General features: G+C 41.2%; 7 protein-coding genes and 1 long non-coding RNA gene across 26 annotated transcripts; 4 read left to right on the top strand and 4 right to left on the bottom strand.

Moving 5' to 3' along the window:
- Positions 1-44,932: 44,932 nt before the first annotated feature.
- alg2 (ALG2 alpha-1,3/1,6-mannosyltransferase) lies at positions 44,933-53,530 on the bottom strand. The gene has a single exon (XM_072575562.1). It carries the CDS (start codon positions 53,383-53,385, stop codon positions 52,141-52,143), a length of 1,245 nt encoding a protein of 414 aa, XP_072431663.1. The 5' UTR covers positions 53,386-53,530; the 3' UTR covers positions 44,933-52,140.
- sec61b (SEC61 translocon subunit beta) lies at positions 53,341-84,553 on the top strand. The gene is made up of 5 exons (XM_072575563.1): positions 53,341-53,355; positions 53,702-53,831; positions 60,032-60,135; positions 73,699-73,800; positions 84,180-84,553. The coding sequence occupies exons 2-5, from the start codon at positions 53,829-53,831 to the stop codon at positions 84,265-84,267; spliced, it is 297 nt and encodes a 98-aa protein (XP_072431664.1). The 5' UTR covers positions 53,341-53,355; positions 53,702-53,828; the 3' UTR covers positions 84,268-84,553.
- A 388,673-nt stretch (positions 84,554-473,226) lies between these two features.
- Positions 473,227-475,088, bottom strand: LOC140480561 (uncharacterized). The gene is made up of 2 exons (XR_011961346.1): positions 473,446-475,088; positions 473,227-473,339 (listed from the first exon to the last, which is right to left on the bottom strand). It is a non-coding gene; the product is annotated as an uncharacterized lncRNA (long non-coding RNA).
- nr4a3 (nuclear receptor subfamily 4, group A, member 3) lies at positions 474,805-503,816 on the top strand. 4 transcript variants are annotated; one of them, XR_011961345.1, is made up of 9 exons: positions 477,302-477,424; positions 478,558-478,728; positions 480,644-481,491; positions 483,563-483,692; positions 484,370-484,530; positions 486,389-486,588; positions 487,360-487,538; positions 502,258-502,853; positions 503,284-503,816. XR_011961345.1 is itself a non-coding variant. In XM_072575560.1 (8 exons), exons 3-8 carry the CDS (start codon positions 480,646-480,648, stop codon positions 502,512-502,514), a joined length of 1,773 nt encoding a protein of 590 aa, XP_072431661.1. In that variant the 5' UTR covers positions 474,805-475,510; positions 478,558-478,728; positions 480,644-480,645; the 3' UTR covers positions 502,515-503,816. The 4 variants fall into 4 exon arrangements, 3 of the variants coding, with proteins under 3 accessions (XP_072431661.1, XP_072431660.1, XP_072431662.1); XM_072575560.1 differs by lacking the exon at positions 477,302-477,424 and adding an exon at positions 474,805-475,510 and having other exon boundaries at positions 502,258-503,816; XM_072575559.1 differs by having other exon boundaries at positions 502,258-503,816.
- A 29,002-nt stretch (positions 503,817-532,818) lies between these two features.
- Positions 532,819-642,863, top strand: stx17 (syntaxin 17). Of its 2 annotated transcripts, none has more exons than XM_072575557.1 (8): positions 532,819-532,928; positions 563,497-563,668; positions 577,005-577,070; positions 633,691-633,919; positions 635,814-635,938; positions 636,273-636,323; positions 640,395-640,481; positions 640,836-642,863. In XM_072575557.1, exons 2-8 carry the CDS (start codon positions 563,546-563,548, stop codon positions 641,079-641,081), a joined length of 927 nt encoding a protein of 308 aa, XP_072431658.1. In that variant the 5' UTR covers positions 532,819-532,928; positions 563,497-563,545; the 3' UTR covers positions 641,082-642,863. The 2 variants fall into 2 exon arrangements, with proteins under 2 accessions (XP_072431658.1, XP_072431657.1); XM_072575556.1 differs by lacking the exon at positions 532,819-532,928 and adding an exon at positions 533,028-533,155.
- Positions 641,362-742,123, bottom strand: erp44 (endoplasmic reticulum protein 44). 2 transcript variants are annotated; one of them, XM_072575554.1, is made up of 12 exons: positions 741,952-742,123; positions 712,742-712,814; positions 708,948-708,987; positions 688,613-688,728; positions 675,578-675,762; positions 670,248-670,363; positions 653,918-653,975; positions 653,600-653,716; positions 651,819-651,930; positions 645,830-645,971; positions 644,067-644,169; positions 641,362-641,989 (listed from the first exon to the last, which is right to left on the bottom strand). In XM_072575554.1, exons 1-12 carry the CDS (start codon positions 742,012-742,014, stop codon positions 641,888-641,890), a joined length of 1,227 nt encoding a protein of 408 aa, XP_072431655.1. In that variant the 5' UTR covers positions 742,015-742,123; the 3' UTR covers positions 641,362-641,887. The 2 variants fall into 2 exon arrangements, with proteins under 2 accessions (XP_072431655.1, XP_072431656.1); XM_072575555.1 differs by lacking the exons at positions 708,948-708,987; positions 712,742-712,814 and having other exon boundaries at positions 741,952-742,095.
- Positions 742,100-1,024,325, top strand: invs (inversin). 12 transcript variants are annotated; one of them, XM_072575541.1, is made up of 20 exons: positions 742,100-742,479; positions 748,487-748,557; positions 754,264-754,368; positions 810,569-810,704; positions 845,585-845,751; positions 861,194-861,367; positions 865,116-865,283; positions 867,140-867,320; positions 870,649-870,758; positions 883,929-884,100; positions 897,251-897,406; positions 905,126-905,355; positions 907,509-907,615; positions 921,870-922,079; positions 942,499-942,839; positions 957,276-957,993; positions 977,777-978,012; positions 978,313-978,393; positions 1,000,018-1,000,137; positions 1,021,177-1,024,325. In XM_072575541.1, the coding sequence occupies exons 3-20, from the start codon at positions 754,366-754,368 to the stop codon at positions 1,021,290-1,021,292; spliced, it is 3,426 nt and encodes a 1,141-aa protein (XP_072431642.1). In that variant the 5' UTR covers positions 742,100-742,479; positions 748,487-748,557; positions 754,264-754,365; the 3' UTR covers positions 1,021,293-1,024,325. The 12 variants fall into 12 exon arrangements, with proteins under 12 accessions (XP_072431642.1, XP_072431640.1, XP_072431645.1 ...); XM_072575539.1 differs by having other exon boundaries at positions 754,261-754,368; XM_072575544.1 differs by lacking the exon at positions 748,487-748,557 and having other exon boundaries at positions 742,100-742,292; positions 754,261-754,368.
- On the bottom strand, positions 1,024,297-1,126,860 carry tex10 (testis expressed 10). 3 transcript variants are annotated; one of them, XM_072575553.1, is made up of 15 exons: positions 1,126,645-1,126,860; positions 1,114,299-1,114,489; positions 1,111,224-1,111,939; positions 1,097,467-1,097,695; positions 1,092,721-1,092,833; positions 1,085,933-1,086,174; positions 1,085,132-1,085,270; positions 1,080,475-1,080,641; positions 1,072,315-1,072,492; positions 1,053,413-1,053,501; positions 1,051,923-1,052,056; positions 1,050,553-1,050,633; positions 1,035,048-1,035,229; positions 1,031,563-1,031,773; positions 1,024,297-1,025,147 (listed from the first exon to the last, which is right to left on the bottom strand). In XM_072575553.1, exons 2-15 carry the CDS (start codon positions 1,114,476-1,114,478, stop codon positions 1,025,034-1,025,036), a joined length of 2,775 nt encoding a protein of 924 aa, XP_072431654.1. In that variant the 5' UTR covers positions 1,114,479-1,114,489; positions 1,126,645-1,126,860; the 3' UTR covers positions 1,024,297-1,025,033. The 3 variants fall into 3 exon arrangements, with proteins under 3 accessions (XP_072431654.1, XP_072431652.1, XP_072431653.1); XM_072575551.1 differs by having other exon boundaries at positions 1,080,475-1,080,644; positions 1,126,645-1,126,859; XM_072575552.1 differs by lacking the exon at positions 1,126,645-1,126,860 and adding an exon at positions 1,126,339-1,126,360 and having other exon boundaries at positions 1,080,475-1,080,644.
- Positions 1,126,861-1,153,433: the final 26,573 nt, after the last annotated feature.

Here is a 1,153,433-nt window from a genome sequence, read left to right as displayed (position 1 = left end):
GACCTGGAGGTATTGGCGATGATCTTTCATAAATCACTGGAGTCAGATAGGGTCCCAGAGGACAGAAAAATGGCTGATGTAATATCCTGTTTAAAAAAGGGAAGGAGTCAGAAAATGGGAATTTATGGGCCAGTTAGCCTGACCTTGGTCATTGGTAAGATTTTAGAGTCCATTATTAAGGATGAAATTGCAGAGTACTTGGAAGTGCATGGTAAAATAGGGCTGAGTCAGCAAAGCTTTGTCAAGGGGAGGTCATGCCTGACAAATCTATTAGAATTCTTTGAGGAGGTAACAAGCAAGTTAGGCAAAGGAGAGCCAGTTGACATGATCTATTTGGATTTCCAGAAGGCTTTGGTAAGGTGCCAACAGGAGGCTGCTAAATAAGATAAGAGCCCATAGTGTTAGGAGCAGGTTTAGAGCATTGGCTGACTGGCAGAAGGCAGAGTATAGATATAAAGGCATCTTTTTCAGGATGGGCAATCAATGACTAATGGTGTTCCGCAGGGGTCAGTATTGGGACCACAACTATGCACATTATACATTAAAGATCTGGATGAAGGAACTGAGGGCACCATTGCTAAGTTTGTAGATGACACAAAGATAGGTGGAGGAACAGATAGTGTTGGAGAAATGGGGAGGCTGTAGGCTAGGAGAGTGGGGAAAAAATGGCAGATGGAATACAATGTGGAAAATGTGAGGTTATGCACTTTGGTAGGAAGAATAGAGGCAAAGACTATTTTCTAAATGGGGAAAGGATTTGGAAATCTGAAGCACAAAGGAACATAGGAGTCCTAGCTCAGGATTTTCTTAAGGTTAACAAGAAAGCTTGCTTGGCAGTTGGGAAGGCAAATGTCAAGAGGGCGACAATACAAGATCAGGGATGTACTGCTGAGGCTGTGTAAGGCTCTGGCCAGACTGTGTTTGGAATATTGTGAGCATTTTTAGGCCCTATCTAAGGAAGATGTGATGGTGTTGGAGGAGATCCAGAGAAGGTTTACAAGAATAATCCTGGGAATGAAGGGCTTGTAATATGAGGAGCGGTTGAAGGATGCAGGGTGGATCAGATTGAAAGTTACAGGATACTGAGAGGCCTTGATAGAGTGGACATGGAGAAGATATTTCCACTAGTAGGAGAGACTAGTGCACTTGGACACAGCCTCACAGTGAATGAAGCATTGCTTAGAATAGCAATGAGGATTAATTTCTTCAGCCTGGGGGTGGTGAATCTGTAATTTATTGGCACAGAAGTTTGTGGAGGCCACGTCATTAAGTGTCATTAAGACGGAAATAGATAGGTTCTTGATCAGTAAGGGGATCAAGGGTTATGGGGAGAAAGTAGGGGGAAGAGGATTGAGAAACATATCAGCCATGATTGAATGGCAGTGCTGACTCAATGAGCTGAATGGCCTAATTCTGCTCCTATATCTTTGAGTCTTGTAAACTTCCCTCCACTTTAAGTAGGAATTTGTGCAACCATCATTGAATGGTACAGCAGTATTTGCAACTCCCCAGTTAGTGAAGCAGTCTTTGTCAAAATGCAGCAACAGCTGGACAGCATTCAGTCTTGCTTTGATAAATGGAAAGTTATACTTGTGCCACCCACACAATAGGTATCTCCTATTGACAATGATATTATGGTCGCTGAATCCCCCATTATCAATTTATTGGGTGGGGGAGTGCAGAAGCTGAACTTGGTTAACCATATAAATACAATGGCCATAAGGGTAAGCCAGAAGCCAAGAATTCTACAGTGAGTAATTCACCTCCTGGCTCTCTAAAGTCTGTCCAGCCTCTATAAGGTATATGCCCTGCGTGTAATGGAATAATCTCTCTTTGACTGGATGAGTGCAGCTCCAACAACACTCATGAAGCTTGACACAATCAATACTAAAGCCATCCAAATGTCCATCTCATTAAACCTCCTTTACTCCCTCCATCACTGGCAGTGATAGCAGTGTTTTACATCAAAAGGATGCCTTGCAACAACACACCAACAGTCATTGGACAGCACCTTCAAAATGTATCATTCCTACCACCTAGAAGGACATGGGCAGCAGTTGCATGAGAGTACCACCCCCACCAGCAAGCTCCTCTTGTAGTCATACAGTGTCCTGACTTGGAACTATAACATTATTCCTTTACTGTCACTGGGTAAAGTTCCTGGTCCTTCCTTCCTAGCTGCACTGTGGGGACACCAGCAATGGATGGACTGCAGTGTTCAGGAAGGTGACATGTCACCCTCTCCTGAAGGATAATTAGGGATGGACAACAAAAGCTACCTTGCTATTTGTGCTCACAACCCAGAGACCTTGTATACATGACAGCAAGGAATCAAATCAATGATTCAAAAACCACGTCCGTCCCCTACAAGAAGTGGATGTCATGAAATGCACCATCGCAGCCTGGTTCCCACTGGTCAACCAGTGAGCGCTGCCGATAAACACAAAATAGCACTGTCATCTCGCCAATCAAAATCTTAAAAGGCATCAGTATCAGTTTGTCTCACATCTCTTGCCAATGTCAATGGTCACTTGTAACAGCTGCCACACCCACATTCAGTGTATGTTGGCACACATCTTCCATATCATATCAAGAATATTACCAATCGGAGTTAAGCACAATTTATTCATATAACCTGGGTGACACTCCAATGCAGCAATTTATACATAGTTCAAAGTCTCGCCCTTCAATTAAAGTTTAGTCAGTACTTTTGTCTATGTTTATTGAGGTGAATTATTATGGATCTCATGTGATACCTTCAATGGAAAGGAGTTTTCCTAGTGTCTATGCCAAGATTATTTTCTCAATTAAAACCACAACAAAAATAGTTAAGTGGACATTTGATTTAACTTTACTTGTAGAATCTCACTGAGTAAATAATGGAATCTACATTAACAACAGGCAATGCACTCCAACTTAATTCCTAATATTTGAGGCTTATTGAGATATACAGCACTAAATGCAAGTCCTTCTTACTTTCAAACCTAGAGTTGACTGGTAAGCTTCAGATCACGTAATTTAACATTACAAATGGCTGCTAGTCTACTCACCCACATATAATCAAATATTGCTATCAGTATAAATCATTTAAATCAAGATAAAGCTATTATGTATCAGAAGTTAAGGACTTAGAATATATCCCAGAGATGGAATGTTCCAATATTCAACTGCTTATTATTTCTCATTAAGCATGCAGTACCTTCATTACAGTCATTCTGTCTCCTTGTGCAGACGTCATCATGATTACAGAGTGCTGACAGTTGGCATTGGTACTGACAGTTGCTGCAGGCATAAGATGTGAGCCAGACTGAATATCCCTCTGCCTTCACACAGATTATAAACAAAGGATAAGAAGAGACATCAAGGCTGTAATCTGGCTTCAATGCTTAAGACAAAATGCTCTAACCTGCTCCTGATACACTTCTGCAGTTTATGACATCATCTTAAACTCTTGATTCAATTACTGCCTTGGAATAATTCCAGGCATTATCTTGTACATGAAATGCTTATAGTGGGTGACAACAGCAGGACAGAATGGATGAAACTGAATTCAAAACTTGAATGCAAAGGGGGAAAATGCCTTCCTGTTTATAGGTTTTTATAAACATTGGTGAACAATCTCCAGCAATGATCATAGTACATCATTGTTCTTCTCCTGCCACGATGTCTTGTTTGTACAGCAGGTTGGTCAGGTTTGAACAACTGGCTGTGTTCCTGAATTGTGGATGCTATTAAAGGATGGCCCAGCAGAGATTTTTCATGTCATACTGACAGGTATTGCACAAAATAAACAGGTGAACAAACCCTTATTCTGTACTGCCAGAGCCAGTGTCTTTAAGATCTGATCAGCAAGTATATTTAAATAGCTGCTTTTGCAGAAACCTAGGAGGTGTTTGATCTCAGTAAGTGTGGGCCCAAAGCATGAGCTCCTGGAATTTGCTGTACGAAGAATGATAGACAGAATGAATTCTCACTTGAGAGTAACCAGCTGCGAAAATGTTCTTTCTGAGGAATGAACTATGACCATGGAATTGGAGGTAACGTATTGATCTGCTTCAGAAGTTGATAGAATGAGAGGAAACATAGATCAGAGAGGACAGGTAGGAGGAAACATATGTTGCCCTGTAACGTGGCCTCAACTATTCACTATATATAGAGTCATAGAGATATACTGTACAGAAACAGACCCTTCGGCCCAACCTGTCCATGCCGACCAAATATCCCAACCCGATCTAGCTCCACTTGCCAGCACCCAGCCCATATCCCTCCAAACCCTTCCTGTTCATATACCCATCCAAATGCCTCTTAAATGTTGCAATTGTACCAGCCTCCACCACTTCCTCTGCCAGCTCATTCCATACATGGACCACCCTCTGTGTGAAAACGTTGACCCTTAGGTCTCTTTTATATCTTTCCCGTCTCACCCTAAACCTATGCCCTCTAGTTCTGGACTCCCCAACCCCAGGGAAAAGACTTTGCCTATTTACCCCATCCATGTCCCTCATAATTTTATAAACCTCTACAAGGTCACCCCTCAGCCTCCAACGCTCCAGGGAAAACAGCCCCAGCCTGTTCAGCCTCTCCCTGTAGCTCAAATCCTCCAACCCTGGCAACATCCTTGTAAATCTTTTCTGAACCCTTTCAAGTTTCACAACATCTTTCTGATAGGAAGGAGACCAGAATTGCACGCAATATTCGAACAGTGGCCTAACCAATGTCATGTATAGCTGCAACATGACCTCCCAACTCCTGTACTCAATACTCTGACCAATAAAGGAAAGCATACCAAAGCCTTCTTCACTATCCAATCCACATGTGACTCCACTTTCAAGGAGTTATGAACCTGCAGTCCGAGGTCTCTTTGTTTAGCAACACTCCCTAGGACCTTACCATTAAGTGTATAAGTCCTGCTAAGATTTGCTTTACCAAAATGCAGCACCTCGCATTTACCTGAATTAATCTCCATCTGCCACTTCTCAGCCCATTGGCCCATCTGGTCAAGATCCTGTTGTAATCTGAGGTAATCCTCTTTGCTGACCACTACATCTCCAATTTTGGTGTCATATGCAAACTTACTAACTGTACCTCTTATGCTTGCATCCAAATCATTTGTGTAAATGACAAAAAGTAGAGGACCCAGCACCAATCCTTGTGGCTGGTCACAGGCCTCCAGTCTGAAAAACAACCCTCCACCACCACTTTCTGTCTTCTACCTTTGAGCCAGTTCTGTATCTAAATGGCTAGTTCTCCCTGTATTCCATGAGATCTAACCTTGCTAATCAGTCTCCCATGGGGAGCCTTGACAAACGTCTTACTGAAGTCCATACAGGTTACATCTACTGCTCTGCCCTCATCAATCCTCTTTGTTACTTTTTTGTGAGACATGATTTCCCATGCAGAAAGCCATGTTGACTATCCCTAATCAGTCCTTGCCTTTCCAAATACCTGTACATCCTGTCCCTCAGGATTCCCTCCAACAACTTGCCCACCACCGACGTCAGGCTCACCGGTCTATAGTTCCCTGTCTTATCCTTACCATCCTTCTTAAACAGTGGCACCACGTTTGCCAACCTCCAGTCTTCCGGCACCTCACCTGTGACTGTCAATGATACAAATATCTCAGCAAGAGGCCCAGCAATCACTTCTCTACCTTCCCACAGAGTCCTAGGGTACACATGATCAGGTCCTGAGGGTTTATTCACCTTTACCCATTTCAAGACACTTGGTTCTCTGTAATTTTGCAAGATGTCACCATCTATTTCCCTACAGTCTATATCTTCCATATCCTTTTCCACAGTAAATACTGATGCAAAATACTCATTTAGTATCTCCCCCATTTTCTGCGGCTCCACACAAAGGCCACCTTACTGATCTTTGAGGGGCCCTATTCTCTCCCTAGTTACCCTTTTGTCTTTAATGTATTTGTAAAAACCCTTCGGATTCTCCTTAATTCTATTTGCCAAAGTTATCTCATGTCCCCCTTTTGCCCTCCTGGTTTCCCTCTTAAGTATACTCCTACTGCCTCTATACTTTTCTAAGGATTCACTCTATCGATCCTGTCTATACCTTACATATGCTTCCTTCTTTTTCTTAACCAAACCCTCAATTTCTTTAATCATCCAGCATTCCCTATACCTACAGGCCTTTCCTTTCACCCTGACAGGAATATACTTTTTTCTGGATTCTCGTTATCTAATTTCTGAAGGCATGCCATTTTCCAGCCGTCCCTCTACCTGCAAATATCTGCCTCCAATCAGCATTTGAAACTTCTTGCCTGACACTGTCAAAATTGGCCTTTCTCCAATTTAGAACTTCAACTTTTAGATCTGGTCTATCCTTTTCCATCACTATTTTAAATCTAATAGAATTATGGTCGCTGGCCCCAAAGTGCTCCCCCACTGACACCTCAGTCACCTGCCCTGCCTTATTTCCCAAGAGTGGGTGAAGTTTTGCATCTTGTCTAGTAGGTGCATCCACATACTGAATCAGAAAATTGTCTTGTACGCACTTAACAAATTCCTCTCCATCTAAACCTTTAACACTATGGCAATCCCAGGCAATGTTTGGAAAGTTTAAATCCCCAACCATAACTACCCTATTATTCTTACACATCATGGAGATCACCTTACAAGTTTGTTTCTCAATTTCCCTCTGACTATTGGGGGGTCTATAATACAATCCCAATAAGGTGATCATCCCTTTCCTATTTCTCAGTTCCACCCAAATAACTTCCCTGGATGTATTTCCGGGAATATCCTCCCTCAGTACAGCTGTAATGCTATCCCTTATCAAAAATGCCACTCCCTTTTCTCTCTTGCATCCCTTTCTATCCATCCTGTAGCATTTGTATCCTGGAACATTAGGCTCCCAGTCCTGCCCATCCCTGAGCCATGTTTCTATAAGTGCTATGATATCACAGTCCCATGTTCCTAACCATGCCCTGAGTTCATCTGCCTTCCCTGTTAGGCCCCTTGCATTGCAATAAATGCAGTTTAATTTATTAGTCCTACCTTGTCCCTGTCTGCCCTGACTGTTTGACTCGCTTCTGCTCTCAACTGTACCAGTCTCAGATTAACCTCTTTCCTCACTATCTCCCTGGGTCCCACTGCCACCTCCCCACCTTACTAGTTTAAATCCTCCTGAGCAGTTCTAGCAAATTTCCCTGCCAGTATGTTAGTCCCCTTCCAGTTTAGGTGCAAACCATCCTTCTTGTACAGGTCACGTCTATCTCAAAAGAGATTCCAATGATCCAAAAATGTGAATCCTTCTCCCATACACCAGCTCCTCAGCCATGCATTCATCTTCTCTATCTTCCTATTCCTGCCCTCACTAGCTCGTAGCACTGTGAGTAATCCAGATATTACTTTCCTTGAGGACCTCCTTTTAAAATTCCTGCCTAACTTTCTGTAATCTCCCTTCAGAGTCTCAATCTTTTCCCTTCCTATATCGCTGGTTCCAATGTGGACAACGACCTCTTGCTGGCCCCTCTCCCCCATGAGAACATTCTGCACCTCTCTGAGATATCCTTGATCCTGGCACCAGGGAAGCAACATACCATTCTGCTTTTCCGCTGCTGGCCACAGAAATGTCTGTCTGTACCTCGGACTACAGAATCCCCTAACACAATTGATCTCTTGGAAGCTGACGTACCCCTCGTTGCATTAGAACCAGTCTCAATACCAGAAACTTGGCTGTTCGTGCTACATTCCCCTGAGAATCCATCACTCCCTACATTTTCCAAAACAGCATACCTGTTTGAAATGGGTATATCCACAAAAGACTCCTGCCCGAGGTGCCTACCTCTCTTACCTTTCCTGGAGTTAACCCATCTATGTGACTGTATCTGAGACTTTCTCCCCTTCCTATAACTGCCATCCATCACATATTGTTGCTGTTTCAAATTCCTCATTGCTTCTAACTATCTCTCCAACCAATCCATTCGATCTGATAAGATTTGCATCCAACAGCCTTTATGGCAGATATAATCTGCAGTAACCCTTAAACTCTCTTTCAACTCCCACGCCTGACAAGAAGTACATATCACTGCAAAGGCTATTTTTGCTCCTTCACAATCTACAGATCCAGAAAATAACACCATCTTATTCCTCTACAAAACACTGCCCCAGGTTAAATTAATAGTTATGGCTTATATTTTAAGTTTAATCAAGAGACATATCTCCAAAAACATATAATCAAGAAAGAACCCACTCTACTCACTACTGCAGCCTTTCTATTGGACACACTTAGAACAACAATTAACTTATCTGATTCTGTGCTGTGAACTTTGCCCAACCAGGTTCCTCCAAGATTAGTTGTGAAATTCACTGTTTGTGGGTTTGGAAGGTGCTGTCTGAGGACCTTTGGTGAATTTCTGTGTGCATCTTGTAAATAGCATACACTGCTGCTACTGAATATCAGTGATACAGGGGCTGGGTGCTTGTGAATGTAGTGTCAAACAGGCTGCTTTGTTTGGATAGTGTCAAGCTTCTTGAGTGTTATTGGAACTGCACCCAACCAGGCAAGTGGGAAATATTCCATCCCATTCCTGACTTGTGCCTTGTGCAGGCTTTGGCGGATCATGAGGTGAGTTACTCATGTACTATTTGTAGAATTTGACCTGGTTTTGTAGTCATTGTGTTTATGTAGGGAATCCAGTTGAGTTTCTGGCCATGTAACCCTGAGAAAGATTATAGTGGGGGATTCAGTGATGGTAACACCATTGAATGTCAAGGGGCAGTAGTTAGATAGTCTCTTATTGGAGATTGTCATTGCCTGGCATGAATGTTACTTGTTACTTGTCAGCCCAAGCCTGAATATTGTCCAGAGCTTGAGCATGGATTGCTTCAGTATTTGAGGAGCTGCAAATGATGCTGAACATTGCAATCATTGGTGAACATCCCCACTTCTAACCTGATGATGGAGGGAAGGTCATTGATGAAACAGCTGAAGATGGTTGGGCTAGGACAGTCAGGGCATGATCCGTGGCATCCAGCATTTGCAAACCCTCAAGACTAGCATGGTACCTCTCTGATCCACTTGCAGTCCATTTCGGAAGCACAGACCGGCTTTGCAGGGCCCTGAAAGGCTGACATGTTGCGCACAGATTGAACTGTCAAGTTTACCTTGTTGGTCAGCAGTCCTCTTGCTTCATGAGAGTGTGCTAAATTAATCGCACAATTTCACCATGCAGCTTTCACAGTGAACAGGCAGGGAGCAGGGAGCCAGACTGAAGGGAGTAGAGTCCATCATTCAGGGGCTTCAGGCACAGTCAGTTAAGGACAGCCTCAGATATGAGTCCAGGGGACTGGCCATGGTCAGGCATCTGGACAAAGTGTGCCCATGCCTTTGCAGTTCAAGGAGCAGGTCACAGCCAGTCCTATTACTTGGTCATAGTTTAACAGGTTTGTTTGGAAGCACTAGCTTTCAGAAAGCTGCTCCTTCATCAGCTAGCCAGTGTGACTGGCTCGTGTGACAGATGACTAGCTACCTGACAAAAGAACAGCACTCCAAAAACTAGTGCTTCCAAATAAACCTGTTGGACTACAACCTGGTGCTGTGTGATTTTTAACTTTGTCCACCCAAGTCCAACATCGACACCTCCATATTATGAGATTTAGAGAAAGGGTTACCAAGATCAGGCTTTAACTAAATAGTGGAAGGAGGCGTTCAGCTGCATGGAAAATTATGGAAAATGTTAAAGGTTGGTGGGGTGGGCGGGGAAGGCTCAGTAGCGGTTATTACAGTTTACAGAACTAATAATAGAGTGTATGGAAAAGATCAGGAATCTAACTTCAGTCACAGCAGATGTGGGGACACCTATGAGAAGGGTGTTGTACTTAAATGTGCGCTGTTTGCAAAACAAAGTTAATGAGTTTGTCATGCAGATTGAAATTAATGGGTACAATGTTGATAGTATCACAGAGATGTGGCTACAAGGGGATCAGAGCTGGGAACTGAATATCCAAGAATACACATTCTGTCAAAAGGACAGGCATGTGGGCAGAGGGTAGAGTTACCTTGTTAGTAGGAAATGAAATTAACTTACTTGCAGAAGGCATACAATCTGTGTTGATAGAGATGATGATCCACAAAGGAAAATTGACCCTGATTCACGTTATGAACGGGCCTCCTAGCAGTGATCTGGATGTGGGCAGAACATAAATCAGGAGATAAAAAAGGCATGTAAGAAAGGCACTATTATAATAACCATGGAGGACTTCAATCAGGTTTGGTAGTAGATCTCAAGAAAAGGAGTTTGTAGAAGATCATAGGGCCATAAGATGTACGAGCAGAATGAGACCATACAGACAGTTGAGTTGGTTCTGCCATTCAATCCTGGCTATATGTTTCTCAACCCAAATCTCCTGTCTTCTCCCCGTAACCCTTCATCCTTTTACCAATCTAGAACCTCTCTATCTCTGTCTTAAATACACTCAATGACTTGGCCCCCTCAGCCTTCTGTGGCAATGAGTTCCACAGATTCATCACCTTTTGGCTGAAGAAATTCCTCATCTCAATTCTAAAGGGTCATCCGTTTATGCCCATGAATCTTAGACTGTCCTCCTAATAGAAACATCTTCTCCATGTCCACTCTATCCAGGCCTCTCAATATTCTGTTACAGTCAGATCCCCCTTGTTCTTCTAAACCTAATCAAGTACAGACCCAGAGACCTCAACCGTTCCTTGTATGACAAGCCCTTCCTCTCCAGGATCATTTTGTGGTCTCACGTTCTTTGCCTAGCACTTTCACCAAGGTGTTAGTATCTGAGCTGGAGGGAGGGGATGCAAGAGACAGCGTTGCAGTTATGAGGATATAATTTTGGAGATGATGCAGTTATAGGATGATGTAATTATGGAAATGATGCAGTTATGGGGATGATGTAGCTACAGGGATGATGCAGTTATAGGGATGATGTAATTATGGATATGATGCAGTTACGGGGATGATGTAATTATGGAGATGATGTAGTTATGGAGCTGATGCAGTTATGGGGATGATGTATTTATGGGGATGATGCAGTTATAGGGATGATGTAGTTATGGAGATGATGTAGTTATGGAGCTGATGCAGTTATGGAGATGATGTAGTTATGGAGATGATGTAGTTATGGGGATGATGCAGTTATAGGGATGATGTAGTTATGGAGATGATATAGTTATGGAGATGATGCAGTTATGGGGATGATGTAGTTATGGGGATGATGCAGTTATGGGGATGATGTAGTTATGGAGATGATGTAGTTATGGGGATGATGCAGTTATAGGGATGATGTATTTATGGGGATGATGTAGTTACAAGGATGATGTAGTTATAGGGATGGAATGAGCATGAAACAATAAAAAGAAGAATGTAGCATTTACTGTGGTGCAGTGGAGATAATCATTGACCTTCCCATGGCACTGTGGGTGGGAACACTGGAGACAGCATTCACCCATGTGGAGACCTCAGACTGGGTTGCCAGGATCTGGTAACATGGCCTCCTTTGAAATCCTCCAGGAATTGGACTACTCTGCTTTGCACAACCCCCCTCGACTGGGTGCTCCAGGTCCCTGTTGGGGAATTATGATGCTATAGCCCCTTCTCTGATAACTGCAGAAAACATCCTAGACTAGACGGAGAGTTACAGAAGCAAGACAGCTATGAATGCCAGGTCTCACTGAGGTGAAACTTTTATGGTGGCACAGGTGCCAGGGTTGCCAGTTTTGTGGCAGATCTCCACTGAGTGATGAGTTGTTCTGGGGATGGCTGTGGTGAGATGGGGCATGAGGAACGCCTTAGGAGCAGAGTAGGTAGCTACTGAGAATATTTTGGAAAGATAGGGTGAGAGATTTTACAAGGTTTGATGTGAGAAACTATCCAAAACTTGACCCAACTCACACATAGCCAAAAAAAGCACAAGTTTTAGCCCGATAAGATTACATTCTCTGGAATTTAGAAACTTAGAGGTGCTTTCATTGAAAGCATTATGGGACACACACAGGGTAGACAAAGAGGAATTATTTCCAGTAATTGTGGAGTCTAGAGCTCTGCAACATAGTCTAAAAATTAGAGCTGAGCCTTTTGGGACTCGTGTAGGAAACACTTCAACATACAAAGGCTGGTGCTAGATTGAAATTCTCTTCTGTACATGGCAATTAATTGTAGTTAGATCAACAGTCAATTTAAAACTAAAACTGATAGATTTTTAATTTGCCAAACTAATAAAGGATATGAGCAAAGTTGAGCACATGTAATTAGGATGCAGATTGCGTTATGGGTAAGTAACACAAATTGACTAGCATGGATTCCGTTTACTTGAAAAGCTCAAAGATTTATTAACAGTTTAGTCTAAACCAGCAGTCATATGTAACTCTATGCAACCTCTGCAGCAAGCCTTTTGCCCGACTGCACATGATAATTGGTCTTGTGGTCACTATCCCAGTCCTTAGCTCATTAGCATCTTAAAATCTTGAAGCAACACACCTCTTAAAGCACTAATATGTCACAGGGCTACCTTAATCCCATTGAAAATGGCAGAACAAATTTAAGCTATTTAATGGCTTACTCCTGGTCCTATGTTACCAGTTTTGCTACCAGAAATATTTACTTATGACACTCTTGCTGGATTGCAATTGACCATATTTAGCTCAACGGAGAAACTGGGGTCATTTTGTTTGATTGTGTTTCCTATCATCACAACTTCACATATTCTTGTCTTCGCTCGTTATTACTCCATTAAAATTATCATAATATAATCTTCATAAACATCTGTTATTGTGATAATCTCCCCTCTTGGAAAATAATGGGAAGATCTAGAAAGTGAATTCTAAGCAATTAACTGTTTAGTATTTAATTTCTGTCTAAACCTGTTGTGAACCTTGCACAGTTATGTTTCTCAGACAACTTAGATAATCAATCTGTCACCTCCCCAGCCTTTCATGCCACGTCACCCTCTCATTTTGGGTAGCAATTATACTGTATATTGATAAGACCTATTAGCATATTTATGATAGTTACTTCATATTTATTGTCTGCACTGCTCATTAATCTTCGTCTACTTTGTGGAGCTGACAGCTCAATCTATTTGAAATCTCCATGTAGTATTCATACCGAGGGAAGCCATTGTTTCCTGTAAATAAACTATGTTGGGGAACCAGGGAATAATGGAAGAACGCCCAGTGATTGGCACAAAGCAATACTGCTAATCAAAAGTGGATTTCATTACCAGTAGTGTCAAGTGTATTACAGCCCCATTGTTCTAGTGCTACCAGGGCACTGCTGCTGTTTGTCCCTCACCTCCCTAGATATGAGCTGATTGTTCTCCCTGATTGGGCTCAGTTACATTATTATCCATCACAGCCAACAATACAACTCACCCAAAGAGACGTCTTTGCAGAGGCAGCCATGCATTTTGAACAGATTTGACTTGCTAATGTGTAATCTGGTCTGCACAGATGTGTGATGAATATTCTGAGGGGTTTTGTGCATGTCAGTTAAGGGCTAAATGAAGATGTGGTGATTATTAAGTGATGGCAATTGGACAATGGCCAGCGGTGGACTGAGCTGTTTATTGGACTGAAATCAGATGCTCATCCCAGGTGCCAGTGACAGCTCCTATCAGGAATCAATATAGGCTTCCTTTCAATTACAGAGACTGGCACTTAAAGGAAAGATGCTGTGAATCTCAAAGTAGAAATACATTTTCACTTTTCATGTGCGGCTGAGATGAAGGGAACTGGAGTTTATATTTCAAGTGGGATTATTGTAACATCTGAAGAAGGTGATCAATCATCTGTTTAGTCTGCTATACTACCAAATCATAGTTTGAAGAGACTTTGTAATTGATGGGTTTGGCAAGTTTTCTCTTCCAATTTTGGGACATTTGCCACTTTATACCTTCTGCTGTATGGAGGTTAAATGGCCTTTTAAGGTTGTTTGATGTTTGCATTTCATATAAGCTAAGACTAGGATAATGAAAATCAGCAGCAGTGCAGCAAATCTAGATCCTTCTGAGTAAGCATCATCATTCCTAGGGTAGAATGCTGACACCAATTGGTCCTTGCAATGCTAGGGACTTTCTTGTAGTTAATGATGAAGGATGAACCATAAGTAGATCTCAGCAGAAGAGACACATCTTTGTAAGATCAGTTTTATTACATAATACTAACCATGGGTGGAATCTCATGGGGCCTGAATGGCATGGGCTATGGCAGAAAAAATGACAGACTGGTAAAAGTAGTCCAGTGAGGCCTATCTCTACATCTCTACAACTCTTAGTTGGAGAGTTTGAGATGACATTTTCACTAGGCAGCAGTGAAATGTTGCTTGGGGGTGGGGGGGGGGGGGGGGGGGGGAGGTGCGGGTGGGATGAGATGGAGGCGATTGTTGCTTGTTATTGACCTTATTAACTGCATATTTCACCTCATTAGATGCAGCTTTCCATTATACCATCCGCCGTAAACAAATTGATGTCGAGAATTCTCCACATGGACATCACAGCCAGTTCCTAGTGACTTTAGCGCTCTGCTCACTGCACCACATGTCAGGGCACGCACAATGGAGCCCACACACAGCCCACATCCACAGGTATTGATTCCTGACATGTGCCAACTTTTAAGAATCCTCTTGGCACATATCTGATCCAGTTGCACTTCAACGTTGCACACCTGAACACAATAACGACCAGTATTGTAATGCTGCAGCAAGGAAACTGTGCACTCAAGAACCTGCAGCCAGCTCATGGACTGGGCTAGGCTGTACCTCTAGTCTGTTTTTGCTTCCTCTCTTAGCACTTACTCTGTCTGAGCCGGCCTTGTTGCCCAGCTTTCCCTCACTGTGCCTCAGCCCTCAGCCAGGTATCCCAGGCTATCAGCATTGCTGGATTGTCATATCAGTTAGAGCAGACAGAGCCAGAAAACTTCTCAGGGTTGTCAGTAAGAATCATCAGACCAAGGTGGGGTAGCCTTCGGTCAGGGGTCATGGCACTGTCAGTCAAAGGCAGCCTCTGATACCAGGCCACGGGCTTGGACACAGTCACTCAGCCACTTGGGGCAGTCACAAACAGCACCCTCTCCAAAGGAGGGGGTCAAATGCCAGGCAGCCAATCACCCATCATGCCATTTTCTGCCTTATTGTGCGTTGCTCTCCTGCTGGAATGAGAGACAGACACATGTTAATGGTGAAGACAATGGGTGGCACAGCTATTACTGTTGGCATGGCAAGGGAAATGTCAGATGTGAATGAGTAGGCAGTACAGAGGGCAAACAGCGTGAATGGTGTTAGGGGAATTGGAATGGGGGACAATGAGTGGGGAAGATGTTGTTGGCAATAGTGAAAGCAAGAGAGAGCATTAGTCTGGGTGGGAAGTTGATACAGTAGCAGAGATAGAGAGAGTGTAAGTAGCAGAGACAAGGTGGTAACAGTTATAGAGGCAGAGCAGAGAAGGTAATCAACCTCCAATTGCCATTGTCGCATGTTCCTCCAGACAGCTGAGACTCCACTGACCAGTGGCAACCTCAGGTTTTGTCGCTTCCACTGCCAGTCCCAAGGCAGGACAGCCTGCCTCCATCCCAGTATGTCCATCAGGAATTCCAGGTCTCAGCCTACAAGACTGGGCACAAATTCTCCCTTGTCTAGCACACCCAGGAAAAATGTCAGGACTATGCAAGAGTGGCTCTTGACAGACAGTATCTGTTCAGGTGCACAATGGCCTTTTAAAGATGGCACCAGTCCATTCCAGGATAACCCTGCAGTGGGGCATTATTCCAAGTACAGCAACTGGTAGAATAGGGTTAGAGTTAGGCAAGAGGGGTACCATGAGGCGGAGTTGGTATTTAATGAAGCGAGTTTGGTAAGATGTGGTGAGAAAGCTCACAAGGCTATTTGATGAGAAATCATTTGTGAAACTCAACAAAGCTGACAGCTGAACAAAAGTAACTGATATTTGCCTAATTTGTGTCTTGTCTGCATAGACCTTTTGAACTTTGTGAAGGCTCACTGTTGCATGCTCCATCTTGACTCAATCTCACCCTTGCCCCACCCCCAACACCCAACATCCCATGTACTAACCTTGCATACTCTCTGTGCTGTGTACTCACTCTTTCTGGACCCCTCGCCACCTTTCTATCACTCACACCAGTACTAACACTTCCAATTCATTCACTCAGTGGGACCCCTCTGACTAAGGAGCATCTCCATTGACGTGACTGAACACAATCCCCTCCAACATGGAAACATGGTCATTTGATTAAAGCACATGCAGTATGATAGCCATATCAGCTGCGGGCACAAGGGGCAGGTGGAACACTGACACAGAATGGTGTCACACCATGGACTGCTGACAGCTAAAAACCATGCCAAGTTGCCTGGCTTTGTGCCTGCTCTAAATGTTCTAAATGCTCTAAGACTGGTATCTCTCAGGCTGAGGGGAAATGTGCAAATAGGCAAGACAAAGCAGTGATGCTGTGAGCATCCAGGCAGATTCTGAGGGAGTGAGCATTAAGAGGGAAAGTGAACAGGCCAGAGATACTGCTTGCTCCAGGCTCTGAGCTGGGTGTATGTTCTTGCTGCAACATTACAATGACTCCGTTGTGACCAGACATGTAAAATGGAAGTGCAGAAAAACCAGTAAGTGGACCAGAGATGAGGTCTTTTAGAAACTGACGCTTTGGATGGCCATTGTGCATAGATGTGAGGTAAATGTGAGCAGTGCCCTGAGGTGTTGGTGCCTAGTGTTTAACACAGACATTCTTTGGAGCATGCAGTGAGATTTAGTCACCAGGTCCTTGTCTGTGTTCCATTTTGAGAATTCTCATATACGGTTTACTTAGATCCTGAGCCCAACATTGTCTGCTTTTGTGTTGGATTGAAACTCGAACCAAATCCTTCATTGTTCACGTGACTCTCTGTAGCTGACACTGGTTTTTCCTCTGGGTTTTCACCCAAGGCCGGGCTGACTTTTCACCTCAGAGAGAAGCTGTGAGGTGATTCAGCTCCCCTAGGGCCTGTGCTGATTGATTTCTGTTTAAACACTTTTCAGCTGCTGACTGTCTAGCTCAGCTTTTCTTCAAAATATTTTTTTTGCTGTATTTTCTCTGTTCCTTTCCCTTCAAATTCTTCTCACTGTTGGTCTCTTTACTATGGGGGTGTCAGAATTGCACCGCTACTACAATGTGTTGTAATCAGGACGGTCAGGCCTGGGCACCTTGAGTGCTGTCACAAATCCTTCTTCCTGTCTTAATGTAGGAGCTCCATTTAAAAAAGAAGTGTCATCACTTAGAATAAAATCACTTATTCTGAGTGAAAAAATAAACTTGATTACATAGTAGTAACTTTAAAGAGGTTGCATTAATTTTTTTTGACCCTGTCAAATGCCTTCTCCTGATTCTTTTTAAAACCCCACACTACCGCCAAACAGCGATAGTGCTAGAGGTTGCATTAAAATTGAACCCTATTATCTGTTACTAATAAGAGGTACTTAAGGTACTGATGCTCCACGCAGTGGCCAGGTTATATATCAGAGTGGGCAGAGCTTACCGAAGCTTAAATTAACCCTTTCATATCCATTACTTTATACAACACCTACAGGGACAACTGGTTCCCACATCCATCAAAAAGTGTTCTTGGACTAGGCTGTTTCTGGCTATCAATACTAAATCTGCTTTTCTGATAGCCCTTTAGTGAATTTGAAAACTGTTCATATCATTAACATGGTCTTCCAAGCTGTTGACAGAATTATTGTTAATTCACTGCTCACTAGAGTTCAGTGCCAGCCATTGAATAATACTTCTTTAAAGTCTCGATTTTTTTTTCATTGTCATAGTATTTTTCTTGTAACCTTTTAGAAAGCTTTTCTATTATTTTGTCCCATGCTCCATTTTATTTCTATTATCTGTTTTGTGATAGACAAGGTGAATAAGGTGAATTGTTTTGACTACAGTTCTTCTCCAGCGTCACTGTGTATTCAACACTTAACTAATGGATACAGGGTTTAGTCACCTTCTTGACAACCTCCCTCCTCTCGAGGTAAAGTTGCCTGCCATCCTGATGGTGCAAAGGTGAACAGTGTGTGTAACTCTGGATAGCAGTCAATATCTGAACTCCATGGTGCAACACTTTTCATATCCAGAAACTGGGCAACATTTTTTTCCCAAATTATATATAAAAATAAATGACCTGATGGTTAAACAGAATGTTATATTAAATAAAGGTTGTCAGTTGACTTTCTGCTTTGGGTGTGATCAGCAATCGTGCCAAAATTATGCTATCTTTGAGTTGTGGATTTTTCTCCTCAAGCTTTTGCATATTTGCACACTGTTGAATGCAAAATTTGCTCTGAACAAATGCAATTTAGAAAGTCATATTTCAATAAAATTCTTCAATGAAAATAAAATAACTGAGCTAATACTGGTAACTCAATAAAGATTAATTGCCTGGCTTTGCCATTCCTCTGCCTTGTAAACTTGCTGTTTCTCTGTATACAGCTGTTAATGTTAGTTGTTTTGTAAACTGTGTATTGTTTAATAATATATATTTTAAAAAGTTTAATTAGTGTGGGTGACAATGGGTTTAATCACAAAGATGAGAGTGATTGGTCAGGCTAATATTTATCTCTTAATCAATATCCCCAAAAATAAGTGATCTGGTCATTAGGTGGAATTTGCTGTTCACCTCCTGCTTTTCATGTTTCTTACATAATGATGGTGCCTACGCTTCCAAAACTACTTCACTGGGACATCCTGAGATTCTAAAAGGCATTATGTAAATGCAATGCTTTCCTTATAGTATAGTAGTTGGTTTATTTGTAAACTTGTTTAAAAAAACATAGGCTTCACAATCTTTTAAAAGATGCCTAACAGTGTTCTCATTCAGTGGTGAAGCAAAAGGAAACAGCGAAAGCAGTAGTGAGGAGAAAAGAGATGCAGAGGTGGCAAGGACATACTGAGGGAGCAGCAGGCACTGTCGCCCTGTCACTCCTTTCAAACTCAAGGCAATAAGTGATTGACTGAGTTCAAAACACTGAGGACAGAGGTGGCCCTGTTCTCAGCTGGGAAAGAGAGAGCCCACAGCCTGGATTGTGATGCTGGGAGGTAGGAGTACACAGAGGATGCAAGTGCAGTCAGCACACGGGCCATTTGTGAAGCCTGCAGTCCGTTGTTGCTGGGGCAGTAACCAGTCTTAGCTGATCTTCCAGGGACTGAGTGATATAGAGTCCTCTCTCTGTTCTAATATCAACCACAAGCAAGCAAGACTGACAGTGTGCTCTGTGGATGTGTGGGGGTGGAACTGTGATAAGTTGGGAACAACAGTATGTGTGTGTGTGGTTTTGTCCCTGTCCCTGTAGCAGGAGGTTGCTCCCCAACCATCACAATCACAAGGACAAAGACCTTGCCCTGCTAGCACACCATGTTGGAATTCGCTGTGCAGCTCTTCCTGCAATGAGACAAAGGGAGAGATTAAATATGATGGCAGGCAGTGGAAAAGCAGATAGCAGGAGATCTTGTGAGGTGTTTTGGTGAGTGAGAACAGAAAGGATTAGCAGTTTGGGAGGATGAGGTGGATGTTACCCATTGAGTGGACATGACATATGCAATAGTGAGAGTTATCATCCATGAGCCTTGGGGAGAGCCATGTACAGTGGACATTGTTAGAGTGTGTGCTGGCACTATCAGGGTGAGGCAGCAGGAAGAAGATGCAGACAACATAAGATCATTAACTTGTACTGTTCCTGCACTACTGATCATAACATTTCACCTAGCACACTGCCCTTGAACCCAGGATGTGGCCTGGGTCCAGGATGGCACAGGCTGCTAGCATGTTCAGCAAGAAACAACACTGCATCCCTTTCCACCACCTTGTGCATCAGCACCTCCCAGTCCCTGTAAGTGAACTGAGGATCTAACTGGCCTTTCTGGACCATTTCTTTCAGGATAACAGTACAAGGTCACAGTATGAGGACCAGTTCCTGGCACACAGTGTCTGAAATGGTGAACAGCTCGGGTTTAAATATGGCACCAATGGTGTGAAATGACACATGTGAGTCTCTGTTCCTCTCCAGCCACTCTTCCATGAAAATGGCACTGAAGAGACTAGGGGCATAATTAATGGGAAGGAGAGCAGAGGAGTGGATTCGGAAAGTCACTGTGGGCAATGGCACAGCAGGTACTAAGGATCTCTCCCGAGAAAGTACTTTGTCAAAAAATGGGAAATTTAATTCTGATAACCTCTCTGTAGATACTGTCTGACTTGCTGAGCATTTCCAACTTGTTTATATGTTTTAGGCTCTGGCTGACATTTATTTACTTGCTCCTTAACAGAAGAGGCTGTCCATCCAAGTTGGTCGGAGCAGTGGGCCACGGTCAGTGGGATCCACTCAACGTAAGTCAAGTGGAGTTATCAGACTCCACCACTGTGGTAGGGGAGCTAAAGAAGTCAGTTCTGAGGATTGGAGGCAACATGCTGGGAAGCAGAAAGAGCAACAATTGTAAAGGGGAAAACTCAGCATTTAAGGGGAGAGAGGCAGACAGTAGAGCAATGGAGGACATGCGGTATTGCATGACTAGGGGTCAATGACCCTGGCCTTGATGGGGGCAATGCAGCAGGATGACTGAAATGACTAAGCTGTCAGGTCAGGGGTCCTGAGGTAAGGTTGAGAGCTGAAGTCATAATTGTAAGAGGTTTGTGTGGATATATGGAAGTTCAGCACTGATAGGATTGATAGAGAGAGTCCCAAAAAATAAACAGAATGGAGGTTTTGTGAGGTGGGGGGAAGGAGCACTCCTGGACTACCAGGCTGAGCCTGCTACTCACTTTGCCAAGCATGGCCACTGATGCCTTCCATCCTCAGCCTAATGATAGATGTACACTGGAAATGGTAGGTGGCTGCGACCACACCCAGACTGGGCAGAGGAAATGTTTTTGCTGATTTAGGGCATAGGTTCTCATTATGAAGCAATGTGTGGCCTTTCAAGAGGCAATTGCATTAACCCGGCACTTCCACAGTCCAGATTAAAGTCATCTGTAGTCATAGGATTCTGCATGTGAAATTTATTCTATGACAAACTATATGGAATACAAATCTTGGTACTTAAGGAAATGGTCCTGGAAACCACAGAAGCATTGATGATCATCTTCCAAGATTCTGTAGGCTCTATAACAATTCCTACAGATTGGAAGGTAGCTAATGTAACCCTATTATTTAAAAGGAAAGGTAAAGAGAAAACTGGGAATTACAGACCAGTTAGCCTGACCCTAGTACCTAGTGGGAACAATGTTAGAGTCCATTGTAAAAGATTTAATAGCATAGCAATTGGAAAACAATGGCAGGATTGGATAGAGTCAACATGGATTTCCAAAAGGGAAATTATGTTTAACAAATCTACTGGAATATTTTAAGGATGTAACTCATAGATTTGATAAGGGGGAGCTAGTTGACATGATTTATTTGGATTTTCAGAAGGCTTTTGACAAAAGTCCCAATAAGGGATTAGCATTTAAAATTAAAGTACATGGGATTCGGGCAGTGTATTGAGTTGGATAGGAAACTGGTTGGCAGAAAAAAAAGTAGGAAAAAAAGCACCTTTTTCTGAATGGCAGGCTGTGACCAATAGGGTACCAAAAAGATCAATGCTATGATCCCAGCTATTCACAATATATATTAATGATCTAGATGAAGGAACAGCAGGTGGTGAAGAAGACAAATTGGCCTTCGCAGTGAGAGGATGTGACTACATGAACAGGGTATATTGCAATTATACAGGGCCTCGGCTAGACCACACCTGGAATATTGGGTGTAGTTTTGGTCAACTTATTTGAGGAAGCATGTCCTTGCTATAGAGGGAGTACGGCACAGGTCGACCAAACAGATTCTTGGGATAGCGGGATTGATGTCTGAGGAGACAGTGAATCAGTTAGGATCGTATTTGCTGGAGTTCAGAAGGATGAAAGGGTATCCCACAGAGACCTGTAAACTTCTAACAGGACTAGACTGGGGTAGATGCAGGAAGGATGTTCCTGATGGCAAGGGAGTCCAGAATTATTTTGGATAATTGGAGCTCATTCTGGGGAAGGTGGGATCTTTACAAACAGGATGGTCTTCACCTGAAAAAGAGGGGTACGAATATCCTGGGGGGGGGGGGGGATATTTGCTAATGCTCTTCGGTGGGGGGGGGGTTTAAACTAATGCAGCAGGGGGATTGGAACCTGAATTGTAGTTCCAGTGTACAGGAGGTTCAGGGTAGTGAGGTCAGAGATAGGTCTACAAGGTCACGAGAGGGCAGTGGCAATCAGGATGCTAGTTTGAAATGTGTGTACTTCAATGCCAGGAGCATCTGGAATAAGGTAGGTGAACTTGCAGCATGGGTTGGTACCTGGGATTTCGATATTGTGGTCATTTCAGAGACATGCCTAGAGGAGGGACGGGAATGGTTGTTGCAGATGCCGGGATTTAGCTGTTTCAGTAAGAACAGAGGTAAAAGGTTGGTGGGGTGTGGCATTGTTAAACAAGGGTAATAACACAGCAGCTGAGATAATGTTTAAGGACCCATTTTCTGAGGCAGTTTGGGCTGAGGTTAGAAACATGAAAGGAGAGGTCACCCTGTTGGGAGTTTTCTATAGGCCACTGAATTGTTCCAGGATGTAGAGGATAGGATAGCAAAGATTATTCTTGACAGGAGCGAAAGTAACAGGGTAGCTGTTGTGGGCGACTTTAACTTCCCCAACATTGACTGGGAATACTATAGTTCAAGTAGTTTAGATGGGTCAGTTTTTGTTCAATGTGTGCAGGAGGGTTTTCTGACACAGTATGTGGACGGGCCAACAAGGAGCAATGCCCCAATATTGGATTTGGTACTGGGGAATGAACTTAGCCAGGTGTTAGATTGGAGGTAGGTGAGCACTTTGGCGATAGTGACCATAATTCGGTTATGTTTACAACAGCAATGGGCAGGGAAAGGTATATACTGCAGGGAAAGGCAATTATGATGCGATTAGGCAAGATGACGATGCATAGGATGGGGAAGGAAACTGCAGGGGATGGACATGCTTGAAATGTGGAGCTTATTCAAGAAACAGCTACTGAGGGTCCTTTTTAAGTATGTACCTATCAGGTAGTTGTTGAGAGAGTGAGCCATGGTTTACTAAAGAAGTTGAAGCTCTTGTCAAGTGAAAGAAGAAGGCTTATGTAAGGATATGGCGTGAAGGCTCAGTTAGGGGCTTGAGAGTTATAAATTAGCCAGAAGAAATCTAAAGAGAGGGCTAAGAAGAGCCAGGAGGGGACATGAGAAGTTGCTGGTGGATAGGATAAAGGAAAACCCTAATGCCTTCTATAGGTATAACAGGAATAAAAGAATGACTAGAATCAAATTGGGACCAATCAAAGATAGTAGTGGAAAGTTGTGTGTGGAATATGAGGACATAGGAGAAACACGTAATGAATACTTTTCATCAGTATTCACACTGGAAAGGGACAATGTTAGTGAGAATATAGAGATACAGGCTACAAGATTAGATGATTTTGAGGTTGACAAAGAGGAGGTTTCGCAATTTTGGAAGATCTGCAAATAAATAAGACCCTTGGGCCAGATGGGATTTATCCTTGGATTCTCTGGGAAGCCAGGGAGGGGATAGTTCAGCCTTTGGCTTCGATCTTTATGTCATCATTGTCGACAGGAGTAGTGCCAGAAGACTGGGGGATAACAAATGTTGTTCCCTTGTTTAAGAAGGGGAGTCAGGATAACCCTGGTAACTATAGGCCAGTGAGCCTTTCTTCAGTTATGGGTAAGTGTTGGAAAAGGTTATCTGGAAAGGAATAATTTGATTAAGGATAGTCAACACGGTTTTGTGATGAGTGGGTTGTGCTTAATTAACCTTACTGATTCTTCGAGAAGGTGACAAAAAGGTGGAAGAAGATAAAATGGTTGATGTGGTGTATATGGACTTCAGTAAGGCATTTGATAAGGTTCCACACGGTAGGCTATTGCACAAAATACGGAGTTTCGGGATTGAAAGTGATTTAGCAGTTTGGATCAGAAATTGGCTAGCTAAAAGAAGACAGAGGGTGGTGATTGATGGGAAAATGTTCATCCTGGAGATCAGTTACCAGTGTTGTGTCAGAAGGATCTGTTTTGGGGTCACTATTGTTTGTCATTTTTATAAATGATCTGGATGTGGGCGTAGAAGGATGGGTTAGTAAATTTGTGGATGACACTGAGATAAGGAGGAATTACTTCACCCAGAGAATGATGAGCCTGTAGAGTTCATGACCTCAGAAAGTAGTTGCTGCTAAAACATTGTATGATTTCAATAAAGGGTTAGACATAGCACTTGGGGCTAAAGGGATCAAAAGAAATGGGGGAAAACGAGAACAGGCTATTTAATTGGATGATCAACCATGATCATAATAAATGACAGAGTCGGCTCAAAGGGCCAAATGATCTACTCCTGCTCTTATTTTCTATGTCTCTTTGTTTGACCATGTCACTGGTCATTGCAGATTTAAGACAGTTGTCTTTGAAAGTAAAAATGATCAAAGGTGACCTTCCCAAGTGGCACCTGTCGGCGACTATTCAAAAGGACTTTCCAAGACCTCACAGACTACTCAAGGCACAGAACTAACTCGCCCTCATCTAGAACTGAAAGTATTCATCAACACACAAGGCTGCCTTTCTTGACTGATACAAGGTTGGGTGGCAGGGCAAGGTATCATACAGCACTTACAATCTCCTCTTGTATTTGTGTGACTTGGTTGGTGCTGCTTTCATCAGCATGTGGTCCTTATGTCAAAGATTCATGTAAAGGCATTTCATATCCCTCCTTTTTGGAGACCTCCAGGTCTGTACAGCAGCAACAAGGGGGATATGGAACATTGGTTTGGAGCATGACAGTGAGGAGGTAAAAGATAGTAGGGCAGGTATTTCAAGGGAAGGTACCAAGAGCAAGGGAGCAAGGTATTGGGGCTGATTCAGGAATATGTTAGGTCTGTGGTGTCACGCTGGAGGTAGCACTAATGATGAAGGCTGAGCCTTTGAATGTGGAGGCTGGTAGGGTGGAAAGTCAGGACAAGAGGAACCTCATCATGGTTCTGGGAAGTAGGAGATGGAGTTGAGAGAAAAAACATAAGAAGTTGGTTAAATACAGATTTATACAGAGTGAGACAATACTTTAGATTTATGAGATGTATTCTGTCTTTTTATTTTGGAAAGAGAGGTTTTAAGAGCAAAAGCTGTCTTTTGAATCTAAAAAAGTAAACAGCTTGTGAGGCCTTGGGTTTTTTTTTTACAGATGCAACAATAGAACAGCCTGAAAAGGTGGGGTCAAGCTCCCACAGAACCAAGGTTTTCAGTAGCAGTTGCTGGGGTCTTGAAGCTGAGTTTAGAAGCTGCAGTACATCTCTCCCTGCGACTCTCTCTCTCAAAGTTTTCCCTTGATATTTTTACTCCCAGACTGGAGAATTTCATGTGAGACAATCTATTTTACTGAATTTGCCTTTGCCAATGGTGTGTTTATAGGATGTTTGTATAGTAGAACAGTTACTGTTTAGAAGTTAAATAATCTATTATTCTATTAAGTTGTCTCATAGGGTAAAGTTAGTCCAATTTCTTCTTTCTTTTGTTGTCTTTAAACTATAGTGTATGAATAAAGTATATTTTGCTTCAAGGCTGGTAGTTTGACACATCAGTTCCATCCTGAACACAACGCCCGGCACTTGCCTTTAAAATAAGAAAAAGTTAGGGCCCAGGCTCTCTTCTTATTATATTTGAGGGGTTTGATCTAACAAGAGAGATTCACAAAGTATTGTTAATGACTTCCAGATCCTTTTGCACACTTGTAAAAGCCCACATTGATCCTGTAACCAGTGAGTTTTTAAAAACAAAAATATCTCCACTCCTTTCTTGAAATATCAGCTGTCTAGTGCTAGGTGTTCAGGGTGGACAAACATTGCAGTCCGATAGCCAGGCCTGTAGAGAGACATGAGTGCTCTTAAAGTAAGAACAATCTTTATGGAAATAAAGGTTTTAAATTTACTCACAGCATCAATCATTTGTGATAAGCAAGCTGTATGCACTGATAAGTCTGATTCATTGTCAAAGCTGATATTTGATCAAACCATTGTGTGCAAGTGTTCTGAACTTTCTATTATTTTTTTTGACCCAGTATATTTATAATGACCTCCTCCTCAGCTCCTTCATTTAAAAGTTTGATACTGCCGCTGTCACATCTGTCAACATCTGATGGACTGAAGACCTGGTTACTTTGCATTTTGTAATATTATGCTCCAACCTGTCTGGGCATTTTGGATTCCTCAAAGGACTTGTTCTTCACAACCACAGATATTGACAACATGAAGTCCAAAGTGAAGTTATTGGATTCTTAGTGGGCATTGGATGAGGCTGGGATTGATGGGTGGTTGGCAAGGTGTAGAGTGCAGTGAAGGGGTCACACTGTCTTTCAAGCAACTACTTAGCCACCTAAATCTCCTACCTTCTCTGTACCCAATCTTATGTAGTTGTCAGATTTTGGTTGAGTTGGTGCATTGAGGTGTTCCAATCCTCAAAATGTGGCCAGAACAAGTTATAGGAAGGACAAAGCTACAATTTAGAAATAAAGTCTGCTGCCTACTAATCATGCAGGAGTACAGATGCATAAATGAAGGTTACTCTTGAGTCTGTAACTTGTCTGATCACATTCACCCTCCAACTGGTGGGATCAGATCCTGCCTTAAGCACCACCCACTATGACAATGGCATATGGACTTATTGAGTAAACAGCTCAGGATCCCAAAGGAGCAACTTCTATTATCTGGTCTTCCTCAGTCTAATGTCTATCAGGCTAATCTAACTTGTACCTACCTGCTATCATGCAATAAACTAACTCTATACGTAAGACAAGAGGCTCGTCTTGTTAGATACCAAGTTGACTTCCTCCACTACACCTAAACACTTCCTCGAACCTTAAACACCAGGGACACATCATGTAAGCTTCTCTTTTTTACATTCTGATAAGGGGACTAGCAAGGATGGCAGTGCAGAGTGAGGAATGCCCCTCCTGCATGATATTGAGGTGAGGTATGTCATTAGTGTCCCATCCAAGTACATCTGCAGGAAGTACACCTAATTCTCACTCCTTCAAGACTGCGTTAGGGAACTGGAGCAGGAGTGGATGAACTTTGGATCATTCAGGAGGCAGAGGCTGTGATAGATAGGAGTTACAGGGAAGTAGTTACTTGTAGGCATGAAGAAAGCTGGGTGACTGTTCAAAGGGGGAAAAAACAGTCAGTGCAGGGATCCGCTATGGTCGTTCCCCTGAAAAACATGTATACCATTTTGGATACTGTTGAGGAGATGACTTATCAGGGGCATGCAGTGGGGTGCAGGTCTTTAGTGCCGAGTCTGTCCCTGTTGCACAGAAGGGAAAGGGGGAAAGGAGGAGAGTGTTAGTCATTGGGGACTCAATAGTTAGAGAGTCAGATAGAAGGTGTGTTGGGAACGAAAGAGACTCACGCTTGGTGCGTTGCCTTCCAGGTGCCAGAGTCTGTGATGTTTCGGATCGTGTCTTTGGGGTCCTGAAGGGAGAGGGTGACCAGCCCCAAGTCGTGGTCCACGTAGGTACCAACGACATAGGTAGAAAGAGGGATAGGGATGTAAGGCAGGATTTCAGTGAGTTAGGGTGGAAGCTGAGAGCTAGAACAAACAGAGTTGTTATCTCTGGTTTGTTACCCGTGCCACGTGATAGCGAGGTGAAGAACAGGGAGAGATATCAGCTGAACACATGGCTGCAAGGATGATGCAGGTGGGAGGGTTTCAGGTATATGGATAATTGAGGCTCATTCTGGGGAAGGTGGGGCATCTACAAACAGGATGATCTTCACTTGAACCAGAAGGTTACTAATATCCTAGGTAGGAAATTTGCTGGTTCTATCCGGATAGGTTTCAACTAACACAGCAGGGGAATGGGAACCTGTGGTGAAGTTCCAGTGCACAAGAGGATGAGAGTAGGGAGGGCATGGACAGGATTTCACAGTCACAGGAATGTGCTGGCAGTCAGCAAGCTGGTTTGAAGTGTGTTTACTCCAATGCCAGAAGTATCTGAAATAAGGAAGATGAGCTTGCAGCATGGATAGGTACCCGGTACATCAATGTTGTGGCCATTTCAGAGACATGGATAGACCAGGGTCAGGAATTAATATTGCAGGTTCCAGGGTTTAGATCTTTCATTAAGAACAGGGAAGGTAGCAAAAGAGAAGGAGGTGTGGCTTTGTTGGTCAAGGATAGTATAACGGTGGCTGAAAGAACTTTTGACGAGGACTCGTCTACTGTGGTAGTATGGGCTGAGGTTAGAAACAGGAGGAGAGGTACACTGCTGGGAATTTTTTTTAGGCCTCCGCACAGTTCCAGGGATGTGAAGGAGAGGATTGGCAAAACAATTCTGGGTAGGAGTGAAAGGAACAGGGTGGTCATTATGGGGGACTTTAACTTCTCCAATAATGACTGAAAATGCTATAACTCTAGTATGTTGGATAGATCAGTTTTTGTCCAATGCGTGCAGGAGGGTTTTCTGACAGAGTAGGTCGAAGGGCCAACAAGAGGGGAGGCCACACTGGATCTGGTGCTTGGTAATGAACTAGGCCAGGTGTTTGATTTAGTGGTAGGTGAGCACTTTGGAGAAAGTGACTATAATTGGATTACATTTAATTTAGTGATGGAAAGGGATAGGTACATGCCACAGAACAAGAGTTATTGATGAGGGAAAGGCAACTATAATGCGATTAGGTAAGACTTAGGATACATAGAATGGGGTTACAAAATGCAGGGGATGGGGACAATTGAAATGTGGAGCTGGTTTAAGGAACAGATATTGTATGTCCTTGATAGATATGTCCCTTTCTGGCAGGGAGGAAGTGATAAGGTAAGGAATCGTGGTTTACTATCAAAATCGCATCTCTTGTTAAGTGGAAGAAGGAGGCTTATTTGATGATGAGACAAGATAGCTCAGATGAGGCAACAGGAAAGTTACAGATCAGCTAGGAAGGATTTAAAGAGAGAGTTGAGAAGAGCGAAGAGGACATGAGCAGTCTTTACCAGGTTGAATAAAGGAGAACCATAAAGCTTTCTATAGGTATGTGAGGAATAAAAGGATGACGAGGGTAGGAATAGGGCCAATCAAAGACAAAAATGGGAAGTTGTGTGTGGACCCTGTGGAGATCGGAGATGTGCTAAATAAATATTTCTCATTGGTTTTCACTTAGGAAAAGGTGAATATTGTAGAGGAGAAGAATGAGATATGAGATATTAAACTAGAAAGGATCAAGATCAGTAAGGAAGAGGTATTATCAATTCTAGAAGGAGTGAAAGTAGGCAAGATCCCTGTGCTGGATGGGATTTATCCGAGGATTCTCTGGGAAGCTAGGGAGAAGGTCAAGCAGCATCCAAGGAGCAGGAAAATCAACATTTCAACAAAATCCCTTCATCACGAAGCCCGTCGTCAAGAGCAAGTCATATCTCACAAACCTCATTGAGTTTTTTGAGAAGGTGACCAAACATGTAGATGAGGACAGGGCAGTTGACGTGGTATGCATGGACTTCAGTAAGGCCTTTGATAAGGTTCTACATGGTAACCTGAGAAAATGGAGAGGCATGAGATTGAGGGTGATTTAGCAGTTTGGATTAGAAACTGCCTCTCTGTAAGAAGGCAGTGAGTAGTGGTTGGTGGAAAATATTCAGCCTGGAGTCTGGTTACTAGTGGTGTGCCATAAGGATCTGTTTTGGGACCACTGCTGTTTGTCATTTTTATAAAGGACTTAGACGCAGGCACAAGTAGATGGGTTAGTAAGTTTGCAGATAACACTAAAGTTGGTGGAGTAGTGGACAGCGTGGAAGAATGTTACAGGTTGCAGGGGGACTTGGATAAACTGCAGAATTGGGCTGAGAGTTGGAAAATGGAGTTTATAGATTAGATTAGATCCCCTACAGTATGGTAACAGGCCCTTTGGCCCAACAAGCCCACACTGACTCTCCGAAGAGTTAATCACCCATACCCTATGTTATCACTGACTAATACACCTAACACTTTGGGCTATTTAACATGGCCAATTCACCAAACCTGCACATCTTTGGATTGTGGGAGGAAACCAGAGCACCAGGAGGAAACCCATGCAGACACAGGGAGAACATGCAAACTCCACACAGACAGTCACCCTAGGCTGGAATCAAACCCGGATCCCTGGCGCTGTGAGGCAGCAGTGCTAACCACTGAGCCACTGTGCTGCCAATGCAGAGAAATGTGAAGTGATTCACTTTGGGAAGAATAATAGGAAGGCAGAATACTGGGTCAATGGAAAGATTCTTGGTAGTGTGGACGTGCAGAGGGATCTTCGAGTCCATGTACATAGATCCCTGAAAGTTGCCACCCAGGTTGATAGTGCTGTTAAGAAGGCATACAGTGCGTTAGGTTTTATTGGTAGAAGAATTGAGTTCCGGAGCCGTAATGTCATGCTGCAACTATACGAAATGTTAGTGCAGCCGCACTTGGAATATTGTGTACAGTTCTGGTCGCCCCAATACAGGAAGGATGTGGAAGCATTGGAAAAGATGCAGAGGAGCTTTACCAGGATGTTGCCTGGTCTGGAGGGAAGGTCTTATGAGGAAAGGTTGAGAGACTTGCATCTGTTCTCATTGGAAAGAAACAGGCTAAGAGGGGATTTGATAGAGACATACAAGATGATCAGAATATTAGATAGGGTAGACAGTAAAAGTCTTTTTCTTAGGCTGTTGACATCAGCTTGTACAAGGGGGCATAGCTACAAATTGAGGGGTGATAGATTCAAGATAGATGTCAGAGGCAGGTTCTTCACTCAGCAACTTCAGTGAAATTTAAACAATACTTGGATAAGCACATGGACGATGAACGGATAGTGTAGGGGTGTGCTCAGATTAGTTCACAGGTCGGCGCAACACTGAGGGCCGAAGGGCTTGATCTGCCTTCTACTGTTCTACGTTCAATGTTCTATGATATATGTTCTACTCTAGTCCTCATAAGCCCTATTGATCTCTACCAGGAAAGAAGATGGTAGCAACAAATTTGCCAGATAGCTCATACAATATGTTAGTAATCAGTAAGACACGTCTTACAACTGTATCTGATCATTATATGACAATTATACTCGACAAAAGGATTGAGTGGAATTCAATCCAAAGAACAAATTATTCCTCGCTATAACAAATCTACACAAAACACATATCATTGGAGTAGGATCTCCAGCAGTGGGTGGTGATACTGAGAGAGGGATCTGAGCAAGGGAGTTCAGGCTGTTGTGTAAGGACCTCCACTAGCAAGCGGTAACTATGAGGGAAGGCAGATAGAGGAGTTAAATGGACACTCGCTGTGAAAACAAGATGCCTTTGGTGGAAGGAGAGCTCCTGGGAAAAGGGAGCATTCAGACAAGGGATTCTCCAACCTAATGTAATTCACAGGCTTCATTACATGGCCATATTTTAAATAATTCCTTGCTTAAACTTAATTTCCCTTCATGGTTCAAATAATCCAATGCCAATGGAAAGAAGTCTCTGATCTTAGGGACATCCAGATGTTCAAATCCCATGTTACATTATGATGAGCTATCGATGTTGAATATGTGAGGCATGTAGATCTTTGATCAGACTCCAGTGGAATGACAATGTGCTGCTTCGAATTACAACTTGGTCTGCTGAGTGTGTCCATTTGCACCATTGATGCAGGCATGGATACCTCTTCTAACATTTAAATGGTCTGAACCCATGACTCTTTTTATTCATGCAAGAGGTATGGGTATCGTTGGCTGGTAAGCAGTTATTCCCCATCTCTAGTTGCCCTTGATAAACTGGTGGTGAGCTGTCTTCTTGAAGTGATGCAGCCATGTGCTGTGGGTAAATCCACAATGCCATGAGGGAGGGAATACCAGGATTTTGACTCAGCAACATTGAAGGAAGGTGATATATTTCCAAGTATATGACCAGCTTAAAAGAGAATTTGCAGGTGGTAGTATTCCTATGTAACTGCTGTCTTTGTCCTTCAAGATGGAAGTGGTCATGAGCTTTAAAGGTGCTGTCCAAAGAGCATTGATGAATTTCTCCAGCACATCTTATGCTGTTACTGGACAATGGTGGTGGGGGAATGGATATTAATTGATATGGTATCAATCAAATGGACTGCTTCATCCTGGATGGTGTAAAGTTTCTTAAGTGTTGTTGGACCTGCACCCATCTAGGCACGTGGGAAGTATTCCATCACACTTTTGCTTTGTGCCCTGTAGATGGTGGGAAGGCTTTGGGACAGCAGGAATTGAGTTACTTCTTGCAGTATTCCTAGAGTCTGACCTGCTCTTGTGGCCATTGTGTTTAGATGGTGAATCCAGTTTCAATGAAATCCCCTCTCATTGTTCTAAATTTCAACAGCACAGTCCCAACCTGTTTAACCTTTGCTCATAAGACAATCCCTCCATTTCAGAGATCATCCTTATGAACCTTCTCCAAACTGCATCCAACGAAATAATATCTTTCTTAAATAAGGAGACCAAAACCTCTACAGTAATCTAGATGTGGTCTCACCGGCACCTTGTACAATTGCAGTGAGAATTCCCTACTCTTATACTTCAGTGCCCTTGAATAAGGACCAGCATTCCTTTAGCCTTCCTGATTACCTGCTGCACCTGTCTGTTAGCTTATTGTGTTTTTTGCACATGTACACAAAAATCCTGTGTTGCTGCTTTTCTCCATTTAAATAATACTGTTATAGAGTCAAAAGCAAAGAAACGGACCCTTCAGTCGAACCCATCCACGCTGACCAAATGTCCCAAACTAAACTAGTCCCATTCGCCTGTATTTGGCCAAAAACCTTCTAAAGCTTTCCTATTTGTGTACCTGTCTGAATAACCTTTAAATGTTGTAACTGTGCCTGCATCTACCATTTCCTCTGGCAGTTGATTGCATATATGAACCACTCTCTGTCTGAAAAAGTTGTCTGTCAGTTCTTTTTTAAATCTTTCTACTCCAACCTTAAAATTGTGCCCTCTAGTTTTGAACTTCCCAACCCTAGGGAAACGTCCTTTGTTATTCACCTTATCTATGATACTCATGTTCTACCTCCTAAAATGGTCAACTTTACACTTCCCCACATTATACTCCAACAACCATAACCATCTTCCAGTGTGTCAGGTATGACTCCAACAAGCAATGCATTTTCCCTGTTTCCCATTGACTCATGTCTCACTCATATAGCCTTGATGTCAAAGGCCATGAGTGGGAAGCTTATGATGACATCAGATTGGTGTGCAGAAGTCCTGGTGTGCCATATTTTCAATGGTGCTACTGAATTATAAAATCATGAGGGGCATGGATAGGATAAAAAGACAAAGTCTCTTCCCTGGGATGGGGAAGTCCAGAACTAGAGGGCATAGGTTTAGGGTGAGAGGGGAAAGATATAAAAGAGACCTAAGGAGCAACATTTTCATGCAGAGGGCGGTATGTGTATGGCATACAGATGAGCTGGTGGAGGCTGGTACAATTGCAACATTTAAGAGGCATTTGGATGGGTATATGAATAGGAGGGGTTTGGAGGGATATGGGCCAGGTGCTGGCAGGTGGAACTAGATTGGGTTGGGATATCTGGTCGGCATGGGCGAGTTGGACTGGAAGGGTCTGTTTCCCTGCTGTACATCTCTATGACTCTATGATAATTGACAGAATTTAAGTACTCCTGCTTTGCTCTCTCCTTTTATACTCTTCATGATATTTAGAGATCATCAAACTGGTACACTTTGTTTACTTTTCTCTCTCCATTTCAATAATCAAAGACATTCCATTTAGAAAACCTTTGTATTGAAAAATTTACCTGAATAAAGTTTTTGAAATTTGGCCCAAGATTATTTGATGAACAACTGAGTTGAAATTGTTGGAAAATAAAAAAAACAAATTCTGGCATTTTATTGATGATACATACTGGAAAATTTGATACACTACAAGCATTCCTGACAGAGAAATTACTTCATTCACAAGGAATAGGAACTGATCTGCCTCCAGGCAGAATGAGTTGAACAGAAATCTAACCAAAGTCCTTTACAACTCTGAGGACTGAATATGACATGCCCCTGCTGGATATGTTATTTATGGGGATGAAATGTAAAATAGTAAACCCATATAGGCAGGACCACCATCTGGATATTAAAGTAGATTCACCATCACCAATCTTTCTTATTGGTAATTAGTCTAAGCTTCTGCTACGTTGTGGAGAGGGATAACCACACAATGCCTTAGGCAGAAGATAGGATCAATTTTGATGAATGGTAAATAGGTTATTATGTATTATGTAATAGCTAGATGCATGACATCTGAGAAATGATGATGTTCTTTGGTGAGGTCCTTAATGACTACTTCATATCGGTATTCGACAAGGAAATGCACATGGGTAATGGCAAGATCAGGGAGGGGTATGTTTATATCCTAGGGAATGTCAATATTAAGAAAGAGGTGATGTTTGATGTCCTTGAAAAGCATTAAGGTAAATAAATCCCCAACACCTGAATTAATCTGATGGATGCTGAAGGAGACAAAGGAAGAGACTGTTGCAGCTTTGACAGAGATTTTTGTATCCTTTTTAACCACAAGTGAGGATCCAGAAGACTGGAGAATAGCTAATGTCATTCCTTTGTTTAAGAAAAGCAACAGGAATAATCAGGAAATTATAGGTTGGTGAGCCTTACATCAGAGATAGGGAAATTATTGACAGACAGGATTTACTTGCATTTGGAAAAAAATTGACTTATTAGGATAGTCAGTTTGGCTTTGTGGGAGGAGGTTTTGTCTCACAAATTTGATTGTGAGACAAAACTACTACAAATACTACAAGGCATAAATTTAAGGAGAGGGGAAAAGTTTAAAGGAGATGTGCAAGGCAAGTTTTTTTATGCAGAGGGTTATAGGTACCTGGAACTTACTGCCAGGGGAGGTGGTCGAAGCAGGTACAATAACAAAACTTAAGAGGCATTTCATCTGACATGTGAATGGGCAAGGAATAGAGGCATGCAGATAGGATTAGGCTGGATTGGCATTGTGGTCAGTGCAGATGTAGTGGGCCAAAAGGTCTGTTCTTATGCTGCAGTTATATGCTTAATTAATTTCATTCTGATGTTTGAGCCAATCCCTCAAGTAATTGAGCTAACACTTACCCCTCAGTCAACATCACAAAAGCTGGAATGCGGGTCATGATCACATCACTGTTTGGGAGGTTACTGTGCACAAACTGGCTGCCGCAGGATCTCATTAAACAAACATATACACTTCAAGACTACTTTGGTGGCTGTAAAGCATTTTTGGACATGGAAGGCACTACTTCAATGTAATAGTTTTCTTTTTTTACTCAAAGATAACAATTTGAGATATCACAATTAAAGCAAGGGCTCTGTCTGAAACTGAAGTGGAAATGAAAACTCTGCGGATCATTGATGAGACATTCATGTTATTCCTTTGAAAAGTTTGCCACATTAATGGTGTCTGGGTGTCCTGTCAACACCTTTCAAGTAACCCTAGGAACTAGGGATTAAAGTTTACCTGATGACTCAATTTTTCATTTTCTTCCACACAACCAAGCATCAACTAAGCACTTGACTGACAGCCTAATGCACAGCACAATGTGAACATAAATTACCTGTCACCATATCTAACAAGGAACTCACGTCATTATATTAGTGTAATGATCCTGGAGAAAGAAAGATACAAACATTTGACTTCAATCTGAAAAGCAAAACAATGCACGATACAAGGTTGTAGAAATATATAAAGGCTTTGTGACATGCAATGACTAAAACTACAGACATACTAAGGACAAAAATATTCTGTTAATGTCAGATCACAAAACAGACAAATATCCTTCCATTTTCCTTCACAGAATTATTATAATGAAGAAGCCATTTGGCCTGTATTGGCTGTCTGAATGAGCATCACAACTCAGTGCCATTCTTCCGCCTTTTCTCTATAATCCTGGATAATGCATTTATTTAAGTAATCTCTAATGCCCACATGAATGCCTGAATTAAACCTGCCTCCACTACGCTTCCAGGCAGAACATTCTGGACCCTAACTACTTGATTATCACATCACGTGAGCTTCTTTTGCAAATTATCTTATATCTGTGTCCTTGCATTCTTAATCCTTTAATAAAAAAACATTTTTGTCCCTATCTTCCATTTGTCATTGATCAATCGATGAATGAATTCATTCTGTTCTCCCTTATTTGTTTAACATTATTGAAAGGGGACAAACTAACAAAAGTTCAGGCGTTGGTTTTAAGCAATTTTTTCCCCTGATGTATCCATGAAGCTTTCATGGCAGTAGATCATACAGTCACCAAAATATTTATTAATTAAGAAATAAATCTTTCCGACATTCGTGCATCTGCCAGACACTGGATTTATAGAGTATCTATGATCTCTGATTGGGGATTCGGGAGAATGGACTGCTGCACACGAGAGACTGAGCTCTGATTTCCATAGAATGGAAATTGGTCTTTCATAATTCTGCACAATATACAATTGCAGCCTCACCAAGCACTGCAATATTATATTAGCATGCGATTTAGTCCCAGTAATGAATTTCATAGGGCTGCAGTCCATTCATTGGAGAACTCTACCAGTTCAGATAAGCTATGCTTTTACTGACACTTGTGTATTTTGTACCGGTTTGGACTTAAAGCTCTGACCAGCAGAAAAATTACATTTTTTCACCTCATTATTTTTGCTTGTGCTCGTCTCACTTTTGATGCTTACCAGTTAACCCAGGAGTGTGTTCTTTCCATTGATCCTAAAAACAACAATTTGGATTTGGAGGAGGAAGTAGTGATTTACAAGCTGGAAGAGGAGTCAAGTATGGAAAAACGCTCTTAATTGATAGCCACCCAGATGTTAAATTACATGACCCAGATACAAATTGTTGAGCATGTTGAAATAGATCCATCTTCACTGTCCTTAGCAGAAAAACTAATACTGAGTTGTATGGTACATTGAAACACAGATATTGGAGCAGGCCATTCAGAGTCCCAAGCCTCTTATACCTTTTAATTTGATCCTGGTTGATCTGTACCTTAATTCCATCTATCTGCTTTTATTCCTTACCCCTTCCTCCTCTTATAACAAAAATCAATTTTGAAATTTTCAAGTGACCTAGTCTCAACAATGTTTTGGAAGAAGAGAGCCTCCATTTCTTGAAGAATGTCATGCTGACGACATCAGCTCAGGGACAGCCCTGGCTGCTGTGGTTAAATCCACACAGCACTTTATAATAGCATCTCCGGGGAGCGAAACAGAGTTAAGATTTGAAGGCTAATACTCAAACTGAAGTGGAATTGCATCAGTCTTGAAACATTAATTCTGTTTCTCTCTCCATAGATGCTGACAAACATGCTGAGTTTCTCCAACACTTTGTTTTTATTTCAGATTTCCAGCGTCCACAGTATCTTCCTTTTATTTAAGCACTTTGTATCAGTAATGCCAATGGTTCATTTCAAGTCTCTGGGCAATGCAAAATTAAATCAGTTATTCACGTTCAGCAGGTATGTTGGGTTAACAACTTTCCCAATGTTGCTCATTAGAAAGGTTGAGAAATAAGTCAAAATGACAAAAAAAAAGTCTCTATTTACCAACTGAGATGAAATGTGAATGTTTCCGAATTAAAATTGCTTACTGAAGTGTTTCCAATCTGTGCTAATGAACTAAAGAACTAAGTCCTATTTTTCTTATATCTTCTTAATACTCAGCCCTGGGATTATGCATTAGTAGGAATTTCATAAAATCATAAAGATACCACAGCTTTCTTTTGACTCGAAATTTAAGCATCAATAAAGCCTAGTCATATAACACCATTTGTTTGTGTACATAAATCTCAAAGAATGAAGTTTCAAATGAATCCCGGAGAAGTGTCATAATGATCTCAAAACACAATCTCTGTTTTTCAGTCCACAAATGCTGCCAGGCCTGCTAGGTTTCTTCAGTACTTTCTGTTTTTATTTCAGAGTTGCAGCATTTACAATATCTTGCTTTTATCAAAGCATCATGAATATCACTTAGAAGGAACTGAATTTGGCAATTATACAGATTGGTGTGATTGGAGTAAAAGAAGATTGGTTTTATGAATGGATTTTTAAATTTTATCTTTGTCTTTATAATATATTTGAGTCATTTTGAGAGTTTAATGATGATAAGTGAAAACACCCTTTGTAAACCAACAGTACTCATGGAATGCTGGCCCGTACAAAAGGTCCAGAATACAGCAGAGTAAAAACCCATGTGTTACAGCTTATGAAGACCTGATTAATCTGAACCTGGAGCACTGTAAGCTGTTCTGGGCATGACAGGTTAGAAAGAAAGTGGAGTACTAGATTCTGTACCTCAAGGTTTAAATTACAAGGGGGGGGGGGGAGAGGGGAATGAAACAAACAAAGATTGTATTCCCTGGAATTTATAAAATTAAAGAGTAATTTGATGTAAGTTTGAGGTATTAAGGGGAACAGAGAATAAATTAAGAGCATTAATTTCTGTTGGGGGATTTAGAATTAAGGGCAGAGCCTGAAGATTAGAGACAGCCGTTCCAGGAGTGAAGTCAGGAAAGACTCCTATACCTAATTGGTGGCAAAAGTTTGGAACTCTCTTCTATAGATGGCATATGATGCCAGGTCCATTACTATTTTTAAGTTTGTGATTGATATACTTGTATTATCTGAAGGTATTAAGGAATATGGTGGAGCAAAACTCAAGCCAAATGGGAATCGAAGAATAATTCTCCACTGGTTGGAGTCATGCCTAGTACATAGGAAGATGGTTGTTATTGTTGGCGGTCAGTCATCTCAGTGAGAGTTCATTTTTGCAGAACTTCCTCAGGTCAGTGTCCTCGACCCAACCATCATCTTGCTGCTTGAATTGAACTGAACTGAATTTATTGTCATGTGTACCAAGGCACAGTGAAAAACTTTGTCTGGCGAGCAATAAGGCAGATCAGAGTTAAGTAGCATAGATAAGTAAATAATAAATAGATAAACAGCAGCAAAAACAAAAACACGGGCTCAGGCGAAGGTTAAGAGTTTGCGAATCCATTCAGTATTCCAACAACAGTAGGGTAAAAACTGTTTTGAAGCCAGCTGGTGCATGTTTTCAGGCTTCTGTACCTTCTCCCCAATGGTGGAGGGTGTAGAAAAATATTGCCAAAGTCTTTGAGAATGCTGGTGGCCTTTTCTTGTCAGTGGGCCTGGTAGATGGATTCTATAGATGGGAGGTTGGCCTTTGTGATTGTCTGGGCCAAGTTCACCACTCTCTGTAACTGTCTCTGATCTTGAATGGTACAGTTGCCATACCAGGTAGTGATACATCCAGACAGAATGCTTTCGATGGCACACCTATAAACATTGGCAAGGGTATTCACCATCATGCCAAATTTTCTCAGCTGCCTGAGGAAGAGGAGACATTGTTGGGCCTTTGTAACCAATGTGTCCACATGAAGAGTCCAAGAAAGCTTGGTATGGATGACCATTCCCAGGAGCTTTACACTCTCCACTTGTTCCACTCTGTGCTGTTAGTGTGTGTGTGTGTGTGTGTGTGTGTGTGTGTGTGTGTGTGGGGAGGGGGCATGAGTAATATCCCGCCAAAAGTCAATAATGTGTTCCTTGGTTTTGCCGGCATTGTGAGCTAGGTTGTTCTCAGTGCACCATTTTTCCAGGTTTTCCACCTCCCGTCTGTAGTCTGTTTTGTCACCATCTGAGATTCGATCGACTATGCTTCATTAACGACCTTCCCTCCATAAGAAGGTCAGAAGTGGGAATGATGTCTGATGACAACATACTGTTCAGAACTATTCATGAATCTTCAGACACTGAAGCAGTCTCCATGTCCATGTGCAGCAAGGTCTCTACAACATTCACACTTGATCTGATAAGTAGGAAGTAAGATTCACGCCACATTATTACAACAGAAAATCTAACTATCGCCCTTGACATTTAATGGCATTTCCATTGCTAAATCTCCACTTTCAACATTCTAGTAATTACAGTTGACTATAACCTGAATTGGACTAGCTATATAAATACTATGTGGCTACAAGAGCAGGTCAGAGGCTAGGAGTTTATGCAGTGAATAATTCGCTCTTGACTTCCCAAAGCCTATCCACCACAAACTAGGTGCATGGAAAATTCTCTACTGTCTGGGTGAGTATAGCCTCAACAAATCACAAGAAGCTCATCACCATCCAGGAAAAGCAGTGACATTAAATCACATTAAATAGGCAGTGGTAACAGAGTAACTCACCAAGACCAGTTGAAGAAGGGCTTATGCCTGAAACATCGATTCTCCTGCTCCTGGGATGCTGCCTGACCTGCTGCGCTTTTCCAGCAACACATTTTTCAGCTCTGATCTCCAGCATCTGCAGTCCTCACTTTCTCCTCCAAGACTACTATTATAATTCCTTTTAAATGTGCAACCTCTACCACCTAGGACGCCAAGACCAGCCTGGGAATAGCACCGCCTACAAGTTCTGCTTCAAGCCACACATGATCCTGACTTGGAACTTCATCAGCACCCCTTCACGGTCACTGCATCCAAAACCCGAAACTCTCTTCCAAACAGTGTTATAGTTGTTCCAGCACCACATGACTGCAATGATTGCAGATTGCAAATAAACACCACTTTCTCAAAGACAATTAGGAGTGACATTAAATGTCAGCGAAGCCAACAGCCTCTATGAAAAAGCAAAACAAAAGATAGATAGATGGAGTCAGATTGTAGACCAGCCATGATCTTACATGTTTTTATGCTACTCAGTTCATGTGGTACACTTTAAAATCACACTGCTACTGAGACAACGTCCTCTCAGATGATAATTTCACATCTTTCCCATTGTAAATGGAAGAACATTAATACATACAAATTCATTCAAAATCAACATCACAAAATGGTAATAAATACTCTTAAAAAATGCAATGTCATTGTCTATCATTAATTGATTCATTTAAGAAAAATTGAATCTTATGGCAGAGGAATTAAATGGGTACTTCAGATCTGTGTTCACTGGGGAAGACACAAGCAATCTCCCTGAGGTAACAGTGGCTGAAGGACCTGAACTTAAGGGAATTTCTATTTGCCAGGATTTAGTGTTGGAGAGACTGTTAGGTCTGAAGGTTGATAAGTCTCCAGGACCTGATGGCCTGCATCCCAGGGTACTGAAGGAGGTGGCTCGGGAAATCGTGGATGCGCTGGTGATTATTTTCCAGAGTTCAATAGAATCGGGGTCGGTTCCTGAGGATTGGAGGGCGGCTAATGTTGTGCCACTTTTTAAGAAGGGTGGGCGGGAGAAAGCAGGAAATTATAGACCAGTTAGTCTGACCTCAGTGGTGGGAAAGATGCTGGAGTCTATTATAAAGGATGAAATTACGGCACATCTGGATAATAGTAACAGGATAGGACAGAGTCAGCATGGATTTATGAAGGGGAAATCATGCTTGACTAATCTTCTTGAATTTTTTGAGGATGTAACTCGGAAGATGGACGAGGGAGATCCAGTGGATGTAGTGTACCTGGACTTTCAGAAAGCTTTTGATAAAGTCCCACACAAGAGGTTAGTGAGTAAAATTAGGGCGCACAGGATTGGGGGCAAAGTACTAGATTGGATAGAGAATTGGTTGGCTAATAGGAAACAAAGGGTAGTGATTAACGGCTCCATTTTGAAATGGCAGGCAGTGACCAGTGGGGTACCGCAGGGATCCGTGCTGGGACCGCAGCTTTTTACAATATATGTAAATGATATAGAAGGTGGTATCAGCAATAACATTAGCAAATTTGCTGATGACACAAAGCTAGGTGGTAGGGTGAAATGCGATGAGGATGTTAGGGGATTACAGGGTGACCTGGACAAGTTAGGTGAGTGGGCAGATGCATGGCAGATGCAGTTTAATGTGGATAAATGTCTGGTTATCCACTTTGGTGGCAAGAACAGGAAGGCAGATTACTACCTCAATGGTATCAAATTAGGTAAAGGAGCTGTTCAGAGAGATCTGGGTGTTCTTGTCCACCAGTCAATGAAGGCAAGCATGCAGGTACAGCAGGTCGTGAAGAAGGTTAATAGCATGCTGGCCTTCATAACAAGAGGGATTGAGTATAGAAGCAAAGAGGTGCTTCTGCAGCTGTACAGGGCCCTGGTGAGACCACACCTGGAGTACTGTGTACAGTTCTGGTCTCCAAATTTGAGGAAAGACATTCTGGCTATTGAGGGAGTGCAGCGTAGGTTCACGAGGTCAATTCCTGGAATGGCAGGATTGCCTTACACGGAAAGACTGAAGCGACTGAGCTTAGAAGACTGAGAGGGGATCTGATTGAAACGTATAGGATTATGAAAGGACTGGACACTCTGGCAGGAGGGAACATATTTCCGTTGATGGGGGAGTGCCGAACCAGAGGACACAACTTAAAAATACGGGGTAGACCATTTAGGACAGAGATGAGGAGAAACTACTTCACCCAGAGAGTGGTGGCTGTGTGGAATGCTCTGGGCAGTGGAGGCCCAGTCTCTGGATTCATTTAAGAAAGAATTGGATAGAGCTCTTAAAGATAGTGGAGTCAAGGGGTATGGAGATAAGGCTGGAACAGGATACTGATTAAGAATGATCAGCCATGATCATATTGAATGGCGGTGCAGGCTCGAAGGGCAGAATGGCCTACTCCTGCATCTATTGTCTATTGTCTATTATCTCTGCGGCATTGAAATAATTCATTTGATTTTACTTTAATTATAATCAGCTTATTAGTGACTAGTTTCCTCTATTTGTGGGAATATTAAAGTTTAACAACACACTAAAGAATTAAAATACTTTATAGCTGCTATAAAAGTTTACATTCATTCACTATAGGATGTTTGGGTAGTAATGATCTACAGCAGTACAGATATAACAGCAGTAAAATGGAGACACCAGCAACTGAATAATTTTCTTTTATTTCCCAGCAAGTTTTCAGTAATGAATAATGTAATAAATATTCCTCTAAAAGGTTTATATTTATTCCTTCTTTAAGACTTCCCAGTGGCATCATTTGTCCCATTCCTATTTTTCTCAGCTTTGATGTATTTTGTATACCATCTGTGTACCGTGTTCTGCTTTCATAACACATTTGTGTCTTTAAGAAGTTTTTCTGAGCTTCACCTCTCTACGTAGCTGCTGGATTAAACAACTACCCTTTCTGTTAGCCATTTTGATGCTAGGGCAATGCAATCCTGAACATGTTAGCCAATGAGGATATCGGCTGTGAGGATTACAATTGAATACAGTTCTGCTGCTGATGTCCTGCAGTATTTCATTAATGCCCAGTTTTAAGCTACTATAATCTCTTTGTAATTGATTCAACTTAATATGGTGGTTGTGCCACACAGTGTGGTGGAAACTATTTTCAATGTGAAGACATGGTTTTGTCTCCAATAAGAACTGTGTAATGGCCATTCCTCCCAAAACTGCCAATGTATCTGCAGATCTGGTGAGCACGAGATCAAGCATATTTTTTCCTCTAGAGTTTCCTGCAGATTCATTCTAGCAGCTAGGTCCTTTGGGATCCATGATATGCAGGTGGACAGTCAGGAGTCACACTATACCAGGTTATTATCCAACAGGTTTATTTGAAATCACAAGCTTTTGAAGCACTGCCCCTTCATCAGATGAAGTGAAGAAAAGCATACAAGCACAGACTTTAGAGGCAGAGGGATCAATGGGCATAGAAATCGAAAGGTCATACAAATGGTGAGAGAGAAGTGTCCATAGGCTGAATAATGAAGTCTCTGCAGGTGACCAAAAGTGCCAGACAGTGCGAGCAAACTGTCAACAGCTGAATAGCAAATAAAGGGGAAGATCTGCAATTCAATTTGAGAGATCTTTTGTTCTCTCAGCCTATAAATTCTGTGCCGGTATGCTTTTCTTTACTTCACCTAACAAAGGGGCAGCGCTTCGAAAGCTTGTGATTTCAAATAATGCTGTTGGACTATAACCTGATGTCATGTGACTTTGTCCTTTGGGAATCAGTAGTGGTGCTATTGAGCCACTCTTGGTGATGGATCACTCGGTGTATCCTCCAATTGGTATTCAACATGGAGTACTGATTCTTCAGTTGAGGTAATACATGTATGTGGAGTGGGAATGAGATTGATGTAATGAGTTAATCAGTAGGAAATTTTCTTGCCCATGGTTGATCTCATGTCATGGATCTCCAGAATTCATGGGATCTGGAGTCAACATTAAGGACTCTAAGGACAACTCTATCTCAACTATATACCAACATTGTGCCTCGTCTTTGGAGTCTGTCCTACAGGCGGGACAGGACACACCCAGGATGATGGTTGCACTGTCTGGGACATTGTGTATGGTATGATCGCATGGGCACCTCAGGTTTTTGCTCTACTAATCTGTATATAATGGCTTTCCTAACGTTGGCATTAGCCCCAGAATTTAATGAGGTGGATTTCAGGACGAGGTTTGCCATGGTTTATTAATTGAATTATTTGGATGTCCACATAGCAGCAGCCTAGACCTCTGAACTACTGGTCCAGTGAGATTCTCATCATAATACCACCTGCCCCTCCTGACTGACAATCCTGTCAAGTGAAACTAACCCAACAAAAAAATCTTAAAAATGGATTCGAATGTCTGAAAAACATGCTGTGTGACATGCTCATACATGCATTTAGCTACATTCAGGAACATCTCTGGTGAAAATTTTAACCAGATTAAGACCTTCCTTCAAAAAACAGACAAATGGAAATTGGTACGAATGTGGCAGTTATTTGTCTAGTATTCATACATCCTGGCAGCCAATACATTTAATAAAAGTGTATATATGCCAAGAATTACCTTATTTGCATGTTGCAACAGTTCCTGTTATATAGTACACAACAAAAAAATCCTAAAACTCTCAAATCTACTTTTTCTATTAATATTTTTAATAGAACATTAAATGAAAGTCATCTCCAGAGGCTGTGAAACACAACTTTTCCAGTCAACAGACAAGCTGTGAACGAATGAAGAATCTCATCTCATATTTCATTTGCCAAGAAAAAAAAAACACACTGCCTGCTGAATACATTCTGACTTATCTACATGAATTAAAAACAAAGGCACCTGGTTGTATTCAGAAAGCATGTCACCCATGGAATAAGACAGGGTTCATTTACATAAATTAAACAAAGCAAAATAATTCTTGCCCTGGTCCCTGTCATACAATCCTAATGTAATTCACGAGATGAAATGCACCATGTATACTGATTTAAAGGAGATAGTCCCTGTATGTTTGCATCATGATAAATTTAACATTTCAGTTTAAACTCAAGTTATTTTAAAATCAATCCCACAGACCTGTATTTTTACAGCAAATATAACATAATAAACTGACCTAAGGTTCTTCTCAGAGGCATTATAAAACAAAATGATACTAAGTAACAAAAAATGATAGCAAGACAGATAACCAAAAGCTTAGGTGTTTTGGAATATATTAAAGAAAGAAAGCGAGGTTCAGGGGTTTAGGAAGTGAATTCCAGAGTTTGGGTCTCAGGCAGCTGAAAGCACAACTATCAATAATGTTAAAATCAGTGATATTCAAGATGCCAGTCTTATACAAATGAAGGAATGGAAGGGACGTGGGATCGGAGATTACAGAGGGAGAGATCATAGCCTGGGAAATTAGAAGAAAATAGAAAGGAATACAAAGACCAGTGCACCGCTCAAGTGGGAGCTAACATAGGTCAGTGAGTGGCAATGGGTAAATAGGATCTAGTGCAAGTTAGGACATGGACAAGGTTTGGAAATTTAAAGAAGAAAGAATGAGGGATGTCAAGTCTGGAGGTAACAAAAGCATGAGTGAGGATTTCAGCAGCAGACAAAATGAGGCAGAGGCTGACATGGGGATATTGTTACATTGATGGAATTGAGGTCTTAGTGATTACATGGATATCTGTTTGGAAGCTTATATTGGGGTCAAACATTCTGGCCACCCTTAGATAAATGCAAGAGAGAAGGATGGAAATGGTAGGTGGGTCTGTACTGTGTTTGTATTGTGAACCAAAGACATGACTCCAATCTTCCCAATACAAATTTGGGGAAATGTTTGCTCACCCAGAACTAGATGTCAAATGAACAGTCTGTTCTTGCCTCCAATTTTACCTATAGAAGCACATCTAATTCTGAATATGTTCAATTGTACAAATTAAATAACTTTGGTGACAGTAGTTGACATACTCCTCCTTTCACTTGAAAGACATCTGGTTATCCCTTTTCTAGACTAATATTTGCCAGTTGGTATAGGCTATGATGATAGAGATAGCCAGAGAAATTTTGCAAAGATGCAGGATATGTTAACAGCAAGCAATTTATACAATGCTACATTCTATCAATCTCCCTGATGACTCAAAAACCTGGACAAATAGTTTAAAAAAAACTTTGGAAGTACAGAAAAATGAGAAGTTACTTCTAAGTTGATCATCAGAGCTGAAAAACTACAGAGATCTATTCTAGAGATCAAACTGGAGGGCAGTGAAAAGAGAAGTTGACGCTGACATAGCTGGACGACAATATCAGAGAATGGTTTCAGAGGCGTATGTGGATGTGTAAGGGAGGGGCAAGACAGATAAACATTGCATACTACGTAGCCACAGAAAGCACTAATGGGCCAAATCAAGAGGTGATTGCGAGACAAAACTGAGTGCTGTCAATATACTTTGAAACATAATGTGTTTTCAAATGATGTTACAGAGGGCAGCAAAAGTTGAGAAATAGATGGGAACCAACAATGGATCCTTGGAGGACACCACAAGTAGTGCTGCAACAGAAGCCATTGATTAAGAATGTCCAGTGAGAATTAAATAAGACAGGAACTAGTCCCACTCAGCAGAATTACAGTGAATTTGTATTGGAGAAGGATGGCCATAGATATTCAGTCATAGTCAGAGACAGTGATCAACTGTGTCAAAGGTCACACAGGTTGAGAAGTATAAAGACGAGTAATTCACCATTGTCACAGTGATACAGGATCCCATTGTGACCTCTTTTTTAAAAAATTGTTTTAGGATGAGTCAAGAACTGGGAACCTGATTGCAACATGGAGGAAGATGAGCATCGATGTAAAGGTCAACAACATGCTCAAGGTCCTTTGATAGGAAAGGGAAATTGGAGATGGAGGTCAGTTTACAAGGATGGAGGGGTCAAGGGTTGACTCTCCAAGGAGGGGATCAGAGCAGGAGTAGAAAGCCCTATCCACTCACAGAGCCAGGAAAGGAAGTTGGATTGTTAATAGGGTCAAGAGAGACAAAGAGATACATTTCATGGGCAAGATAAGCTTAAAGAGGGCATGAATGGAGATGGGAGTAAAAGAATATAAAAGGAAGGGCATCTGGCTCTAATTGTATAGGACATTGTTGAGACTGCACCTAGAGTACAGTGTAGAGTTTTGGTCTCCTTAGAGACTAGATTGGCTCAAATTGTACTCCAGCGCTCAGAGGGCCAGTTGGAGGCTACTCAATCTGTTGAAAATGCATTGGAGGTAATTTGACTCATTGAATTCCCATCAATATCAGTTCATTTTTCCAATGACTTTAAATGCTTGCATTTGTTTTGGTGACTACTGTTATGAAGCTATACTTTCGAAGAATGATTCTGTATACTTACTAGGCAGAAAAAAATTCAAAGGAAGACAACTCTAAAGAGTCATACCAGACTCTCTTTATTCATTTTATCTCTCCACAGATGCTACCTCATCTGCTGAGTTTCCCCAGCATTTCTGTTTTTACTTTAACACAGCAACTGCATTGCCCAGAAGAACAGACACCTCTACACTGCCTCAAAAGGCAAAAGTTGAAGATCCACCACTCCCAGCTTGGATTCGCCCCAAAACATCAAAGTCAAAGAACTCATATCACTTTAATCTTCACTGGACTTTTAAAATTATTAATATTTTATCCCACTTTGTAACCTAATTTTGTATATGAACCAGAGTGCGTATGCTCATGCAAGTTGGAGTACTTTTTTAAAGTGAAGTATAAATACATATAATTCTCCATTTTAAAATGGAATGAAACTGGTCTGTTTCTTTTCCAGTTACAGCACATACAATTAAACACTCATTAAACTGGCAAATGATTGCAAGATTGTGATATTCACTTTAAGTCAGAATGGAATCTGTCTGTTCACAACATACTAGTTCAACTAGACAAGTTTCCTAAACCTTCAAGGCACTCTGATATGTGACCAGATAGTACACTTCAATCCACTGCTGCTGCACATTGCACTAAGTATTAGGTAGTTATTGTCTAGGGCCTGTTGCCTAGTCACTGATATAATCACTCCCCCGTTTGTTGACTGAACTTCACAGATTGAGAGGAAAACAGAATTAACATTTTGTTGCATGACGTGCTGAGTATTTCCAGCACTACCGTTTTATTTTCAGATTTCTCGCAGAATTTTTATTTCTCTTAGATCATCCCCACCCTTGATTCTTATAATTGGCTCAGGGAGGAACTCCAAACTTTCAGCAATCTTATCACCATGTTGGTCTATCTCCACCTCCATAACATTGTCTATCTTTGGCCCAGCTTATCTGCTGCTGAAGCTCTCATTTATACCTTTTTTAACCTATAGACCCAATTATTCCAATACTACCCATACTGGCTTCTCACCTTCAATCCTCCATAAAAGGGAGCTCATTTTAAAAACTCTGATGCTTGTACTGAAATCACAACAAGTCCAATTCGCTCATCAGCACTATGCTTGCTGACCTACATAACCTCCAGTATAGCAATATCTAAAATTTAATATTTATCTTTAAATCTCTGCACTGCCTTGCCCCCTGACTTCCACCATTCCGACAACTCTGCTCCAACTCAAAACTCAAGCATCTCAATTTTATGCTGACACGATGGGCCAATTGATGACCGTCTCCACTGTCACAATTCTGTCATCACTTTTAATCGTATAGTCAGTTTTGCCTTCAGGTGTCTTGAACTTTTGCATCTTTAGAATGCCCTAAATTATTTTGCATCTGTGTCTCTTTGAGACAGTCCTTAAAACCAGCCAGTGACTAAAGCTTTTGGTCATTTCATGCCACTGTGTGGTTTAATATCAAATTTCACAAATTACACCTATAGAGCACCTTGGGTCATATTGCTGTTTATTGCATTTATTAGTGTAAATTGCAACTGAATTTGTTTATAAATCCCAACAGATCCCAAGTTTGCTCAGTTTCCTGACTTCCTCTCTCCTACTGAAATTTACACGAAATTACATAATGTGTACTGAATTGTGAAAAGAGAAGTTAATTCTAATTTGAAAATATTTAGCTGACATTTCCATTCACCTTCAGTAAAGGATTCCCTGAAGCAATACCTCAATGCTCTATACTTCAGGAATTTTCTGTTCTCTTTCTTCTGCCTCCACTGTTTGACAGTTATTTGGCAATAGGCTAATTGTGCAACAACGTTTAGAGTCAGATGTATAGCATGGAAACAGACCCTTCAGTCTCTATTAATTCAAAGTGGCTTTAGCTCGGATGACTGCAAAACAAAATGATACTTGAGGGAAGGAGGATCATGCCAAATCAGCATTTCACCAGCTGTAGTATAATTGCAACAAGTACCGAGCTTTCTTGATGTATCAGCTGGTACTCAGTTAGTAGTTCACTGCCTCAGAAGCAGAAGGGTTCAGGTTCAAGTCCCATTCCCATTTCAGTTCTTGAACACAAAAACCTTAGTGTCAAGTATACCAAAGAAGCACTGCCCCAGAAATACTGTCATTTTCAAATGAGATATTAAACCTAAAGCCCCATCTGCCGACAAGTGTTGATGCCAAAGATCTCATGGTTTGATTTCAGTGATGATCTAGGGAGTTAATCCCAGTATTCTGACCAATATCTATTCCACAACGAATATCAGAACAAACAGATTATCTAGTCATTATCACATTACCGTTTGAGTTTCCTGAGCTCAAATTAGCTGCTGTAATTTCTACATTACAATAGTGACTATACTTCACAAAATACTCCATTGTCTGCTCTTTACCCATATAATACTGCAGAATCTGAGCAGGCAGATTTGGTTTGATGTCTCATCTGAAAGACAGGACCTCAGGGTACAGAACTCGCTCAGTACTACTGGATTGTCAACTTAGACTTTTCTGCTCAAGCCCCAATGAGTGACTTAGACCCAGAACCTTGTGATTCAGATTACTTTGTAAGGACTAAATTGATACAAACAGAAAATGAAAATGGAAGTTAAATAAAAGTTGATTTGTTCTATAACATTGCCTTTTTATTTGTACAAATTTCCCAACACTCCAAGATTGACTTATTCTCTATAAAATATCAATAGAAAAATATTCAGTAGTATTTCTTGCACTGATGTATTTTTGTAGACCCATTTAACATCATTTTAGATATTGGTATGTTTAGAACAAAATAGATGGACAGTTACATTTTCAGTAGCACATTCCTCTTTTGTCCTGGGAAAGTGTGTTCAATTTAACTGTTCTAGTAAAACTTATCTTTTGACCCTGCTTACATGAAATGAATTCAAAATGTTTTAAAAACTGCTACCTTGGACCTTGTGAAATTCTACTTTACAGCAGTGGCAATTGCATTGTGGCCATATTACAACTAAAGTAATGAGATTATCTAAAGCAGAAAGACTCATTTCTTGCCTAATTGCTTTAGATAATTTCTCATCCAAAACGCAAAGTTGAAATGGCTCTACACATACAAAAAACATGACTTGTTAACATTATCATAGAATCCCTACAGTGCAGAAAGAGGGCATTTGGCCCATCAGGTCTGTACCAACCCACTGAAGAGCATCACACCTCAACCTAGCCTCTACCCTACCCCCAAAACTCTGCATTTATCATGGCTAATCCACCTAGCCTGCACATCCACGGATGCTAAGGGCAACGTAGCATAGTCAGTCCACATCTTTGGAATGTAGGAGGAAACCAGACCACCTGGCAGAAACCCACAGATATGGGGAGAATCTTCAAACTCCACACAGATAGACACTCAAGGTTGAAATCAAACCTGGGTCACTGGTGCTGTGAAGGAGCAGTTTAACCACTGAGCCACCTTGCTGTTTAATGCATGTGATCACAATCTATATGTTTGTAGTGTTCTGACATTAGTCACAGATCAAACATAAGTAGATCACACATTTGAAGCCTATCGTACCAGAGAAAGTGTAGCACTATGTATTAAGCAGTGATACCCAAACTTTTGGTTGAAGGATCTGTTTCCAAATGGATTATAAACCAAGAAACCTCACATGAATATTATATGATATTCAAAGCTGGTCAACTTCCTATGTTGCACAACATATGAACAACCTATCTGGAAACCTCTGGAAAAGGTGGAGTGTGTCATTACCTCTCCAGAAATCAGGTTTTAACTTAGTTTTGATATATGTTTCCAAAAACTGTTTGACTTGTTTTTGGTTCAGCACTCCACCAGGGAATTTCCTGGTCAATGGTTAAAACAATAGAAACAGGCTATGTAGTTGACTGACCAAACTCACTGTTAGCATACCAACTGATTCTCCTTCCACCTCATGACATCTAACTGTTGTAGTTCCAGTTTACTTAGCCCTCACTCTTGCAAATCTCAGTTTCCTCAAAATTATTTCTAAAAGTCATTGGAGTTTCTATTTAAAGCCAATCCGGCATCTCGCTGGAACCATTAGATTCTCAAACTGGAATTTTCAGGACAAAATTTTTTGTTTGCAATTTGCATTGAAATAATAATAATTTTTAATTAAGAATTTTTAAGAATTGCTGTTGGATAATTTTTCATGTGTATCACTATTACACAATCTAACCAACAGACGACTGTGTGTGACAGCCCGATTCATTTTTCCCAGCTCGAGGTGGAGCTGTCCTTTTTCTCACGTCTTCCTCAACAACTGATTAATACACTTCAATGCTCAACGTTATTCTGGGTCCCAAACTTCTCTCCACACAGTGCGTATACCCTAAGAGACATATACCTCAATCCATATTCGCAAAACAAAATAGCTATGCATTCCCTTAAGTAGGGAGCGTCAAATTTCATCTTGTGCAATGCAAAATTAATCTTCATTTTTAACATCGCAGCTGTTATTCTACATTCATTGTGTGAGCTTGCAGATATACTGATACAATTGCTCTGTAAAGGCATCCACAGAAAATGTTTGAAGGACTCGACTTCTTCCAGCCTCTCCCATATTTGTTCCCAAATCGGGACTCCTGACGAGCTTTTCCATGGCTTCAGCGAAGGAGCTGGGCGACGGCTGCCGTAGAAAGCCGGTGACTTGGTCGACCACCGACTCCAGGGGTCCGCCCGAGTTCACGGCGATGACCGGCCGCCGACTGTACATGGCCTCCAGGGGCACGATGCCGAAATGTTCGTTGCTGGGAGTGTACAAGACACAGCGACAGCGGCGGAGGAGAGAGACCTTCTGCTGGTCGGAGAACGAGCGGAGGAAAGTCACCTTATCGGCCAGCTGCAGCTGGTTCGCCATCTCCTGCAACTCCCGGTAATGCTCGACGTTCTCCAGCACCCTCGGGTCGTAACCCCCGGCCAGCACCAGGTGAACCCGCTGCCAGTCCTCCTGGCCTAACAGGTCCCGGAGGCAGTGCAGGGCCCGCAGGGCCAGGCCCAGGTTCTTCTTCCTCTCGAAGCGGTTGATGGAAAGGAAGACGAAATCCCGGCCGGGCCCGATCGGCGGCGGGGACAGCGCCAGCACCTCCTGGTCCTCGTCCTGGTCCTGGCCCTGGCCGCCCGCCGGCTCGGCGAAGCTGAGCGACGGGTAGAGGACATCGGGCTCCAGGTGGGACAGGGAGCGGAAGGTGCGCCTGAAGACTCCGGCTGTGAACTTGCTGTTGACTAGCACCAGGTCGGCCAGGCCGGTCGTGTACTCCTCCAGCCAGTCAATGGGGAGGCGGTAGAGCCGCTGCAGGGGGCCAGGCTTACCGCTCTGCAGCAGCCGGTCCGGGAAGTGGCAGTAGAAGAGGACCCGCTTGGCTCGCCGGCACAACCTGAGCACGGGGATACAGGCCGACACCTGGTCGCAGAAAACCACGTCGAACTCAACGCCGCTGAGGAAGACCAAGTACCAGGCCACGTACAGCATCCGCAGGTAGGCGCACAGGGCCGAGCAGCGGCCTAGCAGTGTCCGGGGCAACCAGTCCCCAACACAGTGAACAGGTAGCGCCGGCCGCCGGCACTCCGAGAAGCAGTGCGCATGATCAAAGTGAGCCGTCCAGATTTGTACACCGCAACCGCGCCTGCGCAGGGCCAGCGCCGCGTCTACCACCAGCCGCTCGGCGCCGCCGATCCCCAGGTCCGGGTGGAGGAATACCACCTCCACCATCGTCTCTCTCTCTCTCGCAGTCACAAACACACACACGCGTTTAGGCCTTCACCGCTCTCCGGGTTAACTGTGTCCACAGTGTCAGTGAGCAGACACTCCTCTCCTCCTCCCCGGAACAGGCAGGCTGTCCTCACTCAAGCCTGAATGTCTAAAAGGTCCCCCACCCCCTCACCTCGCTATCCACCCAATCGTGTCAGTTATTGATATCATACAGCGAGTTAATGTTGTAATCGCTGCGGGGTTTTCGTTTATTTTTTTCTTCTTTAGAATTTCGAAAGGTGTTTTAACCTTCGTTGCGCCGTGTTTCTTTTGTCAGGCGGTGTAAGGACACCAAAACAGCAGTTGGGGGCGGGGTCCTGAGTTGAGTGTCGTGGCCACATTAGGAGAGCGCGACGGCTCGAGCGGAGTGAAGTCTAACAGAGGGGTCGGTGTCACAGAACAATATGGTAATAACCCATTGTCCACAGCGCGAGTGTCTCCCGCCAGGTGTTATGCCGCCGGGCTAGAGTTCCAGAGCAGGGCAGTGCTAGGGGCGCGTGCGGCAACGGGCAGCTTCGAGAAGGTTACAAAGCAACGGAGAGTTGGTAGGGCCCACCAAGGCCTTCAACTTCTCTGACTGCCGCACGTTCAACATTTCACCAACAATGTCCCAGAGCAGGAGAAAATACATCCATCCTGTCCCTGATCTCTTTTCTCGTGGATGACACAGGTCCGTGTTCCGGCGTTTGAGTTTGTTTGTTTGTTTGTTGGAACTCCTCGCAAGGTTTCTGACTGACAACAACGCCACGTCAGCAGTGTTCAAAACCCGGATGCCTCGAACTAAGCTAAATGCGTTTGCAGTAATGAAATTACACACCAGTGAATCAAACATGGTCGGGAAAGTACTGGAACAAATGTTCTTTGGGGCGGATTTAATCTCCACTTGGGCTAATCAACGCTGGAGAAACTCAGCTTCGAGTCTGCTCAGCTCTGAAGTCGTACTGACTTGCAACGTCAGTTCTGTTTCTCCACAGATGCTGCCAGACCTGCTGAGTTTTTCTGTCACCTTATGTATTTGTTTCAGATTTCTAGCATCCACAAGGATGAATCAAAGCTAGACAGCATGGCTTTGTTTGGGAGGGATCAAATCTTCATTTCCTGAAGATGGGCTCATGCCCGAAACGTCGATTCTCCTGCTCCTTGGATGCTGCCTGAACTGCTGCGCTTTTCCAGCAACACGTTTTCAGCAGGGATCAAATCTAACAAATTTCTATTTTTCGAGGCGGTGACTGGCTGTGTGAGTGAGGGTAGTGCAGTTGACGTAGTCTGGATGCCCCAAGGTCTTCCATGATAGGTTCGTTAAGAAATTAAGAACCCATGGAATCCAGGGCAATTTGGCAAATTGGATCCAAAAGTGGATTAGTGGCAGAAAGCAGAGTGTGGTTGAAGAGTGTTTTTATGACTGGAACCGTGTCCAATGTTATACCAGACGGTTTGTGGTGTACATTAATGATATAGACATGACTGTAGGACAAATAATCAGTAAGTTCACATGCCATGAAGAATAGTGGTATGTTAAAGGCCTTAGACTGCAATATCGATGGACTGAAGAGTGAAAAACGAAATGTAATCCTGAAATGTGTGGAGTGATGTATTTTGGGAGGACTAACAAAGCAAGGGAGTACATGTTGAATGGTAGGAAGCTCAAAGTACAGGGAATTAAAGGGGCCTTAATGTGTGTATCTGTAGATCCTAGAAGACAGCACATTATATAGATGGATAAAAGGGCATTTCGGATACTTGAGTTTATTTTTCAAGAGGTTGAACACAAATGTAAGGAGGTATATGTAATTTTAGTTGGGCCACATAGAGTGATGTACAGCATGGAAACAGACCCTTTGGTCCAACAAAATATCCCAACCCAATCTAGTTCCACCTGGCCCATATCCCTCCAAAGCCTTTCTTTTTTTATTGTTTTTTCCAAAATCTCCTGTGTATTTTTTTCTTTTTTTCCCCCTCTTTTTTACTGCTAACCCCCACACTACCGCCGAACTGCAGTAGTGCTTATTTTTTCCCCAGCACCCATGTTGAGAGTCTGCAGGTGTGAGACACGAGGTGTATGAATCCAAAGCCTTTCTATTCATATACCCATCCAGATGCCTTTTTAAATGTTGCAATTGTACTTGTCTCCACCACTTCCTCTGCAGCTCATTCCATACATATACCACCCTCTGCGTGAAAAAGTTGTCCCTTAGGTCTCTTTTAGATCTTTCTCCTCTCACCCTAAACCTATACCCTCTAGTTCTGGACTCCCCCACCCCAGGCAAAAGACCTTGTCTATTTACCCTATCTGTGCCCCTCATGAATTTATAAACCTCTATAAGGTCACCCCTCAGCCTGCAATACTCTTGGGAAAAAAAGCCCCAGCCTATTCAGCCTCTCCCTATAGCTCAAATCCTCCAACCCTGCAGCATGCTTGTAAATTTTTTCTGAACCCTTTCATGTTTCACAACATCTTTCCAATAGGAAGGAGACCGAATTGCATGCAATATTCCAAAAGTGGCCTAACCAATGTCTGGTACAGCTGCAACATGACTTCCAGCTCCTGTACTCAATACTCCTGATCAATAAAGGAAAGCATACCAAAAGCCTTCTCCACTAACCTACCTAACTGCGACTTTACTTTCAAAAAACTGTAAACCTGCACTCCAACGTCTCTCTGTTCAGCACACTCCCTAAGCCTTTACCATTAAGTGTATAAGTCCTGCTAAGATTTGCTTTCCCAAAATACAGCACCTCGCATTTATCTAAATTAAACTCCATCCGCCACTCCTCAGCCCATTGGCCCATCTGATCAGGATCCCATTGTAATCCGAGGTAGCTTTCACTGTCCACTACATTTTCAATTTTGGTGTCATCTGCAAACTTAGGCTCACATCCAAATGATGAAAAGTAGTGGACCAGCAAGTGATCCTTGTGGCACTCCACTGGTCACCGGTCTCCAGTCTCCAGTCTGAAAAACAACCCTGCACTACCACCCTGTGTCTTCCACCTTTGAGCTGGTCCTGTATCCAAATGGCTAGTTCTCCCTGTATTTCATGAGATCTAACCTTACTAACCAGTCTCCCAAGGGGAACCTTGTCGAATACCTTACTGAACCCCATAGAGGTCACATCTACTGCTCTGCCCTCATCAATCCTCTTTGTTACTTCAGAAAACACAATCATATTTGTGAGACATGATTTCCCATGCACAAAGCCATGTCGACTATCCCTAATCAATCCTTGCCTTTCCAAATACATGTACATCCTGTCCCTCAGGATTCCCTCCAACAACTTGTCCCCCACTGACATCAGGCTCACTGGTCTATAGTTCCCTTGCTTGTCTTTACCACCCTTCTTAAACAGTGGCACCACGTTCGCCAACTTCCAGTCTTCCAGCACCTCACCTGTGACTATCGATGATATAACTATCTCAGCAAGCGGCCCAGCAATCACTTCCCTCGCTTCCCACAGAGTTCTAGGGTACACTTGATCAGATCCTGGGAGTTTATCTACTTTTATGCGTCTCAAGACATCGAGCACTTCCTCCTCTGTAATATGGACATTTTTCAAGATGTCACCACCTATTTCCCTATATTTTCTATTTTCTATTGTGTGCAGTTATTGTCACATGATAGGAAGGATGTGATGAGAGAGAGTATTGAGAAGATTCACCAGAATATTGCCTGGGCTGTAGCAATCCTGGTACAAAAAGAGACTAGATATGCTGAAGTTTCTTTCCTTGGAACAGGGAAGGCTGGACAGGGGACCTGATTGAGGTAAACAAAGCTGTGAGGGAAAAGATTTTGGGCTGAAGTTCCCTTTTCTGTGCTATAAAATCTTTGACTGTCTGAAATGTTTTTTAATTGAATAAAATGGAACAGGTTTACAACATAATTGTCATAACTTAGTGGATTGGTGTAAATATGAACTGGTTTAGGTAGTTTTCATTCTCCGAATTTTGATTTCACCCAATGCAATTTTTTTTTGTGCTAACTTGTTTATTGCAATGGCTTTTATTATCTTAACATTAGAACTATGGAAATAAAATAACTCATTGCAAAAAGATTGGTGAGAGGTAGGAAAGTTTGAATCCTGTTCTGTACTTCATAACTTATGTAAGGTTAGCTACCCTGGAAAAGCCTTGGAAGGACTCAGAAAAGATTGAAATATCATAATCCTACCGGCAGACAAAGGGCACATGGCCGTCATTCTGAATAGGACACAATATAGAGGAATCTCAGTTATCTGGCATTTGATTATCTGAACATTGGATTATCCAGCAAGATCGCAAGGTGCCAGTGTTTGGCTCAACAATGTTGTCTGGCATCTGATTGTCCGGAATTCAATTAACCAAATGAAATACTCTCCACCTGTGTCCTTTGGATAATCAAGTTTCCTCGGTACATTGAAAAAGCAAACACAATACTCGCAGATACTAATACTGACCACCAGGTGACGATGGACCTGACTCCACAGCTAGAAAACTGTATTACAGCATCCTTGAGGAAATTTCACAAGACAAGTTAAATTAACAAGACAGACCTCCAAACAATGAAACCTGAAGGATCCAACACACCCCGTTTTGATGGATTACCAAAGGTACGTAAACAAGGTACCCTTCTCAGACCCATAGTCTCACTTCCTGGTACACCAACATACAGACTAGCAAAGGAACTAGTAGAAGACTCAAGCCACTCCACCCAGGAATTCCTTAGAATCATCAAAGAACCAAGGTAAAGGATGATGAGGTCATGGTTTCCTTCCATGTGACAGCCCACAACCCACTTCACCTTCAGCGCCAAGGCCTACACACCAATCAATGCGATGCCTATAGGATCACCAATACCAGGACTCTTAGCAGAGGTTAGAACGGACAGACCTTCCCACGATCCAGCTTTGGGTCCACTATATGGATGGCACTTTGTCATCATGAAATGCAACAAATTAGAAGAAACTCACAAACACATGAACAACATCCTTACCAGTATAAAGTTCACCAAAGAGGAAGAGAACAACAACAGACTCCCTTTCTAGACATCATGATAGAACGCAAAGCCAATGGAGAGCTACATAGCATCTACAGGAAAGTCAAACACGCTGACTAGATACTCAACTACAAGAGCAATCATCCCAACACCCACAAATGGAGCTGCATCAGGACATTATTTAAATGAGCCCCAACACACTGCAGCACCCAGGAACTAAGAGAAGCCGAAGAAAAATACCTGTACAATGTATTCAGGAGCAACGGCTACCCGAGAAGCACAGTCCACCAATTCCTACAAAACAAACCTAAACAAGAAGACAGATCATGCCCAGAAATTGTAGCCACTCAGCCATACATAAAGATATCTCTGAGATGACGACCAGACTACTCTGGTCCCGAGGCATCATGGTAGCCCACAAACCTACCACCACGTTGAAACAGCTCCTGATGAAATTCAAGGACCCCATACCAACAATCAGCAGAACGAATGTCATATACAAAATACCCTGCAAGGACTGCAACAAACATTGCATTGGAAAAAACGGGCATGAAACTAGCTACCAGAATACATGCCACCCAAAGACATGATCAACTATCACTAGTGTCCATACACACAGACGAAGAGGGAAATCAGTTCAACTGGGACAATACATCCATCCTGCGACAGGCTAAACAAAGCCATGCATGGGAATTCCTAGAGGCCTGGCATTTCAACTAGAACTTCATTAATAAACATATTGATTTGGACCCCATTTACCAATCTCTCAGAAAAAGAACCAGAAGTGATATCACCCACCATAACAGACTAAGACACACACATAGCAAGTGGGACAAAACACCAGTGCTTCATCGGAGGCTCACGCATGAAGTTACCTAGCATAGTGACAAAATGTCTGAGAACAAATATACCAGCACAGTGAGCAAACGTACAATCTGAGCTAAACATTATCTCCAAAATCGCAAATAGCTACCCCAGTTTCTTAATGCTATTGAAAATTTCATGAGAGCATGTAAAGGAGAGATATGTAAGTCCATTGTCATATTGACTTTTATTTTTTTCCCTAACAGTGAGGATTCCAAAAGCACTTTGTCACTAAATTTAGGTTAAATACTTCAATGCAGTATGTTATATATTGGGCATGCTCTCTGATGTCTAATGTTAAATTGACACATAGTGTGCTTTTCATTTAAGTTTCTGGAAGTGAAACCTGTATATTCATTTGTCTGTGAAAATGAATAATGGTGGTTCTGATAATAGGTCATCAATCTCAAACATTAATCCTTTTTCTGTCCTTGGAAATATTTCCAGCTATTTCTGTTATTAGGGTCTATTTCTATGCATTTATCTTGACACCAACTAAGATTACATTGCAGATATGGCACAAACTCCACATTAATCCCTTAAAACAAATTCAGTGTGTTGAGAAACTTGACCGTTGAAACTATTTAGGTTCAGGGTGACATTAAAGTATAAATCAATATACTGTGTGGTGCTACTATATTTTACTTCACTGTTTTTAAGCCTTAAAACATAAGATCAAAAAACTGTTTGAGTCAAAATGATCAGTGCCAATTGTTTGGTAGGTTGAGAGTATTTTATTCTCTCGATGCTAACATTTTGTTTTGTATCGTTTAGCCTGGACCTGCTGCAAGTGCAACAAATGTCGGTGCCTCTAGCCGATCACCTAGCAAAGCAGTCACACCTCGGAATGCTGGTGGTGGTTCCACAGTGAGGCAGAGGTAAGTAACATAAAAATGATGTACTACATGTGAGCTAGCATTTGTTTTCAGTAATATTACGGAGACATGGCTAGATCAGGGACAGGATTGGCTGTTGCAGGTTCCAGGGTTTAAATGTTTTAGTAGGGTCAGAGGTGGGGGTAAAAGAGGGGGGGGTGTGGCTTTGCTTGTCAAAGATAGTATTACAGCGGTGGAAAGGAAGATGGATGAAGATTTGCCATCTGAGGTAGTTTGGGTTGAGGTTAGGAATAGGAGAGGTGAGGTCACCCTGTTAGGAGTCTTTTACAGGCCTCCTAATAGTCCTAGAATCGTTGAAGAAAGGATTGCGAAGATGATTCAGGAGAAGAGTGACAGTAATAGGGTGATTGTTATGGGAGACTTTAACTTTCCTGATATTGATTGGGAAAGCTATAGCTCAAGTTCGTTAGATGGGTCAGTGTTTGTGCAATGTGTGCAGGAGAGTTTCCTGACACAATATGTAGATAAGCCAACAAGAGGTGAGGCCATACTGGATTTGGTTCTGGGTAACGAACCAGGCCAGGTATTAGAACTAGAGGTAGGTGAGCACTTTGGGGACAGTGACCACAATTCGGTGATTTTTAGTCTCGTGATGGGGAGGGATAAGTGTGTACTACAGGGCAAGAGTTATAGCTGGGGGCAGGGAAATTATGATGCGTTGAGGCATGACTTAGGATGTGTGGATTGGAAAAGTAGATTCCAAGGCAAGAGCGTAATTGATATGTGGAACTTGTTCAAGGAGCAACTATTGAGTGTCCTTGATAAGTACGTACCTATCAGGCAGGGAGGAAAGGGTCGTGTGAAGGAGCCGTGGTTTAATAAGGAGTTGGAATCCCTAGTTAAATGGAAGAGGGCGGCCTTTGTAAAGATGAGGCGTGAAGGTTCAATAGGGGCGATTGAGAGTTATAAGGTAGCCCGGAAGGACCTGAAGAGAGAGCTAAGAGCAGCAAGGAGGGGACATGAAAGGTCCTTAGTTGGTAGGATTAGGGAAAACCCTAAGGCTTTCTATAGGTATGTTAGGAATAAAAGAATGACTAGGGAAGGAATAGGTCCAATCAAGGATAGTAATGGGAAGTTGCGTGTGGAGGCTGAAGAGATTGGGGAGGCGCTGAATGAATACTTTTCGTCAGTATTCACTCAGGAACAGGACATTGTTGTCGATACGAATACTGGGGCACGAATAAGTAGAATGGATGGCTTTGAGATATGTAGAGAAGAGGTGTTGGAAATTCTGGCAAGGGTGAAAATAGATAAGTCCCCTGGGCCTGATGGCATTTATCCTAGGATTCTCTGGGAAGCAAGGGAGGAGATTGCAGAGCCATTGGCCTTGATTTTTGTGTCCTCTTTGTCTACAGGAGTAGTGCCAGAGGACTGGAGGCTAGCAAACGTGGTTCCCTTGTTCAAGAAGGGGAGTAGGGATAATCCTAGTAACTATAGGCCAGTGAGTCTCACTTCTGTTGTGGGCAAAGTCTTAGAGAGAATTATAAGGGATAGGATTTATGCACATCTGGATAAGAATGATGTGATCAAGGATAGTCAGCATGGTTTTGTGAAGGGCAGGTCGTGCCTCACAAACCTTATTGAATTCTTTGAGAAGGTGACGAAGGAGGTAGATGAGGGGAAAGCGGTAGATGTAGTATATATGGATTTTAGTAAGGCGTTTGATAAGGTCCCCCATGGTAGGCTACTGCAGAAAATACAGAGATATGGCATTGAGGGTGAGTTGGAGGTTTGGATTAGGAATTGGCTCTCTGGAAGAAGACAGAGGGTAGTAGTTGATGGCAAAGATTCATCTTGGAGTGCCGTCACTAGTGGTGTTCCGCAAGGATCTGTTTTGGGACCATTGCTGTTTGTCATTTTTATAAATGACCTGGAGGAAGGGTTAGAAGGTTGGGTGAGCAAGTTTGCGGATGATACGAAAGTCGGAGGAGTTGTAGACAGTGAGGAAGGATATGGCAGGTTACAGCGGGATATAGAGAAGCTGCAGAGCTGGGCAGAAAGGTGGCAAATGGAGTTCAATGTAGCTAAGTGTGAAGTGATTCACTTTGGTAAGAGTAATAAAAAGATGGATTACTGGGCTAATAGTAGACTACTTGGTAGTGTGGAAGAGCAGAGGGATCTTGGTGTCCATGTACACAGATCTCTGAAAGTTGCCACCCAGGTAAATAGTGCAGTGAAGAAGGCATATGGCGTACTGGCTTTTATTGGTAGAGGAATTGAGTTCCGGAGTCCTGAGGTCATGCTGCAGTTGTATAAGACTCTGGTGCGGCCGCTTCTGGAATATTGTGTGCAGTTTTGGTCGCCATACTATAGGAAGGATGTGGAGGCACTGGAACGGGTGCAGAGGAAGTTTACCAGGATGTTGCCTGGTATGGTAGGAAGATCCTATGAGGAAAGGCTGAGGCACTTGGGGTTGTTTTCTTTGGAGAAAAGAAGGTTTAGGGGTGATTTGATAGAGGTGTACAAGATGATTAGGGGGTTAGATAGGGTTGACAGTGAGAACCTTTTTCCGCGTATGGAGTCAGCTATTACAAGGGGGCATAGCTTTAAATTAAGGGGGGGTAGATATAGGACTGATGTTAGGGGTAGGTTCTTCACTCAGCGAGTCGTAAGATCATGGAATGCCCTGCCAGTAGCAGTAGTGGACTCTCCCTCTTTATGGGTATTTAAGCGGGCATTGGATAGGTATATGGAGGATAGTGGGTTAGTGTAGGTTAGGTGGGCTTTGATCGGCGCAACATCGAGGGCCGAAGGGCCTGTACTGCGCTGTATTGTTCTATGTTCTATGTTCTAATATGCAAAATGACAATGGATTGGAAATTGGCTGTGCTTAATCTTTTTATCTTGATTTGATTGTTGGTAATGTTATTTAAAATGTTCTTGGAAAAGTCAGCAGTTTTTAGGTACTAAGGCTACCAATGTCTATTAAAAGATCTCCTTAAAAACACTTTGAACTTTTAAGATTTATACTTGAGATACATATACATAAATAATCCCAAACGTTTGCACTTGAGGTGAATTGAACTTATTTTGCTGATTAATTTTAAGGCGTGTGTGAACATTAAGGAATTTGTAAGGTGAGTATTATAAAGGGATTTAATTTCAGTCATCTATACTATAACTGTTTCCAATTTAGAAATAAAATTAAAAATCAAATTGAGCTTTTGCAAGACACAATTAATGACAAAATATTAAGTTGAATATAACTGCATCGGTTTATGTTTATTTTAAATAAATGAAGTTATTCTAATGAGCATTTGTCATTTCCTGTTATGGCAGTGAAATGTATATGATACTAATATTAAAAATATATTTAATGGCAGTGAGCAATATGTTGTATATTATGAGGCAACTGTTCAGGCCAAATGCTTTTATATGTAATAGCATTGAGTTCTTTGATTGCGTAAGGAATAAACACACTGCTTGACACAGAAACAAGCCATTCCAAACAGAAAGTCATTAATTGAGTCTTGGTCTGTACTGTTCCAACTACAGAACCATTACTTAAACCAATGTCCTTTGACTCTGTATGGCTTGTTACATTGTTGAAATAGGGGTTTGTTTACAATTGTAAATGAGACCATAGTGGGATCAAGTTAAAAATCACACAACACCAGATTATAGCCCACAGGTTTCTTAGGAAGCATTAGCTTTCGGGACGCTACTCCTTCAACCACCTGATGAAGCAGCAGCACTCCGAAAGCTAGTGTTTCCAAATAAACCTGTTAGATTATAAACTGGTATTGAGGTAAACAGCAGCACCTCCAAATCATAATGAGGAAAAGATTTCTAATGGTTTTGATACTTCCATAATCTAACACATAATTATCTTGTCATTCATGAGTGATGTATATTTGTGGTAAGCAATTAAGGTTTCTGGGTACATAGGAACAATACCACATAGAGAATCATTACCTTTAGGAGAAACAAAAAAAAGTTAGATTTTCGCATTCTTAGAAAATGATAGAGATAGTTAATTTGCATAATGTTTAACATCTTTGGGGAGACCTATTGGATGCAGCAATATGTACTGATCATATTACAATTATGTAAGGTGGATTGTTCAGAAGACTAGTTTCCATATTATACAAGAGATGGGAAATTGTGAAAAATATGTAGAGCTTTATTGACTGAAGTTGCAATTCAGTTGCTTTATTTTTTATCCTTTTGAGTGTGGGTATCACTAGCAAGGCTAATATTTGTAACCCTAACCTAACTGAACTTGAACTGATTTACTTTTGGGTCCTTTCAGAGGACTCTTTAAAACAACCACATTACTTTGATTCTGTCAGATGTAGACCAGACCAGTTACAATGGCAGATTCACTTCCCTAAAGGACAATCATTTTTTATAAAAGTCAATGATAATTTCATAAACACCATTACTAAGACAAACTTTATATTCCCAGATTTAATTAATCAAATTCAAACTCCAGTTGCTGTGATGGTAGGATTTGAATCCATGTCCCCAGTGCGTTCGTCTGAGCCTGCGGATTACCAGTCTAGTAACATTGCCACTATGGAACCCCTCCACTATTTGATAATTAGTGTTCTAAAGTGCTAACTCAGTTCTTTAGTAGATGAGTGAGAACGTTTCATACGTTATGTTAAAGTATTTGGCTTTGAGGAAAATCAGCCTCAATAAGCTATTGACTTGTAGAGGATGGCATTGTGAAATGGCGAAATGTTGGCATATCAACAAATACTGCTTGTTTTAATGAAGAAGAGTGCAGTTTATTTGAACAGTTATGTCTGAAATTGTCTAAGTTGTAATGTTTAGTAATTAGTTGTATGAAATACAAATTTGAAAATCACATTTTAGAACTATTAAGTATTCATAAAAATCTGTTGTGTTTCCTATTCCATGTAAAAATAAGAGAAAATCAATTACTTTCCTTTCCTTCCTCTGTTCATTTTGCTGAAACTGTTCTGTGAAAAGTCATGTAGTGTGTGGGAAGTGAAAAATGCTAATGTAGTGATTCATGTCTCTCAGTACTGGTAGGAGCTAAAGAGAATAGTGAGAAAAGATCACATCTTTTCTGATTAGAACAATTATTATTGAATTTATATAGCATTCTGATCTGCTGTACTTAACTGTGCTTTCTTGCTCAATGTTCCTTGTGCCCTATTGAACATGTTAATTCTCAAAAGTTTTCATCAATATTTTCAGTTCTCTTTTGACATTGTTTCAGCTCGCATCTAATTTTCAGCCTATACCCCTACTCGAATCCTATTGTTTCTGCCCTTGGTGTCTTCACCCGTCATAACCATACAATTCAGAATTCTCTCCCGAAAGCTCTTGAATTTGCTCAATCATTTCCCACCCCACTGATGCACTTCCACCACCTCCATTAGTTCTGCATTCCCTCAGTTCTCCACATACCAAATGTCTCGAACATAACCTTCCCCAACAAATCCCATGATGACTTTCTCATGGAATGAGTTGAGTTAAGGTCATTGGGTCCACCAGTGGCATTTGATCAGTAGGCGAAAGTGAGGACTGCAGATGCTGGAGATTAGATTCGAGAGTGTGGTGCTGGAAAAGCACAGCAGGTCAGGCAGCATGAGGAGCAGGAGAGTCGGCGTTTCGGGCAAAAGCCCATCATCAGGAATGAGGCTGTGAGCCGAGGGGTTGGTGAGATAAATGGGAGGGGGGTGGAGCTGGGGGGCAGGTAGCTGAGAGTGCGATAGGTAGGTGGAGATGGGGGTAATGGTGATAGGTCAGAGAGGAAGGTGGAGCGGATAGGTGAGAAGGAAGAGGTGCAGGTGGGACAGGTCATGAGGTCAGTCCCAAGTTGGAAGGTTGGATCTGGGATAAAGTGGGGGGAAGGAAATGAGGAAACTGGTGAAATCCACATTGATGCCATGGGGTTGGATGGTCCCTGGCAGGAAGATGAGGCGTTCTTCCTACACCGTTGGGTGGTTAGGGAGTGGCGATGGAGGAGGCCCAGGACCTGCATGCCCTTGGCCAAGTTGGGGGAGTTGAAATGTTCGACCACAGGGTGATGGGGTTAGTTGCTGTGGATATCCCGGAGATATTCTCTGAAGCACTCTGCAAGGAGGTGTCTTGTGTCCTCAACGTAGAGTAGGCATCCGATACACTGGGGAAACAGGACGCCTATTCGCAGAGAGCTTCAGAGAACATCTCCGGTACACCCGCACCAACCAACCCCACTGTCCCGAGGCTGAACACTTCATCTCCTCCCTCGCCCACTCTGCAATGGGCATGCAGGTCCTGGGCCTCCTCCATCGCCAAGCCCTTACCACCGACTCCTGGAGGAAAAACGCTTCACCTTCTGCCTCAGGACCCTCAAACCCCATGTCTTTAATGTGGATTTCACCAGTTTCCTCATTTCCCCTCCTCCCACCTTATCCCAGATTAGATTAGATTCCTTATAGTATGGAAACAGGCTATTTTGGCCCAACGAGTCCACACCGACCCTTCGAAGAGTAACCCACCCAGACCCATTCCCCTACCCTATATTTACCCCTGAGTAATGCACCTAACACTGGGCAATTTAACATGATCAGTTCACCTGACCTGCACATCTTTGGACAGTGGGAGGAAACCGGAACATCCGGAGGAAACCCACGCACACATGGAGAATGTGCAAACTCCACACAGACAGTCGCTCGAGGCTGGAATTGAACTTGAGTACCTGGTGCTGTCTGGCAGCAGTACTAACCACTGAGCCATCGTGCTGCCTCCAACCTTCCAACTTGGCACCGCCCTCATGACCTGTCCTACCTGTCCATCTTTCTTCCCACCTATCTGCTCCACCCTCCCCTCCGACCTATCACTTTGCCCCCACCTCCATCCGCCCATTGCACGCTCAGCTACCTTCTCCCCCAGCCCCAACTCCCTCCCATTTATCTCACCACCCCCTTGGCGCACAGCCTCATTGCTGATGAAGGGCTTTTGCCTGAAACATCAACTCTCCTGCCCCTCGGATACTGCCTGACCTGCTGTGCTTTTCCAGTACCACACATTTGATCAGTAGGACTGAGAGAGGGCAACAGTGATTTTCCCAGACACTTTCCTTCCTGCATTATATTTTTTCTATCCTATCGCTAATAGAACATGCATTGCTTTTGTAGTTTTTAATTTAAAATATTTCATGGTATAACTTTGTCAGTATTTCCTGACACATAGATGTTTCACAGCTGATTTCCCATTCCTTTAAGTGAAATAAATTTTTACAGCATTTATATCTTTCTTTTTGTATTGCCATACTTTGGAGTTGTCTTTACATTTTTAAAGGCTGTCCATGACTAAAGAGAATGTTATTAGTTAAGTGTATGAGAGTTTCCATTGATCACAGACTCTTATTGAGTCATGCTTTGCTGTGTTGACATTTAGCCATTTTAGCTATGACTGGATTAACAAGTTTCAACATTTGACATTGGTTAATTGACTCGTTAGCTGCTTGTAAAGTGTTAAAGGATAATTAATACTGCACCATGTGATTAGCTGTTACTTTTTTCATTGCTGTTAACATTGCATTGTCAGAAGTTGTGCATTTCAAGGCAGCTGCTATTAACCTTAGAAGCAAAACAGACTTTTCTGTAAAGAATGTTGATCATGGCTTGTAGATGCTTCAATGTCCAAATAAGATAATTAGAATTTTAAAAAAAATATCTGGCCAGTCCACATTTCACTCATTTCAACAAAATAGTTGTTCAAAGATTGAATGAAACAAATACTGATTTTCAGTAAACTTTGACTTGCATAAATGCCCAATGGTATGTAATAAAAGGCCATTTCTGGCACAGTTCATTTTTGTGTGATTGTATAGAACTATCAGTGTAAATTCAATTAGCATGTCTGGTAATGGGGGAAAAAAAAATCCCAGTTTCAATTTGTGTATGGAGAGAATTTCTACACCTGTTTGAGGTTTCCTGACCAGATGTCCTAGATATCTAAAAACAATGGCTGCAAAGATAGTGAATACACTTGTTGTAACCTTTCAAAATTCCCTAGATTTTAGTAAGTTCCCAGCAGATTGGGATAATACCAATTTAGCATCATTAGTCAAGAATTGACAAGACAGTAAATGAGAAAGTAAAAGTCGGTTTTTCTGACATCTACCATAGGAAAATGTCTCAGTCCATGGCTAACATGGTCGTAATAAGGTTTTGTATTAAGATTTTATAAATTAGGCAAATTCAAAATGGTTTTCTGAAAAAGGTATTGGGCATGTCAAATCTATTGGAGTTCTTTTGAGATTGCAATAAGAGAAGTGAGTAAAGCGAGATCTGTAAATATGTTCTGGATTTCCAAAAGTTATTCAATAAGGTGCCACATAAAAAGTTATTACACACAATAAGAGCTCATGTTGGTGATGATATATTAGCATAGATTGACTAATTAGCAGGAAACAGGCAGTTGGGATAAATGGGTCAAATTCAGGTTTGAAAACTACCTAGTGGAATGTTACAGGGGATTAGTGCTGGGGTTTCAAATACTAACCATTTATATTAACGTAGATGAAGAGACAGACTGCTGCCAAATTTTGCTGACAATGCAAAGATAGGTAGGAAAGCTAGTCATTACAGGGGTACAAAGAGTCTTAGGTTGAGTTGGCATATGTACAGGACTCAAGACACTAATTCCACTACCTTTTTACAGATGCTGCCAGACCTGCTGAGTTTCACCAGTTTTAGTTATTGTTTCAAGGCAAATAGAATGAAAGTCATTATTGCAAGGGGGCTGGAAGTAGAAAAGTCTTGTTGCAACTATATTGGGCATTGATGATACAACACCAAAAGTACTTTAGGAGAAAGTGAGGATTGCAGATGCTGGAGACTACAGTCAAGAGGGTGGTGCTGCAAAAGGTCAGGCAGCATCCGAGGAGCAGGAGAATCGACATTTTGGGCGAAAGCCCTTCATCAGGAATGAGGCTGTGAGCCAAGGGGGTGGTGTGATAAATGGGAGGCGGGTGGGGCTGGGGGAAAGTAGCTGAGAATGAGATAGGTAGATGGAGATAGGGGTAATGGTGATAGGTCGGAGAGGAGGGTGGAGTGGAGTGGATAGGTAGGAAGGAAGAGGTACAGGTGGAACAGGTCATGAGGGTGGTGCTGAGTTGGAAGGTTTAATCTGGGATAAGGTGGGGGGAGGGGTGAAATCCACATTGATGCCATGGGGTTGGAGGGTCATGAGGCAGAAGATGAGGCATTCTTCCTCCAGACATCGGGTGGTGAGGGAGTGGCGATAGAAGAGACCCAGGACCTGCAAATCCTTGGCGGAGGGGGAGTTGAAGTGTTCGGCCACGTGGCGGTGGGGTTGTTGGTGCAGGTGTCCTGGAGATGTTCTCTAAAGCGCTCTGAGTAGGCGTCCAGTCTCCCCAATGTAGAGGTGACCACATTGGGAGCCATGGATACAGTAAATGATGTGTGGAAGTGCAGGTAAAACTCCAATGGATGTGGAAAGCTCCTTTGGGGCCTTGGATGGAGGTGAAGGGGGAATTTGGGAACAGGTTTTGCACTTCCTGCGGTAGCATGGCAAGGTGCTGGGCGGGGAGGGGAGGGTTGGTTGGTTGGGGTGGGGGGCGCGTAGACCTGAGAAGGGAGTCGCAAAGGGAATGGTCTTTACAGATCGGAGTGGGGAAGGAAATATATCTCTGGTGGTGAGGTCCATTTGTAGGTGGCAGAAATGACGGAGGATGATGTAAATACTGGAGTACTCTATAAACTTTTTGTCATATTGTTAAGGAGGTACATAATTTTATAAAAGCTGTCTAGAAAAGCTTCACCAGACTGATTCCTGGGAAGTAGGAGTTTAGAAAAGTGAGAGGTGATTTTATTGGAAGATAAGATTTTGAGAGGCTTGACAAAGTGGATGATGGGATGCTATTTCATCTTGGGTGGTGGGGAGTGGAACCTAGTACTAGGGGGCACAGTTTAAAATAAGGCTTCTACCATTTGGTATGAAGGTAAAGAGGAATTTCTTCTCATGGTAGGTTGTGCACATACGAAATGAAAATAGGATTCGTCCATTTAGCCCTTGAGTCTACTCCGCCATTCAGTAAGATCATGGCTGATCTGCTTGTTAGTGTTTCTGAGCAAATCTTCTCCACTGAGAGCAGTGGAGATTTGGTTATTGAATTTATTGAAAACTGAGTTTGATTTGATCAACAAGGGAGTTGAGGATTATGGGGAATAGGAAGGAAAGTGGTATAGAGGCTACAGTCAGATCACCTGATATTTTGAATGGCAATGCAGGCTTGAGGAGTGGAGTAATTTTCTCATGTATTTGTTATAATCTTATGGAAAGAGCTATTGAAATCCTTAATTTCAGTGTATCTATTCTGAATTTTGGTGAATGTGATATTTGGGCTGCAATTTATGCTAAACCTGGGCAGTATAGTGCTCGCTCCTTTTTCTTTGCTTGCTCTCTCTCTCTCTCTCTCTCCCCAAGTGAATAAGTCCCTCTTGGAACTTAGTCTGAAACCTTATTTTGTCTTACCCTCTCCTCCACAGTCTGCTTTAACACAGTTGGCTTTGACTGCTGAGTGAGATTCTAAGTGATTTGCCCTTGGCATTGCAGTACAGCCATCATCGATGCCAATCCTAACCACTAGGAGGTGTTTGAGTAGCTTGACAATGACCTGGTTTCCTTTTTTGATTATTTTTCTCTTTCTGCCCAATACCACCCCAAATTGAGCTACTGTCACTGTTTTCAGTATAATTATTGTTCATGATAAAATTGTACCTTTTACCTACATAGAGTATTGTTGAAAATTGGTCATAGTTTGTGCTTCATCTTTTATTACTTGTAGATCTAAACCTTTTATGATGGAGATTTAAACAAGTGCAATTTCTAGATAACAATAATGCAGTCCAGCTGAGAGCATGAATTCTGTAATGTCAGTAAATCTTGATCAAGAATTATATCGTGCAACCCCATAGGATAACGTGAAGTAAATTGCTATCAGAATAGTTTAAATACACAGGGCTCTTGTAATGTCTGTCATGTTACAGGGAATGTTGCATTGGATCTGTTGAGTTCTTTGTTGCACTGTTTCCTCCATTATTGGCGAAAACACAAGCAGCCACAACAACTGATGCAGGACTACTTTGGCGTGCTATTTATATAAATTTGATATGCTGGACAAATGCATGGTGCATTAGACAGAGTTCAAGTATGTTGTATTCTATTTATTTTTAAGTCAGTGCACTTCCAGTTGTTTCTGGTGTAAATTACTGAACAGGAACAAATCCTGATTGAAGTGACTGTTAGGAGAATGGACGATGTGTCCCAGGAGGATGACTGTTAGAAAAAAGAATTAGAGTTCAAGAGATGCCACTTTATTTGTCATTGTTATATTGTCCATACAGGGAAAGCTGGTCTTGGTCATCTGGATAGTAGAAAGAAAAGTATAGCTCTCCCTAGAAAACTTGCATAATCTGGTGATCCATTTTATTTTGGTTTAACATGAGTGGTATGCTGTCTAATGTAGTTTATAGGGATCACTTTCCCAACCCTATGCTTTACTTGATGGCTAGGGCCAAAGCCACAGTTACTTAGATTTGAGCTTTCCCCATATCAAGGTAATAATTCCAGCCAGAATGACTACCAAATTTAGGTGGGACGGTGAGGGTGGCAAAAAGAGTCTACAGAGGAGTAACGCTAGGATAGGTGAGTGAGCAAAAACTTGACAGAATGGAATGTAATGTGGGGAAATTCAGGCTTTTCACTTTGACAGGAAGAAAATAGGAACTGAATTGTTTAAATAGAGAAGGATCTAGTATGGGGCTTTGAAGGTCCTCTTGCATGAATCACAAAAAGCTTGCATGCAAGTTCAGGTAATCGGGAAGGCAAACGGGATACTGGCTGTTATTTAAAAGAAAAGAAAATATAAAAATAGGGAAGTCTTCCTAAAACTATATAAAGCACCAGTCAAACCATACTTAGAATACTGTGAACATTTTTGGTCCCTTTATCCAAGGAAAATATACTGACAGTGAAGACAGTCCAGAGAAAATTCAGCAGATTGATTCCGACCATGGTAGAATTTCTTTATGATGAGAAATCGAGAAGGTTCGGCTTGTACTCATTAAGAGTTTAGAAGAATGAGCAGTGACCTTATTGAAATGTGTAAGATTCTTTGGGGGCATGACAGGGTCAATGGAGGAGCTTGTTTCCTCTTCTGGAGAGTCTTGGATCAGAGGGCATAACTTCAGAATACGGCATTTTTTCATTTTAAGACTGAGCTAAGAAGAAATTTATTCTCCACAAAGGCTGAATTGTTCAGAACTTTCAAGACCAACATACAGATTTTGAGAAAGATACAGTAAAGTAATGGTGGGCTAAGGGGAGAAAGGCAGGAAAGTAGAGTTGAGGTTTATCAGATCAGCCTGATCTCCTCGAATAATAGAACAGACTCCATTAGCTGAATGACCGTTTCTTCTTTCCTACCCTTATGATCCATCCACACCTTGAATTAACATGTGGAAGCTGGCCAAAACTGGCTGCCTGTGATTTACATTACTTCTACAATAGTCAGTTCCAGAAACCAAATCTATAAATGTGATCTTTCTGCAAGCTTCATACAATCAAAATGTATAAAAATTTGTGTATCCATCTGTTGGACAATTCAAATTTAAAACAAAATTCAAATTTAAATCAAAAAGGAAATCAAAGTGTGGATTCTCTTACATATAAAAATTAATTTTAAAAAATAAAGACAACTTGGAAATGTTTTTAACACTAATCTGCATTAAAATTAATGTTACTAACCACTGTAATAGCAGTAGTTAATATATTGTACTTGCATTCAGTATTCAATAATCTCTTTCCTAGGTCTTAAACTAATTAATATTTTGATATAATACCTCATATTATCTAAAGATTTCAAGAAATGTCTGTAACATTTTCATGTTGTTTAAATAGGTAAAATGGCGAACTTAAATATAGTCAGGCATTTGATATCTTTCAACATCAATTATTCTCATTAAAACAGAATTTGATAACATTGCACACAGTCCTCTGCTATAATTTAATTCCCGATTTTGACTAACGTCACCAAATAGCCAGTTAAGTGGTGATCTGATAGAGCTACACTTCTCCTCTTGTCCCCTATATGACAGAAGGGGGTGAAAGCTACCCCGATCTGTTACTTCTTTCCTTCCCACACACTGAATGTGAGAATACTGCTGCCATCTGTTTTTCTCCTTACACAGTCTTAACTTTCAATTAAGCGGTTTGAACTTTGCTACCAAATCACTTGGTTAAAATATTATTTCTCATGCAGCTTTTTAAAAATTTAGAATGAAGAGATATGTTTTAGTGAAGTGCTGTTCACAATATCTAATATTTTCTTCTACACCTTGTCAGTTAGGGAGAAAAGCAAACAAAAAAGAATTGTGAGGATGAGAATTCTGAATTCTGAAAACCCAGTCAAGAAATCCATTGTTTTGTGTTTGACATGGTTTTAATTGAACCAAGATTAATCTTGGGTTAAGTAGATTCCTGCTAACAGCATGCTGTTCCAAGTTGCAGTCCTTTAATATTAATATTTATTCATCTTTTACTCTTCTATTTCAGAAAAGCTACCAGTAGTGCAGTGAGCCGTGCTGGTCGAACCACCTCAACAGGCACTGGGGGTATGTGGCGGTTCTACACAGAGGATTCTCCTGGGCTTAAAGTGTAAGTATTTTCTGTGGAAACAGAGTTGCAGTCTTTTAGCTGCAATTGAGTAGCTGTACAATCAGCTTGTGTGTTATTCGTGTCTCAATGTTTGTAACATCCTCTTTATGTTTTAGTATTCATTTAGTTTTTATTTATTAAATGGTGATTTGCTGATGACATTATTGTGCAAAGTACCTAGGAATAGTTTTGAACCTGTATGATGGAGTTGTACTGATGCATTTTGATACTAAAGGTATCCAGGATAATGAGTGAATCTCTTCACATCCATCACATTGTCGTTTTATGTTAATAATGCAGTTTACATAATGTTTCAATTTTGTCTTCTGTTGCACTGAGGGTGACAAGGGCACAGAAAATTCTCTGGATGGGCTCTTCAGTGACCATCACCAGTAGTGATTCAGTGGAACCACTACAGACTGAGCTGATTGAGACCTAAAGGTACTAGAATAGATCTGTGGTAGGTGAAGGAGCTAGCAAGAGGGCAAAACTTCTTTGATCTTGTCCTCCCTAATCCTATCTCTCATAATTGCATCTGTCTATAACCGTATTGGCTAAAGTGGCTACAGCACAGCTTTTGTGGAGACAAAGTTCTGTCTTTGTATTGAGGATATCCTCCATCTTGTTGTGTGGTGCTACCATCATGCTAAATGGGATAGACTTCGAATCAGTCTGGCAGTTCACAAGTGGGTATACCATGAGGACCTTTAGACTTTCAGAAGAGTAGAATTATATTTAGTCGCAATCTGTAAGCTTGTAGCCCCACTCTACCATTGCTATCAATCCTGGTTCCTTGAAGTGAACAAGTCAAGGCATATCTAAAAAAGAGGCATCAGCGTGATTACTTGCATGTCAGACAGCATAGGTAGCATGTGATAGACAGAGCTAAGCAATATCATGACCAACAAATCAGATGTAATCTCTACAATCCTGCCAATTCCAGGTGTGATGTAGTTGCCAGTTAAGCTACTAACCCAGTGAGGTGGCTGTACAAATATTTCCTATGTCAATTTGCAGCAAAACCTAGGCAACTTCAGGTTTGAACTGGTAAGTAGCAAGTTACACTGTCATTTGTGTGGCCTTGGTGACCATTTCTAACGAGGGAGATTTGCCCCTTTTTTTTTCATCATGGTATGTGGGTGTCATTGGCCAAGCCAGCATTTGTTGCCAGCTGTCATAGCCGTTGAGAAGGTGATGAGCCACCTTCTTGAACCACTGCACCTTTGGGCTGACAGGAAGGAATTAATTTTTTTTGTGTCCTCTTGGATGTGTTGATTAGACAACAATGTAAAATGGTCTTTATGGTTATGAAAGGATTGACAATAAACAGCTCCAAGGCCCAAAAGGACTCTGCAAAGCAAAAATGACAATTAAAATGCAGAAAAGGTCACATCCAAGCAAGATCTATATTTGTGTTAAATGTTGGCAGATTTTGGGAAAATGCAGATGTAGCAGGGTTGTTGTTATGGTTGACTTCAACTTTCCCAATATTGACTGGAACCTCTTTAGTGCAGGTGGTTTGGATAGAGCCATTTTTCTCAAGTGTTTAGGAGGGTTTCCTTACTCAGTAACAATGGCCATTAGATTAGATTTTATTGAATTCAAATTTCATCAGCTGCTGTGTTGGAGTTTGAACCTGTACGCCTAGAATATTAGCCTAGGACTCTAGATTACGGATCTGATGGTATTGCCACAACGTCATCCCTTCACACTAAAACCCAAAAAACCTAACAATGCTAGGAGTTTGTCGTTGGAGGAACTAATAAGTATTGTAAAATCAGAAAAGTAACTCTAAATATTTATTTTTTGAGGTTCTGAGGAAGAGTCACTCGACCTGAAACATTAATTCTGATTTGTCTCCACAGGGAGGCATGGTTGCTCAGTGGTTAGCACTGCTGCCTCACAGCACCAGGGACCCGGGTTTGATTCCAGCCTCTGGTGACTGTCTGTATAAAGTTTGCATACTCTCCCATGTCTGCGTGGGTTTCCTTTGGGTACTCCAGTTTCCTCCCACAATCCAAAGATGTGCAGTTTAGGTGAATTGGTCATGCTAAATTCCCCATAGTGTTCAGGGATGTGTAAGATTGGTGCATTCGTCTGGGTGGGTTACTCTTCAGAGGGTCAGTGTGGACTTGTTGGGCCAAACTGCCTATATCCACACTGTAGGGATTCTATAAGATTCTGAGATGCTACCAGACCTGTTGAGCTTTTCCAGCAATTTCTATTTTTATATTTGTTATTTTGGTATGCCAGCTTTGTGGTCCAGAATACATTGTCCCTGTACACGTTATTGCATAAGCTGATGTGCAAGAAACCTTGCAAAGGTTGCATCAGGAGCTATAAAGTCTGCTCCCTCTGACTACAAAGACTAGTTATCACAAGATAGTTATAGATAAGGAGAGCAGTCAGTTTTCCTAGCTTAGTCATATCTGACAATCTTCTGTCATCCTTGTTTAATCACAAAACTCACTTGTTTCTACCTCCAGTATCCAACCTGGAAGTCCATTATTTGCGTTTGATCACTTTTTCAAAACAAAATGAAATGATGTTATCTGGCATTGGTTTGCATGTGTAAATCCCTGTCCTTCTGTTGAGTTACATTGAAGTGCTCAATTTACTTCTTCCATCACTTCACTATATTCTGTGCTTAGAGATTCTGTCTCAGTTTTTTAATTTGAGTTGAAAAGCCAAAGTCATACCAGACTTGCTTTGGAACATACTCCTGGATTTATATCTGCAGCACCTCCAGCAATTGAAATGTTTTAATGTTGCACTGATAAATGGCAAGTTGCTTTCCTGCTGCAGTAGTGCCAGCCAATGACCATTGAAGTTAGCAAATGTAACACAACCGTTTAAGAAAGGAGGGAGCATGAACGCAGGGGACAAAAGATTAGTCAAACTTATTACAGAAGTCTTGCTACAATTAAATAGGACTTTGCAATCGCACCTGGAGTACACCACGCAACGTTTAGTCTCTTGTTTAAGGAAGAATATTTGTATCAGAGGCAGTACCTTGAGGTTCACTAGATTGGTTCCTGAGGTGAGAGGCCTTTCCTCTGATGAGAGGCTGCGTACATTGCACTTATGCATTCTGGACTAAAGAAGAATGGGAATGTTCTCATTTAAAATATATGAAGTTTGAAGGAACTTGACAAGATACAGACTGAAAGGTTCCTTCACCTGGCTGGGGAATCTCGAAAAGAAAACGAAAGAACTGCAGAAGCTGTAAATCAAACAAAATTAGAAGTTACTGGAGAAACTATGAAGAGAAATCAGACTTAACGTTTCGAGTCTGGTGACCCTTCCTGAGAACTGATGGTAGTTAGAAAAATGTTTTATTTTATGCAGAAGATAGAATGGGGAGGGTTAAGAGGGTAAGGAGTAAATGATAGGTGGGGATAGAGCCCAAAGAGACAGAAGACAGTTGGACTGGCAAAGGAGTGGACAACGATCTGGCTAGGAGAGTGAATAGCTGTTAATGGAGACTGTTAGTAGCTAACAATAGATAGTGTATATTGTGATAACAAGACTTGGTGTGGGATAGGGGAATAGACATGGGAGAGTACAGGCCCTAAAATTATTGAACTCAATATTGAATCTGGAGGGCTGCAGGGACCCCAAGCTGCAAATGAGGTGTTATTCTTCCAGCATGCTGATCTTTGCTCGAACACTGCACAAACCTGAAACAGAGATGTTGGCCAGGGAACATAGTAATGTGTTAAAGTGGCAGGCAACCCGGAAGGTCAGGGTCTTTTTTGCAGGCAGGACATTCATGTCCTACGAAGTGTTCACCCAGCCTGTGCTTCGTTTCCCCAATTTTTAGGAGACTACATGGTAAGCAGCGATTGCAGTAGACTGGATTGTGAGAAGGTAAAGTGCTGCTTCACATGCAAGGTATGTTTTGGCCCTTGGATACTGAGGAAGGAAGAGGTAAATGGACAGATGTTACAACTTTGGTTGCAGGGGAAGGTGCTGTGGTGGGGTGTTAGGAGTGAAGGAAGAATGAACCAGGGTGTCCCGGAGAGAACGGTCCCTGCAGAAGGTGGACAAAGGAGGGGAAGGATATATATGTCTGCTGGTGACATCTTGCTGGAAGTAATGGAAATGGTGGATGATGATCTTTTGGATGTGGATACTGGTAAAATGCTAGATAAGGACAAGGGGAGCCCTATAGCTGTTGTGGGAGGGAGGAGAGGGGGTGAGGGTGGAAGTGCAGGCGATGGGCCAAACCCGGTTGAGGGCCCTTTTGATATTGGTGTTGGGGAATCGTCAGTTGTGGAAGAAAGTGGACATTTCGGAGGCTCCCTTGTCGAAGTTAGCCTCGTTGGAACATATGCGACGGAAATGGAGAAACTGGGAGAATGGAATAAAGTCTTTACAAGAAGCAGGGTGTGAGGATGTATAGTCCAGGTGGGAGTCTATAGATTTATAGTGGACATTACAGGCCAAATTCTTCCCAAAAATGGAAACCGAGATGTCAACGACAGGAAGGGAGGTGTCAGACCAGGCGAAAGTGAGGGCAGGGTGGAACTTCGAATCGAATTCGATGAACTTTGCAATTCCAAATTAAGAGAGAGAAGCAGCACCGGTGATATTATCAATATATTGGAGACAGAGTTTTGGGTGGGGGCTGGAATAGACAAGTCCTTTGGTCTCCCTGAGAATCAAAGGATATGGAAAAAGGAAGGAAAGTGGAGTTGAAGCCTGAATCAGTCCAATGGCAGAGTAGGCTCGAGGGGCCATGTGGTCTAATCCTGTTCCTATTTCTTTTATTATGTGAGAAGAACAAAGCTTCACAGGAACCCTGTTCCATTTACACGCTGCGTTCCTGCTACACACGCCAGGCAATGACCAGTGAAGTTAGTGAATGTAATGCTACCATTCAAGGAAGTAGGGAGGGTGAACACGGAACAGGCTAGTTAAAACTAATATTAAGTAAGTCTTGCTACAATTATATGGGACCTTGATGGAACTACGCTTCTAATATTTAAAATTAGCCCTTAATCCATTGTATAGTTTTGCTTGTGATTTAATTTGCAATGAAGTGGTTTAGCATTATTTCCCTGGTGGAATTCGGGGCCTGTTTTAATAAGTGGCTTCAGTTCCTTATAAAAGTACACATTCAAGCTCTGTCTTGATGTCCTCAGGATTGACTGTTTAAGCAACAAAGGGAGGGGAAAACGTGTCTGTAATTGATTGTTGCTTTTTGCTTTGTAAAGGAAGCTATCCTAGAGTACGACTGTTTTAAACATTTTATCTTTCAAGACACAGGCTTTGCTGAAAAGAAAATATTAAATTATTCTTATCCTACCTTTTGACCTTTAACTGCTCTTAGCTTAATGGTTGCCAGCATAAATAAAAACAGGAAATGCTGCAAGTACACAGCAGGTCACCTTTTGTAAAGTGCAAAGGCCAGTTAGCATTTCTTTTCTTTTTATAGATGTTGACAAAGCTTTCACTTCACTAAAACTTCTAGCCTTGTTTTCCCTTTCCTCTCATTTTCTTTTGATACTTGCACTCCAAGTAGCTTGTGATTTAAGTTTTTCTGATTACACTGCTGTTATGAAGTAGTTTAAGTATTTCTATACAATGTTCTTCATGACTTTCAAATAACATAACTAAATGAAAGAACAAATGTATAGTTTCAAGCCTTTGCTACTTTAGCATGAGACATTACTGTGGGCAGCCCACTTTAGATTAGATTAGATTACATTACAGTGTGGAAACAGGCCCTTCGGCCCAACAAGTCCACACCGACCCACCGAAGCGCAACCCACCCATACCCATACATTTACCCCTTACCTAACACTACGGGCAATTTAGCATGGCCAATTTACCTGACCTGCACATCTTTGGACTGTGGGAGGAAACCGGAGCACCCAGAGGAAACCCACGCAGACATGGGGAGAATGTGCAAACTCCACAGACAGTCGCCTGAGGCGGGAATTGAACCCGGGTCTCAGGCGCTGTGAGGCAGCAGTGCTAACTGCTGTGCCACCGTGCCGCCTACACGGTTACTGCCTTGAGTGCTTTGTGCAGAGACAATTTCAAATTAGGTGACAAATGCCTCCCTTACTTTGTGTAAGGTAGTGCCCATCAACTAATTTACAATTAATATCCTGTTGATTTTTGTTGACTGTCTAATTCTGTTGGATGGTTTGACATGCTGGCATATTTAACAGTCAGCTGGATAAAAGTCCAATCAGTCACGTTCCTACTTTTAACAGCCTCTTGGCCCATTGATTAACCTAGTACATTGTTGCAAGTTTACCATACTGGATACTAAATGGATATATTATACAGGTTGAATTAATTTATAATTAAATGATCAGCATTGCAGTATTAAATGTATGCAAAGTAGAATTGCATAAGCATCCTACCTTTTAACTTGACAACTAAATTGCAGCATAATTACAATAAATTGAGTTATTATTTTGCATTTTGAACTTTGTAACTATGCAGCAGGTTATGATTGGGGCAGTAACCTGCTAAATGCAGGCTCTTGTGTTTCAGTCGATGAAAAGTAGGATGCTTTGCAAGCTGAAATTTAGAATGCAGTCTTTTTGATGATCAGGGAAAAAAAAATGACAACTGTCTCTTAACTCCCACATTTAGTGACCTTTTAAATTTGGTCTTTTTTATCTTTGCTTTAAAGCAAATTATCTCCTACGTGATGCCTGCCTCAGGTTCTGTGAGATAAGATGCACTGTGATAATCTGATTAAATCACATCCCACGCCATTTCTTTAGGGAGTTGGGCTACAGAGGTGAGAATTCAAAACAATAAAGAAAACTAAATGCATGTGACCCATCAATTCTTTTAACTGGACGAAAATCACCTTTGCGTCTACATAATCAAACTTAGGCCACCACTACTGCTTTGTATCATAAGACATGACTGTACTTAATAATAAATTTCTTTGACAGTAATGACTGGTGGGAATATTGTTTATTGGGCTTCCATTTAACTCTTGACTCAGTTTCATTTATTGGTACGAAGGAGTTAAGTTGCCAAAAAGAAATACTTCGGTAAATGTGACTTTTCCATTTTTGTAGTTTAGCAAGAAAAAAATAGTTTAATTCAAGTAAAACTTGACATTTTACTGACCTTTAACCATGTCATGCTGTCTTGACTGGGGGAGAAGGAAAGGGGTTTCTTGTAACTAAAGTTTAGATATTAACTTGTCCAAATTCTAAATTTCTAACTGCGGTTTATGTTGTAACCTGAGAGTGAATGGCTTTTTTTTTTGTGATTGGAATTTATTTACTATATCTGAATCCATAGGTGACAAGAGAGCGGAAGAAGGCATACAGATTTGACTAAATTTCTTAATTCATTAAATTTCCATAAAAAGATTGTGTATAGTTTCTTTTACATGACACAATTTCCCAAGGTGCTTCGCAGGAACAGTATCAAAAAATACCATTATCTAACCACATAAGGCAATACTGGAGTGTTCTGCCAAAGACTTGGTCAAAGCAGTGTTTTCAGGAGCATCTTAAATGAGAAAAGTGAGGTATAGAGAGAGAGCAAGGTTAAAGTAGGGAGGTCCAGGGCTTTGGTCTCAGGTAACTGAAGTATTGGGAACCTAGTGTAGATCAGATAAAATCAGGGATGCTGAATGGTGAGAATTGGATGAATGCAAGTATCTGCAAGGTTTGTGAGGCTTGATGTAATCAAGCAACGTCTTTATGTGAGCAGCAACGTCTTTGTGGGATTCGAAAACAAGCACGAGAAGTTTAAAACCAACATGCTTAACCAAGTGCCAGTGTAACTCGGAAAGTGAGGACAGGGACTGCAGAGTTGTAGATGACCACACATTTATGAAGGTTGAAATGTGGAAGGCCAGCTAGCAGTGCATTGATTTTAGTGAAGTGTAAAGATAACAAAAGCACGTTTGACTTCGGTAGCAAGTGAACTGAGGCAGGTGCAGAGACAGGCAATATTATGCAGGTGGAATCAGGTTAATTAGAAATATTTTAGGAGTATGTTACTCAAATCTGCTAAACCCAGTTTTCATTGTGCGTCATTGAGAAATGTGTTTGTATTCTTTATCGAAGGGCTAATATAAATATTAAAGAGTTGTACCCTGCAATTGTGTACATCTGTCAGAATTATCAGGCTGCATCAGGATGTGGGAAAGTGCCTTTCTTGAGAGTGTAGGAAAATTGAAGACCTTCTCCAAACCTTTGCTTAAATACAAGATCTTCAACAGCAAATCTTTGTACATGACGAAAGGGACAAACACGTTCGGGGAAAAATAGATGTAGCGTTCTGTCATGTTTTTTATTTGTTCATTCTAGCCAAAATGATTAAAAATGTGAATTTTATCCTCAGTGTGTCTGGTTTTAAAGATGTACTGTAATTATCTGCTTTATTAATATTGTCTGTTTGAGAGAGTAACATTCATTGTGTTAATCCTCAAGAGTTGTTTCTTTCCATGCTTTGTCTTTTAAATAATTTGCTTAGATGGCATGAGTTGGCAATTGGAGTAAAAAATTATGTTTCTCAGGTATTTCAACCCATGTTTCTTTTGAAGGTCAAAAAGTACTTTGGATATGTATGTCAGTGGTAGATGCGTTTATCAGCTTTGACTGTGTTTCAACGTATATGCACACATTGATCTGAGGCTTTCAATACTTTGTGTTCATTTTACACATGGGAAATGAAACTGGAGCTTTATGTCACAGTCCATTCTTCATCCAATAACTACAGTGAAATAGATGAGTTTAGGATTTGAAGGATTATTCAGTAATCAAAACAATGTGACTGCTTTTGTTTTAAGATCCAGAATATTTTTAGGCTCCTAATTCAACCAAAAAATTCCACTTTTGAAAAGAAAACAAAAACCAATCAATTACTTTTTAATCTATCCTTCTTTGGTTAATTGAACAGAGAATAGAATCCCTACAGTGTGGAAACAACCTGGACATTAAGTGCACAGTCTATTTGGCCTCATATTGCTGAGTTGTTTAAATGTAGATTTACTAATTTCTTTAATATCTTCGTAATTCTGAGTTAATAGTCACAGACTAGGACTTGCAAATGTCTGTTGCAAATTATTCTTGCCTAGATCAATGCAAGTAATATTGTTGTGATGATAGTGTGATCTCTTTAGATGTTCTCTATGTCCAATTTATACCGTCTGACATTAATAGCCATCTAACTGGGAATTGAATAAATTACCAGGAAAGAAGAAAATGACAAAGCTATGGGGAAGAGCAGAGGAGTGGGAATAATTCAATAGCTCTTTCACAGATAAAATGAGCTGAATGGTCTCTTCCTGTGCTGTAAGATTCTGAATTCAAGTATTTAACGTTTTGGGACAGGAAATGGATTTTCTGAAGTTTGACTGAGTTGGGGTAAAGGCTTCTGTCTGATTTTAGCCCCTCACTTTGAGGTAAGGTTAATGTGAGTGCATTATAATAAAAGGAAAAGTGGTTATGCAGTGCACAATAATGCATTTTAGTTTTACTAAGTTCTAAAACCAAAGCTAATGTTACTTAAATATTACTCTTAGGCACCCTTATGTTTATTGCTGTTTGGGTTAAGTTTTCTAAAAGACAAATTAGTTATGCTACAGGAATAACTTGATGTTTTTCAAAAAATGTTCTGGTTCTGAGCTACTGGCTATTAGTAGCCAGTGAGAGAATGGTTCCAAATTTTCACAATTAGCTTAATTTGTGTAAATGCAAATTCTCCATAAACTGAGAATCAGCTGTGAACAGTTCTGCTTATGGCAGGAATGTGAACAAGCCTTCTCGTTTTGTCTAAAGTGTAGAATGTATGATGTTATGGTAACTGTCTTGTGTTATTAAGTTGTAATCTAAGCTACTGTTTTGTGTGGATAGCTTAAAGCAGCGTTGGAGTTTCACAATTAAGATGAAGAACTGTATAGGTCCTGATGTCTGAGGCTTGTGTGCAATTCAGATTGGTACATTGTTTTTTTTTTCTTCACCGGTGAAGGGAGAAGTGAAAATAACATGAGGAAATTTAGTTTCTAAGGTTGTAATTGTTGAAAGCCTGATTTATTTTCTGATATTTTTCACTTGGATTTAAAATCTTTTCAAATATAGTTGTATTATGTAGCTTTTCTGAATCTATACTGAGTGAATAGAATGATATATGCTGTACAACTCTGACAACAAAATCCTTCCTAAAACAAGGAAATAGCAATAACTCTGCTTGATATTTATTATGCTTTTTCTCCAACAGTGCTAGCAAAATTGGTATTGTGCAGGTGCTCTTGCTGTACCACTAGGTGTCCCTTTTGTCCCTTGTATTGCTGCCTTCGCATTGACATTGAAACTATAAAAGCAAGCAGTGGTGAACGTACTGCTAAATGTGCTTCTATTGATTTTCTTTTCCTCTCTCCTCAGTGGGCCTGTACCAGTGCTTGTTATGAGCCTACTGTTCATCGCTTCAGTATTTATGCTGCACATCTGGGGCAAGTACACCCGATCATAGACAAGACTTCAGCTTCAATTTAACGCACTCGTTTGTTCTGGACCAAATGCCTGTTTTTATGGGAACTGAATTTTGACACATTAAATCTCGCCTTTCGTTGATGAAAATTGATGTGAAGATTCTCTCAATAGCAGGATGTAACAGCTTGATCCTTTTTCCCAGTTTTCACGAAGAGTCCATGTGTTAGATTTCTGAAATCTTTGAAAGTTCTTTCTTATCTTTGTTTTACCATTTTTTTGTAAAACAACACACTAATGTTCAGCAATAAAAATAATTGTTACTTGTTTTCATGTTGTGTTTTATCAGTATAAACATATTTCCGACACAATGTGCTCTCTAACTTGTGGCATGTGAAGCACTTTTGAATGTTCAGCTGGACATTATAGTGTATGAAAATGCAAATTTTTTACTCTCTATCAATCTGAAATAATTATTGGAAAGAGCCTGTTCTTGGTAAGGTTCCTTTTGAAAATTATCTTGAAGTAGTTAACAGTGTGATCTAGTGACCGACCGATATTTCATCCTTGAAATGTGGGTTTAAATCCAGTTGAGGCTACTGGAGTGAAAATGACCTTTATCTATTGCCTGTTTCGTTTCCTATAAAGAGTGAAAGGAGTAAAAATGACCTTTATCTATTGCCTGTTTAGTTTCCTATACAGATGAAGTTGCCATAGGCCTAACCAAACCTTAAGCTGTGTCTCTGGTGTACGTCAGTAAGAAATGCCCTTCTCAGTTTCAGGAATATTATTGGAGAATGTGGACTGACTTCATTCGTTCTCACTTAATCTGGCAGAAATGGTAAGGTCTCCAATCAATAAAAGTAACAGTCCTGGAATTTCTAAACAGAGAAGAAGGGGCATCATTTGGCCTATCAAGCTTGACCAAGAGCTGCCTAATTATGTCCCAGATCTAGTTTGCTATAGTAACTACACACTAGTCCTCTTGAAGAAAATCCTCAGTCGCCTTTTTTTTTATTGTTGTGCCTTCTATTGTTTTGAGTATTCAAGATCTTTTAAGTTTTGAAATAGTAATTATTCGAATTCCTTTCAAATTTCTTGCCAGCCCAACCCATTCTTCAAACAAATTAATTACTCCGTACTTGCTCTGTCAAAACTTATTATAATGTTGAATGCATTTATTAGATCTCCTCTGCTTTAAGGAGAGCAATATTATTTTCTGTGATTTCTGCACATAACAAGCCCTTCGTCTTTGGTGTCACCCTGGTATATTGCCCTTTGTAATCTTTTGCCAGGCCTTGGCATTCAGACTTGTATGCAAGGCCATGGCTGACACCTAACCAGTGATTTGTTAAAGTTTATGTAAATCTTTGTAAATATTGTCATTGTGTAAAATAAACAAATCCAGGAATCCAATTTGTTTCCTTAACTGATGCCCCATCCAACATCTTCTGCCTTTAAATTTGCTCTGACCTGTGCTCACAGACTTTCAAGATAGCACTATTTAAATTCTAGCAATGGAAGTATACTGTAAATGTAGAAAACCTGAAATGAAAACAGAAAATACTGGAAATACTCAGCATGTCTGGCAGCATCTGTGGACACAAATACTTGAAGAAAAATCTGTTAATCTTTGTGTTCAATATATGCTTTGACACTGCATTTAGGAGGAAAGATATTCCATTACCCTCTTGGGTGTAAAAGTTCTTCCTAATTTGACTTCTAAATGGCCTAATTTTAAATTTTAAAATTATGAACCTCCCATTATGGATACCCTCACCTAAGACCTTGATTAGTTATCGTCTATCTTCTAAACTCAAGGGAGTACAAAATACATTTATGCACACTGTTCTCATTTTAACCTTTTAAGGGAATAGGCACAGAAATATATTTAGGTTAAAAAATAAAGATGGCTCCAGATGTACAAGCAAATATTGATTATTTGCTTTTGCATGTCAATCACATTTGAGATGAAAGGCTGACATTAGACTAAGCTTTTTTTTAAACCAATGCTCCTAGCTTTGTGATATTGTGTATGTGCGTAGCAAAGTCTCAATTCACACTGCAAACAAACATATGTCTATAGGAATACTTGGGTTGATGGTTTTTTTAGTGGCACTGTTAGGACTCATGAATCTCCTGGCAAGCTCAAATAGTTTAACCAATAGTCATTGATTAGTTTGTCAAGATTAGAATGGTGCTGGAGAAGCACAGCAGGTCAGGCAGCATCTGAGGAACAGGAACATCAACATTTTGGGCAAAAGCCCTTCATTAGGGCACTGATTAGTTTGTATCTTTCTATATAGCAATTAAAAATGTCCCTTAGAAATGTTTCTGTAATTTATCCATCCTAACCCTAATTTAATTGGTCTATTGTTATTTGGTCTATCCATTTTTTTTTAAACAATGGTACCATGTTAACAGTCAAGTTCTCTGGTCATTATTTTCCAGTCCTCCATGTCTATTGGCATAGTGCCAGAATCTCTCATTTCTTCACTTTGTTGGAACATTACTGAAAAAATGTACTTTCTGAAAACTCCACTTTCATATTACAGTGTACAAAATAGGTTGGAGACCAGCAATTTTTATTAACATTTTTAAAAAGTCTAAAATTAATCACTTTAGGTAAAAGTGATTAACTACAAATATGGTTGCACCGATTTACCTTTTCCTGTAGCTGTTTCAGTTGGAAGTAATCTGTAGGTTCCTTTGACTTTCAGTAATACAGTTTTGCTAAGTTGGATCACAAGATTTTTACTTCACTGACCTCAGTCATTGTTCGTCAAGTGGCTTCAGATAAGACAAAGCTCGTGCTATAATTTTAGAATTGGGTTTTCAGCTATATCATTTGGATTTCAGTCTTATCATAGTGTATTCTTTGTCATTGTACATTTGGGCTTTATAACTATGTTTTCAGCCACAACAATGAGTTCTCAACTACTGGATTTCTGGAAAGGAAATATTTTCTTTCAGTTTTAAAGAAAATCATGTGCCGAAAATGGAACTGCCTCAAAGGGTTCACAACAGGTAGGTAGGTGAACTCACCAACTTATAAGGTATTAATAACCACAGTCTTTAATGATGCCTGTGGGAACTGTTGGCCCATGGAGAAATGATATATCATTATCATTATTGAATAATTGTTATCTTTGGGGGTTCCCTTAAAGTCATCAAACTATTCTAAATGATGTTTTAATTTGCACTTGGTTCTGAACCCCCCTGAAGGTTAGAATGAAAAACTGAATGTTGGTTTTGTATTTGTTCTTTTAAGGTGTAGAATATAAATATTAAACCAGTAGTTAATGGCATTCAAAGGTGGTGATAGATTATCAGATTAGTTAATTCAAGGGAAGTTCCCTATTCCACTCAAAAAAATTGTGAATGCTGGGATTCAACTTCAATACACAATATACTGGAAGTACATAGCATCTGACAGGGAGCAGTTGACATTTCAGGTGGATCTCTTCCATAAAGCTGTGGGGTTTTTTCTCATTTCATGGGTGTAGGCTTTATGACTGTGCCCTGCTAGTCTTCAAATAGGATCTGATATATGCTTACAAATGCACCACCATATCTTGTTTCCTCCATCCCTTTTTCCAGATAGCAGATGTGATGGAATAAAGATATGCCAATACATTATACATATGCAAATTGGATTATATTTATTTCCTATTGTCCATTCAGCCTCTATCCAAGATTGCTTGTATTGCTCTGAAATCCAAGTTCTGGTGCCTCTGGAGAAGGCCTTATGTTTTTTAAGAGTTTGGTTACACTGAATGCTGCACTAAGTTTCTAAAAACTGCATGTAAATTCTCCCAGTGTCAGCATGCATCTCAGTGGTTGAGAGAAGCCTTGCCCTGATGTAGATCTATTCAGAAAGTTTAAGCTGTAATCTTTCGGTAATTAAGGATAAACATAAACTCTTCTAGGAGAAAGTGAGCACTGCAGATGCTGGAGATCAGAGCTGAAAATGTGTTGCTGGAAAAGCGCAGTAGGTCAGGCAGCATCCAAGGAGTAGGAGAATCGACGTTTCGGGATTCTTGAAGAAGGGCGCATGCCCGAAACGTCGATTCTCCTCCTCCTTGGATGCTGCCTGACCTGCTGGGCTTTTCCAGCAACACATTTTCAGCGATTATACATAAACTCCCTATTTTCAGATTAAAGAATTATGTACTAGATTGGTTCTATTTAGCTGATGGGTTTGACACCTTTAAGAAGATCGGGGCTCTGACTGACGTCACATCTTAGATCCCGGCCATAAACTTTAGCTTATTCAAACTCTGCTGTCTATAGATATTCACCTATCAGCCTGCTCTCACTGATCACCATTGATTCCAATTTTAACAACACTTTGATTTTAAATCTTCTTATCCTTATTTATTTAGTCCATCCATGACCTGGCCTCACTGTGTCATCTAACTTTCTCCAGTTCTACTACGCTCTGAGATCACTGCACTTGTCCAGTTTTGATCTCTTGAGGTGTCTCCAGTTTTAATTGACTCAAGCTTGGTGGCTGTGCCTTCGGCTGTCTTGTGTTCTCAAGTTCCCTCCCTACTGTGTGTCTGTCATGTCTTCAAGATATTCCTTAAAATATTTTGTTACGTTCTAATATTATCTTGTGCAACTTTGTGTTAAAAGTTGTTTGTTTAATCCTATAAAGCATCTTGGGATATTTTAACTGCTAAAAGCACTATATAAATGCCACATATTACTGTTGATCGATAACTCAATAAAACATAGATTATGTTAAGTCACACCTATTATTCAACAATACATTTTTTGTCTTCCAGTCAAAAATGGAAGAGATGTAAAGTTTTGTGCGAGCATAGCATGGGATCTAAACAAAATTCAGGCTACACAACGTCTGTTGAAAGCCTATATTTAGAAAGTAATATCCTTACTAGTCAATACTTTTTGAAAGTGTAGTGATGTATTTTTCATGGTCTTATAGTTACTGTTCAATCAAGTATTTTAAATAAATAAAACCACTTATTGCTCTGTTGCCTGAATAACAAAAGCCCTCAGTTATGTTGAGTTTGTCTTATCATTATGCTTTCAGAGTTTCACTATAATTTACCCAGATATTGGTCAGTAAGGTGCCCCCAATAAGTATCCAGTAGTAATCATCCCTGAATAGGCCAATTAGTGGTGGTCAGCTGATGTCCTTGCCATTAGTTATGGATGGCAGGGAGACTGTCGAGACTGCAGCACCAATAGGAGGCTGTTTAGCCTGCCAGTGGCGATAAGGGAGAATGAAGGAGCCTCTAACCTGAGACACTGTCTGAGAAAATAACTAAAATTGACTGGACTGTGGTTGCTGGGTCACCAATGTAGAGTGAGAGGGCCTGAATTGGAGTACTGCTCCCATCATCCCTGCTGCCTCCTGGCCTGTTCCTGACACCATGAGGCCCTGGTCAAAAGAGAGTGAGTTTCAACCAGATTTGGGGTCCAGAAGATATTTTTAACTTTATATCTCTATGCTTGCTTTCTTTATGGTACTCATCAGGAATTATACACTCGCCGCCTTGTTTCTGATGCCCATGTGCACTTACTTGAGGGCTTTGGTTGCCAGCATTAAGTTGGTTGGCAACCTTCATCCTTGAAACTAGAACCTGTACTTTTATTGGAGTTTAACCTTCAATCCTAAATAAACCATTGCGTCAAAATTTTAATCAACCAAAAGTGAAATATTACTATATTGTCATATTAAATTACACTGTCCACTGTTCTTCGCACTACTTATTTTGTTTAACTAGTTAGGTTATGGACAACTGACGCTGATTCAATAATTCCTAAGTTTTGATTTCAGTGAACTGTGTCAACTTGCATTGTTTATGAATGTGAGTTGTGAATATAAGATAGAAACTTTTGAATGCCCAATACCAATCCTGTGAAGAGTTTGTCTCAATTTCCAAATAAACCCACTGCATTTCTGGCATTAAGACCTTTTATGTAGCTGGGGTTTTTTCCAAGCAAGTTCAATGTTTTTAGAGCTGAATTCAGGTTTTTGTATCACAACATCGTTAGTAAGTTTGCAGTCGACACCAAAATTGATGGCATTGTAGACCGTGAAGAAGGTTTTCTAAGATTACAAAGGGATCTTGATCAAATGGGTCAATGGGCTGAAAAAAGGCAGATGGTTTTGCTTTTTGATACAACAAACAAGGGTAGGGCTTATAAAATTAATGGTAGGGCCTTGGATAGTGTTATAGAACAGAGGGACCTAAGGATGCAGATACATAATTCTTTGAAGTTTACATCACATATAGACCGGATGGTTTGGCATGCTTGCCTTCCTTGCTCAGCTGTTTTGAGTATAGGAGTTGGGAAATCATTTTGAGGTTGTCCAGGGCATTGGTGAGGCCTATTCTGGAGTACTGTGTCCAGTTCTGGTTGCCCAGTTATAGGAAGGATATTATGAAGTTGGAGAGGGTTCAGAAGAGATTTACCAGGATGTTGCCAAGTCTAAAAGGTTTGGGTTATAAAGAAAGACTGGATAGGCTGGGACTTTTTTCACTGGGGCATAGGTGGTTGAGAGGCGACCTGATAGAAGTTTATAAAATTTGAGAGATATAGATAGAGTAAATGGTAGTTGTCTTTTCTCTAAGATGGGGGATATCAAGACTCGGGGGCACATTTTTAAGGTGAGAGGAGACAGATTTAAATAAGACATGAGGGATGAATTATTTACAGTGTAGTTCATGTGTGGAATGAACTTCTTGAGAAAATGGTGGACGCATGTACAATTATGACATTTAAAAGACATTTGGATAGATGCATGAATAGGAGAGGTTAGGAGAGATATGGGCCAAGAGAAGGCAGTTTAGTTTGGGATTTTGTTCGGCATGGACTGAAGGGTCTGTTTCTGTGCTGTATGACTCTAAGTGCTTCCATTCTGATTGATTGGAAATGTGTAACCCTGATATAATGCCAGCACTGTTGTTGTGAAACTACCTGGTTTTCATTGTATGCACACACTTTTTGCAGAGCAGCTAATCAGCAATGTGCAGATGTCACTGCTGCCAGGTTGCTCAGCATTAATGACATGATATTGGCACTGTCACACAACTGAATCATAGAATCCCAACAGGGTGGAAACAGGCCATTTGGCCCATTTAAGTAACATTGACCCTTCGAAGAGCATCCCACCCAGATCCACACCCCTACCCTATCCCTATAACCCTGCATTACTCGTGGCAAATTTACCTACATATCTCTGAACACTATGGATAATTTACCGTGGCTAATCTACCTAATCTGCACATCCATCGACCAGATGGAAACCCACACAGATACAGGGTTCCTGGCATTTTGAGGCAGCACTGCTAACCACTGAACCACAATGCTGCCCTACACTGAACTGGAACCCTTTGTGGTTCCTGAACCTCGCCTTTGGGGGAAAGGGGAGTGGGTTGGGGGCTTGCACACCCACCAGCAAAGAACCAATGGCCCCCTGCTGTACTAGGAATCCAATTGTCCTACTGAGGTCACATGCCCTTTAATCTTGCTTCTCTTCCCTGAGTGAGAAGATGACAGATGTATGGATTAAATGGCTTCCACGATTTCCCAGTTTGAAGGAAATGGTTTAGTTCAGTAACCTCTTTGTTGAACCTGAGCTGCCTTAATGACTGTGGAGGTAGGAGAACAACTTCAAATAAGGTCTTTGGGAGTATTTCCCCTCCCTGCAGCCTTTACTCCATTTCATGGCCACATTTCTAACCAAGAAACATTATAAGGACAGACCCACATATGCTGGTCAGTTTTCTTTTTCATTTGCAGGATGTTGATGTCACTCGGTAGGCCAGCGTTTGCTTCTCATCCCTAGTTGAGCACAAGAAGATGGTTGTAAACCACTCTCTTGAATGACTGCATTTCAGGGTGGGGATGGAATTGGGTTCCAGGATTTGGATCCAATGACAGTGAAGGATGATATAAAACTTGGAGGGGACCTGTCAGGTTGTGGTGCTTTCGTATATCTGTTCTCCTATTCTTAGTTTGTAGAGCACACATGTTTACAAGGTGCTACGGAAGGTAACTCCAGTGCATGTTATAGATGGTACACCCGGTGCTGCTGTGCATAAGTGATGGAGGGACCCTGTTGAAGTTTGTGGGTGAGACGCTGATCCAATGATTACAGCATCCTCCATGATTTTAGACTCTAGCCTACAAAAAGGAATCTCCAGAAACACTGCAGACTATTTTCATAAATTCACATAGAGCAGAAAAACGTCAAAAGCATCTCACTGCAAGTTGTTATCTAACCCTTTAAATACAAGAGTGCTGGGTCCTTACAATGCATAGATGTTCTTCACAGAGTGTCAAGTGAAAACATCGATTAGATCTAAATGATCTAAGTTTGCAAATGCAGCATCAGATTAACTGATGGGGCTCAGTGATGACATGATTGCACCAGTTCCCCTTGCTCACACCCGTCAGGCTGACTTCAGTTACTTTTCTCCAGGTCTCCAGCTATGGTTCTGCTACTAGGTCCGTTTGAATAATGTCTTGTGATTCCCACAAGTTCACACTATTTTACAAGATTTAGGAGCTGACATTGAATGTAGTTTTCAGATCTCGTTATGTGCTGCAGAAAGATACGCATTGTTGCTTTGGTACACAGACTGTCTTACACTAGTAAGTGCAGTGGTATTCTGGATATATGTGCACACATCTGTTTAACAGCATCATCCTATGAACAGAACAGCAGGCAGTAGCTACCACAGTGGGTGGCACTGCCAGTACAGGCAGCTCTTGAAGTCAAAGAGAATAACGAACAGTACAGAACAGGAACAGGCCCTTTGGCCTCCCAAGCCAGCACCAACACATTATACCTTTCTAAACTAAAAACCTTTTGTCTCTATGGTATCCCTATCCCTCAATTCCCTACCTATTCATCTGTCTGTCAAGATGCATCTTAAACATTGCTATTGTATCTGCCTCCAGCACCTCTGGGTGCACATTTCAGGCACTTACCACCCTCTGTGTAAAAAAACAATCTGCCTCTCACATCTCCTTTAAACTTACCTGTTATATCCCCTGGTAATTGGCATTTCTACCCAGGGTCCAGATTCTGAGTATCCATTCTATCCACAGCTCTCATAATTTTGTAAACCTCTAGCAGGTCACACCTCAGCTTCATACTTTCAAGTGAAAGCAAACAGAGTTTGTCCAATTTCTCATATCATTAATCCTCTAAACCAGGCAACATCCTGGTAAACCTTTTCCGTACCCTCTCCAAATACCTCCACATTCTTCTGATATTGTGGTGATGAGAAATTCATATTTCACCATCTGCTGTGGTGGAATTTGAGCCCATATCCTCACAGCATTAAGCGACAGGTCTGATTACTGGCCTAGTGACATTACTCGTGACCTGCCCTGAAGTCTCCAACAATCCTTGCAACAAACAGACAATTGGCTGATTGGTGCTATATCAAGTCCAGGACTGGGGGTTAGAATGGCCTTGACTGGGTTGCTTTTGGATCTTCAACTGGTGAACTCGCCCTGCATCACACAAAATCAAACACCACCCAGAGTGATACTGTGCGTATTAATCCTTTTTGCATTTATCCAGGGAATGTGGGTATCACTGGGTAGGTCAGCACTTAGAGAAGATGATAGTGAGCTGCCTTCTTCAACCATTGCAGTCAAGGCATATCAGTCCACAATACTGAAAAGGAGGGAGAATCTGCTGCTTTAAGCAACATACTTTGAAAGTTCACATACATTGCCCCTCATAACTACATCTTTCTACATCAAAGTTATACAGAATTTTCAAAAGGAATGTCCTCTATATTACTCCTGCAGTGGATGAAAAGTTAAAGATCAGCAACAACTAAAAACAATGAAATATTATTGGTAAGGGAGAAGAAAAACTAACAATGGTTCGGCACGTAATTAATTATCTTCAATCTGGAAAGAGGAAATGCAAGTGTTGATGTTTGACGAATGAAGAATTAGACACAGTAAAATTGAGGCCCCCTGACCTCTGTCTATGGGGCCATGTGTCACTTGTACAACCATTCTCCAAACATCCCCCACCTCAAACCAAGGGCAGGAAATGCTGGATATAGATGAGATGTTGAAAGTCTTGGGACGTCTTAAGGATGTTTTTAGGTTGTTTAGAATTTAGCTCAAGGCTTTGAAAACATATTAGTAACTTTTAAATATCATCGTGGACTCGTAAGCAAGTTGGAAACTTACCTTCCTGGGCAATGAAATACTGGGGAAGTATTGGATAAAGATTAGATTAGATTAGATTAGATTACTTACAGTGTGGAAACAGGCCCTTCGGCCCAACAAGTCCACACCGCCCCGCCGAAGCGTAACCCACCCATACCCCTACATCTACATCTACCCCTTACCTACGGGCAATTTAGCATGGCCAATTCACCTGACCTGCACATCTTTGGAGTGTGGGAGGAAACCGGAGCACCCGGAGGAAACCCACGCAGACACGGGGAGAACGTGCAAACTCCACACAGTCAGTCGCCTGAGGCGGGAATTGAACCTGGGTCTCTGGCGCTGTGAGGCAGCAGTGCTAACCACTGTGCCACCGTGCCGCCCTAAAGGCCCCCTAAGGCACTGATGAAGTTCTAATGAAGCGTAACCAGATCTGAAACGTTAACTCTGCCTTCTCCCCACAGATGCTGCCAGACCTGTTGAGTTTTACTCGCAATTTCTATTTTTCTTTCAAATCTCCAGCACCAGCAGTTCTTTTTTTTATATCACTAAGGCATGATGATTGCTATGATATGTTTATCTCTTGGAACTAAAGTGAGGTTATCACTTAAGCACAAATTATTTGATTTCATGAGCAAAACCTGCAATTTTCTGTTGTCTGCGATATCTACAATCAGCCCTTGTTTGAGAATTACTCACTGAAAGCAAAATGAAAGTATCCTAAATGCTGCTGTATAATTAGCAAAGAATGATGTTGCTTGGTTAGTTTAAATGATGATGCATTGGATTCAAAGCCAGTTTGTGAACGACACTTAGTTTTAATGGGGCAAAACCATGAAAACTGTTTTCTCCTGTATCAGATTTCAATCTGTGTGAAATCTTCTTCTACGTTGTGTACAGTTTTTGTAAATACCAATCCAATAGCAGCCTGATAAACAACTTGAGCCTCTGATAGAAAACAGATCTGCACAGATTGCATTTCATTCTCATTGAAATACTTGATCATTAAACTGATGAATTTTGTCTCATCCTTGAAGAGAGACTGATACCGGATATCCTCAAGGGACTGATAATGAGATGGCTTCCCTTGTCATTTTAATGCGCATATTAATTCAACTGAGGTCTAATTTTCTCATTTAAGTAATGATTTTGTCCCAATCTTTTAAGAAACCGGTTTCAATCATCTCAGAGCTGACGTTTAAATTATTTGGAATATAGCAAGTGTGAAAGATGAATAGGAGAAAGCAAAAATTGTTGGAAATACCCAGTAGTCTAGGCAGCATCTGTGAAGTAAAACAATAAATAGGAGGAATTTTGTCGACTGTGTTATTGCTGAAATTGTAACAGATCTGTGCTCTAATTCTGCTTTTTTTTTGTCAGTTCCCATATGATTTATAATTAAAATTTGAAGTGTCAGGGGTGTGCAAAACATATTCAATTTAGTGCCAGAGGAAGCTTTTCATTGGTGAAACCTGACATAAGCAGATAATGCTACATCCCTGGACAGCCTATTGAAAAGCCTCCTGGTCAAACTGGGAGGCTCTACATCACAGACACAACTTTCCTGTCTGACTATATAACCATAACATCAAACCTGAAAAAAATATTGTAGGTTTTTCAAAATTAAATTTCACTATTGCATTATTTATTGAGACTAGCTAAATCAGATAACTAAACATATCAGAATGTTTCATGCGTTGATCGTGACAGGGAGTTAGGGGCATTTATTCCACTGTGGAAGGAGCAATATCCTTATTTTCTTCACATTTTATTGAATTATCAAATTAACATCTAGTGTTCAATTCACAATTCTGTGGAACTTGTAGCCTCAGCGGAGTTCCCTATGCAATGTTTTGGACGTTATCCGAGAGTAATCGCGCTGGGAATAATTGAGCTGTGTTAGGTAAACTCAAAGCCAGTGAATTTTCTACCAGCCAACACTTAGAGATGATTAGACTGATGCCGTCTTGAGGGCCTCTTCCCTTCCCCCTGCTATTTCTTCATCTTGACTAACTGTTCTGAACCTCTCTTCCACCACATTCAGGATTCAAGCCCGTCCCATTTCCTTTGCCGATTATTCCAAGACAAATATGGGCAAAACAGCTGAACTTGAGAGAGGTGAAAGTGACTGCCCTTAAACGTCAAGCTAACATTTGACTAAGTTTTGGATCAGGGAGCCCTAGCAAATTTAGAATCAGTGGAATATGGGGCAAGGCTTCCCCATTATTTTGAGTCATACTTAAAATAAATTTGTTGGAGGTCAATCCTCTGAACTCCAGGACATCTCTGCAGGAGTTCCTCAGAGGAATGTCCTCGGCCCAACCATCTGCAGCTGCTTCATCAATGACCTTCCTTACATTATAAGATCAGAAGTGAGAATGTTTACTCATGAGCAATGTCCAGTACCATTGACAAACTTCATACTGAAGCATTCCGTGTCTGTGAGCATGATAAATAACGTGACATCAAAAGCAAATCCGCTCCTAGGCGTTCTCTGGCAAGTAACACATCTCCTGAATCCCTAAAACCTGTCCACTATTCACAAGACGCAAGTCAGGATTGTGAGGGACTACTCACATAAAAGCACAATCTTGCAGATGTTTGAGATCTGAAACAGCACTGGAGAAACTCAGCAAGTCTAGCAGGATCTGTGGAGGGAGAAAGAGAGTTAATATTTTAAATATGGTGTGAAATTTTCAGAGCTTTTGAAAAAATTCATATTGGACTCGAAACATTAATTTTGTTTCTCTTTGTACAGATGCTGTTCAGGCCTGCTGAATTTCTTCAGCATTTTCTGCATTTGTATGTGATGGGACACGCTGCACTTGCCTGTGTGATTGAGACTCCAACAACACTCAAGAAGTTTGACACCATCTTAGGACAAATCTGTCCCCTTAATCGACACGCATCCAACACTTGACATAATCACTCCCTCAACCCTCTCCTCTATTGATGTACCATAGCAGTAGTGTGTGCAATGTTTTTTAAAAAATATTTTATTGAAAAGAAGATTTCTTTTTCATAAAATTACAAAATTATAACAACAATAAATCAACAAACACACTATATATTAAAAAAAACACAAACAGAATGAAACTACGCATATACCAGATCAATAAATCAGTCAAAGTAATAAATAAATAATACCGCTCAGCACCACGAAACAATAGCTCCTGACCTTCAAGAGCATTAAATATTACACCCACATTTATTTGAAATTCTTCTTCGGGAGACCAAGTTTGCCAAACCAAACCATCATGGCTATACAAAGGCCCTAATTAAAATGGCAGACAAATCTGCTTCCAGGTAACCCAAAAAGGGCTGCTGTGTCTTATAAAAGTTTTCAGGTTTTTGGTGCACCATATTTGTGAGAAAGTCCAGGGGAATATGTTCCATGGTTAGCTTGCGCCAACCTTGTTAGACTTGGGGGTTTTTCAAACACCAAGCACATCAAAATGTTCTTCCTCACTCAAAAAGTAAGAATATTAAAAAGTTTTCTCCCTTGTGTATCTTAAGAAGATAAATTGGGCAAGCCCAGGAAAAGAGAAACTGGGTCCACCTTAGGTTCGGCCACCAAGACCCTGTGTATTATTCTTGCTATAACACTCCAGTATGTACGAAGCTTGTGACAAGACCACAGACAATTAGTGAGAATACCAGTACTTACATTACACTAGGGACACATTGAAGATACTCCCACCTTAAATTTCAAGAGACGATCTGGGGCCAGATGTACCCTATGAAAAATCTGCAATTGCATGGCTTGGTTCCTATTACAAATCAAAATCTTTTTCACATTCTCGCAAATATCCTCCCATGCCTCAGAGAAGATCTCAACTCCTAACCCGCTCTCCCAAACCTCATGTAGTCACTCAATATCATCTAAGGGGCCAGCCCTCAACAGAGAAAGTGCTCTTGGCATGAAGCACCAAATCAGTTGGGTGTATGAATAGGAAGGGTTTGGAGGAAGTTGGGCCGGGTGTTGGCAGGTGGGATTAGATTAGGTTGGGGTATCTGGTCAGCATGGATGAGTTGAACCGAAGGGTCTGTTTCCATGCTGTACATCTCTATGATTCTACGTCAGTCAAAAGCATAGTTTCTTTTTGGATAAAATCTGGAAGAAACAAGAAAGGTCTCTGCTAGATAGTCCATACTAATGGATTATTTGGTCAAAAGGCATCATTATTTCCCACTCAAATAACCCAAACAGGAAACTCCCCTAGCTGCCCAGAGTTTAAACCCAGGATCCATTGTCCCTGGTTGGAAACCTGACATACCAACTATAGGCGTAAGAAAAGATGTTTTAGGCATATTACCCTCGCTCTGTCGCATTGCCTTCCACACTTTGACAGTATTAATAATTATTGGATTACAGCAATATTCTTAAGGATAAGAGAGATATTAGCCTCTCTCAAGGATGGCAGGAGGCAATCATAACTGTACTAGTAGTTGTACATGCCCAACATTGGCCCTGACAATATATTTATAAATTCTTTGTAAAATTCGCTAGAAAGACCATCAGGGCCAGGTGCCTTTCCACTTTGAAGTTGCTTCACCGCCTCCTGTATCACTTGCACTGTTAATGGGGAATTAGGAGAGGTGCCTGTTTGGAGGTTGGGCCTGGAAGATTTAGGTTCTTAAAAAAGGTGAGAAAGCTTGTAGCCTTAGATGTTACACACCTGCTCAGTAAATGCGGAAAAGCGCCTGACTACGGAGGGGCCCATTTGTTCAGAAGAATTGGGGGCATCTGTTCTTAGTGTCAATAAATCGATGTAAATAAGGTGATAACATTTGTTCACTTGTGGAACGTGTAGCAGTACTTCCTTCTCATGCTGGGAGCTGGAGGCAGACATATTTCACAGTGGGATGTCAGCTAACTGGTTATATTGAGGACTCTTAACAAAACTCATACTCAATAGGAAAAGAACATGTAATTTAATAAACTGAGTGGAATATGCACATACTAGAACAACCCTGAATAATTTTGAATTTAGGAAGCTCAGTTTCCTAATCTTGACTGTTCTGGAATGTGAATGTCTCATTATCTTATCTTACAAGCTAGGAAAATATGAAGGCTGAAACTGACATAGTAAGAAAGTTGGAAGATGTTCATGTGTGAGTGAGAGAGAGAAAACATTCTTCTGTAAGTTACATTCACTGACCAAAGGGTTCAAGGGACACAGGGAGAGGGAGAGAGAGGATGGAAGATGGTGGAAAGGTTAACTCTTTGTAGTTTGATTTGAGTGAACGCTGGCTTGTCATGGATTGAAGGTTTGTGTGTTGTTCTCTGGAGCTCAAGATCCGGGAATGTTATGAATATAATTTGCGTTCTGAGAATCTAAGATGATTTTAAAAGAAAGAACCATTTTGTAGGATAGTGATACTGGGCATGTTAGCTGAGTGAGGTGACCCCATGACCTTTTCCACATAGTTTAGACGAGTCCCTCATTATGATGTACTAGCCAAAGCACTTGCCCATTGGCCTGGCTTGAGCAAGTTTTCCCACTTTGATGTGCATGTAGTTAATTAGTCAAGCGTACTCCGACCTGGCAATTAGTTTCTCTTCCTCTACACACTTTTGCCATTTTATTGCTGCTTATCTGATTAAGGACATGCGGCTTTTTGTAATCGTAATAGCAATTTCTGTATAAAGACAGCTTGTTTGCAGCAATAAGGGGTGGAGCCTGAGAGAGCTCTTAGAGCTGGCGTCGCTACTTTGCTAATGGTTTTAGAACCTTAGCTCAAGCCTGGTTTGTAGGTATCTATGCTTAAAAATGTGTTGCTTATGCCCGAAACGTCGATTCTCCTTCTCCTTGGATGCTGCCTGACCTGCTGCGCTTTTCCAGCAACACATTTTTAAGCTCTGATCTCCAGCATCTGCAGTCCTCACTTTCTCCTTGTCAAAGTCTATGTCAAAGTGTACCATTGATGCCATTGGTAAATAAGGGTAATAATTTAAACTAAACTGCCTGTAAGAGTTTTATACTCCAGACTACCAAAGAGTACAATCTCTGGGATTAACCAAGAGAGGCTGACAGGTCAAGTCCATCAGGAATTCCCTGGGCCATCTCGAATAGATTCTTTAACAATTTGGAGCTGTGAGCAGAGTTCCAACAAAGGATACATGCGAGTGAAACTAGAAAAGAGGAGCTTCATTTGAAGGTTGGACTCAAGACCAACGAGCCCACAAGGTAAGGTTATACCTTGGTTGCTCTCTGTCTGCATTTTTGTGTGCCGCTTCCCCCATTTCACACATACCCTGATGGAACCCTGAATGAGACCGTTTAAATAGGCACTAAAAATAGAGACCTTGCAAAGGTAAGAGACAATGGTAAGAATATTGTGAAGGTATATAATAAATAGGATAAATATGGGTGCGACCCTCAATAAGACAGAGGGCAAACGTCCCTTAACAGAGATAATGAGAAACAATTAAGGGGAATATTGGGCGCAGCTGCCAAACAGAATAAGGACTGGCCTCTGGGAGGCACACGTGATCTAAATCTACTGATGGAAGTTGAACAAGAGATACGGAAAAAAGGTTGTGGGAGTAAAAAGAAAGAAGCCATATCAGTGTGAAAAAATGTAGCTAAAGAAAAATGGGAAAAATCCATGCAGTCATCATGGAGACTAAACTGTGTTAAAAAGTCCATTAACTGAGACCGGATTTGAATTAGATTGGACAGAACTAAAATGCAAATGTAAAACACATAATTTAAAAAAAACAGAATTAGAATTAGCTAGAGAAAAGAAATAGCAAAAAATAAAGAAGGCAGAGAACCCCAACCCAACCTGAAATTTCAGAGGCCCTATAGAAAAGAGAAACCAGGAAATAAAAATCAGACTGCAGCTGCAGCCTCACAAGACCAGACAGGCAACAAGGACAACTCCTTATACCCCACCTATCCCAAAGACCCATTATTAGAGGACATTGATTCTCCTGAAAGTGAGGAATTTATATCAGTTCGGAGGAGGAGATCTTTTATTATGCACACCCCCCTCCTGTTAACCGACCTCTTCCGGTTCCCCAACAGAGACTTCCTTGAAACCCACCCATAGTAGGACCAAAGCAAAGACGTGCTATGAAACAAAAGTGCCTGAACCCCTATTCTGAGGACGAACGTGCCAAGGCACATACCCTTTTCTCCTCATTGGCCTCTCCTGTCCAGCATAATGAGAATTCGGATGATTGAGGTTACCATAATCCCATTACCACCCGCACTAGGAATCAACAAAGATTAAGTCATGAAGGGAATCCTAAGAAGGCATCTTTGAGTGCCACTGCCCCACCAGAAATGAGTCCTGAAGACATTGATGAATGACAGTCAAAGTTTAGGGACCTTAATGTTAGTCCTCGCAGACACCCTGATATGAAATGGCCAAGGGGAAAATTACAGACTAGAAGAGTCCCCGATCCACTTGCCCAGAATCTGGGACAAAATCCACTTGTTAATCTTTATCAACATTGGAAGCCTCATCAACTCTCTAGCATCATCAATAAGGTTCCAGACTATGGAAAGAATCGTGAAGGATTTATTAATTATATTAATAGGACTAGGACCATTTACAATGCAGTCTCCCAAGACTTACTTAACCTCATAGAATGTACTCTTTCCCCTGAAAAACGGACGAAGTTCTTAGAAATTTTACAAAGTAATAATCATACCCAACTCATGATTATGCATCCAGGTGAACCTAATAGGTCAGACTGGATTATTACCTGCGTCCGTCAAGCAGTGCGCCTTGCAATCCACATGAGTAAGGTCCTCCCCTGTAAACCTCGCTAAAGCGAAGGAGCTGAGGATTTCCTTGTCCGTTTTAAGGGCTGTTATGGTGCCTACTCTGGTGACACTCAGTACCCATAAGGACAATCACCCCAATTTAATACCTAATGATTGACTGTCCTTCCTGACCAGGTATAGAAAGCTATTAAAATCCATAATCTGCACTGGCAGGATGCCAATGTTGACCAATTCAGCTGAGAAGTATGTTACTTCTGGGAACAAAAGGACCCCAACAGTAAGGCCTCAACAGTTAAGGTCAAGATCAAATTTGCCCGAACTGCAGGGGCGAGACCTAAAACCAGAACTCCAAATAGATCTTCCCGTCCACAAGGCCAGCCAGACTATTGAATGGAACCCTCATTCTGGCTTACTGTCTGGCAAGACAATAGGACTGGCACCATATGTCAACACCATCCCAATGGACCTTGGGGTTCTCCTGTGTACCCTTCCCAACAGTCCATGATATCCCTTACCCCCCATACATCCTTTTACTATTCCTCTCCGTCTCTCCCACCTTCTAGTGCCCCCAAATGACCAGACATTTGCTTCAACTGTAATCAACCAGGACATTGGTCCAAGAACTGCTCTTTCCCGAGATAGCCCCCTGTTGATCATCAGAATGGAAGGAGCCAGCAACCTTCTGATCCCCCTCCCCAGGGACTCCAGAAGATTGCCCCTTTTACTGCCCCTTTCCGAACCTGACTCCTGATGTAAATCATCATTTTCCCTTGAATCTTCCCATGGTTACTGCTAGCCCTGAGGATGAACCTATGCTAGCTTTTAACGTTAATGGTCATGATATTGAATTCATGGTCGACACTGGAGCCACTGTTTCATCGCTTCCTGCAAATCTTGTAAATGTCTTTGACATTCAAATCTCAAATGATGTTGAAGCCCTACAAGGTTTTGATGGTTCCTCTAATTGTTATGCAAACGCATATCAGGATATGCAATTGTCAAACAATAGAATCTTATTCCATCGATCCACCCAGTTCTGCCCAACAAGCCAACTTGTTGCTCTCACCCGTGCCCGCATACTTGCTGAAGGGAAGTCAGCTAATATCTACACTGACCCCCACTATGCCTTTGGATGTACCCATGATTTTGGTCAACTCTAGCAACAGCTTGGCTTTCTTACCTCATCAAGAACCCATATCCTCAATGCTGTCGACATTGCTAACCTCCTCTGCACTATTCGACTTGCCTCTCAATTGGCAATCATCAAATGTTCCACTCATTCCTCCGTTGCTTCTGATGTCACTAAAGGTAACCATGCCACTGACACAGCTGCTAAGAAGGCAGCTTTTGAACAGAGATATGTTCACTCAAATGATGAACAGGAAACGAAAGGAAGATCCTCCTTTTTCCTCTTCTGATACCCCGACCATGCCTGACCTAGCGCAAATACAGACCCATCGGGGGACGCCTCTGATGAGGAAAAACAAAGATGGATGAATCATAGTTGTTATGTAAGTAGTTATACTGAATGTTGGGCTATGCTGGTAGGACAGACATGTCTGCCCAATTTGCTTTTGCCTATTCTAATTGATTATGTTCATACGCATACACATGTATGTAAGGAGAGAATGGTGGACAGAATTCTCTAGACTTGATGGAATCCCCACCTGCAAGAAAAAGCAAAACAAGCAGCTGCAAATTGCCTAATTTGTCAAAAGTATAATCCTGGAAAAGGAGTAAAGTGTCCCCCAGGTGAAACTCCCTGCTAAATGCACTTTTTGATACTAACTAGTTAGATTTTATAGAATTACCTCGATGCCATTGTTATAAATATTGCTTCGTGATAATTGATGTATTTAGTAGATGGATTGAAGTTCATCCCTGCACTGACTGCACAGCAAAAACTACCTGTAAAATTCGACTAAGGGAAATCATACCCAGGTTTGGAATACCAGGAATGCTCTTTTCCGATAATGGCCCCTACTTCTGTAAGAGTTTGAATATGAATCAAAAATTCCATTGTTCCAACCATCCCCAAGCAGCGGGGATAGTAGAAAGAGCCAATGGTACTTTAAAAGGCCAGCTAAGCAAGTTGGTAGAGAAAACAGGTTCTTAATTGGCTGCAAGTACTCTCAATTGGTCCTTTTAATATGAGAACCATGGAATAGAAAAAAGACTGGATTCTCGGCAGCTATACGAGTATATGGAAAGCCTGTGAGGACTCCCTGGTCTGCACCATGGATGGCCCAACGTCCTGTTGATGTGCGTGTCATGGCAGAAGAGATGCACAGGTACCTGATTAAGCTAACCAAAGCATTGTAGTCTTATCATCAACAGGTCAAAGAAGCCTATTGGGTACCAGGGAAGGAAGAAGAAAAAGCTCTAATGTTTAAAGATATCAACATACTATTGAAAGATTTTAATCAGGAAAAATTGGGCCCTTGCTGGAAAGGTCCTTATCAAGTTCTTCTGACAACTGTAACTGCAGTAAAAGTAAAAGGATGTTCAACATGAGTCTACAAAGGACATTGCCCTCACAATCCTAGTATTAGTACAAGTGCAATCATCCAAAGAAAACCCAACCCAAGTACATGTACCCAGATGTAATCTGTTCATCTGTAATATCTCCGACAGGCTAAACCTCCAATGTGACTGTATGAACAGAATTTGTGTCAATGCTAATGAATCAAATGGAGAAATGACTAAGGTAGTATGTAGATTTGTTGAAATGAACAATGTCACAGGGACTAATTTTATCAGTCGAAACAATACTTCAGAGGATGCCACATGCTGAAACAATGAGACCGTTAGATACCCATCAATGACTCTTCCCCTACACTGACAACCATGTCATCATTTACCACCATCAGTATCATTGACGTTGTTACTACCACTCATGACAAGGCAATCCCGATGACCACGAAACAGCAGAAATTAACAACACTCTCTTTGCTAACCATACTCATTTTGCTACCCCTATTGCAATTCTGAACACTACCCTTGATACTGTGAGAACACTAATGGGTCTCACTTGTCACCCTGATACCACTTGCAGAAATGAAACCAGCAGTTTAGGTGTAGAATGCCAATGTAATCACAGTTACACTGGCAATGGCATTGGTGCTTCGGGATGCTCCAATGACGATGAATGTATTACCTTCCCCACTGCTCCTTCTGAAGATAGAATTTGTCAGCTCCATGAAACTTGGACCAATACTGTTGGAAGCTATGAATGCAGCTGCCCAGCTGAAACTCATTTAAGCTATTCACATTACACATCCAAACATCACTCTCGACATTATTGTCACCCTCAGAACACATCTATGCCAGTTGTCATGAGATGGCATGATTCCATAACTTCATCCACTCCATCAGCCGAAAACTGTTACTTTGAAATGTTTGTCTGTTCCCTCCCAAAAGGAACCATACCAATTGCAGCATTGAACACATAGTACCAAAATCTCAGAACCCCAAGGCATCTACTGCTCTGAGACTGTTAACTTATACCTTCTCGATGGAACCTTCTCCTATTCAACCTACTGCTACTGGCAGAAATACCTTTATACAGCCTCTGCAATCAGTAGCTACTGTAGTTAACAAGACAAGCTGGAAAGGTGAAGAAAGGCCAAAAATACTATGCACCCCTCATCCCCTTTCTGTTGCCAATGTTTTCCTTATTCAAGCTAAAGACCCCGATCCAAGTGTTGTCTGCTCACTCGTCCATCATCCTGATGTACAATGTATGAACAAGACTCACCCATTAATGCAACCCCCTTATGTTTGTGTGTTTTTCCCTGGAGCTCGAGATCCAGGAATGTTATGAATTCAATTTGCATTCTGGGAATCTAAGATGATTTTGAAAGAAAAAGCCATTTTGTAGGATAGTGATACGGGTATGTTAGCTGAGGGAAGTGACCCCATGACCTTTTCCACATAGTTTAGACTAGTCCCTCGTTATGATGTACTAGCCAAAGCACTTGCCCATAGGCCTGGCTTGAGCAAGGTTCCCACTTTGATGTGCATGTAGTTAATTAGTCAAGTGTACTCAGACCTGGCAATTAGTTTCTCTTCCTTTACAAACTTGCCATTTTATTGCTGTTTATCTGATTAAGGACATGTGGCTTTTTGTAATTGTAATAGCAATTTCTGTATAAAGACAGCTTGTTTGCAGCAATAAAAAGAGTAGCCTGAGGGAGCTCTTAGGGCTAAGAGCTGGTGTTGCTACTCTGCTCATGGTTTTAGAACCTTAGCTCAAGCCTGGCTTGTAGGTATCTATGTTATAGTGTAACATTAATGCCATTGGTAAATAAGGGTAATAATTTAAACTAAACTGTCTGTAAGAGTGTTAAATTCCAGACTACCACTGAGTATGATCTCTAGGATGAACCAAGAGAGGCTGACAGGTCAAGTCCGTCGGGAATTCCCTGAGCCGTCTCGAATAGGTTCTTTAATAAAGGACTCCACCTTATCTCATCTAGTCTCACAGCAGTCTGACTGGTATAGTTCAGAGTAAAACCTCTGAAATGCAGCATTAATCTGTTTAGAATCACAAGTGAGAAATCCAGTCCCTTCCCTGATTGAGGCAATAGATTGGGGGCATTCTTTTTCCTCGCCAGATATGCCAAATATTTGCCCGACCTGTCACCATGTTCAAACAGCCTATGCTTTGCAAAGGAAAGTTCCTTCCATGCTGTCTGTGTGAGCGTGGAATTTAAGGCAGACCAAAGAGCTATGACCCACTGCAACGTAACCACCGGTGCCCTGTCACAATATGCCAACTTGGCTGTCTTCAATCGAGCCTTGAGCAGCCGCTGCTGCTCTCCCTTCTGTCATTTCTGACTGGCAGAGTAAGAAATAATTATCACTCTGGCATAAGCCTTAGCAGTTTCCCAAAGAATAGACAGCCATATCCGAATTGATGGCCAAGAATGCTTTAAATTCATTAGAGACGTACTCAATTAATTTACTGTCCTTGAAAATAAAGGAATCCATTTGCCAGTATTGTGAACATGTTACATTGCCCTTAATCTCAACCACTAAATATACTGCTGCGTGATCGGAGATGCAATACTCCCAATTGCGCTGGATATTACCAAATCCAAAAAAAATCACGGGGTTTAGGAAAAGATCAATCCTCATATGGCACTTACACAATAGAAAAAAACATAAAGTCCCTACCTTTAGGGTGGAGAAGTCTCCAAACATCCACCAGCCCCAGTTCCACCAGCTGCTTAGATTCTGAAGACAGTTTTTGGGCATTCTATCCACTGTAGGGTCCATAAGGCAGTTAAAATCCCCCCTATGATATGATGCAACTCAAGAGCCATCAATTTTGAAAATGCATTAATCAAAAATGTAAGGGGGTGTGCCAGGGGACAACAAACATTCAAAATATCATACACTTCACCATATATTGAGGCTTAAAGAATTACAAACCGCCCACACTCATCTTTAATATAATCTATTAACTTAAATGGGAGATCCTTCTGGACAAATATGGCCACTCCCCTGCCCTTAGTATTGAAGGACGAGAAAAACACCCCATCAAACCCGCACTGCTGTATCATCAACGTGAGTCTCCTGCAAAGGGGTAATATCTACCCTCTCCTTTTTAAGATTCGACAGCACCTTTTTTCTCTTGATCGGCAAGTGGCTCCCTTAATGTTCCAGGTGCACCATTTAAGAACACAGTTAGCCATGACCCTCTACAACAACCTTTGAACTCCCAAGAGGAAGAATTTGACTTACAAAATGCTCAGCATAAATAGAAACAGACTCATAGAGTCTAAAAGCTATAGGCACTATAACCACTATACTTAACAGATTAACAGAACTTCCAAAATCTTCACCTACAAAAAAAACACTAAACCTAGTACAAAATACAAAAGCCACTTACTGGAGGACTCTCCCCCTGCCCACAGGGGGCACTTACACCTCCACATACACCACCATTCCTCCTTCCTGTTTCAGCCACACCCCAAACCCAAGCAAAAGAAAGAGAGGAAATAAAAGGGTAATAAAAACAAATAAAAAAAAGGTGAGCTCTCTGCCCATCCCCAACTATACATTAACACCAATTAACATCCGAAAAAAAACACAAAAACATTTTCTTTAAGAAAATAATAGGAGTACAGAAAGCAAAGGAAAAACATTATTGCCAATATCCTTTAGTCCATTCCGTCTATTTTAAAGTGTCCAGGAAGTATTTTGTTTTTTCCAAGGAATCAAATGATTATACAGACCCCTCATGAGTAAAAAGAGGCACCACCAGGTACCTTACAGAATATTGAATACCATGGTCCCTCAGTTTTCTCTTAACCTCATCAAATTACTCCTTTTTACAGATCACAGCCACAGAAAACTCCTGGAAAACATTATCCCGGATGCCTTATAAATTGAGGCCTGTGGATCCTTCCCCAGCACTTTGGAAGCTTCCATAGTTCTCTGCTTGCCCTGTCGAACTGGAATCGCACCAAAACCAGGTGGGGGCGCTGGTCCGGGACAGACCATCGCACCATAACCCAGTGAACTTTGTCGACCTTCATCCAGCCCGCCCCGGCATCGCAGCAGCCAGTCTTCAAAAACACTTGCTAGCTGCTTGCCTCCACTCCCTCCAGCAGGCCCATGACATGGATATTCTTTCTCCTACCACTATTTTTGAGGTCGTTGAACTGTGTGGTTAAGGCCTGGACCTGTTGCTCGAGGGCCTGGATCCACTCTGTCGAGGACTTGATCACAGTCTTCAATGTTGCAGTCCGCTGCTTGACCTCTTCCATCTGCTTTCCAAGTCCTTCATGCTCCTTCTCATGCTTGTACAGCATAGCCAAAATCGGCCCCAGCCGAGTACGACTCTCCTCAGCCGACACCTCGATCATCTCCCGAAGCTGCACAAATTCTACAGCCATGGTCTACTGTGTAGGTGATTCCACTGCAGCTGCGGTCACAGTCGCGGGTGTGCCCGATGCTGTCAGTGAATGCCCAGTGTGTTGGGACTTAGTCGAACCTTTCCCTTTAGTCATCCTTGCTTATCAAAACAGGATTTAAACAGTTCCACAATGGTTTAACAACGATTTATTCTGAAAAAAACCTAAGTGGCCGGGGAGTGCAACAACACCACTACGCCTGGGCTGGGTGCAGAGCTCAGCAAGGCAGACCTTTCAGTTCGCCGCCATCTTGGATCACCCCAGTGTGTGCAATGTTAAAGGTGTCCCACAGCAAATCATTAAGTTTCTTTCAACAGCACTGTCCTGATCCACTGCCTCTACTGTCTAGGAGCACAAGGGCATTGAATGCATGAGAACATGCCCACTAGCTAGTTGACCTCCAAGTCATACTTGGTACAATATTGCCATTCCTTCGGTATTGCTGGGTCAAAATCTTACAACACTTTAACTGTCACTGTTGGTGTCCCTCCTTTATATGGCCTGTAGCTCACTACCAAATTCTTTAGGTCAGTTTGGGGTGAACAATGCTGCTTTCCTCAATTAGGCATTGAGTATGTGACAATAAGGGACTGGATTTTACCAATGCACACCCACCACCCTTGGCCCCAAACCCTCTTGACCAGTTACATGCAACTAAACTCAACAGGGTTTGCTTTTCAAACTTCCTGCGTGGCATCTGCCCCATCTCCCAGTGTTCAGATCCCAGTGCAATGGGAGAAGCCCATAGTAGGCTGTAGTTGCCTACATAATGGCCTCAATAATGAAGGCCATCCACAAAATTAATTGGGCCTTGCCTGAAGCCTTGTGGGATCCCTCATAGCGCCCAGCCACCTGATTAAATGCTCCTTCTTCAAACCTGGAAGAGGCCAATAAATATCACCCATGACCCCTTCTCTTGACTGATTAAGATTTTGACAATTATTTTCTTTCATCTCCAGCCAATCTTGTTTTTCAGATACCTCAAAAATACAAATCAAACCATTGTACAGAAGTCACACAATGTACTGGGTGAGCAATATGGCCTTTCATCTTTGTGACCTCGACTTGATTCTTACCCACACTGATGTGATGGTATCTGTTTATAAAGTATAAGAGTCTTAAAATAAATTGAGTGAATAAATTGAGCTTTGATACTCTCAAAAGCATTCTTGATTAGTAAAGGGATGAGAGGTTATGAGGAGAAGGCAGAAGAACGAGGATGAGAAACTCATCAGCCAAAATCGAAGGCAGAACAAGCATGATGGGCCAGATGGTCTAATTCTGCTCCTGTATTGTAGTAGATGTGTTGAGCATTCTGTTCTAAACCCCAAGTCTCAGGCAGTGATGAGATCACACGTAGAGTATCGCATGCAGCTTTAGTCTCCTTACCAAAGAAATGATATATTGGCCATAGAGTGAGCACATTGGAGGTTCACCAGTCTGATTCCTGGATGGTAGGTTTGTTGTGTGAGGAGGGGGTTGAGTCACTTGGGTCTGTATCCACTGGAGTTTGGAAGAAGGTGAGGGGCTCTCTTTAAATGATGTGAAGCCTTGCTGGGGCTGGACAGACTGGTTGCAGAGGTGGTACATCCCTTATTTTGGGGGTCTAGAACAAGGTGCCGTGGTCTCAGGATAAGTGATATCCATTTCAGATTGAGATGAGGATAAATTTCTTCATTCAGATGGTGGTGAAACTGTGGAATTCTCTATCATAGAAGGCTAAATGGGGGCCAAATCACTGAATATATTTAAGAAAAAAAAGGATAGATTTCTAGAGGTTAAAAGCATCAAGGGTTATGAGTAGAGAGTGTAATTATGGCATTAAGATAAAGGATCAGGCATGATCAAGTTGATTGGAGAAGTGGGCTTAATGGGCTGAATGGCCTACTCCTATTATCTATGTTACTGTATTAAGTATTTCATCTGTATGTATTTTCTCAATCTGGGAGATTTTTCAGACTGATATTGTTCAGAAAATTGGGAAATGTGTTTCATCCTGCAACCGTCACATTACTGAGCATGAATAAGGGCATCAGAGGTGATTTTTTTTATACCTGTAGCAATAAGTGGCCATTCTCCTCTGCTTGCGTTTTAGTGAAAAGTAGATGCAGGTCTAAAGCAGTGAACCCACTTGACTAATCTTCAATACAGTTAGCAATCAAGAAAAAGATAATCTGAGAAAGGAACTATTATAACTGCCACTAAAATGTTTGAGAATCTGGAAGTGTTTAACATCCAATGTCTAAATGTAGTCTTTCATTCCCCATTGTAGCCACAGTGGTATGTTCCATTGTGGAAAATCAAATTAACCACAAACAGTCTGTCCTTTATGCAATAGGATTTAACATGGAGTTTACCATTTGTTTTTTAAAAAAAATTGATAAGTAGAAGTAGGCAAACCCTCGATGGGTTTCATTGTATGACACTGTGGTTTGTTTTTGGCAAGAAAATCCAAACTTATGGGAACTTCATTGTGGTGAAACAGTAAATCTCATGTTTTCCTTTGTTAAATATTTAAAACTTTGCAACTTTACAACCGTATGTAATTTTTTTGTGTGTGAACTCCTTTCTTTCTGCACTTCCTTTAACTAACAAAGGGAAGGAGGAGTGAAGTCTTAGAGTCATAGAGATGTACAGCATGGAAACAGACCCTTTGGTCCAACCCGTCCATGCTGACCAGATATCCCAACCCAATCTAGTCCCACCTGCCAGCATCCAGCCCATATCCCTCCAAACCCCTCCTATTCATATACCCATCCAAATGCCTCTTAAATGTTGCAATTGTACCAGCCTCCACCACTTCCTCTGGCAGCTCATTCCATATACATACCACCCTCTGTGTGAAAAAGTTGCCCCATAGGTCTCTTTTTATATCTTTCCCCTCTCACCCTAAACCTATGCCCTCTAGCTCTGGACTCCCCGACCCCAGGGAAAAGACTTTGCCTACTTACCCTATCCATGCCCCTCATAATTTTGTAAACCTCTGTAAAGTCACCCCTCAGCTTTCGCATAGAGTCATACAGCACAGAAACAGACCCTTTGGTCCAATCAGTCCATGCTGACAATAATTTGCCAGACTATTACTAATAGTATTGTTCACTGACTGCTGGTAGAGCAGCCTGAGGTAATTTGGCCAGCCTTTGACATAGCTCATAATGGAAGGCTTACAGCCATCCTGAAAATAAATAACCTTCGCACCATGGTCATTCCTTCTGCAGGCGAGGTGCGTTAGACACACAGTTAATTACAAGAACCTTAGCTATGGCTGAGACATTGAGATTTGGCATTTCCTGCATATGCACATCCAGGTTTCTGAACTCATCTGAATATTTATATAACTCAAAAGATTCACCCTGATTGACAAATTAATAATTACCTTTCAGGTTTCTACATGGCACAGGAGCTACTCAGTTCATGACTTGGACCATCAAACCTCTCGCAATGCTAAGGGCTGTATCTTCAATGTTATAGTCGTGGATAGACGACATTCACTCACAAAGTTGATGATGAAAAGCAAACTTATGTTTACAAATGTGAGAAGTTATTTTCAATGAAAGTTCAGCCACATGTCCTCAGAGGATCTGTTTCCTTCCCTTGCCACCATGTCCCAGTGCAGTCCCAGGGCTGGGATGGAGGAAGTCTGCTCTATGCTGGAGCCCACTGGCCTTCGATGACCCCAGGATCATTTGTGGCTCGGCCTAAACAATGCTGAGTGTGTCCTGCCCAGAGACAGGTACACCATCCTCAGTTTGACCTCCCACACCCTGAGCGTGGCAGGCAGGGAGAGGAGGTGGAAGTTCAGGTCATCTTTTGACTGTATGTGGTTTCTCCTCTGACTGTGCATGCACTGGCACTGTCCTGTCTCCTTGTGAGGGAGGGGCACTGGAGAGAGGTTACGCTCCTGCATCCCCTGTCACCTTATTTAGTGCTGAGCACCAATGGCTACTGTAGGTCAGTGCATTATCCAGCAGACTCTGAGAGTACTGGACCTGACTCTCCACGGTAACCATTCGACCTGCCCATGGAGGTAGTCAGATGTTTGCGTAACAGAGACAGCATGGTACAAGCAGTGTTGTCTTTGACTCTGTTTGCCCAGTGCCTCTGTCAAGCCAGCCTGCTGCTCCTGTGTCTGCTTGGGCTTGTGAACAAAGTTCTTTCTTATGACAGCATGGCTCCTCCTGCCTGGGCCAGAGCAGATCACTGGTCTCTGGAAGTCCTCTGAGTACCAGTGACCTGGGCCAATAGTCCCTTAAACAGACCCAAGTGCCAGTATTAGGGGCCAGGAGACAGTCCTGGCAGGGTATCCTCAGAGGGATCTGTACTCTCGACCTCGGAGGTAGTGGAGGGAATGTCTTGTGGGGCTGGCCGCTTTGCCAAAGTGTCACTCTCATTCTTGCAGATAATAAGAATGAATGGATCACAGAGTAGGGGTAGACATTTGGGCATGTTTGAGAGAGATGGTAATGGGGAGAGCAGTTCAGAAAGAGATGTTGATTCTCACTTGGGAGTTTGAGCAGCAATGTAAGAGCACTGGCCAGAGCCAGGATTCTCTCTTTGTAAAAGGATAAGCAGCCAAATGTTGGGCACCCCAACTTTTGTTCTGGCTCTCTGCCCCCTATTGTGGGCTGTTTGCCCCCAGAATGACTCAAAGGAAGGGATTGAGTGAGATGGAAGTGGCTAGCATGGCTGCTAATGCTGGTGCAAATGGGGGAAAGATGTCCTGAGCGAGTGAATAGACAGCACAGAAGGTAGGAAGGGTTAGTGGAGTGGGTTAGAATGAGTGAGGAGAGATGTTTCATGGAATAATGAGAGGGGTGGAATATGAGTAGATAATAATGGCACTTACCCTTGCACTGACATTCTTCCTGCACTGCTGGATATTCCTTTCCACTGGGTATTGCACTGATAGGGATGGCAACCTCAGAACACACTGGCAGTGTGTAGTATCATGTCTCCTTGCCAGTTCTGGAGGAAGAGGACTGCTTTCCTCCGTACCAACTTATCCACCAGGATCTCCAGGATCCCTGTCTGTGAGTGAGCTGCTGATTTCCCCCTTTGCAGGGTATGAAATGTAACAGAGACCAGCAGAGCAACCCCAGGACTGACCCAGGACTGACAGCACAACTGCAGCTTAAAGATGGCACCAGTGCCAGGCTCCTGAGTAGGAGGATACAGCACCATAAGGGACATGGTGCATAGGTTTTGAGGTAAATTTGGGAAGATGGCATTAGAAACCCTCCTTGGAATTTGCCAAAATTGACATTTAGTAGGTTTCTGGTAAACTTCAACCCATTTACTCAGTGTTTGCATCTCTATTGACGTTGCCCAACCTGCTGAATATTCCCCACATTTTCTCTTCCTATTTCAGACTTCCCAGCATGTGCAGTATTTTGCTTTAGTATTAATATTTAATTCATTGCCACTTCTAGGAATGCCCATGTTGAAGATGTTCTGTTCTCTCTGATAGAATTGTTGATTTCTCTTATCTTCATTACTTTCAGTTTCCCTTGTCATGCTTGATCTAATCCTCCCACCCTTCCCACCACCTACATACACACTTTTGTCTCTGAATTTGTTTAGAATCTGTTACATCTTTAATATTTTCCAGTTCCGATGGAAGGCGATTCACCTAAAATGTTAATTGTTTCTTGCTCCACAGTTACTACCAGACCGGCAGAGTATTTTCAGTGGTTTCTGTTGTTATTTCATATATTGAACATCTGCAGTATTTGGCTTCAGCAGAATTATTTTTATGTGTTGACTCCATGGTTGAATAGCCTACCATGATTCAGATTGATGCATGAAAACTCCATTTAGATACCAAAGTAACTGTGGAACCAGTAATAAAAACAGAAAGTGCTGGAGAAATTCTACAGGTTCTTTCTTCTCTGAAGAAAAGTCATTCTGGACTCAAAAAGTTAACTTTGTTTTGGACTCCGAGTTAACTCTGTTTCTCTCAATGCTGCATTTTCTGCTGGATTTCTCTAGCACTTTCTGCCTTAATTTCAAATTTTCATTGTCTACAGAGTTTTTTTTATTTAACCAACACAGCATTTGTGCATCTGCTCCATCAGGAGAAGGATGAAGAAATTAAATATGCATCAAGTTCAAAAGTAACACAAAACTTCTCTTCCCAAGGATGTAAAACGGAAAGTAAAATGTCTCTTGAATGGAAATCAAAAAAAATTCTTAATGCTAAGTATTATAATAGAATCAGACAAAACTATGGAGTCTTGCTGATTTTTTTTAAAGATCCATCTTATCATTTAAACGAAACACCAGACTAAGGAAAGCAGAACTTTTTCAGGTATGCAGTGATAGTGCTAGGAGGATTAAATGTAGCTGCAGAAGTGCCTAAGTTTTGGGGAAGCCCCTTAATTAAAAGCCAACATTGCAAATGTGCCTGAGATATGGAGATATTGAAATAATACCTTACAATTCAACCTAGACATCTGTGTGTGTGTCTGGGATTTTCATCTGTTCTAACACATCTAGATTCTGCTGAATAGGTTAAAGGTGAGTCACAGTGGAACATATTGGATGGGCCCTTATAGTGGTAGACAGTGAGTAGGCAGTATGGTGAATTTTGAAGAGGAGAAATAGATAACAGCAAGTTCCTGTTTTCTGCCCAGTGCTAGACTTGTTCAGAGCAAAAAAAGCCTTGTGGCACTTACAGGATGTGGCCACAGCGGTGGCGACATGACATGGAACATGCTCTAGGCTGTTACTTCCACTAGATTTTATTACCGTTATCACATATCAAAACTTCAACTCCCTGTTGAAAGAAAAAAGCCCCATTCAATCACATTTTCCACTGGAAACACTTCAGTGCAATGAATGTACTGAACATGTTGAAATGGTGATTTGCATAGTATAGTCCCCAGCAATGTGGCAGGGTTGCTGCAAATCAGGCTTCAAGAGAAAGAATAACAAACACACAGGCTCATGGAATGTTTTGCATGTCACAAGGTGTCTTTTTACCAGTATGGAAATTAGATTGATGCACTGTATCACTTCCAGCTTTAAACAATACTCATGGAATGTAATACATATTGCCATCCTTGCCAATTTCCAATGTCATTCATGTGAGCTCAGATTGAACAGAGATTAAGGTGAAAATGTGTTTTTTGAAATATCAGCATCATCTACTGCAAACCTGGATATCAGGGAGAGCTGCTTCTTCCAGCCTTCCATTTTTATTATTTCTGAATCACTGACACCAAAGCACACGACAACTTGCTTTCAAATACAATCGCTTTTCTTTCTTACTTTGGTGTAAAACAATGCATCAGTAGCATAAATTCCAGCTCTTGTTAATCCTCCCAAAATGCAGCAATACAGAGAGGAAGGCATTTTGAGCCTGTTTTTGCAAGATGCAGTTAATTTCAGAATCACCGAATTGTTATAACTCATCATACCTCTGTACTAGTTGTATTACTTTGTGCCCATCTCCTGCCTTTTCCCTATGTCTTTGAATTTCTATCTAAATAAACATACAATGCCCTCAACTGAAGCTGTCTCCACCATGATTGCAGGCAGTGTATTTTATGCCTTTTAACAATTCACTGTATGAAAAGATTTTGCCTCACATCACCCTTGCACTTCTCTTTAAATCTATTCTTTTTTCTTTTTTTCTTTTACAAGCAGAAACTACCCCATCTACCCTGTCCAGCTCGCTCAAGATTTGGAAATCAGATCTCTGCTTACCCTTCTTGTCTTCAAGGTGAACAGTCCCAACTTCTTCAATCTATCCACGTAGCTGAGTTTCTCATTTCTGGACCCATTCCAGTAAATTGCTTTTGCATTTCTCCAATGTATTTTACTTTCTTATAATGTGGCACTCACATACATACACAAAACTCTAGTTGAGGTCTAACAAGTCTGGATGAGTGTGAATAGAAAGGGTTTAGAGTGATATGGACCAAATGCTAGCAAATAGAACCAGGTCAGATTGGAATGTCTGGTTGTAGTGGACAAGTTGGACCGAAGGGTCTGCTTCATTGCTGTATGACTGTATGACTCTGGGTATCTTGTAGAAGGTAAACATATTTTCCTTCCTTGTACTCTATGCCCTTGTTAATAAAGCCAAGGACACTGTTTACTTTATTTACTGCTCTCTCCAACCGTCCTACCACCTTCAATAAGCTGTGCACATATACACCCAGGGTCCTCTGCTCCTACACAGTCTTTAGAATTGTGCCCTCTAATTTTTATTGTTCATTTTCAATGTTCTTCCAACCAAATTGCATCACCTCATACTTCATCAACCATCTATCTGTCCACACCACCAACGTTTCAATGTCCTTTCAATTTATAAATTCCAGTTGACAAATGAATATGGATTAAAGCATGTAAATACTTAAGTATTCAAATTGTGAGGTAGTAATAATGAATATAAACACTTCCAACATAAATTCCGAAACTCATGTTACTAAACATGCTTCTTCAATATCTTTCCTTCCACTGTAATACAAAGTGTAAGAACTTTAAATACTTTCCCACTTTAGCTCTGTGGTTTGCCACAGTAGTACTGAATAACAATGTCATGTGTCAAACTTCAGGACTGTCTTGCAAAATTTATGGCTTGATATGAAACTTGCAAGATGGCTTTACAAAACTTCCTGCGGTAGGGCAATGGACAGTACCTGCTGTTGCCTTTGTCCATTTAATATCGATGATGCTCAGTGCCCGAAGTTGCTGGATGTAGGGGGTGGAAACAAGATGGCACCTTCTGCAGTGGACCCAAGGCCTGAATGAACAGGGCAAGGCCTGTGCTGAATGGTACTGCCGGGGTGGGAGATTGGGGCGGCGGAATGCAGTCTCACAGATGGCAGCACTAAAGGGAATGTGAAGGATTGGGTGCATCACAGACAGAACCTATGAATTACCCACACTGAAACGAGATTGGAACCTTTATATGTTAGATCAAAGGTCAACCGCGCAAGAACTTCACAAAATGGCTGAACACGTGCAGTGTAGGCGGAATAAGTGACTAAGATTTTCTTCAGGAAAGTAGTGAAACGCCTGGAATTGAAAGTCCCGCTGAGGGTGAGTGAAGTAATCAGCCTCCAACGATACAGTAGTGCCACCCATCTGGCTTCAATTTGCAGATCATCTGCAGCTTATTCGTTGTCCAAGAATGCATGTTAAAGGTAATCGGGTGTTTGAGAATAACGCACTTCAATGTGGGACTGAAGTTCCATTTTGCAAGCACATTCCATCGCAAGCAAATGGAAGACAACATTTCACAGCTGCTGGATTTGAAAACCGGAGCAGTAAGTAAGCAACAGCATGATTTGTGATGCGGAAGGGAACCTTCTGTTTGAAGAGGGTGCTTCTGTGGAGACATACCGGCAGAATTCTTCTCCCCAGTGCAGGGACACCACCAGTCTACCACAAGAACCCCATCAGCCCTGTTTCTGCAGGCATCACTTCCATTTTCTGACAGATGAATCATGCCCTTCCCCATGATCAGCAAACTGTTTCATCTGCTGGAGCAGGAATTGTACTCTGAAGGACAAGGTAACAATCCCATTAAGGTTATCGCAGCCCTGAAACTTTATGCTAGCAGCTCTTTTCAGGGAAAAACGGAGGTCCTGTGCAATGTAATACTCGACCCATACATACATCCGGGATGTGAATGTTGGTATTATCTCCCGAACACAGCTGTCCGTATCCTTGCCCCATGCTAAAGAGAGTTGAACAGCCCAGGCACTGGATTCCCAACCATTCTGCTCCCACATTGCTGTGATCATCACTTTCAACAATCTGTGGAGTTTATCAACAGAAAAGGCTTCTATGCCATCAATGTTCAAGTTATAAGTGACTGTCAACAGTAAATCATGGAGTTACGCTTCGGCACGGTGGCACAGTGGTTAGCACTGCTGCCTCACAGCGCCTGAGACCCGGGTTCAATTCCTGCCTCAGGCGACTGACTGTGTGGAGTTTGCACGTTCTCCCCGTGTCTGCGTGGGTTTCCTCCGGGTGCTCCGGTTTCCTCCCACAGTCCAAAGATGTGCAGGCCAGGTGAATTGGCCATGCTAAATTGCCCATAGTGTTAGGTAAGGGGTAAAATGTAAATGTAGGGGTATGGGTGGGTTACGCTTCGGCGGGGCGGTGTGGACTTGTTGGGCCGAAGGGCCTGTTTCCACACTGTAAGTAATCTAATCTAATCTAATAAAAGTTCTGCACCAGCTATCCTGAGAGCTGCTACATTGCTTCTGCAAATTACACTTTCCTGTCTCATTCCAACATCCTTGGCTCATACAGGGATGGCTGCTGGGAGTCATGGAGTCATAGATTCATAGAGATGTACAGCATGGAAACAGACCCTTCGGTCCAACCCGTCCACGCCGACCAGATATCCCAAACCAATCTAGTCCCACCTGCCAGCACCCAGCCCATAACTCTCCAAACCCTTCCTATTCATATACCCATCCAAATGCCTCTTAAATGTTGCAATTGTACAAGCCTCCATCACTTCCTCTAGTAGCTCATTCCATACATGTACCACCCTCTGCGTGAAAAAGTTGCCCCTTAGGTCCCTTTTATATCTTTCCCCTCTCACCCTAAACCTATGCCCTCTAGTTCTGGACTCCCCCATCCCAGGGAAAAGTCTTTGTCTATTTACCTTATCCATGCGCCTCATAATTTTGTAAATCTCTATAGGGTCACCCCTCAGTCTCTGACGCTCCAGGGAAAACAGCCCCAGCCTGTTTAGGCTCTCCCTATAGCTCAAATCCTCCAACCCTGGCAACATCCTTGTAAATCTTTTCTGAACCCTTTCAAGTTTCACAACATCTTTCCGATAGGAAGGAGACCAGAATTGCACGCAATATTCCAAAAATGGCCTAACCAATGTCCTGTACAGCTGCAACATGTCTTCCCAACTCTTGGTACTCAATACTCTGACCAATAGAGGAAAGCATACCAAACGCCTTCTTCACTATCCTGTCTACAGGCGACTCCACTTTCAAGGGGCTATGAACCTGCACTCCAAGGTCTCTTTGTTCAGCAACACTCCCTCGGACCTTACCATTAAGTGTATAAGTCCTGCTAAGATTTGATTTCAAGGGATGCCCCGCCAAACCTGGCTCATCACAACTTTACAAAACCTTCAGGCTGACACAGAATGAAAATGTAGCATCCATACTTCAACCTCGTCAAGATGAGATTTTGATGTCTTCTACTCTGACAGAATCTTGTAGTATAGTCCAGAAAGGGTGTGCTGATTATTGTGGAATGCTGTTCCCTTCACAACTGGAGCTGGCAAAAGGAGGGATGTACGGTATACAGAAGACACAGGGATTGATAGCAATCACCTGAGGATGAGGACTCTGACCAGGCCAAATGCCCCGTACTCCTTCATAGAACAATACTTCATCAGTTCTTGGAGGCCAGGTTAAACTCATTCTAAACCACTCCTGGCAAGAATGAGCTGGGTTTGTACTTGTTTAACTGCTAAGATTCTGTTGTTAATCTGATAAACAACCCATACTTAGTGCAAAGAATATGTGGACATTATTATTTTTTTCAATCTTGACATTTTGTGTTGCTGAATTAATGTCTCATTATCCATATGATCATATGGCTGATATCATTGAATGGCCCAGTTTCTAGGGTCTACTGGCATGACCATGAATTATAATCTCAGATCACAGCTTTGGAACATCTGTGAATATACTCAACTTCCTTTTATATTTAGAAAAGAGGCAATATAACCTAAAGATGATTGCGGCTCTAAATCAGTGGCTATTTGGAGAGGAACCCCGGCTTGTTATCTCTGATGGTGGTAAGGAAGTTTCAGAATGAGAAATGTACTGTTACTGAACTGTAATCTCCTGTACATATCTCAGACTGTGATAGGAGGAGAGACAGGAGTCAGGGTGAGAGACATGTTGGCATCTTCCCCCTTTCCAGAATCCACAAAGACATGAGATAAAAGCCAGTCTTCAATCCTGGTCTTTGCACTCCTGGCCTGAAGTTCCCATGTGCAGTAGATTGGGCTTGAGTGCCATGAAATTCACAGTCAAAGGCCTATCTACTTCTATCTCTTCAAGTGTTGGGAGGCATTCAAAAGGAAACTTCACATAGTTTGGGATTTCCTGAGACATCTGACAGGATATCATAGCCAAATATTGTGTAGTGAAGTCCCTTATTGAGTTGAGGGGGAGTCTTGAGGGATTTCCTTTTGACCTTTCTACCATTGGAACCCTTCAATGTTTCAGAGTGTACATAGACCTGGGAGTTGTCCAAAAATGCTCAAGCATCCTGTGAAACAGGCTTGAACCTGTGAGAGGCAGCCTGTTGTTCTGCTGAGAAACTCTTCACGTTGTGCTATGAGGGCAGAGTTGACATGTGAATGGCCCATTGTACATCTCACAGCCTTGAATCCCACAGGTTTTCTAACAAGGCCAAGGAATGTCGGTGAGGGATTATACCACTGTCGAGAAATGGGTACCAGCCATCATTGTAGCACAGACTGGACTGGTCTCTAACATTGTACAAACAAGAGACATCTAGAATGAAAAAGAAATGCAGATCAGCTCTTGGTAACCAGAACAAAAATGTCAGAGACAACATTACTTGAAGATCCACAAATAACTGGCAAATAGAGACCTGGATATACCTGAGGACAAAGTAGTTACTGGACCATCTGAGGGACATGGTCTCTTAGTACAGGGTACCACAATATTGTGTAAACTTACAAGCAATCAGTCATTTCAGAAAAAAAAGTGATGTACCTAGTGCATTCAAAACATCAGAGGTTAAAGGCAACAAGAAAAGGAAACAGACACTTGAATGTGCCAACATTCATATAACAAGGTCAGCCAACTGGACCTCCTAGAATATGGGTTCCCTGATTAGGGCTGCTAATCTGGTCCAATCAGGGAGTCCTGGCTGACAGATAAAAGCAGGAGTGTCACAGTTTCTGACACTCTGGAAGCCAACTCTGACAAGACTGTGCCAGAGTCAAGGACTTACAACGTGTAAATAAAGAGTGACTTGGCCTCTGTGGATTTATTTAAATTCACACAGGAATCACTGTCCTCAGGAATGTCTTATCTACTGACTGTTGTATATGTGATGGTAACTATTGTAAATGTCTTAATTGCAGGAGCCTCTGATGTAAAGGGGAGGTATGCTGGCCATTTATGTATGTTGAACTGTCACTTTAAGAGTCTGATCACATGACATCCCAATGACTTTGTTGATCATTATGGAGGGAAACAGCCCAGTCTAGCTCCTGCCTTTTAGAGTGAACAACTCCTTCAATAAAAGCTTCTCTGTTATTCAACAGGCCTCCAATCCTTCTTTGAAACATAACACCCATCTCGTACTTCACAGCAAGGCTAGAACTCTTGCCCAGGTCCTTCTATTACCAAATATATCAGGAGATTCAGGGTTGAACCTATGTTATTTCTTGTGGCTATTGGAATTTGGACATTTTTTTTCTGGAATTTGCTCTTAAAGTCATAAATCATGGTGGGTGTCAGTGCTTCTGTGAGGTCTCAGTGACAGACATAGATTGACACATTGACAGCTGGCCAGTCCAGTAAGGAAATCCTTCCCGCCTCACTGACACGTTTCACACAGAAATACAATTGAAAGCCCAAGGGTGGCCAAGCCAACACACCAGCCATCAACATTGCTCAAATCCGTTCAAACAGAAGTATAAACTGAGCAGTTTAATCACAACATAATTAAGTTACTCTCTGAAAAGTAACTATTGTTTCATGGTGTGGAACCAATGAAGTACCTACAAACTGGCACCAAAAATAATATTAAGTCAGTTAAAACCAGAACCTTTAAAATTGAAGCTATTGTTTGAAAGCCTGCAGCAAGAAAACAGGTCTCTACAGTTACCCAGTCATGTGTTTGATAAACCATATAATCATGAGGAAAGCTTCCATTGATTCTGCAGTCAGTTCCACTCAACGCAATGAAAAGATGAATGAAGAAAAGCTGTAAAGAGTTCCTCAGGCATCGAGTGCTTGATGGCATCTGAAATATTTATTAGTTTTAAACTCTGTAACATAATAAGAGGTTATCTAATGGAACGGATCTGTTAGACATTTATCGGTTTGTGTTCTCAGTAGCCTGCAGGCAAATTCTAGTTAAATGAATTGTTAAATTTTAATTTTTTAATCAATTTTTTGGAGGTACCAATGGGAAGTCTACTGTAAATAAAAGAAATAATTTAGATCATCTGTATTCCTTTAGGTAACATATTTGTCACATATAAATCTATGGTATTGATGGTTCTTAATAGTGCAGCATTATAATTAATCAAGCAATTCTTGTTTCAAAACTCCTAATCCAAGGATGGCTTTCATGAATGGAACTGTCACACTGATACAGCTGTAAATACATTTAATCACAATGGATATCAGAAGATGAAAAGGCATGCACAATCTGATATGAGGAATAAATTGGACTAAAAAGTAAAGACCCAATTCAGGAAAGGAAGATTTTGAGAAGAACTTGTGTGTGGTTGATTTTACCATGTCTGAAAGAATGGGGCAGGAGGTGGAGGAAACATTTTTGTCAGTTCTGAATTTCATGATGGACTGAAAAGATTGGTGGCATACTTGTTCAACAATGCACCAAGACATCAGTATGGCTCGTCTACAAGGTCATTAATCTAAATCTAAACGTCAACTGAATGTAATCTTATAGTTTGTTTATACTCCACACACAGGGCATGGAAAACGCAGGTTTTAGATCCCAGGCTTGTTCAAGGCAGCAACAAGGCAAGGTGCATCACAAATAATATCAGAGTCCAGATTGGGCCAAATCCAAGTCAAATTTTAATAAAAGCACATGAAGGATGCAAAACCAAAGTGCAGGTTTTATTTTTAACCAAGGACATAGAAAAGCCATATAGAGCCGTATATAAAATAAAAGAAAGTGAATCAATCATAAAAAAAGAAAGTCTAATTCGCAAAAGAGTTGAGACTCAAGCTGAACATTAAATCTTAATTGTCATACATTATGGGCCAAGCCTGATAACATTTTCAAGATGGAATCCTTCACAGTGAAATGTAATAGAAGGGGAAAGAATGTCACCTTTCCATGTGTAATTAAATAGGTGTTAAAAATCTTACAATTTTGTAACTTGAAGTTTGATAATATTATGGAAATAGTCATTACTATGCTTATGGCTTTTTCACTTTTAGACAGAAGTGTTACAAATCCTAGACTTTACATGGCCCCAACAGTTTCAAATCTCTTCTTTAACTTAAAGTGAAGCAAAATGTTCTGGATAATAGGAGGGGGAATGGTGGTCCTAATAAACTTTTACATTGTATGGTCATCCTCCTGAACTATCTGGGTGTCTTGGCTAGATTCTCTGACATTAATTCTTCTTTTTGGAATTGGGCTAAGTTACTGATCCCATGTGGGGAAGCATAGCCAAACAAAGTCTTTATCTGAAGTTAGGTTTAATCTTGATCAGCATTAAGTAGAATTATTACATGCTACTTAATACCTTAGTTGCATTACATTTGAGATACATCATGGCCTCCTGTGAGACATCAAGTTCAACTGAAAAGCTTTTTGTTTTCTTACATGGAATGCTGAAGAAAACAACATTTGTTCCCCATTCACAATTGCCTTTCAAATAGCTGTCTCTGCAGGCCCTTTCAGTGGGCAGTTAAAAGTAAACTTCATTTCTATAGGCCTGGAGTTACAAATTGGTGTTCATGCAGTTCTCTGTCAGTTTCATTCGCTTTAACCAAGGTTTCATTTTCAGAAATTGAAGTAACTTTGACCCCAATGTCAAATTGAAAATTAGCTATTTGACCGTTAACCTGTTGGATCACTGTTACACCAGACCAGTTACCTGTTACATGAAGAAAGATTGATTCGTATCTCCAATAAGCCAGACCTGGAAAAGAGGGCAGATTTCCTTACCCATAAACTAAATGAGCTTTTATAACAATTAACAATGATTAATACATTAATTAGATGATCTATTTTAAATTCAAAATTTTATTGAATTCAAAGTTCTGCAAGGTGGAATTCAAATCGATATCTCTTCAGTTCTAGGGCTCTGGATTACAAGTCTGGTGATATTACCATAATACTACCCAAGTAAGCTTTCACTGTTACAACTGAAATATTCTCACACAGCATCAGTAACAAACACAGAATCAGTGGTTAGCTGCTGCTAAGAGCAGGTCAACTCTGATGTCATTTAACCCTTTCATAAACTAAATGCCTTTGACAATCTGCTGGCCCCTTCCCGCCCCTACCCCAAGCTTTTCCCAGTTGTTAAATTCTTATTTGCAATTATTTCAAAAAGTAAAATTAGTTTTTCATCACCCCACCTCCACCAAATCTCTGATGTTATGGAGTGATTGACAACTTGGTTGGATTGGGTTGGGTTGAAAGACTCCTACTTGAGGTCAAAATGTTTCGGTACAATTCATTGCCACACTGCAGCCCTGGTGGATCTTTGATTTCCCAGAGGCTGCTTGCTGATGACACCTTTTGGCATTGATCCACTGTTGGAGATTTGTTTCCGTTGGATGGTCTTTAGTTTGTGGAAATCATGTCAGAGATAGTTGTGTTTCAGAAAAATATGTAATCTGCTTTTGGTTCAGTAATGATGTAAACTTGTACGTGATCCTTCCATTCTATGTCATATTCTTTTGGAACACATCATCATTTTATCAGGTTTAATCATAGACAGATAGTAAAGCTGACCATGCTGTTTTGATGCAGTTCTTCCAATGAATTGGATGCATCAAGAGTCTCCTAGTAACTACCACTGGTTTTGGTGTCAAATGACCAGATTTTGAAGATTTGTCTGTTGCTGAAAGAAAATTAAATAATTCCTTCAATCTTGTGAGATCAGCAGTACCTTCTGCTGACTCAGTTGGCATGACTAACTTGTCAGACACTGATATATAGTTAATTTGGAGTGGTGTATCTTTCCTTGTACATTTAGCAATGCTGCCTGACCTGCTGCGCTTTTCCAGCAACACATTTTCAGCATTTAGCAATCAATCCAAGGGTGTCTTAGGACTTAGGGCCTTCTATGAGTTTGCTCAATATACAAGGAAAGATCTGATCAGGGTGGCCATTATCCTGCAGGATGACTTTGATGTGCCTTCTTTCAAGTAAGTTTGCACAGAGAATGTTTCAGGCTCTATCCAGGAGGTTTCTGCTAAGGCTAATCATTTACTGCATGGAACTGTAGGAATTTCAAACTGCAGAGTGATCAGTGATAGTAGGTTTGCATTAGAAAGTAGTAGAAAACACCCTGGCTGAATTCTCAACTAAGACAAGAATTAATTATGTTTTTTTAATTTCCTGAACAAGGTATGTCTGCAAAATTTCAAAAACGACTTTGAGTAATTAGTAAGTTCACTGCATTAGCCAGAATGTCAGAGTATGAGGCTCCAGAATGCTCCACACTTTATCCTGTTACCTTCAAAAATGTGCTTTTTTAAATTTCAGGACACCCAAACCCTGCAGGGAAATATGTTGAATGTGTTTTGAGAATATTTAGAGGGATCAACATTTATATGACTGACTGTGTATGATAACCAAATGTTGCATTTTTATTGAATAAGTTTTGTTTTGATAATAAACCAATAATTGCATTTATTAAGAAACCTAGTTGATAGACTTTGCAGCATAGGAAATGATGTGGATACGATGTTTAATTGGTCAACTTGTATTGTATGTTGTGACTTGCAGAGTAGTAAGACAAGAGCAGTTTAGTACTCCTTCAGCCTCAGAGGTAGGGATATTCACCAATGATCACACAATGTTCAGAACCACTCGTCATTCTTATAAAATGATGCAGTTTATGCTCATGTGCAGAAAGACCTGGATAATATCCAGTTTTGGTCTGGTAGGTGGCAAGTAACATACGTACCACACAAATGCAAGACAATAACTATCTTAAACGAGAGAGAATCTAACCATTTTTTCTTGACATCCAATGGTATTCCCATTGCTGAAATTTCAACTATCAACATCCTGGGGATTACCATTGACTAGAAACTGAAGTGCATCAGGCAGGGAATCTATTACAACCACATTCCACATGCACTCCCTTCACCATTGACATGTAGTAACACCACTTTGCACTATCCCCAAGATGCACAACAGTCACTCACATAAATCCACAAACTCCATAACCCAAAAGGACAAGGGCAGCAGATACGTGAACACCACCTCTTTGAAGTTCCCTTCCAAGCCACACAGCATCCTGACTTGGAAATATATTACCATTTCCTCACTGCTGCTATGTAAAGATCCTGAGAACCCCTTCCAAACAGTACTGTGGGATGGCTCTACATTACAAGGATTACAGGAATTCAAGAAGTTTCCTCAGGGCAATTATAGATGAGCAATAAATACTGGTTTAACCATTAAAGCCCACATCCCATTATTGAATTTTAAAAAGCCCATTTGGATATTATCCAGGTCTCCCTGTATTTGAACATGGACTGCTTCATTATCTGAGGAATCGCGAATGGTGCTGAATATTGTCGGCGAACATCCCAACTGCAGACCTTAAGATGGAGGAAAGGTCATTGACGAAGCAGCTGAAGACGGTTGGGTCTACCCTGAGTAACTCCTGCAGAGCTGTCCTGGAGCTGTGATGACTGACCTCCAACAGCCACGGCCATCTTCCTGTGTGCCAAGTATGACTTCGATATGTGGAATGTTTACTCCTGATTCCCGTTAACTCCAGTTATCTTAGGGCTCCTAGATACAGAATCTCCATCAAAAATATTCGCTGTTAATTAACATCATTCCAGCACCCATGGAAAAGACCAGAGGAAGTGAGATTCCTGCATTCTCCATATATATTAATACGCCATACATATCTGGCATTTTAAAGCACTGTCTGAGGTATTTCATCATGATTTGGAAGTTGCCTTTGTTAATTTTGCTCCACTGCATTGGATTTCCAGTTCTTTTCAATGCATTTTATACATCAAATATTGAAAATCTTCCTCAAATACATTCTTTAAAGTATTGTTCTAATGTGAATGTGAGATGATTTGATAGCTTCAAACATTAATTTTCAGCTATAAAGGGAGATAAAAGAAGGAATACGACAAAGTTCCAAATCTTTTGACCGTCACTGTTTACATTGCGGTACAGACTCATGAGATTCTTGGGAAAAGTTACTGTAGGATGATGACAGTAAGATTGCTGTAAATTATACCGATAAATAATACATAACTTCAGAAAATTCTTCAAATATATTTCAGTAGGAAGTTTAAAGGTGATGTATCTCGGAGTCCTGCAGTGTAATCATTAATGCATAATGCCTCTGTATTTCTGACAATGCTACACATTCCCGCGTTCTCATTTGTTGAAGGGAATTTGGATTGTGTTTGTTTTAGGCTTCCACTGCGATTAAATTCTAATCCAAATACGTCTTCTAGATGTGATCGAGTAAAGCCTGATACTGTTTACAATATACAATGACTTTAGTTAATTGTATGTATTCCACCTCCACACCCAGATGTTAGCAGTCATAATGCTCTTTGTCAATTGCTATAATTTGTTGCTACATGTTAACATAAAAATTTGCAAACACATTAATTCTGGCCAAAGTAACCTAATGCATTTTACATTTGATACTGTTGCATTGTAGACAGCATTAAAAAATCAAGAAGCAATGAAACAAATTACTGAATGCCACTGTTATCACAATAAGGAGGAATTGTGATGTAATAGATAGTGTTCCTGTCTCTGAATCAAAAGCTTTAAGTCCAGATCCTACACCAGAACTTGATGACTACAGAAAGCACATTCATAGTTTGGCCAAACAGTTTGATTTTTCCTTTAAACTTTTCCTTTAAATTTTTCCAATATGTCTATTGCTGGAGACTCTCTGCTTGTTGTACAGTAATGCTCCTCAAGCTATAGTATCTGATGACAAACTTGCGACGATGTATAAGCCGGCCATCACAAGACAACTGTTTGGATAATGATATCCTGAGTAGGCCAGGAAGGGACAGAATGTACAAGCATTGAAGACTGCAGTGAATAGAATCAAAAGGGGAAAAATAATTTTAAAAAGGCAAAGTTATTTGCTCTAGTATTTAGAACAAAATAGATGAACTAATGGCATAAATATAGATGAATAGGCATGATCTTATAGCCACTATGGAGACATGGTTACAAGGAGATCAAAGCTGGAAACTAAATATTTAAGGGTATGTGACTTTTCGAATAGACAAGTTGGAAGGAAAGAGTAGTGGGGTGGCTTTGTTAGTACAAGATGGAATAAGTATAATAGCAAGAAATGATTTTGACTGGAAGACATTGAATCCATATGTGTGGAGGTAAGAAATAAAAAGAGACAAAGGAAAGAAAGGAATAATTTATACCCCCCTGAACAGAGCCATGTGGTGGGACAGAGAATAAATCAGGAGAAAATGAGAGTTTATAACAATGACAATACATTAATTATGGGTGAGTTTAATCTTCATGTAGATTTGGATGTTCAGATTGCCAGAGGAAACCATGAGGAAGAATTCATACACTGTTTTTCAGGACAGTTTCCCAGAACAACACAGATAGTGGATCAAACTAGGGAGCAGTCTATTTTAGATCTGGTGATGTATAAGGTGAAGCAAGTTTAATAAATGATCTCAGAGTAACAAATCCCTTCTGAAACAACGATCAGAACATGGTAGAATTTAGCATTCACTTTGAGAAGGAGAAATGTGGGTCAGAACCACCAGTGCTAAGCTTAAATAAGTGTAACTACATAGGAATGAGGGCAAAGCTGGCTGGAGTGAACTAGAAAAGGAGTTGGCAGCAAAGTCAGTTGAGGAACATTGACAGCCTTTTAAGAAAATCGATCATAGCAATTTTATATCTCAGTGAGGAAAAGGATTCTAAAAAGGGGATAAGTCAACCATGGTTAACCAGGGAAGTTAAGCATAGTAGCGGATTGAAAGAACAATGTGGCAAAGATTAGTGGTAAGCCAGAGGATTGAGAAAATTTTAAAACCAACAAAAGACATCTTAAAAACAAAGGAGAAAATAAACTTGAGCATAAACTTGCAAGTGAGATCAAGACAGACAGCAAACATTTCTTTATGTATATTAAACAGAGAAGCCAAAGTGAACATAGACTCTTAGAGTCCATAGGCTGGAGAAATTACAATGGGAATGCAAAGAGTTGAATGAAGTACAGTACTTTCTGTCAACTTTCACAATAGAAGATAATTATGGCATTCCAAAAATACTAACTAGTCAAGAGCCAAAAAGAAGAGAGGAAAGAAAATACAATGACTGTCACTGGAGGAAAAGTGCTAACTAATGGGGCTAAAGACTGATAGGTCCCCTGCACCTGATGGGGTCTGATGATATTAAAAGAAGTAACTACAGAGAGAGTGGATACACTGGTATTAATCTTCCAGGAATCCTGAGAGTCTAGTAAAGTCCCAGAGGACTGGAAAACTGCCAATGTGACACTTTGTTTGAAAAGGGAAAGAGACAAAAACAAGTAACTATAGGCCAATTATGTTAATGCCTGTTATTGGGAAAATGGTAGAGTCTATTATAAAAGGTGTAATAGCAGAGCTTTTAGTAACTCAAAATATGATCAAGCAGAGTCAGCATGGTTTTGAGAAGGGGAAATCATGCTGGAGAAGTTTAGAGAATTCTTTAAGAAGATCACAAGATAGATAAAGGAGAACTGAGGGTTCCGAGGAAGGGTCACCAGACCCGAACCATTGACTAATTTCTCTTCACAGATGCTGCCAGACCTACTGAGCTTTTCCAGCAATTTTTGCTTTTACCATAGATAAAGGGGAAGCTGTGTATGCAATGTAATTGGATATTTAGAAGTCGTTTGATAAGATACTACATGTTAGATTACTTAATAAATAGGAACCCATGGTGTTGGAGGTTATATAGAACATAGAACATAGAACAATACAGCACAGAACAGGGCCTTTGGCCCTCGATGTTGCGTCGACCTGTGAACTAATCTAAGCTCATCCCCCTAAACCATCCCATCATCATCCATGTGCTTATCCAAGGATTGTTTAAATCTCCCTCATGTGGCTGTGTTAACTATATTGGCAGGCAGGGTATTCCACGCCTTTACCACTCTTTAAGTAAAGAACCTGCCTCTGACATCTGTCTTAAATCTATCATGTTGCAATTTGTAGTTATGCCCCCTTGTATAAGCTGACGTCATCATCCTAGGAAAAAGACATTCATTGTCTACCCTATCTAATCCTCTGATCATCTTGTATGTCTCTATCAAATCCTCTCTTAGCCTTCTTCTCTCCAATGAGAACAGACCCAAGTCTCTCAACCTTTCCTCATAAGACCTTCCCTCCAGACCAGGCAACATCCTTGTAAATCTCCTCTGCACCTTTGCCAATGCTTCCACATCCTTCCTGTAATGGGGCGACCAGAACTGTACACAATATTCCAAGTGCAGCCGCACTAGTGTTTTCTATAGTTGCAGCATGACATTATGGCTCTGGAATTCAATCCCTCTACCAATAAAACCTAACACACCTAATATATTAGCATTGATTAAGATTTGGCATTTTCAGGATGACAGTCTGTAACTAGTGGAGTGCCACAGAGATCAGTGCTGGGGCCACAATCATTTACAATATAAGTTTAATAACTTAGATGAGGAAATGGATGTCTTATGGCCAAATTTGTGGAAGACACAAAAATAAGTATGGTGGCAAATGGTGAGGATAACACAAAAGTCTGCATTGGAATATAGTCAGGTTAATTGAGTGACAAATGGAATATAATGTGGAAAACATAGAGTCATGCACACTTATAGGAAGAGTAAAGGAGATGAATAGGATTTCAATAGGAAAAAAACTGCAGAAAGCATGAAGCACAAGCAGCTGGAAGCCAATTTCAGTGGGTTAAAGGGAAGGGAAATGGAATATTGGCTTTTATTTTAATGGGAATGGAGTATAAATGTAGGAAGGTTTTGCTAAAACTATACAACATACTAGTCAGATCACAGTGAACAGTTTTGGGGCCCTTGAGGCGAGTATTCTTTTTCATCTGGCTTTGAATCAATATCCAGTCACCACTTCCCAACAGTGCTGAGTTACAGAAAAGTAAGAACAGGGTTGGCCTTGGCTCCGATGCCCCCACATATACAAATAGTCTGTTCACTAGCTGTTTATGCCCACCCGTGGAAATTGCCAACATCACAAGTTCCAGAAGATATCCAAATATGGATCCCTACCCACAGGAAACAAGGAGTGAAAATCAAGTGAATATAGTAGCAGAAATTAGATAGCTGATTTCATGGATATTTGCTCTTAAACTCAGGAGAGTAGCAAGTGATGGTCTTGTGTTGCAACATAAGAACCTCAGATATGCCCCCGACTTCTAGAAGCAGTGCCTGGCATATTTCACACCTTTGCTTAAACTCCATGCCAAAGATTGCTCGAGCTATATTTTGCTACAGGCAACTTGTGATAAAGGCAGCTGGTGGAGGAATAAAATATCACCACCTTTTTCTAATAATATGTCACCTCAGACAGTCACAAAGATGAGCGATCACAGTCACAACCTGATCACAAGGCAAATGGCTCAAGGGCCATGACCCAGCAGATGTCCCTGGTGCAGCCCTCTCCGTATTTAGAGTACAAAGACAAAGCCAGCACTCGTGTAGCCACGCTTGTGTTGAAAAGGGTCCAAGGTTTGCTGCTGTCCCAGTGAGAAAAGGGACACTGTGAACCTAATCGCTGTGAGCTTTGAGGTTATACTTAGGAGGAATACCGACAGGAGCTCGTCTGTCAGGGAGCATGGCTTGCCCCAGCTAAACTTACAAGTGGAAACTTCTGTGCTTCAAGCTAATAATTAAACTAATATCAATGGTGATGACTGAGCAAGTGCATGGATATTTTAAGAAAATCAGTCTGGCGTGGAGTAAAGTTCGATAAAGTTTCATTAGCAAAATCTCAGAATCACAGAATTGTTAAGCACAGAAAGCAGTTACTTGGTAAATCATGTTTGTACAAGAGTAATGCACCAATTGTATTACATTCGGCTACCTTTTCCTCATGGACCTACATATTCTCCCTTCACAGATAATCATCCCATTCCTTTCTGAGAGACGTGGTTGAGCCGGCTGCCACCACTCTCTCAGGCAATGTATTCCAGATCTCCAGATCTTCACGACTCGACATGAAAAAGTTTCTCCTCATGTTTCCAATGTTTGTTTTAACAGTTATAGAGTCATAGAATCATCAGCACAGAAACAGACCCTTCAGTCTCACTCATCCACGCCCACCAGACATCCCAATCTGACCTAGTCCAATTGGCCAGCATTTGGCCCATATCCCTCTAAACCCTTCTTATTCATACACACATCCAGATGCCTATTAAATGTTGTAATTGTACCAACTTCCACCACTTCTGGCAGCTCATTCCATGCACACACCATCCTCTGCATGGAAATGTTACCCTGAGATCCTTTTTAAATCTTTGCCTTCTCACCTTAAACCTAGTTTTGTATTCCCCCTTACTAAGAAAAAAAGCCTTGGCTATCTTTGCCTTTCATGATTTTATAAAGGTCACCCCTCAGCCTCCTGCACTCCAGGGATAAAAGCCCCAGCTTAGTTAGCCTCTCCCTATAGCTTAAACCCTATAGTCTCAACAACATGCTTGTAAATGTTTGCTGAACCTCTCAAGTTTAGCAACATCCTTCCTAAAGAAGGGCGACCAAAATCTAATGCAGTAGTCTATAAGTTGTCAAGTCAATGTCTGTACAACTGCACCATGACATTTCAGTTCCTATACTGAGCAATGAAGGCAAGCATGCCTACTATCTTCTTAATCACCCTGTCTATCTGTGACTCAATTTTCAAGGAACTATGTACCTGCACCAAGGTCTCTTGTTTAGCAACACTCCCCAAGGCCCTGCCATTAAGTGTATAAGTCCTACCCTGGTTTGCCTTACAAAATTATAACACCTCATATTTATCTCCTCAGCCCATCTGATCAAGGTTCTTTTGTACTCTGAAGTAACCTTCTTCACTCTCCACTACACCACCTATTTTAGTGTTATCTGCAAAGTTACTAACCATGATTTCTATATTCACACCCAGATCATTTACATAAATGATGAAAAGTGTTGGACCCAGCACCGATCCCTGTCACTAGCATCAGTATCTGAAAATCAACCCTCTATAGCCACCCTCTGTCTCCTACCTTCAAGCCAATTTTGTATCAAATTGGCTAGCTCTGCCTGGATCCCATGTGATCTAACTAGATTCCTTTTAAATGTTGTAATTGTACCAGCCTTCATCACTTCCTCTGGCAGCTCATTCTATACACCAGTCTACCATGCAGAACTTGTCAATCGCTTTACTGAAGTCCATTAAGACAGCAACTACCATTCTTCCTTCATCAATCTTCTGTGTCACCTCTTCAAAAGCTCAATCAAATCAGTGAGATAGGATTTTCCACACACAAAGCCATGTTGACTATCCCTAATCAGTCCTTGCCTTTTAAAATGCATGTAAATCATGTCCCTTAGAATCCCCTCTAACAACATCCCTACTTCTGACATCAGGCTCACACGCCTATAGTTCCCTGGCTTTTCCTTGCAGCCTTTCTTAAATAATGGCACCATATTAGCCACCCACCAGTCTTCCAGCGCCTCACCCATGGCTGTTGATGATACAAATATCTCAGCGAGGAGGCATAGCAATCACTTCCCAAGCTTCCTTAAATCCCTTTTAGACCCTTTCATTCTCAATCTTCCACAACTGCGGAACGTTTCCTATTGACTTTGTCCAGACCTTTCATGATTTTGAGTACTTCCATCAAGTATCCTTTAAGCTTATTGAGTCTAGTTTATTGAGTCTAGTTACGGGCGCCATATTTTAGAAAGGATTTGAGGACGTTGGAGAGAGTTCAGAAATGATGCATTAAAAGTGAGTCCACAGATGAAGAATTTTAGCTATGAAGATAGACTGGAGAAGTTTGGACTTGCTTCCTCAGAAAAACAGAAGGCTGAGAGGAGATTTGTTTTCATATGTTTTCAATATCATGAGCGCTCTGGACAATGTAGGCAGGGAGAATTTCTTCCCATTCATCAAGATTTAAAGTATTTTGGTAAAACAAGAAAAAAATGATGAGAAAAATCTTTCCATTTAGCAAGTAGCTAAGGTCTGAAATACTCTACCAGGCAGGGTGGTAGAGGTAGGTTGAATTGAAACATAGAACATAGAACATAGAAAAGTACAGCACAGAACAGGCCCTTTGGCCCACGATGTTGTGCCGATGTTTAATCCTAATGTCAAATATAGTAACTTAAACCACGCACCCCTCAACTCACTGCTATCCATGTGCATGTCCAGCTGTCGCTTAAATGTCCCCAATGATTTTGCTTCCACCACCACAGCTGGCAACACATTCCATGCATTCACAACTCTCTGCGTAAAGAACCTACCTCTGACATCTCCTTTATATCTTCCTCCTAATATCTTCAAACTCTGACTCCTCGTACCAGTCAATCCTGCCCTGGGGAAAAGTCTCTGGCTATTGATTCTATCTATTCCTCTCATTGTCTTGTACACCTCGATCAGGTTTCATCTCTTCCTCCTCCTCTCCAGAGAGAAAAGACTGAGCTTATTCAACCTTTCTTCATAAGGCAAGCCCTCCAGTCCAGGCAGCATCCTGGTAAACCTTCTTTTCACCCTCTCCAAAGCCTCCGTATCATTCCCATAGTAGGGCGACCAGAACTGGACACAATATTCTAAGTGTGATCTCACTTGGGTCTTGTAGAGCTGCAGCAAAACCTCGCGGCTCTTAAACTCGATTCCCCATTAATGAAAGTCAAAATACCATATGCTTTCTTAACAACCCTATCCACTTGGGTGACAACTTTGAGGGATCTATGTACTTGCACACCCAGATCCCTCTGTTCCACCATACTGCCAAGAATCCTGTCTTTAATCCTATATTCAGCATTCGAGTTAGATCTTCCAAAATGCATCACTTTGCATTTATCCAGGTTGAACTCCATCTGCCATTTCTCAGCCCAGCTCTGTATCCTATCTATGTCGCACTGCAGCCTGCAGTAGCCTCTATACTATCGATGACACCTCCAACCTTTGTGTCATCTGCAAATTTACTAACCCACCCGTCAACCTCCTCATCCAAGTCATTTATAAAAATTACAAAGAGCAGAGACCCAAGAACAGAGCCCTGCGGGACCCCACTCAACACTGACCTCCAGGCAGAATACTCCCTGCCTTCTGTCAGCCAGCTAATTCTGAATCCATACTTCCTGACTTTATGAATGAGCCTACCATGGGGAACCCTATCAAATGCCTTGCTGAAGTCCATATACACCACATCCACTGCTCAACCTTCATCGACCTGTTTTGACCCCTCCTCAAAGAACTCAATAAGATTTGTGAGGCATGACCTACCCCCCACAAAGCCATGCTGACTGCCTTTAATCACACTATGCTTTGCCAAATAGTCATAAATCCTACCCCTCAGAATTCTTTCCAAAACTTTGCCGACCACAGACGTAAGACTGACTGGTTTGTGATTGCCAGGGATTTCCCTATTACCCTCTTGAAAAGAGGAACAACATTTGCCTCCTTCCAATCTTCCGGTATGACTCCCATGGAGAGAGAGGAGGCAAATATCCTCGCCAGTGGCTTAGCAACCTCCTTTCTCACTTCCCAGAGCAGCCTCGGATAAATCTGGTCTGGCCCTAGGGACCTATCAATCTTAATGTTTTCCAAACTTTCCAGCACATCAACTTCATCAATCTTGATCTGGTCAAGACTGTATCCCAGCTCCTCTATGTTTTCATTTACAACAAGTTCCCTTTCCTTTGTGAAAACTGAAGCAAAAAATTCATTTAGGGCTTCCCCTATCTGCTCAGACTCCACACACAAGTTCCCTCCGCTATCCCTGATTGGCCCTACCTTCTCCCTGATCAATCTCTTATTCCTCACATATGAGTAAAATGCCTTTGGGTTCTCCCTAATCCTTCTTGCCAAGCCTTTTTCATGCCCCCTCCTGGCTCTCCTCAGTCCAATTCTGAGCTCCTTTCTAGCAAGCCTGTAATCCTCTTAAGCTGTGCTAGATCCTTGCTTCCTCCACCTTATGTAAGCTGCCTTCTACCTTTTGAAACATTTAAAAGGATTCTTATCTGAAAAGGAAGACTGTGCAGGGTGATGGAGGTAAGGTGATAGAATGGCACTAAATGAATTGCTAATCCAGAGAGCAGGGCCAGGCACAACAGGCCAAATGGCCTCCTTCCACACTAACTATTCTGAGATGTAAACTAACTAGGAAGTTGGCATCCTTGCTCATGTGTCAACTATCCTCTGGCACCTTGACATTCTTCTCCTTTGAAGGAAGTGATGCGTAGCAATCTGCTACCATAAAGATATTACCTTTGAGGCCAAGTTGCCCCATTTGACAAAAACACACATCTTGCTTTCTACCTCACTCTAACTCTCACTCCAATCCTTCTCATTTCACACTTTATTTAAATGTAGTAACAACCAAATTTAAGAAGCCAATTACAAGGAATGAAAGGAAAATGAATTTTATTACTCATTAACATCAAGAAAAGTAATAAATGTATCAGCAAACATGTGCAAACATAGGTATGAAGTTTTAAAAAGGGGGTGGGTCTAACTCAGTAGGAAAATAAAAATTAAGCAATATTTTAAAAAAGCTCTGACAGTCTTTGAATTATTAATGTTGAACTGAGACCACAGCTGTGTAGTTAATTTCTAGTTAATTTCAAAAGTATTAAAATTCCTAGAATCCTTGAGATCTCAGTAAATGGATATTTATCCAATTTGTTTTATCCCCAAGTTGTGAAGGATATAGGGAGAGAGTCTTCCAGCCTTTGTTGTTACCAATCTGTTTTTTTTCCTCTCTCTCTGCTACTGTGCCAGGGAGCTACTTAAACATATTCATTTCTGCTTCCCTGAGTATGACCCCATTGTCTTTCCAATCTGGATATTTGGATGCAACCTTTCATGTCCTATGAGGTACAACTTATCATACAATTGTAAACTAAAACAGGAAATGTGGTTTTCTTGACACCTGCCTCATTTGGTTGATTGCGATGTCTTTAGAGAAACTGAAATATCACAGAGTCAGAGAGTCATAGAGTCCTACAGCATGGAGACAGGCCCTTCAGCCCAAACTGGTCCATGCGACCAAAATGTCCATCCACAGTAACCCCATTTCTCTGCAATTGGCCCATATCCTTCTAAACCTTTTCTATCCATGTATTTGTCCAAATGCCTTTTAAATGTTGTTAACGTACCCGCTTCAACCATTTCTGCTCGCAGCTTATTCCATATGCGTACCACCCTCTGTGTAAAAACGTTGCCCCTCAGGTTCCCTTTTATTCTTTCCCCTCTGACCTTAAACTGATAACCTCCAGTCCTCGACTCCCCAACGCTGGGAAAAAGACTGAGTGCACTCACCCTATCCATGTTTCTCATGATGTTATACACTTCTACAAGATCCCCCCTCTCAGTCTCCTACACTCTAAAGAAAAAAAGTGCTTGTTTGTGCAACTTCTCCCAATAACTCAGGTCCTTGAGCCCTGGCAATATTCTTGAAAATTTCTTCTGCACTCTTTCCAGTTTAATAACATCCTTCCTATAACAAGGTGACCAAACCTGAACGCAATACTCCAAATGCAGCAGAATCAGTTCTGATGATTTTGCTCACTCTCAGCTGGTTTCCTAAAGTTGCCTGAATCCGTGGTCAAGTCATCACTGTCGCCATTTTAAGACTCTGCTTCTTTTTTTTAAAAACCCTTTTTTAAGTTGATAAAGGCCCCAGGTATTATAATCAGATGATGGAAGTTGAAAATTGGTAGGCTATATTTTACCGTTATTGTGCTAACCTTGATGGGGTGGCTTATAGATAAACCCAGGTGAATTTGCCCTCTGATATGTTTAGTGCATTGGCAGACCAACTGCAGAATTTATTTTCATTGTTCCAAAGCATGGAGGAGTCTGACTCCAACTTGAGTGAAGCGTGGAGCCTATACTCTTCAGCATGGAAGTGATGTCCAACCTGACTGAGGTACTGTGCTCATATACTGAGCTATGACCAGTTCTGTTGATATGTGCAGATTGACAGATAGTTGATGGTTTTGTAACTACTCTGGATTGCTGACCATCTTACCATTTTTTAATCTAAAATGGTCCTATTGGATTGAATTGGATCTTCAGATGGTGGCTGGACATGAATGTGAAACTATCCAGAGAACCGGTCACTCACTGTGTCATCTCACACCATGTTTCTGCTGTTGGTTCCCAAATTTCTGCCTCTGAACCTTGATTCTGTCTGACGTGTGAAGGTGGGGTGTTGTTTAACTCCTGCATCTGGAAACTAGTCAAGAGAACATGTTCAATAATGGAGCCCAAGGCCTGTGTCAGTGGGGTAGGGAGAAGGGGGTGTCCAATCCTGATAACCTAAAATGATGGAATTCAATCTACTGAACTTTCACTCCTGTACAGGTTTCACTGTAAAATCCTCCACATGGCCTTCAGTTAATCCAATTTCATGGAAACACAGAAAGCAGCCATCTTTCAAAATCGAGCTACATTAATCTTCACCTGTTCGCTTCTCAATTGAAGGAACAGACAAGGTAGTCCTTCAGACATTGGGGAAAGATTTTCTGAGTGATCACACCAGTGAAAAGCTTAACCATCTGTACTGTATAGCAGAAAGACATAGTTCAATAATATTCCACTCTATTTCAATGAAAGGAGGGGATATTGCAGTGATGACGCCTATTATTTTTTGACATGCAGCCTGTGAGTAAAGTTGAGCCCAGAAGTCTACATTCAGAAAATCTGCCTTCTCATTCCTGCTTTACATTGTCTCCAGCATCATCTACTCCATCCCATTGTGACCGACAAGTTATCCCATATACATTCCTTATGGTACTGAAGAAATCTCATGAAATTTAAAGTGACTCTTGGAAGGACATTGGCCACTGTGAGGATCTCCAGCAATGATGTTGGGTGGCACAGTGGCTCACAGTGCCATGGACCTGGTTCAATTAGATGACTGTCTGTGTGGAACTTGCATGCTCTCCCCATGTCTGCGCAATGTTCAGGTTCCCCCCACAGTCCAAAGATGTGCAGGTTCGGTAGATTGGCCATTGGGGAAAGAAATTCCAGGAGATCTGGTGGCGAGCACTTAGGAGGGTTGGTACAGATTTGATGGCAAACGACCTCTTCCTACACTCTGGGGATTCTATGAATCTGGCGGAATTGTACCTGTCCTATTCTCATCCCCAAGTGAGCTCCACAGAGCAGTGCCAAACTGTTCTTGATCTTCTTTATTCATCACTTGGACCTACAGGTGCATGAGGTCGACAAAAAAATATGCTAATGTCTGCTTTCAGTTACTTTTTCTTAATAAGACCATAAGATGTAGGAATAGACCAGAGTGAGCACAGACCGAGTCCTGGAGCAGGGAGCAGAGTGAGCACAGACTGAGTCCTGGAGCAGGGAGCAGCGTGAGCACAGGCAGGGTCCTGGAGCAGGGAGCAGAGTGAGCACAGGCCGAGTTCTGGAGCAGGGAGCAGAGTGAGCACAGGCTGAGTCCTGGAGAGGGGGGCAGAGTGAGCATGTGTGCCGGGTCCTGGAGAGGGGAGCAGAGTGAGTGTGTGGGCCGGGTCCTGGAGAGGGGTGCAGAGTGAGCGTTTGGGCTGAGTCCTGGAGTGGGGAGCATAGTGAGCATGTGGGCCAAGACCCGGAGTGAGGAGCAGAGTGAGAGTGTGGGCCGAGACCTGGAGTGGGGAGCAGAGAGAGCGTGCAGGCTGATTCCCAGAGCGTGGGGCTGAGTAAGTATGTGGGCCGAGTCCTGGAGTGGGGTCCAGAGTGAGTGTGTGGGCCGGGTCCTGGAGTGGGGAACAGAGTGAGTGTGTGGGCCGGGTCCTGGAGTGGGGACCAGAGTGAGCATGTGGGCCGAGTCCTGGAGCGGGGAGCAGAGTGAACGTGTGGACCGAGTCCTGGAGCGGAGAGCAGAGTGAGCATGTGGACCGAGTCCTGGAGTGGGGAGCAGATTGAGTATGTTTGCCAAGTCCTGGAGTGGGGAGCAGAGTGGGTGTGTGGGCCGAGTCCTGGAGTGGGGAGCAGAGTGAGCATGTGGGCCGAGTCCTGGAGCGGCAAGCAGTGTGAGCATGTGGTCCGAGTCCTGGAGCAGGGAGCAGAGTGAGAATGTGGGCCGAGTCCTGGAGTGGGGAGCAGAGTGAGAATGTGGACCGAGTCCTGGAGTGGGGAGCAGAGTGAGTGTGTAGGCCGAGTCCTGAAGTGGGGAGCAGAGTGAGCATGTGGGCTGAATCCTGGAGCGGGGAGCAGAGTGAGCGTCCGGGCCAAGTCCCGGAGTGGGGAGCAGAGTGAGCTTGTGGGCCGAGTCCTGGAGTGGGGAGCAGAGTGAGTGTGTGGGCCAAGTCCTGGATTGGGGAGCAGAGTGAGCATGTGGGCCAAGTCCTGGAGCGGCAAGCAGTGTGAGCATGTGGTCCAAGTCCTGGAGCAGGCAGCAAAGAGTGCGGGTGGACCAAATCCTTGAGCTGGGTGCAGAGTGAGCATGTGGGCCGAGTCCTGGAGTGGGGGGCAGACTGAGCATTTGGGCCGAATCCCAGATTAGGGAGCAGTGTGAGCATGTGGGCCGAGTTGTGGAGTGGGGAGAAGAGTGAGCGTGTGGGCCGAGTCCTGGAGGGGGGAGCAGAGTGAACATGTGGGCCGAGTCCTGGAGAAGGGAGCAGAGTGAGCATAGGCCGAGTCCTGGAGAAGGGAGCAGAGTGAGCACAGACTGAGTACTGTAGCAGGGAGCAGAGTGAGCACAGGCCGGGTCCTGGAGCAGGGAGCAGAGTGAGCACAGACTGAGTCCTGGAGCAGGGAGCAGAGTGAGCACAGGCCGAGTTCTGGTGTGGGGAGCAGAGTGAGCACAGGCCGAGTCCTGGAGAGGGGAGCAGAGTGAGCATGTGGGCCAAGTCCTGGAGTGGGAACCAGAGTGAGCGTGTGGGCTGAGTCCTGGAGCAGGGAGCAGAGTGAGCACAGGCCGAGTTCTGGAGCAGGGAGCAGAGTGAGCACAGGCCGGGTCCTGGAGAGGGGTGCAGAGTGAGCGTTTGGGCTGAGTCCTGGAGTTGGGAGCATAGTGAGCATGTGGGCCGAGACCCGGAGTGAGGAGCAGAGTGAGCATGTGGGCTGAGACCTGGAGTGGGGAGCAGAGTGAGCGTGCAGGCTGATTCCCAGAGCGTGGGGCTGAGCAAGTATGTGGGCCGAGTCCTGGAGTGGGGTGCAGAGTGAGCTTGTGGGTCGAGTCCTGGAGCGGAGAGCAGAGTGAGCATGTGGGCCAAGTCCTGGAGTGGGGAGCAGAGTGGGTGTGTGGGCCGAGTCCTGGAGCAGGGAGCAGAGTGAGCATCCGGGTCGAGTCGTGGGGTGGGGAGCAGAGTGAGCTTGTGGGCCGAGTCCTGGAGTGGGGAGCAGAGTTAGCATGTGGAGCGAGTCGTGGAGTGGGGAGCAGAGTGAGCACAGGCTGAGTCCTGGAGCAGGGAGCAGAGTGAGCACAGGGCGAGTCCTGGAGCAGGGAACGGAGTGAGCACAGGCTGAGTCCTGGAGCAGGGAGCAGAGTGAGCACAGGGCGAGTCCTGGAGCAGGGAGCAGAGTGAGCACAGACTGAGTCCTGGAGCAGGGAGCAGAGTGAGCATAGGCCGAGTCCTGGAGCAGGGAGTAGAGAGAGCACAGGGCGAGTCCTGGAGTGGTGAGCAGAGTGAGTGTGTGGGCCGACTCCTGGAGTGGGGAGCAGTGTGAGCATGTGGGCCGAGTCCTGGAGCAGGGAGCAGAGTGAGTGTGTAGGCCGAGTCCTGGAGTGGGGAGCAGAGTGAGCGTGTGGGCTGACTGCTGTAGCGGGGAGCAGAGTGAGCATGTGGGCCGAGTCCCAGAGTGGGGAGCAGAGTGAGCTTGTGGGCTGGGTCCAGGAGCGGGGAGCTGAGTGAGCATGTGGGCCGATTCCTGGAGTAGGGAGCACAGTGAGCCTATGGGCCGTATCCTGGAGTGGGGAGCAGAGTGAGCATGTGTGCCGTGTCCCGGAGTCGGGAGCAGAGTTAGCATGTGGGCCGAATCCTGGAGTGGGGAGGAGAGTAAGTGTGTGGGCCGAGTCCTGGTGTTGGGAGCAGAGTGAGCGTGTGGGCCGAGTCCTGGTGTTGGGAGCAGAGTGAGCATGTGGGCCGAGTCCTGGTGTGGGGAGGAGAGTGAGCATGTGTGCTGAGTGCTGGAGTGGGGAGCAGACTAAGTGTGTGGGCCAAGTCCCGGAGTGGGGAGCAGAGTGAGCATGTGGGCTGAGTCCTGATGTGGGGAGTAGAGAGAGCGTGTGGACCGAGTCCTGGTGTGGGGAGCAGAGTGAGTGTGTGGGCCGAGTCCTGGAGTGGGGAGCAGAGTGAGCAGGTGGGCCGAGTCCTGATGTGGGGAGTAGAGAGAGCGTGTGGGCCGAGTCCTGGTGTGGGGAGCAGAGTGAGTGTGTGGGCCGAGTCCTGGTGTGGGGAGCAGAGTGAGTGTGTGGGCCGAGTCCCGGAGTGGGGAGCAGAGTGAGCGTGTGGATCGAGTTCTGGAGTGGGTGCAGAGTGAGCATGTGGGCTGAGTCCTGGAGTGGGGAGCAGAGTGGGCATGTGGGCCGAGTCCTAGAGTGGGGTGCAGAGTGTGTGTGCAGGCCCAGTCCCAGAGCAGGGAGCAGAGTGAGCGTTTGGGCCAAGTCCTGGAGTGGGGAGCAGAGTGAGCGTGTGGGCTGAGTCCTGGTGCAGGGAGCAGAGTGAGCATGTGTGCTGGGTCCTGGAGTGGGGAGCAGAGTTAGCATGTGGGCCGAATCCTGGAGTGGAGAGCAGAGTGAGCTTGTGGGCCGAGTCCTGGTGCAGGGAGCAGAGTGAGCATGTGTGGTGGATCCTGGAGTGGGGAGCAGAGTGAGCACAGGCCGAGTCCTGGAGTGGGGAGCAGAGTGAGCACAGGCCGAGTCCTGATGTGGGGAGCAGAGGGAGCGTGTGGACTGAGTCCTGGTGTGGGGAGCAGAGTGAGTGTGTGGGCCGAGTCCTGGTGTGGGGAGCAGAGTGAGCGTGCAGGCTGAGTGCCAGAGCAGGGATCAGAGCGAGTCCTTGAGCACGAAGCTGACCGAGTGAAGGCTGAGTTCTGGAGCGGGAAACAGAGTGAGTCCCTGAGCCAGGAGCAGACCGAGTCCTGGAGCAGGGAGCACAGTGAGTCCTGGATGGAGGCCAGCACGTGGAGGCAGCCCCATGTTGGGAAAGATCTAGAACTTGAGTTCTTTATAAACACGTTTTATTCCCATTTTGTATTCTTAAACTCTGTATTCCCACCCTAATCTTTTTTTTTACTATTTCAATTCCGTCACATTCAAAGTATGTGTACCCAGGTACCCTGTACCTAAGATAGTGCTAAGGGGCATCATTACAAACCTTTCACTGCGCTCATTCACGTGCACATGACAATAAAGGCAATTCTATTCTAAGAAGTAGGCCATTCAGTCCATTGAGGCTCCTCTGCCATTCAGTGAGGTGATTGCTGATATAATAATCCTCAGCTGCACTTTCTTGCCTTTTCCCTGTAGCCCATGATTCCCTTGATGATTACTCACCTTTCAATCTCAGCCTTGAATATGTTTAACAGCCCTCTGTGGTAAGGAATTCCATAGATGCACTACCCTCAAGGAAACAATTCATCCTCATCTCTGTCTTATTTACAAATTCTTCTTCTGATAATATACGTTCCAGTCCTAGACTCTCTGCTCGGTGAAAATACCCACTCCACATCTACCCTCTCAACTCCCCTTATTTTAATCAGGTCACCTCTAATTCTTCTACTTTCAAACAAGCACAGGCTCAACTTACTCAACTCTCCTTATAAGACAGTCCCTCAATACCTGGTACCAGGCGAGTGAACCTTCTATGGACTGCCTCCATTGCCAATATATCTTTCCTTGTAGAAAGGGCCCAAACTGTTCCCAGTATTCCAGCTGCTGTCTGAATAGTACCTTGTACAATTTATTAAAAACTCTATTTTTATACTCCACTCCTCTTGAAATATAAGCCAGCATTCCTTTTGCCTTCTTTTATACCCAGTGAACTTGGCTACCAACTTTTTGTGATTCATTAACAAGGATTCCCAAATCCCTCTGTTGTGTAGCTTTTTGCAGTCTTCATCCAGTTAAATAATATTCAGCTCCTCTATTCCTCCTGCCTAAAGGCAGACTTCATACTTCCCCACATTACAGTCCACCTGACAGGTTTACCCCCACTAACTTATCAATGTCTGTTAACAAACGCTTTGTGTCATTCTCACCACTTGTCTTCCCAACTATTTATTCGCATAAACCAAATCATCCGCCGACATTTCCGCCACCTCCAAACAGCCCCCACCACCAGGGATATATTTCCCTCCCCACCCTCATTTAAGCGGGCATTGGACAAGCATATGGAGGTTATTGGGCTAGTATAGGTTAGGTAGGCTTTGGTCGGCGCAACATCGAGGGCTGAAGGGCCTGTACTGCGCTGTATTTTTCTATGTTCTATGTTCTATGTACCCCTTTCTGCCTTCCGCAAAGACCGTTCCCTCCGTGACTACCTGGTCAGGTCCACGCCCCCCCACAACCCACCCTCCAATCCTGGCACTTTCCCCTGCCACCGCAGGAGCTGTAAAACCTGTGCCCACACCTCCTCCCTCACCTCTATCCAAGGCCCTAAAGGAGCCTTCCACATCCATCAAAGTTTTACTTGCACATCCATTAATATCATTTATTTTATCCGTTGCTCCCGATGCGGTCTCCTCTACATTGGGGAGACTGGGCGCCTCCTAGCAGAGCGCTTTAGGGAACATCTCCGGGACACCCGCACCAATCAACCACACCACCCCGTGGTCCAACATTTCAACTCCCCCTCCCACTCTGCCGAGGACATGGAGGTCCTGGGCCTCCTTCACCGCCGCTCCCTCACCACCAGATGCCTGGAGGAAGAACGCCTCATCTTCCGCCTCGGAACACTTCAACCCCAGGGCATCAATGTGGACTTCAACAGTTTCCTCATTTCCCCTTCCCCCACCTCACCCTAGTTCTAAACTTCCAGCTCAGTAACTGTCCCCATGACTTGTCCGGACTTGTCCGACCTGCCTATCTCCTTTTCCACCTATCCACTCCACCCTCTCCTCCCTGACCTATCACCTTCATCTCCTCCCCCACTCACCCATTGTACTCTATGCTACTCTCTCCCCACCCCCACCCTCCTCTAGCTTATCTCTCCACGCTTCAGGCTCACTGCCTTTATTCCTGATGAAGGACCTTTGTCCGAACGTCGATTTCGAAGCTACTTGGATGCTGCCTGAACTGCTGTGCTCTTCTAGCACCACTAATCCAGAACCAACTATTTATGTACCTACCTACCAGCTATTTACCAACAAGCTACCTGATGAAGGAATAGCACCCGAAAGCTAGTGCTTCCAAATAAGCCTGTCGGACTATAGCCTGGTGTTGTGTGATTTTTAACTTGTCTACCCCACTCCAACACTGGCATCTCCTTATCACAACTATTTTTTGTGCTCTCTGTAAATTTTGCTATAGGTCATTCATTTCCCTCATCCAAATCATTAATATATTGTAAATAGTTGTGGTCCCAGCACTGGTCCCTGTGGCGCTCCACTAGGTACAGGTTACCATCCTGACACTGCCCCCCCCCCCCCCAGCACCCTGCCTCCTATCAGTGAGCCAATCCTCTGTCCATGCTGGTATATCAATGGAGGAATGGTAGGCCTGCATTTGGCTCGGCCACGCCCATCTGCTTTCCTTTATTTTGTATTCTTTTTACTTTTGCTTTTTACTATTTTTCTTGGTTTCTTCAAAGACTTTTGTGATTGGGTCATGGGCATTAGCATGGCAGTGAGACCGGGCCGCTCATGGAATGGGAACAGTCTCCCAGCGATCAGAGGTGACAGCAGCAAGTTTGTGACTTCTCTTGGTAATCAAAGGCAGCATCGGCAAACCAGCTCCCGGTGATCACAGGCAGCATCGGCAAACCAGCTCCCGGTGATCACGGACAGCATCGGCAAACCAGCTCCCGGCGATCAGAGGTAGCATCAGCAAACCAGCTCCCAGTAATCAGAGGCAGCATCGGTAAACCAGCTCCCGGTAATCAGAGGCAGCATCGGTAAACCAGCTCCCGGCGATCAGAGGCACCATTGGCAAACCAGCTCCCGGTAATCAGAGGCAGCATCGGTAAACCAGCTCCCGGCGATCAGAGGTAGCATCAGCAAACCAGCTCCCGGTGATCACAGGCAGCATCGGCAAACCAGCTCCCGGCGATCAGAGGTAGCATCAGCAAACCAGCTCCCAGTAATCAGAGGTAGCATCAGCAAACCAGCTCCCGGTAATCAGAGGCAGCATCGGTAAACCAGCTCCCGGTGATTAGAGGCAGCATCGGCAAACCAGCTCCCGGTGATCACGGGCAGCATCGGCAAACCAGCTCCAGGTGATCAGAGGCAGCATCGGCAAACCAGTTGGGATGTCATGTTGCCTGGGCTGGAGAGTTTTAGTTATAAAGAGAGATTGGACAGACTGGCATTGTTTTCCTTAAAGCAGAGGAGACTGAGGGAGGACATGATTTAGGCGTTTTAAGTCATGAAGGGAATATATAAGGTAGACAGGAAGAACCTTTCCCCTTGGTGGAGAGATCAACGGCCAGGAGACATAGATTTAAAGTGAGGGGCAGGAGGTTTAAAGGAATGTGAAGAAACATTTTTTCATCCGTATGATAGTGGGAATCTAGAACTCACTGCCTGTAATGGTGGTATAGGTACTAACCCTCATAGTATTTAAGATGCAATGCCAAGGCATAAAAGGCTATGAGCCAAGTGCCAGAAAATGCAATTAGACTAGTTAGGTGGGTGTTTTTGTCCAGCTCAGTCTCAATGAGTTAAATGCCCTTTTTCTGAGTGATAGACAGTGATAACTCAAGCCTCCAATTCAATATATTTGAGTATACTAACTGACCATAGTGTAACAGAACTTCCAGCAGCAGGTGGCGATGGTGAAGGAGGGTCATTGGAGCAGGTGAATGGGCCCTCTCTGGGAAAAAAAGATGTCTTTTGGGGGAAGGAACTCAGATGAGATGAAGCAAACAGACAAACGAGTCCTCAACAAAACATAAACTGTGGTGATTGTAACGAGGTCAGCCAGCTAGACCTCATAGAATAAGAGTTCCCTGATTGGGGCCGATAACCTGATCCAAATACGAAGCGCTGGCTGACAGATATAAACAGATTCTGACACTCTGGTTGCTGACTCTGACGAGATTCATGGAATTTCCATGTGTAATAAACAGTGAATTGGTGATGGGATACCAACCTCAATGAGTTACTTCATAAACCACAGGCTTCCTCCATATAAATACTTCATTTATCCTTAATTTCAATTCATGTTTTAATGACACAGTGCCAATGGAATAAAGTACCTCTGTTGTATGATCTTTCGAACTTCTGAATCTCATGTTAATGTAGCCATATTCTTTCGGAAATGCACTACCAAGTGCAGGGAACACATTATTCAAGCAATAAGGGCATTTTGCACAATCACTCGCACGTACTATATGTTTATCAGGGCCCTTCATTTATGGGGAATGGTTTTTATTGAACAATGTTTTCAATTTTGCATTGCATAGTGCGTCAATATAATAGCAATAATTATCCTGCGCATGGGTAAAATGAGGAAAGAATGAATCAGTTAATCTCATTGTGAGGCTGTTTTGTTTCCTAGGAGGTACCTGCCTGGATGTGGGAGGAAGAAAGAGCAATCCCAGGTTTTGTGTGATTTTTCATGTTCAATACAGGATACAAGGTGACAGCACATTCACACGTCTCAAATGCATGAGCTGCCTCTGAAGAGAGATTGTTCAGGTATGTATTCACAGGGCAACAAGCGTTTTGTCCTTTTTGGCAGAAACTCAGTCCAGCTGCACCTCCAAACAACATGGACTCTCTGCTCGGAGATGACAGAGAGTACAGGGTGTAAAGAGAACCCCACCGGAGGCAGCTAAGCAGAAGGCCCTTTTAACTCCTGGCTTTGATTTAACTTATCCAGTATGGTTTCTTCCTTGTGCTGAAACTAAAGTGAGTTTAAATGGCAGTGACTGTTACCATAGAAATCAAATGAATATCACCAAAGACACACATCAATTTTCATTAATTATATAAAATGTACAATGGCTGCCAATCACCCAAAGCCATTCATTTCCAAGGCAAGTAATTTGAGATATTTCTGAGAACTATGATGCAGCATTATATAACTGCAGCCTCTTATTTCTTTCAACCTCAGAAGTGAAAAACATCTCTTTTTTTTCACTCTAAGTAAAAACCAGAGAATTTTTCAGTTCAAATCTCATTGGAGGAATCCTTCATTTTACATGGGACACAATATGGTCTGAAAAGACTTTGATTATAATTGCCTTTGGCTACTTGACCGCTTCCTGTCTCTGATTGACCAGCTAGCACTGCAAACAATTTCTATCAAAATGACAGCAGCTCCAAGCAATGCTATTTTCCTCTCAGTTCCTTTCACCAAATGTATACATAGATGTGCTGACAAGCATAATATCATTCTATTTTCACTGGAAACACGCTTTGTCGGAGAAACCAAAGGGATTTGATAATGATTAGGACTAATTCAGCAATCTGGTTTTCAGACAATGTGTGAAGATGCAGAAACCATAATTATCCAGTCGAGTGCTCATCTCTGGATGTTGCAGATTGAGGTGTGATATAGTGATGGTGAGAATAAGGGAAGATCAAACAAGATTTAAACCATTCCCAGAAGCTCTTTTGGAGTAATTAATATTATCGGATGAAAAAATAAGACTCCTTTCCCTTTAAAATACTTTATCCTCCCAACTCTTTCCTGAGGTGGGCAGTGAGGCAGATAAATCTTCTAATCCTCTGAACACGGGTGCACGGACAAATAACTCAGATACAGGAACATCTCAGCCTGAACCAGTGACTTCCCTTCTGAGATGGCTGTCTGTAGATAAGGTCAGTGAATCTCTTCTTTTATGTACTCACAAGAGTTAAAACTAATATTGCAAAGTAACAGAGGTGATTTTCTACATTTGTACATGCTCTATCAATTCTCTTGACCACGACATTGTTTCTAGGTTGCCTGAATGCTTGTCTTATACACTGTACTGAATGAGCAGGAATTTCGTCCACATAAATACTGGAAAGTTCAAAGCCATTGTCTTTAGTCTTCGTGACAAATTCATCCACAGTCAACAATCCCAGCTGTCTCCCAGGTAACTGTCCTACACCCAGCCAAATTGCTTTAAGCCTTGGTCCTTACGTGACCCCAAGATCTTCCAATCACGTCACTGCACCATCTCAAAACCTGCCTATACCCTCCTCCATCATGATGCCTGACTTTATCCCTGTCCATCAGCTACTGAAACCCTCATCCATGTCTTTGTTACCTACAGATTTAACTATTCCCATACACTGCTGGCCAGTCTTTCATTTATCACCCTCTGTAGACATAAGGTCTTCCAAATCTCTGCTGCTTATTTCCCAAAGGTCTCCAAATACCATTCACACACAGCTAACCTACTCTGGCTCTAACTAAAACCATAGCCTTTCTTTCAAATACCCTTGTTTTCAAATCAATCCATAGCCACACACCTCCTTCCCTCCACTGTCGCACTGTATCTGTGTTTTTCTAATTCCAGCTTCCCCAGTTTTGATTGCTGCAGCTTGGGTGGTCATGCTTTCAGATGTTGTGAGTTCTAAGTTCTGTCATTCCCTCTTTAAATCTCTCCACGTGACAATCACACTTTCCTCCTTTAAGATTCCTTGCAAATTCTACACCTTTGACCAAATTTCTGATCCTCTGGCCTAATATATCCTTACCTGGGTTAAAAACAAAGCTTGCTAATACTCGTGTAAAGTACTTTGGCATGGTTTACTACAGGCACTATGTCAATGCAAGTTGTTGTTGTGGCTATGACGTGCGCTATGTCTCTAAACATAACACAATTCCCTGGTACTTCCAGTGATGTCACAAACATAACTGAGCTCATTTTAAAAGACTTAGCCTCAAGATTGACTTACAGTTTTGTGTCAGACGAAACTACCTGCAAAACATGGAATCGAAACCATCTGGCAATACAAGCTGTTTCTTTTCTCACTGCAGTGCTCACATTTGCTATTCAGGTCATATTCTTCACATGTGGGGTCTTCACTGTATCATGCCCTGGCAGGAGTCACAAAATGCAAATACAGATTACTCTATTAACTGTACAGCTAATAGATATTTTTAAGGCATTTTCTAATCAACCTATTCAATTTTCTATTCAGAGGTGTTTTTAAACTTAAATTTATTCCAGGATATTAAAAAGAGGAGTCATGACACAATACCTCTTTAGACCTATCTCAGCTGTCTCTAAACTTTAATGCCAAGGGAAGAACTCCAAACAATAATATTCTGAAAGAAAACTAACCCGAGATTTATGATGAAAATATCTGATTGTGTGTTATCGTTTCTCTATGTATTACAAGATCTTGTCACAAAAGCTGATCTGAATTGGTTCTTGTAATGGTTTACAATGTTATTTTTAAAAGCAACCTATTCTTGTTCCTCCTCCTTTCTCTTCTCTTGTATATTCTCCCCACGCAAATGGAAAACATATGATTGCAAACTACGAAGAAATATGATTTGGAGATGGCGGTGTTAGACTGGGGTGTACAAAGTTAAAAATCACACAACACCAGGTTATAGTCCAACAGGTTTAATTGGAAGCTTCCAATTAAACCTGTTGGACTATCACCTGGTGTTGTGTGATTTTTAACTTTGTACAAATAAATAGGTCATTTTAATGACACTGCAGTCCATATATTGGTTCTTTGGCCTATAAGACCACATTTTCATTTATTAATGAATGATTAAAAACTCTAACCTATTGTAGTGTAAATGCAGTAATAAGGGCAAATACAGAAAGAGATATGAACACAGGAAACTTGGCAAGTGCAAGAAAAGGGTTGATCAGAACAAGAAAGGAGATTGTTGCAAGCTGTATGAATGCAGGAGAAAGGGTGGATACTACAACTGCCCAGTTTGATCAACCAAGCAGCCATCAGAAATGAAAAGGAAAGCTGCAGATTATGACACCATATTTTTATCTATTATTTTCTAGCACACTCAAAATGAATATCAACACGTTTTGCCCTTAGATGTATTTTTAATTATACAACAAAATGGTGAACTGGATTGTTTGAGGAGGGACAATCTCACACAGGCTGCCTCATTGCCCCTTCTGTTTCACTAAAAAGAGAGAGCTCCACATTTCCGAGAGGAAATTCCACGCTGTACTTCCATTCTGACAGTTCCCTCCCAACACACAACGGTAAGGGGGAGGGCAGACCATGACTCTGTCTCTAAGGTGTCAGCTGCCGTATTCTGAATCACGAATCACTTTGAGAGTCACTGACAAATGGTTAGTGTGCTTTAGGGTGTTGGGACGATAGGGAATAAGACTTTGGGTAAGCAGCTGCATAGAGTACCAGGATACCAGGCAGGTAGGGTGCCAGCTGGCAAGGGTGACCAGTGGATAGGATGCCACAATGTGGCAAAAGGGCCAGATAGGAGATGCCATGTTTAGGGTAGGCTAGGGTGAGTGGGAGAAATTGGATCAAATAAGGATGGTTGGGTTTGATTTGGTGGAGGGGACGGGCCTGCCCCAATGATTGTTAGTGTTTGTTGGTGGAAGCAGGTTGGGTCCTGAGATGGGAAGGAGGGAGTGCACCCTGAGCAGTGAAAGGGGGTATAGGGTAAGATGCCAAGAGGCTCAGTGCGTGAAGGGGGCAGGTTCAGAGTGGGAAAGGGAAGGTCAGCTCAGAGGGATGAAAGTATTGGGTGTGATGAGGCTCCGGGGTGTTAGTGCCGAGGGGGTGGGGTGAGTAATGTGGTGCTCAAGTTTGGAATAGCCAAAGTGAGGCTGGCTGCTGGGGTGTGAACAGCATGGGGTCCAGTGCAGGTGATGGGGGATCAGGTCCCAGGGCAAAGGGGCAGGTGTTGGGTACCAGAGTAAAAGGGGGTGTGGTCGGGTCTAGTGTTGAGGAAAAGGAGTTGGGTCTGGTGTGAGTCAAGAGCTGTCGGGTGTAGAGCTGTGAGGTCAGTGAAAGGTGAAGAGGGAGTGAACCCAGAACACAGTAGGGCTGTCAGGCTCTGGGGCTGGGGTGGGATGGTGGGTGTTGTTAGGGATGGGGGGAGGGCTGTAATTGTGTGGTGTTGAAGGCCTGGGAGGTAAGTGTGAGGTCTGTTAGAACACAGAATATAGAAACGTACAGCACAGAACAGGTCCTTCAGCCCATGATGTTGTGTTGAGGATTATTCCTAACCTAAAATAAAATAACCTCATCTACGCACCCCTCAACTCACTGCTGTCCATGTGCATGTCCAGCAGTTGCTTAAATGCCCCTACATCAAAGACATCTTGGACTACTCAGACTACTCAGACCCCTTGGCATCATGGTAGCCCACGAACCAACCAACACACTAAAACAGCAGCTAATGAACTTGAAAGACCCTATACAGACAACAAGCAAAACTAATGTCATTTACAAGATACAGTGCAAGAACTATAACAAACACTTCATTGGACAAACAGGCAGAAAACTAGCCACCAGGATACATGAACATCAATTAGCCACAAAACAACATGATCCTCACTGGCTAGTATCCTTACATACAAATAAGGAAGGACACTACTTCGACTGGGACAACGCATCCATCTTAGGACAAGCCAAACAGAGATATGCACAAGAATTCCTAGAAGCATGACATTCCAACAGGAACTCTATCAACAAATACATTGAGTTAGACCCCATCTTCCACCCTGAGAAAAAAACAGGAAATGATGTCACCACAGGAAATGACATCACCACAGGAAATAGCATCACCAACCAAAAGAAACCCAAAAATATAAATAGAAAGCAGGGATCATGTATAGTGCTTCGCCTGAGGCCCGCTGAAGATGTTATCTAGTAGGGTGATGAAACATCTGGAAATGAACCTTCCAGCTCAGTAAGCAAACCTACATCCAGGACCTCAACCTGAGCTACAAATCTTCTCAAAACTCGCTGTCCCTACTGACTCTGCTTCCACCACCACTGCTGGCAACACATTTCATGTATTCACAACTCTCTGCAGAAAGAACCTACCTCTGACATCTTCTCTATACTTTCCTCCCAATATTTTAAAGCTATCACCCCTTGTGTTGAATAGTTACTGAAGAGTTAAGCAATGGCTTTAATGCTCTCACTTTTCCTGAGTAACTACTTAATTTTGTTGCAACCCTCTGAATTCTCCAATTTCTGAGGGTTCCAGGTACAAATAAATTGCCAAGTGGAAAATTCAGTTTCCCCGGCAATTCCTTTGGATGCTATGATGAGGATTCCGCAGAGTCCCCATGTGCAAGTCCCATCTATGTTGGGATAACAACTGCCTGGCCACCAGAAATTCCATGCCAATATTTGAAGACCTGCGATTGTCATGAAACTCAGAAGCATTGACAACTCTGAGGAAGATAGTGTAGAATTTCCAAAGGGCAAAGACAAATTGGTGTAAAAGGGGAACAATTGGCAGTTGAAATTTAATACAGAGAAGTGTGGTATGATTCATTTTGATGGGATGAACATGGGGGAAACAATACAAATGATACAGTGACAAAAGCAGTGAGGGACAGAGAGATCTGGGTTTAACTGTGCAAAGGTAATTGATAGTGCTCGGTTTTGGGTAAGTTTCTAATAAAGCTTACAGGATCCTGGAATTTATTAAAAGGGCAAAGGGTAGCTAACTTATGAGTAAACTAGTGTAAAAATATCTTTAGCTTCAATTGAAGGATAGAGTGCAATCTGGATGCAACACTTCAGGAAATATTTGAAGATATAAAGAATGCATAATATTTCAGAAGAATGGTTCCATAGCTGAGGAAAATTGGGACTGTTCTCCTTGGAGCGGATATGGTTGAGAGAGGATTTACTGTAAAAATCCAAGATGGTGAGGAACCTGAGCAGGTCAGAGAGGGAGAAATTGTTCCCATGGATGGAGGTATCAGAAACCAGAGGACACTGATTTAAGCTGATTGCAAAAAGTAGCAATGAAAACACCAGGAAACACCTCCTTCATGCAGTTAGTGATTAGGATCGAAAATGCATTACCTGAGAGTGTCATGGATGCACGTTTGTTTCAAAATGAGATTGGATCATTGTCTGAAAAGGAAAATATTGTAGCACCATAGGAAGAAGAACAATATTGAGACAATGGGCTGAATGGACTCTTTCTGTCCTCTCACCATTTTATGATTCTATATATGGTTTGGAAAAAGGCATCTCTTTGATGATCAGTGTCTGTGAGAATGCAGAACCTGTTTGTGGCATATGGGAGATTCTTAGCCAGGTCACATTCATTTCCCATCCTTAAGAAGCTGAGAATGGGATTTTTCCTTGTGCTGTCACACTCTTGGTGATGATGATATGCTCATGATGTCAGTTCAGAAATCCTGTCATTTGTGATCCATCTGAATTTCTTAAAGTTGCCAATTCTGAGAAAAATCCTCTGTTAAGTTTCTTTCTTTTTGAAAATGTCTTAGAATTCATTATAGTGGATCAGATAATAACTTCCCAACATGTGTTAAAATAGAAATAGCAGCAGCCAACGTGTAAATAGTAATAATGTGGTTTTATATTCATTCAGCTACCTGACTTATGATTAATGCTTCAATGAATGGTATTTCAGATATGCTTACCATGTTAATAAATTATACCTTTAAAAGCCAAAAAAAAGATACATTTTGCGGCAATGTCACTTTTCATTTCCAATCTTCCTCTCAATTTTCCCTGTAACCAATTTCCACTGAAGAAGGCAACTCATTTGAGAAGCAATTTATGAATGTTCCTTATTGGACTTTGCAGTCACTATTTATTTAATTTTTATGATACAGTACAAAGAGACTCAGAAGATACATTACGGAACAATAAAACAGGATACTGTATGGCTACTGATGCTGAGTTATGCATTTGCAAATATTTATCTGAATTCCAATGACATTATTAGCTTCTGCTATTGCTGAACTCCAGAGAGTAGCCTCAGGTGCCACTAATCCAAAGCAACATACAGACAACACTTCACACCAAATTAAAACCGTTGTGAAGAAGCATAGTAACTGAACCATTGCTTGTTCAAAGAATAAAATTAATGATCCATTTACAATCTCCGATGGGATGCATGCTATTTCCTAATATATATGGATATATTCGCTCCTGCACTGCTGCATATGAATAGAGCTACGAAAGAGTAACTTCCAATTTTGATGTGAGGGTAAAACAGCCTATGTCGGTTTGGCCACAATTATCCAGCTTATATAATTTTTCTTTGAGCAATGTGTTTATCATAGACAGGGTGAATAATGCACCAGATGTATAACTTACAGAAAGGGTGAATAATAGACAGGTGTATAATGGGCAATAACAGACAAGGTGTTTAAAAGAAAGGGTATTTAATGTGTTGTATGTGCAACCACATCTTCTAAGTATGTGGGTTTTTAAGATGCTTCCTTGGGCTAATGTATGCGATAGTGACCAGCTTCTGTTTAAATTAGAAGAATCTGGTAAGTCAAACAGGATATTGTTAATTGTTTCTCTGTAGTTACTTACAAGGAATAAGAATAAGCTACACATTGCTACAAGACTGCGGGGAGGACCTAGCCTTGGGTCTGTTCTTCAGTATCCCACCAATTCCTCGTGACATCAGCACAGTGGTCGGTACTTGTTTCACTCAATTAAGCATTAATCCTTTCAGATCTTTATACACCATTACCTTCCAAGTTGTTTTCTGGTAACTATCATTCTTATACCTTTGTTTATATAATTACATTTACCATTCCTTTTCCAAATTCATATGAGCTAAAGGTTTCATTATTCTTCAAATTTGGAAGAATGGTAGTATGTTGCTATTATGACAAGACGTCAGAATCCCAAAGTATTTATGGACATTTTTTACTTGTAATTGTAAAATGTCTGTTTTTCTAAAAAAGAAGACTGCTACAAAGAGAAAAAAAGGACTGCCAATGTAATTCAGTGACTGTCTGGTAAAGTCTGGTGAAACCCATGAGTATCACACGTGTAAAGTGTCTACCCTATCGACATCCTTTGTAATTTTACACATCTTTTTCAATGTCCCGCTTCAGTCTCCTCTGTTCCAAAGAAATCTAAAACTAAAACTGTCCAGCCCAGGCAACATCCTCGTAAATCTCCTCTGAATCCTCTCCAATGCAATCACGTCCTTCCTATAATATGGATTCTAGGACTACACACAATACTCTAGCTGTAGTCTAACCAGTGTTTTAAACAGCACTAGCATCACCTCACTTCTTTCAAGCTGTGTGCCATGGTTAATAAAGGCAAATATCCAAAAGGAAGGGTCACTTAATGTGAAATGTTAACTCTGATTTCTCTCCACAGATGCTGCCAGACCTGCTGAGCTTTTCCAATGATTTCATTTTTTTGTTTCAAACATCCCATCGGCCTTCTTAACAATTTATCTACCATCACATTACCTTAAGGGAGCAATGGACATGCACACCAAGGTCCTTCTGATCCTCAGTGCCTCCAAGCATCCTTTTGTTCATCATATATTTCCTTACCTTGTTTGTTGTGCTCAAGTGCATCACCTCACCCTTATCCAGACTGAATTCAATTTGCTACTGATCAGTCCACCTGACCAGCCCATCTACACCCTCCTGTGGTCTAGGCTATCCTACTCACTATTTACCACTTCACCAATTTTTATATCACTTTCCTCCACTAGCATATACAGATGAGGTTGCAGTCAGTTTTTAATGTTTTTGTTTATATTCCTAGAATTAAAAAAAGTATGAAAAGGTGCATTCTGCTGAGAGGAGGAAGGTAGTCAGCTCCTTCAATATCTCTTCCTGTTACATCTCTCTCTTTGTCTGACTTCTCCCTGACACTCTATGAAGTGAGATTTCCTGGATCCCACTCAGGACTTTACTAAGTAACAGTGAGTTTACAATTGCATTGTTTTTATTTCTGACTGTAACAGTTCGCTTCTAGAAAACACAATTTAAAATCGAAGTTTTAAAAGCATCCATCGTACTTTGAGGTTCTCATCCATCACCATGAACTAGACTCTGTGGTTTTGCTAACAGTAGAGAGAATTTCTGCCATACTGGTAGAGTCACAGCTTTCCATCTCATTGATAGTCTGAAGCAAATTTCTCATTTCAATGCAATTAACTTTAGGGTATTCAGCTTTTTGTATCGGTTCCAAACTAAGGGCCCTGTAAAATCTTTTACCAGCTGTTCCTTGATCCCCTGTGGCTTGATCCTTTGATGTCTAACCCCTTCCAGCTTTAGAATGAACCTGAAGTCATTGAATTCCTTCTACTCAGATGTGGCAGTTTCTGATGAAAATTTCCACATTTGCTTCATAGTATTTGGTGTCTCTATGTCTTTTATACCATACCTCCTTTAGCATTAAGTGAGGTGCCCCTGAACCATGGATGCACATTTATTCCTGCTCTGCTTTCTGTCTACTAATCAATTCTCAACCCCTTCCAATGTCTTCCTCCCATTACCATGTGCTGTAATTTTATTTACTAACCTCCTGTGTGACACCTCATCAAAAACCTTCGAAAAATCGAAAGACACCACATCCATTGGAACCCCTTCATCTGTGGTGCAAAGTACTGATTCGGAAGTGCCAGTGTTGGACTGGGGTGTACAAAAAATAAACCTATTGGACTATAACCTGGTGTTGTGTGATTTTTAACTTGCTACAAAGTACCATCTTAAAACTCTCCAAGTTTGTCAAACACCTTTTCCGTTTCATAAATCCATGTAGACTCTGTCTAATTTTGCCATTCTTTTTGAAATGTTCAGTAATTGTATCTTTTAGAACAAATTGTAATATTTCCTCTTGTAAAGCTGACAGGTCCATAGTTCTCCATTGTGCCTCACCATCTTTCTGAAATAATGGAGTTATATTTGCTACTTTCCAGTCAGCAGGAATGTTTCCAGAATTTATGGAATTAAGAAAGATACCCACTGCTGCATCCATTATCTGTAATGCTATTTTCTTCAATATTCTGAGATGAAGCTCACCTGGTCCAGGAGACTGATCAACTCCCAATCCAGGGGATTTTTCAAGTATTACCTTTCTTTAACAATACCACATTTCTCAGCTCTTCAATGACACAAGTCCCCTGATCCTCTCATACCTCTGGGGAATTTTCTGTCTCTTCTTCCATGAAGGCAGCTGCAAAGTAATCATTTAGTTTCTCTCCCCTGTTTTCCACTGTAAATCCACTTGTTCCCACCTGGAACGGCCCGACTCTTACCCTTGCTAACATTTCTCCTTTCACAGTCTGCATTTATGATTTTGCTAACTTGCATTCATATTCACTTTTCCATTTCCTCATCAGATTCTTGATGCTCCTTCATATAATGGCAGGTTGTATCTGGACAGGGTATTTAATGGACAGGGTGTATATTGACAGGAGTTCCATTAGACAAGGTACACAATGTACAGGGTGCAAAGTGAACAGAGTGTGTAATAGACATTGTGTGTTGTGGACACAGTATGTAACCAGTGAGATGGGTAACAGACTGGATGTTTAAAGGGTACACCAGGGTGTATAATGAACAAAGTATGTAAATGAAATTGTGTACAACACACAGGGTATCTCATTAACAGAGTGCACAATGGTCAACACTTATAACAGTCAGGGTCTATTAGGGACAGTTGCATAATAGTGTGGCTGAAGGTGAAGGTGTAGCATGAACAGGGTGCATAAAGCAGAGGGTGTAAAAACAAAGGGTGTTTGATGGATAGGATATATAATGACAGTGTATAATAGAAATTGTGAATAATGGACATGGCATAAAACAGACAGGGAATATAATGGACAGGGACGAGGACAGATAAAGTGGATAATAGATAAGTAATAAAGAATATAAAAGACAGAGTGCATAAAGGACAGCCTGTACAATGCACAAGGTGTTCCATGGACAAAGGGCATTACAGGTAGGGGCGTAAAATGAACAGGATGTATAATGGACAGACTGTATAGTGAACATTGTGTACAATGGACAGAGGGTGTAATGGCCAAGTGTTTCATGGATAGCATGTGTAATGGACAGTGTATATAATGAACAGAGTGAATAATAGACAGAGCATAGAATGGACATGGTGAATAATGGACATGGTGAATAATGGCTAGGGTGTTTATGAACAGGATGGACAGTTAATTAGGGTGTATAGTGGATGGGTTTTATAAAGAGTGGCAGAGTGGTTAGTACTGCTGCCTCAAAGCGCCAGGGACCCAGGTTTGAATCCAGCCTTAAATGAATGGCAGTATGGAGTTTGCACATTCTTGCCGTCTCTGCATGGGTATTCTCTGAATGCCGCAGTTTACACTCACAGTCACAAAGATGTGCAGGTTTGGTGGAATAGCCATGCTCAATTACTGCGTAATGTCCAGGGGTATGCAGGCGAGGTGGGTTAGCAGGGTTATGGGCATAGGGTGAGGGTCTAGATCTGGGTAGAATGGTCTCTTTCTGCACTGTATGGATTCTCTAATGGGCAGCGGGGTATAGTGAGCAGAGTGTGTATAATGAGCGGGGTGTTTAATGGACTGGGTGTATAATGGACAGGGTGTATAATGGACAGGGTGTATAACGGGCAGGGTGTATAATGGACAGGGTGTATGACGGACAGGGTGTATAATGGGCAGGGTGTATAATGGACAGGGTGTATAACGGACAGGGTGTATAATAAACAGGGTGTATAACGGACAGGGTGTATAATGTGCAGGGTGTATAATGGACAGGGTGTATAACGGACAGGGTGTATAATGGACAGGGTGTATGACGGACAGGGTGTATAATGGACAGGGTGTATAATAAACAGGGTGTATAATGGGCAGGGTGTATAATGGACAGGGTGTATGACGGACAGGGTGTATAATGGGCAGGGTGTATAATGGACAGGGTGTATAACGGACAGGGTGTATAATAAACAGGGTGTATAACGGACAGGGTGTATAATGTGCAGGGTGTATAATGGACAGGGTGTATAACGGACAGGGTGTATAATGGACAGGGTGTATGACGGACAGGGTGTATAATGGACAGGGTGTATAATGGACAGGGTGTATAACAGACAGGGTGTATAATGGACAGGGTGTATAATGGACAGGGTGTATAACGGACAGGGTGTATAACGGGCAGGGTGTATAATGGACAGGGTGTATAACGGGCAGGGTGTATAATGGACAGGGTGTATGACGGACAGGGTGTATAATGGACAGGGTGTATAACGGACAGGGTGTATAATGGGCAGGGTGTATAATGGACACGGTGTATAACGGGCAGGGTGTATAATGGACAGGGTGTATAATGGACAGGGTGTATAAAAGACAGGGTGTATAATGGACAGGGTGTATGACGGACTGGGTGTATAATGGGCAGGGTGTATAATGGACAGGGTGTATAATGGACAGGGTGTATGACGGACTGGGTGTATGACGGACAGGGTGTATAATGGACAGGGTGTATGACGGACTGGGTGTATAACGGACAGGGTGTATAATGGACAGGGTGTATAATGGACAGGGTGTATGACGGACTGGGTGTATAACGGACTGGGTGTATAATGGACAGGGTGTTTAATGGACAGGGTGTATAATGGGCAGGGTGTATAATGGACAGGGTGTATGACGGACAGGGTGTATAAAGGACAGGGTGTATAACGGACAGGGTGTATAATGTGCAGGGTGTATAATGGACAGGGTGTATAATGGACAGGGTGTATAATGGGCAGGGTGTATAATGGACAGGGTGTATGACGGACAGGGTGTATAAAGGACAGGGTGTATAATAAACAGGGTGTATAACGGACAGGGTGTATAATGGGCAGGGTGTATAATGGACAGGGTGTATGACAGACAGGGTGTATGACGGACTGGGTGTATGACGGACTGGGTGTATAACGGACTGGGTGTATAATGGACAGGGTGTATAATGGACAGGGTGTATAATGGGCAGGGTGTATAATGGACAGGGTGTATAACGGACAGGGTGTATAATGGGCAGGGTGTATAATGGACAGGGTGTATGACAGACAGGGTGTATGACGGACAGGGTGTATAAAGGACAGGGTGTATAATGGACAGGGTGTATGACGGACAGGGTGTATAATGGACAGGGTGTATAACGGACAGGGTGTATAATGCGCAGGTTGTATAATGGACAGGGTGTATAACGGGCCGGGTGTATAATGGACAGGGTGTATAATGGACAGGGTGTATAACGGACAGGGTGTATAATGGACAGGGTGTATAAAAGACAGGGTGTATAATGGACAGGGTGTATGACGGACTGGGTGTATAATGGACAGGGTGTATGACGGACTGGGTGTATAATGGGCAGGGTGTATAATGGACAGGGTGTATAATGGACAGGGTGTATGACGGACTGGGTGTATGACGGACAGGGTGTATAATGGACAGGGTGTATGACGGACTGGGTGTATAACGGACAGGGTGTATAATGGACAGGGTGTATAATGGACAGGGTGTATGACGGACTGGGTGTATAACGGACTGGGTGTATAATGGACAGGGTGTTTAATGGACAGGGTGTATAATGGGCAGGGTGTATAATGGACAGGGTGTATGACGGACAGGGTGTATAAAGGACAGGGTGTATAACGGACAGGGTGTATAATGGACAGGGTGTATAATGGGCAGGGTGTATAATGGACAGGGTGTATAATGGACAGGGTGTATAATGGGCAGGGTGTATAATAAACAGGGTGTATAATGGACAGGGTGTATAATGGGCAGGGTGTATAATGGGCAGGGTGTATAATGGACAGGGTGTATGACAGACAGGGTGTATGACGGACTGGGTGTATGACGGACTGGGTGTATAACGGACTGGGTGTATAATAAACAGGGTGTATAATGGGCAGGGTGTATAATGGACAGGGTGTATGACGGACAGGGTGTATAATGGGCAGGGTGTATAATGGACAGGGTGTATAACGGACAGGGTGTATAATAAACAGGGTGTATAACGGACAGGGTGTATAATGTGCAGGGTGTATAATGGACAGGGTGTATAACGGACAGGGTGTGTAAAGGACAGGGTGTATGACGGACAGGGTGTATAATGGACAGGGTGTATAATGGACAGGGTGTATGACAGACAGGGTGTATGACGGACAGGGTGTATAATGGACAGGGTGTATAACAGACAGGGTGTATAATGGACAGGGTGTATAATGGACAGGGTGTATAACGGACAGGGTGTATAACGGGCAGGGTGTATAATGGACAGGGTGTATAACGGGCAGGGTGTATAATGGACAGGGTGTATGACGGACAGGGTGTATAATGGACAGGGTGTATAACGGACAGGGTGTATAATGGACAGGGTGTATAATGGACAGGGTGTATAATGGACAGGGTGTATAATGGACAGGGTGTATAAAAGACAGGGTGTATAATGGACAGGGTGTATGACGGACTGGGTGTATGACGGACAGGGTGTATAATGGACAGGGTGTATGACGGACTGGGTGTATAACGGACAGGGTGTATAATGGACAGGGTGTATAATGGACAGGGTGTATGACGGACTGGGTGTATAACGGACTGGGTGTATAACGGACAGGGTGTATAATGGGCAGGGTGTATAATGGACAGGGTGTATGACAGACAGGGTGTATAATGGGCAGGGTGTATAATGGACAGGGTGTATAAAGGACAGGGTGTATAATGGACAGGGTGTATAACGGACAGGGTGTATAACGGACAGGGTGTATAATGGACAGGGTGTATAACAGGCAGGGTGTATAACAGACAGGGTGTATAACGGACTGGGTGTATAACGGAGAGTGTGTTTAATGGACAGGGTGTATAATGGACAGGGTTTATAACGGACAGTGTGTATGACGGACAGGGTGTATAATAGGCAGGGTTTATAATGGACAGGGTGTATAACGGACAGGGTGTATAACGGACAGGGTGTATAACGGACAGGGTGTATAACAGACAGGGTGTATAATGGACAGGGTGTATAATGGACAGGGTGTATAATGGACACAGTGTATAACAGACAGTGTGTATAACGGACTGGGTGTATAACGGACAGGGTGTATAATGGACAGGGTGTATAATGGACAGGGTTTTTAATGGACAGGGTGTTTAATGGACAGGGTGTATAATGGGCAGGGTTTATAACGGACAGGGTGTATAACGGACAGGGTGTATAATGGACAGGGTTTATAACGGACTGGGTGTATAACGGACAGGGTGTATAATGGACAGGGTTTATAACGGACAGGGTGTATAATGAGTTGAAAAGTGCGACGCTGGAAAAGCAAGCAGGTCAGGCAGCATCCAAAGAGCAGAAGAGTCGAGTTTCAGGCATAAGCCCTTTGCCAGGAATGTGGAGAGGTAAATAGTGAGGTGGGGGTGGGGTGAAGGTAGCTGGGAAGGTGCTGGGTAGATGCAGGTGAGGGTAAGAGCTTGGTGGGGAGGGTCGAGCAGATGGGTGGGAAGGAAGATGGACAGGTAGGACAGGTCACGAGGGCGGTGCCGAGTTGGAGGGTTGGATCTGGGATAAGGTAAGGGAAGGGAGATTTGGAAACTGGTGAAGTCAATATTAATGCCGTGTGGTTGTAGGGTCTCAATGTGGAAGATGAAGTGTTCTTCCTCCAGATGTCAGGTTTGGATTTGACAGTAGAGGAGGCACAGGACTTGCATGTTCTTGGTGGAGTGGAGGGGGAATTGTAGTGTTCAGCAACAGGGCGGTGGAGTTGTTTAGTGCGCGTGTCCCAGAGATGTTCCCTGAAACGCTCCATGAGTTGGCATCCTGTCTCCCCATTGTAGAAGAGACCACATTGAGGGCAACAGATGCAATAGATCAGGTGGGTGAATGTGTCGGAAAATTTCTGCCAGATGTGAAAAGATCCTCTGGGGCTTTGGATGGAGGTGAGGGGGGTAGGTGTAGGTGCACATTTTACACCTGTTGTGGTGACAAGGGAAGGTGCTGGATGTGGAGAGTGAATTGGTGGGGTGGGGGGTGGTGTGGACCTAACGAGGGAGTTACGGAGGGAATGGTCTCTGCAGAATGCAGATTGGGTTGGGGAGGAAATAAATATCTTTGGTGGTGGGGTCTGTTTGTAGGTGACGGAAATGGCAGAGGATAATGCACTGTATCTGGAGATTAGTGGAGTGAAAGATGAGAAGTGGGGTGGGGGACGGTTCTATCCTTGTTGCTGTTGGAGAGGTGGTGTTCAGGGGCAGAGGTGCGGGAAGTGGAAGAAGTGCACTGGAGGGCATTGTCGATCATGTGGGAGGGGAAATTGCAGTCCTTGAAATAGGAGTCCATCTGGGATGTCCTGCAGTGGAATTGCTCCTCCTGGGAGCAGGTACGGCGGAGGCAGAGGAATTGGGAGTAAGGGATTGCATTTTCTCAGGGTGAGGAGTTGGGAGGAAGTGTCGTCAAGGTAGCTGTGGGAGTTGGTGGGTTTGAAATAGATGTCTATGTTGAGCCGGTGAGCAGAAATGGAGACAGACAGGTCTAGGAAGAGAGGGGAGGTGACAAAGATGATCCGTGTGAACTTAAGTTGAAAGTGGAAGGTGTTAGTAAAGTTGACGAACTGATCAACCGCCTCATGGGAGCACAAGGTGGCACTGATACAGTTAGCAATGTAGTGAGGAAAAGGTGGGGGATGGTGCTGGTGTATGCTATGAAGAGGCAGTATGGACAGGGTGTAAAATGGGCAGGGTGTTTATTGGGAAAGTGGATATGGCATATAGTGAACCGAGTTTATAATGGAGAGGACAAAATGACGAGAGTCTGTTGCTAGAAAAGCACAGCAGGTCAGGCAGCATCTGAGGAGCAAGAGAATCGGTGTTTCAGGCAAAAGCCCTCCATCAGGAGAGGCATTTAATAGATAGAGTGTATAAGTCTGAACAATATATAGTGAATAGCAGATTTAATGTGTATAATGTGCAGGATTTGGAACGAACAAGTGTAAATGAAGAAGGTTAGAGTAGGCTTGGAATGTACAGAGTTAAAATGGATACCCTTTATGTACAAGATGTAAAAAGGGACAACGTTTAAAATGCACAGGTTGTATAGGGGACATGGTGTGCAGTGGGTATAAAGTAAAATGTATATATTGTGCAAGTTATATAATGAAGACTGTGTATAATTAACAAAGTGAATAAATGATAGGATGTATTATAGAAGGAGATTACAATAAAGAGGGTGTTTACCAGATAGTGATATAACTCACAGTCTATTTAATAGACAGGTCTGGTATAGGGGACAAGGGTTCATATTGCACAGAGTACAAAGGACATGGTGTATGATGGGTATGGTCTTTAATAAACAGAGTGTATTGGGGCAGGGTATATAACGGACTCTGTGTGCAATTCACAGATTATATAACAGACAGTGTGAAATGGACAGGGTATATTAAGAGTGAATTGAGACAAGGAATATAAAGGATTGGATCTACAATGTGATGTGACATTATCATAGTCTCAGAGGACTATAGGGCTGCTATCTCATTAGAGAGAGAGGGCCTGGTGGTGCATTAAACCTGAGGGTCACCATGCCTCAGATGTGGGGTGAGGTTGAGAAGGCAGGGCTTTCATAGAAACCTCAGTCGATGCAGGATTGACCTTACACTGTTAGTGTCATACAAAACAGAATGTATAATGGATAGAGTGTATAATGAGCAAGGTGTAGGAAGGCAAGTATGTGCCATGGATCGTGTAGAAAATAGTGAGTGTACAATGAATGGGGTATCTAACAGACAGGATATATGTTAGACAAAATGATAATGAGCAATGTTTCTCACAGAGAGGGTCTGTAATACGCAGAGTGTACAATGGCAGTGGAGGAGAGATATTAGTTTGACCATTGATTTCATTGAAGGACCCACGTAGCCTGTACAAATAGAGACTGTCAGCATTGTCTAACTCTGGAGATTAAATCTAATTTGCACAGGGCAGCTTGAAGGAAATGAAATTTTTCTCCAAGGAACATGTTGAGTAGCTGATCTGATGTATGGTTGACACCCTGCCTAAGATAGAAGTTACTCTCATAAATATTACATGTGATGCATACAATTACATCTTGGAGCTCTCCCTGATGTCTCCCTGGATAGAGTTCATACATTGTGTAGAATGTTGTTCTGAATTTTCAGACAGCACAGGTGTGTGCTGTTCGATACCAGAAGCACAAAGTTAGAAACTGACCCCATTACATCCCGATGAATAACACATGGAGGTATGTTTGTCTTTCCATGGCACAGTTTTCTAAGCATGTTGTACCAGTGCCAGGTGCACAGTTAAATCAGGTTTCATTTTGATATAAATTTATGATGAGAGTTCAATCCAGGTGGAGAATCTGAGAATTCTATGAATTGCCAAGATTACCCTACCAGCCACTTCCCAAATAAATGCAAAGTGAAACTTTATAAATTGATAATTATATCTGAAATCAACAGTGACAATCAGTTGACGTAGAGTTACTCCATAGTGGAGAATGCAACAGCGAGATTCATTTAGGTCATACCAAGTTGTTTTCATTCCAACAATTGTTAAAAGATTTGTCTTTGGAGAGCAAGGTCCTGAAATGGGGAAGAGGCACACACACTAAATATGTCACCAGGCCTGAGAGTGGGTAGAATTTTATCACAGGGTAGAATTTTATCACAGGGAGACTGGCAGTGAGTTAGGAACCTGGTTATTATATTAGTGCCCTACTTCCAGATTTCTCACACTCCGATCAGAGTGTGACTGTGATGATGTCCTGATTTTGTGAGTAGAATGGGCTTTCTTCAAAGTCAGTCTAGGGTTCAGAATGGGTTCAATGAAGATTGATTCTTGAGATTTGAGTAACTACAAGAATGAAGTGCAATATGGCCCAGGCTGTCTGAATCTTCACTGGATGTCTTTTGAGCTGGATAACATTTGGTGCAGCTTTCCAACTGTGTGAAGCATCATGTGGATGAAGAGAAGGCACACGTGGCTGCTGATATAGATCCTGCCGCACATGGTGCTTTTGGTGGTGCTACTCCACTTACTTCTCAACAGAGGCCCCAGTACATGCTCCCATGCTGCAGTGAAGGCTGACAGCAGGAAGGAGAATGTGATTGCTGAACCTTTGGCTTTGATCTTAATGTTGCCATTGTCCACAGGAATAGTACTAGAAGACTGGAGGATAGCAAATGTTGGTCCCTTGTTCAAGAAGGGGAGTAGAGGCAACCCTGGTAATTATAGACATGTGAGCCTTACTTCAGTTGTGGGTAAAGTGTTGGAAAAGTTTATAAGAGATAGGATTTATAATCATCTGGATAAGAGTAAATTGATTAGAGATAGTCAACACAGTTTTGTGAAGGGTTGGTCATGCCTCACAAACCTTATTGAGTTGTTTGAGAAGGTAGATGAGGATAAAGCTGTTGATATAGCGTATGTGGATTTCAATAAGGTGTTTGATGAGATTCTCCATGGTAGGTCACTGCACAAAATACAGAGGCATGGGTTTGAGGGCGACTTAGCACTTTGGATCATAAATTGGCTAGCTGAAAGAAGATAGAGGGTGGTGGTTGATGGAAAATATTCATCCTGGAGTTTAGTTACTAGTGGGTTACCACAAAGATCTGTTTTGGGCCACTGCTGTTTGTTATTTTTATAAATGACCTGAATGAAGGCATCAAAGGTTGGGTTAATAAATTTACAGATGACACTAAAGTCGATACACTTGTAGTTAGTGCCAAAGGATGTTGTAGGTTACAGAGGGACATAGATAAACTACAGAGCTGGGCTGAGAGGTAGCAAATGGAGTTTAATGCAGAAAAGTGTGAAGTGATTCACTTTGGAAGAAATAACAGGATGCAGAGTACTGGATGAATGGTAAGATTCTTGTCAGTGTCGATGAGCAGAAAGATCTCGGTGTCCATGTACATACATCCCTCAAAGTTGCCACCCAGGTTGATAGGACTGTTAAGAAGGCATATGGTGTGTTAGCTTTTATTAATAGAGGGATCAAGTTTCAGAACATGAGGTCATGTTGCAGCTGCACAAAACTCTGGTGTGACTGCAGTTGGAGTATTGCGTGCAGTTCTGGTCACCGCATTATAGGAAGGATGTGGAAGCTTTGGAAAGGGTTCAGAGGAGATTTACTAGGATGCTGCCTGGTATGGAGAGAAGGTCTTATGAGGAAACGTTGAGAGACTTGAGGCTGTTTTCGTTAGAGATAAGAAGGTTGAGAGATGACTTAATTGAGATAATCAGAGGGTTAGATCAGATGGACAATGAGATGGTGATGGCTAGCACGAGGGGACATAGCTTTAAATTGAGGGGTGATAGATATAGGACAGATGTCAGAGGTAGTTTCTTTACTCGGAGAGTAGTAGGGGCCTACAACAGTTGCAGACTCGCCAACTTTACAGACATTTAAATGGTCATTGGATAGGCGTATGGACGAGAATGGAATAGTGTAGGTTCGATGGGCTTCAGATTGGCTACACATGGCAGTGCAACATTGAGGGCCGAAGGGCCTGTACTACACTGTTATGTTCTATGTTCTGTGTGTCTAAATTCCAAGATAACAGAAACAGCATCCAAAATGTTGGTAATCACCTGTAAAGCAGAGAAAGCATGCTCTCAGGACAAGTGCTCTGAGCAAAGGCCTTTTACCTTGGCAAGGAAGTGTATGTGCAGTTTCAGTCTTTTAACACTTCTCAGCTTGTCAATCTCACAGAGCCACCAGTCTCCACCGGTTGACCCTGGTGACTTTCACCAAGTTGGGGAAAGCTATGCCCTGGTTGGTAAAGACAGAATGTTGGGTTAAATTCAGAGCTCGTGGCACTTTTTATATTCTTAACTGACCAACCCTGTGGCTGAATCTGGAGATATTTTGGCTAACTGTCATTTTTGTCAAATTTCGTGGTGTGTTTTTCTCTGTGTGGATTTATGAGTTTTCTCATACAATCATCCCGAGCTCTTCCCATGAATGACCCACCATGCTCTAATTACACCCGTCTTATTTAATACTATTAAATAAGAGTCACCAATTCTTGGAATTTCCTGGATTAGATTGATATCATTGCTGTGACACCATCTCGGAACTAGGCACCATGTCAGGTGGGAGATGGGAGTCCGAAGATACCCTGCACAGTCAACACAGTTGTGCAGCAGTCATTAACCAGTATCTCCTGTGGCATAGAGCTGGTTGGGCTGGCATTTTGTTACACATCAACAGAATATTCCAACCCTAGTCACTGTTTAAGTGACAGGTCACACACCTCACTGGTCTAGTTTCATACAAGCCGATACTTCAGCTCCTCGGATGCTGCCTGATCTGCTGTGCTTTTCCAGCATCACACTCTTGACTCTGATCTCCAGCATCTGCAGTCCTCAGTTTGTCCTAGCATACAACCCTCTGTAAGTCAGTGTACACTATCCACACTGTACACTGTAGTCCAGCATCTCATCAATGTCCACTGTGGGCCTATCACATACAGGCATGGTACATGCTAATATTTATAAGGCACTGTGCCATCCAACAACACATTCACTCTTTTGACTGATGGCTGCCTGACTTTGTCTGTGGATGTGGAGTGCGAACAGTTTCTGTCCATGGGGTGTGCTCTGCAATATTGAGCGCCATGATTGAGGTCTAGAGGAGCAAGTGGCAAACTGCAGTCACCAGGTACTTGCTCTGACATTCATGTTGGAAATTCTTAATGTCTAGTTTCTATATGGTACATGAGAAAATAGCATCATCATAGAATCATATAGCAAGGAAACAGATCCTTCAGTTTCTGCACCAATCAGACATTCCAATCTAATCTAGTTCCAGTTGCCAGCATTTGGCTCATATCCCTCGAAACCCCTCTTATTCATATACCCATCCATTTGCCTTTTAAATGCTGTAATTGTACCAGCCTCCATCACTTCCTCCAGCAGCTCATTCCATACACACAACACCCCCAGCGTGAAAAATTACCCCCAAGTCCTTTTTAAATCTTTCCCCTCTCACCTTACACCTATGCACTCTTGTTTGGGACTCCCCCACCCAGGGAAAAATACCTTGGCTATTCACCCTGTCCATGGTCCTCATGATTTTTTAAACTACTATAAGGTCGCCCCTCATCTCCAGCGCTCCAGGGAAAACAGCCCCAGACTATTCAGCCTTTCCCAATAGCTAAAACCCTCTGGTCCAAGCGGCATCCTTGTACATCTTTCCTCAACCATCTCAAGTTTAACAACATCCTTCCTATAGAAGAGTGACCAGAATTGCACACAATATTCTAAAAGTGGCCTCACCAATGTCCTGTACAGCCGCAACATGACATCCCAACTCCTATACACAATGTTAAGACCAATGAAGGCAAGCGTGTCAAACGCCTTCTTCACCACCCTGTCTACCTGCAACTCCACTTTCAAAGAATAATGTGCCTGTATCCCAAGGTCTGTTTGTTTTGCAACACTCCCCAGGGTACTATATAAGTCCTGCCCTGGTTTGCCTTTTCAAAATGCTACTGCATATCACTGAGATGAAATTCAGTGGTAATCTTCGTTCATAATCCATTTGCCACTCTCTTGCAAGATCTTTGCCTTGATGTCTAGAACTCTGTTGGAAAATGTGACATGGTCGCTCCTGATTTTGAGAAAGGCCTTGCTGGACCTCTACTTGATTATCCCAGATTTTTTGCCATTACCCATATTTGTTTATGTACTTATAAGATTCCAGCACACGTCTCCATAGGGATTGCCGACATACTGCTGTATGCACACATATTAGAAATGGATGTGAACAAGACCGTGGCAAGTTTCCTGTGTATGGCATATGAAAATAATTCCTTCCACTGAAAGCACTGTTGGATGCAGGCTTGTAAACCAAGCTGGGATATAACGAACATTCCTTCACTGGAGGTTCGGGAAGCCTGATATGGAAGACCAGGCTTCACTTTCTTGACCGTGTAACATGGAACTATAGAAAATGTACATCACCGAGGGAGGCCATTCAAATGGCTTTTGTTCAATGTATACAAAAAAAAGTATGATTTTTGTTACAGGCTTTTAAAAAATTCATTCAGTGGGTGTGGGGGTCACTGGCTGAATCAATGTTTATTGCCCGAGCTTAGTTGCGGTGGAGAAGATGGTGATGAGCTGCCTTTTTGAACTGCTACCCCCCATATCGGGGTTTAGACTACCCCCATGATGCTGTTCGCAATTGTAGATAGTATAGGTTGCTGCCTCTATATGTTCGTGGTGGAGGGAGTGAATGTTGAAGGTAGTGGATGTGGTGCCAATCAAGCGGGCTGCTTTGTCCTGGAAGGTGTTGAGCTGCTTGAGTTGTTGGAGCTGCATTCATCCAAGCAAATGGAGAGTATTTCATCACACTCCTGGCTTGTGCTATATAGATGGTGGACAGGCTTTAGGCAGTCAGGAGGTGAGTTACGCGCTGCAGAATTCCCAGCTTCTGACTTGCTCTTAGAATCATAGTCATAGAGATGTACAGAACAGAAACAGACCCTTCAGTCCAACTTGTGCATGCCGACCAGGTATCCTAACCTATTCTAGTCCCATTTGCCAGCACTTGGCCCATATCCCTCTAAACCCTCCCTATTCATATACCCATCAAGATGCCTTTTAAATGCTATAATTGTACCAGCCTCTACCACTTCCACAGGCAGCTCATTCCACACATGTACCACCCTCTGTGTGAAAAAATTGCCCCTTGGGTACCTTTTATATTTTTCCCCTCTCACCCAAAACCTAGCCCTCTAGTCCTGGACTCCCCCACCCCAGGGAAACGACCTTGTCTATTTATCCTAACCATGCCCCTCATGATTTTATAAACCTCTATAAGGTCACCCCTCAGCCTCCAATGTTCCAGGGAAAACAGTCACAGCTTATTCAGCCTCTCCAGCACCTCCCTAAGGTTCAAATCCTCCAATGCTGTAAATCTTTTCTGAACCCTTTCAAGTTTCACAACATTCTTCTGCCAGACTTGCTGAGTTTTCCGGCAATTTCTGTTTCTGGTTTCCAGCATCCAAAGTGTTTTGGATTTTTTTTTTTGTTTAGTGGTCTCTTGTCACCACGCTTGTATAGCTGACCCAGTTCAGTTTCTGTTCAGTGGTGATCCTTGATGATGTTAGTGATGTAGGGAATTCAGTGATAATAATACTGTTGAACATCAAAGGGGTGATGGTTAGATTCTGTCTTGTGGGAGATGACCATTGCCTGGCACTTGTGTGGCATAAATGTTATAGATCTATAATAGCCCAAGCTTAAATGCTGTACAGGTCGAATTGCATGTGGCCAGAAACTGCTTCCATCAAGATATGTGAAAGATGTCAGACCCAATTCGGAGCTGAAAATGTCTAAAACCATCTGAAAGAGTCTTTTAAAAAATAACGTTATATAACTTCCCGAGAGTGTGAACATGCAGTAGAGGAGACCCTGAAGACTGCAGTATGTGAGATAACAAAATATCTTTACAACGTGACTGCACGCTACTTTGTGTGTACCAATGAATTATCAATTCCGACATGATCCCCACCTTTTTCAGCCTCACTGTATCATCATGAATAAACACTGAATTCTGTAGCCTGCCTACTCAACAAAAGCTCAAAATACACACTGCGCACTTAATGGGTACCAATCAGAAATCTGCTCCAGTTAATTTGTGTATGTTAATGAAGGGGCATAACAATGCTCTCAGGACACCTCTGGGAAATGAGGGTATCGTGAGTGGAACAAAGCCAGACCTGTCCTTCTCATGCTTCTCTGGTGTGGACATTTCCTTCGCCAGGGCCCAATGCTGAAAAAGTGAGCTCCAAAATTCTTTTGTATCAGAAGTGGTGTCAGACTAATGAAGCACATTAAATGGGCATTAGTGGTCATGACCACTGCCATCCTCCAATCCCCTCTATTTTCCTCCTTTCCCTTTCCAATGCATAATTGAGGTCACTTGAAACACATGGCTCAGTGGTTAGCACTACTGCCTCGCAGCACCAAGGAACCAGGTTTGATTCCACTCTCAGGTGACTGTCTATGTGGAGTTTGCACATTTGCCCTGTGTCTGTGTGAATTTCCTCTGAGTACTCCGCTTTCCTCCCAATGTCGAAAGTTATGCAGATTTGGTGGATTTGGCCATCGGAAATGCAGGGTTACAGGAATAGGGTGGGTAGGAGGGGCTAGGTGGATATAGGTGGGATGGTCTTCAGACAATCATGTGGACTTGAAGAGCTGAAAGGCCTGCTTCCACATTGTAGGGATTCTATAATTCTACAAAACAAGATAGGAGCCTGAAATTCACTTCTGTGAAAAGATAAGGTCTCGCTGGGCGAGTGATAGGCACCAGCAGCTTGTTCAGATCAAATAAAAGCAAAACACTGTGGATGATGAAAATATGAGATCAAATTAGAATATGCTGAAGAAACTCAGCAGGTCTGGCAGTATCTGTGGAGAGAAAAAATACAGTTAACCTTTTAAATCTAGCATAACTCTTCTTCAAAATATTTGTCAGCTTGTGAACATCATTTAAGTGTGGGCTGAGGCCCAGTTTTGGAGCAGCCTCAGGCTTCCTAATGCGGGGCCCAGTGTGGGTGTTGGGTACTTCAGAACTTGCAGTTTATTGCATCAAAAACGACAGAGGCTTTAACAACTTTACATTTTAAAGCTACTTTCTCCCAGTAGCAGAGGAGAATCTATTGCAAAGTGAGAAAATCAGTTTCTTCTGAATCAGCCTTGCCTGTCAACAAGCCTGTCAGTCAATGTTTAGTTTTGTGGGGCCAGTGAAGGGGCCTTCAAAAGAACTGGACAGACCTGGAGGACAGCTTGCTGAATGGGATGCTGCTTCCTTTTTTGGTTTTATCAGTACATCAGAGATTACACTTAACAAATTGGCCCACGACCACTCTACCATTACTGTTTTATTTCTCTTTTTTTACTACTTTCACTTTATTATTTTTCTGCCTTGATTCCTAAAGTCCAATACGATTTTTGTACATGGATAATGTATATGGATAATGTATATGGATAGCTCTTATATTTGCAGTTCAATCATCTAACTCATTTGCAAATTACATTTTTATATGAATTGGCCATATTCAGACTGTTACAAAGCAAAGTAAACTACAGTGCATTACCTCTCAAAGGTGTCTGGCCCTGGGACAGCTCTCCTCTTGATGGCGTGGTGTGGTCTGAGTGTAAGTGTCTTGACTGAATCTTACATTATTTTGGTGAAATTTCAGGTTTGTTGAGTTTCACGAGGGGTTTCTTTCCATCCGGCCCAGTGAGATGTTTTGCCATATTGCATCAAAATTCCCTCATTTGTTCCCTCCCCTCCCCCTGCAGTAACCCTCTCTCCTGGTTCAAGTCACATGTTACCACCTGCTGCTCCTGGAACAACTCGCCACTCACTGGATATTACCGAAAGTCTGGCATCGCTGGCATCCATGCCATCTGTCAAAGGTGGCTGAACACCTGGACAAATCATGCTATTATGAAGCTGCCCAATTCAGCTCAGGACAGTTTTTTTAAACAAATCAGAAAAGGGGAAAATGGTGCTTTGATTCTCCAACAGGGGCCTGGTGGACGGGATGGTGCAAAGGAGGGGTGTCCTCTTCCTGGAGGACTGGCAGAGGAGGCCACTCCACAGACCCTGGCAGCCTGGTTCGAGCTCACTATCTGGGTCAGTGTGATATCTATGGAATGGACTGGAGGAATGGCCAGCAGTGCTGCAAGAAGGTCTGTGACCTTCTTTTCTCTGGTAAGTACTGCACTCTTCTCTCTGGTACCTCACACCCTCTCTATCTCAGCTATTGTACCCACCTCCCACTGTACCTCATGCTCTGCCACTCTCACTATGACTTCACCCACTTGCTCTCAATCCCCCCGCCATTCCCTGCCTCCCACGTCACTCACTCTGCACTGCCTACCCACTCAGAATACGTCACCAACTTTCGAACACCTGCACCAGCACTAACAGCTGCGCCACCCACTTTCCATCTCTTTCCCTCATTCCAGGGGTAGGCAGCTCATAACAGGACAAAGCGAGAACATGTTAGTGGAGGTAAGCCCACTCCTCACTCACTTCCTACAGGAGAAGCCTGAGCCCACCACTGTGGGGATGCTGAAACATTCATGTCCCACCAACTGAGTTAGTAGCACTCTACATTCCACTGCACCTCTCACAGGGATCCTGCTGTCAGTGTGCACCCCCAGCAGTCCTTTCCAGCTTCTCCCTGTCCGTGAGGTCGTGAAAATCCAGATCTCCTTCCTGACTGCCCTTCCCATCAACCTCAGATACCTACCCAACCTGTCTATCTGAGCCCAAGGTGCCTAGCTCTCCTTGCCAGCTGCTGACATTTGAGGTGACAATGCCAGGCGTCATCATACAACTCCCACCTTGATGCCAGGGAACTCCTGATCGTGAACCACCCCACCTACACGGATCAAACTAGCCAGCCCTGGATGAGAGCTGCCAGGGTCCCTGACTGATACCTACATATCTCCCTAATCCCATTCTGGCCAGTATGGAGTCATAGTACTTAACGTGACCCCCGCTCTATGAAGTGTACAGGATGGACCCCTGACTGAGATCACCCCGATCAGACATCTTACCCCTGCTAAAGGCCTGGTCTGGTATGGGAGTCTGCCCTGCATTTACTGTCCCCAACCCCCTGACTGACAGGAGCCTCCATGGATTTCAATGAAGTCTACTCCCCGAAGACTTTGAGGTATAGCTGCCTGCTTGCTGTATGTGTAGTGTGTTTGCCAGATAAGCTACTGTCACATAGTACAGGTGTGAGATTGATGTAGCATATTGTGGTTCAGCAAGATATACTGCCCCCTTCAAGGTGCACACTAAGTGGGCCAAATGGCCTCTTTCTGCACTGTAGGGATTCTATACTGAATCCATGGAACTTATTGCTGCAGAAGGCTGTAGAGGCCAAGCCACTGAATATATGTAAGACAGAGATACATCAGTTCTTGATTGGCAAGGGGATCAAGACAGGAGAATGGAGTTGAGAAACATATTCACCATGATCAAATGGGGGAATTGACTTGATGGACAAAATGGCCTAATTTTGCTCCTTATGGTCTTCAGAGTTATGAATAGAATACAAAACTCAAAAAATCTCAGTACAAAACAGTTTGATTCAACAGTGATCATGATGTCCAATTCTGGATCCCTGAAGAATGGGATGGTTGGTGTGGGGTGATGTGGAGGTATAAGTGACTCAGGAAAAGAACTAGCACCAGGCCCCATCAGTCTTCTCTCTGGTCATGCCCACCTGACATTTCACCCCCTTACCAACCCAGCATCCGACAATCTCACCAACTGGCACCCTACCCCTTCAATTATCTCACATCCTACACCCACTTGGTATCTTATCACCCCACCATTGGTTGAGTTAATGATGCTATTCTCTCTCCATCACAAAGATCTTCTGCCTCAGCTTCAGTTCAGCATATCGCGCAGCTGAAACTCTCTGTTCTATCCATGTCACCTCCAGATTTGACTATTTGCAAGATGCTGTACTTGGCCTCCTATTCTTTGTCAGTTATAGACCTCTGCTCATTCAAAACTCCGCTGCCTAGATTCCCTCCTATACACTTATATTCTGCACTCTCCAATAATCTTATTTCTTCATTGTACCTGACCTCATTGACCTACAATCGGCTCCAGTTCCTCCAATGCACAATCCATTTGCTTGCACTTAACTCCTTCCATTAACTGCTCCTTATCCCTGTTGTATAATGAAGCATAGCCACACAAAGGCCCAAGTCGCTCACTAACAGGGTCTGTCACAATTCAATCAGCGTCAGCAGCCCCTGGCTGAGGAGAGAAAAGTCCAACCAACATTCCTGTCCCTATTTGCCAACCAAAAGACCCCAAGAACACCCTTGAGAATGGCCTCACTGTTAGGCAAGAGGAGGATCAGGCTCAGTCTTAAATTAATAGCTCAAGATGTTTCAGATAAACTAGAGTTTGGCAACCCCATAACAGAATTACTTTGGTTCTTCAGAAAGCTTCTGTCACGTTCCCCCAGTTACTGATGGAGTAAAGCTACTCGATTGCCATGATATTGATCGCATATGTGACTGTTGCAGAATTCCTGGGCTCAGATTATTTAAATAAAGGATTCCACTCAGCAAGTTCTATACCTGCGGCATCAGAGCAGCTGAAGGTACCAAATACTGCAGCAGTGATCAGTTTCTGATCCACGCAATTGTGACACAGTGGCTCAGGGTTAGCACTGCTGCCTCACAGCACCAGGAACCTGGGTTCGATTCCAGCCTCAGGTGACTGTGTGAAGCTTGCACATTCTCCACATGTCTGCGTGGGTTTCCTCCAGGTGCTCTGGTTTCCTCCCATAATCCAAAGATGTGCAGGTCAGGTGAATTGGCCATGATAAATTGCCCATTGTGTTAAGTGCATTAGTCAGAGGGAAATGGGTCTGGGTGGGTTACTCTTCCGAGGGTTGGTGTGGACTTGTTGGGCCGAATGGCCTGTTCCCACACTGTAGGGAATCTAATCTAATAAGTAAAGATTGGCATTTATGGAAGATGTTGCCATTGGTTTGACCCACCGGAAATGGAATGTGTCGAAAAGATAAAAGGAGGAAAGCAAAAACCCACTTACTTGTCTATGCAGGACAGTGTCTGGGCCAAGCATTAAATATGTACATGATATAAAGTACATTTGGAACCAATTAAGTTGCGTATATCAATGTGGTACTCTTTCTGACAGACACATTATGATAAAAGATACTGCAAATTTGCATTATACAAATCCACGAAATTAGTTTGAAATTGCATGATTAAAGTTAACTTAATATACTCTCTAATAAGTGACTGAAATAATATTTATGTCTGATGTTATAACTAGCTTATTACTCTGTTAGACTGTGGTAAAATGCACCTTAATATTGGGTGGTCATTATTTACTGGGATGAAGTTGGTATTGAAACAACTGCTCACCTAGAAGCCATCACATAAATGATGGCAGTATCAACGATTGTCGGTTTTTAACAGAAAATGATGTGCAAAAAGAAAAGAACCTCAGCAATGACAGGTTTTTAAACTGTCTCTGAATAAAAACACTTATTTATATTTGCAATGGTTTTCTATATTCTCTTCACTGCATAACCAGCTTACACATTTGTGGCATGTTGCAATCACCATGACAACATGGTCAGTAGCTGGCTAACATCAGAGAAGAACCAGTGAACATTAGTGAGGTGTCTACAGCCCAGAAGCAGGACACAGCAACTTCGATTCTAGAAGGATAGCAAAACCAACACAAACCAAATGGCCAATAAGCTTAACACCAATGATAACATCCCATATCTGTGCATAGAATAACTTAATAAAAGCAGCTATCGAGGGTCTGCAAGATGAAACTGTTTTGCTTAATATCTCAGCCTGCTTCAGATAAACTAGATATTGGCAATCCCAGAGTAGAAGTTGCTTTGATTTTCAAAAAGCTTATGAAAACATCCGCCGGGAAATAATTCTATTGAGACTGAACATGAAAATGATGTTAAAAAGAACAAGACAAAAAATTTGTGTAATTCACTGTCAGATTGTGGAAAGGCACTTTTGCTGGGTTAATCATGATAAGTGTGGGAATATGAGGAGAGGCTGGAAGGCTGAGTCTGGGTGAGATGCTCTTTGAAGGGTCAGTGCAGACTCGATGGGCCGAACCTGCACTGTTAGAATTCTATGATTCGATGCTTCTAAATGTCAGCGGTTGGAATTCAACTGGCTTCTCTTCTACGTATAAATCACCTGGATATCAAAACAGACCATCAATATGAACTATTTATGCAAGATTTAATATTTGTACAAGAGTAGGTAGAGTAGCTGGACAGAGAATTTTTGAAAGAATGTAACCTATGAGTGTCCAATTGGTCGGGCACCACGAGGAAACTGCCCAGAAGAAGAAATCAACCCAACTTGGTAACTGTTTCAAAAGCTTGAGCTCTTTCCTCACCAAACTGTCAGAGAGTTGCTCAAAGGGGTTTAACACAGTCAGCGTTTGGAACTGATGGCCTGCATTTTCGATGCTTTGAGTCCAGGCTTATCAGCTTTTCTCTCTTTCTATCTTTAACCTAATATCTAACCTCCACTAATAACCTTTTGTCTTGTCTATCAGGTTTAAGTGTCAGCTTGGGGGGTTGGTGGAGAATAGGGGGAGTTTGAGGTAATACGCTAGGTAGTTTTAAGAGTTGGTATCATTGCCATTCCTAGAATTCTGTAAAGTACTTTACATCAGTAGTAAATGACTATTCCTGTTTTACATAAAACAGATGATGTCAGAAGCCCTTCGAGATAAATATAGCTCAGGTAGAATAAATTGAGGGACAGGTCAGTTGGGAAGAGATATTGTGATAATTTCACAAAAGTTTCATTATGTTCTCCACTTTGTATTTGTCCATGTGGTTAATTCAGTTTCCTTGACAATTGGTCACAGGTTAGTTAAAAGGATCCTTGTCCTAGTGATTACCTTTCTCCCAGACAAAATGACTTTTTTTTTAAAGATACCAATTACCTACACTTTCTTGAGTTAAAGAAAGAGTAAATTTATTTGTTACTACATTTAAAAAGAAACAAATATGTAAGACACATACACACAGATAAGACATGAGAAGTGAATCTAAACAGTAATTAAAGGTTAAAAGATATTTGGTTCAGTCTACAGGTTTTTCATGAACAGTAAATAGTGGAACAGTATGTTGGCTATTACCGAATATTGATGTTGAAAGTTGAGTAGAACATTTCAGGATTCTTGGCTTTGTGGGTAAGCTGGAATTCTTTTGCCCTAATTGCTTCCCTTGTTCACTGGCTTCCAGCATTGAGACGGGCAGAGTGTCTTTTATTTTTACCTGCAGCGCAGGGATCTGTACTGTTTGACAACAAGCTGTAACCTTCCCAGCACACTAGTCCACACCAGCCCATTAACACACACACAGCAAGCATTGCTGCTAATTTCATGTATATTTATGGAAAAGTAGAACATAAACACAAGTTCAGCTCATGTCCCCAGTCTGGAAGATAAACCATGGGAGATGTTTTCCTGCTGAGGAGGTATTTAGATTGCCTTGCACCTCCGCTCTTTGAAGTCTTTCCCTTTGAAGTTTCAGTGACACTCTATAAGATGTAATGTTCCAGGAGGTCACACAGGGAGTCTTTCAATAGGCACTGAATTCCATTCTTAGGATTTACAATATCAGCTTGCAGCACTTCTTTTAAACAAGTACACGTCTTGTCCAAAAGTTCAATACGTCTGGAAGTAATATGGGATCCTGATCTGTTACTCTGAAAAATGGTAATTGGACAGTGAATCTGTCTTAATGCTAATTTGGGGAACGTTCTGGTAAATAAAATCTAGAAAAAAAACTGTTTTCTCTCAGGGATTGTTCAGAATCCAAAAATAATCTCTGTTCATGTTTCTTGCCCATGAGTAAAGATCCAGCTCAATGGGATGGTGATAAATCAGCCCCTGAATTGAACTTCTTTGTCCCTATTTTTTTTTGGGTGGGAAATAGCTTCACAAAACCACTAGTCTTTGTAACACTGGAAGCAGCAACAGCAAACTCAACCCTGCAAAGTCCTCCTTACTAATACCAGGGCCTTGTGTGGAAATATCTCACAGACTAGTCAAGCAATGTCTGTCATACAGTATAGATCATCATCTTCAATCCTACATATGCCTGTCCCATTGGCATGACAGACTTGTTCAGAGAAGGGCAACACTGTGGAATACAGTTGGAAGGAGTCATCCTGGGAGCCTTCAACATTGACCCCATACACCACTGCATTTTATCAGTCATCAGTCAAACATGGCCAAGGAAAACCTCTACTGATTGTCACCTTGCACAACCTGAACCCCAGTCCCTCAGCTAATCAATCAATCTAACTACTCCATGTTGAACACTACTTGGACTACAGATTGATGGTGGCAATGGCACACAATGTACTCAGAGTGGGCGACTTCAATGTCTACTACCAAGAGTGATTTAGCAGCACAATAGTTGAATAAACTGACTGAGTCCTAAAGGACATAACTGCGAGACTCGATATGCAGCAACTGATGAGGACAAATTACCAACATGGCTGCAAAATTAGTTAGGTGGCAGGTGACAGAAAGTAGGGATAATGGGGAAGTGCTCAAATTGGCAGGATGTGACATGGCAGATTCATAGCTCCTTGAAAGTAGAGTCGCAGGTAGATAGAATAGTGAAGAAGGCGTTTGGTATGCTTTCCTTTATTGGTCAGAGTATTGAATGTAGAAGTTGGGAAGCTCGTTGGATGCTGCCTGAACTGCTGTGCTCTTCCAGCACCACTAATCCAGTATTTGATTTTCAGCATCTGCAGTCATTGTTTTTACCCAGGACATTTGTTAGGCCACTGTTGGAATATTGCATGCAAGTCTGGTCTCCTTCCTATCAGAAGGATGTTGTGAAACTTGAAAGGACTCAGAAAAGACTTACAAGGATGTTGCCAGGGTTGGTGGATTTGATTTATGGGGAGAGGCTGAATAGGCTGGGGCTGTTTTCCCTGTAGCGTTGGAGGCTGAGGAGTGACTTTATAGAGGTTTATAAAATCATGAGGGGCATGGATAGGATAAATAGACAAAGTCTTTTTCCCTGAGGCGGGGGAAGACAGAACTAGAAAGCATAGGTGTAGGGTGAGAGGAGAACGATATAAACGGGAGCTAAGGGGTAACTTTTTCACATAGAGGGTGGCGCATGTATGGAATGTGCTGCCAGAGGAAATAGTGGAGGCTGGTACAATTGCAACACTTAAAGGGTATCTGAATGGATATATGAATAGGGAAGGTTTGGAGGGATATGGGCCAAGTGCTGGCAAGTGGGTCTAGGTTAGATTGGGATATCTGGTCGGCATGGACAGGTTGGACCGAAGGGTCTATTTCCATGCTTTTCATCTCTATGACTCTATGACTAGTGGTGCCCCACAAGGATCTATGTTAGGGCCCCAATTATTTACATTATTTATTATTGACCCAGAAAAGTGGCACAGAAAAGTGTACATCCAAATTTGTTGATGACTCACAGTTAGTTGGCATTACAGACAGTGTAGATGATAACACAAAATTACAAAGGGATGTCATTCTTGTATCGCCACAGTCTTACCAGGCCATAGGGGCTGCTCTCTTATCAGAGAGAAGCAACTGGTGGTGATTTAACCTGAGGGCCACCAGACCTCAGGCAAGGGAAGAGATTGAGAAGGAGAGTCCTTCATAATAACCTCATATCGGTGATGAGAATTAAACCCACGCTGTTGGCATCATACTGTTCGGTAAACCAATGATCCAGCCAACTGAGTTAAACCGATTCCCCCAAGACGATATCAATAGCCTGTGAATGGGCAAACCTGTGGTAGATTGAGTTCAATGTAAATGTGAACTTATTCAATTTGGAGTGAAAAAGGATAGAAGATGAGTACTTTCTAGATGGTATGAAGTTAAATACAGGGGAAGGCCAAAGAGACTTAGAGGCTTTAAATTGTAAAAAACAGAAGCCGAAAATAATCAGACAGGTTAATGGAATGCTAGTTTCTACATATAGAGAAATAGAGTACAAGGATACAGAAGCTATGCTTCAGTTATACAACAGCCTGGTGAGATCCCACATGGATTACTGTGGGCAAACCTGGGCACCACATCTCAGGAAGGACAGATCGGCCTTGCGGGGAGTATAATGTAGGTTTACAAGAATAATACCTGGACTTCAGGGGTTAAGTTATGAGGATTGATTATACAAATTGGGCCTGTTTTTTCTAGAATTTAGAACTTTGAGATGTGATCTGTGATTTGAGATGTGTCTTTAAGATAATAACAGAAAAAGACAGGGTAGCTGAAATAAACTATTTCAACTGGTTGGAGATTGTAGAATTAGGGGCATAGTCTAAAAATTAGGGCCAGACATTCAGGAGAGATGTTAGGAAGCACTTGATGGTAGATTTTGAAAGTCTTTTTCACAAAAGGCAGTTGATGCTAGATCAGTTTTTAATTTTAAATCTGAGATAGATAAGGATTTTTATTAACCAGTTGTATTAAGTGATGTGGCCAGAGGCAGGTATTTGGAGTTAGGACACAGACCAATGATGATCTCAGTGAATAGTAGAACAGGCTTGAAGGGCCAAATGACTTGCTGATGTTCCTAAGTTCTTATGAGGGAAACATGAAGAGAAAAGGTTTTACTTGACCCTAACTCTTAACCAACCCCCTGTTGCAAGTGTGTCTGTCTGTGACAGTATCAGTAAGAAGGATCACCTCACAGTCCTTGTGTGAAGATAAAGTTATGTCTTCACACTGAGGACACTCTCCATTGTGTTGTGCTGCATTACCGTTATGTTAAATGGGACAGATTTCGAAAAGATCTAGCAACTCGAAACTGCGCATCAATGGGGTGATGTGGGCTTCCACAATAGGAGTTAGCCATAATCTGTAACCCTAAGGCCTGGTGTAACCACTACTCCAACATTACCATCAAGCCAAGGGATTAACACTGAATGTAGGAGGGCAATGCCACAGCAGCACTGTTGTTATGACATGGCCCCAGGCAAAGTCTCCCAATTTGTTATGGGGTTTCAGATGGATTTCCAAACAGTTAAGCTCCTGGGTGAGGAATAATGAACAGGTTCCTCTTCTTTATTCATACGCCAACTCAGTTGGTCACAACAAGATTAATTTAAAAAGCATCCCCTCCCATGTACATCCTTCCAAGAGAACAAATGAATTCATGTTATAAAAGGGGCTAATATAACCCATGCTTTCTTGAGTTAACAAAAATATGAGATTAAACAAAGAAAAAACCATAATGTAGCACACATTCACACAGATTAGGAATAGGCAGTGAGTCCAAAATAGGTGCAAATTTTTAAAAAGTACATCATAAAGATGAGATAATAGAACATTGCAGTCATTGTATTAGATGGAACAAGTAGTGTTGATATTGGAGGCTGAATACAGAGGAACCTTGATTAGCCGGCATTCAATTATCCAAATTTTGGATTATCCGAACAAGATCCTGATGCTTGGCTAAACTATGTTATCTGGCTTTCGATTAACCAAACAAAACATTCCCCACCCGTGTCCTTTGGATAATCGAGGTTTTTTTGTAGTTGGTTTTGAGAATCTTGACTTTGCAAGTTCATTGAATTATTTTGCCCTGATTAATTTCACTGGCTGGCTCAGGATGAGAGAGGTTCTTTTACCTGCAGTGCAGAAGGCTGTTTAATAGTTGGTTCAAAACTGTGGCCCTCACACTCACAGACAAAGGGTTGCACTTGGTTTTTAACTCCTTTTTCAGACTATGTCTGGAAGGAAACATGCCTGTAAGAGATTGCTTCCTACAAAGAGGGTTGGATGAATAATCAGCCTCTCATTATCTCTTTGTTTCTAGTCTTTTTTGTTTAACCATTTCTTGGCTTTGTACAGGGTGTGATATTTGTCATAACCTTCAGCTTGAAGTGTCAAACAGATGATCCTACTCAGCTTGGTCCTGACATCCCCACTTCCCAGACAAAAATTTTCAACCAATTCAATTCATTCCATCTAACATAAAAAATTAGCTGATGGCAATGCATGCTGCAAAGACTATGAGCCCTGGAAACATTCCCATAATTCGGCTGGAGCCAAGTTGTTCCAGAACTTGCTGTGCCCTTAGCCAGATTGTTTCAGTACAGCTACCCAACAATGTCCCATCCACAAAAAAAACCCAGGACAAATCCAACTTGGCTAATTCCCACCCTCTCAGTCCCATCTCGATCATCAGCAGAGTTGTTTTCAAGTTCACACATAGGACCGGGACATCACTGCCTGGGACAGCATTTATGGCCCATCCCTAATTGCTCTTGAGGAACTGGTAATGAGCTGCCTTCTTGAACTACTGAAGCCCATGTGCTATACGTATGCCCTGTAGGGAGGGAATTTCAGGATTTTGACCCAGCGATAGTGGAGGAACGACCATATATTTCTAAATCAGGATGGTGAGTGACTTGGAGGGGAACTTGCAGGTGGTGCTGTTCCCATTTTCTGCTGACCTATACCTTCTAGATGGAAGAGGTAGGGAGCTTGGAAGGTGCTGTCTGAGGCTATTTAGTGACAGTCTTTTAAACAGCACCTACTCAGGAATAACAGGCTCACTGACACTCAGTTCAGGAAGATGATCACCTGCAAGGTCCTCTTCACATCACACACACACCATCCTGAGGTGGAACTGTATGGCAGTCCCTTCACTGTCACTGGGTCAAACTTGGAACTCCCTGTCTTGCAGCCCTTACAGTACAACCCAAAGATTTTAGTGATTCAAGAAGGCAACCTACCACCTGGTTTCTACAGGGCAATTAAGGATGGGCAATAAATGCTGGACCAGCCATCCACAGCCTGCGAACAAATAAAACAATACAAAACATGGGGATTTTAAGGGAAGTCCTTAAGGAATGATGCAAAATATTAAATAACATAACTAAGACCAATGAAGCACATTATTTCAGAACTCCAAGAAATCAGGGTGATAGTTCACAAATAAACAAAAGAAATGACTTCACCCAAACAAAATAATGCAAGTCAAAGCATTAGGCTGTTCTCAATACACTTAGCTGCAATGATAGAGAAGTGAATCTATTAGGGGTTAGAATTTGATGAGTCAATTAGTGTTTCATCATCCACAAATTTTCTTGTGTTCTCATCATACTTACATTGCACATACCTCAGAAGTAGTTAATCATTGCTCTGTTTCCTATTCCGCTGTGGAACTTGCAAGAATTTCTGAGAAATTCGATCTTATTTTAATTAAGGAAACCATGACAAACCTTAGCCAACTCTTTGAAGATGGCTAATGATATGCGGATGGGAATGGTTCCATTTCCTGCTCTGAGCTGATGATTAAAGCTGCTCAAACAGTGGGTGGCGCAGTGGCATAGGGCATTGTTGTACCAGGCTCTGGACCAGGAAGAACTATAGGGTCCAGGTACTGTCTGTGCCTTGAGCCTCTAATCTGGAACAACGAGAGGGAAGGATCCTGGCAGAGAGCAGGTCATTCCCAGCAGGGATTGGAGGAGGGAGAAGTCAGGAAACCACCACCCGGCCATTCTATCAGCAGCCTGCCAAATGGACTTGGCAGCAAATGACCTACACTTTCTCCTGACTGTTGTGCTACAGTGAAACTGGTCCTAAAAATTTTTTAAATGCAAAGAATAAACTTCAAGCAGAAATAGGAAAGAAAGACCAACCTGAACTGGAAAGAGTTACAGCATTAAGACGGAAATGGACAATCAGATAAGTGCCACTGGAAGGAGTGATGAAAGAGGAACTGGCTCATTAACAGTGATTGGATTGTGAGTGATGTTTGATGAGATGAGGTTGATTTTTCTGGGCTTGCAGTCATGGTGCTGGTGAGATGGCAATGTTTCAGCTCATCGTGCAGAGGCTAAAGAATTTATTCAGATTGCACAGACTCAGCCTTTTCAGGAAACAACTTCCAACCATGGAAAATGGAATCAGTGTTGATCAGTACTCCGGAGCTACAGCATACACTTTCAGCCAAGGCAAGAAACCTGCTCACTCTGGGCAGTTTACAATAAAACTGAAAAGCATTGCTTGCTGGTGGCTGTGGGCTGCTGAGTTTTCAAAGCTCAGTGTTTCTGCCGTTCATGCACACTAAAGCAGGTCCTCCTCTTGGCTGATGAGCATAGTAAATCAAAAATAGCCTGTCTATAAAGTATGAAATGCACATGGACTCTGAGTGACGTAGACAGCTCCTGCAAATAGAAACCAATTAAAAATAGCCTTTGTCTAAACGTGGAAAGGATGTAAATATAGTCGTAGTATCACTTTACCATGAGAGCACTTACACGAGACAAACAGGAGCTTTTTATAGAACACTGGAAAAGAAACCAGTGCTTAAATTAGAATTACCATCTACAGGGAAAGTAAATGAAATTGGACTCTGTTTTCCAGAAGATGGTGGCCTGATTTTGAATTGCTTGTGATTATGTAAGGACACTTGAGAAGTGTAACCTGCTTTTTGTAGGAGACTGCTGAAGCTGGACAGCACCTGACATGTGACATGTGTCACTGAGGAGCCAGCTGGGAAGGGAACAACTGGAGTGAATGACAGGGTCAAGGAGGTCAAATGACTGCACACGCCTGGCCAGTTATTCTCTGATGCTGCCACACATGACTCTTCTGTGTGAAGTGCTGTTTTCAAATGTTGCAAAGTGCCTAAGCTGAACTATGTGGGGCTTGTGTTCAGGCCAATTTTGCTTTAGTGTTTTGTGATCAAAAAGATTTAAAACCTGGAAGTGGATTTGTGTTGGAAAATCAACCATGATCTGTCTGAATGGCAAAATAAGTTTGAGAGGGCACATGAACTAATCCTGTTCCTCCTGCTTATTTTCTTACTTAGTCTGATAAACATGAAATAGCCACTTTGTTTGTAGATTAGGTTGCTTTCCAAACTCCATTTAAATTCATTAAGCTTGCTGATGGGTTGGTGTGGTTTTGATTGCAGAATATTTACTGCAAATTGTCACCAGCCTCCTTGGCAATGAATTACAGAATGGCTGAATTGATTTGGGACATCAATGCACATCTTTCAGTAAGCAAGATGACGGAATTGAAAATGCTAATTGGGAGGCCAGGAATAGCTGCCACAGGCTGGCTGATTTTCTTGCAGTTTTATACCATTCACTCTGAGTGCTCAGAATTATCCCTGTTTTGTTCCTGTATCTTTGAGCTTTGGTTAAGAACAGCCAGGCCTAACTGAATGTAGTGCCATGAAACAACCTGATATATGGCCAGGCACTGATCCCCCTCAGCATGGCAGCATAATGTGAGATTTCTTCCTTTCTATTTGCCATCAGAGATTTTTGAAAACTAGGAATACTAAAGAGACAGAATCAATCCAAGTATGAATCTGTAATATTGGAAGCACAAATATTTTCTACCAGATGCTAATTAAATGTCTATAAATTGAAGACTTTGTGCTCCTTTTTAGTATGACCAGTTTGTCACAATCTGCAATAATGGAATAATGGTACAGAAGTCACTGACTTCATGAAAACTCGAGAGAGTGTTTTGTGTCCTTTAAGTATTCAAGCTCTTCGTTTGGTAACCAATCCTGTGAAGTCTCTTGGGTGGGGCATAATTAATTAATGTTAGCCATCTCAGAGCTTCAGGTTTCAATTCTGTCAATTGAATTACTTTCCGTTCTGTCACATTACTAACTGAAAAAAGTTTTGCTAATTTAGAGAGGAGAGTGTGGTGATGATATGCGTTGACTTCACTTTGGCCACCCCTGTATTTCAGTACCACTGCTACTTCAGTTCTTTAAAGGTGTTATCTAAACTGAAGTTGTTGTTGCTGATTGGTGATGTCAAATCCACTTGTAGTATGTGAGGTGTGCCAGTTTGTTAGATTTCCATTCAAAGGGAAATGAGTGATAATGAAGTGAACGTCGTTTCTTGCTAACTATAGAATGCTTTTGATTATAAGCAGGTTTACTGTAGTTAGGAAACCCCCCTACAGAACGACTCCCCTCCCCCACTTTCCCTTCAGTCTGTTGCCAACATTCTTTCTGTTACTCTCGAACTGAGCACAGTCAGCCTCTTTACAAACAGCTCCAAAGCAGGTAAGAAATATAAAACCGTTAAGACCTATTTATGAAAAGGAACTGCGTGGGTTAGACAGAAAGCAGTGCATTCAAAGCATTGATCCATATATAGAATATAATGTACATAATGTGATCTACTTTAGAATTATAAGTCCTTTCAGGAGATCATATCTCTTTTGTAGTCCTGCACTGACATTTTTATAAAACAGCATTCACAATCAAAAGTAATCATTTCCACTAAACGTGTTTTTGATTGGCGTTAGCACCTTTCCAAAAGTCCCCAGCAAATTCTAGCAGAGTGTATCAAGAAGAGATTTACAGTACAGTTCAATCGCTCCATTTTGAACTGCCCACATGGTACAACGAGTAAACGGAGCATCCAGAATTGAAACTGAACTGTACAGATCAGATTTCAGGCTAAGTCTGCACTAATTTTAGTTGGACACATTAAACTTGCATAAATGCCTCCTCCTAGCTAGTGAAGTGGAAAGAGCAGTAAAACTCCCATCCTGCTCAGTATCCCCTGATTTAATCTGGAAAGTGTGTGTGCACATTGGATAAAGTTCAACTGTGAAGTCGATGTGGTTGAATAGCCTCCCTAAACTTAGCCTTGGCCAGTTGGTCAATGTTCCAGATGATTATTCATGCCCATTGAACCAAAATCCCCTCATGGGTGCAAACTAGAGAAAAAAAGCCAACCATGGGCAAAAATATGCAGTCAAAATGGAATTTATGGAGAGAGAATCTTCTGTCTAAATTTCCATTGTTACATTCTTCCTGTGGAAACAAAGGAAGGTTTAAAATGGATCTTTTAAAAAGTCTTTATAAAGAGATACAATTAGCTACAAAAGGATGCAAGGCTATTAGAAAAACAGGACATTGTAGAAAATTGTCATCTCATTGACATTGGCTGTTACCCAGAAAAAAGTATCAAGTGAGTTTGATAAAGAACTGAGGAAGGGGGTTACATAACTGCTTCTGAAGATGGTCCAGGAGACAGAGCAGGCTTCTCAGGGCTATGTCACTCACACCACTCTGAGGTATTAATTAAAGAAGCCAACAACTTTAAATCCTTTATGCAGGATCCCAGCCAGTCGAACCCATCGCTTCAAATAAACACCGATCTTATATCTCACAAAGTATATTATGTAGCTGTTACTAGAAATTACTTCAGCACTCTGTAAAATCTGCAGTTGCAAAGCTTGTTCATTGTTGAAGGAATTAATAAGATCTGTCATTATAATTAGAAGCTTCGAACAACATCATAAACCGTATGGTCTAATTACTAAAATTGAAAAGTATCTGAACGTCAAGATCAAACCTTTTACCCGTGACCTCACACCTATTATACAAGAAAGTACTTGACTGTGTCAATCAAATGAAAACAATGCAGTTAAAAGTGGAGCTGAAGTAGCATTGATTGATAACTGGGAGCTATTGTGAATTTATCACTTTGAGAATTTATCACTTTGTTGCCACATGGTTCACAGCAGGTTACAATACAGAGAATAACAAATACAGAGAGTGCTAGAAGCCAGAGGGGTTCAGATGACATCACAAAAGATGACAGCAAAGCTCAGGCAACTTTTGAGTTTTATCTGAACCCCAATCTGTTACCCACCCTTCAATCACTGCAAACCATTTTTAGTGAGTATTTTTTGCCCTATTTCATATGAGCTGACTTGTATTGGGTTCAGTTTTGCTGCAATTTGCAGAACACCCTGTGTACATTATACAGGGAATAACAGATGGCTGTGTGCTGTTCCAAGAGTAAAATAGTCTTCATGGATTTGCATAACATCACAGACCATAGTCAAGGGAGTTGTGAAAGTCTTCCACACCCAAAGAATGATTTTAGACTCTCAAATGTCTTTCCAATTCTTTATTATATCGACAGTTCTTCCTTTTCCTTTCCAATACGGAGTTTCACCATTTAGGATGTCATTTCCATCATTGCTGCTAAATTTTCCCTTCCTGTCACAGTTGCCACCATTATACAGTAACAGCAGTCGTGCTGTGCTGCTTCAGTTAGGACCCATTTATAAGGTTCTGATGCAAGTCAATATTTATAATATCAGGAAATGACAGGAAAGATAAAGAGAGATTTTAGACTGACTTATAATAATTGATTATATAATAGAGGTTATCTTTTAATTTATGAAATTGATAATGAATTTTAACATTGAAATTACAAAAAATCAAATGTATCACAGTGACCCAAGATCTCTATTTTGAGTTAGATTGACTGTCTTATGATCTATAATGTCTGCTAAAATTACTTTTCTTCTAGTTTCTTTACAGAAAATGAAATGATACCTTATACTTTGCCAGTCACTGACATCTAATAAAGGACTGGGTTTTATCAGGGATAGTCTTCAATGTCTGTTTTTTTTCCTGTTCTTGTTTCCATGTGTTTGGCATAGCTTCTTCTGGACTGGTCTGCACTCATGGGTAGTGTGCTGCAATGATTAGCCTTTATCTTCTGCAAGATGGCGGATCAGGAGGCCATCCCATTCTTACCGCTGGCCATCAGGTCTTTTGGAAAGATTTACAGGCTGACATGACTTGTTTAGCCATGATACAGAGCATGCTCAACAAATCCTGTGTCTTGATTACAGAGCTCCTGCCACCACTGAGCCTCCAATCTTGAAAGTAGAAAGATATTAACAGGTCTGGAGAATCTATGATCGGACAGATTGCATATGGCTCACAGAAGACCCTTTCTTTAAATCAAGCATTCATCTGTTTTTCTGTGTCCAACAATATAGTTGAACTTCTCCACAAGTTGGCTGAGGCTAGATTTTTAAATGTATGTTAAAGAATATCTGCCAATTGTAAAGCCAAGATAGTACGAAGAGAGGGATCATAAATTGTACTATTTATATATTAAAAAAAGGCTGTATCTTACCTTTTTTTTGGCTAAGTGGAAGTTGGGTTGGAGGGAGTCTTGCCCTGAGGCCCATCAGATTTTCCACTGTACCTTACCAAATTTGAATCAAGTGAGAGAACGGGTGTTGTACATGTGAGGGAGTGTCAGCCATGCCAGCTAGATGCTGAGGGCAGCATGGCTTTGTGGCATCTGAGCCATTTGACAACTGGTGAGTGGAAACTGTAAATTGCTAATACCTGTTTGGGTCTGTGAGTATGAATACATCGAGTCAGTCTCCCTGAGATGCAGCCTACTCCATGCCATGAGCTGGCTGTCTATTCCTGTGCCTTTCAATGCTATTTGTTGCTGTGCTCTGCAATGCACCTCTGCCTTTCTTGAGTGGACTACATGGAATCTGAGATGTGCCATGATAGCCAGGAGGGGTTTGCACATGCCAAATGCCAAGGGGTGAATGCTTCTCAGGAAGTGTGCCCTGAGATGCTGATTGGTCCTGAGAAACGTGGAGGCTGATTGCAACCAATGGTGAGCTGAAATCACCAGGTATGTGTCCTGAGCTCCATGTCAAAAATTCCTGATGTCCAGATTGTCAGCATATTTGGTAATATAGAAACATAGAAACATGGAATATCGGAGCAGGAGAAGGCCTTTGGCCCTTAAAGCCTGCTTCACCATTCATGATGATCATGGCTGATTGTTCAACTCAATAGCCTAATCCTGCTTTTTCCTCATAACCTTTGATCCCATTCACCTCAAGTGCTGTATCGAGCCACCTCCTGAATGCATTCAATGTTTTGGCATCGACCATTTCCTGTGGTAAAGAGTTCCACAGGCTCACCATTCTTTGGGTGAAGAAATGTCTCCTCATCTTTATCCTAAATGGTCCACCCTGAATCCTCAGACTGTGACCCCCAGTTCTGGACACAACCACTATCGGGAACATCCTCCCTGCATTTACCCTATCTAGTCCTGTTAGAATTTTATAAGTCTCTCTGAGATCCTCCCTCATTTGTCTGATCTCCAGTGAAAACAATCCTAACCTGGTCAATCTCTCCTCATACATCTGTCCTGCCATTCCCGGAACCAGCCTGGTAAACCTGCATGGCATTCTCTCGAGAATAAGATCATCCTTCCTCAGAAAAGGAGACTAACACTGCACACAGTAAGATAGGAAGCTGAATATTAATGAGACAAGTTATAACATCATAAGGCAGTTAATGAGCTATAATTCCCCTGTTAATTGGTATCTTCTCTGTCTCGTGAGCAACTCACCTCGCAGCTCAGCAATGGCACAGAAGATGAGATGCTCCCTAACTCAAGATAGACTTCATTGGGCTTTTTGTCTGCATCAGCCATAAATCTCTCCATAGCCAAGTCAATCAGACCCTTAGCAGATTTTAGCCCATATTATTTTATTTGCATTCTTTTTTTAATGGACTCTTGTCGAATTTTATTTTGACTGCTATCAAATGTAAAATTTGAAAGTTAATTGCTTCCAGATTTGCCAGGACAAAAGTGAACTAATCATCTCCTGGAAGATGACATTCCTTGCATTGCATGAGCATCCAACACAAAGTACTTGGAGATAAGGTATCTTTCTCAGCCAGTTCTGAATAAAGGAGACCACTGATATCAAGTCTTGCTCAGCTTAGTGCAAGTAGCTCCACAGTTATCTACAGCAAAACAGGATAGTTTCTGACAATGTGTACATCAAATCTACCTCATTGGTTGAATATCTCCACTCAAAGCCCCCTGTCAAATATCTGAAACCACTGTTTTGTCTGAATCCCATTTAATTACACATCTTTGACTTCTCTTTGTCAATCTGCTCCGAACACCAGAAGAGCAGGCAGCTCCAAATTTAGCTAAACACCTGTGTCTGATCTTAATATCCCTCAGAAGTATTACTTCTGGAAAGAGATCTCTTTGTTTTGCTTGTAAAGAGAACTAATTCAGAGTTTACATAAGCTTCTCTTAACCTGGCATTAGAAGTGTTACATGCTGATAAACAGATGTTCCTAGAACAGGATAGTTTAGCCATTGCAATGTTCTACCCCCTCAGTACATTCCAATTAATGGCTGGGGAATTCCAAGTGAAACTGCCACTCCTTAGCCAGGGGTACAATTGAGGGTGTGCAAAGTCAACCTTAAGTCTGATAGGACAAAGCCCAGAGACTGGGGTGTTTATAATACAATCAAATAGACCCCTCCGGCCTTGAATGTCGGGAAGTCAGGAGGAGGTGCATGTCCATTGAGTCAGTCCTAAGTGAGATACTGTGCCAGTGATGATCAGAGCTCTCAAGGAGCCTGGCTGCAGAATCGAACCAATTGGGAGGGTTTGGCGTCAGTGTGCCCACCGAGAGGAACTCCCTGAAAGCTGCTAGAGGTTTGCCCTTGGGCACAGTGTTCCTATACCCATCCTTGAAAGTGTGTACATCTATCACTTCATTAGAGATGGGACAACCTTTAATGTCAAGGAGAGTTTTAAACTTTCCTCCCAATTCTATTCCAGGGCTCCCAGTAGCAGGGACAGTATTCCTATTTGTGAATAACGTGGTTGGAAATCCAAGTCCTGGTCACCCCAAAAGGCCCAGGCCAGTATGATACTGCACAGGAGACAAGCAGGCAGAGAAATGAAAGCAGACCAGCTGGAGCTTGCCAAAATAAACAGGATCAAGAGAACCCTGAGGAAACAAAGAGGACAAAAAGGGACCTATCGTGCAAAAGGCTTTGGTCCTGGCTGCTAGTGAAATGTAGAGACAGCTCAGAATGAAGCAGTTCAGTAAGTTCTGCAAAGGTTCAGTGGCCCTGCAGGGGACCGTAGGATCCAAAAAAGTGGAGATAACCTTTGTAAAAATCCTCAGAAGGTCAGAATGCTGAATCAGGCTGAGAAAGTAACGGAGTCAAAAAGCAGCCAGTGTTCTGGGGCGGAAGTAGCAGAGATTGAAGGAAAGGCAGCTGAAAGATAGAGCCCTTCTTTCTGCAATGGTTAGATAAAGCACATTTTCTCAGTGGTGGAATGAAAAGTCGGGTTAATTAAAACCTTCTCCCACATAGACAAGTCAACAGTGAGGGAGATGCTACACTTGGTTGAAAAGACTTAGTGTAGTACCACCACCTGAGGGCAGCAATGTTCCAAACGGGTATGGGGACAGGTTTGGACCACTCCGTCCCCAAGACCAAGCGACAAAGAAAGTTAACTGTCCTGAGCACTAGTAACTGCCATTGGTGTAGTTAAAGTATAAGTATGTCTCAGTTAAAACCCCCAAGACTCAGTTTTTCAGGAAACAGAATGGATCTCCAGATCTCCATAAAGTCCTGAAAGACCCTCAAACCCTACCATCCACCTTATTCGGAAACCTGACCATAGATTGCCTCAGATAACCATATATGTGTGTAACCCCTGAATACAAATGGAAGGGTGAACTATTACCTTTTTACCTCTTTACTTCTTTTTATTGGAATGCGTGATTAACAAAATAAAATAGGACTATTTTTCTTTCTGATGGTTAAAGAAATGTCACGCCAGAGGACAAGAAGCGAGAGACCCTATTTTTTAAAATAAGAACCTACATTATCTTAACTTATTTAATAATTTATTAAAATGATAAGTTATTATTTTAACTTATTAAAAATGCACTCTTGCTAGTTTTCAAAATGGCTGCTATCAAGCACTGAAAGAGCAAATTCGCTGCTTCCAGAAATGTCCAGAAGAGGAGAACAGTCAGAATAATTCAATTCACTTGTCTGTCGTACAAAACTGCCATTCCTTGGACAATATTTTGAGATTCTCGACAATGAAACAGGATCTCTTTGCCACAGGGCCCAACAATATCACTTTAATTGCAAAATCATGACATAGCCACGATCACTGAGAAGAATGCCTCAGATTCACATTCCTGGACGTCACAGTCGAAAGAAAGGACAAGGGAGAACTACAAACCTGCGTATACAGAAACCTGATAAACACTGACCAAATACTGAACTACACCAACAATCATCCCAACACACACAAATGAAGCTGTATCAGAACACTATTCCAACGAGCCACCTCACACTGCAGCACAGACAAACTTCGGAAAACAGAGGAGAACCACCTATACAATGTATTCAAGAAGAACGGATACTCAAAAAATACAGTGCGCAGATTCCTCAAGAACAAACCACAACAAGTAGACCAAACACAGCCAGAAACCCAAATCATCTTACCATGCATCAAAGTAGTTTCAGAAATGACAGCCAGACTACTAAGACCCCTCGGAATCCTAGTAGCACACAAACCCACCAACACTCTCAGACAAAAACTAACAAACTTAAAAGACCCAGTACAACCCATGGACAAAACCAACATCATCTACAAAATTCCATGCAAGGACTGCCACAAACACTACGTAGGACAAACAGGAAGAAAGTTAGCCACCAGGATACACGAACACCAGCTAGCCACAAAAAGACACGACCCTCTCTCCCTCGTAGCCCTACACACGGATGAAAAAACCCACCATTTCGACTGTGGACAACACATCTATCCTGGGACAGGCTAAGCAAAGACATGCCAGAGAATTCCTAGAGGCCTGACTCTCCAACCACAACGCCATAAACAAACATATAGATCTAGATGCCATCTATCAACCCCTCAGAAAATGAACAGGAAATTACATCACCACAAACCCCAGGAACCCCATCCAGGACAAACATATAAATAGAAAGCAGGAGACAACAGCTTCGCTTCATTTGGAGGTCACCACTGATGATGTTACCTGGCCAGGTAATGAAACGTCTGGATATCAAACCTACAGCTCAGCGAGCAAACCTACACCCTAAACCTCAACCTGAACTACAAACCTTCACAAACCTTGCAGAATGCCTCAATTTGTCAAAATCAGACCATGGACTGGTTTTTGAGAAAGTCATGCTCTTATGCTGTTTTTCCTTTCATTACACCTGGGAGTAATGGTGAGCATAGAATTGCACAAGAGAAATAAAAATGTGGGGTTTGGGTGTAAGAGTTGGCTACACATTGTCCTTTCAGCTCTGGAGTTGAGTCTTACACCCAGCACAGGGGATTGATGCTGCCAGACCTGCTGAGTTTTTCCACCAGTTTCTGTTTTTTTTAAACAATTGTATAATTCAGTTCATTTAATTCAAGAGATCTCTATATCCTGAATTGAATTATTCTTACTATTCCACTCTTCTGGACATTTCTGGAAGCAGCGAATTTGCTCAGCCAGTGCTTGAGAGCAGCCATTTTGAAAACCAGCAAGAGTTCACTTTTAATATGTTAAATACGATAATGTAGATTTGTATTTTTTAAAAAAAGGCTCTCTCTTTCTGTCCTCTGGGCATTACATTTCTCTATCAGAGAGGAAAATAATTCTATTTTAGTTTTTAATCACGCATTCTAATAAAAAGTAAAGAGGTAAAACGGTATTAGTTCATCCTCCCATTTGTATTCAGGGGTTTTCATTTCTGATTTCCAGCGTCTGCAGTTCTTTTAATTTTTCGTACAATCTCTTTGATCATTTCTGTTTTTTATATTTTATTCTTCCATGGAATGTGGCCATTGCTGGTAAGGCAGTGCTCGTTACTCAGCTCCAACTTGAATTGACTTGGCCATTCCAGAGGCAGGTAAGGTTCAACCACATTGCTGTGGAGCTGAAATCTCAGCTAGACCAGAAGAGGGAAAGAGGGTTGATTTCCTTCTTAATGGACATGAGTCTTTTTACAATAATCAACAATATTGTCATGGTCAATTTACTGACTAGCTTTCTATTCCAGATTTATTAACTGAATTTAAATTCAATAGGATTTGAATCCAAATGCCTAAATATTAGTATAGTCCCCAGGTAGCTAATGCAGTAACAGTACTGGTTTGAGTCTCTTTCCAACACAGTGTGATGTAGCAATGCTTACTTCTAACATGTGAAACTGGGTATAGACCTTGTGGTTTGGAAGAACCCAGAAGCCATTATTACAACTAACTAGCTACAAAAATGACATCCTGTAAGCATGTATATCTCTGGGATCATATTAAAATATTAGGTTACGACAGTGAAGCATGCTTGCAGTCAAGATGATTCAAGGCAAAATGGAGTATTAGATCTTTATATCCTCAGGTCTCATTCTATAATACAGTGATGATATCAAGAGAAAGGCTGTTAATAGGCTGTTAATAGGCCATGAAATATAGCATAACGTCCTTTTTTATGCTAAGATAACAGGTTTTGTTAATTTACTACATTTTGCTGATTGAAATGACAGTGTTGGCTGCAATTGAAGTGTGTAATTATTGTTGGCCAGCTCCTATGGATTCATAATTATTCCCATCCTCAAGAAACACATCAATGGTTTGGCCTTGTTTCTTGCCCGAAAGATCCCTCCTAAAGGCTTTGAAGACTTTATCTCTGTATGACATGAGTTGAAGTCTGTTAATCCTCATGTTAATTCTTATCTCAGGCTGGTCTTCAAAAACATTTCCACAGTTTTCTGGATTCTTCTGGAGAGACCGGATGTGTTAATTCAGTGAAGCCCCTTGCTGCCATTAGCAAGCAAGTTGTTAAAATCTCTTCATTCATGATTATTTATCACTTCATCTGGAATATAGAATTACATGTGTTATTTGAACTGTGGTAATTCAGTAAGAGTGTTACTGAGTACATAATCCATAATGTGATTTCTGCCATCCATGATTTCATCCTCAAAACATTGCACTGTGCCATCTCAAGCCATGCATCCCTGACATGTTGTTAGCATGAGTTAATACTGGTCTTTCCTCAAGAACAAATACTTTGCAGCTGACGTTAGTGAAATTTTTACTTATGTATCAACTATCAGGGACAGAACATTCTAGACTTTCACTTCTCTGCTTTCTCATGCACCAGCCTTAGATTCCAGCTCAAAAGTGCACTTCAGTCTTTTTTTATATAATTAAGGCAATCTTTGAAATTTCTTCTATTTAAAATAACAGAAATTGTAATCATAACAAAATTAGCCCCTGTTTTCTTCAGACTAATATCCAATCTCTAGCTGTGTCCAGCTGACTGTAACCATATCAACTGAACTGCTAAACAAGAACTTATCCATTTTATTTGAATTCCGTAATGTCCAAGGCTGTTTTCCAGTTGGTCTTCAATTAGTTTTCCAAATAGCTGCCACCAAGAGAGTAGAATCTCTCGTGGACAACACCACAGTGTGTCATTGCAGACAACAGGATGTTCTAGCCAATGAGCCAATGCTTATGTTATCACCCATAACGTAAGAAACAGTGCACGGATATCTTGCGATTGAAGAATCCAATTATGTACAAATATTAGATTCCTTGGGCAAAAAGAGACAGTGATGATATTATGAGTATATCTCTTAACATATGCTAACCATGAGAACAACAATTATCACAGTGCCACCATCTCTTCCAGTGTAGACCACTCAGAAGTTCAACTAGCTAACCAGTGATTAGAAAATAACTCTCACTGTGTTAAAAAAAATGACATGTTGATCAGCACTGGCATAAAAGCATGACATAAAACTGTCATCCTCACTCACAGATGACAAACCAATGTCCGGAGGAGGAGACAAAAATTTCAGAGATTGAAGCAGAGTGGAGGGAACTCTGCTCAGCTTAACACGCTGTACACAACCCTGTGGAATGTATATTTGAATGAGTTGAATACATTCCCAAAAATGATTGCAATTATTACTTGTTCAGTTATAATGCAGCTGTAAACACTTATCTAATTTGTTCATTCCCTCTCTGTAGTTTTATGCCTCCCCTTCCTTATCTTTTATTCTGTCCCGTATAAGACAGCAGCAGACAACTTGTTGTCCAGACAGGTCCCAGGTCTTTTGGCAATTTGCTTTCAACCAAACACTTAGCTTGTGTCTTTGGGCCATTTAGTAATCTCTGGTACATAAATACAACATTCAGTGTCACTGTGTAATCCATGCTGCAATAAAGTGACTCATTAAATGACCATAACATAATCCACAAACACATTAGAGTAACTCAACGACTACAATAAAAGCCTTATCATTTCACTGTAATTGATCCAGTCATTTCCAACAATAATTCACTGCACCTATTAACTTACTGCACCGATTAACCATTAGACTTCAATAATAAACTAATAATCATCAGCATGGGAACAGTCACCACCAGTCACCTCCGGTTTAGTTTGTCATAACAGGGCAAAGTGTGAGCGGAGGAGGGGAAAGAAGAGGCCTCAGCAAAAATATTTGATATATCTTTGTTAATGACTAAATAATCAAATGGTAGCGATTTTCAAATATTAATTTCAGGATTTATATTCCATCTGCAGAATGAATGTGTTCGGGGTGATAGATGAATTCAATCACTACATCATCTTGCATTTGCTGATTTGAAATCAGACATTTCACTTCTGCCCATTTGATTATTTCAAAGCAAGAGATGCAGGACCCTGAGACTCAGTGGAAGTCAAAAACACCAAAGTGCTCAATGTCAGCCCAAAATAATACTGAATCTCATCAGATGTGATGAAATTGGTTTTTTTTGTGTGGCTTGACGCAAGGATCAGAGGGGATCTTTTCCTTGGCACTTTTGCAATAAAAAGGCCACATTCCAAAGTCAGCCAAGAACAAAGCTTCATCCACCAGGAAGCATTCAGCAGTGGGATCCTTCTCCTCAGAATAGGATTGCATGACATCTGGTCTGAAATTATAAATGGCTGTGTAACTAACATCATCGAGTCAGTATTGACCCAAGAATGAAACATGTTTATCATCAGTTGGCTCAAAAACTCTGTTATTCCCCCACAGGTTAAAAACAAAACTTTTAAACTTACATAGAACGTATTTGTCAACATTCTCACACTACTCAAAAGGACAGAAGGCAGTGTCAAATGTCAGTTCTCTTTGCAGCAAAGAGGAAAATGAATAAATTGATGAGAAATATAAATAGTTAGATTTTTCCTTCACAAGGTTCAAATACTTATAGGAATTTCTTTTTTTAAAAAATATTTTATTGAAAAATTTTTGTTGACAAAATCAGAAAGTTACAAAAACATGAAAATATAGCAACATAACATCGAAAACAAAAAAAAGACAACTACTATACAACTCTACAAAACAAATTAAAACTACACTTATTACAAATAAGTAAATAAATAAATAATGCTGCTCAGTACAATAAGACTACAACTCTCAACGTTCAAGAGCACCAATTATTAAACCCACATTTGTTCGAAGTTCTTCCTCTTGTGGCATTAGGTTTATAAGACCAAGGCATCATGGCTAGACAAAAGCCTTAATCAAAATAGCGGACAGCTCTGCTTCCAAATAATTCAAAAAAGGGCTGCCATGTCTTGTAAAAGTTGTCCATTTTCTGGAACACCATGTTTGTCAGAAAGTCTCAAGGAATGTGTTCCATAATTAACTTATGTCACCCCGACAAACCTGGATGGTTCTCAGACACCCAGCGCGTCAGAACGTTCTTCCTCACACAAAAAGTGAGAATATTAAAAAGCTTTTCCCACATTTATCTAAGGGAGGTAAATTCGGCAATCCCTGGCCAGAAACCAAGCATGCCAACTGTGGGAGTAAGAAAAGATGTTTTAGATATATTAGCCTCCATTTGCCCTCCATGCTTTGACCATGTTAGTAACTACTGGATTACGGCAATGTTCCGCAACTGTCCTCATTTTGTTTAAAAATAACAGGTTGAAAAGAGGACATTTCATCTGGGACACCTCAATGACCAATCATGTCGATGCCAAGTCTCCACAGGCCCAGCACTTACAAAAGATAGGAGAGGGCTCAGTATCTTCTAATGTCCGGGAGGTCCACTCCCCCCAGTCCCTGGGGCAATTGCAGTTTCGCAAGCTTAATAAGGGGCCACTTACAACACCAAATAAAAGAACTAAACCGGCCATTCAATTTCTGAAATGTTTGCCCAGGAAAGAGCAAAGGGAGCATCTACAAAGGGTACAATAGCAAGGAAGAACATTCATTTTGATAAGAGCGACTCGACCAACCAAGATATTGGAAGGGCCTGCCATCTTTGAAAGTCTTGTTTAATCTTGTCAAACAAATGAACAAAATTAGCCTTGAATAACTGATCAAGGCTCGAGGTAACAGAGAGGCTCAAGTAAAGAAAACCTCCCTGTGCCTACTTAAAGGGGAACCCACCTTCCACATCAGGTATTCCCCTAAGATCCCCCGATTAGCATAGCCTCTGGCTTCGAAAGATTCATCTTGTAACTTGAGAAATAACCAAATGAATGAATATACCATATCAAACAGGGCACCGAGACCGCTGGGTTCGAGAGAAAAATAAGAACATCATTCGCATATAGTGTAATCTTATGCATCTTCGGCCCCACCTTTGGGGTAGTTAAAATAGGGTCCACTATTAACGGCTCAATCACCAATGTGACTCAAAGCAAAGGTAAAAGGGGACAGCTTTACCTACTGCCTCTACTAATGTTAAAACTGTCAGACCTTATACTATTGGTGAGAACCACTGCTAGAGGATCACTGTAAAGGATCCTTACCCATCTAGTAAACATTTCACCCAGGCCCAACCGCTCCAGAGTATAAAAGAGATACAGCCATTCCACCTGATTAAATGCCTTTTCTGTGTCCAAAGAGACCACCAACCTTTGAACTGATCACTGCTGACATACTTGGATCATGTGAAGCAGTCTCCTAACATTATTAATGGATTTGTGACCCTTTACAAAACCCGTCTGATCTTCTTTAACAATAGAGGGCAAAACTCCTTCCAACCTGAATGCCAAAATATTAGACAAAATTTTATAATCAGAATTTAAGAGTGAGATATGTGTATAAGAAGCACAGTCCTCCGGGGCCTTCCCTTTCTTGAAGATATAGACATTAACCTTTCTCAAGGATGGCAGGAGGCGGTCCTGACAGTATGTTTACAAGTTCTTTATAAAACCCACTGGGAAGACCATCAGGGCTGGGTACCTTTCCACATTGAAGTTGCCTCACCACCTCCCGTGTCTCTTGTGCTGTTATTGGAGCACTAAGGAGGGACGCCTGCTCAGTAGACATCCCCAGAAGGTCAAGTACCTAAAAAAAGACTCCATTTTATCCCGTCTATCCTCACAACATTCAGACTGATACAGTGCAGAATAGAACCTCTGAAATGCTGAATTGATCTTTTTAGCATTACAAGTAAGCATTCCCTTCCCTAATAGAAGCAATAGATCAGGAGGCATTCTTCTTCATAGCCAGATATGTCAAATATTTACCCGGCCTATCGCCATGCTCAAACAACCTTTGTTTTGCAAAGGAAAGTTCCTTTCTGTTTGAATGTTTCAGCATGGAGTTTAAGGTGGATCGAAGGGCTGTGACCCACTGCAGCTTGATCACTGATGGTCGACTGTAATATGTCATCTCAGCTGCCTTCAATCGTGCCCTGAGAAGATGCTGCTGCTCTCCCCTCCGTTGCTTCTGATTGGCTGAGTATGAGATAATTATCCCTCTATCATAGGCCTTAGCAGTCTCCAGAAGAATGGACGGATCACTAGCTGTACCGGAGTTGGTGGCCAAAAATAAAAGAAGAAGAACAAAGAAAATTTACAGAGCAGTATCAGGCCCTTCAGCCCTCCAAGACTGAGCCAATCCAAATCCGTTGTCCATATCTATCGCCCAATTCCTGAGCATCTGTATCCCTCTGCTTTCCACCTACTCATGCATCTGTCCGGGCACACCTTAAATGAATCTACCGTGCCTGCCTCTACTACCTCTGTTGGCAATGCATTTCAGGCAACTACCACCCTCTGTGTAAAGTACTTGCCGTGTAGATACCCCTTAAATGTTTCACCTCTCACTTTGAACGCGTGACCTCTCGTTATTGAATCCCTCACCCTGGGAAAAAGCTTATCTCTTATCTACCCTGTCTATACCCTTCAAGATTTTATAGAACTCAATCAGGTCCCCCGTCAATCTCCTTTCTTCTAATGAAAACAATCCTAACCTACTCAACCTCTCTTCAGAGCTAGCACCTTCTAGACTAGGCAACATCCTTGTAAAACTTCTCTCCAAAGAGTCCACATCCTTTTGGTAATGTGGCGACCAGAACTGTACACAGTATTCTAAATGTGGCCAAACCAATGTTTTGTACAATTTCAACATGACCTGCCAGCTCTTAAACTCAATACCCCGTCCAATGAAGGCAAGCATACCATATGCATTCTTGGCCATTCTAGCCACCTGTGCAGCCACCTTCAGGGTAAAATGGACCTGAACTCCCAGAAATCTCTGCTCATCAACTTTTCCCAAGGTTCTTCCGCTTACAATATAGTTCGCTACAGAATTAGACTTCCCAAAATGCATCACTTCACATTTGCCTGGATTGAACTCCACCTGCCACCTCTCCACCCAACTCTCCAGTCTATCTGTATTTTCCTGTATTCTTTGACAGTCCCCTCTGCTTTCTGCTACTCCACCAATCTTTGTGTTGGCTGCAAACTTACTGATCGGACCAACAATGCCTTCTTCCAGATCATTTATGTATATCAAAACCAACAGTGGCTCCAGCACTGACCCTTGTGGAACATCGCTGGTCACCTTTCTCCATTTCGAGAAACTCCCTTCAACTACTACTCTCTGTCTCCTGTTGCTCAACCAGTTCTTTATCCACCTAGCTAGAAAACCCTGCACACCATGTGACTTCACTTTCTCCATTAGTTTACCATGGGGAACCTTATCAAACACCTTACTAAAGTCCATGTGTGTGACATCTAGAGCCCTTCCTTCATCTATCAACTTGGTCACTTCCTCAAAGAACTCTATTATGTTGGTAAGGCACAATCCACTCCACACAAAACCATGTTGCCTCTCACTGATAAGCCCATTCTTTTCCAAATAAAAATAGATTTTATCCCTCAGTAACTTCTCCAGCAACTTTCCCACCACTGATGTCAGGCTCACTGGTCTGTCGTTACTGGAATATCCCTACTACCCTTCTTATAAAGGGGGAAAATATGAGCAACCCTCCAGTCCTCTGGCACCTCACCTGTGTTTAAGGATGCGACAAAGATATCTGTCAGGGTCCCAGCTATTTCCTTTCTCACCTCCCTCAGCAACCTGGGATAGATCCCATCTGATCCTGGGGGTTTGTCCACCTTAATATCCTTTAGCTAACCAACACACCTTCCCTCCTTAAGTCAACGTGATCCAGAGTAAACAAACTTCTGTCTCGAATCTCAGCATTCATCATTTCCCTTCCTCAGTGAACACTGATGCAAAGTAATCATTGAGAATCTCACCCATTTTCTCAGATTTGACACACAACCTTCCTTCCTTTTCCTTTGGTGGACCAATTCTTTCTCTAGTTACCCCCTTGCTTCTTATACAAGAAGAAAAGGCCTTGGAATTCTCCTTAATTCTGCTCGCTAAAGATATATCATGACCCCTTTTAGGCTGCTTGATTCCTTGCTTATGACTGGTCCTACTCTTCTGATATTCCACCAAGGCTCGTTCTGTTCTAAGTTGCCTGGACCTTATGTACGCTTCTCTTTTCCTCTTGGCTAGTTGCATGATTTTTCCTGTCATCCACAGTTCACGAATCTTGCCTTTCCTATCCCTTGTTTTCAAAGGGACACGACTATCCTGCACTATCTTCAACCTATCTTTGAAAGCCTGCTACTCCTCCCTTAGGACCACTCTCATCTGTGTCTATGAGTATTCTAAAACTTACAGAATTGTGGTCACTATTCCCAAAGAAATTCCCCACTGCAACTTCTACCACCTGGCCTGGCTCATTGCCCAACACCAAGTCCAATATGGCCCCTTCCCTTGATGGACTATTGACATACTGCTCTAGAAAACTTTCCTGGATGCTCCTTACAAATTCTGCCCCATCCGGACCTCTGACACTGAGTGTATCCTAGTCAATGCTGGGAAAATTAAAATCTCCCATCACCACCACCCTGTTGCCTCTACATCTTTCCATAATCTGTTCACCTATTTGTTCTTCTACCTCAGACTCACTGTTGGGAGGCCTGTAATACAGCCTCACCAATGTAACTGCACCCTTCTTATTTCTCAGCTCCACCCATAATGCTTCACTGCTCAAGCCCTCCATAGTGTCCTCCTATAGCACAGTTGTGATATCATCCGTGACTAGCAATGAAACCTCTCCCCCCCCTTTTACTTCTCTCCTTGTCCTGTCTGAAGCATCTATATCCTGGAACATTTAGTTGTCAATCATCATGCCCTTCCTTCAAGCAAGTCTCTGTGATCGCACTAATGTCATACGTCAAGGCACCAATCCAAGCCCTAAGTTCATCTGCCTTACCCATTATACTCCTGGCATTAAAGTATATGCACTTCAGGTCGCCAGTTCTTTTGCATTCATCTGCTCCCTGCCTATTCTTCCCCTTGGTAATGCTAACTTCATGATCCTTACAGTCTCCAGTTTCCACCTCACTGTCTTGTAGCTTTCTCTCCTGGTTCCCAGTTCCCTGCCAGATTAGTTTAAAACCTATCCAAAAGCAGTAGCAAAAACTCCCGCAAGGACATTAGGTCCAGTCTGGTTCAGGTGTAGTTCCGTCATTAGTTCCGTCAAATTTGTAATAGTCCCACCTTCCCCAGAACCGGTCCCAATGTCCAACAAATCTGAACCCCTCCCTCCTACACCATCCCTCAAGCCATGTGTTCATCCTGCTTATTCTTTCATTTCTGCCCTGGCTAGCAAGTGGCACTAGTAGCAATCCCGAGATCACTACCTTTCAGGTCCTCCTCTTTAACTTCTCTCCTAGCTCCCTGAATTCTGCTTTCAGGACCTCATCTCATTTTTTACTTATATCATTGGTGCTAATGTGCACCACGACAACTGGCTGTTCACCCTCCCCTTTTAGAATATTCTGCAGTCGATTGGTGATATCCCTGACCCAAGCGCCTGGGAGGCAACATGCCATCCGGGAGTCTCGTTTTCAGCCACAGAACTACCTATCTACTCCCCTTACAATCGAATCCCCTATGACTATGGCCCTACAAGTCTTTTTCCCGCCCTTCTGAACAGCAGACCCCACCATGGTGCCATGATCCTGGCAACTGCTGCCCTCCCCTGGTGCTTCACATTCTCTAGAAAAATACTCAATGAACTTGCTATCCTTAAGGATGAAGGGATCCATTTGCCAGTACCAAGACCCCATTACATTACCCTTAATCTCAAACACTAAATATACTGCTGGATGATCAGAGATGGCAATATTCACAACTCAACCGAACCTAGAAGAGCCGTGGGAGTTAGGAAAAAATCAATCTTTCTATAGCACTGATGAGGATTGAAAAGAACATAAAGTCCCTGCCCGTAGGATGGAGATCTCTCCAAATGTCTACCAACACCAGTTCCACACATAGATCACCCAACTGTTTAGATTGTGGAGAAAGCTTTGGGGGGCCTGTGGGCATTCTATCCAGCACAGGATCCATAAGGCTATTAAAGTCCCTCCCATAATAATATGCCGCGATGCCAAAGCCATCAGCTTAGATAGTGCATCAGTCAAAAATTTAAGGGGTTGGACCAGAGGACAATAGACATTCAAAATACCATATTCCTTGCCATGTATTAGGGCTTTAAGGATAACAAACTGACCATATTCATCTGTAACACAATCTGTTATAGTAAATGGAAGATTCTTCTGGACGAGTATGGTTTATCCCCTACCCTGAGTGTTAAAGGACGAGAAAAACACCCAATTATACCCAGCCTGCTGTAACTTCAAGTGTTCCTTGTCATTAAGGTGAGTCTCCTGCAGCAGGGCCATATCCACCCCCTCCTTTTTAAGGTTCACCAACACCTTTTTCCTTTTAACTGGCCAATGGATTCCTCTAATATTCCAGGTGCACCATTTAAGAACACTGCTAGCCATGACCCTTTACAACTATCTTTGACCTGCCGAGAAGAAGAATTCGACTTACAGTACACTGGGCATGTTCAAAAGAAGACTCATGGAGTCTACTTGTGAAAAACCACTGAATTAACGACAAAACAAAAAAGGCACTTAATGGGGGACTCTACCCCCTGCCCATAGAGGGCACTTACACCTCCCACACACATCTCCATTCCCCCATCCAGCTCGAGCCGCACCCCAGACCCAAGCAACAGAAGGAACCAGACAAAATAATGAGCAATGTGCCCACCCCCAACCATATCCCAACACCAATCCTAATTGGAGAAAAATAAACATACCAACAGCAGCTTTTTTAAGAAAAGGGTAACATTACAAGAAATGTAGCAAGAGAAAAAAAACCCAAATGTTATTGTCCAGGATATAAATCCATCTGAATTATTTTAAAGTGTCCAAGAAATTTTTCCCTTGTTCTGAGGAGTTAAATGACCGAACTGACTCTTTATGAGTAATAGGAAGCACCACTGGATATCTCATCAAGCATTGAATACCAAGGTCCCTTAATTTTCTCTTGACCTCATCAAACAATTTCCTTTTACAGATCAGCGCCACAGAAAAGTTCTGGAAAAATATTATTTCAGTTCCCTGATAAGTCAGGGCCTGTGGATCTTTCCCCATCTTTCTAGAAGATTCCATGACTCTCTGTTTGTCCCTGGAGCTTTGAAATCATATCAGGACCGGGCAGGCACACTGACCCTGACCAGATGTATGCACCGCAACCCAGTGAGCTCTGTCAGCCTTCCCAGCCAAGAAACTGCTTGCTAGCTGCTCACTTTCCATTCCCTCTGGTAGCCTAATGACCTGGATACTTTTCCTCCTACCTCACCTTTCTAGATCATTGACCTGTTCAGTCAAGGCCTGGACCTGTTTTCCCAGGGCCTGGATCCAGCTGAGGACTTGACCTTGGTCTCCGATGCTGCGGACTGCCACTCGACCTTTTCAACTCACTTCCCGAACCCTTCCAACTTTTGGAGCATGACCGAAATCGACCCCAGCCAAGTACAATTGTCTTCCATCAACTCCTTGATCATCCCTCGGATCACCACAGGTTCTTCAGCGACATTCTGTTGGGCAGGTCGCTCTTTCTCAGCTGCTGAGGGAGCTGCAGCTGCATCCGCAGTCACAGTCACGGGGCATGCCTGATGCCTTCGATGAATGCCTTGGGGCTTGGCTGTATGCTTTCCTTTCGTCATCCTCACTCGCTCAAAAAGGATTTACAGTAGAACCTCGACTATCCAAACATCAACCATCTGAATCCCGGACCATCCGAACAAGATCTCAAGGCCCTGCAAAAATAGCACCAGGCAAGCCACCACTCAATTATCATTTAAACAACATTATGACGTGAATTGCTGGATAATCAAGAGGTGGATTGCTGGATAATTGAGAGGCGAGTTGCCAGATTATCGAGAGACACTCGGACAACCGGCACTCATGGACTATCTACCGATTGTTTCCGGCACCCGACTTTCCCGCCTGTCTCGCTCAGACAATCAAGGCTCCACTGCAAATGTATTTAAATGGTTTCACAGCTGTTTAACATCAATTTTCTCTGAAAAAAAAGATAAGATTGGGGTGGGGTGGGGTGGGTAAAAATATCACCATTTGCTGCAGAGGTCAGCAAAGCAGATCTACTCAGATCGCCGCCATCTTGGATCTCCCACTTCCAGGAATTTCTACTTGGAATATAAACAGGACCTCAAAAAAGCATAGAGAAAAAAAGGACACTTTGCTTGGGATCACTTCCCTGCTCTTTTCCCATGACTCTGCACATTTCTGCTTTTCAGCTACATATCTAACTCCCTTTGCAAAATTCTAGCTGCCCCCCTGCCGTTCTACTTCTGTATTTAAATCAGAAAGGTACGCATTCTGGCTTTACATTCTTCAAATGATCTCAGGTAACATTTTGGGATGTTTTACTTCTTCTAACAGCGTTTGTGAGAAAAAGAAATCAGTAATAGCTGCTAACATGATTATGCAATAAAGATGTCAAGTGTGAACAGGAACGGGATCCACTTCACAATGGGATTATTTCTGACACACGCGCAGTTTCAGGAAGTGTTGCTCAGTTCTGACAGTGTTCTGCCTGACCACATTTGCTGACACTTTGTGCAGTAAATCTCTTCTAAATGTTGTTAATCAACTTGTTCAGACATTCTGCCTCGGAACACTTCAACCCCAGGGCATCAATGTGGACTTCACCAGTTTCCTCGTTTCCCCTTCCCCCACCTCACCCCAGTTCCAACCTTCCAGCTCAGCACCGTCCCCATGACCTGTCCCACCTGCCGATCTCCATTCCTACCCATCCGCTCCACCCGCCCCTCTGACCTATCACCTCCATCCCCACCCCCATTCACCTATTGTACTCTTTGCTACCTTCTCCCCAGCCTCCATTTATCTCTCCACCCTGGAGGCTCCCTGCCTTCATTCCTGATGAAGGGCTTTTGCCCGAAACGTCGATTTTCCTGCTCCTCGGATGCTGCCTGACCTGCTGTGCTTTTCCAGCACCACTCTAATCTAGATTCTGGTTTCCAGCATCTGCAGTCCTCACTTTTGCCAAATTATGAAATATTTCTAGGGCAGGCGAGATTTGAAACTAGACCTATCAACCTAGAGATAAGGTCATTACCACTGCACAATAAGACCCTTAGAGTGTTTCTTAACAACCTGCTCAGACAATTACCACGTAGCTCCAAGATTGGGTGAGATTTAAACCTACCATTATGTTAACCTGCACCACAAGACTCATGTGGATTTTTTACATTGTCATTCACTAAACAATAAAGAATAACACCTGCAAAATGGCTATTATAGAGTTGTTTCCCAAGTAGTTATGCACAAACATTTCACAAAGAATGTCTGTATTGGGAATTACTGGGTAATAACTCAAAGGCACATGCATTGAGGGATATTTAGGAAGCAATCACAACTTTGCAGAAAACTAAGAAGGATTGTTCCTGTCTGTAGGAGAATGATTTTGCTCATGTGAAAATAAGTAACTCCAAGAATTAGAAATAATTATTTAAAAATAAACTAACCTCTTTCACAAGTGAAAATATCAATTGGTAATATAGTAGTCCACACACAGATTTGAGATGTGGCTGGAAAGATCTGATGTAATCAGTAAGTTGTGAATAATACAGAGCATTTATCAATGTGTTTATTCAATTTAGATACACCAGGATAGTAGCCATGATCAAAGTCAGAACAAAATTGTGTGATAAAGCTCCATCTATTTTGTATGTTCATGCTCGTGGCTCAATATAATGGAAGCCCTGTCAGAGATGCTCATCTGAGGGTCATATGGAAATTTATGTGGAGGTAAATCATACATACTTGCTTCCAGGTGACGTATAGGAGAGGATATTGAGAAAAAAAATCATTGTGCTCTTTGCCCTATATTGAATGGGGATGACAGCTTGCTCCATGGATGAGCTGAAATGGGTGTAAATTGGTTCCATTTAATGAACGGTTTTGTGAAGAATAAGCATCAATGTTGGGGTTCCAGTCAAGTTCAGCTTTGGAAGAGGCTGGAAGGAAGGTGGCTAACAGGACAAGCTAGGGGTCATTTTCTGAGTTAGGGTTAGGGAAGGGATGGGGGCAAGGATATTAGGATTTCAGATGTACACTGTACATTTCCCAACAATGGACTCAAGGTCATTGTCTACTATGTGCCGTCTTCTCAAGCGAGATTCCTTTCCAGGACCACAGAGTCAGCAAGTAACCTTTTACTGTCCATGTGTCCTGAAACTGTGAACAGATGAAGAAGGTATTTGTTGATTCCAGAAAGTGCTCAAAATAAGTAACGTCCATATTCAGAGGAATTATAATGGTACATTTGTGATACTTCAGTTTAAAGTGCGGGGCAGCATCATATTGGAGGGCCATACAGCACACTGCAACCACTTTCATGTTTTCCAAATTGCATGTATTTTCCTAATGTATTGACACAATTGGAATATTTTTCCCTATCAGTTACATGCAGCAATAAACAAACACTATATAAAACTGCACAGTCCTGTACAAAACAAGGTTCTATCTTCGCATTGAGGATATCCTCCAATGACTGTACGGCAGAACCCCCATGCAGATTGGAATAGATTTCAAACAGCATACATGATGCGATTTGGGCCATCAGCCATCATGGAATTGTCTTCAGCCACAACCTGTAAACCTCATGGCCATCAAAGCAGGGGACCAATGCTGGTTTCACAAAGAGTGAAAGACGGCACGCCTGGACCACACCAGGTAAAATGAAAAGTGATGAAGCTACAACAGAAGGCTAGATTCAAGTCATTCACTGGAAGCACCATGTGATAGGCAAGGCCAAGTGATCCCACAGCCAATGGATCAGATATTAGCTCTGCAGTCGTATATACCCCAGTGAATGTGGTGGGAGACAGTTGAACAACTAACAGGAGGAGGAGAAGGAGGTTCCACAAATAACCCCCTCCTAAATGATGGGAGATCCCACCAGTACAAACAACAATGCTGGAGCATTTGCTACCAGCTTCACTCATTAATGTTGAGTAGGCGATCCACCTTGGCAACATCCTCAGGGCCCTGCATCACAGCTATCAGTCTACAGCCGAAATACAACTTATTCCATGTAATATGAAGAAACTGCTGAATGCATTGGAAACTGCAAAGTTTATGTGTCCTGGTAACTTTCCAACAAAAATCCTGAAGATATTTGCTCTAGACCTAGCCATCCCACAACTACCACATGGGCATCTACCTGGCAAAATAGAAAATTGCCCAGTAAGCCCTGTCACAAAAAGCAGGATCAACCAATCTGGCCAATTATAGCCCAACTACCTACTCGCAATCATCAACAAAGTAATGGAATGGGTGGCAACAGTGATTTCAAGTATCACTTACTCAGCAATAGCCTGCTCCCTGACACTCAGTTTGGGCTCTACCAGGGCCACTCTGCTCCTGACAGCATTAGTCCTTTGGTTCAATCAAAGTTAAAAGAGCTGAATTCTAGAGGGGAGATGAGAGGAATAGTCCTCGACATCAAGGCTGTATTTGACCCAGTGTGGCACCCAGGAGCCTCAGCAAAACCAGAATCAATGCAAAACAGGGGTAAAGTCCTCTTCTGGTTAGAATTATACTGATCATAAAGGATGGTGGTTGTAGTTATTAGAGGCTAATCATCTTAGACCCAACATAGTGCTGCTGCTGGGCTGTCACTGGGGATATCCTAGGTTCTGCAGCTTCAGTTTCTTCAACAAGAACTTTGTCATCTTCGTATGATTTGAAGTGGGGCCATAAACTGATGATTGCATAATATTCAGCATGACCATGTCCAAATACGACAAGACTTAGAAAATGTCCAGGCTTAGGCTAAGAAATAACAAGTGCCAGGTGATGACCATTTACAACAATACAGAATCCCAGCATCATCCTTTGACATTCAAGCTATTACCATGTCTGAATCCTGTGCTCTCAACATCCTGGGGCTACCATTGATCAGAATCTAAACTGGACCAGTCATATGGACCAGTGATGTGGATATAATAGCAGATTAGAAACTAAGAATTCTGCGCTACATTACTCATGTCCTGTGAAATGCAGCTCACTGTCAACAAGGCACACATCAGGAACATGATGGAGTACTTTTCACTTGCTGGAATCAATTGGTTTGAACAGTTGGTTGGATTGACTGCCAGCCACCACCTTAAATGTTCAGTTCTTCTATCACCAATGCACAGTGGCAGCAAATTGTCCCATCTGCAAGGTGCACTGCCCCAACGTGACAAACCTGCCTTCAGAAGGAAAACCATGGAACTTTCTTCCTAACTGTGCTGTCAGTGCACCCACACCACATGGATTACAGTGGTTCAAAAAGATGCTTCACCTTGATCTTCTTAAGGACAGTTAGGAATGATCAACAAATTATGGTTTTATCAAATCCCAAGGTGTTAATAAATGCTTAGAAAATAACATATATATTGAGTCTTTGACATACCTGAACTCAAGCAAATTGTCCCCGATTATATCCAACTCCTTTCTTTTGCTGTGTGCTCTGTTTATTTTGCAGACATAAATTCAGTCCCATGGCTCAATTGCTTTCTGCTGTCTGTATTCTCTGACTTGCTCCATGGCAGATCAGGGTTGTGTACAAGACCTAGTGGGCATCATTAAATTTGCACATAATGGTTGGGCTATATAGATTACATCCACTGCTCCTTTGGTCATAGTGTACCAGCGCAGTTCAGTTTTTAAGCTGGGGGAGCATGCAGCTAAGATGATCAATTTAAAATCATTGTTCTTTAACTCTGCATGTGAGGTCTTAAGCATTCCTCGTTTTGACATGAGGAGGAGGGTGTCAGAGGCCATTTCTATTGGAATGTCCGGTTGTTCCCTCAAAGCCCTTGCCTCCATTGGTGACTGGATTCCGTACGTGGTCATGAATGTTTCTTTAAACACAGTGAGAGTTCTCTCTCCACTTCCCTCCACCTCTGGTATTGCCATGGCTTGTGTGACCATACAAATAGGTTTTGCTGTACAAGACAGGTTAGGCAGGAGAATATTTTCAATATGGGCTGCAGTGGTTCAATAAGGCAGCTCACCACCAAATTCTCAAGAACAACCTGGGATGGGCAACAAATGATGGCTCAGCCAGCAACTCTTGAATGAACAAAAAAAATGATATTATGTCAGTAAAGCCTGAAATCATCAGGATATGTTTGTCCCAACACATATCAAGATGAACTTTCTCACTAGGAGAGACTGCAGATCTCATTGCTCATTGTTGGCTAATTTGCATCTGGAATTATCTAATTTTGGTTTGAAAAGGGGCATGGTCTGCTTCAGGACAGGGAACACGTTGTCAATTCTCTCTGAGCAGCCCCTGCATTCTCCAGTACTCCCATCAACCAGACATTCTCAGCTTGTAACCCAGGTTTTCACCCAGTATTTGCTATGCTGCATTTTTATAACGTGCTTCGTCACATGCTCCTAGAACTCTGTAAGCTGTTATTTCTCTTTGTAAGTTTATTACTTATTCCCCTGATTCCCTGCATTTTTAATTCAGCTTGTAAGGCACAGATGTGGATGGCATAAAGCCAGCTTACTGCAAACTGTTTTTAACTTAATCTTAACCTCTGCACCTCCTTACAGAGTGTTTCAAAGCTAAACTTATGAGGTGCATCACTAGTTCCAATTTGTTGTTCCTCTTTTCTCAATATTGCCCAGGTTTCTCCACTCTGTAACAATGACAGTCTAACAACTGCCTTGCAGATTCTTCTCTCAATTTCAGCAATGCTTTTCTATCACAACATTACACTGCACTGCTTCCAATTTCTCTAATCAGAGTTGAAATGCTGCTGACAATTCCATTTCCATACTTCCAGCTTCTGCTACACTGATCCTTGTAACGTCCCTCTTTCTCCACACTGTCACCCAGACTCTTTATACTTTTATTCTGATCCTCATCCCGAGGCTCAAGCTGACAGTCCATACCTTTGGTCTCCGGTCTACAGATCTTCATGACACTATCTTCCAGTGCTCCGATCCAGTTCTCCAGACACTCGGTCAGGTCCTCTTCATTCCCTCAACAGAGCTCAATGTCATTTGTAAACATGATTGACAATGTCTCAGTGATGATGGTATCAGTTTGAAATCCAGGACAATCAGGCAGAGGAAAGGGGCTTGGTGCTGGTCCTGACTGCAATCTGACTTTGGCTTTGACACACTCAGTCTCCCTCACATTGCTTCCTCCTCTTGTCTGACACTCTTTCTTCACGCCCTGGAATAGTTACACACACTTCTCTGGGATTCCACAAATTTGAGCGCATCTCCAGACTTCCTCCCTCGGCACCAGGACATTAAGCTACATTTGACCAAAATATACTGATTTATTGCCAGATGCTCAAATAGATCTATTAGCTACTTTCATCACAATCAATTACTCAAACATCAAAGGAAGAATTAAGTCATATTTCACATTACCTGGACTGGCCCTGGTAAGTTTCATTCATCTGCAATGAGACCCATTAAACTGACTGAGCTTACTCGATGTCACTGTGAAAAATGAATCCAGCCCCATATGTTTAAATGGTTTCTCCAATCTATTTTGTGCTTTCCAATAAATTTCCCTTCTAACTGTTTCCTGATGATCATAAGTCTGCATATCTTATTTTCCTCTCTGCTCCTGACTGTGTGTTACACAATTTGTGCTGGTTCAGTGGTAACAGCGTTACAATCAATTGCCAGGAGAGAAATTCCAAATCCGTTATAACCCAGATGGGTTATCCCCAAGTGGCTATACCACCAAGTGGGTGAGGAGGGATGAACAGGTTCCCTTCCTTAGAAACATAGAAAATAGGAGCTGGAGTAGGCCATTTAGCCCTTAGAGCCTGCCCCACCATCCGATATAATCGTGGCTGATCATCAACTCAGTATCCTGTTCCTGCTTTCTCCCCATACTCTATGATGCCATTAGCCCAAACACTATAACTAACCCCTCTTGAAAACATTCTCATCTCAAGCTCTCTCTCAACTGGTTACAAAATAGTTAGTTTAAAATGGATCCCTTCCCTGGTGGATTCCTTTCCTCAATCTAAATGTATTTCTGTTTTAGAAAGGAACCACATTGACCCAGCTTTCTTCAGTTCAAGAAAAGGTGAATGTATTAGTTACTAAATGCAAGAAAGGATAAAAAAAAGTGACACACACACACACTCTCTCTCTCTCAGATTAGATGTATGATTTGAGTAAAAAGATAACTATTAAAACGATATACAAACAGCCTCTGAAGTATTCTGTGAAGAGTGGATGATGGAACATGATGGCTAATTGTTGAATGATATCAGTAACACTGATGTTCATCTTGAAGCAGGTGATTTTAAGATTCTTGGCTCTGCAGTTATCTGGCAGGCTTTTGCCCTGTTTTCCTCATGACAGTGTTTTCACTGGATTGCCTGCCCTCGGCACTCAGAGTGAGAGAGAGAGTCTTTCTTTATCTACAGTGCAAGGGTGTCTAATATGTGTCCTTAAACTAAGATCTTCACAGCACATTAGACCAGATTGGTGCATTAGACCACTAACTCACACAGATTAGAGGTTGCAATTGCTTTTTAACACCTCTTTTCATACATGCCAGGAAGGGTAAAGCACAATCATGTCTCCAGTTTGGGACATAATCCACAGACAATGACTTTCAGCTGAGAGAAGTAGCCAACTTCTCAATATCTCCTCCCTCTAAATCTTTCTCTTTAAAGTTTCCCTGACATTCCTTACAGGTTGGCATTCCATAAGTTCACACAGGACTTTTCCAGACAATCACTGAATTTACATAACATAAGAAACAGAAGTAAGCCGTTTACCTATCGAGCCTGCTTCACCACTACCATAGATGATGCTCTTGTCTCAAACAGCATACTTCCTTGCTTTCCCCATGCTTCTCGACATCTTTAACTTTGAGAAATCTATCTATTTTGCTTGTGGGACATTATCTCCACAAGGATTGTACAGTTTCATATTCATGTTATTATGTTGTGGCTTCACTTCCTTAGCCTTCTGTGCTACAGAATTCCAAAGGTTCACCACCTTTTGAGTGAAGATATTTTCCCTCAACTCAATGTGAAATGGCACACCATTAGATTGCGATCTCTCATTCTGGAACGCCCAATCCCTGTACCACTCACTCTCCCCACATCCCCAGTCAAGGGAAACATTCCCCCTGAATCCAGTCTGTCCAACCCTGTAAAAATTCAATCTGTTCCAATGAGATCCCCTCTGATTCTTCTAAACCCCAGTGAAGATAGGCCAATAGACATCATCTCTCCGCATATGACAAAGTTCAGGAACCAGTCCGGTGAACCTCCTCTGTATTCCCTCTGCAGCAAGATCGTCGTTTCTTAGATAAGGAGACCAAAACTGCACACAATGCTCCCGGTATTGTCTCACAAAGGCCCTCCACAGCTACAGTAAAGATTCTTTGTTTCTGTACTCAAACCCTCTTGCAGAGAAGGCAAAATACCATTTACCTACCTGACTGTTTGCTTCACAGTCCTCAGTACCATCATGACCCCTCAGACAATGAAGCATTCCATACCTGTATGCAGTAAGACCTGGATAATATTGAGACTTGTGTTAATAAGTGGCCAATAACATTCACAGTACACAAGAGTCAGACAATGACCATCTTCAACGAAACAAATTGCAAGCATCTCCTCTTGATGCTCTCCATCACTGAAACCAACACTGACATTTCCCACTTATTAGAAACTGACTGGATCAGCTGTTATGTACAACAGATAGAGGAACAGATCAGAGACTAGGGATTCCTCAAAGCATGTTTGCAACTTTAAGACACATGTTAAGTACATGATGGTCCATACATTCAGACAGCATTCAAGAAGCTCAAATATATCATCTTTGTCATTTACAAGATCCACAGCAGTACTTCACCCAGGCTCCTTCTAATTTATAGTTCTATGATGACCACAAAACAATTGTTGATTAAACCCATCAGGTTCACAAATGCCCCTTAGGGAAGGAAATTTACCATTCTCAACTAGTCTGGCTTCTTATGAACCTGCAGTCACAACCAGCTTGAAGGATAATAGCAGCCCATGCATGGGAACCCCACCAGCTACATGTTTCCCTTCAATCTCCATACCATCATGACTGTGAATTATATCACTGTTCCTAAGGACTAGTCATAATTGTGGAAATTTCCTTCAAGCAGCAAATTAAATGGGCTGTAGAAGTTAAGAAGGTAAACTACCTCCACTTTCGAGGCACTGGGGGATGAACAGCAAGCATTAGCAAGCTTTGGGAAGATTTGTAACTCAGGTTGAGGTTCTCATTGGCTTGCTCGTTGAGCTGCAAGGTTCATTTTCAGATGTTTCATCACCATACTAGGTAACATCTTCAATGGGCCTCTGGATGAAGCACTGCTGGTGTTTCTGCTTTCTATTTTATATGTTTGAGTTTCCTTGGGTTGGTGATGTCATTTCCTGTTCTTTTTCTTATGAAGTGGTAAATGGGGTCCAGGTTAATGGGTTTGTTGACAGAGTTCTGGTTGGAATGCCATGCTTCTAGAAATTCTCATGCGTGTTTCTGTTTAGCTTGCCCTAGGATAAATGCGTTGTCCCAGGCAAAGTGGTGTCCTTCCTTATCTGTGTCAGTGTGGGTTTCCTCTGTGTGCTCTGGTTTTCTCCCACAGTTGTGAAGTTCAGGTGAATTGGCTGTGCTAAATTGCCCATAGAGTTCAGGGATGTATGGGTGAGTTGCATTAGTCAGGGGTAAATGTAGAGTGATGGGATGGGGGAATGGGTCTGGGTGGTTTACTCTTTGGAAGGTCAGTATGGTCTTGTTGGGCCGAAGGAACTGTTTCCACACTTGGGATTCTGTGATTCTATGAACTGGCAATCTCACACATATTGGCAATCTGGTCCTTCTGTTTTCTCTGCACTAATGGGAAGAGATTCCACTCAGGGCTCTATCAGAAATGCAGAGTCATGTTTCCATCCTGACAGTTCCCTTGAATGGCTGAACTATCAGAGAGAAGCCAAACCATACTCCCTTTTCCAGCAGGTAGCTGCCATACTCTCAGATGTAAAGGTGCTGACAGCCACTTTGACAACTACTGTGTTTATGTACGTGTATATGTTTAGGGTCTTGTGCAATGGTTGTGACCTTACCTCTGAGGAAGGACACCTGGGTAAAAGTCCCACCTGCTCCAGTGGGGTGTAATAACATCTCTGGACAGGTTAATTAGAAAACATCTAGAAGGATGATGTTAGGCAGCTGGGAGGGTAAACTGCCTGGCTTCAGCTGCCAGATGAATGGGGGAGTAACGTGCCAGGTGATTAAGATGCAGTTGGAAGAAGTAGGATGCCAGGGTGCAAGGTGGCAAGGGGGTGAGGGTTAATGTTTAGGGTAGGTCAGCATGTGCTGTCATGTCAGGTCCAGTAGTGGGTGAGCTCCATATGGCAGAAGAAAGGAAGTGAATGGTCAGGTCCAGCAGTAGGAAGGTCATGTCCAGCAGGAAAATGGTTAGCTCCAACAGGGGAAGGTCAGGTCCAGCAGGGACTGATGAACAAAGTGGGAATTGTCATGGAGAGTTGTTGTCAGGTCTGGGACTTTACATTGTCTGTAAGGTCTGATTCCATGAGGGTGACTATGTTGGGCTCCTGTTGGAGTAGTCTGTGAAACAGCTCTCCCAATTTTGGCATTAGCCCAGAGGTGTTGGTAAGGACGACTTTGTAGGGTCAACAAGCTGCGTTTGTTGACATTTCTGATGCCAAGGTCAATATCAGGTTTAATACCAATGCCAGGTTTAATTTCTGTGAGACATTTTAGGGGGTTGATAGAATCAAGTGGCTTGCGAAGACAATGACCAAAGGTAATTATGGGTCAGCCATATGACTGGAGATTTGGGGTCAGATGGAAGCCAGACCAGTTGAGAATGGCAAATTTTCTTCACTTAAGGACATGTGAACCTGATAGGTTTAATCAACAATTGTTATGTGGTCATTGTAGAACTTTAAATTCAGGTTTCACCATCTGCCGAGATGGGATCTGAAGGTATAGGGAGCATTATCTGGCTCTCTTGATTACTGGTACAACATAATACCAACATCATCCTGTTTGAAAGGGCTATTGAAAGAACTCCATTGTATTCATTGGGCCAGGTTTGAGGAGCTGAATAACCTGGAGAGAGTTCAGAAGATGTTTACAAGAATGGTTTCATGGATAAGGAACTTCTGTTAGAAAGTAATATTGGAGAAGTTGGCACAGGTTTCCCTGGAGGGGAGAAAGCTGAGAACAGATTTAATTGAAGTTTTCAAAATCACAACTGTCTGGACAGAGTGGATAGAGAGAAACCGTTCACTGTCTTAAAAGGATTGAGTACAAGAGGACGCAATTAGATGGTAATCGGCAAAAGAAGCAAATGTGGTATTAGAAATTCCACACAGTAAATGACTAGGATGTGAAACACCCCAACTGGAAATATGGTGGCGGCAGGTTCAATTGAGGTATTCAAGAGAGCACTGGATGGTTATTTAAATAGAAAAACATTTCACGGCTGTACGGAAAGGGCAGGAGAGTGACACTGAATCATGATGGTCATTCAGAGAGCTGGCATAGACACAACGGCCCAAATGGTCTCCTTCTGTGCTGTAACAACTTGATTATTTTGTGAACCTAGTCTTAATTTTCTGAGTATCATAAGCATAATTATAGCATAGTTACATGGAATAACAGAGCCAGTGACTGGAATCACTGACTTCAATTTACTTACTTCTACTTAGAAGCTTGCTAAATACTATTGACTCCCTGCCAGAACCTCCTACGTTATTTTATAACTGCAGTAAATAATGAAAGTAATTTCATCAAAACAGCTATTCGTGTTTTCCACAGTGCACAAAACAGATAATCTAGTCAAATAAAAAAAAAACGATGCACTGAATGGGTTGTAAATCCAAAACAAAAATGCAAGGGAGCTGTAATCGCTCAGCAGGTCAGCCAGCATCTGTGGAGAGATCAGACACACCACTTCAGTTCCTGGGCTTTCAACAAAATTGAAGAATTGTTGTTAAGGTTAAATTCAATACCCTCACTGGCAGGACACTGAATAAACTGAAAGCAGCACGCATCGTCTCAAAGGTGATCGTGCTCACTGTGTTGCTAAGTTGTCAAACAATTGGAAATTTTGAAAAGTAAACTATCACAGAATGGAGCAAGCCACATCTCAGCTCACTCACTCTCATAACTTTTCTTCACTCACTTAGTGCCAACCTGCATGGCCCCAGAACCATGTATTACTGCGACTTCTTTTGCTGTGTAATTTCAGTTAGTTGGTGGTGCAGTGCCATTTTGAGGTGTTCTTTAATGCAGACACACAGACAGACTACTTGTCATTTGGGTGAGGTGGATAGGGGTCGTGCAGGGGTAACAAGGTAACAGTTGACTGGCGTAACAAGACATCAATCTAACACCTACAGCATGGGCCAGCTGCCAGTACAGCAAGCACACTGCACAATCCTTCAACCAAATGGCAATGTTGGGAAGTGATGGGGGCTAATCATCAGCATGGACAGGGAGGAGGTGGGGAGGCTGGAGGCAGTGCCATATAGCCTTAAGATATAGGAGCAGAATTAAGCCATTCAGCACAGCAGCTCCGTCATTTGATCATAGCAGATATTTTTATAAACCCCATTCTCCTTCTTTCTCCTCATAACCCTTGATCACTTTACTAATTAAGAACCTTACTATCGCTACCTTATATACACTCAATGACTTGGCCTCCATAGCCTCAGCAGCAATGAGTTTAATAGATTCACCAGCCTCAGGTTGAAGAAATCATAATCATAAATGATTATGATGTGGTAGGCATCACAGAGTCATGGTGGCAGGGGGTTCCGGACTGGCAGTTAAACATCCAAAGATTTAAAACTTATCGAAAAGACAGGGAGGTGGGCAGACGGGGTGGGGTTGCCCTGTTAGTAAAGAATGAAATTAAAACTATGGCATTAAATGGTATAGGGTCAGATGATGTGGAGTCTGTGTGGGTGGAGTTGAGGAACCACAAAGGCACAAAAACCACAATGGGAGTTATGTACAGACCTTCCAACAGTGGTCAGGACCAGGGGAGTAAGATATATCAGGAAATGGATAAGGCATGTCAGAAAGGCAAGGTTACGGTGATCATGGGGGACTTCAATATGCAGGTGGACTGGGTGAATTATATTGCCGGTAGATCCAAAGAAAGTGAATTGATGGAATGCTTACAGGATGACATTTTGGAGCAGCTTGTGACGGAGCCCAGTAGGGAGCAAGCTATTCTGGACTTAGTGCTCTGTAACGAGCCAAACTTTATAAAAGCCCTTAAAGTCAGGGAACACTTAGGAGGCAGCATTCATAATATGGCAGAGTTCAGACTACAGTTCAAAGAGAGAAGGCAAAATTGGATGTAATGGTGTTACTGTTAAATAAAGGTAATTACAGGGGCATGACAGAGGAACTGATGAAAATTGGAAGCAGAATCTAGTGGGAAAGACAGTAGAGCAACAATGACAGGAGTTTCTGGGTGTAATTGAGGACACAGTACAGAGGTACATCCCAATGGAAAGAAAGATTATCCAGGGTGGGGGGGTTGGTGGTATTGGACAACCGTGGCTGACGAAGGAACTCAGGAAATGTATTACAGAAAAAGAGAGAGCCTATGAAGTGGCCAAGAAGACTACAAAACCAAACAGAAGGTAATAAAGAGAGAAAAAAGGAAGGAGAGGATCAAATATGAAGGTAAGCTAGCCAGTAATATTAGAAATGATAGTAAAAGTTTCTTTCAATACATAAGAAACAAACAAGAGGCCAAAGTAGAGATTCGGCTGCTCCAAATTGATGCAGGAAGGCTAGTGCTGGGAGATAAGGAAATAGCTGAAGAACTTAATAAATACTTTGTGTCTGTCTTCACAGTGGAAGACATGAGTAATATCCCAACAATTAAGGAGAGTCAAGGGGCAGAGTTGAGTATTGTAGCCATTACAAAGGAGAAAGCTTGATAAGCTGAAAGGTCTAAAAACTGATAAATCTCCTGGCCTGGATGGGCGACATCCGAGAGTTCTGAGGGAGGTGGCTGAGGAAATAGCGGAGGCATTGGTTGTGATCTTTCAAAAATCACTGGAGTCAGGGAAAGTTCCAGATGATTGGAAAATTGCTGTTGTAACACCCTTGTTCAAGAAAGGATCAAGACAAAAGATTGAAAATTATAGGCCGATTAGCCTAACCTCGGTTGTTGGTAAAATTCTAGAATTCATTGTTAAGGATGATATTTCTAAGTTCTTGCAAGTGCAGGGTCAAATTAGAACAAGTCAACATGGATTTAATAAGGGGAAGTCATGTCTGATAAACCTGTTAGAATTCTTTGAAGAGGTAACAAGTAGATTAGACCAGGGAAACCCAGTGGATGTTATCTACCTAGACTTCCAAAAGGTCTTTGATAAGGTGCCTCACAGGACGCTGCTGAATAAGGTGAGGGCCCATAGTGTTCGAGGTGAGCTACTGGCATGGATTGAGGATCGACTGTCTGACAGAAGGCAGAAATTTGGGATAAAAGATTCCTTTTCAGAATGGCAGATGGTAACAAGTGGTGTCCCGCAGGGTTCAGTATTGGGGCCCCAGCTGTTCACTTTATACATAAATGATCTGGATGAAGGGACTGGGGGAATTCTGGCAAAGTTTGCCAATGATACAAAGTTAGGCAGAGAGGCAGGTAGTTCTGAGGAGGTGGGGAGGCTGCAGAAAGATTTAGACAGTTTAGGAGAATGGTCCAAGAAGTGGCAGATGAAATTCAGTGTGAGTAAATGCAAGGTCTTGCACTTTGGAAAAATGAACACAGGCAAGGACTATTTTCTAAATGGTGAGAAAATTCATAAAGCCAAAGTACAAAGGGATCTAGGAGTGCTAGTCCAAGATTCTCTAAAGGTTGACTTGCCAGTTGAGTCCGTGGTTAAGAAAGCAAATGTAATGTTATAATTTAGTTCAAGAGGGTTGGAATGTAAAAGCAGTGAGGTGCTACTAAGACTTTATAAAGCTCTGGTTAGGCCCTATTTAGAATACTGTGTCCAGTTATGGGCCCCACACCTCAGGAAGGACATACTGGCCTTGGATCATGTCCAATCGAGATTCACACGGATGATCCCTGGAATGGTAGGCCTAACATACGATGAATGGCTGAGGATCCTGGGATTGTATTCATTAGAGTTCAGAAGGTTAAGGCGGGATCTAATAGAAACTTACAAGATAATGCATGGCTTAGAAAGGGTGGACACTGGGAATTTGTTTCCATCAGGCAGGGATACTAAGATTCATGGGCACAACCTTAGAATTAGAGGGGGTCAATTTAAAACAGAAATGAGGAGACATTTCTTCAGCCAGAGAGTGGTGGGCCTGTGCAATTCACTGCCATGGCGTGCAGTGGAGGCCGGGACGCTGAAGATCTTTAAGGCAGAGGTTGATAAATTCTTAATCTCGCAAGGAATTAAGGGCTATGGGCAGAGTGCGGGTAAGTGGTGTTGAAATGCCCATCAGCCATGATTGAATGGTGGAGTGGACTCGAGTCGACTGGCCTTACTTCTGCTCCTATTTCTTATAGTCTTATGGTCTTAAGTCCCTCCTGATCTCAGGGAGAGGTCATGGCACAGGGCCCCTCAAGAGGTGACCGAGCTAGGCTGTGATGGACACTACAAGCCAGACAGAATCTCATTGAGATTCCTGGATCCAACAGAAGAAAACTGAGTGGAGCAGGCAGTAGACGACATGAGGAATAATTGGTCACGAATTCGAAATCTGATTGGCATTGTGGAGGTGACGTTCAGCTTTCATTTCTTCATTTGTGTTCTCTTCTGATTTCTGTTAGCAAAAGCTTATGTTTTCCATTGTATTTGTCCAATTGTTTACCAGTATGGTACTGTTTCCCTATTGCACAGTATCAAGATATGGGTCTATAGTTGGCATTGGGGATAGGACAGTACTGACTTGGAGAGGGTGTTCAAACAGGATGTAGCTGTGGACAGGTAAGGTGTGTGGCCTGGTAGTTAAACATCGATCAATGGGGGTTGTATGTAAGAGAGAGTGTCAGTCATGCCGGTTAGGTATGGTGGGAAATTTGTGCCATTTTGCACCTTTATACTGCACTGGCAAGAGATTCCAGACTTTCAGGAGAGATCCACTGAGTAGTAAGTTGTTATGGGAAAGGTACATGGTAAAATGAGGGATAAATTGGACGTGAGAAACACAATAGGAGCATGGTAGATAATTAATTAGGTGAGTTTTATTCGATATTGCAAGAAACTTTGCTAGGCCTCACAGAGAATAACCCTTCAAAAAATGTCAACACAAACTTAGACACAAGTGGACCCAGTAAATGTGGCAGCGCACTCATTAGTGGTTCACAGCAGATCATATCTAATGACCTACAGTCTGTATCACCAATACATTTGTTGCTAACTGATGCCAGATACCAGAGCTAACCTAACATGTTCTATATTGTCAGAAGTCACATGACACCAGGTTATAGTCCACTAGGTTTATTTGAAATCACAAGCTATCGGAGTGCTGCTCCTTCATTTGTCACTTCACCTGTCAAAGGGGCTGCACTCTGAAAGCTTGCGATTTCAAATAAACCTGTTGGACTCTAACCTGGTGCCATGTGACTTCTGACTTTGCCCACCCTCATTATACTCTATGTTGGTATTGTTGGCTTACATAAAGGTCAGAGTTTTCAAACCAAAGACAATAGGTTTCTTGTCTTGCAGAACACATACTTTAGGCCTATTTGTGATGTGTTCATTTGAAGAATTATGACTTTCCTTAGAGTCAAAGTATTGTAGTAGGAACAATTTTGCTGATAGAACCAGTGTGAGAGAGTCAAAGATGTACTGGTGGTCATCTTGCCATATATAGGGGATGTTCTTCTTGAGCAAATTCTTCAGCTGTGCCAACTTGTCCATATACTTCAGAATATATGGCAGAGGACATATAAATATCTGCAGCAATGTCACAGCTCATTTTTATCCTGTGGGTTCAGCATTTATTTAATATCCTTGACCTTACCTGGATCAGATAGACTCTGTGGGTGGAATAAATGGGTTCGACAAAGTTTATCTTGCTGACTTTAGCCTGGTACTTCATGTTGTTAAATGCCAATCCTTGTTATGGCACTGATATCCTTAAGTTGTACAAATATAACTGGGTACATTCTCAATAACACCATCCATGTGCTGTAGAAATAGGTCTTGGCAAAGTGATAGTTCAAAGAAACAGTTGGAAATAGTATTGTTGTGAGCTCTTGGCTTTCAAACAGATCTCGCACCAGCACGGTGGCTCAGTGGTTAGCACTGCTGCCTTACAGCACCATGATCCCAGGTTCGATTCCAGCCTCAGGCAACTGTCTGTGTGGAGTTTGCATGTTCTCCCCGTGTCTGCGTGGGCTTCCTTCGGGTGCTCCGGTTTCCTCCCACAGTCCAAAAAAAAAGGGTGCAGGTCAGGTAAATTGGCCATGCTAAATTACCCATAGGGATAGATGCATTAGTCAGAGGGAAGTAGGTCTGGGTGGGTTACTCTTCGGAGGGTAGGTGTGAACTGATTGGGCCAAAGGGCCTGTTTCCACACTGTAAGGAATCTAATCTAAATCCACCATCCACAAGGTGCTTTGGGCCATCAGCCACAATCTGTAAACCTCATGGCCCCATTATACCATCGTTATCAAAGCAGGCGACCAATGCATGAAAAGTGCAGGATGGCACACCTGAACCACACCAGGTAAAATGAAAAGTGATGCATTACCCTGATGAAGCTACAACATGAAGCAGGATTCAAACCGTTCACTGGAAACAGCATGTGATAGACAAGGCTAAGTGATCAAGCAGCCAATGGATCAGATATCAACTCTATAGTCCTCCTATATACACCTGAGATTGTGGTGCTGGACAATTAAGCAACCAACAGGAGGAGAAGAAGATGGTTCCACAAACAACTGGGAAATCCATGCACATCAATGCAAAGAATAAGGCTGAAGTATTTGCAAAATTCTTCAGCCAGATATGCTGAATGGACAATGCATCTTAGCCCCCACCTCAGGTCCCCAGCATCACAGATGCCAGTCATCTGCCAGTACAATTTACTCTGCATTATATTACTGCTGACAACATGAGATACTGAGCTCTGGTAATATTCCAGTAATAGCACTGAAGGCTTTTGGTCCTGAACTAGCTGCGACACTGGCATCTACCTGGCAAGATATAATTGTGCAGGTACATCCTTCTCACAAAAACAGGATACATTCAGTCTGGCCAATTATCACCCCATCAGTCCATTCTCAACCATCAATAAAGTGATGGAAGGTGTCATCAACGCTGCTATCGAGCAGCACCTGCTCAGCAATAACCTATTCAGTGATGCCCAGTTTGGGTTCCACCAGGGCCACTCAGCTTCTGACCTCATTACAGTCTTGATTCAAACATGGACAAAAGAGCAGAATTCCAGAGGAGAGGTGAGAGAGTGACAGCCCTTGTCATCAAGACTGCATTCGACCAAATGTGACATCAAGGATCCTAAACAAAATTGGAACCAGTGGGTATCAGGGGGCAAACTCTCTATTGGTTGGAGTCAAACCTGACACATAGGAGGATGGTTGTGGTTGTTTGCGGTCAATCATTTCAGCTACAGAACATTTCTGCAGGAATTCCTTGGAGTAGTGTCCCAGGCCCAACCATTTTCAGTTCATCAATGACTTTCTTTCCATCATAAGGTCAGACGTGGAGATATTTGCTGATGATTGCGAAATATTCAGAACCTGTTCATGGCTGAAGCAGTCCTTGTCCAGATTCTACAAGACCCGGACAACATTCTGGTTTGATCTCATTTGAAGCAAGTAAGTATTCACACATATGCCAGGCAGTAATCATTTTCAAGAAAAGGGAATCTAACCATCTCTATTTGGCATTGGGTGGCATTAGCATCATTCAGACATCTCCAATCAACATCTTGAGTGCTACAACTGACCAGAATTTGAACTGGACAAGCCAAATAAATGCAATGATTATGAGAATTTAGGATTCCGTGGCAAATAACTCATGTCCTGATGTCTGAGGCATACACCAGGAGTGTGATGGAATATGCTCCGCTTACCTGGATCAGTTGACTCTAATAGTTGGATTGCTTGCGTTGTGGGGAATAATCACCAGTCTCAGAGTCAGAATCGGGATTCAACAACAGAGCTTGTTGTACAAAGAAAACAGAGCTCTGGAGAGAGAGACAGAGAGAGACAGACAGTCAGAGAGGGAGAGACGTCCTGCAGCACAGCTGTGAGCTGCGAGCCTTCTCGCCCCCTCGGAGTACACGTCACGATATTTTATACATTTCATGATATAATGTTTCAGATAACACGTCTTTGTACAGCATGGTTTGTTTACAGAAAACATTACAGAGTCATTGTCAGTTTCAGAGGAATGTTACAGAGTCATTGTCAGTTTCAGCAGCTACGCAGAAATCCATTGCTGCAGGAATTGGTTGTGATCGCTCTTCCTAAGAAGGAAGATTGTTTTCCATTATTGCAAATTTATGGTATTAACACCTGTATACAAGCAATCTCAGGTAGTTAACATTTCTATTGAAGGTGGTGGCTGGACTCAGACTCTTCAGCAGGCAGTAGACATTACTGATGTGTATTCTCTCCCCAACCTGCCTTAAAATAATTATCTATGTTCTGTGTCTATTGTGCTAGTATCCTGTTGGCCTCAGGTAGTATCTGTGTATGCTCGGTGTACTTTTCCAGGTAATGGCTCAGTGGCCATCTTGAGTGCTATGTGACCAACTTATGGCTCAGTAGCCATCTTGTGTCTGTATGCCCCATGTCAACATCCCTGTGCAACTCATTTCAATTGACTCATATCACTACCTTAAACGTTCAGTCCCTCTATCACCAATGCTCAATGGCAACAGTGTGTACCATCTATAAGGTGCGCTGCAGCAACTTGACAAATCTGCCTTGAAAAGTTACCATTCAGAAATACAAGGACAAAAAATACAGGACACCATCCTCTGTAGTGCTCCCTCCAAGCCCTTCATTGTCCTGACTTGGGAAGTGCATCACTGTTCCTTCAGTGGTACTGGAATAAAACCATGGAACGCTTTTTCTAACTGTGGGTGTGCCCACTCCATATAGACTGCAATGGTTCAAGAGGTGGTTCAACATAACCTTCTTAAGAGCAACTCTGGATAATCAAAAACATTGGCTTTATCAAATCCCATGAAGTAATAAACATTTTGTCTTGCAAATTTATGAAAGTCAAGCAAATTGTCTCTTGTCAAAGGTGAATATTTATTTACTTGTGGGACTTGGGTAATGCTAACTGGGCCAGTTTTATTGCTAATTCCTAATTGCCCTTGAGAACACAGTGGTGAGCTGCCTTCTTGAACGACTGCAGTCCATATGCTATAGAATTCCAGCTTTTTGACCCAACGGCAGTGAAGGAACAGTGAGACATTTCCAAGTCAGGATGGTGAGTTGCTTGAAGAGGAACTTGCCAGTGATGGTTCCTATGTACCTGCTGCCTTTGCCATTCTAGATGGAAATATTTGAGTTTGGAAGGTGCTGTCGAAATGGCCTTGATGAATTTCTGTTTTGCATTTTATAGATAGTAAACACTGCCGCTACTGACCCTTGGTGGTGAAGGGAGTAGATGTTTGTGGATGTGGTGCCAATCAAGTGGGTTGCTTTATCCTGGATGGTGTTAAGCTTGTTGAGTGTTGTTGGAGCTGCATGCACCCAGTTAAGAGAGGAGTATTCCATCACACTCCCTGATTTGTGTCTTGTGGATGGTGGACAGGGTTTAGGGAGTGAGAAGATGAATTGCTCACTGCAATATTCCTAGCCTCTGACCTGCCTTTGCAGAAACAGTGCGTCTATGGTAAGTCCAGTCCTTCTCTCACTGTTGTGTTTAGGATTTATTTCTATTTCACTCTTGGGCTGTAGACATGCTGGAGCAATTGTTGTTTATTACTTCTTCTGGGTGAGAGCTGCACATTTGCCTTCTTAGTGGATGGTAGAGAAATTTTACAATAAACCTACAGCATCCTATAGGTCACCTTTTCTGAGACCACCTTTTTACTTCCAGAATTTTAAAACTGAATTCCCATTCTCAAACTGCTAAAGTAGGAGTCACTCCCACCTTTACTGGATCGCTGGTGTAACACAGTGGATTAATAATCCAGTAACATCACCACTGCACAACCATAGATGAGAGTCAAGATGAGAGTGGTGCTGGAAAAGCACAGCAGGTCAGGCAGCATCCAAGGAGCAAGAAAATCAATGTTTCGGGCAAAAGCCCTTCATCGGGGCATTCCTGAAGAAGGACTTTTGCCCGAAACGTTGTTTCTCCTGCTCCTCGGTTGCTGCCTGACCTGCTGTGCTTTTCCAGCACCACTCTCATCTTGACTCTAAACTCCAACATCTGCAGTACTCACTTCTGCCTATTCAAAAAAACAATGTTTACACAGGATAAGGTGGGAGTCTCATATTCTTTGAGGAGGTAGAGACAATAAATTCTTTTAAAAAGAAATGAAGCTGTTACTTAAAAATGGAAACAGTAAAGGGTAGGAGGATTGTGCAAGACTAGGATTGGATTGGGTGGATCTGGTAACACGAAGCTAATGTGCCAAATGACCTATTGTATTCATTCCCTGCAGGGTTTTGCTTTTGGTTCTTCTTCGTTCCTTCTTCGTCTCCTTTTAATTCTCCTTTTTGTTTCTCATATTTTACTTAAGCTAACCACAAAGCTGATTGTTCCCGTTCTCCACCACCTCCTGTCAGTCCCATATTCATCCAGAAATTCATAGCATTTAGGTCTCTCACTGCCACATCTTTCCATCGTGTGTTACACCTCCCTGTTCTCCTTCTTGGCACTCACTCCCACCTCTATCACTCGTTTCACCGCAGTCCCATCTCTCTCTTCAATGGATTTTGATTTCTTCCCAGTTCCTTTTTTGATGCTTCACAATCCTTGCCCAAATCCCATTTGTTGTGCTGGTTATTGATTTGTCATTTCCTTACTCATCACTCCACATATCATCTCCACCTCCGCATCTCACCAGTATCCATTTGTCCATTTGTAGTTCCTCTTTTCTTGCTATTGTCCAGGTTTCAGCACTCAGTAACAGCGACAGTCTGACAACTGCTTTTCTCAGTTGAGTTAAACCTGAAATGTTGACTTCTCCACCTCCTGATGCTGCCTGGCTTGCTGTGTTCTTCCAGCCTCCTGCTTTTCTATCTTTCTCAATTTCAGCAATGGGTTTCTATCACAACATTACACTGCACTGCTTCTAATTTCTCTAATCAGAGTTAAAATGCTGCTAGGAGAAAGTGAGGACTACAGATGCTGGAGATCAAAGTCAAAACGTGTGGTGCTGGATTAACACAGCTGGTCAGGCAGCATCCGAGGAGCAGAAGAAGCGACATTTCAAACATAAGCTCTTCATCAGGAATATGCTGCTGACAATTCCATTTCCACACTTCCAGCTTCTGCTACACTGATCCTTGTAACGTCCCTCTTTCTCCACACTGTCACCCAGACTCTTTATACTTTTATTCTGATCCTCATCCCGAGGCTCAAGCTGACAGTCCATACATTTGGTCTCCGGTCTACAGATCTTCATGACACTATCTTCCAGTGCTCCGATCCAGTTCTCCAGACACTCGGTCAGGTCCTCATCATTCCCTCAACAGAGCTCAATGTCATTTGTAAACATGATTGACAATGTCTCAGTGATGATGGTATCAGTTTGAAATCCAGGACAATCAGGCAGAGGAAAGGGGCTTGGTGCTGGTCCTGACTGCAATCTGACTTTGGCTTTGACACACTCAGTCTCCCTCACATTGCTTCCTCCTCTTGTCTGACACTCTTTCTTCACGTCCTGGAATAGTTACACACACTTCTCTGGGATTCCACAAATTTGAGCGCATCTCCAGACTTCCTCCCTCGGCACCAGGACATTAAGCTACATTTGACCAAAATATACTGATTTATTGCCAGATGCTCAAATAGATCTATTAGCTACTTTCATCACAATCAATTACTCAAACATCAAAGGAAGAATTAAGTCATATTTCACATTACCTGGACTGGCCCTGGTAAGTTTCATTCATCTGCAATGAGACCCATTAAACTGACTGAGCTTACTCGATGTCACTGTGAAAAATGAATCCAGCCCCATATGTTTAAATGGTTTCTCCAATCTATTTTGTGTTTTCCAATAAATTTCCCTTCTAACTGTTTCCTGATGATCATAAGTCTGCATATCTTATTTTCCTCTCTGCTCCTGACTGTGTGTTACACAATTTGTGCTGGTCCAGTGGTAACAGCGTTACAATCAATTGCCAGGAGAGAAATTCCAAATCCATTACAATCTGATGGGTTATCCCCAAGTGGCTATACCACCAAGTGGGTGAGGAGGGATGAACAGGTTCCCTTCCTTAGAAACATAGAAAATAGGAGCTGGAGTAGGCCATTTAGCCCTTTGAGTCTGCCCCACCATCCGATATAATCGTGGCTGATCATCAACTCAGTATCCTGTTCCTGCTTTCTCCCCATACTCTATGATGCCATTAGCCCAAACACTATAACTAACCCCTCTTGAAAACATTCTCATCTCAAGCTCTCTCTCAACTGGTTACAAAGCAGTTAGTTTAAAATGGATCCCTTCCCTGGTGGATTCCTTTCCTCAATCTAAATGTATTTCTGTTTTAGAAAGGAACCAAATTAACCCAGTTCTCTTTAGTTAAGAAAGCGGTGAATGTATTAGTTATGAAACATGAGGAAAGATAATAAAAGGATCTCAGAGGTATAATGTTCCTGTTAGATTGAAGAGTAAGGCTAGTAAAAGTAGGGATCAATGGTTGAATAATGATATCAAGGCTCTCATCAAGAATAAGGATTGTCATTAGGTATTGTCAATTAGGATCAAATAAATCTCTTGAAGAGTATAGGGGTTTAGGGGTATTCTTAAGAGGGAAATCTGGAATGCAAGAAGGGGAAATGTGATAGCCATGGCAGGCAAGGTTAAGGATAATAGAAACAAATTTTACAAGTGCATTAACAGCAACAGAGCAACTAATGAGAGGATGGAGCTTTTGCAGATCAACAAAGGTCTATGTGTGGGACCACGGGACTCACCTGAGATACTAAATGAATGCTTCTATCATAGAGTCATAGAGATGTACAGCATGGAAACAGACCCTTCAGTCCAACCCGTCCATGCCAACCAGATACCCCAACCCAACCTAGTCCCACCTGCCAGCACCCGGCCCATATCCCTCTAAACCCTTCCTATTCAAATACTGATCCAGATGACTTTTAAATGTTGCAATTGTACTAGCTTCTACCACTTCCTCTGGCAGCTCATTCCATACATGTACCGCCCTCTGCGTGAAAAGTTGTCCCTTCAGTCTCTTTTATATCTTTCCCCTCTCACCCTAAACCTATGCCCTCTAGTTCTGGACAACCCCACCCAGGGAAAAGACTTTGTCTATTTATCCTATCCAAGCCCCTCATAGAACATAGAACATAGAACATAGAATATTACAGTGCAGTACTGGCCCTTCGGCCCTCAACGTTGCGCCTGACCTGTCATACCAATCTGAAGCCCATCTAACCTACACTATTCGATGTACGTCCATATGCTCATGATCTTATAAACCTCAATAAGGTCACCCCTCAGCCTATGACACTCCAGGAAAAATAGCCCCAGCCTATTCAGCCTCTCCCTATAGCTCAAATCCTCCAACCCTGGCAATATCCTTGTAAATCTTTTCTGAACCCTCTCAAGTTTCACAACATCTTTCTGATAGGAAGGAAAACACAATTACACGCTATATTCCAACAGTGGCCTAACCAATGTCCTGTACAGCCGCAACATGACCTCCCAAACCCTGTACTCAATACTCTGACCAATAAAGGAAAGCATACCAAACACCTTCTTCACTATCCTATTTACCTGTGGCTCCACTTTCGAGGAGCTATGAACCTGCACTCCAAGGTCTCTTTGTTCAGCAACACTCCCTAGGACCTTACCATTAAGTCCTGCTAAGATTTGCTTTCCCAAAATGCAGCACCTCACATTTATCTAAATTGAAGTGCCACTTCTCAGCCCATTGGCCCATCTGATCAAAATCCCATTGTAATCTGAGACAACCTTCTTTGCTGTCCACCACACCTCCAATTTTGGTGTCATCTGCAAACCTACTAACTATACCTCTTATGTCACATCCAAATCATTTATATAAATGATTAAAAGTAGTGGACCCAGCACCGATCCTTGTGGCACTCCATTGGTCACAGGGATCCAGTCTGAAAAACAACCCTCCACTACCACCCTCTTATCATGGACGCTAGGGAACGCAAGGAAATAAATATTGCTGTCTTGTAAAGAGTTCTCATCAGAGAAGAGGAGGTGCTGCTGGTCTTACAAAATATAAAGGTGGATAGATCTCTGGGATCTGATCAAGTGTATCACAGGACATTGTGGGAAGTTAGGAGAAGAAATTGCAGGGCCCCTAGCAGAGGTATTTGTAATAGATACAGCCATGAGTGAGGTGCCATATAACTGGAGGGTGGCTAATGTTGTGCCTTTATTTGAGAAAAGCTTTAAGGAGGAGCCTGGGTACAATAGACCAGTGAGTCTGACATCATTGGTGGATAAGCTGTTGGTGGGCATTCTGAGACATAGGATTTACATGCATTTGGAGAGGTAAGGGCTGGTTAGGGATATGCAGCATGGCTTTGTATTAGGGAAGTCATGTCTCACAAACTTGATTGAGTTTTTTGAGGCTATAACCAAAAGATTGATGAGAGCAGAGCAGTAGATATTGTCTACATGGACTTTAGTAAAACCTTTGACAAGGTACCACTTAGTCGAATAATCAGTAAAGTTGGATCACATGGGATTTAGGGAGAGCTTGCCAATGGGATACAAAACTGGATTGTCGCAAGGAGACAGATGGTGGTGGTGGGGGTGGATTTTCAGACTGGAGGCCTGTGATCAGCAGTGTTTCACAAGGATCGGTGCTGGGTCCACTTTTGTTTATTATTTATACAAACAACTTGGATGAGAATTTAGGAGGCATGGTTAGTAAGTTTGTGGACAACACCAAAATTGGTAGTGTGGTCTTCAGTAAAGAAGGTTATCTATGATTACAAAGGGATCTTGTTCAATTGGGCAGATGGAGCTTAATTTGGATAAATGTGTGGTATTGCATTTTGGTAAGGGGAACAAGGGTAGGAGTTATATAATTAATGGTAGGACCCTGGGAAGTGTTATCAAGTAGAGAGACCCTGGAGTTTTAGTATGTAGCTCTTTGAAAGTTGTGCCACGTACAGACAGAGTGGTAAAGAAGATATTTACCATGTTTGCCTTACTTGCTCAGACCATTGAGTATAGGATTTGGGATGTCACATTGAGGTTGTGCAGGATGTCGGTGAGGCCACTTTTGGAGCATTGTGTACTGTTCTGGTCGCCTTGCTGTAGGAAGGATATTATTAAATTGGAGAGGGCTCAGAAAAGATCAGCCTAGGTGTTGCTAGATCTGGAGGGTTTGAATTGTAAGGACAGGTTGGATAGGCTAGGACTATTTTCACTGGAGGTTAAGAGGTTGAGGGGTGACCTTGTTGAGGTTTGTAAAATCATGAGGAGCATTGATAAGGTCTTTTCCCCAGGGTGGGGGAGTTCAAAACAAGGGATATATTGAGAGGAGAAAGATTTAAAAGGGACCTGAGGGGCAACTTTGCCACAGAGAGGGTGGTTTGTGTGTGGAATTTGGAACGAACTGCCAGAGGAAGTGGTGGACGCAGGTACATAGAACATAGAACATAGGACAATACAGCGCAGAACAGGCCCTTCAGCCCTCAATGTTGCACTGACCTGTGAACTAATCTAAGTCCATCCCCCTACACAATCCCATCATCATCCATGTGCTTATCCAAGGATTGTTTAAATCTCCCTCATGTGGTTGAGTTAACTACATTGGCAGGCAGGGCATTCCACTCCCTTACCACTCTTGGAGTAAAGAACCTGCCTCTGGCTTCTGTCTTAAATCTATCACCCCTCAATTTGTAGCTATGCCTCCTTGTACAGGTTGACATCATCATCCTAGGAAAAAGACATTCATTGTCTACCCTATCTAATCCTCTGATCATCTTGTATGTCTCTATCAAATCTCCTCAGTCTTCTTCTCTCATATGAGAACAGACCCAAGTCTCACAGCCTTTCCTCATGAGACCTTCCCTCCAGACCAGGCAACATCCTGATAAATCTCCTCTGCACCTTCTCCAATGCTTCCACATCCTTCCTGTATTGGAGCGACCAGAACTGTACACAATATTCCAAGTGCGGCCGCACTAGAATTTTGTATAGTTGCAGCATGGCATTACAGCTCTGGAACTCAAACCCTCTCCTAATAAAACCTAACACACCGTATGCCTTCTTAACAGCACTATCCACCTGGGTTGCAACTTTTAGGATCTATGTACATGGACTCCAAGATCACTCTGCACATCCACACTACCAAGAACCTTTCCATTGACCCAGTACTATGCCTTCCTGTTATTCTACCCAAAGTGCGTCACCTCACATTTAGCTGCATTGAACTCCATCTTCCACCTCTCAGCTCAATTCTGCAGTTTATCCAAGTCCCCCTGCAACCGGCAACATTCTTCCACACTGTCCCCTACTCCACCGACTTTAGTGTTATCTGCAAACTTACTAACCCATCCACCTATGCTTACATCTAAGTCATTTATAAAAATGACAAACAGCAGTGATCCCAAACAGATCCTTGTGGCACACCACTAGTAACCAGACTCCAGGCTGAATATTTCCATGAACCACCACTCACTGCCTTCTTTCAAAAAGCCAGTTTCTAATCCAAACTGCTAAATCACCCTCAATCCCATGTCCCTGCATTTTCTCCAACAGCCTACCATGTGGATCCTTATCAAAGACTTTACTGAAGTCCATGTGTGCCACGTCAACTGCCCTACCCTCATCCACATACTTGGTCACCTTTTCAAAAAACTCATTGATATTTGTGAGACATGACCTGCTCTTGATGAAACCATGCTGTCTTTCTGCAATCAAATTGCTGCTTGCTAGATGATTATAAATCCTATGTCTTATAATCCTTTCCAAAACCTTTCCTACAACAGACATAAGGTTCACTGGTCTATAATTGCCTGGGTCATCTCTACTGCCCTTCTTGATCAAGGCCACAACAAGGGTACAGTTACACCATTTAAGATATATTTGGATAGGTACATGAATAGGAAAGGTTTAGAGGGACGTGAGGCAAATGGGACTAGTTTAGTTTGGAAAACTTGTTTGGCATGGACTGGTTGGTCTGAAGGGTCTGTTTCCATGCTGTATAATTCTATGTCTCTGTAAAATGTGACACACATACACAGAGATTGGATACATAATTTGAATAAAAAGATAACTGCTAAAACGATATACAAACCGTTTCTGAATTCTGTGAAAAGTGGTTGGTAGAATGTTGCAGCCATTCAATGGGATGATACCAGTAACACTGATATTGGGCATGAAGCAGGTGATTTTTAGATTCATGGCCCTGCAAGTAGCTGATGGGCTTTGGTCATGTTTCAGTCTTGATGCTGACTTCACTAGACGTTTTGATTCCCCTACTGGCTTTGCTGCTTGCACTCAGAGTGAGAGAGTTTCTTTACCTACAGCACAGGTGTGTCTAGTGACTATCTTCAAGCTGTCACCTTTACAGCCCATTGGCATCTCAGCCACTAACTCACACAGACCAGAGTTTGCAATTGCTTTTTAACTCATTTTTTTCATATATACCTAGAACATTAAAATACAAACATGCTACAGTTTGGATACAATCTGCAGAAGAGAGCTTTCTGCTCAAAGGGGTAGTTGGCTCTTCGTTATCTCCTCCTTTCGTATCTCTGTTCAAAGGTTATTTGATACTTTACAGGAACAACATCCTATGGGTTCACACAGAGCTTTGTTAGAAAGGCACTGGATTTACTCCACAGTCACGTTCTGGCAGTATGACCACCTTATAAAAAAAAAGTTGTCATTAAAATCTCATTGGAACCAAAAATAATCTGGAGTTATATCAGTAGTTATAGAGATTTTTGACTATCTTGGTTGTACAGTACATTGACCTATAAGCATTAAAATAAGCAATTTTGAACAGAAATAAATCCAGGGGAATATAACACTTTAACCATTCTATTTGAAATTTTCCAACTTCCTACACCAGCGATAGCCTGTGGAGTAAAACTCTGTGTTGTATTTAATAGGCCAATGAACTTTGAAGCTTGGAATTACGGCACCTATTTCTCAAACTACTCTATGCTGCTGGAGGTTTGATGGCACTGGCTGTTGAGTCACCATTATGGCCTGGAGCTATCCCCCATGACAAAATGGGATTTGGGGATCACTGGCTAACCATATTTACTGCTCATCCTTAATTTCCCTTGAAAAGGTGGCAGTGAATCCTTTCCCTAGACGTTTTGATTCCCCTACTGGAAAATATTGTCTAAGAAGCCTTGGTGAATTTCTACAGATGTGGATCTTATAGATGGTACATACTGCTGCTTCTGAACATTGTTTTTGGAGGGACTGGAAGCTTGTGGATGTGGTGTTAATGAAGCAGGTCGCTCTGTCATGGTGGTGTTAACACTCTTGCGTGATGTTGGATCTGCACTCATCTAGGCAAGTGGGAAGTATTCAATCACCAGATACATGTAGGCTCTGGGGAGTCAGAAAGTCAGTTACTCATTACAGGATTCCTAGTCTCAGAGCTGTTCTTGTAGCTGTTGTATTTATATAGTTCATCAGTTCAGTTTCTGGTCAATGATAAATCCCAGGTTATTGATAGTAGGGTTTTCAGTGATGGTAATTCCATTGAATGTCAAGGGGCAATTGTTTTTTTTGTTACTGATGGTCATTGCCTGGCATTGTATCTGAGAAGGTTCAAATGATGCTGAGCATCGTGCAGACATCAGTAAACACCACCCCCCCCACCTTCCCCTAACCCTGCACCACCACCACCCCCCTCACCACCACCCCCCCCAACACTCCTGACCTCATTGATGAAGCAGCTGAAGACAGTTGGGCCTAGGACTCTACACTGAGGAACTACTGCCAATATGTCCTGGAGCTGAGATGACGGATCTCCAACAACCACAGCCATCTTTCTATGTGCCAGGTATGACTCCAACCAGCAGAGAGTTTGCCTCCTGAAATACAATTGATTCCAGATTTGCTTAGGATCCTTGAAGTCACATTAACTTAAATGGTGCCTTGATGCAATGGGCAGTCACTGTCACGTCATCACTGGAATTTTCAGCTCTTTTGTCCATATTTGAACGAAGGCTATAATGAGGTCAGAAGCTAAGTGGCCCTGGTGGAACCCAAGCTGGGCATCACTGAGTAGATGCTGCTTGATAGCACTGCTAATGAAATCTTCCATCACTTTACGATAATCATCAGTTGGGGTGGTAATTGGCCAGGTTAGAATTGTCCTGCATTTTGTATACAAGACATGGGCAATTTTCTATACTTTAAGTTGATGCCAGTGTTGTAGATATACTGGAAATACTTTGTTATGCGTGTGACAAATTCTGAACCACACACCTTCAATACTGAATGTAGATTTGCTCAATGAGCTGGAAGGTTTGTTTTCAGATGTTTCGTCACCATACCATGTAACATCACCAGTGAGCCTTCAGATGAAGCACTGGTGGCATGACCCACTTTCTATTTATGTGTTTAGGTTTTCTTGGGTTGGTGATTTCATTTCTTGTGGTGACATCATTTCATGTGGTGATGTCATTTCCTGGTTTTTTTCAGGGGTGTTAAATGGGATCAGACCTGAGTTTGAGTCAGACTTCTTGGCATCATGGTAGCCCACAAACCCACCAGCACACTAAAACAGCAGCTAATGAACTTGAAAGACCCTATACAGACAACAAGTAAAATTAATGTCATTTACAAAATACCTTGCAAGAACTGTAACAAACACTATATTGGATAAGAAAACTAGTCACCAGGATACATGAACATCAACCAGCCACAACAAGACATGACCCACTCTCACTAGTGTCCTTACATACAGATGAGGAAGGACACGACTTTGATTGGGGCAACACAGTATCTTAGGATCAGCCAAACAGACTCACACACGAGAATTCCTAAAAGCATGGCATTCCAACCGGAACTCTATCAACAAACACATTGACTTGATTCCCATTTACCACCCCGAGAAAAAGAACAGGAAGTGACATCACCACAGGAACTGATGTCACCACAGGAAATTGCATCACCAACCCAAGGAAACCTAAACACATAAATAGAAAGCAGGTCATGCCATCAGTTCTTCATTCGCAGGCCCACTGAAGATATTACTTAGTATGGTGATGAAACATCTGAAAACTAACCTTCTAGCTCAGCAAGCAAACTTACATCCAGAACCTCAAAATGAGCTACAAATCTTCTCAAAACTCGCTGACCTTCAATACTATCACCGGAACGTTGTCAGGGCTGTTAGCCTTTGTATTATCCAGTGACTCCAACAATTAGTTGACACCATATGGAGTGAATTGAATTGGTTGAAGACTGGCATCTATGATACCGGAAATCTCTGGAGGAAACCGAGATAGATCACAAACTGGCACTTCTGGCTGAAGATTATTGCGATTGGAACAGCTTGCTGAGTGACTCAGTAAAGTAACTTCACTCCTATACGATAGCTTTAATGTCTTTCAAACTCACTACTCTTTTGGCTGGGAGAATCTTCATTGCAATCAGCAGCCTGTAGCTCTAACTTTCAATGTAGAATATGAAGCTACGCTGAAGTCATTCAATAGATGTACATTGAGGCATAACGTTTCAGTGGCCAATCTGCTAGTGTGGTGTTTGAGCTTCGACACTGCCTGATCGGCAGACTACTTGTCATATGGACTATTATCACGGTATTCCAAAAACTGTCTCCTTGACTTACAAAGACAAACTTAGATGTTAAAGAAATGCATAAAGCTGAGTGGTTTGGTTATAATTATTACAGGAGTGAATTCAGAAATTCTTTATTTGGCTACACATCTCAGAGAAAATTTGAGTTAAAGTGCTACCATGAATCTTATCTGTCCACTATAATTTGTAGTTTTTAAAATATAACAAGTTTTGGAATCTATTTCTTTATTTTCTGCTCATGTCCTGACTCTCGCTGTCTTATATTGGCTCCAGGGTCGAACATCTCCACAAATGCTGGTCAAACTGCTGTCAACACAAAGAGACAGGGTTGTCCATGTTGCTTTCCTCTTGTCCCAGACAATCCAGTGGAGATTAATCAAACTCTACCTCAAAGGGAAGCCAGAGCAGTGAAGCCATGGGAATTCTGTGATGCTGAATGAGCAAACAGCACTTAACATTTTCCACACCAAACAATGAGGGGGCTGTCATGTCACAGGATATTCTTGAAAATATGTTTCAGTTAAGTATCTGTCATTAGCTTTTTTTTCATCTCAACATAGCTTTTCAGATAAACAACTCTCTTTAATGTTCCTTTCTTTTTCCTTAACACTGGTGCGATAATTTTTATCGCTTGCTTGATTTAAAAATAAACAGTACAAGCTTTGATCTCTGCAGCATCACTAAAACCCTCGTGCTTTCCTGATGGTGTGTCAGCTGCTTCCAGCAGAATGCACCATCTTGAGAAGGGAACTACCTGAGTATCCACAGAATGTTCTGGAAATCTTGAAAGGAGCACTATCTTCATGTCACACAGCTCCACTGGCTGAGGTGACATAAGTCCTATAGCCCTTTTTGCCTGCATGTGCCTTTCCTATCCCCGTAACTGTCCAAATATCTTTTAAACGTTATAATTGTCCTCACCTCCACTACTTCTTCTGTCAGTTCATTCCATATATGCACCATCTTCTGTGTGAAAATATTGCCTCTCAGTCCCTTTTAAATATTTCCCCTTACACCTTAAACCTGAGCCCTCTAGTTTTGGACTCCCCTCGGGGAAAATACCTAGGTCATTCATGTTGTTCATGCCCCTCATGATTTTATAAATCTCTACAAGATCATCTCTTAGTCCAGACAAACAAGCCTATCCAGCCTCTCCTTATAATTCAAACCCTCCAGTCTCGATAACATGCTTGTAAATCTTTTTTGCACCCTTTCCAGTTTAATAACAAGCTTCCTATAGTAGGGCAACCAGAATTGTACACAGCATTCCAAATGTGGCTTTATCAATGTCTTCTACTGTCAGACTATAACGTCCTAACTCCTGTACTCAATGCTCTGACCAATGAAAGCAAGTGTACTAAACACCTTCTTCATCGCCCTGTGTACCTGTGTGTCATTTTCAAGGACCTACACACCTGCACCCCTTGTCTCTGTTTGACAACACTTCCAAGGGCCCTACCATTAATTGGTTCTACCCCAGTTTGCCTTACCAAAATGCAGCATCTTACATTAATCTAAATTAAAGCCCATCTGCCATTCCTCAGCCGGTTGGCCCAGTTGATCAAGATCCTATTGTAATCTTAGGTAACCTTCTTCATTGTCCACTATACCACCAATTTTGGTATCATTCACAAACTTGTCATCATGTCTCCTAAGTTCTCATTCAAATTGTTCATACAAATGACAAACAGCAGTGGACCCAGCACCGATCCCTGCATCACATTGCCAGTCCAAATAACAACCATCTCCCACCACCCTCTGTCTCCTACCACCAAGTCAATTTTGTAACCAACTGATAAACTCTCCCTGGATCCCCGGTGATCTAATCTTAATAACTAGTCTACCATGTGAGACCTTGTCGAATACCTTGCTACAGTCCATGTAGACCATGTCTGTCACTCTGCCTTCATCTATCTTCTTGGTCACCTCTTCAAAAAAAATCAATCACGTTTGTGAAACACAATTTCCCAAGCACAAAGCCATGTTGACTATCCCCAGTTAATCCTTACCTTTCCAAACACATGTAGATCCCATCTCTCAGAATCCCTCCAATAACTTATTCACCACTGACATCAGACTCAGTTCTCTGGGTTTTTCTTGCAGCTTTTCTTAAATAATGCCACAAAATTAGCCATCTCCTAATCTTCCAGCACCTCACCCACAGCTATCCATGATATAAATATTTCTGCTAAGAGCCCCCTAGCTTCTCACAATGTCTTGGGATACACCTGATCAGATCATTTTAATTCCTCCAGCACCTCCTTTTCTGTAATGTGGACCCTTTTCAAAGCGTCACTTTTTATTTCTCCACATTCCCTAGCTTCTATGTCTTTCTCCACAGTAAATACTGATGTAAAATATTCATTTAGGATGTCACCCATCTCCTGTGATTCCACAAATAGATGGCCTCATTGATCTTTATGGGGCCCTATTCTCTCCATAGTTACTGGTTTCCCCTTACTATACTTGTAGAAACCCTTTGGATTCTCCATAACATTATCTGCTCAAGTTATCTCATGTCCCTTTTTATCCTCCTGATTTCTCTCTTAAGTGTACTCCCACTCCCCCTAGGTTCCTCAAGGGATCCAATTGATACCAGCTTTCTATACCTGACATATGTCTCCTTCTATTTCTTGACTGAAGCCTCAATATTACGAGGGGATAGTGAGGATTGCAGATGCTGGAGAACCAGAGTCAAAAAGTATGATGCTAGAAAAGCCCAGCAGGTCAGGCAGCATCTGAGGAGCAGGAGAGTTGACGTTTCGGGCATAAGCCCTTCATCAGGAATATTACTTGTCATTCAATGTTCCTTACTCTTGCTAGCCTTGCCCTTCACACTAACAGAAACATGCTGTCCCTGAACACTTGCTTTTGAAAGCCTTCCATTTGCCAGATGTTCTATTACCTACGAACAGCCTCCCCCAGTCAACTTTTGGAAGTTACTGTCTAACACCTCAGAATTGGCCTTGCCCCAATTTAGAACTTCAACTTGTAGACCAGGCCACTCCTTTTCCATATCTGTTTTAAATCTAATAAAATTATGGACATTGTTCCCATGTGCTCCCCCATTAACACCTCAGTTACTTGCTCTGCCTTATTTCCCAAGAGGAATTTGTGTTTTTCCCCCTCCTTGAGTTGAGCTATCTTCATACTGATTGTGGAGGTTTTCTTGAACACATTTAACAAATTCTTCCTCATCCAAGCCCTTAACACAATGACAGTCTCAGACAATGTTTGGAAAGTTAAAAATCCCATACTAATACAATTCTAGTTTTCTTACAGCTAAGTAGGATCTCCCTACATAGTTGTTCCTCCATTTTCCGTTGACGACTGGAGGGACCTACAGGACAATCCCATCAAAGTGATCACCCCCTTCTTATGGGATGTCTAATTTGGACCAAACAGGTGAAGGAAATGAATTTGTGTGTAGCTCTGCAAAGAACAAGTGCTGTGCCACAAGTTAGATTATGTATTCATGACACTTGAAGAGCCACTTACAGTTAAAATCACTCTGAAGAATATCTGCTAACGCTGTCAAGATGTTAAGGGGAAACAATAAATTAGAAAGTGAAAAATTATTTCACTTGATTGTGGCATTGGCACACAAAGGTTGGTAGAAGGGGATAACACGGTGACTCAGTGGTTAGCGCTGCCGCCTCACAGCACCAGGGACCTGGGCTTGATTCCATCCTCAGGTGAATGTCTGTATGGAATTTGCACATTCTCCCCATGTCTGAATGGGTTTACTCCAGGTGCTCTGGTTTTCCCCCCACAGTCAAAACCTATGCAAGTTAGGTGGATTAGTCATGCTAATTTACCCCATTGCATATAGACTAGGTGGATTAATCATGGGAAAGAAAGGGTACAGGGATTGGTTGGTCTGGGTAGGATGCTTTTTGGAAGGTCAGTGTGGAGTCAATGGGCCAGATGGACTGCTTCCACATTAGAGCGATTCTATGAAGCTTGGAACATGCTTATGCAAATAGCAATTGATGTTTGATTAACATTAATTTGAGAACTGAGATTGATAGCTTTGTCAATCATAGGAAAAAAATCTAACTGGATTATAAAGGGTAGAGACGGGAAGGATGTTATCACAGTCCAAACCCTGGGGTCACAGGCCTATGTGGTAGGCCTTTCAGGGCAGAGATGAGGAGAGGTTTCATCCTCCAGAAAGTGGTGGGCCTGTGGAGTTCTCTGCCACCAGGAAGTGGTGAGGCTGAGTGAGGACTTTCAAGAAGAAGTTAGATCTAGTTCTTAAGACTAAAGGAATCAAAACGATGCAGAGAAAGCAGGGACAAGATACTGAGTTGGGTGATCAGCCATGAATGACAGAGCAGGCCTGAACAGCTGAATGGCCTACTCCTGGTCCTATTTTCTGTGCTTCTATCAGCACTTGGGACATAGGCAGGATGCTGCAGTTAAGATTTGCATTATCTCCACTGGATAAAGGAACATGCCTGAGGCGTGTAAAGGTCCCTGCTGTTCCCTTACTCCCTGTTGCTCTGGTGAGCTGAGACACAAACCAATCTTTTTCCCTGTCCTGGCTGCAGCCCATTTGGGCTCAGTGTAGATCCCAGCTCCATACCTGCCTCCCCGCTACATGCAATACCAGTGTCTGCCCTGGTGCTGAGAATTCTAGATCAAGCAACAATATGTCTTCTATAGGGCTGTGTTCTCCCTTGCACTTTCTCCTCAGGCTATTGTGAGTGAGCAGGCTGCTTCTGGTAACAGCACCTCTGAAGGGAAAGGCTGAGGGAGGAGAGATTGGGGCGGGAAGCACGAGGACCACAGGGTGACACTATCAATTTACTGCTCACCAGGCCAGATGTAACGGATAATGGTGAGCTAGGAGTTTGAGAAAGAGGCACAGGCAGGAACACACTAAAATCCTCAATGCCCTCAATCAGCAGGGATGCTGGAAGTTTCAGACAGGCTGAACAACATGATCTCTGTCTAATGCTGATTTACTCCTTCAGGGAAGGGGAAACTGACAGTGCCAATCCTGCTCAATTCCCTGTTACTATCATGTTAATTAGGTCCCCAAGTTATATGTTGTCCATCTCCAGTTAAACTGGCAGAGACAAGTGATGACTCAAACCCCCACTCCCAGAAACCATGGGAAACATTGAACATGAGCACTTGTCACTTTTGTATTTCTAGGTGTATGGATTTTAGTGCATATTCCACTCTGGAATTGAGAATGTGTGTTTCTTGCCCATGAAGAAAACGAATTCTACTGTCCTAAGATTCAGCAATTGTTACATAATATTTGCCCTTCTTATGGTAGTAGATTTTGATTTGAAGTTTCCACTGGTGTGCAATTCGAAAAGTGCCCTGGACACTGGTTTCACTGATCTGAAGTCCCATCCAAGCTTCAAGACATGAGCCTAATCCTGATTGGAAACCCTGCCATGTTTCAGTGCAATGAAGCAACATAATGAAGCATCATTGATTCATGACTGGACCTGGGCCAACAGAGCCCTCCAGCAGTTAGCACAAGATGGGGCTCCATAGAACAGCATTTCCTAAAATAATTCTTATTTGCTGAAAATCAAATCTCTCTTCCTGCCATCTTTTTATAGCCGTGTGTCATGCCCTTTCCTGCATTTAAGAGCAACAACGTGAGCAGTCTGCAAACTAAACTGATTTAATGCAATCATAATACATCTAATCATAAATGTGCATGTTCTGTTTGTGAGTAAGTAAATAAAACACTGTGGAAATTCAGTCATTGAAATTCATGATTATTAATGTGCAACATTGCATATTCATATTACTTTGAGGATCAGTCTAGGTGCCACTAGAACAATCCTTTGGAAAGTCCTTCTAAACATTCAAGACTTTATCTCCAAAGAATTTAATTACAATTTAAAAACCAGAAGTTCATCTCTCATTTCATCAGGAAAAGGGCACAGTTAATGGACTGTCAACAAGTTGCCAAGGCCAGTGAATGTATCTTCAACCTTAACAGCCCCTCTGCTCAGCGCACCACATCCCGCTTGCTTATCTATCAGTGTCAGGTCTGATCAGAGAGATCTGGGTGTTCTTGTCCACCAGTCAATGAAGGCAAGCATGCAGGTACAGCAGGTCGTGAAGAAGGCTAATAGCATGCTGGCCTTCATAACAAGAGGGATTGAGTATAGAAGCAAAGAGGTGCTTCTGCAGCTGTACAGGGCCCTGGTGAGACCACACCTGGAGTACTGTGTACAGTTCTGGTCTCCAAATTTGAGGAAAGACATTCTGGCTATTGAGGGAGTGCAGCGTAGGTTCACGAGGTCAATTCCTGGAATGGCAGGATTGCCTTACACGGAAAGACTGAAGCGACTGGGCTTGTATACCCTTGAGTTTAGAAGACTGAGAGGGGATCTGATTGAAACGTATAGGCTTATGAAAGGATTGGACACTCTGGCAGGAGGGAACATATTTCCGTTGATGGGGGAGTGCCGAACCAGAGGACACAACTTAAAAATACGGGGTAGACCATTTAGGACAGAGATGAGGAGAAACTACTTCACACAGAGAGTGGTGGCTGTGTGGAATGCTCTGCCCCAGAGGGCAGTGGAGGCCCAGTCTCTGGATTCTTTTAAGAAAGAATTGGATAGAGCTCTTAAAGATAGTGGAGTCAAGGGGTATGGAGATAAGGCTGGAACAGGATACTAATTAGGAATGATCAGCCATGATCATATTGAATGGCGGTGCAGGCTCGAAGGGCAGAATGGCCTACTCCTGCATCTATTGTCTATTGTCTATTGTCTATTGTCTCTTCCCTACCATACAGATACTCCACCTCACCCTCACCCTCTTATTAATGATGGATGTGCCTCACCCACCTTTCCCAAATACTTCCACCTACTCACCTAATCCAGCTCAGCCCTTCACCCAAACATATTACACAGGCCCTGCCATTCTTCCTGTCATTTGCAGAACGTGGTCATACATAACAGAAGGTAGCAGTAGAGAGCTAGTGATTAGATTCTCTACAGTATGGAAACAGGCCCTTCGGCCCAACAAGTCCACACTGCCCCTTCAAACAGTAACCCACCCAGACCCATTCCCCTATCCTCTGTTTACCCCTGACTAACGCACCTAACATTGTGGGCAATTTAGCATGGCCAATTCTCCTGACCTGCACATCTTTGGGCTGTGGGAGAAAACCAGAGCACCCAGAGGAAACCAAAGCAGACACAGGAAGAACGTACAAACTCCACACAGACAGTTGCCCAAGGTGGGAATCAAACCCGGTTTGTGGTGCTGTGAGGCAGCTGTGCTAAGCACTGAGCCACTGTGCCGCCCCAGGTGAGGGATAGACACATCTACATTTATGATGCTGTATGGTTATCTTATTATCTCCATGATAGAATGCACAGATGTGTCACACACTCTGCTTGACCAAGGTCACGAGGAGAAATGCTGCCTTCTTCAGTGTGTAAAGGTTTTATTTTATTTCGAGTCCTTTGCCTCTTCCCTCTGCACACAGTCTCCCTTCTCTGATGCTTGTGATTCATTTCCAAATGATGCAGCAGTGGATGAGGAGGTACAACAAATTCCCATCAGTGAAAGCTCACTGTCTCCTGATGGGACAGTTCTCTCTGCCTGTTATTTTAGGTTCTATCAATTACTCTGTCTAACTTCTATTTCCTCCTTTGCACCAGTTACCAGTCCCTTCACTTCATACATCATTGACGACTGCTATGTATGCTGGCACTTTGGGAACATTGTAGGATAGAGCACTGTCAGCTATTTGCAACTTTCTCATTGCTCCCTGATTGTGAGATTGCCTTGTGAATTGAAAAGTTTCTATCAACTCCTCAAATAAAAATGTGACCCAGCGTTTTCATTCATTTTGCAGTACCAACAAAAATCCAACCCCTTCAACTGAAAGTTGAATATTGATCCCTTTGACAAGCTCTGGGTTGGCAGTTCCCTCAGGAATGGACTCTAGTTGAGCTGGGAGCAATGAAGAGCAAGTGTTAAAGGGTCATGTGAGATCCAAAATGGCAGACCTGGTGATAATGGAGCAAGAGCTGCTATTTGTCATGGTGGTGTTATAGCCACTCTGCATGTTTTAGCACACATGTGGCATACCCATGCTGGCAATCTCACAGTCAGGGAGCAGTGAGAAAGTTGCAAATATCTGACAGTGCTCCATCCTACAATGTTGCCAAAGTGCCAGCACACACAGCAGTTGTCAATGAAATGGAGTAGATCAAGATGTATCAAGTGAAGGGACTGGCAACTGGTGCAAAGGAGGAAATAGAAGGTAGACAGAGTCATTTATAGAGGGAATGCCGGGGGCTTAATTCTCAGCTCATGACTACATTACCAAAGACATCCAGTTATTTCAACAGACATGTTAAAATAAGAATACTATCGTCTTCCTTCCTGCTCACAGCACCTCCAGCCTCACTTCTCACAGTAGCAATAGCTTAATGATATAGCTAATAGTCTATTCTTACTGGACGATTTTTTCAGAGATCCAGAGTTCTGGTGTCGAGGGTTCAAATCTCACCATGGCAGATGGCGAAATTTGAATAAGAGTCTAATGGTGACTATGAATCCTTTGTTGATTGTTGGAAAAGCCCATCTGGTTCATTATTGTCCTTTAGGGAAGGAAATTGCCATCCTTACGTGGTCAGGCCTACATGTGACTCCAGACCCACAGAAATATGGTTGACTTCTTAACTGCCCTCAGCCAGTGATGCACTCGACCAGTGAATGAAAACAAAAATGAGTTCCTTTCCCACTTTGCTTCACTCTCTCTCACAGCCTTAACCATTGTCCCACCCCACATAGTGTCTGCAGCAGGCAATGGTGCTAGGTGACAGACTCCTTATCAAGTGAAGGAACCTGAGACTTTGCTCTTCAATGAAGCTTATTTCTGAAGTTCCACTGTGGGTCTCCTGCACTGTTTCTTCTTCCTCACTTTTCTCAGAGCTATTCTTCCTGTCTCCTAATGGCTGCTCCCTCTCATCCTCCAACCCCAAAAGTAGGCCAAAAAACAACCCATGACTGCAGTGAAATTGTTTGGACGCAGCTAAAAATAGTGCAAGATCAAAGGAATCTTCTCCAAAATCTGTTATAGAAGGCAGAAAAAAGTTTCAAAGATTTGTTTATTAGGCCAGAGGGAGTCAGAATGTATAAACCACACTAAAACAGGAATTGTGTAAATAATTCTTAGCATGAAAGGAAACTACAGGATGCCGGCATGAAAATAGTGAACTTGACAACAGGGTGTCAGATGTGATTACATATCAATAAGTGTAGAGTGGTACACCTTAATATCAATATGTCATCATTACATTTTGGGAAAAACCAGAAGATAAGGAAGAGGAGAGAGATTTGGAGTTTCGATTCACCACATTTAAAACAGTTACTCAAGTGAATAAGGCTGTAAAAAGCAAGCGAGCATTCCTGAATGCTCACAGAATTCCTGTCTTGCATTCCCTTGTCTTTTTGCACTTTGCCCCTCAGCCAGAGATACCAGACTGAGAATCCTGCTGTGCCTTGCCTCACAGAGCAGAGACAAAGCCAGGGAGCTGGTCATAATTGTCATCAATCCTCAGTCAAATGGATGGAGAGAGCCTTCGCTCAGAATGGGCGGCACGGTGGCACAGTGGTTAGCACTGCTACCTCACAGCGCCAGAGACCTGGGTTCAATTCCCGCCTCAGGCAACTGACTGTGTGGAGTTTGCACATTCTCCCCGTGTCTGCGTGGGTTTCCTCCGGGTGCTCCGGTTTCCTCCCACAGTCCAAAGATGTGCAGGTCAGGTGAATTGACCATGCTAAATTGCCCGTAGTGTTAGGTAAGGGATAGACGTAGGGGTATGGGTGGGTTGCGCTTCGGCGGGGCGGTGTGGACTTGTTGGGCCGAAGGGCCTGTTTCCACACTGTAAGTAATCTAATGTAATCTAATCTAATTAATGTCCAGTATCAGTAAATCAAGGGCAGCCTGTGATCTCGTTCCAGGGACTCGGACACAGTCAGTAAGCTGTTCGAGGTAGTCAGAGTTAGAATGCTGTCCAGATGAGAAGCTAAATGTCAAAGACACCTACCATCCATTGAGTCTTCCTGCCCTTTTAGGCGCTTTTTTCCTTTGGAATGAGGGAGAGGCAGCTATTACAGAGATGGGTGGTACAGCTGTGAGGTGACAGTCGGGAGATGTCCTCAATAGGCCATACAGAGGGCATACGGGATGAGTGGTGTTGGTTCAGCCGGAGGAGAGTGAGTGGAGGAATATTGTCCAGGTAATAGTCATAATGGCAGAGCATGAGCCTTGGTGGGAGTTGAGTGGAAAATCAGTGGGCACAAGGTTTCAGGGAGAAGATGGTAGGCATGTACATTGGCAGACTGCAGATAGTCATTGACCTTCTTCCTATCCTGCAGGGCATTTCTCCTAATGCTTGAGGCTACACTGCCTGTGGTGTGATCCACAGACTAGGCTGACGTGGTTTGATGCTGTGGTCTCCTCTGCTGCTCCTGGGTCTACACCAGCAGGATCTGCAGACGTCTGTCATCAAAGCAGAGCTCCAAATTCCTCTAGCCTTCCATATCCAGGGCAAAACTCAGGAACTGTGCAGGCAGCTCTGAACTGATAGTGTTTGACCAGGTACACAGCAGCCAAGGGCTGCAGGTCTTTCAGCAGATATCTGCTGGGTGGTGATACTTAGTCTGGGAAATGGACCCTTTGTTGCAACCAGTCCTCACCGACCACAATCCAACCTAAATTCATCCCCCCACCAGCGTTTCACCCATATTCCTCCAAACATTTCTTATTCATGTACTTATGTAAATGTATTTTAAACATTGTAACTGCATCTGCATCAACCACTATCAGCATTAACTTTCATCTCAGGCACACTCCTAATTAATACAGTCCCTCTTTCACACAATTTAATCACCATCATTCCGCAAGATTTATTTTTTACATTTGAAGTAACGTATCACAGATTTCATTGCAAATTATATGTTCTTAAGTCAGCTCTTTTGTTATTGTTTAGTCTATTCCAATGACCAGACAAACTCCATGTATAATCTAATTTTCTTACTCTCCTGAAATAGTTCACATTTACCAAATTACAGTCCTGCTCCATTGTAGACTGGGGTTATATTTCCTTTAAGCTAAGTCAAACAAGATTATCTTCACACATTTGAGAATGCAACGTTCCATTCTCACACTACCCTCATTGAGATAATTCACATGTTTCTTCATAATACGGAGAAAGAGGCTAAGGTCTGATTTTGTGGGATAACTACTCTGAAGCAAAGGGTTGAAAAATGAGTTGATAATGGGGACGCCTGCAGAATTCCCAACACAGCAGACTCTGAAATAATTACTTAGCAAATTGGGCAATTCCCCTCAGCAGGAATCCTCTGAACATCTCCATTTAAATCAGGGAATACACTGCAGTTAAGTAAATAGTTACTCAGGAATTGTTCTCCTCTTAAAACCCAGTCTAACTCCTAAGGACTGAATCTTACATTTTTCTTTAGTTAAGTTGGAGTTGTGTTGAGCTTTTTTGGAAGGTTTTACACCATGACAAACCCATATCAAATATTAACCTGCACATTGCATTCAGCACCATGGACCGATATTACACTGAAAAGACAGGTGAGGATTGAGGTTGTGTTGCTCAGACAGGACTTTTCGAAGTTGGATGTGTTGTGGTTTCTGTTCAGCCAGATTTAGCCTTTTGTACTGTCATTGCCATCCACTTGCATATCATTGAGATTTTTAAATTCAATTTGTAAGCAATGCCAACTTGTAGCAAATCAACTGTATTCAGAGTCTGCTTCCTAAGCATTCTCACTCTACAGGAAGAGCAATTGAGAGAGGAAATTATTCCAAATTAAGTTGAGATGGGCTTTGCAAATGGTTGCTTTGTGTATTTTTTGTGACAATGTCATAGTGTCTGGCAAACATGGATCCCATATGTTGACCCAGCAAACGCCCAGTTCAAGTTCCACGAGGGCCACTCAGCTCCTGATCTCATTACAGCCTTTGTTCAACCATGACCGAAGAGCTGAATTCCAGAGTTGTGGTGAGAGTGACTGCCCTTGACATGAAGACCACAATCAACCGAGTGCAGCATCAAGGAACCCTAGCAAAACTGGAATCAATGGGAATCATTGCTTGTTGGAGTCAGACCTGGCAAATAGGAAGATGATTGTGGTTGTTGGAGGTCAGTCATCTCAGCTCCAGGATATCTCTGCAGGAGATCCTCTGTGTTGTCCTAAGCCCAACCATCTTCAGCAGCTTCATCAATAGTCTTCCCTCATTCATAAGGTCAGAAGTGAGGTGTCAACCAATGATTACGCAATGTTCAGCAGCATTCACAGCTCCTCAGCTACTGAAGCAGTTCATGTTTGAATACAAGACCTGGACAATATCTAGGCTTGGACTGACAAGTGCAAGTAACATTCGCACCACACAAATGTCAGGCAAGGACCATCTCCAATAAGATTTTGGATTAATGGTGCTGGAAGAGCACAGCAGTTCAGGCAGCATCCAAGTAGCTTCGAAATTTGCGTTTCGGGCAAAAGCCCTTCATCAGGAATAAAGGCAGTGAGCCTGAAGCGTGGAGAGATAAGCTAGAGGAGGGTGGGGGTGGGGAGAAGGTAGCATAGAGTACAATGGGTGAGTGAGGGAGGGGATGAAGGTGATAGGTCAAGGAGGAGAGGGTGGAGTGGATAGGTGGAAAAGAAGATAGGCAGATAGGACAAGACCGGACAAGTCATGGAGACAGTTACTGAGCTGGAAGTTTAGAACTAGGGTGAGGTGGGGGAAGGGGAAATGAGGAAACTGTGGAAGTCCACATTTGATGCCTTGGGGTTGAAGTGTTCCGAGGCGGAAGATGAGGCATTCTTCCTCCAGGCGTCTGGTGGTGAGGGAGTGGCGGTGAAGGAGGGCCAGGACCTCCATGTCCTCGGCAGAGTGGGAGGGGGAGTTGAAATGTTGGGCCACGGGGCAATGTGGTTGATTGGTGCGGGTGTCCCGGAGATGTTCCCTAAAGCGCTCTGCTCGGAGGCACCCAGTCTCCCCAATGTAGAGGAGACCGCATCGGGAGCAACGGATACAATAAATGATATTAGTGGATGTGCAAGTAAAACTTTGATGGATGTGGAAGGCTCCTTTAGGGCCTTGGATAGAGGTGAGGGAGGAGGTGTGGGCACAGGTTTTACAGTTCCTGCGGTGGGAGGGGCAAGTGCCAGGATTGGAGGGTGGGTTGTTTGGGGGCGTGGACCTGACCAGGTAGTCCCAGAGGGAATGGTCTTTGCGGAAGGCGGAAAGGGGTGGGGAGGGAAATATATCCCTGGTAGTGGGGTCTGTTTGGAGGTGGCGGAAATGTCGGCGGATGATTTGGTTTATGCGAAGGTTGGTAGGGTGGAAGGTGAGCACCAGGGGCGTTCTGTCCTTGTTACGGTTGGAGGGGTGGGGTCTGAGGGCGGAGGTGCAGGATTTTACCAATCTCCAATAAGAGTCAAGCTTACCATTGCTCCCCCTTGACATTCAATGTCATTATCATCACTGAATCCCCACTATCAATATCCTAGGTTTACCACTGCATAGAAGCTCAGCTGGACTATCCATATAAACACAGTGGCTACAAGATCAGTTCAGAGACTAGGAATATTGTGGCAAGTAACTCATCTTCTGACTTCACAAACTCTATCCATTATCTACAACGTACAAGTCAGGCGTGAAATGGGATGTTTCCCACTTGCCTGGATGAGTGCAGCTTTAACAACTCAAGAAACTTGACACCATACCGAATTGGCACCACTTCCACAAGCATCCACTCCCCCTGACACGCAGTAGCAGCAGTGTGTACCTATCTACAAGACACACTGTAGAAATTCATCAAAGAATCTGAGACGGCATCTTCCAAATCTATGAGTACTTCCATCTAGAAGGACAAGGACATTATGTACATGGAAACACCACCATTTGCAAGTTCTATTCCAAGCTATTCTCCAGCCTGATTTGGAAATATACCACTGTTCCTTTACTGCCACTGAGTCAAAATCCTGGAATTCCCTCCCTATTGGCATTGTAGGACAACCCACAACAGGACTCGGAAGTAATTCAAGAAGGCAGCTCACCACCACCTTCTCACGGGTAACTAGGATGGGCAGTAAATGTTGGTCAGCCAGTGACACCCACATTCCACAAGTGAATTTAAAAATCTGACTGTAAAAGCTTCTACAGGCACATTAAAATGAAGGACTAAAATAAACGTGAGCACAGGCAGACTCAGGAGAATTCATAATGGGGAATAGAGAAACAGCAGAGAAGCTAAAGGATTACTTTGAGTCTGTTTTCACTGAGGCAGTTACTGGAAATCTCCCAGAAGCCAAGATCCAATTGGCAAGGCAGAATGAGGAGTTGAAGGAAATTAATGCTAGTAAGAAGATTGTACTGGAGAAATGAATGGGGCTGAATCCCCAGGACCTGATGGTCTATATCCCAGAATGATGGAGGAGGTGGCTATGGAAATAGCCCATGTACTGGTGATTATCTTCCAAAATATTATAGATTCAGGAATGATTCCTGTGGATTGGTGGGTAGCAAATGTCACCCCAGTATTTAATAAAGGAGTGAGAGAGAAACCAAGGAATTACACAACTATTAGCCTTGCATCAGTTGTAGAAATGTGCTAGAATCTATTATAACTGATGAGATAAATAGTCACGTGGTTGATTGTGATCAGTTTGGACATAGTTAGCATGGAATTGTGAACGGGAATTCATGTATGACAAACATTTTTTGAAGATGCTACCAACGTAATGGATAAAGGAGACTGATGGATGTGTGTACTTAGATTTGCAGAAGGCTTTTGCTGAGATCTCCCACAGGCTGCTAGTTAAAAAAAAATCAGTATATGAGATAGGAGGTAATGTACTGGCAAGGATTATGATTGGTTAACAGACAGAAAACAGAGTCGGTATAATTGATTCATTCTCATGTTGGAAAGCTGTGACTAGCAAGTACCACAAAGATCAGTATAAGGGTCCCATCTGTTCAAAATATATGTCAATAATTTGAAGGTGAGGACCAAATGTAATACTTCCTGGTTTGTGAATGATACAAAGCTAAGTGGGAATGCATGCTGTGAGGAAGATGTAAAGTGGCTTTAGTAAGATTTGGACAGGCTTAGTACATTGGCAATAACATAGCTGATGGAATATAGAGTTGATAAATGTGAGGCTCATCCACTTTGGCAGGAGGAACACGTGCGGAGTATTTCTTAAATGGTGAAAGGTTGGAAGGAGAAGGGACTTAGGTGTCCTTGTTGATCATTCACTGAAGTCGAACATGAAGGTGTAACAAGCTATTTAGAAGGCTAAGCGAATGTTAGCTTTTATTGCAAGAGGACAGGAGTACAGGAGTAGTAAAGTCCTACTTCAATTTTATAGGTTAGACCACACCTAGTTTTGGTCTTATCTCAAGAAAGATAATATTTCTGTTGAGGGAGTGCCTTGAACATTCACCAGCCTGTTCTTGGGATGGCAGGACTCTCTTATGAAGAGGCATTGGATAAATGGGGCCAGTATTCTCTCAAGTTTCGAAGAATGAGTGTTGATCTCATTGAACTTTACAAAATACTTAAAGGATGAATAAGGCTGATGCAAGTAAGATGGTTAGGATATTTAGAACCAGGGGCACAATTTAATAATAAGGGGGATGTAATTTAGATCTGAGATTGGGAGGATTCTTTTTTTCTTCAGAGGGTGGAGAACCTTTGGCACTTTCTGCAAAGAGGGCTGTGGAAGGTCAGTTTTTGAGAATGTTTAAGATAGAGATTGATAGGTTTCTGATTGCCAGTGACATACAGGGTTATGGGGATGGGGTGAGTAAAAGGCTTTGTGGCCTACTCCTGTTCCTATGTTATCTTCATCTGTCAACTCAGTTGATTGTCCAAAAAAGGAATTGAATCTTGTTGTTAAGTCACAAGCTGCTTTTCCAGAATCTATGCTTGGTGACTCATTTTCTTCAAATCCAATGATTCCTTCAAGCATTTACTTTAACAAGTCAACGGGCCTACGTACCCAAATCAGTTCCATCACTTTCTGTTATGGAAACATTTCTCAGTGCAGCAAATACACACAAAATAAAGCATGAATTGTCTAAAAACTGTTTTAAAATGTAAGATCCCCCTCAAGCTGAAGAATCATCATCACCTGAAAATTAATCAAGAATAATCAATCAACAATCTGTATTCATTAATAGCCAAAAATCCATAGACAAGTAAATCCACGGGTAAGAAGGAAGAGGGCTGGATAGTCCTTTGCACTTTAATTGATTTTACTGAAATTTGCAGAATGACAAGCACTAATTTTAATCACAGCCCAATAACAGCAATCCTTTGACATGGGTTTTGTCTTTGGAATGAAACTCTAAGCCAAGGAACTGTGTTTTGTTCTGGCGGGGCATGGCATTAATCAAGAAAAGAATTCTCCCAAATTCCTGGAAAATGCCTGTCCCTGAAACAATGCCAGTAAAACTGATTGTGATGCATCATCCTATTTGCTGTTGATCATTCTTCATTTGTGAGCCTAAATATAGTGTCGCCAGACTCACCGACTTCGAAAAGGATCATAGCTGTGTTTGATCCTGACCTCTCCTGACATGCAGGAGACCGCAGGCAGAGATCAGGACAGAGAATCCTCGCTGAAGTTTCGCTCGCCCAGTCACTGAGATGAAATGCAGCATTTCCAGAGGTCAGGTGACTCAGCAATGACTGGAAATCAAACCTGGGATCCTTCTGATCAGTCTAACTAAGCAATACGCTAACATTACTTGTGCATGTCAGGTGGTCAGAGCAGTTCTGAGCCTTACTCTTTCAAAACTCCACCAACCAGAAGGCTATTTAATATTTAAATCTAGGCTGGATTTTATATTCAGCAGTTTCAGTTTAACATTGTATTTTCTCTGTTAAAAACAGAGCAAGTTATACCTATACTGAGGCAAGCAATCAGTCCATTTACAGTGACATTTTGCACTTCAGAATGTGTTGTGGAACGAGATAGAGGAAGGAGAAAGTGGCTGTCAGGTTTACTGAAGGGGACAAATGTACTGGGATGGAGGGACAGGGAAATTGTGTATATGAATTGCTCTTTACAAGTTGAACGGTCTTCTTCTGTGCTGTAATGATTCTATGAACCAATGGCCTGTTCCTTGTGCTGAATATTGTTACTGAACTTCCTCCCTAAAGTAGCTTTCTTTTCAGGTGTGGAAGGTGAGCTGGCAGTTTCAGATGAGGCATCCATGGTGCAGGCCTCACTGGTGCAGCTTTGTCAAGAGGCTAATTGAGAGAGAGCTTGGGCAGGCTGTGTAACAGGAGGCAGATTCACTCCCCCTCCCTTGTTTACCCAGTGGCACTAAGTGCTGGTTATCACTGAGGAGGCTATTCAGGTAGCCCTTTAGAAATGATCATGAGAAAGATCCGCCAACACCAATGACAAGTTGATTAACAAAGGAACACAACAATCTGCAATAATATATATCTTTAATATATGAAGATGCTCAGTTTGGGTTCTGCCATGGCCACTCAGCTCCTGACCTCATTATACCCTTGGTCTTAACATGGACAACACTGCTGAACTCCTGAGGTGAGATGACAGTGACTATCCCTGCCCCTCAAGATCATATTTGACTTTCCCTGCATCGTAAAGTTAGAAGTGGGGCTGTTCGCCAATAATTTCACAATGCTCAGCATCATTAACAACTCCTTATACTATGAAGCAGTCCATATCCAAAGGTAGAAAGACCTGAAAAATATCCCTTTAGGTTGACAAGTGGCAAATAACATTCGTGCCACACAAATGTCAAGTAATGACCATCTTCTACAGAACAAAATCTCACCATCACTGCTTGACATGCAGTGGCATTACCATTGTTGAATTCCCCACTATCCCGGAGGCCACTATTGACCAGGAGCTCAGTTGGCTCCAAGAGCAGGACAGCGACTAGGAATGCTACAGAAAGTATATCACGTCCTGAGTCCCAAAGCCTGTCCTCCATTTGCAAGGCACTATTCAGGAGTGTGATGGAATCGTCCCAAATTGCCTGGATGGGTTCAGCGTCAAAAAGTGTGGTGCAATAAAGCACAGCAGATAAGGCTGCATTCGAGGAACAGGAGAGTCCATGTTTCAGGCATAAGCCCTTCGTCAGGAATGGGTGGATGCAGCTTCAGGAACATTCGAGAAAGTTGACATCATCCAGAACAAAGCATCACACTTGATTAACATGACATCCATTGAGGTGCATGCCCTCCACCGTGAACGACTCAGTGTGTACCATCTACAAGATGCACTGCAGAAATTCACCAAGAGTCCTCAGACAGTGCATTCCATAACAATGACCATTCCATCTGGAAGGACAAGAGCAGCAGATACATGGGAACAACACCACCTGCATGTTGCCATCCAAACCACTCACCGTCCTGACTTGAAAATATATCGCTGTTCCTTCACTGTCGCTGGGTCAAAATCCTGGAATTCCCTCCCTAACAGAATTGTGAGTGTACTTACATCAAATGGGCGGAAGTGGTTCAAGAAGGCAGCTCACCATCAGCTTCTGAAGGGCATCTAGGGATGGGCAATAAATGCTGGTCCAGGCAGTAAATCCATAAGTGAATAAAAAAGAATGTCGCAGGTTTTCACAGAGGAGTGTGGAAACTGTTCAATTTCTTCTTAATGCTTGAGAAGTGCCACTAGTTTTAGATGTTGTTGATTTTTAGAGGGTGAGAGGTATCAGTTCTGGGAAATGAAGCAATCTGCGTCAGCACTAAATGTTCACAAGTCAGATAAAGCAGTTTAAAGAACAGGGTATGGCTGTGCCTATTTTGTCTGACAAAACATGTCAGTATCAACTTCATCCCAACAGCCTGGTAGCTCAAGACGTTTATCCAGTTAATAGTTGAGGTACACAGTACATTAGGAGGCTCAATCTGCAATTTGTGCTCAATGAGCTGATCCCAGCTAGGAACAGAGTATAGCATCTTCACTACCACAAGCAGCTAGGGCTGTGGAGAAGAAAATCATCACGTGTTAGAGTCATAGAGTCATGGAATCATACAGCACGGAAACAGACCCTTCAGTTCAACCAGACCATGACAAACATAATTCCCAAACTAAACCAGTCACAACTGCCCGCTCCTGACCCATATCCCTCCAAACATTTCCCATTGATATATCCATCTAAATGTCTTCTAAATGTTGCAATTGTACTAGCCTCCATCACTTCATCTGGCAGCTCATTCCATACACATACCACCCTCTTAGTGAAAAAGTTGGCCCTTAGTTCTCTTTTGATCAGGATCCTTTTGTATCTTAGAAAACCTTCATCCAGCATCTCCAGCTCAATATGTCCTTGTGTGGACATTGGCTGAGACCTGCCTAAGATGCTCCTCAGTACTCACTGTCAAAACTGCTATATGAATAGCGATGTAGCATAGGAGATCTGGTGCCAGTGATTGGAGTTAGAAGGAAAGAGTGATAGAAAGATCTAGAAAAGGATTTCAAGAACTTGGCACATCAAGACACAGCCACCAATTACGGAGAATCTGGGGATACTCAAGAAGCCATAAATAGGGCAGAGGGAATTTGTAGGGAGGGTTGTGGTTTGGGAGAGATTATAAGAGATAGTGAGTTGTGTATACATGAAGGCAGCAAAGATGAGAATTTTAAAATTGAGGTGTTGCAATGTAATCAAATTTGGGTGCAATTCTTACATTTTGACATTGAAAGATAGTTAATTGGGTTTTTATCTGTGGAGACCTTGTCTCATCAGCAGAGTGTTTAAATCATCATATACATATTTCCTCTATTCTTTGTTTTAAAATGATTCTGTGAAACTCCTTGGAACAAGTTATTACATTAAAGCTGTCGAATAGAAATGCTGTTGTAATGATGGGGGTATTAAAGTGCTTATATTAACATAAAGTCAGTACAATATCCTCAGTCTTATGGACACCTAAACCAACACAGATAATATGTGTATTTCCTGTTAATTCTCTTTTGGTAATGCAGTGATGTAAAAGCTCCTAAAAATCAAACTAAAGCCCACATAAATTCAAGAGCTAGCTCATTGAGAAATGCTTTGGCAACTGCACTGTTGCAAGGAAATATCACCACCTTAAAATGCTCCATTTTGCAAATATATTATTTAACCTCCTCCGTGCCCATTATGTCACAAGTAACATTTGTCGTTTTGCTCGTCCAACCACACGCTTGTTTGAGGGGAGGGCTGAGGGGAGTGGGGCGTGGGGGTGGGGATGGGGGAGTGGTGGGAGAAAGGAAGATGGAAACAGAGGAGCTATACCAGCATCTCATGTAAATGGAAAGAACTAGCACCTTTTTTTTAATGACGATCGAACTGCTGTTATCAGAATCACTGTTGAATTTAATCAGATAGAAGATTTACCTGTGGTACTTGTACATGATCAACTCAATTGCTTTGGGTCAGTGAATACTCAACCTCTCCTGGTCACATGAGTCCTGAACCCAGTGTTTTAGGCATTTTTATGCACCAAGGCCCTTAGAGGGAATGTGCCATCGCAATTTATGAATTGCCATTTCCTGCTTTGCCCAAGTTCTTGTCATGTGTGTGCCTGTCAGGATTCATCTCCGTCTTCATTGCCCCTGTGGCAAACAGTCAAATTTGGTTGTTTGCTCACTTGTCTGATTCTCAGCATCTCACTTCCCATGAATCATTGCTAGCATGTATCTTGAGATGCTGTAAGCATTGAAGGGGAAGGTGTTTTCTCTTTGCTTGACTTAAAGTCACAAGATCTGTTATTTCCTTCTTTGCCTTCAGACACCAATCACGGAGCATCTGGGGATACTCAAGAGGCCATAAATAGGGCAGAGGGAATTTGTAGGGAGGGTTGTGGTTTGGGAGAGATTATAAGAGATAGTGAGTTGTGAATACATGAAGGCAGCAAAGATGAGAATTTTAAAATTGAGGTGTTGCAACGTAATCAAATTTGGGTGCAATTCTTACATTTTGACATTGAAAGATAGCTAATTGGGTTTTTATCTGTGGAGACCTTGTCTCATCAGCAGAGTGTTTAAATCATCATACACATATTTCCTCTATTCTTTGTTTTAAAATGATCCTGTGAAACTCCTTGGAACAAGTTATTACATTAAAGCTGTAATTTAATTTCATTTTTATGAAAATAGCTTCAATAAAACAGGTTGGGTACACATAAACATATGCCCACATTTAAATTAAGTGAGAAATTCATAACTATCATACATTTTTGACGTTTATGTTTTCTTCAATATTTTTCAGAGAGGATTGATAGATCCTATTCTCTCCAGTTATTAAGGAAGTTGATCTCATAACGATAGCTAAAGCTACTTTGCAAATGAATGTGTGAACAGGTGACTGTGGAGTGTGAGAAATGGATGACTAACTGTAACGTTCAATTTGTGTGAATTGGCAAACATTTTAGAGGCCTGTCAGGTCTATTTGTAGGGCAATATTCAGAAATATTTTACGTACCATTAAAGATTTGTTGACCAGAATTTGCTGCAGCAGGGCAAATCGCAGTATAATGCTGTGAGTTGGATTTTTTTCCCCTCATTCCTCAGTTCAGAACTAATTGGTACTGCAAGTTATTTTAAGTACAGGTTCATTTGGTACTTCAACAATGATAGGACCAATAGGCCTACATTTGGTTATCAAGGCCTAAAACAATGGGAGGTTATGTGGGATTATGTCTCCTTCAACCCTGAAAGGGAAACATTCACCTCTTTTAAACTTTCACACAGATTCCTGAGCAGTTGGTTTCAAGCACATGGTTTTAAATTATCATGAGTTGTCATATTGAATAGGTTTCACAAAACTTATTCCTCACTTCCCCGTTCATAAATGCCACATAAGTCTTTTGAATCTTTTGATTTAGACTTTATTTCACGTGCCCTCAAGTACAGGACTATAGGAGTACAGCGAAAAGTTTACAAGGTTGCCAACCATGGCACCATTTTAGGTACAAGTACTGATGTACAAAAACTTAAGATCAAGGTTGAAAGAAATAAGGAACAAAGTTAGAAGTTGAACAATACAGCCTTTGTTAGTATTAAGTCTTTCTTAAGTGCTGGGGCTGCAATTCCTTCAAGGGCTTGGATCTCCTCCACTTTGGCCTGCTTTTCCCACCTGGCTTGATTTCCCCTGCTCTTGTCGAGCTGCAGATGTTAAGCTCACTCCTGGGACACCACCAAAGACCATCAAAGCCCCAGTCCAGGCCTTCAGCTGCTGCCGCACACTGGATCACCAAAGCCTTGCCTTCAGTCTTTAAGGTTAAACATCAGATAAACAATAAAATACTGCTATATGAACATACTAAGATCCTTTGAGATCCTAAGCACCATTTTTCAATTAATTTTCTTAGTTCAGTTTTAAAAAGACATCAACAGAAATTTTAGAAAGTCATTTGTGTATAAAGGAAATTTAGAAAGTATCTTAAAAACCTGAAAGAGTTTTCATTCAGAACATTAAACTCTACCTTGCATTGGGATGCTGTCTAGTTTGGGAAACATATTATAGTTTGCCACAGAGGGGTTTTGGAGTGGCATTTCAGAAGAAAGAAAACACAAAAAACAGAAGGAAATGACTCAGAGGGGAAAGAGCATTCAGGCCTTCAAGTTGGTTAGACCCTCGGCATGTGACTCTTAAACCTATCATGTTATTCCAATCATTTAGTTTGTCTCCAGAACCATTTTAGGTTTTTTTTGTAATTATCTCTTTGCCTCAATTAATTGCAGATTATTGGTCATCCCTTCACTTGTTGTTCAGTTGTTGACACTTTACTCACATTGTTTGGCATTCTTGATCACCTACAGAGACTTATTATTGGCCTGTCAACACTCCACTTACACAATTTGTATGATCTTTTGATCTCTCTGATTATAAATTCTATGCCAGCAAAAACAGCTTCCACAATCCCTCCTTATTGATCATAAGATCAAAGCAACAGGTCAGGGTCTCCTGCCAAAGGGGGGATGTAGCCAGACCCTGGGGGATTGTTTGGCAGTGGTGCCTCAAAATCAGAAGGGTAGTCCTCAGGGTCCAAAGTACCAGAACCAGCAGGTTCCAGCTTCTGAGATTCTGTGTCAGGTTAAGAGCTTTCAGTGATAGAAACCTTGACCAACTGGAAAGTTAATGAGATTGAGGATAATAACAATGAGGCAAAGCAAGCACAGCACTGCTTAAGGCAGATGACAAGAACTGAAATGATAACACAAAAGACAACAATTACCATAAGGGCCCGTAGGAGGGCCTGTCCCCAGGGACTGAACCATCCACCCGTTCAACTCCACAGATCCCAAGGGGAGCTGGTGTCATGGAGCTTGGAGGCAGCCTTTCGAATGTGATCGCTGAGATTGGTAATGTTCTTACTGGAGTCGGGAATATGGGTACAACATTTGGAGCCAATGAGAACACAGGTGCCCCCTTTCTTAGCCAGTGTATAATCTAAAGCCAATCTGTTTTGGGCGACTGTGCAAGTGGCAACTACCTCCGAAGTAAGTTGGTCCAGGGCTGCTACTGTGTCATTCACTACTTCTTCAAGGACTGAGGCCAATTTTCTGACCCCCTTTGCCAGTTGAACGATCCCATCAGAGGGGAAGAGAATGGCAAAGAACCACTCAGTTTCAGCTATAGCTCTCTTGCTGCAAGGCCAAGGCCGTTTGAATGGGGAGGAGTGTGAATGGCAAATAAAGGGGACCACACATCCTAGATAGCAGCTACCAGCCCAGGAGAGCAGCAGCCAGAGGTAGACCTTGTGGCCGCAAATGAAATAGGTGCCACCATAAGTCCTCAAGTAATTGGTCTGAGTTCAAGTCCAAAGAGCGGAGAAAGTGGTATTCTTGGTAGCTTTGTTATAAACTTCAAGGTAAAGGATACTCCCAGCTAAAGTGGATGGATGCGCGGACAGGGTAAGAAGCAGGGAAAGGGAACATTTACTAATTCCAGCATTCCACCCTGACGTGTGGCTGCTGTTCAAGCAGATGATTCCCTGTGGTATTAGTGAGGAACAGAGCCAGGGGTGTATGTGACAGGTTGTAGTGAGGCTGGAACCAACCCTTATACTGTTCCATATTATAACCTGCGGCTGCCCAAGTGAACTTATCATTAGTAGAATAAATGGTCCCATCAGGGCCTCACATCAAAGAGTCGTGAGACTCCCAGTCAAACCTACACCCCCCCAAGTACACCTATTCGAGCACCTGTTTTGTTCCAACCACCATTCAGCTGTCTTGGATTCATTAAATGGAATGGGTGTCAGAGGGATTCCTCCCTTAGAGTGTATGGGGATATGGGCGCATACCCAGCAGCTGGAGCGGTTAACCTTCTGTGCGTAAATGTAAGTCATGTGAAGAAAAATGTTGACATGCAATTCCCTATTGACAGAGTTCATTATCCCATCTTCCCTGTTCCCCTCATGCCCAGTCAGTAAGAACAAGGCAATGAGGATCACAGAGGTAGAAATGGTGATCAGTCTCCACATCAGATCCCGCCAGCTGGCGGGCGAGCTCTGGTATTTTCTCCTCATGTCTCTCCAGAGAAGGTGCTCCCTTGCAGTGGTTTCTGTGCATCCAATCAGGTCTTCCCTCGACCTTGACAGCTGCCTGGATTACCAGGAGGACGAGGTACAGGCCCTTCCAACCAGGAGGGAGAGAATTCTTTTCCAATGATTTTATCATGACATAGTCCCCAGGTTGGAAGGGATGCATTGTGTCATCATTAGGTGCGGGAATGGCCTCTTTTACCCGATTATGGTTAGAATAGAATAGAAAAATACAGCGCAGTACAGGCCCTTCGGCCCTCGATGTTGCGCCGACCGAAGCCGACCTAACCTACACTAGCCCAATAACCTCCATAATAGAATAGATAGGTTATGGGTAATCATCCTGCAGAGGTGCTTTGATATAATCCAGAAGAGTTTCCTGTGTCAAGAGTAATGCCTTATTTAAGAGGTCTTGTCCCCATGGGCATTGGTCTCCCCATCAAGACCTCGAATGGGGTAAGTCCTGTGGTTCCGTTGGCCTGGTTTCTTATGGTATACAGGGCTAAGGGTAGGGCTTCTGACCAAGGCAGGCCTGTGTCCTGTGTGATCTTTGTCAGAGTGGTTTTAAGGATACTATTCATCTGTTCTACCACACCTGAGGACAGGGGCTGATAGGGATTATGATATTTCCATGCGATGTCGAGTGCTTTACTAACAGTGTCTGTGGCTGCTGCAGTAAAGTGAGTGCCTCTGTCACTGTTAATGCTCCCTGCAATTCCAAACCTAGGGATCACATCCTTCATGAGGCATTTGACCACTGTTTGAGCATCGTCTTTCCTTGTGGGGACTGCTTCTACCCATTGAGAAAGCATGTCGACAATTACCAACATGTACTTAAAACCCTGTTTAGCTGGAAAGTGAACGAAATCGATCTGTAAATGATTAAAGGGTCCGTCTGGAACTGGCAGATGATCATACTTGGCTAAAGTTGAGCATTATTATTTTGTAGACATATTAGACATTTTGATACGAGCACTTGTGCTATTGCTCCAAATGCCAGTGCGTTCCAAGTTTGTCATACTGCATGTATCATTACTCCTTCTCCTGTATGGCTGACCCCATGGGCAGCCAGTGCAAGAATATGCAAATAGGCTTTAGGGCAAATGAACCTTCCGTCAAGGTGCACCGTTAGCCCCAAAGGGGATTCTTTAGCTCCTATGCGTGTCCAGTTGTCTTTCTCAGCTTGTGGAGCATGTTGCTGTGTGGCCCACATTCTCTCTACTCAATCTAAAACCTTTGTTACTTCTCCTGCCTTTGGAGCTTGTCGTACCCACACAGTGGGAGCTAATGCTGCTTGTCTCACAGCTTGGTCAGCACAAACATTTCCTCGGGCGATTGGGCCATCAGCGGTGGAATAGGCAGCACACTTTATCCTTGCCATGGTGGAGGGGAGCATAATGGCCTGTAGAAGACTATTGATGAGCAGGACACAATGCAAGGGCCTTCCAGAAGAGGTAAAAATCCTCTATGTTTCCACAGGGTTCCAAAATCATGTACCACTCCAAAGGCATGTCTGGAGTCGGTGTAAGTGTTAACAGACCTTTTGTCAGCAAGGATACAGACTCTGGTAATGGCAAACAGTTTGGCTGCTTGTGCAGAAGTCCCTTCTGGCAGTGAAGTGGATCGAGGGTTTCAAAAGGTGTGCATATCGCTGGGCCAGCAAGCATTTGGTGATCTGAGGGTCGAAATGAGGAGCTATCTGTGAAAAGGATCATGTCTGGGTTGTCTAACGGAGTTTCAGAGAGGTCGGGATAGTGGGGTGATAACCTCTTGGACTACATGCGGCCAATCATGGTTCTCTGCCAGGGAGTACTGTATAACTGGGAGAAGGGTGGCTGAGTTTAAAGCAGGGGCGCACTAAAGTGTAAGATTACTGCGAGGAAATAGGATGACCTCATAGGCAGTTCTCCTCGACGTTGTAAAATATTGAGTTGTTGCTGAATTAAGCAGCAGGGAGACCAAATGAGGAATGAAAACTGTACAATGGTAATCGAGAAAAATACTGGTGGACTTTTCCACCATTACAGCAAGTCAGCATTTCCCTTACAGTGGGTGGTAACCAGACAGCATAAAAAGCTACAGAGGGTTAAAGATTCTCATGCATCTGCGTTAGACCACTAGACACACATCCCTCCTTTTCGTTAACATAAAGCTGAAACCGTTGTGTATAATCAGGGATGCCCAGATGCTGAGGTGAAGCACCGTTAAAGTTCCTGAAAGGCTTGTGCCATTTCAGGTGTCCAGTTCACTTGGGTTGGCTGGTTTGGCGAGGATGTCTGGCAGAGAGGTGCCTGCAGTAATTCACCATGCCCAAAAAGGACAAAAGCTTTTGGGAGGACAGAAGTTAATGATGGCTGCAATGTGATCTTGAGACAGTGCTCTTAGACCGTACAAAAGTCCGTAGTCCAAATATTGTACTGTCTTTTGGCAGAGCTGCATCTTTTCAACAGAGACCTTATGTCCATCGAGCCAGACAGCGGAGAATTGCAACAGTATCATACAGGCAGGCATCAGGCGAATCGGACGCCAATAATAAATCAACAACATACTGACCCAAGATGCTTTTACATGGCAGGTGGAAGGCTTTCAGGGTCCGGTGCACCACAGACCCTGTGCACATACAGTGGGGCTCTCCGTGTACACTTGGGGAAGCCATGTCCCTGTACATTTGCAGTAAAAGTGACCAATGACAATTTAATGAAGAGAAAGGTTGAGCAGAGGTCAATGTCAGAAAAGCAAGTGACAGCAGCAAGGAGGCTAGTAAAGATGGCATTGGTGTTGGGCACCACTGGGGAGCAGGAGACAACAATGGCATTGACTGCCCACAAGTCCTGTACAAATCCCCACTGTCCTGGTTTTCCTGGCTTAAGAATAGGGAGGATAGGAGTGTTGCAGGGGCTGGTGGTAGGCACCAGGATACTTTGCTGTAGGAGGGAATCAATGACTGGTTTTATACCTTCTTTGGCAGCTGGTCACAACTTGTACTGTCTAATAGAGGGTAGGACAGCCCTATGTTTTGCAGTGACCATAAAAGGTGGAGCCGATATGACTAGGTCTGCGTCATTGGAGAGGTGTGCCCATAATGGTGGTGGCACATTATTGAGTAATAAGGGGCTGTCATAGGAGGGGGAGGGCGGCAGGGTCTGTACGGTAAAGATCATAAGACCATAAGACATATGAGTGGAAGTATGGCCATTCCCCATCGAGTCCACTCCGCCATTCAATCATGGCTGATGGGCATTTCAACTCCACTTAACCGCACTCTCCCCATATTCCTTAATTCCTTGCGAGATCAAGAATTTATCAATCTTTGCCTTGAAGACATTCAGCGTCCTGGCCTCCACTGTGCTCCATGGCAATGAATTCCACGGGCTCACCACTCTCTGTCTGAAGAAATGTCTCTCATTTCTGTTCAAAATTGACCCTCTCTAATTCTAAGGCTGTGCCCACAAGTCATATTATCCCCAACTGACGTAAACAATTTCCCAGCGTCCAACCTTTCTAAGCCATGCATTATCTTGTAAGTTTCTATTAGATCTCCCCGTAACCTTCTAAACTCTAATGAATACAATCCCAGGATCCTCAGTCGTTCATTGTATGTTAGGCCTATCATTCCAAGGATCATCTTGGTAAATCTTCGCTGGACACGCTCCAGTGCCAGTATATCCTTTCTGAGGTGTGAGGCCCAAAATTGGACACAGTATTCTAAAAGGGGCCTAACTAGAGCTTTATAAATGTCTCAAAAGCAAATCGCTGCTTTTATATTCCAACCCTCTTGAGATAAATGACAACTAAATCACATTCACTTTCTTAATCACGGACTCATCCTGTACTAGCACTCCCAGATCCCTTTGTACTTCAGCTTTATGAATTTTCTCACCATTTAGAAAATAGTCCTTGCCTGTATTCTTTTTCTCCAAAGTGCAAGACCTCGCATTTGCTCACGTTGAATTTCATCAGCCATTTCCTGGACCACTCTCCTAAACTGTCTAAATCTTTCTGGAGCTTCACCACCTCTTCACAACTTCATATCATCGGCAAACTTCGCCAGAATAACCCCTGTCCCTTCATCCAGATCATTAATATATAAAGTGAACAGCTGCAGCTCCAACACTAAACCCTGCGGGACACCATTTGTCACTGGCTGCCATTCCAAAGAAGAAACTTTTGTTCCAACTTTCTGCCTTCTGTCAGACAACCAATCCTCAATTCATGCCAGTACTCACCTCGAACACCATGGGCCCTTACCTTACTCAGCAGCTTCCCGTGAGGCACCTTATCAAAGGCCTTTTGGAAGTCTAGATAGATGACATCCACTGGGTTTCCCTGGTCTAAACTACTTGTTATCTCTCGAAAGAATTCTAACAGATTTGTCAGGCACGACCTCCCCTTACTGAATCTGTGCTGACTTGTTCTAATCTGACCCAAGAATTTAGAAATCTTATCCTTAATGAAGATTCTAGAGTTTTACCTATAATCGAGGTTAGGTTAATTGGCTTATAATTTTCCATCTTTTGTCTTGATCCCTTTTTGAACAAGGGGGTTACAACAGGGATTTTCTAATCATCAGGGACTTTCCCTGACTCCAGTGATTTTTGAAAGATCACAACCAACGCCTCCACTATTTCCTCAGCCACCTCCCTCAGAACTCTCAGATGTAGCCCATCCAGGCCAGGAGATTTATCAGTTTTTAGCCCTTTTAGCTTTTCTAGCACTTTTTCTTTTGTAATGGCTACCATACTCAACTCTGCCCCCTGACTTTCCTTAATTGTTGGGATGTTACTCATGTCTTCGACTGTGAAGACTGACACAAAGTACTTGTTAAGTTCTTCAGCCATTTCCTCATCTCCCAGCACTAGCCTTCCTGCATCAATTTGGAATGGCCCAATTTCTACTTTTGCCTCTTGTTTGTTTCTTATGTATTGAAAGAAATTTTTACTATCATTTCTAATATTACTGGTAAGCTTACCTTCATATTTGATCCTCTCCTTCTTTATTTCTCTCTTTGTTATCCTCTGTTTGTTTTTGTAGCCTTCCCAAGCTTCAGATTTCCCAGTGCTCTTGACCACTTTATAGACTCTCTCTTTCTTTTTGATACATTTCCTGAGTTTCTTTGTCAGCCATGACAGTTTAAAGACCACCCAGATAATCTTTCTTTTCTTTGGGATGATGTGTCCTCAATCTCCTGCCGTTGTTGCTCTACTGTCTTCCCCATTAGGCTCTGCTTCCAGTCAATTTTCATCAGTTCCTCTCTCACATTCCTGTAATTACCTTTATTTAACTGTAACACCATCATATCCGATTTTGCCTTCTTTCTTTCAAACTCCAGACTGAACTCGACTATATTATGATCGCTGCCTCCTAAGTGTTTCCTTAAAGGTCATTTCTTCGGATGAGGGAGAACAATGCAAGCAAACCTCCTCTAAGCGGGCAATCTGCATGGAGTCAGGATTCACAAGGTCCAGGGCTTTAAATTCTTTCGGCCAACTGCAGAGTCTGTGTAACATGGGCCCTAAATCTTTCAGGTGCCTCGGGGCTTTAACAATGATTGAAACATGAGGAAATGAGACGGGGTAATTTCAGAAAAGCGGTCGTTCGGCATTGAGCCAAACTTCAGCGGCTAATCCTTCATTCCCAATGTAATAAAATCCAAGCAATGTCAGTGTGGAAGGCAGATTGAGGTAGGAGTCTGCGTGGTAGGTGTCGGTGGCACGGTGGCACAGTGGTTAGCACTGCTGCCTCACAGCGCCAGAGACCCAGATTCAATTCCCGCCTCAGGCGACTGACTGTGTGGAGTTTGCACATTCTCCCCATGTCTGCATGGGTTTCCTCCGGGTGCTCCGGTTTCCTCCCACAGTCCAAAAATGTGCAGGTTAGGTGAATTGGCCATGCTAAATTGCTCGTAGTGTTAGGTGAAAGGGTAAATGTAGGGGAATGGGTCTGGGTGGGTTGCAGGTCGGTGTGGACTTGTTGGGCCGAAGGGCCTGTTTCCACACTGTAAGTAATCTAATCTAATCTAATAGCGGAATAAGGTGGATTAGGGCCAGTAATGTAAGTGGCAGTGCACTGAAGCTTGGACTGAAAGCGGACTGTCTGAATGATCCAGCGAAGGAAGGCGGTGGTGGGGCGCAGAGGGGCATGCAGCAAATGTGGGAGGAAAGAGGTAAGACAAGCGCACACAGGGTTGCCTGGGAATGTCCATGCGTAAAGGGAAGGAGTAGAAGAGCACGGAGGTAGAAGAGTGGCCATGGCAGTTTGTAAAAAGGGGTAATTGGAATCAGGGAGCTACAAGTTGAGGCCCTGTGCAGAACAGTGAACAGAGGCGTTCAGCTTGCAGAGAGATTGGAGGCTGAGAAGGGCAACAGGACAGGAAGGGGAGATTATAACAGTGTCAGGGACCACCGACGGACTGAGACAATAGGAACAGGGGTGGGGAGGGGTTCAACCATGGGCACTCCAGACACACCCGCAGTGGAAACTGTGTCAGAGCTGAGAGGAAGGGCTGCTGAGGGAGGTGCAGATGATTGATTGGCTCCGGAGTCCACCAAACCTGAGACAAAATCACCCCCCCCATTTCAGCATCCATCATGGGGTTTTCTGACAGGGAGTGGCAAAACCTTCCTCATGGTGCACCCCTAGGCATTAGGGGTGTGGGAAAAGGCTGGTGAAGAGTGAACGCGGCCTGTTGAGGATGTTGCTGTGACAAATGTTGAGGGGAATGGACCAGCATTCTCGCGGCCAGTGGTCTAATTTTGCGCATGTTCTGCATCTGTCTCTACTTTTAGCCCTTCGTTGCTGCCCCAGTCCCCCTTCGTCCCTGATTCCATGCTTGTGTTAATCGGGTGTATGCCTCCTTTTCCTTCTTATAAGTGAAGAGACCCTGCCGATCCAGATTGATAAGGGCAGTGAGGAGGGGATCCCAGTCCATGGTCTACCAGTTGAGGTTATGAGATTTGAAGTTGTGGGCGTGGTAGGGCTACATGCAATTGACAAGAGTCTGAACCATAAATGATCATTGTCTGAGAGAGGGATGCCCGCAGATGATTCCCAAACTTGCTGACAGCAAACAAGGAGAACAAGCATAGGCTCACTAGCTTTTTGCAAACAGCGCATAACTTTGCCTGTTGCCGTGCCTCTGTCATAATTGCAGGCCTAATAGTAGCCTCAAACCACCCTGCCCAGGCGTCTGCAGAAGCCCACAGGGATCACAGGGGAGGCTTTAATGGCTGCCCAGTGGGTTCCATAAACCAGATGCATCAAAGTGTGGACATCCTGGGGCAAACAATTGTAAGTACTGCAGATTTGTACTAGCTAATTATAAAATGGTTTTGGGCATTGGAGCGGATCAGGGGCATCTTGGAGCATGCCCTCAGCATGGGTCCAGGGCTTCTCGAGAAGCATGTTCCCAACCACTAACCAGGGAAGCTGAGCAGCAGGAGGCTTCAGCTTCTTTTGTAATCAGATCTCAGACCCTGTGGTGGACATGGAGGAGACAGTGGGGTCAGATTTCTCCTGGTCCTGATTCACCAGTGTCACCCTCCCCACCGTCCCCCACCCCCCGAGGCCTCTGGTTGCTTGTTGGGGGGGGGGGGGGGTTCCCAGGAGGCTGATGGCAATCTATTTTTAGGGGACTGATGGCCTTTTGCAACTTCTTTAAATGTGTCTAAACACCAGAGCATGTAATCAGTATTCCAAGAGGAGTCACCATACCCACCCTCAATGTTTGTCCTCCAGGAGCGTCCATAAGGTCAGTTGGTCAGTTGCCATGGGACCACCCGTGTAGGTTGGAATTAAAAGGAATAACATATCTACTGTCTCTTGTCTCCATTCAAACAATATCGGCCAATATCGGCACCAAGCCTCCTACCTTACTGTTGCATCGAATGTATCTACCATGGCGCTTCTGCATTTTTTTCAGGGGACAAATGGCTATTGGCTGTCCTTCTCAACAGGACATGGTTTACTCGTCCCCAGGCCCAGCCTGTCTTTCTTACATTTAGAAGTCATCAACCCCGTTGTCACTTTCTCAGTTCTGCAGTGCGGATCTACGATCTGTGGAGAAATGAACAACACACACAAAGACAGGCAAACCAACACTGGTGTCATTGTCAATCCTTCAAGGTCACCTTAAAATAATTTCTCATGGTAATGGGCTTTCCAGTCACACCTTGTCATCGCGTCTTTCCCTAACTTGGGATCAGCCTGTCGACTCAGGTTAGGATCATGCATGCAGCTGCTTTACACTTTAGATTCGCTCAGGATCTCGTAAATAAGGAATCCTGCCGACTAACGCCAGATTGTCAAAGAAATTTTCTGGACTCAGACCTTGAGTATTGACAAATTTTATTGCATGATATCATGGGGAGCACACCTTTCCTAATCATGGCCCAGTGCTACATCAAAGTGGTCCTGGCCACTGCGGACTTATATAGTGCAACAGATGCCAAGTTGACAGTTTCTCAGGATTGTACATAATAAACTATTGTTTTCGGACATATTCCAGATACTACATTCACCTGTTGATTATGTCTGGCTGGGTTGCAGTTTTGCTTAACAGTTGTCTGAAGGTAAACAATTCAGGAGTTATGTGCGAAAAGCAGAAGTTATGCGGTTGCTACAGAATGTTATAGCAGGCTAGGGGCTACTCAGGGCAAGGGGCCAAGCCAGGGAGAGCAATATCATGACTGACTAAAATGGCTGTAAACAAGCAGTCCAGCAAAAACAGCTTCCACAGTTATTAACATTTCCACCACAGAGCGGGAAACAGAGAGGGCCACATAACAAAATGGTCAGATTTTGCAATATACTACACTCTCTCCATTTAATAGAAAAAGCATGCGCATTAAAACATCAAATGTGCAGGGTGTATTTTCTGAGAATACAATAACCAAACCAGTATCAACAATATCTGAAATTTAATGGTTGCATTGCAAATATGTTTTTAAGTAATCACAACCAAAATATACATGAATTACACTTCTAGAGTATGCAACTATATTCTGCTTTGTCAAAATCTTTGACTGCACCAACTTTGAATTTTGGCTGTAAATACAAACTCCATCCAATCGTAAGAATTATGACACTCATTGATTCATTTAATTGCAAAGATCTTGCACTAAATTTTCAGTTCTGGGTCAGAGTTGGGAAATCCAGACTCCACAACCTCTCCTTTAAAAATGGCCACTTGAAGGTCGGTGAAGGTTTGTAGCTCAGGTTGAGGTTTAGGGTGTAGGTTTGCTCGCTGAGCTGTAGGTTTGATATCCAGACGTTTCATTACCTGGCTAGGTAACATCATCAGTGGCGACCTCCAAGTGAAGCGAAGCTGTTGTCACCTGCTTTCTAGTTGTATGTTTGTCCTGGATGGGGTTCCTGGGGTTTGTGGTAATGTCATTTCCTGTTCGTTTTCTGAGGGGTTGATAGATGGTATCTAGATCTATGTACAACCCATGGACAAAACCAACATCATCTACGAAATTCCATGCAAGGACTGCCACAAACATTGCGTAGGACAAACAGGAAGAAAGTTAGCCACCAGGATACATGAACACCAGCTAGCCACAAAAAGACACGACCCTCTCTCCCTCGTAGCCCTACACACGGATGAAAATAAAACACCATTTCGACTGGGACAACACATCTATCCTGGGACAGGCTAAGCAAAGGCATGCCAGAGAATTCCCAGAGGCCTGGCACTCCAACCACAACGCCATAAACAAACACATAGATCTAGATACTATCTATCAACCCCTCAGAAAATGAACAGGAAATGACTTCACCACAAACCCCAGGAACCCCATCCAGGACAAACATATAAATAGAAAGCAGGAGACAACAGCTTCGCTTCACTTGGAGGTCGCCACTGATGATGTTACCCAGCCAGGTAATGAAACGTCTGGATACCAAACCTACAGCTCAGCGAGCAAACCTACACCCTATGGCCACTTGAATTTGGATTTCCAGGGCTGCAGGTTGGATTGGAGGGAGTCAAACAGCCGTGGAAGGCCCTAGGAGGCAGCACAGTTCCCGAGGTGAGCTGGGCAGAAAGCTTGCCTAGGTACTTTAATCTTGGATGTAAAGTTTAAAAATAAAAGTTAAAACAGAAACCATACCCTCTGCTCTCAACCTCTCACTACCTATGACCTGCCCATGACAAACTATGGCCCTCCTGCTACCTCATTACCCCTCAGTATCCCTTCAGTCACCATTCACTCAAATACCCATCTCCCTGCCATCCCCTCAATACCTGTGTAAACATATGCCCACCTATCGTAGCCTCCCATTGCCACATCATCCATTTTATTGCTCCATCTAGCTCATCTTCCCCCAGTCATCCCCATGGCCCCTTATAGCTCCCTATGAACGCAGCTCCCACCAGCCACACTTTGCCCTTTCCTCTCCAAGACACATCCTAATATCCAGCTGGGGCATTGATTCAAAGGCATCAAGATAGAAACTAACGTTACCAGTAAAGTTACTGCCCTATTGGTTATATCACCTTTGAAAAAAGTACACTCCTATTGATGCAAAATGAACATCCAATGCAGTGGAATTGCTAGAACAAACCCCTTATGAAAACAAAGATTTAACTTCAGTGTTCAATAACTTAAATAAATTTGTCATATCTGGTTAATACTTTATGTCAATAAACAATCTCACTCAAGTACTTAAAATTCCCCACAGTGCAGAAACAGGCCCTTTGGCCTAACAAGTCCACACCGACCCTCTGAAGAGTAACCCACCGAGACTCATTCCCCTTACCCTATACTTAGCCCTGACTAATGCACCTAACCTACACATCCCTAAACACTATAGGCAATTTAGCATGGCCAATTCACCTAACCTGCATATCTTTGGACTGTGAGAACCCACATAGACGTGGGGAGAATGTGCAAACTCCACACAGACAGTTGCCTGAGGCTGGAATCGAAATTGGGTCCCTGGTGCTGTGAAGCAGCAGTGCTAACCACTGAGTCACCATTTCCGTTCAATAATAGAGCTACCTATTAATAAGTATCTCATATTGGAAATGATAGTCTGGAAAATCACTCATGTAGCACAATCCAATAATTATTTTATATAGCTAGACACTACAAAATACCAAAGCAGTATTTTTTTTAAACTGCAATTTGTTTGAAATATTTCTCTCAACTCTTTAAGTCCCAAAACATAGATACCCTTCTTACAGACAAGGTGTTTTTTTATAATTCTGAAGTGCACTTTACCTCCACCAAAGGTGACCCACAAACAGATCAAAAAATAATACCTTATCTCTCCAAAAGCTGTACATATAAAGCATTCCACCAGCATTCACCTCTCACACCCTGTCAGCTGACACATTCTCAATGCCTCACCCATACAAGGCAATGCCCGCTTGACCAGCCCCTGGTTCCTTAGAGCCCTGTGCCAACTTAGTGCCTATTTACACTCACCACACTGACCATCATGTTTGCCAACTCATTGAGTCTCCTGAATGAATGCAGCTGCAACTATATTCAAGAAGTTCAATGTCATCCTGGGCAATGTAGCTTGCTTGATGGTCACCCCATTCACATTCCCTTTCACTTTCACTCTTTCTAACATCAACACACAGTAGCAACACTGTGCACCATGTTCAAGGTGCCCTGCAACTATTCACCAAGTTTCCATAAGCGGCACCTTCCAAACCCATAACCACTATCATCTAGAAAGTCAAGGGGAGCAAATGCAAATGAACACGGCCATCTCCAAGGACCTCGCCAAAGCCACTTGACACCTTGACTTAAGGAAATATATCACTGTTTCTTCATCATCACGGGGCCAATATACAGAAATTTTCTTCCTAACAGCACTATGAGTGTCCCTACAGCCAAGGACTGAACTGACTCAAGAAGGCAGCTCCCCACCACCTTCTGCAAGGCAGGTAGTGCTGCTCAGTCAGCGGTGCTCATATCCCAACAACAAATTTAAAATCCGCAAGTTTGCATATCGGTGAAAAAATATACATCTATTACTTACATTTCTATTTTGCAGACTACATTCAAAAAAAATAATATTGTAGATAATATTTTCTATTTATGTATTGGAAACGAAAGAGACTGGATTTTGGGGTGAAATTTGAAATTTGTGGGAAATTCCTCCACATTCATTCTGAGAGGGATGTTATCTGTCCTGGTGAAAAGCAGAGTCCCTGAATCACTTTACTCTCCTGGTGAGTTCTGTAATACAGGTAAATTTTGTTTCATTCTGATTCTCTCTTTCATGGGTTGAACTTTAGACTGTTGGAGGCATTTGAATGAAAGAAGGTTTATCGGCTCACCTTTTGTCACATTTCCTTTTTCATGCATATGATCAATATGATACAGACAGAGGGCTTCTCTTCAATCTCCCTTAGCTACAAGAATGCACTCAGCCTCTTTACAACTCCGGTGACGCACTTCTCCTTATAACCTCCGTGAAAATTCACCATTTCTGACTAGTACCGAGCTCTTTAAGCTTCATTCTTGGTGCATTATGACTCATTTCTTTATCTTGCTTTTCTCATACTTTGGTATTGACAGCAGGCTTAAACAAACTGAACTTAGACCTAGTAATGTGTTTAACATGCAATTATGACATTAGCAATTTGTTATAAAGTGTGGGATGAATTTTTAAAAGAAAAGAGAAACACGGGACTGAATTTTGCATGTTTTTGGTTAAGTCGAAGTTGTGATCATTTTTTTGGAGAGATTTCTGTCATAAGGTGTCATGAGTTTTTCCACCATATCTTACCAAACACACCACAGTAACTACCCACCTTGCTCCATGGTGTCTCTCACATCTGATTCCCGTCTCATTTTACCACATAACATCTCCAGAACAACTCAACTACCGAGCTAACATCCGCAAAAAGTCCAACATCTCTGGCAAGTGTACCTGGACAAGCATTGGAAATCCAGCAATGCCCCTCACAGGCACTTTCATGGCACAGAAGACACACAGAACTAGACAGCATGGGTGACACTCCCTCGCACATACGACCCCATTTTCTAACCAGAGTCATTGTTTCGCCTCCAAGTCACACACTTTATCTATCCCTAGCTACATTCCCTCTGAACACCAGTAAGTCGGAGCTACTCTGTTCCCAATGCTCACTGAATACCCACAGCTTATCATTGTCCCCTAGGGGAATGTCACACACAGGCAAGAAATTGGACAATTCCAAACATGAGCTTTATTTACAGAGAGCAAAAATGAACAGAAACAAAACCACTATAGGTGGAAGTCCATCCCACAAAACAAACCAGACTTTGATCAACAAACATTTTACAGTCCACAGTTGTCTGTTGCACCCAAATTTCGTCTATTGAAAGTGAGTGTCAGTGAGGTTCTCTCTGGTTTACAGAGCCTGACACAGCTGGGTTCTCTCATGGACAAGGATAGCTTCCTCCTCCACAATGTCGTCCTCCTCAGGAGACTGGTCTTGTTATCCCAGTGCCTCAGCATCCACCACATCTCCTTGTTGTCTGCTCCGATTGTATGGAGCACAGCCCGGCAGGTTGATGCTGCCCACTCTGCCTGGGCTATACTGCTCAGTCAGTCCAGGCCTCAGTACCACATCTTCAACAGCCCTCTTTTCTGCTCCCCCACAGCCCTGGTCAAAGCACAGGCAGCATTACAACAGTGCTTTGTATCAGTCAGGGGATTACACAATGATGCTATCAGCCAAGATTGTACAAGATGGCCCTTGTCCCCAGAATGCAGCCTTGTAAGGCCCTGGACCTTCAAACACAGCAGGTACAGGAGAGTGCTCTAGGATGTGGTGCACCAGGATGCTCCAGCAACGTGGCTGATTCTTAACTGTCCTCTCGGCAATTAAGGATGAGTAATAAATGCTGCCTAATCAGGGATGTCCTCATCTGATTAATGAATAAAAAAAAGTAGGATAGTGAGGGACATGTCTCCATCAGGCAGCCATTCTTCAGGCTCACTCTAAGCAACAACATGGTCGAAGTGACTACAATGGTCTGACATCCTTCCTGCCCTCGGCCCACATCAAATGCTTAACATCTCACTGCACTCAGTACAGACATCATTACACTGACAGGACAGTTGAGGAAAAATTGGCATGTGACTCACACAGGATTCTTGGAGGTTGCACAAATAATGGCTCCTCTTCAGCCAGAATTAGTCTTTTCTAAAGTCAGTGCTGCTAATTTCAACATTTTTAAAGGGCTCAAGTTCAATTTGCGAGCACCAATACTATGGTACAGATTGCCTTTGACAAGGGTCTGCCCCCTAATCACCTTCACTGTACAGATAGGGCAAGTGGGATATGAAATAGCTGCAAATTGAATGCAGCTGGGCTTTACAAATGGATACTTCATGTATTTATTGCTAAAATATCATAGCATCAAACAACCATGGATCCTGCACTTTCATCCATCACTTACTCTGCCTACTCTGGGAGTTGACTCAGTCAATGTCCAGTAGAAGTTCTCACCAAGAGAATGCCAAGTGTTGGCAGGGCCTGCAGCTTATGGTTGACACCGTCAGCACTGGGCAAGACCTGGGCACCAGGTTCCCTACCCATTGCCTCCATATCCTCTATTACCTCGCACAAACCAAACCATTTCCACCCATCACCCATGTGGAAATTCACAATATTCAACTTCAGCTACAACTGCCCTTCCTGCTGTCTGAAGTCAGGAATTACACTTTAGTGATGCTCCTCTACTGTCCCCCCTGTGGAGGCCGCAGCAGTGGTCACTGCCAATAAACCCCCCTCCTGTACACTGCCAAGCCCTCCAATGCTGTTTCACATACCCAACCCCATACAGCCTGCATTTTGCCAGTCACTGTTCTGTTCCTGTTTGTAAAAATGCCCTTAAGTTTCACCTCCCACCCTACCCCCACCACCCACCATTCCCCATTCCACCATCCTTGCCTTGCCCACCACTTTGTGGCAAAAGTTCTTCTGCTGCTCCTATAGGCCCCTCCCTAAATCCCTGAATGCTCCTGAAAGGTTCACAGATGAGACCCCAGGACTGTCATCCCCAACTTGGCCCAATTTCAATGCTCAGCCCCTAGACATGATGGACCAGGCGCTGACCGCTGTGTGTGCAGCTCCCCTTCTGATAATACCCAACTGTGCTGAATGCTGCTGCTACTGCTGCTGCTGGGCCTCTAGGGCTGACCACTGCACACTCCCCTGCACTGGAATAGGACAGATCCTCTGATGCTGGGTGTTCCAAGTGGGCAGCTAACTGCAGTCAAGCATCTGAAATTTGTGTAAACTGTGCCCATGACTAATGCAACTGGGGCCCCCTGATTGGCATCGGCCACCTGTAGACTAGACTGAGGACATTACCACCCCAGGTTCCAACATGACCATTTGGTTACATGAACATGTAGCGTGTTTGGCTGGCAGGCAGACAGCTGACACATGCTGTAGGAGTTACTTTGATGTCTATGTGTGCCATCCAGCCAAATGTACACTGCCCAAGCAGATGCCTGCGAACAAGCATTGCAAGTATACTGGCCAAGTGTCTGTGCAAAACAGCATCTCAATGCCACAGGAAGGAGAGCCTTTGTCCCTGGCAGAAAAGTCAACATGGTAACAGGAAAGGAAAGGCCAGGCGTGGGTGCTGCAAGATTGCAGGTAGTTGCTAAATGATGAGCACTAAGAGAACAAGCAGGCAGCCCAGGAATACAGCCTGCTCCCTGAACACAGACTGTCCCTCCTGCATCTTTCAATGTGAGTTGCTTGGATCAAGCAGTGAGCTGACTCTTCCAGGTACCTGTTCTGGTTTCCAAGCACCTCCCAAGCCCACGACCATTCACATCTAGAAGGACATGGACAGCAGGTACATGGGAACACCATCACCTGCAAGTTCCCCTCCAAGTCACTCACCACCCTGACTTGGAAATATATCACTATTCCTCACTGTTGTTGGATCAAAATCCTTGAATTCTCTCCTTAAGGACACTGTGGTCAACCTACAGCAGGTGGACTGCATCGGTTCAAGAAAGCAGCTCACCACCGCTTTCTCAAGGGTAACTAGGGACGGGCAATAAACAGGTGGCCCAGCCAGTGATGCTCATGTTCCACAAGTGAAATTAAAAATAACTGGCTTAGTGATTGGAAATGGAGAGTAATGCTCCATGGATATTTTTCAGTCTGGAGCAAAGTTTGTAACGGAATTTCCCAGGTATTAGTATTGGAACCCCTGCTTTTCCTGATCTATATTAATGACATACATCTTGATGTGCAGTGTGCAATTTTAAAGTTTGAAGATGGCACAAATATTGAAAGAATTATAAACTATGAGCAGGACAGTGCAGAATTCCAGAAGGACAGTGGTAGGTCGGTGGAGAGTGTGGGTGGGTGGCAAATGGGTTTCTATGCAGAGAAGTCCGAGGTAATGCATTTTGGTAGGAAGAACATTGAAAGACAAAATAAAATCAGGGGTATAATTCTAAGGGGAGGTGCATGAACAAAGGGTCCTGAATCCATATGTGTACAGATCACTGAAAGTGCCAGGACAGGTAGAGAGCAGCAGTATCCTTGTCTTTACTAGTAGCGACATAGGAGTGCAAAAGTAAAAAGGTGATGTTGACTCTGTATAAGACACTTATTAGATGTCAGCTGGAGAACAGTGTCCAGTTCTGAGTGCCACTTTATAGGAAGAATGTGAAGGCATTGGAGACAGCGCAGAAGTGGTTTACAAGAATAGTTTCAGGGATAAGAAACTTCAGTTATGAGGAGAGATTAAAGAAGTGGGACTGGTCTCCATGCAGTTCTCAGGTAAGCATGAGTAAAACAAGGAGCACAAATGTCTTGATGCCTCACTGATTTTCAGAGCCTCTTGATTAAAATAGCAATGATGAGTTTCACCTCAGCCAGTCAGGTGATTGCAGCAGCCATTTTAGACCATTTTAGACTTAAAACCACTTTAAGTCCATGAAACTCTCATGTATTAAGCCAAATGATGAAAGCTGAATATTAATCAGTCACTTCACTCTCATCATAACTCATCAGAACTCCTGCCTCAGAGACTGTGAACCTGATTACTATGGCCTGCATCTAGCTGGGATCCAGCGAACTCCTTCAGCCTACTCAGGGTAAGAATTTTTTTGCATTTGCAAATGTCTCTTTCTGCCATTTCCATGACTTCTTGCACCTTCCATCTGTGTTCAGTTTATTGCCTTTGTTCAAAAGCTGGGCCTGAAGTTCATTACTCTTTGGGCAACTGACATTAGTTCCTTTAAGGTCAAGTTCCAAGTTCCTGCAACACCTCATATTGACAGGACAGGCCCTTTAATTTGAGAATGTAATCTGCAACACTCTCACTTGACAATTGCTTCTTTTCACAGAAGTTAGCTCTCAGTGCAATCTCATTTGTCATGCTGTTAAGCTCAAAACTTTAATTTGTGCCCTATCAGACCATATTGGTTACACACATCATGGTGATGCAAGCTTTTACATTATCCTCATTTATTTATTCCTAATTTATTTATTTGCAGCTAAATGTGAAACCATTGTAATTACACCAGTTAGTGTTCAATTTCCCCATTATCATCCAAGTATGCCTTCAGTGCCATTTTTTCAAATTACATATTATGCTAACTCTCTGAGCTACATCAGAGCATGATGTTTCACTCAAAGCGACCTTACAAATAACCCAAAATTCTCAAAATTAATTTTAGAAGTTCAAAAGTGTATCACAATGTTCTTCAGTCCTTAATTACTCAAATAAGATGGGAAAGAAAATTCTATCCCACTCTCGTCAACATCTTCCTGTGGTGCATTATACTGACATGCTTAACCGTAGGCAGCCACTAATGCTCAAACTATATTTACACCTCCCTAATAAAGAGGGCAGGAGATAATGCAATAAAACAAGATGGTCAGATCTTGTAAATATACATTACAATATTCTGTTCCACACTTATAGAATTCCTGTTCTTTCTAAGCTAAAAGGCTATATCTGTTTTGTGGACTTTTACTTTATCCCTTCAATGCCTAAAGATAATGGGGTAGAAATTCATCTGGGCGTGTTTTAGATCCCAGACTAACTGCTGTGTAGGCAATCAGTATCACATCCCAAGGGGGGAGCCTAGGACCCATTTAATAGTGTGTCTTAAACCTCATCAAAATAATGTGATTGAGCTGTTGACAGCTGTCAAACCTCTACAATGAAACTATCCCATCTCAGAAAATGAATTTCAAGCTGCATCTATTGTCTGTACCTCTGTACCTCCTGGTTCCACATGATTCCAAAAGAATGTATTATTTGCCTGTTCATAGGTGATGACTTAGTTGAACAGGAAAAGCTGGAAAAGCTGAAAGGAGAAGGTCCAAAGTTCAGGAAAAGATTCTAAAATAAGTGCTAAATCACATACATACAAGGCACCTAATACCTGCTTTAGGTGAAAAATAAATATCTAAAAGCATTGAAAATAATCCAAAGCCAAGTTAGATGTTTATCGGAGATCAATGGGGCACAGAATAATTGTTATTTTTCCACCTACATTCTTTTCTCTCTTGCAGATCAGTGCAATCATGCACATTTATAACCATTGGTAAGGGCAGTGTTCCTAAAATAAGTGGCATTCCCATATCATTATACTCAATGTAGCAACATTGACAGAGATCCAAGTACGTCTTACACACACACCCTGGATCATAAATGATATCTCCCTTGCTACTTCAGAGAATGTTGCAGAGACAGATGGAAACATTTCATCAGATGCTGCAGCTAAGATCAGCTAATTTACTTAGACTTGGTCTTCCTACTTGCATTTTTAAAACTTATATTGATCTTTTCTCATCCTCTGAAGCAAGAGTTAATATTCCTTAGATAATGTGGCTGACTAAAGCACAGGAGTCCAAACTGGAAATGCTGAACGGATGAGTGAATTGTAGTCACAAGTGAAAGAATACCCGTAACCATATCAACACTGATGCGCTGGTCCGTATATTCCAAGGGGCATTGCTAGAGCCAGACTTAAAGATGTTCTGCAATGTGTTGCATGGTGCGGACCAGTAAATGATAACTCCCTCAAGTGTCTCATCTTTTTTTTTTACTTTGCTCTCCAGAGAATTATCACTTGTCTGGGCTGTCAGATTTATTCATTGACACAGAATAAATAGATTAATTACTTCATATAGTACAACAATCACATATTATTTTTGATGCAGAGAGGGGGCATCATGGTTATAACCAATCCTAAATTGTTCATTAGTAGCCCAAGCAATTTGAAGAACATGATCAAGGTCCACAGGGTAATAATAACCATTAGGCCCTGATGAAGTGATCACTAACATTAACAATTTCAGTTCTGTATTGTGAATATCTAAAATGTGAATACACCCGTAGAATGACTATGAACTAAAAAAAAGTAGCTGTACTGAACTATTTTCATTATAATTGAAATATGCTACTGATTGTACTATCGATACTTTTGTTCCATTTTATAAATTTTTCCTAACAGAATATACTTTGCAATGAAAAGTCATTTAACAGAAATTGACTACTTTAAATTGTATGTTATGTAGTAGTGTTGTCCTACCCCTCTACTCTTTTAAACTGAAAGTAAAACTCCCTCAATACCATACTCATCAAACACTCCCAGGACAGGGTCAGCATAGACCTAGGTGCAGAGTAAATCTGCTTCTACGCTGTCCCCATCAAAACCTCCCAAGACGTTCTTACCCCTCTATACAATGGGAAAGCACAAATTCTGTTTGTAACATCTGATTGTTCAGATATCAGAAGTCATATCTTATGTGATAGCGTACATGAATAATTTGATGATCCTCAGACCTGAGAACAGTGTGAGCTGATCTTTAAGTGATACATCATGGATGTACTGACAATTCAGGGTTGGTAAAAAATATTTGAACCCAAAAGGAGCAATGAACTTGCACAGGAGGACTGGTGCTGGGTCTAAAAATACAGCAAGACTACAAATTTTTCCAATACCTGCTAAACGTTCCACACAATCTGCACTTATATAGTGTCCCTTATGTAGTAAACCATCCAAGGTGCTTCTCAACTGCAAACGATTTGGTTCAAACTTATACAGTAGTTCGGGAGGGGCTTGAATCACCAGCAAAGATGCAGAGTTTGTGGTAGGGGCTGAAGAGAATAACATCAATCTGCCCAAAGTTTAAGTGGAGAAAATTCTGGTGCATCCAAACTGCACGTTGGACAAACACTCTGACAGCACAGAGGTGAGGTGAAGGGAAGTGCTGCAAAGGTAGATGTAGGGGTCATACACAGGAAATTAATAATGTGCAGAATTTCACTATCATTATGCTGTTGGCCTGAAGCTGCATTACTTGGTCGTTAACTTTGGTGATTGATTGAATTGTCTGCGTGGCGATAAATTACCTATGCTACCAAGATACTCAGGTGGAGAATTGGTTTAAATGAATGATCAGCCCTGGGACATTTCATTAGTGTCTGAGGGGGGAGAGCAGGGGTCTGGTGGGGGACATTGAATCACCATTAAACAATAGATTGATAACGAGATAACAATGAACTCAAAGGTGTGTTTATTATAGTTGTTAGTGGGCAAGGGAATGTTTTTGATTCTCACAAGGAGAGACTGAACAAGCATCTGGATGCTGGTGTGCCGAAACCAAGGTAAACAAATATATTAGATTGTATTCTGCTGCCAGTTGACTATTGATACAGCACACACATTTCCATTTATTTTTAATGACATTTTTGAGTTTAGTTTCTGCGGCTCCCTGGGATTCTCTTGAATTAACAATCGCAGCAGCTTTGAAGCAGGAACAATGGGAGGTCCTGGGGGAGAAACAAGGCCGGAGTTCATTGAGGGTTTGAACAACAGTTTTTAGCTAATCAGAGCTTTTCTTTATCCTCACCAATAATTGAATTAACAATCCATGCTAAAGGCACATTGCACAAATTGTATTAAAAGGGCATTAATTTTCCAGAAAAGAGTGCTAGTGATAGACTAGCTTCTGCTTCTCTGCAAGATATATGGATTATGACAGGTGATTCCTTTAATGACATTTGTGTTTCTATCGCATTAAAATATTGTCTTTAGTAAAACTGTAGAAGTAAAATAGATTAAAAAACAAAGGAAATCTGGGATAAATTAAAAGACATATGTTAGTAATAGTAGAATTCAACGTAGGGAATAATATTTTTAAGCATTTTAAAATTAATCATTTTAAGCATTAATCAAATTATTTTACATAACACTTTTTTAATCACTGTTTCTTCCATTGATGGTGAAACAGTTCTGTTTCTTTTTGAATGTCTGCACTTTCCTTGCACAGCCAATTCAGATCACATTTAGAACAGAAGGTTGGATATTATATTCCCCACCCACCCTCACTAAGATGCTCGAGAATCCACCTACAAAAACCTAGCTTGCCTGCAGCAATTAAACTCCCATTGGCCATTAGCTGTCTCAGCATAAGACTTCCACCCCCTTCCATCCATGAAAGAATCCCGCCTTGGATTGGCCAACTGTACAGTATGTTTGCATAGTACTTGATGGTTGTGGAGGTTAGAGTGAAGGGACCAGGGTTTTGCCAGTGAGGTGGGAGGGATACTAGTTTTGAGGGATAAAATAGGAGCTGGAATGTTGGGCCTTAGTGCTTTCGGACACCTCCTTTGCCTGACACTAGCCCATCAGATAAAAGCTGCTGAGCTAACCTCTTGGCATTGGCCTCCTGCTGACCAGAATAAATACTGGGCACTCTCATTTGGCCACTTAAGGACCTGAAGAGTAAGTGAGCCATTTGATGCCTCCACTGATGCCCCCACACCCCCATCACTGCCAGGTCAGGGCAGGTGGGAAAGCAACAGGCAATCTAAATGCTGCATTTTGAGACCCAACACCAGCTTTCACTCTAGGGTTCCCTCTCAGCAAGTCAAGAGCAGCTTCCAATACAGCGCTGGGTTTGCTCAGGGCGGTCAGAGCTAAAACCTTCTCCTTATGGGGAGTGAGGAGCCTAATGATGTGCACTACCCCATCTGTCCTGACTCTTCCTGTCCTATTGTGGACTGTTTTCCCCTTGGGATGAGAGGTATTACGGAAGATGAAAGTGGGAGACACAGTTTTTACTGATTGTGGAGACAAGTATTCCTCTCATTTCTTTTTGACTGCACAGAGCTCTGAGGTCTGTGCTCAGTGGTCTTCCCATGTCCTGTGCATGGCTCTCACTACATTTGTTGCTGAACTTTCCACTACACAGTCCACTTACTGAGCGTTTTATCCATGTTACCTATATGACATAATCGACGCTCATGATTTATCGCTGTCTGGTGATGTTGATAGTTCATAAGCAATCAACATCAAACATTTCTGTTCTTTAAAGCAGCTACACCAACCAGCTGCTGCTCTGAAATCCTTGCTAGACTCAGGGTTCAGTTTGGTTTGCTTAAGTTGGGATATGCATATTGCATTCTGGTAATGAAGTAACTATTCTGACAGCTTTTGGAGATGGATTCTGATTTATACTTGTCAGGATCAGGCCAGTGGCTGGTCCCTATTCCCACAGCACATTTCATCTTGCTCATTTCTGATGGCAGATTCCTTACTCTTCCATTCTCACACCAGTTTCCCATTAACACCAAATATTGTCACAGCAGCATAATTTATTTTTGGCAGTTTAGCACGTGTTATGACTTTAACTAAAAACCAGCTTCATCATTGTTCTGTTTTGTAGGAGACCACTTCTCAGCTCTATCTGCCTTAAATTCCTGAGCAGCTTCTTGGCAACATGGCCCGTATCACTTGTTTCTTGCTGTGTATTTATTTATAAAGCGAGCCGAACCCTACATGCACATATGTCCAAGCTGAAATATTAAGGCCAACTTTTCATGCCAGTATGATCCTAAACATGCATTTATTAGCTGAAAAATTGGGATCATTTTCTAAGCTGGAAATTTATAGGCTACAATCTAAGTTACATTTGAACTAAATTGCTGTTCTGTATCACTTCTTTTGATGACAAATCACTCTAAATTGTTGCTGTCATCAATAGCTCCAGAGAAAGCTACTTTATAAATTGAGAATTTCATTCCGAACAAACAGAAGAAAAGTTACCAGTCAAATTATTGCGATGTTAACTCCCACCATCTCTGTTATTGCAATTGGTTTAAAATGAAAAGGAATGACAGTCAGGGAGTAGTTCATTGAAGCTGGTAATGTCAGTATCAAAAATCCTTGAACATCTTTAACAACAGAAAGAGAAAATGCATGTTTCTTCTTAAAAAGTATGCTTTTAAAATTGGAAAAGTGCCTAGTCATAGTGATTCCATCTCTGTCTAGCTTCACATGTGAAAAATAGGTAATCTGCATGGGAACTATGGCATAGTAAGGATCCACATAGAGAGAGACAAAAAGGAGAAAAACAATCTCTTCTTGCATACCAACTTTGCAAATTTTAGAGCTACATGGAGTGGTAGTGGTTATTACCAATCCAATGATCTCTTTAACTAAACCATCATACCATTTGCCATTCTCTCAAGCGTAGCCAGGTGGTTCATAAGATACTGTAACAGAAAACAAAAACGTTTAATTAAAATCAGAAGATCGTTTCCCCTAATTCCATTAGTAAATTCTGTGCGTGTAATTCTAAATTCATGCAATATTGTAAATAAAACAAGGGATGAAAACTAAAGAGCCAGATATTGGCTTCTGAGGCCAGTATTCCTGACTTATTGTTTCTACCAAGGTAGGAGGAACCAGGAACATTTGAGATTCAATCCCAGGGAACAAGTGTCGGAATGGGTTTGCTTCCCCAATCCTGAAGCTGACGTAGGCACCCATGAGGCAGCTGAGTGCCCCAAGGTGGGCTACTTATAACCTAGGACGTGTTTTAGAAATTGTTAGACCTTTTATTCCTCACACCCACTCAATGCCGTGAATCATCACTCCCACCATGCACACCATGGTCTTTCAAACCTCTATTCCTATCTCAATGCCAACACTATCAACCGTAATTAAAAACAGAAATTGCTGGAGAATCTCAGTAAGCCTGGCAGCATCTGGGGAGAGAGAAACAGAGTTAACAGTTTGCATCCAGCATATCTCTTCTTTAGAGTAGACTCCATCAATGTTGCCTTCTTTCTTTTATCATTTCAGATGTCCAGCATCTGCTGTATTTTGTTTTCATTTCACTGTCAGCCAACCCGATAAAATAAATGGAGCAGGACAGAACAACTGTGGTCAACCAAGGCATCAGTGATAACAACAACATACGCAGCCCTGGTGACCCTCCAAAGTTCTTCATACCAACATCTGCAGCTGATGTCAAAATTGGGCGACCCCAGTCAAGCCGGATGTAATTATAATCATTGAATCATACCTTACAGACCATGTCCCAGACATGACTATCCCAATTCCTAGGTGTGTCCTACTCCACCAATAGGACATGCTTAGCAGAGGTGGTGGCATAGTGGTATGCAGTTGGAAGGGAACTGTCCTGGGATCTTCCACATGGACTCTGGACGCCATTAGGTTCATTAGCTCTTTATATTGTTTTAGATATTTTCAAAACTGTCAGGACATCTACTGTGTCTTAATTTAACTTAGGAAATGTTGTGGGCATTCTGACAGTATGTTTTTGACCGTCACTCACTCGCTCACCAATGGACACACACTTTGATCATTTATCTTTCTCATGTGAATTAAACTGGCCACTTCTTTGGGAGTTCAGCAAGCTGTGTTTTTCACATTTTCTGATGTTGTAATGAGCAAAGACATCAGGGGTAGTTCATGCACTTTAACACAATTTAAAGACTGCTGCCCACGTGTTCTATTTGTTGATTGGTTTGCTTGCTGACTGATCAAACAGGATATGCCTCATCAGCGTCATGCTTTACCATGCCAAGTTAATAATGGTCCAAAAGTCATTCACTTACTAGGGATTGATCAACTCCCTGTGTTAGTTTATTTAAAACAGTTAGAAGATATTAGAAGTTATGTTACAGACATTGCAGCAACCAACTGCTCTCTACGTGCATCTTGTGAACCCACAGAAGAGTAACTGGCAGACAGAGCTGCAATGTTGTATACACACAACACATGGATTTCTCAAAAGGAAATTCTCTTAAAAGCAAGATGCACATAAAACAAAAGTGACTCGCCTAGACATCAAGGCAGCATTTGGCCAAGTGTGGCACCAAGGACCCCTGACAAAACTGGAGTCAATGGAATGATTGGAATTCTGCCTAACCCAAAGAAAGATGCTGTGTTTGTTGGAGGTTAGTCATCTCAGACACTGGACATCGCTGCAACAGTTCCTTAGGGTAGTGTCCTAAGCTTTACCTCAGCTTCACCAGTGACCTTCCTTGCAGAAAGACCCAGGCAACATTCAGGCTTGGACTGAGAAGCAGCAAGTAGCATTCACACCATACAACAAGACAGAATCCAGACATCGCACCCAAACATTCAAAGGCAGTATCATTACTGAAACTAGAATTACCAACATCTTGGGGGTTACCATTGCTGAGAAACTGAACTGAACCAGCCATATAAATTCTGTGACTACAAGAACAGGACAAAGTTTGGGAATTTTGCAGTACATAACTCACCTTCTGATTGCACAAATCCTGTCCATCATCTACGAGCACAAGTCAGCAGCATGATAGAATACTCTCAGTTTGCCTGGAAAATGACAAGAACATTCAAGAAACTCAAGATTATCCGGGACACAGCAGCCTGATTAACTGAAACACCAACTATCACCTTCAACATTCACTCCCTTCACCAGTGATGCAGAGAAGCTGTGGTGTGTACCATCTACAAGGTGCACTGCAAGAACTTACCAAGGCTCCTTAGATAGCAAACACATACACACACACTGTCTGAAGGGCAACTGGGGGTGATCAATAAATGTTGGCTTAAAGGCCATGCCCACATAATATGAGTGAATAGATTTTTAAAAACTCACCTTCACAGTCTCTCTACCCTCCACAATAACTCAATGCCAACTCCAGCCTCCCCTGAATTCCCTGCCAAGACCCTTTATATGTTTCATGTCACCCATATCAAATGGGAGAAAACCTTCTACAATATAGGTTTGTAACTCTCTTCTACAATTGGCAGTGGATGCAGTTGTTCATTTTCAATATGAGTTTAGATACATATTTCTTAAGCAAAAGCATTAAGGAATGTGAGCCAAAGGCAAGTATATGGAGTTGGACTGCAGATCAGCCATAATCCTATTAATTGGTCAAACAGGCACAAGGGACAGAATGTCCTACTCTTGTTCCTATGTAAGATCTTCTCATCCCATCACACTTGATAATGAAAACATTCCAATTGATAAAACCCAATCAAAGCTTTCACATTTCTTCAAATGGTTAATCTCTTGCAAAAACAATCTTCTGTTCACACGCACATAGGAGACTGCTAAGTATGATAAGAGCCCATTGTGTTAGAGGCAAGGTATTGGCATGGATAGAGGATTGGCTGACTGGTAGAAGGCAGTGAGTAGAGATAACGAGATCATCTTCAGGATGGCAGCTGATGACTGTAACAGTTCCGCAGGGGTCAGTGTTGGGACCACAACTATTATACATTAACAATCAGGATAAAAGAACTGCCAAATTTACAGATGACACAAAGACAGGTGGAGAGGGAGGTAGTGTTGAGGAAGTGCAGAGGCTGCTTTACAGAGTGTAAAGCTATGGGAGTAGGCAAAGAATTGGCAGATAGAATACAATGTGGGCAAGAGTGAGGTTAGGCTCTTTGGTAGGAAGAATAAAGGCATACACTATTTTCTAAATGGGGCAAGGCTTTGGAAATCCAGAACACAAAGGGACTTGGCAGTCCTATTTACAGACTCACTTAAGATTAACACATAGGTTCAGCTGGCAGTTAGGAAGGCATAAGCAATGCTAGCATTCATTTCAAGGGGGGTAGAGTACAAACACAGAGATGCACTGCTGAGGCTGTATAAGGTTCTGGTCAGACCACATTTGGAATATTGTGAGCAGTTTTGGCACCCTATCTAAGGAAGAATATGCTGGCGTTGGAGGGAGATCCAGAGGAGCTTTATAAGAATGGTCCCTAGAATGAAAGGCTTGTCATGTGAGAAGTAGTTGTGGACTCTGGGTCCGTACTCAATGAAGTTTAGAAGGATAGTGGAGGGGGATATCAGACTGTAATATTCAGAATACTGAGAGGCCTGGATAGAGTGGATGTGGAAAGATGTTTCCATTCGTAGGAGAGACTGTGACCCAAGGACACAAACACAGATTGAAGGGATGACCCTTTAGAACTAAGGGTTTTTGCCAGAGGAGCTGTGGAGCTCATTGCCACAGGGGGCTGTGCAGGCCAAGCCATTGAGCATTTTTAAGATAGAGGTAGTTAAGGTTCTTTAATGGTAAGGGGGTCAAGGGTTACAGGGAGAAAACAGGAGATTGGGGTTGAGAAACATATTAGCCATGCTCAATTGAATTGAATGTGGAGAAGACTCGAATAGGCCAAATGGCCTAATTCTGCTTTTATATCTTGTTGTCTTATGGCTTTATAAACCCTAAATCAAAGACAGTTAATCCTTCAATAGCCTCTTTAAGTTGACAATTAAACTGTGAACTCAGAAATCTGAGCTGAGAAATTTCTGTTCACGCAACGCGGTCAAAATTACCTAATGATAGTTGATGGGGAAATGTCAACAAAGAGCTGTAATGAAACTGCATGGCTGAATGCTACTATTTTGGTTCTAACCTATGCTTGTTAGTTAGATCAGTCCAGCAGATCTTTTCCTCAGTCTGACTGACAAATGCAGCCTGTCTTTTAAGGTTCAGATTGTTTGAGAAAAACTTCACATCATGCAGACATACAGAACTATCCACTCTTCAAGAGAGTTTATGACTTCTCCATAAATGTGCGATTCGCTGAGCAAGTTAAGGCCCTTACAGCAGCCAAATAGGGTCCATTTGAACTTCATATCGAGGTCAAATGGCCATTGCTGAGCTTCGGTTTCCCTCCTCTGTGCAAGGCATACTCTCCTTCCCCACTGGCACCTATTGGATCTGGGTCCCAATCACCATATTTAAATATCTGTAGAGATCTCCCAACGTTATGAAAATCCATTCCGTAGGATTACATAGGATCTGTTGTGTTAGAACGGGCCGTTTGCCAGAGTTTCTGCTTCACGCAAGCCTCCTCATCTATTTCCTCATTTAAATCTACCATTGTAAACCTTCATTTCATTCTCCCTCATGTTCTTGTCTAGTTTCCTCTTAAATGCATCCATATTATTGCATATTTCAACACTCCCTGTCTTTCACGGTGGCTTGCACATACTTTGGGTCGTTTCTTCTCAATGTCTTACTGGATTTCTTGGCTTCTGTTTGGCTGGCCATTTTACATTTCCCCTGAATTTAATTTCCATTGACCTCCCAGAGAGATCTAAGGCTTGACTACATACAGAAGAGTAGAGGCAGAGCAAGCCAAACCGGTAAAATAATTACAACAGAAAGAACCAGAGTGGGAAAACAAAGTGGTGTAGTACTTTATAGATTGTGAAATGTGTTTTTGCTCTTACAAAGCACACAATATAATATATCATATTCAATCAGTGTCAGTGCTTTTACATTAACAGGAGGGAAAGCATTCAGATTTTCTGAGTTACAATCTTCAGACTGTTCTGGCCTACTGACAGCCATTGATTTAAAAGACAATTTACTTCAGTAAAACTTCTAAAAAGGAATTTTTTTTCATTAAGCATAGATCTCTTGCTCGCAATACTGCTACCAAGCAGGAGATGCTGTATAATATTGAACATATGCTTTTCTCTTTGTATCTGAGAGCACAGAGTCACTAGTGTTAGATGACTCAATTAACGCAATATTAGGTATCATTTCTGTTACAATAATTATGATTAGCATTCCAATGATTGTGCATAAATTGCTCAGGTATTTTGTAAGTATTCTTTGCTCCTCAATGGCAGATTATTACAATTAAGCTAAAATTATAGATGGAGAATTGTTTTCTGAAACTGCTTCAAAATTATGCTTACCTCATTAGCAGCAGCACACATCTGGAAAACACAGCCTCTGGAGTCCTCTTTCATTCCTGAGGAATTTCAGGGGAAAACTGTATTTTTGGCATTCACCATTTATTTTTCATGAATGCCTGTAGCCCTTGATGTTTCTCCTTAACAAGGTACAAATTGACTGTAGCCATTAAAAATGGATAAGAAAAGACTGATCATTTTCTTGATTACTTACTAATTGAAGACAATACCTTGGACAGTGTTTTTTTTAGTCTGTGCTATGTAATGAGCAAATGTACATTAAAAAAACATTACATGATACCTTTCATTTCTCTCATTTCTATCCTAACTCCTTTAGTTTTCAGTACTTTTTTTTTTCTCCCAGGCCCTCTGTTCTACCTCTCCTTAGCCTCTGTCCATTCTGATTGTGGATTCACATGAAACCATTTTGCCCGACTAAACTGCTGGCCATCCGAAACAGCTTTTAAGCCTGGTAGTTCTAATGAAAGGCCAAAAACTCTCTCAAACGTTGCAGCCAGCATTTTCTGTTTTGACTTTGTATTTCCAGTATTGGCAATATTTAATTTTTGTCTTTCTAGGCCCCCTTGTTATTTAACATGGTAAATGAGCACCACCCATCAGGAACTACCCTCCTTTTAAAAATTACCTTCATTGTTTTGTTCCTCCAGCCAATGCTGCACTTAACCCTCTGACCTAAAAAAACTACTGCTCTATGGTGCGTCTCCCTCTTCTCTCCAACGATCTTAAACATGTCGGTATCTCCCAGATCCATACTCCTCTGTCCAATTACCCTTTCAGCCTGCCATCAGTATGAAACAACCCAAACTACATTCTCTGTGACTGTGACCATGTTGCAATGTCCTTCATTCCTCTTCAACCCGTTGATGCAGTTGGCCACCCCATCCTCTTCCACTACGTCTGTTCTGCTGTGGAAGTCAGTAGGGCTGTTCTTGCTTGGTTCCACACTTGTCCATTCAGTCAAAGCCAAACCGTCTCCAGTGAAGCTTTCCTTTCCTATCATTGCATTGTCATTTCAGGAGCAACTCAAGGAGGCACCGTTGGCTCACTTCGCCCTTTCATGAAGCATTTTGGTGTCATTAGCAGTTCTCATATGTATACAAATGACACTGAGCACTACCTTCCTAGACCTATCCACTGTCTCTTGGCTATAAGACTCTTGTCTGATTTCCAGTCATGACTTGACAACAATTTAGTTAGAGGAGGGGCTAGAGGTTGTAGCAGAAGGAAAATATGAAAATACTGCATTGTCCTGCCTCCAGACTTATCTATGATTATTGACATGTAACTTGCTTTGTCCCAGAGAGGAATTCCCTTGGATCATCTGAACATAAAGTCAAAGATTCATACAGTATGGAAATAGATCCTTCGACCCAACCAAACATAATCCCAAAATAAACTAGTCTGACCTGCCTGCTCCTGGCCCTTATCCCTCCAAACCTTTCCTATTCATCTAAGGGTCTTTTACATGTTGTAAGGTACCTGCATCTGCCACGTCCTCAGGAAGTTCATTCCACAAGTGAGCCACCCTCTGTGTAAAAAATTTGCCCCTCATGTCTTTTTTTTCAAATCTCTCTCCTCTCATCTTAAAAAAAAGCCCCCTAGTCTTGAAATCACCCCCATCCTAGAGAAAAGACACCTGCCATTAATCCTTTCTATACCCCACATGATTTTATAAACCTCTATAAGGTCACCTCTCAACCGTCTAAGTTCCAGTGAAAAAAGTCCCAGCTTAGCCAACTTTTCTTTATAACTCAAACATTACATAACTGGCAACATCCTGGTAAATCTCTTCTGAACCCTCCAGGAACGTGATTCTTTTTTGTTCATTCATGGGATGTAGGCACTGCCAGCTAAACCAGCAGTTATTGTCCAGAAGGCAATTAAGAGTGAATGACATTGCTATGTGTCTGGTATCACCTTTAGACGAGTAAGGTAAGATTGGCAGACTTACATCCTTAAAGAGCATTAGTGAACCAGTTATTTCTTTTTTACAACAATCCACAATGGTTGCCATTAGATCCTTTCACCATTTGCCCCCCATGGTAAGATTTGAACCCACTAGAATGATAACCTGGGGTACCTGTTCTGAATTACTAGTCCAGTGAAATTACTTCCCTGAAATTAATATTGAGTTCAGGTCTCAAGTAGTCTCCACAGTTACATGTCTGGATCACTGTATCATGTGAGAAGTATAGAACATTGAAAATCAACTGCCACAGAAGGAGGACTTTCAGTAGCTGTTTGGAGTTTCTCAAAAGTATCTCTCAATGTCACTGATCCCAAGAAAGTGTCCAGGTGGCCTGACTTAATAACTAATGCATAATTTACATAAGTAGTCATGAATATGAAGAACGCTGTTACACAGCAGGGAGGTCTGATCTGATGATGCTGTCCCCATCTCACACTAATATGTGTTCATCAAGGTAATAATATTAACAGAACTCTCGATTAATTGTCATCTCCCAACCCAAGGACAGTGAGACTAATTATATTCCTGTTCCCCCACTCCACTCCCTTAGGCTCAAATAAGAACAGATGCCGCAGAGAGTTTCTGATCTGTATGGCTCAGCTATTTGTTGGGTAAACTCACTGAGCTATTGGAAAACATCCCCATTACCTTCGAAATGCATCAACAGTGATCTTCATAATTTCTTGGTCATGTTAACACGTGATCAAAAATAACCTCTTGCACACAAGTAAAATAATTCCCCCCTATGATTTATTTTTGCTAAAATACATCATAGCCCAAACCTTGGAATTTCCAGAGGGACAAAACAGTTTTAAAAACAAAGAAATAAATATAATAGTAAGATTGGAGCTCCATTCTGTAGTTTTCAAGCCAAGTTGGTTCAGTCTGTATGTTTTGCAAGTACCTTAGCTGTGAAGAGGAAGTTCTGTAAATTGCATGATGTCAGTAAAAAAATCACTTCAAGTTCAGGGCAGTAGCTGGCTCAGCATGTTAAGGCACTAATCTGTGATCCCCAGTTCAGTTTGATAATACAACACATCAACTTATGAGTTTTCTGCTTTGTGGTCTTGCAGTGATCACGTGGTGCAATTAATTAAGCAATAATTCAGCAGTGCTCTATATTGTGGGCCAGGTAACCAAAGTACAAACCGCGCCCTCTCCTGACTTTCACATCCTGGTTTCCCTCATTTGCTGGGATTGACCTGAATTCTCTTTGCCAATTCACACTTTCTGTTTAATTAGTTATTGGAAAAGTAGGAAATGTGATAACCAGGTGAAAGTGCTGCACTTCTGCCTTTGGACGGATGGAGCATTCAGCAGTGCTAGGGAGGCCAGGCTAGAGATTAGTTTCTAAAGAAACTCCTGAAGTGGCACAGACTGTTCTAGTTTCATACTATCAGCCTTTAACCAAGATTTCATTCTATTCTGAAAATCAATAGTGCTAAAGTTCCCTCCAGCACACAAGCAAAGAGCACCACATTGAAGACAGAGAGACAAACACAAAAACACAGGCTCAGAGACGGTCAACCCCGACTTCCTTACATACCTCAGCTTCAGATTAAGGATCCTAACCCTTCTCTAAGATTTTCGTTCTGCAAATTGATCTTTCTGTACATGGTAAATGTTCATGTGCACTACAATTCAGTTTCAAATACATATTTAGAGCAGCATTTCACTCTTTATTAAATTATATCAAATTTACTGCCACCTGCTCTTCCATGACAAAGCTGGGACCCTAGAGCTTTGACAAATCTTAATGATAACACAATATCTCAGTTCAAATGAGCCCATTAACTTCTGGGGGTATTCGCTTCCTGCTTTCTGTTGACATCCCATTAACTGGATCCTACAGCAGGTTGGAAGCACCTGCTGGTGTTTAAATTGCAGCCTCTTCAATGGAAAAAAGTACAACTTCCCTGTATTATGGGGCATGAAGCAGTACAAGGATCAGAGATGGTAGCTTTGCCTCTTAGGGCCATGTGTCCAGGATTATAAGCAAGCAAACCTCAAAGATGGTGCCACAGATCCCAATGCCAGTTTACCAAAGCTGGGACTGTGTGAGGGGGCAGGGCTATAGAACAGCATTCCAGAAGATAACCAATTCAAGGCCTTAACAGCCACTAAAAGCCAATTAAAGGGTTAAAAATCACAACACCAGGCTATAGTCCAACAGGTTTAATTGGAAGCACTAGCTTTCAGAGCACCACTCCTTCATCAGGTGGTTAGACACTCCCTGCTGAAGGCTCAGTGCTCTGAAAGCTAGTGCTTCCAATTAAACCTGTTGGACTATAACATGGTGTTGTGATTTTTAAATTTTGTACACCCCATTCCAACACCAGCATCTCCAAATAAAGGGGGCTGACTGGGAGTTTTCTTCCCAGTAGCCTTTAAGTTTCTGTAGATAATTGGAGTCAGTTTAGCTACCTGTACTCTTGAGAAGCAAACAAGACTGCAAACCTTCCAGGCACATCAGCCCGCACAATCAGATTTTATTTCAAATATGAACTAACCATGCAGAGGCCAGTAACCCCTCAACAAGTCACCCTTTAAGTGTGCATAGTACATTTACTCTGACCAGCCAGCTCAGAATCAGGCCCTAGAATGAGGAGACTCTGAATCTTCTGTTTACTTTTTTAAAAATAATCTCTTTCATTTTTTTCTTTTTTCTGTTGTGCGTGCAGGTGCGAGACACAAGGTGTACAAATCTTTCTTTGATTTCCACCACCAGGAAGAAAGGATAACACCCGAGTGGCCAGTGACAAGCACTGCCCTTCACATCAAAGGGCAATGCTGTGTGATCAAAGAGGAGGGCAGGGATTAAATCAAAACAGTGTTAGAGGGGGAAAATAATGCACTCCACTCCCTGAACAACTCCAGGGTGATGGTGGACACCGCGTGCTCCTTCTCCAAGGACACCCGGGCTCTAACGTAACCCCGGAACAGGGGCAGGCAGTCGGCCTAACGACCCCCTCCACGGCCCGCTGCCTGGACCTGTTGATGGCCAGTTTGGCCAGGCCCAGGAGCAGACCCACGAGGAGGTCTTCAGACCCGCCCTCCCTCCTCCGTACCGGGTGCCCGAAGATCAGGAGCGTGGGACTGAAGTGCAACCAAAAGCAGAGGAAGAGGTTTTTTGAGAAAATCAAAAAGGGAGTGCAAACGCCCACACCCAATATACACATGGTCCACGGACTCCACAGCGCCACAGAACAAGCAGTTGGGCTGGGAGTCCGTGAACCACCGCAACCTGCGGTTGCAGGGGACTGCTGCGTGCAGCACCCTCCACCCCAGATCCCTGAGAGAAAGGGGGAGGACTCCCACGTAGAGAGCCCTCCACTGGGGATCCCCACCACCTGGTGGCAAATGGGCACGCCAAGGCGTGTCCGGGTGGTGGATGAGGGAGAAGAGGTGGACGGTGTGCAGCAGCAGTCTATATAGGGCCCGCCTTTTTACATCCTGAAAGGGACAAAATTAAAATTCCAGAGGCGGCTCAGGTTGTGGGGCACAGGCTCCCGCGGGAAGTACGGGACCTTGGGGCCAACGTGAAATTCCGTCCGGGCTGGGGTGGGCGCGGAAGGGATCCCACCACACACCTGAGCGTCCTCCAACTGGTGCACTACGTCGGGTCCGAGCACCGCCGTTTTAAGGCGTAGGATGGCGGTGGCCACTTACCGGACGTCTACCGCTGCCCTGCTAGCTATGTCCTGCGGCAGCATCCAGCCCAGGCCCCCGGCACCCAGCACGTCCCCGACCCTGGTCGCCCTCGCCGCCACGGCCCTCCCCTCCGACAGCCACTCGAACCCGCGAGTACGGAGGTGCGGATTCCTCAGCAACGGCTTCCTGACGACAGCCGCTACTCCAGCCGGAGGGTAGGCGCGACGCGATTCGACCATGTTCCAAACAGTGATCAGGTCCTGGTAAAAGACAGGCAGCGTCTTGAGGGTGACCTCCAAACCGTCACTGTTGACGAACAAGAGCTGCGTGTCGTAGTTGAGGTTACGCACCAGGCGGAAAAAATACGTCGCCAGGGCGCACCACCTAGGAGGAGGCTCGACATAAAGGTATCGCCGCAAGGTCTGAAGGTGGAACGTCGCGACCTGGGTGCGGACGCACACCAGCGACTGACCGCCCTCCTCAATAGGGAGACTCAGAACCTGCGCGGTGACCCAGTGCATCTTTTTGTCCCAGAAGAAGTCGACCAACGTTCTCTGGATGTCAGCGACAAAGCCAGGAGGAGGGACCAAAGTGACCAGCCGGTACCACAGCATGGCGGCCACCAGTTGGTTTATGACCAGCACTCGACTCCTGTAAGACAGCACTCGGAGCAGTCCTGTCCTGCGGCCTAGGCGAGCCGATACTTTGGCCTCCAGCTCCTGCCAGTTGGTCGGCCAGGATTCCTCAACTGGACTGGGGTAGGCCCCCAGGTAGAGGAGATGGGTGGTACTCCAGCTGAACCCCCGTAACTCCTCCATCAGAGAGTCCACCCGCCACGGACCGACCAGTAGTCCGGAACATTTGGCCCAGTTGATCCTGGCCGAAGACGCCGCCGAGTACACGGCCTGGCACTCGCGCATCCTCCCTAGGTCAGCCGGGTCGGTGAAAGTGAGGAGCACGTCGTCGGCGTAGACCGAGAGGACCACCCCCGTGCCCGCGCCGCGCAGAACCAGCCCCGACAACCTCCTCCGCAAGAGGCGCAGGAAAGGCTCCACGCACAGGGAATACAGCTGGCCGGACAGGGGGCAGCCTTGACGCACTCCTCTCCCAAAGCGAAGGGGCGCCGTCAGGGACCCGTTAACTTTAACCAGACACTCTGCGGCGGTGTACAAAAGTCGGATCCGGGCGACGAACTGCGTCCCGAACCCAAATGCCCGCAGTGTCCCGAGCAGGTACTCGTGATCGACCCTGTCGAACGCCTTCTCCTGGTCGAGAGACAGGAAGGCGCTCGGCAGACAAGCCCGTCGACAGAAATGGATCAGGTCCCGGACCAGGTGGACGTTGTCGTGTATCCTCCGGCCCAGGACCGTGTAGGACTGGTCCGGGTGAATCATGTGGGCCAGCACTGAGGCCAGGCAAGAAGACAACACCCTGGCGAAGATTTTGTACTCCGTGCTGAGGAGGGAGACCGGACGCCAGTTCTTCAAAGAACGAAGGTCCCCCTTCTTTGGCAGCAGGACGATGACCGCCCTGCGCCAAGAAAGGGGCAGCTGTCCGGCATTTACACACTCCCCAGGACCTGTGCGTAGTCGCTCCCCAGGACGCCCCAGAACGCCCAGAAGAACTCCACAGTCAGCCCGTCCAGCCCCAGGGTTTTACCTCTCAAGAGCCGGTCGAGGGCGCCGGTCAGCTCCTCTAAAGTGACGGAAGCGTCAAGCCTTCCGGCGTCCTCCGGGCTGAGCTGCGGCAGGTCCTCCCACAGAACTCTGCGAGCATCCTCGCTGGACGGATCCAGAGAGAACAGAGCCATGTAATAGTTCCGGACGTGGGCCCTGATGCCCTCCGGATCCGAGACGAGGGACCCGTTGTCGGCCAGCAGCACAAGGAGCTGCTGACGGGTGCCACGCCTTTTTTCCAGCGAGTAGAAGAAGGGGGAGCCGCGGTCCAGGTTCTGGAGGAGCTGGATCCACGACCTCACGTACGCGCCCCGAGCCCCGACGAGCTGCAGGTCCCGGAGCGCGGCCTTCTCTTCGTACGCACCGCGCAGGGCCGGGTCCGCGTCGGGCTGACCGAGGCGTGACTCCAGGTCGAGCATCTCCCTCTCCAACTCCCGGATCCTGGATTTCAGCCTCTTGGTCGACCCCCTCGCGTACTCCTGACAGAGGACGCGGACGTGAGCCTTGCCCACGTCCCACCATAGCCTCAGGGAGGGGAAGCTTACCCCCTTCCTTCTCCAGCCGGCCCAGAAATGACAAAACGAGTCCCGGAACCGCTCGTCCTCCAGCAGCAGGTTGTTAAAGTGCCAGTACGCGGAGCCGAGCCTGGCGCCGAACGGAAGGAGTTCCGCCCACACCAGGTGATGGTCCGTGCACGACACCTGCCGCGTGGAGGCCTTCGGAAAACAGGAGGCGTACGCCCGCGAAACGTACAGGCGGTCGATTCTGGACGCTCCGACCCCAGGCCTCACGAAGGTGAAGGCGATGAAGTCGGGATGGAGATTCCGCCAGACGTCCACCAGGTCAAAGGATTTGACCAAGTCCCCCAACCTCTTCCCCGACGCCCAGCCAGTGCGGGCACCGCTGTGGTCCCTGCCCTCGAGGATGCAATTAAAATCTCCCCCGAGGACGACGCACTGGTTCTCGTCGATGGAAGCGAGATGAGCGGACACTTCTTCGAAGAAGCTCGCTTGCCTCGGCATGGCCAGGGGAGCGTAGACGTTCACCAAGTGAAGCACCGCGCCCCCCAGCCGAACCGTCAGGTGAAGCAAACGGCCTGGCACATGCTCCCTGACCCTCAAGATCTCTGGCTGAAAATGCGGGGCCAACAGGATAGCCACCCCGCCAGATCTGCGGGTGAAGTGACTCATGTAGACCCCCCCCACCCCTCGCCACTCCAGGAGCCAGGTGGCTTCGTCTCCCAGGGTAGTGTGGGTTTCTTGCAGGAAGCACACCACATACCTCCCGTCCCGAAGGACCGAGGGGGTCTGGAATCTGCGCTGTGACTCCCTGCTGCCGTTGATGTTGAGGCTGGCTATAGTTATCTCCATGTCGGAAGCATTGTGCAACCACCACCAGTACAGTTAAAAACCAATATGTACATTTACTGGGAGGACGAGGGAGGGGCACAGGAGTCCCTCGCCCTCACCAGGAGTGCCCCCAGGAAGTTCCTGACTCGCTTTCGCTCGTTGACGTCGAGCCCAGGCGCCTGGCGAGCAGCGTGGGCCGACCAGTAAACTTTTTCGAAAGAGCTCCAGCGGTCGAGCGCCAGTTGGGCTCTGTCCCGGCGACCTCGAGTTTCCTCGACAAACTCCCGGAGTTCCTCGAGTGGGATGAGGGGGAGATTGGCGGGGGGCACCTTGGACTCAAAAACATCACTGCAGACGGAGTCCGCGTCGTCCCCGGTGTCCGCCACCGATCCCAAACCCTCCTCCGGGAGGTCGCCCTCAGTCGCCGACCCCTCCGCCACCGAGAGGATGGGGGCTGGTCCGGCGCTGCCAATCGGCCTCGAACCCCTGGCGACCCCACCCCCGGCGTCACCAGCGGTACCTTCCTCGGCACACCCCGTCCCGGAACGCCCCGAGTTTGGGTCGTCGGGCGGCGGAGGCTCGGGGCCCCGCTCCTCTCCCGACACCAGGATGCCTGGCTCCTCAGGGGGGAAAGGTCATCCCCCAGGGCCAAGGCCCCCCGGAAAAACAGTCTGGGAGGGAGGAGCGAGGATAACACCTTCCTTCCCTCCGAAGCTCGGCGACCCAGTAAAGGGTCCTCTGTCGTCACCCGCACCGCGGCCCTCGTGGTTGTTGAAGTCCCCCCCAGGGGCCAGAGGGGTCGAGGCAGCAGGAAGCCCTGCTGTAGCCCCTGGGGGTTTTGGCAGGTCGGGCCGCGGTCCGGGATCATTGGTTGGTACCGTGGGCTCGTCCCCTGGAGAGGGGCAGTGCCACCGGCGTGCTGCTGGTGTATCTCTCCCCTCCAAGTGCCGGCCCCTCTTCCCCAGAGAGACGGGGGGAATTTATGTGCTGTTCCCTCCCCGCCCGCCTTGGTGGAAAGCATACCAAACGCCTTCTTCACTTTCCTATCTACCTGCGACTCCACTTTCAAGGAGCTATGAACCTTCACTCCAAGGTTTCTTTGTTCAGCAACACTCCCTAGGACCTTACCATTCAGTGTATAAGTCCTGCTAAGATTTGCTTTCCCAAAATGCAGCACCTCGCATTTATCTGAATTAAACTCCATCTGCCACTTCTCAGCCTATTGGCCCATCTGGTCCAGATCCTGTTGTAATCTGAGGTAACCCTCTTTGCTGTCCACTATACCTCCAATTTTGGTGTCATCTGCAAACTTACTAACTGTATCTCTTATGCTCGCATCCAAATTATTTATGTAAATGACAACAAGTAGAGGTCCCAGCACCGATCCTTGTGGCACTCCACTAGTCACAGGACTCCAGTCTGAAAAACAACCCTCAACCACCACCTCTGTCTTCTACCTTTGAGCCAGTTCTGTCTTCAAATGGCTAGTTCTCCCTGTATTCCATGAGATCTAACCTTGCTAATCAGTCTCCCATAGGGAACCTTGTTGAATGCCTTACTGAAGTTCATAATGATCACATCTACTGCTCTGCCCTCATCAATCTTCTTTGTTACTTCTTCAAAAAACTCAATCAAGTTTGTGAGACATGATTTCCCACGCACAAAGCCGTGTTGACTATCCCAAATCAGTCCTTGCCTTTCCAAATACATGTACATCCTGTCCCTCAGGATTCCCTCCAACAACTTGCCCACCACCGAGGTCAGGCTCACTGGTCTATAGTTCCCTGGCTTGTCTTTACTGCCCTTAAACAGTGGCACCACGTTTGCCAACCTCCAATCTTCCGGCACCTCACCTGTGACTATCGATGATATAAATATCTCAGCAAGAGGCCCAGCAATCACTTCTCTAGCTTCCCACAGAGTTCTCGGGTACACCTGATCAGGTCCTGGGGATTTATCTACCTTTAACAGTTTCAAGACATCCAGCACTTCCGCCTCTGTAATCTGGACATTTTGCAAGATGTCACCATCTATTTCCCAACAGTCTATATCTTCCATATCCTTTTCCGCAGTAAATACTGATGCAAAATATTCATTTAGTATCTCCCCCATTTTCTGTGGCTCCACCCAAAGGCCGCATTGCTGATCTTTGAGGGGCTCTATACTCTCCCAAGTTACCCTTTTGTCCTTAATACATTTGTAAAACCCCTTTGGATTCTCCTTAATTCTATTTGCCAAAGCTACCTCATGTCCCCTTTTGCCCTCCTGATTCCCCTTTTAAGTATACTCCTACTTTCTTTATACTCTTCTAAGGATTCACTCGATCTATCCTGTCTATACCTGACATATGCGTCCTTCTTTTTCTTAACCAAACCCTCAATTTCTTTAGTCATCCAGCATTCCCTATACCTACCAGCCTTCCCTTTCACCCTGACAGGAATATACTTTCTCTGGATTCTTGTTATCTCATTTCTGAAGGCTTCCCATTTTCCAACATATTACTTGAAACGGTACTCTCCAGAGCTGGATTAATTTAGCTGGCTGTTATTTCAGCAGTTAAGTAGCTGACAAACTCCTAAAGAAGCATAGAGTGGACGTTATTGCAGGTGAGATCTGATCAGGCAGGTTTTTAACCAGCAAGTCAAAGCACAGTCATAGAATGTGACATCCAGGAACAGGAGTTTGGCACATCACGTATGCAACAACATATTTCCTGGAGGGTGAGGTTTTAAGGAGCATTTTGCAGGAGGAAAGGGAGTTGGAGATGTTCAAGGAGAGAATTGCCGAACCTGGGACCTCAGTGAATGAAAGCACAGCAATTAATGGAGGAATGATTTAAAATCTAGAGAATTAGAGGAGCAAACAGGTCCTAGCTTTGGTGCTGAAGTGGATTGCAAAGATAGGGCGGGGAAAGGTCATGGAAGAAATTTAATAGAAAGACAAGCATTTTAAATTGGGGCCTTGCTTAACCTGGTGCTGATACAGATTAGTCAACACAGGGATGATTAATGAACAGGGATGATTATGCAAATTAGGACATGAACAGCAGGGTTTTGGATGAAAGCAGTTTACATTATGGTATGTAAAGTGAGTGGGAGGCCAGTACATTGGAATAGTCAAGTCTAGAGGAAATGAAAAGATGAATGAGGCTGCCCACAGTAAATGAGCCCTGTGGGAATTCCCTGGCAATTTGGAATTTGGAAAATTCTATGAAATTAGGACACTGTACTGTAATAGTTCTTATTTGTGGATACTTGATGACCATGTAAAGAATTTATCAAATATCAATAAATGGAGAAATATTGCTTAAGATCCAGCACATGTCAAAAATAATGTCCCTTGTGTCCCAGCTTTACCTTCCACCTCTGAGCTTTTTCTTTTCTCCCTTGCTTTTAGTTTTGCAGGCTTTCCTGAGGCATTGCTTCATTGTTAACAGCAGCTCCAGTAGTTTGTCCAGGTGACCCACATTCTAACTGGGTGAGCTGTAATAGTGAAGCCCTGATCTTTCACTGGCTTCAGGTCAGATTTACAGCAGGCAAGTAAATCAGCTCAGGATCCACACTGGCCAGTGCCTGCAAATCGCTTCCACTCCAGGGAGTTCACTCAAAATGGCAGCAAGCATTATCAAAACAGGGGTGCATTATTCAAATCATGGATTTCAAGTCCTAAACTTAATGATTTTTATTTTCCATCTTGCCATCATTGCAGAGTTGAATCCAAGGAATGCTACGGAATATTCCCTGGATACAGTATTGCTGCAGAGTATGCAAAGGGATTTCATTTTAAGTGACTCCATTGAGGAATGCAGTTGGTGGAGGGTAGTGTTACTCAATTTAATAAAATAATCAACTTGCTCCAATCTGCCTGAATGCAATGAGTTCTAGTGCTGCAGACTCAAAATGTTCATAATCAATTTCATTCCCAATCCCTGGTGTTAAGTAGGAGTCCCACTTGCAATGGCCAAATATATCCAACTAAAAAGGTCTCCAAAAATTCCGCATAGTCAGTGAGGGCTAAATCAGACAACTACAACTGGTCACTCACTCACTGACTACTCCAAGTTTCTGCTCAATATCCCATTGTATTATCAGTCAGTATCATCCAATCCTATCCTTGATGACACCTGTTCCACACACATAGAGATCAGGGGCTGTCTTTAATCAAAGTGTCAGGAATTCATCCTCCTACCCAGAGAGCTAGCAGCAACTCTGCATTACTTCCTTTGTGGAAGTGCCACCAAATTAATGGCTGAACAGCCATCTAAATGAACACTGGAATCCTTCACCAGGACAGCAACCTAGGGGCATACATCTTACCTCCTTGCCAAGGGCTGCCAGTCAATCAGAGTCCACTCTCTTACAGACAGTGCTGGGGTTAGCAGTGGCAGCTATGGGAAGTGTTCGCATAGAGATGAGTAAGGTCACCAAGAGATCCATGCCACAAGTGAGACAGGGTGGCATAGGGTTTCTTAGACAGGGGAGAAAGGGGTCAGGAGCTAGGCCAGAGGGTGGGCTCTATGGGTTTCTCATTTTCCAGCTGAAATTAGGCTCTGGTCTTCCCACCCTGCTACCAACTGAGACTGTTAAGTGGTCAGTTACTAAGGGCCTGTTCATGCCACTGCCAAGTCCACCCCAATCTGAGTAGATGATGGCTTTGGCTCGACAAGTTAATGCCAGCAAAAGCCACACCTCCATTGCTATTTCCACAGACTCCCTGATGCCCCAGTTACCAGCCCAACCTCGCCCCATGACCCCCTGAGCCACTTACCCTGCATCCACAAACCCCCCCTAATCCCCTACCTTTAAACTTTGCCAACGCTTGAGGCACAGCTCCGGAGACCCCTCTCATAGAGTCATAGAGATGTACAGTATGGAAACACACCCTTCGGTCCAACCCGTCCATGCAGACCAGATATTCTAACCTAATCTAGTCCCACTTGCCAGCACTTGGCCCATATTCCTCTAAACCCTTCCTATTCACATACCCACACAGTTGCATGTTAAATGTTGTAATTGTATCAGCCTCCACCACTTCCTCTAGCAGCTCCTTCCATTCACGTGCTACCTTTTGCATGAAAAAAAATTACCCCTGAGGTACCTTTTAAATTTTTTCCACTCTCAGCTTAAACCAATTTCCTCTAGTTCTGGACTCCCTGACCTCAGGGAAAATACCTTCTCTATTTATCCTTTCCATGCCCCTCATGATTTTATAAACCTCTATAAGGTCACCCCTCAACCTCCGATGATCCAGGGAAAACAGCCCCGGCCTATTTGTCGTCTCCCTATAGCTGAAACCCCCAACCCTGGCAGCATCCTTGTAAATCTTTTCTGAACCCATTCAAGTTTCACAATATCCTTCCTATAACAGGGAGACCAGAATTGCACGCAATATTCCAAAAGTGGTCTAACCAATGTCCTGTACAGCTGCAACATAACCTTCCAATTCCTGTACTCAATGCTCTGACCAATAAAGGCAAGCATACCAAACGCCATCTTCATTATCCTATCGACCTGTGACTCCACTTTCAAGGAGCTATGAACCTGCACTCCGTGGTCTCTTTGTTCAGCAACACGCCCCAGGACCTTACCATTGAGTGTATAAGTCCTGCCCTGATTTGTCTTTCCAAAATGCAGCACCTCACATTTATCTAAATTAAACTCCATCTGCCACTCCTCCACCTTTGTGTTCTAAGATGCTGAGCACCTGTAATATGGACATTTTTCAAGATACCGTTATTTATTTCGCTATGTCCTGTATCTTCCATATCCTTCTCCACAGGAAACACTGATACAAAATAATCATTTAGTATCTCCCCAGCTCCTGCAGTTCCATGTATCACGTCACACATTTTGCGTTTAAACTCTATCTGCTACTGTTCTGCCATTCTGGTCAGCTCAACCTGGAGTCGAAGGCTTTCCTCCACACTATTTACCACAGCTTTCAGCCCATCAACTCCATACCAGCTCTCCAAAGAGCACATCAGTTTAACCCTGTAATGCTGTATTTCTCATGGCTAACCCACCTAGTCCACACATGCCTGGAAAGTATGGGACAATTTAACATGATCAATCCACCTAACCTGCAGATCTTTGAACTGTGGGAGGAGACCAGAGCACCCAAAGGAAACCCACGCAGACACAGGGAGAATGTGCAAACTCCACACAGACAGTCGCCTGAGGCAGAATCGAACTGGAGACACTATCGTTGTGAGGCAGTAGTGGGAACCATGTGCTGCCCAATAGGATTTGGGTGCCTTTGGCATGAATCACAGAAAGCTACCACTTGTCAGAAAATAGGAATAACAAATGGAATGTTGACTTTTATTTCAATGGGAATGCAATATAAAAATAGGATAGTTTTGGGGAAACAATACAAAGCAATAGACAGACCACACCTGGAAGACTGTGCATAACTTTGGACCCTTTATCTAAGGAAAGATACACTGGAATTTCAGGCAGTTTTTAGAAAGTTGACTCAGCTGATACCAGGTATGAAGGGATTCTCCTATAGAGAGAGGTTGAGCCTGTACTCATTGGAGTTTAAAAGAATGTGAGGAAGCCTTAGAGAAACATATAAGATTCTGAAGTGATTTGACAGGGTAGATGTGTAGAGGTTGTTTCCCCTTGTGGGAGTCTTGGACCAGAGGGCAAAATCTCAGAGTAAGGGGTTGCCCATTTATAACAGAGATGAGGAGGAGTTTTATCTCTGAGGGTAGTGAGTCTATGGAATTCTTCACTATAGAAGGCCAGTGAGCCTGGCCATTAAGTACATTCAAGGCTGAGATAGACAATTTTTAATTAGTAAGGGAAGCAAGACTTATGGGGAAAAGGCAGGAAAGTGGAGTTGAGGATTATCAGAACAACCGAGATCTCATTGAATGGTGGAGCAAACATTATGGGCTGATTGGCCTGCATCTTTAGAACCATCAATTTATACAACAAACTGGACCTTGACTGCACTGTGAGGCTTACAGTGTGGTTATTGGCAGGCACTGTTTCTCACCATTGACCACAACATTGAATGCCTTATTGGAGAGTTTCAAACAGCCTTTCAGGAACATTGAGCCAGAATTTAGGAGTCATACAGCTGCACAGAACAGAAGAGGACATTCAGCCCATCTAGTCACCACCAACATCTCTACACTAATCCCATTTTCCAGTACATGGTCTATAGCCTTGAGTGTTACGACATTCCAGTCATTTGATATAATGATGCAAATTGCTCAATGATTACTTCAATGCATCTAGTTCATTTTGGCTGTTCTTGCTGCTAACAGAGAATGAAGAGAATCCAAATTGTTGATCTGTATTCTACTTCTACAGGTTTATACCTCAAATTCCAAATGCTCCTTTATTACAGTCTGAGAATGAAGGTACAGCTTTTATGAAAGCAATAAACAAATAGGGTTAGTAACCATGCAGATGGATTAGTAATCATTTCTGCATTTCCAGAATCCTGCAGTATTACAAAGTGTCTATTTGGCAAAAAGAAAACTGCAAGGAGCTGAATTATGTTTAATGGTTTGACAGTAGAAAATAAAAAGGATGCATCAAACTACTAAAATATATTTTGAGATTCCATTCCCAGACTATCAAATAAAGTTCTTTTTCTGACATAAACCACTTATCTTTGTGGTCAAACAAAAGCTAACAAAGCTAAACTAATATCACCAAAAGTGAAATTCTTAACATTAAAAGCCTGGGCACCTCTATTCTCTGCTTTCTGGAGTAGATAATGTGCACAACTTTGCCAGACATTGTAAGCTCAGTACTTTTTATAAATCAACAAGGAGTCTAAAGCAAATATGTTACAATCATACGCAGGTATTTAATTTGGTTGATCATTTTAATTTCTTTTGGAAAAGACTACATCCTAATTTTACATTTGGGAGACATAGTTTGAGATATTATCATTTCTGTTTCAAGCAAGAGTATGTATTTTAACATCAGAGGTTTATTAAGGCCTTTACTGTCCCTATGGCAACATGATAGAAAAGGTGTTGCCGTGGGGACATGAAAAGCCCACATAAACCTTCAGGCTTTATTAAGGTACATTTGAGAAAGACGATTTAGCAGTTATAATCTTGTTAAACTTGTCACTGCCCATTCATTGGTTTTTCTGAAGCAACAGGTTCAGTGTTAATTCAGCAGAAACATTTGCAGGATCAACAGCAGGCTTCCAGATGGCTTGTTTAGAGGATGTATTAGGTTGCTGTGTGCAGGCTTCATCAAACGAGCAGTGTACCTTGACAATCACACAGCCCATGTGCTGCCTATAGGTAGCCACCAGAGGAAAACAAAATGCCTTTCTCATTGTGTTGGATTGTGTTGGTTGGAGAAGCATGTCCAAAAGGATTGCTGATTTGTGATGTTAGAGCTATTCCTGAATTGGCTGAACCAATCTCAGCAAAAGCAGCATCATGAAAGGGGCGAAGAGTGTGCAAACGTAACACAGCTGCACTTGTTTAAAGATGCTGTTAACATCAGACCAGATATTATAATAAACCTGTTTTTCATCATTTTCTGGATTCCTCCTTTTACCCTTATCCCTGGGTATTGCACTCCAGAGGCTTGGATGAAATCTCACTAAAGGCTATTTTGTATTTTGTCGAATGTGAATTAACTACAACCAAAATAAATAAAACCATTGGTCTTTACAAACTCTGATGGCCGTCACAAAGAGCTAAGAACTGGTGAGGGTAGATTTTAGTATCTGCAACCAGTCAGACTTGGAAAGTTCAGGGTAGGGAGTTATGGAACTCAGGGTGTGAAAAGAGAGTGTTCAAGGTGTGGAGTGAGAGTGTTAGGGGTGAGGAGCGAGAGAGTGTTGGAGGCACAGTACGGGATACTCTAGATTTCCCTCCTGTATGTTTTGGATAAGACTAAAACTGCACCTTGATGTTAATTAATTGCATTGGTTTGTGTTTGTACTTTTGCAATTAATGTGTTGAGCAATAAAAAAGCAATAACATTTCAATTTTTGATGACTGGCAAATAAAACAATAAAGCAGGTGAAAATGAACCATGAGGGCAAATTAGCAAGTAACATAAAACCAGACACTAGGAGCTTCTTTACAGGAAGAGAAAGGTACAGGTTGTTCTGGTATAACGCATGTTTTTTCAACACGAATTGGCTATAACACAGTTGACGAATTGTGGATGCAAACTTTCTACTGAAATGCAAACTTTCTACTGAACAGGCATAGCGATTTTCTATAATTATCTTCTTCAGCACGATTTTCTATGACGGTTTTCTATAGTGCAAGGTCACACAGGAACATAACTTTTGCATTATAGCAGAACAACCTGTAATAATGAATTTAGGCTCTAGGGATAGTGGAGCTGAGGAAATCACAATGGAATTGGCAAATCAGTTGAACAAATACATTACATCAGTCTTCACAATAGAGGGTACTAATAGCTTTCCACAACTATGAAATAGTTACAGACTAAAGGGAGGGAAGACAACATAAGCATAATAGCTCTCATTAGTGAAACCCATGAAGCTAAAGGCCAATAAGTCCCTTAATCTTCCAAGAATCCTTAAATTCTGGAAAAGTCTTAGAAGATTGTCACACTGTCAATGTAACAACGCCCTTATGCAAATAAGCAGGTAGCTATAGGCCAGTTGGTTTAACATCTGTCATTGGGAAAACATTAGAGTCAATTATAAAGGATGTAATAAAAGAACATTTAGAACACATAATTTAAACAAGCAGAGTCAGTATGGCTTCAGTATTAGGTTGTTGTGGGACAGGGGCAGAGTTGGGTGAAATGAAGGTAGAAGTTGGTGGACACTCATCTTGGGGGCAAATTTGATTCCACAGTTTTGAATGATCTGGTTCACCCTGAGATATTTGCCAGGGTGAGGTAGGGAGGCGGTGGCTAAGGATCAGATATTATGGTTGGGACTGGGGACGATAGTTTCAATCTTCCCAATGTTTATTTATACTCCTCATCCAGTACAAGCAATTTAATAATTTAGAAACCAGGGAAGGAATCCTGAGACTGATCTGGGGGCCACCAGTGTGTACGCAGTAACTGTTGCAGATGGGACGGGAATACGTCAATAAGAAGTGATGGGGGTCTGGAGCAATCCTTTACGGACCACCAGAATTAACTTCACCAAAGGAATGAATAGAATAGAATCCCTACAGTGTGTAAGCAGACCCTTCAGCTTAACAAGTCCACACAGACCCTCCAAAGAGTAACCCACACAGACCCATTCCCCTACCCTATTATTCTACATTTACCCTGAACTAATACACCCAATCTCACAGGGAAAGAGTGATGTCTTCTGATGCTGGGGATCAGAGTTGAGAGTGTGTTGCTGGGATAGCACAGCAGGTCAGGCAGCATCCGAATCAACATTTCGGGCATAAGCCCTTCATCAGGAATGGGCCTGACTTGCTGTGCTTTCCCAGCAACACACTCTCGAACCTAACCTACCCATCCCTGAAGACTTTGGGTAATTTAGCATGGCCAATTCACCTGGCCTGCACATAATTGGATTGTGGGAGGAAACCGGAACACTCGGAAGAAACCCACACAGACACGGGGAGAATGTGCAAATTCCACACAGACAGTTGCCCGAGGCTGGAATTGAACCTGGGTTCCTGGCACTGCGAGGCAGCAGTGCTAACCATTGAGCCATCCTGCTGTCCCCTATAAGGAATTCATACAATCCCTACCACATGGAAACAAGCCATTTGGCCCAACCCTCCGAAGAGTAACCCACCCAGACTCATTCCCCAACATTACTTCCAAAGACATCATCATGATGAATCAAATGTAGCTTTGAAATATTCTTTCTCACAGGGAGAATTTTTACCAAGTTCTACCCTTTTTTTGGCTTACCTTCAAAAGTGAGAAAATAAAATGAAGTAGGGAGAGAAAATGCTGTAGAAACTCAATGGGTTAGCAGCATATGTGAAGAGAAAAAAAGATAATTCTTTGGGTCCAAAGGCTCTTTTTCTTCATCTATTTTGAGCCTGCACATCTTTGTTCTGTGGGAGGAAGCCCATACAGACACAGGGAGAACGTGCAAACTCCACACAGTCACCCAAGGCTGGGACTACACCCAGGTCCCCGGGGGGTACTGTAAGGTAACAGTGTTAACCATTTTGCCACCATGCCACTCCTCAGTATTAAACTTTTCAGCTGCTTGTCAGACATAACATTGTCAAACAACAGCAGTGAAAATAGATTATTTAGTTATTACCTTTCCTACATTACAAGTGACAACACTTCAAAAGCATTTAATTTATTGTATAGCTTTGCAGAACATTTTGAGATTGTGAACCACACCATTTATATGTGGATCAATAGGGGGAATGACACTGACTGCAGGGAAATCAACTCAGGTAATTCAAAATAACATTTTGTATTCACTTACTAAAGATTTTGGAAAATGCAATCTACTGTTTGTGTGATTGAGAGAAGGATATATCATGTATTTGAATGATCACATCAGGGTCTGAAGACAGACCAAGGAATCACACCTCAGCAAGCTACTGGACGCGATGCTTTAAATTGTGGTTTGGAAGCCAAAGTTCATCACCTGAAATGACACTGATTTCATCAAAATCTACAAAGGGAAACATTGAGTTACCTTTGGCCTGACAAGCTGCTGCCATGAAGTGCTGAATTCCTGGTGCATCATGGGAGAATGGGAGATGGATGGATGCTACAAATTGAAATATAAACTGGTGTGACATTGCCTCAACAATTCACTGGAGATAGTAAACAAAACATACACCATCGCCCTAAATGTTACTCATTTTTAAACATCCAACATATCAGATTACATGATGACATTCTTTGCCATACAACCACATATTGTTTTTTGTACACATTTTGAACTCAAGCTGTGACAGTTCCTTGAGCAATATATGTTCACTGGATGTTTTCACATTATTGAAGAATATGTGTTAAGCCTGATAGATAGGTCCTTAATTCTGAAGTTGGAAATATTCGTTGAATCAACAATAGCAAACCTTACCTTAACTCTAAGTTCAAAATGTACTAATGTGCATTTTAGAAAAGAAGGGAATCATCAGACTTGTCAAGGTGTGGATCATAAAACAACACCAAATGTATTTACTTGCAAATGTATGTGGCCTATCATCTTTCCTGGAGTGAAAATACTATAATTTTGTATAAAAAATAATTCTGATTGAAGCCTTTTCGTCCCTTGGTTTTTGTTGGGTGTTGATGAAACTATTAACAGGTACTTTAAACTCTATCTATGATTCTGTTCGAACTCTGAGTTCCTGTGCTTTTCCACTTGTGGTTACTGTTTGATGGATTAGAAAGGGAGCTGTCAAATATTTACACACCAGTGGCGCAGGAAGGAGCAAGACTGAGGCAATGAAATGATTACTTCAGACAGATACCATATGAAATATGTCATAGTAAATGGCTCACAAATCTGAAGTCAGTGCTAGACAAAGCTGACGAGCTTGATAGCTACTGATAGATACCCAGAGAAGGAAACCTCCTCACTTCAAATCCGAGGCTGTGTAACAGATGCTGACTTAATTGTAGCGTTTTCCAAAGGCACTGTGTGATCTATTTTCTTGCTTGTAAGCACAAAGAGAAAGTAATCAGTGTGATGTGATGATGACATCCACGAGACAAATGTTTGAAAGATCTGAACATATGAAGATTTGCAGAGGTTTTAACAGTTGTGCAAGTTTTATTAGAGGCTTCTGTCAGAATATAACAAGAGCTGATTGTGGAAGAGTTCCACTGAAAGGTACTGGCTCATGCATTGGATTCCAAGTACCTGTCATGTTTGAGTGTCTAAAGTGGTTCAGAGCGGCTGCTGAATGCTCTCATTCCCATTGCTGCTAGGCGATGCCATTGAAGCATGTTGCTTTCGAGAAGCTTGAACTGCTCCTGGTAGAGACAGCACTCTCCTTTTAAGTATTCAGGCTTCTTCTCAAAACCTGAAAATGTTGCTGTTTGCACAGTCTTAGCCGTTAAGGTGTATTCATTGCTATACCAGTAGTGTTTGAAATATACCACCCCACCATCACGCAAACACCCCTCCCCCCATTTCCAAGTCCACCAATAAGGCATACCCAGCCACATTAATATAGTGCGAAGGAAAATTTATCAACTATTGCTGCAATAGGGACTAAAGCTGTTCCCTCCCACCAATCAGAAGGTATTATATGGATTCTTGTGAAATGCTATCTTCTGTCTCAGTTGATACACAAATTCATCAGGGGGAAAGGCATTCCCCTTTGGGGTCTTGTTCCAAAAGGAGTGTGGGTCATTCTCAAACCTCATACCTTTAGCCTCCAAAGGATGATTATTAACATTTGCTGTTGGCTCCTGTACATTTGCCTTTGCCAAAGAATGGCAGGTTTAAAGGGAAATTTTGCCAGCTGTTGCCCAGAATTCCAGCTCCCAGTTCCTGCAGTAATCCCAGCATACAATGCACTAAGCACTGGAAAAAGTAATTAAATTAAATGAACTCATGTTATGGAGCAATGGCGGCCCAGTGAGGGATATGCTAAGCTGTAACCGAAACACAGTATTGAATTAGGATACTGTGATCTGCTACATCTGCGTATTTATAGCAATAGCTCAAATCTTAAAAGAAGAAAAAAGGAACACACACATTAATACAACACTCTTCATTGGTATATCCAAAACCAATGAAGCACATTTGAACTATAGTCATTGTTGTAATAAAGGAATGGGGTCTAGTTATACATCCAGTGCTTTTATGAAGGGCGTTTGACCCAGCAGCAGTGAAGGAATGACAATATAGTTCCAAGATAAGATAGTATAAGAGTTTGGAGAGAAACTTGCAGGTGATGGTGGCTGTTCCTTGTACATATTGCCCTTGTCTTTCTAGATTGTAGAGGTCACAAATTTGAAAGATTCTGTCAAAGGACCCTTGGTGCATTGCTGCAAGGCATCTTGGAGATGGTGTACTGTGCATTGGTGGTATAAGAAATTAATGTTCAATATGTCGGACGTGGTTCCAATCAAACAAAATGGTTTGTCTTGGATGGTGTTGAGGTTCCTGAGTGTTGCTGGACCTGCAATTATTCAGGCGAGTGAATAGAATTCCATCATACTCCTGACTTGTGCCTAGTAAATAGGCACTGGGGATCAAGAGATGAGTTAATCCTCTCAAAATTTTAGTATCTTACCTATTAGTGCAGCCACGGTGATTATATGGTTGGTCCAGATCAGTATCTAGTCACTGGTTACTGCATAGGGATTCTGCAATGTTATTGTCATCAAATGTCAAAGGGAGATGGTTAGATTCTCTTTTGTTGGTGATAGTCATTGCCTGGTACTTGTGTGGTGCAGCAGACTCAGGGGGCCTGTACCTGGTCCTATCTTCCTATTTCAGATGTCCACCATCCAAAGTATTATTCCAGATGTCCAGCATCCGCAGTATTATTCCAAAGGATTGGTGCTGGGTCCACTACTTTTCATCATTTATATAAATGATTTGGATGTGAGCTCAAGAGGTACAGTTAGTAAGTTTGCAGATTACACCAAAATTGGAGGTGTAGTGGACAGCGTGGAAGATTACCTCACATTACAACAGGATCTTGATCAGATGGGCCAATGGACTGAGAAGTGGCAGATGGAGCTTAATTTAGATAAATGTGAGGTGCTGCATTTTGGGAAAGCAAATCTTAGCAGGACTTGTACACTTAATGCTGAAAATGTGTTGCTGGAAAAGCGCAGCAGGTCAGGCAGCATCCAAGGAACAGGAGAATCAACATTTTGGGCTGAAGAAGGGCTTATGCCCGAAACGTCGATTCTCCTGTTCCTTGTATGCTGCCTGACCTGCTGCGCTTTTCCAGCAACACATTTTCAGCTCTGATCTCCAGCATCTGCAGTCCTCACTTTCTCCTTGTACACTTAATGGTAAGGTCCTAGGGAGTGTTGCTGAACAAAGAGACCTTGGAGAGCAGGTTCATAGCTCCTTGAAAGTGAAGTCGAAGTTAGATAGGATAGTGAAGAAGGCATTTGGTATGCTTTCCTTTATTGGTCAGAGTATTGAGTGTAGGTGTTGGGAGGTCATGTTGCAGCTGTACAGGACATTGGTTAGGCCACTGTTGGAAGATTGCATGCAGTTCTGGTCTCCTTCCTATCAGAAAGATGTTGTGAAACTTGAAATGGTTCAGAAAAGATTTACAAGGATGTTGCCAGGGTTGGAGGATTTGAGCTATAGGGAGAGGTTGAATAGGCTAGGGCTGTTTTCCCTAGAGCACTGGAGGCTGACGGGTGACCTAATCGAGGTTTATAAAATCATGAGGGGCATGGATAGGATAATTAGACAAAGTCTTTTGCCTGGGGTGGTGGAATCTAGAACTAGAGGGCATAGATTTAGGGTGAGAGGGGATAGATATAAAAGAGACCTAAGGGGCAACTTTTTCACTCAGAGGGTGGTACATGCATGGAACAAGCTGCCAGACGAAGTGGTGGAGGCTGGTACAATTGCAACATTTAAAAGGCATCTGGATGGATATATGAATAGGAAGGGTTTGGAGGGATATGGGCCAGGTGCTGGCAGGTGGGACTAGATTGGGTTGGGGTGTCTGGTCGGCATGAACAAGTTGGACTGAAGGGTCTGTTTCCATGCTGTACATCTCTATGATTCTATGTCCACGATCTGCAGTATTATTCCTGATGTCTAGTATTCACAGTATTACTCCAGATGTCCACCATCTGTAGGCTTACTTCAAATGTTCATCATCTGCAGTACTATTCCAGATGTCCAGCATTTGCAGTATTACTTCAGATGTTTACCATCTGCAGTATTATTTTAGATGTCCACCATCCACAGTATTATTCCAGATGTCCGGCATATGCAGTATTATTCCAGATGTCTACTATCCACAGTATTACTGCAGATGTCCAGTATCCACAGTATTATTTCAGATATCTGGTATCTGCAGTATTATTCCAGATGTTCACCATCTGCAGTATTACTTCAGATGGCCAGCACCCGCAGTATTATTTCAGATGTCTGGCATCTGCAGCATTATTCCAGATGTTCACCATCCACAGTATTATTCCAGATGTCCAGCATCAGCAGTATTATTCCAGATGTCCACCATCCTCAGTATTACTCCAGATGTCCACCATCTTCAGTATTACTCCAGATGTCCAGTATCCACAGTATTATTCCAGATGTTCGGTATCCACAGTATTACCTCAGATGTCCAGCATCCGCAATATTATTTCAGACATCCACCATCTGCAGGATCACACCAGATGTCCAGCATCCACGGTATTATTCCAGATGTCCAGTATCCATGGTATTACTTAAGATGTCCAGCATCCACAGTGTTACTTCAGATGTCCAGCATCCACAGAATCATTCCAGATATCCAGCATCTGCAGTATTACTCCAGATGTCCAGCATCCACAGTATTATTTCAGATGTCCAGCATGTGCAGTATTATTTCAAATGTCCAGCCATCCGCAGTATTATTCCAGATGTCCATCATCTGCAGCATTACTCCAGATTTCTAGTATCCACAGTATTACTCCAGATGTCCAGCATCAGCAGTATTATTTCAAATGTGCAATATCCGCAGTACTATTCCAGGTGTCCTACATCTGCACTCTTACTCCAGATGTCCAGCATCCACAGTATTATTCCAGATGTCCAGCATCCACAGTATTATTCCAGATGTCCAGCATCTGCAGTATTATGCCTTTATGTTAGAAAAATCACAAATGCACATCTGGAGCAGAGGATTAAACTTTCGAGCAGAAGTACTGGAGATGCCACAGGAATATTATGCTTAGAGCTGCTGAGATTTTATTTTTCGCCCATAATCTCCACGAGTTTGTTCTGAATATTTAGTTGAAAACTAAGAACAAAAGGCTATTGTTTTCATGAGCATTGAGACTGTTTGTCATCACTGTACAACATTTATAGCTCCACTTCTTGTGGTAGATAGCTGGGGGCATTGGGTAAACTTAAAACAGTATCAGTGCCACTTCAAACTGTTCCATAACCTTATGAGCCTCACCCAAAATCAGAGCACAACAGGCATTTTCCACATCAGTGACAAGTGGCCCCAAGACATGAAAATTGTTCAGTGCAGATAACTTCAGCTCTAGTGAGCAGGCTGGAGAATAGGATTGAAATAATTTAAAAGAGGGTGGGTGTAGAAGAGGTCGAGAAAGCAGGGCCAGGACAGGGCCACATGAACCATCAAAGGAGGAGGTCAAGGGTGAAAATGAGGCATTACAAAGTGCAGGAGTTTGCTTCACACTGCACTTGGCCAGCAAGGTCCAAAGGAAAAGTCAACAAATCACAACACATGATAAGTAAGGAAGCAGGGTCTGAGGATTCCTATTGACCAAAGAATGTGTTTGTTCAGAAGTACAGAAATCAATGACCAATTAGCCTAGCAATTGGATTGCTCTCTACCACAGGTTAACGCTTTGGACATTGACCAACCCAACTGATAGGCTCCTCTGCCAAAGAGCCCTGGACTCCTGTAGCCACAGGTGCCAGGAATTAGAACTATCAGCCAGGCACTCTCCTCGGCCTCGGGCCTGCTCAAGAAAATTTAACTAAATTTCTGTTTGTCTGCCCTGATAGTTCCCTATATACATCATTGTCATATTTATTTTAAAATACCTCTGGTAAGCACTTCGGTGTTTTATGACTTTAAAGGCACCAGTTGTTTTTTTCTGTTGTTGGTTGTGTTGTGTGGTTGAATGTACTGTATGGCATTCTGACACAGGCCAGATTACACTTACCACTTGGTGGTTTGTTTTCCTCCATCTATAAAAATATGAAGAAAGATAGAAACAAGAGCAGGCCATTCAGCTCATCAGCCTGTCCTAAATTCTCTTAGATATCATGACTAATCTGTAACTCAACTGCATTAGCTGCCAAGGTTCTCTATCCCTTAATAATCCTGTCCAACAAAAACTATCAATCGCATTTCTGAAATTTGCAATTGCTGCCTGGCCTCAGCAACTCTTTAGATGAGACAATTGGATTCTGGGTAATCAAGTTGGAGGACAGGAAAAATTTCTGGCTGTAACAGCTGCTCCTTTTTTGAGGTATTTTAGGTCCTGGAGGTGATTTCCTCAAATTGCAGGAGCAGCAAATACTGTTTCATATGTTGTTGCATTGTTTTGGAACTTTGGGGAAAAAAAAGTCAAAACAACAGCAGTTTTAAAAGGGAGAAGAACAGGCAAAGGAAGCACATAGTGAGGTCAGTGCAGGAGAGAGAGAGAGAGAGAACCTGCACAGTCACTGCCTTTGATGTTTGAATTCATGTATCCCTGGTCCTATGGGGCAACTTTTTCACACAGAGGGTGGTACGTGTATGGAATGAGCTGCCAGAGGAAGTGGTGGAGGTTGGTACAATTGCAACATTTAAGAGGCATTTGGATGGGTATATGAATAGGAAGGGTTTGGAGGAATATGGGACTGGTGCTGGCAGGTGGGACTAGATTGGGTTGGGATGTCTGGTCGGCATGAACGGGTTGGACGGAAGGGTTTGTTTCCGTGCTGTACATCTCTATGACTCTATCCATGACTCTAATTCCTAATTGTTGTGTGAAAATGTACTTTCTGACATCACTCCTGAACACTTTCCCAATTAGAGCAATTAGGAATGGAGAACAATTCTGACCTTGCCAGAAATACACATATTCCATAAAAGAATAAACAACAAAAAGCCTAACTCTAACTTTGATATTGTTCCCTTTGCTTTGAAGTCTCCTACCAGGGGCAATAGTTTTGCTCTTGACCTTATCAAATACCTTGATCATTTAAACACTTCCATTGGGTCGTATCTTAGTCTTTTATAATCAATAGAAGGCTTGCCTATACAACATATCTTCAATCTCCGTGGGCTTGGTATTTAATTTGTTATGTTTTTCTTATATGACTGCACTGGGGTTATGTGTTTAGAGAGAAATTGGAGCATGTGGTGAATCCAGTGAACATAGGTTCATATGTGTGATAACTACTTACCATTACTAGCTTACTAGTCCTCAAAACTTGACTCATTCCACTAAGGACGTGGAGATGTTGAGGCAAAGTCAGTCATTTCCCCAAAAGGAAAAAAAACAAAACCAAAAGACAGGTCATTTCACCCAAAGGTTTTCTTATGAATCTCACAACCCAGCAAATGCAAACAGGTTACCTAGCAACCTGAGAGGCAGAAATAAGTGGCTGGAAATAAAGGAGGAAAATGTTTCTAAAATAATAAATGAAAGGAAACATATTTATTTCTGGTTTTTAATGTATGCAAGAGATTGTTAGCACTGGAGAATCAAACCATTCTCCTCACTCAAGCGATGCAGACCTTTGTGTTTTCATGAATGTTGTTGTTCATCTAAAGCCTATTAGTACCAGATTATGAGCTGCTTTCTGCTATGATTGAAGCTTTCAAACACATTTCATTTATGACCTTTTACATACAGAAGAGTGGGTATTCATAAGCAGTGCAGTACAGGTAAAGGCACTACAGTCCTCACACACCATAGGGCTTCTCTCTCATGGCGGTGGTACCTGGTGCATGATGGTTGCAAGACTGGTTCTTAATTTAGTGATGAAAATGTGTTGCTGGAAAAGCGCAGCAGGTCAGGCAGCATCCAAGGAACAGGAGAATCGATGTTTCGGGCATTAGCCCTTCTTCAGGAATTCCTGAAGAAGGGCTGATGCCTGAAACGTCGATTCTCCTGTTCCTTGGATGCTGCCTGACCTGCTGCACTTTTCCAGCAACACATTTTCAGCTCTGATCTCCAGCATCTGCAGTCCTCACTTTCTCCTCTTAATTTAGTGATCATTGGCTTCACTTCACAGGGCCATCACCCCACCCAGCTGGAAACGTTGTAGGCTAAAGCCCCAACATGAACTTGAGCAGACAATCTAGTTGAACATAGTTCTTTGCATGAGTTGCATTGTTACAAAAAGTGCCAGACAGAGTCATACTGCATGTTAATGTGGATATAAAAAACTCCATTTCAGAGTCTGGAATACGATCATATCCAACCAGTTTGATATCCAACATAACAAACACTACTCCCTAAATCTTGTCATTGTATACCACTCTACTTCATACAGAGATATCCTCCAATAAATATCATGCTTATTTCTTGAAACAGGAAATAGCAAATGACACACCATATAATTAAAAACATTCCCCACTTGGCTGTGAAACAGTTTGGGGTGTGCTACGAGGAGGAGAGCTGCTGTAAATATTCCATCTGTATGTGTCATTGTGAAGATGGGGCAAGTATTATTTTTAATATCTAGAGGCAGTGACAAATTCCATAGTGCAGAACACCAGCAAAACGGAAAAGAAATGAGGGAAATGATGCAGGCTTGAGCTTCAAAAATCTGAAACTTATAGGAAAACATGATGTCTCATGAAAATAGAGCAATTGTAGTTTGGGGATAGGAGCTTCTCACTATCGATGTGATTTATTTTAAGGAGTTTAAGAGCTCATGCAACAGACAGTTGAAGTATTATTGATGCCACCTACCATTCTACAGGCTCTAGGTGAGTTTCCTTCCTGAGCCCACATAGTTTGTGTAGGGGTTCCCAGTGCAATGGTTGTCCCATGGCAACAGCACTGCCATCTCTCAGAAGCCCACCCCACCCCTGCCAGTCAGGTCCTTGTGCCCCACACTTTACTTGCTGGAGCTGGAGGTTGCATGTGTCCTCATTCAGTAGGTGCAGCCCCTCAGATTGGGCCCAATAGCTCTCAAGTGCAGGCCTAGATTAGAGTGGTGCTGGAAAAGCACAGCAGTTCAGGCAGCATCCGAGGACTGCTCCTCGGATGCTGCCTGAACTGCTGTGCTTTTCCAGCACCGGTCTAATCTAGACCCTGGTTTCCAGCATCTGCAGTCATTGTTTTTACCTCAAGCGCAGGCCATCATCTTTAACAATGAACTGGCTGACACCAGCAACAATGTGGCCTGCAGTGCTGCTGCTCACTCAAACTGGGGCACCCTTTGCTTTTAGCGTCAGCAATGGGCCCTGACTGACTCCATCATTTCAATCTGTTCCACTCACAAAGCGTGGGTGCAGGCCCAGACTGTATTGTATCAAAATCAATTTTTAAGTTAAACTTTACAATGTTCTGACATCTTGTTGTTGAATAATTTCAGGCTGTAGTTACCTACCTTGTAGCAAAGGAGGCAAGAAGAAATAGCATCAAGAAATCCATCCTGAATCCCATCAATAGTATCTTGTGATGGGAAATTATTTGTTTCTGGGGATAAGAAGTTCGGTTTTAACAGACCCAGACCAATCAACAACAGCATCCCCACTAACTCCTCCATTTAAAGGATTGAAACAAAGCGCCTTCTTTGTCTTGAACTATATGCCAGTGGATATTTGATGTAAAAACATGTCCAGTATCAATCATCAGTGATATTTTCCATTGCATTTATGTCATTGCTGAATCCACGTGACCTGCTTAGAAAAACACTCTATGGGGAAGAACAGTGCTCTCTGTTAAGTCAGGGCTGCTTTTTCATTAAGACATGGGCTCTTTGCCCATTCATTATTTTAAAATAAACAGCAAAGCCAAGCATGTGACAGATTATGTCAGCACTTATACATAACTGCGAAGTTAGAACAACACAGTCAAGATCTCTAGCCTTCTTTCCAATCAGTACATTGATAACGTCACATTGGTTTGCCGTCATCATTTTTGTTTTGTATTTTCATAAAGGGCATCAGAGAATTCTAAAAATAGAGGTAGGGCTAATGAACATTAACAGCAGTCAACTCACTCTGTTCTTTCATAAAGTCATCCCGGATTCTGTTCTGTGACCCTTCGAAAAATCATTTAACCCCCTTTTAGTAAAGGAGCAGAATAAGTTTTACCCATCCATGTGTTGTGGTTGTCACAGACATTTCTGATTCTAGCGCCTGTTTTTACTGTTACAAGATAACTACTGTATAATACCGTTTGTCATTCACTAGACTATAAAGCCATATTCTGAGTCTAGGACTGTTGGAAATATTTATTTCTGAAAACCTATAGATATTTTGAGATGATACAAACAAATAATAAGACCATTTAGGATGTTCTGTATGCTCATTTCCGGAAAACTTCACACTGTATTTACTTTAAGAAATCCCTGTTGAATTATTAAATACAGTGGAGAATCAATAAAATTCTTAATGAAAGGCTCAAACCTGAAACGCCAATTCTTCTGCTCCTTGGATGCTGCTCGACTGGCTGTGCTTTTCCAGCATCACACTCTTCGACAGTTTAACATCATCCAATCTTATACTAAATGTTGCCTTCACTTTCACTGTGAGGTCAAGGTCATGTTGTTCCTGTACATTGCAGGAACCAGTGGCTGCACTGGGTACAGTGCAGATTGTAACAAGTTTCCACCAGTGTCTGGAAACGTCTTATAATTGAAACATATTGTCTTTAGGCATACTGTTGTACTGACCATGAGATATAACACAACATCCCCCTTTTTCCAAAAATGAAGACATCTCTAAAGATCTACGTGTTATTCATAGGAACGTATTGTTGTTTCAATAGTTATACAAATAGAGTTTGCAAGTCTAATGCTTCAAACTTCAATGTGATGTTTTACACAACTCCAGCTGACCTGATGATTGTATACTCATCTGGAGAAATACACATTGTTCTCGGTGGTACTTGTTTGACAACCTGGTTGAGTTGCTACTAGTCACTGTCACTCCAGCAACGCCACACCATTATCTTGTCAGAGTGGTCTTCCTCACTGTCTTTCTGCATGATTGGTGATCCATACATTGGTCTGAACCGTCTTCTGTTATTTTACAGTCTGGCACTATGATCAGTAATGTCTTTATATGGCTGAGTTGATTGCAGGTTTTGGAAGGCTTTTCTGGTATCGAAGTATTTGTATGTGTATTTCTAATTTGCACTCTCTCCCCTGTGTGCAATTTTAATCGGTATCTACCTATTTGTCCATTGTGTTTCTCCTCTGTCCTCTGACTTTTAAAAAACGCCTATGTCTCAGAGTGGGAAGACAATTAGTTGGTGGGCAAAGATGATTGTACTTGTCTTCTGAGACCAAGCTGTGTTGAGGAGAATAATTCTTTCTCCATTGGTGCTACAATGTTGTTGATGCAGTAATGCAATGTATCAATCTTATAAAGTTGCTTAACACTTATTGATCATTGATTTGATAGTACATGCAATATGTTCTGCTAGACACAATGACTGTGAATAGAGGAGTGACAAGGTCACTCCCTATTAGTACACCTGCATTGAAATGGCTAAGCAATTTATTGCGATCCATTGTCTGACACTGTCTGATGCTGGACACCAAATAAACTAAAATGAACACTCACTGTGAGCAGCTGTGTTGGTTTCGTCTAAAGCATGCATTTGCTGTTTTTCTGCCACAATGCTTTCCTCAAGTAATGCATCAATGATAAGGCCCTTTATCTTCCTTCCTAAAAGTTTTTAATTAACTGGCTTCTTCTGACAAAATAGTCAGTAGAATCTTGGAGTTGCTGTCAGTGTGAGATGATTTGGAATCCTTTAATCCTGAAGTTAATTCTTAATTTCAGCTGGTCTTCTGATCCTTCCTATACTTTACTGGCTTTCCTTTTTATCTTCCATAAAAAGACCAGATGTGAAACTCCTCCCAGCCAATGGCAAGCAAGATTTTTAGAGCTCTTTTCTTGAGATCATCTATTACTTGACCTATAAAACAGAACTGCAGATATTATTTGAACAGCTATAATTTAGTAAGGGTGACACTGGATGTCCAGTCCTAATGAGGTTTCTGCTATCTGTGATTACAGTTTCAATGATTGGATAGTACTGCTTTAGATTAGATTACATTACAGTGTGGAAACAGGCCCTTCGGCCCAACAAATCCACACCGACCCGCCAAAGCGCAACCCACCCATATACCACTACATTTACCCCTTACCTAACACTACGGGCAATTTAGCATGGCCAATTCACCTGAGCTGCACAATTTTGGACTGTGGGAGGAAACCGGAGCACCCGGAGGAAACCCACACAGACACTGGGAGAACGTGCAAACTCCACACAGTCAGTCGCCTGAGGCAGGAATTGAATCTGTGTCTCTGGCGCTGTGAGGCAGCAGTGCTAACCACTGTGCCACCATGCCGCCCACCAGGTGTATGTCCCTGACTTTGTAACAGTGTGAGTTATTACTGCTCCCTCCTTAAGAACATAGACTCTGCAGCCATTGTTTAAGAGACTGTTTCGTATGTATCAATTGTTAGGCACAGAGCATTCTAGTCTTCCAGCTCTGTAATGCACTGTATTCACATTAAGAAAAAAATAACATCAGAAATTTTGGTCCAGATGGTCAGATACTCATTGGGGGAGCACAGACTAGAGATATCTATCAGGATGATTCAATCCTGCTCACCTCACAACCCAAAACCCCTTCGGATCTAACACTCCCTCTACAGCCAAACTCAACACTGCACCTCACAACCCAAAACCCCTTCCCCTTCAGATCCAACACTCCCTCCACTGCCAAACTCAACACTGCACCTCACAACCCAAAACCCCTTCGGATCCAACACTCCCTCTACTGCCAAACTCAACACTGCACCTCACAACCCAAAACCCCTTCGGATCCAACACTCCCTCTACTGCCAAACTCAACACTGCACCTCACAACCCAAAACCCCTTCCCCTTCAGATCCAACACTCCCTCCACTGCCAAACTCAACACTGCACCACCAAGCTGGGGCTGATAGCCTCACCTTGTCAGACCAGACAATGCCCTCTCCATACCACCAGACTCAAGACTCCCCTGTAACCTGGAGCTAGTTGCTAATATGCAATAGCCTATATGTTTATAACTATTCGAGATTCTTCTAGTTAGGCCAGGAAGTGGCTTTCCTCTGCCACACTAAACCAAGCAGCTCCTGTCGGGTCCTGCACTTCAAGAGGATGCTGGCAGCTACCTTCATGATGAGCAAAAGCTATACAGCATTATTGCAAGGTCAGAAAAAGGGGAAGATATAATGGGGAACAAAGAGATGGCAGATAAATTAAATAAACACTTTGGTTCTGTGTTCACAAAGAAGGACACAAATAACACCTCAAAAATGTTCAGGAACACAATACTTAGACAGAGAGAGAAATGGAATGAAATCGGTATTAGTAGGGAAATAGTGTTGGGGAAATTGAGTAGATTAAAGGCAGATAAATCCCTAAAATAATCTACATCCCAGACTGCTTAAGGAAGTGGCCGTGTAAATAATTTCAAGATTCAATAGACTCCGAGCAGTTCCTATGGATTGCAGGAGAGATAGTATAAACCTAATATTTAAAAAGGAAGGAGAGAGAAAACAGAGAATTGAAATCCAATTAGCCTGAAATCAGCCATGATCGAATTGTGGTGTACACTTGATGGGCCAAATGGCCTAATTCTGCTACTCTCAAATAGTCTTACCAGTAGTGGGGAAAATGGCAGAGTTCATAATTTCACATGTATCTACATTATATCTCATTTCCCATGCAATTGCCCACTCATTTAACTTGTCTAAGTTACACTGAAGCATCTCTGCAGCTTCCTCATAGCTCATCTTTTCACCCACCTTTGTATCATTTCCAAATTTGGAGATATTGTATTTCATTCCCTCATCTAAATCATGCATGTATATTGTGAATAGCTGAGGTATAAGTATTGATACCTATGGTACTCCTCTAGCCACTGCCTACCACTTGGAAAATGATCTGTTTATTTCTACTCTGTTTCCTGTCTGCCAACCAGTTCTCTATCTATGTCAGTACTTTGCTCCCAGTCTTATGTGCCTCAATTTTACATGATAATCTCCTTTGTGGGATCTTGTCAAAAGCTTCTGAAAGTCCAAGTAAACCACACCCACCAACTCCCTTTCTCAGCTTTACTGGTCACATCCTCAAACCATTCCAGTGTATTTCTCTGGTATGAGTTCCCTTTTGTAAATTCACACTGACTCTGTCTGACTGATACTGTCACTCTTTTCTAAATGCTCTGCTACTAAAACTTTTATAATGGACTCTAGCATTTTCTCCACTACCAATGCCAGGCTGAGTTGTCTGTAGTTATTAGTTTGCTCCGTGCCCCCCTTTTTAAATAGAGGGGTTACATTAGATTGGCTGAAGAAAGGAAGTTTGGAGTTACATTAGATACTCTGCAATCTGTAGGAACTGTTCCAGAGTCTATAGAATATTGGAAGATGATCACCAATGCATGCAGTATTTCTAGGGCCAGTCGTTAAGCACTCTGGGATTTAGATTGTCAGGTCTTGTCTGAACTTAATCCCATCAAATTCCCTAGCATGATTTCCTTCAGTTCCTCCCTCCCTCTAAACTCTGCATTCCTCAACCACTCTGGAGTGTTGTTTGTGTCCTCCTTTGTGAACACAAACCAAAGTATGTTTTTAGTTAGTTTAGTTAGTTAGTTTGTGGGCGGCACGGTGACACAGTAGTTAGCACTGTTGCCTCACAGCGCCAGAGACCCGGGTTCAATTCCCGCCTCAGCCGACTCTCTGTGTGGAGTTTGCACATTCTCCCCGTGTCTGCGTGGGTTTCCTCCGGGTGCTCCAGTTTCCTCCCACAGTCCAAAGATGTGCAGGTCAGGTGAATTGGCCATGCTAAATTGCCCGTAGTGTTAGGTAAGGGGTAGATGTAGATGTAGGGGTATGGGTGGGTTGCGCTTCGGCGGGGCGGTGTGGACTTGTTGGGCCGAAGGGCCTGTTTCCACACTGTAAGTAATCTAATCTAGTTGGCCATTTCTTTGTTCTCCCTTGTAAATTCCCCTGTTTTTGACTATACAGGACTTACATTTGTCTTCAATAATCTTTTTCTCTTCATATACGTATAGAAAATTTTACAGTCAGTTTTTATATTTCCCACTATCTGACACATATACTCTAGCTTGCCTTTCTTAAACAATCTCATTGTTCTCTTTTGTTGAATTATAAACTGCTCCCATTCCTTAGGTCTGGTGGGTTTTCTTTTGTACAATTTGTAACCTCTTCCTTGGATCTAACACTATCTGTGATTTCCCTTGTCAGCCATAGTTTGGTCACCTTTCCCATTCTACTTTTGTATTAAACAACAACAAACAACTTTGAATGTTTGCCATTGCCTTTCCACCACCATCCCTTAATCTAGTTTAGCCTACTCACACCTCACACTATTGTAATTTCCTCTATCTAGAACCTTAATCTCAGAATCAACTACATCATTCTCCATCTTGATGAGGAATTCTATGGTCACTCTTCCCTAAAGGGGGGCGGGCGTCACACAACCACATTGTCAATTATTCCTTTTGGATCACACAAAACCTAGTTTCGATGGCCTGTACTCTAGTTGGTTCCTCAACAAACCATCCTGTATACACTTCAGGAATTCCTCCTCTATGGTATTGTTACTAAACAATTGTTTCTATTATTGCTAGCTTTGCTCAGTCCATACGCAGATTAAAATTGCCTACAATTACAGCTGTACCTTTATTGCTTGCAGCTCTAATTTCCTGTTTAATACCACTCCCAATACCACTCTTATAGTTTACGTATTTATATACAACCCCCACTAATATTTTTTTCCCTCTTGGTGTTTCACACTCTACCAGACAGATTCAACATCTTTGGAGCTAATATCCTTCCTCTCTATTGCACTAATGTCCACTTTAATCAGGAATGCAACTCCACTGCCTTTTCCTTTTCATCTGTCCTTCCTAAGTACTGAATATCCTGGGATTTCCAGTTCCCACCTCTCATCACCTTGAAGCCATGTCTCCATCACCCTGACTGTATCAAACCTTTACTGCAATAAAGAGTTCTAGCACTATCCCTGGGGACTCCCCCTCCACCAACCATCCCAGGTACTCGAGTCAAACCTGACATATAGAAAGGAAATGGTCCTGATTGTAAGATTCAGTCAGTCCAGACCTCAATACTGACATGTGGCAATGTTGTAGCCCAATGCCTCCACCCTTAACTAACTATATTTTGGTTAAAAATCACACAACACCAGGTTATAGTCCAACAGGTTTAATTGGGATCACAACCACCTGATGAAGGAGCAGTGCTCCGAAAGCTAGTGCTTCCAGTTAAACCTGTTGGACTATAACCTGGTGTTGTGTGATTTTTAACTTTGTCCACCAGCATCTCCAAAACATGACTATATTTGGGTTCACATCTATCAGTTGAACTTCTGCTTGAAGCCAGAAAAACCCAACATGAGCAATTTCCCAATGCACAAACTGTAAAGCTGACCAATGTGTGACTTCACACACTATTTTTGCGTTTCATGTAGAAGTCTAGTTCATTTATGAACGCATAGATTAGGAGTTGAGGAGGCCTCTCAACCTCATGACCCTGCTCCACCATGCATTAGGATCATGGCTAATCTGATTACATCACATACCCGCCTACTTCAGTAACTTTATTTAAAAGGAAGCTTTCCACCTCTGCCTTAAATATGTTTGAACACTCTGTCTCCACTGTGTTTTGAGGAAGAGTGTTCCAAAGACTTTCAATCCTCTATGAGAAAAAAAATTCTTAAAAAATACTTCTAGTTTCTGTTTTCATTGAGTGAACCCTTATTTCAAACAGTGCCAACTAATTTTAGATTCTCCTCTAAGAGGAAACGTCCTTTCCACATTAACCCATCAAGACCCCTCAGAATCAAATATGTTTTTTTTACTCTTCTAACTTCCAACTGGTAACCTGTCCAACCTTTCCTCATAAGAGTAAAGTCATCACAGTCCTACTCTCTCATTAGCCAAGTTTAATCTAAGGGTGAATATACCTCAGCCAAGGGGAGAGGCTGAGAAAGAGAGTCCTGCACAGTAACCTCAGCTAGTGTTGAACTTGCACTGCCCTGAAAACCAACCATCCAGGCAACTGCCTCCAATGCCAATATGTTTTTCCCTTAGATAATGGGCCCAGGACAGTTCACAATATTCCAGTTAGTATGAAAAGTACCTCGTACAGTTTTAGAAAAACCTCCTTACTTTTACAGTCTATTCCCTTTGAAAAAAGACCAACATTCCACTTACCTTCCCTGTTATCCGATGAACATGTATGCTAGCTTTTTGTGATTCATGGACAAGGAGTCCCAAATCCCTCTGTCCATAATTTTCTGCAGTCTTTCTCTATTTAAATTATATGCAACGTCTCCGATCTTCCAACCACAATGCATAACCCCACATTTCCTGATATCGTATTTCATTTGCCAAGTTTTTGTCTATTCTATATCTCTCTGTAGACTCTTTGTGTCATCCTTATCACTTGCTTTCATATCTATTTTTGTCATCTGCAAAGTTGACTTTGAGACATTTATCTTCCTCATCCAAGTTATTAGTAAATATTGTAAATAATCATGGCTCCACCACTGATCCCTGTGGCACTCCACTGGTTATGGGTTGTCATGCTGAAAATGCCTCCCTTATTACAATTCTCTGTCTTGTATTAGTTAACCAAACCTCGATCAATGCTCATATCCTACTTCTAATATCACAGGCTCTAGCCAACCTGTTCAAGTACAGCTTCAACACTGGTAACCATCCACCAATGTGAAAAGTTCACCAGACACTTCCTGTACAGAAAAAGGACAAATTCACTCTGGCTAATTACATCCCCTAGTATCAATGGGTATCAGGGGCCAAACTCTCTGCTGGCTGGAGTCACACCTGACATATATGAAGGTGGCTGTGGTTGTTGGAGGTCTGTCATCTCAGCACTGGGACATCACTGCAGGAACTCCTCAGGTCCTTGGGCCCAACCATTTTCAGCTGCTTCATCAATTACTTTTCCTCCTCCACAAGGTCAGAAGTGGGAATGTTCATTGATAATTGTACCATTTACAAGTCTTCAGATATTAACACGGCGCATGTCCAAATGCAGCAAGACCTGGACAATATCTAGGTTTGGGCTGACAAATGGCAAGTAACATTTGTGCCACATAAGAACCGAGCAATATCATCTCCAACAAGAGAGATTCGAACTGTCATTCCTTGATATCAGGGGTGATGTTCCCAAAGTATGGCACCCTGCTCCTTTTTTTTGTGACACATGCCTTTCTGCCTTGAAATTCCAGTCAGGGCTCAATCAAATATGTGGAGCTGTATCTCCATTGTGACAGATGCCTCAGAGGCAGAACTGTCAGGGGAAGGCAAACTAAAAACTCTTTTTCACAAAGGTCAGCTGCCCTATTCTGACACACATTTCTGAGGAAAGGTCACTCGACCCAAAACGTTAACTCTGGTTTCTCTCCACCGATGCTGCCAGACCTGCTCAGATTTTCCAGCAATTTCTGCTTTGGTTCTATTCTGACATTGAAAGGTCCAGAATCACAGGGAACATCTGCTATCAAATGGTAAGTATGATAATGTAAGGGGAAATACCATGGGGAGTAGGTTCCAGATTAAAAGGTACCAGCTGGTAGGTGGCAGTGGGCAAGGGGTTAGTGCCAAAGGTAGGTAGGATACTCTGCCAGATAAGTGGAAATCTAGGTAAGTAATGTGCCAATTGATAAGTAATTGGGGGGCCAGGGTAGGGTGCCAGGTGGATAGGTGGTAAGTGGTATTTGTTAGTTGGTCATGGGCAAGTTGCTGGTGAGTAGGGTGGCAGATAAGTAGGACACCATGGTATTAGGTAGCCGGCAATGTGGTGAAGTGTTTTGGGTGGTTAAGGCTGGGATGTTGGGCCCAGAGCAGGGTCAGCAGGAGTTGGATCCTGTGAAAGGGGTCAGTAGAGGTCCAGAGCATGTAAAAGGGGATGGTTAGGTCTGGACTGGGTGGGAGAGGTGGTGTTGGGTTTGGAGCTGGGGGGGGTAAATCTGTCACTGACTCTGAGAATTTCAAATTGCTTACTACATTTATAACAGTGATTACACATAGAAAATACTTTCTGAAAAAATACTTTCATGAGACATGGGCATCATTGACTAAGCCAGTATTAATTGACCATCCCTAATAGACCTTGAGAATTTGGTGTTTTTTATACAGTCAGTTCTGCTATCGCGCGATAGTTCTGTTCTCGTGCAATCCCGCGTTATAAGAAAACCGTCTAATAGCAGCACCATTTAAACCATGTTATAACCAATACACGCTTTGAGATTATGTTAATAAACATACAGATTTGGACCCCATTTACCAACTTCTCAGAAACAGAACTCGAAATGATATCACTGACCACAACAGACCAAGAAAGATAAATAGCAAACGAGGCAGAACATCAATGCTTCACTAGAGGCTCACTGATGATGTTACCTAGGATGGTGGCTAAATGTCTACCAGCTCAGCCAGCAAACTTACAACCTAATCATGCTTTAAAAGCAAATGCTATAGAAACAGTGCCCACAATTTGTCAATCGTGTTATAACGAATTTGCATTGACAAAATGTTCATTATAGCAAAATGACCTGTATAAAGAAATGGTCCTGAATGGATTAATGTTCATGTTACACTGACTTTGTCCATTCTACTGAGGTGACAATCTGTGCCTCGAGACAAAGAATCCTACTGTAGCTTTCAGAGGGAGCAGAGGTCTCAGTACCAGCTCCTGATGGCCCTAGTTAATATGCCCAAATAGAAGGTGGTTGCAATCATGCAATCAACCATCTTCTCTCAGAACAGTACTTCTCCTACAGATATTCTCTAATGGTGTATATTCTACCACTAATCACAAGATAGACCCAAGACAAAGCAAAGACAAATGAGGATTGGTGGCAGCAAAATACCTCAAACAAACCTCACCCATGATCACATACTGGGAGAGGTGGCAAATCCCATAAGGTACCAGCATTGGCCATCCATAAAAATGTCACTAGGCCTCCTTAAACCTGAGTCCATGGAGCACTGTAAATTGGTTTTAGGGAACTGCTGCCGGTCAGGCAGTATCCATCAGGAATGAAGAGCTTATGCTCGAAACATCAACTGTCCTACTCCTTGGATGCTACCTGACTGGCTGTGCTTTTCCAGCAACACACATTTTGACTCTGATTTCCAGCATCTGCAGTCCTCACTTTCTCTGATATAAATATAAGCCTTTCTTTTTGATATGCCTTTCCTGTGCTCCAATGGGAGGTGTGGATCTCCTGGCAGCATACTGTGAGATGGCTAACACACCTCCACATTCCTCAGAGACCCTTTATCATCTCCACAGCTCCAGTGCCCAGTTGTCAATAATGAGGCGGTCAATGCCAGCTTATGGAGAACTTGAGCCAACAAACCACTCCCTTTCATCACCAGTACACTTTAGCTGGAGTATGCACTATCTACTGAATGCACTGTAACAAATCACCAAGCTTCCTCTACAGTCCCTCTGCCTTTAATGATCTCTACTACCAAGAACATCAGACAGAGCAGCAACATCCCATGCAAGCTCCTATGCAGGTTATACACCATCCTGACTTAGATACATAAAGCTTTTCCTTCATCATCACTGAGATTGCCTACCTGATGTGACTGTGGGAACACTATCACGTCCAGACCTGCAACAGTTCAAGAAGGTGCAGAATTCCCACCTCAGGGCAGTTAGAGATGGGTAATTGTAAACTCCACAGTGCTGTGATCTCACTTCAAACCTGGTACTAGTTTAAAGCTGAGACCTATGGACTCCTGCTCCATATCACTGGGCAGTTCACGAGTGGAGCAGCTGTCCATTTCAGCAGACTGTGACCCACAGATAGGTCCTGAAGGAGACAGGAGGTAGCTGGCTATGATTAATAATCCCACATTCAGGCAAGCTCCTGACTCATCTATCCACCCACCAGCCTGCCCATCTATTATATGCCACCCTATTCACATTTCCATGCTGCCCATCTGCCACCCTGCCCATCTGTTTACCCAACCTATCCCCTAATTCACTTACCTTACACATCTTCCTTCTCTCTGTAGCCTTTCAAAGCAGCTCTAGGGCAGTTAAACTCTTAGCCTCCTGGAAAACAGCAGCTGATGCTGCAAAAAGGCAGTGGCCTGGCTGCTATACAAGATTTCTGCACTGCTCTTGAGGGTTCCTGTGCTTAGATGATTCTTAAGGATCCTTCACTAAATGATCACTCAGAACACCAAAGGCTCGTTAATGTGTACGTTTATTGTCTGATGAGGGCCAGAAATAGAGTTTCTGATCCTGACCAGGAGATCTAGACTCAAGTTTGAAACAGTGAAGCAGATCAGCCACAACTCTCCTGGTTACTATCCTGTAATTTGCTCTAAGTGGCTGTGTGTATATGTACAGGAGGCGACTGGGGATACAGTTATGGGAGGTCTTCTTTGGTTAAATGGTTTATTTATTGATGCTTGTGGCCTAAGTTTAATCTGAACATAATTGAGCAGGAAACAAGAAGGTGCTGGGATCAGGTGGAATTGTACCTCAGTGGATATCAGTGATTGGAAAAAAAGCAGAAGGTTTGTAAAGCAAATGAAGATTTATCAATCAGCAGTCAACGAAATTTACAATCTGACTGTGAGTAAGATCCACTTGTTTTCAAATAGGTTAAATCTTGCTGCTTTTCAGGAAGGTTTGACACCATTTGACTTAGATGATGATTATAAATATTACCTGCTCTTTAAATGAAAATAGTGAGTATTTACAGTAATATTCAGTCACAATATTATATCCTTTGGAAGCTAAAGCATTCTTACAGCATTTGTGCATTCTCTATCGCATAATGATCTGTCTCTCTTTCAACATGTGGACATGTTCTGAAGAGTTAATTTTTAAAACAACCATCTGCTATATTTTGTAACACCTCTTATTTATCTCTAACCTCAAAGTAAGTCAGTTTCGTAACTGCTTTTACCAGCCTTTCTAATACTCTGAGCCCGAAACTACTTGTCACATTTCTTTTCTTACACAATGGAACAGTGGCTTGTTCAGTGAAAATGAATTCTTTCAGTTGCTGAAGTGTCTTCATTCAGTAAATGCACCAAGAGTCGAGAGCTCTGGTATGCTCTCTGACCTCATCACAATGGTTATTGGACAGCTTTTGCTTGTCATCCGACCCACAGCCTACATGAGGAGGAAGTGGTTTACAGAGCGGCAGATTAAAGCATGACATCAACTTCTAGTCGTCACTGCTGGTTCCAATTCCTTGGTTTTAGACGAACTCGGAAAATACCATTAGTATGTCACATTGTTCGGGCATCACTTTCCGATCATCAAAGAAAATAATAATGTCTTCTGTCTATTCACTCATATGTAATCACAAACCGAGCTGCCCACTGGCAGCACAGAAAGTTATTAATCACTGGTTCCATGCATAGTGAGGTTTTACACAGATAGTTATCACTTTTCATTATTCCATTCTAAACCGTCTTTTATCAAAAATAACCTATAGCCATTTCAGAACCAATGTACTTTTTCTTTCCCTGCTTCTGAGAAACAGTTTCTCGTCACTCACTTGTTCAAAATTCTACCTAGTTGAACTACCTAAAAGATATTGCTGAACAATGGTCACACACATACACTGCTTGAGCACATTCATTGTGTTGACTGACATTCCATCTTCCTCAGCACTCCTGGGTAGGATTCATCAAATTGCAGATACACTGAGATTCAAAGGACCCTGGGGCAGTGCATAATTCCAACCTGAGCAAATGAGGGGATTGAGAGGACATCACTTTCCCCTGGTCCACATTAAAGTGATTTCCTATCAGGCTATTGGGAGATGACCTGGACACTGGCTTTGGAAAGAACCCAGTCTTACCAAGTAAATCAGTTTTTTTATGGCATTAGGGAGTAGTGAAAATGCTACTTTCCATCTATGTTGAAGACTGCAATATAATGAGAAGTAGTGAACACGAATAGAGGGAATAGGAACAGGAGAAGACCATATGGCCTGTTGAACCTGCTCCACTATTCAATATGATCCTTTAATTCCACTTTCTGCCCACTCTTCGTATTATTTAATTTTCTGAGAAACCAAAAATCTGTCTATTTCAGCTTTCCCTACAGGTAATGATGGAACATCTACAGCCCTCTGTGATAGAGAATTTATCACCTTTTTGAGTGAAGACGTTTCTCTCATCTCAGTGCTAAATGAATGACTTGTCCTCTTGAATCTAAGCCTCTTGTTCAAGATTCCCCAGTCAGGTAAAGCAAGTGGAGTGGTGGGTGGGGAGGTATGGAAGGCTTTTATGGGACCTGGAAAAGCAGGAAATGTAACAAGGTAATTTACATAAGTAAGAAATAAGCATTTGTAGTTCCAATGGCAATTTTAGACAAGGAGATTAAGTCAATGGTGTGGTAGTAGCAAGTCAGAGTGCCCTGGCAGGATCTCACTTATTATACACTTGCATGTCATGACACTCATGGTATCACAGAATCACAACATTTATTACTGCACAGAATGAGGCCATTCATAGAATCCCTACACTGTCTGGAATGACCCTTCAAAGGGCATCCCATAAACCCAACTTCCTACCCTATAAGTGTATATTTCCCATGGCTAATCCACCCAGCCTGCACAACCCTGGACACTATAGGCCAAGCCACCTAACATGCACATCTTTGGACTGTGGGAGGAAACCAGAGCATGCGGAGGAAACCCACGCAGGCACGGGGAGAACGTGCAAACTCCACACAGACAGTTGCCAGAGGCTGGAATTGAACTCAGGTCCCTGGCACTGTGAGGCTAACCACTGACTTACCATGCCATCCATTCAGCCCATCATGCTCTTCAAATTAATAATATCTGCGTTAAAACATTTAGAAAGTAAGCCCAAGTGTCAAGATGCAGTGAGCAGAGATCATGAAACTGATGACACTGGGTTCATGGTCATTTAAAGACAGCATGGAACAGCCAGTTTTGCGCAGTCATATCTGAGGACAGCAGGACTCTCCGTTGATCTCCGAAGTACAGGCAAGGGGAGTAGGAGATTGACAGCTCGCATAGGGTCTCAGTCACATTGAACATAGGCCAGATTGGGGAATACGGGGAAGAAAGATAAGGGGAAGAAGTCAGAGGGTGGAGTTCAGTGTATGGAAGAGTGAAATGAGGAGTGGCCTGAGTGTGGCTGGGCAGAGGGCATTTGTGGAGACAGTCAATTGAGGTAAGAAAATGAGAGGCCTAAAAGAGGGGCTGTCAGTAACTGTCCACATTGAGGTCTATCTCAAGTGTTGTTTGGCAGAGCGAAGTTACACAGTCATTGGGGTTGGGGGTTGATTTGGAAGGGAGGCAGGTTTAGTCTAAACTCCAAGGATGATACTGGAAAGATCTGGGATCAGAGCTGAAAATTGATCGGATCGGTATAGATCAGCAGGGAGAGATGGCCTTTCCAATTGGAGGATGACTGTCTGGGGAATTGGGGAGGTTGAAGACTGGACACTGGCTTAGGTTAGGAGAGTGACAGGGATAAGTCTGACAGTGACAGGAAGGTGTAAGCCAACAGGTCCTAACATAAAACTGACATATACCACCTTGTCAGATTGTCTCCAAACTCACTGTTGCTGCCAGGAATTGAGATCGAAGTGAGAGGAGCCTAATGTGAGGTGGTAAAGCTTTGGCTGTAGACAATGGAAGAAGTTGAAAAACTTACTGCATGTAATTCTATGCACTAAACCCATAGACGCATGTGTTCTGATTTCATGATCTATCTTAATGCTCATAGTTCAATTACTGAAATATCTATGGGACCCATGCACCAAAATATTCCACACATTCTGAACAAGAATCATATCGGATTCAAAATGTTAATTAGCTTTTCTCTCTGCAGATCCTGCCAGACCTGTTAAGTTTTTCCAGCATTTTCTGTTTTTATTTCAGATTTCCAGTATCTATGATATTTTGCTTTTAATTACAGGAGAACCAGGCAATGACTAGCTCCAACAAAAGAGGATCTCCCTGTCTCCCCTTTCCATTCAATGGCATTTCCACCACTGAATCCCCAACCAACGACATCGTAGGATTTACCAGAGGCCAGAAACCAAACTACCCTCGCCATTAAAATACTGTGGTCAAACAAGCAGGTCAGAGCCTCAGAAACCTGCAGTAAGTTACTCACCTCTTGTCTTCCCAATGGCTATCAACCATCTACAAGTCAGGATTATGAAAGAATACTCCCCACTTTCTTGGATGGGTGCAGTGCCAACAACACTCAAGAAGCCTATGTCACTCAGACAAGTCAGTTCACCTGATTGGTTGCACCACCACCTTCAATACTTCCCTGTCTCCTTCCACCACCAACACATGGTGCCAGCCCTACAGTTACTGCGCAAGCCCCTTTGTGTGCACCTTCCAAACCCAAGTCCCCTACCACCTAAAAGAAAAATAGCATCTGATCTATGGGAAAACCATAGAAAGTAAATAGGAGCAAAAGTTGACCACTCAGCCCTTCAAGTCTGTTCCACCATGGCTGATCATCCAACTCAATATCTTTTCCTGCTTTCACAACACTTTGATCCCATTAACCCTAAGGATTATATCCGATTTTTTTCTTGAATGAATTCAATGTTTGGCTTCAACCACATTCCATGGCAGAGAATTCTGCAGACTCTACAGGTGAAGAAAGGTCTTCCCCATCTCAGACTGAAATGGCCTACCCCCAAACTTAGGCTGTGAGTCCAGTTCTGGACTCCCAGAGCATCAGGAACATGCTTCCTGCCTTTACCCTTGCTACTCCTGTTAGAATTGTGTGGGTTTCTATGAGATCCCCAATAAATATTTGGTCACCCTGTTACAGGAAGGATGTTATTAAGCTGGAAAGAGTGCAAAAAATATGTACATGGATGTAACCAAAACCAAAGAGTTTGAGTTATTAGGAGAGGCTGGATAGGCTCCGACCTTTTTTTTCTCTGGAATGTATGAAGCTGAGGGGTGACCTTATAGAAGTTTATAAAATCATGAAGGGCATAGACAGGGTGAATAGCCAAGGTCTTGACCCCCAGGATCAGGGAGTCCAGAACTAGAGGGCATTGGTTTAAGGTGAAAGGGACAAGATTTAAAAGGGACCCAAGGAGCGTTTTCTTTTACACAGAGTGGTGCATATATGGAACAAACTGCCAGAGGAAGTGGTAGAAGCAGGTACATTGACAATATTTGAAAGGCAGTTGGGTAGGTACATGGGTAGGAAGGATTTAGAGTGAAATGGACTAAATGCAGGTAAATGGGACTAGTTCAGTTTAGGAAACGTGGTCAGATGGACGAGTTGGGCTGAAGGACCTGTTTCCATGCTGTATTCCTCTGTGACTCTGTATTCCTAGCCAATCCAATCGCTCTTCATACTTCTGTCTTGCCATTCCAAGAATCTGTCTGGTAAACCTTCACTGCACTTCCTCTATAGCCAGAATATCTTTTCTCAAGTAAGGAGATCAAAACTGCACAAAATACTCCAAGTGTGGTTTCACCATGGTCTTTGCAATAGGATATCCCTGCTGTATGCTCAAATCCTCTCGTCATAAAGGTCAGATTACCATTTACCTTCATCACTGCCTGCTGCACCATGACCTGCAAGCACCATTCTAACCCACACTCCATCCCAACATGGAACAACTTTCTAACAACACTGCAGTCACTCAAGAAACTGCCTCACCATCACCCAATCAGGCAATGAGAATAAACAATAAATGCTGGCCAAGCCCACTTCCTGCAAACAATTATTTAAAACATTGAGAGTAACTTCCTGGATCAAACCCTGAACAACTGAAGAGCCTTCTTTCTTTGTTTGTAGTTTTGGTGGTGTTAATGAAAATTGTCTTATCGCATCTTTACATCGAAAATGTATTTAAAGGCCACTCACCACAACCTTCTCAAGGGCAATTAGGGATGGGTAACAAGTACTGGCTGAGATGTCGAGGGAACGAGAAGGTAAGGCTTTTGGTGGTCAATAGCTGACTGTTGGTGCAACACCAGCAGCAGATAAGCCTCATTCATCCAGAGAAGGTATCACACATAATGGCACTTATATGGATATGCGTTCCCAGGTCTCATAGCAGATGTTAAAGAGGCAGTTCTTGAGAAGACTGAGACTTTCTTTACTGGAATATAGGGGATTGTACAAGCAAGACCAACCAAGATCATTTAAGAACTCCAGATGTGAGGACTTGACAGGTTTCCCATGTTAGTGACTCTCAAGGTGATTCCAGCACTCCTTTTTTTGGATTCAGGACTGGTGTTTCCTGTGGCTCCATTCTTTATAAATTACAGGTGGTCACACACAGTAATGCACAGGAGTTTGCCAATGCCCACATCGATTGTGCAAACAAATTCATCAATTACTCGACAGATAAGGCCAAATGGGCTTTGGGCCACCATACATTTCCCAATAATGCCAAGGGTCATCAACTGCTCTATGTGGACCAGCCAGCGGCATAAGTGATTCAGAAAGGCATTCACTCTCTCAATGTGCAATTGGTCAGCGACCACAGGCACTGAGTCACGCACATCTGTTTACTTCCCATGGGGCTCTCATGATGCTTTCACTTTATGCAACTTATTGCACTAACCAGAATCTGAACTGGGCCATCCACGTAAAATGCTGTGGCTATAAGAACACGTCAGATGCTAAGTAGACTGTTGTGAGTAATTCACTTCCTGACTCCCCAAGTCCACCATCCACAAGGCATAAGAAAGGAGTATGATGGAATACTGCTCACTTGTCTGGATGGGTGCAACTCCAATAACACTGAAGAAGCTTGACACCAACCAAGACAAAGCAGCCTGCTTGATTGGCACCACATCCACAAGCACCCACTCCCTCACCAATGACACTCAGTAGCAGCAGAGTGTACTATCTCGAAGATACACTGCAGAAATTCACCAAAAGATCAGTAGACAGCACCTTCTGAACTGATGACCATTTCCATCTAGAAGGACAAGGGCAGCAAAACAATACAAACACCAGAATCTGCAAGTTCTCCTTCAAACCACTCATCATCCTGACTCAGTTAAATATTGCTGTTCCTTTAGTCACTGTGTCAAAACCCTGGAATTTTCTCCCTGACAATATTATGGTTGTACTACACCACATGGATTACAGCACTTCAAGATGTGATTCATGACCATCTTCTCAAGGGTATTCAAGGGATGGGTAATAAATGCTGGATCAGCCACCCATGCCCACATGCAATGAATGAATGAAACATTTCAGAGGTCCCATAGCATTTAAAGGCCCCAGCTCAGGTTGATAGCTGAATCCTGGTTGACATCTGAGGTACACCCAGTGCTTCTGAGCACAACAGAAGAGATACACAATGTACTTCACTCCTCCACCAAATCCATACTTAAAAGAATGATTCATTTGTTGAAAATGAATTTCTGTTGCCTTGATGGATCTGAAGGAGCTGTACATCACAGAGGATATTAGAAACTGTCTTGGTCCACTATATGATACACAATTTGCCGGTGTTTCAATAGGAAGAGGAGCAGCACTCCTCCTTAAATAAAGATCGGCGATTGCCCTGGGGAGAAGCATTGACATGTGTACACTAATTCAGCCAGGTCATTAACTGAGATTAGGGCTTATATCCAGAAGTACTCTTACATACGGCAGGACAGTTTTTTTCCTGCCTCTACAACCAAATAACCAGGAAACTTCTCAGGCAGTCTCCCATTTCAAGTACGAAGCAGGCCCTGTATCTGCTTAGTTTCTGAGATCAGCTGACAGCAAATGTTTTTCAGACTACTACGGCCGTAGGCCTGAGACTCGGGCTAAGCTTCAATGTTGGCGATAAGCACAACGAGCTTGAATATGAATCTAAGCCATATTGTATATCAGGAGTTTAAAAGCTCAGTCCATGGAATGAAGTTGCCTGCTTGTTGATTTGATATGACCTGCTGAGCAATTCCCCACTAAGCAAACATTGCTTCAAAAGACTCCTTCTCAGAAATAGCTTATGTGCCAGCAGGAAGTGAAAGCATCATAGAGCTTGCATTCCCGGGTCTCACAGCAGGAGCGCAGTGAGCTGACACCTGCTTCCAGCTCCCAACATCACTGCTGTCCCTCTGCAATCAGGATCTGCAGTTAATGGCTTCCGGGGGCAGATGATGACTGCAGGAGACAGCAACATTGCTGGGAGAGAGAGAGAGAGAGAGAGAGGTGCATGGCAAGCCACTGAAAACAGGGCACAGCTAGTCATCTGCACTCAAGTCAATTTTAGTATCTTTTTTATGGGATCATTATCAAGGCCAACACTTCCTGGACTTGTTTCCCAATTTTATTTTCCATAAGTGAGTTGCTAATTGATGTGTTGAAAGTTATATTTTCTCTTAAATTTGCTCAATAACAATTTGCATTGATACGAATAAATCGTCCTAAAGGTTCTACACAGGCAAAATGATCAAACAAGCATCAACATTGAGACACAGAGGAGGGACTAGTAGAACAACTGGGGAAGTGAAGGTTTAGTGGTATTGTCACTGGGCTAGTTATACAGAGATCCAGAACACATTCAGCAGACCTGTGTTCAAGTCACACTAAGTGGTAGAATTTAAATCTTAAAAAGTCTGATAATAACCTAGAAACATTATTGATTACAGTTAAAAACTGAACTAGTTCACTAGTGTCCTTTTAGGAAGAAAAATTGATGTCCTACTAGAAAGTTCTTCCAACCCTGAACATTAGTGATGCTGCAGACACTCACTGTACAGCATTCTGGTCTCACAGGCTAGAAGGATGACATTGCAACATGACCTATGCACTGCTCTGTCAGATGATCATAGCTTTTTCCATATTCACTCATGGGGCGAGAGCAGTACTGGCTAGGTCTGCATTTATTACCCAGAGGGTAGTTAAGAGTCACCACATTGCTGTGGATGTGGAGGCACATGTAGGCCAGACCAGGAAAAGATGGCAGTTTCCTTCCCTGAAGGACATTAGTGAACCTGATGGGTTTTCCCAACAATGGATTCAGTGTTAACATTAGACTCTTAATCCCATTTTTAAAAAAAAAATTATTGAATGCAACTTCCACCATCTGAAATAGTGGGATTTGAACCCAGATCGCCAGAAGATTCACCAGTGTACTTTAAGGATGGAAAATGCTGACCTACATGTGACTCCTGACCTAGATCATGCAGTTGACTCCTAACTGCCCTCTAGGCAATTAGGGATAAGTGATAAATGTTGAACTTGCCAGTGATGCCAACATCCTGTGAGGAGTTAAAAAAAATTGGAGGAGGCAGGTTCATTCGAGGCTTTCAGCAGGGTGTTAGATGGTGGTTTTTATTTAAATAACGGGCAGGGTACAGGGCAAAAGCAGGACATTGGCATGTAATTAAAGACAGCCAATGCACAGAAACAATGGGCCAAACGGCCTCTTTCCGAACCACAACAATTCTCTGATTCTGGGAAGTGCATTGATAGATCTTAATGATGAGAGAGATAAATGCAAGATTTTTTATTCTTTGTAAGGTATGAACTTTTGAACTTTTTAAATTGTTGAAGGGCTTTATGACTCAGGAGTAACCTCACATTGCTGTCATGTAGCTACTTCGCACAACGTATAAATTGCCACAGTGTGGCCAGAAGTAGAGGATTTTTCAATTGATAGATTTCTGGGAATATGTAACCGTAACATTAGAACCTAGTACATCTCTGTTTACCATATACCATTGTATTTGGTGTTGATGCCACAAACTTTGTTCGGCAGAAGCCAAAGCCAAAAGACATTTGTTGATTTTACTTTCTCTTCAACCAGTCTATCTTGAACCCTAACTTAGATTTGGGTTTAAATGCAAATCACAGCTGATGATAGCAGTGACGGGATCAATTGCCTAGAAAATTGTGGCCTTAGTGAAGGTCAAAAAACAGAGCTGAAATCATTTGAATAAAAAGAACTCAAACAAAATCACTTTTCCATAAAAATCATCAACAATGGACTCAGGGTTAACATTGGACTTTAAAATCGGGGGTGACCAGAAGAGAGACAGAGTTGAACAGCTGCTGTGAAGGAAAAAATTCTAAACAGAAAATTCCTGCAGAGAAACCACCAAAAAAGCTTTTTACAGTCAGTAATAGGAGAAACAAACTTTTGAGGGAAACAGTAAAAGTGGTAACGGCCTATTAGCAACGAAAGAGTTTAGACTGGTTCAGCGCCTCTGAAAAGAGGCTGAATTACTAGATTCCCAAGCAGATTCTATCCCTTGGAGGCAAAACCAACAACTGAGACATGGATAGAGCAGGGACAGGAATGGTTGTTGCAGGTTCCAGGATTTAGACATTTCAGTAAGAACAGAGAAGGTGGTAAAAGAGGAGGAGGTGTGGCATTGTTGGTCAAGGACAGTATTACAATTGCAGAAAGGACATTTGGGGACTCGTCAACTGAGGTAGTATGGGCTGAGGTTAGAAACAGGAAAGGAGAGGTCACCCTGTTGGGAGTTTTCTATAGGCCTCCCTTTAGTTCCATAGATATATAGGAAAGGATAGCAAAGATGATTCTCGATAGGAGTGAGAGAGACAGGGTAGTTGTCATGGGGGACTTCAACTTTCCAAATATTGACTGGGAACACTATAGTACGAGTACCATAGATGGGTCAGTTTTTGTTCAGTGTGTGCAGGAGGACTTCCTGACACAGTATGTAGACAGGCCTACAAGGGGCGAAGCCACATTAGATTTGGTACTAGGTAATGAGCCCAGCCAGGTGTTAGACTTGGAAGTAGGTGAGCACTTTGGTGATAGCGATCACAATTCTGTTATTGTTACTTTAGTGATAGAAAGGGATAGGTGTATACCACTGGGCAAGAGTTACAGCTGGGAGAAAGGCCATTACGATGCGATTAGGGAAGATTTAGGAAGCATAGAATGGGGAAGGAAACTGCAGGGGATGGGCACATTAGAAATGTGGAGCTTATTCAAGAAAAAGCTCCTGTGTGTCCTAGGTAAGTATGTACCTGTCAGGTAGGGAGGAAGCTGTAGAGCGTGGGAGCCGTGGTTGACGAAGGAAGTGGAATCTCTGGTCAAGAGGAAGAAGAAGGCTTATGTTAGTATGAGATATGAAGGCTCAGTTAGGGCGCTTAAGGGTTAAAGGTAGCCAGGAAAGACCTAAAGAGAGAGCTCAGAAGAGCCAAGAGGAGACATGAGAAGTTATTTGCGGATAGGATCAGGGTAAACCCTAAGGCTTTCTATTGGTATTTAAGGAACAAAAGAATGACAAGAGTAAGATTAGGGCCAATCAAGGATAGTAGTGGGAAGTTGTGTGTGGAGTCAGAGGAGATAGAGGAAGCACTAAATGAATATTTTTCGACAGTATTCACTCTAGAAAATGACGATGTTGTCGAGGAGAATACTGAGATACAGGCTACTAGACTAGGTGGGATTGAGGTTCACATAGAAGAGGTATTAGAAATCGTGCAGAGTGTGAAAATAGGTAAGTCCCCTGGGCCGGATGGGATTTATCCTATGATGCTCTGGGAAGCCAAGAAGAAGATTGCCGAACCTCTGGCATTGATCTTTAAATTGTCATTGTCTACAGGAATAGTGTCAGAAGACTGGAGGATAGCAAATGTGGTTCCCCTGTTCAAGAAGGGGAGGAGAGACAACCCAGGTAATTATAGACCAGTGAGCCTTACTTCAGTTGTTGGTAAAGTGTTGGAAAAGGTTATAAGAGAGAGGATTTATAATCATCGAGAAAAGAATAATTTGATTAGGGATAGTCAGCATGGTTTTGTGAAGGGTCGGTCGTGCCTCACAAACCTTATTGAGTTCTTTGAGAAGGTGACCAAACAGGTAGATGAGAGTAAACCGGTTGATGTGGTGTATATGGATTTCAGCAAGGCGTTCAATAAGGTTCCCCACAGTAGGCTATTGTACAAAATGCGGAGGAATGGGATTGTGGGAGATATAGCAGTTTGGATCAGTAATTGGCTTGCTGAAAGAAGACAGAGGGTAGTGGTTGATGGGAAATGTTCATCCTGGAGTCCAGTTACTAGTGGTGTACCGCAAGGGTCGGTGTTGGGTCCACTGCTGTTCGTCATTATTATAAACGACCTGGATGAGGGCGTAGAAGGGTGGGTTAGTAAATTTGCAGACGACACTAAGGTTGGTGGAGTTGTGAATAGTGACGAAGGATGTTGTAGGTTACAGAGAGACATAGATAGGCTGCAGAGCTGGGCTGAGAGGTGGCAAATGGAGTTTATTGCGGACAAATGTGAGGTGGTTCACTTTGGTCGGAGTAACCGGAATGCAAAGTACTGGGCTAATGGTAAGATTCTTGGTAGTGTAGATGAGCAGAGAGATTTCTGTGTCCATGTACACAGATCTTTGAAAGTTGCCACCCGGGTTGACAGGGCTGTTAAGAAGGCATACAGTGTTTTAGCTTTTATTAATAGAGGGATTGAGTTCCAGAACCATGAGGTTATGCTGCAGCTGTATAAAACTCTGGGGCAGCCGCACTTGGAATATTGTGTACAGTTCTTTTCACCACATTATAAGAAGGATGTGGAAGCTTTGGAAAGGGTGCAGAGGAGACTTACTAGGATGTTGCCTGGAATGGAGGGAAGGTCTTACAAGGAAAGGCTGAGGGCCTTGAGATTGAGAAGAAGGTTGAGAGGTGACTTAATAGAGACATATAAGATAATCAGAGGGTTAGATGGGGTGAACAGGAAGAGCCTTTTTCCAAGTATGGTGACGCCGAGCACGAGGGGACATAGCTTTAAATTGAGGGGTGATAGAAATAGGTCAGAGGTAGTTTCTTTACTCAGAGAGTAGTAAGAGTATGGAATACTTTGCCTGCAACTGTAGTAGATTCGCCAACTTTAAGTACATTTAAGTCATCATTGGGCAAGCATATGGATGTACATGGGATAGTATAGATTAGATGGGCTTCAGATTAGTATGACAGGTCGGTGCAACATCGAAGGCTGAAGGGCCTGTACTGCACTGTAATGTTCTATGTTCTATAAATACACCAGGAAGCAGAGTTAAAATTTTGGCAGTCATTTAGCAGCTTTCGACTACTTACTCGCTGCCAAAATTGTCACCAGCAAGTTAAGAAATTCTTCAGAAACATTGATTGATTGAAAAAAATCAGGAGGATGAATTGTTTCTTGGAATTCAGAATTTCACAGCCCTAACAGTGACTTTAGTTAAATATTTACCAATTCAACCGTTTGGGAGATAAACACAAGTTTTCTTCAGTAATTAAGAAGGTTTATTGCATGTAGTTGTTAAAAGACAGCATCAGAGACTGGGGAAAAGAGGATGAATTTGATCAGATTATGTCAAATTTGTTGCAAAAATACCTCAGAAGAAGAGAAATCTATTGAAGCATTTATTTTATTAATTCAGGTAGTGTGAATATTGTTGGTTGAGCCAGCATTTATTGTCCTTGAGAAAGTGGTGGTGAGCTGCTTTCTTGAACCATTGCAGTCCATGAGGTGTAGGTACTGTTATGTAGGGAATTCCATGCTTTTAGCCTCACCATGGACATTTTAAATACTGTCAAAAAAACAATGAATCTTATTGTTTGAAGCCATGTTGAGAAACTACTACCCAGAGATCTTTGGTCATCTTTCAGCCATCTTAGAAAAGGAATAGCTTTGTTCATCTCTAGGAAAACATCATATTGGTAAAGGAAAACAAAAGTTTAAATTTTACACAGCATTTAGAACAGGAGAAACATCAACAGCTTTCAGTTTTCGTAGTAGAACAGTAATAGTTATAACAACAAATGTCTGATAATATGAGTGATCAATGAAAGAATACAATAAGTCAACTGAATGAGTGTAGGAGAAAGTGAGGACTGCAGATGCTGGAGATCAGAGCTGAAAATGTGTTGCTGGAAAAGCGCAGCAGGTCAGGCAGCATCCAAGGAGTAGGAGAATCAATGTTTTGGGCATGAGCCCTTCTTCAGGAATGAGGAAAGTGTGTCCAGCAGGCTAAGATAAAAGGTAGGGAGGAGGGACTTGGAGGAGGGGTGTTGGAAATGCGATAGGTGGAAGGAGGTCAAGGTGAGGGTGATAGGCCGGAGTGGGGTGAGGGGCGGAGAGGTCAGGAAGAAGATTGCAGGTTAGGAAGGCGGTGATGAATTTGAGGGTTGGGACTGAGACAAGGTGGGGGAGGGGAAATGAGGAAACTGGTGAAATCCGAGTTCATCCCTTGTGGTTTGAGGGTTCCATGGCAGAAGATGAGGCGCTCTTCCTCCAGTCATCGTGTTGCTATGGTCTGGCGATGGAGGAGTCCAAGGACTTGGTGGAGCGGGAGGGGGAGTTGAAGTGTTGAGCCACGGGGTGGTTGGGTTGGTTGGTCAGGGTGTCCCAGAGGTGTTCTCTGAAACGTTCCGCAAGTAGGCGACCTGTCTCCCCAATATAGAGGAGGCCACATCGGGTGCAGCGGATGCAGGGGCGGGGCTCAAGGGCGGAGGAGCTGAAAATGTATTGCTGGAAAAACGCAGCAGGTCAGGCAGCATCCAAGGAGCAGGAGGCTGAAAATGTGTTGCTGATTTTAACCTACTGTGTGAATCCTCTTGCAAGGATGCCTTCCTTGAAGAAGCTCTCTTTCTCCCTCGACAAGCCTCCTTCTTCAAAGACCACAATTTACCCCAGACGTGATCGATGATGCCCTCCACTGCATCTCCTCCACTTCCCGCTCCTCCGCTCTTGAGCCCCGCCCCTCCAATCACCACCAGGACAGAACCCCACTGGTCCTCACCTACCACCCCACCAACCTCCATATACATTGTATCATCTGTCGTCATTTCTGCCACCTCCAAACGGACCCCACCACCAGGGATATAGTTCCCTCCCCTCCCCTATCAGCGTTCTGTAAAGATCACTCCCTCCGTGACTCCCTCATCAGGTCCACACCCCCCCACCAACCCAACCTCCACTCCCGGCACCTTCCCCTGCAACCGCAAGAAATGCAAAACTTGCCCCCTTACTTCCCTCCAAGGCCCCAAGGGATCCTTCCATATCTGCCACAAATTCACCTTCACCTCCACACACATCATTTACTGCATCCGCTGCACCTGATGTGGCCTCCTCTATATTGGGGAGTCAGGCCACCTACTTGCGGAACGTTTCAGAGAACACCTCTGGGACATCCAGACCAACCAACCCAACCACCCCGTGGTTCAACACTTCAACTCCCCCTCCCACTCCACCAAGGACATGCAGGTCCTTGGACTCCTCCATCACCAGACCATAGCCACATGACAGCTGGAGGAAGAGCGCCTCATCTTCCGCCTAGGAACCCTCCAACCACAAGGGATGAACTCGGATTTCACCAGTTTTCTCATTTCCCCTCCCCCCACCTTGTCTCAGTCAAATCCCTCCAACTCAGCACCGCCTTCCTAACCTGCAATCTTCTTCCTGACCTCTCCGCCCCCACCTCCACTCCGGCCTATCACCCTCACCTTGACCTCCTTCCACCTATCGCATTTCTAACGCCCCTCCCCCAAGTCCCTCCTCCCTACCTTTTACCTTAGCCTGCTGGACACACTTTCCTCATTCCTGAAGAAGGGCTCATGCCTGAAACGTTGATTCTCCTGCTCCTTGGATGCTGCCTGACCTGCTGCGCTTTTCCAGCAACACTTTTTCAGCTCTGAATGAGTGTAGGACAAGGAGATCAAATTTTTAACATTCACTACCTCAATCAAGAAAATAATCAACAACTTCAAATACCTATTGAACATTATGCAATGCAACAAACTGAATCAGTACCAACCTTTCCATCAGAGAAATTCAAGCTCTCAGCTCTATTAGGTAGATCAGCAATTTATCAAACGTGGAAAGCATCATTTGTAAGATGTCAAACAGTTTCAGATTGGAGACCAAATCAAATGCCAAACACATTAGTACACTTTGGTACTACACAGGAACCATATCAGATGATGTCACGTAGACAAGAGATCAATCAGAAACAAATTATTTTTGACAATCTCATAAACGCTTTTCATCAATGGTTCACTTCAAGAACAAATAAGGCACTGGAAAAATTATAAATGCAATTGCAGAATACTTCCATGAGTTCTACAGATAGCTTCATTAACATCCTGTGTATGTTATCTGAAGTATGCAACAAGAGAAACTTACAACAAGTGCTCATTTATAACAGAACTATCATCAAAGTCTTTGATAAATCAGCCACTGAACTTTTTCAATGGATGATCTAGCTCTAGGGTGAGCAGCCCAAATAGCAGTGGATACAGTGTCGAGGAATTTGTTCAAGAAGTATTATTCAGCAAAGTTAATGCAGAATACTCCACAGAGAATGTTGACTATTTAAAGTACAATAGAGCATTCAACCCAGATGAGAACAGCCTGAAAAGTATACTGTTGATGACAACTTCAACATGAAATCCTAAACAATCTAATGCTACAGCATCTTGGCAGAGATTTGATTCCAAAACCTCACATCAGTGGAGCCAAAAGTGTTCTGATGAAGGGCTTTTGCCCGAAACATCGATTTCGAAGCTCCTTGGATGCTGCCTGAACTGCTGTGCTCTTCCAGCACCACTAATCCAGAATCTGGTTTCGAGCATCTGCAGTCATTTTTACCTCCAAAACTGTTCAGCCTACATCAACAATATATTCATGGCAGGAAAGAAGTCACGGTTTGAAGATGTGCTACAGTCTAAGTAACTCACAAAGAATAAAGCTAAATTGTTTCGAAGCCAACACGTTCACGCCTTGGAACAGAATCTTGAAGAACAGGACAATGAACAAGTTTCTGTACATAATGAACAATTAATATCAGCAAACATCATCAGTCTTTTCACAGAGAAGTAACAAGTAACCATTACTTGATCAGGTGCTAACGATTCTTAGAATTTCATCAATACAAGATCCTACAGCAAGTATCAGCTCTTCTGTCTATATGGTCAGGCTGCCAAATCAATTAAATCTCTGATCTTACAGAGGCCAGCAGAGGAAAAGAAATAAAAAAAAGTTCAACAACTTTACCTCAAGAGCTTCCTTACCTTGTAATAGACTTTCCTTATGCACCTATCAATGCTGATAAATCAATTAGGGAAGGATGGCAAGATAAAGAAAAGATATACAGTAAAGTTGTAAAAAGAAGCAATCTAAGTCATTAATTTAAAGGTATTTATAAATGTTAATCAATATTTATGATGGGGAGGTGTGACAAAAGCTTTGGAGGGGGTATAGTAGAAGGGCTTAGGACTCAGAAGCAATATTATGGTTATGTAAAGGACCTTTCCAGAAGGCATAAATACCACAGTGTGGGTGGAGTTAGACAGATCAATAGATTGATAGAGTTCATGGAATAGAGTCTTAACAATGAAATGATAAGAGTTTGGTATTTCTAAGAACACCACATATAGTTGTATTTAGTATTAATATGCAAAACAGAATACTTCAGAAGGCTAAGCTTGAAGACAATTCTTGACCTTGCTTGCTCTTAACCAGTTTGTCTTGAACACAAACTCTTAGATGTGGGAATAAAATTAAATTACAAAAGCCTTTTTTCTGACACAAGTTTGACAGGAAAAGCAAAGTAATTTATAAAGTAAGATTCTATTAATGTGGGTTTATGAAAATATGGCTTAATTAAGCAGCTACCTGGCTACTTACTGCTTCAAAGACAGATCCACTCCCCTAGTCATCTTTAACAAGAACAGAAGAAATGTCTTAAAAACTGAGCTGATTGTGTAGTATCTATGGGGAGAAACCTATGGAAGGTGTATCAGGTCTGGTGAGGAGAGGGGACTGTTGGGTCTGATGGGTCATGGGAATTGTAGGATCCAATGGAGAGGGAGTTTGCAGGTTTGGTGTTGGAATGGGCGTGGTCCAGGGGTGGGGATGGGGTGGAATGGTCATCCGGATGGTTGTCAGGGGTTTAAACATCTAAGAGGTCAGCAGGAAGTATAGTTGGGAAATTAGTGGTAATTTGGTGCATAATGTTTCCCCCTGAGTTAGACTAGACTTATAATTTTCCAGTGTTTCCTTGGAATCTAACTTTCCCGGGTTGTCTCACACATTAAGTTCACTTCCTCTGTCAGTTGTTGTGTCAATGATTAATTTGAAATAATTTCCAAATGGTTGCGATTTAGCAATTAGTCTGCAACTTTCTTTTTTGTTAAATTCATTGTACAAGTTTGTAGGTAATCACCTCTCCAGTTCCCTGTTATTGTACTGTTCATGAACCATATTTTCATTCACCTCTGTCAGGATGTTAAACAGAAAGAAGTAGCAGCTAGCTCTCATGCCCCTTTTCTAATTAGTGAATGATTCAAACATCACCTGATGTGTCTTCACTGCAAGCAAAACAATGCCTAATAAATTGATTCGCACAATGAATATTCATAAGTTATTGTAAGCGAAAGAAAGGTTGGAATTCTGCTGCTCACTTTGTAATGCATTAGTTTTTGTGTGTGGGCAATATTCCTTTATGAAATATCATCAAAATCACTTGGGAATTTCCTTGATGCTGTTCTATTCTGTCACTGCACCATTATCAGAGGTGCACTAAAACATCAGAATCAATAATTGGTTTTGTTGAGTTCATAAGTTCATAAGAGGATTTGACCTCACAATTCATTGTGTCCATGTATATACAGGCTGTCCAGTACATATAAAGTGATGTCCCTTTTCTCTCTATCTTATCAACTACTGGTGCTGCACAACAGGAATAAACAGCTGGACATATTGGTTCAAATGGTTTTGAGTTATTTTCCATGCACATGATGAAGAGTTCTTATGAGGACCACCTTCCATATCAATAGCAATGCCACATCCATATGTTCAATTGGCATTCACCACTCTATTCACCAATGTGCCACATTTGCACTACAGCACTATATCATAGTGATTTACAACAGTCACAGTCATGTGAATCATTATTTGTTGAACGTACAAACTCAGAAATTCATATCGCTAAATTTGGTTTAAAGCTCTGTCAAAATTGCCCTGGGAACCTCTTCAGGCTCAGTCCTGACCAAATTCTCCATGGCTTTCCACAAGAAGCTTATATTTTATGGAATGATGCCATCATACCCCTTCCATATTTCCAATGTGGAGATGATACATTTGCTGCATTGGACTCCACAGCTGCAGATACAAATTCCTTCCATGTTTTAATGAGCTTCATTCTGCTCTCAAAGTCACCTTTGAAATGGAGCAGTCAAATGAGTTCCCTTGCTTCAACATCCTAGATGAGAAACATGCCAAGGGAGTTCTATACTACTGTCTACTATATGCCAACCCTCACTGGTCAATATACCTGTTGGATTCCTACAGTTCCACACACTATAAGACTGGTCTTATTGGCTAATCACTAAATAGGGCCCAAGACATTTGCACAATAGGTAAAATAAGCTGTTTCACCCTGTTACTATACAACAGCAACACAGGTCATGCAATACACCCTGTAGCTTATTTTTTGATATGCAGAGCTCTGAAGTGCATGCACAGCAGTGACTTCCAAGACCAGGAATAAATGTATTGGCACGCAGATCAAAATGTGCAGAACCTTGGAGGAGCCTCATAAAATGACCATTCAACTTAAAGGAAACACTAGATTTGGGTTCAAATCACTAAAGTAGTAGACAGAACTTTAATGTCATCATCATAAGAATGAAAGTTCGAATTGTTTTAATGTGAAGGGCTTCTAGGAGATGGAATGGTCCATCTGAGATGACACCACCAAGTCAAAAAGACATTTTTGACAATGTGAGAAATGAGTTTCAGTTCCTGTGTGGTGCTCAGTTTATAGGTCAGACATCCCAAAGATTGACAAATCATATGAAATAGCATATCCCTTTAGCAGTTCACAATGAGCAAGGTCTCCCATAAGCAAGCACCAACACTTATAAAGCGCAAAACACTGTTAAACATTAGGTGTGATTCTGCTACTGGATAATATTTGCTAAATAATTCAAAGCATGTTAAGCATGATGTTGACATCCAAATTAAGACTGACAGCTCAAAGTGTGGTGTGTGTACATACTGGTAGCTAAATGTCTAATACACAGGGTACTGTTTGCAGACAGAAAGGAGAGATGCACACATTATACCTGTTCCAACTGAACAAAATTGGTGACATTTTATAGCATATTCCTTGACCAATCAGAGACACCCCACTGGGTTGAAATTTAAATAGAGCTTCATTAACTGTCAGATATTGTTTAACTGATGCATTCTCCAGGTCAGATTCCACTTGTCAATCAATGAGTACTCTTTTCCCCCACAAGATAAAGTGGATTACCCTTTACATTGATATTCTTACAAATGTCCTAATGAGTGCAAGATGAAAAGTTTCAACAAAATGTAATTTTGTTTTCATTAATACTCAGTTTCTGTATGATTAAATGTTGTTTAATACTTGGTTTGTTGTCTCCTTTCAGTCTATCAGTATCATCTACTTTAAAGAAAAGGGCACAATAAGGATGATCTCACTCTGATGACTCTCTGGCAGATGACAGTCATTTATTCAATGGAAAATAAATTCTGTCGGTGTTTAAAACGGCTGCTGAAACATAATCAACCCATTTTCTACGAGCAATCAAGACAAATGTCATGCCCGGTAAGGTATTCTCTTTGCTGAGAGCACACCTTTAGAATTACATATCCAGTTTGTTGACAGGTAAGTCTATTCATTGACTTTGGATAACTTTCCCAATTCCAGAGAATACAGGTAAAAAGGATAAAGAGGCATAAATAAAGCTTGGGAAGGAAGCTAAGCCGAGCAGGTGAGAAATATCATTTATCTTAATCTCTGAGAAAGATAGAAGGACAAAGGTGATCAGGAAAAGGTTAATTAGGTCACTGACTTTTATGAAAAATAAATTGGGCACGGCATAAAAAATACCTCTTGATTTGTAAGAAGCCCATAATACATGAGAGAAGACTAAATTCGCTTCTGAAGTATCAAGGTCAGATGAGCAGAGGGTGCCTTTATTATAGCCTGGTTAAAGTTGTTATTCAACTAAGTACAGGACAAACTGATGCACTACTGAATGTAGGATGTGTGAATAACTTATACATTTCAATACCACAGTGAGCCTACGAAAATATTGAAGGGAAGCTAATATTGTGTAATCCTTGGAGGAATGTCAAGTCCAGGGGACAGTATGGAGAAGAAACTCAGGAGATATCAGTCTTTAGATACAATGAGAAGCTAAACAAACTGAGTATCTTATTATTATAACAGACAGAATTAAAATAAGTTTTGATAAAGGTGATCAAAATGATAGGGCTTTGGCTGAGGTAAATTGGAAAAAAAACTATTTCCACTGCTTGGTGAGTCACAAAGTAGAGGACAGAAATGTATGATCATCACCATAAGAATGAGGGGAGGGGTTAAAATTATGTTTATGTGGAGGGCTCCGTGGAAATAGAATGGCCCATCAGAAAGATTGATAGAAACGGAATGCTTTCAAGAGTAAAGTCGATACATTTTTTAAAAAGAAATTATTTTAGTAGTTAATGTGTAAAGTGTGAGAGAAGCAACAAAATGGATACCTCTTTCAGAGATCTAGCCCAAAAATATGCTACAAAACATTCTTTATCAATCATTCCAAAATTCAAGGACTATTTTTAAAATTCAATGGGGACATTTTCAACTTCACTGCCTGAATGTTAACCTGGTGGAGCAGATTACTGACCCTTTTTTGAACCAATACATCCACAAAATCTCCTCAAAAATGTCATAAATGTTCCAAACGTATGTCCTTGCACTCTTAAACAACTCATGTTTTAAGTAAGTTGTAAGTCTGACCAGCCTCGAGGTGCCATGACAAATAAAGCTTAAAATAACACCATTTATTTAAACACAATTATTGGTCCAATGTTGTTGAACCCACCATTTTGTGACAGGCAGCCTGATTGACCTGAAAAGCTGAATTTCCTAATCTAATAGCATTGTACTTGAGAACTTGAAACTCTTGGCTCTCGTCAGCAGAATGGCTGCCAAGAGATCCATGCAGATCCCAGAACAGATATGAAACTAGTCAAAGCTGCTATTTATTATGCTTTAATTGTATACATCATGTCCTCATCATTTTCTGTGCTGAAAAGGACTGTTTATCATTTCCATTCTTACCGACACTTGCATTTGTATAACATTATTCACAGTCTCATGACATCCTGAAGTGCTATATATTCTATAAAGTACTTTTATAAAGTTTAGTCACTGCTGTCATGTGGTAAATTTAGCAACTAATTTGAACAGTACAAGCTCCCATGGATGGCAAACAGATAATAACCAGAACAGCTGTCTTCTTTTTAACTTGGTAGAGGGTTAAATATTGGCCAGGTGACTGGGAAGAATCCCTCACCTCCACCACTTTTCATTTAAATAGAACCAGGGGATCCTCTACATCCAGCTAACAAGGAACATGGGACAGTTGTTTAAATCTCCATCCCTCTGACAATGCAACAGTCCTTCAGTACTGTTCACTCAGGTGCCAGCAGAGGTTTTAGTTCTCAAGCCTTTACAGTAGATCTTGAGCCCAAAACATTTTGACTCAGGGGAAAAAGTGCTAGCTCAATGCACCTTATGCAGCTTTGGCAAAAGCAGCCTTGCATGCTGTGTCTGATAATTCTTCATAGTAGTTTTTGGCCTGATCAACTTGAGAAAAGCCATGATTCAGTTTGGGTATACGGACCATAATTTCAAGGTTGTGGGAGACAGAAAGTTTGGAAAAGTAGGAAAGAGCAATTGAACAGCATAGGACCAAACTTTGGTAAGACATAGTTAGGGTGATGAAATGGGTTGACACATAGCAGAAGAAATGTAATGCTGAAAAGCCTGAATTGTGATAGTTTGAAACGAAAAATGAGGAGAGACAATATAAATGGTAGAGTACAATCTTTAAGGGTGCATAAACAGTTGACCTGATGGCTAAAAACAAGGTTAGAAGAGTTCTGTAGCAGTATGGTAGTATGAACCTCTATGCTTCAAGTCACATTTGCTCTCGAGCTCTATCGTAATGTTTCTGAACAGGTTGATTAAAAAATTCATAAAGAAAACTGGGAACAAGGAGAGAGCAATAAGAAAGAAATCGAGTGGAGAAAGATTTTATAGAAATGGATGCCACTCCAGTAAGAAATAGTAAGGTAACAAAATAAGTGGTGGTGCGACAAAGGTGTAAAAGATTATCAGAAGAAGGTGTAAGTGTGGAGCTGAGATTTGACATTAGCTGTGACCTTAATAAACAGAAGCAACCTCAAGCAGCTGAATAACCTATTCTCTAGATTTGGATTTACAGTATGTAAACTTCCAAAGCTTGGTAAATAAGGCTACCTTGCTGGAGTGACAGAATTCCTCGAACAGTCAAGGACAGAATTGATTTGGTTTGAATTAAGAAATAATAGAGGTGGCATTACACACACTCTGGTTGAATCCCATAAGCTAACAATTATTCAGAAAGGTACAGAGGGCAAATTTATAGAGAGAGGAAAAATCATACTGTAGTGACAATGGGAACTTCTGGTATCCACATATTAACTGGACAGGAGTAGTACGTATGGCAGAGAGGAGGGAATTGCTCTGAAGTGTGTTCCCAGCCAACTGAGGAAAGAGGCATTCCTAGATTTAGTTCTGGAGAACGACATGTATCACACAAATCACAAGTCATTTGTATAATTTTAATGGAATAATGATCATACTATCACAATGTTGAGGTTAGCAGTAAAAGGATGTCTTATTTTTGGATAACATCTCTTCCAGCATGGAACATTATGGTTTGGGTAGTTCATTGCAAGTTTTCTAAACAAAATATTTGCCTTAAGCGCAAGGTAGTTTATCGCAATAGATATCGTTTCTGTTTAGACTCGCCAATGGTTTATCTCTACCACTGGTAATTAGATGGTCCCAAGACACAGCATAGAGAGAAAAGATTAGTGCCAACAAACCTCCCAAACCAAAATACCACACGTTGATGGTATCTGATAAATATGACAAGGTAATCAGTGGTGGGCAAACAGAATCCTTTTGACCTTGGAGAAAAAAGAAAATGCCTTTAAAAGAAAATTAATTTCCCACTTTAAGAGCATTAACACTTTAAGAAGGCACAGTCAGTCAGTCACCAGCTGAAATATGAAAATGAACAAACAGTCAGGAACAGCCATGAGAGTATCAGCAAGGTGAGTCAGCATTCCATTGCCCTGGATAAGGTGGTGATTAGCTGCCTTGTTGCAATCCATGGAGGATAGGTATATCCATAGTGCCATTAGGGAAAGAATCCAGGATTTTGATCCCCTGACATTGAAGAAAAGGCAACATGGTTTCATGTCAGGGTGTCAAGTGGCTTGAAAAGGAACTTGCAGTTGGTAGTGTTGCTATGTATTTGTTGCCCTTGTCCTTCTGTGTAGTAAGGGGTTTGGAAGGTGCTGCCAGAGGAAAGTGGATGAATTTATGCAGTGCATCTTGTAGATGATACAATCCAGCTGCCACTGGAGGGTGGAGTGTGGCGGGTGGAAAATGGAGCATTGAATGTTGAAGATTGTGGATGAGATGCCAAACAAAGGGCTCCTGAATGGTGTCAAGCTTCTTGAGTGTTATTGGAGCTGTACTCATCCAGGTAAATGTAGAGTATTCCATCATAGTCCTGACTTGTGCCTTGTAGATAATGGACAGGTTTTGGTTAGTCAGGAGGTGAGTCATTTACCACAGAATTTTTAGATAGCTGATCTGCTTTTGCAGTCACAAGTTAATATATTTACATAAGTAAACCTTTGGTACATTCAAACTGAAGATACTGCATGTGGAAATAATCCATTGCCAGGGTAACAGGGCAACTCAGTTACTAAAACTTTTAGATTGCTTAAGGAGTAATTGTGCAACTGTTTTTGAAGAGATGACACATCATGGGCCTTAAATGGGACATTACAATGGTTAAAATTAACAATGATGTTATATGTGATCTTAAATAAATGGCTTTAACTTCTCAATCAGATAAGAAGGGTGCAGTTGCAAAAATAGGCAGAATAACACCACTACTTCAAGTCATAAAGAAAAATAGGAGATATTCATTATTCTTTCAAACTAAATATTGGACAATCAGAAACTGGTTGTCCAATTTTGACACATGGAACCAGGTATATAAGTGTGATTCACCTGTCAAAAAGGCCACCATCACTGCAGAACAGAACCATCAGAGGACTAGGTCTTATTGCAGCATTAGAACAGTGAATTATTTGGAAAAGTTGTAAGTTAGGGAAGTGGACTTTGAGACGCAAATGTGTCAAAATGTTGCATGCATTCATGCCCAGTGCGGAATTGAAAACAGAAAATGAAATGAATGTGTTAAACAATTAAATCATGTTCTAAAGTGCCATATCATGAATTAGGATACTTCTTCTCAGTCTCGAAGGTGGGAGGAGGTGCCCAGCAAAAGACACAGATATGGGAGAATGTCCAGAGGGAGTGGCAGAGGGAGTTGGACACCTGCCAAGCAGTGACAAAACATCAATAACAATTTAAGACAGCTTCAGGACATTTCCTCCCTCTTTCAACAAAATCCATAGATGTGGACAGAGTGAAGCTATATAAAATAGTAACAAAGTATTATTTTTAATTATCTGATTAGAAGTTTTTATTTTAATTGGCATTCCGAAATCTGAATATCAGCTGCAGACAGGGACCTGAGGTCTGTGATTCTGCGCAGTATTTTACTTAAAATTGTCCAGCCTTTAAATTCCACCTTTTACATAAGCAGGATAAGTCGGAATTGTTCCATTTAAAATTTAAAATTGCCAACTAATGTTGACTGATTAGCAGACATTAGAAACAATTTTAATTTCTTTTCTTTAAAGCTTTAAATTGTAAACCTTCATTGTGTCAGAAATGGCCACATTCCACTCATCTTGCACAGGCATAACAAGTAAAACGTTGCATTTTGAACAAACTCAGTTTATATCCTTGCAATTTCTAAGATGAGATAGTGGTCGTAATTATCTATCAAATGACAATTAATGTCACAGTTTTGATGTGTCCAGACATTCTTGTTTCTGTTGTCAAGGGCAACACAGTGAAATGGTAACAAAGTGGGGTTTCAATGCAATCATATCAAAAAGTATAAAATATTCCATGTGGGATGTCTTAATGATCTGTTTTGTAAAACCGAGCAGTTTTGTCCTAACAAAACCTTGTGTTGTGCTAAATGCAAATGCATGGGCTCATAGTCTCACAGTACATGAAATTTCAGAAAGTGTTATGTGTTCTATTGGAGAACTGCATAGCATTCATCTTACAAACAGCACAAATAGTCGTTCGACATTTACTTGTAAGTATTACAACAGGAACAAAACTGCTCTGTGTGTTTCACAGTCACCATAGTAATTCCATTGTTTGAAAATCAACATACTGCAAACATCTAGTAATGACTTTATTAGACTTCAGGTGGAGAGCTCTGCAGGGCAAGATCAGCGTAACAGAGTCTGAAATTACAGCGGAACTACATGCTGATGTCATGAGGGGTAAGTGTGACATCTGAACTCCGAGGGCTGTATTGTGTGTTACTCGCTGACTCATTGTTTCACAGCCGTTTGCAGATCTGTGATGCTGTGAAGAATTCAGCTCATGTCACTGTTGTACAAAAGCCTTCTTCCCACATATGCTGTTAATCTGCTCATGCTCTTCTTTTAGAAGCTCCATGCTGTCTCATTAAAACTGAATGAGCCGCTCGACATGCGGTGACTTCACTGAGTCTCATTTTGTTCAGTTTGCTCAGGGTGCACCTTCCTCCTAGGAACCTTTGCCCTGTTACAGTCAATAGGTCCAATACCTTGTACTTGCAAATATGAGTCAGGGCAAAAGAAGGATGTTGACAATCTTTTCTGTTCAAGCTGTATGGTTAGGTGAGGGCCAGCAGTGGATATCAGAGACAGAATCCAGTTGATTGAGGAATAGTAGCGTTCCTAATTTACCTCCTGTTATGATTAGAGTATTAGCCTTGGAGCAGGTCATCAACCAAAAGGTAAAGATATAAAGACCCCTCAGGGAGGAAGTGACACAGGGAGACATCAAAGTGGGGAAAATTGAAAATACTAAAGAGTAAGCACCTAGGATTGGTGCTGACCTTGCAGCAACGAGTTGGCATTTAGCATTGATCAACTCACAAATCGATTGCTCGGAGTTGTTTTGCTTTCCAAAGATTAAAACTGAACAACTATCTTCAAACAATATAGGGCAGATGTCAAAGGTACCATTTCAGAAAAAGCCGACTTCCGCATTCCATTCCATCTTGTGTGGATTCAGCATTTTCTGATTTTATTACAACTGTTCAAATGTTTTTCTCTTTAAACCATCACTGGCATCGTCGCCAAGGAAACATTAAACAGAATTCAGGTATTGTCATTTGTGGGAATAACGTTTGTTTGGCAAAAAAAGTATATGAAAAAAAGGAAATCTAGACTATCCAATGAAAGATTATGTGGGATTACGATGATCTTTTTGGGAACACTTAGCCAAGGGGGTCTGACAACAAGGCTCAGTGAGTAATTGGAACACAAATCAAGGAAGTCACAAAGAGGTTAGAATTGGAGTGGAGGCTTTTCAAAATACTTAAGAAAATGATGCATTTTTCTGTACTGTCTAGACACAAATGATATCCTGCAACATTTAACAAAGTGCATACATTCAATAGATTACAGTTAGAGGTACTGTGCAGTTTGAGTTAGATATTGGAATAGGATAGGTGTTCCATAACATGGAACTTTGCACATGGAACATTATTAACTAACACTCGATTCTGGTGTAAAATGGGTAGAACACAAGGGTAAAGTACCCAGAGACATCAGGCTGAGTCTTGTCCCACATTGAGCCTCAGGACTCAGTTCCATTGAGCTGACAAGATGCCAAAGAGTTGTTTTACTAGTCAGGACCTTTACTGTACTCGGTCCATCAGCTCACTTGCCAAGCCAAATGACAGGTGCAGCTTTCTCAGGAGACTAGAGGTCATTTTTTTACCCAAAATATACTTTATTGAGAAAATTGTTAAGGGTACATTACATAACAGTTCCAAGATGACATTATGTAAAACGTAAAGCAGTTTCATTCAATACAGGAAGTAGGTGCCTCTCTACAATTATAATTGCAGGTTATACTTACAATCTACATTTTTAGTCAATCATACAGTCCAAGGGGTTTTACATACTTTTCTAGGCTGACAATTTCTTTCCCATTGTCTGCATTGAGGTTTGAGGAATACTCAACATTGTCTTAGAGTTAATATGGTCGCATCAATATTGGCTTCACCAGAAGGAGCCTGCTTGTGCTCATTCTACTTAATATAATCAAAGAGTGGCATGGTATCTCTAAATACTGACTGCTACAGAAAATACTGGAAAACAATAGCTCATTCTGCAAGTTCACTGAGAAATGAAAATACAAATGAATTCAAATTTTAAAGGAACATGCACAATTCATTTTAAGGTAGACACGTGTCTCTTGTTCTCTACCCCCACCTCCTCCTAAACCGAATTCTCATTACATGAGACATATGGAGTTTCACGATCTGAGCATGTTTATTCAACTCCACAGCAGGAAGCTGCGAGTGTTTTTAATACAGAAAACACAAAACCATAACTTTTTGACAGCACTGCTTCATACTTGTTGTAATTCTTGTAATTTCTGCAGATCATAGCATTCCTGCACACACTTTTTTATACGTTATTTCATCATTTTGTTCTTTGAAATTTCAATGGATGGCACAGTAACTCAGTAGTTAGAACTGCTGCCTCAGAGCTCCAGGGACCCAGATTCGATCGCAGCCCCAGGTGACAATCTGTGTGAATGGGTTTCCTCCCACAGTCCAAAGATGTACAGGTTAGGTGGACTGGTCATGTTAAATTGCCCTTCGTGTCCAGGGATGCACAAGTTAGATGGATTAGCCATGGGAAATGCAGGGTCAAGTACAGGGTGGGTTTGGGTAGGATGTCCTTTGGAGGATCAGTGCAAATTTGATGGGCTGAATGGTCTGAACTGTAGGGGTATCACAAAATGCTATTTCCTTTGTCAATTTTTTTTAAAATGGATTTAAAGTTTTAGCTGTGTTAGCTGAAATATCACAAACATTTGGAAATGAATGGCGCATTCTATGGATATAATTCCCCTGTATATGGAGAAAGAATAACAATGAGGTAAAGTACTAGTTGTAGCAAGTAATGGAAGTCATTTGAGGTGTTGAAGGTAAAGTATCAACACAAAGTACATTGAAGTGTTGAATATTATATCATGTGGAGAGCAACACTCAAAAGCTGCTGTTGTTATCTTTCTGTCAGTATGAGATGAATCTGATGACACATTTTACCAAAAATGACAGCACAGCTGAAAGGACTCAGGAATGCCCTAAACATACCAACCCAGAAGAACCACACACCACTCAGATAGGACACTCTCTGCAGTATGTCTCCAGCAGAGTTTAAAAAGTGTTCAGTCTAAAGGACCCAAATTGTACACATGTTAAAAGTCTTTCAGAAGAAAGCTGACACTTCTGCCTGCATTCTCCTAACATTAAACTGTAGCCGTCAAGGAAACGGAGCTGTGTTTCTGTAAGCACGCATGTGTCAAGCTCTCTCATGGTGGGCTATGTGATTTATAGCCTACAATCTAGCTTTGGTATTGCCAGCTACACTTCACATTCAACAGCTCCCATTCTGGGCCAGACACTGCAGAAAAGACAGCTTAGATTCCAGCATCTGCAGTAATTTGTTCCTGCAGCTTAAATTAGCCCAGTGACAGCACACAGCAGAACTGCTCCAGCAATGTCCTTCTACTTAGTCGTATTACACACCTTCCTTAATGCCTTAGCAGAAAGCATTAAATAGAATTTCCACAACTGCATCTGGCCTGTTGGAAGGGACAACTCTTATTAGTGTGCATTTACAAAAGACATCAGGAGATATAACAGGGTATTCAAATATACAGCAATAAACTCAAGAAGCACAGGTCACGTAATAATTATTATTGCATGTTAATGAGAATGTTTTAGAGCAGCTGTTGTTTGCATTACCTTCAGATATACACACCCTATCTATAACATTACAGCAACACACATGCAGAGAGCAATGCTGAGATACGTCATGAGTTATTTACACTGTCTTCCTTCAGCGTTCCGGTTCCTAAACAATAACATTATCATCATCGAGGAATAGAAGTAAGGCTGGGATTTAGACGAGTGTGAGTAGTATCAAGAAACAGCTGGCAAGGAATATCAAGCAGCCCTGGCACACAATGCTGGCTTGGAGCATTCTGCTGACACGCTCACTTTAATCTGCTTCACCCCACGCACATTTGCAAAGCAGCAGCTGTGATGCTGTGTGTTTTGTTCATCAGAGGCCATTAGCAGGAGCAATATGAGTCACCACCAATCCTTCATGTTGTTTGTTTGGCTCTTGCAATCAGTGAGGCCTCTCCAAGACAGGATCAGATGATTTCAAACTAATGGCTGTGCAGTGAGACTCCCTTCCCCACCTCCACCACATACACAGGAACTCCAGTACTGCACTTTGACTTCTAACCCAACTTTGCTCATTTGCATATGAATCCCCCAGCTCCAGGAGACCCATGGGAAATATCCTTTTACCGAACGAGATGAACAAATTCCCTCCCATTTAATTCAGGGCAAATCCAGATCAAGTTGCAAGTTGGCAAGGAAGGTTACAGTTCAGAGGTAAACTGTACAACTGGTTGAATTCCATATTTCTGACTTCATCACTGGTATATAAAATGAAAGTTCAGCTGAATCTTAGCCCAACAAAGCTTTGCTTCCATTGTGTTATGGCATAGATTTGAGACCAGGCAGGTTTGTACCTTTAAGACAGTTACATGACATTAGGATGTGATGTTTTAGTATAAAGCCTTGCCTTTAGTTTTACTTTCTGTGCCATGCACTCAGTGAAGTGAGTAGTCAGTCAACTGTGTGTATGTAATCTACAATTATATCAGTAAACACAATACACAGACTATGTCTGTAAGTCTGTGATATTGTAGCTGTGTAAATAGTGTTATTCATAAGTTTCAAGACATCTGCCTCAACAAGAACCTACTCGTGGTATCTATCATGTAAACTAACTCCCACTGATTCCTCTGCAATCAGAGTTCACAGTGAAGGGCAGATGTTTTATGAGGTAGTGGAAGTTAATCTACCACATATGATCTGTACTAATTGGTTTAGCTCAGTTGGCTGGATTATTGGTTTATAGAGCAGTGTGATGCTGACAGTATGGGTTCAATTCCCATCACTGGTTTGAGGTTACCATGAAGGACTCTCCTTTCCAACCTCTTCCTTCACCTGAGGTCTGGGGGCCCTCAGGTTAAGTCACCATCAGTTGCTTCTCTCTAATGAGAGAAGCCCCTATGGTCTGGTAAAAGTATGGCAACACAACAAATGCCCTGCACTGGCAATCACAAACTGTGCAGTAAAGGTCTCAAAAGAGAAGCGGTATTGAAGAAAATAGCCTTTAGAGCAGTAGACCTTAACCACAGATTGGAGAGATGTAACTTCTTTCTGGAATTCCCACCACAGCAACATTGTGGGTTTGCCTTTAGCACATGGACTGCAGCAGTTCAAGAAGGTAGTCCATCAGCACCTTCTGAAGGGCAACGAGAGACTTGTAATAAGTGCGGGCCCAACCAGCAATGCCCCACACCCCACAAGTGAATAAACCATTGGACTTAATATAGTGAGGTTCTGATCGTTCTTTATTCATTCTCAAGATGCGTGAGTGACAAACAGCAGAACATGTGTTACCCATCTCCAGCTACCCTGAGAATGTGATCATGGGCTGAATTACCTGAATGGCTGGAAGCAGTTTGATACAAGTGAATGGCTTACTGAGCCACTGCAGTAGGCAGCAAAAAGTCAGCTATGTTGGTACGGGAATGGTCTCCATGTAGGCAAAAATGAATAAGTATGGCAGGTTTCCTTCCATAAAAAACATTAATAAAACATTTGGGTTTATCCAACAATCTCGTGCTCACTTTTACTGATTCCAGGCTTTTATTTACAGATTTTGTTTTACTAAATTCAAATTCTCAAACTGCCATTTTGGAATTTAAAATAACTTGGTCTGGCAATGATGAGCCAACTGGCCTCCTTCTGCACAATAGCAATTCTGTGATTCCGTGATTGTAGTCTGGAAGTATATATTACCATATAGGCGAAACATCACTAACAGATAAGCAAAGACCAAATACTCCACCATAGCAACATCGTCATTACACAGGAATCCTCATAGTTAGCACATACTATGTCAGAAGTCAAGGTAGAAAGCAGAACAACAAGCCATTATTCAAAGGGGTTTAATTTGAAAATTCTCTCCAGTGAAGCTAAAATGGGTGAGATGCTGTATCCTGAGCTAATGCTGAAATCTTTTTATTGAACCATTCCATTTAGTGAGATGATCAGACAAAGAATAAGACTGTGGGGGGGAAAAAGGAACAGTTAAAACACAGCAGCAAAAGAACCACAAATGCAACACAGCAAAGGAAGCACTGAAGGAATTGCATTCTAGCACCCAGTAAGCACAGCCTGAATACTTGCCAAGATATTCCGATTTGATTTTCCTGCTTGCACGCACTTTACAGAACGATATGCCGGTACTTTTCATGGTCTTTTCAAATATTCTGACTCAACTATATACAATCAAACATACGAATATACAAGAGAGAAAATCAGCAGGAAAAACAATAGCCCACATGAACATTCCAAGCATAGTTCCAAGGCACTACAGAAAGAGTTAGAGAGAAAGTCGGTGGATAGGTCAACCTAAGTCACTCATCTACAGAGGTCCAAGAAACAGGCAGTCTATGGACAGGCACCTATAACACGCCTTTTCAACATAGAATTGTGGAGAAAATAATTTCAAATTCATCAAAATGTTTTTAAAAATCACCAAATGAAAGATGGATTTTATATTCTTTGAAATTTACAATTTAAAACACCAAAATAGATCATAAAATGTTTGATAGCTTCTATCGCAACCTTCCAAATCTATAATATCTGTATCATGAATCTACAAATGCAACGCAGTATATTTCTTTTGTTCCTCTGCTTATAATGTTTATAAAACAGCAATTATTCCAGTGTTATTTAAAAATCTAATGTTGCAATACTTAAGCAGGCAAAGTGACTAATAATAATTCATGTTAACTAGGCTTTTTAAGAATGAATACAGGCAGATTTTATACTTATGTCAAACTTCTTGGTACCACAAATCTTGGGCAGGTTTTCCTGTACCAATGTTCTTTTGAAAGAAATGCCTCAATAGTACAGGAAATTGGTTTTGGCTGACAAAGTTTTAACAAAATAGGAAAGTAATTCTTAATAATACCAAGTTACGTAAAACAGTGAAATAACCACAACATCCAGAGTTCAGCAAGAATCTTGAAAGATGCAGCATAACCACATTTCTCCAAAGCAAGGGTTAATATACTGTTTCTGTTAACCAAACATGACTGCATAACAAACACATTGGAAAGAAATTTCAAGAAGTAAATTCTGGAAATGATCAACAGGTCAGTCATATTTGGATCATAACTGTTTATAATTAGGTTTCCACAAATCAAACTGATATCAGGAAAATACCTTTATTTCAGATATAAGTCCATGGTTATTTCTTTCTTCAGGTCTCGTGAATCATTGAGATTTTTAAAGCTCTCATTTTGCACCCACTTTAGAAATGAATAAATCTTAAGTTCATAAGGCAGTTCTTGCATTATAAAGTGTCAGTCCATGCTTGCAGTTTACTAGAAATCAAACGTCCATCTGCCAACACTGACTGATGCAATGTCCCAGTCACAGAAATAGCTGATAAAGCAAAGGATGTAGAAGATTCAAGCCATGAGGTCCTTTTGAGAGTGACCCATTCTATTCAGAATTACAGTATCAGACCACCAATATAGGGCCATGTGGAGGAGTGGAATGCATGTTTACTCCCTCCATTATTTTGAGTTTAATGCATTATTCACAGCATTCCAGAAAGATACTTAGCAGTGGCAAGAGAGAGCTGCAACTCAATGTGCAAGCCAATAAACCCTTCTGAATGGAAGAACAATGAAAGAGACTAGTGCAATGTTAGGAACAGGTTTCTTTCGTGCCCAGGAATGAATGCTGAAGGGGCTTCCAAAGCAAAGAAAGGAGGGCTGCTTTACCCTCATGAAGTAATGCCATGGGTTTTTCCACATCTATGATAAGGGCAAATAGGTATTTTGGCTTTAAAATCTCAACAGAAAAATAAGAAGTCTAAACCATGCAGTATTCCTTCAGTACTGCATTACAGTGTCAAATTAAATGCTCAAAAATTGAAAGTGGGTCTACAACCAACAACTTTCTCTCTCTGAAGTGAGAGTGCTATTGTTATACTGGGACTGACACAAAGCAGTAAGAATTGCCAAACTTTATTTGTTAAACCACTGAATGGTGAATTTAAACTTGGGCTTATGCACATTTGGAGCTGTTGGAGATGAAATCCTGTTTAGTTTTTCAGATGAAGGATTTCTAATGAATAGTGGTTACACAGTCTCTTGCCAGTTCCAGTTTCTTGGCCATTAAAATTGGTCATTTTATTCAGAGAGGTGCTAAAATGACTGAATAGCAAGAAAATGGAAAAACAACTCAACTCAAATCTCAGATATGAAAGGATATTGTGCAAAATCTCTGAAACTAGTCACTTTTTATTCTTTTATTTTTATTTAATGATTGGGACTGGCTACCTGTCAATCAAAATGACAATGACTTGTACATCAAGCTTTGAGTTCAATCACCTTAGCGATGAGGCAGAGCAGTCACACAGATGGGAGAAAAGGAAGCAAATCCTGTGCCCTGGATCCAAAGACCATGCAGGATGTCCTGTCCCATACTTGAAAAGATCTGTGGGTCAACAGTCTGGTCAGTCACAATGAAGATCCACAGCAGAAACTCACGACTCCCAGTTGTATTATCCTCAATTCAAGGGACAGCTAAAACAATAGACAAAATTTAGTACTGTTCATTGGGACAGGCAATAACTGCTGGCCAGCTAATGATGCCCACACCCATGAGTGAATAAAACAATCCCATCAGGCTACTCTTCCTTCAGGAGGAAAACCGACATTTTGGGCAGGAGCCCTTCATCAGGAATGAGGCTGGGAGCCTCCAGGGTGGAGAGATAACTGGGAAGTAGATGGGTCTGGGGAGAAGGTAGCTAAGAGTGCAATAGGTGAATGGAGGTGGGGATAAAAGTGATAGGTTGGAGAGGAAAGTGGAGCGGATAGGTGGGAAGGGAGATTGGCAAGTAGGACAGGTCATGAAGATCATGCTGAGCTGGAAGGTGGGGGAAGGGGAAATGAGGAAACTGTTGAAGTCCACATTGATGCCATGGGGTTGAAGTGTTCCGAGGCGGAAGATGAGGCGTTCTTCCTCCAGGCGTTGAGTGGTGAGGCAGTGGCAATGGAGGAGGCCCAGGACCTGCATGCTCTCAGCAGAGTGGGAGGGGAAGTTGAAATGTTAGGCCACGGGGCGGTGGGGTTGATTGATGCGGGTGTCCCGGAGATGTTCCCTAAAGCACCTGATGGCCTCCTTCTTTCAAGACTGTAAATACCCCTCCAATGTAGTTGAAGATGCCCTCCAACGCATCTCATCCACGTCCTGCCCCACCGCCCTCAAACCCCATCCCTCCAACTGCAACAAGGACAGAACCCACCTGGTACCCACCTTCCATCCCACCAACCTCCACACAAACTGCATCATCCATCAACATTTCTGCCAGCTACAAATGGACCCCATCACCAGAAATATATTTCCCTCTCCGCCCCATCCACTTTCTGCAAAGACCGTTGCCTCCGTGAGTACCTGGTCAGGTCCACGCCCCCAACAACCAACCCTCCCCCTCCTGGCACCTTCCCCTGCCAGCGCAGGAATTGCAAAACCTGTGCCCAAACCTCCTCCCTTGCCTCCATCCAAGGCCACCAAAGGAGCCTTCCACATCCATCAAAGTTTCACCTGCACTTCCACATGTCATTTATTGTATCCGTTGCTCCCGATGCGCTCTTCTTTACACTAGGGAGTCTGGATGCCTTCTCGCAGAGCGCATTAAAGCACATTCACTCGCCTAGTTATCCAGATCTGGTGATGCTCAGTGATAGGGAATGCTCAATGCCTGCACACCACAGCCAGTGGCACATTTGGTGGGTTTCTAAGTGATTTTTGAGTGGAGTTGGCTTCTGCGTAGGGCAAAAGTCCAGAAGGAAAGGTCGATCCTGGTATTAGTGCTAAACTACAGATTTACAATAAGCCCCTGGAAATTTTTGAAAGTCTTTTGCTCCCTAATTCAACAAACACCGGTAGATTTCTGTCTGTGAAACATCTTGGTGTCCTAGATGGTAGAGGCGATGGGTTTGGGAAGTTCTGCTAAAGGAGACTTAGTGGTCATAACTCTTATAATTAGACTGAAGTGCAGAAATAAATAAGTCTGGTAAAATTGTACAGGGTTTTGATGAGACCACAGCTGCAGTACTGCAAGTAGTTTTAATTTTCACATTAAATGTGTACAGAAAAGGCTCTCTGAGTTGGTTCCTGGAATGAGGAGGTTGCCCTATGATGACAAGCTGATTAAACTGGGGTTATATTCTTGGGAGTTGAGATGAAAGAGAGGTAATTTCATTGAGACCTACAAGATTCTGAAGGGGTTTCATGGAGTAGATGCTGAGAAATCGTTCCTGCTGGTTGGGGAAATGTGAAGCACAGGGGCATAGCCTCAGGATAAGGAGCTGATCATTTAAGACTGAGATGAGGAGAAATTTCTCCGCACAAATGATTGCATAACTATGGAATTCTCCAACCTAAGGACTTTGGATGATTCATTTTTGAATTTATTTAAGACTGGGACAGACAGATTACTCAGGGAATCCAGGGATAAGGGGAGTAGGCAGGAGTCGGAGTTGAAGCCCAAGATCAGCCATTATAGTAGTGAGAGGTGGAGAAGACTCAATGGGCCACACCATCGACCCAATCCTATTTCTTGTATTCTTATATGACATGATTGACCAACATGGCATTGCAGCTGATTAGAAAGTCTGGACCATGATTGTAAAATACTATCCAGTCAATTCTCATTACAGCCTTGCTCTGCTCATATCGTCATATTTGCATTTATGCATTCTGATTTTTGATATAGGATTGGCTGAAATCTGGTGATTATCTTGCACTGTTTAGTGTGAAAATTATTTGGTTCCTTGACTGTGTTGACGCTGCTCCTTGAGCTCTACCGGATTGGAAGAGGAAAGACTCAAACTGAAACATTGAATACTAGAATCGTGTCATTGAGAAGTCTATTGAATATGATGTTATTACAAAACTCATTCATTCTTTCTAACATTTCCTTCTATAATTAACTTCTAATGTTAATTTTTAAAATTTATCAGAAAAGCCTGGGATTCTGTGTAAGGTTCATGTTTCAGTCCAGTCCTAAAGTGAATGAACAATGTTGCCAGAAACATAAACATTTTCACCTTTGACAATTTGTATGTCTTTTTTTATTATTGTGATATACAATACTGACCAATTTTAAAAGTGAACTTTACCATTTTTTGTGAATGGAAGATGTGAGAATTCTATTTCAAATTATATAGCTGTCTCGTAATTTTTCTTTAATAACAGCAAAATGGATTGAAGCTGTTAAAGAAAAGGCAATAATCCATTTAAAATTAATAAATGCAATCCTTTGGATACAAGGTTCATACTTGAAATGTTAACCTGTTTATTTTCACTAAAGATGTTCCCAGACCTGCTGAGTGCTTCCAGTTTTGTGGGTTTTTGAAACAGGTCTTAGCATCTGGGATTAAATAGAAACAAAGGACTTTCATGCTGCTATGTTCATTACTAATGCAGCACACTGCAATTTCAACTCCAAAGAATCTGCCTTTCAGAAATTTGTGTCCACCAGGCACCATGATTTGTAGTTCAATTTGTGGATGTGCATTCCTATCAATCCTGAAACACCCAGGATACAAGGAACAAAGAATGAAGATTGGAGAAACTGCAAAACAATTCAGACAGCTGGATCTTGTTCAAAAACCGAAAGCCTCATTACTAAATATAACATCTCTGATTACTGACAGGAGAACTCATTGCTGATATTTCCAGCATTCAAATTGCTGTCCATATAACAGCACCTACATCACCTTACCAGCCCACAAAGGTTCACATAAAATAGATCTATTCAGCTAAGTACAGCCATCTGTGACTTCAGTGAGAAAGTAAACATTAATTTGAAACAGGAAATCCTGTTCTCTAGTCATGCCGCCACTTCCAGTAAAATGACTAAATGGAAGGATTTCACATCCATCGTTTTATTACCTGTAAAGATCGTATTTGGATCACAACAATAAAACTATTATTTTACAAATAAAGAATTAGGAAAATAAACATTTTTGTTCCCTCCATTCTTTTCCAATTTCTGTTTAGCCACTTTCTGCCTTTTCTATTTCCATCCTTCCTGCCTTTCTGATAGTTCAGGATACAAGGAAATACTTTTTTAATTTAATCTTGTTGTGACAAAAAGATTGAAATAGGATATGGAAATAAATCCAAGCTGTGTCAAAATGTTGTAACTCATTTGACAAGTTAAAATAGAACATAGAACACAGTACAGCACAGCACAGGAACAGGCCCTTTGGTCCACAATATCCGTGCTGACCATGTCTGCAACTGTTTGTACATGGTCCACATTTCTCTACTCCCTGCCTGTTTGTGTGTCTGTCGAAATGCCTCATAAAAATGCAATACCTATGGTGTTGAATTTTTTAAATTAATCCAAAAGAATATGAACAAACAAAAGGGACCCTGTAACTAAAGAAGCATCACTGAACTCAAAACATCTGCTTTCTCTCCACTGTTGAGTTTCTCCAGAACTTTTTGGCACTGAAACTAACTACTCAGGGTGTGCTACAGGTGATCACAATCCAGGCTATGTCCAAGAGGAAAGGAGTTGCCTTCACTGAACAGCCACCTTCCATTGTTAAAACTCATCAGATTAAAGTTCTCCACATACTATTGCCTTACTCAGCATGGAGGAGTTCCTCTCTAAAAGACATTCAGGTGATTATGGGACCTCAAGATAAGGTAATGAAATAAACACCTGGATTGTCAGGAATGATTACTCCAAACAGGACATCTAAGAGATTGAAGGTTGTCAAGCAGAGGGAGAGTAAACAGACCATGCAAGGCCCAGACCAGAATCATGGTCAAGCTCACAACTAAGGTCAATAGTGCCTAGGCTTAAAACCTATCATATCTCCAAGTCCAAACGTTAAAAAGAAGACATGTGAGAAGATTTGTGAAACCTCCAGAATGCCTGACTTTGTGATGTCAGAGACTTGAGGGTTAATGGATAGTGGCGAATGTAATAACCATATACATGGATTTATAAATGTTAACTGTGAGATGAAATGTAGGAGGAGGCATGCTTTAAGGTAATGGTTCTGAAAATGTTAATTTTGAAAATTGCATTAAGGCCCATCTAATCTGATGATGTCCTTAAGTCTTGGATGGGAATGTTGGGCAAATTCCTCTGGAATTTGAACGGGATAGATATATCATCTAGGTCTTAGTAGCAATATCTCACCAGCTTCGGTAATGTGAACTGTGTGTCTTCATGCGATAAACCTTTTTACTTGTCTTTATTTTTGATTGTGGACAAAAATGGAACATGATTCTTATTGCAGACTCAAAAATATTTGTTTTTTTCTGTTAATTTCTCTTTGCTTCAGGATTTAAATTGCCCCATTTCATTGCTTTAATTCTGTTTTATGATGTTCTTAGCACTGTGCCCTCGGTATATCCTGGCGGTGATTCGGATTTCCCGACTGTAGCCGTGTCTCATGGTATGTATTCACTGTGGTGGTGCTTCTTTTTTACACCCTGTAGCGTTATCAACCCTTTTGTTTTGTATGATACATTTTCCCTCATACCAACTGCTTAAAGATGTAAACTCACTTCGTGTTTTGGAAATTTCTACACATTGGTCCAATAGATTTTTTCACCATTGTACCTTGTGATATCAGTTGTCTGGATGGGGTCGGTTTGTGATGCAGAGAGATGCAACCAGCATGAATTCAATTCTTGAAGGATTTTCCTTCTCACCCTGTCTCCTTGCTTGAGGCATGGTATCCCTTAAGTTAAATCACCCCAGTTGAATCTCCCTGTTAAATGGGGAAGCAGCCCTGCAGTCCTCTTGGATTGTGGTGACTTTAACTGTACCTGCTAAAGATATAAAACTGTTTTAAAGAATAAGAATAAATGAACACATTAAGAGATGGAAGGAAAAATAATACTTCCAAAAAGATTAAATATCAGAGATGATCCAAATAGGACACAGCATTGGATATCTTGGAGAAAACAATTCTTGAGATATGAAATTACTTTTAAAATTAAACATTAAATCTAAAGCTTAAAAAGTTAATATATTATTATATTCAATGAGTCCCCCAGTGAGTGATATTATAAATCACAAATATTAAAGGAGACACATATACATTTAAAAAAGTGTTAGCAGCTTTTGATAATTACCTCAATTTGAGAATAACTGCTGGGTTTAGTAGGAACAATATCTTCCATCCAAGAAATAACAGATCCTCCAGTGGAAAAAATGATTTACAAAGCAATCAAGGTCAGGATTATAAACAAGGTTAATAGTCCTCAAGCCAAAGACATATTAACGTTCCAGGTGAGAAAGGTATGCATTCTGGAGGAATTGTGCAGCCTCCATACTGCCTGCAGTTATGACATCAGGGACTTAGGGGAGCAATGGGGCAATAGAAAGTATAGAAGTAGTTATGTACATGAATGTAAGAATTTGGGGTATATAAGGTAATGGCTCTGAAAGAGTTCATGTTGAATTGCATTAAACTCAACCCAATTTTATAGAGTCACACAGTCTTCGGGTGGAAAATCAGGCCATCTTATGTGAGATCCTGATGATGATAAATGTTTTATCTTTGGCTCCTCATAGATTTACGTAATTATGCTTAACCAGTCAATGTAACTTGTATCTGTTGCTGTCATGCAATGAACTATCTCATGTAAATCAAGTTCCACTTTTTGTTAAGACTCACCAGAGGCTTGTCCTCTACCACTGATAATTAAACAGGCCCTTAGACTCAGCAGAAAAAGGAGAATTGATGATAGCCTTATACCTCAGCCATTCAGAGCCCAAGATTAAAGAATCCTATTTAAATATCAAGGGCAATAAATCTCTCCTCACCTCTGGAATGCAGCTCTTTTCATAATACTTGAATGTAGTGAGACTTGGAGCTCTGTGGCCCTGCCAAAAGTGAGCACCAGTGAATCAATTTTGGCAAATAAGTGCCATATGCACTGTTAAACAAAGAAATAAAGACAATCTGGACAATAAATCTTTAGAAAATAAGCTATCTCTCAGTCCCTCCATTCTCACTTTCATTAGCAAACCAAATATTAATGAAATTGGGCATTCAAAACTGTAGCCTCTGAAGAACAATTCCAATTGGATGATTAGAACAATTGGGACACTCAACCAGATATTGCTTCTATTAGTGTAGCCAATAAACTTTCATTCAGATTTCAACTGCTGTCAGTATTTCATATATTTAACATTTACAATCCCAAGCATGGGCTAGTTAGTTGTATAATTTTGAGAAGACTGACACAGGGCAGAGAGAAGCAAATTTAAACTTGGTCGAACCTGAACTTTTGGGCCTTGTGTAACCATGGTGACTCTTGAGCTATTTCAGCTACACAGAGCCAGAAGTGTGAGCCTGTCATAATTTTATTGGCTCCTAACTCTGCAGTTACATATCGTATGATATAGTGTACGATGCCTACAGCCTATATTGTCACATTGCAAGTTTATTTAGCTATTCATCAAAAACACAAGCACACATACCCCCAAGCATTCAGCAATGAATGGGATACTGTCTATTGGGATCTAACAAGAACTGACCAATCCTGAACCAATTAAAAATACAGAAATGTCAATGGACCTTGTTGATTTTAGCTTTATCCTTATCTGCTCAATAATAAGTATTTTGTTCAAAGATGATCATATTGTATCAAGTGGAATATAAGCTGATGTGTCTAGCCCCATTTCAGAATATGTGCATGCATTTTCAGATTGATGAAGAAGGCAAGGGCTGCATTGTTGAAGGTGTCATCCTGCAGAAGAGGTGTAACTGAGTTCTGATTTGTTCAGGTAAGTGTTGATGATCCCAAGACACTATGCAGGGAGTTTGATTAGATTGGATTCCCTACAGCGTGGAAACAGGCCCTTCGGCCCAACAACTCCACACCGACCCTCCGAAGAGCAACCTACCCAGGCCCATCTCCCTCTGACTAATGCACCTAACACTATGGGCAATTTAGCATCACTAATTCACCTAACCTGCACGTCTTTGGACTTGGGAGGAAACTGGAGCACCGGGAGGAAACCCACACAGACACGGGGAGAAAATGCATACTCCAGACAGACAGTTGCCCGAGGCTGGAATTGAACCCGGGTCCCTTGTGCTGTGAGGCTGCAGTGCTAACCACTGAGCCACCGTGAGTTCTCCCAATGTCCTATCCAATTCTCAGTTCAACTCTGAGTTCAAAACTTTAAATAACAGATCAATTGTTTGTACAACTCCTTGTTATTTCTTGGATATTGTTGTTGTATTTGTATATGACTGTTGGACTGTGCTCGACAAAGTTAAAAATCACACAACACTGGGTTACACTCCAACAGATTTATTTGGAAGCACTAGCTTTCAGAGTGCCACTCCTTCATCAGGTGGTTGTGGAGATTAAGATCATGCTCACAGAATTTATAGCCAAAGGAGTCCAGTGTCATGGAGATGTGATACAGTAAACAATCTCAGATTAAAACTTTTATATTTTATAATGGGATATGCTGGTTTCTGTTCTTTGATATGTAAATCCCAGAACTTCTTTTAAATTACATTCTCAAGATAAAAATCACACAACATCAAGTTATAGTCCAATAGGTTTAATTGGAAGCACACTAGTTTTGGGTTTATGTCACTAGCTTTGGACCTTGGGTTTATGTCACACTACAGATGACCACCATTGCACTATACACAGACAGACATTCCTACACACACACACACACAGACACGCATACAGACACTCACACACACCCTTACAGACGCATACACTCCCACACTCACACATGCATCCTCTCAGAGACTTAGACCACTCTACACTCATGCACACACAAATATACTCTCTCACAGACACTCACAACCCCGCACCCCAGACATACACACACACACATGCACCCCCTTCACAGACTTAAGACACTCTACACTCACTACACACACATATACACTCTCTCTCACACTCACAACCCCCAAACCAGAGAGAGAGAGAGACACACACACACACACACAAAGACCCACTTGCACACATATATGTTTGTGGGCTGAATTTGTACTTGCAGAATTACATTGTACTTTGCTCAAAAACTGCATGAATTCATGTAAAACTCTGTTATCTCACTTTTTAGATTAGAATCAATCTAAACATCATGGCATAGACAGAGAACATTGGGGGCTAACACCTTCAACATATTGTCTAGCTATCACCATTGTTACAGTTAATCTGAGAATGCAACTTTTAAAAAAAGGTTTTGTGATTTACACATGAAAGAAGTGAAACTATCAAGATATTCAAACAGATGAAAGACTCAACAGACAATCAAGGTCTTTTTCAATGTATAATTTCAGTTACAATTGTGTCCTCCACAACCACCTGATGAAGGAGCGGCTCTCCCAAAGCTAGTGCTTCCGATTAAACCTGTTGGATTATAACCTGGTGTTGTATGATTTTTAACTTTGTACACCTCAGTCCAACACTGACACCTCCAAATTATTCTCAAGGTAGCTCAGTTTTTTAAACAATAGGTGTGAAGTCTGTCTGTGTCCCAATGCTGTGTCAGACTGACAAACCCTCTGTATAGTTTTACAAGCTTTTACATGGATTCATGCAAAATAAAATGTAATTCTGCAAAAATAAATCCTCCCTATAAATTTATATGTGTGCACATGCAGGAACGACAGATTGAGTGTCCATGTGAGTATGCGTGTGTGGGTGTGAGTGCACGTGATAGAATGTGTATGTATATATGTGTATGTAAGCTTGGTTAAGTATATGTGTGAGTGTGATGAGGTATGTAGGAGAGGGTGCATGTGTTGGAGTGAGTGCAGGGGTGTATATGTGTGCATATGAGACATCTTGTGTGTGAGGGATGGTTTGTGTGGGTGTGAATGTAGGTGTGTGTGTATTATATGTATTATACATATCGTGCAGTGGGGTCACCTGTAGTGTGATATGAACCCAAGGTCCCGGTTGAGGCCATTCCTGTGGGTACCAAACTTTGCAAAGTTTATTATAAAGAGAATTTCTTTGATACGTTTCAATGACTCAGTAGAGTGCAGTACAAATAAAATTGCTTCTTTCTTGGATCTCTCCCCAGTCTAGTTTTGCCTTTAGGCTTTTGGTCATTTTTCTTTATATAATTCCATATGGCTCAGTGTCAAGTTTTGTTTGATAATTATTCAATGAAGTGTTTTAAGAATTTCTATAATGTTAATGGGGATATATTAATACAAATTGTTGTTGCCATTAAGATATTATGAAGATGTATTATCTAAGATATTAACTTATAATTGACTGAACATGTTTATATCTTAAATATTTTGGAAATAACATGTTGCAAAGAAAAAGGCATCAGCTATGGTAGCAGCAATGTGTTATTTGTAAAGACCAAACTGATTGTTGGAGACATTGAGTTTATAACATTTTCAGACAAAGGTCACACGATATATTTAGTGGGGAAAAAAACTGGTTTGGTGACAGACAGACAAAGTGAACTTGCTACAGGGGAAATTACCTTTGCCCTCTCTCCCTCTCTTTGAAACCTCTTCTATCAAAATTTGTAAGTTGAAAAGTCATTAAAGATTTCAACATCTCAAGTGGAGAGCTCTGAGAGTTATAGAGTCATACAGCACAGAAACAGACCCTTTGGTCCAACCAGTCCATGCTGAACATAATCCCAAACTAAACTAGTCCCACCTGCCTGTTCCTGGTCCATATCTGCCCAAACCTTTCCTATTTGTGCATCCATCCAAATGTCTTTTAAATGTTGCAATTGTACCCACATCCACCACTTCCTCAGGAAGTTCATTCCACATGTGAACCAACCTCTGTGTAAAAAAATTTGCCCCTCATGTCTTTTTTAAATCTCTCTTCTCTCACCTTAAAAATGTGCCCCCAGTCTTAAATTTCCCCACATTAGGGGAAAAAAAGCAACTACCATCGCATTATTTTATAAACTTCTATCAGGTCACCTCTCAACCACCTCCACTCAAGTGAAAAATGTTCCAGCCTATCCAGTCTTTCTTTATAACGCAAACCTTTCATACCCAGCAACGTCCTGGTAAATCTCTACTACACTCTCTCCAGCTTGATAATGTTCTTCCTATAACTGGGTGACCAGAACTGCACACAGTACTCCAGAAGAGGCCTCACCAATGTCCTGTATAACCTCAACATAATGTCCCAACTCCTATACTCAAAGGACTGAGCAATGAATTCCAAACGTGCCAAATGCCTTTTTCACATGCTGTCTATATGTGATGCAAACTTTAAAGAATTATGTACCAGCCCCCCTAGGTCCCTCTGTTCTACACCTCTACCTAAGGCCTTACCATTAATTGTATAAGCCCTACCCTTGTTTGTTGTACCAAAATGCAATATCTCTCATTTATCCAGAATGAACTCCATCTGTCATTTCTTAGCCCATTGACCCATTTGATCAAGATCCTTTTGTAATCTTAAAAAACCTTCGTCACTGTCCACTATGCCACCAATTTTGGTGTCATCCGCAAACTTACTAACCATTCTCATCCAAATCATTTATATAAATGACAAACAAAAGAGGACCTTAAAGAAGAAGTCTGATTCTACATGACTGTCTCCAGAAAAAAAAAGTATTCAATTCGCTGTAACTGAGTCAGGAAGGGGTTCCATGGTTGTGTGCAAAGTGATTTCAGCTGCAGACCAGCATTTGGACAATCTGTGAATAAGCCTGATTATATATATTTGGAAAACATTTTAAATCTCTTGTTCATAATTATCACACTTTGCTTCGTTAGAACCAAGGCTAGGGAAGTACATTCTAATGCCACTATTATATTAGTCACAAGAGAAAATAAAAATACTTTATCCAGTTACCAAAATGACCAACCTTTTCTAGATCCAGGGATTTTGAATTAAATGATCAATCTCCAGGATTTTTTAAATAAACATGATTATTGATTTATTATCAAAACAAAACTTATTCAATAAAGATGAAATAATTGGTTAATATTACATGGTCAGTAATATTGGAGTACAAATGTTTATTCCTCTGAACATCCCCAAACATATGTGGATGCATATCAGGAAAAAAAAGGGAAAAAAAGAAAATATTTTCTGCAAAAATTGACTTTTTTAAACATAAACGCATTTTTTAAAAATAAAAATGAGTTATTGTTGAAGGCAAAATGATAAATGAATGTTCTACATCTGTCACTCTGTTGCTCTGGCATGGTATGGTAAAGTCACTAATTATGCACAGTTATCTTCACATTCTTGTAGATAGAGCTTGCTCAAGAAATACCATATTGTGATTCTTTTTCACTCCCTCTTTCAAAAGAACAAATAGGTTTCACCTGAATTCAACAAGAGTTTTTTTTTCGGAGTAGTCAGCTTGTTCTTAACAAGCTTTCCTCCAGGTGAATTAAACAAAAGCAGTACCAACCCCATCAGGGTCCTACAGCAAACCAAGCATTTAGAACAAATCATGTGATTTCCAGGAAAATTAGTTTAAAAATTATCTTCAATACCCACCGTGAACTATCAATAACTAACAATAAAACTGACATCTCAAAAATTTTTTTTACTTAATCCATTTCTGGTGTTTCCAGAAAACCTGAAATAAATCTATTCTCCACAATCTTTCAAAATGCAAATCCTCCAAGTAATTTAAATACAAAGTATCTCTGTAATAGCTCAAGTGAGTTTTTTTTTGTGATTAACTAGTTCTAACGTATGGAACCTGGCTAATTGGTTTCTGGTACTGAGCTACATATGGGCTAACATATGATTATATAATAGAAAATATCACCTCACCTTTTAAGTTCAAACTTTATTGTAGCCAGGGGGTGGAGTGATATGAAACATCCACCCCTCCTAACTTGGTTACAAAAATATCACATGAAACAACCAAAAGGTTTAATGAGAGGCTTTGGCTTCTATGATCACCAAGAGTGAACCTTAGGAAAATATTAGATAAAAGATGACTATTCTGCAACCTGTTGAGATTCAAAACTACAAAAATCCAAAGGCTTTGTGTTTTTAACTGTATAAAAGACAAGACAGCATTTAACAAATAGATATTTTCACCATCTATGGTGTGAAATCGAACTCTGTGTGTCCAATATATAGAAGGCCTAAATTCCAAAATTGGCAGCTGGAATGTTTTTAGCCATTTCAGGTGTGACATATATATCACATCCTGCCCGGTAAGCTATGAGCACAGGGTGTGGTGTGTGTGTACTGGCAGTATACAGACTGAACAGATCACGATGTCAAGCAGACAGTAACACTAATGTAACACCTCACTGGCCTTCTCAGAATGGGCAGGGTTTGTTTTTCTCACAAATCACCAATTCATCACGCCTCTTACTCAACAATTAACGGGCACTGCCCACTAGAACCAGTGCAACAGTAACAAACATAGGGCTGGGTAGGAAGCAAGGAAGGGGGTTAAACTAAAATGGAGCTGGAAGGGCAAATAATGCTCTCCACCCTCCGTGGTGCCCACCTCTCTCTGAAGGCTGTGGGAATCCTATCAGAGCAGTTCCTCTGAGACTGTAGCATGACTTGGAGATGAAGCAAAGGCTGCAGAGAGAAAGTAGGACATAGGCAGGAGGTGAAGAGGAAAAGGGCTCTCAACAGAAGGTGATAATGTCCGCAGGTCATCTGAATGCCCTTCTATGGAGAAAGTATGGACTGCAGATGCTGGAGATGAGAGTCAAGAGTGTGGTGCTGGAAATGTACAGCAGGTCAGGCAGCATCCAAGAAGCAGGAGAGTCGACGTTTCGGGCATAAGCCCTTCATCAGGAATGAGGCTTGTGGGCCAGGGGACTTAGAGATAAATAGGATGGGGGGTGGGGCTGGGGGGAAGGTAGCTGGGAATGTGACGGGTAGCATGCCTTTCTATGTCTAGTTCAGCCTGCAGCAGGATGTGAGGCATCTGAATTTCACTGTTGGATATGATCATAGAACGATGCAATTTCCCTTAAGCTAACCTGCTGCTTCACAGCATAATGAGGTCAGCACTGCCAGTCACTGTCAAATCACTGTGCCCAGCATGTCTACGCTAGTGGATCCTTCCAGGCAGGACTAGGCAATTCATCAACATCTTTACCCATCAGGGAGGTGACAAAGATCTGGCATAAAAAGGGAGGCAGGCTGTGTTATTTTCTCATTGACCACAGAGAAACAGGAGGCAGCACCTGGTCTTGCAAGAGCAGAGAATTCCCAAAGGTGCACACACACGCCACAGGCTGTATGTGGTAATAGGGAGCTTTTCTATAACAGTCGTTGTTCTTCTTGTTCAGCTCATAGATGATCAGAAGACTTTCTTTTTGAACGCTATGATCACTATCTTTGGCCCACCATTAAGAACCAGAATTTGACATCAGTTATCTAGGGATATAGCTAATGAGTTCCTTCAGCAATCCTACAATGAGAGCTGTGCAGCAAGCAGGAACACCATGACAAATACTCTCAGTGCATTGAAATGACTGAAACAGTGCCTGGACTGTTCTGGTGATCTGTCTCTGAGGTTTGTCTCTAAATGTTTGGTGATCTGCTATATCCTCAATAACTTCACAGTTCTTAACACAGAACCTTTACTATCAGGTGAATAGAGACCCCTTTAGAGGGAGGATGGTGAGGTGGTAAGGAGGATCTCTTTGCTCCAAATGAGCTTTCATGCATTCATAGAGACAAAAAAAATCTTCAGATACTGGAATCCAAAGTAAACAGACAGGAGGCTGGAAGAACACAGCAAGCCAGGCAGCATCAGGAGGTGCAGAAGTCGACATTTCAGGTATAATCCTTCTTCAGGTTACACCTGATTTATCGACCTCACCACCTCCTGATGCTGCCTGCTTTGCTGTATTCTTCCAGCCTCCTGGCTACGTACTTCAGTGTATTCATATCTGTCCCCATTAGTTTTCTGCCACTTGCTGTGGTTATGTGTAACCCTGTCCTGGAATACAGAGGACTGAATGATAAAGATGGCTTTGCATTGGTTTTGGATTCACGAGCCTGTCATAGCTCAACACTTATATGTCCATGGAAGCAGCAATGAGGTGGAAAAAGGCTGGCAGCATTAATCACTGTGTAAGACTGAGGTAGTGTGTCAGAAGATTGGGCATGAGTCCAGAGTGTCAGGAAGTGTTGCTAGGTGAGTGAGAGGGTGTTGTGTTTTAGTAGAATGAGAGATTGGTGGTGTGGTGGGTAGTGGATTTCATGTGAATATGCAATCATTCATCTTGATTATTTGTTTCAGATTATAGAACATTTTCTGGAAATGAAGCCAAACCCTCTGAGTTTGATACCTGGAATTGCCTCTGTAGTTATCTGCAATCCACAATTGGATCCTCCACCCTCTGACTGTGATTACGTTATCTATAGTTTCCAAGCAAACAAAGACCAATAATCATCAGTTTCCAAAGCAGTAGCAGTCCAGTTGGGTGTCAATTGCAGTTTTACAACCTTAAAGATAATGTCCTTCCACTGGTATGACAAGAGTCCAAAGTGAAGGTTCGCGATCAGCATAGAAGCTGCAAAGAAGTGATTGGAAATCAAACTACCAAAAGATAGAAGTTAGTTTTATTTTAGGAGATTGAGCAGCTAAATTGCCCCAAACCCTGCCAGAATGCCCTGTCTTCCAATTTGTTTTCATTCTTAGATTAGAATACAGTCCCTACAGTGTGGAATCAGGCCATTGGCCCAACAAGTCCACACCAACCCTCCAAAGAGTATCCCACCCAGACCCATTCCCCTATATTTCTCAAGGCTAATGCACTTAAGCTACGCACTATGGGAAATTTAGCATGACCAGAGCACCTGGTGGAAACCCACACAGATGCAGGGAGAATGTGCAAACTCCACACAACCAGTCGCCTGAGGCTGGACACAAACCCAGGCCCCTAGTGCTGTGAGGCAGCAGTGCTAACCACTGAGCCACCGTGCCACTCTATCTTCTAATCCATTTTCAATTTTTCCCTAATTCCATACCACTTAATCGCTTTTTGCTTATGGTAAATTGAGAAATGTTTTCCTCAAATTCATGAACATGATACTGGTCACGTCACCTCCATTCATTATATTCATCACTTCCTCAAATAATTATGTCAGGATTGGCCCTTTTGAAAATCATGCTAGCTGCTTCAATTTTTTTTAATTAGATTGTTCCCTAGAGAAGGGAAAACACAAAGTTTATACTTCTCTCATTTTCATAATAAGTGGGCAATTATCTTATAGAATTATAGGATCCCCACAGTGTGGAAGCACACCATTTGGCTTATTGGGTCCACACCAATCCTTTGAAAAGCATCCCACCCAGACCTACCCCTATTATCCTATCCCTGCAACCCTACATTTCCCATGGCTAATCCACCTAGCCTGCATATTCCCAGAAGCTATGGGCAATTTAGCATGGCCAATCCACCTAACCTGCCCATCTTTGGACTGTAGGAGGAAACCAGAGCACCCAGAGAAAACCCACGCAGACAGGGGGAGAATGTACAGACTCCACACACACTGCCACCTAAGGCTAGAATTGAACCCAGGTCCCTGACGTTGTGAGGTAGCAGTGCTAACCTGGACAGATGCACTTGGCTTAGAATTTCAACCACCTCCCTGGAATTCTTGGGCTGAAATTTATCTGTGCCAGCAGCAAAACTTGGCAGATGATTTTTTTTTCATTATTCCTGATCCTCTTTCAACTAAAGTTTTCAGAAAAATATTCAAACTCTTTTTGGAGACTCCTAGCTACACCCCGTGCCCCCACCCCTTTTTTTTCACTTGGTTATTAACTTCCAGATCAATGAAAAGTTGACTGCCAATTCACTGAGAGCTCATTTCATGCATCCCCAAACTTATAATTTGTATACCCTGAAAACATTCACAAAATTAATTGCAAAAATTAATTGATCACCTAAAATATCAGAATAAAATAAACATTTAAAATATGTTGCTTATTTTCAATGATCTGCAGTTTCTATTTGCAGTGGGGGAGGAAAACCGTTAAGCAAAGTGCTTCTGCTTCCTTCCCTTGGCTGCAATTCAAAGTAAAAAACCAAACCACAAAAGCCTCCACCTCACTAATGCTCCTCGATATTTATGAATGTCAGAACCTAATTTTCAGCACCTCAAAACAACCAAATCAAATAAGGATTTTAACTAATTTTAAACAAAGTCAAACATATTTTCTTTATAAAAATATTAATTCCCTCTCCCAACTGGCAACTGTTCTTTCAAGCTGAATTACTGTCTTCATAAATGTGACTTTATCCTTTTACTTTTCAACATTTATTCTTTGACAACATTGTCAGCTCTAATGTTAGCCACTTCCTCTATTCGTTGTGAAAATTCCCACCAAACCCTGAATAGTTCAATCACATATTGCATTGGTTTCTGAGTCACAACATTTCACTATAAAGTCTGAATCGACACTCAAGAGTCACAGACCCCAGTTTGAGATTCATTGATGTTGAGAAGGAAACTTTTCATTCCTATCTCCTCTGTTGAATATCTGACTCCTATCCCATGCCAAGTTAGCTGACTGTCTGAAGTAGTCTAGCAAACTGGTCATTTGTGTCCAAAAGCTTTTAAGCTTAGCAAAACATTCACCTTACAGATTGCAATAATTCAGAAAGAAGGCACACTGTCACTCTCTCAGAGATAGACAGTAAAACTCACCAAGGCAATGCTACCCACATCCCAAAACTGAATTATCTGCACAGAAAGAAATGAACTCCCACATCCTGTACTGGTGGACACTGCAGTATTTTGACGAACTATTGTTGTTACTGTGCAACTAGTTCCATCATAACAATTATTTAATAAAATCATCACTTAAGGAGATGCAGCATAGCAACTCCTCCAACAGCAAAATTTCTCTGCATTCTCACATCCCATCATAACTGACATGAAATCCTCTTTGTACACGATGGAGTCACCTTGATTAGATACTGAAGGAAACCTTGGCATGTGGACCTATGAATTCATTTTGTACAAAAAAGTTACTCAAGGTCAATAAAAGACAGTGATCTTATCACAGGGTTTAATTAAACAGAAAAACTAAAGACAAGCTCTTACTCAAATTTGCAGGCTGTGATCATGGAATGACTAAACATTATACATTCTGCGACATTCATTGAAAGAAGTTCCCCTCAGTTGGGGTCATCATTTTAACAACTGTAGTTGCAATGGTAAACTGGGACAGATACCTGTCTTGGATAGATGGTGATGGATTTGTTGGTAGATCATTGTGAAATAATCACTGTACATTTAACAAGTGACAATCACAGCTTGCAAAAAAAACTGCAGTCAGTGTGCATTGTAATCCAATAATCTACCATCATACACAGTCAGCTGGTCTGCTCAGGCCACTAAGTGGTGTTATCTAAATGTTCTTGTAGGCTGTTACTTAATGGATTGATAAAAAGCTTTTTCATCTTCTTTATTACACAAGCACATTTACATCACTGCTTCGTATCTCAGACGTTGATTATTTATTCTTTTGTGTCATTGGAAATACAGCGTAGAAAGAGCATGACAAAACACAGGCTAGACTTTGTCTGAAATCAATTCTGATGAAAGTGAACTACAATGGTTTCAGACCAGTCTTTAATAATTCAAACATATGAGAAAAAAATCTCTACTATAAAGAACTTCCTGTCTGCTTCATATTTGGACGGCACATCTTTTGGTTGCCAGCTATTAGGTATTATATGTGAACAAGCCAGTTTCTATTTATAGCTCACTTTAGTCCATTGTAAGTTCTGCAAAATAACAAAAGTTCTTTCAAACAAAAAAATGTAATTACAGCATTTCATTATAAGAATATTCTTAGACTCTTTGATGGCGCAGTAAATTAGAAACAAAATAATCATTATTGTGGTAAAATGGAATTAAATATAATTCAATAGGGAGGCAAGTTTTGAAGAAATTAAAATGACAGTGTTGGTGTTCCATGGCATAGTTCATGGGATGTCTCTGGGTTTCTTTTGGCTTCTACCACTGGTAATTGGCTTCAGTGAGAAATTGCTCCATAGCCGGTAGTATTAGACCAGAACATGCCAGGTATAAAATATTGCTTACGCTATTTCATGTATGATGGTAACATTGTATGTACCCAACAAATGCTTGGCACATGTTGTAATACCTATTACGATTTGAAATGTCTTTCATATCATATGAATACTTGAAAAATCCAGTAATAACTCATGAACTTTTAATGCATCTAGTTATATCACATGGATAACATTGGAAAATCCAGTTATATTGTCAATATTTTAGAAGTCCAGATATATTCTGGGATGAAAAGGATACCTTAGGAAGGATACCTTATTTCCAGCTTATACTTTAAATGGCAGTGTAACTATACTGAGCTGCTTGGAAACATTGTTCACAAGCTACAATGTGCATCAATTCAATTCTGGTGTTGAAGAGAAAGAAATCTTCCTCCAAATGGTAATTGTTCATCTCCTGCAGCTTCCAATTCAATTATTTGAGAAAAGCTGCACATAAACTGCAAATCCTTCTGTCTAGAGAAGTTATTGGGCCAACCTCAGTTCTCAGAATTAGCCTTCAGCTCTGGCAGCAATATATTTTATATTCATTTGGCCACCAAAGTCAATCATGATTCTCACACTTTTAAAATGTTACATTTTCCTTTTCTTTGAATTTTTTACACCCAGAAAAACGCAATTGAAGCCTTTGTTCTTGTAAAGCACATGTAAACAATCCGAGTATATATCAGGTAGTTGCAACAAACTAAGCAAATTTCCTAGGGCAGAAAGACATGGACATGCAATTTTCTGAACCCAAGCAATATTAACCACTTAGCAGAAAACATTAGAGCTGCTGTCCCACGTTAGGAAAAAAGTCACTTGCTATAAGTCACAGCTCATTTTAAAAAAAGGTTACCTGACCCAAAACTATATAACTAAAATGAATTTCAGAACAGTACAGAGAAATGCAGCAAATATCTGATATGTCAGGATGACCAATCAATTGTTCTTTTCGGGCACATGAGAGGCTTTCAAATTAAATTGAATTGTCTTTAAAGCCCGTAGACATACATCTACTAGTCAGGAGGTGTAACTATTCCACAGGGGAGAGGTGGAAACTGAAAAACAAACTAAGTCGGTTTCCCAGTATTTGATGGAAATTCCTTGCGGTCTATCATATATGGAATCTCAAGAAAAACATCTTGGGTAAATCTTCCAGAAGTTACAATATGTTCTACATCATGCCTACATCTGCAATGTTACATACAACAGACAGAATCTTTCCAGTCCCATGAGACAGATTTGAAGTAGAGCTGTGGACAGATAAACATATACAGTAGAGGCATGACTAAGCCGTTCTGTCCCTCAAACATGTTTTGCAGTGATAGGAGGTAAGGGAGCAAGCTCAGAGGACACGGCAACAATTCACACCCTCCGCCTTCAGAAATCTTGCCACAGGCGAGAGAAAACCACCAGCCAAAGATGGCCAATTATAATTAATTAAAAGTAGATTTAGACCACACCATCAGAAATCAGATCTTTTCAATGTCACGTGAGCTGTTAGCTGTGTCAGTATCTTGTCATGTCAGGTGATATAGCTATACAGTGAGAATCGACTGCACAATGACAGGCTAATGCAGTCATTAATATGAAATAGATAGGCATACAGGGATGTAACTGTGTACTATCAGACACTTCCATGGAGTAGTCAACCTTCTGATGTTAAATTGGTAAAATGGGACAGTGAATAAAAGTTGGTTTGGCTTGGGCAGTCAGAGTCAGTGAGGACACATGGACAGAGCACAAGCATAGTAGTGTTGTGGGCATCCAGTCATGGGGTCCAGTTATTCAAGGGATGGATGGACTGTGGAGAAATAGCAGAATGGAAAGCAAAACAGGCAAATAGAGGCAGCAACATGTCACAGGCTGGTTGGAGGTGGGTAAAGTGTTATAAAACAGTATTTCCTTCAAAGGCGAGCATTGTAGGCCTTTAGGAGAAGCAGTAGCATGGAAGGCTGCATCTCTTGTGGCAACTGGTCACAGACAACTGCATATTTCTGGATGAGGACCTCAGGTCTCACTGGGTAGGTACTCAGCCACTGGTCACAGCAGAGAAAGTCCCAGTCACCTTTAATTTCTATAACATTACTGGGCTAGTGACATTTATGGTGATAGCTTAAAATACAAAAGACAGATGCCCTGAATATGAGAGGTGTGGACATCACTGGCTAGGCCAACGTTTAGCATCCATCCCTAAGTGCCCTTCAGAGGGTGTTGGTGAGCTGCCTTCTTGAATCTATGTGATGTTGTTAGAGAGGGAGTTCCAGGATTTTGTCCCAGTTAGACCGAAGGATTAGAGATATAAGTTCCAGTTGAGGATAGTGTGTGTTTTGAATGGGAGCTGAACCTACAAGTAATGTTGCCATGCCCTTTTTAATGCTTGAGATCACAGATTTGGAAAATACCGATGAAAGAGCCTTCAGTGAAGCAAGTGAAAAGTATTTCAGGACCTTTTTTGAAGGGAGACAGACTTTGGGTAGTCACTAGGGCTACCTGTTGCAGGATTACCAGCCTCTGATTTGCTCCTATAGGCACAGTATTTACATGGTTGTTCAATTTCTAGCCAATAACAACCTCATGTTGTAAAGGGTTGATAGTTTAGAGTTGGCCATGCCATTGACCATCGAGGACAGATGGTTAAATTCTCTTTTGTTAGAGATGGTCTTTACCTAACACTTGTGTAGTGTGAGTGTTACTTGCCACTTGTCAGCCCAGTCCTTGATATTAGGTAAAAACAATGACTGCAGATGCTGGAAACCAGATTCTGGATTAGTGGTGCTGGAAGAGCACAGCAGTTCAGGCAGCATCCAAGGAGCAGCGAAATCGACGTTTCGGGCAAAAGCCCTTCATCAGGAATAAAGGCAGAGAGCCTGAAGAGTGGAGAGATAAGCTAGAGGAGGGTGGGGGTGGGGAGGAAGTAGCATAGAGTACAATGGGTGAGTGGGGAGGGGATGAAGGTGATAGGTCAGGGAGGAGAGGGTGGAGTGGATAGGTGCAAAAGGAGATAGGCAGGTAGGACAAGTCCGGACAAGTCATGGGAACAGTGCTGAGCTGGAAGTTTGGAACTAGGGTGAGGTGGAGGAAGGGGAAATGAGGAAACTGTTGAAGTCCACATTGATGCCCTGGGGTTGAAGTGTTCCGAGGCGGGAGATGAGGCATTCTTCCTCCAGACATCTGGTGGTGAGGGAGCGGTGGTGAAGGAGGCCCAGGACCTCCATGTCCTCGGCAGAGTGGGAGGGGGAGTTGAAATGTTGGGCCACGGGGCGGTGTGGTTGATTGGTGCAGGTATCCTGGAGATGTTCCCTAAAGCGCTCTGCTAGGAGGTGCCCAGTCTCTCCAATGTAGAGGCGACCGCATCGGGAGCAACGGATACAATAAATGACATTGATGGATGTGCAGGTAAAACTTTGATGGATGCAGAAGGCTCCTTTAGGGCCTTGGATAGAGGTGAGGGAGGAGGTGTGGGCGCAGGGTTTACAGTTCCTGCGGTGGCAGGGGAAGGTGCCAGGATGGGAGGGTGGGTTATAGGGGGCGCGTGGACCTGACCAGGTAGTCACGGAGGGAACGGTCTTTGCGGAAGGCAGAAAGGGGTGGGGAGGGAAATATATCCCAGGTGGTGCGGTCGTTTTGGACGTGGCGGAATTGTTGGTGGATGATTTGGTGTATGCGAAGGTTGGTAGGGTGGAAGGTGAGCACCAGGGCGTTCTGTCCTTAATACGGTTGGAGGGCTTGACTCCAGAGTAACGGCTAAAGAGTTGAGGTGGAATTCTTTTTCACAGAGGGCTGTTGACAATAAGACATTAAGTATATGCATGGTAGAGCTAGACAGGTTTTTAATCAGTAAAGGAATCAAAACTATGGGTGAATAAAGCAGAAAAGTAGCGTTGAGGACTATTAGAACAGACATGATCTCTTTGAATGGTAGAGTAGACTCAAAGGGCCAAATGGCCTACTTCTGCTCCTACATCTTTTGAGTAATATATTTCTGAGTGGTCCACATTTTTTGGTGCATTGGTAATGGTTGGCACTATGCTGCACCCTCCAATAGAGGGACTACCATCGGACACCTCTGCCCTGTCTCCTAGTTTCATGATGTGGCCTTCACCCCATGGCAAACATTCCCTTCACAGCACAGGTTCCACCCATTGGTTGGTGTGCTTGTGTCATGTGATGTTGTCTTCTCAAAGTTTCATTCATCCTCTGCAGTATTCACTGGATCATGACACCTCAACATTGGAATTGTCATGTAAATAAAACATTAATGAATCTGTGTTTGGCTACTTCACAATGCTCATAGTCTTCCTGCAAGATCAAAAATTGGCATCTGTTCCAAAAGTGTGCCAATTTTCATGCATTTAGTGTTTCCTCTCTCAGGCACACCCCCTCTCACTCCCCACGACCCCAACCCCTTCTACTCCAAGCCAAGATGAGGATCTTGCTTTTCTCCAAGTGAGAGCATCCTCCAAGTTGAGGGCTGCCTCCTTAGTTGGTATTAGGATGGCATTTTTGGCCACACCACATCCCACCCACCCCTCACTTCATACCTCTTTCCCCCAGCACTGTGAGCTCCTTTTATCCTGCAGGGTAAATCAGTGGAGTTTCATGAACGATAGGTTTCCCATCATCCCCTGAAATGGCAGCAGACTTAAATTGCACATTATCAACATTTTCTCGTTGTCCACTGCTTCCCTGGATGACCATGCTGCTATTGCATCCTTCACTCATGGAGTGACCTGGGAGAACAAGCTTCAGTATTGCTTGGACATGTATTAGCTGCATATTAACAGTGTGTGAACCTCCAGATTTAAGCAGATCTGATGTCTGCTATCTAGCCACACCACAGAAGATCATTGAACCACTTACAGCACTAGATCCAAGTCTTTCTGACAATTCTGCAGGTGGAGACCTGCTATTCCATCTCTAGCCAGACCTGAGTCATTATAACGGTTGGCTGCCTCCTCCCACTCTCAGGATAAAAATAACTTTCTGTGGGCCCTCACCACCTCCACATTATCTCACTGAATCATGGCATCGTTCTTCTCTTCTGCAATCCATTCTGCACTTCTTGAATGCTACATTCAGCCATGAATTTAGACTGTCTCCAATACTGAACAGGTCCACATTAAAAAGGCCACCAGACATCCACATTGCTCTTGAATCTGCCCACTGCCCTTCTTTAGACAACAAATGCAGACATGGTATCCTAATTTTGTCAGCTCCCAAAAGATTGACAATTTTGCCATGCCTCTGACACTACAGGCTCAAGACCCAAGAAAGGATACCAAGGTCAAAATATTCAATTAGTAGATGGCTTGTCTATCAGGTCAGATTGTTTAATAAAGGAGAGAAGGAAATATTATAAAATTGATTTAAATTTACTGAGGCAGAGTTCTGAGCCAGATCTAATTTTATTGCATGTCCTTTACAGACTGTCTATTAATAATAAAACTAAGGTAAATTACAATATAATTGCTTTTCGCTAAAGTAAATTTCAACATAATGCAAAAAGCTGGTAAATTGAGCTCTATTTTCGATCATTAGTGTAATAACTATCTTGTAATGTAGAGTAAGTTAATCTACTAACCGACCCTATTGGAAGACAAGAAGTCTTTCAATCCCCAACACCTCTGCAACATTTACATTGTTAAAGCTCAGACTCGTTGCGGAGCTTTAGCAAGGTGGCAAAGCTGTGGCATTTCTGTGTATTTTAAGAGGAAGCATGAACATTCCAGGCAACATGAGGCTACGTTTCATTGGTGCTGCAATACATTGTACCACGATGTGTGAGAATACAGGTCCATGCCCATGAGGATACTGTCACTTTAAGGGAGATGGAAAGCAGCATTCATGTATATCTATCTACACAGGAAATGGTTTGGTATTTTGAACTATGTATGTTTCAAGAAAATGAAATTATGCATAAATCTGAAGTAGAACATGTTGCTACTGGTTGTAAAACAAAGCCCCTCAGCTTTGAAGTATAAGAGAACATCTTATTTCCTACCTGTTTTTATCCCACACTGACAAATTGTATATGAAAGTTGCAATGCATCTGCTCCACTTTATGGTCCTGTTGTGCCTTTGTGGTTAAAGGGACTGTCCCAACTCAGAGAACATGCAAATGCAGTTAATGTTGGGGAGAACCCGACCTCAGTGACAAAGAACAGAATACAAAGGGCAGGGCAAATTTTAAAAATTCAATTAAAGAATAACTCAGACTAATTGTGTTTCGTAAGGTAAAACAGAGATTTATTATTAAATATTTACTAAATTCAAGGCTTCATAGCAACACAGAACATAGAAAAACAAGCAAAAAAAGGGGCATTCAATCTATCAAAATAGCTTCTTCCACCTGCCGTGCATCTTCCTCTCTCATGGACTCCATTCAACTTTTCAAGGTTATACATAGTTTTGAATTACCCTAAAGATAAATCAGCAACATTGCAGAAATAGCCAACCAAGCTTACCAACTACTTTTGAATTGTTGCTTGCAATGATTGACATTTTGTAATAAAATATGGCAGTACAGTAAGTGTTTTCACAGCACCTTTAAAATGTGAGCTCAGTAGCCCAAACTTATTTGGCTTCAAAATGCTTTCTGCATTAGTGTTACGGTGGAGAATTGATGATTGTTTGTCTTATGCATTCCATGGAGGATGACTAACACATGCTAAGCTGCAGGCAGCCATTATTAATGTAACTTTATTTGCACTTTCCCAACAGAGAGGGCAGCAGAGAAAGCAATATGACAAAAAGCTCAAATTTTGCAATATATTACATCCCCCCCATTTGACAACAAATAACCTACACATTAAAATGTAAAATAGCATAGTACATATGCTCCCTGAAAGCAATATAACTAAACCAATTTCAATAATACCTGAAAATTTAACAGGTTGTGTTGCAGATTGTTATTCACTTGTGGGGTCTGGGCACTTATTGCCCGTCTCTCGTTGCCATTGAGAAGGTGCCTTCTTGAACTGCTGCAGTCCATGTGTTAAGGTAGACTCACAATGCCATCAGGGAGGAAATTGTAAGCATTTGACCAAGCAACAGTAAAGGAACAACACAGTATTTCCAAGCCTGGATAACGAGTGGCTTGGAGGAGAACATGCATATGGTAGTGGTTTCCTGCTGCTCTTTTCCTTCTAGATAGAAATGGTGATAGGTTTGGAATGTGCTGTCTATAAATCTTTAGTGAATTTCTGTAGTGCATCTTGTAGATTGTACACAATGCTGCTACTGAGCCTCGATGGTAGATAGATTAAATGCTTGTGAATGTTTCTTTTTGATTTTCACTTTCTGACTTTTACTTTGGACTGAAGGCGGAACTTGGACTACGGGAGATTAATCATGTTGACACTTTGTGAGAATTCTTCCTTCGTACAATGATCTACTTATGGAGGCTCTCTCTACTCTTCACTAGATGTGTGAATGTACCTAGCCCCTTTAGATCAACATCAATCACATGTCTCTCCTTATCACTTCAGTAGTTTTTCAGTAGTGATTTTCAGACAAAACTAAACTCTCTAAATTCCACTCTGACTGTTAATTTTACTGCGTGCATTGGATTTATAACTTGAACTCCAATCCTCTTATCTTCCATGTACTATTTTTCTTGCTCTCTCACTTAATACAAGTCTTCAAACACATCAATTTCTGTTTCATTTCTATTAAATAAGCATTTTAGGATTTACAAACTCCTGAACTGGCTTTAGATCTATCATGAACTTGACCATGTGCATGGCTATGACCTGGCACTATTACTATAACCTGGCACTGTTTGGTCCCCAACTGCACACTGTCTAGCTGTGACTGACTTTCCCATTGACAAAACACTTGACTAGAAATGAGACATTTAAGTGGTTGGTGGCTACCTTAACAAGTATACTATTAAAATTTCTGTGTCTGTGAGCTTGGCTTCCGGGGCCTGGTTCTTTGTAAAATCCAGTGGCCCCCCCATGTCTCAGAAAAAGACATTTGCTATTCTGTCTTTTGGCCATTGTGAACTCAGCACAGTCAAAAGCTTCACTTTGATTTTGTTGTTCTTGTGGCCTGCTTCAAATGTGATCTAAAGGTCAATTTCTCAGTTTGCACCATACCTATAGTGAAGAGAGGGTTTCTTTAATTCAAGAAAGTAATCTGCAGTAATCTCACTTGGCAGTTGTTTATTCATATGAAAAGTGGCTCTCAGTGCAATTTAATTCTTAGTCATTGCCTTGATAGGAGTCCATGATCTCATTAATTTCAGGGTAGTCCACAAAGCAGGGTCTCACAGTCCACATTAGTTAGGCACCACCTCAAAAGTATCTGTCTCCATCATAGTGAAGAAAACATTTTATAAACCTTAACTCCTATTTTACTTGCTTTCAGCCAAGTCTGTAATCTTTCTTTGCAATTATATCAGTTCCCTTTGTTAGCGTTGCATTATCCCATTGTCTGCAAGTATGCCTTCAGTGCTATATTTTTCAAATATGTACGGCACTGACTCATTTTCTAGTTGGAAGTAACACCAAACTTTCAAATTGCTTGATCTTCTGCAAAATCCAGTTTAAAATATCAAAAAAATTTCCTTCAGTTCTTAACTTCTCGAAGGAAGTGTAAAAAAAGACTTTCACCCGTGCTCATCATTATCTTTCTGTTGCATATTGCACCGAGAAAATCAATCGTCTGTACATTATTGAACAAATTTTACTTACACCTCCCCAACAGAGCCTGCAGCACAAAATGCTCAAATTGTTCAATGTACTGCAGTAAATACAGAATCCATGTCAAAATGTTCAACCTGAAGAAAAGTTCCAAACTACTAAGCAATAGCAAAGAGCTAATCTAGAACTTTATGAACTAACTTGGAAAATTCATTGAAATGAACACTAATTTCATAATGAGTAATTATCTCATATAATGAGGACAGTATGGTATGATTATGTTGTTCACATGATTTCTGAGTGCAGTCGGGGTGAACTGCATTGTTGATTGGCTGGATGTGTCAAGTGGGAGACCCAAACTCCAACCACTTAAAAACACAACTTAAAGTTGACCTGCACTGCTCAAAGAGATCTGGTCAAAGTTTTCACAATCATGAGGGACCTGGAAAAAGCAGACAGAGAGAAACTGTTCCTGCTCATAAAAGGATCAAGAATGAGAGAGCACAGATTTGCAAAGAAGACAAATCCAATGTGAGAAAAGAAGTTCACACAACAAGTGGTTCAAGTCTGGAATGCATTGCCTGTAAGTGTGGTGGAGGCAGGTTTAATTGAGACATTCAAAGAGGTATTACATGATTATTTAAATATAAACAATGTGCAATGGTATGGAGAAGAGGCGGGAGAATGGCACTAAGTCCTGATGCTCATTTGAAGAGCTGATGCAGACATAATAGGTTGAACAGCCTGCTTCTGCACCGTAATACTTCTGTGATTTCTTGTTCCGCTGTGGGAATGAGTGCTGTGGTTAAAATTCTTCTACTATAGAGAATATTCCCACCTGTGTAAATACAGAAGGTAGAATCTTAACCACCCATCAGCAATTCACTAGGTCAACACTCACAATACGAATTACAAGGTTTCCCAGATTGTGTGCACCATCCATCTATATTGCTCTGCCACAGAGTGTGAGTGTCTCATTAAGAATATGCATAGAACATAGAACATAGAACAATACAGCACAGAACAGGCCCTTCGGCCCACGATGTTGTGCCGAACTTCTATCCTAGATTAAGCACCCATCCATGTACCTATCCAAATGCCGCTTAAAGGTCGCCAATGAATCTGACTCTACCACTCCCACGGGCAGCGCATTCCATGCCCCCACCACTCTCTGGGTAAAGAACCCACCCCTGACATCTCCCCTATACCTTCCACCCTTCACCTTAAATTTATGTCCCCTTGTAACACTCTGTTGTACCCGGGGAAAAAGTTTCTGACTGTCTACTCTATCTATTCCTCTGATCATCTTATAAACCTCTATCAAGTCACCCCTCATCCTTCGCCGTTCCAACGAGAAAAGGCCGAGAACTCTCAACCTATCCTCGTACGACCTACTCTCCATTCCAGGCAACATCCTGGTAAATCTTCTCTGCACCCTCTCCAAAGCTTCCACATCTTTCCTAAAGTGAGGCGACCAGAACTGCACACAGTACTCCAAATGTGGCCTAACCAAAGTCCTGTACAGCTGCAACATCACCTCACGACTCTTGAATTCAATCCCTCTGCTAATGAACGATAATACTCCATAGGCCTTCTTACAAACTCTATCCACCTGAGTGGCAACCTTCAAAGATCTATGTACATAGACCCCAAGATCCCTCTGTTCCTCCACCTGACCAAGAACCCTACCATTAACCCTGTATTCCGCATTCTTATTTGTTCTTCCAAAATGGACAACCTCACACTTGGCAGGGTTGAACTCCATCTGCCACTCCTCAGCCCAGCTCTGCATCATATCTAAGTCCCTCTGCAGCCGACAACAGCCCTCCTCACTGTCCACAACTCCACCTATCTTTGTATCATCTGCAAATTTGCTGACCCAACCTTCGACTCCCTCATCTAAGTCATTAATAAAAATTACAAACAGCAGAGGACCCAGAACTGATCCCTGCGGAACTCCACTTGTAACTGGACTCCATGCTGAATATTTACCATCTACCACCACTCTCTGACTTCGACCGGTTAGCCAGTTTTCTATCCAATTGGCCAAATTTCCCTCTATCCCATGCCTCCTGACTTTCCGCATAAGCCTACCATGGGGAACCTTATCAAATGCCTTACTAAAATCCATGTACACTACATCCACTGCTCTACCCTCATCCACATGCTTGGTCACCTCCTCGAAGAATTCAATAAGACTTGTAAGGCAAGACCTACCCTTCACAAATCCGTGCTGGCTGTCCCTAATCAAGCAGTGTTTTTCCAGATACTCGTAAATCCTATCCCTCAGTACCCTTTCCATTACTTTGCCTACCACAGAAGTAAGACTAACTGGCCTGTAATTCCCGGGGTTATCCCTATTCCCTTTTTTGAACAGGGGCACAACATTCGCTACTCTCCAGTCCCCTGGTACCACCCCAGTTGCCAGTGAAGACGAGAAGATCATTGCCAACGGTACTGCAATTTCCTCTCTTGCTTCTCACATAATCCTAGGATATATCCCGTCAGGCCCGGGGGACTTGTCTATCCTCAAGTTGTTCAAAATGTCCAACACATCTTCCTTCCTAACAGGTATCTCTTCTAGCTTATCAGTCCGTTTCACACTCTCCTCTTCAACAATACGGTCCCTCTCGTTCGTAAATACTGAAGAGAAGTACTTGTTCAAGACCTCTCCTATCTCTTCCGACTCAATACACAGTCTCCCACCACTGTCCTTGATCGGACCTACCCTCGTTCTCGTCATTCTCAGGTTTCTCACATACGCATAGAATGCCTTGGGGTTATCCTTGATCCTATCCGCCAGGGATTTTTCATGCCCTCTCTTAGCTCTCCTAATCCCTTTCTTCAGGTCCCTTCTGGCTATCCTGTATCCCTCCACTGCTCTGTCTGAACCTTGTTTCCTCAACCTTATGTAAGCCTCCTTCTTCCTCTTTACTAGACATTCAACCTCCCTCGTCAACCAAGGCTCCCTCACACGACCATTTCTTTCCTGCCTGATCGGTACATACATATCAAGGACACGTCGTATCTGCTCCTTGAAAAAGTTCCACATTTCCACCACATCCTTCCCTGACAGCCTATGCTCCCAACGTATGCTCCTCAAATCCTGTCTTACAGCATCGTAATTTCCCTTCCCCCAATTGTAAAAACTTCCTTGTTGTGCGCACCTATCTCTCTCCATAACCAAGGTGAAAGTCACAGAATTGTGGTCGCCATCACCAAAATGTTCACCCACTAACAAGCCCACCACTTGTCCCAGTTCGTTACCAAGTACCAAATCCAATATGGCCTCCCCTCTGGTTGGACAATCTACATACTGCGTTAGAAAAGCTTCCTGGACACACTGCACAAACACCGCCCCATCCAATCTACTTGATCTAAAGAGCTTCCAATCAATATTTGGGAAGTTGAAGTCGCCCATGACTACGACCCTGTGGCTTCTGCACCTTTCCAAAATCTGTTTCCCAATCTGTTTCTCCACATCTCTGCTGCTATTGGGGGGCCTATAATAAACACCCAACAAGGTGACTGCACCTTTCCTATTTCTGACTTCAGCCCATACTACCTCCAGAGGCAGATCCCCCTCAAACTTCCTTTCTGCAGCCATTATACCATTTCTAATTAGCAATGCCACCCCCCCCCTCCTTTTTTACCACCCTCCCTAATCTTACTGAAACATCTGTAACCAGGAACCTCCAACAGCCATTCCTGTCCCTCATCTATCCATGTTTCCGTGATGGCCACAACATCGTAGTCCCAGGTACCGATCCACGCCTTAAGTTCACCCACCTTATTTCTGATACTCCTTGCATTGAAGTATACGCACTTGAGCCCATCTCTGTGTCCGCAAGTAGTCCCTGTCAGTGCTACCTTCTCCACAGCCTCCCTACAGTCTTGGACATCCTGACACACAGCTAGCTTACTTGCTGGACTACAATTCCGGATCCCATCCCCCTGCCAAATTAGTTTAAACCCCCCCGAAGAGTGCTAGCAAACCTACCCCCCAGGATATTGGTGCCCTTCTGGTTCAGGTGCAACCCGTCCTGTTTATACAGGTCCCACCTTCCCCAGAATGCAGTCCAATTGTCCAAATATCTGAAGCCCTCCCTCCTACACCATCCTTGCAGCCACGTGTTCAACTGCACTCTCTCCCTATTCTTTGCCTCTCTGTCACGTGGCACCGGCAACAACGCAGAGATGACGACTCTGTCTGTCCTAGCTTTTAGCTTCCAGCCTAACTCCTTGAGCTCTTGAATGACCTCCCCACCCCTCTTCCTACCTATGTCGTTGGTGCCAATGTGTACCACGACTTCTGGCTGCACACCCTCCCCCTTAAGGATTCTGAAGACACGGTCCGAGACATCTCGGACCCTAGCACCTGGGAGGCAACAAACCATCCGAGAGTCTCGCCCATGTCCACAGAACCGCCTGTCCGTCCCTCTAACTAGAGAGTCCCCTATAACTAGCGCTCTCCTCTTCTCCCCCTTTCCCTTCTGAATCTCAGAGCAAAGGCATTGGTATTCGGATCTTCATTTTCTAATTTTTTCCAGAAATTCCACTCATTATTATTATGCCCAAGATAAACAGAATTCTTCCCTGTACAGAAGAGATTTTTAGAGGGACAACGATTTCAACCAATGTGACATTTGCTTGTAAAATGCTCAAAATACATCTAGTAATTTGGCTTATTGTGTAGTTCATAGATATTTAAATATGCAGATCTGGTTTTATATTGGTGACCTGATTAATTTCCCACCTCACTCTCTCTTTTGTTAAACTTTCAATTTATTTTTTTAAGTATTAGGTCAAAGAAAACAGGACAACCAAATGGCCCTACTGCTAAACTGCAGACGTTCACCATTACACAAAAAAATTACATTTGCAACATCTTATGTGCCTAACAACAGTCATGAGGAACCAACCTTCAGATCTTCATTCGTATGAAAGCAGTTGTATAACTGCACCAGATTTTGCAATGGGAAGGTCCTAGAGAGTGTTGTTGAACAAAGAGACCTTGGAGTGCAGGTTCATAGTTCCTTGAAAGTGGTGTCGCAGGTAGAGAGGATAGTGAAGAAGGCTTTTAGTATTCTTGTCTTTATTGGTCAGAGCATTGAGTACAGGAATTGGAAGGTTATGTTGCAGCTGTACAGGACATTGGTTAGGCCACTTTTGGAATATTGCAAGCAGTTCTGGTCTCCCTATTATTGAAAGGATATTGTGAAACTTGAAAGGGTTCAGAAAAGATTTACAAGGATGTTGCCAGGGTTGGAGGATTTGAGCAATAGGGAGAGGCTGTATAAACTGGGACTGTTTTCCCTGCAGCGTTGGAGGCTGAGGGGTGACCTTATAGAGGTTTATAAAATCATGAGGGACATGGGTAGGGTAAATAGACAAGGTATTTTCCCTGGGGTGGGTGAGTCCAGAACTAGAGGGCATAGGTTTAAGGTGAGAGGGGAAAAATTTAAAAGGGACATAAGGGGCAACTTCTTCATGCAGAGGGTTTGTGGAATGAGTTGCCAGAGGAAGTGGTGGAGGCTGGTACAATGACAGCATCTGGATGGGTATATGAATAGGAAGCATTTAAAGGGATATGGGCCAAATGCTGACAAATGGGACTGCATATCTGATCGGCATGGACAAGTTGGACCAAAGGGTTTGTTTCCTTACTGTACATCTCTCTGATTCTATGACTCTATGTAAACATTAATTCTCTCTCTCCACAAATACCAGCTTTTCAGTTTTGTAATACCACCTGCATTCACAGTGCTCTGCTTTTCAACATCTTGTTATATCACACATGGAATACAGGGAGAACTAGCCATTTGGATACAGAGCTGGCTCGAAGGTAGAAGACAGAGGGTGGTGGTGCAGGGTTGCTTTTCGGACTGGAGACCTGTGACCAGTGGAGTGCCACAAGGATCGGTGCTGGGTCCACTGCTTTTCATCATTTATATAAATGATTTGGATGTGAGCATAAGAAGTATAGTTAGTAAGTTTGCAGATGACACCAAAATTGGAGGTGTAGTGGACAGCAAAGAAGGTTACCTCAAAATATAACGGGATCTTGTCAGATGAGCCAATGGCCCAAGGACTAGCAGATGGAGTTTATTTAGATAAAGGTAAGGTGTTACATTTTGGAAAGGCAAATCAGGACAGAACTTATACATTTACTAGTAAGGTCCTGGGGAGTGTTGCTGAACAAAGAGACCTTGCAGTGCATGTTCATAGTTCCTTGAAAGTGGAGTCACAGGTCAATAGAATCATGAAGAAAGCATTTGGTATTCTTTCCTTTATTGATCAGAATCAGAAATCACATGACACCAGGGTAACGTCCAACAGGTTTATTTGAAGGCACAAGCTTTCAGAGTGCAGCCCCATTCATCCATTGTCGTAGAGTCTGTATGGTCTCACCAATATACCATGCCTTGGAGCATCCTTGCCTGCAGCTTATGTAGACAACACTGGCGAAGTCACATACGTATCTGCCATGCACTTGGTGGGTGGTATCCCCACGTGTGATGGTAATATCCATGTCAATGATCTGAAGTGTCTTGCAGAGGTTGCCACAGCAGGGTTGTGTGGTGTTGTGGTCGATGTTGTCCTGAAGGCTGGGCAGTTTGCTGCACACGATGGTCTGTTTAAGGTTTGGCAGCTGTTTGAAGGTGAGAAGTGGAGGAGTAGGGAAGATCTTGATGAGATGCTCATTATCATCATTGACAGCTTGAAGGCTGTGAAGAAAATGGCATAGTCTCTCCACTCCAGGGAAGTACTGGATGATGAAGGGCACTCTAGCAATCATGTTTTGTGTCTGTCTCCTGAGGTGGCCATTGCAGTTTTCCACTGTGGCACATCGGAACTGGCAATTGATGAGTTGTGCATTGTATCACATTCTTATGAGGGTGTCCCTCAAAATCTTTATGTGTCCATTGTGTTCCTTCTCATCTGAACAAATCCTGTGTATGCATAGAGCTTGTCCAGAGGGGTTGGGCCTCTTTAATATGTTTAGGGTGGAAGCTCGAGAAGTGCAGCATTGTGAGGTTATCTGTGGGCTTGCCATAGAGTGAGGTACTGAGGTGTCCATCCTTGATGGAAATCCATGTGTCTAAGAATAGTAGTCCATGCTAAGTCTGATAGTAGGATGAAACTTTTGATATCGCTATGTAGTTGTTTCAGTGATTCCTCACTACGAGTCCAAAGGAAGAAAATGTCATTGATGCATCTGGTGTATAACATTGGTCAGAGGTCCTGCACAGCAAAAAATGTCTTGTTCAAACTTGTGCATGAAAATGTTGGCAAATCTGGGGTGCAAATCTGGTTCTGATGGCTGTTCCACGTGTCTGGATAAAAAACTGGTTGGCGAAAATAAAGATGTTGTGGTCGAGGATGAAGCAGATGAGTTTTATGTTGGTGCCTGGAGATTGGCAGTTGTTGGTGTTGAGTACTATTGCTGTTGCAGTGATACCGTTGTCGTGGGGGATACTGGGGTAGAGTGCCAAAAGGTCCATTGTGACGAGGAATGTTCCTAGTTTAACTGGTCAGTGGGTGGTGAGTTTAAGTAAGAAATCTGTAGTGTCATGACAGAAGCTGGGGGTTCCTTATACAACAGGAAGCCTGGCTGTCTGGCAGAAGGCAGGAGTGGGGATAAAAGATTCCTCAGGATGGAAGCCTGTCACTAGTGGTGTTCCACAAGGCTCAGTGTTGGTTCCACAACCTTTCACTTTATACATTAACGATCTAGATGAAGGAACTGAGGGCATTCTCGTTAAGTTTTCAGATGATACAAACATAGGTACAAGGACAGGTAGCAGAGAGGAGGCAGGGATGCTGTGGAAGGATTTAGAGAGGTTAGGAAAGTGGGCAAAGAATTGGCAGATGGAGTACAATGTGGGAATGTGTGAGGTCATGTACTTTGGTAGGAAGAATAGAGGCATGGAATATCTTCTAAATGGGGAGAAAATTCAGAAATCTGAAGTGCACAGAGACTTAGGAGTTCTAGCCCATGATTCTCTCAAGGTAAACTTGCAGATTGAGTCAATAGTTGGAAGGCAAATGCAAAGATGGCATTTATTTTGAGAGGACTTCAATATAAAAGCAGGGATGTACTTCCAAGGGTCTATAAGGCTCTGGTCAGACCACATTTGGAGTTTTGTGGGCAATTTTGGGCCCCATATCTCCAGAAGAATGTACTGGCCCTGGAGTGTGTTCAGAGGAGGTTCACAGCCTTAGAGAAAAGGGAAGACCTTTCAGAATGGAGATAAGGAGAAATGTCTTTAGCCAGAGAATGATCAGTCTATAGAATTCATTGCCACAGAAGGCTGTGGAGGCCAGGTCATTGAGTGCATTTAAGACTAAAATAGATAGGTTCTTAATTGTCAAGGGGATCAAGGGTTACAGGGAGAAAGTGAGAGAATGGGGTTGAGAAAATTGAATGGTGAAGCAGACTTGATGGGCTGAATGACCTAATTTTTACTCCTATGTCACATGGTCTATGTCCTTGACAAAGCCAGAGAGATTCTCAGACAGGATCCCATTGCCTGATATGATGGGACATCCAGGTGTGTTGGCTTTGTGTGCTTTCAAAAAGCAGTAGAAGTCTCCTTTGCGCGAAGTACATGGGATGATAGTGCATAGGCTACTTTGAAGGTCTGGATCAAAAGCCTTGATCAGTCTGTTGATTTGATGGGTGTGTTCTTTAGTCAGATCAACAGATAGTTTCTGTAGTGTTCCTGGTTGTTCAGTTGTCGGTACACTTCTTTACAGTAGTTCAGTACCCATGAAGACAGCCTCAACCGTGATCTTGGGTTCATGTCACATTGCATATGACCCCACCACAGTATTCTGTATCTGTAAAATCTTCCTTACTGTCCTGTTTGGATACCATCACCTTGATAAATTGTGACTATCTCTCTACCATAATCAGTTTGTTCAGCTTTGGATTACCTATTACTTTGGTTATACCCTAGGCATATAACTCTTAAAGATAACATCTCATTCCAGTCATTTATTTTGTCTCCAGCACCACCTTATTTTTATTTTTTTGTAATTATCTCTCTGCCTCATTTAATTGGATTATAGTCACTTGTTATTTAGCTGTTCAAAGAACAAAGAAAATTTACAGCCCAGCAACAGGCCCTTCAGCCCTCCAAGCCTGAGCTGATTCAACTCCACTGTCTAAACCTGTCGCCCAATTCCTAGGCATCTGTATCCCTCTGCTCCCCACTTACTCATGCACCTGTCCAGATGCATCTTAAATTAATCTCCTGTGACTGCCTCTACTACCTCTGCTGGCAACGCATTCCAGGCACCTACCACCCTCTGTGTGAAGTACTTGCCACGTGTGTCCCTTTAAACTTTTCACCTCTCATCTTGAACGCGAGTCCCTCACCCTGGGGAAAAGCTTATCTCTTTCTACCCTGTCTATACCCTTCATGATTTTGTAGACCTCAATCAGTCCCCCCTCAATCTCCTTTTCTCTAATGAAAACAATCCTAACCTACTCAACCTCACTTCATAGCTAGCGCCTTCCATACCAGGCAACATCCTCGTAAACCTTCTCTGCACCCTCTCTAAAGTGTTCACATCCTTTTGGTAATCTGGCAACCAGAACTGTACACAGGATTCTAAATGCAGCCGAACCAATGTCTTGTACAATTTTAAAATGACCTGTCAGTTCTTAGACACAATACTCCATCCAATGAAGGCAAGCATACCATATGCCTTCTTGACCACTCTATCCAACTGTGCAACAACCTTCAGGGTACCATGGACTTGAACTCCCAGTTCTCTCTGCTCATCAACTTTTCCCAAGGCTCTTCCGTTTACTGTATAATTCGTTCTAGAATTAGACTTCCCAAAAATGCATCATCTCACATTTGCCTGAATTGAACTCCATCTGCCACTTCTCCACGCAAATCTCCAGTCTATCTATATTCTCCTGTTGACAGTCCTTTATGCTTTCCGCTACTCCACCAATCTTCATGTCATGACACTTTACTCACACTATCTAACACATTTCATCACCTGCAGACTCTTATTATTCAACACTCCACTCACAATTATATTATCTTTTGATCTCTCTGCCCTTGGTCTCTCTGCACATAAGTTCTGTGTCCATGTGCTTCTCTCTCATTTCACCTGATGAAGGGGCAGTGCTCCGAAACCTTGTGATTTCAAATAAATCTGTTGGACTATAACCTGGTGCCGTGTGACTTCTAACTTTGTCTACCCCCATCCAACACTGGCACCTCCATTTTATTTGTCAGACCATTGAGTATAGGAGTTGGGATGTCATGTTACAGCTTAACAGGACACTGGTTAGTTTCTGGATTAGTGGTGCTGGAAGAGCACAGCAGTTCAGGCAGCATCCGAGGAGCAGTAAAATTGACGCTTCGGGCAAAAGCCCTTCATCAGCAATACAGGCAGAGAGCCTGAAGGGTGGAGAGATAATTGAGAGGAGGGTGGGGGTGGGGAGAAAGTAGCATAGAGTACAATAGGTGAGTGGGGGAGGGGATGAAGGTGATAGGTCAGGGGTGAGGGGAGGGTGGTTGGACACTGGTTAGGCCACTTTTGGAATACTGCATTCAGGTCTGGTCTCTCTGCTATAAGAAGGATGTTGTGAAACTTGAAAGGGCTCAGTAAAGATTCACAAGGGTATTGCCAGGGTTGAAGGGTTTGAGCTATAGGGAGAGGCTGAATAGGCTGGGGTTACTTTCCTTGGAGTGTTGGAGACTGAGGGGTGACTTTATATAAGTTTTTAATATCATGAGGGGCATGAATAGGGTAATTAGACAAGGTTTTTTCCCTGGGTAGTGGAGTCCAAAACTAGAGGGTGTAGGTTTAAGGTGAGAGGGGAAAGCTTTAAAAGGTGAGGGTGGTACATCTGTGGAATGAGCTGCCAGCAGAAGTGGTGCTGGCTGGTACAATTGTGACATTTAAAAGGCGTCTGGATGGGTATGTGAATAGGATGGGTTTAGAGGGATATGGGCCAGGTGCTTGCAAATTGGATTAGATTAATTTAGAATATCTGGTCGGCATGGACGAGTTGGACCAAAGGGTCTGTTTCCGAGCTATATATCTCTATGACTCTATCTTGTTGGTGTGTTGTACAAAAAGAATTGCTCAGACACTCTGAAGTGTACAAACAACGTGGTACATCTGCAGAAGATAGCAAGCTGGTCCCCTGGCCAGTAGACTGCTGCTCCTCCACATCCTTTCCATTTCATTCTCATCACAGATACAGTTCACATTACCTGGTACCCCCTCCATATCAGTCAGCAGGAAACTGGACATATATCCAAGAGCAGGGATAAATTGCAGACTCCACTTCATCAACTCAGGCTCAGTACAATGAATCAATAAGTATATAGATCTATCTGTCCAGAATGTGGATTTTAAACTGATAATTAAAAATCTTAAGCTGAGGAAATATTCACTTAACTTGCTTCCTTCCTCATTGAGCATCTTTACAATAGCTCTTATTGTTTAAGGACCTAAAATGTATCACTCCACTAAGGCTGTACCCTCATTTACTGAGACCTTAAACACTAAAATTCTCTTCTTCAACCTTTCCATCTCTATACCTTTCTTTCTTTCTTTAGTATGTTCATCAATGTCCATCTCTTTCTCATCTGTCCTAATAGCTCCTGATGTGGTCTGGTGTCATTTGGAGTTTGATAACACTGCATATTAAAGTCGATGTAAAATTTTAAGGGGCCATTCAATCCTTCCAAGATTTCCCCGTTTTAGGTTAACCCTTTAAAGTCCTGCAGGTCATTTTTCTCTCAATGCACACAAGTATGTGTGAAAGAGATTGAATGGCCCTAATCATCAGAGCATCTCATGAACTGAACAAGTAGTGCAGAATTTGGTTTTATTTCTTACACCTACACGGTGTATATGCTGCTGTGCTTCAGTGTACAAATCGCGTGAGAATGAGATCAAGTGGTTCAGAGGGGAAGGCATTATTCAGCAGTACCTTCTGAAACTCTCTCCCTAAATCCATCTACCTCCTTTTCCTCCTTTAGAATACTCCACAAAACCTACCACTTTAACTAAACTTGTGATTGCTAGCCTAACATCTCCTTACATCACTTTGCATTAAGTTTTGTTTGACAATTTGTTTTTGTGAAACTCCTTAACTACATATGCTTGCTTGCTGTTAATATAAAAGAAGTGCAGTGATTTGATCCCTTAGCTTGGTAAAGGGTTCTGACTTAATTCTCCCCCTATACTCATTACCAATAAGCAAAGGCCTAGTTCCTATTCAATGTTAGACATGCAGAATTATCCTCTAGACCTAGCCATAACTATAGAGAATTATCCTGCCTTATCACCCTATAATACAATGCTGGCTTTCCTGCCCTCCTCCAAGTTTTAGTTTTAATTTTTAATTTTAAAACATTGCATGAAATAGATTGGTGTCTGAGATTTAAGAATTTCCCTGTGGAGGGCAAAAGTGAAGAATCAATTGGAGAGGGAAATCACATCCTCGCAACCAAATCCAATGAACTCTCCTCCCATTAATTTGAGTCAAAGGAACTGAAACAAAAATCTACCCAAAGATGTTGAGAATGCTTCAGAAAATACCACAGAAACTAGACAGAAATGATATAAATCTAAATCCTCACACCACAGAATCTTATTGAACTTGCTGCAAACATCAGGCTTGAGGTGCTGCAGGGCCCTGTCAACAATTCTTAGGCTCAACACCTGTCAGATGGCAGAAGCTAGAGAGACCTCTCCTATCCAGATCATGACAAAGTCTTCCATATTTTTAACTACTTATATCAGACCAGTTCCAACAAAAGCTTAATGTAAACTCTGTCCCCCACCCCTCTGTGTCTCCATGAAACTTTCCCGACCTGCTGAGCATTTCCAACATTTTGTGTTTTTCATTATAGATTTCCAGCAGCAAGCTGTATCTTGCCTTTTGTTGATATTTTTGATGTTTATTTATCAGGCATAGCTCGTCAGTATAAATGTAGCTGCTGTATGCAAAGACATGGCACTCTGCAAACTTGTTTTCCACATTTGGAGAATGCACATTTGGTCTGGAATGCAAAATTTCCTCTGCAAAGTATTTCAGTCGCTAAATTAGTAGAAACTGCTCAGTACAAACTGCTTGCTTTGTCCTGAAATAAAGCAATTAAAGTTAAAGGATTGGTAACACATGCAAACAGTTTCGTAACTGTGTCTAAGGGAGTTCAGGAAACCATCATCTTAATTTGATGACTTTTTTTAACTCTAGGAGACAGCTTCCTATTTTTGAACTTTGAAGGCTTTGTTTTATTTTTATACAAAGTTTTGGAGGTTATTTATGGGGTTCATGTGGATTAGACACAGCACGCTACTAATTCGATATAACTTGTGTTTAATTGTATGAACTGATGGATGTTAATTGGGGAATCAGTTGTCAGAGTCATTACCGCCTCTCGGTGTGCAATGGTAATGTCCCTAGCTCTGGGCTAGAAGATTTCTGTCCAAGTTCCACCTGCTCCAGAGGTGTGTCAGAACATCTCTGAACAGCTTGATTAGAAAAGATCTTGTCGGAGAGTATTTCAAGTTCTGGGGTCAAGTCTTGTGGAGATGTCAAAGATCTCAATCATCAGCTGGACAGCCAATGAGAACCTGTGTCGTTTTTTTTCAGGAAAGCCTATTGCATCTTGTGTCACTCAGACGTGACAGACTAGTAGTGGGCTTTCCACCAGGATAATAAAAGCCCTGGAGCCAGAAATACAACTGCCAAGGGTTGCTGGCCAACCTGAGGATGGACAATGAATATTGACCTCTCCAACGGTGCCCACATCCAATGTGGAAATAAAAATAAATGTACCAATTGTTCAGCATCTTTCCCACCCTCACCTTTGGTGACGGCGTTCATGACAAAATGTAGTGTAGTGCTATTCTCTGGGGTGGATGGCCAGAATGCCACAGAACAGAAGTTGAATAAATGCTGCCTCTTTTTCAGTTGCAATTAGTTATTTTGTGGTAATTTCAAACTTCTGTCTTATTTCATTATAAAATTTGGGAATTTGTCAATAATTTCAACATAGTAAGTAAAAGTTTGTTTTACTGAATACAAACATTCAAGCACGTCCCTATATATTTATCACATTCCTCAAGTACATCCTTGCCATTGCCTTGTGAATAAATCTACACCAGATAGTTTCAACTGCCATAAGACTGTTAACTTGGTGTTCTCCAAGCCTAGGTCTCCCTGCTCTTTCGGTTTCAATCAGATCTTCTTGGAATATGTCTAGGATATCACTGCTGGAGTTCCACAAATTTAGTCGGCAACCTTAATCCATCCACCTATGGTTGTTTCATCAACCAGTTTTCTTATAGCCAGCCCTAACAAAAAAACATTTCTTTGAACATCCCTTGGCTAGATATATTAACCACAATCATAACACGCATTTAAAAATGCATGTTGCTGCACCAAATCTAACTCCTTAAGTGAAGTGCAACACAAAATAACATTTATTGAGTTTGCCTCATCACTATTCAAATATGCAGTCTCTGTTGCTATGGACTTCATCTTCTGCCTTGGGACCCTCCAACCACACAGCATCAATATCAATTTCACCAGTTTCCTGATCTCCCCTCCCCCCACCTTATCCCAGATTCAACCTTCCAACTCAGCACTGCCCTCTTGAACTGTCCTACCTGTCCATCTACCTTCCCACCTATCTGCTCCACCCTCCCCGCTGACCGAATCACCATCACCCTACACCTTCATCTCTCTATCACATTCCCAGCTACCTTCCCCCAGCCTCATCTCCCCGCCCATTTATCTCTCAGCCCCACTTTCACCCTCCCCACCACATTCCTGATGAGGAGCTTATGCTTGAAACATTAACTCTTCTGCTCCTCAGGTGCTGCCTGACCAGCTGTGCTTTTCCAGCACCACACTTTTTGACTGCTATGGATTTAAGCCCAACTCTACTATTTCCATTTCATTATTTCCTCCTCCTCGCTACTTCTTTCTGTCCCTCCTAGAACTTTTTGTCCCGTTGTAATGCTTTATTTTTCTCCCTTCTCAAGTACTTGGTCTTCCCAAGCTCCAAACCCAATCAAACAGCACTCAATTCTTCTGTCATTATCCCAGCCTTTTCTCCATCTTGAATAGGCCTACAGCTTCCTTCAGTACACTCACTGCCACCTGCTAAAGATTATTGATTTATTTATTGTCACTTGTACTGAAGTACAGTGAAAAGCTTTATTTATGAGCAGTAAAGGCAGATCACGGTAAGCAAGGATGTACAGAACAATAGATTTGGGTAGATGCACACAGGTATGATTGCACAGGGCGCACAAGAGAGATAAATATTAGCAAGACCAGCATATGGATGGGAAGAATTTGCACTGATGCATGTATTCAGGCTTCCATGTCTTCTGCTTGATGGAAGAGATTGTAGGAGACCATTACCGGGGTCCGAAGGGTCTTTGATGATGTTGGAAGTCTTTCCATGGCAGTAGGCCATGTAAATGGAATCTGTGAATGGAAGGTTGACTCCTGGGATGGTCTGGGCTCTGCACGTCACCCTCTGTAGTTTCCTGTGATCCTGGGCAGAGCAGTTGCCATACCAGCCTGTTATGCACCCGGACAGTATACTTTCAATGGTGCATCTGTAGAGGTTAGTGAGGGTCCAAATGAACATGCCAAATTTCCTGAGCTGCCTGAGAAAGAAGACAGCTCAGGAAAAGACAGGGAGGTGGGCAGAGGGGGCGGATAGCCTTGTTAGTTAAGAACAAAATTAAATCTATGCCACTGAATGACATAGCGTCGGATGATGTGAGTCTGTGTGGGTGGAATTGAGGAACCACAAAGGCAAAAAAACCATAATGGGAGTTATGTACAGACCTCCTAACAGTGGTCAGGACCAGAAGCACAACATGTACCGGGAAATAGAAAAGGTATGTCAGAAAGGTAAGGTCACGGTGATCATGGGGGACTTCAATATGCAGGTGGACTGGGTAAATAATGTTGCTAATGGATCCAAAGAAAGGGAATTCTTGGAATGCTTACAGGATGGCCTTTGGAACAGCTTGTCATGGAGCCCACAAGGGAGCAGGCTATTTTGGACCTAGTGCTATGTAATGAACCAGACTTTATAAAAGATCTTAAAGTAAGGGAACACTTAGGAAGCAGCGATCATAATATGGTAGAGTTCAGTCTGGAGTTTGAAAGAGAGAAGGCAAAATCGGATGTAATGATGTTACAGTTAAATAAAGGTAATTATGAGGGCATGAGAGAGGAACTGACGAAAATCGACTGGAAGCAGAGCCTAGCAGGGAAGACAGTAGAGCAAAAATGGCAGGAGTTTGTGGGTGTAATTGAGGACACAGTACAGAGGTTCATCCCCAAGAAAAGAAAGATTATCCGGGGAGGGATTAGACAGCCATGGCTGACAAAGGAAGTCAGGAAATGTATCAAAGTAAAAGAGAGATCCTATAAAGTGCTGGGAAATCAGAAGATTGGGAAGGCTACAAAAACAAACAGAGGATAACAAAGAGAGAAATAAGGAAGGAGAGGATCAAATATGAAGGTAGGCTAGCTAGTAATATTAGAAATGATAGTAAAAGTTTATTTCAATACATAAGAAACAAACGACAGGCAAAAGTAGACATTGGGCCACTTCAAACTGATGCTAAAAAGCTAATGATGGGAGATAAGGAAATAGCAGGAGAACTTAATAAGTACTTTGTGTCAGTCTTCACAGTGGAAGACATGAGTAATATCCCAACAATTAAAGGGAGTCGGGGGTTGAGTTGAGTATGGTTGCCATTACAAAAGAGATAGTGCTAGAAAAGCTAAAATGTCTTAAAATTGACAAATCTCCTGGCCCCAATGGGCTACATCCTAGAGTTCTGAGGGAGGTGGCTGAGGAAATAGCGGACGCGTTGGCTGAGATCTTTCAAAAGTCATTGGAGTCAGGGAAAGTCCCGGATGATTGGAAGATCGCTGTTGTAACCCCATTGTTCAAGAAAGGATCAAGACAAAAGATGGAAAATTATAGGCCAATTAGCCTAACCTCGGTTGTTGGTAAAATTCTAGAATCCATCGTTAAGGATGAGGTTTCTAAATTCTTGGAAGAGCAGGGTCAGATTAGAACAAGTCAACATGGATTTAGTAAGGGGAGGTCGTGCCTGACAAACCTGTTAGAATTCTTTGAAGAGGTGACAAGTAGGTTGGACCGGGGAAACCAAGTGGATGTGGTCTATCTAGACTTCCAAAAGGCCTTTGATAAGCTGCCACACGGGAGGCTGCTGAGTAAGGTGAGGGCCCATGGTGTTCAAGGTGAGCTACTGGCATGGATTGAGGATTGGCTGTCTGACAGAAGGCAGAGAGTTGGGATAAAGGTTCTTTTTCAGAATGGCAGCCGGTGACAAGCGGTGTCCCGCAGGGTTCAGTGTTGGGGCCGCAGCTGTTCACGTTATATATTCATGATCTGGATGAAGGGACTGGGGGCATTCTAGCGAAGTTTACAGATGATACAAAGTTAGGTGGACAGGCAGGTAGTACTGAGGAAGTGGGGAGGCTGCAAAAGGATCTAGACAGTTTGGGAGAGTGGTCCAGGAAATGGCTGATGAAGTTCTACGTGAGCAAATGCGAGGTCTTGCACTTTGGAAAAAAGAATACAAGCATGGACTACTTTCTAAACGGTGAGAAAATTCATAAAGCCAAAGTACAAAGAGATCTGGGAGTGCTAGTCGAGGATTCTCTAAAGGTAAACATGCAGGTTGAATCCGTGATTAAGAAAGCAAATGCAATGTTGTCATTTATCTCAAGAGGGTTGGAATATAAAAGCAGCGATGTGCTACTGAGACTTTATAAAGCTCTGGTTAGGCCCCATTTGGAATACTATGTCCAGTTTTGGTCCCCACACCTCAGGAAGGACATACTGGAGCATCTCCCGCGGAGATTCACATGGATGATCCCTGGAATGGTAGGTCTAACATACGAGGAACGGCTGAGGATCCTGGGATTGTATTCATTGGAGTTTAGAAGGCTAAGGGGAGATCTAATAGAAACTTACAAGGTAATACATGGCTTGGAAAAGGTGGACACTAAGAAATTGTTTCCGTTAGGCGAGGAGACTAGGACCCGTGGACACAGCCTTAGAATTAGAGGGGGTAAATTCAGAACAGAAATACGGAGACATTTCTTCAGCCAGAGAATGGTGGGCCTGTGGAATTCATTGCCGCGGAGTGCAGTAAAGGCCGGGACGCTAAATGTCTTCAAGGCAGAGATTGATAAATTCTTGATGTCACAAGGAATTAAGGGCTACGGGGAGAATGTGGGTAAGTGGAGTTGAAATGCCCATCAGCCATGATTAAATGGCGGATGGGCCAATGGGCCGAATGGCCTTACGTCCACTCCTATGTCTTATGGTCTTATGGTCTTAAGATGCATTATTGTGCCTTCTTGACTGTCGCATCTACATGGGAAGTCCAGGACAGGTTGTCAGTTATCGTCACTCCAAGGAACTTGACGTTCTTCAACTGTCATTCTCTGCTCTGTTATTGTAGATGGGAGCATGTTCTCCTCCTTTCTTAGTAAAGTCACTAATCAGTTCTTTAGTTTTGCCAATGTTGAGACAGAGGTTGTTCTATTGCACAATATCACCTAGCCCTCTACCTCCCTTCTGTATTTGACTTATTAGATATCCATCCTACTACGGTGGTGTCATCGGTGAACTTATAGATGACATTCGTTCAGAATTTGGCAGCACAGTCGTGGGTGTACATCAAGGCCCCTATTGTAACTTCATCTGCCCAATCCTATGCTCTCACTGTCATGCACCACAGTGCTGATATGGGTTTACCTTATCAGTCTGCTCTCAGTTCAGCTCCTCCTTACAAGTGTAGATGTTGTGGACACTCCTGGTAGATCAGCTCTTGTGACCCCTTCCCATTTCTTCCTGCAGAATGTTGGTTCACCTGGCCATGCAGCAATACATTGTGGGAAACTGTATCAACATCACGAACTTGAAATAACCCTTCTCCCTAAATGAAGCCTCCCCGCCTGACTATACATTTTACCATTTGTCCTGCCCAGACTGTTACACTGGTATTGGTGTGTGCCTTATCACCAAAATCACTGCTTAACCCATCCCTTCATTCTTTGTCACCTTCTCCTTCTTTCAGCATCTTAACTTGTTAACTCTGCCTCACCTCTTACTTAAAATAAGCATACACCCCTGAAATGTCAGGAATAATAACCCACATTGAGAACCCCTGCATTAGAGATTTAGAGGCATTAAATGACAAAAAAAATGGAACAACAGGCTAAGGGAGTGGGTTGTGGTAAAGAAAGAACTTTATCTTTAAAGCTCGTCTAAATCCACGCTAAATTTCTCACTGAGGTGTTGTCATTGTTTGATCCTCAACCTCCTGCTTCTCATCTTCACTATTTCTGTCTCCATTTCAATCCACTGTGCTCTTTTCTCCTCTGAATTTACTGCCATCTTATCCCTGAACCTCTCCTTCTGTATAAACTTCCCAACCCATCCGCATGAATACCTGCTATCAATTCCACTACTGTCCCAAGGTTATCAGACTGTTTGTCCTATACCTAGCAAAGAATGAGCTGAAATTTCCTCCAACTGGGAATACTGAAGCTATTGCCTTTGGTCCTCAGTGCAAACTCTGATTTCTCATCACCAATTCCATCTGCCTCCCTGTCGACTGATGCAGAATCAGACTTTTCACACTGTCATTGTCATACTTGACCCTGAGCTGTGCACATATCTGGGTCGTCATGAATACTGCCATTTCCACCTTTGGTCTCTATCCCTGCCTCAGCCTTTCCACTGCTGAGAAAATGCTTTTGTCATCTACAGGCCTTATAATTCTAACACACTCCTGGCCAGCCTCCCACACCTTACACTCTGTCTGCAGTAATATTCCAATGAAGCCCATTGCAAACATAAGGAACAGTATCTCATCTTCCAGTTAACTATTTCACAGGCTTCTCAATTCAACATGGAGTTTAACAACTTTCAACAATGAATGCTGTCCTCTACTTTGACTGCAAGGCCCTGTCTGTATCTTGTTTTCATATTTTTGCCGTCAGACATGGCTGTCTTTTATTCTGCCACTGACATTTACTCTAGGACCCATGATGGGGAGGAGCCAATGTTGGACTGGGGTGGACAAAGTTAAAAAATCACACAACACCAGGTTACAGTCCAACAGGTTTATTTGGAAGACTAGCTTTCAGAACATTGCTCCTTCATCAGGTGGTTGTGGAGAATAAGACCATTAGACACAGAATTTATATCAAAAGATTACAGTTATCATGCAACTGAAATGATATAGAATAGAATAGAATCCCTATAGTGTAGAAACAAGCCCTTCGGTCCAACAAGTCCATACCGACCCTCTGAAGAGTAACCCACGCAGCTCCATTCCCCTAACCTATATTTATCCCTGACTAATGCATCTAACCGACACATCCCTGAACACTATGGACAATTTAGCATGGTCAATTCACCTAACATGCACATCTTTGGATTATGGGAGGAAACCAGAGCACCTGGAGGAAACCCACGCAGACATGAGGAGAATGTGCAAACTTCACACAGTCGTCTGAGGCTGGAATCAAACACAGGTCACTGGCGCTGTGAGGCAGCAGTGCTAACCACCGAGCCACAATGCTGCCCACACATGGTATATTGAACAAACCTTGATTGTTGTTAAGTCCTTCATCTTTTAGAATGTGTTGCAGATTTTGGTTCATTAATATGTAAATCCTAGGACTTCTTTTAAGTCACCTTAAGAAGGTCAATTTTTAACTTTACTCTGGTGTAATGCTTTATTTCTTTACCACAAACATTCCCACTCCCTTAGCCTGTTGCTCCTGGTTTGTTTATGTCAATTAATGGCTCCCAGTCTTTAATGCAGGAGTTCTCAATGTGGGGTGTCACATCCTGACATTTCAATGGGTATGTGTTGCAAGGCAACAAAGGCTCAAGTCCCACCCCCTGCTCTTGTGTCTTTTCCCCATCTATCCCCCTTCACCTTCTCCGTTCTCAGAGCTCTCCAGATCTCAATGAATATTAATTTAGTGTGATCATTATACCCTACTCTCCTTTATGGTTAGATCATTCGAGAGAAATTTTTAATCAGTGACAGGTTAATGGGTTATGGAGAGTGTGCAAGAAAGTGGAATTGAGGCCAAGATGAGATCACCCATGATTTTATTGAATGGCAGAGTAGACCTTAGGGGCTGGATTGCGGACTCTTGCTCCTAACTCTGATATTCTTTGCCTACATACAAAGGGTGAACACAGGGACTAAATGAATGCAGTGTTAATTAGACCTGCTTATTTCAAGACACTGTCTTGGTCCTGATGACCATAATTTGAACTTGCCTAGAAATGCTAAACTGGAATACTGCAGGTTTAACTCTTAAGTGTTGATTAGATGCAATTTCTGTGGAGCAGTGATGCAGATTCCATGTGGCCACTACCAGTGAATATAGGAAGTTCTCTAAACAGTACAGTACAGAGTGGCACTTTGCAAGAGGGTCAGTAACTGAGTGAGCGGGCACAAGGATTCTCAGGTATGACAGCGAAGCTTCTGGGGAAGGAGGTCAAGAGAAGAAGGTCAAAAATCACACAACACCAGGTTATAGTCCAACAGGTTTAATTGGAAGCACTAGCTTTCGGAGCACTACTCCTTCTGTGTCTTGCAATTGTGGACTCCACAACCACCTGATGAAGGAGTAGCGCTCCAAAAGCAAGTGCTTCCAAATAAACCTGTTGGACTATAACCTGGTGTTGTGTGATTTTTAACTTTGTACACCCCAGTCCAACACCGGCATCTCCAAATCAAGAGAAGAAAGGATATCCTCTTATTTCTTATCCAGACCAGGAGGGACCTGTAACAACACATTGATGACCAATCACTTTTCAAACAAATCTCCTGGTTACTCCTATAAGGTGCCTAAAAACGGTGAACTTCACAGCAGCAGTATCAATTACTTCTAAGTCCTCAATGAATCAAGTGTTGGTTAAGTCTTGTCAAAGCTTTCAAAACTCTCTGGATATGTTTTGGAGGGCCACTTCATGGCGACAGAAACAATAAAATGGTGAATATCTCTTTAAGTAGTTCTTGAACTCAACATCAACACAACATTAAATCTCAGTTAGCTGATCGTTATTAGGAGAGAGTGTTAGTTGAAACTCTCTAACATGAGACATTCGAAGTGGTGATCTGATGTTTGACAAGACTCTGTGCAACTATTCAACTCCTTTACCAAGATAATGACTTAGGCTCATTGTGATCTAAACTGATGTTGCAGCTCAAGACACTATCTTGGTCACCTCAAAGAGTCATTAGTACCAGAGCATGTTGCTGAAAATCACATCCACTGAGATTCATGATCACAGAACTTATCGATTTGTAGTTGTTGGTGAGAGTTTATTTTATATTGATCTAGGTTCTACTTTACCATGCTAATTAGTATAATTTGTTAATGCTGTTATCCATAATAGACTAAACCATTACTTTTGAAGTTTCATGAAGGCATCGTCTGCAGCTTCTGAATTATTTACTTTGTAATCCTCTTAGTGGTCACATGCTGATTAGCCTCAGCATAACTACTGACCCAGTTATATTGAAGGTTCAGTACCCGTTTGGTAGTAATCGCCAGCTTCAAACCTGGAAAAGTGGAGCTTTGCACTGGCCTGCTTACCCTCAAGCACCTGATTGTAGAAGACAGTAACATATAATGAGACAATCAGCTCCAAAAGAATTTTATAAAAATTATATTTGGAATAGAATGTAACTATAACGCAACAACCTGATTCATTTATAGAGCAATAATCAATATGGATTGATTGGTCTAAATGCCCTGTTCCCCTGTTGTAGTTTTCATGTGTTTTATCTTATATCTTACCACCATTGCAGGCATCCCAACAGGACTCCAGTGCCAATTAAATCCATTTAAATGTATGGGCTGAATGTTAATATGAAAGAGTGAGTGAATTTGCGTGTGATTTGGATGTTAAAAGCAGTGAAATTGGCAAAACACCAGGAACCAGCCCTCTCATCTGCTAGTGCACCAAATGCCAATTTCCAGAGTCAAGATTAGAGTGGTGCTGGAAAAGCACAGCAGGTCAGGCAGTTTCTGAAGAGCAGGAAAATTGATGTTTCGGGCAGGAGCCCTTCATCAGGACATCGATTTTCCTGCTCCTCGGATGCTGCCTGACCTGCTGCGCTTTTACAGCACCACTCTAATCTTGACTCTAATCTCCAGCATCTGCAGTACCCATTTTCACCTCGCCAATTTCCAGATGCCAATCGCTCAAAAACAGTGATATTGACACTGCTTCCACTTTAATGTTGGGTGCATAGATTTCCAGACTGACTTGAAATTCACTGCTAAATATAAGGCAAATGATGGACTTACGTTTCAAACTGAGAGAAATAGAATCCACGTGGAGCCTTTCACCTCCCTTTTGGGGGTAAGGGCTGTCGGAGCTGCAAGGGAACACACCTTTCTGAGAGCCAGGATCCACTTAAGTTTGGAAATAGTCCACTAATGGCATCACAGGAAACTCATGACTTTTAGGCAGTTGAGGTTAGGAATTGTGTTTCAACTCCAGTAATTTATAAAAATAAGATTATAAAAAAGAACAGTAAAAGTAAACATATATTGGTAGAGAAAAGGGAGATGATTTGTGAGTATTGGAGAGGCATTTCTAATTTCTACTTATCTCCATTTTGTAGTTAATGGTACAAATCAAGGTTAAAGTAAGTTTAAGTAACCATACTTGAAGTTAAAGTTATTAAAATAACTTAAAGCTTTAAGACAGCACAGTTCAGCCAAGGGAATATACCTGTCCTCTGGTATGGTATAACTCTTGTGGATAACTCTTGTAACACAGATGAGCCCATGTTTAGGAAGTGTCATCAGCTGCATAAGTTAGAACTCCAGCTTTGGCTGGAGTTACTGAGATTTATCCATGAGGCAGAGAAGTACATGAATCGCATATTTAGAGAGATGGTCACACCTCAAGTTAGGGGTAAGCAAGTAAATAGGGAATGGGGTCTCCTAGGCAGTCAAAGAGAAACAGGCAAGAGTTCCTGATTGCAAACTAGTTTTTGTTCTGAAGATCAGTGAGAGAAATAGCTCCTTGGTAGATAGCAGCAGTGGAAAACCCCTGGCACCATGGGAGACTCAGCTGCACAAGAGGGGGAAAAAGAATGTGGAAGGGCAGGACAGAAAGTGGATTCTTTAGTTAGGAGAACAGCCAGACATTTCTGTGCTGTCAATGTGATTCCAGGGTTGTTTCTTGCATCCCTGGTTCTTGTGTCAAAAATGTTACAGAATGACTGCAGGACGTTCTTCTGTGGGAATGTGAACCATCAGAGATTGTGGTTGTTGTAGATACTAATGACATAAGCAGTAAGGGGGAATGTGATCCTGCAATCAGAATTTAGGAAGCTAGGTAGAATAATCTTCAGATGATTCCCAGTGTTACATGCCAGTGAATGTAGAAATAGGAAGACAAGGCAAATGAATGTGTAGCTGGAAAGGAGTGCAGGAGAGAGGGCTTTGGAATCCTGGGATACTGGGGCTAGCTCTGGAGAGATGGTACCTGTACAAGTCAGAAGGGTTGCATCTGAACAGAACCTTGACCCAGGTCCTTGTGCAGTTTTTTTTAGATTAGATTACTTACAGTGTGGAAACAGGCCCTTCGGCCCAACAAGTCCACACCGCCCCACCGAAGCGTAACCCACCCATACCCCTACATCTACATCTACCCCTTACCTAACACTACGGGCAATTTAGCATAGCCAATTCACCTGACCTGCACATTTTTGGACTGTGGGAGGAAACCGGAGCACCCAGAGGAAACCCACGCAGACACGGGGAGAACGTGCAAACTCCACACAGTCAGTCGCCTGAGGCGGGAATTGAACCCGGTCTCCAGCGCTGTGAGGCAGCAGTGCTAACCACTGTGCCACCGTGCCGCCCACTGGGTGCTGTTGGGGAGCTTTTAAACTGACTCAGCAGAAGTGTGGGAACCAGGGGAGGATATGAGAAATACCAGGATGCACAAATGCTGGAAAATGTAGAAAACTATAGAAAAAAGCAAGTTAGTAAATTGATTGGGAGTAAAGGAGAAGGTAATGAAATGTAAATCAGAGTTACACTGCATATATGTGAAGGCACAATAGTTAATAAGACTAAAGAGTTACAGTCTCAGATTTCTTGTGGGACTATGACATTGTGACAATAGTAAATTCAATAACCATTACAATTCCTTCTTTAAGAAAGGGCTGGAATGTGTGTTAAATATTCCTGGTCAGAATTCAAGAAAGAAAAGAAAGAAGGTCAGCATTTTTGGTTAAGGAGAGCATTGCATCACTAGAGAAAGAGAATGCTTCACTGGGTGCAAGGACAGAACCAGTTTAGTTGAAGGTAAGCAATAAGAAAAATACAACTCCATTACCCAGTGTGTGTGCAGACCACCAGCTGATGGGAATGACGGGTGGAACAAATCTGCAAGAGCATGACAGAGAGGTGTAAACATCAAAGTTATAATGGGGGACTATAATTACCCAGGTATAGACTGGATAGTGGTAGTGTAAGGGACAGTAAGAGACAAGTGTTCCTAGATGTGTTCAGGAGAATTCCCTACAGCAGTGTGCGTCTGGTCCAACAAGAGGCATTGCTAGACCTGGTTCTTGGGAATGAGGTTGAACAAGGAGGTCAAGGACAGCAGGTAACATTTAAGGGATAATGATCATTATATGATAAAGTTTAGGATGATGGTGGAAAATGTCATTAGTCAATCCAGAGTAAGAAAAACCAGCTGGCAGAGAGCCAACTTCAATGGGACAAGAATGGAGCTGAACTGGACAGACTGGAATGAAAAGCTTGGTTGCAGAAACAATACGTGAACAATGACAGCTGTAACTTTAAAGGGAAGATCATTTTTGGCACAGTCAAGATATATTCCCTCAAAAGGGAAAGGTAGGACAAACAAATTTGGAGCTCCCTTCCTTCAGATCCCTCTGCATTCAATTTGGTTTGCAAATGTATTTACTACCTGATACCTATCATAGCCACACTTTTTCTTCTTTAAATTAATTTATGTCTCCTTCGGACAAGGGGATAATTTGAATGTTTGTGGATGAGACAAAATGCGAAGAATTGTAAACAAAAGGACATTTAGACAATGGTAGAGTGGGTGGATAGGTGACAGATGAAACTCAACACCAAAAAAAATGAGGTGAGACACATAAATACAACGACCATGGAAAGACAGTTTAAAATAAATGTACTAAAATGTGTGTAGGAGCAGAAAGGCCTGGGCATCTATATACATGAGTCATCAAAGATGACAGGACAGGTTGGGAAGGCTGTGAATAAAGCACTGTGGTGCAGGGGTAGTATCCTCACCTGTGACCCGGGAGGCCTGGGTTCAAGTCCTATCTGTTCCAGAGGAGCGTAACAAAACACATAACACACCTGAACAGGTTAATTAAAAATATCTATAGTATTCTAACTATCATTAATGGGAGAAAGGATGATAACACAGGGAGGTTATGATAAACTTATGTAAAATACTGGTTATACCTCAACTAGAGCGCGGGGTACATTTCTGGGTGCCACATGATACAAGAAGGATGAGAGTGTGGAAGAGGTTTCCATGAATCGTTTCAGGGATGAGACACGTCATTTGTGAAGAAGGACTGGAGATCTGAGACTGTTGCCCTTGGAAGCGAGGTTAAAAGGAGATTTGATGAAAGTTTTCAAAATGATGAGGAGTCTCAACAGAATGAATGGGGAGAAATTGTTTCTGCTTGTGAGAAGATTGAGAATCAGAGAGCACAGTCTTAAAAGGATTTTACAAAAGAAGCAAAGGCAAGATGAGATTAAACACAATTTTTACATAGCAAGTAGTTAGGATATGGAATGCACTGGCTGAAAGTGAGGTGGAGCCAGGTACCATTCAGGTCTTCAAGAGGGCATTGGATGGTGATTTAACTAGAAGCAATGTGTCAGGTTCCAGAGAAAGGCAGGAGATTGGCACTAAGTTAGAAAGCTCAGAGAACCAGTGCAGATACAATGGTCCAAATAATCTCCTACGCAGTAATAATTCCATAATTCTGTGGGTCATCAATTTCAGGGCATTCTGTTTTCTTATCGCCTTGAGGGCAAAGGTTTGTTCACGGTGCGTTCACCATCAGATTATTTTCTTCACAGGCAGAGCGGTGCCACTAAAGTTGCCTAAGGGTACACCTCATTTCAGGACCAAGATGGCAGCCATTGTATCAGAATCTGAAGCACACTGACCTGTGACTACCCAGAGAGAGGATGCCAGCAGAAAGTGTGCCAGCAAAGCAGGGAAAACAAAAGTATAGGAATAAAGAAAGAGGGAGACTGGCAGAGAAGTGAAGCTTGCAGGTGGTACCTCCCACAAACAGGGTCTACAGGCAGAGGATCAGTTTCTTGGACAATCTAAACACCAGTGTCTCAAAAGGGGCAAAATGTCATGTCAGGTGGTAGCAGACATTTGCAGCCTCCCTGTAGAAGATGACCTGATGCCTTTTGGACTGTGTGGCCATGGTTTACCAAAAGGCTATCACAGTGTCCACCACTCTCAATGTTTTGCCTCCAAATCCATCCAGGGTTCTGCCACAGGCCCAAGTAACATTCCCCCATCAGCACACACGTGAGACAAAGGACGGTTGGCTTCTTTACCAGGGGGCCTGACAATTAGGTCAAATTTTCCACTGATGATGACAGTCAGAATGAGTGGATTGGCTCCTCATGGTTGCAGGGCAATGCCAGAACCACCAGAAATGTCTGTGAATCACTCAGGGCTTCAACGCCATCAATGTAAAACTGGCGTGTGATTACAAAGAGACCTTTCTGCCACTGTTTAAAAATATTCCTGAGCTGTGATCATTGTGGTTTTATTCTGCTGTTGTCCAAACTCCCCTGTCTCTTTGCTATTAGAAATACAGTGAAAGGGATAACAGCTCAGTGACAAGGAATGCTGACAGCAAATCCATCCAAACCTGACACCTGAATCTCAACAGAATTATGGTGAATGAAATCTCCACCACTGTCAAGAAGTGTAATTGAGTATGCCATCAGCAAATCCAGACAGATTTGCAGGTATGCTTCAGTTACCTGTAACAACAGGTGCCAGAATGGCTATGGTTTGCTCTACTTCACACATTATACAGCAGGTAGAGCTTGAGCATGCAGGGGGACTTTCAATTCCCCTCGGATGATTCAGCTGATGAGAGGTTAAAGAAAAGGAGGGGAGTGATAAAGGCAATGCAAAAGCAGCTGCTCATACCGCTCCCCAAAATGCCGCAGCTATTAATACACAGTTAATGCATCAGTGTTTCTGTAACCATTGCATGGCTATCTGAAATAACTCCACAGAAGTTGGTATCCTGTCAGCAAGTCCCCCTTTATTTTCACATGGGCTTGGCACTAATCCAGCTCTCTCAGAGTGAACAGAACCTCTGACATTCCTGTTTATATCTGTTAGCCTGGTCTGCCCAATTGGAGTCAAGATTAGAGTGGTGCTGGAAAAGCACAGCAGATCAGACAGCATCTGAGGAGCAGGAAAATCAACATTTCTGGCAAAAGCCCTCCTGCTGAAGGACTTTTGCTTGAAACGTCGATTTTCCTGCTCCTCAGATGCTGCCTGACCTGCTGTGCTTTTCCAGCACCACTCTAATCTTGACTCTAATCTCCAGCACCTCTAGTACCCACTCCTGCCTCCCTGATTGGACCAGATTAACAGTATCAATCAGGAAACTCATTCTTCAAGATCCACATGGCTGACCTTGTTACAATCACTACACCACTGTTTCCTACAATATCTCCAAGAAGAGGCTTATTCACAATAAAGTTTTTTGATTTGATTTCTTATTGTCACATGACTCTATATACTTTGGTGCAGTGAAAAGGTTTATTTTGTATGCAGAAGAGGCAGATTATACTATACAAAGTGCATTAGGGTAATAGAACAGTGAGGAATACAATGTTACAGCTGCAGAGAAGTGCACGTCAGTGAGATAAATATTAAACTTAAAATTTGACAGGTCCATTCATTAGTCGAATAACAGTGGGGAAAGGAGTTGTTCTTGATTCTGTTGATATGTGTGTTTAAGCTTTTGTTTTTTCTGCCTGATGGAAGAGGTTGGAAGAGATTACAACCGGGGTGGAAGATGTCTTTGCCGAGGCAAATGCCTTCCCAAGACAGCTAGAAGTATAGATAGAGCCACTGGATGGAAGGTTGGCTAGTATGATGGATTGGCCTGTGCTCACAACTCTCTGTAGTTTCTTATGGTCCAAGGCAGAGCAGTTGCCATACTAAGCTATGATCCATTCAGCTAGAATGCTTTCAATGTTGCATCTATTAGAATCAATAGGAGTCTTTATGGACATGCAGAATTTCCTTAGCCTCCTGAGGAAGTAGAGACATTGTTGTGCTTTCCTGACCAATGTGGGTTGACCAGGACAGATTGTTGGTGATCATCACGCCTCGGAACTTGACACTGTCAACCATCTCCATTAACGTAGAGAGGGGCATGCCCTCTACCTGGCTTTCTGGTATGATATAGTTGTATTGGCAGAGGCTTGGCTGCAGGGTGACCAGGGACAGATATTCAGTTTTTAGGAAGGAGGTGGGGTAGTATTGCTGGTTAAAGAGTGCATTAACATAAGATTGGGGAAAGTTATCAACTCTGGTGAAGTGGAACCTGTATGGGTAGAGCTTAGAAACACCAAGGGGCAGAAAATGTTGAATATAGACAGCAAAAACAGTAATGATAATGTTGGGGAAGGCATCAAACAGGAAATTAGACATCCAGCAATTAAGCTGTAGCTGTAATTACAGCTGAGCAATTATCGGTGACTTTTTATTTGCATTAGTAACAATACCATGGAGGGTGCATACATGTCTGTTTCCTGGATCCAATACATTGAGGAACCAGGTATCATGTAATTAGAAAGGAGTAATTGGTAATCTCGCCGTGTGAAGCCCATTGGGGAAGAGTGACCACAACATGATAGGATTCTTCATTGGGATGTGGAGTGGAATGGTTGATTCTGAGGTTAGGATCCTGATTCAAATTAAAGGAAACTATTATGGTATGAGGTTCACGTTTTCTCTGATAAATTAATGAGTTAGTTATTTAAAAAATGATGGTGGATTGGCATAGCAAACATTTAAATAATGCATGGATGAACTCCAACAATTGTTCACTCTCCCCAGCATAAAAATAAAACAGAAAAGGTAGACCAACTAAGAAAGGATATTAGAGATAGTATGAGATCCAGAAAGATGCATACAAACTGGCCAAACAATTACAGATCGGAAGGTTCGAAGCAGTTTAAAATTCAGTACAGGAGGACAAAGGGATTGATTAAGAGGGAGAAAATAGAATATGAGAGTAAGCATGTAAGGAACATAAAATTGATTCTAAAATCTTTTATAGGTATGTGAAGAGAAGATTAGTGAAGATAACAGCAAAAGTCATCATGGAGAACAGAGTTTGCAAGCCAATTAAATACATAGTTCAGTTCTATCTTCACAAGTGAGGACACATACAATGTCCCAAAAACATTGGAGAACACAGTGACAGGAAGAACTGAAAGAAATCAGTGTACTAGGGAAATGGTGTGGAAATTGATGGGATTAAAGTCTAATAAATCCCAGGTCCAATAATCTACATCCCAGAATACTTAAGGAAGCAGGCATAGAATAATTGGATGCATTGGTACTCATCTTTCAAGATTCAATAGATTCTGGAACAGTTCTATGGGTCGGAGGATTACTAATGCAACTCCACTATTTAAAAAAGGTAGGGGCAGAGAGGAATCTATAGTTCAGTTAGGCTAACATTGGTAGTGGGGAAAATGCTAGAGGCCATTATGAAAGATTCAATAGCAATTTACTTGGAAAACCACGACAGGATTGGACAGAGTAAGCATAGGTTTATGAAAGGGAAATCGTGCCTCGTGAAGAGTCACTGGACTCAAAATGTTAACTCCACTTTCTCCTCACAGATGCTGCCAGCAATTTCTGTTTTGGTTTCAGATCTCTAGTATCCACAGTTCTTTGTTTAAATGTAATATTTCCATGTTTGTAGATGACGTCGGTAAGCTGTGAGGAGGGTGAACTATGAGAAGAAAGCAGAGATGTTTTAATGTGATTTCAACAAGTTGAATGAGTGAGCAAACACATGACAGATGAAATATAATGAGGATCATTGTGAAATTATTCACTTTTGGAGCAGGAACAGGAACACACAGATTGGGAAAGGGGTTGGTGGAATGAGATCTGGGTGTCCTTGTTACAGCAGGTCACTTAAAGTTAGCAGGCAGTGAAGAAGATATACTTCTCAGGACTAACAGGATCAAAAAATGTGGGGAGAAAGCAGGAACAGGATACTGGGTTGGATGATCAGCCATGATCATATTGAATGGCGGAGCAGGCTCGAAGGGCCAAATGGCCTACTACTGTTCCTATTTGTCTAAGTCTCTAAGGCAAATGATATGATGTGAGAAGATAAGGCAAGGAGATTTAAGGAGCAGGGATATCTTTCTGCAATTGTACAAGGCCCTGGTGTTTTCTGGAGTATTATGTACAGTTCTGGTCTCCTTACCTGAGGAAGGATGTTCTGGGCGTTAAATTAACTGCAATGAATGCTTACCAGACTGCTTCCTGGCAGGACTGATATATAAAGAGAAACTGGAGGATTTAGGATATTATCCATGGAGTTTAGAAAAAATGAGAGCTGTTTCATAGACATCTATAAAAGTCTAACAAGACTCTACAAGATTAAATACATGTAGGATGTTCCCAATGTCTGGGCAGTCCAGAACCAACGGACACAGTCGAAGGAGATGGAGTAGGCCATTTAGGATTGAAATGAGGAGAAACCACTTATCCAGACAGTGAGGTGAGCCTGTGGAATTGTCTAGCACATAAAGTTGAGGTCAAAACATTGAATGTTTTTAAGAAGGAGGTAGATATATTTCTTCGAGCTAAAGAAATCAAAGGGTATGGAGAGAAAGCATGAACAGAGCACTGAAAGGATGATCATTTTAAATGGTGAGGCAGGCTCATGGGGAAAATACTTCCTATTTTCAACATTTCTATGTGGCAACCAACTCATCAACCCTTCAACAGCTTCCAGTAGTCCTCATGAATTCACGTCCCTGCAATCATCACAAATGAGTTAGAAAATAATGACCCACAATTGAACAAGATGGGAAAGATTGTGAAAAGGAATAAAAAGTTTGGTGAGCTGAATAGCTGTGAAAACAATTACTAAAACAACATTTTCACAGAAACCAATACACATAATTAAAAAACAAAGCATTTTTCCTTTTATTGCTGTAGCCACAAGCTACAAACACTTGTGTGTATGGCTTAAGCACAATCTGAGTCATGCTACTCAGATGCCTGCACTGACTGCTGAGCTGCTCTTAGCTGACATCCTCCAGGTTTCAGAGCCGCTGAGGGTCCTGCCATAGGGTGGCCTCCACCTGCCTGCATGCAAGGGCCTGCTCTGAAATTGGGAGAAGTGATGTTTTGACTAGGTGGGTGAGAAACACTTGCAATTGTGTCAATGCATCTTACATTCATCACCATCCCTCCTTGAAAAAAAATTCTCATTTCACTTGCAGTAGAAATAATACCACAGGTTCCTGTGGTGCAGTGGTAGCGTTAATATCTCTGAGCAGGAGGCCTGGGTTTAAGTCCCACCTGTTCCAAACCTATCTAATAAAATCTCTGAACAGGCTGATTAGAAAATATTTAGGAATCAATTCAACACAGCTAAAGTACTAAATGACATGGCGGTGGCTTTGATTTAATTGAATCAGCCGATTAACTGGCAGCCCACTCTGACAGCCCATTGTAAGACATTTTGATCATGTCCTCCAATTCTCTATTTTTCTCTCTCTAATTCTCTATTTTTCTTACTAAACTCCTCTGAACGACTCTGATCAGGTGTGTTTATCCAATAGATGGAGTGCAATTCATTGAGGCCAACTTTGAGGGCTAGCAATATATTACAAAAGGTTGGGAGTGAGTGTTCATGGTGGGAGGTAGCATGAATAAAGAATGACCTGCAAGCAAAGGGTGTGAGGAGAGATGAGCTGGCATAGACCTGACCAGGCAGTGTGAGTGGGTGAGGTGATGTGTCACTGTAGTCACCTTTCTAACTTACTGAGGTCATTACACCAGCTCCTGAATCCAGGAGTGTGGCATTATGTTTCTGCTGCCTCTTCTTTAACCTCTAACCGCACCCTCTTGATGTCCACTGGAGATGTTTTCATTCTGTTGGTAGGAAGAGTATCTCTTTTCAATTTCTCACAGTGGTACACCCATAAGACCAAAAGAAGTAAGAGTAGAAGTAGGCCATTCAGCCTATCGAAACTGGACTGCCATTAAGTAAGATCATGGCAAACTAATAATCCTCAACTCCACTTTCCCAACTTGTCCTATCTGTTTATCTCAGCTTTCAAGATACCTAACAACCCAGTCTTAGCAATTACCTGTGGTAAAGAACTCCACAGGTTGACTTCCCTCTGGGAGAAGGAATTCCTCTTCATCTCAATGTTAAATCAGTGATTCCTTATTCTGAGATTATGTCTTGTGGTTCTAGACTCTCCTACAAGGAGAAACAACCTCTCCATATTACCCCATAAGAGTCTCATATGTTTTAATAAGGTCACCTCTCCTTCTTTTCAATTCCAATGAGTACAAGCCCAATCTACTCAACCTCTCTTCATAGGACAGTCCTCCATTTGCAGAATCAGTCTAGTAACCTTCTCTGGACTGCTTCCAATTTCCAAACAGAAATTACCAACTTATCATAAAGTTAGACCCCATGTGCAAACTGGCAAATAGCCCAAGAATATGTCTAGTTGACCGCCCCTGGCTGCAAGTCGAATTTAATACCAGTGAGCCACCATGGAGGAGGGAGTGTAAGTCTTGTTCCAGCTCACCAAACAGCAGGTGAGAAGGTGAGAAGCCCCAAACCACACACACCCCTCCCCCCCGCCCTCCACCCCCATGTCTCCATAAACATCCAGCCCATAACACCAAGTCTGATATGTGGCAAGAAATGTGAGATGATCCAAAATCAAGCACAAAACTTTTCAATGTAAAGATCAAACGATAACATCGATCCTGATCTGTTGCTTTATCATATTTTAGAAACACTTTAAATCGATGGGTATCACCAGAGGCAGAGTCATTTTGGCTATAAATAGATACGATATATCAGCCATTGTGGCAGCTCTTACACAAGAATTGATTGCTTTTAATCCACAAGTGGATGTTGAGCAGTGTTAATGTGACTTTGTTTCTCACTGGCAAATCACCATCTAAATCTCATCACAAATTCAGGTTATTTGGATAATTTTTAAAGGCATCCAAGTCCCTCCCTTAGAATTATAGCAGAGAGTTCATTTCAAATCTGTTGTGATGTGATGAAAGGTTAGTGAGCTAGAGATGTGTAAGCTGTGTGCTGGAGATCCCTTGCTATGTGAGCTGCAGTATCACTGTGCTGTTTGGAGTCCAGCACAGGTAGGTGCAATGGAGTGACAGACATTGATTAGGCATGAGGCACGTGATGGAAATACCTGTCATAGAAGGTAGTGAGATAGCCCTGTACTTGGCAGATTTGCAATGGTAGGACACAATCATTGTGGCATGAAGGATTTAGCAGACAGGAACACTTATTCTGGCAGACCACAACTGATTTTTCATCCTCTTACAACACCGGATCCAGTGGTTACTGGGTTGATCACACCCCAAGTGCCTCAGCCACATCCACCCACACTGCCTCTGTGATGACCTTTTGTTGCCATCCCTGTTGAATAGATCTCCCTGCATTCAAACAGACCCTTGCAGAAGCAACCCGAGGGTACTGTCACTGAATTTTGAGGCCGATCCCTGCCTCTTCTCTCTCATCTCCAGTATAGGGTGGGGTCCAGGTAACAACATCTTCATATGGCCCCAGGGCTCAGAGTGAAATTATGTTCTTTTAAACATAGTGCCCAGAGATTCCTGGTGTGGGAGGTTGAATGTCCTGCTCATACACTATTAAATATTTCTTTTATTCATTCACGGATGTGGGTGTCACTGGCTGGGCCAGCATTAATTGCCCAACTCTAATTGCCCAGAAGCCAGTTAAGATTCAGCCATATTGTATTGAGTCTGGAATCACATGTAGGCCAGCAGATTCCTTCCCTAAAGGGCTTTAGTGAACTAAGTATGTCTTTTCTAATAATCGGCATCAGTTCCATGGTTCTCATCAGTCTCTTAATTCCAGATTTGTATTTTGAATTGAACTCAAATTCCATCATTTGCCATGGTGGGCTTTGAACCCAAGTCCCCAAAACACCACTAGGGTCTCTGAATTAATAGTCTGGTGATAATATCACAAGGCCATTGCTTGCCTTTTTACCTACGTATGCATACATATCGAGCTTTAAAGAATGCAATCACATGAGAAAACCCACCAAAAGTGGCAGAACCTCCATGACACTTAGCCTCAGAAGAGAAAATCCTATTCCACAACCAAGAAATTACAACAACATAATTTATACAACCAGATTGCTTCCTGTTTGTTTATCCAGGTGAAGGTAACCAGGTTCATTAGCTGGCTGTTTGGTAGGTGAATACCCAGGCCAATCTGTGGCAGGAAGATCCTGCTGCAAATAGCACAGGTGACTGTTGAACACTGAGTTTTGGATGAGTTGCTGACTCAGGATTTCACTAGAGATTTTCACTCTGTCGTGATATGCACTTGCTTTAGAAGGAGAGCATGTTTTTCCTTCTTTGCCAACACCGTGATTCTGGATGAGTTTTCTTACAACATGAAGACAACATCAAAACAAGTAAGTGAAGCCTTCAGACTGTCCTTGTAGCGCTACCTTTGACAGCCATGAGAGCGTACCCCAGATTCGTGCTCTGGGAATATGAGTCATAGAGTCACATGGCCTGGAAACAGACCCTATGGTCTAACCAGTCCATGTCGACCATGTTCCTAACTAGACAAGTATAACCTGCCTGCATGTGGCCTATATACCTCCAAACCTTTCCAATTTGTGTACTTATCCAAATGTCTTTTAAGTGTTGTAACTGTACAACATCCATCAGTTTCTCTGGAAGTTCATTGCACACACGAATCAGTCACTGTGTAAAAACAGTTGCCTTCACGTTCTTTTTAAATCTTTCTCCTCTCACCTTAGAAATATGCTCCCTAGTTTGGGACTCCCTCACCCTAGGGAAACGACCCTTGTCATTCACTTTATCTATGATCCTCACCTATCTACACGTCAGTGAAAAACATCGCAGTCAATTCAGTCTATTTTTATATCTCAAACCTTCCATTCCCAGCAGCATCCTGGTAATTCTTCTCTGAACCCTTCCCAGTTTAATAATATCCTTCCTATAACAGCATGACTAGAACTATACACAGTACACCAGAGGAAGCCTCACTAATGTCCAGTACAACCTCAACATAACATCCTAACTCCAATGCTCAAATATCTGAGCAATGAAGTCTCAGGCACTTGTGTGAAGGTTGGGAATGTGAACAGGGGGAAAGTGGAGACAGCTCTGGGAACTCCACCTGGCCTCTCCCCCAAATGCCCATACTTGACCAGATACTGGGTTCAGGCTGCAGTAAGTGTGACAATGCTGCCCCTTTAACAAGATTATGTTGTCCTTGGTCTTTTCAAGAGGGATCGTAAAGACAGAGGTGCCGATTTATCTGGAAATGGTTACTTTGAACAATGCAGGGGGTGGCCAATTCTGAAAATGTGTTGCTGGAAAAGCACAGCAGGTCAGGCAGCATCCAAGGAACAGGAGAATCAACGTTTCGGGCATAAGCCCTTCTTCAGGAATGAGGAAAGTGTGTCCAGCAGGCTAAGATAAAAGGTAGGGAGGAGGGACTTGGGGGAGGGGCGTTGGAAATGCGATAGGTGGAAGGAGGTCAAGGTGAGGGTGATAGGCCGGAGTGGGGTGGGGGCGGAGAGGTCAGGAAGAAGATTGCAGCTTAGGAAGGTGGTGCTGAGTTGGAGGGATTTGACTGAGACAAGGTGGGGGGAGGGGAAATGAGGAAACTGGAGAAATCTGAGTTCATCCCTTGTGGTTGGAGGGTTCTTGGCGGAAGATGGGGCGCTCTTCCTCCAACCGTCGTGTTGCTATGGTCTGGCAATGGAGGAGTCCAAGGACCTGCATGGCCAATTCTCCCAATTCAGGTTTTTTTTATAGTTTTAGCAAGCAGTCAGAACATTGCTGGGAAGCTAGAGAAGCAGCGATCATGAAAACAGGTTCCATGCTTCAACAGATGTTTCTTGCTTGAACTTTCTCTCTGAAACCTCTCCTACCTGTAAAAACCAATGTTTGATTTTACCTTTTGCCAAGGGTGTGTTTATGTGATGTTGCAGGGATTGGAAAAGCTTCATTAAGTTGCGATAGTCGGTTGGGTTATCAATTATGTTGTTATTGTAAATTCTGTTTTCTTTAGTGCATGCTTCAACCATAGTCTTTAAATAAATTCTGTCTTGCTTGAAGCCGAGTGGTTTGATCAGCTGCATCACTCCTGGAATATCCACTCCACGTCTGCTGTGAAAAGAATAAACAGTTAGGGTCTGGACTACCTTCTTAAAATATTTTGAGGAGGGCCTGGCCTGGTCTATAAGCACTCAAGAGCAGCCTGTAATGGCACATACAGAAAATTGGGCAACATCCTGCTGACCCAACAAACTAAGTTCAGGCACAATCCTGCGCTATGATCACAATCTACACAATGTTCAGGAAATCTTTCCACATCAGCCTGCCTACTACCAAATATTGAATTGATGTGAACCTAAATAGTGGCAGAAAGGGAATATTTTTAAAATGTCCTGTAGACATTTGAGAAAAATAACACCTTTAATAGTGTCATTCAATAATATCCAGTGTCCATAATTAATAAAGATTATGCAACTTTCTGGTAAGATTCTGATTATTTTATATTCTTGTATCTTGGTTTGAAAAGTATGAGGAAGAGTCCTTTGTTATTGGCTGAGATTTAAATTGCTATCCTCCCACCAGTTCTCTTTGCCAGGCTCAAGAGTGACTTGCAAGTATTACAAAGAGGATATGGCGTCCGTTTTTCACAAAGCTTTAACAAAGAATAATTATCCAAAGCAGATTTGTTGACTGGAGGACAGGTTTGTAGAAGCTTACACTTATTTGACCTCATTATGACTCACTCAATTCTTTCAACCAGGGAACAGAAATTAGATCTGTCAACAGGTATATCTGTCAGATCGTGCTGAATGTCTGCCAGGAATTCTGAGAAATGACAGATGGTGTTGGCTGATGAGAGCCGTTCCTGTTTTACAAGTTAACAGAATATCAATGCTGTTGGTGCCTAATCCAATTGAGATACTTGTTATGGAAACCTCCAGTAAGTGAAATGGGTTCACAAAAGATCACCTATCATGAAAACAATCCAAGAGTATGCGGTGCAGGAGAAAGTCAACTAAGGTTGACTTGATACCAAGGTGGTTTGCTGGTCTCAACTCATAATTCCACTTTGAAGACTAATCCTACTTATCAGTCTCAGGCACATCACCCAGGGACAGTCTATTTGTGATTGTTCAAACACATCAAGATTTGGCATTGATTATGCTGCTGGAGATTCCAGCATATTGAACGTTATTTCCATTTGACTGAGAAAAGGAAGATGAGAGAAACTAAGGTAGCAATAAATTTTGTGAGAGCTTTGACAGAGTTTGAGTGGTCTGTGCGATGGAACCAACCTTCCATCCCATCTGCACTAATGTGTGGCCTGGCCATGCAGCAATCCAGAACTAACTGCCCAGGAGAAAAAGAGGCTGTGCACAAGAAGTTATTCCCTTTACTTGTGGATGTGCGAAGCAAATAGGGCTGAGCGTTAAGAAAGGACGTTAAAGAGAGAACATTGGATGAGGTTCAATTTTCAGGCAGCAGATGCATGTGCCACCACATCCGTGTCTTAAGCAACCACATACTCTCCACCTGCAGCACCAAAATCCTGAGGGAGGGTTGAGAGGATTACCCCCACTATTCTCCTCTCAACCCCTATCACGTTATTCCATGCTCCATGTGGGTTTATCATTTTTTTTGTTATTCTCCAGGCTTCAGGAGCAAGTATCATGCCTTACCTGCACTTTTCTCCAGATTTACTCATCTGGAGGCAGGACAATTGCTAACAAATGATGTCAGGAATGCAAAACCTGCACCAAACCTCAACCTCAACACTAGATATACAGGGGATAAGAAATATAGATATTAGATAAATATTGTCTGTGATTCCTAGATCTCTTTCCCCATGCCCAGAAGACTGTTCATACTTGAACTGAGCCACACAAACAAGCACAGTACTAGAGGTGGTCAACTGGAGTTTGTGGAACAGTCTCATTTAATGGGTTATTTCAGCAGCTAGAATTCCCTATTACATTGACCTCTAAGAAACTGCATGTGTGGGTCTGTATGTGCCTGTCCATACCTCTTTGTTTTTGAGTGAATTGGCTATGCTTGTGAACTTTTTTTAGTTTGTTTATTTGGTGTGGACCTCACTGGGTAGGCCAGAATTTATTGCCTATCCTTAATTGTCCTCAAGGTGGTGGTGGGGAGCCTTCCTCAACCACTGCAATCTACTTGATGTAGCAACATGTATAATGGTGTTGGAGAGTGAGTTCCAGAATTTCAACCTAGTGATACTGAAGGAACAGTGATATATTTTCAAATCAGGATCATGAGCACCTTGGAAAACACCCTGCAAATGGCTGAAGTGGTGGGTCTGGAAGATGCGGCCTAAGGAGCCTTGGTGAATTTCTGTTGTGCTTCTAGTGGACAGCATACACTCTCTAGCAACTGTGCACTGGTGGAGTACTGTGGTGGTGGATGCTTGTGGGTGTGGTGCCAGTCAAGTGAGCAGTGTTGTCCTGGATGGTGCCAAATTTCTTGTGTTTTTGGAGCTGCACTCATCCAGGCAAGTGAGGAGTAAACCATCACACTCCTAATTCGTGCAGTGCAAATGGTGAACAGGCTTTAGGGAGTTGGTAAGTGAGTTACTCACCTCAGTATTCCTAGCCTCTTATCTGCTCCTGTAGTCACTGTGTTTATATAGATCAGGGGCTCTTGTGGTATTGCGATATACCAGAAGACTCAGGTTCATGTTGTGCCTGCTCCAGTGGGGTGTCACAACAGATCCGAACAGGTTGATTAAAAATATCTATGTGGCTGCTCCAGTTCAGTTTCTTGTCAATGATAACATCCCCCCACCCCCCCCCCACCCCCCCACCCACCCCCACAGGATGTTTTTAGTGGGGGAATCAGTAATAATAAAAATACATGATTAACTTCTCTTGTTGGAGATTGTCATTGACTGGCATTTATGTGGCTGACGAGGGGGGGGGGGGGTGGTGGGGTGGTGGGAGGGTGTGTGTGTGTGTGTGTGTGTGTGTGTGTGCACGCGCGCGCGGGGGGGCGGTAAGAGTAGGTGTGGGGATTTTTGGGTGAGGATACATTTAGGTTTGACTGATATATTGGGTAGGTTGTTGAGAATGGGAGCATAAACTACAACTTTAAATTTACAACTGAGAGAAAAGGATCACTAATTCTGGTGTGAAATTTCTGTGCAGGATTTCTCAATTTTTCAACAAACTGTACTGAGACTGCAGTGACTGTGATTTTGATCATTTCTTTGGAATTTATATGGCTGTTACACTGAGGTTACAGTGGGAGATAAAGAGAACCTCCATACTCACCTCCAGAAAATTACATTAAAACCACTCGCCTCTATTTTCAGCGACATCTTTGGTTCATGGACAGGAAACAAAGAGTTAAGGTTAATCAATATTAGAAATTGTAAATTTCAACCCATTTCAATTAGACATTGATATCAATGTTGCACAATTATATACATTTTAACAAATATAATTGGCCATATTTTCATCTTAGGATTGAAAGAAGATTTCCATACCTTTCTATGGTGATTCTTGGAAATCCTAAATACTTCACATGTATTGAAGGACTTTAAAACTGTAGTAATTCTTTGGGTAAAAACCACATCAACCAAGCTGTTCAACTTTTTTATCAAAGTAGCATGAATTTATTAGGGGTGACCATCTGACATGATGCTGCTGGTTTGGAGCACCACCCAACAAAACTGATCTTGAATATTCAGCCACAGGATGGAAAATTATTGGAAAGTCCTAGCCACTGCGTTGAGTTTGCACATGCTCCCTGTGTCTGCGTGAGTTTCCTCTGGGTGCTCCAGTTTCCTCCCACAGTCCAAAGACATGCAGGCCAGGTGAATTGGCCATGCTAAATTGCCCGTAGTGTTAGGTGCATTAGTCAGAGGGAAACGAGTCTGGGTGCGTTACTCTTCAGAGGGTCGATGCGGATTTGTTGGACCGAAGGGCCTGTTTCCACACTGTAGAGAATCTAATCTAATCATAAACCTAATTTACAATAAGTGGGCAAAGCTCCCCAAAGTAAAGCACAGGCTGATACTTAATCTGTTTTTTTAAACTTCACACAGAGAAACGTAGAATTGCTTCACATTTTGAAATATAGTTAATGTTAAAATATTTTGCAATTGAATTGATTTTTTTCTTTATTTCATGAAATATATCTGAGCTATATTAAATTTAAGGCAATGTGTAAACATGGAGTCATTATCACACAGAAGTTTGGTCAGAACTCACTAAAAGCAAGTTCAGACCAAACAACTGCTAGCAGTTTTCTGACTAGGTCTTGTCACAAAAGAATCAGTTTAATCAGCATTTTTATTAGTGCTATGTTATATGTAGTTACATAAGGATGTGTAAGCTATAGCTTTCTATCAAGTTTAATCTGATTTTCTGAGGTCTCAACATGGCACACAAAAATGACAAAATTGCACTACTGGTAATAAATTTCCAAGAAATGGTTAAAGTAGACAAAAGTGACCCTGATGATGATATTGTATGTTGCATGCTATCCATTCTCAGCAATAAGCTGCTCACTGACCATCTGGTTCTGGCACAACCCAAACATTCAGCTTCAGGCCTAATTCCTGCCATGGTCCAAATGCAGCCAAAGGATCTGATATCCAGAGGTTAGGACTGACTGCCCTTGATCTCAAGGCAGCATTGAACCAAGCCTACTTTTGAGGAATCATAGCAAAACTGAAGGATTAGATGGAGGAAATATTCCTCTGGCTGGAGACACACCGAACACAAAATAAAGTTTTTTTTTGGGATGAGGGAATCACTGAAAAGTCAGCAATTATTTCTAATCCCAGTTGCCTTTGGGGTGCAACACAATAGTTTCCTAAGCTACTTCAGAGGGCAGTTAAGTGTTAACCATATTGTTCAGATTGAAATGTACAGTAAGGTCAGACTAAGTAAGGATAGTATGTGTCCTTCTCTGGTGACCCAAATGTGTTTTTTTTAAAATAACGATTTGATAATTCTATGCTTATAACAAAATAAACCTGGAATTAATAAAAGCAAGTTAACCAAATTTAAAGTTTCCCAATGGATATGGTAGAATACAAATAAGGATTTTCACCATCTGGCTGATTCTAGAGACCTTTAACAGTAACAGGCTGTAACTAGTTCCAGATTATAGTCAATATTCCTGTTTGCAGCTAATTTTACACATGGGATAAGGGTGCAGATAGCCACATGCATGCAGCACTCCCTCCCTTACTGATGAAGGGTCATTAACTTACTTTCTCTCTCCAAAGATACCGCCAAACCTGCATAGTTTGTCCAGCACTTTCTGTTGTTGTCCCGCTGTTATTGACTCCATTACAAGGTTGGACAGTCCAATTCTTCTCAGAACAATACATAGTTTATGACACTCCAAAAAAGTGTTGTGAACCACAAGAAACCTTAGTTTTAAGTGGATGAGAAAAAATATCACCTAATATTGTGACCCTTTCACTGATAGGCTTTTGAAATTTTCATTGTTAATAATTAGATGCTCTGGTGATTCCAATTTAAGGTTTGATATTAGGCCTCTCACTTGCAAAGGTAAATTGATAATTACACTGTTTGCCATTGTTTAATTATTGAGATGCATAGGAGCAGTTTTCCCATTGAGCCAGCCACATCCTGAGACTATAAGATCAGGTCAACAGCAAGGTATATTGAAACAAGTGACTTACTGCCTGATTCCTCAAAGTCTTTCCACCACCTACAAGGAACAAGTCAAGTCTCTGATAGAATATTCTGCACTTGTCTGGTTGATTGCAAGTCTAATGACACTCAAGAAGCTTGATCGACATCCCATTTGTCATTTTAAAGTTACACTTGCTTTTCCAATGGGCACAGCAGCTACAGGTGTACCACCTACAAGATGCATGGCAAAAACCCACTCAGCTTCTTTTGCCATTACCTTCCAAAGTAGATGTCTATTCTTAGAAGAAAAAGAGAAGCAGCTACTTGAGACAACCATCATGTACAGATTAATCACCAAGTCAAGTACCAAACTGACATGAAAATATATTGCTGTTCTTCTATCAATGATCAATCAAAATCCTGAAACTTCCTTAATGAACAATGAGAATACCTTCATCATGGCTAGGAATTCAATGAGGTTGCTCAAGCCACCTTCTCAATGGACAATTAGAAATGGTACCACATTCCATAACAGAATTTTTAAAAATCCATGTTGAGGTAGAAACAGAGATTATCACCATTTTAAACTCATGTGAAATAGAAATTACCATGAACAGAACTGTTTAGATAGTTATTAAAACTGAACTCATTCAATAACTTCTGTCTAACGAAATAAATATCTGATTGTTTAAATACCAAGATCACAAACTCCCATTGCCAATCTAATTTTCTTTCTACATACTGCTTCTTTTGTAAGCAAATATCACTGAGAAATTGTTAGAAGACACAATGTTTTCTTTATTAGAAAGTATTTTAAAAATTTAATTATGCAGCCATTCACAGAAAAAGAATGTTATTTTGAATGCACCTGACTTCTGACCCATTCCTTTGTTGTTGAGGCACCTAATGTCAAAATGAAGAGAAAAGTTATAAATGTACACGTACTGCAGCTGTTTCAGCACACTTGAAGTAGGTGCTAACTATTCACTGTCAGAAAGTGTGGTGCTGGAAAAGTACAGTGGGTCAGGTAGCATCTAAAAAGCAGGAGAGTTGAAGTTTTGAGCATAAACTCTTCATCAAGTTGAAGAGCTTATGCTCGAAATGTTGACTCTTCTGCTCCTCAGATGCTGCCTGACCGGCTGTGCTTTTCCAGCACCACCCTTTTTGACTCTGATCGCCTGCATCTGCAGTCCTCACTTTCGTCAACTATTCACTGTTAGATTTCTCAGGGCAATACCATAACCAATCAAAACAACCTGCCTGGTTTAAAATATAAACAAAACCTAGTTATTAACTGTCAATCAACATTAATGGACATATTCTTCATGTAAATACATCAACCAGAGTTCACTTGCAAAACAATCAGCACTCTCCTGTCATGCAGTATAAATTATGGTCTTCCTTCTTAATTTAAATTCTTGCAAAATATCCTGAAGAGTGCAAGGTGAAATGGTTCAACAAAATGTGTTCTTTTTCAGCAACACTGAAAGTAATATTTTGGAGGTGAAGGGTTATTTTATAAACTTTTGCCCTCTTTACTGCTTTAATACATCTTTGCCTAACCTTATGTCTAGAGCTAAGAGCAAGTGCATGGGGACCTAGAATATCCAGACTGTCAAAAAATGTCTCATTTCGCTAGTTCTCAGATATCGCCAGGCACAGTTCAGTGTAACTGTCTCTCCGATGTTCGTAATAACCTTCTGGGAGATGCACACTTTGTTCGATATTCCCAGTTATGTCTTAGATCGTGAACTGAGCAGTGACCAACTTGCAGCTGCAGCAATCCCTCATAATCTTACTGCTCATTAGCATGTAAATAGCCAATGCCACTATGTCAGCCTATACTTTTACTTAATTTAATCCAATTTTCCTCAAGAACATACTTTCAAATTAAAATTACTTAATAAATAACTAGCACAAAGAAATGTCAGGGTAGAGATTCACAAGTCTTTAACAGTTGCACGACAGGATAACATGATCATAAAAATGCAAACAATGTTCTAAGATTGATTTCCAGAGAAATAGAACTAAAAAGAACAGAATTTATTTTAAACTAATATAGAAACTGATTTGACCACACTGTGCACAGCTTGATCAGCATATTACAAAAAGAACAAAGAAGCCCTGGAGAAAGTGTGAGAAAACTTTATAAGGATGATACCAACAGTGAAAGGTTAATAACTATAAAGAAAGGTTGAACAGATGGAGGCTTTTTTCTCCATAGATGAAAACACAAAGGATGGCCTAATGGAAGTCTTTAAATTATGAGAGGATCCAATAGAGAGTCCAAAATTAGCAGCCATAAATATTTTAATCCTTAATATGTCCAATAAAGAATTCAAGGAAACTGTCTTTACTCAGAGAGTGGTGGGAATGCAGAACTCACTACACCAGGGAGGCAAATAGTACAAAAGCATTGTAGGAGAAGCTACATTAGTAATGGAGGAGAATGAAATAAAATGAATCGAAAATTCTAGGAAAATTGAGTTGGTCTAGAAGGACCTGTAGAGAAAACGTTTGTGCTAGATTTGGGACCTGGATGTTTGGTGCTTATCTGAGATTTGAATCTTGGACTTGTATCATGTCAGGACCAACACAATTTGTAAAGATTTTTTAAGTAGTCACCTTCCAATTCAAGACAGCAGAGGTGGGCCTACGTAAAGGCAATGTAGTAGCCATTATTGTAACTGCTGATTTAACAGATGGCAGAAGGATCGATAATCTTGCATTTATTGCAAGAAGAGTAAGAGATTCTGCCTAGCATCCTGGTTAACATCCATCTCCTCAACCAACATCAATAAAACAGACCATCTGTCCACTATTTGTAGGATGCTGTGTTTATGTGTGTTGGACTGTCACTTTAAGAGACACTGGGACTGTCACATCATCATGATTACATCATTGGCCACTTTGGAGAGAACCAGCTCAGTCCAGCTTACTGCCTTGGAGAATGAACACCTCCTTTAAGTAAAGGTCTTGCTGTTGTTCAACACTTTGGACACCTACTCCTCAAAACGTAACACAACAAAACAGGTGATTAGGTTAAATGCTGCTTTGAGATCCTCTGGGGGTGCTTGCTCCACTTTCATAAAAAGAAAAAAACTCAAAAGACACAATTGCTGCACTGAGGCAGGTGCAGTCAGAGTTTTAAAAAATTCAGCCTAGAGAAGAGATGAACGTTGCCGAAGAAGCTCGCCACATGTTCCATCCCAAAGGAACATTGTGACTAATTTGTATGCTACTTGGAGGGAAATGTTTTGAGCTAGGAGCACATTTTGGAAAACAAATACAAGCAGGTTCAGAAGTACCTTGTTTTAAACAAGAGGTAGCAAGGTAATGTTAACATTTTCAAGCAAGCCCTTTCCATTTTAAAACATATTCATAAAATGGCAGCAATATATGATGTTAACACAGAGAGCTGCAACTCCTACAAAGAGAGAGCTTCCATTATTTTGTTACAACTGTTATGACACTGACATCTACCCAACAATGTGGAAAATCGCCCAGGTATGTCCTGTACATAAAGAGCAGGACAAATCCAACCTGGCCAATTACCACCCCATCAGTTTCCTCTCGATTATCAGAAAGTGATGGAAGGTGTCATCAACAGTGCTATCAAGCAGCACATGCTCAGCAATAACCTGTACAGTGATGACCAGTTTGGATTCCACCAGAGCCACTCAGCTCCTGACCTCATTACAGCTTTGGTTCAAAAATGGACAAACAGCTGAATTTCAGAGATGAGGTGAAGTGATGGACCTTGACATCATGACAGCAATCGACAAAGTGTGGCATCAAGGAGCCCTAGCAAAACTGAAATCAATGAGAATCGGGGCAAACTCTCCGGTGGTTTGAGTCATACCTAACAGATAGGAAGATGGTTGTGGTTGTTGGAGGTCAGTCATCTCAGCACCAGGACATCTCCGCAGGGGTTCCTCAGGGTAGTATTCTCAGCCCAACTATCTTTAGCTGCTTCATCAATGACCTTCCCTCCATCATAAGGTCAGAAGTGGGGATGTTCGGTGATGATTGCATAATGTTCAGCACCATTCGAAACTCCTTAGATACTGAAGCAGTCCATGTTCAAATTCAACAAGATCTAGACAATATCCAGGCTTGGGCTTACAAGTGACAAGTAGCATTCATGCCACGTAAATGCCAGGCTATGACTATTCCAATAAGAGGCCATCTAACTACAGCACCTTGACAATAGTGTTACCATCACTGAATGCCCCACTATCAACACTCTGGGATTTTCATTGACCAGAAACTCATTTGGACTCAACACATAAATACAGTGGCTACAAGAGCAGGTCAGTGGCTACTGCAGCAGGTAACTCACCTCCTGACTCCCCAAAGCTTGCCCAACATCTACAAGGCACAAGTCGGGAGTGTGATGAAATACTTTCCATTTGCCTGAATGAGTGCAGCTCTAACAACAATCCAAGAAGCTTGACACCCTTCAGAACAAAGCAAACAGCTTGACTGGCAATCAGCATCCACTCCCTCCACCACCAACGCTCAGTAGAAACAGTGTGTACCATCCACAAGATGCACTCCAGAAATTCACCAAAGATCCTCCGACAGCACCTTCCAAAGTCTCAACCATTTGCATCGAGAAGGACAAGGGCAGCAAATACATGGGAATACCACCACCTTCAAATTCCCCTCCAAGCCATTCACCATCCTGACTTGGAAATATATCGCAGTTCCTTCAGCGTCGCTGGGTCAAACTCCTGAAATTGCCTCTTAGTGATATTGTGGGTTAATCCACAGCAGGTAGTCTGCATGTTTTAAGATGACAACTCATTACCAACTTCTCAAGGGCAACTAGGGACAGGCAATAAATGCTAGCCAGCCAGCAATGCCCTCATCTTACAAGTGAATAAAATAGTTGCAACCCCTACACAGAAAGATTCCATTATTTTGTTCAAGATAACAGATATTGTATAACAGATATACTGCATTCCTGAGTATTATGGGGTGTAGGGATTCTTCTAATCTTGTCAACCTCCTAAGGAGTCTGGTACAGAGAAGCCAAGTTCCAAAACCTATAAAAAAAGACGAATCTACAGAACCATTTTTCACCACAACTATTGGTGATTACTGAAAGGTTCAGATTCCACACAAGCAACCAACAAAATAGTGAATCTATCTTATGGTTTGTAGCAATTTTAACAATGTTAGCAGAACGATGTGAATTTCAGACAAGTTAAATTATGCCATCAGAGACAGACTGGCATGTGGCTTAAGATGTGAAGCAATCTAGAAGAGATCACTGACAGAAAGGAACCTGGACTTAAAGAAAGCAGTGGAAGCAGCAGTCTCAATGGAACTAACAGCCAAAGAAGCTCACAGTTAAGGTTAAGCATTACAGTTCACAAAATGGTGGCTGAGAGGCAAGCATAAGCATTACAGTTCACAAAATGGTGGCTGAGAGGCAAGCACCAACACAGCCATTGGAGTGGAAAAACAGGTCACACAGCAAAAGATTGCTGGCATAAACGATGGTGTTTGCAGAAAGAGCAGCAGAGAAAGAAGTACAATGAATGGGCAGGTTTGATAACAACTGATTCACTCCCTTACTGAGTGCCAATTATTAAGAATGAAGAGGAACACCAGAGTTCCATTAATACCTGAAAGTGTGCATAGAAAAGAGCTGAGTCACATTGTGCTGCAACCCTCAAACACTGTAGTAAGAACATGCACAGGCAAAGCAGTGCTTATAGCAATTTGTATCAATATGAATGTTTAATTATGCAGTCAGTCTGAATATATGTTCTTACGCATTATCAAAAGGAGAATGTGATTGGAGAAAATCAAACTCAACTGGGCTGAAGTAAATCGCTTGTTGGATTCTGAGACCGATCTATCACAAATTCTAAAGAAAATGCCATTTTATTAATGGGGACCTGGAAAGCATGGAGAAGATCTCTGTCAAGTTGAAAAATCAAGGATGAGTATCAAGCGAAAAGTTGCAAGGTTAGATTAGTGCCTTACGAAGTCCTTTAACCAATAAATGTGGGTTATTGAGCCTTGTCTTTGTATCAGTGATGAACAAAAACAGATTGTACACATCTGCAATAATTTTAAGGTCACTATTAATCCAGTACTGTGTGCTAAACTGTATCTTTTAACTTTAATCAATGACTAGCTGTAGGTCAGTCTTTTAGTAAAAGTGGCCTTAGTCAAGCCTATCTCCAGATGAATTTAGATGCTGAGTCACAGAAATACTTGATAATTGTAACACACAAAGCATTATTCAAATACAATATTTGCAATCACATCAGTACCTGTGTTATTCCAACGTGCCACAGATCAGACTTTAAATGGATTGAAAGGAGTTCAGTGCTACCTCGACGATATTTTAATGACGGGATGGAAAACAGCAACTTCACAATTTAGATGCTACCCTGCTGAGACTTGAAGATTATGACGAATGTGTGAAGAAAGACAAATTTGAAATGATTAAATCTTCTGTCGACTATTTAGGCCATGTCATTGATGTTAAAGAACTACATACATCACCTTTAAAAAAAAAGCCATAACTGAGGCAATAGAACCTAAAAATGTAAACCAAATGGGATAATATTTGGGTTTGCTCAATCACTATGGCTTGTGTGTGCCAACTTCTCAAGCCATTGCACAATTTATTACACCAAGACAAGAATGGAAATAGGAAAATCAATGTGAAAGAACTTCTGCATGAGCCAGAAGCTTTATAAAAGTCAGAAGTTCTGACACATTTTGAGTCAAAGTAACCATTACTATTAGCACATTATGCATCATTAACAGCAGCAGTAGCAGCAATCGTTTCTCAGATGTTAACCATTTGTGAAGAGAAGCCAACAGCTTTTGCATTAAGATCATTAAACAAAGCAGAAGTGAACTATGTATAGATAGAGAAAGAGGCTCTGGGGTCATTTTGGCTTTAGATGATTTCATTAATATATTTATGACCCTTTAAGAATTTATCTGCAGACCATAGACCACAATATTTGGGCCTCATACATGGATACCTTTTTGAGCAGTGAGCCGCATGCAGAGATGGAAGTTATTGCTATCAGCTCACACTTTTACAATTATGTATCAGCAATGCAACTGACATAGAAATGTTGATTATCTTTGCCAAAGAGGTAAACTACAAACAGCCGTTATGTAGAAATTTTCTACTTCGAACATGCAGTGAATACTCCAGGACATGTTACGAAATACACTAGTAATAATTTACTACTATCAAAAGTGATGGACAAGGTACTGTACTTCGTGGGAAGATCACAGGGACCACCCCAGAACTGAAGCAATATGTCTCACAGAAACTAGAATATCTGTACAAGTAGGTTGTTGCAGGTTGAGGGTCATCATTCCACAACAGCCAAGGGAACGTGTGTTAAATCAATTATAGAAAAGTGAGTGCAGCATTGTCAGAATGCAGGAAATAGCCAGAAGCTAGTTTTGGTGGCCAGGGCTCAACTCCAAAATTGAGGAGAAGATGGGAATATGTGCGCTCGTGCAAGAGTTCACAGCCCAGCTTCATTAGCACAATTATACCAACGGGAATGGCCAGACAGACCATGGCATAGAATCCAGATTTTGATGGGTGAATGTTATTCATCATGGTTGACACACATACTAAATGGCCTGAGTTGCCATCATGGAGACATGTCTTCAGAAAAGAAACCATTGACAATTTGGAGGAGATCTTTATGAGGTTTGGTTACCTGGAACATCTTGTTAGTGATAATGGTCCGCAGTTTATATCACAAGAGTTTTTGGACAATATAAAGCAGAATGGAATGTAACAGGTCCCATCAGCCAACAGTGTGGTGCTTTTGCCCGAAATGTTGATTTTCCTGCTCCTCGGATGCTGCCTGACCTGCTGTGCTTTTCCAGCACCACTCTCTTGGCTCTAATCTCCAGCGTCTGCAGTACTCACTTGTGCCTAGATCCAACCAGCTCCTTATCACCCAGCTGCAAATGATTTGGCAGAAAGTTTAGCTCATACAATGAAACATTCGTTAAAAATAATTTGAGAACAAAGATCACTGTCCAAAACACTGAGCCAATTTTTGTTAATATTTTGGAATACAGCCCACTCGATGTCTGAAAATTCTCTGGCATTGCCAATGGTAAAATGATTTGCGGCACAGCATTTGATTTGCTGAAACTACCTGTGTCAAAAGACATTGTTGACAGAAAACAGCAGAATCAGGCTTTCCAATGAGACAACAAGGCCTAACGCTATGTTTTTCATAAAGGCCAAGAAGTGCTGGTGAGGAATTGTACTGCCAGTGGTTACCAGTCATCATTGTAGCACTCATCTCCAACAAGAGACATGTTGCATGGAGAAAAAGTGCAGATCAGCTCTTGGTGTTCACAATGAATGTACCAGAGACAGCATTAGTTGAAGATCCACAAATAACTGTTGTCAAATAGATACCTGGATATACCTGAGGACAGAGGAGTAATTGAACCATCTAAGGGAGACAGTACCTTGTAATGCATTGAGTTAAGATGACTGGCCTCTGTGGTCAGCTTCCCATTCCTTCGCAGAAATGTGGTCACACAACCGTTTCTAAGCCTGATGCCTGGAACCAAGTGGATAAATTGCTGTATTGCCATGTTCATGCAGCTTGCCAGCATCCAGGTCAAGAGATTGCAGGACCATATTAGAAAGCAAGCATATTATTTAGGCACTTGATTCTATGTCCTCCTCGCCCTCAGATCCTCTACCTATGGAGATTGAAAGTTCACCTCAATGTTACCTGTCTTTTGGAAAACGGTACATGTGTAACAAGCTTTCAGCAAGTACAAAGGCAGGAAAATGTGTGAAGGGGAGATCTATGATTCAGCAATGGGCAGGAGTGGTTAAGGGATAACAAGGATTGACAATGAAAGCCAAAAGAGGGTACTAACCCCAAATCATTGGTTGCAGGTTCCAAAGCAGCAACTGAAGACACAATGCTCATAATGTTCCCTGACAGTTGCAAGTGCCTTTAAAATGCCTGCATTTTTTCTACTAAAAGGCATGGCCTAATTGAGTACTCACTGAGGCCTGATTCCTGTTGTCTGAATTTTTACCTAGGGCTGCATGAAGGCTAAGGCATGAAAATAAGGTCACATCAGAGAAAACAAAATGGTTTGGGTAACATTGCTGCTAAGCAGCTGATGAAAAAACATTGGGGACTAAAGCAATGTTGCCTCTATCCTCTGCTGTGTGTTGCACTGTGCAGTCTCTGTAAGGTCCAGTTACATTTAGACTTTGAAAGGGAGCGGGGCTTGTGTACAAGCCTGACTGCTGCACTTACTCCCCCACCCCAACACTTACATTCACATAAAAAGGGGGCAGAGGATATTGAACTCAATGTTTAGTCTAAAAGATTAAAAGTTGAAAAACGAGGAGCTGTTCCTCAAGCTGTTGCTCCATTAGACTGGTGCAGAAGACCTAGGATGGAAAGGTCAGGGTGGGAGTGGCATACAGAATTAAAATGATTAGCCAACAAAAGTTCAAGATCATGCTTATGGATTGAATTGAGACATTTGACTGAGTGATCACCGACTGCAGGGAAGACCATACTGAGAGAAACAATTACAACATACTAAATTGAACAAAATACAAGTAAACCACTGTTGCAATTTGAAGGAATGTTTGCAAACCTGAATGGTGAGAAAGGAGATAAAATGGCAGATGTTTTATCTCTGTGCTTGCATGATTAGAGTAGATTTCCTACAGTGTGGAAACAGGCTCTTTGGCCCAACACCGACCCTCCGAAGAGTACCCAGACCCATTTCCCTCTGACTAATGCACTTAACACTATGGGCAATTTAGCATGGCTAATCCACCTGATCTGCACATCTTTATGTGCTGTGGAAGGAAACCGGAGCACCTGGAGGAAACCCACGCAGACACGGGGAGAATGTGCAAACTCCACACAGACAATCACCTGAGGCTGGAATCGAACCTGGGAGCTGGTGCTGTGAGGCTGCAGTGCTAACCACTGAGCCACTGTGCCTCATGAGAAGATACAGTGAAAAGGGGAAAGATTATTAGGGGTGAGTGTAGAATGGACCAAGAGAATGCTCAAAGGAGAGAGGAAGGAATGACAGGTTTGGTAGTGACATCACCCAGAAAGAGACAGAAGTGTTGGGATATGATTCATTGAATGTGGTGGCTTGTGGTGTGGACGGTGAGAATAAGAGGAATTCTTTAATTGCACTGGGAGGAAGAAGAACATGTGAGGATGGAAGTACAGGAAATGGGACAGACATAGTTGAGGGCCCCAACAACCAAGGCAGAAATGAAGGAGGGAACCTGAGCAAGACAGGAACAGAACACTTCATGTATCCCACACAAAATGATGAAAGAATATGTGGAGATGACGAGATAAATTGAGATGTGAGTGGGTGGGAAAGTTATACAAAGCTTAAACACTAGCACAGATGAATTGAGTTAAATGGCTTATGTTCCTGCTCTAATTTTTATGTACTGTAATACCATGCAATTGATGTAAAAAATTTAAAAACCATGAAATTGATGCGTTGTTAAGAGGTTCTTCTGTTGAGAAAAAGGGCAAGGAATACTGACTAACAGTGCTAATCATTTCAGATCTTCAAAATAATTAAATGAAATTCTATAAATTTAAACTTTAAAGTGATTAGTGTCTTTCATTTCGGTGGGTGGAGGTATCATTCAAAATAAGTTTTCTGATTTTTGCCAATTCTTATTCTTGGTGACATTAAGTGTCAGGCTCTGATCAAATTAATGGCTTGCAAGTAATTCAAACTGTATGCAATCAAGTTGGGTTAAAGTTAAGAGATTATGACAGCACCAAGCTCTATGAGTGAACTCAGAAACATGGAGACATTACTTCACTGGGGAGTGGGGACAGGCAAGTGGGTGGTAATGTAGTGGTAATGCCACTAGACCAATAATCAGAAACCTAGGCTCGTGTTCTGGAAACATAGATTTGAAGCCTTCTATGGCAGATGGTGAAATTTGAGTTCAATAAAAGTCTGGATTAAAAAGTTAGCCTATTAATGTTGATTGTTCATTGTAATTTTTTAAAAGTCTGGCTCACTAATGTCCATAAGGGAAAGAAATCTGCCATCCTTCCTTCGTTAAGCCTAAACGTGACTCCCGACTCTCAGAAATATTAGTAACTTAACTACTCTCAGGGCTATTAAGGATGGGTGATAGCCAGTAATGACCACATCCCATGAGCAAATTTTTTTAAAACTGTGTGCACTTAAAATTAATACTCTAGTTATTGTATACATTGTAAACAATATGTGAAATGTACCAATGATGGGAAGAAATCAAACTGTACTTGGTGTGTTAAATGTTTTGATTCTTCACATTATTTCAAAGAGAAGAAGTAATCTGTAGTTAGTTCCCTCTTTCATAACCTCACGATATCCCACAATTCTTAATTCCCTGAGAACTACACAGATGTTTGCCTAAGGAAATGCTCAATTTTTTTTTAAATGGGACTCAGACCACAACCTGTGACATAGAAGCAAGATAGTGTTTGTGATGGGCTGACACCTGAAAAAATTATTGTGGGATACAGAAGTTATGAAGAGTGAAATCAGTGTGTGTAAAAACATTAAGCACCTATAAAATAATACAAAGATGCCTAAAGTATACATAGAAAATAACAGCTTTTGCACATATTACTTATGTTGTCGTCAAATTTTCTGGTTACCAACCATTACAACTTATTGTTAAGGTAGGTCATTGCCACCAATTGTCTTTTCAATGATGAGTTTAAAAGCTCGCTGAATTATCACTGGTATAGGAAAGACCACCAGAGTCTCCACAAGAAGAGGCACTTATCTTGCTTAAGATGTAGTTTATTGCATGATGGTAATTACTAACATTTACTAGTTAGGCATAAACACAACTATCAGGAGCCAGTGAATCACAGCTGTCCCTATCCGGGTCTCATGCAAGACTGTTTCTCCAACCAAATACCATGTGATATCATCAGATTTGGTGAAGCTCAATACAGCTTAATATTAACTGTTTCAGAACCATTGCTTTATGTAACAACGACTTGGCACAAGGAATGCTAACCATTATTTAATCAATTCAACATGGGTTTCCCACTTTTCCTACTCACACAAGGACCAGAGTTACTATTCTTTTCTACTTGCCATAAGCACAAATGGAGTCACAGGCAGGCCTCCCAACCCTGGAGGATTCTGTATGTATCTAGGAAAGAAGAGAACAGCAAGAGGTTCACAAACCCACCCTACTCTTCAATTAGATTATTGTTGATGTCTACCTGAACTCCATTTCCCTGTCTTTGCAGAATATTCCATGATATCGTAACCCAACAAAAATCCATTAATCTCAAACTTGAATTCTCCATTTGATCCAGTATTCATTGTCTTTTGAATGAAAGAATTCCAGGTTTTTCCCAGCCTGTGTGTGAAATGTTGCTTCTTGATTTCACTCTTGAACGGACACATTTTAAAATTATACCTTTTCATTTTGAATTTCCCCAGAGGAAAAAGTTTCCCAGACAGTTTCACAATGACTACATTAGTTCAGTAATTCAATTAGATAAGCCCTGAAAGACAACTCACCACACTATCACTGGCATTTACCTCAAGGACAATGGTGGACAGCTATATCACCATCCAGGCAGAAGTGGTTACTGCAGATGCTGGAGATTAGAGTGGCGCTGGAAAAGCACAGCAGGTCAGGCAGCATCCGAGGAGCAGGAAAATTGACATTTTGGGCAAAAGTCCTTCATCAGGTATGAGCTTCATCAGGGCTCATTCCTAATGAAGGACTTTTGCCCGAAACCTCAATTTTCCTGCTCCTCAATGCTGCCTGACCTGCTGTGCTTTTTCAGCACCACTCTAATCTTGACTCTATATCACCATCCAAATTGTAGAGATCCATACTGCTTTTGTAGCAGTTTCCTCTCCCTCCATTCTGTGCTCATTCAAATGCGAAACTTCTTTGTGAAGACTTAATAATCCTGCAGCAGACAACTAACACCTTTGAAAATTCACTTTCTGTCTGAGAAGAGCTGAATATTTCAGTCTTGTGGAAGTGGGCCCTTCAAAAGTGCAGGAATGTATATACACACTTGGGGAATAGATGTGTGGTTATTGTATGACAACAGTTAAGCTGCAGCAGATCAATAGTCAACTGGATAGTTCACACAAAACTCATGTATCTTTAATAAGAAGGAGCAATCAGTCTTTAAGGGCTGCTGCCAAGCCAGATATCCAGGTTTTCCACACAAGGCCCAGTATGCATAAGGAACTTCAAATAATTAATACAATTATTAATTGTGGGCGGCACGGTGGCACAGTGGTTAGCACTGCTGCCTCACAGCGCCGGAGACCCAGGTTCAATTCCCGCCTCAGGCGACTGACTGTGTGGAGTTTGCACGTTCTCCCCGTGTCTGCGTGGGTTTCCTCCGGGTGCTCCGGTTTCCTCCCACAGTCCAAAGATGTGCAGGTCAGGTGAATTGGCCATGCTAAATTGCCCGTAGTGCTAGGTAAGGGGTCGATGTAGATGTAGGGGTATGGGTGGGTACGCTTCGGCGGGGCGGTGTGGACTTGTTGGGCCGAAGGGCCTGTTTCCACACTGTAAGTAATCTAATCTAATCTAACAATGAGATCACCTTTAGAAAATTTTGATATCAACACATTGGTCCATATCGGCATTTAACCAACATGCCCAAAAAAACCCCACAAAAGAGGCTTTGGACCTGTACTGATGTGATCCCACATTTTAATATAGTCTCTGGAGCCTCAGGTTTGATTCTTGTTCTGTGAGGAGACAGATGACTATTTGGGTGAGGTTTTAAAAGACAATTACCACTCTAAAATAACAGTCAACCTCTTCAGGGAGAAGAGAAAATAAATTTGGCAAGAGAAAAATCTCATCAAACATTTCCAATTTAAATACCACAATTCTCAAAAAGCAATAAGAGTTGGTCTGATAACACAAGCACTTTAGTATCTACGTGCAGAGTCCTATGAACCAAGCACCGTTATCTACAATAGTTGAAAGTAGCACTATGCAGTTCTTCAAAGTCTGTATTTGTAGTGACTATCCATGAATTTTGGTTTGCTAAACAATCAAAGTGATTTCATAAACTTCATTCCCTTGTGAACCTCTTCATCATTACAGAATGTCACTGCATATTAAATAGCAGGAAATGAAACCTCTAAACATCCAAAAATTGGTTTTCCGCTGCAGCAAGGTTCTTGAAAACATTAAGTTACTGCTTGCAATTTATTTTGGTTACATAAAACTAATGAAAATACAAATTGACTAAGGTTGAATGTAGGACATTACCAACCCATGAACATATCACATCTCAGAATTTTCAAAGCCACATATCAGGAAAAAATACCAGTGGAAAATCTCTGCAATAATTGAAGTCATATCTAACACAAAGAAAAATGGATGTGGTTATTGAAAGCTAATCATCTCAGTCACAGAACATTGCCGTAGAAGTTCCTCAGGATATTGTCCTAGGCTGAACCATCTTCAGCTACTTCCTCAATGAGCTTCTCCATCATACAGTCAGAGTGATCATGTTCTCTGATGATTACACCGTGTTCAGTGTCCCTCTTTGCAGCCTTGAGGGAGTGGTAGCACAGTGGAAATGTCACTTGTAATGACAAGGTGTAAGGAGTTGATCAGCTCCTCTCATTCTAACCCCATTTCAGTTGGTTGCAACAAAAATGTATTGTTTTAAGCACATGGCAATTATTCTTCAATTAAACCTATTTAAACAGATTTTTAAAAGTGAAGAAAACCAATTCCAAGGTTTTCTCAAGTGAAATAGAGAGGAGTTTTATTACCTATTAAACCCAAGAAAAATAGAAAACCATGATGTGGAGGTTAGGGTGAATTGGCCAAGCTAAATTGCCCATAGTGTTCAGGGATGTGTACGTTAGGTGTATTAGTCACGGGAAATGTAGAGTAATAGGGTAGGAGAATGAGTCTGGGTGGGTTATTCTTCGGAGGATCAGTGTGGGCTTGTTGGGCAGAAGGGCCTGTTTCCACACTGTAGGGGTTCTATGATTCTATCAAACCATCCAAACAGACAGAAATGTACAGGCAGTTTCAGTTTAAAGATTTTTCTGAATAATCTTAAATTGAAACTGAAACCCAAGCCCTGTTGGTTTATACATTACCCTGTTCCCTCCAAAGTGGCAAAGCTTGCAGACATCCTTGAGATCCTGCTGAAGGATTGCCATTTCAAGTTACTTTTTCACTGGACACTAACGTTGGGGCTGGAGAGAAGGTAGCAAAGAGTACAATAGGGGGTGGGGATGGGGATGGAGGTGATAGGTCAGAGAGGACGGTGGGGGAAGGTAGCAAAGACTACAATAAATGAATGGGGATGGGGTTGGAGCTGATAGGTCAGAGGCGAGGGTGGAGTGGATGGGAAGGGAGATTGGCAGATAGGACAGGTCATGAGGACAGTGCTGAGCTGGAAGGTTGGAACTGGGGTAACGTGGGGGGAGGGGAAAATGAGGAAACTGGTGAAGTCTACATTGATGCCTTGGGGTTGAAGTGTTCCAAGGCAGAAGATTAGGCATTCTTCCTCCAGGCTTCGGGTGGTGAGGGAGCAGTGGTGGAGGAGGCCCAGGACCTGCATGTTCTCGGTAGAGGGGAGGGGGAGTTGAAATGTTGGGCCACAGGGCAGTGATTGATTGGTGCGGGTGTCCCGGAGATGTTCCCTGAAGCGCACTGAGAGGAGGCGTCCAGTCTCCCCAATGTACAGGAGACCACATTGGGAGCAACAGATACAATAAATGACATTGATGTGCAGGTGAAACTTTTATGGATGTGAAAGGCTCCTTTGGGGCCTTGGATGGAGGTGAGGGAGGAGGTGTGGGCGCAGGTTTTGCAATTCCTGTGGTGTCAGAGGAGGGTGCCAGGACGGGAGGGTGAATTGTTGGGGCGCATGGACCTGACCAGGTAGTCACGGAGGGAACGGTCTTTGTGGAAAGTGGAAAGGGGTGGGGAGGGAAATATATCCATGGTGGTGGGGTCTGTTTGGAGGTGGCGGAAATGTCGGCGGATGATGCAGTTAATGTGAAGGTTGGTAGGGTGGAAGGTGAGGACTGGGGGGTTCTGTCCTTGTTAAGGTTGGAGGGGTGGGGTTTGAGGGCATTGGAGGCATCTTCAACCACATGGGAAGGGAAATTGTGATCTCTAAAGAAGGAGGCCATCTGGTGTGTTCTGTGGTGGAACTGGTCCTCCTGGGAGCAGATACGGCAGAGGCAGAGGAATTGGGAATACGGGATGGCATTTTTGCAGAAGGTAAGGTGGGAGGAGGTGTAATCCTGGTAACTGTGGGAGTCGGTGGGTTTGTAAAAAATGTCAGTGTCAAGTCGGTCATCATTAATGGAGATGGAGAGGTCCAGGAAGGGGAGGGGGTGTCAGAGATGGTCCAGGTGAATTTAAGGTCGTGGTGGAATGTGTTGGTGAAGTTGATGAACTGCTCAAACTGCTTGCGGGAGCATGAGGTGGCGCCGACGCAGTCATCAATGAAGCAGAGGAAGAGGGTGGAGAGTGGTGCTGGTTTAACTATGGAAGATGGACTGTTCTATGTAGCCAACAAAGAGACAGGCATAACTGGGGCTCATACGGGTGCCCATGGCTACCTCTTTGGTCTGGAGGAAGTGGGAGGATTCGAAGGAGAAATTGTTAAGGGTGAGGACCAGTTTAGCCAAACGAATGAGTGTGTCGGTGGAAAGGTTGAGGCCATCGGGAAAGGAAGAAATGAAGGGCTTGGAGGCCTTGGTCATGGCGGATGGAGGTGTAGAGGGATTGGATGTTCATGGTGAAGATGAGGTGTTGGGGACCAGGGAAATGGAAGTCTTGGAGAGGGTGGGGTGTGTGGGTGGTGTCTCAAACATATGAGGGGAGTTCCTGGACTAAGGGGGATAGGACAGTATCGAGGTAGGTGGAGATGAGTTCGGTGGGGCAGGCGCAGGCTGAGACAATTAGTGTATTGCTGAGTCTACTCTTTGCTGTTTTGTAGAGTCATAGAGATGTACAGCATGGAAACAGATCCTTTAGTCCAAACCATCCATGCTGACCAGTTATCCCAACCCAATCTAGTCCCACCTGCCAGCACCTAGCCCATATCCCTCCAAACCCTTCATATACTCATCCAAATGCCTCTTAAATGTTGCAATTCTACCAGTCTCCACCACTTCCTCTGACAGCTCATTCCATACACGTACCACCCTCTATGTGAAAAGGTTGCCCCTTAGGTCTTTTTTATATCTTTCCCCTCTCACCCCAAACCTATGCCTTTTGGTTGGGACTCCCCAACCCCAGGGAAAAGACTTTGTCTATTTAACCTATCCATACCCCTCATAATTTTGTAAACCTCTATAAAGTCACCCATCTTTCATCTCAATGTGTAACTTCCAGAAAAGATACGAGTCAAAGAAGAGATACAGATCTGAATTTCAGTGCTCCTTTATAATAATGTTAATTTTGCCTCAGACTGACTAATCTTGCTGATGATTTCATGAATTTGACTTAACCTGTTCAGGTGATCACAGCAGCCATTTCATGTCAGTACTTCTCCTTTTTAAAACCATTAGGTCTCATATTAGAATCAGGTGATTGGATTTGAAAATCAATAATGTGATTTTACTTCCACTGCAGTACACCAGAGAAGTAATCCAGTCCTCTCTCCAATTTACTATGGTAATTCAAATGTACGCATATATACATATACACAGTTGTTCCAATTAAAAAGATTATATTTCAGAACCTGATAAATCCTGATCGTATCATTAGTTACATTGTTAAAAAGGTAAGATCACTTTGGAACTACCTCAATGAGGTGCTTCAGTGGCTCAGAGCACATGCACTGTGTTGTAGGTATTCAATGAGAATTCAGCTTCTATTTAACTACTTGAAGTGTGATGCAAATGCCCCCAGTATCACTGAGTTTGGAGGATTGTGAATCATTATCCAAATCTTCCTGACATGTACATGCCTTTGGACTCCAGCATCAAACTTAGGCCCCCTACTTGTCAACTGTTTACAAATTAATACATTGTATATATTAATCTTTGTCTGTATATCATCACTGTGTATTTGAAGTTTCTATGATTCTCAAGGCTAAAGGGATCAAAGGGTATGGGACAAAGTGGAAAGACAATAGGAGTTGTGTGACCAGCCATGACTGGTGGATCAGGATTAAAGAGCTTAATGCTGAAAATGTGTTGCTGGAAAAGCGCAGCAGGTCAGGCAGCATCCAAGGAGCAGGAGAATCGATGTTTCAGGCATGAACCCTTCTTCAGGAATTTCTTCAGGCTCATGCCCGAAATGATGATTCTCTTGCTCCTTGGATGCTGCCTGACCTGCTGCGCTTTTCCAGCAACACATTTTCAGCTCTGATCTCCAGCATCTGCAGTCCTCACTTTCTCCTTAAAGAGCTTAATGGCCTATATCCACTCTATATTTCGTATTTGTGTCTGGCCAATTGCAGGAGTTTGCTTATGGGCAGAAGACATTTTTCAACTTGATTGAAGATTCTTCCTTATTCCAGTAAAAGGCCAAGGTCTCCAATGAAGAGGGCCCCACCCTCAAAACAGAGAAAAACCACCAGTACTTACCTAGCAGTCTACCCTTGTGACTAAGTTCCCAACCACAGCTGATAAAATACCAGCAACAGTGGGAGGAAGCCCTTAAGTTATTGATTACTTAAAGGCCTCAGTTGGCCTAAGTGTGATAGGATTTACTTCCTTCATCTCCTGCTGCCGGAAAACTGCCAGAAGTAACAGATAATGGGCATGCCACCGCTCTGACCATCCTCTTGATTTATCAGGCCCTCACTTCACCCAACCATCAGGATCCCACAAAGGAAATGTCCTTTCCATATCCACCCTGTCAAGGCCTTTCAGAATCTCATGAGTTTCAATCAAGTACCTCTTACTCTTCTAAATCCAGCATATACAAGCCTAGCCTGTCCAACCTATCCTCAGAGGTCAACTCATCCATTCCAGATATTAGTCTTGTAAGCATTCTCTGAACTGCCTCCAATAGACTTACATTCTTACATAGTGCGACCAAAGCCACAAACAGTACTTGTGACATGGTTTCACCAAAGCCCTGTAAAGCTGAAGCATAGCCTCCCTATTTTTGAATTCAATTATCCTTGCAATAAACTATAACTTTATATTAGTTTTCTAGTTACTTGTTGTATTTGCAATTCATACACAAGGAAACCCATATCTCTCTCCTTCTAACAAAAAGTTATTTTATTCTTCTTGCCAAAATGGTCAATTTAACTTTCCCACATTATATTCCATTTGCCAGATTTTGCCACACTCACTTAACCTATCTATATCTCTTTATAGCCTCTTTAGGTCCTCTTCACAGAGGACCTTACCTATCCCTATCTCATCAGCAAATATAGCAATTACATGTTCCTTAAGCAATTAAAGGATCCTCTTATCCAAAATCATGCATAAATTGTATTTTTTTTACCTTTTTAAAATATTTCTGGCTAGCTTTCTTTCATGCTCTAATTTTATCTTCCTTATTCATCTTTTACTCATTCTTTGCTTTTTCCTTTTAATATTCTCCCCAATCTTCTGACCTACCACCCACTTTTATGCAATTTATACTTTGTCTATGAAGTCTGACATTATTTTAACTTTTTTTAGTTGATCATGGACAGCAGATTCTCCACGTCGAATATTTATATCCCATTGGAATGCACTGCTCTCAGGTCCCGACAGTGTTTTTGAAAATAGATTCAAGTGAATTGTAACACTTTTCTAACTTGAGCTTGCTTCTGGATCTATTTCAATTGAATGTAAGCTTTGAATCATTCGTCACTGACCCCTTGAACAATTTTGAGTGAAATCATTGGAACAAGCCCCATTCTACTTCCTGGGCAGAACTGAATCTCGCACCCGTTGGAACTAAAATACAGGAATCTCTTGGAACTGCCTGTTCCTAAATGTTGCAATGTTCACAGTTTGCTGGGCTTCACAGTACACAAGGCACAGAAAAAGACTGTATCATAACTAATATTCAAATAATCACTCTCTGGGCTTACTTGAAAGAGGTACTGAAGATTGCCTTCTGTGGAATCATAACTCATTATGAAATTTAAGGTAGTCAAAAATTGGTAAATTCAAAATCCTAGCATCTTTAATTTATGGATCTAGAGATTGACAACAATGATTGGATCGAATTTCTGGATCAAATGTCAGAAGTTGAAATGAAATCTTAAACAGAGACCTGACCTGCCCAGTTTATTTTATCAAAGATAAAGGGAGTTATGACAAATCAGTTTTCAGGAACAACTTTGGTCATTTAATAGTTATAATTAAGCTTCCTGCTTTATTTTAGCATTCTATTTTTAACCAGTGCCAACTAGAACTCCCAAATCTTGAGGTAACTTGACAGGTAAAAGTAGGTGGGAGTGGGTTCTTGTGGCACAGAGGTAACACCCTTCCCTCGGAGCTCGAGGCCTGGGTTCAAGTCCCACCTGCTCCAGAAGTGTGAAATAGCATTTTGGAGGAGGCTGGTTAGAATATATCAAGTGAGTGGGTTATTGTGAAGGGATAGTAATGTCCTACCTGTAAGCCAGAAGGCCCAGCTTCAACTTGCAAAGGTTGATTAGAAAATATCTCCAGTGAGTGAATGCCTTGCAGAATTCTTTGTGAACAGGAGGAGTGTCTCCAAGTCGAACTCGTTAGCCTGTGAACCATATCTATCAAACACCCCTCAACCCTTCCACTCCACAAGCTTGCTGTTGTAGGTTACGGCCTTGTGAATAAGATTCCCAGTTTATTGTTATTGAGTTGATCAGTTAGGTTAGTTGTGGACTGGGACTGACAGATATATTAAAAAAAACTTAAATTTGAAAGCTGCAAGACACTCTGAAAACCTGTTCCTTTGGCTTCTCCGACCTCATACTGCCTTGAATTTGTTTTGAAATCCACTGTTTGATTAACATTTACCTAATGTTGGTTTACCTAATTCATGACAGGCTACACAATTAAAGGATGACATTTAACTGCAGATAATAAGAACCAAGGGAGTTAGGGCAATTAAATGAAAATTGGGTAAGCAGTAAAATCTATCAGATTACTGCCCATAATGAAGTTAAAAGCCTACTTTAGGAAGTCCAATATTGTTGAATCATACTATGAAAGAAAGTTTTGGTTCCACAATTTGAGTGCCATTCTATTGTTTTTAATGAAACACATTGAGTTCTTCATAACTATCCCCCGATGCCCGTGGTTCAGTCCAGTACAGCAACCTATCAAGTTGGTATAATCTCACTCCAGCTTTGTCCACAGTTAACCACTGAAAATATTACTGAGTTAATCAGGTTTCATTACATTCAATATTGACTTATTTGAGTAGAGTTTCATTGTAATGGAGGTAAAAACAATGACTGCAGATGCTGGAAACCAGATTCTGGATTATTGGTGCTGGAAGAGCACAGCAGTTCAGGCAGCATCCAAGGAGCTTCGAAATCGACGTTTCGAAGAGCTTTTGCCCGAAACATCGATTTTGAAGCTCCTTGGATGCTGCCTGAATTCCTGTGCTCTTCCAGCACAACTAATCCAGAATATCATTGTAATGGAAGCTGTGCACCCTAATTTCACAGCAAGATTCTGCAGGCAACTGTTTGATCACACCGAGTGTTGAGATATTTCTAAGAAGCAATGATGACACCAAAATCTGGATTCTCATTAGAGTTCAATTTGGTCAGAATTTCTGCCCAGCCCTTAATCCACCTTGAATGGAATATATTTTCTTGGATCAAAGATTATGTTATATGGGCAGAGATTCCTTATATGATTTTTACAACAAAGAACGTTCCGACTGGTGCAAAGGAAGGAGAGAAAACGTCAGCACCAGAAGAGGAAGTGAAGGATGTTAAATGAGAGGAGGTGCTCTACAAATAAACCTAAGATTTTTTTTAAGGTCTTGCCTAACACTTAAGCCAAGGAAAGTGATGTCTTAAGACTAATTTTGAAATTGGGGTATTTTATAATGCTGTATTTTCTAATCCTGAAGGTGAATTGACATTTGGCTTACCAAAAGTTCTAATGAGCTTTTGTTGTCAACAAAGCAATGGTCAGAACTTAAACCATGTTATCACCCGACTAAGAACCAACCCACTCTGTCCATCTTCAGTTTTGGAATGGCAAACCACCAACCCAAACAATATCTTCTATCAATTCTCTGATATGATTTCTTTTCCTCTATTCACTCGTGGGATGTGAATGTTGCTAGCTAGCCAACATTTATTCCCTGTCCCAAATTGCCCTTGAGAAGGTGGTGAGCTGCTTTCTTGAACTGCAGTAGTCCACATATTGTTAGTAGAAAAAACAATCTCAAGGTGCAATAAAATTCCTGTTATCCAGCAGGGTTTGATGGTGTAGCAAATCGAAAAAGTTGTTAGCCAACATTATCTTTCAGACCTGAACATAAAAGCACGAACAACTTCATGACAAGGCTAGGAGTTGAACTAAAAACATGCCTTGACATATAGTACCTCTTGCAGAGACTTGAGCCTCTCCACATTTGGCACTTTTCACTGTAAACCTTGGGGGGAAAATATTTCAACTTTCAGTTGATTCTCTTCACATCACTTCAAACTGACATCAGTGGGTGTATATAGAACAAAGACTGATTAATCGAGATGATATACAGGTAATCCTAGCAGTACAAACCCAATTAACTAAATGATGTAATTCTGTTCCTGTGTAGTGATTGAGTACATTTCAAGCCCAGTATTTAGTATACACAAATCTGCTTTTGCTGAAGGAAGAGCTCACGTGGTAACCATGTCTCATTATTCATCTGAAAGTGATTTGCAAAGAGGGGAGATGGAATTGCTTGTAAGAACCCAAACTTCACTGTCCTTACACCTCAAATTTTGGTGTTATCTGCAAACTTACTAATTATACCTCCTATGTTCATATCCAAATCATTTATATAAATGACAAAAGGCAGTGGATCCAGCATCAATCCTTGTGACACACCACTGGTCACAGGCCTCCAGTCTGAAAAACAACCGTCCAACACGACCCTCTGTCTTCTACATTCAACCCAGTTCTGCATCCAAATGGCTAGTTCTCCCTGTGATCCAACCCTACTAACCAGTCTACCATGAGGAACCCTGTTGAAAGACTTACAGAAGTCCATATAGATCATGTGCACCACTCTGCCCTCATCAATCCTCCTTATTAGTTCTTCAGCAAACTCAATTAATTTAATGAGACACAATTTCCCATGCACAAAGCCATGCTGACTATCCCTAATCAGTGCTGAAAATGTGTTGCTGGCAAAGCGCAGCAGGTCAGGCAGCATCCAAGGAGGAGAATCGACGTTTTGAGCATGAGCCCTTCTTCAGGAATGAGGAAAGTGTGTCCAGCAGGCTCAGATAAAAGGTAGGGAGGAGGGACTTGGGGGAGGGGTGTTGGAAATGCGATAGGTGGAAGGAGGTCAAGGTGAGGGTTATAGGCCGGAGTGGGGGTGGGGGCGGAGAGGTCAGGAAGAAGATTGGAGGTTAGGAAGGCAGTGCTGAGTTTGAGGGATTTGACTGAGACAAGGTGGGTGGAGGGGGAATGAGGAAACTGGAGAAATCTGAGTTCATCCCTTGTGGTTGGAGGGTTCCTAGGCGGAAGATGAGGCGCTCTTCCTCCAACCATCATGTTGCTATGGTCTGGTGATGGAGGAGTCTAAGGACCTGCATGTCCTTGGTGGAGTGGGACGGGGAGTTGAAGTGTTGAGCCATGGGGTGGTTGGGTTGGTTGGTCCGGGTGTCCCAGAGGTGTTCGCTGAAATGTTCCACAAGTAGTATCTCTAATCAGTCCTTGCCTTTCCAAATACATATAAATCCTGACCCTCAAGATTCCCTGCCACTTGCCCACCACTGGCGTTACCTGTCTATAGTTCCCTGGTTTTTCCTTACCACCTTTCTTAAATAGAGGCACCAAGTTGGCCAATCTCCAGTCTTCCAGCATCTCACCTGAAACTATCAATGATACAAATGTCTCAGCTGTCTCTTTAACTGCAAACATCTGCCCCCAATCAACTTTTGAAAGTTCTTGCCTAATACCATCAAAATTGGCCTTCCTCCAAATTAGAACTTCAACTTTTATAACTGTTGTATCCTTTTTGATCACTATTTTAAAACTAATAGAATTATAGTCGCTGGCCCCAAGTGCCTCTCCCTCCTCTCTTGCCTCCCTTTCTATCCTTCCTGTAGCATTTGTATCCTGGAACATTAGACTGCCAGTCCTGTCCATCCCTGAGCCATGTTTCTGTAATTGCTATGATATCACAGTCCCATGTTCCTAACCATGCCCTGAGTTCATCTGCCTTCCCTGTGAGGCCTCTTGTATTGAAATAAATGCAGTTTATCACTCCTACCTTGTTCTCTGCTTTGTTCCAGCCTGTCCTGAGTGTTTGACTTGCTCCTTTTCCCAACTATACCAGTCTCAGGTTGATCTCTTTCCTCACTATCTCCTAGGGTGACACCACTTCACCTTACTAGTCTAAATCCTCCTGAGCAGCTCTAGCAAAACTCCCTGCCAGTATATTCGTCCCCTTCCAATTCAGGTGCATTCTCTGGTCCACCTTTACCACAGCGGCATTTGGGAACATCTAAGTGAGAGCCAACTAATGACAAGAGTTTAAAGTTGTCAAAATAGGGATCCTCTCACCTAGCTGTTCTGAGTTAGTTTTGAAAGTAAATTTCAGATCTAAAAGACCAATCTTTAAATTGCTAGACTTACCATTTCCTGCACTGATACTTCCATCAATCTTGAAGCACAGATTGTAACTTCTTCATCTGCTTTTGTATTTTGCTCATTCATTTACCAGCTATGTATGTTGCTGTGTAATAACTAAAATCAATTTTTTTGTTGTGCAATGTCTCACAATCAAGCTTCTATCATCACTGCATCATAGCATGACATGACCATGTAAAGATCTCAGACTCCATCTTAACTGGGTCCACCTGAAGCATGACATGCTGAAAGCATTCTATAGTTTGTAACTAAATAGTCTGGTGATTGTACAGACACTGACTGCAGTTTATCCAGAGGTGTAATAAATGTCTGGTAATTTTTTTCCAATGCCACGTTTCACACGTCCAGTTCTTATGCATCAGATACAAATACTTTACTGGAGGCAAAGTCCACAACATGGTGGCAGATCAGTCCTCATTTGGGTGATGATGACTGGGCTGGCATTGCTGCAACTGAATGTCTTTGTCCTGTGAAAAGAGTGCAAACAGAAAATTATGAACTTCATCTGTTTGTAGCTGTGTAACCTTCTGGATGTAGGTTTGTTCAGAGTTGGAAGGCTCATTTTCAGACGTTTTGTCACCCTACTAGGTAACATCTTCAGTGAGCTTCCAAATGAAGCATTGGTGATGTAGCCCACTTTCCTTTATATTTGAGTTTCCTTGGGTTGATGATGTAATTTCCTGTTCCTTGTCTCGGGGGATGGTAAATGGGATCCAAGTCAATGTGTTTGTTGATAGAGTTCCGGTTAGAAGGCTATGCTTCTACGAATTCTCGCGCGTGCTTCTGTTTGGCTTGTCCTAGGATGGGTGTGTTGTCCCAGTCGAAGTGGTGTCCTTCCTCATCCATAAGTAAGGATACTAGTAAGAGTGGGTCATGTCATTTTGTGGCTAGTTGATGTTCATGTATCCTGGTGGCTAGCTTTCTGCCTGTTTGTCCAATGTAGTGTTTGTTACAGTTCTTGCAAGGTATTTTGTAAATGTAATCTTTTGTATGATTTTTTTGGGGGAGGGTGCGCCTTTAACATTAGTTTTCTTGACCATAGAAATTAAAATCAACCATACACGTTCAATCACTCTACCTTCAAACTCAAGACCTTCTTGCATTTGACATCGAAAAACTAGATGAGTAACAACTTTTGCCTTATACAGACAATAATATTGTTTCCAATTAGCAATGATTTTAAATTACTATATAGATGCTTGAATCAATCTAAGTGCATTTAGAAATGCCACTCATTTAATGATATGGGTTAACATACAATAGAAGTACATGTAAATGATTGTCCTCCTTCTTAAATGGTAAGATCTTTGCAAGTAAGCTGCGCTGTATAAGTTTCTTGTTTCTGAAAGAGGTAATGTTGAAGTTGCATTAGCTTGACCTAATCTAATGATGTCACACACAGTCCTTGGGTAGAAAGAGAAATCCAACACACACTTTCATGGGAAGCAAATATATTCTATATAGCTCCTTAAGAGTCCTAGTATCTATGCTGAACTAGTAACACAAACTGTAATTAATTATTATCATGCAATAAACCATCTTGTTAACCAACAATTGCCTGTTTTATTTAGGATTTGGAGATGCCGGTGTTGGACTGGGGTGCACAAAGTTGAAAATCACACAACAGCTGGTTATAGTCTTAACAGGTTTAATTGGAAGCACACTAGCTTTCGGACAACGCTCTTTCATCACGTGGTAGTCACCTGATGAAGGAGCATCGCTCCGAAAGCTAGTGTGCTTCCAATTAAACCTATTGGACTATAACCTGGTGTTGTGTAATTTTCAACTCTGTTTTATTTAGACTCACTAGTGGTCTATTTTCTGCCACTGACAGATGGGTCCTGAACTACTTCAACCCTCTTACTGTGTACTACATACTGGTAGAGTTGGCAGACACAAGGTACCAGCAGTGAAAATCAGGATAAAATCACACGCTACAGATGATTAAACATTAATGATTATTTCAGTAATTCATCCCGGTTGTCTAATCTCAGAAATCCCTGCTGCCTGATGTACTGTGTTCGTCTCAATTTTGTCATTTTCATTCAGTGGTATGAAGACATCTTAGCTATTTCAGCTTCAGGACCCCAATGTAAAAAGGTCACATATACTCAAGTTTCATGAAAGCAGAGATCCTCGAGATACCTTAATTCTGGGTCCTGATGTCAGAGATCTGTTTTGTTGCTTCATCATTCTTATCTAGTCATACCCAAAGAATCACTGGAAATGGCTTCTCTTTCTGCTCACACACCATTACCTCTGGTATCAGACAAAGATCTATCCTTGCCATCCTATGTCTCACTTATATACTGGCCTTTAGGAACATCATCCAAAGACACAAGAGTTAGTTTTCACTTGTATGACAACATCCAACTCTACCTCATCACCTCTTTTAATTCCTCTACTGTTGCTAAATTATCAGACTGGTAATCCGACATCCTGTAATGAATGGGCACAAATTTCCTAGTTATATATTCAGAGATTTGAAGCCAGAAGTTTTGCTCCAAACTCTGCTCCCTCACTCCAAATCCATCCTTCTCCCTTCCAAGAGGCTGAGATTAAGCCAGTGTTTTCACAATTTTGATATTGCTATGGATCCCAAACAAAGTTCCCGACCTCAATTTTGCCACCAAAAAGGTCACCTATTTTACTTCTATAACATCAACTGATTTCACTTGTCTCAGCTCAGCTGTTGCTTGTTCATGGCTTCATATCTCTGCAACTAACTATTCTAAATCACTCCAAGCTGGTATCCCATATTCTATCCTCGATAACTGTGTTTACTAACCAATGATGACCTCAAACCAAGCAACTTCACTTAAATTCTCATCCATGCTTACAAATCACTCAATATCTTGTCTCTCTCTATCTTTGTAACCTCCACCATCCACACAAGTTTTCAAAGTAGTACAGTCCTCTTAATTCTGGCCTCTTGTGCATTGATAATTATAACTACCCCACCATTAATCACTGGGCCCTTAAATATCCAGGCCTTCAAGCTCTGGAATACCCTTCCCTGTGCCTTTCCTTCTTTAAGACTTCCCTCTTTGAGAAAGTCATGATTTGGAGATGCAGGTGTTGGACTAGGGTGTATAAAGTTAAAAATCACACACCACCAGGTTATAGTCCAACAGGTTTAATTGGAAGCACACTAGCTTTCAGAGTGCCACTTCTTCATCAGGTCCTCCACAATCACCTGAAGGAGCGTCGCTCCGAAAGTTAGTGTGCTTCCAATTAAACCTGTTGGGACTATAACCTGATGTTGTGTGATTTTTAACTCTTTGAGAAAACTTTTCATTTTATGACCTAACTAGTCTTTGTGGCTTGGTGTCAATCTTTGGTTTAAAATAATGGTCCTGTGAAGTGCCTTGGGACTTCTTATTATGTTAAAGGTACTATACAAATTTCTGTGTTATTGTTAACTGCAAATCATAAGATCATTAGATTGCTCTGAAAGCTGGAGTTGTGTCATGACATAGTAATTAGCTACATATCACAAGATGTCCAAAGGCATCTCTCATTATCTGAGAAAGACATGGATTGCAAATTTAAGGTCGTGACGCTACATCGTTTGGAGCAGGATAAAGAGGCAGGCCTCCATGAACTTGGTCCAAATACAAACAAAATAGCTAAACTCCAGAGATGTGATATCAAAGCAACATCCAAGTTTGGAGGAGCCCTAGCAAAACTAGAATCAATGTGAATCAAGGAGAAAACTCTTTGCTGGTCGTAGTCACAAAGGAAGATGGTCCTGGTTGCTGGAGGTCAACTGTCTCAGTGCAAAGACATCAGTGCAGTTGCTCAAGATGGATATTTTTAAAATCACTTTCTGTTACACAAGATTGTTATTAAAGACTTCTAATGCAGCTGGGAATGAACTCATGTCTTCTAGGCCGCATCAGGAGCCCACAAGAGCACTACTTCTTCAGGGACATATCCCAGCCCTAATCATCTTTAGATGCTTCACCTTCTCTTAATCAGAATGAGGACAGTCATTGCTGCACAATATTCAGCACAGATTAGCTGAAAGGTCCTAGCATCCAAACTCTGAAGGGTCATCCCTTCACTCTCTCCTAATAGTGGAAATATCTTCTCCAAGTCAATTTGATTCAGTATTTGGTTTCAATTCAGATAGTAAAGGTATAGATGGGTAGGTACTTTAACTTTCTTTTATATGCTCCCAATGCCATTGAACAGCAATGTGTCTTCTCAACACAGTAGTATCAGATTACACTTTTCAGCAGAATTCAAGATGTCCCATACATTCATGCTTTTCTCTAGTTCTCTAGTTCTCTGTTAGCAAGTTCAAACAGTGATATACATTAAAAGCGTTACTTTTTATGTAATTGAACAAAATGAGCAGGAAAGCAGTACTTCAGTATAATTTGGACTGTATAGTGCGCTGTTCAAAGCAAACCTGTTTGTCTCATTCCTAGTTAACAAATACAACATATAAACCAGGAGGGAGTTAGAAAATTAGATTTAAAAAAGGAGAGAAGTGGAATATATTGAATGGTTATTTCAACCTAGATTTCTGCATGTATACATTTTAGTAAACTGTTTAATTTGGAATTGTCATTTCATAAATTGTGATATGGAAAGGTTGCAGTAGGTAACCCTAAATATTTGTTAGAAGTATAAGCAAATTATGAGTCACACATCAATGAGATTAACTCCTATTGTGCACAAAAAATGACTTCTGGAAGAACACATTTTGTTAGTGATCAAAGCTGCTTTAAGATAAATGAATAAACTCTCACTGAGTAATGGTCTCAAAGCTACAATAACTGCAAGCAACTTGCTTAAGTATGGACATAGTCCTACATGTAAGACGTGTCAATTACCACGAGTTAATGTTGCTGCTACCAGTTCCACCTCCACAAAAACAATCAAATTAAGTAAATCTCAATGTAATGGTATTAGGAAAGATCTTGTGGGATAACTTCAAAATTAAGAGGATAAAATTTGAAATAAAAACAGAAAACTCAGCAGATTATACCTTGTCTGAAAAGAAAGAATATCTTCTCAGCTGAATTTATGAGATGAATATTATTCTTGCAGAAATTGTGCATTTTGTTTTTAATCCAATTAATTATTCAGTGCAGGATCAAAACTGGTCATAGAATGTCTACATCATAACAATGACCAACTCACAAAGCAGTTCTATAGCTGTAAAGCACTTGGAAACATCCACTGGTTGTATAAATAAAACTTTACGCCATATCTTAAATCACTTACACTAACCTAACAGTACTACAATCATTAACATTTCAGCATGACATGTGAACTTTTTTTATTCTGTAACACATTATGTAACTGCTCACATATGACCACATGTGACCTTATATTACATTTTTCTACTGATATGACGGTAGTTGTCATCCATGCTGAAAGCTGGCAGGAAAAGAAAGCAAATAAAAGTGAAATAGAAAATGAAAACAAATTATCTAACTCAAAAATATGCTTTTACTTTGCTATTCTAAGTATGATCATGGTTGATGTCATTTGAACTAGATAACCAGCTTGCTGCTACTCCCACACCTCCAGAAAGACTTGTAAATATAAAAGTGGAAATTATCCTTTAAAGTTTAATACTACTCATGTATTCACCACACAGTTGAAACGTTGCCTTGTGGCAATCTGTATAAAATGCAGTGCCAAACTGTGCTGACAACTTGAAGCAATAATAAACTGTTTTGTTGGCATTATCCATCAAGATATCGTTTGGAAACTAAACTTCCAGTTTATTAAGAAATGTATGTTTGGTGTTAAGTTAGTTCTGATACTTGGAGCACATCTAGTGACATTTCTTCCACATTTCAAAACGTTGTTAAAGCAAAAAGAGGAAAAGGCACACACTTGTATTGAAATGTATTAGTTCTTCAACTTTTTCACACAAATAATTAAAACATTTGTATTTCTTAAACAGTTTATTTGCAGGTTTATTATTCAAAAAGTGCTGCAAACAGATCATTAGAACATAAATGTAGGTTCCGAAATAAAATGCTTCTTACTGGGATTCATCTGTAGGGAAAGAAAAAGAAGTTCAAGTTCTTTTTTAAAAAAAAAACTTTACAATAAAAGTTACAACAATCTGATCATAAAAACAAATCTCTTGCGTTATACTCACCACAGAACTCTAGTGCAGTTTTTTGTATACAAAATGTGTAGTTTATAGCCTGGTAATGGAGCACATTTTTTAAAAAAACTTTGTTCCTTTAGGCCGTTAGCGGGGGAACATTTAAGTAGACTAGATATTTAAAATCAGGAATAAGGTTTGCATAGTGTAAACATTTCGGTAAAAATGTAATCCCCAGAATGAAGGCATAAAATCTGTTTTTGGAACGAGGGCCGGAACTCACCTCGTGCAGCCTGCGTGCCTGCGTCATCAGACGTCTCCTGATTATGAACACGCTCCTTTACGTAATCCGCGCGTGTGCGTAATAGGAACGTTCCCTTCCGTCTGCCTATTTATAAAGTGGAACAAGGGTTCACCACCTCCCTCCCTCTTTCTCACTCATTCACCTGCCAAGAGCCTCAGGCGCTGCGGTGAAGCTGCCAAACCGCGACGCTTCCTAAATAACACTCCCCACGAACTGGTCAACCCGCCTAGTGTAATAATGGAATTAAAACGCAAACTTTTTTTTCCAACAAAAAACAATTTCACTTCAAAACAAAAGCGGAACATCCCATGAAGCAATATCTAGAACGTAGTAAGTCTCCACAGCATTTTGAAAAAAAATACGTAAGGCGCTAGTGCGTAATAAATTTGTGAAAGCAAAGGCGTTTTGGCAAAATTACAAGAATGTGTCTATTGTTCAAATAATTAAAAAGGGTGGAATCTAAAACTGTTTAACATTTAATAAATTCCCCAGTGTAAGATTTATTCCAACTTCCGTTTTCCAAATGCTTACACAAAAAAGGTGCATAGGTTTTTCCAGCATTGAGACCAAGCTAATTACAATTCGACAGTAGATACATATGTAATAAACAAATAAAAACAACAGGCATAATTACAAAAAATGCCGAGATAAATGAAAATCAAACCGTACAATTGTTTTTTAATCCAAACACTCAAATCTCCAAATATTATATGAGAATTCGGATATCATAATGAATTAACACAATAATTATTTCATTAGTCGCTCCAATCTGCAATTAGGTTACGTAAAAAAAGCATTTCTGAACATTAACAAAACGAGATTGCTATGACTAAAAATACCTATCCACAACTATATTTGGTTTCACTGGATCACAAAATAGTTCCTAAAATAAACGGTACGCCCCAGAAATGAATGAGATCTGTGCTATCTCAATCGATGGATTGGCCCAGGCTTGCTAAATTTAGCTCCCGCTTGCGTCAATGGCGTGCGTCAGCGGGGCGCTCTCACGCGCACAAGTTCCAGACCGCCCCCTCTCCGGCCGCGCCTAGCTTCCCGCGCTCCTATTGGTCCACAATCCCGGGGAGAACAACCGAGAGGTGTGGTCGTGACGAGGGCACGAGGAAAGGGGCGTGGTGTTCCATCGCCAATGGCGCGCGACGATTGGACGCCCAGAAGCAATGACGCGCCGACGCGGGGTTCATAAATGACAATAAAGCTGAGCGGGAGAGCGAAGCGTCTCGTTCTCTTTACGCTGTTAGTTACTTGCGAGCTACGGCACCGTGACTGTGCGCGCGGGTCGCGTGACAGAGGGCCCAGCCCGAGACTGGGAGAAAAGCAGACACAATAAAAGCCAGCTGACGTGCCGTGCCGCCGCGTGACGTAGACGGCTCGGCAGCGTCACAATTGACGTCGCCTGCATTCCAGCCGCTCTATGGAGATACCGGCGATCATCCAATAGGAGAGCAGCTCTCGCCAAACTCCCCACCCCCCTTTCCTTAAACATAAATGACGTTCACAAAGTGAGGAATTGTACTGTTATCTGTCTGCACATAAACAAAGGCACATTGCAATCGGAGGAGAGACCTACAAATACAAGAGGGGCTAAAGAAGACTTTCTCGCACTTTTCCTCTATTGATGAACTCGCGTTAAGTGAAAGGATCCGAATCTGCACTACAGCTAAATCATTTACCGGGAGTGATATTTTAAAGACAAGTTTTTCTGTACAACATCCATGATTTGGACTGGACGTCTATATACAACTCGGACGGCTATTTGATTATATGTAAAAACGGAACCGTCACAGCAATCAAGTACGTATCAATCAGTTACTCAGTGGACATCATGAAAGTTACAATGGGTATGCTATAGAACAAGTGACTACAATTCAATGAGCTATAGTGATGCTTTGTGTTAACGCTGATTGGAACATACTTAAGAACTTGTGCATTGATGCCTGTCCCTTGTATCTTGAGAATTTATGGGTTAATCAGCGGCTTTGGGTTGTGTGACAATCGGAGATCAGTGGGTATTAGGGTATTTCTGGTAGTTGTCATGGTAATGTAATGCTGGGGCTCTGTGCTTGCGATGATGTGATGAATAGATGCAATTTGTCTTGCACTTAGTTGGATGTATAATTAGCTATGTTCAAGTGAAAATGTATAGTTATTTAGTGTTCATTTGACTTCACTCCGATCGCATTCTGATGAGGGTATGGTACTGGGTGTGTTTATAAAGTTGAAATGCAGCACGTTGGAATGGTATTAGTGTTGATTATCAGTCTGCACGTCTATCCCGGATACATCCAGGGATATTCGGAGTTTCAGTTAAGAAATAACCACGTCTAATTGTGCACTCTGTTGACCTAACACGTGTGATCATTTAAGATGCTGGTCCTAGTCTTGGTTTAAAATATATTTTTGCAATTCTTTTATTAATAGTTTCACTTTCAGAAGCGAATCTGTTTAACTTTTACTTTTTGTTGAGTAATAATCGGTAGTAGCAAGTGCAGCACGTTTTTATACGTACATTTGTGTAACTGTGCACCTGGTCGTTTACATTGGAATTTTGAATAGAATCGCTTTATATTCGCATTGATGAAGATAGTAGTGGAAACGGGAATAGGGTCCGCGCGGAAAGGTCAACAGTTCAAGTCCAAAATTGGCAGTGGAATTTATAAACTTCACTTTTCTGAGGCGGTGCCGAGCGAGGGGTGACGACACCGGCGAGTTTGTAAATTTTAGGAAAGTTCTAACCGGGTCACAAGTCGATTTCGAAGAATTATATATACTGAGATTTGTGTGATCAAAACCTCGCCGTAGCAAATTCTTAACACTAGCTATATCTTTCATTATTTCATTTTAACCATTTGTGGCAAAATAATAGTGGAAGTACAAAAAAAAATTGTTTTTTTTAGTGGTAAGGTGTCTGATATGTGGAGTCTCCAATAATTGTCCGGACTGCCCTAACTAGGTGCGACCCTGACTTGAGTAGTTGGTGCCAACAAGTGCTGCTCTCGATACAGATCCAATGCTCCATGTTTGGTATCGCTTTAATATCATTAAAACACTTTTGTGTAATTTTCTTTAACTACCCTGTAGTCATGGGCGATGAATTTTGATTTGTTAGTCGCAAAACGTAGTTAATAGAGTGGTTTCCTTGAATAAATTTAAACTAAATTAAAATTTCCCCACAGTTGATGTTCTGCCTGACTTTGTATGGAAGATGGGGCGGCCTGTAATAAGGCGGATGTTTAAATAGACATCGCCTGTTCTCTAGGTAACCAGCTGATTTTGAGCATTCACCCCTCAGCGGGAATAATGTGCAAAAGAGTTCGCCGGTGACGCTAAGCAACTTGGTAGTTAAATGTAGCTTTGCAAAATATTTGTTTCAATTAAAGCGGGAGGCCATACAATACATCACAATACTTAGACCATTTCTGGAAGTAAAAGGAAAGATATTCGGAAAACAGGTTTTACTTTGGCGTAAGATGTAAAAGTGTAGAAGATGACCACGGAATGGTATAAACAAGAACTCAGCACCTCTGCAGGTTTTAGACTGTGTTCTCCCTCCCCGAGTTTCTGTTCAGTGGAGCCCCCGGGAGTGAAGTGGCTGTGACCGTTTCTTTCCGATGGCAGGGGCAGAAGTTGTCCGAAAACGCCTTCCTTCTGTTTCCTACCTGACTCAGCCCCAGAATAAAGCTCAGAAGTCGCTGTCGGATTATGAAGGTCCGGTTAACCGTGATATTGTAGAACTGCATTTTCCAAGTAAACCACGGAAACAATGTTTTTAAAAATTATAAATTTTCATGGTGGGGGGCGTGGGGGTACCCAAGATTAAAGGCTTTGGCGCCGTTGTTGTCGCCGCGATCTCCAGTTGAGTAATCAAATCATGCCTTAACTGTCACGATAAAGGAGGCAGAGGATCATGGTTTATTTCCAAATCTAAAACTATTTAATATTGATTGTAAGGTAGAACCGACCCGCATTTTCAGCAAAGATCTGTTCTGCAGGCAGTGATTAAATGGAGTTTTCACTATGTCATAATCTTCACATCGTTTAAAGAGGTAATACCATTTCTGGCGAGTTATTGTAACTTTATAAAGTTGTTTTTCCCCTGAGTGGCAGTCAGATTAAATGCATTTGAGAGGGGGCGCTGTAGCTCAACTGTTGGACTCCTCGAATTGGACAAATGATAGCGAAAATGAATTGGTCTGCTTTGAACAACGCTGCAGGCGTTCAGTGAACGTGCATTAGTAGAGCGCCAGGTGATCGCAAAGCATGTGGGCAAGTCCCACTTTCCTTCCTGACATCCCAATGGGAAAAGGTTTAACCACACACTAAGACTGGTGTAAACTGTCAGGCTCCGGGCAGACCAGAAGCCTCCCTGACATCCCAGATACAAATATGGAGGGCAGCACGTACAAGACTGACTCGCATTCGCTAACTTTCCCAAGGCATCGCTGTTTAACTCAGCCCGAGCTGAGGGCCAGTAACCCCGGGGGCCATCACTGCATCTTAGGGCCTGCACTGGACCATCCGCCTGGCGAAGTGAGTTGTTTCCATTCGGTTCAGTTCCTGCGACACATAACCAGGTCTAGTGTCCCAAATCATTGCCATTCCGGGTAAACTTGATACGATGATAGTTTTCATGACAAGTATTTGTTTTGAAGTTATATTTTGGTGCTCATTAACAATTGTGTACAACTGCACACTTTTTTTTGAGACATTACATTATACCATCCTCTGACTTGGGTGTCTGCTTTTCATTTTTTTTTCCAAGAGGAAGCTGCGCAGTTTCAGTCGCTAGTCCCTGGCCCTGAGCTCTCTCTTGTTTTCTTTCTCTCTCTCTCTCTCGATAGATCTTGGTTCGGAAGAGCTTTCCCCGCCGAGCCGGAGCTCCGAGTCACCCCCGCGAACAGCTGACAGCTCCCAGCCCGGAGGCACCACCTCGACAGTGGCCGAGCCTCTGGCAGCAGCCCACCGAGCCAACATTCAGCGTGCTACATATCACCGCCCCTCGGCACACACAGGTACACACTGGCACACACACTGGAGGCGACATGGTTGTATGTAAACAACAGAATACACGCACAAGTGTGTCATACACGTGAAGGTTCGTTACAAAATCAGGCGATTCTCTCTGTACGTTGTGATGGTGGGCTACCATTGTGGTTGATCAGGGGTCGACTGAGCTACTTTCTCGTCCTCTTGTTTCATTATTTTCGTGTTTCTTTTTCATTTTCTCTTCGTTCTACTTCAGTTATCTCCTTGTACTTTGGCTGTCGGGGATGTTTCACCAGGCTTAAAGCTCACTGGGATAGCAACAAAATTTGAGGTTCTTCAGTTTTAATCTAGAAAAGGAATAGATGTGTTGATTATGGGCCTATACATTCTGAAACCAATGGATATACTGGGATACTACAAAAAGAGATCACTGCATAAAGAAACTTGCTTTATCCGGGGGCCTGCATTGACCTGGAAACGTGCAGATGTCCGGGCGTTTATAAATGTATAAAAACCTGCTTAAGTCCAGGTTCAGTACACTGAGGAATCTGCCCACATCCAAGAACGTATTTGCACAGAGGAACCTGTTTAAGGTTCTCTGCATACAGAAAACCGCACAAGCAAAGATTGTACAAATAAGAACTGTATGCACCAGGGTAGATATTAATTAAGGCGAAAGTGAGGACTGTAGATACTGGAGATTAGAGTCGAGAGTGTGGTGCTGCAACATCCCTGGAGCAGGAAAATCGATGTTTCAGGCAAAATCCCTTAATCAGGAAGATGTTAATTAAACCCAGCTGCTTGAACTACTTGTAAGGGTCTATACATGAATTGGCAGACACATGCAGATAAAGTTGCTTAAATGTACGTAACTGAGAAATACCTGGGTTTGTTCCTTGAATCAGTTGCCCAGTCATGTTCTCGGTTTCTCTCGTGCTAACTGGGTGTAACCCAGTTTTTTTTAAAAATCCATTCCTTATTAGTATGAATGGTTGAACACATTTTTGGGGTTTGTTGTTGAGATTTGAAAGTTGATCTCATTAATTAGTATGTATAAAATAATATTTTCTAATATTACACGAATTCCCTCGGAGTTTATCTTTATAACTAACCGTAACTGGCTCCTTTGTCACCTGATTTTGGTTTCGAAAACCAGTCACTGATCTTCGACAGACTGAAAAGCGCATCTCTGCTTGTTCACATCACCTACTGTTGGTAGGAAGTAAAATCCACCAGTTTCTCAGGAGACAATTCGGTGACAGGCTGTAGTCTGCAAAAACAATGAAAGGATCTGCTGCTGTATTAGCTACTCTGCAGGACAATTTGGCATTTAAAAATGATATCACTTCGTGGCCAGTGCTCACCAACCCTCCCAATTCAAACAGAGACACAGCTCCTGACTCCGGACACACGCAAGGATATTAATGAGAAAACCATCATTGTTTCCATCACTAATTATCTTGGCTGGAAACATATGCAATGGTCATCTATCCATTGATCTCCACAGATGCACAATAATATCCATTGCATTGTCTGGAGTACAATTGTCCACATATCTATAAGCACCGCCGCACAGTGATATGGGCTGCTGTGGAATTCCCACCTGCTCTATAGATACTCGGCAACTTTAAAGGCTCTGACGAGCAAAATGAGATGATGCAGGTTCTAAGAAAAGAATGCTGACCATTTTTAGATTACCACTTGGGTAAAGCCCAAAACCCCCAATTTCAATTTACTGTACATATAAATATATGGGCGAATCAGGAAACAAAAAGACGATGTTAGCAATGTGGGCTCTGAGCTCTTGAATTCAGTCCGATATGTAACGTAGTAAGGGTTCCTTCCTCTGTGATGTGAATGCTTGCCGTGCTATGAGATAATAACAAATCAGTGCTGCTGCTGCTGCCTTTTAGTCATTTCAGTCTTTGTGTTTCTTCTTAGACATGCCCTGTGTGCAAACCCAATACAGCTCTTCGCCACAAGGTGCCAGTTTTGCAGCTCAGAACTACGCTTATGCTGGGGATTACAGCTCGGATTTAGTGCATACTGAATCACCTTACATGAAATTTGGCATGGACCTGGGGAGCACCGAAATCACAGCCACCACCTCCCTGCCCAGTTTCAGCACTTTCATGGAGACTGGGTACTCTGGCAGCTATGAGTTCAAACCATCGTGCGTCTATCAAATGCACTCTTCCTCCTCACAGAGACCCTTCATTAAACTGGAAGATTCTCCCCATCACAACTATCAGCCATCGATCCAACATCAAACAGAGGACATCATGCCTTCGACCTCCATTTACTTCAAGCAGTCTCCTCCATCAACCCCCACCACGCCTCAGTTCACAACTCCGCAGACCTCCTTGTGGGATGAGCCTCACACGTTACCTCCAGTGACCCAGACTTGCATGGCCACAGGTCATATCTTAGATGCTCCAATGAAGACCGCCCCGCCCAGGTTTCCGCTATTTGCCTTCAAGCAGTCCCCACCACACTCCCCAGCCTCCAGCAGCCACATGTGTTACGAACCCACCTTGAACATGTCCATAGGAGCAGAAAGTACTTCTGCACAAGCTGTGATGGACACTCGCCAGTATCCCCTGCATTTAGTCAAGGGCTCGGGTTTGGGCTATCACCCAATGCCCCTCAGTCAGAGTGCCCAGAGCTTGCCGTCTCCCCCCAGCCGAGGGTCCTCCTCTGGGGAGGGGATGTGTGCTGTGTGCGGGGACAATGCAGCCTGTCAGCACTATGGCGTGAGGACCTGCGAGGGATGCAAAGGCTTTTTTAAGGTAGGATGCCCCTTCGTTTTATCTGACTTCCCTGCACTGTGCTTCAGGCGAAGGGGAAAATTGTATTTTTTTGGGAGGGGAGGGGTATTGGGGTGTGGGGTTATTCGCAAAGCAAACAACATTATGAAAATCAAAAGCGGCTTGCGTTCCAAAAGAAAGGTTTGCATCTATATAACGCCGCAGTACCATCTGATCTCTCAGCGCTTTACAGTCCATGTGGCAGTTCTGAACTACGCCCATGGTCAAATTTATTAAGCAAACTTCAAAAGGACTTTTTAAACTTTTTTTTAAAATAAAAGAATAGTACTTGCCTCACATCTAACTTGAAAGAGCTGTTTTAGATCCGTGCTAGCGTCCCCAGCTCTGAGTGGGAAGTTAAAGTTCCATCTGCACCAAAGATGTACAATAACTCTCTGAACAGGTTGATTAGAAAAATATCTACCTTGATCAGTAATGAAAGGAAACCGAACTGGTCAGTGATACATAATCTGCGCGTTAAAAACGTGCAACTGAAATGTTTGAAAAAGCGAGATCTTCTTTCAGAAGCAGAGCATTCGCCGGAGAGACTAGGTTTGAACCAAGCCACTTCTCTGGTTTCATTGGCAAGTTATACATTATGGAACTAAAGGCTATTAGTGATCCTTTCAAACTATTAGGCACTAAAGTGCGAGGGGGCGGAACATCATAAATCGCAACAAAGTGGTTGGGGCAGAGCTAAAACTGAGAAAGCTTCGGTATCCCAAGATCTGAAGGAAGATATTGTTATGACAAAAGGTTTGTTTTCAAAACACAATCTAAACGGAATGGAACTAGAAGACATAAGTACTGTACTTACAATTAAGGTTGCTTCTGTGTTTCACTGTAGAAACTTTTTTTGGTCTGCTGTTATGCCGAGCTGAAAAATGTGTTGCTGGAAAAGCGCAGCAGGTCAGGCAGCATCCGAGGAGCAGGAGATTCGACGTTTCGGGAAACGCCGATTCTCTTGCTGTTATGCTGAGCCTGTTTTTCCAAACATGTATATCCCCTGGATAGCATTTTAAAAATGTTGTTATTATTATTAAAAATGTTATTAAATGCAGTCAGAATTTAAGCATAGAAATAGGGTCTGCCTAATATAATGTGAGCTGTTGTCTCCTTCAGACATTCCACCGTACCTGTTAACATTAACAGGCAGTTCTTCCAGATTGGCTGGAGTGGTGTTCTATATTTGGTGCAGGGGGTGACTCCTTTTCTTGGACAATAATGTGAAAATGCGACAGAACGTTTTATTGTTAGGTAGTAATTACCTTAATGAGTCTTTTTTAACTGCATCACTTAAGGGGCGTTTTCTGAAGTCGAGCAATCTGTAATTATGATAATAGTTTTCTTTGTTTTTGTTGTTTTGTAAAGGTGATAATTTACCAAACTTTTTCCGATCTGGTTAGGGATCCCGGCTAAGCGAGCTCAGTGGGGATTCCCTTTCCCGTTACTGAAAAATAAACCATGACCAAAAAACACGTTTGACTTCTGTACAGCGAACCCGTTAGCAATAGTCTAGCTATATTACTTTTTTTTATCAAGATATATAGTATTTAATTAAACTGTAACTCCGAATGTGATTTAAATTGTCCTGATCAGTCTTGATTAGCGAAATCCAAGCTGGCTTTTTTTATTTTTAAACCAATGTCGGTTTAAGAGACGCTCTCCCAAATCATTTTAAATTTCTTTTAATAAGGTCAGTAATCACCGCAGGAATAAGCCAAGTGGAAAATGATCCCCGGAGGTATATTAAGAGGGAGGGATATTATACCCAACGGTATAATGTGATGACCCGGTAATTTCAGAAATAATTTCATCATTTAAAGCTGCCTGTCTCCTGAGAGTTCCCCGGCTCGAATGTGGCTGATTCTCATTGTCAGCAGCTAACACCAGTAAAATTGTTTTTCCTGCAGGCTAACGTGTTAGGAAATTAATTTTATCTAATTATCGGAGTGGCGTTGGCGCATTTCATATTGTAATTAGAGTGAGCTTTGTCAGCTCCTATTTTATTTTCGACATGAAAACATCCTGTAATAATATTTGTACTTCGCAGAGGACCGTGCAGAAGAATGCAAAATACGTCTGTCTGGCGAACAAAAACTGTCCGGTGGACAAGAGGCGGCGCAATCGATGCCAGTACTGCAGGTTCCAGAAGTGTCTTAGCGTAGGCATGGTTAAAGAAGGTGAGAGCTGGGAGCTGTCGTGGTGCCTAAACCCACTGTTCTTCAAGCTCCTCTCCACTTTTCACAAGATGGTCAAGACTCGACCAAGGTTTTAATGTTTGTTGGATAATTGGCGATGATGTTTGCTTGGTTGTGATTGTGACCTGTCACCGCTGAGAGCGGGAGAAAACAATGCATTGTCAATCTAAATGCCTTGACTAACCAGACCTTCTAAATTTGGCGTGTTTTGTGCATTTCCTGTTCGTTCCTTTTTTTTAAAAAAAAATCACCATCTTCAAAAGCGCGCTGTAAATATCTGGCAGGATAGTGGGGTAATAGACTCTTCCGAATGAACCCAACAGGAAACCAAATAACAGAAAAACAAAACAAAGCCACAATATATTCTGATGCTACAATGTTAATTCAGATTTGGCTACAACGTTTTCACAAATTATAAACCTCCACATCTGGAAAGTTTGTTTTTAATTTTACACAAAAATTTAGTGTTACAAACACAACTTTTAGCACACCTTTTAAATTCTGTAAGATCTGTAAATTTATGAAAATTTGTACTGTAGTTCAAAAATGTAAAGATATTCATTTTTATTTTAATTTATCAGCACACTTTCTTTAGAGTCTATGAATTGTGGGGCTTCTTTAAAATGTCTTCTCGCTCTCTCTTCCCCGCCCCCCTCCAGTGGTCCGCACAGATAGTTTAAAAGGGAGAAGAGGTCGTCTGCCCTCCAAACCAAAAAGTCCTCTTCAGGAACCATCCCCTCCCTCGCCTCCAATCAGTTTGATGAATGCTCTTGTGCGGGCACTTGTGGACTCCACTCCCAGCAGCCACAATTACACTCAGGTAAGAGCTCACATAGATATAAACACAGTAAGAGAAGAGGATATCATCTTAACACCTACAGTAGCAATAGCTGTTATTATGAAATGATGATGTCACTGAGCTGACTATGGTATCACTCCTCCTTAAGTAATTGTTTTATGTACTGCTAATAAGTATGAGGGTGACAAAACATTTCATCAAATTTTAAAGTATTTATGGTTTCAGAACATATTCTTGATATGAAACTTCTATAAACTTTCTGAAAATAATCTGATTTTTGCTGTAGATTACTTGGATGTGTTCCACAATATTAACTCAAACAATTAACTGGGGGAATATGGTTTATTTAAAAATGAATGATCAATATTTTGGAGCCTGTTGGCAAACATGATTGTATAGGATTGTATATTCTGCCTTTTAATTTGAAAGTAGCTGGCCCTTAATATACTCGATGGAGAAACAAATCTACACAGATTTCCTATTTTGTTGTGTGGTGCAGTATAAATAAAGAGAAACCCCATTCTAAATTGTGAAAAAATGCTTGTCATAATAAATATTTTCTCTGTGCAACAGAAGCTCCATAATATAACCCTTTAGCAACAGTCTAGATATATTTTTAATCAAGATGTTAGCAATGAAACTCCAATACTAGCTGATGACTGATAAGGACGATACTGAGCCCCACAAGTTTGCAACAATGAGATTTGCTGCAAACACTTCCAGGGGCTGCTATAATTTGTTTTGTTTTTAATGGAAATCAATTATTTTTTCATTTGATGTTTACAAATTTTCTTCAAGCTGTTTATTTTTTGTTTTTAAAAATTATTTTGTTGTCCACTGTTGGATTATTGTGTTTTTGGCAGCCACTTGAAGGGGAAAACCAGTACTGGATGAGCTACTTCAAAGAATGCTGTTAGCACACCTAGAAGAAGTGCCACCCCTCCCTGAAAACGTAGCACTCCAAAACCGAAGCTAAAATAGTCTAGCTGTTTAATATTTTAAGGTGGTAACATGCCTGTGTAGTGAGAAAATTATTCCAGTAATTTCAAATTTAATTTACAAACAACATGCTTGATTTGAGAGCTAAATGTGTAACTTGCCATTAGCACAGCAGCAAATCAGCTTTTAACCATTTTTCTCTGAACATTCTAAATAGGAATGTTCCATGCAGTCATTTTAATTCACTTCTTCCTTAGTTTAATGTCTCCACAACAAACATTTCTGTTGAGATCACAATTACCTTACAATGTTATTTGTATTCATTCTTCATAAGTCTTTCTTTCAAAACCAAAGATGAAGGAAAGGTTTGTGCAATGTTACAATTAATCCTAATTAGAAGAACATTGCTAACAAACTGTTGTCAAAACTCTAGTTATTTGCATTTCTTTAAATATTCATTTCAGAGGAAAAGATTATATAATCATGTTTCAATTAGTTTATGATTTGATACTGCAATGAACAACATGGTTGAACTTCTTCTGATATATCTGCATATTGAACAGATGTCAATAATTTTCCCCTCTGATCAAAGGTTGTCTGCAGAATGAATAAAAGACACTGGAATATTACTAGCCATTGCAAGTTTCCTTTCATAAGTACATTTTGATATGATATCAGTTATGAAGTTTATTACCTGGTAAAATAAAATTTTAATATTTCCTAAAATTGAAATGTAATATATCAAAAATCTCTGGTTATAGGAAAGACCCAAGCAATTTCTTTCATCAAGATGCAAAGCTTTTTGAACATAACTTTTACAGTCAATGATTATTCATTTCAGAAGGTGTCTGGACACCTTTTCCTTTCTCCTGTTTTGTGTTTCAGGACATTTAATTTGTGTAACTGACCTTGACTAATATGTTGCTTTTCTCCCCTGCAGTTCTGCGCTGCTGAACAGCCAACATCTGGCGCTGATGCTGATTATGTCCGTCAATTCTATGGCCTCCTCGCCACATCTGTGGAGGTCACACAGAGCTGGGCCGAAAAAATACCAGGATTCAGTGACCTCCCTAAGGAAGATCAGACTTTACTTATTGAATCTGCTTTCCTCGAACTCTTTGTACTGAGACTTTCCCACAGGTAAATTCTCAACATATTCTGAAAAAAACATTGTGTCAAATTCATCCTTACCCAGAACACAGACCATGTGCTATTTTTAAAGAAATGAACAACTAGAAATTCATACATTTGGGAAGTTTTGTATATTGACATTCGATTTAGTTGACAGTGCTCTATTTCTAGATGTGAGTATGTAAATCTGTATCTTAGGGAATTTGCCACAACAAAACTTGAACGATTTAGTTGCATTCCAAACATGTTTGGAAAGTAACCAATGTTCTTGAGATGACACCAGGTGGCATTGTGCTTGTCATTGAAAACAGGCAATGTGAGATGATGATGAAGTAAGCATGTCACTAAATAATTGACTAAGTAAGCATATTTAGAATGAAACCAAATCATTCGAGATTCAATGCCCCAAATTTCCTAACATATAACCTATGGTGTACAAATAAAACACACCAAATGCTGAATCTGTCAGCATATGTGAAAGTGTAGCCCTTTGTTTGCTATCCTCTAGAATTAGAATCTTAGACCATCTTCTGTTAGCTCACTTTCTCTTTCTCTGTACTGTCTATGGCACCATAGACAGTGTCAGCAGCAAATATATATATAGTGTGTGTGTGTTATCTAGCCAAATTATAGCTGCATTTTAAAACTTGAATGATTCTCTCCAATGTCTCATAAATTCAGATCTCTTCTGGAATGTAAAATACTGCTGATCATATGTTGTAAAAGTTACAGTTGGATTATAATGTCACAGTTCATTACATTTTTCACAATTACTTACAGATCTGCTCCATCAGAGGATAAGTTTGTATTCTGTAATGGGCTTGTCTTGCATCGACTTCAGTGCCTTCGTGGATTTGGTGAATGGCTTGACACGATCAAGGAATTCTCTACAAATTTACAGAGCCTTAATTTTGATGTCTCAGCTTTTGCATGTCTAGCAGCTCTAGTTTTGATCACAGGTAGGAATTATTTATCTTTTTCAATGAAGAATATTGCAAATGTTTACTGTCAGTGGAGTATGATATTCTACAGTATGTCAAAATTTAAGGAGATGATGATGTTGGGTATCTTGAAAAACATTAAGGTAGATAAGTCTCTAGGGCCTGATGGGATCTAGGCAAGGAAGGAGATTGCTGGGGCCTAGACAAAGATATTTGTATCCTCTTTAGCCACAGGTGAAGTTCCGAATAAACAGAATAGCAAATTTTGTTCCATTTTAAGAATTACAACAGGATAACCCAAGAATTTATAGACCAGCGAGCCTCCCATCAATGGTATGGAAATTATTGGAGAAGATTGTTAGATTTATTCACATTTGGAAAAGAGTGGACTTGTTATGGATTGTCAGCCTGACTGTGTGGAGGAGGTCTTGCCTCTCAAATTTGATAGTGCTATTTGATCAAGCATTGAAGATAATTGATGAGGGTATGGCAGTGGATTAGATTCCCTACAGTATGGAAACAGGCCCTTCGGCCCAACAAGTCCACACCGACCCTCCGAAGAGTAACCCACCCAGACATATTTCCCTCTGACTAATGCACCGACCACTATGGGCAATTTAGCATGGCCAATTCACCTGACCTGCACATCTTTGGACTGTGGGAGGAAACCCGGAGGAAACCCCATGCATACAACGGGAGAATGTGCACTCAACACGCTGTTGCCCGAGGCTGGAATCTAACCTGGGACCCTGGTGCTGTGAGGCAGCAGTGCTAACCACTGAGCCAAATGTTGTCTATATGGTCTTTAATAAAATATTTGACAAGGTCCCTTATGGTGGGGGTAGTCCAGAAGATTATCACAAGAGAGCCATGGTGAGTCAGTAAATTGGATACAAAATTGACTTGGTCATATAAGATAGAGTAAAATCGTGGTGGGGTGTCTTATGACTGAAGAACTGTGACCAGTGGTTTTCTGCAAGGATCAGTACTGGGACCTGTTTTTGATATATATATATACATGATTTGGATGAAAATGTAGGTGGTCTGATTAGTAAGTTTGCTGGCAACGTGAAAATTGGAGTTGTGGATAGTGAGAAAGTTTGTCAAAGGATGCATCAGGATATAGATAATTTAGAAAGTTGGATGGAGAAATGGCAGGTGGAGTTTAATTCAGATGAGTATGACGTGATGCATTTGGGAGGTCAAATGCAACAGGAAAATATGCAGTAAATGGCAGGACAGTAGGAGCATTGACGTACAGAGAAATCTTGGGGTGCAAGTCCATAGCTTCCTGAAAGTGGCAATACAAATTGATTAAGGTGATGAGGAAGGTCCGTGGCATGGATGCTTTCATCAGTTGAGATGTTATGTTGTAGTTGTATAAAACTTTAGTTCACTTATGCAGCATTATATGCAGATCTGGTCTCCACACTATAGAAAGGAATGTGGAAGCTTTGGAAAGGGTGCAAAAGAGGTTAGGTAGGATTTTGCCTGTTTTGGAGTATATTAGCTATAAGGAGAGGTTGGACAAACTTGGATTGTTATTGCCAAATGTTCGAATCAACCTGATAGAATTGAGGGGCATGGGTGTGGTACATAGTCATTCTTTTTCCCCAGGGTTGAAAGTTAAATACTAGAGAGGTTTAAGGTGAGAGGTGGAAAAGTTTAAATGAGATTTAAACTTGCAAAGCAAGGTTTTGAGAGGGATTGTAGGTGCCTGGAACATGCTGCCATGAGATGGAAGAAGCAGGTACAATAACATTTCAGAGGCATTTAGACAGATACTTGAACTGGAAGGGAATAAAGGGCTATGGATCATATGCAGGCAGGTGGTGTTAGTTTAGAAAGGTATCATCTGTTGGCATAGAATGGTGAGCTGAAGTCCTGTTCCTGTGCTGAACTGTTCTGTGTTCTATGGATAAGATTTGTGAGGCAGCTTTGGTATTATCTCTCTATGCTGTGGTTTTTATCCTAAATTTTGTAATCTCAGTCACTTTTGCCTTAATGAGACTACACTGGCAGGACTGATTCAGTTTTCATATTGAATACAATTGCAAACTATTTTGCCAGCTTGACGATTGCATTTTGTAGGGATCTGCTTGGGATTCTGTTGAATATGCATTAACAGATTTGTGGTTTTTTTCCTGATATTTTGCTTAAAAACAGCAAATCAATTCAGATGTCCAGCTGTTCAGTCACATGGGTGCAGGTGATGTCCTCGAGTACTTGTTTTGTAAGGTAGTGGCACATGTGGTAATTGATGTATTGTCTCTGTAAAGGTCTGCTTCTTGATCTGCTCATATGTTTCAAAAGTTTGTAAATGGTGAAATCATTTGAAGGAAACTAGATGAGCATGAATAAACATGATTGAATGAGGAATAATCTTGCAACATTTTGGATTAACTCTTGGGTCACATTGATTTTCTTAGAGAAGTTTAGGCTGTATGTTTGGGAGACTGACCTACACCGTAGCCTGAATACTGAGCACCAGTTCTTGAATAGTTAATGGTATCCTTAGTTTATCTGTAGTAGGTAGCCAGAAATAAATTTTACTTTTTAAATTCTTTTTGACCTTTCCCATTTTAACCAGTTCACTTATGAAAAGGTATCTGAACAGATCAAATACCTCTGTCTTGACCAAAGCTGCTTCACACTCTGATAACAGAAAACATTATGGCCATGGGCCCAAGTGGATTAACGCAACTTTTCTATTTAAAGTGAAGACCTTTTCCCAGCACATTGCCCTCATTAGGTCTCTGCCTAGATACTGCCACTTCCCAGCTAAAGCTAAACTTTAGAACCACCAACAAGTTAATGATGTGTCTGTACCTTAAACTGACATTACTCCAACTGAGTCCAAAATACTACTAGATAGTATGTCACATACCAGGCTGTCCTCTTACTTAGCAATCATATTCTCAGGTGACATGAGTAAGGTTCAAATGAATGTATTGCGCATGACCTAAAATCTTAACAGTAAAATTAGAACAGTCCTTACCAAACAAACTATTTACATAGCCACCTAAGAATTCTATTACTGGCTTCACAAGCTAGTTGCAAGCTTAGAGTTAGAGGATATTTTCTAATCTACCTGTTCGGAGATGTTACTACACACCTGTAGAGGTGTGGGTGGGACTTGAACCCAGGCCTCCTGACTTAGAGGCAGGGTCATGACTACAATGCCATGAGCACCCTGAAAAATGTAGAGTTAAATTACGGCTTAAAATTTGAACTTCCTAATTCTTGTTACTAGTTGCCCCCATTGTTAAACATACCATTAGGTTGAATGAATGATTGACATCAGAACATTCCATCTGTGAGTAGGAGTAAGCTATTGGGAAGGCTAATGAAGTGTCAGCCTTTATTACAAAAGGATTTGAGGACAGGAGTAGTGAAGTCTTACTTCAATTGTACAGGAGCTTGTTTAATCATACCTAAAGTATTGTGTGCAGTTTTCATCCCCTTATGTCAGGAAAGATATTATTGCCATACAGGAGTGTAATGAAGGTTCACCAAGCATGATCCTGGAGTGACAGGATTGTTCTCTGAAGGGAGTTTGGGCAAACTAGGCCTGTATTCTTGAGAGTTTCAAAGAATGACTGGTGATTTCAGCAAAACTTTCAAAATACTTAATAGAATAGACAGACAGGGTAGATGCAGTTAAGGTGGTTCCCCGTTTGGGAAGTCTAGAACCAAGGGTACAATTTAAAAGTAAGAGGGATGCCACTTGGGAGATGAATTTTTTTCAAAATCAGAATCTTGTGAACGCTTGGAATTCTCTGTGACAGAGGGGCTGTGGAAGCTCAGCCTTTGAATATGTTTAGGTTGACATTGACAAATCTCCAATTTCCAATAGAGTCCTATGGGGATAGGTTGGGTAAAAGGTGCTGAAGTGTTTGATCAGCCATGATCACCTAAATTGTGAGCCAGACTTGACAGGCTTAAATGGCTTTATTTCTGTTCTGTCATAATTGTTTTTGCTGCAACTCCATGCCAATGATGGCTCAACCAATCGGCACCCTCTTCCCATGATGTATAAAATGGTATCCCATTGTTCAAGTCTTTTTCTAGCATTTCAGTTTTCATGAATGCAAGACAAAAAGCTTCAAGTTGCTGTCTTATTTTAGCAACATTTTTCTAATTATTTACTAATGATCTCATTATGGTTTCTAAAGCACTTGCACTGAAAGCAGAAATTTAATTAACTGGTTATTGTTATTCAGTTCAACTGTCTTGAACAATAGTCTTGCATTGGCCACTCTCATGCTCATTGACATAGTTCTCATTTAAAAAGAGACCAAGTTTTCTTTCTCTACTCCACATTTTCTTCTCAGTAGCCTAGATTTATGCCTTCAGAGTCTGGTAACCTACCCACCATGTGTTCTTGTGATATATTCATAATCAATTCTTCTTCTATTGTTGCTGCTTGTTAGTTTTGTTTTTTCCTTAAATTAGATTGTTCCCCCAAATATTTATAAATGCCAGAGCAAAAGCTTTATTTAAAATTCCTGCCATAGACCATATTTCAACAATTAGTGTTTCTGAGCACTTTTATTCTAGGCTTTAATTTCATTTGCTAATATTTCCTATGTACCTTTTGACTTCTTGTCACCTCCTGACCAGAATTTGCAAAATCTTTAATAGAAGTTTTAATTATAAAATTAGCAAGAAAAATAATGAGGCTTCTTTGTTTTTCATTTTAAGTTCTTTATATCATCAATTTGCTCCTATTATTTTGTGCATAATTAAATGATTTCAAATCATCCAAAAACCCTAGATCTGTCCCTGACTCAAATTGTCCTATCTGAAAGACCTAAAATAAGAGCAGGGGTAGATAGGTGTCTGAGCCTTCTCTGCTAGTCAGTAATCTGACAGCTGATCTTCTACATCACTCTACTTTCCTGACAATTATATTGGAATTTAATACTGCGCATCAATTACACTCTGGGTTTGAGAGCTACGAAAATGCACGATAACCCTTGAGTGAACACATTAGTTCTGGATGTCGTTTCCAGTGCAAATATCCTCCTAGCATCAAGCCCTTTAAAAAAATTATATGTTGCAAGGACCACCCTTCATTTGTAAACTCCAGGGAATGTAGACTTAGTCTACTCAATCTTCTCTGTTAGGATACTGCCCTCATCCCAGGAGAGAGACTATAGTATAATTATAGAAATTTAAGGAACAGAAGGAAGCCTTCTTTTATAGTTAGATGAGATGTGGGCATCACAGGTAAGGCCCACGTTTGTCCATGCCTAAATGCCCTTGAACTGATCGGTTGGCTGTCTAGGCCAATTTAGAGGGAAGTTGACAACATTGTTGTGCACCTGGAGTCTCATGTAGTTCACACCATATAATGACAGCAGATTTAACTTGCTAAAGGACATTAGTAAACCAAATGGGGATTTATGCCAATCCATAATGCTTCCCTGGTCACCAATAAACTAACTATAATTACAGACTTCTTAAGAATTGAATTCAAATGTCATCACTTGTCATCATGGAATTCAAGCCTATGCCCTGAGAATATTAACCTGGGGCTCTGCATTATCAATCCAGTTACATTACCACTACACCCACTGAGCATGTGCCAGCTGTAAAAGAGCTCACCAGTCCCATTTACTAGTTCTTGTCCTGCAGTCTTATTACAGCTGTTGGTATGTATATTCAATTGCAATGAGGTTTTCTATCTCTATCACCATTTCACATGTTAAGCTCCAGATTTTTTCTCTGGCTCTTGTGGAAATAAAGCTCCTTTAACTCCCCTCTAATTCCTGTACCAATTATTTTAAATCTATGTCCCTCAATGTTGATCTCTATTAAGATACTCCTGCTTCTTTCGGTCCATTCTCGGCCCCTCAGATTATTGTAAACCACTTTGAAACAGGGATGACTGGGTGTTTTTTTTTTAAAAGAAAGCCAATGCTTGGATATTGATTCTTTTGCCATATCTAAATCTCTTTGTTCTTGTCAGTGTCCTTGTAAATGTCATTTGTAACCCCTCTAAAGTGATTACATCCTTCCTTGTAGTGCTTTGATCAGAACCATTCACAGTAGTTGACTCTGGTTAGCCTCTGCTAATGAAATCTTTCCACCTTCATCACCTTATCTAATTGTCATGCCACCTTCAGGGATGCTTGGGCAGAAATTCCAATGTCCCTCTGCACCCCTCCATATCCCACTATATACTGTGCATTCCTTTGCCTTTTTTTCCCTTCACACTTCTCCGGATTGAATGTGTTTTACCAACTTTTTTTGCCACCTGACCATTTCATTGCTGTAGACTGCAGGAATCTATCAATCTTCCTCATTGCTGAACATATTGCCAAATTTCATATCATCTGCAAACATCTAAACAATGACTCCTTCATTCAAGTCTAATGAATCATGAAAAGCAAGGGGTCTAGTGGTGGGAATTGCTGAAATGCCATTGGAAACAGCTATCCAGTCACAAGAAACAAACCTCTGCTGACCATTACCTTCCGACACAGAGCCAACTTTGTGTCCCATTTGCTACTTTCTCTTGAGTCCTATGGGCTTCTGCCTTATGACCCATCTGCTATGTAGATCCTAACAAAAGGTTTGCCAATAATCCACATTAACTATGTAAAAAGCTACGTCCTCAATTGATCAAACACTACTTTCTCTTCACAAATCCATACTAACAGTCCTTGATTTATCGGTGTATTTTTGAAGTGATGATTACAATTGTTTCTCTGTTTCTCCCAATACCTTTACCCATCACTGAATTTAGGCTGACTAATCTGTGATTTAATTGGTCTATCCCTTTGCCTCTAGTGATTGTAACAAGGTCAGCCAGGTGGATCTCATAGAATTAATTCCATGATTGGGGCTGTTAATCTGGTCCAATCAGAGAGCCCTGACCGACAAAATAAACGGGTGTACTAAAATGAAAACAAATGTCAGAGGCTCTGTTCAATCCAAGAAAAAAAGGCAAAAAAAAAGGGGGTACTGCTGTTAGGTGGTAGTGCGGGAGAAAATAAAGAAAACCAGGAGTGTCAGAATCCTGTTTTAAAGAAAAATAAATAGGAGTGTCAGAGCTTCAGGGAGCTGGCTCCAAGGGAGCTAGGGCAGTGTGTGAAGGACTGTCCACTTTCAAAAAAGGGTGTACCGCTGTTAGGTTATAGTGTGGGGGAAAATAAAGAGGGGGAAAAAAAACAGGAATGTAAGGAGAAGAAAAAGAAAAAGAAAAAAAGACAAAGAATAATCAGGGGTGTCAGAGGTTCTGTTCATTGACAGCTGGCTCTGAGGAAGCCAGACCAGTGTCAAGCACTCCATATGTAAATAAAGGGTGACTTGGAGATGAGATACCAGCTTCTGTAGAGTTATTTCAAAAGGGAAATGGAATATTGTTGTTTCAAGGGGAATGGAATATAAAATAGGCATGTTTTGCTGCAGTTGGACAAGGCATTGGTGAGAAAGCATCTGGAGTACTGTATATATCTTTGATCCTTAAAAAGGGACATAATTCTGTTCGAAGCAATTCTGAGAAGGTTCATCCAGCTGATTCCGGGGGTGAAGAAGTTATCTTGTAAGAAAAGTTTGGGCCTGTATCCATTAGAGATTTTTTTTTAAAGAGGTGATCTTATTGAAACATGTACGATCCTGAAAGGAAATTAACAGGGTGTATGCTGAATGGATGTTTCTCATTGTGGGAGAGATTAGAATGAGGGGCGAACGTTTTTAATAGAAAGAGTTTCCCACTAATACAGAGATGAGGAAGATATCTTTTATCAGAGTACCATAAGTCTGTGGAATATGCTTCCTGAAAAAGTAGTGATGGCAGGATCATTGAATATTTTTAAGGTTGAGTTAGGTTCTTGATTAACAAGTAAGTCAAAGGGAAGGGGTAGGTGGGAAAGTGAAGTTGAAACCACATTTGATCAGTAAGTACTTTTCAAGTTGCAGAGCAGCCTTAAGGAGTTGAATGATGATCTTGCTCCTAATTTGTATTTTAATATGAAACAATTCTGCAATTTACCCACTCAATTAGTACAGATTTAACTTAACCTTACTCTGACTGCACTTCTCTCAACACCATTCCCATTCACCACAATGATACTGCTGTTGATTCCAGAAATGTTGGGCTCATAACTAAACTTCACCTTTCACCTTAATACTGTATCTAAGCATTCCCTAGCTTTCCACACTCCCTCTTCTGTATATCAATCCTGTTCTCCAAGTCCCATACCCTGTCACACTTTGCATCTCTCCCTGAGTCACTTACAACTGCATTTTAAGTTTAAGTGCCTAGCTTTTAGCTGTCTATTTTTGACATTATCCACTGATTGGGAATAGGAGCTGTGGCTTCAACATAAATGCCACAAGCTTCAGAAACAAAACAGACAGACACACTCAACCCCTGTAAAGGACCAAATTTTGCTTGTACTGTAAATCACTTTTGAGATTTCTCCAGATATGAAACATACTATATAAATGCAACTTTTTCTTTCTTTGATTGAAATACTTGTCATATTATCTTACCTCAAAGTTTTAGGAGCAATCTGTCCATTATCTTCGATGAACATTGCATCCAAGTGAAGCTTGCTTTGCAACCCAGAAGAAATTTGGGCCCAGTAAACCGTGTTTTTCATATGCTTTGTTTCATCCCAAGCATTTTGATACTCCCTCTACACTTGCTTTGTTTTCCTGCCTCCATTCCATGCCATTTCAAGTCAAGAAATTCCAGCCCTCAGTATTTGACATTAGCTTCCCTTTTTGACGTCCAGAGATTTCTGGATTTGGGAGTTCCATTTTTGTTCTTTGCAGGAACAGTTCTTTTTCTGAACATTCACTGTGTCCTCATTGAATGCCTGTCACTACTTTGACATGAATTTACCTTTTTAATTGCTAATACTATTTTAATCTATTTCTAAGCTCTATTTATAATCCACTTTTTTTCCTAAATGATAGCTTGGTAAAATTGGCCTTGATCTAGTTGAAAACTTTGACTCTGACAAAGATTGGGAGTAATAGAGTTTTGCAGCATAGAAAGAGGACCTGCATTGATTATCCAGCACTTATTGACTCAAATCCCATTTTATGGCAGTTGGCCCATGTTTTTTAAATGCTCTGAAGCTTAAGTAATCATTTTAAATACTTCTGAAATGTTGTGATAGTTTCTGCCTCTACCACCATTTCAGTCAATGATTTCCAGCTACCCACTACCCTCTGGTGAAATAAAACTTCAATTCCCCTGCTCTAAGTTAAATATAGAAAATAAGAGCTGGAATAGGCCATTCAGTCATTTGAGCCTGTTCCACCATTCAATTTGACCATGGCTGATCATCTAACTCTATCCTGTTCTCACTTTCCCACCACACCTTCTGATCCGTTTAGCCCTAAGAACGATATCAATTGAAAACATTGAATGTCATAGCCTTAACTGCTTTCAGATTCAGAGAATCCCACAGGCTCATCACACTCTGGGTGAAAATGTTTCTCCTCATCTCCATCCTAAATCGCCTACACCATATCCTTAGACTGTGATCCCTGGTTCTGGACTTATTTCCCACTCATCAGGAACATCCTTCCTGTGTTTAGCCCTGTTAGCATTTTATAGTTTTCTGAGATCACCTCTCATTTATCTAAAGTCCAGTAAATAAAGACCTAATCAATCCAGTCTGTCTTCATACATCAGTCGTGCAATTCTAAGAATTAAATCGATGCCCCCTGATTATTCATCCCTCAACTAAGAAAACATTTTTCCTATCTTCCTATGTCTCTCATAATTGTATATGCCTCAATTAGGTCTTGCCTTTTTTCCATAAGTCTCACAGAATTAAGATCACTACTGTCAAAATGTTCTACTAACAGTAATTTTTTCCACTTCTCCAGCTCTGTAAAATGAAGTCCAGAACCGTATCTTCTCTCCTTGGGCTTGCTACCTACTGGCTAGTAAACTTCTATTAAATGCATCTTGAGAACTTTACACTCTCTATGCACATTGTAATGATTACATCCCTGTTAATATTGGGGTAGTTGAAATGACCCACTGTTACTGCCTTATTATCACAATCGTGTTTTCATAATTACTCTTCCATCATCTTCTGACTGTTTTGCAAACTGTAGTATATTCTCACAGGTGTGACGGCTCCCTTTGGTTCTTCACTTCAACACACACACAGCCTCATTTGATGATTGTTCTAGTACATGTCCCTCCTCACAGCTGTAAATGTTTCTTTAACTAATATGCCACCACTTCTTTCATTACTTCCCCTCTCTATCTCATCTGAAAATTTTGGAATTATAATGTTCAGCCACTTTTCCTATTATTTTTCTTCGGCCGTCTTTCAGTAATAGCTAAGACGTCATACTCCTCTACACCCACATCTCATCTGCCTTATTTTCAACTCCCTGCTCCATTCTTCAAGTTCCTTGACTCTTTTTGTGTTAAGGTAAGATAAATTAAATACCTTATGTACTTGCTGTCTCATCTCTCTCTTGTTTTCTATAAATATCTCTTTCTCAAATTCTCTTGATGTTTGTTTTACGCACTCTTGTGCATTCTAGTATATCATCAATTCACTCCACCTTTTCTTCAATAAATGTAAACTCAAGTAAACCTGACTGTATTTGGTTCCCTGATCAAATCATTTTCATTGTAAATAATGTTTAATATGTTATAGCCTGGCAAACTGGAAATGAATCTTCACTCCTACTCTTTTTTTTTGTTTTGTCCCTAAAGCAATTCTCAATTCATGCTATTACACTGCCTCCACTCCCCAAGAACCCTAATTTTGTGCAATAAACTCATGTGTGGCATATTTTTCAATATTTCTATCAAAATCTAAAAACACTACAGTTATTGTTTTCTCTTATCTACCCTGCTATTTACAACCACAACACTTCCTAACAGATTCATGAAATAAGTCCATATTGACTTTTTTCCCATTCATATTCTGATTTTTCTTTTTCAGGTTTCTGTTATGATGTAATGAATTTAACCAGGGATCAGGCTATTTTGGGTCAGATGATGTGTAATGGGGCAGGTCCAACAAATGATCTTTGCGTAAAAGATGCCCTAGAAAACAGTGACCATAACAAGGTAGAATTTAGCATTCCGTGTGAGAGGGAGAAACTTAGGTCAGAAACAGCTGTGTTAATTTAAGTGATGGTAATTACAGAGGAAGGAGGGCAGAGCCAGCTAGTATGGACTGGGAAAGAGGTTTAGCAGCAAAGACAATTCAAGAACAATGACAGACACTCAGAAGATGGTTCACAGCCATATGTGTGTTAACTTGGATAGAGAATCGACTAACTAATAGAAGACAGAGAATGGGACAAAGGGAACATTTTTAATGATAGCAATCTGATTATATAGTAGCATGCCACAGATAGTAATACTGGGGTCACATTTATTTACAACATAATAACGGCTTGGATGAGGAAAATGAATGTACTATAGGCAATATAGTACAGAAAAATAAGTAGGAAGACAAATTGTGAGGGTTACACATAGCCTGTAGAGAGATATATAGACAAGTTAAGTCAGTAGGCACAAATTTGGCAGATGGAATATAATGTTGGAAAATGTGAGGTTATGTCCCTTGGCTGGCAGATGGAATATAATGTTGGGAAATGAGGTTATGCCCTTTGGCAGGAAGAACAGAAGAGGTTAATATTATTTAAATTGAAAAATAGTGTAGGAAACTAGCACAGAGGGAATTCTGACCATCCTGCACAATTAGGAATGTTTGTCTTTTATTTCAAAGGAATGGAGTTTAAAAATTTGGAAGCCTTGCTAAAACTATACCAGGTACTAGTTAGAGTATACCTGGTATACTGTGAATAGCTTTGGTCCCATTATTTAAGGATAAGAAAAACTGGCTTTGGAAACTAAGGGTAGTGTAGATGCTAGGTCATTAAGTATATTCAATACTGAGGTAGACAAACGTGTCTATCAGTAAGGGAATTAAAGTATATGGGGCAGGGAAAGAAAGTGGAGTTGAGGATCATCAGATCATCCATGATCTCATTGAATGTTGGAGCAGACTTGATGAGCTGAATAACCTACTCCTACATCTTATGGTTTAATAATAGATCTTGGCATATTCCCTGCGACTGAGGTCAGGAACTAAACCCGTAATTCCTTGTTTGCTTTCCCTCTCATTCTTGAATAGTGGGATTATGTTTGCCACCTTTCAAGCCATGGAATCTAGAGAATTTCAGTCAATCTAAAACCATTCATTTATCATCTCTGATGCCATGTCTTTGAAAATCCCAGGATGCAGGCCATCAGCTGCAAAGAAAATGTTATTGGCTGGTACAATTACAACATTTAAAGGCATCTAGATGGGTACATAGAAACAGAGGTTTGGAAGTATATGGCTCCAAATGCTTGCAAATGGGACTAGATTAATTTAGGATATGTGAAGGGTCTGCTGTACAATTCTATGACTTTTAGCCTTATTGATTCCTACGATGCCTTTTACTAAATTCTCATTCTTACTAGATTATGAGAACATTTGGGAATTAACAATGTTCTTTTACCATTAAAATTTCCCCATGATAATTTCTCATTTCTCTTCCTCAAAGGACCCACACTCACTTGTGGCTCTTTTCATTTTTATATGTAAAAGCTTTTCCAATCTATTTTAAAGGCTCTTATTTTCACTTTTTTTTATTCATAATCAATTTCTTACTCAACCTTCGGATTCTAAATGTTCCCAATCTCAAGGATTACTACCTTGTTTGGAAAAGCTTCTACAAATAAAGTATTCTGCAGTATTCATTCATTTATTTTGTTGTAAATGATTTACAGAGATGCTATCTTTAGCTTCAGATTTTTTTTATATAGTTCATATATAACCTTATCTCAAATGCCCGTGTTACCTTTTTAAATTCACCTTTCTTCCTGATCTGCTCTACTACTTGTATGTGCTACTCTGCTTTACATCCTTAACTTCTTCTCTTGCTGCTTTAAAATCTATCCTTTCCTGTATACTCCTGAATCTTTTCAACTTAAAAATAAGTTGCATAACGCTCATGGAAGGGGAAAGAAACAGTGTTTTGATTTGATAAAGGATTGCTTGTTTTCTATTCAAGAAAATTCTGTGGTTAATATCATAAATTGCAATCCAAACTCTTCTGAGTTTGCTTTCAGATTTAACCATTTTCAAAGGAAAATTGTTTTATTGCTTTCAGTACTAAAATTTTAATTCAAGTCAATATAATTTTGTGCTTTTTATGTTGTCTACTAACGTGTTTCTGTGATTATTGTTTACAGCAAATTGCACCTTCATTTATTTATCTCTGTTTATTCTTTCAGTTCAGTTTTCTGTCCGTCACCTCATCCCTTAGTCCTTTCTGGCGTATCCATTACCTTCTGCCTGCTTTTCTTGCCTTTTTTTCTTTTGTGTGTAACGTGGTGGTTGGTGTGGTGAGGAGGGAAGCTGCTGAAGCAACTAAGCTTTTATTTCCAGTGGTACTGAAAGCAATGTGAAATGGCAGAGTTCTAAATACTTTGCCCCGTGCCTGTTCACAAGCATAGCTGGCACCCTGGAATGCTCTGATTTCCCTCTGTCCTTAACTCCCAATGGTTTCTCAACCATTGCTTATGCCACAGCTCATTCCTGTCAGTCCCCTTCATCTTAAGTTGCCACATTGTTTTAAAGCAAGAACTGATTTGAAGGTACATACCTCTGACCAGCTAGGATGGGAGAACAAATTACCTAAAGGACACAAAAAAAAGAACCACAGATGCTATAGGTCTGAAATAAAAACAAATTGCTGGAAAAGCTCAGCAGGTCTGACAGCTTCTGTGGAGAGAATGGGGTGACATGGTGGCTCAGTGGTTAGCACTGCTGCCTCACAGCACCAGGGTCCCAGGTTTGATTCCAGCCTCGGGTGACTGTGTGGAGTTTGCACATTTTCCCCGTGTCTGCGTGGGTTTCCTTCGGGTGCTCCGGTTTCCACCCACAGTCCAAAGATGTGCAAGTCAGGTGAATTGGCTGTGCATTAGTGGGAGGGAAATGGGTCTGGGTGAGTTACTCTTCGGAGGGTCGGTGTGGACTGGTTGGGCCGAAGGGCCTGTTTTCACACTAATCTAATCTAATTTAAATCAGAGTTAATGTTTCCGGTCCAGTGACCCTTTCTCAGAACTGATTCTGAAAAACAAGGTGAAGGATGGATTCTGAAATCTTCTCCACAGTGGCACCCATTGATCAGAACCTGCAATTACATTGAGTTGAAATGGGAAAAGAATAATGGCATTATTTACCTTGGGGAGACTGGATGCTAAAGTTTGACCAGAAATAATTATTGCAGAAGTAAAATTGAAGGCATTAAGTAATTGTTCTATGTGATATTTTAGTACAATTTTTAAAATGATTTTAAATGTTGATTGAGTTTAGGAAGCAAACAACTTTGTATTCTAAACGCCCTGAATTGATTCTAAATGTTGCTAGCTAAGATTTGTCAAAGATCTATTTTGAGTATTCTTTTTCCCAGACTAATCCCTTTTTATGGGTTGTTTGAGACCACCCAGCACATTTGCAGCCGCCAAATGAGGAAACCTTTTCATTCTGCGACCTTGGAAATGAAATATAAAACAAAATTTCAAATCTAAAATCATGTTGCACATATCCATTGTATTGATAAAATTTTAAAGTTAGGCTGACCGTGTTTGTAAGTGCACTGTAAACATCAAAGAAACGTGCCTTTGCTTATTTAATGTCAGAATAGAGTGTTAATATTGCTGGTCATCTCCCTGCAGATCGCCATGGGTTAAAAGAACCAAAGAAAGTGGAAGAGTTGCAAACCCGAATCGTCAGCTGCCTGAAGGAACACGCGTTATTTAACAGTACCGGGGAAAACAAAGGGCAGCCGTGGTCCAAGGTGCTAGGCATCATACCTCAGTTGCGTACTCTTTGCACGCAGGGGCTCCAACGCATCTTCTACCTAAAATTAGAGGACCTAGTGCCACCCCCAGCTATTATTGACAAGCTATTTCTGGATACACTGCCTTTCTGAGACGTCTTACCTCTATCTTCTTGGCAAGCTAGTGCACACTTCAGTGGATTGTGATGAAAACAACAGCTGGTGAACTGGCTTCTGTCCCCTAGAAAGCAGTTCGAACTAGCCACGTCCAAGGACTTCTCCTGGCGCTTTACTCTGCAGGATCCGATACATTTTTTAAAAATAAAAACTGTCTGCTTGCTGCTTATGGGAATTGCTGACGTGCCACTTGGGAACGAGACCCGTCATGATAGAAATGATTATCTGACGTTTTTCAGTCTGTAACATGTCGTCCCAACGTTCTTGGGTGATAGGAAACTTTTTAAAAATGTCAACAACAAAATTGTTACAAAGGTAGTACGCTTTTTATTGTGATTGATGCCTTTAGTATAGCTCCTGATGTGTCATATGTACAGCAAATAGTGGTGCAAGAAGGCATCTCTGATGAAAAATTCTGATTTTAGAATGCAGCGATAAAAGGCTGGCTCTCCCGTTCAAGTGCAATTTTTTTGAAAGTGCTACAACTTGGAATTTTTTTTGTTGGTTTTGATTTTTTTAAACTCTAATTTATTGTAATACTAAAAGAATTTGAAATACAGGATTTGTTGGCACTAACTTTACTGACAAAGTTACCTGAACTTGAATTATAATGATATTTGTACTGATACATATACATGTGACGTGGGACACTTTGTGAACCGGAAGAGCACTTAAACATTGCTTAGAGAAAAAATATACGGAGTATAAAAAACACACTTTTAATTTTTAACAATCTTTTATGCAGTGTTTTAAAGGATGATCACAGAGCTTGGACGTAAGAATATTGAAGTACAAGGGCAAGATCTTCTGAGTCAGAATTGGTTAATCCACCAGACTGTTTTACAAATCAAGCAGGTCTTACTGAATACTGTAGTTGTAAGAATGTAGGTGCTAGAAGGGATGCAGTCACCTGCATTATACATTCCGTGTTCGTAAAAGTTTTTGTATGATGTTTATACTGTTGATGCCATATACTAATACAAAAATACTTTTGTTGCATAATGTCTTTATTTGTATAAAGATTATATGCATGTTATTGTAATGGCTTTGCCTGTATTTATTGCGACAATTGCCAGTTGCTCAGAGTAACTCTGCAGGCTGAATTCAGGAACCCTAGCTGTTAAAGGGCAGTGCCTTGCTTTTGACAACAGAGTGTATTCACAAACCATCTCTGTGCTCCTTCAGCATTCGACAGTGTTTTATCGTGTTAACCTGTGTGTTTTCAGATGTTCAGTACATTGTACATAGGCAGAAATGTAAATTAAAATATTAAATTGAATAACGTTTTATCAGAACACACTTGGCTTTGGAAGATTTGTTTTGAAATTACATTTACATTTACATTATTTTCAGTTCTATCAATGGTACATTGCACTTTTTCCATTTTGATTCAATTTATATTTTATTTCAATTGATGTTTTAAGGCAATAAACATTATAAAAATGTGATATTAAATGTATTACTTTATCTTCTTGGTCTCAAGTAATTGACAGAATGGGTTAAATACACAGTACTGGGCCTTGACTGCGACTGCTCAACGATGAGCCACAAAACGTTACATGAAAATAGCCCAAAATGAAAAGTAGGTTTTATGACAGTCAGCTTTTAGGCCTGGATAGGATGGCTGTTGGAAGGTGCCTTCTAGAGAGTCACAAGCATGAACCACTGTTTCTGGTGTCAGTAAACAATGGGATAGTCATGACTTTTATGGTAGTATTGTAATGCTAGGGTCTTTTAAAGTTACCTATTTTATAAGACAAAATATGAAATTTGATAAAATTTCATTTGAATCAGAATAATCAAGATTGCTGTTGAGCAATGAAAAATCCAAACATTGTCTATATTAGATCAGTTTTTTTTTTGTTTCAGTATTTGCATGGTCTATATCTTCCTTTTTTTTAAAAAGGATTACCGTCCAGTTAATCATTTTTAATTGAAATGTAATTATAATGTCACAGAGCTAGTTACTTTTATTGATGTCAACTTGAACTATACATTGTAATTATGAATGACATTCTTTCTTATGATTATTTGATCAGTGTTCTCTCACATTTTTGTCATTAACTATCAATGAGAAATACAAGAAATCACTGTTTCTTGTGAAATATCATATTTAGAAAATGGGTTAACGTGGTCCTTAAACAGATTCGTTACAAGTCCGGGCTCCCATTCAACCAACCTCCAGTGCTAATGCCTCAGTAAAAAGAGAACCCTGATTCATTTGTGGAGAGACACAAACAATGCTGCACATATCCAAGAACTACTTCCTCTAAAAATTAAGTGCCAGATTAATCACTTTATATTCCGTACTTGAAGGTTATTGTTTTGTGTGCCTTGCCTTTAAGAGAGTTAATCTTTGAGGATACCATGTGCTGTGTGCATACAATGTTGCGACTCTGCCTGACAGTCTGCTTTTGTGTCTACAAGCTTCACACTCCGAAATCAGTTGGTTTGCTGTAATGTCCATTTTTTTTAACTTGAAATATTTTACTGTGCTAAATAAACTAATTCATGGAGTTTGTCACTACCTAATAAGCGATTGATTATTAGCTTATTATTAACATGACAGCTATCACTTTGGCTTTGGGTTTTTTGTTCACTAAATTAAACAATAAATTTTTAATTTTAAAATAGCATATGGAATGCCAATGATATAAAAACATATGGGATAATGATAAATTGTCATTTTTGATGGATAGTTTACTTTAAAATCCCAATTTTTAAGGGCAAATTTTCCACAAATGTACTTCTTTGAATTTCTCCCTATAATTGAATGTTTTAATATAAGAACTATATACCCTTTTCACATTAGAGTAAAATGGGATGGAAAACATAGAAGTTGTCTCCTGTTAGAAATATACTGTCTAACACTCAGACTCAATTTTCTGTGTAAATTTAGAACCCACTCTTTAGTGTCTTAATCTCATTTACGGTTATTGTTTAATTATAGAAATTTTGCAAGGCATAAAAGACTTTCAGTTAAACAGGAATACTGTTAGCTGCTTTTGAGTTTTGTGGATCCATTTCAAAAATACTGCTCTGTCTTACCTTTGTGTTTCAATAAATTTATTGTTCCTGGAGGGTTAGTGACAAAATATATTCAGTGTTTAAAATAAATTGATATATCAAATATAGATCTCATGTGACTTAAGTTTATCCAGTACGGTAGATCATGTTCTGTTTAATCTGTGCTAAGATGGCATAACTTTGCAAGGACATTGAGCTTGGGAGCATTCTAGATGTGAGGGGATTTTGTGTTGCAAGGAATGGTCAAAATTGGCTATTCCTTTGGAATGTCTCTCCTATTCAAATAGCAACCATCTGTAGAATGGGGAGATTAAACCAATGTAATTGTCATCTTATAGCTGCTTAGTGTCAAGGGCATCTAGAAGAGCTGTGGTAATTTCTTTATCATTACACTCTCCTTTTCTTTACTCCTTTATTGTTTCTGTTACTCTTTTTTAATTTGAATTCTCTCTCCATGCTATTTTTCTTCTTTACATGATACCGTTCCCTTTCTGCATTTCACACTGTCACTTTACATTTCTCCCAGAGCTCTGTTACCTTGGCAACCTCCTCTAACGCCATGTTTTTCTTTCAATCAGCTGTAAGTGCTGGCTTTTCTTTCAGCAATACCTCACAACAGAGTCACAGCTGGGGGAACCAAGTTGGGAGCTGCTGGAAAGGGAAAGGTAGCTGGAATCAGGACTAAGCAGAAAATGGTGGGAGGAAGTGAATTTTAGAGCAGACAACAGTTGGTGGCAGCACCAGAGAACTAAATCAGTAAGCCTGTTTTTGGTCTGCTGCATACCCCAATGTGGATCCCAACTTGACATTAAGTCTGAGGATGTCTGACGTAGGTTTGTGCATGTTGCGCCAGACATGATTTAGTGTAGTGATGGCTTCTAACTGGGATGGGTATACCTGGATAGTTTTGTCTGTTGAAAGGCCTGTATTGAGGTGTTCGGATAATCTATAAGGAACATTTTTGCTTTTTGATTCATCAGTTGAACTTCCAAATATATAAAGGTTAGCAGTAGGAGTAAGCTGTATGTTTTTGTGAATGTCTCATGTGTAATGGTAATAAAAGGTAGGTGAGGGACTGTAAGTGATCTCGGAGATTTTGTTTCTGTAACAAAGCAGGTTTTTTTATATAATGTGGTTATCAGAAAGTAAATTTGAAAAAAAAATTGAATTACTGCTTTAAATAACAACAAAAGTAGATAAAGAGAAAAGCACACATTAGGACAGAGAAAACTGATTATTGAATCCCAACAGTGTGGAAACAGGGCATTCAGCCTATCGAGTCCATACTGACCCCCCCCCCCCCACCTTCTCCTCCTCCTCCTTCCCCCCCCCCCCCAAGAGCATAATGACCCAGATCTCCTCTTCCCCCTCTTTTTTACCCCCCCCCCCCCCCCCCCCCCCCCCCCCCAATCCCTGTACTCCTGCATTTCCCATGGTTAATCCGCCTAGCCTGCACATCCCTGGATGCTACAAGGCAATTCAGCATGACCAATCCACCCAACCTACACATCTTTGATTGTGGGAGGAAACTGGAGGACCTAGAAGAAACCCACGCAGACAGGGGAAAATCTGCAAAGTCCACATATACAGTCACCTAACAGTGGAATTGAACCTGGGTCCTTGGTGCTCTGAGGCAACAGTGCTGACTACTACCCTTGCTGCCTGTGATGCATATTCAAGACAGGCTGATGAACATTAATTGGACTAAAATTGTGTTGGTCACGTCACACAAACATTTATTATTTTTTAGATTGGAAAATTAAGAGTCATAGTCATAGAGGTCTACAGCACAGAAAAAGAACCTTCAGTCCATTAAAAACAAGCACCTAACTATTCTAATCCCATTTTCCAGCACTTTCTTCACAGTGTTATGTGCCTTAGCATTATGTGCACAACTAAATGTTGTGAGGGTTTCTGCCTCTGCCCTCCCTTTCAGGTAGGGAGTGACTTTCTTCTTTTGCCCAAAGCATGTGGCCAGCTTTTCTTTGAAGTTACCAAGCATCTAACAGAAATACAAGCAAATGTTGTAGCATGCAAATCATGTGTTACAGAATTAAAACAATCAACCAAAGATGATACACCCACAACAATGATCCTTTAAAGCTGTTCAATAGCTAACAAGATACTTAATTATTATGAGTTAAATACTTCATTCGGGGGGGGGGGGGGGCGCGGCGGTGCAGGGCACGTATTTGAAAGAAGCTGTATACAAGTTGTAAAAAGTTCAGATTTATTCTTGGCATTCTAAATGCCCATGGGTCCCCTATTTGGAATGTTCTCTTTCCTCCGAGGAATGGAATTAATTGTGTCATTGATGAAAAATGGTGGACCAGAGATTTGGCTGCAGCAGAGCCTCAAAAAATGCCTGTCTGTGGTTAGATTTGCCCCTGCAAACTGTTCTTGAAAATGTGAGTTGACATCAGTGCAGTGACAGGAAACCGGCCAAGCAACTGTGTATTTCCGGAGCCAATGAGACTAGGAAAATAAACAAAGACAGAATGGAAAAGTAAGCTCCAAGGCAGCTGACAGCATACAGAAGATGCTAACATTGAGGAACCCACTCTGCCCAACATAGTCACCAAATTAGATATTGGAGCATTGATAGGAACGTTGAAGATAACAGCTCATTTTTATCTTGCGCATCTTCTCAAGTATCCGCACATCTTCATCCTGCCCTTTGACATAATAAGGAAACTACTGATGCTGTAACCATGGGACTCATACCCAACCCACTGCTCCCCTCATACCAACCCTTTCCCTCTGAATTCGTGCTTTCAGATACCTGAGATTTGTCACTTGTTTCTCCACAGCTGCCGGGGGGGGGGGGGGGGGGGGGGGGAAAGGGGGTGTGGGGTGAAGAGGGAGAGAGAGAGAGAGTGAGTAGTATAGCATTGACAAATAGACATGATATGGAGGTGCTGGTGTTGGACTGGGTTGCTTAATCTCAAAAATCATATGACATCAGGTTATAGTACGATAGGTTTACTCGAAAACATTAGCTTTCAGGACTTTGCTCCTTTTCCAGGTGTAATGAGAAAAGAGATATTAGACATAGAATTTGTGAGTGGCACGGTGGCTCAGTGGTTAGCACTGCTGCCTCACAGCACCAGGGTCCTAGGTTCAATTCCATCCTTGGGTGACTGTCTGTGTGGAGTTTGCACAATCTTCCAGTGTTTGCGTGGGTTTCCTCCAGGTGCTCCGGTATCCTCCCACAGTCCAAAGATGTGCAGGCCAGGTGAATTGGCCATTCGAGGTGCATTAGTCAGAGGTGGGGTGGGTTGCTCTTCAGAGGGTTGGTTTGGACTTGTTGGGTCGAAGGGCCTGTTTCCACGCTGTAGGGAATCTAATCTTTAAAAAAAAATCATACAATTGATGTGAATGTATTGAACAAACCTAAAATGGCTGACTCTACTGTTAAATCTTTAATCAGTTAGAGAGTAGATTAAGGTTTTGATTGATTAAAATGCAAATCCCAGAATTTCTTTCAAGTCACTGCCCCGAGATAACTGAAGATTTTATCAGTGTACATAAAAGGTGACATTAGACAATAGACAATAGACAATAGATGCAGGAGTAGGCCATTCTGCCCTTCGAGCCTGCACCGCCATTCAATATGATCATGGCTGATCATTCCTAATCAGTATCCTGTTCCAGCCTTATCTCCATACCCCTTGACTCCACTATCTTTAAGAGCTCTATCCAATTCTTTCTTAAATGAATCCAGAGACTGGGCCTCCACTGCCCTCTGGGGCAGAGCATTCCACACAGCCACCACTCTCTAGGTGAAGTAGTTTCTCCTCATCTCTGTCCTAAATGGTCTACCCCGTATTTTTAAGTTGTGTCCTCTGGTTCGGCATTCCCCCATCAACGGAAATATGTACCCTCCTGCCAGAGTGTCCAGTCCTTTCATAATCCTATACGTTTCAATCAGATACCCTCTCAGTCTTCTAAACGCAAGGGTATACAAGCCCAGTCGCTTCAGTCTTTTCGTGTAAGGCAATCCTGCCATTCCAGGAATTGACCTCGTGAACCTACGCTGCACTCCCTCAATAGCCAGAATGTCTTTCCTCAAATTTGGAGACCAGAACTGTACACAGTACTCCAGGTGTGGTCTCACCAGGGCCCTGTACAGCTGCAGAAGCACCTCTTTGCTTCTATACTCAATCCCTCTTGTTATGAAGGCCAGCATGCTATTAGCCTTCTTCACGACCTGCTGTACCTGCATGCTTGCCTTCATTGACTGGTGGACAAGAACACCCAGATCTCTCTGAACAGCCCCTTTACCTAATTTGATACCATTGAGGTAGTAATCTGCCTTCCTGTTCTTGCCACCAAAGTGGATAACCAGACATTTATCCACATTAAACTGCATCTGCCATGCATCTGCCCACTCACCTAACTTATCCAGGTCACCCTGTAATCCCCTAACATCCTCATCATATTTCACCCTACCACCTAGCTTTGTGTCATCAGCAAATTTGCTAATGTTATTGCTGATACCATCTTCTATATCATTTACATATATTGTAAAAAGCTGCGGTCCCAGCACGGATCCCTGCGGTACCCCACTGGTCACTGCCTGCCATTCCGAAATGGAGCCGTTAATCACTACCCTTTGTTTCCTATTAGCCAACCAATTCTCTATCCAATCTAGTACTTTGCCCCCAATCCCGTGCGCCCTAATTTTACTCACTAACCTCTTGCGTGGGACTTTATCAAAAGCTTTCTGAAAGTCCAGGTACACTACATCCACTGGATCTCCCTCGTCCATCTTCCGAGTTACATCCTCAAAAAATTCAAGAAGATTAGTCAAGCATGATTTCCCCTTCATAAATCCATGCTGACTCTGTCCTATCCTGTTACTATTATCCAGATGTGCCGTAATTTCATCCTTTATAATAGACTCCAGCATCTTTCCCACCACTGAGGTCAGACTAACTGGTCTATAATTTCCTGCTTTCTCCCGCCCACCCTTCTTAAAAAGTGGCACAACATTAGCCGCCCTCCAATCCTCAGGAACCGACCCCGATTCTATTGAACTCTGGAAAATAATCACCAGCGCATCCACGATTTCCCGAGCCACCTCCTTCAGTACCCTGGGATGCAGGCCATCAGGTCCTGGAGACTTATCAACCTTCAGACCTAACAGTCTCTCCAACACCAAATCCTGGCAAATATAAATTCCCTTAAGTTCAGGTCCTTCAGCCACTGTTACCTCAGGGAGATTGCTTGTGTCTTCCCCAGTGAACACAGATCTGAAGTACCCATTTAATTCCTCTGCCATTTCTTCGTTCCCAGTAATATATTCCCCTGCTTCTGTCTTCAAGGGCCCAATTTTTGTCCTAACCATTTTTTTGCCTTGGACATACCTAAAAAAGCTTTTACTATCCTCCTTTATATTCTTGGCCAGTTTACCTTCGTACCTCATTTTTTCTCTGCATATTTCCTTCTTACTAATCCTCTGTTGTTCTTTAAAAGCTTCCCAGTCCTCCGTTTTCCCGCTTATCTTCGCTAAGTTATACTTTTTCTCTTTTAACCTTATATGTTTCTTTACTTCCCTCATCAGCCACGGCCGCCCATGTCTCCTCCTGGGATCTTTCTTCCTTTTAGGAATAAACTGATCCTGCATCTTCTGCATTATACACAGAAATATCCGCCATTGTTCCTCCACGGTCTTCCCTGTTAAGGTATTGAACCATTGAACTTTGGCCAGTTGCTCCCTCATAGCTCCATATTTCCCTTTATTCAACTGAAATATTGTCACTTCAGATTGTACCCACTCCCTCTCAAATTGCAGATTGAAGCTTATTGTATTATGGTCACTACTTCCCAATGGCTCCTTCACTTCGAGGTCACTGACCAATTCTGGTTCGTTACACAATACCAGATCCAGAATCACCTTATCCCTGGTCGGCTCCAGCACCAGCTGCTCTAAAAATCCATCTCTGAGGCACTCCACAAAGTCTCTTTCTTGAGGCCCGATACCATCCTGATTCTCTCAGTCTACCTGCATGTTAAAATCCCCCATAACAACTGTAGTAACATCTTTGCGACAAGCCAATTTCAGCTCCTGATTCAACTTACCTCCAACATCCAGACTACTGTTTGGTGGCCTGTAGATGACTCCCATGAGGGTCTTTTTACCCTTAGTGTTTCGAAGCTCTATCCACACTGACTCTACATCCCCTGACTCTAGGTCCGCCCGCGCAAGGGACTGAATATCCTCCCTTACCAACAAGGCCACCCCACCCCCTCTGCCCGTCAGTCTATCCTTACGATAGCACGTGTAGCCTTGAATATTCATTTCCCAGGCCCTGTCCCCATGAAGCCACGTCTCAGTTATCCCCACAATATCGTATCTGCCAATTTCCAAAAGAGCCTCAAGCTCATCCACCTTGTGTCTAATGCATCTCAGGTAAGACAATACATTTTCAGTGTAAGGCCTTGTTTAGAATCTGAAGGTGTTCTAACCTGGAGTCTGACTGGTTTTAATTCCAAAGCAGGAATTTATAAAATGCCACACTGACTGACTGTGTCTACAAATTGGCCATTAATTCCATGTATTTTGTCAGCCTGCCAGATGCCATCTTGTCAATATAATGGAGCACACAAGGGTCTACCTTGAAGTTGGCAGAAGGCATCACACAGCATTTCCCTCTCCATAGCCTTTACTAAATCTCCCTGCTGTACTGTTGATCCAAAGGAGCTGCCCTGCTGCCCTAAAAACTTTGAATTCTTTCACTCTGTGCGTCACCAAATCCTCTGACCTCCCTGTGAGGATGTAGTAACATTCTATCGCAAATCCAGGAAATCACGACAATTCCTCCACAAACATTCCAAAGTACTTCCAAATTTGTCATAACAACAGAAGTTGCCAAAACTGCAATGAGGGTATCCAGTTCTTTAAGGTCTGTATTGCAGCTTAACACTTGCTGGTTGATTAAGAAATTCATAGCCTGGACTGGAGTCGTCTAAATTTGGTAAACTTCATTGCATTTGTCAGGTTGGTTGCATGAATTTAGGATAGCTCACATTCTTGGCTTTCAGGGTACAATGGAGTTGTTCCTATGTATACCTTTCTCTTTATGAAACACTGACTGGGCTGACTTCTCTTTCTTACCCCAGATGGAAAATCCAGACCTCTGAGCCATTTAATTGGTTACAGAAATGTCAAATTGTGAGGGTAGCTTGATTTGGAGGTGTCAGATGGAAGTGTAAAGCTGCCTATTGAGACTATTGCAGATGTTCCCTGTTAAAACCTTGAAACACAGCAAGGATTAATGATGGGGAAATGGAACACATTGGCGTACAATGCATTGTTGGGTCTGTGGCTGATTTTTCTCACTTTGCCCACACTTGTCGGATCACTAACTCTTTCTTGGTCAGAACCATTTCTCTCTTGATTTTAGTAATCTCCCCCAATCAGCTATTTTCTCCGCTGTCTTCCCCTGGGAAACATGCTCTTGTTTGAAACAGAAACAGAACATTCTGGAGAAATTTAACAGTTCTGGCAACATCTTGGGAGAGAAAAGCAAAGTTAACTTTTGAGCCCAGTGATCCTTGGTCAAAACTGAAAGCAGGAAACAGTGTTTGGGGTTTGAGGAGTGAGTTAAGTAAACAGATATGATGTCCAGAGAGAGATAAAAAGGAGAAACAGACAGAGGGATTGTTGATGATATTCCAGGAAAGAGATAAATGCTGAATAGATGGGAACGGGAAGTGTGAATAGTTGAAATGGGTTGTTTGTGCTGGGAGCAGCCAATACAGAATGGGACCTTAGGGTACGGAGGAGGGTAACAGACGTGGGAGTAAGGCATTCATACTCTGAAATTGTTAAATTCAATGTTGAGTACTGAGGGCTCTAAGATACCTAGGTGGTAGATGTGGTATTATTTCTTCAATTTGCATTGAGCTTTGTGGAAGCACTGTAGCAGGCCTGAGGCAATAATGTGTTGTGGGGAACATGTTAGTACATTGAAGTGGCAGACAACTGGAAGTTTGAGGTCAGTTTTACAGATAAAGCAGAGATATTCTGCAAAGCGTCGCAAATTCTGTATTTTGTACAGGATGCCACATTGTGAGCAGTGAACACAGGAGGCTAGATTGAATGGTCCCTGTGGAAGGCTGACAAGGGAAGGACGGGGAATATGTGTCTGGTGGTGACATCCCACTGGAGGTGATGTAAATGGTGGCTAATTATCCTCAGGTTGTGGATGCTGGTGGTATGGTAGATGAGGACAAGGGGAATCCTACTGCTTTTGTTGGAGGGGAGGAAGAGACGTGGTGAGGGCTGAAGTGTGAAAGATGGGTTGGACATGGTTGAGAGCCCTGTCAACCACAGGCGGTGAATCCTTGGCTGAGGAAGAAGGTGGACATTTTGGAGGCCCCCTTGTAGAAGCTGGCATTGTTAGAACAGATGCAAAGGAGGCAGCGAAGCTAGGAGATGGAATAGAGCCTTTACAGGAAACAGGGTGTGAGGATGTATAGTCCAGGTAACTTTGGGAGTTGTTTGGTTTGTAGTGGATATTGGTGACCAGCCTATCCCCAGAAATGGGAGTAAAGGTGTTGAGGAAGGGAAGAGAGGAGTCAGAGATGGACCAAGTGAAGATGAGAACGGGGTAGAACTTGAAGTAAAGTTGATAAGTTTTTCCAATTCCAGATGAAAGTGAAGCAGCACCAATGATGTCATTGATATACGAGAGAAAGAGTTGTGGGAAAAGGCCTAAGTAGGACTGAAACACAGAATGTTCCATGTACCCCATAAAGAGGCAGGCATAACTGGGGCCCATGTGCGTACTCACAGTAAAATCTTTGATCTGAAGAAAATCTGAATAGTTAAAGGAGATATTGTTTAATGTAAGAATGAGCTCAGCCAGGCAGAGGTGGATTGGGACAGCTCAGGCCTTTTTTCAGGAAGCAGCAGAGAGCCCTGAGACCATTCCGATGGAAGATGGATGTGTAAAGGGATTACATGTTGGTGGTGAAGAGGTTGTAGCTGATGTTAGCAATCTGGAAATTTTGGAATAGACATAAAACATCAGAAGAATTGCTGATGTAGGTGTGGAGGAACTAGAGAAGGGGAGAAATAATTGATTCAAGACATGAAGAAGTAAATAATGGGTCTGCCCAGGCGGTCGTGGATTTTAGAAAGAAGGTTGAAGCAGGCTGTCTGCAGTTAGGGGACTATGAGGTGGGAAGCTGTGCTGGCAGAAGACCCCAGATGAGATGAGCTTAGTGACAGTTGTGAAAACAATAGCTTGAGGTTGGATGATGGGGTCATGGTCCAGGGGTAGATGGGAAGAGGTGTCTGAGAACTGGTGCTCAGCCTCTGCAACGTAGAGGTCAGTACACCAGACAACAAAGGCACTAACCTTGTCAGCAGGCTTGATTACAAAGTTAGGGCTGGATCTGATAGCATAGAGTGCAGCCAGTTCAGAAGCAAAAGGTTTGAATAGGGGGGCAGAGAAATTAAGACAAACAATGTCACGTTGATAGTTCTTAATGAACAAGTTGAGTGTGAGTAAGAGACCAGAGGGAGAGGTCCAGGTGGAGGGAGAGTGTTGGAGGCGGATGGAGACATCAGTGGGATGGGGAGAAATGAGCACAGAGGCAAAGGTGATGTAAGAAGAGTTCAATGTCATTTCATGCCCAAACTTCATTGAGGTATGGGGCACAAAGGGATAAAATGGAGCCCTTTGCTAATTAAGATCACTCAGCATCAGCCAACAAAAAATCAGAGAGGATGGTAAATATCTGATCAAGGAAGGGATGGAGTCAGAGGAAAGGGGAGGCGAGGAAGATTCCAGAGAGGTGTGGGTAACTCGGAGTTGTTGCAACTTGTGTTCTTTCATTCCTGAAAGCTCCTTGTTAAAACGTTGAATGAACTGAAGAATGAAGTGGAACTAGGGAACCAGGATAGCTCTGAGATGGCATGAAGTGGTGCTGATAGAGACAGTGGTTGAGAGTGTGCATGGGGTAATGCATGGTACTGAGCATGGATCTAAGGATGTGGTGAGAACAGCTGTCTGAGGAGTGATCTAGGTGGATTTGAAATATGATGGATGAAGCTGTAGTTACAAACCATTTGGGGTATGTCTGCTGCTCTAACCTGGTCTTGCTGGGATTATGTGCCTGTCGGACCCAAAGAAACTTATTTGAAATGTGCCCTCCTCCCTTGTCACTGCACTGCCTAGTCCTTTAAACTTCTAAATTTAAAGTCCTGTAGCAGCATAATTTTTTTCTGCCCTTCCCAGCACAAATGCTCAATACTGGCAGAAGGAATTCCTTCTCTGTCCAAGAATGCACATATTAGCTGACTCCAGAAAATCTACCAGCAGTAGAATTGAACATGTGGGATGAATGAATGTTACAGTGGAAAATGGAAAATCCCAGCCAAGATACCTATTCTGTTAGTCTCTATAAGCTGGCCATGTAATCGCATACTGTTAGACGATGTGTCACTGCAGCAGTAATAATTAACATCTTACAAGACAGGCTGGAAGGACAGTTCACAATTGACTAAGATGTGAGTTAGTTATCGTTAATTTTGTTTAGATATTAATCATATTGCACTCAAAGCAAGTCTTTTTTGATTAATAGAACACTTTTAAAATACAACTTAAATTAATATGGAATTTATGATATAAGAAGTCAATCTTTAGCTAATGTTGATTGGCTTAGTGGGGGAAAATTGTACCCATAACTTACATGCAAGAAGGTATAATCAATTTATTCCCCTCCTCCAGTATCCTGCATAAATGATTCAGTGTTTACTTTCCCAATGCCATGAGGTAAGCATCTGCCCATTACTACTTACCATCTCTTCAATCCTCTGAAGAAGACAATTGTGTACTACATGCTAATATGGCAAGAGGCAATGGCTTTGGTAATTGTGCTCCTTCTCACCATGCACCAGCGTATGTCCCTCCTTCATAGGTTAAGGATCTGCATGGAAACATATCTATGACACCACTTAGGAGGGTGAGGTAAACCAAAGAAGATAATTTCTGGACCTGTTTAAAGTGATATCTGTTGCAATTGGGTGAGACTTTCCAGTGAGTTCACAAGCAGAAGGTAAGATGGTAGGCATATGTCAATCTCTTGGATTTTTCAGTTACAACTTGGAAGTCATCCTGAGTGGGATGCCGCAGTGAAGATCCAGCTGGTTTTGGATGGATGGTATAAAATCCCCAATGTCTATGGTTCACACAATGTGGGTGGAAGTAGCAATTACAAAGGTAAACAATGGAATCTCCATTGGGGACAACATGCTGTAGACTACCCAAAGGCTGCAATTAAATTTTCTTGGTGGCCCTGGAGACTATAGTTAAGTTTGTGAAAGATGCCCTTGAGAATCCAGCAATGTCTAACAAAAAAAATAAATAGCTACAGAAATGACAAAACAAGGTTTCATGTTTACAGCTTCAACATTTAAATCCCCTCTGCTGCGGCCCACTGCGGCTAACACAACAGCCTGCTATATGCAGGGTGTTATAGGATTGACAGCAGGATTGTAGGATTGTAAGGCAGAAATGACAGGTTTACAAATAGGTGTCACAATCCTACCATGAGTTTGTGCCCACTGCTTTTTTGTGGCCACCCAACCCTGACCTTTGTCAGCAGCTGTGGATGTTCAAAGGGTGCAAAATTCATTTCCCTAATGATATTTGAACCTTGGGATAGGAATGGGGAGCAGTTCACTGCGTTGTTAATGCTAATTGCAAAAGGTATGGGTAACATGCAAAATTCATCTTTCCATCTCATTTCATGATTGTGGTCTGGCCACAAGTATTTCCCAGTTTGTCCTGCGTCGACATCTGCTCACGCCAGTGAGCTAACTTACAATCTTCAGAAAGAATGCTCTCCTTTTAAAGGTAGGCTCCCCATAAATAGAGAAATTGCAGGGATGCATTGCAGGCTGCTGAGCAATGACTTTCTTACAATTCTGAAAAAAGCAATGACCCAGCAAGGAAGTGGAGGACTCCCATGTGATGCAGCCCTTGAATCATCGTCAAAATCCAGACCAGGAAAGACACCGTATTTCCAGCAAGGGTCTGGAAAAACATCCAGACCTAACCCTGCAAAAAGTAAGTGGGAGTAAGTGGCAAGGCTTAAGAATGCTTATGGCAAAGTTTCTTGGCAGCAGTCCTGCTATATGTTTAATAACTCTGGTGGATGCAGCAAGTGAATTCATTTTAACAGCCAGCCCTCAAAGTGCTCAATGCACCACATACTCATCACCCACCTTGTAAATTTGTGTCACATTTGAGACTTTTAGTTCCAACTAGTCACTGACAGCTCCAGATATGAGGCTTCTGATTTAAGCAGCAATAAGTTCATCAAGTAGAAGCACAAGTGAGTCAACAAAATGATACTTAGCAAGGCATTTATCTTAATCTGTTGTCACGAGAACAAGCTGGTTGATTTGGGTGCTGCTTCTTGCTTTGTGTTCATTGCTGCTGTGTTGTAGTGCTGAGGAGACCATGGTCTATCTCCTCTTCATTATGTGTTGAGGTTAACAAGATTCTTCCTCTTATACACTTTTAAGCCCATCCTTGTGTCTCAGTATTAGGTGACTAATTGCTTTTAAGTCAGGTGGAACCTCACCTTAGCTGACCTGATTAGTTTATTATAGTTTCATACTGTTCTTTACTATATTCATTACTGAATTGCAAGCTTACATGTCCCTCATGCATGGCGTTTTTGGCGATTAAGCAAAGGCTCTTTAGCCAAAATAATTAATGTAAGTTTATTTTGCTACTGTTTTATTATAGAGTTGGGCAGTTGAAAATGTTTATCCAAGTTTCCAATTAGTATTTACATCAACTTGAAAATTCTTTGCACCGTCCTCCATACATCAAAATGTTACATTGACAAAATGATTTAAAAATTAGGCTTTGCAGCTCAGTGTTTTCTGAATTCATGCTTCTATAACAACACACAAGCCAGCAGTGTACTCTAGCAGTAAGGACTCACCCTATCATCCTTAACTATGCTTCATCCTCCCATGCTTACCAATGTTACTAACATTATGTGTCAATTGTCTCCACATATCTCCAGCTACTCAGTAGTGACAGGCTCATCTTCCAAAAATACTGACCCAGTTGGTGACATTCTTCCCTCCCTCTTACAGGAGAAATTTATCAAATAAATGTTGGAAAGGTAAATAATGGATGCAGTACAAGCAAGGATCCAGACTCTCAGTGCCCGAGCGCAGATGGTTCTTAGGATTATTGTCACCACAAGTAGTTGCACTTAGCACTGCCAAGGTCATCCAGTATAAAGGAAAGTTGTTGTCTTATGTACTTCCCCCACTCATTCCTTCCCCTTATCCAAAAAGATGGCATAAAATGGAAATGGTAAAAGGAGAGACTATGTGTCTCTCTGTACCCCTGCTCCCCCCTTTCTCCCCTTAAAGCATTAGTACCTTAAGATCTTCAGGAACTTCAGCTTAAGCCCTGTTATTTCAAATAGAAAGATGAGAGGACGGATAGAGCTCTGATGAAGATGCACCATCACTCGATCTCACATTCGCTGATGCCAATTCAGATACTGGCACAGTATAAAAATAATAGGCTGATATCTAGCTGAATCTACAATTGGAGAGTACATGAACATGCATGGTTGTAGTCCGAGGGTAAGTCAGTTTGTGTGCATGTTCCATGGAAAGCAGTGTTAAAAATACATGGTTTGGAGGTGCTGATGTTGGAACAGGGTATACAAGGTTAAAAATCACACAACACCAGGTTAAATTCCAACAGGTTTATTTGGAAGCACTAGCTTTAGGAGCGCTGCTTCTTCATCAGATGGTTGTGGAGTATAAGACTGTAAGACACAGAGTTTATAGCAAAAGTTTATAGTATGATATAACTGAAATTATATATTAAAAAAAGACCTGGATTGTTTGTTAAGTCTCTCATCTTTAAGAATGGGCATGTAGGTTTTAGTTGTTTCATATGTAAATTCCAGAACTCTCTTAAAGTTACATTCTCAAGTGAACTTTAACAAAAAGTGCCATGTTGGCCCAGATAATGCACTGAAGATGTGAGGTGCCCAGTGTGAGACTGTCTGTGCCCTAATGATCAGACTGATTCTATTTCTAAAAAAGGGATTTACAGAATCTTACATGGATTCATGACGTTTTTGACCGAAATAAAATGTAATTCTGCAAGGACAAATTCACCCCATAAACTGTGTGTGTGTGTTTAGTGCAGTGGGATGACCTGAAGTGTGACATGAATCCAAGGTCTCGGTTGAGGCCATCCCCATGGGTACCAAACTTGGTTATCAGCATCTGCTCGGCAACTTTGCGTTGTTGCCTGTTCCAAAGTCTGCCTTGGAGGATGGTCACCTGAAGGTGCAAGGTCAAATGTTCCAGACTGAAGTGTTCTCTGACTGGGAGTGATCACTCCTGTTTGTTGATTGTTGTGCGGTGTCCATTCATCTGTTCCTGTAGCCTCTGCTCGGTTTCACCAATGTACATGCCTCAGGGCATTCGTGCCTGCAGCGTATAAGTTAGACAACGTTGGCCGAGTCACATGAGTACCTGTTTCTACAGAAATGCAGGAAAACAGGAAAGATTCCAATAGGAATAGGGATCACAAACCTGTTCAAATTGACCTTCAACACAGACTACGCGGACAGACTTTGCCACCGCACCTCTCGCAAACTCCTCAGTCATCTCATGCACCAACTCTACAGCAGGCGCCACAACGTTGAAATTAAGGTGCCTCCCACCATGACCAATGTATATACTCCCACACTCACACATGCACCCTCTCACAGACTTATACCCCTTTACACTCACACACATACACACTCTCTCACCGGCACTCATACCCCCGTACATACACACACACACACACACGTTTGTGGGGTGAGTTTGTCCTTGCAGAATTACATTTTATTTTGCTCAAAAACTGCATGAATCCATGTAGGATTCTGTAAATCCCTTTTTTAGAAATAGAATCAGTCTGATCATTAGGGCACAGACAGTCTCACACTGGGCACCTCACATCTTCAGTGCATTATCTGGGCCAACATGGCACTTTTTGTTAAAGTTCACTTGAGAATGTAACTTTAAGAGAGTTCTAGAATTTACTTATGAAACAACTAAAACCAGCATGTCCATTCTAAAAGATGAGAGACTTAACAAACAATTCAGGTCTTTGTCAATGTATAATTTCAGTTACATCACACTGTAAACTTTTACTATAAGTTTTGTGTCATACGATCTTATACTCCACAATCACCTGATGAAGAAGCAGCGCTCTGAAAGCTAGTGCTTTCAAATAAACCTGTTGGACTATAACCTGGTGTTGTGTGATTTTTAACTTAAAGATGCACCTCCAAAATCTTCCAAAGTGTTTGAAATAAGTTATGATAGGGGCAACTAATGAGGGAAAAGTCACCCATATTTGTGGAACTGACAATTGCTGAGGAGCTGCTGTACAGGTACAGCAGGTACCTGGTACAGGTACAGAAGCCTGAACACAACAGTTTCTACACCACTGTTGTTAGAATACTGAATGGACTCACAAACTCTTAACATTCATCTGTACCTGTGTTTTTGTTTTTGCCGCTGTTTACCTAATATTTACTTATCTATGCAACTTAACTTTGTGATCTGCCTGTATTGCTCACAAGACAAAGTTTTTCACTGTGCCTCTATACACATGAAAATTAATTCAACTCAATTTAATTCAATTCAATTCAATTCAATCACAGACTGCTTCTCTCCCACGTTTGCAGCTGATAGGTTCACAAGTAAACCTATGGAAGAGAAGCAGACTGTGATTGGAGTAGCAGCAAGAAGGTGATTGGTGATGGTGAGGGCCTGGAGAAGAAAATGGAAGCAGAAGTTGAAGAATTAGTGTAGGTTGTTGTGCCATCACAAGGGTAAGAGAGTTGTGAGGTATCAGTGCTGTTGCTGCGACTGGAGAACTGTGTGTGTCACAGAGCTACAACAGTCAGTAGCTCATATTCCAAGTGTTGGTTGAGCTAATCCTAATCCCGATTATCATCTATGTAGCTTCTGTTCTTCTCTGGCCTACTATCAACAACACTTTGTCAATTAAGCATTTTCATACTCTTTGATATGTATGAATAGTATTGTTATCAGGAGATATTTTAACTGACTTTTAACCATTTCTGTGCTTCATAGTTTCCATCCACCCACCCAGTCAACTTACTTGCTATCTCTATCAATACAGCATCCAACTGAGAGATTTTACAGTAGCAATGCACATCATTGATCTTAAAGCATTTTTAGATCCCAACATAGTCTACTCCTCCTCCATACGTATATTTTTAAAACAGTTAAATATAGTGCAAGTTTTTAATTTCCTGTTTTATGCATTTCAGAAAGAAAAGGAGGTGAAAAAGCTGTACATGAATGGCTGCTCTGTCTATTCAGTGTAATAAATTAAATGCAAATATTAGGTTGCTGTCTTGATATACATATTTCACTATCAGCCACAATGGTGCAATTTATATAAATGTGCATTTGTTTAATGTTTCTTTAAATCTATACCATTCAGCTGCTGAGCTTTTATTGTAAAGGTTATCAGTCCAAAAATTATAGATTACCAGTGATATTCATACTACTAAAAGCATTATGATGCTACACTTGAAAACAAAAATGCAAGGGGCGGCACGGTTGCTCAGTGGTTATCACTGCTGTCTCACAGCACCAGGGTCCCAGGTTCAACTCCAGCCTTGGACGACTGTCTGTACAAAGTTTGCACATTCTCCCCGTGTCTGCGTGGGTTTCCCCCGGGTGCTCTGGTTTCCTCCCACAGATCAAAGATGTGCACATCAGGTGAATTGGCCATGCTAAATTGCCCATAGTGTTAGGTGGATTAGTCAGAGGGAAATGGGTCTGGGTGGGTTATTCTTTGGAGGGTCGGTGTGGACTTGTTAGGCCGAAGGGCCTGTTTCCACACTGTCGGAAATCTAATCTAATCGAATCTAAGGATCAAAGATATGCATACGACTAGTCATTTGGCTGGACCTAGAATTTAAATACAAAGTACAATACAATTTATCTGTTGGCTACCTATATCATTCAACCATCACATAGTTCACTAGCTTCTTTCTAAGGACATTGATGTTCATGCCAAGCAGTTATCATCCTTTAAGTCATGTATTTACAACTGATCTTTGAATGCATCTTTATCATTCAGGCTTTCATTCTGTTTCCCATTATGAAGTGAAATAATAAATTCACTTAAAGTACTTTTTGAAAGATGATGGCAATTCTCAATAACTGAAATTCCTTGTACTGTATGTAAGGGAAATTTTAAATGAATCAAAATTATATACTTACAAGGACTTTTATATAGTACCTATTATAATCACCAGACATCTCAAAACATTTTACAGTCAATGAAGGATGTTTGAAATGTAGTTACTGTTGTAATGTAGGAAAAACAATACAGGCAATTTGCACAGAGCCATCACCCTCAACAGCAATGAGATAGTCACCAAATAATAACAATTACCACAAAAATCAAGAATTTAGAACTATGTTGGCTTCTGCTGAGTCCACTTTTTTTTTTCAATGCCACATTCCAGCTGAAATAGTTCTGGTTGTTCTTGCACTCTGCCTACTTTGTGCAGGCAACTGTGAAAGAAGTAGGATTGTGGGAGCATTCATTGAAAACCCTGACTGAGTTTTCTCCACTACTAAGAACTAACCCTTGCTTATCATTTCACTGAACGTACTACCTGCTGTTGGTTTGGACACAAAAAAAGTGTTTCACGCACTCTCATTATCAGATTCCATGAGATTTAGGACAAGGCTATGAATTGGGGTGAGCTGTTGGTCAAAATTCCTATTCACTGTACCACCTGCAAGATCCCCTCTAAGCCATTCGCCAATCTTACTTGGAGATATATCGTTGTTCACTGTCACTGGGTCAAATCCATGAAACTTCCTTACTAAGGTCATTGAAGGTCTACCTGGAGCACATGGACTGCTGCGGTTGAAGGCTGCAGCTCACCACCACCTCCTCAAGGGTAACAGAGACAGCAATAAATGCTGGCCAGCCAGTGACATTCACGTCCTACTGGAGAATGATTAAGATCTGGACAGTTGAACAGATCAATATGAATTTGAGGCACCAGATCTAACTCCTGTTTGTAAAATTGATGAACTAAGAACTGAATATGTAGCTAAAGGAAGAGAATACATTCATTTAATAAAGCATTGATACATGGACCATATGTTGTTTTGTAAACTATTTATAAGTATCAACAATCCTGCATGTATTATTCCTGCAGGATTCAACAATGGTCTGATATTTCCTAAAATAATAATGTCTGTAATTTATGCAGTTGTTTCAATTGTTTGCTGTAACTTCAGAAAAAGTCCTGCAAAAAGAAAATGCAGCTATTAGCTTTGTTTCTCAGGTTCTACTACTCTCTACTGAAGGTACAGTAAGAGATTAGTTAACCTGCTCGATACAAAAATTGTACCCTATTGGAACTTTCACACAATGATGATATAAACATCCTTTTATTTTACACTGCTAATGTCATTGAGTCTTCAGTTTATTTCTTCTCTCTCCCCTTTCCCCAAGCTCAGCACCAGAACTTCATAAAGTCACAGAGATTTTACAGCACAGCAAAAGGCCCTTTGGCCCATTGTATCTGCACCAGTCATCAAGCATCTATCTATCATAATCTAATTTTTCAGCACTTGGCCAGTAATCGTGTATGCTATGGCTTATCTGGATGTTTTTAAGCAGAGCCTTATTGTGATGGATCATCATTTCCCCTATATATAGCCCATACCAAAAGGGCTAGGCAGTGTTATAAGGCTAAAAGATATGGGAGCAGGAATAGGCCATTCAGTCCATCGTATCTGGTGCTGCATTCAGTCAGATTGTGGCTGATTTATTCCATTGGAATGGATTATGAAAATCAGAAATGGCAAATTTGGATAATTTCTAAGAGGCAAAGTTTTATCATGGGACTTCATGAGCTCAAAAGTCAAAGGATCAATAAAGACTGGGGATTGTATGCTGATCACTAAAGTCAGCAGATTTTGTGGAAAATACAAGCTAAAGCTTTCAAAAGAGAGACAAAACATAAGGTTTATTACTGTAATTGCTGGACAAGCAAGCTTGAGAAAACCCTCTATCTGTGTTGTCATTGCCTAATAACAGTCTCTGCACCGGTATTTGTGTGGATTCTTTAGTATAAACCCAAATGTGGCAGTTGTTGGAGAGATTTCATAGAATGTCTACAGTGTGGAAGTGAGTCCACACTGAGTCTCCCACACCCACCCCACTACCTTATCCCTGTAACCTCACATATCCCTAGACACTATGGGAAATTTAGCATGGCCAATTCACCAAACCTGCACATCTTTGGACTGTGGAAGGAAACATGGACAGACACAGGGAGAATGTGCAAACTCCACAAGACAGTCACCCGAGGGTGGAATCGAACCTGGGTCCTGTGAAGCAGCAGTGCTCGCCACTGTGCCACCACAACTGTAAGGAAAGAAACGCTCACTCTCAATGAAGTATTTGTGAAACAAATATCAGGGTTCCTAACTGTTTCCAGCTGAAATCTTGGCTGAAGATCTTCCATTCAACTGACAACAATCAGATTGTCAACAGGTATCAAAGGAACTGTAGGAAGTCAACTTATTTCTGTGTTCCTTGACAGACAGAGAAATTATTCCTTTAATGTTTCTCTTTCATTTCCATAATAACCCTGAAGAGCTGTGAAGTCTTGTCCTGTGTATGAATACATGTGTCTTTGGGATAAAGGAAGATATCATTTAAAACTGTGTAGGAGCTTAATTGATAAACTATTTTGCTGCTTATTGTAAAGATAGATATTACCTTCAATAAATGTTATTTTTTTGAGCTAATTGAAGAACCTGATGAAAGTCTCTTTTGTTCTAGATTACAGTGTTGAAAGAAACATATTGACCATTTTAGTGATTAAATAAGACATTCTCACTTTTGGTATGGATTTTGGAGTATTGGGACTTGATTACCAACCCACGTCTCCTGTCTGAGCTGTATCAAGATAAAGGATTTTTCACAATGCAAATTTGCGTATGTTTGGTCTCTTTCATGTAGAGAGGCATCAGGATAATGCAATGTACACCATAGTTTAGCAGTATCAGTGCTATCACCAGGGCTCCAGATATCTGGCCTGGTCTGAGACTCGAGATATCAAAGGAACGGTAAGAAGTCATCTTCTGCATTGAAATCCTTGATAGACAGTGAAATTATTCCTTTAATGCTTGTTTTTCCCATCCATAATAACTCTGAAGAGCTGTGGCAACAATCATCCTCTTAGCTTCTTAAAATGGGAGTCTATTGAGGCAGCCAAAATAGTCAACAGTGGTCAACACACAGCAGTGCTATTCTAGTTCCACGTGTTGCTTGACAGGACCTAAGCAGCTTCCATCGTGGCTATTATGTCCATAATTGCTATTTCAGTGAGATGACTTTTGTTAAACTCTGATATTTCACAAGAGTCAGATGTGGGGGTTATCAGTGAAACTTTGTCACTGTTCAGCTGGAAGCAAGCCTGTGAATTTTCAGTAGACTATGTGTTTTAGGGCAATCCTGTTTGTATTGTTCACACGGATGATCCCTGGAATGACAGGTCTAGCATATGAGGAACGGCTGAGGATACTGGGATTGTATTCGTTGGAGTTTAGAAGATTAAGGGGAGATCTAATAGAGACGTACAAAATAATACATGGCTTTGAAAAGGTGGATGCTAGGAAATTGTTTCTGTTAGGCGAGGAGACTAGGACCTGTGGACACAGCCTTAGAATTAGAGGGGGTCATTTCAGAACAGAAATGCGGAGACATTCCTTCAGCCAGAGAGTGGTGGGCCTGTGGAATTCATTGCCACGGAGTGCAGTGGAAGCCGGGACGCTAAATGTCTTCAAGGCCGAGATTGATAGGTTCTTGTTGTCTAGAGGAATTAAGGGCTACGGGGAGAATGCTGGTAAGTGGAGCTGAAATGCGCATCAGCCATGATTGAATGGCGGAGTGGACTCGATGGGCCGAATGGCCTTACTTCCACTCCTATGTCTTATGGTCTTATGGTATTGTTTTATTGTATTGTATGTGTCTGGTGAGCAGGAGGTATTATTTAAAATAATCAGAGACAAGGAAACATTGCTAATGAAAATTATGCTCCATCTTGAGTTTGAGAAGTAATATGTGCATGTGGAAATCAGCCTCCTCCAGATGCCAGCTGGGAAACAATCCGTAATGTGTATCCTTGCTGCAATGTTTGCACTTTAGCTTCACAATCTATTTTTCTACATTTGAATTATTGAACAATCCTGATATTTGTTATCTGGATGTCCATCACTGTCACTGTATTGCATCATTTATTTGGGCAGCCTGATGCTACACAGAGCTCATTCAGTGACAAATCATATTAGTATCAAGGTATTGAGGTTTTGTCTAAAACATAAGTGACAGCTCATTCAAGTAACCTGTCTGCTAGTCCTCTCAGCCAGGGAGCAATGTGTGGCAGTGTAAAAGAAAAGAAAGGTCAACATTTCATTCTTTTGAACACATTGTATATCCATCAAGTGATAAGGAAGGTGTAGTAATTGTAATGAGGTTAGTTAGGTGTATCTCATAGAATATTCATTCATTTTGTAGAAATAAACACCTTTCTAAAATATTCTGGAAAAATTAAATTAAATTAAATTTATTTTATTTTATACAAAAAGTCCCAAAATCTGCATGATTAACATCCACAAGATTTTGAAACAGATAACAAACAAATGTCTTGCTCCCAATAATTGGGGGTTTCCAAAGTTTGAAACATTGTGGGTGAAACAACTCCACAGAGGCCAGTATCCTATCATCAAGTCCCCCTTTATTTATATGTGGAGAGTCCTTGACACTGATCCAGCTCCCTCAGAGCCAGTCCTCAGAATGAACAGAACCTCTGACACTCCTGTTTATATCTGTCAGCCAGGGCTCCCTGATTGCACCAGATTAATAGCCCCAATCAGGGAACTCATATTCTATGATGTCCACCTGGCTGACCTTGTTACAATCACTACATCTTCCTTATCACTTGATGTATTTGCATATTGACATTTTGTGATTTATAACCAAGACACGCAGATCTTTCTGTACCATAGAGGTTTGCCATCTCCCTCCATGAAGAGAATATGCTGCTTTTCTATTCTTCCTGACAAAGTGTATATGTTCACATTTTTCCAAATTATGCTCCATCTGCCAATTTTTTGCCCAACCACATAACCTGCTTTCATGACTCTGCAGACTTGACATCCCCTTCATGATTTATACTATCTTTGTGCCTTTAATAACTCTATTAACCATACATTCAGTTCCTTCGTCAAAGCCATTCATTGTAAACAACTGAGGCTACAGCACTTATCCCTGTGGCACTCCACTCCATGCATAAAGAACCCATTCATGCCCCCACTTTTATCCTGTTAGCTAACCAGTCCTCACTCCATGTTAATATATTATCGCTGACAAGATGAGCTATTATTTTGTTTTTGAAGTAGTGCCTTCAAATGTCCTCTGGAAATCTAAGAACCATATCCACAAGTTCCTTTTTAATCCATGTTGCTAATTGGTACTTCCTCAAAAGAACTGTATTGGTGAAATACAATTTCCCTTTCACAAAATCATGTGGAATCTACCTGATGGCATTAAGATTCCAGTGTCCTCCTATAACTGCTTTGGTTTCTGAAGCAGTGTATTTTCAAATGCAAAAAACTCTGGACAATATCCAGGCTTGGGCTGATAAGTGGCACGTAAGATTCATGCAAAACAAATGTCCAACAATGATCATCTCCAATAAGAGACAATGAAATAATTGCCCCTTGACATTTAGTGATGTCACCATCACTGAATACCCCACTAACAACATGCTGGGGTTACCATTGACCAGAAACTCAACTGGCCTCACCATTTAACCACCAGTGGATGCAAGAGCAAGTCAGAAGCTAGGATTACTCAACAAATAACTCACTTCCTGACTCCCCAGTATCTGTCCACAAGCTACAAAGTGCAAGTCAGGATTGTGATGGAATACTTCCCATTTGCTTGGATGGTGCAGCTCCAGCAACACTCAAGAAACGACACCATCCAGGACAAAGCATCCCCGCTTGACTGGCACCACATCCACAAACATCCACTCCCTCCACCACTGAAGCTCAATACCAGCACAGTGTACTATCTACATGACACTACATTCCACATGCTGTAAGTTGGCCACCAGTGCCCTTCGAGAAGGAAGTCCAGGATTTTGGTGACAGTGAAAGAATGGTGATTATATTTCCAAGTCGAGATGGTGTGTGGCTTTGAGGAAACCTTAAATTAGTGGTGTTCCATGTATCTACTTCTAAGTGGAAGTGATCATGGGTTTGAAAGGTGCTGCCTAAGGATCTTTGGTAAATTTCTCTAGCGACCTTGATGCCAAGAGCTGTCATTCTTACCTCACCTCTGGAATTTAGCTTTTATTCATGTTTAAACCAAGACGGTAATGAGGTCAGGAGCTGAGTGGCCCTGGCTGAACACAAACTGGGCTTCCCTCAGCAGGTTACTGCTAAGCAGGTGCTGCTTGATTACAATGTTTGTGTCACTTTCCATCACTTTGCTGATGATTGAGTGTACACTATTGGGGTCAGGTTGAATTTTTCCTACTTTTTCAGTACAGGATATACCTGGGCAATTTCCCACATTTTCAGGTGGATTCCAGTTGTAAACATACTGAAAGATCTTGGCTAAGGGAGCAGCAAATTCTGGAGCATAAATCTCAGCACTATTGCTGGAATGTTGTCAGGGGCCCATAGTCTTTGTAGTATCTAGTGCCATCGATCATTTCTTGATGTCATATGGAGTGAATTGAATTTGCTGAAGACTGGTGTCTGTGATGCTGGGGTTCACTGAAGGAGGCCAAGCGGGATCATTCATTTGGCACTTCTGACTGAAGATTCCTGCAAATGCTTCAGCTTTATCTTTGCACTGATGGGTTGGGCTCTTCCATCATTGAGGATGGGAATGTTTGTGAAACTGCCTCCTTCAGTAAGGTGTTTAATTGTTCAGTATTGTAGAGATTGCAATGAGGTCAGGTAGGTGGACATCATAAAATATGAGTTCTCTAATTAGGGCTGTTAATCTGATCAAATCAAGGAGTCCTGGCTGACAGATAAGAACAGGAGTGTCAGACATCCTGTTCACTCTGAGAGCTGGTTCTGAGTGTCAAGGACTCTCCACATGTAAATAAATAGTGACTTAGTGATAGGATACCAGCCTCTGTGGTGTTACTTCAGTGGTGACAAGCAAAAAGCACACTCCTGAAGAAATTCACTTGCAACATTTGTCTTTGAGGTGGGGTAAGCATTTCTGGTATCATGCCATTATTTAGGAAGCTTGACTCGTTCGATCGTGCTGTTGAAGATTGGGTCCAGTATGTAGAAAGAATGCATTTTTTTCGGGCAAATGACATTGGCGCAGATGAAAGGCAATGAGTAATTTTCCTGACAGCTTGTGGACCCACAGCTTTTTTGGTTATTAGAAACCTAACTTTCCCTGAGGCACCAGATACAAAAACCTTTCAAGAGTCGATGGATTTACTTAAAGAACATTATGACTGCAAGCCTCCTCTAATACTGAGATGCTTTCAGTTTCACTTGGCAATTCAAGAACCAGAGGAATCTGTCTCAGAATTTTTGACTAGATTAAGACAACTGGAAGAGGCATTTGAGTTTGGTTTAATCCTTAATGGGATGCTGAGAAACCAGTTAGTATGTGGGATTAATGATATAACCATACAAAAGTGCCGATTGGCTGATGTCCAGCTGGACTTCAAACAGAGATTACAATTGGCTTTATCATTGGAAAATGAAGCAATTGAAGCATCATAGTTGCAGGATATTCCAATGGAAGTGGATACCGTTGTCAGTCCAATTGAGCTTGGGGAACAGTACTTGCGTGAAAGCAATTGCATAGCCTCACTCAGGACATGTCCTGAACAGAGGGACTCTAGGTCAGCCCACAGCAAAACCCCAAAACAAAGTCAAGCCTCAGCTAAATGGTTAATTTTTTTTGGCAATCTGGACAGGGGAGCCATTGAAATTGCTGCTAGTATGCAGCCTCAAGACAGCAAAAGAGTCCCACTAGACATAAATAGAATAAGAGAATTCCTGGCTGGTATGCAGAAGAGAGCACAACCTGGAAAGTGTACCTACATCAGATTTGGAACAGTTATATTGCTTAGCAACATTCAACGTCCTGTTAAATGGTCACCCAGTTCTAATGGAGGGTGATACTACTGGCATGGCTGTTTCAATGATCACAAAACCAGTCTTTAATAATTTCACTCTGGACTTTAACCCTTAAGTTGCACAAGACCTCAGCTGTATTACCTTTACAGAGAAAGGGCATTACTTGATTCCAGCCTGTTATGGGAAGCAGCTTGCTCACTTACCACTGATTGTAGTAAAGAGCTCAGGCCTAAGTTTGATTGGGTGAAATTGGTTAGAAAGATTCACCTAGATTGGCTCAACATTTTTTGATTAGAAAATGGCTGCCTGAGTGAAGTCCTAATTAAATACTTTGAGGTTTTTTTAGTAAAGTCTAGGGACTATCAAAGGAGTCAAGATCACCCGGCACGCTGATCAGGAAGAAATTCCATGATTCTGTAAGGCCTGCCTGTGCTTTTTACGTTATGGACAAAAGTAGAGTAGAAATCAGAAAGCTGGAAAGCAAAGGAATCATCAAACCAGTCCAGTTTGTGGAGTGAATCGAGTTGTGCTAATTGTGAAGCCTGATGTGTCAGTTTGCTTTTGTGTGTATTTTAAACAAGCCGCTTTTTGCAGCTGAATGAATACCCAGTCCCTTGCTGAGGATTTATATGCAAAGCTGGCGAGGGGCGCTGTCCTTCATGCAGCTGCAGATGAGCCATACGTACTTGCAATTGCGGTTAGATGAGGCTTTCCAGAAATATGCTACAATCAATATGCAGAAAGGTTTGTACAAATATATGAGACTGCCATTTGGGGTATTGTTAGCCTATGCAATTTTTCAGCTGATAATGGAGAACATTTTACAAGGTCAACCCCAGGTCGTCATTGATCTAGATGATGCATTAATAAAAGATTAATAAGCATGTAATCCATAGACATTTCTCCCAGATGGGTGCATGCCTTAGAAGGAAAAATTGTGTTCCAAGCAACCAAGTGACCCACTTGGAACACAATTTTTCCTTCTAAGGGTTTCAGGATTGACATGACTGGGTTACACCCACTTAAAGATAAGTGATGCGATCAAAGATGCCCCAGCTCCCATGACTGTACCAGAGCTTAGATCCTTCCTTGGGCCGGTGAATTATTACAGAAAATTCATACATTACCTGGTTTCCTTCCTGGCACCTTTACATCAACTCTTAAAAAAGGGCTGTTCTTGGAAATACAGCCAAGCTGTAGCCTTCGGGAAATTGACAAAACAGCTATCATCCTCTCAGAAGTTGGCACACTAGATCCCAAGTGAGATCTGGGACTGATATTTGATGACTCTCCAAAAGGCGTTGGGATAGAATTAGCTCATAGGTGGTCCAATGGTGAGGAATGCCTAATAGTATATGCATCCAAAGCTTTGGCTAATGCAGCGCATAAATACCTCCAAATAGAATAGGAAGGTTTGTTGGTCATATTTGGAGTTGGGAAGTTCCATCAATACCTTTACAAACATAAATTATGTAATAATAAACAGACCACAAACCCCCACTAGATCTAATTGAAGAGAACAAGGCAGTGTCACCTATAGCTGCAGGCCAAATTCAATGGTGGGCTTTAATACAATTCAGAACACCACCCAGAAGGCTAAGTAGCAAACCCAGGGTTTTCTCTGGTTGCTCTCGTTTCCTCCCACAGTCCAAAGATGGATTGACCAAGCTAGATTTTCCATAGAGTCCAGGAATGTGCAGGCAGGGTGGATTAGCCATGCGAAATACAGCATAGGGTAGGGGTATGGGTCTGGGTGGGATTCTCTTTGTAGGGTCGGTATGGATTTGATGGGCCGAATGGCATGCTTCCACACTTTTATAGAAACACAGAAAATGTGATTATCTCAATTTTTGGATTTGTAGTTTAGCGATAATCCCTCTAGGCCGGTTTCTACATTATCTGAGCAGCTTAATCTAAAATGTGTATTTGTGTAAATGCATCGCGTGACTTAAAAAAAAAGTTGTTGGTGGAGAACGAAAGTAAAAGTAAACACATTGAAACTGTTTCCTTCGGTGATTGCCGACAGTTTCCAATCAACCTGCTATCGCACACATCTGGAACAGGTGGGACGTGAACCTAGACCTCCTCGTCTAAAGGTAGGGACACGACAACTTCAGCCCATGTTTTGGGGGGTGATTTGTAAACATGTCCACGTTGAGCTGTGAGTCTCTAGGCCCGATGGAGCCGCGCCTGGTTCTCGGGGGGGGTTTGTTTTGAGGTGGCACCGGAAGTGGCTGTTCTGTCAAGTTGCGGCGATTGCAGTCGAACGGGAGAGCGGTTTGTCTTCGGGTTTTTTTACCCCGTGGGTGGGCAGGGCCCCGAGGTAGGTCTTCAGGTGTGTGTGTGTGAGTGTGTGTGTGAGAGAGAGCCCGCCCATCTCCGCCGAATTACTGGAGTTTCCCCTCCCCTCCCCTCCCCCCCCCCCCTCCCCTCCCCCCCCCCCCCCCTCCCCTCCCCCCCCCCCCCCGTGTCAGACGGGCCCCGGAGCCGGGTACGAGCAGAGCTTCGGCTCCTCCCACAACCTGAACAGCGGCGACCTGTTGCCGAAAAGTTGAGTTCAGATCCCCGGTGGTACCCGCTGGGACATCGGTGTACTCAGTGGTTGGTGCCAGAGTCCGGGCTTGCCCTGTCGCCAATGGGTTGAGAGGTGGCCAGTGTTTTTACGGAAATCCATCCGGTTTCCCCGGGACGATTTGTCCTGGATTCCTCACAGTGCAAGTGGGGTGTTGTTGCTGCCCTTGTCTTTTTGGCTCAATGGCCACAAGGTGAAGGGCGAAGCAGAAAGATCATCAGGTGGCAAGTTAGGACAACCCAGGATTGGTGCCACCAACCCAACACAGTATCCCATCATCCACCCAGACTAAGAGTGCAACTTTCCAGCGTAAATCTCTAAATCCCAGATTTGAGCCGCACTCACAGCAGAAACCTTGCAGTACCAGTGTGGGTGGGTATAGTCACCCAGATGTGTATGGACATTGTACATGTGGCAAGCAGGGGGACACTTGCAAATTATAACTCCCATCTAGTAGCAGAAATGAGTAAAACTTGCACGTAGAGCCTATTAGTTTGACTTGACTTGTATATCTCAAAGTGAAGCTCCAATATGCCTATAATGTTCAACTTTTTTTAAACCTCTGGGCAGTGAGTGTATTAACACAAGTTATCAAAGGAGGCTGCAGAATTTGAGAGGTTAATAAAGCCCAAGGTGGCTCTGCTGAATTTGAATTGAGTACTTAACCCAGTGATAGAGATGTATAGTATTGAAACAGACCCTTCAGTCCAACTCGTCCATGCCAACCAGAAAGCCTAAAATAATCAAGTCCCATTTGCTAGCATTGGGCTCAAATCCATCTATACCCTTCCTATTCACATACGCATCCAGATGCCTTTTAATTATACCAGCCTCCATCACTTCATTGCATACATGCACCATCTTCTGTATGAAAAAGTTGACCCTTAGGTCCCTTTTAGATCTTTTCCCCCCTCACCTTAAACCTATGCTGTCTAGTTTTGGACTCCCCTACCCTGGGGAAAAGACCTTGACTATACATCCTATCCATGCCCTTCATGATTTTATAAAACTCTGAGGTCTCTCAGCATCCGATGCTCCAGGGAATATAGACCCCACCTATTCAATCTCTCCCTGTAGCTCAAACACTCCACCCCTGGCAGCATTCTTGAAATCTTTTCTGAACCCTTTTCAAGTTTCGCAGCCTCCTTCCTATAGCAGGGAGAACAGAATTGTGTGTAGTATTCCAAAAGTGGCCCAACTAATGTCCTGTACGGCTGTAACATGACCTCCCAACTCTTATACTCAATGCACTGACCAAAAAAGACAAGTATAGCAAATGTCCCCTTCACTAGCCTGTCTACCTGCGATTCTACTTTTAAGGAATTAAGAACCTGCACTCCAAGGTCTCTTTGTTTGGCAACAGTCCCCAGGACCTTATCATTAAGTACACAAGTCCTGCCCTGATTTGCCCTATCAAAAGTGTAGCACTTCACATTTATCTAGATTAAGCTGCATCTGCCACTCCTGAGCTCATCTGCCCAGTTGATCAAGGTCCTCTGAGGTAATGTTCTTTGCTGTCCAGTATACCACTAATTTTGGTGTCATCTACAAACTTATAATCGTAGCTAGGTTATTGCATCTAGTTCTGTGCAATTCACTTTTAAAAGAAAATGTGAAGGCATTAAAGCGTGCTCAGAACAAAAATGAGAATGGTTCCATGGATGAGGGACTTCAGTTGCGAAGACAGGAGAAATTAGCAATGTCTTCAAACTCCAGGTATTTGCAAAGAGTAGATAGAGGGAAACTATTCCTACACTTGTGAAAGGATTGAGAACAAGAGAGCAAACATTAAACAGCAAAGCAAGCAAAAGAGATCTGAGAAAACCTTTTTGTGGAGTGAGCAGTTAAAATCTGGAATGCACTTCTTGAGGATATGTGGAGTTGGGTTCAATTGAAACATTCTAAAGCAGGTTTCAAGCTAAGTTTATTTTCAGGGGGCTCTCTTCAGATTTCTCAAGGACTACTTGTTGGTTTTCAGGGGCTCTCGTTTCAGTTTCATTAACTCCTTCATTAAGTGATGTGTGACATACCCAAGTACTAACGATACCTTCTGTATTTGAATGGATGGGATATTGCGGATTTGGATTTGCATAGCAGCAGAAATAGAATTCATCAATATCCCCTTTAACCATATCATTTTAAATTAGCACAAGACTGTAGGTTTAAGTTAGTAACAGTCACTTTCCTTTGTTAAAAAAGACACTTTTATACTCAAAAAGCCAGCACCCTAAATATACTTTCAGTGGATTGTTGCTAAATCATTATATATTTGTCTTGAATACAGCCACTGGACCTCTCAATATTTGAAATATGAATAACACACAAATACTTGTCTTTGATATTTGTCAATACCAAATTGTACAGTCAACACAATGTTCATTGCAATAATATCCATCACTTTTCCCAGCCTATCTTGAACTGCTACAGCTTTAGATTTGACTCGACATTAATTTAATTTAAGAGGAATGCAACATCTCAGATTTCCTGTTTGCAGTTAACTATTAACTTGTTCAAAACTTCTTAAATGCTCTCCTCTATTTGAAGCCTCTGACCCTCCCCTTTCAAGCCCTTCCTTCCACTTGATAGATATTCACAACAACCCTCACTTTCCAGCCTCAGTATCTATGCCCCAACATTCCCCCCTCTGAATTTCTAGCCCCTTACGAACACCACCGCCCCCCCCCCCCCCCGCCTCTACCAGGTTTCTTGCCCTTCACTGCTTCTCCAGTTTCTAGACTTTTACTTCTTCCTCCTGCATTTACTATTCCGACTTACTAGCTATGATCTCCTTGTCCCCAAGCTTTTGGTGTAAACTGGGTTGGGGGAGGGGGAGAGAAAAGGGACCAGAATGTTGGAGGGTGGAGGGGAGAACTGAGGGGCTGGAAACAGAAAATTGGAGCAAGTGTAGACCATTCATTCCTTTGAGCTCACTCCACCTTCCAAAATGATCATGGCTGATCATCCAGGTGGTAAAAACAATGACTGCAGATGCTGGAAACCAGATTCTGGATTAGTGGTGCTGGAAGAGCACAGCAGTTCAGGCAGCATCAGGCTTTTGCCCGAAACATTGATTTCGAAGCTACTTGGATGGCTGATCATCCAACTCAGTATCCTGTTCCTATTTCTCCCCATACTCATACCCCATCCCTTAAGACCTATATCTAACTCCTTCTTAAAAACATAATGGTTTGGCTTCAACCTCTTTTTTTTGTGACAGCAAATTCCACACAGTCACCAGTCTGGGTGAAGAGATTTCTTCTCTTCCCAGCCCTAAATGATTTACTCCATATCCTTAAACTGTGACCCATGGTTGTGGAGTCTCCCATTGCTGGGAATATCCTTCCTGCATATATCTTTGTAGTCTGGTCCTGTTTGGATTTTGTAGGTTTCTATGAGGTCTGTCCTAATTCTCCTGAACTCCAGCAAACATAATCGTAACTGTTTTAACCTCACCACGTTCCTGCCATCCCAGAGATCAGTCCATTAAATGTTTGCTGCATTTCCCCTATAAAAAGAACACCCTTTCTCAGATAAGGAGATCCAAATGTACACAAGGCCCTGTTGCGTTTCAGCAAGACATCCCCTGTTTCTATTCTTGAATTGTCTCTCTGTAAAGGCCAATATACCATTTGACTTCTTCACCACCTGTTGCTCCTGCATGCTTATACTCAGTGACCGTGTACAAGGTCACCCAGGTCTCATAGCAACTCCCTCTTTCTCAATCTGTCACCATTTAGATAACCTGCCTTCCTGGTTTTGCTACCAAAGTAGATAACCCTTTTGCTGAGCTTTATGTCATCTGCAAACTTGGAGAGATTATACTTCGTTCCCTTCTCTAAATCATTAATACGTTTTGTGAATAAACTGGGGTCCAAGAACTGATTCCTGTGGCCTCCCAGTAGATACTGTCTGCCACCCAGTAAAAGACCTATTAATTCCTACTCTTTTTTTTTTCCCCATCGCCAACCAGTTCTCTATCCATGTCAATACACAACCCACAGCCCCATGCGCTTTAGTTTTACATGTGGGTCTCTTATGTGGGACCTTATGAAAAGCCTTCTGAAAGTCCAAGTCAACCATTGGCTCCCCTTATCAATTTAACTATTAATTCTTTGAACATTTTCAATAGATCTGTGAAGCATTATTTCCCTTCTGTAAATCCGTACTGACTGTCTATTTGTGAAGTCGGAGTGGAATGAAAGGCTGGGGACTGGGGCAGAGATGGAAAAAGGGGCTGGAAAATAGGGGTGAAGTAAGGGGCTGGAAAATGAATTTATCAACTAGTAAAAGAACAACAGTAATAGACGATTCTAAGCCCGAAATGTAGATGCAAAAAAAGTCACCAGCAAATACAAAATACTGCAAAACAGAACTGTGTTAATTGAACTTCAAGGTCCCATAACTGGGACTTGTGCTGGGGACTCTGAATTCAGATACTCCTTCTTCAAGCAATGAAAATATATGTTATGGTATACTCACAAGTGATACGGAACATGTGCGTGCAGCAAAGCCAGAGCAGTCCTGCTGCACCAAGTGGCAGATTACACAACAAGGAAGTCATGGGATGATATTTAAGTCGCTTATTGTATTTAATTGCATCATCTGAAAGAGAATAGCATTGGGAACATGTCAGGCCAAGGTCTAGGGCGTGATGAGACTGAGGGCAGGGCAGAAGAGACTGCAGAATGGAGAGGGAGGAACCATGCACTTTATAATGCATTACTTAGATTTCAGGGAAAGTGAAAGCATACCTAAGCATGTAGAGAGCTAAGAGTCACCTATGAATATAGTCTGAAAAATGGAAACTGAAAATGTCAAGAATAAAATGTTAAATTAAGTGATTAAATAAAACAGTAGGTATAGTGCAAACTTGTTCTAATACAACACAAAGTGGCATCTTGTTTAGAGTGGTCAAATTGTGGTTGTTGAGGGAATAAAAAATTATCGTTGCTGCAGGGGAAAATGCCATTTTTAATTTGGGACTAAAACAGTGCTTGCCAAAGTTCTCCCCACCCCCTCACCTACACATCCACTCATCCACCTCCCATTCTGTCACATCTACTGGATCTCCAAACTCAGGGTCATTAGACTTTCAAGTAGTGTGATTTTTAATTTTGTCCACTCCAGTCCAACACTGGCATCTCTACATCAAAGCTCAAAATAGGCTCAGAATGGGGATAAAGTTAAGGAAGCATGTAGCTGAGATCAAAACAACATACCCCTACATCTGGACATCTGCCAGGCTTATCTGTGAGTGCTTGGTGCTGGCATTCAGGTCTTTCCCCAGGCAAGGAGGGGTGGGTTGTGTGTGTATGAAGGTTTAGATCTCCAAGAAAGATCTTTGGCATGGGGTCCCAGTGTGACACCATTCTCTTTGGCTTTTGCTCTGGTAGTTCCAATTTGTTATATCTGTCAGGTAACCAATTCAGATCTATAAAATCCAAATAAAGTCATTAATCTTAAATTGCATTCTCTGATTTATACTGCTAAAACATTGATTCCACAATGTTTCTATGTCTTGCCAGGTTGGATGAGGTGAGTGAATGGTGGAAAATGATTACTAACCTGGTTTGCTCTAGCAAAAAAAAAGTTAAATTCAACAAGATTCTTAACTACAGTGAAAACGTAATACTGACAGAAAGGTATTTTAGCCTGAAAATTGCTTTTTTCTTTGTGAATTGCAACTTTGTCCAGTAACTTTCAAGTGATTCAGTGTCTACTGAGTTGAGTCTTGCCTTCCCTCGCTCATGATACATGCCTGCAACACAGCTTAGCTATGTTGCAGAAGCAGTAAAGCTCTGAGGAGGAGCAGCTCTAGCATATCCCTTCTCCACAGACGATTATAATCCCACAGGATAAAGGGAATAGACTAAGATCTATGTTTGACTTCCTTTTCCTCATTTGTAGATATTTGTAATTAACCTGTTCAGACATATCATGGCACACCTCTGGATCGAGTGGGACTCCAACTTGGGCCTCATTTATTGGCTGCCCTTTGCTAGGTTATCCACAGATAGGGGTTTAATTTCCAAATACAGCCTCATCTAACTCAGTGTGACAACCTTGCCACCTCTCTTGATCATGCTTTGCTGAGTTATTTTTTGCTACAAGTGGCTCACTCATCCAAGTCCACTGGACCTTTAAATTTAATCATGTTGTCATGCATATGCAGTAACTTAAAGGCACTGACATGTACTCTTAGGATCATGGAATTTTATTGTATGGCAGTGGCCCTTTGGCCCATTGAATCTGTACTATATCTTCACTAGTTCCACTTTCCAACACTTGGTACATAACCTTGACTGGCATTTCAAGTGCATTTCCAAGTATGTTTTAAAGGTTACCTGCCTCGGCTACCCTCTAGTATATTTCAGACACTCACTACCCTCTGGGTGAGAAAAAGTATTTCCTCAAATCCTTTCTAAACCTGCCATCCACTTTAAAAGTGTGACCCCTTGTTATTGATCCTTCAACTAAAGGGAACTATAGTAGTCTCCCCTGTACCCATGGGAGATGTGTTCCTAAACCTATTGTGGAAGCCAGAACCCGCGGATAGGTGTGAATCCATTCAATTAAATAGGAAATGTATCTTCCCAGCAGTTCCTGGTCCCTGGTTCTGGAACATTCCCTATAATATGTTCAGGCTGCGGAAACTGGACCTGTGGATGTAGGGGGTCGCCCTGTACTACTTTCTATCTGCCCTGTCCGTGCCCCTCATAATCTTGTATATCTCTCAGGTTCTCCTTCAACTTCTCTAGTCCAAAAAAAAATCAATTCAAGTAGTGGGCGGCACGGTGGCACTGCTGCCTCACAGCGCCAGAGACCCGGGTTCAATTCCCGCCTCAGGTGACTGTGTGGAGTTTGCACCTTCTCCCCGTGTCTGCGTGGGTTTCCTCTGGGTGCTCCGGTTTCCTCCCACAGTCCAAAAATGTGCAGGTTAGGTGAATTGGCCATGCTAAATCTGTAGTGTTAGGTGAAGGGGTAAATATAGGGGAATGGGTCTGGGTGGGTTGCGCTTTGGTTGTGTAAAACCAAATTTGTTGCTAAAGGGCATGAAATAAACATTATGTAAAGCTGAAATATAACAGGCATCATCAGCAATAAATAGTTGGTACAAAAATAAAATAGTGCAGATGCTGAAAATCTGAAATAAAAACAGACGCTGTTAGCAATGCTCAGCAGATCCTTCTGATGAAAGATCATCGACCTGGAAAGTTAACTGTTTCACTTTGCAGGTTAGCTATTTTAAAATTCTTTCTGCCTTTATTATAAAAGTATTCATGCTGGAGAAGCGTTTAACAGATTTTTTTAAGGTTCTATCAACCTGGAACGTTGTAAACTTGAAATTGTTCATATGCGCTGCTATACGTTGCTGTAAAGTCTTTGTTTAGGTATTGTCAGTAATAGTTATTATCAAAATAATTTTGCAGTTTCATGAACTCCTTTATTTGGTAAAGCAGTCACAAACGCAAGATAATATATACATATGGATATTTGGACACAGTAATAGAATTAGAACAATTCATCAATTTCCCCAGTAATCATCAGCACTTCATTAACCATATGTCACAAACAGGGATCGTTATTCTCCAGACACTATGGTCACTAAATTGAGATGAGATTGGCTTAAGTTAGTATCAAAAGTTTGATGTTAAACTGAGGTCCCATCTACCTGGTACAGTAGATATAAAATATTCCTTGCCATATATTCAAATAAGAGCTAATATTTGTCCCTCAGCTGACATCACTTATTATCATATTGCTATTTGCAATGCGGATGTTGGCTTCTGCATCTCCTGCGTTACAATAGTGCCCACATTTGAAAAGTACTTCATTGGCTGTGAAGTGCTTTGGGATGCCTGGTAAAAATTGCGAGGTAAAAACAAGGACTGCAGATGCTGGAAACTAGAGTCTAGATTAGAGTGGTGCTGGAAAAGCACAGCAGGTCAGGCAGCATCCGAGGAGCAGGTCTAGACTCTGGTAAAAATTGCTACATAAATGCATGGGCTTTTGATGCCATTTGCTCTCTATCCTAATTACTTCCTACAGCTTCCTTCATAACATTAACAAACTCCACCTCTAACTGACCTAACCTGTTCTTAAAATGATCATCTGTGCCCTTGTAACATCCACATGCAAGTATCCTGCTGCTGTTTTGGCTCACCCTTTGCCTTTCCCTCTATACATTTTAGGCCTTGTTACCTTGCTTGCTGTAACTTCTGTTTTCACTGATCTTGCAGTGGCACCTGGCCTTTCAAATGCCATTCTCATGTTGTAATCCTTCATTGCTTTATTCTCATCTAACTCTGCAACCAACTTACTCCTTATACTTTTCCTTAAATTTTCTGCTCTAGTGTCTCTAGCTTCTTGTGCATCTCCTTGCTTTCAACCACTATTGATGGTCTTGTCTTCAACTGCTTAGTCCTACACTTAGGGCATTTTGCCTAAAGCTCTCCATTTCTCTCTTCCCAAAGCACACATCATCTTGCTTTTGATTATTCCCTGCCAATCTCCCTTCCTCTGGTTTGATGTTTAACGTTTTACTTGCACTTCAGTGAAGTGATTTGGGATTTGGTTTATGTTAAAGGCTCCCTAGAAATGCAAGTTATTTCTGCAAGTGTAGTAACTAACCTACAAATATCTGGAATTATTCAAATCAAAATCAGTGACACTTTTATTAACTATCTACTTTATTTGATAGTTAATAACACAACTATCACATCATAAAGTTCAACATTGTGGAGTATGAAGAATTGACATCCATTGGCTAGATCAAAATCATTATAGACCTAGAGCTACAGTCAACATTTAACATTGTCATACATCTAGCGAGATAAAGCTTTTGGTCTTTGATATAGGCTCAGAGATACAATCTTGTATGCAGATCAGCTCACTGTTTAGCATTGGTTAGTTCTTGGATGTTTAGCTTTGTTTCTGGTGACATCTGTGGTGAGTGAGTTGTTGAGTATGGCTTTTGTTTGGTTATCTTATGATCGTAGGCCTAACCAATGTTACATGTGCATTGTCAGGATACAAGTTGTTAAATATTAGCAACAGTTGTGATGCACTTCGCAATTTACTTTTGTCAAAATTAAACACAGGGTTATTAACCTTTATTCGTAACACTTTTCTCATTTCAAAGATTTAGCTAGACCCCAAGCTTTTTACAGCTTTCCAAAATATGTTCCAAAGAAGGGTCACTGGATCTGCGCTGCTTTCTCTCCCCATTATTTACCAGACTTGCTGAGTTTTCCACTGTTTTTGTTTCCAAAACCTTCTCTCTTCTAAACCTTCTATTTCAGGTGAGTCAAGTATCAACTTTTTATACCTTCAATTTGAGAAATCTGTTCTTTCAGGGAGCATCATTATTAACATCCATCCAAAAAGATTCATTCTCTCACATCCATTTTAAGATTCCCTTCAATTTGTATTAACATGTCCAGGCCTACTACAGTCATTTTTTAATTAAAGACAAGGACTGAACTTCTGATAAGATGCTTCATATCTTTCCGCTCTATTAGAATCCAAATCAAAATAAGGAGACAGTTCTGATATTAAGACATTGCAAATTTCTTATCTAATCAGATGTGACCTGTTCATATTGGTAACCATGACAAAGCCAGCGTAGCTAGCATCAGGCCTCTAATTAAGAACATCTGGTGTTCACACTGAGCCTATTGTTTGTCTCAACTCTCCCAGGCTCATTCTAATGTTAAACATTTTGCTTTTCCTTGCATGCAGCAGGATAGTTTAGAAGGCCACAGTCCTTTACAGCAGTCTGCAAAGGGAGAATCCTGAATGCCACACTGAAGTCAGAAAAGGATCCTTCTTGACGTTAAAGGGCAACAAACTTGCAGGAAAGTGTTGACAAGTAACTTAAAGATAGAGTTGTACAGCATGGAAACAGATCCTTCGGTCCAACCCGTGCATGTCGACCAGATATCCCAACTAATCTAGTCCCATTTGCCAGCACGTTGCCCATATCCCTCTAAACCCTTCCTATTCATATACCCATTCAGATGCCTCTTAAATGTTGTAATTGTACCAGCCTTCACCACTTCTTCTGGCAGCTCATTCCGTGCGCACACCACCCTCTGCATGAAAAAGTTGCCCATTAGGTCCCTTTGGTGTAAAAAAACACCAGCAACAGTTCTCCTTCAAGATCCTCCACTCCACGCTTGCAGCAATGCGCCGGCACCTAACCTCTCTACAGTCAGCCCTGCCTCAGCTGAGGGCCACACTCTCTCAGAATTGCAAAGGACCCACTCTGTACTACATCCTCAGGAGAATTCATATTCTCAACAAACAGTATTTCAACTCCATCTCAAACATCAAAAACTGTAAGTACAACAAACTTTTAACCACCCACCTCCATAACCAGCACTCCTCAAACATTCCAGAAGCTTCCCCTGGCCTCGGAAACGCCATTAGCCATGCGGCTGATGCAGCTACCACCCCCACGCTGAGTGATGATGTCACTTCTGCCCCCATCATGGCCACTCCCACAGCCACTTCCGGCCCTCACATCATCGCTGATGCCACACGCTCAGTGACTTCCGCCACCCCTACTGCCATGATCATCACCACTTCCACCCCCACCAGTGCCACTCACCTGCATTCTGCTGACATGCCCCCCACAGACCCCACTGTCACTATCCCCACCCCCCCCAGAATCCCGAGGGGAACATTACCCCTGCTCATGCCTCCACCCCCATTCCCCCCACCATCACACCCACTCCAGGTACTGGCTCCGACCCCACTCCCAGCTCCACACCCACACCAGATCCCAGCTCCCGGCCCTGCCGAGTTTTCACCATCCCTCCAGACCTCCCCCTCACTGAGGATGAACGATCAGTCCTCAGCAAAGGACTCACCTTCATCCCCCTCTGTTCACGCATCAATGAATTTAATACACGCCGTGACATCGAACAATTCTTCCGTCACCTCCGCCTCCAAGCTTACTTTCACAATCAGGACTCCCGCCCACCTTCCGAGGACCCCTTTGCCCACCTCTAACACACTGCATCCACCTGGACACCCCGCGCTGGCCAATTACCTGCCCTCGACCTCTTCATTTCCAACTGCCGCCGGGACATTAACCACCTCAACCTGTCGACCCCCCTCCCCCACTCCAACCTCTCACCCTCACAACGCGCAGCCCTCCAATCCCTCTGCTCCAATCCCAACCTCACCATTAAGCCAGCGGATAAAGGGGGCGCAGTGGTAGTCTGGCGCACTGACCTCTACACTGCTGAAGCCAAACGCCAACTCGAGGACACCTCTTCCTACTGCCCCCTCGACCATGACCCCACCCCCCATCACCAAACCATAATCTCCCAGACCATACAGAACCTCATCACCTCAGGAGATCTTCCACCCACAGCTTCCAACCTCATAGTCCGGGAACCCCGCACTGCCCGGTTCTACCTCCTTCCCAAGATCCACAAGCCTGACCATCCTGGCCGACCCATTGTCTCAGCATGCTCCTGCCCCACTGAACTCATCTCTACCTACCTCGACACTGTCCTATCCCCCCTAGTCCAGAAACTCCCCACATACTTTCGAGACACCACCCACGCCCTCCACCTCCTCCAAGACTTCCGTTTCCCCGGCCCCCAATGCCTCATCTTCACCATGGATATCCAATCCCTCTACACCTCCATCCGTCATGACCAGGGCCTCCAAGCCCTCCGTTTTTTCCTCTCCAGACGTCCGCAACAGTACCCTTCCACTGACACTCTCATTCGTTTGGCCGAACTGGTCCTCACCCTTAACAATTTCACCTTTGAATCCTCCCACTTCCTCCAAACCAAAGGCGTAGCCATGGGCACACGTATGGGCCCCAGCTATGCCTGTCTCTTTGTTGGCTATGTAGAACAGTTGATCTTCCGTAATTACACCGGCACCACTCCCCACCTCTTCCTCCGCTACATTGATGACTGCATTGGCGCCACCTCGTGCTCCCGCGAGGAGGTTGAGCAATTCATCAACTTCACCAACACATTCCACCCTGACCTTAAATTTACCTGGACCATCTCTGACACCTCGCTCCCCTTCCTGGACCTCTCCATCTCCATTAGTGACGACCGACTTGACACTGACATTTTTTACAAACCCACCGACTCCCACAGCTACCTGGATTACACCTCTTCCCACCCTATCTCTTGCAAAAATGCCATCCCGTATTCCCAATTTCTCCGCCTCCGCCGTATCTGCTCCCAGGAGGACCAGTTCCACAATAGAACACACCAGATGGCCTCCTTCTTTAGAGACCGCAATTTCCCTTCCCACGTGGTTAACGATGCCCTCCAACACATCTCGTCCACATCCCGCACCTCTGCCCTCAAACCCCACCCCTCCAATCGTAACAAGGACAGAACGCCCCTGGTGCTCACCTTCCACCCTACAAACCTTCGCATAAACCAAATCATCCGCCAACATTTCCGCCACCTCCAAAAAGACCCCACCACCAGGGATATATTTCCCTCCCCACCCCTTTCCGCCTTCCGCAAAGACCGTTCCCTCCGCGACTACCTGGTCAGGTCCACACCCCCTACGACCCACCCTCTCATTCTGGCACTTTCCCCTGCCACCGCAGGAACTGTAAAACCTGTGCCCACACCTCCTCCCTCACCTCTATCCAAGGCCCTAAAGGAGCCTTCCACATCCATCAAAGTTTTACTTGCACATCCACTAATATCATTTATTGTATCCGTTGCTCCCGATGTGGTCTCCTCTACATTGGGGAGACTGGGCACCTCCTAGCAGAGCGCTTTAGGGAACATCTCCGAGACACCCGCACCAATCAACCAAACCGCCCCGTGGCCCAACATTTCAACTCCCCCTCCCACTCTGCCGAGGACATGGAGGTCCTGGGCCTCCTTCACCGCCGCTCCCTCACCACCAGATGCCTGGAGGAAGAACGCCTCATCTTCCGCCTCGGAACACTTCAACCCCAGGGCATCAATGTGGACTTCAACAGCTTCCTCATTTCCCCTTCCCCCACCTCATCCTAGTTTCAAACTTCCAGCTCAGCACACTCTCCTTGACTTGTCCGAACTTGTCGAACCTGCTTATCTTCTTTTCCACCTATCCACTCCACCCTCTCCTCCTTGACCTATCACCTTCATCTCCTCCCCCACTCACCCATTGTACTCTATGCTACTCTCTCTCCACCCCCACCCTCCTCTAGCTTATCTCTCCACGCTTCAGGCTCACTGCCTTTATTCCTGATGAAGGGCTTTTGCCCGAAACGTCGATTTCGCTGCCTGAACTGCTGTGCTCTTCCAGCACCACTAATCCAGCATTAGGTCCCTTTGTCGTATTTTTCCCATCTCACCTTAAACCTGTGCCCTCTGGTTTTGGATTCCCCTAGCTTGGGATAAAGACCTTGAATATTTACTCTATCCATGCACCTCATGATTTTATAAACCTCTGTATAAGGTCACCCCTCAGCTTCTGATTCTTCAGGGAAAATGGTCCCAGCCTATTCAGCCTCTCCCTATAACTAAAACCCTCCAATGCCAGAAACATCATTGTAAATGTTTTCTGCATCCTTACAAGTTTAACAAGATAGGATTCTGGGTAGTCTAACATGGAGGACGGGAAACGTTTCTGGCTGTAACAGGTTGCTCTTTTTTTTGAGGGAAGTATTTTAGGTGTTGCAGGTGATTTCCTTGAATTCCAGGAGCAGCAATTACTGTTTTATATGCTGTTGCATTGTTTTGGAACTTTGAAAAAAAAAGTCAAAATGATAGCACTTTTAAAAGGGAGAAAGACGGACAAAGGCAGCAAGCATATGGTCTGTAAGGGGGAGAGAGAGAAAGAAACCCACACTGCTAACTGGCACAGCAGTGAATCTGCACAGTTACTGCCTTTGCTGTTTGAATTCATGTATTGCTGGCGATCGGAGTGTATCTAGGGAAACTTAACAAACAGCGAAATTCACAACTGATCTTGGAGGAACCTGTTTGGGATATGTCACAGCATAGAAACAGGTAAGTAAATAGTTTTAAGTATAGGCTTGCTGTAAATCTACAATAATGAGTAGTGTGGGTTCTTCCTTAATTATATGTTTTTATTGGGATCTGTCTCTTGATTAAATTTAAAAAATATAAGCCATAAGTTATCCTGGAGCAGTGTTTTGTAGAGGAATAAAACTGTGCTATTTTCTGGGTCTGTAGATTGGAAGGAGCAAATTGGCATTTAGTAGAGTTATATGCTCTTCTTGTTGGATGTGGGAGTTTCAGGAGAGTTTAGGGGTTACTGAGGATTACATCTGCAATAAACGTCGTTGGTTGTGAATCCTGTCAGATCGAATGGATCAGTTAGAGCAACAGTTAGAGGTATTGAGGAATTTACAAGAACTGGGGAGGGGGGTGTGGTGATGGATGGCTGTTATAGGAAGGGAGAAAAGCTGCAGATACAGTCAGGTAGATGGGTTAACTCCAAGAAAGGTAGGAGAGATGGGCGGGTGGTGCAGGAATCTTCTGTGGCTATCCCCATTTCAAACGAGTATGTTGTTTTGGAAAATGTAGGAGCTGATGGACTTTCAGGGGAATGTAGCACGAACAGCCAAGTTTCTGATATCAAGAGTGGCTCTAATGTAATGCATTGGGTTCCAAGCGATCAATTGTGTTAGGGAACTGTCTAGTCACGGGCATAGACAGACGTTTCTGTGGCCAGCAGCGAAAAATCAGAATGGTGTGTTACCTCCCTGGTGCCAGCATCAAGGATGTCTCAGAGGGTACAGAATGCTCTCAAAGGGAAGAGGGACCAGCAGAAGGTCATTGCACACATTGGTACCAACGACATAGGCAGTGAAAAGATTGAGATTCTGAAGGGAGAATATAGAAAGTTAGGCAGGAATTTAAAAAGGAGGTCTTCGAGAGTCGTAATATCTGGATTACTCGCAGTGCTATGAGCTAGTGAGAATAGGAATAGGAGGATAGAGCAGATGAATGCGTGGCTGAGGAGCTGGTGTATGGGAGAAGGATTCACATTTTTGGATCATTGGAATCTCTTCGGGGTAGAAGTGACCTGTAAAAGAAGGATGGATTAGACCTGAATTGGAAGGGGACTAATATACTGGCAGGGAGATTTGCTAGAGCTGTTGGGAGGATTTAAACTAGTAAGGTTAGGTGGGGGTGGTAGGACCCAGGGAGACACTGAGGAAAGAGATCAATCTGAGACTGGTACGGTTGAGAAAAGGAGCGGGTCAAACAGTCAGGGCAGGCAGGGACAAAGCAGAGAACAAGTTATAAATTAAACTGCATTTATTTCAGTGCAAGGGGCCTAACAGGGAAAGCAGACGAACTCAGGGCATGGTTAGGGACATGGGACTGGGATATCATAGCAATTACAGAAAAGTGGCTCAGGGATTGACAGGACTGGCAGCTTAATGTTCCAGGATATAAATGCTATAGGAAGGATAGAAAGGGAGGCAAGAGAGGAGGGGGAGTGGCACTTTTGATAAGGGATGGCATTATTGCTGTACTTGGGGAGGATATTCCCAGAAATATATCCAGGAAAGTTATTTAGATAGAACTGAGAAATAAGAAAGGGATGATCATCTTATTGGGATTTATAGACCTCATAATAGTCAGTAGGAAATTGAGAAGCAGATTTGTAAGGAGGTTTCAGTTATCTGTCAGAATAATAAGGTAGTTATGGTAGGGGATTTTAACTTTCCAACCATAGACTGGGACTGCCATAGTGTTAAGGGTTTAGATGGAGAGGAATTTGTCGAGTGTACAAGATGATTTCCTGATTCAGTATGTGGATGTACCTACTAGAGAAGGTGCAAATCTTGATCTACTGTTGGGGAAATAAGGCAGGGCAGGTGACTGAGGTGTCAGTGGGGGAGAACTTTGGGGCCAGTGACCATAATTCTATTCATTTTAAAATAGTGATGGAAAAGGATACACCGGATCTAAAAGTTGAAGTTCTAAATTGGAGAAAGGCCAATCTTAGACGGTTTTAGGCAAGAACTTTCTAAAGCTGATTGGGTGCAGATGTTCGCAGGTAAAGGAATGGCTGGAAAATGGGAAATCTTCAAAAATGAAATAACGAAAGTAAATTCCGGTTTGGGTGAAAGGAACGGCTGATGGGTGTAGGGAATGCTGGATGAATTGAGAAATTGAGGTTTTGGTTAAGAAAAAGAAGGCAGCATATGTCAGGTATAGACTGGAGAGATCGAGTGAATCCTTAAGAGTATAAAGGCTGCAGGAGTATACTTAAGAGGGAAATCAGGAGGGCAAAAAGGGGACATGAGATAGCTTTGGCAAGTAGGGTTAAGGAGAATCCAAACAGTTTTTACAAATACATTGAGGACAAAAGGATAATTAGGGAATGAATAGGGCCCCTCAAAGATCATGAGGGCGGCCTTTGTGTGGAGCCGTAGAAAATGGGGGAGATACTAAATGAGTGTTTTACATCAGTGTTTACTGTGGAGAAGGACTTGGAAGATATAGAATGTGGGGAAATAAATGGTGACATCTTGAAAAATGTCCATTTTACAGAGGAGGAAGTGCTGGTTGTCTTGAGCTGGATAAAGTTGTCTTGAGCTTTGGAGAGGGTGCAGAGAAGATTTACCAGGATGTTGCCTGGAATGGAGAATAGGTCGTACGAGGATAGGTTGAGAGTTCTCGGCCTTTTCTCGTTGGAACGGCGAAGGATGAGGGGTGACTTGATAGAGGTTTATAAGATGATCAGAGGAATAGATAGAGTAGACAGTCAGAAACTTTTTCCCCGGGTACAACAGAGTGTTACAAGGGGACATAAATTTAAGGTGAAGGGTGGAAGGTATAGGGGAGATGTCAGGGGTGGGTTCTTTACCCAGAGAGTGGTGGGGGCATGGAATGCGCTGCCCGTGGGAGTGGTAGAGTCAGAATCATTGGCGACCTTTAAGCGGCATTTGGATAGGTACATGGATGGGTGCTTAATCTAGGATAGAAGTTCGGCACAACATCGTGGGCCGAAGGGCCTGTTCTGTGCTGTATTGTTCTATGTTCTATGTTCTAAATCCCCAGGACCTGATCAGATGGAGTTTAATTCAGATAAATGCGAGGTGCTGAATTTTGGGAAAGCAAATCTTAGCAGAAGTTATACATTTAATGGTAAGGTCCTAGGGAGTGTTGCTGAACAAAGAGACCTTGGAGTGCAGGTTCATAGCTCCTTGAAAGTGGAGACGCAGGTGGATAGGATAGTGAAGAAGGCATTTGGTATGCTTTCTTTTATTGGTCAGAGTCTTGAGTACAGGAGTTAGGAGGTCATGTTGCGACTGTACAGGACATTGGTTAGGCCACTGTTGGAACATTGCGTGCAATTCTGGTCTCCTTCCTATCGGAAAGATGTTGTGAAACTTGAAAGGGTTCAGAAAAGGTTTACATGGATGTTGCCAGGATTGGAGGATTTGAGCTATAGGGAAAGGCTGACAGACTGGAGCTGTTTTCCCTGGAGCTTCGGAGGCTGAGGGGTGACCTCATAAAGGTTTATAAAGTCATGAGGGGCATGGATAGGAAAAATAGAGAGAGTCTTTTCCCTGGGGTGGGGGAGTCCAGAACTGGAGCCATAGGTTTAGGGTGAGAGCAGAAGGATATAAAAGAGACCTGCGGGGCAACGTTTTCACACATGTATGGAATGAGCTGCCAGAGGAAGGGGTGGAGGCTGGTACAATTGCAACATTTAAAAGGCATTTGGATGGGTATATGAGTAGGAAGGGTTTAGAGGGACATGGGCCAAAGACTGGCAAATGGGTCTAGATTAGGTTGGGATATCTGGTTGGCATAGATGAGTTGGTCCGAAGGGTATGTTTCCATGCTGTAAATCTCTATGACTCTGTCTGTCACATCTTTCCTATAGCAGGAAGACCAGAACTGAATTTAGTATTCCAAAATGTGGGTGGCGTGGTGGCACAGTGGTTAGCACTGCTGCCTCACAGAACCAGAGACCTGGGTTCAATTCCCGCCTCAGGCGACTGTCTGTGTGGAGCTTGCACATTCTCCCCTTGTCTACGTGGGTTTCCTCCGGGTGCTCCGGGTTCCTCCCACAGTCCAAAAATGTGCAGGTTAGATGAATTGGCCATGCTAAATTGCCCGTAGTTTTAGGTGAAGGGATAAGTGTAGGGGAATGGGTCTGGGTGGGTTGCGCTTTGGCGGGTCGGTGTGGACATGTTGGGCCGAAGGACCTGTTTCCACACTAAGTAATCTAACCTAATCTTAAAAGTGGCCTAACCAATGTCCTGTACAGACCCCAAAGTCTTTTCGGTCAACAACACTCCCCAAGACCTATTATTAAGTGTATAATTTCTGCCCTGATTTTCCCTACCAAATTGCAGCATCTCACATTTGTCTGAACTCCATCTTCCACTCCTCAGGCCCATCTGATCAAGGTCCCATTGTACTCTGAGGTAACCTTCTTTGCTGTCTACTACACTACCAATTTTGGTGTCATCTGCAAACTTACTAATCATTCCTCCTATATTCACATCCCATATCATTGTAAATGATGAAAAGCAGTGGATCCAGCACTGATTCTTGTGGCACATGATTAGTCACCGGCCTCCAGACCGCACAACCCTACATCACAACCCTCTATCCTACCTTCAAGCCAATTTTGTATCCACCTGGCTAGCTCTTCCTGGATTCCATGTGATCTAACCTTGCTAATAAGTCTGCCACGTGGAAGCTTGTCGAATACCTTGCTGAAGTCCATCTAGACAGTGCCCACAGCCCTGCCTTCATCAGTCGTCTTTGTCACTTTTTCACAAAACTCAATGAAGTTAATGAGACATGATTTCCCACACACACAGCACATGTTTAATGATCGTACCCTTTTATATGCAAGTTGAATCTGATGCATTTGGTTTGCATTTTGCATTTGGCCCCAGTATCTATCCTCTACATGCTTGTATTTTTACCAACCCCATTCAGAGATGTAATTTCACACCTGTGGAGCAGATAGGGCGTGAATCTGGGCCTCCCGTTCAGCTGTCGGGATACCGGTACTGCATCATCGTGCTTGTGTATGATGTTTTTATTATTGCCTTCTCAAAATTATGAAATGTCAAGATGGTATGTGACGTCTGCTTGTGACAACTGATGAAAGTGAAGCGCTGTGTAGGCTTCATTGGGGACTGTTGTCAGATTGTCTACAAATAAATGAGGGAAATGAAAGAACACAGAATGAGGCCATTTGACATTTTGCTGGCATTTTCATAAAGCAATTCATTAAGTTCTACCTCGCTATGTTATCATGTTGATTCCAAGACAGTCTGTCAAACAGTGTTGGGATTGCTGAAAATAGACTACTTTGAAGCTTTTTATCTTGTACTAAGCTGGACTTCTCATAGGAGAAGGAGTAGGCCATTCAACCTTTCTAGCCTCCCTTACCACTCTGTATGATAATGGCTGTTTGAACTCATTAATGTCTTTTACCCACTCCATCCCCATTACTCTGTTTGGCACCACTAACTAGAAATCTTATGAAATTCCAAAGGTTTACAACCCTTCTGAGTAAAGCAAAATTTCTTCTCATCCTGGGACCACATGGCATTCCACTTATTTTTAAATCTGCCCCACCTAGTTCTAGACTTCCCAACCAGGAGAAATATTTTACCTGCATCTACTCTTTATGTATCTAGTAACTTTCAATGAGATACCTCTCATTCCTGAGGACTTATACACTTTCAGCTCCATTAAATTCTCTGTTACACCATTCTGTTTCTACATTTCAATGAGAAGTTCTGACTGGTTGCAAATGGACTCAAGTGGTCGAGGTTTTGCCAAGGAAAATGTACCAATTAATGCTAATTGATAGTGAACAGCCAGGCATTGTTACATTTTAAACCAGGTAGGTTGACTCTGCTTAAGGCTTTTCCTGAGAAGTGAAGTACCAAATGACTGTTCCGTATTTTGTTCGTTTGAAACAGCTACAGCGTGGCTACATGTTCTTTGAGTCTGTAAAGTTCAGGAAGCTCTATATTAATGTAACTTCCAGGCTAAGTAATTGCACTGACTGTGAGCCCAACTGACAATCTTAAATTATTTGTCAATGTAATACCTCACATATTCAGGATTATCTAGTAAATGTTGTCCAATTACAGAATCACAGCTAATGTTAAGCACTATTGCATTTTGCAAGCTGGTTGGGTGCATTCAGTGGAGAAAGTGAGGACTGCAGATGCTGGAGATCAGAGCTGAAATGTATTGCTGGAAAAGCGCAGCAAGTCAGGCGGCATCCATGGAGCAGGAGAATCGATGTTTCGGGCATGAGCCCTTCTTCAGGAATGGGTGCATTCAGTGCCTTGTTTGTTGTAAACAGCTGAAAGGATATACCGTTTATATTAAACTGCTGACTTTTTGGGATGTATAGCTTATGTACCTGGTATCTCATCAGCACTGATATTCCTACCCCAGGTTAATCATTTATGTGATAGGCAGCATATCTTTGTCTTAATGGGTTCCACCCTGCACTCGAATTCAAGCTTGAGATAGAACAGTCAAATAAGCTCTCTTTCTTCAATGTCTTAGTTGAGAAATCAGTCAGGAATTCTCCAGTACAGTCTACCACAGTCCTATCTTCACTGATTAGTATAAATGTCGAAGTCCCTATTATTCCACACATTGTAAGTAGGCCTTATTAGCAACCTATAAATAAATCCCAAGTCATTTGTTCACCATGCAAATATAATGCTGAAATAGGGTGCATCAAAGCCATCCTGTGAGATAATGGCTATGCTCATTGGATTACTTTTCACTGTCATGCAAAATCATGGAAGTCCTGTGGTAGTCACTCTTGGCCCTGATAAGTCTATCTGGGATCAGGGTAATGTGTCCCAACAGTTTGCAAGTATGATGACAGGTTTGTAGGCTTAAGCCTGAAAGACTGGCAAATTTTATTAAATAACCTTTGGCTGTTCTGAAAAGAATGGTACTGACTCTACATTTGATTTAAATCTTCAATTAGACAACTTTTCTTGGATAATCCTGAACGTGCAAGAAATTACACTGACAACCAAGTTAAGATGCACTCGGACTTGCACTATTGTGCACTTTTGTGTACGGGAAGCTGCATATATTTATATGCAAGGCCCTATTCTTTGCAGACAGAATGTGTACACACACTGCACTTGTTTCAACTCTAACTTAGGTGATATACATTCACCAGCTCATTTCTCAGGGCAGTGCCCTGACCAATCAGACTCAACCTGCCTGGTTTATCATTTACCAAGCCTGGCTGTTAACTATCAGATCATTATTTGTAGGTACATTCTCTAAGAATTCCTCTACACATGAGAAGTCATGTGCCAACCAAGTAGCACTCTGCTCTCATGTTGCATAAAAGTTAGTTTTCGCTTTAAATTTGTATTCTTCTAAAATGACCTGATGAGTGCAAGGTTTAAAAACAACTTTGACAAAATGTGAGATTGTCACACATGGTATGCAGTATTTTTAATTTCAATTGTATGCCTGAGTGATTGGGGGTAGCTATATTGGAACAATGGTGAGATTCTACTGTCCCTCAATTTGGAGGAGTCCTTCACTAACACCATCTCTTAGTCCCTATATCTACTCTAGTACCAACATGATCCTTTTAAAGGGAGCCAATAACTTGAAATTTCTGAGAGCAGATTTGGGTTTAACCTTCATGCATGTATTCTGCTAACAGAGACTTGAGACTTTACAGATTTGAAGAGCATGTACAATGACTCACTTTTTCCCATCATGCAGCACATATCACTGGATGAATATTTAGTTAGGTGGTATTGGTTACTCAAATTCAAGTCTCTTTTAGATTTCAGTTTTGTAATAATTTCTGTAAATTTATAATTATATGTGCTTGTGTTTGCCCTTGGTGGCTACGTATATTTCAAAAAGGCTCTTGATATTAAAATTGTGAAATGATATTCAGTTTTGTTTTTTTTTTGGATCTGTCTGCACATTTGGGGCCAGGCTCGCTGGCCCTTTCTGACAGCACTCAGACTGATAGTTATCTGCCCTTGCACTGGTTGCATCCGTTTGTGGTGGAGACTGTTCTTCAGTAACTGCTCATGGCTGCTGGAGCTCTTTAAATGACAGATTGAGAGGCTTGTGCAGACTCCACCAGAATGTCCATTGCGCAGGTAGCCATAACAGATCATAAATGCACACAGTGAAAGTGGTTTTACACTGTACCATTTGCATGGCAATGAGTATTGCACTGAACTTACTTGGGAACCAGTGTACACATCGTTAAACTGAAATAAACAGGTTCAAAAAATAATTGAAGATTAATGGAAGCCTCCTCTTCTTATCTAGAGGGCTAAAATACAAGAGAGTAGAAGTTGTGCTTCAGCTAATTAAAACCTGCTTTGCTCTGGAGCTTTGTGAATTTTTTTTGTGCACCACACTTTAGGAAGGACATTGGAGGGAATGTGGATTTATTAGAATAATAACTGGACTCCAAGGGTTAATCTATGAGGAGAGATTAAACAACTTGAGTGGTAAACATTGAATTTAGAAGGTTAAGAGCGAGGTGTTGGTGCAATGGGAATGCCACTGACTAGCAATCCAGACACTCTGGGCACTAGGGTTCAAATCCCACCACAGCAACTGAAATTTAAATCCAATTAATACAATCTGGATACTAAAGCTAGTCTTGAATGCAGCATATGAAACTGCCACCAATTGTGAGTAAAATAACTATTTTATTCATGAATATTCTTCAGGGAAGGAAACAGGAACATACAGATTAGCAGCAGCTGTAGGCTAACCCCTCCCCTGAGCCTGTTGCACCGTTCAAGATTTCATTATTGGCATTTCACCTACCCACGATAACCTTTCACCCACTTTATCAAAAATCCATCTACCTCTGTCTTGAAAAAAATTCAAAGGCTCTTTTTCTACATCCTTTCCTGGAGGGAGTTCTGTGAGTGGAAAAAATCTCTTTATTTCTGTATTAAATGGTCCTATTCTTAAATAATGATTCCCTAGTTTTGGAATCTTGCAAGATTTCACCTTGTCAAGTCTCCTCACATCCGTACCTTTTTCAATCCAGTTACATCTTGCTCTTCTAATCCTCAGGAGATAACTCACCCATTCTCAGTTTTCGTCTCGTAAACCTCTGAACTGTTTCCCTATCAATAAGCAAACCAGTGCATTGAGCATGATCAGTCTGCATTCGCTGTCTGTTATTTGAAATCAGATGGAAGGAAGCCTTAGAATGCTTGTTCAGAGCCTCATTGAAGCACAGTATTGTTTTTCAGTTCATGGTTTTCAGTCAAGTGTGGGTGGGCCAGGAAAAGGATGATGGAGTCATCATCCATAGTACATGGGCTTGGGGACTGATCAAGGCCTCCCCAATCCTTTCTTTTTGCCTCCAGATCCTTTCACCCACTTGCCAGAGTCTTCTGTCCTAACTGGCATGCAATAGACTTTGTCTCCGTTTGAATGGTTCCCAAAGCCATTTCAGTGAGAAGCACCTAAGCATGAGCTGTGCAGAGTAAATAGTCTGCTGTAATTACTCTAAGGAAACCAGCTTATCTTTCCTTGAGTCAGATACATTAGGAACATTTAAGCAGCTCTTGGATAGGCACATGGACGATAGTAAAATGAATGTTTTGTAGGTGAGACTGATCTCGGAGTAGGATAAAAGGCCAGCACGACATCGAGGGCTGAAGGGCTTGTACCGTGCTGTCCTGTTCTATATTCTTTAAATAAGGAGGCCAATACGATACAAAGTACTCCAGATATCGTCTCACCAATTTCTCTTTACTTTTGTATTCAATTCCTTTTGCAATGAACAAAAGCATTCTATTAGCTTTCCTAATTAATTGACATACAGTACCTGCATTCTAATCTTCATGCGCTGGAACACTGAAGTCACTCTGCATCTCTACAATGTCTTTCCATTTGCCAGATCTGTGTCCACTCATTTAACCTGCCTATATCCCTTTTGTACCATCATCATCCTGACTTCATTTGTTTACTCTGCTAACTAGCTTTGTGTCATCAATGCTTGAAACCATGCTTATAGTCCCTTCATTCAGGTCGTTTATATAAATAAAGTTGAAACCCCAGCACTATTCTCAGTAGCACATCACTCATCGCAACAATCTTGAGACATTTATGCCTGCTTTCTGGTTCCTGTTAGCTCACCAATCTTCTATCCATTCCAGTATGTAACATCAACTCTTCTGGGCAACAGCTAAAATTGCCAGTTCACTTCAGTTACATCTATTTTCATGTCCTTGTACTTACCTGTATTAAAATCTGTCATCCTTAACTGGTTTGATCTACATGTGACTCCTGAGATTAGGATGATAGTCAAAGTTGTAACTGCTTTCCACAATTCGCATGATATACATTGTAAATTTCGAATTTGAGATTAGCAGATTTTTGTTAGCCAGAGATGTTAAGGAACATGAGGAAAATGTGCATTTATAAAATTAGCGGTTTGGTAGTAAAGAATGTAAACTACTGAAAAAGATTGATGTTGAAGGTTTTTGTCTTGCATTCATCAAGACAGATGATTGCCAAATGTCTTGGGAACAGAAAATTGTACTGCATGAGATACAGGATGCTGAATGATTGATTGATTGGCTATGGAACCCTTACTTGTCGAAGCTCAATCAGGTAGGCTGCAAATCCTCTTGCAAGGATGCCTGCCTTGAAGAAGTTTTCCTCCTCTCTCTACAAGAATCTCAGGGAGTCCCTCTCCCACTGCAACTCCCAGGTCATTTCCTCTGCCCTGAAGCTCCTCTTCAACAGTTTCCTCATTTCCCCTTCCCTCACCTCACCCTAGTTCTAAACTTCCAGCTCAGTAACTGTCCCCATAACTTGTCCAGACTTGTCCTACCTGCCTATCTTCTTTTCCACCTATCCACTCCACCCTCTCCTCCTTGACCTATCACCTTCATCCCCTCCCCCACTCACCCATTGTACTCTATGCTACTTTCTCCCCACCCCCACCCTCCTCTAGCTTATCTCTCCACACTTCAGGCTCACTGCCTTTATTCCTGATGAAGGGCTTTTGCTCGAAACGTCGATTTCGCTGCTCATTGGATGCTGCCTGAACTGCTGTGCTCTTCCAGCACCACTAATCCAGAAGCTCACTCGGGAACAGTTAGTACATAATTTGTGTTTACATTTGAAAAAGCAAATTGACTGTGATTGGCTGAGACCTGATAAAGCGAATGCAGCAGGGGGAAGTGGCCTACAACCTTTTCTTTAATTGAAAAGGCAATGCCAAATGAATTCCCTTTGCAGAGAACCACACATTGAGGGTTAATATTTGTAGCTTTTAGCAAGCGTAAGTGAGCCACATATCAAGTTCAACTGATAGTCTTTGAAGTTGTTGTTAGTCCAATTCTTGGCAAACTCAGGATTGTTCAGATAGTACTTCCCAATCGTGGAATCACAAACCATATTGAATATTTCTAATGTATGGAGTTAGGTTGCAGATCAACCATTATCTCACTGAATAGCAGAACAACTCAAGATTCCAAATGGTTTCCTCCTACTCCTATGTCCCCACTTACAAACAAACTTGCCTTGTGATCAAGAGGACAATGTAATACTTGAACATTAGCCATTTATTAAAGGAATTACTTTAGAAGATAATTTATGCTTAGTTTTTCAAAATTGAATCATCTTAAATCTTTAAAGAAATAAAAACATGACTGTATGCATCATTCAGCAATGGTTTATTTTAATCTGGTTTCAATATGATTGAAGTTGATGAATGCAACAGGGGATTTCCCTCTGATAAGACAGAAAGTTTGTGGGAGAAAGGCCCAAACCACAACTTGCTCTCCATATATGCATTTCTATAGGATTTGTTTATAGATATAAGACAAAAGTCAGGCCAGCACAACCATGCGTCGGTGTACTGATGAGCTGCATCGCTAGACTAATATGAGTTTACACCCACGATTCCCCATGTGGAAAGTTCACAATCTTGGCTCAATCTGCTTTGAGAAAATTTCATATGATGGTTGAGTCTTGAATTTCCTGCATAATTGCAACAATAGTTCTGCACAAAGTAGCTACCTGAGAAAACCTGGGGACTACCATGTGTATGTTTTCACAACAGGCTTGAACTTATATTTTTAGTTCATGCATAGATCCTTGCATTTAATTCACCTTAGCTTAGAATAATTGGCATTGTGATGAAGGGTCATATGAGTTACAGTAAATATGGACCACCAAATTTTTAAACTGTCCTCTTATTGTTATACCTGAGACTTTCATGGAGTAAAATGGTTTTTAAAAAGGAAGTGGACCTAAAACAGCTGCAAGCTCTCACCAGGCCACCGATTGAGGTAAGCTTTGTGAGATCTATATGCATTGAGATTGCCGTTTTATCTAAAGACACCAAAACTGTGTAACTGAGTCAGCATCAAGCAATTTTTGTCACTTGTACGTTTCACATGTGTGCGATAATTTTGGGAGATGGTACAGGGATTATGAAAGTGGGCAGTTAAGGGTTTATACTTGAAAGGATGGCACAGCCAAGGGGAGAAGTGTGATTGCCAGTCCTAGAACGGGTTTTGAATCCAGGTTAGAACAAAGATAGTAAATGCAGAATATATGTTTGCTTTTAGTACTGTTAATTCATATATTCATCCATATAATTTATAATTCATACCATTTGAAAATGGTGCAATAATAATGGGAAACTCAGAAATGGCAGAGGCACTAAACCAATGTTTTGTCACTGTTTTCACAGTGGAAGATAATTTCTTCCCAAAACTGCAGTTACTACAGAAGAACTTGGTTAAATTACAAAACTGGGGAGAAGGTATTAAGTAAACAGATGCGATTAAAAGCAGATAAGTACTTGGGGCCTGATGGCCTGTACCCTAATGAATTAAAGGAAATGGCAGCAGAGATAGTGGATGCATTAGTTATGATATTCAAAACTCCCTGGACTCTAGAAAGGTACCAGTGATAGGAAACATGCGACATCCTTATTCAAAAAAGGAGCTGGGCAAAAAATGGGAAACCATAGACCAGTTAGTTTGACTCCCACAGTGGTGAAGTTGCTGGAGTCAATCATAAAGGAGGAGATAACTGAACACTTGAAAAAACAAAGTTAAATTCACCAGCGTCAGCATGGTTTCATGAAGGGCAAGTCATGCTTGTCAAACTTGCTAGAGTTCTTGGACGATATAACCAGCGAGGACTGTGCACCATAATCAAATGGGAGAAATGTTGAAAAGGTGGTGTTAGGATAATGGTGAATATGGGCTATCAAATTTTAACTTCCCATCATCTGATTATTATATCTGAGACGTTTTTCATGGACTGAAATAGTTTTCAGGAACGAAAACACTTAGACGTAGAACGGCTGCAGTGGTCACAGATTGAGGCAAGCTTTATGAGACAGAAGTGTAATAACAAACTAATCTTTATTGAGATTGCCATTTTAGCTATTAGAATTGCCAGTATGAAAACGGCTGCCATCCTGCTGCTGTTTGCTACCTACCCCGCTTGCTGCATGGCTCGCCACTTTCTTCAGGAGTGTGAGGCAGTGAGCGCTTTTTCTGAGTGTTCCTTTTGGTCAGCATTTTTAAAATTCATTACTACTTTTACGTGGATGTTTTAGCAGGACTGTGTTGCAACGATACTAAAACCCATACACTGATAATTCAGTGCTGCCATAGTGTTATATCTATTGATTTCAATAAGCCACACTCCATTTGATTGCAAACCTGCGTTTCTGCACATTCGCAATTGCTTCACCACCTATTTGTAGTATTAGCAATCAACCCAGCTTTTGTCTAAACACATGAAAACAAGGCAACTGAGTCAGCATCAAGAACTTCCATCTCCTGTTTCATCATGTGTTTAGTAATATCTAAGTTCAAAAGACAGTTGAGCTAAACTCCAGAATATACACTGACCTATATGGCAACAGCTGCCTTTTGAGCAACGGAACAGAGAAAAGGTAAAATTAATTTCGGAAAATAAGAGCTGGCACTTGAAATAACTCCACATAGACTGGTATTCTGTTACCAAATCACCCTTTATTTAAGTATGTTGAGTCTTCGATACTGATCCAGCTCCCTCAGAGCCAACTCTGAGTGAACAGGATATCTGATGCTTCTGTACTTATCTGTCAGCCAGGGCTCCCTGATTGGAGCTGTTAACCTGGTCCAATCAGGGAACTCGTATTCTATGATGTCCACCTGGCTGACTTTGTTACAATCACCAAGAAGCTCTTTCTCCTTGCCTGCTTCTCTCATTATCTTGGAATGTAGAACCCAGTGAGAAACCAACCTTGGTAACAAGTATTCACTGAGAATCCAAAGATATCTACAGAATCTGCTACTTACCATGGACATGCGTCAACAATGAACCAACATTGGCCTAGATTTAAAAGGTGACATGTCAAAGACTCTAAGGACTTTTAAACTGTGTAGCCTTGTTTTTACCTGTCCAGATCTCTCTCTCTCTTTAAACTTGTTTGTGTGTCTGATGTCACTTTTTATTGGATTCTTCACAGGCTGAGCAGGTAATAAAATTGCTCATCATTTCAATCAAGAAAACCTTGGCAATTGGCTCCTTCATTTTGAATTAAACTGTGATAGCTGTGTGCTAAGAGAATTAAAAATATTTGCTGTAACTGAAATAGAAAGATTTAAAAAGAGGGGAACCAATTCTTCTTCCTCAACTGGCCATAACACACATGATATTTCTGTTTTATAGTGGAAGTTAGGTTGAGCAAGGAATAAAAAAACTTTTCTGATGTTTCTTCGGCTTTGGCAGATATTTGAATGAAAACTTTTGTCTTTGTTTCTTTGAATGCATTATTATGGTTTCAGCACAAAACATTAAAAAGCGTACCCAGTTGTTTTTTTTTAATCGCGTTGTGTCTAATATGGATTAATTGTTAAATATTCAAAACTTTAGTTTTTACACTTAAAGCAGGATGTATGGTTTGAATTTCACACTTAACTTAAAAGGCTCAAATTTTGATGATTTCTCATCTGCGCTAAACTTTATATTGAGGTTGAGCAGTTGAGGTTGATAGAAAATTTTAGAATAAATTGAAATTGGCAAAATGGGTGTATGAGTAGATGCAATTTTGGATGTGTCATCCAAGTTATACTCTCTCAGGAAATTCCACAACTTTGCAGTTAGTTAATTATATATCTAAGTCACTTCAATTACTAGCAATAGTATATTTCACAGCTTTGAAAGAGGCATGGGAGCAAATCACGTGTTTCCTTTAGTTGAGTGAAATTGTATAAGATAGCCTGAAAAGGATTTTTTAAAAATCGTGAAAAAACTGAAACGAAAGCAGTAATGGTTCTCTGTTAAAATAACTACAGTGCAAAATAAATGTTTTGATATGAAAATAATTTAAATTTGCAATTTTTTGTGCTTAGCCAAAACCATATTGAAAGAAACATCATTGCACTTGTGTTTTTTTAGTTAATGCAATTAATTTAAAACTGATAGATCACTGCAAGCATTGCACATGGATAATTCACAGTGTGCAGTGTGATTTTTGATGTTTCAACCCAGATAGATCTTGACTGGCATAAGATAAAAATAAGTATGCATCTTTTAATTTTCAGAGAGAGAATTTTATACAAAAAAATCACAAATAGGTGTGGCTGACATGATTTATTTCTCAATTCAACTGATGTTTTGATTATTTTTGCATGGTGTTTACTAATCAGAAGCACTTTTGTGGATTTTCTAACATATAGATAATATTGTATCCATATTTTAAATGACCAATTAGATGTGAAGAAGAATTGTGAGAGCACAGAATAAGGTTGTGGACATGAACTGTCCTTGACATTTTTATTTGCAATTTATATCTGAGGTGATATAAGATATTCAATATTTTTACATCTTTTTCCATTCGTGTTAAACTGCATATTTATTCTAACCCTACTCGGGTTAGAATAAGTATGCAGTTTAACACGAATGGAAAAAGATGTAAAAATGTTGAATATCTTATATCTTATTAAAAGTCATTATTTAACATGTTTATTTATTAGACATTGAACTTTGTGATGAAAAGAAGAGTTTTTGAAAGACCTTGCAAAATCACTATTTTTCCTTTTGAAACATTGCTTTTAATCTTGACTTAAGGTCTGATGTGACTTAACCAGAAAGACCCTAATTGCTGTTTGGAAACAGCATGGCGAAAGATGCTGCAAAATTGAGCCTTCGAAGACTGGAACCAACTATCCAGAAATTTGTTAAAGTTGCAATCCCAACCGATTTGGAAAGGCTCCAAAAGCACCAAATAAATATTGAGAAGGTTTGTGGAATTTTTACAAATATTTTCATTCGAGCGGTGTAAATTTGAAATAAAATATTTACTGTGTCTGTTTCAAGAGCAGAATACACTGGATAATTATAAAGTTATGGGAAGGCGATGGCTTAGTGGTATCACTGCTGGACTGTAAATCCAGAGATCTAGATAATGTCTGGGGACCCGGATTCAAATCCCATCACAGGAGATGGTGGAATTTGAATTCAATAAAAATCTGGAATTAAGAGTCTAATGATGACCATGCATCCATTGCCGACTGTCAGAAAAGCCCATCTGGTTCATTAATATCTTGTTAGGGAAGGAAACTGCTATGCTTCCCTGACTTCACACCCACAGCAGTGTGGTTGACTCTTAACTGCCCCCTGGCAATTAGGATGGGCAATAATACTGCCTAGCGAGTGACACCCACATCACGTGAATGAATTAAAATAAAGTTTCCTCTGAAATGCTCATTACTTGAAATTCATTAGCTTAAAGGAGTTTGAAGGCTGGATAACTCCACGTGAATGGATTATTGGCTTTTATCTCAAGGACATTGGAATCCAAAGAGTAAGAAGTGATGCTTAATGATCCAGAGGTTTGGTTAAATGCTATCTAGAGCACTGCATGCAGCTTTGGGCAATTTTCCTGCTGCTTGCAACTGCTCCTGCCAGGAGATCTGCTGACATGATATGCCATATAAAAGAACCCATGGCATAGTTTTGAAAAAGTGCAAGGGCAGGGGTTATCCCTGGTGGCCAATATTTATCTTTCAATCAGCATTACAGAAAAGCAAATTATCTTCTCATGATTGCGTTGTTGTTGTAGGAGTTTGCTGTGTACAGGTTGCTGCTCTGTTTCTTACATTTGTGAAGTTTGAGGCCACAGTTATCTAAAATAGTCACCTCTCCACAAGTAATTTGAAAATAATGTATAAAAAATTAGCAGTTTATTTAGATATTATGTGAACTAAATAGATAGAAAAAGTATAGAACTAATAACAGTTGAGGGTAGTTCACTCTTACTAGAGGATAGATACTGGTTGGCAGAATGTGTGTTCATCTCAGTAACTTGTGATGGCAGCATTTTTGCTCTCTAGCTGGATGTTAGGAAACTCTTCCCTGAGATTATCTACATCTTTCCTGGTCCATCTTTCATTTTAGGAGGGCAGCTGCCTAACTATCCCTGCAGTCTGAGGAGAACTAGTTAATATGCTTGAATTGTAGGGTGTGGTAGTCATTATATTATCTTGTTAATGATTATGGAACAGGTCTTCAATATGTCAGGATGGTTATCTTTCTCACCCTTTGAGGTCAGCTTTTTAATTAATGTCACACTGCGGGTAATCTCTTGGCCCGTTTTAAACACTTGCAAAAATATATAATTTGCAAAGCATCATCCCACCAATTTAGGACTGTCAATATGGAAGCCTAATTTAAGATATTTTGATGTTTTCAGGGACTATTTGTGCTCTGAAGAGAGATATAAAATGGTTTCGTTTCTGAGGTGGTCTTCTCAATGCTTATTAAGCGTTTTTTATTCTATTTATTCCTAGAAGATATTGTTTATGAATGGCCCAATTTCTACAATGGTAACAACCTTTCAAAAGTCCTTCATTGGCTGTAAATCATTTGTGACACCTAGTGATCATGAAGAGCTTGAAACTTTGGTTCTGTTTGTTACTGGTTGATTTCCTCTGCCTTTGGGTAGTGATGGGAGTCAATGGGCTTGCAATGGATTTCAGTTAATAGCCAAACCACAGAATTTTAATAATTTTCTGTTGGAAAGTGGGTGTCATTGACAAGGCCATCATTAATTACTCCTCTTTGATTGATCCTAAGAAGTGTTGGTGAATTCCTGCAGTTTGAGTTGTAGGAACACCCTCAGAGCCATTAGGAAGGGAGTTCAGGCTTTTGATCTAGAACACTGAAAGAATGTGATGTAATTCCAAATCATGATGGTGTGTGGTTTGGAGATGAATTTGCAAGTGGTGGTGTTCCCATATACTCCGGTCCTTCCCAGTGCTCCAGGTTATGGATTTGGAAGGTGCTTTTGAAGGAGACTTGGCTGCTTGCTGCTATTCATCTTATAGATGGTGCACATCTCTGCTACTGTGCCTTATGGTAAAGGTACTGAATGCTCATGGTGGTAGATGTGCCAGTCAAGCAAGCTGCTTTGTCCAGGATTAGTCAGTGTCTTTGGAGCCATATCCAGGCAAGTTGAGCGTGTTCCATTTTGCTCCTGGCCAGAGGAGAAGTCTAGCTTGGGAGAGAATTTTGAAGATGGAATAAAGGGTGCGCTGGAGATTGCGGAGAGAAGGCTCCCAGCCAAAGATGTGCACAAGGAGGTGAACGACAGAATTGGCTTTATTCTAAATTGGAAATTTGCTGAAATGTGGGTGAAAGGAGATAAAGATTTTGCTGAGAATAAACATTTGAGTGGGGGAGATTTTAAAATTTAATGAAAGCATGGCAAGGAATTAAATTTCAAGAAGGGATGGGGTCAGAGGGAGGAAAAGGGAATAAGGGTGTAGAGGCCCCTTGGTGTCTTGTTTCTTTACTTGTTCTATTATCATCTCCTTTAGCCTTGTGCTTTCAACATTTTTGTCATTTAATCTTTGCTGAATTTTAGACTTTCTCTCTTGTCCTTCCTGTGAGTGAATCCCATCTCCCCATCCCTCAGCGATTTCCCAGCTGCTATTAAAACCATTTGAAATATTTCCGGTTCTGATGAAAGGACATCAACCTGAAACTCACTCCACAGATTTGGCCTGATCTGTTGAATCTTAGTAACATTTTCTGATTTATTTTACATTTCATTCTGTCTTGCCAGAGATAAATAAACATAGTGAGCTTTGGTATTCCAAGTTTTCCATGGTACAAGTTATCATTGCCCACAAGGTAATGTTCATGCAGTCAGTAAAAGTTAGCTTCGTCATATACTTGAGCTGAAAGGGAACCTCACTCCCTCAGCATCCAGCTCATGTGTAACTATAGCAGCCTATCAGGCTGGTTAATGCACGTTACCCTGGCAGTAGTTGCAATGCCTTCATTTTGTGACGGTCATTTGTAATAGCAGCATTTGAATCACCCCAGTGAACCAAAGGGTAGCTACTAAGTGAAAAGTGATGCCTTTTGATGACATGGATTGTGACTGTGGTTCCTCATGTACATTAACACAGCATGTGCACACTGGAAACCTGCTGCCACAGGGAATGTAATAGAGTAGACCGTTGGAGTGTTGAAACAATGATTTAGCTGTCTGAATCCTTTCTGGAGATTCCTTGCAGTACTGAGCTGAGCAACTCTCAAGAGCTCTCTTGTTTCACACTTCACCATCATAAAGGGGCAGGCCTGACCACCAGGCAAGAAGAGGAATCACCCTTAGGAATCTCTTAGTGCTTGTGTGTGCTGAATTTCATTGGAGCAGACTGCAGATATGAATGATATCATCTTCCGATCAGATAGCAGGGGGCTCATGGAATCACTGCTACTCCCTGATGGTGGAATCTCAGCAATCATAATAACTTGTTGGAGGACAGTTTGCTAGATTGTTGTGCCCCCCCCCAATAAGCTCTTTGAGCAGTGGTATTGAAGTTATCATCTTTGCAGTATAACTCCTGCCAGATTTGTCCTCCTGTGATGTGGTATCTGTACTATCCTTGCACCTTGTCCTGGCTGCAGGCCATTCATTGTGTCTCATTGTTGAAACTCTGCCTGTTCTTGCCTATTTTACACACTGTATCAGGATCTGTAAGCATGAAAGGAATTGATGGTTTATCTTTTTTGTTTCCGTCATTTTATTGTTTCTCCACTGTTCAAATGCAATATGTGGGTGTGGGGTTTGCAGTAGTTTTAATTATCTGAGGGTGGGGTAGATCTTACGTTTGTAAGGTATAAGTCTTGATTGATAGCGTTTTTTTTCGTCAGGTGAGTAATAAGGGTGTGGTGCCCGAGGTATATCTGAGATCAGTGATCCAATTGAAAGATTATGACATTTGATGGTGCAGTCATTAACCTCACCCACTTGCGTTAGATCATTTAACCTATTATAGCACTGCATTCAGAATCTTGCTGTTGGACTGCTGGCATTAACCTCAATCACTATCAGCTTCCACAGTTATTGGTGTGTATTTCATAGAATCCCTACAGTGTGGAAACAGGTCCTTTGGCCCAACAAATCCACACCGACCTCAGAAGAGTAACCCAGACCCATTCCCCTCCCCTATTATTCTTTATTTACCCTTGACTAATGCATCTAACCTACACATCCCTGAACAGTATGGGCAATTTAGCATGGCCAGTTCACCTAACCTGCACATCTTTGGATTATGTGAGGAGACTGGTGAACCCAGAGGAAACCTATGTAGACACGGGGAGAACATGCAAACTCCACACAGTCGCCCGAGGCTGGAATTGAACCTGGGTCCATGGCGCTGTGAGGCAGCAGTGCTAACCATCGAGCCACTGTGTGTGTTTGGCAGAGATGAGGGATAGAATCTTCTTAACCCTGCTTTAACCTTCACCTTTTACTTTCTCCATCAAATGATTGTAAGCCTTAATTTTGGCATTTCCAGGTCAGAATCACTTACTGCATCTGTTCCAGCCACTTTTGTGCAGGCTAGATTTAAACTGTTAAGCTAGTCTTAGTGGTGCAACGGTGGTGTTGAATCTCAAGCAGAGATTGTTTTTCTTGTTTGAGTTGGTCATGTCTGACACTTAATCATAGAGGTCCACAGTGCAAAAAGGGTCCTTTGACCCTCTAAATCTGTACTTGTCAAAAGCAAGCACCTATTCTAATCCTATTTTCTAGCAGTTGTCCTATAGACGTCTATGCCTTGGCATCACAAGTGCACATCTAAATATCTAAATGTTATAAGGGTTTCTATGTGTACCTTTCAGGCAGTGAGTTCAAGATTCCTGACACCCCTAATTTAAAAAAAAATTTCATCTCATCCTCTTTAAACCTCTTGCCTCTTACCTTCAATTTATGCCTCCTGGTCATTGAGCCCTCCACCAAGGGAAAATGTTGCTTCTTGTCTATCCTATCCATGTCCCTCATTATTTCATATACCTCAGTCACGATCCCTCCCATCACCTCAGTCTCCTTTGCTTCAAGGAAAACAACCCCAGTATAACTAAAGCTCTCTAATACAGGCAACATCCTGGTAAGTCTTCTCTGCACCCTCTCCAGTTCAGTCACGTGCCTTCTTTAATGTGGATTTCAGAACTGCACACAACGCTCTTGCTATGACCTAACCAAGTTTTTATATAGTTCTAGCATTGCCCGTAGTCCTGAAGTAGGGTTACCTCCTGATGCTGCCTGGAATGCTGTGTTCTTCCAGCTTCCTGTCTGCTTTGGATTCCAACCTCTACAGTTTTTCTTTTGTCTCTTGCCCTCCCTCTCTGGCTAATAAATATCCCATATGCCTTCTTGACCACTGCATCTACCTGTCCCACTACCTTAAGGGACCAATGGATATATGCACTCCAGTGTCCCTCTGATCCTCCATGCTTTCCAGACCCCTACTGTTCATCCTGTATTCTGTTGCCTAGTTTATCTTTCTCAAGTATATCACCTCTCACCCAGATTGAATTCCATTTGCCACTGATCAGCCCACCTGACCAGCCCCATTTTTATATCCTCCTTTTAAGGCAATCATCTCCACTAATTGCCACCTCATCAATTTTTGTATCATCTGCAAACCTACTTTTAAACTCTCCTACATTCCGTATAGGGTATAGCAAACGAGGGAGAATATTCATCTTAATAAGCGCTATTCGACCCAACCATGAGACTGGAAGTGCCTCCCATCTTTGGCATACTTGTTTAATTTTTCCAAATAATTGAGTAAAATTGGCTTTGAACAGCCAATCCAGAACTGGAGTAATGAATATGTCCAAATACACAAAACCCCCCTGTGACCACCTAAATGGGAATCTATAGTCACTCTCAAGAGCCAACTCTTTCGTAAGACCACCCATAGGCATAGCCTCTGATTTAGCAAAATTAATCTTATACCCTGAAAAAGCGCCAAACGCATGAATGCATTGTATCAGGCAAGGCACTGAGACTGCTGGATTTGTCAAGAAAATTAGAACATCGTCTGCATACAGCAAGATCTTACGTAATTTTGACCCCACTTCTGGAGCTGATATATTGAGATCCCCACGAAAGGTCTCTGCCAACAGTTCAATCCCCAACGTAAAAAGTAATGGTGAAAGGGGACAGCCCTGCCTGCTGCCCCGAGAAATATTAAAATTACTTGATCGTACCCCATTGGTAATGACCGCAGCGAGAGGTACACTGTAGAGAACCTTTATCCATCTTATGAAAGCTTCGCCCAGACCAAACCGGTCTAGAGTATAGAAAAGATATGGCCACTTAACTCGGTCAAATGCCTTCTCTGCATCTAAAGAAATCACCAGTCCCTGTATTGACTGCTGTTGGCATGCTTGAATTATGTTAAGCAGCCTCCCAACGTTATTGGAGGATCTGCGACCCTTTATGAAGCCCGTCTGATCCTCTTTATTAATAGAGGGTAACACAGTCTCCAGCCTTAACGCAAGAGCCTTAGAGAGGATCTTAAAGTCCACATTTAAGAGCGAGATGGCCTGTATGAAGCACAGTCTTCTGGATCTTTACCTTTTTTAAGGATAAGTGAAATATTGGCCCCTCTCAGAGATGGTGGGAGACAAACATGACTGTGTATGAATCATTAAACATATTCAGCATCGGGCCAGACAGTATACTTATAAATTCCTTATAGAATTCACTGGGAAGTCCATCAGGACTGGGCGCCTTTCCACTCTGAAGCTGCCTCACAGCTTCCTGCACTTCTTGCTCTGATAATGGGGCATTGAGAAAGGACTGTTGTTCGAGAGTCACACCCGGGAGTTTCAGATCTCTAATAAAGGATTCCATTTTGGCCTGCCCCTCCTTGTAATTCTCAGACTGATACAACTTAGAGTAGAATCTCTGGAACGCCACATTAATCTTTTTAGAATCACATGTTAGGTTCCCAGACCCCTCTTTAATCGCTGTAATGGTTTGTGGGGCAGTCCTCTTTCTAACAAGGTATGCTAAGTATTTGCCTGGCTTGTCACCATGCTCGTATAACCTTTGCTTTGCAAAAGCCAGTTCCTTCTTTGCTGTCTGTGTGAGCGCTGAATTTAGTGTAAACTGCAGTGCCGTAATCCTCTGTAGTTTGACCAACGGGGGTCTGTCAAAATAGGCCTTCTCGGCTGCCTTCAACCGTGCTTCAACGAGACGTTGCTGCTCACCCTTCTGCAGCTTCCTACTGATGGAACATGAAATAACTAACCCCCGGCATAAGCTTTGGCAGTTTCCCAGAGAACAGATGAGCTATCAACCAAGCCTATGTTGATGACTAGGAATGCCCGAAATTCCCTAGAGAAATACTCCACAAACTTACTGTCCATGAGAATAAAGGGGTCCATTTGCCAGTACCTTGAATCCACTGTAACATCCTTAATTTTAACCATGAGGTACACTGGAGCATGATCAGAGATGGCAGTATTACCAATCGTACAGGATGCCACCAGATCCAGGGTTACCGCAGGGGTCAGAAAAAATCAATCCTCGTGTGACATCTATGTGGATTGGAGAAAAGCGTGAAATCCCTACCTGTAGGGTGGAGACCCCTCCAGACGTCCACCAACCCTACTTGCCCACACAGACCCGATAACTGTTTAGTTTGTGCAGAGGGTATCGAGGGACCTTTAGGCAACCTGTCTACTGTGGGGTCCATGAGGTAGTTAAAATCTCCCCTATAATGATGTGCCAAGATTTGAGACTTATCAGTTTAGAAAAAGCATCTACCAAGAATTTAAGATGATGAACTGGGGGACAATAAACATTTAAGATGCCATATTCTTCCCCATTTATCAAGGCTTTAAGAATCACAAACCTCCCGTTTGTGTCTTTAACACATTCCAACAATTTAAATGAGAGATTTTTCCTTACCAATATAGCCACTCCCCTACTTCTGGTATTAAATGATGAAAATAAACTCTGTCAATGCCATGCTGCTGTAATTTCAGATGCTCCTTGTCATCCAAATGTAACTCTTATAACAAAGCAATATCGACTTTCTCTTTTCTAAGCCTCAAGAGTACCTTCTTCCTCTTAATTGGTGAGTGACTTCCCTTGATATTCCGGTACACCATTTAATCAAATCATTAGCCATAATCTTCTGCAATTACATTTAAATTCCAGAGAGGAGGAACCCGAACCACAAATTGCTGAGCCTGAGTGTCGCATGGTCCACCAAATATAAAAACTGCATAAACTAAAACCACTACTTTTAACAAACATACAAAATTATTAAAAATAAAAACCAACATATAAAGCGCCAATAGAATGGAGTAGGGGAACTCACCCCCTGCCTGGAGGGGGCAACTACCCATCCCGAACTGCCCATAAATAGGCATCTAACCATCTCAACCAGCTTCACTTCTCCCAGCTACAGCCACATCGCAAGCACAAGCTAAAAAGAATAAACACCCCATAGAATATCAATATGAATTAAAAAAATTCTTTTATAAAAAAAAACAAAGGGGGGGAATAAATACCCCACCCATCCTTTTGTATGTCCTAACTTCGAAATTTAAAATGTACATCTTAACCACTGCCAGACATTGTTTGAACCAAATTATTATCAATAGAGGAAAAAAAAAGGGAAAAACAAAGCTCCAACCGGATTTCCTCCATTTCTTTTACAGAATGATAAACACATACCCAAGCAACAATATTTATACATACTACAATTGTTTAAATTAGGTTAGTTAGTCCAAAAAGTCTCTTGCCTTCTCCAATGTGTCAAAGAGATGCATGGATCCATCTAAGGTGATCCGAAGCACTGCCGGATATCTCAGGGAGTACTGAATCCCAAGCTCCTTCGATCTTCTCTTGACACCATCATACGATTTTCGTTTCTGGATCACCGCCGCTGAAAAGTCCTGAAAAAAACATGATCTTAGACCCCTCATAAATTAGGGCCTTTGGATCCTTCCCCTGGAGTCTGGAAGCCTCCATGACTCTCTCCTAATCCCGGTAATGATGGAACTGCATCAGGAAAGGACGAGGGCATTGACCCAGACCCGACCTCCATGCTGCGACCTGGTGAGCCCTCTCTATCTTCAATCCTCTCATTCCAGTCTCCAAGTTGAGGAATTTCGGAAGCTAATCTTCAACAAATTCCACAGGCCGCTCACCTTCCTTACCCTCAGGCAGACTGATGATCTGAATGTTTTTTCTCCTGCCCCTGTTTTCATGATGGTCACGCAAATTACAAACCTGCGTCTTCACGGCTTGGATCTCTTCCTTGAATGAACTGGCATCAGCTTCCACCACTGTGACCCTGTGCTCCACCTCATCCGCCCTCTTCTCCAGGTCTCCCAGCTGCTGCTCATGCTTCTGCAGCATGAGAGAGACTGGAGCCAGCTTCTCTTCAATCTGTTTCCCCAGCATCTCGCGAGATTTCGAAAGCTGGTTCACCAGGTCCTGGAGAGTAATCGGCTCCGAGGTTGCTGCAGGCTGAGCTGCAGGCCTAGCCTCAGATGCCCCTCCTCCCTTTTTAGGCATTTCTGGATGACTGAAAATACAGTTAAGTCAATTTTTAAATGTTTCTTGGGGCTCCACAATCTTTCCAACGCCCCAAGAAATCCTTATGACCTGGGTTGGGTGGGTTAAAGGACCGTCCTGCTCCTGCTGCGATGCGAAGCTCTGCAGTGTGATCTTCAGATCACCGCCATCTTAGATCCCCAGAGACAGATTTTTAATCAGTACTCATTTGAAGGGTTCTAAGGAGTAGCCAGTAAAGTGGAGTTGAGCTCAAGATGAGATTAGCCATGATTACATTAACTGACAGTAGGCTCAAGAGGCTGAATTTGTGGGCGGCATGGTGGCACAGTGGTTAGCACTGCTGCCTCACAGCGCCAGAGACCCGGGTTCATTTCCCGCCTCAGGCGACTGACTGTGTGGAGTTTGCACATTCTCCCCGTGTCTGCGTGGGTTTCCTCTGGGTGCTCCGGTTTCCTCCCACAGTCTAAAGATGTGCAGGTCAGGTGAATTGGCCATGCTAAATTGCCCCTAGTGTTAGGTAAGGGGTAAATGTAGGGGTATGGGTGGGTTGCGCTTCGGCGGGGCGGTGTGGACTTGTTGGGCCGAAGGGTCTGTTTCCACACTGTAAGTAATATAATCTTGCCTATTCCTCCTCCTCTTTCGTATGTGATGTTCTGTTATAACTCTGCAGTTTTCTGTGGTCTTTTTCCATTTAAATAAAGTTCATCTCTTCTTTCTGCCAAAGTGCATAATTTTCAATTTTTCCATATTATAATCCATTTGCCAAGTCCTTTCCCACTCGTTTAATCTTTGCAGACTCTTTGTGTCATCCTTACCACTTGCCCTCGCACCTACATTTGTGTAATCTGCAAACTTGGTGTTAGTATATTCATTTTTATTATTCAAGTCAAGTGGCCCCACCACTGATATCTGTGGCACTCTGTTAGTTACACATTGCCATCCTACAAAAGTTCTCCATTATCCCAATGTTCAGTTTTCTGTTTGTTAGCCCAGTCCTTAATATATATTAATATACCATGCTTGACACTATGGTTGTGGTTGGAGGCCATGGTCTATTGGTAATGTTACTGGATTAGCAATCCAGAATTCCAGGCGAATGTTCTGACGGCATGAGTTCAATTTCCATCATAGTGATAACTTTTGAAATCAATAGCAATTTGAAATAAAAAAGTTATCTAATAGTGACTGCATAACTGCTGTTGTCAATAAAAAGCTTCTGGTTCACTTGCATCCTTTTGGGAAGGAAATCTTACCTGGCCTGCAAGTGACATCAGACCTGCAGCAATCTGATTCACTCTTAACAGCTCTCCAAGTATTTCCGATTTGAACAGCAGAGTTGGGCTGAATGGCATATTTATGCTCCTATGTATTATGATCTTTATGGAATGACCTACATGGACAATGTTTTACATTATCTGGTCAATGACACTGTTGTAGCTGTACTGCAAAGGTTGGCAAAGGTTTCAGGTAGTTCTGGAGTGCATGTCATCAGTCTTCTAACTGGGTTTCTGTCAGGCCTATAGCCTTTTCTGTCTCCAGTATGCTAAACTGTTTTCTGACACCACGTGGAGCGAATTGAGTTGATTGAAGACCGTCATCTGTGCTGCAGGCATCCTCAGGAGGAGGTGGATTGTCCATTCAGCACTTGAAGCTATAGAAGATTCTAAATGCTTCACCCTTATACTTTGCGAGTGCTTTTCAAACATTTTCCCACTGTGACTCCATTTGGAGGGTTATCATCATTCCGAGCCCTCCTGGGAGAACTGAGAGAGAGAGAGAGAGGGCCTCATAGAGCGAGAGAATAGCTTTAACTTGACCAAAGCTTTACTTATGGCCATTATTGTCTCAGATCTCATGACCCCAGGATTTATAGCTCATAACCCCACTTGGTTTCCTGACCTCATTTTGGGAAGCTCTGTCTTTTGCACTCACCTGCTAACCTCTGCTAGCCTAGAATTGCAAATCTTTAAAAATGTCCTTCACTTCCTTTCTGGTGAATGTGCATAAAACATTTTTAGAAATGTGGAAAAAAAATCAATTTAGGTGGCATTCCTAATGGCAGCCCAGAAGTTCCTATCTGTGCCAATCACGAGTTTATCTTTATAAGTGGCACCAGAAACATGGCAACATGGATGAGGTTGGCCCAGTAGCAAGAGAGGTGACTCTAATGTTGGTCTGGTGCAGGAGGCGATGAGGAGGTGGTGGAGGAGTATTGGAGCAGCAACAAAGGTGCAGCCTGAGGATCGGCAACTTTGATATTTGTTGTGTCAGGTGTAGATGGCAGCAAAACAGTGGTGGAGGGTAGACAGTGCAAGCGTTATTGACGATGATCTGACTCAGGACTGATATAGCATGAAGAGAGTCTATCTTTTTCTCATATCTTTAATTATTCAAAACAGCATCATTTTGTGGCAAAAAATGAAAGCTTTTCACTATTTTAGTTATTTCTAATGTAAAATACGCGTGACAATAAATTAAAATCAAATTATTGCAATGTGCCGCTGCACAGAGAAAAGTAAAAGTCCTGTGTATTTAACTACATAGGCTGTGCACAAGCAAAACTAATTGAGTAGACATTGTGAATGCATTTCATGTCTTTATTTTAACATTGCAGTCGCAGCATTTAGAAAATTGTTAGAATCTACATCTAAACTAGTGTGTGGGTTTGGAGAGTTTTTATTTTTTAAAGAAAACATAGTGTTCTCATTTGCAAGATTTTACTGCATGTATGATTGTAGAACATTTGGTGTGCTTGTGAATCTGTAATTTTGTAAACATATTTCAGTTTCTTTACTGTGGTAATCTTTTTGCTATCGTGCAGTAATCAGAGAGAGAACCCTCTGGGGAAGTATGAGAATTGAACAGCCAATTTGGGTAGAATAATTTGCTAACTAAACTGGTCCCATCCAGTTAATTGCACCAGAAAGCAAAGCATTTTCAATCCTCATTCCTTCATACCATGATTTTGTATAATATACTTTTTAATAGTTGCAGTGTGCAGAAGCAATAACACAATAAATATAAATTTCAAATCCAGGACCAGTTCAATCCTAAATTACCTCAAAGTAATTGCTTCTCCAAATCATATCCCTTTCAGGTGAAAGTTTCAGATAGTGAAACTATGTAATTTAATACAGATTACTCGAGCAGGCGTGATGGTGGGGGGATTGAGAGAATTTTGAGAGTTCGATTCCTGATTTCGGTAAAACTCTCCCAAATTAAACTGGGAGTGGGATCAGCCCAATGCACGAATCTATGAGTGATTGATACCAATTAGGCTTCTTAATGAGCTACCGGTTATCCCTGAGCCCGCATGAAATCAGTGGATTTAACGGAGCTTGCAACACCTCTGGTATCTTCTGAAGGCTGGTCAGCCAACAAGGCTAGGTTTGCTGGTGACCTTGTTGGGGGGACGGGTGGTGTGGAGTGGACCCCTCATTAACAGACACCATAGTTAAGGGACCCAGTATCAGGGAGGGGTCAAGGCTGCTGAATGTTGTCCCGTTGCATTTGCCTCACCTTTTTGCGCCTCTCCTTACTCAGACAACTCTTTTCTGTAATTCTCAGTCTGCACTACTCATTACATCGAATATTTTTAAAGTATACGTACTAAAGGTAAATCAGAAAAGTAGAATAGTATTTAAAATTAAAAATCACAATTCTTAATACCACTTGGATCACACTTGTCCGAGAGTACCTACATTATTTTTATTATTCTAATACTTTCTTTTTACAGTATCGGCGATGGAGTCAATGGGACAAGCTGCACCAGGAGCACATTAATGCCAGCCGTACGGTGCAGGTAAATAATGTGGTGTGCCTTTTTTTTTAGCTTAGTATACGGTGGCACAGTAGTTAGCACTGCTGCCTCACAGCGCCAGAGACCCGGGTTCAATTTCTGCCTCAGGCGACTGTGTGGAGTTTGCACATTCTCCCCGTGTCTGCGTGGGTTTCTGCCAGGTGCTCCGGTTTCCTCCCACTGTCCAAAGATGTGCAGTTCAGGTGAATTGGCTATGCTAAATTGCCCATAGTGTTCGGTGAAGGGGTATGGGTGGGTTGCGCTTTGGCGGGTTGGTGTGGATTTGTTGGGCCGAAGGGTCTGTTTCCACACTGTAAGTAATCTAATCTATACAGTGTTTATGTTGAAAATTATTTGAGTGCCATTGCCAGGAATTCTTCTGCCTACATATGTTCGCTTATCTGTATTGTTAATCTGAAAAGGGAATCTTTCAAATATGTTTTGTCAAAGTAGTAAAATAAAATAGATTGCTTCACAGCTTCAGCACTTTTAGAATTTATGTGTACATTGTAACTTCCTGGAGTAGTTAATTTAATTAGAAAATAGCATTATTTATAATTTGCTTTTTAGGAATCCTATTCTAGAGTCCTTAAACACTTTTAATTGTAAGATCTCTCAACAGAACTCAGCCGTTTCTGTAGTGATGCTGATAAACTGTTAGTGTATGATTGAAGTTAAGCTTGTGCTAAATAATTGATTCTAAATTTTGTGGCTTAATATATCTTGTTTGATTTGACTCAAGCCAATAATTGTTCACCTTTTCCATTCGTGATTAAAGCTTTAACTGTTGATTGGCAAACATGTAAACACAGTGAAACAGCTAATTTAAAGCATTCAAGTATAAGTACATATATGTTTAAAAAACAGGAGTGGGCCATATGACCACATGGGTGTGCTCTACTAGTCAATGTTATGCTGAAAGTCCATATCAACTTCATATCCCTGCCCTGTTCCTATGTTCCTTAATTTTGAGGTTATGCACTTTGCCAGAAAGAATAGAGGAGCTGAATATTACTAAAATGAAGAAGACTGCAGAAAGCTACAGAACGGAGGGATTTGTGCATGAATCACTTGAGGTTAGCATTCAAGTTCAGTGAGTAAAAGGGAAGGTCAATGGACCAATGGCCTTTCTTTTGAAGGGCCTGGAATATAAAAGTAAGGAAGTTTTGCTAAAACTATATATGAGGCACCAATCCGGCTATAGCTGGAATACTGTGAGCAGTTTTAGGCCTGTTATCTAAGGAAAGATATTCTAGTATTAAGTTACCTGGAGAAGGTTTACTCAACTGATACTGGATGTGGAGGGATTGTTCTGCAAAGAGAGGTTGGGTAGATTGTGCCTGTACTCATTGGAGTTTAGAAGAATGAGAGGTGACCTTATTAAAGCATTCAAGTTTCTTAGAGGACTTGACAGGGTAAACATGGAAAGATTGTTCCTCCTTGTGGGAGAATGGTGGCCAGAGGGCATACCTCAGGATAAGGGGCCATGCATTTAGGACAGAAGTGAGGAAGAGTTTCTTCTCTGAGGGTTGTGAACCTGTGGAATTCTTTATTATTAATGGTTTGTTAAGTATACTTAAGGCTGAGACAGAATTTCTAATTAGAGTTTAGAAAAATGAGAGACAATTTTTCAGAAACCTATAAAATTTTAACAGGACTAATGCAGCATAGGTGTTCCTGATGACTGGGGAGCAGGCTCCAGGGGTCACTGTTTAAGGATATGGGATAAACCCTTCAGGATTAAGGTGAGATATTTCTTCATCCAGAGAGCCTATGGAATTATTTGCCACAGAAAGCAGTTGAGGCTAAAAACATTGAATATTTTCAAGAAGGAGTTAGATATTGTTCTTGGGCTAATGGGATCAAATGGTATGGGAAGAAATCGGGAACATGGTACTTGATTGAATGATCAGCCATGATCATATTAAAAGGTAGAGCAGGCAGAAAGAGCTGATTGGCCCTACTCCTGCTCCCATTTTCTATTTTTCTATGGAATGAAGAGTTATAGAGAAAAGGCAGAAAAGTAAAGTTGAGAGTTATTAGATCAGCCGTGATCTCATTGAATGATGGAGTAGACTCAATGGGCTGAATGACCTACATCTGCTTTTGCATCTTATGGTCTTAATTCCCTTAGTGTACAAAAATCTGTCAAACTCACTATTGAAAATCTACATTGACTGACTACCAACAGCTTTTGGGATAAGAGAATCCCAAATGTTTAAAAATATTTTGCTTTTCCACTTTTCTTCCCAAAGTGGATAATTTCATGTGCTTTACATTTGGCTAAGGATGCACTAGCCTAACTTTTTCCTTTTGCAAATGCTATAATTTCTTCTTCATTTTGTCTTCTATCCTTCAAAATAAGGAGTGATTTCAGATATATTACACCCAGTTTTTGCAAAAAGTCTCAAGCCAACTGTGCAGTTTAAGTATCAGTACTTCTTAAACTTGCTGCATTATGTAAACAACCTTGCAAGAAAGGGTTGTCATTCTGAAAACTTTACATTGTTTTGAGCAGAATGATAAATGTTCTAGTCCTTTCTTACAAAGTTGTATTAAGAGCATTGGATTTCTGAGAAGACAAGTGGGGACTGTAACGCAATGAGAATGTGACTAGATTACTAAACCAGAGGCCTAGGATAATGTTCTGGGGACAAAAGTTCAAATTCCACCACAACAGATAGTGGAATTTAAATTCAGTAATATGTCTGAAATTGAAAAGTATTCATAGTTATGGCGACCATGGAACTAACACGTATCTAATTAGCTAATATCCATTAGAAAGGAAACCTGCCTACATGTGTCCCAAGATCCCTAGTGCTTGACTCTTAACTGCTCTCCAGAACAATTCTGGCCTTGTCAGTGATGCTTACATGCCATTAAAAAACAACACAAAAGCTCAGAAATTGTACTTTTAGAGGACAATGGTTAGATTTTTATGATGCAGATTAACATTTGCCTATTTATTTTAAATATTGGTTCTGTAATAGAAAAGAAGGAAAGACTTTAATTTGTTTAAGCATTGTTCACTACCTGAGGACATCTCAAGCCACTTTATAGTCAATGCAATATTTTTGAAGAGTAGTCACTGTTGCAATGCAGGAGAACATGGGAGCTAAGTTGCACACATCAATATATTACAGCAGCATTTAACTAAATGATTAAGTGGTCTGTTTTTGATGAGTGGATGAATGTCGGCTAGGGACATTTTTCAAACAGTACCATAAAATCCTTTATGTCAAGTTGAGAGAGCTCATGGGACCTTGCTTTATCATCTAATGCTCCATATAGGCAGCCTGGCTAGTTTCAGGTCATTCAGACTCCAGAAGTATTTGTGCAACATTTTAGGATTATGAGGTTTAACATTTGCTAGCCAGACACCAAAGTGAAGATAGTCTGGAGTGTGCACAAGATGGGTTATGTGAAACTGTATTTTGAGGATCAACTGGGGCTCAGGCTATTTTGGATTTGATGTGTGATGAGAAAGGGAATTTTTGGGAAATAGTGATTGTAATAGAATTTTACATGAAGTTTGAATGTGACAATTCATTCTGAAATTAAAATCTTAAATCTGAGCAAAGGAAACTGAGGGTATGGGATGAGGATAAATTGGTTAGGATGGATTAGAAAATGCACTGAAGGATTTGTCATTAGACAGGTCTCAGAAGGAAATAGCAGTTGATCCAATGGATGCATTAATGGGTTATCATTTAACATTCTTTTGTTCTCTGGAACTGTTCCTGCGAGCTGGAAGCTGGCAAATGTAATTCTACTATTTAAAAAGGAAGATAGAGGAAAAGTGGAGAACTAGAGACTTGTCACTTGACGACTGTAGTAGAGGAAATGTCAGCAACCACTATACAGGGTATGATAACTGAATATTTTAGAAAAGAAAATGGAAAAATTGGACGGTGCTAACATGGATTTATAGAAGAGAAATTGAACTTGACAAAATTATTGGACATCTTGAGGATGTTACTTGTTGCACAGACATAGAAGAACCAATGTGGGCAATGGTATTAAGAAGACTATCAGCCATGATCTATAATGACAAGGCAAGCTTGATGGGCTGAATGGCCTATTCTGCTTCTGGGTTTCCTGAATTTGTCTTATTTGATGCATTAATTTCATCTGTTCTTCCTGTGACTACATCTCTTTGTGATAATTGTCAGACTAAATTGGCTGTATTGGTTGGCTGACTCAGTGTGTTTGAGATGAAAACTGTTAAGGAAAAATTAGCCAGATCATAGTCTTGTTCAACTATTGGTTAGGCCCATTATCTTGGGGGTTGGGGGATGAGTTTGGGTTGTCATCTTGCATATTTTATCTAAATAAGCTTTTGAGATAAGGGCAAATAAAGAAAAATACATTTGGGGCTCAGTATTAGCTACTTCCCTGTGTCAACTTTCACAATTATGTTTGTGGAATTTGAGATCACGTTGGATATTTGATTCATCAGCCAGGAACTTTCCTGTGGGGTTGCAGTACTTGAAGTTATTCCAACATTCAGGCTTGAGCTGATAAGGGCAAGTGACATTTGTGCCACACAATTGCGAGACAAAGACCATCTCCAACCAGAGAGAATTTAGCCATTTCCTCATCACTTGACATTACTATTGTTAAGTCAAGTTTGCCACTAACAGATCCTTGGGCAGAAGCCGTTTAACCATTGAGCAGAAACTGAGCTAGACCAACTTACAATACTGTAGCTACAAGGGCAAGTCGAACTCTGGGAATTATGCAATAAGTAATCCATCTCCTGACCCTGTGTCGTCTGCCCATAATTACAAGACATGACTGAAGAATGTGGTGGATTACTCTCTGAAGCTGCATTCATCTAGGACTACAACAACACTCAGAAGCTCTATACTAATAAAGACAGAGCAGTCTACTTGACTGACACACTGGAGCCCTCCCAAGTTTTATTTTAATATTGACATTTTATTCTTACATTTATATCTGATTAATCTTGATTGAAGTCTGTCATTGTACAGCACTCTTCTCCGCTTTAGTCATTGATCAGTTTGAATTTTTGGATTTTCAGTTTCAGTCCAATGTTGTTGTTAAGCCGTTGCAAGTTAATCTGTTAAAGAAGTTAGTTAGTTTTACTTTGAAAGAAAAACCAGTATGTGTGGTTGCGTTTAAGTGACCACAAAAAAATTGAAAACCTTCAATAGGTATTATTTGGACTGTAAGTCTCAGTGACTTTTGCTTTTTTTTGATTAAGTAAACATCAGCTTTGATCACATTAAGCATATCGAGCATTTTAAAATGAGGTAGGAGCAGTAGAAACATAATTTTTTTTTGGGGGTTGTTGGGGGGGAGTTTAGGCCCGTGTAAGTTTTAGTAATTTCTTTGTGTAGTTCATGACTTTTTTGACTACGTCTTAATGACTTTCACAATATTCACCATCAATGACTGATGAGAGGGATAGAGAGATTTCTGTCAGTTTTGCTGACATTTCTAGTTGACCGACTGTTGCAACTTTATTTTGACAAATACTGTAGAATTGAAACTACTGAGGTATGGGTTATAACAAGTTATAACCTTTAACAGTCTGTGGTCTGTTGTAACAGTTATACATCGTTCATTTGTAACATATATCTGTTGTTAGGATTTATATGTTTACGTAATTGAATGTGCCTATTGTCTAACATATTTATAAAAATAATATTGACAAAGATCACACAGTACGGAAAGTTTTAAGGGGATGTTACAAGGAATAACCTGACAAGATGCATGATTGGGACAATCATTTTGAACAGCCTCCCGTCAAAAGACCATAAGAAATAGGAACAGGAGAAGGCTGTTTGGCCCCTGAGCCTGCTCCGCCATTCATTAGGATCATGGCTGCCTGACATTCCTCACATCCACTTTCCTACCCTTTCCCTGTAACCCTTGATTCCTCTACTAAGAACTTATTTATCTCCGCCTCAAAGACATCCAAGGAATTTGTCCTCCGAGCTCTCTATGGCAAGGAGTTCCAAAGATCCTCAACCCTCTAAGAGAAGAAATCCCTCCTTACCTCAATCTTCAATTGATGCTCCTTTACTCTGAGACTATGCCGTTTGGTCCTAGACTGTCCAATGAGAGGAAAGATCCACTCAGGAATCACCCTGTCAAGACCCTTAAGAATCCTCTATGTTTCAATGAGATTGTATCTTATTCTTCTAAATTCCAGTGAGTAGAGTCCCAACCTCTTTAGCATAAGATAATTACTCCATATCATGGATCATCATAGTGAACATTCTCTGAACTGTCTTCAGTGAAATAATATCTTTTGAATAACATGAACAAAACTACTCACTGTCGTCACAATGTGATCTCACCAGCATCTTATACAGTTGCAGTAAGACTTGCCTACTTTTATACTCCAACCGTTTAAGTAAGGGTCGGGAGGTGAAGATGGTGGTGAACTGGAAGGTGTTTTTGCCTGCCCCCACGTAGGTTTCTTTTGGAAAAAATTATTGTTAAACGGTTGTAGAACTGTTTAAATCCTGTTTTGATAAGCAAAGATGACTAAAGGGAAAAGTTCAACTAAGTCCCAACACACTGGGCATTCACTGACAGCATCGGGCACACCCGCGACTGTGACCACAGCTGTAATGGAATCACCTACACAGTAGACCATGGCTGTAGAATTCGTGCAGCTTCAGGAGATGATAGAGGTGTCGGTTGAGGAGAGTCGTACTCGGCTGGGGTCAATTTTGGCCATGCTGTACAAGAATGAGAAGGAGCATTTAGGACTTGGAAAGCAGATGGAAGAGGTCGAGCAGCGGACTGCAACATTGAAGACCGTAATAGAGTCCTCAACAGAGTGGATCCAGGCCCTCGAGAAACAGGTCCAGACCTTAACCAAACAGGTTGACAACCTTGAAAATAGAGGTAGGAGAAAGAATATCCTTGTCATGAATCTGCTGTAGGGAGTGGAGGCAAGCAGCCAGCAAGTGTTTTTGAAGACTGGCTGCTGCGATGCCGGGGCGGGCTGGATGAAGGTTGACAGAGTTCACTGGGTTATGGTGCGATGGTCTGTCCCGGACCAGCGCCCCCACCTGGTTTTGGTGCGATTCCAGTTCTACAGGGCAAGCAGAGAACTATGGAAGCTTCCAAAGTGCTGGGGAAGGATCCACAGGCCTCAATTTATAAGGCATCCAGGATAATGTTCTTTCAAGACTTTTCTGTGTCTGTGATCTGCAAAAGGAAGTCATTTGATGAGGTTAAAAAAAAACTGAGGGACTTTGTATTCAATATTCTATAAGGTACTCGGTGGTGCTTCCTCATGAGGTGCCTGTATAATCATTTGCAAACAATTGCCTGATCGTGCACGATTGGTGAGGATCACGGCAAGATGGTAACTATACAAAACCTTTACCCATTTGATAAAGACCTTGCCCAAGCCAAACCGCTTTAAAGTATAAAAATGATATGGCCACTCTACCTGGTCAAATGCCTTTTCTGCGTCGAGAGAGATCACTAATCCCTGTATTGATCGTTGTTGACATACTTGGATCATGTTAAGTAACCTGACATTATTTGATGATCTGTGACCGTTTATAAAACCCGTTGTATCCTCCTTAATGATGGAAGGCAGCACAGTTTCTAGTCTTAGTGCAAACGTCTTAGATAGGATTTTGAAATCAACATTCAGAGTGAGATGGGCCTATAGGAACTACAGTTCTGCAGGTCCTTCCCTTTTCTTTTAAGGATAAGAGAGATGTTTGCCTCTCTCAAAGCTGGTGGAAGGAAGCCATGACGATGTGAATCGTTAAACATACTTAGCAGCAGTTCTGACAATATACTTAGAAATTCCTTATAAAATTCACTGGGAAGTCCATCAGGATCAGGACCAGGCACCTTTCCATTCTGAAGCTGCCTCACAGCCTCCTGCATCCCTTGCACCAACAATGGGGCATTAAGGAGAGACTGTTGCTCAGGGGTCACTCCTGGAAGGTCCAAACTCTTAAAAGACTCCACCCTAGCCCACACATCCTCACAACTTCGAGACTGATATAGTTGGGAGTAAAATTTCCGAAATGCTGTGTTAATTCTTTTAGAATCATGGGTTAAATTTCCAGCATCTTCCCTGATTGTGGTAATGGATTGGGGAGCACTCCTTTTCCTAGCATGGTACGCTAAGTACTTGCCTGGCTTATCCCCGTGCTCAAACAGCTTTTGTTTTGCAAATGTAAGTTCCCGTTTAGCTGTCTGTGGGAGCATGGAGTTCAGTGTAGACCAAAGCATTGTGATCCTCTGCAATTTAGCCAATGAGGGCCTATCAATGTATGCCTTTTCAGCTGCCTTCAGGCATGTCTCAAGTAAGCTTTGATGCTCACTCTGATGCCATTTCTTACTAGCAGAATAGGAAATAACTAAACCCCTAGCATAGGCTTTAGCAGTTTCCTAGAGAATGGATGGATTCATGTCTAAAAAAGCCCTGGATTCAGTACAAAAGAATTCAGTTATAGGGTCACAGAGATGTACAGCATGGAAACAGACCCTTCGGTTCAATCCGTCCATGCTGACCAGATATACCAACCCAATCTAGTCCCACCAGCCAGCACCCAGCCCATATCACTCCAAACCCTTCCTGTTCATATACCCATCCAAATGCCGTTTAAATGTTGCAATTGTACCAGCCTCCACCACTTCCTCAGGGACCTAATTTCATACACGTACCATCCTCTGCGTGAAAAAGTTAGGTCTCTTTTTATCTTGCCCCGTTCACCCTAAACCTATGCCCTCTAGTTCTGAACCCCCCCACCCCAGGGAAAAGACTTTGCCTATTTCTCCTATCCATGCGCCTCATAATTTTGTAAACGTCTATAAGGTCAACAGTGGCCAAACCAATGTCCTGTACAGCCGCAACATGATCTCCCAACTCCTGTACTCAATACTCTGACCAATAAAGGAAAGCATACCAAATGCCTTCATCACTAGTCTATCTACCTTCTTTCAAGGAGCTATGAACCAGCACTCCAAGGTCTCTTTGTTCAGCAACACTCCCTAGGACCTTAACGTTAAGTGTATAAGTCCTGCTAAGATTTCCTTTCCCAAAATGCAGCACCTCACATTAATGTGAATTAAACTCCATCTGCCACTTCTCAGCCCATTGGCCTGTCTGATCAAGATCCTGTTGTAATCTGAGGTAACCCTCTTCGCTGTCCACTGCACCTCTAATTTTGGTGTCATCTACAAACTTACTGACTATACCTCTTATTCTTGCATCCAAATCATTGATATAAATGACGAAAAGTAGTGGACCCAGCACTAATCCTTGTGGCACTCCACTGGCCACAGGCGTCCGGTCAGAAAAACAATCCTCCACTACCATCCTCTGTCTTCTACCTTTGAGCCAGTTCTGTGTCCAAATGGCTAATTCTTCCTATATAATCCATGAGATCTAACCTTGCTCACCAGTCTCCCACGGGGCACTTGTCAAACCCCTTACTGAAGTCCATATGTAGATCACTTCTACTGCTCTGCCCTCATCAATCCTCTTTGTTAGTTCTTCAAAAATCTCAATCAAGTTTGTGAGACATAATTTCCCACGCACAAAGCCAAGTTCTCTATCCTTCATCAGTCCTTGCATTTCCAAATACATGCACATCCTGTCCCTCAGGATTCCCTCCAACAACTTGCCCACCACCGAGGTCAGGCTCACTGGTCTATAGTTCCCTGGCTTGTCCTTACCACCCTTCTTAAACAAATGCACCACATTAGCCAACCTCCAGTCTTCTGGCACCTCAGCTGTGACTATCGATGATATAAATATCTCAGCAAGAGGCCCAACAATCACTTTTCTAGCTTCCCACAGAGTTGTAGGGTACACCTGATCACGTTGTGGGGATTTATCCACCTTTATGCATTTCAAGACATCCAGCATTTCCTCTGTAATATGGACATCTTTCAAGATGTCTCCATCTATTTCCCTACATTCTATATCTTTCATATCCTTTTCCACTGTATGTCCTGATGCAAAATACTCGTTTAATATCTCCCCCATTTTCTGCGGCTCCACACAAAGGCCGCCTTGCTGATCTTTGAGAGGCCCTATTCTCTCCCTAGTTACCCTTTTGTCCTTAATGTATTTGTAAAAACCCTTTGGATTCTCCTTAATTCTATTTGCCAAAGCTATCTCATGTCCCCTTTTTGCCCTCCTGATTTCCCTATTAAGTATACTCCTGCTGCCTTTATACACTTCTAAGGATTCACTCGATCTATCCTGTCTGTACCTGACATATGCTTCCTTCTTTTTCTTAACCAAACCCTCCATTTCCTTAGTCATCCAGCATTCCCTATACCTACCAGCTTTTCCTTTTACTCTAATAGGAATGTACTTTCTCTGGATTCTCATTATTTCATTTCTGAAGGCTTCCAATTTTCCAGCTGTCTCTTTTTCTGCAAACATCTGTCCCAATCAGCTTTTGAAAGTTCTTGCCTAATCCCGTCAAAATTGGCTTTTCTCCAATTTAGCATTTTAACTTGGATCTGGTCTGTCCTTTTCCATCATTATTTTAAATCTAATAGAATTATGGTCGCTGACCCCAAAGTGCTCCCCCACTGACACCTCAGTCACCTGCCCTGCCTTATTTCCCAAGAGTAGGTCAAGGTTTGCACTTTCTCTAGTAGGTACATCCACAAACCGAATCAGAAAATTTTCTTGCACACTCTAAACAAATTCCTCTCCATCTAAACCTTTAACATTATGGCAGTCCCCATCTATGTTTGGAGAGTTAAAATCCCCTACCATAACCACCCTATTGTTCTTGCAGATCGCTGAGATTTCCCTCTGACTATTTGGGGGTTTATAATACAATCCTGCCCATCCTGCCCATCCCTGAGCCATGTTTCTGTAATTGCTATGATATCCCAGTCCCATGTTCCTAACCATGCCCTGAGTTCATCTGCCTTCCCTGTTCAGCCCCTTGCATTAAAATAAATGCAATTTAATTTATTAGTCCTAACTTGTTTTCTGCTTTGTTTCTGCCTCTTTGACTCGCTGCTTTTCTCAACTGTGCCAGTTTCAGATTGATCTCTTTTCTCAATATCTCCCTGAGTCCCACCCCCACCTTACTAGTTTAAATCCTCCTGAACAGTTCTAGCAAATCTCCCTGCCAGTATATTAGTTCCCTTCCAGTTTAGGTGCAATCTGTCCTTCTTGTACAGGTCACTCTACCCCAAAAGAGATTTCAATGATCCAAAAATATGAATCCTTCTCCCAAACACCAGCTCCTCAGCCATGCATTCATCTGCTCTATCCTCTTATTCCTGCCCTTACTAGCTCGTAGCACAGGGTGTAATCCAGATATTACACTCGAGGACCTTTTTAAATTCCTGTCTAACTCTCTGTAATCTCGCTTCAGAATCTTAACCTTTTCCCTTCCTATCTCGTTGGTTCCAATGTGGACAATGATCGCTTTCTGGCCCCTCTTCCCCCTTAAGAACATTCTGCACCCTGTCTGAGACTTCCTTGATCCTGGCACCAGGGGAGCAACATGACGTTCTGATTTTTCACTGCTGGCCACAGAAACCTCTGTCTGTACCTCGGACTAGAGAGTCCCCTAACACAATTGATCTCTTGGAACCCAACGTACCCCTCATTGCATTAGAGCCAGTCTCAATACTAGAAACTTGGCTGTTCGTGTTCTGTTCCCCTGTGAATCGATCACCTCCTACGTTTTCCAAAACAGCATATTTGTTGAAATGGATATAACCACAGAACATACCTTACCTGTACTCTTACTTTTCTTGGAGTTAATCCATCTTATGTCACTGTATCTGAGACTTTTCCCCCTTCCAATAACGGCCATCCATCACATACCATTGCTGTTGCAAATTTGTCATTGTCTCTAACTGTCTCTCCAACTGATCTGATAGGATTCACAACCAACAGCATTTATTGCAGATATAATCCGCAGTAACCTGTAAACTCTCCTTAAACTCTCACATCTGACAAGAAGCACATATCATTCTACTAAAGGCCATTTTTGCTCCTTCACAACCTACAGACCCAGAAAAAAACACCGTCTTATTCCTTTAGAAAACACTGCCCCAGGTTAAATTAATAGTTGTGGCTTATATTTTAAGTTTAATAAAGAGACATATCTCAAAAAACATATAATCAAGAAAGAGCCCACTCCACTCTCTACAACAGACTTTCTGTAGGCCGCACTTAAAACTATTCACTTACCTGTTTCTGTGCTGTGACTTCGCCCAAACAGTTCCTCCAAGATCAGTTGTGTGTGTGTCTCTCTCTCTCTCTCTCTCTCTCTCTCTCTCCTGCACTGACTTTGCCATATGCTTACTTTGCCTGTTCTTCTCTCTTTTAAAACTGCTGTTGTTTTGACTTCTTTTTTCCGAAGTTCCAAAACAATGCAACAACATATGTAATAGTAATTGCTGCTCCTGGAATTTGAGGAAATCGCCTCCAACACCTAAAATACCTCAAAGGAATAGTTGTTACAGCCAGAAATTTTTCCTATCCTCCATCTTGGATTATCCACAACCCTTTCGTTAACCTGCTATCCTTAAGATGAAGGGGTCCGGACACCAGTGCCTTGAACCTACCATAGTAAACTTACTCTTGACCATTAGATACACTAGAGCGTGATCAGAATTAGTGATATTGCCAATTGTACATGACGCCACTGAGCCCAAATGTGCTGTGGGAGTCCACAAGAGATCAGTCCTGGTATGGCATTTGTGCTGGTTCGAGAAAAACGTAAAATCCTTTCCTGTAGGGTGAAGGTGCCTCCAAACATCTACCAATCCTAGTTCAACACAGGCAAACCATAATTGCTTAGATCGTGAAGATGATATCGGGGGGCCTTTGGGCAATCTGTCCGCCATAGGGTCTATTAGACATGTAAATTGCCCTGCTACGATAATATGCTGAGATGCGAGGCTAACCATTTTAAAAAATGCATCTATCAAAAACGTGAGTTGTAGTGCCGGGGACAATAAACATTGAAGTTTCTTTTCCATTTTTCAAAGCTTTTAAGGATTACAAATCTCCTCTGTGTGTCTTTAATACACTGTAACAACTTAAATGGGAGATTCTTCTGAACAAGTATGGCTGCCTCCCTACTCTTAGTATTGAATGATGAGAAATTAAGCTGGTCATACCATTCTGCTGCAGTTTCAGATGCTCTGCATCATCTAGGTGTGTTTCCTGCAACAAAGTAACATCCACCCTCTCCCTTTTAAGCCTGAAAAGTCCCTTCTCCCTCTTGACTGACGAGTGACTCCCCTTAATGTTCCACGTGAACACATCCTTAGACATAACCTTCTAGAGCACCATTTACACTCCAGAGAAGGAGAACTCAAACTACAAATAGCTGAGCTTCAGTAGAAGAAAGTCCATAAAGCACAAAAACTACATAACATAAAGCAGCTACAACTTTCAAACCTACAAAACTTGCAAAAACTCTGTACACCAGAAATGGAAAAGCATAAAAGTGCTAAAGGCACTGATTCGAGAAATTTACCCCCTCCCCCCTCCATTCAGTGGCCCCTCCCCCCCCCCCCCTTAACTCCTACCAGCTAGGGTCGCGCCACAAACACAGGCAACCTGGTAGGAAAAAAACAAGATTATTTATATACACAAGTAAGTTAAAAGGAAATACGTCACCTATCCCTTGGTATAACTTAACTTAGAAATTAAAGATAAATACTCTTGTGCATCCTGATTCTCAATTAGTGGTGCTGGAAAAGCACAGCAGTTCAGGCAGCATCCGAGGAGCAGTAAAATCGATGTTTCGGGCAAAAGCCCTTCATCAGGAATACAGGCAGAGTGCCTGAAGGGTGGAGAGATAAATGAGAGGAAGGTGGGGGTGGGGAGAAAGTAGCATAGAGTACAATAGATGAGTGGGGGAAGGGATGAAGGTGATAGGTCAGAGAGGAGGGTGGAGTGGATAGGTGGAAAAGAAGATAGGCAGGTAGGACAAGTCATGGGGACAGTGCCGAGCTGGAAGCCCTGGGGTTGAAGTGTTCCGAGGCAGAAGATGAGGCGTTCTTCCTCCAGGTGTCGGGTGGTGAGGGAACAGCGGTGAAGGAGGCCCAGGACCTGCATGTCCTCGGCAGAGTGGGTGAGGGAGTTGAAATGTTGGGCCACAGAGCAGTGTGGTTGATTGGTGCGGGTGTCCCAGAGATGTTCCCTAAAGCGCTCTGCTAGGAGGTGTCCAGTCTACCCAATGTAGAGGTGACTGCATCAGGAGCAACAGATACAATAAATGATATTGGTGGATGTGCAGGTAAAACTTTGGATGTGGAAGGCTCCTTTAGGGCCTTGGATGGAGGTGAGGGAGGAAGTTTGGGCACAGGTTTTGCAATTCTTGCGCTGGCAGGGGAAGGTGCCAGGACGTGAAGGTGGGTTGTAGGGGGGTGTGGACTTGACCAGGTAGTCACGGAGGGAACGATCATTGCGGAAGGCGGAAAGGGGTGGGGAGGGTTTCCTGACACAATATGTATACAGGCCAACAAGAGGTGAGGCCATACTGGATTTGGTTCTGGGTAACGAACCAGGCCAGGTGTTAGAATTAGAGGTAGGTGAGCACTTTGGGAACAGTGACCACAATTCGGTGACTTTTACTCTAGTGATGGAGAGGGATAAGTGTGCACTGCAGGGCAAGAGTTCTAGCTGGGGGCAGGGAAATTATGATGCGGTGAGGCACGACTTAGGATGCGTGGCTTGGAAAAGTAGGCTTCAAGGCAAGGGCGCAATTGATATGTGGAGCGTGTTCAAGGAGCAACTATTGAGTGTCCTTGATAAATATGTACCAGTCAGGCAGGGAGGAAAGGATCGTGTGTGGGAGCTGTGGTTTAATAAGGAATTGGAATCCCTTGTTAAAGGGAAGAGGGCGGCCTATGTAAAGATGAGGCGTGAAGGTTCAATTGGGGCGATTGAGTGTTATAAGGTAGCCAGGAAGGATCTGAAGAGAGAGCTAAGAGCAGCAAGGAGGGGACACGAAAAGGCCTTAGTTGGTAGGATTAGGGAAAACCCAAAGGCTTTCTATAGGTATGTCAGGAATAAAAGAATGACTAGGGTAGGGATAGGTCCAGTCAAGAATAGTAGTGGGAAGTTGCGTGTGGAGGCTGAAGAGATTGGGGAGACACTGAATGAATACTTTTCGTCAGTATTCACTCAGGAACAGGACATTGTTGCCGATGTGAATACTCAGTCACAATTAATTAGAATGGACGTCTTTGAGGTATGTAGGGAAGAGGTGTTGGAAATTCTGGAAAGGGTGAAAATAGATAAGTCCCCTGGGCCTGATGGCATTTATCCTAGGATTCTCTGGGAAGCAAGGGAGGAGATTGCAGAGTCATTGGCCTTGCTTTTTATGTCCTTGTTGTCTACAGGAATAGTGCCAGAAGACTGGAGGATAGCAAATGTGTTTTCCTTGTTCAAGAAGGGGAGTAGGGATAACCCTAGTAACTATAGGCCGGTGAGTCTCACTTCTGTTGTGGGCAAAGTCTTAGAGAGAATTGTAAGGGATAGGATTTATCAACATCTGGATAGGAATAATGTGATCAAGGATAGTCAGCATGGTTTTGTGAAGGGCAGGTCATGCCTCACAAACCTTATTGAATTCTTTGAGAAGGTGACTAAGGAGGTGGACGAGGGTAAAGTGGTAGATGTGGTGTATATGAATTTAAGTAAGGCATTTGATAAGGTTCCCCATGGTAAGCTACTGCAAAAAAATACAGAGGTATGGCATTGAGGGTGAGTTGGAGGTTTGGATTAGGAATTGGCTGGCTGGAAGAAGACAGAGGGTAGTAGTTGATGGTAAAGGTTCATCTTTGAGTGCAGTTACTAGCGGTGTTCCGCAAGGATTTGTTTTGGGGCCATTGCTGTTTGTCATTTTTATAAATGACCTGGAGGAGGGGCTAGAAGTTTGGGTGAGCAAGTTTGCGGATGATACGGAAGTCGGTGGAGTTGTTGACCGTGAGGAAGGATGTGTCAGGTTACAGCGGGATATAGATAAGCTGCAGAGCTGGGCAGAAAGGTGGCAAATGGAGTTCAATGTGGGTAAGTGTGAGGTGATTCACTTTGGTAAGAGTAACAACAAGATGGGGTACTGGGCTAATGGTTGGATACTTGGTAGCGTGGATGAGCAGAGGGATCTTGGTGTCCATGTACACAGATCTCTGAAAGTTGCCACCCAGGTAAATAATGCGATGAAGAAGGCATATGGCGTACTGGCTTTTATTGGTAGAGGAATTGAGTTCCGGAGTCCTGAGGTCATGTTGCAGTTGTATGAGACTCTGGTGCGGCCGTATCTGGAGTATTGTGTGCAGTTTCGGTCGCCATACTATAGGAAGGATGTGGAGGCACTGGAATGGGTGTAGAGGAGGTTTGCCAGGATGTTGCCCGGTATGGTAGGAAGATCGTATGAGAAAAGGCTGAGGCACTTGGGGCTGTTTTCATTGGAGAAAAGAAGGTTTAGTGGTGACTTGATAGAGGTGTATAAGATGATTAGGGGTTTAGATAGGGTTGACTATGAGAACCTTTTTCCACGTATGGAGTCAGCTATTACGAGGGGGCATAGCTTTAAATTAAGGGGTGGTAGGTATAGGACAGATGTTAGGGGTAGATTCTTTACTCAGCGAGTCATGAGTTCATGGAATGCCCTGCCAGTAGCAGTGGTGGACTCTCCCTCTTTATGGGCATTTAAACGGGCATTGGATAGGCATATGGAGGATTGTGGGCTAGTGTAGGTTAGGTGGGCTTGGATTGGCGCAACATCGAGGGCCAAAGGGCCTGTACTGCGCTGTATTTTTCTGTGTTCTATGTTCTATATTCCTGGTGATGGGGTCCATTTAGAGGTGGCAGAAATGTCGGCAGATGATTTAGTTTATGCGAAGGTTGGTAGGGTGGAAGGTGAGCACTAGGGGCGTTCTGTCCTTGTTACGGTTGGAGGGGTGGGGTCTGAGGGCAGAGGTGCGGGATGTGGACAAGATGCGTTGGAGGGCATCTTTAACCACGTGGGAAGGGAAATTGCCATCTCTAAAGAAGACGGCCATCTGTTGTGTTCGGTGGTGGAACTGGTCTTCCTGGGAGCAGATACGGTGGAGGCGGAGGAATTGGGAATACAGGATGGCATTTTTGCAGGAGGTAGGGTGGGAAGAGGTGTAATCCAGGTAGTTGTGGGAGTCGGTGGGTTTGTAAAAATGTCGGTGTCAAATTGGTCGTCATTATGGAGAGGTCCAGGAAGGGGAGGGAGGTGTCAGAGATGGTCCAGGTAAATTTAAGGTCAGGGTGGAATGTGTTGGTGAAGTTGATGAGGTGACGCCAATGCAGTCATCAATGTAGTGGAGGAAGAGGTGGGGAATGGGGAGTGGTGCCGGTGTAATTATGGAAGATGGACTGTTCTACGTATCCAACAAAGAGACCGGCATAGCTGAGGCCCATACGGGTGCCCTTGGCTACCCTTTTGGTCTGGAGGAAGTGGGAGGATTCGAAGGAGAAATTGTTGAGGGTGAGGACCAGTTCGGCCAAACGAATCAGTGTGTCGGTGGAAGGGTATTGTTGGGGACGTCGTGACCTCTGTGCATCCTGAGCATAGTTTAACACAACGTATTACCAGTAAAAGGAGACTCTACCAAGTCCTCTTTAAAGAAGGACAAACCTGAACAATTCTGATATGTGTGTCTATTCAATCGTCCGGCTTACATCAGCGTGTCCACAAAGTTCCTCGCTTTCTCTGGCGAGTCAAATAAATGTACAGATCGATTATAATTAATCCGAAGCAACGCTAGATATCTTGGAGAGTACTGGATCCCAAGTGCTCTCAGTCTCTTCTTGATGCAGTCGTAGGACTTCCTTTTCTGAATCCCTGCTGCTGAAATGTCTTGGAAAAACATGACTCTGGAGCCCTCGCACACCAACGCCATTGGATTCTTCTCTTGGGTTCTGGAAGCTTTCATGACCCTCTGTTTGTCTTTATAATGATGGAACTGTACCAAGACAGGGCGAAGGCATTAGTCCATTCCTGGTCTTCATGCCGTGGCTGGTGGGCTCTTATAATCTTCATCCTTCCCTTTTTAACCTCCAAACTAAGGAATTCCGGCAGCCACTTCTCAAAGATTTCTACTGGCACCTTCTGTCCCCTCCGGCATTCCAGCAACACGAAGGTTCTTTCTTCTGCCCCTGTTCTCAAGGTCATCCACCAAATCCAGCAAACCATCGACCTGCGTTTCCAGAGATTCAATCCAACTCTTGGATGAATCAGCCTCTGCTTTCACCCCTGGCCTGGTACTCAAGCTCATCAGTCCTTTCCCCAGGTCTTGCAGCATAGCACAAACCGGGGCCAATTTTTCCTTGATTGTTTTTTTCCCTTCAGTCTCCTTCCCAAGGACCTCACGAGATTTGGCAAGCTTCTCAACCAAGGCCTGGTGAGTAATGGATTGAACCCCGGCCCTGGGCTAACTTCCTTTTTTTGGCATTCTCTCGCAGCAAAAACAAAGGTAAGTAAAATTTTCAGCTTCTGTAGTTCTTTTACTGTTTTTTTTTACTCACAGTAACATGGTTGGGATGGCTTCTAGCTCTGTCCTGCCGCTGTTGTGGAACGGAGCCCAGCAAATGCAATCCTCCTAGATTGCCGCCATCTTGGATTCCTCCATCTCTTGAAGTTTAAGGTGAGAGTATCTTCAATGTGCCCCAAGTGTAAAATAAGTACTGGTAATCTCACTCATTGTCTGTGGTCCTGCTGTGGCAGGAGTAATAGAGATGGTCTTGGGGACCAAAGTTAAGATGGACCTAGTCTCCTTTCTCCTGGGCCTGCCCAGTATACATGGGTAAAAACTTTTTAATATTCTTACTTTTTGTGCGAGGAAAAGCATTTCGATGTGCTGGGTGTCTGAGAAACCCCTGGGTCTGTTGGGTTGGCGCAAGCTAATCATGGAATATATTCCCCTCGACTTTCTCACAAATATGGTGCACCAAAAACCTGAAAACTTTTATAAGACATGGCAGCCCTTTTTGGGTTACCTGGAAGCAGTATTGTCTGCCATTTTAATTAGGTCCTTTGTATAGCCATGATGATTTAGTTTGGCGAACTTGGTGTCCTGAGAGGAAGAATTTCGAATACATGCAGCCGTAATATTGAATGTTTTTGAAGGTCAGGAGCTATTGTTTCGTGGCGCTGACCGGTGTTATTTATTTATTACTTTGACTGATTTGTTTACCTTGTACATAAGTATAGTTTTGTTCTGTTTGTGTTGTTCTTTTTTTATAGAGTCGTGTGGTTGTTTATTGTTATAATTTTGTAAAAAAGAAATATTTTGAATCAAAATATTTTTAAAAAGGGCCAACATTCCATTAGTCTTCTGATTATTTGCTGACCCAATGTGCTAGCTTTTTCTGTTTCTTCCACAAGTACCTGCAAATCCCTTTGTGTTGCAGCCTTCTGCAGTTTTTCTTCCATTTAAATTATACTCTTTTTTTTCTTTTTTCTTTTGTTTTCCCTTCCAAAATGGACAATGTCACAGTTTCCCATGAACATCAGTCATGATATCAGCAGAGCATTTGTTGTAAGTTTTAAGTAATATTGGAAAATTACTAAGCTTTATTTTCTCCACCATGTCATAAATTAGAGTGTTATCAGATAAGTCAAAGATGATGAATGATAAGTGAGCAGTTTATACTAATACTCCATCCTTTCTACTTAAAATAGTTTGAGCAGAAATCCATAATGGGTATGGCAAAAAGTGGGCACTTTTGCATTGTTTGCCTATTATCCTTCATATTTAAATCCACTGACTGGAATGGAACTGCGTGATTCCTTGGAATTTTTAATGATTTCTGGCTGGGCAACTGACTGGAATTCTCCGAGTGCATCCCTGAGGTTACATTGGGGGTGTGCTGGGGGTATGTTGGTAGTGGCAGTGGATTGGGAAGAGAGACTTTTGTAATATGTAGGGTTGCTTAATATTAAGTGCCTGCGTACAGGAGTGAAGAGTGCCATCTTTCTAAATGTTGCCTCGGCATTGTTTGATGAAATAGGGACTAACATTGCTAAAGAGAATAATGAAGAATGTAACACACATTGTAAGGAGATTAGGAGGGCTGAAGGTAATACAAAAAGACTGTCAGTTAGTGTGGAGAAATTGGAGCCATTTAAGTACGTAAAGAATTATTTAAAAAGGAGGTAAATGAGAATGGAAATCTCATTCTGGAGGAAAATAAATACTGAAGGTGCTTAAAATCTACTTTGCATTTTTATAGGATGATGGGAAGAGGAATGTTGGCGTTCTTAGGAGGATTTAGAACAATTGTTGAAATAACTGTCAGAAAGAAATTGGTTCTGAACAAAAAAGGGGACTTGAGATAGATGATTCACCCGACCTTGGTGTATTGTTGAAGAAGGACAGAGAGGAAATAGCAAAGACTTTGACCACATATTTTCAGTTCAACTTAAATATGCAAATTGTAGAACTGAAGGGTATTTATTCTAATGCCTCGGCTCATGATGGGGAAAGTGAAACTGGGTATAGACTATATAGTGCAGACCTGGGCAATGGCACCAAAAGCAAACCCGCAATAATTATCATCTGGATGTCTTTCAATCTTGTGCTAATTTGCAGCTTGACTGTTCTTAGATATCCATTCAGCATGTGTGTGTCTTCTTTCTGATACACGTTTAACTAATTCCGCCTTGTATCTGTGCTGACATGTGACACTATTTAATGCATGTGATGGGAGCTCATTGGCTGACACTGTGATCCCTATGGTAGTTTGGGAGGTCAAGAAGGCACATTAGCTGCGAAAACAATTCACTTTATGTTATTAGTACTTTTCATATTGTCAGGGTGCTCCAGAGTGCTTCACAGCCAATAAAGGTCTTTTGAAGTATAATCATGGTAATGTAGAGAAACATGGGTTCACATGGTTCTACAAACAGTAATAAACAAAGTGACCACATCATTTTTTAAACATATGGTTTGAAGGAAACATGTTAATTGAGGCACTAGCAGTATTTCTTTGTCTTTCTTTGAAATATTACCATTGGATCTTTCACCTGAGGTTGCAGAATGAGGCTTCATTTAATGTCGCACTGAAATGATAGCACTTCTGAGAATGCAGCATTTTTTCAGAACTACACGGAAGTGTCAACCTAGTTTTTTTTTACTTAAGTCCTGGATTGGAACTTGTACCCATAACCTCTGACTTGGCGAAGAGAATGGAACTCATATTCTCTATATGACAGAAATGACTACACTTTAAAAGTACTCCATTATCTTTGAAATGCTTTGGGGTTTTCAGAATGTGTGAATGGTATTAAATCCTGTAAATGTAAGTTTTTTTATTCATTGCATAGATCTGTAACTCATTGAGTGTTGGCCCACTTCTAGAGCAAGATACTCCCATGGTATTTGCCAGGTAGATGTGACAAAGCTATTATAACTTTTGATAAAGCAGTGCAGGCAATTTTTCTGTGGCTCTTTCAATTCCTGAAAGAATGCAAGACGAAATGCTGGAAATATTCAGCTGGTTAGGTAGCAGCTGTGAAGTAGAAACAATTAACATTTTAAGTCAATGACCTGTCATCTTGCACCAATTCAACTCTTAAATATTGTATAGTACTTCAGAATCAACCACTATTAATAACTTTGATTTTATTTATCATCAACCTTTGATGTAACGTACTCCCTATGAAGTCTGTGTTATAGGAATTGTCTTTTAAAGCTCTTCCTATTCTGCTGAAGTCTTAGAATTGTTTCAGTTACAGTCAACTTCCTGATAAATTAATGGTCAATGTTTGGATAATTTAGCTTGTGCACAAACTGTATGCAATTTTAAGTATATAAAAAAATTGATGTCAAAACAAGAACCAAAAATCAGGAGCCAACAAAGGTTAATCACAGAAGAGCCAGAATTGTGTTTACATAATAGGTTTTTATGAATTATGTAATATCCCTCCCCCTCATCTAACCTAGAATATCCAAGATGGCTTACAAGATCATCAAATTTCTGTGTAAGTTAAATTTACTTTTTGTTGACATTAACATAGCCTTCTGTTGCTATTTGCTAATAACAATGTACTTCAGAATGTAGAACAAGTGTCCTCAGGGCTTTTACAATATGTATAATGATCTCCACGACTAGAATTATTTGCAAGGATTTCTCGGAAGAGAATATGTTGATATTTGCAGGGACTGGCTCTCACACAGAAAACACTGATTTACCTTTTTTTTAATATTGTGAACCAGTAACCATGTAACCATGTAGTGCAAGTAGAATGCAGTAGTTGTTTTGAGCAGGTTTATTCTTCTGTAATGTTTGTACAGTAACAGTAATGCTATAATTAATATGTTTATACATTGAGACTGTGACACTGGCAATAATGCCAGAGTAAAATCATACTTTTATCGCCACAATCCTGTGCTGTATTTTATCTTCTGCTTTATTATTTTCTTACTTTGATCCAGTTTTTTTAAAGGATGTAGTATGTACAGTGATTACACTATTATAGTGCATTGCTTACTGTTCTATTCTCGTGTCTGAATTTTGCTCATTAGTTAAATTTGCCATCACTTCCAGCAATGTTCAACCAGTTGATTAAGTTGACAGTCAGACACCGAAGTTTGTTTTCTCTAGCTTAGTTTCTGATCTTTTTTTTACGATGCTACTTTACACCCCTCTTCAGTCGCCTGTCCTAATCGCGCTCTGTCACTTTTTGTTCTGTTCCTGTTCTTGCCCTTTTACAATACACCTTGCTCAGCTTAGTACTGGGATCCAACAAAGCTTGGTGATGTAACTTGTAACTTCTAATTTCTTGTTTCAGTCAAAATTGTATTCAGAACTTTAAAAAATGGATTTTAATTGGATTTTAGAAGGTTGGAACCGGTGTCTCTGTCTAATTAGGTGTCCAATTCTTTTAATGCAGAATTTAAAACAAGTGAACTATATCACCTGCTTCTTAGGGGTGTCAGTATACAAGGTGTAAATATCTGTAAATTGCCATGAAGTGCCACTAAATCTACAGTGGTAACATTGACAATAGCGGTAATGGTAGTACCTTTACCCCCCCCCCCCCCCCCCCCATAACAAATTGTGGATTTTAATGGGGCTAAAGGTGGACAGGTCTCCTGGCCCTGATGGAAGGCATCTCAAGGTATTAAAAGAGATGGCGGGGGAAGTAGCAAAAGCACTCATAATTGACCAAAATTCAGTGGATTCTGGGATGGTTGTGGCAGAATGGAAAACAGCAAATGTGATGCCACTGTTTAAAAAAGGAGGGGGGCAAAAGGCGAGTAACTATAGGCCTGTTAGCTTAACTTCTGTCATGGGGAAATGCTTGAATCGAACCAAAGTGTGCAGAGGACACTGAAAGTCTGTAGAGGGATATAGATAGGTTATGTGAGTGGGCAAGGGTTTGGCAGATGCAGTACAATGTTGATAAATATGGAGTCATCCATTTTGGTAGAAATAACAGCAAAATAGACTATTATTTAAATGGTGAAAGATTGCAGCATGTTACTGTGCAGAGGAATCTGGGTGTTCTTGTGCATGAATCACAGAAAGTTGGTTTGCAGGTGCAGCAGGTAATTAAGAAGGAAAATATTGTCCTTCATTGCTAGAGGGATGGAGTTTATAAACTGTATTGTGCGCAGTTTTGGTCTCCTTACTTGCGAAAGGATGTACTGACACTGAAGTGGGTGCATAGGCAGTTCACTAGATTGATGCCAGAGCTGAGAGGGTTGGCTTATGAGGAGAGATTGAGTAGACCGGGACTACATTCGGTTGAATTTAGAAGAATGAAGGGGATATTATAGAAACATAAAATTATGAAGGGAATAGATAAGGTAGAAACAAGGAAGTTGTTTCCACCACTGATGGGTGAAAATATAAGTATGGGGCATAGCTTCAAACTGAGGGGAAGCAGATTTAGGACTGAGTTGAAGAGGAACCTCTTCACCCAAAGGGTTGGCAATCTGTGGAATTTTTGTGAGGTTACCATGTTGAGGCAAAGATAGATTTTTGACCAGTAAAGGAATTGAGGGTTATGCTAAGCAGGTGAGTAAGTGTAGTCCATGAAAAGATCAGCCATGATCTTGTTGAATGGGGCAGCAGGCTTAGGGGGCCAGTTGGTCTATTCCTGCTCCTATTTCTTCTGTGCTTACGAAGCTTGAGGAGTTAGCATACATAAGCTGATGTTCAAATGAGTAATTGAGAAAATGCTACACTGCATAAGACACTACCTTTTAGCTGAGCTGGTCGATCCTCTTGAGGCCAATGAGCAGAAATTGTAATTCAAGGTTTGTGTAAAGATTTATAACTTGGGTGCCGTTTGTCATGGCAGTGGTTATGTTTGCTGAGTTGGGAAGTTGATTTGCAGACGTTTTGACCCCTGTCTGGGTGGCATCTTCAGTGCTTTGGAGCCTCCTGTGAAGCACTGCTGAACTGTGTCTTCTGAAAATTATTTGGTTCTGTTTCTGCGGCTTCTGGTTGCCAGTTCTGGTTGTGCTTTGTAGTGGCTGGCATATCCCATCATGTCCAAGACTAATGTAATTTACAGGATTCTATGCAAAGACTGCACGAAATACTATATAGGGCAAACAGCAGGCAATTAGCAATCTGCTCCCATGAACACCAACTAGCCACTAAACGCCACAACCAGCTGTCCCTAGTAGCCATACACACACATGACAAGGACCACAAATTTGATTGGGACAGTACAATGATCATAGGACAAGCTAAACAGTGGACAGCCAGAGAATTTCTAGAAGCATGGCACTTGGCCACGGGCACCATCAACAAGGACATTGATCTAGACCCAATATACCAGCCACCACAACGAACAACCGGAAGCAGCAGAAATGGAATCAAATAAATTTCAGAAGACACAGTGCAGCAGCACTTCACAGGAGGCTCCAAAGCACTGAAGATATCACCTAGACAGGGGACAAAACATCTGCAAATCAACTTCCCAGCTCAGCAAACATACCACAACCATGACAAGAAATTGTAGTCTCCAACATCCCACTTCCTTTCTGTGTGAGCTCCTCCTCCCTTACATACACCAGCTGGGGGAAGTTGCAGTTGGACTATTGCCAATCCCACTCAGCTTCAGGGACACCCATCTCTGGCATGCTTCCTTCCAATGATTGGTGTTTGTTCAGCTGGCAGAGCAAGAAATAATGGAGCATTTGTTCTTGTGCCTTTTGCCCAGGGCCAGCAGGTCATCTGCAGCATGTGTAAGCAGGCACTGCCCATCTTTCCAGGGTCATCAAGACAACTAAGGTGCTAAAACTTTAATTAAATAACTGTTTGAGGAACCTTAAAATCATGGTGTGTTAAAGATTTAGGACATTGTGTTGTTGTCATGGTGTTAATTGTGGAAGAGAAGGAAGTTCTTCAGGTATTGGAGCTAGGATTCCTCCTTTAATCACCAATAATAAATTATATTAATGAGTGACTCATTTTATTGCTGCCAGTAATATCTTGCTGTAGCTATAATATTACTATGCTTTCTGGGGACATGATGGGGATTCCATTTTCTGTGTAGGTTCAAGTTTTTTTTTGTCTGCACTAAGATTGCTGGAGGAGGCTAAGATCCAAACTTGTGATCCAAACTCATTAATGTGCATGCCATATGGAAGGAAGAAAAAATGATATTTAGTAAATCTATTTCTCATATTGATGAGCATATTTAATCAATACAAGGCAAGGGGCCTAAACTGTAAGGACCAATGGCAAGAAATGTAAAAATTGAAAGAGCAAGCTTATTCTACATGTTAAAAGATAAGGCAGGTTTTTGTTTAATTCATTCACGAAATGTGTGTGTCACTGGCTGGCTAGCATTTATTGCCTATGTCTAGTTGCCCTTGAGAAGGTGGTGGTGAGGAACTTTCTTGAACCGCTGCAGTCCATTTGTAGGTAACACCACAATGTCATTAAGGAGGGAGTTACAGGATATTTACTCAGTGACACTGAAAGAACAACAATATATTTCCAAGTCAGGATGGTGTGAAACTTGGAAATGATCTAGCCAATGGTGGTGTTCTCATGTACTGTTGCATCAAGATGGCCAATTACTTGAGGATCATGAACTCCTTTGTGAGTGACAGTTTAATATACACGCTGAGTGGTTTTCTATTTGGATGTTAATCACTGTCCCAGTACTCCATCGGGGATACAGATTCTTTTGTGCCTTCAGGTCGGCATAGTAGCTCAGTGGTTAGCACAGCTGCCTCACAGCACCAGGGACCTGGGTTCGATTCTAGCTACTGGCGACTGTCTGTATGGAGTTTGCACATTCTCTCCATGTCTGCGGTTTCCTCTGGGTGCTCCGGTTTCCCCCCTCAATCCAAAGATGTGCAGGTTAGGTGAACTGGCCGTGCTAAATTGCCCGTAGTGTTCAGTGATGTGTAGGTTAGGTGCAATAGTCAAGGATAAATACAGAGTAATGGGTTTGGGTGGGAGATTCTTCAGAGGGTCGGTGTGGACTAGTTGGGCTGAAGGGCCTGTTTCCAAACTGTAGAGCTTCTAAAATTCTAAGTTTGGGGTAGACAAACCAGAAATGTTATCCTGGAAAGGACAACGGCTGCTGTCAAGTCCATATACTCCAAATAAAATTCCACACTCTATGAAAATAATTTTAAAATGTTCATTAGTGTACACTCTTGTTAGAAGTAATAAAAAACACTCTGCTCAATAGCTCTTTCTCAGCTGACACAGGCAGCTGAAATCAAATCAGAAAGTGCTGGAGAAACTCAGCAGATCTGGCAGCATCTCTTGAGAGAGAAATAATGTTTCAAAACTAATATGTCTCAGATTCCGAACTGAATGGGGCTCCCATCAGCCTTTTTCACTTCCAAAGAAGAGTCATCTTGAACATTAAATTTGTTACTCTCTCTACAGATGCTGCCAGACCTGCTGACTTTCTCCAGCATTGTCTGTTTTTATTTCAGATTTCCAGTATCCACACTAAAGAACAAAGAATAGTACAGCACAGCAACAAGCCCTTCAGCTTTCCAAGACTGCATTGACATGTGATGCCTTTCTCAACTACAAAAAGTTTTGCCTGTACATAGTCCGGATCTCGCTATTCCCTGCCTATTCATATATCTATTACGATGCCTTTTAAACATTGCTGTTGTATCCACTTTGCTTCTATTTCACATAATAAGCTGAATGATCTCCTTTTATGCCATAAATATTTCCATGTTTCAGTGCAGCAAATTTAGTCAGAAGTGAAGTAAGTCTAACATTGGAATGATCAAATGGAACCAGACACATACTTGGTAAATTTTATTTTTGTTTTAGTTCTGCTTTGGAACAGAGTTGTTGGTGTAAGTTTTCATAACTAGTCATGGAAACATATCTGCTGAAAATTACTCATCATTTTTCAACTGCATGTAGGTTCAGATGCTTTTGCATCTACTGTATTTGTAAGGTAAGAACATATATCTCTGCAATTAACCTTTGGTAGTACAGCATTTGATACTACTACTTTTTAATTACTCGTAATATGGAGAGACACACAGATATTAAGAATTGGATTCTGTTCAAACTTTCTAGTCATCTATATTAAAAACAGTAATGTGTAAGTTTTGAGTTAGAGATGTTACCTTTTTAATTAGCGTTCTCTCCATAACATTGCAAAAATACTTTCAGACATAGTCCAAACAGCATGTCCAATGTGTCATAGTCACAAATGAAATCCAGTGTGACTGTGACAAAGGGAAACTTTCCCTCGCTTTTCTTGGCCTAGCTGAAGTTTTTGACAGGGTTAATCACACCATCCCCCTCAAATGCCACTGCCCTCTAGGTGGGTGGGACAGCACTCACTGGTGTCTTTTCATATACCTGTTTGTAGCTGGGGCATCATCTTCCAACTCCTGCGCCATTAAATTCAATGACTCTCAAGAATCTGTCTCCTCTCTTTGATCTGCATGATGCCATTCGGTGACAGAAACTTCCACATATCTGCTGGTCACCCCCAGCTTGACTTCTCCACTGTCTGTCTCAATTCTTCTCTTGTCCCTAAAGTGTCAGTATGATTGTCAGTTTCCCCCAAGTAAATAGGAAGGTGGAAGTTATTGTTTTCTGTCCCCTCCTCCAAGAAATTATATTCCCTTGCCATTGACTCCATTCATTCACCCCCAAAAAAATCAGTTTCCTTGTTTTTGAGTCCATTCCTCTCCCATATAACTGTTTGAGGTTTGAATCAGACTGTGCACAATCTTGATGACATATTTGACCGAGATAAAGCTACCTGCTTTATCATTTCTAAACGATTGTTTTCACTTTGGGGACATCACCTAACTCCACCATCCCCTCAGCTCATCTAGTGAAACACACTTTCATTCATGCCTTTGTTACCGTTCGACTTGACTGTTTAAATCTCCTGACTGTCTTCCACTGTCCTTAAACCCGAGGTCGTCTAAAACTCCTGTTTGTTCTGAATTGCAGCAAATCTGGTTCATCTGTCACTCTGGACTGTTGATCAGTCCCAAATAAACAATGCCTTGATTTTAACATTTTGTTTAAAATCACTTAATGGCACTGCCCCTCCCTACTGGTCTAACCTCCTCCAGCCTTATCTCAAACCACAGTTTGAGTCATTTCTCCATTGAAAGCCTTGCCACTTCCTCTGTAAACCTCCTTGCTTTTCCTTCCTTAAGATAATCCTTCAAACTTACTCTTTGATCAGACTTCTGGTGAACAGTTCTTAGTATCTTTGGTGTCAGATTTTGTTTGGTAATGCTCCTGAGAAGTGTCTCGGGGCATTTTACTACCTTAAAGGCATTCAATAATGACATTATTGTATCATAACGGACAGTTCCAACGTTTGTTGCATCTCCGTTGCAAGATATCTGTTTGAACATGGGTTTTACGGGTGCCGTGTTATCACACTGAGTGAACCGTGTAGCATTTGGATTTCATTTTTCTACCAGCATATCATATGCCCCAGTAACAAAATAAATAAACGATAATATATCAGTGTTTTATCTTAACAATTTTGGGGCAGGTCGATTAGATCTGTGTATCATGCTGGAACCATGCTAATGGTGGCTGATTTGACACCAACATTCAATAAAGTTGTGGCTTATTTTGCTGAGTTATTTACAGTATGTAATAATATTGCAGATAATAGTTAATACTGTATAACTTGTGGCCTTGCTACTTTTGTTTTTTTATTTGTTCTCTGTTTTTAAGACTTTCTGAAACTGCAGTATTAGTAGCCTGTATTAGTAGCCTGTATTAACTGTTACTCAAGTAAAACTGGAGCACCCTCTCAAAGGAGCTTTAAGTACAAGCTGCATGGACTTGTGAATTTGAACGGTTGGGTGGTGCATTGTACATGGAAACTCCTACTCATGGTGAGCAGTGCAATGAGTCAAGGATGACACAACCATACTGGCATGGTATGGAATTAAAACTGCATCGTGTCAAGGGATATCTGTTTAAAATTAGATGCATTAATGCAAAGCTATTTAAAGGTCCACCTTCAAAAGCTGTTGATCTTTTTACTGATGTGTTCAAGGTTATTTTGTACTCTGAATTTGGAGTGATATTGCAACAAATTATGTAAATCACAACAATAAAAATGATAGCAAACAAGGCGCGTCATTATATTTGTCTCCACTAAGACCTTGTGCTAGACTCCTCCTCCCCCATCCAAAGAGTGTTACATCATTGGGTAAAGCTTCTGTCACATGATCAGAAGTGGGGATGTTGGTTAATGATTGCACAATATTCAGCATGGTTTTCTATGTCTCAGATACTGCAGAGAGAGAGAGACAAAAAAAACGTGCAGATGCTGGAATCCAAAGTGGACAGGCAGGAGGCTGGAAGAACACTGCAAGCCAGGCAGCATCAGGAGGTGGAGAAGTTGATGTTTCGGTTGTTGCCCTTCTTTAGGACTGGGGGTGGGTACAGAGGGAGCTGCAGATAAAGGGAGTGGTGGGGAAGGGTGATGAAGTGGGAATAGCTGAAGACAGGTAGAGGGTGTGACCTGGTTGATCAATGGCAGGAATGAATCTGGTAGGTGGCAGGGAGGAGGAGGGGCTGGGAAGAGAGTTGGGGGATGGGAGGGAGGTTATTTGAAATTGGAGAACTCAATGATGAGTCCTCCAGGCCGTAGGCTGCCCAGGCAGAAGATGAGGTTTTGTTCCTCCCAATTTGCAGTCTGATTCACTGTGGCAATGGAAGAGGCCAAGAATGGTCATGTCGGAAAGGGAGTGGGAAAAGGAATTAAAATGGGCGGTGACTGAAAGGCCCCTGTAGGCCCAGCTGAGATGCTCGGTGAACCTTCCCTAATGTAGAGAAGACCACAATGGGAGCACCTGATGCAGTAAACTAGATTGGAAGAGAGGCAGGTGAACCTCTGTCTCTTTAGCAGCCAATGTCCATATACCGCAAATCCAGGACAGCATTCAGGTCTGGTTTGAAAAAGTAACAAGTAATGTTTGTACTACACAAGTGCCAAGGCACTGACCATTTCCAACAAGAGAGAATCTAACCATCTCCCTTGACAGTCAATGTTATTATCATTGTTGAATCCCCCACTGTCAACTTCTGGGGTCAGTACAACATACCAGTACCAGATGTTGAACTGGACCAGCCATATGTGAATAGGAGCAAAGATAGACCATTTGGCCCCTCATGCCTGCCTTACCACTCACTGAGATCGGGAGTTATATTTGTGGTTTGAATTCAACATTCCCATCTACTCCCACTAAATCTTGATTCACCTGCTTAACAAGAATTTATCTATCTTAACAATATTCAATAATCCCACCTCCTCCACCTTCTGAGGCAGGGTGTTCCAAAGTTGCATTGTTCCACTGAAAAAAAAACATTTTTGTACTGAAAGGACAAGTGCCCCCTAATATTTGAATGATGTCCCCTCATTTTGGACTGACTGAAGTGTAAGATCCTTACTTTTATGTTTAATATTTTTTGTAACGAGGGATCATATTCTCTTAGCATTCTTGATTAACTACTGACCCTGCATATTAACCTTTTGTGACTCGTGCACCAGAATACCTAAATCTCTCTGCACCTTGGAATTCTGTAGTCATTCTCCATTTAAATATTCTTCCTGCAAAAGTGAACATCTTCATATTTGCTTACATTATACTCCATCTACTAGATTTATGCTCACTCACTCAGTGTAGCTTTATCTGGCTACCATTTCCTTATGTCTTCACAACATCTTTTCATACTATCTGGTACTGTCACTTACGTCATCAGTGTTTTAAGTATATAAATACTGTAGCTATAACAGCAGGTCATAGAATGGGGACTGCTAGGTGAGTAATTCATGTCCTGGTTCCTCAAATAGTGTCCACCGCCTAAAGGGGACACATTGGTAAGGTGGTGAGGACTGCTACTTCACAGCACTAGGGATACGGATTTGCTTCCAGCCTCAGCTGACTGTCTATGTTGAGCTTGCATGTTCTCCCTGTGTCTGTATGGGTTTCTGTCAGGTACTCTGGTTTCCTCCCACAGTCCAAAGATATGCAGGTTAGGTGGATTGGCCATGCTAAATTGCCCTGTAGTGTCCAAATATGTGCAGGCTAGGTAAATGAGGATTGTTGGGATGGGGTGGAATGTTCACCAGAGGGTCAATGCAGACTTGATGGGTTGAATGGTCTTGATCTGCACTGTACGGATTCTATGATTGTAAGTCAGGAACATGATGCCTGGTTAAATGAGTCTTAGCAACAATACTCCAGTAGCTCAACACAATCCAGAACAAAATCTATCACTTGATTAGCTCTGCATCCACTATACTCTCTCCCTTTACCACAGATGCAAAGTGGCAGCTACAAGATGTTTGGAAGTAACTCACGTAAGCTTCTTCAATAGCACCTTCCAAACCCATGACTTCTGACACCTAGAAGGACAAAGGAAACAGATGGGAACAGTCACCATCTGCAAGTTCCATTCCAAACCACACTCGATTGTGACCGGAGTCATATTATTATTCCTTCACTTTCATTGCTGCAAAATCATGGAACTCACAAATACCATTGTAGGTGTTCCTGCACCAGATAGATAATAACATTTCAAGAAGACAGCTAGCTACCAGATTCTCAGGAGCAATTGGGATTTGTCAGTGACCCCCACTTTCCACGAATGAATAAGAATTATTGCTGTACCACTGGGTAAATGCACATAACAAAATCTATTTTTAAGGTGACACTTGAGAATGTAAATTGGTTTGACCGTTGATAGAATTCCCATAACAAAAATATAACAAATAGGCACAGGGATTGTTATTCAGCCCCAGCCGCCTGCTTCACCATTTGATAAGATCATGGCAGTTCTGATTTGTGATTTCAATCCCAATTTTAGTATTTCCCCATAATTCGATTCCCTGGTCAATTATAATGCAGCCTTGAATATATTCCATGACTCAGCATTCACTGTTCTCTGAGAAAGGCTTGTTCTTTTTTGCATACATGGATTTACTGATCATTTCCTACTTTATATCTTCCATTCTGCAACACATTCCTGATTTTGTGTTTCATTTCTATACCACTGGAATTCAGCTGTTTGTAAGTTTTCCAAGTGGTACTGTACAAATCCTTGATAAATGAATAATGCCAATCAAAGCCTTGTACAATTTCTACTATTGAATGCTTTTCACATTTTTAATGAAGAGTATTTTTTTTAAAAAGTTTTCAATTTGAAATGTTTTTTGTTTCAATGGAATGAGTACATTTTAAACAAATTCTAGAAACATTCTCCCAAAGAAATCGATGGAATCACCATGTCTCTTTAAAAAGTAGAAATTGAAAAATTAGAGACAAGGTGCCAGTGTGGACTGGGTTAGGAGAACTGTTGTTCTGAACTTTATATTTCTAATTTATTCCTACATTCTGTAATGTTGGACTTTCTATTTCTTTATTTTCCTAATTTTTTTTCTGAAGAACTTGTACTGAAGAACTTGTACCTAAGAGAGCACCGCATGTAGCAATTTGTAAACTTTTCACTGTATTCATTTGAGTACTTGACAATACAGTTCATTCAGTTCAATTCAATAATTTTAACATATTTCTCTCCTAAAAGTGTTGGCTCATGTTGAGAAATGAGCGCAGTGGGATTAGTGTCGATAAGTTAGTGCAGACTTGATGGATCAAAGGGCCTCATAGAAGGGATACAGATTCATAAGTGTTTTATATTGTTAGCGTTCCAGTAATTTTGTTTATTGCTGCTCCTCGCTGATTTATGTGTTGCTGAATCTGATGATATTCTCTCGTCACTAAAATTTATTTTTGACGCTTGGCACATATTTTTCAATATACAGTAGTTTTCACTCTTCTGTCGAAATGTCATGTAGTGCTCAATGTGGTTTGTTGTCCTGGATGAGTTAGAGCTTCCTCCAATTCCCCATCAGAAAGGCTGAACCTGTCATTTATATGTATTCAGATTATGCACCCTTGCTTTTGAAATCATCTCCACTTTGACTGAAATATACCATTTGTAATCTTGGTGTCTTGTTTTGACCCTCAACTGAATTTCTAAACCTCCTATGATGTATTTCACCAAAACCATTTTAAAATTTGCAACATTATTCACCATTGTTTGTGCCTTAGCTACTTGTGTGAAATTCACCCACATACCTGTACTCTAGATACATGTAATAGAGTCATAGAAATGTACAGCATGGAAACAGACCCTTTGGTCCAATCCATCCATGCCGACCGGATATCCAACCCCACCTTTAATCCACAACCTGTCATAAGTACTAACTTGTCCAGACCTCTGCAAAATATATTCAATTCTGCATACTCCTGCCTTCTGTTACTCCCTTAATTCTCATTCTTGTTTCACAGTGCCCTGTCCCTCATGGGATAGTTAAGGGCCATTGGGAATAGTCTCATGATTAAGGGATGCCATTTTACGGTTGAGTTGAGGAGGAAGTTATTCTCCCAAAGGGTTGTGAATCCTTGGAATTCGTTGCTTCAGAGTGGTGGCATGGATCTATTTAAGGCCGATTAGATTAGATTACTTACAGTGTGGAAACTGGCCCTTCGGCCCAACAAGTCCACACTGACCCGCCGAAGCGCAACCTACCCAGATCCATTCCCCTACATTTACCCCATCACCTAACACTACGGGCAATTTATCATGGCCAATTCACCTAACCTGCACATTTTTGGACTGTGGGAGGAAACCGCGGAGCACCCGGAGGAAACCCACGCAGATACGGGGAGAATGTGCAAACTCCACACAGAGTTGCCTGAGGCGGGAATTGAACCTGGGTCTCTGGTACTGTGAGGCAGCAGTGCTAACCACTGTGCCACCGTGCCGCCCACTATCTAGATAGTTTCTTGATCAGCAGGGTCAAAGATTATGGATAAGGGCTAGAAATTGGATGTGAGGAGTATCCGATCAGATTGCAAAAATGCAGAGCTTGTAGTACTTGAGATATGAGTGCAGTGGGATTAGTGTCGATAGTTAGGTAAAGGTGAGGACTGCAGATGGTGGAAACCAGAGTCTAGATTAGAGTAGTGCTGGAAAAGCACAGCAGGCCAGGCAGCATCCGAGGAGCAGGAAAATCGACGTTTCGGGCAAAAGCCCTTCATCAGGAATAGAGATATCTCTCCAGGGTGGAGAGATAAGTGTAGATAGTTGCAAACACTGCTGAAGGTCAAACCTTTTCGGAATGTTTAGATACTAACATTTTAAATTTATATGGAGTAAAAACAGTGTAGATTTCAGAAGTGTGCCATGGAAGAGGTCAATTTATAGTTTTGCACATTGCATTCTATTTACTGTGCAAGATTTTTTTGTCATATTTTGGACCATAGGATGTGGGATCAGAAGTAGAGCAGTTGTCCCATCAAGTCTGCTCTGTCATTTTAATGAGCTTGGTGCTGATCTGATTATCTTAAACTCCACTATCCCATCTTCTCCCATAACCGTTGATTCCCTTACTGAAAAGAAATCGGTCTGTTTAAGCTGTATTTACTTAATGACACAGCGTTTACAGCTCTGTGCTAAGGAATTCCACAGATTCAATTACCCTCTGAGAGAAGAAAATTCTTCTCAATCTGTCTAAAATGTGAGCCTGCCTATTCTAAGATTATGCCTCTCTGGTCCTAGACTTTTCACAAACAGAAACACCCTCTCAGCATCTATTCTTTCAAGCCCCCTGAGAACCTTATGTTTCAATAAGGTTGCCTTTTATGCTTCTAAATTCCAGTGAGTACTGTCCAAACCTACTGAATCTCTCAGGAAGATCCCTCAGTAATATGGATAAATGCGGGTTTATCTGTTTTGGCAGAAAAATAAAAAGGCAAATCATTACTTAACTGGGAAACAGATTCAGTGTGCATCTCTGCAGAGGGATTTGGGTGTCCTTGTGCATGATTTGCAGAAAGTGGGTATGCAGGTACGACATAAACTAAGGAAGGCAAATGGAATTTTGGCATTTATTGCAAAAAGGTTGGATTATAAAAGTAAAGAAGTATTGTTAAAGTTATACAAGGTGTTGGTGAGACCACAACTGGAGTATGTGTCCAGTTTTGGTCTCCATGCTTGAAGGAAGGACGTAGTGGCATTGGAAGCAGTTCAGACAAGGTTCACAAGTTTGATTCCAGGAATGAAAAGGCTGTGATGCAAGGAGTGGTTGAAATGTTTAGGCCTGGACTTGCTGGAATTCAGAAGAATTGAGGGGGTGGGGAAAGGTGGGATCTGATGGAGGTATATAAAATGCTGAAGGGGATTGATAAGGTGGGTGTTGAACAGATGTCCTCCCTAGTGGAACAGTCTCGAACAAGAGATCACAGATATAGAGTGAGAGGCGGTAGGTTCAAAGGTGAGGAGAAACTACTTCTCTTCGAGAGTTGTGAACCTGTGGAACTCTCTGCCCTAGAGTGCAGTGGGTGCAGAATCAGTAACAGTTTCAGAAAGAAATACAATCAGTTCTGCATAACGCGTGTCTCTTCACTGTGACTTGGTTTTAAGGTGATTGAAGAACTTAGAATGTTATTTGTGAAATGTGAACTTGCTTACCTATATTGGCTAGAATGCAATTACAGCCCCCTTAGTTTAAATGGTGCGGCTATTGTGCAGTTTTCTTGTTATGTGAGATCACACAAGAATGGAACTATCACATTATATCAGAACCGACTGTAGATATTTTTCAGAAAAGTGGATAATGGGCAGTGGGAAGTGGGTAGGAAATTGGAGTAGAGACCAGGATAAGATCGGCCATGATCATATTAAGTAGTGGAGTGAGCTTGAAGGGCTGAATTGCATACACCCACTCCTAGTTCCTATGTTCCTTCATACCCAGTATTGACCTAGTCAACCTTCCCTGGATTGCCTCCAGTTGCAGTACATCTTTACTTTGAAAAGGGAACCAGAATTGTTTATGGAATTGCAGGTGTGGTATGACTAATGCTTTGTAGAGTTTTAGCAATATCTCCCAATATTTATACTCCATTAACTTTGAAAGAAAGGACCAACATTTCATTAGCTTTCCCTATTACCTACTGAGAAGGTGCAAAACCTGACCTACTCTTGGGAAATAAGGCAGGGCAGGTGACTGAGGTGTCAGTGGGGGAGCACTTTGGAGCCAGCGACCATAATTCTATTAGATTTAAAATAATAATGGAAAACAATAGACCAGATCTAAAAATTGAAAAGGTTGGAGAAAGGCCAATTTTGACGGGATTAGGCAAGAACGTTCGAAAGCTGATTGGGGGCAGATGTTTGTAGGTAAAGGGACGGCTGGAAAATGGGAAGCCTTCAGAAATGAGATAATGAGAATCCAGAGAAAGTATATTCCTGTTAGGGTGAAAGGGAAGGCCAGAATGGTATAGGGAATGCTGGATGACTAAAGAAATTGAGGGTTTGTTTAAGAAAAAGAGGGAAGCATATGTAAGGTATAGACAGGATAGATCGAGTGAATCCTTAGAAGAGTATAAAGGCAGTAGGAGTATACTTAAGAGGGAAATCAGGAGGGCAAAAAGGGGACATGAGATAGCTTTGGCAAATAGAATTAAGGAGAATCCAAAGAGTTTTACAAATACATTAAGGACCAAAGGGTAACTAGGGAGAGAATAGGGCCCCTCAAAGATCAGCAAGGCGGCCTATGTGTGGAGCTGCAGAAAATGGGGGAGACACTAAATAAGTATTTTGCATCAGTACATACAGTGGAAAAAGATATGGAAGATATAGACTATAGGGAAATAGATGGTTACATCTTGCAAAATGTCCATATTACAGAGGAGGAAGTACTGGATGTCTTGAAACGCATAAAGGTGGATAAATCCCCATGACCTGGTCAGGTGCACCCTAGAACTCTGTAGGAAGCTAGAGAAGTGATTGCTGGGCCTCTTGCTGAGATATTTGTATCATCAATAGTCACAGGTGAGGTGTGGGAAGACTGGAAGTTGGCTAACATGGTGCCATTGTTTAAGAAAGGTGGTAAGGACAAGCCAGGGAAATATAGACCAGTGAGCCTGATGTTTGTGCTGGGCACGTTGTTGGAGGGAATCCTGAGGGATAGGATATACATGTATTTGAAAAGGCAAGGACTGATTAGGGATAGTCAACATGGCTTTGTGCATGGGAAATCGTGTCTCACAAACTTGATTGAGTTTTTTACGGAAGTAACAAAGAGGATTGATGAGGGCAGAGAGGTAGATGTGATCTGTTTGGACTTCAGTAAAGCGTTTAACAAGGTTCCCCATGGGAGACTGATTAACAAGGTTACAGAGATAACTAGCCATTTGGATACAGAACTGGCTCAAAGGTAGAAGACAAGAGGGTGGTGGTGGAGGGTTGTTTTTCAGACTGGAGGCCTGTGACCAGTGGATTGCCACAAGGATCAGTGCTGGGTTTTGTACTTTTTATCATTTACATAAATGATTTGGATGCGAGCATAAGGGGTACAGTTGGCACGTTTGCAGACAACACCAAAATTGGAGGTGTAGTGGACAGCGAAGAGGGTTACTTCAGATTACAACAGGATCTTGACCAGATGGGCCAATGGGCTGAGAAGTGGCAGATGGAGTTTAATTCTGATAAATGAGAGGTGCTGCATTTTGGGAAAGGAAACCTTAGCAGGACTTATACACTTAATGGTAAGGTCGTAGGGAGTGTTGCTGAACAAACAGACCTCGGAGTGCAGGCTCATAGTTTCTTGAAAGTGGAGTCGCAGGTCGATAGGATAGTGAAGAAGGCATTGGTAAGCTTTATTGGTGAGAGTATTGAGTGCAGGAGTTGGGAGATCATGTTGCGGCTATACAGGACATTGGTTAGGCTACTGTTGGAATATTGCATGCAATTCTGGTCTCCTTCCTGTGGGAAAGATGTTGTGAAACTTGAAAGGGTTCAGAAAAGATTTACAAGGATGTTGCCAGGGTTGGACGATTTGAGCTATAGGGAGATACTGACCAGGCTGGGGCTGTTTTCCCTGGAGCATTGGAGGCTGAGGGGTGACCTTATAGAGGTTTACAAAATTATGAGGGGCATGGATAGGATAAATAGGCTAAGTCTTTTCCTTGGGGTCGAGGAGTCCAGAACTAGAGGGTATAGGTTTAGGGTGAGAGGGGAAAGATATAAAAGAGAGCTACGGGGCAAGTTTTTCACACAGAGGGTGGTATGTGTATGGAATGATGTGCCAGAGGAAGTGGTGGAGGCTGGTATAATTGCAACATTTAAAAGGCGTTGCTTGGGTACATGAATAGGAAGGGGTTGGAGGGATATGGGCTGGGTGCTGGCAGGTGGGACTAGATTGGGTTGGGATATCTGGTCGGCATGGACGGATTGGACCGAAGGGTCTGTTTCCATGCTGTACATCTCTATGACTCTATGTACAGTACCCCCAAAATCCTTCTGTGCTAAATTTACACAACTTCCAGTAATCAGTAACTTTTCATCTTTTAACTAAAATGTAAGAATTTGTTTCTTACCACATCCTGCAATTTTTTTTCTTTGAAAAATTGATCCCCTTCATTGATCTTCCTTTGGTGCTTTTTTGCAAAGAGATCATGCAGGAAACCATTAACCTGTTGCATCATCCTTTTGTTAGAGATGTTTTAACACTGTTTTCCTCATTTATATTATTTAACTCTATCAGTTTGCAATAATAATGTAATACTCTGCTTGACATTGCAAAGGAGATCTGCTGACTGAGTCAAGATTTGTTTTGGATGTGCCTTATGCATCCAACAATATTGATCTTGTTTAGCAAGAAATTGTCAGCTCAATAATACTGAAATATTTTGCTGATTTTTTTTTAAGGCCTTGCTGGTGTTACAGGACTGTGCATGTTGTAAAATTGTCTGCCAAGTTCATGCAACAACTGCGAGAAGTTCCTCGTTTCAAAGGTGATTTGGAGTCAGGAAAAGGAAGTGACAGTGCTCATAGGCCTCATGTCAACATTACGTTGCCTAGAGAGATACTTACTAACCTCGGGTGACTGTATGGAGTTTGCACATTCCCCATGTGTTTGTGTAAGTTTCCTCTGGGTGCTCCACTTTCTTCCCACAGTCCAAAGATGTACAGGTAATGTGGATTGGCCATGCTAAATTTCCTGTAGTGTTCAGGGATGTGCAGGCTAGGTGGATTGAACATGGGAAATGCAGGGTCTCAGGGATAGGGTAGGGGTGGGTGGGTGGGTCTGGGTTGGATGCTATTTGAAGGATCCTTGTGGACTTGACGGGCTGAATTGCCTGCTTCCATACAGTAGAGCTTCTGTGGTTCTCATATTTTTACCATGGCAGTTTGGCAGGATACATAGGTTGACAGGTTTCCCTTGAATGCAAAATAATTTGCATGTGGGACAATTGTGGGCATCAGGCTTTTCAAATCATGAGTAGAATTTCCATTGTGTATATCCAGAAAACAATTATAATGTCTTCGTTATGCTGTATTTTAAAATTGTAAAAGAAACGAGTGCTAGCCACTAGGAGACCAAGGCTAAGTTGTATGGCCATGGTTTTTGACCACACTGAGAAACTTCCAACCAACAATAACTTGCACTTAGTGTCTTGAACATAGCAATAAGTCTAAAGACACTTCATACAGGTCCAATTAGACTAAATTTAACAAAGAGGTAAAAACAATGAAACGTTGATTTCGCTGCTCCTTGGATGCTGCCTGAACTGCTGTGCTCTTCCAGCACCACGAATCCAGAAATTTAACAAAGGCAAGGAAGGAAATATTTTGACAGGTGTCCTAAAACTTGTCAAAGTTGGGGTTTTAGGCAGGTCTTAATGGAAAAGAAGGACATGAACAGCAGCAAGGAGGTGAAGAGGAGAATTTTAATGAACAAATTCGGAAGTGTAAGACAAAGGCTGTTGCCAGTTATGAACAAGTGGAAGGGAATGCATAAGAGGTCAAAGTTAGATTGAATATAAAGTTCTGAGTGGTAACAATTTGCAATGCTAAAGATTAGACGGTCAAGGCAACAAGGGGTTTATGCTCAAAGATAGAAACTCGAAGCATTGTAGGTTAGTGACCACAGGGATGGTTAGTAACTGGGCAGAGTGTATAATGAGATAACAGTAAAGTTTTAAATGAGCTGAAATTTTGTTTGAGTTGATGTTTAGAATGTGACAGATGGGAAGTTGTCTGGAAGAGCTATAGAACATCCAAGTCTGAAAGTCACATCCAGTAGTTTTTTTTAACAGCTGTAAAACTGTTTTACAACTACTAGTTGAACATGGAAGAAAAAAAATGCCATCCAGTGTAGATACAGTGAAATACTGTGTGGTTATGTCCATTGCTTAAAGTAATGAATCCTAAAGAAAGAAATGGTGCAAACATTCTTCGCTTAAACTTATGCCAATCTTGATGGGTCTTTCCTTGAAATTAACAAACTTCTGTTAAAGATGTGAATTACCTCAGTTTCTTGGTTGATAGCCTTTCTTCATGCAGCTGACATATGTGCTTTTAACAGAGAGTGACCTTCAGTCCCAAGCTAGCACATCGCCTTTTGGTGCACCTCCTGCAGTACATCTTTCTACAGTATCGAAGGGAACAACATTGTCTGGTCACCTTCATTGTACATCTGTGAAAAAGTAACCCATCTTTCTGCCACTGTTGCAATTTTTCCTTATTAAAAAACTGCGATGCTTTATGGGTTGCTGCCTTGTCAGGTTTTTTGTCCCTGTGTCCTACATGTCATACTGTCTGGGCAAGCTTTGCCTTGGCTGATAAGTTATTCAAATTGGAGACAGAGTATTCTCATTTCAACATTTGAAATTCACAATCCATCTAAGTGCCAGCACAAATCAGAACCAATTGACAATGTCCCAGATACCATCATCACCCATCCTCATAGGTGTTTGTCCTTTCCCAAGATAGGCCCACAGAGTTGGTAGCACAGCATATCTAAAAACAACGTGTTGGCTTGGTGATGACGTAAAACAAGACAGTTAATGGTAGGGTCTTGGGGAGTGTTGTTGAACAGAGAGATCTAGGGATGCACGTACATACGTCCTTGCAAGTGGCATCACAGGTAGATAGAGTAGTGAAGAAGGTATTTAGTACACTTGGCTTCATTAGTCAGAGCATTGACTATAGGAGTTGGGATGTCAATTTGCAGCTCTACAGGTCATTCTGCTATCACGTGCGTTTCATTCACGCAAATTCACTATAACGCGAGTGCTGAACTGGGGACACCATTTCTAAAGCACAAACTTTTAACATGATTACATTGCCAACATTTTAAGCGCATTTCCTAAGCATGATTTTTCTATAATGCAGGGTTGCACAAGAATGCAACTATTGCATTCTAGAAGAACTACCTGTATAAGACATGGGTAAAGTCACGCTTGGAGTATATTCTATTATTCTGGTCACCCTGCTGCAGGAAGGATGTTATTAAACCAGAAATGGTGCAGAAAAGGCTTACAAGGATGTTTACTGGAGGGTTTGATTTACAAGGAGAGGCATGGACTTTTTTTCCCTGGAGTGTCAGAGGCTGAAGGGTGACCTTACAGAGGTTTATAAAATTGAGGGGCATACATAAGATGAACAGCCAAAGTCCTTTCCCCTGGTTAGGGGAGTCCAAAACAAGAGGGCATAAAATCAGAGTGAGAGGAGAAAGATTTAAAATATCTGAGAGCCAGCTTTTCCACTTGGATGCTGGTGCGATAATTGGAACAAACTGCTAAATGAAGTGGTAGGGTCGAGTACAGTTACAACATCTAAAAACATTTGGACAGATAGATGGACAGGAAAGGTTTAGAGGGAAATGGGCCAAATGCAGGTAAATGAGTCTAGTTCATTTTAGGAAACCTGTTTAGCATGGATGATTTGGACCGAAGTGTCCGTTTCAGTGCTGTATGACTCTATTTGCAAAGCAAATAACATAAGCAGCAAATTATAGACAGATGGACAAGCAAGCTCGCAACCAACGAATCAGATCTAAGCTCTGCCACATCTAGTCGTGAATGGTGGTGGGCAATTGAACAACTCCACAAATATCCCCATCCTTAATGATGGAACAACCCAGACATCACTGTAAAAGATAAGGCTGAAGCATTCAAAACCATCTTCAGTCAAAAGTGCCAAGTGGATGATCCATTCTGGTTCTTCGAGAGGTCCCCAGCATCACAGAAACTAGTCTTCAGCCACTTCGATTCACTCCACGTGATGTCAAGGAACGGCTGAATGAGCTGGATATCACAAAGGCTACGGGCAGTGACAACATTTTGGCCATAGTACTGAAGATGTGCTCCAAATCTAGCTGCAGCCTTGCCAAGCTGTTCTAATAAAGCTACAAAACTGGCTTTTATCCAGATATGTGGTCAACTCCCCAGAGTATGTTCTGCACGCTATAAGCAAAACAAGTCCAAGACTGGCTAATTACTGCCCCATCAGTCTATACTCAGTCATAAGCAGAGTGCTGGAAGGTTTCATCAACAGTGCTATCAAGCATCACTTGTAATAAGCTGCTCACTGATGCTTTTAGAATAGGTCACTGTAGGAGCAGGCCTTCAGCCCACTATGTCTATGCTGACCATAATGCCATTCTAAATTAATCCCTAGTGCCTGCAAATGGTCCATACCCCTCTGTTCCTGTCCGTTCATATGTCTGCTCAAATGCCTCTTAAATGTTGCTGTTGTATCTTTTTCTAACATATCTGCTGGCACGTGTTCCAGGCACCTATACCCTTTGCGTTTTTTAAAAAAAAAGTCTCTCCCATCTCCTTTTAAACTTCCCCTCTCTCATTAAACCTATGGCTCCTAGTATTTGACATTGCCACCCTGAGAAAACATCTACTATTCAGCTTACGCATGCCTTTCAGAATTTTACATACTTCTATTAGGTAATTCCTCAGCCACCAACACTCGAGCAGAAACAATCCAAGTTTGTCCAACCTCTCCTTATAGCTAATATACTCCAATACAAGCAATATCCTAATAAACTTCTTTTGTACCTTGTTTAAAGCTTCCACATCCTTGTTGTTGTGCGGTGACCAGAACTGTACACAATGCTACAAATGGGATTTAACTAAGATTTCATACAGCTACAACATGACTTGCCAACTTTCATACTCGGAGCCCCAACCATTAAGACAAGCATGACAAACATCATGTTATCCATCTTATCCACTTGTGTTGCCACATTAAGGCAGCTATGGGCCAAAGATCATCTGTATCTCAGTGCTCCTAAGTGTCCTGCTATTTACATCACTCTTCCATTTGGCCTCCCAAAATGCATTGCCTCATGCTTGTGTGGATTAAACTCCACCTACCATTTCTCCACCCAACTTTCTAACAGATCTATATCCTGCTGTATTCTTTCACAACCTTCTTCACTACCCACAATTCCACAAATTTTTATGTCATCTGCAAACTTACTAATTAGGACATTTTCCTATTCATCAAAATCATATATATCTACACAGAGGAATCTCTATTATCTGGCATTCGATTAATTGAATTTTGGATTATCTGAACAAGATCGCAAGGTCTCGATGCATGGCTTATTATGTTATCTGGCATCAATTGTTCGGGATTCGATTAACTGAACAAAATACTCCTTGCCTGTGTAATTTGGATAATTGAGGTTCCTCTGTAGATATATTACAAACAGCAGAGGTCCTAGCATTGATTCTTGCAGAACATGACTGGTCACAGATCTGCAGTCATAAAATACTCCTCCCCAACTATCCTCTGTTTTCTATGACTAAGCCAATTTTGTATCCAACTTACTACTCACTGTGGATCGCATTTGACTTAACCTTCTGGACTAGCCTTCCAGGAGGACCTTGTCAAAAACTTTAGCAAAGTCTATATAGACAACATCCACTGCCCTACCCTCATCAATCATCTTCACTTCCTCAAAAAAGCCTAATCAAATTTGTGAGACAAAACCTCCGCCAGACTAAGCAATACTGACTATCCCAAATAAGTCTTTTCTTTTTCAACTGCGAATAAATTGTGTCCTAAGAGTCTTCTCGAATAGGATTATCCTTATTGTCCTTTTAAAACAAAGGAACAACACTGACTATTCTCTAGTGTTCTGGGAACTTGCCTGTAGCTAAAAAGGATACAAAGTTCTCTCTCAAGGCCCCAGCAGTCTCCTCCCTTGCCTCCCTCCGTATCCTAGGATACATCCCATCAAGTCCTAGGGACTTACCTACCTGTTTCCCAGATACGGAATACCCACCCCCTCCTCAATATCAACATGCCTAGAATCAACGTACCCCTCCCGAATGTTAGCATCATCCATATCCTTCCCCATGGTGAATACTGATCCAAAGTCCTTATTAACGATTTCCTCCACTTCCTGTGGCTGCATGCATAAATTCCCTCCTTTGTCCTTGAGTGGACCTATGCTTCCCTAGCTACCCTGTTGCTCCTAATATACATATAAAATGCCATGGGCTTCTCCTTGATCCTACTTGTAAAGGACATCTCAGGATCCTTCTAGGTCTCCTAATTCCTGTTTAAGTTCTTTCCTTCTTCCTTTTATATTCCTCAAGAGCCTTGTCAAATTTCAGTTTTCTAAACCTTACAAATGCTTGCTTTTCTTTTACTAAACTTTTCGTATCTCTTGTTATCCAGGTTCCTGAATCTTGCCATCCTTATCTTTCATTCTTACAGGAACATGCTAGCCCTAAACTCTGACCAATTAGCTTTTAAAATACTCTTACATGTCAGTGGTGGGTTTACCCTCAAAGAGCCATCCCCAAGCTAATTTCTCCAATTCCTGTCTAATACTTTTGTAATTAGCCATCCCCCAATTTAGCACTTTCACCCAAGGACCTGTGTTATCCTTATCCGTAACTATCTTAAAACCTACTGAATTATGGTCACTCTTCCCAAAATGCTCTCCCACTGAAATTTCAATCATCTGGCTAGACTCATTTACCAACACAAGACTAAGTATGGCCTTTTCCCTAGTTACTGTATCTATGTAGAGTCATAGAGATGTACAGCATGGAAACAGACCCTTGGTCCAACTCATCTATGCTGATCAGATATCATAAATTAATCTAGTTTCATTTACCTGCATTTGGCCCACATCCCTTTAAATCCTTCCTATTCATATACCCATCCAGATGCCTTTTAAATGCTGTAATTGTACTACCACTTCCTCTGGCAGCTCATTCCATATACACACCACCCTCTGCGTGGAAAAGTTGCCCTTAGGTCCCTTAGTTTTATCTTTGCCCTCTCACCTTAAACCTATACTTTTTAGTTTTGGACTCCCCAACCCTGGGGAAAAGATTTTGTCTATTTACCTGTTCCACACCCCTCATGATTTTATAAACCTCTATGAAGTCACCCCTCAGACGCTCCAGGGAAAATGGCCCAGCCTGTTCAGCCTCTCCCAATAGCTCAACCTTCCAACACTGGCAACATCCTCCTAAATCTTTTCTGAACCTTTTCAAGTTTCACAACATCCTTCCTATAGCAGGGAGACCAGAATTGCATGCAGTATTCCAAAAATGGCCTAACTAATGTCCTGTAGCATGACCTCCCAACACCTATACTCAAATGCACTAACCAATAAAGGAAAGCATACCAAACGCCGCCTTCACTATCCTATCTACCTGTAACTCCACTTTCAAGGAACTATGAACCCACACTCCAAGGTCTCTTTGTTCAGTAACACTACCCAGGACCTTATCATTAAGTGTATAAGTCCTGCCCTGATTTGCCTTTCCAAAATGCAGCATTTCACATTTATCTAACTTAACTCTTGTTCTGGATGGAGTTTAATGCAGGAAAGCGAATTTGAAGTATGTGAGAGTAGCCTTGATTCTGTTGAATGGCACAGTAGACTTGAGGGGCTGAATGACCTGCTTCCTTTTCCTATTTCTTATGATCTTGTGGACCAGCAATAGAGCAATTCTTCTGGTGAAGTGAGTAAAGCAGCCAGGCATCTGATGGTGTGAGGCTGAGTGACTGCATTTAGATTTGACTCCAGGCACAATCAGTGATCAACATAGAAACATAGAAGAGAGGAGCAGGAGGAGGCCATTTAGCCCTTCGAGCCTGCTCTGTCATTTATCCTGATTGTGGCAGATCATCCAACTCAATAGCCTAATCCTGCTTTCTCCCCATTGTCTTTTGATCCCATTCGTCCCAAGTGCTATATCTAGCTGCCTCTTGTATACATAAAGCCCCTCCCCACTCTGGAGTTCAGATTGTGCCTTGGGTAGTCCGAACTTCAGGCATTGTTTAGAAGCATTTGCGACCGAGACGACGTGAATGAGGTGAAGTTTGGAAAATCACTTCCAAGAGCAGAAGTCTACACTGAAATGGTTGGTATTCTGCCAGACAGTGGAAATTTCACAATTCTGTGCCATGTAAATGCTGTGTGAGCCTCATTCATGATCAACTTACCCTTGAGATCTTAAAGATTTTAAGTTTTAGTTAGGCACTGAATTAACTCATTGCATTTATGTGGTCTGAAGTAATTAATTACAGTTGCACTAGGTATAGGCTTTGTGAAAACACAAACCACACACAGACCTAAAAATGGACTTGACAAAAATTTATTACCACATTTGATGCTGATACAGGTTGGTAAACAATATTTTTGGAAGATTGAGACCTTTCATTTCAAGTTGACATTTGCTTATCTGCTTCATGACATTTTACATTATTTTGAATGTTCACAAGCTTTATTGTTTTGTGGGGAAATTTTGTATTTTTACAAATTTGGTTACGACTTATTTTTAGTTTTATTTCTGCAAATGAGATGGGTTGTTCCAGTAGAATGTGGTATTCTATTTGCTGGCCTAGCACAAACTGACAATTGTTACAATAGCAGTGGATTGACTCAGTTGACTTGGAACCCAGCTAACTGGAAGGCATGCGCTTCCCGGTCTGTCACGACTTGCCAGAGGTCTGGCAGTTTTCCTACTACACTTCATCATGTGCAACCACATAGCAAACTGGAAATTACCATGCTGGCAGCTCACATGTTGTTCCACATTACATAGACACTTAAACATTTTTAAGGGTACTGAACATTGAAATAACAAGCTGCTCACATCAAAGAAAATTTAGATGGAATGTTCATGTCTTGACTCATTATTCAATGAAATAAAGCCTAACTTCTTTCTTCTCTCTCCCTTCCTAAATGGTAACATGTCCTACTGAATTATGGATGTGGCTCAGCAGGTTTTGTATGTATTGGTCCTCAATAAGTGGGATGCCTCCCCTCCACCTTATATGTTTTAAAAATATTACTGGGGATTGCATTTGAAGATTGAGTGAATTGATAGATGTAGTGAAGCCCCAGTATAGCTGAATAGAATAACATTCTTACATAACAGCATAAGAATCAGGAGCTGGAGTAGGCCGTTGAGCCCCTAAAGGCTCCCCAACTACTCGATAAGAACATGACTAATCTGATTGTAATCTGAAATCCACATTCTTGTCTATCCCTGATAACCTTCAACCCTTTGTGCTTAACATGAATGTACGCACCTCTGCCTTAAAAAATATTCATGAACTCTGCTTTCACGGTCTTTTCAGAGTGAGATTCAAAAGCTCTCGACCCTCTGAGAGAAATGAAAATTGCATGATCTCTGTTTTAAAAGGGTGACCACTGATTATTAGACAGTGGTCCCGAGTTCTAATTTCTCCCATAGGATTTTGCATGTTTCAGCCAGGTCTCTTAGTCTTCTAAACTCCAGTGGATACAAGCATTTCCAACAGTTCGTCAAAAGTCAACCTACCCATTAGTCTAGTAAACCACCTCTAACAGCCTTCAGCACATTTCCATTCTTCCTTAAGTAAAGTGATCAATGCAATATGCAGTAACCCAAATATGGTCTCACCCAGTACCCTGTATAATTGAAGCAATCCCACCCTATTTTAATATTAATCTTTCCTTATGATTTGCTGTACCTGAATATGAATCTTTTGCAATTCGTGCATGATGGCACCTAGATCCTTTTGTATCTGAGTTCTACAATGACTCATTATTTAGATAATGTCCTTCACTTTTACTCTTCCTGCCAAAATAAGCAACTTTACATTTTCCCACAATATACTCCATTTTCCACATCTTTGCCCACTTACTTAACCTATCATTCTCTTCTTGTAACCTCCTGGTGTTGACTTCACAACTTATTTTCCTACCTATCTTTGCAACCATACCTCTGTCTCTTCACCTAAGGTATTCATATAAATTATAAACAGTTGTGAAGTCCCAGCACTAATCCCTGTAACACATCGCTTGTTATACTTTGTCAACCTGAATATGACACATTTACACCTGCGCTCTGCTTCTTGATCGCTAATCAATCTTCTATCCAATATGCTACTCTCTACACAATGAATTTCCTTTTGCAGTAACTTTTGGTGTGGCACCTGTCAAATGTCTTTTGGAATTCTAAATACAGTACATCTATCGATTCAACTTTATCTACAGCATGTATTATCTCCTCAAATAATTCCAAAGCATTGATCAAATATGACTTCCATATCTCAAAACCATGTTCACACTACCTATTTACCTTGAAATTATCCAAGTGCCTTGTTATAATGTCTTTAATAATAACTTTAATATTTTGTCTACTAAAAGTATTAAGTTAACTGGCCCACATTTTCCTGTTTTCTCTTCTCTTTGAATACAGGAGTTACATTTGCTACCATTCCACTTCTCTGTTGATTGTAATTTTCCTGAGTTCCTTCCCCCTCCCAAACCTTCCATTTCCTAATTTATCACTGTTTCTGGGACATTACTTATCTCTTCAAGGGTGTTGGTTAGGTCAGTTGGCTTGATGGTTGGTTTGCAATGTAGACTGAAGCTAATGGCAGATTTCATTTCCTGCATTGGCTGAGATAACCATGAAGGATTCTCTTTCTCAGTCTCTCTCTCCTTGCCTGAGGCATGGTGGCCATCCGGTTAAACCACCACCAGTCATTTCAAATGATTGAGCATCCCTATGCTCCGGTATTATAGAATCCTTTTGGTGCAGAAAGAGGGCCTTTGGCCCATCAAGTCTTCACCGATCCTCCAAAAAGCATCCCATCCTGACCCAGGGTTATGGGTCCCCATAACACTGCATGTACCATGGCTTACTCACCTAGCCTGCACATCCCTGGACACTTCAGGGCAATTTAGCATGGCCAAACAACCTAACCCATGCACCTTTGGACTGTTAAAAGAAACTGGAGTGCCCGGGGGAAACCCACACGAACACGGGGCGAACGTGCAAACTACAAACAGACCCAAGGCTGGAATCAAACCCAGATCCTACATAACTGGCAGTTGATATCGCTAATCTTAAAGCACACAATCTGGGATTTTATCACCAACTAACTCTCTAAAACTATATTGCAACATTTCTTTTGTGATTTCACTGTTGAACAAAATGAGAGAGAAGGGTAAATTTTATTTTAAACGTTAATTATTTAGCTTCCATATGCGTGAACCTTGCATAACATCCTGCAGCTATTGTGACTTAGAATTTCATGAAGGGGCAAAGATTGAGGTGACAGCTAGATGTGAAAGTGGTGGAGATGGATACAGTTACAACATTTAAAAGGCATCTGGATGCATACATGAATAGGAAGGGTTTCGAAGGTTATGGGGAAACTGCTGACAAACGGGACCAGGTTAGATCTTGTCACTGTGGACGGGTTGGACCGAAGTATCTGTTTCCATGCTGTAAGACTGTGATTCATTAAAATGAATTTCCATCATAAAGTTGTAGCACAAAGTACTCATACTAAACTCTTGTAATTCATAACTCAAAGTAATGTGAAGATAAAACAAAAGTTTTTATAAAAGGCTGCTTATAGTGAACCAAAGAACAACTCATCGCATGTGAAAAGTATTGAAAGTTGTAACTAATCATCGATCTATTACCTTTGGTACACAGGCAGAATTTCTTACTGACATTAACCTAAAGGAGAAAGTTCAAGAGTCTAAAGAGAATAATTTTCCATATATTGGATGTGGGTGTCACTAATTACGCTTGAGAAGTTCGTGACGAGCTGTCTGTTGAACCACTTGGTCCACGCGATGCAGTTAAACCCACAGTACTATTCGGTTGGATATTCCAGGATTTTGATCAAGTGCTGATAAAGAAATGGTGATATATTTCCAAATCAGAATGAACTTTAACGAGTATTTGCGGATGGTAGTGGACAAAAAGTTAAAAACAGATATTGGCAGATGTAGAGAATAAACGGGAATGTCAGTTTCCCGGATCTTTGTTTCCGGATTCTGCTGTTGAAATGATCCTTCTTCAGCTAACAAGGCCACTTGTTCAGAGGCTTTTCTCTGGAGGCTTCCACTGGTTTGTAAAAAGTATAGGGTAACTATTCACTTGTACAATGTCCCTGAATGATCATTTCAAAAATCACATCTTTTAGCATCTGCTGTAGAAAAGGTAACTAGTTTTCTTCCAATTTAAACTGAGTTTTTAAACTGCAGAGTACTGAAAACTTAGACTATAAGATATAGGAGCAGAAATTAGGCCATTTAGCCCATTGAATCAGCTCTGCCATTCAATAATTTCTCAACCCCATTGTCTTGCTTTCTCCCCAAAACCCTTGATCCCCTTGATAATCAAGGACCTATCTATCTTTGTCTTAAATATACTCAATGACCTGGCCTCCACAGCCTTCTGTGGCATTGACCACTCTCTGGCTGAAGACGTTTCTCTTATCTCCTTTCTAAAAGGTTTTCCCTTTTACACTAAGGTTGTGCCCTCGAGTCCTAGTTTATCCTACCAATGGAAACATCTTCCCAATGTCCACTCTGTCCAGGCCATCAATATTCTGTAAGTTACAACAAGATGCCCCCTCATTCTTCTAAACTCTATTGTGTACAGACCCAGAATCCACAAACATTCCTCATATGTTAAGCCTTTCATTCCTGGAAACATTCTCATGAACCTCTTCTGGACCCATCCCAGGACCAGTATGAGGTCCTGAGGTATGAGGACCAAAATTGCTCCCAATATTCTAAATGTGATCTGACTAGAGCTTTATAAAGCCTCAGAAAAACACCCCCGCTTTTATATTCTAGTTTCTCGAAATAAATACCAACATTGTATTTGCGTTCATAACTACTGACTCAACCTGTAAGTTTACATTAGGGGAATCCTGGACTAGGACTCCCAAGTCCCTCTGCACTTCACATTTCTAAATTTTCTCCTCATTTAGAAAATAGTATATGCCTGTATTCCTCCTACCAAAGTGCAAGACATCACACTTTCCCACGTTTTATTCCACCTGCCATTTCTTTGCGCACTCTCCTAATCTGTGTAAATCCTTCTTCATCCTCCCTGCCTCCTCAATACTACCTGTCCCTCTACCTACCTTTGTATCATCTGCAAATTTAGCCAGAATGCCCTCAGTTCCTTCATCTGTATAAAGTGAAAGGTTGTGGTCCCAACACTGACCCTTATGGAACAGCACTAGTCACCAGTTTCCATCCTGAGAAGCACCCTTTTATCCCCACTCTCTGCTTTCTGTCAGACAGCCAATTTTCTATCCACGATAGTACCTTGCCTCTTAACACTATGGGCCGTTATCTTACTCGGAAGCCTGCTATGCGGCACTTTATCAAAGGCCATCCCGGTAGATAACATCCATTGGCTCTCCTTAGTCTAACCTGCTTATTACCTCTTCAAAGAATTTTAACAGATTTTGTTAGGCATGACCTCCCCTTGATGAGACCATACTGACTTTGCCCTATTTTACTTCCAAGTATGCAGAAATCTCATCCTTCACAATGGATTCCAAAATCTTACCAGTGACTGAGGTCAGCTAATAGGCCTGTAATTTCCTGTCTTTTGCCTTACTCCCTTCTTAATCAGAGCGGTTACATTAGTGAATTTTCAGTCCTCTGGGATCTTCCCTGACTCCAGTAATTCTTGAATGATCACCACTAATGCCTCCCACTATTTCTTCAGCTATCTCCTTCAGAACTCTGAGGTGTAGTTATAGAGATGTACAGCACAGAAACAGACCCTTTGGTCCAACTCATCCATGCCAACCAGATATCTGAAACCAATCTAGTCTCATTTGCCAGCACTTCGCCCATTTCCCTCTAAACCCTTCCTAATCATATACCCATCCAGATGCCTTTTAAATGTTGTAATTGTATTAGTCTCCACCACTTCCTTTGACAACTCATTCCATACATGCAACACCCTCTGCGTGAAAAAGTTGCCCCTTCAGACGCTTTTAAATCTTTCCTCTTTCACCTTAAATCTATTCCCTCTAGTTCTGGATTCCACTAGCCCAGGGAAAAGACCTTGTCTGTTTATCCTATCCATGCCCCTCATCATTTTATAAACCTCTATAAGGTGACCCCTCAGACTCTGACACTCCAGGAAAAACAGCCCCAGCCTGTTCAGCCTCTCCATATAGCTTAAACCCTTCTTGTAAATCTTTTCTGAACCCTTTCAAATTTCACAACATCCTTCTGATAGGAGGGAGACCAGAATTGCAAACAAAATTCCAAATGTGTCCTAACCAATATCCTGTACAGTAACAATATGACCTTCCAACTTCCATACTCAGTGTTTTTACCAATAAAGGAAAGTATACCAAATGCCACCTTTTACTATCCTATCTACCTGCGACTCCATTTTCAAGGAACTATGAACCTGCACTCCAAGGTTTCTTTGTTCAGCAACACTCCCCAAGACCTTACCATTAAGTGTATAAGTCCTGCCCTGATTTGCCTTTCCAAAATGCAGCACTTCAATTTATCTAACTTAAACTCCATCTGCCATTTCTCAGCCCATTGGCCCATCAGATCCAGATCCCATTGTAATCTGAGGTAATCCTCTTCGCTGTCCACTACACCTCCAATTTTGGTGTCATCTGTAAACGTACTAACTATACCTCCTATATTCACATCCAAATCATTTATATAAAAAACGAAAAGCAGTGGACCCAGCATCGATCCTTTTGACACTCTGCTGGTCACAGGCCTCCAGTTTGATAAGCAACCATCTACCACCACCTTCTGTCTTCTACCTTCAAGCCAGTTCTGTATCCAAATGGCTAGTTCTCAGTGTATTCCATGAGATCTAGCCTTGCTTCCACTCTACCATGAGGAACCTCGTCAAACACCTTACTGAAGTCCATGTAGATCATGTCCATTCTGGTCAGCTGCTCCCTCAGACCTCTGTAGTTGCCTTTATTCAAGTGCCATACCATTGCATCTGATTCCACCTTCTCTCTCTCAAACTGCAATGTAAATTCATCATATTATGATCACTGCCTCCTAAGGTTCCTTTACCTTAAGCTCCTTTATCAAGTCTGTACCATTGCACATCACTAAATCCAGAATTGCCTGTTTCCAAATGGGCTCCACTACAAGCTGCTCCAAAAAGCCATCTCATAGACATTTCACAAATTCCTTTTCTTGCGATCCACTACCAACCTGATTTTCCAAGTCCACCTGCATATTGAAATCTCCCATGATCACAGTAACCTTGCCTTTCTTATACATCTCTTCAATCTTCTGGTGCATCTTGTGCCCCAAATCCCGACTACTGTTTAGAAGCTGGTACAAAACCTCCATTGTTATTTTTAAGCAGCTCCTCAACTTTATTTACATCGTTTCTACATCATCTGACCCTACTTCTTTTCTTGCTATTGATTTCATTTCTTACTAATAAGGCAACCCCACCACCTCTGCCCACCTGCCTGTCTTTTTGATTGGATGTATATCCTTGGATATATAGCTCCCAGCCCTGATCCCCTTGCAGCCACGTCTCCGTGATGCCCTCGTCATACCTGCCAATTTCGATCTGCGCCACAATGCCTTATTTTGTACACTGCATGTATTCAGAAAGAACACCCTCAGTCCTATGAGGTAAAAACAATGACTGCAGATGCTGGAAACCAGATTCTGGATTAGTGGTGCTGGAAGAGCACAGCAGTTCAGGCAGCATCCAAGTAGCTTCAAAATCGACGTTTCGGGCAAAAGCCCTTCATCAGGATTATTCCATTTTGAAGCTACTTGGATGCTGCCTGAACTGCTGTGCTCTTCCAGCACCACTAATCCACCCTCAGTCCTATATTGACTGTCCCTTTTTTTTAATTAACATTTGTTTATCCAGTGTGCATGAAGTTTGATTTCTAACCCTTTCCAAATACTCGGTTCTATTTTGTGTGCTGGAGACTTTAATAACCTCTCCTTTCTTTTCATTTTTTGTATACTGTTCCATGCGGTTGAATCCACCCCCACAGATGTTAACCTGCTGCTTTGTTTCCCATTGGCCATTATACTTCTTGGAGTTTTACCCCTCCCTTCTCCCCCGCTTTCTAGTTTAAAGTCCTTCTGGGCTGGACCAAGACCTGCACATTATTTTTCCCCTCTCTCTGTCTTAGCAACTCAGCCACCAGTGAACCAATCATATGTTTATTGGCAAGCGAAAGGTCCCTATCATTGGTCTGTGGACTAGTGACAGCTATCAATGAACTTTTTGTTGCCAACAGGAACACATCCTTGGTTTGTTATTTTCATTGCCTGTCATCCTGTCAGGTTATTTGCTTTCAAAAATATAGCCAGTTTTTCAAACTCTTCTAAAAACATTTTCTCACTTCTGTCAACTGTTTTTAAAAACAAAATTTAAAAAAAGATGTATTTCATACAAGTCTCTCTTCCTCAGCTATGGGCATTTTCACTAAGCTCAAGAAAAATCCCAGAAATCTCTAATAAGCTTTCATTCCACATTTGGAGCAACCATCTCTCAATGCGTTCTAACAAAGTCTTACTCACTGAATTACAGCTGTCAACCAATATCCCAGACTCCTTTCTTTTGATCCTTGGTTATGTTCTGTTTACTGTCAGATAGGCCCACAACATGATGTATACAATTACAAAGAAGTGGAATTGGGACTGTACAACATTGACTTCAGTGCCCCTGAAATTACATGACAACAGGTTGGACATGGAAACCTACTATTGATTATCATCTTCTGCTTTTCCTCACAATGTCCTAGTGGTATTATTGCTAGACTGTTGATTCAGAGACACAGTTCATGTTTAGGGGATCTGGATTCAAATCCAGCCATGGCAAATGGCAGATTCTGAATTCAACAAAATCTGCAACCGAGTGACTTAATTTTTGATGGTCTGAAAAACCCATCTGGTTCACTGATGTCTAATGCCATTTACCTTACTTAGTATGGCCCACATGGGTCTTTCCAGACCCACAGCAATTTGGTTGATTGTTAACTGCCTCTGGGCAATTGGGAATGGACCATAAATGCTGGCGCAGCCAGTGATACCCACATCTAATGAATTTTTTAAAAAGTTGAACACTACTTGGAAGCTGCACCAAGTAGTGACGAGCACACAATAGATTCTGGGTGGGATGGGGTTCAATGTCTCTCAACAAAAAGGGCCTGTTAACGTCACGAGTAACAGAGTGAGCAGAGTCCTGAATTACAGTGGGCTAGACTGGAACTACAGCACAAGAAATTGACCTACTTGTTTGCTTCATTAGCTCGTGCATTTATCCATGTTATTTTAAAAAATATTTGTTCTTTGGATGTGGGCGTCACTAGCTGTGCTCATCCTTTATAGTCCAGCAGGTAGTAAAGAGTCGACCATATTGCTCTGAGTTTGGAGTCACATTGTAGGCCAGACCAGGTAAGGATGGCAAATATCCTTCCCTGAAGGGCATTAGCAAATCAGTTGGGATTTTACGACAATTGATGAGAAAGGTTATCTGGTCATAAAAATCTATCTGAGTTTTCAAGAATGGTAGTTATACATGCAGATTAATACAGTCTAAAACTTCTGTTCATAATTTTTGCTTGAGTAAATTGTTTGTAATAGATCCATTATTATTTTTGTTAACAAAACCAGCTAATTTGTATCTGATACTAAAATAAATAGATTTCAGTATTCTATATAACTGACAATATCACAGTCCATTTTAAATTCAAACTTTGTTATGAACAGTGGAGAAATTCGATTTGGAAAGAAGATTGGTTTGCCCCTCCAACCTTGATCATAACGATAGGTTCATGTATGGCTTTTCTGAGTTTACAGCTAAAGCAATTTGTTATGTAAACTAAAATAGGGTTACTTCGCTTTTGACGGGTATGTTTCTGAAAGTGCTGTAAGTGTATTCCTTACCTTTATAAGCACAACAATTCACTGAAAATTGAAATAAGTATAATTGTAATACCTGTTATTCAAAGACATTTTTTCCTCCTCACTTTATCCCACAGCAGCTACGAGCTAACATGAGAGAGATGGAAACACTATGCCTTCGGGTAAGAGATGAAGATTCACAAGCTTTAGAGAAAATAATGAACCCTGTACAGGAGCGTGCAGCAGCAGCAGTGCTGGAGTTCCTGAAACTCCATTCAGAGATTCTAGAGGAGTCGAGTGGACGCTGGAACATGGATAATACACAAAGATCACACTCGTCACTAGTGAGGTCCCAGACTGTCGAAGGTAATACATTTGATTTAGTTATGCATAATAATAATAATGACTGTTTCATCTCTTTAACAGAGACCGATGGTTTGCTACTTATTTAAACAACAGTATGCTTTCAATGAGGATTATATTTGTAATGTAATTTTATTCCTATTATAATTCTGATGTATGAGTACTTTTACATGCATTTGGTATGTGTGCACTTTATTTTCCTTCTGATATTGGCTGTTATTAGAATAATAATAATCTTTTTGTATGTAATTTGTCATGTTGTTGCCTTTCCCCATATGGGTAGAAATGGAAGATTGTACAAGCCATATAAAGTTAGTATGGTGAGTGGATGAAGGGGAACTTGCAGTTGTTATTTTCCAGTGTATCTGCGAGTCTTGCCCTTTTAAGGTGGAAGCGGTCACATCATAGAAAGGGCTGTCTAAGGATCCTTGGTGAATTTCTGCAGTGCATTTTGTAAATGGTATACAGTGCTGCTGCTAATGAGTTGTCAGTGATGGAGGGAGTGAATGTTTGTGGATGTAGTGCCAATGAAGTGCGATGCCTTTTGACCTGGAAGATGTCAAAGTTCTTGGGAGATGTTGGAGCTGTACCCATCCAGTCAAGTGGGGAGTATTTGATCACACTCCTGACTTTAACTGCTCTTGTAGCCGCAGTATTTATAAAACCAGTCCAGTTTCTGTTCGATGGTAACACCCAGGATGTCAATAGTGGAGATTTCAGCAATGGTAATGCCATTGAATGTTAAAGGTAAATGGTTAGATTTTCTCTTAGTAAAGAACAGCATAGTGCAGGAATAGGATCTTTGGGACACCAAGGCTGCCGATTCACGATGCCTTTGTCAATGAAAAACTTTTTGCCTCTTTGCGGTCTTGTCCCTCTATTCATTGCCTATTCAAGTATCTGTCAAGATGCCTTTTAAACATTGCTATTGTATCTGCCTTCATCACCACCTCTGGCAGTGCAATCCAGGCACTTATCACCCTCTGTGTAAAAACTCACCCTTCACATCTCCTTAAAACGTACTTCCTTTTCCCTTAAATCTGCGTTTGCTGGTAATTATCATGTTTACCCTGGGAAAAAGACTCCAAGGATTGATTCTCTCGGTGTCTCTAATAATTTCCTAAACTTCCATCAGGTTGCCCCTCATTCTGCAAATTTCAAGTGAAAACAAATCAAATTTTATCAATCTGTTATCATATCTAATACCCTCCAAATCAGGTAACATCCAGGTACACTGTTTCTGTACCCCCTCCAAAGCCTTTACATCCTTCTGGTAATGTGGCAACCAGAACTATACACAATATTCCAAATGTAGCCTAATTAAAATTCTGTACATGACTTGCTAATTTTTATATTTTGTGCCCCAACCAATGAAGGTAAGCATGTGATATGCCTTCTGACTACCTTATCCACTTGTGTTGCCACATTCAGGGAACTGTGGTCCTGCACACCTAGATCCTTCAAGGGGTTCTACCATTTACTTCTCTCCTGCATTAGACCTTACAAAATGCATCACCTCACGTTTATACGGATTAAATTCCAACTGCAATTTCTCCATCCAAGTCTTTACGTTTCTAAATGAAGATCAGTTGTCACTTTGTTGACAGACCTGCCCTAACTAAATTATCATTCAGCCAAGAAATTATCTTTTTACACAGTGTATTTTTTAGGTTAAATTGCAGTTAAATTAAATCCTTATAAATTTACATATGAAATAAATTACAGAATTCTGGACAAATAACATGACCCTATTCTGATGTGAAACTGTCCGGAACAGTGACATTTTTGTCCCTTTCCAGGAGTTAACTGCAAAATGAGTTGATGAAGCTAATTACATATCTAAGACTTTTAAGACTGCGCAGTTGGACATTGCATTGAATAACTATTTTTGCTGTAGGAACAATTATGAGTTCCCAAGATTCTGGCTCACCATTGTCCCAACATCTGGTTCAGCTGAATGTGCCACTACCACAAATTCCACAAGATCAAGATGCTGCTGAATCTTGGGAGAAGTTGGAAGAAGTAAGACATAATCTTTCAAGACAATAATGTGAAATAATAATTAGTGATGATATATCTTTGCACCACAAATGCAAATTAGTTTTAATATAATCTTGTTGTCATCCAGGTTTAGGCTCTAATTTTTAAGTAATTCAAAATATATGTAGCATATTATATAGTGCATGTACTCTGATTAAGTAAATAATAGGGGTGTTTAATTTATGTTGTTCTGTTAAATTATGTAGACTAATAGTGAGGTTTACTGCAGGCACTTCTAGATGTTCATGTTTAACGATTTTGTTTCTGGGATATGTTTGAGTAACTTGTAATGTTCATTTACATAATTATTTTTCAGGATTTAATTGATCTTAGCAACTTGGTAAATGAATTTTCTCAGTTACTTCATGTAAGTATTTATCTTCCAATTACCTATGTACTGAATGAAGGAAAATCTATTTCTTTAGTTCATGTCATATGTTTTGGATCTGCAAGAATAATTTGAGGCTAAGTATAGCAAATTGAATTTCTGTGAACTAAAAAAGATATTCTAACACATAAGCAATATCATTGTTGACCATTTGGTTCTGGAAATATTACACTTAACACCAGTTATAATAACTGGTATAAAATTAAACATGACTACACATCCGTGGAGTTAATAACAACAGGACCAGAGCCAGCCTTTGTGAGCTGTGCAATCACGACTGCTCCAGGCGTGTATCTGTAATTGCTACTCTCAAACAATTTTGTATTGTAATTTCCTCTCTTGCTTCTGTATTTTCTTCCACTATTTGCTGAATGGTAACTCTACCTTTTCTGCTTTTAATTCATGTATTACACCCCCTGCTCCTCCCTACAAAAGTGATTATTATCTTTACAATCAGTTCCATGTACAAATTCTATCAGCCTAGTTTGGAATCTCCAAAATTGATTTATTTTGGCTCATTTGTAATTCATCCACAATTTGTAAGGTTTTGATAGTCAAAATGTTGCAGTTATTTGAATTTTCAAATTTAGAAAATAAGGACCTAGTAAATATGAAATACACAATTGTTCTCCTTTGAATTGGAAATGGTAACATTAAATCCACAATAGTGCTGAGCTATGTCAGTTGTGACCATATCTCAAAAAATTCTTAATTGAAAGAGGAAATCTGTGTTATATGGATACAAATAGCAGTGGTCCATTACTGCAGAATGACGAAAAATAATGGGTTTTAATGTTATATAGTTGTGTGGAAAAGCAGACAATTATGCATTGCACAAGGCTACTGATGCTGTTTTGACTAAATAGATTTTTAAATGGCCAACAGAATTAATGCAGCAACATTGTGGTTCTGCCGATTAACCAGCAATAATCTCTTTTGTCTACTTCAGGAATACTGATAATAACATATATAAAAATAGGGACTAGGCATTATAAATTTCCCACCATGAAGTTAGTTTTATAAATATTCTGGAATTTCCTTTCAAATGATTCCCCAAAACATGTCCCAAATGTCAGGATAAATGACTATCAATGTTCATCCAAACAAATACAGTTGAACATTGCTGCTTTTTTCAAAGTCAACATCACTTGTGATGGAAGCAGAGGCATTTATTAAAGGAAGCTTATAGTGACATATTACTGAACAACATGTTCAAGTAGTAATACATGACAAGTGCATGACAGCCCCCTCAAAAGGAGCAGGAGGTGGGATTAATGTAAAAAATACATTTGATGAGAAAGAACATAATCTACTGCATCATCTCTTTAATGTCTTAGTACAGCAGTGCTGTGTCCAGTGTGCTGACATATAAGCCTGAATCTCAACAGCCTTTAGATTTGTACCAGAACCAAACAGTATTACAAGTTATATTTTATAAATTTTAACCTTTAGAAGTGTGTATCCTGCAGTCCTTGAGATATGTTGTCCATGCTTTGGACACTTGAACCAGTTTTTATTTGGCAGGAACCCAGGACACCAGTGAGTCTGCTCACCATATTTCAATACACAAACCAGCCTCGTTTCCCAGGAGCAACCTAGGCTTGTCCTTGCCTGCCTTTATCCTGTACGGATGTTTTGTGTTTGACCTTTCCTGAAAGTCACTGCGCAAAGGATGCCCATTTTGGTTTCAGGCCTAGCTGTTTGGCTCTTGGCTGTCTGGTCACAGATAATACAGTAGTCAGCAAAAATATGTCACCCTAGGAAAGTGTTTCTCCTGTATTATCTGATTTCCCAAAACACGTCCCAAATGTCAGGATAAATGACCAATCAATGCTCTTCCAAATATATACATTTGAACATTGAAAAAAGCCACAAAGTCCACATCACTTGCGATGAAATGTATTAAAGGAAGCTTAGTGACATATTACTGAACAACATATTCAAAAAGTAATACAATTGTGCATGACAGCCCCCTCGAAAGGAACAGGAGGCAGGCTCAATGTAAAAAATATATTTGATGACAAAGGGTATAATCTACTGCATCATCTCTTTAGTAAAACAGCTCCCTCCCCCACTTCCTTACATTCAGGTATGATTTAAAGAGTAGAAGTAGCCTTTTAATACTAGTCCTGTTTCTTCAGTCAGGATTAATAATTTTATATGATTAAAGGCATGACCGCTGAACTTAAATCTCTTTGCAGCCAGTCCTGTCTACCTTTCAGCATAAATCATAGCAGGTAATGGAAACCTTATTTCGTAAAATACCTGCAGCCTTCCTCTCATTTCTATGGATTACGTGGTCCATGGCAAATGTAGGTGATAGTGCCTGTCCAGAGATATGTATCAATTTCTGACCTGAATTCCAACTTTTCCTGTTAGCGTTCCTTTAGTTTTAGCTGTGAGAAGTATCCAGCCTTGCCTGAGATATGGTGACCCTCAGGTTAAACCACCTCCCGTTAGTTGTCCAGCTCTAACAAAAGAACAGTCCTATGGTCCTCCGGGACTATGGTAACTTGACTTACTTTTAGTGCAATTAAGCAGGTTATGTAGCCAATCACAGGTATTCTCACCTATAGCAAACCAGGAAGTAAAAAACATTGACTGCTGTTCAACTCAATCATTTTACTGTGAAACAAAAAAAGATGGAAACATAATAAGACTGTTCAAGTAGAAGCTAAAAGATCAAGTCTTGAGTTGTTGTTCACCAATAATTAATGAATACACCTTTTTATCCAAGAGATTTATTGCAAACTCAAAGTGGTAAAGCCCAGATCATCTAATCCTAGCTATCGCAGAGAAAGACAGTGGAGGAAAGGAAAGACAACACATGTACCTTTTTATGGTGCACGGCTACCATGCTTAAACATCCACTCTTTGTATGTTAGTGAACAGGTGATATGATTAAGTGGCAAATCAGTTGCGGTTACCCACATGTTAGACAAGGTTTAAAATTATTCAGCTAAGTATGCAGAGTTTGATCCATTTGCAGGGAATCGCCTCTCAGACCTGCATGCCAGGACATCCACAGGGTCCTGACACAATCTTCAGTTGTGTGCCTGGTCACCAAAGATTCAGGAAATGGCTGGAAGATTTAGCTTTGAATGTTTCTGCCTGTAAGGACTATAGTAACTCACTCTCTGGAAGAAAAGTTTGATTTAATCACTGCATTTAACTACACAATGTCTGGATGCCAGAGGTTGTTTTGAGTTTTACATTGATTACAGTCATTCTTGTAAAATTGCTGATTTCATGAATTAGAAAATACTGTCTAAACAGCACAATGAGAACACTAGATAAATTAATATAGAAGTAATTTCTAATCATTTAGAAATTACTTTCCTTTTAAGAGATTAATTGAGCTACCAAAATTCCTCTCCCTCCTATCTATTTTGTTTCAAAAGATTAGAAAGGTGCTACAACCATGTAATGTATAAATTACAAGTAAAGAGATCAGATGTTCTGCTTTTTGAACCAGTCATTACACACTCAAGATATGTCACAATCTTAGGGAGTGATGATGAATTTGAAAGACTATACTATTCTAGAATGAAGGCTTTTTCAAAAATGTTTCTGAACAAATTTTCGTGTACTGTATTGAAAAGTTAAATTATTGAAATTTATTTTGTAAATGCTAGTTTTCTTCCTTCCAAAGTCCTTCATTCTGTAAATATAGCCGTGGCACAGCTGAGATAAGGAACTCTAAGTATGACCATTTGACAGAAGCAGATTAGATTGTAGCCATTAGGACATTAAAAAAATGTGAAGGCTTTTTGCGAATCAAGGAAGTGTAAACAACTGGTGCCCTCTAATGGGTTAAAATGGCATGATTGTGATCATTTAAGAACAGATTGAATGTTGATAAATTTTTAAACACTTGGCAAACCATCTAAACAGTCTCGCAGGAAAGGTGGTACTTTTTTAAAAATTGTAGATTTATTGACTAGTAGATGAAAGATGTTGCAAACTCTGATTATAGGAATTATAATTGTGTGTATTGGTTGACTGCTGCTTCCCAGCTGGAAAGCTAGCACATAATTCCTTTACATCTAGACCCAACAGGAGAAGATTGACAGCATTGAAGACCATGTCAGTACTGCTGCTGAGAATGTTGAAGAGGGAACCAAGAATCTGGCCAAGGTAGGGATCTTTGCCTGCTGAGTAATCAATGGCACTCTACCTGCCAGCAATACTCTGAATTAACCCAACTGATTGATCTGGCCTCTCTAATGTTGAGGGAAGCAGCAATTAAGAAAATAAGGGAGAAGTGACACACTGCATGTCAAAAAAAAAATCAATCTGTATTGTGATGGTCCCATGCAGTGAAACCAACTAGCACTACTCTGTACATAGTAATCATCTAGAGAACAGCTGCAGTAAAGAAAGACTTTACACTGATGGATTGGTACCAGCTCTTAAGACAGCAAGAAATCACACAGTAACTTACAATCTAGTTTGTGTCTTTGTTAAACCTATTTTTCATTGATTTTTCAGGCCGCTAAATATAAACTTGCAATGCTGCCGGTGGCAGGTGCTCTCATTGGTGGTGTGATGGGAGGGCCTATTGGCCTCCTGGCAGGCTTCAAAATTGTGGGGGTCGCAGCTGCAGTCAGTGGAGGGATACTGGGCTTCACAGGTGGGAGATTGTTACTGAAGAAACGGCAGCAGACGATAGACCAGGAACTCTTACTTTCTTCCAGCTGCCCCGAGCTGACTCAAGCTGGAAAAAAATCTAGTTAAATTATGTAAACCTAGCTCTTAAGCTAAAGCGTGGAAAATGACAAAGAAAAACAAATTTTATATACAATTTGTAAACTGTAGGAATTTTCTCCACCAGAATCTTAATCTGATTATTCATTTTTAATGACAGATGATCAGTGTAAATACTGATAACAAATGTACAATCATTAAATGTTAATTTTTTGTATATTTTAAGTGCTTTATTAAAATATTTATCGTTTTAAAAACTATTTGGAATGTAAATTGTATGATCATAGCTTGAACAAAATCTATTCACCAATCTTGGTAGGCCACTTATTTTATTGTTGTTTCCTCAAAAGAAAGAGATCAACACATTCTCTCGGAATGTGAAACATGAACACCTCAAGCCACTCCCACATAGCAAGGAACAAATGAACACCTTCCACTTAAAGAAAAATGCATCAACAAGATGTGGAAATAATACCAAAAGATGAGGCTTGTTTCATGGGACAGTATGCAATCAGCATACTCTTGCCAAATCCTAGTACAAGAGATTACCTTTTATTAGAAAAATTTAGGATCTGCAAATGATCAGTGTTTTCCAACAGTTATACATTTAACAGTTTTATTAAAATCCACTACACTGAATGACCACAGTACAACAACATATTCACAAGCCAGGGAAGCAAAGAAAAATAAAAAAAACAAATTTGTCAAACAATTTTTTTTGTTTTATCCAAAATAAAAACTGTACACACAGACTTATGAAAATATAGGCTTAGTATTTCTGCGCCTCATCAGGCAAAGCTCTTTGATTTCTGGTCTTGTACAGTTCCTTCATAGATCTATAATTCATCTTTCTCTCTCTTGAGGATGGTGTACCTGTGTTCACTTGGAGCTAACTTCTGGAATGAACTTTCTGGGGGGCTGCTTGCGGCTTCACTCGGCTAGGATTAAAAACAAAGTATGAATTTGTGAATAGAAATAAAGTAGGAACTTCAACAGACTTTTTTCCAAAAAGTGACTGACTGGATGGACAAGGGTGAATGGAATTTTAAGATACTCAATGGGAAACTCATTGGTAGATTCCCTAGACAATGTGTATATTGTTAAACTTGGATAGAGGTTCGTACAACACAAAGCCCTTCTGCCCTTTGGGTTTGCACTGACCCATTTGTACTAATCCCATTTTCCAGCAATTGGCACAAAGCTGGAATACTATGGCATTTAAAGTGCCAACACACACTTTTTAACGATCTTGAGGTCTCCTACCTCTATTAGCCTCTCAGACAAGGAAACTTATGTTTAAATTCACCAATGGCAGGAAAGGAAAGTGTTTGACATAGATGGAGTATAAAGAATTTAAAGGAGGCAGGATAGATTAATGTAGCCAAGTATGAGAAGAGACCTTTTGGAGGTGAGGGGAAATGGAATGGCAGCGCTTGAAGTCCAGGTACAGTACAAATGCTCTTTTTCTTCGTGCGTTTAAAACTGCTTATGGTAAGTAGTATTTCCCTGCTGAAAATGGTGCAAGTTTTTTTTGAGGAAAAATGCAACCAGAAATTAAATGCTTTGAACATGTTATTGATAATGCAAGTCCTTACTTTGGGGCCTGCAATAGTTTGCTTTGCTTCGTTATATTGGACTGAGGAGACTTACGTCGTTCTATGGTGAAGTGAATGAAAGCAGGGTTTCAATTTTGGTATGTATTTTAATTTAATGCTATGAAGAAAATTGACACCAACTGTAAACAGTAATTAAATAAAGCCTTTGTGCTTAATTTGGAGGTAAAAAATCTTAAGATTAAAAATGTTCAATTTACATTCTCAATTTCCCTTGTTCATTACATATGACTTTCCAAATAACAAATGTTAATCAAGTGGAAATTTCTAAATAAAGTTCAAATAATCAAATGTTGATTAGTAGAGTTTCCCAAGATGAGGACTCTAATTATGCAGTCTCTTTTGATTTCCACAGCCACAGTAAATTGGAAGTTATGACAGTTTTAAAACTTACATTTTACTGTTACTTATATAGGTTTTTAATGAAATATAGCATTCCTTTTCCTTGAGGTTCATGGAAATGGTTAAAACTATATCCAAGTATTTCTCAATATTATCAGTTTATATCTCTGCCTTGCAGGTGTGGACAAGATTATTGTACTTTTTACCAATATAGGAGATATTAAAGCATCAGCTGTCCAAACTCAAAACATTTAGCGACATTCCATATGGGAAACTCTTAAAACATAAGGTGTGAGAAGGTGCTTTATGAAAAGGAAATCTTTACATATCAATTCATGGCATGATTAATTATTACATTTATATAGTATTTACAAATATTAAATAATATATAGTATTTTCAGCACAGAAGCCATTTGCCCCAAGACATTCTTGACTATTTAATCTGTTTGATTTCCTGGTAATCAACTTTGAATATAATCAGTAACACACCATGATTTGATATTATTAGTTTAATTACTCATTACAAACACCATGTATTGCTCAGCATTAGTTATACTGACCCTTAAAACTAAAATTAAATGGGAACTCGAAGCTGAATGAAACCATCCAAGAAATCAGTGCAGGTTATAAAATTGTGCACACGGATTTTTAAATTTAAATGTCAACAATAGATTTAATACATAGCCAGGCTTGATTTTCAGTCTGGATTTATGGCATCCTACTGCTCAACACAGGACTGAGATTCCACATTGTGATTATTTCCATCATTCATTATACATTACACCAAATTACAAATACCATGAGACTAAAACTGTAATTAATTAAAATGTTTAGGATTCCTGCTTAAAATTTAACATACAGTATAGGCTGTACTGTACAGACCAGATATCATGAAAATGAGTCATGGTTAGAGGAATTAGAACTAAGACATTTGGAAACTGATTATGCTTGAGGTTAAATATTTATAAGACTTCATGACAACTATTACTTTCAATCTCTATCACTGCAAGGGAATCTTTTACTTTATCTTAATAATCAAAATTCACAACACGTATCTTACCTGGCCAGGAGCATCATCAGTGGGATCTGGGCCATGGTGGAACTCCCTATGTAATTTGCCAGAGTGTAGATCTAATACAAATTGTTTCAGTGTACCTGGAGTACTGAAATTAAAATAAAACAGTCAACTTGCTGGGCAAAATAGACAGAGCATGAAACAGGAAATAAAAACAAGCTACTTAAAAAGTCAATCCCAATTGATTCATTTTTGAGTTAGTCAGGGGCTATTTAATTGAAAAGAGGCAGAAGACGAAGTGCCAGTTTATACTCTGTTGGATTCTGGGATTCTTCTATCCCCTTAGGGCATTACAGCAATGACAGCCTATTGCTGCCCCTCAATAACTCCCACAGTGCATAGCCCTGCAACAGCTTTTCTGTATAGCAGCCAAAAAGCAGCCAACAGCAGGTGTCAAACAAAGAGTTTACAAATACAAGCAACAGTCAGGTAGTTGGTATTGATAGACAGCTTTCAAAAGGACCTATAGAGCAAAGTAATTGCATACATAGCAGACAAGAATGCTGAGGAAAGATCAATTTAAATTTCATCTTAGATCATCTGTTGTCACCTACTGCAAAGTGCTAAAATGCAGCAATCAATTTTATCTATAAAATGTCAAATTTGCTGCAATCATGGGAACTGCTGTTAGTTGGTCTCAAGAGCTCTGAAGAATATATTGCATCTTATAGACTGGATCCCCTAGAAAGCTACAGATAACTTATAGACAAGTTAAACATCAAATCAAATTGCAAAGTGTTTTTTTAAAAATTAAATATCTTGGTGCAGTTATTTCTTTAAAGTATAAGCTTAACAGCATCTAAGGTTATACAAAGAAATTGTTCTGCCAATGCACACCAAAGAAAAATTTACATTTGTTTGTTCTCATTCATGATTCTGAAAAGCATCTGTTAATGGTACAGATATGTGGTGATGTGTCAAAACATCCCATACGCTAACAATTTGGGAAGTTAATTTCATGAAGGTAAGAGCTACGTGCAAATGGATCTCCAGGTATGCGCAAGTTTTATATAAATCACCAAAAAAAGGTCAAAGGACAATGAACAAATTCACTTTCCATTAGAAGTCAGTGTACGGAGATTTGGATTAAGAAACTTCCCTAATCCAATCATTTGAATGACCTGGAACATGTAATAACATGTGTGCTCTACCTGGAAACCACCTCCTTTGTACCTCAAACATTTATTTCACTTTATTGAAGGGAGCACTAGAATATAATTTTGATAGACATTGCTAAAAGTTTGGACAGAAGACATTTGTTATCAATTGTTCCAATGCATAATCAATAGAGGAGGTATAAATTCTAATTAAGACTATCAATGCAGTACATCAGTTTAAAAAAACTGAATCAAACATTGGCTTGCACCCACAAGCTTTATTTCAAACAATATATTTTGCATGTGGGGAAATTTCACTTTACAGTTTTAAATACAAGTGGATGCTGACAGTGTCTTGTTTCCCCACACCAGTGAAACTCAAGCCTGTAGATATATTTCTTATGTCAAAATATTGTTCACTTTTTTAAGTTTAAAAAATGACAAGGTATTTTAGTGGAAACAGGAAACTTGATAAATTTTGCGCAGTCCACTTACCTAATATAAAAAGGTGGGTTGTGGTCATTAACAAGATTTGGGCAATTAATTTAGGCTAAGACACTGGTTTCTGTGGAGACTAGAGCACAAATGATTTAGTATCTTTAATAGCTTGTATTTAGAGAATATTAAAATAAATAAGAAAACTATACTTACTCCAAGTCTTTAAAGTTTGGGAAGAGATACATATGCCGAAAGCTGTCAATAGCAATAACTGGGCAATCTGCTGGTGTCTTGTGTATATGCAGAAGAGGATGACGGAACTTGTCACAGTCAGCGTGCAGGAAGTTTATAGTACCTACATAATTTATTCATGTGTTAACACTGTCACATAAATACCAAGAGTTCTTTGACCTGAATGCAGTATATCAACAGATTGACATTGCTTATATGTAAAAATGAGAAAGGACATTACTTCTTTCTCCTTCAATCCCTCCCAAATGGGCATTTTCAAACATTTAAAGATTTTGTATTAATATGTCACAGCTTTCAAATCAACAAATGTTTTTCTAGGAAACACATATGTAAATAGAGACACACATAGTAATTATACCTATTTATGTTTATATAAGCCTCCTTACACAAGTTTACATTTATACACGACTAAATTATACATTCCATTTTCATAAAATCTTTGCAAAGTGTTTTGTTCTATTTGTTGTATATGCCCACTTGTTACTGATCCTTCAACCATATATGTATTTACTGCTTCTTTATCCCTGCAAAAATACTTCTAGCATGTCATCCAATAATCTCTCATCAAATAACGGGGGCTGTTTTCCTTGTAGCATCAGAGGCCATGGGGTGACCTTATAGAGGTTTATAAAATCAGAGGGGTATTCATAGGGTAAATAGTCAGGACTTTTCCTTAGGGTGGGGGAATCTAGAACTAGAGGGTATAGGCTTAGGGGAAAAAATTTGAAAGGGGCCTAAGGGGTGACCTTTTCATGCAGTGGGTGGTGCATGTATGAAATGAGCTGCTAGAGGAAGTGGTGGAGGCTGATAAAATTACAAAATTTAAAACTCAGCACGGTTCTGATTATGGGCAATGACCATTCTTGTTTGATTGCATCTGTGAATCATGGTTACTTTTCTCTGTCAGGCAGTATTAATACAAGTTGTTGGAAAATGGCTTTGCTGTGTTGTGACATGTAATCAAATAACCTACAATATTAATTACTAAGAAAACAATTTCTAGTTTTCCTATAAAAAATTAATAAACACTGTGGAGAGAAATCAGAGGTAACGCTTTGGGCCCAGTGACCCTGTGTCAGAACTTCCTGAGTTTCTCCAGCAATTTCAGGTTTTGTTTCGGATTTCCAGCATCCGCAGTTCTTTTGGTTTTTTGTTTAATATTTAAAACCAAACTCCTTTCGATATTATAGTTAATTTTTGCATTCAAGATTTTTGAAGGGTCATGCTGCTAAGACTGAACATTATCATGATAATCAGTTTTATCATAACTTATAATTTTCAAATGAACTACAATATTAAAGTATCATTAAACTATACCAGGATGAATCACAATAGCATAAGGAAAAAGATGCTGAGTGTTTCGACAAAAAAAACAAGATGGTGGCAGTTAACTCTGTGAAGGAGTGTGTTTCATCTTGAAACATGTTTATGTAGTCAATGTGGCTTTGTGCAACTATATGAATTAAAGTCATAATTTAATCAACAGTTATAAAAGAGACAACACAATTAGCTGTGACTTGGCTAACATTGCACCACACCTACCAAGCAGATCTATATTGTTGCAGTCACAGAGGCTAGCAGGTCTTCACTATTTATGACAAGTATTAACTTCACTGTTCATAACTAACGCAAAGTTTAACAAAATATTAAACCTTCCAGATATACATACTATACATAAAACGATCTTGTAATTGCATTGCTGAAGGTCAATGCAAGCATATATAATAGATAAAATTAACAATATAATAGTGTGTAATAATGAACTGTATTAAAATATTTTTAATGATTATGGTGTTACAGACTTGACATTTTTCAAGTGTTGTTTCTAAACCCCAGGTACCAAGTACATTGGACAAAAATCTCTCAAAGCCACCAATTTGTGAAGATAGCTTGGAGGGTCTCTAATGCTTAAAAATCTGGATAATGTTGACAGCTGGAACATAAAATGACAGTGACTCTATTTTCAAGAGTAGACTTGCATTTGTTGAATAAAATGAGTCTGTGTTTCCAAAGCCAATATTTTGAATTTTTTTTGACATTTCCCAGATGAAAGATTGGACAGGGGTGTGGAGAAATGGAAAAGTAAAGCATTTGTGTTTATTAATTTTTTACAGGAAAGCTAGAAATGGTTTTCTTAGTAATTAATATTGTAGGTTATTTGATTACATGTCACAACACAGCAAAGCCATTGTCCAATAACTTGTATTAATACTGCCTGACAGAGAAAAGTAACCATTATTCTCAGATGCAATCAAACAAGACTGGTCATTGCCCATAATCAGACTTATTAGGAGAGTGACCAAGAGCTTCATAAGTGGGTCATAATGAAGATCTTAAAAAGAAATAGACGTCAGGCTTTTAAGAGAAGGAATTCTAGATTGAAGAACATAGAAAGCTCAAGATTGAAGATCACCGAAAAAGCAGGATCCAGAATTGGGAGGTGACAGGAGTTCAGAGATAGGATTGGTAAAAGCCAAGGCAACATTTAAATGCAAGGACATGGCTTTGTTTGTAGTACCTTTAAATTGTTTTGCACGATTACAGAACAAAGCCTGTGCGGTATCGTCCAGTCAGTTTGTGGTCTCGTGCTGCTTAGCAGGCACATTGGTGGCAGGTGAAGAGGATTACTATACAGGGTTGGATGTTCTAAAGTTAGTGGAGAGTAGGTGGGAGGCTGGTCAAGACAGCATTGAAACAATTAAACTTGGCAATGCAGGAATGAACAAATATTTCAACTGTATATTGGTTAAAGCAGAGGCAAAGTAGCTGTTTTCTGTGATTTGTTGTGCTGGCTTGGAAACTCAACTCAAGTTGAATTGGATCCTGAGATTCAGAACTTCAGTTCAGCACAAGACAATCCCTAGGACGGGGACAGAAACAGCGACAGATCACTGGACCTTTAAATGAGGACCAAAGACAATAGTCTCAGACTTCACATGAGAGGAAAATTTGATTAAAGACTGGACATCATAAGCAATTGGACTTCACTAGAAGAGTTGAGAAGTAGTGGAGAGATATAGTTTGATTTTATGACTGTACATATGGAAGGAGGCCTGAAATAACTGATTCATGCTGCTGAAGGACAATATACAAAATGAAAGAGGGAGCCAAGGAGAACATTTTAGGGGAAATCAGACAGCATGAGGAAAGTAATAATTGCTAGAAATGTTGTGGCTCTGATTGAACAAGCCCTCCTTCAATGCCTCCTCTTCACTGTCCAGCTGGGTAGAAGAGCATGGCCTGTTTCCATTCCTAACTTTCTGGTCATAGCTACAAATTCACTTGCAATGTCTTCTTATCCAGCTCCTGCACCGGCCATCAGCCGAAAACATCAGTCTCCACATACACAAGTATGATCTAATCACCACCTCTCCAATCTGTCCATTGCCTCTTATCACACCACTTGTCTAACAGCAGTTCTGATTGAACAGCAATTTCCTGCAACTAAACACTGAAGGCCAAAACCACAAATTCCACTTCCTAGTCACAGACATCAGCCTTCTCCTAGGCTATTGACTGAGACCATTTATAAACTTGGTGTTTTATCTGATCATGATAAATCTGAACATGTGCCGTCCTGAACAATATCCACCTCTGTCTAAGCCTTAATTAATTTACTGCTAAAACCCTCATCCATGCTTTAGTAACTATTACAATGAACCCCTGAACAGTCTCCCCAAGTTTTGCATGTTCTACAATTTTGACGTTATCCAAAACTCTGCTGCTGGTGCCTGAACTCTAAGTACAGTTCACCTGTCAATCATTGTGCCGTCTAACCTACATTCCTCCTTGGTCCTTGTTTTTAAAGTTAGCACCCTTATGCTCAAATCTCTTGTCGTCTATCTCTGTTAACCGCCTCCAATCCTTTGTCCTCTCTATTCCAATTCTGGCCTTGTGCATATTACTAATGGTCTTGACAACTGGCACTCAAAAGCCACAACTGCTAATGTCCCAAGCTCTGAAATTCATTTCCAAAATTTTTTTATTACTCCTTTCTCCTTTAAGATGCTCCTTAAAACTTAGTCTGAAGTATGATTTGGAGATGCCGGTGTTGGACTGGGGTGTACAAAGTTAAAAATCACACACCAGGTTATAGTCCAACAGGTTTAATTGGAAGCACTAGCTTTCGGAGCATCGCTCCTTCATCAGGTGGTAGTGGAGGGCTCAATCTTAACACACAGAATTTATAGCAAAAATTTACAGTGTGATGTAACTGAAATTATACATTGAAAAATTGATTGTCTGTTAAGCCTTTCATCGGTTAGAATACCATGATAGTTTCACTTCTTTCATGTGTAAATCACAAAACCTTTTTATTAAAAAGTTGCATTCTCAGGTTAGCTGTTAACAATGGTGATGGCTGTAGTCGTCTTTGGTCAGCTGTCCCAAAATGTTTATATGACTCAACATCAAATCATATTTGATTAACTTTACTGTGAAGTGTCTCAAGATATTACTGCAACAGCAAAATCAAGAGAGGGCAATTTTATTCAGTTTAACAATGGAGGAAAGATAGTGGAGACTACTAGTTTAGTTCATAACAATGGCTGCAGAGAAGTTAAGGAAGGATAATGCACCATGGTCACCACTTAAGGTTGTCTTAATGCTGTGACAGGATGAAAGCTGGACCGGCAAGTTTCAAACGTAGTGTTACATGAAAGATGGGCTTGGATTTGGGAAGCAACACTTTTGAGCATCTGAGTGCAAAGAGAAATTAGAGGTAAAGCTTCAGCCTGCAAAGACAGAAGGGTGAGCGCAGCAACTTGAAGAGCAAGGTGTTGTTGATGAGATTGAAAGATAAGGAGAAAGCTGGATAATGTGCAATTCAACAGGAGTTAGGGTTAAGACAGCAACAAGTGGGTCTCTACAAAATATAATTGGAAATGATATGAGGGGGCAAGAGAAAAGTGTGCATTTATTGCTAATTGAAAAGATGGCAGCTTATGGACAAGTAAAAGCAGTAACAAATTACATCAGCTCCTCACAATTGATAAGCGTTGGAAATAGTGAAGAGTTTACAGTTGATAGTGAAAAGAAACCCTGGGTTTTCTTCACACTCCAGGATGAAGAAACCTGACTACGTATGGTGAAACCTTACTATGTGCAAACCTGCTGTACTTTTTCCATACATTACAACATTGCAACAATGTCTTTTTGGAAGTACTGTCAAAATGAATTTTGAGAAGATTTGTAGCTCTGGTTGAGTTTTTGGATGTAGATTTGCTCGCTGAGCTGGAAGGTTCATTTCCAGACGTTTCGTTACCCTACTGGGTAACATCTTCAGTGGGCCTCAGATGAAACAATGCAGAAAATTCCTGCTTTCTATTTATATGTTTGGGTTTCTTTGGGTTGGTGATGCCATTTCCTGTGGCAGTTATTTCCTGTGGTGAAGTCACTTCCTGTTCCTTTTCTCAGGGGATGGTAGATGGGGTCTAACTCGACGTGTTTGTTGATAGTGTTCCGGTTGGAACACCATGCTTCTAGGAATTCTCGTGCATGTCTTTGTTTGGCTTGTCCTAGGATGGATGTGTTGTCCCAGTCAAAGTGGTGTCCTTCCTCATCTGTATGTGAGGACACTCGTGAGAGAGAGTCATGTCATTTTGTGGCTCGTTGATGTTCATGTATCCTGGTGGCTAGTTTTCTGTTTGTCCAATGTATTATTTGTTACAGTCCTTGCACGGTTTTCTTTTACAAAATACCAAAGAAACCCAAACATATAAATAGAAAGCAGGAATTTTCTGCATTGTTTCGCCTGAGGCCCACTGAAAATGTTACCTAGTAGGGTAATGAAATGTCTGGAAATGAACCTTCCAGCTCAGTGAGCAAACCTACATCCAAAGTATTGTCAATGTGCTTTGAGATACCAAAGAACATGAAAATGCTATTTAAAAATACACTTTACGGATTAAATGGCTTACTATTAAGAAGACAACTGATTAAAAACAAATACCTTTTTCACTGATCAACTGTCGTGCAGTTTCATGCTGAAATTTTTCTAAGCTTGCAGTGTCTTCTTTCAAGTGGAATAGTATAAGAAATGGCAGGCCCTCTTCAGTTAACTCCTGAAAAGTATAATTGCATCAAAAGTTTTAAATAACCTATTTTGCAATGACCAGTTTTCAACATGATTTAGGGAAGTTATTTTGTTTCTGGCTGTTAAGTCTTTACAGTGTAAATCCAATGTGATAATGGACACTGGGCCACAGCCCCTTCATTTGGTACTAGAGCTGTCCTAATTTTAGAATCATTGTTACCAAGCATAATAAATCATTCAAAATTTTTATCAGAGTAAGGAGGTTGCTTGTAATATCAATTTTTTAAATTTACCTTTTAAAATTTAAGATTATTCTCATGCTTTTTCATGCTGCTTTTCTTTAAATTCTCTACATAGTTACTTCCAGTACTTAGCTCAGTAATCCAAGTGTGGCCTGACCATTGCAAAACTTCTAAATCTTCACTGTTCTGTCTATACATTCTATCACTGTTTGGAAAAAAAAATCTTGCCATGTTGCCTAGTCAACCGAGCCAATTACTATACCCAAGTCAATTTCGAATTCTTCCTTTGTTAATCTAACATATGAATAAGCTGTGTGTTTAGCAGTTTGCAATACTTTAGTCTGGTGTTACCATTCATTTCACATTTTTCTTCCCAATTCTATAGCTGATTTAATTCATTCTGAAAATTCAGTGCTACCTTTCCTATCTCTACTATTCTTCTTACTTCAGAGATGTGTACACCAGTGAAAATACTTTTGACCTTTTATTATCACGTCACTTATTTAGATCAGAAACTGGTTGTGAATGTAGTCCACTCAGCAGCCTTTCCTGAAAAATGAGTTACATATTACTGTTCCTTGTGGAAAATAAAAATTATTCGACCTGCAGAAGGAGTTATTTACAGGTTTACCTAGTCTGCTCTGGTGCAATTACTGGGGTAAAATGTTTAACTATTTGAAAGCTTGCATACGGCCTTTCAGGATGCATTTCAGCCATAGATCTTAAGAAACAGGCTAACTGACCAACAGGTATGATAGAAACAGTAGTAAACACTTCAATAACTTCACTACATATCTTCGCAAGATTTGCATTATACTTGCACAGAAGTATGACTGAACCAAGATCATCTGGAACCAGTGGGCTACCACCCAAAGAAAAATATATAACTTCAGTTATTCAGACAGCCAAGCTCTCTTCAAAGGCATGGAAGGAAGAAACTCTTCACTTCAGTCTACATCAGCTGATTCAGGCACAAACAAAACTGAAACCAACTTTTTTTTCTTCTGAGGCTGACCTGAAAGAATTTCTTGCACAACAAAATATTGGCCCTTTCATTTGTATAGGTTTTGTTTTGATCTAAAAAAAAACACAATAATAGAAGATAGGAATAATTTTAATACAAAAATGGGACCATAAAAGGATCAGGATGAAAATAAAAGTCAACACAGGCTAGACTCCTATGATGTTGCAGCACATATGTGAACATTATCCACTTAAACCTCTGTTCAACTAGGTGAACAAGGTAAGTCAGAAGACCAAGATTGAAAATTGAAAAAGAAACAATCAGCCGTCCGAAATGACAATATTTTTTAGTGTTATAAGTGGATGTTTTGCCCTCACTGCAATACTTAAGGGGAAAGATTCAGAATTGCTGATTGCTATAAGTTAAGCAATTTTCACAGTATTAATATAGACCTTTTATTTGCAATGAATATGGATTAAATTAATGCTTACCTCACCATTTTCAAAAGTAATTTCTCTAACCAGTGGAACGCACTTATCTTGGGTCCAGGCAAATGTGAGATCAAAGTTTGTTAATGAACCCAAATACACCATGTCAGGACTATTTTCCTAAGGAATAGAGTAAAGTATACACACGTAAAGTCAGAACCAAATAAAATGTTGAACCATTCAATAGTTTCACAATATTATCAGAGTAAATGCTACTGAATAACTGCTCAACTATTAAGAAAAACTAGTTACAAATTTTAAATAGCAAACAGCAGGCAAAGTGATTTGAGCAATTACTGTCAAGAGGGGCTTTGAACCTACCCCAAGTGGTTTGTAAATTACGTTGTCACCACTATATCTCTCTGGTTTAGCAACACTCCTAAAAAAAGGGAAATAGAACAATCAGGATAGACATCACTCACATTAGTTTCACTGTTGCAAACTTATTCAGTACCCACTCTCTATTCTAAACCAGAATTATCCATTGCAAAGCCAGTATGTAATCCATCTCTCCTTCATCACAAGTAGTCATAGAATGTCATGATTTAGTGGAACAAAAGTACTGGCAAATGAATGGGTTCATACTGCAGTTCGCAAATGAAATTGACATCTTCCGCTGTCTTCAACTCATTTTGATGTATTTGCCTAGATGTAATGTAAATGCAAACTGAATATACTCATAGGCAAGTACGGAATATAACTTTAAATAGACTATTGCTCAAAAAATCACATTTAGTTAATCGAATTCTATATGGTTTTGATTCTGCATATATCAGAGAATTATAAACTAATGTCAACATGGTCCCTTGGCATTGAGAAACACTAAAAAGAGAGATCCAAGTAACCCCAGTATTTAATGCAACTGGCTCAGAAGTATGAATTACTTTACTCCAATGACCCTTCTCCTTTTCACAAATTCATATTTTACTGTATGGAAAGAGGCTTTTCATCCACTGCCTATATGAGTTATGCACTTCCTTCCATTTCCCTACCCTTGCCCTTTTAATTCTTTTCTTCTCCAAGCATTTATCTACCTTGCTTTAAAAAGTAATTATAAACTCTATTCCCATGAGCTTCTGGTAGATAATTTCACATGACAACACTCTATGAAAAGAATGAAGCAGTTAGGAGACATGTTTTCATTCAATGGAAAATTTATGGCCCCTTGCTCTCAATTCACCCAACAGAAACTATATTTTCCTGATTCATCTCAGCACTTTTTGTTAATTTGTTTCACCTCTATCAATTCCCTTAATATTCAGGTTTGGAATAGACCATATTTTCCAAGAAGAATCAATCTTTCACACTGCCATTTTGCCCTTTTTTGCAAAAGAGGAAAGCTCGATCCTTCTCCTAAGGCGATTTTCATCAGGACTCCTTCAGAAATGTGGAGCCATACTGCCACTCTGACAGTTCTTTCCAACAGCAGATCAGTTGTGGGGTGGGGAATGAGGAGAAAGCAAACTACAGCCCCTTTACAAAGCAAAGCAGTTGCAGCTCTATTTTGAAATTTAAAAGGTACACAATCATGCAATCATCTTGACTGGTCCTAAGGGGTGAGTGGGGGAATATTATATCAGAGTGTGGGGGTCTAAATATCATGCGGAGGTGTACTTAGGGGTGTAAAAGGCAAGTACAGAGGAACCTCGATTATCCGAATATCAATTATCCGAAATTCAGATTATCCGAAGATGATCTCAAGATCCCGATAGAAACATTACATCAAAGAGGTGTTTCAACATTGATCGCGTTTTTTGTTTACAATGATTAGAAGTGAACTCGGCTTACTGAAATGCTGTTGAGAACAGTCCTGGATATCGATGAGAGCCCAGGAACCGTCTCCAAATGACTGACTGACCACCCGCCTTCTTCCTCTCTTTCTCTCCCCACACTTTCCCTGGAGTTCTACACAGGGGTGTAGCCTAAACCCCCCTTCCCCAGATAATCTCTCCACCATTGTGGAACTTGTCAAAAAGTTGCAGTAAAAAGTTGTGCATGCGGCTGTGTGCACGCACACTATTTTGAGACTAACCTCTCAAAGGCAGTAGCAGTCTTACTGTTGGTGTCCAATCCGACTGCCCCAGAAACAGGGTCAGGACTGGGGGTGGGGACAGAATGGGAGGCTCACGTACAGTGCTGCTGCTTCCTAGATCTCATGAATGGGGAGCAGACTTAGCAAGTGCTCGCTGTGTCAAGCGCATTGAACTGGGTGGTGGTTAATGCGGGAGGATTCAGCAATACTGCAGGTCCCTTATATACAAGTGTGTGTCTGCTCAGAAACAAAACACTGAGACAGAGAAGGAGCAAGGCAGGCAAAGTGAGGAAAAAGGAAACTTCAGAAAACTCTGAGCCCCAAAGGAGAGCCATTAAATCAATTAACCAGATAAATCAATTATTCAAACTAAATAGTGCCTGCCCATCTCATTCGGATAACCGAGGTTCCTCTATATAGGGCCAGTTGAATAGTTACTCAAGAGTTAGACTGTATTTAACAGACACACTTCTTCAGAGTAACGATTTACTTAATTTGAATGAATGATTTAGTGTCTTGCATATTTTACAGAGAAATACAATAAGTGAAAAGTTTTCATTCAAGCTATAATCTGACACCATTTTGATAGTTTAAGAATAACAGAAAATGAAAGATGCAGCTTAAAGAGAACTCCATTTACATATGAGTTCTGAGCCAACTTAGAAACACCACCCCCTCGCCAGACCCAACCAACGTCAAAGTTGTCGATCCTCAGGGGCCATCTTTCACCACTGTGATGATTTACCTTTGCCAGCGTGCACACTAACATCAAAAGAGGAGCAACGCAGTCAATGTTGCTGTTGTGCCCTCCTGCCACCGCCAGACCCAGCCAACAATGAAGGTGCTAATCTTCAGGTGCCTTTTTTTGCCACTGGGCCTACCTTACTGATGTTGCTTCAGGGCTCACTCTACTTTGTGTTGGAGTTTGCTCCCCCCTCCCAACCAAAACAGAATCAGAATCCTCCGAATTAGATAAGATTAGATTCCCTACAGCATGGAAACAAGCCCTTCAGCCCGACAAGTCCACATCGACCCTCCGAAGAGTGACCCATCCAGACCCATTTCCCACTGAATAATGCACCTATCACTACAGGCAATTTAGAATGGTCTATTCACCTGACCTGCACATCTTGGACAGTGGGAGGAAACCCACGCAGACACTGGGAGAATGTGCAAAGTCCACACAGATAGCCATCCAAGGCTAGAATCGAACCTGGGTCCCTGGCGCTGTGAGGCAGCAGTGCTAACCACTGAGCCACCGTGCCATCCCAAATCCAAAGCAGCAAAGGGATGGGCTGCCAGATCGATTGGATCACTGGCAGCGGTGGGATTCGAACCCACAGCTCAGCTGAGACTGGAACTTGACTCCAGCGCTTTAGACCGCTCGGTCATACTACCAAACCTATTTGTTTGATAATAAATGGATACTTTCGGATGGTTTCAGGTGTAGAGGAATTTTCAACATCTCAGGCAATTCCTTCAAAGCGTGTCACAAGCATTTCCTATTTAGGCTACAATAATGTCCATCAGAAATACTTGGTCAATATATAATGCCAATTTTTTGTAATATCTCCTCATAATTAAAGTGTCACGTCCACAGCATCACTTTAGTAAATTTGACTATCCCATAAAAGGTCATGAGGTGCTTTCTAAAGTGGCGTGGCCAACAACATTCTAATAATTGGATTAGAAAGGTTTTAAACGAGGTGTGTCTCAGGTTTGTATGCGCACGTGTGTCTGCCTGTGTGTGTATGTAGGACTAATATTGTTTATTTCAATGCAAAAGGTCTGACAGGTAAGACAGAGGAGCTCAGGGCATGGTCGGAAACTGGGACTGGGATATCCTAGTTATTACAGAAATGTGGCTCAAGGAAAGGCAGGACTGTCAGCTTCATGTTCCGGGTATAGATGCTATAGAAAGGATACAAAAGGGGACAAGAGAGAGTGGCATTTTCGGATCAGGTTAACATTACGGGAGAACATCAGTAAAGTTACTTGGATATAAATAACAAAGAAAAGGATGATCACCTTATTGGGATCGTACCATTCCCCCCCACGCCCCCCAATAGCCAGTGTGAAGCAAATATGTAAGGAGATAGTCCCACCTGCCTGCTCCTGGCCCATATCCCTCTAAACCTTTCCTATTCATGTACTTACCCAAGTGTGTTTTAAATGTTGTAACCATGTCCATATCCATCAGTTCCTCAGCAAGTTCATTTCACTTGTGAACCACCCTCTGCAAAAGATTTGTCCCTCATTTCTTTTAAATTTCCTCTCACCTTAAAAATATGCCCCCTAGACTTGAAATACCACCCGAGGGAAAAGACACCTACCATTAACCCTATCTAGACACCTCATTATTTTATAAACTGAAACAAATCTGAGCCTATCCAGCCATTTTTTTTTAAATAATTCAAATTTTCTAGACTTAGCAACATCCTTATAAATCTTTCTGAACTCTCTCCAGCTTAATGATATCCTTGTTATAACTGGGTGACCAGAACTGGATACAGTACTCCAGAACAGGGCTCACCAATATTCTGTATAATATCAATATGATTTCCCAACTTCGACACTCAAGAGCAATGTAGGTAAATGCACTAAATGCGCCTTTTTAACCACCCTGTGACACAAACTTCAAAGAATTATATATCTGAAGCCCTAGTGTTATGGACCAGGCCAGACCACTCAAAACATTCTTGAGCAGGCAACCCAGACCATAACTTTGCAATTTGTTTCAGTAAGTGTACAGTGAAAATGACCTGAGGTAAGTTAGCTAGGTTGACTACGAGGTTTACTACTAAGTTTTAAAACAGACAAATTTATTCACAAAATTACACAATGAAACACAAATAACAGAATAAAGAACACCTACAGAATTCAATCTCTCCAAACTAGACTTAATTATGCTGTTCTTAATATACACAACAGTGCCACGAAGCAAACCCCCTTAAAACACAGTAAAAAAAGGAACAGATGCTTACAGGTTGAAGTTAGAAGGGCAGAAAGAGAGAGAGAGAGCCTGTCCACACAGTCTATAACGGAGCTCCCAACTAGTTCTGGACTGAACTCCTCAGCTAGAGAGCTGACCACTCCCCTTTCATTATACAGGTCACTTCTAAAACATGACCCTTTGGCCTCAAGTCTCATCTGTTTCCATATGAACAAGAAGGCCTCTCAATACCCTTTAATCTCTGTACCAAACCAGTCTAATCGAAACCGGGAGCTGGATTACGACTCTTCTGAAAAAAAATCAAGGAGACAGTATCCTTGAGAAAAGGAACAGTTTTTAGAAAGAAAAAGGGACCAGCTTTGTGATACTAGGTCCCTGTGATATACAACAGAGGTACAGGGTGATCTTGCAAAATGGATACATAATTAGCCTAATGACAGGAGACGCAGCGTGATGGTGCAGCGTTGCTTTTCAGACCGGAGGCCTGTGATCCGTGATGTTCCACAGGGGTAGGTTCTAGGGCCTCTTTTGTTTGTCATTTACATAAATGATATGGATGAGAATATAGAAGGCATGGTGAGTAAGTTTGCGGACAACACCCAAATGGGTGTCATAGAAAACCTCCTTCACTGTGTGCTAAGATTAAAAAGGGATCTTGATCAAATGGGTCAATGGACTGAAAAATGCCAGACAGCGTTCAATCAGGATAAACGTGAGGTATTGTATTTTGGTATTGTCAGTTCTTCTATAACACGATGGTCGTGTTCTTGCGCAACCCTGTGTTATAGAAAAATTGTGTTTTAGAAACAGCACTTAAAAGGGCTGGTGCTGTAATCGCGTTACAACCAACACACGCTTTAAAAGTTTGCGCTGTAGAAACAGCGTCCCATATTCATCAATCATGTTACAGCGAATTTGCATTGGCGAAACACATATTATAACAGGACAACCTGTATGACAAACAAGGGTAGGACTTATACAATTAATGGTAGGAGCTAGGGATGCAGGTACATAATTCTTTGAAGTTTGCGTCACATATAGACAGGGTGGTTAAAAAGGGGTTTGGCACACTTGCCGTCATTGCTCAGTCCTTTGAGTATAGGAGTTGGTAAGCCATGTTGAGCTTGTACAGGAAATTGGTGAGGCCTCTTTTGGAATACTGTATCCCATTCTGTTTACCCAGTTACAGGATGGAAATAATCAAGCTGGAGGGGGCTCAGGAGCGACTTATCAGAATGTTGCCAGGTATGGAAGGTTTGAGTTACAATGGGTGAATGGGCTGGGACTTTTTTCACTGGAGCATAGGAGGTTAAGAGGTGACCTGATGGAAGTTTATAAAATAATGAGAGACATAGAGAGTTAATGGTAGTAGTCTTTTCCCTCAGATGGGGGATTTCAAGCTTAGGGCATGCATTTTTAAGGTGCGTCAGAATCACAGAGACAAACAGCACGGACACAGACCTTTGGTCCAACTTGTCCTTGCTGACCAGGTATCCTAAATAATTTAGTCCCATTTGCCAGCATTTGGCCCATAACCCTCTAAAGCCTTCCTATTTATACACACATTCATTTAAATGTTGTGATCATACTAGCCTCCACCATTTCCTCAGAGAGCTCATTCCACACACGCACCACCCTCTGTGTGAAAAAGTTGTCCCTTGGGTCCCTTTTAAATTTGTCTCCCTTTCACCCTAAACTTATGCTCTCTAGTTTTGGACTCCCCCACCTTGGGGAAGATACCTTATATATTTATCCTATCCATGCCCCTCATGATTTTATAAACCTTTATAAGGTCACCCCTCAGTCTCTGATGTTCCAGGGAAAATTGCTCCAGCCTATTCAGCCTGCTTCTGTAGCTCAAACCCTCCAAACTTGGTATTATCCTTGAAAATCTTTTGAGCCCTTTCAAGCTTCACAACATCCTTCCTACAGCAGAGAGGCCAGAGACTTGCACGCAGTATTTCATCATGAACTCCCAACTCCTATACTCAATCCATTTATCAATAAAGGCAAGCATACCAAATGCCTTCTTCACTATTCTATCTGTAACTCCACTCTTAATGAACTCTGAACCTGCACTCCAAGGTCTTTGTTCAGCAACAGTTCCCAGGACGTTACCATTAAGTGTTTAAGTCCTGCCCTGATTTGCCTTTCCAAAATACAACACTTCACATTTATCTAAATTAAACTCCATCTACCACTTCTTGGCCCATGCCCATCCGATTCACTGTTTGTTAGCTTTTTTTAGACAATTCCAGAGATACTTGAAATCAAAGAGCAGAATAGGGGTGTGAATAGTCAAGGCCTTTTCCCTAGGGTAGGGGAGTCCAAAACTAGAGGGCACAAATTTCAGGTGAGAGGGGAAAGATTTAAAAGGGACCCGAGGGGCAACTTTTTCATGCAGTGGGTGGTGCTTTTATGGAACTAGCCTGCAGTAAAAGGGTGGAGGCTGGTACAATTACAACATTTAAAAGGTATCTTGATTGCTATATAAATAGGAAGGGTTTAGAGGGATATGGGTCAAATGCTGGCAAATGGGACTAGATTAATTTAGGATATCTGGTCAACATGGATGAGTCAGACCAAAGAATCTGTTTCTATGCTGTGTAACTCTAAGTGATTGCAGAGAATTAGCATTACCCTGTTGCATAAATTTAGAAAACTTAGAATTTCTTGTTCTTTCTTACAGAGCTTTATTAACTAATCCTCTTAAAATTCTACATCAATTTCAAGTTTTACTAATTATTTTATTATTTCCTCAGAGTTCTTTGTCAGAGGTACTTTTCTTTTACAAAGCACATTGACAGTCAATGAGTTATACAGAGAAATATTCATGTTAACACTAGTTATGATATCCCAAAACACCTTACAGCCAATTGAGTACTTTTTGAAATGCAGTTACTGTTCTGATGAAGGCAGCCAATAATGCTCAAACCTTCATAAACAGTAATGCGGTTTTTAAAGACCAAGCAATTTTTAAAATGTAATTTGAAGAATAAATATTCACCAGGGATAATTCCCCTGCTCCTCTCTGAAATAGTGCCAAGGAATTATTTACATCCACTGAAGCAGGGACACATAGGCATGCTCTGATCTTGTTGAATGGGATAGAAGGCTTGAGGGCTAAATGGCTGACTCAGCTCAGATTTCTGATGCTGTATTACTTTTATCTTGGCTATGAATTCAAGAGATTACCACTACTGGTTTACATTGAAAAATCTATAGTTCCATCACTTTTTGAACAGTTATTACACTGGAACCAGTCATGTAAAAAAACACTTGGAAGATTAAAACCAGAGTCTGTTGCTTCATTTCAGATTGCCTTCAGCATTTCATATGGGGTTCAATATCTTTTCAATGCTATGTTCCATGGCTTGATCAATAATACATCCTTACCCATTGTTAATCTAGTTGTTCTACCTCATTCATTTATAGCAACTTGATTTTGTATAGCACTTTGTAAGCAGAAAAACATCCCACTGTGCTTCACAGAGAATGCCAGAAAAATTTAATGAGATGGTTTATCTCAGCTAGCTTACTTTCAGACATTTTTACATGATAGCAGATGTGATTTCTCAGTGTGAGAGAGATACAGGACCATTTCTATGCAGAGGGAATGCAGACATTCCCCTTATAATACCTGCACTTGAGGGTTGAATTATGAGGGAATGTTGGTTAAACTTGGCTTCTATTTCGTTGAGTTTTAGGTTGATGAGTTTGTAAAAAGTTTGACCAATTTCCCATCAGATCGAGACAGTTCTTTGACATGCAGCATTCATTTGATTTACTGAGTTTGCATGTGTGTTTTGCTGCAAAACATAGATATTTACAGATAACAGGTGGTGAACAGCAGTTATGGTCAGGCACAAGGCCAATATGTACATTGTTAGACCTTGGTTTATTTTCTCGAACTGAGAGCTAGTAGTCAGTGGTTGGTAGAATCCGCAGGATGAGTGCAGAATCACAGTCAAGCAGGCATTCGCAAGGGTTGAGAACCTCATGCCTAGGAACCAGACGGTGTTACTCAGTTGCCATTTAATACAACAGGGAGACACTTACATCATTACAGAGTATGTGTTGCAGAGAAACTCATTACAGCTATGGTTCAAAAGTGGACTTTCCAGAAGTGAAATGAGAATGACAGCTCCTGATATTAAGGCTGCATTTGATTAAGTGTGCCACTAAAGAGCTCCATCAAAATTTCAGTCAATGGGAATCAGGTGGAAAACTCTCATTGGTTGGAGTCATACCTGCCACAAAAAGACGTTGCTGTGATTATCGGAGGTCCATCACCTTCAGCTGCTTGAATGGCATTCCCTCCATGATAAGTCTGAAGTGGGAATGTTCCCTGATAACTGCACAATGTTCAGCACCAGTTGTGCTCGTCAGATAACAGGACAGTCCATGCCCAAATACAGCAGGATTTGGACAATATCCAGACTTGGGCTGACAAGTGGGAAGTAGTATTCATACTACACAAGTGCCAGTGAAATCTCCAATGAGACAGCATCTAAAGTAGTTGTGCCACTTGATGTTCAATGGTAATAGCATCACTGGATCCCTGACTATCAACATCATGGGGATTACCATTGATCGGAAACTGAACTGGATTAGATATATAAATACCAAGGCTACAAAAGAAGGTCAGAGGTTAGACAATCTGTGAATAATTCACCTCCTGATTTCTCAAAGTCCGTCCAACATTTATAAGGCACAAATCAGGAGTGTGATGAAATACTCCCTTCTTCGTGGAGGAGTACAGCTCTAACAACAATTAGCAAGTTTGACACAATCCAGGATAAAGCATCGCACTTGAGTGGCACCACATCCACAAACATTCATTCTCTTCGACAATAAGTAGTGTGCACTATTTATAAGATGTGCTGCAGAAACATCTTAGGCAGCAACTTCCAAACCAATGACCACTACCATCTAAAAAGGTCAACAGCAGATACATGGAAACATTAGCATCTGGAAGCTTTCCTCCAAACCACTCACAATCCAGACTTCAAAATGTATCTCCACTACTTCAGTGATGAGTTGTTCAAACTCCTGGAACTCCCTCCTGACAGTATGGTGTATGTATAAAGTGGAGTGCAGTGGTTTAAGAAGGCATCTCAGCACCATTGTCTCAATGCCAACTAGGAATGGGCAATAAATGGTCAGCCAGAAACACCCACGTCCCACGAGTAAATGAACGAACAATAAAAATATGCTGTATGACCTAATAGTTTCTCATTGGGGTTTGTAGTTCACTTGGGCCACATCTCTTCCACATTTATCTAAACTCATAAATATCTTCTTCCAATTCTCTAGCTGCAATGTCCAGAACAGGGGGTCATAATCTCAGCATAATGACTCAACAATCAAACCGTTCCATAATCTCAGCCTTCTGTCAGGTCACTTCTCAACTATTCTATTTCAACTATTTCAAGAGGAATGAGGCCCAGCCTTCCTAATTTTGCCCTTATTTAAAAACCCTTAACATGCTTAACTTTGTTTAAATCTATCCTTGCCTCTTCCCATTTGCATATTGTCCAATGCTGCAACCTCTCTCAAACATTATTCACTGATTCTTGGGGATCTCATTTTGATTTGTCCCAACACCTATGTTGCCTTTAGCTTCTTTTCACAGCAGAGAGCGGCACGAGCTGGACGGAAGTGAAGTTGGAGCGCAGAGCTGGTCGGGAAGGTAAGGATTGATATTTGAGTGGGTGTGTTCTAGATCCCTCCCATTCTCCTCCTCTAACCTAACTTTAAAGTCCACAGGTAAGTTACTCAGTGTTCTTGTTTTGGAGACTAAGTGTAGAGTAATGGCAGCGCAGGCAGTGGAATGTTTCTCCTGCAGGATGTTTGAGGTAGGGGTGATCACCGATGCTCCTGCCGACTTCATCTGCAGGAAGTGCAGTCAGCTCCTGCTCCTCACAGAACGTGTTAGGAAACTGGAGCTGGAGTTGGATGAACTGAGGATTATCCGAGAGGCTGAGGGTGATAGACAGAAGCTACAGGGAGATAGTTACGCCAGAGAACAGAGGTAGCTGGGTAACAGTTGGAGGTGGGAAGGAGAGGAAGCAGGCAGTGCAGGGATCCCCTGTGGTTGTTGCCCTCAACAATAAGTATACCGCTTTGGATCCTGTTTTTTTTGGGGGGGGGGGGGGGGAAGAGGACTAGCAGGGGTAAGCTTCAGTGACCGGGTCTCTGGCACGAGGTCCGGCTCTGAGGCTCAGAAGGGAAAGTGGGAGAGGAGGAGAGCGCTAGTTATAGGTGACTCTATAGTTAGAGGGACGGACAGGCGGTTCTTTGGACATGGGCGGGACTCTCGGATGGTTTGTTGCCTTCCGGGTGCCAGGGTCCGAGACGTCTCGGACTGTGTCTTCAGAATCCTTAAGGGGGAGGGTGTGCAGCCAGAAGTCGTGGTGCACGTTGGCATCGATGACAAAGGTAGGATGCAGGGTGGGGAGGTCATTCAGGAGCTCAGGGAGTTAGGCTGGAAGCTAAAAGCTAGGACGGACAAAGTCGTCATCTCTCGGTTGTTGCTGGTGCCATGTGACAGTGAGGCAAGGAATAGGGAGAGTGCAGTTGAACGCATTGCTGCAAGGATGGTGTAGGAGGGAGGGCTTCAGGTATTTGGACAATTGGACTGCATTCTGGGGAAGGTGGGACCTGTACAAGCAGGACGGGTTGCACCTGAACCAGAAGGGCACCAATAACCTGGGAGGTAGGTTTGCTAGCACTCTTCGGGGGGTGGGGGGGGTTTAAACTAATTTGGCAGGGGGATGGGATCCGGACTTGTAGTCCAGCAAGTAGGTTAGCTGTTTTTCAGGATGTCCAAGAATGTATGGAGGCTGTGGAGAAGGTAGCACTGACAGGGAATACTTGCAGACACAGAGATGGGTTCAAGTGTGTTTACTTCAACGCAAGGAGTATCAAAAATAAGGTGGGTGAACTTAAGGCGTGGATCGGTACCTGGGACTACGATGTTGTAGCCATCATGGATAGAAGAGGGACAGGAATGGTTGTTGAAGGTTCATGGTTACAGATGTTTCAGTAAGATTAGGGAGGGTGGTTAAAAAAGGAGAGGGGGGGGTGGCGTTGCTAATTAGAAATGGTATAACGGCTGCAGAAAGGCAGTTCGAGGGGGATCTACCTTTGCAGGTAGTATGGGCTGAAGTCAGAAATAGGAAAGGAGCAGTCACCTTGTTGGGTGTTTACTATAGGCCCCCCAATAGCAGCAGAGATGAGGAGAAACAGATTGGGAAACAGATTTTGGAAATGTGCAGAAGCCACAGGGTAGTAGTCATGGGCAATTTCAACTTCCCAAGTATTGATTGGAAGCTCTTTAGATCAAGTAAATTGGATGGGGCGGTGTTTGTGCAATGTGTCCAGGAAGCTTTTCTAACTCAGTATGTAGATTGTCCGACCAGAGGGGAGGCCATATTGGATTTGGTACTTGGTAATGAACAAGTGATGGGCTTGTTAGTGGGTGAACATTTTGGTGATGGTGACCACAATTCTGTGACTTTCATCTTGGTTATGGAGAGAGATAGGTGCGTGCAACAGGGCAGGTTTTACAACTGGGGGAAGGGTAAATACGATGCTGTAAGACAGGATCTGAAGAGCATAAGTTGGGAGCATAGGCTGTTAGGGACGGATGTCGTGGAAATGTGGAACTTTTTCAAGGAACAGATACGACGTGTCCTTGATATGTATGTACCTATCAGGCAGGAAAGAGATGTTCGTTTGAGGGAACCTTGGTTGACGAGGGAGGTTGAATGTCTTGTAAAGAGGAAGAAGGAGGCTTACATAAGGTTGAGGAAACAAGGTTCAGACAGAGCATTGGAGGTATACATGATAGCCAGAAGGGAGCTGAAGAAAAGGATTAGGAGAGCTAAGAGAGGGCATGAAAAATCTTTGGCGGATAGGATCAAGGATAACCCCAAGGCATTTTATGCGTATCTGAGAAACATGAGAATGACGAGAACGAGGGTAGGTCCGATCAAGGACAGTAGTGGGAGACTGTGTATTGAGTCGGAAGAGATAGGAGAGGTCTTGAATGAGTACTTTTCTTCAGTATTTACAAACGAGAGGGACCGTATTGTTGAAGAGGGGAGTGTGAAATGGACTGGAAAGCTAGAAGAGATACTTGTTGGGCATTTTGAACAACTTGAGGATAGACAAGTCCCCCGGGCCTGACGGGATATATCCTACGATTATGTGGGAAGCAAGAGAGGAAATTGCAGAGCCGTTGGCAATGATCTTTTTGTCTTCACTGTCAATGGGGGTGGTACCAGGGGACTGGGGAGTGGCGAATGTTGTGCCCCTGTTCAAAAAAGGGAATAGGGATAACCCCGGGAATTACAGGCCAGTTAGTCTTACTTTGGTGGTAGACAAAGTAATGGAAAGGGTACTGAGGGATAGGATTTGTGAGTATCTGGAAAGATACTGCTTGATTAGGGACAGGCAGCACAGATTTGTGAGGGGTAGGTCTTGCCTTGCAAGTCTTATTGAATTCTTTGAGGAGGTGACCAAGCATGTGGATGAGGGTAGAGCAGTGGATGTAGTGTACACGGATTTCAGTAAGGCATTTGATAAGGTTCCCCATGGTAGGTTTATGAGGAAAGTCAGGAGGCATGGGATTGAGGGAAATTTGGCCAGTTGGATAGAAAACTGGCTAACCGGTCGAAGTCAGAAAGTAGTGGCAGATGGTAAATATTCAGCCTGGAGCCCAGTTACAAGTGGAGTTCCGCAGGGTTCAGTTCTGGGTCCTCTGCTGTTTGTAATTTTTATTAATGACTTGGAAGAGGGAGTCGAAGGGTGGGTCAGTAAATTTGCAGATGATATGAAGATTGGTGGAGTTGTGGACAGTGAGGAGGGCTGTTGTCGGCTGCAAAGGGACTTAGATATGATGCAGAGCTGGGCTGAGGAGTGGCAGGTGGAGTTCAAACCTGTCAAGTGTGAGGTTGTCCATTTTGGAAGGACAAATAAGAATGCGGTATACAGGATTAACGGTAGGGTTCTTAGTAAGGTGGAGGAGCAGAGGGATCTTGGGGTCTATGTTCATAGATCTTTGAAAGGTGCCACTCAGGTGGATAGAGCTTGTAAGAAGGACTATGGTGTATTAGCGTTTATTAGCAGAGGGATTGAATTCAAGAGTCATGAAGTGATGTTGCAGTTGTACAGCACCTTGGTTAGGCCACAGTTGGAGTACTGTGTACAGTACTGGTCGCCTCACTTTAGGAAAGATGTGGAAGCTTTGGAGAGGGTGCAGAGAAGATTTCCCAGGATGTTGCCTGGAATGTAGAATAGGTCATACGAGGATAGGTTGAGAGTGGTTGGCCTTTTCTCATTGGAACGGTGAAGGATGAGGGGTGACTTGATAGAGGTTTATAAGATGATCAGAGGAATAGATAGAGTAGACAGTCAGAAACTTTTTCCCCGGGTACAATAGAGTGTTCCAAGGGGGCATAAATTTAAGGTGAAGGGTGGAAGGTATGGGGGGGGGATGTCAGGGGTAGGTTCTTTACCCAGAGTGGTGGGGGCATGGAATGCACTGCCCGTGGGAGTGGCAGAGTCAGAATCATTGGCGACCTTTAAGCGGCAATTGGATAGGTACATGGATGGGTGCTTCAGCTGGGACAAATGTTCGGCACAACATCATGGGCCGAAGGGCTTGTTCTGTGCTGTATTGTTCTATGTTCTACTTAGCTCCAGGTCCTGGAATTTTCCACGTAAATCTCTGGACCTGTCCATCTCCTTTAAGAATTATGCCTAAATCCCACTTCCTTCAACAAGTTTGCCACATTGTGAAATGCAAATTAGTTTCAATTACTTCAAATGTTAATTAACTGATATATTTCTAGAGGAAAAAAATCCACTTTTAAGAACTGCTTAATGTATTCAAACTTTTAAATTAGTCTGTTCTTAGTGTACCTAACCAATCTAAATTGTCAGAAGGACTGTTTTTAAAAAGTAAAAGGCAATATTAAACTTGCTATTGTCTAAAGATTTTAAAATGGAATATACACTTGAGGAAAGGTTCATAGAGCTGAATCTAAGCTGTCCACAATATGACACAGCCTTGCATAGATGCTTAATGTTTAAGTTGTCTGGACTCTGGTCATGTGAAGACCAGAAAATCAGCCAGCACCCAGCTCAAAGCTAAAATATAGAAATGTGGGGTTACTGCCAAACAGTCCCCATACTACTGTATATATTTTCAGACACAGTTTCAACGTAAAAACAAATGCAATAAATCCTTGCTGCATTCAGACAGTTATGCAGGATAATGTGAAAATAACCTAGTGCATGGTCAAATAGAGACTTGTCTTAAATTTATGCTGATGGGATAATTTAATAACATAATTTTATGAATTCTTTCTGGAATATTTGTTTTCATTTACAATATGCTACCTACATTAATCATATACTATTTGTAATAGATTATCCCCAAGATGTACCCATATGAATGTGTGTTATATCAATATGGAGACACCTATTCTACTGACTGAACTGGAGGAAAATATGAAACATTTTAAATAATTCCTCAGTATCTTTCATACCATGCCTGAGAGAGCATGATCCCTTCAGCATTGATGTATGACATGTGCTGTAGCAATCCCTAAGTAAGTCCACATTACACGGTACACAATTACACATTAAGCAAGTTATTTTCCTGACAAAAATACAGCATGATTTTTTGTTCCTGATAAGTATACAACAGCTGCAAACAACACTTAATTATCAGTTCTGGAAAAGAGTATTATTAGTTGTCATCAATCCCACCGGGTCCTTGTAAGGAGCAGATTAGTTTGAAGCAATGAAGAGTTTTTTTTTAAATCACTATTTAACTAAAGCCTGAAATTATACATCTTCCTTTAACTCCAGAGCAAATAAACTAGTGCATTCAACTGCATGATAAATGGAATATGTTCAAAGTAACATTTTCACAACAACTTCTCTAATTCATATTTGTCTGAATAATTTTTGACAAACAACAAAATTTAAGAGTGCAGGTGGATGAATTTAAATAACTTGAGAGAAGAATTTATGACATTACATGTTGTGAAACAATAAATGCATTGTATAAACACTTTTACAAACAAAACAAACACGTACTGAATCTTAAAGCACTGTATCAAAGCTGTAGGATGCACACTGCCATTACAAAGCACAAATCAAGCTTGAAGTCTCAGTTGTGCTGATATAGCAGGGTATGAGTAAGAGCATCATGAAAGAATTGCTTCCACTAAGCTATCCTCATACACTATTAGCAGCAAGTTACAGAGCAACTCTATAGGGAATGCTAGATGACAAAAGAAATTGAGGGTTTGGTTAAGGAAAAGGAAGCATATCTAAGGTAGAGACAGGATAGATCGAATGAATTCTTAGAAGGGTATAAAGGAAGTAGGAGTATACTTAAGAGGGAAATCAGGAGGGCAAAAGGGGACATGAGAAAGCTTTGGCAAATATAGTTAAGGAGAATCACTCATACACTATTAGCAGCAAGTTACAGAGCAACTCTAGCAGACGATTCAGAGCAAATTACCTGCCCACCCGCTAGCTCTGGGAATACTACAGGAAGATAAGCAAAAATCTTCATACAAATCACATCCCACTCAAAAAAAGTGCTTATTAAATTATTAAAAACAAAGTTAGTTCATTCTTACCCAAATGCAGCCAGAAAGACACAATCATCCCGTAAGATATTGGACACTTTTTCAAAGACCCTGTAATTGTCAGAATCCCTCTGTTCAAAAAATCCAATGATGTTTCGTTTGCTGCGCTGTAAAATACAATAGCCACATTCTGGATTGTTCAACTGATGTGTATGATTTTAAAAGTTAAAAGTCTTACAATCCAGTTCTGTACAGATTCTGCAAGTGAAATCAAGTGTTTATTTTATGAAATGATCAAAACAGCAAAATGATCAGGAATTTGACCTTAGTTAAATTAAAAATTTTTGTTTGAGAATATATATCCTGCACACTTCTGCTTCCTAACATCAGCTGTAACTGAGCAAATCAATAAAAGTCATTTTAAAAGACTTTATCATGGGATAGGGTCTTTGATGGCTAAGCCAGCCATTTACTGGCCATCCCTAATTGCCCTCAAGAAGTTTATGTTAAACTGCTTTCTTGAATTGCTGCAGTCCTTACACTAGTGTTGCTCTGGGCAAGCCTTAATTGAACAGGTACAAAAGAGAGGCTCAGTCTGATCTCCTGCCTTTTCACCTGTCCACAGAAACACAAGAGAAATCAGGGACTCTGTGGTATTGTACCAGTCTATGGAACCACTTAACACTAAAAACGACATAAATCGACCAAGTGTCTTTTCTATACCTGTCAGTAACAAGTAACTAAGTAAATAAATAATTCACAAATGTTGGGATAAACTTTAAATCCCCAACATCAGAAATGAGATAACGAGAATCCAGGATGAAAGGAAAGGCTGGTAGGTATAGGGAATGCTAGATGACTAAAGAAATTGAGGGTTTGGTTCAGGTGTACCCTAGGACTCTGTGGAAAGCTAGAGGAGTGATTGCTGGGCCTCTTGCTGAGATATTTGTATCATCAATAGTCACAGGTGAGGTGCTGGAAGACTGGAGGTTGGCTAACGTGGTGCCACTGTTTAAGAAGGGCGGTAAGGGCAAGCCAGGGAACTATAGACCAGTGAGCCTGACGTCAGTGGTGGGCAGGTTGTTGGAGGGAATCCTGAGGAACAGATGTACATGTATTTGGAAAGGCAAGGACTGATTAGGGAGAGTCAACATGGCATTGTGCGTGGGAAATAATGTCTCACAAACTTGATTGAGTTTTTTGAAGAAGTAACAAAGAGGATTGATGAGGGCAGAGCAGAACAAGAGATCTATATGGACTTCTGTAAGGCGTTTGACAAGGTTCCCCATGGGAGACTGATTAGCAAGGTTAGATCTCATGGAATACAGAGAGAACTGGTCATTTGGATACAGGACTGGCTCAAAGGTAGAAGACAGAGTGTGGTGGTGGAGGGTTGTTTTTCAGACTGGAGGCCTGTGACCAGTGGCCACTAGGATCGGTGCTGAGTCCTCTACTTTTTGTCATTTACATAAATGTTTTGGATGTGAGCATAAGAGGTACAGTTAGTAAGTTTGCAGATGACACCAACATTTGGAGTGTAGTGGACAGCGAAGAGGGTTACCTCAGATTATAACAGGATCTTGACCAGATGGGCCAATGGGCTGAGAAGTGGCAGATGGAGTTTAATTCAGATAAATGCTAGGTGCTGCATTTTGGGAAAGCGAACCTTAACAGGACTTATATACACTTAATGGTAAGGTCCGAGGGAGTGTTACTGAACAAAGACACCTTGGAGTGTAGGTTCATAGCTCCTTGAAAGTGGAGTTGCAGGTCGATAGGATAGTGAAGGCGGCATTTGGTATGCTTTCCTTTATTGGTCAGAGTATTGAGTACAGGAGTTGGCAGGTTATGTTGCGGCTGTGCAGGACATTGGTTAGGCCACTGTTGGAATATTGCATGCAATTCTGGTCTCCTTCCTATTGGAAAGGTGTTGTGAAACTTGAAAGGGTTCAGAAAAGATTTACAAGGATGTTGCCAAGGTTGGAGGATTTGAACTATAGGCAGAGGCTGAAAAGGCTGGGGCTGTTTTCCCTGGGGCGTCAGAGGCTGAGGGGTGACCTTATAGTGGTTTACAAAATTATGAGGGGCATGGATAGAGTAAATAGGCAAAGGCTTTTCCCTGGGGTCGGGGAGTCTAGAACTAGAGGGCACAGGTTTAGGGTGAGAGGGGAAAGATGTAAAAGAGACTTACGGGGCAACTTTTTCACACAGAGGGTGGTACGTGTTTGGAATGAGCTACTAGAGGAAGTGGTGGAGGCTGGTACAATTGCAACATTTAAGAAGCATTTGGACAGGTATATGAATGGGAAGGGTTTGGAGGGATATGGGCCGGGTGCTGGCAGGTGGGAGCAGATTGGGGTGGGATATCTGGTTGGCATGGATGGGTTGGACCGAAAGGTACATCTCTATCATTAGGTTCTAGATTACTTGTGCATCCTTAAGACAAATGCTTCTACATAAATTTGTGATACTGATATTGTAACAAAACTATGTATTGTGAAAGGCAAGTCGAATTTAAAACTACAGGAGAGTGTTCAGAGCAGAATTCTAACATTGATTTCTGGTCAATTTTCAAGAAATAGCTAGATGGATATTTGAAAGTCCTGACATATTAATTAAGTTATCTGAACAAAACTGCATCATGATAAAATGTAAGCAGTTAGTACATTTTAAACATTGTTACAGCTTATTGGGGAGACAGTAATGAGGAATTGTGGGGAGGTTGGGGGGGGAAAATGCAGAGGATGTCAACAGGATCTCAGTAAATTGATTCCAGAGGGATTAACTGGTTTGCTGGTCTTAACACTTCAGAATACTTGCTTTTACTTTTCACTTTGTTTTGCAAGAGATGGCATTGAGAAATCTCTCAAATCCAAGTAGCCTGTTGTTGTAGAAAGTCCTACTCATTTTCCCCATGGTTCCATTGAAAAAGCTTAATACACTCTACAGCTAAATTAAGACTACTTGATTGCAAATTTACAGAAATTACAAAACAGTATGCTTCCCTTGTTAAGAACAAGCATGAATAATAACAAATGTTAATATTTGGCAGCAGCATTTTAGGCATAACGAGGGTAAACTTCAATTCTATCACTAGGTATATTCACCAGCAGCCTGGAGAAATATTATGCAGAGGTTTCCTGGGTTAGAGTATTTGCATGTTGTCCAGAATGGTAATTGATGTAAATTTTTGTTAACAGGTGTAAAGGAAAGGGACAAAAATTAAAACATGGCCAAATTAATCAGCAATGTAAAAACTCTCAAAATCCAACTTTATATGTATATAAGGAAAGAGTAAAATATCTCCCTTAGAAGCAGAATAAATTGTCACTTAGAATGAGCAGAAGCATTGAATAGATATTGTGTCTGTGCCTTCACAGTAGATGGCCTAAGTTTCATACCAAAGTAGAGGATACTGTAAGGGCTAATAAGAGTGAGAAAAGTACAGGAGAAACCAAGAGGACTAAAATCTAACATTTCTTCAAGGCATGATGGCCCACATAAGGATTTCAAAGAGATAGCTGATGAGTTAATGGATGCCCTGGTTATGATTTTCCAAAATTCCCTACTAGATGGAATGTTCCCATCAGATTGAAAGTTAGCAATGACAAGACCATTATTAGAATTTTTTGAGAATGTGTCATAAAAGGCTAAAAGAAGAGAGTCCAGGATGGAGGAGGTGATACATTAGCATGACAATTGATTGACAAAAAGGAAACAGAGAATGGAAACAAATGGAGCAGTTTCAAGTCGGCATGACGTGGTTAGTGGAGTGCTGCAAGAATCAGTACGGGAGCCTTAGCTATCTACAATCTATACTCACAACTTTAATACATTACCATTGTCTCTTTGTCTAAACTTGATGATACAAAATGTTTTAGAAAGTAAGCTATGAGAAGCATACAAAGAGAAAGTCCGGTTAAGTGGGTGAGATTCAAGGTGGCATAAGGACTATAATATGGATAAGTCTGAAGTTATTCACATTGCTCCTAAGAATAGAAAAGCAGATTCTTTTAAAAGGAAATGAAACTGGTAAATTGCGATGTCCAGAATTGAGTATACTCATTCAAGGGATACAAAGTTAGTCTGCAGGCAGCAATTGTGAAAGCAAATGGCATTTTGGAAAATAAGAGTAAAGAGAATAAAGGGATCTTGCTATGTCTTTATGGGGCTTTGAGGAGACTACATCCAGAATGTTAAGTGCAGTTTTGGTCTCCATTTTTAAGGAAGAATATACTTTCATTGAGAGCAGTATACTGGAGGCTCATTTAGCTGATCCTGAGAATGAGTGTTAGCCGATGAGACTGAGTAAACTGGGTATGTATTCTTTGGAGACTGGAATAACAGGATTTTGAAGGAACTTCAAGTGGTAGACACAGGCTTTTTGTGGCTGGGGAGTCTACAATCAATGAGAGCACAATTTCAGGATAAACTAGTTAGGCTTGAAATTAATAGAAATTTCTTCTCAGTCAGAGTCACAGAATCATAGAATCCCTTAGTGTTATCAATCTATGGAATTATCTATCCGTAGGGCTATGGATGTATGATTTAATATATTTAAAAGTGAAAAACACACAAAGTGCTGGAGAAACTCAGCATGTCTGGCAGCATCTGTGGAAAGATAGTCAGAATTAACAATTCAAGTTCTGTATGATTCCTTCGGACTGAGACAGATATATCGCTCAGGAATCAAGGGATTACAGGAATCAGGCAGGAAAGTGGAGTTAAAGTCCAAGATTAGCTGTGATCATAATGAATGGCAGACCATTATTAGAATTTTTTGAGAATGTGTCATAAAAGGCTAAAAGAAGAGAGTCCAGGATGGAGGAGGTGATATGATGGGGATATGATCGGATACTGTATTTTTATTTTTTACGGAAACTAGGACAAAAGTTGCTTTGTTTAAAAAACGTTTGAACACTGCTGCAAGAAACCAGGAGATGTGCATCAACTGAAAAGACCCAATACTTTGAAAGTCACACAATTGTTCAGTAATCATTTTTTGATATTTTCTACAAGTGTCTAGCATAGCTGATACTCTTGTCAATAAGGCAACAGTGAAAATGTATTCATTTTAATAAGTTATGCCATGCAAAAATAACAACAATTTTCTGGGAAGTATCACCACTCGATAATTCTAATTGAGATTTTTCTAAAATGGGTGCACACAAATTAGAATTTAAAAAAAAGCTTAGGGATTGATGAGTTTAACTCTTTCATGAGGCCTACATTTTAAATAGATTATCATGAAATTATGAGCAAGACCTTTACCTTGGATAGCACATAATTTAGATCACTGTTACAAATCATTGACAGAGCATTGGTTTTGGAATCAGATAACAAATTGCTTGAACTCTCCCAAGTTAAATGTGCAAACTTACATCAACTGTTTCCAATTCACTCAGATTCAGAATCTCTTGAACAGGATCATTTTTCTGCTGCTTGATGAAGTCTGCAAGTGCACTCACTGATCTTTGACCTCTGTACTCTCTCTTCATCATCATCCCATTTCTGAATAATTTCAATGTTGGATATTTACTAATTCGGTACCTTTGTGCTATATCCGCTGTAAAGAAAATAGTGACAATGATATTAAATGTATAGACAGTGATAATTCAAGATACCTGAAATTATTGTACTTTAACAACTGCAGACAGATTGAAACACATACAAAAAATGGAAATAAAACAATTCACAAGCCTATAAATTGAATGGAAAAACAGACCTAGACAACTATATATTATAGTAAAAAAAAACTCTAATGATTTTCTAAAAGAAATTTATTTCTAAAAATTCACTCAAATGTGACAGATAACACCTGCCTTTAAATAATTGCTTAAAGATTATTTCGGGAGAAGGCAACCAATGGTTTAGTGAGAGGGCAGAATTGAAGAAAACCAGCATTAGTAAGAAGAAACAAAAATAGAAACTCAGCAGGTCTGGCAGCACCTGTGGAAAAGAAAGCAGAGTTAACATTTTGCATCCGGTCACACTTCTTTAGAACTCAAGTAAGATGACATTGCTGTTGAAATTAATCGGGTTAAATGCTGATAATCTATATCCCAGAGTACTAAAGGAAGTGACTGTAGAAATACTGGGTGCAGTGATGGTCAACTTCTGCAGACTCTTAAGTAGATCAGAAAGGCAAATGTAACCTCACTATTTAGTGAAGAGGAAGCTGCAACGAATCAGATACCAGTTAGTTTCACATCAGCAGAAAGGAAAATGCTGAAGTCTATTGTTAAAGATATGAAAGCAGGATATTTGGAAAGTATTAACAAAGCTAGCACGTGTTTATGAAAGGCAAATTATGCTGAACAAATTTATGTGAGTTTTTGAGGATGTAACTAGAAGAATAGACAAGGGAGAATCAATGGATGAGGCATATTTAGATTTTCAGAAGGCTTTTGATAAGGTCTGTCACAAGTGGTGAGTATTAAAGCACAGGGAGTGGCAGGTAATATATTGGCATGGATCAAGAATTGGTCAACAGACAGGAAACAGTGGAAATAAATGGGTCATTTTTGAGAAACAGACCTTTGGGGTCCACAAGGATCTATGCTTGGACTCCAGCTATTCACTACATATACGTGATTTAGATTAGGATACCAATCTAACATTTTCAAGTTTGTGGATGACAGAAGGCGGAGGGGGATTCAGAAGTTGAGGAGGATGCAAGGAAGCTTCAAGGTAATTTAGAAAAGTTGAGTGATTGGGCAAGCACAAGGCAGATACAATATTTGGCTAATTGTAAAGTTATACACTTTGGTGTGGAAATCCAAAAGGAACAGTATTACTTAATCTGGGTGGGCCCTGGTGCACTAGGTAAATAAAAGTGGACAGGCAAGTGCAGCAAGTAATTAGGAAGGCAAATGGTGTATTGTCATCACTGCAAGAGGATGAAACTTCAGAAGAAGGGATATCCTACTGCAATTATGCAGGGCCTTGATGAGATCACACCTATTATTAATTCATTCATAGGATGTAGGTGTCATTGATAGGCCAGTATTTATTACCACATTTTTGTGGGTCTGAAGTCACATACGGTCCAGACCAGGTAAGGATAGCAAGTTTCCTTCTTGAAAGCGCATGGAGTAGTGTGCACAGTTTTTGTTTCCCTACCTAAGAAAGGATAGACTTGCCATAGAGGAAGTGCAGCAGAGGTTCACTTGGCTGATACTGGGGATGGCAGGACAGAATGGTTTAACTGGGTCTGTAATCATTAGGGTTTAGAAGGATTTTGGCTGGTGGGGGAGGATCCTGATTGAAGCAGATAAAATCCTAAAACTAGATGCAGTGAGGATGTTTGGGAGCCTAGAACTAACAGTGGACAGTCTCAGGATAAGGGTAGATCGTTTAGGATAGAGACGAGAAAACATTTTAAATCAAATAAAATTGCTGATTTATATAAGATAACCTTTATTAATTAGTCTACAATTATCCCCTGAATAAACTGCAAAAAAACTGAGCACAGCATGGTCTTAAAGAATGACTTGCTAAAATGCACCATCTTCAATGTCAAAGATGTGTTCTGCCATCAAATTCTGTATGCAACAGTGCAATTACTGTTACTAAGGCAGGCCTTTGTGTTAGGCAACAAGAGTTGCACTCCAACATTCACACAAAAATAAATCAATAGTCTTAGCCAGAATGCTTCCAAATGTAACGTTCAGAAGCATCCTTCTGTGGGAAAATTAATTTCATGTCACTCCTGGTTTTCTGGTGCTGCAAATCTGGATTACAAAAGATTTAGATTCAATGTAGGAATGATGAGTTTAATCAAAAAGCAATAAGACTTCCATTTAGAATCAGAGACAGTCGCTAAAGTATCATTAAAGCTTTGTGAAGATGGACAAAGTAGATGCAAAGAATTTTATTTCAATTAAAAAAAGCCAGAAGGTATAAGTGATCAGAGGATATATCATCAGTGCAGCACAAATTTAGAGCACCATACTCAGATTTTGTTTAATGAGATACAATAACCTAGTCAGAATCTTGAAAATATGTTCCACATATCTATTCAATTGAGATATTGTTGAGCTCTGAGCAGAAAATGAATCCACTTTGGTTTAGTTCAGATGGGTAGATATCAGCAAAGTTCAACTAATAAATGACAAACTTCCATCATCTTGGAGACATTGACATTTTCACCTATCCAAAAGTTTAAAGGAACAAAACATCTCCGTCGTCAGGATAAAAATGAATTTGCAGCTTCTTCAAGCAAGACAAGGACAATAGGCCATTTATAACTAGTCTCAGAGATCAGGCCTTCTATTCGCTTTCAATGAGATGAACCTTTTAAGGGAAATCTTATTGAATATCTTTATAGATATTCAAAGCCAGTAGCTTTAGTTTATTTTGAACTAAATCTACTGGTTCCCCTTTAATCATTCTGCTTGTTACATCCTCAGAGACCTCTAATAAACTTGTCAAATACTATTTCCTTTCCACAAAATAATGAAGAATCTGACCAACTGTATAATGATTTTTAAATTTCCTGCTATCACTTTCTGAATAAGAGACACCAGCATTTTCCAAACAGCAAAAAACATTTTCGGGCGGCACGGTGGCACAGTGGTTAGAGACCTGGGTTCAATTCCTGCCTCAGGCGACTGACTGTGTGGAGTTTGCACATTCTCCCCATGTCTGCGTGGGTTTCCTCCGGGTGCTCCGGTTTCCTCCCACAGTCCAAAGATGTGCAGGTTAGGTGAACTGGCCATGCTAAATTACCCGTAGTGTTAGGTAAGGGGTAGATGTAGGGGTATGGGTGGGTTGCGCTTCGGCGGGGCGATGTGGACTTGTTGGGCCGAAGGGCCTGTTTCCACACTGTAAGTAATCTAATCAAAAAATGCAAGAACTGGCCTTTTGGTTACCAATTTTTTATCTCCCTTTCTGTGTGTTGGATTTATGATTTCCAGTCTGCTAGGGCTTTTCCAGAATCCAAGGAATTTTGAGGGTTTACAATCCAATGGATAAGCTCCCTTGAATGGTCTGGCACAATGGATGACTAATCAGTGATATTACCAGTATGCCACTGCCTCCCACTATGGTGGCTGGTCCTGCTGCTGCCAGCATGCAAACCTAAATGTAGGACATCAGGGTTGGAACAAAATGTGGGAGTGCTCACTCACTCATGCTCATCCAAGGTCTTTGGGCATAGTATCTGATATTTTGGTTGGGTGTCAGGGCAGGGGATGGGTCTGCAGGATGTTGATGGTCTACTGATGCTGACCCTTATGTGCAACATTAAGTACACTACATTTGAATACAGATGTCTTTGGCAGCATCAAAATGTAGAGCAATAGTAAGTGCTTCAAACATTGAAAAACCTCAAAGTATATCTGGAGATGTCTGGTGTACTGATGGTGGTGGTATTGGTGTAATGCTGCCAGTGAATTTATGCATGAACTTTTTATTTGTATTTAAGTACTTTGCATAAATAGACTTTAATCTTAATTCAACCCATGACAGGAGATGTCTTAAACAATAATAGTTTGCCGCAAGATCTAATGAATTGGATAAATATGGGTGTGGTGGTGTATAGAGATATCTGTTGATTAGTTTATCCATCAGAACTAGTTAAGTGGGTCAGGAGGGCTCAGTATGATAATGATTTTGATTGGTTATTGGACAGGTAGACAGTGTGTATGAATAATACAGCATTGGAAAGCCTCCAGATTCTAAATAGACAAGTGTTGTGTCTCTTCCTACGGAGAGATAACAAAGAATTGAAAGATAGCTAGCTATTCTCACTTACCATTTGCTTATAAGCTGCTGCTTCTCACCAGTGCCTGGGAAACTGAACAATTAGTGTGTCCTATGTCTGCAGTAGGAACTAAAAGGACTTGGAAAGATGACGATGAAGATCAGAGATCATACATGGAAACACTCTTTCGTCCATGCCGACCAGGTATCCCAAATTTAACTGGACCCATTCACCTGCATTTGGTCCATATCTTTCTAAACCTTTCCTATTCATGTAGCTGCCCAAATGTCTGACTTCTAAATGTTGTAATTGTACCCACCTCTATACTTCCTCTCGCAGCTCATTCCATACATGCACCATACTCTGTGAAAAGGTTGCTCCTTACATCCATTTTAAATGTTTTCATTTTCACCTTTAACCTACCCCCTCTAGTTTAGGATCCCTACTCTTGGAAAAAGACCTTTACTATTCACCCTACCATGTCCCTCACAATTTTATAAACCTCCAGAGGTCACCCCTCAACCTCCTACACACTAGGGAAAAATGTCCCAGCCTATCCAGCCTCTCTTCATAACTCAAACCCTCCAGTCTTAACAGAGGGACCTAGAGGTGCAGGTTCATTGTTCCTTGAAAATCCTTTCAGCATTCTTGAAAATCCTTTCTACACCCTTTCTAGTTTAACATTCTTTCTATAGCAGGGAGACTAGAATTGTACACAGTATTCAAAAACTGGCCTCAGCAATGTCTTGCAAAGCTGCAACACTGAGTATGAGAGTTGGGACACAATGCTCTGACCAATGAAGGCAAGTGTGCCAAACTCCTCCTTTACCACTCTGTCTACATGCAACACTTGTTTTCAAGGAACAATGAACCTGCACCTCTAGGTCCCTCTGTTAAGCAACACTCCCCAGGACTCTACCATTAATTATCTAAGTCCTACCCTGGTGCGCCTTACCAAAATGCAACACCTTGCATTTATGGGGTGGTACGGTGGCTCAGTGGTTAGCACTGTTGCCTCACAGCGCCAGGGACCTGGGTTCAATTCCCACCTTGGGCAACTGTCTGTGTGGAGTTTGCACATTCTCCCCGTATCTGCGTAGGTTTGCTCCAGGTGCTCTGGTTTCCTCCCACAGTCCAAAGATGTGCAGGTTAGGTGAATAGTATTAGGTGCATTAGTCAGGTAATTGTAGGGGAATGGGTCTGGGTGGGTTGCTCTTCGGAGGGTCGGTGTGGACTTGCTGGGCCAAAAGGGCCTGTTTCCACACTGTAGGGAATCTAATCATCTAATCTTCATCTGCCACTTCTCAGCCTGTCTGATCAAGACCTCATTGTACTCTTAGATAACCTTCTTCACTGTCCATTATACCACTAAGTTTGTCATGTGCAAACTTGCTAACCATACCTCCTATATTCTCATCTAAATCATTCATGTAAATGACAAACAATAGTGAGCCCAGAACCAATCCTTGCAGCACATCACTGGTCACAGGCCTCCAGTCTGAACATCATCCCTCCACCACTACCCTCTGTCTTCTACCATCAAGCTAATTTTGTATCCAGTAGGCTCTCTATCCCTTGATCCCATGTTCTAACCTTATGAACCAGTCAACTATGCATGATTTTGTAAAAGGTTTTGCTGAAGTCCATGTAGACAATGTTGACTACTCTGCCTTCAGGTATGTTCTTCGTAACCTTTCAAAAAACTCAATCAAATTTGAGAGACACGATCTCCAATGCATAAAGCCATGCTGACTATCCCTGATCAGTCCTTATATTTCCAAATGTTTGTAAATCGTACCTCTCAGAATCCCCTCCAACAACTCACTGACCATTGATGCCAGGCTCATTGGGCAGATCAGAAGGACTCAGAAAATTCAAAAGGACTGCTCACTGAATCCTGTGGACTGGCGCTTTTGAACTGCATTCCCCAAATTTTTGTTCATCCACACACAATTTCTTTTTGTATGTCTGCATCTATCTGCTTGTGTGCATGGGTTTTAAAAAGGGGTTGAGTTTTAGTTAGAGTTAGAAGCTCATAATTCATATTTTTGTTGGCTTGTGGTTAGCATGGTGGCTCAGTGGTTAGCACTGTTGCCTCACAGATTTAGGGATTCTGGTTCGATTCCAGGCTCGGGTGACTCGTCGGTGTGGACGTTCTTCCAGTGTCTGTGTTGCTTCCCATCGGGTGCTCCAGTTTCCTCCCACGGTCCAAAGATGTGCAGTTTAGGTGGATTGGTCATGCTAATTTGACCATAGTGTCCGGGGATGTGCAGGCTAGGTGGGTTAGCCATGGGGAATGCAGGGTTACAGGGTGGGATATTCTGGGTGGGATATTCTTTGGAGGGCTGGTGTGGACTTCATGGGCCAATGGTTTGCCTCTACACTGAACAGATTCTATGGTTCTACATTATCTCCTTTTCCTTTCCTGTCCTTCAAAAACATCTAAGTACCTTGAATATTCAGATCACAGTCATGGTCGCTTTGCAAGCATATCTCTGCAATGGCTATTATTTCTATTTGTGCTATTGATTTATCAAATCAGTCACAAATGCTGCATACATTCAGATGAACAGATTTGAAGTCTGTTTCATTATTTTCTTTACTCTGACCTTATTTGTTGGAGTGCTCATGTTTGTTTGCTTTCCCTTCTTTTCACACACTGGCATTATTACAGAGATCACTATTCAATAATATTGCCTTGTCCTTTCTTCATACTTTTCAAATCTCCTTTTGCATGAATTCTCTTTCCCCATCCAAATCACAAAAAACAATAAGTTGGGCAATTGCAAGGTCTACTCCACAGCTGTCTTCATTCGCAAAACTTCTTCATGTGTCGACTTGGTAATGTCCTATACCAGACTGCAAACAAATCTGAGATGTCCAATTTGAAGGGTGAGATAGTCTCCTAAAACAAAGTGTTTAGGTAAATTTCATGCCCCCGATGCACTGCAGTGCCCAAAACTTGGATGCTAGCTCAATGGCCTGGGATGGAAGATCCTCAAGCTGCAGATAATTTCCACAGATGTAATTATTGCAGATGAGACTGGTGTCTATCATTATCCATATGTTAAAGGTGCAACACGACATTAGCCCTCCCATCTTTATTGTATTTTATTGAACAATTAGGTTTCATGTTTAGAAAAAGAACTGTTGTCATTAATTATTCCAAGTCATTTACTAGTTAAGTTATAAATATCACACAATAACTATATCTCCCAAGTAAACTACAGCCTGTGTTTAAAGGGATAAAATCTTCAACTCATCAATCACCTAGCTGTTTGCTCGATTAAAAACTTGAACACTCACCAGCTTTTAGGGGCTGAGAAAAGATAAAAAGCAACACCACTACTGTCTCTACAACAAATGGTCTTCTACGCCAAATTCCAAAGTTAGCACTTGCACACTGTTGCATTCAGGCCGAGTTACATTGTGTAATAGTGAAACCTATCTACAGTGGAACCTTGATTATCCAAAGGAGATCTTGAAGTCCCGATAGAAATATTACAACAAAGACGTGTTTCCAACAGTGATCGCGTCTTTTGTTTACAGTGATTAAACAGGCACTGTTTCCAAATGACTGACCTCCTGCCCTTTCTCTCTGGCCACACTTTCTCTGGAGTTCTACAGAGGAGTGTACCCTAACACCACCATCCACTTCGCCCACCCCACCCCCACCCACTTCCCCAGATAATCTGACCAACATTGCCCTGTACAGGGCAGAGGTGGAACCTGTCAAAAAGTTCCAGTAAGAAATGTGTGCGCGTGTGCGATTTGGAGATTTACCCAACAAAAGCAGCAGCAGCCGCCGTCTTATTGTTGGTGTCCAGTGCGGCTGCCCTGGAGAGGGCTGGGGGCAGTGCTGGACGGGGATGAGAGGGCGGGGGGGGGGGGGCGGCAGTGCTGGACAGGGTTGAAGGGACGGGGCAGAGGGGACGGAGAAGTGCTGGACAGTGTTGAGGGGGTGGGGGCATAAATGTTGGAGGGCAGGGGAGGTGTTGGACGGTTGGGAGGCAGGGAGAGGTGCAGGGGCCCCAGAGGAAAGACATTAAAATCGATTAATGGAATAATCACTTATCCGAACGAAATAGTGCCCGCCATCACGTTCGGATAATTGAGGTTCTCCTGTATTTTTATAGAGTACTGACGACTTGCACCCAAACTGTAACTGCTAACTCTGCTTCCTGCTCCATTAATTATCACCTATTTGCTTTTAATCAATGGACAGAGACTTGATTGCACAATCCCCAGTGTAGCATTGTCAGGGATGCAGTCTTTGAAATAAGGCATTCAATTTCCACCCTCTAGTGAAAGATATCTGAAGACCTGTGTCCTGATTTGCATTCGTTCCTGAAATAATTTACTAAAATAGCTTGTTTAGTCATTGTCTTGCATTTTGCAACTTCGCTGCCACATTTCTTTTGTAACAGTGAGTATATGTTTTTAATTCATTCATGGGATGAAGAATTACCTGGCCTCAGCCAGGATTTATTACCCATCCCTAATAGCCCTGCAAGAAATGGTGAGCTGTCTGTTTGAACTGATACAGTTCTTAAGGTCTAGCCACAAAACAGTGCAGTTTCAAGGAATATTTAAGATAATGACTCACTGAACAGTGAAGGAATTGTGATATAGTTCCAAGGAAGATGGTGTGCAGCTTGTAATGGAATTCCAAATGGTAGTGTTCCCATACATCAGCCACCTTTGTTCTTCTCGGTGACAGAGGTCACTGTTTTGGGAAGTACTGTTGAAATTTGAGTCAGTGAGATTGCATCTTGTAGGTGCTACACATTGCTACCACTGGGCATCAATCAACATAGAATGTGAAGTGAATACATTTTTTTTGGGCCACTATTGTTAGGTTTCAGGTCAATTGTAATGCCTGGAATGATCACCACTTCTCTACATATATCACTCAAAGTGATAAATGTCCCTAAGGCTATCACTTATAGTGCTCAGTCTACTTCAAACAAAATGTTTTAAATGTGGAGTTAACTATTCCACACTCAGTTCACCCTAACAGGACACATCTCTCAAAGCAAAACAAAATTTTCTGTCTATCACACATATGAATAACCTATATGAATTGCAGTGCTGAAGACTTGGGAAATCAAAACAAACAGCTGTGCCTTCAGTTACTGACCATATCCAATGGGCTTACTTTTACAAAACTTGGCCAGAGGTCAAAAGATGATGTTATTTTGTAACTGTATAATTTTTGTTAGAAACTTCTGAATGTGCAACAAACTATTCTGACAACCAGTTTAGGAGGATCAGCCAGGTTCAAAGAGTGGTACATATGTATGTACCAGAAGTTCATGCTTCACAGACAGAAAGAACATGTACATTTACTGCAACTGTTTCAGCTCAACACAAGTAACCATTCACTGATTCTTTTCTTGGGACCAGATCAGAGTCAACCTGCCTGTTTAAAAAAAGTTACACGAAGCCTGGCAGTTAACTATCAATCATAATTAACTGGTGTATTCTCCATGTTAATGACTCTATACAAGACTCCATCTGCCAATCAGTCAACGCTCTGTCACACAGAATAAATGTCGGTTTGCCCTTTAAATTGGTGTTCTTCCGAAGTATTGTAATGAGTATGAGTCAAAAGGGTTCAACTGAATGAGTCTTTTTTTTTCCAACAATGAAGGGCTTTTGCCCGAAACGTTGATTTTCCTGCTCCTCTGATGCTGCCTGAACTGCTGTGCTTTTCCAGCACCACTCTAATCCAGAAGATGCAAGTCTGTATCACCAAACTACTTGTTATTAGGTAAGAGCTAGAAACAATTTCCCAGTTTCATCTGATAAGCATATATAAGCACACATGGAAGATAGTTGTGTCCAGATGAACACACCTGATATAGCTGTGGGTGACTGCTCAGTCGTTCAGGTCTCAGGCAGAAATGAGGTGGTTAATTTCTAATACAAATCAGCAAGTGAAAAACCTGTAAAGCTCCGTGCCATTTTCATGAGCCAATCTAATTTATGGTAAGCCTGTGTGTTGCCTATGCTGGATGCAGTGTGCTGTCAGCAATCCAAGAGAGGCACATAGCAGAGCAGTCAATACTTAAATACACACTATTCCAAAACTTGAAAGGAAAGGTACTTTATTCAATAGTGCATAACAGATAGCAAGAACAGCAGAATTACTTTAAACAAGGCCACTCAGCTTCTATAATACAATGGTGGAGGTGCTCATTAGTTACAGATCAACTGGAGGAAGGTCCAGAAGACTATAAGATATAGGAGTAGAAGGCAGCCATTCAGTCCATCAAGGCTGCTCTTCCATTCAAAGAATCTGATAACTGTCAACTCCACTTTCCAGCCTTTTCCCCATAACTCCTGATTCCCCTACTGATTAAAAACCTCTCTCCACCCTATATTTATTTAATAATTCAGCCTGAACAGCCCTCTGCAATAAAGAATTCCACAGATTCACAACACTCCAATAGAAGAAATCGCTTCTTGTCTGTTCCAACTGTTTAATCCCTTATTCTGAGATAATGGTCTTTTACTCCTAGATTCTCCCACAAGAAGAAATAACCTTTTTGTATCCAATCTTTCAAGTCCTGCAAGAATCCTGTGGGCGGCACGGTGGCACAGTGGTCGTGGGCGGCACGGTGGCACAGTGGTTAGCACTGCTGCCTCACAGCGCCAGAGACCCGGGTTCAATTCCCGCCTCAGGCGACTGACTGTGTGGAGTTTGCACTTTCTCCCCGTGTTTGCGTGGGTTTCCTCCGGGTGCTCCGGTTTCCTCCCACAATCCAAAGATGTGCAGGCCAGGTGAATTGGCCATCCTAAATTGTCCGTAATGTAGGTTAGGGGTATGGGTGGGTTGCGCTTCGGCGGGGCGGTGTGGACTTGTTGGGCCGAAGGGCCTGTTTCCACACTGTAAGTAATCTAATCTAATCTAATCTAATTTCAATAAGGTCGCTTCTCATTCTTCTACATTCTAACAACTACAGACTCAATCTATCCAACCTCTTCCAATAAGATCGTTCTCTAGATCTGGTATCAGCCAAGTGAACCTGCTCTGGACTGCCTCTAATGCCAGTGCATCTTTCATTTAAAGAAGGGACCCAAAACTGTACACAGCATTCCAGCTGTGGTCTGACTGGTGCCTTATGTAGTTTTAGCAAAACTTTCATATTCCATTCCTCTTGAAATAAAGACCAATATTCCATTTGCCTTCCGTAATACCTAGAAACTTGTGAATCATGACAAGGACTCCCAAATCCCTGTGTATCATGGCTTTCTGCAGCAAGTATAAGAGTTCTGATGTTACTTGGCTGGCATCCAATGTATATTAGCAATCAGCTGCAAGTCCTCTCTGAGTCGCACATCATCCTGACTTAGAAATAAAAGCAGCTGTTTCTTCAATGTTGCTGGGTCAAAATTCTGGAATCTCCTCCCTAACAGCACATCTAAAGCGGCATTTAGTACACTTGCCTTCATTGCTCAGACCATTGAGTATAGGAGTTGGGATGTTATGTTGAGGTTGTACAGGACATTGGTGAGGCCACTTTTGGAATACTGTGTACAGTATCCTGGTTACCTTGCTATAGGAAGGATATTATTAAACTGGAGAGTATTCAGAACAGAATGTTGCTGTGACTGGAGGGTTTGGGTTAAGGAAATGTTGGGGCCTTTTCCACTTGAGCTTAGGAGATTGGGGAGGTGACCTTATACAGGTTTATAAAATCATGAGGGGCATAGATAGTGTGAATAGCAAAGATCTTTTCTCGAGGGTGGGGGAGTTCAAATGTAGGGGGCATATTTTAAGGCGAGAGTAGATAGATTTAAAAAGGGACCCAAGGGGCAGCTTATTCACACAGGATGGCTCATATGTGGAATGATCTGCTAGAGGAAGTGATAGATGCAGGTACAGTTACAATATTTTAAAAAGACACTTGGATAGGTACATTAATAAGAAAGATGTGAAGAGATCGGGGCCAAATGCAAGCAAGTGGGACTTGATCAGTTTTGGGAAACTGGGTCAGCACACACAAGTTGCTGTGTGACTCTGACTATGATTCTATGCACTATAGGCCACATTTAGGTCAGTCATGAGGGCCTATTCCAACTCGTAATTTGTACGTGTTTTTAAGAAGATTGAATTTGGTTGCAACAAGCCCAAGAAAGATATTTCTCAGAATGACCTGTAAGAACTGAAATTTCCAATGACTGTCTAAAAGGAACATCAAAAATTTGATTCCTCATTCAAATGTTGTAGGAATTGTGGGGTCTTTTTCGTAACAGAAAAAAAGCAAAGCTTTGATTCAACTTCCAGATTTTAATCTTCAACTAATATATTGACCATTATGTTTCCCTGAAAAATATCAAGTATCAAGCCAACGTGAACACACTATTTTGAAACAATATGATTTTTTGTCCTATTTTGATTTAAAAATATTCAAAGTGAAATTAAATTATATTTTGTACTTTGATCAGTATTCAAAATACTTGTGCTAAACTCACTGAAACAATTTGGCTATTCATCATTAATAAATGCAACTTGGGGCCTAGGTAAAATTCCAGTTTAACAATAGTGCTAGACAGCAGAAAAGGCAACATTCAGATGACATTAACAATGGGTAGCTGTTCAAAGGACAAAACACTAGAACAAGCTGTATCAATATATTGTTCTGCTTTAAACATTTTGCTGTTAACCCAACTTCAAAAGTTATCTGGAAACATTGTTACTCACCATGTTGGTCACAATCAACCCTGGCAAAGACTACATGCTTAGAGTCTGGAAATTCTTCTTTCACAACCGAGGAAGCCTCTTCAAAGATGGGGTGTAACATTTGACTGAATCTACACCTAATAGAAAAGAAATTGAAGTAACTGCACCCAAGTCTAAACTGTGCAAGATTATATGCAATCATTTTCTCAATTGTTAAGCAGTTCTTTAACTTATTCTCTCATTTATTTCTTGCATTGTTTCTTATTTGTATTTTATTGCACTGTTAGTCTTCCCTTTCCTCTTTGTCAATTGTTCACATGTTCTCTTCAAAATCCCAATTTCATATAATTAATTATTGGTGCAAATATTACAATCTTGTGGAAACCATATCTAAATCAGAGATGGTATGGCAGGGAGGCCATTTGGTCCATTGTGTCTGTATCAGCATTCCAACAAGCATTATGACTTGGTGCCATTCACCTGCTATTTCCCTTTAACTTTACATATTATTTAATACATAGGTATCCTTGGTATTTCCTACTGACCATCAGTTGTTAATATCATCAACATTTCCATCTCTTACAAGAAACACAAAGGTAGTAACAAAATAAGGGCAGGTGAGATGAACAACTCTTATGGCAGAGAAGCATTATGATATATTACTGACCATTAAGAGACTTGATGTCTACAACTTCCTAAACCTGATTTACATTTTAATTTGGTTATGCTCAATAATTCAAAGCACAGATGTGTGCATGACAAAACTGCAGATGAGTCAGCATCTTGAAAGAAAACAGACATTACTTGTCTAGGGTATACACTTCTTCTTAACCAAAACTTCAGATGGATTGGTACATTAGTACAATCAGAAACTAGGGCAAATATGGGGAAAAAAAAGAGAAACTCAGCAGTCAGATTTGAATGCCAATCTCAATCAAGGAATATCTTTATTTTGTCTATTATTTGATTAAAGTTACATTATTACACTCAATTCCATTCTACTTTATACATATTTTTGGTTGAGATGTGCTTGCCCATATGTAAGTTTTATCATCTTGAATGAAAAGTACTGAAAATATTAACTCGTCTGTTTGTTCCATGAATGCTGATCGACTTTGTTAGGAAGGATATTGTTAAACTTGAGACAGTGCAGAAAAGATCTACTAGGATATTGATGGGGTTGGAGGGTTTGAGTTAGAGGGAAAGGCTCAATAGGCTGGGGTTTCTCTCCCTGGAGTGTCAGAGGGTGAGGGGTGTCCTTATAGGGGTTTATAAGTCATGAGGGTCATGGATAGGGTGAATAGCCAAGGTCTTTTTCCTTGGGTGGGGTAATCCAAAACTAGAGGGCATTGATTTAAAGTGAGACAGAAAAGATTTAAAGCCATAAAGTCAGAGATTTACAGCATGGAAACAGACCCTTCGGTCCAACTCATCCATGAAAACCAGGTAACCTAACCAAATCCAGTCCCATTTACCAGCACTTGACCCATATCCCTCTAACCCCTTCCTATTCATATACCCATCCAGATGCCTTTTAAAAAAATGTTGTAATTGTACCAGCCTCCACTACTTCCTCTGGCAGCTCATTCCATACATGCACCACCTTCTACATGAAAAAGATGCTCCTTTGGTCCCTTTTTAATCTCCCCTCTCTCACCCTAAATCTATGCCCTCTAGTTCTGGACTCCCCACCCTAGGGAAAAAGGTCTTGTTGATTTACCCTATCCATGTCCCTCATGATTCTATAGAACCGCTGTAAAAGTCACCCCTTAGCCTCTGACACTCCAGGGAAAACATTCCCCACCTAGTCAGCCTCGGCCTTTAGATCAAACCCTCCAACCCTGGCAACATCTTTGAAAAATGGGTCCTTTTTACATGGAGGGTGGTGTGTGTATTAATGAGCTGCCAAAGGAAGTGGTGGAGGCTGGTACAATTACAACACTTAAACAGCAATCTGGATGGGTTTTGGATAGGAAGTGTTTAGAGGGATATGGGCCAAATGCCAAATGGAACTCAGATTGGGATGTCTGGCCAGAATGGAAGAGTTAGACTGAAGGATCTGTTTCTAATGCTGCATAACTCAGACTTGCAGAGACCTTAAAATATCATGTTCTCTTCCTGGACTTCCAGAATCCATGATATTGTAGTGTTTTACTTATATAAGGATAGCCATGTCACTCAGCAATGATACACAACATAAATATTAGTATTTTCCGAGAATCAGACTGTGTGGTCTAGTTTCTTTACTTGACAAGGTTCTTGTCTAAAATGTTTGGATCAACATTTCAAATCTGATCCCAAACACAAATCTTTCCCCTCTCATTTTAAACCAATGCCCTCTACTTTTGGATTACCCCATCCTAGGAAAAAAAGACCTTAGCAATTCACTCTATCCATGACCTTCATGATTTATAAACCTTGTTAAGTTTACCCCTCACCCATCCATAAACAATAACTCTCACTTTGTCTGAGAATCTTTTTGAAAATTTTGGCGTTGTCTGTACTTCAAGCCAAATTTATATAATTAATTTCAACATCTGCAATGCAAAACTCACTTTGCAGATGGTATAAAGCAAATGGACTTACATCTACTTAAAGATATATATTCCAGAAATGTAGAAGTTTGATTTACAAGTAGACATTGCTAAGGTCACCTGCTCCTCATTAAATTCCTTTTTGACTACAGATAAGACACAAACGTAGTTCCCAAATAAAACTGAAAGGTGACCTATTTATTCCTAATATTTTTCAATAAAATCTCAAATAAAAACATGTTTAAGCATATATATTATAACTAATGCAATACGATAAGGTTGAAAAAATTGTCCATAAAGGTACTAGGAATTCTGCTTCACAGGTTACTGATCAAAAAAGGTACTTTTAAGAGCATTATTTTTTAGGCAATCTTTTACCCGTTTGGGGGGGGTTGGCAGTTCTCCTCCCAGCTGTTCAAATTTGCCCCGGTCTTATACCCCAGAACATTGGATTGTGTCACTGGCTTTTAAGATTGTCAATATACTCAATTCAAACTTGATCTGAAATTAGTTTTTTTTGGGGAATAATTTAAACTGAATGGCCCATTTAGAATCTGTTTTTTGTTGTTTCCAGGCATCCACCTACTCTACTAACTGGAGCACATGTTACATTGTGTTCTATTGAGAACATCTGGATATAGTTCACCCATATCTTCATAACACCTCCCCCCACTTAAGAAAAAATGAACCATTATAATGAAAACATGGCTTCATTTTTTTTCTCTACTTTGAAAACACATTACCCTAACATACAGATAACATTAACATAAATTTACCTAAACTTCTTCATAAATGATTAAATAAATACAAATCTTATCTAAACTCTCAGTTAAGTCCACTATAAGGCATCTGTGATTACATTCTTCCGACCTGCAACACGTATGATTTTTAAAATTTAAAGCCTGTAACATAAGACTCCAATGAAATAGTCTCATATTCTTATTTTTAAAACGTTCTAAGAATGAAAGCGGATTGTGGTCACTGTGCACAACCATTTCAGACACATTGTTCGTGACATACACATTAAAATGTTGTAAGGCCAGTACCAAACTCAATAGTTCCTTTTTGATTGTGGAGTATTTCCTCTTGTGGATGTTGATCTTCTTTGAAAAGTAACCAACTGGCATTTCATCCTCATCTTCCTGTAGGAGTACAGCTCCAACTCCTATGTGACTAGTATCGATGGCGACGGTAAAAGGTTTTGAGAAGTATGGTATAGCCAAAACTGGTTTGGTGGTTAATAATGATTTCAAATGGTCGAATTCCTCCTGTCATGGTTCTGTCTACCAAAACCTTGTGTTCTTCTTCAGCAAATCAGTCAACGGTGCCACTACACTGCTGAAGTTTGGAAACTTCCGATAGAATCTGCTAAGTCCTAAGTATGAAAGCACCTCTTTCTTCAAAGGTTGGTCGTGGAAATTCCTCGATAGCCTTCGTCTTTGCATTCCGTGGGGTCAACTTTCTATGACGGATGTTATGTCCCAAGAACATCACCTCTGCCTTCGCCAATTCTGTCTTATTTAAGTGTATCACCAATTTTGCTTCTCGTAGTTGTTCAAAGAGCTCTGCCAACTGTACCATGTGATCTTTCCAGGACTTAGTAAATATCACTATATCATCCAAATAGACTGCAGTTTGTTAACCCAGCCACAACTTAGTTCATGAGTCTTTGGAATGTGGCAGGCATGTTCTTCATTCTAAAGGGCATCACTTTAAACTGATATAGCCCAGAAATTTCTTTCACCAACTCTGATAAAGGTTCCTGCCAGTAACCACGAATTAAGTCCAACTTGGCAATGTAACTGGCTTGTCTGACTTTCTCAATACAGTCGTTCAATCTAGGAATTGAATAGGAATCAAATTTTGTAACAGCGTTGACCTTCTGATAATCCACGCAGAATTGTTGAGTACTGCCCGGTTTGGGAACGAGGATGTTCGGCGAACTCCACTCGCTCTGGCTTGGTTCAATGAGGTTCTCATCGAGCATGGCCTCTACCTCCATTTGGGCCTATCTGGCTTTGAAAGGATTAAGCTGATAGTGGTGTTGTTTTATCCTACGTCTACTTCATGTACAAAAACATTAGTCCTCCCATTTGTTTCTTAGATATGTCCTGAAAGTGCAGTAACAAATCTTTCAACTGCGTTCTATGCTCCTGAAACAGATAGCTTACGAACCTATCCCACTCCTCAAGGACTACTTTTGTAATCTATTTTGAGGCACATCAAAATCCACATCATCTGGATTTGATTCCTCACCTATTTCTCCAGTTCTTTCTCTCTAGAATAATACGGTTTCAATATGTTCATACGACATACTCAATACCTTTTTTTTCCCTATCTGACATCTTTACTCAATAGTTTACCTGATTCAACTTTTTCTCAATTTGATAGGGACCACTAAACCTGGCTTTGAAGGAATCTCCTATCACTGGAAACAGTACTAACACGTTATCCCCTCGGGAAAAAGTCAGAGTCTCAGAGCTTTTATCTGCCATGTGCTTCATTCTATACTGTACCCTCTTTAGGTGCTGTTTAGCTAACTCACCTACTCGGTTTAATCTCTCCCTCACTTCTGATACATAATCTAAGCGTGAAACCTCAGACTTTGGTCCTGTCAATTTTTCTTTAATTAATTTCAAAGGGCCTCTCACTTCATGATCAAATGTTAACGCAAATGGGAGTAAACTGAGTAGATTTGCTTAGGGCATCTCTAATGGTAAACAATATACATAGGATACCTTTATCCTAATCATTCGGGTAATCCTGACAGTATGCTCTCAACATGGTCTTCAAAGTCTGATGCCACCTTTAAAGTGCTGTATACCTAACCTATCCGTAACCTTTTTAAATGGCCTAGCAGCAAAATTTGACCCTTGGTTCGACTAAATCTCTCTGGGCAGTCCATACCATGTGATGAGAGCTACTAACTCCTCTACTACCCTTTTTGCTTTGATACTCTGTAATGGAAATGCCTCCAGAAATCTGGTAGACACATCCATTATGGTCAACAAGTACTGGTTCCCACTTTTAGTTCTCGGGAGGGGAACCTACACAATCAATTAAAATCAGCGTGTAAGTTTCTTCAAATGCGGGAATTGGCAACAAAGATGTTGGTTTTATTACTGTCCGTGGCTTACCTACCATTTGGCATGTATGACATGTTTGGCAAAAATTAACCACATCTTTGTGCATTCCAGGCCAATAAAAAATAATTTTGTACCTCAGCCTGAGTCTTTCGTACCTCTAGGTGATCTCCTACAGGTAGTTCATGTGCTACCCGTAACACCTGTCTGTATGCTACTGGCACGACAATTTGGTGCATTCCATTTCTCCTCTGCACTAACCTGCCGCGGTCTCCATTTTTGCCTTAGGATTTCATCTTTCAGATAATAACCCTCCGGAATATTTTGTCTCCTTTTCAGAGTATACATCCACATATACATCTTTTACTGTCTTGTCTTGCTGTTGTAAGTCCCTTCGCCTTTTAAGACTAAACACTTCTGTCTGACCATCTACCTGTTCAGGTTTTTCCTGCACCATTACGTCAAACAGAGTACCTGCTAACTGAACCTCAACTCCTTCATCTTTCTCTTTACTTTTCACTTCATGCTGTGACTTATGATAGTGGGATTTGGTTACCATGCAGTCTGGGAAAATACCAGCATATTTCTGTTTTAACTCTTCAGTTTCTTGGTCTTCCTTGGGTTTCTCCAATACAGGGGGTGTCACTCCCACCTTGGATCCTGCCAAATCATTCCTAACAACAAACCGAATTCCTGGAACTGACGCTGTCAATCACTCCCACTGTAACTTCCCCAGTCTTAAGTTGGCACTCCAACCTGATCTTACATGGGAAAAGCTAAATTGCTGTCCATCTATCCCACAAATGACCACACTCAGGTAACAGATCAGAAAGAGTGCATATTCGCTCATCCCTTACCATCAGTGACTGGTTAGATCCTGCATCTCCCAAAATTATAACTTCTTGTCCTTCTCCCCTGTTCTTTGAATAAACTTTACTACCGAGGCGAATTCTTTGTAGAGATCAAGTACTAACTCTATATCCAATCCCTGCCTAGGCTATGCGTTCTCCTGTAGGTCCTCGGCTCTTCTTAGACAATAGGTGCAGGAGTAGGCCATTCTGCCCTTCGAGCCTGCACCACCATTCAATATGATCATGGCTGATCATCCTTAATCAGTATCCGGTTCCTGCCTTATCTCCATAACCCTTGATTCCACTATCTTTGAGAGCTCTATCAAACTCTTTCTTAAATGAATCCAAAGACTGGGCCTCCACTGCCCTCTGGGGAAAAGCATTCCATACAGCCACCACTCTCTGGGTGAAGAAGTTTCTCTTCATCTCTGTCCTAAATGGTCTACCCCGTATTTTTAAGCTGTGTCCTCTGGTTCGGCACTCACCCATCATTGGAAACATGTTTCCTACTGCCAGAGTGTCCAAACCTTTAATAATCTTATATGTCTCAATCAGATCCCCTCTCAGTCTTCTAAACTCAAGAATATACAAGTCCAGTCGCTCCAGTCTTTCAGTGTAAGGTAATCCCGCCATTCCAGGAATTGACCTTGTGAACCTATGCTGCACTCCCTCAATAGCCAGAATGTTTTTCCTCAAATTTGGAGACCAGAACTGCACACAGTACTCCAGGTGTGGTTTCACCAGGGCCCTGTACAGCTGCAGAAGAACGTCTTTGCTTCTATACTCAATCCCTCTTGTTATGAAGGCCAGCATGCTATTAGCCTTCTTCACTACCTGCTGTACCTGCATGCTTACCTTCATTGACTGGTGTACAAGAACACCCAGATCTCTCTGTACTGCCCCTTTACCTAAATTGATTCCATTGAGGTAGTAATCTGCCTTCCTGTTCTTGCCACCAAAGTGAATAACCATACATTTATCCACATTAAACTGCATCTGCCACGCATCTGACCACTCACCTAACTTGTCCAGGTCACCCTGTAATCAAACATCCTCATCACATTTCACCCTGCCACCCAGCTTAGTATCATCAGCAAATTTGCTAATGTTATTGTTAATACCATCTTCTATGTCATTAACATATATTGTAAAAAGCTGCGGTCCCCCACTGGTCACTGCCTGCCATTCCGAAATGGAGCCGTTTATCACTACTCTTTGTTTCCTATCAGCCAACCAACTTTCAATCCAAGTTAGTACTTTGCCCCCAATACCATGCGCCCTAATTTTGCTCACTAACCTCCTATGTGGGATTTTATCAAAAGCTTTCTGAAAGTCCAGGTACACTACATGTACTGGATCTCCCTTGTCCATCTTCAGAGTTACATCCTCAAAAAATTCCAGAAGATTAGTCAAGCATGATTTCACCTTCATAAATCCATGCTGACTCTGACCTATCCTGTTACTACTATCCAGATGTGTCATAATTTCATCCTTTATAATAGACTCCAGCATCTTTCCCATCACTGAGGTCAGACTAACTGGTCTATAATTTCCTGCTTTCTCTCTCCCACCTTTCTTAAAAAGTCATATAACATTAGCCACCCTCCAATCCACAGGAACTGATCCCGAATCTATCGAACTCTGGAAAATAATCACCAACGCATCCACGATTTCTCGAGCCACCTCCTTCAGTACCCTGGGATGTAGACCATCAGGCCCCGGAGACTTATCAACCTTCAGACCTAACAGTCTCTCCAACACCAATTCCTGGCAAATATAAATTCCCTTAAGTTCAGGTCCTTCAGCCACTGTTACCTCAGGGAGATTGCTCGTGTCTTCCACAGTGAACACAGATCTGAAGTACCAATTCAATTCTTCTGCCATTTCTTTGTTCCCCATAATATTTTCCCCTGTTTCCGTCTTCAAGGGCCCAGTTTTAGTCTTCACCATTTTTTTGCTTTTCACATACCTAAAAAAGCTTTTACTATCGTCCTTTATATTATTGGCCAGTTTACCTTCTTCCCTCATTTTTTTCCTCTTCTTAGTAATCCTCTGTTATTCTTTAAAAGCTTCGCAGTCCTCCGTTTTCCCACTTATCTTTGCTATGTTATACTTTTTCTCTTTTAACTTCATATGTTTCTTAACTTCCCTCGTCAGCCACGGCCACCCACGCCTCCTCTGAGGATCTTTCTTCCTTTTTGGAATGAACTGATCCTGCAACTTCTGCATTATACACAGAAATATCCACCATTATTCCTCCACTGTCATCCCTGCTAAAGTATTGCACCATTGAACTTTGGCCAGCTCGTCCCTCATAGCTCTATAGTTCCCTTTATTCAACAGATATATTGTCACTTCTGATTGTACCCTCTCCCTCTCAAATTGCAGATTGAAGCTTATTGTATTATGGTCACTACTTCCCAATGGCTCCTTCACTTCGAGGTCCCTGACCAATTCTGGTTCATTGCACAATACTAGATCAAGAATTGCCTTCTCCCTGGTCGGCTCCAGCACCAGCTGTTCTAAGAATCCATCTCTGAGGCACTCCACAAAGTCTCTTTCATGAGGTCCAATACCATCCTGATCCTCCCAGTCCACCTGCATGTTGAAATCCCCCATAACAATTGTAGTAACATCTTTGCGACAGGCCAATTTCAGCTCCGGATTCAACTTACATCCGATATCCAGACTACTGTTTGGGGGCCTGTAGATAACTCCCAAGAGGGTCTTTTTACCCTTAGTATTTCTCAGCTCTATCCACACTGACTCTACATCCCCTGATTCTCGGTCCCCCTGCGCAAGGGACTGAATATCATCTCTTACCAACATGGCCACCCCACCCCCTCTGCCTGTTAGTCTGTCCTTACGATAGCACGTGTAGCCTTGAATATTCATTTCCCAAGCCCTGTCCACTTGAAGCCACGTCTCAGTTATCCCCACAATATCGTATCTGCCAATTTCCAAAAGAGCCTCAAGCTCATCATCTTATTTCTAATGCTTCGTGCATTCATGTATAGTATTTTTAATTTGTTACTGCCCTCACCCTTCCTATCAACTCCTATTTCACTCAACCTTACAACATGATCCCTTTCTGAGTTTTCTGCCTTATTGATACAGTTGTCTTTCTTGACTTCTCTTGTTCTAACTTTCCCTTCAATTTCCTTCTTAAACATCCAGTTTGTCCCCTCCCCCCGCTACTTAGTTTAAACGTAGCTGTGTTGCAGTAGCAAACCTGCCTGCCAGAATGCTGGTCCCTAACCTATTAAGGTGCAAACCGTCTCTCTTGTAGAATTTATGCTTACCACAAAACATACCCCAGTGATCCAAGAATTTAAATCCTTGCTTCCTGCACCAGTTCCCCAGCCACACGTTCAATACCATTATTATTCCCTGTTTCCGGCCTCATCAGCCCGAGGAACTAACTGGAAGATAACCACCCTGGATGTCCTGCTTTTCAGCCTTCTTCCTAGTTCTCCGAAGTCCCGCTGTAGTATGTTCCTCCTCCTCTTCCCGACATCATTTGTGCCAACATGTACCACCACCTCTGGCTCTTCACCTTCATCCTTGAGGATTCCCTGCACTCTGTCTGAGATGTCTTTAACCCTGGCACCAGGAAGGCAACACACCATCCTTAAGTCCCGTCTGCTACCACAAAAACCCCGGTCAGTTCCTCTCACTATGGAGTCCCCTATTACCACGGCTCTGTGCGATGTCCGACTCTTCCACTCTGCCTCTGCACCAATTTTTGATTGACAGACCTGGCCGCCTCTCGGACTGGCAGTATCATCTGTCTCTACTGTTTCCAAAAGATTCAACTTATTCCTGACAGGTACGTCCCCCGGGGTCTCTTGCACCTGTCTCCTCTCTGCCTTCCTCATCGTCTGCTCTCTTCTGGTATGATTGGTGTAATAACCTCGCTGAAAATCTTGTCCAGAAAGATCTCGTTCTCTCGGATGAGCCTAAGGTCCTCGAGTACTTTCATCAGTGCTGCAATATGCTCTGTCAGTAGCTGAACACTTTCCACACTTATATGAGCCAGACATACCAGAGTCGTTGACCTCCCACATCAAGCACGTAGTACACTGAACCAGCTTGGCAGTCATGTCTTCACCCTCTTCAACTGTGGCGTAATCACTTCACTCAACCTGCTTGTCAAAGACTCCTGAGCGAAAGCCTCACTCTTCAATCCACAGGAACTTCCTTGGACCTTCTTTTTGGGGCAAGTCTGTGGACTCTTAATTTAGGTTAGAGGAGGAAGGAGGGATGGAGGGAGGCTTTGGGGTCTAGAACACACCCACTAATAACAATCAGTTACCTTCCCGACCGGCTTTGCGCTCTGCCTTCACTTGCGCCCAGCTCCCGCTGCTCTCTGATGGGGTCTTCTTTACTACCTTCACTAATGCCACTGGCTTGGCTTCTTTTACCACATCTTTTCCCACGGCGTCTTTCTTTAATGACCAGCACTGTGATTGACACTTTACATGTCCCACTTTACCACACCCAAGGCCTTCACCTCCTTACCACACTCTTGGGCTTCTTTTTTATCCTGTGGTAAACCCTTACTAGTGCTCTCTACTCTTGGTTTTGTACTGTAGGATTCCCCTACACCCAACTTCTATCCCTCACAGAACGAAGTTCAGGCCGGAAGATTGTCTTATGCACCAACATGTTCTCATCTGCTAATTCTGCTGCCCTTCTCACTTCCTGAACTTTCTGCTCCTCCACGTGAATTCTTATCATCTCTGGAAGTGAACTTTTAAACTCCTCCAGCAGAATAAACTGTCTTAGAGCCTCAAATGTCCTATCTATTTTCAAAGCACGCAGCCATCCATCAAAATGGGTGTGTTTAATTCTTTTGAACTCAACATATAAGTTTGACCTGGCTTCTTCTTTGTGTTTCTGAACTGCTGTCTGGATGCTTCAAGTACCAACTGATAATAAAATAGCCTGTTTAAACTCTTCAAAATCTCTTGACCCCTCATCTGACAGTGCACCAAATACCTCACTAGCTCTGACTAACAGTTTAGTCTGAACTAGCATTATCCATAAATCCTCAGACTAGCCAGTTTTTCAAATGAAATAAAGAAGGCTTCAACATATTTCTCATCAAAATGTGGTGCAGTTTTGACATATTTATATATATCACTACATTTTCTTTTAATCTCCATCTTGTTAACTTGACTTTGCTGACTAAGTCACAACTTCTCAAATTCAAATTCTCTCTTTTTGTCTCTCTCTTTTTCTCTCTTTGCTCAGTTAAAAACCTTCTCTCTGCTTTTTCTGCCTCTCTCTTTCTTTTATCGCTCTTTCCCTTTCTCACTCCTTCTCTCTTTCCTCTCTCTTTGCTTATCTTCTAACTCCATTTTCCTCAACTGTAATTCAAGTTTTTCTACCTCTACTGCATTTGTCTGTTTCTCTGCGACACCTAAGTGTTTGAGTACCCCCTTTACAATTTCAGCTTTACTTTTGTCCTTTGTTAAACCCAAATCTAACTTATTTGCTAATTCCAGAAGCATGGCCTTTTTCTTTCCTTTTAAAACTTTCTTGGCAAATTTGAGAATTGTCTTCAAATCCTAGAACCTATTTAGCAATTTTAAGAGCTATTTCTTTCATTTTTAATTTAATTAATCACAAGTCCCCAAAATTAAACAAATTGTCTCACCTATGTTTTATTTAAAGACCTAGGACACTTACCTGAAAGTGTTTAAATTTGCTGGGATTTTTTGTACCCCCAAAATCTATCCAAATCTGTCAAAATCAGTTCAGATCATGGACCAGAGCCCCCAAACTGTTACAACACGGGGCAAACTCTCCTGCTTAATTTAAAACCAGCAACACAGATTTATCCTGTGCAGTAATCTGTAAAGATTTGAGTGGCCAAAAACTAAGTAAAAATTAACAACTTTATTTCTTTAAGTATAACAGAAAATAATTAACTGACAATTATTTACAATTCCCTACTCTAACCTATCTGTTACCTTTCCTTCTATAATACTAGTCCGATAAAACTCCCAACTAAGATTTACAAAACAACACTTATCTCAAAACCAGGCAGCTTTCAGTTCTTCTATTTGGATCTTTCTGTGTCTTCTTTTCTTCTTCTTAGGGATTCTACCTCACAGGTTACTGATCAAAAAAGATACTTGTAACAGCTATTTTTCAGGCAATCTTTTACCCGCTGGAGCTTGGCAGTTCTCCTCCTAACTGTTCAATTTCCCCCCAGTCTTATACCCCACAGCATCAGATTGTGTTATTGAGTACATTGACAATCTTAAAAGCCAATTTAAACTTGATTGGAAATTGGTATATTTACGGGGAATAATTTAAACTGACTGGCCTAGTTAGAATCTGTTTTTTGTTGTTTCCAGGCAACCAGCTACCCAGTAGCTGGAGCACGTTACATTGTGTCTTATTGAGAACACTTGGTGCTGTCACTGTTAGCTTTTAACTCTCTTAAAAGGTATAGTTCACCCACAGCTTCATCACATTTCCCAAGATAAATATTTTACCAGAGATGAGTGATAACAGTTAGAGATTTCAGGCATATTTCAGGACATTCAGAATAAAACCCTCACCAAAAATTCTAAAGGGAAGTCCCATCATCTGCAGTTAACCAAAATAGTTCGGGAAAGCATCATAGTGAAGGTAAAAGAATACAACGGCACAAAATTGAGTTGCAGGTCAGATGATTCGTCAGATTATAGAGAATGAAATGATTAACAGTTAATCAGATGGAATAAACGAGAGAATGAGAAGCTAGCTAGAGTAATTAAAAATGGATATTCAGATATACAAGATTCAGATAGATACTAAAAGCATTCAGAAAGGAAAAAATTAAAATGGAATGTTGGTCCTCTAGAATGAGAATGGGAAGTTAATGGTAGATAATAAAGAAATAGTGGATGAAATGAACAAATATTTTGCTTCTATCTTCACCATACAGAATACAAAAAGTATTCCAGTCATAGTTTGAAATAAGGAAATGGAAGGGAAAGAGAAACACCAAAAAATTGCAATCATGAACAAAGAGACCCTCAATGACTATGAGGAAAGAGGTCTTATGCAAACTAATGGATTTGTCAGCTGACAAGTATCCATGTCCAAATGGATTTGATCCGAGGGTCTCAAATGAGGTTGCTAATGAGATAGGCGCACTGCTGTTAATTTTTTCGACTCTCTTGGGCAGACTATGGAGTAGCAAAGATCCCCCCTCAATTCAACAATGGGGAGAAGCGAAATAACAGGAAATTATTGGCCAATTAACTTGATATTGGTGATGCAAAAGGTGTTTGAGTTGATCATCAAAGAGGTACTTTGAAAAATTCAAGGTTATCAGAAACAGCATGATTTTCCTTTCACAAAAAACATATCTAACCATCTTTTTGGAGTTTTTGTGAAGGAGTAATAGGCGCTGTGGATGTACTATAATTGGATTTCTGAAAGGCATTTGACAAGGTGTCATAAAAGGTTAGCGTAGAAAATAAAGGACTCATGGCGTAAGGCGTAATACATTGGATAGAAGATTGCGTAGCTAGCAGAAAACTGAGTACAGGGTGAGCCCCGTGTCCAGGGAATCATTATCTGTGGTTTCATTCATGCGCGGTTTCCCATGGCCCAAAAATATAAAAGGGAACCTTCCAGAACCAAGAACCAGGACATTGCCAGGAAGGTAAATTTCCCATTGAAATGAATGGGCTTGCTCCTGTCTGTGGTTTCGGGCTTCCGTGGTAGGTCTTGGGATGTATCCCCTGCGGGTACTGTACGCATAAATGTGTTTGTTTGATTGACAGGATGTGATAAGTGGAATCCCACAGGGTTTTGTGCTGGGGCCTCAAGTTAATTGGCCGATACTTTCCTGTCATTTTGCTTTCCTTCCTTCCTTCTTGAATTTGCTACTTTCCAGTCTGCTGGAAGCATTGCTGAATCTAGGGAGTTTAGAAAATGTTTACAATTTACAAAGACTTCACTGAGGGGAAAGAAGGAATGATAAGTAAATGTGTAGATAATACCAAGATAGGTAGAAAAGTATGTTGTTAAAATGACTTATGGAAGGTATAGACATATACAGATGGGTTGGGTGATGGAGCAAAATCTGGCAAATATAATATCATGTGGGAAAATGTGAAGTTGTTCATTTTGGTGAAAAAGCAGAGTATTACTCAAGTGGAGAACATCTGCAGATTTCAGAGGTTCAGAAGGATCTAGGTCATAGAGTCACAGAGCTGCTCGGCGTGGAACAGACTCTTCAGTCCAACTCGTCTATGCTGACCAGATATCTTTAAATTAATCTAGTCCCATTTTCCAGCATTTGGTGAATAAGGAGCCTCTTAGGTCCTTTTTAAATCTTTCCCCCCCTCACCTTAAACCTATGCTCTCTAGGTTTGGGCTCCTCTAACCTGGAGAAAAGACCTTGCCTATTCACCTTATCCATGCTCATGATTTTATAAACCTCTATATTGTCACCCCTCAGCATCAGACACTCCAGCGAAAACAGCCCCAACCTATTCAGCCTCTCTCTATAGCTCAAACCCTCCAACCTTGGCAACAACCTTGCAAATTCTTCTGAAGTCTTTCACGTGTCACAACATCCTTCCTATAGGACAGAGACCAAAATTGAATGCAATATTCCAAAAATGGCCTAACCAATGCCCTGTATGGCTGCAACATGACATCCCAACTCCTATACTCAATCCACTGACCAATATAGGCAAGCATACCAAACATTTTCTTCACTATCTGGTCTACTTGTGGCCCCACTTTCAAGGAACTATGAACCTGCATTTGTTTGTTCAGCCATACTCCCCAGGACCTTACCATTAAGTGTATAAGTCCTTCTCTGATTTGCCTTTCCAAAATGCAACACCTCACAGTTATCAAAATTAAACTCCATTTGCCACCCCTTGGCCCACCAAGGTGTTCTGTACATGAGCCATAGAAGGTATTCAAGTATAACATGTAATCAAGTTGGCTGAATGAAGGGTGAAAGGTGATCTAAATGATTTTGACAAGATGAAAGTGTAAAGGATATGTCTTCTTGTGTCAGTCTAGAATTAGGAGCATTCTTTCACATATTAGTGATCTTCTTCAGGTCAGAGGTAAGGAGAAAGAGGTTTGCGCAAATTTGGGACTGTCTTGAGACTGTAGAGGTATAGTTATTAAGTAATTTTTTAAGACAGATGGATACATACTGGCTAAGCAAGGGAATCAATGTTATCGAGGTAGATGAGATCGTGGAAGCCATATCATAAATAAATCAGCCATGATTTTATGAAACGGAGGGCTGGCTCAAGGAGCTCATTAGTCCACTTCTGCTCCTATTTCATATGCATTCATTCCTGTTCCCATGTTACATATTCTTGTATATGGGCAGCATAAATAAAAGTATTTATCAAAACTTTAATCAGGATTGTGCACAAAAAAAAAGTTTCTCTATTCTCCACTTTTTAGCCTCATGATTTTTGCCCTACAAGCCCGAACAATTTGTTTTTCATACGCTATCCCAAAATTCATAATCTTGGCCACCAGCTAATCTTCTAAGCTGTGGAAAAAAAAAATCTTCTCCTGTCTCCACTATCACAGAGGTTCTCAAATTGTGGCCCTGGACTCTTTCTGGCGGTCCACAGATACATGCAAAGTCCAAGTCACTCTAGTGCAGTATTAAAGTCAAAATGGTATGAGAGAACAGACCAAAACCTTCATCTCCATCACCTGGGTGACAACACACAATCAGACCAATTTCCACATGCATGGCACGAGTCATCATATAGAACAATGAAAAGTGGCAGATGTATTAGCACAAAGTGAGATTTTCAACACTTCAGGTACTAGAAACCAAAAGGAGGAACTAGCCTTTTGTGAAGCTTGATTTGCCACTGAAGGTCTCTAACTTGGAACCAGACATAACCTCAAACTCTGAAGGAGTCATACCAGACTCGAAACGTTAACTCTATTTCCCTCCACAGATGCTGGACTTGCTGGTTTTCTCCAGCACGTTTGTTTCAGACTTCCAGCATTGGTGGGATATTGTCTTAATATAACTTCTTTGGAGTCTCATCAAACGCACTATCAATGTTCCCATTAACTCTGAAGTAGTTTTGTCTGGTGAACAAAAGGGGGGGAAGATGGAATTCAGATCACCCACATTTAGTGACCCACAGGGTATTTTGACTCACATAAATAGTCCATGATGATAAAGCTCAAGAGACATTGCGCTATACAACTGTAGCCTCTCATTCTTGGTAAAATGCTTGTACATGAAAGCCATATTTTTGATTGCTTTATTCCACTAATGGGTAACAAAAAATGCTTATGATATGCATTTCTCAAATTTACCATTTTCTTTTGAGTCTCCAGATACAATAATATGGGTTTCTTCCCCCTGCTAAATGACAGTACTCTGTTATGCTAACAATTTGAAACAGTTCTGCATCAGCACACCTTTGCACTAGAAATAAAGAAAATATGAAGAATAGTAGGCCATTTGGCCTTTTGACCTCGCTCTGTTATTCAATATGATCATGGCTGATTATGCAACTCAGCACCACAGTCCTGCTTTTGCCCCACACCCTTTGGTCTCTTTATCACTAAAAACATTCAATGTTTTGCCCTCAATTACTTTCTGTGGCAGGTAATTCCACAAGCTCACCACTGTCTGGTGAAAACTTTTCTCCTCATCTCAGTCCTAAATAGACTACCCCAATCTACTTGGTGACCCATGATTTTGGACTCCCTGGGCATTAGGAACATCTTATATTTGCCCTGTCCAGTTCTGCTAGAATTTTCATTTTTTTAAAAATAGGTATACCCCTCCTACTCAGTGGTAACACTCTCACCTGAGTCAGAAGGTTATATGTTAAAATCTCAATCTAGAGTTTGTTCTTTCAAGTGCAGTAGTGAGAGTGCTACACCATCAGAAATGTTATGTTTTAAATTAGACCTTGTCCAGAGCCCCGCCTGCCTGATTAACTTATTGTGACAATGTTAACTTCAGAACTTCAATAACTGTTCATGGATTGAAAGAATCAGCAATAATTCATCCTGGAATAAACGGTTTCCTGGAGATAAAAGGTCACGGTCAAACTGTTATAAATTAAATGCAATTTACCAATTAACTATACCCAGGGAAATGGAGTAAAACCACCAACTATTTTAAGATCTGCTTGGTAATGAGCCAACTTGTGACAAAATGGACAATCAAGATTGCCTATGTAAGGAATATGCCGAGGTGAAAGAGTTAATGGCAAGATAGGCTGCATTTTGAACAGCTAGCTTACACTGAATATAACAGGAAACAGAGAAGCTACTTCTGATAAGAAAGCAAGATACAGATTTGGTGACTTCAGAAGTGTCATAAATAATGTCCCACTATGAGCTTAAGACAGGAAATCTTATATGAATTCAACTTTGGAATGTTTCAGCAGTGCAACTCTAGATAACCATACTGCACAAGAATTGAGAAAAAGACTGTTGATTGCCCCAATTAGTGGTGGAATTTCATAGTTAAGTCGGACTTTGAGGCTTATATCATTTACTTGAGGGGGCTTATTTTAGTTGGTACATGCAATACAATTTAAATAGTTTTTCAGTATTTGATTGCTCGTGAAATTTCTTAATAAATTGCATAAATTTCTTTACTTAAAATCTGAAAATATTTATTTTCTTACTTCAATTGTGTTCAACACTACATTCTTCTATACTGAACAACACCCCATCTCCCTCACCTGCTAACTCTTGTTTTCCTGTGTTTTTCACTATTGTCACCATAATTCGACATGCACAATTTCACATAATTAGTAAATTTCAACATTGTTCCCTTAAATTTGAAATTCAAACCATTCACAGAATGGATCTAAGTTAGCTCAAAAAGTAGTATACATACCACATCTTACCACTTTGAGAAAGTTGGTTTTACCTCAATTTGCTTAGTCCCCTCCAACTATCCCTCTACCCATCAGGTTACATTTCTCTAACTCCACTTGCCATCATTTTGGCTAAGAGTCTTTCACATGCATCATATCAAATTAGCTTCTGAAACTCCAGATAAAATGACAGATAATCTATATCCTCTATTGAAGAATTTTATAAGGTAGGTCAAGTATGAAGTTCTGAAAAAATCATATAGAACTCAAAACATGAACTCAGTCTTTCTCTCTCCAAAAGATATTGCCAGACTGCAGGAGTCTCCTCAGCTCTTGGTTTTGAAATCTGAAATCCACACTGACTAAACATGGTTAAGTCTCTTCTCTCAGTATCTAGAAACTACATTCCATACAAAAAACTCCAATAGTTTACCAAAGATAAAGTAACATGCTCTGTGCTTTGTTGAAAAGGAACTATTACAATCTGCTATCCTTCGGTTGGAAACTTATTGTCAATGCTTCTATTACTTCTTTTTGAGCTTGCATCATCTGACATAAGCAACTGCTATTTAGTCATTGCCCATAACTTCTCCAATGCTATTTCTCTTTGAAAAATAATGTGAAAAGCAAGTATTTAGAATTTCTCGCTTTGTAATCCTTAGATTGACAAAATCTAGTAATACACCTTCCTTATTTATTGTCTTCCTTTTTTCAAATCTTTTAAGGAACTTTCCTATATAAAGTTCAATTTTTTTTCCTGTCTTTTATCTGTCCCATTTATTGATATTGTTTTGTAAATTTTCAAATTTGATCAAACATCACTTATCTAATCACAGTGTTAGCATTGGTTGAGAGGTGGCACTATCACCTGAGTCAGATGGCTATGGGTTCAAGGCTTGTTCCACGATTGGAATATAAAATCTAGTTTAATGCTTCAGTTTCATATTGAAAGAGTGCTACGTCAACAGGACTGCTTTCTTTCCAAGACCCAGTAACTCAACAGCACTTCACTGGCTCTTAAATGACACACTAACACATTAAAAAGATCCACTAACGTAAATTTATTTTTCCAACTTCAAAATGTAGCCCTTTCTTCCTTACTGAAATGTACTAGAATTGTATCCTTTTCCTTTCCTATTTAAGTACTAAATATCCATTTACTCTGGATGATTCTCTCATTCGCGGCTACTCATCAGTCAAAGACATTTTGTTTTAAAAAGTAGCTTGTTCTGCTCTTACACTGATCATAATTATGTGCTTGACGTTCCCCCCCCCCCCCCCCCAAAAAAAAAGCATTATCCCACATTTTTGGCTTCCTCTCTGAATTACTCAGCCTCAGGTCAAATAAGGACTCCACTGGTTCTTGAAGCAGTGACATACTGACTCACAAAGGAAATATGAACACCCTATCAATTCTCTCTTCTCTCAGTACAGATATGTTTCCTGTCAAAATCCATTTCTAAGATTATCAATCCTTTACAACTGTAACAGTTAACACATGTTCCTATCAGCTATTTACAATACACATGATCAGTTTCCTTTGCATCGTTCAGCAGTCCATAATATACTCAAGAAAGCAAGTAAGCTCCCAGTATAAATACTGTCAAGTTGATTTAAACCTACAAACCATTGTAGTCAATACAACAATGGACAGAGCAATTACTCTGATAAATGTCCCTCCTACTGGCATCAATTACTGACACCCTCAAACATCAGTCTGCCAGTACAACGTGCCAAATATATTTCTCTGTTTATGATCTCTACTATCAAGAACAAGAGCACCACTGCTTAAGCGCCATCATAAAGTCACATATTTCCTTTTAGTCATCCTCATCACATCAAAATCCTGGAATTTACCATGTAACAACATGGTGGGAACAATATTACGAAAGCTACAGCACTTGCAGAAAGCTTACCAGTATACAGCTGCTAGGAATGGTCAATAAATACTGCCTTGCCAGTGTCACCACACCCTGAAAGGTAATATGGAAATCAATCTTCAAACCACACATTATCTATGTTTCACTTACCAATCTGCATAAAAATTGACTAGTGCAACATCTGCATTGCCTGGGGTCGGGGGAGAAGTGGAGTGGGGGTGGGGGCGGGGAGAGAGAGAGAGAGAGAGATATGAAAAAGATTATAAGGACTTAACATTTTTACAGTACTTTCCACAACACACTTAAAGTTCTGATAATTAGCTAAAAAGACATTGCTATAATACCGCACGAACACAGATATTACAAATTCTATGTTTGTAAGTAAAAACACAGAGGGTGGAATTTAATGCTCCTCCAGATGCAGGCTGCAAAATGGTAGTTGGGGGAGATGTGTGGGATATTGAATGGGGAGGGTGCAATGTAATACAGGGCAGTAAGGTCTATGAAGAATGAAGGACTATCTTCTCACCTGAAAGCCAATGAGACCCGTAGTGATTACTTAAAATCCATTTAAGTGGTTTATTCTGTCAGCACTGATATTCAAACAATGATGAGTAGGGACTGTATCTGAGTGTAACCCACCAGATAAACTCTGGCAAGTATGCCCAAGGCTTTTTGGGTGGCAGGATGGTTCCTTAACTAAGGAGACCAATCATTGTACATAGTACAGCAGATACGGTCTCACCAGCGCCTGATACAGCTGCAGCAAGATGTGCTGGCTTTTCTATGCCAACCCCTTTCAATAAAGACCAGCACTCCATTTGCCTTCCTAAATCAGCTCCTGATTTATCACATGGACTGTCTGGAGCTGCAGATGGACCCACTATGGAGCAACCATGAGGCTGAGAATGTTGTAGATGGCATGTATATCAAGCTGATCACATCAGCAGTAAAAGCTACGCAACATCCCTCATATCAGGCAGATGCAAAAGGTAAAGTCACATGGGATCTCTGATGAGCTGGCAAGATCTTACTAAATGGAGCCAGATTAGATTAATTACTTACAGTGTGGAAATGGCCTACTTCTGCTCCTATTTCTGATGTTCTTATGGATACAGAACTTGCTTAGTCATAGAGGACGGTAGTGGTGGAAGAGTGTTTTTCTGACTGGACATCTGTGACCAGTAGAGTTCGGTAGGGATCGGTGGTAGGACCCCTGTCGTTTGCAAATGATTTGGAGGAGAACATAGTGGTCTGATTAGTAAATTTGCAGACAACACAAAGATTGGGGAAGCTGCAGGTAGTGAGGACTACTGCCAGAGGATACAGTGGGACATAGGCTGGAGATTTTGGCAGAGAAATGGAGAATGGAGTTTAATCCAGACAAATGTGATCTACTCTGGAAGATCAAATGCAGGAGGGAAGAGTACAGTAAATGACAGAACCCTTAACAGAATCAACATACAGAGAGATCTAGGCATACAAGTCAACAAGTCCAAAGTGGCAACCCAAGTGGATGAGGCAGTCAAGAAGGCATATAGCATGGCCTTTATTGGTCAGGACAGAGTATAAAAATTGACAAGTCATGTTGCAGCTGTATAGAGCTTTAGTTAGGCCACATTTGAAAAATTGTGTACAGTTCTAGTTGCCACACTACAAAAAGGATGTGAAGGCTTTGGAGACGATACAGCAACAGTTTATCACAATGTTGCCTGGTTTAGATAGTACTGGCTATGTTGAAAGATTGGACAAACTTGATTTATTTTCATTTGAATGTTGGAGAATGAGGGGCTACCAGATAGAAGTTGACAAATGTATGACAGGAATGGCTAAAATGGATAGTCAGAATCCTTTTCCCAGTGTAGAAATATTAATTAGTTGGGGCATAGGTTTAAGGTAAAAGTGGGTGAGTTTAAAAGACGTGTGAGGGGCAAATCTTTACACAAAGGGTGATAAGTGCCCGAATGCACTACCAGAGGTGGTGATGGAGGTAGATACAACAGCAACATTTAAGAGGCATCTTGACAGATGTGAGTAGGTAGGGTATATGAGCCTTGTAGAGGCGAGAGGTTTTTAGTTTGGAAGGCCATTATGTGTTGACGTAGTCTGGGTGGGCTGAAGGGCTTGTTCCTGTGCTGTACTGTTCTTTGTAACTTTTTCTTTGCCATTACTTGCTGGACATGCCTGGGGATTTTCTTTTAAATCACGTACCTAAATCTATCTGTAATGAACATTCGGCAGTCCCTCTTCACCAAAATAATATTTTGTTTGTTTATTCTTCTTACCCAAATCTCCATCTCATTTTTCCCACATACCCCATTTGCCAATTCTTTGCCCACCTAAATCTCTCTGCAAACTCTACAACCTCTTCACAAATTGCTTCCCTCCCACCTTTGTATCAGTAACAAAATTGGCTACAATATATTTGGTCCTTTTATCTAAGTCATTCTAAGGCATGATGAATATATGAGATTCTAGCACTAGGGTGAGATCCTTCATTTGTTATAGTTTACCAACCTAAATATTATCCATTTGCTCCATCTGTTTCTTGTCAGTTGCCCCACTCCTTGAAGCATGCTAACACATTACTTTTGATAACTCGAGCTCTTAGTTAATGCAGTTAACCTTATGTGGCACTTTATATAATACCTTTGGAAATCTAAATACATTACACCTACTTGTACACTTTATTCACCCTGCTTGTTACATTCATAAAAAGAGCTCTCAAAGTTGAAAAACACCATTTCCCTTTCACAAACACAATTCATTCTTAATGACTTTTCAAGTGTTCTGCTCCTACTTTCTTAACAATGGATTGTAGCGTTGTTTTGCTCCAATAACAGATGTCAGACTAATTGGTTTATAGTTTCCTTCTTTCTATCTCCCTCCATTCTTGAAGATCCTTATCTGCTCTTAAAACTCAATCCTCTTCCCACCAGGGCTTTATTGACTGGTTTTGATGAGGCCATCCCTACTACTCATTCCAGGCTTCAGTGATGATCCTGCAGCAGTAATGGTGGTCCCTGCTCCTGGGGAAAGGGACCCTGAATTGCAATGGAAGTGGGGCCAGGCTCACCAGTGTTCATTAAATTCCACGCCCAGTAATATAACTCCTACAACATATGGAAAATTATTAATCTAGATTGTAGCTTTCATGGGATAACCATCTTTTTGAATAAAGCATATGTAAAAATTTCTTACCTGGTGGTACAAAATAGCAATGAACTCACAAAATAATAATCATCGACTTTCATTTCACAGGCATTTTAAACAATTACAATAGAAGAAAAATTTGGATTTTTAAAATAGTGGTGCTCTGATTTCACTGTACAGTTCAAGCTTTGATTTAACTAACCAGAGAAGTTCTGGTTCATGTATTAATAATTGCAAATAGCTCTTAAATTATTAAAACTAGGTGCAGTAAGACAAAAACTGGGAATGTTGAATGTTAATTAAGATGGAAAATAGTATGGAATTCAAAGATAATCTCTCGAAGCTTGAATCATTATCACCACTGTAAACTGTTGACCATTAGTCTAGCAGATATTTGAACATCTTACAAGCTTTTTGTAAAAAGGAGCTGAAAATGAGGGATAGCGATAGTCAGAAGACTGCCAACTGAAAATGAATCATCATAATACTGGAAAGGGTTGTGTACCGTCCAAACCGAAGTAGTTGGATGTCTCGCTGTTCACTCTACATGATTGCACCTTTTATAATTCCACAGAACCCTACAATACCAAAACAGACTATTCACTTCATTTTCCTGAATGATATGTAACACATTTAATCTAATCCCTCAGCACTTTTCCATAGTCTTGCATTTCTTTTCTTTTTCAAATATGATATAGTCCTGACTAGATTACATTCTAAGAGTCTATACAAACCAAGTCCATTCCCAGTCTCATGAAAAAATTTGCATAAAATTCTGTAGGAGCACTTACCTAAGATTTCATCAATATTTCCACTATCAAGATTTACTATTTCGCTATGAGCTGATGTATTAAACCACATTGCCTGAAAATAACAGAAAACAAAGTTTTTAAAAATGATAATATAACATTGTTTTCTTTATTTAATGGTTGCAACTAATGAAGACAACCAAATCATTCATAATGGTTCTACATAACAAAAAATGGAATTAGGTTTCTGATTTATCATCTGAATCTCAAGGGAGTTGAGCCTTTTCTGCACTGTAAAAACCATTCAATTTTCAAACTCATGTTTATATTGTACACAGAAGAAACTGTAAGAACCGCAACAATTTAACTACCAAACACCTGATGGAATCACAATTTCTTAACTTGCTTTCCAGGAATAATTTTGGAACTATATTAACTGGATGTTATGTAAATAAATGCTTAAAATATAAATACTATTTCCACTTTCTCAGCCTTTTTGTTCCCTTATCCCATTTCTCTTCAAAAAAGAGCACTTTTTTAACATCCTGTTACACAATCTAGTCTAGATTGAGAAAAATTATTAGCAAACATGGCTCTTCATTGGCTAGGAAGAAACCAAAGCCTGTTTTTCAGCCAACTACACCCTTCAACCACCACTAGTTACATCTACAATGCAATGCTTCTGTATGAGTTACGACCATGGCATTAGAACCACGACCATGCCCAGAATATCATCCATGATATTGCGAAGTTAATAGCACTCATCAACTGTTAAGAGAAGGCACAGCAGAGGGCACATCCAAAACACTTATTTAGTAAAACAAAACAGTAAATCAGGGTGAATGAGGATAGCTTTCTCCTGTACATCGTCCAACATTACAATGCCAGAATAAAAAAACATACATTCTGGATCAGAATTAAAGCAATACCGTTTCACTTTTGCATGAATCAAAATTCCACATTTACTCAAAGAATGCAAGAGTGTCTTAGTTTTAAATTTCAATTCAAAAGTAGAAAGAAAGCAGTGGCATCTGATTGAAATACAAAAGATCCTGAAGGGTCTTGACAGGGTAAATGAGGAGAGGATGCTTCCTCTTTTGGGAGCATCTAGAACTACGTGACTGTTTAAAAGTCAGAGATAGCTCATTTAAACAGAAGTGAGGCAAAATTCTGAGGGTTGACAGTATTCCATAAAAGTGGTGGAAACAACGTCCTTGAATATTTTTAAGGCAGAGGTAGACATATATTTTGTTAAGCAAGGTGTGAAAAATGATCAGACTTAGGCAGGAATCTGGATTTGAGGTTGCAATCAGATCAACCATGATCTTATTAAATGGCAGAGAAAACTCAAAAGAATAATCCCGCTCCTAACTCATGTTTGTATTTAAATGATAAAAATGTGGACAATTTAGCAAAAAAGTTGATCTGATGGTATCAGAATGCTCCAACCTCAACTTCTGCTAATTCATTACATTACATAGATGCAAAATGGATTAATTTCAATGCTTTGCAGCCTTCAACAGAAACTTTTTATCTTTGTGATCTACATTAACTAACCTGGACCTGTCTCATTTTCTGCTTTCTGCCTCTAATAAGTACATTTTTTGATGACTCTTAATTTTACACATTGTGATGGCAGTACATTCTCTGAAAGGATTAAGCTATTAAAGTATTCAGTGGCTCACTCAAAATGATTTACTGTTCAGCAATTTCACAGGGCTGCAATTCAGTTTTAACTAGTTACAGAGTTTATTTCTATAAAACCATATTATTGCTAAAAATGAAGCTAAAATAGTACATCACTTTATGAAGGGCATAATTTTTTTGCACCTTCGAATAGTAATCCAAATTATCCAGCACAAAAAAGCAACTTTAGCTGATTGAAAATTTATTTTCCAAATCCATGGAAGACAGCCAACTGACAACACTGTCAGATTCCATCACAGACCAGCTCCAGGGGAACACAGACATTTTTCCTTAGTGCCTAGCAATCTACAGCTTTTATTTACTTATCAAGATATCAGCTGAGAGTACAAGTCAAATGTCAAGTCTCACAGTTGAGCAAAGAAATGCTAAATAAATGTTACATTTTGGAAAGTAGATATTCAGAAAACATTGAGTATATTGGGGATAGGTATACAGAGACACTTAGAAAGCGTTTCAGAAGACAGGGTTACCACAGAAAATCAGGACACTTTCAAGACTACTTTGTTAATATAAGAAGTGCAGTAATAAAAACACAGATGCAAAGAGAAGCTCTGCAGAGGCTAAGAATAAATAAAAAGTTTTGTTCAAGTATAAAAACTAGTCTACGCATGAATTATAAGGTTAATGTTAGATGGAGTAAGATGATGTACAAAAAAAGCCAAAATTGGCAACATAATTGAGATTGCTCAGAAAAATAACAATCAAAAGCATTCAGAATTTTGTCCATAGCAAATAAGCAGTGAAACAAGGAGCTACATTTTCCCTGTTGAGGTGGGCATTGTGACTTCAGATTTCCTGATGCAGTGACACCACCTCTTGTCTGACAGATCCCATCCATGCTATTTTCATGGTGGGACGCCAGGGGTCAAGACTACAACCTCTCAATGTTGTCACAAGGTGAGAATGGAGGTGAGTAAATGTGGGCAAGTTAAAAGTTCCACCTCTGTTCGCTGGAACATCTTCCCAGTTCTGGACATGACCTAACTCTTGCTGCATTACTGCCATGCTGCTTTCAGATTCCAATCCCATTATCAACAATGTCCATTGCTCAAGATCTCTCTAATAATGGCAGGAAGTCTAAGATGGTCATAAACTGTCAAGCAAAGTAAAGTCATTCATAATCCATATGGGAAAAATAAATCCTATTAAGAGGTCATAAATCTCTTGGGGATCAAAAAACAAACTCAGTCTCATGAGTATCTATATCAAGATGCCCCCATGGACTGAATCCATAAGATTCCATCGTACAACTGTCAAAAAAGCTTTTAGAAATGAATGCATCAAGGCTTTTGAAAGAGTGAAACAGGCAGCTTGATCTTTGAGTCAAAGAATTTCAACTTTTGTTACACTGTTTCTAACACTGAACAGACAGTCGATTTGTCGACCAAGAAAAACACCAAAGCACAGGATACAATCAACTCAGTAAAATCGGAATTTCAAAACTTCATTGCAAAACAGCACTTTAATCAACTAGATAAAATATTTATGCGTCTGAAGACATTTCTACTTTGGGGGTCAATTTAATAGTCATTAACCTTTTGAGAACAAAATTAAAGAACGATCTCTGCCTTAAAAAGATATATAACAATCTAGAGCTCCATTTCCTCCAGAAGCCTCAAAAATGCTAGGAAGCTGAAATTACCACTGAGACAGTGAAGCTGCTGACTTTGGAACTGCTCAGTGCAGGCTTAGTTGCCTGCACATCTAAAAACATAAGAAAATGAGAATGGAGGCAGGAGTGCCAGAAACAGGTCCCATCTGCCTCGCGTTTTCCCTATATCATGGACACAAAATCTGATTTAAGGACCCCAAAGTAACATTGAATAAAGGAATCAAAGAATTGTGAAGGAGTTCAAATGATTTGTTTGTGCTGACCGGAGGACTGACTAGACTTCATACCCCCCCAGTAACGTCTTTGTCACGGAAACAAATATATAAATCAAGTTTCAAATGTTGCAATTTTTACAGCTAATGAAAGCTGATCACGAAGTATTTAATTTGACTGAAGTATCTTAAAACAAAGCTGAACTTTTTTTCCCATATTGAAAGTGGTGTGGAAGTCCAGAAATTGACACATTGATTGTAATGGTGTTGAATTTAAGGTTGGAAAAATCTAAAATCATGCCCTCTAGTGTACAGTAATGTAGATCTAACTACAGATTACATTATATTTATTAATCATTTTTGTTGCCCCAAAGGCACTGCTATAACACTGCCTTTTACTGCAATTTGTACTTGTATTGCATTTTCTTGACAATTTATTCATGCAATAAAAGAAACTTGCATAGGGAATTATCAATTTAAAATGCCATTTAATTGCACCATTTATATTCAGCTGCAGTTTAATTATAATAAAAGCTAAAGTTGTATTAAAGGCACATCATTTTAATCAATATGAATATTGAAAATCAAGTTTAATTTCTGAAACAGTTTTCACTTTTAAGTCTTCTGCAGCCTTTTTAATTTTTTCTCTACAGCATTTTAAATTGACAAGGTTAGCAGACACATGCTGTGTTGTCAATAAGGGAGCAATGACAGGCTTTCCTGTGGTTCAGTGCATATAAAAATTTGCCTGATGCGATGAAGGCTTTCACCTCTAATGTACAGTGTTGCCTAGAGGATATTAGTAATCCGTTCTCCCCTTTGCTGTAGGTTTTCTAATTAGCATTTACATCTGGTATGCAGCATGGTTTGATAGCTGAACTAATTTCTGGCAAATCTGTTTTCTCCGACTTTCCTTCTTCAGGGAAATGTCACAGATCCAAAGCAGATACTATTTAAACGAATGGTAACTTTTTTTTTCTAAAAACCCAACAGTCATCTTTCCCAGGCCTAATCCAGATTGACATGCCGAAGTTAGTGCCTTTAGCTAAAAGTCCACAGGAGTCCACAGATCACTCCTGTCCCTGATGTACTCTCGCTTCTCCACGTGTGCTTATCTTGTTGTGCTTGGAGACTGAACATCTACCCTCCAGAGCTGGGTAATAGACCTGAATTTTCCTTTGTTTGCTAGTTTAATGTAATTACCCAGAGAGTAAACTATTTTACAATCACCCTTGAAATTTTGTCTGAAAGCCATCAATCAGCATGCAATTCTCTGGGATTAACTACAGCCCTCTAACAAACCAGGACAACAAAGAGGCACAGATATTTGTAACAGTTTCAGAGGGGAACTTCTTTCTCTTCAACTGTCATGAAGTTTGGATAACTTTACGCGGTCTGTGCTTCAAGTCTCTTCTCTTGTACAACAATAAGATATATGTTGGTCATATCATGGCATTTACTCCTTAGATTTTGTTTTTAAAAAAAGACTTTATTCTGATGCTAACATAAAACAAGTTTCTTTTTTTTGGGCACGTTGGCACAAACAAACATTAGAAATCTCCTACCTGGGTACAATTAGATTTGGACTTTGTAACTCATTTATGAGCTTCTGATAAGGAGTAACCACAGCAGATGTTACAAAAGTTTAAAAAATTCAAAAATATTTCATGGTTATCAAGAGTTTGGGATATCCTAAAGTCATAGTAATGGGGGGGGGGGGGCGCGGTGGCATGATAACAGAATGTAGCAAGCTAAAAGAAAGGGAAGAAATGGGAGTTAGTTCACAATTTGAAAGTGTTGAACTTAATATTAAGTTTAGAAGGCTGTGAAATGTTGTTTCCCAAGTTTGCGCTGTGATTCACTGGAGCACTAGAATATTGAGGACAGACACGTGGGCATGTGAACTGGGAGCGGTGTTAAAATGAAAGGTTAATATAAGGTCTGGGTTCTGCTTGCGCATAGACCAGAGTTGTTCCACAAAGCAGTTACCCGTCTGTGCTTGGTTTCTCCAATGTTGAGTAGGCCACATTTGGTGCAATGAATACAATACACATCATTGGAGGAAGGTACAAGTGAAAAGCTGCTTCAGCTGGAAAGACTGTTTAGACCCTTGCATGGTGAGTGTGGAATAGTGAAGGGGCAGGTATTGCACCTTCTGCGGTTATGTGGGAAGGTGGAGTGGCGTTGGTGGCTGTGGAATGGACTAGAGTGTCCTGGAGGGAATGATCCCTGTGAAATGCAGACAACGGAGACATTCAAAAATGTGTTTTTGGAGAGAGAGAGGGAGGATGAGGCTTGGAGGTAGAGAGATTAGATACAAGACAACATTTAAGATGGATTACTGAATGCTTTCTATCTCATTCCTCACTTAGGATACTACTTGAAATCTATCGTTTGTCACCTTTCTTAATATCTGTGTGGGGTTTGGAGCTAAAATTTGTTTGGTAGTGTTTCTCTGAACTGACGTGGGATATATAAACATTTTATATAAGTGCAAGTTTTTGTTAGTAGGCAATGAAAAACAGTACTTCAGCAAATACTAAGTCAGTCAGTAAGCATGGAACATTGAAAGGCTGGTACAATTACAACATTTAAATGGCATCTGGATGGGTCTATGAATAGGAAGGGTTTACAGGGATATGGGCCAAATATTAGCAAATGGGACCAGATCAATTTAGAATATTATCTGCATGGACGGGTTGGACCAAAGATCTATTTCCATGCTGTACATCCCTATGAGCCTATAACCACAAAATACTGATTGTCAGATTAACATCTTTAATGCAACAACACAAGATATCTATTTCTTCATCCAACAAAAGAACACAAGAACATAAGAAATAGAAGTGGAAGTAGGCCATCTGGCCACCCAACCTGTTCCACCATTCAATAAAATCATGGTTGACCTTGTTGTGGATTGAGCTCCACTTAGCCACTTGCTCACCATAACCCTCAATTCCTTTACTGTTAAAAACTCTATCTTTGCCTTAAAAACATGCAACAAAGTAACCTCAACTGTCTCACTGGGTAGGGAATTCCATAGATTCACAACCTTTTAGAGAGAAAACGTTCCTCCTCAACCCAGTCCTAAGCTTCATGATGTCATCCATGATTAAAAGAAAGCCAAAAAATATCAATCCAAATTTTGTCAAGGGTCTGTAGAATACCAAAAGTCCTCACTTGTTAGGTTTTGTAGCACCTTAATTTGGTAAACCGAATTAAGTTTAAGAATATGAAAGAAAACATAAACTTGGTCCTTACACTACTTGTCTCACCTTGATCATGTTTCCAAAAACCTCCTGGTTGCTACTGACCAAAGATGCTCCTCAACCCTTCAAGTTGTGGCGTCTTCCCCATCTTCCCGACCCACCCTTTCAACGCTTCCTTCTCCTAGACTTGCATCCCATTCAAGATCCATATTCAATCCAAAGATGGAGCTTAGGTCATGCAAGTGCTGGTGGTTCAGCAGTTTATAATGCATAGTTTTTATAAATACTCCTGCTTTTTGCTTCTCTCTCTGCAACTCTCACTGTGAACAAGGATTTGGGAGGAGAGAAGCAAGGTAGGAGCAGTTTTGAAAACCATTTAAAAAACATAAGGGATGTAAAAGCGCAGTGCTCTCACTTCCATGGTATTAAAGATCCAACTTTGAACTGGATCTAGACCTTGACGCAAGATCAGGAGAGGGAGATAGCCATCACAAAGTCACTGAGGCCAAAACATTTCATGAAGTCGTTCTTAAGGCTAAAGGAATCAAAGGATATAGGGAGAAAGTGAGGCAAGTGTACAGAGTTGGATGATCAGACATGATCATATTGAATGATGAAGCAAGCTTGAAGAGCCGAATGGATTACTCTTATATGTTTTAATGTTTAAAAGCTCATCTGCTGCTTCTACATATTTTAACTAACTTGCTGAATGGCCCCAACGTACCCTACTTTCAGATAATATTTTCAGCAATGGCATTATTTTAAAAACACAGCTGATTGTAGGAGTTTGCACAACAAACTTAGAGATTTGATTATTAGTGACACAGACATTCTAGACAAATTAGAAATGATATAATCTATGAACAAATACAAAATACATACAGTGCCGAATGAAAATAGAGAAAACATCCAAAATATCAAACTAATTGCAGTACTGTTGAAAAATCATGTTGTGTTAAAGTTTTTTGTCTTGCATTTGGCAAGTGAACTCTGAATGCTAACTAGTGCTCTCTTTGCATGCAGTATAAATAATGTTGGTTTTCCAGTTGAACTGGGAATTCTTGTGAAATGCCCTGATGAGTGTAAGATGAAAAGCTTCAACAAAATGTAGCTTTTCAGCAGTACAGATGTTCTGTAATACCAAATGATGCTTTGTTTACTGATGATTAAGGAGTCAGTAGATGACGAGTAGATCCCATGTCATGGAAAACATAAAATTTGTGAACTTACTTTCATATGGAATTCCATTAAGCCACTCTGCCTAATTGCTTTAGGCTAGCATTTACATGTAACTCGAGCCTCCTCTCATATATCTCTATTTATAGGTAGATTAACATAATTTTCAACTTCTTTCCCCTTCATTCTGTTTACCTAGCTTTCCCTTTTCCCATATTATCCACTTCAACTACACTATAGAGTGCACCATTCCTAATTGGATTTTTCATAACTATTTTACACCTATGAGTTTTGACTCCCTCCAACAAGTGTGATGGAATATTCCCCACTTGCCTGGATGAATGGAGTTCCATCAACACTCGAAGTTTGACACCATCCAGGTGTCAAAGCAGCTTTTTTTTGGCATCATATCTACCAATTTCAACATTTACTGCTGCCCAGAGTAGCTATGTACATGACCTATAGGATGCACTGTAGGAACATACCAAGACTCCTCCAACAGCACCTTCTAAACCTAAGACTCTACCACCTAGATGATAAAGGGCAGCAAATACGTGGGAGTACCAGCAGCCTGACTTGAAACAATATCATTCCTTTAGTGTTTCAGGGCATGATAAAAAGGTGTAAAGTTATATATAATCATCATTCTTTTTAAAGAGAGCTTGAATTTAAATTGGTGGAAAACAGGTGTACGTTTATTTTAGTGAAAGAGTTTAAAAATTAATTAGGTCAGTTTTTCCAGACACATGACATTTAAACCGGCATGTGTTTGGAAGCAGGCGAGTGCAAGGACCAGTGAAGTGTTAATGCTAATTTGTTTATCTGGTGGTAACTTACGAAAGGAGACAGAAAACATTAAATTGTTAGCTTTAGCAGAATCTAGGGTGTGCAAGTATTTTTTTAAACTTGGTTCATAAGTTTTTGGATGCAGTTTGAAAGAGACCCGACTGGGGTCAGAATTGTCTCTCCAAGAAAAGATTGTTGAGAGCTCTTTAGGGAACACTATCTGTATGAAAAACTTTTAGCTTATGAAATTTCTAGATGAGTGCTTGTTCAGAAACTTGCAATGGCCATTCAAAGCCGAGAAAGTACAACAGCTCAGTTGAGAGAGTAGTCAAGGAAAAAGGCTGCTGTTCAAAGGACAGGAGGTGAGAAGAAGCAGGATAGGGAAAAAGACTCTCTCTGGATTTGATCAATTGTAAAGGGTAAGTGAAGGGGAGGAGATGGGATTTTGTTTTGTTGTGCTTTGAAATCTTTCAAAATGTGTTTTTTATATATATGACTTGATTTTGTTTAATTTCTTTATCTTATTTTTGCTTAATTCACTTGTTTTATTGTTAAAGACAAACCTGCAGCCTTGCGTGCTGAGGCTTCAGAAAAAGAACATCACATTACATTAACAAAAACAAAATCTGATCCATCAGGCCAGATTTCATACTTGGATCTAACTTGTCCAATAGTAACATCAGATGGGATTAGTACATGGGTTAAAATTGTGGAACTCCCTTCCCAATGCCATTGTGGATATCACTATGCTCCACGAACTGCAACAGTTCAAGAAGGCTGCTGACCACCAATACTACATCGAAGGGCGTGGCTAGGTGAAGGTTCCACATACACCAATTTGCATGCCAAAGTACAGACTTTTCACTATTCATGGTGTTCAAGGTCCGTGAGCAGCAGGAAAATTTATAGGGAACACAGCTAATCACCTCTTTCTCAAGGTAATTGGGGATAGACAAATTCTGGATAACCGAATGGTGCCCATAGATTGCCCATGAACAAATAAAAATGTCTACATCTAGATATGGGTGGCACAGGTGGCTTAGTAGCTGGTACTGCTGCCTCACAGCACCAGGGACCCAGGTTCAGTCCTCCCCGCGGGCAACTGTCTGTGTGGAGTTTCCATATTCTCCCCATTTCTGTGTGGGCTTCCCCTGGGTGCTTTGGTTTCCTCCCACAGTCCAAAGATATGCAGGTTAGGTGCGTGCTAAATTTCCTGTAGTGTCCAGGGATGTGTAGGCTAGCTGGATTAGCAATGGGAAATGCAGGTTACAGGGATAGGGTAGAGGGGTGGGGTCTTAGTGGGGTGCTATTTGGAAGGTTGGTGTGGACTTGATGGGCTGACTGGCCTGCTTCCACACTGTGGGGATTCTATGATCTACCCTAGCAAATCTAGTCACAATTCTAAGGCTTATATTAGACCCTGAAGCCTTTTTTTCCAAACAAATTAGAGCACCAGACTAATGAGCTATTCCTGGTCAGTATACTGCTCCAATTCTACTCTTTGTGAATATATTTTCCATTCTCACTGATACCTTGATATCCCATTTATAATAATGTTGGCCAGAACTGTGGAACATACTTGAAGTGAGTAAAGAATTTAACACAATAGAGTCATTGGGCAACATAGTGGTACAGTGGTTAGCACTGCTGCCTCACAGCGCCAGAGACCCGGGTTCAATTCCTGTCTCAGGCAAGTGACTGTGTGGAGTTTGCACATTCTTCCCAGTGTCTGCATGGGTTTCCTCTGGGTGCTCCGGTTTCCTCCCACAGTCCAAAAATGTGCAGGTTAGGTGAATCGGCCATGCGAAACTACCCGTAGTGTTAGGTGAAGGGGTAAATGTAGAGGAATGGGTCTGTGTGGGTTGCTCTTCGGAGGGTAGGTGTGGGCTTGTTGGGCCAAAAGGTTTCCACACTGTAAGTTATCTAATTAGACAGCATGGAAACTGGCCTTTCAGTTCAACCAGACCACACCAAAATAAACTAGTCCCTTCTGCCTGCGCTTGGCCCATATTCCTTCACACTTTTCCTAGTGGGCGGCACGGTGGCACACTGGTTAGCACTGCTGCCTCACAGCGCCGGAGACCCGGGTTCAATTCCCGTCTCAGGCGACTGACTGTGTGGAGTTTGCACGTTCTCCCCGTGTCTGCGTGGGTTTCCTCCCACAGTCCAAAAATGTGCAGGTCAGGTGAATTGGCTATGCTAAATTGCCCGTAGTGTTAGGTAAGGGGTAGATCTAGATGTAGATGTAGGGGTATGCGTGGGTTACGCTTCGGCGGGGCGGTGTGGACTTGTTGGGCCGAAGGGCCTGTTTCCACACTGTAAGTAATCTAATCTAATCTAAATTTATCCAAATGTCTTTTAGACTCTGAAATTGTACCTGCATTCACCAATTTCTCTGGCAGTTCATTCCACAGATGAACCATGGTGTAAAAAAATGTTGCACATAATGTCCCGAATACATATATATTATTTTGTTAAGCATTTGAGCATTGTTAAGTTACATTGAAGCCGATTCTTTAATTTTTATTTTGTCTGCATTTTAACTGTAGTAATGTAAAAATAAAATGTGTTTTGCTTGAATTCGGATAGATGACCAATTAAATTGCATCTGGAACACAACACCTGACATGTTTAAAATTAGAAAAAGCTTGAGTGTAAGCTATCTTCTTAATATATTTTTAAGGGGGTAGGTCTAGTCCATAACAGTAGCTTCAACTTGCAAACTCTTTCTTTGCAGTAACTTGTAGCACATCTCACTCTCAAGACTTATTCCACCTTAAACATCTTGTATCATAGAGTCGTAGAGATGTACAGCATGGAAACAAACCACCAATTTCCCTAAGGAATGTCTCAGGTAACTTTTCCAGTGGTGATGGTTCCATCACATTATCTTCTTTGTACAAGTAAGCATTTGTCTTTCTCCTGTTCTAAAGCTGTGTCTGCACATTGTCTCAAAGTGACCTTTAGTTCTTTACTTATGTAGCATTTTTCCTCATAGCTGGGCACTGCCTGAGAGGTTTTGTTATTCATCAGTGCTGACATTGACTGCTACTATCTGTTGTTTGGCCTACTTCATGATTTGTCATGTGTCTTTGGGGTTTATAAATTATAAAGTTCTCTGCCCAAAATCATGCTATATGAGCTGACTGCAGGTAACAGAACATAGGGGTCCTGCACTAATATTCAAGGCTTCCCTGAAGAAGCCTCTCTCTGCATGGCATATCAAATATTGACAATGGAAGTGGAGGCCATTGATTGTGATGCTAAGAGTTTCTAAATCAGGAATGCTATAGATATCCTTGACATTAAAAGAACCAGCATCAAGGAGGTGGCTTTCCAATAGGCCCCAACAGTGATTACACCTACTGTGGGCCAACCTGCCAGTCATAGAAGGGCTTATTATTAGCCATCATAGGCTTGCAACTAATGAATCCAACCTTCCTAAAATGTGATGAATCCTTTCCTGTGAAAAGACTGTCCATCTCCTCTCATTCTGTGACTCTCCCTGTTTTCTGCTTCAAGCATAATTTGACTTGCTTTCTCCAAAGTCAAGTCTTCTTTGCCCTGTAATAAATCTGACAAAGATTCATCAATAATTCCAACAAATCTGACTCTTATGAATTCTGATTGCAATGCTCCAAAGTCACAGCTTTCCATTAATCAGTAGAGGTCATGATTACAATTAACTTGGTCATGAACTCTTTAGTTAAATCTTGTTCTTGCAAAAATAAATCGTTCTGAATAAAAAAAAACAAAGACTATGTGACAGCAAATTGCTGCAGATGCTGGAATCTGAACTGAAAACAAAAATGCTGGCAATCACAGAGGGCCAAGCAGCATCTGTGGCAAGAGAGCAATTAATGTTTCAAAGTAGCAATTTTTAAGAAGATTTGTAGCTCAGGTTGATGATAAGTTAGCTCGCTGAACTTGAAGGTTTGTTTTCAGACATTACATCACCATACTAAGTATCATCATCAGTGAGAGTCTCCAGTGAAGCACTAGTGGTATGCCCCACCTCTCTATTCATAGGTTTTGGTTTCTTTGATGTCATTTCTGGTTTTTTTTCAAGGGAAGTTAGATAGGATCTAAAAATTGATGTGTTCATTGATGGAATCCTGATTAGAATGTTATGCCTCTAAGAATTCTCGTGTGTGTTTTGCCTGTCCTAGGATGTGTATGTTGTCCCAGTCAAAGTGGTGTCCTTCTTTGTCTGTATGTATAGAAACTAGTGATATTGGGTTGCGGCTTTCCGTGGCCAGTTGGTGATTATGTATCCGGGTGGCGAGTTTCCTGCTAGCTTTAAGTCTAGATGATTCTTCATCAGAGCTGACGTGAAGTGTGGAGGGGGCTATCAACATCCTCTCTACCCCAGCGCTCCACAACCCAACTATTGCATAAATGCTGCCCCCTCTACATTTCATGTCAGCTCTGATCAAGAGTCATCCATTCTTGAGACATTAGCTTGCTCTCTCTCCACGTACAGCTGTGATTTCCAGCATTCTTGCTTTCAGTTATCAAAGACCGCTGGCACTTCTTCAAATGTATCTGTGTCTTCCTTTATGTTTTGGTGATTTCAGCCTGAGCTTTAGTACAGGTGCACAATCCTTTATTTCTGGTATTCAGAATTTTTCAAATTTCAGAAGAAGTGACAGTTTGGTGGTAAATTTTAAAAGAACCTTACCAGAGGAGCAGACTCACTGACTAAAACAGGCCCCGAAACAGAATCGAAGCCTGTCAAGTGCTGGGCCACGACACCCATGTCACATCTGAGTGACACGCATCAAGTACGTGTCAACCTGGGTTAACTGTTTGCATGCCAAACAACTTTGTTAATGAGGAAAAACACTTCACAAAAAACCTTCGGACTGTGGAGCTTTTCGGATTTCAGATAAAGGGTTGTCTACTGTATTTTAGCTTGAAGAAATTCTGTACCTTCACAGCTGTTTTCTAGAAGAAAATGTCCAATTCTGTACTGTTTGGCCTTTCTCTGACATCTAATCTGAGCTGGTATTAAGTCTTCCGCCACGACTACTTAATATTGTAACTTACTTATATTGCTTGAAAGCCATTTTAAAATTATAAAATCACACAACACCATGTTATAGTCCAACAGGTTTAAGTAGAAGCACTAGCTTTCAGGGTGCCGCTCCTTCACCAGGTGGTTGAGGGGCGCACAATTGTAAGACAGAATTTATAGCAAAATTTTGCTGTAAATTCTGTGTCTTACAATTGTGCACTCCACAACCACCTGAAGGAGGAGCGGCACTCTGAAAGCTAGTGCTTCCAATTAAACCTGTTGGACTATAACCTGGTGTTGTGTGATTTGTAACTTTGTACACCCCAGTCCAACACTGGCATTTCCAAATCATTCTAAATTAGCAATATCTGAATGTAGTTGCAAAATTTAAGCTTATAGCATTGCCATTTTACCAAATTATACAATGCTGTACAATTTTCTTTTAATCAAGTTTCAATCCTCTTAAAAAGCAATAGTGTATATGTATACTGCTTATGAGGGGTTTTTCTGCCTTTCTACAATAAAAATGGTGGCTTCTTACTTTCTAGTGGCTAGGTGGAGCTATTTCTGATTTGCTGTTTCTTCGCAGATGAAATGGATGCTTTCCTGTCTTTCATAGCTGATACACAATACTTGACCCTCTATCCAATTTTATAAATAAACGTCTGTGGTTGGCAGCCTTGCTAAGTGTTCCAACCAAATCTGTGGTCTAAATTATGGATCTCCCATTGTTATCATAGTTTAAAACTTCTTCTATCTTCCTGTCAAACTCCATCTTCTAAATGGTCTTCTATCAAATATGCTCGGTGATGTTCCTGATGTTGGGGCCTTGATGTAATTAATTTGAAGGCCCTTGATTTCATGCCTTGTGGTGACTCTCACTGTGAATGGGTTCCCACTGGAAACTCAATAACCAGAGGATACTGGTTGAAAACATTTGATAAGATTCTACAGGATAACCAGACGTCCTTTTTTTTGGGATAGTCGTTTCTTTATAAACTGCTATTCTTCCCAACTGGATACTTTTGTCATGCATGCTTTCTTCCTTGCCCACATGTGTCTTTTCTTTATTTCTGGAGTTCTGAAAATTTCTTCCCAGCCAAACCTCGATTCGAGACTGCTTCAACAGATCCTTCATCTATAAATGTTCTGTAGCTGCCAAGTGTGGCTAGTCTTTTTATTATTTTAATAGGTCTTTACATACTGTCTTTCCTAAATCCCTCATCAGCATGGAGATAAAGGTTTTAATGTGGGGTACTGCATTTACCTTGCTGTTGCTTTCAAGAGTTCTGCTGTCTGCTTAAAGTAGTAATGTTCTTCAAAGTCTTTGTAATTCTCTGAATCCCAATGCTTGATCAGCTTTTGATGGTTACTTTAATCACTTTTAGTGATTTGTTTAACTGGTCTGACATTAGTACCTCACATCCTAAAAATATTCACACTGGCAAGACAATGTGACAAATCACTAAATTCAAAGCTGAGGCATCTCGGAGAACATTCCAAAAAGCAAAGCCTGTGTAATTTCAGTGAGGCAGATCATAGCTCATCAAGATCAATCTTTAATAAATGTCTTAGGTGAACACTGAAATCCCCACTGGGATTTCTAGACTTCTCCAGAACCCACAGATGTTTTCTGTACAAAAGGAAGACATTCTGACATAATAGATAAACTTTTATCTGTGGTGTGCCATTCTATTCTTAACAGTGTGCCACGCTGTTTTTAGAACATAGAACATAGAACAATACAGCACAGAACAGGCCCTTCGGCCCACGATGTTGTGCCGAACTTCTATCCTAGATTAAGCACCCATCCATGTACCTATCCAAATGCCGCTTAAAGGTCGCCAATGAATCTGACTCTACCACTCCCACGGGCAGCGCATTCCATGCCCCCACCACTCTCTGGGTAAAGAACCCACCCCTGACATCTCCCCTATACCTTCCACCCTTCACCTTAAATTTATGTCCCCTTGTAACACTCTGTTGTACCCGGGGAAAAAGTTTCTGACAGTCTACTCTATCTATTCCTCTGATCATCTTATAAACCTCTATCAAGTCACCCCTCATCCTTCGCCGTTCCAACGAGAAAAGGCCGAGAACTCTCAATCTATCCTCGTACGACCTACTCTCCATTCCAGGCAACATCCTGGTAAATCTTCTCTGCACCCTCTCCAAAGCTTCCACATCTTTCCTAAAGTGAGGCGACCAGAACTGCACACAGTACTCCAAATGTGGCCTAACCAAAGTCCTGTACAGCTGCAACATCACTTCACGACTCTTGAATTCAATCCCTCTGCTAATGAACGATAATACTCCATAGGCCTTCTTACAAACTCTATCCACCTGAGTGGCAACCTTCAAAGATCTATGTACATAGACCCCAAGATCCCTCTGTTCCTCCACCTGACCAAGAACCCTACCATTAACCCTGTATTCCGTATTCTTATTTGTTCTTCCAAAATGGACAACCTCACACTTGGCAGGGTTGAACTCCATCTGCCACTCCTCAGCCCAGCTCTGCATCATATCTAAGTCCCTCTGCAGCCGACAACAGCCCTCCTCACTATCCACGACTCCACCTATCTTTGTATCATCTGCAAATTTACTGACCCACCCTTCGACTCCCTCATCTAAGTCATTAATAAAAATTACAAACAGCAGAGGACCCAGAACTGATCCCTGCGGAACTCCACTTGTAACTGGACTCCATGCTGAATATTTACCATCTACCACCACTCTCTGACTTCGACCGTTTAGCCAGTTTTCTATCCAATTGGCCAAATTTCCCTCTATCCCATGCCTCCTGACTTTCCGCATAAGCCTACCATGGGGAACCTTATCAAATGCCTTACTAAAATCCACGTACACTACATCCACTGCTCTACCCTCATCCACATGCTTGGTCACCTCCTCGAAGAATTCAATAAGACTTGTAAGACAAGACCTACCCTTCACAAATCCGTGCTGGCTGTCCCTAATCAAGCAGTGTCTTTCCAGATACTCGTAAATCCTATCCCTCAGTACCCTTTCCATTACTTTGCCTACCACAGAAGTAAGACTAACTGGCCTGTAATTCCCGGGGTTATCCCTATTCCCTTTTTTGAACAGGGGCACAACATTCGCTATTCTCCAGTCCCCTGGTACCACCCCAGTTGCCAGTGAAGACGAGAAGATCACTGCCAACGGTACTGCAATTTCCTCTCTTGCTTCCCACATAATCCTAGGATATATCCCGTCAGGCCCGGGGGACTTGTCTATCCTCAAGTTGTTCAAAATGTCCAACACATCTTCCTTCCTAACAGGTATCTCTTCTAGCTTATCAGTCCGTTTCACACTCTCCTCTTCAACAATACGGTCCCTCTCGTTCGTAAACCCTTTCTGGTTTTTACATAGTTCCAATTAAAATCTGAAGTGACAGTGACATGCACTGGGAAGACACGCGATCATGCAGATGCTATTCAGTGCTGAAATCTACTACTGATGACAATGAAGCAAATACAGATATGTTATTGGAGTCGAGTGTGTGGTGCTGCAGAAGCACAACAGGTCAGGCAGCATCTGAGGAGCATTCCTGATGAAGAGCTTTTGCCCAAAACTTCGATTCTCCTGCTCCTCGGAATACCTGATCTGCTGTGCTTTTCCAGCACCACACTCTTGACTCTGATCTCCAGCATCTGCAGTCCTCACCTTCTCCTATATTATAAAGAAGTCTCTGGGATGAACAGGGGGGCCTCTCCACCATGCAGGTAACTTTCTTGCTTAACTCCATGCCTTCATGAAGGCTAAAAGATTACAGAAGTGGCACATGCTCTTTTCTAGTTTGAATTTTACTTGTAAATATTTCATGTTACATTTGTTTCACCTCATTCATTGTTATTTGTTCAGACTAGCTTAGTCACAAGAGCTAAATGTACTCCCACGTATGTATAGTTAGAGGGAGTTAGGGTCATTTCCTTCACGGTGGAAGAAATAATCTGTCTTTGTGTTCACTATTTATTGAATTTCTCACTATTGTTCAATGCTGTATTCACTATCCAGGGGAATATGACTGAATGCGCAGGCTCAGCAAGCTGAGATCTTTTCTGTGCCCCCGTAAAGAATGTTGATTGAAGTCATTCCCAGTAGCAACATTTAAAATGTAGCTACACTCAAAGCCCTAAAATGTATCTGCAAGCTGATATCTTGGGTTGAACTAGTGTGCGCACAGACCTTTGGAGAAATTCTGAAGGAGAGTCATACTGGACTTGAAAAGTTAACTTTGTTTCTCCCTCCTCAGATGCTGCCAGACTTGCTGAGTTCTTCAGCACTGCTGTGAATTCAGATTTCCAGCATCCACAGTATTTTGCTTTTATTTAGATTGACCTATGACTAACTGTTCTCACTATCACTGCTCCCACTTTATTCTTCAATCCCCCTGACCCATCTTTTGTTCTCCCTTGGATCCTGCTTGGATTCACTCAGCACTCATTCACTATTGACTGCCTCTTGCTAGTTCAAAGTCCTTGTGCAACTACCATTCTTCTGTTCTCTTTCTTTGTACGACAAATTCAAATAAGTAAAACCAAGGACCTCAGATACTAATGGATAAAGCCAACTGCTTCATGTCATGTTTAAAGGAGCAAGAATGGAATTGCCATAAAGATGTTCACTTTATCATGAAGATGACACAATTACAAAATATTTCAATATAATGAGCATTCATGGCATACAAATGCCATTTAATTACAGGGAGGAACAACAAGATGGATTGAGACCTGAACCCCACAAATACACTGACTTAATCTCTTAATCTGAATCCATCGATGGTAAAGCAAAATTCCAATTACTACTTAATTAGGTCACCACCTGTGATGCTTCCTGCTTTTACAGCCCTATAAAATGTCCCATTAGGCACACACAATGCTTTGCCAGAGGATTCCAAGACCAATCTTGTCAGATTGTGCTATCTACATACAGTATTTTAATTAGCTGCATGTACTTCAGATTATTTACCTTTAAACTTTCCAGCAAAATGTCACATAAGGAACAGGTGGTACTTATTCAAGGTATAGGGTGTTTCGTTTAGAAAAGAGGTTGAATGTAGAATTCTAATCTCACCCCAAAATCAATTCCAGAATTATGAGAGTGATTCAAAGAGCACACAGTTATTTACTTGCATAGGAGTTTTAAAGCAGTGGACTCTTCTAATGTTGCTAAAACCTAACAAAGACCTTGACAACATTTGCAAGTAGAATTCAATACAGATTACCTCAATGGCATACATACTTGGAATAAACAGGAAACATTTAATGAATGGTATCAAGCTCATTAAGGAGGAGGCTAAAAGAGATTGGGCAGAGATGGTATACTGTTACTTTTAGAACAGCAAGGAGATGTATTACAAAAGCTGTTCAGTTTAAGGCAATCATTCTACAATTTTAGGAACTTTCAAAGTGCAGAGAATAACCATCTGGCTGATATCTTGATTCTAACTTTAACCCCTAGATGAGAACATGGCAAAGGAACTGCCTAGCTGGGAGCAACAGCAGTCAAGCTCAACTGACCTTATCAGATCAGCATAATATGCCACTTGATAACTTCCTAGTCCAAAAGAGAAATGAGTGCCCAAAAGGTAGGGGGTTGCCATTAGAAACCCTTGACAAAAGTCAAGTCAAAGAGGCCCAAACTTCCTTACAGGGTTAGGAGTTCTGTTCCTCCCAGCCAAAAGGTACCTTTAAAACGTACCTTGCTAGGCCTATTTTGGCCTGGCTCCACAAACCAGCACGTTTGACCCAATGTTATTATTGCGCAACAGTTCAGTTATATACAGCATTGTCAAGTACACATCTGGAGTAGAGTAGAATCATAGAATCCCTAAAGTGTGTAAGTAGGCCATTCAGCCCATTGAGTCCACATTGAAGAGCAATCCACCCAGACCCACCATCCCCATCCTATCCCTGTAACCCTCAATTTCCCATGGCTACTCTACCTGGACTACACACCCCTGGACACTTTGAGCAATTTAGCCTGACCAATCCACCTAACCTGCAGATCTGTGGATTGTGGGAGGAAACCATAGCACCCAGAGGAAGCCCAAATAGACAGCTGCTAAAAGCTGGAATTAAACCCGGGTTCCTGTCGCTGTGAGGCACTGATCACCATGCCTCCTGAAGGATGTTAGTGAACTGAAAGCAGTTCATAGAAGTTTACTTGACTAATATTTGGAATGAGCCTCCTGAAGAATAGATGGGCTTGGCCTGTATTCTCTAGAGTTCAAAACAGTTGGAGGTGATTTAATTGAAACATGCAAGATCCTGAGGGGTCTTGAACAGGTTGATGTTGAAAGGATCTTTCCTCTTGTAGGAGAATCTAGAACGAGTATCATAGTTTAAAAGTAATTGGCATGCCTGTTTAGAAAAGAGATGAGGAAACATTTCTTTCCTCTTAGAGGATTGTGAATTTTTGAAAGTCCCTTCCTCAAGAGGCAGTGGATATAGAATTTTAAAATATTTTTAAGGCAGTGATAAATTCTTGATTACCAAAGGAATAAAAGATTATTGGGGATATACAGAAATGTAGAATAGAGGTTAGAATCAGATCAGCCATAACCTTACTGAAAAGGGAAATGGCCTACTCTTATTCCTTTATCATATGTTTCTAACAATAAGTACACATTATCAAGGAAAATGGGAAGGGGGAAGATAAAGGTTTATAGGTACATATACCAACATACTCTTAATGATGATGTACTTTTTTCCCCAAACAGGTACATTTTCCTTAGGAATGAAAGTTTCACATTAGCGGAAGCTAGAAAATGTTGGCCCAGTGCCAATTTGATAGATGGCACAAAATAAGTCCAGTGTGGGGTTTGGAAAGGAAATTGCAGGTGTTGTTCTCATGAGTATCACCTTCCCATATTGTCATGGATTTGACAGGGGTAAGTCACCAAACATTCACAATATAAGCAAACTTCACAAACACATTATCTCATAGATCTCAGTTTAACAGGAGTCCATGGATCCTGAACACAAACCAGTATGGCTAAAACATGTACATCCAGAGTTGAAAGAAACTGCAAAGGAGGTTAAATGTAACTGTGCAAATGGCACAGGAAAATGTACAAATCAGAACAACACAAGAACAAGCCAATTAAACCAGCATACCTGCTTGTAGAGATATCCTGTTAATCCTAATTCCCTGCTCTTTCCCTGTTGTCTTGTTCCCTGAAGCACCCAAGTACTTATCCAAGTGAATCTACACCTGAGTTTCAGGTCACAGATCCCTCATGTTGCTGTTGGTTTCTTTGCCCATTGCTTTAAATCCAAGTTTTCAGGCTGAGATATTAAAGAGTTAACTTGCTCTACTGACCTCAAGAAATAAAATGCCGCAGGAGGCAAGGTGGTGTGTCTTTGTCTTATAGGTGGAATGTGGGAGGTTTACATGGCCATTTCCTTGCCATTCAGGGATGATTTACACTTTCATCCAGAAATCAATGAGAACATTACAGTTGGAATTTGACTATTCCCCTATAGTTACAGAACAAAAAATGATTTGCAACAGATTTGACCATTAAGGGATGATTTGCATTACATTGTTTCTGGAGGTGGGGTGGGCTCTGCATTGTATCTTGAATGACATGTGACTATGAGGGGATGCCCAGGGGTTGTGGGCATAGAGTTTATATCAGAGTGGTGCTGGAAAAGTACTGCAGGTCAGGCAGCATTAGAGGAGCAGGAAAATCGACATTTTGGGCAAAAGCCTGATGAAGGGCTTTTGCCCGAAACGTCAATTTTCCTGTTCCTCGGATGCTGCCTGACCTGCTGTGCTTTTCCAGCAACACACTATCGACTTCAGAAGTGAATGGTCTGTCTAACGTCCTGAACAGATAGGCACGAAGTGTCATTTTTAATGGAGATGTAAGCAGAGTGCTTTTTGCCACATTGTTCTTTAATGTTTAGACATAAAATTTGTAATGGTGGAAAGCAAAGCAAGGAATGAATCACTGCGATAGTGTGTGTCAACATGGTCAACAATGAAAAGCTGCAGCTTCCTGTGATTGAAAAGTCCAAAGATCACAGTATTTTGCAAATGTGTTTGCAAATTTTCAGAAGACACTACCCACTCAGAATGAGGGTAACAAAAGCACAAGGATGGCTTCCAGCATTTGGAGATGTGAATCAGGAGAGTAGCCAAAATGTAGGAACAAAAAAAGTGGAAAGATCAAAATTACTGGTATCTGTGCACACACACCCTACCCTCCTCCCAGGCACCCTAATATCACAGGCCTCTAGAGCGTCTTGCTGAAGTTGGGCATGGAATTGTTGTTAACAAAGTTGAACATGTTAGAACCATTAACTGCCCCCCTTTTAACCAGATCATAAAAGGTATTATTACTGAGGATGCACCTGGTGATAACAGGATCTGGTTTTCTAATTTCAGTTGTTGGCCAGGTCTTCTGATCCACAATTTTAAACAAGATCAACTAATAATGCATTCCTAATGAAGAAAAACCAGCAATTTTATTTAAAAATAAGCAAAATTATTTTACCTTTTGAGATGATGTGCAAGCTACATTTATTAACAGACATGATTTAAGATCTAATCAGCACTGTTATCACAATCAAACTTCAAGATGAGTGGAAAAATAAAACAGTGTTTGTAAAACATAGATACCACTCCCTGCATTATTTTTCCAAAGAAATCAAAAGACAGAAGACTTATTAATTTTGGCAAAGACCTTCAATGGTAGTTACTGAATGAACATCCTTAAATGCAGGATGTTCATACCACGCTACATTTGGCTGGCAAGAAGCCAAGTCATTTTGTGTTCAAACATGGATTAAAAAGGTTGAAGAAGTCTTACACTTCAATATTGAATATATTAATGCAGTTCACAATTAAAGAATATCGAGAATCGTAATCTTACAGCACACAAGGCAGCCATCTGGCACATTTCCAAACTTCATAAGACTTTAGTTCTCTTAAACTCTCTTGCAAATATTAATTTACATGAATTTATCATTTGTCTATTATTTCCCAAAGCTCTTAATGACATTTGAAAAAAAAATTCACTCTGACAAATGTATGTTGCTTATCCTTAACTATCTCAAAGTAACTACTTATTGCCAACTATAGCTGTAAAAAAATTCAAAATCTTGAGAACAAAAAGTGTTGGGGAGTTCTAATACAAAATTACATTCACAGGAAGATTAGATTATCATGCATTACTGTTCTTTTGAATTCAAAACTGATACATTATTAATTTTGGCATGCTCTCATTTAAATCAAGAGGCTCTGGGGTCATACTTCATTGTAGAGATTAATCACTAAATGTTGATTAACATTCCAATATTTGACTGAAGGGATTAGGTTTTTCAGGTGAAACGTTATGTTGGGTCGCATCTGCCTCCCAAAAGAGATCTGAAGTGCACTATTTGAAAACAGAGAAGTCTTCCCTGTGACCTCACTGACATGGATACTGCATGAACAGGTCAAATTAGCTCAATACTGTCCATAAATAAATTGTCACATAAATAAGCTGTTTCCGTGCAGTACAATAGTCAATACACTTGGTATTTCCAAAGCACTGTGAAAGCCACAACCTAACTGAAATGAATAAAGTAGTTTAAACATTTTAGTAGTAATTATCATCACAAGGATGTTGTAAGTTTTCATAGCTAATTAAGTACTCTTAACTACAAATAATTTCATAATATAGAATACATGAAAGACAATGACTGTTTATGCATAGAAAGCTTAGGAATGAATATCTACACCTTCAAAATAGCTGTTTGAGTTCAGCTTGTGTATGATGGGAAATGAAGAGTACCTCAGATAAGTTTAAATACATTGTACAAAAGCAAATCGACCCAATTTTAGAATGATTCAAATTAGACCCAATATTAAGATTTACTGAATACTGCAATTATATACATGCTTATGTCCATAACAAAAGATACTGTTACTGTAAAGTGAAACTTAATTATCATTTTGTATTAATCTAACACCTTTAACAAAATAATCCTGAAGAAGCTTCACACAAGTATAGCCATTACATAAAATGTAATGCCAGAGAAGATTTCAGGTAATGACAAAAAGATTAGTTATAAAGAAGTGGCTTTTAACTAGGCCTATACAAAAAAAAGGAGGGGAAATAGATGGAGACTGTTTAAAAAACGCCAAATTATGGAGTTTTTAAAGAGCTGAAAGTATGCACTCCCCCCAAAAAAAGGGTGCGGTGGAGGGGTGGGGAGTCCGACTTCTTGGAGTGTCGTAGAGCTAGCAGACGATAGAGGGATTTGGCTAAGTAGAGACGATAAAACGTGGATGAGAAATGTGAATTGGACATCTTGATAGGACAGAACTAATGAAGAAAGGTTGATGGGCAAGGGGAATGTAACAGCATAGAATATCATCAGCATATTTTTGACAAGCTGAGGCTTATGAAAGGCTAAGTGAAATGGAGAGTTCAGACATAGCTGGGCGAGCGCAGCTTGGAACAAAGCAGGATGCTGAAGTCGCAGTGTGGTTCAAACTTCAGTAGTAACTGGATCAAGGAAAGACGGTGAAACGGTTTGAAATTTATCAGCACACACATCTTGTTACAGACCTTTGCTTAGTTTGCGCTTAATTATTTTAATTGATAATCTTCAATTTTTCCCTCTTTATTACTCAAGTTTTTAAAAAAATTGTTAAATTGTTTTCTAGTCATATAACACATTAACAGCCTGTAAATAACAGCAGACATGTTGGTTTCCTTGCCTTCACCTTGTATCTTGGTTGTTCCAATTTTACCGAACTGTTTTCCCGTTCAATTTGTTAAAAGTTACATAACTCAAACTTATCTGCTTTCTGAAGAAGAGTCAGTTTCAACTAGAATGGTTGACACCCATTTCTCTCTCTGCAGGTGCTGTCTGGACTTGAATTTATCCAGCACTTTGTCTTATTTCAGATCTTCAGCTCCACAAAGTTTGCTTTTATTTACACCTTTAATCATTTCTCATACTGAATGACCTGCTGTGGTTTTCTAGCATTTCTAGTTTTAATTGTTCACTTATATCAACACAATTTTGGCTGCTCCATTAAAGCAAGACTATACTAAGGAATACAAATCATGACAAAACAACTTTCAAATAATTGGCCAAAAGTTTCGGTCTGTATTTACATGATACAGAACAAAAAAAAACAAATTTGTAACATCAAATTCAGATGCATTTGTGTCGCTGGATTACTCTCTCTTATAGGTAAAAACAATAACTGCAGATGCTGAAAACCAAATACTGGATTAGTGGTGCTGGAAGAGCACAGCAGTTCAGGCAGCATCCAAGGAGTAGCGAAATCGACGTTTCGGGCAAAAGCCCTTCATCAGGAATAAAGGCAGTGAGCAGTCACCTCTATCCAAGGCCCTAAAAGAGCCTTCCACATCCATCAAAGTTTCACCTGCACATCCACTAATATCATTTATTGTATCCGTTGCTCCCGATGTGGTCTCCTCAACATTGGGGAGACTGGGCGCCTCCTAGCAGAGCGCTTTAGGGAACATCTCCGAGACACCCGCACCAATCAACCAAACTGCCCCGTGGCCCAACATTTCAACTCCCCCTCCCACTCTGCCGAGGACATGGAGATCCTGGGCCTCCTTCACCGCTGCTCCCTCAGCACCAGACGCCTGGAGGAAGAACGCCTCACCTTCCGCCTCGGAACACTTCAACCCCAGGGCATCAATGTGGACTTCAACAGCTTCCTCATTTCCCCTTCCCCCACCTCATCCTAGTTTCAAACTTCCAGCTCAGCACTGTCTCCTTGACTTGTCCGACCTGCCTAGCTCCTTTTCCACCTATCCACTCAACCCTCTCCTCCTTGACCTATCACCTTCATCTCCTCCCCCACTCACCCATTGTACTCTATGCTACTCTCTCCCCACCCCCACCCTCCTCTAGCTTATCGCTCCACGCTTCAGGCTCACTGCCTTTATTCCTGATGAAGGGCTTTTGCCTGAAACGTCGATTTCGCTGCTCGTTGGATGCTGCCTGAACTGCTGTGCTCTTCCAGCACCACTAATCCAGTACTGTCTCTATAGGTACAGCTGCTCCTTTATTATCCCAACTGATTGGTTGTGATGAAATATTGCATTTAAAAAAACCAACATGTACTGAAGCTTCCAGAATAATCAGAAATTGCTGCTTCCAATGAAAACCATGCTACCCATTCACTTCAGCAAATAAATGATCAGAAGACATTGAGTTTAAAGGATTACTGGGGATGGGTCATAATGCCTTTAATTGCCATAAAAAGCGCTGAAAAATCTCACTTACCAAAACCAAGTGTGTTGGAACATGAATCAGGGGCTATTTTTCCTGCAGCGGCAGAGGCTGAGAGGTGACCTTATAGAGGTTTATAAAATGAGGGTCATGGATAATGTAAATAGACAAGGTGTTTTCCCTGGGGTGGGGGAGTCCAGAGTTGGAGGGCATACGTTAGGGCAAGAGGGAAAACTTTCAAGAAGGGACCTGAGGGGTAACTTTTTCACAGAGGGTGGTGCATGTATGGAATGAGCTGCCAGACGAAGTGGGTACAATTACAACATTACAAGGCATCTGGATGGGTATATGAATAGGTGTATATGGGTACATGTATATATGCCAAGTGTTGGCAAATGGGACTAGATTAGGTTCTGGTCGGCATGTACGATTTGGGCCAAAGGGCCTGGTTCTGTGCTGTACATCTCTGACACTGAGTCCTTGAATTGCTAACCCCAATGGAAGAGACTGATTCATCACAATATAGTTTTATCTACCAGAAGATGTAATATTACATTAAAGGGCAATATTCTAAGGCTTTACAAGTTTAAAACACAATCTCCAACCTAGTTGCCTAAGACATAAGGCCATGACTACATCATTCAATCTTCTCTAACTTGGCTCGTAATTTATTTACAGCAAAACTTATCAGCAAGTTACAAAGCATCCTGTTGGCTGTATGTGAAACATTAAATGTAGTTAGTTAGTCCTAGTTCATAATCAGTTAGTCTCATTCACTTGAGATGACGTGTCAAAATAAGCAACCACGATCGCGATGTCTCCAATATTGGGTTGAATGTTAGGACCTCCACTGAGAAATCAGAATTATCTGAATAAATCCACATGATTTATTTTGGCCTTAACTGTTCAAGATATCATTTTAGTTTCTCTAAAATATGAAATATTTCAGTCCAAAAAAATGCAAATGAATTAAACAAAAATTGACTGATTTATTGATTCAGCAAAATTTATGCTGAAGATGCACATTCAGCATTTAAAGATATCAGTAATATTAAAACTAGGTAATGCCTTTAGAAAAATGAGAATCTCAAAACTTTGTAGCAAAAGAACCCACACATCCCATTGTATCATCTCTCTAAAACAGCAACCCACTTAGAACTTCTCCCCCTCTTATTTTTAATTATTTAAATTAATTGTAATTAATTATTTATTCTCTTTGAATTCTCTAATTCTGTTTTCACCACCATTTCATATACGTTGCATAAAATTTATCGAAACCATCTGTGTTCATTCGATGAATTGTGAATTTATTCAATTTTAGATACTTTCTGATCAAACTGGTCAGAGATGGTATTGCAGTATACACTTCTAGAACAGGTAGGACTGGATCCCAGGCCTCCTGGCTCCAAGGTATTGTGACATTCTCTTTGTCACAATAGACCTTGTTTTGTGACTGAAAAATTAGAGCTAATTTTTTTCTTTTTTCCTTTTGCCTCACACCTTAATACCTCTCTCACTGACATCTGTGCAATCATCTTTCATCTTTAATACTGTCCTATAATTTCTGGGAATTATTGATGTCTTCATCTTCATGTTACTCCTTGATAGCATCATAAAGCGCATTTGGGCCATATCTCAAATGTACACTGGTAAGACCAGGGATCGACTGCTCCAACACACATTTTTGATTGTGTGTCTGGCATCCAGTCTTGAATCAGCTACAAGTATTTTTGCATTAATTCTTCAGATGTGGGTGTATTTATTGCTGACTTACTTTTTTGAGAATATGGTAGAAGCTTGCCTTCTTGAACCATTGCAGGCTATGGACTGGAAATGCTCTCACAATATTATGATGTATGGAACTCCAAGTTTTTAAAAACACGAATGAAAGGAACAACAAATTAGATTAGATTACATTACAGTGTGGAAACAGGCCCTTCGGCCCAACAAGTCCACACCAAAGCGCAACCCACCCATACCCCTACATTTACCCCTTACCTAACACTACGGGCAATTTAGCATGGCCAATTCACCTGACCTGCACATCCTTGGACTGTGGGAGGAAACCGGAGCACCCGGAGGAAACCCACGCAGACACGGGGAGAACGTGCAAACTCCACACAGTCAGTCGTCTGAGGTGGGAATTGAACCCAGGTCTCTGGCGCTGTGAGGCAGCAGTGCTAACCACCGTGCATTACCTGTCCTGTCAGAAACTTTATACCTTTGCCACTGTTGTCACCTATCCTTTGTCCCCACAATCAGAATGAGCTATACTGTTTGCAATTTAATTGTCCTGTGAAATCTGTGTTGAACTTCTGACTGTCCATCACAAAGGCTTCCATCTCGGTCTCAGGCCACATGAAAGAACGAAATCTTAATCCACATCTTTGTTTCCTTCATACAACTATTCCAAAATGCCTCCTTCACTTTCCATAATCTCCAGTAGTCTGCCTGGCTCTTTGTACTCCAACGCCTGAGATTTAACATCAATATCCTTATGTTTAAATCTAATAGCCGTGCCTCTTATATCAGTAACCTCCCACAGTTCTGCCAGTAAGCTCTGCCCATCAATCTCTCGCCTCTCGTACAAATGGTGGACCGTTGGCGGCTGCCTAGTCAAGCCCCAACTCACTGGAATCCTTTCCCCCACCAAACTATTAATCGCTCTCTAATATCTCCTTCATTAGTTCTGAGTCCATTTTTTTCAGATCACTGTCAAGTGGGGGATTTTCTGAACGTTTTGTCTCAGTAAATAAAGCTGGATATAAATTCAATTGCTTGCTGCTGAACTATAATCAGGTCATTCCAATGAAATGAAAGTGTTTCTCTGTGGGCCAGGTTTGGTTTGGATGGATAAGGAAGCAGCAATACACACACTCTATTTCCGGGTGCCGGGCCTGAACTCTCCGCCTATGAAAAGTGGACACACACACAGGACGGACGGGCAGATCCGGGAGATTAAACCGGTGGCTAATGAATGGAAAATACAGAACAAGACGGCGCTAAGTTATATAAACCAAGGCGACGACACGCCGGTTAAACTCCATCTTATTTTGTCACAATCAAGAGGCGAGCTTTGAAGCCTCTGGGGGAAGGGTAATGACCTGGGGCCACAGTTCAGAGGGCGGCGGCACAGACAGGGCCTCTTCCACACACCCCCGACCCCGACCCCGACCCCGCCAACCAGACTGCGGCGGACTCGGGCTCCCCGCCTTGTCCAACCGGCTTTTAGTGGGGGGTGGGTGGCCCGCTCCAAGTCCAGAGACCGAACCTAAAATCAGTAAAGGAACTCACCAGCAGGAAGAGGAGGATGTGCCGTATGGAGTGAGAGAGCTGCAGAGGCGCTGTAGGTTTCATGGTAGTGGTGAGTGGGCTGACCGGTGGGGCTTCCACACTGCTTTCCTCTCTCCGCTCCACTTACACCGCAGGCCGCCTCCGGAACCACAAGCCGCTGCTTCGGGAGGGGCGGGGAGAACAATGCGCAAACACTTCCTGTGCTACTTCATAGTATCTCGGGAGTTGTAGTTTCACAGCCACGGCACCATCGCCTGTTTGAGAGCAGCTTGTGGAGCAGAGAGACTACAGGGACCAGTATGCAGCGTTAGGCCGGCGCTGAAGGCACATCTATTTTGTTGGTATAAAAAGTAAAATAATGTTTTAATTAATTGCCGAAGGGAGATTAGCTCCTTGATTCTCTTTTTCCTTCCGGACACTGACGGGGGAAGTTGTCTCAGTTGTTATACAAATGAAGAAGTAAAATGGAGAGAGCTCGAGGCTGAAAAGTTTTCTTTTTTTTGTCCCCAGGCCTTTCAGCAGCTGTAGGTAAATAAAGTCCAACTATTGAACTTGAGAGATAGTGATCGCAAGTTAAATCTTTTTAATTACAACTTATTTTAATTTTCAATGAAGTTCTCGCTTTTGGTGTTCAAAGGTGTGTAGCGTAAAATTGGTAAATTGTTTTATTTGACTAAGGGGAAAGTACAATTATTTGTTTACCGATATACTCCTATCGATGGTCTGATAATGTGTTTAATATGCCAAACGTTTTGAACTTAATACTTCGATGGGATTAGAGAGTTGAAAGATATGAGGACAAGCACAAACCACACCCAATTAATGAAAATTGCTTGATTGGTTTTGAATTTTTAAACTTAACATATACATGCAAATAACATTTTGATCCCGTAAAAGTAATATCGTTCCGAATCAGAAAGTTGTAATTTTAGACCTTATTTGATAATTAAGTTGAGTACAAAATCTTGATTGGTGCTTTCTACAACTAAGAAAATGCTGTGTTGTTGGAGGTGTCTTTGCAACTAGGGCTGTCAGATGAACGTTAAATATTCTGTTGCACAATTTGAAGAAAAGCCAATAGATCACCCTGTGCTTTGGCCAACACTTCACAAAATGGAGCGATTCGTTTCCATCTCCCTGTTAGTGAAAGCTACTTAATACAAGTTAGCAGCTGTGTTCCGACATACCATACAGACCTTAAGACCATAAGCAATAGGGGCAGAATTAGGCCATTTGGCTCATCGAGTCTGCTTCACCAGCCATTCAGTCATGGCTCATATGTTTCTCAACCCCATTATCCTGCCCTGTTCCTCCATTATAACTCTCAATCCCCTTACCAATCAAGGACATATCTATCTCTGTCTTTAATGCACTCAATGACTGGCCTCCACAACTCTCTGCAGCAATGAGTTCAACAGATTAACCACTCTCTGGCTGAAGAATTTCCTTCTCATCTCAGTACTAAAGGACCATCATTTCATTTGAGGGCTGTGCCCTTGGGTCCTAGTCTCTCCTACTAGTGGAAACATCTCATCCATTGCGATTCTATCCAGGCTTCTCAGTATTCTGTAACTTTCAATGAAATCCACCCTCAGCCTTCTGAATGCCATCAAGTATTCTGCCACCCAGAATCCTCAACCACTCCTCCTGTGACAAGCCCATCATGCCCAGAATCATTCTCGTACACCTCCTCTGGACCCTCTCCAATGAAGCATAACCTTTCTTCGCTATGGGGCCCAAAATGTAGATATTGATAGAATTATAGTGTCGAAACAGGCCCTTTGGCCCAACAAGTCTACACTGACCCTCACAATGTTCAAAATGCAGTTTTAGGCTCATCAGTACATCCCTAATCTTTTATTCTAGCCTTTTTGAAATGAAAGCTGATTTTTTTTATTTGCCTTCCTCACTGCCAAGTGAATCTGCATGTTAACCTAAAGAGAACCCTGAACTAGGACTCCCAAGTCCCTTTGTGCTTCAGATTTACAAAGCTCTGGCCTATTTAGTTTACACCTCTATTCTTCCTAACAAAATGTGCAACTTCACACTTTTCTACATTGTCTTCCATCTGTTACTTCTTTCCCCACTCTCTTAGCCTGTCTAATTCTTCTGCAGCCTTTCCTCTTCCTCAACACTGCCTGTCCCTCCATCACTCTTTGTGTATATTCTGACTTAGCAACAATACTCTGTTCCTTCATTCAGATCGTTAATGTATAACATAAATAGTTGTTGTCTCAACATGGGCCTCTGTGCAACTCCACTTGTCACCAGCTGCCAGCCTGGAAAATATCCCTATTGTCTGCCTTCTGCCAGTCAGCCAATCCTCCATCCATACGATTTATTTGATGTGATTTTAGACAAAGTATCCAGAACAATTTGCTGCAGTAACATCAAAATTGCCAAGGACAAATGTCATGTTAAAGTGTCTAAATTGGTGACAAGTTAACAGTAGTGGCAAGAAGGAAACCATCAAATAATTAAACCTGTTGGTGTATTATGGCAATTAAACATATACACAAGCCGAAAATCATGAAGCAGAAATGCTTTATTCCACTGACACAAGGAGAACAAATCTACTCTGACCCTCACAGGTAAAATTTAAAGAATGAAGTATTTACACTGAACTAAACTTGTAGTTCACATCTAGTTGACAAAATTCTTTTCAGTGTCCCCCCTCTCTTGAGGTCATAGAAATGTGCACCATGGAAACAGAATTTTAGATCCAACTCATCCATACTGACCAGATAACCTAACCTAATCTAGTCCCATTTGCCAGCACTTGGCCCATATCCCTCTAAATCCTTCCTATTCATATACCCATCCAGATGCCTTTTAAATGTTGTAATTATACCAGCCTCCATCACTTCCTCTGGCAGCTCATTCCACGCACAGTCTGTGTGAAAACGTTGCCCTTTAGATTGCTTTTAATTCTTTCCCCTCTCACCCTAAATCTATGCCCTCTAGCTCTGGACTTCCCCCAACCCAGGGAAAATACCTTGTCTATAAACCCAACCATGTCCTGCATGATTTAAAAAATCCTCTATAAAGTCACCCATCAGCCTCCGATGCTCCAGGGAAAATAGCCCAGCCTATTGAGCCTCTCCCTATAGCTTAAACCCTCCGACCCTGGCAAGATCCTTGTAAATCTTTTCTGAACCTTTTCAAGTTTCTCAACATTCTTCAGAAAGGAGGGAGACCAGAATTGCACACAATATTCCAGTCTACTGCAATCAATTTTTGAAAGTTCTTGTCTCATATCATTAAAACTTTTCTTACTTCATTTAAATATTTAGTTTTTATGAAAGGTTTATTCTCTTGCATACCTATTTTAAAACAAATGGAATTATGATCACTCAACCCAAAGTGTTCCTCTACTATCACACCAGTCACTTGCCCTATTACCCAAGAGAAGGTCACGTTTTGCTCCTTTGACAGGGATTGGTGCTGAGTCCACTTTTGTTGTCATTTATATAAATAATTTAGATGAGAATATCGAAAGCATGATTAGTCTGGGTGGATGGATGACACCAAGATTGGTGGTATACTGGACATTGAAGAAAGTTTTTTCTAAGGTTACAAAAGAGATATTGATCAATTGGGTCAATGTGCTGAAGAATGGCAGATGGAGTTTAATTTGAATAAATGCGAGGTATTGATTTTTGCAAAACAAACAAAAGCAAGACTTATACAATTAAAAGTAGTGCCTTAGGCAGTATTGTAGAACAGAGGGACCTAGGGGCTCAGGTACATAAGTCTTTGACGTTTGCATCACATATATATGGTGGTTAAGAAAGCATTTAGCATGCTTGCCATCATTACTCAGGCCTTTGAGTATAGAAGTTGGGATATCATGTTGAGGTTGTACAAGTCATTGGCGAGGGCTCTTCTGGACTACAGTGTGCAGTTCTGCTTGCCCTATTATAGCAAGGATATTATTAACCTGGAGAGGATTCAGAAGACATTTACCAAGATGTTACTGGGAATGGAGGGTTTGAGTTATAAGAAGAGCTGATAAGATTGTAGCATTGTGGGATTTAAGAAACCTGAAACTAAAGTTGCATTCCTTTGAGTCACACAAGGATGAAATCTTCCAGGTACAGCTGTTACTTATGCAGTTCTGGGTATGGGGAGGAAAGCGTATGAAATGATTACTGTGGTATATGCTGACTTAGAGAACTATCCTTTATTTTTGGGTCTGCTACAATAAAAGTCCAATCCTTTCTTTGTGTTTGTTACACCAGAAGGAATAAATTCGTCAAGGCTGAATCCTGCTCCTTACTTTAGAGTATAATTTCATTAGAAGCAGTTCAAACATTCAGTCAATGAGCTTTCTTGGATGAAGTGATCCTGGGGATTATTAGCAAACAAAGAGACCTTGGAGTTCAGGTTCATTGTTCCTTGAAAGTAGAGTCAGGAGTAGATAGAATAGTGAAGAAATCCTTTGATATACTTTCCTTTATTGGTCAGCACATTCAGTATAGGGGTTAGGAGGTCATGTTGTGGCTGTAGAGGATACTGGTTAGGCCACTTCTGAAATATTGTGTACAATTCTGGTCTACCTCCTATAGAAAGGATGTTGTGAAACTTGGAAGGGTTCAAAAAAGATTTACAAGAGTTGGAGGTTTGAGCTGTCTGGAGAGGTTGAATAGGATGAGACAATTTTCCTTGGAGCGTTGGAAGCTAAGAAAACTTAGAGGTTTATAAAATCATGAGGGTTGGGGAGGTCCAGAACTAGAGAATGAAGGTTTAAGGAGAGAGAGGAAAAATTTAAAAGGGACATAAGGCAACTTTTTCCATGCAGAGGGTGGTGCATGTATGGAATGAGCTGTCAGAGTTGGTGGCTGGTACAACATTTAAAAGGCATCTGGATGTGTATATGAATAGGAAGGGTTTAGAGGGATATGGGCCAAGTGCTGGCAAATGGGACTAGATTAATTTAGGATATGTGGTCAGCATGGACAAGTTGGACCAAAGGGTCTGTTTCCATGCTGTACATCTCTGACTCTGAGAGGCTGGATAAGCTGGGGATTTTTTCACTGGAGCACAGGAGGTTGAGAGGTGACCTTAGAGGTTTATAAAATAATGAAAGGTATAGGTAAGGTGAATGGCAGGTGTCTTTTTTTTTAGATTAGATTGGATTAGATTACTTACAGTGTGGAAACAGGCCCTTCAGCCCAACAAGTCCACACCGCCCTGCCGAAGCGCAACCCACCCATACCCCTACATCTACCCCTTACCTAACACTACGGGCAATTTAACATGGCCAATTCACCTGACCTGCACATCTTTGGACTGTGGGAGGAAACCAGAGCACCCGGAGGAAACCCACGCAGACACGGGGAGAACGTGCAAACTCCACACAGTCAGTCGCCTGAGGCGGGAATTGAACCCGGGTCTCTGGCGCTGTGAGGCAGCAGTGCTAACCACTGTGCCACCATGCCGCCCACTGCCACCATGCCGAGAGAGAGGGATTTCAAGACTAGGGGGCATATTTTTAAGGTGAGAAGAGAAAGATTTTAAAAAGACATAATGTCAATTTTCTTTTACAGAGAGGGTATACCGTGTGTGGAATGAACTTCCAGAGCAAGTGCTGGGTGCGGGTACAATTAGAATGTTTAAAAGACATTTGGATAAGTACGTGATAAAGAAATGTTTGGAGGGATGTGGGCCAAGTGCAGACAGTTGGTACTAGTTGAGTTTGGAATTATTGTCGGCATGGACTGGTTGGACCAAAGGGTCTGTTTGCATACTGTATAACTCCGACTCTATAACTAAGGCAAATTTCAAATTGATGAGATGTAAATGATCACAACATGGCTGAATTGTTAATGGGCAAACTTATAAGTAACAGGAAGAAGTATTGAAACATGTAAATGTTCTAATGACAAAACCAGTCCATATTCCTCAAAGACAACAGTCTTCTCTCAGCTTTTAAGCAAATGAGGTGAGATTCAGAACTCAGCTGAAAGGAGAGACTTCCACAAATGAAGAAAAAAGTGGATGTGGACAAGATGTTTTAAATAAAATCATAAATACTCAAAGTGAAGATCAAAAGTGGAAGCAAAAGGAAAATTTCACCAATGCTGTTAACTAGTGCTAGTTCACTAAAATGAACTTTATTTCCCCCTCATTTTATTTTTCCAACCATCCTGTTTCTTTGTGTTTATATTTGTCTGTATTGGCATTTTAAAATGGTGTTAAGAGTTTCAACTAGTAGAGTTATATGTTTATAATTCATAATTTTGATGACATCTGGCTAGAATCTATTTGTAATGAATATATGTTCTTGTTAAGTGCACGTATCTGCTCAATGTTTTCAGTTAACCTGATTCCACTGGACGGGTGAATTGGGGACTTTATATACTTCGAATAAATCATTAACCTTTTGTGATGACCCCATGAGTAACAGGGCTAGAGAATTACATGCTGTATCGAGTGGGTCCTAATACCTTTAAACTAGGTGAACTGGCTGATTTTGGAAGCTCTGAGTAAGGGTCATTGGACCCAAAACATTAACTTTGATTTCTCTTCACAGATGCTGCCAGACCTGCTGAGCTTTTCCAGCTACTTCTGTTTGTGTTTGTGGAAAGGCAAAGTCTTTTACAGGTACTACATGTGAAGCTGACCCTTACTGGTACTCCAGGATGATCACTATTGACACTTTATTTGTAGGGTTAGCATCTGCTTTATATTAATAGTGACATTGTTTGCAAGAGTAAGGCTATATTTAACTTTTGTAAGTCCCTAGTTTGGCATCAGAGGGGGTATTAAATCCTGTTCTGGGCACTGCACTTTCGAAAGAATGTAAAGGAATGAAAGAGATTGCAGAAGAGGTTTACGAGAATGGTTGTAGTTAAGATAAATCAGAGAAGCTGAGTCTGTCCTCCTTGACAAAAGGTTGGCTGAAAGTGATGTGATGGAAATATTCAAAGTCATGAGTGGTCTAGACAGAATAAATATGGAGAAAATTTTCCCATCGTGCAAGGATTAAGAACAAGAGAGCACGGTTTTTAAAGTATTTAGTGAAAGAAACACAAATAAGATGGGAAGAACAATTTCAAGCAGCAAGGGTCTGGAATGCATTGCCAGAGAGTGCAGTGGAAGTAAATCCAATGAAGACGTTCAGAAGGGATTTATATATTCTGGGAAAAGACAGGAGAATGGCATGAAATGTGTTGCTCATTTGGAGAAACAGCACTGACACAATGGGCTTAATTGGAGCATAAGTTTAAGGTGTGTCGGGGAAAGTTTAAAAGAGATGTGTAAGGAATATTTTTTATGCAGATGGTGGTAGGTCCCTTGAACATGCTGCCAGGGGATGTGGTAGAAGTATATACTTTAGCAAAGTTTAAGAGATATTAGACAGACTCAAGAACAGGGTATTAAATAGAGGGACATGGACCACGTACAGCAGAATGCCATCATGATCAGCATTGAAATGATGGACAAAGGGGTCTGATTTTGTGCTGTATTGTTCTGTGTTCTATGTTACTGTGCTGCATCAGTTTTGTGATTCTGTATCAGTTGTTAACTGGAGTTTTCTACTTTTGTGATTGATGTTGAGGTCCTTCATATCTCTTTTGACACATCCTTGAATCACTGCCTTGGGCACCCCATAGGTCACTTAGTACAGGATGTCTCTCTGCATAGCACAACTTTGGGAATGTGGTTATGTTCCAACATGTGCATATGTTGAAGCTAGTGCTCCCTCCTCTGCTTGATTAGTACTATATACTTGGCATTTGTGCCTCAGAAAGTTCTGCTTTATTGATGACTTGCTCATTTCATGTGATGTTAAGGATACATCTCAAACACCTGTGGAGGTTATTGGGCCTTTCTTTGTTGAGATATGCCTATTGTCCTTTGTTATCTATGGCTCCTTATGATTGAAGAGGAGGACAAAATACCAGCAGATCTTTGAAATCTAAAACGTAAGCCAGGAAAATATTAAAAAATAAGCCAAGGGAAGAATTTTCAAGACTTAAGACAAGATTTTGGGAAAAAAATGCTTTTAGAGAAAGTAAAAGAATTTGGGATAAGCATATCTCTTGAATCTGACAACTTCCACATGAGATACAGCGTTAAGAAAAAATGTGAGGAAATTATAGCTTTGTTTGTCAAATTTTCTAAGCCCTCTGGATTCAGAAATAATGTTCTTGAAGTGGAAAGCTGTGACTATCACTTCCTCAAAGTAAATAGAGAAGGGGAAATGAGAAAATCAAAATTGTCAGTTTATTGTCACTTGTGGGGAGCAGTTTGTGGAATGTATCATGACAGACCATATCACTCAGTCCTTTGAGGTGCACAATCCGATCATTGACGTAGTTTTGTAAAGGGTAGGTCAGGTCTGACTAGTTGATTTGAACACAACTTTAAAGTATATGGAATTGGAGATAACGTTGTTACATTGTTTTGGAGTTAGATTAATTAGGTAATTGTTGTATTGTGTGCCATTCTGAACACTGCCTCATGAAAATTGGTCTTGGAATGTGATATAATCCCCAGCATGGCAGTCTTCACCTAGAGTTCTTTGCTTGAAGGCGGGTCTGGTCCTCAGTGCCTTGACCTCCAATACAGAAGGACAGGAAGTAGGTACCAGTCCATCTCAGTCAGAGGGCAGATGGAACCAACATGCTGTTGGTACCAATCTGGTTCACATTGGATGTCCAACTAACCAGCCTCAAGGGTCCAAGTTGCAGTGGAAACATACTTGTTTTTACATGCATACTGTAGCCTGGAATTATGAATAGTAATGGTAGAGGCTCATATGGCTGGCTAGGAATTTCTTCCACTCATACTGCAATTTGTGCGAGACTTAAAATATGATACTCAACCAGTTTGATTGTTTAAACACGTCTTCCTTGGCTGTCAACTCTGAATGAGACTAGAATCTGAGCTTCTGGCTCAGAGGAAGTACTCTATCATTGTGCCTCAAGATCACTTCAGCACAACCTGGGGCCTAAAGAATTATGTCATAAGAGCAGATTGCGTAAACATCCTTTGTATTTCCTTATGTTTAAAGTGATCCAGAGAAGGTGTTTAAAATGTTTAGGAATTCAATCTGGATAGATACTGGGAGCTCTGTGGCTCCCAGTCACGATCCTAAAATTCAAATAGGACCATTTTTAATGAAATACGAAAATAAAACACATGAAGTAATATAAATCTGGATTTCTCTTCCATCAAAACTTTGTGGATATTGAGCAAGTGGAATTTTCAAGACTGAGATCAACAGATGTTTTGCATGGTTTAGCATGTATTGTCACTTTAGTTAGTATAGATGACTCAGTTGCCAGAAGAAGAAAGATCCTCTTCTTTATGGGGTTAAGAAAGGTTTGCTTAGCTAATCACAACACAGAATGATAAATAAGTTTGATCAAGAGCCTGACTAGTCCACAATGGTTTGTTTCTCAAATTGAATATCTGCCATGTGGCTGTATTCCGCCACACTGGTATCAGCATGGCTGTTGATTGCTGTTCCACTTTCCTTACTCCTCAGTTCATTCTCCACACTGAACACCTCAACTTCTCTGCCTTAGAGGTTCTTCATATCCACCAAAATATCATTCCCACTTAGCTCAAACCTATTAATCAATTCTTCCAACTATTCTTATCATTATCCTGACTTAGTTGTTCTGGCAACAATCATATGCCTCCCTTAATATAAAACTATGCTACAAGACATGAGAAAATAAATGCAGAGCCAAAGAAGGCAGATAAGAGTTACTAACAAAATGCTTGTAGGGTGGATTTAAATGTGAACAGGAAGTTTGAGGGGCAGACGAGTTTAGAGAAAGTAGTCTGGAGAAGTAGTTGCAGGAGAAGGATATTTGGGAGGAACACTGCAAAATAAATTAGAGGAATGAAGATTTTGACTAAGGGTATGTGTTATGAGCAAAGATAAATCATTGAGATAAATAGGCTAACTAGTTATGTGAGATGTGGATACAGAAACATTTAAAGGGGAGGAAAGATGAATACTTTTTTGATTTGCTATAATGAAAATACAGCAACCACTTACACACAGCAAGAACTCTTGCACAGAAATGTGCTGATGATGAGTGAATTTGTTTTTTAAAATTAATTGAAGGGTAAGTGTTGGCTAAGACATTAGAGAGAAACTCCGATGTTCTTTTTTGAAATTATACCATTCAGATCTTTTAGGTCTGCCAGAGAGGACATTTAGCCCTTAACTGTGTGTCTCAGTGGAAAAGACGCCTGCTTTGACAATGGAATACTCTCAATATTTTATCATGAGTTTCAACTGGATTATGTGCCGTTGGTGTTGGAGCCACAACAATCTGATCCACAGAGTGCTGTCGCTAAGCCATGGTTGACACTTAATAGACGGGGAATTAATTTAATTTGGAGGCTTCAAGAATCAGGAGTCACTTTGTGTGCAATTGGCTATTAGGAGCAATTTTGTTTGGAGCATCTTGAGGCTCAAAAGTAGGAGGCAAACAGAGGGAGCATTGGAGTAGTGAGATAGAATTGTTGACTGCCTGTGTGAGAGCTTCAATGGTAGATGGGCTAATTTCAGGATGAAATGTGATGTTCTTGAGGTGTTTAAAGTTTTTTTTAATCAGTGAAAAGATTTACATTGGAATCTGTTTTCTGTAGATAATATGTTTTGACTGTGAACATTATAGTTTGGTATGAATCATTGGACAAATTAGATTTGCATTTATACAATGCCTTCCAAACTCCAACATGTTCAAAGTGATTTGGAGTTGATGAAGTGGTTTTGAAGTGTCGTCATTGTTGTTGGAAACACCATTTTCAGTCCCATGTCATAATGGTCAGAAAAAATTATTTTTAGTGCTCGCCCATTTCTGACCTTCTGGTGAATGGAAGGTCATTGACGAGTTAGCTGAAGATGGGTGGGATTAGGATTCTTCCTTGAGAAACTCCTGCAGTAATGGCCTGAAACTAAGAAATTTATAGCCAACAAGCATAACCATCTTTCTTGCGTTAAATAGGACTCCAACCCATTCGAGAGTATTCCCATGATTGGGATTAACTTCTATTTTATGAGGACATTTTGGTGATCCATTTGTAGACAACGTTGTCGTAATGTCAAGCGTAGTCACTTTCACTCACCTCTGGAATTCAGCTCCTGTTCATTTTTGGATTGATGCTGTATCAAGATTTGGAGCTGAGTAGTTCTACCAGAACTTAGATTGAGCTTTGGTGAGCTGATTATGGCTGTGTAAGTGTTAGTTAGTAGCATGTTGTTGGCACTCAAGGTCTGGAAAATAAGGTAGTTCACCGGAAAAACAGGTTAAGTCAGATGCTACCAGCACCATCATTAAAATATTTAATTTGCCAACCACTGTGAGAGAGTGGATTGGCCACTATCCCCATTTCAGCTGTGTAAAACCAGTAAGTAGTTTGGAATTCAGATGTTACAAATGTTGATATCTGACTCGAACCCATCCCACCCTTATTTGCACTAAAATTCAACCATAAGTGCATTGAAATGAGAGTGGCTGATGATGTGGATGGGTGTTTGAAGAATTGTAGAATTGTTATGGTGTAAAAGGAGTCCAGATGAGTTTCTCACTTTGTGTGTTCTTCTGCCTTTCTGCTGTTTGCCTACAAGTTGTTCCTGTTTAAATAACCATGTAATTTCATTTTGATTGTATTGAGTTAAGCTGCTTCCATCACACATTCTGGAAGAGCACTTTAGATCTTAGTCACTTATGTGTTTTTCTAATTTCTTCATTTCACTTTTAACAACCATTTCAACTTAGATGAAAAGATATTTGGGGTGGGCCAGGAGCAGGCTAAACAATTGGTTGAGTTATAAATAGGATATTATCTGATGATCCTATGTGTTCGAGTTTTACAAGTTCCAGATGTGTATAAATACCATGAGCAGATTCTTAGCTTTAGATAGTTGAGGATTGAACACCAGACAGACAATCATTTTTATCTCTACACTATAATAGTTGACTTAGACTTAAGTAGAACTTTCAAACAGGTCCTAATCCCATCTGGTCTAACATCACAGATGCTGCAGTCTAACTGTTAGCATACAGCCATGTAGCCATACACTCTATTTATCACAGGTGTGCAATATATACACTGCAAAACACTGAAGGAAAAATTACAATTTTGCAATCACAGTCTAACATGCTGGATGCTACTATTAAAGAGCACAGCCCTTGCTTTTTTTTTGTTTTTATGGTTGGTTCTTTGAAACATTTATTTCTTATTTTTCTAATTTGTAGTTGAAGCTTTTTGTCTTTAGATTGTAAAGATTTGTTTGCTTTCAAAGAACTGACATAGGTCACTTTCTCCTTTCAGAAGAAATGAGTCGTTTAAGAGATAATTAATGATGTCTTGCGTGCAAATATCAAAGCTGCAAATGTTTTCAGTTGGACAGGGAGCAAAAGGCAAAGTCTACCAATCATGGTAAGTCCATCATTTGCCTCTATTTGTACTTTTAGTACATCACTTGTATAATGCATATATTGCTTAAGTGCTTCACAGAAGACTATGAACATAACTGAGAGCCATTTTCATTCTGTCTTACTGAAAATCACATTTCGAAGTTTACAGTTCTAAGGAAGGGTCACTTGACCAGAAATGTTAACTCTGATTTTCCTCCACAGAAGCTGCCAGACCTGCTAAGCTTTTCTAGCAATGTCTGTTTTGTTTCTGAGTGAATTGAATTGAATTTATTGTCACATGTACCGAGGCACAGTGAAAAGCTTTGTCTTGCGAGTAATATAGGCAGATCACATAGTTAAGTATATAAAGGGTAATAGCGACATAAACAAAAACACAGGTACAGACGAGTGTTAAGTGTTTGTGAGTCCATTCCGTATTCTAACAACAGTGGTGTAGAAACTGTTTCAAAACCGGCTGGTGTGTGAGTTCAGCCTTCCATACCTTCCCTCTGATGGTAGAGGTTGTAGAAAAACATTGCCAGAATGGGATGGATCTTTGAGAATGCTAGCGGCCTTTCCTTGACAGCGGGCCTGGTAGATGGATTCTGTAGATAAGAGATGTGATTGTGATTGTCCGGGCCAAGTTCACCACTCTCTGTAACCGTCTCTGATCTTAAATGGTACAGTTGCCATACCAGGTAGTGATACATCCAGATAGAATGCTCTTGATGGCGCAACTATAAAAGTTGGCAAGGGTATTTGCTGTCATTCCAAATTTCCTCATCTGCCTGAGGAAGAAGAGACATTGTTGGGCCTTTGTAACCAGTGCATCCACATGAAGAGCCCAAGACCACTCCCAGGAGCTTGACACTCTCCACTTGTTCCACCTCTGTGCTGTTAATGTGTAGGGGGGCATGAGTAACATCCTGCTGAAAGTCAATAATGAGTTCCCTGGTTTTGCTGGCATTGAGAGCTAGGTTGTTCTCAGTGCACCATTTTTTCAGGTCTTCCACCTCCGGTCTGTAGTCTGTTTTGTCGCATCTGAGATTCGATCGACGATGGGGGTGTCATCAGCAAACTTGCCTGATATTTGACGACGCAGTCATGAATATACAGTGAATACAGTAGGGGGCTGACCATGCACCCCTGCGGGGGGGCTCCAGTGTTGAATATTAGTGAGGATGAAATATTGTCCGCAATCTTCACTAATTGTGACCTGTGGGTCAGGAAACTGAGGATCCAGTTGCAGAGTGGGGCTTGGTCCGAGATCACTAAGTTTAGTAATCAGTCTCGAGGGGATAATAGTGTTGAAGGCTGAACTGTAATCAATGAGTATGATTCTTACGTAGCTGTTCTTGGTGTCAAAATATCCTAGGGAGGAGTGAAGAGCATATGTGATATGGCATCTGATGTGGATCTGTTGGTCTGATAGGCAAGTTGGAGTGGGTCAAGAGTAGTGGTGAGGCTGGAGTTGATTAATGCCATGACCAGCCTTTCAAAGCACTTCATGACCACTGGAGTTGGGGCCACTGGGGTGGTAGTCATCGAGACATGCTGCATGAGTCCTCTTAGGCACAGGGATGAGTTACGGCATCCGCAGTTCTTTCAATTATTATTTCTAAGTTTACAGTCCCCAGAGGTGTGCTTGCAGGCAGCAGGGCCCATAAAAGTTCCCAGGTGACCATTCTGCACACCCTGACCCTGTCTGCAATTTTATGGTGGTGGGAGAGACCTAGACACACCTGCCCACTTTAACCCCAATTGAGGCCCTGTACCCTCCTCCCACCCATCCTAAATATTTGACACTGTGGGAGGAGTTTGGGGCGGGGTGGGGGGGAAAGTGGCATGATACCCTGTTCAGGCCTTGGGCCTACAAAGGGGATTGGGTTACTCTCTCATAGGCACCTTTCTTCATCAGCTACCTAACAGAATCTCCTTCCCTTCCAGCTTCACCATCAAGATTCATACCCCTAGTTCTCACCTCTCCACCCCATTGTGAGACCTCTGTACTTAGCTAGTCTTGGACTATGGGGCTTAAAATTTGGGAACAACTAATATTCACAGTCCTGGTCACCGCTGCTGGTACCACAGAGCTGTTAGCCTGTCATATAGGCAGGCAGGATTTTTGTCAGAGTGACAAATGTAAGTACTACAAAGTATCAAATAGCTGTAAGGCTGCTGTGATTCCTGCCGAAACCTTGAGTGACAGGGTAGGAAACCCTGCCATCTGAAAAGTCTTTTCATAGATGTTGAACTTAATGAAATTGCCGTTTAACATCTGGAAAATAAAGAATATTATAGATTCATGTTTAAGCTGTCGAACCATTGTCAGATCTTCGATATTTTTGTATTGTGTACATCTTTAGGGGAATAAAGTACTCTAAAGGTTAACAAGTAGAATCTTTTTGACTTGTAATCTTAGAATAATTTGAGTCATTATAATTTGTAATAGATTTAAGAGAGGATAAATCTCTTAAGTAGTTCTTCCCATCTCCAGTCAAAACATTGAAAATACTGAAGGAAAATCTGACTGAACGTACAATCCCTACTGCACCAATATTGAATATTAAAATAGATTAAGCCTGTTACTGGTAACTGCTTACCTCAAAACCATTTATCACCTCTAAGCCTTTAGATATTAGACAACTCATTGAGCGATGCATTAGCTGCCATATTGATCTACTCCAATACCGATCACTGCATTATGATGCATTAACTAGACAGTGCAACATGGGGTCTGCCCGAGTTTCGATATTTTGGAGGGTTACACAATGGGGAATAACTACCTGAACTCTGAATCTGGAGGTACATGTAAGTTCCTTTCTTTTAAGTTTTGTTCGGAGCACTTAACAGCTGTGGTGATACCTGTGAAGAGAGGAACAGTTAATGTTTCAAGTTGACAACTTTTCAACACAAAACTGATGATAGATCATTAATGTGAAACCTTAATTTTTTTTTGCTGCAACATTTTTGTCAGACCTGCTGAACTTTTCAAGCATTTTCTAATTTCATCTTAGACTTCCAGTATCTGCCATGTTTCACTTTTGTATTTGACTTTTGTTTGTGGAGTTATACAGCATGGAAATTCCTCCAAACCTTTCCTGTTCAAGGACTGGTACTTATCCCACTGTCTTCTAAATGTTTGCGTGGACCTGCATTCACCATTTCTCAATTCAGTCCACGTACAACTACTCTCTGTTTTAAAAAAAAAGTTGCCCCTAATATCCTTTATAAATATTCTCCTGTCACCTTAAAAATCGTTTCCCCCACACAGTCCACCGATTTATCAGCAACAAACCCAAACAAGCAGAGAAAACACGTCCAGAAACCCTAGCCACTCTCCCCTACGTCAAAGACATTTTAGAAATGACTGCCAGACTACTCAGACCCCTTAGCATCATGGTAGCCCACAAACCCACCAACACACTAAAACAGCAGCTCATGAACTTGAAAGACCCTATACAGACAACGAGCAAAACTATTGTCATTTACAAAGTACTGTGCAAAGACTGTAACAAACACTACATTGGGCAACCAGGCAGAAAACTAACCACCAGGATACAGGAACACCAACTAGCCACTAAAAGACATGACCTTCTCTCACTAGTATCCTCACATACAGATGAGGAAGGGCACCACTTCAACTGGGACAATACGTCCATCCTAGGACAAGCCAAACAAAGACACACATGAGAATTTGTAGAAGCATGGCATTCCAACCTGAACTCTATCAACAAACACATTGACTTGGATCCCATTTACCATCCCCTGAGAAAACAAACAGGAAATGACATCACCAGCCCTTGGCAACCCAAACACATATATAGAAAGTGGGTCATGCCACCAGTGCTTCATCCAGAGGCTCACTGATGATGTTACCTAGTATGGTGATAAAATGTCTGTAAACTAACCTTCCAGCTCAGCGAGCAACCCTACATGCAGAACCTCAACCTGAGCTACGAAATTTCTTAAAACTTGCCAAGTGTTTTTATTAAAACTTGAAAGCCTTTTTCCTGAGGCAGTATCTGTTAGCTATTCAAATTGTTCCTAAATCCCATCTAAACCAGGCACATCGGAACCTTCTGCATTTATGACGCCTCTCAAAAAAAAAACAAGTACAGAATAACAAAGGAGCAGCATCGCCACAGCATTTATAACAATCTTCAGTCAGAAGTGCAAGTGCCAGAGGTGTCCAGCATCACACGTGCAAGTCTTCAGTCAATTTGATTCACTGTACATAATCTCAAGAAACAGTTGAAGACACAGAATATTGCCACGGCCATGGTCCCTGGCATAATTCTGAAGACTTGTGCTTCAGAACTTGCTGCTGCCCAAGCCAAACTGTTCCAGTACAGCTATAACTCTGGCATCTACCCAGCATTGTGGAAAATTTCCCAGCTATGTCTTGTGCACAAAAAGCTGGACAAATCCAACCAAATTAACTACTGTCCCATCAGTATACTCTTGCTCATCAGGACAGTGTTGGAAGGTATCATTAACAGTGCTGTCAAGCAGCACCTGCTCACTATTAAGCTGCTTAGTGATACCCAGTTTGGGTTCTGCAGGATCATTTGGCTTCTGACCTCATTACAGTTTTGATTCAAACATTGACAAAAACTGAATTCCAGAGGCGAAATGATAGTGATAGCCCTTGATATCAAAGCACATTTAACTGCGTGTTGCACCAATGAGCCCGAGCAAAACTGGATTCAGTAGGAATTGAGAGAAAACTCTCCACTGGTTGGGGTCATACCTGACATACAAGATGGTTGGAGGTAGTCGTTTCTGCTCCAGGACATCTGTGCAGGAGTGGCTTAGTGTAATGCCCTAGACCTAACCATCTTCACCTACTACTTCAATGACTTTCTCTATCATTAACGCCAGATGTGGGGATGTTTGCTGATGATTACAGTGTTCAGGACTATTCACGCACCTTTGATATTGAAGCAGTCCATATCCAACTGTAGTGTAAGATGGATAATATTCAGGCAACATTCGTGCCAGCAAATGCCAGACAATGACCATCTCCAATAAGAGATAATCTATGTACTGCTCCTTGGCATTCATTTGTATTACCAACACTGAATCCCCTATTATCTGCATCCTGGGGTTACCATTGACTAGGAACAGAACTGGACTTGCCACGTAAACACAGTAGCTACGAGAGCAGGTCAGAGGCTTGGAATACAGCAGCGAGTAAGTCACCTCTTGACTTCCCAAAGCCTGTTCACCATCTACAAGGCATAAGTCTGACAGAATACTCATCAATTGTCTGGATGAGTGCAGCCCATGTCCACTTCCATCTAGAAGGATAAGGGTAGCAGGTACATGGGAACACTACCACTTGCAAGTTTTCCTCTAAGCCACTCATCATCCTGACATGGAAATATATTGATCTCACTGTCGCTGGGTCAAAATTCTGGAATTTGGTCCCTAACGGTATTGTGAGTCCACCTATAGCATTTGGACTGCAGCAGTAATAAGAAGGCAGCTCACCACCACTTTCTCGAGGGCAAATAGAAATGGGCAAGAAATGCTGGACTAAGTAATGCCCACATCCTATGAGTGAATTAAAAATAAGTCACGTAGGAAAACTGGGTGAATAAGAAGTGAATTTAAAAAATACATCTTCAAATAAAGAGTGTTAAAGTGACCAGAAGAATTACAAATAGAAGTGATGGGGAAAGAATGAGTGTTTTGAAAGTAAGAGAGATGCTTCCAAGAACATGTCAAAGCCAGCATTTTAATATATTGTAAGTCAACATTCCATATCATTACATGATAAGTCAGAAGTAACAGTTACACTCTTGTGTATTTTTCCTCTGCCTAGCTGGTTCTTTATCTTGCGTCCTTTTTTTTTTCTCTCATTTGTGTCTCTTGCCATAACTTTAACTTCTATTTCTCCATTCATTTGAAAAGTGGTTGGGAGCAAAGCTTGTGTTTGCAGAGCAATGAGCCACCAATATCTGTAAGTTCCATTTGGGATATATGTTAAGGAGAATATGTTGTTCATAGCAAATTTTTTCTTACTCTCTTTGTACTTCGCCAATCGAATTATTTTCCCAGTTATTTTACCTTTTCGATGCCCAACACACTAATTTAAATTACTAAAAAAACTTGAATGGGCTTCCTCTTTATTTGTCTGCTACTAACTTCAACATTGAATTGAATAGAATGATTCATTGTCACTTGTCACTGTATTTATTTGTTAAATACAAGTGTAAAATGTCACCATGCTCTGAAGCCATTTTGACTTGGAGAAGATATTAAGATAGAAGACTGAAATTAAGATGTAAGACTTAAATACAAGCAAAACCGGAGTTCTTCATCTTCTCCTCTTATGCTCTGCCCGATTATTAGTCGGGCTTTCCACAAAGGGCTCTGAGCCTACCAACACCCCTGCATCACAGTCCTCTCCAGGAGTACTATTTGGGCCTGCTACATTGCTGTAGCTGAATCCTAACATCTGATTCTAATGCTGACCGCAGATGCTGCTTTCTCTGCTGACATCATCATGATGCCCATTCCCCACCGCTTTGCTGCTGCACACGCTGGAAACAACTATATCTTCTACCTACTTGCTCACCCAAAGGATAGCATGATGGGCCAGAGTCCTTTCCATTTACATCCAGTTTTTATGTTTCATTCCTATCTGTTTGTTTCTAAATTTGAAGTCTGTCTTTTTCTTGTGAGAAGAACCGTAAACCGTACATGATTCACGTGCAGTATTTATGTATTCAAATGATCTTTTGTTGATTCAAAAAAAGATGAAGTAGGTAATATGGGTTTGATTTCACATAACTGAAGATATACAATGTTTTGGCAAGATGCAGCAACATAAGATGGCACAATCCCTTGCACACCTAGTCAATGCTGTGGAGGGGAAATATGGAATAGCGAGCACATATTTTCATGGCAAAGAAGGGCAAATGGCTTTGGGCTGTTCATATGTACTTCCAAATGCCAGGTTATAATGAAATTGATAAATCCAGTTAGCTGCAGACAATTAATGGCATGGATAGACAAATAATTTGTGACTTCTTTGTTTACTTTTTCCAGGTGTAAAAAGTTATTAGCTTTAGTCTTTAAACCTCTGCAATGTATGGTTGGTTACATTTGTCATTTTTGAAGAAGTATTGCTGGCATGACAAAGACCGTTATGCCCCACAAGTGAATTACTTCATTGGGATAACTAAAACCCAAGCAAAGCCCAATTTGAGGACAAAGGTCTGTTACAGGATCCACTTTTGATTGAGACCAAAGGTATTACAAAAGTCTCAACAGCAATGTAGATATGGATTTGTCTAATATGTAACTGAAGTACATGTATAATCCAGTTGGGACATAAAAGTGCAATCATGACAATGTCGCCATTTTGTTGTGCAAAATGATTGTCATGTGTTTATGTAGCTACAGGCCATTTGGCCATGCCAGTGGAGGGTTGTGGTGTAGTGGTAGTATCATTACCTCTGGACCAGAAGGCCAGACCCCTGAAAACATTTCAAGAAGATAGCCTAGACCCTAACTTTGCCAGTTGTTTTAAGCAGGTGTAATGCAGATAATCCAGCAGAAATGCCGCTGGTCAAACCACTTAGTTTTAAATAGAACAGAATTTATTTACAAGATTACTGACTGAAACACAAACAACAGAAAGCAAAATACAGAATACCATAACCCCTCTGAAAGCCCAACAGATCATCTGAACTTAATGATGCTGTGCCCGACACTTGCAACAATCCCCATAAACATCCCTTGGCACACAAGGTAAAATCAAACACGGGTTCTTACAGGATAGAAGCCAGAAAGAGAGTACCAGCCTGGACCTGCTTATTTGGGTTCAGCATCCTTTTCCACGCTACTGTTTAAAACCAAACCAAACCAGAGAAAAACTGAGCTGGGAAAATTTGCCACTCCCCTTTCATTGTACAAGTGTTTTTTAAACTTGAAAGCCTTCTGTCTGCGGCAGTATCTGTTAGATATAAACAAATTTGCCCTGAAACCCTTCAACACCAGATTTTTCAGAATGTGTCTTTTACGACTTCTCTGGAAAAAATCCAAGGACAATACAGCCTTGTTAAAGGAGTAGCTTTATCACAGGTTCACGATCAGGAGGTGTGCCGTAACAGGTTTACTAAAATAACTATCAATGCCAGTGTTCGGAGGCCTCTTGTGGTACAGTGATCGTATTCTTAGTGTCAGCCTGGAGGCCTGGGTTCAAGTTTCACCAGCTCCAGAGGTGTGTAATGATATCTCTCAACAGGTTGATGAGAAAATATCTACATGCCAGTGCCGATATTGCGTGCAAGTCTCCTCAGTCCTCGTCAACAACTTTTTCCCTCACATACTAACTATTTGACCCTTAAATTCATCTGTGCTATTCATCGCTCAAGTTCCATATTTTAACCACTGTAGATTCCCTTAGGCCCAACAAGTGCACACCAACCCTCCAAAGAGTAACCCACCCAGACCCCCCCGACAAATGCACCTAACACCTGACCTGTACATCTTTGGACTGTGGGACGAAACTGGAGCATCCAGAGGGGAAACACACAGACACAAGGAGAATGTGCAAACTCCATACAGACAGTTGCCCGAGGCTGGAATCGAACCTGGGATCCTGGTGCTATGAGGTGCAGTGCTAACCACCTAACCACTGAGCCACTGTGCTGCCTGAAAGATGTTTTTCCTGAATTCCTACTTGAATTTATTGGTAGCTATCTTAGGTTTATGGCTTTGATCATGCCTGCAAGCAACAATATCCGCATGTACCTTATTAAACTCTTCTATCATCCTGAAGTCTTCGCTTTTGTGAATAAATGATCTCAGCCTGATCAATCAGTCCTGGTAACCTTTTCAGTTCTGGTATCATTCAATGGATTAAAGTAAATTGTAAGTCATCCACATCTAAAAAATTGTATCACTGTTTTGGATAGTATGAATAATGGAGTGCTGACCAGCAACTGTCCAGCAAAGTAATTTGACTCTCTCAAGCCAAGTGGAAAGCATATAAAGTTGAAATTTATGTAGTTAAATTAATTTGGATACATTGAGCCCTGGAAAATATTGGCATTCCATGTGAAATTTCATATGAAACATGCATAGGAATTTACTTGGACTGTTGGAAAATTAATTTCAAAGGAGAAAAGAAAGAGCAGCATTGAAATCAGAGGATACAGATACAAATAGCAATAAAATCAGAAACATTCCAAAAATTGAAGGAATGGTTTCGAGGAAAATAAGTATGAATCAAAAAAACAGATATTAGACTTATTTTAATGTCTGTGGTCTAACTGATGAAGTTGGTGAGCTGCAAGTACGAGTTATTGCATGAGAGTCTGACATGATTGCATTAGAGATGTGGCTCAAAAGAGGTAAGGAATTGGTTCTTAATGTTTCAGATTACCAAATATTTTGGCATTATAGAGAAGATGGAAAGAGAATGAGATATGGCAATACTAATTAAACATAATGTTCTAACTGGAAAGGTTGTGACATGTGATTCTAGAATAGAAAATGCCTTGAATTCAGGAGCTAACAGGCAGTTGTTACCTCATTGGGAGTTTTGTGTAGAAATCCAAATGGTAAGAAGGTGATAGATGAGAGAATTTGTCAAATTTCAATATTAGATTTAAGGAAAAGAAATAGTATATTTAGATGACCTTGATTACTTTAATGTACATTGAAAATATATAAAACTAAGGGAGACAATTTCTGATGTATGCAAGAGAACATTTTTGATTAATGGGTTGAAGAATGTTCAGTACACAGCATATAAACTGTGAGAAGTTACATATGGAAAATGTTAAGTTAGTTGAACATTGTAAAAATATTGCTGTGTTGAAGGTAGAGGATACACCAGAGGGATCAAAGAAATATTTCATTTCATTAGACCTAAGGAACTAAAAAGGTGCATTATATTTCTGTGTCACCAGCAATTGAGAATGATGTAGAAGAACAAGTTTGCAAGGAACAGTTATTTTGCAGAAATATAGCAAAGCTATAACAGGTGAGCTTTAATTATCTGAATATACAATGGATAGTAATAGTTTAAAGAGCAAAGATTGGTAAGAGTTCCTCGACTGTGTTCAGGAAAATTTTATATGGCATTATGATCCCAGTCCAATGACAAAGAAGGCACCGAAGTGGGTGAAGTGGATCAAGTGTCAGTAAAGGAAAATTTAGAGGATGGTGATCCTTGCGCATAAGATTTAGGTTAGCTCTGGAAAAGGGAAAAAAAAGTCCAAACTGGAAATAATTAACTGGGGAAAAATCATTTTTAAATGAGGCAGTTACTGGTTAGGCCAGCATTTCTTGCCCATCCCAAAACAGTCAACTTTTTCAATGGGAAAGAATGACACTAGGCCAGATAAATTAAAATTGTCAGGAAAAATAATAGGTGATTAATTGACTGTCTTAAAAGATATGTTAGGTATATTAAAGATTTATTCCCATGAACAGAAAGGTAGGACACCAAGTCCAGAACTTCATGTATGATGAATGGGATACAGGTTGTTCTGCTATAATGCGTGTTTTCAACTGAGGACAGTGTATCTAAGGTGTGAACTTTTAAAACATACGTATTGCAATTACATTGCCAACGCTTTAAATGCCGTTTCTAGAGTGCAATTTTTCTATAACATGGAGTTGCACAAGGACACAACCATCATGTTAAAGATTGGGGCAGCTCAGTGGCTAGCACTGCTGCCTCACAGAGCCAGGGACCCGGGTTCAATTCCTGCCTTGGTTGACCGTCTGTATGGAGTTCACACATTCTCCCCGTGACTGCGTGGATTTCCTCTGAGTACTCTGGTTGCCTCCCACAATCCAAAGATGTGTAGGTCAGGTGAATCGGTCGTGCAAAATTGCCCATAGTGTTAGGTGCATTCGTCAGGGGTAAATATAGGATAGGGAAAGGGGTTTGAGTGGGATCCTCTTCAGAGGGTCAGTGTGGACTTGTTGGGCCGAAGGGCCTGTTTCCACACTGTAGGGAATCTAATCTAATCTACCTGTAGATGTTAAGATAAAGAAATATGTGTGCTTCTAATGAATGTCAGGTGGATAATATAACCGTGATTCACTTGCTTAGTAAACTCAGCCTTGCACAGAACATTGGATAACAAGACTTTGCCGCAGGTCCCAATACATTGCAAACAGCTCAGGTTGAGTCCCATTTTGAAGGGCCTTGAAAGTACTTTGCCAGGTTTTTTTTTCTCATCCCAGCTGGTGATGTCCATTCTACTGCCACTCTAGTGAGATGTACATCCAGGAGTGAAATATGTATTCTGCTAGTCTCTATCATGATCGTCTGGTTAGCCTCTGACCAGTACTGTTTGCCACGTCTTCATTGGTTGTCTCTTCAAGTGAGGCCAAGGCTGTTATGTGGGCAACACTGATGGAAGATATCATAATTACATGACACTTTTTGTTGCTCTGTTCCACGTGTCACAGATATAGATTGCAGTTGGTACTGCAGTGCTCGTGTAAGACCAGGCTGAATATAAAATATTGAGAAGGGAAGTTGAAAAGAAAATAAGAGAAATGAAGAGAGAGTACGAAATGATACTCTCATAAGGTCAAATCCTATCTTGAAGTCTTCTACAAGCACATAAATAATAAAAGGTTGAGACCGATTATGAACCAAAGAGAGACTGGGCAGACGGAAGTGTTAAATGAAGACTTTACAATTGGCTTTACGAAAGAAGAAGTTGCTGTCCATGACCTGAGTAAATAAAAAGTAACTCAGAGACTTGAAACATTTAAAATTAATGAGGAGAAATTATTGGATAGGTTATTTGTTTGAGGTTGATGTGGCACCTGAACTGGATGAGAAGCATCCAAGGATACTGAGGGAAGTGAGAGTGGAAATTGCAAAGGCACAGCCATAATTTTCCAGTCGTGTTTAGAATCGGATGTGATGCTAGAAGACAAGAGAATTGCAAGCATTGTTTAAAAAAGGATAAATATTATCCTAACAATGCCAGCCTGTTTAACATTGGTTAATGTTTACAAACCTTTTGTGACTTGTGCATTAGACCACCTAGATTCTTCTGCACCTCATAATTCTCCAGTTGCTCTCCATTCTGGTAATACCCTGCTTTTTATTCTTCCTGCCAAACTGAACAATCTTACATTTTCCCACATTATACTCTCTTCTGCCAGATCTTTGTCTTTGCTTAAACTGTCTATATTGGTCTGCAACCGTGTTATATCCTTTTCACAACGTACATTTCTACTTAACTTTGTGTTATTTTTAGTTACCTATCTCATCATTAACTGATCAATAGTGTGCATTTAATGTTTTTCATGCCAGTTTAGCAATCAGGCCCTCAGTCCCCTCATCTATGACAATGTGGCCATGGCAGGCCAAATGGCTTCCACTGTGCTCTAACAATTCTGTGATTCTGGATGAAGGACCCAAAGGGAAATGCCCATTTTGAGAGACCGAGAAAGAAACATTGGCTTGAATTTCTGTTATGCCTTTATCAAATTTAGGACATCCCAAAGCATTTTACAGTCAATTAAGTATTTTTGAAGTATAGGCACTGTTATAATTGCATGATCAACTCCAAAATGTGATATGATAAACAGATAATCTGATTCTGCAATGTTGAAAGGGGGAGAAATATGGGTTAGTACTCTGGGAATTCCTCCCTTAGTCGTCTTCAAAATTGTGTAGACAGGATCATGGTTTAATGCTGCATCAAAAGATGGCCATTTCTAACAGCACAGCGTTCCTCTGCTTTTTCCTTAGACCTGCAAATGTTTTCATACCACATTTATTCAATTGTCCTTTGAAGGACTCAATTTAGTCTGCCTCCACCACATAAACACACAAACACACAGTCTTTCTCTACGTCAGCATTATTTCTTTTACTAATCACGTTAAATTGATGTCTGCTGGTTCTCGATCCTGAAGCAAACGGGAACAGGTTCTCCTTATTTATTCTATCCCATCACCTCATGATTTTGAAAATTTCTATTACGTTTCATCTTATTCTTTAGTCCCTCTGATTCTTTTGTACGTTTTGTTTTAGATTACTACCCCATGTTCTTCACACCAAAATTAATCACTTCACACTTCCCTGCAATAAATTTAGTCAGTCATATGTCCCACCTTTCCATCAACCTATCAAAGTTTGTCACTATCTTGCTCACCACTCATAATACTTCCTAATTGTGTGTCATCTGAAGTTTTTAAATTGGTGCTATGTACACCAAAATCTACAGAGGAACCTCGATTATCCATACAAGATAGACGGGCACTGTTTCGTTTGGATAATCGTTTTTACCTTAAATAAGGGAAGCCATACTGATCTAACGCTGTGCTCTACTGGAGAATTTGTTTAAAACTGTAATTTTAATGAGTGTGCCATTTAAACAAACTAATCCTAGCAGTCTGCAAGTTACAGGTTAAGATGAGAAGGACTTACCATCACATAAATACTGTATATCAAATCCCAGCATTAAACAAGGTCCCGAATAGCTGCTACGATCTCAAGAGCATTTGTCATTTTCCGGGAACACTGTCTCGTAATAGAAAGACAGAAGCACTGCCTTGCGCATGCATTTACGTCCTTTTTTTTAATGAATGGCCCGGTAAAGTGACAGGAAGACCCTGTAAAAATACTTACTTTTGCAAAGGACTGTGTAGCAGCCCTTTTTAAAAAGTATCCAGTTGCTGATGCTTGAGCTGCTTGTGTGTCTTTGTTTTTGCCAGCGTTTTCACAAGTTCTTCAATACAGGTAAATCGAATATACTTACCTGTTTGATGTAACGTTTTTGTGGGACCTTGAAATCCTCTTTGGATAATGTAAAATTGGGATAATCGAGATTTCTTTGTATATCATAAATGTAGAGGAAAAGTGTCATACAAACATGATTGATATTTACTGTGATATCACATTAAGAGGGAGCATATTATTGAACAAATAACCAGATTGTTGAACATGTGATGAGCAGCAGCCATTATCAATCTAATGTATAGCTTGTATCATGGAATTTGTTTTTTAAATCTGTAACAGTAGTTGTTGAACTTTTGTAACAACTGCCTGAAGAACAATCATGTAGCAGGTCTTGAAGGTTACAGGAAAAGCGTTAGACAATATTTGAGGCAGGATCAGAGGCCAGATTCATTGACTCTTAATTTAAGTGCTGAACAGTGAATGTAGGATTTGTGGACCTGCCGGATTTGAGATTCATGCAAGCACGGAATTGGTTTCAAACTGGGCTGCTGCAGGGCTGTCAAGATGTCATCTGGTGGCGTTCTTGCTCAACATGAAAAAGTACACAAATTTTTTTTTTGAAAAAAACAGAACTTGACCAAAATCAGAAGAAGGAAAAAAGTACCCCATTTGGTTTACAGCCACAAATTGAACAACATTCCTCAATTTAAAAAAAATAATTCATTTGTGGGATGTGTGTGTCTCTGGCTGGCCAAAATTTATTGCCCATTCCTGTTTTCCCTTGAGAAGGAGCCGCTTTCTTGAACCATTACTATGGGTTGACCCACAATACTATTAGGGAGGGAATTCCAGGACTTTGACATGGCAATAATGAAGGAACAGCAATTATATTTCCAAGTCAGGATGGGAGTGCCTTGGAGGGGAACTTGCAGGTGGTGATGTTTCCATGTGTCTGCTATCCTTGTCCTTCTAGATGGAAGTGATCATAGGTTTGGAAGGTGCTGTCTGAAGATATTTGGTGAAATTCTGCAGTGCTTCTTGTAGATAGAGCATCAGTGGTAGAGGGAGTGGATATAATGCCAGTCAAGCAGACTGCTTTGTTCTGGATGATATCAACCTCCTCGAGTGTTGTTGGAGCTGCATTCATCAAGGCAAGTGGGGAATATTCCATCACATTCCTGACTTTTGCCTTGTAGGTGTTAGACAGGCTTTGGGGAGTCGGGACGTGAGTTACTCGCTGCAGTATGCCTAGCCCCTCTCCTGCTCTCGTAGCCACTGTGTGTTAATGTGGTGAGTCCAGTTGAGTTTCTGGTCAATAATAACTTGCAGGATGTTGATAGTAGTGTATTCAGTGATGGTAACACTACTGAATGTCAAGGAACATCATTTAGATTGTTTCTTATTGGAGATGTTCATCACCTGGAATTTGCATGGCGCGAATGTTACTTGGCACTTGTCAGCCCAAGCCTCTATATTGTTCAAAGCAAATACAACCTCAACCAGTGGAGAGTTTTCACCCTGATACCCATTGATTCCAGTTTTTCTTGATGTCACATTCCGTTGAATGCAGCCTTGATGTCATGGGCTATAGCTCTCACTTCACCTCTAGAATTCAGCTCTTGTATTCACATTTGTGCCAAGGCTATAATGAGGTCAGGAGTTGTGTGGTCCTGGTAGAATCCAAACTGGGCGTCACTGAGCAGGTTTTGTTATGGAGCAGGTGCAGTTTGATATCACAATTGATGACATCTTCCATCACTTACTGATGATTGAGAATAGACAGATAGGGCAATAATTAGCTGGGTTGGATCTGTCCTGCTTTTTGTGTACTGGGCAATTTTCCACATTTTTGGGTAGATGCCAGTATTGTAACTGTACTGGAAGAGCTTGCTAAGGGAGAGCCACATTCTAGAGCATAAACTTTCAGTACTGTTCCCGGAATATTGTCGGGGCCCATAGCCTTTGCAGTATCCAGTGTCTCCAACCATTTTTTGATATCATGTGGAGTGAATTGAATTGGCTGAAGACCGATATCTGTAATGCTGGGGACAACTGGTGGAGGCCAATCTGGCTGAAGATTGCTGCTGAAGCTTCAGCCTTCTCTTTTGTACTGATGTGTTGGGTTCTTTCATCATTTGAGGATGGGGGTATTTATGGAGTCTCCTCTGCCAGTGAGTTGTTTAATTTTCTACCACCATTCATGACTGAATGTGGCAGGACTGCAGAGCTTAGATCTGATCCATTTGTTGTGGGATCTCTTAGCTCTATCTATCATTTGCTGCCTCTGCTGTTTGACATGCAAGTCTTCCTGTTTGGTGGCTTCACCATGTTGACACGTCATCTGTAGCTATGCCTGATGCTGCTCCTGGTATGCCCTCCTGCACTCTCCATTGACCAGGGTTGTTCCCCTGCTTGGTGGTCACAGCTGAGTGGGGGATATGCCGGGTCATGAGGTTACAGATTGTCTGGAGTACAATTCTGCTGCTGTTGTTGGCCCACAGTGCCCAGTCTTGAATTCTAGCTTTATTGAAGTCTGTCCCACAGTGATAGTGCTACACAACATGATGTAGGTTATTCTTAGTGTGAAGGCAGGACTTTGTCTCCACAAGGATTATGCAGTGGTTGCTCTTACCAATACTGTCATGGATAGATGCACCTGCAGCTGGCAGATTGGTAAGGATGAGGTAAGGTATGTTTTTCCCTCTTGTTAGTTCCCTCACCACCTACTGCAGATCCAGTCTAGCAGCTACGTCTTTTAGGACATGACAAGCTCAATCAGTAGTGTTGCTGCCGAGCCACTCTTGACACTGAAATTCCCCCATCCAGAGGACATTCTATGACCTTGCCACACTCGGTGCTTTCTCCAAGTGTTGTTCAACATGAAGAAGTATTGATTCATCTGCTGAGGGAGGATGGTACATGGTAATCAGCTGGAAGGTTTCTTGTCCAGGCTTAACCTAAAGCTGCAAGACTTGAGATCTGGAGTCAATGTTGAAGACTCCCGGGGCATTCCTTCTCAACTGTATATCACTGTGCCACCAGTTCTGTTGGGTATGTCCTGCCAGTGGGACAGGTCATATCCAGGGATGGTGATGGTGTTGTCTGGGACATAGTCATGCTCACAGAATCATACCTTACAGACAATGTTAGGCTGTTGTTTGACTAGTCTGTGAGACAGCTCTCCCAATTTTGGCACTAGCTCCCAAATGTTAGTAAGGAGCATTTGCCGTGTCGACAGGGCTGTTTCTGACGTTGTATTTCCCAATGCCTAGGTGAATGCTAGGTGGGCTGTTTGGTTTCACTTTTTTTACACTTTGTATCACTTGCTACAATTGAGTGGCTTGCTCTGTCATTTCAGAGGGCAGTTAAGTGTCAGTCACGTTACTCTGGGTCTGGAGTTACATGTAGACCAGACCAGACCAGGTGAGGATGGCAGATTCCCTTCCCTGCGGGACATTAGCGAATGAGATGGTTTTTGGTCACCTGTAGATTCTTAATTCTAGCTTTTTTATTTATTGAATTCAGATTCCACCATCTGCCATGGCAGGATTCAAACCCAAGTCTCCAGAACATTAGCTGAGTTTCTGGAGTAATAGTCTAGTGATAATACCACTTGGCCATTGCCGACCTCTGAATTCCACATTCAACTGCAACCTGCACATGTGTAAGCCAGTGCATTGGCACGTTAGTCAGCATGACAGGATGTCTGGGTAACTGCACAGCTTAAAGGAGACATTAAAACTGGGGCACATGACCTTTCTTTGAAAGTGTTACAGAGTCAATGACTCCATAAAACAGATTATATTTGCAAGTGCACAATTTTTGCTGCTCTATCTTGGCTTTGTCAAGTGTTCTTTTGAAAAGGTTCAAGGAGTAGCCTCTTTTTGGCTTTTAATTGGACCCACTCCTTGATTTACAATCCTTTTAGTATTTATATCTTCTTAAAAGATTTTTGCTTCCCTTTCATGTTAGCTGCCAATTCTTTTTTTGAACCACAAACTAACAGCCAATTGAAAATAATCATTGAGCTTTAACATGGTCATTTAGGCTTTTTAGTGGTGACCTGCAATTATATATGCAAACATTATTCTCTGCAAACAAGAGGAATAAGTTCAAGCCTCATGCCTTTGAATTACTTAGTTAAAAATCACAAAACACCAGGTTATAGTCCAGCAGGTTTATTTGGAAGTACAAGCTTTTGGAGTGCTGCTCCTTAGTCAGGTAGCTAGTGGGGCAAATCATCCACATTTTTGAATTAATTGGAAGCTCGGCAGCTAAAAGTTACATGGTTTGGTAAACTTGTCCATTTTTATTTTAGCTGTTACCTTACTCATAATTATAGTCATTATCTGATGTGTTCTGGAAAATGTTTGTCTGACCATCTCTTCTCATGAAAATCTATCTTTAGTGTACCTTAACTATTTCTCCTTTGAAGGTAGTGCCTTGCAGATTGCCAGCCAGACTTTGTTTCCAATTTACCTTGTCCAGATTTGCCCTTGTTCCACTAAGTTTGATCATCCCACAATTAATTTTTACTCTGGATTGCTCCTTGTTGTTTTCTCCATTCCTGACCTAAACTTGATACCATGAACCTGTAAATGTCCCCTACTGTCACTTGATTATCTTGACCCACCTCATTTCCCAGAACCACATACAACAATACTTGCTTCCTACTCTGATGTAGAGAATTCTTCTAAACCTATTTCAGAAATTCTTGCCTGTCTCTTGCTCTTTGTACTCTTATCGTGCCAGTCTATATTAAGATAAATAAAGTTCACCAGCATAACTATAGAAATATAGGAGCAGGAGTAGATCATTCAGTCCATTGAGCCTGGTCTGCCATTTCATATAATTATGGCTAATTGAACACTTCAGTGCTTTTTGCCCTTACTATCTTTTACAACACTGGGAACCAGATATTTATCAACCTCAAATTGAAATCTGTTAACTTTCACATCCCTCTGAGGTAGAGAATTCCAAAGATTCACAACCACTTTATAAACAATCTTTCCTATCTCGATTCTAAGTGGAGCTTCCTTATTTTTTAATTATGCCCCCACTTCAAGACAAGTCGGGGGAAACGTCTTAGCTGCGTCTATCCTGTCTATCCTTTGAAATATTTTGTACATTTCAGTGAGACCGTTGCAGATTGTTAAAAGCATTGGAGAGTACAAGCCTAGTTTGTCAAATTTCTCTTCATTGGACAGTCATGTTTTTCTGGAACTGAGTCTGGTGAACCTTCATTGCAGTCCCTTTACGGCAGTAATATCATTCCTGTGCAGGTGTTGCTGGTGAGCCAGCTCAGGACTCATGGTAGGGGTGGCAGAATGAAGATAAACTTTCTTTCAGTTATATCATTTCATTCTTAAACTATTCAAAATGGATCGTGCCAACAGTTGAAGCTTTTAACTGCACAGTATTTTCATTAAAATGCAAATGGCAATAAATCATTCAAATAAGGAGACCAAAACTGTACATAGTACTCCAGGTATGATTTCACCAAGCTGGCATATAATTGAGGTAAGACCTCACTACTGCTTTACTCAAATTCTTTTGCGATAAAAGTTTCCTTTCCATTAGTTTTCCCAACAGCTTGCTGCACCTACATGTTAGCCTTCAGTGACTTATTGACAAGGAGAATCAGGTCCCTTTGACATCATTTTCCAATTTCTCTGTATTTAAGAAATACTCTGTACATCTGTCTCTCCTATCAAACTCCACATGTTTCCACATTATATTCCAATATGCTACAGTTATTACAGCTTTCTAATTTTGTTGTGAAGTGTTACTCTATACTTTTCCTATGTGCAGTAAGCTATAATGTAAAAATTGTGACGTATACATATTCATTCATAGGATATGCACCACTTACCAGGCCAGCTTTATTGTCCATCCCAAATTGTCCTGCAAAGGTGATGATGCGTTGAGTCCTTTCTGGAACTGCTGCACCCCCACGTTGGGGTGTAGGAACACTCAGTTCCATAAGGAAGGGAGTTTCAGGAACCATGATGGAATGGTAATACTGGTCCAAGTCAGGATAGTGAAGGGAAACCTGGAGTATTTAGTCATTGCAAGGTTCCTATGAGGTTCTACACACACGCAATTGGTGCGCTGACACATTGACTTCTGGTTTTACAAGCTATTGCCATGCAGGCCACCCTGCAACAAAAAGAAATGCAGGTGTATAAGTAGTATTCCCATTTGTCTACTGCTCTTATGCTTCTTGGTGGAGAAGTCATGGGTCTGGAAGGTGCAGGCTTTAAAGACTTGGTAAATTGCTGCAGTACATCTTTTCGATGGCAGCAGTGTGTGGCAATGTGCATCAGTGGTGGAGATTAGAGGCAATAGTCTAGTGCTATTATTGCAATCCAGAGACCCAGCAAATGTTCTGGGGACCTGAGTTTGGATCCTATTTGTAATTCAGCCTCCAGTTCATGAACTCTAGGGTGAACCAAAACCAAATTCCAGCTAGATGTTGGAATTCAGAACCAAAAACAGCAATTGCTGGAAAAGCTCAGCAGGTCTGGCAGCCTCTGTGGAGAGCAATCAAAGTTAATAGCCTTCCTCAGAGACACACTGGACCCGAACCATTAACTCTGATTTGACTCCAAGGTGAAGCTGCATAAATTTCAAACATTTACCACATGGGCTACAATGGTATCCTTGAGCTCCCACATACTGCAGTTTTGACACACCACCTGTACTACTATTTTTCTTGAGTTGTTTAATTAGTTATTTTAGTGATATTGTTAACTTGGTGTTGTCATCCAAAATCATGGTACCAGTTCCACATGTATGCTGAGGACACCTAGCTTTATCTCACTAGCTCTCTCAATCCCTCCACTGTCTTTATTTTTCAAAATATTCACCTAATATCTCATACTGGATGAGCAGAAGTTTTTTTTAACCATTAAATATTGGGAAGACTGAAGCAATGGTCCTTTGTTCCTGCCACTCAAACTATTCCTTTGTCACTGACTCCATCCCTTTCCCTGTAATTACTGAGTTTGAAGTAAAATTTTACAATCTTGGTGTCATATTTGAACCCAGGATGAACTTTCATCTGTGTGTCTATGCCATTGCTGTGATCACTTATTCTATATCATCCAACTGTTGTGTTGCTTCAGTACATGAAATTATCATTTACACCTTTTGATTTACAAAATTGATTGTTTACATATGATCCTGCTCAGTTTCTCCATATCTACCTCTGTAAACCTGAAGTCATCCAAATCTCTGCTGATCTAATCTTGCGCAAAATCCTACTTGGCCATCATCCTTGTGTTAACTGACCTACACGGGCTTTTCTGGCTACACCCAATTTTCAAATTCTGACCCTTGGTTACAAATCCTTCCATGGCTTTATCCCTCCTCCTTTCTGGAATTTCTTCCAGCCTCTCAACTGTCTGAAATATCTGTGCTCTGTGGTTACCTTGTAGTGCTCGGGCCTTGAACTTTTACAGATAAAGATAAGAGAACCACATATTAATGTTTTATTTTGACATTAAGTTGGTTAGCACTATAATCCATGTTAAAGGGAGCAGGAATGTGTAGGACATTGATAGTGTGTGCAGAACTTTGGCAGTGGAGTTCAATGTTTCAAGCATTGAAAGGATCCTGAAAGATCGAACAGTGTGTTTTGTATTTGGTGAGATGTCAGGAACTATACAGCAGCAAAAAGTCTTTTATAATTAATTCATGGGATATTGATGTTATTATGAAGGCTACATATTTAGTGCTGTTTTGCTTTGAGGGCTTGTGTTTTGAAGGAATCTAGAAAAGTTCATTTATTTCAAGTTCAGTGGGAACCTGGTTCATTTCTTCTGAAAGTGTTCAATGAGACGACTCTGATTTTTTTTAATGATTCTTCTGAGAAATCACATGATTTCAGGTAATTGCTAGAGTCACTTTATAGAAAATACCTTCCTGGATTTTACAGCTGCCTTGTTTAGATAAAGCTTAAGACTTCAATTGATGCTTAAATAAAAGGGTTTTTACCAGCTCTTAACTTCTCCCTTTCTGCAAACTTCCTGTTACAAATTCAAAGTGAAGCCTGATTGTTATCTGAAAGAGCATTTAGAAGACATCCCAATATTGTGTTCCCTGAGCAAGTTACATCTGTCAAGACTACAGAAACAACTGCACATGTCATTGAATCATAGAGATGTACAGTATGGAAACAGACCCTTCAGTCCAACTTGTCCAATCTGACCAGATATCCCAACCCAATTTAGTCCCACCTGCCAGCACCTGGCCCATATCCCTCCAAACCCATCTTATTTATATATAACATATAGATGCCTTTTAAATGTTGCAATTGTACTAGCCTCCTCTACTTCCCCTGGCAGCTCATTCCATACACGTACTACCCTCTGCGTGAAAAAGTTACCCCTTAGGTCTTTTTTATATCTTTTCCCTCTCACCCTAAACCTATGCCCTCTAGTTCTGAACTCCCCACCCCAGGGAAAAGACTGTCTATTTATGCTATCCATGCTCCTCATAATTTTGTAAACCTCTATAATGTCACCCCTTAGCCTCCAACGCTCCAGGGAAAACAGCCCCAGCCTGGTCAGTCTCTCCCTATAGCTCAAATCCTCCAACCCTGGCAACATCCTTGTAAACCTTTTCTGAACCCTTTCAACTTTCACAACATTTTTCTGAAAGGAAGGAGACCAGAATTGCACGCAATATTTCAACAGTGGCCTAATCAATGTCCTGTATAACCACAGCATGACCTCCCAACACCTGTACTCAGTACTCTGACCGATAAAGGAAAGCATACTAAATGCCTTCTTCACTATCCTATCTACCAGTTACTCCACTTTCAAGGAGCTGTAAACCTGCATTCCAAGGTCAGTTTGTTCAGCAACACTCCCTAGGACCTTACCATTAAGAGTATAAGTCCGACTAAGGTTTGCTTTCCCAAAATGCAGCACCTTGCATTTATCTGAATTAAACTCCATCTGCCACTTCTCAGCCTATTGGCCCATCTGGTCAAGATCCTGTTGTAATCTGAGGTAACCCTCTTTGCTGTCCACTACACCTTCAATTTTGGTGTCATCTGCAAACATACCAACTGTACCGCTTATGCTTGCATCCAAATCATTTATGCAAATGACAAAAAGTAGAGAACCCAGCACCGATCCTTGTGGCAATCACTAGTCACAGGCCTCCAGTCTGAAAAACAACCCTCCACCACCACCCTCTGTCTTCTACCTTTGAGCCAGTTCTGTGTCCAAATGGCTAGTTCTCTCTGTATTCCGTGAGATTTAACCTTGCTAATCGGTCTCCCATGGAGAACCTTGTTGAATGCTTTACTGAAGTCCATACAGATCACATCTACCGCTCTGCCCTCATCAATCCTCTTTGTTACTTCCTCAAAAAACTCAATCAAGTTTGTGAGACATGATTTCCCACGCACAAAGCCATGTTGACTATCCCGAATCAGTCTTTGCCTTTCCAAATACATGTACATCCTGTCCCTCAGGATTCCCTCGAACAACTTGCCCACCACCGAGGTCAGGCTCACTGGTCTATAGTTCCCTGGCTTGTCCTTACCACCCTTCTTAAACAGTGGCACCACGTTAGCCAACCTCCAGTCTTCTGGCACCTCACCTGTGACTGTCAATGATACAAATATCTCAGAAAGTGACCCAGCAGTTACTTCTCTAGCTTCCTACAGAGTTCTAGGGTACACCTGATCATGTCGTGGGGATTTATCCACCTTTGTGTTTCAAGACATCCAGCACTTGCTCCTCTTTAATATGGACATTTTGCAAGATGTCACCTTCTATATTTTCCACATCCTTTTCCACATTATGTACTGATGCAAAATACTTATTTAGTATCTCCCCTATTTTCTGCGGCTCCACACAAAGGCCGCCTTGCTGATCTTTGAGGGGCCCTATTCTCTCTCTAGTTACCCTTTTGTCCTTAATGTATTTGTAAAAACTCTTTGGATTCTCCTTTACTCTATTTGCCAAAGCTATCTCATGTCCCCTTTTTGCTCTTCTGATTTCCCTCTTAAGTATACTCCTACTTCCTTTATACTCTTCTAAGGATTCACTCGATCTATCCTGTCTATACCTTACATATGCTTCCTTCTTTTTCTTAACCAAACCCTCAATCTCTTTAGTCATCCAGCATTCCCTATACCTACCAGCCTTCCCTTTCACCCTGACAGGAATATACTTTCTCTGGATGTTTGTTATCTCATTTCTGAAGGCTTCCCATTTTCCAGCCGTCCCTTTACCTGCGAACATCTGCCCCCAGTCAACTTTTCAAAGTTCTTGTCTAATACCATCCAAATTGGCCTTCCTCCAATTTAGAACTTCAGCGTTTAGATCTGGTCTATCTTTTTCCATCACTATTTTAAAACTAATAGAATTATGGTTACTTGCCCCAAATGCTCCCTCACTGACACCTCAGTCACTTGCCCTGCCCTATTTCCCAAGAGTAGGTCAAGTTAGTATCAGGCTTGTGTCCTCTTTTGTGAAGTCGGACCAAGGTATGTATTCAGTTGCTTAGTCATTTCTTTGTCCCCTATTATACATTCCCCCATTTCTATCTGTAGGGGACGTACATTTGTCTTCACCAATTTCTTTCTCCTCGTGTACCTATAGAAACTCTTATTGTCAGTCTTTATGTTCCCTGCAAGCTTATTTTCATACTGTATTTTCCCATTCTTAATCAATCCATTGATCCTCTTTTCTGAATTTTAAACTACTCCCTATCCTCAGATCTTTTTTTTTGCCTAATCTGTATGCTTCCTTGGAGCAAATACTATATCTAATTTCCTTTTTTAAGCCATGAATTGGCCCTTTTGCCCATTTTGCTTTTGTGCCAGAAGGAACACACAGTTGTTGCAGTTCCCCCATGTGCTCCTTGACTGTTTGCCATTGCCTATGCACTCTCATCCCTTAAAGTAACTCTCCCCGATCTATCAAAGTCAACTCGTGCCTCATATCTTCATAGCTTCCTTTATTAAGATTCAGCACCTGGCCTCCGAATCAACTACCTCACTCTCCACCTTGATAAAAATTTTTTATCATGTTATGGTCGCTCATCCTCAAGGAGTCTCACATTGCTAGATTGGCAATGATTCCCTTCTCATTGCAAAGTATCTAGTCTAAGATGGCTTGCTCTCTAGTTCGTTCCTCCAAAGCAAAGCAAACAGCTGTTATAGTTGATCCAAAGTTGACATTTCCACATTTTCTTTTAACCTCAGTTCATCAGCACTTCATGCAGAAGTAACCATAGTTCACCCAAGTCAATACTGACGAATTATAAGTTTTAAAAACATAAAATACAGGAAATTGGCAGTAAAGCAGGCAGCATCTTTAGGAGAGGATAATCATGAATCTGAAATGTAAACACTGGCAAAGTTCCTGACAAACCGTTACAGTGATCAGTCTTTACAGTGTTGTGTCCTTATTTTATATTGCAGTATTTTGTCTTTTTTGTTGAAGTGAGAAATTTTATGCTAAATAACTACTTGTGTTTAGGTAGTTCCTTTAACTTAATAGATAAATCTTAAGATTATTCAGATAAAGAACATAAAACAAAATATGATGCCATGGCACTGGAGTAGATCTTGGGGAAAATGACAGTGAGGTAGGTTTTAGGGAGTGTCTGAAAGGAATAAAATGAAGTGGAGAGATTTAGGGTGGCAATCCCAGAACTTAGAGTTGATAGACTTTCTCTTTAGTATTGAATACAAGGCACCAATAGTCAAAGTTGCCAAGTGGCAATGACTCTGCACCAGCATGGTGTGGTAACGTGCATTGAAATGAATGGCTGAGATTTAGCCCAGCAAGTTTTGCCATTCAGCCGAATGGAGTTGTCAGTGATAGGCTAATATCACACACTAACCTGATAAAGCCAGGCATCATAACGTACTGAAACAGTGGCTCTCTGTTATAGATGCAGCCATGATTATGAGAAGCTACGTGTATACTTTTTCGCAGCACAATATCATCGGTACCTCATTTCTTTATGCTGTGTTGTATATCTTTGTACCATACATTTTCCAACCTGGACAATTGACAACAACTTTGTAGCTTTAAAAGTTAACCCATATTCATATACTAGCTATTTTAAAATGCACAAGTAGTCCCACCTTCCCTGTAGTAATATTGCTGTTGAGAATAGATATGATTAATGATGCTAACCAACCTTTTGGGTCTGTATATCCATATAATTAATCTCAGGAATAGATGGAATGCCCCAGTAACATAAGTATACAAAACAAACATCATTTAATAAGCTGTGGCAAATATAATCTTAACCACTTGGATTGACTTGTTTAACAAAAAAAAGTATTGTCAAGTTTTGTGGGTACCTGGAGCCATGAAGATTAGCATATTGCATTGAACTTCAAGATCAAAAATTAGACTGGATGATCAGATTACTTTTCTTAAACCTGCAACAAGCTTTAATTCACCACTCTTCCAGTTACCTTAGGGTCTGTGCAGATGAACGACTGGAGGATAAATGAAGCATTCAGCCTATCTTAATCTTTTTTGCTCCTCCTCTATTTTTGTAGACAAGATTGGTATTTTATGCATTGTTTATCCAAAGAATATGTTTTATACAGTCTATGTACTGGAATGAAGAGATAAATAGATACTTCACTTTTATTAGAAAGAAACTGCTTTTAAGCTTTTTGTGAGTACAGCACCTCAATTGCCATTTGCAAAAGAGATTCCAAATTTCTGCCACTCTTTGCATGAAGAAATTTTTACTAATTTTGTTCCTGAAAGGTCGTGTTCTCTAATCTTTAAACTGTTGATCAGAAAAATACCAATCTTTGTGGAAAAAATTACTCAGGCGGTGCAATTTTCATTGCCTAGTGTCAAATCATTATCTTAGTGCTTTAAAGGTTTTTTGGTTTTGAGTTAGCTGAATATTCCATTGTTGTCACCTTTTAAACTGGTCTTTCTCATCTGTCATCTTCCTGACTCCCTATCCTTGAAATCTCTCTCTCTCTCCTCCCCACGCTCTTCTTGCAAACATCTTCTTCTCCCCTGAACTACCTTACTGCCTCCTCTAACATCTCAAGCCTTCTCATCCCTATAAATCTCTTTTGCAATTGCCTCATCCTCCTACACCTGTCCTTTTCTGGCAGACACCTCTTCCTTGATCCACAGCACCTGGAGCTAGCAAAGGATCCTCTTGCCTCAAGGAAAAGGTCACCCAAACAAAAGGCCCTATGTTCTAGCCAGTAGCGGCTCTCAGCAAACTCACCACCCCTGCAAATTCAGGCCTATGTTTCCGGTCATAAACTCCCCAGTAACAGAAATAGTTTCCCCAATTTTACCCTATGCTTAAGGTAATATCTTAAAAACTTTGATCAAGTCACATCAAGTGAAAGGGCTAAATTGGGGAAGGCTGATGACCAAATGCAGACCTGGACAAATAAGATTGGGGCGGCTGTTTGAGGATGAATCCATATCTGACATGTGGGAATCTTTTGAAGGCTAGTTCATTTGAGTTCAGGATCAGCATCATCCTGTCAGGATAAAAGATGAGGATGGCAAGATTTGGGAACCTTGGATGCCAAGAGATGTTGAGAATTTAGTCAAAAAGGAAAAGGAAGCATAGGTAAGGTTTAGGAAACTGAAATCAAACAAGGTGTTTAAAGGAAAGCAGGAAGGAACTTCTACAAGAATTTAGGGATAGACTAGATCATGAAATGAGGTAAAAACAATGACTGCAGATACTGGAAAGCAAATACTGGATTAGTGGTGCTGGAAGAGCACAGCAGTTCAGGCAGCATCCAAGGAGCAGCGAAACCGACGTTTCGGGCAAAAGCCCTTCATCAGGAATAAAGGCAGTGAGTCTGAAGCGTGGAGAGATAAGCTAGAGGAGGGTGGGGGTGGGGAGAGAGTAGCATAGAGTACAATGGGTGAGTGGGGGAGGAGATGAAGGTGATAGGTCAAGGAAGAGAGGGTGGAGTAGATAGGTGGAAAAGGAAATCGGCAGGTCGGACAAGTCAGGGAGACAGTACTAAGCTGGAAGTTTGAAACTAGGATGAGGTGGGGGAAGGCGAAATGAGGAAGCTGTTGAAGTCCACATTGATGCCTGGGGTTGAAGTGTTCCGAGGCGGAAGATGAGGCGTTCTTCCTCCAGGCGTCTGGTGGTGAGGGAGCGGCGGTGAAGGAGGCCCAGGACCTCCATGTCCTCGGCAGAGTGGGAGGGGGAGTTGAAATGTTGGGCCACGGGGCGGTTTGGTTGATTGGTGCGGGTGTCTCGGAGATGTTCCCTAAAGCGCTCTGCTAGGAGGTGCCCAGTCTCCCCAATGTAGAGGAGACCACATCGGGAGCAACGGATACAATAAATTATATTAGTGGATGTGCAGGTAAAACTTTGATGGATGTGGAAGGCTCCTTTAGGGCCTTGGATAGAGGTGATCTTGGCAAGTAGGATTAAAGAGAATCCCAAGGTATTTTATACACACATAAGAAGCAAAATGGTAACCAGGAAAAGGGCCGATCCATTCAAAGACAATGGGGGAATTTATGCAAGGAGCCAGAGGAAGTAGGTGAGCTCCTCAGTGAGTACTTTGCATTGGTATTCACCAAAGAGAACGTGGGTGATGGTAAGATTAGAGAGCGGTATGTAGATACTCTGGGACCTGTTGATATCAAGGAGGAGGAGATGCTGGGTATCTTGAAAAACATTAATGTAAGTCAGCCTCTAAGATCTGATGGGATACTGAAGGAGGCAAGGGAAGAGATTGCTGGAGTTTTGACCGAGATTTGTGTCTCATATTTTGGCAGAGACAAGGTCTGAGAAGACTAGTGAATCGCCAATATTGTTTCGTTGTTTAATCAGGGCAATGGTGATAAACCAGTAAACGCATGAAGGTGGATAATTCCCCAGGACCTGATCAGGTGTACCCTAGAACTCTGTGGGAAGCAAGGGAAGTGAATGTTGGGCCTCTTGCTGTGATATTTATATCATAAATAGTCACAGGGGAGGTGCTGGAAGACTGAAGGTTGGCTTATGTGGTGCTATTGTTTAAGGAGGGTGGTAAGGATAAGCCAGGGAACTATAGAGTTGTGACCTTGATGTCTGTGGTGGGCAATTTGTTGGAGGGAATCCTGAGGGACAGGATAGACACACATTTAAAAAGGCAAGGATAGTCAACATGGCTTTGTGCGTGAGAAAACATGTCTCTCAAAATTGAGTTTTTTGGAGAGGATTGATGAGGGCAGAGTGGTAGGCGTGATCTATATGGACTTCAGTAAGGCGTTCGACAAGGTTCACCTTGGGAGACTGGTGAGCAAGATTAGATCTCACGGAATACAAGGTGAACTAGCCATTTGGATACAGAACTGGCTCAACTGAAGATGACAGAGGGTGGTGGTTGAGGGTTATTTTTCAGACTGGAGGCCTGTGATCAGTGGAGTACCTTTTAGGATCGATGCTGGGTTCACTACTTTTTGTCATTTATATAAATGATTTTGACATGAGCATAAGAGGTACAGTTAATAAGTGTGCAGATGACACTAAAATTGGAAGTTTAGTGGGCAGCGAAGAAGGTTACCTCAAATTAAAACAGGATCTGGACTAGATGGGCCATTGGGCTGAGAAGTGGAGTTTAATTCAGATAAATGCGAGGTGCTGCATTTTGGGAAAGCAAATCTTTGCAGGACTTATACACTTAATGGTAAAGTCCTAGGGAGTGTTGCTGAACAAAGAGACCTTGGAGTGCAGGTTCATAGCTCCTTGAAAGTGGAGCCACAGGTAGATAGGATAGTGAAGAAGGCTTTTGGTATGCTTTCCTTTATCGGTCAGAGTATTGAGTACAGGAGTTGGGAGGTCATGTTGTGGCTGTACAGGACATTGGTTAGGCCACTGTTGGAATATTGCGTGCAGTTCTGGTCTCCTTCCTATCAGAAAGATGTTGTGAAACTTGAAAGGGTTCAGAAAAGATTTACAAGGATGTTGCCAGGGTTGGAGGATTTGAGCTATAGGGAGAGGCTGAATAGGCTGGGGCTGTTTTCCCTAGAGGGTCAGAGACTGAGGGGTGACGCTATTGAGATTTACAAAATTGAGGCGCATGGATAGGATAAATAGACACAGTCTTTTCCCTGGGCTGGGGGAGTCCAGAACTAGAGGGCATAGGTTTAGTGCGAGAGGGGAATGATATAAAAGAGATCTAAGGAACAATTTTTTCACGCAGAGGGTGATAAGTGTGTGGAATGAGCTGCCAGAGGAAGTGGTGAAGGCTAGTACAATTGCAACATTCAAAAGGCATTTGGATGGGTATATGAATGGGAAAAGTTTGGAGGGATATGGGCTGGGTGCTGGCAGGTGGGACTAGATTGGGTTGGGATATTTTGACAGCATGGATGGGTCGGACCAAAGGGTCTGTTTCTGTGCTGCACATCTCTAGGACGATGACTGTATAGCCTGGTGAGCTTTATGTCAGTGATAGGGAAATTATTGAAATGTTTAGGGACAGACTTACTTGCATTTGGAGAAGAATGGAATTATTGGGGATAGTTAGCATTACTGAATGTGGGGGAGGTCTTGTCTCCCAAACTTGATTGAGTTTTTTGAGGAAGTGATGAATATAATTGCGTGTAGAGCAGTGGATGATTACTAAAGCATTTGAAATGGTCCCTCATGCCAGTTTGGTACAGAAAATTAAATAGCATTGGAATCTATGATGAGTTGGCAGATTAGAGTAGATTCTTTGCAGTGTGGAAACAGGCCATTTGGCCCAACCAGTCACACCGACCCTCTGAAAAGTAATCCACCCAGACCCATTCCCCTACATTTACTCCTGACTAATGGACCTAACACTATGGGCAATTTAGCATGGCCAATGCACCTGATCTGCACATCTTTCGACCGTGGGAAGAAACTGGAGCACCTGGAGGAAACCCACGCAGACAACAGAATTGCAAACTCCATAAAGGCCGGTGCCTGAGATGGGAATAGAACCCAGGTTCCTGGCGCTGTGAGGTAACAGTGCTAGCCACTGAGCCACCATGCTCGCCCCACAGTGACTCAGTGGTTAGCACTGGCTAAATTGGATACAAAATTGTCTTGGTCATATGAGACAGAGGGTAGTTAGAGGTGTTTTTCTGACTGGAGGTCTTTGATCAGTTATGTTTCAAGAATCAGTGCTGGGACCTCTCATTTGTAATATGTATAAATGATATGTATGACAATGTAAGTGGTCTGATGAGTGAGTTTGAAGATGACGTGAAAGTTAATGAGTTGTGGGTGGTAAGGAATGTTGTTAAAGGATACAGCAGTTGGAAAGTTGGGCAGAGAAATGGCAGATGAGTTTAGAAGGTCAAATACAACAGGAAAGTGTACAATAAATGGCAGGATCCTTAGGAGTACTGATACACAAAGAGATCTTGGCATGCAAGTCCATAGCTCCCTGAAAGTGGCACCACAATAAATAAGGTGGTAAAGAAGACAAATGCCTTCATCAGTTGGCAAGAAGTTGGCAAGTCCTGCTGCAAATGTCTAAGACTTTAGTTAAGTCACATTTGTAATATTATATGCAGTTCTAGTTACCACACTATCGGAAGAATGCGGTGGTGTTCGAGAGGGTGCAAAAGATATTTATCAGGATGTTGCCTGAATTCGAGTGTATTAGCTATAATGAGAGACTGGACGAACTTGGATTGTTTTCGCTGGAGTGTTGGAGGCTGAGCTAGAAGTATGTAAAATTATGAGAGGCATGGATATGGTGGATAGTTGGAGTCTTTTTCCCAGGGTGAAAATATGAAATATTTGAGGGGTATAGGTTTAATGTGAGAAGGACAAAGTTTAAAGGAGATGGTGCAAGGTACGTTTTTTACACAGATGGTGGTAGGTGACTGGAGTGAGCTGTCAGGGGAGGTGGTAGAAGCAGATATATTCGCAAAGCATAACAGGCATTTAGATAGACACCTGAACAGGTAGGAAAAAGAGAAAATGTGCAGACAGTTGAGATTAGTTTAGAATGATATCATGGTTGACAAAGACATGGTGGGCCGAAGAGTCTGTTCGTGTTCTGTACTGTTTTATGTTCTGTTTTCTTAAAATTTAGGAAATTTAACCATAGTTTGTTGACAAGGTGTTTTTGCACGTGTGGCCATTAGGGGGGTGGTAGTTTGTATAAATATATGAACACCACATCAAAAATAAACTTGCAGCATAGCCACCACCAAGGGAAAAAAAAGTCTTCTGTGAGGGCAAATGCTAGGCTGCATAATGAAAAAAATGGACTTTTTAAATTGAGACCAGAGGCAGTTGGAAGCCAGAAGCAGCATAAAAACAACCCAGGCATGAGAATGCAGCCTTACTGAGCTGGGAATAGTGCCTGCAGATTGGAGTATGTATAATCATTCACAATACATGACATCTTTCATCCTTTAAACAATTTGAGACAGCCATGGTTGCCTTAACCCTTTCAAGTTAAATCAGCTTTTGAATGTCACTCAAGAAAAGACATTGAGTTTCAATGCCTCTGTTGTCCAGATTGAAATAGAAAGTCAAATCTGCTGATAGGTGTGACAGTCTTGTTCCATTGACAGTTCATCCTGAACAAAACCGCATTTGAATTTCACAAGTAATTGTGATCGTCCATATTTTAATTACATATTGTATTGAGTTTGAGAACTGCCTGGAGCAGATATTGTCACAGCCAAATGATGTGTTGACAGCCACCACTTCAAAAAAAGTTACATTTTAATATTCATCATTTCAATGCATTTATGCCTTTTGTTAAGGATCAGGCCAGAACCCCCCCCCCCATACATTTCAAGAAGGTAGCTCAGACCCTAACTTTTCTAGCTGTTTTAGGCAGATGTAAGGTGGAAATTCCAGCGGATAAAATCACTTGGCTTCAAGTAAAACACAATGTGTTAACACAACACCGAATGAAACACAGGCAAAAGCAAACAGAATTTAGAATAACCTTATGTGAAAACCCAACCAACATAATATCCCTGCAATTTAACAAGCAGCTGTTCTAATTTCCTGCAACATCCCCATAAATAAACCCCTTGGCAAAAAGATAAATACAAACACAGGTTTCTTAGAGGACAGATGTTAGAGAGAGAGTCAGAAAGAAACATCTCTTGAATCAGGGAATCTTTTTTTTTTCCCAGCAGTTTTCTTTGACCAACAGCTTTGAACAGACTGCTTGCTAAAACCAAACCAAACCAGGAACTAAAACGCTGAACTGGGAGAACTGGCTGCTCTCTCTTCATTGTACAAGTGTTCGAACCAAAAATTTGAAAGCCTTTTCCCTGATTGTTATCTTAGGCAGTATTTGTTAACCATTTATAAAATCCCTTAACCCAGACAAATCCGAACCTCTGCCAGGGAGAACTAGCCATTTGGATCCAGAACTGGCTCGAAGGTAGAAGACAGAGGGCGGTAGTGGAGGATTGCTTTTCAGACTGAGGGCCTGTGACCAGTGGAGTGTCACAAGGATCAGTACTGGGTTCATAACTTTATGTAAGTGATGAAAATGATTTGGATGTGAACATAGGAGGTATAGTTAGTAAGTTTACAGATGACACCAAAATTGGAGGTGTAGTGGACAGTGAAGAAGGTTATCTCCGATTACAACGGGATCTTGATCAGATGGGTCAAAGGGCTGAGGAGTGGCAAATGGAGCTTGAGTTAGATAAATATGAGGTGCTACATGGATAGGGTAAATAGACAAAGTCTTTTCCCTGGGGTGGTCAAGTCCAGAACTAGAGGGGAAAGATATAAAAGGGATATAAGGGTAATCTTTTTCATGTAGAGGGCGGTGCGGTAATGGAATGAGCTGCCAGAGGAAGGAGTGGAGGCTGGTATAATTTCAAGATTTAAAAAGCATCTGGATGGGTATATGAATAGGAAGGGCTTAGAGGGATATGGGCCAAGTACTGGCAAATGGGACTAGATTAGGTTGGGATATCTGGTCAGCATGGACGAGTTAAAGTGAAGGGTCTGTTTCCGTGCTGTACATCTCTGACTCTATATCTTCATATCTCTTTTGAACACTACACAAAAATCATGGTCAGGTATTGGAGAACAAGTGCATGTAATTATGGAAGTTACCTTAAAATAGTTAGTGCCCTGAACCTTTGTGTGGACTTGATGGCTAAATTAATTATTTTTTGCACAATGACAGTGGAATTTTATAGGTTTTTCCCTGTTTCATGGTGTGTTTAAGATTCATAATTCTCTAGTCAAGAAAGGCTGGCCCTTGACCTGCTCTCAGTGAGTTGCTGGTAGCAACTAAGAGAATGGTCGTGCAAGGTCATTGTTCTCTAATTTTAATAATGCTTAATATTACAAAAAAAAAAGCAACCCTATAGGAAACTATCATTCATTATCCACTTGAGATCTCAATCTCAGACTTGCTTTAATAACTTATGAAAACATTAACAAATAGTGGATTTATAAATTGATTAAAACAGATACACGGAGGGAAATATTGGTGTTAGTCATAGGGAAACCTAATCATGACCTACTTTCCTTCTATTCCACAGAATATTGTGTTGGTGTACAGGGAGCTGCACTACCTAACACTATGTTGATACAGAAACTTCATTTTAACTTTCAATTTAAGTTAAGCACTTTTGAACAATGAGGGTGAATTTTAGCAATTCTTCTAAATCTCCAAATGCACAAACGAATACTAAAAACAGAACTTATATGAACCAAAAATAAAATTGTCATTCTTTTGTATAACTACTTTGTCAAAGTAAAAAAATTACAAAAAAAGTTGACATTTGTATTGAATATTATTGGAAATATCAAAGATATGAATCTTTACATTTACTTCACAGGATTTCTCGGGCTTTGGGGTTAACTGTATGGCTGAAAACACTAGAAGTAAAATATGTTGGCAATACCACAAGATCCAATTTGTTCTAGTTTGTTGTATACCTGCTTTCAGTTTTTCAAAATGATATTGCTTCTCTCATCCTTTTGAATGGAAACACGATAACCATAGGTTTTTTTAAGGCTGAATAATAGACTTTGTGCTCAAAATAATGGTGATGCTATGAGCACTTAGTATTACTAAACTATAAATCATACAGTAACTTCCCGCCACTGCAAATTTGCAGGAAAAGAGATGAGATGAAGTTGTTGTAATTATGTGATACATACTGGTTAAACTCAGCAGGAAAAAAAGAGCTTAAAAATTCTACCTATCTACTCTGTCCAACTGCTCATGATTTTGAAAATCTCTATCATAGCAGCCTTCTCTCCACTTCTTCAATTTATCCCAACAACTGAAGTTTCTCATCCCTGGAACCATTCTTGTAAATGGCTTCTGCACTGTCTACAATGCATTTCCATCTTTCCTACAGTGTGTTACCCACAACAGAACAGACTACTCCAGCGAAGGCCTAATGAGTGTCCTGTACAACATCAATATCACTTCTCTGCTTTTTTTATTCTATGCCTGTATTAATAAAGCTGAAGACATTGTTTGCTTTATTAAGTACTCTCTCTCCACTTGTCCTACTACCTTTAATAATCTGGGAAGAGTGCACTGATAATCATGTCCCACTATTCTGCAAAGTGTATAAATGTATAATATCTAAAGCAACTACTAAAATAACCAAGTTGTCTGACTGCTCCGCAGGATAAAAGCAGTCACGCCAGGTTAATCAGTAACAGCAAATGACTTAACTTTAGCAAGAGCAGTGAAATGAAATGATTTCTAATATACTACTGTGTGATTTTAAACTATACATTTAGAAGTCCCAAAATACACCTCAGTTATACTTAAGATAAACAAAAGACAACTGGTTAACACACAAACTATGGTTGGAAAAATAATATAGGCAGGTTAAGTAAAATTCTGAAGACTAGAAATCCAGAACACCAGGCGTAAAATTATTTTCTCACAGTCCTGTTGAATTTTGCAATGTTAACACACTTTTGCCTTTAGGGTGATGGTCATTCTTTGAATCAATGGCTGATCAGGTGGACTGAGGTCTTTTCAAGAATTTATTCTTCTAAGCTTTCATTGTTGTTCAGTCTTTTCCCCATGTGGGCTGAGAGAGAAAGTGACAGGTGCTTTCTCTCTACTGACTCTGGACTTTTCTTCTCTTCCAGAAACGGCAGCTCCTGGAAGTTGCAACTTTTTAGCACTGTGCGGTTCAAGCAGTTAGATAGCTGTTGTCCTACAGCTTCTTAACTTGGAAGATTCTTGGTGTCCTCAGTCTTAAATTCTCCCTTTTACTGCTTCAAATGAATATGTTCTATCTCACAATTCAACAATATATGCAGCACTTGATTTTCAAGTGGCAAAATTATCCTGGTTTTTTAGTTACTGTCGTCCAAGTTCCCTTTTCTGTTTACAATCCCAAAAATGAAAAATATGTTGTTTCTTACAGCAGGAAAATTCAATAAATGACCTGAAACCAATGTGTCATTGCTTTGATATAAGCTGACTACAGGTAGACTTTAATTGGGGTAGCTAACAGAAGTGTTTTCAGTGTCCTATGAAGCTTTTACCTTAAAGCATCTGTTGTGTCAAATAAATAATTGAAGCTGCTGGAGGGGATTTTATTTTTGTGTTGTGTATGCTGAAGATCTATCATTGTGCTGATACCATACATTTAGTTGACTGGACCAGCCTGTTCATAATGCAAGCACTGCTCTCCATAGTGTATATGACATGTGAATCAAAATAGGACTCCTGTGCTGGTGGTTGGAGAGGTCAGCAGCTGCAGTCCAGCAGTTGGTTTCTTCCAGGCTACCTGAAAGAATACATAAGACTGGCAATCAAGGAAGGGCATGAGGGGTTCTGTGTAGCTTTTGGCACCCTTGTTTTCCACGGCTGTGTGTCAGAACGGGATCTGTAGTACATATGCCAGTGAGCACAGACCAGGTCCCTGTGTGCTCAGGTCAGAAATCTTGTTCTTCATAATCATGCAGCCAGAGTGGGGAGTGGCGTGCCCCTGTTTTCTCTGAGTGACACTGGAGCACAATCCATAATGATGGCACTAGCATCTTTAACTTGAAGGTTCAGGTTTGTCACTTTACAGTGAATACTCTGTGTTGTGAGTTACTTGTGATCAATTTCTGCTGTTTTTAAAAAGTCTTCTTTGACCATTACATATTGCGTGGAATCAACCACTAACTCTTGGCATCTGCCGATCCATCGCTGGCCACCATGTATTTAAAATGACTCACTTTCTGACACCACGAGCCATTCCTTGCCTTCCTCTTCATCCTCCTGTTCTGATGACATGGGTCCTTCCTTGGCACCTATCTCTTTTTGAGTGCCCAAAATTGTGCAGGGTAAGTAGATCACCAATATCCTGACCACTTTGGCAGTTGAATATTATAATATGTCACTAGATCTGTCAAGCACCTGAAAATTTATCTTTAATAACGGAACTTTCAATGATCTTCCACATTTGAATATAACTCCCATGATAATGCTGCTGGGTCCCATTCTGTATGTTTCTCAGGGGAGTGAAGAGCCATGTCATTTAAAGGATGAAGGAGCAGCGCTCCAAAAGCTAGTGCTTCCAATTAAACCTGTTGGACTATAACCTGGTGTTGTGTGATTTTTAACCATGTCATTAAAAGCTTTGTTGCTATACAGGCAGTCATGTGTCAGGCAAGATTCCTCCAGATTAAACATGGTGACATTGTCTGGAAATTGAACATTCATAATATCATCTGGTGGTCTAATCCCATCCAAACATTGATAGAACGGAGTGCCTTTTGTTGATGAATCTCTCCGACCTATCAGGAACATGATCCTATTGGTGCCCTGTGTGAGGCTGCCTGTGCCCAGTGTTCAGACTGATTCTATTTCTTAAAAAGGTGATTTACAGAATCTTCCATGGATTCATGCAGTTTTGGGACACAGAGCACCTCATACATTCAATGCATTATCTGAGCTGACATGGCACATATTGTTAAAGTTCATTTGAGAATGTAACTTTTGAAAAAAAAAGGTTCTGGGATTTACATATGAAAAAGCCAACATGATCATTCTAAAAGATGAGTGACGTAACAAACAATCCAGGTCTTTTTCAATGTATAATTTCAGTTGCATCACACTGTAAACTTGTGCTATAAATTCTGTGTCTTACGATCTTATACTCCACAAACACCTGATGAAGGAGCAGCATTCCGAAAGCTAGTACTTCCAAATAACCTGTTTGACTATAACCTGGTTTTGTGTGATTTTTAACATTGGACACTCCTGTCCAATACTGGCATCGCCAAATCAAAATTATGAGGGGCATAGATAGGGTAGAGAGGACGAAACTCCTCCCCTTGATGGAGGAATCAATGACCCCTCATGGACCATGGACTTAAGGGAAGGAGCAGAAAGTTTAGAGGAGGTGTGAGGAAAAGCTTTTTCATCCAGAGGGTAGTGGGAATATGAAACTCACTGCCTGTGAGGGTGGTAGAGGCAGAAATTCACATAACATTTAAGTATTTAGATGGCCTGTGCCAAGGCACACAAAGCAATGGGCCAAACTGGTGGCGGACTAGGGCTCCTCACCATAACTTGTCAGTTCCGACCACTTTTCTATGTTTTTCTTCTTTTGTTGCTTTTCTGTGTCTTTTATTTTGGTTCTTTGGTCTTTGGAGTTCGGTCATGGAGGCAGTGACAGTGGTGGATGATGGACATTGAAGGTCAACAGCATCATGATTTAATCGCTATCGAGAGTGGTACTGGAGCAGGAGTCTGCAGCAAGGCAGTTAATGCGGCAACAGAGCATGTAAGCAGCTGGGGCCCAGCACAGGCCCTAGTTGCAGTGAAGGATGCTGAGGTGGTGATCCTGGCCGATGGAGGTCGGCAGCGGTGGTGAGGGTGGCAGGCAAACACAGGCAAGTCTTAGCCCAGCGCAGGGAAGAGCAAGTCCTGTTGGGGGAAAGCCCAGTTTGGAGTGTCTGCTGGCCTATGGCTTAAGAGAGGACTGCTTTAACTTTTTTTTCAGTTCTTTACTCAAGAAGACTGTAGTGCTGAAGTTTGTAATTTATTTCTTCATTTTTCTGTAAGATTTTGTACCTAGGTGCATTGTGCTTAAGATGGCGCCGTGTGTAGTCACATTGTACACTTTTCACAGTACTCTTGTACCCCGTACTGGAGTACGTGTGATGATTAAACTTCAATCTAAATCTCAAATCTAAGTGCTGGAAAATAGCATGAGAATAGTTAGTTGGTTGTTTTTGACTGGCGCAGATTCAATGTGCCAAAGGGCCTTTACTCTCTGCTGTAGATTTTTATAACTCTACACGTACAATCAGTTATTCCTTTCACCCAGGAAAAGTCAGATATTGCAGCAAAACTGTTTTTTTCTGCATCTTGGAAGGTCTGTGGGCCTGGTGTAAACTTGCACAATCTTGAATCCATGGCATTGTGCTTGAGATAATGTATACATATATACTATTTAACAGTATAGCAATTTACAAATACTTTGTTGAAAGGCACAGTGAGATAATTAGTGCACCACCTCCATCTAGTGGCCTTAGTGCAAAGGTTTCGTTTAACTGAATTGACTTTGCATCTATAGCTCTGTAATATGAGCATACGGATTAGGAGCAGAAATGGTCATAGAGTTGTACAGCATGGAAACAGATCTTTCGGTCCAACTCACCCATGCTGACCAGATATCCTAAATTAATCTCGGACAACCACCTGATGAAGGAGCAGTGTTCTGAAAGCTAGTGCTTCCAAATAAACCTGTTGGATTATAACCTGGTGTTGTGTGATTTTTAACTTAATCTAGTCCCATTTGCCAGCATTTGGTCCATATCCCTTAAAACCCTTCCTATTCATATACCCATTGAGATGTCTTTCATATGTTGTAATTGTACCAGCCTTCTGCACTTCCTTTGGAAGCTCATTCCATACAAACACCACCCTCTGTGTGAAAATATCCCTTAGGTCACTTTTAAATCTTTCCTCTCTCACCTTAAACAAATACATTAATAGGAAGGAACTAGAGAGATTCAAATCCTACAAGTGAACTCAGTTTTAGTATGGATGGGCAAAATGTGGTGTTGCAGGCTTGGGGTGTCCATGCTGTTTTGTTCTTTGTTCTTCTCTTTGTTCTATGCCCTTTATTCTGGACTCCCCCACCCAAGGAAAAGATCTTGTTTATTTACCCTATCCATGCCCCTCATGATTTTATAAGCCTCTGTAAAGTCAACTGTCTGCCTCTGACCCTCTGACTTAATCTATTTAGCCTCTCCATATAGCTCAAATCCTCCAACCCCAGCAACATTCTTGTAAATGTTTGCTGGACCCCTTCAAGTTTCATAAAATCCTTTCTATAGTAGGGAGACAAGAACTACATACAATACTGAAAAGGCAACCTAACCAATGTCCTGTGCAGCCACAACATGACCTCCCAACTCCTATACTCAATGCACTGACGAATAAAGGCAAGCATACCAAATGCCTTCTTCACTATTCTGTCTACCTGGGAATCCACTTTCAAGAAACTATGAACCTACACTGCAAGGACTCTTTGTTCAGCAAGAGTCCCCAGGACCTTACCATTTAGTGTATAATTCCTGCCCTGATTTGCCTTTCCAAAATGCAGCAGCTCACATTTATCTAAATAAATCTTCATCTGCCACTCCCTGGCCCATGTGATCAAGATCTCATTGTACTCTGAGGTAACTTTTTTGCTGTACACTATACCTCCAACTTTGGTGTCATCTGCATACTTAGTAACCATACCTCCTATGTTCATATCCAAATCATTTATGTAAATGATAAAAAGCAGTTGACCTTGCACCGATCCTTGTGACACACCACAAGGTCTCCAGTCTGAAAAGCAACCCACCACCACCATCTGCCTTCTACCTTTGAGCCAGTTCTGTATCCAAATGGCTAGTTCTCCTTGTATTCCATGTGATCTAACCTTGCCAACCAGTCTCCCATAAGGAACCTTGTCAAACACCTCACTGAAGTCCATGTAGATCACATCCACTGCTCTGCCCTCATCAATCCTCTTTGTGAATTCTTCAAAAATGCTCAATAAATATGTGAGACACGATTTCCTATACACAGCCATGTTGACTATCCCTAATCAGTCCTTGTATTTTCAAATGCATGTAAGTCCTGTCCCTCAGGATTCCATCCAACAACTTGCCCATCACCGATGTCAGGTTCTCTGGCTACAGTTCCCTGGGTTTTCCTTACTACCTTTCTTAAATAATGACACTACTATTAGTCAATCTCTAGTCTTCTGGCACTCCACCTTGGCTATCAATGATACAGATATTTCAGCAAGAAGCCTAGCAGTATCTTCCCTAGCTTCCTGCAGAATTCTGGGGTTCACCTGATCATGTCACAGGGATTTATCCACATTTATTCATTTTAAGATGTCCAGCGCCACCTCGTCTATAATATCTTTTCAAGATGCCACTATTATTTCCCCACATTCCATATCTTCCACATCGTTTTCCACTGATGCAAAATAATTGTTTAGTAAAGCCCCATTTCCTGAATTTCCGCACATTGACTGCCTTGTTAATCTTTAAAGGGACCCTATTCTCTCCCTAATTACTCTTTTGCCTTTAATGTATTTGTAGAAGCTCTCTGGATTCTCCTTAACCCTATTTGTCAAAACTATCTCACGTCCCCATTTTGTCGTCGTCCTCCTTTCCCTTTTAAGTATACTCCAATTGCCTTTACACTCTTCTAGGAATTCACCTGATCTCTGCTGTCTGCGTGACTTTTTCTTAACCAACACCTCAATTTCTCTTGTCATCCAGTATTTTGCTAGACCTACCACCTTCACCCAACAGGAACATACTGTATCTGAACTCTCGTTATCTCATTTTTGAAGGCTTCCAATTTCCCAGCCATTCTTTACCTACAAACATCTGCCCCCAATCAACTTTTGAAAGTTCTTGCCTAATACCCAGTTTTTTCAACACCTAAAGCGTGCTCTACCATTCAATAAGATCATGGCATATCTGTTTGTTTTTTGAATTCCACGTTCCCATCTCGTCTTGATAATCTTTGATTTCCCTGCTGAACAAAATCTTCTGTCTGAAAACTATTCCATCACTCTGAGGCAAAGTTAGACAACCCTCTGAGAGAAAAAAAATCTCCTTACCTTTGTCTTAAGAGGGTAAAACCTCTATTTTTAAAACAGTGATTAAAGTATCAATCTAGTAAACATCCTTTGAAGCACCTCAATGCATTTGCATTCTTGCTTAAATAAGTAGAAGTACATGAATACTGAGTACAGTACGCAAAATGTGGTCTTGTTAATGTCCCTGTGTAACTGAAACATAAAGTTAAAAATCACACAACACCAGGTTATAGTCCAACAGGTTTATTTGGAAGCACTAGCTTTCAGAGTGCTGCTCCTTCATCAGGTAGTTGTGGACAATAAGATTGTAAGACACAGAATTTACCACAAAAGTTTACAGTGTGATGTAACTGAAATTATATATTGAAAACGACCTGGATTGTTTAAGTCTCCCATCTTTTAGAATGACCATGAAGGTTTCAGTTCTTTCATATTGTAAATCGCAGAAATTTTTTTATAAGTTACATTCTCAAGTGAACTTTAACAATTGGTGTTATTTCGGCCCAGATAATGTATTGAAGGTGTTAGCTCCCAGTGTCAATGCAACTTATAAAAAAAATTTTGCGGTTTACATATGAAAGAGCTGAAATCAACATGGTCATCCTAAAGGATGAGAGACTTAATAAACAATCCAGGTCTTTTTCAATATATAATTTCAGTTGCGTCACACTGGAAACTTTTGCTATAAATTCTGTGTCTTACGATCTTATTCTCTACAACCACCTGATGAAGGAGCAGTGCTCCGAAAGCTAGTGCTTCCAAATAAATCTGTTGGGCTATAACCTGGTGTTGTGATTTTTAACTTTGTACACCCCAGTCTAACACTGGCGTCTCCAAATCATAACTGAAGCATCACATAGTAATTGATTTATAAAGTCATACAGCACAGAAATAGACCCTTTGGTCTATACCAAACATAATCCCAAACTAAACTAGTCACACCTGCCTCCTTGCCATATTCCTGAAGATTTCCTATTCATGTACTTATGCAAATGTATTTTAAACATTGTAATTATACTCACATCCACCACTTCCCCGTCTGGTTCATTCCACACATGAACCATCCTCTGTAAAATATTTGCCCCTCATGTCTTTTTAAAATCTCTCTCCTCTCACCTTAAGTGTGCCCCCGAGTTTTGAAATCCCCCATTCTAGGGAAAAGACAACTACCAGTCACTCTATCTATACCCTTCGTTATTTCTATTAATTTCAATTAGGTCACCTCTGAATCTCCTGTGTTCCAATGAAAAAGGTCCCAGCTTATCCAGTCTTTATTTATAATTCAACCTTCCATACCCAGTTTCAATTCCTGTTGTAATAAAAGATAACATTTAATTAACCTGCTTAATTGCTTGCTGTATCTGCATACTAACATTTGACTTGTGCACTAGTGCATGACCACCCTTGCACTTCAAGTGAGATGTCACATGAACTGGAGTTTCAGTGAGCAATGCTGTTTGCTTGACCAGGAGAATTGGGTGGACTTCTAACTTGCATAATCTATGCCAAAAAAATTACTGCAATCTGCAATTTTCGTAAAAGTTTTTGAAAATATCGAAGTCCGTTTCAATTTGCTGTTTATAGTGATATAGACAACGGATTTTTTTCAGATTCATGCCAATATGTACGTGTGTGTGTCATGTATTTTATGTACTTATTACAATAGAAACTGGAAACATTTTCAATTTGAAAGTACTTCTTTAAAGGTCATTTGCCTGCCTGTAAAAACTATTTGGCCTTCTTCAATTGTTTATCAGATTGAGGATATGCAATCAACCTTATTAGTAAGACGAGGAGGATGGAATTATCAGATAGGAAATTGTTTGCGGCAAGGATTTTGGCTCTTCCCAATACATAATTGGAGTAAATTTCTGCCCAACCGATTGGTTGTTGGACAAGCAATGTTACAATTAGAGGCAAGGACTCCGTCCTTTTGAACTGATGCATGGACATTAGGGTAGGAGGATCCTTAAATGGATTAAAGAGCAATTTCATAAACTAAAGCTGAGTGGCTACCCTTCAAGTCTGTGTTTCAAGTTTGAGAAAAATTAATCAAAGCATGGGAATTAGTAGATATAATGTATTTAACAATCAATGAAAATAAAGCAGATAAAAACCAAAGCTAAGTTTTGTTTTACTGATTGTGAGATGTTAGTGTTATTATCTGTTTCTGGGCAACCATTAGTAGCAATGTTCAATCGGCAAAAAGAAACTCTGTAATGGCAGCTATGTCGTGAATACTCCTTACCAGAAAAAGAATCAATGTGTTTGTCATGTTAATATGTTTAAGAGATATTATGACAAGGAGGATTGTTACGTAGTGAAAAAAATAGGATGTAAAATAAAATGATGAAAGCAATTGCAGAATGAATCAGAAATGAAAAGTTGTAAGTTGACTCTCTAGTAATTAGATTGGATAGTATGGAGATACTTAAACATTTAGATACAATATTTTTCTGGAAGATAGAATCCTATCAAAGTGACTACAGAGGCTATTAGACTCATAAGTTAATATATCTGAATAAGCCATGAAAACATTTTTTTGATGTTAATATGGGGAGATGTCACCCATAAAACAACATCCTTACAGGCTCAGTCCAGAGAAATTACCTCAGGTGAGCGTAGAGGTAAATTTCATGACAGGCAATCACATTACTAAACTGAGTACCTAGAGCTCACCCATTATGATGGTGAACCAGATAGATCACAAGGTTTTTGTTATGATTAACATAAGTCAAAGTGATAACAAGAGCTGAATGTTATCCTGTTGCTAGACTAGAGAACTGTATTGAAAGAATGATTAGATTAGATTACTTACAGTGTGGAAACAGGCCCTTCGGCCCAACAAATCCACACCGCCCCGCCGAAGCGTACCCACCCATACCCCTACATCTACATCTACACTTTACCTAACACTACGGGCAATTTAGCATGGCCAATTCACCTAACCTGCACATCTTTGGACTATGGGAGGAAACCGGAGCACCCGGAGGAAACCCACGCAGACACAGGGAGAATGTGCAAACTCCACACAGTCAGTCGCCTGAGGCGGGAATTGAACCCGGGTCTCCGGCGCTGTGAGGCAGCAGTGCTAACCACTGTGCCACCGTGCCGCCCACATGCATAATTCATTGCCAATATCGATTTGCTAAAAGGATATGAGCAATTTGCATTGAGTGACAGAATCAAAGAAATATCAGCTTTTTTAACCAGCAAATGAATGTAAAGTTGTGCCATTTGGAATAAAACCTGCACCAGCAACGTTCTAACAATTCAACAACAAAGTCATTGGTCTAAGTAACTCACCTTTATGTCACGACTAGGTTATGTTCAGCCAAACCTAGGAAGAATGTTTACACTGCTTGAATGAACTGTCTGATAAGATACACAGAATCAACATGGTCATGAAAATGGTTGCAAGTAAATTTGGTGAAGCAAAAATGACTTACTTAGGCTGCACAGTGGGACAAATTCAAATAGCACCAAAGGAAATGAAACAAGTGTTTTGGATATATCTGTGCTGAAGACAAAACCTAAAATGCTGCAATATATTGCCATAAGTGGATTTACGTTGGATGCCCACGTCCCGTGAATGACTTAAAAAAAAAAGTAGATGTCAAGCTTAATTGATCTGCGGTTCTCCATTGTCCCTCTTCCCCCCCTTCTTAAATAGTGGAGTGACATTTGCTAACTTGCAATTATCAAGAACCTTTACAGAATCTATTGCATCGGCAGAAGCAAGTGGTGAATTCTGAAAATAACTTTTTAAAAATTAGTTTTATTGTTTTGTGGTGCAATGATAGTTACTCTAATTGCTGATTTAAAGTATCAGCACAGATCTATGAAGCTGAACAGTCTTTATGAAAAGTGATCAGGTGTTCTTGCTGTTTGCAGGAAACATTAAGAAATATCAACAAATGGAAGGCTATATAATTTAACAATGAAGATGAAGTTTTGTTGCTTTTCATTTCGGTAAAACAATGTCAAGACTAAGTAAAAATGTGTGGTGCTGAAAAAGTCAGGCAGCATCCGAGGAGCAGGAGAATCAACGCTTCAAGCATAAGCCCTTCATCAGTATACTCAATGTTGATTCTCCTGTTTCTCGGATGCTGCCTGACTGGCTCTGCTTTTTCAGCATCACACTCTGACTCTGATCTCCAGCATCTGCAGTCCTCACTTTCTCCAAAGTCAAGACTTATACAATTAAAAGGAAGGCCTTGGGGAGAGAGACGCAGGGGTTCAGGTACATAATTTTTTGAAGTTTGCATCACGTGTAGACAGGGTCATTAAGAAGGTGTTTAGCATGCTTACTGTCAGTGCTCAGACCTCTGAGTATAGGAATTGGGATGTTATGTTAAGGTTGTACAGGATGTTGGTGAGGACTGTTTTGGAATACTGTGTCCAGTTGCAGTGTCCCTATTATAGGAAAGATATTTTTAAGCTGTAAAGGGTTCAGAAGAGATTTACCAGGATGTTTCAAGATGAGGGGGCATATTTTCAAGGTGAGAGGAAAAAGATTTAAAAAGGATATGAGGGGCAACTTTTTTTACACAGTGGTTGGTGTGGAATGAACTTCCAAAGCAAGTGATGCATGTGGATACAGTTACAATGTTTAAAAGATATTTCGATAAGTACATGAATAAGAAATGTTTGGAGGGACATGGGCCAAGTGCTGGCAGGAGGGATTAATTTAGTTTGGGATTATGTTCAGCATGGACTGGTTGTACCAAAGGGTCTGTTTTCATGATGTATGACTCCATTTGTAGTACTTTAACCTTTAACTTTCTATTTTAAAAAAAACTATTAATTTGTGGGGGAGATGAAGGAAATTGCTCGTTACGTATATTTTCATTGGTTCTTTAAAAATTGAACAGCAAAACAGTTGGTTAGATTTACATAACCACAATTCATTATATTGAAAAAGGGACCACTTTCAGAATGTATTTAAATTAACAAGTTGCTTTTCTCATTTTTATTTCAGAACACAAACAGTTGATCAACAATGGAGACTGAGCTAAAATGACTTTGATACTGTTCTTTATTATGTTAAGTTAAAAGGCCAAATGGTTTCTGTATGATTCACATTATGGATGGTACACAGACTCAACTGCTTTCAGTTTAGTTTTATATTTTCATGAGATTTGCCATTTTAGCTTCATTGGAGGTAGAAGTTTGGCAAAGCAGGAAGGTTCACAATCTTTTTATTTAAAAATCAGCCAAGCAACTTGACAATATATAGAATAATTCTAGAAGTGATTGGGTTAACTCTTAAAGTTTTTGGCACAAGAGTGTTTCTGGTCTTTCGTGTGAAGTCTTGACGCATTCCAAAGCATTTGTTAAGGTTCAAGACTGTGGGAGGGCTGGTTAAGTAATTGAGGAGTTCCTGTCACGCAAGTGTGCTGAAAGTGAATGCTATGGTAATGATGTGGTGGATCTATGACGCTTGTTTGGGTAGCTTAGAAATTGCCAAAGTTCAAATACCGCTTAAAAAAAAACGTGGATTACTGCAATGAATACCTTCTCATATATTCCATTCTGCTTACAAAAACCCACAGGAAAAAGCTGTATTTCTCAATGATTACAAATTTACTGTAAATATATGAACAACAAAAACTCTTCAGGGCTGCATATGTGAGATTTTTTTTTCTTTTTGAACATTTTTCAAAATTAGTTGGAATGTTTATTGAATTTCCATCAAATCTGTTCTGGTTTCAATGGCAATAATTAAAGTTGGCATCATATTGGGGAACATGGGGACATTGTGGCCACTGTCACTGGACCAGTAATCCAGAACCCCAGATGAATGTCCTGGGGACAGCGGTTCAAATCCCACCATGGTAGATAGTGAAACTTGAATTTGATGAAAATCTGAAAAGAAAAGCCAGTCTAATTGAAACAATTGTTGATTGTTGTAAAAAGTCTCTGATTCACTCCTGCCATTTAGAAAAGGAAATTTGTCATCTGTACTGAGTTTGACCTGCATGTGTTCCCAAACTTACAGCATTTGTCTTTTGAACAATTACAGATGGGCAATAAATGCTAATTTCTCCAGTGACACCCACATCCCATGAGCAAATTTAAAAATATAAACTGTTTGCATATTGTATTGGTTATTCCTCATCTTATTTGGATTGGTTGAGGAGAACGCTTAAAGTTTATTTTTAAAATCTGGCCTTGAAACTTCATATCTATGACACAGTAAAGGATAATAATTAAAGGTATGTTTTTATGATAAAAGAATTAGTGTTAGCTAATAATAAATTTTCAGTATTTCTTTTGATCCCCTTTTGCTAACTTTTGTTGTACAACTACTCGTTATGATAATCGAAGAGCTGTAGGTTGTAGCCCAGCCATAGTTACCTTATACAAAAACAGAAGTTACTGGCAAAGCTGAGCAGTTCTGGCAGCACCTGTGAAGAGAAAATAAAGTTGACGTTTCAGATCATCGAGGACGGGTCTCCGGCCCTGAAACATTAACTTTCATTTCTGTTCACAGATGCTGCCAAACCTGCTTTCCTTTTCCTGCTACTTCTTTTTTTGTTTCTGGTTGGCAGCATCTGCAGTTCTTTCAGTTTTTTCATAGTTATCATATCTCTGGATTAGAGGATTGTGGATTCAAGTTTTACTTCAGAAATCTGAGCCCAAAATCTAGGCTATCACCTTTGCAGTAATGAAGGAGTGCCACAGTGTTCAGTGGTGTTGTCTTTTAGATGCATAAGACAAAATAATTTCAAAGTTTGTGAGAAGATTTGTAGCTCGGGTGCTCGTTGTTGTGGTTCTGTTCGCCGAGCTGGGAATTTGTGTTGCAGACGTTTCGTCCCCTGTCTAGGTGACATCCTCAGCGCTTGGAAGCCTCCTGTGAAGCGCTTCTGTGATGTTTCCTCCGGCATTTATAGTGATTTGTATCTGCCGCTTCCGGTTGTCAGTTCCAGCTGTCCGCTGCAGTGGCCGGTATATTGGGTCCAGGTCGATGTGCTTATTGAATGAATCTGTGGATGAGTGCCATGCCTCTAGGAATTCCCTGGCTGTTCTCTGTTTGGCTTGTCCTATAACAGTAGTGTTGTCCCAGTCGAACTCATGTTGCTTGTCATCTGAGTGTGTGGCCATTAAGGCTAGCTGGTTGTGTCGTTTCGTGGCTAGTTGGTGTTCATGGATGTGGACCGTTAGCTGTCGTCTTGTATGTCCTATGTAGTGTTTTGTGCAGTCCTTGCATGGGATTTTGTACACTACATTGGTTTTGCTCATGCTGGTATCTTGTCCTTCGTCCTGGTGAGTTGTTGTCTGAGCGTGGCTGTTGGTTTGTGTGCTGTTATGAGTCCTAGTGGTCGCAGTAGTCTGGCTGTCAGTTCAGAAATGTTTTTGATGTATGGTAGTGTGGCTAGTCCTTTGGGTTGCGGCATGTCCTCATTCTGTTGTCTTTCCCTTAGGCATCTGTTGATGAAATTGCATGGGTATCTGTTTTTGGCAAATACTTTGTAGAGGTGTTCTTCCTTATTTTTTTGCAGTTCTGGTGTACTGCAGTGTGTTGTGGCCCTTTTGAACAGTGTCTTGATACAACTTCTTTTGTGTGTGTTGGGGTGGTTGCTTTCGTAGTTTAGGACTTGGTCTGTGTGTGTGGCTTTCCTGTATACCTTTGTGGTGAATTCTCCGTTCGGTGTTCTCTGTACCATCACGTCTAGGAATGGGAGTTGGTTGTCCTTTTCTTCCTCTCTAGTGAATTGGATTCCTGTGAGTGTGGCGTTGATGATCTGGTGTGTGTTCTCTATTTCTGTGTTTTTAATGATTACAAAGGTAAAATCCATCTATCTGTCCCAGAGTTTGGGTTGAATTTGCGGTAAGACTGTTTGTTCTAACCTTTGCATTACCACTTCTGCTATGAGTCCAGAGATGGGTGAGCCCATGGGTGTGCCGTTGATTTGTTCATATATTTGGTTGTTGAATGTGAAGTGTGTTGAGAAGCACAGGTCCAGTAGTTTGAGAATGCAGTCTTTGTTGATAGGTTCCCCGTCTTGTTGTCTGTTCTGTGTCTCCAGCAGGTTGGCTATTGTTTCTCTGGCTAGGGTTTTGTCGATAGAGGTGAACAGTGCTGTTACATCGAATGAGACCATGGTTTCTTCCTTGTCTATGTGTATATTTCTGATGATGTCCAAGAATTCCTGTGTTGACTGTATAGAGTGTCTGGATCCGCTGATCAGGTGTTTCAGTTTCTGCTGTAGTTCTTTAGCCAGTTTGTGTGATGGTGTCCCTGGTAGTGATACTATGGGTCTGAGTTGGATATCTGGTTTGTGCACTTTAGGTAGTCCATAGAATCTGGGGGTGTTGTTGCTGTCAGGTTTCATTCTCTGTCGTTCAAACCTGGTTATCTGTCCGTTTTTTTTTGTAGGTTCCTCAGTATATTGTTTATCCCATTGGTGAGCTGTGGGTTGGGGTCAAACTCCCTGTTTTGGTAGGTGTTGGTATCTGCAAGTAGTTGCGCTTTTTGGATGACCGTCATTCTGCCTTTGTCTGCTGGTAGTATGATTACGTTCTTATCGTTTCTTAGTGCTTTTAGTCCTTCTCTCTCCTTGGTGTTGAGGTTCTGTGTATGTCTTTTCCTTGTTATCAGGGGTACGATACTTTGTCTCACTGTTTGTTGTGTCTCTTCTGTTAGTCCATTGTTTCTGAGTGTGCATTCTAGTGCTGTTAGGAAGTCTGCTATCTTGGCATCCCTGCGGTTGTAGTTGAGTCCCTTGGCCAGATTTATGGCCTTTCAAAATTAGGCCATTCAGCCCATTGAGTCTGCTTCAAGCCCATTCCCCTGCCTTCTCCCTGTATTCCTTAATCAACATACTGATCAAGAGTCTATCTATTTATACCTTAAATAGACTCCAGTGACTTGGCCTCCACAGCCTTCTGTGGCAATAAATCCCATCGATTCACCAGCTTTGGCTGAAGAAATTCCTCTTCACCTCAGTTCTAAAGGGTCATTCCTTCATTTTGTGGCTGTGCCCTCAGGTCCAAGTTTGTTCTACTCGTGGAAACATGTTCTCCATGTACACTATATCTAGCCTCTCATTCTTGTATTGTGTCTGAGTAAGATACCCCATTCTCTGAACTTCATGGAGTACAGATCCAGAGTCCTCATCCACTCCTCATAAACAAGCCCTTCATTCCTAGGATCATTCTTATAAACCTCTCTGGGACCCACTCGAAAACCAGCAAGTCCTTCCTTGGATAGAGGGCTCAAAACTGCTTACAATATTGCAAATTCAGTCTGACCACATCCTTATACAGCCTCAAAAGTACATCTCTGCTCTTGTATTCTAGCCCTCTTGAAATGAATGCAAACATTGCATTTACCTCCTTGATTGCCAATTGAAGTTGCATGTTAACCTTAAGAAAATCCTGAACTCTACCTCCTAAGTCACTTTGAGCTTCAGATTTTTGGAACACTTTTCCCATTTAGAAAATAGCCTGTACTGCTACTTTTTTTTACCAAAGTGCATAACCTCACACGTTTCTATATTGTATTCCATCTGTAAATTCTTTGTCCACTCTCCTACCCTGTCCGAGTTATTCTACGATCCCCCACTTCCTCATCGTTATCTGTCTGTCCAAAAATCTTTGTGTTAACTGCAAACTTACCAACAATGCGCTCAGTTCTGTTATCTAGTTTATTAATGTATAATGAACAGCTGTGGTCCCATGACTGATCACTGCGGATCTCCATTAGTTACCAACTGCCATCCTGAAAAAGATCCCTTTAAGCTACTCAGCGCCTACTGTGAGTCAGCCTTTATCCTCTATCCATGCCTGTACTTTGGCCCAAAATAGCATGGGACCTTATTTATCATATTTAGCAGCCTCTTTTGTGGCACCTTGTCAAAGGCCTTCTGGACTCCTTTCCACAGTTGGGTGTCCATAAAATATTCTATGACATAGTTTCAAAGAGAAACCAGGAGTTCTCCTCAACGTCTTGGCCAACCCTGGCATCCCCCAAACAACATCCCCAAAAGAGATTAACTGATCATTATCTTAGTGGTGTTTGAGTCATTACTGTTTGACAATTGGCTGCCAGATTCCTTATGTTGTAATAAAATAATGTTATTGCCTTTTGAGTCAACCTAAGATTGCAAATGTCATTATACATAACTTTCTTTAATTTGGCTGCCAGTCTGGATGAGAAAGGAATTTTTGAACTAAACATTGTGAAAGATCACAGCCATGAATAGCAGTCCCTGCACAGTCATTGTCTCAGGTTTAATGAGACTACTTGTAGAATTGGTGACTCTATAGAGTCAGATGTACAGCATGGAAACAGACCCTTTGGTCCAATCCGTCCATGCCGACCAGAAATCCCAAACCAATCTAGTCCCACCTGCCAGCACCTGGCCCATATCTCTCCAAATCCTTCCTATTCATGTACCCAAAAAAATGCCTTTTAAATGTTGCAATTGTACCAGCCTCCACCACTTCCTCCAGCAGCTCATTCCATACACGTACTACCCTCTGTGTGAAAACGTTGCCTTTTATATCTTTCCCCTCTCACCTTAAACCTATGCCCTTTAGTTATGGACTCCCCCACCCTAGGGAAAATTGTCTATTTATCTTATCCATGCTCCTCATAATTTTGTAAACCTCTATAAGGTAACCCCTCAGTCTCCAACGCTCCAGGGAAAACAGCCCCAGCCTGTTCAGCCCCTCTCCATAGTTCAAATACTCCAACCCTGGCAACATCCTTGTAAATCTTTTCTGAACCCTTTCAAGTTTCTCAACATCCATCAGAATTGCACGCAATATTCCAACAGTGGTCTAACCAATGTCCTGTACTGCCACAACATGACGTCCCAACTCCTGTACTCAGTACTCTGACCAATAAAAGAAAGCATACCAGATGCCGCCTTCACTATCTTATCTACCTGTGACTCTACTTTCAAGGAGCTATGAACCTGCACTCCAAGGTCTCTTTGTTCAGTAACACTCCCTCGGACCTTACCATTAAGTGTATATAAGTCCTGCTAAGATTTGCTTTCCCAAAATGCAGCACCTTGCATTTATCTGAATTAAACTCCATCTGCCACTTCTCAGCCCATTGGTCCATCTGATCATAATCCTGTTGTAATCTCAGGTAACCGTCTTCGCTGTCCACTATACCTCCAATTTTGGTGTCATCTGCAAACTTACTAACTGTACCTCTTATGCTTGCATCCAAATCATTTATGTAAATGACGAAAAGTAGAGTCTGACTCTAAGTTGAGCTTCTGACTCCACATGCACCCTGTCACAAAGATCACCCATTTGCATCTTGATATTTCCCACCTCCCCCTATCTCAGCCCATCTGCTGCTGAAACCATGCACAAACCTTCATCACTTTGAGAATCAGCTATTTTGTGAATCCCCTCTAGGGATAAAATAGTCCCTTCATGTATCTAGAGGCCCAGCCAAAAAAAAACACATCTTCTCATTGACTCAATTCTAAGGTGTCAGATCTTAGTGTTCATCTCAAATTGACTCCCAGATTTCTTTCATTTTGATATGTGTCAAAAAAACATGGTTTATTCCTTTAGCATCTACATTCCTTCTTTTCAAATGCTTTGAATTCCATATACATCCAAGTCCATTCAATAGCTATATAATATTCCAGTATCTTCGAAACTGACATCTTTTCCTCATTCCTAGTGACAAAAGAAAAATAGGATGTGTCATTTGAAGTATGATTTTTCTGTCATTTCTAGCTTCCAACCTCTCCCACTATATATCTTATCTCTACATAACACTCCTTTCTATTTAAGTCTTATTTCTCGTTAGTGACTTTTGAGAAGATTTGTAGCTCAGGTCAAGGTTCTGGATGTACGTTTGCTCACAGAGCTGGAAGATTTGTTTTCAGATATTTCGTTACCATATGAGGTAACATCATCAGTGAGCCTCCAGATGAACCGTTGGTGGCATGGCTTGCTTTCTATTTATGTGTTTAGGTTTCCTTGGGTTGGCAATGTCATTTCTTGTGGCCATGTCATTTCCTGTTCTTTTTCTCAGAGGGTGGTAAATGGGATCCAAGTCAGTGTGTTTGTTGATAGAGTTCCGGTTGGGATGCCATGCATCTAGGAATTCATTTGCACGTCTCTGTTTGGCATGTACTCGGATGGATGCGTTGTCCCAGCCAAAGTGGTGTCCTTCCTCACCTGCAGATAAGGATAATAGTGAGAATGGGTCATGTCTCTTTGTGGCTAGTTGATGTTCATGTATCCTGGTGGATAGTTTGTCCAATGTAGTTTTTGTTACAGTTCTTGCAAGATATTTTGCATATGACATTAGTTTTGTTTGTTGTCTGTATAGGGTCTTACAAGTTCATTAGCTGCTGTTTTAGTGTGTTGGTGGGTTTGTTGGCTACAATGGTGCTAAGAGGTGTGAGTAGTCTCGCAGTCATTTCCGAGATGTCTTTGATACAGGGGAGTGGCTAGGGTTTCTGGACATGTTTTGTCTGCTTGTTTGGATTTGTTGCTGAGAAATCTGACTGTTTATTGGTACCCATTCTTTTTGAGTACACTGTATAAGTGATTTTCCTCTGCTCTTCATAGTTCCTCTGCACTGCAGGGAGTGGTGGCTCATTAAACTAATGTTCTAATGCAGCTCCGTTTGTGGGTGTTGGGATGATTGCTTCTGTAGTTCAATAGTTGGTCCATATGTGTTGTTTTCCTGTGAACGCTGTTTTGAAATTCCCCATTGGCTGTTCGCTCTACTGCGACATCTATGGATGGCAGTTTGTTGTTGTTTTCCTCCTCTTTAGTGAATTTTATGCCAGTAAGGGTATTATTGATGGTCTTGAAGGTTTTCTCTAATTTGTTTGGTGACAATGAAGGTGTCATCCATGTAGCGGACCCAAAGTTTGGGTTGGATAGTTGGCTGAGCTGTTTGTTTGAGTCTCTGCATTACTGCTTCTCCTAAGAACCCTGATTTCAGAGATCCTATGGGTGTTCCGTTGGGTTGTCTGTAGGTTTTGTGCTGAAGGTGAAGTGGGTGGTAATGCATAGGTCCACGAGCTTGACGATACTGTCCTGCTGATGAAGTTGGTGGTGTTTGGTGTTTGTGTCTTTGTTCTTCTAATAATGTAGTCAGTGTTTCCTTGGCCAGGTTGATGTTGGATGTGAACAGGGCTGTTACGTCAAAGGAGACAATTATTTCATCCTCTTCTATCTTGATGTCCTTGATGGTCTTCAGGAATTCTTTGGGTGGAGTGGATGGAATGGCGTGAGTCTTCTATTAAGTGTTTTAATCTTTAGTGTAGCCCCTTGGCCAATCTATAAGTTGGTGTTCCAGGCCGTGAGACTGTGGGTCTGAGGGGGGCACCTGGTTTGTGAATTTTGTGTAATCCATAGAAGCGTAGAAACTAGCCACAAAAAGACGCGACCCATTCTCACTAGCATCCTTACATACAGATGAGGAAGGACACCACTTTGACTGGGACAACACATCCACCATAGGACAAGCCAAATAAAGACATGTATTAGAATTCCTAGAAGCATGGCATTCCAACCAGAACTCTATCAACAAACACATTGACTTGGATCCCACTTACTGCCACCTGAGAGAAAGAACAGGAAATGACATCACCAACCCAAGGAAACCTAAACACACAAATGGAAAGTGGGCCATGCCACCAGCACTTCACCTGGAGGCTCACTGATAATGTTACCTAGTATGGTGACAAAACTTCTGAAAACGAACCTTCTAGCTCAGTGAGCAAACCTACATCCAGATCCTATTTCTAGTTTCTGCTAATTTAGAAGTGTGCCACTATGTAAATTTGTTTTTCTTCCTAAATCCTCACCACGCCTTATTGCATCAAATTATATTTTGAGCTATATTCTTACCTGGTGCTTTGACGTGAAATTTGGCTTGCGTGTCTTGAGATTTTCCTTCCTTTTTTTAATCCACAGATGTAAGATCCATGCTTGATACAAATGTTTCATTCATGTGTTGCTTAGTCCTTTCTCCTGTTTTGTACCCCGGTGCCTTCCACATGAAGGGCTGTTTGCTATAGTCTACTTTTTAATTTGGGAAAACAAAACCAGTATCCACTCTTCTGTGCATTGTTTAAGGAATTGTAACAACTGAATGCTATTTTAAAATTGATATTAGTATTTTTCTGACACGTACCTAAGCCTAGAAAATTCTTAGTTAAGTTCGAATTTGGAGGCATGCTTAGAAAAAAGATAAAAATCACACAACACCAGGTTATAGTCCAACAGGTTTAATTGGAAGCACACTAGCTTTCGGAGCGACGCTCCTTCATCAGGTGATTGTCATCACAATCACCTGATGAAGGAGCGTCGCTCCGAAAGCGAGTGTGCTTCCAATTAAACCTGTTGGACTATAACCTGGTGTTGTGTGATTTTTAACTTTGTACACCCCAGTCCAACACCGGCATCTCCAAATTAGAAAAAAGACATCTTATTTTTGACCTAGAATATTCTATACTATTTGATTGACTTGTTCTTTACTCAGGCAGGAATTGTACCTCGATCTGATGGAAGTACAAATATTACAGAGAACTGGTTGTCTAATGGATCAATACTGACCTCTCAAGTTCATGCTGCTGCAGTCAATGGAGACAGGTGTGCACTGCATAAACTCATAGCAGGTGAGCAACCTTATCTTTGTAGTTAAATACTATAAGGTTGCAAGTGTTTTGCAGCTGACATGTAAAAGTAAATGAAATATCGGTCCATTTAGGCAAGGTGATTCAAAGAGTATAGATTCAGCAAAATTGAAGAAGCCTACCTTGACTCAGTCTTTTCTCCCCGATCCAGTCCCTGCCCATATACATCCTCGATTCCTCTGACATTTTATATCAGCTTCAGAATTTCCACTTTGCAAGCTCCAGGCATCTCCTGTTTACCATGGATGTGTGATCCCTTTACACACAATCCCCTCTAGTTAGAGGGTTGAAGAAAGTGAGGACTGCAGATCAGACTTGAGAGTGTGGTGCTGGAAAACCACAGCAGGTCAGGCAGCATCCGAAGAGCAGGAGAATTGATTTTTTGGGCATAAGCCATTCATCAGGAATGAGACTTGTGGACCGGCAGGGCTGAGAGATAAATGATAGGGCTGTGGAACTGGGGAAAGGTAGCTGGGAATGTGAGAAGTAGATGAAGGTGTGGATGGAAGTGATAGGTCGGAAGTGGGAAGGAAGGAAGATGGACAGGTATGACCGGTCAAGGGGGCGGTGCAGAATTGGAGGTTTCAGACTGGAATAAGACTGGGGGAGGGGAAGTGAAGATACTGGTGAAATCCACATTGATCCTGAGTGGTTGCAGTATTCCAAGGCGGAAGATGAGGCTTTCTGCCTCCAGGCATCGGATGGTAAGAGTTTGGCGATTGTGGAGGCCCAGGACCTGCATGTCCTTGGCGGAGTGGGAGGGGGAATTGAAGTGTTCAGCCACAGGGCAGTGGGGTTTGGTGGTGTGAGTGTCCCAGAGATGTTCTCTGAAATGATCTACAAATTGGTGTCCTGTCTCCCCGATGTACAGGAGACCACGTTGGGTGCAACAAATCAGAGTCAGAGGGGTGCAATGGATGCTTGCTTGTGCCCCAGTTATGTCTGTCTCTTCATGGGATATGTGGAACATTCCTTGTTCCAGTCCTATTCTGGTTTCCACCCACAACTCTTTATCCGATACATCAATGATACCATTGGCGCTGCTTCCCTCTCTTGTCTGAATTGGAAACGTTAATCAATTTTGCTTCCAATTTCTACACTGCCCTTACTTTCACCTGATCTATCTCTGACTCCTCCCTTCCCTTACTCGACATCGCTCTTTCCATATCTGGGAAAAGACTGGCCACTAATATCCACTGTAAATGCTCCCACAGCTACCTGGACTATACATCTTAGCACCATGTAAAGACTCCACACCATTTTCCCAGTTCCTCCGTCTCCATTGCATGTGTTCCGATGAGGCTAACTTCGACAAGGGAGCATCTGAAATGTCCACCTTCCTCATCTGAGGATTCCCCAGCACCCTCAACCGGGTCTAACCCATCTCCTGCTCTTCCACCCTCACCCCCTTTCTTCCCTTCAACAACAGCATTAGGGTTCCCCTTGTCCTTACCTACTATCCCACCAGCATTCACATCCAGAAGATCATTAGATGTCATTTCCGCCACCTCCAGTGACTTGCCACCACCAGACACATGCTCCCCTCCTTTCCTTCATCTGCCTTCTGCAGGAATTTTTCCCTCTGACATAACTTGGTCCATTCTTCCTTCATTCTCAGCACTATCCCCACAGCACCTTGCTCTGCAACCTCTGAAGGTGTAACATTTGCCAATTTACCACCACCTCATACAAGGGCCCAAATATACCTTCCAGGTGAAGCAACACTTTACCTGCACTTCTCACAATCTAGTTTGCTGCATTTGCTGCTCACAATTTGGTCTCCTCTACACTGGGAAACTAAGTTTGGGTGACTGCTTCACAGAACATTGACATTAACAGAACATTGACTGCAAAAACAACCCTGAGCTTCCAGTTGCCTGCCACTTCAACACAACACACTGTTCTTTGGCTAATGTCTCTGTCTCGGGCTTGCTGCACTGCTCCAGCACAAGCTGGGAGAATAACACCTCATTTTCTGCTTGGGGTCCCTGCAGCCCCTTGGTCTTGATAGAGAGTTCAATAATTTTAGGGCCTGAACTCTCCCATGTCTCATCCCTCTGTCTCACACGCTAGGTTTTGTTATTGCATAGTTTGCCATTACACACTACCTATTGTTAGCTACGAATAGTCTCCATTGATAGCTATTCACCGTCCCAGCCAGATCATTGTTGTCGCCTTTGTCTGTCCAACTGCTGTTTCTTTTTGGGCTCTAACCCTATCTATTGTTTACTCCTTCTCTCCTCCACCCCACCTTATGTTCTGAATGTAAACTGACATTTCCCTAGCTACCACCAGTTCTGAGGAGGAGTTACTGGACTCAAAACGTTAACTTTGATTTCTCTTCACAGATGCTGCCAGACCTGCTGAGCTTTTCCAGCAACCTCTGTTTTATAAGCATTTCAATATGTTTTGGTGCACTTAAGATAACAGAAACCCTTTTTTTTATTATTCCATTCCAAAGACACACTTTGAAAATATAAAAACAAAATGAAATCAAGATGGAGAGAATTTGATTGAAGTCAAATAAAATCAACCATCGAACCCTTACCATTTTGATTAATACAGCTAAATCTCATTGATATTCTTGAATATGATATCACTTTCTCTGTAAATAATTCCACTTACTGTTGTCAACCTTTTGTTACAAGTTGGTTTTCTGAGAAACTAACTTGTAACAAAATTCATTCCATTCTCATTAAACTACTGACATCACAGCTTTGCTTTCTGGTTGTGTAGTAGCTGTCATCCTCAGTGGTTGCCTCTCATCTAGTATTGTCCGACATCCTTCAAAATTACTGTCAACAATTTTCTCCTATTTAATCTCCTATTTACACAAAAATCCTCAACTACTTTGTCATTCTAATTTACTCTGACACCTAAAATTTCCATTCCTTCTCCAAACACTCCCAATTGTATAAGCGGAAATATAATCTGTGTATTCCATTGCCCCTGAGATAAATGCTAGTATCCTTTTTTTTAAATAGTTGTGCAGTCACTATTAGTGATTTATATACTGGATACTCCTGTTCCATGGTTCTCCTCCGATCCAGTCTCTTACCATTATGGAAATATTCCATTATGTCAATCCTGTACCCTTAGTTTATGAGCTTGCATTTCCATGTTCTGAACTCTGTGTACTAAAAGGTAAAATCACCATTGTCTCAACAGACCACAGGGATACTGTCTCATTAGAGAGAGAGGATTGGCAATGGCTTAAGCTGAGGTTCACAAAGCCTCAGGAGAGGGGAGACATTGAGAAGTAGAATCCTTCATGATACTGTCATTTGGTGCGGGAATTGAATTCAGGTTGTTGGTGTCACACTGCATCAAAAAGCAGCAATCGAGCTAACTGAACTAAGTAACGCAGGGCTTTTTTGACTTTTTTTTTCTAATTTGTGCTTTGTTATCCAATTTAAGATGACATCTAAGTTGGTGTAATTTACAAACATGAATATGAAAACTTATCTTCCTTCAATTGATACATATGGTGAAAAGCTGTGACCCCAGTCTTATCCCTAGTGAACAACACTTGTCACATACTGCTAATTAATGAATGTTCCCTTTGTTCTTGCTGTCTACCTCTTACTCCCCAACTAACTGCTAGCCCATATTGTAGTGTTACCTTAAATTGCATGGTGCACTCATTTAGTGTTGTTTTTGTCTTGTGCAAAATCTTAACAAATGTATTCTGAAAGTCCATTTCACAGCGTCTTGGAGCATTCTTTTGACCGTCATCTGGAGAACTTCTTAAAACTTCAGCTAGATTGATCTGTCATGATTTGTGTTTCACAAATCCATGCTGAGTTTTTGAACAGCCAATATTTGCCAAAGTGTTCAACATTGTTACTGATGAAGCACTGTAATAATTTACCGCAAGTGATGTTAAACTGAAAAATCTACAATTTGGATTAACAATTAATTGTTAAACTGGGGCAAGCTAACCCACGGCACAAATGAGGGCAGAATCTTCTCTTTTCAGGGAACTCCGTCTGTTTGTGAAAATTGTTTTTGAGCTATGAAGGAAATAAATAATAGCACTTTCAAAGACCATGAGTTGTAAAAGGAATCAGGTAAGTTTGGGACGAATATTGAGTGTTTTTGTTATGCAAAATATTATCTTTTGTTACACAGAATAAAAATATGTCAAAATGTGATTTAAAGGCTACCAAAGCATAGTTTCTAGGTATGGCAACTCTATACAAATTCACCATCTGCATCCAAGCTTCCATGTTAATGTTCACTTAAATGTGTGACATTACCAACTGCCAATTATATAAGGCTACATTCAATCAATGACACAACTTCAAGCAAGTTTAGTGAATCTTCAGACCAAGACTTTCAAACTAGGATTTTACCATATCAAGTTAATCTCACCCAGAAGATAAGAATAATTAATTAAACAGCTTGACGATGTCCCACATCATTTCTCCTGGTAAACTGTCAGCCATTGCCAAGGTTCCTCTTTTGATATATAAAGAATGTCTGAAATTATTCTGTTACATTTCCTTATTCTCCTTGGTATTTTCTAAGTAACCTTTCAAAGATGTTATTACATACCTTTGGACCAGGTGAGACCCATGTGCACAGAGACAGGAGTGTCTGGAACAGCAGTTTCTCAATTAAATATACGGTCATTTTACAGGGAGGCTCATCCAGATAAGGCAACATACATATGGATTGGGTAACCGTTACAATCAGCGAGTGTCAATAGTAAAGATTACATCATCTGCTGTTACGCAATGAATAACTGGCTTCACATAATGAATACTTTTCACCTTGTTAAACTGACCTCACATGCTGATTTCTTCCAGTATTGTTAAATAGCTCGACATAATGACTGCTTTGCCGCCTTGTTAATCCATTACCCTTGTCTCTAGCACCCCATTGTTAACTGTAAATTCTTACCTGATCTGAGTCATGCTCAGCTGAACCTCTTGTTTAACAAAACTCAGAACTTAACTCTTTCCCTGCCTGCTTATTATCCTATACACATTCTCAACACGAAGAAAGCTCTGAAAGTTTGGGACTATTTTTATCGGAATTGTAGGGATTACAGTCACATTTGATGTGTTTAAGTTATGAAGATTGAGAGTGTATAGAAATAGAGCTCAAAGTTTGTGAGAAGATTTGTAGCTCGGGTGCTCATTGTGGTTCTGTTCGTTGAGCTGGGAATTTGTATTGCAGACGTTTCGTCCCGTATCTAGGTGACATCCTCAGTGCTTGGGAGCCTCCTGTGAAGCGCTTCTGTGATGTTTCCTCCGGCATTTATAGTCAAAACAACACGACCAGCTATCCTTAGTAGCCACACACGCAGATGACAAGCAACATGAGTTTGACTGGGACAACACTACTATTACAGGACAAGCCAAACAGAGAACAGCCAGGGAATTCCTAGAGGCATGGCACTCATCCACAGATTCAATCAATAAGCACATCGACCTCGACCCAATATACCGGCCACTGCGACGGACAGCTGGAACTGACAACCGGAAGCGGCAGATTCAAACCACTATAAATGCCGGAGGAAACATCACAGAAGCGCTTCACAGGAGGCTCCCAAGCACTGAGGATGTCACCTAGACAGGGGACGAAATGTCTGCAACACAAATTCCCAGCTTGGTGAACAGAACCACAACAGAAATAGAGTTTTTAGTGTTGAGAAATCTTGAGCAAAGAACATCCATAATAAATCAAATACTAGGTATTTTGGGCAAATATTCAAGAAATCTCTTCTTTTGGAGATCAATTATAATAAACCATGACAACTTTGCTGAGGCACTTTCCTTCCCACACCCTTCCTATAAAAATGCAATCCCATACCCCTAATTCCTCTGCCTCCACCATTTCTGCTCGCAGGATGAGCTCTTGCACTGCAGGACATTCCAGATGTCCTTCTACTCCAAGGACTAAAATTTTCCATCCCTGGGATCAATAATGCCCTCAATTGCATCTCTTCCATTTCCCGCATCTCTGTCCTCAAACAAAACTTCCCTGAACCACAACAAGGGTAGAGTCCCCCGGTCCTCACATTTCACCCCACAGTCTCCAAATCCAATGTGTCATCTTCCGTCACCTGCAGTGTAATCCCATCACCAAAATGATACTTTCTTCCCCATCCCTATCCACTTTTCACAGGAACATTCCCTCTGTGACTCCCTTGTTAGGTGCACACTCCCCACCAAGCCCTCCTCCACACTCAGAACATTCCCCTGTGGCCGCCAGATGCGCAAAATCAGCCTCCATACCTCTCAGCTCACCTCCAGTCAAGGCCCCAAAGAATCATTCCAAGCCCAGCAGAGATTCACATGCATTTTCTCTTACCTGATTTACTGCATTCATTGCTGCCGATGTGGTCTTCTCTATGTCGGAGAGATTGAGCACAAACTCGGGAACCGGCTCAGGAAATATTTATGGTCCATATGCTCTAATCAACCCCACCTTCCGGTCACCATCCATTTCAACTCCCCCACCCACTCCTACATCCTGGGCCTCCTCCATGTCAACACATGGCCACAAGCAAACTGGAAGAAGAATACCTCATGTTCTGCTTCGCGAGCTTATAACCATATGGCCTTAACAGAGAAATCACTAGATTCCAAATCTCCACATCACCACCACCACCTCATCCCAAGCCCAGCCCCCCTCCTCCACCCCACCCCCTTAACCTGATCTTACCTGTCCATCTTCCGTCCCACCTATCCGCTCCACCCTTTCCATTGACCAATCACAGCCACCTTCCACCTGCATCCACCTATCGCCACCCCTTCCCCTCCCCCCAGTTCAGATGAAAGTTTTCGACATGAAACGTTGACTCACCCCCTTCTCTGTTGCTGCTTGACTTAGAAGCACACTAGCTTTCGGAGCGCCACTCCTTCAGGTGGTTGTGGAGGATACAATTGTAAGACACAGAATTTATAGCAAAAGTTTACAGTGTGATGTAACATACATGAAATCATACATTGAAAAATACCTTGATTGTCTGTTGAGTCTTTCATCTGTTTGTACACCATGATAGTTTCACTTTTTTCATGTGTAAGTCACAAAACCTTTTTTTTAAAAGTTGCATTCTCGGGTTAACTGTAACAATTGGTGTTAGCCAGATAATATGTTGAAAGTGTTAGCCCCCTGTGTTCTCTGTCTGTGCATGATGTTTAGATTGATTCTAATCTTAAAAAGTGAGATTACAGAGTTTAACATGAATTCATGCAGTTTTTGAGCAAAGTACAATGTAACTCTGCAAGTACAAATTCACCCCACAAACATATATGTATATGTGTGCACGTAGGTGTTTGTGTATGTTTGTGTGTGTGTCTGTATATGTGTGCTATAAATTCTGTGCCTTACAATTAAACCTGTTGGACTATAACCTGGTATTGTGTTATTTTTAACTCTGTGCACCCAGTCCAACACCGGCATCTCCAAATCATGGCTGCTTGACTTGGTGTGCTTTTTCCAGCTCCAGTCTTTATTCATTCCCAGTTTAAATGCAGACAATTATAATACAAGGCGTAGATGTAAGATTTTATAAATGTATGGAAGATTATATTAGATTTAGAATTTAAATGTATATTTGCAAATACTGTTTGCCCTCTCAATCATCCATGCCTTGGTGCCAGCTGCAATCATCCTGCTTGGATTTGTTTCTTCAGCTGCTTGGCCTTCCTTTCTTGGCTGATTCCTTGTCCAGACCCTCTGCTCTTTAATCCTTTTGCACATGCTCAGTTCTTATTTTCAACTTTTTTGATAGCTTGACATTTCCTTGCTCTTGCTTCACGTACTGTCATTCGTCAGTTTAACCGGGACCATTTCTTCAAGTCTAGGCCTCAGGTTTCTGTCCATCAGGCTATGTGCATCCATGAAGTGATGTGAATCATCAAAAACAGCAGGACTGTACTCCAACACAGTCTGCAACCTCATGGCCTGGCAAATCTCCCACTTATCAAACAGGGAATCTACCCTGGGTCAATGGAGAAAATAGGAGGGCATGCCAGGAGAGCATCAGGCATGCCTGAAGTTGACGTGTCAGCCTGGTGAAATTACCAAACAGGACCACTTGTGTGCTTAACAGTATAAGCAGCAAGTGATAGACAGAGCTAAGTGATCTCATAACCAATGGATCAGATCTGAGCTCTGCAGTCGTGCCAAATCCAGTCATGAGTAGTGATGGACATTTAACCAACTCACTGGAAGAGGAGACTCCACAGATATCCCCATCCTCAATAACGGAAGAGCCTAGCACATCAGCGCAGAAGATAAGTCAGAAACATTAACAGCAAGCTTCAGCCAGAATTGTTGAGGGGATGATCGGCCACCTCTAGTACTCCCCAGCGTCATAGATGCCAGTCTCCAGCCAATTTGATTCATTCCATGTGATACCAAGGAATGGAGGCACTGAATACTGGAAAGGCTATTGGCCCCAACAACATTCTGGCAATAGTACTGAAGACTTGTGCTCCAGAACTTGCTGCTCCCCTAGCCATGCTTTTTCAGTAGAGCTAGAACATTACTGATATCTACCTAACCATGTGAAAAGTTGCCCAGGTATGTCCTGCATGCAAAATCCAACCCATTCAATTACCACCATATCGATCTATTAGAGCATCTCTAAAGTGATGAAAGGTGTCTTTAGCAGTGCTATCAAGCAACACCTGTTTAGCAATAACCTGCTCTGTGATGCTCAGTTTTGGTTCCACTAGGGCCATTCATCTTCACCAAAGATCCTAACAGAGCATCTTCCAAACTCATGACCACTTCCATCTAGACAGACAAGAGCAACACATAAAAGATTGGAAAGCCTTTAAAAGCCAACAGAGAACAAGTTTTAAAAATACGCATCAAGAGGGGGAGAAGATGAAATGTGAGAGTAAGTTAGCTAAGAAGATTGCAAGAGTCTTATTTTTGGATATCTAAAAGGTAAGAGAGAGGCAGTAGTGAACATTGGATCACCGGAAATTGAGGCTGGAGAAGTAGTAATAGGGAACAAAGAAATAGCAGAAGAACTTAATAGGTACTTTGCATCAGTTTGCACAGTGCAAGACACTAGCAGCATACCAGAACTTCATGAGAGACAGGGGGCAGAGGTGAATTTAGTGGCCATCATTAAAGAGAATGTGGTGAGGAAGCTGTATGGGGAAAAGGTGGATAAATCATCCAGACCACTAGGACAAAGAGACCTTGGAGGTGTGGGTTCATAGTTCTTTGAAATGGATCGCAGGTAGGTAGGAAAGTGAAGAAGGCGTTTGATACTAGATTAGATTACCTACAGTGTGGAAAAGTCCCTTCGGCCCAACAAGTCCACACTGACCCTCCAAAGAGTAATCCACCCAGACCCTTTGACTAATGTGCCTAACACACTATGGGCAATTTAGCGTGGCCAATTCACCTGACCCGCACATCTTTATACTGTGGGAGGAAACCAGAGCACGCAGACATGGGGAGAACATGCAAACTGCACACAGATGGTTGCCCGAGGCTGGAATCGAACCTGGGACCCTGGTGTTGTGAGGCAGCAGTGCTAACCACTGAGCCACCATGCCGCCCATATGCTTCTCTTTATTGATCAGAGCATTGAGTATTGGAGTTAGGAGATCATGTTGCAGCTATACAGGGCAGTGGTTTGGTCACTTTTGGAGTATTGCGTGCAATTCTGGTCTTCCTCCTATAAAGAAGGATGTTGTGTAACTTGAAAGGGTTCAGAAAAGATTTACAAGGATGTTGCCAGGGTTGGATAGTTTGAGCAAAAGAAGAGGTTGAATAGGCTGGGGCTGTTTTCCCTAGAGCACTGGAGGCTGAGGGATGACCTTATAGAGATTTATAATATCACGAAGGGCAAGTAGACAAAGTCTGTTCCTTGGGGTAGGGGAGTCCAAAACTAGAGGGCATAAGTTTAAGATGAGAGGGCAAAACTTTAAAAAGAACCTAAGAGGCAACATTTTCATGCAGAAATTGGTTCGTGTATGGAATGAGCTACCAGAAGTAGTGATGGAGGCTTGTCCAATTACAGCATTTAAAAGGCATCTAGATGGGTGTATGAATGGGAAGGTTTCGGAGGGATATGGGCCAAATGTTGGGAAATGGGACTAGATTAATTTAGGATATCTGGTCAGCATGGATCAGTTAGACTGAGGGGTCTGTTTCCGTGCTGTACAACTCTGACTATATCTCGGGCTGCAGCGATTGTTGAGGCTTTGGTGATAATCTTTCAGAAATCACTGGAGTCAGGAAGGGTGCTGGAGGATTGGACAATGGCTGAACCTATAGGTTCAATAGCTAAAGGACAAAACCTATAGGCCAGTTAGCCTGACCTCAGTCATCGCTAAGATTTTAGAGTCCATTATTAAAGAGTACTTGGAAGTGCCAGTTAAAATGGGGCTGAGTCAGCATGGCTTTGTCAAAGAGAGATCAGACCTGACAAATCTGTTAGAACTCTTTTAAGGTGTAATGGGCAAATTAGACAAAGGAGAGCAAATGGACATGATCTGTTGGATTTCCTTTGTCAAAGACCATGACCGAGTGCTGCACAGGAGGCTTTGAAATAAGTTAAGAACCTATGGTTTTAGGGGCAAGATACTGGTGAGGATAGAAAGTTAGCTGATTGGCAAAAAGCAGAGAGTAGGGATAAAGGGGTATTTTTCAGGATGGCAGATGGGGACCAGTGGAGTTCAACAGAAATCTGTGTTGGGATCACAAGTATTTACTTTATACATTAATGATCTGGATGGAGGAACTGAGGATACTGTCGTTAAGTTTGCAGTTGAATCAAAAATAGATGGGCACGTAGTATGTGATGGCTAAGATTGAAGCAGGGAAACTTGGGCAGGCTAGGAGAGTTGATAAAGAAATTGCAGATGGAGTACAATATGGGAAAATGTAAGGTTATGCACCTGGGTATGAAGAATAGAGGCATAGACTATTTTTGAAATGCTTCAGAAATCTGCAATAAAAGGAACTTGGGAACCCTGGTTCAGGATTCTCTTAAAGTTAAGGTGCATATTCAGTTGGCAGTTAGGAAGTAAAATGAAGAGAAATTGCTGGAGATCTTAAAAACATGAAGGTGGTTAAACCTCTGGGATCTGATTGACTGTATGTCAGGATATTGTCTGAAGTTAGGGAAGAAATCGCAGGGCCCCTTGCGGAGATATTTCTATCATCTATGACTATGGGTGAGGAGTTGGAGTACTGGAGGGTGGCTAATGTTGTAGCTTTACTTAAGAGAGGCTGTAAGGAAAAGCCTGCGAAATGTAGGCCTGTGAGTGTGACATCGGTGGAGGGTAAATTGTTGGAGAGGATTCTGAGAAATAGGATTTACATCATTTTGGAGAGTCGAGGACTGATTTAGGATAGTCAGCATGGCTTTGTGCAAGGAAAATAGTGTCTCATGAACTTGAGTTTTTGAGGATGTAACCAAAAAGTTGATGAGGGCAGAGCAGTAGACGTCTACTTGGAATTTAGTAAAGCCTTTGACACGGTTCTGCATGGTAGGTTTAAAGTTAGATGACATGGGCTTCAGAGAGAGAAATCCAGTTGGATTCAAAATTGACTTGACTGTAGAAGCAGAGGGATGGAGGGTTGTTTTTCAGACCAGAAACCTGTGATCAGCAGTGTTCTCCAAGGATCAGTGCTGGGACCACTTTTGTTTGTCAGTTATATAAACGATTTGGATGAGAATTTAGGAGGTATGGTTAGTACATTGCAGATGACACAAAATTAGTGATATAATTGACAGTGAAGAAAGTTATCTAAGATTACAAAGGGATCTTGATCAATTGGATCAATAGGCTGAGGAGTAGCAGATGGAGTTTAATTTGGAATAATGCAAGGTATTGAATTTTTATAAAACAAACCAGGGCAGGACTTGTACAGTTAATGGGTAGTGTTGTTGAACAGAGAGACCTAGGGGTTCAGGTACAGAGTTCTTTGTAAGTTGCATCACAGGTAGACAGGTTGGTTAAGAAGGCATTTAACATGCTTGCTTTCATTACTCAGACCATTAAGTTTTGAATTTGGACTTCATTTTGAGGTTGTACAGGACTTTGGTGAGGCCACTTTTGAAGTAATGAGTACAATTCAGGTCACCCTGCTATAGGAAGGATATTAAGTTGGAGAGGGTTCAGAAAAGATTTACCAGGATGCTGTGGGACTTGAGGGTTTGAGTTTAAGAATATGCTGGATAGGGACATTTTTCACTGGCATTTAGGTGATTGGGAGTGACCTTGTAAAAGCTTATAAAATCATGAGGGACTTAGCTAAGGTGAATAAGCAAAGTCTTTTCCCTTGGGCAGTTGAGTTCAAAAGAAGGGGGATATCTTTGAAGTGAGAGGAGAAAGATTTTAAAAAAGTATCCGAGCAGCAATTTTTTAATACACTTTTCCATTTGTGGAATGAACTGCCAGAATATGCCCTGAGTGAGGCATATGGTGTTCCCCAAGCTCATTTGGACTAGCAAGGATGTCAATTTCCATTGGTATACCATGTAACCCATGTGCTCCACTTGCTGCATTTCCTCAATGCTGGAAAAGCCAAAAACGTCGGTGCAAAAAGATGATATATTTGCAGCAATCTTCAGCCAGAAATACCGAGTAGATGAGCTACCTCGGGCTCCTACAATGTATCCCACTTTCGTCACCGCTGAAATAATTCCACAGAGGCCGGTATCCCATCAACAATTCACCCTTTATGTATGGAAAGTCCTTGACGCTGGTCCAGCTCCCTCAGAACCAACTCTGAGTGAACAGCATGTCTGACACTCCTGTTTTGTTTTCCTGTTAGCCAGGGTTCCCTGATTAGACCATATTAACAGCCCCAACCAGGGAACTCATATTCTATGAGGTCTACCTGGCTGATCTTGTTACAATCATACCAGACTCTGTTGAGCTCCCTTGTTTTTCTGACTCTTTCATATTACAACTAAATTTTGTTTTGACAGCTATGCGTAACCTCACATTGTTTGTATATTTTTGCGTTGAACGATCTTTTGGATCATTGGCCTATAAATAATGATCACCCAAAGCGCAAATGTTTTTTATGCACGTCAAGATGGGATGGTCCAATAGTTAATTGTTAGGTTATTTGAATTCACAAAAAAAATTCAACTTGAAGTGATTTGAGAAAAATGCACGATTACTTTGGTGGTAATCTATAGCAAGCTTGCATTTACTTCAAAGACTGTTGGTATTTGTTAAAATTTCTGATAGCTAATATTTCTTTCGTAAAGATTTTCAAACCTCTTCCTTTAGTAAACTTAAAAATCCAGATTAAAAGCAATAAAGGGATCATGCAGAATTATTTCCTGCCTAATAGTCAGTTTCTGCAAATTTGTCTATGTTTTGAATATAGCTCTGTACTTGTGAGTGATAGAATCAGCTTCAAGAAATTCTCTGGTATCCTAAACAGCAGGACAATGTTAACTTTGTTTGTTTAAAGGCTGTCAAAAATAAATTGTCCTGAAGCATTCCAATTCTGTTATCCATGACGTAGATTAAATTCTGACTCATTTCCATTTAGTACTTCAGTGTGGCAGTGTATAACATTTCATCATGCTTTTGATGCCACTTCTGTTTTAACATTTAACTTTAACTATTTTCTAATTTTCTGAGGCCATAATAATTTTTGGTGGACATGATGGAGCTTTTATTTAACACAACTTTAATATATTTATTCTTGCAGCACTTTGTATATAGCAGTAGAAAGATTACAATTATGTGAAGACAAATGTGGCACCTCATCTCCCAAAGATGACAATATCATTCTTAAACTGCACAGCATTGTAAGGGAAAATTATTCTTGCTTTTGCTTTTCAGTAGAAGTGTTTGTCCTAATTGAATTGTTATCATACAATTATAGAATGTTCTGTTGCTTCTAATGCGCTTAAGTAGAGCAACCAAGAAAACCACTTAAAACGTCACAAGGAAAAGTATGTTGATCACAGTTCTCCCTAACCTTGTCCTTCACTCATAAATGAGTTCCAGAGAATACTTACTGGGAATTGTTTAAAAATTAAGGTGTAAGTGGAACCTAACCTGGAACAGACTATTTTGATCCTGTTAGGAGCCATTAATGATTCAAGAAAAAGTCTGAACACTTGGCAATTAGCTGACAGAACTATGTCCAAAGGTGTCAAAGTTTAAAGCAAAATAAACTTTATAATATGTGCAAAAGCGTTAAACAAGATAAGCACTACTAATTCTCTAGCTTATAAAGTGATACGCGATAAAAGCAATCCTTTGCCACTCACAAGAGTTGATATTTCTTTCAAATTCTTGAACCTAAATCCATTTTTTCCTGGATCCAACTCAAAAGCTATCCCACAGCCCTCCTGAGTTTGTTTCCATGGTATTCGAGCTATTCCTCTGAGTTCAGATTCTATGGAGTTGCTCCCATTAGCGTTCTAGTTACAAAATCCTCTGCTTTTTTCTTTATCAACTTCATGATTGTGGATGCCTCAGCTGCTTGGTCAGTTTGCTGGCAGACCCGCCAGTGTTGTCACAACTTCCCAAGCTGACTGGTTTCTGCTTCACAGCTCTGTGAAGTTCACTTTGCATGTTGTCTTCTAGCTGCTAGCTAGCTTAAGCCAATCTTCCATCTGCCTTCCTCTCACAACATCCAAACTGAAATACAGCTCCACCTGTATTTCCATGTGTTGTACAATGAAGTTTTTATTTTCTGTGCTTGAAATGCAGGCCTAACTGACTGTGATCTCCTGTTGGTGCACTCAATTCAATGCGACGCAGTTTTAACCAAAGCAAAGCTACAACTGACTCTACCTAAATTCCCTGTTGCAAGCCAGCCCATTATTTTTTCTTTATTCTCTCATAAGAGATTACTTCACTGGCAAGACTAGAGTTTGTTGTCCCTCCCCAGTTGTCCTTGAACATAAGGAGTCAGCCACTTTGCTGTGGATTTGGAGTCTCAATTAGACTAGACCAGGTAAGAATGGGAGGTTTCTGTCCCAACAGGATGTTAATGAACCAGATAGAATTTTTAAAAAACAATAATACAGTAATGGATTTACTATATATGAGCTTTCAATTACAGATGTTATCATTTAAATTTTAAATTCTACTAGCTGGTGTGGAGAGATTTGAACTCAGGCCTCCAGAGCATTAACCTAGGCTTCTGAAATTACCAGTGTACTGTTTCCTTCCTTTAATTAAACGACAGACCTTCCTAACCAAGTTGCAGCCTGAATTATTACCTCGATGGCCATGAGACACGCGATCTACTGTGAAATATATACATTGGCTTTTATGTTTTCCTTGATTCTGGATTAATTGTACTATAAATGATGTTTTATCTCTAATCATGGTGTAGAATTCTCTTTCCCAGATTTGTTAGCATTCACCTTTCCTGGAGATACCAATAGATACACTGGCTTTATCAAGAGGATAAGAAATGGGCCATTTATTGTCCAAGTCTCCCTCTGATCTTGTATGCTAAATGTAGTGTTTAAATAATTAATTCCCAACTTGTTTGAATAGATTCACTTCACTTCAGTTACTTAATTTATATTTTAACCTCCAACCTAAAATTAGATTCATGAAACCAACCATTACATTGTAAAACATTTGAATTATGAACTAGATATTTGAAATAATATATGCATGAGCTTCAAGGCTATCATTTGCTATCTTGTTTCTCTCAGGTTATAGATTTGGAGTTGCAGGGTTTCACCCTTCTTACAGAAACCATGAATTCATCAAAAATGACAAGGTGCACCCATTAAATCAATGAAAGGGATGAACTGTTTACACTTTTGAGACTGCTGTCACTAATTTTCTACAATTATTGGATCAACGGTATCCTTCTTGAACAGCTCTGTAAAGAAAAGCTTTCAGCCAATCACCAAGTAGAAATCACTTGGAAGAGTTAGGTTTTGCTTGATAAAGATGACAGCAGTATAACAACAGCTGATGTGAAACCTTATCAGAAAGAGTATTAGATTTGAAACTGAACTGAATTCTACAGCCTGTGATAATACCATTCCAATTTTAAATAAGCTGATATCCTTCTCCGATTTGCAGCTGCTTTCACTCATTAAAAATTATAATCATGGTAACAGACTGATGACAAGAGCTCTGGACATGCCATTTCCGTTCAAGGTGTGGGGAGAGGCAGAGGATGTTGCCTTTTCCTACTTTGAAACAATGATAGATTATAGCAAAACGTATTCTCATTGTTTGGCAAAAGTAATGAAGGTCTATTTAGTATCCTTCAGTCCTGGCTAAACATGGTTTTACTGTAATCATTTCTCACAATTTTTCTGTCTTCTCTTTGTTTCATTGCTTTTGCTTTTTCTTTTTCCACTTTAACTGTCATTGTAGAAATGACAGTATTTTCTCATGTTTCACCAAGGAGCAAGCAATATTAGGAAGACTTTATGGAATGATGTCTATCCTAATTTTCAAATTTTAATAGAAAGGAATCTGTTAAAGCTCAAAGCAGAAACTTGCAGAGAACACTGAAACTTCCTACCTATGTGGTATTCTGAGAATAACTGAAATTACAGTACATATTGAGGACTTTTAGGATCACTAATTCTGAAAACTTATGTACTTGGGCTGGTCGTGCCCTTAGCCAAGATGTTCTTTTACAGCTACAATCCTTTCATCTGTGTCGCAAATGTGGAAAATTGCCCAGATATGTCATGTACACTCAGAAAGAAAGACAAAAATCAACTCAACCAATCACTACCTCTTCGGTTTAGTCTTCATTATCATTTAAGAGAGAGTTTTGTTGATGACCCCTTCTCTAAATAGCAGTGCTGGCTTAACAATAACCTGCTTATTGATGCTCTACTTGAATTCTGCCGGGGTCACTCAGTTCCTGACCTCATTATTAGTTCAAATATCAACGAAATCCAAATTCCAGAGCTGAGGTGATACGACTGTCCTTGGTATCATTTGACCATGTGTGGCCTCAAAACACCCTGGCAAAACTGGAGCTAATATGAATCAGAGGGAAAGCTCTCTGCTGGTTAAAGCCATACTCAGCCCAAAGGTGTTGGAAGTCAATTATTTTAGCTCCAGACTATCTGTACCGGAATCCCAATGGGCAATGTCCTAGGCTCAGACATCTTCAGCTGCTTCATCAATCACTTTTCTTCCACCATCAGGTGAGAAATGGGAATATTCGTTGATAACTGATCAGATATCAAATCAGTGTCCAGATGCAGGAAAACTTGGACAATATCCATTTTTGGCTGACAAGTGGCAAGTGATATTTGCACCACACAAGTTCTAGGCAATGACCATCTCCAACAATAAGCAATCTAGCCATCGCCCCGTAATGTTAGAATGCATTACCATCGCTGAATTCCCCCACTACCAACATCTTGGTCGTGGGGGTTACCATTGACCAGCAACTGCACTAGACTGCATGGACCAGCAGTGGCTCTAAGAGCAGGCCAAAAGCCAGAAATCCTTCATTGAAAAACTCACCTTCTGACTACCCAAAACCATCCACCATTCAGGAGCTTGACTTCATCCAGGAGAAGACAACCCATTTAATTGTCACCAAATTCCAACCCCCAACCACTAACATACAGCAGCCGCCATGTATACCAACAACCAGATGCACTGAAGAAATTCACTAAGGCTCCAAAGATATCATCTTTCAAACTCACAATTACTCCAATCCAGCAGGACAAGCGTAGTAGATACATTTCCTGCAAATTCCCCTCCAATATATTCACCTTCTTGATTTGAAAATCTACATCTTTTCATCAGTTGCAAAATCCTGGAGTTCCCTTCCTAAGAGGGAGGGTTTGTGTACACCAAATGGGCAAGAAGGTAACTCACCACAACTTCTGTGGGCAACTAGGAATGGGCTAAAAATTCTGGCCCAGTCAATAAAGCCCAAATCCTGTGAATTAATTTAGTTGCTTGACTTCTCTGTGGGACACCTCCCAAAATTTTGGCAGAAGTTCCCAAATGTTAGTGAAGAGTACTTTTCAGGGTTTCAGGGCATAATGTACCCTTATCCTTTTCAGTTTTGGGAGAGAAATGCTAAGTGGTCATTTTGGTCTTAATATTTTTCATCTCCTTTGATGCAGCTTAGTTGCTTACTTTGCCATTTCAGAATTTAATTAGGAGTCAGCCAAACAGCTGTGTGTCTGGCATCATACGTCAGGTCAACTAGATAAGGATGGCAGATATCATTAATGACATTAGTGAATCAGATGGACCTTTCTGACAATCCAAAAGTTTCAAGATCACTATTACTGAGACTCGCATTTTTATTCCAGATATATTGATTGATTGAATTTAAATTCAATCAGCTGCCGTGCTACATTTGATGTAATCAGTGCCTCTGAATCATTAACCCAGTGATAATACCCAGCATATTGAAGTAAAGAGAAAGAAAGGCTTGAATTTATTTCACAGATTTCCGAGCACTTTACAGACAATGAAGTAATTTGTAAGTGCAATTTTTATTGTAATGTAGAAAAATGGGGTAGAGTTTATCAAAAGATTTGAGAGTAAAGTGGCAAAGAACAAAAAAAAATGTTTCATTATATTGGCAAGTTCAGTAGTTTCAGATCTCTCGAAGTTGTGCTAGAACTTTATAGTGCTCTTGTCAAGCTGCCTGTGGAGCACTCCATACAATATTGGTTGTTGCGCCATCAATATAGAGAGCATTTAGGTATTATGGATGGTTTTGTGAAAATTCAGCTAATTTCTGTTAATTGAGGGAAGAATTATCATCAAATGGTTTATCACCAAGATGTATTATTGTGAGAAGAACAGGTGACCTTACAGATACTTCATGGATTAAAACAGTACCTTTAGATATGTCCAGAAAAAAATGCCAACTGCATAAATGACACTTGCAAAAAAAAGTCACTTATTGAGAGACCGGAGTCGCTCGCATGCTATAACATACAAGTGGTCGTGTGAAACCACAGCTGCTGTAAATTAAGAATTACGAATAACCTTGCCATTTGGATCAGTACTGAGATCTCATTCATTTACAACGTATGTTAATAGCTCGGGAAAAAGGACAGACTATACTGGCATCAAATCTGCTGCAGATACAATTGGAGGCGAGAGCAGGGAGATCGAACTATTAGGTGCCTGGGCACAAAAGTTGCCAGTTGGGATATAATGTCAAAAAATAGGTGATTATTCACTTTGGTAAGAAGAATAGGAAAGCAAATTATTACTGACGACTTCTCACTGGTAATGCTGGTAAGTAGAATTGAGAAATCCAGTTCGTTCCTGAAGTTAAACTGAGCTATAAATGAGAGGGATTTGAAATTAAGTCTGAATTTAGACTGCAAGCTGTTAAGGAATGGAGCAAAATAAAACTGTGTGGGAGGCAGATGCCAGGGTTGTCACAGTTGTTGAGGTGCTGATTAGAACCTCAACTGGTTCTTCAAAAGGGCTGGAAAAATTGTTCGTGAATATGTTAACTATTTCAAAAATCATGACTTGTGAAAATAAGCCGCTTTCAGTCCTAAAATGTATGTACGGATTTCATCAGGACGAAAGATACATATTCAAAATTTTGAAGGGTGTGTTGTGGAAAGGTATCAAAACGTAATTTTCACATATCAGGACTGAACAATTTCAGATCAAAATTCAGTAGTGGACTAAAGGTAACCCCATGTAAACAAGGCTTTAGATCACGTGTCTTATTGAGACCCAGCAAATGGTTGAGGCAAAATCTTAGGAAACACATGTGTCTGTTATAATAAACCCATTGAATGGCATTCTAAAACATCATGGAGGTTGTAAAAGGGCTGTCAAGTACCACTTGACTGGATTACTTGACCACCCACCTCTAGTTATTAGACAGCCAAACTTGTTCTTGCTTTTGGAACTACCTTGTGGAGACCTCCTCATGGGGTTCCTCCTTCTGCTTTCCATCATCATTTCACAAATCCTCCCATTTCCCAGATTATCTCCAGAAGACTGATAAAATCCTGATCCATGTGGGGTTCAAGCTATCATCCTTCTGAGTTGAGAGTACCCCCAGCTAAGCCAGATTGAATGCAAGAGAATTGGCAGATTTTGCATTCATTTTTGATTGGATTTGAGATGAGCACCGAATATCAACAGCGAGACTCTAGACTTGAAACTTGGCAAAAATGAAGTACAAGTGTTTTCAGTTATGTGTTGGATATCTTTAGAAATATTTAACTGTAAAAGAAATAATACAATCCTTTTATAAATACCTGCTAAACGAAATCTGTACAACTATGCAAGTTTGAATGAATGAAGATGGATAAATTAAGTGCTTCGAGCTTTTGTTTTTGCCCTATATTTGGCTAAGAAAGTTAAAAAGGTACAATTTTTATAAATTTTATTTTTTCATTTACAAAAAAACTGAATTTTAAATATGTGGTTTTGAAGTTATTATATAGGAAGTCCTTCAAAACGTTCTTGTCTAATTATGACTGAATTTATGCTAGTGTTTACGCACTCAGTGTATTGACTAATGTGGCAGCTTCATTACCAAAGAAAATTATTGTTATATTTTAATGCTAAGTACCTAGAGTTACTCCTGCCTTTGGATGCCTAGGAACAGGAATAGGTGGCTTAACCCTTCAAACTTGGTCCATCATTCAGTGAGATTGTGGCTGATCTGTGACCCAAATATTTATTTGCCCAAATCCCTTAATCTCTTTGGGCAACAAAAGCCTGTCAATCTCAGATTTAAAATTAAAATTTGACTCAATATCAACCACAATTTGTGAAGTAAGTTCCAAATTTCTTGAAACCTTTGTAGAGGTGTGTCCTAGTTCTCACCTGGAAGGTCCTGGTCTAAGTTTTAGAATATGACCTCTAGTCCTAACTATCCCAAAAGCAATTTTTTTTTCAATCTGTCTGCTCCTCTACTCTTAATATCTTGGTTTACGTCATATATTTAAGTTACCCAATATTTTAATCTCTTTCTAGTTCTTTATGGCAGCTTGCAATATGTGTACAGTAATGAATCATTGAATTGCCAGAAAACTGACTTACTGTGTACTTATATGGTGTAATAGCATGAACGTCCACATTTAGAGTTTTAAACTATTAATGAATTGCAGATTTCTTTTCCTTGATCATTCTATGGTACAAGTATTATGTGAACATTATTGGACAAAATAAAAATATTGCCAGTTAACGTTGGCTCTAAAATTGAATAAATCCTCTTGTTTCCTCAAATATTATGAACTGTACGAATATGTTACTTAAGAATGGAAACAGACCCATGAGTCAGAATTTTCCCAATGAAAATTACTGCTTAAACTTGCCTTTGTTTCTTTTGGAATTCAAATCACTCTCAGCTCTCTAATTTCTCTAGTTACTGATGACTATTTTGAAATTTATTTAATGCCATTTATTAGTATTGTATTTACTGGAGTGAAGAATGTATTTGAATGTTTTAATGTTAAATATTTTCAATCTTGTACCTTATTTGTGTAGTTCAGGTTGACATAGCGCATGTAATTGATGAGTTTCCACTATAAAGTAGAAACAGGAATAGACTGTTCAGCCCTTGCTTTAGATTAGTTAATGCTGATCTGTACTCACACACTAAAACTTTGATTGTTCTTATATCTGCAGCCTGTTGGTATGAGAATAACAAATGTCCACACCCATTGTATGAAAAATTTAAATGCAGAATGGTGGAGCTTAATTCTGAAATTCTGGGAAAGATGGAAACTGTACAAGACAGACCCCCTACACCTGAACAGGACAGGGATAAAGATCCTTGCAGTGAGATTTGTAAGTTTTGGTGGGGAGTGGCTAACCTAGCTTGATAGGGAAATAAGAACATGAGTCAAGTTCAGAGCAGGAAACTGAAAAATAGAAGAGGTGAGAGTTTAAAAAATGTACAGAAATTGTCGGTATTGAAAGGTATGTGTGTAAACATAAGGAGTATAATGAATAATGCACACCATGCAAATGGTATCTTTGCTGGAAAAGAAAACTGGTTTAATGAGGGGCAAAGATGAAATAGCTCAGTATCCTTATATGAAGAGTTATTTTTAGACAGGATTGAGAAGGGGATAAAAAAGATGGGTGTAACAGATATTTTAATCCACTTGTTCAGACATGTTATGATAGACAGTTCTGCAGCAGGTGGGACATGAACCTGAATCTTCTTATTCAGAGGTAAGGAAACTGCAACTGTATCACAAGAGCACCCCCCACCCAATTCCAGTGGAAGGGTCACATTGTAGTCAGATAAATAATCTGACCTGTGAGAGGTGTTGATAAAGCAATTGAAGCATCAAATTAGGCCATGTGGTTTGATCACAAACAAAAGGCAGGCAGCCACATTGCTTGGTGTGTACTCTAGACCTCCAACTAGGTGGAAAGGGAGTTAGAGGAGCAAATATGTAGGCACATTTCCGAGTTCCAAGACAATAACCGTTTCAACTAATATCAAAACATTAACCTGGATACAAACTGTGCAAAAGGCACAAACAGCAATAACTGTTGATCTGCATTCAAGAGACCTTAGTCCATTGAGAGAAGGTGCAATTCTAGATTTAGTCTTGGGAAACGAGGCTGGGGAAGTGGATGACCTGGCAGTGAATGATGGTTTTGGAGATAGTGGAAACAATGAATCATAATGGAAAGGACAAAGATATAAAAGGATTAAAAGTTCTAAATTTGAGTAAGGCAACGTTTCAAAGCCGAGAGATAATCTGACAAAAGGAGACAGGTTACAGCTATTTGAAGGAATGTCAATGGCAAATCATTGAGAGGCATTCAAAATTAAGCTTCTGCGAACGCAGTGTAGATACAACAAACAGAGAAAATGGGTAGTATTGCCAAAACTAGAGTCCCCTGATTATCTAGATACATATGTGACCAGATAAAGAAGAAAAGCAGAGCTTATGGCAATCTCAAAAAACATGATACTGGAAACCTGGAATTTAGAAAGTACACTGCTAACATGAGAAAATAAATAAGGAAAGTAAAGAGAGCACAAAAAAGTGTTGGCTGTTTAAATTAAGGAAAATCCAAAGCTGTTGTAGCAGTTCATTAAGACCAAAAAGAGTGACTAAGGAAATGATTGGGCCTATCCGAGATATACATGGTAACTTGTGCATTGGTGAAGAAGAGTGGGCTGGGTTCCTTCTGAGGTCTTTGTCTTTACAAAGGAAGGGGATGATGCAAACATTCTGGTTAAAGAGGAGGAATGTGAAATGTTAGGTAAAATAAGCAAATAAAAAGGAATAGACTGACCATAGGACATTGGAGTAGTAGTGGCCATTAGGTCCATAATGGTCTGCCTTGCCATTTAATGAGATCATGACTTCACTTTCCTGCCATTTCCCCAAAACATTTGATTCCTTTACTGATTAAAAGTCAGCCCTGATTTATATTTACTGGTCCAAACGCTACAACCCTCTGTAGTAAAGCGTTCCACAGATTGACCACTCAGAGAATAAATTCTTCCTCATCTTTGTTTTAATTGGGTAAATCCTGACTCAGATTTTGCCCTCTAGTCATAGACTGTCCCACAAAGGAAAATCTTTCCAGATATCAAGCCTTTATCTTTCATGTTTCAATAAGATCTTCTCTCATTCTTCTAAACTCCAGTGAGTACATGTCTAAGCTACTCAACCTCTCCTGATAAGACAGCGCCTCCATACCCAGAATCAACCCAATGAACGTTCTTTGGATTACCTCCAATGCCGATATTATCTTTCTTTAGATAAGTGGATGAAAACTCCACATTATTCCAGCAGTGGTTAAACCAGGGCCTTATATAGCTTTGGCCAGACTTACTTATTTTTATACTCCATTCCTTTTGAAATAAAGTAGGAGAAAGTGAGGACGGCAGATGCTGGAGATCAGAGCTGAAAAATGTGTCGCTGGAAAAACGCAGCAGGTCAGGCAGCATCCAAGGAGCAGGAGAATCGGCGTTTCGGGCATAAGCCCAAAGAAGGGCTTATGACCAAAACGTCGATTCTCCTGCTCCTTGGATGTTGCCTAACTTGCTGCGATTTTCCAGCAACACATTTTTCAGCTTTTGAAATAAAGGCCAACATTCCTTTTGCCTTCTCTATTATCTGCTAGCTTTTCATGATTTACGAGAGGTTTTCTGAATCCCTCAGAACTTTCTGTAGTCTTCTTCCTTTTAAATATTCAGCTCTTCCATTCTTCCTGCCAAAGGGCATAACCTCTCATTTTCCTAACACTGCATTCCATCTACCAAATTTTGCCATTTCACTTAACCTGAGCAGCCATGCAGCTGAAAGAGAACATTACGTAGCCTGGCCTATATGTGACACCAGACCCACAGTAATGTGGTTATTTCTTAACTGCCCTCTAAAACTGTCTAGCAAACCACTCGGGTGAACAAGTGCTGAAGGTCTCAAAATAGGAATGAAACTGGACAGACTATGTTGCATCAGCCTAGGTACTGGAAATGACCATGGTAAATATGATCCCCTTGATGCTTCAAAGTCCTCCTCCCTAACAATCGTGGGTTGGTGCTGAAACTGGGAGAGTTGTCACACATATTATTTGACCAACAGCCTGACATAATCATTCTGATGGAATTATGCCTTACAATGTCCCAGACTCTATAATCACCAACCCTGGGTATGTCTTGGCTCACTGGCAGGACAGGTCCAGTAGAGATTGCAGCACAGTGATCAGAAAGGAGTTGCCCTGGGAGACCTCAATGTGATACAAGTCCCCAGTTGATCTAATGGTATCAGGTCAGACAAGCGCAAGGAAACCACCTGCTGATCATTATATAGTGCTCCCCTGGCTTGATGAATCAGAACTCCTCCATATTGGACATCATGGAGGATATACTGAGTGTGACAGAGATGTGGATTGTACTCTGAGTAGGGGATTTCAATGACCACTGCTAAGAATGTCTTAGTAGCAGCACTACTGATTGAACTGTTCAAGTCATGAAAGACAGCTACTAGACTGGGTCTATGGCAGGTGTTGAGTAAACCAAAAAGAGGGAGCAGATAGGGGAAGCTCTAAATTAGTTTTTTGCTTCGGTTTTCACTAAGGAAAGGGACCTTGTTGTGAATGAGAACTTTGAGGAACTGGAATGCAGGCTTGAACAGATCAAGCTTAATGAAGTTGATGTGCTGGAAATTTTGGCAGACATAAAAATTGATAAGTCCCCAGGGCCAGATCAGATTTTTCCTTGGCTGCTCCGGGCAGCGAGAAAGGAGTTTGCTAAGCTGCTGGGGAAGACCTTTGCCTCCTCACTCTCCATGGGAGTCGTACCAGAGAATTGGAAGGAGGCGAATGTTGTTCCTTTTTCAAGAAGGGTAATAGGGAAATCCCTGGCAATTACAGACCAGTCAGTCTTACGTCTGTGGTCAGCAAGGTTTTGGAAAGAATTCTGAGGGATAGAATTTATAATTATTTGGAAAAGCATAGCGTGATTAAAGGCAGTTAGCATGACTTTGTGAGGGGCAGGTCATGCCTCACAAATCTTATTGATTTCTTTGAGGAGGTGACAAGACAAGTCGACAAAGGTCGAGCAGTGGATGTGGTATATATGGACTTCAGCAAAGCATTTGATAAGGTTCCCCATGGTAGGCTCATTCGTAAAGTCAGGAGGTATGGGATTCAGAATTGGTTGGCTGACAGAAGGCAGAGATTGTTTGTAGATGGGAAGTATTCTGCTTGGAAGTCAGTGTTGGGTGGTGTCCCCCAAGGTTCTGTTCTTGGGCCTCTGCTCTTTGTAGTTTTTATAAATGACTTAGATGAGGAGGTTGAGGGGTGGGTTAGTAAATTTGCAGATGACACAAAGGTTGGAGGTAGCCATAGATAATATCGAGGGCTATTGCAGGCTGCAGCGTGACATAGACAGGATGCAGAGCTGGGCTGAGAAATGGCAGATGGAGTTCATCCTGGATAAATGCAAGGTGATGCATTTTGGAAGATCAAACTTGAATGCTGAATATAGGATTAAAGACAGGATTCTTGGCAGTGTGGAGGAACAGAGGGATCTTGGTGTTCAAATACATAGATTCCTCAAAGTCGCCATCCAAGTGGATAGGGTTGTTAAGAAAGCGTATGTTTTTTTTGGCTTTCATTAACATGGGAATCGAGTTTAAGAGCTGCGAGGTTTTGCTACAGCTCTACAAGTTCCTGGTGAGACCACACTTGGAATATTATGTCCAGTTCTGGTCGCCCTATTATAGGAAAGATGCAGAGGCTTTGGAGAGAGTGCAAAGAAGGTTTACCAGGATGCTGACTGGACTGGAGGGCTTGTCTTATGAAGAGAGGTTGACTAAGCTCTGACCTTTCTCTCTAATGAAAAGCACAGACAGAGTCAATAGTCAGAGACTTTTCCCCCAGGGCAGGATTGACTGGCATATAAGGGGTTATAGTTTTAAGATATTAGGAGAAAGGTATAGAAGGGACGTCAGTGAAGGTTCTTTCTGCAGAGAATTGTGAATGCATGGAATGCACTGCCAGCAGTGGTGGTGGAAGCAGAGTCATTGGGCACATTTAAGCGGCTGCTGGATGTGTACATAGACAGCAGTGAATTGAGGGGTGCGTCGGTTGTTATTTTACATAAGGATTCATCCTCAACACAACATCGTGGGCCAAAAGGCCTGTTCTGTGCTGTACTGTTCTATGTTCCTTACTTAATCCTCATGCCAGCTGCAGATGCATCTATCCATGGCAGTATTGGCAAGAGTGACCATCACTCTGTCCTTGTGGAGATGAAGTCACACCTTTTATATTTGATATACCTTGTGCCTGAAAACTGGGCATGTATGAGGGAGCATGGGCTAAAAGCACATTTGTACTTCAACATAATCTGCAACCTCACAGCCCAGCAAAACCTGACTGTATCATTACCATCACGACAGGGAAACAATCCTGTTTCAATGAAGTATGCAGGAGGGCGTGCCAAAGGAGCAGCATAAAGTACACGCAAAATAAAGTATTAATCTGATGAAGTTAGAAAACAGGACTACTTGCCTGCCAAACACAGAAACAGAAAGTAACAGACAGAGCTAAGCAATTCTACAACCAATGGATTAGCTGTAAGTTCTGCAGTCCTGTTCCAACCAGTTGTCAATGGTAGTGGACAATTAATCAATTCACTGGAGGAGGAGGCTCCACAATTATCCCTATCCTTAGTGATAAGGAGCCCAAAATATTGTTCAAAAGATTAGACTGAAGCATTCGCAGCTATCTTCACCCTGAAGTGCTGAGTGGATGATCTATCTCGGGCCCGCCCTGTTGTACCCAACATCATAGATGCTAGTTGTCGGCCAGTTCCAATCAGCCCACATCATATCAAACACAATATTCTGATTAATAGTATGTGCTCCAGAACTTGCAGCATCCCTAGCCAAACTGTTCCAGTACAGCAACAACAGTATCTAAATAACGATGTGGGAAAGTTGCCCAGGTATGTTTTGTACACAAACAGAACAAATTACTGCCCCATCAGTCTATTCTCAATAATCAGGAAAGCAATGGAAGGTGTTATCAGCAGTGCTATCAAACAGCATTTTGTTAGCAATATCTTAATCACTCATGTCAGTTGGGTTCCACCAGGGCCACCCAGCACTTAACCCCACTACAGCCCTGGGCAAAAGAACTGAATTCCATAGTTAAGATGAGAGTGACAGTCCTTGATATCGAGGTCACATTTGACCAAGTATGACATCAAAGAGCTGAGCGATATTTGAATCAATAGTTGCCAGGGTCAACATCTCACTGGTTGGAGTCATACCTGCTACAAAGGAAGATGGTTGTGGTTGTTGACATTCAGTTACCTCATCCAGAGCACCTCTGCAAGAGTTTCTCAGGATAATTAGTGACCTAGGCCCTATTTTCAGCTGCTTCGCCAATAATCTTTTCTCCATCATAAAGTCAGAAGTGGGAATCTTTGCTGATGATTGCACAATGTTCAGCAACATTCATGTTGCCTCAGATATTCGAGCAGTTCATTTCCAAATGCAGCCAGCCTTAGACAATATCCAGATTTGGACTGGAAAGCATCTATACAGTTACAGTAAGACAGCTTTGTGCTTTTATACTCAAATCCTCTTTTAATAAAAGTCAGCATATCATTTTCCACCTTTGTCATGATGTACTGTATATTAACTTTGAGTAACTCATGAACAAGAACCAAATACCTTTAAAGTCCAAAACTTTCCAACCTCTCTCACCATTTAAAAAATTTGTTTGTTTCTGTTTCTTCTTCCAAAGTGAATGACTTCACATTTATCCACATTATATTTAGTCTGCCAAATGTTTAGCCACTCACTTAGCCTCTCCAAATTCCCTTGAAGTGTTTTGCATAATCCTAACAACTCTCACTTCCTCCCAGTTTTGTAACATCTGCAGATTTGGAAGCATTACATTAAATCCCTACATTTACAGAATAAAAAATTAAAATTACAGATGGTATTAAGGTAGAAATTGCAATGTCATAAACTTTTTAAATCCATCATGTATTTATCATTAAGGAAAATTCCAAGTCAACAAATACAAAATTGACTTTCAAGCACAAAGGTTATTCAGCAATAGTCCTTGTGGAACTCCACTCATCACAGCCTGCCAATCTGAAAATTACCATTTATTCCTACACTGTTTTCTAAATCCATGCCAGTACATTCTCCCTTATTCATGTGATCCTATTTAAATCACTGAATCTGATTTGTTAGTTACATCTTCACAGAAGTTCAAAAGATCTGTTAAGCATTATTGTCCTTTCTTAAATCCCTGTTGATTCTACCTAATCCTACCATTATTTTATGTGTCCTGTTATCAGATTCTTTTGAATTGTAGCATTCTCTGCTTCAAAACAGCTGCCACTGAGGATGTTGATTGTGGGGAAAGCTGACCACTTAGTGACTGACTTTCTTCGGGGTTCTCTCATGCAGGGGTATTCCTCAAACTTCTGACAGAATCTCAGTCAATGTCCTTGACCCTCATGTAGATGGAGGAAGTTTCTGCTCATTCAATCTTTGAGTTTTTGACAATTTAGAGACAGTGGGAAGGCTAACAGATGTAGAGATGGCTGTCATTGACACATATGTGAAAACTGATGCTGTGTTTCTCGATGATGTCACAAAGGAGAAGCTCATAAATCAAAATTATTGCTCCTCTGGCACAGTGGTAGAGTTCCAACCTCTGAGCCAGATGGCCTGGGTTCAAGCCCCACCTGCTTCAGAGCTGTGTCACAATATGTCTGAATAGATTGATGAAAAATATCTATAAATGTCAATTAGGAGGCGGTCAATGATTCATCCTTGCAGGGCACCAGAGATGATGGGGTTGTTAGCAAGAGAAATCATTTCCAGTGATTCTTGGACTATGATTAAATAGATAACAAATGTAACCAAGTGAGTGCAGTCTCACCCAGATTGACAACAAAGGAGTGGTGGAAATGAAGTGGTCAGCAAAGACTGCAGGCAGCTCATAAAGAGCAAGATACGTTTTATGGCAGCTGCAGAGGATGTTAATTCTGATTTTCGTAAGAACTATTTCAGAACTCCGGTGGGGCACAATAACACAGTGATACTACAGATGGTTACGATTATCTTGCAAACATTATTCATAACCCCATTCCACAGTTACCTAAGTAATGACTAGCTTTATGTTGAAAAAGACCAGATGGCTATGAAATCCTATCACAAGATTTTTGTGGTTGTAATGATTGTGAATTTTTCAGTTTTCACTGCCATTACAAATCTGAAACTGACGTGATCTTCTGGTGACCACACATGCTTAGTTAAATGAGGAATTCCAGGAGTTGCTGTCACTGATTCCTTGCTCTTCTGCGTGGTGCACTGTTAAAGCAGTCTCTGGTTGTACCTTCTGAAATCACTTGTGTTGGAATGAATTTCCACTTATCTTGGGGTTAGCCCACAAGGGTTAGCCTCAATGTGCAAACCCTTGAAGAAGATACGTATTGTTGAATGACTTATAACTAGGTTTTTAACAAGGTTCAAATTTACTATTGAATAGCCTGTCTGACCCTAAGAGAGAATTGTTTTATCTGCAAACTTATGGAATTTTCCTTTATGATACAAGTATAGACATTTAGAATTATGATTGGTTTAAAGTTTGTTTGGAGACTGCCACTGAACAAAATTCTATAGCCAGACTTGTGGCATTGACATGGAAACCATTCGTAAGATGTTTGCAGCATTTTTTGGTGAAATGATAAACTGAAAAGGTTGCAAAGTATTTCCACAGCACTAACCAGAATAGAGCAGGATGTTGCCCAGTATCCAGGACAATATTCCTTCCCCACGAGACATAAATGATCTGATATTTGATCAAACATCATTTGATGTTTGTGAGGCATAGCTGTTTGCAAGTTGGTTTACCACATTTTTCCACATTATTTAAATTTTGATCACGAGCATTGTTTATGAGATGCTATGGAATAATCTGAGACAAAGAAGAATTCTTAAAACACTACACAGTCTTTATTTAATAACCTGGAGTGAGGATGAGAACAAAATGGCAGCCACAGGGTAGGTAGGAAGTGTTCGGGCTTCTGATCACCAGTTCTGCAGCATCATTATTCATTTACTGATGCTTAACATCAAAATTCATCTTTCTTTTTAATGGCTTTGATGGAGAAAGGATGTTTCAGGAGACTTGCTGTGGTGAAGGCATTGTGGTCCATTCCTTGTGGCCGTTGCAGCCATGTTCTTGTGGGGCCTGCAGAGTGGTGGTCTGCTTCAACATCTTCAGTGAGAATCCAGTGGCTTGGGATTCCTTGAGGTGTCCTGTATGGCTACTTCCAGCCTGGTATTGCTTCAGCGATGAGGTGGGTCTTGGAGGCAGCTTCTGCAGTGTCTGCAACAGCATGGTGGTCCAGCCTGGGATTCCAATGGGTTCAATGTTGACTTTCTGCCGTGGTGGAAAATGTGGTTCCTGTTTTGTCCTCGACCTTGGGAACCCATGAGCTGTGAATTGTACAAAGATGGACTTTGTCTTAATTTTTTAATACTTGATTTCTGTTATTAATATAGGTGCTGGAGTATGGTGACTTAAACACTTTTCACGATAATATTTGTTAAATACAAGTGACAGTAAATTATTGTTCTATTTTAGAAAGGAGAGTTGAAGTAAACATAATTGTCAGAATGTAAATCCAGAACCCTGTCAGTTCTCTTCGGGAAGGACCGCAATTTAAGCTTCCAAAGGACATGCTGGGTTTTGTCCAAATACTAGGTCGTTCTACAGTCCACCTTTAGCACTGTAGGAGGAAGTGGGCCAAAGGACAAGAACATCTGATGCCTGCAGTTCCTGTATCTTTACTCAGTGTATCGCAACCAATACATTGCATTGTTCTGTTCCCTTACAAATGGTATTTTGAAAATATCCTTTTTCAGAGATGTATCCCCAGTGTTGTGGCTGCCAAATTTTGATATAAAAAGTGGGGATCCTTTGCTGATCTTGAAGTTCCACTGGGATAGCAGCAGTGGTTTTCAGTAGTTGCATCCAAATACTTAGTAAAGGATGCAGCCTGTAGAGATTTTTTTCCTGAGTACTGTATTATGAATTGGAGTATTGTGATGTTACAATCCTACCTAATGGTATTACAGGACACTTTTGGTCCCAAAGTGAAACCTGCTTGATGAATTTATTTTCTCTTTGTTTAGTGATAGCGGCTAGTCACTCAATACTTCCACACAAGGCTGCAGGTTTTCTTTAATATCAGAATAACCATCAATAACACTAAAAGAAACAACAAAGAAAACTATTTAAATCTAGAAGACAACAGAAAGACATCAAAGCATACAACAAAACAAAGTTTCAACAAGCTTTTCGACAAGTTTTTCTTTACAGACATCAAAGTCAAGAGAAATTACACTCCATGTGGAAGAGGTAGTTAAAGATAATAGAATAAAACTGTGGCATGCCATATTGCAAGCTGGAAGATTCGGAAGCTTTTAAAAAGTAACAAAGATCACTAACAAAAGTGATCAAAAGAACAATAGTAAATTCTGAAAGAAACCAGCACAAAAAGTAAAAACAGATAGCATAAGCTTCTATAACCAACAGAAAGTAGAGATTTGAGATAAATAGATCATTTTTCCAGTTGGCAAAATGTAAATAGTGGGATGCTGCAGGATTTGATCCTTTTGCCCCAATTATTTATAATTTTTATTAATGACTTGGATATGGGGAATAGTAGATCCCCTAGCCAAATTTGCAGGTGATATTAAAATAGGTGGAGAAGTAAGTTGCAATGAAGAAATAAAACATTAACAAATCAAAATGGATAGCTTAAGTTAATGGGCAAATATTTGGCAGATATGGCTTAACATGGATATTTGTGAGGTTATCTATTTTGGTCAGAAGAATGGCAAGGCAACGTATATAAGTGGAGAGAGAAACTCCAGAGTGCGAAGATGCAGAGGGATCTTGTGCATGAATTGTAGAAAACTAATATAAAGAACAGCTATGTAAGAATCCTACTCATTGACTACAGTTCAGCCTTCAACACTATTATCCCCTCAAGACTGATTACTAAACTTAGTGAGCTCGGACTAAGTCCCACTCTCTGCAACTGGATCCTCAGTTTCCTGACCCACAGATCACAATCTTTGAAGATTGGGGACAACATTGTCACTAACACTCAACTCTGGAGCCTCCCAGGGATGTGCATTCAGTCCCCTCACTGCATTATACCAAATACCAGACTAATGCCATTTACAAGTTCACTGATGACATACCATAGTTGATCGAATCTCAGATGGCGACAAAACAAACGACAGACGGGAGATAGAGCATCTGGAAAAATGGTGCACTGAGAACAACCTAGCTCTTAATGCCAGCAAAACCAAGGAACTCATTATTGACTTCCAGCGGGATGTTACTCATGTGCTCCCGACACATTAACAGCACAGAGGTGGAACAAGTGGAGAGTGTCAAGCTCCTGGGAGTGGTCATCCACAAGAAGCTTTCTTGGACTCTTCATGTGGACGCACTGATTCCAAAGGCCCAACAATGTCTCCTCTTTCTCAATCAGCTGCGGAAGTTTGGTTTGACAATGAATGCCCTTGACAACTTTTATAGGTGTGTCATCGCAAGCATTCTGTCTGGATATATCACTACCTGTATGGCAACTGTACCATTCAAGATCAGAGACGTTACAGAGAGTGGTGAACTCGGCCTGGACAATCACAAAGGCCAACATCCCAGCTATAGAATTCATCTACCTGACTTGCTGTCAAGGAAAGGCCACCAGCATTCTTAAAGATCCATCCCACCATGGCAATGCTTTTCAACAACCTCTACCATCGGGAAGAAGGTACAGAAGCCTGAACACACACACACACACCAGCCAGTTTCAAAACAGTTTCTACCCTGCTGTTATTAGAATACTGAACGGATTCACAAACTCTTAACATTCGCCTGGGTTTTTGTTTTCGCTGCTATTTACCTAATTATTTTCTATCTATGCTACTTAACTATGCGATCTGCTTGTATTGCTCGCAAACTTTTCACTGTGCCTTGGTACATGTGACAATAAATTCAATTCAATTCAGTTTGAAGATGCAGTAGGTAATAAGAAAGCCAAATAGAATTTTGGCATTTATTGCTAAAGCAGGGCAACATTGCTGCAACTATACAAGGCATTCATTAGACCACACTGGGATTGTTGGCAAAATTGGTCCCCATACTTGGGGAGGGATGTAGTTGTATTGGAGGCAGTTCAGAGGAGGTCACTAGATTGCTTCCAGAGATGAGGGCCTCCTATTGTGTAGAGAGATTGAGTAGTTTAGGCCTGTACTCTCTACAATTTAGGAGTATGAGAGGAGATCTAATTGAGGTATATAAGGTGCTAAAGCAGTTTGACAAAGCAATTTAAGAGAGTATGTGTCCTCTTGTGGGCAATTTATAATGTGAGGTCATAGTTTTAGGATAAGGAGTAGCAGATTTAAAACAATTCCACACTGTAAGTAATCTAATCTAATCTAATCTAAATGTGGAGAAATCACACCTCTCAAAGGGTCATGAATCTGTGGAATTCACTATTCCAGGGTTTGGTAGATGCTGGGACATTGAATAAATTTAAGGAGGAGACAGCTTTTTAATTACTAGTGGGTTGAAAGGGTTATGGAGAGCGAGGAGGAAAACAGGCTTGAGACCAAGATGAAATCAGCTATGATTATATCAAATGGCAGAGCACACTTTTGGGGCTGAATTGCCTATCCCTCCTTCTATTCTAGTGTTCTACTTCAACTTTACTGATTCCTTACACTTTCTTTGCCATAGAGTGCAGAGACACTTTGATAAGACCTTTCCAAGTCTGACATTATGAATCTCTCAACATATGAGAGTTTATATCTTTCTGTCCCAATAAGATGCAGATTGCAAACAAAACTCTCCACAAACTGCCCTGAAGTCCTCCTGGGAGAGTCAATACACTTGGTTCTAAACTTAACTTGTGTTTCTTTGAAACTCAGTTAAAAAGCTTGCTCAATCTTAAATGCTCCTGAACTGAAAACTAAATGAATTACCAAATGTTGTTCTGGAAGGAATTTGACTTACTTTATTCAAAAGAAGAAAACACTGTAGAAGTAATCTACATCCATTGTTATGAAATCCAAATTCCAAAAAGGATATTAATTCATATAAATTTATCACAATAGTTCATGCATCAAGAAGTGAGATTTATGTAACAGTATATCATCTGTATTTGTGCTTGATCCACTTTGACAATAATCTTATGAAGAAGGATCGCTGGACCAGAAATATTAACTCTGCTTTCGCTCCACAAGTGGCAGACGTGCTGAAATTCTGGTTTTTGCTTCAGATTTGCAGCATCTGCAGTTCTTTATTTTATTTTAATGAATATATATGACTCTCATAGTTAATGTGTTTACTTATTTAAATTAATTCTTATTTTTTTCTTTCCTCCCAACTTTTTAAATCCAGCAAATCCAAATATAAAGGATGCAGAAGACCAATTTGGTCGGACCCCACTGATGTATTGTGTACTTGCTGACAGATTGGACTGTGCTGAGGCACTCATTAAGGCTGGAGTTAATATCAACAAAGCAGACCACAGCCAGAGGACTGCCTTACATCTTGCAGCACAAAAGGTGAGCATCATTAAGATATGCATTTCATAAAATTGAAACATTTTGTCTCAAAGTTCTATGGTATTATCTTCATCAGAGCTACCATTACATTTGAATATGTGAACAATGATGCATTATTAAATTCCGTTGCATCCTATTCCATGCAACTGCAATACTTGTATATCACAGTACTCTCACTGTTTATCCCATGGCCGTGAAACAGACTTCCTGGTAAGTATAAATGAAAAGAAAAGATAAATATTTATTCATACGTTTTACAGATGTCTTTTACTTAGATTATTAACAGAATAATAATAAAATAATACAAATAAAAAAAGCATAAAATAAACTAAATCACATTTGAGTCAGTTCTTTAAGTTGGACTTATTACAAGGATTGATGGGTCTTATTTTGTGTTTCTTTAGAGGTGAAGGAAACGTGTATGTTTCTGGGTTTGTTATTTAAGATTGCAACTATGCATCTTTGAAGAAGAGAGGCATTCTTTTTGTAGGTGGGAACAAATTAGTTTCAGTCTCACTGCCTTGATTGACTGGTTATATGGAGGGTTTTTGAGCAAATTGTCCATTACGAATGTAAGGAACATGTCTCAGAATAAGAAGCCACACATTTAAGACAGGGATGTGAAGGAATTTCTTCTCCGAGAGGGTTGTGAACTGTGGAATTCTTTACCACAGAACGCTATTGAGGCTGAGTCATTTAAGTGTATCAAGGCTAAGATAGACAGATTTTTAATCAGTAAGGGTAATGACAAAAAAGGCAGGAAAATTAAGTTGAGAATTATCAGATTAGCCATGATCTCATTGAACAGCGAAGCAGGCTCAATTAGCTGAATGGCCTACTTCTACTTCTCCATATTGTGGTCATCTTACCAGGTCATATGTCGTCTTGTACCCTGTTGGTGTTGAGATTCACTTGACTTATGATGATTCTTAAAGTAATAAACTTTGTTCTCTGAAGTCATGTGACCACATGCTTTATATTTTACTGTCCATGCAAATGATTCAAAGCTGTATATCATTGTTACCCAATGGGGAAGAACGGTAGCTCTAATATCTGCTCGTGATAAGTTAAGATTCAAGCTCACAGACACCGCATCTAGTGAGATACAGTACTGATTTTTAATTCCTGTTCAAATGTAGACAATGGGGCAATACATACTCAAAGGTACTCACGTTTTGAATGTATTTTTAAGGGAGAATCTTCCACCCATCAGCATTTACATTTTAATTACTTTCTAGAAGCATGTTTAGACATGAGTTAATCCTTGTTTATTTCGAAATCACAAAAGGTTACTTGACCTTTGGCGACCATCTTTTTAAGTACAATGTCCAGTTGTTGTAAGGAAAAGTTTACTTCAAGAGTCCTTGAACAAAATTTGTATCCTGGGAGTTATGAATAAGAGCATGACTGAGCATGACATACTGCACAGGTTTGCCAATGTTTGTAATCTTCTGAAAAAGCCTGTTTCTTGAATTTAATAGTTAAAGTGCAAGATATTTCACACTTAACAGTAAATAAGACCTCAGCCTTACCAAAATTCAAGCAGCATTTCTTGAAGAGTCAAGTGTTTTCTCTAGTTTGGAGTGAGGATTTCCATACAAAGCAAAAAAATAACAAAAAAAATGTTAATTTGTATTGCAGTTTTCTCAATAGCTATGTGACATTTCTTTGTTATAAATATATATATTTTGTAAAAGCCCTTTTTTTTGTATCTGACTTGTGTTTCAACGTTTGTAAAATAATGTGAAATGCTTTTGGGAGTATTTTATTTGACTGGCATTTATTTTTGGAAAATTTTGTGTGATTAGAAATAGTACTGTCAAACATATTGCATTAATATTTTTATAACTTATAATTAAGTTGCTGTCAGCAGTGTAGTAAAAAAATCTAGTTGTCATCCCCATCCCAAGACTATTATTGTCATTTATCTTTATCAAAATGACTGCCTATTTTGTTGGTCAGTATATGCCAACTTCCACTGTAGCAAATGCATTGAAAACATTAGTTTTATTTTAAATTTTGCGTTCTATGCTGATTTAAAAGCCACAACAATAAAATGAAGTGTGATCTTGAGCTATAGATGGAAACAAAACTTAAGAAAACAGAGAGCACCTTGTAAGGATAATGTTTGAGACATATGCCTGTCATGTAGGTTTCTATTGACAAATGCAGCCTTCTATTGACATTGTGTCTCTTGACGATAGTTACTATGCAGGCTTCTCTTTGCTGGTCAAATGCCTTAATTGTTCTGGCCTTTCATTCAGTCAAAGTTGAAACATCACCATAGGCAAAGGAGGAGGAGCAAGTCCTGTTACTAGTCTGGCAGAATACACTGTCTGAACTGCTGGGAACAATCAACCTGTCATAATGTTATGATTTGTTCATTTTTATACCTTTTATTAGCCTTCACTTGTTTTGCCATTTGTCCTCTGGGGCAGGTAAAATGCTGTCTAATTTGAGAGGCTTGCTTCTGTCAGAATAGCTTCAACAGGGACAGTGTTAACTGTAGTGACAAATAATCAATACCTGTCCTTGTCATGTGGAACATGTATAGTCGGGCCTTTCATCTAGAGGATTAAAGGTCTAATTGGATTGAGAATAGGGAAGGTGGGCTGTCGGTCTGCCCTGTCAGTGCTGTGAAGCTGTCACTTGTCATCCTTGCTCATATTAGAGTAAGGAGGTGAGGAGCAGAACTTCTAAAGGCTTGTCAACAAAGTATTCTGAATGAGGTTCAGAATAGGACTGAGATATTTATAAAAAGGTTTAAATGTATGACAGTCACTATTGTGCAAGAGACAGATGGTATTGTGATTAAGAGACTTTTTATTCTAATGTGGCAGAACTTCTTAAAAAATGTGTCTTTGAAATACATTTAGCAATAAACCTAGAAGGTAGAATAAGCAGTTTAGTTTTATACAATGTAGAGATTCTAGATTATGAATTTTAAAATTATCTGTATTTGTGCCTGAGTCTCAAAAGTTGAGTAGGTAACAATTCAGATTAAAGAATTACGTAAGTGCAAGTTAATATATTGATGTGGCTACATTCCTCTACATTTATAGCATTTGATCAGTTCATCTACCAGGACAGGATTGGATGAAACTAAATTCTACTCTATTTAGTGTTCATTGAAAAGACATTTTTTACAATGTAACTACCTTCTTTTTCCAACTCCTAATCCTGTTTCTTCATATCTTCTTTAATGAAAGTGAAATATATGATTTAGTTTTATCCTTTCCTATTCATGGAGAATCTATTGATCAAATGCTATAAGTATGGAGGAACCCAAATAATGAAACCTTAGATCAGGGAGAATGTTCATAGAACCTCTCCATTTATCGGGGATAATACTGTTTAGAGCTACCTATGCTCTTTGTGTAATCTTCTTGTTTAGTGGCTGTAAGGGGGGAATTATCATCAAAGCAGGTAGCGTAATCAGGCACAGGTTGAATTGAATTAATAAATTTACGAACTTGACATTGTAACCTTCATAGAAATAGAATGGAGTGTAAATAATGCAGAACAAAATCTCATTAGGAATACTGCATTTAAATCTGGTCCCAATCACAATTAATGCATTACTGCCCTTGAGTGAGTTCAAAGATTAATAACAAAGGTGTTTAAGTTATAAAGGAAAGGCTGAGGAAGTTGTGACATCCAGTTCCCATATTCTTCTATAAATGCACATTGTTTTTTATTTTCTTGGGAAAAGATGAATAAAGAACTTAGGGGTCTAATTGCATTGTCAGGATTATGAAGGAAATTAATAACACTAACTTCGGCAAATTGGAATCCCGATAGTACGGAAACAGGCTCTTCAGCCCATAAAATACAAACTGACCCTCGGAAGAGTGGCCCACCCAAACCCATTCTCCTACATTTAACCCCTGACTAATGCATCCACCCTACACATTCCTGAACACTGTGGGCAATTTAGCACAATCGATTCACCTAACTTGCACATCTTTGGATTGTGGGAGAAAACCCATGCAGACAGGGGGTTGAATGTGCAACCTCCATACAGACAGTCACCTGAGGCTGGAATCGAACCCAAATCCCTGGTGCTATGATGCAGCAGTGCTAACCACTGGGTCACTGTGCTATTGTTCAAACTGTACAGAATCTCATGTTATCCTCAATGTATTTGAACATGTCACATAATCTTTGAAATTTGTCATTTGTTTTCAGTCACTACTATTATCTATCTTTACAAACTCTGGTAATGAAACTTGCTTAAGATTCTCCTCCTACAGTGGACCTGGAGATGATTACAGTATGATAGAGACCTGACAGCCCAGACAGCAGAGTTTAATTGCATCCTGGATGTGTTAATGAATTCCTTCTGGTAATCTTTGCCCACGTTTCATAAAGCAATCTGGCCGCTCTTTCTATCCAATTACATCCAGTAGCCTTATTAACAGTTCGGAAATACAAAAAGTAAATACCAGTTTTGCCATCTTGCTGTGCACTACTCATTGGAATGGTGAGAGTAAAACAGGGCTAATGCAAATAACGTTTCAAAAATTGTGCTCTTGTTCAGCGATGTAATGATCTCTGTTCCACAGATGTATTGAGTTTTGCTTCATTGGAGAAGATATGATTGCTTTCTGATAGCAATGCAATTCAGTTATCTTTCAGATTCTTTATAACCACATTCTTTAGTTAAAAATCTAACAGCGATCTCCGATTTTGAATATAAGTTCTAGGATAAATGATTAGAGACAGGGTTTACTTGTATTGGTTATTGCAATAAGTGTTGTAGTTTAAAATTCAGTTCATTTTTTTCTGAAAACAGTTTGTATCGTACATGAATACCTAGAATTTCTTCCATATTTCCAAAAGTACAGATCAATTAAGTTCTCTGTAATGTGACTTATGTTCTTGTATATCTAGACCCCAGATTTGGAAAGGTGGAAATGGCTAAATGCACAATATATTTTATTGACTGGACTGGTATAGTCATCTGGTTTGAAAGTCTTTGTCTTCAAATATTTACGTAATTTGTTTCCAATTATTTTGAGTGAGGCATAATTGGGGGATGTCCTGTGCTCCACTAAGTAGCAATCATATTAATAAGGCAGAAATTCTGGTTTTAATCTCACTACAGGATCTAATGACCATAGAAGTCAATTTGATTATGCAGCCAAATGTGTTAAACATCAACCTTCAAGTTCTTCTAACTGCTTCTAGCCTCTGGCTTCATGCTAGTGACCTATTCCATGGAAGAAAAAGACAAGTTTCAGAAAACAGATATAAATGTGTGCTTCAAGCTGCTTCATGTGCTTTTGGGTACATGAAGGTTAATAAGTCCAAATTATGATCTGCATTTTGCAACACAATATCCACATAACGTTTGGTTACTTTGCAAAGCAGGTTTAATATTTCCGATGCATTTAAAATTTAACAGTTAGGTTATAGGTCGATAGCAATTCTACAATTCTTAGGAAGATGTTGAATCCTTTATCGAAAAGGGCATTGGCCATGTGGAATATTGTATTTATAAGATGATCATTTATTTTGCAGCAGCTAGAATGATCAGAGTCTCTACCATCACTTACTACAACTTCAGGTAGAATATGCAGTTGAAAGGGTATATTGTCACAGCAACTCTGACTCCCTCATGGCGTTGGTTAGCTCAATTAGTTGGACAGCTGGTATAGACAGATTGGTGTCAACAGTTGGGGTTTGATTCCCCTTCCAGTTGATATTGATTTGGGGAATAGCCCCCTTGCCGTCCCTGTGGCAGAGGTCATGGTACTGTGGGCCAGCCCTGACTTTGGATATGAAATGTAAGAAGAATTAGATTAGATTAGATTAGATTACTTACAGTGTGGAAACAGGCCCTTCGGCCCAACAAGTCCACACCGCCCCGCCGAAGCGTAACCCACCCATACCCCTACATCTACATTTACCCCTTACCTAACACTATGGGCAATTTAGCATGGCCAATGCACCTGGCCTGCACATCTTTGGAGTGTGGGAGGAAACTGGAGCACCCGGAGGAAACCCACACAGACCCGGGGAGAACGTGCAAACTCCACACAGTCGCCTGAGGCGGGAATTGAACCCGGGTCTCAGGCGCTGTGAGGCAGCAGTGCTAACCACTGTGCCACCGTGCCGCCCAGAACTATTTTTATCAGAACTATTTTTGACTCTGGGTTATGGGAGTTACCTATTTAAAAGCAAATTGATTTTCTATAATTGTTCAGTAACTGTACTTAGTACATGTGCTTGAACAACATTGAAATATAATGAAGGAAACTCAGTCAGTAGGAGCACGCTCACACATGTGCACGCTTTCACACAATTATACACAACTTCTTTCACACATGCTCACACTGTCTCTCACACATTCGCGTGCGCACACACACACACTCTCTCATCCACACACACGAACACACAGTCTCACCCATGGATGTGTGCACACTCTCTCACACACACACACATGTGTGTGCATTCTCACACACACATGCTACATTCTGCCTCACATTTGTGCACATATTGTAATTCTTTTCTCATACATGCACACTCTTGACGAAGCTTTCCTGGTCAAAGTGAGGTGCAATTTGGTGTTTATAAGGAAATAAACTTAGTAGAATTGATGTAGGGGTTGGGATCCTGACATCACACAACACACTCCTGAATTCCATCCAGAAGCTGCAGGGGGTGGGTTATATTTTACAACATCCAGAAGCTGCAGGGGGTGGGTTATATTTTACAACATCCAGAAGCTGCAGGGGGTGGGTTATATTTTACAATATCCAGAAGCTGCAGGGGGTGGGTTATATTTTACAATATCCAGAAGCTGCAGGGGGTGGGTTATATTTTACAACATCCAACTCAGCAATCAAAGGAGGAGGGAGCTCCTTGGACTCCTGCAGGAATCTAGGCCAGCAGAGACAACTATTTAGATTTGAGGCTACACAGCAATACAGAGAACAGCTTCAAACTCAACACCAGTACCTTGGTACCATCTAGAAATAGGTGCTTTCCCCTTTCCTTTTGCCACCCAGTGGGCAGACATGTGGGCCCATTTTATTCATTTGCACCAGTTTCTAGGGGGATTGACCTTGAGTTTACTGTTCAGATTTATTGGCCTGGCTTACTTCTGCCTGCAAGAAGCTGGACCTGTTGATGGGTGATCACGTTGTACTGGCAAATCTTGCACCTGTTCATTAGATAGGTGTTCCTTTTAATCTCTTTGAGGGACTGTCTAGGCAGAGCGATCTGTTTCATTCTCCTGAGGTTTGAATGGCATCTGCTAACAGCTGTGGTTACAGGACTGGGGACAGGATCTGCAAGGAGCCCTGACTGGGATTAGAATAGTTAGGTACCTTCCAAAATAAAAAAAGTCTGCTGTGAACTGTGCAAATTTGGCCAAAGTGAGCATTATCATAGTCTCAAGCATAATCAGAGTTGCACGTGAGCTGGCTCATGCTATCTGGGTGTTTGCCTCAAGATGTTTTTTCCCGTAGTTTCTTTACACATGGATATTCCAACCCCCTCTGCTGACAGTCTCAGTAACATTAGCCATCAATGCTGACTGCACACCCATAGGTTTGGATGCAAAAATAGAGTCGCAGGAGGGGTAAGTGCTGCCTGCCTCAGCCCCTGGGTTGTTTTGAGATGCTGCGAGGTGGAGACTTTTTTTTTTATTTTTACAGACATGACACAACAATGTTCAAGTTCCACAGGCAGTAAGAGTTCTGGTGTTGGGTAGAAAATGCACTGTCCATGTTCTCTTCTTATGCAACCTTTGTAAGAATGTGCTTCTGAGCCTAGTCTTTCTAAGGCTGAGTGGGATGGTCACCATCCTTGATCTCAGCTCCCACAGTTCTCAAAGGAAGGAGGAGCTCCAGGGAAATAAATGGAATATGTTTGAAATGACAAGTCATTACACAATAGCCCCAAGGGTACAGCAGCTGGAAGGCCCCTATTAGAGGCTTTGTGCACTATCTACTGGTCTCCAGAAAGAATATGGCCTTAAGGTATATCTTCAAGGTGATTATGAAGAGTCAAAAACCCTTAATGTGGCTTTTATGCAGTCGTCCATTCTCATGTTTGAGTGACTATAGCTCTTCACCCAGTGTTTTTTGCTCACAAAGTTCACAAAACATACACACACCAAGTACAAACTGTCATGACAAAGTCTTGCCTCAGTGTTCCATAAGCCGTAAAAAAATTCTAGATGTATACAATCTCAGTAAATCCATCAAAATGGCCAATTTACCTGCCTGACTGCTATCCAGTACAAAAATAGTTCAGGCCAGGATGAATCAGTAACCAAAAAATAACTACTATAACTCACAACTTTAAGAAGAACAGAAAAAGAAAATATTTCTAATTAATGTTATGCAACTTAAGCTGTATTCCTTTATACCACACCTCAAATACATGCTGACGCACAATCAATACGAATAACAAATAGCTTAATACCCATACTATGGGTGGAAAAAGAACATAGAGATGGTAAACAAAATTTAAATCAAAACTCCAGATAACCAGCTAGAAAATTATTTTCTTACAATCCTTTAAACATGCTGCTGTCAAGGGGTAATGATCCTTCTTTGATTCAATGGTTGATCAGCTGGATTTGGGCCTTTCCTTGTTTTAGAATTCTTTATTTTAAGCTTTTTGGTTTTTCAGTCTTTTATCTACATGGAGAAGGAAAGATCCATGTTTCTATCTGTAGGCTCTGGAAGTCTCTCTCTCTCTCTCTCTCTCTCTCTCTCCGTTTAACCAATCAGTGCCAGATATAACAATCAGTGGGCTTTTGTCAGGTAGAGCTCTGGTCAACCATGACCGCTACTTCATAAAATCATTTTTGACTTTGATTAGCTTGACCTGCTATAACAGATTTAAGAATAGCTTTCAGCATGTTCCCTATGACGGATGATAGGACTGCTTTTCACATTGTAATTCTTTTTTTCTTCTTTAAGTATTTATAATATTTTTATTTTTCTGGCTAGTTATCTCCTCGACTCTAATCTTTCACTCATAATTTTTTTCCTTATTAATTTTTTGTCATTCTTTTGATTTTATATTTTCTCAATTTTTTGTCTTCCCACCTGTCTTTGCACAGATATCTTCCCTCAGAATATTTATAACTTCTTGAAATGTCTGTACTTTGTAATATTCCTTTGAATGTCTACCATTGCATCTCTATTAACCTTTTCTGCAACATACTTTGCCAATTCACTGTAGCCAGATCTGATTTTATGCTCTAAAAATTGTTCTTATTTGAATATTAAAAAATTGTTTTCGACCCACTCCTGTCTGCTTCAAACTGAATGTAAAATTTAATCATGATTGCTACTATCTAGGGACACCTTCACTGTGAGTTCATTAATTAATTCTATCTTGTTGCATAATACCAATACATCCAGTACTCATGCATGCACATATTCTTTGATTCCAGATTCCTTTATGTTCATAAGCTGTATTTCTGAGTTCTTTGCAGCACTTTATTTTTTAATTCTGACTAAAAGGGATTCCAGACAGGAGGAAATTAACTTCTAGACATTTATCAATATTTCCATTTTCAAACTAAACGTTGAATTTTAATTTTCTGCAGGTGTTTTGTAGCAAATTAAATAACCAAAGATAATTACCATTAGTGTTCCTGTTTGTTCAATGACGTTGTAAAAACTCTATTCAATCTTTCAGACTGCCCTATGAGTGCAGACTGCTGAAAGAGAACAATTTCCTCCAAAAGGCTATTAAAAGAGGAATTCTTGCATTGTTTCCTTTATATTTACACACAGAATTACAGTTATTTTATAGGGCCATAAAGAATCACTTTCTAAGTTTTTTTTTAAAAATTAGAAATGTAATATCACCTTTCCAGCTTGTGTACTGTATTTAATTAATTTTTAAAACTGACAGAAGATAATGTGACTCCAGACTGTATAATGTAATGTATGTTGCAACACTAAGTTGATAATTTAATACAGGTGCAAATATATTAGCAGCATATGGAGATAGATAATTGTGTTCAGGAGAGGGTAAGGATCAGAATCCATACATAGCTTTGTAATATGTTCATTCACAAATAATTATGTTGTAGTCATGGTGTTTTTGACAATAACAAGGAAAAACATTGTATTCAGATGACATGTTGTCTGATGTAGTTGCCAGTTTTTACTGCTTGCATTTATGGGTGATATTCCTCCACCACAATGGTTATGTATTTAGTGAATTAAAAAGATACATTTTCTGGATGTAGGTTTGCTCACTGAGCTGGAAGGTTCAGACATTGCATCACCATACTAGGTAATATCATTCGTGAGCCTCTGGATGAAGCACTGGTGGTATGGCCCGCTTTCTGTTTGTGTTTAGGTTTCCTTGGGTTGGTGATGTCTCCTACATGAGAATGAACTTTAAAGGCCCTATACAGATGACAAGCAGAAGTAATGTCATTGACAAAATACATTACAAGAATTGTAACACGCACTACACTCGACAAACAGGCAGAAAACTAGCTGCCAGAATATATGAACGTCAACTAACCACAAAAAGACATGACCCTCTCTCACTAGTATCCTTACATACAGACGAGGAAGGGCACCACTTTGACTGGGACAACACATCCATCCGAGGACAAGCCAAACAGAGACATGCATGAGAATTCTGCCAAGCATGGTATTCCAACCGGAAGTCTATCGACAACACATTGACTTGGATCCCAAATACCAACCCCCTGAGAAAAGGAACAGGAAATGACATCACCAACCCAAGGAAACCTAAACACATCCATTGCTGAGCCCTCGTCCCCATTGGGCGGCACGGTGGCACAGTGGTTAGCACTGCTGCCTCACAGCGCCAGAGACCCGGATTCATTTCCCACCTCAGGCGACTGACTGTGTGGAGTTTGCACATTCTCCCCGTGTCTGCGTGGGTTTCCTCTGGGTGCTCCATTTCCTCCCACAGTCCAAAGAAGTGCAGGTCAGGTGAATTGGCCATGCTAAATTGCCCGTAGTGTTAGGTAAGGGATAAATGTAGGGGTATGAGTGGGTTGCGCTTCGGCGGGGCGGTGTGGACTTGTTGGGCCGAAGGGCCTGTTTCCACACTGTAAGTAATCTAATCTCATAAATAGAAAGCAGGCCATATCACTAGTGCTTCGTCCAGAGGCTCACTGATGATACCTAGTGTAGTGACAAAACGTCTGAAAATAAACTGAAGGGAAACTGAATCATTTCCATTTAAAGCAATTTTCCCAAAATGAACATTTAAGATTTCAGGTGACCAATCTCTTTAATAAATGATATTGATACATTTGCAATTATTCAGAATAAGAATTATCTTAGGATGGAAATCAGCAACAGAAATGCTTAACAATTTTACATGAAATAATATTTTCATTTCCATGAATGACTAAAAATTCACAAGCAATATAACTGATGTATGTCATTCAAATAAATTTACTTTGAGGAAGTGAAGAATATTTCTCAGATTCTTGAAAGGTAGCAAGCTTTAATATTTGAAAATCAATTATTTCAATGGCAAATTACTGCAAACAGGTAGGTCATGAACTGAGCCAGCTGACAACTGAAAAGATGAAAGTTATGTGCATACAATATTGTCAGCCCATGAATATTCGCAAAATTGTTAATTTTGCCTGGAATATTTTAAATAATTTTCAGTGTTAGAATTTAATTATTATGTCTTTATGATTGTTCAGCTTCTATTTTGGCCAATTTGCATAATTGTAGCCCTTTTAAAAAAATTTTATGAGCTGTAGTAGTTCTTCAAATGGTGGCGATTGCCTTGCAAAGATGATGGTTGTGTACAGAAGTCAGAGTACAGGAGTGGTTAATTAGTTTAAGTCAGAATGGTGTGTCAGTTGGAAGGGAATTGGGGGTCTTCGTGTTTCCCTCTGTGTTCTTGACTTTCTAGCTGACAGAGGTCACACGCTGAGAAATCTTGATGAGTTGCTTTAGTCCTGTGGAGATGCTACACAATGTGGGGATTGTGCATTGCTGATGGAAGGAGTCAATATTTTAGGGAGTGGTAAAGGGTACTAATCAAGCAGACTTCTTAGTCCTGTATGATTTTAGCTTGTAACAGATTGGATTTGTCCTCTTCGAAGCAAGTGGAGAGCATTCCATCACATTTCTGACTTGAGTCTTTAGATAATGGATAGACTTTGGGGAATCAAGAGATTGATTACTCAGTGGAAGATTTCTGGTTCCTGACCTGCTGCTGCGGTCATGGCTGATCCAGTCAATTACCTGATCAATGGTAATCCGCAGAATTTTGTCGGTGATGGTTTCGGTGATAGTAATATTATTGAATGTTAAGACAGATGGTTAATTTTTCTCATTTTGGGGATGGCTATTCTGTGCCACTTCTGTGGATTAAATGTTACTAGTTACTTATCACTCAAGTTGAAATATTGTCCAATTTTGTTGCTTATGAACATTGACTATTTCAGTATCTGAGGAGGAGTAACTTTTAATGACTTATGATGCAGAGAGATCATAGATGAAATAGCTGAAAGTGGTTAATCCAAGGACAGTGCCCTGAGGAATTCAAGAAATGATGTCCAGGGTTGACCAACAACTGCAACTATCATCTGTTGTACTGCATATAACTCTCAACAAATGGAGAGTTCTCCCTCAATTCAAATTCCCTTAGATTTTGCTAAATCCTTTTAATCAAACTAAGGAAATGCTGTTTTGATGTTGAGGCCAATACTCGACCTCCTCTCATGAGTTTAGCTCCTTGGCCCTTGCTTGGACCAAGGGTTGTATTGAGTCCTGGCACAGGGGAATTCATTCACAAACCAAACTAAAAATCAGTAAGCAGATTCGTTCTGAATATGAGCGACTGTCAGTGACAGTTTCCATCAGTTTACTGACAGTTGAGGATGGGCTGCTGTATGGTAATTTGTCAGATTGGATTCTTGTTACTGGTGATCACCTTACTAACTCCCTTACCATCCAGTACCCTACAGCAGTGGTTCTTGACCCTTTCGGTATTAAGGCACACACCAATGAGACAAACAATTCCACAGCCTACCCACTTTGTTCAGCTGAATTTATTGCTCATGAATGTCACATTTACTTGCATTTACTATGGTTACAGCTTACAAGAGAGATTTGCAACATATGCATACAATAAGCTAAAGAAGGATCAAAAGCATTAATGTTTCAAAAACACTGGCACAAATACACAGTCTTCCACTGTGAGAACAGACAACGTCTATTAAACACAACCGTTTCTTACTCTTCATGATCAGAGTAAATTTCAATTTGCTGAGATGGTGGCAAACCTGGTCCTTCTGATGTGCAAAGAGCCTTTTCATCTGAGGAGGAATCGATGAAAGGGCCACTCGAAAATCTTGCTTCGCTGACAAACGCTCACTCCTGTTGTTTTTCACACATGCCATTGTTGAAAATGCTAGATGGCAGAGATATGTTGTCACAAACGGCAAGAGTACAGCAAAACCATGATCAAAAATATATTGCAGATATTTTAAAAGAAAGGTACAAGACATGTGAAGTACAAGAATGTGAATACATTAAAATGATCTATAGAAAGTACTTAAGTGGAAAATGGGAAAGGATAGAAGTGGTATTGCCATTAGAGTAAGTGACATATTGAGAATAACTGAAGATGTTTAGAAAACTTGAGCAGGAGTAGCAGAAGTGGGTGATAATGCAAGGGAAAATAGTGAGAAACAGCACAGTTGAAGGAGTAGAGTAAGTCAATATCAAAGGTACAGTTTGCCCAAAGCCTGCAAACCCAAAGCACAGCCATCACCACAGAACTGGATACACCAACACGGGTGGCATGGTGGCTCAGTGGTTAGCACTGCAGCCTCACAGCACCAGGGTCCCAGGTTTGATCCCAGCCTTGGGTTACTGTCTGTGTGGAGTTTGCACATTCTCCCCATGTCTGTGTGGGTTCCTCCGGGTGCTCTGGTTTTTCTCCCACAGTCCAAAGATGTGCAGGACAGGTGAATTGCTCATACTAAAATGCCCATAGTGTTAGGTGCATTAGTCAGAGGGAAATGGGTCTGGGTGGGCTACTCTTCAGAGGGTCATTGTGGACTTGTTGGGTCGAAGGGCCTGTTTCCACTCTGTAGGGAATCTAATCTAATCTAATCAAATCTAATCTAATCAGATAATTGTGGACAGCCTGAACACCACCAGCCTGAAGTCATGTCTCCAAGCTTCAGCTTCATTGTCCAGTCCACCTATACTTTTACAAATTCCTATTTTGACTTTAACATCAGCGTTTCTGATGAATCAGAAGATTGGATACACAATCCATTTAGTGCACAATCCATTTAGTTCACAATCATAGTCATTGTAAATACTCCATCACATGGTGTGGGTAAGGTGTATTCCCACATGGGTATTCGTTATTTTCTTCACTAGCTGGATGACACAGTTGCTTCTTAAAAATAGTTACTTAACTATTTTGCAGCATCAGCTCCTAACATCATAGCTATGTTCCTTTACATGCAGGCATGATTAAGGTTTTGACAATGATTTGGAGCTTCTTTGATTTTCCTATAAGCTCAGCCATTTAGGAACTAACCTCTTGAGCTTGTATTCTGGTATCTGCCACGCTCCCTTCAGGCGTTGGGTCTGCTTGATGTTTTGTTCTGCTAAGCTGTTGAGGTAGTGAATATGTCTGTTTGTAAGAGATGGATGTTTCATAATAAATGATAACTTACTTGGTACCATTGCAGTGTTTGCCAACTTCTCTCTGCAGATGAAACATACAAGGAAGGGGCAGGTACATCTCCTGTCCATGAACTTCCATAGACCAGATAGCTCTCGTTACACTCTCTGAACAGTTCTTGATTTTTGTTCTTTGGGTTCAGGTGTTTCATCAGCTGAATTAGCAGATGATTTTCTTCTTTTTAAAAGAAACTCATCATTTTTTCTTAGAATCTAAGACATGGATCAGTGCCATATATAAAACAAAATTCCAAAAGTAGTAATTTTAACATATCTGCTAATGTGGAAATATGTTCAGGTAGGCAGACAGGCAGGCCATTTCAGTTACACGCCTCTTCATGTAAATCACAAACAATGAAATGTTATTTTCAAAGTAACTGTCTCTCAGTCACCTATTTTTGTTTAAATCGACCTGTTCAGAAATGTTATTTCACACCCCTGGATCAGGTGAGACTTGAATCCAGACCTCCTGGTCCAGATGAAGGGATACTACCATTTCACCACAAGAGCCCTTTTTCAGTCACCTAATACCAACTCCAATTTAATGCAATACAGCTGCACCACAGAGATATTGGTGAAAGCTTCCAAATGGATAACATTAAGACACAAACTCATAATCTTCTGATTATGGTAGTTATTATTAGGTTCAGTTCTTCAATACTTATGCTCACACTAAGTTTTGTATAAATTTATTTTTAATAGTGATTTTTTGATGTAAAAACAAATACTTTTCTGTTCTGTTTGTGCAGGGAAATTATCGCTTCATGAAGCTGCTGCTTAACCGACGTGCCAACTGGATGCAGAAGGATCTTGAGGAGATGACTCCACTTCATTTAGCTACACGCCACAAAAGTCCTAAATGTTTGGCTTTACTGTTAAAGTCTATGGCTCCGGGAGAAGTGGACACCCAAGATAAAAACAAGGTATTAGAGATTATACAAAAGAATTATCTTAAAAGCTAATATTTACAGTCTTGTTTATAATGATATTATGTAGCATAATGCTCTAAATAAATTGTTCCACTTGAATAGTTCAAATTTACATTTCCCCAAAGATTGTCCTTGTGATTTAGTTGTAGCAAATCAATGTTTTGTTGTCTGATTCCAGGTTCTCTGCATCTGACAGAGTTTTATGAGTTCTATGACCTTTCTCATTTCAGCTCCAATCCTCCTTTTTTTTTCACCATGTCCTATTTCCTTTTTATGGCAGACTCCGAGCAGCAATAGCACATCATATAATCAAACCAACTCAAAAGACCATTAGTAATTTCATTCTGTTCCGTACTTAAGTAAAGGGAGATCCCATCTACCTATACCTTTTTTTTGGACGGCAGAGCATATTCTTTAGTGACATCATGTACCTTGTATGCATGCCTATTGTAACTTCAGTAAGATAAATAAAACATGCGGTTTATTAAATGTTTAAGATTATCTTAATTGTTAGCATTCTGCATTTTGAATCAGAAGGTTGTGAGATCAACCTCAAATACCTGAATGTGTGATGGGCTGACGTTTCAACACTGTGTTGAGAGAGTAGTTTTTTATTGCTGGAATTAAATTTCCACAAAGTCCTTGTGAGCATAACAGTGATATTGTCATGAATATATCAGTAGTTGTGTGCTGTAAGAGTTGCTTAGGAAATATTTTTATTTAATTTAAATATACATGTTAGAAATACCTTTGGGAATTGTTGACCTCCCACCCAGCTTTCTAAACTTCCACTATTGGTCAGAGCTGTTAGGCTGTTCAATCTTGAAATGAAAAATTAATCGCTTGAATAATTTCAAATAAATAACTTAATGCAGGCAGCACAGTGGCTCAGTGGTTAGCACTGCTGCTTCACAGCACCAAGGACCTGGGTTCAATTCCAGGTCCTTGGTGCTGTGTAGAGATTACACATTCTCCCAATGCCTGCATGGTTTTCCACTGGTGGTCTAATTTTCTCCCATAGTGCAAAGATGTGCAAGTTAGGTGGATTGTCCATTGCTAATTATATATCAATTATATATCTGGGTAAGCTGAACACAGTAGGCTTTGATGCTGAAGGTCATCTTAGACATGATGTAGATGACATCTTCATAAATTTTCAGATAAGCTCTGATGGCAGCTGAGACTATTCCAGTCCCAAGGAAAACCTAGTTATCATTTGCACACGTTCTAACCAGCAATCCCATCAGCCAGGAAAGTCAGCGCACTTTTTCACTGCTGTAAATGATTTGGTAATTTCATGCAGATGCTAAGCAAAGATTGCTGAAACCAGAAGACAATTCTATGAAACTACTCCAGTTATGATCTACTGATTCAGTCCGTTGCATAACTGAGATCACAGTTGCTTCAGCATCTCCCCAGACACTTATCTGCATATTCGTCAAACTTATCTCAACGTTTGTCTCAGATGCACTGCAGCTGGAAGGTAGCCGACCACCACATTCTCGAGGGCAATTACACATGAGCAACAAATACTGGACTTGCCAGCAATGTTCACATGGCACAAAAAAACTTGCTCAAGGAAGTAGGTTTTAAAGAGTATTTCAAATAAGCAATACTTTTCTTAATATTAATCTTCAAATCACTGTTCAAAAATCTGAAATTAAGTGATCTTGTTGGGATAACATAGTCAAGATACTCAAGTTGGGTGACAAAGATAATTTTCTACTCCAGTGCAACACTCATTTCACATGGAAAAAAAAATGATGTTCTCTAATGTGGATAGATTCATCTTACAGAACAGAATCATATGTTCAAGAATTCTCCAATAGACTGTAACAATGCAGCTAAATTTAATGTATATAGGATGGAGCCATAGACAAGGAAACAAAATAAAACTGTAAAAACATACATATCATGTTGATGTTCCAAATTACAGAAAGTATAATATTGTTAGGACTAGATTTAAAATAATATAGTCCATCAAATAATGTAATTTGTTAGTTCAGGGTATTATGCTTCTAACCATGAGTGGTAAACAATAATTATTCACACTGATCATTTTTATTTATTTGTTGTAGCATGTTATTTGCATTCAAAGCTGCTATAGCAATGCAAATGTACTGACATAAAACTAATCAATTGTCTGTTTTCATTTAATTATACTCAAGTGCAAAATCTTTTAGCAATGGAAATATCATCAAAACAAATTATTTCCATTCAGGGATTATCAGCAGCTGCTGTTGGACATCAACAGAGAATGTTGAATTTAAAAATATACCTGTGAATTTAATTGAAATATGTCAACAAAAGAAAATAGACTAAGTAATAATTAAATCAATAAGGCTAATTGTTGTACTGGTTGGATAGTTTGCTAATCTCTATCCAGGAAAATATATATTTATTGATTTTTTTTTCTCTCTAAATATTATTGACATAACTAATATGGCCTAGATCTTCTGATCCCCAGATAGTTGGGAGTCTAGACATGTGCAGACAAATGATTACTGGATGCCTCTGAAGTTCTGATGCATTGATTATGTAGTAATTGCTTAGGAAGTTTAAACTTTGAATAGGTAATTACATCTTGTCTGGAACACCCCTGAAAAATCCCAAACTTTTGAGACTGAGTTGCAAACTTTTAAGGGATATAAATGACTTGCTCCTGTTGTTACCCAGGAAAAGTTAAACAGATTGAAACCTGCCAACTGCATGATTATTTATTGACTTTCAATAAACACTAAAGCCTTTAATCCCCACCTGACACCAAACTCCTTCATCATGTACCTTCCATCCTACTATTTCACCCACCCACCTGCTATCGTCTCCCTTCACATGTCCTTGCCACTCTTATCACTCACCCACCCACTTTCTACCCTACCCCTGCACCCACCAGGCACCCTATCCATCTTTCTGGCACTGTACCTCCTCACCCACCAGGCACCATGCCCGGTCAACCACACTTTCCACCCTTTGGCCTCATGTACTTAATTGTTGCCCCCTCACATATGCATTGCAGCTGTACCCCCAACACTGACTTATCTGCCACATACTTTCTCATCCATCTGCCATCATATTCCCTTACCTACTTGGCAACATATATACCTGCTGTCCTAACCATTCAATCACCTTACCCAGAATTCTGAGAATGTGCAATACTGCTTTAAAAAGGGGGATGTAGTTTGACATTCAGTGCTGATTCTGCACTGCACTGCAAGGCTTCTGGCACCATTACAATGCATTTCTCAAGAGGCCCAAATTGAAACTTCAGGCTAGAAACTTTGAACTCTTGGCAGGGTATGTTTAAAAGAAGCAGAATGGCAATCTGAATTCACTTCTTGGAAGATTTTGCCCAATATTTCAAATGTTGTATTTTGTCTAACCCTTCTCTCATTCTTGCTTCCTTCTTATCCATGTAATGAATTACATTTTTCCTGTTAACCAACACCCAGGGCTCTACTAATACCATTCTTGTTCTGTCAATGAAAAGTGAATTATGGTTGATTTGGAATTATTTATTTTAAATAATATTTTATGTTTCTCTTCCTGCTCAGAAGCACCTGGTGTTTGTTCAATATTTTAATATAATAGAAGAGTTAAGACTGCTAATTTACTGTGAAGCCTTTATCCACCTCTGTTATAATAGAATAATAATATAGAAGTTATTTTGAACAAGAAAGTCGAAATAACCTAGTATCAATAGTAATCTTCATTGCCTTATTTTTAATTATTTTAACTTTTCCAGCAAACAGCATTACATTGGAGTGCCTACTACAACCATCCAGAACATGTGAAACTGCTGATAAAACATGATTCCAATATAGGCATTCCTGACATTGAAGGCAAAATCCCACTCCATTGGGCTGCCAGTAACAAAGACACTACAGCCATTCACACAGTGAAATGCATTCTGGTAAGCATGTTGATAAAAACTCTATGCAATGACTGAAGACAATAGAAATTGCATTGTTGTGGGGATGGAACAAAAAGGAATTTCTTTGCTGTATTGTTGTTGCATCATAACTTCAGTCTATTAATAATTCACTGTCCTTTTGTGTTTTAAAAATTAATTAACCAGTGGTGGAAGACACAAGATAAAGACATAGAACTGGTTATAAAACAGGATAAAGAAGTATTTAAATATTTAAAATAATTGCAATCAGCCGTGAGAGGATATTGAGACAACTATTGGAACCAAACACTGATCGGTCTCCAGGTTTTTTTGATCTTCCCAGGATTAAAAAGGAGTGGTTGCCGAGGTTTTCATGCATGAGTTTTAATGTTCCAAAACATCCTAGATTCTGGAAAGATCCCATCAGATAGGAAAATACCAAATGTAAAACTCTCTTCAAGCAAGGTTTGAAAAAGAAAGCAGGAGCCTGCAGGGCAGTTGGCGTAAAAACAATTACAGTACAGAGAAAGTGTTTAAAAATTTGTTAAGATTATAGCAAATTACTTAGATCGTTTGAGGAAATAGCAAGCAACATGGATAAAGGAGAATCTGTAAATATGGTGGACTTTGATTTCCAGGAGAACATTCCACATCAAAAATTATCACAAAACATAAGAGATTATGCTGTTAGAAAGAGTAACCTATCAGCCTAGGTAGAAGATTGGTTTGCTAGCAGGAAACAAAATAGGCATAAGTGAACCATTTTTGAGTTAGTAAAACATACTGAATGAAATGCCACAGATATCAGTTTTGAGTCGAAGATCAGAGGGCATAATCTCAGAATAAGTGGTCAGAGATTTATGACTAGATCATGAAGTTTATTCAAGGCTTAGATAGACATTTTTAGTCAGTAAGAGAATCAGGGGTTATGGGAAAAAGGCAGTGAAGTAGATTTGTAAAGTCGAGTTGAGGATTATCAAATCAGATTCTAGATTAGAGTGGTGCTGGAAAAGCACAGCAGTTCAGGCAGCATCCGAGGAGCAGGAAAATCGACATTTCGGGCAAAAGCCTTTCATCAGGAAGCCCTGATGAAGGGCTTTTGCCTGAAACATTGATTTTCCTGCTCTTCGTATGCTGCCTGAACTGCTGTGCTTTTCCAGCACCACTCTAATCTAGAATCTGGTTTCCAGCATCTGCAATCCTTGGTTTTACCTAGATTACCAGATCAGCCGTGATCTCCCTGAATTGGCTGATCAGACTTCACGGGTTGAATGACCTACTTCTGCTTCTACGTATTTTGGTCTAAAATTGGTTTAGTTTTGTCACTCAAAACATGGCTGTATCCTGAAAACAAAACGCTGTTTTCACTTTAAAATTATTTAGCCGGAGTTTATATTTTCTTGGACCTTAAAACAGTCATAAAACCGTAAACCTGTGACCTTTCTTTTAACCTGGACCTTATGGATATTCTTCTCTACAGAAAGTATTTTATAACTCACCATTATTCAACAGAATTTCTTTCTTTCTTGGTTGATAAGTCAAAATTGTTGTAAAATAACTCCACCTGCTTTAACTGTAAATGTTGAATCCTCGATCGTTCCTGCTCTTCCAGCTTACCTCATTGCCTTTTTTGCAACTGAGCCCTGGGTGCCAGGACTTTAACTGTGGCTTTACTCCCCATATAAACAGGCATGTTCACCAATATTCGGTACTGAATACAACTTGGATAACAAGATGCTTCTGGGGAACTTCTTACAATCCCTCCTCAATCTCTCAGGGTGCTAGATGAAGTGACCACCTTCTAAAATGTGCTATTTAGAGGATTTTACTACTTTTAAAAAATATTATAACTTTCTTATTTTTTTCCACCTTGATAGGAAGCTGCTCCTACTGAATCGTTGTTGAACTGGCAAGACTATGAAGGACGAACGCCACTTCATTTTGCTGTTGCTGACGGAAATGATGCTGTAGTTGATGTTTTGACCTTGTATGAAGGATGCAATATAACATCTTATGACAATTTATTTCGAACTCCTCTGCACTGGGCAGCTTTATTGGGTAATTAGAGCTAAAATTGCACTTAGGACATTTTTAGGCAATCATATTATGATTATGTGTCCAACAGTTCTTGGACAGGTTATGCACAATCTACATAAATTAACTTGAACGTGGTTTTAAATTCTGGGCAAACTGAGTTTAATTGTTCTTTATTTTTGTTGTTTCTCAGCATGGTGCAATTATCATGGCTGATTTTAAATTTGAATTTTGTTCGCATATAGTCCTCCCAACAAAGTATGCAAACTTTTTTAGCCAGTTGCCCAAATGAATGTTCCCTCTAAATTTTATTTCCAGTGGAAGGGCTACAAACGTTTACGAGCACAATCACTTTTTCTCCTTGGGCAGTTTACATTTTACAGTTCACCAAGATTTCACCTGCTCTGAGTGACTTGCTTATTTTAACATGGGGTGCCTTCCAGATTACTGTGTAGACAGAAAAAGAACCTAGTCTAACTCCTAGTTAACTTCAGAACTGATCTGCAATCATTCACACTGACCACCCCAACTTTTTCTTCCAAACACACCCCTTTTTAATCCCGTGACTCTCCAATTACACTATCTAACTAGCCTCCATGACTCATCAATTACTCATCTGACCCTCAGATTACCGCAGCACGACCCTCCTGACCTGACCTTGTTAAAGTACCTATTCGAGATGGCTCAGGGAATCCCTGATGGATTCGACCTGTAAGCTTCTCTTGGTTCATCCCAGAGATCGTACTCTGTGGTAGTCTGGAATATAAAACTCTTACAGACAGTTTAGTTTAAATTATTACCCTTATTTAGCAATGACATCAATGTTACACTTTAACAAAGCTCAAGCCTGGTTTGTAGGTATCTAAGGTTTTAAAACCATTAGCAAAGTAGCGAGGCCAGCTCTTAGCCCAAAAAGCTCTCTCAGGCTACTCTTTTTATTGCTGCAAACAAGCTGTCTTTATACAGAAGTTGCTATTACAATTACAAAAAGCCACATGTCCTTAATCAGATAAACAGCAATAAAATGGCAAAAGTTTGTAGAGGAAGAGAAACTAATTGCCAGGTCGGAGTACGCTTGACTAATTAACTACATGCACATCAAAGTGGGAAAATTTGCTCAAGCCAGGCCAATGGGCAAGTGCTTTGTCCATAATGAAAGACTAGTCTAAACAGTGTGGAAAAGGTCATGAGGTAACGTCATTCAGCTAACATGCCCAGTGGCTTTTTCCTTTAAAATCATCTTAGATTCTAAGAATGCAAATTAAATTCGTAATATTCCCAGATCTCAAGCTTCAGGGAACAGCACACAAACATTCAATCCATGACAAGCAAGTGTACACTCAAATCAGACCATAAAAAGTTAACCTTTCCACCAGCTTCTGTCCTGTCTGTCTGTCTCTCTCTCTCTCTCTTTTGTGTTTTCCTAGCTTGTAAGGGTAATGAGACATTCACATTCCAGAACAGTCAAGATTAGGGAGCTGAGCTTCCTAAATACAAACCTGCTAAGTATGGTATACATGAAAATGTATCAGGATTGCTCTATTGCGTGCATATTCCACTCAGCTTATTATATTACTTTTCCTTTTCCTATTGAGTATGAGTTTTGATAAGAGTCTTCAATATAAACTAGAAACTCAGTTATCCAACATCCCACTGTGGAATGCACACAGCCTCCAGCCCCCGGGTGAGAAGGAAGTACTGCCACACATTCCACAAGTGAACAAATGTTATTGCCTTATTTACACCGATCCATTGATACTAAGAACAGATGTCCTTAATGTTACCAAGGCTGACCTCTACTTCAGAGTGCTGAGTGACAGTTTGCTGTGGGATTCTTTATAGCCCTTCATATTCACCTCAAACCTTGTTTTGAGCTGAAGCGTAGGTTGGGTATGAACTATAAAGGAGAACCTTTTGAATGAAGTGTCCTGCCTTCATTTTGACTTTGGTCTCTGTGAAAAAGTCTTTCTCGACCATGGTCCTTTTCTTTAAAGGACACATTTTCATCTCCCACAATCTGCCAATATTAATGTGATTCAACAATGCAGACAATTTTGAATTGACATATTCGAGGTCTTCTCCTGACCTGTGCAGACCAAAGAATTGTCAACAGGTCTCATTAATAAATGTACTAAAGGGAATAGGTAAGCACACAAACCATTCTATGTCACCCCCTCTTTAATGCCTTTATCTTCTTGTATGTTTAATCTTAACTTATCATCATATTTGGCATTAACAGTAAGAATAATCACAATCGTTTTCTGCAATTAACAAAGTTTGGTTATATCCATGAAGGAAATTACTCACTCATGAAAGTCTCAGTGGGTTTCTTCTCCTAGCACCTGCATTTAATTTATTTCCTTTATGTTGTTGTTAATTTTGATCAAATAATTAATGTATATTGATAAATTCCAGTTAGAATGAATGGTTCTGACCTTTATCTCTTTGTGCATACTCCACCAGCCAACAATTGTCTCCACTCTACTCCTGATGTGTGTTTTGGTGACATGCTGATGCATGGTTGTAGGGAAGCCAGTCCAGTCCTGAATTGTATCTAATGACCATTCTTTATGTGCAAACTAAATACTGGTTACTGAAAGACTGTTGAATTTTAGGAAGCATTGCATTTGAGCCTGTTTGTGTTCTTATCCCAAATTCTGTACAGCAGCGGAGTAGAAAAGCAAGATACAGTTGATATCGTTCTCTATTCTTCCCCACCTTGAGAAAGACAGGGCAGTTGGCTGAGAATAGACTTCAGGGAGATCTATTATTCATGACTCAGTCAGTGAGATCTTTTCCAAAAATACATTAGAGCAGTTCTTGCCTAAAGTTAACTACACATGTAAAAATGTTTACAATTACATTGCTTATGTAGTTGCAACCAAAATATATTGACTAGTTAGTGTATAATACTTTTTGATGATCAAATAATTCTTAAAAAATGCTTAATTTTGGTTCTCTACTATGTAAGTCAAATCTTTGAAATACAAAATGGTGTTTGAATGTACAAATCTCTATCATGAAATAACAAAATTATTGCAGCAGAAAAGGAGGCCATTTAACCTGTCTCATCTGCACTGGATCTCAGTAGGAGCAATTTATGTTTTGTCACTCCCCCCACCTTCTCCCACAGCCCTGCACATCTTTCCTTTTCAGATAACAATCTAATTTCCTCTTAAATACCTCGATTTAACCTTGAATGAACCAGAATGTAGCCAGATGTCTTTGTTATAACATAATACGAGTAACTCTGAAAACCTAGAAGTTATACAATTCTGGTTGACTGTACATTGTTTACTTATGTTATTTTCAAGTGTTTGTATTTTAATCATAATTTTATATCTGTGTTAAGGTCATGCTCAAATTGGACACCTTCTACTGGAAAGGAACAAGTCTGGTACAATTCCGTCAGATAGCCAAGGAGCCACACCACTGCATTATGCTGCTCAGAGCAATTTTGCTGTAAGTACCATTCAAGGAAAAGTCTAAAGAAAAAGTCATTTCTTGCCATTTTAAATTGTGCAGAATTAGTATTTTGAGTGAATATTACAGGATCAGGTAACATTTTCAGTAAGTACTATTTGTTTCTTCGTAGTTAAATGATGTTACTCCCCCAGCAATTTTGTTGAGATCGGCGCCAGAGTTCATCAACAGACAAATATCAGCATTTTGACTGAAGTCAAAGATTTTTATTTTTTGACTATGCTAGTTTAGATATCTTCAAGGTAAAATCAAGCAAGCACTTTGAAGTGAAATAGATTGCCTGAGTCAAATGTTAGGAAACAGAAAAGTGAACTGCATTGATCTCAACTCATTTATGGCCTAGAATGTTGTAAGTTCCTGTATTTTTTCTGCTGTTACCTTGTAAATAAATTAGTTGATACTAGAAGTTGTTCTTTTCTGAAGCACTCTGAGTTTAAATCATTCTTTGTGGTTAGGATCAAATTTGAGTTCTTTTTAAAAGTACAGTAGAACAATATGCAATATTCGTATGACACCATGTGCTCTACTAATCTGGCTATACAGTGTATTGTTTGTTGGTTAGAAGGGCAAAAACATCAGATACATGGGAGCACCACCACCAAATTCCCCTTCAAGCTACTTATCATCCTGACTTGAACTATATTTCTATTCTTTTGTTGTCACTGGGTCACAATCCTAGAACTCTCACCGTCACAGCAGAGACTGCAGCAGTCTAAGAAGGCAGCTTACCATGACTGTCGCCAGGGCAATTAGGAATAGGCAGCAAATACTGGTCTGGCCAGCAACAACCACATCGAGTAAATGAATAATTAAACAAAAAAGGTAGTGTTCTACAATGACTGGACATGATGAAGTCCTGTTTAACTCCTGTTGTCCACCTTTATGATCCCCATTGTACAGTCTTGTTTGGCATATTTCATGGAGTATATATTTGGTCCATTTATCCTCCGTATCCAATTATTATGCATATTAAATTTCTTGTGCCAGTCATTTGGCCAAAAATATTTTATCTATCTTGTCTTATACATCTTTTGCTGTGAATTCACCTGCTCTCTTTCTCTACACCTTGCTCTCCAGTTTGAATCAGTTTGCAAATTTTGTCTATTACGTTCTGTACTGAGATTGTAATGGGGCCACAGTTATTGTGACAGGGCATAGCAGAGTTAATAATGTCAATAAAGTCTAAATATAAAACCTAAAACTAAATCTTCCAATTTGGGTTAACCCACAGGTTCCTATCTTTCTGACAAGTGAGGTTAAACCTGCACCAACGGACTAGCAAACTGACCTGTGAAAATCTCAGTTCCAGTCCCATAAAGGTATAACCAGTCTAACATGTACAGGTCCCACCTGCCCCAGAACTTGTCCTAATTCCTCAGAAATGTGATGCTCTCCCTTTTATACTATTTCTGCAACAATGTGTTCAATTGATCAGTCCTCCTGTTCTTAAGCTCACCGGTCTGTGGCATTGGGAGTAATCCTGATATTAATGCTCAATGTCTTTTTTTATTAATTTCCTTCCTAATTCCCTGAAATTTGCCTTCAGGATCTCATCTCTCTTCCTTCCTTTGTCATTGGTACCAATGTGGACCATGATTACTGGCTGATCTGCCTTCCCCAGAAGGAGACCAGCAGGAGGCTGGAAGAGCACAGCCAGTCAGGCAGCATGTGGAGGTGGAGAAGTCAATGTTTCGGGTATAACCCTTCTTCAGGATGTCCAGTAGCTGCTCTGTGACCCCTTTAACCGTAGGACCACAGAGGCAATATACCATCATGTCATTATTTTTACTTCCACAGAAACACCTGCCTGAACCTTTGACTGTGGAATTCCCTATGACTGTTGCTCTTCCAATCTTCCTCCTCACTGTTCAACTGAGTAGACCATGGTGCCATGGGCTTGGGTCTGGCTGCACTCCCCAAGAAATCATTGCCTTTGCAAATTTTCAAAATGGAATATCACAAGCTCAACAGATTCTGGGGATTCCTACTCTAACTGTTTGGTTTTCTGAGACTTCCTGATAGCCAACCATTCCTTCTCTGCCTATACACTTCTAATCTGTGGTGTGACCTCTTGCTGTCCATTTAGTTATGTGACTTGCAGATACATAACAGCGACTTCACGTACTGCTCAAGTTCTGAAACATGCAGCTCAAGCTTGTGTAGCTGTTGACAGTTCCTGCAGATGTGTTTGTCTGGGCCATGATATGTCCATGATCTCAGACATACCATGTGCTACACTTGGCCTTTCTGACCTACCATACTATAACCATAAAAACTATTTGTTACCCTTTGAATAAGTATGACTTGACAAAGAAATCTCAACAAGTATTTACTTAGAAGAAACAAATAAAAGCAAAGACTACAGAATTAACACAAAATTAATACACTGCTTTCAGTTTAAAGATTAGTAATGCAGACCAAATCTATTCACCAATTAGTTGCTTTCCCTGCATTTGACATGTCATACTGCTATTGGTTTCAGTGCAGATAGGCAAATTGATCCTTGCTTTACTTCTACTTCTGCTTACATGTTGCTCCATCAAATTTATTTCTTGCAGGAAAATGTAAGTAAAGCGCTCCTTTCCCCCTCTGTCCTGAATTCCCACTTGGACCCAACGTCCGAACACTCTGGCAAAATCTCCTTCACCACCTCCTGACCATGCGGCTGATGCAATCGATCATCAATTTATCTTTGATGAATGAATGCATAATATGTTGCATATTAAAATGAATGATTGGTCTCAAAATTCAAAATAAATTGTTGCTAACAACTGAAAGCACCAGTTTAAAAAAAAGAAATCCACCACTAGTAACCTGCATAACAAGGAAGTCAGTGGCTGAAAGAGAATAAAGTAAACAGAGAAAAGGCTCTTCTCGCACAATAGTTATCTCCCTATCTCTGAGTCAGGAGTACCAGGTTCAAGTCCCACCTGCTTTTGAGGTGTGTAATAACCTATCTGCACAGATTGTTTCAAAAATATCAAAAGAACAGAAAAAAATTAATTTGAAAATATATAGCATATCAAAGCTGAGGAATGAAATGCAAAGCCCCTAAGGTTCCTTTTAAATCTTTGCCTTTTCATCTTAAACATATGCCCTCTAATTCTGGACTGCCCCACCCCAGGGAAAAGACCTTGTCTATTTATCCTATCCATGCCTCTCATGATTTTATAGGCTTCTATAAGATCATCCCTCAGCCTCCAACACTCTAGGGAAAACAGCCCCAGCCTATTCAGCCTCTCCCTATAGCTCAAACCCGTCAACCCTGGCAACATGCCAGTAAATCTTTTCTGAACCCTTTCAAGTTTCACAACATGTTTCCTATAGCAGGGAGACCAGAATTAAATGCAGTATCCCAAAAGTGGCCTTAAGAATGTTCTTTACAGCCGCAACATGACGCCACAATTCCTGTACTCAATACTCTGACTAATAAAGGCAAGGATATCAAATACCTTCTTCACTATCCTGTCAACCTGCGACTCTACTTTCAAGGAACTATGAACCTGTACTCCAAGATTTCTTTATTCGTAAATACTCCCCAGGACCTGACCATTAAGTGTTTAAGTCCTGCCCTGACTTGCCTTTCCAAAATACAGCACTTCATATTTATCTAAATTAAATTCGATCTGCCATTCCTTGGCCCATCTGATCAAGATCCTGATGTACTCTGTGGAAACCTTCTTGGCTTTCCATTACACTTCCAATTTTGGTGTTGTCTACGAACTTACTAACCATACCTCGTATGTTCACATCCAAATAATTTATACAAATGACATAGAACAGTGGATCCAGCACCAGTCATGGAATCCCTACAGGCATTCGGCCCAACAAGTCAACACAGACCCTCTGAAGTGTATCCCACCCAGAACCATTCCCCTACCCTATTATCCTATATTTATTCCTGATGAATGCACCTAACCTACACATCCCTGAATACTATGGGCAATTTAGCATGGCCAGTTCACCTAACCTGCACAGCTTTGGATTGTGGGAGGAAACCGGGGCACCCGCAGGATACCCACTGGTCACTGGCCTCCAGTCTGAAAGAAAACCCTCTACCACCACCCTCTCTCTTCTACCTTCGAGTACATGTGATTTAACCTGGCTAAACAATCTACTATGTGGAACCTTGTCGAACGCCTATACTGATGTCCAGATAGATCACGATGCAGAGGTGCCCGTGTTGGACTGAGGTGAACAAGGTCAAAATTTACATGACATCAGGTTATAATCCAACATGTTTGCTTGAAATCTCATGCTTTCGGAGCGCTGCTCCTTCAGGTAAAGTGAAAAGAAGCGGATCTCCGAAAGCTTGTGATTTCAAATAAACCTGTTGGACTGCAACCTGGTGTTTTGTGACTTCTGACCATATAGATCACATCTGAGTTCATCAATTCACTTTGCTGCTGCTTCAAAAAACCCAATCAAGTTAGTGAGCCAAAACTTTCCACACACAAAGCCGTGTTGATTGTCCTTAATCAGTCCTTACCTTTCCAAATACATGTAAATCCTGTGCCTCAGGATCCACTCCAAAAACCTGCCCACCACCGATGTCAGTCTCACCAGTCTATAGTTCCCTGGCTTTTCCTTACCACCTTCCTTAATTAATGGCACCACATTAGCAAACCTCCTGTCTTCCAGCACCTCACCTGTGACTATCAATGATCCAAATATCTCAACAAGGGGCCTATCAATCACTTGCCTAGCTTCCCACAAAGTTCTAAGATATACCTGATCAGGTCCTGGGGATTTATCCACCTTTGTGTTTTAAGATGTCCAGCACCACCACCTCTGTAATATGGACATTTTTCAATGTGTCATTACTTATTTCCCCAGGTTCTCTGGCATCTATGTCCTTTTCCACAGTAAGTACTGATGCAAAATACTTTAATATCTCCCCCAACTCCAGCGGTTCCACACATAGGCAGTCTTGCTGATCTTTAAGGGGTCCTATTCTCTCCCTAGTTACTCTTTGTCCTTAATGTATTTGTAGAATCCCTTTGGATTCTCCTTAAACCATGTTTGCTCTCCTGATTTCCTCTTATGTATACACGGTGGCTCAGTGGTTAGCACTGCTGCCTCATAGCGCCAGAGACACGGGTTCAATTCCTGCCTCGGGCAACTGTCTGTGTGGAGTTTGCACATTCTCCCCGCGTCTGCATGGGTTTCCTCAGAGTGCTCTAGTTTCCTCCCACAGTCCAAAGATGTGCAGGTTAGGTGAATTGGCTATGCTAAATTGCCCGTAGTGTTAGATGCAGTGTTAAGTGTAGAGGAATGGGTCTGGGTGGGTTGGTCTTCAGAGGTCAGTGTGGGCTTGGTCGGTCGAAGGGCCTGTTTCCACACCTTAGGGAATCTAATCTAATCATCTGCCTTTATGCTCTGATAGAGATTCACTCAGTCCCTGCTGTCTATACTGACATATGCTTCGTTCTTCCTCTTTACCAAAACCTTAATTTCTCTAGTTATCCAGCATTCTCTACACCTTGGTGCCTTGCCCTTCACCCTAATAGGAACATACTATCTCTGGACTCTGGTTATCTTATTTTTGAAGGCTTCCCATTTTCCAACATCCCTTTACCTGCAAACATCCATCCCCAATCAACTTATCAAAATGATTAAGCTGAAAATATTCTTGCAAATTGTATGCAAAATCAGATTCTTAAACACACCAAAAATGAAATCAGCTATTCAGCTTTAAAGTTCTGTCCACTCTAAACAAAACAATATCCAAAAATTCAAATGGAAATATGGAACAAGAATATCTAGACAACCTTAATTGAACAAATGGCTATTCAGTAGAAGTCAGAACTTAACCCCATTTACCATCCCTGAACTCCATTGTCCACACACTACTTCAACCTCAACTAACTCTCATAAGACATAAATTATTTCGCTGACAACCAACTTGGCTCGAAATTGAGAACTAGTTAGTATTCCTCTCTCCTCCCTTGTCCATCTTCCACACAGACCGTTCCCTCCAGGAAACTTTGGTCCACTCTTCCTTCACTCCCAACACTCCCCTCTTGCAACCCATCTCCTGCACTTCTGCCTTCACCCCTGACTCTTAACTCCCACAACAGCTTGTCCTTAGCTACCATTCCACCAGCATCCACATTCAGAAGATCATTAGCTGCCATTTCCGCCATCTACAGCGAGGTATCACCACTAGACACATGTTCTCCTTCCCTCCCTCATCTGCCTTCCACAGGGATCATTCCCCCTGGGACACCCTGGTCCACTCTTCCTTCACTCCGAACATCCCCAGACCCCCAGATCCCCCCCCCCCCCCAACAACTCACCTTCCCCTGCAACTGCTCAAAGTGTAACACCTGTCCATTTACCTCATCCCTCAGTATCCAAGGGTCCAAACATACCTTCAAGGTGAAGCAGCGATTTACCTGCACTTCTCACAATCTATTCTACTGCATTCGCTGCTCACAATGTGGTCTCCTCTACACTGGGGAATCGAAGCGCAGACTGAGTGACTGCTTTGCAGAACATCTATGTTCTGCCCACAAAAAAGACCCTGAACTTCCAGTTGCCTGCTACTTTAACACACCACCCTGTTCCCTAGCTAACATCTCCATCTCAGGCTTGCTGCAGTGTTCCAGCGAAGGTCAGTACAAGCTAGAAGAATAACATCTTATTTTCCGCTTAGGGACCCTGCAGCCCTCTAGACTCAGTATTGAGTTCAATATTTTTAGGGCCTGAACTCTCCCATGTCCTAGCCCCCTACCCAACCCCAGGGCTAGGTATCACATAGTCTGCTATTACACATTACCTATTGTTAACCACGAACAGTCTTCATCAACAGCTACTTTGTCTGTCCAACTGTTCTTCTTTCTCTTTTGGACTCAATCCCAACCTATTTTCCGCATATAAACTGATATTTTCCAAGCTACCATCAGGTCTGAGGAAGGGTTACCAGACCCAAAACGTTAACTTTGATTTCTGTTCACAGATGTTGCCAGACCTGCTGAGCTTAACCATCAGTTTTTGTTTTTGCTTCTGACTTACAGCATCTGCAGTCAAAAAGTGAAAATGCTTAGCAGGTCTGACAGAAATAGGAACAGAGTTGCTGTTTCAGGTTTAAGCCTTATTATGAGCTAAAGAAAGTTAGGAATGTTACACTTGAAGCAAATAGTGATAGTAGAGGCTGTAATTTCCAAGGAATAGGAATTGTGCTCAGATTGTGCAGATTAAGAAAGAGCTATGTGTTTCTGACAAGGAGCTTTTGATTCCAGAGCAGGGGATGTGCCTGATCCAGTAGGAGAGTGAGTCTGTTCCATCCTAAGAGGGGAAGTGAGCTGCTGGGTTCCGGGGGAGAAAGGGTGTTTGGAGTCTGAGGTGGAGAGTGGGCTGTCAGTTCCCGGGGGGAGGAAGTTGTTAGATCCCAGGTGGGTGCAGTGGAGGTCAGAATCTGTGAATTGTAAAGTGTCTGTGGAGTTGGCCTGTGTATGATATATTGAGAGTTCAGTTGAAGCTTATATTTGGTATTTAATAGTCTTAACCTTTCCTGAGTAACTGTTTATTTAACTGAACCTTCCAAATTCTCTGATATAAATGTATACCTTTCGAGTGTTCAAGACAATATGAAATTGCTGATCAGAAACGGGAACTTTCCTGGCAGTTCCTGATGCGCAACTCTCATCCACAGTGGAAAAATAACTTGGAAAATCTGGATCAGCCATTTGTATTAGAGTGGAGGGTAGTTGGGATTTAATGTAAAAGAATCTAATGGTGCAAGATAAACAGAATGGGACGAGAAAAGAAACAAAAGATAAATCTAGAGGAATTGAGACTGGCAATAACTGGATCATTGGGCTGGATTACTCGAAGTGCCATATTACTCGCTCCTGTGTGAAAGGTTGATCGTGAGCCATATTACAAACAGGAGAGGGGATCATGATGCCCTTTTTTTTTAAACTGCTTTCTTAGTTGTCTGTAATAATTTTAAAAATATGTTTTTTTAGCACCTTGCTATCACATTCTAATTAAACTTAGCAAATAGATCAAAGAGGAAGGAGAGCCAATGTTGAGGTTTTATTGTCTAGAACCTGAAACTAAAATGTCCCGACCCTTTCTGATACATCTGTCTTTAATTCAGCTCTTTTTACATTGACCGACGTATCATAGGCTACGTCAAACTTACAAGTTTTATCTCTGTTGTTGGCCTTCCAAATCTCTTGGTTCCTGGTTTGACCTCTCTTTGCTGGTTTAATTCAAGTGGCACTTCTAAAGGCAGTACAAACCTCCAAACTTGTTTTGGTTCTTGGCATTTCTTGTTGCTTACTGCTGGCTTTCTCCAGCCTTTCTGGGTTGTTCTTTTCTGTTTGACATTTGTTTTGCTATCAGTCAACTCATTTCCCAAATAAACTATCCTTTATGGTATTGGCATGCTTGAGATGCCCCAAATGTTACTAGAACATAACAAATTCACTCTCAAATTAAACTTTAGCCAATACCACCTCTTTGCTCTTTCCCAAACAGCACATTATAATTTTATTTGCTGACCAGTGGAAATCTTTTACTTTCCCCACTTGTGAACATCTGTTTTTTTGGGGAATACAGATTCCTTTATCGATACAAACTTGAGACAGCTGTCCTAGTCCACAATCTTGCCTGACCATCCTTAATGCCATAAACATTGGTCCTGCAGCTTGAGTATCTGGGCAACACCAGAACCAACAGTTTTCCTTTATATGCTTGGTCTTTTTGCGATGGAAGCACTTGGGGCAAATTCCTATCTGTCTATCCTCAAATTTTCCTTGTCTTAATGATCAGAGATAGTTCTGTCTTCTCTGCCTGGCCTCCCTTTGCTCTCCAATTTGTCTCCAAGGTATTTACCTCGCCCTAATCTCTCTCTGGTCTGTGATGGCTTCCAAAATTCAGTTTACCTGAGTTTAAGAGTATTTAGAGTCACAGTGTCATAGAGATGTACAGCACTGAAACAGACCCTTCAGTCCAAGTCCATGCCAACCAGATATCTGAAATTAATCTAGTCCCATTTGCCAGCACTTAGTCCATATCCCTTTAAACCCTTATATTCATAGACCCATCCAGGTGCCTTCTAAATGTTATTGTACCAGTCTCCTCCACTTGTCCTGGCATCTCATTCCATACACATACACCCTCTGTGAAAAAGTTGTCCTTTAGGTCCCTTCTAAATCTTTCCCCTTTCACCATAAACCTGTGCCATCTGTTAGGCAGAATTGCAACCTGCTTGAACTCTGCTGTCCCCGTTCATCAATATGAATCTGAATTGGAAAGGATATGGAGCCTTTGAAATCTTCTGACAGAATGACCTCATGAAGATTTGTTAGATGGCTTCAATTTTAAGTGCCCATAGCATCTGGTGAAGATTAGATTAGATTAGATTAGATTACTTAGTGTCAAAAGCAAGCTGCTTAGGTTGTTTGTAATTCAAGTAGGTTTAGGCAGGCCAATTCTTCAGGGTTTTGAATTCTTGCTTGTACACCTCTGACACTATCTATTATGTACTTAAAAAAACATATTTTTGCTGCCTTGTAGTCAATGGCCCTCTCGTCAGGTACGAGGGAGTAAACGTTGTGAGCTTTCTCTATCATCTAGCTCTGAAGCAGCAGTGACTAATAATGGGCAGGTCACATTAACTGCTGTGCTAAGTTTTCAAAAGAAATGAAGAAGATGTTCATCTCTTCCTCATCAGACTTGCGTGAGAACATGAGAAATAGGAGCAAGACTAGGCCATCTGGCCCTTCAAGCCGACTCTACTGTTCAATTAAATCATGGCTGATCTTTTTGTGGACTCAGCTCTACGTACCTGGCGGCTTGACCATAATTCTTGATTCCTTTAATATTCAAAAAGCTATCTTTGCCTTAAAAATATTCAACGTGGTAGCCTCAATTGCTTCACTGGGCAGGGAATTCAACAGATTCACAACCCTTTGGGTGAAGGTGTTTCTCCTTAACTCAGTCCTAAATCTCTTGTCCTTTATTTTGAGGCTATGCCCCTTAGTTCTACTTTCACCAACCAGTGGAAACAAGTTCTCTGCTTCTAATCTATTCCCTTCATAATTTTGTATACTTCTATAAGGTACCCCTCATTCTTCTAAATTTCAATGTGTATAATCCCAGTCTACTCAATCTCTGCTCATAAAACAACCCTCTCAACTCTGGAATCATGCTAGTGAACCTCCTATGCATCCCTTCCAGTGCCACTATATCCTTTCTCAAAGAAGAAGACTAGAACTGTAGACAGCACTCCATGTGTGGCCTCACCAGCACCTTATACAGCTGCAACATAACCTACCTGTTATTAAACTCTTCTTCTTGCAGTGAAGGACAATATTCCATTTGCCACCTTAATGACTGCTGCACTCGCAAACTAACTTTTTATGATTCATGCAGAAGGACACCTAGGTCCCTCTGCACAGTAACATGCTGCAATTTTTTGCCATTTAAGTTATCCATTTTGCTGTTATTCCTACTACAATTGATGGCCTCACATTTAACAAAATTGTCCTGTATCTGTCAGACCTTTGCCTATTCACTTAACCTATCTGTCATCCCACTGCAGACTTTGTGTCCTCTGCACATTTTGTTCTATCAATCTCTATCCATGCTAATACATTATCCTTAATGCCATGTATCTCTACCTTATGCAGCAGCCTTTTGTGTGGCACCTTGTTGAAAGCCTTCTGGAAATGCAGATGCGCCACATCCATCATTTCTCCATTGTCCATTGCGCTTGTAATATCCTCAGATAATTCCAGCAATTAGTTAAACATCAGCTGCCTTTCATGAAACCAAGCTGCATCCACCTGATGAAACAGTTTCTACCCAAATCTCTCACTATTTCTTCCTGGATGATAGATTCAAGCATTTTCTCCACTTCAGAAGTTAGGCTAATTGGCCTGTAGTTACCGGACTTTTGTCTACCTCCTTTTTTAAACGGTGGTGTCACATTTACTGTTGTCCAATCTGCTGGAACCATCCCAGAGTCCAGAAATTTTGATAAAATTACCACAAGCACATTTGTTATTTCACCCGCCATCTCTTATTTACCTGGGATGCATTCCATCAGGACCAGGAGATTTATCTACCTTTAGCCCCAACATTACCTCTTTAGTGATAATAAGAATTTCTGTTTCTAGGTTCTCATCTGCCACAGCCACGTTGTCATCAATAATTGGCATGTTATTTGTGTCTTCCACTGTGAAGACTGACACAAAATACTTGTTGAATGCCTAAGCTATTTCCTTATTTCCCCATTATTAAAACTCCCCTCTCATCCTCTAAAGGATCACTATTTACCTTAGCCACTCTTTTTTATTTTATATATTTCTAAAAATGTTTGCTATCCGTTTTTTTATTCTGAACTAGTTTACTCTCATAATCTATCTTACATTTCTTTATAGCTTTTCTCGTGGCTTTCTGTTAACCTTTAAAGATTTCCCAGTTCTCTAGTTGCCCACTAATCTTTGCCACTTTGAATGCATAGGTTCAATTTGATACACTCCTGTATTTTGTTAGATATCCATGGATGATTTTCCTTTTTCCCTACAGTCCTTTCTTTTCACTGGTATATACATTTGCTGGGCACTGTGAAAAATTGATTTGAAAGTCCTCCATTGTTCCTCAATTGTCCTGCCACATAGTCTTTGCTCCCAGTCTACCTTAGCCAACTTCTCCCTGGTTTCATCATAGTCTCCTTTTGTTTAATAACAAGACATTGGTATTGGAGTTTACCTTCTCACTCTCCAACTGTATTTTAAATTCAACCATACTGTGATTTCTTCCAAGAGGATCCCTTAATATGAGACCATTAATTTTTCCTGTCTCATTACACAGATCTAGGAAAGCTTGTTCCCTCGTAGGTTCCATTATGTGATTTTCGAAGAAACTATCGCGATACATTCTATGAACTCCTCCTCAAGGCTGCCTTGACTGACATGGTTTAACCAATCAATATGTAAATTAAAATCTCCCATGATAATTGCAGTACCAGTTTTACATGCATCAGTTACTTTTTTTTAATTGCCTGCTCCACCATGATATTATTATTTGGTTGCCCATAGGCTAAGTCCCCTTTCTAATTTCCATTGATTCAACCTCTTTCTCCATGTAAGCTCTCACTACCGCCTTGATGTCATCCTTAAATATCAGAGCACCACCACCTCCCTTTCCTTCCTGGCTTCTCCTGACTTGGGAATTAAATGGGCAAACTTGAGTCTGAGTTATGTTTCATTCTGTCATCAGATTTTGGTCTCCTTCCTTTGCCAGAGCTGCCTCAGTTTAAATTATCTTTCTTTGTTGCCTGGAATTCTCTCCTCTTCCCTTTTCTTCCTCTTCATTTTTCCATATTCTACCCCTTTTCCTGTTTTTTTCCTGGAAATATCTTGCTTTTATTTTGCTGAGATTCTATTTCTTGTCTTAGCCAATATACCGTTTTGATTTATTTGTTTCATTATCCTCAGTTTCTAGCTCATTTTCCATTTTCTGATTTTCTTGGCTCTCAGGCAGAACTCCACCTCTAAGTTCCTAACTATTACATCTGTCAGTTTCTCACATGTTATTTTGTTCTGATCTATTAAAGCATTGATATGGAATGTAAACATCTTGGCACTCTTAAGTCTCAGAGATTCAAGAAAACATTTTAGCAGTTTCTTTACTTTATAGCTTTTGAAGGAATAATTTGGTTATCAATTTCAGTTGTTTTACTTGCGAACTGAGTGTTATAGATTGAGTTTCCAGATGTATAATGGCAAGGTGAGGAGAGGTCTTGGCTTTTTTTTGACCAGATTTTGGATGCATGAAGAGAAATGATCTTCCTCTGATGGGCACAAAGGCTACCTTAAAAGAAGTCATCCCTTTTTCTCTGTCACCTGTGAGTGCAGTGAAAAGTACCTGCACTGCAGTGCCTTGTCTCCACCTTTTCATGTTGCAAGTGCAATAGTAGCACAAGCAGCAAGAGACACCTAAGTGGCCTGTAATTTGTTACTTAGGGCTTTCCCCACTCCTCCAGCAGAGTGCTTTGAAATCCAGCCTTTTATTAGGAGGTGGTGTCCAATGAAAAAGGAGCTGTGTTCATGAGAGATTGCTGAAAGGTAGTTTATATAAACTTGAAATCAAATTTGTGGAATTGATTTAAATTTTTTTCTTGCATAGGAGACTGTTGAAGTATTCTTGACGCATCCATCAGTGAAAGATGACCCAGACCTGGAAGGACGGACAGCGTTTATGTGGGCTGCAGGAAAGGGTAGTGATGATGTCCTTCGAATTATGTTAAGAATAAAATCAGACATTGACATCAATATGGCAGATAAATACGGGGGAACAGGTTAGTTTTCTGGTTTAAACCATTGAGCCACTTTTACAGTGGACAAACTATTTATGCATGTACTCACTTTGGTTATCATCCATACAGTTTTGGGGGGATCAAATGGCCTATGTTGATGATAGTTGATGACTATCATCTACCTACCTAATCTTAGAGATTTTCTTCCTCTCCAGTACCTGCTTTAAGCTGGTTTTATCTATCCTAAACCTCACTTTTCTCATGTATATTTTTTGTGAAGTGGTTGTTATTCCACAACGGGTTAGTGATGAATCGCCACGGCAGATTCGCCGCCAATGATTCGCTGCCAGTGTTTCTCCACTGGGGTCGTTTGACCTCTGGAGACTATTCGCCACCGGAAGTATATATATGTACTGATTGTTTTCCCTCCCGCCTGTTCTTTCATACTTCTCAGTCCCCTTTATTTATACAACTACATACTACATATTAATAAAAAAAAGGTAAAATAAATATCATTTTATTGGTTAATTCTAACTTCAGGAAAACATTCTGTCATAGCACTGATAGCTGCCTGCTCAAAGTCACAATGGACATACTGTGGTCTGGGATTAGGTACCAAGGACTTCACCATTTCAAACATACATATGTTGAACGCTGCTTATTTAGTAGAAGTATATACAATATCGGATGAACCCCATCAAGTCTTTTTGCTAAAATACAATATACAATATGTGGATCCGTCCACTACATCGGCAAAACTTAATACTTGAATCACTCTTGGATAGTTTATCAAAAGTATATATATATAAAACCATCATGGTAAAACTTCTTATTTCCACGTTTACTAATAATTTCTGTTTCCATACTAAAAATTCCTGTTCCAAAAATACAAGCTTAAAAAAACTCTCCTGTAATGAAAATAAGTTGTTACTGAAACAACGCAAACACTACCTTAATCAATATAACGACAATTTTATATACCACCAATATTCAAAATATACGACTTACTTGCGACAGCGAATCGTCTTCAGTGGCCAATGGGCGGTGGCTAAGTGTCCTCGGTGGTCAAAAGGCAGTGGCTAATCGTTGTTAGCGAATCTGCTGTGTCGAATGGTTCCATCCCGTCCACAACGACCAATTATCTAACGTTCTATTAGGGTTGTTTTTCAGTCCTTTTTATATATAATATTTCTTCCAAGATCTTAGACATGTCAATATCATCAACTAGAGACAGAGTTTCAGTAGCTAACATGCACTTAACTTTTCTCATTTTCTAAAAGCAAGGATTTTCACAAATCCTTCCGGAACTGTAAAATCCGTCACCAAAACTTGCATGCAAGGCACCTCTTTAAAAAATGATTAATGTAATAATTTTGGAATCACTCAAGCTTGGGAACTTTAGTATACTTGTCTCTATTTTCATTTTTTTTAAAGTTCTGTTAACTCTCAAGATGCCCCCTTTGATTTTGTTTTGTGGCCAGGATAAGTTTCAACACACCAGGACTTTCATCTGTTCTAGTCTGTGTGCCTAACCAGGAAAGATGTCTGATGAGACTCCACAGCTGTTCCATCTCATTCTTCGTAGCAGCCATATTTTTCTATCCAGATCGGGTTCAGATTGCAATAGGAATGACATTTTCTAATTAAAACTGTAGGCATAGAATTGCATCTGACTTACCCTGCTAAATTTTGAAATGCATTATCTGAAAGCTTCAGAAGCTTGAATGCCAGTTTTGAGTTTCTTCCTCATTTGATTCATAATCTTTTCATCAGTCGTTGCTGCAATCCACAGAATTCTGGTACACATTGTAAACATGCCTGAAAGTCTTCCTTTATAATGCCAGTTGGAGTCAGCCTTCAGTTGTAAACATAATGTTAATAGAACTGCCCTTTATTGCCGGCAGCTAGCCTCTTGCCAATTCAAACCAACCCATTACCCCACCCACCACACCTTTCACTTACACCCTTTATTTCAATTAAACAAGTATCCACCGTAGACTGCCCTCAGGAACCCTGGTGAATTGAAATAAAATAAGGTCCTATGTGTCTATCGCAGATTTCTCACCTTTTTTTTAAGGAAAAGAATATTTGAAAGCCCATTCAATTAATTTTTTCAAATACTTAATTCTTAATGAAAGCAAACGTTTTATTCATAGCCACACACAAAGCCTTTATAGACACTTAGAGCTGTCAGTCATTTGTGTAAATACTACTCCCCACTGTGATGATAATAGGCTGTGGAATCAGTCAGTCAGCACCTGATCCTCAATGATCGTCCTCAGGCATATGTCAGCTGAGGGCTAGCAAGATTGCAAGCAGCTGCAGCGGGCTTTTTTGAACTTGAAGGATTTGGGGATTTAAGTGACTTGACAGCTTGGTAGTTCTACTGATCGTTTCTGTTTTTTGCAACATTCCTGTTTACCCTTAACAATCCCAAAGCAAACTTTAGTTCTTCTTCTAAAGATCATCTTTGCTTTTCAAAAGTGTATTTTATCTTTTCAAAAGGACCACGCCATCCCCACCCAGTGTAAGTAGTTGGTGCATGGTTCAAGGCAAAACGTGGAAATCAGGTCAGGTCTCTGGTGTCATTTGGCAAATGCACATAGCCTTTCTGGCTCTGTAAACATTTGATTCAAAGTTTGTCAAACTAGAAAATACATCTTAGTGGTGTTGGTTGGACCAAACCTGAAGTTATCTCAACTGTAAACCTTATTCACTGTAAACTTTAGCTGCTATTTTAACAGCTTGTAAAATAATTCAAAAGCCAACTTTATGGTTAGATATTACATCTAAGATCAGAAAAGTTATTTTGGACATGAATGTTGTCTATTCTTTGAGCCCATTTTCATCAGCGTTTCATCCCATTCTAATTCTAAATCTTCTCCTCTTGCCCATATTTTCTTAGCATACATGTTTTGATTTTGTGAAAAAGAAACATTTTTTTTTGTCTACGTCATTTTTGTGTTGTCTCACTTCACTGTGCTGTTGTGAATTGCACGCTTGAGTTATGAACTGAAATTCTGGTTCTCCGAATATAAAATTAGGATATTTACAAATTTGACAGTTCAGTGTCAATTTTGGTAATTTGCACAATGCTCTACTCTTGCAAAGGCAGAAGTTAGTGTGTTTGGGATCAAGAAAGCAGAATGTGAATTTACAAAGGAATAGGTCTGAGGCAACATTTTAATTAACTATTCTAAAAAATCACATCAGCAAATAAAAATTGAGCTGACAAGTAGATCCTACATTTGTGGGAGAAAAAGGTTAATAAAACTGTAACTAGTGATGAAAGATGGATGACTGTTAATGAGACATTCCCTCTCTTCTTTTGTGATAAAGCTGGGATAATGGGGAGGTAGAGAATAAATTCATACCATTTACTATACTGCCATACTCCATACTACTTTCCTCAAAGCGTTGTGAATCTGTAATATTCACTATCCAAGAGTATAATGCATTCTGTGGCATTGAATAAACTTGAGGAGACGGACAGTTTTTTTAATGAGTAGTGGATTGTAGAGAGTGGACAAAAAAGTGAAATTGAGGCTAAGATGAGATCAAACACGATCGTGTTAAGTGGTGGAGCAAGCTGAAGGGCTGAATTGCCTCTCCTATTCCTCTTTCTTTTGTTATGAGGATCTTAGTGAGTTTTGAGAAGATCTATTGCCATTCCTAAAGCAGGGATGGTTTCAGCAGATATGATTATTATAAAGGATTATGATCAGGCTAAATAAAAAGTAATTGCTTTAACTGATGGGTTTGTTATCTAGTCCTGCTGAATTTAATTAATTAGCAAGAGTGATGAGTGAAGTTTTCTTTAGATACATGCATTGAGTTGCAAGATCTGTAATGCTGTACCTGAAAGTAAAGCAGATTCACCAGTAACTTGCAAAGAGTTTTCAGTACATCTCAAAAAGAACAGAATTGCACAGCTACGGGGAAAATATAGGTCTATGGAGCTATGTTTTCAAAGAATTAGTGTAGACATGAATGTCTTCCTCCTGTGATGGTTGATTCTAAGTGTAGGAGACATTTTCTTAGGAATGTATTTGGCTCCATTAAATACAGATTTTCCTAAAGTTTTCCCCTTCCTACCATAATGATATTTATATCTACATGCACTTGGTTTATCCACAGGATTTACAATTAATTGCTAATTATCAAATACTGAACTACAGTTATTGATTATAACATCCTTTTTTTAAGGATCAGGGGATAAGAATCCATTGGTATCTATTTCATTGGCAGTGTCCGTAATAAGTTTTGCTTACTCAGTAAGCCTATGCTTGTTAGATTATCGTGAATTCTTGTGTGCAAGTGAACTGAATTTAAAATTTTTATTGTTGTCTGCACAGCTTCTCATCACACCTTACACCTGCAACCTCTTCCAGCCTCATGTCCCCTCATGAAACCTTGTCTTCAATCTTAGGTTCATTGTTCATTTTTCCTTCTATTCATCCCAATATTGGTGACAGACCAGTTGTCTCAGAATCCTATATTTTAGAATTCATTACCTAAATATCATTACTTTTCTGTTTCATCCCTTTTGAAAACCTTAACTGTGCTTATCTTTTCAACCAAACTTTTGGTAATGTTCTTAGCTCATTCTGTTTATTTCTTCTACCTAGTTTTAAATTACCCTACTTTTTCCCATTAAACACATTGGAATATTTTTATCTCGTTATCAAAGAAATTATAAAATTTATTGTCATTGTTTCATTTGCTTAATCTTCTTCAGATCCACAATCATATGTTATGAATTCAAATGGTGTACTACTTAAAGGGAGACAATACCTATTACTCTCTGAGTAAGATGAAAGCAACTGAAACCCCTTGACCTCATTACAAATGAACTGATGACTTAAGAGAATATCTGCCCATTGCCTGGAAAGATAGCAGGGTGTTGTTTGTTTGGGTTAGGACTATTATTAGTTGTGCTGTCCCAGCACCACACTCGACTCTGATCTCCAGGATCTGCAGTCCTCACTTTCTCCTATAGAACTATGCACCCAACCTCTGCAGTGAATGTATGTCTTTTCCACAAAAGTAGTCTAACCTGTACTTTTAGAAGTTACCTTATAACAACTAAAATTCAAAAGCAAGACTCCACAAAGGAAGGCAAAGAAATAATTAAAATCTAAACCAAGCTTTATGCCACAGCCTTACTGATAGGATCACTGGGGAACCAAATGACATGTTGCAATCAAAATCTTCTATCATAGAGTCATACAGCATGGAAACAGACCATTCAGTCCAACTAGTCCTTGCCGATCATAATCCAAAATGAAACTAGCCCCACCTGCCTGCTCCTGGCCCATATCCCTGAAACCTTTCCTATTCATGTATAATTATCCAAATATCTTTTAAATGTTCTAATTGTACCCACATCCACTACTTCCTCAGGAAGTTCATTCCACGCATGAACCACTCTCTCTGTAAAATAAAAAATTTGCCCTTCATCTTTTTTAAAATCTCTCTCCTCTCACCTTAACAATGTGTCCCTAGTCTTGAAATCCCCCATCTTAGAGAAAAGACAACTCCCATTAATTCTATCTCTACCTTATTATTTTACAAACTTCTATCAGGTCGTCTTTCAACCTCCTATGCTTCAGTGAGAAAAGTCCCAGCCTATCCAGCCTTTGTTTATAACTCAAGCCTTGCATACCCCAGCAACATCCTGGTAAATCTCTTCTGAACCCTCTCCAGCTTCGTCATATTCTTCCTATAACTTGACGATCACAACTGGACACAGTATTCCAGAAGCCTCACCAATGTCCTGTACACCCTCAATGTAACTTCCCAACTCCTATAGTCAAAGGACTGAGCAGTGAAGGCAAGCATGCCAAACACCTTTTTAACCACCCTGTTTACATTCGATGCAAACTTAAAAGAATCATGCAGCTGAACCTCTATGTCCCTCAGTTTTACAACATGACCCAAGGTCCTATCATTAATTATATAAACCCTACCCTTGTTTGTTGTACCAAAATGCAATACCTCATATTTATCCAGTTTGAACTCCATCTGTCATTTTGAGGCCATTGACTAATTTGATCAAGATCCCTTTGAAATCTTCACTGTGTACTATGCCACTGATTTGGGTGTTGTCCACAAACTTACTCATCATGCCTTCTATGTCCTCATTCAAATCATTTATATAAATGATAAACAAAAGAGGACTCAGAACCGCTTCCCACAGAACACCGCTGGTGACAGGCTTCCAATCTGAAAAGCAACTCACCACCGCTACTCTTTGTCTTCTACTAATGAGCCAATTGTATCCAATTGGCAAGCTTAACCTGAATTCCATGTGACCTAACTTTACTAGTTAGTCTACCCTCGGATGCTGCCTGAACTGCTGTGCTCTTCCAGCACCACTAATCCAGAATCTGGTTTCCGGCATCTGCAGTCATTGTTTTTACCATGTGAAACCTTGTCGAAGGCTTTACTAAAGTCAGGGTGTGCTAATTAGGTTTATTGTGTAATATTTGTTCTGATCAGCCTGCCAATGCAGGACAATTTGATTTGTGATCTATATTGTCCTTGTAATGTGCGTAATCATCTTTTTCTCAGTTTCGACCTCGAGATATTTGCACATTATTCTCTTTGTACTAAGGAAGCGTTAGGATGCCCCCTTTGGTAACAGACAAAACTGCGGCAGCTGCATGTTGTGTCTTTAGCTTCTCTCAGAAAAAGTGTGTAGTAATAAAAATAGGGTGTGTTCATTGCTTCTGTTAGCATTGCTTAGCTCCATGGTGACAAATGGATATTGTGCCTTAAGAAATTCAATCCATCCATCTATCCATAGATACTGACAGCACTGAAAGCTTTTCATTGTTTAGGTTAATGGTGAAAGTGAAATTCCTCCTCCCTAGTGTAGGAAACAAGTAGCACATTTGCAGGAGCCACTCCACAGTGCTGTCGTCAGTTACTGGACATGACGGTAGCTGGGCTAGCTGCACAGACAAAGACGTTTTTGTAGTTGCTTGGCCTGAGAATCCCCTTGATCACTGTGACTCCAACATTGAATATCTTGATTACAAGACAACTTGTGTACTTGAAGTGGGAAACAAGCAAACAGCATCAGAATGACTGATAGTGGAAAAAACAAGCCATGCTGACACAGCAGCTCTTTATTGTCTTGCTGTTATTGGCATCTTAAATGCTATTTGTTTAACAGAATGACAGCATCTATTTCTTAAAAGGAGGGAAAAAGGCTGAAGTTTGGATTTAGGAAGAATCAGAACCTGCCAGTAAAATACCTGATCACGCCAAACCTTCTAAACAGCAAGGGATTGCTTGCCAAATACCTTAATTCTAACCAGCAACAGAGCACATTGAATATTTAAATATAAATCCACAGCAGATTGCCAGCATCTCGATTATGACAACAAAAGCTAAGATTATATAAGAGAGATATTCACAGATGTACATGGACACCCCTTTTCATATCAAACCATATTTTCTTTGTCCTTTATAAACTAAAGGACAATGTTTCAATAAATTGATGGGCATAGATAAGGTGAATAGCAAGAATGGGAGAGTTCAAAACTAGGGGGCATAGTTTTAAACTGAGAGGATTAAGTTTTAAAAACTACATGGGAACAACGTTCTTACATAGGGAGTGGTTCATGTGTGGAATGTCAGATGAATCATAGAATCCCTACAGTGTGGAAGCAGGCCATTCGGCCCTTCGAGTCTGCACTGACTCTCCGAAGAGCATCCCACCTAGGTCCACCCACCTACCCTGTCCCTGTAACCCTGCATTTACCATAGCTAATCCACCTAGTCCGCATATTCCTGTTCACCATAGGCAATACAGCATGGCCAATCCATCAAATCTGCATATTTTAGGACTGTGGGAGGAAACCAGAGCATCTGGAGGAATATTACGCAGATGCAGAGAGAATGTGCAAACTCCACACAGACAGTTGCCCGAGGGTGGAATGGGACCAAGGTCCGTGACACTGTGAGACAGCAGTGCTGACCACTGAGCCACCATGGTGTCCATGGTGGCGGATGCAGATACAGTTACAACATTTAAAAGACATCTGGATAAACACACAAATAGGAAAGATTTGGTGGGCTATGGGCCAAACTCGGGCAAGTGGAACTAGTTTAGTTTGGGAACATTGTCGGTGTGGAATGGTTGGACCGAAGGGTCTGTTTCCACGCTGTATGGCTCTATTAATAGTTGCACATGTAAAGAAAGTATTGAAGAATATTTATTACAGCAAACAAGAGATTGTGTAATATCACTGGACACATAATCCAGAGGGCAAGGCTAATGCTTTGAGGGTCAGGGTTCACATCTCAGCTGGCAGAATTAAAATTCAATTAACAGATCCAGAATTGACAGCAAGTCTCAATGATGGTAACCAAAAGCTGAACTTTACCAAAAATCAGGTAAATGTCAATTTCAGGAGTATAATGGAGAGTTTCTATTAATGAGCTCTCACAAGTATCTCATTCAGTGTTCTGCTGTTCTCCTCAGTATGTCTGCATCAGACCTCTTCAGCACCATTCTCATCACATCTTGCACTCACCAACAGAGAAAGTACCTGCCGCTGCCAGAATCATCTTGAATTCTGCCACTGGCTGCATGTGTACAGCCCAACTCTGCACCAAGACAATTGCTGCCAGCCACAAATAGTCCTTCACAGTAGACTTTGTGAGAGTAATCTTTGCATGGTCAGGAAGGAGAGATCACATTGGGAGCGAGACACAGCCCGAGTGAGTAAATGGTTTGGAGATTTTGGAGTCAGTGTGGGAATTTGATGGAGAGGGGAAGAGGTGCTGTTTGCTTGCTTTTCTAGCACGTAGTTTGTAAGTTTCTTTAACGGGATAAATTGAAACCCGGAATCAGCGCCCAGCACAAAATAAAGAGTGACATTTCAGGAAAACCATATATTCATTGGTTGGTAAGAGCTTGATAGTTTGACTATCTATTAAAGCTTACTTTCAGATTGAAGGTTCATAGAAGAAACATTTACAGGTTACAGTTGGAAATATTGAACAAAAAGCACATTAAGAACTAAGTAAATAAAATAGAGATGCGGGGTTGGGTGATGAGTTGTACGTGCTTGATGTGGGAGCTGGTGAACACATTTTCATTCAGAGTGACTGCACCTGTAACAAGTATTTGTTTAGATTAGATTAGATTACTTACAGTGTGGAAACAGGCCCTTTGGCCCAACAAGTCCACACCGACCCTCCGAAAGCAACCCACCCAGACCCATTCCCCTACATTTACCCCTTCACCTAACACTACAGGCAATTTAGCATGGCCATTTCACCTAAACCGCACATCTTTGGACTATGGGAGGAAACTGGAGCACCTGGAGGAAACCCGGGAGAATGCGCAAACTCCACACAGTCAGTTGCCTGAGGCGGGAATTGAACCCGGGTCTCTGGCGCTGTGAGGCAGCAGTGCCAACCACTGTGCCACCGTGCTGCCCCAGCTCACAGTTGATGAACTGGAGTCTGAACTTCCGAACACTATGACATGCCAGGGAGGGGGAGTATTACGTGGATGCTCTGTTTTAGGAGGCAATCACGCACCTTAAATTAACTACCTTGACTTCGGTCAATGGTCAGGGACAGGAATGTGCGACTATGAGCAAGTCAGGTAGAGGAATCCAGGAGGTAATGCTGAAGATGCTTCCATCCTTGAGCTTGTTTAACAGGTTTTGAGATTCTTGCTCCCTGTGCAGATGAGAATGGAGACTGTAGAGAGGATGAGCAAACTGACCAAAGATGTGAAGGTTAGATGGATTGACAATGCTAAATTGCCCATGGTGTCCAGGCATGTGCAGTTTAGGTGAATTAGCCATGGGAAATGCAGGGTTACAGGGATAGGGCCGGATGCCTTCAGAAGATGGGTGTGGACTTGATGGGCCAAATGGCCTGCTTCCACACTGTAGGGATGTTATGACCATAGCACTGTGGGACACAACAACATTCAAGTGGGGGGAGAAAAGGGAAATTTAGCTGTAATCAGGGAGAGTATAGTCAGTGGAATAGAACGGTTCTCCCCGAAGGCGGTGATGCTTGTCTGTTGCCCGGGTTCAAGAATCTCATTTGGGTTGCAGGGGAACTTTGAGTGGGATGGAGAAAAATCTAGTTGTTGTGGTCCACATAGGTACTAATAGTATAGGTGGAAAGAAGAAAAGGTTCTGATGAAGGAATATGAGCAACAGGGAAAAGCAGAAACTAAAAGGTGCTAATCTCTAGGTTATTACCTGAGCCACGAGCTAATTGGCGCAAAATCAACAATATTAAAACAGTAAATGTGTGGCCCAAAGATTGGTGTGGGAGAAATGGGTTTGAATTCATGGAATATTGGCACCAGTGTTGGGGATGGATGGAACTGTTCCAAAGGGATGGGGTCTGCCTGAATCATGCTGTGACCAAAGTCCTTGCGAACTGCAGAACTAGTGTTGTATGTTAAATAGTGAGTGTTGGGCGTAGATTTATTTGCATGCAAAATTATGGGAAAAATTAATTAGATTAGATTACTTACAGTGTGGAAACAGGTCCTTTGGCCCAACAAGTCAACACCGACCCATTCCCCTACATTTACCCCTGCTCCTAACAACTACGGGCAATTTAGTATGGCTAATTCACATAACCTGCACATTTTTGGACTGTGGGAGGAAACCGGAGCACCCAATGGAAACCCACGCAGACACAGGGAGAATGTGCAAACTCCACACAGACAGTTGCCTAAGGCAGGAATTGAACCCGGGTCTCTGGCGCTGTGAGGCAGCAGTGCTAACCACTGTGCCACCGTGCCGCCCAAATGGGGACGAAGGCTCAGTAAAGGATGTTAAAGTTTCTTGGCTGTTTGTAAGATTTTAGAGTCCATTATTAATGACGAGATTGCAATGTACTTTGAAGTGTGTGGTAAAATAGGGCTAAGTCAGCATGGTTTCATCAAGGGGGTACGGGGGGGGGGGGGGGGGGCGGTCATCTCTGACAAAATTGCCTATAGTGTTAGGTACATTAGTTGTGGGTAAACGTAGGGGAATGGGTCTAGGTGGGTTACTCTTCGGAGGGCCGGTGTGGCCAGTGGTCATGATCAGTTTGGATTTTCAGAAGGCTTTTGAAAGATGCTGATCAGGAGGCTGCTAAATATGGTAAGGCCCCATGGTGTTAGAGGCAAGGTACTGGGATAGATACAGGAATGGCTGACAATCGGGCCATGTTATGGTAGCAGCCAGTGACGAGTGGAGTTCTGCAGGTGTCAGTGTTGGGACCACAACTATTATACATAATACATAGATAGACTATCTGAAGGATCTGAGGGCATTGTTGCTAAGTTTGCAGATTACACAAATATAGGTGGAGGAACAGGGTGTGTTGGGGAGAGAGGGAGGCTGCAGAAGTGCTTGGACTGGCTGGGAGAGTGGGCAAAGAAATGGCAGATAGAATACAATGTGGGAAAGTATGAATTGTGCACTTTGGTAGGAAAAATCAAAGCATAGACTACTTTCTAAATGAATAAAGGCTTTGAAAATCTGAAGCACAAATGGACTTGGGAGTTCTATTTCAGGATTCTCTTAAGGTAAACATGCAAGTTCAGTTGGCAGTCAAGAAAGCAAAAGAGGGCTCAAATACAAGTGCAGGGATGAACTGCTCAGGCTGTATAAGTCTATGGTCAGACCACATTTGGCATATTATGATCAGTTTTGAGCCCCATATCTGAGGAAGGATCTTCTGGCCTTAGAGGGGGTGCATAGGAGGTTTACAAGAACGATTCCGAGATAAAGGGCTTGTTAAATGAGAGTGAGTGGGGTCTCTGGGTTCGTATTTAATCAAGTTTAGAAAGATGAAGGGGGGATCTAATTGAAATTTATAGAATACTGAGAGGCCTAGATAGAGTGGATGCATTGAAGATGTTTCCACTTGTTGGAGAGTCTGGGGACCTGAGGGCGCAGCCTCAGAGTGAAGGGGACAACCCTTGAGAACTGAGATGAGGGACAATTTCTTCAGCCAGAAGTTGCTTAATCTATTGAACTCATTGCCACATAAAGCTGTGCAAGCCAAGTGATTGAGCATATTTAAGACAGAAATTGATAGGTTCTTGATTACTAACAGGATCAAAAGGCAGAGCGGGGTTGAGAAAAGTATTGGCCGTGATCAAATAGCTAAGTAGACTTGATGGGCTGAGTAGCCTAATTTGGCTCTGATATATTATGGTCTTATGGAAGAGTAATGATTTCCAAAAGGATATTTCAGCAGAAATATAATCACACATTCATGAATGTTTTGCTACTTTAACATAATCTCTCTCTTTCTCTCTCTCTCTGTCTTCTCAGAGTTTTGCTTCTCCTGCTTCAACGTCATGACCTGTTTAAAATCTGCCAAACAGAAAAACTGTTTCATTCAGAGAGAATGTTGCTTTTTCCTCTTTAACAACTTCTGTTTAAACAACTGTCATTGTAACTACAGCTACAATATTCAAGTTATAAATACCCATCCTTAGTGCCATGCTACATTTACACACAGGGCCCAGTTCTTCATAGGCAGAAAGAAAATGATCACACACTGGACCTTTTTCACTGAGGGCAGGACTTCGGAGAAAGCTAATCCCTGCTGCATGCCCATTGCAGTGCTCTGACCAAGTCAACTTTCCTGGTTTGCATTTAATCAGTTAAGTATGATCGATAACATTCATGCTGCATCTTCATGCAAACCAACCAACCAAGAATTACTTCTCTTGTTGCGTAAATTGTTTCCTTTCTAAAGCCGGTTCCATTGTATTTCAGTTCTAATGAATGCAAGATGAAATGTCTCAACTTTGTGTCTCTTCTTAGCAATGTTTTATTGATGTTCAGATTTTTGAAGCTGAATTCAGATTCACAGACTGCTGTGATTGGATTTGAACTTTCACTGGATCACGTTCAGAGCTCAGAATTATTGTTCCAGTAATATAATCACCAGACTAGATGCCCGTTTAGGAATATAAATGAGTTTACTTACTCTTGTGTTTGACTTTTAACTGAAAAGTTCTGCATTCACGTTTGAAGTACCGTAATGGATAATGTTTACTCATTATGAATTAAAATTTTCCTTAATGCTAAGAAATTAAACTAGATGATTCTGTCCATTTCTGTGTACTTGTGTGTATTATTTACATTATATCAAAATGTCCATTTGATACAAATATTTCTTCTTTCAATGCATCCAGCTCTACATGCTGCAGTCCTCTCTGGTCATGTTAGCACAGTGAAGCTTCTGTTGAAGTATGGGGCACAAGTGGATGCCATGGATGTGATGAAACATACACCACTTTTCCGGGCTTGTGAGATGGGCCATAAAGAAGTGATCCATACGCTCATTGAAGGTTAGATTTTGTTCTAATTCCCATGGAGATCTAAAATATTTTAAAAACAAAGGAATAACTATAACACCAAAAGAGAGAGAACTGTTGGACAAGGTATCAATTTTTGAAACATTTTTGAAAAAAAGCTAACTAGAATCAAACATCGATTAACATGCGAAAGGCATTTCATACAAAACGCAAGTTTCTCTTTTAAATTGTTCCTATGATAAAGAAATGCCTCACATACTCACAAATACTGATATTGCTTCCCTCATAATTGTGGTACCATATGCATTCTCACACACTTTCTAACTTGTCCTGTCTTTTTTAGCAATGATGATATTGAAAGGCAGGACAAGTTGGAGAGGCAAAATGGCTTACTTCTGTACATATTTTCATATTTTGTATTTTTGTAGGATTTTTCACTTCCCATCCAATCATTTGGCCTGTGAATCACAATCACCAGTAACCACCAAACCACAATTATTGCTGACAAGGTGCATTTCTACAAATCCTCTTTCACATGTCATTATAATCCTGAAGGAACAGAATCCTCACCCCTTTCTGCTTTCCACAAAGACCGTTCCCTCCGTGTCTACCTGGTCAGGTCCACGCCCCCCAACAACCCACCCTCCCTTCCTGGCACCTTCCCCTGCCACCGCAGGAATTGCGAAACCTGCGTCCACACCTCCTCCCTCACCTCCATCCAAGGCCTCAAAGGAGCCTTCCACATCCATCAAAGTTTTACCTGCACATCCATCAATGTCATTTATTGTATCCGTTGCTCCCAATGCGGTCTCCTCTACATTGGGGAGACTGGACACCACCTCGCAGAGCGTTTTAGGGAATATCTCTGGGACACCCGCACCAATCAACCACACCACTCCGTGGCCCAACATGTCAACTTCCTCTCCCACTCTGCCGAGGACATGCAGGTCCTGGGTCTCCTCCACCGCTGCACCCTCACCACCAGACACCTGGAGGAAGAACTCCTCATCTTCTGCCTCTGAACACTTCAACCCCAGGGCATCAATGTGGACTTCAACAGTTTCCTCATTTCCCCTCCCCCCCACCTTATCCCAGTTCCAATCTTCCAGCTCAGCACCATCCCCATGACCTGTCCTACCTGCCTATTTTCTTTTCCACGTATCCACTCCACCCTCCTCTCTGACCTATCACCTTCATCCCCACCCCCATTCACCCATTGTACTCTTTGCTACCTTCCCCCACCCTCCTCTCTGACCTATCACCTCCATCCCCACCCCCATTCACCTATTGTACTCTATGCTACTTTCTCCCTATCCCCACCCCCCTTTCATTTATCTCTCCACCCTGCAGGCTCCCTGCCGGTATTCCTGATGAAGGGCTTTTGCCCGCAACGTCAATCTTCCTGCTCCTTGGATGCTGCCTGACCTGCTGTGCTTTTCCAGCACTATTCTAATCCAGACTTGGGTTTCCAGCATCTGCGGTCCTCATTTTTTACCTCTGAGGATTTGAGCTATAGGGGGAGGCTGAACAGGCTGGAGCTGTTTTCCCTGGACCATCGGAGGCTAAGGAATGACCTTATTAGAGGTTTACAAAATTATGAAGGGCACGGATAGGGTAAATAGGCAAAGTCTTTTCCCTGGGGCCAGGGAGTCCAGAACTAGAGGCCATAGGTTTGAGGGTGAGAGAGGAAACATATAAAAGAGACCTATGGAGCAACTTTTTCACGCAGAGGGTGGTACGTGTATGGAATGAGCTGCCAGAGGAAGTGGTGGAGGCTGGTACAATTGCAACATTTAAGAGGCATTTGGAAGGGTATATGAATAGGAAGGGTTTGGAGGGCTGGGTGCTGGCAGGTGGGACTAGATTGGGTTGGTATATCAGGTTGGCATGGACGGGTTGGACCAAAGGGTCTGTTTCCATGCTGTACATCTCTATGACTCTAAGTTGCATTTGTTAATCAAGTATCAATGCGGCTAATGTTACATTTCTTTCTTAATTCAATCCACAAGTAATCTAAACAGAATCTGTCACTTCATTTCTATCATGGATGCTTATGCAGAGTTACTATTTTGCAATACTGAAGAAGTGATTTCTAATTATCACCAGGACCATGAGTTTATGCTTTATTTTTAACATGCTTTTCTGAGATAACTGCTGGGATTTCAGGAATCATATTTTGATTTATTTGGTTTTTTTGTCTCCATTATCTATTGTATTCAAATGTTTCAAAGTTAAGCAATCTTCTCTGATAATTCAAAGTCATTTACTGTTGGAGAATGAGACTTGTCTCATCATATTTATTTAGTAAATAATAGGAAGAAGTATAAAGTAAAATATCAGACAATTTAACATAAATAGGAGAAAGTGAGGACTGCAGGTGCTGGAGATCAGAGCTGAAAAATGTGTTGCTGGAAAAGTGCAGCAGGTCAGACAGCATCCAAGGAGCAGGAGAATAGACGATTCAGGCATAAGCCCTTCTTCAGGAATGAGGAAGGTATGCCAAGCAGGCTAAGATAAAAGATAGGGAGGAGGGACTTGGGGGAGGGGCATTGGGAATGCGATAGGTGGAAGGAGGTTAAGCGGAGGGTGATAGGCCGGAGAGGGGGTGGGGACGGAGAGGTCGGGAAGAAGATTGCAGGTCAAGAAGGCATTGCTGAGTCCGAGGGTTGGGACTGAGATAAGGTGGGGTAAGGGATGAATGCAGATTTCTCCAGCTTCCTCAGGATCTCCCATCCACCGCCTCTAACCTCATCGTCCCACAACCCCACACCGCCCGTTTCTACCTCCTGCCCAAAATCCACAAATCTGACTGCCCCAGCCGACCCATTGTCTCAGCCTGCTCCGCCCTTGAGCCCCGCCTCTCCAATTGCCACCAGGACAGAACCCCACTGGTCCTCACCTACCACCCCACTGATCTCTAGATACATCATATCATCCTTCGTCATTTCCGCCACCTCCAAATAGACCCCACCACCAGGGATATATTTCCCTCCCCTCCCCTATCAGCGTTCCGGAAAGACCACTCCCTCCGCGACTCCCTCGTCAGGTCCACACCCCCCACCAACCCAACCTCCACTCCCAGCACCTTCCCCTGCAACCGCAAGAAATGTAAAATTTGCGCCCACACCTCCCCCCTCATATCCCTCCAAGGCCCCAAGGGATCCTTCCATGTCCATCACAAATTCACCTGCACCTCCACACATATCATGTACTGCATTCGCTGCACCTGATGTGGCCTCCTCTACATTGGGGAGACAGGCCGCCAACTTGCGGAACGTTTCAGAGAACACCTCTGGGACACCCACACCAACCAACCCAACAGCCCCGTGGCTGAACACTTTAACTTCCCCTCCCACTCTGCCAAGGACATGCAGGTCTTTGGCCTCCTCCATCGCCAGACCATGGCAACACGATGCCTGGAGGAAGAGCGCCTCATCTTCTGCCTAGGAACCCTCCAACCACAAGGGATGAATGCAGATTTCTCCAGCTTCCTCATTTCCCCTCTCCCCCCCCCCCCCCCCCCCCCCACCTTATCCCAGTTCCAACCCTTGGACTCAGCAACGCCTTCTTGACCTGCAATCTTCTTCCTGACCTCTTCGCCCCACCCCTTCTCCGGCCTATCACCCTCCGCTTAACCTCCTTCCACCTATCGCATTCCCAACACCCCTCCCCCAAGTCCCACCTCCCTACCTTTTATCTTAGCCTGCTTGGCACACCTTCCTCATTCCTGAAGAAGGGCTTATGCCCGAAACGTCGGTTCTCCTGCTCCTTGGATGCTGCCTGACCTGCTGCGCTTTTCCAGCAACACATTTTTCAGCAATTTAACATAAATGACTAAATTAAGGAAAGATTATTATACTCAGAGCATTTTGTACCTCATTCTTACCATTAACGTTTATTTCTTTATGTACAAATGACCAATCAGCTCCATGTCAGTGGTTTTAAATTCTTTACTGAAGCAGTTATCTTCTAAATTAGGTTTCTGATATTGCTTTTACATTTTTTGAGGATTCTGAGCTCTTTTCAGTTTACATCTAGACAACTATAATAAATGTAAACCCTGGCACTCCATATTAATAGTAGGAGAAATCCTATTGGCCACTATACTGTAATCTTTTACATATGATGTGGAATAGATTTCACTGTCTATTTGCAATATCTTTATATTTTAAATAACAATATTGAGCATTCAACTACAGTAGCTAACATTTATATAAGACCTTTAATGTTCTAAGACACTTTAAGTTGGAGGCCATATCAGGTAGGAATAGAATGTAATGTAGGGAAAGATGGTGACAATACTGTTGAAGCAATATGTTATAATAAGACTTTTCAAGGTAAGGCAAAATACTAAAAGAGTGGAGACTCCAGAGAAGTGAACAGGTTAAGTGAGTGGGTAAAATGTAGGAATGTAATGTAGGAAAAGGTGAGGTTATGCACTTTGGCAGGAAGATGAAAGCAGCTGAGTTTTTAAAATCAAGAAAAACTGCAGAAAGCTACAGAACAGAGGGATTTGGAAGTTCTTGTACATGAATCACAAAAAGAGAGCATCCAAGCTCAGTAAGTAATCAGGAAGGCAAATATTGGCCTTTATTTCAAAGGGAATGGGGTATAAAAGTAGAGAGGTAGCATCTCTTCTGAATGGTCAGGCCCTAATTTTTAGACAATGTCCCTTCGTTCTAGAATCTCTCTCTAGTGGAAATAGTTCATCTTTATCTAACCTACTTTTTTTCCTGTTAATACCTTGAAGACTCAAATTTTGCCCATCAAGTAATTGGTTCACCCTAGCAAATTAATAAATTGTAACCAAATGTTAAAAGTGTTCATTACAATCTGGGGAAATTCAAGATAGATTTATCGAGACATTACTGATCCCTTTTGCATTTCTGAAGAGTGAATATTTCTGTTTGGATTGAAAATCCCAAATCCTATTCAATATCAGTGACTTCTGTTAATTTAATAATTGTAGTTTTTAAACTCCATAATATCTACAATCACAACATTTACTTAAATAACTTTCATATGTTGTCACAGTTCTCCTCTTCACAACTCTGCCTTGACCTTGTCACAGGCACGACATAAACCTCCAGGTTTCCACCGCTGCAATGTTGTGTCAGCCTCTAAGAGATATATGAAAGCAACCTGAGGGTCACCCGGATCTTCTTATTTCCCCTCCTGCACCATGAAAAGACATCTGATCATTATTCACCATTTACTGTATTCTTATGTTTGAGATTGAAAATTTACACTTGTGATTGAATCCATGATTTCAAAGCTTGCATTTTTTTGAGACAGACCCAAAAAAGAAGGGGAAAATGAGCTTGGGAATTGACACTTCCAGTTCCTAAGGAAACTAAGGCTGAAACTAAGATTGGAAACCAAAATTTCTTGGGAAATTGAAAATTGCTGAGATCACCTAATAGGACCGAGAGCCATTAGGGCTCAGATGCTGATCCCAATGGTGCAGTATAACTATGATGAAGGCAATGGAGGCTAAAACCAAAAGCTAAGAAAAGACAAATATACAATTGCTATAACTGTTTCTGTTGCTTAACGATAATATTGGTCGATCCATTGCATCCAGACCATTGCAATCAAAATTGAGGAATTTCTGCAGATGTGTGCTATTTTTAGGGAAGATTGTGCCCATGGAACTGCAGTTGTTTGTGGTGAGGATTCAGGGTGGATACTAGGAGGAAAGGAACTGTAATTCTTTGTAAGGAAGACAGAGTTTATAAGATTGATGATTAGATTAGATTAGATTAGATTACTTATAGTGTGGAAACAGGCCCTTCGGCCCAACAAGTCCACACCGACCCGCCAAAGTGCAACCCAACCAGACCCATTCCTCTACATTTACCACTGTCCCTAACACTACGGGCAATTTAGCATGGCCAATTCATCTAACCTGCATATTTTTGGACTGTGGGAACACCCAGAGGAAACCCGTGCAGACACTGGGAGAATGTGCAAACTTCACACAGTCAGTCGCCTGAGGTGGGAATTGAACCCGGGTCTAGATTAGATTAGATTAGATTAGATTACTTATAGTGTGGAAACAGGCCCTTCAGCCCAACAAGTCCACACCGCCCCACCGAAGCGCAACCCACCCATACCCCTACATCTAACCCTTACCTAACACTACGGGCAATTTAGCATGGCCAATTCACCTGACCTGCACATCTTTGGAGTGTGGGAGGAAATCGGAGCACCCGGAGGAAACCCACGCAGACACGGGGAGAACGTGCAAACTCCACACAGTCAGTCACCTGAGGCGGGAATTGAACCCAGGTCTCTGGCGCTGTGAGGCAGTAGTGCTAGCCACTGTGCCACCTGTGATCAATACCTTCCTGAGCAAGTTGTTAGGATCTATCTTAGTTTTATGCACCACTTAAAGTGTAATTTATGTTTATAATTAACTGCAATTCGCCTGTTACTTCATATTTAAGCTATGTTGATTTTGGATAACCTAAGGTGGCATTTAATGTTTGCTTTGTTTGATTCCTGAGTAGTAAAATATATCTTCCATTTCAAACCACAGTAATTTAAGGCTTCATCCTTTAAATAAAAGTCTGAGCTTTCAGATGTCCCCTTTCTTTAAAAATAAAGTTCCAGACTTGAGTGACATGATAACCCTTTCTGGAATTTTCTTCTCTGGTTTCTCTCGAATCAGTAAATTATACTCCAATACACTGCATTACAATGTTTCCCCCAGCACTAACATACTTTCTCAAACTAAAAACTATAATCAAATTAAATGGTTTATATAGTGGATTATTCAACTACTCAACCCTTTTTTGTCATTCAGATTAGATTCCCTATAGTGTGGAAACAGGCCCTTTGGCCCAACAGGTTCACACTGACCCTCCGAAGAGTAACCCACCCAGACCCATTTCACTCTTACTGATGCATCTAACACTATGGATAATTTAGCATGACCAATTCACCTAACCTACAGATCTTTGGATTGTGGAAACCAGGGCACCCGGAGGAAACCCACGCAGACACAGGGAGAATGTGCAGACTCCACACAGACAGTCACCCAAGGCTGGAATCAAACCTGGAACCCTGGTGCTGTGAGATAGCAGTGCTAACCACTGAGCCACCATGCCGACGATAGCTTATCTGATTGGGGCCTTAACACTTTTTCAACCTGCCCCTCCTTCCTGCAGGACCTTTGAGTCCCTTGTCAATTGAAAATCTATCTTTCAGCCTCCAATGTATTCGATGGCCCTTGCTGGGAGAGGACATTTCTAAACAGTAATGACCTTCTGAAAGAAGAATTTCCTGCCTTCTTAGAAGGTCTTCCACTGTGACTAAAATGTGTGCAAGAAATTGTATAACCAGTATTCACATTTTTCATTTAACTACTATAAATCAATATCCAACTGTGACAAAGAGACTACATGCTTATTAGGAATAGAATATATTTAATCCACCATTGACAAATTAGGATTTTGTTTTAGGTAAGTTATGGTCTAGAAGACAATAATTTAAAAAGATGGTGAAACAGATTAAGTAGTAAAATTCAAAATTGAATTCAATATGCACTTAAAAAGGAGATATTTGTTGGGTTTTGTGCAAAGAAGCATTTTGTGAAATTAAGTGATTTTTCAAAGAATTAACAGGTCACAATGACCCCAAACCCTGTTGATCTCACAGTTGAAGTAAACATTAGAATTTCTTAAATCTTTCAAAAGCAAATGTTGAATGTTGAAGAATTCCTCTAAGCTCTTGTTTGTAATTTTACAGGTGGTGCAAGAGTTGATTTGCTTGACCAAGATGGCCATAGTCCTTTGCACTGGGCCGCCCTTGGTGGGAATGCAGATGTGTGTCAGATCCTGATTCAGAATCTGATCAATCCTAATGTGCAGGATTATGCTGGAAGAACACCTTTGCAGTGTGCTGCATATGGAGGTTACATTAATTGCATGGCAGTGCTCATGGAAAACAAAGCTGATCCCAATATCCAAGACAAAGAGGTAGACTATCAAATATGTTGTCAAAGAGAATGTTGTTGCTATGCAGATAATGCCTTTTTTTCTGTTAAGTTTCTCAATTTTCGTATTTCTTTGGTAGAATGGATTTCAATGATGCAGTCAATAGCTTTTGCATTTGTTAGTTTATTAAGATCATAATAGAATGTATCTCTATTAAATAATAACTTGATTTTGAACATTTATTGTGATTCAGTACCTGCCAGGACTTAGATTCTTCATTGAATGATTTTTTGTAGCGGAATCTACATTTGGCTGATGTCAAGCTAACTACCTATTTGCCTTCTTCACTACCCTTTCTATCTCTACTGACATCTTCAGGGATCTATGGACTTGTACACCAAGGTCCCTTTGTTCCTCAGTATTCCGAAGGAACCTAACATTAGTTGTGTATATCCTTCCCTAATTAGACCTCCCAAAATGCATCAGCTTGCATTTATCAGGAATAAATGCCACCTTCAGTTGTTCTGCCCAATTTACCAGCTGATCAGTATCAGACTTTAGCCTGAGACCATCCTCCTCACTATCAACAACACTACCAATTTTTGTGTCATTTGCAAAGTTAGTAATTATACCTTCTATATTCACGATTTGGAGGAGCTGGTGTTAGAATGAGGTGGACACAGTTTAAAAAAATCACGTAACACCAGGTTATAGTCCAAAAGGTTTCCTTGGAAGCACCAGCTTTCGAAGCGCTGCTTCTTCATGAGGTTATTGTGGAGCAGGACCATGCTGCACAACCACCTGATGAAGCAGCACTTTGAAAGCTAGCGCTTCCAAATAAACCTGTTGGACTATAACCTGGTGTTGTGAAATTAATTCAATATTCACATACAAGTCACTAAAATAAATAACAAACAGCAAGGATTCCACAATTTTTTTTTCCCAGGAAACATATGAAAGCATTTTATGAATGCATTTTCTAGATGATTTCTATATAAAGTTTACTATATTGGTCTTGTTACAAGCTCAAATTATGGTATGCTTAATAGTCTGAAAACCCCAGAGTATTTTTTGTTGTTCTTAGTTACCTTGTAGACATATGCTGAATTTTTAACAATTGTAGAACCCCTATAATGTGGAAGCAGGCCATTCAAGCCATCGAGTGCAAACCAACCCTCTGAAGAGCATCCAACCCAGACCCATCCCCTCTACCCTATCCCTGTAACCCTGCATTTCCAGTGGCTAATCCACCTAGCCAGCATATACCTGGACATAATAGGCAATTTAGCATGCCAATCCATTTACTCTACACATCTTTGTACTTGGTGGAAACTGGAGCTCTTGGAGACTCCCACACAGACACGACGAGAATGTACAAACTTTATTCAGACTGTTACCTGAGGCTAGAATCGATCCCAGGGCCCTGGTGCTGTGGGGCAGCAGTACTAACCACTGAGCCATGGTGCCACCCCATTACTGTGATGCTTGATACTCATCTGAAACGACAGTGAAGGATTTTGATGCAAGCCCAATAACAGCTTTCTTGGCTTTCCAATAAAAACAAAAAGTGTTAGAGAAACACTGCAGATTTGGCAGTATCTGTGGAGGAAGAAACGGAGTTAACATTCATTACAGCATCCACAGAACTTGATGTTGAAAACTCTCTTTCCTGATATTTTCGCAACTTCACAAGCAAAGTCTTCATCTGTTGCCTATCACTAATTGCCTTTGAACTGAATGGCTTACAAAGTCACTTAAGACAGCACTTAAGAGTCAGCCATACAACTGGAGGACTGGAGATACATGTAGGACAGACCAGCCAATAAGAACAGCCAATTTCTTTCCCTAAAAGATATTAGTGAACTCTTTACGACTCTGTTGAGAATGCTCCTAGTGGAGACCTAGTTAATTTTGAGGAACCAAACCATCTCACTGGTCCATGAGCACTGTTGTCATTGCAGAGATACTCAGAATTGCATAGCACCTGTATCTTCGCTGTCCCTGGGAAATGAACATCATCTGGGTTTAACAAAGATAAGATTATATCTAATTAGATAATTAAAAATGTAAAATTACCAAATAGTCACCATGAAGAAGATTGAAGCTGTAAAATTCCTTTCTAAATGTTTGAGAAGCAAGTTGATTTACATTCTCAAATACGAAACTGTGAATACACAAATGATCTTGTTTTTCAGGGACGGACAGCACTCCATTGGTCATGCAACAATGGGTACCTGGATGCTGTGAAGCTTCTGTTGGGGTACAGTGCCTTTCCTAATCATATGGAGATCAATGAAGAGAGGTAATACATGAAAGCTCTCACTCAACTTGTTTTTCATATTATTTGACCCGATTCAGCTAATTATTACGACCTCTGCTGATGTTATTATTGGACAAGTAAGATCCCAGGCTGAAATTCGACTCGATAGATTTTTTTTTATTTTAATGAAGTGGCCTCTTACTGAAACATAAGAATACAATGTTGCAGGTTTGTTTAAACAATAAAACAGAAGAAATGAAGATAAAATAAAAAGTACCAAACTATTTACATATAACACACATTTAAATATTTTGAAAAACATAGTAAAAATATAATCCCATTAATCTCAACAGACACCAGAAACAATTCCCTACTCTATCCCATGCAGGATTTGACTTAGCAATTCCTGGCCATGAGAATTTTCCTTGATTTATCATATAATTTAGTTTGTTATCTGTGTTTGAAATCACCCCTCTAGAGTTTTAACCACTTCTGGTCTGGAACTTGGAAGTAAACAACTTACACTGACTGAACAAATTGTTAAATTCCAAACTATCTTCTCCCTTTCTCAGGGACAACTGCTTTACACATCCACCCTCAGCTAAGAATGCAACAGGATTGCCCCAACTGAAATTAAAAACATCTCTTTTGTTTCAAGTTATGAGTGTTTACCCAAACCCAAAACAATTCGAAAATCTTCTATCTGAAATATTAATGTACTGCGTTGTTTACTTGTAAACTCTCCCAATAGATAACAAAAATCCCATTACTCACCAAGACGTCTTTCTCTTTACTGTTGTAAAAATCACCATGGCTACAGTAATTCATATAAGTTAATTATTAAACATCTTCAGACACACAGCCTATTTTTTGCTTGTTTAACTTCAAAGATCCAAACTCAAACATTAAATGATATCAGCCACCTTACATTACATAACGAATCAATCATTATTAATAGTTGACCCTAAGTATTCCCCGAAAGCACAAGAGAAAAATAGGGGTGGAAAAGTTTAAGAAGTGAATTCCAGGTCCCAGGTGACAGTGCATGTCTTTGTATGGTAGAGTGAAGAGAGTGGTCAGAATGGACAACAGGACAGAATTAGAAGAACACAATGTTCTTAGAAAATTATAGAAGTGGAAGAAATTACAAAGATGTGGAATCAGAAAGGGCATGGAGGAGTTTCAACATATAGATAAGTTAAAAATTGGGGTATCGTTCACCTAAGAGCCAATGAAGATTGGCCATGATTGTATTGAGTGGTGGAGGAGGCTCAAGGGGCTGTTACTCCTAGTTCTTACGTTGTCATATTTTTACAATATGGTAAATTCAGCAGAAAACCTTATAGTGTACAGTAACTTCAAAGTGAAGAATCTGTATTTGTTTAATTAGTACACATTTTTAGCTGATGGATTTTCAGAAGCTGCACTATTACTTTTAGTACTTATACTGCCTTCAAGGCTACACAAAATCAAGCTATTTTCAGAGCAATCTTCAAAGCAGTTTGAGACAAGGACTGTTTTTGAGTTGTGACAATAAAGTATAAATTACCTGGACAATTCTTCCCATTACTATGTAATGACTAATTTAATACAGGATTATATCTGTTATGGTTGGAGACTGATGGACCAAAATACCTCACGATTTTAAAGAAACAAGTAAAATAAACAAAATTATAATGAGAAAAAAACTGACAAAGACTCCAAGTCTGATAACAGGTTTATGGCACATGGACTGAATTGATGACAGCTGTGGCAGTATTCAAGCTTTCTAATTTCAATAAATGTGTTCTTAATTATCGCAAGCAGTTTAACAAGATTAAAGGGAAAACGTTACTTCCTCTTAAAGCAAAACATAAATGGGGTGCATCAGCTACAGTGTAACATACCCACCCCCCCATGTTGCAGTTTTCAGTTGGTGATTCAAGTATAGCTTTAGCAGAGGGTTCAGATTATATTGTTTGTCCATCTTTTCAGTCTAATTCAGAGGTTACCACAGAGATTTCTGGCCATGTTGATTGTTTGGAACAGACTTAATGGGCAGAACAAAATCTGACTCGATTCATCTGTACTACAAGTTGTTCTGCTGTAACACGTTTTGTAAACCCGAATTTGCTATAACGCAATTGACGAATTAGGGACACTGTTTCTAAAGCACGAATTTGTAAAAAATGTTTTGGCTGTAACACGATTACATCACCAACACTTTAAGCGCTATTTATAAAACGCGATTTTTCTATAACACACAAGAATGCAACCATGGTGTTAGAGAAGAACTACCTGTACTTTAGTGTCATGCATGATTTGGCAGGCCTTCTCAATCAAAATACAGTGATCTTGCAGAAAAGAAGCTGCTGTTTCATTATAATTAGTTATTTTTTGTTACTTTGGACAATAGTGAGCTGGGCATAGTCTCTTCTGATCTGACACAGATGGAAAGTCTCTTGATAGGTCATCTCTTTTAAGGTTATCCAGACGTTAAAGTTATACTGCAAAAACATGTTCCAAAAAGATTACTGCTGGGAACATTGGTACTATTAAACTAAATGACTTAGGCTTGAAAATTGAAGCTCTTAGGGAATAATTGAATAGTGTTATTTACCTTAGAGATGACAGAGTGAAGACTCAATTAAGATGTACAAAATAATGAGGGGCTTGGAGAAAGTGGATAGGGAAACTTGTTTCCCTTTGCAGAGTGGTCAGTTAGAAGAGAGTACAAATTTAGGTGATTGGTAGAAGAATTAGAGTGAGTATGAGGAAATCATTTTCAGCCAGAATTTGGTAGTTGTCTAAAATTCGCTGCCTCGTTTGGTAGTTGAGGTGGGAACTGTCAACTTATTTAAAAGCAACCTTGATCTCCACCTAAAGCAGTGTTAACTGCAAGTCTATGACCAGATGCTGGTAGGTGGGTTAAGGAGGAACAGCTGGTTTATTGAACGAGCATAGATATGATGGGCTGAATGGCCTGTTTCTGTGAAGGAACTTTTTTTCTATATTCTATAGAAATCAAAAGTACAATTTCAAAGTTGCGGTCAATGCTAAATTGTCCAAAAGATCCAATGATGAACTGGTACACAATATATGATTACCGTAAAAAAGACTCATTTTACTAAAGCTTTTCACATTGCCTGAAAAATGAATCAGCAATATCCTGACCAATCAGAATCAATCTATCTTGTCTAAAATGTAAACTAACTGTTAACTGTCAATTATTCAATGGTGCATGCCTTTACCAATCAGGGTATATTTACTAAATAGTCAACACTCTCCTCTCATGAAGTATACATTTTGGTTTTCCCTTTAAACTTGTGTTCTTTCCAAAGGTCCTGAGGAGTGCAAGATAAAAGGCTTAATCAAAATGTATCATTTTTCAGTAGTGCTCAATTTCTGTACTACCAAACAGCTAAAGAAAATTTACTTGAACAATGCCAGAACTGAGATATTAGCTGGAATTTCCTGCTCCTTTAAACAGCATAGGCAATGGACAGAAATGTGTGAAAATACAATTCAAATGAGAAAATTAGAATCTTGATATTTAAAAAAAGAAAATCCTTACATGCTGCAGAATCTTACTAAATGTAATTTTCACATTATTCTACAGCGAACAACCTATGTTTAGTGCACAGCACACCTGGTTATCTTTGCAGTTCCTGAACTTTCCTTTTGCTAAACAAGCATTCCTTATCCGTGCAATTGCACACGTGTGTTATTGTATCCTTAAAACTTGCCAAAAATGGGGAAGATATTTATTGATTTAATGTTACCCACTTTTTTCTCACATTTCCAGTGTATCCCATCAAGAATTCCCAAAACATAACACAAACATTGGGAGGTAGCATTCTAAACTCTGTACAAATTATTGAACTTTTGCACACAATCTTTCATTATACCATGGATGGGCTTGTGGGTGAAGGTGGCAGGTATGCAGCAGAAAACCAGTACTCAGGTTTCTAATCTGAGGCACTCCTCTACAATGGAGGTTTTTTTCAATGGGTCCAGAAGTTGTATGTTGGTCTTGGTCTCCTGACCAATACTTAAGCATTCACTATCCTTCCAAAACTGCAAATGGAAAGGTAGACATAGGTGGAGGCAAAATAGTTTTGGCGTTATTGCATTTGTTGGCTTTTCAAGAAACTCCTCCCCCTCTAAACTATGAAGAGTATTTGTAACTTTCAAAAAAAAGTCACTATCCTTATCACTTTGAACAGTGTGATTTAAATTGCCCCAATAAATGTAATAAAGGGAAAGTATGGTTGGTTAAAAAAAATTAAAATGCAAAAATGGTTTTCTAATCAACAAAATTAATCAATAGAAGAAAATTGTAATTGATAGGCAAGGGAAACATTTCCTTAATAGGATGCCTACTAGGACTGATTAATACCCCAATTTTATGTGGGATACTATAATAATATAATATTGTGGGCAGACGAGTGTGGTGCTGGAAAAGCACACAGGTCAGGCAACATCCAAGGAGCAGAAAGGGCTCCTGTTCCTCGAATGCTGCCTGACCTGCTGTGCTTTTCCAGCACTACACTCTCGTCTCTAATCTCCAGTATCAGCAGTCCTCATTTTTGCCTAATATTATAGGCACTCGGGCCCAGCCTGTAGAATCAATAATGGACGGGAACTCCCAAGAATCCTGAGGCAGTCATGCTCACATGTTGCTGAATTCATCAATGTAAATTATATCTTCAGTTTTGATATTATCTCAGTCTAGAACAAAGTTGCAAAACATTTAACAGGTGCAAAACTATAAAGCTTCTGGAGTAAATGGAGTTCCTGCTGAAATTTTGAAATTGAGGAGAGATATGCATCAGGCACAACTTCACATCCTCCAGTTGGGAAGGAGTGCATGCCAGGAGATCTCAGAGTTGATGTAATTTTGACCACATTCAAGAAGAGAAATAACTCTGATTGCAGTAAATACACAATACTCTCCCTGATATCTGCTTCAAGGAAAACAAGAATCCTCCTCAGTGCCTCCTCTCATTGGCTGAAGAACTCCTTCAAGGGTCTCAGTGTGATTTTCAGTCATCAAGAGACACATCAGATATAATCTTTACCATATGATAAATCCAAAATGTAAGGAACAGTGCTAACTACTAATTACGGCCTTTTCGTCCGCACCTGACTTTTTGATTCTGTCAATTTAGCAAGCAATTGGAGGTGTATCCTCCTCCAATTTGGCTTCCCTCTGAAATTTTGCACTGCTCTCTACCTAATCCACACTGGCATTCAAACTGATCTTCACCAAAAAATAGCCACAGACTCCATCTCAGTGAAGACTGAGTCAAACTAGTCTGTATGTTGCACCAGCCTTCTTTTCCATCTTCCTCTTGGCAATACTGCACCTCCCTCCAAAAAAATTATCAACAGACAGGAAGATAATTTACTGAATAGATGTCAACGTACACCATCTTCATTCCAACACCAGTATCACTGCAATGTTAGTTACGGTAATGTTAGTTAAGATAGCACTTAATTGGCTGAATCTTAGTCAATTCCTCCTCCACAGCTAATGAGAAGATATGCTTCTCACTAAACCAAGAAAACTAAGAGCTGAAAATGTGTTGCTGGAAAAGCGCAGCAGGTCAGGCAGCATCCAAGGAGCAGGAGAATCGACGTTTCAGACATCAGAAGAAGGGCTGATGCCCGAAACGTCGATTCTCCTGTTCCTTGGATGCTGCCTGACCTGCGCTTTTCCAGCAACACATTTTCAGCTCTGATCTCCAGCATCTGCAGTCCTCACTTACTCCAAGAAAACTAAAATCCTTGTCTAACTAGTCCCATAGCGTCAAGGCACTAATCCCTCAAAAAGCAACTCCACTCAGCAGAATATGTCATTTGTATGCCTGATACCAGACTCCAAAGCAGCTGACCAACACAAAACTCAGTTGCAGCAGAAGATTTCCAGAAGGACAGTGAAAACCCTTTAGAGTTGCCCTCAAAGCAATTGTCGGCTCGTGAGAGTCCCTGGCTTGTGACTGCCCAAAATAAGAAAGGTACCAAACTGGAGATTTGCACCAGGGGTACTGTCTACAGTACTAGTCACCTACTTATGGAAGGCTGTTAATGTGTTGGAAGCAATTCACTGACGGTTTACTAGACTAACATGAAAGATAGCAGCAGCTGAGTGGGCTCGTCCACTTTTTTTTAAATTTGATTTTTGCTATTTACTTGCCTTCTGGAGAAAGCTTGGTCATGGAGGCTGCGATGGAGACAGCACTGCGGCTTCATTGGGTCCGGAGCGTGGCAATGTCTGGGGGCCTGGATTAGGAGTTTGGCAGTCAGCTAGAGGTCCAGAGTGTGACAGTTGTTTGGGGCCTGGATCAGGATTTTGACAGTTTGAGATTGAGCCCAGTGCAGGCAGAGAGAGAGAGCAATGTGGCAGTGAGGGATAACCTCAGTATCTGCAGAGAGTGCAGGCAGCCCGAGATCTCCCAGAGAGCCAAAGCAGAGGAAATTGAGCTCATGTAGGGAGTGCAAGCCCAGCATGGCTAAATACCTCAGAACTTTTAATTTTATTTCTTTATTTTTCAGCTAAGACAAAAAAGAATGATCATGTTTAACTTTTATTTTAGTTTTATTTCTACTTTTATGTAAGATTTTACACCTAGGTACCTTTGTACCTAAGATGACACTGGAAATGGAGACACTGTACACTTCCACTGTACTCACGTACTTCTGTGCTTGAGTACATGTGACAATAAAATATAATTCCATTTCTAATTTTAATAACTGGAATGAGCAGATTGCCTTATGAGGAAAGTTTAGAGAGGCTACCCATTTCCTCTAGAGTTTAGAAGAATCAGAGGTTATTTAATTGAAAGATAGGAGACCCTGAGGGGACCAGGTAGATGTTGAAAGGATACTTCCTCTTGTGGGAGAATATTGAACTAGCAGTCATAGTTGAAAAATGAAGGGTCAACTATTTAAGATAGAGACAGGTAACATATTTTTCCCTCATAAGGTTGTGATTCTTTGGAATTCCCTTGCTCAAAAGGCAGTGGATGCAGAATCTTTAAATATTTTAAAGGCAAAAGTAGGTAGACTTGATTACGAAGGGAATGAAATGTTATTCAGCTATGCAGGACTGGAGAATTGAAGTTAAAATTAGATCAGCCATAGTCTTATTCAATGGCTAGCAGGTTCAAAGGGCCAAGTGGCCTACTCTTGTTCCTTATTTTATGTTCAAACACTTCTAGAGACATTCTTTGGGAATGTGCAGAAGCTAAGTTAAGGCAATATCAATAGTGCAGAAACTTCAGACAAGTGTCCCACATGTGATAGTGTTTGCAGATTACACATTATTATATATCGCAAAATCCATTGAACAGAATGGAAGCAATTCACCCTCCATTCAAGGGGTCTACCCAAGAAGAAGAACGTAGATAGAAGCTGCGAGTTCAGAGTGCTAATTTTCTCAATGTACCTCATAAAATTGTGATAATTGTAATTTTAGATATACTTCCAGTTATTTACTTTAGATAATGTCATTCAAATAATGAAAGTGAGATCTTGCCAATGGACTATAGAACCAAGATTTTAAAAAGTAGGGAACAAAATAAAATAAAAAATTATGAAGATGTGTCTATGACAGACTAGGTGTCCATGATGATCTAATAAATAAATAAATGATTTCTTGTAGTTTATATTGTCATCTTTTTCTTCCCTTTACCCTCGCCAAACTGGCAAAATAAGCTTCAGTAATCTCTTCAAACAATTACTGAAGAAGAGTGACCAGGTTTTCTTTTTAAGTAACAAGTGAACAACTCAATAACTGTTTTGTTAATCTTTTATACTGGAAACAGACCAACATCTTGGAAAAAGGAAAGAAATTTATATCACACCTTTCATAACTTCAGACAAGTCTCAAAACACTTCACAATTAATTAAGTATCTTTAAAGTTAATGTTGCACCAATGACAGCTGATTTATATGCAGTAAATCACACAAACTGCAAAGAAAGAATGATTTAATAATCTATTTTAGTGTTGGCTGATTGAGGAATAAATGTTGACCAAAAAGCCATTGGGCTAATTATGCTACCTCCTTTGAAACAGCAGTCATGCGTAATCCAACGTTCCTTTGTATTTTTGGTTTATAACTTTGCAAGTTTGTCATCCTCAGGAATCTGTTGAACTTCACTTTTTGAAAACTATTTGACTGAAAAAAATTCTCATTGTACCTCTAGATCTATACAAATTTTTTTTTATTTCTGACGTTTGGTTATTAATGCACTCACCAGCTGAATGACTTTATTCTGCACTGTGTTTCCATGATCCTAACTCCAATGTTATTTTTTAAATAATGCCATTGAGTCTATTAGTGACACCAAAGATGAGGCTTTGACTGTGTCCATCACTCTTGATGGGGTCTCCTCTACATAGGAGGACAGGAAGGCAACTCGCGGAGTGTTTCAGTGAACATCTCTGGGACATGCACCCCAGAACCCCACTGTCCTGTTGCCGACCACTTCAACTCCCCGTCCCACCCCACAAAGGACAGGCAAGTCCTGGGCCTCCACAACCGCCAAATCAAAACTACCGGATGACTGGAGGAAGAACACCTCATCTTCCACCTTGGAATCCTTCAACCATACAGCATCAACTTGACTAATTTCCATATCTGCCCTCCCTATACTTCATCCAACCCTCTCACTGGGCACCACCCTCTTGACCTGTTCCACCTGCCCATCTTCCTTCCCACCTATCCACTCCACCCTCCCCACCAATCTATCACAATTGCCCCCCATCTGTATCCATGTATTACCTTCCTGGCTACCTGTCCCCCAGTCTCACCCCCACCCTTCTATTTAACTCTCAGCCCCCTTCCCCCTCCACATTCCTGATGAAGGGCTTATGCCTGAAACGTCAACTCTGCTGCTCCTTGGATGTTTGCTGCATTGCACTGGAGCCTAAATTCTTTCCTCAGGTCTCTAGGGCTTCTGACTCAGATGAAGGAATACACTACTGAAACAAAGCTGGGACCTGTAGTTTGATTATGTTGTTTAATGTAATGAACTGCTCCCTGTCTGAATGCTACAACAAGTTGTAAATATCGCAGTGCATGTATCACAACAATAAATGTAACTCTATCAGATTGAAAGTTTTCAGATTATATAAAGAATAAATTAAATTGTGCTATTATGTAAGATCTCTGACACATAAAATCTGATGACTAGTACATTAATTAATTCCACTGGTTCTTTATTGCAAGTAAATGTGTTTTATTTAATGTGTTGTATTCTGCACACATTAAAATCTGGCCACTGCCCTATCCCGTTACTTACAGTAATTAAGAAACACTCAGTAGATAACTGTCCAACCAAGAGCTGAGTGAGATTGGCAGACAGTGCTACTTACAGATGCAGAAATGTTTCGTTCTTGTTAGTGGACTAGGTGTAAACAAGACTTTGATATCCTGCTTTAGGGGATAGTGCTTGTATAGTCGTATTCTACAGCATGGTGATGAACATGGGGAAATGTTCAATGGAATTGTGCAAATTTTACAGGCAGTTTGGCAAGATGAAATCGGTTCACGCATAGCTAATGTCAAAACATGTGACGAGCAAAGGAATGGTAAGTGATGTCCAAAAACTTCAGCCTGAGGCTTGATTCAAATTGAGCCTTAGTGTGTCATCTGCATGAAATACTGAGCTCTGAATGTTAATCAAGTATCCTGGTGCAGCTAGCCAGAAGGATGATTTTGATGCTACCATGTCCATTTTACCCTAATATTCAGTTTCTGACTCTATTCCACTCCACTTCCATAATATTTCCTGCCTCTGATGCGCTTCAGTTTCTCTACTGCTGGAATTCTCATCCATGCTATTCCCACTTCCAGACTTAAACCCTTAATATGTATTAACTCATCAAAAATCCTGCTACTTATATTCTGGACTGTATCATTCATTCGTGTGTTCGTAAGAAATAGGTGGTAGCCATGATGTGTAAGTGCTGGTGTTGCACTGGGGTGGACAAAGTCAGAAGTCACATGACACCAGGTTTATTTGAAATCACAAACTTTCAGAGTGCAACACCTTCGTCAATGAAATGATTCTCCATCGTTAGTGCTAAGCTGGTGTCAAACAGTGCATAACAATCGAATGGCGCAGCTAATTCTGGGAGCATGTTATTTTTACTGCACCTCATCAACCAAAACCTCCTGGGTTTACCTTGGTCATCTTCCATACAATGAGTTTCTAATTTGAACTGGGTACAAAGGGTATAGTTCTTCAGACATAGGGAGCCCACATGTGTACTTGAACTCATCCAGTTTTTTTTCATTGAATGGGATAGGATGTCAGCATTTGTTGCCCGACCCTCCTTGTCTTTAAACTGAGTGACTTGTTAGCCCATTTTTGAGGACATTTGACATACGGGTCAGGAGTTGCATTTGGGTCAAACTATGTTTAGGTGGAAGATTTCCTTACCTAAAGGGAATTGGTGAACCAGATGGGCTTTTATGATACCCAGTGACAGTTTTGTGACACAATGTTTGAGACTTGCTTTCAATTCCAAATTTTATTAATTGAGTTTGGTTCCACCAGCCGTCATGGTAGGATTTGAATCAGTGGCCCCTGAGCATTAGCCTGAAATTTAGGTTCATAGCCCAACAATGTTATCACTGTGCTACTATCTTCTAAGTAGACAGACATTAAAACACAAAACACAAAACTTCAAAAATATCCCTGGAATATTACCTGAACCATATTACAACTGACATGGTGAAGGACTTATGCCTGAAACGTCAATTCTTCCCCTCCTGGGATATTGTCTGACCGGCTGTGCTTTCCAGCACCACACTGTTCGACTCTGATCTCTAGTATCTGCAGTCCTCATTTTCTCCTGCAATTGACAGGGGGTCAAGCAGATTACACAATTATCTGTGTGGCTCAATGAGTGGTGTGGAAGAAGTAATTTCAATTCTTGGAGCATTGGCATATGTACTCAGGGAAAATATATTCAGTTGGAATACCTCCACTTATATTGGGCTAGGACTAATATTCTAGCCAATGTTATAACTAGGGCAATGGACAGCACTTCAAACTAGTACAGAAATTCAAGTGAAAGGAGATTTACAGAGACAAAGCTTGAGGCAATGGAAGAGTGTAATGTGTGTAACAAAATTTAACAGTAGTAAAAAAAAAGTTAAGTTTCTCATCTGAATGTAAAAAACATTACAAGAAAAGCATTAGATGAACTAGTGACACAAATAGTGGTAAATAGTTTAGATCTAATTGACATTGCAGCCATAGATGAAAAGGAATCAATAAATATTCCAAGGTACATAATATTTCAAAAATGCAGACAGAATGGCAAATGAGGAATGGTAGCCCTGATAATGAAGAATGATATAAGCACAGAAGTGACATTAGTAGACATAAGAATCTGAACGCAGACAGTCACCTTAAAAGATAAGGTCAGGTATGTTCTTCCCTCTTGTTGGTTCCTTCTCCACTTGCTACAGACCCAGTTTAGCAGCTATGTCCTATAGAATTTTATCAGCTCATTCAGTAGTGCTCTGCCGAGCCATTCTTAGTGGTGCATATTGAAATCCCCCAGCCAGAGTACATTCTGAGCCATTTCCACCCTCCGCAATAAATGCAGGTTTTGAAGGGAATTGATAGGGTAGATGCTGAAAGATTGTATCGTTGGTTAAAGAATCTGAAACATGACAGTCTCAAGATAAAAAATCTGATGATTTAAAGCTGAGTTATGGAGAAATTGTTTCACTTAAAAGGTTGTGAATTTTGGTAGTTGCGGATACCCCATATTGAGTAAATTTAATGTTGCAATGAACAGACATTTGCTCTCTCAGGAGATTAAGGGTTATAGGGAGCAGGTGGGAAAGTGGAATTGAACCCAAATATCAGTCATGATCATATTGAATAGGGGACAAAGATCTACTCTTGCTCCTATGTCTTGTGTGTTACCAAACTTGTTTAGAACTTCCACCATGCAACTCTTTCACACTATGGAAAGTGGACACTCCCATAAGAGTTAAATTGAAAGTGACCTTGACTATATTTGAAAATAAGGTTCCATAAATACAAAAGATTTCCAAATGTTTTCGAGCTGACTATAGAAACGAAATTTGCAATCTTTCACATCCTTATGTCAACTTTACAAATACCACTTTGTATAAAAGTGTTTCTCTTCTTTGCTTCTATATTTCTTTGGTCTTCCCTCCCATGTTCTTTTTTTCCCTTTCATCTTTACCTTTCATGCGTTTTATTTATTACCTGTCCCAACTTTTCTTCAATATGTCTCTCAATTCTTCTGCCTGTTAGCCATTGTATGTTCCCTTCCATCTCTTTCCTTACTGTCGGTTACATCTAATTCCTTCACTTCTCTCTATGTCCCTCCACTCCCCTTCCTTGTTAATTCTTTCAAGCTAAGCTTCTTTCTGAAGCAAATATTTCCTGGATAAAATTTGAAGGTGTAGCTGGCAATATTCTTTTAATATCTAGTTAGGTGGATCAGAGAGGCAAACAGAGGTTGAGGCAAGTTCTTCAAATAATGGAAACAGCCTGACACCTCAATAAATGTCTTTATTTTACATTAGTTTGAATATACGATTTAGAGATACAGTGGTGCCTCGGAATCCGAATTGAATTCATTCCAGGAGGCTGTTTGGATTGCGAAAAGTTCGAATTCCGAAACTATTTTCCCATAAGAAATAATGGAAAGTGAATTAATCCGTTTCTGAACCCAAAAAAAAAGTTTCAAGATGCTTTTCACTGCAAATATACATGGTTAGGGTAAAATAAGATAAGTAAACATCTTAGATAGGAGATTACAGAGTGACCTGGACAAGTTAGGTGAGTGGGCAGATGCATGGCAGATGCAGTTTAATGTGGATAAATGTATGGTTACCCACTTTGGTGACAAGAACAGGAAGGCAGATTACTACCTCAATGGAATCAATTTAGGTAAAGGGGCAGTACAGAGAGATCTGGGTGTTCTTGTACACCAGTCAATGAAGGTAAGCATGCAGGTACAGCAGGTAGTGAAGAAGGCTAATAGCATGCTGGCCTTCATAACAAGAGGAATTGAGTATAGAAGCAAAGAGGTGCTTCTGCAGCTGTATAGGGCCCTGGTGAGACCACACCTGGAGTACTGTGTGCAGTTCTGGACTCCAAATTTGAGAAAAGACATTCTGGCTATTGAGGGAGTGCAGTGTAGGTTCACGAGGTCAATTCCTGGAATGGCGGGATTACCTTACACTGAAAGACTGAAGCGACTGGGCTTGTATACCCTTGAGTTTAGAAGACTGAGAGGGGATCTGATTGAGACATATAAGATTATTAAAGGTTTGGACACTCTGGCAGCAGGAAACATGTTTCTGCTGATGGGTGAGTGCCGAACCAGAGGACACAGCTTAAAAATATGGGGTAGACCATTTAGGACAGAGATGAGGAGAAACTTCTTCACCCAGAGAGTGGTGGCTGTGTGGAATGCTCTGCCCCAGAGGGCAGTGGAGGCCCAGTCTCTGGATTCATTTATAAAGAGTTGGATAGAGCTCTCAAAGATAGTGGAATCAAGGGTGATGGAGATAAGGCAGGAACAGGATACTGATTAGGAATGATCAGCCATGATCATATTGAATGGCGGTGCAGGCTCGAAGGGCAGAATGGCCTACTCCTGCACCTATTGTCTATTGTCTAAATTACCTAGATATCAAGTAACAATAATAAAAACAAGAAATAAATGCACTAGCATGAAAATAACTTCATTTACCTTAGTGAGGAGTGCTAATGGTGCATGTGTAAGCTGGCGAAGAGGAAGGAGGGTGAGGGAGAGGGACTTACTCTTATTTGCTTCACTGCTCTTCTTGGGTGCCATGGTGAATGCACAAGGGTGATAATTTTTAAAAAACAGCACAAATCAAGGTGAAAACACAAGGTAAACTAGCGATGGACACACGAGAGATGCTTTCACGACTACTTTCCAGGATGAACTGAACAAACAATGTGCAACCTGAACAATACGTGGTGTTCGGATTCTGAAAATGTGTTCGGATTTTAGGGCAAATTTTCTCAAAATAATTGTTCGGATCCCAATTTGTTCGAACAATAGGGCGTTTAGATTCCGGGGTCACCACTGTATTTCCTTCATTAATTCTGACCCAATTATTAAGCAGATTACTTTGAGATAATCTGTTCTAGCCATGAGGCAACGTGTAATTTGAAAGCAGAGGTTTGCATATTGAATGTGACAGCATGTATTTTAAAGCTAGTTAAGTTTTTTGTTCTTTGAACTCTGCTTTAAATGTTTCCTCTTTGGTGTTTCAGGTTCACTCCACTTGATTATGCCCTGCTTGGAGAACATCAGGAGGTTATTCAGTACATGCTGGAGCATGGAGCACTATCTATTGCTGCAATTCAAGACATTGCTGCTTCCAAAATTCAAGCTGTTTACAAGGGTTACATGGTCCGCAAAGCTTTCCAGGAGAGAAAAAACCTACTCATGAAGCATGAACAACTACGGAAGGATGCAGCTAAGTGAGTATTAATCCTGAATAATAGATTCAAATTCAGTCAATTTATATGCCAGTCAATTTTAAAAACACTTTCTGCACAAGAATGCTAAAATCTGTTCCTTAAACATTGGTCTTGGTTTTATTGTAAATGTTGAAGGAACAAACTTTTGTTGTTGACCTTATGTTTATTTGCTGATTAACTTTTTGTAGTCCTGTTAGTGGAAATTTTCTTTTACCTAGTATCAGATCTAGTATCGTGGCCTCTCCTATAAAGCTGTGAATTCTGTAACCAGGGAAAGCAGCAGGAGGCTCTTCAATGAATCAGATTGAAGAATCCTCAATGGGACACACGAGGCTGAATTTTCCCACTTTTAGTTAAAATGTGGTGACGTTTCAAGGCATCAACTCTGCCATGGTCCAGGTCAAGATACCTTGCACAATCTTCCTGTTTTCACCTTATTAATTATGTGACAGGTGTTGGATGTGTTCATCACTGAATCTTGTAGCAAGTGAGGCATAACTGTTTGCCGCTGCTGGAGACTTCCATGCCTCTATTGCCTTATTTGAAGCCCTGCTGGATGCCACTTCCAACGATGCCAGCCATAAACAGTCAGTTCACACTGTGGATCTTGTTTCTAAACCAAGAAGATATAACATAAGAAAGCTCAAGCTTACTCCTTGATTCCAGAAGACAGATTTTTAGCTTCTAAAAGAAGGGCTAGTGGAGAGAAAAGTGGTACTTTTCTTTGCTGACAACGGAAAGAGGCCATGCCACCAGTCCAGCCAGCCTAGACAGAGATGACAACACAGGTCAGTGCTATGTCCAGTGTTAAAAGGAACGCCTGGCAGCACCACAAGAAGGTCAATGATTTCCTATGCTCCACGAGGATAAATACGGTCTTCTGTCTGCTACCTAACATTTAAAGCATCATTTACTCAGTCATGCACAAATATCTCCACAAGACTGATGGACTACTACCCTCAGTATTTCATTCATCATGTTCTTACACCCCTCCCATTTTCAGCAACTACAAACTTTTCCTGTCCTACTTGCTCACTGAGGACACGTAAGCACCATTTCTGCATGAATGTTGCAAGTAACTGCTCATGCATCCACTTCCATCATATTCTTTCCCTCCCTTTGTCTTAATGCAGGAAAAACTGACCCACTCTCAGGCTCAGAAGTCTAAAATAGATGGGGGCGGGGGGGTGATGGGGGTTACGGTAACGGTGGTGGTCATCAACCTCCTCACTCCATACAAGAAGAAGATAGCAAAGCTAGCAAGAGAAGAACAAAACTGCTAATATGCTAATGGGGAGCCCCCAACGGATAAATAATGCACTAAGCTCCACTACGCTGTGCAGTTATCTCATTACCATTAGTGTTAATTTATTCTAATTAGAGTCACAGAGACATGCAGCACGGAAACAGGCCAATTCGGTTTCTTACACAGAACTAGTCCCATTTGCCTAGGATAGAAGGTTCATATCCTTAGAACATAGAACATAGAAAAATACAGCGCAGTACAGGCCCTTCGGCCTTCGATGTTGCGTCGACTGAAGCCTACCTAACCTACACTAGCCCAATAACCTCCATATGCTCATCCAATGCCCGCTTAAATGACCATAAAGAGGGAGAGTCCACCACTGCTACTGGCAGGGCATTCCATGAACACTCAACCCGCTGAGTAAAAAATCTACCCCAAACATCTGTCCTATACCTACCACCCCTTAATTTAAAGCTGTGTCCCCTAGTAACAGCTGACTCCATACGTGGAAAAAGGTTCTCATGGTCAACCCTATTTAAACCCCTAATCATCTTGTACACCTCTATCAAATCTCCCCTAAACCTTCTTTTCTCCAATGAAAACAGCCCCAAGTGCCTCAGCCTTTCCTCATACGATCTTCCTACCATGCCAGGCAACATCCTGGTAAACCTCCTCTGCACTCGTTCTAATGCCTCCACATCCTTCCTATAGTATGGCGACCAAAACTGCACACAATACTCCAGATGAGGCCGCACCAGAGTCTTATACAACTGCAACATGACTTCAGGACTCCGGAACTCAATTCCTCTACCAATAAAGCCCAGTACACCATATGCCTTCTTCACCGCACTATTTACCTGGGTGGCAACTTTCAAAGATCTGTGTACATGGACACCAAGATCCCTCTGCTCATCCACACTACCAAGTAGTCTACCATTAGCCCAGTAATCCATCTTCTTGTTACTCCTACCAAAGTGAATGACTTCACACTTAGCTACATTGAATTCCATTTGCCACCTTTCTGCCCAGCTCTGCAACTTATCTATATCCCACTGTAACCTGCCACATCCTTCTTCGCTGTCCACAACTCCACCGACTTTCGTGTCATCCGCAAACTTGCTCACCCAGCCTTCAAGCCCCTCCTCCAGGTCATTTATAAAAATGACAAACAGCAATGGTCCCAAAACAGATCCTTGCGGAACACCGCTAGTAACTGCACTCCAAGATGAACCTATACCATCAACTACTACCCTCTGTCTCCTTCCAGCCAGCCAATTCCTAATCCAAACCTCTAATGCACCCTCAATGCCATACCTCCGTAGTTTTTGCATTAGCCTGCCATGGGGTACCTTATCGAACGCATTGCTAAAATCCATATACACCACATCTACTGCTTTACCCTCGTCCACTTCCTTGGTCACCTTCTCAAAGAACTCAATAAGGTTTGTGAGGCACGACCTGCCCTTCACAAAACCATGCTGACTATCCTTGATCACATTATTCCTATCCAGATGTTCATAAATCTTATCCCTTACAATTCTCCCTAAGACTTTGCCCACAACAGAAGTGAGACTCACTGGCCTATAGTTACTCGGGCTATCCCTGCTCCCCTTCTTGAACAAGGGGACCACATCTAAAACATCTTCTCCAATTAATCCTCTCCTCTTATGCAGGCACTACCAGCAGCCAGGGAACATCCAAGATCCATCATCTCTAAGGGGAAGCCAGTGATACACCCAACAAGGTATTTACTTGCTGAGAGATAAATAGGAGGGGGTGGGGTTGGGGAGAAAGTAGCTAAGAAAGCGACAGGTGGATGAAGGTGAGGGAGAAGGTGATAGGTCAGAGGGGTAAGTGATGGGCAGGCCTGGAGGGCGGTACAGAGTTGGAAGCTTGGAACTGGGATTATGTGGGGGAGGGGAAATGAGGAAGCTGTTGAAATCCACATTTTATCCCATGGTTGCAGGGTCCCAAGGTGGAATATGAGGCCGCCTTCCTCCTGATATCAGGTGGTAACAGTTTAGTGGTGGAGGAGGCCCAGAACCTGCATGTCCTTGACAGAGTGGGAGGGGGAGTTGAAGTGTTCAGCCACAGGGCGGTGGGGTTGGTGAGTGAGGGTGTCCCAGAGATGTTCTCTGGTTTGGCTTTGAGCTGGGACAGGACTAACTGCAGTTAGAGTTGACGGTGGCGCATGGCTGATAGCGTGGAGCAGAGGATCTGGAAAAAGAATTGTTGTTGAAGGTTTTGGATTTGGAGTGTGTACTGGGGATGCTGTTCAGGTCCAAACTGGGTTGGTCTGAATAGGGTCCAGAGTCCATGTGGGACTAGACTGGCTGTGCTTTTCAAGCAACACACTCACAACTCTGATCTCCAGCATCTAATGTCCTCACTTCCGCCTAGTTGATTTTAACTTTACTTCATAGCCTTGTCGAAGGATGCCTACCTTGAAGAAATTCTCCTCCTCTCTCTACAAAGATCTCAGTGAGTCCCTCACTGTACCCCCCCCCCCCCCCCAAAGTCCTCTCCTCTGCCCTGAAGCTCTTCAGCCACGTCCTCAAGCAGACTCACTACCACAGCCACATCACCTTCCTCAGTGCCTGCCTCCGACAGTCTGACTCTGGACTTCATTCAGAACAACACAGTTTGGAACTGAACAGGATACCCAATACAATGCCTCTTCATCTGTTTCACCATCAGGTTCCCTTCTAGACTTGATGGCAAGAATTCCCAAGTACCAACCTCGTTTATGACCAAGCATCAACGATCTGGTTAAACATATTGCTTTTCCCAGGACTGAAACATCTGTGGAGCTCTTTGATCAAACATCAGCCTGAAATTAACATTCAGATCAGACCTTGCCTCACAACAGTTTGTTTGTTCTTTTGTTTAACACAGCTACTGCTCATATTCCAAAGGCAATCTCAGCTCATAGTTCACAGATCCAAACCAAAATTGATAAAACTACAAAATAGAACTAATGAAAATTCAGCAAGGGCTCTAACACAGGCAGAAGACTTGGTTGACCTACACAGTCAGGAACAAAGCATAAGACAGATGTCCCAGAGGCACATTGGGCTGAAGGAAGAAGGAGTATTCTAACATTTTTACTACTGTGGTGGTTCAGGCATGTGAGTACTTGGCTATCTCTATGAAAAGGTTGAAGGCCACTATGAATATCCAGATCTAGTGGAACATCTGGTGACTGAGGGATATGTACTACAACCTGCACTCCATCATATAAGGCATGGGTGCTCAAAGTCAATGGCAAGCGCTCCTTCGACAAGGAGACAGTGCTGGCAGCAGGCATCCATTGGGAACAGGAACAACATACCGGCACCCAGGAGCTTCTGCCTGGGACTTTCCAGCAATGCTTGTCTTTGCCACCTCTGCCACCCTGTGATCCAAAACCTGCAGCAATTCAAGGTCTAGGTCCAAAAGCATGGGTGAACAACTACTCAAGTCTTTTCAATGGAATGCACTGGCATTGAAATCTGGGCCATGTACAGTGGGTACCTCACATGCTTACTATCCTTCATAGTGCAATTGTCTGCCAAAAAAAGTTCCCAAATTTGGTCATCTTGAAAGCATGTTTCCATAATGGTTGTATGATCATTTCCATTAATCTCTATTTGTGCTGTTAATTAATTTATTTTGTTCTGAATGCTATGCGCATTCAAGTAAAGAACTATTAATTTTGCCTTTTTACAATATTTCCCCTTTTACCCTATTTATGTATATTGTTATCCAAGTAGCGGCCCTGTAATGCTGCCATATCCATTTGCTTTGTAAGCTGACATTTCCCCTCCTCCAAACTGTTTATCTGCTTTTTCTTCCCATTTTTATATTCGTTTACATATGGAATCAAGGGTAATCTGGAAATTATAATTTTTGAGGAAATTAGAATTCTTGCTAATTTCCTACCTAGCCCCCAAAATTCTGACTGTAGGACCACACTCTCCTTTCTATCTATCTCAGTGATACTGATATGGACTAAATTGCTAACTGTTTACCCTCAGCTCAGAGAATGATCTGCAGCCATTCAATGTCATTTCAGACCTGGCTCTAGAGAGGCATCATACTATCTTGACATATTGCCTCACACCAGAGAGGCAGTGTACTATCTTGGACTTAGATCTTCAACCACAGAAACACCCTCTACTTTCTTAACTATGGATTCTCCTGTCAGTATTGCCTTTCCAGTGTTCTTTGTGCCTTTCCTCCTACCTATCAGGGAGAGATGATAGTGTAGTGGTACTGTTGTTGGACTAGTAATCAAGAGACCAGGTAAAAAATCTGACTTTAAAAGTCTAATGATGACCATTAAGGCATCGTTTGATTGCCGTGAAGAAAAAAAGATCCGATATGTACTTTAGGGAAGGAAACCTAATCTGGCCTACATAAGATTCCAGATTTGCAGCAATGTGGTTGCCTCTGAATAGGCCTGCTAAACCACTCAGTTGTATCTAAACATTAAAATAGCTCAAAAAACGAAAGAAACTGAACAGACCACCTGGCATCACAATCCAAAACAGCAAAATCTGGGAGTGAATGCCAAAATTGGTAGAGTTGTCTCAGATTAGAAACATAGAAAATAGGAGCAGGAATAGGCAATTCTGCCCTTAAAGCCTTCTCCACCATAGAATATGATTGTGGCTGTGCAACAAGCTCAGTACTCAGTACTTTCTTCCCTTACCCATTGATTCCTTTAGCACTAAGAACTATATTTTCTTAAAAACATTTGATGTTGTCATCTGCTCCCTGTAGCAGAGAATTACACCAACTCGCCACTCTCTTGGAAAATAAATTTTCCCTCATCTCAATCCTAAATGTCGTACCATGTATCTTTAACTGTGACCTGTTGTTCTGGACTCCACAGTCATCCTTCATTTGTTTACCCTATCTAAACCTGTTCAAATTATATACGTTTCTACGAGATCACCCTTCATTCTTCTGAATTCCACTGAATATAATCCTAACTAATCCACTCTGTCTTCATAGGTCAATCCCGCCATTCAGGAATCAGTCTGATAAACCTTTGTTGTATTTCTTCCATAGACAGAACATTCTTCCTGAGATACGAAGTCTAAAACTGCACACAAAACTCCAGGTGTGGTCTCCTGTACAATTGCAGCAAAACATCCCTCCTTTGTATTCAAATCCTTTTCTATGAAGGCCAACATGCTATTTGCCGTCTTTTTCACTGACTGCTCCTACCTGTTTACTTTCAATGATTGGTGGACAAGGACATTTGGGTTTTATTGCACCTTTCTCTTTCTCAACATATTGCCTTTCAGATAATAATATGACTTCTTGTTTTTTGCTACCAAAGTCAATAACCTCACAATGATACACATTCTACTTAATCTGTGAAGCATTTGTCCTTTCATTCAACTTGTCCAAATCATACTGAAACATCTCTGCATCCCCTACACAACTCAGCTTCCCACCCAGTTTTTTGTCATCTGCAAACATGGAAAGATTGCATTTAGTTCCCTCATCTAAATCATTGATGTATATTGTGAATCGCTGAGGTCTTACCACCAATCCCTGCAGTACCCCAATAATTGCTGCCTGCTGCTTGAAAAAAGACCCATTTATTCCTACTCTTTGTGTCCTGTCTGCCAACAAGTTCTCTATCCATGTCAGTACACTGCCTCCAATCCTGTGAGCTTTACTTTTATATGCTAGTCTCTTGTGCAAGACCTTATTAAGAGCCTTCTGAAAGTCCAAGTGAACCACATCCACAGCTCCCTGTTATGAGTTCTACTAGTTAATCCTTGAAAAGTTCCACGAGTTTTGTCAAGCATTGTTTCCCAATTTGTTAAGTCATGCTGACCCCGTCTGATCCATGTATTCCAATTGCTTTGCTATTAAGTCTTACAATGGACTCGATCATTTCCCCACTACCGATGCCAGGCTAACCAGTCTATAAGTCCCTGTATTCTCTCTGCCTCCATTTTAAATAGTGAGGTTACATTTGCTGCTCTACAATCTGAATGAGCTGTTCCAGAATCTATAAAAAAGATGACCAACAATCAATCTATTTCTAGGTCCACTTCCTTAAGTACTCCTGAATGTAGATATCTGGTCCAGTAGATTTATTTGCCCTAAATTCCGCCATTTTCCTACTAATTACTGATTTCCTTCAGTTCCTCCCGTTCATTACATCCCACATTCTCCAACATTTGTGGGATGTTATTTGTGTCCTCCTCTGTGAAGACAGAACCAAAATATTTAATTGCTTAAATTTGTACCCCGTTATAATTTACCCTGCATATGACTAAAAGGGACCTGCTTGTCATTAATCATTGTCCTCCTTTGCTAAAATCTAAACTGCTCCCAAATCTCAAATCTGCTTTTTTTGGGCCAATTTGTATGCCCTTTCCTTGGATCTAATACTATCACTAATTTCCCATGTTAGCTATGGTTAGGTCAACTTGTCCCTTTTTTTTGCCAGAGAGAAATGAACAAGTGTTGTAGTTCCTTCACATGTTGTTTAAAGGCTTGCCATTACCTATCCCATTCAGGACCAGAATCTCAGAATCAATTACATCACTCTCCATCTAAATGGAGAATTCTATCGTATTATGGTCACTCTATCCCAAAGGACCTTGCACAGCTAGATTGGAATTATTCTTTTCTCATTACACAATATCCAGTCTAGGATGGCCTGTTCTCTAGTTAGTTCCTCAACATACTGATCTAGAAACCCAAACCATATACATTTTAGGAATTTCACTCTACAGTACAGGTAGACGATCCTTTATCCAAAATGCTCAGGATCAGCTGTTTTTCGGATTTTGGAATTTTTCGGTTTTCACAATAAGTGACAGTTTAATGGTAAAATTTTGAAAAAATCTTACCGGAGGAGCAGACTTCTAAGTAAGAATAGGCCTTCGGTGCTTGGCCACGCCCTCCCAAGTCGCATCTGAGTGACGCACATCAAGTGGATGTCGAGTTGGGGGTGTTCACAAAAAACCCCAGGCCTTTCCGTGCTTGGCCATGCCAAGTGACATCTGAGTGACATGCATCAAATGGGTGTCAACTTGGGTTAACTGTTTGCATGCCAAACAACCTTGTTAATGAAAAAAAATACTTCACAAAAAAACCTTCAGATTTCAGAGCTTTTCGATTTTCAGATAAAGGATCTTCTTCCTGTATTGTTGCAGATTTGATTTGCTCAATTTATATGCAGAATAAAGTTGCTCATGATTACATTGTATCTTAATTGTTTGCATCTCTAAGTTCCTGTTAACTGCCTCCCTCAATGTTACCACTACAGTTTTGGGTCCATAAACAACCCCCATTATTGTTGTATGCACTTTCTAAGTTCTGTCCATATAATTTCCACCTCAGAGGAGCTAATATGATTCCTCACTATTGTATTAGTATGTCTTTATCCAGCAATGCTACCCCACTTGCTTTTCCTTTTTGACTGTCCTGGATATTCAGTTCCCATCCCTATTGCAGCCCCATCTCTATAATCCCAACTGTAATATTCCTTTAACGTCTGTTTGTAGATTAATTCATTCACTTTATTTCAATGGTCTGTGCATTGAGCCGCACAGGGCCTCAAGGCTTATCTTTTTAACATTCTTCGCCCCACTCACGCTATTTTTTTCTGTCTCTATTTGAATCTTGTCTTTGAATTTTCTGCCTATCACTTTTCTTATTTCCCATCCTGTCTTCTGTCTTTTACCCTTGTTTCTCTCTCTTCTGTCTCCCTTGTAGAGGTTCCCATTTCCCTGCCATTTTGGTTTAAACCTCCCCTTCGTCAAGCAACATCCTGGCATACTCATACTTATAGTATCATACCTTACCGATGTTGCCTGGGGCATTATTATCCATTGGGTATGTCCTGTCCCATTGGCAGGACAGACCCAGCAAAGCTGGCAACAAAGTGGCATTCAGTTGAGAGGAAGTTGTCCCAGTCCTCACCCCTATGATGCCTTATAGCATCAAGTGAAACTTAGGCAATAAAACCTCCTGTTGATTTATCACATTCTGCCATATAAATACATCTTCTGATTTCCTTATGCTTTGTAGATAGTGGAAAGGTATAAGTCAGGATGTGATGGAGTACTCCCCAATTTCCTCATTTCCTCCCCAACACAGCTCCAGTAGCACTCGAGCAGCTTTAGACCATCCAGGTCAAATCAGCCCATTTGATTGGCACCACATCTTCAAACATTCACTTCCTTCACCACCGATGCACAGTAGTGGCCGTATGTAGCACCTACAAGATGCACCTTAGAAAGCACCCTCAAAAGCTGTGATTGCCACCATCTAGAAGGACAAGGACAGCAGATGCATAGGAACTGCATCACCTCCAAGTCCTTCTGCAAGCCACCCACCATCATGACTTGGAAATATATCACTGTCCCTTCAGTATTGCTGGGTCAAAATTCTGGGATTTTTTTCCTAACAGCACTGAGAGTCTACCTATACCAAATGAACTACAGAGGTTGAAGGAAAGCTGTTTTTGCACTATTTTAAGGACTAGTTGGGATGGGCAATATGTGTTGGCTCAGCAAATGAAGCCCACACCTTATGAATCAATTTAAAAAAACTTATTTACAGGCCTGCTCCAGTTCCAGACTCTTCTTAGGTAAATAATGTATTAGTAAAGGCCTGCAGAATACCAGTCCAACAACATAACCACAATGCTAATTCCTAAAACTTGTTAACTGATTACTCATTTCACTTGAATATTTATGCAATATTTGCATTCACAAAGCTGGGGTTAGTCATTTATTATGTGGAAAATCCATTTCACAAACTTATCTTTACCATTCCAAAGTGTTATGTGTTGCACTTCCTGATACCTTGCTTTGCAACAATTTCTAAATCAGAAGCAAAAACAGAAGTTGCTGGAAAAACTCTGCAGTCTGGCAGCATCTGTGGAGAGAAATCAAAGTTAACATTTCGGATCTGGTGACCCAAAACATTAACTTTGTTCTCTCTCCATGGATGCTGGCAGACCTGCTGAGTTTTTCCAGCAACCTCTGTTTTTGTTTCTGATTTACAACATCTGCAATACTTTCAGTTCTTATTACCAATTTCTGAATGACTGCTGGATCTCAATTTTCATTGTGCCTGCTATATTTTTGAAACTGTAAAAGTCGTTTTGGTAAAAATGCAATTTAATCATTGTTTTAACAATTTTATATCATTTGTTCGTAGCGCTTAAGTACAAGTGACCATTTTCCATCAGTAGATTTTCTACGTCTGTTCACAAATATCAACAAATCCCCCTTATCAGAATAAATAAATGGTGAATAAACTACACTGCACCATTGCATTCAGTGCGCCAAGCACACCACTCAAAATGTCTTGATGATTTGTATGAAAGTTTAAGATCCCAGAAATTACAAAACAACAAGTAATAGCAAAGATTACTGCAAATCTCAGAATCAAAAGAGACTGACAGTGCAATGGGTGTTAGGATAGGTAATTTGCGGTGTTAAATACCGCACCCAGTTTTGTCTTTTTCTGAGCAGCTGATTTCATTTTTCTTCATGCATGTCTACTTGCTGTGTCTGGAGATTTATCATGAGAAATTAGTTTTATACATTTACTATAAGTGTTTACTATAAATTGTGGGTGGCACGGTGGCACAGTGGTTAGCACTGCTGCCTCACAGAGCCAGAGACCCAGGTTTTTCCCAGCTCAGGCGACTGTGTGGAGTTTGCACATTCTCCCTGTGTCTGCGTAGTTTTCCTCCGGGTGCTCAGGTTTACTCCAACAGTCCAAAAATGTGCAGGTTAGGTGAATTGGCCATGCTAAATTGCTCATAGTGTTAGGGGCAGGGGTAAATGTAGGGGAATGGGTCTGGGTGGGTTGCGCTTCGGCGGGTCGGTGTGGACTTGTTGGGCTGAAGGGCCTGCTTCCACACTGTAAGTAATCTAATCTAATCTAAAATAAAAGAAGTGTCTCAGTGGTCCCACAGGTTAGTCCACACTGTTGTTTAACCTCCATTCTGGGCATGAATTGATTGCAAATTTATTTAACAGAAGTACTTTCCAATTAAAAAAGCATACCATGTAAAAGGTCAGGACAGTTTCAAGTAAATCTCTCATGATTTCATATGCACTGCCACAAATTGTCCATAATTTAACCACCTTGTAAATAAGTTGTCACCTTTATTTAAAGACCACAAAACCACATGGGTCAAATTGTGGTTGCTCTGCAGTTGGGATTAAGGCTGATACCATTTCTTATGAAAATTCTTAAATTTACCAAAAATAAGATCAACTTTCCCAATTATTCAACTGTCATGTCATTGGTTTTCAGTACTTGTTTGATCCATTTTTATATTCATGATCCTGCATTATTTAGCAGTGTGTTTTAAGAATATATATCTAAACCTTTACATTCTTTTGTCTGCCATTAAATTTTGTTAAATTCTGTTATGAATCACAGCCACATAGTCTGCTGGATGGTCAATTTCTGCCTTACTGAAAGGACCTAACCTGAGCTAATCCAAGGGTGGTGATAACAGCTAGACCGCCAGCTCTGAAAGCATGAGAGTTTCTATGAGTGAAATCTGCGGCGTGATAAAGAGAGAAGACCCACCACATTTTACAGAAATCAGGGAGCCACAGGGTTTTTGACCAGAAAACAAAAAACAGTTTATAAGTTTTAGATGTTGTATCTTTGCACACATTTTCAAAATATTCAGAGACCAGTAGCCCCAGAACATAGTAAGTGAGACAACATTTCCTTGACTCCCAGAACGAAGATTTGCCCACAGGAAAGATAGGTGCTGTTTGGGGATGTTCTTATGGTTGCCTGATACAAAGAGGGGGCTCACATGCAGGTATTAAATGTGGAAGTGGGATGTGGTTCGCAGTCACCCCACCTTGCCCTTGATTTGGTCCCACTTTCGTGCAACAATAGTGCAGTCTGAGGGACTCATTCCACAATGACCGCCTGTCCGCACTGGTTAATCACATAGCTGGGTTCTGGTTCTCCGGCATTCCATCTAATTATGTTCATTTCTGACTGCCAGGCCTGGATAATTTCATCCTCTGTCTCTCCATATGGCTTCAACCCAAATCATGTGTGTTTCACTGTTGCAAATATGAATCTTCACCACGGGCAGAGTTCGAACCTTTTTGTTTTGGTTGTTTCATCCTGTGTTGCTCCTCCAACCCCAGTCTGTTTCCAAAACATTAGATGAGATTATTTGTAATTTACTTTGGATGATAAGGGTGGGGAGGGCAGATTTGGCTATCGTCAGAGTTTCTATTTGCATCTTCCTGATATTATCGCCAATACAAAGCCTCTCTGAGCAACTGACTTTAATGTGAAATGGACTGAGGCATCTCTTGCTTTGGTAATATGAGGAAGTAAATTTTCAAAGAACTTGAAATCAAAAGTTGATAGATTGTAATTCTTTGCTGTGGTTTGGCTTATACAACACAGCATTCTATGGCCATTAGTTATGGGTAATTATCTTTCACGACTATCTTTAGCACATATTCATACGAAGTAAAGATAACAAGTAGCCTTGTTATTTATGAACTATCTTTGTACGAGGTATCCATTTAGCTCCAGACTTCATGGTTCTTTCCTGTCATGATTAAAGACTCATTTATAAGCAATGGAGATTGATTTTATTGATAAATGAGAAGAGTCAAGCCCCTGAATCCATTCCCCATATCACTGAAGGAAGAATTACAATCTGTTTTTACCATGTCACTTGCTATATTCAACAGTAAACAGAGCCGCAGGGATTGCTGGTCGGCATCACCTGCCAGGCACACAGAGTTGAGATCAATTAACAGGATTCAAGACACTAGATATAATCAGTTCTCCTTATGGAACAAGTACAACCAGATAGCAATGACAGATAGAGTTTGGATTTTGCCATAACAGATAGCACTGAACAGACATCACCTGTCATTGACATGGATCTTGGCGAATGATGATGACACATTACATAAGTAGCCTGTCATTTGCTATGGTTTGTGCTAATGTAGTGACAGTTGCAGTACCACATATTAACATTAATCAATCGTTTCCCACTAGAACAGAAGTCTAAATAATATGACATTTACTGTCTGTCAGTATTCTATTGATGATTTACAAGTAACAGCACAGTACAAAGAAAAGCAACATTAAAGTTATTTTAGTATAGTGTTGTGAATGCTATTTTTTAATGCATTGTCACATATGCTTCTGATCTTTCTACTGTGTATTGTGTATACACAAACCAAGTTGCTAAATATGTAGATTTAATACCGGATTCATGAAGTATAATTATTAGCTGTGTCGGTTTGGTCCTGTTGATTTTCTTTTCATACGTTTGATTCTGATGTGAGTTTGCATAATTGCATATTTGTACTTTTTTTTGTTAATTCACTACAATCGGTGGAATAAAAATTAAAGTACTCAATGGTAGAACACAGCCAGATGGTGAACAATAAAACTGGGCCCATGTGTTTACACACTTACACAGAAATTCATACTTTTCTGGATGGCTACAGCTCCAACAACACTTAATAAGCTTGAAACCAGCCAGGACAAAGTAGCCCACTTGATTGGCACCATATCCACAGACATCCACTCTCTCCACCATCGACACTCAATGCTGTCTACAAGATATATTGTAGAAATTCACCAAAGGTCCTTAGGCAACATCTTCCAAATCTGACAACTTCCATCTTGGACAAGGGCAATAAACACATACGAATACCACCACCTGTAAGTTTCTCTCCTAGCCAGTTGCCATCCTGACTTGGAAAAATATTGCCATTATGTCACTGTTACTGGTTCAAAATCCTGGAATTCCCTCTCTAACTGCATTGTGAATCAACCAACAGCAATGGTGTCAGAAGGTAGCTCACCGCCACCTTCTCTTGAGGCGACTAGGGATGGGTAATAAATGCTGCCCAGCCAGTAACACCCTGATGCCATGAATGAATTTTTTTTAAAAATGCACATTGCATCTCATTTGTCTCCAGTCTGAGGAGTCAGTTTCTGTCTCCTTTCAGTACGTGAGCACAGGTGAGTCACCAGTTAATGTCCTACACCAGATAACCATTAGGTTATCCAGGATCTAAGGACACTTGGAAGATTACTCAACATTTACTATCTCTGTAGCGATTGTCTTTAATATACTTGGATACAACCCATTAAGTCCAGGGCCTTTAGTCCCGTTAGTTCCTATGTACTTTATTTCGCATGATTGTCATTTTGTTTATTTCCTCCCCACTTTTGTCCTTTGATTATATAATACTTCAGAACACTATTTGGGTCTTCTACTGTGAAGATCGATGCAAAGTATTTATTCAACTCCTCTGCCGTTTCCCTCATTTCTCATTATTATTTTCCTGGCCCCATTCGAAGGAGCCTATGCTTGCTTTGGTATACCATTCAACAGGGAAGTCTTTTGGAGCAAGTATCAAGCTGACATTGTCAGGTACTCACTCTGACCTTTAGGTTGAGAATTCTTGATCTGTAGTTTGTTTGCTGTCTTTGGTGAGGTTGGAAGCTGAGCATTAATAAGGCATCACTTATTAATGTTGTTCATCAGTCATGTAACAAGCAATAATCCTCCATAATTAGCAACTTGCTAGTTCCTTAAGTGAAACTCTCCTTGCTGCTTAGTAGATGCATAAAAGATGCAGCAAGATGCTCCCAGGTCCTGATAGGCCTTGTTGAATTGCTAACTCGATTCTGCCGCAGATCTTGCTCTAGCCCATGTCATTCAAGCCACTATAACATTCTGCCCATTGTCACTTTTGAAAGATGTTCAGTGACTGGATCCTCAACAGTCCTGAATGACCTGTTGAAAACCTTGCAGTTAGCCCCTCTGCTATTGCTCGGCAGATTTAAATATTGCCTCTAGCAACTTGTGGACCTGTCTGTTACATGAATGTTACCAGTCAAAGATGGCTGCCTTTCTCAGTACAAAAAATTGAAGGACCTATTCACAAGAGATACACATTTCAATATATGCATCTCTCTTCAATCCAGTAACCACAATTTCAATCTCCTTAACAGTTTACTTAAATGATTACACATGTCAGTGGTTAGCACTGCTGCCTCACTGCACCAGGGTCCCAGGTTCGATTCCAGCCTCGGCGACTGTCTGTATGGAGTTTGCACATTCTCCCTGTGTCTGCGTGGGTTTCCTCCAGCTGCTCTGGTTTCCTCCCACAGTCCAAAGATGTGCAGGTCAGGTGAATTGGCCATGCTAAATTGCCCATAGTGTTAGGTATGTTAGTCAGAGGGAAATGGGACTGGGTGGGTTGCTCTTTGGAGGGGCGGTGTGGACTTGTTGGACCGAAGGACCTGTTTCCACACTGTAGGGAATCTAATCTAATGTACAGACATGTTATCTCAGACTTGCATGGCAGGTGAGACTTAAACCTGGACGTCTAGATAGAGTCACTACAGGTGAATCCTCAGTTCAACACCTGCCAATGTACAATTAACCTTCTGAGGAGGGTCTTGTGGTACAGTGCTAATATCCAGCCTTCTGCCAGAAATGAACCATGTCTGAATAGGTTGATAAATATTTTGTTTTAAATTAACATTCGATACAATTAGTTTCAAAGGCAGGGCAGGGTTTTCTCAATGTTCGGGTTTCCACCCCATCACCTGAAGGATTGGCTTGCATGCACCTCAAAAGCCTTTGCATAGTGATAGGAGCCTTGTTGCACTAAAGGTGGGATTTTTGCATCTCATTTGAGTGGATGTTCTGCCATGCAACTCTGTAGTCCCAGCAATGCTAGTGGCAACAGTAGCCAAACTGAGATTATAAAGAGACACTACTTTCCCCAAATCCCAGGTAAGTGTGGGGGCAAGGGGTAGGGAGAGTCCCACTGTGGGAAGGTGGGGAATGAAGCTGTGTGTAGGTATTGGAAGATCTTAATGGTGAAGCTGAGGTATTGGAACACTATTGGGCTCTTGAAAATGATTCCCACTTCCTTTCTCACCTGAGGCTTGAGCAGGGTAAAATATGCTGGGCTTCCCCTCTACCCCTGAACTCCCAATAGCCTCGGAATTAAGACTGAATAGGAGGTGTCCCTCAAGTGAACAATAAGTAACCTTAATTAATACAAGAGCAGATGGGTCACCCTAGGCCTCACCCAGCCCCTATAAACTATCTACAGATCATAGACATGCAGCAGAGAAGCAGACTCCCAGCTAAATGCCAGTAGGGACCCATAAAATTCTGCTCTTTTTTTTCTAATTTGAACCTGGTTCCGTTTCTAAACATTATGTTGATTGGTTAGTTTGACTTGTTTGGAGGATAATTATGGTTTTATACCAGTGAAGATGCTCATGAAATACATATTTGTTCATGAATAATCAAATAATCAAGATGTTTCCTAATTCCTCTATGTATTTTCCCAAGTGCGCTGTCAGTATTTGCTCTGTAGAGTATGTGGATATTGAACCTCTTTTGTTGTCATCCACTGCAGCTATCACCTATATTGCTGTAAGTTTTATTACCTTTCGTTTTTATTGTTTCAATAATATATGGCCTAATCTCCTCCCACAATCCTAAAAATTCAAGAAAGAAGAATGGGGTAAGATGGTTAAAAAAAAAGCTTTAAGTGTTGTCTCTAAATGTGCAGAACATTTGCGATAAAGTGAGTGAATTAATCTGCAAACTGACATTAAGGGAATAATACTGTTGAGATTACAGAGATGTAGCTGCAGGGTGAGCAGGGATGGGAACTGAATGTCCAGGACAGACAAAAAGGAAAAAGAAGTGGGGTAGCATTTCTGGTTAAAGAGGATAATAATACAATAGCGAGCAAGAATTTTAGCTTAAATGACGTGGAATCTATAATGGATAGAACATAGAAACACGAAAGTGCAGAAAACAATAGTGGGGATTGTGTATGAACCCCAAAACTGTACTGGCAAAGTTGAGGAAGGCAATAAACAGGAACTTTGAGATGCAAGCAATTAAGATATGGCTCTAATTATGGACAGCTTTAATTTGCATATAAATTGGGTAAAACATCACTGTCGAGGAAAAAGTCATATAGTGCATATGGGATAACTTTCTGGATCAATATTTTGAGGAACCAAATAGAGAATAGGGGGTATTGTGTAATGAAAAAGGAACAATTGGCAATTCTGTCTCAATAGAGAAGGATATCTTTGGTTACTCCCAAACTGTGACCAATTGCGTGACTTCGAACCATACTGCATTTCAGATGTCATCCCTGATCTGCGGTGTTTCAGATGATTTTCTCTGGGGCAGCAGTAAGGATCCAATGAGGAGAATTCTAACCAGGAAAAGGTTATTTCAATCCTCATATTCGAATTTCTGCCTTCAACTCACCCACTTGTACGTTTAATATGATAATGATGCCACAACCATCTCTCCTCAAAGTTAAAAATCACACAACACCAGATTATAGTCCAGCAGGTTTATTTGGAATTACAAACTTTCAGAGCACTGCTCCTTTGTCAGATAGCTAGTGGGACAGGATCAGAGGACTCAAAATGTATAGGGCACTGGCACCTCCACATCATCCTCTGCTCAACTTTGACTGTGGTTGACTAAGTTTCCAGGGCCTGACGAGATAGAGAAACAGAGTATGAATTATCTATTGTCACATATACCTCGAAAGATACATTGAAAAGCGTTTTGTCGCTGCAATCCAGTCCCATTTTGAATTACAAAAAGAATAAAAAGAAATTATTCTTCAAACACAGCTCCAGGGCTTCTGCAAGGTGTCCCAGGCCTCCTGGATTCCCCACTCTGGTTACAGCAATGACAACCCACCAAGAGTCCTCGCTTCAGGCATACCACAGCCAGGAGACCTTGCTCCTGGCATCCCTACATTCGGCAATTCACCGAGTTCACACTCCAGGCCTACTGCAGGCAGTAGTCCTGCTCCAGGTGCTACCACAGCTGACGGCCCACTGAGTCCACATTCCAGGCCTACAGCATTCCAGCCCCTTGACCCTGTTCCACCATTCAATGGGATTATGGCTGATCTGAGACCCAATAACCTCAACCAGGTGAAGATTGGTGAATCCAGGAGCTGAGTGTTTTTACATCTACTGACTGAAACTAGTGTGTATGCTTCGACAACTCTTGCACATGGCAACCTTTAGGAGAGAAATGCATTCTGTATCAATGTCTCTCCTGGCTTACTGCAGTCATGTGACCTCTGCCATGAAGCATTGACTTGGAATTTCCATCTTGCAAAGAATCTTAACGTCACCACTGTCTTGACACTCAAAACACTCCCAACCCTGACCTTCCCCTTGAAGCCTTCAATTTCGCTGCCCTACCTGAGTCCTCCAACCTCAAATTTTTCCACTCTAACCCAAGAGTTCTGATTTTCCTTCTGTCATTGCCAGGCTTTTGATCACTTCTTTACTATGCTACCAAGGTCCTTCTGCTGTTTCTGAATCCCAGCGTCAATAGAATCATGGGATTACTCCACTCCTCTTCCCCAGTTGACTCATTTCTATCCCCAGTTCAACCTTGCCTCCAACCAGACCCATTTCCAGGCTTATCAATCAGGCTAGTGTCTGAACAAGGATGTTTGTGATGTCATATGCATGGTATGGATTTAATACATTCCAATATGCATAAGAAATTCTGATTTCCGTGGGTTTTGTGCAACCTTCCAACCTCCCTCCTGCCAATTCCTCAGATAAACAACTGATCAGATCTATAATTCAGATTCAAATGAACAAAAATGAGCTAGTATTATTATTCCTATCTGGTATACCAGGGATTGTCAACTCCTTTCACAATATGTAGATTCTGGTCAAGGATTTAATTGGAGTTAGTAGCAACTCTTTATTTCTAATCAAACAATTTTCCAAAACAATCTACTTCGTCAGAAAGAATAATAAGTTGAATGAGATTGGTCCCTGTAGTAGGTAGTAAAAATTAAGTTGAGATCTTATCATCAGATCTTTCAGCCATTCTCTCTGACACACGTCAATAAAGGCTTATGTAGGAGTCATCCACTTACATCTGTAACATTCAAGCAGGATTAAGAACCCTCAACGAAAAAATAGATTCAATATATGATTATCGCCCTGCTTTCCCCTTGTCGACACCCGTCATCAGGAACGGTGTTAATTGGGAATTTTCAGACCTGCAGGTTTTAATTTTTCATTCAGCTAAGGAATGGAAAATCTGTTTGAGGAACAGTGATTTTCTGACCAGTGTTGCTTGGGAGTGCCTAAATCAGAAATCAATTGTATTATATTGGATTTTTTAGAATAGATGGTACCAAAACAGGTCTTTTGACTCAACTAATCCATTCAAGTGTTTATGCTCTACTTGAATCTCTTCTCACCTTTCCTTTTGTAAGGCGACCAAGGTAACTGTCTATTCCAAGGCACCTCGAACTGTGATTCTTGGATCACAACCTCTGAGGCAACAATGTCTGCTCTGGAGATTTCACTGAACTTGTATGCATGAGCTGCCCTTATAAATCCTCTTTTTCCTCTTAAATTGTGGGTGCTGCCTAACTAATAAGGTTTTGAGGCCTTTTAGCTCCTTTGAAAGAAAGTGAAAAATGGATTTTCAAAGTCCCTGACACCATTGTTAACCCCAATCACCACCACCACCACCATCCTCTCCCTTCCACCTCAACCCTCCTGCAACTTTGCTCTCAGTTCTTACTTAAGGGGATGTGGAAATTTTCAAGCCTTGAGATAAGGTCACAATGGAGAGGTAATTGAGGAAATATAAATCTATCCTCCCTTGTCTGCTTTTTGGGTGAGAATGTTTGTTCTGAGTTCCATACTTGAATTTGTGATCACTAACCTATATTGATATGTTCTTCACCAGGAGAAAATATTCTCAAAAACCTTTCAGAATTTAAAAATAATCTCTGTTAGGTCACCCCTCCAACCTCATTTTCATGACCCTGTTTGGCTTTTCCTGATTTACCCATGCATTTCTGGCAGAATTCTTGAAAGGCTTCTTTGCACTCTTTCCAATGTCCCTGCACATTTTTTATAATACAGCAACCAGAACTGCGTGCGGTTTTACAAATGTGGGCCAATCAATGTTTGATAATACATATGAAAGTAGTTGATACTTTTTATTCACTGATATGTTGTCAAGCATGCTGGTATTGTATACAACATGAAATGATCTATTCACTCCTTCCCACTGTTAACAAAGTATTTGCTTGATTTTTCACTATCTTTATTTAATTACAGGAAACGTGAGGAGGAAAACAAAAGAAAGGAGGCAGAGATTCAGAAGGAAAAAAAGAGATTGGAATCTGAATTAAATGTACAGCAAAAGGTAGCAAATCTAGAAATCAACTGCCAACTTGCAGATCTTTATCCAGTAAATGGGGAGAGCACTTCCCCTACCATTTCAGAACATGATCAGTTGGAGCTGAGAATTAGTGAAGACTTTAAAAGGAGTTCTAAAAGCAAATCTGAAAAGACAGCAAGGATAAGGCCTCTCTTGCAAACTTGGCGGAGTATAGACACAATTCGAAGTCACACTTCATCTACAGAAACTGGAAGAAGAGAAATAAAGAACAGAAAAGGTAAGGCAGCTTTCAGTACGTAGTTTTATATGCATTAGTTAAGAATAATTAGAAAATAAATATCTACTGATATGGAAGTCATTCTTATAAATGTTAATAGATCTCCCATCATATTGCTAAATGATAGCATGACACCTATAATCTAAATGTAAGTAAAATTATGTATATAATCAGAGACACTCATTTTGAGTAGTTCAGACCAGCTGTTCTCTGTCCTTGTTATGTGGTTGAAGTTAGAATGACTCTTGTGTTTTACAGATCATGTTCATGATTCTGATCATTTGTCTATGTAAACAATAACATCTGTATTAACTGGGCCCTACTAGAATATCCTTAGCCTTTATGCCTTTCAAATTGCAATTACTTTTTAATGAGGTTTTCAACAAAAATCACTGCCCCCTTTTAAGTAACATCTCCTTGAATACCAATAAGAAAAATGTAAATTCCTTCCTCACCCCATTCCTTACTATCTCTGCAATACAGAGGAACCTCGATTATCCAAATATCATTTATCCGAAGGAGATCTCGAGGTCCCGATGGAAACATAACGTCAAAGATGTGTTTCCAACACTGATCGAGTCTTTTGTTTACAGTGATTAAAAGTGAACTCGGCTTACTGAAATGCTGCCGGGAACAGTCCTGGACATCAATGGGAGCCAAATGACTGACCTCCTGCCCTCTCTCTCTCTCTCTCTCTCTCTCTCCCCACACTTTCCCTAGAGGTTTACACAGGCGTATACCCTAAACACCCCTTCCTCAGATGATCTCTCCAACATTGTCCTTTACAGGACAAAGGTGGAACCTGTCAAAAAATTGCAGTAAAAAGTTGTGTGTGTGTGTGCGTGCGTGCGCACATGCGCACAATTTGGACCCCCCAAAAGTCAACAGCAGCAGTCTTGTTGTTGATGTCCGGTCCGGCTACCCCAGAGAGGAGGGAGGTGTGGGGGTGCAGATGCAGGCATGTGGGGGGCGGTGTTGGACTCTGGGTGGGGGGGAAAGTAGGCGGTGTTGGATGGGATTGGGGGGCAGTGTTGGACAAGGTTGGGGCATGGTTGTGGGTGGGGGGGAAGGTGGGTGGTGTTGGACAGGTTTGGGCGGTGAGTGGATGGGGAGGCGGTGTTGGACAGGGTTGTGAGGCGGATGTGGGTGGGGGGAATGGGGCGGTGTTCGATGGGGTTGGATGGCGGGCTGGGTGGGGTGGTGTTGGAAGGGGGTGGGGGTAGGTGGGGGAAGGGCAGTGTTGGAGAGGGTAGGGCAGTGGATGGGGGTGGTGTTGGACGGGGTTGGGGGGGCGGGAGATGGGCAGTGGGGAGCGGTTTTGGATGGGGTTAGGGTGGACTGGGGGCGTTGTTGGACGGGGTTGGGGGTGGACTAGGAGGGCGTTGTTGGATGGGGTTGGGGATGGACTGTGGGGGACGTTGTTGGATGGGGTTGGGGGAGGACGGGGGTGGGGGGCGTTGTTGGATGGGGTTTGGGGGTGGACCGAGGTTGGCAATGTTGAACAGAGTTAGAGGGCGGGAGATGGGCAGGTGCGGCGCGGTTTTGGACGGGTTTGGGTGCGGACTAGGGGTGGCAGCGTTGGTCGAGGTTGGGGGCGGACTGGGGAGGTGGCGTTGGACAGGGTTGGGGCAGATTGGAAGGCGGCATTGAACGGGGTTGGGGGCAGCATTGGATAGAGGTGGATGGGATTGGGGCTGGAGTGGACTTGGGGCGAGTGGCATTAGACGGGGTTGGGGGCGGACTGGGGGGGCGGCATTGGACGGGGTTGGGGGCAGACTTGTGGGACAGCATTGGATGGGGTTGAGGGCAGACTTGGGAGGGTGGCATTGGACAGGGTTGGGGGCGGACTGGAGGGGTAGCATTGGATGGGGGTGGGGGAGACTGGGGGTGGCATTGGACAGGGTTGGGGGCGGATTGGTTGGCGGCATTGGATGGGGTTAGGGCGGGCTGGGGATGGTGTCTGCGTTGGATGGGGTTGGGGCAGGCTGGGGATGGTGGCGTTGGACAGGGTTGGGGGCAGGCTGAGGGGGCAGCGTTGGACAGGGTTGGGGGCAGGCTGAGGGGGCAGCGTTGGACAGGGTTGGGGGTAGGCTGAGGGGGCGGCGTTGGACGGGGTTGGGGGGGCTGGGGGTGGCGGCATTGGACTTGTTTGGGGGCGGGCTGAGGGGGCGACGTTGGACGGGGTTGAGGCAGGCTGGGCTTGGCGGCATTGGACGGGGTTGGGGCGGGCTGGGGGTGGTGACTTTGGACAGGGTTTGGGGCAGACTGGGAGGGCGGCGTTGGACGGGGTAGGGGCGGGCTGGGGGTGGTGGAGTTGGACAGGGTTGGGGGCTGGCTGGGAGGGCAGCGTTGGACGGGGTTGGGGCGGGCTGGGGGGGGAGGCATTGGGACGGGCTGAGGGGGCGGCATTGGATGGGGTTGGGGGCGGACTGGGGGGCAGTGTTGGACGGGATTGGGGCGCTGATTGGGAGACAGTGTTGGTCGGGGTTGGGGGCGAACTGGAGGACAATGTTGGATGGGATTAGAGGGCAGACTGGGGGGGCGTTGTTGGATGGGGTTGGGTGCATACGGGAGTGGCGGTGTTGGACGGGATTGGGGGCAGACTAGAGGGTGGCAGTATTGAACGGGGTTAGAAGGCGGACGGGGGGCAGTGTTGGACAGGTTTGGGGGGCGGACAGGGGGGACAGTGTTGGACAGGGTTGGGGGGGTGATAGGTGGGCAGGTGAGGGTTGTGTTGGATGGGGTTGGGGGACGGAGGGGTTGGGGACTCGTGTGCAGTGTGCTACTGCCTAGTCTCTTGACCGGGGAGCGGACTTAACAGAAAACTCCAAGCCCCAGAAGAAAGGCATTGAATCAATTAACCAAATATTCAATTATCCAACCAAAATAGTGCCTGCCCATCTCATTTGGATAATCGAGGTTCTCTGTATTACTATGTTAGTTTTTAGCTGGGTGGGAGGGTGAACTTTGGTAGCAAAAACAGGAAGGCAGATCATTATCTAAATGGCAATAGATTGGGAAAGGGGGAGTTGCAGCGAGACCTAGGTCTCCTTGCACACCAGCTGCTGAAAGTAAGCATACAGGTGCAGCAGATGTTGAAGAAGGCAGTTAGTATGTTGGCCTTCATAGCAAAACGATTTGTATACAGGAGTAGGAAGTCTGCTGCAATTGTATAGGGCCTTGGTTACCTGGAACACTGTGTGCAATGTTTGTCTCTTTACATGAGGAAGAATGTTCTGGCAATGGATCATGTGCAACAAGGGATTACCAGACTGATACCTGGCAGAGCAGGACTGACATATGAAAAGAGACTGGATCTGTTAGGAGTGTATTCATTGTAGTTTACAAAAATGAGGGGGTATGTTATAGAAACCTATAAAATTCTAACAGGACTAGACAGGGTAAATCCAAGAATGATGTTCCAAATGACCAGGCAGCTTAAAACGAAGGGTCACAGTCTAAGAATACAGGGTAGTCCATTTAGGACCAAAATAAGGAGAAATTTCTTCACCCAGAGAATGATGAGCCTGTGGAATTCTTTGTCACAGGAAGCAATTGAGGCCAAAACATTGAAGGTTTTCAAGGAGTTGCATATAGTTCTTAGAGCTAAATGGATTAAAGGGTGTGAAGAGAAAGCGGGAGCAGGGTACCGAGTTGGATAAGCAGCTGTGATCATATTGAATGGCAGAATAAGCTTGGAGGGCTGATTGGCCTATTATTTTCTATGTTTCTGTGTTTCTATTAGCACTCCTCTAATTCTATCCTCTCAAACATTCTTGATTATGATTGCTCCATTATTGGTGCTATGCTTTCAGCTATAAAGGCTCTAAGCTCAGAAATGTCTTTCTTAAATGTCTGTACCTCTCTTTCCAGTACTCTAAACCCATCTCTTTCACTAAACATTTTGATATTTGCCATAACATTTCTTTGTATGGTTTGATATCAGATTTGCTGAGTGATGCTCCTGTGATATTTTGGACAGTTTGCAGTTTTAAAGGTGCCATATAAATATAAATTGTTAATTTAATTACAGGATAATTAAAAGGTTACCGCAAAAGATAATTTGACATTATGGGAGGGTGTTATATTTTCCCTTTCCTTACTTAATTATACTATGTATTGTTTTGCTGTCTGCACATACTAATTGGACATTGTTTCATTCAAATTAGTGGATAATTTTTATCGTTATTTCCCACTCTAATTCATGGCTTTAATATGGAAGTCGATGCAGTGGTGCCAAGATGATTGGGAGTATTAAGACAGTGGTGAATGAATGCTAAGCTGTTTAAAACAGATTAAAATCTTTTGAGTAAACTGGGCCTTTTTATTCACAAAATAACATTTAACTTAGAATAGCATAAAATTATTCAGGCACAAACTTGAAGCAGTAGCGAAGGAAAGAGATGCAAACGTCATATGCAGACTCCGTAACTGTTTAAGGAAAATGCCATGACACAGTAACTAAAGCAAGCAAGTATTCACAGTCAACTCCCAAGAGTCGAAGCATACCCTGTTCTTGGTTTAAGCTTAAATTACAATTATTTCTTTACAGATGAGGGTTATTGAGACTCTGAGAAAAGTGCAGAGAAGCTAAAAACAGTAGCTCTCCTAATAGACTGAAAGACCCGGGCAGCCATAATTATTTTTAAAAAAGAGAACTTAGAACTGTTTTACGAAGTGTTTATAAAATATGAAGAAACTAGATGAGGTCAGTAGCTTCATCTGGATGCATTTTTGGCAAGGCAACCTGTAAAATAGGATGAGTTCTCAAGCCACCACCTTCCAGCTCCCCAAAGTACAGATGGTAGGCAGCCATCTATTGTATGTAAATAAATGCGTCACAGTCAGTTGAGGTTGTTAGTAGGCTGTGTTATTTTAATACAGCAGGATTCAAATTAGAATCATCTGAGGTCATTGAACTTTTTATGGTTCTGCATTCAGTTCTTCAGAGCTTAATTCCTGATATTGACAGCCATTTGGTCTGACTACCTTTGGAATGTTTGACTGGAGAGCCTTCTGGCTTCCTGCAGAGAGAGATATTATCTCGCTCCTGTTCTGCAAGTAGGCATATAAGTAGTTGTAGAGAATCTTGTCCCTGCACTAACACCATCCTTTTTTTCATTCATTAATGGGATGTAGGATTTATTGCCTGTTCCTAGTTCCCCTTGAGAAGCGGGTGGTGAATTGCCTTCTTGATCCATTGCAGCCCACTTGCTGTGTGTTGTCCCACAATGCAGTTGGGGGGGAGGATTCCAGGATCTTGACCCAGTGACAGTAACAGAATGGCAATATATTTCCAGGTCACGATGGTGGGTTGCTTGGAGAGAAACTTGCAGGTTGTGGTGTTCCCATATATCTGCTGCCCTTGTCCTTCTAGATGGAAGTGGTTTGAATGATGCTGTCTGAGGATCTTTGTTGAATTTCTGCAGTGCATCATGTAGACAGTACCCATTGCTGCTACTGGGCGTCAGCAGTGGAGAAAGTGGATGTTTGTGAATGTGGTGTCAATTCTGGATGATATCAAGCTTCTTAAGTATTGCTGGATCTACCATCTAAGCAAGTGGGGACTATTCCATCACGTTGCTTACTTGTGCCTTGTAGATGACGGACAGGCTTGGGGAGTCAGGAGGTGAGTTACTTGTCACAGTATTCCTTGCCTCTTACCTGTTTTTGTAGACACTGTTTTTATGTGGCAAGTCCAGTTGAGTTTATGGTCAATGGTGACCCCCAGAATATTGATAGTGTCAAGGGGCAGTGGTTAGAGTGTTTCCTACAGGTGATGGTCATAGCCTGGCATTCATGTGGTGCAAATGTTACTTGCCACTTGTCAGCTTAAGCCCATATGTTGTCTAGATCTTGTTATATTTGAACATGGGTTGCTTCAGTATCTGAGGGGTTACAAATGATGCTGAACATGTGCAGTCATCAACGAATATACTCACTTCTGACCTTGTGATGGATGTAAGGTCATTTATGAAGCAGCTGAAGATGGTTGGGCCTAGGATGCTACCCTGAGGAGCTCCTGCAGAGATGTCCTGAAGTTAAGGTGACCAACATCCAGCAACCACAACCGCCTTCCTATCTGCCAAGTATGACTCCAACCAGTAGAGTGTTTGCCCCCAATCCCCATTGACTCCAGTTTTGCTCGGGCTCCTGGATTTCACACTTGGTCGAATGTCGCCTTGATGTCAAAGTCATCACTTTCATCTCATCTGGGGATTTCACCTGTTTTGTCCATGTTTGAACCAAGGGGCCATAATGAGGTCAGGAGCTATGTGCCTGGCAGAACCCAAACTGGGCATTAGATGGCAGGTTATTGCTGAGCAAGTGCTGCTTGATATCACTGTTGATGACATCTTACATCACAGTGATGATTGAGAGTACACTGATGGGGCAATAATTGGCGAGATTGGATTTGACTTGCCTTTTATGTAGGGATCATACCTGGGCAATTTTACATATTTTCGGTAGATGCCAGTGTTGTAACTGACTGGAAGAGCTTGACTAGGGGAGGGGCATGTTCTGGAGCACAGGTCATCAGTACTGTTGCTGAAATGTTGTCAGAGCCCATAGCCTTTGCAGTATCCAGTGTCTCCAGCTGTTTCTTGATGTCACATGGAGTGAATTGAATTGGCTGAAGACTGGTGGTGTCTGTGATGCTGGGAACCAAACTGGAGGATGCTGAGATGGATCATCCAAGCAACACTTTTGGCTGAAGATCGCTGCGAATGCTTCAGCCACATCTTTTGCATTGATGTACTGGACTCTGCCATCATTGAGGATGGGCATATTTGTGCAGCCTCCCCCTTCAGTAAGTTGTGTAATTGTCCGCCACTATTCACAACTGAATGTGACAGGATTGCAGGATTTAGATTTGATCCATTCATTGCAGGCTCACTTAGCTCTGTCTATCACTTGCTCCTTATGTTGTTTGCCATGCCAGTAGTCCTGTTTGGTGGCTTCACCAGGTTGACTCTGTTTTATGGGTATGTCTGGTACTGTTCCTGGCATATCCTCCTGTATTCTCCATTGAACCAAGGTTGATTCCCTGTCTTGGTGGTAATGGTTGAGTGGAGGCTATAGTGGGCTATAAGGTTCCTCTTGGAAGGATGTTGTGAAACTTGAAGGTGTTCAGAAAAGTTTTACAAGGATGTTGCCAGGATTGGAGGATTTGAGTTAAAGGGAGATGTTGAATTGGCTGGGGCAATGGAGCGTCGGAGGCTGAGGGATGATCTTATACAGGTTAATAAAATCATGAGGGGCATGGATAAGATAAATAGATAAGGTCTTTTCCCTGGGGTTAGAGGGCATAGGTTTTGGGTGAGAGGGGAAAGATTTAGAAGGGACCTAAGGGGCAACCTTTTCACGCAGAAGGTGGTGTGTGTATGGATTGAGATGCCAGAGGAAGTGGTGGAGGCTGGTACAATTATAACATTTAAAAGGCATCTGGATGGGTATGTGAATAGGAAGAGTTTAGAGGGATATGGCCAAAGTGCTGGCAAATAGTGCTATATTAATTTAGGATATCTGAAAGACACAGACAAGGTGGACCGAAGGGTCTGTTTCCATGCTGTACATCTCTATGACCAGCTCAATCAGTAGCACTCTTGCCAAGCCACTCTTAGTGGTGGACATTGATATCCCCCACCCATACATTTGGTGCCCTTGCCACCCTCAGTGCTTCCTCCAAGTGTTGTTCAGTATGGAGGAGTATCAATGCATCTGCAGGAGGGAGGACAGTGTACTAATCAGCAGGAGATTCCTTTGCCCGTTTTTAACCCGAAGCCATGAGGCATCATGGGGTCTGGAGTAAATGTTGAGGACTCCCAGAGCATCTCCATCCTGAGTGTGTGTCACTCTGCTGGTTCTGCCCTGCTGGTTGTTCAGGAGATATCCATGGATGGTGATTGTGGTGTTTTAGACATTGTCCGTAAGGTATGATTATGTCAGGCTGTTGTTTGACTTAACAGCTCTCCCAAGTTTAGTACTCTCCTCCAGATGTTATTAAGGAGGAATTTTGCGGGGTTGTCAGGGCTGTTTCTGCTGTTGTCTTTTCCAGTGTCTAGGTCGATGCCAGGTGGCCTATCCAGTTTCATTTTTTTTAGACTTTGCAGCAATTGATGTAACTAAGTTACTTGCTACACCATTGAAATTCAACCACTGTGGGTGTGGGATCACATCTAGGCCTGACCAGATTATTTCCTTCCTGGAAGGACATGAGTGAACCAGGTCCAACAATCGACAGTGGTTCCATGGTCAGTAGATTCTTATTCCAGATTCTTAGAATTGAATTCAAATCCCACAATCTGCTGTGGTGGCTTTCAAATTCAGATGCCCAGAACATTGGCTAAGATTTTGGATTGTTAGTCTAGTGATAATACAACTAGTCCATTGCCTCCCTATTCATATTTACAAACCTGCCATATCTAAGCATACCTCAAGACTGAGCTTCCGCACCCTCTAGGATGGAGAATTCCAATGATTAGCAGCCCTCTAAGTAAAAGAATTTCTCCACATCTCAGTTGTAATTGGTATCTACATTTTTTAAAATTGTGCCCCCTTGTTCTAGATTATCTACCCAGGGGAAATGTCTTAGCTATTGCTTCAAGTAGTTTGTAGGTTTCAAGGTGATCAACTCTTTGTTTCTTCAAAACTCTGGAGGATACAAGCCCAGTTTTCCCAGCCTCTCTTCAGAGGTCAGTCCCACCATTCCGGGGGCAAGTCTAATGAACCTCCCTCTATGGCAATAATATTGTTCCAAAGGTAAGGACCAAAACTACACTCATTGCTCCAGATGTTGTCTAACCAAGGTTCTGTATAAGTGAAGCAAAACTTTACTACTTCCATACCCAAGTAATCTTGCAATAAAGACTGACAAGCCTTCCTATCTGCCTGCTGCACATGCATGTTGGCCTTCAGTAATGTATTGACAAGAATATTCAGGTGCCTTTGTACATAAACATTTTCTAACCTCTTACCGTTCAAGAAATGCTTCGCATTTCTATTCTTCTTTCACAGTTTATTTCAGCCACAGTGCACTTCCCTTTTAAGAGATGCAGACTAGCTTTGAGCGCCAAGATGACATGCTACATGTAACAGAAGAAACAGCCAAGAGTTCATCGCACATTTTTGGAGTGGGGTATCAAAGTGAATCACATATACTCTTTGCATTTGCACTTTCTTTCCTCAGTTTATTAAACCTTTTTTGGTTTCTGTAGTTTCTTTTATTCGTAGTTCAGTTATGTCTGTGGCAGGAGAGCTGGGCAGGTAATCTAGCCCCTCTGCTCCATGAACCATATCATTAGCGTTGTGATTCAAGTGACTTTCACCAGATTGCCTTAATAAACTCAAAATTAACTTGTTTATTAAAAACAAAACTTAAACAGGGGAAAAAATGTTAACAACTAAGCAATAAAACAGAATTGAACTCTCTCCCCTTAATACAAAAACAATGCATTCCCACAACAAACAAGACAATAATGCTCTGCAATGATTGACTTTTTTAGAAAATAAGGCAAAATGAAACAAATGCTCCCTTGGGCCAAGGTTTGCAACTCAAAAAGTAAAATGAGATTACTTAACACAATTCCTTGAGTTTCCTGTCGATGCAATCAAAATACTGATTGATTTTTGATCTGATTTGTTTTATTCTTGTCATACATACATACTGAGATGCAATGGAAAAATATTATTTTGCATGTAATACAGGCAAATCATACCTTAGAAAAGTATGTTGGAGTGTTACAGCTACAGAAAAGTTGGTGATAGAAAATGTTCAGATTTGACTTCAATTCAGACGGAAAGTCAGTTAATTGTTATCTCTTTGCCACTGTTGAGTGTTCAGTGCTTATGAGTTAGCCAGTAATACCAGTATTTAGGAATTTCTCTGGTTCCCAATAATACTACACCAAGAGAAATCTGTCCAGCTTGACCTGCTATCAGCTGTCGTCTTAATTTTTTTTAGAAGAGAGATAGAGAATTGTTTACTGCACATTTTGGAAGTCTTTTCCTTCTTCCGACTTACACAGGTGTCCTGGAAAAACAGAAACTAACTTCAGAAGAGTGTTGTTAGGTGACCTTTAGCATGTAGGTCCTATCTCTTCCAAACCAGGTTTGTAGAACATTTGAAGAATAAGCTTCATCTCTCATCTTTCTTAAAAGGTTTGCTCGTCTCCTTTCTAAAGTTACTTGACATTTCAGTAATTCGCAAGTGAGTCACAGCTCACATTACACCTTTCATTTCCATGTCAAAAAAAAGCCTGTCTTCAAAGCTTGATCAATCTTTTAAATCTAGAATGTCCAAACAATTCTATATTTTAGTTCCTCGCAGTCCTTAAGTATAAATATGAATATATAAACAAAAATATGTAATACAAGTGGAGCTCGTGAGATCAGAATGTATTGAATTTAAATAAAATCTGTGTCTTTGCTGAACGTGTGAGTACAAAGAGATACCAGGCATAAATTAGGAATGTTGGGCTAAAGCATATTGTAATCATGGTACTTTCAGAATAGCATTGAGTGTTGCTAAGAGTTGCTGGGAGTAAAGTATATAATAATGGATTATGTTAAGTATTTTTTTTCCAAGGCTCAACTAAAAGAGTTAGCAGATGAAGGTAGAAATAAAAGCAGAATCTTGTAAAGATGAGATGCTTAAACTAATTACATAGCTTTTGAAATTTAAAAAAAAGAACTCTCAACTTGATGCAGCATTACTGGAATTACTTAAGATTATGTAGAAACAAAAAGCCTTGAATTGCAAGAAAGGTGGAAAGAGAGATTAGATTAGATTACTTACAGTGTGGAAACAGGCCCTTCGGCCCAACAAGTCTACACCGACTGTCCGAAGACCAACCCACCCAGACCCATTCCCTTACATTTATCCCTTCACCTAACACTACGGGCAATTTAACATGGCCAATTCACCTGACCTGCACATTTTTGGACTGTGGGAGGAAACCAGAGCACCCGGAGGAAACTCACACAGACATGGGGAGAATGTGCAAACCCCACACAGACAGTTGCCTGAGGCAGGAATTGAACCCAGGTTTCTGGCACTGTGAGGCAGCAGTACTAACCACTGTGCCACCATGCCGCCCTGGAGGAAGAAAATAAAAGAATTTAACATAAGAAAGCTTGAAAAAATCGAGAGGAGAATGACAAAGATATGGAAATGGTGTTTTAAAATCTTGAAAACTCCAAGGAGACATGGAAATCAGGCAACATGATTTGGCTAGAAAAAAACTTAAAGAAGAGTTAATATTTCAGAAGATGCTTCTGATACCAATAATAAATTTGATTTAACAGGAAATCTGCACTTTGTGCCTAAATTTGCAGAGGATAAAGTTGAAAGATATTTAACCTCATTTGTAAAGATAGCAGGGCAGACATAGAGACCAAAATAATACTACAGAGCGTTTTGACAAACGCTATTAAAACACGTGGTAAAAACAATGACTGCAGATGCTGGAAACCAGATTCTGGATTAGTGGTGCTGAAAGAGCACAGCAGTTCAGGCAGCATCCAAGGAGCTTCGAAATCGACGTTTCGGGCAAAAGCCCTTCATCAGGAATAAAGACAGTGAGCCTGAAGCATGGAGAGATAAGCTAGAGGAGGGTGGGGGTGGGGAGAAAGTAGCATAGGAAATGACCTGGGAGTTGCAGTGGGAGAGGGACTCCCTGAGATTCTTGTAGAGAGAGGAGGAAAACCTCTTCAAGGCAGGCATCCTTGCAAGAGGATTCGCAGTAGGGTTAAAATCAACGAGGTAAAAACAATGACTGCAGTGAAGTGTTTCCTAGATCACTAACAACAGAGAGGCAGTGAGAACATAGAAGATGAGCAGTTGGTTAGAGCAAGACCAGAAGTGGGAATAAAACCTTACAGAGGCAGTGGGAAAGGGTGATCTATCAGGAGCCAGGGATAACACAACTGACCCCCCTCCCCCCCCCCCCCCCCCCCCCCCCCATTGGGATTGAGAAGTAGATTCCTCTTTCCCCATTCCAGGGTGCATGACATTGTCAGTTTGGGTGGAACCCAGTGCAGTGTCCTTCAGGCCAATTGCCTTTTATAACAACCACTATGTTCTCAAAGGCAATTAGGAAATACAATAAATTAATCTATTTACATCTACTTAGATCATGAAAAGAATAGAAAAAATAAATACTTGTTTAAAGTTAAGCACTGGTAGGGGATGAGTAACTGGAAGCCCCTGTGAAATTATATGGGCTGACCAGCTGCCCACTTGCTGACAACAGACTGAAAATTTCAGCCCTTTGTGTTGAAGCGGGTTTTGATACTCATGAGTATTAACAAAGGATGAGTCATGAGTAAGCTGTGGCTTATTTCCCTACTGTAAGTGAACTTGCAGATAAATGGTTTTTGGTTTGTTATGAGAGGCTTTCTTGATTTTGTGGGTACAAAAGGTGGAATGTAGCTTCTTGCTGACCTGCACCAGACTTCAGTGTCTACTGACTTTATGTTAAAGTAGCTCTAGTCAATGTTGATACCTAAAATGTACCATTATGGTGCTATCTTTCCTCATTCTCCAAACTCTTATGAGCAAGACCAGAAATCCATAATAAATATGTAAAAAATAAGTATCAAACACAGAAATGCGTTTCAAGGATGACAAACCTACTTATGTTTTTATAATATCAAATTTGATCTAATTGTACAACATTTTTAATTTGCTCTGTTCAGCACTGTGGAAAAGTCTCGAGTATAAATATATAGTATATAAAATGAAGTGATCGTGCATGAAAGTCAGCACGCACATTGGTGTGTGTTAGGACATGGGCGGTTTTTATCAAGAGCAGCAAGTAAGAAGTTTATCAGTAATATGGAGCAAGTAAACACCAGTGGTTTAAAAAAAAGGATGGATGAAAGTTTCAGCAGCACATGAGCTGAGGCAGGGTGGAGTTAGATCGATATTATGGAGATAGATATAGACAGTCTTACTGCAGCCATGTGGTTGAAAGCTCGTTTCAGTCTAATTTGACACCAAGGTTATAAACGGTTTCTTTCAACTTCAAACAGTTGGCAGGGAAAGGGCTGGTATACGTAACTAGACATGCTATAAACAATATTAACTACATTGGATTCACAAATAACATTCGATAGAGATAACTTGTACCAAGGCTTAAGATATATCTATCTCCTCCTATCTACTTTGTTTACATGTTAGCAGGCAAACGCAAAGTGGATAAGAGGTTATCTTGATTGACATAGGACTTTAGCTGGTTTTGTGGAATCAGCTGGTATCTATTTAATTTAGAAGGGAAATGTTTTGGAAATGGTGGAGATCCTTTAAAAATGCTTTAACTCGGTGCTGCTATTAGCTGAGTTTCTGTGGGACAATACAACGGCTTTAAGAGGTGTAATTTCACCTAGTTATTCTCATGAAGACAGATTGAGACAAAGGTATCAAGCTGACTGTTCCAAATCAATAAAGGGAACAGCTTGTGAGGCCTTGGGACAGTAGAAGCAGCATGATGGGATGCGGTCAAGATCCCACAGAACCAGCATTTTAGTTTAACGTTCAGTAGCTACTGAGGTTTGAAAACTGCTGTATATCTCTCTGCTACAGCAAAATACTTGAGTTTTCTCTCCCTCTGAGTTGTCTGTTGATGTTCTTTCCTCCTGGGCTGGAGAATTGCATGTGAGACAATCTATTTTACTGAATTTACCTTTGCCAAGGTGTTTACGGGATGTTAGGACATCGGAAAAGTTGCTGTTTAGTAGTTAAATAATCTGTTATTTTGTTAAGTTTTCCGATAGTGTCAAGTTATCGCAATTCTTTTCTTTTGTTTGTAATTTTACTATAGTGTAAGAATAAAAGTGTGTTTTGCTTCAAGCCTGGTAGTTTGACTAATTGAGGTGCTGGTTAATAGCTCAATGCATTGAGGGCACTCAGAAGTCCTGGAAACCAATGCATACAGTTAAGTGTTGAGGTTAGGGCTCATGAAAAGCCTTAGGAGCCACTAATAGTTGAATGCAGTGGGAGTCAAGGAAGCCCATTAGCAGTATTTATGCAGCAGTGTAATGATCGCTGTTCTAAGATGTGAAATAAAAGGTGTTAGGGAGGTTAACCACTTTGGGTTAAGTGAGATATATTGCTTCGACACAACTCAGCGGAAGTACATTCCTTGACCTTCAAGCGTTTGATGCTTATTAATGGTTGGTGTAAAAAGTTGAAAAACGCTCGATATTCCAACACTAAAACCTGTCACCTAGATAAACTTGAAATTTACCAGTACATTTTTCAGAATAAATTACTCAATTTTAGAATTTTATAGATGGTTATGAATTTTTATTGACTATACCAAGAATAGAGCTTTTCTTATATGTAGGTGCAATCTCAATTGTCACAAAACAAGAAGTGTTTGTTATAACTTATTGGTTATTTTTACTAATGTGTGATTTGTTTCATCATTCTAGAACTTATCAGGAAAAGCTCAAAGGGTACTCGTGTCTGTGATCATCATCAATACAATGAAGGAAGCATTCCTAGTGAACTACACTCTTGTAGACAGCTCACTCCTTCAGAAAAAGGAGATGCTAACACTGACAGTGATCGAAGGATCCCTGAAAGTACCAACAGATCCAATGGCTGTAAGTCAAAACCTACTGGCTTTAGATCAGCCAGTGCAACAAAAAAATCAGTGAAACAACAAAACCCACCTCCATTAATTTGTGGCAGACATCATAAAATAACATCTGAATCTTCCCAAGAATATGAAACGCCTTGGATAGGACTAAAGTGCGGTCGATTCTCACCTGCTGGTTCAAGTCGGCCTGGAAGTGCCAAATATGCAATTGTAAACAGTACTGATAATGCTGTCAATGCAGCGCAAACTGGTGCCCAGTGCTCTGGTACCATCACTTCTGTTTTGCATCCTCCAGCCTGTCCAAAACCTAAAAGTCGCAGTGCAATGTATGATAATACTATTGAAAATGCACCTCGGGACAGGACTAGTTCTTCGCAATCTCCTAGCTCTGAAAAAGGTTCATTTACCACTTTGAATGATAGACGATCTGATATCCAGCTTATCCCTTTGGAAATTCGAGTACAAATAGTGGAAAAGGAGAGATTGCGAAAAGAGCTGTTTCGGAAGAAGAATAAGGCAGCAGCAGTTATTCAGAGGGCATGGAAAAGGTAGGACACTTTATTAATATTAAATCGCTATGTTGCAATGCTTCTGTCTGTTCCGTGAACAATGCATTCATGTAATAATTCACATAAATCCTTTGATTAACTATGTGAAAGATTATTGAAGGAGTGAGTCTTAAGAGGGGTCTTAAAAGAGATGTGAGACGAAAAGTCCGAATGTTTGGAGAAAGAATTCCTGGCTGTGGTGCCTTAACAGCTGAAGGCATAAATAGCAATCATGAGGCAAAGGGAAGAGGCCAAGTCATAGGAATAGAATTCATCAAAAAGGGGCTTATAGACTGAAGAACGTTATTGGGATAGGGAGAGGTGAAGCATCAGATGGAAGAATTTACAACTGAGGGTGAAAATTGTAAATTGAGATACTATAGGTTTGGGAGCCAGTCTTCATCAGCTAACACAGGAGTGATAAGTCAGCAGGATATCATTCCGATTACAATGCATTGAGCATAATTGTGGATGGTTTATAGAGCATGCAATATGGGAGGACAGGTGAACATCAGAATCTGAGAGTCTGGATATGACAAAGATAAAGATGAGATTTTCAGTAGCAGATGGGCTGAGACATTTGGACCAATATGACTGACCTGGATGTAAATAGCCTTTCAAATAAAAAAAATGTAGTGGGAAAAGCATAGTTGAGTGTTTCATACGTTAGCAAGATTGAGAAAACTTTGATTTGAGTAGCTTTTCTCCAGTTCTGCTGTATCTTCAACTGTCAGTTATTCTCAACACGATATATGTTTCTCGGGGGGATTGTTTTTAAATCCTTGTAGGGTGTCATGGTTTAATAATAGACATGTCAGAATTTCTGGTATGTTCAAATGAAGAGAAAAGATCTGTGTTTTTTCACCTGTAGCTAGATTACTCTGCAAGTATATCTTTACTTGGAATCGCTAAAGGAACCTCAAATGTGCTCCAGAAAGCCTAGTACTTTGACATCCACTCTGCTTTTTGGTGGCAAATTTTCATCTCCTGCTACATGCAAAGTTTTCAAGCAGCTAGCATCCCTGATGCACAAAGTAGGGAGGAAGCAGTGAGTTGGACCTGAGGGAAGTTACTCAACTTGAAGTGTTAGCTCTGACTTCTCTCCAGAGATGCTGTCAGACTTACTGAGCTTTTCCAGCAATTTCTGTTTTTGTTTATGATTCAAAAATAATTTAGTATGCATAGCATTTTGTTGTATCATATTATGTACACCTGGAGTGGCCTCCAGTGTGCAGTTCTGTCATTGAGCCAGGATAATACTTTGGTTTGGTCGTAATGGTAAAGTATGGAATATGCAGAACCATGAGATTATAAATTGTGTTTGAATGTTGATTGTTAGCAACTCATGGCTGCCCAGTGTGAGCTGCTAAATTTGTTCTTTATTTGTTCCATTTAATACAGGCTACAATACTATGCAACATGATCGAGGGTGTCCTCAGTGTGAAGTCAAGATTTTGACTCCGCAAGGACTGTGCAGTGGTCAGTTATGACTAGATGCATCTGTGATATATGAACTGCTGCAGATGAAATAAACTAGGTTTTTCCTTTGTGATTGTTCTCCCACCCTTTGCTGTAGACCCTATCTGGCCTATGTTGACATTGTTAGCAGAGCAATAGGTTTTCAACATGTACTGAGAACAACAACAATTGGCCTAGCTCATGTGCAGAATGATACCATGGGTCAACTGAAAACCAGAGGCATCCTAATGATTATTGATCATTCCACCACACTAAACATTCTGATAAAGTGATTAAAATGGTTGATTCACAAATTGATAACAGAGATATGGGTGATGAAAGTTACTTGCCACCTTGTTGGACTGAATGAAATCCAGAAATTGCAATGTTATTTGCTGCAAATGGGGCAGGAATTGTGAGAAATGATAAACCATTTATGATCAAGATCATGATCTAGGTTGAAGGCTGAAAAGGTGGGGAGATCATGTAACAGTGTTGTGGAGAAGAAGTGGGGAGGAAGAACCTGATCCAGGTCTGACACAGGGATAAAAAAGGATCTGTTATTTTATCATTATCACTTTCTTACACTCATGAATACTTAAGTTTCATTTTCCCAATCCCAATTAGTCCTTAGTCAGGTTTTCTTCCCTTCGTCTGTTGCTGCCATGCTCCAAGCTTCTGCTGATCTCTCTCCAAAGAATCCTTTTTAGCTCTTCTCTTCTCTTCCTCCATTTTCCTCTCCCTTTCCTGATTTTCTCTGCTCTTGATTGCAGTAGTACTGCCAATCTATCTGACCTCAGATTTGTAGTGCAGGTCTGTGAGGTGTGATCAACTACTAATTTTGATCCTGATGGCAAGAACTTTTACACTGAAAAAATTCTACCCTGACAATGTACGCATACTCTCATGTGGTGTATGGGACATTTCTGACTTCACGGACATTGTGTCAGCAATCACAGCAAAAAGAAATATCAGAGTGCAAGAACAGATATGTTTGACATAGGAATAAAATGTTTAAATTTTTTTTTGAATGATGCAAATATGAATGATGGCTAAATTTTGATATTGATCACGTGTGATTGATGTGGAAGGCAAAGACATTAAGAATAAAAATCAGGAAGAGAAATCAAGCTTGCTAGCAAGGAGCAACTGCATGTTCCAACCTAGAAAAGGTCGAGATTGGTTTCTGTGGTCTCTTGGATTAGTTGGTCATATTTTCAATGACTGTTAATAATTCATCTTTAAATTTCAATATTATACTTGTGCTCACTTTTGAATTAAAATGGTGAATAAAGCAAATCACTCCCACAGTCTGTTTAAAATAAAAAAATAGATTGCTTATGAATCCTTGGCTTGGTCATTAATAATTTGGTGTGGTTAGTGCGTAAGACCTGATCCTGTCATTGAGGGTTTTTTTCTCTTTGATAGATCTTTAAGTTGATTTAGTGTGAAACTGACTAAATGATGATTTTTTCCAATCTCAAGGAGCATTTTGCAGTAGAGGAGAAGAAACTTTCACAAACCAAGAGGGGTTTTTTGGGGTTGTTAATTTTGGTTACACTGTGTACACTTTAGAACTAATTAGAGAGAGACATTAACAAAGAAGGAGATGACATTAGGGAAGTTAATAATAGAACAAGGAAAAATAAAAGTAAATTCACTAGGAAAAAAAATCAGCATATTTTGTGTTTTCAAATGGTTAGGCAGTACTGAGTTCTGTTTCTGTGTTATGAATGCTAATTTGTCATCTGTCATCTCAGTAATTCAATAAGATTTAATAAGATTTCCCACAAATTTTATGGAATCCTGAGTTGATTTGTTAGCTGCTAATGGGAATGCTGGATGTCTCATCAGTATTGGTTACATCTGGCACAGCATTCAGAAATCCCTTATTATGTAAGTACCATTACATATTTTAACATTGTTAGGTGACTTTTGCCACCCAAGTTTGTTGGATTTTGAGTGCATTATCGCACTGAAAGCTATCTGTGATTTTATTTTCACAATCTGCTAATTTGCAGAATAATCCTTTTACAAATGTAAACAAACTGAAAATTTAAATCAGATTCTGAGTTAAAGTCCTACCTCTCATCACAGTATTACATTCATAAATTTTGATCCCTCACCTAAGTGCATTTGACATGTCATCACATAACATGAATGTTGTTTTTACATATGATTGCATACAATTTCTGTAAATAGAAAGTTTACTTCTTTTAACTTAAAAATGGGTATTCTGATTATTAAACTATGTGAAATTTAGAAATAAATATGCCAAAATGAAAGTAATATTTTCTGACAACTGAATCAGAACACTTTTACAGAACTTTAGGCCAATTATTTTCCATTATCTATAGCAATTTGTATTAGTTAAATTTTAGAATTTACTAGTAGATCTCTTGCTCGATTCCTCATGTTGAATTAAGACAAAGTGAATATACTTCCATTTATTAGTGATGTTGTAGGTATAAATATGGAAATCTTCAGTTTCTGTAGTTTATGAACTTTCTTTGAGTGGTCAAAGTGTTGTATGTGTGAAGAGAAGTGTTACGAAAAAATGACAATTGAATGATTAAAAAAAAGCCAGACTGTCAAAATCATTCCTAGAAGTTTTGAAGTAGGAAATTGTGGCAAGAAAAACATGGTAAAAGGCAATTAGAGAAAGTAGCAAGAAGGATGAAAGTTGGGTGTTGTGTGATGGGAGGAGTGGCAAAATTAACTTGAATAATCAATCTCTGTAGAGAAAAACACTAATTGTTTTAAAGCAATCAGGAAAAAAATAATAATAGATAATTAAGATAGGAAAAGCATTTTAAAATGCATTTAGGGCCAGCAGGAAGCCCAAGAGGATTTAAACTAAGTCCAAGTGGAGGAAAAAGAGATGGTGGAAATAGTTTGCAGCATTGAGACTCAAAAGAGAGAAAATCTGGTATCTTACCAAAAACAGTTGAGGAACCTTAAAAACAGAACCCGTGTTAGAAATAAAGCATTTTAAAAGAGGTAGTAGAAAGCTCTTGATGGTGAAAAACAGATCCTGATGGGCATATAAGGTGGTAGGAAAAGCCTGCAGAAACTATCGCACTAAACATTATTCAAAAAATTTACATGATCCATTTAAAAAGAGAGAAGTAACTGGTATTTAGTTAATGTCTTTCATAATCTTGGAATGTCTGCAGCTAGTGAAATACTTTTGAAGCATAAAATAGGATTGCAGCAGCTAACATCTGCAGTTAAAATGCCCATAACAATAATGAGTTAATGCTCAGACATTCTGCTTTTGTAATATTAATTGAGAGGAGGTAGATATTAGTGAATGGGTTGTTGTTTTGTTGCTTTTTGTCTGGCACTGACTTAGAGATTGATGAGAGTGTGAGTATGTTTCAGTTCATCCTTAAAATCCTTTCGTCCTTGTCTTGCTGCCCCAAACAGTTGTAAGTTATGTATTCTGTACTATGCAAGCAAAGAATGCACAGTGTGCATAACATCATTTAAGTCTTTCTTCTTTTCAATAGCCTGCAAGCACTGTTGAACTAGTTGCTGAGCAATTAATTACCCTCCCTGATTTTCAATTTAGACTTAGAAACTAGGAACAAAAGTAGGCCATTTGGCCTTTTGAGCCTGCTCATCATTTAAAAGATCACATCTGAATTTCTAGCCATATTCCCACTTTCTCCCCATACTCCTTGATGCTGTTAAAACCATAGCTGAATTTTCATTGTTTTTATTCTTTGATCAGTTTGGGTTAAAGCTGTGATCTGGGAACTATAAGCTATCCAGCTGAGTGGCAACCTTCAAAGATCTATGTACATAGACCCCAAGATCCCTCTGTTCCTCCACCTGACTAAGAACCCTACCATTAACCCTGTATTCCGCATTCTTATTTGTTCTTCCAAAATGGACAACCTCACACTTGGCAGTGGTGAACTCCATCTGCCACTCCTCAGCCCAGCTCTGCATCATATCTAAGTCCCTCTGCAGCCGACAACAGCCCTCCTCACTGTCCACAACTCCACCTATCTTCGTATCATCTGCAAATTTACTGACCCACCCTTCGACTCCCTCATCCAAGTCATTAATAAAAATTACAAACAGCAGAGGACCCAGAACTGATCCCTGCGGAACTCCACTTGTAACTGGGCTCCAGGCTGAATATTTACCATCTACCTCCACTCTCTGCCTTCGACCGGTTAGCCAGTTTTCTATCCAATTGGCCAAATTTCCCTCTATCCCATGCCTCCTGACTTTCCGCATAAGCCTACCATGGGGAACCTTATCAAATGCCTTACTAAAATCCATGTACACTACATCCACTGCTCTACCCTCATCCACATGCTTGGTCACCTCCTCGAAGAATTCAGTAAGACTTGTAAGGCAAGACCTACCCTTCACAAATCCATGCTGGCTGTCCCTAATCAAGCAGTGTCTTTCCAGATACTCGTAAATCCTATCCCTCAGTACCCTTTCCATTACTTTGCCTACCACAGAAGTAAGACTAACTGGCCTGTAATTCCCGGGGTTATCCCTATTCCCTTTTTTGAACAGGGGCACAACATTCGCTACTCTCCAGTCCCCTGGTACCACCCCCGTTGCCAGTGAAGACGAGAAGATCATTGCCAACAGTACTGCAATTTCCTCTCTTGCTTCCCACATAATCCTAGGATATATCCCGTCAGGCCCGGGGGACTTGTCTATCCTCAAGTTGTTCAAAATGTCCAACACATCTTCCTTCCTAACAGGTATCTCTTCTAGCTTAACAGTCCGTTTCACACTCTCCTCTTCAACAATACGGTCCCTCTCGTTCATAAATACTGAAGAGAAGTACTTGTTCAAGACCTCTCCTATCTCTTCCGACTCAATACACAGTCTCCCACTACTGTCCTTGATCGGACCTACCCTCATTCTCGTCATTCTCAGGTTTCTCACATACGCATAAAATGCCTTGGGGTTATCCTTGATCCTATCCGCCAAGGATTTTTCATGCCCTCTCTTAGCTCTCCTAATCCCTTTCTTCAGGTCCCTTCTGGCTATCCTGTATCCCTCCACTACTCTGTCTGAACCCTGTTTCCTCAACCTTATGTAAGGCTCCTTCTTCCTCTTTACTAGACATTCAACCTCCCTCGTCAACCAAGGCTCCCTCACACGACCATTTCTTTCCTGCCTGATAGGTACATACATATCATGGACACGTCGTATCTGCTCTTTGAAGAAGTTCCACATTTCCACCACATCCTTCCCTGACAGCCTATGCTCCCAACATATGCTCCTCAAATCCTGTCTTACAGCATCGTAATTTCCCTTCCCCCAATTATAAAATCTACCTTGTTGTGCGCACCTATCTCTCTCCATAACCAAGGTGAAAGTCACAGAATTGTGGTCACCATCACCAAAATGTTCACCCACTAACAAGCCCACCACTTGTCCCGGTTCATTACCGAGTACCAAATCCAATATGGCCTCCCCTCTGGTTGGACAACCTACATACTGATTTAGAAAAGCTTCCTGGACACACTGCACAAACACCGCCCCATCCAATCTACTTGATCTAAAGAGCTTCCAATCAATATTTGGGAAGTTGAAGTCGCCCATGACTTCGACCCTGTGGCTTCTGCACCTTTCCAAAATCTGTTTCCCAATCTGTTTCTCCACATCTCTGCTGCTATTGGGGGGCCTATAGTAAACACCCAACAAGGTGACTGCACCTTTCCTATTTCTGACTTCAGCCCATACTACCTCCAGAGGCAGATCCCCCTCAAACTTCCTTTCTGCAGCCGTTATACCATTTCTAATTAGCAATGCCACCCCCCCTCCTTTTTTACCACCCTCCCTAATCTTACTGAAACATCTGTAACCAGGAACCTCCAACAGCCATTCCTGTCCCTCATCTATCCATGTTTCCGTGATGGCCACAACATCGTAGTCCCAGGTACCGATCCACGCCTTAAGTTCACCCACACATGACTCTTCTCTGAGCTTCACCTGTTGTGCATCCCTCTCCTTCTACTTTACCATTGCAGGCTATGCTAAATCCAACCCCACTTCCACCTCTTTGACCCAACTTCTGGTCACTTCTCCTTCGCTGCCTTTGTATTTCTTTTTTCCCTTGTACCTCTGTGAAACACTTCAAATACTATATAGTAAATAGGATGGTTTTTCTCTACCATATAAATAAAATCATATTTGGTAAATTACTTTTTGGGAATAAATATTTTAAGAAATCTGCTTGTAACTTCAAGCGAATACATTATAATTCTGAGTGTCAGCAATGGAATAAATAACATCTGCTTTCTGTAAAGTCTCAGTGCATCCTTCCTATGATCTGATAATTGATTTTAACAAAAGTCTTTTTTTCTCTTTAAATGCCAACAAGATGATACATATCTACAGGTGACATGGTGGCTCAGTGGTTTACACTGCTGTCTCACAGCATCAGGGACCTGGGCTTGATTCTACCCTTGGGTGACTGTCTACGTGGAGTTTGTACATTCTCCCTGTGTCTGAGTCGTTTTTGGCTCGATGCAAATGTCCAAAGATGAGTGAGTTAGGGGGATTGGTTATGCTATAATTGTCCGTAATATGTAGGATTAGCCATGGTAAATGTGGGGATACAGATAGGGGGCCATGTCTAGATGGGATCCTCATTGGATGGTCAGTACAGACTCGATGGCTGAATGACCTCCTTCCACACTGCAGGGATTCTATGATCTAGTGTTGTTTAATCAAGGCACTTGTTTCAATTACCATAATTTCACAATTGAGTATCTGAACTGATTAGTTGAAAGTTCCCAAATAAGGCAGTTCCTTTCTGTCAATTAAAGAAGGACAGTGACGATGGAGTTCATTCTTTGAGTCATTTATACATGTTTGTTGTATGTTTCTGTCAGTAATTTTGAGTTTAAACTTGCCAGTGTCCATTCTTGCCAGCTCATAGAAGATGGACAGCTTGAGTCATGATAATTAGAACAGTGAGATTAATTTTCTGATTTTGTGCCTTTAATGGCATTTTACTGTCACCATGTTCAATGAAAACCTTTTACAACAAAAGGAATGCAGATATATTACTAAATGTTCAGCTCTCAGATCTCAAAGACCTACATACATGTATGAATAAGTGCATTAACAAGTCTATCTATTGCCAGTCTTGCAGCACGCGAGGCAGAGAGATTATTTTGGTTGAACATTTCTACAACTTCTTCTGTTGCTCCAATTCTTAGTATTTGCTCTGATATTGTAGGGGAAAGTATTCAAAGTTACTGATCGAGACACAGAACCAGAGCTCGTGATTCATGTTTTCAAGCTTTCTTTTCCAACAACTGCTTTTTCTTTTAATTTGCTCATTGGAAGAATATTCCTTTTTTTTATTACTGTGGGAAGCCTATTTAAAATAGTTAGAAATAGATTATTCGGTTCGGCAACATCATCTGCAACATAATTGTAGTCATGTCACAGTGTTCTTGTTCAAATTAGCTTGATCTTTTGTAAACAATTGAGAATCGTTTCACTTGTCGTGTGACAAACTTGCAAGGCATTTCAATGTTGACTCATATGATTTGTTAATTAAATTTGAAACTGAATTGGAAGCTAAGATTTAAGGTGGTGTGTTTTTCTTAGGGTCCTTGGTTCATTCTTTTCCTGTGCAAATGGCACTGATTCTTGCCACATTATGTTACACATATGCCAGCAGCCCTCCAAAGCCTCACCTAAGAAAAACTTTGTATCTGAGTATTCCAACGAATGTTTCTAAGATATCAACTCTTGGAGTGTCAAGCTGAACCTGATCCTGTCCTCATTGATACCCACATGTATAATTCCCAGCAGATGTTACTAGATTTTTGTTTACAAGTGGGAACACTAGTTGTTTTTTCATCCCTTCATTGCCCAGGGTTCTGAAGCTAATTATAGCTGCTACGTTCAAATGTGCATGATATTTTCAAAAATCCATTTTATATTTTGTTCTGCTATATACCCAGTTATACTTCCCTACGAACCTCTTATGACACCTTCACTCTATCTAATCGCATTTCTTGTTTGACATTCAGACTAGATGAGAAGACATTTCCTTCAACAAAAATTCAGGAGGCCTGAAGCCTTTACCTTTTATCATTACTACAAATTTAGTTTCCAAGCCACCAAATCCATCCTTCCCTTTGGCAACTGCCAGGGTTAACCATATGCCCTAATCATACATCTGCACCATCTGATCAGCTACTTAAATCTCTGGAACCAGCATTTGATTCTGCTTGACTGTAGCTTGTCTGCTGTTTAAACTCCATACACACTTCTTTTACCTTGGGATCTGGCTTTTCCAAAGCAATCCTGGCTATTCTTCATAAAAGTAGGTTTATCCAAAAGTCTGTTTCCATTATCAAGTTCTGCACAGCCCTGTGCCCACTGATGCACTGCAGGATGTGATTGCTTCAATTTTAAAGTTCTTCTTATTTTCAAATTCCTCCATGGACTGCAACCTCCACCAGCTCTATAACCCTCTGATACATCTTGACAGCTTCAATTGTAATTGCTTCACCACTGGTGACCATGCCTTCAGCTACATAGATTTTAGCCTTTGGAATTCCCTCCAGAAATCTCTATGCCTTTCTACATTTCTCAACTCTTTTAAGGTGATTCTCAGAACCTATCTTTTCGATCAAACTTTTAATACCAACTCTAATATGTGTTTGATTTATTACACTCCTGTGAAGTGCTTTGGAATATAATGCTGCAATAGGCAAGAGTTACCTTATGTTTTAAGTTAATATTTTTGCAATTATCTAACAAGCTTGTTATGAATTTTTAGAAGAAATTCCCAGGGAGGATGTACTATTTCAGTTTTTCTTCTGTTGTCATTCTGTGGTTGTCTAAAATATGACTTCTAATAACCATGTTTGACACATACAAACCTGCTCTCTCCATGGATTTCCTTTATTAGATGCAAGTAGTTAGGAAATGTTAGGTTGGTTTGGATCACTTTGCTGTTCTAACCTTTCAGAAGTGAACTTGTACAATGTGTACAAATGACACTCAGTATATAAATCACAATAAAAAAGCAGAATATACATTTTCATAGCTTTTTAATAAAGAAACCTGTTGAGATTAAATCGCAGAGTTTCTATGCAATCGGAATTAAAGTTGGACCATGGTGAAATAATCTAAGTTGCTAAATAAAAACCAAAAGAACTGCAGATACTGTAAATCAGAAATTGCTGGAAAAGCCTAGCAGGTCTGGCAGCATCTATAGAGAGAAATGACAGTTAAAATTTCAAGTTGAGTGAGGAACGGTCTGAGAAGTTCTGAAGAACGATTGCTGGACCTGAAAGTTTAACTGATTTTTCTCCACAGATGCTAAGTTGCTACTTCTTTTACAGCTAAATGTGGCACACATGTCCAAACTTGCCAAACCCATTTTGCTTTCATATCACGAAAGTTGGAGGAATTCTGTTCCTCATTGGATATTATAACTTTATATCGAAGTTAAGTTTCTATTAATTACAAATTTACACCAAAACTAAGACAGCAAAGTGGAACACTCGGGTGAGGACATGAGCTTTTTAGTTTGCATATTGTACCCTGACGTATGAACCAGCATTCATTATTACCCATTGATAAATGTCTACAGAGGTTTCTAGGAATTCTTTTCAAATTGCAATAGAACAGCTGTGCTTTTCAATCTACATTTTTAAAATAGTAACAAGCAACACAAGGGAAATGATTCAATGCATATTTATTCCACATAGGGCAGCTCCAGGGAGATCATGTCATTTACTGTTTGATCTTCTTTGGCCTAAAACTTATAAGCGTGCTTTACACAGTAAAAGCTGTGTCCAGATTGTAGCTCATTTAGCTTCTGTAATGCTCCTATGGTTACTTCATGTCCAGGAAAGCAATTTTATTTTGGACCTTTCAGTGCTGATTTCTTTTCTACAATATTTCTCCAGACCTACAAGGTCTACACTGATACAAAATAATCTTATGTTAAAGATACAAAATAATCTCACATGGTAATAATACTTTTTGAAATGTGACAACATCCAACGATGATTTTTTATTTGGAATGCAGCCTATTATAATTGCAATGGTCAAGAAAAAAATAAGAGCTCCCACTTTTAAACTCCATACAAGTTCTGCAGGCAATTACTTTCCTTTAGAAGGAACAGAGTGCCTATTGTCTAATTTTGATAAGAGCTCAACTACTGAAATTTTAAGAAGTCAAATAATCAGCTGGCTAAGCAACATCTATAGAGAAAAACAGAATTAACGTTTCCACTTGATAGAGTCGTAGAGGTATTCAGCACAGAAACAATGTAAGCTTTTAGCCAAATGAATGGGTGGCAAGACAGGTAAACCAAAGGGAGACTGAGATAGTTTGAAGGGCAGAAGAGATCAAATATTAAAAGATTTCATGATACAAAAGCCAAAAGGTGTGGTAATGGATGCAATAAACAGGCAAAGTTATGTCCAGATGTTTTGTGCATAACTGTATAGCAGTCAGCTGAGTATAAGAACAAGCCAGTAGGAAAAATCCCAGAAAAACTCTACAGAACAAGGTGGAAACCGATAACACATTAAAAGGACCTTTGGCCCAATGAGTCTGCACTGGTCAAAAACAGCCATCTATTTTAATCCCATTTTCCAGCACTTGATCTATAATCTTGTATTTTTGTGTTTTGCTATCGCAAGTGTACATCTAGATACTACTTAAATGTTCTGAAGATTTCTATCTCCTGCCCCTTATTTTAAATCTATGTCCCTGGTCATTGATCCCTCTACCAAGGGCAAAAGTTTCCTTCCGTCAACCTTATGTTGCACATAATTTTGTACATCATAATCGTGTTCTCCTAAATCCTCTCTGGTCCAAGGAAACCAACTCCAGTTGATCTAATCAGTCTTTGTAAGCTTAAACTTTCCAGCCCAGGCTCATCCTGTAAATCTCCCCTGCACCCTCTCCAGTGGAATCACATCCTTCCTATAATATGGATTCCAGAACTGCATATAGAACTCTAGCTGTAGCCTAATCAATGTTTCCGAACACTTCCAGCATTGCCTTCTTGCTCTTAAACGCTATACCTCGACTAATAAAGTATCCCATAAGCCTTCTTAACCACTTTATTGACCAGTCCCATTTCATTCAGGGACCGGTGGACATACACACCAAGGTCTCTCCAATTCTTGGTGCTTCACAAGGTGCTATCATTCATCTTGTATTCCTTGGATCTTTAGTTGTTGAATTCAAAAATGAGTGTTTAGTCAGAACATAATATGCTATTCTTTGATCTTGTATCAAACTGCTTTGGAATATTTTCGCACTCCATAGACTGAAAGGTCAGAGCAGTGAATTAAAATGACTGGGGTTATACTTGGGGACTGAATGGAGATGTCACACAAAGCAGTCATGGTTTGCCTCCCCAGAGTACAGGAAATCAAATTGTGCAACATGAATACAGTATGCTCCATCGAAAAGCAGTACAAGTAAATTGCTGTTCCACCTGGAATTGATGTTTGGGCCTTAGTTGGCAGAAAAGGGGAAATGATCTCCCACTCTTGAGCATAAGAGGTATAGTTAGTAAGTTTGCAGATGACACCAAAATTGGAGGTGTACTGGACAGTGAAGAAGGTTACCTCAGCTTACAATGGGATCTTGACCAGATGGGTCAATGGGCTGAGAAGTGGCAGATGGAGTTTAATATAGATAAATGTTAGGTGCTGCATTTTGGGAAAGCAAATCTTAGCAGAACTTATACACTTAATAGTAAGGTCCTAGGGAATGTTGCTGAACAGAGACCTTGGAGTGCAGGTTCTTCGCTCCTTGAAAGTGGAGTCACCGGTAGATAGGATAGTGAAGAAGGCGTTTGGTATGCTTTCCTTTATTGGTCAGAATATTGAGTAAAGGAGTTGGGAGGTCATGTTGAGACTGTACAGGACATTGGTTAGGCCACTGATGGAATATTGCTTGCAATTCTGGTCTCCTTCCTATTGGAAAGATGTTGTGAAACTTGAAAGGGTTCAGAAAAGATTTACAAGGATGTTGCCAGGGTTGGAGGATTTGAGATATAGGGAGAGGCTGAATAGGCTGGGGCTGTTTTCCCTGGAGCATTGGAGGCTGAGTTGTGATCTTATAGAGGTTTACAAAATTATGAGGGGCATGTTTTAGGATAAATAGACAAAGTCTTTTCCCTGGGGTGAGTGAGTCCAGAACTAGAGGGCATAGATTTAGGGTAAGATGGGAAATATATAAAAGAGACCTAAAGGGCAACTTTTTCACTCAGAGGGTGGTATGTGTATGGAATGAGCTGCTAGAGGAAGTGATGGAGGCTGGTACAATTGCAACAATCTTGCTGATGGAATTTGGATCAGAGGTAGGTTTGGTTTGTTCGGGATAGAAGGTGCAGACAGAAGAGCTTCCGTGGAGATAAGGTCAGTGACATAATGGCTTTATATTCAATAATGAAGTCGTGGTCCATGAACTGGAGGGTTGCCTTTCGGCCTCTGCTAGGTAAAAGTCAATACACAGACAACAATTGGGGTAATGAATGAACATGAATAGAGAACTGATTCCTAAAGTGTAGGAATAAATGAGTCTTTTTCTGAGGGGCAAGTGGTGATTGATGGGTTATCGCAGGGATCAGTGCTTAGACCCCAGCTATTTACAACGTATATCAATGATTTAGGTAAGGGAACTAAACATGATATCTCCAAGTTTGCAGATGACAAAAAGTTGAGTGTGAGACGGAATTGTGAGAAGGATGCACAGAGGCTTCTATAATTAGACAAGTGAGTGGGCAAATGCATTGCGGCTGAAGCATACTATGGATAAATGTGAGATAATCCACTTTGGTAGCAAGAAAAAGGTGATAGGTTGGAAAAGGGATGGTGCAACAAGACCTGGGTCCTTGTACAACTATTGTGGAAAGTAAACATGTGAATGCAGCAGGTGCTGAAGAAGGCAAATGATGTATTGACCTTTGTAGCGAGAGAATTCGAGTATAGGAGCAGGGATATCTTGCTGCAAATATATAGGGTTGTCGAGGGAAAGCACCTGGAGTATTGTGTGCAGATTTGGTCTCTTTATCTGAGGAAGGATGTTCTGGCTATGGAAGGGGATATAACAAAGGTTTGTCAAATTGAATCCTGGGATGGCAGAAATGAAGTACAAAAAGATACTGGATCGGTTAGGATTATATTCACTGGAATTTGGAAGAATGAAGGGAGCTCAGGAACCTCTCAAATTCTAACAGGACCAGACAGGGTAAACGCTGGAAGGATGTTCCTGATGACCGGGCAGTCCAGAACCAAGGGTCAATATAGAGTATGACATTTAGGACTGAGATGAGAAATTTCTTCACACAGTGTGGAAGAGCTTGTCAAATTCTCTGCCACAGAAAGAAATTGAGGCCAAAATGTTGAATGTTTTCAAGAAGGAGTTAGATATAATTCTTAGGATCAACGGGCATAGCATACAATGTACTAAAGATATTAGTTAATATTAAACTTTTTGGCAACTACTAAACATAAAGCCAACAGCTTGAACTGATGTTGCATACCAAGTGCATTGTTGGCTGGTTTCAGTACATAAAATTACAGAAACAAATTATTTGTGGACTTAAAAGATATTCCAGCTCTTCCTTCACCTTTGTGCCCCTATAGTCTGAAGACCATCAGACATAGATGCAGAAGTAAGTCATACAGTCCATCAAGTCTGCTCCAGCATTCAATGAGATCAGGGCTGATCTGATAATCCTCAACTCCACTTTTCCTTTCCGCTCCCCATTCTCTTGTTGAATAAATATCTGTGTACCTCAGCCTCAAATAAACTTAATGACATAGCCTTAACAGTCATCTGTGGTAAAAAATTTCTTAGCGCCTTCAACTATCTAAACCCAATTATTTTAATTTTAATTTTTATTCCTTTCACCAATACCACTTTCATTATTTTAGAATCAATTTATCCATGCATTATGTGCCATCAATTAAAATACATTTTCTTGCTCTTCTGACCACAATTATCATTTTGCTAAGTAGGTGTACATGTCTAAGACTCACTCTTCAGTTTCTGTCTTATCTCCAAGAGGAAGTTGTCAATAATTAATTTCATCTACACTTTCTTTTTGCTTTATATATTTCATATAATGACACCTGTCCTTATCTTTTTACTCCAAGTGGCCATCCCATTAATTCAAAGTTTGTGAGAAGATTTGTAGCTCGGGTGCTCGTTGTTGTGGTTCTGTTCGCCGAGCTGGGAATCTGTCTTGCAGACGTTTTGTCCCCTGTCTAGGTGACATCCTCAATGCCTGGGAGCCTCCTGTGAAGCGCTTCTGTGATGTTTCCTCCGGCATTTATAGTGATTTGTATCTGCCGCTTCCGGTTGTCAGTTCCAGCTGTCCGCTGCAGTGGCCGGTATATTGGGTCCAGGTCGATGTGCTTATTGATTGAATCTGTGGATGAGTGCCATGCCTCTAGGAATTCCCTGGCTGTTTTCTGTTTGGCTTGTCCTATAATAGTAGAGTTGTCCCAGTCGAATTCATGTTGCTTGTCATCTGAGTGTGTGGCCATTAAGGATAGCTGGTTGTGTCGTTTCGTGGCTAATTGGTGTTCATGGATGTGGATCGTTAGCTGTCTTCTTGTATGTCCTATGTAGTGTTTTGTGCAATCCTTGCATGGGATTTTGTACACTACATTGGTTTTGCTCATGCTGGGTATCAGGTCCTTCGTCCTGGTGAGTTGTTGTCTGAGATTGGTTCTTGGTTTGTGTGCTGTTATGAGTCCTAGTGGTCGCAGTAGTCTGGCTGTCAGTTCAGAAATGTTTTTGATGTATGGTAGTGTGGCTAGTACTTTGGGTTGCGGCATGCCGTGGCCCACAACACACTGCAGCACACCAGAACTGCAAAAAAGGAAGAAGAACACATATACAATGTATTCGCCAAAAACGGATACCCACGCAATTTCATCAACAGATGCCTAAGGGAAAGACAATGGAACGAGGACATGCCACAACCCAAAGGGCTAGCCACACTACCATACATCAAGAGCATTTCCGAACTGATACAAATCACTATAAATGCCGGAGGAAACATCATAGAAGCGCTTCACAGGAGGCTCCCAAGCACTGAGGATGTCACCTAGACAGGGGACGAAACGTCTGCAACACAAATTCCCAGCTCAGCGAACAGAACCACAACATCCCATTAATTATCATTCTATCTGATTCAGATTCAGAGGAACTATACTGTCCAATTTCTTTGAAAAAAGTTTTAATAATATTTTTAAAACAGATCAAAAGTTACTATGTGGTTCCAAACATTAAAAAATACAAATTTTCCTAAATGCTTCACCAGAAACTCTCACTGATGATGTCACCTACTATGGTGATGAAACGCCTGAAAACAAACCTTCCAGCTCAGTGAGCTAATTTATATACTTAGTAACTTTGTAGATTATGCTCAACTTTCCCTTCTTTGAAAATTATTCCAAATTTAAATGTGGCAACAATACTCTTTGCCTTTTTTTTGTTAAGTACAGGCTTGGCAGTGTTGTTGGACTGACAGGTTTATTATTCATTAATTAATTTATTCCCAAACAATCTTTCCCTTTTTTTTATACAAATTAAATGATGTTTATTAATCTCAATTTCAGAAACACTTACGCCTGGGCTTGGTAGTTTTCTGTAAAGAAAGCAAATGGCCTGATTAGTACAGGCCAACTCTGTGAAAGTATTTTGTTTTGAGGTCCATCGATAAATCCTTGAATATGCAAGGCTATCTGCAAGGCGCCTAGGCCTTTTGCTGTATCACCAGGTGCTTCTTCAGATCTATTGAAGTTACAAAAATAAAAACCGCTATGGCTTTGGTTCGCAGCCCAATGAGTTTGTAACATCTGATCATTTTTGTAAACTTAGAAACCAAAACCCAGTCCTTTCCAAAATCAAACATTAGCCACACGGAACGGGAGGTAAGATTTTAAAAGGCTGTCAACAGAAAAAGTTAATTCTCTGCTGTTCTGAAAGAGGCAGGGTAAACTACTTACCCAATGACATCTTATTGTAATATTTCACACTTTGTTTTAGGTTTTTCTCACTCCTCTTTAGATTTTTTTCTCCTACAAGCTAGAACAAATGCATGTATGTTGAAATTGATTATATGCTAAACTCCAGTTTGTCTGTTGGTTTTGGAATATGTCGAACTTCACCATCGCAAAAAATTCATTTTTACAGCACTTAGAAGCTTACTATTTAAATGGAGGTCAATGCTATTCACAGAAAAAAAAATCACTTGTTAAACTCTTTTGATCAAGCCTATTTTGAATCTGTGATGTTTGCGGAATCCCCTTTTGATGGGGAAGCATCGTCAACTATGTTTCCAAGGTTAACTACCTCATTTTGTGAGGTAATACTTACAGTTGCTGTCTGGTCTTGACACATTTGATTTTAGCTAAATCAGGGGAGAAGTCTGTTTTATGTTCCATTTATAAATCAATACCCAGTATATCCAGTTGCAGCTTTGGGTCTGCTCACAGTTTTTTTACTCGTATAATACAATGCCATTGTATGGGACACTACTTACCTGCAGTCACCATTTATACCCTGCAGCTTTTTTTAACAAATCCCTGCAGCTTGTTATTTTCTTTATTCATCTATAAAGCACACAAATGAGTACTGTACGCTAGCTTGTTCTGAACTCTTTTGTTCCTTTCATGATCTCTTTCAAAGGTTTGTCAAGGACACATTCATAATGACTGTTGCATACCTCTGCAATATCCAGTACTGCTTCCACTACCCATGATCCTAACATTTTCATTAAACTCTCTATCAGTTGTATATTAAATATCCCAATGTCACCTTAACTTCAGAGGCTCCTCCTTCTCGATGTTCAAAACCAATAAAATCTCGACTCCTGTAAGACCATCCCACTTATCATCTTCTGGGGTTACTTCCCCCGCTACACTCCAGCAACATTTTTACTTACAAGTAGTCTAGCCTAATCTGTGCAGCTTTGACTACTGTCTGCAATCATATAACAGCCCTCTAGCATGGCTTTGCCTCCTCTACTCACCACCTTCTGTCCTGAGGCCTCCCCTAAGCTTCTTGAGATAATTGAACAGAATTTTCTCAGGTAGGCCTTTCAGTGGCTGGTAAATAAAATGTACTCACCCCATTTCAGAGGTAACGCAAGGACCTGGTACAATTCTCCTGCTTGACTACACCACTGTTGGTTTTAATTTCCTACACAAACCACAGGAGAACTCATGATAACCTCAGGGAGAGACTCTTAAATTGGCAAACAAAACTTTGTCCGATATTCTATCTGGCTGTATCCAGCTCTGCCACACCTCTGCTCAATCTCTGCCCCATAAAAACAACAAACCATTAATCTTTATCCTCCCACAAATATTGTTTATATTTCATTCTTATACATTAAACAAAATCCTCCGTCCAAGGTCTTTCTGTTATCACAAGAATCTGTTTACACTCTCAGGTTTGCTCTCAAGGCTGAAACAGACCTGGTGTGGAAGATTCCCCTCCTGTCATTGGCGTGGACCCTGATTGTGCTGGTGGGTAGCACGGTGGCTCTGTTGGGCAGCACAGTGGCTCAGTGGTTAGTACTGTTGCCTCACAGTGCCAGGGACCCAGGTTTGATTCCACCCTTGGGTGACTGTCTGTGTGGAGTTTGCACATTCTCCCCGTGTCTGTGTGAGTTTCCTCCGGGTGCTCCAGTTTCCTGCCATAATCCAAAGATGTGCAGGTCAGGTGGCTTGGCCGTGCTAAATTGCCCAGTGTTCAGGGATGTGTAGGTTAGGTGCATTAATCAGGGGCTAATTTAGAGGAATAGAATGGGGGAATTGGGCTGGGTAGGTTACTCTATGGAGGATCAGAGTGGACTTGTTGGGCCAAATGGCTTATTTCCACACTCTAGGGATTCTATGATTCATGCTACTGAAATGTAGCTTACAGTGTGAACTTATAAGATTTGATCTTATTCCTGTTGTCACTCTTTAATTCTCAGCACAACATTTAGATTAGAGGAGGTGCACAAGCTATTTACATTTACCTATTTTATATGCAGAGTGGTAAATGTATCGAATGAGCTACCAGTGGAGTAAAAAAGTGTGAAAGAAAACAAAGTAGAAGGGAAGAGGCATACCACACACAAAATGTTAACTTGGTTTCTCTCCACACATGCTTCCAGACCTGCAGAGTTTTTTCAGTGTTCCCTGTGTTTGTTTCAGAATTGGATGTTTATTGGAGGGAGTGGGAAATAGGATATTGGTTTTTGGGATCAGCCACATGGAAATGTAATTTGTAATGTTCCGAAAAGTGTTAGTACTGTATTTATATTTGTAGTTACAGGATACGAAAAGCCCTGTTGTTGCTCCTTCGCTGCCGACGTCAGAATGGGGACAATGTTGACAAGACATGGAAGCAAGAGGTGGCTGCCTTCACCATCCAACTAGCCTGGAGGAAGAATCTCAGTGGCAATATCGTGAATGTTATTTCCAGAAAAAGCAACCAAACATTCAACAACTGGAGTTCCTGTGCACGGACAGCTAAGCAACACTCAGTGTTAAAGCAAATTTATGGTAACTTGCTTTCAACAATTTCATCTTAATAAGGTTTATATCTGCATGGAATGGAAAGAAGGATTAAAAAGGGAAGATTGAATCTCGTTAAAAGTATTATCCTCTTTCTTTCAGGAAAGTGAATGGCGTCCTGAAAATTAGACAACCAATAAGTACAAGCAGGCTCATTGATTTTATGCCATACATAAATTAATATGTACCTGAGTAAAGGCGTTAATTATTGCAATGTAGCAGTTGCTATTTATAGAACTTGTGAGCTTTGTACAAGGAATTAGTTGTGTTTTTTTGTTTCATTGTCAGGGAAACCTCAGGAAGAAAAAGGGTACATTTCACAACAATCATCACCTTTCAGAAATGGTCATATCTCTGTCCAGAAAACATGTAAGTACATTTTGTGTTGTTAGATACAACAATGTTGCCACAGCTTGGTTGAAGTGTTGCCATTTCCTTCAAGTATTCAGAATTGCGTTTTTAAAAAATTTCAGATATTAAATCTATTGAAATCTGCATCAAATATTATTGTTTAGTGTCAGTTTATGTTTCACCGCTAGCTATCCTAAGGCATTCCTAACATTAAATTAATAATAGAAGCATTAGAAGAGAAGACTTGCATCTATGTGGTGCCTTTTATGAATTCGGTGCAGCCAATGTAAATGTAGGTAGTATTCTCAGAACTCACATTTTTTTTCATGGAACCATGGGATTTTCAGTGTTCTGCTTAGAAGGCAGATCATCTAAAATATGACAGCCCCATTGCAGCACTGAGATGTCAAATAAGATTATTTATATAAATCTCTGGAGTGGGCCATGGAGATGTAACTTCATGACACAGATGTGAAAGTGAACTAAGACTAACATTGTCTGTACTATATATTGTAGCAAGTATAACACCTGAAGTGTAACAGTCTCTCTTGAGGTTTACTGATGTGGATTTCAAATTTATTCCTTAAGCAATTTAATCTGTAATCTTCTGGCAATCAAAAAGGTGCCCAGAAAATGAAATTTTCAAATAAATTTTCAAAGGTGGACTGTCAAAACATTCTTTTATTCCTTTAGAATGATAGATTCTAGGAACAACGGTAATGTCACTGAACTGGCACTTCAGAACCCCAGGCTATTGTTCTGAGGACATAAATTCAACTCCCACCATGGCAGATGGTGAAATTTGAATTAAAAAACAACTGTAATTAAAAGTTAGCCTAATGAAGACCATGTAACGACTCTGAATTCTCATTAAAACCCATTTATTTCACTAATGTCTTGTAGGGAAGGAAACATGCCATCCTTAACTGGTCTGGCCTTCATGTGACTCCAGACCTCCTGCAATTTGTTTGACCCTTAGCTGCCGTCTAGGCTTTAAGAGATAGATGATAACACTAGCCTGGGCAATGACATCTATATCCCATGAACAAGTCATGGAATGGGGATCTTCATTGGGGGCTCCAGGTTAAACAGAGGTGTTCTCTTTAGCAGAGAGAAGGTTAAGTGGAAATTTAATAGAAGTGACAAAATTATGAGGAATTTGGATAGAGTAGATAAGGAGACACTGTTTCTACTAACAAGGTGGTCATTAATCACAGGACATGGATTTGAAACAATTGGTAAAGTATCTAGGAGACTGGAGATTTTTGTTTCATGCCACATTATGATTTAGATTTTTCTGTCTGAAAGAATAGTGGAAGCTTATCCAATTGGTAACTTGCAAAATGAATTGGAAAATTACCTTAAGCAGCAAAAGAGTGGAGAATCGTAAGTATGAATGATGCTATCCTTTGCTGTTATTGACAATGTTAGAGCTACATCCAGCAAAAAAGAACTAAAAAGATAAAGACAGAGAAAATAAATTATGAAAGCAAACTGGCAAATAATACAAAAACTGACAATAAGAGCATCTTTAAATATATAAAAAGGAAGAAAGAGATTAAAGTAATATTGGCCCATAAGAAAATGAATCTGGGGAGACAGTTGTGGGGAACAAGGAAATAGTAAGTGGGCAAAAAGTTGGCAAATGGAGTATAATGTGGGAAAGCATGAAGTTGTTCATTTCGGAAGGCAGAATGAAAGAATAGAATATAACTTAAGTGGAGAAACACTGCAGAAAGGGATTTGGGGATATTTGTGCACAAAATGTAGAAAGATAGAACACGTGCAACAGATTATCAGGAAGGCTAATGGAAAGTTGGCCCTTATTTCAAGGGTGTTGGAGTATCAGACTAGAAACGTTCTACTGTAACTGTACACGGTGAGGCCAAATCTAGAGTACTCTGAGCAGCTCTCCTTATTTAAGGAAAGATATCATTTCATTGGAGGCAGTACAGAGACAATCAGGAGAATAATCTCCAGTATGGAGGTATCTAATGAGCAAAGGCTAAACAGGTTAGGGTTTTACTCACTGGAATTTAAAAGAATGAGAGATGATACTTCGCTGGTCACAGGTGAAGTGCCAGATGACTGGAGGTTTGCTAATATGGTTCCTTCAATAAGGGCAGTGGGATAGGCCAGTTTAATCTGGTTCTGGATTAGTGGTGCTGGAAGAGCACAGCAGTTCAGGCAGCATCCAAGGAGCAGCAAAATCGACGTTTTGGGCAAAAGCCCTTAATCAGGAATAAAGGCAGTGAGCCTGAAGCGTGGAGAGATAAGCTAGAGGAGAGTGGGGGTGGGGAGAAAGTAGAGTATAATAGGTGAGTGGGGGAGGGGATGAAGGTGATAGGTCAGGGAGGAGAGGGTGGAGTGGATAGGTGGAAAAGGAGATAGGCAGGTAGGACAAGTCCGGACAAGTCATGGGGACAGTGCTGAGCTGGAAGTTTGGAACTAGGGTGAGGTGGGGGAAAGAGAAATGAGGAAACTGTTGAAGTCCACATTGATGCCCTGGGGTTGAAGTGTTCCGAGGCAGAAGATGAGGCGTTCTTCCTCCAGGCGTCTGGTGGTGAGGGAGCTGCGGTGAAGGAGGCCCAGGACCTCCATGTCCTCGGCAAAGTGGGAGGGGGAGTTGAAATGTTGGGCCATGAGGCGGTGTGGTTGATTGGTGCGGGTGTCCTGGAGATGTTCCCTAAAGCGCTCTGCTAGGAGGTGCCCAGTCTCCCCAATGTAGAGGAGACCACATCGGGAGCAACAGATACAATAAATGATATTAGTGGATGTGCAAGTAAAACTTTGATGGATGTGGAAGGCTCCTTTAGGGCCTTGGATAGAGGTGAGGGAGGAGGTGCGGGCGCAGGTTTTACAGTTCCTGCGGTGGCAGGGGAAAGTGCCAGGATGGGAGGGCGGGTTGTAGGTGGCGTGGACCTGACCAGGTAGTCATGGAGGGAATGGTCTTTGCGGAAGGCGGAAAGGGGTGGGGAGGGAAATATATCCCTGGTGGTTGGGTCTTTTTGGAGGTGGCGGAAATGTCGGCGGATGATTTGGTTTATGCGAAGGTTGGTAGGGTGGAAGGTGAGCACCAGGGGCGTTCTGTCCTTGTTACGGTTGGAGGGGTGGGGTCTGAGGGCGGAGGTGCGGGATGTGGACGAAATGCGTTGGAGGGCATCTTTAACCATGTGGGAAGGGAAATTGCGGTCTCTAAAGAAGGAGGCCATCTGGTGTGTTCTGCGGTGGAACTGGTCCTCCTGGGAGCAGATATGGCAGAGGCGGAGGAATTGGGAATACGGGAAGGCATTTTTGCAAGAGGTAGGGTGGGAAGAGGTGTAATCCAGGTAGCTGTGGGAGTCGGTGGGTTTGTAAAAAATGTCAGTGTCAAGTCGGTCGTCATTAATGGAGATGGAGAGGTCCAGGAAGGGGAGGGAGGTGTCAGAGATGGTCCAGGTAAATTTAAGGTCAGGTTGGAATGTGTTGGTGAAGTTGATGAATTGCTCAACCTCCTTGCGGGAGCATGAGGTGGCGCCAATGCAGTCATCAATGTAGCGGAGGAAGAGGTGGGGAGTGGTGCTGGTGTAATTACGGAAGATCAACTGCTCTACGTAGCCAATAAAGAGACAGGCACAGCTGGGCCCATACGTGTGCCCATGGCTACCCCTTTGGTCTGGAGGAAGTGGGAGGATTCAAAGGAGAAATTGTTAAAGGTGAGGATCAGTTCGGCCAAACGAATGAGAGTGTCGGTGGAAGGGTACTGTTGGGGACGTCTGGAGAGGAAAAAACGGAGGGCTTGGAGGCCCTGGTCATGGCGGATGGAGGTGCAGAGGGATTGGATATCCATGGTGAAGATGAGGCGTTGGGGACCGGGGAAACGGAAGTCTTGGAGGAGGTGGAGGGCGTGGGTGGTGTCTCGAGCGTATGTGGGGAGTTCCTGTACTAGGGGGCATAGGACAGTGTCGAGGTAGGTAGAGAGGAGTTCAGTGGGGCAGGAGCATGCTGATCTTCCGAGGACTCCTTCGCCCACCTCCAACACACCGCCTCAACCTGTCTACCCCCCACCCCTACTCCGACCTCTCACCCTCACAACGCGCAGCCCTCCAATCCCTCTGCTCCAATGCCAACCACATCATTAAGCCAGCGGATAAAGGGGGCGCAGTGGTAGTCTGGCGCACTGACCTCTATACCGCTGAAGCCAAATGCCAACTCGAGGACACCTCTTCCTACTGCCCCCTTGACCATAACCCCACCCCCCATCACCAAACCATCCTCTCCCAGACCATACAGAACCTCATCACCTCAGAAGATCTCCCACCCACAGATTCCAACCTCATAGTCCGGGAACCCCCCCGGTTCTACCTCCTTACCAAGATCCACAAGCCTGACCACCCTGGCCGACCCATTGTCTCAGCATGCTCCTGCCCCACTGAACTCCTCTCTACCTACCTCGACACTGTCCTTTCCCCCCGAGTCCAGGAACTCCCCACATACGTTCGAGACACCACCCACGCCCTCCACCTCCTCCAAGACTTCCATTTCCCCGGTCTCCAACGCCTCATCTTCACCATGGATATCCAATCCCTCTACACCTCCATCCGCCATGACCAGGGCCTCTAAGCCCTCCGTTTGTTCCTCTGCAGACGTCCCCAACAGTACCCTTCCACCGACACTCTCATTCGTTTGGCCGAACTGGTCCTCACCCTTAACAATTTCTCCTTTGAATCCTCCCACTTCCTCCGGACCAAAGGGGTAGCCATGGGCACACGTATGGGCCCAGCTATGCCTGTCTCCTTGTTGGCTACATAGAGCAGTTGATCTTTCGTAATTACACCAGCACCACTCCCCACCTCTTCCTCCACTACATTGATGACTGTATTGGCGCCACCTCGTGCTCCCGCGAGGAGGTTGAGCAATTCATCCACTCCACCAACACATTCCACCCTGATCTTAAATTTACCTGGATCATCTCTGACACCTCCCTCCCCTTCCTGGACCTCTCCATCTCCATTAGTGACGACCGACTTGACACTGACATTTTTTACAAACCCACCGACTCCCACAGCTACCTGGATTACACCTCTTCCCACCCTACCTCTTGCAAAAATGTCATCCCGTATTCCCAATTCTTCTGCTCCGCTGTATCTGCTCCCAGGAGGACCAGTTCCACCACAGAACACACCAGATGGCCTCATTCTTTAGAGATCGCAATTTCCCTTCCCACGTGGTTAAAGATGCCCTCCAATGCATCTCGTCCACATCCCGCACCTCCGCCCTCAGACCCACCCCTCCAACCGTAACAAGGACAGAACGCCCCTGGTGCTCACCTTCCACCCTACAAACCTTCACATAAACCAAATCATCCGCCGACATTTCTGCCACCTCCAAACAGATCCCACCACCAGGAATATATTTCCCTCCGCCTTCCACAAAGACCATTCCCTCCGTGACTACCTGGTCAGGTCCACACACCCCTACAACCCACCCTCCCATCCTGGCACTTTCCCCTGCCACCGCAGGAACTGTAAAACCTGCGCCCACACCTCCTCCCTCACCTCTATCCAAGGCCCTAAAGGAGCCTTCCACATCCATCAAAGTTTTACTTGCACATCCACTCATATTATTTATTGTATCCTTTGCTCCCGATGCGGTCTCCTCTACATTGGGGAGACTGGACGCCTCCTAGCAGAGCGCTTTAGGGAACATCTCCGGGACACCCGCACCAATCAACCACACCGCCACGTGGCCCAACATTTCAACTCCCCCTCCCACTCTGCCGAGGTAATGGAGGTCCTGGGCCTCCTTCACCGCCGCTCCCTCACCACCAGACGCCTGGAGGAAGAACGCCTCATCTTCTGCCTCGGAACACTTCAACCCCAAGGCATCAATGTGGACTTCAACAGTTTCCTCATTTCCCCTTCCCCCACCTCACCCTAGTTCCAAACTTCCAGCTCAGCACTGTCCCCATGACTTGTCTGGACTTGTCCTACCTGCCTATCTCCTTTTCCACCTATCCACTCCACCCTCTCCTCCCTGACCTATCACCTTCATCCCCTCCCCCACTCACCTATTGTACTCTATGCTACTCTCTCCCCACCCCCACCCTCCTCTAGCTTATCTCTCCACGCTTCAGGTTCACTGCCTTTATTCCTAATGAAGTGCTTTTGCCCGAAACTTCGATTTTGCTGCTCCTTGGATGCTGCCTGAACTGCTATGCTCTTCCAGCACCACTAATCCAGAATCTGGTTTCCAGCATCTGCAGTCATTGTTTTTACCTAGTTTAGTCTGGTGCCAGTGCTTGGGAAATTATTGGAAAAAGTTCTGATGGACAGGACAGGGACAAATCAACTTATGGAAAGGTAGGCATTGATTAGGGACAGTCAGCATGGATTTGTTGGAGGGAGATCCCATCTGATTAATTTCATTGAAAAGGTGACTAAATATATTGATGAGAGTACTGCAGTTGATGTGGTTTACATGGACCAGTAAGGCCTTTGAATAGGTCCCAAATGGAATGCTGGTCCAAAGGTAAGAGCCCATGGGATCCAAGACAAGTTTGCAAACTCGATCTTAAACTGACTTGCAAATAGGAGGCAAAGTGTGAGCAGAAGGGTTGCTTTTGTGTTTGGAGATCTGTGACCAACGGTGTCCAGTGCTGAGACGCTTGCTGTTTGTTGTGTACCTTATTGCCCTGGATATGAAAATAGACGGTATAATGTGTAGTTTTGTGCAGCTGAAACAAAAATTGGCAGTGGTATTCGTAGTGAGGATGATCTCTGTCTTAAGTGTGATTTTGATCAGCTGGTAAATTGGGCAGAGCAATGATAGATAGAATTTAATCCTGATAAGTGCAAGGTGATGCATTTTGGGAAGTCCAATAAGGGAAGGATTTACACAATGAATGGTAGGCCCGTAGGGTGTACTGAGAAGCAAAGGGACCTTGGTATACAAGTCCATAGATGCCTGAAAGTACAGGGTGGTGAAGATGGTTTATTGATTGCTTGCACTCATTAGCTGTTGCATAGAATTTAGGAATAAGGAAGTCTTGTTGCAACTTTAAAACATTGATTAGGCGACAGATGGAATACTGTGTGCAGTTCTCATTGCCACAGTATCAGAAGGACATGATTACATTGAAGATAGTGCAGAGAAGATTCACTGCAATATTGCCTGTGATGAAAAGCCTCCATTCTGAGGAAAGACTGGTTATGCTGGCTTTGTTTTCACAGAGGAGGCTGTGGGGGGATTGGATTGAGGTATACAAAATTATAGGGGAAATGGTAAGAATCTTTTCTTCATGACAGACGTGCCTAAGATCAGGGGGCATAGATTTAAGATGAGGAGCAAGTGGTTTAGAGGGGATCTGAGGAAAAATAATTTTTCACCCAGAAGGTAGTAGAAATATAGAACAGGTTGCCTGAGAGGGTAATGGAGGCAAGTATGTAAGAGGCATCTAAACAAGCTTAGTAGTCTATGACCAAATGCAGGTAAATGAGATGAGTTTCTTTGTTGCTTGGCATAGATAAGGTGGGGTTGATAGCCCTGTTTCTATGCTGTACAACTGTATTATCTCATTGGAACATATAGGATTCTTAAGGGGCTTGGCAGGGTAAATTCTGAGAGGATTATTGCCCGTCATGGAAGAGGCTAGGACCAGAGGATATAGTCTTAGAATGTAAGTGTAACGATTTAAGACTGAGATGAAGAGGAATTTCTTCTTTCAGAGGGTTGAGTTTCTTTGGAACTCCTTGATGAAGAAAGCTAATGGGGTGGAGTTCTTGTGAATATTTTAGGCTGAGATAGATTCTTAATCAATAGGGAATTCATGAGTTATTGGGGAAAATGCAGTAAACTGGATATGAGGAATGTTGGTTCAGCTGTGATGGAGCTAGCTAGGGGAATCTTTATTCTTATTTCTTACGATCTTTGTGGTATTCAGTGTTGTTCATATGTTAACTTTAGCCTTTTATTTTTATCAATCCTTGGAGTTTCCAGGGTAGATTTTTCCTCCTAGAGTTAGCACTGGTTTCCTAAGCACAACCTTAAAGAAAACAAGGTGTTATTTCAAATAACACCTTCACATTAGATGAGTAATATAATTTATAATTGTAAATATAATTATAGTTGATATATAATTCCTTGAAAATAGCATCACAGATAGACAGGGTGGTTAAGAAGGCATTTAGCCCACTTGTCTTCATTGCTCAAACCTTTGAGTACAGAAGTTTGGACGTCATGTTGAGGTTGTACAGGATGTTATGAGACCTCTTCTGGAGGACTGTGTCCAGTTTTCAGTTATAGGAAGGATATTATTAAACAGGAGGGAGTTCAGAAAAGAATTACCAGGATCTTGCCGGGAACGGAGAGTTTGAGATATAAAAATAGACTGGAAAAGCTGGAGCATAGGAGGTTAAGGGATGACATTCAAGTTTATAAAATCACGAGGAGCATAGCTAAGGTGAATGACAAGGGTCTTTTCCCAGGGTAGGGAAGTTCAAAACTAGGGAGTATATTTTTAAGGTGAGAGGAGAAAGATAAAAAGGACATGAGAGGCAATTTTTTCTTTACACAGAAAATGATTTGTGTGGTGGATGAACTTCCAGAGAAGGTGGTAGATTCTGGTAAAGTTATAATCTTTCAGAGATATTTATATACGATCATGAATAGAGAAGGTTTGGAGAGATATAGGCCAAGCACAGGCAGGTATGACTAATTTATTTTGGGAATATGGTCAGCATGAACTGGCTGGACCAAAGGCTCTGTTTCCATGTTGTATGACTTCATGAGTAATCTAGAGCAAACGCATAATCTTAAAATTAGGCCTGTGCTGTTTACACATAAAATGAGAGAGTACATTTTAGCACAAAAGGTAGTTAAAAGCTCAAACTCCCTTCCTCAAAAAGTCTGTGGATGCTTGACCAAGTGACATGCTCAAAATTGAGGTCAACTGTTGGCATAGGGTCTTGAGCAAAGTGGAACAATAAGCTGGTAAATGGACTTGATATAAAAAAACAACTATGATGTAATAGAATGATGGAACAGGCTCAAGCCGCCGAATGGCCTCGTCTTGTTCCTAAGTAAACTGGGTTCATTAGAAGCACTGTGATATTGAATTGAAAAATTCCCTTTTAAAAGCTTAAATTATACTGTTTATCTCCTAATTTAATTGTGAAAGGTGAGCTTTTAAAATATCATTTTTTGTATTTTGCATTTTAAAATGGAGGGATATAGATGTGGATCAGTTCTGTGAAATATTTTGAAAAGCAAGAAGTCATTAGGAAATTGTGATCAAAATACATTAGATCTAAAAGAAGATACGTGATTGCAGTCATAGAGTCATAGAGATGTACAGCATGGAAACAGACCCTTCGGTCCAACATGTCCATGCCGACCAGATATCAAGTGCCTAGGATCCCTGTGGCTTTAACAGATGCAATGTTTATACTGTTGGGTGTATTATATGCAGTGTAATCACATCAAGGCAATTAGATTTGTTTAGACTTTAGTTCAGAAGAATCTGGAGTTCAGTTCAGAAAGTACATTATGTAGTAATTGGAACAAGGTCATGAAATGTGTGTTTCCTGATTGGAGCTGTTTACCGGTCCAGGCTGGGAGCCCTGCCTGACAGATATAAAGCGGAGTCATAGAGAGGTGTAGCAGGGAAACAAACAACTCGTCAATGTCGACCAGAAATCCAAACTTAATCTAGTCCCATTTATCAGCACTTGGCCCATATCCCTCTAAACCCTTCCTATTCATATACCCATCCAGATACCTTTTAAATGTTGCAATTATACCAGCCTCCACCACTTCCTCTGGCAGCTCATTCCATACACGCATCACCCTTTGCATGAAAAGTTGCCCCTTGGGTCCCTTTAAATCTTTCCCCTCTAAACCTACACCTTCTAGTTCTGGATTTCCCCACCCTAGGGAAAAGATCTTGTTTATTTACCCTATCAATACCCCTTTGATTTTGTAAACCTCTTTAAGGTCACCCCTCAGCCTCTGATGCTCCAGGGAAAACAGCCCCAGCTTATTCAGCCTCTAGGTATAGCTCAAACTCTCCAACCCTGGCAACAACCTTGTAAATCGTTTCTGAACCCTTCCACAAGTTTCACAACATCCTTCTGATAGGAGGGAGACCAGAAATGCACACAATATTCCAAAAGTGGCCTAACCAACATCCTGTACAGCCGCAACATGACCTCCCAACCCCTATACTTGATGCTCTGACCAATAAAGGAAAGCATGCCAAACACTTTCTTCACTATCCTACCTACCTGTGACTCTACTTTCAATGAACTATGAACCTGCGCTCCAAGGTCAGCAGGTTCAGCAACACTCCCCTGGACCTTACCATTAAGTGTATAAGTCCTGCCCTGATTTGCCTTTCCAAAATGCAGCACCTCACATTTATCTAAATTAAACTCCATCTGCTACTCCTCATCTCATTGGCCCATCTGATCAAGATCCCATGGTACTCTGAGGTAACCTTCTTTGTTGTCCACTACACCTCCAATTTTGGTGTCACCTGTAAATTTAATAACTATACCTCCTGTGTTCACATTCAAATCACTTATATAAATGATGAAAAGCAATGGACCCAGCACCGAACCTTGTGGCACACCACTGGTCACTGACCTCCAGTCTGAAAGGCAATCCTCCACCGCCATCCTGTCTTCTACCTTTGAGCCAGTTCTGTATACAAATGGCTAGTTCTCCCTATATTTCATATGATTAAGCCTTGCTAAGTCAAAAAGTGTGGTGCTGGAAAAGCACAACCGGGCAGGCAGCATCTAAGGAGCAGATCCAAGATGGATGTTTCAAGCAGAAGCTCTTCATCAGAAATGCTTATCTCATTTTTAAAGACTTCCCATTTCCCATTACTGATGAAGAGCTTCTGCTTGAAACAATGACTCTCCCGCTCCTCAGATGCTGCCTGACCAGTTGTGCTTTTCCAGCACCACACCTTTTGACTCTGATCTCCAGCACCTGCAGTCCTCACTTTCTCCCATCTAACCTTGCTAACCAGTCTACCATGAGGAACTTTGTCGTACGCCTTACTGAAATCCATTTGATCACACCCACTACTCTGCTCTCATCAATCCTCTTCATTACTTCTTCAAAAGACTCAATCAAGTTTTTGAGACATGATTTCCCACTCACAAAGCCATGTTGACGATCCCTAATCAGTCCTTACCTTTCCAAATACATTTAAATCATTCCTTCAGGATTCCCTCCAACAACCTGCCCAACACTGATGTCAGGCTCACTGGTCTGTAGTTCCCTGGCTTTTCCTTACCTCCCTTCTTAAATAGTGGCACGTTAGCCAACCTCCACTTTTCCAGCACCTCATCTGTGACTATTAATGATAGAAATATCTCAGCAAACACAGTAAACACTGATGCAGAATATTTGTTTAGTATCTCCCCAAGCTCCTACATTTCCACAAATAGGCTGCCTTGCTGACCTTTGAGAGGTTCTATTCTTTCCCTAGTTACCTTTTTGTCCTTAATGTATTTATAGAATCCCTTTGAATTCTCCTTAACTCTATTTGCCAAAGCTATCTCATGTCCCCTTTTTGCCCACCTGATTTCCCTCTTAAGTATACTCCTACTGCCTTTATACTCTTCTAAGGATTAATTCCATCTCTGTTGTCTATACCTGACATATGCTTCCTTTTTCTTAACCAAAACCTCAGTTTCTCTAGTCATCCAGCTTTCCGCAAACCTATCAGCATTGCCTTTCATCCTAACAGGAATGTACTGTCTCTGGACTTGTATTATCTCATTTCTGAAGGCTTCCCATTTTCCAGCTGTCTCCTTTCCTGCAAACATCACCCTCCCCCAATCAGCTTTTGAAAGTTCTTGCCTAATATCATCAAAATTGGCCTTCCTCCAATTTAGAACTTCAGCTTTTAGATCTGGTCTATCCCTTTCATCACTATTTTAAATCTAATAGAACTATGGTTGCTGGCCCCAAAGTGCTCCCCCACTGACACCTCAGTCACCCCAAGAGTAGGTCAGAGTTTTGCACCTTCTCTAATAGGAACATCCACATAGTGAATCTGAAAATTTTCTTGTACACATTTAAAAGTTCCTTTCCATCTAAACCCTTAACATTATAGCAGTACCGGTCTGTTTGGAAAGTTAAAGTCCACCCCCCTTCCCCATAACCACCCTATTATTCTTGCAGATAACTGAGATCTCTTTACAAATTTCTCAATTTCCTGCTGACTATTGGGGGTCTATAATACAATCCCAATAAGATGATCGTCCCTTTCTTATTTCTCAGTTCCACCCAAATAACTTCCCTGGATGAATTTCCAGGAATATTCTCCCTAAGCACAGCTGTAATACTATCCCTGATTAAAAACGCCACTCTCCCTCCTCTCTTGCACCCCCTTCTATCCTTCCTGTAGCATTTGTATCCTGGAACATTAAGCTGCCAGTCCTGTCCATCCCTGAGCCACGTCTCTGTAATTGCTATGATATCCCAGTCCCATGTTCCTAACCATGACGTGAGTTCAATTGACTTCCTTGTTAGGCCTCTTGCATTGAAATAAATACAGTTTAATTTATCAGTCCCACCTCATTCTCTGCCTTGTTCCTGCCTACCCTATTTGACTCACTCCTTTTCCCAACTTTACCAGTCTCAGATTGATCTCTTTCCTCACTGGCTCCTTGGGTCCCACCACCAACTTTACTTGTTTAAATCCTCCAGAGCAGCTCTAGCAAATCTCCCTGCCTTAGTACCTTAGTCCTCTTCCAATTCAGGTGCAATCCATCTTTCTTATACAGGTCACTTCTACCCCAGAAGAGATTCCAATGATCTAAAAACGTGAACCCTTCTCCCCTGCACCAGCTCCTCAGCCACACTTACATCAGCTCTATCCTCCTATTCCTACTCTCACTAGCCCATAGTACTGGGAGTAATCCAGATATTACTACCCTCCTTTTTAAACTCCTGCCTAACTTTCTATATTCTCCCTTTAGAATCACATCCTTTTTGCTTCCTATGTTGTTAGTTTCGATGTGTACAACACCCTCCTGCTGACTCTTCTCCCCTTTCAGAACATTCTACACTCTCTCCGAGATATCCTTGACCCTGGTACCAGGCATGCAACACACCATTCTGATTTCTCGTGCCCCGACGAGAGAATCCCCTATCACAATCAATTGCTTGGAACCTGATGTACCCCTCATTACATTAGAGCCAGTCTCAGTAGAGAAACCTGGCTGTTTGTGCTACATACCCCTGAGAGTCCATTACCCCCTACATTTTCCAAAGCAGCATACTTGCTTGAGATAGGAATAGCCACAGGAGACTCGCACACTATCTGCCTCTCTCTCCTACCTTTCCTAGAGGTAACTCATCTACCTGACTGTATCTGCTGTTTTTCTCCCATCCTATAACTTCCATCCATCACAATCCCTAGCTCTTATAAATTACTCATTGCCTCTAACTGATCCACGCAATTGGATAGAATTCGTAACCAAAGACACTTCCTGCAGACATAATCATCAGTAACATGGAAACGCTCCCTGATGTCCCACATCACTCTACTAAACGCCATCTTTGCCCCTTAACAATTTACAGACCTAGAAAATAGCACCGTCTTATTGCTTTACAAAAGACAGGCTAAGTTAGTATCTATGTTTTATATTTTTAAAATGTAGTCAAGAGACAGATCTCCATAAAACATATAATCGAAAATGAACCCAGTGTACTCAGTACTGAAGATTTACATCAAGGTTAGCTTTTCCTGTACTGGGAGCTCTCCCACACAGGTTCCTCAAAGGTCAGCCGAGAATTATGCTGTTTGTTAATTTTTCCTAGACCCACTCTGATGTCCAGAGATACTTGAACTCAAACAGCAAAGGCACTAACTGTGCTGGGTTCACTGCTGTGACAGACAGTAGTGTCGGTTTCTTTCTCTGACTATGTGGTCTTTGCCTTTGTTTGTCTTCCTCCTTTTAAAAGTGCCGTTGTTTTGATCTTTTCTCCCCAGAAGTTCCAAAACAATGCAACAGCTTATGAAGCAGTAATTGCTGCTCCTGGAATTAGAGGAAATCACCTCCAATACCTAATATACCTCAAAAAAGGAACAGCTCTTAAAGCCACATTTATTTTCCCATCCTCCATCTTAGGTTACCCAATGTCGGAATTCTGTTCACTCAAAGTCTGTGTCATGTATTATGCACATGTAAATAAAGGGTGACTTGGTAATGGGGTATTGGCCTTCATGGAGTTATTTCAGTGGCAACGAGAGAAAAACATGTCCCTGAAGAGTTTGCTCGCAACAGTCATCTTTGATTTGGGGTAAGGGTTTCTGGTATTGGGGTGCTGTGACTCATTTGATCCCACCATCAAAGTCTAGACCCAATATGTGGAAAGAATGCCCCAATTTCATTTGCCTGAAAAAAATAATGCAGACGAAAAGCAATGAGTAGTTCTCCTGACAGTTTGTGGACCCGTAGCTTTTTTGGTTACTCGAAGCCTAACCATCCGTGAAGTACAAGATACTATAACTTTTCAAGAATTGACGGATTTAGTTAAGGAATATTAAGACCCGAAGACTCCTCTAATTCTGAGACACTATCAATTTTACTTGGCAGTTTGAGAACTGGGAAAATCCGTATTAGGATTTTTGATGAGGTTAAGACAACTGACAGAGGCATTCGATTTTGTTTTACCCCTTCATGAGATACTGAGAGACCCTTTGGTATGTGGAATTAATGATGTGACCATATAAAAGCACCTATTAGCTGAAGCTCAACTAGACTTCAACCAGGCACTACAACTGTCATTAGGAAATGCGGCAACTGGAGCATGAGTTGTAGGGTATGCCTGAAGGAAGTGGACACCCCCCTTAAGGTCAGTTGAGCTCAGGGAACATCACTGGAGTGAAGATAATTATATAGCCTAACTCAGGACATTTCCTGAACAGAGGGACTCTGGGTCCAGTGGTCTGGTGGAAAGACCAGTTCAAACTTTCAAGGCAGTCTTACAGAAACAGCCTACAGCTTTTCTCAATGCCAAACTGTCCTGGTTCCTGCTTGATTATAGGACCACAGGGACAGGTCCAGCAGAGTTCCTACTGGGGAGAAGACTCACACCTGATCTTCTCAGATCATGGGGGTGAGGTGAAACAGCATCAGGAATGCCAATGCCAGGCACAAAACTCCTCTAAGCGAGAGAGACAGTTTACTTCAAGGGATGAAATTTGGATTCAAAACCACATGAATGGCCCTGCATGGAGAAGGGGCATGGTCGATGCAAGGTCGGGTCCACATATAAAGTTTGGGTAGGAGACGTCGTGCTGAACAAGCACAAGGACCACATAAAAGCTGCAACCTCTCAAAACATACCCGACCCCGGAGAACATCTGGCAAGGCTGTCAGAACCCATGGGTTCTCCCCATCTGCCCAGGGTCTGAGGATGAGATGGACATGACAGGTGTCACAACCTTGACACTGTTATCACCTGAATTTCTTCTGAGACGCTTTTGACAGAAGAAGCAGGATATGGTGGCGTGCACTCCCCCAATATCCGAGGCAGAGTTGGAGAAATCGGACCTGGTGTGAAAACATCCCAGGAGAAATTACAGGAAAAAGAACAGGCCTACGTCCTAGCAGTTGGAGGGGAAGGGATGTAGTGATTGGAATGAAGTCAGCCAGGTAGACCACATAGAATATGAGTTTCCTGATTAGTGCTGTAAACCTGGTCCAATCAGGGAGCCCTGGCTGACAGATATAGACATGAGTGACAGGGGTTCTGTTCACTCTAAGAGCCAACTCTGAGCTAACTGAGTTAGTGTTAATATCCCCGTGTAAATAAAGGGTGTCTTGGTGATGGGATACCTGCCTTTGCGGAGTTATTTCACGATGGTTTCTCCAAACAAGGAAACCAAGTTTTCCCAATTCAGTTCAGGAATCAGTCACCTCAACAAAAGTAGTTTTTAGGCTATGAAGGTTCCAAACCAGGACTGTTTGAATAGAAATCTTCAAGTTGTTAGAACTGAGGAAGTTAGACCATCAAAGATGTGAGAGATTCATGGCATCAGACCAGATAAGCAGTTCAAATAAAGATTTAAAAAGCTGAGATAGAATTGATTATTCTTTGGGACTAAGTCTCTGTAATGGATGGTGTTGAGAAACAGGTTGAAACTTTAGATTGTGGTATTTGAAGAGAAATTGATTTGAAATTGAATCAACTATTGATATTTCTGAGTTGAGATGATACCTATTGTTAAAAGCTATCTTGAGAATGTAACTTTAAAAAAGTTCTGGGACTTACATATGAAGGAACCAAAACTAACATGATACTTCTAAAAGATGAAAGACCTAAGCTAAACTTGTTTATTATTACATTCCATAACACTGCAATCCTGTTGATATAAAGTTGCTGTGTCTTATCATTCTGCTCCACAACCACCTAATGAAGAAGCAGCATTTCGAAAGCTAGTGCTTCCAAATAAACCTGTTGGACTATAACCTGGTGTCGTGTGATTTTTAACTTTGTTCACCCCAGTCCAACATCGGCACCTCCAAATCATTGATATTTCATGTAGCCATGTGATTGAACAACAAGCATATTTACATTGAGGTAAATAATTTTAAAACTATAATAATTGGACAGAATAAACAGTGAATCTCGCAGTAATTGAGGTATATATGCCAGTTTATCAAGAGTGCCAGTACAAAAGGTGCTGGTTAAAACAAAGTTTGTTGTATATGTCAAGCTTATTATGTTTTCTTTTGCTTGTTTTGTGTAACAAACTAATGTTAGGTTGTTAAAGAACATCAGTGCTGATTATATTTCAAACTCATAACTTGATCACCTAGAGATGAGAGAGAATCTAATTATTGTTTTCTTATTCCTGTGCTCCTCAGTTATGCACATTTTATGAACAAATATATCGTGGAACTAGAGAGGCTATCTTGGGTGGGGAAGGAATTGGTCATCTCTGGCTGTGATTGTCCCTTTTACTCAGCAGAAAAAAGAAAATGTTCAGTGACATTGATAAGTGACACCAAAGTCTTTCTTCTGCAAATCACCAAACTGACAGCTGGATTTTCACTCCTGGGCCAACCACCCAAAGCCCAGAAAATTCACGCTTGATGCACCAGTCCCAAGACAAATCATTCCAAATTGCTAAATTCACTTTTGGTGGATGTGGGTGGGCTTTTACTAAGAACATGCTAACTTTATAGTTACTTTTGCATATCTTCACTGGCCATGAAAAATAAGTTTTATATTTGTTCAATGTTAAGTTTCTCCATCATGATTAAAAGAATTCCATGTTTTTGTAATCCAGTTTGAAGTTTGTTTCCATTTATATTTTAATTTCCATTTATATTTTCTATATGTATATCCAATTCAAATAATTTAATTTCATTGTCTAAAATGTGAATTAAAAATGAATAATTTCAGTGTCGTTAACCTCCTGGATTGCTGTGTGTGAATATTTCAATGTGATTGGCTGTCTACCTGCTTGCTGACATCACTGTTACTGCATGGCAAGAGATCCTCTTGACCTGGTGCCTGGTTAAAACTGTCATCAGAAGTGGCAAAAACAACACAAAGATTACAAGATCGTTATAAGCAGTTCTGTTCCTAGTTTACCACTGACTATAAAATCCCACTTTACACATCAGAATACGATACCTTCATAGATCATTTAGATAGAAGAAAGATCCTTTGAGGAATATATACCAAGTGTCTTCCCCATTCAGTTGTGCACATCTCAAACCATTGGGTGCAAAAAGTTTTAGGTGTTTAATTTATGATTAACCCATCAGCAAATAAATGATACTCATAATGCAAGAACGACAGACTTTAAGATCAGCTAAATAACTGTCAAGTAAAAAAAGGTAAATAGAACTGAGTTTACAGGCTTAATCTGAGCCATAAATCTTCATGCCTCAAGGATGTTGTTCCTTTTTAGCAGAATGATATGAAACATTGATCTATGTATTTGATCTTCAGATCCATCCTTATTCAGTGATGCAACTTGACAAAATCTCACTAGGAGGATAACAATGAAGAGACAAACTATTTATTCCTATTAATGTTACTTTCTTTAATTGATTAATGTTTCATATGTCTTGTTACTTTTCTCCTCCTCAGTTTCTTTATCAGGAATGAAAAACATTATCCTCTTGTGGCTCTATCCTCTCCCCTACCCCCAACGTGCTTACATATTAATATGGCATAATGTACGCATAGTAAAGGTGAAGAAAATCCTATGATTTGACATGTTGAGACAGTTTATCTCTTGTTTCAAAACTAATCAAGAAGATAATATTAGAGGACGTGGAATATTGGCAAAAAGTCATAGCAGATGCCTAACAGACCAATTCACGGCTGTCCAAGGTGCCATTTACTGAAGTTTGTGAAATTATTAAAGTGTCCTTTGTGACTCTATTGTGCCTGCAGTCATGAAAGTTACAGTATTTTCAATACAGGGTTATTCCAATCTTATAGATCTTCGGCATTTCAAGATGCAGAATAACCAATGATTCAAGAGGTGATCTGTACAATTTTAGAAAGTTTTCAGGCTCATCAGCTTCCACAATGTGCATATCGATATTTGGACAGCTATTTCTGACATCCCAAGGTGCTAGATCTGAATATCACACTCCTATAAATGCTCACAGTCGATCTAAGTATCGACTTCTAATTACTCAACATGCACATGGTTTATACTGCTTGAGGAAAGATCCGATGGTAACATTTGATTTCTGATATGTTGGCCTTTTCTGACCAAGGCATTTGAATTAATTTTTAATGTATGGAGGAAATATTAATACTTGGTATTAAGTTTAAAACTGTTATCTATGGAGGTGACGTCTGTAAAGTAGAACTCAGTTGAAGAGAATGTTCTCACATACAGTATAGCCAACTTTTATATTAAAATAAATTGGAGCTTAGGGAATTACTGGCTTGACTTAAGGAGAAGTGTGCAGCTCCTTTCAACTGTTGTTGTGGGTGATAGGAAGATATCTGTCTGAAAAGTTCAAGACTGTCACTGGTAATGTCAAAGACTATTCCCGATGTAGTGTGCATAGACAGGTCACATTGGTCTTTGATTTTTACCATGATTTTTTGTGAAGCAATACAAAACAAAACTGAAAACCCTGTGCAGCAATTTGTACATCACAATTTTTAAAGTTTTACAGAGCAACAGGATATGGTAGTCTTAACAGAATTGGTATGGATCTCTACAGTTTCACTGACATTGTGTGGCTGACACAAAATGTCTTGAACAGACTATGTTTGAAGTATGTTATATGGTGTTGAAATATAGCATGAAACAGTTCAGTACAACTTAGATATAGTTCGATCGGCATATGTGTTCTGTTACAGACTTGATTTAACTGAGAGTAAGGTATTCATGGCTAGTTATAGTAGACATGGTATTGGTTTGAAGCTTTTTTGCTTTATTGAATGTTGTCATTTGTCAATATAAAATAATTCAATTAAGTGAGCATGACAATATTTTATAGATACTGTATTAATTATGTATTATACTGCTGTTATCAATGGTCAGCATGCAAGCACTGGAAACTATTAGTTCAATTTTTTTTACAGTAATATATAAACATGATTGTATCACTTTCTAGTTACACATTGTGTTTTCCGTAGCAGCATTTTGATATCGTGTTGATTCAGCCAGCCTTTAAACATTTGATTTAAATGGTGAGCAAAACATTCAATAACAATTGGTTTGCATCGCAGGAAATAATATAAAGGGCAAAATAATGTGATCTTCCCAAACTGTCATACCCTTCAGGTGTTAATAAGGCAACTAACAAAAGACCTAAGGGAAACTGTATATTGTATTTGATAGCAGGTGCCACTTATACAGCAATTAGATTTTCTCATTTCTACTGAACGGCTCCAAAAGCCTCAGGGTATCCTCAAAATCTGCTTCCGTTTACCATTCAGCTGTTACTGTCGTTAGGGATGAAATATATTCCCTTGATGTACTGAGCAAACAAATCAGGTTAGTTGATTCATAAGTTCCAATTTATGATTAATTATTACTTTTCATATATAAGGGTTACAGAGGTAGGAAAGTTATCCAACTATTTGTATTAAGTAGGAAGTATTTTAAGGCTGTGTAACTGAACATGATAATATAGCATTTAGAATATGTTTATTCATTGCGTGGGTGGTAACATCTCGACATTGTTCTCTCTGTTGGCTGAATTCACTCTGGACAGGCGACCTGTTAAAATCAATTTGTTTCAAATCCCTGAACACAAGCGCTTGGACTAACATGCCCACTGGAAACATTGCAAAACATGTTCATATTTAATGGTGGGCAAATAGAAAAAACATGTCTGGTCCACATACTTGTATGACATTGCAATATCAAAAGTTGTGTTTCTTCACAACATCTCTAGATTGATCAACTGTTTATGCACATTGGAATTACCACATAATTGAACAACTATATGTTTAGTCCAGACTTACTTTGTCATTAATGAATCTTTGTGACTGATCATCTTTGTCCCAGGTGTGATCCATAATCTTTTTTCCAGCTGTGGGTCATACCTGTCACAAAGGAAGATGGTTGTAGTTGTTACAGGTCAGTCAGCTCAGCTCCAGGACATCTCTGCGGGAGTTTCTCAGGGTAGTGTCCTTGGCCCTGCCATCTTCAGCTGCTTCATCAATTACCTTTCCTCCAGCATAAAGTGGAGAAGTTTGATGATGACTGCACAGTGTTCAGCACCATTAACAACTTCTCAGATACTGCAGCAGTCCATATCTAAATGCAACAAGATCTGGTCAATTTTGGGCTAACAAGTCTCAAGTAACATTCATGCCACACAAGTGTCAGGCAATGATCATCCCCAACACCAGAGAATCTAGTCATCACCCCTTGACAATGGCATTACCATCACTGAACCCCCACCATCAACCTCCTGGGGGTTACCATTAATCAGAAACTGAACTGGGCTTGCTGTATAAATACAGTGGCAACCAAGAGCAGGTTGGAGACTAGGAACTTTACAGTGAGTAAATCACCTCTCGACTTCCCATTTGCAAGTTCCACTCACCATCCTGACGTATTGCCATCTTGTCACTGGGTCAAGATCTTTCTCACTAACAACAGGTGAACTACAATGGTTCATGAAGACAGCTCACCACCATCTTCTCAAAGGTAACTCGAGATAGACAATAAATGCAGGCCCAATCAAAGATACTTATATCCCATGAATGATTGAAGAAAAGTTAAACATATTACTTTATTGCTATTCTGTTCAATTTTGAGGAAGAATTGTCGCTGAACAGTAGTTCCGTAACTCAACTAAACAAGTATTTTCATATCAAAGTTGTTCACTGCTACAGCTGACGTGATATATCAGTGGAAACCTTTTAAACACATCACTGATATCTTTTTGATTAACTACCCATTGTACCATGTCAACTAATCATATCAACATTTATACAAGAAATGGAGAAAATATGATTCAAGAAAAGTACAACATGGTAACCTTTATTAATTTACAGTGTTTGATCCACTTTGATTAACATCAATATAAATGGTTGATCACATTTTGAGAATATGGAACAATGGCGTAAACTACAGAAATTTGTAAGTGGCACGCTATCTGATTAAACGACCTCTTACCTTGTTATATGTAGCTGGAGGCCCTGTCAAAGGTATATTCCGAAGAGTTAGATCAGCATGCAGCACATCCCTCAGTTCTATGAATCAATCCCAACTTATGCTTGGCTTGACTACCTTCAACGGGAACACTCACTGTAAGTACAAATCTCTGGATGAAATCTCTATATTGGCATTGTGCCAGGATTGTAATCTGAGGATGGTAAAGAATGTTAAGGCTGTAGAGATGGTTTAGAATAAGAACACCCAATATTTTCTTAGCCTTAAGCCTGTAGGTTATGAGAAAAGCTCCAACGTTTACTCAGCATTTAAGAAAAGCATGATTTATGGTCGAAGTTTTAAACAGGGAAGGTAATGGAGAAGAGCAGAGGCAATGATCCAACACTTGATCCCTCAAAACTCCTTCACCACTAATTAGAGAATCAAGTCCAACATTTTTGAAATAGACTTTTAAAATAGTGATGGGAAAGGATAGATTGGATCTAAAAGTTGAAGTTCTAGATTGGAGGAAGGCCAATTTTGACGTCATTAGACAAGAACTTTCAAAAGTTGATTGGGGGCAGATGTTCGCAGATAAAGGGACAGCTGGAAAATGGGAAGCCTTTGAAAATGAGATAACAAGAGTCCAGAGATGTATATTCCTGTTAGGGTGAAAGGCAAGGCTGGTAGGTGTAAGGAATGCTGGATGAGTCGAGAAATTGAGGTTTTGTTAAGAAAAAGAAGGAAGCATACTATTCCTGATGGAGGGTTTTTACCCGAAACGTCGATTTTCCTGCTCCTCGGATGCTGCCTGAACTGCTGTGCTTTTCCAGCACCACTCTAATCTAGAATCTGGTTTCCAGTATCTGCAGTCATTGTTTTTACTTGGAAGGAAGCATACGTCAAGTATAGGCAGCAGAGATCAAGTGAATCCTTAGGGTATAAAGGCAGTAGGAGAATACTTAAGAGGGCAATCAGGACGGCAAAAAGGGGACATGACATAGCTTTGGCAAATAAGGTTAAGGAGAATTCAAAGGGACTCTATAAATACATTAAGGATAAGAAGGTCACTAGGGAGAGAATAGGGCCCCTCAAAGATCAACAAGGCAGTCTATGTGTGAAACCATAGGAACATACAACATAGAACATTACAGCGCAGTACTGGCCCTTCAGCCCTCAATGTGCTTCCTCACGTCGGTACAAATCTGAAATCCATCTATCCTACACTATTCCATTTTAATTCATATGTTTATCCAATGACCATTTAAATGCCCTTAAAGTTGGTGTCTACAACTGTTGCAGGCAGTGCGTTCCACGCCCCTACTCTCTGAGTAAAGAAACTACCTCTGACTTCTGTCCTATATCTATCACTCCTCAATTTAAAGCTATGTCTCCTCGAGCTGGCCATCAGCATTCGAGAAAAAAGGCTCTCACTATCCACCCTGTCTAACCCAGGACTTGGGGGAGATACTAAATGAGTATTTTACATCAGTGTTTACTGTGGAGAAGATATGGAAGATATAGAATGTGATTTAATAGATGGTCACATCTTGAAAACTGCCTGTATTATAGAGGAGGAGGTGCTGATATCTTAAAAGGTGGATAAATCGCCAGGACCTGATCAGGTGTACCCTAGAACTCTGTGGGATGCTAGGGAAGTGATTGCTGGGCCCGTTGCTGAGAAATTTGTATCATCGATAGTCACAGGTAAGGTACCAGGAGATTGGAGGTTGGCTAACGTGATACCACTGTTTAAGAAGGGTGGTAAGGAAAAGCAGGGGATCTGTAGACCAGTGAGCCTGACATTGGTGGTGGACAACTTGTTGGGGGGAGTCCTGAAGGAACAAGATTTACATGCATTTGGAAAGGCAAGAACTGATTAGGGATCGTCAACATGTCTTTGTGTGTTGGAAATAATGTCTCACGAACTTGACTGAGTTTTTTGAAGATGTAACAAAAAGGATTGATGAGGGAAGAACGATGAACATGATCTATATGGACTTCAGTAAGGTGTTCGACAAGTTTCCTCATGTTAGACTGGTTAGCAAGGTTAGATCTCATGGAATACAGAGGCAAAGTAGCTATTTGCATACGGAACTGGCTTGAAGGTAGAAGACAGAGGGTGATGGTGCAGGATTGTTTTTCAGACTGGAGGCCTGTGACAAGTGGTGTGCCACAAGGATCAGTGCTGGGTCCACTGCTTTTCATCATTTATATAAATAATTTGGATGTGAACATATGAGGTATAGTTAGTACGTTTGCAGATGACACCACAATTGTAGGTGTAGTGGATAGCAAAAAAGTTTACCTCCGGGTCCAACAAGATCTTGATCAGATGGGCCAAGGAGTGGCAGATGGAGTTTAATTTAGATAAATGTGAGTTTATGCATTTTGGAAAGGCAAATCAGAGCAGGACTTAGACACTTAATTGTAAGGTCTTGGGGAGTGTTGCTAAGCAAAGAGACCTTGGAGTGCAGGTTCATAGTTCCTTGAAAGTGCAGTCGCAGGTAGACAGGGTAGTGAAGAAGGCGTTTGGTATGCTTTCCTTTATTGGTCAGAGCATTGAGTATAGGAGTTGGGAGGTCATGTTGCAGCTATACAAGACATTGTTTAGCCCACGTTTGGAATATTGTGTGCATTTCTGGTCTCCCTCCTATTAGAAGGATGTTGAGAATCTTGAAAGGGTTCAGAAAAGATTTACAAGGATGTTGCCAGGGTTGGAGGACTTGAGCTACAAGGAGAGGCTGAATAGGCTGGGGCTGTTTTCCCTGGCATTCCAGAGGTGAAGGGATGACCTTATAGAGGTTTATAACATCATGAGGGGCATTGATAGGGTAAATCTACAAGGTATTTTCCCTGGGGTGGGGGAGTCCAGAACTAGAGGACATAGGTTTAGGGTGAGAGAGGAAAGATATAAAAGGGTCATAAGGGGCAACTTTTTCATGCAGAGTATGCATGTATGTGTATGGAATGAGCTGCCAGAGGAAGTGGTGGAGGCTGGTACAATTACAACATTTAAAAGGCATTTGGATGGTTATATGGATAAGAGGGGTTTAGAGGGATATGGGCCAAGCTCTGGCAAATGGGACTAGATTAGGTTGGGATATTTGGACAAGTTGGACCAAAGGGTCTGGTTCTGTGTACTACATCTCTATGACTCTTTGTCACTTGCCTGGATAGATACAGCAACAACAGCTCCAAGGAGTTTAATATTATCAAGAAAAGAATACTCTGTTTGATTTCTTTCAAATTATTCAATACTTACTTTATGCACACACCTATCTCTCGGATACCTACCAGTAACATGCTAAAATTATTCTAAAATCATCTATGTTGCAATGGCTGCTGCCACTAGCATGGACAAAAGGAACAAAGAAATGGAAACACCGTCATCTCTGAACACCGCTTCCCAGTCTCACATCTTTCAATATATAACCACTTCCCATTATCAATATCAGGTCACATGAATAGAATTTCTCAACTTACATCACTATGGGAGCATCATTGTTAGAAGGATTGCAGTTGGTCAACTTGAAGATTCCTGACCATTTTCTCAATGTAAGTGTATCATTGACAACATAAGCACATTTAATATTTCAGTACAGTTGGATTGGATAGAAGGATCAAATTCATTACTATAAAATCCTTAGGTGGAAAATTAATTTAACCACCAGAGTGTATACACGCTAATTATAATTAGTAGTGTTACTAATGAATCATCATTAGCCTCATTTTCTTTCTATTTTTGTGTTTGTCTTGATTAGATCATCAACAGACTTTGGGTTAACCTGGAAAGTCTGCTAATGACCTTCAACTCTAGCTCTCCACCAGCTCTCTTGACTCCTCTACTATATGTACATTGTTCAACTACTTTTCTGGCCTCCAGTCTTGAATGAGCTGCTGTTTTACCAAATGAAGATTGTGAAGGACAAAGTCAACATGTAAACTTTACCTCAAACTGTATACTCTCATCACTTATATCATTTGTCTTTCCAGCCACTGGGCAAAATTATTTGTAACATCAGCATTTATCTTCAGCTTCTGACAATGTATAATCTCTATCATGCAGAGTGCCAACTACCAGCTCTGTAAGCTAATTAGCCTCTTCCTTAATCAGTCTGCTACTGAAACACTAAACCGTACTTTTTAAACTCTCGATTACACCGTATAGATTGAGGATTGCTTTGCTGAGCACCTCACCAATCTATATGCCTAAGCTTTTGGTCGTCTGTCATTTTAATTCTCCATTTCACTTCTGAGGCCTTTCTGGTCTCTTCTCAACCTTCTACACTGTTCCAAAGAATCTCAACAGAAACTAGCAGCATCTGTGCAGAGAAGCCAAGGTTAATGTTTTGAGTCTAGTGACACTTGTTCAGAACTGATGGTATTCGTATTTATCTTGATGACAAGGGGTGGGGGTAAAGGAGGGAGTGGACAGATGGAGTCAGAGTCCAGAGAGAGAGAGAGAGACTAAATGTTAGACAGACAAAGGGAGTGTTGATAGTTAGCCAGGGAAGAGGAAAAGCAACATAGGTGATCATGAGGACTATGAATGGGTGAAAACGGGGTGCTTGCTCTGAAATCAATCCATGTCATGACAAGATCCGGGATGTCAAGTGTGTAAAAGACATGGAAGGTGGTGTTCAGGCTCAAAAAATATTGAACGTGATAGGATTGTGTCTTTTTATGAGGATCCACCTATTCATATTTACATAATTACTTACATAATGAAATGGAGAGGTTTACTACCTCAAGGTTGTCAATGTAAAGTGGAGTAATGGCACTGGCCAGAGCATTGGGATTAGCTCCCAGTGGGGATGAGCGATTGCAGTAAATAAAGGGTTGGTGAATTTCAGCCTTGTTCTTTGAGATTTTTCCCAGTCCTCTTGTGTCCTTTGCAGCAAAGATCAAGACTAATTGCGATATGGCTGGTCAGCAGCAAGGGGCCAAAGGTATTGTTGAATGTTGCTTTGGTTAGCTAGGTCTAAGGAATGAAGAAGCTGATGTTACTGTGTAGTCAGAATGTGCACGAGAAAGCTAGCAATGATAAGGCTTATCCAATTTTAATTTCTCTGTAATCCTGTGGTATTGGGAGGATGGCACTCTTAGTTTATCATTGTAAATAAATATATATGGTGATGAAAAATCTTTTAAGATGGCCAGAAATCTTTGCTCGATGGTGATGACATCTCGTCCCCTTACTGATGCTTCCCTGCTCATGATGTACATAATCCAACAAGGTCATGTATTGCACGTCAGCAGAAGCTCAAGTTCTGATCAGTAAATAACAAAGAGTGTAAAGGTTATCATCTGTTGTCAAAAGAGTTTTAAAAAATAAATTGGCAAAGTCAACTTCAGTCAGAAGACAAAGGTACCATGTACAAAGATAAACAGAGAATCTAGGCTCAATTTAAATAGAATTTTGTTTGATGACACTTGGTGTGTATGCACATTTACAGATCACATTTTTGTGTTACATATCAAGATATCTTATTGAAGACATTAGTTGTAATGGATCCCCTTATTTAAGGAATGCTATTATTTCATTGCAGCAGTTCAGAGAAGGTTCTTGAGGATTGCCTGATGAGGAAAAAGTTAACTAAGGTTAAAAGTTTGGGTCTCTAGAGTTTATAACAATGAGGATTGATCTCATTGAGATATATAGGATCTTAAGGGGCTTGACAGGGTGAAGACTGAGAGGATGTTTCTAGTCTAAGACTACAGGGCACAGGCTCAGAATAAAGGCATGCCAATTTAAGATGGAGATGAGGAGGAATTTCTTCTGATGTTTGTGTGTCTTTGGGGGTTGAGGGTCAGAGTTCTTGTGTGTATTTAAGAATGAGATAGATTCTAGATTAGTAGGGGAAGTCACAAGTTATATGTAAAGAGTAGGAAGGTGGGCGTGAGGAATATTGATCAGTGATGTTAAATGGTGGAACAGGCTTGAGAGGCCGAACAGCCTACATCTGTTTCTATTTTTTACGGTCTCAAAGAGAATGAAGAGTCAGGGGCGCAGTTAGGCATTCAGTGGCTTTAAGGAACAGTGCACGATGGTGTGTTGCCTTCCTGGTGCCAGTGTCAAGGGTTTCTCTTAGTGGCTACAAGACATTCTGCAAGGGGAGGGTGAACATCAAGAGGTCATGGTCCAAACTGGAACTTAACGACACAGGCAGGAAGGGTTTAGAAAGTTAGGCAGCAAGTTGAAAAGCAGGACTTCCAGGATTGTAATCTTGGGATTACTTTCCATCCCACATGCTAATGAGACCAGAAAAATGAAAATCGTACAGTTGAATACACACCTGAAGAGCTGGTGTAGGAGGAAGGAATTCAGATATCTGGATCATTGGGATCTTTTCCATGGCAGGTTGGATCTATACAGAAAGGACAGGTTGCACCAGAATGGAAAGGCACAAACATTCTTGCCGGGAGGTTTGCTACTGCTACTCAGAAGGGTTTAAACTAATTTGACTACATGGCGGAAACTAGAGCAGCAGGTCAGCATGTATGGAGAAGATAGAGGTTAATAAGATGAACAAGTAGAGCCAGTTTAATGAACAAGACAGGACTACCAAAAGTAGGTACAGGAGAAAGAAATAATAAAAAGATGTTAAAAGGACGGAATAGAGGATGTAGCCAGAATTAGTTTTTTTTATACAAATGTACAGTGTAAGGAATAATTAAATGAGCTGCAGGCTCAGCTTCAAATTGGAATCTATGATATTGTAGCCATTACAGAGACATGGCTGCAGGATGGTCAGGACTGGAAACTAGACACAGTAGGGATGGAGAAAATGACAGAGGCGGGTGGAGTAGTATTACTGATTACAAAATCATGTCTATGGCGAGGGAAGATGTAAAAGGGGAATGCACCCAGTGGACACCTGGGTGGAACTGACAAACAGTAAAGAAGCAACAATAGTGTCACATTATAAACTGGTAGCAGATTAGAAGTGCTAGAAGGTATAAATGCTGGAATTAAGTAACGATGTAGCAAAGGCAAACCAGTAAGGGTGGCACAGTGGCTGAGTGGTTAGCACTGCAGCCTCACAGTGCCAGGGACCTGGGTTCAATTCCAGCTTCGGGCAACTGCCTATGTGGAGATTGCACATTTTCCATATGTCTGCGCGGGTTTCCTCCCACAATCCAAAGATGTGCAGGTTAGGTGAATTGGCCATGCTAAATTGCCCATAGTGTTCAGGGATGTGTAGGTTAAATGCATTAGTCAGGGTACTCTTCGGAGGGTCAGTGTGGACTTGTTGGGCCATAGGGCATGTATTCCACACTGGTATTCTATCTATGGCATGAATAGGCAATTGTAATCTTAGAGAGACCTACCAAAAAGGTTGCAAATGTCTACAGTCTGTATGGGAGAGTTTCCTGTTGTCATAAGCCTTGAATGCAACAAAGGAACCAGCAATATTGGATTTGGTCATGAGCATTGAGCCTGATTTAATTACTGACCTAGTTCATGAGCATTTGTCAAATAGTGATCATAACATGATCAAGTTTCATGTAGCACTTATAAGAGATAAGCAAAGATCAGATACGAGAATTTTGGATTTAAGTAAGGCAATGGAGACTGTTCACAGTAAACAAGAAAGACAATAAGAGGAGATCTTATAGTTATATAAAAATAAAGCAGCTGGTTAGGAGTACTATAGGTCACTCTGCTATAACAGGTGTTTCATCAGTGCGAATTGGCTGTAATGCGATTGACAAATTGTGGATGTTGTTTGGATAATGCAAACTTGCTAGCAAATGGTATAGCAATTTTCTATTAGTGATCTTCTACAGCGCAATTCTGTAATTTTCCATAGTGCGTTTTCTATAGGTGAGGTTGCAGAGAAATTCTGCTGTTGTGTTATAGCAGAACAAACTCTATTGGCACCCTCAAGGCTGGGAGTGGGGAGATTGTCAATGACCATAAGTAAATCATCAATAACAGGGAAATTAATGGAACTGAAGAGTGACACATCCCCGAGACCTGATGTTAAAGGAGGTCGGAGAGCACCCTGCCAATGCCTTACCATATCTAATTTCTCTGGATTCAGGAGTTCCATCTCTGCAATGGAAATTTGCTTCTCTCACTCTGCTCATTAAGATGGGTGACCAATGGAAAGAAGCGAATTATAGATCAGTTAGTCTAACATCTGTGGTAGGAAAATTGTTGGCATTTATAATCAAGGATAGAACAACTGATTACTTCAAACTTCAGGGAGAGTCAGCATGGATTCATGAAAGGTAGGCCATGCCTGACAAACTTCAAAATTTTTTTGAAGAAGTGACAACGGTGGTGGACAAGGGTAAGTTGATGGATGTTGTTTATATGGACTGCCAGAAGGCTTTTCATTAAGAACCACATATACGGTTGTCAGCTAAGGTAGGAGCTTGCAGAATTGAGAGCAAATTACTGACATGGATAAGAAATTGGTCGAGTGTCAGGAAACAAGGTTTGAATAATAGATAAGTACTCAAATTGGCAGGACATGACTAGTGTCCCACAGGGATATAGAAATAGAAACATAGAAAAAATACAGCGCAGTATAGGCCCTTTGGCCCTCGATGTTGCGCCGATCCAAGCCCACCTAACCTACACTAGCCCACTATCCTCCATATGCCTATCCAATGCCCGTTTAAATGCCCATAAAGAGGGAGAGTCCACCACTGCTACTGGCAGGGCATTCCATGAACTCACGACTCGCTGAATAACGAATCTACCCCTAACATCTGTCCTATACCTACCACCCCTTAATTTAAAGCTATGCCCCCTCATAATAGCTGACTCCATACGTGGAAAAAGGTTCTCATGGTCAACCCTATCTAAACCCCTAATCATCTTGTACACCTCTACCAAGTCACCCCTAAACCTTCTTTTCTCCAATGAAAACAGCCCCAAGTGCTTCAGCCTTTCCTCATACGATCTTCCTACCATACCAGGTAACATCCTGGTAAACCTCCTCTGCACCCGTTCCAGTGCCTCCACATCCTTCCTATAGTATGGCAACCAAAACTGCACACAATACTTCAGATGCGGCCGCACCAGAGTCTTATACAACTGCAACATAACCTCAGGACTCCGGAACTCAATTCCTCTACCAATAAAAGCCAGTACACCATATGCCTTCTTCACCGCACTATTTACCTGGGTGGCAACTTTCAGAGATCTGTGTACATGGACACCAAAATCCCTCTGCTCATCCACACTACCAAGTATCCGACCATTAGCCCAGTACCCCATCTTTTTGTTACTCATACCAAAATGAATCACCTCACACTTACCCACATTGAACTCCATTTGCCACCTTTCTGCCCAGCTCTGCAGCTTATCTATATCCCGTTGTAACCTGACACATCCTTCCTCACGGTCAACAACTCCACCGACTTTCGTATCATCTGCAAACTTGCTCACCCAACCTTCTAGCCCCTCCTCCAGGTCATTTATAAAAATGACAAACAGCAATGGTCCCAAAACAGATCCTTGCGGAACACTGCTAGTAACTGCACTCAAAGATGAACCTTTACCATCAACTACTACCCTCTGTCTCCTTCCAGCCAGCCAAACCTCCAACTCACCCTCAATGCCATACCTCCATATTTTTTGCAGTAGCCTACCACGGGGAACCTTATCAAACGCCTTACTAAAATCCATATACAATCACATCTACTGCTTTACCCTCGTCCACCTCTTTAGTCACCTTCTCAAAGAATTCAATAAGGTTTGTGAGGCACAACCTGCCCTTCACAAAACCATGCTGACTATCCTTGATCACATAATTCCTATCCAGATGTTCATAAATCCTATCCCTTACAATTCTCTTTAAGACTTTGCCCACAACAGAAGTGAGACTCACCGGCCTATAGTTACTAGGATTATCCCTACTCCCCTTCTTGAACAAGGGAACCACATTTGCTATCCTCCAGTCTTCTGGCACTATTCCTGTAGACAACGAGGACATAAAAATCAAGGCCAATGGCTCTGCAATCTCCTCCCTTGCTTTCCAGAGAATCCTAGGATAAATGCCATCAGGCCCAGGGTACTTATCTATTTTCACCCTTTCCAGAATTTCCAACACCTCTTCCCTACATACCTCAAAGTCGTCCATTCTAATTAATTGTGACTCAGTATTCACATTGGCAACAATGTCCTGTTCCTGAGTGAATACTGACGAAAAGTATTCATTCAGTGTCTCCCCAATCTCTTCAGCCTCCACACGCAACTTCCCACTACTATCCTTGACTAGACCTATTCCTACCCTAGTCATTCTTTTATTCCTGACATACCTATAGAAAGCCTTTGAGTTTTCCCTAATCCTACCAACTAAGGACTTTTCGTGTCCCCTCCTTGCTGCTCTTAGCGCTCTCTTCAGATCCTTCCTGGCTACCTTATAACTCTCAATCGCCCCAACTGAACCTTTACGCCTCATCTTTACATAGGCCGCCCTCTTCCCTTTAACAAGGGATTCCAATTCCTTTTTAAACCACAGCTCCCTCACACGACCCTTTCCTCCCTGCCTGACAGGTACATAGTTGTCAAGGGCACTCAATAGCTGCTCCTTGAACAAGCTCCACATATCAATTGCGTCCTTCCCTTGAAGCCTACTTTTCCAAGCCACGCATCCTAAGTCGTGCCTCACCGCATCATAATTTCCCTGCCCCCAGCTATAACTCTTGCCCTGCAGTGTACACTTATCCCTCTCCACCACTAGAGTAAAAGTCACCAAATTGTGGTCACTGTCCCCAAAGTGCTCACCTACCTCTAATTCTAACACCTGGCCTGGTTCGTTACCCAGAACCAAATAATTATGGCGTCACCTCTTGTTGGCCTGTCTACATAGTGTGTCAGGAAACCCTCCTGCACACATTGGACAAACACCGACCCATCTAACAAACTCAAGCTATAGCTTTCCCAGTCAGTATCTGGGAAGTTAAAGTCCCCCATAACAACCACCCTATTACTTTCATATGTTTTGAGACCTCAAATTTATCATAATATTCATTAAGGAATTGGATAATGGCATGAAAAATCAAATATCCAAATTTACTGATGACCACAAAATTGGGCAGCATTGTAGACAGTGTGGTCGAGAGTGTGGTACTGGAAAAGCATAGCAGGATCCAAGGAGCAGGAGAATCAACGTTTTGGGCAGAAGCCCTTCATCAGGAATGAGGCTTATGGGCCGGGATGCTAAGGGATAAATGGAAGGGGGCGGTAGCTGAGAATGTGATAGATACGAACATTTACCTACTCCTCCTCTTTGGATGCTGCCTGACCTGTTGTGCTTTTCCAGCACCACACTCTTACTCTGATCTCCAGCATCGACAGTCCTCACTTCCTCCCAGCATTGTAGACTGTGTTGATGACATGATATTGACAGATTAAGTGAATGCATAAAGCTGTCGCAGATGGATTTTAATTTGAGAAAATGTGAGGTTATTCCATTTCAGACCGAGAAAGGATAGATCAGGGTATTTTTTAGAAGGTACAAAATTTAATACTGTGGCTGTCCAATAAGATTTGAGGGTCAGGTGTATATCTGTTTAAAATACCACAGACAGTTGCAGAAAATAGTCAAGGTGGCTACTGGAATGCTGCTCTTCAAATCTGAAGGACTGGAGTACAATGTTGCAATCATACAAAATCCTAATTAGATCTCACAGAGTATTGTGAGCAGATTAGGACACCACACCTTCGGAATGATTTGGAGGTGCCAATGTTGGACTGGTGTGTGCAAAGTTGAAAATCTCAACACCAGGTTATAGTCCAATGGTTTATTTGGAAGCACTAGCTTTCAGAGTGCTGCTCCTGTATCAGGTGGCTGTGCACATGAAGAAGGAACAGCACTCCAAAAGCTAGTGCTTCCCAATAAACCTTTTGGACTATAACCTGGTGTTGTGAGATTTTCAACTTTGTACGCCTTAGGAAGGATGTTTGGCCGTGGAGGGAGTTCGACACAGGTTTACAACGATAATACCTGAACTTCAGGGGTTGAGTTAATGAGAAGAGATTAGACAAATTGGGCCTTTATTCTCGAATTTAGAACGTTAAGGGATGGTTTCATCAAAACTTTCAGGATATTATCAGGGTAGATAAACTATTTCCAGTGGTTGAATAAATGAGAAGTAGGGACATAATCTAAAAATTAGGGCCAGACCATTCAGGAGAGATGTTACAAAGCACTTCTACATGGAAAGAGTAGTGGAGGTTTGGAACTCTCTTCCTCAAACAGTAGTCAATGCCAATGCAATTGTTAATAAAAAATTTGTATCGCTTAAGATTTAAATTTAAGCAAAGGGATATGGGCCCAAGGTAGGCATATTGCATTATGCATCTTTATCTTATATTTTTAACTCTAATCCTACTCTTCTGCATTTCTTTTTATTTATGAAAGTGGTCTGACAGTTTAAAAAAGGGAGCCTATTATCTGAACTAGATTTTAATATCACTGTTAAACTCTAATGGGAAGAGTACACCATAATCAAGCCCCACAACTCCACAAGCCATACTAAAAATACAAATGTTTTATTAAATCACCAGAATGGTCAAAATGTTTCTGTTTATTGCTGTTATCCAGAACAGAAGAGACTATCACCATACTTCAGTCAACTCGAGTTTATTATAAGCAAACTTATTCTTACAATAAGTGGTCAAACTGGTTATCAACTAAGTTATTCTGCAGAATGAAACTGCACCTCCTTAATCCCAAAGGCACACACAATAATACAACTCCGAAATAGAATGGATTTTTTTCTTTAAAAAATGGGAAAAATATCCCAGTTGAGCCAAGCATCCAACCTGAAATAGTTTTAAAGACTTCTTTAAAAATGAGGTGGTCTCTTACTGAAACATAAGCACAAAATGTTGCATATTTGGTTTTAACAATAAAGTAGATGTTCATTTCACAAAAGAAGATAAAATAAAATAAAATAGAATAAACAAACAAACTTTTTATACATAATGCAAATTTAGAGATGTTGAAACTGACAGTAAATCATAATCCCATTGCTCCAAAAAACTTTCTTTACCAATCCAAGAAACATCTCTACAGTATCCAGTAACACCCTTTGTACAGTCTTCACCCCAGATGAAAACAAATCTTTCTCCAACACCTCAATCCACTTAATTTATCTGTGACTTCAAGTCCCAGTGTGAAATATCCAAGAGATTATTCCTGGAGTTTTCATACAGTTGAATTTAAATGTCCTCAGTTTCTACAGAGTCTTATCTAAACACTTCTGCTCTGGGACTATTACTAAACTCCTCTAAGGTAATCTAGTTTGTATCTTCTCCCTTTCTCAAGAGAATTGCTCAATACAACCAACAGCTTTTGCGGAACTTCCCCAGCCTAAACAGCAAAAATATTTTTCCCAAGCTATGGGTATTTCCTTTATGCTTTAAAAAAAGCATCAATTCCAGAATTTTCCAGTAGAAGTCTTGACACAATTGTTCACCTTGTTCAGTGGTAAACTAAAGAAAGCACTATGGCTACAGAAATATTGATAAATAATTAAACTCTTCACACAGAAAAAACTTCATCTGTCATTAATTCAACAGTAAAGATCCAAACTTAAATATTAAAAATATATACATCACTCAGCCTACAAAACAGAACTTAAGAGGAAGCTGAGGATATCGATTTCTGCAATTTCCTTAGTTATGTATCTTCTAGGAACCTGAAAGATCTGTGCAGCTTGTTCTGCAAGGTTTCTTTTTTTGCAGAGACGTTTTTCCACCATTTTTGTGTTTACATGTTTATACCATACTGATACACCATTTTCAAATGTTTCACTATGATATAAACATGTAAACACACACGATATAAACCATAAACTCACACTTACATTAACTCCTCCTCAAAAATCTATGCAAGGCACTTGTTAGAAGACAGTTGTAATATTGTGATCAATTATCTAAGGAAAGATATATTTGCTTTGATTTTTATTGTCATGTGTACTCGAATACAGTGAAAAGTGTAAAATGTCACCATTCAAGGTGCCATCTTAGGTGCAAATACCTAGGTACAGAATCTTAACAACAAGATAGAAAGGAAGAAACAAAGTTAAGATATACATTGGCATTAAAGACTGTCCAGAGAAAGTTCACTCAGCTAATCCCAGGTGTGGAGGGACTGCCTTTGAGGAGAGGTTGAGTGGATCAATCCTGTAATCATTGGAATATAGAACAATGCAAAGTAACGTTATTAAAACATACAAGATTCTTAGGAGACTTGACAGTAGATGAAGAAAGGTACTTTCGCTTGTCAAAAAGTCTGGTACCAGAGGGCATAATCAAAATAAAGTTACCAGAGATCAAAGGGCTGCTCTGTCATTTTGAAGTGATGACTACTGGTTGACTTGAACCTGAGGGTCACTAAACCCTCACACATTTAAGACAGATGAGGAGCGATTTCATCTCTGAAAGTCTTTGACTAAGTTCAATCAAGTGACTTTCTAATGTCTATTGAATCTCTGCTTTCATCTGAGCTTGTTTTTCTGGCCTTTGGCGATAAGCATGAAGTTTTGTATACTGAGTCCTTCATATCATAAAATTGTACACCTTGTTTATCTCGACAGGTTTCTTTCTATAATTAGATTAATATGTTACCCAATATTTCCATTGTCCTTCCTCTATGTACAAGAATATAGTGTCTAACTATCCCACCATTTCAGAGCAAGCTAAATGGATCTTCAGAGGTTCATTTTGTGAATGGTCTACATTTCCTTCTGCTTCATGCTCACTGCCTTAGTCATGTTCCACTATTCTTACAACCTGACATATTTGTTCCAACATATTTATATCATAAAACTGACAGTTCTTCCTACGATCTGAGGTGTCTATCAGATCATTTTACTAATCCTCTTAAAAACCTTTATGAACCAGTCAATCATACTTTCAGTCTGATATCACTCTAAAGCTCCTCCTATGGTTGATATACTGTGGACTTGGTGTTCAACTGTATTAGAGTCATAGAGATGTACAGCATGGAAACAGACCCTTTGGTCAAACCCATCCATGCCGACCGGATATCCCAACCCAATTTAGTCCCACCTGCCAGCATCCATATCCTCCAATTCATATACCCATCCAGATGCCTTTTAAATGTTCCAATTGTACCTTCTTCCACCACTTCCTCTGGCAGCTCATTCCATACACATACCACCCTCTGCGTGAAAAAGTTGCCCTTTAGGTGTCTTTTATATCTTTCCCCTCTCACCCTGAACCTATGCCTTCTTGTTCTGGACTCCCCGACCCCAGGGAAAAGACTGTCAATTTATCTTATCCATGCCTCTCACAATTTTGTAAACCTCTATAAGGTCACCCCTCAGCCTCCGACACTCCAGGGAAAACAGATCCAGCCTGTTCAGCCTATAGCTCAAATCCTCCAACCCTGGCAACATCCTTGTAAATCTTTTCTGAACCCTTTCAAGTTTCACAACATCTTTCCGAGAGGAAGGAGACCAGAATTGCACACAATATTCCAACAGTGGCCTAACCAATGTCCTTACATCCGCAACATGGCTTCCCAACTCCTGTACTCAATACTCTGACCAATAAGAGAAAGCATACCAAACACCACCTTCACTATCCTATCTACCCGCGACTCCACTTTCAAGGAGCTATGAACCTGCACTCCAAGGTCTCTTTGTTCAGCAACACTCCCTAGGATCTGACCATTAGTCCTGCTAAGATTTGCTTTCCCAAAATACAGCACCTCGCATTTATCTGATTTAAACTCCATCTATCACTTCTCAGCCCATTGGCCCGTCTGATCAAGATCCTGTTGTAATCTGAGGTAACCTTCTTCACTGTTCACTGCACCTCCAATTTTGGTGTCATCTGCAAACTGACTAACTCTACCTCTTATGCTTGCATCCAAATCATTTATGTAAATGACACCAATCCTTGTGGTCACAGGCCTCCAGTCTGGAAAAACAACCCTCCACCACCACCCTCTGTCTTCTACCTGTGAGCCAGTTCTGTATCCAAATGGCAATTTTGTCCCTGTATTCAGTGAGATCTAACCTTGCTAACCAGTCTCCCATGGGGAAACTTGTCGAACCCCTTATTGAAGTCCACATAGATCACATCTGTCGCTCTGCCCTCCTCAATCCTCTTTGTTACTATTTTTAAAAACTCAATCAAGTTAGTAAGACATAATTTCCGACGCACAAAGCCATGTTGACTATCCCTAATCAGTCCTTGCCTTTCCAAATACATGTACATCCTGTCCCTCAGGATTCCAACCAACAACTTGGCCACCACTGATGTCAGACTCACTGGTCTATAGTTCCCTGGCTTGTCCTTACAACCCTTCTTAAAAACAGTGGCACCACATTAGTCAACCTCCAATCTTCCGGCACCTCACCTGTGACTAATCGATGATACAAATATCTCAGCAAGAGACCCAGCAATCACTTCTCTCGCTTCCCACAGAGTTCTAGGGTACACCTGATCAGGTCCTGGGGATTTATCCACCTTTGTGTTTCAAGATATCCAGCAGTTCCTCCTCTGTAATATGGACATTTTGCAAGATGTCACTATCTATTTCCCTATATTCTATATCTTCCATATCCTTTTCCACAGTAAACACTGATGCAAAGTACTCATTTAGTATCTCCCCTATTTTCTGCAGCTCCACACAAAGGCCGCCTTGCTGATCTTTGAGGGGCCCTATACTCTCTCTAGTTATCCTTTTGCCCTTAATGTATTTGTGAAAACCCTTTGCACTCTCCTTAATTCTACTTGCCAAAGCTATCTCATGTCCCCTTTTTGCCCTCCTGATTTCCTTCTTAAGTATATTCCTACTTCCTTTATACTCTAAAGATTCACTCAATGTATCCTATCTGTACCTGACATATGCTTCCTTCTTTTTTTAACCAAACCCTCAATCTCTTTAGTCATCCGGCATTCCCTATACCTACCAGCCTTCCCTTTCACCCTGACAGGAATATACTTTCTCTGGATTCTCATTATCTCATTTCTGAAGGCTTCCCATTTTCCAGCTGTCCCTTTACCTGCGAACATCTGCCCCCAATCAGTTTTTGAAAGTTCTTGCCTAATACCGTCAAAGTTGGCCTTTACTCCAGTTTAGAACTTCAACTTTTAGATCCTGTCTATCCTTTTCCATCACTATTTTAAATCTAATAGAATTATGGTCGCTAGCCCCAGTCATCTCCCCTGCCTTATTTCCCAAGAGTAGGTCAAGTTTTCCACCTTCTCTCGTAGGTACATCCACAGACTGAATCAGAAAATTTTATTGTACACACTTAAATTCCTCTCCATCTCAACCCTTAACACTCTGGCAGTCCCAGCCTATGTTTGGAAAGTTAAAATCCCCTCCCATAACCACCCTATTATTCTTACAGATAGCTGAAATCTCCTTACAAGTTTGTTTCTCAATATCCTTCTGACTATTAGGTAGTCTATAATACAATCCCAATAAGGTGATCATCCCTTTCTTCTTTCTCAGTTCCACTCAAATAACTTCCCTGGATGTATTTCCAGGAATATCCTCCCTCAGTACAGCTGTAATGGTAGCCCTTATCAAAAAGGCCACCCGCCCCAACCCCCCCCCCCCCCCCCCCAAAACCACCCACCTTACTAGTTTAAATCCTCCTGAGCAGCTCTAGCAAACTTCCCTGCCAGTATATTAGTCCCCTTCCAATTTAGGTGCAATCCGTCCTTGTACAGGTCACGTCTATCCCAAAAGAGATTCCAATGATCAGCCATGCATTCGTCTGCTCTATCCTCCTATTCCTGCCCTCACTAGCTCATAGCACTGGGAGTAATCCAGATATTACTCAAGTACCTCCTTTTTAAATTCCTGCCTAATTCTCTGTAATCTCCCTTCAGAATCTCAACTTTTTCCCTTCCTATGTCGTTGGTTCCAATGCTTACAATGACCTCCTGCTGGCACCCCTCCCCTGTGAAAACATTCTGCACCCTCTCCAAGATATCCTTGATCCAGGCACCAGGGAAGCAACAACATTCTGATTTTTCACTGCAGGCCACAGAAATGTCTGTCTGTATCTCAGACTAGAGTCCCCTATCACAATTGATCTCTTGGAACCTGATGCACCCCTCATTGCATTAGAGCCAGTCTCAATACCAGAAACTTGGCTGTTTGTGCTACATTCCCCTTTGAATTGATCACCCCCTACATTTTCCAAAACAGCATACTTGTTTGAAATGGGGATAGCCACAAAAGACTCCTGAACTAGCTGCCTACGTGTCTTACCTTTCCTGGAGTTAACCCATCTATGTGACTGTATCTGAGACTTTCCCCCTTCCTATACCTGCCATCCATCACATACTGTTGCTGTTGCAAACTCCTCATTGCCTCTAACTGTCTCTCCAGCAGATCCATTCGATCTGATAGGATTCACAACCACCAGTATTTATTGCAGATATAATCCGCAGTAACCCTTAAACTCTCTTTAAACATCCACATCTGACAAGAAGTGTGTATCACTCTACTAAAGGCCATTTTTGCTCCTTCACAATCTACAGACCCAGAAAATAACACCATCTTATTCCTCTACAAAACACTGCCCCAGGTTAAATCAATAGTTATGGCTTATATTTTAGGTTTAATCAGGAGCCATATTTCAAAAAACATATAATCAAGAAAGAACCCACTCTACTCACTTCTGCAGACTTTCTGTAGGCCACACTTAAACCAATTCACTCATCTGTTTCTGTGCTGTGAACTTCGCCCAAACAGTACCTCCAAGATTAGTTGTGAAATTCACTGTTTGTTAATTTTCCCAGATGCACTCTGCTGTTTGAATTCATGTATCGCTGGACATCAAAGGCAGTAACTGTGCAGGATCACTGTGGTGTCAGTTTCTTTCTCTGTTTCTCTCTCTTTCCTGCACTGACCTTACCATATCTTGAAAATTTTTTGGTGTAAAGTTGGAACATTGAAATACAATTTGATCAATCGGCAGTTTAACTGTAGGAAGGAGTTCTGGAAACAAGTTACATCCATAATTATAAGGATACCACATTTAGTTTTTGGCAGCAGTCTAATATCCTACTGAATAGGTCTTCAAAACCTGGTATAGGTAGTAACGTTCCTAATCTGTGGAGGTTCTCTCATAGTCTGACATGTTTTACAGGATTGCGTAAAATCCTTATGGAGATATGATCAGGAAAAATGCTATGTCTCAATGCTTACATTTTCCATGCCCTACTATAGGAATTTAATTGTATACCTGCACTCTCTCTTTATAATATCAGGGTGGTATCACTTTCTGAATAACCATCCACTCCTCTTCGGCAGATTTATGAGGAAGTCTCTTATCTCCTCATTAGAGATCCATTTTTAGCAATCTGGAACTTCTTTTGCCTCAATTTTGTAACACTGGATTTGCTTTTCAAGGCTCAATTCAAGATGGTCTCTTCAATACATCTTTTGAGTTTTCCACATCTTTAAAGAAAGCTTCAGTGATCCTAAGATCTGCCTGTGGTATCACTTTGACCTCTGCTGATCAAGCATTGCTCTGGTCACCACACACAAAGCAAAAATCTGAAACTAGCTCCTACTGATGGAGGTTGGCTCAGTTGGTTAGTTTGCTAATGTGTGATTCAGAATGATGCCAAGACCATAAGTTAAAATTCGATTCCAGCTGAGATAGACTTAGGACTAGGGCAAAAAGACAGGTCCCAAGAGTGGAAGGCAATGGCAAAGCACCACTGGGGAAAAAAAAAGTTGGGAGAAACTTCACATCAAAGCTGTTGAGCTGGATTGCAGATATCGTGTTGCATCAGGATGGGAAATCACAGAATCACAGTTGTTCTAACTCAGGAAGAGATTATTCTACTAATCGTGACTGTATGGGTTGTCCCCAACTAAGCAATGTACTTTGGTCCATTGCTCTCCCTTCTCCCCCTGTACATCCTTCCTTCTCGTATAATAATAAAAGTTGCTGTCAAATGCCTCAACTGAACCAGAATCCACATTCTCAGGGATTGCAGTCCAGAACTTTAAACACACTCTGCCTGAAAAGCCTTCTGCTCCTGTGTTTGTTTTGTAAATTATCTTAAATCTGTGCTTTGTTATTCTCAATTCTGCCACCAGTGAGAAATTATACCTATCTACTCTGTCCAGAACACACTTGAATACCTCTATCAAATCTCCTTTCAATCTTTTTTCCACAGAGAACTGTCTCAATTTCTTCAGTGCGTCTACAAAATTGAAGTTCCTTGTCTGGAGGACCACTGTAATGAAGCTTCTCATACTCCATCTAAAGTATTCCCATATATTCTAATGTGCAGCACCTAGAACTGCATGCAGTGCTACAAGTCGAGGTTGAAGCAGGGTTTTATGCAAGTTTAGAGAGTGAACTAATGACATCTGTTTGAATGCTCGGATGCTGACTTAAAGGAAGCAGATCAGAAATGTCAACACTTCCTTTTAGATATAACAGGGATGATATGTTGGAACTGCATAAAATCCTAGTTGATGCTTGGATGAAGTATAGTGTACACTTTTTATACTTCAGTACAGGCTGTAGTCAGACAAGGATACAGAGAAAAATTCTAAAATTTAAACCAAATATTGCAAATTTTAGCTATACAATAAGTTTAGTTAAATTGGGAGTATTTTCTTCAGAACTGAGGTGCCTGGATTGGGAAGATAGAATGCATTTATATCCCTTTTAAGAGGGGTCAGTCACCTGACCATGAACAGTGATCAGTAAAAGTACTGGGGGGGGGGGGCACAGTTGAGAATATGTTTTCAACAAGATGGTCCAAAAAGAATGTAGAAGCAGAAATCTTCATTACATTTTAAAACCTAGCCTACACATTAAGAGCTAGAAATTGGAAGCAGTTTATCAAGAGGCTGAAATACATGCCACTGAAAGACTAGAAGGTTATCTTATTTGTCCTCTGACTTAAACGTACTTACACAAGCAATGTTTGTACTTCCATTGCCAAATATAGATTTTTCTTCTAATCAACCTGCTCAGAGATGATATTACACACTTTTGCAACAGGTGAGTGTTTAAACCCAGGCCTTCTGGCTCAATGGTAGAGATACTACTACTTCACCAGAGGGACCCTCTCTGTTGCCAAGGATATAAAGAGCAATATCCTAAATCATGAAATAATGGTAACAAAACAGATAATTATGTAGAAACACTATTTATACAATCAGTAAGTTATGTTTTTACATGTCTGCTTTTATCCACAGTGAGTAAACTTCAGCATGTTCAGCTCCTGGGAAATACTGGAAATTCCAAACAGTTCTCCTACAACATGAGACCACACACTTCAGCAAAGACCTACAAAGCTAGACCAAAAGAATAAGTTATGGCGCAGGACTGTAACCAATACGTACATCATGAAAATGTACCAAAGTCGGTTCATGGAATTGTACTCATTCCCTATGCACTTCACTGAGGCTTAAGCTGTCAAGTACATTTGGGCAAATGTTCTTAAGACTTTAAAACTAGGTTATAGATTACAGGTATTAAACAATGCCAAAGAATATGAAAAATACTCTGTTAAATCCTCTTAATGTAACAGTTGTTACATTAATGGCGGTTGCTGTTGCACTCCATTATGCCAATAGGCAGAATTGGGTACTACAGATACTGGAGATTAGAGTCAAGATTAGAGTGGTGCTATAAAAGCACAGCAGGTCAGGCAGCATCCAAGGAGCAGGAAAAATAGACGTTTCAGGCAAAAGCCCTTCATCAGGGCTTTTTCCTGCTCCTCGGATGCTACCTGACCTGCTGTGCTTTTCCAGCACCACTCTAATCTTGACCCATTATGCCGGTGTCAACTCTGTGGCATCCACACATTTCCATTACGCTATCGTTTTCCCACACCAATTAAAAATCATAATTTTTACATTTAATCCATGTTCCCTATAAAACTACATGGATTCTAAGATGGCAGCAATCTTTGTAAACCCTTATGTCCCTTCAGTCCATAATGATTTTATGTTGGACAACAATTTATCTTCCTTAATTTCTAATTGTGTGGTAACTTGACAGCTGTTTTCCTTATTACCATTTTCAACTTTCATGATTTTGGACACTATCTGGTTTCTTCTAATCTACGTAACAGCTAGTTTCCCTTGTCTCTATGCCTCTCTACCCCTCTTTTGTAATCCACCTGCACAACCTCAACAGTTTCATGGCCAGAAAGACTTAATACAAATTTTATTGAAGCCTAAACAGATATTCGTTCTCTCTGCTTTTAGATATTACACCCCTATTTATGAAAAAGATTTCTGCTCAGGTTCTCATTTGAAAGTTTTAGCACTAAACTATACTTTCTCTAGTTTTTGTTTCCAAAATATTTCACCTCCAGTTGTAATACGTTAACCAGTCCACTAACCGGTTTGTTGCTCTAGTTACTTCAAATTTTCACAGCTAAGATACTGTATATTTTGATCTACCTGGGCTAAACAGGTCCCTTATAGTGAAAACCATTGTGCATTTAACATTCAGGTCACTACATCTGATTAGTAATTTCATGTATTTTAATCTCCAACACGTTACTTTATATAACTTCATTTTTTTTCCCCCTCAGTCTAAAGATATTTACAGCTTTCAGGATGAAATCTCGGTCCTGTTTGCTAGAGCATCTATAACTTTACCTGCCCAAACTTTCTCATCTCCTTTCTCTACTAAAATTTATTAAAAATTGTCCTACATTAGTGTTTGCTGTAAACTTGTCTTAAGCAATGTTTTCCATGTTTCAGGAATCGTCTCCAATTATATTTCATTAGCCACTTTCATCACAGTGAACATTCTAGATTTTTTTTTGATGTAATTGTTAAATCAAACAGAAAATCATCTCTATTCTTACATCTGTCTTTTAAGCTCCAGTAGGCAGAGAACTACTTACTTCCTACTTCTGATGGTCATCCTCTCATTCCTCCGTACATTGGCAGACATATTCTGTAAACAGAGATATTTTCACAGATCAAGTGTCCACAAATTCATGTTGCATGCAAGAGGTTTCAATAACTTTGTTAAATTCAGCTATGATTTTTTTTAAAAAGGTGATCAATTTAAGTACATCTTAGCCCCTTTAATTTAGCTGTAGGCCCATTGCAACTTTTAATTCCACACCTTATTGGTTCTTTGTATTCTGCTAATCTTCATCAATTTAATGCCAATTCAAACTTGTACTGTTACTTGAACTGAAACAATTAACTGGACTATATCCAACTGATTATGTAAGCAATTCATTAATGTTAAGACACTCAAATCAAACAGTGAGACAAACGTAATAGCTGAGTATTAGAAAAGTATAATAGAATACATAAATTTAAAATTTATACTTATTCCATTCATTGCCATAGAACACAGGAGTTTATTTTAAGCAAATAAATATTTATGGCCACCCATAACTCAGAAGAATTTGACCAAAAATCATACAACTGAAAGATGAGTATGTAGTGATTATCTAAATGTAATCATTGCCATCTTTTAAACAACTGGTCCCCCCCATTTTTTTAATATATAGTAATAATCAACACTTCTCTTCCCCAATCATGGGATGTGGAGAATATGGCACATCCCTAGTTGACCAAGAGAAAGTGGTGGTGACACCCACAACAATGCTAACAGGGAGTGAGTTACAGGATTTTTACCTATTGACAACTGAGAAACAGCAACATTGCTCCAAATCAGGATGGTGTGAAGTTGGAGGGGAACTTGCAGGTATGGTTTTCTTTTACATCTACTGTCCTCCTAGCTGGTAGCAATCACCGGTTTGGAAATTACTGCAGTGCATCTGACAGATAGTATACACATCTAGCAATAGATACAATACATTTCCATTGAACCTCTCCAGCAGTGGGGTAAAATCTACTATGTGTTTGGATAAAATAAATGTTGTACCTTCATTTATATCAGGCTACTTTTAATTACAATTATTTGTAAATTTAAATTAAAACCATCACTGTTTGTTTTATTAAAATTGCCTAATCCACACAACTGGATAATTCACATTAAATTATACTTAACCAATATATCAATACTGTAAAACAATGAAATATATATATAAATATTACCTAACCACTCACTTGCAAGCACTAAAATGTACAATATTATGCTTCAAGTTTGGAAATAAATATCCAAATATAGCTATTATGTAGCAAGCAGCTTTGATTCATGCAAATAGAATGAATGTTACATTCACAGTACACAACTTATTTAGTGGTACTCCACAACTTACATGACTTGCTGTCCATTATAGATCTATTTCACCTATGTTTAACTGTATCTGGAAATATTTATTATTGTTCTGTTAAGACAACTTTTTTGTATCAGAAATGCCTCATTATTAAAAATTATTTTTATAGATTTTATTAAATGAATATATACATTGTCAATAAAGATTTTTTTTATTTCAGTAACAAAATACATGATCACAAACAAAAACAAGTAAATATTTTGCCATTAAAAAGGAGCTGTCATATAGATTGATTAGTGAAAGGATACATAATCAAGATTCACAATTGAAAATTCTAGAAAGAATCAAGTTGCATCTTTACAAAGAAAACTAAGTTTTTCTGTCACCACTGAAGTATAAATGGAATGTGACAAAAATGACTTTGGTCAGAGAGACAGAAACAAGTTTGAAAGTAGCTAAGAGACATTTTTAGGCACACGTGCAATTGGTTCTCAAAAAACCACAATGAAAAGACAGTTCTGCAGGTTTATCAAAATCTTTACACTTTCACTGAGGACAGTCTGGAAATATTATTGCAAACAGAAATTTCCTGTGAATAATAAGAGTATTGAATACTCTCCATGCATACTTACAGAATAAAAATGCATTAATCTTGAAAAATGCTACATCACTCTCAACTAATGAATAAATCTAAACTTCAGTATAGAACAAATGAACCATTGCTATCCCTATGGTTTCAAGCTAAAGATTTCTATCCTGAGGAACAGCGGAGCATACAGTATCTTATTCCATATGTTTGTAAAGTTATAGAGCTGCAAGACCCCATTTCTAATTGTTCTCTGATGTAGCATTTCTTAAGAGCAAGTACCAATATTTTACTGAATTTCTTGCATTTCAATAGGTCACTGTGAAATTAGCTGAATTTCTGTGCTGTGTTGTAAGGTAGAGTCTGAAGCAATAATGAAGGTCAATTAACCACTGCTCTTGGAAATCTTCAGCTTTGAAGTTCTGAAAAAAAAAATGAAAAGTCAGAAAAGCCAAACTTTTGTCTTTCACTCGGCACTTTTTCAAACCCATCACATCCAGTTTTATTCTGTTCCACGTAGGCTACATATTTTTGGTAAATAGTGAAAAAGGGCAGTTGATGATGGTAATTTCACCTTGGGTCTCGGATTTCTATCTGTACTGAACATTGGGCAAATAGAACAGTGCAACCAGGTCATTTTGTGTAGACTGACATGGGGTTATACCTCCAGCTAAATCACCAGATTATCCACCAATTTGTTAAGGGAATAACCACCTAATCAAACCATTTACAACCAATTCCTAGGAGCAAGTTACTCAACTGCCCAGTCTTTTTCTGCGTACAGGTACTTATCACCACAGAGAAAGAGGAAGTAAGTCACCCCAGTCAGCCAAGTTTTAAAATAAATTCAGAATCTCTGGATACAAGAAGCAATATTCACTAATAAATCTATTTTTAAAAAAACGTACACAACAAAATGTTAAAAAGAAAAACCATACTTTCTCTTGCCTCCTGTCTCCCAGTCACAAGTTGCTAAATTGATACCAGTAAAACCTTTCTGCTTCAAATGTAAGACAGACAAAAGCCTTTGAAATAAGAGGCAACTGTGATCCTCACCAGTTGTTGAAAATAAGATCCACTCATCACTTTCTCCTCCATCAAATGAAACCCGATTTTAAGAGCTAAGTAGTAGTTGCCTAAGGCACGGATCACTAACAGCTATGTCATCTAACCTCTGATGCACATAAATCATAAAGGTGAATTCAAATTAATGCTAAATTAGATATTAAAAAAACACTTTGTTAGTCACTTGCATAATGCTAACAAATGTACCTCACAGTTAGACTTGACACTCTTCCAGGCACTAAGCCGTAAATGTTAATAAATATATTTCTAACTTCTACATGACTTGCTGCAAGGCATTAACATAAAAAGTGAGACAAAGCTTATGCAGTTAATATTACACAGTGGAACAGGAAAGAATTCTCTCCACGCACTATTCATTGGCACAGAAATATTTTATTGGCAATGACAGTGGGGAAGGTAAATAAGCAAATGCCTTCCATTTATCTATGAAAGAATGTGAAAATCCTCAAAGTTTTAAGACTACAAAATCACTGAAAAACACTTCAGTAAACTACACTGGTGTAAAAATGTTCTCATGTCAGTGGCAGAGACAAGTCCCTGTCAAATCACTTGTACAATGTCATGATATCTCCATGTTTGTAAACAAGATTATTGTTTTTCCATTTTAAACTGCAATTTTTATGAACATGCAATATATTAATATGTAATTTTTGGCATGTGGCTCCAAATCAACTGTTTTTACAAAAGCTGAATATTCAATATGGATCCCACTGATTAAAAATCCTTATGTAGTGAACTATTCTTGCCATAGTTTAGAACGTTTGGAGTTCTGAATGCATTTCACAAGAGACTACTGACCCATATTTTGATATAAAAATAATGGAGAGACATCAGAACTCACCATTATCAAAAAGTAACTGACAGTAACAACCAGCAGATACAAGTATGCAATTACTTGTAGAAACAGGAAGTTGCTGTCAGTTTTCCATGCTTCACTATACCAGTACATCAAGAAAACAGGACAAAATACATATGGGCAATATGCGAATTCATCCTCAAAATGAAGGCAAGTAAGCAGTGAAAAAGAAAACAGATAATTCAAGCAAGGAAGCTCACCCCACCCCCTCAAAGAGTCAGGTACAATTATCCAGACTAGAACCTTACAACTTGAGAGTCAATGAAGAGTTAAAACTATTTCCTCCTTTAATTTTTGTAATAAGCAATCCTTTTGGAGCTGTGTTTTTATTACGGGAGAAAATGGAAGGAAGATAGTGTTTCTGGCAAGTGCTGGAAAGTAGTAATTGAGCAGATTCTGTTTAAGCTATTTATAAATTAACAGTGCCCTTCTCAACAAATTATTGCGACTCATCCATTCAACGAAAGAGGAAAACAAGACTTGGGCAACAGGTAACATTACTCACTTGCAGTTTATGTTAATTATGTCTCCCAGATACTTATCATTTCCTGACCGTTATAATTAATTTTAAAAAGCTAGGTCTGGGGGAGGGTTTAAATTTAGAAACCACCACTGAAATATCAGTAACCAAATAAAAATAAATCTTTTCAATGGTTTCCTGCCTCTTTTATATTTGTCCAATAAGTTATTTGGAAGTAAAGTTTAAAGTGTGATAACAGAGATAAAATATTGTTGGGAAAATCCAGTTTACTTTTGTTGCCATTGTTTTTGCTCGAGGAATGCTTGCCTGCATACAAGCTTTCTTGGTTATTGTTGTGCACAAGTATTCCTTTTTAAGAAATATTTTGAAGTGTGGAAAAAGTTAGGTGATTAACTGACTCAAAAGAGCTCAACTTTCTCGTCATATGCAATCCTGCAGTTTTCTTTAAAATCAATCTTCAGAGACGTTGGGGTTGGGATGGACGGTTGGGCGGGGGCGGTGGCAGGCAGTCATTAAAACGAATTGTTTCAAATTCTTGGTCACCAGGCCCAGCATTTCTTGAATGTGGACTTTGTCTTTAAAAAAAACCTTGAAAACCAAAAAAGATAGCTGACAAAAATCATGAAAGTAAGCCTTAGGGAAATCTCAAAAAGAGCCCTGAGCAGAGAAAAATTACTTTGCCCCGATCAAAACACTCAGCATTCAAACAAATGGAAAGGCATAGAATTATAGCACAGAGAGTGCCTGCCAATCACACGTTGCTCTCCTTAAGAAAAGTCCATTCAGCCTCTCTCCAAAACCTAGAGATCTTTATGTTTTTGGAAATGTTTTCTCAACCTCCCTGCCACCTTTAATGATATATGCAGAGATAACTTCTCAATTGTATCTGTTGCTGCCACCACTTCAGAGATGCACCCACTTTTTCATTGTCTCTTCTATCACTTCACACTTTTCAGCATCAAATTACATCTAGTCTCCCTTCCATCCCATCAGTCTATCCATGGCATAATGAATGAAAGCAATCACCATCCTCCTTCATGAGCAGGGCACTTAATATGAAAATTTTGCAAGTTTTCTTAAGTCATTAATAAGTTTCACAAAAAACTGTGGTAACTACTAATATTTGGGAAACCCCACTGGATACTTTGCTTAATACAAAATCCTCTGCTCACAACAACACTTCCTGTCACTTAGGCAATTTTGTATGTATACTACAACTGTCCTCATTATTCCATGGGCTTCAATCTCACTGACAAGTCTAACATGGCATTTTATCAAAGACATTTAGAACTTCATACACCACATAGCATTAAATTCTCAAAAAGTTATTTCATTATGATTTTCTTTCAATCCATCGTGTTTTGTTTAAACTGATCCACATTTCTCCAAGTGACTGTTGAATTTGCCTTGGGGGTATCAGTTCTAAAAACTTGCCCATTGCCAAGGCTAAACAAGATGCTGAGATAAAAACAGAACTTGCTGGAGAAACTCAGCAAGTTTCTTGCAGCATCGGTGGAGAGAGAAACAAAGTTAATGTTTCAAGTCCAGGTGGGAGACAGAAAACAGTTAATGTTTTGAGTCCGGTTCCCAAGTTTGCTTCTCCACTGATGCTGCCAGACCTGCTGAGTTTTGCTAGCACTTATTTTTGTTTCAGATTTCTAGAATCTTAGTATTTTGCTTTTATTTGTGTTGTTACAGTACTTATGTAACAGATATGCTAGGATCATGAACGTATACATAAAGATATTTCTGATGGAGACTGATAGAATTTTGGGAATAAAAGGGATTCAGTAGATGATGGGATAATATGGAAAAGTAAAATTAACGTAAATTAGCCATGATACTAAATGGTGAAACAATTTTAACAAGCTGTTTGGTCATCCTCTATTTCTATTTCTTATGCTCCTACAAATGTTACAGCAAACTTGTACAGAAAATCAAAAAGAATATTTGAAACCACAGTTTCTGGTCTCTATTATTCAAAAAAAAAGTGGAGACAATGAAGGAAGTGCAAAAAAAGGTTAACAAGAATGATACCAAAATTTAAAGATTATACCTATCATGAAATATTGAACAGGCTGGGCTCTTTCACCAAGGGAAAGAAAATGGAGAGGTAATATGATAAAGGAAGACAGTTGTGGTTCTTGAAGGTCAATCATCTCAGTGCAAGAGTTTCCCAGAGTTTGTTCAAGGCACAACGTCTTCAGTTGCTGCATTAGTGAACTTGCCCCCAACTCCAACCTGGAGCACTTGTGCAAATATCACTTCTGGCGGCAAGACAAACTGAGGAATCTCTTATTAAAACAAATGAGGTCCTATGCATTATAAAGAAAAGACTACAAAGCCATGGAAGTTATAGCAAATCTACGTAAAATACTGATTCATCCTCAACTAATATTAGACACCAGGCTTTAGAAAGAACATGAAGGAATTAGAGCAGATGCAGAGAACGTTTATGAAAATGGTTCCACAAAAAAAACCTTTCCTCATTCCTGAAGAAAGGCTCATGCCCGAAACGTCGATTCTCCTGTTCCTTGGATGCTGCCTGACCTGTTGCGCTTTTCCAGCAACACATTATCAGCTCTGATCTGCAGTCCTCACTTTCTCCCCACAAATAAGGCATGTAATGTGCATCCTTAGAATGACTGAGATAAGATTTGATACAAGTGTTCAAAATCAGAAGAGAAACTTATGAGTAAAAGAATCAAGAACTAGAGGACATAGATTTAAGTCGATTGACAAAAAGAAGCAATGGTAACATCAGTAAACAAGTAATTAGGCAACAGGTAATTAGAATCTGGAATGCACTGCTTGAAATTGTGGAGGAGGCAAATTCAATCAGAGCTTTCCAAAGAGAATTGGATAATTAGCTGAAAGAGGAAAAAAAATAAAGTTACGAGAGAAGTGAGGGGGATGTGTCTCTGATACCAAGTGAGATTGTAGAACACAACAGATCTCCTTCTACTCTAACAATTCTGGGATCATGTATTGAACACCAGATAAACCATAGTTACAGTATTGCGTATAACTTGAGCAACCAGATCACAACACCAGATAGACTACTGTTGATTTCTTAAGAACAAAGAAGGGTGATGGGAGATTTAATTGAAGTGCATCAAATTATGAGGGGGCCAAGATACACTGGGTAGGAAGGACCTGAATCCCTTTTCAGGAAAGTTATTACCTGAGACATAGATTTAAAACAATCAATAACAGAAAAGGGCAGGGTTGAAAAGTAGCTCTTTCGGCCAAAGGTTGACAGGAATATGGAACTCACTGTCTGAATGAGTGGTAAAGACAGGAACTCTTATTGTGTTAAAAGAACACATGGATATGCACTGGAGGTGTCGTAACCCCCTAAAACACTACAGAGCAAGAGGTGAACGATTAGGAATAAGATTAGATAGCTCTTCAGATGGATGAGACATAATGAGTAAATAGTCTTCTTCTGTGTTGTAAACTTTGCTGTTTCGTCTGGTGGAGTCATAATGAGATATCTTCTTCAATGACCAGTTCAATTGAAAATGTTAAATTACAAACTTCAGATCAAACATCATGTAAAAAATAGTTTCAATTATTTTCAGCAGCTTATTGAGAATGCACTTTGACAATGTCAGCTGTAAAGAACAAACTGTAACAATGTAGAAATAATCTATTTTTTTAAAAAGCTAATGAAAGCTAGAGGAACAGAAATTGCAAATATTTTGGTTAAAAAAAGTGGCCTTTCTCAGCACCACACTGAGTGTAAAACTGTTCACATGATGATCAGAATGGAACATTCAAAGGGATGTGATAGTAGAGGAAAGGACTGGATACATGGGTAGATTAAATGAAAGGGAAATCATAAAGTGTCAATTAGTGACTAAGCATAGTTGCTCACCTAGAAAAAAAAATATTTCAAATGATATAATTAACAACTTAAGAATGGACTTTAGTGCAATTGACAGTGACTCCTAGCTTTTAATATGAAGCTTATATATGATGGAGATTGTACAAAGCTAACTTGCCTAGAGTACTAACTATTCCAGATGAAAGTGAGAACTGCAGATGCTGGAGATCAGAGTCTAGATTAGTGGTGCTGGAAAAGCACAGCAGGTCAGGCAGCATCCGAGGAGCAGGAAAATCAATGTTTCGGGCAAAAAGTCTCATTCCTGATGAAGGGCTTTTGCCCAAAAACGCCAATTTGCCAACTAATTATTCCAGACCATTCAAATTATCCATAGTGCTTTCACTAATTTATTTCAGCCTCAAAACACACTTTTGAATTAGTAAAGGTGTCAGACAACAAAAATTAAACACATAAGATGGTGGATCTAGAAAATGCTAAAATAGTGTGTTTAAAATATTGATGTTCATTCATAATAAGTACAAGAGTTTGGTGTGCTTGGAATATTGTCAAGAAAGGCAGTCATACCGTGATGTCCTGTATGACCTGTTGCACAAGTGCTGCATTTGCTACCATATGCTGCCTAAGCTGTACTTGTTGAAGCAGAAGACGAAGGATCTGCGCAACGACAGGAAGCTCCTCCTGGCAGGTGTCAGTTACTCGCAAACTCTGCAGCATCAGTCGTAGCAGGCGGGGTATGCGGACCAATGCAGTAAGGCATGATCCCCACAGCAATTCTCTGCAAAGAAATTGTTAATATATCACAATTAGAAAAATACCAAAAAAAAGGGCAAATTGATTTTTTTGTCTTTACATCTAAAGGAATAGAATACAAAAATGGTGGTAAAGTAGAATCTACAAGAGATGTTATAATAGCGCTCAAGAAGCTCATTACCATCCAAGACAAAACAGCCTACTTGATCAGCATTCCATCCACCTCTATCATATTCAACTGGGCAGCTTTATTTTGGAGATGCATTCATTCAGGCAAGTGAAAAATATTTCATCACAATGCAGGCTGGTGCATCTGCTTTCGGGTGTCATGAAGTAACATATACACAACAACCTAGCTTTGGACCTGCTCTGCCACCAGTGTACAACATCAGCAATTTGTACCATCTACAAGATGCACTGCAATAACTCGTTAAGACTCCTTCAACAGCAATTTCTCAATTCACAAGCTCTACCACCTAGAAAAGCCAAGGACAGCAAATATGTAGGACCATGCCAGCTACAAAGTCCAATGCAAGTCATATAGCGCAAGTCATGTGTTGACTTTGGAACACATCACCATTTCTTCATTTGTTGCTAATAAATAGATCCTATAACTTCCTCACTAAAGATAACATACCTCCAAGAAATGGACTGCAACAGAAAAAGATTCAACATCACCTTCTCAAGTGCAATAAATACTAGCCTTATCAACAATGCTCACATTCCGAGCAAAAATGTTTTATTCAACTTCTGTATAGTTAATAACCTAACACAGATTTTAGCTGATTAATGAACTCTGAGAATTCTGTAAAAACCAAAAAATGTACTGCAGATACAAGTGGTCAGATTATTGAATGCATTTCCAACTCTGGCTTAGGAAACTAATGGACACAAATCACATGCAACAGTGGAGCAAACATAATTGCCTTTGACATTGTTCAGAGAAGAAAATCATACACAGTTCAAGGAAACGCATAGAACCTATAAAATTCTCCAATGGACAGTAACTAATAGAGTCATTTAAAAAACCTTGAATCTCACCAACGAATAGTGTTTCTTTTGAATGATGGACCTGCAAAGAATTTTTGAGAAAACAACCCCAAATGGTTTCATCCAAATCTAAAAGAAGGAACTGGGATTCTGCTAAGTCTTTGTACTGCAATAAAATGTCTGGTTTCATTCCTTATTTCATATGGAGCAAGGACAGAAAATACACTGATATTGAAGTACTGGTGTTGGACTGGGCTGGAGAAAGTCAGAAGTCACATGACATCGGGTTATAGTCCAACAAGTTTAATTGAAATCACAAGTTTTTAGAGCACTGCTTCATCACTTCATCTGACGAAGGAGCAGCACTCTGAAACTTTGTGATTTCAAATAAACCCATTAGAAAATTCACTAACAGTTACTACACCAATAGCCACTTAAAGACTAAGCTCAAATAAGATGGACTTGTGTCACATATCAATGTCTGCTTAAAAACAAGCCTTAACCAGCAGCAGCTGAATTTTCAATAATTTTTATTATCCTGCTGTCACAGAGAATGATACATAAATGAAGCCACAGCAATGACTTTAGTTAAAAATAAGATCTGATCAAGTAATAGCCTGATTGACAATAGCATTTACAAACTGTGTAAGCAACTGTTGAATGTCATTTTATTAAGTGTGTTTTTAACAAAGATAAATCCTTTGCTTGTTTTCTAGAGATACATTTTATATAAATTTTTCTAAGGTTCTGTTTCAGTTCCACCATACTTACATTTCTCTGCTGTTTTTAAAACTGGTATCCATCAAAATAGCAGCTATTTAAATTATACTACAAAGGAATGAGAACAAACTATGCAAGTAAAAAGGCAACTGATTATAATAATATTGCACTTATTAGTTTCCAAGCAGAACCTTTTTTTTTCCAACTTTTTACCAACGGTTCTCTAACCTCCTTTGTCATCTAATGAAGGATTGCATGGCTTTAAGATACTGTCTCTTTGATTAATTGTCATCATGAGTAAACTGATCTATAAATGCAAATTACTTAACATATTAAATACCAAAATTTGACCAAGTCAGACTGGGCTGACTCTTAGCAAACATGAAAGGCATTCATCTCAAGTCCCTTGGTCCACCTGTTATCTTGATTGTTCAGCAAGATCAGTATAGATGAGGAAAGCAACTGTTAACAGTAAAGGAATGAGATTATCATCAGCCTGAAAATGTATCTATTTCTTTCCTTAGATACTGCTTGATTTAAGCTTTCTGGTTTTATTTCAGATTCTGAAGTCTTTTGTTTGCTCAATAAGCATCGTCTTTAGAGTTGTGAAGAACTAACTAAACAGGATGAAAAATAATATTAAAACGGAAATAATCGAGAAGTAAAATTAGGAAAAGAAATTGTGAATGCCATAGCCTGCTGTTAAAAAGAAAGGTACAGAGTTAAACCAAGTAGCATTAAGCAGTTAGTATCATATCAGTAGTATGCAATCTGCTCAAATACATGGCAACACTTTGCATTTAAGCAGAACCTTTAAAATGTTTTACGGTGCTTCCCAGCAGCATCATAAACAAAATTTGACAACGATAGAAGGAGACAGGAGACAGGCAAACAAAGGAATGGTCAAAAAGGAGCATCTTATAAAAGGAAAGAGGTACAGCAGTTTCAAAACACAATGTCAACATCAAGAACCTATCCAGCTGAAGGCACAGCTTCTAATGGTGGAATTATTAAAATTGAGAATACACAGGAGGCCCAAACTGGAGAAGCACAGATATCGCAAAGGGTTACAGGACTGGAATAGATCACAGAGCTGGTTAGACAAGGCCATACAGGGATTTAAAAACGACTATAAGAATTTAAGACATAAGCCTTTTGCTGCCTGAAAACCAGGGTACATCAATGCGCATAGGTCTGACAGGTGTATAGGATTTGTTTCAATATCACACCCAAAGGTTTTCATGCTCAATTGTGTATGTAAATAATCTATAAACCTAGTTAACACTTCGTGCAGTCCATCAATCTGACCAAACAAAGATACCCATTCAAAAAGGCAGATCTAACAGGCTAAAGCTTTAACAACGATTCCAAATAAAACTCAATTAATATTGGATTACACTGCAGTGTAAGCCATCTTACAGGATTGTTACTTTAAAAAAAAACTTGTGCAAGAAGTACATACTACTTGGAAATATAAAAACTAAGAACAAATAAAACTAACAGACAAGAAGAAAACAATCTTCTGAATCGACAAAGAAAGAATATTACTGAAAATAGAGGAATGTTAGCAGAAAAGGAATTTTCGTTACCTTTTTTGTGCATTTCCTCTGCTGTTCCTTTCCAAAGTTAGTATGAAGTAAAGGATACTGTAGCAACACTCAGCAAGGAAATTCAACAAACACTCATTAGGAATAAAGGCTGGATCTATGAGCTGACCAACTGCTTTTAAGATTGACCCTGCGGTGCTGTCTGGCAAGAGATGAACACTCACCTGAAGAGAGAGAGAGAAACATGGGTTTACATATATGAAACATCTAATTAACTCTGCAGAAATTATTTTTGTTCAAAACCAAAATTTCCCAGCAATGTTATCAGAAATACAAGAGAAGGAAAATTAAGTGCATCCACATTCCTCTTGTTGATTTAGATTAATTCTCAGTTCTATCATTTTTGGATCACTGCTGGTAGAACAAATTTATACAGGGAAGAATTAAAAAGTCTTTGAGTGCTAATGGAATTTTTAAAAAGAATTCTGTGTATTTGTTTAAAGAAAACACGTTTCAGCAACATTTTACATTCTTTGAAGTTTGTTTTCGAAGGTTATTGGAAAAATAGGACACAATTTTCACCTTGCAGGTGGTGAGGAAGGCAATGAAAAAGGACAAATAATTGAGTAAGCTAGCCCTGGAGAGATACTCATTCCCTTCTCACCACCTCAACATTAAATACTTGATAACAAGATCCACAAGACTTTCTCAACCCACCCAGAATTAAGGCCCCAACAAAGTAATGGTCCAATTACCAGTCTTCCTATCAGGAAAGAAAACTGACTGGATTCCTAAGAGGGAAACCAATGTAAATTGCTTGATGGTTTGGAGGGAGGGGGGAGAACATGGAGAATGGGTATCATTGATGGGCATACAGGAACTGTGAGGCCTTCAGATCAGGAGACCCACTCAAATATAAGGAATCCAAGAATGACTTCACAGAGCCATTAAAGACAGCCAAGGAACAATACCAATCCAAACTAGAAACCCGGCGACTATGGCAAGGACTGAATGATATCACAGGTTCTAAAAAGAGACAGTACAAGATAGCAGACAATGACACACCCCTCCCAGATTGTCTCAATGCTTTTTATGCTCGCTTTGAGTAGAGTTTCGGTGGAGAGGTAGCACCTATTCCGACAAGTCCTGACGAACCTATCCCAGCAGTCACTGCATCAGAAGTAAGATCAGTTTTCTTTCATGTGAATCCATGGAAAGCAACGGGATCAGACGGAGTGCAGATCGACTTGCAGAGATCTTCTCAGACATCTTCAACCTCTCCCTGCAGCAGGCCACTGCACCTACCTGTTTCAAGAGAGCCAACATCATCCCTGTGCCTAAGGAGGCTCATGCAGTATGTCTCAATGATTACCGCCCAGTGGTCCTAACTTCAGTGGTCATGAAGTGCTTTGAAAGGCTGGTCATGGCATTAATCAACTCCAGCCTCCCGACTACTCCTGACCCACTCAATTTGCCTATCGGACCAACAGATCTATGTCATATGCCATATCACTTGCCCTGCACTCCTCGCTAGAACATCCAGACACCAAGAACAGCAACATAAGACTACAGTTTTGATTGACTTGCACTGACTACAGTTCAGCCTTCAACACTATTAACCCCTCAAGACTGATTACTAAACTTAGTGATCTCAGACTAAGCCCCGCTCTCTGCAACTAGATCCTCAGTTTCCTGAACCACAGGCCACATTCAGTGAAGACTGGGGACAATATTTCATCCTCACTAACACTCAACACTGGAGTTCCCCAGGGGTGCGTACTCAGCCCCCTACTGTACTTGCTGTATACCCATGACTGCGTCACCAAATACTAGACTAATGCCATTTACAAGTTCACTGATGACACAATAGTTGGTCAAATTTCAGATGGCAACGAAACAGACTACAGACGGGAAGTGGAAGACATGGAAAAATGGTGCACTGAGAACAACCTAGCTCTCAATGCTGGCAAGACCAAGGAAATTATCGACTTTCAGCCGGTTGTTACACATGGCCCCTACAGATTAACAGCACAGAGCTGGGACAAGTGGAGAGTGTTGAGCTTCTGGGAGCGGTCATCTACAACAAGCTTTCTTGGACTTCTCATGTGAACACACTGATTACAAAGGCCCAACAATCTCTCTTCTTTCTCAGGCATCTGCTGGGATAGGTTCGTCCGTACCCTTGCCAATTTTTATAAGTGCACCATTGAGAGCATTCTGTCTGGATGTATCGCTACCTGATATGGCAACTGTACCATTCAAGATCGGAGACAGTTACAGAGAGTGATGAACTCGGCCCAGACGATCACAAGGGCCAACCTCCCATCTATAGATTCCATCTACCAGGCCCACTGTCAAGGAAAGGCTGCCAGCATTCTCAAAGATCCATCCCACCATAGCAATGCTTTTCTACAACCTCTACCATCGGGGAGAAGGTACAGAAGCCTGAACACATGCACCAGCCGGTTTCAAAACAGTTTCTACCCTACTGTTGTTAGAATACTAAATGGACTCAACTCCTAGCATTCGTCTATAACTGTGGTTTTGTTTTTGCTGCCGTTTACCTACTATTCACTTATCTATGCATATTTAATTATGTGATCTGCCTGTATTGCTCGCAAGACAAACTTTTTCTCGATGCACGTGACAATAAATTCAATTCAATTCAATTCAAATCCAACTTGAGTCACTATCAGAAATGGTTTATTGAAAAGACTCACTGAAGATTCAATTATGAACAAATGGGATGACAATAAAGTTCATTTTTAGGAAAGATGTGACCAGTCATCACTTTTTTAAAAAATGGTTTTCAGATCTAAATATCCAAGGTAAGACCAGCATTTATTCCCTATCCTACAGTAACCTTGAGAAGATAACTGTCAGCCACCCCTACGAACCATTGCAATGAATATGCCCACAATTCTGTTAAGAGGATTTTCGAGTTTGACAGATGCCATCTGCAGTCATTGTTTTTACCCCATCTGCTCCAGAGCCAATCCCAATTTCCCAGCAATCTAAAGCCCTCCCTCCTGCCATGTTTCCAACCATACATTCATCTCTTAACCTCAAATTCTGCACTCACTTCAACTAGAAATAATCTGGGCGTTACCAAATTTCTTTTACTCCTTCACATGATGTGTCACTGCCCAGGCCAGTATTTACTGTCCATCCCTAATTGCCCAGAGGGCAGTTCTGAATCAACCACATTGCCATGGGTCTGGAGTCACAGGCAGGCCAGACCAGGTAAGTAGTTTCCTCCCCTGAGGGATATTAGTGAACCAGGACATTTTCTGACAGTCTACAATGGGTTTCATGGCTCTTGTTAGATTCTTAGTTCCAGGCATTCTTTTTGAATTCAAATTTCACCATCTACCATGATGAGATTTGAATCAAGGGCGCTAGAACATTTACTGGATAGATAGTCTAGCAATAATATCACTTGGCATTGCCTCTCCTTTGGGGATCCTGCTTGCTACCTTTCTTCCCATCATTCTAAATTTTGATTCCAGGACCACATGCCTCTTCCTGTCTAAGACACTTGTGCCAACCTGGATCCCGAGCCACTCTGAGACATTCTGGGTCCTAGCACCAGACAGGCAGCATACCGCCCAGATATTAGACTTGAAAGCCATAGAAACACCCTTCTGTTCCCAACCAATGTGTCCCCGATCATGTTTGTTCCTCCTTTTTTCTCTCTGTCCTCTTGTCCAGCCAAGTTGCTTACAGTGCCACAAACATCACTCTGGCCATGCTCCCCTTAGGAACCAGTTCCCTCATTGGTTTCCAAAATGGAAAACCAATTTGTGAGCAACTGCCAGGGAATTCCTGCACTACCTGCCTGCTTCCCTTGGACCACCTGGCAGTCAACCTTCCTTCCACTAGTCCCTTAAACTCTGATGTGACCACCTCTCTGAACATGCTATCCACATAATTCTTAGTTTTGCAGATATGCCACACTGCCTTCTGTCGCCATTCTAGCTCTGAAACTCACATCTCACATTTGTGCAGCTGAAACCACTTTCTGCACATATGGTCAACTAGGATACCAGTAAGGTTGCTGACTCCCATCATATTATAGACGACACATTGCACTTGACAGTCTGACAGGTCTTAAACAAAGTTACTTAGTCTTAAAAACTTATTATCTTACACTACTTGGCTTACTTGTTTACTACATTGGCCCGGACTTTCATTAACTCCTGTTATTTCTCCATTAATCCCTTTGTCCTAAAAAAAATGCACTTCAAAAATCAACCCACCAATTTCCTGTGACATCATTGTTTGATTTTATTTTCCCTTCAAGTGGCAGCTGTTAAACCATGCCTCCTCTCTCACTGCTGATTCCCTGATTCGGGGCCTCAATATCACCTGCTGTTGTGTCCTCTCTTGCTGCTGGTTCCCCAAATTTGGGCTCCTCTCTTGCTCCTGTACTGAAGCTGCAGTGTATCATAGCAGAAATAGATGACTATATCAATTTCATCATCTTGTTACAAACAGTACAGGTGTTCAGACAAATTACAGCCTTGTTGTAATTTTTCCTGCTCTACCCTTACTTGTTGGCTCTCCTTGCTTTTGTATGCTCTGTCTCAGTGTGTCACACTTTGGCTGTCATTACCCACATTGTTACACTGAATTACTGCCTTGTGCAAAAGGCTAGCTGCATCCCTGTTTATATGATTCATTAATATACTAGTCGCACTGTGATTCATGTGAAATCTACCAAGTGGCACAGCTCTCATTTTCCCCAAACGTGGTGCTTGCCTTTGGCAGATAGGCTAAAGGAGATTCCAAGAGATTTGCTAATATATTACGGTCAAAAGAGTAACAACGGAGAGAATATGACCCCTTAAAGATCAACAAGGCAATTATATGTTGACCCACAGGAGATGGGCGAGATTCTAAATGAATAATTTGCACCAGTATTTACCATGGAGAAAGACATGGAAGTTAGGGAACAAAGGGAAATAAACAGTGATGGCTTGAAACAAGTCCACACTGCAGAAGAGGTGGTGCTGAGAGGTCTTAAAATGCATACAAGTAGATAAACCCCCAGGACATGATCAAGTTTATCCCAGGACATTGCAGGAAGCTAGGGAAGACTTACAAGACCCTGAGCAGAGATATTTGTATCACTGACAGCCATGGGTGAGGTGCTGGAAGACTGGAGGATTATTAATGCGGTGCCATTACTTACGAAAGGCTACAAGGAAATGCCAGGGAACTGCAGACCAGTGAGCCTAACATCAGTGATGGGTTAGTTGTTGGAGGAGATTCTGAGAGACAGGATCTACATGCATTTGGAAAGGCAAAGTCTGATTACGGATAGCTAGCATGGCTTTAAGCGTGGGAAATACTGTCTCACAAATTTGCTTGAGTTTTTTTGAAGAGGTGACCAAAAAGATGGATGAAGGTAGAACAGTAAATGCTGTCTTACATGGACTTTAGCAACAACTTCAACAACGTTTTGCATGGTAGACTGGTCAATAAGTTGCAATCACATGGGATCTAGGGAGAGCTAGCCAACTGGATACAAAATTGGCTTGATAGTAGGAGGTGGTGGTGATGGTAGAAGATTTTTGGTCAGACTGGAGGCATGTGAATAACGCCCTTGATGACAAAGTAGGCAGAAATTAAAATAAAGAAATAAAAAGTTACTCATGATTCGTATCAGATTAAAAACAAAACTGAGAACCAAAAGAAATATAGAAAGTTCACAGGTGAGATGAAAAACCAATTGAGAAAAAACGAAAATTATGAGAAAAAACCAGCAGCCAAAAAATAGAGGTGCCCCAAAGATTTCTATGGCCATAAGTCCAACTAGGGACTGAAAAGGGGATTTACACCTGGAAGCAGGTAGCATGATTGCAGTGTTAAGTGAATACTTTGCATTTGTCTTTACAAAACCCAAGCCATAGTGAGAGGAGGGAACTCAATCACCAGAAGGATTCAAAACTGAAAGGGCAGAAGTGTTGGGGAGACTGTTGATCCTTAAAGTTGACAAGATATCAGGACCCAGTTGAGATGCACCCAAGGATTATGAAGGAAGTGAACATGGAAATTGCAGAGTTACTGGCCACAATCCTTCAGTCTTCCCTAAACTCAGGGGAGGTGCCAGAAGACTGAAAATTGCAAACATTACAGCCTTCTTTGAGAAATGGCGCAACGACAAGCCAGGAAAATTACAGACCAGTCAGTTTAATTTCAGTCATGGGGAAACTTTTGGTATTGAAGGAGTAGCCACAAGGAAAAGAATAGGTTTATTATGAAGAGTCAGCATGGATTTATAAAGGGGAAATCATGTGTGTAGGAAATCAAGTCTTATTAACTTAATTGATATTTCTTAAGAAGTGACAAAGATGATCAATGAAGGCAGAGAGGCAGTTGTTATCTAAACAGACTTCAGTAAGGCATTCGACAAGGTTCCACATGGTAGACTGGTTAGCAAGGTGGGATCACATGGAACACAGGGAGAACTAGCCATGTAGATACAAAATTGGCTCAAAGATAGGAGACAGAGGGTGGTGGTGATGGAGGATTGCTTTTTGGACTGGAGGCCAGTAACCAGCAACGTGCCGCAAGAATCACTACAGGGTTCACTGCTTTTTATCATTTATATAAATGATTCGGATGTGAATATAGGAGGCATGGTCAGTAAGTTTGCAGATGACACCAAAATTGGAGGTGTAGTGGGCAGCCAAGAAGGCTACCTCAGAGTACAAGGGGACCTTGATCAGGTGAGCCGATGGGCCGAGGAACTGTAAATGGAGTTTAATTTAGAATGGGAGTGCTGCATTTTGGTAGGGCAGGATTTATATATTTAATGGTAAGGTTCTGGGGAGTGTTCCTAAACATAGAGACCTTGGGGTGCAGGTTCATAGTTCCTTGAAAAGGATGGAGGTGATCTTACTGAAGCCTGTATAGAGTCACAGGTAGACAGTGTAGTGAAGGCCTTGCCTTTATTGGTCAGTGCATTGAGTATAGGAGTTGGGACTGTACAGGACATTAGTTAGGCCACTTCTGGAATATTGTATTCAATTCTGATCTCTCTGCTTTAGGAAATATGTTGCGAAACTTGAAAGGGTTCAGAAAAGATTTATAAGGTTGTTGCCAAGGTGAGAGGGTTTGAGCTATAGCGAGGCATTGAATAAACTGGGACTATTTTCCCTGGAGCGTCAGAAGAAGGGGGTTGGGGATGACCTTATAGAATTTATGGAATCATCAGGGACATCGACAGGGTGTACAGTCAAGGTCTTTTCCCCAGCATAGAGATGTCCAAAACTAGACAGCATAGGTTTAAGGTGAGAGGGCAAAGATTTATAAGGGATCCAAGGGGTAATTGTTTTCACACAGAAGGTACTGCTTGTATGAAATGAGCTACAAAATGAAGTGGTGGAGGCTGGTACAATTACAACATTTAAAAGACATCTGGACAGGTATAGGAATAGGAAGGGTTTAGAGGAACATGGGCCAAATGCAGGCAATTGGGACTAGATTAAATGTAGAATATCTATTCTGCATGGACAAGTTGGACTGAAGGGTTTGTTTCCATGCTGTACATCTCTATGACTACCTAACATGGAGATTTTTGAAGTTACAGAACGACTCAATGACATTTGCTGTTGATATGGTGTACATGGACTTTCAGAAGGTGTTTTAAGAATATTTTGCTTTTACTTCTGACGGCTGTCAGGCTTTAGTCTCCCCAAGGGTTGCTGAGAATGGGCCTGAAGGGAATCACTGCTTGGGATTAATGCCTCTCAACTGAACAGTCACTGATCACCCATACTACGATGCTTTAAAATTCTAAATGAAGTGTAATCTTAACCTTTATCTGACTGAGAAAATAAGGGGTTAGAGTCCTCAGAGTTAAAATTGGGTTACAGTCCTCTAGGTATATTGGGGTTAGAGTCCCCAGAGTTAAAAAGGGTTTCGAATCCTCTAGGTAAAAAGAGGTGAAAGTCCACTACCCACACGAGGTTTGAGGGTCTAAAAAAAATGTTAGAATTTGATACTTCTTGGAATTGTTGCCTTTGTTCCCCACACCTCTCCTTTGAAGTACTTTGGGACGGCATGGGAAAGGAGGAGAAAGTGGAGCCGGTCCGCTCAGATCCCGAAAGTAAAGTGCACTGACTGCCGGGAAAGCTTTTCCCAGGTTTTTTTGTAGACTCGACTCTGTGAATCCTTCTTTTGGGGAGGGGAGTGGCTTGGACTGCGGCGCTATACGGTCTGCTGCAAAGCTTTCACTCTTTGTGGGTGATTCCGTTGGAGAATACGGCTGGTCTTTCTTTCCTTCACGGCCTCATCCGGTGGTGGGGTGGCGTTCCTCAGTCTAATTTCCACCGAGGTGAGGATGTTTTAGTGATCTTTTTGTGTATACGTGCCAGGCGGTGTGGGGTTCACAGAGCTTTGGGAATCTTCGATCAGTGCTTGCATTTTTTTTTTCTCTGCTGTGGTGGTTGTTTGGGAGTCTGTGGACAGGATTTATTTTTGTCTAACTCTGGTGTGGATCTTTTGGGGCCACTACCTCTAGCTTTTTGACTCCTAGTTTTCCATTTCATGGATCAGCACCAGGTGAACCAAGGGGGATCTCAAATGTGCATGCTTTTTCCCCATATTAAAACGAGAAGATTTCTGACTAGAGGCTCTTTAAAAAAAACAAGAGAAAAGGTTGTACTAATAGTTGGGTCAATAAAAAAAAGGAGAGTTTCAATGTAAATTGTGCCTTGCTGAGTGTTTGATAGTTCAATATTTTGGTTTGTTAAAATACTGGTTCAGAAAATCCTTTTAAGTAACTGTTTTGCCTTGCTTGAATCAGGATCTCAATTCAGTGTGTTTTGTGGGCTATGTAATAGGGCAGATTTTGTTTTTACTTTAATATCATACAACATTAGGTCCTTTTTAAAATTATCAAACACGTAACCTTAAAACGAACTGATTGAGGGCCTTGAGCCCCTCATTTGTTTGAAATTCTACAATGCCCGTTTAATTTAAAAAAATCATATCAGTGGTCATGCTTTAGCCAGATGAGAGTATTGTATTAAAATATCTTTACTGCTGTGTTTTTAATGCAGAGTTTTCATAAAAGCAAGAGTGCATTTTGAGTTTGATGTTTTGTTAAGATTTTAGAGAATATTAGAACTTGAGGCTGAGCTGTTTAAATTCATTCAATTATTGTTAAGACTTCAGTGGCCCCCTTCATATTGCAAATTCAAAGAACGTTGATCTCTACCAAAGTTGCCACTGTAATTCCAACTGTTTTATTTGAGAAGTTTCACTTGGAGAACATATATTAAAATATTCAGCATTTGTTTCCTGTGAATATTTGAGATTTTAAATCTAAACTGAAACTGCCTCCTCAATGGCTTAAGCACAGGAAACATTGTTATTTTCTTGCAGTTCCAGATTTTTGAAATACTTTTCCTGACAGCTTTCCCATTAGCCAAATATTAATTTATTAAAGGAAAATAATCTTTGAATAACCTGAATGGAGGCACCAAAGTTTTTAATTTTAGGACCACTGATTGTTGTTTATTATTGACTGAATTGTTGAGGCAGTACAATTTAGAAGTTTATGGATTGTATAAAACTTGATAATGCCATAAATAGTGAACAGATTAACAGACTTCAAGACAACTGAGTATGTTGAAATAGGCAGATACAATTTAGTGTAGTTAAATGTGTGACTATGTTTATACTGATAACCACTTGGCAAGGAAGGAATGAGAGGGGAAATGAAAAGAAACTTTAAGCAACTGACATGTCTCTAGAGTTTCTCCATTCACAGGTAAAGCACGCCTTCGGACCATCACCTGCCCCTCCACAACCTGATCCAACAGATTCGATCCACTCCCCAGTCACGAGCAAGAAAAATGAAGCAGCTAGCAACAGTGACGAGGAAGTCGGTATGCTTTTTGTCAGTGGCTTTCCTACGGATATTAAACCACATGAGCTTTATCTTCTCTTTCGATCATTTAAGAGCTATGAAGGTTCACTGATCAAGCTGACATCACAACAGCCAGTTGGCTTTATTACATTTAGCACCAGAGCGGGAGCAGACGCAGCAAAGAATGTTGCATTCACCAAACCTCCAGCTGCAGCACTGCGCACTCAGATGTGCTAGTGTCCTCCATCTGAAGCATGGAGGGATCAAAGTCTCATCAGCTTTGTGAAGTACTTAACTACCCTTACCAAGAATTCAGATTTCTCTGTGGAATGGTGTGCAAGGACAAACTGTTTCAGGTTGGACTTTGCTGAAGGACATTTTGGAGAATTGGCTCATTTCCACTCGACTTGGATGGGAATGGAGTGGTCACTAAGGCCTGTGGATTTAAGAACTTTACTGGTGATTTTTTTTCCATATGGGAGGATTCTTCAAACTCTATTTACTGTAACGGACTAGTAATTTTTGTTGTTAGAATGACTGTATGTTGTTTGTCAATGGCTTGCTTAAATACTAGCTGTCAGAGTCTTATGAAAGTTGGTATTGCCGTCTAAGTGGTGATCATGAAATGATAAAGGAGGGAATGAGAAAGTGTATAAGGTATGAGCAGGTAAGGAAAGAGTTAAGTTTTGGGTTGCAAAGGCTCAGCTAGCATGACTTTGACCAGATAAGACCTTACAGTAAACAATGAGGGCAAGGGGAGTGGGTTAACAAGGTGAAAAAGCATTCATTATGCGAAGCCAATGAAGGTTAAGGTCATCCATTGTATAACACCAAATGGCATAATATTTACTATTGACACTCACTGATTGTAACGATCACCCAATCAATATAGATGTCGCCTTATTTGTTGCTGCTCCCTATGAGTGGCTATATAATTCATTAAGAATCTGCTGTTCTAGAGAAGACCAAGAACTTATGTCTCTGTCACATGGGCAATCGTTCTCTCTCCCTCCAGGGCTCGGAATAAAGATGAAGGAGGTAAAACTATACTGTGTCAGAGTGTTCTGCTTCAACTGAGGCGGGAACAGAATGACATGACGACAATTCTACTCATTTCTGTCTGCAATTGTTCACAAATATTGCACAGTATATACTTCAGTATTGTTGAAAAAGACATTTTATACTCAAGACAATTAGGAAGAATACCAAGCCAAAGGGGAAACAACATTCACACAACAAGAGAGGAGATTACTGATTGGTTGAGAAATTGACAGTGATTAGTAAAGTTTAGATCAGAGTGGTGCTGGAAAAGCACAGCAGGTCAGCCACCATCCGAGAAGCAGGAAAATCAAAGTCTCGGGCAAAAGCCTTCATCAGGTTGGGCTTTTGCCCAAAACGTCAATTTTCCCGCTCCTCGGATGCTGCTTGACCTGCTGTGCTTTTCCAGCACCACTCTGATCTAAACTCTGGTTTCCAGCATCTGCAGTCCTCACTTTTGCCTCTGTAATTAGTAAATGTGTTAGCATGGAAAATGTACCAATGAAGGATGATTGGCAGGTATCTGCGAGGCTTTATATAATTTTTAAACCAGGAATATTGATTAATTGGTCAGGACACTGTCCCGAGAAATGAAACATAAATGGCTGTAACCTATTTTGCTAAGATGAAATAGGTTCATTGCATGTACATGTTCTGTTTCAGAGAAGAAGGGTCTGAATATGTTGCTTCTAGTACACACAAGCACAAGAGTCTGACAAAAATCCTAAATTGCTTGTCATTCTTTGCACAGACAGGATTATTGGTTAAATGTTCTCCAGTTGCAAAATCCCATTAAAGTTAGACAGCGCGCTGCAAGTTTTACAAGCATGGGCTAGCTGGGTAGGATCCATAAATCGTTTGTTGCCAAACAACCAATGGAATAGGTTTCATACAAACCATCAGTTTTGGGCCTACATACCTGGTATCACACCAGCATTGAAATTTGTATACCAAACTACTGGCGGGCAGACAGTGTTTTGACTAGACAGCCACTTCCTGTTAGTGACAAACACCACATGCGTTGAGTGTATGCAATAACAGCTTCACCTGTTGCTCAAGCTTTTGAAATACCTTAATCTGAAGTAGATTTACAGAATTACGAGTCACCAAATTAGGATCTCTTTAGATTAATATACAGCAAGAATTGATCTGATCACAGTAGCCACTGTCACACAGGATGTCTCTGATGCACCATATTTCAGCATTAAGCTTGCAGAGTGAAAAAAAGAGCTCAGGCCATATTCACAAGATTGCCGTTCAGACCAGTCTTGTAGTGCACCAAACTGTATGAAACCCAATGCAGTGAAGGTAGGTTTACAGTAGTCAATAGTGGCAAACCCCATGACGGATCTCAACTGGGATTTCATGGAAAGACAGCACATTTGAATGTTACATTTCAAATGTGAATTTAAGCACAAGATGAAGCCCATTAAAACATGCAAAGGAATTCATGCAGGTGCAGATTTAAATATAGCAAACATATCATAAATATGCAAGGGGAGGAGGTAAGGTTGCATTGCTTCAAAGAACGTGGAATCCAACAAAGATGTTTGAGTAAGCTGGGTCGAGCGGGAATCCATTGGCAACACCATCTTTTTAGACATACATGGTCTATTCAAACTGAACTCAACTGCACGAGTTGCCAAGTTCAAGAATGCAGTGAATACTGAATCCCAAAATGATGGCGGGTCTAGATCGTATGGTATAGTGCGGGAGTGCAGAAGTCTACATTTCCTTGAGTGGCGCACTGCTGAACAGATTAACAATACCAAATAAGCAAATGAATAACACAGCTATTGATATGTAAATCCTTTATGGTCTCTGCAAATGTCAAGGACTTCTTCACCAAGCAAATAGAAAACGTGTTCAACATTGGTTGAATAGATTGGGTTGCTACAACCATTTGCCCAGTTCACGCTGTACAGAACCAGTTACGGTTAAGACAGGAAGTTTTCCAAGTTTGGGTTCCACCAGGGTCAATCAGCTCCTGATCTCATTACAACAGAGCTGAATTCCAGAGGCGAGATGAAAGCGACAGCCCTTGACATCAAGGCTGCAACAGACCAAGTACAGCATCAAGGAGCCCTGGGAAGACTGGAATCAATGGGTATCAGGGGGAAAACACTCCACTGGTTAGAGTCATGTCTGGCAAAAAGGAGAATGGTTGTGGTTGTGGACAGTCAGTCACCTCAGCTCCAGGAATCCCTCAGGGTAGTGTCCAAGGCCCAACAATCATCAGCTGCTTCATTAATGACCTTCTCTCTGTTATAAGGTCAGAACTGGGGACATTTGATGATGATTGCACAGTGTTCAGCACCATTTGTGACTCCTCAGATACTGAAGCGCGCCGTAGCCAAATAAAACAAGGTCTAGACAATATCCAGGCTTTGACCAGCAAGTGGTAAATAACATTCACACCAACAAATGCCAGACAATAATCACAAATAAAAGATATTCTAACCACCGCCCCCTGATATTCAACAGTATTACCACTGCTCAATCCCCCCCACTGTCAACATCTTTGGGTTACCATTGACCAGAAACTCAACTGGACTCACTACATAAACACAGTGGCTACAAGAGCAAGTCAGAGACTAGGGATACTGTGGCAAGTAACTCACCTCCTGATACACCAAAGTCTACCTACCATCTGCAAGGCACAAGTCAGGAATGTGATGGAATACTTCCCACTTGACTGGATGGGTGCAGCTCCAACAGCACTCAAGAAGCTTCACACCATCCAAGACAAAGCCACCCGCCTGGTTGGTGCCAAATTCATAAACATTCAATTCCTCTAACACCGGCTCAGTAGCAGCAGTGTGGACTATGTACTGCAGAAATTCACCAAAGTTCCTGAAACAGCACCTTCCAAATCCATGACCACTCCCATCTAGAAGGACAAGGGCAGCAGGTACTTGGGAACACCACCACCTGCAAGTTCCCCTCCAAGGCACTCACCAGCCTGACTTGGAAATATACTGTCATTCCTTTACAGTTGTTGGGTCAAAATCCTGGAATTCCCTCCCTAATGGCATTGTGGGTCAACCCATAGGAGGTGGACTGCAGCGATTCAAGAAGGCAGCTCACCACCACCCTCTCAAGGGCAAATAGGGATGGGCTGTCAATGTTGGTCAGCCAGCAACACCCAAGTCCCATAAATGAATTAAAAGGAAATTCCTTGTGTACATCTTAGCGAGCCTCAGTTACGCAGACACAATGAGCACAACCCTTATTTTAAGTATCATACAGCTGTTTGTTATTATTACCCAAATATAGCAAACGCTATTTTAGCATGGTTTTCAGTAAGACCGTCTGGCCATACCAATCAACAGATCTACTGCATACAACCTTGAACCTGTCTTTAATGACAGCATGCACTTTGTTGATTTAGTCATACTTGTTAAGGATCACTGTTCCAGTCCCTTTGTCAGGTTTCCTGACATACAAGTCCAGTTAGGCCTTGAGGCAAATTTTTCAACAGTACTCAAATTCTGTGGTGACTATTTAAATTATTTTAAACCTGCATTACAAACATGCATCTCTCCCTCACAGCTTAACTGATTTCACCATCAAAACACAAAAATATTGGTAAAATTTCTTCCAAAACAATTCCAAATTGAATAAAAGTGGATTTTCATTTATTGACTTTTGAAGGCAGCAACTTATTTCAATAAATTAGAAGTCACAGGTTTCATTCTCAAAAATAAAACGGTCAGAATCATTGAATTCAATCTCAAAAACTAGCAAAATTAAGACTTTTTATGCCGCAGGTTTCACTTACTCTGAATAAATAGCATTATTCATTTACAATGACACAGTGTCATTAGACAAGTAATAACTAGAGCTCAAGGCAAAAAAAAGTCAACTGTGACGCAAAAATTTCAGAAACTTTCAAAAGTATATGTGGCTGCTTTCATAACTCAAGTCATTTATTGACTGCTCAAGTCTAAAAGTAGACTAAAGTATTTGCTTTATTTCTTCCTTGCATTTTTTTAAAGAAAGGTCAAAAATAAATGCAAAAGATTTTAAATGTAATGTTATCAAACTAAAATAACTTGAAGCAATTCTCTCAAAATCTGGTGCATCACATTTCACAGCTTTTCTTCTTCATGTGACTGATAATTCTGTTATGATTTATCCAATTTACATTTTCAGTACATTTAGGATTGTAATTTTTTTTGTCCAAGATTTGACTCAAGAATCAAGTGATTCAAACTAGCCACATTGACCATGACTTATATTAGTAACTCAAAGCTTTCAGACTGTTCTCTTTTGAGCATTCCTCTTTGCTCTAATGTTGTCACTTCTAGTCCTTCACAATGTCATAGGTTTGTGGCAAGTTTCCAACTTTTTACCTTTTTTCAAAACCTACGTGTCTGACATCAGTGTTCCATCTTCTTAAGGTAATAAGGCTGATGTTATGAATTTGGTGGAATAGGAAAATCAGATTTGTGTGTTAAGATCTAATGGCGTACTGAACCGACATCTCAACATACTGCGCCCTTTCTGTTCAGATCTTCTCTGTCCAATGCAACATGAAGGTCCACAGTGCCCTCCCAACTAAAAAAAACACAGTTATCCAAGAAGTGGATCACTGGTAACAATTCAACCAATTACTGGACTTACCAGATGCTTACAAATGGCACTTTGTAAAATATCACAGCACTGGATTCTGGATGGTATGGCTGATAAACATTGACATATCACCTGAAAGATAAATACAAAAGCAGTTCATAACAAAGAATGTGACAATATAATATCCTTTATGTACCAAGTTTGGCAGCTATCTTCTAAAATATCATCAATATTTTCCATACATGGGCAACAGATACTGAGCACTTAACCTCAGTTGAGTCTACATTATATTTACAAAGATTATATGGTGATTCCATTTAAATGCTACGACAACTGAAATGTGAAATCATAAGTATACACACAAAAAAAAAAATCAATAAAGGACGCGCTCAGCTGCAAATTTGGTTAAGGAATAAGAGACATACAGGACTTTCTTTTCCCCAAGAATGCAATGGAATCCCCTGGGGTTTATAGCTGGAATATTGTTTTCCTTGTTTTATCTAAATGACTTGGAATTTTGTAGAAGGAATACAATTTTGAAATGATACAAAATATGGTGAGGTTATAAATTGGCAAGGGCTGAAGAAACTGAGATTTATTTGGGGCAAAGTGGAGTCCCAAAAGGCATGCAGTGTGAGACTAAATGCAACAGCCTTTTGTAAAAGGTGGACTTGTATTTGATTAGCCAATTGAAAGTTTTATTCTATGATCCCTCCAACTCCAATTTATTTTTTTCCCCAACAGAGGAAAGGAATAGTTTGGTATTTAAAATAGTTAATCCAACAGAAAATAGATGCAAGTTGCAAAGACGTTGTGCAACAACTAAGGATTTCAACATCTAAGAAAAATATTTGTATAGCTTCATTAAACTGCAAGTGAAGCATTTAATCCAATTAACAGCACAGATTAGGAAGTTATCTATGGATGTGAGCATTTGTGTAATGTTACAGTGGTAAAGTATATTTGAAATTCATAATTCTGTAATTTTATATGAAGTATCTAATTATCACCAGATTGTAAGTGTGCAAGTGATATGCCAATAAATTCTCAATTTTTGCTTACAGATACACAATCAAAATTTGAAAAATAATTAATTTATGCATATTTCCCCAGGAACTGTCAACTTTTACCAGCTAATAGCTTATACCAAGAGCTGTGATATCTTAATACTATTCAAGACTTTAGTCTAGCTATGTATCGAGATTCATGCAACACCTGGATGAAATGTTATGCATCAAAACTTGCAAAAAGATCACAAACAATTATGAATATCATCTAGACAGAAGGCTCAAGAAACATAGAGTGTTTTGTCTTACAAAGGTCGAAATCTCAAATCTTTTATGAATGTGAAGGGATAACATCAGGCACAGGATCATTAGTGTACATTAGTTTTCATGTTCTTGCGAAGTATTGTAAGTTACCTCAGTCAAGGCCCAGTGGTGTGCAAACTGATCAAGATCCGTAACATAAAGACGCACTGACGAAAACTGGGACTGACTTATATGAGGATTACTGGTGCTGCTCTGGAGCCAAGTCAATTCTTCTCCTGAGAATCCTGCAATACAGGAAATGAACAGAAGACCGACAATTAACAATTACAACCTTTTCCTATCCACTTAGTCCTTTTGAGATATCTGAATACCATGCTGTTAAAACATTCTGAAAGTAAGGTTTAAAAATTGTCTGTTTCTTTTTTAACAAATCAGCATACTTCACAATGCTTGCATCTACAATGAAGTCTACTCTACAGGAGAAAGATACAGGAATGACACAAGATGCACAGCTCTTGCAAAGAACCAGTTCCCTTGCAGGTTCCCCAAATGAAGCCACTGACCATCGAGACTTAGAAATATATTACCATTCCTTCAATGTTGTTCAGTCAAAATTGTGGAATTTCTTCCCTTACAGCATTCCTCCCCTAGAGCACATGGACTACAACAGTTCAAGGAGACAGCTCACCACCTTCCCAAGAGCAACTAGGAATAGGTAATAAATGCTGGTCCAGCAAATGATACCAGAATCGCATTTGTAAATTAAGAAAGAAGCTCAGAGATAACAAGTTGATTAGCCTGCTTATATTACTAAGCATTCTACAATTTTAAGATTTCATTGTTAGCATGGAAGTGTCAATATCCATAGTATAATATCAAAACTAACTATAGTATGAAACAATGTTTCTTTGAATAAAAGGTAAGAATTCCTTTACTAGCCCCATGGTGATTCTGATCACTGGAGATTCTGTCCACTTGGCACCAGATGATCTTGGTAGCCATTTCCACAAAGGCAAGATGTTCAACACTGAACAACAAGCAGGATGTTTCCAAGTAGCTCTGTGCTATTAACTTGCTTTCGATGGCATAAAACCCATCACATTCTCACCTTCCTTTTGTTCTGAAGGAGTCATATTTGCTTAAAAACACTAAACCTGTTTCAAAGTCAGAAACTGCTGGAAAAACTCAGGTCAAGCAGTATCTGTGGAGAGAAAGTAGAGTTAACATAGAGTCCACTGACCCTTCTTTCAGAACTTTTCCCTCACTACAGATCCTGCCAGACCCGAGTATTTTTCACATACCGTTTTACTTCCAGCAATTGCAGAATTTTGCTTTCATTGTTCGACACTCCTAATAGGACTTTAAAAATATTATAAAGAATCAATTTATATGCTGCTTTCTATTCAAATTGGACAGAGATAATGTAGTTCATGTTAATGATATTTCATGCAATACTGCTAAACAGGAGAGTGATTGTATGCATACAGTACTGATACTAATGTGGTCAACTAAAGTACGACAAAGAAATAAAGGCTGATTGAAGTAAACCAAGAAATGCTAAACTGGAAAGTCTGGCCTACTGCATTCAAACAAATTTTCAATTTTAATATTTAAAGTAGAAGAATATTGGACATAAGTACCTGTCAATGTAGAAAACAGAAAACTGAAGTAATTCACATCATTCACTAGACTTTCTGGAAGCGAACAAGTCCATCCTCCAAAAGATGATCTGGAATTAAATAAAGTATAACATAAAGTGTCCTGCATACTTCAAATTTTAACATATACCATTTCATCTATTATATGGAAAATGCAACTTCTCTAGAGACTGTACACAAATTTTACCTAGATAACGGAGAATAAAAAAATTCAAAGCACACTTGATAAAAACACATTTTAATAGAAATTAACTTTAGCAGTGAAAAGGGATACAAAAATAAATTAGAATGCACCGCAAAGTGTAACCAAACTGATTAAAGATTTGAATATAAATTTAATTACTTTTCACATTGAAGTTTTTGTTCTTTAATTGACATCCAAAGATCAAGCCGGCTCTTTTGAAAACAAGTTATATTGTCTGTTTTCTTTTTTAAATTGTGGAACTCAGTCAACAAATATGCCAGTATAATTAAATGTTTATCATGTACCCAGACTCTGCTTTCTCTTGGAGCAAATTGAACATTGGCAATAATAGTGATGCTGAACAGGAATAATTCAATAAAACAAAGGCATTACTAACAGAGATGTCCTAAAGTACTTTATAGTCAATGAAATACTGAAATATAGTCAAGGGTGTAATACAGAAACAGGGCAGCCAGTGACTGGGTTTTATTTAATGATGCTGTTCAAGTACTAATAGCAGAGAGAACACTTTGCTCCGAAATATGCTTTCATTATACGTTCAACTAACGGAGTCATGCATGAATCCCCAAAAAAATGTCTGATTCACCTCTAAGTCCTATCTATTTGGATTCCACAATCCTAAATATTGAGAAATTCAGGATGTGCTTTTAAAAACACATTGTAGAGGACAATACTCAACATAACCACTATACTTTAATGGTGACTGGAATACATGAACTGACAGATACAGGAAAAAGAAGTCTATGTTTCTACAGTACTACTTTTGGAGTCTCTAACTGGCAACACTGAAATCATTGAAAGGAAAAGTTTAGTTCAAGCTGTTGAATTTTAGAAAAATCATGATTGAAAAGTGACAAATTACAAGAAAGACACAAGCTGAGTAGGATATATGGGGCAAAGAGCAATGCAAGATTTATTTTTTTTAATGCTATTGTTTTGTGGATCTGTTAACTAGATCAAGATGTGGTTTGCAGAGTCAATATTACAGGCATGTCTTACAATTGCTATTTCTATCAAATTTCAAGATAAGAGGATGGTTACCCGTGGATCTGACTTCTCATTAGTGTCACATCAAGACAGACAGCTGAATCAAACAGCCCTTCTACCTCTTTATTCACAACACAGTAAAAGTAAAACTTTCAAAAACCCTCAAAATTGTCCTCAGTGCTTCCTAACCAGACTTTTGAATAGCCAGTCCCAGATTCCGAATAATGAATTCCAGTTAGCAATTTATATCGTAAACTAAAGACGTAGCAATTTACTAATATTATAACTATTTTAGTAGAACAAAAATTAAACAACAAAGTAATCTGGACTATGCTTTCAATCCAACAGCCTTTGCTTCCAGCCCCATTCACACAAAAGACAGACAAACACATTTAAGGGGTAAATAAAAGAAAGAAACAAAATTGGCCAGATTACTGATGTGGTTTTCACTATGCGTTGTTCCAGAGGCACAGATGATGATTTTTGGTTGATTTCACTAAGTTGTCAGAGTCACATTTACAGTTCACTCAAATAAAGGGAGTAATGCCTATCACTTAGTTTTTATTGTCTGGCCTCCCAAGAGCTGCTCATGGAAGATTAGGCAAGGGGGCTTCAAATCTTTATGCTGTAGGATCAATAGTCAGATTTCCTTTCATAGAAACCACAGTCCAAAATCCAATTCAAACTGTGACCACTCTCTGAAAGACAGACTGACTGCTCCCCAAGGCTCCACAGGAATCAGTGTTGGGCCCCTGTGTATGTGATACACATAAGTGATTTTGGCTGTAGCGTAGAAGAGTTGATCAGTAAGTTCATGGATGATACGAAAGTTAGTCAAGTTTATTGCATAGATTTCTATAAGCCATACTTTTAAGTTTACCATAATTGCTCTGATTTCTCTTGTACAATAACATTGTCATGTACAACAGCCATGTCTTGTGCTCCAATTCAAGCATGTTATCCCCCGTTCCATTTTCCACACCCTGATTGCTTCCCAGCCCAGGTGTTCGAAGGATCCTATTCTTAACTAACATTACAAAAGTCAGTCCAGGAATTCAACCACCATCCTTTATACTTTCTATGGTTCAAATGTTCCCTCAGTACAGGCAGGAACATCTGAAATTATTTACAAGGTGAGTGGAATCTGTATCCTTGAAATTACAGTAGAAATATATTGTATTCAACAAAGTACCTGTTCAGTAGATGTGAAACATGGGAGTTATAGTCATAGGGCACAGAAAAAGTCCTTTGTCTCATCAGACCTGCATCGGTCAAAAACAATCTCATTTGTAAGCACTAGACCTATACAGACCTTGTATCCGTTGGTATTAACAACTGTATGTCTAAATATTTCTTAAATATTATGAGAGTTTCTGCCTCAACAACCCTTACAGACAATGAGTTCTAACGTTCTACCACTGTCTGGGTGAAAAAATATTTCTTCTCATTCCCTCTAAATCTTCTGCCCCTTGCCTTAAATCTATGCTCCCTGATCACTTATCCCTCCACCAAGGGAAAAGTTTCTTCCTGACTACTCTGTCTTTCATAATTTTATAAATCTCAAGCAGGTGGAGGTCTGGTTTTCTCTCTCAATTTCAAAGGAGGTACAAGTTACACAAGATCCAAAGTTGCAGTTTTTAATTTCTTTTAAAATAAAATCAACCAGTATGTCTTCTGGCTATAATTTAACTGAATTCATTGATAACAAATAATCTCACTAAGCTCCACTATTTTGGTGCAATGAACTTCCAGCTTGTTTGAGTTCAATTTACTTCAAAGCCACTGTTATCAATTTTTCAAACATTTGCCCAGATTTTTTAAAATTAAAATAATTTATTTATAAATTTCAGAGATGCATTATATTATTTCTGAAGTTATATTTTAGAATACATAAATGATGGCAAAAGATATACATAACATGATCAAGTCAAGCAGTCCACTAAATTCTATTTTAGTTCAATGGTAACTAAGTGTGCCAAATACTGCTGAACATTCGTAATACTGCATTTCAAACAGAGATCAATGCTTCAGAAGGGAGAGAGAAAAACAAGTCGAAAACTCTAATTTTAAGAAGTATTTTAATCAGAGTGAAAAGCCATTGTGGTTGTTTAAAATTCATGTCTAAAATTTCCCAGTCCCTTTCCCTCGCCACAGTAGAAGGGTTATGCCCGAAACGTAGACTCTCTTGTTCCTCAGATGCTGCCTGACCTGTTGTGCTTTTTCCAGCATTACTCTACCAACTTTAGACTCTCAAGCTTCTGCAATCCTCACTATCTCCCAAAATATTTAGCATCCATTTGAACACAGTGCATTGAACAGGTCAACATATGGTTTCTATAAATAAAACATCACATGCTTTGCATCAACACAAAATATTCCAGATGCTTACTCAAAGTTTGATGTCCTTGGTTGTTTTAAAATCATTTTGAACAACCTGATTTAAAGTTAACATGTAAACAAGTAAGGTGAAGCAAGGTTATAAAGCTTAGTCAGTAAGTTTTTATTCCTCTTATTTACTTTCGGTAGAATCATGACAATGTGACAATTAATGTTTATTCAATTTAGATTCAAATGTAAGATTGCCACATTATCCAATATTTCTAATGGAGTCTGATGGTGATCACTGGATTTGGCCAGAGGTGACACTAGTTGATAAAGACAAAATCAGAGGAAAATAGTGCTGGCAGGATCCAAACAGGATACCATCTGTTTTGTCAATACAAAATTAAAAGAAAAGTTTAACTCATTAGATTGTAATGATTGTTCCTGTGCTGTACTGTTATATGTGCTATTTTCTAATGGCAACCAGAGTGAAGCAACACCCATACAATCAGGGGAGGGTTGAGGTATTAACCAGGAATTATCTACCTATTTGTTGTCATTGAAGCCATGCTTGCTACAAAAGACAAGAACAGGAAGGGACTTAAACAAAAGTCAAGTGGTATGTTGCAAAACAGCAATGACAAAGGTCCAAAGGCAATATGAGCCTTGGGCAGGGGGACTGTCAAACAAAATAGATTAAATGTTCTCTCTTTAAAACAAACTGAAAGACTAAGATTTCGTACAGTTAACCCATTCTACATTGGAGTCACTCCTTGCTCAATTCGGCCTCCACTAATTGATATTTAAAACAAAACTTTTTTTTATTCTTACACAGGATATGGGTATTACTGACAAAGTCAGCATTTAGTAGTGTTCTACATGTTTGGTAATTCAATAAACAACAGGTATATCATTGAATAAAACACAGTATATTTTAATTTTAAGTATACATATTCCTCTCATCAGTATTATAAGTATTTGCAACTATAATTGTACATGTTCCTGCAGGTTCTCAGTGAGCACTTGAACCATAGAGAGTAAAAAAGGATGCAGGTGGAATTCCTGGATTGAATTTCATGATGTCAGGTGGGAATAGTGTCTTCAGTATACTCAGGCTGAGGTGATTAGGGTAGAGAAAATGGTGAAGATTTCAGTGAGTTGTGGTAGAACTGGAACACAAGTATTTGCTGTGACATCCATTATGATCCTGTTAGAGACTTTTTTTTTAAATTGAAAGAGGGCACCTAATCCCCAGCAGCTAATCATGAAAATTATGCCACAAGATTCTCTATTTAAAAAAAAATACAAGAACAAACATTATTGTATATGTAAAGAGAGCCCATCACTAATTGTCTTTTAACTAAGAGGGCTGCTCAGACATTTCAGGGACAGTTAACAGTCAACCACTTGTCATGGGTCTGAAGTCACATGTAAGTCAGGATGACAAATTTCTTCCGCTGAATGACGTTAGTGAAACAGTTGGGTTTTTATGATAATGATAGTTTCATGGATACCAAAATAGAGAATATTCTTATATTAGTTGCCACATGGAAGGATCTCCGGATTATGATCCAGTGACGTTAATACCATACCACTATCTCCCTTTAATTGAGAAGGTGCAAAAATATCTCCATTCCTGCACAGGTATGGGACCAGTATTTTTATTTTAGCATCTGAAGGGCAACAGTTCACAACTTCTCTCTCCAACTGAGGAGAGCAGATGATGAATGAGTACATATATTTTTCTTTCAAAAGAATGGTGAACAGACCAAACAAAAGTGCATGTCTCTAACGATTGGCCAAAGCCAAGGTCAGGAAAGAGAACAAAGCAGAACTCTCATTCCCCCACCATTTGTTTGATGTCACAGAACCAGTTTTTTAATGCAAAATTAATGTTACTATTACAATATCCAACTGAGAGGTCAGATTTTCCTAACTTCAAGGTGAATCAAAGATGACAAATCAGCTGAACACACAATGCAACATAAGACTGAAGCTCTCCAGCTTTGAACCAGACCATATCTCACTAGAATCTCATACAAACGTGCACAGAAGTTTTTTAAAAAGCAGGAGTGTCAATTGGCCCCTTTGGCCTGCTCTGCTGTTTGACAAGGTCACGGCTGATTTTATTGAACTTTTTTTACTTTGGTCTCAACTCCGCCTTCCTGTCTGGCACATAGATCCTTTGGCTCACTAGTTAGTCAAAAATCTAACTTATTCAACCTTTAAAATATACAATGACACTGCCTCTACTGTTCTCTGGGAAACACCAACAGAAAAAAGTTTCAATCTCAGCATTAAATAGGAGCCCCTTTATTTTTAGACTATATCCCAAAGTTCTCTTCATTCCCACAAAGAAATGCATCTTTCAGCATCCACCATGTCAAGTCCCTTTAGGATCTTACATGTTTTAATAAATTTACCTCTCGTTCTTCTAAACTCCAACAGATAAAGGCTGAACGTGTCTAAACATTTCTTAGTAAGCTAACACCTTTATCACAGAATCCATCAAGTAAACCTTCTCTAAACTGTTTCTAGTAGAATTCTATCCTTTTTCAAATAAGGAGATGGAAATGGTGTAATACTCCAGATGTGGTTTACCTGATGACCTGTATTTTGTAGCAAAACATTCATTCTTTAATACACCCATTCGTCTTGCAATAAATAACGGTCATAGTGTTCTTAATCACTTGCTGAAACTGTATACTAACTTTTTTTTGTTCTAAGTGTGCCAGGGAACTCCAGATTATTCTCGAGCGCAATGTTCTGTAACTTCTCGCTATTTAAATCATTTTATTCTTCCTGCCAAAGTGGACACATTTACATCTTCCAATGTTCTACTCCATTTGCCAAATTGCTGCTCACTATCTTGCACCTGTTGCAGTCTCCTTATGGCCTTTTCACAACTTAATCACCTACTAATCTTTGTCCTCTAATCAAATGTACCCCACCACATTTGGTCCCTTTATCCAAGTTATTGATATAGAATTGCAAACAGTTGAAGCTCCAACACCGAACCCTGCAGTACACATGAAAGTGACCCAATTATGCTTACTGTCTGCTTCCTGCAAGCTAATCAATCCTGCTTCCATATTAATATGTTACCCTTACAACATGAACTTGTATTGTGTGTCATTGCCTTTGATGTGATACCTTGTCAAACATCATCAGAAAATCCAAGTATACCATATCGAAAGTTTCTTTTTAGCCACATTGCTGGTTACTCTCTCAAAAGAAAACTAACAAATTCATTAATCACAACTTCCTTATTTAAATTTTGTTTTGAAAGTGTCCTACTATAATCTGCTTAATAATGAAATCCAGGATTTTTCCTCTGACATAGGTTAAGCTAACTGGTCTGTGATTTCCTGATATGTTCAAGTGTAATAGCTTCCACCATCCCACATAACAGTAATCTACCAAAGAATTCATTCCTGTCTTTTTAAAGTGAATTGCACACTCCTAATGAGGGTAGGTGAGGTGAAGAGGAGTAATGTTCACAGAAATTAGTGCTACACTATCATAACTTTTTTAATGCAGCATTAATCCCCACCGACAATGTGGAATTACACTTCTGATCGAGCCAGTATCTTCAGCAAGAGGATTTTTTTTTAAAAATCACACTGACAGTAAAAATCCTCAATAAAATGAAGTTATTTTTAGAGGTGTTTCCTCAGTGAGTAATAATACAGAAAAGAATGTCACTTATTAATTTTATTTTAAATTAACGCTTTTTATTAACAACTGCAATGAGAAAGAAATAATATGAAATACACTTCAGTTAGCTTGAAACATGAAGAAGGTTGTAGAAGCTATTAGAAAACAAATACTTCAACAAATACCTGCATTCATAGGTATCACAACAAGCTACACCAGAACAGTTGCTAATAGGAAACTGTTTTATATGCTAAAAGAACTTAAGAAATCTCCAAATTACTTAAGAAAAATATGAAGCCAACAGTCAGCAAATTCTGCACGTCAATTATTTTACTAAAATCCCACTGCATTAGACATTAAACATTATTTTCTGATGCACAAGTTAGCATAATCCACAAAATGGAACCTATTCACTGGCATCATTGTTGAATTGATTATATCAATCACAGCTTGAAAAAAAAAGCTAATCTACCTGTTTGGCTACAAGCCAGTTACTATAAAAGGAACTGAGGCACGATGATAATTTGGCAGATAATCAATGCCCTTTACCATTAAATGAAAGCTCTATTAGCATCACTATAATCACAAAGTCAGTGTGTGTGTGGTACACGACAAAGCATCACAGAGTTCCAACTCTGGATCTGTTGTTCTACCTGATGCTGACGTCAATGTGTCCAAAATTATGCCTAAATGTCACTTCAAGGAATCCCCTCTTCAACACCAAGTACTTTTAGAAGTTATAATCTAGATAACTGTCATAGAAACATTCAGCAGCTCTTTGCTTCCAAATTACAGTTGGCGAATTATACTGGGAAATATAAAGTTATTGGAACAAGACAATGTGAAGCTAACAAGGAGTCATTATCCAAGCTTACTAATATTTATAAAGTAAAATAATCCTTAAAGATCAGTTCTATATATCTGTAAATAGCTAAATTTTCTCGAGAGAAAAAGTTATGGTTCAGATGCCCACTTGCACCATAAACCTTTTCAAAAAAGACTATTACAGTGAAGGAATTGCAATACAGTATAAAACATGATCAAAATACATTTTTTAGAATTTCCAAGTAACAAAGATGTGTTATTTCAAGGGCCAATTGAAAGCGGTGGTGACTTGCTACTGCAAATTTGGATGGTGCTACTGAAGAAGCAGGAGTGAGTTTTTATAGTACCCCACTTGTAGATGCTACATTCAGCTACAACTTTGGATATGTGGTGAAGACAGTGAATAAAGAAGGTGTTTGATGGGATGCCAATCAAACAGGCTTTGCTGTCCTGGATGAAGTCATGCTTCACGAGTGCTGTTGGAATTGCACTCATCAGGTAAGTGAGGATTATTTTGTCATACTCCTGACTTGTGTCTTGTCGATAACGGACAGGTATTAGAGATTAGGTGGGTAGTTACTCACTGCAGGATTTCTTGCCTCTGCTCTGTAGCCAAAGTATTTATATGGCCAGTCCAGGTCAAATTCTGGTCAAGTCACCCCAGCATGTTGAGAGTGGTGGATTCAGCAACAGTAATAACATTGTCATCAAATTCTAGATATTACAGGGCAGGTTCATTAGTACAGTGATACAAAACTTCACATTTGGCTGATTTCAAGGTCAGCAGCAAAGCAACTGTACTCTGTTACTACAAAGAAAGCTGCCCACAAGAGATTGAGAATTTCAATAGCATGGACTTCCCTTTATGCATCAGCTTGAATTCATGCAAGGCAGAAGAATCTCCAGACTTCCAGTAAAGTATGCCATCTAGCAAGGTAAGCAGTCAATCACACTAAAGTATTTTCCCCGACATGAAACCAAGAAATAAAAATCACTGCCTCTTAAATTTTAACCCAGTGAAAGTAGTGATTGGGACATACATATGGGACGAAGGCAGAAGCTAAAATATCAAATAGATTCAATAATATCTTAAATTTATCATAATAGAGAAATTTGATGTTCAACAAATTCTTAAAAATCTTGCAGGGTCTGTGAGAGTGTACAGCAGTAATTATGAATTTAATGTGCCTTGTATTGATTGATGAACTGCAAAGTGAAACAAATATAGTGTCTCCATTCACTTATAATAACTAGTTTCTAGCCAGGCAGATGGGAAAAGCTGCCTGACACTAAACATTACAAAAAACAACTACATCTGATAACCCATCTACCGTCTCAAACTCTCTCCACCACCAGTACACAAAGGCAGAAGCGTGTCCAATCTACCTTCGCTTAATCCTTTCTTGGATGTAGGTATCACTGACAGAAGCGAGCATTTGTTGCTCAAAAATTTAAACTAATTTCAAATGGGGGATTTCAATTTCTCTCTCAGGGGTCAATGAGTAAATAGCAGAAAGACAAGGTTTGACACAACAGTAAAGAAAAATTTCAAAGCAAACGTTTTGTGACAAAGCTGCTCCTTTAACAAGGTTATGCTGTCCTTGTTTTTTTCCCCCAGATGGGTCGTAAATGACACAGACTCCAAAAAGTCTGGGAATTAAAGTATTTTAGTGCCAATTTGATAATAGCTAACAGAAACGGCTTCAGGCAGAGGCTTTCAAGCTTAAAAAAAACCCTTGTACGATGAAAGGAGTGTGGCCAGTTCTCCCAGCTCAAGTTTTCTCTGGTTTGGTTCTTTTTAGCAATAGTGTGAAAAAAGGCTGCTGGACCCAAAGAAGCAGATCCATACTGGTACTCTCTCTCTGACCTCCACCCTGTAAAAACTGTTTTTTGATTTTACCTTTTGTGCCATGGGGTGTTTATGGGGGTTGTTGCAAGTAATAGGAACAGTATCATTAAGCTGGGGTGATCTATTAGGTTTTTAGAGGGATTAAGTTATTCAGTATTCTGTTTTCTGTTGTTTGTGTTTCATTCAGTAATCTTGTGAATAAATTGTTTGTTTAAAACTAATTGGATTGACCAGCTGATTCTCTCCTGGAATATCCACGTTACACCTGCTTAAAACAACTAGCAAAATTAAGGCCTGGGCTACTTTCTTGAAATATTATGAGGGGTCTGGCCCATAACAAAGTCTAAAACAAAAAAAAATTCAAATAAAATGACTAGTTAATCATACTAAGCATTAAAGAATGCCAAGCAACAAAACTATTAACCTCTCTTTTTTGCCTTCTCGAATAAGCAGCCCAGCCAGAGATAGGCAGCCTCGGCCCCAATTTTTCATCACCAGGGCAGTGTGCAGATGGGGCTGAATAAAGCTGTGTTTACCTCACAATGACCTTGCATTTGCGAAATGCACTGCGAGCTGCTCAATGGCAGAATTGCTATGAATGTGGGAGTCAGAAGTGGTTGCCTTACACCATAGGTCTGCCCCCTCTCAGACTGCTTTGTGCAGAGGTTTTGGGTTTGGGGTCTGGCTCAAAACATAACCTCCTCACACCAACAGATCAAATCTATACTCTGCAGTCCTGCTACATCAAGTCATGAATGGTGGTCAGCAGTTAAAAATCTAACAAGCATAGGAGGCTGCACAATAAGGAAGGAGCCCAGCAGATCAGTGAAAAGGACAAAGCTGAAGCATCTGCAACCATCTTCACCCTGATATGAAAAATAGATAACCCACCACAGCCTCCTCAAATTCCCCATAATCCCAGAGCCCAGCCTTCAACCATCTCAATTCACTCCTAAGTGATGACTTGAAATGAGTGAAGGCCTTACATATTGCAATGGATATGGGGCCTCACAACACTGACAACAATACTGAAGGAATATTTTTCTAAAACTAGCTACACCATAACTTAGCTGTTCCAGTACAGTTAAAACATGAGCAACACAGAAAATCGCCTAAGGATGTCCTGTCACAAAAAAGCAGGACAAATCTATGCTGGCCAATTGCTGCTCTACTTTCAATCATCGACCAAGTGATGGATGACATCATCAATAATGCTATCAATGAGCAATTACTCAACATTAACCTGCTCACTCATGCTCAGTTTGAGCTTTGCCAGGCCCACTCATTCCTGATCTCATCACAGACTTGATCCAAACACAGACAAAAGACATGAACTCAAGAGGAATTTTGGGTTACATCACGACAGCAAATGACCAAGCATAACATCAAGGAACCTTGAAAAATACTCGAGTCAATTTGAATTAGGGGGAAAACTATTATACAAACATAGAGTGATAACTAGCAAAAAGGAAGACAGCTAGGTTTGTTGTCAATTATCTCAGGTACAAGACATCATTTCAGAGGTCAAGGTAGTGCCATAGGCCCAAATGCCTTCAGCTGCTTCAATGACCTTCTCTACATCAAACGTCAGAATTCAGAATGTTTGCTGATGCTTGCACAATGTTCAGCATTATTCATAATTCATAATATCTTTGCTTACGCTGTTGGGGAGGGTTGAAAATTATATGGCAGGAGGATAGGAGCCAAATGAGGAGGTTAGTGGACAGTAAGGAGGTAGTAACTAAAGTCTGTAAGGAACGAGACAATGAAGTCAGCGTGGCTAAGGGTAAGAGTAGGCATGGAGCAGATGATGAGCGCAAAGGGACTGGTAGTCTGAGGTGCATTTGTTTTAATGCAAGTAGCGTAATAGGGAAGGCAGATGAACTTGGGGCTTGGATTAATACCTGGGAGTATGATGTTATTGCTATTACTGAGACTTGGTTGAGGGAAGGGCATGATTGTCAACTACATATCCCAGGATACCGATGCTTCAGGTGGGATAGAGAGGGAGGTAAAAGGGGTGGAAGAGTTGCATTACTGGTCAGAGAGAACATCACAGCTGTGCTGAAGGAGGGCACTATGGAAGACTTGAGCAATGAGGCAATACTCGAGCAATGAGGCAATATGGACATAGCTCCGAAATAGGAAGGGTGCAGTCATAATGTCAGGGCTGTACTACAGGCCTCCCAACAGCAAGTGAGAGACAGAGGTACAAATATGTAAACAGATTATGGAAAGATGTAGGAGCAACAGGGTGGTGGTGATAGATTTTAACTTTCCCAACATTGACTGGAATTCAGTTAGTGTTAGAGGTCTAGATGGTGCAAAATTTGTCAGGAGCATTCAGGAGGGTTTTCTAGAGCAGTATGTAAATAGTCCACCTCGGAAAGGGGCCACACTGGACCTGGTGTTGCTAAATGAGCCAGGCCAGGTGATTATTTTTCAGTAGGCAATTACTTTTGGAATAGTGATCACAATTCTATAAGTTTGAGGATGCTCATGGACAAAGACGAGAGTGGTCCTAAAGGAAGAGTGTTAATTTGGGGAAAGGCCAACTATACCAAAATTCAGCAAGAGCTGGGGAATGTAGATTGGGAAGCAGCTGTTTGAAGGTAAACCCACATTTGTCATGTGGGAGGCTTTTAAAGAGAGGTTAGAGTACAGGAGAGACAATGTTCCTGTGAAAATGAGGGATTGAAATGGCAAGATTAGGGAACCATGGATGACAGATGAAATTGTAAGACTAGCTAAGAAAAAGGAAGCATACATAAGGTCTTGGCGACTGAACACAGACAAAGTTTTGGAAGAATATCTGGAGCGTAGGACGTTTCTGAAATGAGGAATTAAGAGGGCTAAAAGGGGTCATGAAATATCTTTAGCAAACAGGGTTAAGGAAAATCCCAAAGCTTTTTATTCATATATAAACAGCAAGACAAAGGTTGGCCCACTCAAGGATAAAGGAGGAAAGTTACATGTAGAGTCAAAGAAAATGGATGAGATTCCTAATGAGTACTTTGCATCAGTATTCACCAAGGAGAGGGACATGACAGATGTTGAGGTTAGGGATAGGTTATTCATAGTCAAGTCAACATAAGGAGAGAGGAAATGTTGGGTATTCTAAAAGGAATTAAGGTGGACATGTCTAGATGGGATCTATCCCAGGTTACTGAGGGAAGCAAGAGAGGAAAGAACTGGGACCTTAACAGATACCTTTGCACACAGCTGAAGTCCCGGAGGACTTGAGAATTACTAACATTGTCCCCTTGTTTAAGAAGGGTAGCAGGGATAATCCAGGTAATTACAGACCGGTGAGCCTGACATCAGTGATAGGGAAGCTGCTGGAGAAGATACTGAAGGATACCATCGATTCCCATTTGGAAGTAAATAAGCTAATCAGTGATAGGCAACATGGTTTTGTGCAGGGAAGGTATGTCTTACCAACTTAACCAAATTCTCTGAGGAAGTGACCAAGTTGATTGATGAGGGAAGGGCTGTAGATGTCATATACATGGGCTTCAGTAAGGCATTTTACAAGGTTCCCAAATGGTAGGTTGATGGAGAAAGTGAAGTTGCATGGGGTCCAGGGTGCATTAGCTAGATGGATAAACAACTTGCCTGAGCAACAGGAGACAGAGAGAGTAGTAGTGGAAGGGAGTTTCTCAAAATGGAGAGCTGTAACCAGTGGTATTCCACACAGTGGTGTCCCAGCATGGACCATTGTTGTTTGTAACATATATAAATGATCTGGAGGAAGGTATAGGTAGTCTGATTAGCAAGTTTGCAGATGACACTAAGATTGGTGGAGTAGCAGATAGCGAAGGGGACTGTCAGAGAATACAACAGAATATAGATAGATTGGAGAGCTGAGCTGAAAAATGGCCGATGGAGTTCAATCCGGCAAATGGGAGGGGATGCATTTTGGGAGATCCAATTCAAGAGTGAAGTATATGATAAATTGGAAAAGCCATGGGGAAAATTCATGGAGAGATCTGGGTGTTCGGGTACATCGTATCCTGAAGGTGGCAGGTCAATAGAGTGGTCAAGGCGGCATATGGCATGCTTTCCCTCATCGGACAGGGTATTGAGTACAAGAGTTGGCAGATCATGTTACAGTTGTATAAGACTTTGATTCAGCCACATTTGGAATACTGTGTACAGTTGGCTGGCACATTCTAAAAGGACGTGGATGCTTTGGAGTGGGTGCAGAGGAGGTTCACCAGGATGTTGCCTGGTATGGAGGGCACTAGCTAGGTTGAGTAGGTTGAGAGAGGTTGAGTAGATTAGGATTATTTTTATTAGAAAGTCGGAGGTTGAAGGGGTACACGATTGAGGTCTACAAAATCATGAGAGGTATAGAAAGGGTGGATAGCAAGAAGCTTTATCCCCCCCAGAGTGGGGAACTCAATTACTAAGGTTCATGAGTTCAAGGTGAGGGGGGAAAGTTTAAGGGAGATATGCGTGGAAAGTTCTTTACACAGAGGGTGGTGGGCGCCTGGAATGCATTGCCAGCAGAGGTGGTAGACACAGGCACGATAGTGACATTTAAGATGTACCTAGACAGATATATGAATGGGCAGGAAACAGAGGGATATTAGATTCTTAGAAAATAAGCGATAGGTTTAGATAGAGGATCTGATTGGTGCAGGCTTGGAGGGCCAAAGGGCCTGTTCCTGTGCTGTAATTTCCTTTGTTCTTTGTTCCTCAGATATCAGAGCAATTTCTAAGCTTGGGCTGATATGTGACAAATAACATTTGCAATACACGTGCCAGTCAATGGACGTCTTCAACAAATAGGAATTTACCAACCGCTCCTTAATATTCAATGGCATTAGTAAAACTGAGCCAAAGGTGAAGAGAATACACCAGTGCTCACAGCAGGAAGATTCACAATAGCTGTGCAGCCATGCAGTTTAGAAGGAACATTGACCATCACGTCCAGCAGCAGACACAGTGGAACAAAGTAACTTCCCCATGAAGCCATACACCATCCTGACTTGAAACTATATCACCATTCTTTCATTGTTGCTGGGAGAAATTCCTGGAACTCTCTCCTTAACAGCACTATGGTGTAGCAATCATGTATAGAGTGTAGTAGTACAAGACGGCAGGTCACCACACCCTTCTGAAAGCAATTAAAGAACAGAATGAAAGCTAGCCAAGCCAGTGACTCCCATATCCATTGAACAAATAAACATGCTCAACACATATGCTTGCCACACCCCCTAAGCCCTCTCTCCACAAATAACCTCCCTCAAATCACACTGATCCCAACAACAAACCCTCGTCAACTTCACTACACAGAGGCCCTCTCCACCTTTACTCCCAGATGCTTCACCAACATATAATCCCTCCAAGCTCAAACTTCCCAGTCCCCACCTGTAATGATTGCGAATGGTCACCCAGCTGGACCTCAGAATAGGAGTTCCCTATTTGGGGCTATTAATCTGATCCAAATCAGGGGGTCCTGGCTGACAGTGAAAAGGAGGAGTATCCTCCAACTCTATTTTGATTTAATCCCTGCCCTCCCCTTCACTGTTTGATCACACAGCATTGCCTTTTGTGAAGGGCACTGCTTGTCACTGGCCACTCGGGTGAGCAGCCTCCTGTGCGACACATTGTCAAAGGCCTTCTAAAAATCCAAATGGATTACATCAACCAACTCTCCTTTGTCCAACTTGCTCATCATCTCCTCAAAAAACAGATTTCTCAGGCTTGACCTCTCCATATCAAAGTATGCCGCAATCTCATCCTTAATAATGGACTCTAAAATCTTACTAACAGCCGAGGTCAAGCTAACCAGCCTATAATTTCTCATCTTCTGCCTCCCCCCTTTCTTAAACAGTGTATTACATTAACCATTTCCCAGTTTGCTGGGACCCTCCCTGATTCCAGTGATACATGATCAATGCCTCTTCAATCTCCTCAGCTACTTCCTTCAGAACATGGCGTGTAGTCCATTTGGTCCAGATGATTTATCTGCCTTCGGACTTCAGTTACCCAGCACCATCTTAGTTGATGGTCACTGCACTCAACCTCTGCCTCCTGACTTTCTTGAAGCTCTGGTATGCTACTGGTGTCTTACATCATGAAGATCAATGCAAAGTACTTACACAGTTCCTCTGCCATTTTTTCTGTTCCCCATTACTACTTTCCCAACAGTCCAGCGTCCACTCTTGTGTCTCTTTTACCTTTTGTGTATCTTAAATATTCTTCCAATCATCTTTTATATTACGCACTAGCTCAACCTCATTTCATTTTCTTCCCACTTATTGAATTTTCAGTTGTGCCCGGTTGGTTTTTAACAGGGTTCTCAATCCACTGGCTTCCTACTCTTCTTCAACACATTGTATGCTTTTTTTTTGCTGCCCCTGATTTTCCTTACCAACCATGATTCCTTTATTCTCTGCTGTGCCTCTCAAATTACCCCCAGAAATTCCTGCCATTGGTACTTCACAATCTTCCCTGTTAGATTCCACTTCCAACTCTCTCTCTCTGTCAAACTGTAGGGTGAATTCATTCATATTTTGATCACTGCCCCCTCAAGCTTCCTTCACCTTCAGCACCCTAATCAGGCATAATCACTCATCACGAAATTCAGAATTATTTGTTCCCTACTGGGATCTACCACAAACTGCTCCAAGACACCATCTAAGATATTCTACGAATTACACTTTTTGCAATCTGCTACCAACCTGATTTTTTCCAGTCCACCTACATATGAAGTCCCCCATGACTACTGTAGTAGTGCCCTTCTTATGTGCCTTTTCTATCTTGTAATTTATTTCTGCCCCACATTTGGACTACTGCTAGGTTGCCTGAATGCAAATCCCATCAGGGCCTTTTCTCCTTTGCAGTTCCTGAAATCTACCCACACAGATTCTACACCCTCTAACCCTATAATCACTTATTCCCAACAATTTTATTTCTTACTAACAACACAACCCTGACCCTCTGCCAATATGCCTGTCCTCTCAATAGGACGTGTATCCTTTGATGTTTGTTCCCAGCTCTGATTCTTTTGCAGCCACATCTCTGTGACACCCACAGCTGCTCACCCTCCAATTTCATAGGGCACCATAAGCTAATTTACTTTGTTTTGCAGACTGAATGCAATTAAGCGCAACACCCGCCGCACAGTTGTCCCTTTATCTGCCTGCAGTTAAGATTCCTGACCCTTTCCATATTGTTCTTTTTACTTGTTTTGGAAATTTTAATAATCTCTTCTGAGCCCTTTCCCACTTGAACTTTTTCCATAATTTTCCATGTAACCGCCTACATTTCCTTCCCCTACTGTTTAGTTTAAAGTCGTGCCCACAATTCACCAGGATTCTGGTCCCAGCATGATTCAAGTGGAACCTGTTTGATCGGAACAGCTCCCTCCTTCCCCGGTATTGGTGCCAATGTCCCATGAATTCAAACATGTTGTTCTACACCAATCTTTGAGCTTTGCATTTACATCTTTAATCTTGTTGACCCTGTGTCAATTAGCTTGTGGATCCGGACACTACCTTCCACTCCAAGTTCCTCTGTAGTCCTGATAAAATATCCTGAACAGTGGAACCAGGCAGGCAACACAGCCTTTGGGACTCTCAGTCCTCACCATGTCAAATAATGCCTTTTCCCTTTACTATCCCTTATTTCAACTGCACTTCTCTCTTCTCCTCTCTTGAATGGCTCCCTGTACTATGGTGCTATGGTCAGTGTACTCATCCTCCCTACAGCCCCCACTCTCATTCACACAGGGAGAAAGAATCTTAAACGTGTTAGTCAAGCTTCGGCTCCTTCCGTACTACCTCGTGGATCCCCCTACTTGTCTCGCTCATTCACAGGCATAGCCTCATGTCCCTGATTACTGACCAAATTCAAGGCAGTTAATCTAAGGGTTTATATTGCCTCCTGAAACAGTGTCCAGGTAATTCTCCCCTTCCTCAGTGTGTCACAATGTTTGAAGCTCAGACTCCAGCTCATCAACTCTGAGTCGGAGTTTCTTAAGCAACCAACCCTTGTTCAAAAAAGTGGCCACAATGAACCATAATTGGGTCCACCAGCTCCCACATCATGCATGCTTAAAAACAAACCCAAGCTTTTCTAAACAATTATTAATCTTATTCTTCATGAAAGACTTCAAAAGGGTCACCCTACTGCTGATACTTATGTAGAAAGTCTTATATTACTTGTCCCCTCTGAACTATTGTGCAACATTGCCAACCATTTAATCGAAGGAGGCTTGAGGTCAGAATGCTATTGCATTCATTAATTCTTTCAGCATTTTTGAATGTCTTCTCCTAAGTCCACTAAATTTTATATACTACGTTCAGTCCCATCAACCACTTTTGTAAAAACCTGTTCTGTTCATAAGATTTCCTTTTGCACCTTTAATCAGTCATACAATTCCACTCATGTTTATAAAATCTGAAGTTACTTGTATATTATTGTCTTGCGTTTCTTCACTCCTTTCTTTAAAGCACATTATAATGCATCTGTTCTACTGGCTTGCTTTTGTATTATTAGATACAGCCTCTTTACTCGGGTATCAGATTAAGTTCTCTACTCCAGTTTGACCTTAACTTTTTGTATGAATATGTCAAAGCTGTACCATAACCATCTCACGTTTGAAAAAGCTTCCAATTGTTATGTATTATCCCATCTACCTAAATTCTAATTATCTGGACAGGTTTGTTTAAATTCATCTTTCTAGTTAGCTATCTTGTTTTACTTTTACTGTTCTTTTATCTCAATTAAGGTTCCATGATATAACGACCACTACATTGTTCTAGATACAGTACCTTCCAGGCCTTTAAAAGAATTATCTGGGGAATTAGTTATTAATTTGGTTTTCTCTATTTCCTTGTTGCAAGAACTAAGTATGATTACTTCTGGAAGCTCAAAAATAAACACTTTAAAATATACAAAGAGACAACAACAAACAACAATTAAATATTACCTAGACAGGAGTATTAATTGCTTTTTGGAGTCTAGGCATTTACTTACTCAATAAAATAAATAAAAGTACAACTATTGAATAGTTTGCAATCTTACCTTGTATGTAGTATACGAATAAGACTAATGGCTAGTTTGGAGGTCACTCTTCCCATGGTGCAACAACGACTGAGGCAAGACAATAACTCAGATGAAATAAACGGTAAGAAATAAACAAGCTGCACCAAAGAACGCTGTGCTTCAGATGGAAGTAGGACCAGAGTGCCATCTTGTGGATCTAAGTAAAATAACACAACTGCATCAGTAAGTAATGCACTATCTCATTTCATGCATGAAGGACAAGCCCCACAACGGCAGTTCTGTTTCACCAACCCCAGTGGAATCTTACACTATGGGTCCAGTTAAGTTCTAATTACTTCTGAGCAATGGAATCCATTTAGAAAACAAAATATCAGCAAAAATATCAAGTGGCATTTCTAGAAGTTACTTTTCTGGGATGTTTCTGAATCCAAATAATTCTAACTTATGACCTGATTTTAACTAATGGGCTCAAATATTTCTTATCCAGGATAGGGTTTACTGTTACTTTAGTATCAGAACTTGCTTGTCCTGAAAACTTGCTTGGATTTGATCACAAGTATTTTTTGATACAGACACATTATATTCCACAGTATTCCAGTAATCATAAATTTAAATTGTCTCAACATTGATTACAGCAACTAAGAAATGGATTGTCGTTTTTGCAAACTTAGAGACCAAAAGTGTACACAGTACTCCAGATGAAGTCTCATCAAAGCCCTGTACAGTTTAGCAAGATTTCTTCATGAACTGAAACAAAGACCAACATGTTATTTGCTGGACCAGCATGCTGACTACTGCTACTTCCTGCACAAGCACAAACAAATCCCTTTAAACATGAACAACTGCAAATTTCACACCAGAGGAAAAATTGTTTTGCTTTGTTAATCTTACGACCAAAGTGAATAACTTCACACTTCCCTAGCTTCATATTTCTGCTACCTTGTTAACCACTCACTTTAACTACCTTATATCATTTTGCCACCAATATGTGTCTCCTCACAGCTTACTTGTCCACCTAGCTCTGTTTCAGCAGCAAGTTTAAGATAATGTTGCTCTGTCACTTCATGCAAGTCAATAACCTGGATTTCTAGCATGTTCAATCTCATGAGAACAAATTAGTACTTTCATGGGCTGAATATAATCAGTGTAAAATGAAAAATTTTCTAAATAGTCAAATCAATGCAGTGTCTTCAAAGAGGTATTACCTTTAAATGAGGAAAAATTTTAAAAATGTGAATATGAAAATTATTTTTACAACATTAACGGCTACTGATCCTGACATTTACAGTCACAATTCTTATTTAATTTTACATTAATACACCAGCAGTGGCACTGTGGTAATGTCATTGGACTAGTAATCCAGGACCCCAAACTCTAGGGATTTGGTTTATATTCCACCATAACAGTTAGTGAAATTTAAATTCCATAGAAAAAAATTCTAGAATTAAAAATTCACTGAAGGGTGACCACATAACTGTCAATTATTATTAAAATCCATTTGGTTCACTCGCATTCTTTAAGGAAACCTGCCATCCTTGCCAGGTCTAACGTACAGGTGACTTCAGATCCACACAATGTCATCGGCTCTTAACTGCCTTCTGAAGTAGCCAAAAAGAGTCTTTCAATACAACAGCAACTTGAGATGAGCCTTGTCAGCAAAGCCCACAATCCAGAGAAGAATTTTTAAAAAACAATATTTTCCTCCGTATCCAACAAGCTTAACTAATGAAATAACTGAAGTTTATTAACAGTAAAGTTGAAAATTGAGATAATTTACTGTGAAGTGCAATACTGTTTTAACACGAAGGCACAAACCTAAGACACCAATTTATGAGTTTTTTTTACCCAAGTATGATAAAATTTACTTTTGATCATTGTGCCATTTTAAGTGTGACTTCAACAAGGTATAAATTGCTAACTCAGAAATCTGGTGCAGAAGGGAGAGGAGGTGCTGCATTTTATTTGACATCAGGCCTCCACAAGCTGATAATGTTTAACGCTTTAATCATGCATTTGTTTGTGGTTGATTACTGAACTAAAAAGTTTAAGAATTTAGGCACAGGCAGTAGTTTAAACCAATACTGGGAAATAAGACCTCCATTAAATTTCTAGCTTAACTATTTGAACTAACTGAAATACTACAGACAACAGTTGAATTATATTTTTAACTTCAAAAAGAGGCAGATAATGTGTTGCAACTATAGCATGTGGAAGCTCATGGATGCCAGTTTGATACGCAATAATTACATCTGTACTAAGAGTCTGCAGCTTGAGAATCTTCAGCTGAGATGATTAGCTGGAGGATGAGCTACAGACACTTGAATACACGGAGGTTACACTGACACTGTGAAGCCCTCAGGCCAGACATTTCAGATTTGGTCTATAGAAATGTACAGGGAGATACAACTACATGAGAGGCTTTTTTTAAATAACTGGATTGTGGGTGTCATTGTCAAGGTCAGTACTTGCTGCCCACCCTTGTCTTTGAACTGCTTGGCTTTTAAGGGGTCATAGAAATTGACAGCACGGAAATAGACTCTTCAGTCCAACTCATCCCATGTCAACCAGCTATTCTAAATAAAATCACAGAATGCATCGAGTGTGGAAACAGGCCATTCAGCATAGATTTACAGTGAGAGAGGAGAAAAATTTAAAAGTGACCTATGGGCCAACTTTTTCACGGAGAGGGTCGTTCATGTATGGAATGAGCTGCCAGAGGAAGTGGTGGAGGCTGGTACAAATACAACATTTAAAAGACACCTGGGTGGGTACATGAAAGGTTTAAGAGGGATATGGGCCAAGTGCTTAGTTGATTAGTTGAGGATATTTAGTCAGCATGGACGAGTTGGACCAAACAAACAGTCTGTTCCCATGCTATATATCTCTATCGTTAAGTCCACATTGACCTGCCGAACAGCATACCAACCAGACCCATCTTCCTAGCTTATCTCTATAAGCTTGCAAGTCCCACGGCTAACACACCTCATCTACACATCCCTGAACACTATGAGAAATTAAAAATGGCCAATCCACCGAACTTGCATGTCTTTGGACTGAGAGGAAACCTGATCCCTCAGCAGAAACCCACGCAGACACAGAGAGAAAGTGCAAATTCCACACAGATAGACAGTCACCTGAAGATGGAGTTGAACCCCTGAGCCACCCTTGTGGCCCCTTCTCGTCCCATTTGCCAGCATTTGGCCCATATCCCTCTAAACCCTTCCTATTCATATACCCATCCAAATGCCTTGTAAATGCTGTAATTATACCAGCCTCCACCACTTCCTCTGGCAGGTCATTCCATACATGCACCACCCTCTGCGTGAAAACATTGCCTCTTACATCCTTTTCAAATCTTTACCCTCTAGTTTTGGACTCCCCCATCCCAAGAAAAAGACCTTGACTATTTAGCCTATGCATACCCCTCGTGATTCTATAAACATTTATAAGGTCACCCCTCAGCCTCAGATGTTCCAGGAAAATAGTCCCAGCCTACTCAGCCCCTCCCTTTCGCTCAAATCCCCCAACCCTTGTAAGTCTCTTCTAAATCCTTTCAAGTATCCCAACTTCCCTCCTATAGGAGGGAGACCAGAATCACACGCAATACTCCAAAAATGGCCAAACCATACAGCCTCAACATGACCTCCCAACTATATAATCAATGCACAGATCAATAAATGCAAGCATACCAAACACCTTTTTCACTATCCAATCCTCAAGACTTCACTCCGTTAAAAGTCAACCACATTACTGTGGATCTTGTACCATATGTAATCTGAACCAGCTAAGAGTGACAGATGGCCTTCCCTAAGAGAGACATGTTAGTGAAACAGATAGGTTTTTAGGATAATTAATGATAACTTCTTGACACCCTTACGGAGACTCGCTCTATATTCCAGAAATATTAACCAAGTTCAAATTCTTCCAGGTGCCATGGTGGGATTTGAGCTGGTATCCCCAGAGAATTAGCATGAGCCTCTACATTACAAGTCCAGTGACATTACCACTGTGCCACCAGCTATCCAAAGCAAGAAGGCCAGAAGGAAACACTGGAAGAACATCCATTCCAGCAACTGCTAAAAACTAATTACTCTCCACTAGATTCCTGGCTTCCGACCTGCTCTTGTAGCCACTGTACTAATAGGGCCAGTCCAGTTATGCTTTTGGTCAATAGTAATCCCAGGATGCCATTGAATGTCAAGAGACGATGATTAGTTTCTCTCTTGTTGGAAATGGTTATAGTCACGTTACTTGCCACTTTTCAAGTCAAGCCTGGATATTGTCCAGGTCTTGCTGCATGCGAACATTAACTGCGTCACTATCTGAGGTGTTGTAAGTGGTGCAATCATTTGCAAATATCCACACTTCTGACCTTATGGTGGCGGTAAGGCAATTGATAAAGTAGCTGAAGGTGGCTGGGCCTTGGAGTCTAACTGGAGGAACTCCTGCAGAGATATCTTGGAGCTGAGATGGCTCACTTCCAACAACCACAACCATCTTCATATTTGCCAGGTATGACTCCAAGCTGTGGAAAGATTTCCTCCAAATTCCCATCGATTCCAGTTTTGTTTGGGCTGCCGGATGTCACACTTGGTCAAATGAAGCCTTGATGTCAAGGTCTGTCACTTTCACCTCAGCTCTTTTTCCCATGTATGAACCAAGGCTGTACTGACAGCTGGATGGCCTTGGCAGAACTCAAACTGGGTATTAGTGAGCAGGTATCTTGCTTGTTAACACAATTGATAACTTTACTCACGATCGAGAATAGATGGATGAAGCAATAATCAATCAGGTTGGATTTGTCCTGCTTTTCATGTACTAAACATAGCTGGATAATTTTACACAATGTTGGGTAGATGCTAATGCTGCAGCTGCACTGGAAAACTGTTTCATCAGGGGTGCCACAAGTTTGACTATTTCTAGAATGTTGTCAGGGCTCATAACCTTTGCAATATCCAGCATCTCCAACCCTTTATTGGGATCATGTGGAATGAATTGGCTAAAGATTGACAACCATGATCATGACCTCTGGAGCTAGTTAGATGGATCATTCGCTCTATACCTCTGGCTGAATGCTTCAGCCTTAGCTTTTACATTGATGAGCTAGGGGATGGAGATATTTGTGAAGCCATCTACTCCTCTCCGGTGAGATATTTAATTATCCATCACCATTCTTTAATGAATGCAGTAAGATTGCAGACTTTGGATCTATCTGGTGTGGAATCACTTAGCTCTCTCCATCACTTTCTGTTCAGCGTTTCATCAGGTTAACACCTCATTTTTAAGTATACTTGCTGCTGCTCTTCGCATGCCCTTTTGCACACTTCATTGAACTAGGGTTGATTCCCTTGAAGGTAATGGTAGAGTGGGAGATATGCTGGGCCATGTCATTGTAGACTAGTGTTGCAATACATTGATCCTGCTGATGGCCCACAGCATCTCATGAATGCCCAGTCCTGAGTTGCTAAATCTGTTCAAAGTCTATCCTATTGAGCATAGTGATAGTGCCACACAACATGATGCAAAGTATTTTCAATTTGAATGGCAGGACTTCAACTCCATAAAGGGCTGTGCAGTGGTCACTCTTACTGACACCATCGTGAGCAATGCATTTGCCATAGGCAGACTGGTGAGGAGGTGGTCAACTAGATTATTCCCTCTGGTTAGTCCCCTCATCATATGGTACAGACACACAATCTACCAGCAATATCCTTTAAGGTCTGACCAGCTCAATTAGTAATATTGTTACCGAGCCACTCTTGGTGATGCACATTGAAATCCCTCACCCAGAATACATTCTGCACCGTTTCCACCCTCTAAATCATGTTCAACATAGAACACTAATTCTTCAGCTCAGGAAGGACAGTATGCGGTAATCAGTAGAAGGTTTCCTTGGCCATGCCTCCCTGATGCCATGAGATGTCATGGTGCCTAGAGTCGATGTTAAGGACTCCCATGAAAATCCCTACCAACCCCATATCACAGTTCTAATCACCTCAGCTGGTTATGTCCAGCTGATGGGAAAAGATATATCCAGGGAAGATGATGGTAGTGCCTGGGACATGGGTCTGCAAGGTATAACTTTTGAGAGTATGACTGCATCAAGTTGTTGCTTAACTAGACTGAAATAAAAGAGGCTTAACACCATTCAGGCCAAAGTAGCTCATTTGATTGACACCACATCCACAAACAAAAGATGCGCTGTTGAAATTCACTAAGTTCCTTAGAGAGCACATTCCAAACCCACAACCACTATCATCGGGAAGGACAACAGCAACACATATATGGTGACCACTACCACTTTCAAGTTCCCATCCAAGTCATTCACTATCCAAACTTGGAGATATACATTGCTGTCCCTCCAGTTGGATTTGCTGGATCAAAAGCCTGGAATTCCCTCCTTCACCTGCACCAAATGGATTGCAGAAGTTCACCACCACCTTTTCAAGGGTAATTAGGGATGGGCAATAAATGTTGGCCCAGTCAGTTTCATATACAACCTGCAAGCGAGAAAAATAAAAAAAAAATGCAACTTTCCCAATTTTGGCACTAACCCACAGAAATGAGTAATACTTTGCAGAGTTGACATGACTGTGTTAGGGGAAGGGGGAAAAAGGGGGAAATGGAATGGGTTGGAGTTGGGATAGGATCCCTACAGAGTGGAAACAGGCAATTCAGCCCAACAGGTCCACACTGACCCTCCATAGAGTAACCTATCCAGACCCATTGCCCAACCCTATTACTCTACATTTACCCTGATTAATGCACCTAACCTACACATCACTGAACACTATGGGTAAGTTAGCATGGCCAATTCACCTAAGCTGCACAACTCTGGACTGATTTGAGGAAACCGGATCACCCTGAGGAAACCCACACAGGCACGGGGAGAATGTCTGAAGTTTGTACAGACAGCTGCTGAGGCTAGAATCAAACCTGGGTCCCTGGAACTGTGAGACAGCATTCTTAATCACTGTCACCTTGCCATTAGGCAGTCCTTGCAGTTTAATTTTGTTTTTGAGACTTTTTAGTGATTGTGTGAGACTATCCAGGTCAATACAAAGTTAAGAGTTAATCACACTGCTGAGGATCTAAAGTCACACATAGGCTGAACAAAAAAATGGGCAGGCAGGAACAGCAAGTAATTAGCAAGATAAATGGAACACTGGTCTTCATTGCAAGGGGACAGAGTCCAAAAAGTGGGGAATTCATTCTGCCCTGCATAGGATATTGGTGAGACTGCATCTAGGAGAACTGTGCACAATTTTGGTTTCCTTACTCAACGAAGGATAATTGTACTTTGGAAGTGGTTCATAGAGGATTAGCCTTTACGAGGGATTTGTCTGTCTTGTTTCTTTTTTGGGGGGGGGGGGGAAAGCAGGCAGGGTTTAGTAAATCTGATGCTGAGGTCTCTGCTCCATAAAAAGCAAAGTAAACAGCTTTGGTTATTATTAAATTAGACAAATTAGTCAAGCTCACACAGACCCACAGTTTTAGTTTTTGCTTTCAGCTGTTGAAATTGGGGGTTTTGTAGTTCAGTAATACATTATTTTGTTAAGCTAAAGTTATGTAAATTCTTAATTTTTTTGTTGATACTTTTGCTAAGATTTAAGCCTTAAAGCCTAATTTTCGCTTAAAGCCTAATAGTTTGATCAATCGAATCACACGTGGAATGCAATGCCTTATACTTGCCTTAAGATAAAAATTAGGGTCTGGCCTACCTCCTTGATCTAGTTTGAGGGGTTTGGTCTAGTTAGGCCTATGCTCATTGGGAATTAGAAGAATGAGTGATGTTCTTACTGAATCATACAGGATTCTGAGGGGCCTTGACAGTGTAGATGCTGGAATACGTTTTCCTCTAAGGAGGAAATCTAGAACTAAAAGGCAGACTTGTCAATTTAAGACAAAGAGGAGGAGGAAATTCCGCTTTCAGTACCATTAATCTTTGGAATTCACTTCCACAGACAGCAACAGAGGTTGCTCATTGAATACACTCAAGTCTGAGTTAGACAGATTTTTAATCAGCAAGTGAGTCCATGTTTCTCAGGGAAAAGTTCAGTTAACATCACAATTAGATCAGCCATGATCTTACCAAATGGTGGAACCAGCCCAACGGGCCTACTCGAATTTTTCTTTAATGATCTTATAAACAAATTGTGTGTCGAAAAGCAGCCTTACCATATAACCTGTAGACATTACTCTGGAGGCTCTGAAGAAGTTCTTTGTTCGAGCGAGCAGCTGCTGCATGTATCACATCAATCAATTGTACTGAGAGAAGTGGATTCCTTGAACCAAGTTGAGCCAACTGTAATGGCAGCCCAGCTAGCCAACGTGTCAGCACCTTGCTTCTGTCCAAGAGAAGAAGCACATCAGCAATCAACAGGAAACAAACCATCCATTAATGAACATCGGTTAAGGGTGTTATCACCAAACTGCCAGAAATGTTTTGTGGTTCAGAATGTTTACAAAATATTAGGCATTATAAAATTTTCCATCCAAATGCTGGCATTCTACATTGAGGTAGATTTCAGACCAGCTACTTTTTACTTCAAATGGAAAATACATTAAACTCTGTCCTTAAAGCATGCAATTCTACTCACAGCATTGCAAAACAAAGGTCAGGTGGCAAACCTTGTTTGAACCAACACCATATCAACCAGCACTCTCGATAGATCAGCAAAAAATATTATATACCTCAATCTACCACGATGTCGGAGTATTCTTTATTTACTCAAAATCTTCCTTTATTTTAATCTTAAGCCATCGTCCAGCTTTTACAAGTTAACACACTCTTGGTAGCCCAAGTGCGCTGCTTCTTCACCACAACTGTTTTCTGGTTCTTCACAGCGAAGTGCAGTCATGTAAAGGTTCTCACAATACTTGTTCTTGTAGATGTGTCACAAACTGTTTAGGGTAATGTGACCATTCTTGTTGATAGTTATCTTTTCATAGAATGTTGCTGGCTTGCGCTGACCCACTCATTTTTTGAGGACCACCACACCTTTCCCATCAGCTGCTGGCTCTACACCTATAGTTCTGTGGTGAATAAATCCATTGTAACAAAAAAAAGATTCTGGATTTCAGATTGTTGGACTCAGTGCAATTGAACTGCTGGTTCCTTTTAACTAGAAAACTGGAACAGTTCCAGTTGACCCGGATCGAAGGTGAGCCAACATTTCCCCCAGTTCTCTCAGCACTGCCATAAATAAAGTATAACAGTGATCTTCCTTCCCACTTTTTCATTTACCCTCCTGTCTGACCTATCACCATTACATCTGCCTCCATCTACCTATCGCTCTCTCAGATACCTTCCCCCACAGCCCCAGCCCCCTCTCCCATTTATCTCACTAGCTCCTCGGCGCTCAGTCTCATTCCTGATGAAAAGCTTTTGCCCAAAACGTCAATTCGCCTGCTCCTCGGATGCTGCCTGACCTGCTATGCTTTTCCAGCACCACACTCTTGACTCTAATTTCCAGCATATGCAGTCCTCATTTTCACCTGTAACAGTGACGTGTATACCCCCTGCATTATGGTTCCATTACTTACTGCATGTTTTTACATTGAATTTAGGCACTGCGTTGATGTTTTTGCATCAATTGTTCGAGAGATGGTCAGGGTTCACTGCGGTTATGTGCAGCTTCTGATAACCCGAAATATTTGATCAACCAAGCACATTCCTGGTTCCATGGGTACCAGTTAATAAAATATTTGTTGCAATGCTACTCTCTTATTAACATTTCCAGTGCTTTTCTGCCATTCCAACCAGCTTGCATAAACAAACAGAATACAAAGAGTGCGAGTGGAGCCTGGGATACTAGTCGGACGTATGCAACAGTCCAAAGATGTGCAGGTTAGGTGAATTGGCCATGCTAAATTGCCCCTAGTGTTAGGTAAGGGGTAAATGTAGGGATATGGGTGGGTTGCGCTTCGGCGGGGCGGTGTGGACTTGTTGGGCCGAAGGGCCTGTTTCCACACTGTAAGTAATCTAATCTAATCTAATCTAATTAATAATAATTTTCCAGAAAGTCTCTAAGCACTAACCAACACCAAGTAGAAGTAGCGTTCTAGATTCTAAAATTGGAATGACCTCACATATTGCCAAAATTAGAGCCCTAAAATTATACTTACATTTAATGTTACTGAAGCTACCTGTTTAACAAATATCAAAATAACTGAGCAAACACACAATTAAAGCAAACCCACTTCACTTTATCTATTACAACTAAAAGTTGCTGAGGTCACATCAGGCAATTATCAGAGGAGGCTCAACCATGGAGGGAAGTGCAAAACGCAAGGCTGAAGTGTCAATAAGGGCATTCAGCCAAAAGTACAAAATGCTATTAGTACTTCTTCCTGACTTCTTTGTTATCATAGATGCTACTGCCCAAAATAGAGGTCTCAGTGATTTTACGAAACAGTTCAATAAATGGGAAGCAGAAGGCCAAACACAATGATGGATTCTGTCAACATACCAGATGCTACATTTAAACTAAAATATTCAATCAAATCCATGAATAAGTTAACAAAATGCAAGGGCAATCTAAACTAGACAATTATCACTATTACCAGCCCACTCCCATTCATTTGCTATGTGCTCAAGTATCACTCACTAACTGACACAAAGCTCAATTTCTCTAAATTCATTTCCCTAAAAACCACTCTATTCATACTTTCACTGACAACTGTGAAGATGCCGCTCCTTTAACAAATTTATTCTGTCCTTGGACATTCTTTTCAGAAGGGTCATAAAGGCAGACGTTTCGATATATCTGGAAATATCAACATGAAAAAACTTTAAAGGACTTATAAAAAAATATATTTGGACAATGAAAGGGGAGTGGCCAGTTCTCCCAGTTCAGGGTTTGGTTAGGTTTTAGCAAGCTATTTTGTTTGCAGCTGCTGGTCAAGTTTCAGCTGAGAACCCAGAGAAGCTGCTAGGGACCTAAACAAGCAGTTCCATGCTGATCCTCTCTCTCTCTGGCATCTCTCCTGTAAAAATCGGTGTAGATTTTACCTCTTTTTGCCAAAGGGAGGGGAGGGGTTTATGAGGATGTTGCATGTATTTGGAACAGCACCATTAAGTTGCAATAGAGTCAACTGGGTATTCAGATTGTGTTAAGTTAATCTAAATTCTGTTCTCTTTGGTGTTTCAATCAGTAGTCTGTAAATAAATTCTGGTTTGTTTAAAACTGAGTTGTTGGGCCAACTGCTTCACTCCTGGAATTTCCACTTGCTTAAAACAACTAGAAAAGTTTGGGTCTGGGCTACCTCCTTGAAATGTTTGAGGTGGTCTGGCCTGGTCCATAACATAACTAAGCAGAACATACAAGACTTGAACAAAATCTACTTACGTTGAGAAATGATAGATTAATGATACATAACTTTTGAACCAGGAAAATATTACCTAAATATGACTGCCTAGGATTTGGCTTTCGATTCATCGTTTTCTCATTTCTTAATATTGACAAATGACTGATAGCAGCAATTCAAGACCATTTGTATTCTTTTTAAAAGGGATAAATGAGAAAAGAGAAATCAAATTTTAACAAATCCTAGTCAGTGTGCTGCCATTATCTCTTCACTATTCAGATTCAGACAGGTTCTAATTTAAAATGTTTAATTTTAAAGTGAAGTTATTCCATTTTTCTATCTTTTCTTGATAATCATTTGAAAAGCTGCTGAAATAGATTAAGGATAAGAACTAAACTAAAATTGCATATGTTGAACTACACAACTGGTATTCAGCTCTGGACAAAAATGGCAAATAAAGAAGAAATTAAGTACTCAAGTAAAATATTTTGATAAGACATTGAAGACAATTCAATAAATGCACTTTAGGCCCGGACAATCACAAAGGCTAACCTCCCACCTACAGATTCCATCTACCAGGCCCGCTGTTAAGGAAAGGCTGCCAGCATTCTCAAAGATCCATCCCACCCTGGCAGTGTTTTTCTACAACCTCTACCATCGGGGAGAAGGTACAGAAGCCTGAACACATGCACCAGCCGGTTTTGAAACAGTTTTTACCCTACTGTTGTTAGAATACTGAATGGACCCTCAAACTCTTTGCATTCGCCTGTACCCGTGTTTTGGTTTTTGCTGCCATTTACCTATTATTTACTTATCTATGCTACTTAACTATGTGATCTGCCTGCATTGCTCACAAGACAAAGCTTTTCACTGTGCTTTGGTACACGTGACAATAAATTCAATTTAATTCAATTATTACAAATTATATCATCTATTGAATTTATTTTATTGAAGGACACTTTATGGATGTAGAAATTATAAGTTATAAGTTATGAGAAAAAAGTGCAAACAAGAATTTTATGAAAATGTAAAATGATTTCTCAGAACAATATGATGTAATTGGCAAGAGGTGACAATGAAATTCTCATTAGCATGCCTCATGCTGACTGACATGCGGGCAAATTACTTGCTAGAATTTCAATTCGATGCAGAACCCACATATAAAAATGTATTATCACCACAAACTAATTTTGTTTGCTTACATGCAACACAAAGAACTGGCTTGAAGCAACATGTGGTTAAAGCGGGGAATAAGTGAACCAGAATGTAACAGTAGTCTTATTGTAAGCTCATGCATCCTATTCTAATTTTCATATTTCAATATAAATAGTTATGTCTACATTTGTAATTAAAACCCACAAGTAAACTTACATGGGGCAATTACATCCTCATGTCAGTGATGCTGCAAGGCTAGAAGCAAGAACTCTGGTGTTGGATATAATAAGCCTTTTCAGAGGAATCAAGTTACAAATTGACAAGGAAGAATTTTGAGTTGGAAACTTCCTTCTTGATGAGAATATATTACCTCGCAAACTGAAGATTGGAAGTTTTCTCTCTCAAATAAAGACCACTAAAGAAGTTAAGCAGCATAGTGCGAACTGCAAGTGAAAGACCCTGCTGCTGATACTGTGTGTAAACTGCCCTCAACAGTTCTTCAGTGGAACCTAAAAGCAAATATAAAGAATATTAGTGAAAAATAAGAAAGTTCTTCAGAAAATGTCAGAGTCAAAATTTAACAATTACTATATTCACTTATTTCAGAGGAAATGGAAGTGAGCACAGAAACTGGTCCTGATAATACTACCATGGAGCCAAAGGAAAAATACCATTCAATCTGAATGATCTGGTGTACTTCTGCTTTGAATGTGGAAATATATGGATGTGAAAACTGTGAGCATCCGATAGAGGTTTAACCAAAGAATCAATTTAGGTTTGCGTGTGAAGGACATCCATCAAGGCAAGACAATCCAAGGGCACTCACTGTCCATCAAGAAGCATAAAAAATGGATAAGACTAAACTTCTCCTTTATTACAACTTCATTTTTCAAAATGCTTCTAAAGAATTCATGCAGAAAAATCTTCATTTATTTATTGCCCTATAACTTCAAGTATCAAACTCAACGAATAAACAAGATATCAATATTCTTAATACTACAATAAATGAAAATTACTTTAAAACATTTTCAGAAACACAATTTAATTCACAGAAGATGTATCCATGCCAAAATGTCACATGCACCTAATTCACAAATATTATCTTACCACACAAGAATTTTCCGACTCTTTTCACTTTACAACTGCCATCTTGTTCACTATTTTATCTCACCTCTGTTGCACTGTACAAGTACAAGTCTCCACACCAACATCAGCATCCCATTCAGTTGCTGAGAGGTCAACTTCCTGCCATCTGACAAGCTTTCGGAGACAAATTTTCGAATTTGCTCTAACCAGTCAGCATCCAGATGGACAGTTAAAGCACTGGTGAGTGACACCATGACCTGACACAAGGCAAGGTTCAATGCAAGAGGATGGTCTGTATTGTTCATGAATGTTGCTGCTTGTTTGTCCCTAAAAATAAAAGAAAATATATGATTTTCTTCTAGTTTACTCTTCATGCAGGATTAGATTAAAAAGAAAATCTCATTAATTTGTGCACCTTTTAGCTGTCAAATTAGATGTTTTAGAGAAAGGGTATTGAGATGGGAATTAAGGTTGTAATGCTTAAATTAAAATCAGAAGAATAATACTTTAGAAAATGAAGTAAGTTTTCATAGATCATAATTAATTCTATTTTATGGGTGCGATGTAGTTGGGTTAAATGTAGCTTTATCAATTTTTCTGTGGTGTTGTAGTACAATGGAGTACTTTTTATCCTCGTTCAGAGGGCAGTTAAGAGTCAAAATGCGGTGGGTCAACAACCTGACTGAGCAAAGATGACTGATTTGCTTTCCCAAACGACACTGTGAAGCAGAAGGGTTGTTACAACAATCTGGAAGTTTCATCATCATCAATTCAATATGAAGTTTAAATACCACTAACTGCTGGGGTGCAATTTGAACTGATGTTCCACGGGATTAATTACAGTCACTTGATTACAGTTCCAGTGACATTATCAATATGCAACGGTACAGGATGCAAACTTTCAAAACAAAAAGCTGCTAGTTCAAATAGAAATTTTCGTCTCAACATGATCAACTTAGTTATCTGCTTCCAATTTTGTAAAACAGATTTATACTTAAATGCTTTGAAAGCACTACACTAAAGTCATTGTGAACTAACATAATCTGAAACATCTGCTTGCCCCCAAATGATACTGAAATATAAATATATTTAAAGTCACTAAGTGACAGTTGCAATTTATACAATTAACTAGACAATAAAATATAGTTTACTGACAATAACGTACACTTCAATCAAAAAGACGCACATTAGAATTCTCCACAGCTAATTTCAGTTTAAGGGAAGTTTCCTTTAAACTGCAAAATTAGCCATTTTAAGATATGCGGCTGTCCAACAAAATAATACCAAGTCCAATTACCTTACGCTGAAATTAAGTGTGTAAGATTTTCAATTTTACAGTTAAGGAATCATACAGCACGAAAATAGACCCTCCGGTCTAACCAGTCTATATCAACCATAATCCCAAACTAAACAAGTTCCATCAGCCAGCACTTGGCCCATACCCCTTCAAACATTTCTTATTCATATACTTATCCAAATGTCTTTTAAACATAGCAAGTGCACCCATGTCCACCACTTCCTCTGGAAGTTCATTTCACACATGAACCACTAAGAAAACTGCCCCTGATGTCTTTTTTAAATCTTTCTCCTCGCACCTGAAAAATATGCCCCATAGTCATGAAAATTCCCACCAGAGGGAAAATACAGCTGCCAATCATCCAATCTATATCCCTCACAATTTTGTAAGCCTCTGTAAAGGTCACTCCTAAACCTCCTAGGCTCCAGTGAAAGAAGTCCTGACCTATCCAGCCTTTCTTTACAACTCAGACCTTCTATACCCAGCAACATGCTAGTAAATCTCTTCTGAACCCTCTCCAGCTTAATAACATCCCTTCTCTAACAGGGCAACCAGAACTGGACACAGTAACCCAGAAGAGGCCTCATAAATGTCTGGTACAACCTCAACATGACGTCTCAAGTCCTATACTCAAAGGAATGAGCAATGAAGGCAAGCGTGCTAAACAGCTTTTTAAAATCACTGTCCACATGTGATGCAAAGCATAAAAAGTTATGTAGATGAACATCTAAGTCTCTCTGTTGTACAACACTACCCAAGGCCCTACTTTTCACTGTATAAGTCCTGCCCTTGTATGTTTTACCAAAATGCAATACTGTGTGTTTATCCAACTTAAACTCCATCTGCCACTTCTCAGCCAATCGACCCAATTGATGAAGTTTCCCTTGTAATCTGAGATAACCTTCTTCACTGTCAACTGTATCACCAATTTTGGTGTCATCCTCAAACCTACTAACCATGCCTCCTATACGGATGTAGGTTTGCTCAGTGAGCGGTTCGCTTTCAGATGTTTCGTCACCATACTAGGTAACATCTTCAGTGACTCTCTGGATGAAACTAGTGGTGTAGCCCGCTTTCTATTTATCTGTTTGGATTTTCTTGGGTTGTTGATGTTATTTCCTATGGTGATGTCATTTCTTGTTCTTTATCTCAGGGGGTGGTAAATGGGGCCCATGTCAATGTGCTTGTTGCTAACAGTTCTGGTTGGAATGCAATGCTTCGAAGAATTCTCGTGTGTCTCTCTGTTTGGCTTGTCCAAGGATGAATGTGTTGCCCCAGTTAAAGTGGTATCTTTCCTCATCCGTATGTAAAGACAATAGTAAGAGTGGGTCATGTCTTTTTGTGGCTAGTTGATGTTCAGTGTCCTGGTAGCTAGTTTTCTGTTTGTCCAATGTAGTGTTTGTTACAGTTCCTGTAAGGTATTTTGTACTTGACATTAGTTTTGCTTGCTGTCTGTATAGGGTCTTTCAAGTTCATTAGTGCCGTTTTAGTGTGTTGGTGGGGTTGTGGGCTACTAAGATGCCAAGTGGTCGGAGTAGTCTGGCAGTCATTTCCGAGATGTCTTTGATGTAGGGGAGAGTGGCTAGGGTTTCTGGACGTGTTTTGTCTGCTTGTTTGGGCTTGTTGCTGAGAAATCTTAGACTGTGTTCATTGGGTACTCACTCTTTTTGAATACACCATGTATGTGATCTCCCTCTGCTCTGCGAAGGTTCTCTGTGCTGTAGTGAACGGTGGCTCGTTGAAATAATGTTCTAATGCAGCTTCTTTTGAGGATGTTGGGATGACTGCTTCTAGTTCAATATTTGGTTCATATATGTTGTTTTCCTGTAGATGCTAGTTTGAAGTTCCCCACTGGCTGGTCGCTCTACTGTGACATCTAGGAATGGCAATTTGTTGTTGTTTTCCTCCTCTTTAGTGAATTTTATGCCAGTAAGGGTATTATTGATAGTCTTGAGGGTTTCCTCTAATTTATTTTGCTTAGTGTTGACAAATGTGTCATCCACGTAATAATCTAAATACCCAAAAAGAGCGCCTCGCCACATAATCTGTTAAAAGTTTGCTTAAGTGAAAGGAATCCCTGGTACTCGTTTTGTAGATAACAAGTAACTATTTAATTATTTAATCCTAACAGTGAACAAATTAGACTTCCACTCTGTAACAATGATACAAATATTTCTGCAAGGCGCCCCACAATTTCCTCCCTAACTTCCCATAGTGTCCTAGGATACACTAGATCAGGTCCTGGAGATTTATCCACCTCCATAGTTTCTAAGACCTCCAACACTTCCTCTTCTGTAATGTTAACTGTTTTCAAAATAACAATATTTCCGAGTTCTCTCGCCTCCATTTCCTTCGCCACAGTAAGAACTAACACAAAATAGTCATCTTATATCTCTCCCATCTCTTGAGATTCAACACAAAGATGGCCTCTTGGATCATGAAGGGTCCTACTGTCTCTCCAATTGTTCTATTGCTGTTAGTATATTTGAAGAACCTCTTTGGATTATCCTTAACCTTATCGCCCAAGGCAATCTTACACCCCTCTGTCTTCCTGATCTGCCTCTTAAGAATGCCCTGACACTCTTTATACTTTCAAGCAATTCATTTGAATCCAGTTGTCTATATCTAATATGATTTTTTTTAAAAAATTGTTGGCTAGAACCTCAACATCTTTATTCATCCATTGTTCTCTAATCCTAACAGCTTTATCTTTCATTCTAACAGGTACAGGATGGCGCTGAACTCTCATTATAGTATTTTGGAAGCCTCCCACTTATCAGACATCTCTTTTCTGGCAAACAGTTTACTTCAATCAACTTTTGGAAGTTCTTGTTTCATACCAATAAAATTTGTCTTACTCCACGTAAAAACTTTAATTTTTATGGAAGGTTTATTCTTTTCCATAGTGATCACCAGACCTAAAGTATTTCCTTACTATCACTTCAGTCACTTGCACAGTGATATCTAGAATACTACAGATAGTATACATGACTTATGTTTAAATAAAGCAGGAGATACCTGCCAATCAATTTTCTTCCAGTTATTCTCAATGATGGTGTAACTGTAAAATAAAGTGGTCAGTATTTTTTGTTAATATAGCTATATTAACAATTGACATGAAGCATTAATTTGGTTAGGTATAGTAGTTATATTCAGAGAACAGTTCTTACATAGCACCAAAAACTAAACTCAATATAATGTTTGTTTCCAAGACTCGCAAAAATAGTGCAGAATAGCGGTTTTCATTCTGGCGATAAGTATGTCTTAGTCCCCCAAGGATCAGTTCTGAAGTCTTTTCCCATTTACGTATGTGGACTTGGATATACAATGACTTGATATACAAACCACCATGTTAAAGACTGCAGATGAAATGGAATTTGGATATGTCGTAAATAATCAGGCGAGGAAATGCAGGAAATAGATCAGTGAGACAAGAAACATCTATGGAGAGAACCAACATTATACTTCAGTTACGTTTCAAGGATGTTCATATGCTGAAAGGTCACAGGCCCAGAATCGTTAACTGTTTTCTTTCTTGTCACTGCCTGATTGGCTGAGTATTTCCAGCAATGAATGCAAGCTTCCAGCATGTACAGTACATTGCCCTTTGAATAAGGGAATAGGAACAGAATTAAGGAGGGCACAGATAGATTGTTGAAGTGGGCAGACATATGGCAGTTGAAAGATAGTACCAAGGCAGATGGGATTACACTGATGGAGATGCAGAGACAATTCACAAAGGTGATGCCTGGGATGGAACAATTTAGTTATGAAGAAAGGCTGGATAAGCTCAGGCTGTTTTCTTTGGAGGTCAGAAGGTTGAGGGGTCACCTGATAGAGGTGGACAAGAGGGGAATCGACAGAGTGAACAGAAAACAGCTGTTCCCTTTAGTCGAAGGGTTCATAGAAGGGGGCATAATTTTAGGGCGAGGGTCAGGAGGTTTAGAGGAGATTTGACCAGAGGGTGAGGGGGTCTGCAATGCACTGTCTGGGAGGGTAGTTGAACTGGGTAACTCAACCTTGAAAAAGGTACCTAAATGTCAAAACATTTAAGGCTACGAGTCTACTGCTGGAAGGGGAGACCAGTTTAGATTTAGTGTAGCTTTGGTGATACAGACATGAAGGGCATCTTCCATTCTTTACGATTCTATGATTAAATGCATGAAGTGATCATGTAGATAGGAAGAATGAAGAAAGGTAACAACTAAATTGGTGGCACGGTGGCACAGCGGTTAGCACTGCTGCCTCACAGCGCCAGAGACCAAGGTTCAATTCCCGCCTCAGGCGACTGACTGTGTGGAGTTTGCACATTCTCCCCGTGTCTGCGTGGGTTTCCTCCGGGTGCTCCGGTTTCCTCCCACAGTCCAAAGATGTGCAGGTCAGGTGAATTGGCCATGCTAAATTGCCCGTAGTGTTACGTAAGGGGTAAATGTAGGGGTATGGGTGGGTTGCGCTTCGGCGGGGCGGTGTGGACTTGTTGGGCCGAAGGGCCTGTTTCCACACTGTAATCTTATCTAATCTAAATAGTACAATCTTAAAAGGGTTGGTGGGGGGGGGGGGGTGGGGGAGGTTAGGTGAGAGCAGGAACAGAGACACATAGGTCTGAATGTTTATAAAACTTTTACACATGACAAGACAGGTTGAGAAGGCTGCAAAAAACATATTGGATTCTTGATTTTAAGCAACAAAATTATGCTGAATGTTGGTTCAGTCTCAGTTGGAATACAGCATCCAATTATAGATCCTACATATTAATAAGGCCTTAGAGCAAGTTCAAAGAAACGTTACAAGAACAGCACCAGAAATTAGGAATTGCATTTATGCGGAGAGAACTTTTTAGAACACAGAAGGTTAGGCAGGGACTTGACAATTATGAATAATTTCACGAGTAAATAATGAGAAACTGCTCCCTATTGCGAAAAGGGTCAGTGACCAGGGAACACAGATTTAAAGTAATTTACTGGTAGGGGGTCAGTCAGCTTCATTAACTGGATGGCTGATCTGCAATGCAGGAGTTCAGTTCCTGCACTGGCTGAGGTTACCATGAAGGACTTGCCTTCTCAGCCTTCCCCCTGACTGAGACGTGTTGATTCTCAAGTTAAATTATGACCAATCATCACTCTCAAGAGGACAACACCCCTATGGCAACTTGACTCGACTACAAAAAGGTGACAGGAGAAAACTATGGTGATCTGGAATGCACCGCCAGAAAGGGTGAAACCAGGCGAATAAGATAAATACTTGGAAAGGAAAAAAAACAAAAAAAAAACAAGGATGGGATTAATCAGAACTCAACCAAAGAGGCAGCATAGCTGCAATTGGCACAAGCCCTCCCTTTGTACTACGAGTTACGACAGGGAGAATACCAACTCTTACAAAAGTTATGGGTGGGTTAATGCACTGCAAAAACTGAACTGTGACCACTGGATCACTAGGAATCTTAGTAGTAAAGATGTTTGACCCATTAGCCTCAAATTTAAAGCCTACACAAGTGGTAAATTGCATCAAATTACTTATAAACTATTTATAGCTTCAATGTAATAACAAATGTGTGAGTGGTATTCATTATTCCTTACTTCTTTACTCCATCTTTCTTTTTATGTCCAGCTGTTTCCAACACAGAATAAGGAAAATTTTTTATGAACTGATCTTTAAAATCAGAGAGATAGTGATTCCGTAGCCAGGATTCCTGAAAAACATGGAAAGAATCTGCATATATTCAACCACAACTGGACAAAATAATATTGTGCAAATATTAATGCATCAACAGCATCATTGGACTAGTAATACTGCAGCTCAGGTGTATGCTCGTGACATGGGTTCAAATCCAGTGACAGCTTCTCATGGAATTTAAATTCAATAACATCGGGAAATGAAAAGGTGATGATGAAAATTTAAATCATAAAAATCCATCTGGTTTACTAATGTCTCTTAGGAAAGGAATTGATGAAGGGTCACTAGACTCAAACATTAAAAGACTCAGTCGGCTGAACAGGTAAGCTACTTAGTGTTCTTGTTTTGGAGACTAAGTGTAGAGTTATGGTGGCGCAGGCAGTGGAATGTTCCTCCTGCAGGATGTTTGAGGGAGGGGTGACCACCGATGCTCCTGCCGACTTCACCTGCAGGAAGTGCAGCCAGCTCCGGCTCCTCACAGACCGCGTTAGGGAACTGGAGCTGGAGTTGGATGAACTGAGGATTATTTGAGAGGCTGATAGATAGAAGCTACAGGGACATAGTTACGCCAGAAAACAGAGGTAGCTGAGTAACAGTTAGTGGTGGGAAGGGGAGGAAGCAGGCAGTGCAGGTATCCCCTGTGGTCGTTCCCCTCAACAATAAGTATACCGCTTTGGATACTGTTGGGGGGGGGGATGGCCTAGCAGGGGTAAGCTTCAGTGACCGGGTCTCTGGCACGAGGTCCGGCTCTGAGGCCCAGAAGGGAAAGGGGGAGAGGAGGAGAGCGCTAGTTATAGGTGACTCTATAGTTAGAGGAACGGACAGGCGGTTCTGTGGACATGGGCGAGACTCTCGGATGGTTTGTTGCCTTCCGGGTGCCAGGGTCCGAGGCGTCTCGGACCGTGTCTTCAGAATCCTTAAGGGGGAGGGTGTGCAGCCAGAAGTCGTGGTGCACATTGGCACCAACGACATAGGTAGGAAGCGGGGTGGGGAGGTCATTCAGGAGCTCAGGGAGTTAGGCTGGAAGCTAAAAGCTAGGACGGACAGAGTCGTCATCTCTCGGTTGTTGCCGGTGCCATGTGACAGTGAGGCAAGGAATACGGAAAGAGTGCAGTTGAACACGTGGCTGCAAGGATGGTGTAGGAGGGAGGGCTTCAGGTATTTGAACAATTGGACTGCATTCTGGGGAAGGTGGGACCTGTACAAGCAGGACAGGTTGCACCTGAACCAGAAGGGCACCAATATCCTGGGAGGTAGGTTTGCTAGCACTCTTCGGGGGGGGGAGTTTAAACTAATTTGGCAGGGGGATGGGATCCGGACTTGTAGTCCAGCAAGTAGGTTAGCTGTTTTTCAGGATGTCCAAGAATGTAGGGAGGCTGTGGAGAAGGTAGCACTGACAGGGAATACTTGCAGACACAGATGGGCTCAAGTGTGTATACTTCAACGCAAGGAGTATCAAAAATAAGGTGGGTGAACTTAAGGCATGGATTGGTACTTGGGACTACGATGTTGTGGAGAAAGTGAGGACTGCAGTTGCTGGAGATCAGAGCTGAAAATATGTTGCTGGAAAAGCGCAGCAGGTCAGGCAGCATCCAAGGAGCAGGAATGTCGACGTTTCGGGCATGAGCCCTTCTTCAAGACTCATGCCCGAAACGTCGACTCGCCTGCTCTGCTGCGTTTTTCCAGCAACATATTTACACTTACGATGTTGTGGCCATCACGGAAACATGGATAGAAGAGGGACAGGAATGGTTGTTGGAGGTTCCTGGTTACAGATGGTTCAGTAAGATTAGGGGGGGGTGTGGTAAAAAAAGGAGGGGGGGTGGCGTTGCTAATTAGAAATGGTATAACGGCTGCAGAAAGGCAGGTCAAGGGGGATCTGCCTTTGCAGGTAGTATGGGCTGAAGTCAGAAATAGGAAAGGAGCAGTCACCTTGTTGGGTGTTTACTATAGGCCCCCCCAATAGCAGCAGAGATGTGGAGAAACGGATTGGGAAACAGATTTTGGAAAGGTGCAGAAGCCACAGGGTAATAGTCATGGGCGATTTCAACTTCCCAAATATTGATTGGAAGCTCTTTAGATCAAGTAGATTGGATGGGGTGATGTTTGTGCAATGTGTCCAGGAAGCTTTTCTAAATCAGTATGTAGATTGTCCGACCAGAGGGCAGGCCATATTGGATTTGGTACTTGGTAACGAACCGGGACAAGTGATGGGCCTGTTAGTGGGTGAACATTTTGGTGATGGCGACCACAATTCTGTGACTTTCACCTTGGTTATGGAGAGAGATAGGTGCGTGCAACAGGGCAGGTTTTACAAGGAAGGTTAAATACGATGCTGCAAGACAGGATCTGAGGAGCATAAATTGGGAGCACAGGCTGTCAGGGAAGAATGTCGTGGAAATGTGGAACTTTTTCAAGGAACAGATACGACGTGTCCTTGATATGTATGTACCTGTCAGGCAGGAAAGAGATGGTCTTGTGAGGGAACCTTGGTTGACGAGGGAGGTTGAATGTCTTGTAAGGAGAAGAAGGAGGCTTACATAAGGTTAAGGAAACAAGGTTCAGACAGAGCAGTGGAGGGATACAGGATAGCCAGGATGGAGATGAAGAAAGGGATTAGGAGAGCTAAGAGAGGGCATGAAAAATCTTTGGCAGATAGGATCAAGGATAACCCCAAGGCCTTTTAGGCGTATGTGAGAAACATGAGAATGATGAGAATGAGGGTAGGTCCGATCAAGGACAGTAGTGGGAGACTGTGTATTGAGTCGGAAGAGATAGGAGAGGTCTTGAATGAGTATTTTTCTTCAGTATTTACAAACGAGTATTGTTGAAAAGGAGAGTATGAAACGGACTGGTAAGCTAGAGGAGATACTTATTCGGAAGGAAGATGTGTTGGGTATTTTGAACAACTTGAGGATAGACAAGTCCCCCGGGCCTGACGGGATATATCCTACGATTATGTGGGAAGCAAGAGAGGAAATTGCAGAACCGTTGGCAATGATCATTTTGTCTTCACTGTCAATGGGGGTGGTGCCAGGGGGACTGGAGAAACTGGTAAGAAAAATGAATGTTGTGCCCCTGTTCAAAAAAGGGAATAGGGATAACCCCGGGAATTACAGGCCAGTTAGTCTTACTTCGGTGGTAGGCAAAGTAATGGAAAAGATACTGAGGGATAGGATTTATGAGTATGTGGAAAGACACTGCTTGATTAGGGACAGCCAGCAAGGATTTGTGAGGGTAGATCTTGCCTTACAAGTCTTATTGAATTCTTTGAGGTGGTGACCAAGCATGTGGATGAGGTAGAGCAGTGGATGTAGTGTACATGGATTTTAGTAAGGCATTTGATAAGGTTCCCCATGATAGACTTATGCGGAAAGTCAGGAGGCATGGGATAGTGGGACGTTTGGCCAGTTGGATAAAGAACTGGCTAACCGGTCGAAGTCAGAGAGTGGAGGTAGATGGTAAATATTCAGCCTGGAGCCCAGTTACAAGTGGAGTTCCACAGGGATCAGTTCTAGGTCCTCTGCTGTTGTAATTTTTATTAATGACTTAGAAGAGGGAGTCGAAGGGTGGGTCAGTAAATTTGCAGACGATACGAAGATTGTAGCCGACAACAGCCCTCCTCACTATCCTGTGGATAGTGAGGAAGGCTGTTGTCGGCTGCAAAGGGACTTAGATATGATGCAGAGCTGGGCTGAGGAGTGGCAGATGGAGTTCAATCCTGTCAAGTGTGAGGTTGTCCATTTTGGAAGGACAAATAAGAATGCGGAATACAGGGTTAACGGTAGGGTTCTTAGTAAGGTGGAGGAGCAGAGGGATCTTGGGGTCTATGTTCATAGATCTTTGAAAGGTGCCACTCAGGTGGATAGAGCTTGTAGGAAGGCCTATGGTGTATTATTAGCAGAGGGATTGAATTCAAGAGTCGTGAGGTGATGTTGGAGCTGTATAGCACCTTGCTAAGGCCACATTTGGAGTACTGTGTGCAGTTCTGATCGCCTCAGTTTAGGAAAGATATGGAAGCTTTGGAGAGGGTGTTGAGGAGATTTACCAGGATGTTGCCTAGAATGGAGAATAGGTCGTACGAGGATACGTTAAGAGTGCTGGGCCTTTTCTCATGGGAACGGCGAAGGATGAGGGGTGACTTGATAGAGGTTTATAAGATGATCAGGGGAATAGATAGACAGTCAGAGACTTTTTCCCCGGGTACAACAGTGTGTTGCAAGGGGACATAAATTTAAGGTGAAGGGATGTCAGGGGTAGGTTCTTTACCCAGAGAGTAGCATGGAATGCGCTGCCTGTGGGAGTGGCAGAGTCAGAATCATTGGTGACCTTTAAGCGGCAATTGGATAGGTACATAGACAAATGTTCGGCACAACATCGTGGGCCGAAGGGCCTGTTCTGTTTTCTATCTTTTTTCTTTCAACAGTTGCTATCAGCCCTTCTACATTTCTCCAGCAACTTCTGTTTTTATTTCATACATGATAATTGCATGTTCCCTGTTTACCTGTGTAAATGGCAACAGTAAAAACGATCTTTCTGTTTCAAAACTGAGGGGAAGATAATTCAATTGCCCTGGCTCAATCACAAAATGAACCATTATAGGAATGCCATCTCCTCATTTTTTAAAATCAATGATTCATTTTTCTTACCAGTTTCTGACTTTCATCTTGGCGCTGCATTAGTTTCCATAATAGCTGGATGATGCTGAGAACTTGCAACTTAAGATTCATGGCTTCTGGTTCAAGTAGGTTACTTGGTATAGCGCCTGTTAGCTGAGCCTGAGAGGCTTCCATCCAACAGTCCAGAAGAAGGGGTACGAGTATCTGAACAAACCCTTTCAGATTTTCCAAAGAGGACAAACCTTCAGTGTCAAGAGGTCTGGAAAACATAAACAGATAAAGTAAACGAACTATTAACGGAAGAGATATTAATCCACAAAATATTTATTTTCAAATATACGTCATTTAGGTCTTACTGCTACCAGTTACAAGTCTATTTTCAAAACACTGAAAAAAAATGTTCTTAAGTATTTGCCAACAGACACAGAATAGCATAAGGAAAATAAAAAAAATGAAGACCTGTACGTGATAGAAAAACATGAATACTAGGAAAGAAAAACTACAGAATGGTACTCAAGGGCAATCAAACCAAGTGAAAAACAAGTATTATTACAGACATAACAACACAAAAATAGACCACTAACAGATATTCTGTCCTTCAGAAATGCCACCACTCACTACATCCCCTAGTCTGAAAAAAGAGCTGTAGTATAATTAAACTTCAGTGCTTAAAAGGAGCCCATGCCTGCTTCCCTTGTCGTTAAATTAGTAGTTCCTCAATACAAACTCCAGGAGGTTGAAGTACTGTAGGTGAAGTTATGTTTCATTACCCAGTCTCAGAAAGAACTCCTAGATAACAGCTCTAAAATAATCAAAATGAATTTGCTTTTTCTCCTTAAAATCTCTTAAAATTTGAACCAATAAGCAGAAATGAGGTTTAAACAATATAGTTTTCTTTGCAGAAATGAAGGATAGTTGGGGAGGCGAGAGATGGACATGAGATTTCCAAGAAGGAGAAAAGGAACACAAGGTCAGATGCAACAATGCAATGGTGAGACATAAACCCCAAGCAAAACAGGAAAAGCCAATGACTTCAATGAAAAGATAATCTAATTTGGAAACACAGCCTTCACCTATTATCCATGAGTTCTAACAGATTTTCATTACAATAGCTGAAAAACACCTTTACATTTTGGATTATAAATGTGATCACCAAATAGCATTTTATAAGGTTATATGCAAACAACTAGTTATAAAAAGGTATGATGACACTAAATACAAATCTGAAGACATTTTTTCCACTAGTTACAGTATAGCTTTTTGGGGATGGCTTAGCATTAGGATGAATAAATAATATAAATGAGATAGTTCAGGAGGGTAATTCTGCATATGCTAGCTGTGCCACCATCTTCAACATGAGTACTCTTCAACACAAACAGTAGCAAAAGTGTTTACCACCTCGAAGACATTCTGCTACAACACGTTAAGATTTTTACAGAAGAACCTTCCAAACCAAGACCACTATCACCTAGGGGAACAAGTGCAACAGATGCACAGGAATGTCACCGTCTGAAAGTTTGCTTCCAAGTTATGCAGCATTCAAATCAGATGACCCAGATCAATACAGCAAATCCAGGAAGGACCTCTGCACAGCCATCAAGAATGCCATGAGACAGTACCAGACCAAAGTGAGACCCAAACAGACTCACCGCCTTTGGCTAGGCCAAAAAGGCATTACAAGATACAAAGTGAATCAGAACAAGATTGCAGACAAAGCCACATCTCTCCCTATGCTCGGTTTGAGCAGAATGCCAGCAATGCAATGACGCCTGCTGTGATTGCTCCTACAGTCATGGACACACCTGCTCCCTCAGTTACTGCTGCAGATGTCAGATCAATCTTTCTGGGAGTCAACCTAAAGAAAGACACGGGTCCGGACGGTGTCCCCGGCCGAGCATCAAGGTTCTGTGCAGACCAAATGGCAGAGGTATTCATCAATATCTTCAACCTCTCCCTCCTACAAGCCAAAATCTCCACCTGCTTCAAGAAAACTACTATCACTCCTGTATCTAAGAAACCAATAACCATGAAGTGTTTTGACAGGCTGGTCATGGCCCACATCAACTCCAGTTTCCCAGCCTGCCTCGATCATCTGCAATTTGCTATTGACATAACAGGTCCACAGCAGATGCCATATCACTAGCCCTACACTCATCCCAGGAAAATCTAGCATCAAAGGACACCCACATCAGACTCCTGCTCATTGACTACAACTCAACCTTCAACATCATTATCCCCTCCAGAATATCTCAAAACTCTGACCTTGGTCACAGTTCCACCCTCTGCAACTAGATCCACAGCTTTCTGACATACAGACCACAATCCATGAAGCTAGGTAACTGTACCTCCTCCGCAATAACACTAGAGACCCCCAAGGATGCGTCCTCAGACCCCTGTACACCCATGACTGTGTTGCCAAATTGGAAACAAACACCATCAAAAGTTCACTGATGATACCACCAAAATGGGATGGATATCTATCAAACACTGGGGGCTTGGTAACATGGTGCAATGTGAACACCATGTATTTGATACATGGTACTGTTACCAATTCCAACCTTTTGGGTCAAGAACAGAAATGATGGCCTAGAAATTATCAGCTGTTTGGCTTAATGCTGATCAGAAAGCGTATAGTGTAGCAGGATTTTCAGGGTCCATTACAATTCCAGGGTTAGAAACTAGCTTTCGGAAGCTAATAAACTACCTGCCGGAATTAAAAATAGAATTGAGGATTGGGAGGATTTTAAAGTACAACAAAGGAGGACCAAGAAACTGATAAAGAAATGAAGAACAGAACTAACAAAACACAAAAATAGATCGTAAAAGCTTCTGCACTGTGCATAGAAAGAAAACGTTTGGCTCAGTCAAAAGTGGGTTGATTATACATAGAGTCAGGATAATTTTATTGGGGAAACTAAGAAATGGCAGAGAAGCTATCAGTCTTTGCTAAGGAATACACAAGAAATATCCCAGAACTAGAGATCTAAGAGACATAGAAGAATGGGAAATGAAAGGAGATTACTATTAGTAAGAAAGTGATCTTGGAGAAAATAATGAAACCAATGCTCCAGGACATGAATTTGCGTCTGACTGTGAATTGTGGATTCAATAAAAATTTGGAATGAAGCTAGCTAATGGCAACCATACATTCACTGCCAAATGTTATAAAAATCCATCTGGTTCATTAGAGCTTTAGAGAGGAAAATCTGCTATCCTTCTCGGATCTGGCCTACATGTGACTCCAGACCCATAGCAATGTGGTTGACTCTAAAGTGCCTCTGAAATAGCCCAAGTCGGGTGGCAGATGAAATATTGTGATGGTTATCCACTTTGGTAGGAACAGTGGATGTGCATTTAATACTAAGTCACTGAAGGCTAGCATAAGGTGGAGCAGGCAGTTAGTGGTATTATTATCCTTATTTCAACATGATAGCATTCTGTGCAACCTTGGTCCCTGTAACTTGGGGAAAATATTATTGCCATCGAGGAAGTGCAAGGAGTTCCCCAGACTGGTTTCCAGGGTGTCCTAAGAAGAGATTGGAAAAAACTGCACATGTATTCTCCAAAGTTTCAAAGAACGAGAAGTGACCTCATTGAAAACTATAAATACTTAAAAGGGGTAGACAGGGTGGATATTCAAAAGGTGATTCCCATAGCGAACCAAGGGACGCAATATCAAAATAAGAGGGAAACCATTAGGTTTGAGAAAAGAACATTTTTTATTCAAAAGGGTTGTGAATCTTTGGAATTCTCTATCAGTGATTAGTGCAAATTCAATAATTGACTACGCTTAAGAGACTGACAGATTTTCCAAGTATCAATGGCATGATGGATTACTGAGATAGCATAGGGATAAGTGCATTGATGTCATAATCATATTGAATGGCCTCCTCCTTTACATAACTATTATAAGGGTTTAGGAAAATGAAAAGTTTATTAAGTCTTTGCAATGTAAATTAAAATGTAATTTATGGTTAATTAAAGCATAAAGGCAATAACACTTTCCATGCATTCCAGGAAAGCATTTAAAAATTGCAGATCATTGCTCACATTTCAGACATTGCAGGTTGTCCCTTCTTTGTTGACCTTTCATTTGAGATAAACCTAACACATTTGCTTATCCAGCATTCACTCCTGCCCAAAAATAAAATTCAATAAAAAGGAATTGAAGCAATGAACCTTGGTGTTAAGCAGATATGAAAGTTCCTCAGACCTGTAAAATCAACACTAAGTACCTAAACTGGCAAAATTTATCAAAGCACCTCCAAGATGTGTATATGGACTGTAGATTTTATTTTACTTGATTTTGATTGTAACTGAATTGGGAAAAGGAATCTACTACAACGAAGCAATTATTGTACTTCGAAAAAGCAAATTACTAAAGCTCATCGTGCGGGGTGTTTGGTATTTATACTGCTCTGTACAAAAAGTGGTGGCTGATTGGGCTCTGGAATCATGACCAGTAGTGGATGCCAAAGGCCATTACAGCCTAAGCAAAGCTAACTGGCTGAGTAGCTGAACAGTTTGTGGGTGTGAACAACATTTGCAGAAGCTTTCAAAAAGGGCAGATAGTGTCCCTCTCCCTTTATCTCCCCCTCCCCCAGTGAAATACCGACAGCATAAAGAATGTCAATACATAAATATTCTTTCCCCCACCCCACCCCCTCCCAGTTGTGACTGTTATAAATTGAGCCATTGCTTTTAACCAACATGTCAAAGATTTTAACTTTCGCTAATCAGTCCATTTGTGATTGATGTGAGAAAGGTGAGAGATCGCAAAGGAAAAGATGGAGAACCGTAAATCTTGGGAAACAAAAAGAATCCTGAGGGCTTGTGAACAAACAGTTTCCCCAGTACTTTATTCCATCCACTCATAACACCAGTTTTTTTTGTGTGTCTTTGTTAATATGTATGCATCTGTCAGCATCTATCCAAAAGGTAAACTAGGGACTTGGCAATTTTTTTAAAACTTACAAGACAACTCCAGGAATAGCAGAGCTTAATTTCCAGCATAACAGTACCTTAGCAAAGCTAAGCGAACATCCAATTAAAATACCGAATCTCAAAATGGGCAGAAGTAAAAGCCCTGCACAGCATGCCACATATTGTAACAAGGAAATAACAGAACAGGAAGAGATTTCATTCCTGATATTTTTTCCACTAGAACAGCTTGTAGATGAGTTCTGCTATAAGGCCCAATGTACAGTTACCCATTGTTCACTATCCATATTTCACGCAAGGCAGTTCATTTCATAAATATCAGCTAAATTTCAATAATAATGATATCACACCTCAATAAAAGACACAAAGATTTGGAGAAAATTAGGAGGCAAAATGCACAAATTTAATTTGAGGACAATAACTAATCTTACAGATTAATCAAAGATGGAGGACAGGAAAAATTTCTGGCTGTAACAGCTGCTCCTTTAAGGTATTTTAGGTGCTGGAGGTGATTTCCTCAAATTCCAGGAGCAGCAATTACTGTTTTATATGCTGTTGCATTGTTTTGGAACTTTGGAGGAAAGTGAAAGTCAAAACAACAGCAGTTTTAAAAGGGAGAAGAACAGACAAAGTAAGCATATGGTGAGGTCGGTAGAGAGAGAAAAAAAAACTGACAGCAGTGAACCTGCACAGTTACTGCCTTTGTTGTTTGAACGCATGTATCGTTGGACATCGGAGTGTGTCTGGGAAAATTAACAAACAGTGAAATTCACAACTGATCTTGGAGGAACTGTTTGGGCGAAGTTCACAGCACAGAAACAGATGAGTGAATTATTTTTAAGTGTGACCTGCAGAAAGTCTGCAGTAATGAATAGGGTGAGTTCTTACTTGATTAATGTTTTTTGAGATATGTCTCTTGATTAAACTTAAATATAAGCCATAACTATTAATTTAACTGGGGTAGTGTTTTGTAGAGGAATGAGACGGTGTTATTTTCTGGGGCTGTAGATTGTGAAGGAGCAAAAATGGCCTTTAGTAGAGTGATATGCACTTCTTGTCAGGTGTGGGAGTTTAAAGAGAGTTTAAGGGCTACTGCAGATTATATCTGGAATAAATGCTGCTGGTTGCGAATCTTATCAGATCAAATGGAATGGTTGGAGAGCTTAGAAGCAATGAGAAATTTGCAACAGCATCAGCATGTGATGGATGGCAGTTCTACTAAGGGGGGGAAAGAGAAAAAAGAATGTCTCAGATACAGTCACTTAGGTGTGTTAACTCCAGGAAAGAGAAGAGGGGTAGGCTACTCGTGCAGGAGCCTTCTGTGGCTATACCCATTTCAAACAAGTATGCTGTTTTGGAAAATGTAGGGGGTGATGGATTCTCAGGGGAATGTAGCACAAACAGCCGAGTGTCTTGTTTTGAGACTGGCTCTAATGTAACGAGGGGTATGTCGAGTTCCAAGAGATCAATGGTGCAAGGGGGCTCTCTAGTCCGAGGTAGGGACAGACTTTTCTGTGGCCAGCAGCGAAAAATCAAACTGGTGTGTTGCTTCCCTGGGGCCAGGATCAAATGATGTCTCAGAGAGGGTGCAGAATGTTCTTATGGGGGAAGAGGGTGCAGCAAGAGGTCAATGTCCACATTGGAACCAATGACACTGGAACGGGAAAGGTGGAGATTCTGAATGGCGATTACAGAGAGTTGGCAGGAATTTAAAAAGGAGGTCCTCGAGAGTAGTAAGAGCTGCATTACTCCTTGTGCTACGAACTAGTGAGGGCAAGGATAGGAGGATAGAGCAGATGAATGCATGGCTGAGTAACTGGCATACGGGAGAAGGATTCATAGTTTTGCATCATTGGAATCTCTTTTGGGGTAGAAGTGACCTGTACAAGAAGGACGGTTTGCACATAAATTGGAAGGGGACTAATATACTGGCAGGGAGATTTGCTAGAGCTGCTCAGGAGGATTTAAATTTGTAAGGGGGTGGGGGAGAGGAGAGGAGGTGGTGGGACCCAGGGAGATAGTGAGGAAAAAGATTAATCTGAGACTGGTACAGATCAGAACAGAAGCGAGTCAAACTGCCAGGGCAGGCAGGGACAAGGTACGACTAATAAATTAAGCTGTGTTTATTTCAATGCAAGGGGCCTAACAGGGAAGGCAAATGAACTCAGGGCATGGTTAGGAACATGAGACTGGGATATCATAGCAATTACAGAAACATGGCTCAGGGATGGACAGGACTGGCAGCTTAATGTTCCAGGATACAAGTGCTACAGGAAGGATAGAAGGGGAGGCAAGAGAGGCGGGGGAGTGGCGTTTTTGATTAGGGATAGCATTACAGCTGTGCTAAGGCAAGATATTCCTGGGAAGTTAGTTGGGTGGAACTGAAAAATAATAAAGATGATCACCTGATTGGGATTGTATTATAGAACCCCTAATAGTCAGAGGGAAATTGAGAAACAAATTTGTAAGGAGATTTTAGCTATCTGTAAGAATAATAGGGTGATTATGGTAGGGGATTTTAACTTGCCAAACATAGATTGGGGCTGCCATTGTGTTAAGGGTTTAGACGGAGAGGAATTTGTGAAGTGTGTACAAGAAAAGTTTCTGATTCAGTACGTGGATGTACGTACCAGAAAAGGTGCAAAACTTGACCTACTCTTGGGAAATAAGACAGGGCAGGTGACGGAAGTGTCATTAGGGGAGCACTTTGGGGCCAGCGACCAGAATTCTATTAGATTTAAAATAATGATGGAAAAAGGATAGACCAGATCTAAAAGTTGAAGTTATAAATTGAAGAAGGGCAAATTTTGACGGTATGAAGCAAGAACTTTCAAAAGCTGACTGGGGGTAGATGTTCACAGGGAAAAGGGACGGCTGGAAAATGGGAAGCCTTCAGAAATGTGATAATGAGAATCTAGAGACAGTATATTCCTGTTAGGGCGAAAGGAAAGGCTAGTAAGTATAAGGAATGCTGGATGACTAAAGTAATTGAGGGTTTGGTTAAGAAGAATAAAGGACGTATATGCAAGGTATAGACAGGATAGATCGAGTGAATCCTTAGAAGAGTATAAAGACAGTAGAGTATACTTAAGAGGGAAATCAGGAGGGCAAAAAGGGGACATGAGATAGCTTTGGCAAATAAAATTAAGGAGAATTCAAAAGGTTTTTACAAATACATTAAGGATAAAAGGATAACTAGGGAGAGAATAGGGCCTCTCAAAGAACAGCAAGGCGGACTTTGTGTGGAGCCACAGAAAATGGGGGAGATACTAAATGAGTATTTGCATCAGTATTTACTGTGGAAAAGGATAAGGAAGATATAGAAAAGCGAAATAGATGGTGACACCTTGCAAAGTGTCCATATTACAGAGGAGGAAGTGCTGGATGTCTTGAAACGCACAAAGGTGGATAAATCCCCAGGACCTGATCGGGCATACCCTAGAGCTCTGTGGGAAGCTAGGGAAGTAATTATTGGGCCTCTTGCTGAGATATTAGTATCATCAATAGTCACAGGTAAGGTACCAGAAGACTGGAGGTTGGCTAATGTGGTGCCACTCTAAGAAGGGTGGGAAGGACAAGCCAGATAACTATAGACCGGTGAGCCCGACCTCGGTGGTGGACAAGTTGTTGGAGGGAATCCTGAAGGACAGGATGTACATGTATTTGGAAGGGCAAGGACTGATTCGGGATAGTCAACATGGCTTTGTGCGTGGGAAATCATGTCTCACAAACTTGATTGAGTTTTGTGAAGAAGTAACAAAGAGGACTGAGGAAGGCAAAGCGATAGATGTGATCTATATGGACTTCAGTAAGGTGTTCAACAAGGTTCCCCATGGGAGACTGGTTAGCAAGGTTAGATCTCACGGAATAAAGGGAGAACCAGCTAAAAGACAGAAGGCAGAGGGTGGTGATGGTGGTGGAGGGTTGTTTTTCAGAATGGAGGCCTGTGACCAGTGGAGTGCCACAAGAACAGTGCTAGGTCCTCTACTTTTCGTCATTTACATAAATGATTTGGAAGCGAACATAAGAGGTACCATTACTAAGTTTGCAAATGACACCAAAATTTGAAGTGTAGTGGACAGCAAAGAAGGTTACCTCAGATTACAACAGGATCTTGACCAGATAGGCCAATGGGCCAAGAAGTGGCAGATGAAGTTTGGAAAAGCAAATTTTAGTGGGACTTATACACTTAAATGGTAAGGTCTAGGGAGTGTTGCTGAATAAAGAGATTTTGGAATGCAGGTTCATAGCTCCTTGAAAGTGGAGTAACTAGTAGATAGGATAGTGAAGGCGGCATTTGGTATGCTTTCCTTTATTGGTCAGAGTATTGAGTACAGGATTTAGGAGGTCATGTTGTGGCTGTATAGGACATTGGTTAGGCCACTGTTAGAATATCACGTGCAATTCTGGTCTCCTTCCTATCGGAAAGATGCTGCGAACTTGAAAGGGTTCAGAAAAGATTTACAAGAATGTTGCCAGGGTTGGAGGATTTGAGCTATAGGGAGCATGGGAGGCTGAGGGGTGACCTTATAGAGGTTTACAAAATTTACAAAATTATGAGGGGCATGGTCTTTTCCCTGGGGTGGGGGAGTGCAGAAACTAGAGGGCATAGGTTTAGGGTGAGAGGGCAAAGATATAAAAGAGACCTAAGGGGCAACTTTTTCACGCAGAGGGTGTACGTGTATGGAATGAGCTGCCAGAGGAAGTGGTGGAGGCTGGTACAATTACAACATTTAAAAGGCATTTGGATGGGTATATATGAATAGGAAGGGTTTGGAGGGATATGGGCCGGATGCTGGCAGGTGGGACTAGATTGGGTTGGGATATCTGGTCGGCATGGACGGGTTGGACCGAAGGGTCTCTATGACTCTATGAAATCACAAGAAAACTGTAATGGCACAATGACATGGAATATACACATATGTACGAGTTTTATTTCTTACAAAAAGCTATGAAATATTCCAATTTATATTTGGTAGGGAGCAATGAGGTCAAATGGGTTGGGGCAATTATGGCAGAGGTGAGAGAAAGGTGTAATAAAAGGAATAGTTACGAGGAGTGTGGTGGAGACTTCTGAGAGATCAACTAAAACATTTCTGCAATACATACTATAAACAACATTTTGTGGAGTCTCCATGCACTGAGAGACAATTAAACTTTTTTAAATTTAAGTGTTGCCTCAGTTTCTTGCATACATTCTGCAATCCTGATTCAAGTATATTACTCCATGTTCTCCCGAGCATCATCTTCTTGCCACTCATTCCCCGCAATTAAAATAAAAACCATAACACCATGCCTCCTCCTGGACTGGGCACCTGTTCATTATAGTGTTCTCCACTATAAAACTGACAATGGGTATGCATTTTGCAGGTAGGGAATCTAGCCTCACATTTTTACAGGTTAAGCCATCTCCACCCTCGCCTCCTTGCACCCATCCTGGGATGGGCACTGATAATAAAAGGAAATCATCATAACCTCTATCGAATACCTGAGCAGGATGAGCAGATTTGAATTGAACACGTGTCTACAGGGATGGTGCAGGAGGGACGGTTTTGGATTCCTGGATAACTAGGGTAGCTGGGACCTCTACAAACAGGATGGTCTTCACCTGAACCAGAGGCACAGGAAGAGAATTTGTTTAAGCTCTTCTAGTGAATTTAAAAACTTATTCAGCAGGGGGTGGGAACCAAAATTGTAGTTCGAGTATACGGGAGGATGAAAGTAGTGAAGTCAGAACTAAGATTTCAAGATTGCAAGAGGGCACTGGCAGACAAGAAGTTGGTTTGAAGTGTGTCTACTTCAACACCAGGAGCATCCAGAATAAGGTGGGTGAACTTGCAGCATGGGTTAGTACCTGGGATTGTGATGTTACGGCCATTTCAGAGTCATGGGTCAGGCAGGGACAGGGACAGTTTCCGAGATTTACATGTTTCAGTAAGAACAGAGAAAATGGTCAAAGAAGGGGTGGTGTGGCACGGTTAGTCAAAGTTGCAGAAAGGACGTTTGACGACTCCTCTACTGAGGTAGTATGGGCTGAAATTAGAAACAGGAAAAAGGAGGTTACCCTGTTGAGAGTTCTGTATACGCCTCCAAATGGTTCCACAGATGTAGGCAGTTGGATAGCAAAGATGATCCTTGATAGGAGCAAGGGTGACAGGGTAGTTTTTATGAGAGTCTTTAACTTTGCAAATATTGACTGAGAATACTAAAGTTCAAGTGTTTTAGATGGATCGGTTTCTCTCCAATGCGTGAAGGAGGGTTTCCTGACATAGTATGTAGACAGGCCAACAAGAGGCGAGGCCACATTAGATTTGGTATTGGGTAATGAACCCAGTCAGGTGTTGGATTTGGAGTTGTTGAGCACTTTGGTAATAGTGACCACAATTCGGTTATGGTTACTTTAGCAATGGAAAGGGAAAGGTATATACCGCAAGGCAAGAGGTATAGCTGAGAGAAAGGCAATTACAATGTGATTAGGCAAGATTTAGGTTGCAGGGAATGGGCATAATTGAAACGTGGAACTTATTCAAGGACCTGCTAATGTGGGTCCTTGACAAGTATGTACTGGTCAGGCAGGGAGGAAGTTTTCGAGTGCAGGAGTCGAGGTTTATTAAGGAAGTTAAATCACTTGTCAAGAAGAAGGCAGCAGCTTATGTTTGGATTAGATGTGATGGCTCAGTTAGGGAGCTTGAGAGTTACAAGTTAGCCAGGAAAGACCTAAAGAGAGAGCTAAGAGCCAGGAGGGGACATGAGAAGTCATTGGCAGATAGGAGCAAGGAAATCCCTAAGACTTTCAACAGCTGTACCAGGAATAAAAGAATCAAGCACAATAGTGGGAAGCTGTGCGTGGAGTCAAAAGGAGTTAGGGGAAGTGCTAAATGATTACTTCTCGTCAATCATCACACTAATAAAAGTCAATGCGGTCGAGGAGAATAGGGCGATACAGGCTACTGGACTCGATGGCACGGAGATGCAGAAGGAGGTGTTAGCAATTCTGCAAAGTGTAAAAAGAGATAAGTCCCCTAAGGCCAGATGAGATTTATCCTAGGATGTTCTGGGAAGCCAGGGCTTTGACTTTGATCTTTATGTCATCATCTACAGGAATAGTGCCAGAAGATTAGAGGATAGCAAATGTTGTCCCCTTCTTCAAGAAGGGGAATAAAGACAACCCTGGAAATTATAGACCCGTGAGCCTTACTTCAGTTGTGGGTAAAGTGTTGGAAAGGATTATAAGTAATAGGATTTATAATCATCTAGAAATGAATAAGTTGATTAGGGATAGTCAACACGGTTTTGTGAAGGGTAGGTCGTGCCTCACAAACCTGGAGGTCTTTGAGAAGGTGACCAAACAGATGGATGAGGTAAAAGCGTTTGATGTGGTGTATTTGGATTTCAGTAAGGCGTTTGATAAGGTTACCCACGGTAGGCTATTGCACAGAATACGAAGGCATGGGATTGAGGGCGAATTAGCAGTTGGGATCAGAAATTAGCTAGCTGAAAGAAAATAGTGGGTGGTGGTTGATGGGAAATATTCAACCTGGAGTTCAGTTATTAGTGGGGTACTGCAAGGATCTGTTTTGGGTCCACTGTTGTTTGTTATTTTTATAAATGACCTGGATGAGGGCATAGAAGGATGGTTAGTAAATGTGCGGATGACACGAAGGTCAGTAGAGTTGTGGATAGTGACGAAGGATGTTGTAAGTTACAGAGAGACATAGATAAGCTGCAGAGCTGCGCTGAGAGGTGGCAAATGAAGTTTAAGGCAGAAAGGTGTGAGGTGATTCACTTTGGAAGGAGTAACAGGAATGCAGAGTACTGGGCTAATGGTAAGATCCTTGGTGGTGTAGATGAGCAGAGAGAGCTCAGTGCCCAGGTACATAGATCCTTGAAAGTTGCCATCCAAGTTGATAAGGTTTTTAAGAAGGTATACGGTGTGTTCATTTTTATTGGTAGAGGTACTGAGTTTCAGAACCATGGGATCATGCTGCATCCGTACAAAACTCTTGTGCAGCCACATTTGGAGTATTGTGTACAGCTCTGGTCAGTGCACTATAGGAAGTATGTGGAAGCTTTGGAAAGGGTTCAGAGGAGATTTACTCGGATGTTGACATATAAGATAATCAGAGGGTTAGATAGGATGAACAGTAAGAGCCTTTTCCCTTGGATGGCGATGGCTAGCATGAGGGACATAGCTTTCAATTGAGGGGTGACAGATATTGGACAGATGTCAGATGTAGTTTCTTTACTGAGAGTAGTAGGGGCGTGGAATACACTACCTTCAACAATAGTAGACGCGTCGTCTCTAACAGCATTTAAATGGTCATTGGATAGGCATATGGGCCTTTATTCCTGATGAAGGGCTTTTGCCCGAAACGTCGATTTCACTGCTCATTGGATGCTGCCTGAACTGCTGTGCTCTTCCAGCACCACTAATCCAGTATTTGTTTTCCAGCATCTGCAGTTATTGTTTTTACCCCATATGGACAAGAATGGAATAGTGTAGGTTAGATGGGTTCCATGGGTCAGCGCAACAAAGGGTCCAAGGGCCTGTACTGTGCTATAATGTTCTATTTAAGTTTACTGGTGGAGCTGAATTAAATTGTATGGGTGGCATGCAGAAATGTTAAATAAATAATTTGACTAGGTTTATAGAGGGTTAACATCTAAAAAGATTAAGTGGCAAAACTGGTACCTTTCTTAATAAATACTTTTTACCATATAAAGAACAAACATACATGAAAAAGTCAACTAAAAGACAATGGATAATTAAACAGCTTTCTACTCTTTTAAGGTGCAGTCATTCAACTTTCCTTAGTGATCAATGAGATCTGCCCAAAGATTCTCACCTTAGCCTGAACGGAATCACAGTACTGGGTTGAGATCCAGAGTGTTCATACAACTGTATACGCTGTTGTCCAGTTATGTAATTCTCCCAGCTGACCTGCAATGTGGTCACATGCTCAGACCCAATCCTGTCATCAGTCTCAAAAATGGCTTCATTCTCCACAGATTGGCTTGAACCTTCAACAATTGCCTGTAAGAATTTTCTTAACCTACTCAATACATTGAGCCGCCACTGCTGAGAAGTAACCCGGCGGTTTGGGTTGACAGATAACATCCAGCAAGATATTTTTCCTCCAGCTTTCAATTCCTTTGTCAATTTCTGATGAGAAATTAGCTCCAGAAAATTCTTCAGCAGGATGCTGCTATGGTCTGTAAGAAGTTCAGGGTAATGTTCCAACAAAACATCTAAGATCTTCAAGGCATCCTCTTGTATCCCTTCTACTATGTGCGTCATTGCACTAGAAAGATGTGCACAAACCAAAGGATAAAAAGGGGCCATCTGCTCACCAGAGATTCGAGGAGCTAGAAAGTTTAAAAGTTGAACAGTTGCTGATCTCACGGTGGGGTCTTTGTCTGTGAACACAGCTGCTACATCACTGAGAATATTGGAGAGGTGAGATGTGATTACTGATGGATGTTGCGATACAAGGTCTTTTAGACCAATCAGAGCACTCTGTTTAATGCCCGAACTATAGTGGTGCAACTGTGTCAGCAGATCCTATTAAGAGGGAAAAGGAAAGTTAAATTAACATTGGTACACTTTAATGGCAATGTGGACAAAACATTCTCACAAATGCTTCAAAATTTTCCAGAACATGAATAAAGTAATGAAGTTGTAAATACAGCCTAAGCCTCACTGAATGGTGAAACAGAATACAAGGATTAAACAGTCTACTTCCTGCGCAACATAAAAGGTGGAACAGATAAAGTCAGACTGCTCAAAACACTTAACGTCTTAACGGAATTAAACTTCGGAGGCTGAACAGCAATGCAGAAGAGTAATAAAGATGAGATAATGGTGGAACAGGTAAAGGCTTCAGCAGCAGATGGGCTAAATCACGGAGGCAGGTGCAATTATGAAGATGGCCAGTCAGGGAAGATACAGAGAAGGCAAATCCCTAGCGGGAAATCTAGAACAAGGTGGTACAGTTAAAAATATGGAGTCTCCCAGTGAAGACATAGGGGGGGGGGTTTCTTTACCATTTGGGCAAAGAGTTCTATACTCCCACCATGGGAGTGGAATGAGTTTTTCCTTGTTCTAATTTTAAGATTATGTCAGAGAATATAATTTCTCCTACCTAATATATAAATTACTTTTTGTCATTTAAAGGACAGGGGTGACAAGTAGGTGGGAACACTCACACATCCACATTTCTCTAAGTCACACATCAACTTGACCTGGAGCGCTAAAATGATTACCTGACTACTACTGGGTCACAAACCTAAATCTTCCTCCGCAACAGCACAGTACTGTACCTATATTACATGGAGAACAATGATTCAGATAACTAACATCTTGGTCCAAGAGGCAGCTTTAAGCAGTTTCTTGAATAACAAAAGCAAAAACAAGATAGGTAGAGAATAATAATGAGGTAGGAAGGGGATTTCAGTGAGTAACGATTAGCGTGGTGCTGAAAAAGCACAGCAGTTCAGGCAGCATCCAAGGAGCAGTAAAATCGACGTTTCGGGCAAAGGCCCTTCATCAGGAATATAGGCAGAGTGCCTGAAGGGTGGAGATGGGGAGAAAGTAGCATAGAATGCAATAGGTGAGTGGGGGAGGGGATGAAGGTGATAGGTAAGGAGGGGGGGGGGGTAGAGTGGATAGGTGTAAAGGAAGATAGGCAGGTAAGACAAGTCATGGGGACAGTGCTGAGCTGGAAGTTTGGAGCTGGGGTGAGGTGGGGGAAGGGGAAAATGAGGAAACTGTTGAAGTCCACAATGATGTCCTGGGGTTGAAGTGTTCCGAGGCGGAAGATGAGGCGTTCTTCCTCCAGGTATAGGGTGGTGAGGGTGCGGCGGTGAAGGAGGCCCAGGACCTCCATGTCCTCGGCAGAGCGGGAGGGGGAGTTGAAATGTTGGGCCACGGGGCGGTGTGGTTGATTGGTGTGGGTGTCCCAGAGATGTTCCCTAAAGCGCTCTGCTAGGAGGCGTCCAGTCTCCCCAATGTAGAGGAGACCACATCGGAAGCAACGGATACAATAAATGATATTGGTGGATGCGCAGGTAAAACTTTGATGGATGTAGAAGGCTCCTTTGGGGCCTTGGATGGAGGTGAGGGAGGAGGTGTGGGCGCAGGTTTTGCAATTCCTGCAGTGGCAGGGGAAGGTGCCAGGATGGGAGGGTGGGTTGTTGTTGTTGGGGGGGGGTGGTTTGGACCTGACCAGGTAGTCATGAAGGGAATTATCTTTGCGGAAGGCGGAAAGGGGTGGGGAAGGAAATATATGCCTGGTGGTGGGGTCTGTTGTTTGGAGGTGGTGGAAATGTCGGCGGATGATTTGGTTTATGCGAAGGTTGTACTACTCTTGAATACAGTCCTCTTGTGTGTTCATTCAAACTTCGGTACATCACTAATGCCTGCCAAACCAGAGTGTTCATTCTTTAAAGGGCTAAGCTTTTAGGTAATTCCTGAAAATAGTAAAGTTTTAGCAAACAACAAGAATTAACACATTTTTATCCTTCACTCGTTAATTCAGGGGATAAAGTTTCCCTCAATGTGATACTCCAACACAGGGACTAGGCAATTACCTTGTGCTAATTTAGTCATGACAGCCAAGAGAATTTTTGGGGCAGATCAAGTGACTTGGTAGTCCAAGGGTAGAGACATGGAAGAGATTAATCAGGGTTTCTACCCAGGTTTATCCTGCTGGAAGCATTCACATAGAAACTGCATTTGAGAATAGGATCTATCACCTATGTGTGTCGACACATTCACTATCTTGACAACATACAAATTGACACTTGGGTGATCACGAAATATAAATTTACCTTCAAAAGAAAAGGAAAATAAAACAGAACAGTGCAGTGCACTTATCCAGATTGGACTGTCAGATGAACCAAACCAGGGATAGAACACATACCTTTATATTAAGTTTACGGTGATTTGTTGGTAATGATGCATCACTCTTCAGTTGCTGTGGAACATGGATGGCACGTGTTTTGAATTTGGTATTAGTTACATTGTCTGCTTTTGGTTTCCTTTTGCCAACTTTAAGTTTCACCTTTTGAAAGTCATCTTGACGCTTTCTCTTCTTTGTCATCTTGGTTTACCCTGCAAAGAACACTGATTATTAACTTGTCAAAACAAAATGGTGGACCTCATGGAAAATGCCTCAGGTTTTCCTCTAAACTTTAAAAAAAAGAGCCACCCTGAGACACTTGCACACCTCCAAGTGGCCATCTACAAGAGACTGCATTAGAAGTCATTGATCAATTTGCTTTCAACTGACCAACATAGGAAAATACAGAGAGGAAGTGTAATGAACAAAGAATAAGAAGTTCAAATTGGCAGTGATCAGATGGAAGGCAGAACCAAAAGGACTACTGCTACACCAAATTATCGTTATCATCCTCCAAATCCATTTACAAAAATTCTTTAGGACTCAGCAACAGTTTCTTGTGATCTTGTACATACCTACATGACAGATGAACACTGTATTTATTGCAGTTTAATGTGCTACCAGTATTGCTTGAAGATCTGGACCCCCTGCAGGGTGTCTCGGTTCCACAATCGGTCAATAAACACTCGCAATTGGTCTGGCTGTTAAGACTTCACTCTTTATTTCTAATACAGCCAGGCACAGATTGTCCAAAAACACAGAGCTTGTGTACTTCTGTGTTCCTCGGAGGAGCTGCGCACATGGCTTAAAACAGACATTTTTTACATTTCTTAAAACGAGAGTACAGGCCTTGATTGCATAGTACATTCAAACACTTACTAATCATACACAATACTGTTTTATTTGACAGTTACTTCATCCAATGATATTTCCTGGGAACCAACTTTAATTACCAACACTTAGGCCACCCTTACCCCACTAACCGAGCCATTGTACCTGCACCCGAAGGTCAGTCAGAAAGACTAGTAATGCCTTGGCTAGTCGGGTTATTTCTATGCTTTAAAGGGCGCATTGTCTGCTAATCTCTATTGAAGCAGAGTATTGCTGACACCATGACGGAGGAGACTCCTCCAGTTAAAATAACCTTGCAACAACACACATTGCTGGTGAAACTCAGCAGGTCTGACAGCATCCATGGGAAGAAAACAGAGTTAAGTTTTTGAGTCTAGTGACTCTGTTTACCAATTTCTGTTTTTGTTGCAAATCTCCAACATTCACAGATTTTTGGTTTATTTTGATATTTTCACCTGTTCATACATGTTACGACACATATCGGGGCTAGGTGTGCTGTGAACCTTCTGACCCAGAGGCAGGGACAGTACCATTCATAACACCACTCCAGTGACTAAGTATACTACTTCTGCTGTCAAGATTAGAACATGTTGTTATCTTCCCACCACGTTCAACAAGCAAAGCAATAAGAAAGTTTTTCCAATCTTACACCTATGATACTTTATCAATATTCTTAAATTCCAAGTTTAACTATTAATTTGAGAGACAAATATACTAATGCATAAAATTTGTTACTATTTCAAATTCTTGAATGCGAGATTGGGCTACCACAGCCTCGCTATCACTGGCAAATTGCACTATTTCTCATATTAGTAGATTAGTTCACAATGCAAGTGAGGTATTTATAGATCTCAGAGTGGGTAAAAACAGCTGGGGTGGGGGGGTAGAAAGAAAAGACAGAAAGAAAAGGAAAGAGAGAAAGAATCATTAAAAGAAAAATAGATGGGGTTAGGCATAGGCAATTACAATATAGCAAAAGGATAAAAAGGTTACTGATGACAAAACCAAAAACACAAAAAGAGTAAAGCCAAAGAAAACTCAAACTTGGAATAAATTTTCACCAAATTGATTTCTACTGCCAGATTTGTTGAAACCCCAAAGAAATTGCACTTAGTTTCAAGTTTCACCTGGGAGAATACAATTGCCAGAGTACAGGCTGGATCCTTCATTTGGTCAGAGTTAGCAAATAGGACATTACTTTCATTCCCTAATTGAGATTTAGAAATTATGATGTCATCCCATTTCCCTATCCCCATATCAATTGAAGCCAACACTCAGACCCAGTATGGTTTTACCTCCATCTTTATTCCAGGTGCTGGAGGGAGAGAACAATCGCCCACGTGCACAGAGATATGAGCTCTTGGCCTTCTCTTGAACAGCAGATCCTTAAGGAATCACTGACGGGGAGGAGCCTCCAAAGAAGGCAACATCGATATTGATTGGGTGACCATTACAATCAGCGAGCATCAACAGTAAAGATTAAGCCACCTAGCATTAGGCAGTGAATGTTCTTAAACCTTGTTAACTGGTTTCACATAATGAACGCTTTTTACCTTGTTAACTGACTTTACAGAATGAATGCTTTTTTATCTTGTTAAATGGCTTTACATAAGGAATGATTTTTCACTGCTACCCTTGCCTCTAGCACCTCATTGTTTACTGCAAGTTCTTATCTGATCCAAGTTATGCTAGCTAAACCTTTTGTCAAGCAAAACTTTCTGTACCTGTTCACACTTTATAAAAATTATCATTCCCTCTTTTTTTCATTTCATGATAACCACTTAGACTGCAATACCAGCTTCCATAAGACTCTGACAGCCAGTATTTAAGTTATCTTCACACAGTTTACAATCATGATAACAAAAGTTACTAGTCTGTTACAGTAAACAGAATTTGAAGAATCCTCCCACATGGAAAAAATTCACCAGTAAAGTTCTTAGTGACCACTCCATTCCCTCCACGTTAAATGGAAATGAGCCAGTTCTTCAAAATCTCCTTCAGAAAACAAAATCCAATCCTGTCTTTGCACACCATTCCTCAGAGAAATCTGAATTCTTGGATAAGGGCAGTTGAATACTGAACAATACTGACGAGACTTCCATTCTTCCGGAGATGCTTCAGATGGAGGATTTTAGCACATCTGAGTGCGCAGTGCAGCAGCTGCAGGCTTGGTGAACACAGCATTCTTTGCTGCGTCTACTCCCGCTCTGCTGTTAAAATGAAACAAAGCCAACTGGCTGTTGTGATGTTAGGTTAATCAGTGAACCTACATATCCCCTAAAATGATCAAAAGAAAAAAGGTAAAGTGCATGTGGTTTAATGTCACAGGAAAGTCACTATCAAAAACCATACAGACTTCCTCTTTCACGTTGTTAGCTTCTTCACTTTTCTTGCTCATAACTGGGGAGCTAATTGAATCCATTGGATCAGGTTATGGAGAGGTGGACGGTGGTCCGAGGGTGTGCTTTACCTGTGAATGGAGAAACTCTAGAGACGATGCTAGCTGCTTAAAGTTTCTTTGCATTTCCACACTCATTCCTTCTTTGCCAAGGTGATTACCAGTCTGAAAACAGTCACACATACAACTACACTAAATTGTGCCTGTCTATTTCAACATTCTTTGAATTCGAGGTCTATTACTCTGCTCACTATTTATGACATTATCAATTTTTGTACAATCCATAAACTTCTAAATTGTACTGTCTAAACAATTCAGTCATTTGTAAGCAACAATCAATGGTCCTAAAATTTTAATCCTCGGAGGACCCCATTCAGGTTATTAAAAAATTATTTTTCTTGAACAAAAGTGTTACTTGGCTAATGTGAAAGCTGTCCAGAAAATTATTTCTGAAGTCTGGAACAGAAAGAAAGCAACAAAATGTTTCTTGTGCTTTAGCAACTGAAGAGGCAGTTTCAGTTCAAATTTAAATCTCAAATATTCATGGGAAACAAATGCTGAATATTTTAAAATATGTTCTCCAAATGAAATTTCCCAACTAAAACAGTTCGAATTACAATGGCAACTTTGCCAGAGATCAACATTCTTTGAATTTGCAATATGAAGGGGGCTAATAAAGTCGTAACAATAATTAACAGAACTGAAAACAGCTCAGCCTTAAGTTCTAATATTCTCTAAAATCTTAAAACAAAAAAACATCAAACTCAAAATGCACTCTTCCTTTTGTGAAAACTCTGTATTATAAACACAGCAGCAAGGATATTTTAATACAATACTCTCATCTGGCTAAAAAGCATGACCACTGACCCAACTGTGCCTGTTTTTTAAAAAAAAACACATTGTAGAATTGCAAACAAATCAGGAGCTCAAGGCACTCAAATCAATTTGTTTTATGGTTACCAGTTTGATCAATTTTTTAAAAAGGACATAATGCTATACAATTTCAACGTAAAAACAAATCTGCCCCATTATATAGCCCACAAGACAGACTGAATTGAGATCCTGATTCAAAACAAGGCAAAACAGTTACTTAAAAGGATTTTCTGAACCAGTACTTTCACAAACCAAAATACTTAAATATCAAACACTGACAGCATGGCACAATTTACATTGAAACTTCCTTTTTTAACTTATGTTTTAATACAACCTTAAATTTCAGCATTTCTTATTTTTTTGCCTCCTCTCATTGGAATTACACTTAGAAGAAGAGAAAGCCCTTGCAGTGGGCCACAGGGCACTGGAGTCCAAGCCATTCTCTTCCCCCAGAACAAAGACACGCAGAGCCTCAAAATTTCACCACTAGTGAACTTTAACACCTTTTACACTTTACTCCTCATGGAGACTCAAACCACAATTAAACAGAGAGGACTCAAATCTCAATTAGACCCAGGGGACTTGAACTTCAATTCAGCCCAGAGGAGTCAAACCTCTATTTATCAGCACGCTTATGAAACGGTTTCTCTCCACTGAGGTGATTATTGTTCGAGGAGTCCATAGAAGAGAGAGCAACTGAACGAGGGGACCATTTCCGACACACAGGAATATCGAGAGGGACCAAGGTTTAAATCTTACCTTGTGGGGCCACCCGTCTCGAGATACCAGTGTTCCAGGTGATCACTGATATCGTCCAATTGTAATTATTCGTTTGGATCCTGCTAATATTGTCGTCCCATTTCCCTATCCCATATCAGTCAAAGCAAACACTCAAAGACACAGCATGGCTTTATTTACCTCCTTTATCTTTATTCCAGGCTCTGGAGGGTGAGAGAACGATTGCTCACATGCAGAGAGATATAAGTCATCAGTCTTCTCTCGAACAGCAGATTCTTAAGGAAATATATAGCCACTTACAGGGACCAGCTTCCAAATATGGCAACATCTATACTGATTGGGTGACCGTTACAATCAGTGAGCATCCACAGTAAAGATTAAGCCATCTAGCATTATACAATGAATATTCTTAAATCTTGTTAAAAAAAAATCACAACACCAGGTTATAGTCCAACAGGTTTAATTGGAAGCACACCAGCTTTCGGAGCGACGCTCCTTCATCAGGTGATAGTGGCGGGCTCGATCCTAACACAGAATTTATAGCAAAAATTTACAGTGTGATGTAACTGAAGTTATACATTGAAAAACTGATTGTTAAGCCTTTCGTCTGTTAGAATACAGTGATAGTTTCACTTCTTTCATGTGTAAATCACAAAACTTTTTTTTTTAAAAAGTTGCATTCTCGGGTTAGCTGTTAACAATGGTGATAGCTAGACAATATGTTGACAAATTCTGTGTTAGGATCAAGCCCTCCACTATCACCTGATGAAGGAGCGTCGCTCCGAAAGCTAGTGTGCTTCCAATTAAACCTGCTGGATTATAACCCGATGTTGTGTGATTTTTAAACTTTGTACACCCCAGTCCAACACCGGCATCTCCAAATCATGATTTAATCTTGTTAAGTGACTTCACATAACAAATGCTTTTCACCTTGCTATCTGACTTTACATAATGAATACTTTTTCACCTCATCAACTCACTACCCTTGCCTGAGCACCTCAATGTTTCCTGCAAGTTCTTATCTGATCCAAGTCATCTGGCTGAGATTTTTGTCAAGCAACCCTAAACTTTTTTCCCCATCTGCTCATACCTTATACACTTTCAATTACAGTTCTCATTTCTGACAGTTATCAAAGAAATGCCACCAGAACTACATGTCTGAATATCAAGTGACAACAGGATTTGAATTTAAATATCACCAACTTTTAAAACAGCCTGCCAAAGCTGAACACAAACAATCATTTGGATGAGTTACTGGATGCAAGATGGTACCAAAAGCATTGATAAGGACATTGATTTCTTCCTGAATTAGAGTATGAGAAAAATAAACTTGTTTCATTCCCTTAGCTCTTTACTTATGATCTATTTGTTTAGAAAAGTTCAGTTGGTTTATTTCACATTACTAATACAATTATACAAAGCTTTGTAGTGTAAAAGTATACTTTCCTTGCACTTAAAACGCAATCTTTTATTTGGGCCAATTTACCTACAAAAAATACTCTTGTATCGGAAGTGGGAAGAAGAGTCAGTTTACATGTGCTATCTGACATGCTTTCAATTGTGGCACAGGATTCTTTATATACGCGTAATTTAAGGTTTTGTTTCCTTTTCTGAAAAACAGCATGGAAAGGTAGCAGTCTATCAAATGAACACTTCAGGGCAATATCAGCTTAGGTTCTGTGGTCATCCTAGCCAAAATGTTCAAAGAATAAAGCAAAAACACACAACTTTTCTTTCCTTTTATAAATCTCTCTTAGATTCCTTAATCCAATGAATTGTGAAAGAAAAGTTCAAGGTCAGTTCCCGTAAATCTGATCACTCCACTTCTGCCCAGATCACATCCATGGTTTTCTAAAGTCAAGTCAATTTATCATGCTTTTCATGCACATTTTCTGATTGACATACCAGATGTCAAGGAGAGTGAGTGTTTATTCCCTAAGTACTATTACAACCATCAGATGTAAACCTGCCTTTTCAAATCAGAAGAAAGCAGTTTCTAGTTAAAATGTCATATTCTATGACTGCAAAGAGGTCACAAGGCCAGAATCTTGACAATATTTGTATTGATATTTCTAATTTATTATTACACGTGGATAGTTTAGGTAGCTTTTGCCAGAGTAAGAAGTTTTGATTCTGTTAAAGTCTTTCGTGAAAGAATAACTAGAAATCATGCATTGAAAAATGCGATAAATTTGTTAATTTGAATAAAAATGTTATGTGGGTTTCTGCAAGTTAATCATGAACGTGGTTACAGAATACACACACTATCTTTCTCTAAAACCAGAGACCAAATTGGTTCAACAAGCTCAGAACAACAGTTATGAGAATTTGAGGGAATTAACCTGAAAACTGGAGTACTGCATACAGTTTTGGTTACATTATCAAGGGAAGGATTTTCTGGCTCTGGGATGAGTATAACAAAGGTTTACCAGACTGATTCCTCATAGGAATTGAACTTGAGTGCAATAGAAATATTTTTTGTTACATGTAAGTGTTTTCACTTCTTGTCAGGATATAGTTTATTCATGTTTTTGATCAAATTTACTTTGTATCTGTCTCTACAATTATGTGATACAATTTTCACTACATTTTTCCTCATGCAAGTCTGCAACATTGATTAGAAAACAGAGTCAACATGTGCTGGGGTCAATCTGTTCAGAGAAGATGACCGACTGGATCAGTTAAGCCTACATTCACTAAGAAGATGAGCGGAGAAGAATTAGAGGGGAATCTCGGACACCTATAAAATATTAACAGTACCAGACAAGGTAAACACAGGAAGCATGTTTCTCATAACTGGGAAGTCCAGAACTAGGGGTAAGCCATTTAGTTCTGAGATGAAGAGAAACTTCTTCACTCTGTGGTGAGCCTGTGGAATTCTCTGCCACAGAAAGCATTGAAGCCAGAACACTGCACGGCTTTCAAGGAGTTAGATATAGTTCTTGAGGCTAAAGAGATCAAAGGGTAGGGGGAGAAAGTGGGACCAGGGGTACAGAGTTAGATAATGAGCCGTGAATGTAGGCAGAGCAGGCTCCAAAGGGCCAAATGGCCTAATCCTGATCCCATTTTTATGTTTCTATGAAAATTATTATTCCCATCTGCTTTCCAGTCTAGACATATGCCTACCACAAATCCATATGACATGAATAAAAATCACGTATCAAGCCATTTACAACAAGTTATTTAACATTACTTAGAGCTATTACAAATAACAAAATTGAAACAAAATATAAATGGTCTGTTTCCATGCTGTACACCTCTAGGACTCCATGACTATGACTATATACATACCAAATAATTTTGACTGGGAGCATTTTGCTTGGAGTAAAAATTAAAGAAAAAAAGCAAAGCTCACTTTTTGGGGCTCTCACAGAGAGATTTCCTACATCATACCCCAGAGACAGTGGGGTATGTAGTAAAATCTCTGACCAGGCTGCTCCAGAGGTAAGTAATAAAATGTCTGACCAGGCTGATTTGAAAACATCAACCCCAGCGCATGTTGCAAACTTGCATGAGGAAATCTGTAGTGAAAACTGTAAAACATTTGTAGAGACAGATACAAAGTAAGTTTGATAAAAAAACATGAATAAACTGTATCCTGACAAGATGTGTGCCAACACAACGATCGCGACATCATACTAAGTAAGTAATTAGGTCCCGGAGTTATGATTATCCAACCTAAAATGCTCATACTTACGAATACAATCTCATACATTATTTTGAATTTTTAAAGACCTAATATGTAAAGATTTCTCATACTTATGAATGGCTGCTTTCCACTGTCCTGCATTGTGCTCTGACCGGCAAACAAATCAACTTTTGAGAGGACTCCAGAATGGCAGGGAATGCCTGTATTCCCTTCCAAACCCCCACCCCCCCACACTTTTTCATGCAAAAAGAGGAAACACAACACCTCTTCCAATACCATAGTACAATGGCCCAAACACTCCAAGATATAATAATTTATATGTACTTTCTCCACCTTACTGCATAAGTGGGTTCTTCTACAATGGGAAGATCTCCACAGTTTGTTTCCTGTGTGATTCTTGAACACCACTTCTACCCATTAACAATCTCTGGTTATTCCACAAAGTGAGTCACAGACCTTGTCATATTGCCAGGGTTGGAGGATTTGAGCGATAGGGAGAGCCTGAACAGGCTGGGGTCATTTTCCCTAGAAAGTCAGAGGTTCATAAAGTTATAACAGGCATGAATAGGATAAACAAACAGGCTCTTTTCCCATGAGTGAGTGAGTCCAAAACTAGAAGGCACAGGTTTAAGCTGAGAGGGACATGATTTAAAAGGGCCCCAAGGGGCAACTTTTTCACAGAGAGGATCGTGCATGTTTAGAAACAGTAACAGAGGAACTTTTGGCGGCTATACAATTACAATATTTAAAAAGCACATGGATGGGTCTATGAATAGGAATGGTTGAGGGATATGGGCCAAATGTTGGCAAATGGGACTAGATTTATTTAGGATAACTATTTGGCATGGATCAACTAGACTGAAGGGTCTGTTTCCATACAAAGTACCTCTATGATTCGATGTGGGTTTACCCCTTTTTCTTTTGCTGCTCTTCATCTGTACTAGCTTTCAGTCCTGGGGAGCTACCATGCACCAGAAATCTGGACTGACTTTTGTTTCTCCAAATTCCATTGTGTGGGATATAGGTAAATTAATGTTACTTCTGCAATTCTGCAATTCCATTTTACAAAGTAAAATGAGCTCACACCAATGTGTAATTGTTTTAGCCAAGAGCTGAGTCAACAAGAATGGAAACGATGTGGAGGAAATATATAATTGTTTTTGCATTAGCTAAAATTGTACGTCAGAATAAGACATGACAGCAAAACAATGGTAGACATTACGGGCAAATAGATAAGATGTTGTGAGGGGATGAAGTTAAGCTAGATACTGGATTAATGGTGCTGGAAGAGCACAGCAGTTCAGGCAGCATCCAACGAGCAGCGAAATCGACATTTCGGGCAAAAGCCGTTCATCAGGAATAAAGGCAGTGAGCCTGAAGCATGGAGAGATAAGCTAGAGGAGGGTGGGGGTGGGGAGAGAGTAGCATAGAGTACAATGGGTGAGTGGGAGAGGAGATGAAGGTGATAGGTCAAGGAGGAGAGGGTGGAGTGGATAGGTGGAAAAGGAGATAGGCAGGTCGGACAAGTCCGGACAAGTCAAGGAGACAATGCTGAGCTGGAAGTTTGAAACTAGGATGAGGTGGGGGAAGGGGAAAAGAGGAAGCTGTTGAAGTCCACATTGATGACCTGGGGTTGAAGTGTTCCGAGGCGGAAGATGAGGCGTTCTCCTAGCAGAGCGCTTTAGGGAACATCTCCGAGACACCCGCACCAATCAACCAAACCGCCCCGTGGCCCAAAATTTCAACTCCCCCTCCCACTCTGCCGAGGACATGGAGGTCCTGGGCCTCCTTCACCGCCGCTCCCTCACCACCAGACGTCTGGAGGAAGAACGCCTCATCTTCCGCCTCGGAACACTTCAACCCCAAGGCATCAATGTGGACTTCAACAGTTTCCTCATTTCCCCTTCCCCCACCTCACCCTAGTTCTAAACTTCCAGCTCAGCACTGTCCCCATGACTTGTCCGGACTTGTCCTACCTGCCTATCTTCTTTTCCACCTATCCACTCCACCCTCTCCTCCTTGACCTATCACCTTCATCCCCTCCCCCACTCACCCATTGTACTCTATGCAACTGTCTCCCCACCCCCACCCTCCTCTAGCTTATCTCTCCACGTTTCAGGCTCACTGCCTTTATTCCTGATGAAGGGCTTTTGCCCGAAACGTCGATTTCGCTGCTCGTTGGATGCTGCCTGAACTGCTGTGCTCTTCCAGCACCATTAATCCAGTACTTGCTTTCCAGTATCTGCAGTCATTGTTTTTATCTCGTTGATTTTAAGCTAGATACGCCTGTACAAACAGTAGGTATAAACATCTGTTTCCCACTTTTACGAAAACACAGGAACAAACCCCAATTAAAAGAGTCATAGGGATCAGAACGGCCTCAGGAAAGGCACAGATGAAGGGGGTAGACAATGATGAAGAAAGAATATGCCTAACAATGACCTACAGCAGGATGAGGTCAAACAGCCTTGTGAGGCCAGAAATAAGCATTTTGTCACAGACAAGGCTGGATGAGGCAAGAGATAAACAGGGGTAATGGGGGACGGTCTTAGGGAAGTGGAAGATGTCAGCAGGGGAGGAGTAATGTAAAACAAAAGAAATCAAATCATATAAATGTTGTGTATGTCCTCTGCCTTATAGGCACTGGACATCACACCCACGTTCAAGTGTAAAATAAATGACACTACTGATTCAGATCTTGTCTCGGACTGAAATTATTGAAGTGAGTGAGGTTTGTTTCTCACAATTGGATGTGATTATTTCTGTTGGTTTTCAGATGTTCAGCCAACCAATGCTGAGATATACCAAAGTTCTGAAATATACTACATCCATTCACGAGGTTCTCAACCCATGAATCACTAGGGAAAAAAATCATACCCTTATGCATGTTATCCTAAGGTGCAATGTCAGTGTGACACACTAACCTGATCAGATTACAAGTTTACACATACATTAGAAATAAGTATCATTTCACAAATATTAAAAAAATAGAAAATACTGTGGATGCTGGAAATCTGAAATAAAAATAAGGCTCTGGATGAACTCAGTAGATATGGTAACATCTGCAGAAGAAATAAAGTTGATGTTTCAAGTCTGGTATAATTTATTCGGAACAGACTCAAAACGTTAACTCTGCTTCTCTCTCCACCGATGCTGCCTGACCTGATGGAGTTTCTCCAGCAGTTTCTCTTTTAAAATCAATTCCACAAAATCTGTTGAAAATCCTAATTTATACTTCATGTTCTGCACAAAGACTAATTCGGTTTTACTGATCGGACGTCCACAAAATTTACGTGTACGGAGAAAGAAAAGAAATCGCACAATGTTTCGAAAATATTTTGCTGGCAGAGGTGCACTCACTCAAAATAATTGAGCGGTGGTTGGTGGGGGGGGGGGGGGGGGGGGGCGGTGAAGGAAGAGACGGGACGCCAATGATACGACATCCACTTGTGAAGTTCTTATCAAACCAAGAGAAACACAATATTTCAAACAATTCATCAACTGATGCAAGATCAAGGACCTGAAATGTTAACTCTTATCTATCTGCAGACCTGCCATACGATGGTTAGCATTTGCTGATGGTTCCATTACTTTTGGACAAAAACAGGGGACCTGTAGAAAGAGAGTCAGTATTCCCCCGTCCCCACAGTCAGCAAGGGGCCCACTCAGGCCGCGCCAACATAATACAACATGCGTTGAGGCGTCGCAGCAGCAGCAGCACCAGCACCACCACCACGGGGCAGGGAAATAAAGAGAACGGGACGGCCTCCGGTTTCAGTTGTTCGCACACAATCCCGATGCCAGACCACCCACCACCCCAATCCGCCCCCGTCATATCCATCCCCCACATCCTTTACCTGGCACGCCGCCTTCTCGCCGCTTCCACCAACCGCCAGAAACAAGGGGTCCTTCCCCGGGCTCCTCCTCCTCCTCTACCAACACGCATCAAAGGTGGCCGCTTTGTTCCTGTGTTACTAACGACGGTGCTGGCTGTCCCTGCGGTGTGCTTTCTCTCCTTCTGTCATAATCCCTCAAGCTCCTTTCCCGCTGCATCGGTCTATGCGGCCGTTCGCCGTTGGTTTCCAAGTGGTCGGAAAGTCGGTGAGAGGGCGGCCGAGGTCCTAAGACACGGGCCTCTGGGAAATGTAGTCTTGGGCATGAGGGACAAGCTCTTGGCAATGATGTTAAAAAAAATCACACACCAGCTTGTAGTCTAACAAGTTTACTTGGAAGTACAAACTTTCAGAGCATTGCTCCTTCGTCAGGTAACTAGTGGGGAAGGATCATGGGACACAATTTATAGTACAAGATCAAAGTGTCATACAACTGATGTGATGTACTGAACAAATCTAGATTGCTAGGAAAAAGTAAGGACTGCAGATGGAGATCAGTCAAAAAAAGTGTTGTGCTGGAAAAGCACAGCTGGTCGGGCAGCATCTGAGGAGCAGGAGAATCCACGTTTTGAGCAAAAGCCCTTCATCATGCATTTGTGGCGTGGGGGCTACGGGCCCCTTTCTGATGAAGAATTTATACTTGAAACCAATATTGCTGTTACGTCTTCATATCACTAAGAATGTAGATGCAGGTTTCGATTGATTAATATGCAAGTCCCAGCATTTCTTTCTAGTCACAGCCCAGAGATAAAACCTTAAGTTATCAGTATATTAAGAAAAAGGTGACATCTCAGCTCAAAGAATGCATTAAAAGGAGTGAGGTTAGAGTCTGTCTGTACCTCAACTTTAAGTCAGACTGGTTCTATTTCCAAAGTAGGAACTTATAAAATGTAACATGGTCTGATTGCTTATAGATTGTGTGCTTTTTGAACAAAATAGAATGTATCTGCAAATACAAATCTGCGAATGCAAATTCAGTCCCTCACACGCATATGAGGGAGGGGGAAAGAGAGAGAGACAAACACACAGTGTCACAGGCATATATTCTGATACACTCATGCACACTCTCAAGCACACACACACACACACTGTGTGTGTGCTTGAGAGTGTGCATGAATGTAACAGAATATATGTTTGTGACATGAACCCACACTACAGGTGACCTCACCACACTATACACCCGCACATTTACACACACACACACACACACACACACGGCATACCCTCTGTCACAGACGTGCACAAACTCTATTAAGCATGCACATCTCCTCTCCCTCACACCCACAAGTTTATGGGTGAATTTGCGTTTGCAGGTACATTTTATTTTGTTCAAAAAGCACACAATCTGTAGGCAGTCAATGTGACATTTTATAAATTCCTACTTTGGAAATAGAACCAGTGTGACTAAAGGTTGAGATACAGACAGACTTTAAATTTCACTCATTTAATGCATTATCTGAGTGGAGATGTCACCTTTTTTAAAATATACTGATAAAACCTTAAGTTATCTTGGGGCTATGACTTGAAAGAAAATCTGGGATTTACATAGTAATCAATCGAAACCTGCATCCCCATTCGAAATGATTAAAGACTTAACAGTAATCTACGTTTGTTTAGTACATCACATCAGTTGTATGACATTTTGATCTTTCATTCTAAATTCTGTGTCCTCCGATCCCGGCCTCCGAGCAACCCGATGAGGAGCAGTGGTTTGAAAGCTTGTACTTTCAAATAAACCTGTTGGACAATAATCTAATGTTGTGAGATTTTTAATTTTGTCCATCCCCGTGTAACACCAGCACTTCCACATCTTAGCAATGAAAACAGAAATAAAACAAAAACATATTATATCAATTAAATAAAACAAAAACAGAAATTGCTAGAGAAACTCAGAAACACTTGCAGCATCTATGGAGAGAAAACAGAATTGACGTTTTGAGTTAAATGACCCCTTCACAATTAGAAGCAGGACAACTAGGAAGAGATGGCATTTCTGCTGATACGGGGGTAGGAGGAGAGAAATGAGCAGACAGCGAGAGAGAAAAAACATAGGCAGACAAAAGATTATTGATACTAGGCCAGGGAAGGAGTAGGAGAAAGTGAGGACTGCAGATGCTGGAGGTCAGAGTCGAGAGTGTGGTGCTGGAAAAAACACAGGAGGTCAGGCAGCATCCAAGGAGCAGGAGAATTGGCGTTTCGGGCAGAAGCCCTTCATCATGAAACTGCCACCAGCGTTACATCGACCGCCTCAACCTGTCCTCCCCTCTCACCCACTCCAACCTCCCACCCTCCCAACAGGCAGTCCTCCACTCCAATCTCACCATCAAACCCGCAGACAAGGGGGGGGGGGGGGGGGGGGGGGGGGGGGCAGCAGTAGTAGTTTGGCACACCGACCTCCACACCGCTGAAGCCAAGCACCAACTCACAGACACATCCTCCCACTGACCCCTCAACCACAACCTCGCCTCCCATCACCAAACCATCAACTCCCAGACCATCCACAAACTCATCACCTCTGGGGATCTCCCATCTAAAGATTTTCCTGATGAAGGGCTTATGCCTGAAACGTCGATTCTCCTGCTCCTCAGATGCTGCCTGACCTGCTGTGCTTTTCCAGACAACAGCGAAGAAGAAGTAGCTAGATGATGATAATGGGAAGTCTGAGTAATTGAAAATGGATTGGCTGTTATTTTGCCATATTGAGACAACACCTGGGGTTGTGGGGTAGGTAATAAACCATATATTGCCTTGAGCTTTGCTGGAGCAGGTCTGAGATAGACATGTGTTTTCCTCTATATTGGAGACACAAATTGCAGACTGGGGTAATTGCAGAACACTCATGAATGCCATTTCAATATAAATCACCATGTTCCCATGTCAACCTTTCTGGCTCAGGCCTGCTACAGTGCTCTAACAAAGCTCATCATAAACAGAGGTACACCACGCCCTCTACTTCGGCACCTCATGACCTTTAGGACTCAAAACTGAATTTAACAATTTCAGAGCATGAACACTTATTCCTCGTCTATTACCTACTCCCACAATCCCAAGTCCTGTCATAAAATAGGCCTTCTTCAATACAACCACCCATTTTCAACTGCTTAATCTACACTATCACCTATCTGGCTTGTGTTATTTCCTAGCCTACTATGAACAAACCCTTTGTCTGCCTATCTTCTCTTCTCTCTCTGGACTCCCTCTCCAAATATCCTTTGCTCCTTCTGCTCTCTGTCATCAGTATATCATCTTTTCGAAGCTGCCTCTAGTTCTGAAGGAGGGTAACAGGACTGAAAACATTCACAATGAAAAAAAAGAGAATGCTGTCAACTGTCAGCAGCTCAGACAGCCTCTGAGTTAAACATTTACCCCAACTATTAGAAGTGTAATAGTTTCAAGGAGGTAAAATAGGGCAAAGGTGGATAATGGAAACAAGAAAATCTGTTAAAGACTGGAAGGCAGGAGAGAGTCAATGACAAGCTAAGGCCAAAGCAAAAGTGATGCTGTAACAAGAGGAGGCATGAATGGCAAAGTGCTGAACAGACACTATCCAAAAACAAGAGAAAAAAACAGGACGAAAACAGTGTGAATGATTTGAGTCCAATATGACTCTTTGAACCTTCAGATCCAAAACGAGGGAAGACAGACCAAATACCCCAAGGCAAAAGGAGTGCTAATGGTAGCTGAAAAAAGATTTAGATGAAAAAATTAGATCAGTTCTGCTGACAGCAAACCCAGACAAACAAATCACTGAGGAGAGGGAAAAATGGAGTACGATTAAAAGGGAGGACACAGTTCATGGTCTGCAGTTGTTGAATTAAATGTTAAGTTCCGAAGGCCATAAAGTGCTAAAGTAGAAAGTGAGGTATTGTTGCTCCAGTTTCGAACAGGGTTTCACTGGACAACTGCAACAGGCCTAGAACAGAATTCTAGTATCAAAGCAAGACATGTTAACATGGGAACTTCAACAACTTAAGTTAATGGCTGAAAATAGGTTAGCTAGTCTTAACAGCAACCATTCATAGCTACTTTTCATTTGTATATCTATTACCATTGGTATTCCTTATACCTTTTGGTCTGGGGCATCCTTATCATCTGTTCCACTTGCTCCCCTTTCCTTCTTTTTGACAGCATAAAACCCATTATTTTTTCAGGTGCATTCAGTTCCAAAGAAAAGTCATATTTCAAAATGTGAACTCAGTATCTGACTGCACAGACACTGCCAGAGCTGCCTAAGATTCTCCAATATTTTCTATTTGTATTTCAGATCTCCAGGATCTGCAGAACCTGCTTTAGATTACATTAAATTTTGAGATTGCAAATTTATAAAGTCAAAGAGAAGTTCCTTGAAAATGGAATCCCAGGTGGACAGGATTGTGAAGGTGGTGTTTGATATGCTTGCCTTTATTGGTCAGTGCATAGAGTATAGGAGTTGGGAGGTCAAGTTGTGGCTGGACAGGACATTGATTTGGCCACTTTTGGAATACTGGTCTCCCTGCTATGTGAAGGATGTCATGAAACTTTAAAGGGTTCAGAAGATTTATAAGGATATTGCCAGAGTTGCAGGATTTGAGTTGTTGGGAGACACTGAATCAGCTGGCACTATTTTCCATGGAACATCAAAGACTGAGGGGTGACCTTAGAGAAGTTTATAAAATCATGAAGGGTAAGGATAGGGTGAATAGCCAAGGCTTTTCCCCAGGGTGGGAGAGTCCACAACTAGAAAGTAAGGTTTAGGATGAGAGGGGAAAGCATTAAGAAGAGACCTAAGGGGCAACCTTTTCACTCAGAGCGTGGTGAATGTATGGAATGAGTTGCCAGAGGAAGTGGTGGAGACTGGTATAATTACAATATTTAAACAGGTATCTGCATGGGTATATTAATAGGAATGGCTGAGAGGGAATATGGGCCAAATGCTGAGAAATGGGACTAGATTTATTTCAGATGTCTGGTCAGCATGGATGAGTTGGATCAAAGGGTCTGTTTCCATGTACAGCTTTATGACTCTAACTTGTTGTTTTTTGAGCAATAGTGAAACAATGGAGGAGGCTAAGAATGGAGACATCTGTTAAGATGTAGAATTAAAATGCCAATGCAAGCTAACCATTGGACAAAATTGGCTTGAAGGTTGGAGACAGTGATTGTGAAGAGTTGTTTTTTGGACTGGAGGACATGGCCAGCGGTGTGCAGGAAGAAGAATCAGTGTTGCAACTACACAGGACATTGGTTAGGCAACTTTTAAAATACCATGTTCAATTCTGGTCTCCCTGCTATAGGAACGAGGTCATTAAACTTGAAAGAGTGTAGAAACGATTTACAAGTATGTTGGTGGGTTTGCAGGGTTTAAGCTACAGGTTGTTCTGCTATAACACGGCAATTGTGTTCCTCTGTAACCCCATGCTCCAGAAAATAGTGCTAGGGAAAACTGCTATAGAAAATCACTTTACCCAATCAGTAGAAAGTTTGTGTTATACAACCACTGTCCACGATACATCAATCGTGTTGTAGTCAATTCACATTGAAGAAACATGCGTTATACCAGAACGCCCTGGAAATGAAAAGGCTGAGTAGGCTTGGGCTATTTTCCCTGGAGTGTCATAGGTTGAGGGGTGACCTTATAGAGGTTTCTAAAATCACGACAGGCATGAATAGGGTGAATTGCCCCAAGGTAGCACTGTCCATAACTATGGGGCATAGGTTTAAGGTGAGAGGGGCAAGATTTAAACAGGACCTAAAGGGCAACTTTTTCAAGCAGAGATTGGTGCATATATAGAACGAGCTACCAGAGGACGTGGAGGAGGCTGATACAGTTACAACATTTAAAAGTCATCTGGACGATTGGCTAAATCAATCTAAATTAATTTTGGAAGGCTGGTCGGCACGGACAAGTTGGATTTCAGGGTTGGTTTCTGTGCTGTATAACTCTATGATTCTATGATCAGCAATGCAAAACTAGGGTCATGCTTACAGACTGACTGCAAAACAGTCACTCAATCTGCATTTGATCTCCCCATTATGCAACTAATCACCTTGTGAGAAAAGTATATTTTGTGAAGTGAAAGAAATATACCTTAAATCATCTGGATGTAAGTTTGTTCGCTGGGCTGGAAGGTTCGTTTCAGACATTTTGTCACTATACTAGGTAACAGTGAGCCTCCAGTGAAGCACTGGTGGTATGGTTCACTTTTTATTTGTGTGTTTATGTTTCCCTGGGTTGGCAATGTCATTTCCTATTCTTTTTCTCAGGGGGTATAAAATAGGATCCAAGTCAATGTGTTTGTTGATAGAGTTCCAGTTGGAATACCATGCTTCTAGGAATTCTCATATGTGTCTCCATTTGGTTTGTCCTAGGATGGATGTGTTGTCCCAGTCAAAGTGGTATCCTTCCTCATCTGTATGTGAAGGTACTAGTGAGAATGGGTCATGTCTTTGTGGCTAGTTGATGTTCATGTATCCTAGTGGCTAGTTTCTGCCCGTTTCTCCAATGTAGTGTTTGTTACAGTCCTTGCAAGGTATTTTGTAAATGACATTAAGTTTCCTTTTTGTTTGTATAGGGTCTTTCAAGCTGCTGTTTTAGGGTTTTGGTCGGTTTGTGGGCTACTATGATGCCAAGGGATCTGAGTAGTGTGGTAGTCATTGCCGAGATGTCTTTGATGTAGGGGAGTGTGGCTAGGGTTTCTGGGCAGGTTTTGTCTGCTTGTTTGGGTTTGTTGCTGAGAAAATTGGCAGACTGTGTTCATTGGGTACCCATTTTTTTTAAATACACTGTATAGGTATTCAAAATTTTCCACTGCCTTTCATGGTTTCTTTGCACTGCAGTGTGTGGTGGCTCATTGAAATAATGTTCTAATGCAGCTCAGTTTGTGGGTGTTGGGATGATTGCTTCTGTAGTTCAGTATTTGATCCGTACGGGTTGTTTTCCTGAAGACGCTGGTTTGAAGTTCCCCTTGGGCTGTTCGCTCTACTGCGACATCTAGGAATGACAGTTGTTTTCCTCCTCTTTCGTGAATTGTATGCCAGTAAGGATATTATTGATGGTCTTGAAGGTTTCCTATAATTTGTTTTGTTTCGTGATGACAAAGGTGTCATCCACATAGCGGACCCAAAGTTTGGGTTGGATGGTTGGCTGAGCTGTTTGTTCAAGTCTCTGCATTACTGTCTCTGCCAAGAACCCTGATATCAGAGATCCCATGGGTGTTCCATTGGTTTGTCTGTCGATATTGTTGTTGAAGGTGAAGTGGGTGGTATGGCACAGGTCCTCTAGCTAGACGATATTGTCATTGCTGATGAAGTTAGTGATGTTTGGTGTATGTGTTTTTGGTTTTTCTAATAGTGTAGTCAGTGTTTCCTTAGCCAGGTTGATGTTGATAGATGTGAACAGGGCTGTTACATCAAAGGAGACCATTACTTCATCCTCTTCTATCTTGGTGTCTTTGATGGTCTTCAGGAATTCTTGGGTGGAGTGGATGGAGTGGTGTGAGTCTTTTGCTAAGTGTTTTAGTCTTTGGTGTAGCTCCTTGGCTAACCTGGAAGGTGATGTTCCAGGTACCAGTGAGTAAAGTTTTTTGGCGCAAAATTTCCCAGTTGTATTTATGGAGTCTGTTGTAGGTATCATTAATCATTTCTCTAAGCATTCTGCAGCCGTTTTACTCTGCTGTTCTTTTGGCTAGTGGGATATTACGGGGAGATTGGTATTTAAGATATTTAGTTAGTACTGGTTTCCTTAGGCATTCATGCAGGAAGTACAGCTGTTCGTAGGTGACACTGTCGGATGGTATTGGTTTCCCATTTTTGGGCCAGTTTGAGGATATTGCACTCATAGGTATTAGCAAGTTTTGAGAAGATTTGTAGCTCAGCTTGGACAAACAGGCAGAAAACTAGCTACCAAGATACATGAATGTCAAGTAGCCACACAAAGACATGACCCACTCTCACTAGTATCTTTACATAGAGATGAGGAAGGACACCACTTCAACTGTGATAACACATCCCTCCGAGGACAAGTCAAACAGAGACACATGTGAGAATTCCTAGAAGCACGGCACTCTAACTGGAACTCTATTAGCAAATACATTGACTTGGATTCCATTTACCACACCTGAGAAAAATAACAGGAAGTGACATCACCAACCCTCAGAAACCTAAACACAAATAAAAAGCAGGCCATACCACCAGTGCTTGAGCAGAGGCTCACTGATGATGTGACTTAGTACGGAGAGGAAACATCTGAAAATGAACCTTCCAGCCCAGTGAGCAAACTTACCATCCAGAACCTCAACCTAAGCTACAAATCTTCTTAAAACTCACTAACCTTAAAGCAGGTCTCATCTGAAAGGTGTGTTTTGGACCTTTGATATTGAGCAAACAGCAGTAAATGGCAGATGTACACGCGACAAAACGTTTTGTGGCTGGTGTATTAGAACTGATTGAGTAATGGAGCAGGCTGCTACAAATATTAATGTCTTCAAAGTGCTGAAAGGAGAAAGGAAGATTTGTTTGGTGGAAGCATCACAGTGGAATTGATAGAAATGGTGGAAGTTGATCCATTGAATATGGAAAGTGATGGGTTGGAAGGTGAGGACAAGGTGAATCCTAATGTGGCTCCAGAAGGGGTGAGAGTACAAGTGCAGGAAACAGATGGACATGGTCAATGGTGCTGTCAATGACAGTGGTTTATGTGGAAGGTTGGTGTTTGTTCAGTTTGAAGAAATGAGGACATCTCTAAGTCTTGAAATAGGAAATTACATAATGAAAAGAGATACAAAGAAGAAAGTAGGAGAATAAAATTGAATCTTTTTAGGAAGCAGGGTGCAAGACAAAGTAAGAGAGGATTAATATTTGTTCATAGTCTATGTCCAGAATTGAGAGACAAGTCAAGGAAGGGAAGATTCAGAAATATACCATTTAAAGACAACAGGTATGTTGAAATTGGAAGCAAAGTTGATGATGTTTTCCAATTCATGGCAAGAATAGGAAAGCACTGATTGATTATAGAGTCATAGAGATGTACAGCATGGAAATAGACCCTTCGGTCTGACTCGTCCATGCCAAACAGATATCCCAAACCAATCTAGTCCCACCTGCCAGCACCTGGCCCATATCCCTCCAAACCCTTTCTATTCATATACCCATCCAAATGCCTCTTAAATGTTGCAATTGTACCAGCCTCCACCACATCCTCTAGCAGCCCATTCTACACACGCACCAGCCTCAGCGTGGAAAAGTTGCCCTTTAGGTCTCTTTTATATCTTCCCCCTCTCACCCCAAACCTATGCCCTCTAGTTCTGGACTTCCCCCACCCCAGGGAAAAGACTTTGCCTACTTATCCTATCCATGCTCCTCAATTTTGTAAACCTCTATAAGGTCACCCCTCAGCCTCTGACGCTCCAGGAAAAACAGCCCCAGCTTGTTCAGACTCTCCCTATAGCTCAAATCCTCCAACCCTGGCAACATCCTGGTAAATCTTTTCTGAACCCTTTCAATTTGTACAACATCTTTCCAATAGGGAGACGACCAGAATTGCATGCAATATTCCAACAGTGGCCTAACCAATGTCCTACAATAGAGTCATAAAGTCACAGAGATGTACAGCATGGAAACAGACCCTTTGGTCCAACCCGTCCATGCCAACCAGATATCCCAACACAATCTAGTCCCACCTGCCAGCACCCGGCCCATGTCCCTCCAAACCTTTTCTATTCATATACCCATCCAAATGCCTCTTAAATGTTGCAATTGTACCAGCCTCCACGACATCCTCTGGCAGTTCATTCCATACACATACCACCCTCTGCATGAAAAAGTTGCCCCTTAGGTCTCTTTTATATCTTTCCCCTCTCACCCAACTCCTGTACTCAATACCAAATATCTACCAAACGCTTTCTTCACTATCCTATCTTCCTGCAAATCCACTTTCAAGGAGCTATGAACCTGCACTCCCAGGTCTCTTTATTCAGCAACACTCCCAAGGACCTCACCATTAAGTGTATAAGTCCTGCTAAGTTTTGCTTTCCCAAAATGCAGCACCTCACATTTATCTAAATTAAACTCCATCTGCCACTTCTCAGCCCATTGGGTCATCTGATCAGGATCCCGAGGTAACCTTCTTCACTGTCCACTACACCTCCAATTTTGGTGTCATCTGCAAGCTTACTAACTATACCTCTTATGTTCGCATCCAAATCATTTATATAAATGACGAAACGTAGTGGACCCAGCACCGATCATTGTGCTGAAAATTTTCTTATACATGCTTAAATTCCTCTCCATCTAAACTCTTAACACTATGGCAGTCCCAGTCTATGTTTGGAAAGTTAAAATCCCCTATCAGAAGCACCCTATTGTTCTTACAGATAACTGAAATCTCATTACAAATTTGTTTCTCAATTTCCCTCTAACTATTAGGGGGTCTATATTACAACCCCAATAAAGGTGATCATCCCTTTATTTCTCAGTTCCACCCAAATAACTTCCCTGGATGTATTTCCAGGAATATCCTATGTACAGCTGTAATGCTATCCCTTATCAAAAACGCCACTCCCTCTCCTCTTGCCTCTTTTTCTATCCTTCCTGTAGCATTTGTATCCTGGAACATTAAGCTGCCAGTCCTGTCCATCCCTGAGCCATGTCTCTGAAATTGCTATGATATCCCAGTCCCATGTTCCTAACCATGCCCTGAGTTCATCTGCCTTCTCTGTTAGGCCCCTTGCGTTGAAATAAATTCAGTTTAATTTGTCAATCCTACCTTGTTCTCTGCTTTGTCCCTGACTATTTGACTTGCTTCTTTTCTCGAATTGTTCCATCTCAGATTGATCTCTTTCCTCACTATCTCCTTGGTCTCACCCCCACCCCACTAGTTTAAATCCTCCTGAGCAGTTCTAGTCTCCCTGCCAGTATATTATTCCCCTTCCAATTTAGGTGCAATCTGCAAGCCACTGAAAGGACAAAAGAATTTAAATCAAGTTACAAAACCAAGAATCTCAGTTTCATCCATTCAACCACTAATGCCAACAATCACTGTAAAAGCTGCAATGGTCTACTATTCTCTGTTCACAAATAGCTTAGACACTGAAGTTTTTCTTAACAAAACTTACATCTTTACTTGGAGTCACTTCGCACTTCTAATCAGTGTGTGCGCGTATTATATTGTTAATTCTTCTCACAATTAGTAACCAAAAGTCTCTTCTTTGTTAACTTGAGAAAACTTGGTTAAATTGGCTCCCTTTCAAACATAAGTTCATTTGATATGGGACAAAGTTATCCACAATGGGGGGGGGGGATACTTTATAAATAAACTTTATGACAAATGCAAAGGCAGGTCATAGAGTCATAGACTGTACAGCACAAAAACAGACTGTTCGGTCCAACTCATCCATGCCGACCAGATGCCCTAAATTAATCAAGTCCCATTTACCACCACTTGGCCAATATCCCCTTAAACCCTTCCTATTCATATATCCATCCAGATGCCTTTTAAATGTTGCAATTGCAAGAACCTCCACCATTTCCTTTGTAGCTCATTCCATACATGCACTAGCCTGTGTAGAAATGTTGCCGCTTAGGTCCCTTTTAAATCTTATCCCTCTCACCCTAAACCTATGCCCTCCAGTTCTGGAATCCCCCACCCAGGAAACGATCTTGTTGATGCCCCTCATTATATTACAAACCTCTTTCAGGTGACCCCTCAGCCTCCAATGCTCCATGGAAAACAGCCCTAGCCTATTCAGCCTCTCCGTATAGCTCAAACCCTCCAACAGTGGCAACATCCTTACAAATCTTTTCTGAACCCTTTCAAGTTTCACAACATCCTTCCTATAGGAGGAAGACCAGAATTGCACATACTATTCCAAAAGCGGCCTAATCAATGTCGTGTACAGGCATGACATGACCTCCCAACTCAAAGACTCAATGCTCTGACAAATAAAGGAAAAATCATACCAAACGCCTTCTTCACTGTCCAATGTGTCTGCGACTCCACTTCCTAGGAGCTGTGAACCTGCACTCCAAGGTCTCTATGTTCAGCAACATTCTCCAGGACCTTACCATTAAGTGTATAAGTCCTGCTCTGATGTGCCTTTCCAAAATGCAGCACCTCCCATTTATCTAAAGTAATTAACTTATCTGGTTAGAGGCCTCCTGAAAAGCAATGCCCACCACTACCCTCTGTCTTCTATCTTTGGGCCAGTTCTGTATCCAAATGGCTAGTTCTCCCTGTATTCCATGTGATCTAATCTTGCTAACCAGTCTACCATGAGGAATTTTGTCAAACGCCTTATTTATGTCCACAAAGGTCACGTCCACTGCTCGTTCCTTATCAATCCTCTTTGTTACTTCTTTGAAAAACAAAATCAAGTTTGACAGACATGATTTCCCCACACACAACACTAGGTTGACTATCCCTAATCAGTTCTTGCCTTTCCAATTACAGTAAATTCTGTCCCTCAGGATTCCCCCCAACAACTTGCCCACCACCGATGTCAGACTCACTGGCCTATAGTTCACTGGCTTGTCCTTACTTAAATAGTGGCACTATTTTAGCCAACCTCCTATCTTCCGCCACCCCAACTGTAACTATCTACGATACAAATACCTCAGCAAGAGGCCCAGCAGTCACTTCCCTAGCTTCTCAGAGTTCGGGGGTTCACCTGAGGAGGTCCTGCGGATTTATCCCTTTAATGTGTTGTAAGACATTCAGCACTTTCTCCTCTGTAATTTGAACATTTTTCAAGATATCACCATCTATTTCCACACATTGTATATCTTCCATGTCCTTCTCCACAGTAAACACTGATGCAAAATACCCGTTTAGTATCTCCCCCATTTCTTGCAGTTTTGAATACAGAAGGAGAACTAGTTCATACCTCCTCATCTGGGGACTTCACAATTTGTGGTATCCTGTCATGAAGCATAAAGAATTAGCAAACCACCTGGAAACTGGTTTTATCAGAGTTTGGAAGCTGTGGAGTAAAAATCTCTAAAGGAGAGGTTAATATCATTCTAAAGAATACTTGCATGAATTTTGGTGGTGGGATCATGGACCAGGAGGAGGCAGAACGAAAACTATAATAGTTTCCTGATCTCAGTTATGTTACTGGACTAGTCTTACAGCACCTAAACAAACCCATCAGTCCAACTCATCCATGCCAACCAGGTTTCCTAAATTGAAGTAGTCCCATTTGCCTGCATTTAGTCCATATCCCTTTCAATCTTTCTTAATTATGTACCTGTCCAAATGTCTTTCAAATGTGTAGTTGTACCCACCCCTGCTAGCTCATTCCATATATGATACCACCCTGTGTGTGAAAACATTGCCCTTCAGGACCCTTCTAAAATCTTTCTTCTCACCTTAAACTTATGCCCTCTAGTCTTGGACCCACTCCCTTCCTTGGAAAAAGACCCCAACTATTCATCTTATCTATGCCCCTCATGGTTTTATAAACCTCTATCAAGTTACCCCTCGGCCTTCCACACTCCAGGAGAAAAGTCCTAGCCTATCCAGCCTTTCCTTATAACAAACTCTCCAGTCTCAGCAATACCCTCGTTAATCTTTTCTGTATCATTTCTAGTTTAACAAAATCCTTCCTATAGCAGAGTGACCAAAGTTGCAGTCAGTATTCCAAAAGTGGCCTCACCGATGTCTTGTGCAGCCACACATTACATCCCAATGCTCTGACCAATTAAGGCAAATGTACCAAATGCTTTAACAATCCTGTCAATATGCGATGCCTTCAATACTTTCAATGAACGAAGTACTTGCATCCCTAGGTATCTCTGTTCAACAACACTCCCCAGAGCCCTACCATTAACTGTATAAGTCCTGCTCTACTTTGACTTACTGAAATGTAACACCTTGCATTTATCTAAATTAAACTCCATCTGCCACTTCTCGGCCCATTGGCCCATCTCATCAAGTGCTCATTGTACTATTAGATAATCTTTTTCACTGTTCACTATACCAGCAATTTTAGTGTCATCTGCAAACTCACTAACCATACTTCCTATATTTTTCCTTCAATGACAAACAATAGTGGACCCAGAACCAAGCCTTACTAGTCACAGGCCTCCAGGCCTCTATTCTCCACTATAGAGCTAATGTTATATCCAATTGGCTCTCTCTCCCTGGATCCCATGTGATCTGACCTGACTAAGGAATCTACCATGCGAGACACATGTAGACAATACTGACCACTCTGCCTCCATCTATCTTCTTGGTAACCTCTTCAAAAAAAAACTTAAATCAAATTTGTGAGACACAATCTCCTACTCAAAAGCCATGCTTACTATCCATAATCACTGCTGAAAATGTGTTGCTGGAAAAGCGCAGCAGGTCAGGCAGAATCCAAGGAACATGAGAATCGACGTTTCAGGCATAAGCCCTTCTTCAGGAATGAGGAAAGTGTGTCCAGCAGGCTAAGATAAAAGGTAGGGAGGAGGGACTTGGGGGAGGGGCGTTGGAAATGTGATTGGTGGAAGGAGGTCAAGGTGAGGGTGATAGGCCAGAGTGAGGCGGGGGCAGAGAGGTCAGGAAGAAGATTGCAGGTTAGGAAGGTGGTGCTGAGTTTGAGGGATTTGACTGAGACAAGGTGGGGGGAGGGGAAATTAGGAAACTGGAGAAATCTGAGTTCATCCCTTGTGGTTGGAGGGTTCCTAGGCGGAAGATGAGGTGCTCTTCCTCCAACTGTCGTGTTGCTATGGTCTGGCGACGGAGGAGTCCAAGGACCTGCATGTCCTTGGTGGAGTGGGAGGGGGAGTTGAAGTGTTGAGCTACGGGGTGGTTGGGTTGGTTGGTCCGGGTGTCCCAGAGGTGTTCTCTGAAACGTTCTGCAAGTAGGCGGCCTGTCTCCCCAATATAGAGGAGGCCACATCGGGTGCAGCGGACGCAATAGATGATGTATGTGGAGGTGCAGTTGAATTTGTGGCGGATATGGAAGTATCCCTTGGGGCCTTGGAGGGAAGTAAGGCGGAGGTGTGGGCGCAAGTTTTGCATTTCAAGAAAGTCTTTCATCCTCAGAGAGGGGTAGTTCTGGAAGGATGATGAAAACACGGCAGGGCTGGGAAGAAAATCTTTCATCCTCAGAGAGGGGTATGGTGAAATCACTCCTTGCCTTTCCAATACATATAAATCCTATCTCTCAGAATCCCCTTCCACAACTTATCCACCAGTGACATCAGGATAACCGGTCTATAGCCTGACCAGTCAGTCAGTCAGTCAATCATTCTTAAACAATGGCACATAATTAGCCATCTTCCAGTATTCCAGCACTTTACCCATGGTGGTCAACGATACAGATACCTCTGAAAGAGGCCCAAAACATATTCCCTAGTATCCAGAGGTCTAGACTAATGCTCGTTGGTTCAGATTAGATTACTTACAATGAGGAAACAGGCCCTTTGGCCCAACAATTCCACACTGACCCTCCGAAGAGCAACCCACCCAGACCCATTCCCCTACATTTACCCCTTCACCCAACACTACGGGCAATTTAGCATGGCCAATTCACCTAACCTGCACATTTTTGGACTGTGGGAGGAAACCGGAGCACCCAGAGGAAACCCAGGCAGACATGGGGAGAATGTGCAAACTCCACACAGACGCTTTACTTGGAGGTCGCCACTGATGTTGTTACCTAGCCAGGTAATGAAATGTCTGGATATCAAACCTACAGCTCAGCGAGCAAACCTACACCCTACCCCTCCACACAGACAGTTGCCTGAGGTGGGAATTGAACCCAGGTCTCTGGTGCTGTGAGGCAGCAGTGCTAACCATCGTTCCGCCCACAATGGCAGAATTTAAATTCCACCAATAAAAATCTGGAAATGATTTGTTGAGGGTGGAGATATCATCGATTGTCATAAAAACCTATCTTGTTCATTAATGTTCTTGCAGGAACAACATCAGCCTCCTAAACCTGGTTTGTCCTACATGTGACTCCAGAGTCACAGAAATGTGGTTGAGTCTTAACTGGGCTCCAAAATGCTTTTGCATGGCACTTAATCCAAGGACAAGTGGAATGGCCACAAAGACCAGGTTTGGCATATGTCAGGTATGGACAGCAAAGATTGAGTGAATCCTTAGAGTATAAAGGCAGTAGGAATATACTTGAGAGAGAGAAAACAGGAGGGCAAAAAGGGGACATGAGATTGCTTTGGCAAATAGGATTAAGGAGAATCCAAAAGGGATTTTATAAATATATGAAGGACAAAAGAGTAGCTAGAGAGAGAGAGTAGGAACTCTCAAAGTTCAGCAAGGCAGCCTTTGTGTGGAACCACAGGACATGGGGAAGATACTAACCAAATCAGTAACTTTGCATCAGTGTTTACTGTGCAGAGGGACATGGAAGATACAGAATGTGGGGAAATAGATGGTGACATCTTGAAAAATGACTATATTGCAGAGGTGGTGGTGCTGGATGTCTTAAACACAAAAGGGGGATAAATCTGCAGAAACTGATCAGATGAACCTTAGAACTCTTCCGGGGAAGCTAGGGAAGTGATTGCTGGGCCTCTCTCTGAGATATTTGTATCATCGATAGTCACAGGTAAGGTGCTGCTAGACTGGAGGTTGGCATACGTGGTGCCAATATTTAAAAAAGGTGGTGAGGAAAAGCCAGGGAACCATAGACTGACGTGATGGTGGGCAAGTTGTTGGAGGGAATCCTGAGGGACAGGATTTACATGTATTTGGAAAGGCAAGGACTGACTAGGGATAGTCAGCATGGCTTTGTACATGGGAAATCATGTCTCACAAACTTGATTGAGTTCTTTGAAGAAGTAACAAAGAGGATTGATGAGGGCAGAGTGATGGACATGATCTACATGAACTTCAGGAAAGCATTCAACAAGGTTAGCAAGGTTAGATCTCATAAAATACAGGTAGAAGACAGAGGGTGATGGTGGAAGGTTTTGTTTTTCAGACTGGAGGCCTGTGACCAGTGGGGTGCCACAAAGATCGGTGCTGGGTTCACTGCTTTTCGTCATTTATAGAAGTGATTTGGATGTGAACATGGGTGGTGTAGCTGGTAAGTTTGCAGATGACATCAAAATTAGAGGTGCAGTGGACAGCGAAGAAGGATACCTCAGATTACAATGGGATCTTGATCAGATGGGCCAATGGACTGAGAAGTGGCAGATGGAGTTTAATTTAGATAAATGCAAGGGGTTGTATTTTGGGAAAGCAAATCTTAGCAGGACTTATACACTTTAATGGTAAGCTCCTAGGGAGTGTTGCTGAACGAAAATACCTTGGTGTGCAGGTTTATAACTCTTTGAAAGTGCATTTACAGGTAGATAGGATAGTGAAGAAGGCATTTAGTATAGGAGTTGGGAGGTCATGTTGAAGCTGTACAGGACATTGGTTAGGCCACCTTTGGAATAATACGTGCAATTCTGGTCTCCCTCCTATCAGAAGGATGTTATGAAACTTGAAACGGTTCAGAAGAGATTTACAAGGATGTTGCCAGGGTTGGAGGGTTTGAGCTATAGGGAGTGGTTGAATAGGCTGGGGCTGTTTTCCTTGGATCATCGGTTGCTGAGGGGTGACCTTATCGAGGTTTATAAAATCATCGAGGTCATGGATAGGTCAATTAGACCAGATCTTTTCCCTGGGGTGGGGAAATCCAGAAGTAGAGGGCATAGGTTTAGGGTGAGGGGGAAAGATATAAAAGGGACCTAAGGTGCAACCTTTTCAAGCAGAGGGTGGTGTATGAATGGATTGATGTGCCAGAGGAAGTGGTGGAGGCTGGTACAATTACAGCATTTCAAAGGCATCTGGATGGGTATATGAATAGAAAGGGTTTAAGGGAGATATGGACCAAGTGCTGGCAACTGGGACTAGATTAGATTAGAATATCTGGTCGGCGTAGACAAATTGAACCGAAGGGTCTGCTTCTGTGCTGTACATCTCTATGACTATGACTCTAATTTTAAAAATATCTGCATCCATTTGCAGCAGGATGTGGACAACAACCAGCCTGGATGGTAAGTCACAAGCAACATTCATGCCACAAGTGCAAGGCAATGACAAAGAAAATCCAACCATCCAGAATCACATTCAATGCAATTACTGCAGTTATTCCATACTATACTACCATTTACTTCCTTTCTATCCTTTCAAAAAGTCACATTCCCCTGAATAATTAATTAATGGCATTGATCACTATGTAAACCCAACTTATCCACCACTTACATCAGGATCACTGGTCTATAACTCCCTGTCTTTTCATTGCAGTCATAAACAATGGCACAACATTAGCTGTAATGGCCAGAAGACCATAATCATTAACTTCTATTTGTGCCATTAATCCAGTTAATTTGTTTCAAATTTTACATGCAGTAATGATCAAATATGTTTACCACTTTGTCACCACTTGTTCATATTTACTGTTGTTTTCTATATTTGTACATTCTGTCCTTCCTTCCCACACTGGGTATCATTATCTAAATAGCGATCCTGTAATGCTGTCATAGTGTTTTGCTTTGTAAGATTTTATTTCACCTCTACCAATCCCTAATCAACACCCTTCCACCTCCCTACCTACAGTCCTAGTTATTTGATTTGGTTCCAGGGAAGCTTGTCTCACCAGAATAGCTTCTTTCTACATAGCACTGAGGTAGTGCCCTTTGAGATGAAACACATTCCACACCCACTTTTGAGCTGTAGTCTTAACTTTTTTTGACTACACTCACCTTTATGGCTCAGGTAATCATCCAAATATTACCACCTTTGAGGTTCTGCACATTCAATTTAACTCCTAAATGTTCAAAATATTTCAGCAGAATCTCTTTTCTAGTCCAATCAATGTAATTGGTACCAATTTGGATGGCATCAACTGGATCTCTCCTCTCCCATTTCAAGTTCTTCTCCAGCTTAAGGAGATGTCCTTAAACCTGGCACCAGGCCAACAGCACAGTCTTTGGGACTCCTGCTGGAACGTACAGAAATGATCATCTATCCCCCAATTGTACTGTTCTATACCTCCACTATGTTCCTATTTCCTTTCCGCACTTAAATGACCCCCTCTACCACAGTACTGTGGTCAGCTCACTCAAGGTCCCTGCAGTTCACATTCCCATTCACACAGCTTGCAAGAACTTCATAACTGTTGGACAATTTCAAGGCATGAGGCTCCTGAATTGCAACAGCCTTATACTTGCTTCACCTGTAATCATACCTTCCTGTCCCTAATTACGGAGAATATTTGAATTCAGGTACTTTCCCTCTTCCCTGGTGTGACACTATATCTACAGCTCAGATTCCAGCTCCTCAACTTGACTCAAAGTTCCTCAAGCTTATTTATTACAGATACGTTCACTCAGTACAACATTGATGTGCAACAACTTTATATATTGTAGCAGCAAAACATCATCCATCCTTTCATCCCAATTGTATTTGATCTAATTTTTAAAATTTACTCTAGATTCCCTGCTCTTCACTGTCACTGTTTTCTTTTGTAAAAGTAAACCAGCAGTACCAATTTTATACTTAACCAGCTATTTTTCAGAAAATAAAACACTACAGACTCTTACTTTTAAAGGCTAAAAACATTCTCAAATTCTACACACCAGTCCTTATACTTAAGTCAGACTGTGGTTCACAACATCAATCTGCGGCTGGATTCACTAAAGGTTGGCATCTCAATCCATGCCTTTCCACATACCTCACTCTGAAGTGTTTTCTTCTTGTAATTAGCCTTAGTTACAGCACCTGAGTTCCCCAGTTTGACCAAATGCTCACTTTCCAGTTCACTCACTCTACCTTTGAATCACTCAGCTGATAACTCCTCCACACTGACCTTATACCTTATTTTCTACTTATAATAAAATAACCAACACCAAATGAACAGCTGTGAACCTGCTGCATAAGGGCAATCAGTTCTTTGTTAATATAAGCAGTTCATCGTTATTTGTTAATTAAATTTGTTAACACAATCAGTGCTTCGTTCTTTGACAATGCAAGAAGTTCACCAGCTCTTTGTAACTGCAATGAGTTCCTTGTTACGTTTGCGATTCCACATCGTTAACTGGATAATGTAAACTTGTGTAGCTGGTTGAACAGTGATATTGACCAAGATAGCTCTGCCTGCTTATATAATTAACAAATGATCAAAACCATACCTGAGCCTTAATTGGAAGTACACCCTGACTGGGTAAAGTCAGCAGAATACTTGTATCAATCTCCAGACTGTCCTGTAATTCAGGTGAGTACATGAATTTGCCATCTATAATTAGGACAGGGCAGGTAATAGGTATTATATTGTGGTTCTGTTCGCCGAGGTGGGAATTTGTGTTGCAGACGTTTCATCCCCAGTCTAGGTGACATCCTCAGTGCTTGGGAGCCTCCTGTGAAGCACTTCTGTAATGTTTCCTCCGGCATTTATAGTGATTTGTACCTGCTGCTTCCCGTTGTCAGTTCTAGCTGTCCGCTGCAGTGGCCGGTATATTGGGTCCAGGTTGATGTGCTTATTGACTGAATCTGTGGATGAGTGCCATGCCTCAAGGAATTCTCTGGCAGTTCTCTGTTTGGCTTGTCCTATAATAGTAGTGTTGTCCCAGTCAAACTCATGTTGCTTGACATCTGACTGTGTGGCTACTAAGGATAGCTGGTCATGTCGTTTCGTGGCTATTGGTGTTCATGGATGCGGATCGTTAGCTGTCTTCCTGTTTGTCCTATGTAGTGTTTTGTGCAGTCCTTGCATGATATTTTGTACACTACATTGGTTTTGCTCATGCTGGGTATCGGGTCCTTCGTCCTGGTGAGTTGTCTGAGAGTGGCTGTTGGTTTGTGTACTGTTATCAGTCCTAGTGATCGCAGTAGTCTGGCTGTCAGTTCAGAAACATTTTTGATGTATGGTAGTGTGGCTAGTCCTTTGGGTTGTGGCATGTCCTCATTCTGTTGTCTTTCCCATAGGCATTTGTTGATGAAATGAATCCGATCTAGAATCCATCATTAAGGATGAGGTTTCTAAATTCTTAGAAGAGCAGAGTCTGATTAGAACAAGTCAAAATGGATTTAGTAAGGGGAGGTCATGTCTGACAAACCTGTTGGTATTCTTTGAAGAGGTGACAAATAGGTTAGACCGGGGAAACCCAGACTTCCAAAAGGCCTTTGATAAGGTGCCACACGGGAGGCTGCTGAGCAAGGTGAGGTGAGCTACTGGGATGGATTGAGGATTGGCTGTCTGACAGAAGGCAGAGAGTTGGGATAAAAGGTTCTTTTTCAGAATGGCAGCCGGTGACGAGCGGTGTCCCGCGGGGTTCAGTGTTGGGGCCACAGCTGTTCGCATTATATATTCATGATCTGGATGAAGGGACTGGGGAAATTCTAGCAAAGTTTGCAGATGATACGAAGTTAGGTGGACAGGCAGGTAGTACTGAGGAAGTGGGGAGGCTGCAGAAGGATCTCGACAGTTTGGGAGAGTGGTCCAGGAAATGGCTGATGGAATTCAACGTGAACAAATGCGAGGTCTTGCACTTTGGCAAAAAGAATAAAAGCACAGACTACTTTCTAAACGGTGAGAAAATTCGTAAAGCCAAAGTACAAAGGGATCTGGGAGTGCTAGTCGATGATTCTCTAAAGGTCAACATGCAGGTTGAGTCTGTGATTAAGAAAGCGAATGCAATGTTGTCACTTATCTCAAGAGGGTTGGAATATAAAAGCACCATTGTGCTACTGAGACTTTATAAAGCTCTGGTTAGGCCCCATTTGGAGTACTGTGTCAAGTTTTGGTCCCCACACCTCAGGAAGGACATACTGGCACTGGAACGTGTCCAGCGGAGATTCACACGGATGATCCCTGGAATGGTAGGTCTAACATATGAGGAATAGCTGAGGATCCTGGGATTGTATTCATTGGAGTTTAGAAGATTAAGGGGAGACTTAATAGAGACGTACAAGATAATACATGGCTTGGAAAGAGAGGATGCTAGGAAATTGTTTCCGTTAGGTGAGGAGACTAGGACCCGTGGACACAGCCTTAGAATTAGAGGGGATAAATTCAGAACAGAAATGCGGAGACATTTCTTCAGCCAGAGAGTGGTGGGCCTGTGGAATTCATTGCCGGAGTGTGCAGTGGATGCCGGGACACTAGATGTCTTCAAGGCAGAGATTGATAGATTCTTGTTGTCTTGGGGAATTAAGGGCTACGGGGAGAATACGGGTAAGTGGAGTTGAAGTGCCCATCAGCCATGATTGAATGGCGGAGTGGACCCGATGGGCCGAATGGCCTTACTTCTGTTCCTATGTCTTATGGAAATTGCGGGGGTATCAGTTTTTGGCGAATACATTGTAGAGGTGTTCTTCCTCCTCTTTTTTGCAGTTCTGGTGTACCGGAGTATGTTGTGGCCCTTTTGAACAGTGTCTTGATGCAACTTCTTTTGTGTGTGTTGGGGTGGTTGCTTTTGTAGTTTAGGACTTGGTCTGTGTGTGTGGCTTTCCAGTATACCTTTGTGGTGAATTCTCCGTTCGGTGTTCTCTGTACCATCACATCTAGGAATGGGAGTTGGTTGTCCTTTTCTTCCTCTCTAGTGAATCGGATTCCTGTGAGTGTGGTGTTGATTATCTGGTGTGTGATCTTTATTTCTGCGTTTTTAATGATTACAAAAGGTCATCTACATATCTGACCCAGAGTTTGGGTTGAATTTGCGTTAAGACCGTTTGTTCTAACCTTTGTATTACCACTTCTGCTTGGAGTCCAGAGATGGGTGAGCCCATGGGTGTGCCGTTGATTTGTTAATATATTTGGTTGTTGAATGTGAAGTGTGTTGTGAGGCACAGGTCCAGTAGTTTGAGAATGCAGTCTTTGTTGATAGGTTCACCGATCTGTTGTCTGTTCTGTATGTCCAGCAGGTTGGCTATTGTTTCTCTGGCTAGGGTTTTGTCGATAGAGGTGAACAGTGCTGTTACATCGAATGAGACCATAGTTTCTTCCTTGTCTATGTGTATATTTCTGATGATGTCCAAGAATTCCTGTGTTGATTGTATAGAGTGTCTGGATCCGCTGATCAGGTGTTTCAGTTTCTGCTGTAGTTCTTTAGCCAGTTTGTGTGATGGTATCCCTGGTAGTGATACTATGGGTCTGAGTTGGATGTTTGGGTTGTGCACTTTTCGTAGTCCATAAAATCTGGGGGTGTTGTTTTTTTCAGGTTTCATTCTCTGTAGGTCTGCAGATACCAATACCTACCAAAAGAGGGAGTTTGACCCCACCCCACAGCTCACCAATAGGATAAACAACACACTGAGGAACCTACAAAAAACAGACAGATAACCAGGTTTGACCAAGGAAGAAAAGGACAACCAACTCCCATTCCTAGACGTGATGGTACAGAGAACACCGAACGGAGAATTCACCACAAAGATATACAGGAAAACCACACACAGACCAAGTCTTGAACTACAAAAGCAACCACCCCAACACACACAAAAGAAGCTGCATCAAGACACTGTTCAAAGGGCCACAACATACTCCAGTACACCAGAACTGCAAAAAGAGGAAGAATGTATTCGCCAAAAACGGATACCCCCGCAATTTCATCAACAAATGCCTAAGGGAAAGACAACGGAATGAGGACATGCCACAACCCAAAAGACTAGCTACACCAAAAACATTTCTGAACTGACAGCCAGACTACTGCGACCACTAGGACTGATAACAGCATACAAACCAACAGCCACTCTCAGACAACAACTCACCAGGACGAAGGACCCGATACCCAGCATGAGCAAAACCAATGTAGTGCACAAAATACCATGCAAGGACTGCACAAAACACTACATAGGACAAACAGGAAGACAGTTAACGATCCACATTCATGAACACCAACTAGCCACAAAATGACACGAACAGCTATCCTTAGTAGCCACACAGTCAGATGACAAGCAACATGAGTTCGACTGGGACAACACTACTGTTATAGGACAAGCCAAACAGAGAACTGCCAGAGAATTCCTAGAGGCATGGCACTCATCCACAGATTCAATCAATAAGCATATCGACCTGGACCCAATATATCAGCCACTGCAGCGGACAGCTCGAACTGACAACTGGAAGCGGCAGGTACAAATCACTATAAATGCTGGAGGAAACATCACAGAAGCGCTTCACAGGAGGCTCCCAAGCACTGAGGATGTCACCTAGACAGGGGACGAAATGTCTGCAACACAAATTCCCAGCTTGGTGAACAGAACCACAACAACGAGCACCTGAGCTACAAATCTTCTCCCAAACTTTGGTGGTATTATCGCTGACACCAGATCCCCAGGCAATGTTCTGGGGACCAAGGTTTAAATTCCACCATGGTAGAGGATGGAATTTGAATTCAATTAAAACAAAAGTTGGAATTTAGAGTCTAATGACGACCAAGAGTCCATTCCTGATTGTTGGGAAAACCCATGTGGTTCACTCATACTCTTGGGGAAGGAAACTACAACCCTTACCCAGTCTGGACTACATGTGACTTTAGGCCCATGGCAATGTGATTGACTCTTAACTGCCCTTTAGGATGGATAATAAATACTAGCCTAGCCAGTGGCACCCTCTCCCCGTGAATGAATGAATGGCCAGTTAAAGACGTGCAAGAATTGAAGATGTTACATGGAACACTCAGAACCAAGGGGAGGAATGGATTCAGGCACTTGACATACTGAGCGGAATCTGTTTGTCACACTGGGACTGTTCTACGTTCGGAGCACAACCATTAGGCACTCAATAAATTGCAAGCATAGGGGACCAAAAACAGACATGGCCAAGGTTTTGGACAATCTGGAAGAGTTGGACTGCATGTTGACAGGGTCTATTACAACATTTGTTACATTCTATACACAAAATAGACTGAGTCTAAGTGGAAAAATGAATTAGAACCTGCAAGTCCATAAGGTATGGTGGAACAGAAAAACTGAAAATGAGGTGATATTTATTACACATTTAGACTTAACTTCTGTTGGAATTTTTATTCAAAATGCATAGAATTAAGGGAAACAGCAACAAAGGATGTGGCCACATAACCAGAGACTTACAAATGTAATGACAATGATGACGAAGACAAGTGAGATTTGGAAAGATAAGCTGCTGCCAAAAAAAAAGAGGAATGAGGGCAACACCACCGTTCAGAATGGCTCCATCAACAGAAACACCGTATAGAGGATATAATCAAATCAGGTTCACTTCAGCGCTGATGAAAAGTCCTCTCGACTCGGAACATTAGCTTACTTTCTCTCCATGGATGCCACCTGACTCACTGTGACCTCCAGCATTTGTTGTTTTCAGCACAAGTTCCAGCATCTGCAATAACTTGTTCCTACATTGTGTTTAATCAACTGCCACTTCTCTTCGAGGAATGCCTATCCCCAAAAAATTACCTCAGAAATAAAACAAACTGTCTTGAACATTATCCATGGAAGGTGCTGATGAGGATTCCCCCAGAGATTAGTGCGTGATGGGGAATCAGCAATACCTGTTGCAAATTACATCACTTTTTCAGTAGTTCTTTTTTGCCTATGCTATAATTAACATCCTCAACAAACTTCAGGCTTTTCAAACATGAATTCTGAGAGGAAAATCCTGTTGATTCTGTCCAATTTTGCCTTTCTTCTCTAAATGTTCAGTTATCACATACTTAATTATAAATTTAACATTTTTCTATGACAAACATGTGTTTGACAGGTATGTAGTTCCCCATATTCCCTTGTCTTCCTTTCTTAAATAGTAGTTACTTTTGCTATCTTCCAGTCAGCAGGAACCTTTCCAGAATCTATAGAATTAAGAAAGAGAACGTGAATGCAATCACTATCTCAATTACTAAGGTAAGGTAGCAGTTTCAGGCATCTGAGTGTGGAACACTGCTTCAAACATTTAGTGTAAATCACATGTAGCCTGCGTATAGTTGTTTGTGCATACCAATTGTACTGCTTTTTATGCATTCCACAATAACTGAAGCTTAAGCTGCTCCGTTCATTTGTACTCCATTTGACTGAGTCACTCAACTTGACAGAGCTTAAAATCAGAGCTTCTATTAAAGATGAATATAAATGCTTGGATTTTTGGGAATGACAGACTACCTGTGGGAGCTATTTCATTTGGTGGTGCAGAGATCGTATGGTAGCGGTAGAGCTATATCCTTTTTGTTACTGACTAATGTGTGCTGTGAGGTGCAATCAATAATGTATTTTGAAGGAATAAAATTAGATTGAGCTGAAATGAGCGTTCAGGAAATATAAGCAAATTATAAGTCTACAATGTAATTGGGTTATTTATCAAAAGTAATTGAATAACATTTAATCATCAAAAGACTGCTGTTGCTATCGTGACTGAACTCAACTAATGTGGATCACTAAAAGCTACTGAGCCAATTCCATATACGTTAGTATATACAAATTCAGTTTGCAAGTTTTCTGAATACATACAAGCAAATTTGTTATTTGTACTGGAATTCTCGTTATATGCAAGCAAGATTTGTAAGGAGTTTGCTTTCACAAAAAGATATAACCGCTGGTTAGGACATATAGGTGGCTGTAGTACTGGTTCAGTAGTAGAATTCTTGCCAACCAAGTGGGAGGCCCAGGTTTGATTCCCAGCCAATGCACGATACTCCCTTGGGATAGCATGATGACTCAGGGGATACTGACAAAATGGTGGATGGGAATCGTGCTCATTTTCATTTTAAAGATTTTTTTCAGTGCTGGAACTTATTTCCTGGATTCCTTGGACTTGTAATTACTATTTTTGATAAGTTTTTTTACATCTTTGGAAATCCGAGTTACGTCC

This window comes from Chiloscyllium punctatum, chromosome 8, assembly GCF_047496795.1.
Source record: "Chiloscyllium punctatum isolate Juve2018m chromosome 8, sChiPun1.3, whole genome shotgun sequence".
NCBI lineage: Eukaryota > Metazoa > Chordata > Chondrichthyes > Orectolobiformes > Hemiscylliidae > Chiloscyllium > Chiloscyllium punctatum.
The sequence above is the reverse complement of the archived record's forward strand: the minus strand, read 5'-3'. Positions and strand labels throughout refer to the sequence as shown.

Coding starts and splice junctions, on each gene's coding strand:
- invs (XM_072575544.1), top strand. Junction 845,752..861,193: donor TACATCTTGCAGCACAAAAG/GTGAGCATCATT, acceptor CTGTTTGTGCAG/GGAAATTATCGCTTCATGAA. Junction 1,000,138..1,021,176: donor CTTCAACGGGAACACTCACT/GTAAGTACAAAT, acceptor TTTTATCCACAG/TGAGTAAACTTCAGCATGTT.
- sec61b (XM_072575563.1), top strand. Junction 60,136..73,698: donor GGTTCCACAGTGAGGCAGAG/GTAAGTAACATA, acceptor CTTCTATTTCAG/AAAAGCTACCAGTAGTGCAG. Junction 73,801..84,179: donor GATTCTCCTGGGCTTAAAGT/GTAAGTATTTTC, acceptor CTCTCTCCTCAG/TGGGCCTGTACCAGTGCTTG.
- erp44 (XM_072575554.1), bottom strand. CDS start 742,014: ATGAAACCTACAGCGCCTCTGCAGCTCTCTCACTCCATACGGCACATC. Junction 712,815..741,951: donor ACATCCTCCTCTTCCTGCTG/GTGAGTTCCTTT, acceptor TGTTATTTTCAG/GCAATGTGGTTTAATACATC. Junction 670,364..675,577: donor GTGAATTGGAAACAGTTGAT/GTAAGTTTGCAC, acceptor TGTATTTTACAG/CGCAGCAAACGAAACATCAT.
- nr4a3 (XM_072575559.1), top strand. CDS start 477,328: ATGGCAGGGGCAGAAGTTGTCCGAAAACGCCTTCCTTCTGTTTCCTAC. Junction 477,425..478,557: donor GTCGCTGTCGGATTATGAAG/GTCCGGTTAACC, acceptor CTCTCTCGATAG/ATCTTGGTTCGGAAGAGCTT. Junction 484,531..486,388: donor GCAGCCACAATTACACTCAG/GTAAGAGCTCAC, acceptor TCTCCCCTGCAG/TTCTGCGCTGCTGAACAGCC.
- tex10 (XM_072575551.1), bottom strand. CDS start 1,114,478: ATGACAAAGAAGAGAAAGCGTCAAGATGACTTTCAAAAGGTGAAACTT. Junction 1,111,940..1,114,298: donor ACCGTAAACTTAATATAAAG/GTATGTGTTCTA, acceptor CCCTCTTAATAG/GATCTGCTGACACAGTTGCA. Junction 1,050,634..1,051,922: donor ACCACTGGGCCTTGACTGAG/GTAACTTACAAT, acceptor TTTATCTTTCAG/GTGATATGTCAATGTTTATC.
- stx17 (XM_072575557.1), top strand. CDS start 563,546: ATGGCGAAAGATGCTGCAAAATTGAGCCTTCGAAGACTGGAACCAACT. Junction 577,071..633,690: donor ATGCCAGCCGTACGGTGCAG/GTAAATAATGTG, acceptor TTTATCCCACAG/CAGCTACGAGCTAACATGAG. Junction 640,482..640,835: donor GAACCAAGAATCTGGCCAAG/GTAGGGATCTTT, acceptor TTGATTTTTCAG/GCCGCTAAATATAAACTTGC.
- alg2 (XM_072575562.1), bottom strand. CDS start 53,385: ATGGTGGAGGTGGTATTCCTCCACCCGGACCTGGGGATCGGCGGCGCC.